Source organism: Pseudopipra pipra, chromosome 1, assembly GCF_036250125.1.
Source record: "Pseudopipra pipra isolate bDixPip1 chromosome 1, bDixPip1.hap1, whole genome shotgun sequence".
Classification (NCBI taxonomy): domain Eukaryota; kingdom Metazoa; phylum Chordata; class Aves; order Passeriformes; family Pipridae; genus Pseudopipra; species Pseudopipra pipra.
Window position 1 is genome coordinate 114,244,721 of NC_087549.1, and position 1,153,433 is coordinate 115,398,153.

The 1,153,433-nt window shown below is 38.9% G+C and overlaps 4 protein-coding genes and 1 long non-coding RNA gene across 12 annotated transcripts; 3 read left to right on the forward strand and 2 right to left on the reverse strand.

The window, feature by feature from the left end:
• Window positions 1–104,032: 104,032 nt before the first annotated feature.
• RBMS3 (RNA binding motif single stranded interacting protein 3) lies at window positions 104,033–871,213 on the reverse strand. Of its 8 annotated transcripts, XM_064672514.1 has the most exons (18): window positions 811,908–812,003; window positions 811,047–811,237; window positions 704,437–704,505; window positions 594,163–594,336; window positions 450,605–450,774; window positions 424,513–424,571; window positions 363,673–363,764; window positions 258,664–258,821; window positions 248,666–248,745; window positions 195,322–195,428; window positions 183,893–183,939; window positions 176,475–176,571; window positions 173,831–173,881; window positions 142,658–142,768; window positions 116,628–116,708; window positions 113,959–114,086; window positions 111,792–111,855; window positions 104,033–110,144 (listed from the first exon to the last, which is right to left on the reverse strand). In XM_064672514.1, the coding sequence occupies exons 2-17, from the start codon at window positions 811,224–811,226 to the stop codon at window positions 111,810–111,812; spliced, it is 1,650 nt and encodes a 549-aa protein (XP_064528584.1). In that variant the 5' UTR covers window positions 811,227–811,237; window positions 811,908–812,003; the 3' UTR covers window positions 104,033–110,144; window positions 111,792–111,809. The 8 variants fall into 8 exon arrangements, with proteins under 8 accessions (XP_064528584.1, XP_064528557.1, XP_064528545.1 ...); XM_064672487.1 differs by lacking the exons at window positions 811,047–811,237; window positions 811,908–812,003 and adding an exon at window positions 870,824–871,213 and having other exon boundaries at window positions 450,605–450,771; XM_064672475.1 differs by lacking the exons at window positions 811,047–811,237; window positions 811,908–812,003 and adding an exon at window positions 870,824–871,213.
• On the forward strand, window positions 870,961–875,035 carry LOC135422936 (uncharacterized). The gene is made up of 2 exons (XR_010434652.1): window positions 870,961–873,353; window positions 874,076–875,035. It is a non-coding gene; the product is annotated as an uncharacterized LOC135422936 (long non-coding RNA).
• Window positions 875,036–877,484: 2,449 nt separating this feature from the next.
• On the forward strand, window positions 877,485–900,180 carry AZI2 (5-azacytidine induced 2). The gene is given in 9 exon segments (XM_064672556.1): window positions 877,485–877,614; window positions 885,794–886,023; window positions 888,523–888,648; window positions 888,982–889,081; window positions 890,744–890,892; window positions 893,216–893,277; window positions 896,659–896,774; window positions 899,503–899,665; window positions 899,667–900,180. Coding segments are annotated over 8 exon segments (1,164 nt in total). The 5' UTR covers window positions 877,485–877,614; window positions 885,794–885,798; the 3' UTR covers window positions 899,890–900,180.
• Window positions 900,181–906,816: 6,636 nt separating this feature from the next.
• Window positions 906,817–951,103, reverse strand: CMC1 (C-X9-C motif containing 1). Its single transcript, XM_064672566.1, has 4 exons — window positions 950,990–951,103; window positions 938,745–938,837; window positions 908,388–908,478; window positions 906,817–907,080 (listed from the first exon to the last, which is right to left on the reverse strand). Exons 1-4 carry the CDS (start codon window positions 951,012–951,014, stop codon window positions 906,966–906,968), a joined length of 324 nt encoding a protein of 107 aa, XP_064528636.1. The 5' UTR covers window positions 951,015–951,103; the 3' UTR covers window positions 906,817–906,965.
• Window positions 951,104–1,139,577: 188,474 nt separating this feature from the next.
• Window positions 1,139,578–1,145,040, forward strand: EOMES (eomesodermin). The gene is made up of 6 exons (XM_064672589.1): window positions 1,139,578–1,140,930; window positions 1,141,310–1,141,464; window positions 1,141,750–1,141,871; window positions 1,142,286–1,142,444; window positions 1,142,535–1,142,596; window positions 1,143,229–1,145,040. The coding sequence occupies exons 1-6, from the start codon at window positions 1,140,170–1,140,172 to the stop codon at window positions 1,143,962–1,143,964; spliced, it is 1,995 nt and encodes a 664-aa protein (XP_064528659.1). The 5' UTR covers window positions 1,139,578–1,140,169; the 3' UTR covers window positions 1,143,965–1,145,040.
• The last annotated feature ends 8,393 nt before the right edge of the window (window positions 1,145,041–1,153,433 follow it).

A 1,153,433-nucleotide genomic window follows, 5' to 3' on the forward strand; every position in this document is an offset into this window, starting at 1 on the left:
AAAGACCTAATTAGGTCTTTGGGGAATGATTTAATTTGGATTACTGAGTTTAGAGGGCCAGAGGTAACAATTAAAAAACAACAAAAAAGAAGACGCACTTATAAAATGTTTTTTGCTTTCAACATTTTAAATTACAGTTAATTAAAAGATACTCTATTTCCTCTAATTAATATTTACACTATGTATTACAGTCTATGATTTGAAATCAAGTTTTAAATTTGCATCTAAATTTTTTTTAGGAACTAAAGGAATTGTTTTACTAGTTGGCTTACCTTTTCATTTGATAAGTAATGCTGCTCAAAAATTCTTTGCAGCAGAACACTTCTAGTTTGGAAAATGCCCATTAAGCAAACCCCCTGACCAATGATATGTAACGTTTCTAATGAAGCTTTGCTGGCAACAGCAGAAATCTGAAACAAATTTAAAGATGAACAATGTGAAGATTGGTGTAATTAATTATCTGGTACTTGGATGAGATGTCATTCAAGATCCATGTTTTAAAGAAAGACATGTTGTCTCCGAAGTGAGTAACCTGTCACGTAGGCTGAAGAGAACTCTTTAATTTGACCCAAGAAGTCCTTAGATTTACTCAGCTGAAGAGTGCCCACAAGAGAGGTTTAAAAGTGGCTGAACACTAGAGATTAGATTTTGGCTGGGGTAGAGTTAATTTTCTTCACAGTATCTAGTATGGGATTATGTTTTGGGTTTGTGCTGAACACAGTGATGGTAGTTTAGAGATGTTTTCGTTATTGCTGAGCAATGCTTATAGAGAGCCAAGGCCTTTTCTGTTTTTCATACTGCCACATTGACAAGGAGGCTGGGGGTGCCTGGGAGGTTGGAAGGAGACACAGCCAAAGGGATATTCCATACCGCATGACATCATGATCAGTATATAAAGTAGGGGGAAGAAGGAGGAAGTGGGGAACTTTGGGAGTGATAGTGTTTGTCTTCCCAAGAAACTGATACACAGAGTGGGGCTCTGATCTCCTGGGAATGGCTGCCTGACCATGGGAAGTAGTGAATTAATTCCTTGTTTTGCTTTGCTTGCACACATGGTTTTTGCTTTCCCTATCAAACTTTTATCTCAACTCTTGAGTTTGTAAGCTTTTCCCCCTCCAATTCTCACTGTGATCTCGCTGGTGGGGGAGTGAGTGAGCAGCTATGTGGTACTTGGTTGCTGGCTGGAGTTAAACCACAACAGTCACCCAGCTGACATGTAGAAAATGTAGGTTGCTGTTCCTCTAACATAGAGCAAAAACTTGAATGCGCAGGTCTCATACCCCACCTAGTCGCCAGAGCCATCTAGATACTGGAATTTTTCATAGCGAAAAAAATCCTATGGTTTTAGTGAGAAATATTGATAAAATTACACTTCTGTTTCCCAGTTAGCTTTAGTAAAATACTTTATAATATGAATGAGGGCAAAAAATTAATAAGGTTGACCTCACCTTAGTTGTTTACATGGTCTAGTCCTTCACACACTGAAGACTTGTATTTTTCCCCTCTGTGATTCCTTTGTACTTTGGACTAATGTAACGGCTGATTTTGTTGGAACGCAGGTTACTGAATAAGACAGATATAACCATCCCAGTTGTGGCCCCAGCCTTAAATCAAAGAATGCTGAGGCAGACTTGTTACTGACTTCCATAGGAGGGAAATGGATGCCCCCAAAAACAAATAACTTGTCATTTATGAACCTAAATCATATTAATTTAAATCTAACATAGCTGTAGATTTTACTTATGATAAATAACACTGGCATCAAGTATGGGAAAGAGGAGACCAAAAGAAGGTGGGTTACTTGTGTTAGAGACAATTGAAGGATTTAAGTAAATGAAGCTGAGAGGACATTTATGAAGCTAACAATTCTATCTACTGTGTCCAGGAGGCACAGAATTTAACCTTTCTCCACATAGCTTTCTCCATTTACTACATTTGATTTAATTACTCAAAACAAATGCACATGATGCTATCTTAAAGAAAAAGCAACTTGTATTTTCTTTTTTTCTTTTGAAGATGACTTCTGTTTCTGAATCACTTGGAATTGTCCAACTTTTCTACCACAGCCCAGGGAAGGAAAACTGGAGCCATATATTCTCCTTAAATTCCATCTGATTGCACAGGAGTCACCTTGGAATGACTTTGCCCTATTATTTTATCATTCTAGAGTTTTCCCAGATAATTCCCCTTTCTTCCAATATGTGAATATTTTGGAAATGATAGGAATCTGCTCTTAAGTCTTACATTTCTAACTTTCTTTTTCTTATATTTATTTTTTTTTTTTTGAGAATCAAGTATCCATCACCTATTTTCTATCAGTTCATTTCCATATTTAAATAAAGGCAATCCAGAGGCACAAATTCTCATTACATAAAAAACGACAGGACATTCAATGGCATAATATGCAGTTAATATAGGGACTGACAGTGATGTTATATATTGTTGGGAATTCAGTGTCAATGAACTTAGACTAGACCTCATTAAACAGCACTAATTTGTTTTTCTTTTTTAAGGCAAAATCCCAGTTCCACAAGATGTTGTAATGGATTGTGATTTCAGAAGTCCTTCTGAGCACAATGCTCACATGAGGACCACTGGAGGGAACTAGTTAAAAGGATTTACTTTTAAATTATCTGGTATGAACTGAATATATTAGAAATAATGAATCATTACAAGCTGATGCCTTAGAATGCTAAATCCTCATTTTAGTTAAATATACTGGAGCTGCACAGGAATGATCTTGGAGGGTAATGAAAAGCAAAATAATGACAGATTAGCCAGTTCACTAACTTCACTGATTAAAATCTTTCTCCATAATGAGCAAGCCAAATTAAATGGAGGTGTGAGGTAAAAATATAAAACACACTTTTCTGCTGAAGTTTTAAGTACTTTAGCAAATTTTCTGGACAGATTTCAGATCCAAAGACCAAAAATGTAACTGGAGATCTTTCTCTACATTTTACTTGGAATATGATGATGTTCCAGTGATAAAGCCCAAGTTCGACAGGACCTACAAAAGAGAAATTCACAAACTGTGACTCGAAGTCACAGTTAATCCCTTGGCTGAAGGAAATCAATAAAGAGAGGGATTTTAATCAGGTAAAACTTCCATGAGTTAACTTAGCAGTGTTCTGGAAACAGTGACTTGCAAAGAGAGAAAGTGAAAATTCCAGCCTCGGTACTCCCTTAAGTATTTTTATTTTTTTTTTAAACTTATTGAACATATACAAGTGTACCTAATCAGCTCATTTGGAAAGCTCCATTAAGAATTCAGTTCCCACTGGAGAAAGATATACTTTTCAAGAAAATGTGAAGCAATCCAAGAACTACTTGGAAAAGTCTGAGGCCCTAAGTTGTCATATTTTCTTTTGGCTCATATGGTTTACCTGGTAAAATTTGTAAAACTAGTGACTCTGGTGCATTCTTTATTATTCCACATCCTGAAACCAGCCATATTTTAATTTTATTTACAATGCTGTCAGTCTGAATAAATTCACTGGGTAGCATCCTGTAATTTCTCAAGTCAAGGACAAATCTTCCCTTTACTTCACTGAGAAGAGTTCTTTCTAAATTTGATGAAGTTACTCCAGCTTGTCTCAATGCTATTGGCTCAGTGTCTAGTCTTTTATATGCTGCTGTTACAGAATAAATAAGGTAACAATTAGAGATGCAAAACAAGTTTCAGTATCAATCTTGGAAGCAGAATGTGTCACCCTAGGAAAATAGAAATGTGAACCCCAAATGATTTATGCAGAGCTGCCAAAGGGGAATATCTAGCATTTCACTAATGGAAAAAGTGAATGTTAGGTGGAAGGCATAACTGGAAAAGTACAACAAAACTTGAAGCCATATTACTGATTTATGTAGAGCATAACTTGAAGTATGTTTTACTCTTATTTCCTTTTTAAGATCTGTAGAAGGAAAGCATTGGTCATTTTTTTTCCAGGGCTCTCACAAATAGCAATGGATACGTTGAGACACATCTAAATACTCTGGTTTTTGAAAATCATTTTGCCACAGTCTTTTGTTAAATATGAAACTCTGGGAAAATTACACACATTTCTATTTTCCTTTACTTGTTTTCATTGTAGTAATTACCTGTGACTATTTTAAGACTCAGAGTCAATACAGAAAACATTATTTTAGAAAGGGAACTAAAGCAATTCACTGACTCTTTTTAGCAAAACTGAAAAGTCTGCCTATATCAAGTCTAGCCAAAAAGAATGCCAGTTTCCTGCTTTTTAGGAGGGCTCCAGCTTTCCATGAGTTGCAAAAGGGTAGCACCTCCGAAATTTTCACTATCTAGGGAGATTTACAGTTGGACTCAATGATCTAATGGTCTAATCCAGCCTAATGGTTCTATGATTGATGGATTATTGGATGATGAGTTTGACTGCTTGCATGCAGGATGGAGTAAAATTTCTTCCAGCCTTCAGCTTTGGATAGCTCTACCCTACACAGGCAGTGTGGTTGTGTTTATCTCCCATACCATGCAGCACATGAGCAAGAGAGTCAGGAAACCTCACTAGCTGACTATCATATTTGAGGTGCTCTGGAGTCCTCATTATGGTTAACAGCTATTACAGACCAACAAATCTGACTCAAGAAACATGGACAGGAGAAGGTATTTCTGAGACAGTGCAGTTCAGAGCCCCATTTCCTCAGAACTTACCTCAAAGGCCACATTTGGATCCTGTTTTTCAATTTGTTAGAGAAATCCAAAAACTCGGATATATTACAAGGAATACATTTATTTTTCTGCATTCCGGCAGACAAAAATAAATAAGAAACTAGAACCCTACTTCTAAAAAAGAAAAATATTAGAGGTGAATGAACCATGACTTTGTCTAGGTCTTTTGGCATAAAGGTATGTGACTGAAATGCACTCTGAAAGAGAGTAGTAATTATTAGGAAAAAGAAGAAGTAAACATGCCTTTTAGCTTAAACCAAACTATCCATTGCCTTCAAGATCTTAATTAAGTTTCTCAGTAGGAATTATCTCGAAAAGAAAAAATCTCAATCTGCTTAAGAAGACTTCTTCCATAACACAGAGCCTTGTAGTCATAAACTATTAAAGGCATTTCAGAGAGGAAACACAATATGAGCTTTCCAAGTAGACTGACAAGAAACTAAAAATCCTCAAATGCAGATATTACAAAACCTAACTCTATCTCCCTCTTCATAGCAGCAGATAAATCTGTCTCAGACTTTTAATTAAAATAATAATAATAATAATATCTCTCCATCATTTTTATCCAGGAAATCAGTGCCTTTCTGATACACTCTTAATGGTTTTACTTTCTACTCATTTCTCTTATGCACTGGAGTTTTCCTCTTCTCCTGCACAGTCTCCTTTTTATATAAAGTTTGGTGCATCACTGGTTATATATATATGCCCGGTCTCACTTCCACAGAGCTTGGTCTGTATTTTTGTCATTTACTGGAAGGTTTGTGCGAAAACCATTCAAGTGCCCTCTGGTGACTGAAACTCACAGTAAATTTACAGCTCAGTACAGCAATCAGGAGTATTTGATGGACCCAGAAATAGCAATAATGTGGATGTGACAGGTTAGAGGCAACAAGCTTGCCCATTTTAACTTCTGATTTCCCTGTTGCTGCAACGAGCACTGGAACATCTCACAAACAATGTGCCTGCAAGCTGTAGGATAGAAACCATTCACCTGATGTAGAGAAGATAGATGCTAAGATGACAGGAAACAACATATGTTTATTACCTGGTCATTCTTAGGTCTAAGAGCTGCTAGAAATAAAATAAATAATGGTAATCTATAAACAGTTTATTGCATTCTTCACGAAGCAATTCCTTCTACTTTTATTACTCTATTTAAGAAAATATTGGTAGAAAAGCAATGCAGTAGTAATGCGGTAGGCAAAGTTTCCATTTGACCGCAGTCTGGAAAATGGATTGTAAAATTTACGCTCTTTGAATTAGATCCGATTTTGAACATAACTAAGCCACTGATTAAAAACTTTTTCCAGAAATGCACTATTTCTCTATCAATTTATCAATTAATCTTGAATCTTAGCCATTGGCAACGGAGAATCATATAATACAATACATGTAAGTATTACAACCAACATAGCTCAATAAAATGAATTCAAATTTTAAGCAGTAAAGTATGAAGAATAAAAGTATAAATTTAGTTTTAAATTTCAGCCATTTAAGACAATAAAAATAGCAATGATACATGGAAATAAATTTTTCATTTCTACTCTAAACAATAAGTCAAATAAAGTCAACAAGCCACACCACAGACACGTTTTGGCTCACTAGAAGATATTCTGGTTGTGTGAGTTGGTACAATAAACGTAATCTGATCCAGGAATGAATTACCTACTGAATATACAGGAAAATAGTAAAATAGAAAAAGATACTCAACTTGTCCATGCAAGTGTGGGCAGATCATTTTTCCTCACCTACCTGAAGGAGGTCTATGACTCCTTTACATACTAAAATTCAAAGCAAAAAGCATACTGCACTGAGTTAGAGAAGAAAAACACAGTTATTTATGGTTCTCTGGCAGTAGTTTTATACCAGACTAATTTTGATTACGTTTAGAGATATGTTTAGACATTAAAGAGAGCTAAAATTCTGCAAAGCTTGAAGAATGGGGAAGTAATGAAAATTTAACAAAGGAGGGGGTTTTGTACTGTTAAGGTATTCCTCTGGATACACTTGTAGGCTGTAGTATTTTCACAGATCGAACACCTCTAATAAAGACACAGTGCTTTGGTCAAAGTATCCCAATCTTCAAACTCCTGTTGAAATGGGATAGTGAGTGAGTAACTTGTAAGGCAGAATGATCACTTTTACAAGGTGTTTTGCGAAGCATTTACTTTCTTTATGTCCCTCAATTTCTAAATAAATACTGGTCCTTGTGTGGGCTTCCTTGAAAATTTCTTTAGCGTATGCTTCAGTAAACCCAGAAAGCCCAGCAAAAAAACACAAGCAGCCATAGGTACATGCTTAAAAGTAGAGTGGACAAAAAGTTTCAGCCTGCGTTAGGAGAAAAAGAATCTGTTCAAAGCAAATATAGAATATGACAACAAATCTTCTACAGGTGTGTCTGCTTCTCCAGCTTATCACTAGTGCTCTGTATTGCTCTTACTTCCCCTCCTTTTACCTCAAAGTATTTCAACCTGCTAACTATTCATCATGTAACATTCTAATCCTTGTTGTCCTTTTTTGTTCTCTGCCCTATTTTGCCTTTGTCAATGTCCCCCTTAAAACATTACCTCCAACATTATTTTTTTGGTATTCTCATCCTCCTTTTCTTGTCCTTCCTTCTCACAATATGTAAGACAAAATGTTATATTGCAGTCTACAAAGAATAAACATCCAAGGAAATAACCAAACTCAAATTTAACGTTGAGGAATAAACTCTAAAATCATCCAAAACTTCCACTGGTGTGCAAGAGTCTCTGCCTTTCAAAAAATGCCTGCAAGAGTAGGTTTAATAGGGATGTTTTATGGTTTTATTTTTTAGAGCAAGTTTCTTTATTGTGGTTTTATTTTTAAAGTTTGCCTTAGAGAAAATCTCTAAAATGGTTTCTAGACCTCTGGAAGATCTCAAAACCAATCTCTCTGCACTACCAATTTTCCTTTAGCAGCAGGACAAGTTTGCCTGCCAGCAAGCCAGTTCCTTGTCAGAATGAAGAGCTTCTCATCTTCAACACTGCATTTCAGTCTCTGCAGTAATAACACAGCCCTACCATTGACTTGAAAATAATTAGCCAGCAGCAGCGTTGGTATGTTCTTCATTGCCAGCACAGCTCTTCAAAGCAGTAATTCATCTCTCTTCAGGAGCATCAAGCTCTTCAATTGAATAATGATGGACTTGAACAAATACCACTGTCAGCAGCAAGAGTCCTACTGTGGAAACATCTAATCCAGTTTTCTTATGTAGTAATCTAGTGTTTTTAGAACTACCATCAAACCCTCCATAAGTAGTATAACTGTGTGCAATTAAAGTGAAGTAGCTGAGATCTAAGCTTCTGAGGCCAGTGTTTTCCTTTCAACATACACTTCAAATCAGTCTGCAGTTCCCAAACTTCCCCCATGTTACTACCATGTTCACACATCTCAAGCAAATTCAGTGACCAGTTTGCTCTTTCAATACTGAGAGTACAGCAACACTGTCCCTTTTGTATCAGCATGGAAATCCTCTTACTGAGCCTCTCTGACCTAGTCTTCAGGCTTCTGAGCAACCCATCTAATCCTCTACACACATGAAAGTCCTGAAGCATGTCTTGTGTCTACAGCCTAGCACTTTGATTTACACTGCCTCAGAAATTCACAAAAAAACCCCAGTAGCTAGTTAAATGCAGGCTCAGGAAATATTTTGCCTTCAATCTCAGAAGTCTTTTTTTTTTTTTCCTTGTGTACACACTGTTTTTACTCATGGGCATAGGACATGCTGTGTATTTGTACTTTAGCAGGACTAAACAAGGTGCTGTCCAGCCTGCAGCAATACTCCAGCAACTTAGGAATTACTGGTAAGAGAGAAAACTCAGTTTGCTCAGATGGGTAGATGTCTTTATCTGAGTAGCTGTAAATTCTTGGAGGAAGCAGGTGAGGGCCATGGAGGCAATGTACAACCCTAAAAACAATAACAGGTAGTCAGTGAAAAGACAGTTTAGGTGAATTATGAAAATGTAAGTTCTTCTTGTGTTTGTTGGTGCTATTGCCTGATAGAATTTTCTTTAATAGTTAGTTTATAGTTAGTTTAAGTTCACTTTTTTTCTGGAGAGGGCAATTTTTTCTCTGTAGAGTTGATCAAAACCACAAGACAAAGTGGCTAGGTACTTCTCTGACATAATTAAAAAAAAAATCAATCAAGGGTATGTCTTTATGTATGCAAGTGCATTTGGAATATAAGCTGTGTAAATCAACACTTGACTTCACAATTAAGTCAACCAGTAGCATCAATTAAGACAGCAATAGGTAGCCTGTAATAGTATAGTCAAGAGCCTATCTTCATTTTCAAACTAAATAAATTTATGTATGTCTTCTTAGTAAATAAGCAAATTGTGGTTTCCTTTACTGCAATGTCTGTTTTGGTTTGATTTGAAAATAAACTTATTTTTCCTCTGTGCCAAGGAGAATGTCCTTTGAAGCTAGAAGTAAAAACTCCAGACACACTCTGCACCCTTTCTAATAATCAAAGAGCTCCTAACTGAGCACTGACACACACTTCTCTAAATGAAGCACTTTCTCAGATCTATCTGGCTTGCAATACAGCCCTCCTACCTCATTATTTGCATTACTAAGAGTCTCTTGTCCTCTCCACTCCCTGGTTATGAACAGCTCATTTCTACTGATGTCTAAGAGAAGGTTCTTCCTTTTTCTTGAGCCTTCACTCTCATTCTTCTGTTCCTGCTCCAGTTCCTCACTGTGTTCTTCTCTGACCACTTGCCAATTAGGCAGAACTAGCTGAAATTTGTCACATTCCACTGTGTTTTGTAGAAAAAAAATCAGAATGTTCTGTCTGCATGTTCACAGGGTTTTTTCCTCCATTTCTGAACACTTGATGTATTGCCTCAATGTACATGATGTGGAAACAAATTTATTGGGATGGTATTCATACAAATCTTATCTGTTTTCAACACATGTCCTTTTCTACACCTTTCTTCCTGTTAAGTAGAGCTAGTCAGAAGATTTTCTAAGAAGGCCTAATCACCAACAGGAATGCTGAAAAAACTGTCCCAGTCAAGCAGCTGGCTTCTTGGAGAACAAACAAGGATTAATCCCTTGTTTCTTCAACATATCACCAAAATAATAGTGCTTCTAACAGCACTGATTCAGGAACAGCAATGTTTCAGTTTCAGGCAGCTACTCTGGCTACCACACTCTGTTAGCTCCTCCTTAGGCTGCTATGTCAAAGCACAGAAATTCACTGTGGCACGGCATGTGAGTAATTGCTCTTGTACCTTTGCAGTTAATATTGTACACTGGCTGCTGCCTAAGATGAAAAGGAAAAATCTACACACTAAGAAAGGTTAACTGAAACTGTAGAGCAGGTCTTTCCTCAATCTGTCCTTAATTTCTATCCAAGTATAGAAATCCTGAAACATAGTTTAAACTCAAAGAAGCTTCTGAATGATTCTTAAACATACTAAAATGGAACAACTGCTAAAGTCACAAATAACTTTGAAGTTTAGGACTGTATACACTTGCTACAAGCAAAACAAAAAAAATGAACTGAGAAGAATGTCATAACAACAGGCAAATATGATGAAAATTACTCCAACCACCACAAGCTAAATATTTTGATACTATTCATTCCACCCGCAACTCAGTAAAACCAATGTTAAATAAATACAGAAACGGCAGACTTGCTTGAACCGAAGTAATTTGAGAATTTTGAAGTGAGCAAACAGAGTTGTGCAGGAAAGTGTATGGAACTCCAAATTCACAAATGCAAGTTGCCATTAATTTTCTTGCAGTTGTGACTAATGAGGATGTAGGCAGCAGAGAGTCTGGGAAACATTACAGGAAGAAAAAGTAAGGCATTGCTAATAATATCTCAGGCTCCAATTCCGAGTTTAGTATTTTATGGCAAATTACATAGCTAACATTATTAATATTCAGCCTAAGTAAAATATGACAGACAAACTACAGGCTAAGCCCAGATGCACAGAACTCATACCCCATCTTTTTATTTGCTCAATAAAGACAGCTCAAGTTTGAACAAGCTGCTGTTTGCTCCCCTACATGCTCACCTTCTTCCATTAACATTTTGTTATTTATTTTTTACATAATTGTTATTTAACTTGAGGTTTTCCTTTTAGAAAATCAGAATTAGAAACTAAGGTTCGCAAAATAAATTTGTGCCAGCTTAACTGCAGAACTCTTCATTCTTCAGTAGTAAAACCATAAGCAATCATTTTGCTTACTTATAGGACTAAAGAAGCAGTTTTTTCCTTTTCTATTTAACTGAGGCTTTTGTTTCTTAATTTTTGTCAAACCTATCTTGCTCAAATGTGCTTTTTTTCCTGGCTTCAGAAAATATACATAGATAATGAAAACTAATTGTCTACTAACAACCACTCTTATATGAGGATACGTTTATGCCACTACAATTTATACAATTGATGTGTGATTTATGTGCCTTTGAATATCTGTCCAATTCACATCTCAACAGTCTTGTAGTTTTCCTTATGCTATTTTTAATACTTTTTTAGTGTGTTTGCACTACATTACACTATTTTAGTTTTCTGCGTAACTGTTTGGTTTTGCTACAACTGGCCTCTAATTGCATTATATTATTATATAAATATGAGGTAAAACAATCAAGACTATGTTGAAACCTTACGTGACAGCTACAGGTCAGTTTAAATGACATTGGTACAGATTAGGGTTTTAATCTATTGTTCCTTACCTAAACAAAATTTCTGTTCAAAGGAGTACAAGCTTTGAGCGTAAGATTTGCACTGAAGCCTGTCTCAACTCTGTGCCTTAAATTGTATTCTGAGAAAACATCTTTTCAAAGCATAGACAGTAGAAATCAGAGAAAAAATTAAGAGATCAATAGAATACAGATTCATTAGCCTGAAAACACGGGAGTGTTCAAGGCAAAATTAGAGCATCTGAGAAGCATGAAGAATTAGTCTCCCAACACACTTCCATAAAGGTGTTTGGAGCGTAGCAGGAAACTAAAGCAAAGCTTCAGGAAGACGTTAAGTCTGAAAGGCATTGGAGAATAGGAAAGACTATACAGTTAATATCTTTATCACGAAGACAGCACAGCAGAACAATTGTATTATGCAATTTCAGATAGCCACCCTTTTTTTATTTTTTTGGTAAAACAGAGTAAAACTATTCAATCTGTCCAGAAAGAAAGTAGTAAAATTTTAGTTTAACCACCTCAAAATGCCACAGAATGTGTGCTGCAGGTGTGCATTTTGCAGAGGCAAATCAAAACTAATCCTTTACTCAAAGAATAAGGTGATCATTTCTCAGATAAGGTGACTAGCTGCACTGCACTCATACTTTTCTGACTAACATTAAGGTGAACCCAGGAAAAGCTTATTAAGTGGCTGCACTAGTGAATGACTCACTTATTCTTCACTGTGAACCCTGATGCTAATCAGGAGAATAAATATGAAAGTTCTGTAAAATGCACTGAAGTTGCAGTTAGTCAGAAGAAGCTGAAAACAAAATCCTGACAGCTTTTCCCTGGAATGATGCTGAGGTTATCACTGGTAATGCATCACCAACTCTTTAAGCTAGGACTGCAGCAGCCAGACTGACTTGCTACATAAAATGACAAGCTATCAAGGAAAGACAATGGAACTGCAGTGTGCGCTGCTGCATTTGCATGTCCTAAGCAAAACAGGGACAAGCAACTTAATATAACTGTCGGCAACACAAAATTCCAACTATTTCTCCTCCAGTACATATTTTTTAACAGTGATCACTATCCTAGAAAGTGAATTTGTTCCTCCAAAAAGCAGAGTGCATTCAGTTACCATTACAGAAAATTTTAAAGGAAAATTATCTGAACCCCATTGACATTTATGGTCTCAGTATCTGCCTGTGAGAATTAGCACTGCTACTAGTTAAGATTTGAGGATGGAACTTCACTGTGTATCAAGCATAAGACAAGCACAGAAAAAGTGGTCTCCATTTAAAAGACCTTGCAATCCAGACTGAACAATTTGAAATGGAAGCTAGGCATGATAAACAGCAGGCTATCGAAGAAAACAGGTGACAGGCTGAGGCACTGAAAGAATTTATGTCACACATTCTGAAAGTCACACATGAAGTTATTGGGCAAAATTTCCATTTCCTACTTAATTGCTCTAAACATATATATCAAGTTAGATGGTAGATCAAATAAGGGACATAGTACCATGCAAATAGAACATCTGCAACATCTCATGCTTAGATGCCTGCCCCTTCAAAATATATACCAAGCTAATGCTTGAGTACTGAGACCCTTATAAATGACCAGCAGTCAGAATAGAGAAGCATAGAGGTCTGTTAAGTTGCTGTCCTGCCTCCCAGGTTTGTTCAAAACTGTGGAAAAAAGGAAGTCCTGGAAGAAGAGTCTGGGACTGCTCACACTCAGCTGAATCCTTTAGCCATAGAAACATAGCCTCACACCCCTTCTTGTGTAGTTTGGTGACTGCTTTATAGGTCTTCATGTTTCAACAACATTCCAAGTTCCAGGTCTTGCTTCCAAGTCAGCACAGGTGCTTCATCTAATGTAAAACACAAACCCTCTGCAGAGCAATAACTGAAACTCAGTCCTTTGCTTTTCCCTGATAAGTGTACAAAAATATACTGAGTATCATGTTCCCCCCTACTGGACCAGTGAATTTGCAACGTATTCCCCTTAATTTCCTTTAAGTGGAACAGCTTCAGCAAAAGGAAAGCACTAGCCATATGGAGTGCTTGCTTCTTCAAGATGTGTGTGTCTTCATCAGTCAGGCAGAGAAAGGAATCAACTGCTGCCTCATCTGTCTTGGATCAGGGTTCTAGTCACTGAAATTATCCTACTGCAATAGATACCATCCTACACTTGAAAGAAAGGATTGACTCCCTCTCTTTTTGTGGCAGACAGGTTGCAGGCAAGCTACTTTAAAAAGAAGATATTGAGGGCTGCAATTCCCAGAGAGTGAGTCTTTTTTCTTTGCGGAGTTGTATGGACAGAAAGGCTAAGATTTAAGTTTTAACATAGCAGTGCTTTGCATTGTATTGTCAGGCTAAACAGGCAACTCCCTGTTGACCATTCTGGTTCCTAAATCTCTCAAGACATCTAGTTTTCCTCAGGCAGTGTTTTTTGGGTGCAAGAAGGAAACTAAACACCAGTTTGTAATTCTCAGCCTGACTTGTGTTGGAGGAAAAAACCACAATGGGTTGTGCTTTGCCCAAGGCCTTTGGCAAAACCATGACTGCATTCATAGTTTGTGAAATGCTCAAGGGCACTTTCAGGACAAAGCACTATATAAAACACAAAATACTGTTGGACTGATTTCCACAGCCAAAAAGGAAGCAAACTGTCTCCTATTGATGCCACAAGCAAAATTCCTTCTTGTCAGTGACAGCAGAAGGAGGTTCCAGATAACTAGAAAGCCAGTATGTGATAGTGAGGAATACCACTCTAAGCAACTTTGCATTGTGATTTTTTATATTGTTTGTACTTTACATTAAAGGTCTTTCCTGTTTTTTAGCCTATAGTCTAGAAAGCTGAGGGTGTGCATTCACTGCCCTGAGCCAAACATTGCCTCTGTTTCTTAGTGATGGTTTTTAATCGAGTACATCACCCCTGCTGAATCCACCTGCACAGGCAGACCAAGTGCAAATAACTGTAAACTTAGAAATAGCAGGGAAACAGAAGATAGTTGCACCAAATTTTGCAGTAGTCAAATGTCAGCTCTCTTAAAAAGTGAGTTCATCTATCAGTCTCTTTCAGACTTATATGTCACACCCTTTTTCAAAATAGTTTTGCCTAGTGCAAATACACTGGCCAAATTACCAGTGGTTAGTAAGGAGGCCCTGGACATCACCTTGCATGCCTGGAACATAAATCACTGTATCCAAAGCTTTTGTATATAAAGAATCTCTAGGTCTGTAATTTCAACAGTGGTCTGTGCATTGAACTGGAAATGGCCTGGAGAAGCTGTGTTACTATCAAAACAGATAATTTCTCCTCATAAGAAGCAATATTGCCAAGGCAGAAATTTCTTCCTGAATCCCCTAAAAATTAAGTCCCTGACAGAGATACTAGGTGCTATTAAAAAGCTGGAACATACACTGAATTTGAATTGAAGGAATGGCAATTATGATTTAATTCTGAATGTGTGAAATTCCCAAGAGATTCTTGAATGATATCTTCAAGTCTTAATGACTTCATGCATTAAAGCAAATCATAAAAGTTACTGTAAGCTACAAATATGCACGTCTGCAACAAATTATTCTTGTTCTATTGCACTCTCGTACTATTCTATAAAATAACTTAAACTGTTCAGGAAAAGAGAGAGGTTTCAACACTTCAGAAAAATAAGAAAGCCCTAAATAAAATGATCCCCCAACGAAAGTTCTTGCAAATTCACTAACTTCAAAAGTGTGTGCATCTAGCGAAACATTAAAGCAGCTTATTAAAAAAAATACCTATTTTTGACAAAATTCTTTTTTCTATCCAGGCTGAGTATAGACCTTGACTCCTTGATGCCAACTGAACATAGGAGGCTATGTGAATAAGTTATGAGATCAGCAGCAGGGCAGTGCAAAGCCAAAGGCTCAGACTTACTGAGTTAAGTTTTGGACCGATACAAGTTTTTGCACAGATGAACTACAAAGCCTTGAAAAAACTTAAAAGGCACATGTTGACCAGCCCATAACTATGAAGGATGTGCTACTCTAAAAAAATAATCCAGAAGAAAGAGAAACAAAACAGATTAAAAAGAGTTCTGAGTGAGGTCTTGCCCATCAGTCAGAAATCAGATGAAATGTTCAGATTTCATGTAGGCTTTCTAGTTCAGGACAATTTCACCCTAATAGAAGGCATTTTCCTGTTAACACACAACAGTATGTGTTTCTGCACAGGATAGGTTGAGCTGCGTTTTTAAAAAGCTTAACATATATATTCTGGATTTGTCACCATATGTAGAGCTGAAAAAGACAGGCAAAAAGCATACTAAAAGTTCAAAGGATAAATTTGTCTCCTGTTTCCAATCTAGAGTTCTTGTGAGATTTAAACTGTGCTTGATTTGTTGTTTGTTTTTTAACTTAGCACTTTTGAATTGTGACATTTTACTCATGAATTTAGATATGCAGAAGAGAGGTCTGTAGGCTTTACTTCAAAGAACTCTGAGCCTTCTCATGGCATTTTATTTATTTACTCATTTTTATTCTCACTATCACTTTGTTTTGTTTAAAGACAGGCAGAGGCATTATCTCCCTCTCACTCCTGGCTCTACTTACCTGTCCCTTTAAATTGCAGTTTTCTCAATTACTTAAAGCTCTGAAGACATTTGTTGTTGAAGCAGTTTTGCCCACTCTGTAGAATGGGAGTTGCTGGCTTATTCTTTCCACATAATTCACAAAATGCTTTTACCATCATTAAGTGCTTACAGCTATAAATCATTATATCTGTAGCAGTTTTATGTCAAGGCTCCTACTTTACACATCACAGGACAGGTAAACAGCACCATCTACATTTTCTACAGTATCTGTTGCTTTGAAAGGCATCAGAATTGGATGCCATGGCCAAGAACTGAGAGGGTGCTGGCCAGAGAGGCAGCGAGGCAAAAATACCAATGAGTTGTAGCATTAGTCATGTAATCTTTCATGACTATGGACCATCACTGTCTACACTATTCAAGCAACATGCTGAAGGGTTAAACTTAAACTAACCCTCCAAAGTCTGACCACCCCAAGCCATGTATATCGTGCCATACAGATAGGCCTCTTTGAGTCTCTGGATTAAAAATAGCTGCATTCTTCTTCAGAAAAAAGGCATTAAGGAAGCCTTATTCCTAGAGTGTCCCATATCTTCTTTCCCTTGCACTCTGAAGTGAGCTACCACAGTGGACTTGGATTAGCATGTTGCATTAGCATGTGGTGTTATCTGAGATTGTTTTCAAGGTCTTGATTAAAATGTTTAACAGGAGCCAACAATCATAAGAAGTGTGATATGGAAATATGGAATATAACTTGAATTCAGGACTTATAAAATGTTATAGTTTGCCTCTGAAAAGCATTTAGTTCCTTGTGAGTTATCAGAAACCTAGTATTTAGAAAGAGATTAGATTTTTTTTCCCTGAAGCTGGTACTGCAGTTTCAATTATCACAGATCATTGTGCCAACTGTGAACAATTACCTTTAATTTCCTTTTAAAACCTAGTCAACATGCTAAGCTAAGTTGGGCCTCAGTTCTTTCCTGAGGTTTGGATGCATGACCAAAGACATTTACAGGAAGATCAAGTTCAGCCCAAACCTTCTCCTCCCACTTGGCTATATCAAAAGTTACTGCTTCAAAATTGCCCGTTCTGAATTCTCTGTTTTTCTTTCTCTGCTTCAGAAACACCTTAGAACTTAATAAGATCAGTAGCACTCTTTGGATGGTACTTCTCTCTTTTTATGAACCATATAAAAGAACATTCCTCTAGGGGAATGGATGCTGCAAAGCCAGAGTTATTTCTGTCCCTTTTTCCAGGACAGACTATTAACTTTTCCATCCCTGTATGTTACCAAGTTTGTTCTTACACCATCATATTAGTGAGAATAGTAACCCTGGGGACCTGAGTGACACTATAGATTTGAGGGAGGGGAAAAAAAGAGCATTTTACTTTTCTCTAGCAGTTGAACTGCATCTTAGACAAGACTGAAGATGTCTGTCAATACATGGTCAGTGTTGTCTGGGTTCTGTTGTTGTTCTATGTAGTGGAACAAAAAGTGACACATCATTATATAGAAAAGGTCCTTTTTAAAGCCTTTAACTGTTTTTTTTAAGTGCAATGAATAATTTTTTTACATATTTTTAAGTTTTCAGAGGACTAACTATTTATTAAAACAAGGACCAGTAGAGCTGGAAACAACTATAGTATGTGCTATCTGCTTGTATTTCTACAGTACACCCTCTAGATGGAGGTCCTCAAAAGGTAACCAAATTTATTAGGTCTGAATGTTCTGACCACATCAGGTAAGGGGTTGGTTTTCGCCTTCACATCAAAAGTTCACCCAAATATGTATTTTCTGAAATTTTCTACCTCCATAACCCCTGGGAGTTTTGTTAGTGTCCACTTCTTTTTAACCATCAACGGTGTTATTAGCAATATCAGCATCAGCAGACACTGTTGCCAACTGGAAGGATTTTCCATAGAGATTTTTGAATCCTGAATGGGATTAGAAAACCTCAACATGGAACTGATTTATACTGCTGTGGCATTGAGAGGAAACTGAAGTTCTTACTGCTCTGTGGCAAAATTTTAATCCTTGTACTCTTCAGTCCACCACCACCATCATTTAAGAACAAATGCATAACATACAAACGAGGTTGATATTATTATAGCAGTGCTACTGTGGTCTTTGCAATGACCCTAAATGCCAATGCAGTATCTCTAGAATGATGTCTCAAAGTCTGCAGAAGGTTTTCAAATCAAGTATAAGAAACACTTCTTTTCTACTAATTTTACTCATTTTACTCATGCTAAAGGGGGCCTACAAGAGAGCTGGAGAGGGACTTTCTACAAGGGCATGTAGTGATAGGACAAGGGGGAATGGCTTCATACTGAAAGAGGACAGGTTTAGATTAGAAATTTGGAAAAAATTCTTCACTGTGAAGGTGGTGAAGCACTGGCACATGTTGCCCAGAGAAGCTGCAGCTGTCCCATTCTTATAGGAGTTCAAGGTCAGGCTGGATGGGGCTCTGAGCAACTCAATCTGGTGGAAGGGTGGGTGTCAAAACCAGATGATCTTTAAAAACCTTTCCAACTCAAACCATTCCATGACTCTATGAATAAAACCATTATTCCTCATTAATTTTCTAAATCCATACCATATTTCTATGACTAGTGCCTACTGGAGGCTTAGTCTAAAGTTTGGTATTAAGAGAATGGTGAGTGACTCAGGCCTCCTGGCCAGTGACAGACACTTTCTACGGTCAAGTAGAAGCAGCTAGGATAACCACATTAAGCAGATGGTCCTCTTATAGTCCCACAAGCTTGTTTAACTCAAATACATGTAAGATACCACTTTTGCTATTCACAGTAATTGTAAAAAAGTAAATATATTCACTGTTTAGCTATACAGACGAAATCTCTGCCTCAAGACACATAAAGGCTATTCTTATTCCTTCAAAACACTCTATTTGATAGACTTAAAAGTCCCTCAGAAAAATACCATTACTTCAACAGTGATGATGGAGTTTCCCATAGAGCCAATGTGTGAAGCATCATTTTTTGGAGCTCCTTTGGTGATAAATTAGTGTGGTTTTATTCAAAAAGGGATGGCTACAGGTTTCCTAGTGTTATTGATCATACTCACTGTAGCAGCACTCTTCTAATTCCCTCAGTGTTTCATGGCATCTATCTAATTTTGCTCACAGGGTTTGATAGTGCCAAACCAAACCATGCTATGATTCTATGAAACACTGGAAGATAAGCTGAGAGTGGTACATTGTTGATGGATAGTAAAACTAAAACACACTGAAAAGATGTCGCTGGCTGAAAGGCACATAGGAGACTGGTATAAAAAACCCCCATAACCAAGCAGTAGAGTCCAGTTATTCTTCCTCATGTTTTACTACCCTCAAAACTCATATAGTGATGAAGCGTTTTAGGGTGAAATGAAAGGTACATTATATTTCTTGCGAACATTTACTCTTTCATACACACACTTATGAACTGTCACTTCAATCCCACATTCATCATTCCAGCATCCTCTGCCCACGTTTCTAAGTCAAGCACTTGCACTCTCACTTCTCAACTTTTACATAGGACAGTTTCAGCTTTGTATGAAAATTATCCTCAGATCTCTCCATACTTTTTCATTTATATTTCTTACATTTGTCTCACAGAAATGAGATTTCATTGAAGATTTGGAACGTAATGAGATAAATATTTTGGGAACTATTTAGACAAATATTGAAAAAAAAATTAGAAAACAGCCAACACTGATTCATTTGTTATGTCAATTCTATCAAACAAGACTTATAAATTCCACCATGACTGCTGAGTTTCTAACACGAGTCTTTTATTGAGGAAGCTGAGAAGCTTTGTTGTGCTTTTTAAACAAACTTTTTTTCCCCTCTAATATTTATAATTCCCATATATACAATTTCTGTAACAATTTCTATTTTTTCCAAGGTTTCATCTTTAGCCTTAGGCAATAACCATGCCAGATTCCACAAAAACGTTGTCAATGGTTTCTTCTTTGCTACTCCCAGTGTGGTTTCACTTGTTGGTACGTGGGCTTGCACAACTCCCTTTTAAGCTGTGCATGACATTTTTCAGTATGCCTTTAGTGCATCAGAAACTTCAGATGCTGCATTTTCACTTAAGAGTTTAGAAAAACTTCTACCAAGACTGACTTCAGACACCATGATGCCAAGGGGCAGTTCTGCCACTCAACATCAGTACTAAGGGATGAGAAAGCTGAATTCATGGACAGGGGGGCTTGAAGAACTCCAAAGTCCTCCTCTACAAAAACTGATATATTAGACATTTAAAATAATAATAAAGAAAACAAACAAAACCATAACTAGGCTATGAAATCAGGCTGCTCTGACGTCAGGAAAAGCAAAAGCAAGCAGGGTCTATGAGCCCTTTCTAAGTGCAAAAGGGTAGAGAGATCACTCACTCTGGGACAGATTACAGAAGAGCCCAGTTCGCACACCAAAGAGCCAGTGTTGTGTTGGAAGATAGTGATGGCACTGAAAGCATTTTGCTCAGCACCAGTGCTTGTTTTCATCACAGGAACTGCTCACCTGTGCTGCTTTAGCTGAGCAAAGCACTTATACAAGTGAAGAAAACGCCACTCTCTCTTCCAAGTCTCTGAAGTCAAGTGTTCTTCTTCAACAACCAGTGGTCTAACAAGGTGGAGAGAGCTAAGTCAATGTATAGCCAGCTAGTAACATTTGGAAAGTAATTCTGCCATTTGCCTTTAACTACTCCATGTGCCATTTGCATTCAGCTGTACTCCTGCTTACTTACCTCAGCTCTTCAATTCAGTGTTTCCCGAATTTCAGACTAGGCCTGGTCTGATCCTGGGCCTCTTGACTCTTGACAAAACCTTCTCTTGACTTCTGAGCTTGCCCGACCCAGGCCCACCCCCTAATCATGGGTGTGCATTTCCAGCCCACAGTGCACAGCACAGGTACTATGTAGTGTACAAATATATTACATAGCTAAAGAACTCAGTTACTAACCTCTTCCTAGTAAAGCAGAAATTTCTTAGCTCTCAAGGCCAGAAATGTGGAACGATTCTCTCTGTGTGAGAGATCCTTGGGAAAATAAGAAATAAAATTCCTAGTTTCATGTCAGGATGAGCACTTTCAGGCATACTCAGGAACCAGGCTTGCCATTCAAAGTCTGGGTCTATGAGGCAAGGCATGCAGCACAGGTTATCCTAAATGTTCACCAGATTAGTACCGGGATCCTACCTGCACGGAGCAGCTCGTGTAAGAGAGAGGCTGCTCTGCAATGTACCTCGGCTGGCTGGGTGGTGCAGAGGCTGAAGGCTAGCACAGCCATGCCTGTGCTTCCCAATGCCCGCACCATATCTTGTTGGCAGTCTGAGCTATCAATGCCCATACATCCCACCAGCCCTTATAGCTTGGCCATATTGTCTGCCTGACGTTGCTTTTATGACATTCCCGAGAAGGAAAATTTATTGCCAGGCCTGTTACAGTGTATCCAACTACAAGACACATAAGCTCAGGAGGAAGATACAGGTGTCATAAGATAAAGTGTTCTTTGGAATTCTCTGATGCTATCTTATCCATGACCTGAGTGAAAACTTAGTGTACACAAAGCTATGACCCTTGCCTGAAGGTTCATTTCCCCGTGTCTCTTTGAGAGCTGTGTAGAGCTGATGGCCTCTTAGAGAGGATCGTGGCATAAATGTCAAAATGCACATCAAACTTAACCCTACTTAAGAAATCTCAGAACAGTCAAATATTTTGCAATAGCTAGTTGAAAAAAAAAAGAGGTTTATATGAACTAGTTTTCCTGAGAGTTTTTTCTCTCGTTCTTTTATACTTTTTATACTGATCAACACCAAGGCTTTTATTCATTTCCTCCAGTATGAAGCAACTTAAATAAGTTCACACATCTGTTTGTTCATAACAACAAACATCTAAATTTGTATGTGTGTGCGCGTATATGTAATTCATTTTAAAAAGCTGTGCAATGAGAATAAAGCTTTCAAATAAACTCATATGGAATATTACTCTACTGGAAGCATAATGTCACAGAAACAACTTCCAAGTTCACTTTTTCTGTACTACGCAGCAACTTTCCACATTTAGTTTTATCACCCATGTCTTACAGTATTGCCAACATCTGTAAAAGAATTCCCTATACCTGCCAACAGAAAAAAAACCCACAAAACAAAGCAAAACACAGTGCGCGTTTCTTTGGAGTTCTATTTATTTATTGCATTTTATTTTTGTCCATTCAACCAATAAATGATGGATACAGGTAAATAACATTTCAAGCACAGCTTATGACATGGACTGAGAAGGCTACTTTATTTCCAGAGTGAAAGTCTTGGCATAAATTCATAAGTATTTTTAAAATCTCATGTCAACTTTAGATTGTGCTAGAGGGAGATTTTTATTGCCTTGCTACTTTATGTTTGATTTTATAACACTTCTTCAAAGGGGGTTAGATCTTTTTGTTTAGCTGTACATATACTTATTCAGACAAATCTTTTTGTTTAGCTCTGTGTATACTGACTCAGCCATATGAGAAGGGCTTCCGTAGTGAAAACTATGGAGAGGGTGTAGATGGTCTAATCTTCTGATTTTGAGAGAGGAAGGGATGCATGAAAGGCTGCATCCTTTTGCAGCCTTTTGTCTGTGAAAGGACAAAAGTTAAAGCTTTTTGTCTGTGGTTATATTACACTCTTCCCACTTCATGCAAAGATACAGTTATATCCCTCATACTATTATCTGTAGAAGCCCCTCCGTGATTCCCATCATGGAGAATATGAGATGCAGCAGTTCAATATTTTCCCTTGTAATCTATTCAAAGGTACTTTTCGTCCAATTATGTACCAGTAATTGTTGCTTTGCAAGGCAACAACTCTGAAGAGCTGAGAAAAATTAATAACAATTTTCTTAAAACTCTGATGCTTTGTCAGGCTTTGGAAGTAATCAAATTGCCATTGTAATCAAGTAATAATATCAATAGAATCAAAGAAAACTATTATGCAGTGTCTTGAAAATGGTCATTAGATGCAAGCTAATCAGTCTTGTTTTGAAAAGAAGTGGTTGCCTAATGAGCAAAAGCAACAGTCCAAGAAGGGGGAATATTCTAAGTAGAGAGAAAACCACACAAATGTATGCCACCATTAAGAGCTAATTATTATTAGGAGTAAACAGTGATCAAAGAAATCTCTCAGGTTACTAGAAACCAAGTAGTGTGAGAGAGTGAACAAAGAAGTGAACTTTCATTGTGTAAATAGAGCACTTTGAGGGAATAATGTTGACGCAAGTTATCAATGGTAACTTAATAATTGATCCACATGACATAAGGGAAACTTCACAGACTTTTATGAAACATTTTTAAAAGCTAGTAATCACTCTTTATTAATCAAAAGACTATTAAAATTTCTTATCATCCAGTAAACACAACCATATGCCTCTTCTCTTTATGTGCAGAAGCCTGTGCTTTGAACTACACAGAGCAGAATCTTTCTGGTCAAATGTTATCAAACATTCTTATTCTTAGACTTCTTGCAGAGTGTTTTTTTCACAGAATATGCTGAGTTGGAAGGGACCTACAAGGATCGAGTCCAGCTCCTGGCCCTTCATATACCGAAGAGTCACACCATGTGCCTGAGAGTATTGTCCAAATGCTTCTTGAACTCTGTCAGGCTTGGGGCTGTGAGCACTTTCCTGGGGAGCCTGTTCCAGTGACCAAGCACCCTCTGGGGGAAGAACTTTTTTCTAATATCCAACCTAAAACTCTCCTTGACACAACTTCAGGCCATTCCCTTGGGTTCTGTCACTGATCACCAGAGAGAAGAGGTCAGTGTCTGCCCCTCCTCTTCCCTCCATGAGGAAGTTGTAACTACAATGTGGTGTCCTCTCAGTCTCTTCTTCTCCAGGATGAACAGACCAAGTGCCCCCAGCCACTCCTCATACGGCTTCCCCTCAAGGTCCTTCACCATCTTCATTGCCCTCCTTTGGACACCCTCTAACAGCTGAACGTCTTTCTTGTATTGCAGTGACTGCACACAATATTCAGGGTGAGGCTGCACCAATGCAGAGCAGAGCGGGACAATCGCCTCCTGGCTGGTGATGCTTTGCCTCATGCCCCCTAGGACATGGTTGGCCTCCTGGCTGCCTGGGCACTGCTTACTTATATTTCTCAATTGTTACTAAAATAGGCAGGTTTTATCAAACTGTGCTCACCATTTTTGTTTCTGTAATATCTGCAGAGAAGAAAGATGATGATAGTTGGACATTGGAGAAATGAAATGATTTTAGTATTCGTGGTTTATGAACCAGCTATACCTTCAGTGGAGGGGGACCAAACCATCTCTGCAAAAAGGAAACAATTTTGCAGGTAAGATGTCACGGCTGCTGAGATATGTGACTGTGCCTTAAAAAAAAAGAAAGTGTTGTCTTCCCTCCTCGAGGTAAAGAAAAATTTAAACATGCACATAGAATACCTACTAACTAGGATAAAGCATTAGAGCTCGCATGTAAAGGTATGCAAATCATACTGTATGATAATGATAATGTTCGGGCCCAATATTTCTTGGCTGGCTTCCTTCCCTTCTTTCTTCTATGTACTTTTTGGAGTGATGGATTAGAAACAAGTCTGACTCGCATGGAATTTGAATAGGAGGAATGCAAAATAAAGTGACATTGTAGGAATGATAATTGCTTTGCTAATGGTTAATAATCTAATTATTAACCTTCTTCTTTCAAAGACAATGAAATAAGAGGATTTGGTGAACTCTTCAAATCACAGACAAATTTTGCAAATCCGTCCGGTAGGACTAAATCATGAAGAAAACAGAAGACCAGAATGTCCAATTTATTTTAAAGGGGTCAAAATTTTCACCATGTTTCTTACACTTACCAAAATTGACCAAAAAAAAAGCACTATTGTCATGAAATAAAATGGTACAAATGCAACTGTACTTGATGTAAAAAAATATAGATATTTCACTTTCCTCCTCACCCTTCCATTTTGACCCTACTATTTACTGTGGTCTAGTAAAAACAGAGTTAATGTTCTTGGCAGTAGGTGACATATCTGAATAGCAATGGATTCCCAAGAAAGGAGCACTTCCCAACTCCACGATCCTGTCGCAGAACCTGTGAGGAAGCTTGTTCTCTACTAACTAGTGTCTTATCTTTTCTTGTGCTGATTAGCTAAATGGGGAAAAGGAATATTTTAAGTATTCCCAAAATGTCCTGAACTGGGAAAATAACACTATAAACTTACTGTCAGATACAGTTCTGTGCAACCTGCTAGAAGGAAGGGAGGGAGGAAGAGGGAGTTTGGTCTCAGTGGAGAGATGCCAAAGAAATCTGGCCAACTGGGTTCACAGAAATATAAGAAGAAAATAGTCTCTCCAACCAGCCTCCCCAAAAAGAAAAAAAATCAAACCAAACTTCAAAAAACTTTTGCAACAGCTTAATTGAATTAGCTTTTAAGTTTCTGAGAAAAATGACAGTATGCCTGAAAGAATGACCTCTAGTTTCTGCCAAATAACAACTAATAAAGAAATCTCTATTGATATCAGAGGATGAAAAGTTTTCTGAAGAAACGTATTCTATTTCCAACTTTGCCAAATACTAGTGCAAGTTTATTTTCCAAGGGAACACATCCAAGGCAAAGTACTTTTCCTAGGAAAAAAATAGTATTCTACTAACTTACGTCAAACAACAAGGAAAAATAACAAGCAAATTCCTGAACCTTGAATACCAGGTCATAAAACTCAAATAAGAAGAACAGTTTCCTCAAAACCAAAAGAAACTGTGGCAGATTTTTTAGAGTCTTTCTGCAGTGGAAGCTTGTGTGTTCAAGGCATGTTTCTACAATATGTGAAAGAAGTAAGAATAAGCAAAGAAAGGTGATGACTCCAGGGAAACTACTGTAGAAAATGTCTGTCTTCATAGTTCAGTAATGGACCCTCTGCCTTAGGAAAGCTGTGACAGGGAGCTGCAACAACCCTGTGTCTTATGAAAAATCTTCGCATACCTGAGCATTCAGAAGTGCACTCTGTGTGCTTTTCTGCATACTAATTCCTTACAGTTTACAGTTAAGGGTTGAAGAATCTTCAGTATCTTATCCCAGAACATTTCAGTGCAGCATATAAACACAAGCAATGTGTTTTAATTGGCAGACACCAGTGACCTGTGCTATGACAGTACAGGATGCAGTTGAACACATCATGAATACAGAGCAACAAGTTCAACACACGTGCCATTGTGCAGAGACCACATGCCTAAACACAGAAATTTAAAATAGCCCTTGAATGTTTTGAAACCAGGCAGAACAAAATCTGGTCTTCACTTTTATGAGTGAACTGAGTCAGTGGAGAATGAACAGAGTATGCTTTACACCCTTAGTCCCATGCAAGGGAATTATCAAAAATGGTTCCAGTTTGAGACTCTCCCAAGTTCCAGGAAGGGGTTCTGACCTGGAAGTTAGCTTTGGAGGTTTGTCAGGCTCCTAATTCTGTCTCCAATGCTGTGAAGAAGCATTAGCAGATACCTAGCCTAGCCTACTGTTTGTTATGGAAGAGGGAGGTTATTTTATTTTTCATGCTTCCTTTAGCAAGACTGTATTGCACCAGTCTGTCACTCCCACACCTTCAAGTAGCAAATAATGGCAAGCTTATAAAAACGCTTCAAAGTGTTTGTTTCTCTCTAACTATATCCACCTCCTGTGATTAATATCAATCTGCCAGGATAATTTTCCTGTGTGTATATTATTTTTAATACTAAAATAAAAAGTAACACTTAAAAGCACGGACTTCTCTGTATAGGAGTATTCAAAAACAGATGTTCATATATGTTCAGAACCCACACTCCTGCTACTGAAAAGTATTCATTCTTTCATTATACTTAATTTACCATTCTTTACAAACAAAGGCAATGAAAGAACATGTGTAGCTGTTTGTTTCTTCTTTATGATACGTAAAATACTGCATTTACTGTTGGGTTTGAAATATAAGAATTTAATCTTTTTTTTGGTAGTGGTTTTATTTGGCAATTCTCAAGATAGCTGAAAAATCAACTGGAAAACAAGAAATGTGGTTCTATTTAAATTAAGATGAAAAAATACAAACAATTTTTGTACAGAATATTAGAGTGTTGCTGAGGTTTTTCTTTTTCAATTTTAAAATAAAAACATGAAGAAAATAAAGCTAATTATTTTCCTAATGAGCTAACGCTTATAAATTTTCTCTTTTATTATCAAAAACCCAGACAATTTCAGAAGGAATAACAAATTTTACATAATAAGGTTGTGTCCATTAAAATACTTTTATTTTCTTTCTGAATTAATTTAATGAAATTTTAAAAATTTGACTGAAGAAGGCCATAAGCAACCTGAACATAGACCTTTTTTGAACAAGATTTTGGACCCTCTGTTCTTCAGAGATCACTTACAACCCAAATTTTACTATGAGTCTAAATGGCACGGCTATTTCTGTTTAATCTCTACCTAAATTGATTGGTTAAAAAATACCCAATTGGGCCAGGTTCAGAGTAAGGTTGAAACATCTACTTGCCCTCAGTATCAGTACAGCTACAATAAACCCCATATGATGCTGTATCTCATGCTATGGTCATATCTTTGTTTCCTTTTCTGCCTTACTTTTCCATTTTAAATTAACACCTAATTAATTCAAATTCCTAACAAGATGTGAAAGAAGAGCTTTCTTTGTGAGATGTAAATTATCTGTATCTTCTCAACTAAGGACTGGAAAATGATAAATGCAAGCTTTTTGTTTTATTTAACAAATTATGACTACCAGTAGATTAACAACAACTATTATTGATTACATTTATAAGCTTAGTATCTATTTTCACATTCTGTAATGATTTATTGGGCTGAAACTTAAATCAAAATTGGGAAGAAAGGTAGTCTAAACTGCAGAAAATACTAGCATCCTAAAACTAGGAACAAAAATATAACCCAACGCTAATTAAAGTACTAAATTTTTGGCTTACAGATCTGGTGACTAGCACATGTTTACACTTTTGCTGGCATACAGTGGATATATGCCAGCACAGCTAGTTTGGTTTTATTTTTTTCTTCACAAACACAGCTGTTTGCAATGAATCAATTCTTATAATTTCCCAAATGACCTATAATGAAGGAGACCAGCCAGCTTTAAAGCACCAGTTAATATCCTTTCCTAATCCATGTTTTTAGGCTACCTTTGCAATAAGCATATTTTGTGAAAGTGAAACTGGAAGTGCATGTGTGCATACACACATATGTATGTATGTTCTTTCTACTGAGAAGAAGAAAGGTAAAATGTCATTGGAAGTGGATGTCAAATACATGAAAATTGTATGATGAACCATCTCAAAGAGTAAGGTCCTGCCTTGGTCACACAGCAGTCCAATCAATGGCATGATGAACATATGCTGTGCACAACCTAATTGGGATATAATTCAGATCCTAGGAACTTCAAAGCTTTTTGAAAGTAACATTCAATAACTGTGCTTCACAAAAAGTTTTCAATTTATATCCCAGTGAAGACAACCAGGATACTCCTGATGCCACCAGAATGGATAACAGCAAGAATATTGTGTTGTTTGGAAGAAAAATTACCTGGATGGTTCATAGCTATTTGACATCATACCTATTTATATTTTTCTTAAACCATGATAACAATCAAGGAGACTGAAAATCTGAGTAACAGAAATGAGGAATATGCAAGATTAGTCCCATTTCTACCTTTCTCAATTGGTTTAGTATAGACCACTGATACAATGGCAGCAGTGTTCAGCTGCAGATTGCTACCCTGATAAGTTTTTCTGCCTAGAGAGGTGAAGCTACTTCTGCTGTATTTAACAGATAAAGCCAAAGACTGATACTCCTGAATAGATTAACGACATAGTAACAATGTAACATTTTCTAAGGAACATCAATATTTTTTCCTGTGATTAACATAAATCTTTTCTAAGGCCATTTAAGGGTAACTGTTATATAATATATGCCACAAATTCTAACAGCTTAAAGAGATACCCAAGTTTATGAAACAGATACACAGATACTATATTCTGCTTGAAGTATTAAAAAGAGTACATCAGTCAAAAGGCTCGTGTATGTGGTATGATCTTCCTGATAAAGCTAGAACACAAAGGAGTTGTCCAGCCTTTGCCTGATCTTTCACCTGCGGTTTTTGTTGTTCAGCGACCAATCACATTTCCTAAAGACCTCTGTAGCAGCTCATTTAAAGGAACTCCATCAATCAATTGCAGAAAATTGTAAATGCTGTTCTTTTGAAGCAACTAGAATTCCTTTGGGAGTCTCTCTTCCGACAAACTTTGGATACCTGTCAGTCACTTGCCTTAGTGTTTACCTTTATGAAGCCCAGAAAAGAGAAAAACACGCCCAGAAAAAAGTTATGCAATAAAAAGCTGTCTGTGATCTACAGTGCAGGTCCAGAACACAGCATGTAACAAAACTGTATTACAGATAGTTTATAAAGTACTTTGTCCATTCTACTCAGGTAACTTTGTAGTGGTAGCAAGGACAATTAGCTTTGAACTGAACATCCAAAGATGTCTTTTGAAAGTCTGAGTAAGAAAAATTGATAATACCAAGAATTACGTGCAGTACAGACTATGAGAAAAGTCACATGTTTTTAATTGCCCCAATAGTAGAAATTTATTGGTAGCATTAGATGTGCTATAAAAAAAAAGTGATACTGTGGATGTCTGAATATATTTGGATGAAGCCAATTTTTAATATATCACATATAACGTGTTTTTGTTTAGCTCTGTGGTAACATGTTTTCCAAGAAAGAGTAATATACCTCAATTGGGAGGTGGTATTCTGTAATGAAAAGGATTTGCTGACAGCATCAGTTTTATTTCTGTCTGCATAGATTGGAGCATAATACTGAAACACAGCCCTGCAAAGAAAACCTGGGCCAAGTGTTCTTATGACATGACAAGCTTTGAAGATGGCAAAAATACCCAAGACACTTTACGTGTGGGAACCAATCCATGTTGGGTTGTTGAAACTAACCATGTTTTGTGCAAGGGCTCTCAAGTACATGAAGATAGAGAAGATCCTTCATTTGGTATCACTTTAATAGATATATTGGAACAGAAAGGAAAATGTAATAGACAGAGGCAGGTCCCTTCTCTTCAAATCACTTTGACAAAATTCAGTGATGAGAAACTACTTTAATAACTTCACAAATTTTAAGTCAAAGATAACTTTGGCAACAGCCCATTAACAGATGACCTGAGTTGCAACTCAGTAAAAAAAAAAAAAAATAAAAAAGAAAACAAAACCAAAAAAAGAACATTCCAGTGTTTTCTTTCTGTCTGTGTAAGCCACACGACTTACGCAAATTTTTTTTCTACAATCTCAGATAAATTTAAGGGGACCAAGAAGATGAAAAGCAGCCTAGAGGTAAAACATGATTTTTAACAGGCAATAATATCTCATTATCTCAATGCTACAATAATGTAGAGTGTCATGGGAAATAATATTCCTTCATGTGAAAATGTAACCATACACATTGTATTCTTCATTCAAGGCAGGTAGTGGGAGTCGCAGTCACAAAACCACAGATCTCTCAATAGATATTTGTTTACATTACATTTGATTTCTGATATTTTAACACAGGCTAAAAGAAAGATTAGAGTTGGAGGAGAAGAAAACACTGATAGAAAATGATGAGTGAAACTTATCTTTTACCCTGAAGAGGAATTCTGTAAGAAAGGCACATCATATTAAGAAAAGCCATTATTTCATATCAACAGGAATCAATCAGCTGTGGATTATATGGCTGCAATGGTCATCAGCTGCTGTATCTGCATTATTATAGATGTTTTTTCACAGCATGGTTTACTTTAGCAAAAAAGACTTGATAGAAGACAGTTGGAGTTTTATGACTTCAGAAGTAAAAGGATGAGACCTAAATTTCAAGAGCACCATCTTTCTATAAGATTCTAAAAAAAATATAAACTCAGAGCACTGATATGACCAGAGAAGACAAACTACTCATTTCAGTCCTGTAATTGTCCACTTAAATCCCCTTTTGGAATTGAATGACTGCAGGAATGATCTTAGTTCAGCTCTCAGCAGTCACAGTGACAAAAGCAGTAGAATTCACATTTAGTATTATTTTATATAAACAATATCATGGGCATTTAAAGGGAATGAGTCTTTTTCACGGTGATTTGATCTGCTAGACACACACTGTGCCTTGAGAAGCTGCAGGCTGCTCCTTGCAGCTGTGCTCTCAGAGACTCCTGCTGGACCCACAGTAGTTGCTGACAAAGAGTTTTGCTACCTGCAAAGCTATACTACCTTCTATGAGAAAAACTAAGCCACCAAAAAAATCTCATCTGTAGCCATGATTTTTCTTGCTATTGGAAATAGCTGATTTTCCCCCAGACCTGGCTAAGGATACAATGCCAGAAATCTTTCTTTTATGTCCACTCTTCTGAAAACTGTTCCTGTCTTCTCCACAAGCTGGTGCAACTGTTGAAGACACGCTTCTATCTTCTCTGACCCTTTTAGAGGGCTTGGTCTTGCTGTGAGCATTGAATAGGCTTCTATATGCAACCAGTATTAACAAAGTAATTCCCTTACATTTCTACCAGAAAGAAATGGATGCACAGACTAATTTTGAAAAATGAGATGAAGCTGAATCAGACTGAAATGTTTAAGACTCAGCTTTGCATGCAGTATCCTGAATCTGTGTTATCCCAATATTAATCCTAAGCCTTACTCTTCCCATTTTGTGGTAGATCTTGGTGAGAATTTTTATCGAACTGGATGTTACAATATGATGTGTTAGACAAGGACAGAGTAATGAAGTGTTTATTTTATTGCTGTGGAGATAAGAATTATGTTGTATATCACATGCAGTGATTTGTAAGATAAACCCACATATTAAAAGCTACAGCTCTACCAAATAAGTGCTTTTCTAAGTGTAGTAATAATTCAAACCATATAATCAAATCTTCCAGTCCATTCTGATCTAGTTCTGTCAGACATTCCTAAACCATACTGTAACCCCCCCAAACTAACAAAAAAAGCACAAAACAAAAACTTTAAAACATCACGAAGAAACCTGAAGGTAATAATTTTGCAAGCCTTATTTATTTTGTTATAAAGTAAGACTTTTGGAAAGCTTTCAAGACAATACTAATTCTTGAATAAATGCCACTACAAACTTCACAAATGTATAGAATAGGCAAACCAATTTCTGAAGAGAGAATGAGCAAGCATCCAGCTGAACAAACCACAGTGCCCCACTGCCCTATTCATATCCTTTTTCTCCACATAAATGCCAGAAAACACATTTCTTCTGGATAAAGCGAATGCTGACTGACTGCATCTTTTTTTTTTAAATTTGCCACCTTGACAGAACCTGCCCATTTGCTCTATCCCTGTGCACAACCTAGATTGCTTTTCTGAAACACTTTCAAATTCCACTAACTATCAGGATCACCGAATGTTTTATCTATTAGGCTTGAATCCCCCTGACCATGACATTATTCAAATACTGCTGATACAATGGTCTCCACACACAGCTGCTTCAGCTAACACATACAAGGAAGAATTTTATTGTGACAGCTTATGAAAAAATTTTCATAATCAAAGGAAATGTGCTAACATTTTCAGTGTCCAGTAACCAGTACTTCATCATAGCACAACACCTACAGGAAGTGCATATGACATCCACAAGTACTAGATGAATCCATTAGGATTAGCTGTACTAAAATGAATACCAGATGCATTAACAAGGGACTGTGTAAAACACAATGCTGCACAAATGTTTGCATCCCAATCCCAGCTTTCAAATAACATCAGCATAATACCCTAAAATCATTACTTTGCTATTCTAGTTCCTTTCCTAGGGAGCTCTAATGATAGTTCTTGCCCTGCAGTGAATTCATATTGCATCTGGCACAGGAAATTTGGCATTTCAATTTACATAACTGTTTTCAATTGCACAAATTTGCTGTTCCCTAATTCTCAGCGTACTTTGAACAACAGTTTTCAATGCTTGACTGAGAAAGAGCAAAACTCTTAGCCAAACAACTTTTCTTTCCCTCCCTCCTTTTCTGTCAATAAGTTCTTGTGCTTTTTCAAATAAAGATAAAAGAAGGTTAAATGTCAGATTTCAAAGAACAGAAGTTGTCCACAAATCAGCTGGGACTGACTGATATGTATTATCATGTATTAAGAGTGAGAACTGCAGCCTGGGTGAAAATCTAGACACCAAAAAGTGTGACATTTCCCAAGAAATAGTGTTCTTGTTTATGTCAGATCAAAAGAGACAAAGATAAATTACAAGTTTTTTATGAGACCAAACAAAATCAGTACAGCTTTATTATTAACTGAGTTGGAGCTGAAGCTATTGAAGGTAGATATGCTTCTCGAGGATATGTACAGCTCCATGGTGTACACTGTTGGATGCTGAAGGAATAAGCTATGAGCGAACAATGAAAATAAACCACACACAATCCATATGAAATTGTAGTGTGGAATTTAGAGGGAAGACAACAAGGGTGGACTGGAGAGGAAGAAATGTGACACATGAAAATAAATAATATTCTAAGAAGCTGCAGAGCCTCTGGCCTAATCTAGTAGTAGCTGAAGTCCTCTGAGTGTGTGTAAATCAAGGGAAATACCATTATGGTGCAACCCAGGGTTTCAGCTCACACACTGAAGCTATTTACATTTCTTGAGAGAGATACAAAAAGCTGATATTGGCAAATTGCAGAGAACTACAGCTGTGGAGAAGAAGAAGCAGGCTAATCCTAGTTTTATTGCCAGTGTCTCTGTCATTAGGAGCAGCAGTGAAAACATTATCTCTTCTGCTTGCCATTGCCATCCATGGTTCGTAAATATGTTGCTCGAATTTCCAGCATTGGCTGCTGTGATATATCCCATTCTTGTCACTACCTGCCTGTGGCAAGACACCTAGTTTTTGTAACAGTGCATTCTCTATGACTGAGTCTGGTGTCTGAGATCCAAGGAAACAACTCAGCTTCTGAGCAGGACATGTCCTGGGTAAAGGAAGCTGGCACAACCTTCATCCAGTCAGAGAAATCTATTAGCAGGAAAGTTAAAGCCACAAAGCCACAAAGCCACAAAGTATGGTCTCTCCTAACAGCTCACAATGAGATATGCAGTTCTCCTTGCTGAGGCAATAACACAGAATTAATAAGCAGCAGAACTAAAGGGAATAAAGTTTGCCAGAACTACAGTGTCTCAATGCGCAGCCGCATCCAGTGTCTCCTGGCCTTTTTGAAGATGGCAATGGCAGCCACAAGGTGGGCTGGGGACACAGAGACAGCAGGAATTTCCAAGTACAAGAGAGAGGAGGAGCTGAGCTCAGTCAAGTGAAACGAAATGCCAAATTTCTTGAGTACATCTAAGCCACAGAAAAGACAGGAACCAGTGGTCTATGCAAATCCCTTCTGTCATGCTGAAACCTTCTTGGCAGCCTAGCCCTTCCTTTTCTTTCTGCTTTCATTAACTGCTGCCACCATTCCACCCACTACAGCTGTTCAGCCATCTCCTGCTGCCCACTCACTACTGTGTCCCAGTCCCTTCCCTCTCCTGGCCTTTGTTGCTACTTCACACTGCCCGGAAGGAAAACGTGCCAATCACAGATTCAACAGGTTTGGAAAGAAATTAGAAGAGCAGACTTGACTTCTCAGCCATTCTGTGACAGTATTAGAGAGAAAGCCACAGAAAGAAAAACCACAACTATATGTAGCATAACTGGCTTCCACAGGTCTTACTCCTTGATTTTTCCGTTTGTTTACAAATTTACGGCACAGAGTAGACAACCAATTCCATCTGAAAGGTCAATCAAAGTAAACAGTTTTAAGAGATCTTGAGGCAATATTTTCAAAGAAAAAAATATTGTTTCACTTAGGCATCTTCCAGAAGGTGGTATGGTATAAACACAGGTTTCTTGAGTTCTTAATAATTGAATGTAGAGAGTTCACTCTGGAATAAGTACATAAATGCCTGTGTGTGCAGTGCTGCGGAATTACTCTACTCTTTTAAAATAACTACAAGTTCCAGTTTACATCAGAGAGGTCTTTCAATTATGAGGCAAGAGCAAAATATTCCACCATTAAAGTAAAACACCACAGAGGATGAAGGAATTTAAGCTGTATTAGTGGCTTTATCCTTGTAGTTAAAACCAAGAAAAATGTATCCAAACCCCAGAGTCTGTGTTGAGTCTACTAATGTCACTGCCAATAAGAGTTAAAATTTCAGTTCCTATGTTTGTCTTCTTTGGATACGTTTCAGACTACTTTTACAATATGTGCTCTGACAGGGAGGTCTAAGAGAGCTGCCAAACTCCTCTTCCCCCATACTCACAAAACTACAAATAATCACCTCTTCCTTAACCCTCCCACTTTTTTGATATTATGGAAGCAAAAATAAATCAAGTAATTTTTTAAAAAGGAAGCAATAGGATAGAAAAACTGAAGCCGTTTTCAAGTGTTATTGTTTCCAGAACTACTAAAAAAATTAAAGCTGATAACCATTTAAAATGGCTGCAAGAGTTTGAGGTGTGGTTCTATAATTGAAATTCAGTTCCGAAGCCTTCTGTAATTCCAGTGAAGTCAGTAGGATTTGGATAAGTTTGATGCACTACATTTATAAAACACATGAATAATCACAGTACTGTCTACCATTCATAAGATTTTTTTTTTTTTACAAAATTAGCTTAAAGAAGCTTTGAGCTTGTAAAACTGGAAAAATATAATTTACAAAATTTCATTACTTTATAATTCTTTGGGATTATGCATCTCCATGTCACTTCATCTTCAGGAAGTACAATTCTATACTTGATCAAACCCTGATTCAGAAATGGGATAGGGAGAATCCACTTTGAAAATTATCCACATCTAAAATTACCATTTCAAAAAGAACTTGATGAAATAATCTGTGTTTATGCCAACTTTTTGGGGTAGAAAGAGAGAAGATAAAACAATTAATATTTACATACATTTAAAACCCTGTATATTTGGATTAGTTACATAATATAGTCATAATAGGCATAGTCTGCCCTTAGACATGGATTTAAATAGTTCACAACAACTTGAATTTAAGCTGTGTCAGGCACTCTCAGGCAGAATTGCAAGGGGAATGGTCTGTTTTTCTTTTTATGACTTCTGAAGAACAGGTACAAATCACACAAAAAAACCCATTCATGTCTTTACATGTGTCTCATTCTCAGATCTAAGAGCAGAATGTCAAGGAGAGTATTTCACAAATCTCTATTGCATTGTTTGTTGCTTTCTCTGTAGAAAACAGCTGCTAATAGTTAATCCATTTCGGTGTTACTCTGCTGTCTTTTCTGCACCTCTCACAAGAGCAGCATTTACAGGATGCTTAAATAAATTATTTGGTTTAATGTGAAAAACAGGGTATAATTTGAAGGGCACAAAACAAGCACCATGTCAGTGAAAGACTGTGCTCTAGCCCAGAGCCTAAAGCAGACACTACCGAATACTGCTGGTTTCTGGTTTTGTAATACTGAATAATTATGGCTTGAATTCTTCTGAATGGAAACAACATCAAACATTTCATCCTGCTATTAGAAGCTTTCTATGCTGCCTAGCAAAACCATTGCATTGTGTAAACCTCACTGGAGTCTCATAAAGGAAAAGTTAAAAAGCAGAAAGAAATTTCGCATTGCTCTCTAAGATTATCCTTTTTGCTTCTCATTTATTGTTCCCTCATTCTAGCTATTATTATTTTCTCACTTCTTTGTAAGCATTGTCTCCTCTACTTCTCAGCTTACACAGGTTATTATACTGAAGCGTTGACTGACTGTTGGAGATTTTCAAAATTAACCTCAAAGAGATGCCAATGCACATCTCTTGACAAGCTTTTCAGCAGGCACATTCAGATAATCGTGGTGAAACAAAGGGTAAGTTTTGACTAACCTTATCTGGGTAAGGTATGAGCCGAAGCACTTCAACGAAAGTGAAAAAATGATCTTTTACTGAAGAAGAATGTAACTCCGATGATCTGTTCAAGTAAGCTCTAGTTATAAGCTTCATTATTTTCAGGGTGAACATTTCATCAAAGGAGTGCTAAAAGAGAAGGTGTCATTCTTAACAGGAGCAAAACAACCAGCCAGCTAGGGCTTGCTCTGGCTACTGCTTCTCATACCAACACTGCCATTTGAGGAGGTGTAATGGATGAGGCAGTTGAAGAGAGATGAAGAGCAGTGCATAAAAAAATCCAAACCAACCAATAAGACAGTGATAAGATGTAGAGGCTTGTGAGACTGTGCACTGTGTAGATTCAAAGACAACTAAAACACACAAAAGAAAGCACCTGGTCAAAGGAGCTCATCAATATGTTTGAGGAATTTCTGTCCTTGCATACATTATTGACAATCAAAAATGCCCAATCAATCTAAGCTATACCGAAGACAATCTAAAGTTTGAGAGAGCTCCTTGGAGAGAGCTCTTCCAAGGAAGGCTTAGAGTAAGGGAGAGTTTCCATCTTGATTCCTTAACACTCTGTTTAGTTTTTTTGCGTGATTATTGCTCCAGAACTTCTCTTTCCACACAAGACAAATGAGTCTTCAGGTTGCTCTAATCTGTGGTGATGTTGACCCAGAGAGAGTCTGCTATAATAGCCAGCTGTCCCAGTCATGCCTGACTGGGAACATCATTCCTGTGAAACATTCACACAACAGGAGCTGCTTCACTGGCCACTTACTCATCATTCACCATTTATTGACTGTAGCTCCTGGACTCTCACCTATTTCTATGGACAGGCCATCAAGAGCAGGAGAAGACAGACACAAACGTGACCAAGGAAGTACATGATGGTCAACCCCACATTTTGATTTGGAGCAAACGGCATCAAAAGAGACAATGACTTCAGTGGCAGACTATCGAATTCAATATATTTTAGTATTAGCAAATTTCACAAGCTTTTTATATTAAATGGGCTAAATTGCTACAACAGTTCTTCCTGGTACACTTTCAGTAGCTCAGCACAATGCTAGAACTTGAAGCAGAAAAAATAACAATGCAAAACTAGAGTACCAACAACTGTTTTACAAAAGAAAGATGGAAAAATCTTTAGAAATTCTATCTCCTAGAATCCTCCCAATCCCAACAGAGGTTAAACCTCTTTTCCACACAAGACTATACTTATATGCCAAAATGATTCAAAAGAAAAATCTTGTGTCATCATTGTAAAAATTATATAGCTTCCAGCAGATGAAGGAATCAAAACAGAATGAACAAAATTATTAGCAGCAGAAAATCACTCATGGACGAGCAGAACACACCCTCATGGTCAGTAGTGCAGAAGTTCTAGTGCTAAAACTGCCAGGACTATAGAAATGCATCTGACACTAGTGAATCACTATGTCAATAGATATTTACACTCTCGACATGATCTCTTGCTTTTTCAGTCTACACGTTCTACAGCTTTCTCTTTCCAAGAAATTTCAAGTGCCCAAGAAATTTCAAGGAAAAAGGGACGTAATAGTTCACATTAGGGCAGCACCAATGGTCATCAGATATCCAACAGATCAAAGTGATTTTGGCTAAATACCTTAGATTACCTCCCTGATTACAGAGAGGGCTTGACTTCTCAACCTGTGCTTTTTAAAACTAGTTCTAGAGGCTCTCCTTGTGGAACAAACAACAACAAAATCTGCATGTGAGGATTAACCTTGTAATTACTTGCTGGCTGATTTTATCCTGGGCAAAGACAAGCAGTGATCCACTGTGAAGAACTGTCCTAAAATTTGCCTGAGGTTCTTATTAAGTTCTACAATTTAAAGGGTTGTCTATGATTTTCCCAACAGTAAACTGTACCTTGATACTTCTTTATTTATGTTAATCCTGAGATTTACATATTCCATATTCCATACATTTACCAGTTCTTTACATATATCAGTTCTTTTTTAAATATTAAAAAGCTTCTCTGCCACTTTCTAATTCTTTTTACCATAAACAGTCTTGTTCAAATATTGAATATTCTTTTGAGATTTTTTTTTGGTCACTTGTGGTTTTCTACTCTAGATTGTAAGCAGTTTTGCAGATGGTTTTCATTTTTAAGCTTAAGTGAGGCGATCTTTTATATTATTACTGTTCACGCTTATTCATAACTGGCTTTCTTTCAACAAAATAGAGTATTTGTGTGCTCTGTTCAACTAGTACATAATGTACAAGAATTTTTCTTTATAAGTCAGGAATCCCAGCCAAATTCAATAGCTACATAAACATTTGTCTGCACTGTTCTGTTGTTTATCCCACTCAAAGAGAGATGAGGTGCAACTGGTGAGAGGGTGGAATTGGACCATTGCATATAAGTTAATTAATCAAAATAGACAGGAGTGTCTCAGAGAAGATCATGTTCAAGTGTAGGATGATGTTCAAGTGAACACTTTGCATAGAGATATTGAAAAACCTGTCCAAAGCAAATAGCTTAGACTAGCAAATTATATAGGTGCTACTGTTTTAAGTAAATCAACAATTAAAACTCAGTGAATCTATTGGTGTACAGAAAGCCAGCACCAGGAATTCAGCTGTATCCAGATTCAGAGCAAATCCAGTAAAAAACCAACACTAACTACAGGTGTGGTTAACCTTAAACCACCTTATTCTATCTTAAATTCCTTAGCCTTGGGATTCTTTTTTTTTTAACCAATATGAAATTCACATACTAGGGTATTCGATGCCCCTAAATTATTTGACATTTCTATGGTGCAACAACAACTAAATGTGAGAATGCTGAGGAAAATGCCTTTGTGTCACTTTCTATAAGCAGTCATGCAGCTATTTTACCTTTGAAATCCAGAAACACCTTTGCATGAGACAGCCGGCAGGTCCAGGAGCTAGAGAGAGAAACAGTTATCTCTGGTCTTAACCCAGAGTAAGGCATAGCATGGAATCAACAGAGAAGAAAAGGTGGGGCTCTAAAGATACCTGTTCAGGTCTGAGGTGCAGTGACTGTTGATTGGTGTGGAGATGTGAATGTCAGTTGTGAACTTTCTAGGAGTACAGGACCTTAAAGAGTTATTCATCACTGCAATGGTTATTCAATGAGATGTGACCCTACTTTCCAGAAGTTGTCCCCATAAATACAGTACAAAATGAGGTGGGCACTGAGTGTTTGGGTGTAAACTGGAGAGGGACACTGAATGCAGAAAGATATGATAAATATTTTTGGTTTCTACTTCTGCTGGCTCCAATCTAAGTATCGTAGTAAAGTCTACAGTCCCAGGTTAAACGTCACCAATCTTTTTTTTTAATTATTGTTCAGGACTAGGCTACAATTCTCAAGAAATTTTGTCTAGAGCCATTCTTCCACTTAATATCTCTCCATTCTTTCATTTGAAGGAGATATTTTCTACAAGCACTCTCACCTTCATGTTGTAGAACATTGCTATGCTTCACCTCAACCACAGAAAGTAGGCAAACCACACTGGAAATCCCTGAGTTAAAGGTAAGATGTTAAATACCTGACAAAGTACTATTATTCAAAAGGAACAACCAACATGCCAAGAACTACAGCATACTAAATTCTCCTATTAATCCGAGTTACAGAAGCAATTGGAAAAAGCAGTCTCCTGAGGAAATCATTCCATTAACCTCACACAACATGGCAAAAACTGTCTCAATTTTTAATCCCTATGTTTCAAGAAACGTGGCTACACATGAAAGCAGTCAATGACTGTGTCAGAGCTAAAACTAAACGAACCTCAATGGAGCTGAAGATGTTGCAATTTCCTGTTGCAAATTCTTAACTTCCTATTAGCCTGGCTGGTGAGGGAAGATGGTTGCCTGCAGTACAGTCTGACAATCCCAAGCATTTTTCTGTGGTTTAATTGAATTTTTTTTTCCTGTGTTCAACAGACTAGCAGCATGTCTACGGTCCCATGTTCTATTTGAAATAAAGGAGGGAATTTCCAAACCTTTTGACTTTTTGCATCTCATTCAGAATCTGAGTCACTTATTTTTGTTCATACTCCTGAAGCTCTGTAGGTTCTTATGTAGACTTGCTTATATTACTACTCTGCCATCAAAACTTTATTTACGTAGCACCCGCACCCTTTCACCTTGCTTTGTCCCAAGATTGCACTGATGTATGACAAGCATAAAAATAAAGCTCCACTTAAAGTTCCAGTTGCTTGGTTGATGGGTTACATCAACACAGATTCTTTGAGATATTACTGAAATAGGTGCAAATAAAATACAGTAAAGTATAACACTGTGCACCATTGAAACATCATTTCAGTGTACTTTTAATGATGTCAGATGAACAAAGGGCATAGTTTGTTCATTTAAATTCTTTTTAGAAGAAGCAGGAGATTTTGTTTTAACTTTTATATTTCAAGGTCATTTCCTTCATGTGTTGTCATTTACTTGAAGTCTTGCATTTCGTCATCTTGATCATGACTCCCTCATAGCTGGCAGCCCTCTCGTCCCAGAGTCATTCTCTGAAGGGAACTCTCTAACTTGATCACACCCAAGAGGCAGGATGCAATTCACGATATTAGGAACATCACTGTTGATGTCAACAGAAAGTCACTGCTAAGATAAAGCTGGCAGATGGAAGCCAGACAAAACAGAAATTAGAAAATACTACAGTTGGCTGCCAGTGTGAATTACTTTCAGGTGGTCAGGTTCATCCCTAATTAAGATGGCACCCTCAGCATGCAATCCTAATAAGCCCTCAGCAAAGGCATAATAACTCCTAATTCTCAGCTTGCATAGTTGCATTTCTCAAAGTGGGTTGGTTACTATGCAACAAGTGAGGTATATCAAGGATCTTGCATTTGCTAAGTGAAGTGGGAGTCAGAAGAGATTAAAAATCTGATCAGTTCATTTAAGTGTGCCTGTTTAAAAAAGTCTTTAAAAATGAAAAAATTAAAGTTCACAACTTATCCTGTCAGTACACTCGGGCAGTTTTGTTGTTTATGCGCAGTTTATTTTAATAACATTTGAATAGACAGACAGTATACATGATATGCAAAGCTTCCTGTAAGTCTTCAGTTCGTTTAAAAGCAGATGTCAAAGCCTAGAGAAAAAAAATGAACTTCCAGCATGGTTGTCTTGTGAGTGAGCTTTATAACAAAACTTTAATGAGGAAGCTTGACAAGCTAGTATGAAAGTCAAGTCTCTTGTAGGGATGCCTGGTCAAGAGGTTATAGGGTTATAGGGAACAAGACGTGGCCATTTTTGATTGAAACATAGAATTGTTCCATTGGTTTTAGAAAAGCTGTTTTCTATACTGCAAAGAGAACCAACTAAGTAAAAATACATATGCAGTCTCAGTTGCTGTTTTCCATCTCTAACACTAAAATTGACTCCATGTCCCATGGGCATTTTATGACAGCTGTTGTTTACAACATCTTTGAGCAAACTAGCCTTCAAAGGTGTTAATTAACATGATATAGTTAATCACAGTCAATTCTAAGACACAAAGGTTTGTCCAGAACTTGTTTGACCTATTACTTTCAAAACAGACATTTTAACTTTATATCCTATTTGAGATTCAAATCCTTTTGTAGGTGTTACCGTATATGAATAAAGAATTAAATTATTACATTTAAATTCTGTGGCTAAGAACAGTAGAAAGCAAACCTTATCTGAGAGTATCATAGTAACTCACATAATGATGAACATACTTAATTTACCTTACCACAGAACAGGTGGCTAAGCAGCACTAAGCAACAAGGGTTTTGAGTGTGGCATCCTCCAAAATGTTTGCTCATAAGACAATTGAGAGTTTTAACTGGCATCTAGATTACTATCTACTCAAAGTACTAGGAATTCATGGTCTTCATGCGATATAAAAACTTGCTTATATTTATTGCTGTGGCCATAAGTTTGCTTACATTGCGCTTTGTTAAAAAGGCCTGCCTGCTTCTGGTTATCACTAATTAACATTTTCTTATAGGTACCAATACTTTGAGCATTTGGAAAAGACAACTTTGAGAGAGATATGAAGTGTTCAGCTAACATGAATCAATGTTGAAGAAAATGAGTCTAGCAAGGGAAGTTTTGTTACTATGTCCAGGCTGGTGTGTGCAAAGGTATAGAGCTCAGCATAAGGAGGCATCAAATTCCACAGCAGCACAGGCTGAAAACAAACTGGTTAATTTACAAGAAAAGGTTTCTTTCCTTTTTTTTTCCTGTGCTCCAAGAAGCTGCCAAGATATCAATGCCACAAAGGGTTTATTGCATTCACACTATTCTGACTTACCACAAATATACTGAATAGCCTTTTAAGAAACTTCCATGTAATATTTTGCCATAGACCACTCTGACACAACTATTTCAGCCTCATCTGCCCCTACTCAACTGCACTTTGATCTTGCTTTATACTTATTTATCCTTAGTATTAGGTATTGCTAAATATCAGCACACACTCTTCCAAAAATTTATATTACTGTTAGAATTGATTGGGAATTTTATGTGACTTTTTTTATTTAATTAGCAAGTATTGAAAAAACTAAACAGGTCATTGGAAAGCCTGTTTTGTAATGGGAGATTAAGTTTAACTGTTACACAGTTGCAAAATTGTCACTTTTTTAAATGTTTTTTCAAAAGCAGCTTATTCCCTGGGTCAAAAGGACTCAGCTTTGAAATTAAATTAATGTATGCCTCAGTTAAAGGGTTGGTAAAAAACTGCAAGGGGAGAGGTTGGTTTGACAGAAGTGGGGCCAAGTGTTGCAGCACAGAATACCTTCCTGTGATTATCAGAAATAATTGTAACAGTGCTATGTAGATATAGTGTAGCTTACCAATAAAAGCATTAGACAGGAAAAATATTACCAAAATGGTAAGAAAAGTTTTGTAAGGAGAGAGTGCCAAAAAATCAGATTCTTGCTATACTCCAGCTAGAACTGAATGACTTCTTCGAGGCAAATTATCATATCTCAAAGGCCAGAGTAAGTGTGCTTACCTAGGCCTGTTCTTAAGAGCTGTCAATGGATGGCAGTGCTCCAGGGTCCCTAGTGATTCCCTCCTAGTCTTCAAATGTCTCCAGCCCCACAGACATAGATACCAACAGAACCCTTTTAGCTCTGCCAGACCTTGACCTTGAAAATTAGCCTCAGAAATGCTAAGAAAGCCTGGGAATTCATAGCATATGTCTCCTGAATCTATACTCAAACCGTACAGTCTGGAAGGTTCTAGAGCCACACAATAGCTTCCAGAATGGTGCGTGCATTGTTTTAGCATAATTCATAAAATTAACTAGGCCAAATGGATTTTATTTGTTGTTGGTAGTAACAGACTTCCTTCTAGTGAATAACACTGATGGAAAATATCAGTGTGATAAGATGGCACAAAACCATATTTTCTGTTACAACCAATTTTGATAGAGAACTTACTGCCTTAACTAAGTTGTAGTGACTGTTTGTTAGGACTGCTGTTTTTCCCTTTGATGAAAGCCTCACTTTCCCTGCTTCTAGCAAAGAGAGTTCCAGGCACAGACAAAATACATATCTGTCTAAGCAATAGGCAGGTAGCTTGCTACACACAACCAGAGAAGAATTGAAAAGATTGCTTGGGTACAGAAGCAGCATCATGGGAAAAGCCTTGTCTTCTGCCTTGCCTAGACAGGATCACAAAAAGCAGAAATAAGGCTGTTGCTTCTGCCAAAGGATTTTAGGATAAGTGGTGTAGCAATTACTGCAGGGAGTTAATTTCCCACCCAGAGTTGCTGTACCCATAGAAGCAAATGTCACTTGTAAGTCCTGTTACTCCATTTCTCTATCAACAGCTGGAACAATAAACATATTTTTTTCTATCTGTATCTCAAGTTCATCTTATCACCTGTCCTTGCCTACGACTAGAATGTGTTTGCCCTTCATTTTAGGGCAATAAAATTCAATTCTGCCTATACCGCTGAGAGTCTCTGAGAAAGATCTGGTTTGGGAATAAAGGAGAAACAATGTCAGAGTAAATAAAATTAGCCAATCTCATTTTTCTGTAAGTTTCAAGCAAACTTAAAAGACAAGCTGTAATAACACCGCTCTTCAAAAGCAACAATTTCTGAATCCCATCACAAATTTAAAATTGTGTAAATAATCAGAAGTATATATCTAAGCAAGCAGTATAGTTTTGATTGCCAGAGATGCTGCTGAACTTTATCATGTAGGTTTCAAAGATTAATATGTTGGTCCATGGGCTGGTTTCTAGTTCAAGCAGACCTGAATTTCTCTGAATGATTAAGGATGGTGAAGAAAAACCTCCAATATTCTTGGAATTCCAAAGTTTATAATAGAGAAATTTTATTAGCATCCCCAAAGCTGCTTTCTCCCAGCTGCATGTTATAAAACCAATTTGTGACTCATGTAAATGTGATCTCAGTTATTCATAAGTATTAACTGCTTTTTTAAAAGCTTATTTACTGTTGGAATGATTTATTATCAGCTGATAATATATTTATTCATAAGTAGAGAGGGGAAAAGCCATAGGGGATTTCAGTTTTAGAAATTATACGATCATTCTTATCTTGGTTTGCCATCTCAGACACCAATTTATTCAGGAGCAGACAGAACCACAAAAAGTTATACTGGCTCCAGTTTTTCCTTATTGCTCTGTATTATTCCACTTTTACTTTTTTCTACTCTAGAACTATGACGATGACAAACCCCAAAATTCTAGCCCTTGCATCATAATAATGCAAGTCAGAGGATTCAAGGCATCAATGTTGCAGAAATGTATATAAAAAAGAGTCATGTGAGTAGTAATGCATATGCCAAATGCTGCCATCAATATTTCATTAGTTCCAGACCAGGAGAAATAAAGCAGGAAATTACTCCAATACATGATAGAAATACTAATTGCACATAGGTTCTTGTGTCCCACTACAGCTCTGTTTATATCAGAATAATTGGACCAGCTATTCACCTCATAAGGCTCAAGAGAGTTAAAGCAGCTGTTAAACTTCCCTGCTGAGGATCATAGCCATCCTTCTCACACTTCCGTGGATGTGGTTGTTTAAGGGAGAACAAATGCAAGCTCAGAGAGCACACAGGCACTAAGAGCTTTTATCATTCAACATCACTTAAACAGCACCATACAATGTCTAAAGCAGAATTAACAACCCAATCAGTCCTGAGCAACAGAACATAGAGCACGACAATCCTCTGTGTCTCTAAATCTCTAGCCCTGTGATAAGTAGTTTAACCATGGGGAGAAGCAAAACAACTATCCAGTGGTGTCCTTAGAGCGCAGCAGACTGGAAGTGTGGTACTGGCCAGGCTGGAAGAGTGTACAATGCACAGAATACTACAACTACATTCTACTCCACGTTTCACTGCAGGAAAATATTTGGGGATATTTACTTCCACATAACCCTAAACAGTTTGAAAGTTAATTTATGCACCTACATAAAATAATCATCTGGAAACTGTATCACTATTCCAACACGTACACCCTTGCAGCAGCCCTGATAGCAGTGAAATTTCAACTGTAGCTCCTCCTCCAGATAAGCAAGCTTTCAAAGGATCAGAAGTTATTGTTGTAGTAAGAGAGATCAAAGGCCTTGTAGCAGGTGTTTAGGCAGCTGTTCCTGTTCAATTTCTGCCCAAATAATTCACGGCTGTTTATGAAAGAACCTGCAGAAGTAGCTCAGAGAGCTACTCAAAGTTAGGGGAACGCTTAGTTTCTCTGACTTGGTTTGTTATGGAAGAAGTAGATGATTAATACATGATATTTTCTAAGTAATAGCATGAGGAAGAATATTCTGCTCAGCGTTTCATTAGCTAAGGACTTACTTGGACTGAACAGCTGTGCTGAATCATTCTGAAAGGCATCTTTCTATCTTCCCAAAATGCATATGAACACTTACCGCACAAGGAATGGAGCTAGGTGCAAAAGTAGGGAAGAGGGAAATGCCAAATCCTTTACATGGCGCAAGACATTACAGCTCAGTTGCAGTCAAAAGAGATTCATTGACATCCTGATGTTACTGTAATGCAGTGCTCTAGTAATAAGTAAACATATGCTGAGTACCAAATTTTGCCCACTGCTTGCTAACATTTATTAGCAAATTGAAAATGGTCCAGAAAACAGCCACACAGAACGGAAAACAAACCATACAATGAAAGAATGAAACTCAGCTTTTCAGAGCAAACGGATTTATTTGTCTGTGGTTTATAATACATGGCCAAAAATTTCTTACGGTGAAGATGCATAAAATCCAATGTGTGGAAATTGAAGCTAGATGCTTTGTGTTGGAAATACTGGACACATTTTGGTTTTGAAAACAACAGTCAAATCCTTAACTAACAGTGAGGTGAATTCTCCATTTTCTGACTGTGCTGGTTTAAAGGTAAACCAGCAGGGGAAATGAACCCAACTCAAAAGAGAGATTATAAGTCAGAATAACAATTTAATAAAATAATACAATAAGTACGATTATACAGACAAACAATTGGTTTTAACCCACAAAACCAAAATGCATAACCCAGCACCCTGGGGCATGAACAGAGTGGTGTTCTTTGGGCCCCCTGAGTCCAAAGTAAAAGGAGAGGGGAAAACTTGTTGGTGAGAGTGCTGTTGCAGTCTGATCCAGAGTGGTGGTTGCAGTCTGGTTGAAAAGTGGAGGTTGCAGTCCAGTCGAGAGTGGTGGTCTGCAGTCTGGTTGAGAGTGGTGGTCTGCAGTCTTCCTCTGGATCCCAAGAATGGTTAAAAAAGTCCCAAGACCCCAAGATTATACATCCTCCAGTTCAGGCAGGAATGCTCAGTACCTCCTTCAGGCCAGGAGTTCCACAATGGGTATGAGGACAGGAGCATCCTCTTATCTTGCAGGCCTCTTAACACCCAGTTTATAGCCTGAGGAGTCAGGCTGCTCTGGGCAGATGGTGTAAATCGTTCATTGATAACAGTTTCTGGGAAATGGCATGGAAGGCTATAGAATGCACAGTTTTGGGTTACATCCATGCAGTGATGAACTGGTCCCAGCTGTTCTAACTAGGACACTGACATCTTTAAATCAAGTTGAGAGGTGGATTAAGTTATGTGCTCCTTCTCCACGAGAAGGTTTGGGATGGAAGAAAACATTGGGTGTCAGTACATGCAAATGGATGCACTGCTCACTCTACATCTTGAAAAATTGTTTATACTGTCATAAGAAAACCAGGTAATTGGAGGATATGCACAGTGTACACCTGCTGCTACAACCGTCCTTGGGAGACTTAAAAGAGTGTTCCTACTCACTGCAGCTGCATAACAACATTGTGTTGGAGTAACTGAGTATCACCCCAGTGCACATCAGACTCTATGGTCAGTGTACACCAATGTGATTAACATCCAACTTTCCACTACAGCTATAAAAGTCCCTGTCTATTATGGAAACAATATTAGTAGTTAAACATTTGCTCATATTTCCATTTGAAAAAAATCCAACCCAACCCTAACCAAATAAAACCAACCAACAAAACAACAACAGAGGATTTTCTTAACAAGATAGAATTTTCTTGGGAAAATGAGGGGCTGATCTAATATGGCTTTCCTATTTAAAAAGTTTCATTTTAGCATGACCTCTGAATACTTATATTAAAAACTGAAATACTGATTTGAAATGAAATATTAAATTGTTCCACTCCTAGCAATGTCAGCACCATTGAAAGTGTTAGGTAGAGATTTTCCAAAATGAAGTGTCATTGAAAACTTTGACAGAAGGTTCTGATTCAACAAAGCTGTTTTTTCCAAATAGAAGAGAAAAAAAGTGTTAGAAAAATGATTAACCCTGCTTTGAGACCTCTGGAGGTGAGTGGTGGTGTATAGGCTGACTGAAACTGAGGAAATTAAGTACAGTCTACACTCTTTAAAAGGCAACACTTTAAATAGTGCATTTTTTTCCCCTTTAACTTTATTCAAGCGTATTTAGCACACCTGCAAAGAGACAAGGGGACTGTCCTAGCAGCTGACCTCCTTTCACCAGAGAACAGTTTGGAAGCAAGGAAAAGCAGAGTTTGCTTCCTTTTTTTTTTGTTTTTTTTTTTTTTTTTCTCCTCCACAAATTTCAAGCAAGCCAGCCCTCATTTGGGTAGACCTTCTGCAGTTATAAAAAAAACCCTCAGTGTCCATCCTCTTTTAGCTTCTTGATTTAATTCGAGACACATAGACAGTTCTCAGTTTCCTTCAAATGTAGAATGTTAAGAGCGTACTAGTAGTTCAGTCATTTTAAAGTAAACAAGACAAGCTGGCAAAAAAAGCAATGGAACCAACAGTGAAGAGAGGTCCTAAATTGAGAAATGACCTCCCTTACGGGAGCCACCAAAATCCTACAGATAAATGCTAGGGTCAGGGTATGGATTCTGTCCTAAAAAGCATAATTTCATAACCATGTTACCATAGCATTCCTCTTAACCTCTATGGCTGAAATAATGTAACCCCTTTTAGAATACTGAGACTTACAGGTTAAGGTAATGCACTATTAACATAAAATACCAGATATCTGCCTGAGATTTGCATGACAATGTAGCAGTTTTATTTTTGGATTGCAGGGCACCTACACTGCAACTAAACAACCAACCCCAGGCAAACAATTTCAGGGAATTTACTCTTTGTCAAAATGTTTAAGAATGTTGCTCTCTTAGGGGGTTAAAAGAGAAACTATCTCACATGAAAGGATAACAATGATATCTACTTTACACAATGTAGAAAATTTACTTCTGGATTTAATCCATGCATGCAAGGCTTTATATATGAGTATGCATTTATATATTTGTTCCTGGCACATTTGTATATTTGGAAGAGCTCAGACAGTTTTATAGTTTTATACATATACAGTGCAGACTGAGGGGTTATTTTGGGCTTTGTAAACAAGGTAAATAACCATCCTTGAATTGCTTTGTGAACCAAAACCATACACAGAATTCAAATATTTCAAAAGTTAAAATACACTGCATTAAATAGGGCCTGGAATATGTCCACAGGTGTATGCTGATTTTCCAGAGAAATAAAGGGGACTTTAGCCTCTGTTCCCACTTTCCTAGTCACCACTGCTGCATGTGGCATGAAGTCCACGGAAAATAACAACGTTTAAAAAAAAAATTTGGCTCTTTAATCCTGTTTTGTTCTAGCTGTTTGGCCATCTTATCCCCAACAAACTACTCAACAAATACTTCAAAAGCCTTTCTCCCACCCCTTCCTTCAAACCAATTCACCCTGTGCTTTAAATTAATGCTGCTTAGTTGGCTTTACAGCTGAACAGTAATGTCAGGAGTAAACATGGCTAAGTTATGAGGACTGAGGTTGTTCAGCCTGTGGTTCTTCTGATCTCAGCCAACAAGTCATTCCACACCAGTACCTTTTCCCATTGGGCTGGAAAGAAGACAAATCCACATAGTTTTGTATCAATTACATGAACCCAAGCATCTTTAGCATCCTGGATCTTTAAATACATGGCTTCACAGGGTCATTACAAATTTATAAAGCCCCCTGAGATACTTGGAGGAACAATCGATAGCTATGACAGTTATATTACTATTATTATGAATGTATTGCAGTTTAGCAGTGTTGTGCCTGGTAGATGTAAGGGAGAAGAGAGTCATCTAGTAGACAACTATGTTATTACCTGAGGCACTGCATGTGTTACCTAACTGTCAAATTTTATGAAGTGCTGGCTATTTACATCTAACACTGAAGTCGTCTCTTGTGGCTTGGCTCCATTTGTAAGGAGTATGGGACTCGTAGGGTTGAGCGACAAGAGCAGGGTCAAAATGAGACTTAAACAGCAAGATTGGAGCACTGTGCAGGGAAATGAAGAGTACGGTGGATCTGCAAAGACAGCTCTAACAGCCCTTTTTCTTCTATAAACCATTCTTAGGGCTTGCTTTGTTACAACTCCCAAGGAGTATGACACAGCTAGTATAGCAGGTGCTAGCTGCCACAAAGTGAAAAGGGGTTTTGTTTTGCTTTGTTTTTTTTTTTTCTAACTAAGATGTCTTAGTTATGAAAGAAAGAGAATGATGCATGAAACAGATTGATTAGCCACATCAAATCCAAAGATGAAATATTTTCAGATTTAAACCTCAACCTTACAACTGGGTCTGCCTGGCCAGAAAGGCCCCTGACAGTGTCCAACTGTAGCATCAGAGGTTGCCTCTGAAATCAACCCTTCCTCATCCACTCCTTCCCTCCACATCTACTATCATCTACTAAGGCATCTACTACCAATTAGGAAACATAGCTTCATAGCAGTCTATCTTATTCATGTGAATTTACCTATGTGAAAGCAGATGATCTGTGGACAGGTATTTAGCTCCTAAGTGCAAACCCCCTGGGGTTTTATCCCAAGGGAATGGTTCCCAGATTAATCAGCCTTGCTTCCCACCTCCTTCCAGGAAGCTAATCGAGTTCTAGCTGACTTCACTACTCAAATAAAAGAATAGGGAGAGGCAGGGACAAAGGCAGGTCAGTGGCTTCAGCTTCCATAAAACTGTTGCCAGTTTTCTGTAAGTAAACTATCTCGATTCCTCTAGATGAGATCATCAAGCAAGAAACTGAAGGGTAAAAGTTGTGATATGATCTGTGGTGGCTTGCCTCCTTCTGCAGAGATATTGGTGCAGGAAAAGTCTTCACTGAATCTCTTGCTGCCACTCAAGCTTAAACAGAAGTATATGGTGGGTACAGTCTTATAGTCAACTCTTAACAGCATCCATGTCTAGTGTGATGTGAATCCATCTCAGCTTCTTGATATTGTTGTTCCTTACTTAATAGACAGGCTTTTATTTGAACCCACTCATGCCTATGTGTTAAAATATTCAGTTCTGAGTCAGGATCAGGCAGTTTCCCAGGGTGATCATGATACCTCTGAGAGCCTAGAAAAACTTGTCATTTGAACAGGTCTACCAGTACTGTTTTTGTCCAAAGCTGAGGCATCACGCCACCTTCTACAAGAAAGTCCTCCCTAGGCACTTATTTTTTGCCATATACTCAATACTTCAAAGTCATCCAAAGTCAGCATCTGCTGCTGCTATAGTAACTGCAGCAGCAAGGATGGGGGAAACATTACAAGCTTCCACTTTACTGCATCTGGATTTTAAAATACCATGCACAATTATTAACTGCCTCCCCTGGCCCTTTCCTTCATTTATTTTGCTCAGGCAAGCAGGTCTTGGAACCTTGAGGTTGAGTAGCTTCAGCAGTGCGAAATGGTCAGTGATTTATTAAGACAAGCTGTAGGTGCAGTAATGCTCACCAGGTGGCTAATAAACAGGCTTTGTGAAATAAAACTAAGGGGGGGTGAAAAAATCAGTGGCTGTTTCTTGGGATAATTTCAAAAATTTTAAATATGCACTAGGGAAACACACCTTTTTTTTTTAAATAATATTATTTTTTTAAACAGTTTGACGTGTTCTTTGAATGTTAAACAGGCATACACTCGGCATTTTCTAAGTCAGTATAATTCCACAGTGAAGAAGGGGGAATATGTTAGTATAGAAATAGTCTCCCTTCTGTGTGGAATAGCATTTAAATCTCCTATGGTCTTATATAATGAATTGCAAGTATAATCCAAAGGCTGAAGAGGGCTTTCATCACACTTCAATGTGCTTCCCAAGCTGTGGTGACACAACATAACTGTGAGGCTGAGTAATGCTGCAGCCAACACACTGGGAGAAGTTGAAAGACGTGCCTTTTTTTTTTTTTTTCTTTGCTGAACTGTGGAAACTGCCACAAGAACATGTTCCAAACTGTGGAATAGGAGTTAAGATAAGAAAGTGTGCTCTGGAGTGAACAAAATACATATTTCAACAATAAGAAAATGGCCTTTTCAGACAGGTCATGTATCTTGGGTACATAAAAATCTTAGATAAGGTAGCCTTGATAGCTTGGTAAATTAAAGGTGGATTCCAATTGTTTAAATATTGATGTTCAAAAAAATTTTGTATGGAATATGCATTTTTCCAGAACAAGAAAATATGAAATCCTATAAACCTTTTTTTTTTGTGTTTTTTCAGCAGCTTGAGGAGGAAAAAAAAATCTGAACTAAGAAGTACATTGACTATAGGAATCATAAAATAAATAAAAGACATATTTACTAAAGAAAAGAGAACATAATGACAATAAAACAAAAATAGGCACTGAAAATAGATACAAATTTTGATTCCAGAAATGAATCTGATTACACACATTCAATAAAGGAATAAGAGAATATATTTTCACGAACATCACTTTTTCCTTTCTTTCATATTTCTTATTTTAGTAGTACCTTGTATTGCTACCAATATTAGCTCATAAACAGGTTGGCATGGATCAGCTCTTGATGAGTCAGTTGAGAACAAACAGAACCCTCTTTAGCTGGTATCTAGTTTTAGAGCCCTCTCTTTGTCCATGGGCCAGACCCTTGGCACAATGTGAACTCAAGAGATCATTTGAATAAATAACAGGAAGAGAGAGCATTTCAGTGTGTTCAGCCACAGTGTATTTCTGTTACCAACAAACTGCCCACCCATTTTTTTGTTTGCTAAACATCACTGAGAGAAGACGTAAAGACTGTCCTGTGATGATCCTTGTATTACACATTATATGAACTGCACAAAGGCCTTTCCCACAGACTGGGACCCAATAGCACTACTGCATTTCAAAAGAAAATATGCAGAAAGCATGATTGATTACAGTAGGAGAAAGATCTCCTACTGCATCTATAAATAGGTCACTGAATTTGCTGATCTATGAAATAGGCAAGTTCTATTTTAGAAAATGTAAACATTTGGGATCCATCATAGTCATAGTAGGACACAAACACATCATCACACTCCAATATACTTTTATTAACTCTTGAGCACAAAGGTCCTCCTTTCTTTCTGCTGCCACTGGGATTACTTCAGTGAACTTCCTCAAGCTGTGCAATTCCTTAACAGGGAACAAAACCTGAGTTCAAAGATAAGCAAAATCTTTGGCCTGTAGTCTAAGGCTCTAGTCCAGGAGACTACCCATATTCAGGAAAATACTTGAACATTTACTGAGGTCAGACTGATCTCAATTAGATTGAAATACATTTATAATACCCTCCTGAATGTAAGCAGGAGGAATTCAAAGTAAACACATCCCTCAACCTGCTGGGAGATCTACACACTTCAGAGAGGAGTCACAGTTGTGCTGGAATTAACTCAGTTGATGATTGTTTTGAGGAAAACTCTTCTTGTAAGCAGTGTTAAAAACAATATCTTAGATTTTGCCATTGGCTTCTTTTCTGTCTTAACACTGATGACATATAAGTCACCATAAAAATATTACTTAAGAAAGGTGACAGATTAACTCTTTTCCAATAGGAATAGTTCTTCAGCAAGGATTTGTGGAAATATTAGTGAATCTCTGGGCACATCCAGGGTATAAATTCTAATACACAGAGTTTAATATGTGAAATAACTATAAGTAAGAGAACTGTCCATGTAAGAATTACTTTCCTTCTTGGCCTCTGCCATCAGTTGTCAGAGGAATGACATCTCTCACTGACATGACAAGTAATGATCCCCTCCCCCATCCCAATTTCAAATAAGGAATATTATCAAGTAACTTTTCTACTTTTTCAAATTTATGATGCATGGTAAAACAGTGCTGCCTTCTGCCCTTAGTAGTCAAATTTCACAGAAGTTGGTTGTCACAGCTGACAAAATTTCTTTTGAGAAATGGCCTCTTTTATACTGAAACACCCAAATTACCAGTCCCAGTGGAGACCATAACACCACCCTGGTGATGCAAGACCATTAGGATAAATAACCAGACAGAAGGACACTCATCTTAATTCTCAGGCAGTGCTCTGTCATATTCTGAAACTTCCTAGTCCTGAGAGATTTAGAGTACTAACTAGATAAACTATAAAAGATGGCAAGGAATGATCTACAGTGACTTGTGCATCTTTCTCAATCCATAAATAACTTTATATTTCATTTCTGGCAGCATGACAAAGCAAGGAGGTAATGAGCCATTATGGAAAACCCATCTGTTGCTCATAAGGGGAAAGGCTTTGTGCTGGTGGATTTATAGAGGAAAATTTTCACTGCAAGTCCTGTTATTGTTAATGAGAATTGCACATCTAATTGCCCATGCTGAAAGTGTACCCCATTATGTTCCTTTACTGTCTAGATGGCTATTGTGTGCTTCAGCAACAAGTGAAAACTATTATCGAAAAAAAACCCAGTGTTAAGTGACAGTGACATTCAGATGATGGGGGAAAGGAACATGAAATAGAACAGGGGAGACTGGGAGAAGACAAGTGCAAATGTACTAGTCAAAATTTCTGATAATACAACGAAACCACTAAAAAGATTATTTTTGCACACACATAAATAAGCATAGTCCACTTAGTCTACTCCAAAACCCATGTGTTTTTATTTCTCTCGCTAAGTTTTGTGCATTGACTCCCAGATTCCCTGTTAGAATTCTAAACTCATATTGTTTTACTTGATCACTCTTCAAACTGCTCTAGAGAGGGTACTCCAGGAAAAATATGCTGTCTACACCTACTCAGCAAGGTTTTCAGGCTTCTCCAGAGCACTGTAAACTGTCTTTGGGTCTCGACCACACTGATAATGCCTTTATCTTTCCTTTTGCCTATGATTTATTTAGCTCATGCCCACACACTGGACTCCACCTACCAGTTCTGTACCAGTTTGTGGAGCTCCAGCATCTCATAGCAAGTGGAATGGACAAGAGGCCAGGGGAGAAGCAGCCTGGGCCAGTGGTTCTGCCTAGACCTTTGGCTATAAGCTTTCTCCATTCTTCTTCCATGCCTGTCTCTGCCTGAACTTGCCAGTGCCACAGGGCAAGATAGCAAATGCTCAACCTCAGAGGTTTGGCCCTGCAGGCACCTGAACTAGCAACTCCTCTCCCCAATTCCAAGACTCTCAGGCTTGAAGCCATTGACATAACCTGTGTTTTCCTGCCACCATTTCTCTGGTATGGAATCTAGGGCATGAAGGAATAGGCAGTCAAGAAGCCTGATAGGATATTATAAGAGTTCACCAACAGCAAGAAACATGGAACAGATGGAAAGAGAAGTGTAAGGAAGCAATAACAACAGGTTCTTTCTTGGTTTCATATTTGTGGAAAGGATTGGTAAGCACCGTAGAAAGTAGAAACACGTGGAGTGACAGCTCCACCCCAGTGAAGTGATTTAAAAAACAATCAACTCTAAAACAGAAAACTATTTATTTCATCAAGGGCCATGCACCTAGTCCTAGCAAGAGTGACATAATGTTACTGTCACTCAGACAAAATAACTTTTTCCTTTTCATTTACAGAAGAGCATGCACAGAGCAGGCCCTGTATCCAGACTGAAACAACGGCAACACATTGTGTGAGTGATGTCCAGATATGCAACACAAAGCAGCTTTAAGAGAAGCCTCTCTGGCTACAGCCCCCAAAGATGCTTCTCCTCCAGACTAAGTCTCTGTATCATAAGCAGTGGGCCTTAAACAACAGTGAGCTCCTATTTTATCTTTCTAAAACACAGCTGCGAAGAACACCCCACCACTTAAAGAAAAACAGTGTTGTAAACATTCCAAAGGTTTTCCATTAATACAGTAAAGTTGATGACACCCCAGGTGTGCTTCTGACAGCTTGATGATCACCAAAATTCTTATCCTGCTGCAACTTCCCAATGTGGATACAACTGAAGTTGCCACTGAACTTAGCAAAGCAGATCTCTGAGTGAAAAAAGCAACAAGACAAATCATACAACGCACGTATTTCGAGGAACTGTTGTTCAACAGCCCTTCCGACCGGGAGGCCTCAAGTACTGTACAAACATGCCTTTACTTTGCATCAACTTAGTGAGATAGAGATGACATTCCTTATGCTATTCCTGAAACACAGTCACATCTAGAATACACAAAAAAGTTTGTGAAGAATAACAACAGAATCTGCTGAATGTAACTGAAATTGCAGAAGGACTGTAAGTAATCAGAATATAGTCAAGAGTTTGGGCAGATGACTGTGTTTAACATGAAGTACCCTGTGGGTCTTTAGTTGCCATTAGTAGCATTACCTGTATTATTTTCCTCAGCAGAAACAGTTTAAGAAATAGTGGGCTCTCTAAAAGAATTACTTATTGATTTAGTGCTAGTTTTGGAGGGGTAATTGCAATATCATTTTTAAATGTCCTCTGTTCAAGTACTAATTCAGACTAGTCCTTTGGGAGCTGGTGATAAGTTTAGTTTGTCACGCTATAACCAGTGTGTCTCAGAGGGGCTAGTGGCTCTTAACTGAATGAGGAGAAAGACTACATTGCTGTAAGGATTTTCCAGTTGAAGGATCACACTCCTTGTCAGCTTGTGAAATCTGACACGAAACTTCATAAAACCCTATGTGCCAGCTGCAGTTTTTTGAGACAGTTCTAATAGAAATACTATAAAGAATGAAGAGACAGTTATTTTAGCTTTATATCTCAGCCTGTTATGTATGCATACATGTAAGCATGCACAAGCCCTGAATTTATAGAAGCTGGATTCGGTCTCAGAAATATTTTATTGGAATATGGCTTAAAAATGAAGATAAGGGCTCAAGGAAAGTCAAGACAGCATTAAGAGAAACAAAAGTTGAACAATCAAAACCAATACAATATAGTTTAACAAGAGACCACCTCACAATACTAAAAGCAGAAAAAAAGGATGCCATGTCTCCAAAGCACATGTATAAGACTTAAAAGAATGAAATTCCTTGTGGAGAAAAGGAGAGGAATAAAAGGCCCAGGCTGAGCTGTGATGGTCCACATCAGCAGATTTCAAGTGGCACCAGAAGTAGATCTGGCATGCAATTTATATAGAATCCTACAGACATACTGTGGACAGAGGAGAAGTACACCTTTTCCTAAAGGCATAAAGCATGCCTTTACTTTGCTGCTTTGGAGAAAACAGGATAGAAAAAATGTATGTTTAGGTAATCAGTTGCAGGGTAAGACCATTACTGGAAAGGGCAAACCTTAAACTTTAGCTGGCCACGGTACAAAGTTCTGTAAAATTTCCCTTTCCTTCCTGAGTCTGTATATCTGTCTAATTTCTCCATGCTGCCTAGGCCTACAGAAGGCAACAGGAAGAAGCACTCTGTCTGGAAAATTCTGCATTTACAGATAGTACATCCATAGCACATCTATTTCCCTACTTATTTAGGCTTATGTCACATCTAAATTTATGTGCCAGAACCTCTATAGGGCTCAGAAAATTCTTTTGAATAAATACAGTTAAAGGAACACAAAAAGACAGATTACTCCATTTAAGAACTGCTTTAAGATTCCTTCTAGTATAAGCCACAATGCCTGTAGCAGGACTTGCTGTTGCAGTTCTACCAATGCAACTGCAAACCCCTTCAAATTAGACAAGATCTTATTTCAGCAGCAGAAGGCCTAAAATTATTTTTTCAGAAGACATCCTCTCTTCCGTTGCACATCTCTCTGACCAGGTTCAACTGCTCTCTCCCTGGGGACTGGTGGTGTGTACAGTGTTGTTTTTTGATCTCTACAGACCTTGAATGCAGCATGATCAAATGGATGACTGAGGAGACTTGACAGGTACGCAGCTGTGTGATGCAGCTCCACTGCCCCCTGACTTCCCAGCTCATCTGTCTCTCTCGTCTCGCAGCTCACAGACAGGACAGAACAGAAGATTAAAGCTACATTACACATTACTGAATTACGTAGGAAAGAAAGCAGATATCAGCAGAGCATAGTGCTCCTAAGTAATAAACTAGACAACAAATTCAGAGAGATCCTTTTCTCTGACTGAAAGGAAGCCTCCATTTCATTCTCCTCTGGATCTGCTTGGGTATTTTTGCTAAGGTTTTACCAATTTTAGGCTCTTTAAGGCCAAAAAGATTACTTCCTTATACAAAACATAATAGCAGAACTGAGATAGTCATCTGTTTACAAATGTTATAAACAACCGTCCAAAAAAAAGATATTTTTTTCCTGAAGAGCTCCTTAAGCTAGATCTGAACTGAAGAACACTGTAAGCTAATGATATTTCTCCTTGATTTAAACTGACTTGCTCAACACCAGACACAATTTAGCTATATCAGCACAAAGCTCAGTACAACCTGGCTTACCCTATAGCAGAACATCCATAATGGCCTATTATAACTGCCAAATGTTCAAAACCAGTTTTTCTGGAAAGATTTTGAGAAGATGTTGTAGCTCCTTCCTCGGAGAAGGGAGTAGATAACTGCACATACCTCACCAGGAAATTCATACCAAGTTAATATTCAACACAGTTTGAAGCCTACGTTTGCGGCACGAGAGTAGTTCTGTATGTCATATTTCAGCTTCTATTTCTGAAGGCTGTCCCTACAGAATTTAAGACCACTCTAGACTTAAGACAGCTAGACCGTGTAATTGAATGTACAAAGGAGAAGATGAGCAGGAATCTGTGCCTTGAGAGTAAATCTTAAAGATAAAGACTTCCTGCAGAATCAGAGGAATTAACAAGCTAATGCTTTTATTGATATGTTTGAGCGCAGCATAAATGTTCTTGATTGGATGGCATGGTTGTACCTGCACAGGTAGCTGGAGGACACACAGCATTGCCACACACACCCAGATAGTTGCAATGTTCGGGTACTCCACAAACTGGATTAGTGCAAGAAACAGACAGGCATCCTTGAGGCTCATCCTTTAGAATGGGCAGACTGGTGGTTCCAAAACCCTTCTGTGTGTCTTCTGTCATGCCATCAGAAGCAGATTACTAGTTTATTCCACACCATTTGTACCCAGTGAAAATACACCCACAACTGTCAGGCCAGCTACAAAACCCGTACTTTTACATTTACAACAACACCTTCAGCAGGTTGTGCTTTTCTCTTTTCTAAAACAAAAAAAAAACACATAAATTGCATATGTCTCCTTTTGAAAATGCTTAAGGAAAAGGCCCCTTCATTTTAATTTCATTTTGTAGTTGGCATGGCTGTGATCATATGCTGTATAACATGCAGTGGAAAGAATGGTATGGTAAAACCAACATTCCTCATGAAAATTTGGAAAAATTATTGATTTATGAAGTACTTTATGTTATTTAACACAATGAAAATGATGGAGGAAAGGATATCTGCAAAAAACCAAATTTGAATTAATCTCTTGATTTAAAATCTGTCTACTGCAACCCACTAGAGAATACCTCATAACAGAGTTGATTATCATTTGATTGCATAAAGCTCAAATTCATCAGGCAAGAAACATATCCATAGAAAAAGCACAAAATAATTTGGACTTGCCTGCAAAAGTCAGGTTACAGCACTGCACACTTCAGCAATGGTGGATACAACTCCAGTACGTGCTCCTTTTCTATTCACTGATTTGACTAAGCATTCTGCAGGCCAGAACCAGCCAGCATACATTATACTGGTTAATATGTCATACCATTGTATTTACCAGCTTGAAAGAAACTTCTTCATTAGAGCTTTCTGCTTTTGATATACTAAGATTTTAATTAAGCAGTGTCACAACAGGGTGTGCATTAACAGACCATTGGCACATGCCTTTGGAGCATTGTGAAGCACTGGACCAGAGACCAATTACCTTCTACCACCCAAGCAGTACAACAGCAGCCCATTAATGCACACCCTGGTGTGGCCTGTTTCAATTAAAGTATATTTGTGAAAGGACAGGCAGTGTTGAACCACTGAGAAAATCAGATGTTTTTAGGCTAGGATGCCACTGATTATTCAAACTTTTACAAATGTACACACTGAAATTCAGTAAACAAATTGCCCAGCTTACTTGGTTACACTGCATAGAAAGAAATGGGGCTATTAAGAGAACAGAATGTAATTTCCATCTGAACGTAGAAAATGCAAGGAGGAAGCTGTGGTGTCAGCACTTCTGCTCTCTCCATTCCCCCAAAGGAGGCTCAGTTTCATGAATTTGGCAGAGACAACACGGAGGAGAAATAGGCTCTACTCACTCCATGGATAGAGTTCATCCAATTATGTAGCACAATGTAATTCACTAGGAACTTAATATCCTCTCTGTTTTTTGGTTTGTGGTTGGTTTTTGTTTGTTTGTTGGTTGTTTTTTTTTTTCTTTTATTACAAACCTAGTTTTATACTTCTGTCAAAATTTCACGCATGGCTTCAATAAAAGGCGTATACACACTTGGCAAAAGCATAACTAAAAAAAAATAAATAACTAAACATAAACTAAAAATCCCTTGCACAACAGGCAAGTCTCACTTCCTTGCAGGTTTTTGTTTCCCTCTTCTCTCTCCTCACTCCTTTTCCATCTATGTATTTATGTCAGAGACTGTTTAGGGTAAGCATGAACCTTTCTGAGATGCTCATACAGCCCCAGATAAAACATCTCATGCTTTTAATGAGTGCTTTCAGCTACTCTAACGCAAGTTACAAATAAATGGAAAACATTAACCTGTGCTTGACTAGCAGAGTATAATTGCATGTTACAGGAGGAGAACACAAAGCTTTACTTTTGATCGTTTCCCTTCACTCTAATTCAAGTGCACAACACCCACCACCAAAAGCCCTAACAATACAAGTTTCAGAAGTCACAGAAAGCAAAAAATGAGTGGTAAAAATTCTTTGGTATGAATCTCACTCAGTGTCCATATAAATCAACTTATCTGAATAGGTCAGCATCCAGCAGTTTATAAGTTCACTGTAACCATTGCCAAAATACAGGGTTGAATGAATCTGGCAGGAGCACCAAATGTTTGACGAGCCATATCCTACTTTACTACCTACCTACCTACCAGTGTACATTGAAAGATGTTGGATTGGATGATAGAATAATTGGCAACTGGAAGCACCAGAAAAAAAACTAGTTGCGTAGCAAAACAGAGTTATTACCAATAAACAACTAGGAATGAAGCTAAATAAAGTGATCTGGCTGAGATTTTTAAAGAGAGCAAGTGTGGAGAAGCTCCATGTAGGAAATGACGGTGGTTTTTCTGGCCAGGTCACTGAAACTGGTCAGAACTCCAAGAAGCAATATTCTATAGGAGGAAGCCAGCATTCATAGGAGGATGAAGTGGATGGCACAGAGCTGCTTCTCCTTCATCATTTTCCTATGTTTCTAAATGAGTCATCAGCCCGGACATGTAATGAAGTGAAGTCATATACATAGCTACTTTCTACCAAGTCTCAAAGGTGTAGCTCGATAAATCTGCAGTATAGCTAGTTAGTTACCCAGGCAGTATTACAGCCTCTAGAGATTTTAACTGCATTATTGCATGTAGCAGTTGGATTTGCTTCTGTATTCCAGGATCTATCTGAGCCAAGTTTGAAATGAAAAATGAGCAATGTGATGAAGATGCATGGCAAAATGATGAGATTTTGTCCCTCCTATTTTGTTTTCTTTCCTCAGGGTGTAGTCTAATAACTCTAAAAGCACATGTCATCTCATGTAAAATCCTTTTCTTTCTCTCTTGCTGTAATAATGAAATTTGCCAGTTCTAATTTCAAAGAAAATGCTATGTCTTACATTCTTGAGTTACTATTTGAGTATTAAGAGAACACGAGTTTTCCCTGCTGCAGTCACCTAAAGAGCTGAATGCTGCGCCTATTCTCAATTTGGTATTAACAAACTCCCAATGCAGACAATATGCTGCCAGAGTGATGGATATGGTTGAAATATTGACAATTAGACACTGACTTTAATCAAAACTGCAAACATCACATGAATTTCAAAAGCATTTGAGTTGATGACACTGTTTCTCCTGCCCTCTTATCTGTTTTTATGGAAATTTATTCTGGGATTGACAGACAATGTCCCTCCCATCTTTTCACCTTCCTTCAAAGGAAAGATCAGTCTTTCAATCCAATCATAAGGCAGTCAGAGAAAATTGGTAAAGAAACATCTAAACCTTTCACTAAAAGCAGTAAGAATATATTTCCTCCAATTTTTTCCTCTACCACATTAAACAGGATGTCTTGCAGGACTTTCAGGATCACTTAAGAATTAAGTTCTCTTCTTTCTTCTCTTTTCTGGATGAAATGATCTTATCCTATTTTATTTCTCTTTAGATAAGTATCCTACCAAATTATTAATCAAATAAAGTGTGTATATATTAAGAAGTATAAAGACAGTATATAAATACAGTGAATACACATAAGTATAATAAAGAGACATAAAGTATATATCAACATAAATATGTACATCAAATATGTGTAATATTAAATGTATTAAATGTGATTCCTAATTCAATTTTTTTTAAGGAAGAAGCCAAGAACAGAACATCCCAGATATGGCAAAGGTATTTTCACAGGAAACATTACAATTCATTTCGCTCTAGCTTTCCTAGAACCACTGTACAGTGGTATCTACTGACAAAACATTAGTGTGAGTTTGACTGAGACTAATATCTAGATAAAGCAAGGTGTAGGGCATTAAAAATTGAATAATATATAGTGGAGTTTAATAATTATGTTGTATTTTTTTATTTTATTTATAATACATTGTTATTATGGTTAAGATGTAGAAATGTGCAATTTTTATTCAAGGTTAGCAATATCTTAGCCCTTATCTACCTTCAAACAACCTTTGAGTAAATTTTTTTGCTCTTACAATAGGTTTCTATTCAGAATGAATCAACTTATTAGTGTCTGGCTTTCAGTGAACATGTCTAATTGAGTACTGCATGTACAACTTGCCATGAAGATTCAGTTGAACATTTAAGGATAACTACTTCAATCACAGTGTTCTTCTATTTGCTTTCTCAAAATTTCTTATGATTGAGACTTGTTACCATAGGGAAAGCAAGTAAAATATTCCCAAAAAAGAGAGCTAAGTGTGCTTTCCATAAGCATTTGGGTGTGTCATGTAAGAAAAAACGAGACTAAAATTTGCACTGTTATATCATGTTTAAAATACTAGTTATTTTATACTAGTTCTTTTAAAGATGGCAAAACTGTTGGAATGATTCCATTTGTAACATTTCCTAAAACTTTCAAAATGAGACAAGAGAAATAAAGCATAAATTAATCTCCTAAATGGCCCTTTCCAAAATGACCTAGGTTAAACCCTTATACCTCTCCTAACAAAAGTCAATTGCTAACAGACAAAATGAATAGCCGGTAATTTTGTTGCTAGTAATCTTTTCTCAAGACTATGCAAGATAAAAGTTGAATTAGTTCTTCATGGTTCAAAGACTACCTGATAGAAGTTAATATCACATAAAGTGATATAAGGGCCTTCCTGGCAGAAAGAGGGCAGAAGGACTTGGTATAAGGGTATTATTTTACCAGTCCTACAGAAGAAAATTATTCTTCCATTAGGAATATATTTTCTCCATTGCTAATAATTGATTTCTTGCTTTAACTCGGCAATTTACTGCTGCACTGCAACTATACAAAGTTGAAGCCATTATTCCAACAGATATAGAAAGTTTTTTTAAATTCAAATATTACCTATTGCAATAGTCTAAATAAAATATAAGGAAAACCAGAGTTCCTCTATTATTTTCCATGAATTGTGTTGATGTGAGCACTGTTACAACACACGAAAGATTTGTAGGTTTCAAGTACTAGCTTGTTATTTTATTTTGTCCTGACACTTCACTGATTTTTTGCACATCCTGCTAAAAAGGCAGGGAGCGCTAGATTTCCATGTGTGTTTTTAAACAGCAGCTCATGAGGTTGATCACTAGTTGGATTGATTTATGTTTTAATTTTATGGATGATATCACACAATTATCTCCAGATGGAATAATCGGGATGAAGCATTGCCAAAGAACATTAGACACTAAAGAAGTCAGCCAATGCAATCCACTCAGTACTATAATTATTTTTGTTTTGGCTTCAGATATTTGTACAGAGGCACAAACTCATTCTGGTAGGGCCTTGTTCAGTTTCTATATAAGTCAATGGAAAGACTTCCACAGATGACAGGAGCCACTGGCTCAACACCCTACACACCTCCATTCCCTCCATGCTTTCACCTATCTCAGAGATTCTTTCTCTTCATTGCCTTTCCCTCTTTTGGCTTTCCCACCCCTGTGGCCACCCCTTTTTTTTTTCTATCTCTTCCCAGAACATTGCAGCTGATATTTGGACCAATTGTTTGTGGTTTATTAAACACAGACAAATGAAATCAATACTTGTTCAGCCTGAGTAAAATAGGAAAATGTTAATTCCTATAACAATCCATATAGTTCTGATTTGTGTGTATTTTTTTGGATGAATAAGATTGAGCACTTCAGGCTTCTCAATGTTGAACTCAATTATTTCTTCCTATGTTAAATCCAACAGTCTAAGAGATGGACAAGTTTCTCTTTTTTTCTCCCCCTGGGAAAGCAGACACTTTCTGGCTTAACAGGCCCCATTTTACTCAGTATCCAACATTTCAAAACATACATTTAATTCTCTAGGAGTGGATTTTCAAAAGGACCTGCCTCAGCTAGTAGCACAGATCCCATTCTAAATATAGTTTGAGTGTCTGGAAACATACCTAAAATCAAAAAATTGATTTTGAAATGTAAGTGTAGACTTCAGGTTGTGATATTTGGGCTTTACTGCCTATTGCAGAACCCAAACAAGCACTAGAGAGGAACACAGTGGATGTCCCTCTTAGGACATGTTGACATTGCTAAGTGCAATACCAGAGAGGCAATGAGCTTCCAGCTCAGAAACTGGAAGCAGTGTCATGACACCAGTGCAGCTTGAGGAAAGGTAGAGATAACTACTCCAAATTCAGAGCTGCACCAGTGTGTTTATAATGCTTTCAGGGCATATGTTCCATCATGGAGCTCTAATTCTTCCTATAGACCCATGTAGGAGTAAATTAAATGTCTTCAAATGATTCTGACCTGCTGATATGGTTTGAAACTGGCTCCCTGCCAAGTCTCCAAGCCTTACCACTCTTATCTGGTGTTTCCACCCGGTTTACCTAAAAATCGTAGGAAATACTGGGTAAATCTGGGCCCTTCCTTGGTTACAAACTGGTCACCAAGGAAGGCCTAGACCAAACTACCACACCTGCCCATAGATCTGAATGTGTTACCTTGTGTTCATGATATGCTCATGCTATCCTCAGAATGTTTGTCTATTATTGTTATTATGTATTTATGTCTGGCTGACTGAAATGTGACAATCTATATAGTGTAATAACATAGAGAGTTTTACTTGCTTACGTTCCTGAGCCAAGGAATGAAGCTTTCAGACTTTAAGAGTCTAAGCCAAAGTTCCTGAGTTTCACACCTGTCTACTAGGTTTTGAATCAGCTACATAGATTGTGACTGACATTTGTTATTGTTTGAACTGCATGTTCTCCTTCTTCCTACAAATATAAACATATAAAAGTTTTGGGGTAGGGTATCATGTCCGATTATTTCAACTAATTCCTGAAAAAACAAAGAAAATATTAATTTGATGTACTTGTGTCACATCTGGGAGACTTTTACTATCATTTGATTTCATCTCATTTTTCTGAGAGATTCTTTGCGGAATAACATTGATTTAAATATAATTAGGAAGCATTAGAAAAACAAAAAGACAAACAATTGAGAGAAGCCACTATGCTCTTTCTCTTCTCACTTAGTGTTCGAAAAATTCAGATATTTGTAACAATCATTTCCTTACAAAATTCTCAAGATGTTTTGTCAGGAGCCACACAAAAAACCCCCACCACCTGCCCTCATTTCATAGAAAAGATATCTATATTTAAGGTCTTAGCTTTTTTTAGGATATCAGTTTACAGCTTATGAGCTACTGCATGATATGATCATACATATGTAAAGGCTTATCCTTTAACACAACAGTAGTAAGCTATCTTAGAGGGTAGAACCTTTAAAGTGGTTGTCACAGATCAGCTAACATGTAAATTCCCTGAGCTCCTACCAAACAAACAAGAGGTAATGCAGCCACTTGGTTACTCATTCTATTCCACCATACTACTTGGGTGATTTCTCAATTCCTATAAATAATTTGGCAGGATAAATTCCATTTAAAAGGCTACTGTGTCCCATTGCAGTGAATGCACATAGCATAAGAAGAGTAAACAAAGCTGGGCTCTGAAGCAGAGACACCACAGGCTAAATTGCAATACCTTTTTCACCAAAAACTTCATGCTGAGTTCAAAATGTTCTTGCTGAATAAGGTGCTTGCTCTAGCCACGATACAAGCAGACATGCTGACAAGATGACAAGTGAATTTATTAGACTGGCATTGAACCTGAGCTAATGAATCTTTTTGGAACTTCCTGAGCGGTATAGAGATGTTCAGGTGGCACTCAATAAGCCTGGCTGGCTTCAAACTGCCTCTGTGCAGTCCCAGTCCTTGCGGGAAATAGAAATGCAGTACTGAAGCCTTCTTGATGACTCCACAAAATGAGCCTGGGTCTTTAGGGCTTTTAGTTTGTGTTCTGCAGGATGCACTGTGGCTAAGCTGCTTGCAGACCCAAGCTGGCTGGGAAGGCAGCACAGCTGCCTCTTTTTGGCATTGAGCCTAAACTAATAAGTCTGGGCGGCCCAATGTTGGCTGGGTAACGGGAAAGCTCAAATATTTCTGCTTCCATGGTATGATTAAACCTCAAACTGGTTAAAGCACCCACAGATAAGTGAGTGTTGATTGCACATAAGTTCAGAATCCCACAGAAAGCATGTGGCAGAGCCCAGGGCTGTATTTACATTTCCTGCATTGCAATCCTGTGCCTACAAGAGATAGTGTACAAGACTGTTTACACTTACAAAAAAGGAGTGTATTTTCACTCATGTGCCAGTGGGTAAAGGGTGACTTCTCAACACAGATCTACTAGTGCCTGACAAAATCATAATTAACAGAAAGACACCTACAACCATGCATAGGTAAAATAAAAAAGAGCATAGCAACAATAACAACTAAAAAAAAAAAGAAAGAAAAAAGCCAGAGACCATTCCTTACACATGATAAGTGGAGTACAAGGACTCTGATCATATGTAGTCCCCCTGTGGCAAACTGCTTATGTACAAACTACAAAGCATTTCTTCCCAAGTCCCCTCTAGGCCCTATATGGTGCCAAGACAAAATTACCATTTAGTGGCTTTATTTCAGGCTCTGAATTCAAACTGGCAGAAGTGATTACTGACTGTAATGTAAACTATCAGAGTTTGTAGCATTAAGGTGAAGTTGGGTGTTGCACAAACACATTATGAGGATGCTTGAGGGGTAAAATCTGCTGGTATTATGCTGAAAAATCATATGAGAAAACACAGCCAGACATATGACAGCCTTATCCACTCAGCTCTCTGGGGGAGGTCCCTTGAGTGTGTGCTCTTTCACAGAGTTGTATCCATATATTGCCTTAGAGAGCCAAGCTGAGTGGCCCAAAACAGAGCTGGGGTACAGAAGAGTGTAATGAGGGTGCTAATATTGACAGTCCAAGATCCAGTGCTTGAGCGTCATGTGGTCCTCTTTTGTTGAACAGAGTACATTTACCTTGATATTTCCAAACTCAACTGGTTTAAGGAAGATATCTTTATATTTAGAAGGTATTAATGTATCCCAGAAATGATGATGAACAGAACTTGTGCATATTGTCACTACTCAATACATATTTCTCGGACATGAAAATAAAATAACCTTTAATTTAAAAGTTTGCTAAAGTTGATTTCATTTCCATCCTAGCAGTGTTCTTAGTGCTAGGAAGAGGCTATGAATTTATCTTTCTCCCTGTCCCCTCCTCCAACTATTAAAAGAAAACACAACATCTGATGGTGAGGAAAATAACCTGAGAGAAAAAAAATAACAATCAGAACATATATAGGAAAAAGGAATTATATCCACCAGTGTATTGTGGCAGATCCCCTCGTATTTGTTTGACAAACGCAATGAGTTTGTACAGTACAACAACTGAAAATGAGAGAAGTCACCTTTGCCTCCTCCTAATTATTATCAAAGATGAGTTTGAAAAATTCCATTACTGGCTTGTGACTTTATTATTTGCAATAAAAAGAAACTGTGCTAATAAGGATAACAAAGGCAAAGGAAATGAAAAAGCATTCTGCATGCATGGATAGCAGGGTAGAAATCAAAATGTAGCACCAACTCACAACATCCCACCTAACCTCTCAGTGAAGGTCGGTGGCATTCTCCTCTGCATTCAGAGACTTCCATTTCAGAGGAACACAGCAGAAAGAATGCATAGGTAGTAGAAATAAGATTACAATAAACTCAGCTAGACCCCTTTGATTCCCAGATTAGGGCAGAACAAGCTACATTGATGCAGTCTAAAAAATTTGAGCTCCATCTTGTGCTGCATTTGATGGAGCATATTCTTGAGCTCTAATGAAATACTAAAACTAGCAGTAGAAACAGCTGTGGCAAAATGGTAAGCTAGACATATCAGTGAACTTGGGAGGTGGCAGAGAGTATGGGTAACAGCTGAAACTGCTTTGTCACCAATATTTTGCTCCATTACCCAAAGCAACATGTCACTTTTCCTACTATATGAAGTGACACTGTAAACAACAGCTTGTAGATTATGCTAGTTCATAAATAACAGTATGAATATTTTGTCTTTTAACAGTTCCTCTGAAGACAATCTGAATAATGAAAAGTAGTCATGAAAAAATAGCAATTACTTGTTCTTGAAACTGTAGAATTAACTTTATTATAGAAAACTATTCTTAAATTATAAATAATTATTTAGAGGACCTAAAATTGCCCAGTTTAAGTATGTCCTGTCATCCAAATTTTCTCCTATGCAACAATAACTGCCTTAGGGCTAGGGTGGGCAGTGAGGGTTAGGAAAAACCCCAGCAGATACAGTATATCTTGATTTTGACTTAGTGTTTCCATCAGTAATCTATGAAATGAAGTATAGATTCCATTATCATGCAGTGGGTGAAAAAGTGATTGTTTTGGCTGCCAAATTGATTATTAAAGAGGTCTATTCTAGGCCTGATTCCACTCATTGCTTTCTTAATGACCAGGATGAGGTATAAGAATATGTTTACGTATTCAGTAATGATAATAACTGGGACTACAAAGGGTAGAATTTATCATAGTGTTGAAAACTAAATATGGTTGAAATAGCACAAGTGAACAAAAAATGTAAAATAATACATGCTGGAGGGACAGATCAAGTGTAAAACAGGATAAAATACATAAGCTGTTCCACAAAAAAAGAGAAGTTTTTATAGTAAGCAATAAATATATTTTGAAGTCAAACCATGGCACCCTTCTTCTCCTACACTGTATGTAGTGGTGGTAAAATTTGTCTGGTGCACTTCTTTAACTTTGGGACATAAGAAGTTGGAGAAGAGAAGAAACTATCAACATGAATGGTGTGATTGCTAATGTGGTAATCAATGAACAAGAGCAGATTGATTTGATAAAAAACTCTTCTCTGAAATGAGGAGAATAAGTGGATGTATAGTTGGAAATAGTTCAATTCTTTGCAAGAATCTTCCAGTATATAAAAGGGAGAAAAATCAAAACCTACTGTAACTACTGTATGTACTACAACATTTTATTTAGAAGAAAATAAAAAAAAAGGAATGATTTAGAAATCTCTTCTATTACATTTTTTTTTTCAGATAGCTCCAAGAAAGGCTGCTAGGCATATTAGTCCTGCATCATGGTAGAGGAATTTCTCATACACACTCTCTGAATCCGCTCCTAGCCCTATACACCTAAACCTATATCAAAAATTATTTGTACATGGTACAAGTTTTGGTACAGTGCTCTTATTTAAATATGCTCAAAGCTGAACAGCCCTATACTGATTGCCTTGAGTGCCTTTTAGATGCTTGTGCTAGGACTCCACGGGAGCTTAGGCAGACAAACACTTCTATGCCTCAAATGATATGTTTATCAGAGAGCATGAATCTTGATCTAACTCTGGTGATTACAAAAACTGTGTTTCTGCATTTCCATTTTGCTTCTCTTGGTAACAGCACACAAGGCAGGTGGTGGGATTTCAGTGCTTTAGCAAGTGCTTTGACACTCCAGAGTAAACACCAGCAAAGATCAAAACCTGGTTTAATAAAATACATTGTTTAAGGAAGAAATGCTTCATATTTGAATAACTTCTACTATTTTTTTTTTTAAAAGACCTATTGCCCAATTGCTGCACATTAGAGTTACTCCTAAAAAATACTGCTACTGACGTACTTATGTTTCGTAAGGCACATGCACAAACCCATCTAGACCATTGACTTGTGACTGGTCAACTCATTACTCGCTCTAATTCTAGGATATCTCCCATTGAATATTGATATGAAAAAGTAGCCGAAAGGAGAAGTGAAAATGATATTTGTGATGTACTTTCAGCTTGTCTTGAACTCCATGGACACTAAGTGATTCTTTGGTGTGGTAGGTATGAATAGCTTACTGCAAATATGATCTCCTAGCAAATAACCTCCAATATCTCTCTTTTGTAAAACTCAGTTCTAGATCCCCTTTCCACCTAGAACTAAACCAAATTTGCATAGTCTGCACTGACTTTCTCTCCATCACTCTGTCTTTTGACTAGTCAATTGAAGGAATGAAAACTATTCTCTTCCCTTGGCTCTCTAAGTTTGGCTTATTATGAAAGAGAAAGGCAGGACAAGTTTTCTGGCATTGGGTTTTTAATTAATTTACATTCCTTCCTTAAATCAAACAATTTCATCACTTATGGCAGCTTCAATATTGCAATAAAATACTTTATGGTACCCAAAGTAGGTAAGTACCTAAAATGGAAAAAGCCCTCAGAATGAAAGATCTTGTGGACAGAACAATAAACTAGTGTCAACTGCTGCATGGCAAGCCCTGTGGCACCTGTTTGTTGTAAGCAGATGATATTTCATCTAGAAAATTAATCTCCCCTTAAAGGTAAGCCTTATTCTCAGTGGAGATAGAGGCAAAAACTGAAATAAAAATCACCACAGCTAGAATTTTACACCCACCTGTTGGGAACATAAAATCTGGCCAGCTCTGCACTGGCACTGCCCCAGTTACTGTACTAGTACAAAATATACAGCCCTCTACCCTAGGCAGAATAGGAAACGCTTGCAAGGGTAATTTAATCTATCTGGTCTATGTAAGGCTCACTTGATAATCTTGGATGCTGTGCCATGTCTCTAAATAAATGAGAAGCATGCCTCTCTTTTTTTAATTGAAACCAATTTCAATGCACAGACTTCCATTACTGGGCCATTCCCCTGAGATTCTGCTGAGTCCAGGTGATGACAGCATTGCCAGTATGGAAGTTTATTTCTGTGCAATCTTGTATAACATTGCCCTGTTGGGAAAGAGCCCCCAAAAGGGCTTGAAAAAGTAGCCAGTCGGATAAGGAAAGCAAGCAGACTTCAAAATCTGAATTCTGACTGCCTACTGCCAGCCAGTCTGAAACACTGCCCAATTGTCCAGGCTAGCCTGCAATCATGTGAGAATACAAAGCTACACTTGTAATCTAGACAAGTGAATTGGCTGCTATTTCCCACACAATGATATGGATTTAGCTGGAATGCTCTCTACTGCAAACACAACTGAGGAAGAAACCTTTAACAGTATTAACCAACAGCCTGGATTTTCTTTGTCTTTTCTTCTTTAAATGAACAAGTATCAGAAGACTAAACCAAAAATGTAGACATTTAAAATTGGGCATGTGCCTATTAATATTCAAAGTACATCTATTCGAACCTCATTTTAAAAAGACAAACAATAATTAGTTTTTCTCAGCAGAGCCTAAGATGTGGTAGTCTCTATTTTAGTCACCTACTTAAAATGCTAGCCAAGTTTCTCCTCTCTCTCTCTGCAACAGGTCTCCCTCCAACCTAGACAAATACAGCCATGCCCTACCTTTAGCCATTCAAACATCATTTTCTTAGCTCACCTTTCTGTTCACCTCATGTTCCATATCTTCTTTAATTCCTTCCCTGGTTTTCTTAATCTACTGAATCTAATCCGAGCTGCTTCTCTTTACTTTTTACATTGACCACAACCTAACTTCAACAGACCTTTTACTGACAGTGGAAAAGCTGACTTTCACCCCACCATCTATACCTAAGTCATCCTTGCCTTAATTTGCATTTATGATTGGTTATCTAAGATGCATCACTAAATAAATTGGTGCAGAAATTAGCTTTTAGCATCTGGAAACATGAAATTTTATTCCATAACAAAAATTCTCAGACACTACAGTGATATAAATGATAAGTAAGACCACTAATCTAACACACTAAAAGAATCTTCAGTAGTCTTCTACTGACCACTGGGTTTAGTTTTTTAGCTACTAAATAAATAGAACTGACCTTACTAAAGTCAATAATATATTTAACATTAATAATTTTCAACCACTACAGTTTCTCCCAGCTAACCTCACTGTTCATATGTATATAGTCATTATAAAAGTGGCCCACAAGCCTGGCAATAACATTTTCCTGGAAAAGCCAGTTTGTCATTTTATTACAGGTGTGATCAAGAACACGTCTGAAAGCAATATACATCAGTTGTTGATTATACTTAAGACTGAATCTTCATCTTCAACTTTGAGGACTACCATCATCTTCTCTAATTATTTAAACTTTTGAAGGGTGAGACCTTGTAGCTAAGATTCTTAATATGTCACTGGGAAGCATGGTGGTGTAAGAGTGAAGTTTCAATGGTTCTTTATTTCTTTCAGAAGGAGTACTGAGAAAATGGGGGCCCTTTGAATTTCTCCCGCTCCCCTCTGTCCATATATACATTTATAAACATATCTATTCATATATATAACTTGTCCTCCAGAATCTGAATCTGGATAGTTGTGAGTGAAATGGGTCTGAATTGTGGTTTTACAGAAATTTTCTGAGACATCAGAGGTTTAGCATGTTATTATAAACCAAATGATACTTAATAGATTTACGGATTCTTCTTTAGCTATTTATTTCAAATTTCTACAGTTGCAGAGATCTAACACTACTAAGTCAAGAGAATACCTAGTATTTACAGAATCACAGAATATGTCAACTTGGAAGGGACGCACAACTCCTGGCCCTGCACAGGATCACCCCCAAGAGTCACACCATGTGCCTGAGAGTATCATCCAAATGCTTCTTGAACTCTGTCAGGCTTGGTGCTGTGACCACTTCCACTGGCAGCCTGTTCTAGTATTTACTCTAAATCATTCCCACAAATTGCTTCTTTAACCTATACTCGGAAACATACTCTCCTTAGGCTGACTTGGTACTCACCAGCTGTTAAAGTCAGCATTTTCCTTTGTTGGAAAAGAAATCTCACAGAAATCTAAGCCCACCAACTCTTGTCTCATCTATCACTGACAAGGAAAGTAAAGAAGATTCCTTCCTTCCTTTACACAGCACCTTTTTATGTATCTGAAGGTTGCTCCATTGTATTCTGCCACTCTTCTGCTTGAGTAGCCTTAATCTTCCTAGATCATATTTCCTACGTGTCCTATCATTTTTCAAGACTGATCATTTCTCCACATCCCTTTGCCACATATGTGTTTGCCTGCATAACGTAGTAGCTGCTGTTGTGAGCCTGACATGCATTCACATAAGTTTGAGAATTATTTAGATCTCTATTTATCTTGTTTTAAAGTTTGTAGGACTCCTTATGTTGCCTTTAATAGGACCATATCAGATCCCACTCATGGCAGCTTGTACTGTTCCTCTATTGGTGAGGCTCAGAGCAAGTCATCAACCCACAAATCAAACTTGCTTGTCTGATTTGTAGTTAGTACTGCAGTATATATATGAATGCTTTAGTTGATGGACTTCTCTATCTCATATTGGCCTTTTTGGTCACCAGCGTAACAAATGTGGGTAAAGCCCTTCCTAAATCTTCATTCACGAAGCCTAGCCATGATGATGATGATGATAATGATGAGTTGATGGAAAATCTAGTTTACAGAATCCATTTATTTTCTGAATCATGAAGTCAAGAAAATTGCTTATTACAATTGTAGTCTATCGATAAAGCTGAACATCTAGCAGCACTGTATTTTCTAGGGCTGAAAATGAAAAATAATTTAAGAAAAAGCTAAGTCAATTTGATTTAAGGAGTTTTAACTGATTGAAATAATAGTCGTTTATTATTTTTTTCCTTTCTTCATAAGAAAATATGTGAAAGCCAGAAAGACCACCAAAGATATGGGCAGGATAGCTTAAAAAAAAGAAAAAAAGTGGAACTGAGCTTTAACTTTGATAATACATATAAAAATCAAACTCATTTCTCTAAGTGTACAAGGGCTAACTAAAAAAATAAAAAAGGAGTAGCATGAAATCTTCAAATACCAAACTGAATGAAAAATTCATTTGATAGAGACCGTGAATGAAAACTGAAGCTAACCAGTTTTCAGACATTATTTGATAAGCTAACATGAATGAACAATCTTAGAATAAGATCCGTATGGCTTTCTATGTTTTTATCCAAATTTGTAGTGAAAGGATTTAATTGGGACAGAAACCAGCAAATAACTACAATAATCAATGAAGCCAACAGCATCTAAAGAGGACCTTTTCTTAGCTTGAAAGGTGTTTATAAACACATCACCAGTTAATTTATTAACTTTCTCTATATATTTTTCTACCTCAGTGTTGTCTTTCACCTGCAGAATTCATCACATGCTGCATGCTGCCAAATGAGTTACCCAAGCTGCACCTTAGACAGGAAAATTATTTCAGCTGGAGTGCAAGATCAAAATAGATGAAAAGACTGCAAATTACTTGGAAAAATAGTTCTGACTTCACTGGTCAAGATTCTTCATCCATGAATTCATTTTTGAACCACTTCTATGCAGCCTTTTACTACACAGGACAGGACTGCTTATTAGAAGCTGATTCCAGCCAATGTTGAGTTCAGTACAGGGTCAAACTTAAATGTATCTTCGTGATTCAGGCGCAAGGTGCTGCCGCCCTGACTACAGTTTAGGAAGACAGTTATTACTTGTAGAAGCCAACACAAACTGCAATACTAGGTTGTTATGATTAAATAGGCATAAAAAGAATGGGTTGCAAAGCATATAAAATACCTAACCCACCCTTTCCTCTGAAGTAGATGGTGCTGTAAACAGTCAGCTCATTCTCCAAATCTGGCAGCATGGCCAGGATGTGATTAGGATGACCAGGGAAGGCACACATTTATCATGTTTTCACATTGGCTTTAATTGAAGAAGAATTCTTTCAATCCCCAAGGACTGAAAATTCTGCCTAGAGTGGTTTTTCAGAAAGTTTTGTGGTAGAAACTTTTTATTTAGTGGGTATATATGCTGTCTAAAAAGGCATGCATGTTGTCCCATGGACACTTAAAATTTTCTCATAATTAGACCAAGGGAGGTCTCCATAGTACAGAAAAACATTTAGTAGATCAGGATAACAGGACAGATTGGGGGAATTACTAGCATATTGGAATAAAATTCAGCACATACATATATAAATTAAGGAATGCTGTAGTGATCCCTTTTGACAAATACAAACCCAAACCATTCTGATTTCTTCAGACCTTATTTGCAATAAGATGCAGTGCCATTATCTCCCTTCTGATGTGTGTATTCATAGTAAAGACACTGCTTTGAAAGACAAGAAAGTCAGGGTCAACTTCTACTCCTACTAGCTTAGGGTAGGGCCTCATTCAAAGGCCTCTGCTGACTGAATTGTGCCAAAACAAATGCCTTCCAATTTTCCTAGCTAATACTTTTAAACTTCACTTATGTGTTCAGATGTGTGTTGAAACAATGATTCCTATCTCCTTCTCAAATGGGAGGGTGCCATCACAAGCTATCTGTTATAACCACTATTTTTCTTTCTATCTTGATGAAGATGTGATGAGTGATTCCTCTCTAAGAGAGGATGCCCATCCTCTATGTACAATATTTTTTCAGGGCAGCCCAACTCCTTATTTCTAGAAACACAGGCATCAGAAGCAGTGATGATCAAAATTCCAATTCAGAAGACTACACGATGCTGCTCGTGGTATACTTGTTTTTATATTTAAGGCTGATTTTTCACCATATTTTGTTAAAATCTATTCCAGCGAGGTTTCAGCTAGCCACTCTCCATTCTTCATTGCTATTCAACGTTCTGAAGTACTGCAGGAAAGAAGGGACCTTTCTGCTTCAAAATATCTACGGAATTTAGGTCAGAATAGCATTATAAAACAAATGCTATTAAATTACAGAAGGCTTGCTTTCTCCACCTAGTGGCTAAAATATAAAGCTAATATCCTGTACTACAGTAGCACCTTAAGGAAAAATGGCAAAATAAAAAATAAAATAACAATAAAAAAGATAAAACATAAATCCCTCAATTCCCTAATATTAGTGTCTTTATCTCATATGAAAAACTAACAAAGTTTTCCTCTCACCTCAGCCTCAATAAAAGAAATTTTACAGGCAGATCAAGGACATGGATTTTGCCCTCAATGAAAGCTGCTAGACTAGATTCCTGGAGGTTCAAATCCCATCTTTTTTCATGGAAGAGACATAGTGCAAACTGTGAAGGTCACTATTATGACACTGAGAGCTGCCCAGGTGCTGAGCAACATGAGAGGAAGAAATGCAAAGGTAGTATTTTTCTTACATTTGTGATCCTAAGCTCACTGTGGGTAAGTTTTCCTGACTGCCATAAAGTGGAGCAGCCCAAAAAGGGAGGGAAACAGTCCCTCACCTGATTACCTAAAAGTCCGATCTCACCTAACTCTGGTTATCTCAAGCTGGACTTCTAAATGCAATGTAGTTTCCCAAGGCTTTCTTCAAAATCAAAGGAGATAAGCAGGTGCCTTCAGAGAGTAAGCCTTCTGGCCTTTCTCAGAGCTTGATTCAATATGAGCTGCATTGGATTCTATGAGGTCCATCTACCTAGAAGAGACCAAGGAAGACCAGCTCAGAATCAAACCATTTCTAATATGGGGTGCTAATGTAGAGTAGAAGATTTGTACCCTAGCATACTAGGATGGAAATTTTTAAATGTTACATGCTTTCCTTTTCAACCTGAAGACCCATCAGCCTCTCAGAGCAAGGCACAGAGTGAGCACTTTGTTTTCAAGATCAAAAGTCCAGTCCCCATATTTTTTACTATTTCCAAATAAGACAGGAGAGAGGAGAGTTTTTGTATTTCCCCCCTCTGTCAGCTAATCATGTAAGCTAACCAGCTCTAAGTTTCACAAAAACTGAGACAGGCAATAAATTGAGGAAATGCTGAGGTAAGTTTTTCCATTTTCTAATGGCCCAGTCCAATGAGTTCTGAGGTATAGTGGAAGTAATCTGGCTCAGCAGCTACCACTACTTATTGACCCACACAGATTCATTTGGAGATCACAAACCTCTTGCCCACTGGTTCATAAGGAGCTTGGTTCTGGAAAAAGCATCTCAATTATCTTTCTGGCAATGAGAAACAACAGACAAAACTTCCTTCATTCCTAACGCCCAATACATCCAGGCCCATTCAAATGTATATGTTTGCACTTGTTATAAAAACCCAATGAATTCAATGTGCTTATGTTTACAAAGAAGACAACCAGATCAGAGACTCAAATTCTCCAAGCAGAACGAACTTTGTAAAATAATTGCAATTACTAAAAGCATGGTGGAGAACGTGTAGGGTTGGTTTGAGTTAAATGATATTTATGTTTGCCCTTACAATTAAGCATGTGATAAAGAGCTTTCCTGATTAGAGATTGATTTAAACCTGTACTTAAGTGTTTTTACAGATCTTTGTATATCAATGACAGTCAAAAAGAGAGAACAATTTTGATTTCAGGATTTTCAACATTATAGGAAAATTACAAAAGACAATGTACAAAACAAATCCCAAACTTACAAAAAACCTCACCGCTACTCACTCCTCCCCAATACATGAGGAAAATAGGAATTATTTTTATGGTTTCTAAATCTATTGAAAGTGGTGGGAAAAAGGAGGGGTTTCTGTTTGTTTGCTTGGGGGTTGTTGCAACAGTTACACTGAGGACATCCAGTTTATGTATCAATATCTTCATCAATGGGTCGTCTGCAACTTAAAGCATGAAAAGCTGAACTGTACCACATTTAGGAAACGATTATAATTTATATTATCTAAGATAAATCTGAAATAGATTGTTCAAAAACCAGAAATATCCTTTCAGAGTTACAATACCAAGTTTCTCAATGTCAGAGGAAGTTACTTCCTCAACAATATACTGTAAGAAGAAATATTACTGACCTACTTCCATTCTTCTCTTCAAGCAGTGAAAAGTATTGAACAGATACTTGTATGGTTTTGAAACATGCAAGTTTAAAGCAACTTAGGAAGAACCACCATCCAATGGCTTAGTACCTAAATTTAAATTAATAAACTTTTCTCTGTTTCTAATTAGTAATGCTACTTAGTAATGTATGTCACTATATCAGTGTATAATATAGCAGTACACATCAGTAATATGATTTCTGCCCTCAGAGATGACATGTCTTAGAAAACAAGTTTTTTAACCTACTTCTGATATGTTCAAAAAGCTCAGGACTTATGCTTCTACATCTTGCACTCTCACTCTCTGAACGTGCTTAATACTTACAGTTAACTATTGCATGATACTTCATTCACCATCTTTTTTTATTCATTTTAGTATATTTTTCATGCCAAATTGAGACAAGAGCAGCATATTCTGCATGTTTCCACAAATCTGTACAGGGTCACAACACCCTCTTCAGCCAAACCAGGTTTTGTTATTACTTCAGTACTTCAGCACTGCCTTTTGGACAATATTTTTCTACGATGTGGCAAGATTACTGTAACTTGCTAAACATGACAAAATTGCTAGTCACAATGCCTTTCTCTCTACAGTTGAGCTTAGCATCTCCCTCTTCAGTGAAGGAAAACACCAACTCAATGATGTATAACAGCTGACATGGTTGAATCTCCTTTTCTATGCTATGAAGACCCATGGCAGAAATATCAAAGTAGCTCTTTTGTTAAATCCCTTACTAGCAGTCTCTGATTTAAGTTCCTTCCATCTGACCAAAGGGATAGAAACACAGATTAATAGTACAGAAAGATAGAACAGGATGACTCTTTCAAGAAATTCATAGCCTTTCAGGAAGAATTTGCAATTACATTTCAAACAGGGTCTAGAAATACCTGTGCACTATATCTGCTTTCTGAATTGTTTTAATGGCATCATCTGAGCACAAAATGGATTCTTTGACCTATCACTTGGAAAACTTGTGCTCTGGACAAAATCTACTTTATTAAATGTTAAGCCACTTCTGCTCCCACCAAAAAAGACACCCCAAACATAAGCAAGGACATCCACATTTTCATCTAAGAAATTACCCAAATATTTGGAAATTGATACAGGTTGACAGAAGTCTTGCAGGCAGGCTGCAAGAACAGAGCTGTTTGCATTTCCCACTAAGACACAAGCTATTTTTAGATGATATTGGCTCACCAGCCAAGCATGACTTACTGCTATCCTAAAGGTGAGATGGAAGGGCAGTACAACTCTTCACTGACTCAGTAAAACTGATTGTTACTGTTGCAAGCATGAGAGGATTTTGCTGTTATTTTTTGAAGATGCTACTAATATTCTCTGAGTTAATTAAAGGAAAATAGGTGTTTCTGTTTCCTCTTGCTTTTTTTTGGCAAGGATTAGTTAATATCCTACTTAGATACACAAGTTATATGTGTGTATATGTTGCAGCCAGCAGTCAAAGGCAATCATGCATTCATATCTCACATTTCCACCAGGAAAGACAATATGCCAGTGGTATAAATGACAGCTATTAGCACTGCTTAGTCTTCAGACCTGGTAAAGGTCATTGACAGTCAGTATACACTAGAAGACTTTTTTTCCTGTGCTTTTCTGCAGTACTCAGGGGACCAAAATAATGAAGCTGTGGGTGACATCAGTAATTGCAGGTAAAAATACAAGCAGAAATGAGAAATAAAAAAAAATAAAAGTCCCTTGCTATAATTAATGAATTACTTGGGTTGGGGGGAGAAGAAAGCAGAGAAAATGCTCAGCACCACAAGGTCTGAGCCTCACTGGCTCTGTTCCTTCCTACTCTGTCCCAAGCTATTTCACTACGCTGAAGCAATTTCACATTGAAGTGATTGGGACTTTCAGAGGCTGATTCCTCATCACCACACACCTTGTACTTCTGTTGCAGTATAATTTAATTGTACAATGTCTTACTTCAACTGTCTGCTTGAGCAGACAATTAAATATAGTACCAAATTAATCTTATATTCCACCACTTACTAAAAGAAAATCCAGAAGATGAAAGATCCACTTCAAAAAGAGCTGCTGAAAATAAGGAAGAGTTTGTAAAAGCAAGATCTTGAGACAGAAAGCCATCGTTTATACAAATTTGTTTTTTAAACCAAAAACACGTATTTCAGCTTTCTGAATCTTCAAGAGTTTCTGATTTAGACTGATACTTAGGACTGAGGCCATACTTCAGTTTGGAGATGATCTTGCAAAGCCACACTTCAGTTTAGATAGGATCTTACAAGTCCATTTCAGGTTGTCTAACTACACATATGGTTTTAAATTAGATACACTGTAAGTGTATTGATGCTCTGTGTCTTAATGCAGTCCAGAGAGAGGATCTCCACCACACTACAATTTTTTGTTGCAACTGGGGTAGTTTGAAGCAGTAACTATTTACCTGTAGGAACTATTTATCCTTCAGCTCCTGCTTAGCACAATGTGAGTTGTAATTTCCAGATAAATCTCAGGAGACAGACTGATACTTGAAAGAAAGAGAGAAGCCTGCAGCAATGTAGTGCACATTACATGCCTAGCTCTCATCTACAAACTGCTCCTAAAAGTGGCTTAGAGTCATAATAGACACTGATCTGATGGAGGGCCTTGTTTGTGGGTAGGATTTTTTTTTTGTTTGTTAATTTTTTTAAATCATATACCCCACTGAGTTAGTCTACCTGACTGGTGTTGTAATCAACACCATAACATGATTTCTTTTATGAGTATCACTCATTCCTCACACCTCAGTGTGACTGATGCTGATGCTTTTTCAGCCAGTTTTCAGCCAGAAATATCTCAAGATTTGCTTTCATGACCTCTGACTTCAAAGTTAGTTCAAATTCCATGAGTTCCCTCCTCGTCTCCTTCCTCCCCCAGTAGTTCAAATACGCACAGGTTATGCCTAAGTGGTGGCCAAAGTACATTGTGGATGCTCAATAGCCCTGCTTACCAGCAAATTGGTTGAGGGAGCAGAGGAGCATCCACTACACTTCTGTCCAACCCAGACACTCAAGAATGTCCAGGATATGCTTCTCTGTCTTACGTTATAAACATAGTCTCTGTTACCCAACATTAAAAGGATGTGCCAGATTCATGACAGGTATTCCACAGTGCTTCTCTGGTATTAACTGGGTTGCTGAAGCAAGGACAGTAGTTTTAAATTCAAATTTCAAAGATGTAGAGGCCTGCCAGAGAGTAGTGCTGCAGCTATAGTTCCCTGATGCCCCATCTTCCTACTCTTCTGCTGCAGTATCAGTATCAGTGAGCACAATATGAGCACCTTCTCCTCAGTGATACCTTGTCCCCTTTCCCCTCAGTAGCTTTATTATACTACCCTATTGAAAAGGCCTCACTTTTCTACTAAGACACTAGGAATACACCATGCACTTGCATGAGCTGCTTCCTTGCACCTGGTGTAAATAAATCAACATTTTCAGTTTGTAAAAAAACCCAAACTGAACAGCAACAATAAAAAACCCATGACAACAAACTCAACCTTCTCCAAGCAAAAAAAAACCCCAAAACAAATAACAAAAAAACCCCAAGTGCAAATTGCCAAAGAAAACAAAAAACAAACCCCACACAACAAGCACCCCCCCGTCCTAAATCACAAGAAAAATAATTGATCATGAATAATCTGTGTGGTTTGTTGCATTTTTTTTTTTTCTTCTTCTTTTTTGGGTATTGCTTCCTTGTTTTAACTAAGGAGATTTTTGCATTTTCTATTGTTTTCTGCCTGTTTGTATTTTTTCAGGGAAAGAAGGTATTCCTGTTGGTTAAATGACCACAGCTAATAATTTGTGAACCTGTTAACTTGACCAAATTTGAGAGGGATACAGAGACCTCAAAGCAATAGGATATTTTTTAATTCATGTTTTCTCCATTAAAAGGGTAGGAGGGAAGTTTGAACAGGAACAGATGAAGCACTGAAAGGCTAGTTAGCCTAGACAGGCTTGTCACATTTGGCACTCATCTGCCAGGCAGCCGATCGGAGCACAAGTAGCTCTGACCCAGTCATGGTATGATGGACTTCCACATCTGAAGGGCCTGAGAGGGGTTAGATTAGAGGTTTTACAAGGGAATAATAAGAGCACAATTGGGGAATCAAGAAGATATGTAAGTATTGCAACAGGAGACTGATCGGGACATAGGGAAGTGAAGAGAATGCAAGATCCAAATTTGTAGTAGCTCAGGATTCATTAACTCAACTGCAAGCAATTTATTGTTCTCAGTATTCCTGTTTAGAATTACAAAAGACAGCTTCATTTATTCTTCCCAGTTTGCTCATTATTTCTTTGGGAAAGACTCCAATAAAAGTAAGTACAACAGCAACAAATTAAGCTTTTCACAATTGCATTCACACAAACCTAACATCTCTTTTCCATCTTCTCCCACATCCTCAGAAACACACACTATGAAGAAGGTCTGGGCAGAGAACTAGTGCTTACTACTTTATGTTGGTTTGGGAAAGTGAGATGTCTATACATACTTTCAAATTGTGATGCAATAGTCTTCTACAAATGCACTCATGAGAAAAAAAAGATGGCTGAAAATTAATCTTAGAGGGAGATATGCTAGATATTAGTTAAGAGGACAAATTTGTTAATATGTTCATCTTCCTTAATAACTCTAAAGTAGGCAGGCAATTGTGTCACATTTCTTTTGTATAAAATTGATTTTATATTAAAATTACAATCCTATAAAAATATTGCACCATCCTCAGGATTTAAAGGCAGCCATATATCTTAGTTTCATCTTAGAATGCATACTGACCATGTTTTACCATATGTTATATTTCTAGGAAACATATCCTATTGCATATGTTGACACCACAATGTGATACACACACACTAAGTAAACACTGGGAATTATTTTTCCTCGGACATGGGTGTAGAACTTCCACTCACTTTGGGGACTACATACAGGCATTCCACTGTTTTTAGTGTAAGTTCAAATGAATGATTAAAAGTCTACAATCAGGAAAGGAGACAGAAAATAATGCTGCTCTATTTGAAACAGAAAGAGTAAGCCATAATTTCTCTGTATGTGCTTGTTGTCAGTTTATTCATTAAGAAATACTAAAGTATAACCATACAGCCACTAGTTTAGTTAATTATAGGCCAAGAATCAAAACGGATGATGTGGCATACTTCCACTACTGTTAATGAAACAATGGTAGTTTATACCAGTTGGATATATGGTTTCCATTATCATGGAGTAATTGTTGCCCTTGCCCTTGTACATTTATAGCATGAGGGAATGTGGAATAAGAAGGCAGAGATAGCGAATGCCTTCTTTGCATCAAGCTTCATTGACAAGACAAGCCCTCAGGAATCTCTGACCCAGGACCAAGGAAAACCAATGGTGGAAGTCTTTCCCTTGGTCAAGGGGGATAGGGTTGGAGATCACCTAGGCAAACTTGGCATCTACATGTTCATGGGCCGTGACAGGATGCATCCAAGAGTGCTGAGAGCGGCAGACACCATAGATAGGCTGCTCATGATCATCTTTGAAAGGCTGAAGTGAACAGGAGAGGTGTCTGAGGCCTGGAGAAAGCAAATGTCACCCATGTTCAAAATAGGCAAAAAGGAGAAACCAGGGAATTACCAGTCAGTCAGCATCACCTCAATCCTAGGAAAACTGATGGAGTGCCTGATTCTGGAAGCCATCTCTAAGCACATGGAAGATAAGAAGGCGATCAGGAGTAGTCAGCTGGTTTCACTAAAGGGAAATTGTGCTTGACTAACCTGATTGCCTTCTACAACTGCCAACTACCTGGATGAATGAGGGGAGATCAGTGCATATTGTCTATCTAGATTTCAGAAAGGCTTTAGACTATGTCCCTCACAATATTGTCATAGGCAAACTCAGGAAGAGCAGACTGGAGGAGTGGACAGCGAATTGGATTAAGAACGGGAACAACAACAGATCATAATCAGTGGTACAGGGTTTAGTTGGAAACAAGTGTCCACCAAGGCTCAATCGGGCCCAGAGTTGTTTAACTTATTCGTCAACGACTTGGATGAAGGGGCAGATGCCTCCTCAGCAAGTTCACTGATGACAAAAAGTAGAGAGGAGTGGCTGATACCCTGGAGCGCTGTGCTGCCATTCAGAAGGACCTCGACAGCCTGAAGAGATTGTCACAGAGGAACTTTCTGAAACTCAATAAAGGCAAATGGGAGGAATAACCCCACATACCAGTATAGGCTGGGGCATGACATGTTGGAAAGAAGCTCTGCAGAGAAAGACCTGGTGGTCCTGATGGATAACAAGCTGTCCCTGAGCCAGCAGTGTGCCCTTGTGGCCAAGAAGGCCAATGGTATCCAGGGGTGCATTAGGCAGACCATTGCCAGCAGGTTGTGAAGGTGATCCTGTCCCTCTGCTCAGCCCTGGTGAGGCCACATCTGGAGACCTGTGTCCAGTTTTGGGCTCCTCAGTACAAGAGAGACATGGAGCTCCTGGAGTGGGTCCAGTGGAGGGCAATAAAGATGATCAAGGGACTGGAGGACGGGCTGAGAGAGTTGGGCCTGATCAGTTTCAAGAAGAGACCTCATCAATGTCTATAAGTATCTGAAGGGAGGGTGTCAAGAAGATGGAGCCAGGCTCTTCTCAGTGGTTCAAAGCAGTAGGACAAGAGGCAATAGGCAGAAACTGATGCACAGGAAGTTCCATCTGATTATGAGGAAGAACTTCTTTACTGTGCAGGTGACTGAGCACTGGAACAGGTTGCCCAGAGCGGTTGCAAAGTGTCCCTCACTGGAGATGCTCAAGAACCACCTGGACACAATCCTGTGCAATATGCTCTAGGATGACCCTTCTTGAGCAGGGAGGTCAGACCAGACGACCCAACGCGCGGTCCCTTTCAATCTTAAACCATTCTGTGACTCTGTAATTAATTATCAGTTATCTCTGAGAAAGTTACATATCAGGTTGTGTCTTTTAGATATTAAGAGAAAATTCTAAAGGATTTGCTCATAATTCAAAAGTTTCCTTCATTTGATTTTATGGTTTTGGTTAAAACTGGGATTGGCTTGTCTGCCATGCTTCTTAATGTATCAGGGAGTCATACACTGAGTTGAAATACACTGCTTTAATATGATTTCATTTCCTTATTGGAGAAAATACGATTAAAAAAAAGACAAAATGACACCTTATTTTAGCCCCAGAAATGCTTCCCTCAGCTACAGAAAGATGTAAATACAAATCCAGTAATACTACATTTTAGTTAGTTAACTCACTACCTCCATTTTGACTTTAACTGAAATGAAATCATGGGCTGCATACTATGTGCTTACATGTTCACCTCTCAAAACAAGCTCTCTGGTGATTAAGTCCTCCCCTCAAACTGCAACAAACTGACCAACCAACCAATGAACTAATCAAAAACAACCAAAAACCCACAAAAAACAAACCCTGGAATAATACAGAAAAAACCAACCAACCAACAAAAAAAAAAAAAAAGGCAAAATTTTGTAGCACTGGCTGTTGGCTGTCAGTGTTGAATTACATATCAAGGAGAAGAGTTTTATTTCCATAGGTTTGTTTGCTTTGGTAATTGATGTCTCTGCTTCTGTTTTTAAAGCTATCTTCAACAAAATGACAGCTTAAAAGCCCTCCTTATTCACAGCTTGAGGTTGAAATGGAATCAAGCCAGAGTTGGAATGGCTTTCCAAATTAGCAAGGGAACCTACTGTTGAAGTAGACTATTACCCTGCATGTGTTTGTGCGTACAGCCTTATTTCCTCATACCCACAACTGGGCTAGCTATCATTTACTCACCTCGCAAAGCTGCCTCCTTCCTGTTCTTCTCAAAAAACATAGTCAAAACAAAAGAAAAATCAACAGAAAGTCTTTTGTGCTTGAAAGCACTTTGCCACTTCAAATGGCCAAGCACCGTCACATCATCTAGGAAATAACACTGAAAGAGTCTACAAGTGCTCAAGGAAAACACAGCGGGGAAACATTTTCAAAGGGGCTGTGCAAGAGGCTCTGAAAGTCTCATGTCTAGCGAGTACTTACACAGTGTGAGTAGTTGCATGCAAAAGGCATGGGCTACAGTCACACCGAAGAAACACACAGAGCAAATTGCACAGATCAGCTGGCTAGGTGGTCTGCTAAGGAACCTCTTAACCATATGCAAAGACAAAGCTTTTTTTTCTTGAATTCACCCAATTTGGGTGACCCCATTTAGGGAACACCAACAGATGCAACTGCTTTAGAAATCAGAAATCTAAGTCACAGAAAGGCACAGGAACATAACAAGAAGACCTTTAAAGAGTTAATAACAAAGAACATGTCCTTCCTGATCTAAGTTTCCTACTCTCATACAGAAGAGTCCTGAATTTTATTGGAGATTAACAGAAATTACTTAGTTTTTGGACTGGCTTTCTTACAGGTATTAGCACTCACAAAGCAGCTTAGCATGCAAAGATGATGGGCAGTGATTTCCCAAATGTCTCTTGATCATTTTCTCCACAATTACATTTTGCACTGAAATCCATACAAATCGTCAGTAAATGTGCTCCTTACGGAGATGCTCCAGAGCTCAGGAGCAATGAAGAAGGGCAAAAAGAGCAGCAAAACTACTCCACAGCTCTTAGGAGATAAAGGGAAAATATCATACGCAATCAGCTGTGTATGTCTATGGGCTGCAGTCATGGCACAACTACATCTTGCAACCCAAGAGCTCTGTGCTGACAAAGTTTAAAATAAAAGGAGCTAAAATAGGAATTTCACAGCTAAGTAAAGGGCACATACAGAGCCTAAAACCACCAGTAAAGTTGCAGCAACAGCAAAATGAGACCACATGTCAAGAATACCACAGAAACTGCTGACTATGATAATGAACTACTTTTGAAAAATACAAGCTAATTCCACCTTGCCAAGTGAGTTGGATCACACATTATTCCCTAAAGCAGCAGTTGTTACTCACAGTTCCCTCTCTCAGCTGCCTTGCTGTACACTTGAACTATAAACTGATGGAGCGCCATACAGCCAGGCTCTTCTGGATCAGCATTCAGGTAAAGGGAATCACACATAACTTCATGTGGCTGGTGGCTTTCCTCATCAGCTGAAAGCACTTCTATTTAGCCCTCTGAAAGAGCTAATGAAGAAAATATGTGAAAGGAGGCTGTAGACAGTTGTAGACTGAACCCCCATCAGTTCCTTCTCCTAAGTAACAAGTGATAGGACAAAAGGAAATGGCCTCAAGTTGTTCCTGGGGAGGTTTATATTGGATATTAGGAAAAATTTCTTCACTGAAAAGGTTGTCAATCATTGGAGCAGGCTGCCAAGGGAAGTGGTTGAGTCATCATCTCTGGACATATTTAAAAGACACATATATGTGGCACTTGGAAACATCCTTAGCAGTGAACTTGGTAGTGCTACGTTAATGGTTGGACTCAGTTGTAAAGGTCTTTTCCAATCTCACTGATTCTGTGATTCTCTGGAAAAGGTGGATGCAGCTCAGATTGACTCAGCTTGTCCTGGTTTAGGCACTAATCCCTAAAACCCAGGTGAAATTCAACCCAGCCTTGGTGATTATCTTCTGCCAGCAAGACGTCATCAGAACGGACAGTAAGGGTTGATTTCCCCTTTCTGCATAGTCCTGAAGGGTGGAGCTGTGTGGCCTTTCCCACCTCTCTGCCTACAGTGGTGTTCATGCACAGCATGAACTCACTATGCAGGATTGCATGTGGGTGCCACCTGCTTGTCTGTAATTTACTGTATACACCAAGCACCTCACTGAGACAGAAATGGAGGGAGCGGCTGGGCTGGGGATCATCTACAACCTTATGGAAGGGGTGGTGGAGGCAGGACCACTGCTGAGCATCCTCAGTGCTCCTCCTGAGTACATGGTGCCTTGTCCAGCAGTCATGCTGACAGAGAAAGTCTCAAGTACTTTTCTAGCTGAGCTCATGGGGCTGCATGGGTGGCACCCGCTGCCCAGGAAAAGTGATGATGGGAGTCCACAAGCAAGGCAGTCTGTTACCTACAACATAGCATAGCTTGCAGGGCATCAAAGCGTTAGTTTTGGTAGCAAATCTCAAAGCCTGGCAAATGTTATTGCGCTTCTGGTCTTGCAGTGGGTATTTTTTCATAATTTATAGGTGGCTTTTTCAGAGAGTAATCTTACTTCATAACCACTCAGCTTTCCTTTCCATAGATTATTGCAAATGGCACAATTTCAAAAGATGCAGAAAAGACAGGGCTTTGGGGTTTTTTCACCACTAAATAAAAAAAAAAGTCCCAAATTGCTTAATAAAATCTCCCTTTTTAAAGCAGTTCCCTACCTGAAACTGATTCTCTCAGCAAAATATCTACCCTGGAATCAGAGATCAGTGGTCTGAGACAGAGGAGCTGCAAATGAATGTAGAAGCAGCAAGGACCAGAGGTGTTCCTGCCCTAGCACACTAATCTTGGTGAAGAGAGAAAGAAGACAATGGTATTTATGTTGTGAAAGGCCAAGCCTTCTGAAACTGTGATGGAAAAGAGATATACCTCCAGCCAACAACGGTAACCCAGCACGAAGTGGTGCTACTCCCAACTGCAGCAGTTAACTGGAAATGCGCACACAGATCATGAGTGACATGGGCTGCCTGTGCTGGCCCTGGCACTCAGACAAATGGTCTTCAGTCACTCTGATATGAAAAAGAATGACTTTTAATGACACCAAACTTTTCCTGTTTGTCCAGACTTTCTGTTCCACCTATGCAACACTTCCATGGGCTGGCTAAGTACAGTCCCCTTGAACGCGTCCCAGCTGCATGATCAATAAAATCTGACTCTCAGAAATACTTTCCTGATGGGACTTAGTGGAGTTACCAAGATGATTTGGCAAAGGAGTATTAGACATTAATCTTAATGGCCAGGAAAACTTGGATTTTATATTTTAAAATATGACTATGGCTTAGGATGATGTAATATTTTATTTATGTTTTCATATTATATAAATTATATAAATGTATATATTTTTAAATATAAAATGAAAACAAAATAAATCAAAACAATTTATTGGGGGAAATCTTCAGATATACAATACATTGGCAGGGCAGGGAGGAGGGAAGGCAAACTTCTTTTTTTTTGGCATTTTATTTTAGGTATTCTATCATGCAATAGAATCAATCTTCACTTAAAATATGTGCCAGTGTGATGTATTTACTGTTTTCAGGGGACCTATTTTCACACCAGAGTGCTACCTGGCATGAGTGAGCCCACGTGGAATGTTTTATCTGTCTGACAAAACCTGATGTGTTTTGGGTGCTTCATCATTATACCAACAGTTTTAATATTCATAGCTCTCTAGCCTTTGTTCCCTAACCTAAGGCTCTCCCCCACTTCTTCTCTTTATGTCCTCATCCTGTTTTCCAGCCTCTTTCCCTTGCACCTCCTTTCTTTTGTTCTTTTCCATATTTCACAGCCCTTGAATCACACCCCTGTTGCCAGACAGTTTGTCCTCTGTACTGCTGAATGGGCCCTTCAGAAGGCAGCGTGTCTCCTTCTCAGGAAGCGACTGCTTATTTCACACACAGAGAGGAGCATCAATTCAGCACAGCGGGAGAAATTACAGAACGCAGCCTGGAGGGGAGGTCGATGAGACAGAACACTCTTCTGGAGCATTCTGGCTTCATTTAACCTCTTAATAAAAGCAGGTTAAAGCACCCTGATATTAAGGACCATGTGAAAGGGGAAAAAAAAAAAAAAAGCAAGCATAGAGGGGAAGCATAGAGGGGGGAAAGGAGAAGGAGAAGGGAGTCTTTAGGTAGGAAACATGTCCTTGCAGGTACTGCCCATGGAATTCCTTCCTGATGTATACAGTATAAGGGATTGTATTATCATGCTCAGCTCTGCATCTTGCAAGTGTGCTTTTTTTTGCCAGACAGTATCAGGTCTGAGCAGTCGAACCTTGAGTCATGCTTTTTCTGCATCTGAGCAAGGTGGGGGAGAGACTTAAAAGGAGAGGGTGGAAAAAACATTGTCACTTACAAGTCATACAGACGAATCTAGAACATAATGTGTGCTGTGTCCTGAAAAAGAAAAAAGTGTCTGAAGGTTCAAAATTCTTTGCAAACACAATTATGCTTTCAAAGAAATGCTGAGAAAAGACTCCTATTCCCATTTCTCTACATGGGGAAACCGAGGAAATCTTCCCAAAAGTTAGTTTTAGACAGCTCTGGACTGGGCAGGCACAGGTAAAGGGATGGGGACATTACCAGTAAAATGAAATGTAAAATTGCCTGTTAATAGAAAATGAAGAGGCTACTGCTTTAACTTCATTGCACTTACTAATGCAGACTGATAATGAGGGAAAAAAATAGACCAGCAAGCCAAGGTAGTTTTTACTGCTGAGTTATGATGGATAGCTGTGCTCCAATAAAGACGTTTGAGTGGGATTTCATAATACATTATTTCTGTTTTAATCAGGCCCTATAAAGCAGCAACAGGACTTATATACTTCACAGCCACTTTGGATTATTGAATGCTCACAGTAGGCTGAAAGAGCACTTATAGTTCATCAAATTAAGCAAAAATGTAGAAATTAAGTACCATTAAGCCCACAAGCCAATGCATTTATGGGGCGTGAAAAGGGGGAAACAGAAGAGATTTAAAGGATGAGGCACTAAAATGTACTTATACAGTATGCTTTTAAGAAATGACATTCACGACAGAAGAAAACAATTAACAAGCGTTTCAGTCTATCCATCCTATGAGGTTAAGACCTATTTCCACACCTCTCCCTGGTAAAGTATCTATCTTCCCATGTCAGGTATCTGTCTTCCCTGGTCATTGATTATTGCAGTATTTCCAAGGAGCATGATATATTGTTCCCCACACACACTGCAGCTTGTATAGCATGCCTGTCATGCAAGGCAGGCTCAGCCTGGAGTTTAACAAATGTGATGTGGATACCAAGCTCAGAATCTCCCACCCAGAGCCTGTTTTGCAGGATACCATGCAGAGCAGAGGCACTGGGATGCTATGAACCAAAATTGCAGCCTTCTGAATGCAGAGCAGCTTTCCTGTCACATAAAAACCTCGTCCAGATCTACTGATTCTAGGAATTTCATTAATTCTCCCTGTCTCTGGGCCACCAGTGATGGTACCTATATGGAAACTCTTAGCTTGCTTTTTGGCACTATGAGTTTGCTAGTCAGTCCTTTCCTTCGCTGCTGGTTCCCGGACACCCATCATAAGTTAGTGATGCATTTTTTTCTCTGGTGGTTCCCATGCAAGTTTTCAATACATTAAGGATTGATTAGGGTTGTAGCTAAGACTGAGGCTAAGACAGGCTGAAGATCTCTTCTGCAGGAACTGGAGGCAGCAGGTACCTGCCCATTTCAGAAAGGGTTGGAAATTAATGCCTTGAAAGCGTAGGGTGAGAAGAGGGCAGTAACATCTAATTGGGAGGGATGGAAGGAACAGCTGGACATAGACAGATGAAGAAAAAATGCAACAAACTGTTTTTTTCTTCCATATACAGTACCTAAGATGGTATCATTTCTGTTGTGCCTCTTATTGTTGTGATAGATTACGGGAATTGCCACAGAGTAGATAGTAGCACAAGCTAAGATAGCTCTTTAAAAGCATGGAGGGAAAGCCATCAGGAATTATGAAAATATCAGACATTGAAACAGCTTGGAAATGAATCACAAACCAAAGCTTCTTATGGATTTGATAAACTGTTTGCAAGTCACGCTCATATATATCTTTAATTTAAATTGCAGCACGAAACATCACCTTTCCAGCAAGGACTTTGCAATAAAAATATGGTTGTTCTCAAAACAATTAACATTATTTCACACGTCTATGAAAGCAAAACCTCTGACATAAAGCAGTCAGCTGAAAATTCCCACTGAAGACTCTTCAGACCAGGGAGAAGTTTTGTTTCTAAAGCAAACTGACACAACTCAGAATTAATTAGGAAAAAAATTGGGAATACTATGTAACAATCAAATTTGCCAACTGTGTTTTAAACACTAAAATAATGAAAGTTTTATGATTATTATTCGCAAATTTCTTTTAAAACAAATTTTCTGTGTTCATTTTTAATTTCTGCTCATCATTCAGATCTCTTACAGGGAAGTTGTTAGATTAAGCTATTGAAGAGTCAAATTAAGATAAAAGAAGTAACCAGTTAAGATAGAAAAAGTGTTCTCTTTCCATTGCCTACAAAAACATTGGGTAGGCAGCCCATATTGGAATTGTTGGATTGGAACAGCTGGATTGAAAAGATTTCAGATTTGGATTCCATGGAATAATCCTTCAGCAACTGAACTGCGTATAAGAATGACCATGCACCAGCTATTGCAGTTTAAAAGAAAGTGGTTACCTTACATTGTGCTAGAAAGTAAAAGTTAATAATATGCATTGCCTCTTTAATAATTTTATTTTAGATAGTACAGAGTGCCTGTACCATGAGAGTGTCAAATATAGAAGCATTATTTATAGCATGGTCTCAATGCAAGGTGTTGGTTGGTCTTGCTCCTCCTTCTGCCCTTTGTGGTAGGATAAGAGACAAGCAAAATGAGGTTTGTAGGTATCTAGCACTCAAAAGTCTTCACCAGCATATACATGTCTATGGCTACGTTCATATGCACATATATTTATACAAATATATATACACACATATGTATAGAGAGTGGCTATGGATTACAGTCTGTGGTGCCATCTGGTGGAAAGAAGTCAGCAGCAACTCTACTGTTATCTTGAAAAAATACAAATGCAGGTATCCTTAAAATAAGGAAGGAATGAACGAATAAAACCCTCAAAGAAGGAAGGTCTGATCCATATTACTTATGGAAGTCACAGTGTTCATGAAAAAACAATCAGTTTCAGTCTGCCTCAAAACCTAAAACTTCTTACCTTAACTGTCTCAGACTGTCACACTCATTGATATGGATCAACAGTCATTAATGAACATTTAAAAGCTTAAATGGGTAATGGAAAAATAGAAACACTCACAGACATTTCTAACCATCTCCATTCCTGATTCTGTCTGAGGTAGAAGGGTTGGAGTCTTGCAGATTTAACGGAACAGCAAACATCTTCAATGTCTTCAATGTCTGCATCTCATAGTGAACCTTTTTATAGTGAGCAAGTCATGTTTATAGAGGCAGTCATGTTTTATTCGAAGAATGTGGACTGGCTTTCTCAAAATTCCCTTTCCGTTTTGAAGAAAAAGAAGTATAAATGGACTGGTTACTTTCTTAGATAAATCTCCTATCTTCAAGGACAACACTCACATCAGAACAGACCAAGGCCTGGAGGAATCTGCTCAATATAAGTAAGGTCTAATTCTTCACTAGGTTATGCAAAATTTGGTCATTTGGAAATATTCTTTTATACAGAGTTAAGATACTGTGTATTCACAGTTACACTGAGGACTAAGGATCAGGCATATCATTGTTAAGGCTTCCATGGCAGAAATAAATGCAGCAAAAACAATTTTGCAGAGAAACAAAAAAAGGTTGAAATGTTCATCAGCAAGAGTGGTGGCATTTTATCATGTTCATATTCCTTTAAAAGTAGTTTGACCTATTTCAGCTTTCCTATTTTCAGATTAAGATCCTGAAATGAGTCAGTTAATGAAATAATGATCAGGGATGTTTAAAAAAGGCTGGATAGTTTGTCAAATGTTCTATGTCTCACAAAGAAAACACTCTGGAAAGCAGAGATTTTAAGTACATAGGTGAATAAGCACAAATACATATCCATATGCCAGCTGATAATTAGTTTCTGCAGCTAAGGCAAATGTGCTACCTACACCTCTTTCTTAATTTTCTTTCTCCAGGTTCTCTTTTCCCCTTGCCCATTCAGTGGTTGTCTATCACTTCCCCACTAAGTTCTCAGGCTCTCTCAAGGCCCCATCCACCTCCCTGACAGCCATCAAACCCTCTCAAGAAAGCAGATGGAAAGGCAGTGGGGAAGAGAGGTGATACGACTAAATAAAATCCTATCCCTGCTGAGATAACATCCTAATCCAACGGCAGTCTTTCTTGATAAAGAAGGAGAAAAACCTTGGATAAGTTTTCAGGACTTGAGTTGGGGTTAAAACATCTTTAGAGCCACCAAATCAAATGTATTGCTTACTTTCCAAAACTCAGCATTATCAAAATTTAAAATTCACTCCAAAAAAAAAAAAAAAGGAGTTAAAATGTATTACTTCTGTTTCTGCCATTGTCTTATTTCTGCAATTCTTGCTTTTTGCTTTAGTGTTCCTTTGTTTCTCATTGCTTATATTATGATGTCTGAATCACAGGCTGCTTCTTGTATCCAGTGAACTCAATAGAATAATTTGTATTGACTTTATTGGTTATAGAATTGGATTTACTGTCCATTGCTCTAATCTGTTAGATTACTTTCCTGCTATTTCTTTTCTATATGTAAATAAACAATGAATATAAGGACGTCGTGCTTATTGGCTAATGTAGCTTGTTGGCTAACGAAGCTAAACAAAAGCAATGGCTATTTTGGGGAATAATTTTCACACACTTTTGAACAAAATATTTGCCATAGTTTTGACTGATTAGGATTTTTTAAAAAACAAACTTTGATTTCCTACCGAAATGAAACCATTTCCCAATAACTACAGATTCCCCTTTCTGCCTTCCTGTAGCTTTTTCCCCACCCCCATCTCTCACCAAATCCATTGGGACAAATTATCTTTTTTCTCCCAGTTTTTCTAACCAAATTCCTTGTTTTCTGTGCAAGCTCAGGAATAATTACTGACTGGGGGAGGGTTTCATTTGTAAAACAATTTAGTGAGTTCAGTGGTGAATGCCTGGAAGACCCTGTGATGTGCATTGTTACTGTGATTAATGACTCTTATTATTGATGCAGAACCATAAATTTATACAGGATCTGTCAAGAATAAATAAGAGAGCATTGTGTTCTGCTATAAAGAATTACAGCATGAAAATAGCAAAGATTTATAAAAAGCAAATCTTAACAGATAAACAAACACATAACCAAACTGTGAACACACTAGTTCTCCCTTTGTAGCTCTTGGAATGTTGTCTTTTCTCTGTGATGGGAGGGGGACTGGGCTCTTAGAGGATATAAGAAAACCAGAACACAAAATTTGAATTTAACAAGGGAGCTGATTCATTTCCTCATAAAACCTTGAAAAAGTCATTTGAAGACAATTTGTTTATGAACACACACTTAAACTGATGTCTGATTGAAGAAACTGACAGTAAATGGGATAGTGTCACAATTTTGGCAGAGCAGGAAAGAGTGCTCCTTTTCAGCCTCAGGGATTTCTTTGCAGGTTATCAAAGGAGCATTATCTCCTGCAGTTTCAAGGTGCTCTTTTCTCTGGGGTGCTGCTGCATGTCCTCACTCAATGATAAACTCTGTGCATAGGTACTGACGTAAACTGGGAGTGTGGAAAGCAAGGGCTGGTAGTGTCTGGTAATCTGGAAATTATTTAGGCAATCAACAGCCAAGAATATGCACTTTGGGATTTGGTAGTATTTACCTTGTTTAGATATACACCTCTGCCTAGGGCCAACAAAGGGGAGACAACGTAATTTCACCTGGGGCCTTAAAAACTACCAGAGAGATACAGCAGAAAAAATCAGGGAATTGTGGATTCCATATTAAAAAAAACATACTCAAGCTCACTTTCACTGGTTTTTAGTTGCAAAAAGGTAGCAGTGCCATCTGATTTTGTGCATAATAAAAAGTATCTCTGAAGTGTTTATGATGTTGTAAAACATAATATGGAAAAAGTAAGATCTAAACACTTGAGAAAACCTCCAGAGCATGTAACTGGATGTAGAAGTGAAATCTAATACCCTGAAAGAGTACAAAAATAACAAAATAAGTCACATATGAATGTTGTATTGACAACATATAAGGAAGGAATGGGATCAGATGTATTTCAAAGCTGAGGCAAGAGGGCACAGATAGCAGCATTTTTTCTCAGAACCTCAAAATCATAAGAATACCTTACATGATCACATGCATCACACTTTTTCTGACATCACCTCTGTCTTTCCTGTGTCCTCATACTATACTCAAAGGAATAATTTAGGCTCCTCTATACTTGATTCTTCTGGGTTGCTCTTGTTCCCTCTGTGGTTGTATTCCATGAGGTTTCCCATTCCCTGCAGTCTTCATCGCAGGGACTCCTTCAGCTGGCACCTTTCACACATTGCTTCTGGCTTCATTCTTAACACACCTCATAGATATTTCCATTGCTTTTTCTGAGCCTTAATTACCGAAAATGTGCCTGGGCAGTATCAGCTGACACTAGCTGGTTTCCTCTTTAATATCAATTGAAAAATGAGTTCCGTTTCTTGCTCCAAACATCACTTTCATGTCAGTTATTTCATGAGGCCCAGGAGAGTTTTACTAGAGCAGCCAGCTGCTGTGGGTGGAATCGTGCCGTGTTGGACCAGGCTCTGCTAGCACACACTCAGCTGTTACTGGTGTTCTGCATTTTGAGTGCTCGATACCTACAAGAACACCAAGTATTTTGAACAGACATGCGTTTGGTGGGAAGTGGAGGCACTGCTGCGGGGAGCTACTGTGCAGATAAAAGCAGTAATGAATTTTATTGCAAGAAAAGGAGGATCAGAGCTTCTTAAGTAAAGCTATGGGAGAGGACTGAGAAGGGATTTTTTTATTGCTCATTATAGTGAAAAGATTCCCCTCCTTAAGTCTTTCTGTGACCTCTGCACAGAGACCATTTTTCCTCTCTAGAGACTTGGACTGCCGTACTTTTTATTCTCTATAGACCACATCTCTCTGCTGTGTCTGTTGCACCAAATGGCACCTGCAGCCATTAAAAGTGAGGATGGAAAGAGCCTGAGTTTGCACTGGCATGCAGTGGGGTGGATCAAATGGACAGGCACATTTTATATGTATGTCTTTCTATTAAGCATTTTTTATTACTGAAAGTGTTGTAGAAAGAAAGAAACAGGTTGTCAGCTGTGCAATCTGCTTTTTCATTTGAGTTCTGAGGATGGGTTATGGTTTAAAGAAGGTTGAGGATAGAGTCCCTATGGCATAAAAATATCCCAGGTGTGTTTATATACATGTATATACATGTATACAATGTATATACATGTATATACATTGATATCCACAGCACGATGCCTTTCCTAAATGGCATTTTATACACGGGTAGAAGCAAGTGGAACTTTGCAAAGGATGGATGGCAGACATCTTTCTTTCCTTTGGTCAGAACCTTAGTCTGCAAACAAACTTATCACACAAGTGTGAATCTTCAAGAGACTAATTATTTTTTAGTTCTTCTTTTTTAATTTAGGAAGTAAGTTATTTCAGGGTGCCTTTAGCCTTTACAGTAAATCAATTTATGGGTTTGTTTTGCTTTTTTGGTTTTTTTTAAAGTTTTATTATTTTAAATTCAGTTGTCTTTCTCGGAAAAGAAAATTAACAAACTAAAATATGAATGCTATCTAGGAAGTCAAGAGAAACAAGTCTGAAATAGCCTCACTGCATTTCTGCTAAGGTCTATCGGCAGGTGTAGGTGTGCTGATGAAACGTCTGGCTACGTGTGCTGGGAGTGGGGGAAAGTAAGAGGTAGCTGAGAGATGAAAGGGACTGTGGAGATCACTACTGGAAAAAGCAATCCTGCTATAAAATTTTTCATCCCATGTTTCTGAGCCCTAGTTACTGACAAAGTAAAAGCTTGTTTGTGAGGACTACACATTTTTCTGGGCCAGGTGTGGATGTCCTCCAATCTGACATTCAAGTTTCCTTGTTCCCTCACAGCCTGTGCGAACCTCAGCCATCCATCCTGCTTCAGTTCTTCCCCTTTTTAAGCAAAATTAATCAAAATTATTTGTTAATTCATTTATGAGGGTAGCTCATGCTCGCTGTTATCTCAACCTTCCTAAACTGTACCAACCTCTAAAGGAGAGGCAAAATGGGGCAGAGCCTCACTAGTCTGCAAAGCGTCTTCTGACTTAGAGAAGGTTCTTTCTTACCTCTTCTCTTTGGAAAGTTCATTTAGTTTTTCCCATTTTTGTTCAATTAGCTACAACATTTAATACTTGTACTCAACAGACAAACTGCTTCTCTCAGGTAAACAGTCTACATTACCATAATGAGCTTTGATGCTCAAGTTCCTACTTTTTAATGAGAATTCTTTCCAAGACTAATAAAAAATTATATGCTTTGGAAAGAAATAACCAAAGAATTCCCAGCAGAGAATCCAGTGTGGTTATAGCTTGGTGGTTGTGCCTCGGGTACCTTTTGAAGGTTTATTCTGGGTGCTGTGTAGACAAGTGATGGAAATCACCTCAGAAATTGGCATTGTCTACACTCTGCCTGCCAGAAAGGATGTGACATATGGTAGGGACAGATAAATGAGCTTGACGTGGATTGGGAGGAGAAGGAAGTTATAATAAAATAAACTGTAATTTAGCTGAAGAGCAGAGGCTTTTGCTTTTGCTTTTGCAATTCCCTGATCCTGGGTCACCACAGCTGGAGGAAGTTTCTTGACAGCCCTTTTTTTTTTTTTTTTGGTTGAGAGGAGACACGAAGGACTTGTTCTCAGGACTTCCTGTCAAGAGGAGCTGGCTGCAAGAGCTGAAACATATTAGAGTAATAAACATATTTCACACAGCCAGGACTTGCAAATGGAAGCACTATTGCTGCAGCCCAGGGAATTCCTTGATGTGGAAGAAAACCTTCTTTGTCCAGGGGCCTCTCATGGCTCTGTGCAGTGGCAGAGTCCTCACTAGAAGTACCGACATTGTTGCCAGTATGCAGTGAGCATGGGAAGGGTCATGTTCAAAGGGAAAGCAAGGAGAAAATGTCATTTGCAGAAAACACTTCCAACGCAACCCCTGTCCCCAGGGCAAAGACAAAAGAAGGGACAGTTTTATGACTAGCTCACTGCACAAGTCCTTAAACAAAAAAAGGTTCCCATTTAGCTTACATTCAGGTGAGGCACTCTCCTACAAAGACAGTTCAGTTGTTTTGTGTAGTAGAAACAACCCTGCTGTGAGCATCCTTTCTCAGTCATCGCTATAGACAACATTCATCACTAGTCAGAGCACGTTCAAAGCTTTAGTACCTTTTAAAGGTCAGGCAGGCCCCTGACATAAGTCTTTTTGGACTGAAGGAGTATCTCATCCAAGCCATACAGGTCTGCATGGGGTGCTCAAGATGATTTTGGTGACAGCACTTGAACTGACTGAAACTACTGGTAACTATATTTTTCTAATCGGCAGTAGATGTTTCTTTTGGGCATGTTTTCTTCTCGGGGAAAAAAAAAATGGGTCTTCTCCAAAAACTGGCGTCTGCAAACAGCTCTTTACATCCCTGAGACCTCATAGCACAGTCAATATATGAAAAGGCAAATGGATTTTGGAAAGCAGTCCTTGCACTTTGAGCTATAACCAGCCATTGCTGTGAAAAGTAACCAGTAACACTAAAGCCCACTGTACACAGCTGTGTCAGAGGGTCTAGCAGAAATCTGAATCACTGAATGGATTAAGCAGATCATTCTTCCTTCACCTCATAAGCCTAGCAGAACATGCCTTTTTTTCTTTGCGTGGCACCTGGAGATTGAGGCCACTGTGTTACTGTAATAAATATTTATCTGCTTATTTGGAAGCATGCATGGGACATAATACTGAAGAGACACAATTAAGAAACAGGGGAGAAACACTGCAAAGCTGAATTTTTTTTTCAGTAGTAACTTTCTGGCCCTCTCAAAGACTCACCTCTACAGCAAGAAAGCCAGGCTCTCAGGGTGCTTGCTAAGAAGACAACCATTCACTGCTGGAACTTGCAGCACAAACAGAGAAAGGAAGCATTGGGTCATGTCTTCACTTCTCCTGGTGGCTTACTCAATTCTGTTCGCTGTGCAGTGATGTTAAGGCTCAGGTGAGCGTTTAAGCGGCTCTGAACAAAGACACATGTGTGTCTAGCTGTGCCACTGGCCACATACTGCACCTGAGAATGCACATACACAATTTTAATTCTGTTGACTGGCTGTGCAGGCCTCCCAGGTAAAAGAAAGAGAGTGTGAGGGAAGTTTTAAAGAACTGATTTCTCTATTGCTTTACTTTCCTCAAACAAACAACTTCCTCCTTTCTTTTCTTTAGCTAAGGATTGCTGTGTCTTGGTATCAGCTGAGGAGATCTATCTAACTCCCTGCTTCTGTCTCCTCCTCTGTACTAAAAAGGGATTCAGTGTCGGCAGAGCAACTTTGCATGTCACCAAGATTAACTAGAAAATAACCAGATCGTGTGTGGAAAGCTCAGATGACCCTGCATTCCACTAACAGAGTATTTAATGAGATCGACACTGGGTAGAAGTTGCTCCACCTGAGGAAGAGAGCATCTTAGTCTCTTGCCGTGTGGTGTAGCACAACTGTTAAATGATTTCTGAGTGAAAAACATGGGACTCGATCCCATAGGAATTATGTTCAAGGAGCTCACACAATTTTCAGCTGGCTGTGTGTCAATGGCTGAATTCCACATGACACAGAATATACTGAGTGGTAAAAAATGGTGGAAATAAATCAAATAATAGGTGTAAATCGCGCTTTCTATCTTTTTTTCACACACTTCTTTTTTTCAGCAGCATTTCAATGCAGCAGAGCTTAGGGCCTCAGCTAGTCACACTATAAACATAAGCTCATTCAACTTTTAGCAACAGCTACATCAACTAAATTAACCTTCAATTCTTTCATTTAAAGCAGTGCATATATTCAGTAGATTATTTAGTCATAATTTATGTCTGTTCAAACAAGTTCAGTGATGTACTAGTGCAAAGCATTTGATAAAAGTGAGCATGTCTTTGGCAGAGGTCTATACATATAAATTTTTAAAAGGAAGGAAGTGGTTTTGTCACAGCATCTTTTCCCCAAAGTAGATTATTTCAGGAACATTGTAACATTGGTAAACAAACCTCTCCAACCATGTCTGTGTTTCTCCAAACTGACAGGCTCTGGGAGGGCTTAAGCAGAGAGATGCGTGTCTCCTGCCTGTCTCCCGATCTACACGACTGCCTTGCGTGCAGCAGCGGGCAGCTGCAGCTTGCCTGTCTGGATATGCTGGACAGCATGCTCCTGTTCAGGCAGGCTTGCTATTTGCCTGGCAAAAACCATCTCCTGTTGCGCGCAGCCTCAGGACAGCTTCTGCTAGCCATTAATTATCACTGTGGCTTGTGCTCGGCTAAGTCAAATGAAGACTTTTGCCTAGTGTACAGTATTCTGCTGAAGACCAGATTGACAAGAATGAGGCAAGGAGCTGAGGCACAGAGAAAGGCTACAGCAAGTTTACCAATAGGCAGGCAGACACCTAGGTTTGGATCTTGGCTTGCTTGCTACTTTCAGTAACTTCTGCTGCAGTCCTCTCTGCTCCTGACTGTTCGCTTCTGTCTTTGCTGATCATTACTGGCCCACTGAGACCTTGTCTCAATTTGCAGTCTTTGGTCATCTCAAATAATAAAAATAAAATTTATTTAAACCTGGCAATACGGAATCTTCCTCAGTTTACGCTACACCAGCTACTGATTTGCTTTTTTCTCTTCCCCTCTGCCTGAAATCTCAGGGCGTGACAATCGAAGGACATGGCTTTCTCCACATAGGAGGTCATGGACTTCCATTCCAGATGCAGACTAGTGATAAACACAGCTGTCTCCCTCAAACATACATCATACATTACCAAGGTCCATTTGTCCTTATTATTTTAATCCTATAGTAAAGACAGGGGCCTTAGTCTTAAATACAATATCATTTACCAATTAACTTTTTTTTTTTTTGTCACTGAAAGTGACACCAAGAGGACTTAGAATATAAAAGCCTTCTTACCTGCACTTCTGTAGAAGATGATGCGAACCCTCCTTAGCCTGCTTCCATATGCACAGAGAGAGCCAACTGATAGACAAAAAAACCCACTATCATTGCAACTGTTATTAATATCCTCATTAGTAGACCTTGAAGTGGAATGATCTTTGAAATGGAGCAATCCTGGCAGTGACAAAGCTAAACCTGACACCAGAACTTCAGATATAAACCACCTTTGCACCACCCGTGTTGGTGGAACAAAGTGTCCCACTTTCTGCTGATCTTCCCAGGCTCCTCAGCTACTACTCAGAGTGCCAGGCAGGCTGGAGCTTCAGCCTCCTACCTTCCTCCTTTTCTCACCATCCTCAAGGCCAGCAGCAATGGACATTTCAGCATAGGTGCAGTTGAAAAAACCTGTCACCTACTTCCTCATCCCATTCCTCCATCTTCTAAAGACTTTTTTGGTCTTTCCTGATTGAGCTGAACAGGAGTCAAAAGCTCACCAATGCATATTTCACTGGGCAAAGAGAAGGAAAAGGAAAGTGTGCAGGCAACCACACAAAACATGTTTAGGGCTGAAAGAGACAGGCACTTCCCTGGTAGGTAAAAAAGGAGCACCCAGTGATTTCCAACCTGTGAATAAAGCTCTTAGTCGTGGAGGAGAGTTACTGGACCCTTTCATCCCACCCTTGCCTTTGCCAGAGAAACAGTTTTCATGGGAAGAAATGCACATGGCAACAAGAGAGCCGCTGAGGGAAGCAGCCATGGGGAATGCGCCAAATAGCTTTCTTGTTCCCTGTGAGATATGGCTGAGGAGGCAATTTACTTTCCAGTTTCCTTTCAAGATGAAGTATGGCTTGCACTACCACTGCTTAGGCTGTACTTATTCCGTAAATAAAGATTTTCTGTCTTCCATGTGGCAAATTTTGTCCTGAAGTCACTCTTTAAAATAAGCCTCAGAACCAGAGGCGATGTTCTTTTAGCAGGTGCACTGCTGAGAGCCTGGACAACACATACCCATCAGCATTAAATATTCAGTCTTGGTGTGAGAAAAACTTTCTCCTGCATTTCACCTCGAAGCACATGGGTGGTTGTGCTGCTGATGGGCCAACAGAGCTTACTTGTCTCTCTGATTCTTTCCTTCCATTTGGTGAAGATACAGAGGCAGAGGACTTTGCCGCAAAGCCTTTCTGCTCCCTCTGTTCTCAGCACAGAGCCACAGCCTTGGGAAGCCTCTGCAGAAAGGTGTCACAAGAACACAGAGTCACCCAGCTCTTTTCTTTCTTTATTTTTTTATTGAAAGCTTCATCAAAGAAAACAGAAGTTTAAACCTAACATCCACTGATCTACAGAAAGCCCCAGGAGTGGGAAAATGGCAGCTATTTAGGATTGTGTTACAAATGGAAAACATAAAAAAAAAAAAAATCATAGCAGTACAGATCTTTCAAAGACATTCTGAGACATCAGCACACAGATGCCCATATAAATAAGATTCATAATTTAATGTATCGCAGAGGTTCTGTGTTCTACATTTTGGCTACAGTGAGGTCTGTAAGGGCTTTAAAGAACCTCTGCCCCATTTTTGTGATGCATGTTTTCTTGATAGGAAGTTCATCTGCTTTCAAAGCTGCTTTGATTTTTCATACAGATAGAATCTGTTCATTCTCCTTTAAAAAGCAGAACAACTAAAAATTCCTAAATTAATTCTGTTCACTTCCTGGTTTTACATAAAATTGTTTTGCCTCTAAAAGATAGTAGAATTTTCTTCCACTCTGTAATACAGCATATTTAATAATACTTTAATTACATAAACATCATGTTCTCTTCTCTAGGCTGTATTTTTGGGCTTTTAAAAATATAACTGACTGTAAATTTCACCAAATTCATAAAATTATTATCCAAGAGAAAGACACTTAAAGGCAGAAAAATTAATGTTGGGCAGATACTCTCTTAAGGACAACAGATCCAGATCTTGGAAGGTGCTTACACCTTGCAGGCTTTCAACCTGCAAGGAAAAATGGATTTGTGAACTTGTCAAAGGCTGACATTTTTCACTTCATTATGCATTTTTATTAAGGTAAAGGAACTCAGCTGTCACTGTTGGGGAATTAACAACTGAACTGAACAACTGAAATAAACACAAGAATTTTTTCTTATCATGGAAAGCTGAACCAACACTGGGATTCATTTCTTTTACAGCTTTACTCTCATAATTTTCTGTTCAATATTAACAAAGAGCATGTTAATAAAGGGGAGAAGAAAGGGTCTCTTCTGCCTGCTTTGAGGCACAAAGGTGAATAAATCTCTGGAGTACATACAGCGCTCTAGCCTATCTGGGGGACAGGAGCAATATAGAAAAAGTTGGTGCTCTTTTTGAGAAGAAAATAACTCTCCTTACACTGCATCTTTGCTGCTTCTGAGATTCTAGAAATTTGCTCCACTGAAGGGGAGAAGTCTGCTGCTCACTCAGCCCTCCTTCTGAGAAAGTGTGTGTGCATGACTGAGTGTATGCGTATTAGAAATGAAAGGAGTCTTTGTTACTAGAGTCAATTGTCATTAAACAGAATAGACTAATGCATCAAACTTCAGCATTTTTGTTGTTTTCTGTTTTGCATTTCCATCACACCGTGACTGTTTTCTTAGTTCATGTGGGCTACCGAGAAAGACCAGGAAAATCCCTTACCCTAGGGCACTTCGTTTATATCCAGACCAATTTCATGTTAAATAAAATTTTGAAAGGAAATGTTGACCATGCGTGTATCAAACATTACTATCTTCAACTACCACATTTGGTCTCATCACTAAAAATGGATTGATTCATTACTTTAAGCACATTATCACTCTTTAGCATGACTCTGTTATAGGTGGAGTTAAGCAAGTCTGCCTAAACCTGTTTTGCTCATGTCAACCTCAGCATTAAAATGAAGTGGCATGAGGAGCACCATCAAGCTTAAAATCATGAAGCGTGGCAATTTGTTAAACACTTAGTATCAGTCCCATCCTTCAGTACCATAAACAACATAATATAGATCCAAATACTATGACATATTAAAAATAAACTTTATTACAATGCAGGCTTCCTCAAATTTGCTGAGTTTTGGTACACATACATACATAAATAATACCCTTCATTTGATTTTTACTTGTGTAAAAATCCATTCGAATGCTACAGCCCAATTGCCCACTGAAAGTTTAAGCCCTCACTTCTCTAATGACCAGCCTTTATCTTCCACATTTGGGCATGCATCCATAGCAGAAGATGATACAATGTGATGCAGTTGCTCTCAAATATGCCTCATTCTGCATTACAGTGGATTTCTTGACCAACACAACCAAGGCAGTCTCTTGGTAAACAGAACTATACAGGTTAGCACAGGCTAAGGACATTTCAAGAGTCTGTTTCACTGGAAGGCAATAAGAGGACATTCACAATTTGAGGCCTGACTGTCACAGGTGAAAAGTGCTTACAAAACCAGCAGTAGAGCCAGATAGGAAGAAGAGTCCCTCTGCAATCTCAGTGGGAACAGTAAGATTTTTCAGTGCCCTGATCTACACTTGGGTCAGCACCTGCGAGTATAATATTCTCTTCAGTTCCAATGTCTTTTTTTTTTTTTCTCAATGTTCAATGACAAGCCCAGGTATTCAGAAATTTCTAGCCATAATTCATAATTTTCTGACACCCCTTCTGTGTTTAACTTATAAGGTAAAAACAAAATTACCAAACCCAAACATCCAGATTTGATTATTTACAAGAATTGAGGTGTGATGGAAAGTACATATGCAGTTCAGCTTATGGATTGATGTTACTTCTAGACCTCTGGGCCAGGCACCATTGCTTTAGACATCTAGAGTTGTTTCTGCAATCTTTCAGGAACTCTCCTGATATTTAAAGCTAAGTTGGCAAGACAGACATAGATAGTGACTTTACAAACTCAGGTCTTAAAAAAAAAAAAGAAAAAAAGAAAAACAGAACCTTTACCAGATAATAACAATAAACCTTGAAAAAAATCATATTAGCCAGAACATAAAGAAAACCAGTTCTAGATTTCAGAGGCCACCAAATATTCCTCTCCTATGACAAGATCCATGCAGCATGTTGCTATTTCACTGTTCACTTTTATCTCATTTTTAACTTTTAGAAATAAGTTACCACCTTCTGAGCATTTTTTATGTTCTAATTAAGCTTTTTTCTTACCTTATGATCTATGACTGTTTATACTCAAGGCTCACAGTGTTTACAATTCATAGACTTTCAGACCAGTTCACTGTTTTTTTTTGGGATCAGTAACAAGATGAATTGCATTTAAGGGATCCATTTTCTTTCCTCTTCTTCTTCCTCTGCTTCTTTGCTTGTTTCTTTTCATTTCAAACACCATTGAACATTACAGCATGGAAAAAAAGGGGAACAATTCTAATACAGAATGCACTTGAAACACTTTAAAAGTGACAGGCACTATGATATCATGTTGCCTGTCTGGCTTAATAAAAAACACTGAGATTGTTTAACTTCACTGAAAAAAATAAGATAAATGTTTCTGAATGTATAAATAAAGCAGCAGAGTTCTGAATAGAAACAAGAAGGTACCTCAGCATATTCATCAGCCACATGGTAGCTACCTTGTAGCCTCATTGTTGATAGTAAATGAGACTTTTTTGTGTCACATTAGAACTAACACAGAAATAAATGTGTTTATTTCATATATAACTGACTTGTGCCGGGGATTATCTCCACTTGTACAAATAACTTGGAGAGAGACAGAAAGAGAGTACGTGTAGAAAGGAAGAAAATAAGGCTAGATCGATTTTTTCCCTCCTATGCCCTCCAAAGAAAGAGGGAACCTTTATCCAAGGACAAAATTCAAGTGCCACTCTCAAAAAGCAACAAGTAATGAGACAGCATATGAAACAGAAAGAGAGTTGTTTTTTTTTTCTGAATTGAAAACATGTTGTGGATGATGTTGTTGTTTTACTTTGGCATCATCTGGTTTTCAGAAGTGCTGAATATCAACTAGTATTCTGGAGAAAGCAGCTTTACTACTTCTGAAAATCAGGCCCTCTTCCTATGCTGAACTCCCATTTCTCTCTTTTCTATGTTGCATATCTAGCAGCATTTATTTGGGAAACCCCCTCCCCCCTCCTACTATGTTAAAAAATACGATCTTCTTTTATCAATTTAAAAAAATAATTGTGTTCTTTTCCCCAAAAAATTCAGGTTAGGGAAACACAGACCTCTTTTTAGGATTGGGCAGCTGAATCAGATTGATCCAATACATATGTTTTAATTTCATAATTTTTAATGGATACCCTGTGTCTAATCCACCACAAGAAATGTGATGAACCCTCCCCTCTCTTCTGGATGGAGGAAAGTTTAAAAATGTTTGGTTTAATTTTGACACATAGATATGTGTGCATGTATGTATATACTGAAATGCTGCTTCTCTTCTGTCTCCTTAAGGAAAAAAATCATCTTTTGACTTGCTTCTCACCTTTTCCATTTGTTTGTTTGGAGAAACTAAGGACCATAATCAAGATTACTCTACGGAAAATAACAGTCATTTGTAAAACAGGTTTTGGTGGATTAAATTTAGTGTCTTTTTTTTGTTTTTAGGCCTAATCATACTAATTAGTGATTGTCAGCCAACATATTAAGACAACAGAAATCACAGCAGAGAAGAATAAATTTCAACTCTTGCCTGCATGACAATACTACGTCGTTTTCAAAATGTCTGCTTGTATGGGAGAGCTAAAATGAGAAGAAAGATCAAATTCGCTTTCTCCTGCATCTACCTGGCAACTCAAATGCAACACTGAAAAATAAATGCAGAATTAAGGTGGCTATGCATGCTGGACGATGACAAAGACTGAGGTGAAGAAATGAATCTGCGGTATGTCGGAATTCAGAAGGAAGACTGTTGTTTCAGTAGAAATACCAAAGATCAGGCAATTAAAGATAAAACCTCATCAAAATTAAAGCCCGCCTGGACAGATTAGTTGGTAACCCAATCCCCTTGCTTTGGGATAGTCTCCAAAGCACATCATCAAAAAGCTTCTAATACCAACTACTCTGAAATTTCCACTATAAACATATGCAGTATGTAAAACACCAGTGGAAGATAGTTTAAACAAACAAGAAAGTAAGAACTGGTCCGGCCATGTAGGTCAAATAAAGATAAAAAAAGAAAAAACCCTCTATCTTCTGGACTGCGTTAGGGTGTCACTTCATCTTTGGTATAAAATAGGCCATCCATAGGCTGCATTTGTTCACAACTAGGAAAGACTACAGAAATTGTCAACAATTTCTTCTATCTATTGCTTTTTTTGCACTTTTTTTGACCATAAGCTCCTATCTACTTAAGTTTTTTTTAATGCTCTTAAGCTAGGTTTTTGCAATGTGACAAGCAAAGCAGACTAAAAACTTCTTAAAGCTCATAAAAAAGACTGCAGATAAAAAGCACTAATGCTTTTGCTAGCGATCACGCTTTGTAAATAAAAAAATCTGCATTCTGCAAGAAAAAAACCCTGCATTCTCTATAATGCAGCAAGTTTTTTTCTCAATTCAATAACTTTACTGTAAAATGCTTTAGCCTTCTAGAATTTTTTTTTCTGTCAACAATTAAGACAAAGTTCATAAAAGTCCCAGCATTTTTCCAATCCTTTCAGTTGCCACAGTTCCTTTATCATCAAGTTTTCTTCAAAAGAAGAAAATCATTTTCTTTTAAACTGTACAGTTTATTTTTTGTTCACCCCAAAAACTCAGTCTATTAAACTTCTGCACCAGCACCGGTGTGAGCAGTTTCAATTCATTCTCGGGTTTTCTAACAAGACGTTGACAGCTTGCCTTGAGAGCCTTTGACGTCCTTAAAATTAAGGCAATTAAGATTCAAGATAAACCTTACCTAAACATTTCTTTAAAAAAACCCAAAAAACAAAAAACCAAAAAACACTCTAGATTTAAAACAAGAAGAAAAAGAAAATGAGAGAAAAAGAGTAGCTTAATTTTTGAGGAAGACAATTGGTTTTCATCGCAACTTGCTCCCTCTTGACATCATCAGTTTTTCTGTTTTAAAAAAAAAAAAATCTAGCTACACCTCCAGGTAAATTCTGAATTCAAATGTTCGTCCAGATGAAATGTCAACCCAGCATTTTTCCTCTGGGCTTTTTCCTTTAGTTGAAAAAAAAAATATAGCAAAAATAAAATTGTCAGACTACATGACAGAACCATTTGCACAGCACATAAAAACACTGTTTTGTTTTCATTGGGAAAGGTAGAAAAAAAAAGCATTCATTTGACGCCTGTGCAAACTGGAAGCCAACTTCTTGTTCAGTGAAGTTTCTCCATTCAAGGCAAAGATTTCAGACCGACATTCTTCAGTCCTGTTTATTGTCTGTAAAAACAATTGAATTAAAGTGGTCATTAAGTCAAAATAACTTTGAAATAGGCTTCTCTCCTTTTTTTCCACCCAATTCACTTTAAAAATAATCCAAGCTAAACTAACTTCACAGCTGTTTAAATATGATACCACCAATAAGCTGAAAATAGTCAGGCAAAAATAGGGAATTCCTGCTTTGGGGACATTAACACATTCTAAGCAGATGAATTTATTCTTGTTAATGCTATGCTTAATAGGCAGACTAACTATACTGAAATGAAATGAATACATGTAAATCTTTCAAAAGTAATTCAATAAGAGGGTGAATATTTTCATAATAATTAGTGCTGCTATTTATTTTGGATACTAATAATGAAATGAAGGATAAAATTACAATAAAAGGATACATCCAATTTGCTAGAAAGAACACATTTTCCGATGGCAAGAACAATTAGACTGTGGAGCAGTCTGCTTAATGAGCCAGTTATGGCTAACTTAGTAGAAACATTCAAGATAATATGAATTAGAAAAATATAATTTTTGATCATACAGTGTTAAATCTTTCTAAATTTAGCACAGGGAATAAGCAAAACTATAGACCTTTTTCTTACGGAAGATAACTCTCATTTTCTGTTTTTGAGGTTTCATGTCATTTAAAGATATGTCACATCAAACTTATCTTAACAAGACTGTGAGATCTTTGGGGAGATGTAGAACCTACGTATAAATGCTGTTCCATGTCTAAGGCTATCAGTAAGGATCAGCTGTTGTTTTTCCTACAGTCCTCAAAACTTACATGGAAAAAATCCTTTTCTGATCAAAGCTCAAAAAAAGAAAATCCAGTATCTTTCCTTTTGCATGCATTAACACATTTGCCCTTGTAGTTTAAAATTAGTTTTTAAATTATGAGTTAAATTGTGAAGAATGTTGATAATCTAACATTTGCCACAGAACTTTTTGTCTGGGATGGCAAACCTAAAACTACAATTTTAAATTTTAAATTTACCAAAGGATTTTTTCCTTGCATGATGTCTGAAAAATAATACTTTGAATGTTAACAACAGATTTATGTGGAATGCAACAATTAACTATTTTCTTCAGGTTTTCTATGCATAATTTCCGGTAGGAGTATTCAAGTTGGATGCTCACCTTCTGAGGTTTTTCTGCCGCTCTGGGTAGAGTGGCTGGTGTCACCAAAGGGTCACAGCACATGCTCTCTAATCTAACCTGGCACTGATTTTGCCCACAAAAGGCTCCAGAAAAACATAATTCTTTCCATATTTACAATCAGAGTAGGTCGTCCAGCAGACTTTTGCTTGGAGGTAAGAGTGCATACTTTTCTCGGGCAAGGATATCCATTGATCTCCATTTCATTGGTTTCACACTTTTATGTGCAAAATTAAATATTTACAAGGAAAAAAAAGGAGTAAGGTCTAAAACAATTAAGGTGATTTCCTCATAAAATAGATTCCTCTGCTCAGAAATCAAGGCCTATTCTACCTACACAGTAGTTAGCCAGGTTTTCAACATGAAGTTACCATTTCTGAACATCTTTGGGTGGGATCCTCAAGTACAGAACTCAGCATATTAAATAAAAGAACATGTATGCTGATTAAAAAAGTGGAACTTAAATTTTAAGTTTCGTGGTTTATTTCTACTTACAAAGAGAGTACAGAGTCCTTATACCACCCAGTTCATTCTTAGTACATTGTCTCTCCTTCGTTGCCTGCAATTTCATGATTGTTGCAAAGAAAATAAATATAAGGAAATATGCTGTTATAACTTTTCTCCTGACTGATCAGCTCCTATGAAATAATTTTATATTGTCCGCCTTTTCCTTTGCCTTTATCTAACAAAATCATTGTCCAGTCATGCTAATTATCTTCTCTTATCTTGCTTTGATAAGTGCTGTTGTACATTGGGCATGATGTTTGTTATTAATAAATGTGCCCTTCAAAAAGCTAAGTGACAAAATTATATTTTAATTATAAAACAACTTCACTTGGTTTTATATTACAGGTTACTGAAATATTTTTGTCAGAAGTTATCTTGTGTATTTTGTGTGTATTTTGCTTGTTTCTACAGCTTCCCACACTGCATTTATGCCTGCGACTGGCAGACATAAATAGAGAGCCCATTTCATAAAAAAAATACCGAAATAAGTATAATAAAAAAAATCTGTAGTGGAGCTGACTGTGTAATTAAAAAAGGAAGACATTTCCCTGAATATAAATGCAAGTGCGATTAGAAGTATATCCATCATTGCAAAAAGGCTGTAGATGACAAGGAAAGATGAGGGAACTCATTCTCAGGAAATTCACCACACTGGCAAGAAACACAGCACCCATGTCAATAAAGAATTGCGATGCAGTTTCCTCTTATGCGGAAAAATGCCAGAATCTGCTGCTTACAGCTACCTTATGAGGCCTTCTAAAACTAAGTCCTTCTGCTTTAAGGCTTAAGCAAAAGGGAACAGAGACACAGGAATGGCCAGATCCAAACGCTACGGAACATAGTCATCAAAGCAAGCCAATAGGATGACACAAACATATATTTCTCTCTTTGCTCATTGTATTCTATAAGTATTTTGCAATCATTTATCTACAGGTGCTAGAGAGACTGTTGGCTAGAAAGATACACATGGGCGGAGTGTGTCTCCAATTAGGTACACCAACAAAAAGCTTGTGATTTGATTGCTTTTGTAATATGTACATACAGACAGATATGGGCATAACAAAAGAAATAGCAGTCTTCTGTTTTATGGTGGTCAAAAAGGGAGTGTGTGTGATCTGAAACCATTTGCTACTCATATGGTAGACAAATAAATGTATCTTGCACTTCCAGAGCTCAAAATTGAAGTAAAGTAACTGACAGAATGGTATAATTCTAATCTTTCCTATACCAGCTCATATCTGATGCCTCTATAAGTACCAAGTCATGATGCACTGACTGACATATCTAACATATTTCTTGTCTGGCTATTTGTCTTTCTTGCCCAAGATAAAACATGTAATTCTCTTTTCACACTGATGCTGGTGTTCAATATACATGTATTAATAAAGGACTCGATTTGTGCCTCTTCCTAGAATCTGTCCAACACTGATCAGTCCCCGTGAGTATCCTGTCACTAAGTAACCTTCCCTTCGTGAGGACTGGTTTTACTCTAGCAAAGAAAAACTGTGTTTGAGGATTATTCTGAAGATGAAGGGACTCTTTAAGAGTTCTAAATCCAGCTGTCAGTGTATAAATTTTGAACTTTCCAAGGTATTCCGTGGGAAGTAAATAAAAGGAGCAGAGAAATGGAGACAGACTAAGCAGTGCTTCTCCCCACCTCTTTCCTACCCATTCTTCTTCCATTTCCAGTTCCTGCCCACTCAATGTCTGCAAGGCACCAATTTTGCACAATCACAAATACCAACCTGAGGTAATTTATACTGCTTCATTAACTACGCTTTCAGAAAGAAAGCTTTACATGTGCCAATGTGTTCTGTGCCAATATTTTCACCATTGCAAATTTAAGCCCTTTTTAACCTCTGATGCCAGATGCCGCTTTAGCCCAGTGTGATGATTGTTAACGCAGTTGTTGAGATCCTTCTGAGTCCAGAAAAGCAGCAGATAGTCAGAGAGCATATCATTGTAGGCAGGAACTCAAGCACATTTTGCCAAGGTGAGGCCATCAGCCAAAACCTTTTGCTAATTACACCGCTATACATCCAGAATTCGTCTGAACTTAACGAAGCTATTCAGAATTGCTGAAACAGGGAGTCGAATTTGGCCTGCTGTAATCAAGAATCAAAACCTTTTGGCTACAAAGTGTATGTGTACTTACTTAGACTGTTGGTAAGAATATGCAGGCGCATGTTCACTGGATGTTTCCACTGTCATCTGTTGCTGTTGACCACTGGCTTCCTGTGATGAAGATGCTACTGTCTGTGGAGAAGTATCAGCAACAACACCCTAGGGAATCAAATGAGGACATGAAAAACTTAGTAATTGTACTCACTGCAGTAAATTATGCAAAACAGCTCAGCGTCAGCTCACCATTCCTGTATTCCTCTAGAGAATGAGAGAGTTTGAGGTTGCAGAACCGCATGCTAACACAACAAACTCCATCATTAGTTTTAGAGAACTAATTCAGTAACAAAAAGCTTTCTCAGCATACCAGTAGTACTTTGCTCTCACAGGCTGCAGTGGAAAACACCTCCACCTTTGAGGGCAGTTCCCTGTCCATTCAAAGCCAGAGGCAAAACTTCTGACTTTGGTAGATTCTGGGTTTTACTTCTTGTCTTTTTCACAACATATGTATGGCTCTTCCAGTTTTCACCTACCTACCTCAATTCACAGTTAGTTCACATTTATTTTGTTTGACTTCAAATGCAATAAAGGAAGAATCTAGGCCTCCTGCTCTCCACTTTCCTACACATCCAACAGAAATTCAGCCACCTTAGAAAAATACTGCCCTTCTCTCCGCATTGCTTTTATGCATGGTCCCTTCAAAATAAATTTGCTTTACGCTAAAGACATTTATCTGTTCAGTCAAAGCTCCAATGAAGTTTTGTTTTATTTATATGTTTGCAAAAGGTAACTAAGTAAACACACAAAGGATTATATGTATGAACTTAACATTATGCATAATTTCTTATCCTGTTTAGACAGTCTGTATAATACTTGGTTTAAGTTTTTTTGTACCCTTTCAAAGTAAGCTACATTTTCTCTTTTACTCTCATGCTTGGTGTGTTGGTCACACGAATAGCAGGTCTCTTCAGGGAACATGCTTTATTACTCTATTGCACACAGCAGAGCCAGAAGAGGGAGCACAAAGCACTTGCTTTGTTTTTATTTGAGTCCTGTGTAAACAACAGGTAGTTTATTTTAAAACATCTGTTGAAATATCAGTTTCATTTTTCAGAAATTCTTCATATCTACTGCTTAACAGACTGTCAGTATTATCTTTTTCTGTCTACTTCCTTGTCTTTATCCTTCTGTTTGTGTCCATCTCATCTTGAGATTGTAAGCTCTCTGGCGCAGAGATTGTATTTTTTGGTCTCTGCTTGAGCAGCATCCAGCATGGTAGGGTCCTGGTTCATGATGCTACATGAATACAGATAAACATTAACAATAATCATCATCACTGGCTCAGTGCAAAACAGGGTATATATTCAGATAATATTTGGATTGTTACAGTAGATAGTTACCACACCATGTTACTTTAGAAGGCACGAATATACCAGCAGGTGATGGGGAGGAGAGCTCAGGAAGAATTAATTTAAACTCTCATTTGCATAGGTCAGCATGGTGTGCAGCCAATACTGTTGTATGAACCACTCTCCATCCCACCATCTCCTTTTAATTCATATTTGTATCTGCCCAGTTTAATACTTAAGAATATCATTTGAAAAGAGGTGCCCATGGTGCATTTATAAACAAAAGAGGCTTAGGGCAAAATTATATTGAGGTAAAAAAGACTGAAACATGATCAGATCAGTATGACACAACAGTAGTAGCCTTTCCTGTGGGACATTATTTGAGAATAATTGCAAAGAACTAGGAGAAAACAGGATAAGCCCACTTGACTGTTGGTGGAACCATGTCAGCAGTACCACTAACTCAGTATCCTCACAGCACAGAGTAGTAATAGCACAAAATCCAGAGTTCACACACTCGAAGACAGAAGCACAGAGACCCTGGCACTCCTTGCCTTACCCCAGAGTAGGGCAGAAGTTGTTAATAAAAGAGGGTAGTGCCAAAGAGAAGCACACAGGGAAGAGGATGCCAAGGTTCCCTCCTCTTGCTGTGCTCAGTTGCCCTTATGAAGATTCACAGAAGTGGAGGCCAAGCTGACGCTCTCCCGGCAGCTTGTGGTCTACAGGGTTGAGTAAATACTTACTCATTAGACTGTCATCAGCATGACTCAGCCCCAAGGAGGGAGGGAGCGAATCCTTCCTCAAGGATGAAAAGCACTCAGTCAGTGCAGCATCCTCCACGTCTGTATATACAAGAGGAAGGTTTCCATTGCTCAATCACTTTTTCTGGTGGCTAAATGTTTCAGCAATTACCTATGCTTGCTAAGGACCGCATCAAACCCTCTTGCAATCTTCTCTTCTTGAAATCTCTTTTGGTTTCGTGGTTTGCCTGCTGGGTTTGTTTTCCTGTCTCTTCCCATCTCCCTCCCAAGTACATGGGGAAAAAATAGTCATAATCACTGATGTTTTACTCCACGTCCTGCTGTACAACAAAACAAATGCAAAACAAGAGCCCTTGCAAATAATCAAAAAAAAAAAAAATAAAAAGAGGGGCTAGAAAAGAGAAGGAAAGGAAAAGAAAAGAAAGAAAAGAAAAGAGGAAGAAATGTACAGTCCTAATTTTAAAAGCTGGGAGCTTCCAGCCACCTCCATAAAGAAACTTTAGGCCCCTTTCAAACCATAGGTGCAAGAAGGAATAATACACAGGAGTTCTGCTACCCCTTCACTCTACTTTCATGGATGGAGATAAACTTACTTCAATAGGGACAGCTGTTGGAGGCACAGGAGTATACTGGGGAATGTAGGTCCCTTGCATAGGTGCAGCAGCAGTCATGTACTAGAACAAATCAAAAGCACATGAACAATAGAAAACCACAATCAAGATGCATTAAACCACATGTTAGAAGCATGATACTGTTTCCATTTCCATTTCTGAGTTTTTCAGTTAGCGTACAGCATGTTATTTCTTTTAATTAAGGATTTTAGGCAATGGCAGGACTTACAGCTACTAAAAACCATAATCTTGAACTTCAAAGCCAGGTCATATCTGAATATAGGCAATAGTAAACATCTTACTGATGGAGTTAGATTGTTCACAGGTTCTCTAAAACTAAGAGACTACTATTTGTACTTACAAAAAACCCAGCGGAGACATGACAGCAGTCATGTCTAAACAATTTTTTGGAGTCTAATTGAACTTACCTAATGACACCTACAAAATATGAAGCATGAAATTTGAGAGGTTTATTCCAGTCTATATTTAATTCTATCAGTAACAGCATTTGAATTAACAGGGATACAAAGCTTCAGGAAGGTGAAGTTTAAGTCAGGAGAAACAAAGGAGGAAGATCTATCTGGAGTTTCTCCTTTTGTACACAGATATTTTAGCTAAATTCTTACAGCTTGTTCTTAATATCCAGGGATCCTTTCTATGCATTTTGAAACTTCTGCAAATTATCATATAACACTTTGTATTAGCTTCTCTGAAATACTCTCTCCCAAGCACTACCTGACAATCCTTTTTAAAATTCATGTATGCATGTGAATTTTGTCATTGGCATGACACTAATCTTTTTATATACAGCACTTCTTAAAAAGCTCTTGAACTGAATACAACAGCGATTGTTCAGATTTTCAAATAAAGAATCAATATTAAGTCCTCAGATCTATATGTACCGTTCTTTCTACAATCCAGTCCTAACTACATGTCTTCACTGACAAGAATCTCAGAATGTGCCCAATCCCCCAAATGACTGTATGACACTTCCACTACATGTTATCTTCAAAGACACACCAAAGATCTGAATCAGCCCAGAATGTATTAGATGAATTTTAAAATGAGTTAAATATAGCTTTGCTTCCTGGCAGAGCTAGGAAGTGCTTGCTAGATTTTATTTCGCTGTTTGTAGTAAAATTTACATTTAAAGCACTCTCTCACCCCAATTCTAAACTAACTGGATGGTTTGATATGCCTGTCACAAACATGCACTATGAAATTGCAAGGTGGGGTGCAGACTGCAGCGATGCTAGAGAAAGGCCTTAGGGAATGACAACAGCATATTTAAGAATCTCACAGCTAAGTCCTGAAGTCTTCTTTCAAGTAGAAAAAAAATAAAAAATCAGCGAGGATCATACATGACATAGAATTTATACTTGCAATATGAGCAGCATATGGTGTTGAAAACCATTACAATATTTTGCCAGATTTCACAGTGTTTTCCATAACTTGAGCAAAGTGATGGGAGTGTCTCCAGTGTCTGTGTGCCTGTATCAGGCCATGTTTTAATTCAGATTTTTAAACTGTCCTTCAGAAAGAGTATTGAATTCAATAGTGTTTTTTATGAAGGCTAACCCACCAAAATACATTAGGCCAACTATCCTATTGTACTCAGTAAAGTTGGGTTATTCTCCTGCCTTACAGATTAAGAGCTAATGAGAATGTTACAGCAGGGTGTTCCAGGGCTGCTTCCGCTCCATTCATTCTGCTTTGTAATGTTGCCGTCACATGTTGGGAAGACATCTGTTGTGTAGCATTGTTCTAAATGTGTCAATATTTAACAGTAACCTGAAGCACTCATTCTTACAGTTCTGCAAAGACCTGTAAGGGTTTTAAACATCTATGCAGGCTAGCTTCACTCGGACAAATATACATAGATTTTAATTAAAAGTGTTAATTTAAATAATGAAGTGCCCTCATTCAATTTGGACTTCCTCTGAGTTGAACCTAGCAGAAGATCAATGCTCAGACTCATAAGATGCCATTGTCTGCCATTCTCTTATCTCACACACAAACCCAAACAAGTTTTAATACACAAATATCAAATTATTCAACTGCTTTTTAATTCACACCAGTGCACTTTTTGCAAAATCCTTTGGCACTGACTTCTGCAGCACAGCAATTGAAACTGTCTGGGAATTAACTGATGTCTTTGCTGACTCTGAAAACACTGCTCTCAGTACTTGTGCAGTTTCTTACTCTATTGTTATTTTTTTCCTCTTGAGGCAGATCCTGATCTTACTTGCCAGACTACTTCATGTAGCTTCCTTCACTGCTAGACAATCTCTAGGGAAAACTGCACTGCTGACTTGAGTGTCACTGGTGGCTCTGGCCAAACTCTGCTTTCCAGACACTCACACGTCCCCACACTCTCCCAGTTTAATTTTTTGCAGGAATTTTAACTGAATTCAACCAAATAGCAAGTGATTTAAAGTTCTGGAGACCAAAGACATCTAGTTGCTTGCCAGACTCCCTCCTGAAGAACTGTAGGAAAGTGACTTCTCCCCTGTACATAACATTCTGCTTGTCTAAGTGTCTGCTCTAATGGTGGTTCAATTTTTTGTATAAATCCTTCAGAGTTCTATAATTAAAAAAATATGTTTTGGGCCAAATTAGTTCCACCAATGGCATACAGTATTTGTGGTAAAGAATCTGATCCTAGTAAAAGTTACCCAAGGCTCATTCCTACAGAGTATTTCTGCTTAACAACTGTGGCCCTTGACCACACAGCAGCAGTGGTCTGTATTACACATATTGTGCCCTTCGGTGGAATGTCCAAACATATTTACCTTCTTTATCTTTATGACTATAAATATACCCTCATCATTTCAAGAAAGAGTAATTGGGTCAACAATTAAACATGTTACTGGGGCTTGGAACTGATTCTCAAGTCTCCAGGGTCTCACTTAAGGATCCATTGAGGCTTCTCTAAAAATCTTTACCAAGCTATAAAAAAAACTATGGCTTAGTTCTCAGAGACACACAATTGGTCTTTAGTATCCCTCACATGCAGCAGAGGGAGTCCCCTCTGAGACCACATGAATTTGGGAGTGTCTGCCCTGCTGCATCTGTTTTTATCATGGGAAGCCTAGCACTGAGAAGCTGCTTTAGTTTAGTTTCTATAATGAAGGAGGAAACATTATTTTTTGTGATAACTGACATTAGTTCAATCAAGTTTACTCGTATTTGTTTTCTTTGTGAACTACATAATCCTAATTCTCTGATCTCACAGGATAAATAAAGATTACATAGTCCTAAGGCACAATGTCACTGTTGATACTTACATCATTGGGTTTGGATAATGCAAGAGTTGAATTCCTTGTCACGAATATTCACTGTTGGTTGTTTAGCAGAAATCCTTCTGAACACTGCTGTTCAGTAGCTTCCATACCCAGACACACTGAGCCCACTGAAATCTGTGTCTCTCCCTGGGTCGCCCAGATACTTTACCTAGTTATTCTATAAAGTAGTGTGCTCTGGATGTGATGGAGTGAGTGGCACCATGTTGGGAGGTGGAAAAGAGCTTCAGAAAGAATTATGAGATTTAAAGAAAAGTTAAACATTTTATATCTACTCAGCTTAAGACCACCCAGGATGAAAATTCTGGTCTAAAGACATGCTTAGCTGAGGGACTCTGTTGTAATGCAGCTCCATTTGGATCACAGTTCCTGTAGATGTATATAGTTTCCATATGGCTTCCCATATACCTCAAGAAACTCGTGGAACTTGGAAGTAAGCAGATGGCAAAGAAGACATCTATGTCAGAAGACCATCACTGAGATTTATTTTCTCCATGAACCACACTCACTACAGTTCTTTATCCACACATATGTGTGAAAAAGAGACAGCATGACTCATGCTTAGCTTAGCAGCAGCTGGTTAATTCCACTAAATATTAGTATTGCGAACACTGAAATGAGAGAATCTCAAAAAGCCAAATCTATTCTTTCTTTGTCATATGTTTCCATCAGGATTAAAGATTTTTGAGCTGTAATGTGATCGGTCATTCAACAAAGTATGTGCAAGGAATAAGAAAGCACAGTTCATTCTTCCACAACTGTACAGGCTTTGTGGATCTAAAATTAGAAGCTGGTTATTTCTGACAGAAAAATGAATGGTGACTCTACATGCACAGCTGATGGATCTGGAGGGTGTAAGCAAGATTTTTTTTGGCACTTTGATCCTTTGAAAGCTGGTAATATCAACCACAGAAAAAGAATACATTGCTGGTGGCAACATTCTCTTAATTTGCTTGTAAACTATTATTTTCTTCATACGGTACACAGAATGCATGTTCTGAGCACTGAAGATGTACAGTATTATAATATAATTCATGCTTCATGATGCCTGACTGTTTAATTCAGACTGCACTTATCAGGGTACCCATTTACCCTATATGCTACATTAACAATTCTACTCACACCTTGTCCAATGGGATTTTTGGTTTTTACCATTTTGAAACTACTTAAATGTGTGAAAAAATATACAGCTAGCAAATAAGAGAGCATTAGTGTATACTTACAACTCTACTTTCAGATATTACCCTCAGTGACTACAAAGAGTTAAATGAAAGGAGGTAAAGAATGAGGAGGCGGGTTGAAAGGGAAAAAATGAAACTTTGAGAAGGATCATGTTTAATTCAGAGAGCAACACCAGTTCTTAGAGATCAGCAAACAGTAGGGTATCCCAGCCTGGGTACAGCAAGACTGCTGTTAAGCCTGCAGCAAACACTAAACCCATAAAGGTGACAAGCATTGGGAAATAAAAACTGGGAGGATGGCAGCTGCCTGCACGAGGCTGAGTGAGGGAGCATGCTGCAGTAGGATAATATGCTTTAACCACCAAAGGTGGAGCTGAGTAACCTGCAGGGAATTTACAGGAGCTTTTACATTGAGAATATGGCACAGGTAATGTCCATTTATTCATTTGCCCTAGTAAGCCCCTAGCAAGCCTTTCTCAGGCCCAGATTAATGCAGAGTCAGGCAACTGCCTAACAGCTGAGGTACATAGCAAACACCCCACACACCAGCTATTAGTTACTGAATTTCAACTGAAACAGTGCGTGAAAGAATGCCTCTTGCAAACCCAAACTATTACATCTACATCATCAGAAGGCTTTGGCTGCACACTCTGTTTAAATTCTGAAGGTCATCATTAACAGAAAGTATAAGAAACCACCCTAAAGTTCCATTCTATTTATAGCCCCAATTGCCTATAAAATAACACAGCTGTGATTAGATGGAGGCTGCTGCAGATACGTTAACTCTCTTGGTCACTATGAGTACTGTGAGATTTTACAGCTAATAACTGGATCAATGTTGAATAAGTTTCCCAGTATAAAGAAAACCAAAAAGAATTTACAAAATGAGATATTAACAGATAAGTTTGCAGTAAATTTGGAAACCTCAAACAACACTTAAAATTAGGAGGGACAACGAACAAGGAAAAATGTTAAAGAAGCCTTTTATAAAATCAATGTGCAAATGCTGCTTTCTGGTGTTTCGCTGTGGTTTTATATGAATGTATATCTGTTGTAATAATCAAGGATCACCTTCCTTATTTCATCAGCTTCCATGTTTCTGAGAAGGCACAGATCCTTTACAGTCAAGGTGAGAGCCAAACTGCAGAAGCCTTGCACCAGCATATGCTGGTAAGCATTTACACCACTGCAGCCTGCTGAAGGGAGATTAAATGGGATGTCTTACGTGAGCAAATGCTAAACCATGTATTCTTCAGTGACTATTTGTGGTTTCATATCACTGCATGAGCTATAGCACAGTGATAATGACTTAGCTCTTCAGGATTCCCAGAATTAATGCCAGGGTTTGTTTGTGTTTTGGTTTTTGTGTTGGTTTTTTTTCTGAAACCATCTGAGAAGTCTAGACACTGCATCACTTACAGAATTATGTGAAAACATTTGTGTTGCTGGAAAACTTAAGGAAATGAGTCTGTTGGCTGGATTTATTTTTATCATCTTTTTTTTTCCTACCCCAGGAAGGAAACCTGCCTTCCCACTTTCAAATCTCTTTCCCTGCAAAGAACAAAAACTGCATCTCTCTTTGAGCATTGTCAAGTGGTTATAACTGTAATGAAATGTAGAATAAAACTGCTGCTTTTTTGTCTCTGGTTCCACCTTCTCATTTGAAAATATGCTGTTTTCCAATAGAAAAGAACATTGTCTTGCTGTGTCCTCTTATCCCATAGTCTGGCATGGAGACATAGGAACTCAGGAAGAGAAAAGGACCATCTAGTTCATCAGTGCCTCTGGCAGTTCAATGAAATACAATATCCAGCTGCCACAGTTTTTACTTTAAACTTAAAATATCTTTTGCTACACAGAAGCTTTCTCATTTTCCAGCTCAATCCTGTACTTATTCAATGGCTGTTATTAATTTCACTTTTTCCCAATTAAAGAATGAGAGAATAAATGATACAGAGTTTCTGCATATATTAAAATAACTTTGCTAATAATTATCAGCCAGGCCTAAAATATAATAATATAATGCCATTTTATCACACAATTACCATAGCCCTATCAAGAACAGCACTGTCATTCAAAAGAATCCCATTGCTGGCCCACTGCACTCATTGTTCATGCAGAGAACAGAAATCTTTACTGGATTTAACATTCCTTCCCTGCTGCTCAGTAATACAAATGTATTTAGGAATCCTGGCTATCAATTCCCTTTCAACCTTCCTAATGAGATGTTACCTAATTCTCTGAGCAAGTTAAATGAAGGTAGAGAGAATAATAACTTCAAGAACTATATTTGCAAACTAATCTCCTTTTCTCTTTAGCAGTTCTAAACATCCTTCACAAATCCCTATCTTTGGCAATCAAAGTAATACAAAGGTATAGAAGAAACAGTGATGAGCTAACCTGCCCCCCCCCCCCCCCAGCTAACAGGTCTTTTTTTCTTTCTGAAATTCAGTCCTGTTACTAAAGCAGAGTGATCAGGACTAATCACATAAAGACCATTTAGAGAAACAACTATGAGAACAGTCAAATCCCCACATACAGCTCTGCACTACGCTCTCACCAGCATACATGTTTGTAACTGCAAGCTGCATAAACAGATAAAAAACTGGCTCATTAATTTTAACCACTTTTTAGAGTCTAAAGGCTGGCATTACAAAGGAATTTGGTGAAATTCTCAAACCACTTGTATAGATCTCATCAGTGAAAAGGAAGAAAACAGAAAAACTCATCAGGATGTGAAAATAAATTCTCATTTTGATTGCATCTTTCATTAAGTGAAAACTTCTTACAGGAATACTTTTTTAAAACACAATGTTTATATTACATTTTTCAGTTTATACATGACTGTGGAACTTGATCTCAGGGTGCCAATGATCCTTGCAGTCCATGTCAGTGTACCTAGGCCCATGGTATTTTCACTCTTCCTTGTGACATAGCCTCCATTGTAGGCAGGGATCCGTAGAGGCTGTACAGAAATGTAAACTGATTCTCCCTGTATGACTGAATATATAAATAGCCCCAAGATGTAAAAACTGCTTTTTAGCATTATTCAAATAATGCTAAGCGTCTGATGGATACATTTGCAAGAGAGCAAGACTTCTCTTATGTTTAAAAAACAGGCCAAGACTCTGGAAATTTTTTGAACTTTCAGTTCTTAATTCTTCAGTTCTTATACATTTCTCTACGAAAGGAGCATTATGAATGTACATTATGAGCTCTCTGGGGCAAGTTTTTGACCAGGGGTTAGTGCATAACTTATTGCAATCATCTGCAGCACCCCATATAAGACCAGGGTATTGTGACTGTATCATAACAAAAGAGTATACTGCATCAGTCTTGGTCAGTCAGGAATCACTGAGATTCTGTCATATCTATATTCCTCTTTCAGATCTCATATACTGAAGAATAAAGGAGTGATGCAGCAGAATTATGACTGTAGATTCTGATATAAAAAAAAAATTCCCTATGCACCCCCTTAGTTGGAAATTCTTAGGAAATTCCATCTGAATACAATACTTCCAATTAGTCCCTGATGAATGGCTGCTAGTAAGATGAAGGAAGATTGATCTGCATATTTTAATATTTTCAACGTGAGTAAAAAAAAAATGTCAGTGAATCTCTCAACATATGAGCAGATTAAACTATTATTAATAACATATCCATTTATATGAACAAATAAGTGTTTTCTAGAGGTAAACATGTCTTCTAGAGGCTATTAAATCTCCATGAATTTGAAGAGTCTAAAGAGAAGCAGACTACTGTGTGCAAATGTCCATACTGTATGGATGAAGCTGTTGTTAAAACAATAGAAGAACTGCTTAGAACAACAGAAAAACTGTGAAATAACAGTTGCTCATCAATCACATACAACTTCCATTGCTCTTTCCGACCAGAGATAAAAGTGGACAGCTCATTGGTCAACTTCCAAGAATGGAGCAGATGAAAGCAAGGACAATTAATTACAAGATAAACCAAAACAAAAAGAAAAGTAAAAAGTCACCTGAATGTTAGTATATCTAATTATCCTAGAAACAGGAGGAATTCAACACCTCCTGCATGAAAAGGCAGTCATGCTGGACAGATGAAAGGTAGTAAGATACCACCAAAGTACAGCTTGGACATTCTTAAGAGCAGCTGAAGTGTGATATTGCTCAGTTCTTTGCCTCTAAAAGACCCCTAGAATCCAAAATATTTTGTTAACCATAAAGAAAGATATCACTGGGGAAAGAAGGGGTTGGGAGGTGAGGAGAGGACAGGGGAAGGGAAGAGGAGGGAAGGGAACATTTCAATTCTTCATAAGAAAACAGCTGTTCACCAGTACCCTGCATCCGGAGATGAAGGAGAATTTGCCAGTTCAGTGAGCAGAAAAAACTTTGGAGATATCACCTGTTGGGACTTAACACTGGAAGCTAACAGTGGCATTAGGAATGCCTTAAAAGCTGGCCTTCCTGAATTGATGGTCAACATGCAAGTCCAGGCTTAGGCAGGGGGAAACACATTCCCTCTTGGAAATGCTGTGCCCTTATGCCTAAGGATACAAGGAAAATCAGACTGCTGTTGGGTATGTGTGAGGGCCCCCTGGTGGTCTAGTGGTTAGGATGCGGCGCTCTCACCGCCGCGGCCCGGGTTCGATTCCTGGTCAGGGAACTCCTCCGGGCAGATGGAGCTCGTCAGCCCTGTGAGGCCATCCATCTAAGAGAAGGTCGCTCTAAACAAACCTATGTCCTGAGGACCTCGCTGCCACTGTCCAAGCTCGCTCGGCCTTGGCAGATGAACCTCAGGATTAAAGGGTGGGCTCAGTTCAGCGCACACTGTGCCTCACCTAAAAAATCCACTGCGCAGGCTCGAAGGGTAACGACCTTTCCCAAATCTTCATTCACGAAGACTGGCCATGATGATGTATGTGTGGATAAATGTCCTGCAAATCATGCACTCAGGGCTTCCAGGCAGCTCAACACCGAGTTGGTGTGTTTGAGTTAGGAGTTTGCAAGCTCAAAGAACCCTGCTTCCATATGCATCCTCAGGTGAAGCTCAGGGATGCCCTTGCCTCTTCTTACACACCTGGAAACCGGCAGTCTCTTCAGTCTTCGAGCCAGTGCTCTGCTTTTCCTCCAGAACAGTCCCACCAAGTTGCCAGCTCAAAGCAACATTCCTAGTGTTTTCTGACTTGGCTCCCAGACTAATCTGGTCCTCAGGAAGCAGACCTGTAAGCCGACTCATCAGGAGATCTGGAAGCCTGCCCAAAGTATTGGACACGGTGAGGCTGCCCTGGAACATGAAATCCCGGGAGTGTCTTGCAGCTGCTGCCTGAAAGCTGACATGGAGCAGGACAGCAACCAAGATGGACATTTTAAACCAGTTGGCAGCTGTCATGATCTTGCAGACTATATTTTGTATTGGAAATGCCATAAGGCATCATTTCTGAAAATTAATTTTTGTTTGGAATTTCTGGCTCAGAGGAGAATCTTTCTGGTTTGTTTTGAGATTTTAAAAGATGAATCAGAATGAAACCAAATTTCATAAGATGAATTTCCCACAAACTGGAAACCATGAATGTTTCTTAGCCAACTCTTCTTCTATCTGTAGCTTGAGCAAAATAATCAACCATATTCATATTTGGATGGTGTGGGGATAACAGAGAATACTAACCTTTAAAGGCTGGTGGCAACTTCAATACACTTAAAATACAGTGTTTGAAGTAATGCAGTGCAAAATATTGCTTCTCCTTAGCATAAAAATTGTTCTATAAAAATCTTTAAATATATTTACATTATCATTAACTTTGCTTACATGGCAGGTCTGTGGAAGGTGGTAATAGCATTTTTGTGAAGACTTCCCTTTTCCTGCTTTCCACAAACTCTTGAAATTCTTACGGGAGAAGGGTCCCCTTAAAATTAAAGTCAATGCCCCAATGATAGAGTGTGACTAAGAATATTACAGTCTACTCCTAAGTATGTTAATCATCAGCTGTGGGAGGATCTCTGAGACATCAGATCATACCAGCAATAGGGCTGCAAAAGCAAAGGAGAAACCATGCCTTTTAGCAGAGTGCTGGCTAAGTGAACCGAACTACACTGCTATGTCATCAGCTTGTCTACCGTGTAACGATCTGCTAAAAGTGTTGAACTCCTAAACTTACTGCGTGGCAAAAATTACACAGAGTCTCTCCTAATTTGTCATTGTTTCATCCAAATGATGAGGGGGGGAGGGAAGGAGGAAGGAAAGGTAGCAAAAAGTAAAAAAACCCACCACAACAACCAAACAAAACAGCAGAAGAACAAAACAGAAAATGAAAGAAGGAAAAAGAACCCCAATACTTCAAAAAATAGTCATCCCTCCTTGCCTTAGGCCTTCCTGTCTCGTCATCTAACCACTAACTCCCCTCTTAAAGAGGTCCCTTTAGAATGCCTCCCATTTTTCGCTACTGCAGGTCTTTCACACTATTTCTCGGTACTTTTTTCTTTACCTTGTACTGGAACACACTGTTTTGTTGGGAAAGTGTGATCAACACAGCTGATGAACCATAAGTGAAGTAGCCAAGAATTCAAGCTTGATGCTTTAGCTTTGACTCTCACTTTGTACAGGTGAGCAACTTAACACCGTGGAAACCTGAGTTTTTTTTTAAAAAAAAAAGTGCAAGTGCCCATTTTTCATAAGACACTATTAAATACAGCTTTATTGGTGCGCTTAGTACTTATTTTCCCAGGAATAACATTAGCAATGCTTGAAGGGGCCAGGAAAACAGATGTGTCTTAGTGCTGGCAGAATAACAACATTCCAAGGCTGTTCTTTGTGTTCTTTCAGTGCTAGCTTTCCAAAGTAGACAGAGTCAGCTCATATGCATTCAAATTATATACAATTATGATTTGGTATGGATTTGTGCTTTGACACCCTCTTACAGTTCTGGAAAATATATGCACTGAAAGTTTTCAGGGCTGGTGTATGAATTTTAATAATTTTTAGGGCTAATAAAGACCAGGCCAAGTGAAAAGCAATTCACATCAGCAGAGAAAAAAACCTGTTAATCAGTCTTGTCCTCGCTATCAGTGTACTGATTGTAAATAGTTTTAGACAGGGCTAAAAAAAGCATAGCAGCAGTCTCAGCTTGATAGAGGAGTATGCTGTAATGGTTGTTCTTGATACATTTTTTCAGGTTAGCACATTCTGTGAAAAATTAAAAGCAAAGTAAAATAACAAAATCTTCTCAACTTCCTCCCCTCCCTCTAATTCTGATAGAGAATATGAAGAGAATAATCCAGGAAGGGAATAAAAATTGGAGAAGACATTAATACATGTACAAACACCCATATTTCCTCCTTATGAATGCCCTTTATATGACAGAGCTGTCCAAACAGCACTTAAGGAGCAACAGCAAACTGCCTGACAGACAGGCAGGATAAGTTATGGCTCAAAACGTTTGCTTGCCAGACAGAAAGGGTGACTTTTTTTTTTCTTTTTTTTTTTTTTTCCCCCTGAAAATCCTTTAAGGTAAACTCACTCCATGTCTGCTGGCATGCAGCCATTTTTCAATAAATTCATATTACAATGCTGTATTTCTAATGGATTGGGTATGGTGCTTTTCCATTTTGCTAATGAGAAAAGCTAAAGGCCATTACTTGTTCTGATTGAGATCCCAAGGGAAGAAATGTGATGTGTATATTACCGGGCCATACGTAAAGGAAGTATTTGGCATTTCTAATCAATCAGACGAAGGGTAGATGGAAAAAGTCTTATCCTGCAACTGCAGAGGAAGAAGATATAGGGCGAAAAGAAACCATAGAAAGTGTCTTTAAAAGGTGACTTACGGGAATCAGTTTAATGATATTAGTATGATCAATGACTATGGCTACTATCTGGGAAGGATGTAATTACCAAAATGAAAACTTTCAAATGGAAAGCCTGATCAAGGGCAGAGGTACTGTCATATTTCTCAGAGCACTGTCACTTCTCATCCAGGCAATGTATTACTATGTCCATCACAAGCATTACCATGCCATGAGGCTGTGCTTTCCTGTGGTGGGAGCAGACCTAGGGAGTGAGGGGCTGAGGAACTTTGCATCCAGCTCAAAAACACGGGTAAGTCTTGCCCCAAAAGCAAATTCAAGACAAGGAAAGACAAGGCTGGGAAAAGGGAAAATAGAAGAGAGAAAAGTCACTGTCATGGCTGGCTTTAAGGAATGTTTTGCAGTGGTGCACATTTAAAAACCACTTCAAGTGAAAGAAAGGAAATGCTGTAGACCAGTGACCTATTCATCATAAAGGAGAGGAAAAAAAAATGTACCAAGATATGCACTGCTCAATTTGCAGAAGGTTAGTCTGGAATATCCTCTAAGACGTTTCAATATGTAATTGCCATATGATGGCATGGAATTTTTCAAATTTATACTTGAATGAAACACAAAGTTTAGAGACATTTTTTCATTCATTTTTCAGCGGCTGCATAGTTACAGCTTGAAAATGGAACAAGATAGATGCTCCAAATAGCAAAGGAAATGAATAGAGCTTGGAGATGAGCGTTCTAAGAGAGGACAAGATCCTTTGATTGTGTCACAATGCGTAGTAAGAGCTGTAGACATAGTTTAAATAATATATTAATTTCAGAGAATATTATAAATCACTCACGTACATTAAAACTGACAAAATTCTACCATACTGTATCCTTTCAAATGGAATCCCAGATCAATGAAATATTACTGTCAATGATGGCAAAACTGTAACAATTGATAAGGCCAGCAGGAGATCTTTTAATGCACTCTAGCCTGTTCAGGTAAGCAATCCTGGCCTCTTCTAAATGCCACAGCCCAGTCAGAGACTTGTTCTTCTCAGGAGGATCTTGCAGAGTATCTATTTCTAGGCTAGGTTGTCTATTTTGGTTTTTTGATGCACTTCTGGCTCTGGCATATGGACTGACTGAAAAGCTCAGACATCTTCATTTTGCATTGGTGCTCACTGACCAGCAAAATGCTCCCTTTCTGCTTTCCTTTTACACGCAGAATAAAAAAATAAAAAAAAAGAAAGATTAAGCGCTGTGCAAATATTTGCAATGGAGAAAGTCCTAACTACACCACAGATTTTCTTGTCCAAGAATATGCCAGAGATGACAAAGTGGCCATTATTCCATCAAATAAATTTATATCAACACTTTCAAACCATAAGACTTTGCATGATTCACCTTACAAAGAAGATCACTGCTGACATACTAGTGTTATACTGAACTCCCAGGTCGCACTGCTAAAATACAAATTAGCAGAGTTAACATTTAAAAAGTGTAAAACTGGCTATTCCCGAAGCTGAATAAGGGCATTTGTGGATTCCTCTCACTTAGTGGCTGATGTCAGGGACAACGAATTTAATCTTAGGATGGAGGGGGGGTGGGGGATGATGGTCTGCCAGCCTGCCCAGCTGTAATATCCCCTAATTGTCTGGAAGGAATTGTAATTGTGAACTGAAACAGCATCTGCTTAACTGTCACCCTAGCCTCAGGACTGGAACTTTTTACTTGTTGTGAAGGATCATGAGAAATACTACACAGAGCATGAAGATGAAAACAGAGCGAGATTAAAACCATTAAATACAACCACCAAGACACAGCTGTCCATGCTGCTAGTGAACTCAAGGAAATATAAATGCCAAAATATATTTGACACTCATGATGTAATTTGGTATGGCAACTTAGAACACTGAGGTAACTGCAAACTTCTAGTTTAAAATATTTTTAATTATTATGGTGGACAGATTATTATTCAGTGAGAAGCAATTAAGTTTCACTGCTAGGCAGTAAAGCCAAATCTAACTAGAACTGGTAAAATCTTCTCTTTTCTTACTGAGAAGAATGGGCCAATTAGTTCAGCTGTCTTGACCAGAACAGCTTACTGCAGTCCATCACACTGAGAGTCTGGGCTTTGCCTTAAATATACAGCTGAGCCATCCCTGGGTTTGAAACAGTCTGTACTACAAGAAAGACTACACTGTATGGAAGTAATTTTCCTCAAAGGGAATCAAAGGTCTTGCATTAATTTGCTTATTTATTTAAGCAATGCTATAGGGTTTAATTAATATTTTTAAAACACCTTGAGAATATAAATTTCAATATAGGTGCTGCTGCTGTTATTCTCCAGTTGTTTCCTGCTTCAGAATGTCTCTGAAAAGACTGGAGTCCTGTTTTATTTGGGAGGAATAGCAAGTGCTATAGATCCCCTCCTGTATAATTTGTACTTCCAGAAAAAAAACCCAAAACTGTTTGGCAGAAATCTGCAGGATATGTGCAGATGCAGTTAAATACTTCCATAGAAACTCCACAGGCCCATAAACTGAACTGCCTAAAAAAAGAAGCGCTAACTAATGGTAAGTACTGCAGTTTCTTAGTTTACAATGGGACTAGCTCTGCCTGCAAAGATCTCTATAGAAAAATTACAGACCAGAGACACTAATCCATTACACTTCTGTGCCAGACTTGAAATTGGGATCACCTAAGTATATATATATTTATATCTAACTATTCATTGGAACACATATCTAATAGCATATGAAATAAAGTAAAAATCCTAATATTAAAAATAAACTCAAGATGATGCCATGATTCTTAAGCCATATTTTTCTCTTTTGAAACACAAGAAAATATAACGCTGCTCATTACATTTGTACAAAAGTTAATGAAAGAGAAAAGTGGATTTATAAGCCTTGAAATGCATAATTCTTTTCTTTGCCTTCTGTAGCAGGTTAATTACTTCAAATTTTTCCATCAATCATTTTCTGGTTTCCAACTCTGATTTCCAACTCTGATACAATTTTTTACAAACTCTGACACAGTTTTAAACAAAGGATAGAAATTTCAGGAAGGTCAGTGGTCTTCTGCTCTCAATATAGTTCAGGCACAAGTTATACAAATAAGGAAAGAGAACCTTCTCCTTCAATGGCCACAAACTGAATGGAATTTTTTGCTGCAAACTATTTCTCTATGTCCCATAACACATCCAGGAAATTTGAATTTGTTGCTACTTGCTTTTTTTAGTTTTAAATAAACTTCATCTAATACAATAATCTTCTAGAAGGTGTATAAAAAACCAAAATACAATGAATCAAATTATGGTCACTTTGATGAAACAACTATTTATTACCAGAAAATGAAAATTTCTGAGATGAGTTCATTATCTTCACAGCAAATCAATCCTACTAAAGCTAGTTAGGAGCACCTGCATGTTAAAAGAAAGGCAGCAGAATAGCTTTTGTTAAAAAATGACCTTTGAACACTAAAATTTTTGAGCACCGATTTGGATTCTGTGGATAAACTAGGCAAGGTTATCTGTGGAAATATCCTCATAGCCAAGTACTCACTTCACCTTTTTACTGTATTTCTGTCACTCCGATTCGGACTGTCAAAAATGGTCATTGAAAAAAGAACAAATACAACCAATTTTTTAGTCCAATGCAGGCATTTTAGGTGGAAAGTACTGGCAGTAGAGCAGTATTATGGTAAACAGGAGAAAGTGAGCAGTCAGGTGCCTGGTTGAAAAAAACACCACTTTGGAAATCATACATCTTTGGTCTATACTGCAAACCCTGCATACAGCTGTGGTTGACAGGCCAGAGAACACAAAAAACGTGAAATTCTTGCATCAGTGAAATCTGCTTGTGTCGTATAAATATTATACTGACTTGAGGAAAACCCCCAAGGGAAACACAGCAAAGGAAAACAGGGAGTTGAGGCTGGCGAACGCACAATTATTTGGACATTCAGATACTAAACTCTTAAGAAACTGTCTGTTGTTGTATTACAACTGCTAAAATTAAAAAGGCAAAATTAGAAGCATACAGGTGTGCCTATCCCTTTCAAAAGTCATGAAAAATCCCAAGGGATAGAGTAGTCTTCCACGGGACTGACCAGAAAATGATGTGCCTCTGAGATACGATTGCTCCCTAGACCCATCCTGATGTGGTGCAGCTCACTTCTGCCATACAGTAAAAATCTTTCATGTTCAGCAGTCAACCTTGCTAGAAAAACAATTCAATTCAGCAAACTCCCAAATTCACTCAGTGGACCTTGTTACAGCTCAATGAAATGTGCTGACTGAGCTGTTTCATAGTAAATATTAGGGATAGCAGAACTCTTCTCCCAAATTGAGTCTTTTAGAAGCAAGAGGATTCTACGGCACCGTAGCTCTGACACAGAATCACCCATAACTCACAGATAATAAAATACCATCAGAGGGCACAGAGGTTATTGCCATCAGCAGGTCCCTACGGAATTGTAAATCATTTGAACAAAGCTTACCCTTTTCTGAGAACTTCAAGCTAAAATCACTGTATATACACGATCCCAGTGTCTTACACAATGTATGAAGACTGTACCTTTAGCTCCTTCGTTTAACCTTGCTTCACGAATGAGTGAACCCTGACCAGGCTGCTCTTTCCAGAAGAAAATAAGAAAGATACCTCAAAAGCACTGGCAATTTGTCTTAAGGGAAGTTTAAACCTTTGGGGTACAAGCTTGCCAGCCATTTGATAAGCCATGTGGCTTAACTGTGAAACGCACTGTGCACTGAAATTCAGCGGGATATGTTATGGGAAAAGGTAGTGAAATTCAATGGAATATTATTTTTGTGAGCATCTGCAGGTCCAGGACTTTTCCCGATACACAGGTTATGTTATTTCTGTCATCGTGATTAAAACGCGTAAAATGCTGAACATCCTTCAGGTTAAATTTACTTTCAACTCCACTGTATGTGTTTTCAATAATGTGGCAATGTGTCACCTTCTGAAACACTGCAACATCTGCAATACAGTGTTTCTGTGAAGTCCCAGTGCCCCTGGAAGTAAACTTTTCCCTACATATCCAGAGAACACTGGATATGTAATTCAAAGGTTGCTGCTTAGAGCAGAAACATTTAGCTTAACAAAATGTACCCATATCATTGAAAAAAAAAAAAAGCCAAAAGTGAGTAATATACTTACTAATCCACACAACACGTGTTGAAATGAGTCAATCTTACCTCTTGGTCCCAAATGTTTTTTACTGAGTGGATACTGTGAATGGTCAGTTGCAACATATGTTTATTCTTTGATTGTGTAAACTTCAGACATTGCAAATAAAATGTTAATTTGATATACAGCTCTTTTCTGTGTTTTGGTGCATCATACTCAGTAAACATTTTTAAAAGCTATTATAATTTCCTGAATTCTCAGTACTTAAATGAATAGAAAATAAAAATTAAACTATTATTACTTGTTTTGAAGTGAATTAACAATGTTTCTTTGAGATGACAAACAGAGGTTGGAGATGAAAAGAGGCTGTTAGACCATTGCTTTGGTTTTGTGTCAACACCCGAAAGTGCCTCCTGTGGATTTTAAGGTGTTTGGCCCAGTTGAATTCTAGATGTCCCAGACAATGACTTTTCTACGGTTCATTTCAAATGCTAGTCTACCTCTTAACATATTAACGCAATGCATTAAAGTTATGCTTTCTCTGTTTTACTTTCAGATCCTTTTTGTTAGCGTCACTAAAACTTTCTTCTCCTTTCCATGGATACCTTTCACGCACCTACATTGTGTTGTAAGCCACTGTTGTCTTTCACCTTCACGCCCTTTTCTTTCAGCTAAAGTTTACATCTGCATTTGAAGTTGATACAATTCAAGTACTGGCAACCATCAGTAAGACAAGAATCTTAAGCTCTGCCAGGGGAGGTTTAGGTTGGATATTTGGAAGAAGTTCTTTACAGAGAGGGTAATCAGGCATTGAAATGGGCTGCCCAGGGAAGTCCCTGGAGGTTTTTAAGATGAGACTAGATGTGGCACTTAGCGCAATGGTCTAGTAACCACGGTGGTAGTGGATCAAGGGTTGGACTTGATGATCTCAGCGGTCCTTTCCAACTGGCTGATTCTATGATTCACCTTAGACAGAAAAGGTATTGTGTGAAGGACTGCAACAGTACTTAGGAGAAACTAGTTGTTCTTCCGTATAATTTATCATGTTGTTCTTCTCCACTGAGGATACAATCCCTTCAAGGTTTACAGGACTTCTTGCTGTGCCAATGCACACTTGTAGCATGTGGAGACATGACTACAGGACTGTTTCCCAGCTCTTGGAAAACTGTGGAAGCAGCACCTCTAGGAGACACTTCTTGCTTTTCACATGGCCATGGTTCTGAAAAACATCCTTCACCTTTCCAAGATCCTCAAACTTGCCTTGTATTACACAGACCCCACACAGCTTGTCTGCACCACTGATATTTGGATTTATTACTTCTCTTGAAAGCCATATTCATCATTTCTGTCAGAATTACCTGAGACTTCTTTAAACACAGGCAGGACAACAAAACCCAGTTTCATTCTAATAAGGCGAATGGTTCTGTTCTTGATTGGAAAATGGAAAATCCATTTCAAAAACAGAAACACATCAAGAAAATACAGACTGGACATTTAGAATACTTTTGTTTTCCACCTTTTATTGAGTTTGCCAGTTGTAGGTGTGGCAGAATGTTTCAAGAATTATTTTCAGGCTTTTTTAAACTATTATTTGTTCCTCTTCTCTACTTCCCTCTCTGTTAAATAAAGAGATTCCTTCAGCTAAATCTTGTACAAATCACTAAAGCAAAGTAAGTGGAACTAAACCAAACTTCTCTTCCCCAAACCTGCCCTGTCATTTGTAGCATCAGCATTGACATTTCGCATGAACAATTTCACATAACCTTTTTTCCTCTTAAAATTCAAAGTTGTTAGGGGAACGATCTACCAGTAGTTAGCAAAATGAGTTCACAATCTTGGTTCATCTCTATAGAGATATGAACAAAAATTTCCAGGGGTATGACTACAGGTGAGTGTTTCGGGGGAGGATATTCTGTAGACGTCTAACTATACACCAGACACTACCACTTTTATGGCTTTTGGTTTCTATTCATTATTACAAAATAAAAAAGTTCATTTTATATGCAGTGCACAGCTATTAAAAAACTCTATTCTTTGGAAGAGGTGGCTTTGAACTATACTGCTATTGTCCTTCGAAGTGTCAACAGGTGGCACTTCTAGAAATCCCAAAATAGAACTGCAGCAGTCATATTTAAGAAAATATGTGAGAAAAAAAGCCTCCAAATGTTCTAGTTCACAGTTATGTGAAGTCATCTGCACACTGATTATGTGAATGAGATTTGTTTGATGATGAAAATGAAGATATATTAGTTATGGCTTTTCTGGCTGATATTTTTTGCTTTGCTGATCCATCACTTTTGCTTTGTGTTGCTGAGCATTTTTATCACCACAATCAGGGAATCTGAAAGGGAATCTGGGTTAATGTCACTTTGAGTCAGTAGCTGATACCTCAAAGAGAGGCAACAAATGCATTTTGTTCATGTGTGGAAGTGTTGTGTGAAAGTAAAATTTAATACAGAATAAAAGCTACTGACATGCTGGGCTCATATGAAGTGCTGCTTGAACAAAAAATGGAATTCCCTCCATCTGTGTTTATTTTCCTTTAATGTTTTCCTTTCCTGTCTATGGCAGGCAGTGGCTTTTAAGGTACATAAATGCAAACAGTAAGCCACTACCAACAAAGGTAGGAAAGTAAAACTGAGTTCAAAAGAGAAGGAGGAACACTACAGAAATAGGATTTTATAAAGTCTATTCATTCAAAAATACCATCTAACCATAGCTGTGGTCCAACACAGACTGTGGAAGCCATGTTGAAACAGTTGATTAGAAAGAGTCTCATCTACACAACAGCTGATCGGCCCAATTCTAACACAAGTCTGTGGAATTTCAAGATGGTTCAAAAAGGGAAAAGATCACATCTTTCCTTTCTCACCTTAGCAGGTGTTTGGCCTACACTGTTTGGCCTACGCTGAATCTATTTTTTTAAGGTTGCTAACCTCTTTGTCTCAATAATATTTAGTGGCAGTGGATTCTGCAAATCGTTTTAAATGCTTCATGAAAAAGTTCTTTGTTCCCTGTTGATTGCTTTCAATCTGGTGCTTTTCCATTGCACTGTATCCCTTTTTTATCTCAAATTATGCATGAGGTAAATAGGAGCTGCCTTTCAAGAGACTGGGAAGGAAGGTTCAGGAGGAGTTATTTGGTTTTTATAACTCTTGAGAGACCTTATGCTGTTCTTCTGCTTTCCAAACAGAATATTTTTTCCTTAAATGGATCTCCTGCCCCAGACAGCTCCATGTTGTTAATCACTTGCATTTGCCATGGACCTTGGCTGAGTAAATGGATAAGGAAGATCTTAGTTTCAGCCTGAACTAAGCTATTTCATTTGCAATGGATTCAGTCCTATATTTTCCACCCAAACAGTAACTGAAACTGTCAGTCAATAAATAAAATAAAAGAGCTCTAAGATTAACACCTGATAACATGAAAGACACAAGACTGCATAGAAACTTTGCTCCTGTAACTCTCCAAGGACCTTGAGACATACAATTAGAATAACAGAGAGTACTTTTTGAACAAGAATCAGCTCCATGTAGCTGTAGTATGTGCAAATAGAATCGCAGATTAAACAGGAAAAAAGCCAACCCTATCTAACAAAGCAGTTATTCTGCTGAGGCCTTCAGGTGACATTTTAAACCACTGGTGACTGTGGAGTATCCAAAGGAAATAAAAGATAAAAAACTTAAAACAAGCTTGTTGTTCCATTGAAGGGTTCTGGAGATATCATCAAGCTTTGCTGGCAATAAAAAGAACTAACAAAGTGAAAGATAAGACTGATGGACCTGCATAACAACCCTGTTATTCCACTGAGAGATTTCGGTGATACTATAAACCAGGAAAGCTGAGTTAGGGTAGTTTGCAGCAGCAACAGGATACCAGATTATGTCAGTGCAATTCTTCCACCTGATTGCGTTTTTAATACAGAGTATCTAGAACAATTAAACACTTTTTGTTGTTGTTGTTGTTGCTTAAAAAGTGCAATGGAGAACTTATTTTATAAGTTGCCTATTTCTAAATTAGAAACTGAAAGCGGAGTGAACCATCTGCAAACGTGAAGAACAATTAAGCAGCACTGTTGAGCTAGCAGTTTTAGTAAAAAACCTGGCTTCTACTCACTCTTCCATTGCTGTGGGCCTCAAAGATTTAAGGTGATACAAGGCTACAGTGAGGCAGTTCCAAAAGAGAAGGAGAAAAAGCTGGAATTACCCCTCTGCCAATAAGGACTAACAAAGGCTGCCTCGGACTGTTGAATGAAACTGGAACCCCAGCGGTATCTGAAATGGATGCTAACAGCAGGAAGGGGAGGGAAATCCCGATCAAGAAAGCGCAGAGCGGTAAACTTCCTTCAGGAATGAGCAGCAGAGGAAAAAGAGAAGGGCAAGTATTCTTCCCACTGAAGAAACAGATTATTGCTGCTTATGGCCAAATGTGGAATTGCTGAGCAACAGGGACTGAAAGCAGTGATCAAACTGCTCAGTTTTTGTATTTCTAAAGGTTTCTGTATTATATCCACTCAGGCATCAATCACAACTTCATTAAACCACAAAACAGATGTCAGATCAATGGATGGATCAGAAACATTCTGAATGACAGGCTGATGATGGAACAATTCCAGCCTCCATACATTATTAAACACATACTAATGCTGCTCTTTCAGTGCTACCCTTACAGACTACTCACTCTATTCTCCCTCTGCAGTACCTTTTTTAATAGCAGACCTAATTGTAGATGAATATTACATTGGAAAAACAAGACTTACTGTAATAAATAATAACTAACTAGTAAAAAAAAAAATTCAAGCTTAAAACCAGTTGTCTGTCTTCACATTATGCCTTCTGTCACTAAAATTTTATTTTAATGCCATTGTAAGAATTGAGACTGGGTTGTCAGCCTTAATCAGAATATTCAGAGCTATTGCCTTTTTGCTATAATCTTTATGTAACTTAAGTTTAGGTTTTCTTTACATATTTGCCCACAGTCAGCACACCATGTAAATGCTTTTTGCTCTTTTGAGTGAAGAGGTATGTATGAAAAATACATATAAATATGGTAGAAATTCTCCTTCTGGCAGACTGTCTGCTTAACTCCAGATTTCAGGCAGACTGGGGAAGTGATCAGAGCAGAACACTTGCCTCTCAATTAATCAGTAACATAAACTCTATTTTCACTGGCAGAAATCAATTTGATTTTCACAAAGGCAGAAAGGTATTATGTTCTTGGTGGGAAGAACTGGGAGATACAAAGGCTGTACAAAATTTTGCCACAGCACAGGAATGTAGGGTCAAGTATCCATAAATGGCAGACCCTTACTTCTTTTCCTCCAGTGCCCTATACCATCCTTTGGCATTGAAATCAAGCAAAGATGGATTTGCAGCTTTTCACTTGGCCTGGTGGCTTGATAGCCTTAGTGTATCCTCTTGATGAAGGAGTGTTTAATATAGCAGAGATGTCTAATTTTATGTAGACAATGCAATAATAGATAACAAATAATGTTTAAAAATATAGTAAAATAAAATTAAATATGCCTTCTTTGGAGGTTTTAGGGAGAAAGGAAACTTGTCCCTATTCATGGAAAATGGTTTCCTAAACAAAACTATTTGTGCTTTTTGGGGAAGGCTTTCCCTAGCACAAGGGAGATGCAGCTGGCTATGAGTGGGTCTAGAGGAAAACTACTCTGTTTTGACTGCTGAATTGCATACTCCCAGCTGGAAGTGAACAGCCCTGCCAGTGTTAAGCCAGAAATGCCTGCCCTGGGCAGGTGACTAAATGATCAAGTGGATGAAGGCAGCTGCCCCCTGAATTCCCGCGGGTTTTAACATGTGCTTTGGGGCTGAGAGATCAAAACTCAAATCCAGTTTTGGTGTCAAAGCAGGAATTGGTAGAGGCTGCTGTTACTTGAGTCACTTGCCTCACCAGAGGGCTAAAGAGTGCTCCTCTGTAAAGGGTCTCCCATCTGAAATGGCTCCAGCCTGGACAGAGTATTTTAATCTTTCAGAAAGCATCAAAAGGCAGAGTAATTCCCACAAGATACAAAGCTGTATATGCCTTTATGCTATTTCTCTAGCTCACTCATTAGAGAATAGATTTTCTGTTGAAACAATGTTTTAGAAACCCAGTGTTCATCCTGAATTGGGCAAGTGTGGAAGTGGTTTTGGAGCCAACTCTCACTTAAGCGACCACAGGGGTCTGTTTCAGCTGAAAAATATATTATGTTGATTAGCAAAATGCTTTGTCTAAGGAGGTGAACATATGAAAGCCTTTTAATAAAAACTACTTTGCATACTGCAAGCTTTTAAATTAAATTGGGACAGAGTTACAGCCAACACTGAGCAGAATTGTTTCTGACTTTTCGCCTTGTCTGCCTAAAAAATCTGGCTGTTTCTTGAAAGATAGCTGGTGGCTCTTTATGGCACCCTGTTGCACAGTTTTAAGAATAGAATTTAAAAGTATATTCAGAACAGAAATGTATCATTTACGTCTTATATCTCCCATAAAACTTAGTCCTGCCGAGGTACTCACAGTAGCATGATTTGGATTTGACACAATTCTTCATGCTTTATGCTTTCAATGCTCCTCTCTCTTGACCAAAATTCATAATTCCAAAAAAATGAAGTAAAACTATCTCTAAATAAATCGTATCTCTAAATATGTTTTGTTCATCACAATTTTTTTTCTGTAACAGAATACATTAGGAAGAATGAATTTCAAGTCAGGATGGATACATCCAACAAACTGCTACTGGCAGCCCAAATCCTGAAGTTTTCCTATAATTTCTGATAGGAGAAATTTTGAAAAGGAGGAATTCTCAATGACCTCCATGATTATCCTGCTTGCACAAGTAGTTTGACTGAATATGGTACTGATGGTGTTTTTATCAAAGAGAAATCCTGTGTGTGGGAAAGCAGGGTGTCATTTGAGATGCATGGAAAGCCTATGGATATTGTAGCATTCACTCTTCCTTGCTCTTTAAGTTTTCTGTGAACAAATTAGGAGTTTTAAAGACAGAAAACATAAATCTGCATGGTATCCCTCTAAATGTATTTCAAGAAGTTAGCATAGGGAATGCTGTGACCTTGAAAGATAAGAATGTGTAAAGAGTTAGGAAAAGAAATGAAAGATTTTCTTTCAGTTGCAGTAACATAAATTCAGGATATTATTATCACCTACTAGAGGACCCATTACATTTCAGTCCTTCCCCTGACTCCCCAAATGGGTTTGTTCCTATAAGCACTGTAATAGTGGTCTCTAGTCAGAAGAGAGAATTAGCTGGGATTTTTCTAGTTTGTATTAAGGTTGTGAGACAATGTGTGCAGAAGACAATGTCTGTTAAGAGTTATGGAATTGAAAACGACAGACAGAAGAAAAAATTCACAGGAGCTGCCCAACAGCACAACCAGAATTCATTTTCCATTTCCTTCCCTTAATTTTTAAACACACTTTTGAATCACAATAATTACACATGCAGAAATTCTCACTAGTCCTAGTATTTCTTCCATTTCATTAAGAGAAAATTACTTAGATTAACTTTGAGATGTAATTCTTAGTTCTTTTGATTGTTGAATGAAACATTTAAAATAACAGGAATAAACAATAAGCCATCTTACTTAAGTTTTGGCAGAAATGAATACAGAAGTCTTAGATCTTAACAGAATTTTTTTAAGGAAGTGTGAAAAGACATTGGAGTTAAAATTACATTCAACAGATAAGGAAAAAGGAGGTGAAGGGAAGAGGATGAGGAAGTGAAGACCTAAGTGGGTTAAATAACTTTGTACAGATGTGATGTTATTCAGAAAGTTATTCAATTAAAAAAAAAGTTAGAAAACTCTGGTTTTACAGATTAGTATCAAGTAGTACAGTGGTGAAATAGAAAAACATTTGTAAGTGCATAACAGATCTTTAATGTAATTATTGTGTAAAGAGTGTGTGTGCTAAAGACATAGAAGTGTAATATTTATGCCTGTATTTTCGCAAAAATTTACCTGTACATGCAGCGTGCACACATTCACATATCTAACCACCATATATTGTCTGTATTTGTTGTATATTAGGAACCTTTAGAGAGCTTCAATAATTTTAAGTATTTTTTGCCTTTCTCTGACTCTGGGAGAGTTAATTGAGTCTGACTTACACAGTTTAAAAAAAAAATTGTTGAAATATACATATTTAAATATGATATACTGGCAACACAGCTGGCCATCATCAAAAATCACATTTCTAAGCCTGGAACAAAATGTGTATGGCTGGCTGTTATGGTCTAGAAGTGAGTAGTGGATCCTACCAAAATGCCAGAACTCCTGTCTCCCAGCAGTATAAACCTTTTTAGATTGACAAGCAAATAATTTCATATTAAAATCCAAATTGATAGAGCAGTAATTCCATAATTACATGACAATTAGTACAGAAAATTCCTGCTAAGTACAGAGCAGATTTTGTTGACCTGGTATTTTACTACTCATACTACTTTGTCATTTCTGTTCTGTAATACCTAATGCTGACTGTATGATGGTGAAGCACTGAAAACCCAGGAGTAAAAAATTACCTTAAGAAACTCAGTAAGCAATACATGTTTTGCAATATAGAAAGCAAATAGTGTAATCTATGATCTTACCGTTCCTGTTGTGCCCAAGGAAAGGTGGTTCATCTGCTGGGTCAGAGGGCCCATCATGCTTGCTGGCTGCATTGACATAGTGTGGTCCATTGTTGGTGTTATCACAGCACCCTAGAAACACACATTATTTACACTTCAACCTCTCACTTTAAAAAAAAAAAAAAGGCAGCATTCTCTGAATGAGTGAACCTGACTGAAAACTTGACATGAATCTTAAAGAGACTAATATATCTGTCAGAGGAAATATGTTTTGTTCCTATTGACAACCAAGCTACACACATATATTATTTGTACTGCTAATGAGGCCATTTTATGTCAGTTCCAATTAAGTGTCATTTTTTACTTCATTGCTTCTGACAAACAAATGCATATGTTCTTTCTATGATGAATGCTACTGTACATTGCAAAACGCCTGTCATTTCCATTTTTCCATATCCTATATAGAACAATCTTACAGACAGAACACATATGTCCCCAATTTTCTAAAACCTTCAGTCTCAGAGATCTTCAACCTATTATGGTAATTATCTTGGATTTTTCCAGTCACAATTAAGAACCCTTACTCATGACATTTTATAGCTGATTAAGTAAGACCAGCTATTGACAAGTGAGTTTGGTAGTGATACCCATTTAAAACACATAAACAATGTTTAAAAGCATTTTTAGTCTCTGCATGAAAAACAAAGACATTAACAACAAAGAGCATATGAACTAAAGCAAAAACAAGACTTTGAATAAAAAATGAAACAAAAGACATTCCAGAGAAGCTTTGGAGAGAGAACTTCTTTGCCATTCATATTCCTTGGTTTTTGCCCTCCCTCTCCCCAAGATCCCATGTTGGTAACCTCATGCCTTAGTGAAGTGTTGATTATCTTCAGTTCTATGGGATACAATGCTATTTCCTGTGTTGATTAGAGAAAGTCAGTCAGAAACAGTGGTCTACTCTTTTTCACGCAGATAGTGAAATAGGGAGGTATTTCCAACTATTTCTTCATATGAAATAATAGCTTTACTCAGTGCATAAACATGTTTGCATGCACACATCACAATTTGCACAATCACATTATACTACAAAGTGTGGAAAATGTAGATTAATGTATCTGTTTAAAATAATTGATTTCCTTTTTCCTTTGACATTATTGACTAAATCCACCTATAAACTGGAATTTAAAACAAACTAGTTCCAAAACCCAAAGCACACCTGTTCTTAAGTGTCTGTCTCACATTTACGTAGAGCTATGTTACTGCACTGCCAAGGATCTGATAAGAAGCTAAAGATTTCAAATTTTCAGTAACAAATAAAAAATAATAATAAAAAAATTCCGGGGAAATACCAACTGAATTTTTTCTCATCTTCCAGCAATACTTTTTCTATGCACATCCTATCTGAGAAGCATAGTCTCTCCAGTCTCTGTGAACTCATTACTTGCATGTCCTTGTAATATCCTCAGCATATGAAACATATATACGCTTGTTTTATGTCCCATAGTAGATTACATTTCTTGCATTGACAAGAGTCCCTAGAGAAATTTGGCAAATTACAGAACCTAGCCTCCACAGAGTATCTGTCATGATTCCAAATAAAGGCTTATAAAACAAGCTGATCAGTGTGCACTTATCAAACCTGCAATACTTGCAAACACTTTTACTGCTTTCTTGGGTAGATTAATTTGCACTGATTTACATAGATTAATTTATTGATTAACTCATTTAATGAACTACCGCAGTGAAGTCTTCCCTTTTGCTGAAACAGTCTAAAAGCAAATCTGTGGGCATACACCCATTCAGGCCATTCAGCAGTCCCTGCACAGCAGAATGAGTGCAAGAGTCTGAAAAACCACCGTGCCCAAGGAGAATGATGTTCTTCCTATGTATTCAAAATCAGTGGCTTGGGATACCATGCACCCAGACAGGGTCTTAGGGTTTGGATTTCACCTGCACTTTTTGATTGCAGGAATCATAAGCTTTATGATCAGAATGATCATAATTTTACTGTACCAAACCATAAGCGCTCAAACTAAATTTGTCAAATGATAAACAGCTCTCAGTTCCCTCTACGGGCAGTTTGGTCCTTCGGCTCAGACACGGAGAATTGCCTCAGGGCTCTCCATGACAGACAAGTTGAACTCCCACTTGTGATGTTGAGGAAGGTGATTCTCCCCTTCTCTGCTTTTGTGAGACCCTGCCTGGAGAAACGTGTCCAGCTCTGGGGGCCCAAGTATGAGGAGAATGTGGACCTGTTTGAGAGGGTCTAGAGGAGAGCCATAAAGATGATCAGAGGGCATCAATGTATACAAGCATCTGAAAGGAGGGTGTCAAAAGGATGGAGCCAGGCTCCTCTTGGTGGTGCCAAGCAATAAGACAAAAGACAATGGGAATAAAGTGATGCACAGGAAGTTCCACCTGAATATGAGGAAGAATTTCTTTACTGAGCACTGTAACAGATTGCTCATAGAGGTTGTGGAGTCTCCCTCACTGGACATATTTAAGAACCTTCTGGATGCAATGCTGACAGTGTGCTCTAGGGTGACCCTTCTTGAGCAGGGCGGTTGGACCACCCACTGCAGCAGCCAGAGAGGAGACATATCATTGCAGCAGGGTTGGATGAGAAGACATTTAAAGGGCCCTTTCAACCAAAACTATTCTGTGATTCTTTGTGTGATGTAGTAAGCAGAAAGTCACACATTCATCACAGCTTCATGCAGCATCACGCTGCCAGCAATAGTGGCTGCAATTAATGTAGGATGTCCCAAAGCCCTAAAATACCAAGTCTTTTTTTTGGAAAAATGCTTATTGCAAAGGTATGGTTGGAGGAACTTGCTGTGATACAGATGTGACAGACTGATAGCTATTCCTGTGTATAAATTTAGGAACCCGGAAATGAAGAAGGGGCAGCAGTGAAGGAAGTCTTATGATTTAGTGTAGCAAACACAAGTGCCAGACACGCAGTAGAAAAATCTGATGGCAAATGTCTTTCAGCAAATAAGTAAGCAAGACAAGTATTGCAAATAAACTATTTAAAAAAATATGGACTGGAGAGAAAATACATTGGGGATAAAAACATTGCTCAGAGATAGCAAATATATTATTTTTAAATTGAAAAAATATATATCCTAGTCCCTAAATATATATCATTTAATAGGTTAGAAAAAATGTTGGGAAAACAAATCAAGTATTTGCAGCTTTCCTAAGGCAGCTTAACATGTTTGAAACTGACAGTTACCTAGAGCAGAGAATTACACGCATTTTCCAGATTAATAAATCACCAGAGTTTGCAGAAGCTTCTCATGATCACGTAGGAAAAAATTATACTTAATTAAGAAAATCTCGTCTGGTTGTTAGGATGACATCCAGTCTCTAGACCATAATGCGTTTCATGATACATGCTGTCAAGTCAATTCATATTCAGTTTATTTAGAGGTAGAAGACAACATCTTGCATTAGATGTTGCCATCATATTAAAAGTAATTTCATCCTTTTCAGCCTATAGTAGGTATTTACTGACAAACAGTTGGCTACTGGCAAAGGCTACAGCAAACATATTTTTCATCTTCATCTGTCTGGATGCCTGATTTTACTGAGTTTGTAAGCTGTATAGAGAGACATCTTAGCATTGCATAATACTACTTCAGACCCAGCTTAGTTGAAAAAAAACTGCACAAGAAATTATGATGAGGTTTTTGCCAACACCTTTGCCCAAACAAGTGGTTGGCCAGCTAATTATTTAGATCTGCCTGGCTGCCTCAGTATGATTACTTTTCTTTTTCATAAGTCCTGCAAGGAACTGGTTACTATAATGACTTCTACATTTGTCAAGATATTCTCGGCATATGACTTGTCATACAATTCTGTCGATGCTATAGTGGCTTTAAAAGAAATTAACAGGACAAATAGTAGGGAATTACTGGTACTGGCAAAAAAAATGCATGATCTTTGCAACACTGTGATACATCCAAGATATGATGACATACAGACTTTAATTCTTCTTCACTTTATTTGAAAGACCTTGCTGTTTTAAAATGCTTTAAGCTCTGTGAACATACCTTTACTATAAGAAAGTGAATGCATACATTTCAGAATATAGTCTATCACTGGCAAAGAACAAAGTCTGACTTTATTAACTACAAACACTGTACAACCCCTCTATGGCAACAAACTGAAATTACAGGAAGGACAGCAAATATAGTTTGTTTATTATGTTAAGTAAACTATCTTTAAGCACTTGCCAATAGCAAAAGGCATCAGCAAAAATAAAGTCTTTGTTGGTGCAATGAAACATGCCATCTTTTGTGCGTGGAGGGTGGGAAAGTGACATCAGAAATAAAAAGCGTATTAGGAGGCTTTAGGACCAGAGAGTTCACTAGTTGAGAGATGCACTTAGGGGCCAGTGGGAGGATGGATTAGTTAGTCATAGCTTTCTACAATAATGAACTGTATTAAAGAGTTCTATTTTATTCCAGTGTTCTAATACTGATATTGTGCCTAAGGGGCAAATACCAGCTGAATAAATAGTTTTTAAAGCTTACAGCAAGCATCTGCTTATTTTGTAGTTTACTTTTTCTTTATTTAAGAAATTTTAACAAGTTAACCATACTTAAAAATTCTACTTTGTAAATACTGGCCAATGTAAAGCCAATAAGCATTATAGCAGCAAACTTACTTTTCAGATTTGTTTACAGACACATTGTGCAGACATATAAGCACCAGGTCATTCCATCTGAAAATTTTTTACTCTACTACCAACTGAATGTCTTTATGTTATTGAGAACATGTTGTTTCTTGAGGTTTTATTAAACTGAGTGAAAGGATGACTTTCCTTACACTTATCAGACAGACATGTCTATCAAGAATTAATAGGAAAAAAATCAACATGCATACTTTTTTTGCAGATAAATATACTCTCTCTGCATACTGAACAAATGATGACCATATTTCTATTGATTCACTGTTCTATCTAGGCTGTCTTGTCTCATTTCCTTGGGCTACTTCTACAGGCAGCAATAAAAATGGGGTCCCCTTGTCGGAACAGTGATCCTAGAGAACTACTCCGAACTGGCTGGTAAGTGGCCAAACTTGCATGACAATTGCATGACAATTGTAGGAAGATTAAAGGTAGCTTTGAAATCCTCTCTGTCCTCTGTCATCAACTCTGCTGAAAATACTGATTTCCAAAACAAAGGAGAACCTACTTTCCCTTTTTCAATGAAAAGTTAGCAAGCGCAATTGCCTTGGCATTTGCTAGCTGATCAGAGATTAAATCATCATTTGAGTATGATGAAAAAGATCAGAAAACATCAGTTAATAATGTATATTCTGCAAATCTTAGGATTTGGTTTCATTTCACTACATTGTGAAATTTAAAAGCTTGATAAAAATGTGATAAAGTGAGCAAGGAGGCCAAACCCCGCATTAAATTAAAGCAGCTTTAACTTTGGAATACGCAAACCCCAATATAGACCTTCATCAACTCTGAGTCCTGCTTCTGTACTGAGTATTAAACTACAAGTTCACATCGTAATATTTCTAATCTTGGGCATAAATTCAAATTCTTATCTGACATCCCCTTCATAACTTAGTTGAATTTCCTTGAAGCAACAGACATACTTGCTTTGCCTTTCTCATTTTCTTGCTGTATATTTGTGAACTTCTTTCCTCGGCTGAAAGTATATGTCATAGGTGCAAGAGAGTTATTGCCCAGAGTAACTGTTCTTAAAGGATTAAGAATCCAAATACAGTGTGGTGAGTAAAGAACAAAGGTGACCCTTGTGTATGCACCACCTTTCCTACAACAATAGCTAAGGTTTTTGATGGTTTCTTTCCCATTGTTCTTTTTGCCTTTATTTCCTGTCTATTAGTTTGAAATACAGCTTTTGATAATATACTGATATTAGCCTAAATGCAGATTAAAGGATATAGAAATGGGAACATCAGGAGATAAAGAAAACACAGTTGATTCAATAGGAAGAGTTTTATACTAGTAACTGCACGTACAAATAAAGCTGTACATGCAACTATATTGTACCAGTTAATAAATGTATTATATCAGGCAGTACCAGCGTGATTTTATGTCAGCAGTTTATGCATCTAACGGAGTTGACAAAAACAGTAAATTTCATAGCATACATCTGTCTGTTAATCTAAAAGGATTTAATAAAAAGAAATAGCATTTCTATTGCAAGCAAAAAGTTGCCTCTGTTACTCAGTGCCTAACATGATTTTGCATGGTGACTTAAACCTTTCCACCCAAAATGACATCTCAAAAAAAGGCCATTGAAGAAAAAAAAATATTTATGAAGGGAAAATACACCTGAGTTGCTACAGGGACTCTGAAGCAGAGATTGAGGGCTCCATGCTCTATCTCTGTCATTGCTGCCTGCACATGCAGGTTGGACCACAAGCCCATGTGCTTCACTTCAGACTGAGAAACAGAAGTTTTCATACCCTTTTCCAACTTACTCCAGGAATAAAATAAAATTACTAGTATTACATGCCTGAACAAATATGAGCAGTTTTGCTGGGGCCTGCTAACAGAAAGGAGGCTGCAGCAATTAGGGAAAGACCTGTTGCAGTGGGGTATTCATTCCGTCAAGTGCTGGAGCAGGTAGAGAGGCCATAAGCAGTTCTTGCTCCCTCGTCTTGACATATTCCAGAAGAGAACAAGAAATCACATTTCTTTTGATTTTTTTCCTACTCTTTACTTCAGTTTATAAGTGCACTTGGCTGTATGATGGCTTTATGTAGCCAATCCACATAACAGTGCTTTTGTTCTGTCAAGAACAGCCATCACTAACAAAAGCACCCTCACAACTCTCATGTTAGGTTTAGCATCCACAGAAGAAATAAAGAGGTGGTGCTTTGCCTGGGACATAACCACTGTAATACATCACATCTTCTCCTGCCCTTCCCACTATCAGATTTCACATAGGAAATATCCAAAGGTCTTTTCAATCCATGTCAAAATAAGCATAGATTTTAAAACTATGACATTATTAGTGAAAACAAATCTTTATTTCCTGCACAGAACTCCTGATCTATACCTAAGTTGTATATGATATATGCTAAAGTGTTGTGTTTGGCAATTCCATTCTGTTTATATTCTTATATATATTTTCTGATGTGGATGAAATCCTTCCTCTAGGGTCTCCAGTGGCTCACGTGCCATCCTAATTAATGGGAATCAGGTGTCTCTTTCCTGTGGCCTAGTTTTTCTTAGCATCAGAATGGAGTTTCATCTATTAAAGCTAAATCCAAATAATATTTCCTCTCAAACAATTCTGTTGTATTCTCTCCCTTCTTGCCTATAACCAAGCATGAAAATTGACTTAATGGCACACCCTAGTTTTAACAAGGTGTAGAATAGAAATTATCAAACAGTACAATTAAAATATGAGCCAGCACCAGTCTTTAGCTTAAATTTTCACTTCCTTGCCCTACTGGGTTCAAATGAAACTTTCAGAAAGGATGCCATATTTGCATCTTCAATAGTCTGATTTTACATATTCATATACACACACATAATTACATACGGAAAGACAAATGATATTGCCATTTATATTACACACACTCAGGCCACAATGTTTTTTCAATATGTGGATGTTTGTTTTTTTTTTAACATTTGAAACTCTCAGTCCAGGATTTACTATGGCAAAAGTAATTAAAAGCACAAGTGACGGGGTTTCAAACCTCTTGTTCATGAGCAACGTTTCATAAGTGATGCGTAAGAACTTCTGATATTGGCTGAAAATACTTAGTTATTTTATTTCACTCAGGGAAACATGCTCTAAAGACAAGAAAAATGCTTAACAGGAAGATTTGCCTCCAGAGCATGTGCTTGGATGTAGAGGTGCAGAGCAGGTTGGTGGCATGTATGGCATCTTTAATGTGGTCGGACCAGGCTCTCTCTGGGTCTCAAGTTTTCCAGGCAAGGTGAGGCAGTCCCAGCTCTTTGTGTGCTCCATGAAGGCATGACAACATATATTTCATTGGACCAAATGTCTGATACACTGGAGTGTTCTGTGCTTTTCTTTGAGATTTAGTACACAGCTAATTTGCCAGGTACAGAGAGTGGTTAACCAGGTTAGGGCAGGCAATGTCTGTGATATTTCTTCTACATGCACTTCTGGCTTCACCATTACAATGGTCAGTGACAGGGCAGCAGCTGTGATCTGTAACAGATGTGCTGTTTCATTTCCTGCCCAAAACCTGGAGGGGCTCGCACTATGTAAGCTGCAATCTAGCAGCTGTGCTGGAAAGGTTTTACTCATTGGAAGGACAAACACTGATACTGGGAGACATCAGAAATGCTGAGGAACTGGCTACCGACAAGAAAAAAAAATCAAACAGAAGAGAAGGCTGGTAATATAACCCTATGTATTAAGGGTATATTAGAGTTCAGATTACAAAAATGACACCCTACACAACTCCAGCCAGAAGGAAATGATATGGCTGTGCATGGTGTTAACTCCACAACACTAAAAGGACTTAACACAACCAGATTTAGATGGAATTATCTGAAATACCATCAGCTTTCAAAAAAGTGAGGTAGTATCACTGAATGAAGCACCAAGGAGACATACTGAGGTGCCAGGGTGGCAGACACCAGAGTGCTCCTCTGTGAGATTCCTAATACTCAAGAGGAGAATGGAAAGAATAGTCAAGGAATGGATAACTATCAGGTTGTCTTCCTACCACTCTGAGATCAGATAGCTCTTGTAAGCCAGAATTTATTAGTGATGGACAACACAAGTGAGAAGGTTTCACACGGTTGCTCATGGTCTTCATGTCAGCCCTTGCAATGTCAAGCCAAAAGCAACTCTTGAACACCAGAGCTCTTTGGCTAGGCCCAAATCTAAGCTGCATCCTCAGAGCCCCTGATCCAGGGGCTACCATGTAATCCACATACCCAGCTGCACAGTTTGGGTAGAACGTCATGTTGAAATCCTGAGGGTAGTGTTGCTGTACCACTCTTGAATTCAGCTACAAATCCAATGGCCATCTTCCACGAGAATGCACTATGAAGCACTGTCATCTGCTGCCTACACTCCTTTTTGTGCAGCTCCTGCACAAAGGAAAGTTAAAGATATAGAGGGTCTGAAAATTATGTAATTTCTCTCCTCTTCCCATTTTTCTGATTTAAAAGTTCTGGAAAGCTGATGAGGAGCAGTAATATCCACATAATCCTCCCAGGAATCCTTCTTATCCTACCTCTTAGGACAGACATATAGTAAGGGAGGCTAGAAATGAAACCCTGGTTGGGTAAGGATGTTTTTCTAAAGGTATGCCATTCAATAATGGATTTTGGAGTTGAAGGGTACAGACTAGTAAATCCTGTACCAAGCCCCTGGTCATGTTTTGTATCAGTTTAGTTCTAGATCACAGTGGTTCAGACTGATCTTGAAGTCTAAAAATGTGTCTTTATTAGGAGAGGACAAATACAGAAATCTGTCTCTCTGTCAAGTTTTGTTAGATTTGTAACCCGTTATGTTAAACAAGGCCCTTTCCCACACACTAATAGAAAGAAAACTATTCCAACCTGCCTTTCCTCTTATTTAAACACAAAAATTTTCACAGTCTAAATCCCAAATTGCATTTCATTTTTTGGACTTGTGACTCAGAGGAGGAGGCTATGGAAGAAACCCATTCTGTTCTGTAGTGGAATTTGTCCTTTAACTGGTTAAAACTGGCTACCTGGCGGTGCCAGCTTTGTGACAGATCTCAAAATCAAGACTGAGGCATATATTTTCAATAGTGGCTTCTTATCTTATATTCCGTCATTAAAAGTAATGTGAGACCATGCCTCCCTCATGCCTTTACAAATTTTAACTGTGATTTTTCTAACTCTAACCACACTGGTTGCTGTTTAGATTCAACTCTGTACAAGCCAACTGCCACCAACACCTGGCTTTTGCTGCACCCGGACTATTCCACCACTCTTGGATGATGCCCCCAATGACATCAGTGCAGTTTTTACATTGTTTTGAACAACTATAGGTACAATCTAGAGAAATTGTGACTGCAAAAATGTCCTTACCTAAAACTTCTATCACTGATGCATGAGACCATAAGAAGCCAGTAAAGCTGACTCCAGCAAGCACACAGAACATGTCCTTCAAAGGTAGCCACATTTAAATTAGTGTAGGTACAACTGATATAGATGAAATCAAATTGAAGCACTCATTTTTGTGTCAAGAGTCAGAAACAAAGAGGCTAGAGGAGGTGAACAGACTTTATAACTAAAAATATGATATTTCAATTTCTTGTTTACTTTAAGGTTATTCCAGTGAAGCCAGTTTGTGTATTAGAATAAACTCTTGACATTTATAAGTTTCCCTTCTACTGACGATCCCAAAGTGTTTTAAAAACTGTGTGATATATACAGGACTCAGGAGTTGGTCTGTTGTCAGGGTTCTGGAATGGGTCTGGATCTACATCTGATATTTTCCTAGTCCATGAGTGTTCGGACTGAGGATACATCTTGGGTCATCATCACTTCAGGCCCAAAGGGAACAGGTGGTTTTGATCACACACTCCAGTCCAAATTTATCAAAAAAAGGATACATTTTACCTTTTGAGTCATACTGAGCAGATTTGAAGTAAATAATAGAAAATGGCTAACTTAAGTCTACTTTGCTCCACATTCCATTAACTTTTAAAAGAAAACAAAAATTTTGAGGAAAAGCACTTTAAAACTGACTCCTGTGAGTAAAAATTCAGTGTGCAAGTGGTTCAACTAGTCTAAAAAATAGACATGTAAAGTTCAAAAAAGTGCAGATTTTGGCAACTATTAATGTAAAAAGAAGAAAAAGAAAGTAACTGATCCAGCAAGGATTACTCACTTTCTTTTTAATATATCTATACTGATTAAGAATGAGTAAATTGATATATTTTCTTTTTTTTTTTTTTTTTTTTGTCCCCCAGATAGGGTCACTCTTGGGCTGAAATCTTCCTTATAAAGTTTCAGCCTGGAGCACATTTTTACAGCTGAGTTATTATCCTTAAAATACAAGTTCATACTGGAAATGCTGGCAGCCCTCTTAACTATTGTATAGCAGTGAGCACAGCTGTAACATGTTAAATATGTTGAAAGTACATGGCGGGAACAGAGTGGCTCAGAGGACTGGTAATAGAATAGGGAGTCTCAATGCTGGGTCACCAGGTTCGGTCATTGCTGGGACTGAAAGTCATTATCAAGCTACAGCTGTTCAGTTATGTCCAGACATCAGCTACCCACAGAGAAACCCTCCACCAGAAAAATACTCTGTTGCAACTGGTGGTGTCCAACAGCCTTCCCAAGGGTTGTGAAAGGTAGGGAGCTTCATCCCCACAGGTCAGCTCCATGGTTCAGAGCACCGATGACACAGAGGGGTGAGACTTGCACGGTCACTGCCCCACACGCTGCCCAGTCTACAGAGGGTGTTCATCACCAGCCTATGGCTACTGTGTCTTTTCAGGGCACTCAATATTTTCAAAAAGATGTTAATCACCAAAGATTGATCCTGAAAGAGCTCTTTTTCCACATTAGCGAATGGACCACAGCCATTCTATCACTCTACCAGTTTCAGAGGAATTCTGGTAATACTGGTTAAAGGAAGGCAGAAAGCATATGATAAAGTGCTTTCCCAGTTCCTCATTTTCAGTAATACCTAGAATTAGCAAATACTTTATTATTACCTCTCTCTACATTCATAGATGGCAACCTCTTGCTATTTCCATCAAATTATAATCCAGTTCAACCCCAAAATAGTTGCCAACTTTTGCATGAGGAGATGAACGTAGAGAGTTCTGTATTTCTCAGAATCTGCCTGCTTAAGTGCAGTCTTCTGTCACAAACCAAAGTAGCCAGAGCAACATGGGGAAATGAAGTCTAAGTTTGCTGCTTCAGTTTTCTATAAATGAATTTATTGGAGTAAACCAGGTAAATCTCTCTGGTTTACACTTATCCATACATGCTGCAGTAATCTCTATAAAAAGCTTGGTTTATTATAGTGTTTTTGTACACCACCATTTCCTACCAGTCACTGTGTACTAGCTCACGTGAATGCACAGCAAGCAGTGAGATCCTGACATATGACAAAGATGTTCTTTACTTCTTTGTGGCTGTGTGGTTTCCACACATCATCTGATTTGCAGAATGTTAGGTTGAAATCAAAGATGGTTTTTTGGGCAGCTTTCCTGAAGATCTTTCAGCTATTTGAATATTGTAGAGGTGCTCAGTTTCTAAGGAAAAAAAGTTTATGTTTGTTTTATTTTCTCTGGCATCTAGAAGTCAAACTACCATTCAGCACTAATTTCAGAGGTCCTTAGGATGAGCCAAGAAAGAGCAGTTCAAGTTTTTCAAGGCCTTTTTCTAAACCCTACCTGAAGTCAATTCTTCAGACTACAAGGCAGCTGATGGGAACTGCCTACTACCAAATACTGCTCTGAAAATGTCTCAGACAACATAGAGCACCTTGCTCTGTAGTCAGCGAAGAAAAAGCTGGTGGGTCACTAGTATGGTAAATGTACCAGAGTGAGTCTTTGACCTAAACTGAATTATGAGCCTTCTGTGAAGCACTGATCAGGCAGCTGAGTCTGCCATGAGTTTAGTAAGACGTCTTTTACATGATGGTAAGAAGATCTCTATGCTTTGGAGGAATAAATCATAGTACAAGCTAGAGAAAAAAAAGCCAGCTGGATGGTATACACATATTGCTGAGATGAACAGTAAATTATTTGGAAAAAACACTTTGAGGGAGAATAAAACTTCTTGTGAATCCAGGTCACACTTGGCACATCATTGTGACCAAAAGAATGAAAAAATTGGAGCTGTCAAAAAGCAATGTTTCCACTATATTTCAAAATGACATGTCATTTCAGAATTTATCTAAATTTGAAGGGAAAAAAAAAAGCTTAAAATTAGTTCAATAACCCAGAAATGAAAACAGGAAGATTATAGATGTTTTGTCTTTGTTCTTCTTCTCACCCTCTCCCCACTCCCTAAATTCTTTCTGGGAGCAGAGTCAAGACAGTATTTTCCCAACTTTTTCCATGTCACTACCCTCTCCCTCTGCACATTTTCAGTTGAAGACAAGTTTTAGAGTTATTATTTGATTCTGCCCACAAAGCCAAATTTTATTATCCACAGAGTATTATATATGTAATAGTCTTGTCAGTCCTAGCCAGAGGCAAAGAGTAGCCTCAGAGGAAAAGGAAACAAGAAACATCCAAAGGAAGATAAATAGGAATGAGATGATAGGCAAATGGCTAATATTCCCATCTTTTGTTGAGAGCTGTGTGGATAGAAAAAGAGCACTCTAATTAATTCCAGAGTGATGGGGACTTGAGGGCTGGGTTCTGGGCACTGCATGCTTGTGAATCTTCATTCTGTGTGAATCTCCTTCCTTCAAAAAACAAACAAACTCTTGTTTTGTCTTTGACATCAAAAGATGCATCATAACTAACAGCAGATGTTCTGATAAACTCCAGTAGAGACCAACCTCTTGGCAGCCATATTTCTGTTCTACAGTGACTTTTTCAGGCACACAGAAAATCCATTTGTGCGATTGAAAAGAACATAAAATGGTTTTCTGGCAGTATTTCTTGTGGTATTTTTCGTACTATCAAGGAACTGCAGCATCATGAAGGACCCTGTTTGTGGTGTTTTAGCTCAGTGTCACTGCAAATTATTATAAATGCAAGGAAATAATGCAGAATTGCACAGCTTGAAGCATAGAATTGGAACTAGATGAGGACAAATTTTTACCAAAAGCTGTTGGCAATTTCAATGGCTCAAACTTCCATAATCTAACCATCACAGTGACATACAGATCTTAGTGAATTTGAAAAATTTGGCCTGACATCCTGGCCCCACTGAAATTAATTAGAATTTTGTCAGGAACTTGAATGCTACCAGTATTTCACATTGTTTTAATCCTGTACACCCAACTGTACATTGCTATGCAGGTATCCAATAGATTTTTATACCACAGACAGATTTTCATTAACTAATTATCCCTAGCAGAGATGATTCTGCTCTTATTTTCCGATTCAGATTGTAATTCAGTGATTTTTTTCCTCAATAATGCAATTGTAAATTTTGTGGCCCTACGCTGCCTGTGGACTTGTTTAATCAAGAAACAAAATTTTATTTTATGGCAAGATAGTCATCTTGTCTAGAAGCTGAAGTAATTAATAAAGATAAGGACAACCAACCTCTGGACAGGAAAGAAGCAAGTCTAATAACAACTTCCAGCATGAAATCATCTAATAAATACTATGTTATTCTTGAAAAGAATCCTTAGGCTGAAATGTTGCCATAAATTATTCATATGGAAATTCTGGACTGTAAACAAATTTATGAAGATAATGATCTCTTTGCAATTCAAGAACAAAAGTGGAGGGAGGGGTCAATCCCCAGAATAAACTGCGATGTATAAATCCACCAGCTGTAGGCATAAAGTACTGATGCAGAGATTCACTGCAGAAATTGCAAAATAATCCCTGTATATTGTCGCTTACCAGAATGACAGCTTTGAAGAGTAAATGCAGAGCCAGATAATTTAGCATATCCTCATTTGCTGTTCTTGACCAGAGACTTGTGACTTCTTGACTTGTGACCTAATCACAAGTTAGGAATCAAAGTCTTTGGACTGTAATGGGTGAATCAAATCAGAACTGTGCACAGCATTAGCCTGGGCCTGCTTAAAACTAACAGCAAGCAAGCATAAAACCTTTGTCAATACAGACCACAAGGGGTTGTTGCAAGTTTGAGAAACACTGATTCATTTTTGTTTGATGTATCAAACAGCTTTTCCTCAATTGAGGATCCATACTGAGTGACTAGGTGGTTTAATAAGCTAAATGAATTTCACAATGGCAAAGTTTACTTCCAGTACATTTATTTAATGGCTGAGGGAACTGATGAAAGGGAAATAAAAATCTGATGAGAAGAAAAAAAATTAGTCTAGAATCTAGACTCCCCCAGGACAATTTCTTGTGCTTTGTATCCTCTGTACTGACAGACAACATATTTGCTTTCTAGCTAATTACCAACAAGACTAAAATTTTACATCTTTGATGTGTATGAGATCAAAGAATATTAGGATATAAAAGTAAGATTAACATAATTGTCTTGTACAGCTATAATAAATTATGACTACATATACGAGCAGACATCCTGCTCATGAGGAAAGTATAAACTAGAATCAATTGAACTAAACAAGAATCTTATTTAACTTTGTTTCCTCTGCAGCTTCTCACCTCTCCTGACACCCACCACTGTATCATAGATGCAAAGCCAGGAAATAGGCCCTCTCCCAGTGGCCCATCTGACATCCAGGAGACCCACGGGAGCTCCTGTTTCAGTTGTTGAACCTTTAAAAAAAATGTAGCTGCCTTTTGCAAACACAACAGGCCATCAGCAGAAGAACTAAAGGATCTCCAGGTCCAAATTCACATATCCCTAGTACTTGCTTGATCTAAAGTACTGACTTCTGTTTACTCTTTTTTTACGACTATTGTCTATCTATTGTACACACACAGACTGGGCATCAAACCTCTTTGGGAGCACATTGTGGTAGTGCAGCCTTTTCCTATTATGCATACAGGATATAATTCTCATCCATAAAATCTTTGTGACAGTATGGCTCACATCAGAAACAAAAAAAAAAAAGAGAAGGGACCCAGTGCTTTGGTTTATACCTGCATCTAACCTGCATCATCCTTACCATGGCTAAAATACTGTGTTAGGAGTATTCCATTTTCTTTAAACTATCTATGAGAACAATACTGCCCTATAATAACTGAAAACCACTTGGCTTTGATTGATCTGTTTTCAGTCTTTATACACCCCGGCATGTTTGTTTACTCCATAAAAATCCAGTATTCCTACTTCCTCATCAGCTCAACTGTGAGAAAAAAATCAAAGGCAGCCAAAAGTAGCTGCCTCATAAGAGTAAAATGAGGCAGGAATGTTTGGATCACTTCAGCTCATTAGGGTGATGGGGAAGGTCTACTTCTGGCTGGGAGCTGTGAGCTACTCCTTCAAGCAAAAACATTTTGAAGGTTTTATTTGTCATCAGGTGGCAGTGACAATGAAAAACATCTGTTGCACTTCAAGACAGCTGGTAATAAAGCAGCACAGGGAACGACTGACAGAATAACAGTTACTATACCAGTGTAGCTTCTAAGATTTTACAGCCACTCAGCTGGAGTTATACCATTGTATTAAAAGTGGTTTAGGGTATAAAAAAATGCTTGGTATAGAAGGGTTCTCTCCCTCCCTATTGCTGCATGAGGAATCAGCACAACAAAATTTGGGAAAAGCAGCTCTTTTGCTTAATTGAATTTAGGTATTTTTACTGTGTAGCTTTGCTTTAGTTCACACAAGGGCAAGCCTAAATATGTTTCTGACAACTGCCTCATTCAGCACCCTTGCAAGCAGCTCCCAACAAATCAGAGTCTTCAAAGGCACATTGTTTTTGTTTGTTCTCATTGTAACAGATGTTTTGTATCATGTACTTCAACGAACTAATTCATCTGCAGAGGACTGCCTACTCTGGCTGGTGTGCATCCAGCTGTGGAAATAGCTCAAGTGTCATCTGTGACCACTTTCATTCCAGTCTTCTTACCTCACAGGATCTCAGTAGCCGCATCCAAGTCCATAAAAAATAAACAGACCTGAGAATATCCTTTTAAAAAATTTCCAGCGGAGGAGTAATGCTACTCCAGGCAAGAAGCCTTTCTGGAAAGAATGCAACTGATGTGAAGGAGGATTCACTCAGCTCTGGAAGACTCCTCCAAAACATGTTGGTTTTATCATATGAACTGCCCAGTCAATATTAAGAGGCACAGGAGCAATGTCATGTGTGATTTTGATGGGGCTGAGAGCTTCTGACTAACTCCGTGCCATATCAATTAGGCCAGGCACCAGGCAATCAATCACCACTTCTTCTCTAAATGTACTGAGCTCCCACTAGAAGCTGCAAATACTGTGAGGCTAGTTCATCTCAACACACTGAGCACTTTTATATACTGTGGCTCTACTGTAATATATTTCTGAAGTAGAAACAAAATCAATCTGAATTGCTCTGGAGTGGAAGCATATTCCATTAACAGCTGTGCACCAAGATTAAAATGTATTAGTGGATAAAAAATAGTCTGCATCTGTAAGAAGACAATTACTGCTTTCTTAAAAGTGACCAAATAAAACATCCAATAGTAATAAAGAACAGACTTTCTGAAAATGCCCTTAAAATCAGCTGGGATCACTTCATCACAAGTCAAAACATGCCTGGGATGGTGCAACCATTCCTTGATTAGCTTCTTTAGAAAAAGGAGCAACAAGTTGCCTTCTGAATTTGTTGAGAAGTTGACTGCAGTTTCCCACAGGAAATAAGTAGTTCCTGATAAGATGCTGATCATACACTTCAATATCAGGTCCACTGTGTTTGTTAATTACTTTCAAACCACTTAGTCAAGTCACCCATTAAGAGGAAATGATTCAATTGCAGATCCACTGAACCGAGAAACTGGGTGACCAAAACTCCTTGTGGAGCTACAATTATCCACCTGTGTAAGAAGGCTCACAATATGTCAAACTGAGTAGTTAATTTCAGTTTTGAGAAGCAACTATGGCTGTATTTAATTAGACGGCCTGGCAGGATTTTTAATATTTTACAACACCAATTACTAGAATATTTCAGAAACATTTCAGAAACCTTTGAAAACCTTCAGGAAAATTATAGCTTTATATCAATCATCAGAACTTATTCATCACTTTTAGGAAGTTGCATTCCAAGTCCCTTAATTCTGCAGCGAAAATTCTAAAACTTGCTGGCAACTGTCCTATATTTTAGAGATGGTGATTCATCTTTTCACTTCTGATCAGGTGTATTTGCTATACACTTGCTATTTGGGTCAGCTGCTTCAAGGTCTAAGTAGATCTTGCAGAAGGTCTGAAGAGCTGGCTGCAGCTCATGACATTTTCTGTAGTTCCTAACTCAGAGGTCAGCAAAATGGACTCGGTCAAAGCAAAGTTAAACAATTTCACATTACTATGCATTGACTTCACAGCAACTCATTAACCAACGATACCTAGGTTAAAAATGAGTGCCTGACAGAAGACTGTTTTGAGATTTTTAGTCTTTGTCTGTTACACATTCTAGCCTTCTGCTGATTTGGCTGTTGCTTGGCTTGTTTGGCTTGGGCTTCCACTTTGGAGCATGTCAGAATGATAGATAGTGTTCTTTGAAATAGAGAAAATACTTCTCAGAGGGAAACCACCAAATTTGAGTAAAACTATTGTCCTTTAGCACATATAACATACAAAAGTAATGCCTCTGATGTGCCTATGACTTATACTGGATATTGGAATTATTAACTTCAAAGAGTTCCATCCCTTGTATTTATCTACTAGAATTTTACCAGCAGAAAAGAGTTAATATAGCTTTTTATGCTGTGAGAAGAAGAATAAATATTGCATAATACCCCGTTACATATTGTCCCAGCTTGGCCAAGAAGATGAAAGGAAAGAGCAAGACACGGTCTCCTACTTCACTCGACACAACAACATTCATGGCATGCTTCTACTTGTTCCTTTACTTGTCTATCGAACAAAATGATGAAAAGCAGCTCAGAGAGGATTCAAATACATTTCATATTGTGGAGGCAAGTGAACATCACCACCAACAGATCACTGCTAATCACCATAGCCCACACTCTGAGCCATGACCCGCATCACTGATTTTTATCTGGAAGACAGATTTGAATGGCATGTAGAACTCTAGGAAGAATGACAAATTTACACAACTGAACACTGAGTTCCCTTGTGAAAAAGTTCTCTTAGATTACGGTACTCAAAACTCCTCAAATTCTATTAAAAAAATCTTTGTAATAAGCTCACCTGGCTTGCAGCACAAACACCTCCAATTTTATTACTTTTTTTCTGAATGGATGGCAGTTACACACATTGATCCATTTATAGTACCCCTGTGAAAACATCTGTCGTTACTATCCACTGAAGTACAAAATACGTAACCTCAAAGACCTGCACAGACCACCACCTGTGCAGGCCCAGCAAAATGTTTTTCATGGTTATAGCCAAACCTGAACTTTGTCACTCAAGGATAAATAGTCTTGCTTTGCCACCCAGGAAAGTGAAGGCAAAACAAAGGAAAGGACAAAACTAGTATGGAGGTCCTGGGACCTACTCCAGGAAGGTCTCACCTGGCTTTAATATGAACACTGGCATGGTATGAAGGTAGGTTTGCTGTGTGAGTTCAAATTTGAGAACTGAGCCAAGACTCTCGGCAGCAGCAACAGTACCAAAGCTACCTTTCAAAAACCATTTCCCCCCCATCGCCATGCTCTAACCAACTGCATAAAATTGGCTCTTTAGTCATCTCCTAGTAAAGCTGATGTGCCCAAGGTGTTGAACAGCTGTGAAGATTTAGGTTGAAATGTTATCAAATTGGATATCAAGTGGAGGTTGAAGATGTGAACTGGGTGTAGAAGGCAGCTCTACTCTCTGTAGAAGGCAGCATTAAACCAGGGGAATTGCACAGGTCTTTCCCTTCAAATTCTTCCTATTCCTGTGTTATTTCTGAGGGGAGATGTGGCCTGTCACAGCTTTAGCTGTCATGATGAGCAGCTTTGCTTGCTGAACTTGGTGCAGGAGTTAGCGAGGGAGCTAATACAGCTTTGCTACTTCCACAGACACAAATCAGGGAGATGGGGTGCTGCATCTGCCTGTCTATCAGAAACACTCAAAATGCTCCTGACAAATGTCCACCTCCTCCTCTCCCTGAAGTAAGACCTGTGACAAGCACCAGGAAATGATCATTGCATCAAACACTTCATCCTCATTTAAATTAAGTACATCTAGAGCAATCCTCTCCTTTCCACAAAAATGACATGGTCTGCCAGCAGGAAGAAATGTCTGTGGTGGAATGCATATAACCACGCTTTTCCTGGCCCACTGCAACTCTGGGTTAGCCAGGAGCAGCTGTGGCAGTGCGGATGAACCAGCTTTACAACGGCAGGTTCTTTCCCCTACCTGCCCACAGAAAATATGCCTCTACCCTCAACCCTGACAGATGTGGGACATCTGTGAATGTGACACCCACCCTGTTGGCTAGAGGCAGGCAGTAGACTAGTAATTTCCAAAGCTGCAAGCAGGAGTTTTTCATTGATAGCACTAAAGAGGAAGGCTATCAAGCTGGGACTGACACAGACTCACATCCTGTGTGGATTGGGCAAAGAGGGGGTGCATAATGATTTACAGATTGCCGTACCGGAAAAGTACAAAGGCAATTTAAAAGCAGGCTGTGTGCTGTGTGAATCATGTCCAGCCCTCTTGTCCCACCACAGAGATCAGCTTGAAGTGATCCTCAGCTTGAAGCTGAAGCAATCATCCAAGTTATCCTGGAAGTGAGCCGCAGATGAGGACATTGCACATGTTTTTTCTCCATGAATCTAGAGCTTTTTAGGAGGCAGAAGTAGACAACTGATAATGAGGAACCCAGTTGTCTTCCTGCTTTGGGATGTGTGTGTGTGGTTTGTGATGCATAGAGAAAAGATAACTTCCACTCGACTGAGAAAAGCACAGTGGTGAAAGGCTACACCTGAGATTTGGGATGGATGTTAGAGATGAGCTCTCCTGGACAATAAGGCCTGCAGTGGCATTACAAAACCTCCCAGGTAGCTTATTTAAAAGGCACAGAATGGGAAAGGCTGTTCAGTAGACATCCTTTAACGAGAAGCTGTAGTCAGTAAGAAGAAATAACAAATTGCATTTAAACCATGGTAAGAAGAAGTGAAATTCTTTTTAACAATAGGCTATTTGATAAGAGAACCTACCCTGCTGGAAATGCCTCTCTTTGGCAGGTAGTCCAAAAGTAGTGGTTTCACTAAATAACAACTTGGCACTCCTTCAAAATTCTTCAGACTCTGTTGATCTGTCACTGTGTTACACAACTCATTCTTCATCAATCCACTATGAAACAGCCAAAGAATGTTCAGTGTTTATGCTATTACATTTCACTATTTGTTTTTGCAATCATGTAAGAAAGAGGTTGAAACCACGCTCTCAACAGCGTTTCAGATACCACTGATTCACAACAAGAGGCTTAATGGCAAACACTGTTTAATGCATGGGTTTAGAATGGGTTTACTCCTAATTTACACCAGTTTGAAAGTAAAAGAAGGACACAAGGTTACAACTCAAAAACTGTAATTAAGCAATTACTCCATTTCAGTGGGACTGAAATCAGTTTAGGAAAGATACGCATGATTTGCCTCTGTACTGCAAAGCTTAGGTCAATATTACATTCTTTCTAAAGGCATCTGAACTGAAAAGAAAGCATTTTATTTATGAGAATAAAAAAAATGAATAGCAAATACTGTTAGACCTGACTATATTCAATAATAAGCTATTACTTATGATATCTTGGATGTTTCTAGCTTCCAGGATGTCAAATCACAGTGTACATTTATAAATTGATACAAAAAAATAAATTGTTAGCACTGTCTTTGCAAAAATAATTTTAAAATAATTATGTTATTAAGATTCTTCAAGTTACAGTCAAAGAGGTGTTAATTAGTCAGGCACTTACTCAGACACCTCAATAAGTATATCAGGAAGGAACACAGAAGGGAGGGAAAAAAAAAGGCAAAAAAAAGCTACAACTGGAGGCCAGAAGTAAGATTTGCAAAAAGTCCATCTGAGACTTCGCAAATGATATTCAAACACCTAAAAAAAAGGTTTCTCATAAAGATAAATGAAAAACAAGGAGACAACCCAGAGTTTAGCTCCCCACACAGTGAAGATGGGGGACACTTTGAAGGTACTTCAGAAGTAGCCCCAGCAGGACAAGGACACTCTCAATTTCCCACACAGACATCAGACAGCAGAAGCAGCTTTCTGAGAATGAGCATTTGAGCAGAAAAATGAATACAGTCAAAGGAGATGAAAAACCCACAGAAATCACTGAGCTCAAGGTGAAACGAGGAACCAGGACTGGATCATCTCTATTGCAGAGCTGGTACACATAAGCACAGGTCCAGTGGACAGGACTAAAGGATATTAATGAAGATAGAACATAGATAAATCAAAGATAGAGTTAGCTAACCTCATTTTTTAAAATAAAACGACCTATTTTCTAGATAAAGGACACGCAGCAGATCTAAACTCTCTGAAGGTCAATAAAAGTATTTCAAGCAGTGCTACACCAGAAATTACTAAACTTTGTGGATGATAAAGGAATAACTAAAGAGGAAATGATAACAGGTTGTGCTAGAATACAAGCTATATTGCTTCAGTGGGAGGGTCACTAAAGTCACCATAAGGATTGTTCTCATTCAATGTTTTTAATAATGCCCTTAAATAATAAAATTTGGGGAAATTGCGAAGTTGTAAGGTACATTTAATAAAGTGGCAAATTGAACTACCATACAGGAAGAACTGGATCATACAGAGCAAGGCGCAACTTCATGAAGACAATTACGCTAATATGTGGTTTCCTTCATCACGTAGGAGTATCTGCTGGAAACTGAAAGAAGGAAAAAACTTAGGTATATCAGTGAATTACAGGATTACTTCACTACCAGTCATGAGTAAAAGGGAAAAAAGATATTATTTTACAATGCAGCAAAGTTGTCCCATAGAAAAGAAGGAAATATTAATGCTATTTGCACAAAAAAAGTTGGAAAACTGTGAGCACTGGCTGTCCCAGAAATATGAATTCAAAGTGGAATAGATCCAAAGAAGGGTCATTGTTGCCATGAGAGGTACAAAATCCCTAAACTACTACAAATGCAGTGATGTTAACATAGTTAGCCTAGAAAATAAAAATGCAGCTAAAATTTTTGTCTATAAATTATTATGGTGAGCATGGAGAAGGGACAAGAGTTACTGAAGGTAGGGAAGAATGTTTGACCAAGAACAGATGGAGACAAAATGAATAGGAGCATCTATAGGTTGGAAATTAAAAAATGCAGTGCTAAGCCTCAGAGCAAAGGTATTTGGAAATAAATGTCCTGATAGGATTATCAAGCAGCATAAAATCAAACTATTTAATCAGGTTTTGCAAGGGATTATATAGCATGGTTCCTGGATACAGGAATGTTGAGTCTTATAAACTGGTCACTAAGTCCTTAGAGTACATAATTATAATTTTTTACACAACTCCTGCACTAAATAAATCATGATGCAATCATAAGTAATACACAGATTAGCTAGTTTCCCCTACTTATGTAAATTGGTCCTTGAATACGGTTTGCATAACATAATGGTAATTTACGGAAGTGCTTTTGTTCTAGAGGATTAAGAAGGTGCCTGAGTCTCCTTCATCAACTTATTGCTGCAGGCATGATTCTCTTCTAATTCTTACTGTTTCACACCTATGTGATTCAATTTTCTTAAGTCAAGTTAATTCTTGATTTATAACAGTAAAAATCAAATCTAACATGAAAACCTCAAACCTTAACAGTATCATAGTGAGGATGTGTTTAGAGACATCAGTCAAGACAGACCCTTGTTTCACCAGACTTTTAACAAACATCTACTAGATACTATTTAGTGGTATGACAGTTTAATAAACTAAATAGACCGGGATTAAAAAAGACAAATCTGAAACTGAGCCTAGGAGAAAGATGTTTTCTCCAAGGTCAAAAAACTGATCAGTGGCAGATGAAAAAGTACCTGTCACTAAGTGCTATAAGCCTATGTTTATTCTTTGAAACCAGGGTGAGGAAAGGCAGGCTCAAGTCAAAAAGGAGCTGCAGCAAGGATAAATAAAACTATACAATACATTTACAGCTGAACAAGTATGCATGATTTCCAAAATTCAGTTGAAGTCTCTGAGACAAACCCCCATATCAATACCATATTTTAAAAAATAATAATACAATAATTAACTTTGCAAGATTATACCTTGATCCTTACATAGCTCCCTTCCTACTCAGTTGTATACAAAAGGACATCTTCTCAATAGTCTAAAACTTGACTTGATCCTTCACTATCAGGAATTCACCTTTACAACTTTAACACATTTTGACAGTCTTTATAACTCCTATTTTGGAGTTATCACAGTTACAGTGCTGCTGCCTTGGCATCTTGCTGTAAAATACAGCTTTTCCTCGATAATGCTCTTCTGGGTTCACAGGGCTGTTCCCTTCTCCAAAGCTGCCCAATGTCTCATCAGCAATGGAAATGCTCATTTTCTGCAGTGTAGGGATGGGGTTTGGGAAGCAGAAAGAAGATACAGGTTCCTTTCTACTGGAGAACTGTTCTGCAGTAACATCTTGTATTCTTAACTGCACTATGGAAAAGAACCACATCTCCATCATGGGAAAGGCACCCACAGATCATTCCCAGCCTTTTCACCAGCCAGTGTGAAAACTCTGTGCTCCCAGACCACAGAGCGTATTCAAAGCTTTTTACTGCTTGTGGCAGATGAAAATTTTTGCCTTTCCCTCCACCATCACAGAACTTACATGCTTGGAAATTTGTCACAAGCAGGCTTGTGTCCTGCTTACTACATGCATATCATCTAATTTGCTTAAGCTGGCATAGCAGAGTGGTCCTTGCAGGAGATGGATAACATTAGCATCAACTGCAAGACAATGGATAATACTAGGCACACAATAAGAGAGGGTCCATGATGGAGGGTAGATTTGAGAGACTATAATATACCTGTTACATGCCTCAGCATGTTCACAGCACATCTATGCATGCATAACCACAATGGGCAAAATATTTGATGGTGAGCTAAACTGAGAAGTCATCAGAGAAATCACATGCTTACCTAATTCACCACTCTGCTGAGCCCATTACTTTCTGCACACTCATTAATCTAACTCTTGGGTTATAATTAATACCATGTGCTTACGCAGTCCATCATTCTTTCCTGATCCTATCACATTATGCCTACTTATTAATCTACCACCAGGACAATACCTAACTTGACCAGTGCTCAACAGATGAGGAATTTTTGCTCAAAATGGCAAACACAACATGAATTCTACAGTTTGTGTTAAGGTTTTGACTTTGTGTAAATTTAAAACTTGACATAAATGCAGATCTACTTGAAACCAGAGACATTACATATATTATATAAAATAAAGGATTAGTAATATTCTAAGGTGATGTACATGGAGTTGGAAAAGTTAAAGCAGAATGCATGCTTTGTAAAAAATTAGATTGATTTTTTTAAAAATGCACTACATTCTTCCACAGAAGGTACTCTATTGTCTATTCATTAATAACTATCTTTCAAAAAAATAGTCCCCTTTGATAAAATCACTTTTAAACAGCTATTGTGTTAAGATTTTTCTTGACAATGAAGGTTGAGGGATAAGGTTGCATCTTTCCTGTTAAAAAGAAATCAATATTCTATAACCTCCACTAGAATTTCCTGGCTTCAAAGTCTCTTGGGTACCTTTCAAATTTAGTGTCAGATGTCTTCTTTTCCAAATATCTTTTCCATTTATGTTTATAGATTTTTATGAATCATAAATATATGTTTTTTCCACTAATGTAGATGTCTTTAAACAAAAATCTTAGACTGATGTTTTATCCATTTAGTATTCACACTATCTGCAGAATATTTGAAAGAAGAGAAAATTTTACTAGAGCTCTTAAGTTTTTTAGGATAAAACAGCACAGCACAAGTTCCTCAAATGCACAGGCTTGTCTACTGGAAACATTTGCGGTTCTCCCATCCATGTTTTCTAAGTGAATCCATATGTGGTGTGTCTTGCTGCCATCACAAAAAATGCTCGCTTTCACTAGGGAGCTCTAGTAGAGTGTCAAGAAAGGTTGGAAATCTAATTTAAATATATCTTTTCCTGGCATTCACATTAATTTTTACAACAGCAGAGTGAGTGACTGCAGCAGTACTTTGATATGATTCCAGGAGCATTGTATAATCAAACGTACAAACTGCTACATTTGAGTAGATGTAACTCGGGTGAATTGTTTACACCTATTTTTAAAGGTCTGAGTTGGTTGAGCTTGGGCACTGCTTTTCTTTCGTGGGTGCTCTCCTCAACTCAAAAACACCTGGCACTAAAGAAGGTCAGCACGTGCTCAGCTGAGTCTGAAATTACCCATTTAGTAGCACTGAGACAACACCTATATTAGAGCGGGTGCTGGGTGAGAGAGAGGCAGAAATGACCTCATGTGAGTCTGCCTACCCCAAACGAACATTAACAATTACTGTCTTGATTATCAGTTATAGAAGCGGCAGTCTTCAATCTTCTGTCTCGGGAAACACTGGAATTAAAATTGTTCAGCAGAACTTTGGCATTGGTGTTTGGTTAGTTATTTCAACCTCTAAACACTTTAGCCTTAAAAGTTCAAGTAAGTTCACGTTCAAAGGATCTCTTAAAAATATACAGCTAAAAGTTAAAAGACTAGCTGGAGATTCCAATTTCTAAGGATTATTTCCTGTTTACTTTTTATACCAGCCAGCCGAATTCTCACATTTCATCTTGGAAGCAGGACTCAACTGTCTGCAAAGGACATCCTTTATTTCCTTACACTCAAACAGGCAAACTCAAGATTGAGTCCTGGCTCTGTTTACTAAAGAGGTAGGGGAATAAATGTGAGGTGGAGAAAGCTGTCTTGGGAGAGGGATGTGGATTGGAGCACAAGGAACTTCTTTGTTCCAGAGTGTAGGAATCAAAACACTGAAACTGCTGTGGTATTTTGGGTATTATCCAAAAAAGCAAAGTCACTAGTGAGAAAATGAAAACTGATATATTTCAGTTGAACAATTTGTACCTTTTATGCTACATTCATGCACAACAATAAAAAGGCAAGAATTTGGAGTCCTTACTCAGCCTCACTTCTCACCAAAGTAGGGGTTTGACACTGATTATGAAACGTTTTTGTTGTTGCTTTTAAAGACAGATTTCATTCAGCCATGAGCCAGAGGAAGGAAGACAGAAAAAAATAATAAGTGTTTTTAAGACATTGACCTTTCTAAAAGGGCTGTAAGGGCTTGAGAAACATGCAGAAGAGAAGTGCTCCCCAACACCCTTTATCATTATCAATGCTACCATATGCTACCCTGCTTGCACCCTTTATGCTCCACTGGCGTACTCCAGTTATTATGTAGAAACTATTCCAGACTGACAAGAACATGTATCTGTGCATACCCAGTGATTACTTATGGTCACACAGTTTTACTTGCAAATAAAAGAGCGTAAGTGTAAAACCAATGTGTACGTTGACTATTAGGGTAGGATATTTCTGTTGGCTCACCAAAAAAAATTGCCTTTAAAGAGGAAGAGTACATGCATTTTTTTGTAAAAATTATTTGAATCAAAAAAATGAGATTGTCTATATATGAATTTACTATAAACACATTTTTTTTAAAGTAAACCCTGAACTGTCAGACAGCCTTCAGGGACTACGGGAAAAACACAATAATACAGCAAATGTTATAATCCCCAGAATAACTCTTATCCTATTTATGTTTTGATTCTGCCATCACTATCCATCTACCCTTATCCTGAGGCAGTAATGAAATACAAGACTTTTTTCAAGTAGGGAAGAGTGAGCATTGTACTTTGAAAGCTACAGTTAACTAAACAGAGCCCAGACTGCTATCAGTGCATTAAACATTATGCCAATTTTAATCCACACCCATCCTGCTATAGCTCTTTTGGCGCTTGTCTTCCATTACAGCTATGGAGAGTGACCAGGGCACATAGCAAAGCAACAAAACTGGCAAATTTTAGTCATTCTTACTTGGACACAGTGCAGTCAATATGGGGAAAAGTGGTGAAGGTTCAATTTACAAAGGGTACATTTTTCAGAAGTGTCTGAGTCACACATGAGCCTCAAGGTAAATTTTTCATCACGTCCACATGATTCAGGAATCCTGTTTTCCAAAACTCTGAAGGTTGTGCAAGTACAAAGATGTGAGAAGTTTTCATGTGTGACCCTACTATGCCAGCATATTTTTAATACTATTTATTCAGAAATAGCAATACTACCTCAACCTATTTGATATTATTTTTCCATGGCTCTTAGCATAAGATCAGCAAAAATCACTGATAACAAAAAATAAAACCCCTTTAAATTGTACTGGCATCAACCTACAATATCAATTGTATACCTGCAGACTCCTTGACTGTCCGTCTGACTTTCTCCCATTAGGAGAAAAATTTTCTGACTGTTATTTTCTCAGAGAATGAAATTTTGGTTGTTATCTGTTTTTAAGGGATCACAAAAGTAAGAAGACAAACAAGGCTGGGGAATGGAAAGCAATATATGCAAATATTTTCCAGTTAATATATATGTCATTTTTGTTTGTTAGGGTCAGAGGCTTATGTGGTTGTAGTTAAAAAGCTAGAGAAAGAATTGGAGATACAATCTTTTACTATAGTGAAGTTTTTAATCCACCAAGTAAATGCATACAGAATGCACACATGCACACATCAGGAAAACATAGCTGAAACTGATATATAAAGGAGCGACACGTCTGGCAGGCCATCCTATTACAGGAATATCACTGAAGAAAGGACTTGGTATTTACTGCAAATGGAGGTGGGTGGAAAGGGAGATGAGGTGGGCAGGCAGAGAAGAGGCAGGCAGACACAGGATGGTAGCACTGTGCGGCACAGCTCTTCTCTCTGTGGGCAAGCTTGCCTGTCTAGGATAAGACTGTCCTGTGTGTGCAGGACGCAGAATGAAAACCCTCCTTTCTCTACTCTACAGCAGGGTTCTGCCTGTTTTTCTGCCATGAGGGACAGTACGTGATGTTAAATTATACATAAATATGAAGTAGGACTTTCTGTTGGAAATGAAAAGCTAATCATCTAGTAACATGATTTAGTGGATACTTATAATCAAAACAAAGAATTAACCACCAGTGTCTGAGCAATTCAAACTGTGCTTTCTATATGAGTTCATCTCTACTTACAAAGAATAACAGAGGCTTAACAAAATGTTCTCCTTCCTGGGGCAAGAGGAATGTAATATTTATCTGCAGTGGTTTCCAGGGGGACATCATGTGCGACAGTCAATCACCTTATAAAATATTATGAAGTAAAGTGGTGGCAATTTAGATAATAACATGGAAAACTAAGTTACAAGAAGAAAAAACAACTAACCAAATTAGAAAATTCCCAATTTCATCAGCTCATGGGGTTACCAAAACTCACATCTTAAATTCTGCCAACTTTATTGTAATCTTTTCTTCATTTTATTTTTTAAGCGATGGAGGTGCCTAGAATAGAGTCTATAGTTAGGCATGAAACTACAGTGAACTTAAAATGGACACACATTCTTTATTTTCTTTTAAAACAGACCATCAATTCTGAAGCCTCATGAGTCCTCTGTGTGGTAATACTCCGACAATTTTTCAGGTATTTCTAATAAAGAATTCATCTCTCAATGAAACCTGGGGAATGGTAGTTCTGCCTTTTTGCTTTTATACTTCTTCAGTACTAAATGCCTCATGTCCACTTACTTAAGAACATAGTCTTGGGAAATACAAGGGAAAAATCTTTTGGTGAAGAGACCAGGGTTGCTACAGAAAACCATGCAAGTGTTTCCACAATGTCAATGACACTGGAACTGGAATGTTACACCACTTATCCACTGCTCCTCTGCTTTTCCACCTAGAAGCACACATCCTTTTTTTGACATGACTCTCTTGCTGACAATGAATGTGAATTTAACTTGGCATACTGAGGATGCCACTCACTATAAAAGATAGTTTTCTTTTCATGTCCTTAGCATGGAGTAAATACATTTGATAACCACGCCAGAAAGCCTCTTCTAGTAATGCAGAAAAATGTTTTGCTGAATATTGTCAAATAAAAACTGGGATTGGTAAAGTGCTTAGGTTTTTCTTTTAGAAAGTGAGTCTTTCTATGAGGATCAGAGACTTCCACAAGTCTCATAACTCATCATATCTACATATCTAAGATATCTTGTGGCCTGCAATTAAATCCAAATGTTAGAATACAGAACTGATTTGTAACTGTGAATTTGTTCAATACAATTCATCTCCCTACAAGGAACACAGCAGCAGCTTTACTTCATTGAGATGGAAATTTCCCCCAAGGGATGCAGAGAGGTGCAGTATTGCAGAGGTAGGAACTGGGCATCCTGGAGACAGTCAGTCCCACGCTATAGTCATTGCCTGGTGAGAGAAAACTAAAGAACTTGTCTCCAAACAGTTAAGAGAAATGAAAGGGGGCTTCAAATTGCGATGAGAGTCCTGTACTACTAAACTGATATGTAGTGCAATTATATTCATGCTGTTGTACAGCAAACTCTCACCGAAGTTACTCTATTGTGAAGTCATAATATTTGAACCCAAATGTGAATAACAAATAATCCTTAAGCATAGACTTTCATTGTAATTTTACTCTCCTTGTATAAATCAATGTATTGATGCATATGTGAAGCACACATTTAAATTTTGATTAACAACACTCTTAAGTGGATCCATACCTGAAAAACTGATCAAAGGTAGGAAATGGAACTAAAGCAATCTGTATATAGTGGAATTCAGTATGGTGACTGCTTCTGGTAGATTGCTAATGTTTAGACAAAGTGACCAAAACTCTTTGGTGAGGCAAACAAAAAATCAGCTGCAATACTTCTAATGAATGTTGGTTAGAAGTGTAATGCAGCTTTAAGCAGTAGTTATAAATTGATAGAGATGGCAATTTACTCGGGGGAAAAAAAAAAAGTTGACCGATCAAATAATAATGCAGATTCAGATTTGGTAGAGACTGCCTCAGAGAGTTGTGCTTCACCCTTTCCCACTATGTGGAAATGCACTAGTGAGGATCCTTTATATACAACTACACAGGTAAGTTTTTGATGGACAGGCATATAAGGGAAGGGTAAAGTGTTGATCCTGGCAATTCAAAGTAGGAAGGAATGCAGTTATCTTGCTTGTAGACCCCTAAGCAGAGCTTCACAAGCAACACTTCAGAACTAGTTAGTCTCTCACAATCAATGCAATCAGATAACATATCACCCATCCTCTTGTTTCCACCAAATCAAATGGTGCTCCTTAAAGGAACAGAATCTCTACAGCAGAGGGCTCTTGTCACAGGTAGCAGCTGGCTGCTCTTCCATGACCCAGGAATTTAATGTGGCTGGACAAGCAGAGAGAGGCTACAATGTAAGCACTTTTAGCTGGATATAACCAAGTATCCACTTACTGTTGGTTGCATAACATATGGCGGATGAGGCATCCATGAAGTACTCTGGACCTGCATATTAAATACTTATAATTAGCACAGAAAAGTTCAAAACTTAACTCAAAGATTTGCTTGAAAATATTCTCTGTATTACAACTATGGTGCTAATTTTGACAAAATACTGAAGTCGTGCAACTCAACACAAAATTAATTTATGCTTCATAAAGTTATTGACAATAAAGCTTTCAAATTTCATTTGATTATGTTTTCTACCAAAGTCGAAAGTCTGAGATTTGCACCACTTCTATGATTCACATCATTTTATCTCATAAAGCAGTCTTCAACATTCCATATTGTCCTATTTTTTTCATTTGTATTGTTTCCTTTCATCCATCAATATCATCATGAACATGTCATCTAACTGAGTGCAGGAGACATAACACGTTCAAAGCTTATTTACAAAAGTATCTGTATGAACTTTTAGAGGTATAACATTTTCAGAGATCCCAGAATTATTTATTCTGTTTTCCGTAAGAGCTGCAGATCTAATTCAGAGTATTTGAAACTTATTCTAATTGAAAGCTCTCATGGCAAAGCTAGGTTAAGAAGTCTCTCCCCTCCAGGATCATTTTTAGCTTGGGCATCTTGGGGTTGGTCTATTCCCACCAGAACTCCATATGCCTCACTGAAGTCCTTCTTTGTTGTTCTGCCTTATGACTGACATGTAACACATTCCAAGGATAGAACGATTTTACTAACAACTACACGCATTACAGAGTGTTTGCATATTTGTGGTGGCATCTTCGAGCCATAACTCCCTTTTGTGCTACATGTGAATGGCCCACATGTTATCAATAACTCAGACTCAGCCCCAAGAATTGTGTATCTTAGTCTCTTTTTGTATCAGTCTGGGCACCGCAACACACAACAAATAAACAAAAAATGTAGCTGTGCTACAGACATCAGTGGGCACCCCGCTTGCTGTCCCCAAGCTCACAGAGATGGGCATGTAACACCTCAGACAGAACATGATCAGGGATAAAAAGGAGAAAGCTACAAAGTTTCACTTCTCCAGATGCCCTGTGATTTTGCTCATGAAGCAAGTGATGAGTATTAATTGTATAACGTGTGCTTCAACATTTGTATACATTTATCAAAGTATATTTTTTCTTGAAAAGCAAGTTCCTCAAAACATCTTTAAAACCAAAACCAGCACATACACATGAAAACACACCTTTACTACAACATTCTATGTTTTGAATCCCCATGAGTTAAAATACACTAGAGCTGCCACAGCTTGCTGCTCATTGCTCCCACTCTTGCACCCTTCCAGTTTCTTCTCTGTGCCAGGGCAAATGCCTTTGGGCTTACATTGCAACCTATCTGAGGAGAATGATATGGGTTAAAAAAATAAAAATGAATGTTTTTGGTGCAAATGCATCAAACCACAAATGGATGCAACGGTTCAAACCAGAATGAAAGAGGGGAGCAAATGTGAACTGTGCAGCAGTGATGTGTGGGTGGGTGGCTGGGTGGCCTGAATTCAGTTGCCTGAATAAGAGGGAGGAAGTATAACTCTTAAGCCTGCCTCGCTACCAAGAAAATTGCATGTGAGGTGCATTCGTATGCCTCTGGCTCTGACACTTCTTTGGTTTGCCACTTACTGAAATTTGCTGAATTTACCTCATCAAAACAACTTTGGTTTGGCAAGTGTTACATACCCATCTAAAATAAAATAATACAAAAGTCAAAGAAAATTACAAGAATCATTTGTCTTTGAAGATCAAGTTGAAAGCAGAGTAACCTCCCAGAATTCTCTGTAAGCAATACCATACCATCTCAAAACTCCCACCCCCCACAAACCAACCCAAACAGACCACCTTGCAGCTTTGCAAGTTTGGATTGCTTATTTCAGATAAGACTCAGGACTGGAAAAGCACTGATGCCATAGGACAGAAATAACTAAAATTGGAAAAGGTATAGCCAATGACCAGCTTCTGTGAAGTGCTATGTTCCCAGAGAATAGCTAATAAAACTATACACCCTGGTTTTGACTTCCATTTCAGAAAGCCAAAGCAAGACAATAATTTCCCAGTGGAAATCTGTGAGGGATATGCTGAAAAGAGAAATTCTGAACAACAATGCATGTAGCAGACTAAAGAAGGATATGAGGGCAGTTATCCTCAAGTAATTTTTTTTGTTAGGGATTACTGGATAAAAATGAGCACTTTTAAAGGATGCTGTTACTGGAGCAAATACAGCTGAGGTCAAAAGGTCAAAATACAATGCAGTCAACATAAATGATAAAAAAACACAGTTAAAAAGTTTTGGCTAATGAAGGGGAGACAAACTGAGAAAACATTTCAATCAAGAATGATAAGCTTTCTGGTGTTGTCAGCTGTAAATTAAGCAAAATGTTGTTTTCTAGAGCAGCTGATTGAAATAAAAAATTATGGTGGTTTTCATTACTACTGTAAAGAATGCAGGAAACACTTAAAACTCTATACCCAATGATACCTGAATATTACTAGAAAGACCTTTGTTTAAAGTGTGACTCAAGAGTGCAAGCACTCACACAATTTCCTATGGTATACACTCTGCCTTCATCCACATCCAAAACATAATTAACTGGGAAAAATAGTAGACAAGCGGAAATCTGACGTACCTGATATGTAGAGACAGGGGAAGCAGCAATGAATGGTGTGATTGATGTCTGTGGAATCATGCGGTTTGTTGGAATACTGTACGGTGAGGAATAAAATCTGAAACAAAGAACAAAAGGGAGACTTTTTGAACCTTTTGACTGCTTAGGCTCTGACTAATTCACCGCCTCCTAGGCAAAGACAAAAAGAGTCTACACAGGTAATTTATGTCCATCTATTTCCAAAACCACAATAAAGAAGATGTGATGGCTCCATCGAGCAGATCTTGAAAATGGAAGGAGGAAGAATATTTACACGAAGCATATTTTTTTCACTTCAACTAGCACAAATACAGAACTTCATGATACAAGAAGTAATTATCTGAAATGCAAGGACAGCTGATTTTCCAGAGTGCTAGCTATTGAAAGGAAATTTCTTACGCGATATTGAAGACAATATTACTGATTTCATTTTTACATGCTGTACTGTTTTCTTTTCAGATCTTAATGCTTCAGTGCTGAGAATAACACATTCTATATACATGCCTGAATTATTTTATTAAGGGGTGGCTACAAAAACTCTGGCTGAAATTTTCATATTCATCTAGGCAGAGAGCAAAAAACCCTTATTCTGGTGAAATGTATGAAAAATTATGAGGCTAAATGCCCCAGGTAGCACTGAAAATCTGAGACTGCCTTGGTTTTATTTCCACTGTTGCATACTATGAACAGAAGTTGCACTATCTCTTGCTTGATGGTAATAAATGTTATATTCTTTCTCCTTCCCTGTCGGTTAATGATTATTGATAAAATTATCACTTGGAAAATATCACTATTGCTGGATTGTGTAAGTACTTAATATGTGTGTGCTCGTAGAGATTTTTGCATTTGCCCTTTTTTCACTTTCAACTGCAAGCCAGAACAATAAAATTGCTTAAAACCAAAGAATGTAGTCTTCCAGTTGTCAAAACGATGATATTTTGGACTCAGACAGAAACACTCATGTGCAGCATTTTCTTGTCTGATCTAAACCTCACGTAGATCCTTCTCATAGAGCATGTACCAATGAGTAATAGAAGATTCTGCACAGTGAAGTGGATTACATTCCCTCTCTTTTTATATTTTTTTCCCCTCCCCACTCTGAAGCAATCAACACTAGCTTTCCATGACAGCTATGTAACAACAAAAAAATCATTACTGGTGTTTAAACAAGCGCTCTATTTCCTGATCGCCGTGGCATCACAGATTCAGTACTAATCAGTCTAGTTCAGACTGGATGCATTCATTGTGGATGTAGGTTAAATAACCGCTGACTACAACCAATAGCCTTGGAAAAACAGGCTGCTCTCTTTGAAGGCTGGGTGGAAACATTCAAAGTTAGGAAGGGAGAGGGGGACAGAGAAGCAATCATTTGTTCTCTCTATTCCAAATCAGATTTTAAAATGCCAAAAGCAGCAGGTGGCGTCTGACTGATTTCTTGTTTAATAGAAATATAATGCTATTTTAAGACCATTTATCTGCCCTTACAATGCTTGCACAGAGACTATTTTAAAACTGTGCCTTTGCCTGATTTTATATATATCGTATAATGAGAATTTAGAGGCATTTTTATCCCATTATATCAAACATTAAGTTCACAAAACATCGGGGTAGAAAGGATTTTTACACCACTAGCCAGGTCCATTTATGGCATTAGCATGATGCATGTAATCTAAGTCCTGTACAGGGGTCTTCGCCCTGGTCAATGTTAACCAGAAATCATTTGGACTGTGCTGTTGTTAAGCGGATGAACTAAGAAATGCTGTGTGCAGCAAATGAAAATCATCAATTGCAGACTGACAGAATTTACTCTATAGGTAAAATGCATAATGTATAGAAATACCTATAAACCTCTTAAACTAAAAGATAATATAACACCAAAACTCTTCTGAGAAAACGACATATTTTGTTCATTCTGTTCTCATTCCATTCATCAGCCTGGCACTGATGCCGGGTTCATACTCATACCACATATGAATTGCTTGGACAAAGACAAGTATAGGGGAGAAACAACTTTCCATTTGGAAGTAGTGCTGACTCTTTGGAATCAACTCTCCAGTAAATCCCAGCAAATACCAACAAATTTACAGAAAATGTGTGCTAAAGCCAAGAACTTGACAGACAGCTTGCCATTTCAGTTTCAGCTTAGAGATGCAGTTATCTAAATAGTACATAAGCTTGTAGAATATACACTATGGTAATGAGAAAAATACAGCCCTTCCAACACCCCTGCCAGTACCATTTATCTATCGTCATTTGGAATGCTCTCAAATAAGCATCAAATAAAACATACTCTCAGGATACTCAGCTATATTGTGAAAATTCGTGCACTAGGGCATCAAGAAAGAGAAAGGAAGAAAACCTGATGCTGTAAATGACAATGTGAGAAAATCCATATATTCATATATTCATGTATGTTCATATATTTTAATTTTAATAATAATAGTAAATCAAGTTAATAATCTGATTCACTGTGACAGGCTGTGTAGGGCAAACATTTTTCAATCAGGAATCTCTTACACCAAGGGACAAAGACTTGTCTTCTTTCCACAGTGTCACTTGTGGCCAAAGGGATCTAAAAACAAAGGATGTGGATCTCTGCCACACATGAAATACAGTGGTATGGTGAGGATAGGGATGTCTTTGCTATTGACAGACCCAAGCAGAGCAACCCTCAGGTATGGGATGCTCAACCTACCAAAGTGCTGGAGCCATGCACTGCCATGACAGGGTCCACTGACAAAGAGGGCTCAACATACCCTCACCATGGGACTCAGAGGCATCTCCCTAAATTCTCTTTGCATACAAATAGGCTAATGTCCTAACACGTAATTGGCTTAAGTGACATGCTGGAGATCTAACAAAAGACAAGAGGAACAAAAATGCAACAGTGGCCTGTTCTGGTGTAAACCCTACAGCATGCCAACAATATCTGCAGCTGCTGACCTTGCTATATTCAGTCTTAGCCTTTGCCTTTTTTTTTCTTTAGGCTCAGGGAGAGGTTAAATGAGGTGGAAGATGCATGTTGTAAGTTCATTCAAGGGAATACAGGATTCTCAGTCATCAGAATATCTACATGAGAAAGCGGAGTGGAAAGAGATATGAGTTATACTGTCTTTGACTCATTTCAGATATATTAAATTATGCTTCCAAATTTCCTGGCATTAAAATAAACAGTATCTAGTATGGTATTTTGAGAGCTGTAGACATTGTGGTAGTTGACCTGTGAGCTCCAAGGAGAGCTCTCCAAAAGGCTCAGCTGCATTTTCTGCAAATGCAGTTTGCATCCTCACGTGTGGGGGTTTTTTGCAGGCATAAGACAATGTCCTTGCTCCTCAGCTGCAATTGCAATGCTAGAAGCACAAGCATGCAGGTGGCAAGGGCAAGTCAAAATGGACATGGCCCGTGTATTAAAAATGGATTTTTTCAGCATGGCCATAAGTACAGGGGAAACTCCTCACTAGGAGGCAAAAAGATGCTCCTCGATGCTCCTAAAGAGGGGTTTATAAAGAAGGGCTCAAAAGAAAACATTTTTAAGAGATGTTGAAAAGAACCATGTTTTCAGTACATCATCAGACACACAGAAGCAGCGTTTTAACAACAGTTTCTGTTGCTTAATAGACAAAGCACATACTCCCCTGCTACATCAACCCTCCCTTCGCATTTGGGGACTGCATTATCTGCAGTGTCTGGTCGCTATTTCCCTGCCAAAAAGTAGAAAAAAAAAATCCATATGGTTCCCATTCTGTGGGGGAATATGCAACCTTCCACACAGAATCTGCACAAGAGAAAGATCCTATTTGCACTGCAATAAACACCATTTGCTCATGCCTCATGCCTGCGGGCAGTACTGAAAAAGTTAGATTCATAAATAGTATCCTGGGGCTCACATAATGTAAGAGTATTACCGAGCATTATCAAGGCAGCAATTTTCTGTTGCAATAAGCCACACAGTCAGATGTTTGAGTTGGAAAAGACCTATCTGAATATTGAGCCCATTGGCCAGCAAATGCACAGTATAGTCCCCTAGATATCAGATATTAAACTGTTACAGTACATCGCAATCTTAGACAAATGGCCAGGAGGACTCCAGCCTCTGGAACATTTTAAATGAGCTTCCTTACCATGCAAGTACAAGACCTCTATCTTGTTCTTAATATGAGTGCATAAAACTACTAAAACCATGTTAATACCACAAATTGAAAAATAAATAGCATATTACAACAGGCACACTACCCCCCAAAATAAAACCTGAGTACCTTTGTAAATGGGATTCAGAAAAGGCTGATTTTAAACGAAAAAAAGGCACAGGGAGATTGCTAGGTGAAAAGTGCTTATCTACTGAAGCGTATGCTTACCATATCTTCAGTAACTCACACTGCAGTGCTATGGTACACTACGGGCTGGATTCTCGACTCCATTATACCAGCTTTATGCTGATGTAACTCCACTGGATGCTTTAACAGAGCTACATGGGCATAAAAACAATATAATGAAATGGAGAATCAAGCTTTACAATGTAATAGGCTCTGAAGAAAATTATCTATTGCTTACTGGGGAAAAAAAATCTTAGTTATTTTTAGTGAAAGCCTCTCTCTCGCTCTCTTTTGTTTTATTCCTGCTATAGATTTTCAAGGCAAATATGCAGTTATACAGTAATAAAAGTGATGGTACTACACCATGAGCAATGAGAACCCATATTTTAATTTGGAAACAAGAGTGCAGATTCTTCCCTGAGGTTTGGTTATGGCTCAACTCAAAACCTAATATAATCCACACCTCTTAAGGAACCGCACATTTTAAATACCATGACACCTGCAGAGACATGTCTCTTTAGTAGACTTTCATGGTCCATATAATCCTCTGTGGACTTAGCAATTTACATGTATCAAAATGCATCTATCGACCCAATAGAGAGCTCTAGTAGATGTCAGCACGTGCAGTTAATCTTTCTTCTTAAGTTTCATTGGTAATTCATAAGTCTTCTGAATCATCACCTCAACTTGGTTATCTTTTACATTTCCCATCCCCAGCCTCAGTTCACTAAGCTCCACACCCAGTGGGAGCACCAGCACACACAGATCTGTGCAACTCATGCTTATCACAGCAGGTCAGCACCTGCTTGTCCCGACTGCTGCACAGACCAGACCTGCTACAAGGAAGTGGCCTTTGTTTTACAGACCTTTGCGTAACATTGCTCCATGTAAACCTTAACAGTTTGACCCACCTTACTGCCAAAGTATTATGCAGCATCATTCGTGCAAGAGGGGGTGTGGGTACAGCATCAACACAGGGGGGGCTGTAAGCAGCAGCTTTGTGCTCACTTCCAGACTGCCCTCGCCACGAGGAATATCAATGTGTTTGCCTAATGTCCCTTCACCGATAACTGAGTTAACCTGTTTTACTTCATAGTCATTAAGAGCCTTTAAGTCTCTTGCACCATGGCCACACTACTGCTATGATGCCTGTGTCTCGTGTCAGCAAGCAACAGATTGCATTTACATATTTTACAAGCAAAAAGCATCGACTTAACTAAAATAAACCTCACGAGCGAGATTTTCAATGTTCTTGCAAGTAAAGAGGTTTATGAAAAATAATAAAAATTCATATCTACAGGATATGTAGAGACGACTATGTGAATGCCTGGGCAGATTAAAAAAATCCAGTGTAACAGGACAGGAAAACAATTGCATAACTTTTGAAGGACAAATTTTTCTGCATAGTAAGAGCTTCTTTGATACTGCATACAATCAAGTTCTCACCACAAGAGCATTTTGAATGATGGTTTAGTTCTGATGAAACTGAAAATATTTTGACACTCTAGAAAGAAGAGATACGTCAAAGCAGTAATTAATTGTCACTCTTAGAGAGATATCTGGTACTGTAGTATATCTCTTGCTCTACAAATAAAAGAATATTTAAAAACTGCACAGCTGAAATTCTCCGTTGTATACAATTTCTTTTCCAAATGATCAGTGACAGCATGTTCAAACGATTGAGTGACCAAACCATCTGAGCAGTCTGACCTGAACACCATGCATGCTCGTTGATACAAATCATGTCTGATTCTGAGACAACTTTCATAACTTCAAAAAATTATTCTTGAATTAAAATAATATTAATCACAAAGGATCATTCAAATTACAGTTTCCAAAACATTCACATAACTGACATGCAGGAATTTATTTGAAATAAAAGCCAGTTTTTCACAAGAAACACTGGTGGATTATGAACCAGTGATGATTTTATTCAGAGACCATAATATTTTACCAGCTGAAAAGTATAACAATAGAAGAGAAAAACTCATTTGGAGGTCAAAACAGGGAAAAAGAAGCAGAGGAATCTGAAATCACAACTCCAAACAAACTATCTTTTCTTCTGAGTTTGGCCTCTTCCTCCACACATGGGAATATCACGAGTCCTACAAAACCATTGCTTGTAAAGGGCAATTAATCAAAATAGACTATTACTATTGATTTTAGTAGGGTTTTTTTTTAACTAGTGGGAATGTTAGTTTTTTTTCCTATATGTTTCAACTAGCAGTGCCCTAACAAATATTTAACTAATAAAGTCATTCTCATCTACATCAATAAATTTTCCCATTCAGCTGGAGAACACAGATCGGAGTATGCATGGAATTTAATAATCATATCAAACATCTCTCTGATCAAAGAGTGACTGTCAAGGGGTTCAGGGCCAAACCTCCTGCTTCTTTTCAAATTGTTGTTAACCTCTCTGAAAGGAGAGCTAGATTTCAAGGATATCTTTTTCTGGTTCATGAAATATTTGGAACTGCAATCATGCAGGTAAATAATGTGATGATGTAATTTCTCTGCTCAATTTGAGAAAAAGTTGCAAATCCTTGTGTCAGCAAATGGTAGCTGAGAAATGAAGAAGAGTGTTGCTCAGAATTTTACCCCTGAATTCCATCTGCTTACACACTAATTTAAGGCTTTCTCCCTATCTGGCATTTTTATTCAGACAATGCCATGGATGCTAGCCAGCCTGCAGAGAGAACCCCAGATGAAGTAATAGCTCTATTATCCAAAATACACTGGAATCTTCAATGATTATTTTAACAAAAGCAAAGTCAGTAAAGGAAAACTTTACTGGTTTCCACTTCATGACAGAGAGAGATTAAAAAAACATCCACTAACATTGGGCAAATAGAGATGGAAACTATCAGGAAAAACAGCTTCCCATTCAAAAAGATATTGCAAACAAGAGGGCATAAAAAGAAAAGGGAAACTAAAAGCAGAACTTGACAGTATAGCTTTACATGCTTCAGACAAAATATGACTGGGTCAATTTGCTTCTGAAAAAGTTTCACCGCAGAAAGAGAAAATAGAAGATGACATTCAAAATAATTTTTAAAAAGGCATAAGAAAACATGCATTCCTTACCCATTCTGTATAGCAGCTGTTGGATCATAAGTCAAAGCCATGCCAGCCTGCACATAGTTAGGGAAGAAAAACAGATTTTTACTATTACTGCAGGAAAGAAAAATGACATGAAACATATTCTAAGCCAATATGAATAAAAACTGAATGCAACTTATATGGAAATCTAAATTCTTAAGGGAAGCTCAGATGGCCCAAAGCAGCACGGAACAGATTGGTTACCTCCCCTGCCTGAGAGATCACTGAGAAACAGATCTGTTCAGTCTGTTGGTTGTCATCTCTCCATAACATTTATGGCAAGTGGAGCTTTTGTTGCACCAGTATCATTAATAACTCCATTGAAATCTATGTGTTTACAGCTGATAACTCACTATAAAAAGACAGGGCCAAATCCTGCTGTTGCCTGTGAGACAGGTAGTTGGTAAACATTCCAAAGTTAACTTCATGAGAGATTCTCAGGAAGGAATCTCATCTTTTCTGCTAAGGTCACACCCTGCATGACCCTAGCCTATTGTTTCCCTGGGGTGCCACTCATATTTACAGTTAATTCATTACCATGAGACAAGAAAAAAAATGAGCTGTGAAGCAGAAAAGCTTAAACTTTTAAACAAGGCTTTTAAAATACTTCAGAGGTCTGGACAGCAAAAGAATTTGTTAATGTGTTACACAGAGCTTTTCAGCTGCCATTTACCACCAGGCAGACAATGACCTGTGCAAAAGGATTTGGCAGTGTCAAAACATTGTCCAGTTAACAACTGTCATCACTGCCACCATTAGCAGACATATCCACAGGTACCACAGGAGAGTGAGAGAGCAGGGCTGGAGACAGAATTTACTGCTTCACCTTATGCTCCAAGACAGCAGTCAGGGTCACACAGGAAAGACCTTTTTTCCCCCCCAGACATGGAACAGACAATCTCTCCTCCCACATACTGCATTTGCCTTAACTTTTTTCCTTCCTTATCTATTTTTTGCCCTCCCTTTGTGAAATACTTTCCAACGTAAGACACTTCCATGAGATGGAAGATGGGAAGAAATTGCCCTTTGTACGGGACGAGAAGCATAGGGGAGAGGAACCCCATTACTCAAGGTGTTGTTTTCCCATTGGCAGCAGCTGGAAAATTGCCATGGCACCATCCCACTCCAAGGCACTGTTTCTCTTTGTTTGTCATACATATCCTATGTTTGTTGCCTGAGACAGGCAGCATTTTCTTCAAGGACAGATGCTTCACCAACCATGTGGCAGGGTCTGTGCTCCTGCTGGGAGCTTTTAATGCCCCTAAATCCATCTACTAAAATACTTTTGAATAATGGCGTCTGCCCCCTTCCAGATGGTTGCTCCAACAGGTCAGGAAAGTGTTTGGGCTTGGCAGGTTCCTCTGCAGGCAGGTGAGCAGCCAGGGTAAATGCTCTGGTGACAAGCAGGCAGAGAGCGGGCAGCACTCCTGGAAGAGCCAGGTTAGCCAGCAGCTGCACAGTGGTCTAAGAGGAGATGGTCCAAATTTCCAGAGGCAAAAAATAGTTTCTGCTCTGAAAGGCAAGGCTTCACACTACCTTATGTCGCCAAACAAAAGGTTCATGTCTTTATTAAATTTGTATAATTTTCTCATTATTCTTTTAAACAGATGCTAGGGCAAATGCTTTGCTTTGTGAAAATGCCACTGTTTAATAAAATATGTAGTCTCTCCCAAGCAAAGGAGACTAAGTCCAAGTACACGTGGCTGTTTTTTAAAAAAAGTATTCACTTAATACAAAGAAAAATAAAATGGCTATTTCTGCAAGTTTAAAATGTCAAAAAAAATGAATTTAGGGTGACCTCAACCACTACTAATTTTGATGTAAAAAATAAATTAGCTCAGAAAATCATCATCCCTTACTTAGTTTTATATTCTTATGTCTTATACGTTCTCAGCATATTATATTGTTTGGAAAGGTTGCATTAATTCCTAATGGGAATATGTACATTTCAAAACAAAAGAGAGATAATAAAACTTTAATATCATAAACTTTTTTTGAATGCAATACATTTTTGAGGAAAAATACTGTCTTGTTCTCCTTTCTATTTTCAACACTTATAAAATTTGTTATTGTTCTCTTTTTATACTCCTGCACTGGTAAAGACAACCTAAATAGTATGTAAAAGCCCTAGAGGGACAGAAAAATTAGCTCTAACAACTCAAAAAAAAAAAAAAAGAAAAAACCCATCAAAACCAAAACCTTTTAAATAACTTAAGATATTCTCTATAAATTGAGGTGTTGACATTTTAACGTCTCATCACATATCTACTCAAGACTAAGGAAAAAACCACTTATAATTTCTTGGGAAAGGACAGATCCAAGCTTTCAATGTTAGGGAGTTTCTATATCTAATCGTCCTTAGAATTGCATGGATCAGAGCTCACTATATTCCACAGCTCACATTAGTGACCTCGGGACAAAATGGTAACAAGGGAGGTAGTTCTGTGAGGAAAGGGGAAATGAACAACTGATGTTATTTTAGTTTCTTTGACATACGTAAAAATGAGGCTGCAGAAGAGACAAAATGCAGCAGCTCTTTCACTGCAGCCCAAACAATGTTCACCATCCATGTGAGACCTGCAAACACATATTTATGCCACTTTCAGTTATGCTGCTTTTCTCATGGATATTTGAGTACATGGTCATTGCATGGACCCTCAGCTTGTCCTCCAACTCATCACGCCCCAGACCTGTGTGTGGGTGCATGCAGACAGACTGCACATATTCCATTCTCTATATATTAGCATCAGGCCCATTACATAGCATCACTATTAGGAATAGGGGACACAGTTGTGTGCCTGGAGAGTATAAAATATGAAAGGCTAGACACTCCTTTCCTTATCCATGCTCCATACTGCATGGAGGCAGATTATCAGAATCTGTTCAAGTACTTCAGCAGTGACCACTATAAACATCACCATCGCATTTACCAATAAAGGAGAAGTTTCACATTAGACAAAGAGGACACAGCATGTGGCAATACGTGCATATTGTAACCACCTACAGTTTGCCCAGTAATATTGCTACTATCCCCCATTGCTGAATAGCCTTAAACAGCTGCTATTTCAAAGAGCTGCTAACACAGGAATATTTACTTCTTTCTCATCAAGTTGTGTAATTCCTCCCTACAAAATTATGCTGGCTAGAAGCCCAGGAGTGGCAACAGTTAGCCTGGACCAGTCAAAGATTTATGATCTGAAGCATCCTCATTCATCAGGAATAAAAACTGATGAGCAATAATAACTTACTGGAAAATTGTTTGCACTTTCCTCCATAGCACACAAACAGGAATTCCAAAAATACCAAGTACAGAATATTAGGGTGGCATCAGACTTCTATGTGATAAAGGTCCAGTTTATTCTTTCCAAACCAGAACTGAATATCACAGCGCTTAATACAGACTGAGCTATACGGAGGCAGAGGCTGATGCCTCTATAGCAGCCCTTTGTAATGCTGTGTTTTCTTCCGGATTTTTTGCATCCACTGCTTTGCTCATGTTTCAGTGAAAGGACACGGTCTTATTCCTGCTTCTGATAGTGATACTTCCCGATGAGATGGAACCTGAGAGAGTGGTACTGATGATGGACTGCTGCTTTAGGAAAGTATTTGTCAGATAAATCTTCTATGAAGGAACAACTGAACCACATAATTTTTATGCCACTCAGTCAGATAATGGATATGCACTAAGCTATTGAATGAAAATCTTGCACCTCAATATTTCAATATGCAATCCTTTAAAGTAATCAAAAAAAGGGATAGCTGCTATCAGTTCCATACGTAATGGAAATAAAGATCCTTCTTAATGACTACTGGTCTGTTCAGAAAGTCAGGTGACATAGAAATAAAACAGCTTGTTTAAAATATCATGTTTTTAAAAAGACTATTTAAACCACGAATTTACTTATCTCTGATACTTAAGACAAAGGAATGAAAATTTTTGCTATTTTTCTGCATTTTTCTAACTATTGACATCAGTAAACAAAGAGATTCTAAGAACAAGAGACTCAGTCTGAACCTTTTTAAAATTTTAACTCTTTGCTTCAATAAAGAGCAGGAAATATCAAAAAGCCTCTGGAAGGCAAGGGTTCCCCAGAAAGTTTGAAGGCCTTTGTTCAACACTTCACAGTGAAAAATTTTCCATGGGCAAAGACAAGGTGTTCCGTTTCTTGGTGGTTTTTTTTCACCTCTCTGTTATATTTTGAACATAAATGAGCACATTTGCCTCATTAAAAAGACTCTTAGACCATCACATTTGCATTTCTTATGTAAATTGGATTTGTAAATCTCTCAAAGAAATTATTAAGTTATGGAGTGATTATTAAAAAAATGATCACACCTTCAATATCGTGTGAAACAAGGTGGGTTCATTATTTCTCTTCCAAATCTCTGTGACATCTCACAAGAAGAACATTTATGAGTGCAGTATCTGTCTTCCAGCAAGCATAAATACCCATAAATGACCATTTTGTTCTGTGCATCTTCGGTGCACCTCAGCCTCTTTTGTGTTGCTGGGAAGCAGCTTACATTAACAACTTCACCATCACATCACCACCTACTCTCAGTGTACATGTCTTTCCAACTCTGGCAGCAAAAATTCACCATAATATCAACTGGCTACAGAGATGTGCTATGCCTCTTCCTCAGAGGTGTGACTTCCACATTATCTCCTCGAACCTGTCCTGGTCAGTCTATACCTAGTGCTGGAGCACCTGCACAAGGCAAGGCTGCTGCCACCACAGAATTTCATATTGTGCTAAAGGCCACAGTCCCATTAGAAAAAAATTGGAGAGGCCTACAAATTAAAAAGGGGTGAAATCCATGGATGTGGTGGGATTTCCAAGCAGAAGACCCCTTGGATTTCTCCTCCTTAGGGTGAGATTTGGAAAGGTAAGGTAGTAGAAAGATAAGGCAGAACTTGGAAACACCATCTCAAGACTATTTGGGTGTGGCGGCCCTACATTGGAGACTGGAGAGAAGCTGACAGACTTAGTTCAGGTGAGCCCCAGGGTGACTGCCAGCAGGAGGGAGCCTCTGCATTTCGCTGTGGCAATTACGCAGAATTACCTGTTTTGTGAAACATTTGCATGGAATTTCTACACTCAGACTCAAGGGATTTCTGTGATGAACTGATGTGGGAGTTAGACCAGAAGACAACTCTCTCTTCCCCATCTCCTCTGACTCATACCTTCGTCGTTTCACAGGAGGACTGCCATCCCAGGGGAATGGATGTGCCCTTGGCTATTACAGCCGAATCAATTGAAATTTCAACACTCAGATTCCTGTACTTGTTTTGTTACCATTGCTAATATCTGCCAGGCATCACAACACAAGCATCTCTTGTGCTCTGACAGCAGATACTCTGAAACACTTGGAAGAAAGAAGAGGGAATAGGGTGAAGAAATCATCAACCCAAATGAGATTCATTTAAAATACTAATTTTATAAAATAAGCTCAGTCACAAGTAAAGTCAACTTGGCAGAATTCCTTCCTTCGATTATTTAAACAGTTCTGTCAGAAATATTCCACATTATTAGAAATATTTTTTAATTCAATTCTGAATAAACCCCTGTACCTTTCCTTTTTAGAGAAAGATAAATCTGGAATGTAAATGTGACATCTCTTGGATATATAGATGTACATGAAAGAAATGGAGCATTTCCCAGTAATGTGTGCTCCTTAAGCTGCTGCAAGTTCTGAGAAAAAAAAAGGTGGTTGTGGAGAGAAAAATATATAACACTGATGTCATACTTGAGAAGTGATTCACGAACCTCAGAAGGTCAAAGGCTGCACTGATAGACACAATGACAAGTTCATATACCTAAATGAATGACAAGAAACTCTTTTGCCGTACAGAACTGGAATGGAAGTCTGACCTACACACCTTCTGTTCTTTGGGTCGAGTCACTTTGTTCCCACTTCAATTTATCTGATCAGTTAAAACATAAGTGCTGAAGTCTACAAATTTTGAAAAGAGAAAGAAAAAAGAAAAGAGGACATATGTAATACAACATAATTATTCTGTTTCCATGGCCCGCTCATACATTTAACCTTGCCATCTTCAGGTCTATGAACCATTCACTTCTGGGGATCCAGCACATCCATTTTGCCATAAGTCTGACCCAGTGTTATATCAGCTGTGGATTACAGTCACAACCGCACACTAGATGTGTGTGCTACAGTGAGTTGGGAAGACTTCCAGGGATGGCTTGCAGCACTACTGAAAATGGCAGCCCACGTGTTGGGGACACAGCAGAAAAAGGTATGTCCTTTCCCCCTTTCTATAACATCTGTTTGTTCTGCCTAAGAAAACACTGTTGTAGGAGCAGAATTCGGAGGAAAACCCAACTACAGAAAAATCTCCAGGGCAAATGGCATGACATTTTTCACCACAGAAGGAAATTCAAAGCCAAAATGAAAACTAAGAAAATTCATCTCTGAGAACAGGTACAGTGATGATTCTATTTTAACCAAACCACGGCCCTTATTAAGAGTAAAACCAGTCCCTTATAAAATCCTGATTTCAGTAACAGTGATTTCATAGGTCATTAGTTAAAAATATTACTATGTGCTTTATAAGCTCAAAATCCAACCATTTAAACTGGTCTTTGGGTTTTGAGCCACTAAGGTGCCTTTTCAAAATGTTGCCCACAATGACAGAGTCTTGTGTTTTGAAGAATATTTAACTCATTGCTTTGCACCTTTTCACTTATTGGTTAGTTATCTTTTTTACTAAACTAAGTTTTTGTGGAAAATAAGCATGTGAAGTGCCAATATTTAACTTACATGCATGCTAAATATATGTAGTAAATGACTTTGTGGGTGGTTTACATATGAGGGTACTACTGCTTATCTGGACAGAACTGGAAATTGCCTCTCACAGTAAAGAAAAGTTATTTGTCTAGGTATAAAATATATCAGCCCTAGACACTGAGGATTATGGAGCACAACTAAGTAGTACCTATCTCCTTGGAAGCATATAAACAATCTATGTCTGAGTTACAAATGGGCCTGCCACAGAACTACTAATCATTTCTAAATGCATGCTGCTGGTAAAGAAGGGACAACTGGCACCAGGAACAACTGCTTTTGCCCTTCGCTGGTACTGACTTTAAAAAATTCAGGAAGTCTCTTAAATTACCCATTTTTTATGTTTTTCTCTCTAAATTACTGTTTGCATTAGGCAAAGTTGTAATAAGCAGCAGATAAAAAGAGAAACTGTTAACAAAAGCAACATTCCCGAACTACTGGGTCATCTTATTTTTCTAAGAAAGAATTAAAATCATGTTTAATTCTTTAGATATTCCACCAACTGGTCTTGAAAGAAAACAACGGAGAAATGAGGAAAGAAGGAAGAGAAGAAAGGAGAGGAAAGAAGGGTAGCCTTTTGATTATTTAGAAACAAAAAATGCAATCCAGATTATAGAAGCAAAAAAACAATCAATAGAAGAATAATTGGTAGCAATTACTAAATATCATTATAGACATCAGACCAAATTCAATGGCAAGCGGGTTGCATTCAGTGGTGCATCTCATTGTTGTGGTATATGCACCCTGTAATGGTGATATTCTCTTACAAGAAAGACAATAAAAATATTTTAATTGTCTAAATTTTACAGAAACTAGTAAATGAAATACCAAAGACTTCAAAATATTATGGTTCTAAAAAAACTCTTAATCACTCTGGGCTAACCAGATATAGAAAGGCTACAATTTCCAGAACTGTAAACTGTAAACTGTAAACTTTGGGTAGATTTCTCCCTTTCTACAAGATAACTTTCAAACAAACTCTCTCTTAAATACACGTATCAAAAAACGTATTTCTGAATAACCAAAACAAAGCTTCAGTAAATCTGCAATAGAAGATTATCTTGCAAAATTTATGTTCAGGCTTTTAATCCAATCTGATCTCAATTTGTGACTACACTTAATTCCCTGGGTGCATTTGCAGCTAAATGAACATTTTTCGGGAGCTATGTCACCCACCTCTAGACTTGTCAATTGCAATTTAGAGGTAAATTAAATCAAATATTTTACAGACAGAATTTGAATATGATTATCCTCTCTCACCATCTCAATATGATCTTGTCAGGACAAGTTTCAAAACAGAGTGATGAATTAAACCAGGGTGACATATGAGAAACTAGCCTGAAAAAAAATTACTGACCTCTGTGCAGAAATTATGTCAGCAAATATTTCCAGCATTTGCAGGTTTCACTGTACATTTATTGCACTTCTATGTTAGATGTCTAACTTGAAAGCCTTGTACAAAACCATCGCTAAATCCAAACTCTTGGCTCCTTAGTCCAGAACTGGTCAGCCATCACAAATCCTTAGTTAAATCTCTCAGTAAATCTGCTGAGCATTTCCCGGGACTTCAAGCAAGAGAGGAAGGTCAAGAACTAGAAAGTGCTATTCAAGATCTGGCATTCTTCCCTGGTTGCAACTGGCCAAATAACCAAGCACCAAACCCACCCACTCCCACCCCCCTAAAAAGCCCTAGAGAAATTCATTGTACTCCTAAAGACTTGACTTTAAAAAGGAAGCCAATTTAACAGCCAGTTAAAGTATTTCTATATGGCTGTGAAGAAATCTATAAAGATGTATATGATAAGAATAAGATTTTCTATTGCATTCTGCAATATGACCTGAAAACTTTACCAAAAAAAAGAAAGTAATCCTGTTTTATAAAATTCCACAGAAGCTCTTCATAAAAGAGAGTAAAACCTCGGAGAACAGCGTGGTCAGAGAGAACACTACAGCAAACCTGCTTCTCCCCACTGAATCTTCTGCCATTCCCTCCCTACAGCAGAGTACTGGGCACAGTTGTCTGTCTCTATTTTGCATGCTCAAGTTTGAGGCAAGTGACAGAATGGCTGGCGTAATTTCTCTCGGATCTGCCCTTTCGACAAATAATCCTCATGCACGCCTAATGTTTTAGAAATGCCCTTCACGCAAGTATTCAAGAATGCAAAGCCAAAATACATCTGGATGTAGATACCACAGGATTTGGCCAGGGTGGAAATACTAAGGGAGTAATCTCTTGGATGCTATTTCAATACTTTTCTTTGGGGAAGAAACAGAGAAAAAGTAGAGGTGAGGGGAATATTTCCAGATACCATTTGTAATCGGAACCATGACACTTGTCATATATCAATTATTTCTCACTACTCACTGCCTGTTCTTCTTAAGAGAAATTAAAACTGACAGGAGTAATTGTAGGAAGGTTACCTGAATGCTGCTACATAGAGAACAACTGAATGATACATCATGCTTAGAGTAAGATTATTAAAGGACAAAGAGTTAGAAAAACCCTATTGCATATAAAATAGAAGAGTAATTATACAAAAAAATTTCACATTGGAGATATGAAGATTAACAACAGTGGGGAAGAAATCCAAGAAATTAGTAACCCTAAAAGAGAATATGTATCCTTGTCTTTGACACTCTGAGTAGTAAATATCTAATGTGCAACAAAGTATTAACCAGATGTTAGTTAACAGAGAAAATCTAGTCTGAAATATTTCTGAGTTTGTATCTTTACAATTTTTCCACATTTGTACATTATACCATGACAACAGCTCTGTAGTTGACTGTGATCAACAATAAGGAATGACATCTCCCAGCACTGAAAATTAATTTTTAAGTGTTGGTACTATAAGCACACCAACCACACCTTGCCTCTAGCTCACCATGATATTACTGTGCTTAACAGGTAACACTCCACTAGCAGCAAATGAACTATGCAGGATATAATAAGCTGATGCCTAGAGGCCACAGGCATAATGGTGGCTTGCTGGCTTTAACTTTATATTCTCTTTTTTCATTGATTTGAACTGAAGGAAAAAGAGAAGACTGGAGATAATAGCTATGATGGTATTTACTGTTTAAGCAGGGATTTAGAGGTCTTTAAAATACGGATTGTTGACCTTATTGAGGGTTTATTATTGTCTCCTATATATATATACCTTTGTTTTTTCAAGCTCTGTTTACCCTGACCTGAGTCTACTGCTTGAAGTACTTCTTGGTCACTTGTTCCTCAGCAGACCCTTAATGTGACAAACCATAATGGCTCCTGAGAAGACATCTCCATTTCTTGAGACATACAGCACAAGAGACTGCAATGAACCTTTGGAGACTTCTGCAATCTCCTAGAGCAAACGTGTCTGCTGCACTGAGATTTTCAGCCCACGGAGCTAAAAATGGATCATTGCCATTGGAACAGGGTACAGTAACCACCTTGGTGGTGGGAGAAATTTGTACGCTTTCAAACTGCCTTTCTGTTTGTTTTAGGAGCTCATCAATTGTGTTAGGGTATGTATGTCATAAACTAATGGTCTGAAAACTATCAGCTAGCAAAATCAAATCATTACAAAAAAGCAGAAATCATCTAGTAATCCTCATATAACTTAGAAATACCAATTATATTTTTTTAATTTCCTTGTAAAATTGAAGCAAAACCCACCAAAAACCCCACAAATAAACAAACAAACAAATCAACCAACCAGAATTCTCCCCCACCAGCTTGTATTCTTGTGGGTCACAATTGAGCAATATACTTTTTTTCCTTAAAGTCTCAATCATAAATACAAAGAATAGTTGTTTAGGATAGAAATACTTGTAAGTCCTTCAGCCTTCATAGCTATCACCATGTATAAGAAGGGACTATGACCAGGTCTACCTTATTTATCTTTATTCTATAATTAAATTCCAAAATAGTAAACAAACTCCTGAAGAGTTAAATAATTTTCTTTCCTCTTTCAGTCGCATCTGGGGACACTTCACATACAAGAACACAGAAAAGAAACTCCAGTAACAGACTATTTGCAGCATAGCAGAAAGCAACTACTAGATTATTTTAAAACTTTGTACACATGATGTAGCTGAGACTATTGTAAACCATTTTGTCTTGAACAGAATGAAGAGCTCAGCCCAAATAAGCTTGCAAAAAACTTTTACATGGACCCTACATGTGGATGTGTAAGTACATCTCTCCTTTTTGGAACAGCCCACCTATTTCCTAATAATCTTTTATCACCAGGAACTAGACGGAGAAAATAACACTGTTCATTTGCTTCAGTGCAAATTGATTTGATTTGTAAAAGGTACACCACAGGTGCTGATTGGCACACCAGTAAGAGAATACTCGGCTCAGGTCCGGCTGTAGACAGAGCGCTCACGGTGGGACCAGGCTGTGCACAGTTCCACACCAAACTTGGAAATTTTCCTTTCCTGTAACTTACACTCCACACATTATCATAAACCTTCATCTCCCCACTGCCTACAAAGCTTTTTCTGTATGAAACTGTTGTATTTGGTGTGCAATCTGATTTCTTCGTAGCCCTGAAAGGTAGACCTCCAGGTCTGTAGCTGACTTCTGCCAAACCCCAGGAAAATAATTGCCGCGTGGCACTTACCTCTCCTTCTCTGGGCCACGGCCTTCCATTCTGTGTGTATTTGCTTTGATTCTGGCGCTTCTTTTGCCCTCCATCAGCAAATTTGCACAGCAAAGGCTCAGTGGGGGCTGTGAAGACAAGAAATCCAGTCTATATTAGCATCCCCCCCAAAGAAAGTGATTATACCAGCAACAGTAGTGCTTTGTAATACTGATCTTTTGAAGTAAAATCTTGCCTTCTGCAGATATTTTTTGCCTCTTTTAGCCTTGACTCCAGTGGCAGCTGTTCTTATTAACTAAGCTTCAAAAAATATATACTGGCAGCCCTTAAAAGAATTTAGCAAATATTGTTGAAAAAATAATCAGCCTACGCAAAATGGTAAATTGCTGTAGTGGAATAGTATAGTCAGGCATTAGTTCCAACTAAGTTAGACACGTATTCATGACCAGCATTAGTGCAAGGATAAACACCGCTTTACTAAAGCAGCTTTCTGTTTTTATTGTAAAAACTTTGCAAGAACCTGTTTAAGGAATAAGTGTTCTCACTATTTCAGTGTTTCTCAGCACCCAAACCTTTAAAAATTTGAATAAACAGAACAGAATAGAGACTTTTGCCAAGCACAATCCAATTAGCTTTCTTTTCCTTTTAACTCCTCTTTTAAATAAGTTGGCAGTTGGCAGCTGAGGAAACCTTTTTCCTCTCCAAGTGAGATCTGAAGTGTGTGAATACAATAGGGAGGTGAGGGGAACCTGAGAAAGAAAGGATATTCACAGTGCTGCACACCCAAAAAGGCAGCCCACAAAAGGGCCCTGTAGTGAAGAAATCACCACACATCAAATGGGTACAACAGGAAGGGAACTTGGTGTCTTGGGATCTTTTTCCATCCAGTTTATAACAGCCTCCTAAAATATTTTTTTAGTGTAATTAGCATGCTGGTGGGTAGCTTGTCGTTGCTGCTTCATCCCTAGAAAAGGGGTCAAATTCTACCCACTTCGTTAGGTGTATGTGACGGTTGTCCTTTGTTGCCTATGTCAACAGAGAAGCAAACCAATATCAGCTTGGTTGAAAGAAATCTAAAACTGATGTGTAACCTCTGAATCTTTTCAGGAATTTTTGGGTTCCCAGGCAGGATAAGTCTGTAACTAATTAACCAGGGGGTTTGATGGAAAAAAACAAGAAATGTGGTTTTTTCCTCCTCATTTCCTGTTTCTGAGAGGCTAGAAATGTTGAAAGAATACAACTGCAGAGATATGAAGAAAACATTGTGGTAGGGGGTTTAATTAAGTTGTTGACTTATTTATTTGTAATAAAAATTATGATTTGGTCAAGGGATAAATTCATGTAGTATTAAAACAAGCTAATCTCCCCAACCTCCTAATTACAGACAGTTCAAAATGGGTCAGAAAGCATAGATTTGTGATCACCCAAAAACTGCAACCAAGAAGCCATGCATGTAGAGAATCTCACATCAAAAAACCAATTTTTCATTGGAACAGCATCACTTTGGCTACTTCTGAAGCTATAACAGCTTTGTTTTTTCATTACCATTTTATCAGGCTAGTAATTTCCAAGGTCACTAGAAACTGAACTGCAGGGAACAATCCATTATTGGCAGAAAGCTTGACTCTGTGACCCCAGAGGTCTTTCCCCACCTCCGACTTCGATTATTGTATCAGATTTTGGTAGAAGCAATGCTCAACCAATCATCCTAAATTTAAAATAATGAAGGTTTAAAAGCATCCAGGTGGCTACGGAGATTTTTTCTGCAGATGATGAGATCTTACAGGGCTGATTGCCCCGCACTTTTACCAGTTTTACTCCACAGCACGATGCTGCACGATTTCAGAGTGGTTATGCAGAGTTCACTTTGATGTGACTGTGAGGGAGGAGCAGGTGCTTAGCCAGCATTAAAGAAAGACCAATTAAACATCACAGCTGAAGCTTCAAAAGTTTTTTGTTTTAAGCACTGAAGAACTACCAAGCAACATATAATGCCATTAGAAGGACCATGTAAAAACCATCTGCACACTGGATATTTATACATGCCATGATCATCTGCTAATGTACACATGTGGTATTAGCCCATATACTGTGATGTGGTTAAACAAGCTAGGAAATCACATATTTTACTACACATCCTCTCTATATATTAGCCAACCACAAATAGGAAGTTGTTGCCATTTCCGGAATTCTCACTATCCAGCATTACCATCTGACAACCTCATATTTATTAATTAGCGGATTCCTAAAGTTGATTGAGATTTAATAGAACTGCCAAACAACTTTATTAGCCCCATCTAGAAAAAATTTGAAAAACATTTTAAAGACTTTTCAGGAGTTTGGAAAGAAGGTGGAAGAGACAGTGGTACCATGCTCTGCACGGGCAAGTTTCTGCATGGGAGGTCATACTCCTCTAGAGCAAACTGAGGGGAATTCTGTGGAAAAAGTTAGTCTGTGTTGATCAACATTAAAAGAGACAAAAAATTCCAACCAAAATATTTTGACAGGAAGATAGAACCCAGATAAGATGGTTTTGGGTTGAGGGTTTTAGTTTTTGGTTTTGGGGGGTTTGTTTGTTTTTCCTAAACACAGGTATTGTAGCATCAAGAAAGACAGAAAATTGTCTTAATAACTCTGTATTGGTTTACACCTGGAAACAACTACCAAGCTCAAAATATATAAAAAAAATCAAATTAATAATCTCTTCTTTCAGGACACAAGGTAGAGTGTAACAGTTACTATAAAGAGCACATCCCATTCCACCATGTGAGTAAAACTATTTCTAAGTAGAATTCTTTTTAATGGTTTCATTAAATTTCCAAAGTGCTTTAAAAAAATAAATTTACTTCAGACGAGAAAAAGATCACAATTAGCTACTATGGTTATCAATTTGAAAAGAAAATATTTAGGAACTAGTAGAATGATATCAATATTAGATGAATAATAATGATAGATTGCAGTAGAAGTGGTATATTTTACCCCCAAATACTTCTGAAGGAGAGGAAGGAAAATTGGGAATATTTTAAACTTTCCTGTTTTTTCTTTTCCATTTCACACATACTCTTCAATTTATGGACTGTATTTTTACTTTTCTCCTTTTCTTCTGTATGAACACACTGACTGAAAAAAAAATGCCTATGCCCCTGCCTTATTTCTCACCTTTTGTACTGCTGGCTTAACAGAAAATGTAATTTGTATATCTGTAGATGTTCACATTTTGAAGCGATAAGCGTATCTTTTTATATGGTTCTTGACATCCTCTAAGTTTTGAGCATATGTGGTATTTTGAAGCATATCTGGAAAATCTACTGTTGCTATTTTCCTGTCAGAAAAGTGAGAATTGATTCACTTGAAACAAATTTCAGGCTATTCCAGCCTGATAAACTCTTCAAGATAGAAGGCACCGCTCTTTCTTTGACTTCTACCTGACAGTAACAAACACAAATATCAAGAATGAATAACAGCTGTAACCTGAACAAGGTTCATTAAGCCATAACCCATTTTTCAAGGAGAAGATTTAAATGCTTGCTGTAGTTCCCATCCAAAGCCTGCTCTAGTTAATAAGACATAAATAGCCCTGAACTTGGCTTTGAGTCCTGAGAAGGAAGCGGGATCAAATTGATAGTGCTTCTAAACAGCATTTGCCAAGATACTCAGGACTGCCTTAGGAGAAGGCAGTAGTTAAAATTTAGTGTTTAAATTCTGTTCCCATGGAAGTCAATGGCTAAACCTCTATCTCTCTTCAGTCAGGCCTTGAATTTACTCTAAGAGTTCAGTGGAGGTGAAAGAGAGAGACTGGCTTTATGTCAATCAAGCCTGTCGATATTGTTAGAGTTCCCTCAGGAGATCAGCTTCTCATGCTCTGCTACTTTAGATGGACAGATTGTGCAGACAAACAGTACAGAACTGCCAAAAGGCTGTTAATATCACCAAAAGCAACACTGGTATTTAAAATAGCCCAAAACCTTTAGAAGGAAGACGATGGGGATAACAGTGCCCCCTTCTCAAATCTTGCAGCCTCTAAGAAATGTTCCAACTCATGAAGTGAACTTCAATTAAACTGGAAAATTCAACAACAACAACAACAAAAAAGCAAACTTCTAACTAATTCTGAATACATAATTTCCTTTTTCCTTCATTCATTGGAAGGGAGATATATTTGAGCTTCTACATATGCAAAAATGTATATATTCATGAGCATGTGCTTCATAAAGGAAGATGAAAGCTGTCATTTGTCAGTGAATCTTTTTCATTATTTCAGGTGCTCTGAAACTTCTAATGTTTTATGAGTTACTGAGAAAAGCTTGTTCTCCACAGTTTCTGATTCAGTCATATAGCATCACCTGTCCAGCAATGGCAAGAATTACATATATAAAAAGAAACAACAAGAACATTTTTATGCATTATATCTGCTTTTACTATGAATATTTTTGAAGACAGAGTATTTTTTAGCATGTCAGGAAGAGTTTAATCTCTTCATATTTTACAAGAATGAAAGTAACATTTTCAGTAGACAGCCTAGTAACATGTGCATTGTGAACATTCATGTGGGTCTTCAGACAGATCTATTTTGTTAATGTGAAGAAAAATGATGAGAAAGTCATTGGCATGTCAATGAATGGTCAGTGCATGGTCAATGATCTTTTTCAAAGCATGTTTTAATGAGAAAGTTGGATTAATTTCTTTTTCAGCCTTGGCAAATCCTCCTCCACAATAAAAAAACTAAGCATAGTAATAACTGAGTTCACAATTACAAAAAGCATACAAATTGATCAAGCTCTGATAACTATTTTTCTTCCTAACTGCCTTCCAAATTTTAACTATCTTGATAACATTTTCATGTACAAATCACACAGAACAACTGATTGAAAGACCCATGCAAGAACTAACCTCTTTGTCTCCTACAGATCTATCATTTGTAGTCTTTAAGAAAAACTTCACTCTATGGTAACATCAAAGCCATTTTGTGAGGAGACCTGTTTACTCATACAGTATTTCAGAGGGCTCAGATGCATGTACCCAGCAGGACTAAGGTCTTCCTGGGTCCTTCAGAGCTTATTTACAAAATGAATTTTGCTGTTGTTAGCTTTGAAAATATAAAAGTTCCAGGACTCCATCAACAGAGTGACTCTCTGCTCTAGTGAGTCCGCTGGCTTCTAGGAAAGTTCTATCACGCAATACTTATTCATCCCAAAGCTGTAAATAAATGAAACTCAAATTCAAGGAAGATTATAAAACAAAACCCTAGCTATTCTGCTCTTGGGAAATGAAGAATTACAAAAGATGGTACGTGGCACAAAAGGATAAAAGGACATGTAAGGATAAAGTATTAGCTTAGTAAGGAAACCATGAGAAATGAAGCAAATAAACACTTCATCCTGCCCCACATGAAGTTGTTGAAGGACAGAATAGAACAATACATACAGAAGTCCATGATACAGAATGTGATGTCACAGGACAGACCCTAACATATACAAGAACCAGTGCTTTTAATGCAGGTCAAGCAATATATGGCACATTTCCTAGAATCACAGAACCATATCCTGAGAAGGGACCCACAAGGATCGTCAAGTCCAATTCCTGGCCCTGCACAGGACCTCAACATTCACACCATGTGCCTGAGAGTGTTGTCCAAACACTTCTTGAACTCTGCCAGGCTTAGTGCTGTGCCCAATTCCCTGAGAAGCCTGTTCCCCGGCCTAACCATCCTCTGGGGGAAAAATCTTCTCCTAATATCCAGCCTAAACCTTCCCCATCACAGCTTCATGCCATTCCCTTGAGTCCTGTCACTGGTCACCAGAGAGAAGAGATCAATGTCTGCCCCTCCACATTCCCTCGTGAGGAATTTGTAGACTGCTACGATGTTTCCCCTCAGTCTCCTCTTCTCGAGGCTGAACAAGCCAAGTGACCTCAGCCTCATATGGCTTCCCCTTTAGGTCCTTCACCATCTTTGTACGTTTGTTCAGTAGGTTTACAGTTAAACTGAAATACATGATATTCACTGGACGTGTACAGCTGATTATGAAAGCAAAAAAAGGAGTTACCACTGCATTTTAGTGTCTACAACACTATTGTTTTCATATAAGAGAAAAGGATGCCAAAGCAACAAATATAATGCAAACATCTATTTGGCTAAGCAAGTTAAAAAAAGGGGTTTACTTCTGATAAACTGTACTATAGCTTAACTAATTACCTCTATTTCAACTCTTTGTCTTAAGAAACAGGAAGCAATCCTGTCATCTCCTTGTATAATAATTATTTACAAAGAGCAAGAATACATTAGAAAAGAAAAATAAATCTTAAAGGAGAAATAATGTGTTAAGCATAAAGTTAGTGCTTCTATCCTGTGAAACAGAAATTACTCAGAGCAGGTAGAACAAGTAACCATATGTGTATGTTGGAGAAACAGCACACCAACTTTGAAGTGTGGTCCAGATTTTGTTGCATGCAATCCAAACACTCAAGCTACTACATAGAAAAGTTACGCTTAATCATATTGTTGCAGAAACACCCACAAATATTTGTTAGAGCAGATCAGCAACTAAGGTTGCCTTTCCATGAGAAACTGCAACACTCATTTTACTGTTTGGTTTTGTCTAAAAAACTATTTTCCTTTTAAAATTCTCACCGGAAGAGCAGATTGGGAGTGCCTGATTCTGGCCTATTATAATGCTCCATTCCAATGCTGCTGATAAGGAGAAACTGTTATAATTGTTATAGAAACAGGTGCCTCAATGTGGTATGGAAACTTAAATCAAAGTAGCAAAACTGAAATTAAAACAGTGTTGAAATGTTGTAATATAATCGCATATTTTTATTTTAACAAACTCCATTTTTCAAACAATTCTAGTGCTGGTCTCTGTTGGAGACCATGAATGCCTGACAAGCAAATGCAGAACAGAATTAAGAAGTTTATTATTTAACTTTATTAACTATTAACTAATTAAATAACAAACACACTGCACTTTAACACTGGATTCTGTCTTTATTTTAAACGAAAGGCCTGAATCAGAGCTCACAGAAATTAAGACATTCTCACTGAATCCAAAGCCACTCTACTAAACCCAAATTTAAATTTGATGTAACTGTGAGTAAGAGTAGATCCTGGCCCATGAGTTGTGCTAGAGAAACCAGCTTCCTCAAACTTGATGATACAGCAAAATTCTGCCCTATTGGAGGTCCCCAGGGTAATGCTGAAAAATAGCAGCTGTAGTTCATCCTTTGCACCCAATGCTATGACAGCTCTTCACAACCTTTAACTACTGGGTGAAAAGGAAGCTAAAGGAGTAAATTATTTCGCAGTTTTAAAATTTCTCCAAGAGCCTTTACATCAAAAGAGGAACGGAATGACTGTGCAACCAAACCAACTAGGTATGTTCATCAGTTTGCAGAAATCATTTCACACGCCCCAAGCTCAGGCCAGTGTTTTCCATGACTTTTGGACAGGATCTGTAATCAACTGAAATTTAGAGCACACTCTTTTAATGTGCCAGTTCTAATTACAAAACATAGAATTTGGCTGGGTTAATATCTCCTCCAAAAAACACTTTGATAGACTCCCTTGGATTCCTGCCTCACTGGAAAAGCCATGTACCAAAAAACTGAGACAGTATCATATTTTGAAGAGAATTATTTGATCCAAGTCTTGAAAGCACTTCACAATTATCTGTGAGATAGATAATAAATAATATTGAAACAAGTAGATACAAAATGGCTTTTTTGTTAAATAAGCAAGGTCTCTAACTTGCTTAATCAGCACTGTTAAAAAGTGAATGCTTAAGAAACCAACCCACCTTTCCATGTTTAAAGAATTTTTGTGTGGAACTTAAGTGCCACAGCTTCCCTGTAATTCTGTCATGCCAGAGTAACTAAGCAAGACACTGAAAAAAAAATAGTCTATACAGCCCTTCTCAAAACTATGTAAATTGTAGAATAAAGATTTACAATAATACAATTGTCCCCTATCAGGAGTTTCTTCCCATTGACAACAGCTGAAAAGAGTGAACAGTTTTTCAAAACAAAACAACCAAAATCCCAAAATTATGTTTCTTATGGTTTTCTATACATTTTGAAAATACTAATTACTGTCTGAGATTCTGACTTCTATGATTAAAAAAAAAAAAAAAAGGAAAGAAAAAGAAAAAAAGGCTTGCTTTTACCATTGTTATTATATTGACTCACTGCTGCAGAGGCTCATTGGAGTACATGTTTGGGTAGGAGTTGATTCCTCCAAATTAAATGAAAAAAAAAGCCGAACTTAAAATATATAAGTTGATGAGAACACTTTTAATACCTTCAATGGGTTGTGGCACAGGTTCCTAGACTATGACTTGACCTGGAACTAAATACAACAGCAATTATGTTGGAGTATCTCTTACAAACTTTGTTTTCATTTGCAGCACTTTTTTTTCCATGCAACCACTCACAAATTTCAAGTGCTGGTGTTTTATTGGGTCTTTAAACTTAAAGCTGCAATCCCTTCTTATTAATAACAACATGTAAAGAAAGGCAAGACAATGTCCACCCTGTCATCAGAACCAGTTTTCAGGAAAAAAAAATTACACAGTGATGTTGTGCTGTCTTACTGTGTTGCCTCTCATCCCAGAGAGGCATTAAAGCTTAAAGTTCATATATTGAGGCGGTGAGCTCTGAGTTGTTTCATGATTTTTAAAAAGTAGCACCCTGACTTTAGTGCATTTACTTCATCCTGGTATACCACCTGAATGCTCCTCTACCAATGCACACCAGCTGAGTGTGTGGTCCCAGGACTCCAATCTGCAAGCAGAAGTAGAGAAAATCTCACCCTCTAAATGTGGATCCAAACCCACTCTTTAAATCTCCCTCTGAGACTGCCCAATGAGCTTTCAGGAAAATTGTACCTCCTATACCTTTTTGTCCTCTCCCATCTCAGAAGTTATTTTGTTTGGATGAAAATGGAGATCTTGTATTTCTTACTGTTCAATTATTAAGGAACAGCAACAGAGTCGGCTTCATCTGAAAGGCTCAGCAATTTTTAAATGATCTCATGTACCATAATTTATAATGGAAAATCAGGTACAAATAGTGTGAGATGCTTTCTAGTTCCTCTCTAATGGAAATAAAATGAATTCCTGGTAATGGGTGACCCTACTTGCTTCTGTGGTCACTCATTTTACTTTTTAGTGTTCTCTTTAGTAGTCTCAGGAGAAAAGAGCAAATGCAAAGCTTTTATCTGAAGCTTCTTCTCAAAACAATAGCTCTCTGCTTCTGCTATAAAATCTATTTTTACTATTCTCATAAACAAATATTATTGATCACAGAGACTTTGCTATTATTCCCACTAAGAAAAATGTACTTGCACTGACAGTCCAGAGATAAAATTGTTAGAATTTATGCAGTACAAAGAACTAATTCTCATGCTGTTCATAAAAGGTTATTTCATGTAGCCATTTAAGGATTTTTTAATATGTAGTATGCAATTTACGTAAATTTATTTTATTATTTATTTATTAGTTTTTATTATGTATTTATTTAGATAAACCAGAACTTTATCATCACATCATTTGTCTGTATCAACTAGAACTAACACCAGAGAAAAAAAAATCTCTTCCAACATATGTTTTCAATATAAACAAGCAAACCAGGCCAAATGTTTCATGTCAATACAATGATTTCTTTCCACCAACATAATGATAACTGCTGTAAACAGACATTTATTTTTTATAATTAAGGTTGAGTTTTGGCATTTGCTGTTCACGCTCCAACACATGTCCAGAAGAGCTTATGCAACACAGTGTTATACTCCATGAGTCAGTTATGACCATTAGCTTATTTAATTCACACATATGTGTTTAAATAATACTTTTTTTTTCCCAGTTAGGGAAAGACACATCTGTTGTGTCTTTGTGAATGGTCCCTGCAATAAAAAACCGGTCATATATGTAATGCTAACATTATTTGCAGCTCTATTCATAGCCTGTTAAAGAGTAGCAGTAGAAAACATAAAAAATGGGAAAAAATATTTCCCATTGTGTGTGGTCAAAGCAGTAACATGACCTTCTTGATATCACACTTGAAACAGTATATTCCTAAAAACACTGATTACTGTGGATGCATGAAACATTCCCGTGTAAATGGAAAAAAAAAAGCTAATTTTTAACCAGCTATCAATCTTCTAAACAGTTTAAAAATATTCAGAATTATTCAGATTTTTTTTTCTCTGCCTAATGAAAATCGTTTTATTTAAATCAGTTGTAACTAACACACATTCTAATAATGACTACTGGGTGCAGCAACAAATCTCCAGCCACTTATACTCTAAGGCATAGATAAGCCATATAATTTTGCCACTACTGTGAAGGAAAAGCCAAAGGGAAAATTATTTTTATGGTTATTGCCCTTCTTTCATTTTACTCTTCTGCATTCACTGAAAGGTATAAAGCGTATGCCCTAAAATGAGTGTGTTTGCTAAGAGCATTGCCAGCTTCCTCACTTCAGTGCAGGAACAACTTTAAAAAGTGGATTTGACTCTGACTGGTATAGGTTACACAGCAGAAACCATTTACAAGACAGCGACTGACTGGTTCTTAAAGGCAGGAGTCCATTTTGCTGTGGTAGAGAATATCCAAAATCACGCTAAAAAACCTGGACAGAATAATTAGTGTACCACAAAACCTCACTGCATGCTCTTACCATTTTCTTCTGTAAACAGGCCCAAAGAGAGGGAGGAAATATTTTAGAAACAACACATGACAGCAGAATATGGACTGCAGACTATGCAGCACCCATGGGACAGACCAATACCCCTCACAGCTCCAACTGGGTGCACCGGCTGCTCCTCATGGCAACTTCCAAGCACTGAGTCTGAAAGACACACATTTTTGGCTGCTACTGTGCTGAATGTCAACTGCTCCCCTCCTCAAGTGCCTGCAGGCAGGGAGCAAGTATGGCACTGGCATGTGCTAGAAAAGGACATAAACAAAAATGTACGTGGAAAAAAAATTGCTGAGTAACTCCCATTTTCTTGAAGGGCAAGAAGGCAGCAAGGCCCTGTAGCATACAACCAGCTGAAGCTCCTGCCAGGACATGGAGGCTTTGCAGCAGATTAAAGTCTCTTCCTTCAAGGCACAATTGTACCTGTGATTTCCACGACAGAAAACTGCATAGTGCTTTCACTGGGAATTTTCCACTAAACCACCTATTTATGATGACACTTTATCCAAGGGAAAGACAAAATGAAATTATAATCTTTTCCCAAGACAATGGAATATCTTACTCATACTTATCACTTTTCAAAAATGTGTTGATGATACCAACACTAAATCTAATGTGCTATGACATAAGAAAAATTCTATCCCTTGCAGCTTAAAAATCTTTTATTATCATCTGAGACAATATCCTAGAATATTAAATAGATAACATTAAACCCTTTGGAAATTTTCAAATGCAGAGCTCTCAGTTGAGGGTAGACAAGGAAGCAAACTTACATATTAGAGGCTGAGTGATAGCCTAATCCTTAACTCTGTGTAATACATCTCAGAGGTTGTAGGAAGGTCATACTAGATCCTGCTTTGCCATGCACCCAAAAATTACAAAAAGAATAGGATTTCAATGCTAAGATTGGCAAAGCAAAAGTCAGTCCTCTACTCTTTCAGTTAAAAATACTGGAATAATCAGAACAGGAGCAAGCTAAGCACAACAAGAAAGAATAGGTGAAAAGGAAAAAAAAGGTATAGAAATATGCAAAGCAAAACACTTTAAAAAAATTAAGGGAAAACCAGGAGAAGAACAGAGAGGAATGCTTCTGAATTGCCTTGAAAATGTTCTAGCTTCACAGAAAAGCAAATGCAATTCATGCCCTTCTCCATTTCTGGATGACAACAGGGGCCTTCACAAGCACAAAGACTGCAGCAAAAAAATAAATTCTAACTGCCTGAATGTCACTGCCTATAGCAAGCAGAATAACAGAAGTTTATAAAAAATGTAGTTTTATCTGAAAACAGAGAACGAAGACCTGTTCTGTTACACTTTGAGGAACCCACTAAGACTGTGCCTAGTCTCAGAGCAATTGTATGGCATCAAATCACTAATGGAACTGGGGAGACTGTTGAGTCTTCTCTACACAAAAAAACCCGGTCTCTCTTATCAAAGTCAGTTTAAAAGCTTATCTCAAAATCTGCAGATGAGCCAACAATTAGATGCCATGGGAAATACAATTAGAGATGACTACATAAAGATGAAAAAGCAAGGACCTCTCTTCCACATAAATTACATTATGAGAAATAGTAATAGTCTCTTATGCCAAAATCCAATCATTCTTTAAGGTTTTGTCCCCATTTCAGTGGGATCCTTCCTTGGCTTACAGGCATGTGGATGCAGCCCTGCTGGCATGATGAGTCTGTGTGCAACTCTATTCAAAGCATGATTACAACTCAACAGCAGTATCAAAGTACAGTCTGGCAAAAGCCGTTTCCAGCTGATGTGAAACAGCAATTTTCTTCAGAGCAAATTATTTCATGAATCAGCCAGCAGGGAGTGACAACATTCTGCTACCAGTGACTAAGTATATGACCTCTAGGTTGCAATTTCCATCAGCTTAAGAAGAGTCCATTGAAAACATGATCATATTTTTCACTCTACTGTTAACAGAGATGTTAATCTGGCTCTGTTTCCCTTTCTACTTTTTTTTTTTCTTTTTTTACTTTTTGCCAGCTTTATTGCTTGCAGTGTAGTATTTCCCTGGAGACAGAGAACAAAGTCTAGAACAGGTTGCTAATAAAAATTGAAGACAACACAGTAGAGTAAGAATTAAAGGGCAACAACTTTTCTACTTGCCTAGCAGAGACCTCATGCCTTTCTCCTGCCATGAGAAGGCAACTTAGTACTGAACCTTGCAAACTGATAAGAGACAAACATACTAAAGTGAGAGGGAAAAAACCTTTTTGAGAATGTTTACTGGTACACATCCAGAGACAGAGGAAAAATCCCAGTCCTGAATATGGTCAGAAGAGGTTTAAATGAAGGGTAAGGTAAAGACTGAGTAATGAAAACATGAACACTGCCCAAATTATCAAATGTTCTCCAAATGCTTCAGCTAGGATCGGCACACAAAATTTCTAGCTAAAGAAGCACAACAGACTGATGTTAGTATCAATGCTAGCGAATTAACACAACAGTAGAATACTGTACCGCCTTATGAGGCTTGATTGTAACAAAAAAACATGGTAGAAAGTGCTCTATTTATACCTTTAATAGATAGGTATTCTTAACTTTAATAGAAGTGTTGAGGAGAGGAATAACAGAACCCTAGGTTTTATTCAGCATCAGGATTCTGTTTGACTGTTGATTCTAACAGGAGCCAAAATCAATGGTTAAAAAAGCTGCCATTAAGCCACATTCGTTATTCCTATGCAGTACTGTTCCATTTCTTGGGTGGGGAGGACAAAGCCTCAGACTGTAAAACTCTGCTCTGAATTTAGAAGGACAAGCTTCTAATACTGATAACCAGTGATATTAACACTCCATGCCAAAGGGTGTAGGAATCTGTATTGAATAGGCCAGTATGGACTTGTCGGTGGAACAGAAGATGGAAAACGCAAGATTTTTTTGCCTCCACGTCTATCTGAGGTGTCCTGAGAACTGGCCTACTTGGAAATGTGCCATATGCTTAATGTAGATCTATCAAATTGTGCATTCAGTGGGACAGAGCCATATGAGATTTCCTGGAAACTTATTGGTCAGCTACATGGTATGTGCAAGGGTTTTTTAACTGTCCTGGAAGGAATATATTACCTGGCCTGAAATACAAGGACATGCGACATCAGATGCAACCACAGTGACTCAGGGCTCAGCCCAGTCTATTTGCAACAGACTGCTCTGGTCCTGGATAAGCAAAAATGAAAGTGCATTTGGGCAAGAGCTTTTTGCTTTTAGGGTGCCTATGTGCCAAACCAGAATAACATTACATGTTTCCTCTAGGAATGCTTGCTATACAATACTGAAAGAAAAATACAGTTATTTGAAATGGTCAATGCAGACCAAACTAGCTTGCTTTTATTATCTCATATTTACATTATGCAACATGTACTAGTGCTGCAGGATTAGGGTATAAGCATGCCTTTGTAGTTCTCAAGCTACCTCATGCCATGCTGCTTTAAGGTAACTTCAGCAGCCACTTTTTGCATACTTAAGATGGGAGTTTTTATGGTGCTCATCACAGACTTTGTAGACACTTTACAAGCACTAATGACTTCATTCTCCCAGTAGGTAGTGAATTATTTCCTTTGTTTCGCAAAGAGATGAGCTGCAGCATGGGGATAATGCAAGTTGTCCAGTGTCATACAGACACTGAGTACAGATCTCCTGGGTTCCTGTGTAGATTTATTCACGAGATAACCGTTCTCAAATAGCTCTGCCTAGCTGTGCTATTTTCTCAGCCCCATTTCCCACTTTACTCTATTTCGGGAAAAATCTCTTTCACCTATCCAAGTTTGCAATGACACCATCAGCTCACTAAAAGGCTTCGCTGGAAGACAGCTTGATCTACACTGCTCATGAAAATTGAGCTTGTAGTGATAGCAAGGACTGGATGCAATTATAGACGTACACACAGACACTTCTCTGTGCACGTTTGTGTCTCTGCACATAGCATTTATGCATATACATATATATTATCAAGTATCTGTAGAGAGTTATCAAATATAGAATGCCAGAACAGTCAAAGCGCAGTTATCTAAAGCTTCAAATAAACGTGTATTATTCACTGTAATATTTAGCTATTCCAGGCTAACACTCCTATCTATGTCCCTAGAGGGCAATGTCACCTAACAGGTTGTGCTCATGTCCCTGTCATCTCCATATGAAGTCAAAGATGATGTTATTGTGAAGACAGACAGAAGTAAGTCCGTACTTAATAAAATTTATTTGTTCAAATATAGACTTGTCCCTCTTTACTTTCAAGAAGTTTTGAAAGCTGATTTCAAGAACAGCTTGATTGTCCAAAATTTACCTCCTTTTACAAACCTCTGGGATTATCCCTATGTCAAATAGCGTAAGGCACACGTAAAGAGATGGTTCAAGGCACTAAGGCCTTAGAGAATAGCATGCAGAAATCTGAATGCCTGCACAAGGGAAACTTGAAGGAAAACAGAATGGTCATTTTCTTATCTGTGTTTATGGTCTTGCTGTTTCTCATTTATTGTTCTTTTTGCAAAGTTTCCTGTTGGCAAGGCACAAGTTTATTCTCAAGTCTCACTCCACATCTACTCTCAACGCTGTTCAGTTTGCATGCTATGGCTCTGATGACTCTGGTGTCCATAATTTCAATGGTCTCTTCTTGTTCAGGTGTGAAATGAAACCCCTCACTTCAATATCAATGTTCTACCTCTGAACAGAAAATGATGTTTGGGTCGTGAAGTTTCCCAGTAAAGTTGCTGACAGTATGACTGCAAGGGAAGCTGTGACTGTTCAACATCTTTTAAAAGTAGAACAAAAATTCCATGTAATTGCCTTATTGATGGATTCAGCAGCCTGAATTTAGCCTCTGAAATATAAAAATGAAGGCTTCTGTTGTTTGCTTCCTTTTTGTTTTAAATGATTGATAATTATTTCACAAATGTCTTCCCCTGACATTTGATTTGCTAGATAATACACAAACATACAGTTTCTAATGGGTTTTCTGGCCTTTTAACCTAATTTCTTTTCTCATTACTTTTCATTTTATTTCTAATTCCGATATAAAACCTATTTTCCAGAAGATTTTTGCATGATCTGAAACTTCCTCACTTTAATAACATACAGAGTCATATTTTAAAACAACTACAAAGCCAAGATCAATTATAGCAGAGAAGCATATTTTTAACTTTTCTCTTTCATGTTGAACTCCTTTGCGCATGTTCTCTCCAAGAAGGTCCCAAAATTATGATGGAAATGAATAATTATTTTGTGTATGTTAATCTTTTAAAAAATCTGCCATGTGCAAACATTTGAGTGAGGACAAAACAAGAGAGTTCAGCAAAAGAACACATATATTTTTCTGTCAAGCTACCAGCTGGCATAGTTATTCTATTGTAAAGATTTATTAGCTAATTAATGATTAGGTATAATACAGATTAAAAAATGAAAATGATATCTTTTACATTTTTATGACAGAAAAGGGAAATAACAGCTAAAACTTGAGAGACATATATGAGTGTGCACAAAAAAGAAAAAAGAAACGAAAAAAAAATCTCAATATTAAAGGAAGAGAAATAGTGAGTAAGAATTCCAGTACACTCACTAATTGCAGTGGCAGTGACTAATAAAGTCTGGTAATTTATTTGCTATAACAGCATTTACAATCTTTGGAAAAAAGCAGGTTTTAGTAGCAATTGTTCTGAATGTATCCTCAGGATTGTATTATTTACTTAAATTTCATCTGTGTGAAGAATTAAACTGCTTTTTTTGCTTTTCCTCAGCCGGTATAAATCTGCTGAAGTCAGCGGGACCTTGTGATTTTTGGTCTTTTGGCAGTCCAGGTTCACCAAGACAACTGCCTTTTGTGTCTTTTGATGGAATCCTACATGACTTGGAGGAAGACATAATCTCTTTTCCAGTCAAGATTGTCAATATGACATCTGTATATCATTCTTTACAAAGACTTACCAAGACTTCCTAGCACTACAGTAAACAAATTAAATGCATTTTTATATTGCTACACTATTCAAAAGATTGTTGCCTGCTCTAAGATTCAGAACAGAGGAAGTCTTCTGAAAAAGAAGTCTAAAGAGAACACATCCAATCTGCTATTTAACCTACTTTTCCCATTCTAAAGTGTTTTTTTTTGTTTTGGTTTGGTTTGGTTTGTTGTTTTTTTTTAAAGGTGTGGCTCTGGGTAGAAAGGATAACGCAAAAATGATCTTCGAGCAACAATACCTGTATTGTAAAATCCCAATTTATTCAGATGTCCTTTCCAGTGTAGTCTAAAGAAATAACCTGACATGCTAACACTCAGGTTTCTATTTAAGCAAAAAAAGAAAAAACAGAAGTCCTTAAGAAATAGCCTCTAAAAACATGTTTTTGACTCTTCTTCCTGAATTCCACTGACAAAAGTAATGAGTGAGGTGACAGGAAACCTGATATTAATTCTGCAAGTTCTAACTAGATGTGCAGGAGATCTAAGCCCAAGGAATAGAGCTCAAATACAGAGCAAATAGGCAATTATTCTGAGCAGAAAAATTCTGTGCCTGATGATGACTTGCCTGTCTCCATTCTCTGGTGTCAGTTCTACAGAGACTGTAATCGTCTATGCTGATGCCTGTATTCAATCTTAATGCCTGATACTGAGTGATGGGAAGCTGTAGGGATTCTTGCAAGATTCACTGTTAATGGGTTTAACTCAATTGGCATGTCTGCTGGGATATTTCATAAATACATAACCTATGCTATGTGATTGGAATAATTAAATAGAATCACGCAGAGCACACATCTCAACACGGCACTTATTGTTCTACAACTTTTGCAATCTTCAGCTTTACCTTAAGTCAGTAATTTTTTTTTTAAATAATAAATTCTGGTAAGAGGATATGGAGTGATTTCCCCTCCTTTGCATGCACTCATGCACACACACACAGTTCCCACCTTTGAGATCTGAGTCTCTGAAGGAATCCAGCTTTCAGAAAGCAAATTTTTGCCATATGATGGGATGGCCACAGTTCTTCTCTACTGTCTGTGTGGACCATTCTATAATACAGATTCAAGCTATACCCAGAAAATGAAAATTTCTGTCAGAAAGAAGATACAGATTTTGCATGAAAACTTTTTGAGAAAGAAAACTCTGCTGCAAATGTGCTTTTCAAGCAGCTTAAATCTATCCAGCTGTTTTTTCCCCCATTATTATTCTTCTGCCTCTTGGTCCTCTCTTTTCCAAATGCAACATCTGCTACCTTTGTTAGCATATGACATCCAAGAGGTTTATTTGTATGTAGGACCTCTCTATATGTAATGCAGTTGCTACAGTTTCTGACCTATCTGAACTCTATCATTTGCAGTCGACTACATTCATTGACATGAATGGACTTTCATGACACGGATCTCAGTGATGCACCAGTAGCCATTTTCTCAGTATTTGCCTCTCTTGCATTATTGTATTAAACAAAAAGGGGAAAGTGACATAGGGTCCACCCCATGGAAGGGTGTTCCAATTTACTGCGACAGATAATTCAGGCATGGTGACACCATGCATGGCTCCTTCCTCTAAACCTATCTTCTTTCTTTGTACAATCTTCCTAGTTTCTTCAAAATTAAGGAGGCATACTGAAAAAAATATATGTTCAGATGTACAGGACTATCACATGATGCAAAGTGTTCCCACTCAGTCTGTATGAGAGAATTCCATGGGTTTATTCAGTTTGCTAATGACCATCTTGCTGTAAAAACATGATAACGCAATCTTCATTTCCAATTCCATCAAAATGCATGGCTAAAAATTATTTTCTGAAAGCTGGATCTCATCAGATCTTCTCATAAGAGTTTATATGACTTTTCTGATGATCAATATGAACATGAGAACGCTGGTCCCAGGAACTGCACAAGGTAAGGCTGACAAGCAAGAAGCCTGCCAAATCAAACAAGGAGGATCATACAATTTCAGTTTTAAGATCAAACTGACAATGTGTTGCGTTTGTTTTTAATAGTCATGCTTAGTTAATTCCATCCAGTTATTAGTTGTTGAAACTTTAGTTTGAAATAAAAAAAATCATATTACAAAGTAATTTAACAATGGTTGTTACCAGTTAAGTCTTTTAGATGTGCAACTATGCAAATCCACCAAGACTATTCTGATTATATTTTCATTACTTGGATGAAACTGCTGATAGAACAATGAATTTAGATAATGTCATCTCCTACTTCATTTACAACTTGTATTTCAAAAAGAAATTGTGTGTAAGGTAACTTGTTCAACAGTTTCACTGTTCTTCATCTCAAATAGTTGCCATTTCAATTTTTTCCTCCTTGTTTAGTAAGGATACAAATACAGGACTGAGAATAAGCATGGAATCAAGAATGCAGTTTAGGACATTTGCCAGTACTGGTCCCATTTCCAAAGTACAGGCTCTCTGAAATGCGCATGCTTCAGTTTAGACATAGCCAGGACAGAAATACAGATCTAGATACAATAAAAGTTCCCATTTTTGGAGAACCATGAAAATGCACATATTTTACAAAACTTAAAGCATAAAACCAAAAATTGAAATATTCATCTCAATACTCTCTGTTGACTCCTTCCTCCAGTTGTCCTGAATAAGATATTTGAAGATTCTGGGCTCTTCAGTACTCTATCACATGGCAAGTTAAGAAAATGACCCTTTATCCTTACAACCTTGCTCTGGTGCATTTCATATCAGCTCTCACTTGGACACCTGATCGCATTTCCCACCAGTCCAGTTTTCCTTATTGCACTGAATGACCCCATGTTTGGTGTCATTGTATTTTCCATTACACTTATTTCTTGACTACCTAATTGGTTGACTTGAGTCTTACAACACTCAATAAGTCAAAAGTAAAAATCCTGACTAAAGATACCTTCATGTTTCAATGACCCTGATTACACTCATAGAACAATGCAGAGGAAAACCAACAAGAACAACAATGAACTCGCCCCCTAAAGGCATAAATGGACCATTTTATTCCTATAATACGATAACATACGGGGCTGAACATCCTATCATCACCCTCACCATTATTATGGGTTTGAATTACTGGGACACAAGGGAGTCTGCTGTACTGGGTTCCCTACAAGGAACAAACGAAGTGTTTACTACTGAAGTACAAAACTAGAAATAAAAGACACATAAGATGATATCCGGCACTGTTCTTTATGCACAGATAATGTAACTTGCCAGTTTTCTAGTTGTAGATAGAGACTTTGCAAACAGAGTTTTAAGGATGGACCATCAGGAGAAGAACTGTGATAGGGGATAGAGGTGCTTACATTCTAGATACATACAACACAGAAAAAGAAAAATAATGCACATTTTACAGGAAAGATGGACCAAGAAAAAGGTGTTTACAATCCAAATGAAAGTTAGTTCAAACTCATGTTCAGGACCATTGAAATACCTGAGGTTACATTGCTTGACCATAATGCGGAAGGTTTTGTGATTTTCATTCAGGAGAGAAATGCTATGAAATTACAACCCTTCAGACAGAAAAACAAATACTTTGGAATAAAATAAAATACCGTACTTTTGTCTGGTTCCAAGTTTTCTGGTTTTTTTTCAAATTTTCTCTCCTTGTTCTCAGTTTTCCCTGTTATTTCAACTTAAAAGTTTCCTTCTTATTTTTTAAGGGGGAAAAATCAGCACTTCTTTTAGAGGCTGGCAACTCTTCCTGAGTTCTGCAACTTGTGCCCTTGTCCAGAGATATTTAACTTTGACTTCAGCTTCTGCTCTGAGTGACAAAACAAAAATTAGATCAAAGTAACTGAAGTTCAGCATTGTTGCTGTTGATACTTCCTTTGTGAATTCTTTCTCTTATCATTTTCACCCAAATAGTTCTTTCAGTTATTCCCATTTTTTTTCATCAAAACATTTAATTTTTATGTATCTGCAATATATTGTGCTGTAGAGTTTTGTGGCTATTAAAGCACTGAATCTGTGTTTTAACTAACCATATGAAATAAAAAAAAAAGTTATTAAATATTTCACAAAATGTGTGGTTTTTTTCATTTTTGGCACTTTGGAACTAATTATAAAATTAAAATTGAACAAAGAACTATTTGCTGTTCTCTGTGTTGCTCTGGAACAACTGTACCAAGAACCACAGAAATAAGAAAAAACTCAGTACATGATTATTCAATTATCACTAGAAGTGGTGGTAGCAGTGCATGCATACTGCCTTGGAAAATACCAAGATAATATCTATGCCACAAAGAGTACACAATATAAATTAGAGAGACAATATAATGAGAAACACATACAGCCTTTGAATAGCACATTTGCACATAAATGAATTGAAAATAACACATATTCCATAAAAACATTTCTTGTTCTTTTTCTTGTAAACTCCTCTTAATTGACACATCTTACCACGCTGCAGCATGACTGCTAAATTTGCAAAGATATTAACACCAAGAAATTCTATGTAGGTGTTTATTTCTGCTTCTAGCATGCATTTGAGAACTGTGAGAGAAAGATGAGGCTAGGCTAGATCCAAAATTCTTGGAAGTCTAAACATTTAATGTTAGTAGTTAAAAAATCAGTTTCTTCAAAAGTGAGGTCAAGATCCGCTCCTGTCTTTCCCATTTTAGGTCAAGCTTCTAAATACTATTTTGATTTCCTACTTAAATGAAGAAAAATTGTATATGTTATAATAACCCTGAATATTCCTTTACTGCACCTTCTGTGGGGGTAACCCAGTATTTATTAATTTGATACTGGTAACAGGCACTACCTACAGTAGAATATCTGGTGAATCAATCACTATTACCATAGTGGTACATTATGTCTCAGTCCAAGGTTTTTGTGTTCACAGCACAAAGTAAAGAACGTTTATTACAGAAAAACTACCAACTTCAAGCCAAGCATGCTGTGTTATCGCATACTTTATTATAACTTGTGATACTAGACTACGCGCAGCATGCTCATCTGCAAAGTGGCTTTCTGAGGGAGGAGATGGGGGAGTCTCATCTCTCTGCCAAAACAAACCGTAAGAGAGAGGCATTACAGCTAAGTCTATAATAAAAGATTGCATCGTGCCATCCACAGTTCAAGTAATTTTTTATATTCTACTGCATTTGGTATTTAGTTTTAACACTGAACAAGTTCCTTTTCTCTCTCACTGACAGGTTAGCACCTTTCCAAATCATTTTTTAAGAGACCTGGAAAAACTTACACTGCTCTTCCTTTTGCTCTGTGCAATCAGAACCAAATTTTTGTTGAAGAGAATAACACTTAAACCACCAGACCAACTCTTACTGTAGGTACAATCAAAGTTAATTTTCTGTGGAGTTCATGGGGGAGGCTTCTCAGGACAATTTTTCTAAGCAACGCCTAATGCTACAGAGACGGTGGCTACCTGCTTCTGCCAGTCTGCCTATAAATCAAACTCAGTAGGTTTTACTAGGGACAACTGTTATATTCTGCTGCTAGTAATATCATGTTTCCTACGAAGCTCATATACACACTTGCTGAGTGAAAACCCTGCTAAGGGTATGTGTTCTCTCTCCAGAGGCAGGGAAAATGCAGCAGAAGGAACTAAGCATACACAGAGCAAATGGTGGAACCACACCAAGAACAAAGAAGCTCTTTGCCATCAGCTCTATGGTTTCTAAGCAAGATTCTCATGGTACTAAACTTTGAGTTTTCTAGAGGAATTGTTTCACCTTAAAACACATAAAGGCATTATAGACTTCTACATGTGAGCTGTTCCTCTATAATCAATTAAGAGACAAAAGAGCAGTCTTGTGACTTGGGACATATAACCAATTTCAGGACAACATGAAACACGAATTGAAAATGCCTATTTCCTTCCACTAACTGTGAGAGGAAACCAGATGTAAGCTTCTACATCCAGCTTCTGGTGGCTCAATTCAGTCTCTTGAGGCTGCAGATTAGAATTGCTACTCATAGAAGTGCTTATCAAAATGAAGTGAGATTTGATCTTTTCTAATCTTTTTGTCTGTCAATAATATAAAGATAGCAATATACTTAATATAATATACTCATAATGTTGAAAAGAAAAAAAAGGACAGTTAAATCATAAAATCAACTAAGAAAGCAGGCAATAGTACTTTACATATGGAAGTTAGTGTTTCTGACGGAAAAAACCCCAAAGTTTCTTGGTTGCTTGCTGATGACATGGCAGGAGTTGATGTCTTTGATTTAATATCAATGCAAAGGGCACCTTAGGCTGCAATATTATGTCAAGTGGTCCTACAGTAAACAGAATTCATTTTTCAAAGCCAAAAGGAAAATGAACCTTGATTTTATACATGAAATGTATGTGTGCGTGTGTGTTGGTTGAGAGAGTGTGTATGTGTATCACCTTGCTTTAATATCAAGTGAAGCTGCATATGGACAAGGACATTCTCTTCTTTGTCTGTGTTACAATAACTTATCCTTTAGCTTAACAGGTCTTATTTCTGACACAGTAATGGACAAATGTGAATGAGAGTTCAGGGAGAAGGATTCCTTTCAGCCTTCTTTGTTGTGCAAAACAAAAAGGGAAACTTCAGGAAGAGTTTGATTAAGACCCCAATGTTTCTCTCTTTTTGACTTGTCTGTGAAAACTGTCCTCACCATATACATGGGTGAAAGACAATAACAATGACAGAAATTAACATTACCCCATTTTCTCTACCTACAGAAGACACTCATATTTGATCCACATCATGGGCTCAGTAATCATCTTCAGCCCCTTACTTCTCTTAACCATTCACTTGTGTGAATTCACTGGTCCAGCATAGCAGATGTTTTCATTAAAAAGGCTGAGAAATAGAGATGCTTGCTGGTCTGGCCTGGAATTTGGAAAGAAACTCAATTTAAAATAAAAATGAATTTAAATGTCTCTGGATATGGCACTGCTGAAAGAAGCACTGCTGAAACTCTCAATTTATTCCACCAAGAACTTTCAGGTTAATATATATTAATGTATTTTTTGTAGGTCTGCAATGCATGTTTGATTTGTTTCTCCTAGAAGCAATTTAAATTTAAATTCCAAAGCTGTAGACATCTGAAGAATGCTTAGGTTCTCTTAATCACAGCAAAACACCATATATAGGGATTAAAAGGAGTCAACAGCTACAGAGAGTCTGCTTAGAGAAGCAGACACTTGATAGCATTAAGGTGGAATAAAAAACAACAACAACAAAAAATAATAATAATTAAAAAAATCCCTTAAAACTTCCAGATAGATTATGAGACCCAGGAGGCTTGGTTCTGGTGTTTAACCAACACAGCCAATTACATTCAACATAAGAGTTGAGAGAGGAACAAAAGTGAAGAGACCTGTTCGAGGCAGCATCTGAAGTAGCGTGTGCAGTTCTGGGCTTCTCAGAACGAGAGAGACATGGAACTCCTGGAGTGGGTCCAGTGAAGGGTAACAAAGATGATTAAGGGACTGTCCTCTTAAAAGGACAGGCTGAGGGAGCTGGGCCTGTTCAGCCTCGAGAAGAGACCACTGAGAGAGGACCTTAACAATGTCTGTAAGTATCTGAAGAGAGTGTGCCAAGAGCATGGAGCCAGGCTGTTCTCTGCAGTGCCCAGCAACAGGACACGGAACAACGGGCAGAAACTGATGCACAGGAAGTTCCACCTGAACACGAGAAAGAACTTTATTGTGTGGGTGACCAAGCACTGCAACAGGTTGTAGAGTCTCCCTCACTGGAGATATTCAAGAATCTTCTGGATGAAATCCTGTGCAATGTGCAGGATGACCCTGCTCAGGGAGGTTGGACCAGATGACCCACTGTGGTCCCTTCCAACCTGACCAATTCTGTGATTCTGTGAAAACTCTTCACATTCACAAGACTACTCTGACCCTTCTTTGAATTAAAGAAGATGATGGGCAGTAAGTTGCAGCAAGCATTTCATCCACAGTGGGCAAAGGTTGTGAGCAAACAGCTGTGGTCCACAGAGGACAGGGTTTTTTTTTCCTATTTCCACAAAATTTGAACCACGAGAGACAGCTGTGCCCATTGGGACTCCTCTGTCATGATGGGGATCTCTGGCCTCCAGCTGTCAGAGGAGGCAAGGGGCAAGTGTAACTGTGGGAGTGATAGGAGATGCCTAACCCCTGCAACCCCAATCATATGGTAACAATCACCATATGCAGAACACCAAACCAAGGAGCACTTCTTGGAGAAAAGTGCAAGCTGGCTTTTGCGAAGTTTGACTTGGGACACCTTTTTACAGTGACATACGAGGAATAGATGTTGACACCTTCTGTGTCAACAAGGGAAAATCAGGTCTACTTATCCTGGGTTTCCTTATCTTCACGCAGCTGCCTTTCACAACACTGGCCATCGATGTAACAGTATTTCACAAATTTATGCACAAAAGGCTATAGGGTGTTAATAGCAAAAAGTGACAGGTATCTCAGTGGTCTATTTTTGTTTCTGCAATTTTATTTTTTTTATGGAAAACCTAAAAACTCTATTAAAATAACTTGGCTGTCTTTCACTCTCTTTACTGATCAGACTGGCTAGCAAGTGACTTCTTGGTAGCTGAGAAATTCCCGTCTTCCAGACTTAACTAGTAACATCAATTAACACAGTGGGAAATATAAATATTTCTACCATGCAAGTGATCATTGCAAGGCAACCAAACTCTGTTGATCAGGGTGAATGATGACTTCCAATACCTGTGCAAGTTTCTACTCTCCAGCAATGCAAAAAAAAAAAAAAAAAGAATTGGAGAAATGTTTTTTTTTACCTTTGTCAAGAAAGAAAAGCTAAATTCTCAATGAAAAAAAAAACCCAAACTGTATTTGTCAGAATGTGAAAATGTATCAGAGATATAATGTTTATTAGCTTCTATTTAGGATCTTCCTCACACCAAGGTACTTTATAATAAGAAGCAGCTGAGGAGAAATCAATGTTGGCATCCATGGATGTTCTGTATTCATAGGGATGCCTCCTCTGATTGATTTGTTGGCAATATGAGATAAAAACAATTTAAATTTTTTTAAAAAGAGCTTAATGAGAGCAAAAGTCTATATGAGAGAAGAGTGGCATACTAACAGCAAAACAAGGAGGAGATTCCTAACAGCTCCTCTAACCTTGCTTTATTAACATATTCTGTACATGGACAGGAGCAATGGAAGGAGAATGGCTTCTCCCCTAAATTTGACCTGCTGAGGTAAAATAATAAGATTAAAACAGTTTAGGCATTGCAGAGTACAAGAGGAACTATCTGGCTGAAATCACAGCAGAGAGTCATTTATTCTTTTCCAGTTTGTAAACTAGACAGCCTTATTCTTATTTCTTTACGCTTTCTTATTTCTTACGGGAGACATAATAATGTCTCCCTACTTGCACTGCTGCAAAGCTAATCCTCCAAGCTTGCACACAGCACTGATGGTATGATGCAATTGTACACAGTAGCTTCAGGTCAATCCAGCACCTTATACTACCTTCAGAACACAGTCCTCCACAAAAGAAATGCTTCTCATAATTACTAAAACACATACAGAATGCCCCTTTCCTCTTTCATACAGAATTTCATAGGCTGTACTATATACATGTATACTTCATAGCCACAGACACCTATTTTAGCAAATGTTTAAACAGGGAGCGAAGGAGGACCTGGAGCATTCACAAAAGTATAGATGAATGAAGCTTGACACTGGTATGAAACATAAATTACACTCAGTATGAATGATATGAAACATAAATTCAGTGCCACTCTCCATGTAAAAAGCTAACTACACATTCTTGGTGGGCAATCTTCTGATGCATATTTTCTTTCCAATCAGTGTAGCGCATCTCTTATCTGCACCACAGATGCTGTATATCCTGACAGTGCCTAGTGCACAGAAATTCCTTTGAGATCAATGAAACTTCTATTCACAGAAGACACAGGGAATGAGCAACAGAGATCTCCGAGGTAGATAACTCTTAAAAATCAAGTTCAAGGAAGGTGAGTTTGCGTTGTGTGACTGGTAGAAGATTTATTTCAGACTTTATACAATTCACTGAAAGCCAAAGGTCTGGAGTATTACCTGTCATTGCTTTTAAAGGAACACTGAAATAATTTCATCTAGAGGCAGATCATGCAGCACGGTACACTGTCCAGCAAAGAGAAGTGACTATTGTCATCCAGAATAGACACAGAGTCAGCATATAGCTGCACTGAGGTGTAAAAATTCCAAATCGAGTGGGATTCTCAAACCTAATGTATAGCAGTGCACTTAGTCTGAAGTGCTTTTGGCAGAAAAAAAATCAAGATATAACACTTAGGCTTCACAGCAGAGTACTTACTCTTGTCTCCTGGTGGTGGTTAAGTGGCAGAACAGAGCTGGTTATAATGCAAAGTGCCTTCATCCATGCAGGATTACGCCCCTCTCTATTCCTCACAATTTCCATTTGTTTGCTCTCCAGGATCAAGTATATTTTCCCAACACATGATAGAATTATCGGGGAAACAGAGCTCTCATAAGGATTCATACCTTACCATCACTGAGCCCATCCTAGTATTCTATACAGACTTCCCAGGATCACAGCTGCTGTAAAACACTGAGCAAACTTTGAAGGACACCAAGATTAGGACATCAGCTGAAAACACCACCAGAACACAGTGCAGAAAGTTTGCTTTAAAGATTATCTGTTTATGTGATTCACTTTGTCTCAAAGCTTTGCAGTTAGATTTTTTTTTCTTCATCTGAGTTAGTACATTCCAGTGTAACATCACAGTCTCTTCAGCTCATCTCTTGCAACTCACCACTATAATCAAAATGTTAACACGAATGACCCAGAAAGCATGCAATCACTCAGCATCGACACAAAACTACCTCTGTCAGGCCACATGGGCTTACAAGGTACAAAAGAGCTTTTAGCTGTGAAGGACAGATATTCCAGCAAATACACTCTGCTAAACATTCACCTACAAAAGTTAAAGCTCTTCATCACAGAGCTCTGATCATACAAGTATTCCCAAACTAAAAAATAACATGCCCTTTGCATTTAACGCTCTGCAGCATGCTTCCATTGTTAGTCCATTCCACCATTCCACTGCAGTGTACATCAACTCAGCTCTATTTTTTTTCTTAACTTCATGATTTAGCACACTCTTTACATTCTTAAGAACTTCTTTTTTTTTTTTTTTTTTTTTTTTTAACAACAGAATCTTCTCCCTCCAGAATGAGGAAGAACTGCCTGTTCTTCTCCTGATGAATATGCCAGCTGCCATCCACTACAGGGTCTCTTCTGTTACCAGTTCAGTTACCCACAGGGCACCAGTTTGAAACTGTTTCAGCAGTACACTAAGTCCTAAGAGTAACCTCGTGTTAATGATAAACTGCTGAAATTCAGAAAATATGTCAACCAAGCAATGCAAATAAATGCATTTATACAGGTACTTTCCAGTACATGTTTAGCTGAGCATAAGGCTTGTGCTATATTTGTATCCCTACCAGGTTACTAGCACAGCCACCAGCACCTTGTTGTTTGAGCATATAATGCATGAAAAGTGGAAACCTGGAACCCCTAGCACAGTATGGCATGGGCCCCTTCCTCGTGTCATGATCTGGAGTATTAGGAAATATCTGATGAAAAATTTCTAGCTTCAAATCCTTTGTATAGAAAAATGCTTCATTGTACTCAGAGCAGAGACAGCTTTCCTCGCTCATGGATGTCCATGTATTTCCATGAGTGGTTATGGAGAATACAAGAAGTGGCTGCATCTCCCATAACTTCCCACCCTGCATAGAGAGTGATGAGTCATTAGTCTTAAGCATACAATCATAGAATCATAGAATGCCCTTGGTTGGAAGGGACCTCAAAGATCATCTAGTTTCAACCCCCCTGCCATGGGCAGGGACACCTTTCACTAGACCAGGTTGTTCAAAGCCCCATCCAACCTGGCCTTGAACACCTAATGGTTCAGTCAATTCACCTGAGGATATACCTGATCATGACTGGTAGGCCAGCCTTGTGAGTTCAATTCCCAAGTCTGGCAGCACAATTTATTTACATATAGATGATGAAAAATCAACTCAAAAATGTAAAGCAAACCAATAAATCATATATTCAGATATAGCTGTCTGCCACAAATAAAAGCACACCAGTAGAAATCAGTGAAATACATTCTAAAGAGAAATGCTCCAAAAATATAGAACCCAACTACTTACACTAAAATAAGTTCTCACTAATCCCAAGATTTATACTCTGTTTTGAGGGCCAGACAGTCTAGATTAGGAGGATTACAAACATATGTTCTGGTTATGTTCTGGTCTCAAAATTAAGACCCAGGTTTAGAAAGCTGGAGATCTGAGCTCTGTTTCTGTTTAGGCCTCAGAGAGTCATGCTGGGAGGCTTTCACACTGACCGCACAGCAACTGTCTCTGCAATTCAGCGGGCAAAAATTTAGGGGCTTCAGTTCCCCATGCACTTCCCAGAAAGAGCATGAGTCTTCGGATGAAAATTCATCTGAGCAGGATGCTGAGTACAAAAGGTGTCAAGCACTCCAACCCATCACCTCACCATATCTTTACTGGAGAAAGTGGGATGTTTTCCTCATATACAGAAACTGAAGTAAGATAAAATAATTGGTATTTGGAAAACGATACCTTGAATACTGCTGAGAGAAAGCAGATTTCTTAAATTGTTGAGAAGAAGTAAGATAGCATCCCTGTGCTAACCCTAAATATGAACAACTTTGTATCCTCAGGCATGAGGAAAGAAAGGGGCAGCTGCAGTCATTTGCCACTCTGTGGTACCATCAGCCACTGAACTCTCCCAAGCCCTGTCCCCATTAAAGGCCATATTTTCATAAAGTTTCACCCTGCAAAAATCCCCTGCATGAAGATTAGCTTTTGAAGTGCCCTGTCCCTTCTAACACCCATGTTGGCATTTAAGGCTGAACACTTAAAGGATCTGAAACATTTTATCTTTAATGAGCATCACAGCAGCTCAAACCATTAAAATCCACTCATCACTGATCACCTAGAAGAGAAAATCCTTCAAAGTCATGTAAAATTTTCAACATAAATCACTGACTTCTTTCACACCAGCTTTGAGGATATCTAAAATGTAATTTCTTTACATAGTATGAACGCGATCTTCAGGGACTGAAGAGAGAGAGAGAAGCATGTGTGCATTTTGTTTTACTCTATCTGCCAACCTTCCCCTCCAAACACATAATCAGGTCTAAGGGATGATTAAATAGGTAATGGAACGAAGTATAATGTGACGTCTTACTGAAAGATAAGAGGGCAAACACAAGTATTTAAACCTTTCTTCTAGCTTGTGATAGATAAAGTAAGCACTATTATGTAGAATAGTCTTCATATTACTTTAAATATCCTGTACATCTCCCATAAAGCTTTTGTGTAAAATCCTTCCCTGCATATATAGAAATGAATCATATCACATTATAGCTGGCTATGCATTCTTCCCTGAGCACACTATGTTTTAAATTGCAAAATCCATTTTTATTTTCTTTTTCATTTGTCACCTCACTACTGGAAGGAAGGTTTCCTGGAGCGTATTCCATTGCATGCCTGACAATATCAAGTCTGCCTTCAATACATTAGTATAAAAAATTGAGGATAAATGATTACATTTACATGAGGTCAATGAACAAGTACAGGAACTAGAAAGCCTACATGATTCATTGTATCTTCTACTACAAACCTCTAAGACTTCTTGATGAGAATACAGATACAATAAATAAGCAGTTAGCAGGGAAATAACTCAGTTTTTTAGTATTCCATTAATTTTCAGATAATTTGGATAAATAAACCTGATATAAATGTCTTTGTTATCTGCTATCTCACGATACAGCAACATGCTGCACACTGTTAGCCTATCCCTGTCCTTAATGTAACTCAGCCAGTTGGAGATGAGGCACTGATGGATTTTCTCTCTGAGGCATTCTCCTTTTTAATTCTGAATTAGTACATCATTCCAATCAATGTATGCATTCACCACATGCTTATGCAATAAAGCTTAAAACTAGTGTAAGCATAGTATAATGCTTCGTCACACGTGTGTGCTTGAAAAAAAGAGGCAGAAAGAGTAACATACTTGTAAAAAATATAAAGCAGAAAGGCTGAGCATCCTCTGCAGGGCTAAAACACTTTTCAGGAGACTAAGGGAGAATCTGTAAATATTTAACATTGCTACAAGCAGAGGGATTAACAGACTAGAGCTCTTTGATCAATACTTACAGCATCATGTATTATTTCCAACGGGCATGAACAGCAAAATGCTATTTATTGACTAAAGTATGCTACACATCATTGAAATTTAATACAAGAGGACATGAAATTCTCTCTTGATCAGGAATAAGCCACTGACCTGACCATAGCCTAATCAACCACCTCTTGCACTGCAGTAGCACTTGATGGTTCCCAGCCTGATTTTTCTGGGAGCTTCCAAGACACAGACAAATCCAGTCTCTGACATCAAGAGATTAAAGTACTAGATAGTTTAAGGTTAAATTAAATAAAGCTTGTGCAACAGAATGAATGGAAGTATTAGTAGTGAGAGGGCAAAAAGCAAAAAATCACTTGGTTTCATAGACTAATTAGGAATTCAATGAGCATAAGAAACATTCAATGAGAATAAGAAACATTTTTTTTTTTTTTAGTTTTCTAGCTTATAAAAATAAAAACAAAGAGCTTTGATAACTTTGTCCCAATTTCATTGAATGCAGTGCCGTGCAAGCCAAAAAGGAACAGCAAAATGAATATAGCTTCCAGACAGAAGACGGTGCTTGTTGGGACAAACCAGAAATGACCTGATCAGACTGATGCTCTGTCTGCCACAGACAGTGCTCTATATCCAATACATACAAGGAAAGTTCAAGAAAGCAAACTATAGACATTTGTGGAATAAACAGACAGGAAGAAAATATTATTTGCCTTGTCATCCTGAGTCTCTTCATATATACTGCAGGGTTCTCACTCATTAATCTCACTAGGAAACAATAAAATTATCTAGCACGACTTGGGGAAAATCAACCTGTGAACCTAACTGCTCTTTTAAATTTCACAGTCTTCCAGTAGCTGAAATACTTTGAAACAAATGGTATGGTTCTCATCCTTCATGCAAAACCCTGCTGCACATGTGACTACAAAGGAAAAGCACAAACAAGGAATTTCACATCAATCATTCCTAACACTAAGACCTTTTGAAGATATATTATTGCAGTCCACCATCCTCAAAGTCTGTTCCCAATATTCACCTTTTCTCTTGCTGTAGCATGCAATGTTTATTGTATTTATGAAAAAGCTTGGACTAAATAATAAACAAGATAAAATCCCATAATAATACAAACGTGTTACTCCAAAATCCAGCAACGTATACCTGTACAGGGGCAACACAGACAACAGATTTAGAGTCCACATGAAACTCTTTTTCTCTTGATGTTGAACATGGATGAATTAATCTCACAACTGTCTGCACCTGAAAATTGTGCTTGCCTGCTACCGAAGAACCAAACTCTCACTGAAGTGCAAGGGGAGGCCTTCCAGTGCACAGGAGATGCTCAGGAGCTCAGCTGCCTCCATGCCCACCACCTCCCAGGGCTGAGCTCACTTCCTGTAGTTCATAACCTATATTTGACACTGCTGAATCCAAACTTGTGCTGCTTATTTGGGTTTAGATAATCAGAAAAGAATGAAATAACTTTTCCTCAGAATGGAACTCTCTCAATTTTCCCTTCACAGCTGCACTTTCTATTACTCAATTTCAAGGAAACCAAAGTGAGTGAATGCACCGGACTTAATCTTTTCAAAGGGCTCATATTTTCCTCACTGATTGATGTTCTATCACATCCAGGAAGCAAAGAAGAGTTTCCCATGTAAACTCTGAATAAACTTTTCCAGTAAGTGTATTTCAACTCTTATTTCTAAGAAGGAAAAAGCTATTCAAGTAGACAATTGCTATGTATTTAACTTCTGAATTTCATTTAACATACACCTCTCATGAGGTGTATGAGCAATACATGTCAAAAGCTAAATGTGAAATTACAAAGAAACCATAAGCCACCTTACCAAAATGTCATTTATTGCCCAAGAATGATTCCTGAAGATAAGTCCTTAAATTACCATTTTATATTTTTTCTTTTCAAATATGGACGTCTTTTTCCTGACAAAGCGTTTCGAGTTCTCTTATGCAGTTATAAGCTTTTCTTAAGATCCAGGTGTTATGATAACACCTTATGGTTGCTTTTAACAATTACACATAATCCTAAACACCTATGAGGGATTTCAGAGAACAAATTTCAGCAGTCACTGAAATAAGAAGTCACAAACATCTAAAGGTTGCCACCTCAAGCTACCAGACTGACTTGTTTTCTACATTCGGTGTAAGAAATACAAGCAACTCCACAATGCTAAAATAAATGAAACCAAATCAAACAGTGCAATGGTTGAAAGTACTGATAGAGGAAAAGAAACCATGAACATATAAATATGATAATCAAAATCCTTTCCAGCACTCCAGCCAGCCCACAAGAACTCTTTAGGGCATCTGAGCAAATGATGGATATTCCCTTGGCTGATAGCAGGGCTGATGCACAGAACACATTGTGTAGACAAATTATGTGACATGATGAAAAGAGGATGAAGAGAAGAGGATGTATGCACATAAAGAGAAGCAAAGACATCAGGAGCAAGAGAAGATATCCTGGAGGAAATTTCTAATGGCACTCAAGAGATGAGTCATACTTAGAGAGACTCAGAGAGACAGATGACACTGTATGCTGAGGTGGGTGGCTAAAGGCAGTCTACAGGCAGTCAACAGGCAAAAAACTAAGGAAAAAAAGAGAAACAGTCATGCTAATGAACCTCCTTGCCATAAAACTCTTTCCCACTTTTTTTCCTTTTTAAATACGAATTGTGTATATAAATGTGCGTAAGGAATTTTAATGAGATGTACACTTTAAATATATTAAAATGAATTATGCAGAAAAGCAGTAGGAGAGCAACAGATGTACAGATTCAAGGGTGACATGCTTAGTTTCACTTGATGAATGTTTGTTTTGTTGTTTTGAAAAATTAATGTAATGAAATATTTAAAGTGAACAAGAAACTTTAAAATTGACTTGGGGGATGGATTGCTTCCTTACAAGGACAGGGTTTTATTAAAGAAAATATGCTACTAGCATCCAAATCAGGATCCTATGAACAACCATTAAAGTAATATAGATATTTTAGGAATGTCTTAGAGACAGTGTGTTTTTAAAACCATGGTATAACACCTCTTATGGACTAATGAGATCAGAGAACAAAGTCTTCACAGCAAACTTACAAGACAGTGTTTCTAATTTAAAAGGCAGTGAGATGATAAGTTTCAAAAACTTCTAAAGGCTGATAGAAGACCAAGGCTGTCCACTGCTCCAAAAAAAATCTGGACCACTGCTTTTACCTATACTAAATAGAGACAGTAATAATTATAGAAACTTCACTAACATTTAATTGTCTTCTTTCCAACTGAAAGAATTAGAGAATTATGAGAATTCTCTTTATCTCATATTTCTGTTCTTAAAAGTGTCTCTTTTCTTATCTAGAGCATGATTTTCTGAGATTTCTATTAAGCACTGAAATTTTCAGTGGTATTTACCTTTGAAAACTACCTTCAGGTATTAAACTTAGGTATCTAAACAAAAAGGACATCTGAAAACCAGACAAGAGATTCTCTGCCTAGGCTCTTCAGCTTTCATTGGCAAGAGCTATGAGGGAGTCACATATGCCTGCTTGATTCCTCACTGCAGTCTGTACAGCCTATAAAGAAAAATCAAGTACTAAGCTTTTGATTTCCCAAGCTGAGGTCAAATCCCAAATTGTAAATAAGAGTGAAGTTGTAATGCCCAATGGAAAGTGACTGTGAATGAAGCAACAAACTGGAATTATTAATCTTGCCCACAGCACCTCAGGGAATCAGAAAATTCTTACTATTTTCAAAGAATAAGAATATTCTTGAGAATATCCAGCCCCTCCTCCATGAGAAAATTGTTCATGAGGCAAATAAAGAAGACCAGAGGAGGTTAAGATGATATAACTTGCATGCCGAGCCTTTGAAATGCTAGCCTCGTGAGAAAGAACATGAATCAGAAAGATTCTTTGATTTTTCTTTTTAAAATAAAACCAAAAAAACTCACATTGTCCCGTACTATGCTCTTTGCCATTTAGAATGGCTGGTAGCCAAGAAATGCAAACTAACCACGTATGAATGATACAGCTGCAAGGTTGTTCTGCAAAAACAAAAGAACTTTTTGTGGCCTAATAAGGTTTCCCAACTCTAATCCATCTATTAAGAGATCACTACCGATAACAGCAGCAGCAATGGGAAACCTTCTGGGTAAAAATGTCTACGTTGCACAGTATGTGGAAATTGTATTATTTTTGCAACAATTTAACCTCAAGCCTTATCTGCAAATCTCATAGACACCCCCTCTCTTCCCTATATCATGATACCCTATATACAGGATCCACAAATACGATACATTTGTAGGGTGGACGTTACCAAAATCTGTTTTACTTTCATGAAAATTCAATTAAACAAGAGAGTGTAATTATCTGTTTACTGGCAAACAGGCAGTCCACATTAGTTCAGCTCTGCTTTGTTGAACTGTGTTCAACTGCTCAAAGCACTTACATGTTTCATTATGAGATTTCATCAGACACCCCTGGCTCCACAACCATGGCACAGAAAATGGGATGCACAATGCCCACTGCTCTCCGCATTTTGGCTGCTGCTTCTTAAAAGCTGCTCCTGCTCTCTACAGAAACCATCTACAAGTATATCAAAGGTTAGGACAGCTTCATGTATATATGGTTTGCATTACCCACATCTTATCCAGGCTGCTTCCCTCTCACGTTTTTTAGCATGGAAAATTGAAAATTAACTTTAGTGGCTTTGATTTTGCCTCACTTCAGTCATAATGCCTAAAAAATCAACAGTACATATAATATTTTATACTCTATTAATCACATGCAGCCTTACATGCTGGTGTAACCTCCCACCAGTGCACACAAAGCCACCCTGTCCCTGCATGGCTGAGCTGGCATCCACATGCTGATGGCACAAGATTCATCTGACTGAATTGCCATTTAAACCTGAAACTCCTGATGGAGCCAGAAAAAACCTTGATCCTGGCAAATGTTTCAAGTGAGCTGTCCCCCTTCCTGAAGCAGACAGATCTCAGATCCGAAATGTCACGCACAATTACCCTAGAGTCCTTGACTCTGAATCTCCAAATAACTCCTGGCATTTTGCAGATGCTCCTCTTCCCCCAACAATTTCAGAATTGGATTTTAATGAAATACAATGATTTTTCGTTCACAAGTAGTGGCTAAAATGAGACCCATGACTTAGCATAGGGGAAAAAAAATTACAACATTCATTCTGACAAAATAAGCAGCAAAATGCAAATTATTAGGAAACAATTTGTAAGATTGCCTCACTATGCAGACCACCTAAACATTTCCAGGATGCTTTTTATTCAGTGTGTTGGGACTTCTCTAATGAAGACAAAACCTCCCTCTTTGGGATGGTAGGGCATACAAACACTGGCATTTGGAATCAGGTTTGTATTGAGATTCAGTATTGTGTATTACAATTGCTGGGTCACGTTCATGTTGTAATTTCCACATACTTCTGTATGAGTCTTCCAAATCAAAATTCCATGAAACATCACATATCTCCAAAGACCTAAATTTGGTATTAAAACATTAAACAATCCTACTACCTCAGACCTGTTGGATAGGCTACAGTCTATTGGTCACAACTGGCAGCTGCCAAGTTTCCTTGGTGCTACAAGGACAAGGAGGTTGGAGAGTTGTGGGCCAGCAAGAGGGCCCTGTGTTTCTATAGGAGTCAGGAAGTAAGGCAGTGAGGTGACTCATGCTATCAAAGGTTGCTTTGGTGGCCACATGCAGGTGCAAATATCTCAGTGACCATCAGAGCAGTCTTCTGATGCTCCATGTCTCCTGAAACAAACAAGATCGAGTCAAGCATAGGCTGCTGTCCTTTGGGTGGCATGCCAAAGAGGCACTTCACTGAGCTGTGGACTGGAACACTTTGCTTGACAAGAATAGGCAACAGATTAAGGAAAGGGACATCCAAGACAACACCTTTGTCACATGAGTCACCATCAGTGCTCGTGTAAATGATGATGGGGTGGACCCCATGAAGCAAAGAGACAGAAATGAACTCAGGGAAGTCATCATGGCTGGGCTTCGCAAACGAAGATTTGGGAAGGGCTCTACCCACGTTTGTTGCAAGCACGTTGGTGGCTAAAAAGGCCAATACGAGATAGGCACGTCCAGTTGCAAAAGGCACAACAGAAAGACTCCTTAGGTGGTATATTCTGCAAGGCACAATTCTTTCTGCGTTGCCTTTTATCCTCAAGGGTGATCCTGCGTGCTTTCTCAAAGGAGACAGCTGCGTTATAGATGGTGTGTCTCCAGGTCTCCCGACTGGAGGCCAGAGTAGACCAGTTATGGTGATCAATATGGCCAAGGCTGAGATGTTGTTTCAGGGAGTCCTTGTATCTTTTCTTCGGGGTTCCTCTCTTGCAGCAGCCAGTGGCAAGTTCACCATAAAGCAGGATCTTAGGGAGGTGGTGGTCCTTCATCCTGGAGACGTGCCCTGCCCAACGCAGCTGTGTTCTCAGTAACATGGCCTCAATACTTGTGACTACTGCTTGTTCAAGAACAGATGTATTGATCACATAATCTGACCAGTAGATGTACTCAGGGAAGTAGGCTTATCAGAATTCCCTATAGGCCTATATTCCCATCCTTACCGTGGGACCACCAAAACAGCAGGTCATTCATGTGATGAATGGATTAAATTCACTGTGCAATGTCAATGATCACTATTGCTGGTCTGAGATGGGGGTAGAAAATCACTGGCAACAGCTCATCCTCCTTGTAAGGGAAGAACAGCAGAGGTGAGGTGTGTGACCATGAATTTTGGTGAAGAATATACAGGGTGACCACAGGCTTGTAAAGAAAACTGAACTGTTCTCAATACAATGGACACCCACAAGGTAAAGAGGCCTTTATTTTAGATAAACAGTACTACTGAGTGGATCACCTGTTTGTGTAAATGGAGTTCCTTGAGTTCATCCAAAAGTTGTGAACGTCCTCCTGAACCAGCCAGACTAGCATGGAGGAAGTGTCTACAGATTTCAGGCCCATCTAAACTATAACATGTTGGCAACTAATAAAAGAAACTAGGGAAAAAAAAGCAATAGGTTTGAGCTGTCTTCAAGCCACATGTTCATTTGCGGTGACTGGGAATGCTCAGCATCATGATGGAGAAGCATACAGAGACTGGCCCTAGGAATCATGATTCTATTATGATTCTGCTGTAGATAACAATTGCTATATCAGGCTTGTGTTGTAGTTTCAGCTTATTGCTGTATTGCTCTTCTAAATCACAGTCCCACATAATGTCAAATATCTTTAAACAAATATAGTATTAGAAAACTGAACTCTTCTCGTGTGAAATATCTGAGGGAACCTGCTCAAAAAGTTGAACTCTGACAAGTAGATAGAGTCTCAGGAGGAAAAATGGTTTCTGTGGGCTGCTAATATGGCACTGCTGACAACGTAGTGCTCAGAGATTCCAAACTTGCCCCTTTTTATTTTTATACAGTGAAAAAAAACAATAAGCATAACAAAGAATAAAAATAGAGTAGATTAGAATCTTTTCTCTCAACCAAGCAGTAAGAGCCATGGGAAAGCAGTGATGATGCCATTAAGTGGCTATTCCCCAGCATCCTCTTCACATGAGCTCATATGCCCAAAGACATTCTCAGAACTGTCATCTCACTGCGCATGGAAACAAGTAACAAATTTTAAGGCAAATAAGGATTAAAAAAAAAAAAAAGGTATTAGGAAAAAAAGGAGGGGAAGTCCTTTAACTAGGAAATTAAAACCAGAATCTGACAAAAGCCTTAAGCATGTTTCTAATTTTGGCAAAGGAAGAGACTGAGCATCTTAAAGACTGTCTTTTTGTCTGGAATAGACCTTTGAGATTTCCAAGCAGGCAACAAGCAGCGAAAAAAACTTCAATACACAGCAAAAATGATGAAATTGAAGACCAAATAGTAAAAGAAAAATATATCAGGATGTCAAATTCAAGGGAATGTGCTGAGAACAGGCTGTTTTTAAGACTGACGCAACTCTAAAGAGCTAGCACGGAAGAGGAGGAACTGTTTTAAGCTGATAGATGCTTTTGAATACTTAACAAGAGAAAACAGGAAATACCTAAGGAATTGTTATTTTGGTTTTGGCATATATTAGGGACAGACCTTTCAAGTGCCACAAGAGCAAAAGGATATCCTCTTCAAAAGGAACACAAGTCCTGTTCCAAGAGCTAAGCTCAATTGCAGAAGCCCATAAAAATGAACTGAGGCAAGTGAATGTTAACATTCATAGCTCAATTCTCCATCCAGCTCAGCTGAGATTCAATTCCAAGAGACAGGTATTTCAGCACAAAAGCACATGCCAACAAATTAAAGCAGTATCCAGATGGAAGATGCAGGCAGCAGTGGTCTCAAAAATCGGCACACAATGGTAAAATATCAGGAAACTTAATTCCTTAAAATGGATCAGCTAGAAAAACAGATTTATAATCATTAAAACCAAAAGAAAATTCATCAAACCCATAAAACTGAACACAATCTTACTTTTAGAAGAGTGAATGAGCTTGAACTAAGATGTAGGATTAAAAACCAGATTTCTTTGAGATCCACTACTGATAATGTGCATGAAAAAGCTATGCATTAATTATTCTTAGCACTCCAGACTTCTTACATGCTATCTTCCCTTCTTTGCTCTTACCTTCCTTGCCAAAGAATGGCCAAAGATTTTTCTCTATATTATTCTGTGAATTAATTTGTTTGTAATATGGTCAAATATTAGGGATGTTGAATGGAATGGAAATAGATATGCATATTGAACAAACAAAAATGTTCAAAAACTTCAAAGTGTAAAAAGAACAGAACTACTTCTAATGTAACTGGATGTCAATATGCCTCTAAAAATTGGGTGATTCAGAGGAGTTCTTAGCTTGCTCAACCAACTCAGGTAAACTGATTTTGATCTATCCAAAATTATTAACTTTCATTTGACTTTACGAAAAAGATACAAATCATTCTTCAAAACCTTGGCAGATGTTAGCAAATGAACTTTGCTCTTTCACCCAGTTTCTCTTTTACTCTTTGTGTAGAAGTTTCAGACTTGGGAGACCACTGCTGTTTGGGTAAAAAAAACAATCATGCATGTTTTCAAAATTTAAGTAAGGATTATTTAAGTATTATTTAAGTGCTAAAGAAACCTTCCTCAAGTCAATATGATTTCAGGGGGAAAAAAACCCAACAAAACATATATTTGTACACATACACAAAGTCCTATGAGAATCAGCTTTGATGGAAAAGGAGATTGTCAACAATTCTGGCATGACCGGTGGGACCACAACTCAAATTTTCCCAGTTTTTGTTTGTATTTTCATCGACAAAAATCAACAGTGAAAGGCACATTCAAGTCAACATATTTCAGATGTGTCAGAGCTCAAAAAGACTAAGCAAAATAGGCAAAGCAAAATGAGTAGCTGTCATATGGATTTAGCTCCAAAGCTACTAACTTGTTATCAAAGGAGGTTATCGGACAACATGAGGTTCCTCCTGTCTAATCTGTCACAGGCTAAAACATTAAGCAATTTTGACTCTGCACTGAGAAAAGTACAGCAACAGACAGGCTCTAGGTCAAAGGCATTGGCACCCAGCCGGCCTACAAGGAGTGGAGGAATCTGTGCTGTGTCATCATCCAGCAAAACCCTTCCTTCAGGAGCGGGTAAGTGACAAGATGCAGACGGTGTCTCATCTAGTGCTGCAGGCACAGGACATGTAGATGCAGGATTGTATTTACAAGAAGTTCGGTACAGCTGAGACTGCTCAAAATCCATGGAGGAAATTTTTGAAATGTTGGCATAAAAGAGATGGTGACAGCAAGGCAATGCTAGCTGCAGGGAAGACACACTGCGCTAAGCCTGCTGGGAAAAACAAGGAGTGATGGACAACCATGTTATTAACCGAGATGCTCCCCCCAAAGTGCTCAGCGGCAAGGAAAGTGAGATGCAGTTAGCTCTTCTCCAAGTAGCTGCTTGTGCAGGTTAAGCTGGTTCTTATCAAGAAAGTAGCAGTTTAAGAAACACTAATAAAGTAACAAAATGAGGATTAAAACAAAGACCAAACATAAGGTATTTCTGACAGCTGCAGCTCCCTCACAGAAAGCATGCTCTGTGGAGTTTGCCCTGTGGTACCTAACGAAGGGCTCTCGGCTCATAGGTCCAGTAGAAGGACTGATATCCTAACGAACTTGGCATTGTCTCTTCCCCTGACTGACCTTCCCCTGCCACATCCCTCTTAGATGGTGTACATAGATCGTTGATAGACCCCTATCCGTAATCCATCAGCTGGGTTAGATAACTGAGTTACTCTGATTTCTTAACTAGTGTTTGTAAGTTCTGACAGCCACATTTCATTTTATTAAGTGTACTTGTGTTGGCTAAAGCCTTTCACGATACCTCCTTAGGGCACTATTACAGGTTTCAGATCGAGACTGGACTGCTTGGGAATGGTTGTGTTCCTGGAAAAAGGCCTAATTACAACCTCCATCCTGCACAGCAGTTACCTGTAGTCTCCGTCTGTATTACTTTTCCCCTGCAGAGGGTTAGAAACATGAAAATAAATAGAATTAAGTTTGTGTTTGTTATTAGACAAAGTGCAGCAATCAGGCAGAAAGGTTTTCATGTTCACTGTTAGGTACAGGATCTGATGCATGAGAAATGGTAATTAGATAACAAATTAGCCATTGATTCAGACCTGTCAGTGGTGACTGAAAACCATTATGTGGTGACTGCTCTTTTTTGGAGGTCTGTTTGAAGTATGTTGGTGGTCCTCATGTATTTCCTAGGAGAACATCTGTTGAACAAAAACCACTATCAAAATCAATATAATTAGCATCTTTTTGAAACTCTTGCCTTAAAGGAAGGGTGGATCTTTTTCCTGATCCTGAGTTGATCTTTCTTGTGGGACAAATAGAAACTTTCAGCTTCCAAGTTGTTGTTGCTGGATAAAGGAACAGCTTTATTTCCCAGGTCTGACATGGTTTCATCTGGTTTCATCTATTAATTTTCATATACTTGATTATATTAATGTTGATTAATGGTCAATAGTGCAAATTAAGCCTAAAAGACTTCAATACTTAAGTATCCATGCAAATTAATGGGACTAACTTACTTTTCACTCAAACTACTTCAAAAAATGCCAAAAATGTTAAATAAGGAACAGATACTGTAGGAGTAGTATGGAAGCCACTTACAGAATAAGCCTCCTTTATGTCACTACTCTGGCATCCAGAAAAAGCTTTTGGAATCAATGATCACACCAAATGATCAGTACAGCAGAATCTTGAGACAGACCTCTCCTTATGTACATTTGTAGGGGTGCTGAACATTTTTTACTTTTTCAAAGCCAGCAAACAAGCAATGTCTTGGGGGAAAAAAAAGCTTTAAAATTAAATTTCAGGGACACTCCAACTCCTGTATCTTCAATACCTTCCATCTTGAACTATTACTGTCCCATCTACATCTTTTATTTTCTTAGCGCCAAAATCAAATTCCACTTTGCAGGAAACTTCTAGTATACAAGGCTAAAACCAGCAAGCCACGTCATGAGATGCATGAAAGGACTATATTTGGTTGAAATTACAGGCAGGCAAAACATATACTTATATAAATGAAAAACCGCCTACCAACATCTCAATCACAAAAAATTGCATTTAAGATTTTTAATGACTATTCCTTCTTACATTATATGCAATATGCTGAAACAAAGATAACTCATATGGAAAATGAACTGTCAGCCTAACCTTGTATCCACCACACACCATGCCTGTTGAAATTACAGCCTCCTAAGGCTAAGGTAAGTTTCTTGGTGCTGCTGCTCACATTCAAGAAGAATATTCTCTCCTTTTAAAGAATTCAGCTCACTTTTGCCTGGTTTCTATTAGAGCCACCCTTGGGACTAGTCTGAAATCAGATAAATTAAAAATGAAAATAACCAATGACATCAACTCCTACATCAGTGAAATACAGACTCTCACTATATATTTACTGCTATGCTACCAGCCTTCTTTTGAAAATCCCAAATGCTGAGGCTTTCATTACATTGTAATGTAAAACTCATTTGATGGAGAATTCCTTGAAGGACAGCACTTTGAAGGGCAGGTGCTCATTCATGGTGCTGTTACAGTGGGTGAGAGGGGGAAATCCAGACAAGAATACAGTTAGTAGGCTGCTGGGTCGTATTTTCTTAATTTGCACACATATTTCAATTTTTTGTAGTGCTATCTCTGAACTACAAAACTTCACATATGATCACAAAGTTGTGGAGGGAAGACGTGAAGAAGCAAAGAGGGGAAAAGAAGGGGGAAAGGAAGAAAGAAAATGAAGAGGAGAAGGGAAGGAAAAAGCCAGAGGACAAAAAGGCTCAGAATCAGTGAATTCACCGTGTAATCAGTAACCTAAGTGAGAAAGATGCTAATTGTATTCAGTAACAACAATACTATGCCTGAAGAGCCACCCATGATAACTGGGATATGTTTTGTTAGTTGTTTTTTGGGGATTTTTTTGTGGTTAAAATTCGAATTTTTTGAAATATAAAAGTCTTATGTGAAGTAAGACTTGTCAAACTTGGCCTTTGAAAAGTATTTTCTCATGCCATATCTCTGCAATCTAAAAGTTAAATTACTCCTTTCCCCTTTTCTATCTCATATTTTGGTTTCTTTTTCTTTGCTGAACAGCAGCAATTCTGAAAACAGTATATACTTGAGAATTACAGACTGGGTGGTAGGGGAAAAGCTACATTTTATAAAACGCTGTTTTAATGAGCTTTAACAAAAAGGACAAATGTAAAATCAGATATCCATGCCTTTCCCCTCCCTCTTGATGTCTCTTACACTGTAGAAGGTAAATTGCAGGCACATCATAGAGAGTGAGGCAGTCCTAGGAAAATGTAGGCTGCTTTGCTCCTCTTTCAAGTTCCTATAATTGAACCCCGGAAAGACCTTTCTATGATCTTGTGATCAAATGCTGCCATTCAAACAAGAAAGGCTAAGAGAAATGGCTAAGAAATGGGGCTTTTTACAGCTGCTAAGGACTGCTGACCAGCATAATGACATTGTTATTGTGACAAACAAAGCCAAAATCAAATAGAATGTCAGCCTCCTGCTTTCCCAGTGCTTTCAGGCTGAATTGCTTTTCTCTGTTTTGCAGTACCATTCGAGGAGGAGAAGGGGGAGATAGAGACTTCAAGTACACAAGAGCCTCCTGGTATTCAAAACATATGGAAAGGGAAGAGAGAGGCTTCAATTATGCAAGAGGCTTCTGGTATTCAAAACATATGGAAACTGCTGTTGTGATACCACTCATCTTACTTTGTCTGGATGAATCACAAAGGGAAAGATCTTCACACGCTACTTCAGACTCTTCATGCCACTTCATGCTGGGGGGAAGGTCTGTTGGAGAGTCCTCAGCGCTCAATACTCCTCTGGTGGCAGGGACAGGGAGAGAGGGAGGGTGGCAGAAAGGCAAGACTAGAAAGGGAGGAGAGACTCTGAGTACATTTTTCCCATTATGTGTGCCTTCCCTCTCTTGTGGCGCTCCCTTTCTCACTACACAGTCATTCCTAAAGGCATCAGCACCAAATTTTTCCCAAAACACTTAAGGACACACCAAGCACCTGCAGACTGGCTTCTGTTCACAAAATTACTCAGAAGTTGGGATACATATCCTCTCTTTCAAGCCACCAAATTCTTTACAAGCTCTGCCAGTAAAAACGTATTTTTACTGTTCCAGCCCTGATGGGGCAAACCTACCTGAGATCCTCCATGAGGCTTATGGCCACCCAAGTGTGCTTGAAGTGACATTGCCTGGATGTTTATTGATTTTCAGTGGTGTTCCAAAACATGTGAAAAATCAATTGGGGACAAAAATCAATTATTGGGACATCTGCAAAGGCCTATCCCAGAGGCTTCCACTTCTGGCTGAAATATAGATGTCCAAAGGAGTGTGTCAAAAAATATGTATTTGTAAATTGTTAAGCTTCAATAAAACATTTTAGTTCAGGCTAGTTGGAATTTACAAGGCAAACGTTCAGACTGATACTTCTGACATAAACTTCACTATGCTTCGAATTTAAAGGTGTTTAATGTGAAATCAAGTGGAAAAGTGTGAGAGAGGCAGTGAGGAGAAAGGAAGAATTTTTCTATGAAAGGTCTGAAAGGGAAATAATTTTCCTCAGCTAAAAAAAAAAAACATGTAAAACACTTGCTGGATATTATTATTATTGAGCATAACACACTACAAGCCCGAGCAGTTAGTCTGTGCTCAGCCTTCCTCAAGTTGCCTTTTTAAATGAGTTTTAAACTAGTTGGCTCAGGTGTGACAACACTATACTGCAGCAGTACGGTCTGCAAAGCAGATGTACTCCATCATTTAAAGTGTCCTGAAGGGACTAATAAAGTAACACAGGAGAGGAAGAAACAGGAGGAGTTGTGCCACTGCTGGCCACAGCTGATGAAAAAGCAGAATTCCTCCCTGAAATTTGAATCATGTATAAACGACTTTACAATGTTCCACATTGTTTCATGCTCTGATTTGCATATTTTTATTTGCTTGTTTTGCTTTGTTTTAAATTGCCAGCCCTTTAGACCTAAACAATCTGAAATTCAAGCTGTGAGTCTTTCTGGCTCATAAATTTTGCCTGCCATAACACCTGTGCAACTCGTCTGTCTTGTCTTGGATTTTACAAGTGCATCCAAGGAACAGCACTGTCCCTGGACCAGAAACTTGTTGACACTTTTCCTGCTGATGTATGAGGCAAGACAGAATTCAGTACACACGCTCTCAGCTGTGCTGGTTATACAGCAGTAACATATAGAAGGGACTTTTTTGTTCGTAAGCAAATATATCTGCCATTACACATGAACGGAATAGATTTTCTGAATTGGAGGATTTACTCTTAACAGCAAAAAATGTATTTTGAGTTAAAAGAAAGAAGGTATATATTAAAATTAATTTCGATAAACTGTGGCACAGTTCATTGCCAGTAGATACTGTGAATGAGAAAGGAATGCAGTTCTCTGTTTATGCTGCAGACTTCTGGAAATCTTAGGAAAGATATGACAGGTGATACTGTGACAGGAAGAAACAAGGAATAATCTTTTCTCATTTATATGCCATATTGTTCTCTAACTTTCATTCTTATAAACCAAGTGAAAGATCTTAATTCAAACTGTAGTACTGCTACTTTATACGCCATGACCTGAATTTCTGTGATATCACAAACTGATCTTATGCATTTTTTATTACTTCTAGTTACAAAGTAATAAAAAAACCCCAACCCTGTGAAAGACTTCCTCCTTAATTATACAGCCAGATTACAAAGCTCAGGATTCTATCCTATGTTTTTTTAAAATACAAAAAGATATGGTTCTTTTCCAAAGAACCTATAGACCAGTACAAGCTCAAATGAAACACAACATAAATATGTAACATATCAGATCTTTGAGATTGCCCCCATCATCAACAAGTTTATATATTTCTGGAAAAGCAGGCTTTAGAACACGTCAACACTCAGTCTTCTCTCACACAACTTCCCTTATGAGCTCAAACTACATGATTTAGCACTGGTACACATAATGTCTGAAACACAAATTAGCTCAACTTGCGTTCCTCTAAGAAATAAGCACATACCAGCTATTGGGGTTTATTGGGTAAACATCTAATTCTGTATCCTCCTAACCAAAGGGAGTCTTTTTTGAACTAAATGGAAATGTGATAAAATCTTGAGTAGATAGGAAATTTTTTTTTTTTTTGTAGAAAAATATCCCTTGCCTTCAAACAATATAAATTATATACAATCTTTAAGATCCAAGAAATCTAGGAAATTTGGAATGGATCTTTGCAGCATGACATGGAAATGTGTGCTATGAAACCACAAGCATCTACACAAATGTCAGTACAGGAAGGACAACTGAAGGTTACATAAACATAGTTCTGATGAAAAAAAAAAAAAAAGAGCTAAAGATAGAGAAACCAGTCTTGTCCAGTGATACAAAATGACACACTTAACATTTGAAATTCTCAAGAATGCCATGAAGAAAACCAAATATCATTAGACTTTTGAAGTCTATGTTTTAAAGGAGAGAAACTTTGCAAGTCTAAGAAATACTTGATTTCAGTCAAAGTCACAACCTATTGGAAATCTATTGCTGCAGAGTCAGTACAGGCTGGATTAACTACAAAGGAGATTTGGCCAAGTACCGTAAGGAGGGCAAAGCCAGGAGCCTGAGCTGGTAGTGTGTGACAGCCGGGCTCTAAAAGGGAGAGCAGAACGTGGAGCAGCAATGAGGTTGGCCACATCACAGAAAGCCTGCACGAGCCACAAACCAAAGCCTCAGAGATGTAACCAGGGAACTGTTTTCTAAGAAAAAGGTTTTATATTTTCCACTAATTCAGTACCCATTCTGTAGTTTCTTGGTTAGAAAGTCCATCTTTATGACCATCTTCTACAAAGTCTGTGTGATGTCTGAAAAATGAAAACTTATTTCCCTAGGGACACTGTCTTCTGAGACCTGTATATAGCACTGAGGCACCTCTTAACATCCAACACAACGCAGGCAATAGGTCCACAGAGCCCATTCTGCACCGAACAGTTACACTGGCCTCATGGTCATCACAAGGACTCAAGCAGGACAGTGACAGAAGGAGTTAAAGATTTTAACTGTCTGTCAAAGACGAAGACTGGGAACAAACAGACATTAAAAAAATGCTCAGAGAGTTTGCCATGTGAAAGAAATTTCTCCTAACAATGAGCTGAGCGTGTGCATCAATGGAGCACAGAATGTGAAAGATAACAGCAATTCCATAAAAAATGTCAGTCAGTAATTGGAAACAGGACAAATAAATAGAAAATTTGTTAAATAGGGGTTTTTAAGAAGTCTTTACATGGATCGTATTTTCTGATACAGGAGGGAAGAATTTATATAGTGCAGTCAGCAGATAACAATGAAAAAACAAACCTGAATTCTTAGAAGGTAGACAATACAAGAGATTCAGATAACTAACATCATATACATGAAAGGAACTGAGAATACAAGCAAGAGAATTGGGGGTGTTTGAATAAAGACAATTTTTGAGGATAACAATATGTAATAGACAACCCCCTTCTAAAACTAGCTTCACTGAGTATTACCAGTACCAAACCTAGCAGAATACTCTTAATTCTAGGTTCTCTATAGCATTCAACGAATGTTTAAAGGTAACTACAAACCCATACCTAGAGTTTATAAGTTTAGAGTTTTGGCTGCTGTTTAAAACAGCAAAAACATATACATATATACAGACAGCTAGGTAGTGCCCCAAGAATATAGATTTGGAAGAGTTTTCTCAGAGTTTTATGCATATATATGAACAGATAATTAAATAAAAAGATGAACACCAAGAAACGGGCAAAAAAGCTATCGGACAGATTTTAAGTTCATTCACTAAAAAAACCACAATTTACAGCCTCACTAATGACAAACTAAATAGTATTAGCTCATCCACTAAGAGAAAAACAGTGGAAGACGTTGTTAATACCCAGTTCACAGTTAACCCTCAAATGGAATACTGTTTTCTCATGACCATTTTAGCCACAATCTCCTAGAAAACATGCTGCTCTAAATAGTGTATTCCAAATTCTACCTCTCTGAAGCAAAGATTAATTATTTGAATTTAGTCTCTGTGGTGGAAGAATCTAAGAGATGACCTAAGAGAAATATTTAAACTAAGTAGAGAGGCAGAAAATATCCATTCATTCTGGTGAAATGAGTCCATAAAAATGCAGTGCTTAGGACCCTTTCAAGAAAAAAAAATAAAGCATGGCCATTAACGATTAAAGCAAGATATGAGGTATTTGCAAATACATCCGTATTGTTGCAGATAATTTCTTTCCCTTTAAGAGTTTTTGCTCTAGTAAAAGTCAGTATCAAAATGACTATCACTTGTTACTTGTGGGTTTCTTAACCTACACAAGGATAGTACTTCCCTCTTCTTCCTTTTTATCAGATATTTTTTTAATCTGGCATTAGAATTAGCAACAAAAGCCCCTACAGAAGAATATTCTTGACCATGTATTGTAGCATTCATGTGTCTCAATTGTTTTAAATTTTCCCTGAAATAGGAACTGGCCTAATGTCTTCTGAAAACCCAAAGTATTTACAAAGCAAATGAAATTTAGGAAGTACTATAATGACTAGAAAATGCTGTGAGGGAGCATAATGGATGCATCAGCAGAGGATAATTACCGCAGTTGAGGCATGTTCCCATGAAATTCCAGAGAGAAAAGTAAGAACCTGTTAAATCTTTGCACTTATTCAGAAAGAGAAAATGAAGTTATCTAAAGACATCCAAGGATACTGGGAGACGAACAAAAGCTCTGTGTAAATATCATACCCTAAGCTTGCCCATCCAAAGAGAAATCAATTTGTTACTGACAGACAAGCTAGGAATTTTTACTTGAATTCAGTGATTGCAAGATGTCATAGATTAGCAGGATTTTCATATTCACCAATGAAAATAGATGCAGCACTGAAAGAGAGAGCAAGCTACCTTCATCATTAGTAGTGCTCTTCACATCTTGATGGAGACGTACAGTGCTATAGTCTGATGCATTAATTTGCTGACTTCTCTTACAGAGTGGCAATGTGGGGCCTATGCAATAAGTTTCACATAAGGCTGCACTCTCTATAGGGAGAAAATATACCCAACAGGCCTTGGTCTATTTATCTCAGAAAAGCAGTGCTAGTAAAGGGAAAACAAAAAAACCTCACAAATAAAACCCACTAAAATAATAATCACTCAAAGCTACACAGAATATTTATGAAGTTCACATGGAATCTGCCAGGCACTGAGATTTTGCAGATTTCTGGAGACAACTGTACTTTCTCAGTCTGAAAGAAATGCAAAGATATTAACTAATTATTTATGGGCCAACCAATTACTTTGTACTGTACATCTAAGACTGAACATCATGAAATGCTTATTAGTTGAGCAAGCAGGACAGTGGAACAATTCCTTTTGGAATGGAATGAAGCCAAGGAGTCAGATGGAGAAGGATCCTTAATGAGAATAATTCACTAACACAGACACAATACTGCTCAATTTACCTAGGAATTATACAACTGATGAGCAAAATATTTCAAGAGTCAGAAAATAACCCGCACATTATCACTGAGTTGAAGCAGAGTGATTTGGAGCTGCAAGTGCTCATTTCTGTGATTTTTAAGAGACAACAGGCAGTAATTGAAGTTAGAAAATCAAACAGGGATAAATGTATTTTTGCCTTGGGAACATGCAGAATACAGAGTCTCCAGAGAGTCTTGTGTACCTTCCTTTTCTTGAAGACGCAACACTTCTTTCCTGCTGTACTGTTGGGCTGGATCAGCTTAGAAGTACTTGGACTCAAACATCCAGATACACAACAGTTACTCTCTTGTAACTTCTTTCTTACTTCCAACAACAACAAAAAAATACATATCCAACTAAATTTACATCTCATTTGCCAAGAAAAAAACCCAACAGTTGAAAAAGAGCTCTGTATCCAAAATTAATGTTTGAGATAACTCTTTGGGCAGATACAACTAAGTCACAGCCCACAATTTATTCTGCCAAGAAAGCCAAAGCCATAGTGTCCAATCTTTCTGACGGGCTGTTCAGCATCATGTGAAATCTACCTACTGCAGTCCTTCTTCCATCATGACTTGGTAATCAGGCAAAACTGTCCCTGGAACACATGAGCATTTTATCCTGTAAACATGGTAATCTTACAAACATACATCCCACAAGATGTATGGGTGACACAACACCAGGATCACAACTCAGGGAATCCAATTGGGGAACACAGTGCAGATGGAAGCGAGCTGCCAAAATGATTTGTCTGATTCACAATCCCACTGCCTCAGGCCAGTACAAAATGGCCTGCAGCAGGCTGATTTCCTTCTTGATGGGCCTCAAGCAACCTTCTATTAGCTGGCAAACCTGAACCAGAACACTAGAGCTTGGATGAGAGGAGATGTGGACAAAAATGCAAACCCCTCCCAGTTCACTGCTACACCTGAAAGAAATCCAGCTGAAAATCCAAAATCAATGTAATTTAACCCTAAAAGGATTGATTCATTTCCTCTCTCAGCAAGAGTAGGTCTCTGAGAAGCAGAGGTTAGTAACAGATAGTGTGACATACTTCTGCTAATGTTCTCCAGCTCCTCATTTTTAACTGCTATCCATAAAGAGGTCACAGCAATAACTAGAGATGATTCTCTTTTTATGCCAATTACTGAGATGCTGGGAGTATCATTTTCAGACTCTGATTGTGATTTTCCAAGTACACTAGGAGGCTTGATTTTCCTTCCTCTTCCATGCAGGAAGATAAGCAACTGCCAAGAGGGGAATAAAGCGAGACACTCCTATCTTTGTTGAGAGTATTAAATACAGGTTCATAGCACAGATGTATAAACCAAGTACAAGCCTTAACAGGAATCTATGTAAAGAAGAAGAAACTAAGAGTAAGTATTCTTTTGTACTGGATCAAAGGTAAATTAATATGATCCTTTGGATCACCTCAACTGCAAGGGTTGAATACAACAAATCTTATAATTATGGTTTTAAAGAGTGCCCTACTCTAATAATGAGGCACAAATAGTCTATTTTATGTGGATTAAATACCCTATGACAATTTCTAATGCTCTGTGTTTGGAGCTACAAAATCTGCCTCCCAAAACTTAAGTACAAAATAGGATCTTACCTAGTGCATAGTTGAGTGAGTTCAGTTACTGGTTCAGTGACTTTGCCACAAGATGCTTTAGGCTATACCTGAGTCTGAACAGTACTCAGGTAAATAAAAACTCTTAAAATGGTAACTTCCCAAATAATCCTTGCAACTAAATGCCACCTGATAAAAATAATCACAAGAGAAACTTTGTAGATAATCTTTCCACATGGACACCTTCTTCAAGAAACTAAGAGCTGATTAATGTCCTTCAAGAAAGCATCAGAAATTATAGCCATTAAAATCCAATTTCAGTGTATCTCTTGGAACAGAAGTAAGTAATCATGCTATCTTATCAAGACTCCTATATTGATATTCCACACTGTTCATGTTTAATACCCAGTATATTCCTGATTAATTAAAAAGTTAAAAAAGAAGGAAGAAAGAAAATTTATTTTTAATTTCTAGCTTTCATTCTTTACCATGTAGCCTTTTTTGTCTCAAGCAGGCTCTGTAAGAATATTCTACTTTATTTCTGTATCTAATGATGTCTCTCTGAGACAATTGGGAATGTGACCATGCAGGGTTATCATGACAAAGCTGGACTTACTAATTCCTTGCTATTCACACTCTTTCCATTGGGTGTTGCTACGATATTAAACAGATTACTACTGGGAATCAGTGTATGCATACAGAAGAGCATGCTAAGTTCTCTGCCTATGTTGCTTTGCCCATTGTTCTATGCAGCCCAATTCTGTTGCCCTTCACAAAGTTGGTGGTGTAATTCATTAGTTGGTGCTGAGAAAAATTGTCAGTGACTGCTTTCAAAAAAAAAAAAATCATAAAATGGAGTCCTGCAGCATGTACTAAAAGCGTTATATTCTTTCATGAAGGTGATATGACTAAAATTTATATGTGCATTGCAGCACTCAATTAATGTACACAGTAGCTGTGCAGATGGCTCTTTTTTAATTAGAGTATTTAGTGCATCTTCTGCACAAAGAACTAGACAATGAATAAGGAGGAATTTAATGAAAGTAACCAAAAAAGGAAATATTTTAATGAAAGTTTGGGGAGGGGGAGGGAGAAAGAGATAATAACTTAGGACACAATTCTTGCAAGTATTTCCTGCTCATTGGATGTAGCTCTTCAGACAATCCAAATGAGATATCTTTGCAGATCTGTGGCCTTGGGGAGGTCTTGTCTTGTCAAGCACTAAGTATCAGGCAACTGATCACTAAACTTTGCACAGCTGAGGGACACACAGATGACAGCTGAAGATTTGAAAAACAAAATAATGGCTGAAACTTGACTTTCAATGTGGCAATGAAAGGATACACCAATGAGTGTATTCTATGGGTATTATGAGAAAACATTAAGATTTCAATAAGTTATGGCAAGTACAAATGGTATAAAAAAGTATAATATTTAGCAACACTAACCAGTAAGTGTAAAGAATATAAAGTTACTACAACCTGAAATCTTGGCTATTTTATAGCCTATAACATAGTTGCTCATCTAAGTATATTACTAGTTTGTTAGAAAAGCACCAGCATTATGTGGCCTCTACTCTAATTGGGGAAAAAAACCCCAACAACATTTAATATTAAAACATTTAAACAACAACATTAATGTTACATGTTCTTAAATTTACTGCTGTCAGGCACAAATGCTTGAAGCATACAAACTTGGGCAAGAAAGAAATTGCTACAGGTCATAAATGATTGGCTTCAACCAGAGAAGTTATATGTCCTTTTAGCAGGGGTAGTAATTTAAGACACTCTCAACACAAATTTCAGTATTTCTGTATTCTAAACTCTTCAGTGAATTTTAAATTTCACAATGATGGCTAGACTTACCTGGTAGACCAGGTGGGGTTTTCAGATATTTGCCATTAAAATGTTGAATTACTACTTCACATTTTTCTGTAGACTCCATTCTGGAAAAGAGAAGAGAGTGGAATATGGGTAGGGCCTATATGTGTTACTAGAATATTATGAAAGTACTCAGTCAGCAAAAACAAAAAGCAAAAGGAGAAAAAAAGGACAAGCACAGATGCTGAGAGAAATCTTCAAAGCTGCTCTTGCTGATTTCCGTGGAGAAACAAGTTGAGCTCATTAGGATACAGTGTGACTTGGGAGGAGGACCTGCCACCCTCACAGTCTGCAGCTGCACTCCCGGCTGTGTGTGAGCTGCAACAGTGTCAATGAACAGTCCCCTCTTCCCTCTGGGGAATCACCCTGAACAAGGAGAGTCTTTATGCTCTCAGGTACTGCTTGGAAAGGCAAAAGATGTGTTTGTAGATTCCTCGTATACTCAAAATAACTTCAAACAGCATAAAAGAAATGAATTACAGAATTTGGAGAAAAACACAGAGGATGAAACAACAATTATTGAGGATTACAGTGTTAAAAAACAACCTGCAAAGACAGACTCTATAGCAAAACCAAAGGCAATGCATATATGTCCATTACAATATGAAGCCAAATACTGGGTGAAGATAATAATTTACAGGTAACGCTGGCAGGGAAAATGTCTTACCCTTCATCTCATATGACCTCAGGATAACTTTCAGCATTGAGACATTAAAGCATTAAGAGTGAATTGGTACGCATATTTTTTAAGAAATATAAGGAATACAAAGCTACTAGTCAAATCCCAAATCATGGTTATACCACATCTGGGAAATTACCATTCTTTCAGGTCTTGTAAATTAACTGCATACTAGTTCAGAGAACGGTTGACTTTGCTACAGAGCGGGTACAGAAACTTTGAAAAGAGGAAAGAGAGAAATGTAAAGCTAATAATTTCTTAGAAAAATAGTGTTATGTCCAGTGCTCCTTCAATACACCAGTGGTTACCTCCAGGTGCTCTCCATAAAATAACTCCACTGACACATATATTGCTTACTTCTCACCAGTCTATACCTTGTTTAAATGAATTTATCCACCATGTTTCATGGCATTTGGTTTTTGGAAAGAGTGGCTCACATACAGCAGCAGCAGTTTGTCTCCCAGGATACAATTTTGCCAGAGTTCGAAGGACCACCCCATACCACTGAAAAAAATAATTTAAGGATCCTGTTTGCCTGTTTTAAGTCTTTGAGGAAGTCAAAGTCTTTCATCCTTTTGTTTCAAGTGAAGTAATTAAAAATTGCCCCTTCCATGTTGTATCACTGCATATCATGTGGGCTGGGCTATTTCTACAAGCACAAAGACAGCGACTTAGACTGTTCACTTTGGCTTCATTCAGATTTAACTAAGCGAATGTCTGCACCGAACCTTTAGAGACTCTTGTCTCTGAAAGAATAAATGCAATAAAAGTCTGTTTTCTGTAGCTGCAGGCACTTGGTGTCAAACCATGTTATGTTGCACCACACAGCAGTGACAATTTCATTTTAATACATGGGGTACATTTTAACAAGCCAAAGCAGTCCTTGCAAAGAATGCAATATATAAGCTGCCAAGTGAAAGAGACTCAGTGCACTTCATGCATTTTATGAGGGAAGAGAATAAAAGTGAAACCCACAGTGTTCTGGGATAAAAAGGCCATCATTCCAATAGCACTCTGAAAAAGAATGTGCACATTTTCTTCTCAAGTTTCACAATTAGCGGTTCTCAAATGCCATTGCCAGCTATCTGTAATCTGGCACACGCTTCGCTTGAAACCGACACTGGCATTATCGACTCGGTTTGAAAAGGCAGCACAATAGACAAAGCCCTCTATACATGTTCCCTTCAGACGTGTTGCTGAGTAACAACTGCATCCATCCCTCATCCGCCCCACCTGAGTCCTCGCGTGCTTCCTGCAGTATGAGCCTGAGGGGATACACTTCCCTCCCGGCCGTGCCACGGTTGGTCAGAGAGCCACTCACTAATCAGGATGGCATCTATTACAGGGCCACTGAAGTACAAATTATAATTTACACTTGCCCACAATACTCCTTTTTTAGAAATAACCCATTCAAATTGTGTTCTTCAAGATGATTAGCCCACTGACTGACTGGGAAGAATCAGAAGCATAGCGCAAGTACATATATTACTAAAATTGTATGATACTTGCTATAACGAGACCCTCGTTTTAGTTTAGTTAAAATTCTGATCAACATGAACCACTTAGGTGGCAATGTCTATGGCAGGCACCTACACGTGAGTTGAACCTGTCTGCACACATCAATTCAGATATTACACTTTCTCTCATTTTATCCATAAAGATTAGCCATATCTAGGCAAAGGCCCAATAAAAATATACTTTTCTCAGGTCCCCACTAATAAATTCCATCTACTTTTTCTTCAAAAAGCTGTGGCACTCCTCTGCTGTAGAACGTGTTTGGAATTATTCTTCTCATCCGAGATAGACATGTTTCAAAATGTTGCTTGAGACTATTATTTAATAAAAATATCACTAATGGAATTGTTACATGTTAAAAGCCTCTAGGGGACAGGTTTTCTATAAAAGAATGTCATTGGAGTCCAGGTAAACTTGGGAGAAGAGTACTCTAAAATACATTTTTTTAATATTAGGGCTTCTTCATAATTGATAGAACAAAAATATGACTAAATATAATATTCTGGATAAAAGATAAATATCTTGGATGCTTCAAACACTTCTATTGAAAGATACAGGTATTAACACTCCTGCTGGAAAGAGAAGGACATCAGCTTCACATGATATTAGAAATTTCCTTCTGATTAGATAATTTGTGAAGTATATTTTCAAATTCCTTTCAACAGTATGTTTTTGGTGCTGATCATAAGAGGATCTAAGACAATAATGCATGTTTAAATGCAATTGGGGGATAACTATAATGCATCTGAGCATTATTTTGAACCAGGAAATGCACTGTAGGAGAAAAATTATCAAAGCCATAGACTTTTATGATTTTTTAAAGCCACAGGTAATGATCTAAACCCAAATAAACTAGTAAAACCATGAGAATTTATTTTTACCTGTGTCTATATATCTCCCAGTCCTGGAAACTAAGTTTTAAAGTTCCCAAATACAACATAATTAATGAGACTGTCTATATTCTATTCTATTTGAAAGGAAGTAAATTTTTAAAAATCTGTACAGTGTTTTTATGATTTTTTTTTCTAGCCATAGTTTTTAAATTAAAGATATGTAAATATGATTAGTAAAAGAACAACAAAAAACCAAAAAAACAAACAAAAAAACCCCCAAAAACCAAACCAAACCAAACCAAACCAAATCAACCAACCAACCAACCAAAAAAACCCCAACAACCAAAACCCAATCCCAAACAAAACCAGGGTATGCTTAAACAAGTATCAGTACCAAGTAATTTGATGTTCACATCTTGCTGCTGAATATTTATTTTAATTTAAAAACTTTATATTACTCTCTCTATAGACCATAGCACCAAAGTAGGCATTACGTGTTCTTATAAGTAATAGGGAATATTTAACAGAAAAGAAGAGAAAAAAAGAGAAGAAAGAAAAGAGAAGAGAAGAGAAGAAGAGAAGAGAAGAGAAGAGAAGAGAAGAGAAGAGAAGAGAAGAGAAGAGAAGAGAAGAGAAGAGAAGAGAAGAGAAGAGAAGAGATTATAAAAAAACCCCTGAAGCATAAACATAAACCATGTTTATTATACAGATTGATACTCTGTCAAGATAAAATTTAATAAAAAATTATATATACGGAATAACATGATGATTACATAATTATTACCTAGAAATATTCAGTACCATGTAATTACCAGTCAGTGGAAAAATGTGGGTTTGTTTTACATATACCCTATAGTCACTTTGCTTAATAATAATAATGTAAATGAGAATCAGGACTATATCTTTTTATATCCAGAGTAACTATTAAAGATTTAATTGTTACTACCACATTTATGTTATGATCTACATATGAATATTGGTTTTGTTTATAAGAGCAGAAATAATAAATCTTGGAGGACAGTGTTTCCTTACTATTTAAGGCATTTTGCAAAGATGGAAGGTAGGCAGTAGCAGTATTATACTGTCCAAAGAACTGAGGTCATAGTCAGAATACACACCAAAGAACTCAATTTCTTTAGCATATCAAAAAGATCACTAGAGGGACAGTCTGCTGGCAGTGCATAAGTATCTTTGTGGGGAGGATAAACTATGTAGCAAGTAGTGCTTTAATCTTCCTGAGGAAGTTCTGACAAGAACCAGACAAATTTGAAAGAGAAATTAGGCAGAAACATTTAACTGCAAGGAAGTTGATCCATTGGCAGACATTAGATAGAAAAGAGGTGCTTCTTTTTTTTCTGGTGGATGGCTTCAAATCACTTCTGAAAGTCTTATTTTAGTAAATGGCAAGTATTACCTCAATATTAGGTAACTGGGAGTATTTCAACTGTCTATGATATAAAAGACGTCAGGCAAAATGATCTTCTGGTCTCAAATACTCTAAAGGTACAAGATAGTTTTGATTAGCATGAGGTTTCTTAGCGCCTCTTTATGTTCTGCTCTTCATCTTTCTATGGAAACATTTCACTTATTTTTTAATTTACTTTGGTCTTTTAATTGCAGGCATTCTAAGACCTTGATATTGCTGCAATTTGTGATTTTCTCCTCCCCTGTAACTGACTTAGGTATTATATCTCCCCAGCTCTTCAGCTGGTAAGAGATTGCTTCAAGATGTTTGTACTTTTTGGGTTGAATCCATTTTATGCTGGAAAAAACTATTTCCTTTGTCACTTATAGCCTAAGAAGAGATTTATTTTGACAAGTTCTCCTCATTGCTCACAAACAGTAACTTTTCCCAACATGTCTTGCCTGTATATTCTTCACCTCTTTGCTTGAACAACAGAAGGTTGTTTACTATCTCAGATAAATATATAAATACAGAAACCACTCCTCTTCTCTGGGGATATGGTCCATTTTATACCTTGCAGAATGACCCAGTATGCCAAGGTGACCATCTTGAGCTGCCTGAGTATCTCTGCACTACAGTATCTGTATCTACAGTGCTCTCTATAGAGAAATCTCTTTGGTTCAGAAGAGATCTAATAAAACTAAATGACACCTACACTATACTGAGAAATCATGAAAGATGCACCCAGAGTGTTTAAATGCCTCACTACAGACCCCTCCAGCTGGTTTACAAAGGGACAGAAGAGTCTCCTTGATGTGTACCTTTGCTCTGAGGTGACAGCTAATTGAGAATCTCTTGATTTTGGTCGTTTGCTGGAACAGCATCATAACATTCTTTTATGACAGTTTGTGTTGGACAAATTTTCTCATGTTACTGAAAAAGAATAGTATGAACACAGTCTTTTCCACACAGAGCCAGGTTGATTTATGCTACTGTCTTCACAGTCTCAGGTTAAGTATTATACTGGTGCCCGCCAGCAGTGCAATACTTGACTGTCTGACTGTCAGCATTTCCATCATAAATTTCTGTTTTCAGAAGCTTATGACTTCGTTATAAAATGTCGCTTGGGGGAGTGAATCTTGCAAGGTCATTTTAAGTTACAAGACAGCAAACAAAATAAAAAAGTTAGTGGTTTCTAACACTTTCTTTGCACTTTATCACTTTAAAGGACCTACAAAATGCCTTTTCTGCTGTTCAGCTAAGTGTGGCACATGTATGTATGGTATTATTAATACTACTATCTCTATAGGGAGGATACTTAAATAGTACTTGAATGGTATTTTACTATGGGTTTATAGAAAACAATTTTTATTTAATAGGTACCAGTTAAGTCCTCCCCCGAGGTATATCCCAACATCTCCTTGCTCCCTTTTCCATGTCCCAAGGAGTTCTTCAATTAAACTCAAAACACCTCAGGCTTTGATTATGCAAATTGTTCAGCCAAATTATCTGATGGCTCCTAACTTTCCTTGTTCCACCCTCATCACCTTTCAGAGCTTCACATCCATTTTCATCTTATGGAGCCCCACTGATATTTGTCTAGGGATCCTGACCCACCTGTCCTTCTCTGGAGTTTGCTTCTCCCTGAAAGTGCAGTTCCATGCCTATCAATTTTCTTAGGGGTGTACATAGTCTACCAAAATCTGGTCCAGGTTGCAATACCATATGAAAATGTGAGAGTCTCCTCATATAGACCTCCCCAGCACCCTGCAGTGTTGCTCTCCTTTCAGACAGGCCTTTCAATGGAATTTTAGCAGCACAGGCATTGGAATATTTTACAGATGTCACACAAAGTCTTTGGGGCACATTTGGGATTTCTAGTTTCACCTGAGACATTAAATTATAAAGCAATTTCCTGGGTAAGACATAGGATGTGACAGATCATTCTTCTGACTGACAGTAGGAATGATCCTTACAATATCTAAGCCTGCATTACCGCCCCAGCTGATGGATTTGTTCAAGCTAAATTTACAGCACCTTTTCAACTGCCTTCAATTAAACCCTTGAATAAGGAAGAACAAAGCATTTTCCCTCTTCATGAATGCATCCTTGAACTGCCTGGATGTTCTTCATCCAGTGGTGCTGCTGACACTTCTCTGTCTCCAAAGTAGCATCATCACTGATTCTCAGAAATCCCTTCTAAGTATTCCACCTTTCATTTGGCAAAACAGCACCACTGCTTTGCCTCCACCATAATTGTGTTATTTCCTTATCTTCTCCCACCTCAACATCTGGAACTCATCCTTTGTGGGCCTGTGGAAAGTCAGGTCTTTCAGCATATACAATTACCTCTTTATAAATGGCAACACATCTTCAGGATGAAGATAAATATTTCCCTCCATGCTCTCAGTACCTTTCCCTATCCAGTAATTCCAGCCTCCCTGAAAGACCTTCTCACTCCCCTGATCGCCTTTTTATTCATACCATCAACAGCACTACTAATGTTCTGTTTGCCAAATTCATATGATATCAGCTTTGAAGTTTTATCTTGACATAAGTCTTCAAATCCACTTTCTGTGGCTTTTTTCCCTTTGTTTTTTCGCTTTGTTTCATTTTGGTTTTGTTTTTCTTTTTTTTTTTTTTTTTGAGAATGAAGGACTATGATTTTTTTCTAAGCTCTAAAGAATATACTTATATTTTTAAAATGAGAGATCAGATGCTGAAGTTATTAGATGACTCCCAGCAACAGGGATTTAAGAAAAACAGCTACAAATTTAAATGCTGTGATGAAATCTGTGTGAGGGTAACACTGTGTCATTCCCTCTTTTGACACGCAATCTTATGACAGACTGCACTCAAAGCTTCTCATCCACAGTGTCTCCTTTTTCCAATATCCTGGCATTTCTTCCCCCTCCTACTTTTTATTTCTCTTTCTTCTCTGTGTTTAGTCCCAGCTTTTGCTTGCCACTATCAACAGAAGCACATGCTGCCGAATGACAACAGCAACACAACCCCTGTGGAATGCCAGTTCCCACAGAGAGCCTGAAGCCAGGTAGGGTAGCCTTGAAGGACAAAGTATGAGCCAGAGGTGCAGTAGAGGCAGGTGTCCAGGGCTTACAGCATGGATACACTTCTGTGAAGCCACAGTCGGAGTCTAAAGCTTCCCTTCTCTGGCCCCTTGCTCATAACTCTCCTCCCCAAGATCTCCCCTGGGGTGTACTCAGGCACAGTTGGCTCAGGCCACAGTGAAAGGTTCTGGAAAGTTTTGGGAAAATCTGTTCAGTTGCTTTTGAGGGACGAAAAAGAGAGGAAATACTTTCACAGCTTAACTTTCACTTCAAGCTAGTTTTGTATGCACATACTTTAAAGGAGGCTCTTAATGTCGCCAGACATTACTCAGATAATTTCGATCCAAGAACATTTGAAGTTATCCCAGTTATAAATGATTAAGTAGCCACCTGCTGTACTATAAAACTGCTAATAATACCCATTTAGGAGAAAAGTGTGACAATACCTGCCTTACCTTAAGTCTTTACTTCTGATTGCTTTTGAATGAACACACTTATTTTGAGATTGACTATTTCCATAATTGGGCAGACTCAAAAAGTGAATTTTAATCATCATAGCATGTAACTAATAACTTTGAAACATCAAATTTCAAAATTGCTGGATGCTACAGCATTTCAGTGTATGCAAATTTAACTTTTTCACCTGTGTTACTGTGGCTCAGTTAAGAGCTATGCTAAGCAGCATGGTACGTTCCACAAACAGGAAAGACATACTGTGATAAAAGGCCCCAAGTCAGAAGGTACAATAGCCAGGATCCCCATATGGGTTGCTGATCTGAACTTCTAAATTATTATTTGGACTGGAAATCCAGCTTCCATCCCCTACCTGTACAGCACTGGTACCCACTCAACATGTGCTCATACTGTAGGTACACTAGAATGAAACCTTCATGACTACAAGCAAAGGTAAACAAATTAATCTATTTGGATTGACATGCAGAAAAAAGATACCAAATAGCATTCCACTACAAAAAGAAGTTCAGCTGGTCATGTAATTAAATCTTGTATTGATAATTCTGCAAAGATGAGAGTCAGCATTCAACTATGGTTCCAAATTCCTGGATTAACTCTGGCCTCACTCAAGTCAGTGGGAAGTCTGCTGTATACTTTGATGGGATGAAGGTTTTACCCCACTGTCATTTGCATGGTGAATTATGCAACCTTCAAGTTAGATCATTAAAGGGCTCCTGAAATATGTTCCATAATTAAATATATTTTCATAAACTAAGTCAATTTTTAAGAATGCGAGTTTATCCATGAGTTAGACTAATCTTTATTTAGTGAGTTAGAAAAATTCATGGTATTATCTGCAAGAATGCATAAGGAACAGTGTGTCATCTTTCAGCATAAATGTTTTGCCTTTTTCCATTTGAATTCAGATAATACTATCTTAATATTTTTTGTGCACGATGATCTTTCACATCAAGGAAAAAGGTAATACTACAAGGTCACTTATCTTGCAAGCTAACTTTTTATCATACAGTACCTCATTTCACTCAGTGGTGCTGTGACACGAACAGAAGTGTCATGATATACCATGATATGATGTATTTCAGAGAAATTTGCAAGACAAAGAAGTCATTTTGCCTCCTCTACAAAGCAAAATGTTATGAATATTCTGTAGAAACAATGATTTGGGTTTTTTTTTTCCTTTTCTTTTGAAGCAGAAGACTGACTTACAGAATTGCAAATTTCTCTTCTTATTTGCTTTTTCAATACCTTTCTATATATAGCACTCTATTCCTTGGTTTTTCAAAAGAAAACTATTTGATTTGAGAATCTTTCAAGCTGAAGAGAATCTATGTAAATATTCCCTGAGAGTAAACATGGAAACTTGTCTATCCGTACTAACAACGAAGTACATGGTAATAATATGTTGCCTGTTCTGCCTAAAATATCTGACTACTCCGTTAGGGCTTGTTATATGCAAATATTTCTTCTTAAGCTCTTCTCATAGCTGCAGTTCCCTGCAGCTTTCAAGGAAGACACGTTTCTTCAGTTATAGTTCCTACCCTTTGCTCTTAAAACTGCTAAATTTACTTTTTCCTGTTGCAAAATCTTTGCTAAATATTTAAACAGTTTCAAATGGTTTTGGTTGGAAGGGACATTAAGGTCACAATAAGTGCACTCTAGGGCCTCCTAAGCTCACCCCTTGGTTTCTTTCCCAGGTGTGTGCTTCTCGCTGTAGGACATTTATTATTATCCAAGCTTGATACTGCATGGATAGCTCACATGCAGTATCAACTAGCAGTTTTTATTTGCATATACCTGCATACAATGAACTGTTTTTTAAAGCAAAGAAATGAATGTCCTTCTGCATTGGTATTCTTCAGGTGGGTGGAAAGGACAGACATGCAGCCTGATAAAGGTGCTGCTCTGCATTTTCCACAGCTGTGAGACTTCACAGCTACAGAACAGACAGCATTTGTGAAGGACCAAAGCCAAAAAATGTGCATGAATCAAAATAAGAGTAAAGGTTTCACCTGGCAAAGCCGACTCCTCTGCTGACTCCATTAGCATCTCTTAATATTCTGGTGGAAATGACATGTCCAAAGGGTTTCAGCATATTCTCCAGTTCCTGCTCATCCATGGAAACAGGTAAATTTGAGATGTATAGATTTGTGGGATCTTGCTCTTGTTGCTATGACAAAATAAGAGAAATATCCTCAGTTAGGCTTAGCACAATAGAATAGCTTATGGCTCATACAACAAGGGCTACTCAAAATAGGACCAAGTCAAGAATTTATAGCTGCATTAGAAGCAAATCTGAGCAATCTGTTCATGACAGCAACATATTTGCCAAATTTCTTCAAACTCTCATGCATGTGCTTAATTCTGTGCATGATTCCTCTTATTGAACTCAGTGACACTACTCATTTATAGAAAATTACTCTCATGCACAAGTGTTCTTGGATTTGTGTCCTAATTTAGCAAAGAGATTGTGAAGAAAACGTGATTTCCACAAATGTGCTCACTGTTAACATAAATAAAGAATGAAAATTCAACACATATTTTAAGCAGATGTGCTTTCCAGCCTGCAGAGTTCCCATTCAACCCGTTCATCATGAACCTGGTTGGTTGAAAACACAGAATGTTTTTCATAGTACCTTTTCCCTTTTTCTTTCCATAAAAAATATCTTCCTCCATAATAAGCAACAAGACCTAACAGGGCAGGGGGCAGGAGGGGAAGTTCTGCAGTTCAGCCTGAGGTCCCGATGAGATGTGTAACACATTTTTTCTCAGATTGAGCTAGAATATAAGACAAAGCCTGCTGTATCAATAATTAAGAAAACAAAATTGAAAGCAGCTTTCTCGTTCTACTTAAGATTTGTAGGTTAAACTTTCCATTTCCATTTTGGCAACCATTTCAACTCCTATTCTTGCTTGCTGAACTACTGCAAAGAAACATGGAAGAGGCATAGATGCCATATGTAAAATAAGTGTACTGAAGCAATAAATAAAACCCTTGTCTACAGACAACCAGGTCTTGATTGCATTAAATCAATTTGGTTAAGCCCTTGCAAATTTTCATGGTTCTGTCCATTTTCATTGAGACAAGCACAACATAATATCTGATCACTTGCCAGTGCAAGCCTGACTGGGATCAGGCATGACTACATAATTTCAGGTACTGTTTAATAACCAAAAATATAACATACAATACCTTACCTGAGAAAGTTCTCTGAGACAGACTTTTTGATTCTTTTTATTACAAATTTTAATGGGTAGAATTAATTTGTACTTGTTCAACACTGAATTGACAACAGTATTACCTCTTTTTGCTCTGAGTTGTCCTAAAATCAGATTACTAATCTTGCAGCAGCACCGCAACCTTGCACTGTTATGAAATTACACACAGTCCTGCAGCCATCTGCCCTGCTTTAACTAAACTAGTTTCAAATTACACTCCATTAAAATCATTGAGGATGTGCCTTGTCAAACACAATCACGCACTGTGTTTCTGGAAGATGTATAAAGACAGGACAGAACCAAGATGTTTGCTCCACCACTGCCTTGTACATTCAAGGCCTCAAAAATGGAAGGAGAAATTGTTTCAAGCTGTGATTCACACACCCCATCTATGCAGGAACAGGAATGACTAAACCAAGTCTAATATAGCTAAATACAAGAATCAGAAGCCAAAGCAAGATTTTAGCTTCTCTTGCTCCAGGCTTAGGAGAAATCTTAGCCTTTTTGGATGAGACAAAAAACCAAAAATGGGTACCCCAAAAAGGTCAAAAATCAGGAGGTGTGTAATACTGTTTTACTGCTTAATTTGGATTCTGACCTACGAGCTGTGAACACTTGCCTTTGGACATAGCGCTTAATGCCCACTGCAGTCTACTTCGCATCTCCAGACTCATTACCCCACAAAACAACACATTACCATGCACATTGAATTCTCCACTATTTTACAAAAATCAATAAATAAAAGAAAAAAATAGGCATGTTTTCAAGCTGCTGTCCATAAAAGTTATTACCACATCTTAAACTAAGGGGCAGAGGATAGGAACACCACACACAGGAACAGTGAACTTACTGCAAACTGAACTGAAGTTACAAACCTCAAATTTAGAAAAACATTATTTCCCTTTTCAGTTATCTTTCCCTGCAAATCAATTTACATTTATACAGATACAAAAGCTAGGTCCAGTACCAAAAGATGCTGGTGAGGGGTCATAACTGATACAGTATCAACAATGTGAGGAAAACAATGCAAACAGTCCTGGAGGAAAGGCAGGCAAGAAAAGAAAGGAATATGAGCTGCAGATCACACTTTTAGCTTTGGGAAAAGTAAGCAAACAAAAATCCAAAGCATTTTCTTTCTTCTTTCCCCCTTCCATCCCCCCGTCCTGGATTTTTTCCCTTTTCTGTTTGCAAACTGTTTAAGTTTTATTGCTTTTTACTTCTCCCAGGCCTCACCTCCAAAGCCACAGAAAAAAAATAAAAGATTCAGGAATTTGGAAGCATCTTCATTGTTACTAAGTACTTTGAAAGTGTGAGCACTAGAGGTAGGTAAAGCAGAGGCATCTGAGAAGCAAATTGAAGCAGAAGCGTTTGCAATTCTGATAGGCACTGTTCTTCAGAAATAATTCCACTGTTATGCAAATCTCTACCCATTCATTGGTTACGGACTTTGATTAATCCACCAATCAGTGCTCAGGGAATGACATCCATTGTCAATATTTAGAAAAAATATGTAGATGAGATCCCTGTAGCCAAAGGCCAGACTAACATGGAAAAGCTAAGTTATGCATCAGTAACTTCATGACAGCCTCTGCTTTCACCGAAGCAACTCAGTTCTGCAGAATATGAAAATGAGAACTTTTCTTTAGACTACTCAGTTTTCAAACTGGGACAAACAAGTAAAATAAACAAGAACCATTGCCAATGTGTCTCACTTCTGAACCAGGAACACATAAGCCTTTTAACTGTGCTAGAGATTAAATGTTGTTGTTTTAAATATCTGTGGAAAGTTAGCTGCACTCTGAGGATGAATGAAAGACTAGCAGGCCATAGTCACTCTCTCACAAGGATTTGCCAAACCTATCTTTTATCAATGTGATAAATAAGAGCTGTAAGCAGAGAGAGACAGATGAGGCCACTCATGCTACCTCCACAACATAACAGTGTTTTCTAAGAAAGGAAAAGAAATCCACATTATTTTTCCTTACTATACAAATATAACACTTAGAGAAATATCCCTTTCCTTTACAGAGAAGTATCACCCCACAAAAGCCATATATCACACAACAAACTGCAACAAGATGAAATGCCTTCATAGTGATGCAGCCTGGAGCTGAACAGGCTTTACAGGAGCTGTGTGGAACCCAGCTGCTCTGTCACAGTGCAGCCAGACCCCACCGTCACCTACCCTCACAAGGCCCTGTTTCTCAGACTTGGCCCCCTCCCAGCCTCTAGCACTGAAGCTCCTCATGATCTTTTTCAGTTGTGCAGAGATCCTCTCTTCAGCGTGAAGGTGCTGACATATGTCTCTCATTTTGCCAAAGCCTTTTCATCCCAGGTTCCTCAAGCTCCTGAGTGAGATATTCTCCTCCCCATCCCAGTGCCACTGCTGAGCTTCTCAGTGTCAAAGGTAATTTCAAAATATGCCTAATTGTTAACAAGATAAGCCTAACCAGAACTGTAAGTCCATGCATCTCATGATTCCTTTCATAATCCCAACCTGACAACGAGGTTTCTGCCTTCAGTGAAGGTCACAGGACTGGTGGTGATGGTGGTATCTGGATCCACACAGTGTGGCTGCTCAGATTCCCTTTGGTTCATTTAATTCTTTCTAAGGCTTTTCACCAAACATTAAAAAATGCTACTTCCCACCTAGGGATGCTAAAATCCCATTACTGTCTCCAGTCCCAAACTGAACTGACTGACCAGTCATCAGTGAGAGACCTGAAAATCATTCTTTTCATACTCAAAGTCACTTCAGAACTGTGGTTTCCTCTTACGCCCCCAACAGTTTGGACAGGAGCCAAAGGGGTGGGGTGGCAGAAAGTCATACACTCACCACAAACAGCATCGTGCCTTGGATGCCCTGCAGCTGGTGACTTAGAGCCACTGCAGTGGGGCCACCAGCCAAGCCGAGCCTGGTCTTTTCTGGTCCCAATTTCACAGAATCATAGAATCACTAAGGTTGGAAAATACCTCCAAGATCATCAAGTCCAACCATTAACCTAACACTGTGAGGTCCGCTACTTAACCATGTCTCTAAGCACCATATCTACATGTTTTTTTAACACTTCTAAGGACAGTGATTCTACCACTCCTGGGCAGCCTGTTCCAATCTTTGACCACCCTTTCAGTGAAGAAATTTACCCCTGCAGACTACAGGAGACACACCATGCTGGCCCTGCAGCACGGGGGAATGACACACCTGTCGACAGAGTCTTCCCACAGCACAGCAGCCTCTTGGGTTTAATCCCCCATGTGTGAGAAGGGCCTTCCCAGGGCGACCAGGGCTAGCCACTGCAGCTGACTGCCGTCCTGGAGGCTCACAGGAGGAGGGCGCTGCTGGAAGCAGTGGAGGGCTCACCGCAGCACAGTTTCTTTGCCTTTCCCAGACCCTGTGTGCCAAACAGGGATAAATAATGGATGCTAGACCAGGCCAAGTTGCTGCTTCTCGAAGAGAGTAGTAAGGCAGCTGTGGCCTCTGCTGTATGCGCCAGCTGCAGATGCATCATGCTCAAGGTATGCAAATTTGCAAGCTCCATCTCAAGCCACGATCAAAAGCCTGCTCCTGGCTGTCCTCACTGAAGTTTGTTTCAGTTCAGATCTCCCATCTGACAGCCCAAGGACAGTCACATTTTCCAGGTACAATTTGTATTTGCACCACAGCCCCAAAGAAACAAGGATGAACTCATCCAGTCAGTCCCAACCCCACAAAATCCTGGCACAGCCTCCATACTCTAGGCTAAGCTCATTCTGGGGTCCTGATGTGTGCTAGTCTGTATGGGTACATAGAATACCATGTACTCTATGTACTATGGGTACATAGTGCCACAGAATGAGCCAATAACAAAAAAAGAAATGAAGACAATTTAAGGTCCTCTGCAGACAAGTGCATGGCCTTTTGCAATTATCTTTGCTCTCACTGCAGCCTGTTTCACCATCGTTGTAGCCCAAATACCTCAGCTGCTCTGGCCTGTGGGCTCTAGGGACATTAGCTGCATGCATACATCGCAGTTGGGTCATTCTGGCTGTGGATGTGTAAGATAGACACTCTCAAGGCAGTCAAAATCACAGCTAGGAAGGTTTAAAATTGTGAATACTGCAAACTAACAGTAGTTAGTTTTCGATTAGCTCAGACCAACTCCAGCAGTCAGCTGCAGGCATCCTGCTGCAATGCTCTGGAGTTCAGCAGTCAGGAGCAGTTGTACTGGGGAAACAGCCAGAAATTTTGCCACTGCCTTTTCACAAGAACTGGGCCAGTCATTCAGCTCCCAAGGCCTGTGCCAAGGAGGCAAAATAAGTTTATAATGCAGAGGGTTTGAAATGCACTACACCAACAGCATTTGAAACAGAAAAAACCCACCCAGCGGAGGGCATGCTGCAACTCCAAGTTTGCTTTTTGCTCTGCTGGGCCCTCCCAGACACTTTTGAAAGGACAACGTTCAGATGGGATTTTCCCTCCCATCTTGAGATAATCTTTGGAAGCAATGCATAATAAGCTGAAAGAACAATTCCTGCTGGTGTGAGCAGAGGCTGAGGCTTTTTACGCAGTACATTTAGTCATGCATTCTTTAAAAACACATGTGTAGGGAGGGGTGGACAGTTTTTGGTTGCATTATTTTTTTCCTAAAGGAACTCAAACCTCTCATGATCTGTAATCTCATTACGGCTGGAAACCAAGTGTGTTTGTTTTATCTGGGAACCTTATGTACCAATTCTTTTTATTCAACCTAATTTATTTCTCCTTAGAGCAGCTTGCTCTAGGAAACTATGTACTGATTATGAGTTCAAACAACCTCTTCCATCTTCCAAACTTTTCCTGGGAATAAAACTTCATATGTGGATAGATACGAGATTCTGAACTCCTTTTTTAAAATATACAATCAATATTTATATTAGTAGATCATATGCTTTTCTTATCTTTAATAAATTCAGACTTCATCATATTAACATTGACACAGGTCAATATTACAGCTCACTTTTAGAAGTATGGCCCTGTCATTTTAGACCCAAGTTCAAATCACCCTCAATCAGTATTTTCCCCAGGCTAGGTCATCTCTGCCTTGTGGCCACTGCCCAGATCTTCAGCCTACACATGTAACTCCTTCTCTCCTTTAAAGATCTGGGTTGAACTTCTGTCTCCCCTCAAGAAAAAAAATAGTCACACTTTTTACAGAAAAAACATTTATATGGAACTATTTATATGAAACCACATAATTTGTATGGAAACATTTATGTGCAATTTCATAAATTCTCCAGTGTTTGCTCACTGTTTTGAAAACTGTAGTTGTATGGTAGCATCAGTCTCATCTTCAGTTTATTACATTATTTCTAAACTGGATTCTGTACAAGCCACTGAGCTTAGATGAAATTTAGAGGAAGCATGTAATACTTTCTCTCAGTAGATTCACATTCAATAACTCTTCTTGTTGTTTCATTTTTTAATATTTACTTTTTTTTGTACTGCAGAACATGAGAACTTTCCAAGGCATCTGAAACAGACATTTATTTAAAAGCTGATTTGATGTGCAAAAGACTGAAAGAAAAGACTTTTTCCCTTGTTTTCCCTTGTTACTCCATTTATTCCTGCTGCTTTTCCACATTAATATGTTATATTTTTTCACGTATATGAAAGATGTCTTGCTTTCAGAGTAAGCTACCAAATTTACAATTCAGGTATTTAACTTCAGCTCTAATACCTAATGTCTTTAAGTAACATTTGGAGAGGTTCTCTCTTCACTGACCTGTCCAAGTATGGCAGGATGCTCCTAACTTATTTATCACTGTTAGACAGGATGAATATGGGTTAGTGGTGTGAAAATTAAAAGAAAGTCACCCCAAACTCCAGCACCTCCTGGTATCAGAGAAGTGATGGCAGGAAACCCTTTTCTTTGTTCTCAGCAGAGGTGGGAGGACAGGGTACAGTGCAGTGTTTGGGGATGAAGACCTTGCCCATGTACGTTCATGTGGTGCTTTCCAATCAATGAAGATACACTGATTTTAATTAATCATAGTAGCCCTGTTTTCAAAGATTTCTTCTAATTATGGTTTGTTTGTTTGTTTTTTATAAGAAGGAACAAACAAACTAACAAATCCACTTGAAACACTTGCCATAGCAATGGCCCAGACCATATAGCCTTCTGTAATTGTCAATGACATATTTTGAGCCATCACTGAAGTAACACAAGGTGAACAAAATGAATCAAGTGCAGCTGCCAGGGTTTCCTTTGACTTTTTCCTTGCTTATTTGCATTCCTTTGTGTGGGCAGATTTTTAACAGAGTAGACAGCTAAATCAATGGCCAGTTAACTATTGATCCTGGCTGGTTTCACTCTCTTGTTTGAGCAGCACATCAAAAAGCTTACGAGACTGTATAGAAAGCCTAAACTTTACATGGATTTTATTAGTGCACTAAGTATTCATAATCCAACAGATACAGTTGAAGAAAACTTGTAAACTTGACTTCCTTGTCAAGAGTCCTTCCAAAGCTCTTTCATAGAATCATAGAATTGTTTAGGTTGAAAAAGACCATTATGATCATCAAATCCAATCCTTAATCCAGCACTTTCAAGTCCATCATTAAACCATGTCCCTAACTGCCACATGTACACATCTTTTAAATACCTCCAGGGATGAGGACTCCACAAACCTTGGTGTGATGTCCACAGGCTTATCTCTAGTGAGCCTGGTTTTATCCCTTTTCCACTTGAAATTTTTTGTACTGGGCACTGTCAGAAGCATGAGCTATCTCCTCAACCAAGACTGTCTAAACACTGAAGATTTCACAGGGAAAATACTGAAGAACAGAGGACATTCAAAGAAGCTTATTTTGTCTTAGGTACCTTCAAAAGAATCTGCGTGTTGTTTGATGGCCTTCCAAAGGCTCCAATATGTAAAGATTTAACATCTCAAGATGTTAAATATCTCTTTCACCCTGACAGATCGACTTCACAGTAGTCACTGTGCCTTTTTAGACTGTGCTGACTACATGTTTCATAAATTATCTCTCTTCTGTACGCAACCCTTCCTGACTTTAAATCTATGATGGTTCAAACTTTATTAGCAATGTGGTGTTTCCAAAGAGCCGCAGGAGATTTGGCCTCAGAATAATTATGCAACCACTATACAGCAATAATTAAGCCAAATCCATCAAACATAATAAATGTAGCTAAAACTAAACCTGGGGTATCCATTTTCTGCATAAGCTTGATTGTCACCAAGTCCTGTAAAAAGCCTATTAACAACAAGGACATTTTCTGAAAAGACACAGTAGTTCTGCATCCAAACACAGAAAACACTCATAAGTGCTGTTCTGAAGAAAAGCATTTTCCCAGTGATTTTCAGAAGTATTTTATTGTTATTGGCATAAGTAAATTTAAGCACTTCAAAGCTTTATAATGATCCAAGAAAAGAACTCCTGCCATAAGAAATCCTTTGCCTGGGATCATCTAATCAGAAAAGAGAGATGTAACTTGGGCATCCAGCATTACTGTGCCATCACTGAAACACTCTTTGCAGTTACTTCTTAAACAAGGCATAGGCTAAAATTTGCTCTACCAAATTTTGTCCAAAAATTGCAAACAAGCAAATCCTTAAAACCCATGACCTATGAAGAGAAAAAGAACAAAGTTTTGTAGGAAATTATTTGTCACAAAGATCTGTATCAGCTCCACAGCAGAGTATTATTTATAAGTACTGTTTTAATTAAAACCATGAACTTTAAAAGAGTTCACAGTTTATATATGCCCAGGATTTCTTCTCACTGTGCAAACTATCAGAATGCTGTGCCTGCTGTGTAAGCTGGACTCAGCTTTCTTTTAATTAAGTTTGTTCATGGACAGCACAGCATTTGCTAAAGCCAAATACTGCTGGAACCAAATTGTTATTGGTCTGTCCAGTGCAGAGCTGCTGCAGAACCTTCCATCATGCATTTCACCTGCCAGTGGTGATTTGATTTGCCCTTTGTCTTGTGTGGGAAATATGGTCTTGAGTCACTATGGGTGCTGCCTTCAGAACATTCTGTAAGATACATGGTATCCCCTTTCATTTCCACAAAATACAATCCTAACCGGAACTATCACAGGCTGATATAAGAACCTATTATTCATACTTCTGGTATTGCAAGGTAAGATTTTTAAAACTCCTTACTTCTTAGTTTTCCTAGAAACAAATTTCCACAGTTTCCAACTTGCACAGTGCAGTGCAGCCAAAAAGGCAGATCAACCTCTGCAAAAATCATTGTGTCACTCTAGCTTTGAATATGTTTAGTTGTCTCCATATTCTGTTTCACACTGTTTTAATGACTGTTTTGCTATTTTTATTGTTGATAAGTAAGAATCAATTAATCACCTCAGATGACCTGATGGTTGTTTATAACAATTTCTGAAAATGCTACACAATCCCTTAGCTGTGAACCCAGAATCAGAAACTCACTGATGACCTCTGGAAGCAAAAGGCTAATTTGCCAGATGAGCTGCAATCTAAGTTGAACACCTTACCTATTTGTTTTTATTTGTCAATCAATGGTGTCCCAGTGAACTTAAGACACAGTGTCCTATTGCCCATTAGACAATATTGCCCCAAGTATGTTTGTTTGCTTTACATTATACTGGGTTAATGACATGTTAACTGATGTATATTTTGCAGGATTCTCTTACTCGCATTTAGACAGGAGTCAAGTCCTTTTCCCCAACAGAAAGTCTACGAATCTTAAGATTTAACTCCTACTATTCACATTCTCACTGAATTGTGTTTTACATGATACTGTCCCACAGAAAGGGTGCATTTGTGCATGTGCAACAGAGAACAAAAAGGTCACAAAAGAGATTATGTGCTTTATAGAGGACATAGCATGAAATCAGGCCATAGTATAAACTTTCCATTATCAATAATGGAGGACAGAAAACTAATTCAACCTAAATTGCCATATGCACTACATCAATAACACTAAATTAACAGCTTAATTTAAAGTGCTCTTAAAAAAACACCTTAGAAATATGCACTAGAACATCCAATTTTCATGTATTTCATGTATTTCAATATTTACTAGCACAGCTTACTTCAGTTTTTTAAAAAATATGTGCAGTGCCAGCTACACTAATTAGTTCAAATTAATTTTTTAATATATGTAAATTTTTTAGAGCAAAAATTTTGATTGTAATAATATCTGAAAAAGAAACTTATAATTATTTTTGCTCTACTTAAAATCACAATACTCCCAAACCCCTGACATAAACACCAAGCATTTCAAGGTGGAACTCAGCTAATACAAAAGTTTTTCAAGAATTCTACAGTTCTACTTTGCATAAGCTGAATCCTTGAAAGTCATGATAACAGATCTTGCAAAGCTGGCTTTGTGTACAAACCAATGCAGATTCTAGAGTAAAGGGCTAGAATTATTTCAAAATTTTTAGATTTTGCCTTTTTAGTCTACATTTGTCAAGGTGACAACTCCCAAGTCTGGTGAGTCCTGGAGCACACTGGGCTGTGCTACTTCCTTACCTCAAAGTTCCAAGCAGAATGTCTCTGTTCTGGTGACGGTAACATTGGATCAAAAGGATTACAAATGGCATTGGAAACAAATGGTTTTCTCCCTAATCTGTCTCAGGATACAATACCACTTGCTCAGTGCAGACAGAATCTGGCATCGTAGAGGACAAACTTGGGTTCCTCAAACTGTAGATACAAAGCATTTAGATCAACCTGTGGATTAACCTCTCCTATGTAGTTTGTGGAGACTGTATCAAGTGTTAGGGCAGAGGTTGCATGCTCCTCCTCAACCTCAGCAAAGGAACCAATGGAACTTCCTAAAAAACAGGAGCATGGCAAAGGTGAGGGCTTTGCTGTCTGATCTTCCAGTGGCCATAGGATATCATAATGAAGCAGCAGAGGCACACGTTACAGATGTTTTCATACACACATAACCTGTGCTTGGCCAGGGCGGCTTTAGGACTTTCTGTCCGCTATTTCTAGCAGCTGTTCTTTTTAAGGACAGAGTATTTGCTCTGTTATGGACTGATCCTACTCTAACTGAATTCTACAGCAAAATTTTCTTTGTTTTTACTTGGCAGTATCAGGATCTGTGCTTGGAAAATATTTTCAGAACTACATTCAGATCAATAAAGATGCAAATAACCCAGTGGATGCATTTCTTCTGATGATTATCATGCATTTATTGTTTGCCTTTAATATGTCATTTCAAAGCTGCCAGTAAAATAAAGCCAACACAGATTTGCACACAGGGTTAAATTATTATCAGTATTGTATCAATCCACAGATCAATAGGAACTGATGTGTTTCTCTTCAGAAGCTTCTCTAGACCGGGGCTAAGTCAGGAAGCTCAGATTTCTTCATGTAAAAATCAAAGCCTTAGCATTTAACTGTCTACACTTGGACTAGAAAGAGACCACAGCTATTAACAGTAGTAAATTATCAGCACTTGGAAAGCATTAGAAGCTTTAAGAGGACTTTTTGGGACAGTATAATGCTTTTTAATATTTGACCTACTGACCCAAAAGCAAATTCAAGCAGCACACAGCTCCCATGTGATTGCTTGAGAAGAAAATAGAAGGTTCTCTTTTGTCATGTTTTGTGTTACTTCCTATAAGCCATAAATGAAGTCAGAATTTTCTTGTCTGGGAATTCCTGTTGGGATAAAGGTTGAGGCCTACTTAGCCTGAGTCCATACAAACTGCTAGAGAACAGTTATTCATCTTGATGCACATGCCAGAAACAGAAACCTACTAGTCCTTGAGGATGCATCAATTTTCGGGGAGTCTGGATTCTTTTAACTACTACAGAATCCTAAGGAAAAAATCTACATAGACACTGCTTAAGGAAACCAATATCCACCATAAAACACAGCCTTGACAGTTTTATTTTGAGAAATCTGTATTTAGCACAGACAAAAATACCATTTCCATTTAAGATCAGGTTCAACTCACAAAATATACACTGCAGAAATACTTATACTATATCTAAATGCATCAGATATAAAAAGGCAACCAAGTCATGTTCCAAATGTGACGAGGGATGGTTATCACTCAGAAGCACAACAGACGCAACATTACCACATTTTCCTTGTGTGTAAAATCTTCAATGCTGACTCAGCAATTCCTGGCAGAGGGTTAGCAAAAGGCCTTGAAATACTCAATTTTCACCCCCACAGATGAAAATTAGGAGATACTATGATTAAGGGAACAAAATAAAACTTTAATTTATTTAAAACATAAGACACTAAAATAGAACAAAAAGGCAGGATTGAATTGCTGTGATTAACACTGCTGAATCCCATTGCACAGAAGCAGCTGAGCTGCCTGTGCTCTCCTTAGCACCCATCAGAGCAAGTTTTTCTTAATATGATGAGATCGATCCGGTAAATGAAGTTGAGATTAGGGGCCAACGTCAGGGGCCCTAATGAAAGGGTTAATGGTGGGGCTAAATTCCTGCCAAATCAAGCAGGCATGGTCCCATGCTGTCCAGGCTATACTCTTAGCAGTGCTGGCACTGTCCCACTAGGTTTTTTCTGTCAGAGAAGTTCACTGCTCCACAGCTGCAGTCAATGTCAAAAAGCCGAGGCTAGACAGCATGTAGCCTGAAGCAGGGACTGGGATGTGTGCGACCACTTCCCTCCCTGCTCTGGCCACAGGTAACCTGGGGCAGTGACCAGCTGGAGGGGAGCTGCAGAGGTTAGAATTAACAAACAAGAAAAGCACAGCAATGACATTAAACAAATCAATAACCCAAGATGGCCACTGGACAAACAGCAGAAATCTCCCAATGGACAACATAGGGAAGAGGGGCCAGGTGTCAGTCATTCCTCATAGCTTGCTTGGGAGAAGATGAGTTAAGTGTCAAAGCTTCCCTTCCCTCACAAAAACCCAGCACCACTGGGGAAGAAAACAATATTTAAGGGTATAATATGCTTTGTGTAGGCAGAAAATAGGGATCTGAGTGGTTCAATGCATTACCTAGAGGCTGGGGAAAGTCAGAAGAGGGTAGTAGACACTACTATACCTCTAAAATCTTGGGGGGAAAACAAAGGTTAGAGAGAGCAGCGCAAGAAACACGATTCTTCTCTTGCCAGTTCATGAAAGCACAGAGGGGAGGGGATTTTACTTTGCTTTTCCATCTACACAGAACACAGTGCAAGATAGGGCAGGGGGGGAAGAGTCAGTGAACCAAAGAGGAGTCTATGAACTCTCTTATTTCCCACAACTAAGGAAAGCACAAGTTCTTAATGAGTTTTCCTACAAACCTTTCATTAGTTCCTTCCTCCTTTCATATCAGTTAAAATAATGAAGTTTTCTGAGAAGTGAATGCTAACTCAACTTTTCCAAGCCAATGAATATTTCCAGTTGCATATTCACAGAGAAAAAAAAGCAAAGTCAACAATTATCTGCAGAAGGAAGCAGAAAACAACTCTGAAATTAGAACAGGTATAGCAAGGCAAACAACATGGCCAGTTCTATCTACCTATGAATGGTCAAGACAGAGTTATAAAGCAAATTTTGTTTAGCCATGACGAGCCAAAACCTGGTCCTACTGTGGAGAGAAAAAAGAATTTCCCTCCGCTCAAGAAACTGATGTGAAAGGGCACATGTGCTGTTCTTGTGGCAGAAGGCCATTAAGCAAAGATGTCTGGCATTCAAAATGAAATAACAGACACAGGTGTCTGCATTCAGCTGGTGAGGTGCAGCAGGGCTGGGGTGGCTGGACAGGAGCTGCGCAGCACAGGGATGTTCACAGAGTGGAAAGGACAAGCTCAGAGGAGTTGCTGTGTGAAGCTCATACAGTTCATTGCCTTTGTAACCAAGAGACCAGGAGGCAAACCGTACATGACTGGCACAAGGTGATACAAGAGAACAGTATAGCAGAGATTGAAAGATAGTACAAGTTGAAATCAAGACAGAGCACAATACTTGAGCCTGAGTACATATGATCAGTCCCTGAGGCAGAGAAAAGGAATAAGAAAATGGTCCAAGCCCTGTAACTCTGTCTTTCCTTCTTTCCAGAAGCCTGGACCTGGCTGGTTGTGACTGGTCACAAGTCAACAATGTTGTACTAAACTGGCCTGTGAGAAAATGCACTAGCATTCCAATATTAAGATCTCCGAGGCTCATGCTTATCTGTTCTTATGTCCATATAGTGTTTCAGCTGTGGTTAATCAGTAATAATATTAATATATATATACATATACATATATATACATATATATACATATATATACATATACATGTATATATGTGAGCCTGTGTGTATGTATGTGGATGGGAATCATAGAATGGCCTGGATTGGAAGGACCTTAAAGACCATCTAGTTCCAACTTCTGCCATGGGCACAGACACCTTTCACTAGATCAGGTTGTTCAGAGCTCCATCCAGCCTGGCCTTGAACATTTACAGGTAAGGGGCATTCACAAATTCTCTGGGCAACATGTTCCAGTGCCTCACCACCCTCACAGTAAAGAATTTCTTCCTAATATCTAATCTAAAGAATTATCTAAAGAATATATCTAAAGAATTTTTTCCTAACATCTAATCTAAGCTCACTCTCTTTCAGTTTGAAGCCATTCCTCCTTTGCCTGTCACTACATGCTCTTGTAAATAGACTCTTTCCCAGTCCCTCTCTCATCAATGGTGGAATGATGTGTCTAAGTACATAAGCACAATGTGCTATATTATATATGTAACAACAAAATATACACATAAAAGTGCATTTCAGCTTAAGCATGCTTTCAGTTTTGAAGATCTGGCTAAACAGATGCCTATGTGTAAAAACATACAAGACTACATCCAGACTTCCAAAAAAAGATGCACATTTGCAATTATGTATCATATGTGTGAGTGACTGTGTATGCAAAGTAGATATCCCCATACATTGTCACTTAATGTGCTTAGCTAGTGGTAGCTTGTGTGTGATTAAATATATCTGCATGTAATCATATTTTACATTAACTTGTATATGTGTATAAACTGTCCATATAAAAAGTGATGGCTGTATCAATCCAACAAATGAAGGATGTTATTATTCTCTTTCTCACTTATAAATCATAAACAACTCTAAGAACTTGCTGCAGTAAAAAAACTGTAAGAAAAGATACACAGGCTTGAGTCTCAGATTGAAGAGGAATTACAATTAGGCATTTTGTATGTAGTGGATGGCTGGGAATTAAAGGCAAAGGGGAATCTGCAGTAGGGTGTAGAGGGAGTGTGTGTCTCCCCCTAGGATGCTGAAAGGCGTCCTGTGTTGGTATCCTGGCTCTCATGTTGGTCCTTAAATGATCTCAGTCATCAGGACAAGAGGGAATGGCTTCAAACTTAAAGACATTTAGGTTAGTCATCAGGAAGAAATTCTTTACTGTGAGAGTAGTGAGGCACTGGAACACGTTGCCCGGAGAAGCTGTGGATGCTCCATCCCTGGCAGCGTTCAAGACCATTGGTGGTTGGGGCCCTGAGCAACCTGGTCTAGTGAAAAGTGCTCCTGTCCACAGGTAGAGAGCTTGGAACTTCATGATCTTTAAGGACCCCTCCAACTCAAGCCATTCTGTGATCCTGTGACTTTGCTCCAGCTTTAGGATCTTTTTTATAAAAAAAGACAGTGGTAAACTAAGGAACTCAAAACTACTGAACACTTAAGGTTTCTGGATTACCTCTCCCAGGTGCTGTATTTATAACTTGTTTTCAGAGTGGGTTTAGTGAAAAGAAAAGCTGAAGGCTTACAAGCCAAATATTTTGAACTCTCAGCTCTCTAATATAACACTTCTAGTGCAAAGAAGTAGAATGAGAGAAAGCCATTTTATCTTGTAAATTAGGAGTGTTTAATCCCACTGAGTAATGTCTCAGTCTAATGTTGATTCAGTTGTGGACCTGCAGATCAGTGACTGTCACAGATGGATAGCACATGCAGCAGGCTCAGGATGGGATCTAACACTAAGAGGTTTCCCAGCCTTACCATGCCAGGGAGCAGATGAGGCTGGGTCTGCTGAGAAAGGCATGAACAGCCTCTGCAGCTTGTTTGTTTTTTAGGGGAAATAGTTTCAAGTTAAATGACCCTATTTTTATAGATCAATCAACTTAACCTGCTAGGCTGCCTTTCACAAGTTCTTGAGATATTACACTGTTTCAAAGATCAAGCAATTACCAGAGAAAGTGAGTAATTAGGGGGTAGAGCTATTTGCATTTATGCTACTATTAATTTTAAGACCTGAAATAATATTTAAAGAGTTCAAAATAGTCAAGTGTGGGCAAAACATTCTGAAGGAGTCAACCAAATCAAAGGTCATGCAGTGAAATATGAAGAAAAAACAAAATACACAACCAGCTTCTGTCACTTGAGATACACCTAGAAAACTGTGTTGTACTGTCCCAATGTTGCTGATCCCCATGTAAGTAACAAATTTCTCCACTTTTCAATTCTGCTAAACCTGCTACCTACTCTAAAAAGCTCCAAAATTAACACGAAGGAAAAGAAATACTATTCAGAGACAAAGCCCACTTGAAACCAAGGCCCTGACCACTGTGGGACAATTAAAGTGCAGTTTGGGTATATTAATCACAGCCTTCTGGCCCAGTTCCGAGTTGGTCAATTACAATCTGCCTACCTCAAATTCTCCCCAGTTTCAAATGCAAGAGTTATTTGTGATTTCCTTCCTATAAAAAGTGTTGTTTAGCACAGCCAATAAAGACTGGTTTCATTCAAGTAATGGGTGAATGACCCACATTGACTATAGAAAATGTGTAAAAGCACTTTCGGATCCTTCAGGAAGAAGGACACTTATTACATGGTCATTTTACAGTGCTTTTATTTTTCTAAGAGGAATTAATCCTACCTAGATGTTTCTTCACACGCCTATTGGTAACCAAGTAGTTCAGAGTTTGGAATTGTTTTTCTAAAATTAAATTACATTAGGTTATTTTTTTTCTGTAAATTTAAGATGATAGATTTGAAATGCAAGCACTGTATCACAAAGACAGTTTAGGAAAACATATACAACTTCTACTTTGAAAACTATTCAGACAATTTTTGAGCCAAAAAAGATTAATGATTTATTATGGGGCTCATTAATCAAAAATTGTGTGTGCATGTTTTTTAAAGGACCAATTCCACTGTTCAAGTCAATTAGGTCCTTTAAAGCTATTACATCGGGAAGGAGCCACAATATTATCAAGACTTCCTGCAATATTGTTGAGACTTCCCCGAGTGTATTTAGAGTATAAAATAAATGCTATTATTCACGAGATACTGAATTGCTAAGCTTCTTAAATTTGTACAATTGGGAACTTGAAGTACATTAAAATGCTGAAACTCATTAAGAGCCCTTTTCACAGCTGCAAAATCGTTGGCATTCACAGCACCGTGCAGAACAATAAAACACTCCCCACACCTTTGAACAGGGCGACTTCCGTTCCTCCAGCTCTGCTTTAATGAATCACTGAGGCAGAACTGGTATCTAACCTCTCCGTCAACCTCCTTCATTGAAAGGAAGAAACAAAAAGCCACAATAACACTAATATTCTGAAGAGAAAAGTAAAATGTACAAGCATACTGTACTAACCCTCCCCCAACACAAAAACCTCAGCTAACACTGCAACTTATAATTCAATTTTCTCCATCAACACAAAACAAACCATCTTCAGAAGCAGAAAATGTGTTTTTCTCCCAAGCCACTCACCAAACTGTGCCAAGTAGACTTTGTTTCCTTGGGTGTCATTTTTCTGAACCCAAAATACAGGACTCAGCATTTTGGTGTGTGTTAGCTGAATATTGTCACTCTGCATGCCAAAAATGTCCTCCTGTTCTAATCACTGAGGGGCTGAATTTTGTGCCTCCAAAGTGGTACCAGAACAAAGATCCTGAGTCCTCAGCAAACTTGTGGATGCCCCATATATGTTTCCTACACATTATCCAGCAGATGCACAGTGCTGGTCCCGATGATCAGAAGATAGCAACTTTCCAAGATTCAGCAAAATTACATCTTTTCCAACTGCATCAGGATAACCAGCGCTCAACCCTTCTCAGTCAGCAGCCAGCCACTCTGCATATCGAGTGATTGCAAATGGGACTTAAAAAAAACAGTCTTTCTCTTTGATCTGGTAACAACATGTTCTGCCTCCTCCTCAGTCAGGAGGGTCAGAACCACATCTCTGATATCTACAGGTCTCCCCAACCCCAGGGCAAAGAAACCCAAGTCTTATCAACACCAGTGTGCATCAGTCTGATTTTTTCAGCTGAAGGATTTGTTTGTAAGTAAGTTTCCACTGGGCCACCTACTGTGCTTCCTTTGGATATTTGAAAAATAGAATGAAAAAAAGTCATGAACCGACCAAAAATTAAGTGTGAGTAAGAACTATGGGAATAGTGACTACCCTAGAGATTTCACAAGATTCATCATAAGCTTGGTGCTGGACAAAACTGAAAGAAACAGTCTTGGGACTATTATTTAGCTTGTTAAATTCTATGTGCAAACTCTATCTGTTTATTCCAAACTATTCCCCAAAGCAATGAATGGATTGTCTCCCTGAGAGGCGGAAATTGTTCCCTTTCCTCCTCTAAACATTTTTTAAAGGAACGGAGGAAAGTACAATGCCAGACTGGTGAAGAAGATTATGTATTTCAGAAGTGGGCTTGAAAGATTCAACAACAGATATTCACATTAAAGATCACAGAATTAATTACAGGAAAAAAGGGGGTGGGGTTCTGTGTGGGTGTCCCTGACTACATCAAACAAACTCAAAGAAAGCAACATTATGAGGGAAGATTACAGAATGACAAAAACAAGGCATGTGGTTAAAGCAAAAGATGCTTTGATAGTGTACAAGCTGAGGTGGTTTTGTTACCGGCAACAAAAAATGTAGCTTTCAAAGCTTAGCTGAAGAGTACTACTCAAGCCCTATGGTTCTTGACAAAACACAACAGATTGGCACATGGTTCTGACTCTATATGTTCAGCTGGGAATATCCAACTCACACCAAGTGAGGAGAGTACGAAAAGATGCCTGCTGACTGATGCAGGAGCACACACACATGCACTCCCCTATATCCCCACCAGGATCCCATTTCTCAACAGCTTCCCAGCCACAGAGACTTGGGATCAGCCACCGCTGGTGCAAGGCCATCAGCAGTGTGGGCAAAGGAGATGTCTGCCTCCGTATCAAGAGACACAAGCAATAGGAAAGTGTGTGCAGTGTCAAGAGACACTGCAAGAGACACAGCAATAGGAAATCCCAACTTTTCCCCTGAAAACAGGCCCAATAAGAAAAGGGCTGTACCAGTTTCATCTGGCCTGATTGATACTTGCATGGAGACAATAAAAAGAAGAAGGAAGAGAGACCTCTAAGCTTTTCAACACGTAAGTTTGATACAGATTTTTCCATCTGAACAGGAAAACAGTGCCCAGAAGAAAAAGAAACATTTTGAACAGTTTTTTATGTGCAGTATTTGGAGTATCTGGTTAAACTGAGTACCAGTGCAGGAGAACAAGCCCCACAGGCCCTGCAGAAGACAGACCTTTCACATTCCCTGGTTGCACTGGGACACAGTGGCAGAAATGAGGAGAGTTGGGAGTAGGTACCTCATCACATACAGTTTCCCTCCAGTAAATGTGAGAGACATTTAGGAGCTGTTTTAGCTTAAGCTGTTGTCATAAGGGACCCCAGTTATCCTAATCCAAAACTGCTCTGCTTTAGCACCTGAACATGGTGCCAAAATCCATATGAACAGGCAAAGAAGACTGTGGATTGCAGACCCCAGCTTGAGGATTATGTCTGATTTTGAAAGCTTTTTCGTTGCACTGCCTATGATTACCCATTTAGAGATGGAAATGAGAGGATGAAGACATTCTAAATTACTAGACTGATTTTAAGTTTTCTATCTAAAGTCAGACCAAGAATTTTTGCCTAAGAGTTTGGGCTGTGTTTGCTTTTACTCCTAATAGTGTTCCAGCTTGATCCTAGAAATTGCTGGTGGCAGCTGAAAATGGTACCATCCCTTCAGATCTCATCCTCATTCAGATCTCAATACTATCTTCTGCAATCCCCTGTGGTTTTGAGCATCTGGCCTTTCCTTGCCAGCTGACATCAAGAGGATGAATGTAAGGCTCAGACTGGGGCCAATGAACAGCTAATTTTCATAAGCAACACCTTAATTCTGCATAATGTGCAGAAATGGACTGAAAAGATATGTAACACCAGAACCTGTATTTCTGAAACAGACAGTAAGCAGAAAAAAAATCCCCACAACCCACAAAAAAACCCCAGTGAAAACTAAAACAACAACAAAAATCCTCAGCAAAGAAACAAAGCAAAACAAACAAAAAAAGTAAATGCATAAAAAGATTCTGGTTTCAGTTGTTTCAAGTACGTCAAGCAATGATGTCTTAATCAGTCAACCATTTTGCTGATCTAACTTATAGTAGCTATTAAAAACCTCTAGCAGCAACACAACCATAGAACCAAAATAAAGCTACTAGAGAATATCTTTCCTTATCTTTTGCTCTAAATACTATATGCATAAGTAAATTTTGAAGCGAAAGACTGACTATAATTTTGATACAAAGTAGCTAAGTTTTGGTCCAACTTCACTGAAGCAGTTTCTCAACTACTTGAGTACGAACTGACAATTAAAAAAGAGAGTAAATATTAACTTGGCCAAGCAGGTTCAACACCAAATTATGCTGAATGGGATGGGTTATGCACAAGGTAAAGCACAATACTTGTCTGTAAATTCCAGGATGAAATCTATAAAAACAATAAAAGAGTGCACATCACTAAACTCATAAGCTAAAAGAATACCTAAAAGTAAGGAAGATTCTTAATCAACATCAGGAAAGCATGTGCCAAGTGCTCTTTTAAATTGCTTTTGAAAATACAGTCCTCTAGGTTTAGGTTTGGGTTTTGAGTCTTTTATGCTTGTGCCCATCCTATTATAAAAAATATTAATTTTTTTTTTCATTTTTTAATGTGTCACACTTGTGGCTACACTAGACTGCTAGACTCACATGTTCACATGGCTTTAAACAAATTCTTTAGTTTGACAATGTAAAGAGGAAGAAACATAGTTGAAATCTTATGAAAACATGTTCAAAGCTAGGAACAGACTTTTGTTCCTAGCAAGCTGAACAGAGTTCACTAGTTACAATTTAAGCATAGATCAAATCCCCTGAGAACTACTACAAGACCGCCGTCTTTCTGAAGATACATAAATAGTTAATGGAGGAGTTAACAGTAAATGATGCTTAAAATGTGGACCTTAATTCATGAACTTTATGAGAATGATAAAATATAGTGATGGCCTTTCTAATGGCTTCCACAGTTCAGACATCATCTCTTAATGGGTAGGACCTCAGGCTTTATAGTAAGCATAAAAAGACAGCATTTGCCATCCTGGGTGAGGTTGCTTGTCCATCTAACCTGGAGATTACATCCCTGTACATCAGTTTTGTCATCACAATGCAAGACCTTTACTAATTTACTAAAATCAGCTTTTACTAATACAACAGTGGAGTTTGCTCATATATAAAGGAAAACGAAAATATTACAGTCATCACTGCTCTACACAGTACACAGAAAATAGCCTAAATTAAGATACATTTCAGATCTAAAGTTTCTTCAGGACTTCTCTTTGTTTGCCATTAAAATGGAAGGCTAGGTTAAAAACTTCCAAGACTGTACTTTGTGGCAATGGGTCCTGCCTGGCCCTTCTCTCCCCGGTATGGCAGCGGCAATGGTTTAGGAAATCCACTGTCCCATGCTTTGGAGACGCCAGGACAACACCACAATTTCTGCCCCATGGAGAAATGACAAAATGTTTTCAGCAAAGCACATCTTTTAAGTTGACATCATCCTTCCAGAACATGTCAAATACAGCCACTAAAACTGCAACCTACATATGGTTTAGATTAAAACTAACAAACAAACAAACCAGCCCTTAAATTATGAGGCCTTCCAGAAGCAAGAAGCCAAAAGTACAATAATTGCTTTATACTGTACTGCAGGGACTGACAGCAGAGCTGGCCGCGAGCGGAGCACTGCAGCATATCCGGCACCACTCAGAGAAGAGATTGCTCGCTGTTTCCCTGTGAGCACAACGGCGTAACATCCTCTCCCAGGGCAAAAGGGCTCCTGGGATGCTCTTGTCCATGCTGCACCCTGGCTGGCAGATACCCTCAAGGGCATCTGCACTGACAAAGGGGTGAAAAACAACACAAACCACAGAAACCCCCTCCACCCCCCCCCACCATGTAGCTGTGTGCAACAGGCTTTGGACCTCAGATTCAGGGAGCAAAGAGCTCCAGGATGGTTTGGTATTAATTGACTAAAATGAAGAAATTAAATTTGCGCAGCTTCCTACATTTAGTAAAGGAAATTATGCATTTCCCACAAAGCCTAATGCCAGCTCCACAGGGATTATATTACTATTTATTGTTTTGTTTGCTCAAATAAAACACCTGTTGAGGTCAGCTATTCGAAGAATTTTTAATATACTAGCCTTATGCTATGGAGCGCAAGAAATGTTTATAGAGGCACTCCTGGTAAGATTGTTGGCTTTTTTCCCCCCAGGTAGGTGCATAATGATTTAATAACAGAAACAGCATGCCCACAAACCTCTGAACCTCAGATTTAAATAAAAACTAATATATCTGAAATCTGGGTATCAATCTCCACAGCTCCTTCAGCTTTTCCTGTTATGGAAGGAGGCGTAACCCTAGGATACGGCATCCTTCTTTTATGAAGTCCCATCTTAAAGTGTCAGGAGTCAAGGAATTAAAAACAAAAGCAGCATAAATCGCTGTCAATCATTAAAGTCTTTGATCTGCTCATTGCTTCAGAAGGCATTATGCCTCCTAAATGGAGGGATCAATCACCCTACGCCAGACCCGCTGCTAGGCACTCCTGTGCTGTGATGGAGGCACGGAGGGCAGCCCATCACAGAGCATTCCAACTCTCCTTCCAGGCAAATCAGGGGCAAAACCGTGCCAGCAGGAAAACAAAACAACATGACACAAACCCCTTTGTGCTGCTACACAACACGACTGCTTCCCCTTTTGGCATTTTTTTTAGGCTCTTCTGTTAAACAGCAGCTCACTTTGGCCTGTCTTTTCTGATTTGTCCTCACTGCATGTTACACCACCACCACGCCTCACTAACAAACTGGATTATTGCTTTTTTTAAAAAAAGAAAAAAAATATTATATTTTCACTCAATCATAGCCATATGAAATAGTATGTTGGCCTGCCTTAGCTTGTTTGCTCTTTTTCTTACAGTAACTAAACAAGCTGCATAAGTACAAGGAGAGAAATTCATTTACCTCTTCCTCAACTGCCAAACCTCCCAAAATGCAGCACATTTATCTCACTAAGAAGACTGAATAGTTAAAAGAAAGGGAAAAAAAAAAACCAAAAAGGAGATGAACTTTCTCACCACAACAGCTATACACAGAAATAAGTACACTGACTTAGAAAGCCATGGTTCAACCCAGATGGGCCCTGCTGTCCTGTGGGGATCCTGCAAGAGGGCTCAAGAGGAATGCAACCTCAGTGTTCTGTTCCAGTGCAGGAGATGTCATGAGCTCCAAACAAATTCAGCAGGATTCAGGATTTTGTGGGGGGAAAAAAAAAAAAAAAGAAGTATTTAAATGATAGCAAATGGTATCAATCAACTGCTGGCCAAGAGACAGTATGAACAGAATACTTGTTTAATAGGGGTGTACTTGGCCTGTGGCAAGAGTTAAATAACTTTTCATACTCATTCAAACAGGTTTATCACTTTAAGGTTGCTATTCCTCACATGTTTCCAAGAGCTGAATTCTATTGCCCTTCCTCAATTTGAGGAGAACTCTTTTTCACAAACATTCCCTTTAATTTCAGATTATGGCAATCACAAGCACAATCTGGTCTTTATAAACAGGGAGTTGAAGAAAAAACAAACATCAAAGAGATAAAAGTAGTATTCTACTCTTAATTATCAAAGTATTTTATTTCTTTTAAAGGAACAGATTCACTGGTCTTTTCCAGCTGTCTTGCATCATCACAGCAATGCAAAAGCATTGTAAATCCAGCTCAGTGAATGGTTACAGTGAGTTAGCAGCTGCTTTACATCACTGGAGCAACATAAAGAATTTCAGTCTAACCCATAATCTCTCAAGGCACTTTACAAAAAAAAAAATAAGGAAGTTTTCTTCTCCATCAGTGACTGCTGCTTAACTGAGAGCACGGAACCATCTAGTTAAGAGGAATAAAAGATACATGAGAAAATCTCTGCAAACAATTTTGACACTGAATTTTCTGAATTTTCTCTCCTTTGGCTAGCAAGAACATTTCAGTATCGTCAGTGTCACTGGTGGGAGAAAACTGTTTGAAATACTATGCCTCATTTTCAAACCTGATTTTAGACAGTTCCCAATACAATGCTTCAACACAAGTTAGAAGGGCAGATTCAGTGTTACTTAGGGCTTGGAGTATAGAGAAATCAATATACAGAGACAAAGACAGATAAGCACTTTGGGTGGATATGAAATAGCAAGAAAAATACCAGAAGATACTACTCTCAAAACCCTACTGCTTAGCTAATGCAATGTAAGTGCAAGTGTGGTATCTTCCACAAGGTGACTGCAATGCTTCTTTCACTTGTTTTCAGTCTTGTGTCCGTTCAAGGCTTCCTCTGTTCATGAACTGAACTGTAGCACAATTAACAGAGCAATTAACTATGCCCTATGTGGGTTTTTTTTCACCTAATTATTGTTTCATTTCTCAGTTGAATGGAGGAATTCCTCCTGTTTGGCTAAGCTCTTAAGAACCACAACAACTAATTTCCTTTTTTTTTTTTTTTTTGGAAGGCAACTGCAGCTCAGAGTGAGCATTTTCTTCTAACTGAATGCCATAGAGAATAAGGGAATAGTCCCATGGGAACGGCCTTCCTCATCAACATATGTTCCACTCTACATGTACGCACACACACACAGAATCATTCACTTTTAGTTGTCTTCTTTTACCCTGCCATGTTTGGAAGAGGACTAGAAAAACAAAAGTAGACTTCCTTCCCATCTCTGATCACTAAACAGTGGCTTTTTTATTCTAGTTCTAGGGAAATGAGGCAAATATAGGATCATAGAATATCCTGAGTTGGAAGAGACACACAAGGATCATCAAATCCAGTTCCTAGCCTTGCGCAGGACAACTCCAAAAAACATAGCACATGTCTGAGAGCATTATCCAAACACTTCTTGATCTCTGGCCAGCTTGGTGCTATGACCAAATATGCTGTTTGTCTGTGTTCATCATTTCTTAACATAATGGCACCTTACTGCCAAACCCAAAAGAAAGATAAAGTTTTCAAAGATAAACTATATTCCTACATGTCTTTTGCCATAAAGGAAGATGAGAGACCAAGCAAGTTCCCCCAGCTGTAAGAAAAATAGTATGTGGTCATATTTTGTTGGACAGCAGATTACCCACATAGGAGAGAGGCCTTATTAATGCCTTCATCATGAAAAAGTTTCACTCCGATCTGGCGAACTTCTGAAACAACCCCATCAATCAACTTTGCAACAGAAATCTGCAGGAAACCAAGCTTTGTTAGTTCTGGTGTTCAGGGAATGATGTGTTAACAATACCGTTGCAGCTAACTGTGCAGGGTGCTTTCTTGGCTCCACTCTGATATGCCTGCACTGTGGGTGGCTGGGCTACAGGAACATTCAGGTTTTGTGAGTTACCTCTGTATTTGCACCTCCATTGATCTGCACTGGTGCTGCGAAACGCCGAACTTCATTTATACGTGGGGCTTCAGCATATGAAATTGTTCATCCTTACATCTCTCTCTCCAAGTGACTGTGGCATATCTTAGGTGAGCTTGGGCTCAGCACTGTGGCCTGGTTGATGCATCACTCCTGATGGACATCCCAGAAGCACTGTGCTGGCTTCCCCATTCAAGAAGTGAACATGGAAATTTGAACACAGACAACACTTCACCCAAATGACAATTACTGTAGTGCTTTCTTGCAAGCCATTTCAACTCAATTACTTCACTGAGCAGTAACATTTAATTTTATAGCCTGGGAGGACAGTGATTCTGTAATTTAAATGTTCCTGACAATTTCAATCATACTATGGTGCTCATGCAATTTTGTTCCTGACATCGAGTGACAGAAACTGCAGAACTGATGCCACTTGCCACAGTGGCATGTGCTCATAATCATGCCGTCACAACAACCTGGCAGCCTGGCACCTGGGCACATCCATAGCTCAGTACTACTGACCAGCCAAATAAAAAAGAACGTCAGACTCCTCATTAACATACCTGCTGCTACTTCAGGAAGCCAACAGCAGTAACAACAGCAATTTATCCTTCAAATATCCCATTTCTGGATTCCTTATAAGAGAGGAACATCAGCACACTACATGCCAGAGATTTCAAGCGCAGTCCATCACACCAGCCCACCAGCCCCATTTTCCATTGCAGGGATTACCCACTCTGAATTTGCTGTAGGGACAAGCACTCTTTCTTCCCCTCCCTATACCACTAGGAGGGAGTCAGCATGGTGGGGCAATATGGCAATTCACTAGGTGACAACACGGCTGTGCAGTCGCATCTGCTCTGTATTTCTAAAGGATGGCTGAAGCTTACATCCCCAATAAATTAAGACCCTGCCTTCAGAGACAAGTGAAAGTTGCAGTCACTCATGCACTGGAAATCTGTGCACTCACAGTGAATGTGCATGCCTTTATTTCCAGGAAAAAGTAATAATTAAAACAAAAAAGACATCCCCACTTTAGGTTTGAACTTTGGGGAAAAGCAAAGCTTTTAGAACTGTCTTTCTATAACTTACAAAAAAAAAAAAAAAAAAAAAGGAGGAGAAGTCAATTTAACCTAAAACTTAATTTTGAATCCCAACAAACATTTCTTATGACTACATGATATCCAATTTGGACTGTTTGGCCTCCTGGTTTACTAGTACTGACACCCTCACTTCCTAGTTTCCTTCCTGAGCAAGGTGGGAATGAGCAACAGATGTGACCATTCAATGTAGACACCAGCCAGAGTTCATTTTCCATCTTCCCCTGTCAAAATAAAGAGGAATGAGAACCCTACCATGGTGAAACAGGGGGTAGTTGACTGCAATGTCAATGGCACCATTACTATTTTGCAAAGGCACTCTTTCATTCCTGTATATGCAGCTCCCCTTGCCACCTTGTCAGCACGCAGCAAAGCAAGCTGGAAGAAAAGCAAGGGACAGCTGACTGGCCACCGAGCAAGGAAAAGTGCAGGGATGGTTCAGGACCAGGCACAATCCACCTCCTTACTTCTAACCTAGACATGGAGCAACACTTTCCAGTCTCCCTTACTTTCCCTCCTTCCTCCACCCAGTTTTTTTTCTCCCAGAGGACCAGCATTTATCACTAGGAAGATCATTTTAGAGCTGAAGAGTGTCTCTCTGGCTGTGAGTGTCTCAGCTGAAGTTAGCACACCACAGGGTGTGAGACAGAGCCCTGCAGACCACCTTCAATCCAAATCCCTACTGCTATAATTAAAGTAATTGCTATGTCCAATGAAAGAACTTTAATTTCCTAGGGATTCAGGCAAAGCCAGAGCGCGTTTTCCTTTCATGAGGGCTACCTAACAAGCTCCAATGGCATGGAATTTTACTCTGTCATTTTTATTAGTTATTAATTTTGAGGGAAACACCTCAAATATTTTCCACAAGTATGATCAAATACGGTTAAGCTGTGGAAAATGTGCTATCGGCAACTGAAGGCAATCATAGACAATGTATAAGAATGCATGACAGCAAGGGACTTCTTTCTCAGGAAAAAAGTCTACTCGAAATGAATATGCTTCCCAGGAAGCAGCAGTTTTATCTACAGAAAAGTTTTGGTGCAGGAGCAAGTATTTGGTCTACAAAGTCCAAAATTATTTGAATTGTTATGAAATGATTAATAATACATATCAACTCTTTCTTAAAAAAAAGAGACACAATATCAGTGATGTCAACAATATTTTTTCTACGTATGCCTTCTGAACTTATTCTCCTGTGTGAACTCCAACAATTTTTATCCAAAATTTTTTTGGAGAGAAATCTATGCCTATAACTATTGCACATGTTCGGTAAACTCAGTTTAGAAACCTCATACTCTGTATGTTCCTTACAAACAGTCGACATGTCCACATGTAAATCCCAACACAACAACTGTTGGATTCATTTTTTTCTCACAAATCATCTGGGTGACACATTCATGGCTCAATGCTTTGGATTCACTGTGCATTGCGACATAGCAAAGCATGCATGAGCAGTGACTTCAACCACACATCTGCGCACTGTGGACATGGCTACAGTGCAAAGAGTTGCCCCAGGGATCCCTAAGACAGTCGGCAGTGAAAGTGGAGTTGAGTTTAACAAAGGTCTCACATACTGCCCAAATAAAAAGCCTTGAAAATGCAGTCAGAAAATTCTGTTTGTAAAAGATGTTAATGGAAAAAAGTGGGTAATAATCCTTTTATTAAACTCCCCTCTGTACCTTAGTTATCGAAAGCTGACCATTGCACAAGCAGGAGGACTGCTTGGGTGGTTACTTGTTTCCCAGGGAGGCACAGGAGCCCTCTGCAATGCATCCATTCCAGAAAAGTAAACTCAAAACATCTGGAGCTTTTCTTTTCCTTCTTCCCAAAGAAAAAAAAAAAGAGTTAAATACTTAAGAGTCCTAGGAGAGTTGACATGCAACTACACATAAAACATCCACTCTCCTCAGTGTGTGAATCGGCAGCTTGATAGCGCTATGTAGAAACTGGGGGGCTGGGGGAGCTGTTGGGTAAAAAGGATGAAAGTACATTTTTCCCTGAGGCTGCAGTTTCAGTCCAGCTCCAGAGAGCCAGACCTGTTGCTGCCAGACACCATTTCAGTTATTCCTGTGAAATGATGGATGGCCTCAACCCATTCCCTAATGAAGATTTCATCAGGAAGGCTGCCATTGCCATCAGCTTCTTTTTTAGGGCAGCCCTAAAGGATAAGCTAAAGAAGGAAAAAAACCCCAAGAACCAAACACCCTACCTCCCCATGCACTGATGTGGTGGCAATTTTGTGAGGTTGGAATTAAAGACGAGATAGGGGAGAGCCTGAACTCCTGCATCACTGGGCTGCTGAGCTCTCCCTCTGCCTCCTTGTACTATCATCATATACATACAGGACCTCAGAAGCCATTTCTATACACTTCAGAAAAACAAGGTGCTAAATGGCAGCAAGAACATCTTTGAGAGGCTCCTCTATTGTGTTTACTAGCGTCTCTTTCATGCAAAGGAGAGAGGGAGAAAAGGTTTTTCCTACAGACTAAGATAGCTCAATGAACAAGAATAAAAGATGGTGATGGAGAAACCAAAACATGCATGTGGAATAGTGGAACTTAAGCTTCCCACTATAATGCTGTGAATTCAGGCCACCAGCCTGAATTTTGGTTAAATTTTATAGCATCATAGTGGTCACCAGGAAACACTTCATCGGATACTCTTGCAAAAGCTGCTGCTGAATGCTCCACAAAAACCTCTCTCAGGTCCCTCTTTTTCAATATGTTTAAAACAAACTCAACCACGTTTTAGGTTTTAGTTGAGAGAAATACAGGAACAGAGGAAGGCTATACTCTTGTACATAAATGTATACATTACACCAACCTGTAAACTCATTATAAAACAGAAAAACAAAATAAATGCTTGCTTTTGTCTACACTGCAATGGCTACACTAATCAGAAGTACAATTAAAGATAGAATAGTAAATTAGAATTGAGAGTGTTCTTTTGAACAAGAAAATAGAAATTGTTCATGTCTAGTAGCCTGAATGATGTATACAACAAATAACATCACTGAGAACATCACTGTATTTGCTGCAGTGTGCAACGGTTTTGTTCTCTAAATTGACCTGGTGCTCCATTTTGACTTAGGAAAAAAAGATTCATCTTGCTCAGTACTTTTGGCCATAAAATATGCTTTACATATAGAATACATAAAATGTTTACATAAACCTCTGAATATTTTAGATCTGTCTCATTTGATTCACAGTCCTGCAGTGATTGTTCACTAAACTTATACTTTCTTTTTTGACACAGTCAAATTCCCTGGTTCTCAGATGGAAGATGCCATTCAAGTAAATCGGTTTCAATGCAAGTTAAACTATTCTAGTTGACTGCTTTCAATAAAGCATGTATTATAATAATAATACATATTATATATAATATATATATTATATATATATAATAATAATAAAACAGTATGCACTGTTTCCTTCTCTGTCTCCTACAGATCACTAAGGTCTTGTTTTAGACATTGTTTACTCTAATTCGTGATCTTCTAATAAAAGCACCTACCACTCCACCTTCTCACTCCAGTTCTAGTTACAGCACTTAACACATGGAAAGTATGACAGGCACACATCAGAAATAATGTGATACAGATATATGAATTCTATTTGCATGGCCTATTGAACTAATATTTATTTAACTCACCACAACCACGAAAGGGGTCACCACAGCTGAGGTCTGTCTCTGATGGTTTGACCCATCCCCCCACTCCAGTGTCTTAATCCAGCAATTCCCTTTCTCCAGAAACCTTTTCAAGACTGTAGATATTCTTTAGCATCATCACAACAGTGATCATCACAACTGTGTTCCCCACTCCCCTGTATTATTACTGATGCTTACAGCTGCCTTCTCTAAATCTCCTGATAGGATAGCAGACAGAAAACTCAGATTTACTCAGAAAGGAAGCAAAGGCCCTGCTGTTGCCCAAGAAAATAACACAAAGTACAAAATTGGAGCTGTAATTAGAATGATTACTAGCCAAATTTCTTGCATGTCTGTGGCTGACTGGGTTCCAAAAGAATGAATGAGGTTTCAGAACATTTCTAATATCTGAAATGGGAAATGCAGCCCTACTTCATATAAAGAGGATACAGCATAATGAAACACGATATTAATTTAGCTAATAAAACCAGAAAAGAACAATTCTTACCTTAAACAGTCTGTTGTGTTATCCAGATATAAAAAGGACAGATCAAAAAACTCATCAAAATAAATACAACCAGCCATGTAAAAATTAATGTTTATTCTTTTAGCCATATTCTTTTTTATCTCAAGTACTATGGTCATCTTTATCCATCTTTTGGGGAAGAATAGCAGACTAATTGTTCACCAGTGTTACACCACATTTTCAGTCATTAGTTACAAAGCTAAATAAAAGTAAGTGCTATTTAGTCATCTCTCCTATAAAAATACTTTGTAGTAGGATTTTTCCTTCTAAGATTAAAGACAGAATAATGCAAGTACCTGAAACCAGGACAACCAGTTACCCTTTTTGTAAAGAAAAGAGTACAGTCTCCCTTAAAGTACAATAAAGCCCTAATCCTTCCACAAAGTCAGCAGCTGACTGAGAGTGGCAGCAGGGCGCTCCCACTGTCTTCTGAGAAGCCAAGGAAACTTCTTGTTTTCAGAGCTTAAATGTCATTGCTTTTAATGTACTATCAAAAAAATGCATCTGTCTTAAATTTTCCTCTTTTTCAAGTGGGCACAAACTGGTCATTGCACCAGCAGAAGATTAGATGAGGAACTGATTTGTAATACTCTTCCAAACGTGAAGTTGAAAGATGAGCAATGTCATAGCTGAGGAAGGTGCGATTTTAAGAGTGCTGAGACCTGTAGAGTCCAATGCAAAAGCTAGACTTCATAACAGCAATGCACATGTGACAACTTCAGGGCACTGCATCTGACAGTGCCTGATGCACTGTAGGCGCTACCATTAATGGTCAGAGCTTTGAGTTCAATATGAAACCTTTGGGGAAACATGTTTGTTTGGCAATTACACTCAAATGCAAACCATGACTTAATGCACATTTTGAAACAGACTGCTGGGCTTCAGACTGTATTTGTTAGTATTAGCAGCACTTCTTCACACATCAATGATACACCTCTCTCCCCTACTATGTCACTTGCCACAGGTAAGTCAAGCTCTACACTCAGCCAGATGTTTTAGGGTTAATGCAGACTAATTAGGTGAGGTTCTAGGGTCAGTTTTGTGCAAAAAAAATCTGCTGCACCAATATCTATGAAAGATATTGGATGCCCATTACTTTCAGAAAGACCATGCGTAAAGAGAGGTAGCAGCTCCCAGATACAGACATCTTTCCACCTAGCCCTTGCATTTATTAATAGGTTCCTTCTCATTTAGTGCTCCTCTCACATCTAGAGCATATGCAAGGATGTAGACTTTAGTGGCATAAATAGGCAGTGGCTCTTTTAGGTATGTGTTAGCGGTTCCAACAATCAAATCATCTCTCTTTGTTATTGTTTTCCTGTGTGGATAAGCTTTCCTTATTAAAAAGTGTCCAGTAAAAGGAGTAAAGGGAATAAGAGCAACTGAAAATGTTTTAAAGTCTTACAGAAAATTGTTTTTCTTTCCCCGCCAATAATATTAGGATTTAAAATTTTAAAGTCATTCAGGGATAAAAACAAATATTAGACCACTGAGACATTGGGTGTTTCTAGTTTCATTTTACAGAAATAAATTCCCCTCCTAACTACCAAAAAGTGTATTATTGTACTGTTTAGGGAAATATCCTACTATAATTTCACAGCGCTTGAGCCTATTTCTTCTGCATCTGCTAAGAGCCACTCTGATGAGCTACTGCATTTGGCCAGTTTCAGGACAACTGCTTTTACCTTGTAGTGGGTAGCTACAGTCCAAAATGGTAACCTCCATACTTTTTAAAGTGGAAATGACACCACAGCAGAAAGAGTACCCTCTCCTTTTTAGATCACCAAAGTGATGTGTGCTTTATTGCTAGTCAAAACTTTCAAATATGAAAAACAGATTCCAGGAAAGACAAACTAGAGGAGTATTGCAGGTCAAAATGTCCAAATTTCATCTTGTAAACAAGATGGCATACTCAATTTTTTTTTCATATATTTATTTACCTTATAAATGCAACTGCAGAAGTAGCTGTCATATTCTGCCATCAGATGTATAGAAAGACATGTGTAGACAGAATATTCCCTTCACTGGTAGCTGGTATTATACTCTAAGGCATACTTGTATAAATGATACTTGTTTAAATAATTCTGGTTGTTCTTCTTTTGTTAATGTTAATCCCAATTTTTACCTAAATGCTATTTTATTCTTACTTATCAAATCCCTTTATCAAACAAGAAACAGGAAATGTCTCTTTTTACTAGCTGCATAATATTACAAACACAACACAACTAAACTCTAAAATAGAAAAGGAAAAAACTGTAATAGATGAGAAACTGGGATTGCTTTGCAGCTCACATGGGCATTGTGAGGAGCGGGTCCAACCTCGGCAAGCACTGCTTAGTTTCAGCACATTGTAAAGTTATCTCATGTTGGGACTATGAGAGAAATTGAAGCTTCCATGCAATCCAACAGGGCATGTTAGAAATACATCCTGCCTGGTCTTCATTACACTTGTAAAACATGACTGCTAGAGTGCAGTGCATAACACTCTCTAATAACACCATTTAAATACCAGTCAACAGAATAGAAGAGGTAGAGAAATATGACAGAAGCATTAAAGCTAAATCCACCCTGAAATGTCTGTAATTGTTTAAACGTATATCTAAATCTCTTTGGACTCGGAATCAAGAAGAGAAATCTTTTGTGAACATAGAAATGTTTTTCTCCCAATACCTGTTTTCGGTCAAGCTTCAAATACCAAGAAAAAATACTAGGAATATCCAGGAAGAAAATATATTGTTGGAATAAAAAGAACCATATATTTTCTGTTTCACCTCTCACTGGCTGAAGTTACTCCTTTACCCCACAGAATACTTAATTCCAGTGAAATGCTTCACTTCAAAGAGTTCCTCCATTATCCTAAAAAGGAAATATGAAGCAAGTATTCTCCAAGGGAGAGTAAACAGTAATCTAACTTGCTGCCGAATTTTAGAGTGTGAGTTGGGGGAGAGAGTGTTCGGTAACCATCTCCAAATAAAATGAAAACAAAAATTTTTTAAAAAGAAAAGCATAATCCAGGGAAAAGGTAAATTGGTTTTGAAACAAAAGGCACTTTTCTCCTTACTGTTTTCAGCATTAGGAAAATTTTCTTTTAAAAACAGTTTATCTGTTATTTGTCTCTGAGAATGTTGAAAGTGTATGTGTGGACTTTTCCTCTAGCTAGATTACTAGTTTACAGCATTATGAACAGAAAGTTAGGTGATACTAAGGGGGTTTAGTTTCAGAAAGGCGTGTCTAGTTGAACTTCCAAGTTTTGCAGGAAAGAGCGTGCTTGCCTCCAATGTTCTTAACCTTAAAAGAGTTTTCCCCTTTGAGCTGAGATGTAGTAAAATTTCAGTGCTGTTGACTTCATGGAATTTATTTGATTTCAAACTTCAATATTAATAAAAATTCAATGCAGTTAACTGAAAACACGCTTATTGAACTTATCTCAAGCTATATTGATGGATAGGAAAGTAATGTCCGACACAAATAAATGTATAGAGCATTTGTAAGGATCTGAAAGACTCCTGTTCAAAAGAAGATTGTTTCAGTAAGTCTTTTTCTACCTTCCTTGCTTAAGTACTACAGGCAATAAAATTATTTCCAAAATGTTTCTTCATAAAGTAAGTGTTCAAGTGAATCAGTACTTGTAAACAAGCTCTACTGAGGATTCACGCTGCCAATTTAGGATTTACTATTTTGTATATTCAACTCCATTTCTCTGGTAAAATTTCCCTAATGAAATGGAGTAAAACTTACAAACCATCAGATCAACACACACCAGCAAAATTAAACCCCTGAGAATATTCACTGCTTTATTTTTATTAGTACTGCTTTAAATATTCAAAATGTATGGGTCATAAAATTATGCTTAGGGCAACATTTTCTCAGAAGTTCGCTTGTGCATGTTTTAAAACAGATTTAAAAACTAAATAATTTCAATCTCAACCTTAATGCAGAGACAGCCAGAAGTAGTGTTGGGGGCAAATCTTAATAGCCCCCTTCTCAAATTGTTAATTTTAGGGTATTTTAGGGCTAAAGAATGCTGCAGGCAGCAAAAGGATTGTATTTAAATGCCTGAAGCAGTTTATATAATCCTTCAAATTTCTAGAGCAGCCCCTACATTCCCTGCCTTGCAAATACAAGATAAAATTACTTGGTATTTCCTTATATTATTACTGAATATAGACAAACAATAACACAGTCAAGAGTCAGACAAGGCGACCCATGATTATTTTTCATAGAAAGATCACAGAACAATATAAAATCTGACCAGTCAACTAGAAAAATAGGATTCCATGTAGTTTACATACATGCACATGCCTCAGCATACAATTTATCATGTTATTACCCTGGTTACAAAACATAAGAGGAAATGTTCATGTCTACTTTCTTGTAGGAGATGCATTGCAACATCATGCTCTGGCACACTGACCAGCTCTCAGTGTACCCAGGGAGAGCAAAAGCACTGTTGGCAGCATCAGACTCGGCCTCGCAGACTTACGCTCTGCGTATCTCACAGAGGTATCGATCGGCAACACTGAAGCCCTATGCACAGGGAAGTCACAAGGTGATTTGAAGGGGAAGAATTTACTTATTTATTTCCTCTTGAGGAAGCCAAGACACCCTGCGATATGACATGGATAGCTTCAGGAGATAAAGGATGCATTATCTGCAGTCATTAGGGAAGAGTGTCCTCACATTCACCCCAAGAATCAAAAGACACTAGACCCCTGTTGAATCACAGAGAATAGCCTTGCAACTCCTTCCAAGTTTTTTGCCAGGTCTATATGTAAAAGCAAGGCTGAAGAAGAGGTAGAGGGAAGTGGCAGGTTGTGCAGGGAGCCTTGCAGCACTGGGGGAAGAGAATCTGCTAGCAGAATGAGTAGGAAATATAACACCTCATATTTATCCAAAAGAGCTTGGAAGCACCAAGGACAATATTCAGTGCAAGCTACACAGCTCCACAAAGTCCAGTCTGATTTGAACTGCAGTCTACCCAACTTTTGGATTACCATGAGCTAGAAAGCAGACAGGCTGGTATTGAAACCTTCTGGTGAGGTAGGGACAGTAAGACAAGGCAGCAATATATTGTTGCAGGACTGTGTGTGCCATCAGGAGAGGATGCAGAAGCTGCAAGAAAAGTCACTATGAATGGTCACCTCCAGCACATAAAAAAATTTTCCTTCCTTTCTTTCTTTCTTTCTCCTCTCTCTCTGCCCCTGTTCTCTCCCACCTTCTCTCTCCACATCCCTCTCTCCCTCCCTCTCCCCCATCACCATTTCCCTTAGGAACAGACATTAGTTTTCACTTTCTTTTGTTTTTGCTTGCAGGCAGGAGCAGAAGCTTCCACAAACAGAAAGTCCCAAGGCCAGTGACTCTGGGGTACAGACAGTGCAATGACCCAGTACTGTCAGGGACCCCCTGTGTGAAGAAGTCAGCTCTTGACTTCGTAAAAACTATTGCCACAGTGCTAATTGGCTGCAGACTCCCTAGAGCAGAAGACTGCCTGGCTGGAGCCTTTCCTGGTGTTGAGACAGGTATGCAATCACCACTAGAACACCACTGGCAGCTTGGCCTAAGAGTACCAGGAAGGAAGAACAGGTTGGGGGCTTGATTCCAGCAGTTACCACCAGAAGTTTGGAGAAAACCCCAGACCGCTCCTTTGATCTTGAGTTAGATCTAGGTATGGACTTTTATTCTTCCATGTTATGAAATTTTGCATCCAAGAAAAGCCTACCTTGGTTCTCACTCAGAGCAGGCCCTAAGTGTAATTTCACAGAAAATTATTCTTGAGGAGAATCTGAATGTGTACATCTGGTTATCAGGACCTACAGAGAAGATCATTTTTATAAGGAAAAGGAATGAAATCCACTGCAAGTCACATAGTACAGGACTTCAAGAGAGACAAATTGACCCCAAATGCATAGCTTATGCTGCTTTCCTTTGCTTTGTTCTGTTTTGTTTTGTTTGTTTTTTTTCCAGTTCAGACATTTCATGCCAGAAAATAAGATATTTGGATAAGAATCCAGACTGATTTGCCATACAAACCCTGCTTTATTTGACTATGCAGTGAGGTAAGAAATTTTTGGCTAAAAGTTCTTTTTAAACTTTCTTGGGGAATACAGTGAAGTCACAGGCCAGACAGCAAGAAGGAATGACACCAGGGAGGTGCAGACAAATATAACATTTCTCTAGAAAGTTGTCAATGTTCACTGGACAGAAACTCACAAATGAACATGCACAGAGACAATCCCAGAAACACCATGTGATACTTGAGCTGGCTGAAAACCATTTTTAATGAAATAGGCCTTTCAAATGCAGAGGGAAATATAACAGCCAAGAAATCACCTAAATGCTTTTCATAACAGATTCTCTGTAGAATATTATTTAAATATTAAGACTTAAAATTGATGAAATTGCTATTATAAAATATTATGCTAACAATAATATTTCCCGAAACCTCCTCCTTGCATTATACTGCTCTTTATTCTATTTTCAGGCAGCCTCTCTAACATAAAATGCCAACATGGTACACATCAATGGCCTCGAGGGTATAATTAACACTTGTTATTTACATTTATTTTTTAAAATAATTAACTAGGAGCATGTCTAATGAATGGTAATGGGGCTTAAATTGAGACACAATATGTCAACTACCTTGCCATTTAGAGGCAAACTCCCATGCAGCTCAGTGGGATCAGGGGGACTGGGCTGAAGTGGAAGCCCTGCAGATAGCACTGCTGAAGGCCTTTGCCTCTCTGCCAGTATCAAGTCAACGACACAACTCACACTGCTGGTAACTTTGAAGAACCTGATTTTCATATACACAGAGTATCAATGAGTTAAGGCACTAGCTTGGTTTCTGTTGGCTTCGGAGGTTAAACAGAGGCTTATCCATATGTTAATCCAAACCTGCTGTGGTCTTTTGTTACTAGGTTCTCTCTATTTTCCACTATTCATAGTTATGTCCTCAGTCGACACAGTTTATAGGACATGGCATAAGCAGCTACTCATGCCAGAGCAAGCTTCTGACTCAGAAAAAAGCTATGCATAAAGAAAATCCTCACACAGTCATGTACTTTCAAAATGCATGACCTCATTCTTCCCCAGTCAGGCTCTCCAAGGAAAATATACCCAAAACAAAACATTTTATGCAGTGAAACATGAAACCAGTGCCTGCTAGTTCACTTCAAGAGTGAAAGGCAAATTGCAAATGTGTAATCAATGTAACCATGTTTTTGTCCACTTAGTAAAGGTATAAATCCCAGCATCCTGAAACATTTTGCCACCATGGTACATTTCAGGCAAAAGCAAAAAACTGACTCATAAATACCTATTCATTCAAACCTGATCACTGGTTAGGGTTGCTGGTAGTAATCATGTTCATGACTTAAAAAAAAAAAAAGTGATTTGCAACATTTTCTGTAACAGACTCATTTGATCAGTTCGACTCTCATAAGTTTAGACAAACTCCCTAGTTTTCAAGTATGTCTTCCAATGTATTTTCATAAAAGATTAGCAGCTGTTTATGTGCAACACATATATTCCACAAAATGCACAAAAAATCTCAATAGGAAAAAACCTGAAGGTCCATGTGTCAACAGTAGAAGCTCCCAGTTGTAAATACAAGAGAAGGAACATGATTTTTTTTCAAACACAGTACTCGTCAGCATAAGAATAGTTAGATTTGTGTATCACTCTTTACGTTCCTCCCCCTGCCTTTAACTTCTGCCCCTAGGTCTGTCCATTTTCAGGATATTTTTTTCCTTTCAAACTTCTCCTTGTCTCTCCTCCTTCCAGGTAATTTTTTGGCCTATTGTTGTGAGCTGTACTGCTAATATTTGATGCAACCCAATTTAGGCAAGTCTTGCACATATCAATGTCTCTTTGTAGTAAAGGCTGCAATACCTAACAAAGCTAAGCTGACATGAGAACTAATACTTTATATGACTCTATGATGACAAATTAAAGAAATGTAAGATGAGGATAAAGAAATACAGGGATTTATTTAACTAGATCCATGTTCTGCTGTGTGCTATATACAGGGATACAGTAGAAACTGCTTCAAGTAATGGGACAGAAATTCATAAGTTCCTTAACACAGCTAAAGCAAAACCACAGCCCATAAGATTATCACTTCAGACTATATCAAGTCTACTATTGTGGCCCAGCGGTCTATTCATTTTTCTTGAAACATAAATGTGCATGCATGTGCATCAGTTCAAGGTAAAAACAGAAGAGAAACAATGCTTCTATTTCAATATTTAATATTTAAATTTTCAAAACAGCCAAATATTTTTGAATAATTTCATAAGCAAGAGCAGTTGTTCTAAGTAAATAATGATTGCTTTGACTACCATGCATGATATACACAAAAAAAATGTGCATCACAAGCACATGTATACAGGTGGGTGCATTTCTATACTCAAAGTAGGAAAACAGCAACCACAATGCATATGCTAAGAGAAAGTAGAAGGTGGTATTCTAGACAGAAAATGTACTGTACCTGTAATATCTGTCAGTGTGAATAATTTCTTGGCTGCTGGCTAGAATATATTCTGCAGTTCATTTTGTTTTATCACATTATTCACACTTTTTTCTGGAACAAGCCGTTCTCTTCTTATAAGACTACACTCTAGTGGAACAAATGAGCTCAAGCCTATGATTGATTCTCCAACATAGTTGAGATGCTATAGCTTTATTCACTTTTTTTTAAAATGGCTTTATTCATTTACTTCCTCCAGCATGACTCCAGAGTGTCAGCTGCTGAGAAACAGCATTTTGAAAGGTTCTCTCCATGTTCAAGGAGGTGCTGGTAGTTTTTTTTAATAGTAAATTCCATGATAAGGAGGAAGAGAAGTGCCTGATACAGACAGACTGTCTCTGCTCACCAGTTCAAAAAGTGCACTCCCAGAAATATTTTCTAAAAGCTTATCAGTCTAAACATTCCTCTTCAGCTCTGTTTCCCTGACAAAATGCTGTGCGAGTCTATTTGGATCAAGGCAGCAACTCCCTGTTTTGTTTCCTGCTGAGGAACTGGCAGAGATGGGAAATCAGCAGCTTCTGAGTAGGGCCCCTTAAGAAGCTGAAGCCATGCTATAGATGTGAAGGTTTTGTACAATGCTGTTCTGTTACAGTGTCACCAGAAAAAAAAAAAAAAAAACAGCAAACAAAAAACTCTCTTTTTCAAAGCTATATACTTTTATTTACCTCTATAATAACCAACAAAAATAAAGGTATTTGGGAGATACAAAATTCGTGCAGAAGCCACCATATTCTCTTTTTGCATGGTTCTTATGCTAAGAGCAGAATGACTAGAACTACTCAACTACCATGGATTTCTATTTCTCTGGACTTGCCTGTTTTGTTCAGTGAAAATTTTTTTTGTATGAAAAAAAAAAAAGAAAGGTCATTTGTCCAAGATTTTCCTCAATGTCTCGAACCTGCAACACATTGACTGAATGGCTCATACACAGATATTTCTGCTCAGGAAATACTGCAAAGTATAGCACACATTTATTTATTCTCATTTTCAAATCCAGACATTCAGAATAATCCTGGAAAAATAACTGCATTCCTGAAACATCCCAGTAAAGGAGAGATTTCAAAAAGGCCACCAGGAATTAAAAAAAAAAAAAAAGTCTGCTAGTTTTACAATTCAAAAAACCAGTAAAAATATTAAAGGAAAATGTGGCTGTTCTTCATGTTTAGGTGCAATCTAAAAGTGATCTAAGTTGCTCCTCTTTATGACCAAGGAAAGAACCTAAACCTAAACTAAGTTGGGCTCCATCAGCAGGAAACAGTATCAATGTACAGCAAATTCTACAATGTAAATATTAAGATCTGTGATAGGTGAAATTCAATGGCAAATAAAACTAGTTTTAGAATAAATTGTGAAAATAATGTTGCATATGTGGAGTGATAATAGCCACTGGTATCTCATACTATAATGCTTCTTATTTTTCAAAAGTATCTATTTGTTCTTTTAAATGTAAAAACTTTACATGGTTTACAGTTTATAAAAATTTAAGTCTCTAAAAAGGAGACAAGAAGTAAAAACATGCATGAATTTAACTCAGATTTCATGTAACAAAATGACCTTTTAAAGTTCTGAAAAAAAAAAATAGAAGCAGCTGCATAATTTACTCTTCCACAATTTTTTAAAGGCTCAGAATGTTGGATAAGGGACAAAATTCAAATATTTGGAACTCAACCACTGGATTTTGGACTCCTTCCTTTTCCAAAGTCTTAACTTTGTTTATCAGCAACTCTTCTGTGGTGCAAACAAAATTTTAACCACTTAACTGAGCAGGCAAGAAATGCCTTAAATTAAAAACGCTCTGTGAAGAGAACAACTGTGTAAAAGCACCACAAAACCCAAAAATGACTAAGAGCAGAAGCAAACTAAGTTCATGAGCTCAAGGATATCAAGTGGAGAAAGCTTTTATTTTCAAAAAGCTATACCTCCCTACTTTTCCAACATACAGGACAGGAGAAATGTGAAGGGAGCAGGACTTCACAGGGATTGCAGAGGCAGAGAAACAGAGAAAGCCACACACAGTTCTTATGTCTGCTCACGGAAAGGTTCCTTACTTTTAGAAATATCTTATTGTGTCAGATACTAATCCCCTTGCTGGGAGACTGAGCCTACCTCTCTGCTATAAAACTGATACTCACTAGGTGTTACAGCTGTAAAATAAAGAAGAAGTAGTAAACATCACCTTTGTCTCTCTGACAGACACAGGGGTGAGAATCACTGATTTCACACAATTTCCTTTTAACTTTCAAACCAAAGCCTCTCTCCTGCAGTACAGTCTTAATGCACTGCATCCTGCCCCCAGTGTTACCTACTGATCTGTCACTCTGTGCTATTACAGTTGGTATGACTCACCTCAGGTTTGTACTAAACATAAAGCCTTTTTATTTCTTCCCATTTTAAAATCATTAACGCAATTTCAGGCTTAGGAGGGAACCTGTAAACTCCTCTGGGCTACCTAGAAGCCATTCACAACTTGTGGTTTGCATGTTTGCTTCATTTGGCTTCTTCTGACATACTTGTCAGCAGTTTTGGAAGAAAGGGACTTCACCGTTACTGAATGACCTGGAACTCTTTCACCTCATCGTGACAGCTGCCGCAGGCTCCACAAAGCAGCGCCTCACTGCAGCAGTATCTTTGCTCTCTGCCTGTAAAAGAGACTGAGCATTTAGCACTCTGCTGAATGTTTATTTAAACTACAACTAATCAGAAAGAAATGCGTGCTTGATCTTGGCCTCCTTCTCACAAGCGGGGACTTCTCATCTCTCCTCCTACCTCTTCAGCACTGTAATTTAGAACACAATTCTGGGTCTGTTATATGCTACTTGGAAGTTATCATTGCTCCAGCTATTCATGGCTCATAAAGTATTGTTCTCTCAATTGCACTGTATGGCTCTTTGTGTGGAAATGATGGATGAAATGGGATACATATTACTTAATGATTAGACTTCTGCAAAACATGTTCAAACAGATATGCCAGGCTTGATGATACCTTATTATCATCAATGAAACAGAGACAGCATAACGGTGCCATGTATGTATTTCTCGGCAGTAAATGCAAGTGAAATGCTTCTGTTTCAAACCCCAACAGCTCCTTAGTCTCAGTTATTTCAGTTCAGCTAAAGATGACATGCTAAAATGAGGGCATTTATTACTAAGTGGCATTAAGAAGAGGGATATTTAACCTACCATTGCTTACAGCAATGCATGCAGAAATCATCTAATGTGTGCTGGCAGTAATTTATGACATTGGAAAAAATGCTATCATCTTTTTTTCCACTGTCTGTGGTCTGGCTTTGCAAACTACAAGCCCTCAGGAGCAAGTTTGATATAATACGGCTAATGAGAATAAGTGAGCACACTTATTCTTAAAGGGTTACACTGCTGAGTCTTTGACTCTTTATACTTTTTAATTTCCTTGTACAAACAGTGCAGTGAAAAACGGCAAAATCCATTTGGCTGGTCTGTGCTACAAATTAAATCCTTGATTAAATTTTGGCAATTACTTCTCTGGGTCTTTTTCATTTAAACATTTTTAATTCATTTGAATAAGCTTCTTAATCATGATTCTGGCAATCCATTGTATAGCAAGACAAACTCTAATAAATACTATAATGCAGCAAGAAACAAACAGAAAGATGGATGAATGCTGAAAAGGAAGGGTTCTTTTGGCCTTTTTTTTATCTTGATAGGTGTTGCCTATATTCATCTTTTGTGAAAGTTGTATTCCAGTCTTCTGTGATGTTGAAATTTATCTCATTATGTGTTGACATTTCCCTTTGTGATGTCAAAAGCTAATAAAGACTCCAGGTAGGGTTTCAAATCCTCTTAATAAGAGAGTGGAAGAAAGATTAAATCATCCTTAATGCACAAATCAATACTATACTCAACCAAAGGGTACAAATTAAGAGGAAAATGTGAAGGGCTGTCACTCTTGCAGCAGGAAAGATGCTAGATGGACATTTTTCAATGAAGTTGCTTGAATTTAGCTATTTAGCCTTTACTGCCCACCATTGTAATACCTATTGAAAAAGTATCAAAGAACTTGAGCTATTCCCTGGAGATTTTAGCTTTTTTTTTTTGTTGTTGGTTTTTTTTTTTTTTTTTTTTTCATCTGCAAAGATATAGGAGATAGCAGGAGGCAAAATATCTCCTTAGCCAGAGAGGAAGGTCCAGAACTGTCTGAGCATGGACAGCAGCTCTGTGACATTTTCTGTGCAAAAAGGATGTGAGGAAAAGCAATGGCAACTGGATGAGCTGAAAGAGTCAGGAGAAAACAGAAATAAACTCCACAGGACAAACAAAACCGAACTAATAAAATGATAACCATTTATTTTTAATTATTTTATTACTAGTTTACTGCTGCTAAAATGTGTAGAAAATATTGATACAGAGGCTCAAAATTCACACAATGTTTATCAGTGGCTCTAGAAAATAAAGAGTTAAAGTCTTACTGCAAGGCTGACTCTGCTGGACAAGAAATATGCTAATATCTAACCTGCAGTATCCCTACCCTGTAACCTCTGCAAATGCTTAATCTCACTAAAAGAGAAAACACAACCTCTGTGATCTTGAGAGGATAAACAAAGGGAATGCAGATGCCTTGGTTTTTTCCCCTTTCCTTTAAGTCAGAAGACACCTGTAGACAGATTAGCCTCTTTTTTCCCATTCCAGATCTGGAATCTCTGCATTCCAGAGATCTGGCTTTATGTAGTTCATAAAGGAGAAGAATTTAAAAGCTGTACATTTATTTAGGTGCACTTAATTGCAATTTCACCTGAACCTTACATTGTGAGCTCGGTGTAAGGTAAAGGCACAAAGCAGACAGATAAATAAAAGACTGAGAAAAGGATACATAGATTATAATAAGAATTAAAAGAGGGAAGATGCTAACTCTTGGTAAGCTGTATTAATGTCTTATCTGCTTCTCCCTGTCCCCTAAGATAAGGAGACTGATTCTTGGGGATGTAAGTTGAAAGGTGACGGTTCTGAATACAGATTAGTTAGCATGCAGGGAAATAAAGAATGGGGGAGCTCACCTGTTTGGTATAAAGCAGCGGCTGATAAAGATATATTACCCAAATGATAAGTCTGTCAATGCCACATCATTATGCTTATGCTACAATTCACCAATACATAGAGTCATTTTAGGCTTCAAATGTTGGGCCACACAATTTAGTCTACAAGTTAATAAATTTGTGGTTTTCTTTTTAAAGCCTCTTCTCATGTCAAAATTTCATTCTCTAGAGTGTTCTTATCAAACTCCTGTTACAATCCTGAATAAAAAGCTAGTGCCTGAACAATACTACAGTGAAGAGGGAAAAAAAATGCCAAATGAAGTACAAGAGAGAAAAATCCTTACCGAGATAAAAACCTTCAGCATACCACAACAGATCATATGAGAACACAGGTGACAAACACACTAAATCCATAACTAGGAAAGAAAAATAAGCTACCATGATCTATTCATACAAGTACAGTGATATAAAAGGAACAAGGAAAGAATAATTCACAAGGAAATTACAAGCTCTGAGCTTCTAATTTTGTAGATTATTGTCATTTTCTCTACAGATGTTGGCACAGAGAGACTTCAAGAGCCAACTCTAACCCTGAATTCTCTTCTTGCATAAATGAGGGACTATAAGCCTCCTGATACTGGATTCAATATAATATAAAAATTAAGTTTGGCACAAGTAAAAGTAAAATACCATGTATAAATTGACTGAACGGATAAGACACAGAAGTCACATATAATATCTTCAGGATCAGTATTCTGTTGTAAATAGATTTTATTTCTGTAGAATCACTTAATTTTGTATAGACTGGTAGAAGATGCAAAGACTTTCTCACTGTGACTAGAAACTAAGGTCCAAATTATATTTCTTGATGCACAGGGATGTCTCTAAATGAAGCGTGGTAGCGTAAGGAAGACATGCAGCTCACTATCTTCCATAAGTAACCAGATGATGTCAACAATGACAATAACTCAAATTCTGCTCTCAGCTGGGCTCTTCACAGGTGTCTATCATTTGCTAGTAAGACACGTCTGTTTTCTACACCTAGTGAACACTGCCTCACTTTTGGACTAAGGATAAAACTCTCTGTTTAGAAAGCAATGAGAATATAATTGCTGGCTGATTAACTGGTGCATCACTACATTTTTTCATCAATTCTCTGTATTAGAAACTTGGCTGTAGGACTTCTATAACCAAAGGCCTGAGAACGATGACACTGCATTCAGACATTTCCCTCTCTCAACTAGCCATCACCTTGCAGGCTTTTTCACAGCTCTATTTTTATTTATTTTTTTTTTAATTTTAAAATAAAATCTTTCTATGAGCTTCAACTCCAGCACATCACAGCCTGTCAAATTCATTTGCTTATAGCCTTAGGCTGGAACATCTTCTAATGCTGAGCTCCTACAAAGCCTTAGAAGGACAATTCTGAGACCTGTGTTGTATCTACCCATTCCCTATCCTACTCTTCCCAGCTGGCACCTCCTGTCCAGCTGGAGGGGCACCTTCAGGATCTGGCACTGACAGAGAGACACCCTTTGTTAATAAATGTTGGGGGCAGGCTGCAGCCCAGCGCTCATCAGGACATTACCATGCAAGTCAGCACGTTACTCTTCTCTTTTCAGTCCCTAAAGGAATCATGTTTGACAGAAGTGAACAGCTGCTGTGTATTTAGAGATGTGAATGTATTGCATTATTTAATGAATTGTGTCATTTTAATATAATTATTACTAAAAGTCTGAACGTAAGCCTATTTTTATTTATGCTTCAAATTTTTACCCACTAAGCATTTTCAACTCTATTTGCAGCCAAAACTGCTTTCTTCCCCTTCCAGATAATACCAGGACTGTAGCTGCACTGCTTGCACTTGAGCCAGCTCCCCTGCATGCCACTAATATTGCTATCCCACGTACAGTATTTCTGGGCTTTTAACAAATTACATCCATGCGAGGATTCCAGTTCCTCCTTTTTTTGTAAAGCTCTTTTATTACCCCAGTGCCTACACCTACATATTCACTCTTAATACCATGACAGCAATACCTATGCCAAAAAGTCTTGCACATGAATTATTCCTTCATGTGCTAAGAGGGTACCTCGTGTGGAGGAAAGGATGAATTTCAACAAGCCACTTGATAATACCAATTTCTTAACACACTTGCAGCCTAACGGGCACCACTACAGCTCAGCAGCTCTCGCTGTCAAGCCCATGGCAGAGCTCAGCTCCCACCACGTACAAGGACACGGCAAGGCAGTTTTGATTCTGGTATTCACTTTCCCTTCAAAACAGCACCGCTAATAAACTCACAGGGCTTTCCGAACAAGAGGGAATAAAAACGGAACACAGGTTGTGACACTTTGCTTCCTTATTACTGGAATCCAGAGCGTGACTTGACTCTGCCTACCTACCACTTAAAATTACAGTGAGGTAAAAGGCTTTTAGAAGTGGTTCTCTGCCTCTAGCAGGAGACGGATTCAAAACGACTTGTCGGACAGCTCTGGTGATCACATGTATTTGCAGGCATCTCATGCACTTATGCAATAACCTCATTTTTGAAAGTCATCTGGAATCATTCTCTGGGGCCGGAACCCTGGGCCTGACACATGTTCTTTTTGGAAGGTGTTTCTGGTTTCCCAACTGTTGTTCTGCATTGCTCTAGGGCTTACAGACACTCTAGCAGTGGACACAACCTCATGCCTCATTCACATAGCTCTATATTGCTACATTACTGGGTGGATACTGAATTACTCATCACCAAGGGTCACTGAAATATTCACCTATTACTTCATTTGCAGTAGATGTTCCTGTGGATACTAGCCAAGTTAATGCTGAATATGTTTTTCACTTGCAGCCTTAGACAGAAGATACCTTTCTTTTTTCTAAAATATATGTTGCTATCGGAAGGAAAATATTTATCTATGTATCTTTCCATATATGTCACACAACTCCAATGTCTAAAATCAATCAAAGACAGGAATGTTGCTAGTCCACCTTATAAAATGCGCAGTTAAAATGTGTATACACCAAACTACCCCATGATGGGGTTTTTCTTAAGATACTAAGTGTTTATTTAAAGTAGTCAGACTGAGTGGCCTCCCAGATAAAATGGATAAAATCCAATTCAATCTTAAACAGAATGGAGAAAGTGATTAGAGAAGTGTAGTGCTCTGTTTCTTTCTAAAGCAGTAGAGAACATCGTATGAAACTATCAGAGGTCTAAAACAATTACACAGAATTAATAAAACTGTGGAACTCACTGGCACAGGACATTTTAGATGTGTGTATTCACAAAGTGGTAAGCATGGAAAAAAGATCCCTTCTGTGTGAAGCAATCCAGCCCAGAGATGTCATTGTGTGTATGTCTGTATTTGCATACCATACCCCTACACGTCTCAGAAGCAAGACACGAGCACACTGAAAGCCTCTCACAGCAGTGCACCCAGGCATGATGCTGTTTAATCTGTCCCTTATTACTAGTTTTCATTTGCAAATTGAAAGGGGGAGCTGTGGGCAGGAGGGATGTAGCTTGTTCCTCCCAAAGGGGTGCTTAAAATCCAACCCCTTTTCTGAACAGCCATGAGTGCAAAAGGGAGCAAAAAATCCTGACAGGCACTCTAATGAAAATGCAGTCTGTTGTAGTCCCTGTGATAAAGAAAAATTCAAAGAAAAAAAGAGGAGCAGCCAGCAGGGCTTCACAGGGGACTACTCTGAGGGTTTAAAGAAAAAAAAGCAGGCGTACTGGAAATAGAGAGGATCCACACAAGACTACAGAGAATCAGTTAAGACTTGCAGAGAAAGTAAGAGTAACAGAAAAGCAAGGGGAGTTCACGCTAGCCAAAGGGATTAAGGGGAGTAAGAAAGGCTTTTACAAATACTTCATGTCAGGCAGAAAAAGGATGGAAGAGGCTCACTAAAAAATGAAGGCTGGGACAAAGAAAAGACAGGCACTATAAAACGAATAAATCAGCTTTTAACAAGGGACATAAATAAGAGAAAAACAGATAATAAAAGAAAAACTGGATAATAATAAGAAAGATAGGAAAAAAACGCAGGTAGAGGAAAGCCTGAGTTCTGTGTTCCAGCACTGAGGCACAGGGAGCACAAGGCAGCAGAGGAGCCTCTGCAGCAGGCACTGTCCCCTCTGCATGAGGCAGAAGGGACAGCACGGCCCTGCAAGGGTTCCCTGATGGTGTTATAAGGCACAGCATGGGTCTGCAGCTCTGCTGTCTCCTGCAAGGAAGTAAGGAGGGAGTGTAACAGCCCTCTTCCTCCTCCTCCTCCCCCCCTACCTCAGAGACCAAGGAAAGAATGGGGAGTTTCTCACAGGATTTTGCACAGATAATTGACTGCACAAAGCTCAAGAGCATGTGAAGTCAATAGTTCATATTTTTGACCCAGAACCACGTTGTGAGACCATTGCACAGAGAAGTTAGTGAGGATCCTCTGCCTATATTGTCAATATACATATATATGTTTTCTCCCTGTGAAGATACAGTGGTCTCAGTGTCCTGGCAGACCTGCTGTGGTATCTCTTATGGCACCTCCATCAAGAGTTTCAAATTTAACATTATGATCAAATTCAGGCCTTTTCTCAAGGAAGCACAAAACCTCAGTAGACAGCAGAGAGGGGGTGGTAAGCCTGCTCCAGTAGACCTGGCCTGTCAATCACCACTAGTGGACACCCATGGAGGTGGGTGACATACAAGGGATACCAGCTCTGGTAATGGCTCCCAGACCAAAGCTAATCTCACCGCAGAACATCTATAATACAGGTAAAAACAGACTAAAATAGGCCATGAGTTCTAAACTGTCCTTCAAGCTTGACCTTGAAAAAATGCCTCCCTGGAAAGAATCAAACTTACCTTGATCTTTTATCAATAAGAATACTACCAATGTGGTAGAAATTTAAGGGCCATTTGGTTGTTATGTGCTCTTTACCATTTCTCAAAACAGGACAAAATGGTAACAATACAGTAAGATGCCGGTGCCTGAAGAGCCACACAGCAATTTCTGAGAAACCTTGAGAAACTTTCTTTCAGAGGTTAAGATATTATTTAAATAAATTTATGGAAGTTTTCCTGATAATCATCTGACCCAACAAACTAAATATTTGTTAAATGTAAACTCTGTATTGTGGGGCTCCCTAGCTTGGTATATTAATTTTTCTCTGGGGAAACCTTGCAGTTCCTGAGTGCAGCCCAGACCCAGGCAGGGAACAAGCCTGCAGTTCTGAGCCCACTTACCCTCCTATGGACTCCATCTGTAAGGCAGCTTACATGGCTCTGAGTACCTCAGTGCTCCACAGAGAGTGGTTCCCATCAAACGCACTGCTGATAACTCAAAGGCACCCAAAGGTTGCAAGCCCAAGCCATAAGCCCCAGCTTTGCTTGCAGGGGGGGTGGCATGATGCCTGTCACCCTTGGATTCTCTTATGTGGCCTCTGTCTCTCTGTGTGACCATTTCCAGCTTCTTCCTTGCCCCCAAAAAGGGTCCTTTTAAGAGTCTGCAGGGAGAGTCTGGTGCAGGCAAGGAGGGCTGCTGAGCCTCTTGGGGAGGCACAGCTCACCCCTGTTCTCAGCAGATACATGCCCCCCATATGCCAAGCCCACCTCCTCCACAGCTGCACTAACTGCTGGTTTCCTCTTAATGGTCTTCTTCAGCTTCACACCAGCAGACAGAGTAAGACAATTTACGCTGGCAAATGGAGAAGCACATAACAAATGTACCAATGAGCAGAGAGATTCAGCTTGTTCTCAGTCGATTCAACTTTCAAATGCACCAGGTCTCATTAAATTGCCGATCAGAGATTATTAACTCTGAGTACTTCATTTCACTTTGTCCAGCTTTCTCTTGGTTCTCCCTATAAAACCTGGCATTCCCTGCCAGATGAACCCACTAAATTTCTACAAGACTTTTACTCAGTTTAATAAATTAAAAAAGAAGAGAAGAACGAATGGAGCCCTAATACAATTTGTACCAAGATGAAAGTAGTCAGAGCTGAGCTATCACATTGTTGGAAAATAAGCAAACCCAGCCATTTATACTGATTCTTTCTCCGTATATCAGTCTCTAGACAAAAGCATCTGAAATCACTTTTCCTACTTCAGATAGGACATACATTAAATTCACTTTAAACAAGGATGGATATTTAGTCTAAGGATGGATTAAAACCTTGAAATTTGATTTCAACTACAAGTATATATGAAATAATATGTGTCAAAGACTCCAGAAATTTCCAGGCATTAAGACACAGGAGAAGAAAAATGCTGCAAAGCAGTGATCCAAATTAATTATTCCAAAGGAAACCCACGAGCTGTCAAAATTACTCTAAGTATGGACTCAACAAACTGTCAGAGAAATAAAAAGTTACCTCAAAGGCTATCCATTATTCTTTGTTAGTACCCCTAACCTTTCCCCAGGTTTTCTCATAAGCTAACAACATAGGCTGCTGGGAGAAAAAAAAAACAACCCTGCCATAAAGGGAGAATTGGGTAAAGACAAAAATCACATCTCATATGGGAGTCAGAAAATCAAAATGTTTTTTAGAGACAGACTAATTTATGCACTAACTTTCCTTTTCAGAATAAATTTGCTGCTGAGGCCCCAAGGATGCCTCTCACTGAGGTAAAATATTATCAAACAGGAACGAGTGCTTTGCTTTCTCAAAATCCCAAACAACTCAAAGAAGAAAAGCTGAAGCTTATTTACAAGCATCACTTGTGCACCCTCAGCCATGAGTAACAGATTTCCATTAACACTCTGAAAAAGAGCACTTGATTTTTACAGACAAGCTACAGGCTACACTTAACTTTGAATGCAGCTAGTGACCAAGCTAGATGCTTCAGTGATTAATTTTATGTGAACCACAATTATTATGAGAATGTCTGTGCTGTTTTCTTCATTTTCTGATTTTTCACTTTCATGTATTTATGTCAGAGGCTTCAACAAAACAGATTTATAAACAGGGACTTGCATTATTACCCTTGACTCTTTCATCTTCTGAAATAATGTAACATCTAGTGTAAACTTGGACAAAAGCAACATGATATACACAGCTTATCTGTTCACAATAAAATTACACAGAATAAAAATTACTTAAAGATTATTTCATCTTTTCTCATCTTTCATGTAAATTGAATTTTGCTACTGTAAGCTCTTTCTATACACACAAGGGTGGAAAACCAACCACTTTTTATGGCATAATGAACACTTAGATAGCTGCAGAGAGAGGCATTCAATTGCATTTACATTTGGCAATTATTTAATGTCACCTATTAATATCCAGCTCCTATCTCCGGCAGTCCTACCTTGCAAGGTGGCTGAGCATGCTAAATGTGCTAAAAAGGAATTTCCTCCTCATTTCCATCTTTGTTCTACTAAACCATGTCTCCCACTGTCCCTGCACACCTTTCCCATCAGGAAGGCAGCTCATCTTTAAGCACACCAAGCCTCCTGCCGGCACACCTCAACAGACACTCTTCTCTGTGTTCTCAGTGCTGCTCCTCTTTTTGGTCCACAAACTACAGTGCCTTACTCTTTCTGGTTTGGTTGGGGTTTTTTTCTATAATCTTTACCCTATTGTTGTCTGGGTGGCTGAGTTCCTTGTCTGGCTTGAAAAAAAAAAAAAATCATAGCTTTGAGCCCTCTAGGTTGTGATCTTGTCTTATCTTTCCATCTAAGCAGAGTGGGAAGATACGAGTACAATGTTGAGACTCAGAGAGCCAAGTTTACACTGCGCCTCTGATATTCCAAAGATAATTATCTGAGAAGCAGGCATCTATCTGAACTGATCTCATGGCCAGATTTCAGTTGTCATAGTTTGGATCCCTGCACACCTTATGTTTGAGTACTGTTTTCCACCTGCTGAAAGCACTGAGTGGTATGGCCATGCCATGAAATCCCTGTGGTGCATCCGTAAAAAGACAGATGCATGTAAAACTGCACAGTGATCTGAGGTCTGAAGCATTGTAGTATTACTTTCAGAGTTTTACCATACTATTGACCCTTTTCTCTCACTTAATCACCCTTTGCAGTTTTAGTTTCTTAACACACTTTCCTTCACCAAATCCTCAAGTTGATCAGCATCTCCCTCAGGAGCCCTCATCTCTCCTTAAAACGAATACACATGAAGTCAGATCAGCTGGTGATTAACCGCACTACGGTTCTAAAGAGTCAAAATGTTGGCAACAAAAATCAATGTTTAATCATGTAATGACCTCGGCAGGACTCCGATTTCACGAGTACAAGAGAGATTACACAGAAGGCTTGCTACCATGTGGATCTACTTTGGAGCCCCGGGGTTCTACAAAGGTTGCAAGACAGAGCAAAGATGGGCAAAAATTCTCTCGGCCACATCTGCAGATGGATTTGTAGGTATGCTGCAAATAAGTCCCAAAAGCAAGAAAAAAGCCTCCAGCTTTCTTCCTAGTGTCATTTCACTGCTGATGACTGTCAACATCTTTCAACTCTTCTCCCTTCTCCTTTGCTCTATAAAGACTGTGCTAGCAGAATGGATCCCAGTACATGAATCCATGAAGACCAGTGGCCCAAGACCTCGTTATCTATAAACTTACATTCGTGGATGAAAGTTGTGGTGCCAGTGCAAAGATGGTTGGCACCCTCTCACAGGGAGAGCCCAGACCAGAGTGAGGAACCTCTCACCAAGCAGTGCAGACAGCCCATTTGGCGTTAGGGCTGGCATATCACATCATCTGGCTGGTGACCAGCTTTAAATTAAAAAATTTAAATTAATTTGAAGGAAAAAATTTTCCCTTGTATTTTAGTACATTAGTGCTAATTTTTCATTCCATTAGGTAAGAACAGAAGGACCTTACCTAAGGTCCTGTGTTTCTCTGAAAATTAAAAAATCCACTAAAAGTAGCATCTACAAATGTGCAGCAGCTTTTGTCTGCCTAAAATCATATGAGTAAAAAACGTTAAACTTCTGTCTCTGCCTTGCCCATCCTCATTTTGCATGGAACAGTTATTTCTTCTGCAATACTACTAAATATCTCCTAAAGGAGATTCCTGGACTGAGAAGCAGAGTAGGAGACAGACAGAAGAAATCAGCTCTTACATACAACACCTAATAGCAAGCAATTTCTTTTATAATTGGGCACTTTTGCACATAACAGCTATGGCAACCTGGTATCTTATAGTGTAGGAAGTCTGAAGCTGCTCAGCTCCCTGATATAGCACAAATTTGCCTTTTTGAGGAAACATCAAGCACACTTGACACTAGTCATGAGACTTCCCTTGGCTCCAGCAGAGGCAGAAATTCATCCTCTAAGTTTCATTCAAAGTGCCCTGGGTTTACCTCCGAAAACTCATAAACAAATTTGGGCAAAAGTTGAAGAATTCCTACAAATTTGCTAGGTACCATGACCAGCTGAGGAAATACATTTAATCTAACTTGGAATATGAAAACAAAACAGCAGAGAAAGGTCTGTTGAAGACCAACTGTTATTCTCTCCAAATTATAAGAGACCCTCAAATGTTTATGCAGCATTCTTTTAGCTGTAAATAACTTTTCCAATGCTATCTACTGTAGTCACATCTGATTTAGTCAAACATTTTCAACCCATTCTGCCCAGGTGGGAATTTATGTAGATATACAAGTCTGAAAAGAGAATTTAAAATCCAACAACAATTGCACACTTTTTAGAAGAGGATTGAAGAAATGCTGAGAAGAGACTACTTCGAAAAAGTTTTCGGACACTCTAGTTTGGATTGGGTGGGTCAGCAGCCTGTCCACATGTAATTCTGAAGTGTTGTAGGGAGGAAGATCATACAGAGTGTGTGAAACCATCTTACCAAAAAACTCGAAGTGCTGAAGAAGTCACTGTGCCAGTGCAAGGGCTCTGTAGCATCAACACAGCTAATTCTTTCTGAACAGCATTAATCCACAGACATGCAAAGATAGTAAGGTTTCCATGGATGTAAGGAAAATTTGAGATGCAGTTTGAAATGGAAAGCTTTTGAGAGAGGTATATGTACTTTTTTTTTTCGGGGGGGGGGGGGGGGGGACTTTTGCTCCTTCTGTTTCCAGTCCCAGACAAAACAAGGAAGGAAGAAAGTTCTTAAAGATTCAAATCTAGGCTTTAAATAAATGTCCCACTGTCTTGCGAGAACCAGCCTTTTGTAGAACAAGTGTCTCTCCCTCGTATGGGGGCAAAAAGGGGAAAGGTTTAGAACTTTTATAAAATGAATCTATGAAAAACTGACCCGAGCTGCTACTCCTCACAAAACTGCTATACAAAGACATCATTTTGTGTTGCTGATATCTGACCAAAGGCAAAGAGGCTGAGCAATGTGCCTTCATGTCAGGAAAAATAATGCAATGCTTAGATTTTGCCAAGAGTGTGGTAGCCCACTGGGGCCAAAAGGGAGGAAATGCAAACAATAAGTCTTTAGTTTCTCACTCCATAGCGCTACTCCGAGGCGGAACATCCCATATCCTTTCCAAATCCTGCCTTCAGAACCCAACAGTATTCCTTCTGCATGGCTGAAGCATAAAATAAAACAGAATAAAATAAAACAAAATAAAATAGAATTGTAAATCACATTACCCTTTCTGTGAATCGCTAGGCATTTCTATTAAATCCAACAGACGGAGGTTTTGCCCAAGCATCTTACAGCCTGAAGCTCCTCTGTGCCACCAGTTATATTCTGAGATACCCCCACAGATGTTAAGAAGGCTTTGTAAACTGTTAGTCTGATATTTCCTCTTCCAAAACTCAGTGTCACTGAGCTACTACTGATGAAAAAAAACAACACCCAAATGCCCCAAAAAGAGCAAAACCCCAAAACATGCTCTGCCACCATGTTTCTGAGCCTTCTTGTAAATTAAGCTTTGAAAAAATTAACCTATTTTAGTTTTTTAATTAAAAAATGAATTAAAATGAACTAAAACTATTTTTGAAATTAACCTGTTTACCTCTTAAAAAATTACTACCTTGAGATAAAGTGTCTGAAGCACGTGTAAAAATAAATATTAAGCTCTTAGTATAAAAATACCTTCTATGGATTTCAATTTTGCTTTTAGACTCCTCTTGGGAAAATTATTTTAAACACAGGTGCAGATAACAGTAGGCTTAGATAAAAACTGGTTTTCAATAGTTCAGGGCCAGACTAAGGGCTAGTAATTCCTCCATAAAGCCACAACAGTAAAGATTGTCTGGACAGGCCCTGAGAGTATACATATGCACCTTATAAATCTTACACAGGATTAGATATTGCTCTTAAGGGTGTTAAGAACCTAATGAAACCCTCACAGCTTTAGTGAACAGAGCCAAGAACTTGCAGTTTTGGACACCTTTCCCTCCCACGAGAGGCTCAACTGCCTGAGAAAGATTCAGAACATACTATTTAGCCTAAGACTTTCAAAAAAAAGCACTCTTGGTCAGAATTTCCGTGTTTAGGAGTTAGGTGCCTTTCTGCTTTTTAGAATCTCCCTGCAAGCCTAATTGCATCTTTAGATATCAAAAATAAATTTAAAATTCTGGCCAATAGTACCCCATTTTCTCCAATCTAGCCTCCATAACTTAATCAGCCAACTCATCACTTTGAAAGCAAGAGCAATTAAATCCTTGTATTAGAACAGGGTCCCATTAGATCTCCTCCAGTAGAACATCTTCTTAAATGAGATCTGCAGGAAAAAGACATCTGCTGGAAGAACTGGGCTGTAAATTACTATTTGAATGCTGATGGCATTAAAAAAGGAGAAAGAACTAAAGGCATTTAAATTTCTATACCTAGAGAGATATGCTTTTTAATTAGACAGGAGAGTTCATAAAGCTTGGAATAAAAATATCTCATGTGCTCTGTCTGAAAATACAGATCTCTCTCTTCAGTTCTAAGAAAACTATCAGTTGGATATGACTGTGTGTTATAACTCTGCTTATGGAGTAGTCTAACACATTCCATTAACGTGTTCCAAGAGATGTCTCCCTGGGAAAAGCCAGCATCCATGCAAGCAATGAAAAAATTTGTCTGTGGAAGGCATGCCTTGCCTTACAGTGCAGTGGGGGCAGACAACATGTTCGTACTGCTCCATCAGGTCTGTTTTTGGATAGCCCTGTGCTCTCTGAAGGCAGTTAAATTGCTCCAAAATGAGTACAACTCCAGTGCTCCACATATTAAATCAATTTGTCCTGAAGGAGGCTGTGTTAATGATGGCAGGGAAAAAAAGTCTCTCTCTTTGTCTAGTCTGACTTTGGATATAAATCTGTGGCAAAAGAAACATTTGTACCTGATCCAAGTAAGTTGTTACTGAATGAGTTTGACAGATTGATAACACTTTCTTTGATGCAGTAATAAACATTTTCAAACAGAAATCAAGATGCCTCCTTTCTGTTTTAAATAAGGATCCTGAGAGGTCCAGCATATTTAATTTGATATTCCAGACATATTGAATTAAACCCAGCTTGGTAATAAATATTTGTATTTTTTTGTCAAGTACTACAACTAAAGAATGCCGTGGAAGGACAACTTTTACCTCCTTGCCCTGTAGCTAGCACAGAGATGCCCAGTAAGGAGCCAGAATGTGAAAACGGTGGCAGGAAGGCTAGCACAGATACAGAAATATCTTCAAGACATCTCCCAGCTACTAACCCAACACAAGGCTAAGTACAGTTATTCACTGTCCTTTATATGGCAGAAGATTGATTTCAACTGCTGAATAAACAACACGGATGAGTTAGAGTAGAAACGAAGGTTAAGGAGATGGTTTGAGGGAGCATTACTATGCAAACTGGATCTCTCCCCATTTGGCAGGGCATCTGACCAGAGACGAAGGGAACTGCTTGCCATGAATATATTTAGGGTTATAGTGAACCAGCACTCTTGTTATGAGCAATAAGGGATCAAAGCAGATCCCTGAGGCTGCCATGTGCAAGATGCCAAATAGGTCTCTTATGGACTTTTGAAATCATGACGTTTCTTTCTTCCTTTTTCTTTTTCTTCCCCCTTAATTCACAGATGCCCAAAGATTCCTGATATTTCAGCAACCTGTTGAGGACTGCCAGATGAAAAAATGGCTGAAAAGCCACAATAACAACATATATCCTCCCCTCTTGCCTGGATTCACTGAGTAGTGCCAGGAGTTTCATACTCCCCGGGAGCTCAAAGAGCAGCATGGGCGACTGACTGTCTAGTAAAATAAGGATGATTAAGTCAGATCAGAGTCATTGTTTGCCTTTATGACCCACGTCTAGTCTTTCATCACATTTACAACACTTAATCCTTAATAGGAAATGCTCCATTTATTTTGACCACTGATGCATTCAGGACAGTCTCAGGGGTCAACATGGTTTCCATCTTTCTTCCTCCAAAGCTACATTATTATCACTGTCCCATGGGAAAATCAGGCTTCAGCTTATCACTTCAGTTTCTTGCAATCTGGTGAAGAAGCTCCCTGAGAGGAAGGTGAACAGGAGGGAGAGCCAGGGCACTTTCCATCCAGGGCCAGAACTCTTCCCCACCTGAAGCATATCTACCGAATGGGTGTTATATGAGCTTTGGTTAATTGATCACAGGGAACTGCCAGCAAAGCTTGGCTAACATCAACAGCATTTCCCCCAAAATACAGACTCCATGATATTGTTACTGACAGGGAAAACTGACAGACTCAAATATGTAGGCTTATAAAGGAGGACTTCATAGACGTGTCCAACAGCCTATGAGTATCAAATACTTAATTATTAGGTCTTTATTCATTTACCATTGGAAGGTTTAGTTGCCAATTCATTTTCTCAGTCTCTCAACTTCATAAATTTTCATTTTAATTCAAGCACAACCTTCATCCTAGATTCAGAATGGGTTAAGGCAGGACAATAACAAAAGCAAAAAACATGCTTATAGGTGGTAGAAATAAAGTGAAACGAAGGGAAGGATAAAATTTGATTATAGATATGGAAACTAAGAATCACCAGGGAGAAAGTGATTTATCAAAAATTGGAAAAGAAGAAGAGAGAAAAAGCACTGGCTTAAAAAACATATCATTAAGCAGGATGGAAAGAAATTTAACATTCTTCTAAAAGACTGGCAAATAATATAAATATCAGTGGAAACCATAGGCAGAGGCCAGCCTGAAGATGAGAAGATCTCAAAATGGAGAACATGGTAGTGCACCCTAAAAAAGTCATTCTTTCCATCCATTGCATAAGTTTGACTTTGCCACACGTTTCCAATACTCATAGCACTTTTTGTGGTATGTGCTGACCTTCTAGGTTTGTCTACTGTAGTATTTTCTTTTACTTCAGTATTTTTCTTTAAACATTTTGAATCAATGATTTAATGTCCTGTTAGGTAAAGCACTAGTAAAAATAAACCTACACACAGAACAAAAAGAAACCCCATGAAAAATAACCCTTCAGAACATTTCCAGCTGGATATGGGTGTAAGACCTCCTCCTCAAAGCTAACCTGCGAACTTTATTGGGTTAGAGTCAGTATTGTGTTAAAAAGCTGTCTGGAACAAACACTTTTATATGCAGCCTCTCTTAGGACACTAAAAGCTTAAGGATTGATGTAGCAAAGGTGTAAGCCTGTGACTGATGTGGCACCTGAGTATTACACTGGGAGCCAAAAGATGGGTTACAATGCCAAGCTCTGACATAATGGCCTCAACCAAGTGATTTAAGTTCTTCGGGCCTCTTTCTACTCCTATGGTCTTATAAATACTACACAGACCACAAAGCCTTTTGTCTCTCAACATTGCCTGCTCACGCTGTACCACTTTAGGGACACATAGGCAGCCAAATAGTGGTCTACTGCTGATGTTGAGGAAAAAGGGAAAGTGAACATTTTCACACAGAGGAATGCTATTGGTAGCATTGGTATTTATGGTCTGGCAGTAGGCTTAAGCAATACTGACAAACACTCAACTCATAAATGAGGCTGGAATTCGTGGTCTGGTTAAATAGAAATGCTGTACTTCCAGTTTAAAGTATTTCCACTTAATGAGGATAAAGAGATTGAAAGACTGTAGTGGCTACATGGATAAAATCAGTCAGGAATGTGACCACAGTTTATTAACACGAAAAAAAGTGAAGTGAAACAAACAAGTAAAAAATTGGATAAAAATGGAAGGCCCCATATATTACATCAAGATTTGAAATGATAACCCCATCATTATTATCCAGAGTTCAAAGTCCACAGTTATTTCCTTGTACAGAAAGACAGACTGATAATTCCCTTGCGTCAGTTAAGGTCTTTTTTTCCCCTCACTCTTTCCACAAAGCCCTTCTTGTCACTGGGAAATTCCTTAGGCAGCAGCAGGCCCTCTTGTTAAGAATGAACAAGACACAAAGCTCAGCTTCTGCAAAGCACTGCTCATTCAGCAGATATTAATTTGAACACTGAAATCAAAGTGTCTGCTGACAAACAGTTCAACATCACTGGAGAAACGTAAGACCCAAGGCATAAAGCTGTGAAAGAACCTTCAGATTTGTACATACCTATGCATTGCTGCTGCTCAGCTAAGCAGGAGTTTTAAAACTGATGCTCTGAGTCTCAACATCTCTCACTCATTAATCACAATGTAAATAATTAATTAAAATGGACCTCAAAAGACAAGGAAGCCTTTCAGTTCTCCTGTCTCTTTTGGAGCTGAAGTCTGAAGATGCTTTTTTCTGTTTAATGAGGTTGGTTCCACAGGCCCCTATCTGCAGATTGAGGTAATTTTACTTACAGAAGTTCTTTTATGAAAAAAGCCAAGCAAAGCGTGTGCATATCATTTATCCATGTAGGGAATACTCAAAAACAAAGTACAAATCTCTAAATTTAATAAGTCCTGCTTCTTTCAATACACTGGTTTCATGGTCTCAAAAAGTCAATCACATAAGTAAATTGTGGACATAGGGAGCATATCCAAGAGTAGAAATTTAATTTATTTGTCCTTTGTTAAAGAATAACAATGAAAGAGGATTCCTGAAGAACTTCAGGAGAATCTCCCTAATATTTTCAAAAGTTACAGATGACTTCTGACAAGAAAAAAAAAAAGTAGAAAGGGAGGATCCGAATCTCCTGAATATAAAACAGTGTTTACAAGAACTATATTTGCATATTAACTACATTGCTGTTCCTTGATACTCAATATAAAAATATAACTACTTTGGGCATACTAACAATTGCTAGCATTTCTCTGCTAGATCCCAGTATGTAACGGTGGCACCTTCAGTTCTTAGAAGGGCTCTGTAACTGCTGTTTCCACTAAGTCAAAATTAAAAAATGAATTATGTTTTCACAAAGCAGGCTCTTGCCTACTTTGCTTCCAAACTTTGTAAGTGCATTTCTGAAGATCAGCTCTAGTACTTATTTGCAAGTGAAATGCTGAACTTGGCATGAAGTTTAGCTCAGTTCATCTCACTGGGTCATTTCTTCCCATTCTCTCTTTTGGCACGTAATGCCTCCTTGTTGCCTTCTATTTAGTCACTAGGGTTTCAAAGGAAACATTGGTATATCTTCTTAAGGAATTATTGTTATTTTTAATTGGAGCCATTTGCCCTTCTGAAAAAGCCACAACACTGATGCCAGCTCTTCTCTTTCTGACCTCCACCACCTCCCTGTCAAATTGGAATGGAAAACAACCAGCTCTTCCATTTAAATCAGCTCCTGCTTTTAGTGACAACATCCAGAGTTACACAAGTAACATGAAAGCTGAAAAAATGCACAGCCAATCTGTACTGCTGCTGCAGAAGCTGTCTTTACTCAGTTCAGCCTCCTTAATCCGAGCAAGGTGAGAAAGATGAAAGGAATTCAGATAAAGCAGAAATCAAATTGAACTGCAACATCTGGATCCAAAGCGTTCTTCTGTGGCTGTTGGAGCAGGAGACAAGGAGTTTCAGGGTGGAGCTGAGAACCAATTTAAAGCCCGTTGAATAGGAAGACCACCAAACTTCAAATATTTTATTAATCAGGTGTTTTCTAGAGATAGGAGAAAACTCCATACCTGTCTTTCCAGGCACAGCTGATGTTCTGGCCTGGTGTAAGAACGAGCAGTCTTTCTGGCAAGTCAGCTGCATTAGCGCTCTTCCAATTAAGCAAGGCTTAGGAAAGGGAACTGACTTTTCTTTCTTTTTCTCTTATTTGAAATTTATTTCTGCTTTATGTACAGGTAACTTGTTCATGTACAGTGATGCTGTCCGGAGACAAAACATTGCAGTCCCATTGCAGGGAGTAAACCAAGTTATAAGGTACCTGGTGATACCTAAACCTTCAGTAAGTTCAAACCCTCTGCTTTCACACGGAAAGTTGAGAAGCAAACATTTAAATATCTTCTGGCAGGCCCCAAGAATCCTCTTTCAAATGTCAAGTGTAGGAAAGGCACACACTTAGAATATATCTTTCCTCTTCTATTGATATAAGAGCAAGGCATATCTTGCCCACTTATGAGAACAGTGGGTTGGACCACAGAAATAAATATATGACAGCACAAGTCTGCTGCCCTTGCAAAAAATGATGAAACATTCTGGGATCAGCATTTTTCGCCCCAGCTACTTACAATCCAAAGTAGATATTTCAGGCTGGCAAGTTATACCTCTGAGGACAGAGTTCTGAAATAATTTCTCCCGTGGCTTGACAATAAAATGGGGGGTAAAAAATGACAGGCAGGATAAATGTGCCTGTCACACAAATAGCAAATGGGAGAATCAAGCCTTAAGCACTTTTAAATAAAAAAACAACAAAAGCAGAAAACCCAAACATCTGAACTTTTGTCATAAACTTAATTAATTTCTCTCCATAAAAAATCCCCCCAACCTACCTTCTATACCATATTGTTTGTCATATTGTTTGACACATGGTCTGAAGTCAACAACTTAACATTTGTTGACTAAGCACTAAGGTTTTTGTTAGGTTTTGGGTTCTTTTATGCTCCTCAGTTTACTGTAGGACAGTAGGAAGAAGAATAAAAGGATGCAGGAATGATGATTTTTGACAATATTACTAACGTCACAGGATGATAGCCCTGTTCCTACATCTTGGGATATCCAAAATTAAAAAGTATTTTTCAAAGTTAATGGTTGCTGGTGAAGTGAGAAAGTATCAACAGAGGGTTATCTCAAAGCGTAAAAACAAATCCGAACAGAAACATTTTATCATAAATTTGAAAAAACAATATGACAAGAAACAAAGACAATGACATGATGCTTCTCTTGTGTCTACCATGGGCTACACTGGGCTAAGAGCTCATCCCTAAAAGCTCTGCATGTGCAGTTGCTAATGCATGGGAAATGTGATTAGCTGACTTGAGAAAGGCCTAGAATTACTCCCATTCTGACTAGATTACTGGATAATTAGATTGGTGGCACTCTTCCCTTACCAGGCTGTCAGATTAAATCCTGCTGGTTTTCTTCAGATAACTGTCATGTTTCACAATAACAAACAGGGACTGACACCAAGTCTCTTCATGTTCAAAGGAGGTAAATGCCTCTTCTACCTCCACACAACAAAAAATGCTCAGTGTACTTACTACTTCATTGAAAATGTCATTAAATTTGATTAAAACATACCTAGTTGATAAACCTGGTCAGAAACATTTAATTTGACTTGATAAATGGGATCACAAGGCTTTGAATACTCATCTGGTAGATTACTTAATGGAAGAGCAAAATCAAATTATGTTTTAATGGGGGTAAAGAAGGAACATTTCAAAGTTCTGCTCAAAGTGAAACAAGCCTCTCATTCACATGCTCTTAATGTGGATTTGTTCAATCCAAGAAAGGAGCCGGCAGGTATGTTTGGATCTTCCACATTTGCATAATGTGGGAAGTGAAAGCTTTTCAGATTCCTGAATTCCCATAACTGGTACTGCACCACATGCTGTTAAAATAATAACTGCTATATTTATGGTATTTGGTTCCTCTCTTCCCTCCATGTAGACCTTGACAGAGTTTGCCATGAACATGTGATTTTGACTAGAATGGAAAGTTAAATTCCTTGTTCCCAAATTACACAAATAATGCTGCTATTCTCAAACCCATACATTTAAATCTCTTGAATTGGCATTTCTTCCGGAAGCCATCACCGGATGGGGAAAGTCTTCCAAAAGATAGCAACAGGCATGTGCCAAACCTGAGGGAGTATCTTGACTCAGCTGAAAACAGTGGTGAGTTTCCCATTGTCCCGAACAGCACAGAGGAACAGTCCTCGGTGGCCCTAATGCAGCCCTTGCTGGCCCATTTTAACTCTGCCCCCAAAATAAACCAGCTAACCCCACAGAGGCACCCATGAGCATTGTTGTTGTTTTGTTCCTGCAGATTTCAAGAAGGCTGATAGTTGGAATAAGGCCCAAAAGTTTACATTCCAGTATGTTTTCTTGCTTTAAATTACATAATAGTGCCTTATTTTGAGTATTTCCACAGCTAATTAATAAAGTTTTCTGTTCACCTAGTTGCACTGGCATATTGATGCAATGTGATGAAAAATGTATCTTTTGAAGTTTGCACAAGAAAGAGGGGATCGAAGCCAAAGAAAAAGTTGAAACATCTCTAATAATGTATGTCAGAATATCAAAAACATTGGAAGCTGTAAATCTACACCTGCATTTCTTCTTCTTTTTTTTTCCCCCTGCCTTCTAATGGCTTTTGGTTTTTTAATTTATTTTAAACTGTAAAAGTTGTTTAGACTTGTATGAGATTATTTCCAATGAAATGGGGAAGGGGTAGAGTTATAAACAATGTCAACAAAGTAGAGAATAGATAGGCAGCTAAAACAGTGAACTATAAATGTACAGAGCAAAAGCTAACATTAAAAAATAAGCGACTGTTATATGGTTTGTATTTACAACACTAATATATGTTTATCATATTCAATATGAATGATAGTTCCAAGGGCTCACAACAAGAGTTAGAATAACAAATCTAATCAAGTTAACTGTATGGAGATACTTATCTAGAGAACCTCTTTTTTTTTTTTCCACCCACAGGTTCTGTTTTTTATAAAACTTGATTAGAATCATTTGTCTTTTTCACTTATGGCTGACACAGAACCACCTTGGAGGGAAAATGAACTGGCTGATTAACAGTGCCCAGGAACATCAAATAGCAAGTTTGGATAAGAAGTGAGTGACACTTTACCTAAGGAAAACAGTGTAGGGATTACAACAGATTTCTTGAATTAGACTTTGATGAAAAATTTCAAATTAACTCTTTCTAGTCTCACAGATTGGGATGAACAGTAAATATTGCAAGATCCTCTCTATGAAGGTGCAATATAAAGGAATATATGCTCAGGTATTTATATTAACTACCTCTACTGGTGAATACATGCTATGAGTTAACCAGAAATGAGATTAGAAACACAGTTCCTTGAAGAGACCTTGACATTTGCATGTCTTCTGAATGCTACAAAAAACTAAGTTCTCACAGAAAACTGATGTTTCCAACAATTAGGGCCCTTGTGCGCATAACAGAGAACCCGTGTAAATCCTCAAATCTCCATTTGCTTCGATGGAAGCAGGCTGCTTTGTATCCATCAAGGGCATAATTTACCACATACCCTTACCCATTTTGATGCTGGATCTATGACATTTCTTACAAAACTATGCATAAGAAAATTCCTGATGAGTCAGAGCCTTGGGCTGATAATTTTGGGCTACTGGGTATAAATGTGTTCTGATTACTACTCAGTGAGCTGGGATCAAAATCAATACAGAAAGAGGTTTGGAGTTATCTTTTAATAATCAATTCTTTGTCTAAGGAAAGAAAGGAAAACTGTCTTTGACTACTTTGACTACAGAAACAAAATGGCACTTGTTTAAGGTTGCTTGGGGACTTGGAATGGCAGAAAATGACCTGTGAGAGACGGATTAATAAAAAGTTAATGCTGCCATAAGTACAAATACATTATTCACCTGTCTATGCTGTTTATCAGATGGATAGATATATGTCCATGCAGTCATGAACTCATAAAACCTTGCCTAAAATTTAAAATACTCTGCTTTTGCTTAATTGTACTGTAACTCTTCCCTCTTTGAGGCTGCTTTGATAATGCCATTTGTAGGAAACCTTTCCTGGTAGTTGCAGCAGGGGAGCTCCATTTCCCTAGGTTTTCATCCTGAGGCTCATTGAGGAGCAGGTGTGTTTATGCTCACTATGATGGAGGTCTTCTCTGGACACCTGTACAACATGAGCTAAACGGAAACCCCTGACACCTTTCCCAGTGCCTAACAACTATCAGATGTTAATATGTTCTGGCTATTACTGAGTGGGATTATGATTAAAGCCAGTACCATAGAAGTAGGAGGGTTTTAATCACATTCTCACATGCACTGAGGAGTGAGTGCTCTTCATTTCGGAAGGCGACCATCCCGTCCCTCCATGGGAACTAAACGCACTAAGCCAATAATGTGAATAGTATTCACTGCTTCACATACTTTGGGTGGCCTTTTTCCACAAAAGGATATTCATACTGTTACATTATGAGGACCCCTAAAATCTCATTAGCAGCAATGAAGCAGATCCAGTGGCAGTAATAAACTGTAGTTTAAATTAGAAACAGCTACATTTTGCACATTCACATACGATCTGTTTGCTGATAATCCAAAATGACCAATTTATTAAAGTTTACATAACTTAGAGAGGAAAAATAATAATCAACAACCTCTGCATCTAGAGTAATAAATCCTTTATTCATCCTACAGCTGAGCCATTCCTCTGATCATTAAGGAAAACCTAATTAAAACAGAGCTTCATACACCTTTGCAGAAATTGTATCCCAGGGTGAGATGTGGTAGAGCCAAAGTAGGCTTGCATTTATTTGCAGTGTGTGGTCCCTGCTGTGAAAAAACACACAATTTACAAGAGTCACTCACATTTTAAATATTTCCAGCTTGAATGTTCACTGCAAAACATCATTGCTAAGTTTGTATTCAAAAGACACAGCATAGTAATAGTTCTTTTTAAACACAAAAGGAATGCCTTTTGTTTTACAGCTAAACACCCCTCTCCCTCGCCCTTTATTCCACTGAGGAAAACACTACATACTGCAAATCCAAATCTAGTCAAGTTTTCTTTTCTCTATGAAAATTTCTATTTCAACATCACAACTGCTATTAACTTCAAAGGCTGCTGACAGTTCTGCAGTTATTAAGCTAAAAGACGGCCAACTTTCAGCTGGAGTCATTGCAAATTAATTCTGCCTTACAAGGCCACATTAGGTCATTTCCTGAGCTGGTGGTAATAAATAGCCCTTTCCGTAATGTAAGAACAAATGAGTATAGTGAGGCTGTCCTGATGTGAAAACAGGAGGACCAGGCTAAACTGGGCTCAGGGAAATGGTGTGAGGCAGCCTGACCCAGCCACTCTCAGACCCACCTCCACTGGAATCTGTATCTTGCTGTACAATGAACTTAGATGCATGACCAACCTGGAGTGCAGCAGTAGGTATGATCTAACAGTAACTCTTTTATAGTCCTCTTTACTTTCTCATTTTACTGCTTTCTTCAGTTTGGGCTGTGGATTGTAACTTACCAGCTACGGGACAGGGATGGCAGATTGGAATCAAAACGAGCCGAGAAACAGCAGGCTTTGTCTTACAGGTTTGATCTCTATTATGTCCTCAGCTCTGAGGGGCATTTATATAGTAATGGATGTATAGGAAGGAGTAGAGTTGGCAGGGACATGTTGTGTAACCAAGCATCGAACTACTGACATTTTCCCTTTGTGCTGAGTAATTTGTCACAGCCATGTAAAAGCATTAGTTAACAAAGCCTAAAAATCCAGGATTTTCTCTTCCTACTACACTATTCTAGTAGCTTCATTTCCTAGAATGCAATGACCTTCAGGCAAAACATTTCCTCAAGTGGTGGGAAAAAAAATTCTGCCTAAACCTTGGATAGCCTCACTTGCACAACCTTGCACAAGCTTGCACAACCCTTTCTCTCTGCATACAGAGAGGCCACAACATCTAGGTATGCAGCCACCCTCTGATGCACTGTATTATCCTGCATATTTCATCCCCTGCTGTCTTTCACCTGAATCTCTTCCACTCTTTGGGGTAAGGACTACTCTTTTGGGATCTAGTGGAGTCTTGGGCCTGATCCATTGTACTTTAGCACAAATAAATTCTCCACAGTGTCCATGTTACAGTCAGGATCAAATGACACAAGACAGTGCAGAGCCAGTTTTTCTGAAAACAGCAACAAGACTTATGGGAGTTTTGCCATTACCTTTAGTGAAGCTACCAATTAACCCAGAAGGCCCACAGCTTATATGGCAAGGTGAACAGCAAGAAGTCTGCACTAGGTTTCCAGCACCTCTCTTTCATTATGGGAACACATAGAATTTCTGCATTTTATCACTGAAACCACCATATCTGTGCTCTACACTGCTTAAGAGAATTTCAGTGGAGAAGGCACAGATTAATTTTCATTATTACCATTATTATCATTATCACTGAGTTAGTACAAAAAAAGGCCAAAACCTCAGACTCCCTTACCACAAAATGAGCTTAGGTTTAATTGTAAACAAAATGGTCTTGATTGTAGGCTTTTGCACAAATCTTAGACAATCAAAGGTACTGATAAACAATAAGCATTGTTTACCATGGGAATAAACTATTTTTTGCTTTGTACAAAAGAAGGAAACCTGAGAGCTGGGAGAACAACAGGGTATCTCCGTGGATTAAGCAGTATGTCTTACAGCAAGCTTAGTAGGGAATCCTATACTGAGATGGCTCTGCAGCCCATTGCATTGTCTCTTTGAGGGAGTGATGAGAATGCAGGTCAGTAAGGATTATCCTGCCTTTGCCCAAATCAAAAAAGAACATTTAAACACTGCTCGCAATCTGAGAGCACAAGGGCCCACAGGGACTCTGTGCTTCTCCAGCAGGATGCAGGAATTCTAGGTTCAAGGCCCTACATCCCTGACACCTAGTAGGCTATAGCTTTACTCTCTTGCACTGCCCCAGTGATTATTCAATTATTCATACATGGTGAGAAGGGTCTGGGTGAGAGAGAATGAGAATGTCTTCTTTCAAGACAGTGGATAATTTAACAGAAGGGCAATCACTTGGCATGTAAGAGACCCTCCTTAGAGCCGTAAGAGATCCCCTCTGGAGCCCCTGCTGCAAAATAGGCTGACACAGGACTGAGACCAAGCCACCAAAACATAAATCAGTTCTTTAAGTTCTGAATTATTAACTGTTCCAAAGAAAATACATTACTTCACTATTAAACTTCTGCAGCTCTTTACTTTTTTTTTTGGGGGGGGGGAAGGGGGTAAGGTAAAAAAAACCTCACCTTTTTCACCACCATATTTATCTGCTCCTATAAGTGGTGAAGCAAAGTGAGGTTAGGTGGTCCAGTGAGATCCCTGACCAAAGGTTCTACACAAAAATAAAAGAGATGTACAAGTTTTCAAGTCCAGAAGGAAGAAGGTAGAAATATTCAAAACTGATAAATGGCCTACATAAATTGAAGTTTCATTGATTCTGCATTCAGAAAATTGCACTTGAAAGGACTTCAGGAGTGCATCAAAGTATTAGAATGTTTAGAGTCTTGATAAATAGATTTTTTAATGAAAAATAAATTTCCTTAACACAGTTCAACAAAGAATACAGCAACTAGTCAGGTGATACCATAGAGTAATATATTCAATCAGGATAATTTGTTCACACAACACACTCCAAAATAAATCAAGCAGGCTGATTATCTTCAGGTATGCTGAAGTCAGAGATAATTGCTAATATATCAAAATATGTTATTTATCATAACATTAATATCTTTCATCTCAGAAAGTAGCCAGTCGTCCTTTGCAACCATTTAGTCTTTTCTAAGTCTTTTTGCTTTGGGATCTTAATATTCTGGTTATCATATAAAATGCATTATGGCTACTACACAAATGCATTGCAATCACAGTCAAATTTTCTGAAAATGGAAAGAAAACCAGCCAGTGAACCTCAAGGAGCTCCAAGTCCCAGGAGAGCTATACAGTGCAGACAATTAGTTTCTGCTTACCGGTAATGTTTTGCAGGCAAACATAAGGGAATCAAACAAACAAAAAAAAATCACCTCATAAACAAGGAGAACGGATAAGAACTCTGAAAGGGGAAAATTGAAAAGCAAAGGAAGAAAAAAAAAAATTAGAAAAAAATTTTGAGATTATCAAAGTTTGTCTGTGTTTCACCTCTAAGGTCTCTCCATTTACTTCTCCCTATTAATGCATATCCTGCACTGACATTTTGAAAACAACGTGGAACAAAGCAGGTCTATTCAGAATAGCATCTTTCATTATTTATTTACTTATAAACCACAAGCTGCTATGCAATGCATTTGCTGCAATTGGGAAAAAATTACTTTTTATTACAGTCTGAGTCATTTCCTATTTTCTTCCATTACCAAATAATAATTTAACACAGTAAACAAATATACACTCATTAAAGTTTCTTAGCAGACTAAAGCTTTGAGTCATTGTTCTGGCAAAATCTACTTCTCTGAAAGCTCTTTGAAATGCTTCATGATCAATATTACACAGGTAATGAACACAGCACATGAAGATAAACAACAAATGTTCTGTGTCTCAGTACACTGAAAATCCGACCATGGCCTGTAGAAGAGCTGTACATTCATTAAGTCATGCTCATTTTACAAACCTCCTTTGGCAGCTCTCAGGATGGCAATCACTAACCTTGTCACCAATTGAGCCCGGAACAACACTACCTGGGTCTCATTAGAGAAAAAAAAAACAACAACAACAACAAAAAAAAAGACAAACCAACAAAAACCTACGAATTAGCACACAGCTCTGGGAGGCAAAGTCTAATGTCTACAGTGGGCACAGAGACACAGGGGAATAAGGCTGAGAACAGCACACGTGGGCAGTGACAACTGTAAAATCACAGTAAATGATTGAAAATAACTTCCTGACTGTCTTAAGTTTAACACAAGGCAGGGTTCAAACTAGCCATCTCAAGATACACGGGGGATCATGACCAGCTTTGAGGGACTGTATCTCCTCTCCAACACAAGTACGAGTTCACAAGAGCAAGTATTGAAAGTTTACAGATTAAGAGGGAGAACAGTGATTAAAAATATTTGATAGAATTGAGAGACGAAGCAGGAGGCCATTTTCAGATGCTGTTCAAGACTACACATGGCAGACATCATAGAAAGTCTGAAAGAATCTAAAAATTTAAAGAAAAAGAGACGTGCATGCACTTTTTGTTTAAATCTGCACTTTCTCCAGTGTTTTGGTACTCAAGAAAATACTAGTTGGGTTTAAGCAAGGTTTTTGCCATTTATGATGGTCACTGTTTATGGTACTTCCAGAGGGCAGAGAGCTGCAGGTCCTGAGTCCAAACTAGATCTGCTGAGATAATCACTAACATATGTTCCTGCTCACGGTATTCAAATCAAATATGGAAAAATTTGCACAACCCTGTCCCAAGACTAGCAGTAAGCATGATGCTGAAGGCTGGAAAGGATACTGGGAAAAATCAGGAAGCAACAGCAGTCAACCCGTAGCACAAACTATTAAAATCTGGATTTTAAAATTAGAGAACAAGTCCTCTTGTTCTAAATACCTCTGTCAACTTTCAAGTAATGACAGGAAGATAGTGCCTATATATCCATGCAAACAAAGTTTCAGCAGACTTTTGGTGAGAGGGACAAACACAGCCCAGCCTGGGCAGCTGAAGTCAGCATCCCTGGCCCAGGAGGATAGGCTACACAGCTACACTGCTAGAAAGAGCTGGAGTTGCACTTAAAAATCCCTCAGGAGCAGAGTGGGGAAGCCAGGCACTTCCAGCAGCATCTTCCGTATCCATGCACCTGTGCCCTTGTCTGGCAGCATGCTCACAGGAGAGCTGCTGAAGACTTCTCCAGTTTGCAGCAAAAGCATTAAAAAATAAAAAAAAAGGAAAACAAACAAATCAGGCCCAACAGGCACAATCCTGTTTTTCCATATGGTACTAGTGAAGGATTTTGAAGCCATAATACACTGCCACAAAGCAGAGCTGCTGTCCTGTGGGTAGGCTCACTGGAGGCACGTCTCGTGCACAGTGATGTAGGAAAGGGAGACGCGGCTGTTCCAGCTCCTGCAGGGCATTGCGGTCTTGGGGAAGCAGGAGACAAGAAGCCAGAGCAACACCATGGGCTCCATCAGCTGCACCAGAGAAGCACCTGCAGCCACCAGGCCCCCCATGGCATCCTTTGTCCCCTACCACCCAACATGTTCTGCACAAAGAGGACTCCAGAGCCTGCCTCTGAGTGATCCACTACCAATAAATAAGGTAACACTGCTGAAGCAGATAGGGATCTTCTTACATCTCTGATTTATTTTAGTTTCTTGCTGCAGGGTGAAGACATCTAGAAGACTGAAAACACAGCACTGTCATGTACAGTGAAACTAGTGGCTCTAAGGACATTTGGAAGCTCTAAGCTTTTTTCCATTAAGCATATGGGACTGGTTATTTCTCAAAACAGCCAGACATTTAACAAAGAGCACCACTTCTCCTCTCCCTCAACTCTTCGCAAAACATTTCTTTTCCAAACCATAATCAAAATTTATTCAGAAGGTATTTTAGCATCTGGCATTAAAGAGGTTGCAGAGGAAGGAACAAGCTGAGAGAGATAAGGAGGTAGAGCAGGAACAACCGGAGTTGAGAGGGAGGAGGTTGAGATTGGTTTTGCGCATTTCAAAATATTTTACATTCTAAGATAGGACTGCGAAGCTTCAGATGACACAGAGGTCTACAGCAATATTCTCCACCACAGTAATCTACAGCACTGATATAAAATACCAGGGGAGGAACAGATGTAGCAGCCAATCATTATAAAACAAACAAATATCCAGTCTTTTTTTTTCTCCCCCACCCCTTTGAAATCCTGAGAACTCAGGAACTGCCAATCTTCTGTCAGAAGTGGCTCCAGAGACTTCTGAGCACAGTTTTGAGGCCTTCCTTTTTACTTTATCATCTTTTCCATTTCTTCAGCCTCTTGTCTCTTGGTTTAATTATAGAGGTGTCAATGAGGTTGATTAGAGCACAGTTTTTGGGAGCCAGGGGACTGCCATGATAGCAAATCTAAGGAGATACAGTTCTGATGAAAATCTTTTATAAATAGCTACAATTTGCAAAAGAATTTAGTCTACTTAAGAAAAGAGGCCAGAGGAAAAAGGCATCTTAGCTCTGCCTACTTCTCTGCCTACCACTGCACAGGTCACATCACTGCACTTCATGACCTAGCCTTTGGGCATACCCATCTTTACAAAACTCCCCAAATTCTTAAAACACAAGGTACAAAAAGGTACAAAAGGTACAAAAAAAAATCATCACAGCAATCCTCTGGGAAATGTATATTAAATCCCCCTCATGCCTGAGTCCCCAAGCCTGCAATCCTATTCAATGTTAGCACTTAGTGCCTTAGCTTAGGCTGTACCTCACCATACTGTGAACTCTGTGGCTCCTTAGCCCAGACTTTATTCAAAGAGATAGCAGGTACTGCATTTTTCTTCTCTATGCTTTCAGATAACTGTTATTCCAGACATGTTGCAATATTCTATATTGAGAAGGAGTTTTGTTCAAAAGGTTCAAGGGCTCATGTAACTAAAAAACAAATTCTGCACTGTTATGAATAGATAACAATATGGGCAAAAGACAATACAGTATTTCTTTTTGACCTTATACTTGCTCTACTAGGCTCTTTTTCCGATAATGGCTGTATGAAGTTATTTACAACATCAATTAAGGCAATTACTAGCCTTGATTCTCACTTACCCAAAGTGCAATTATTCCCAAAGCCTAATCTACTCTCACTTATTTTCTTCACATTTTCCAAGCGGTGCAATGTAGCCTGAGTATAAACAGGCAGGAAGCTCACTGAGGTTGCATCTACATTTGCATCGTGTGTGAATCAGGAATGGGTCTTTTATGCAAATTTCCTAATTATTCCCACTCGACATGTGCTGGTTCATATCACAGAGCAGTTGTGGAGCACAGGGAACTCAGGTCTTTTCAGATTAAATTTACCCAGAAGTTCAGTTCAGGACTCCACTTGATGTATTTCCACCACTACCAAGCACACTGCCTCCAGGAACTGACAAGAACTAGTGAGAGATAAAACCTCACTGAAATGTACAGCTCTGCATGCAAATGTCAGCTCTGCAGCACCATTTGTCTCCCCAGATCTGCTCCTATTAGTCCATACTGCTTCTTACTGTGGACACAACCTGAATGCTGGACTCTGGCAAAGTTCTCAGCTTAGCTCATCAAACAGTAACTAGCTGAAAACAACAGACCCATTTTGCTATCTGTTAATGAATATATCAGGATTATGCTGATCTAAAGATGAAACAAGTGAATGAGGAGTTCAGAATCAAACATTATTTTGGTCCCCTTGTGTCACTCCAGCATTGGTTTAGCAGCAATGTCCAAGAAGGTAACGTACAGAAACACTTTTCAGTCCTCACTGAGTCTAGTTGAGGATAGAAAGTTGACTGCTCATCAGTGTTCCCAGGTCTAGACAGAAACACTGAATGCTTAGGAGCATGAATTTAAGAAAACACCACACTGATCCGTTTACTACAAATTCCTTTATGATTTCTGTGGGAGTACTAGTGCTACTTCCAGAAGGGAAAAAGAAAAAAAAAAAAAATTGATTACCAGATCCGGTTTTACTAATGAGGACATAATAAATTTCACAATGAACATGTCTTGAAAAGTGCCAAAACCTTGCAGGAAAAAAAAAAAAGTGTCTCACTTTGAAACAGAACTTACAGCAATATGGTCCTAGTGACCATTAAGCAAGATCTTCTTTCGTGGTCATGGCAAATGTGCATGATGCTTAGAGTAAAGAAAAATGTATTCCCTGCACATAAAGTAGATTTAGTTTGTCCTGACCTGGCTCATAGGACATTTAGTAGTACTTGAATTTTAAAAGTCAGCTTAAATTGGTAAGATAAATAACACATCTGTATGTAACATTTTATAAAGATAGTAAGCAAATATCTGTAAAGTTTACCCACATTTTTGCTGTCTACAAGACACAAAGCATCATCACATTCTCCTGGGAAAAAAAGCCCTCTTTTTCGACAGGAATTTTTCTTGTCAAGGACTGTACAAAGACAACATAATACACAGACCACAGAATAAAATTAAATACTTAGAAGAAACCTCAACCTATCAAGTAACTGTTCTGTCTGTGTAAGTGGCTTGTTTAAAGATAGCAGGATCATATCTCCTCTAATTTGCCAGTTCCATGCCATAATTATATTAATGTTGTATGTTTCCTGGCAGTTTTGCTATAAAGGATTTGCACCTATTCAAACATTTTCTTTTGCTTTTGATGTATGTGATTTTCTCCCCAACTCCTCCACATCTCTATTTCTCTTTGTAGAATGGAATGAAGGATTTTCAAAAGTATATCCAAGAAAACATTTTCATTGTGGCAAATTACAGAAGAAAAAATACTAGTAAATCACTGTTCCAGGAAAAAAAAAGAAAAAAATCAGCTTTTCCCCCTCCCCTGGAAAGGCTGAGCAACAAAACAGGTGCACTGGGGAAAAACAAATCTGCTGGCTTTGCACAATGGAACAGAAAGTCCACTTTGTTTTATTACCATTTCAAGCCACTTACAGACTTCAGTGTGGAAGGAAAAAAAAAAAGAATTAACAAAATCCAGATTTTTCTTGTATATTCTTCAGGAAATTCCCTTGTTAAAGCAGAGCACTAGAGATTTTCTCTTGTTTCTCTTTTCACTCCTCCCTTTTGAAAGAAATGTTGTGATCTTGAAAACATAATCTGGAAAGAAACATCTGGTCCTCACTTTTTAATTACTTCAATCATCTCAAAGGCTTTCGTGGAGGTAGACCGACCTACGAGGACTTCCTGTCAAAACTACAGGAGTTATGGGGCTGCTGTATAAATGGATCAACTGTAATGGTGGATTTGGGACCAGTCTAAATAAATAACATCATACCACGTAAAAATTCAGAAGTAGGGCCTGCATACAAGCAGACTGATAGTTTTTGATGCCGACAGAAGCATGGCTTGGGGAACGGCAGGGAAACCTGCGAGGAAGAGAGGCCCAGGGACAGAAGAAGCATCCGAAATGGATGGCGGGAATAATCTAGCAGCCTGCCTCTGGCCGCTGCCCAAACCTTTTCACATAGGGAGCAAGAATAATCCCTTTTAAACAGCAAATTCGTGCCCTCCCTGACCATTATCTCCAAATGAAGATGGAGGGGAGAACAGCACAACGGCGGTGGCGGCAGGGCCGGCAGCCAGGGAGCTGTGCAGGTGAGCTGCAGCAGCCTGCCTTGCGGTTGGTACTTGCTTCCTGAACCTCCCCCATCACAGGTGCTGAGACTCTGGAGACCACACGGGGGGAGCAGGAGAGCTGCCAAGTACAAGGTGTTATCCTGGACACCAAAATGCCTTGCTACAGCTCCGAAGCACGCAGTAATGTAGATACGAGGGGATAAGGAATTCACAATTTGTTCGGGCTGCGATCCAGCAAAAAGGCACTTAAGCAGGTGTATTACTAGCAGAGCCACCAGCTCCATCACACACAGGAAGTTAATGTTCAGCTTCTCAACAAAAGGATCCACACCATCCTGAGGGAGCAGGGGGATCACTTTGAGAAAAGACCTTTTTCCTTCTATCCATTTCCAAATTTCATGTCAACCTAGCCACAGTATCCCCTAGAGTGCAATGGAAACAGCACTGAGTAACAACCAGAGGAAAGTGCTTCTCTCTTTCTTCTCACTAATATATATGCTATACTAACTGAAGCCAAGAACAGAGCTGCTCTGTGCTATGTTCTATACAGACAGAAAGTAAGAAAGGGTCTGAAAGCAACAGATATCAAAATGAAAACAGCTACAGGGAGTAACAAAGAGGGTGAGAAGAAATGAGTTGACCAGTGTCACACACAGATCACCAATAGAGCACGGAAAAGCATCCATGCTGTCCCAAATTTGTCGCCTCTTAATCGTGGGGGTCAGTACTACCCACTGTGTCATCCATGCCCCAGCAACCCAGAGAGAAGGACCAAAATCTGAAGTAGCAGATGTAGATATTGTTTTTATAGTCAGTATTATGTGCCATCCTTTAGAGTACTTTAGGGACAACATGACCTATGTCAGAGCCCTGAATCCCACCATTTTAAATTATCTAGTAAAAAAATTGGTTAAATAGTCCTCTCTTTTTAGAGTTCTCTGTGTATATATAAACACACATATTTGTACATATTTAGATATGAAATCTAATACGTGTTGACATGACAAAGTAGTTTTCCTCTATTCTTTCCTTTACACTTATTTGAACCTAATGAGATCCTGCAAGGAGGTTATGTCTCAAAGTACCATCCGTAACAGATAGGTAAATAAATAAGTGTGTCATCAGCACTCCTTTTAAAGATCTTTGCTCACAGTGTCTCTTGCTGGTAAGGTCAACCTGACATAAACTAGTTCCCAGCAGGCATCTCCCAGCTTTCAAAGAACCAGTGCACTTAGGCTCTGCAGATGATAAAGCACCTTGTGTCAAAACCAGTACCTTGTGACTTTGGCCTTGCAGTTAAATCTCAAAGGTCTGCTCTGAAGTGATGCAATCCACAAATTATTTTTGTTCATTACTGGTTTTAAACTTTATAGTGGTGAATAGATTAACAGAAAATCATGACAGGCTAGAAAAATACTTATGGGTAACAAAATGAGAGCAGAAACTATTCTTAAATTTTCATTAGCCTTTCTTTCTACAGATAATTAGCAAGATGGAAAGAGTTGATGCTGTTTAAAGTAGCCTAAGTCATGATAAACAAAAAAAGTAGTTATATGTCCCACTTTAATTAGCAAACCAAATCCCAGTAACCTCAGTTGTTTGGTGTTCCCAGGTGGCAAGGAGGAGTATGACTATTCTTGTCCAGAATAGAAATGTGCTGACCCTGAACTCAGACACATTCAGGGAATGGAGTTTTCCCAGATTTTACATTTTGTGTAGGTTGTAGTTAGTTAATACAGCCTTTCAGTCTGACACAAGACCTTTCAGTCCTGAGCTAGTTACACAGTCCATTTTAAAAATCATTTTCTAAGAAGGAACATCTCTATTAAATAACACCCTTGCAATTCAATTCTGCCAATATTCATATTCAATTGCTTGACTTGTAGTGGCAAAATATTTCATGAACCTACTGCTGTTCATCCAGTAGACTCACATTTGGCAGTGATGGATACTGCTGGCAGGCAGTGCTGTTGGCCTAGTCCAGCCACGCAAGAAGGCTAGTTGGGGTGTGTATGTGGTTTCTTCACTACACTGATTAATTTCAGCAGCTTAGATGATATGTGATATTTATGGACTAGAGGGAAAGATGGGAAACATTTACTTACATTTTAAAACCACCGAGCCTTAAACATGAGATGAAAAAACACAGAAGGAATCCCAGCTCAGAGGGCAACTTGTTTTTTAAACCACTGCAGCTAGAGAAAGGCATGTGTTTTGGACAAGATTTATTTTTAAGTACTTGGGGATTGATCAAGAGTAGAGCCCTGTCACACTCCTTCCAAAAAGTTCATGAAGAAGTAGTCAAAAAGCCAAATTGCTTCATTCCCTCTCCTGTTCCCCCTTCTAAAACCCTGCCACATACAAGTGATGCACTTGATGGAAGGATGCCAGAGAAGTTAGTCTGGCCCCAAAATCAGGTTCATACACATATCATCTATCTTACTAACCACCTACTGAGAGAGAGAGAGAGAGACACACACATTTAAAAAAAAAAAAAATCACAAAAGAGGCCTGGAGCTGAGGTATCCTAAACATTTTTGGGAACAAACTCTCCAGGAATACAGTGTCTTGTATTCTTTAGAGTGAAGACTGTTAAGAAAGATAAAGAAAGAATCTTGGATATTCTGTGTGCATCTTGAATCTTGGATATTCAGAAGTGCAGAGTACTTGAAGCAGGGAATTACAGCACAGGAAGTTTGGTGTATTGGTTCTGTAATGCCCTTTAGATTTCCATGAAGGAAAATCCCATGAATAGACTCACAAAGGCACACAAAGCATACAGTTGAGAGCAAGATACAAAGAAGTTAGCAATGCTGCAGTTAGAGCAGCACCAGTGACAGTGGCATATGCCCTCTTGTTGCCATAACATAAAAACATATGTACAATACCTACATCCTGTGCCAGGGAGTCTAAGCCTTGCAAGCTTATCTTGGGGTGAGAAAAAAGTACAGAATTTCTAATCCGAATGTAGCCTAGACAGGCACTTGGGATGAACAGTAATGAGGGCTGGTTGTGTGCTAGCTGCATAACAGTTTGGAGGGGATGTTAAGTTACAGCACCAATGAGGGCAGCGCCTCAGAGCTACTAAAGCCTTCTTGCCATGACATGATCCAGACACAGCAGCTCGTTTCCATGCTGCAGTTCTGGGCCTCCGACCCTTCTTCCAGCAATCAACAGTGCTCCAAATGGAAACACAGTTATGGGAATTTGTTTCATTAGCCTTCTGCACAAACATTACATGTTTCCTTCGCACTTCTTTAATCTGAAAAAAAAAAGAGCTACCGATTCTAGAGGTCTTTGGCATCTCTTCCTTCTTCTGCACTAACCCATCCAGCACAAGACACGTCACCAGTACGTTTATATTTCCTTCCAAAAGAGTCTCTGGTTTCTAAATAGAAAGAAAAATGAAAGAGATGGGATTCTTCCCTACAGTTTCCGCAGATTGTTTTCTCTGGACGACTGTTTTCCTACATTACAGCAAATGGCCTGGCTGCATGACGCTCCCCCTCGGCACCTGGGAAGCACATTGTCAACTTTGGAAGTGTTTATTCTCTGTAGATTAAACAGCATTTGCTGGATGGTGATCAGAGAAAGTTGTAAAAACAGATGGACAATGATCTGTCCAGACTTCCAGAGCTCACCACGAGAAGGCTACTTACATAAAAACATTTTGCTGAAGGATCAAAGGATTTTCTTCTCCCCTCTCTATACTCAGTTACATGAGGTCTGTTATATAAACATGGGAACGCAAAACAACCCTCTTAAATAATGCCAAAACACTGACCTTTGAAATTAATATTCCAAATTAGGCTATTAGAATTACTAGACTGGTTTAAAAAAACCCATACAAAACCAAACCAATCCTATGCATGATCCTTTTCCCATTTCACCTGCCTCTCAAAGTCTTTTTCTTTTTTTTCCAGATATACAATCACTCCTTGGTTTTAGTGAAAATAGCAAAACTATTTATTCTCTCTAGAGCTCCAGATCACACTAATTTAAAAGTTAACATCAATGGTCTTTCTCATGCATCAGCATAACCAAACAATGAGCTGTTTAAAAGCATACCAGCTTTCATCTAAGAATAAGAAATAGCATTTCTCTAGGTGGTGAGCTCAACCCTGAGCTGTGCCTCTGACAAAGTCTCCAGGTCATGCTAAGTGACAAGATGAACATGAATTCTCACTGTAGCACTGCTAATGTGATAAAAGAGGGATAAAGGATAAGTAAGTACAACACTTTGGCTCTAGTGCTTGCAACACAGGAACTGTGAGGTCCAAGTTCTCACTTCCACAGTAAGGACTTGGAAAAACTAGAATAGTTGCAAGGGAAAAAGCAAGAAGAATGAAAGGATCAAAGCATTTATTTCACAGTGTGAGATGCAAGATGATCAATTTATTTAACTCATCAAAGAGATGGTTTAGAGGTGACTAGATCTCAGCCTATGAGTTCCCATATGGGAAACAGAAATTTAATAGAGGGCTTTCCAATCTAGGAAAAAATTACTGAGATCAAAGAGTTAGAACCTGGTTTGTTCATATTATAAAATAATTTGCTCCCTCTCTGCCACCAATCCTGACTGCATAACCATCTGGTCCTTCTTCACATACTTTAACTTGAAATTTAAGCAGAAAACTAACCAAAGAACTAAGAATAAAATGGGAAAGAGAATTCAAGAACCACATGAACAGAAAAAACATCAGTGATCTGAGCTGCAAGCAAATACTGTTTTTAAAGCTCTGACTTCCCCTCCATCCCACGTTCATGTTTTTCTGCATTTTATGTTTCTATTAACATCATTTAGAATACTTACCCCTCTGTCAACAAACACTGTCTTTACACTTATCTTGTTGCAGTCAGGTTTCTATACTACATAAGAACTAAAGATGAACAGTACCTGTACTTTGTGTACCAGGAAGCTAGAGCTACTCCCCGGCCTGGAGAGCAGCAATTTTCAAACTGGGGATGAAGGATTGCCACTTTAGTGGCCCTCAAGAAGGTTATCAAGGGGCAAGGATGTTTAGCATTTCCGCTCCTGTACAAAACGTGGCCTCCCACATTAGTGGGGGTTTCAGAATTTTGGGGTACTGTTTTGTAGTACCCGTGGAGAATGCATGTTTGTACAAGCATTTAAACAGAGTTTGGGGGTTGGGAAAATTTACTGTACAGGAATGTCATAGTGCTACTGTCCAGAAGGCAGTAGTACTTTTGGCCTTTTTTGCTAAAGAGGAATTTTGTATAGTGTATTAAAAGGTCTGAGTAATACTATAAATTTGCATGTGCAACTTTCAGTATAATGTTCATTATTTTTGAGAGTAATTGATGTTGTTTATTTTCTTCTATTATGGTAGTTAAGCTTTGACAGACAGTTTAAAAATAAAACATAAGGAAACTCCTGAATAGGTTTCAATCTATACAAGGCAGATAAATGCTGGGAAAGGGGACAACCTTCATGTCAAGAACACCATATTGCCTGGCATGCAAAGCAACAGAATGATTGTTTGGAGCTACATACTTTCTTGATCACATCCTCAATATCATTATGCTCTATCCAGAAACATATAAAGAAGTGGGCAATACACCAGCCTTTATCACAGAAAGCTGTATGCTTCAGTATTAAAAGCTGCTAGCATAGTATAGCTGCATGCTGTATGTATTTAATCCACATGCACTAGCACTGTGCAAGCTCTTCCAGACAAACATTTTGCCTTGTGGGTGTTGTTTGTTTTTTTTTTAAATACATTTAAAGCACCTTGTAAGAGTAAATAGTCCTGGGATGCATACAAAGAAAAGTATTTGCCATACCAGAATGTGAAATCCCTGAGCTGACAAGTTGTGTTATAACACAGAACAGAAAAACACCCCACACTTGACTTGCCTAAAGAGCTCTTCATGAACAGCTGAGTCAGACTCAGAGTCCTTAGAAGATGGCTAATTAAGAAGTTTCTGTTGTGAAAAGTTAGGAACAAACTACACAAGTACAACAAGAGAGAAGAGAGGGAAATGAAAAGTCCAGCCCTCCACCTGCATGATCGTTGTAAGGGCACCAGGATGAGGGGACCCCATCCTGGACTCATACCTGCTCTGAGTCCATGAGCAAGCAGCCTGCCCCTCAATACAAAGTGCAAGGAGGGTGGCAGTCTATTCCTTCCCTATCTATATTGTCACACTGGAAAAACTCAGTCCCTCTGAATGAATAAGGAGAAGAGAGGAATGAGAAGAATCCTCTCTTAGCAGGTCCCTCAGCTTCCACCCCATACCATGAGCTGCACCTTGGTGACACAACCGTGCCCCTGAGAACATAATAATTAGATGAACATCCTCAAGGAGGAAGAGACAGTTCAACTGCCTTTTTCAGTGGTGATATTTACAGAAGACATCCTCTGGATCAGGACAGAGCATCACTCCTCACAGTCCTCTCCCTGCCAGCCCCTCTGCGGTGTGAAACTGGGGCCATCCACTTTTCAATTGACACATCTGTGTATAAACATGCTCACAGGAAACAAAGCATGAGAGAAACATGGGCATTCATATATCACACTGATGAGCAGAAGAAAAGCCATTTAAAATATGGAAGCTGGGTTATGCCTGTCTTCCATCTTTCTAATGAAGTAAACAAACTAAGTTAATTCTTCTTTTCCTCCCTTCTCAACATATTACACATATATACTAGTTTCAGATGAGGTCCTTGCCCCTGACAATCAGCTCTTCTTGTTCCCTGCTGCAGGAAACACGAGACATTTGGTTAAACCTCCTCTTCTGGTTTATAGAAAAAAACTACAATACTGACTAGCAATTATAAGCAAGATTAATGATTTGCCAAGAGACCCCTTTGTAGTTTCAAATACCTACACAAAAGCTGTTCTTTCCTTATAGAAAACAAATAGTGTTTTGAGAGAAAATATGACACAGTTACCAGTTTGGAAATTTTTCCCAGAAAACTACAGGTTGAATATTTTAAGCCAGCAGTACAGTAAGCCCTGCTTGGCACAGTGTATTTGTATCAAGTATATCCTATCAGGCAGAAACTTCTCTACGTTACTCTAACTCTTACACAGCAGAGTTTTAGAGAGGGAAATCTCCATCAGAATGTAGCAAGCACCATGCAGACACACCACGCAGCCAGTTAAAGCTGCCTTAATACCGATCAACATTGTATTCAAAATACTGCTACTCCAGAACTAGTTATTGGATCAATTAATTGTAAAATCGAGCAAATATAATTTTTAAGTACCTTTTCCCTGTCACTAAAAACATTTTTTTGTGAAATCTAGCAATTTTTGTAGGAAATGAGAAGGGGATCACTGCTTGATATTACAATGAGGTAAAATATATTTTCTTTTCTCCAAGTCCCTAGAAAGTATTAGTATGATTTCTAGGTGTCACTGTGTTTGCTGTGAGGATTCCTGAATGCCTTTTCTCTGTGTTGAATTCTTATCTTTGTGTAGCTTAAAATTTAAACAAATTCTTTTATATCACTGCATGGAAACAAGACAGAGGTCTACGAAAACGCACCTAGTTATTATATTTTCTCAATGTGCCTTTCTTGCTACTCACCTTTTTACTTAATTTCAGAAAAAAATTATGAGGAATACTGAGACAAAGAAATAAGGGTTATTCAAAATAGGAACTGTGGTGCAGAAAACAGATTTATATTCAATAGAATTATACATAATATGTTCAATAATGTCTAATGCAGCTCTAGGCTCCCATGTACACATGCATATACAAAGTACAGAGATTTTGACTCAACACAACAACTGAAAGTTTTCAAATCCCACTAAAATTGGTGAGAATTACTGGCAATTAATTGTATCCTGGAATTATTCTATAACTTAGAAGAATAAGCATTATGACAAAAGAAATACATCCAGTGACTAACATAAAAATATGAGCGATTTGTTAATAAACCCAAATGGCTTAACAGGGGATCACGTTTCCTACCAGCACTGGGGTTTTTTGGTGAAATCTATGAGGGGAAATCTATGACAGTCAGGGAGTCACCGTAGGTATTCTCCTTGCGACTACTAATCATTTCAACAATAAATTTATGCATAATTTCAGTTTGCTGCTGATAGATTCAGATTATCAGAAAAATGGTGTATACCCTAAACAGCTGCATTTGCTTTCTGATACAAACACTTCGTAAAAGACAAACAGGTCTGAGTCTTATGTCTTCAAACATTCCTACCATTTTCCTGGGAAAAACGTTCCGAGAATTATGATTTGTGCTACTTTATACTGGGTACTAAATGCCTTGGATAAATGTGATTTCCTCACCCTCTTTCTAAAAATGTATCTTTTCCTGTTACTCCAGGTAGTTAATCCAAATACAGTCCAATACATTTTCTCTCACACAAGATGTGGAGGAACAACAGTCAGTCTAAATACATATGCAAGGCTGTGACCATCTCTTGCTTACATGTAATGACATTGAAATCACCAATCAAAACTACAATTCAAGCTAACACAGTTTATTGGAAACCTCATATCCAGTGCACTGACTAGGCTGACTGCATATGACCCTGTGCTCCAGGGGTAGTGTCAGTTCTTTTGCTGGCAAGGAGGCTGTGTTTATGGGGTAATTTTGTAAGGATTTCCCTAGGAACCCATTCAGTCCATGTTCTGAGCGAACTGAAAATCAGAGAGCTGACATTAGGAGAGAGCTGAGCTACAGACAGAAAAACTGTCTGAGCAGTTACTCTATTTAATTTTAAAAATAGTTAAGCTAATCTTCTCCTGAATAAAAAAATATGATCAATTACAATACTAGACTTGCAGCATATTTTAAAATATTTTTCTGAACTAAGGCTGAATTTCAGTTTCTCATAGAACCTGTTAAAAAGACAAAAGGCTTTTCCTGCTAAGCCCGTGCAGACATGTAAATGTAAATGACTTGTAATCCAGTTGCTACCAACAATAAAGCACTTAAGAAGATGATGATACTAAGGGGAGAACATGTAAAATAATGCAAATGGACAAAAAAAAAAGACCAGAAATTAAAATTTAACCATAGCATTGCAAAAGCTGTGAAAATAGTGACAAGATATATAAATACAGAATGAAGTTTAACAATCAATCACAGTGATGTTTCCAAAATGCAATATTTTCTTCTTGCTTTTTTCCTCTTTTCTCTTCAACATTTCAAGTAGAGGAGCATGCAGGAAGAGAGTGATTGCTCAAATGAGCATTTACACAGCATTAACTGTTATTCGATGATGAAATAATTTGCTTTAAAATCTGACATTTCAGAAATAAGAGGACAGATGATCCTGGTTAAAAACGTTTGACTAAGGCAAAACAATTCATGATTATTTTTATGAGCCCCAGAGTGGAGTCTGCAGAAACCACAGGTACTTTGTAGCTAGTTCTAGAGTAAGACTTCTGGAAAACTCTGCTTTATGTGAAATAAGCAACTCTAATAAATGAAGGCAAGAGGACTATTTAAACAAATATGTTCTTTTATCAAATTAAAAATTATCAACAAAATCCCTTCAATCAACACCAATCTTCCTTACAGAAATGTAAACCTTCAAAACTACTTTCTACCCCAACAATGGCTATAGATTACCTGGCTATGGATAGTGAACACATTGTGTTATATTTTAAGTATGTTTTTTAAACGCTGACCATACCACCTACACACTAAAAAAAGATATTAAGGCAGTGTCATTACAGCAGGCAGTTTGCAAGTTGATTAGTGGAACAGAGCATGTTCCCACCTAACCCTATTACTGTTTTCTGCAAAAGAGAGTATTTATGAGGGAAAATCATAACACATGCCACCTATATCTACTATCAAAGATTCATCTGCATTCCTGTTCCTCAGGATGGTGGATCATTTACATCCTAGCATCTCCTGAAAGATTAATGTTTCTTCTATAATTGCTCTCTTTTTGATGCTACAAACCTAAGGCACTGTCACACATTGGAAAACGGAATTCAAACAGGGAAGAAGGACTGCTACACATGTACAGGAATAATGGAGTACATTTCACCTGTTGAAAAGCAAGGAGCATTTCTTTCCTGCATAGGAAAAGGCAAAATTTTTAAAGAGGAATCATCTTAGGGTCCACATCTGGGTTAGTATCGGCTTCCACTTGATGTGAAACAATTTATACACAAAGATCAGTACTTCTCTGTGGAAAAAAGCCCCTGCTGCAGAGTTCAATTACCTATATGTATAACCATCTCCCATCATTTCTTTAAGCTGGTAAACTTTTTGTGAATTACGAACACAAGGAGGAATCTTACCAAGAGTGCTGTTAATTTACATAGCTTTTCATCTGTCACCTAAGGACCTGACTGTTCTCCCTGCATGAAGCACTTGGTACCATTTATGCATTTGCAAATTCTTCTGCCTATAGTAAACCAAAAAAGAAAAGTATTTCTTTCTTTTTTGTATCAGTTCTTTTCAAAAAGTTTCCTTTTCTCAAGTTTCTATTCCTCTCTCTCAATCCTTTTTTAACTTTTATTTTCATTTTTGTCTTTTACCAACTTTCTGTTAAACATTTTCAGGAAACCTCTAGATAAGATGGTGACAGATCCAGGAGAAATAAAAAATGCATAGCACCAAAGGCAAAAAAAAAAAAACAAACATGAAACAACATGAAAATTGCAGAGCAGGCAAATGGTCTCTCTTTTCAAACTTTCCCACAATCAGCTCTAACATACTTTCCATAAGTAATACTATCTCACACACTGCATAGATAGGGCAAAAGCCTTATTATGTAATTAGACAAAATCTTTTAATGCCACAACGTGCACTAAATGTCGTATCTGATACCCAATAAATATGTGGGAGGCTTTCCATTTACTTCAAAGGTTACTGGACTAAACTCTGAGTGTGTGGGCTCACTAATGAGCAACTTCACTTGTGCTCATGAGCCAGGCAGAGGATAGCTCCTACAAAATGCAATCTCTACAGTTCATAATTGTTTAGATGCTGGAAAATGAAAACCTGCAGAAACAATGAACTGGTAGAGACACAGCCCATGACACATTTGCCTTTCAGAGGCTTTCCACTTAATCAAAATTTGTGGAATATGATTGGAAGAGCAAAGCATTTAAAACTAGAAATAAAAAAATGCTTAAAATTGCTGTCTAGAGTGGATTGACAGCCCATTCACAACCTGACCAAGAAAAGCCAGTCATCTACACCAGGGTGGAGACAGAGCAGAGGGAGGCACCCTTAGGGACACGTTTACATTGCAGCACAGGAGAAACACAATCGTGGTCCTGGAGAGTTCTCAACAAGCTATTTTAACTTGCTAAACAAATTAGATATAGACCTAACAGGAGTTATTTTCTCCTGTCTCCTCCCACATCCACTACATAGTATCAATCCAAAGCTTCTTAAAAGCACCAGGTCTTGAAAAGATTAAGTTGAATTACAAACATGAGATTGGTACTTTGATTTACTTCGTGCTAAAATACAGACAGCACACAATATTGTTTTTTTACTGCTTTATGGCATATACAATTACATGAAATACACATCAAACTCATCTAAATAGCTGGCCATTTAACTGTCTGTTTGGTGTGGTTGCACACTTTGTCATCCTGTGCGATCTAAAGCACAGAGTCAAGTCTGGCTGCTGCTTGTAATTTAAGATAGGTAACTCTGAACAACAGGGCCTTTCCCCCTCCTCCCTCTCAAGGAAGGGAAAGCTCTTAAAAGGTCAGGCACCAATGCAGTTTACTGAATAAAGCTCAAGTTTGAAGAATGTGCCTTCTAAAGTGATTTTACTACCTGGGATGTAATGAGTTTTACAGGCTTGCTTTGTTAAATTGCCCTGACAATCTCCATTTCCACTTGCTTCAATCATATTAACAGAAGCTAAAGTTCACAAGTAGTAAAATATTTCAGTGTACTGAGTTGGGTCTCTAAAAAATAGATCACACACTTGACAAACATATAGGACATAATGTTTGGCATTTCATTTCATGTTTGGCTTGGCATGTCTCGTTTAGGGCAGGACAAGATGCCCTATCACACCATCTCATTACTCATGGAAATAAAACACGGTTACACCAAGGACTTGACAAATCCCATTAGATACGTCAGAAGGACAAGATTGTCCCACTGAATTGGTAAGTTCAGGGAAATATTGGAGAAGCTCCACCAAAGGCAAACATACTTAACATCATAAGAGGCACACATACAAAACTTGGGTAAATAGGTAAGAAACTGGAAATCCCTTACTGAAATGAGAAAAGGGACAGTATAAGTGAAGACAGTGAAGATAATTCTTGTTAACAGGGGCATAATTCCCTCATTAGAAGAGCACAGACATTACTCTGTTACTACTTTGTGTATTTGCCTTTGCCTTTTAAATCACACAGTCCTTAGGGGATGGGATGGACCTTCCTCTATCTTTGGTATGTGTCTAGTACTCCTTGAAAGGTACTGCAATCCAAACAACAATGACCAAAAAGTTATAGCTTCCCCCTTTTCAATCCTGAAATAGTTCAGAAAGTTGTTTATAGTTTGCAGAATATAGGAAAGAAAACTTCATTGAATGATTATGCCATGCAAAGGAGAATTTGAAAATGATCTTGCACTAATTCAAAGCAAAGGTTTATAAAATGTGCAACACAAGAGGCTCACCCCTGTATTATGATTTTCATATTTTATTTCCAAAATATTTTTCTACATTATTTTCTTTAAGTGCCATAGATCTGGCTATTCTGTCAGATACATCAGCACACAACTGATGTACTATGACATTGATTAAAAGTGCAACATGGTGCAATGAAGGGAAGAACTGGGCCAAGAGATGTTTTTGCTGAGATAACCCATGATAAGTGACACACGTAGCAAATGGAGCATCTTGACATATCTGAAGCATACAACAGCAATCTACACTCACTGAACAAAGGAGTCTGAAACAGATCTTTAGGATGCTGGTTAATGGGCTACTGAGGCTCTTCAGAGGCAAAAACAAAAAAAAAAGGGAAATCGATGCTCTCAAAACAATTCTAAAACAAAAGATTTGGAACTATGCATTGTCATCCAATTATTCTCACAAACAATAATGCTGAAGCGAGCTCAGATACGGTCAATACTTAACATAAAAAAAAAACAACTAGTACTTAAATAAATACTCATCACTCATTGCTCCTCCTGAGTCTCAGACCTCAGTAACTGGCTTAACAGAATAGTAACCAGATCTGATGTAAAAGATCTTTATTATGTATACTTATCTGGCAGCACTGACTGAAGGTGGCAGACAGTATGTGAAGGGAAGATGAGTGCATAATGGGAATACGGTTCCCCAAATCCCAAGAGGAATAAAACCCTCTAGCGATCAAGCTAAATCAAAGCTGTATGAAAAGAAACGTTCATCTAATTTAGATGCAAATATACCCAGATGCCACTGTACACCACATCTAAACAGTATTGCACAGACAGTATTACTTCCATTGTACCAACAAATGCCTATCTTCTCTGTAATAATGTTCTCTTTGATGCACATGCAACGGAAGAGTTAAGGCATATTTAGATTCAATCAACAAAACTTCATCAGCACAGCAAGATGAACAGAGATCATATCCATAGCAGGCATCTGACCTTTTCATCGCTCTCTCGCTGAATGCGCACGTGAGGCAGGCAGGCATGCACATACACACCAGCAGAAACGACATATAATGCCTGAAATCAACTTCTGGTCAAGGCATCCTGATATTTTCTCATATGGTAAGCATTTTATTTACTTCAAGCACTGGATTTTCATTTGCATCATCTGCAGAACTATGTGCAGTGTTCACGCTCAGGTAATGAGCACTAAATGGAATAGAAGGCAATAAATAGAATATACATTTGTTAAATAAATGTAATACCTTTTATCAAAATCACCTATTTACTAAATTACTTATTTACTAATTCACAGTATTCAGCCAGGTTCATGACCTGCTTATCACAGACCATTAAAATTAAACCTGTGTGTATTGCAGGACTTTGGTCCAAGAACAGGTTATTACACATCAACCACTTTTCAGAAACCATCTACATGAATGATGTATTTTTTCTCTGAAAATACATGTAACAATTTCAGGTTGTTTATCCTTCAGTAGAGGAAGGATAAATCACTAATTTATTACTATGAAATATTTGGTTGATGTGTCAGAAGCTTTAGAGTTTTTCACAGTTGGTCTCTGATGTAATCTGTCATTCAGCATCTAGAAATAAAATCTTTACACTTAATGGGAGCAGTAGAAGTTAATAACACTCTTGATACACTCTTGCTACAGTTTCAGCTTGAAAACCACAGGACTTAGCAAACTGTAATGGTCTGACAAGGCACTGGATGCAAAGCTTTGGTTACAAAGGCTTCTTTCTTAAATTCTGCAGTGTGCAAGAAGCTGTCAACTTCTAATTTGTGGCAAGCAGGTTAATTGTGGATTTTTACTTTGCTAGGACTGGTTTTGAAAACTCTAAGATGGCTTAAAACAGCTAAAATATTCACCTTAATGTACACTGCTTATACAAATTAGATATGATTCTCTTTCAAAAGGGGTTTTTGAAGAAACTGCTGGAACCTTACCTATGATTTAGATCTGAGGCAACATGCCTCAGTTGCACCTTCTTTCAGCTCTTCAGGTTTGTGAGGGAGGAAGCAGTTCATGGATTCAGCAGGTCAAAATGCACATCACTGACTGTGGCTGATAATTCAAGAGTTGCCCAGAAGGCCAGATGCTAAGATTTTGGTTTCAGCTTGATGGGCCAAGCTGACCTCTGGGAATGATTGTCTTATCTCAGTTTTGCCTTCAGGCTTCAAACTATCCACTGTAGGCATGTAGGCCCCCCCAGTGACAGACACAAGAGTTTTGTGGAATGATTTAATAAGGATATTTTCCTCTATCTGGGACTTGAGTTTTAAAGGCAAATCTGACCCCCCATCCCTAAATTCTTCCAGAACAAAATCTTGCACCACATCACTAAGGGTGAAAAATAAAAGCAAGGTCTATACAAAAACAATGTTTGCTGCTTGTTTTTAAAGAAAAAAGGTTTTGGTTGGTTTTGTTTTTACCAGTATGTGAAGGAGGGGTGGTTACTTTATTGACGACTAAGAACATTATTAAATATTTAAGGGGTTTTTGCCAAATACATCTGCCTTGGATTATTTTTTCTAAAACAAAAATTAAGAACAAGTGCAAATGGAATTATTAAAAGATCAAGAGAGATCATTTGTTGATCAAAAAACCCTAATATATTCCATTTCTGTTGCAAAAGAAGACAATAAGCACATATGACAAAGCAAAATATTCTACATAGGTGGAATATCAGCTAGGGCTGCAGGTTGCTAAAATCTTGAAACAATCCAGCACAGCATTCTGACAAAGGACTTTGTACTCCATTATTGCCAGCTGAATGTATCTGTTAACTTTCGGTCCAAAATATAGGTCTGTATTTTAAACCAACTAACATCAGAAGCACAAATGACTATGTGACTCTGAGCAATTTTATTTTTGAACATGATTAGAAGTGGCAGTACAACACGGCTGAGGATCATCTAAATCATCTAAACTTCCAGATTTGAGCCCCTGCTCACAAAAATCAAGTTCTGCCTTAAAATAACTGAACTTGATTCCCTGACAAATATTTGCAGCAGTATCTGTCATCTGAATATTTATATTGGGACAGCAAAATTTCACAGTTCTCTAAAACAAATACTACAGACAGATACATCTAAAGAGTGCATCTCTTAAGAAAGCCAATTTGAACAGAGTAGATCCTTCTCTTAGGAAATATTTTGTACATGTCAAGGTTTTTCTCTACATAATATTTATATGAGCAGTAATTCTGACAAAAAAAGACCACAACACAAACAACCAAAAACATGAAAGGAGAAGTAATAAAATACTCACTTGTTTCTTACAGATCTACATGTCGTGCCTATATTTCTCACCATTCTATCTTCAAATTAAAACTTTTTAGCGGAGAAATATCTGCAGAGGTGATAGAGTTTTTGTGGTGGCTGCTTTTTTTTTAAAAAGAAAATAATCTTAAAGGGAGTAAAAACCTTCTAACTTCATGTAACCTAATCATAATTTCTTAAGGCATGTCAGATTTTATCATGATTGAAGTAAATGTTCCTTAGGGCAAAAATGCCAAGATTTAATATGTTAGAAACTCACCTACCCTCTATTGCTATTTTCTCATATCCACTTTTCTTTGTGAAATACAGCATTTTCAAAGGCATTTAAAGTTTAGAAACACATAAATATAACTTAACTTCTATACTTCCTATTTAGCTTACTGTATTTTTGGCATTATACACAACTAGAAATTAAGCTCTAGGACACTGGCATGTCTGTCATAGCATGACTCAAGATACTTGAGCCATTGCATTTATGGTGTTAAGCAACCAGTTGATATACTCACTAAAGACAAGCTGAAGAACAGAACTTAAGCTGTGAATATTTGCAAACACTCATAGTGTTGTCATTTTAAAACTTGCACTTATAACATTTGAATCTAAACCTGGTAAGGCATTCAGAGGCCTAACTTTAAGGGACCAAATGAAATTTAACAGTACACCATGCAAAATGATGCAGTTTACACCTTGCTAAAAATAAGAATTTCTGCTGCAAACTCTAGGGTGCTCATCAATTGACTAAAAGACAGTAAAATATACATATTACAGCACTGCAGACTATCTCTGAAAAATAATGTACAGCTCCACTCAGCCAGATTCAAGGAAGATGGACTATAAGTAGAAAAGGTATAGAAAAAGGCTATCAATCAGTGGAATATCACAAGAATTGTGAATATTCTAGAAGAGAGACTTTGCCTGCCTTGTGCAACATCCACCCAGCTCAGATCCAAAATTGCAACAGGATGGTGATAAGTGTGGAGGAACAACCTAAAAAGAATGTGTTATATTCACAGTAACAAAAGGAAGAATGCAAATGGGATATCATTCTGGTTTCCCAGTGCTTCATATAGATCAACAGGAGTGGAAAAGACTAAAGTGAACTCACACGGGATGAAAAGGGGACATTACAGAAGGAAGAACATTTATAAAGGCAAAGATCACTATTAAAAATTTCTAAAATACTAAGTGAAAGACTAACACATCAAAGAAATACCAGCAAACAGGCAATAAGTAGTATTTACAGGTATCATTCAATGCCTGATCTGATTTATGGATCATTAATACCAGGTGACTTGAGAGTGCTATGTTTTGTGAGAGGTTTTCATCACAGTATAAAGTGTTTTAGGTCTCAGCTACTATACATTTAAAAGACCTTTCAACAAAGAAATGGATAAAACTGTAGAAAAACTCAGTATAAAGGATAAAGTACTAGATGATGCTCCCAGGAGGAAAGTGCCTAAGCTGATACTTTGTCAGACCATGTCCTTTAGATAAGCCTGCACCAGGCTTCCCAGATGTCTTGCGATCAAAGAGAGCCAGTACAATAGTCACTTAGAGGAGTGCAGAGAGGTTCTCTGGTAACTAATCTAATTGCTGTCTGACACAAAATGTTGAGCTCCTTCAGTGTACCCCTGTAAGCCAATCTGGAAATTACTCATATACTCAAGAGAAGTAAATAGCACGCAACAATGTAATCATGCAAGATTAAACTATTTATTTGAACTTCAAGCAAAGCAGTCTGCATCCAACACTCCTTTTTAAGATACAAAGCCTGAGTTCAAGAAGTCTTAGAAGACTGATCAGACAAAAGAGAGCCATTACGCACTTCAGCTAATGAAATTTTATTCTGAAAGAGAAACATTTCCATTACCGTAGGCTCAGCAGCTCCAGGAGAGAGGACATGGCAGCGAGACTGCTGCGACCCCATTCCTGACATTTCAACACGACTGGGATCAGTTCTAGCTCCTTTACCAAACCCATAATCTTACCATGTGAAATGTGCTGTGCAGCAAGAAGGCAGTCTGAAGTGAATTAGGTCATGCAATTAGGAGTGGTGACCTTTCCCTGATGAACAGTTTTTAAGCAAGGGAAAAGATTTTTGGAAGCTAAGGCACTGCAAAATCCCTCACTTCACTGATTCCACATGCTGCTTTATGCTGTGTTGCTATAATAAAGCAACACAGACATATAAATGATAGTCCTGGCTTTCCATAACAAGCTATAATTGGAGTAGGTGACTAGAAAAATGTTTAGATAAATGGTGGGATCATAACCTCTTATGCAAAATGGACAAATAAGTTATGGAAATATCTGGGAGACCCTGAGGCTGTGTAGCTCTACTGCAAACCATAGGCACAGTTAAAGCAGACAGTAAATCACTAAATCTCATCTCAGATGTTACAATTTTGTTGTTATTTTGGGGTTTTTTTGCTAGTTTTTGCTGACAGATGGGGAAATACTGGCTGATTGTGACCAAGATTTAATTTACCTCCAATTTCCTTCCTATTTCTACAGTACAGTTCTAGAAAACATATAGTATTTTATTCCCAGTGCTTAGAGGAATTACTGGCAAATAGTCACACTCCTTCGGCACATACTATAAAAATACCACTGTAATGCTTTTTGCTACTCATAAGAATTCCATTATATAATAAAATTTTCTCAAGAATATTTCTAAATTATCATCTATGAATGTGTGCATACATTGATATACGTATAGCTTCTTGAATACTTATCAACTATGCATGCACATAGTAAAACCCCTTATGTCCATATACAGAGAGACAGAACTGTGACACTGCACTGGAACAGCATCATCTATTAAGTAAGTGGGATAGTAAAGTGGCAAAGATACCTTTAAAGACAGGTGAGCCTTTCTTCAAGGCATCTTTTCTTTCTTTATCTGTCTCCCAGCTGCATTTAAAAACCAAAATTATAGAACTCCATGAAGAAATGACATCTGAGAACAGACTTCAGTTTCAACTCTTAAAAAAGTATGTCCCCTTCTTCCAAGGAATTCAAAGCCCAGCTTTCTAGCATCAAGCCTTAATTATCCCAACTCTAAAGTTTTCTGACTGGAAGTGAACATCTTTCTTCACTATCTCTTTTTCTTTTTGAACCTTGATAAAAATATCAAAATAGCAGATGACTGACAAGTGGCAATTATTGAACATACTCTGCTTTGTTATTCACTGGCACAGAGATAAGCAAAGTTGTATCCATTTTAACAAGGGGAAAGTATACCTCCTATCAAATACTATATCCATATTCTAATTCTATGTTCACCCCAGGAAAGGTCCAACTTTTCCATATAAAAATGCCTTTACAGCTGCTATCATCAAAGTTTTCATTGTTCTCCATGGCTTTTGAGACCCCAAATTATGAGGCATAGTAGACGAAATAACCATTGTACCTCCATTACTGCAATGTAAGGGCTGTCTTTGGTAGATGCAAACCTCCCAGAGGTCCTCAGGACATACCTTGGTATAGTTTCTTTGGGAATCACAGAAAGACTCCCTCTGTCTAATTAGAGGAATTGGCTATTTAGGGTCCCTAGGTTTTTCCATGTGTCCACCATTTTGGATTATGACTCTTAATAATAAGACTCATTTTCTTCCATGAGGAGTAGGGAAAGCCGAACAGCATGACTATACATCCCCCCTGAATAAGTTTCATCTGCACAGCATGACATCTGCTGCAGTCCTTTCCTCCTTTTAGATACAAAGGCTTGTGCTGCAGCATTGCTGGTAACATCACACCCAAGCAGTGGGCACAAGATAAAATGCACAGGGGTACTTCGGTAGCCCCTGGCAAAGATAAAGTCCTCAAGCCTGCTGACAGAATTGGTCAGACATTGATCCACTGGTGCCATTAGTTTCAGGCATTGTTCAGCAACATGACAGATTCTAATTCGATCTAACATTTAAGGAAAGCTGGGATCAAACAATCCCAGACTTTAGGGCAGGCATTTATAATGCCTTATTTACACACAGACATGGGGGTTTTCAGTATATTTCTTTTTGACACAACACTGAACATGTGTCCTCATACTTGGGGTTGTACTTTCTTCACTTGCTGTGTTAAAGGAATAGTTCTGTTACTTTAACACTTCAATTATTTCTGGGGTACATTTTTCTAAAGCTGACAGTTCTTATTTTAAAAAAATTATCTTCCTAGGTTTAATCAAATATACGCATTTATCCTTGTACAAAATGAAGACTGCCTTAAAAAGTACCTGATACCAGCCAAATGTACCCTTCCTCTGTGTGTCCATTTTTTCATTTCCCATGCTGCAGCACTACAAAGCATTAGCAATATTCATCTCTTGTCCAGTATATTGATACAAAATGACCCTATAATCTTCCTCTCAGCTCTGCTCGCATATTACAAAAACAGTTTACCATGCTTCATGTTCATTCCTTAGCAACTGCTCCTTGCTTCTAAGAACCACTTCCCTATTTACGCATGCACATCCTGGCACATCTTAAAACTGGAAACAGAACAGGGATTGACGGAAGTTATGATTGCATGTCACAAAATCATAAGTGGCATGAAAAAGATTCATAGGGAACAAGAGCCTTCTGTCTCTTCTGATACAAGAATTAGCACGCAATCAATGAAATCAACATTGCAGGTCTAGAGTAAGCAAAGGAAATCGTTCTCTGAAGAACATAAGCTTAAACTGAAGAATTTTGTATGGCCAAATGTTGTGCTGCCAAAATTTTAAATGGGGGAAAAAAAAGGCAGGATAAATTCTTTATTTGGGGATCGGAAGGCAGTTCTACAAAAGACTATTCAATACAAGCTGAGGAAATCCCAAGTTGCAAATTGCTAGAGGCTAGGAGACTACACTGGGGAAGTATCTCAGATGCCTTCTGGTTCTTGTACTCCTCTATTGGCATGTGCTAAAGCGTACTACCAGAAAGAGAATCTGATGCCAGAGGGAACTTTATTCTGGCCTGATATGGCCAGTTTTACATTCTTAAATCATTTACACTTATTTTGATCACATCAAAGCTAGTCTAACATGACTGAAAATAGAATTCAACCCTTCATGTCACCATAATCTCCCTTTCTGAGCACAAAGGGAAAGTATAAGGACTAAAAAATTCCATGAGCTGCCATCATGACTCAGTTTGTTGTATTCATCATGAGGAGAGCCTAATTTGATAATTTTATACAAAGGAAAAATAGAGGTTCTTTTTACAGCAACAAAAATTATCATTCATTAGTGAATAAAACTGCATCTAAATCTAAATTTATTTAGATTACAGACAAACCACTCAGACGTTGGTTGAATGGGAGACATTCATTAATAAGGAAATAACAAGCAGAGTATTCACTAATACAGTAATATTTAGATATTCAGAGGGGGATGCACATGTGCACAGGGAATATCTGTGCATATTACCAGTAGATTTGCATTTACTGGCAGAGTGTGTACCTGTGTATTTCCAGGCTGATGAGCTGTTACACAGGCATGCACATCAATGCTACTGAAGCTCGCACACTTGCTTTCCCAATCAAACCAAATAATCTGAAAGTGACCCAATTTTCACATAAATTGCATTGATTTGTTGAAGCTGTGTCTCAGTCCAGACTAAGTGGTACCGCAAAAAGCATGCACGTAGCCTCCTGCTGGTGGTCATATGAATCTCCTTCTCTTCCCAAGGAAGCATGATAGATACAAGGAATTTTCTGTCTCTCACCTTACAAAAGCGCTGTTCTCATTCTGAGCTACAGAAGATTAGGATTAAATGATATGTCACTGAAAGAAAGGCTACGTCCATTTTCCACCACAGTAATATTTTCTAAAATCACAGTTTTGTATCATTTCAGAGTGCACTGGGTTTTTCCTGGTGAGTAAAGATGTGCTTACTGAATTTAGAACATAGTTTCTCTCAGTCTGAACTGCAGATTCCCAAGCTGCATAGTTGTGGTCGGATAACTCCTCCACGGGGCATTCAGAGTTTCCTGAGTATGGAGGCAAAAAAAGAATTAATCTGATTCCAGTGTTTAACTCATTTGCAGGACTCAGATTTCCTGTTCTGCAAACATAAAGGGTTTGCAAAGAGCGCGTAAGACCTTCCAAGATGTATAGCTATGTGAGTGCTAAAGATAGGGAGTCCCATTCTTCTCTCTGGCTCAAATTGCCAAAGCTCTGTGGATTTCAGCTGTATTATTACCAATTCAAATGTGTTCCAAGTCAGAGGAAAGTCAAGAACAATGTGTATTTATGAAAAAGGCCAACTCTTGTTTGGCTGAAGTTCATAACCCGAAAAGAACCCAGTAATTCCACTATTCTTCAGCTTAAAAGTTGGCTACATTTTTCACTTTCAGCATCTGTTCTGTGGTGCAAGGCATTAATAGCATGGAGGTGGATATATTTACTGATTGTTTTTATTTTAATTTTCAAAGGCCCAGGAATGTTTTAATCTGAGATGAAGTTACAGTGTGAAAAAAAAATCAAGTCAATCTAGAAACTAAAGCAGCACTTAAAAAGGGAAGGAAAATACCATGGCCAGGTCTGTTTGGGGTGATAGCTAGAGAATAAACATGATTGTATGTGCCGTAAGATTTTCTAAGCTAACTTAGTGGTTAAGAAAGATGCTGAGCTAGTTTTTGGGAACAAAGGAACACAGCACTGACCTAATTCCTCTCAATTAGCCAATAGTAAAGTTCCATTCACTTTTAGAGAGAAGAATTACGGTAAGCAGTTCTCAAAACTCCCAAAGAAATTACTGTTTATAAATTTGGCAGGTGTGGTACAAAAGCTGTGGATGTGCCCACCCCATTTCAGGCTGACCTACATGTTTTTAGGAGCAACACATGCAAGCATGAAAGGACTGCTGGATCTTAATACCCTCAGGATTACTTGATGTTCTTGTTTCAAGAATGGCTCAAGCTAAGGCATTCTATATTGGCTTGTGAATGTACATCTAAAAGCAGGAATAGGATCATAGATCACTTTGCACTGGCTACCGTATAGTTCTCAAGTAGAAGCATGAAATTGTCCCAGCTAGATGAGACGAGGAAGTCCTTCCATTAATGTCATGCATCTTTGATATCACCCCAATCAATCACTCTTTGTGCAAAGCTGCTCACTGCTTTAGACTTGATTGTGTAGGAAGCTCATAGGACAATGTCATCTGCTACTGCAGATTTTCTGAAATTTAAAGTTAGCACTTTGCTAGCACATCTGTGATTTGAATCCTGAATTTACATTGTGTTTCATATGGAAAAACAAAACAAAACAAACCAACACAAAACTTTCAGGTTTGGAAAGGCACATCTTTGTACGAAATTTTGAGATAAAATCTGATACAAAAAAATAATTTAGCATCTTGTCAATGCTTTTACTTTGTCAATCATTATCCTTTAAGTAATGGAAAAACCTGCACTTATGGGCCAGCTACAGCTGGGAAACTATGATTCCCCATTACAAGAGTGAAAGATAGTTTACGCAAAACAAGAACACAGGTAAGCGGATAAGAGAGGATGAGGAGGGCACAGCTTTGGTAAGTGGCATTACATGAAACTTGGTGCTTATGGTTAGTTCTTCTGCAGGACGCTTTTGGTATGGTTGACTTGGTAAAAGAAATCAAAGGAGAGAGATACTCGCACCTGTAATTTCCACATCTAAACTGAACCACCTTTCACTTCCTTCCAGCTATAATGTTTTGTTGTCACTACAATTCAGGTCAGTATTGGTCAGCCAGTATGTACCGTGCAAAAGTACAGGGAGAGAAAGTTAACATTTTAGGAAGATAAGAGGAAGGCTCACTAGAAAGTGCTCCACACACATGCACTAGTTGTGCCAAATGTCTCCGACAACTGTTGCAGCAGCAGCCCACGCCTGGCTGTGCAATTCATTCAGAAACGATGTGGAAGGTGGCCAGCAGCAGCACAGCCATGTTCTTAGCTTATCCTACAATGCTGAGCATGCTGAGGTTTCCAGAGTCACTAGCCCCTGCTCTAGCAGCAAGAAAATCCAATAGTTTATAAATAGCCAATACAAATATTAGATTTCATAGAACAGTTTGCTGGGGGTGGGGGATCAGGTAATCAAAAAACAGGATTAAAACAAAGCCTGACAGTTTCAACATTGAGCTCTAAAACTCCTAGCATCCTGCTTTGTTTTCAAAAGGAAAGTTAACTCAGTTGAATAAGGCTGTTATCCACCAATATTATACAAAAATTCAACCAACCATTATCCTAAAGTTTGCTTAGCTAAAATTTGCAGACATTTCAATTATGAGTTAATAAATCACTTGTGGGGTTAAGTGTGTCATGTGGATAGGCCATATTTCATATTTTGTAAGGATAGAATTTTTATTAATTATTTTCCTGAATTTTTAAACTGCAAAAAAACAAATAATTAAAACTTTTCCATAAAAACCTAGACTAAAAAATAGTGGGCAGACTGGAAAGTCTTTCCAGTTTAAGGAACAGGCCTTTAGAGTATTGGTATATGATCCAGAAAAAAGGGAAGTAATTTAAAAAGAAGAGAAAATGAAGCTGAAAAATGAGCAGACAGAATGGATTTATTTGGTCAGCTGACTCATACCAGAGCAATTCCTAAAACCTACGCAAAAGTCTGGAAAATAAATAAGATTCTTCTGTGGGACTTTCATTTCCTTGGTCCTTGGAGAAAAACTGTCAATTTAACTATACAGCAACCAGCTCTCTGTTCCTCTTCAGGAGCTCTTATGCTTGGCTCTGTTCAGTGGGAAACAGCTTCCTTTTGTCTTTCATCTAGATGGTGATTACTCCCTGTATTTAAGCTTCTGCATGATGGAGAGATGTGAAAAAACCAAAATCACTTTCTGTAATTCCCTTGTCAAGCAAAACACATCAGAGCCTACCAACATAGTCCTTTTTCAGAACCAGTTCCTTCAGTGTACCCTCTGGATGGCAATTACTGCAGCAGAGTAGTTAAGAAATGGACTTAGACAACTGCCAGTGCTAATTAAATATTCCTTCAATGTTCACATTTTTCACATGGGTCCTGAGGATGTCTAAATGCATTTGACATACAAAAGGAAAACCCAAAGAAGACATGCATCATCTAATACATTTTTAATCCTTATAAATGCATTTGGAATAACAGCAGGATTGAAAACACTTCCTTTGTGAATGTATTTGTTTCAACACTCTTGATGTGCTGCTAGATATTAAAGAAGGTATTACTCTCTGCAAAAACCTACCTTTGCCTGAACTTCCACTTTATGCAATCTCACAGCAGACTAAAACTGGAAATAAAAGATGGGAGAGAGAACCCCAAAATGTCTGTTCTGTGAAGGTATAAACTGATTGCACAGTTCATCTTCAGGCTGACACAAGCTCAGATGCTCAAATTTATTTAGACAGCACACTTCTATTGATTTTTTAGGTGATTTAGACTCCTCGGCATCACTAAAAGCTTACATTTAAACTAGATTAAGAAGTGTCCTCATGAATGTGTAATTCTGGGTGAAGGACTATTGCAAATCCCAAGAACAGTCGTGGCTACAGATTTTATTAGAACACTGATACATTTTTCATGTGTACTAGGCTTCCTTGCCTACTTGTCTGAGCCAACTCCCATATTACTGAGATTCTCCTTATTAATTTTCCATATTCTGTCTATAAAATTTTTCTAGAAAATGCAGGAAAGGAGCATATGGAAAAACCCAAACTGATATATAAAACATATACACAAACGCTGCCTTTCCTGTGTCATGTCTGTGTAGTCCCTAGCACAAAGAGACAAACTAATCAATAATTCCTGTGAGATTACCCAGGAACATATAAGTTGGGTCATTTTTAGTAGGAAAACAAACCCAAAAAACCACCTGGACTCTACAAGCCTGTACAAGCAGGCACTCCATACATACAAATCTGCTCCATACAAAGCAAATCTGCTTTGTCCAAAGGCAAACAAGAAGCACGTAGTAAAATAAGCCATGCCAGCTAGGAAAACACCCCATAGCATTAATTCTCCTCAATAAATTAAATTCTTAATAAGCACTTCTGAAAGTGATGGACAACTTAGATGAGCTATATTGGATGTAGGACAGTGGCAGTAATCAAAGCTTCTGCTTCAGGTACCTGTGAGAGAGAAATGCTAAAGAGGCAAGGTGAAAACACACACATGTACAAGAGCCTCACACAACTGTCATGCAGGTGGGAGGCTGTGTGGGTCCTTGTCCCACAAAGTGGATAGCTGTTCATGGGCCCATGAGACCTCATCTCCCAGCTGCCATCACTACCTCTGCAGGCATAATACCGCTGTTCCTCTCTCTCAGCCAAATCCTCTCCTGACTACTTCAAATCAGAACAAAAAGAGAGGTCCAAACATGTTTAATGGTTAGGGGATTTTTCCCTTTGTGGGTTTATGGGATGTATTAGCCTCAACAGAATAGTGACGGGACTTGGAGCATCAATCCACCAGAGTTTAACTTTCTTCCAGAGGCAGCACTATGAAACAAAATCAGCCAAAATGGTGTCCAAATGCCATAAAAAAGAGGGAGGTGGCTGTATTTAAGCATCGATAAAATGAGTATATTTTACTCAAGTATCCACAAGATACTTCTGCTAGCCAACATGGGTGGGGGTTCAGTTCTGCTTTTTGTTTTTCAAAGAAGATTCCTGGATTTCTATGAGAAAAATTATATTGTGTTACAATTGAGAAAGAACCACTCTTTCCGAGCAAGATTTCTCTCCAGGAAAACATCACAGATGATACCAACACCTCAGCAGACTTTCTCTCTCTACTGAAGAAGGCCAGCACATAGCAAAAGTTGGCCGACGCCTCTTTCACTTTTATTCAAAAGCATCCACAACTGGACTGACATTTTTAATATTCACAGAACACAGGTTACAGTCTATCTTCTCCCGGGCCTTTATGTGGGGCGGTTTCCTTGCATTGCAATGCAGAATAAAAGACAGAGGACACTGACGCTATTTTTTAAACATATGCCATAAAAAAGGTTTACGGAATTTCTTCAGACTTACTCTTTTTATTTCACTGGAGAGCCACCATTCACTACTAATTAAAGCAGCTCTTGAAATAAAACTGCTCTGGATAAACTTCCAGAAGTGGAGGCTAAATTTTTCTTCTGCTTCTTTCTTCAAACCTCTTCTGAGCCCTCACTGTTAATTCAGACACTGGCAGGTAATGCTGCCTTTCAGTCCCGTTATACAACTTGGTTTCCAACATGTGCAAGAACTAACAAGTTTCTCCAGATAGACTTGCTTTCCCAGGCCCCTGCCTTCTCAGAAATGTGAGGTACTTTGTGTGCAGTCATCTCAATTTCCTTTGAAACCCCATTTTTCTAAATACTTAGATTTTTTTCGGAGATAAGAAAAGTCAGTTGTATATTTATCTTGAACTGTCAAACACACTAAAAAGAGTCTATCTGGGATTCCAGGCACCGTAGCTAAATAATAAAAATACAGTCAGCCTTATGCAAACAAATGTGTATACACCAGCTGCCTCAAAGTCTTGCAGGGCAGAAAACTACTCCTGCCACAGAGTCCCCAGAAAACAAACCAACCAAGGGCTGGTACAGCCCTTCTCACTCTGTAAACACCAGGCTTTGCTTTTAGTCCCTAAAACATTGGACAATCCAAACCACAGTGTTTTAAGTCACCATCTTTTTTGGTATTTCCACACATACAAGGTACTGAAACTGTTCATTGTTCTGAATCATGACAACACCAAATATAGATTTATCTTTCAATCCTATCTTTAAATCTCTAATTTTAAATCTATAACTTTACAGATTTATATGGATTTATATTTGATATAGATTTTTTATAGATTTACTCCTCCCTAGAAATAGCTATTTGATATCAATCAGTAGGACAAAATATATCTCCTGTCTTTGGTTTCTTTTTCACAGCTTGACTAATGCATCAAATTGCCTATATTTTAACAAGGACCTGCTGTATATCTGAGAAATAAAATGGCGCAGTCCTTAGTAGAAGTTCACATTCTTCAGCTTGCCATCTTTTACTCATTTGAAAAAAACATTTTTTATCACCATGTGTCAATAAAAACTAAGAGCCAATAAAACAGCCTAGCTTACATTGTGGGGTACTGTTAAACAGAAATACATGGATGACATCCAATTTCTTCCAGGCACAGTGAGTGTAATTCAGTAGAAGTCAAAAGAACCTCATTTACCTGCAATGATTTTTTTTCTTGTAAAAAACACCAAAACTATGCTTGATATTGTTGAAAAACAAAGGTGCAAACAGCCAGCATTCCTTTAAATGAGAATCTTTAAGTATTGTGATTGTTCATTACTTAATTTGCCTCTTTTTTGTAATTACCTGTTTGTTTTTACTGTTTGAGATTCTAGGACAGCATCATTTCTACAGAGACTAAATGAGGCAATATTAAGAGCTTTTTGTGATTCTTGGGCAAGGCATTTTTAAAGTACAAAGCAACAGCCATTTTTGGTGGCTGACACAGTCTAGAGCACAAAGACAAATTATTATGCCATCAGAAAGGTAACAGCTGGACCACACAATGGTCTTTTACTGTCTCCCCATCAGCCCCTTTGCCTGGGAAAAAAGGATAATTCCAGGACCAGAGTAATTGAGCTCACTGCACTTGCTATGGCTTCTGCTGCCCCTCTGAACAGATGCCAGTCACCTTCAGATAACCCTTAGAAACTATTCTTTCAGCAACCTGCTACACTTCCATTTATATCCTCAAAAAAGTGAACAAAACAAGGAGAAACCAAACCAAGGCAGATCAAAGAAATTTTCCTTATGTTCAGTCAGTCACTCCTTCAGAGAAGCTCACAAGACACATCAGAAAAGAGCAACTTTTCCAAAGCAAAGGAACCAAATGAAGACAACTCTGAGGTAAAGAAAAGGCAACTCTTTCACCCATCAGTTAGCACAAAGGCATTTCCAGTGCTCTTCCACTCTGGTGCCCTCTATCTTACAACACTCTCCAGAGAGAGGAGCAGAGAGAGTGTGCCAGAGTAGAGCCCATTACATGAGACACAGCTCTCAAGAACACAGACAAACCATAGGATGAATAAGGCACTGGAGCCAAAGGATGAAAAAATCATTGGAATAAGCAATCCAAAACCTTAAGAAAAACAGGAGCAAAATAAACTCTTGGAAATTTAACGCAACAGCTCAAATAATCCTGCAATACCACGGTTGTTCTTACCTTTGCCATCTGCGCCTGCACGCCATTTGCTTTGAGAGATGCTACTGCTTTCTGTGCTGCTGCTGGACTGTCAAAATCTACAAAACCATAACCTGAAAAATAAATGGATAAACAGAGATCTTCAGTATCATCCATGTGTATGTGAACAGATAAAGATTTTATTTTTAAAAAAGAAGGAAACCCTTTCCATTCTCTCATACTGTCTCCTAGTCTTCCAGTAGCACTGTCACCACACCTCTATTTCACACATTTTTTCTCCTGAAGCTAGTGGAATTTAAGGGAATGCAGTTACCTGAAGATTCAAAGTGCAGAAAGGTATGCAGCAGAGGAGGAGAAAAGGCTGGATCTGTCCTAACAAATAAATGGTCCCTGGCAGCAGACGAGCACAGACATTTGTGGGGCTCTCTGGTGCTCTGGAGTCCTGCCCCATCTCTTCCATAAGAGGAGGTAGCAGTATGGCTCTTCCTGGGACACAAAGCTAGAGAAAATAATGCCCTTTTCCTGTCCCTTTAACCTATACAAGGATTAAGCTTCAGAAGAGGAGGCCAGCAAGTCTCTGCAGTGGGCTGGGGCCATCTGTGCCGAGACAGGGAGAGCAGCCTTCTAGCAGGTGGGACCAATTCAGGGAGAAATTGCAATGCGTGCTCTACAACCAACTGCTAGATAGCTCTAGAGGATGGTAAGACAGTAAAGTCACAGCTTTGGTTAAACCACATCCCTTTCATCTCACTGCTCTCTCGGCTGGAATAAGGGGCAAATCTCTGCCAGGAACTGCTTTAGGGTATCATCTGAACAGCAGCTTAGTGAGGTTAGATCCGAGGGATTGATAAGGGATAATCATCTGCTTTTAAGTGGCTTTCTTACTCCCAGTATTTGCATTACTTTAGTATATTAATCAGCCAGTCACTTCCTATCTTCTCTTCTTCCTTCCATTTTTTCTTCCTTTAACCAGCAAGACTGATATGTTCGAGCAACACCAGAGCTGTTAAGCTGGATAGCAACAACTCTGAAAGTATTTTTATTTTCCTAAAGACATAAAGTAGGGCTAGGAGGACAAAGAATGGACTTTTCAAAACTTCTAGAGCACTGAGCTATCCCTCATTTTCAACAGCATTCAAATGTCTTGCTCACAAAGATTTCAATTGAATTAGGAAGATTTAAAAATCTCACCAAGCACCGATTTAGGCAGCTGCATGTATTTCACAATCCATACAGGGAAACCCTCAACCTACATCCTTATAAGCAATTACAGTGCAGGTACGCATGTGCTGCTCAGACAAGCTGTGGCCAGGGGCCACATCTTTGGCATCTCCCTGGAAAGCCATATGGATGAAACTGAACTGCCTGAAAGCTTTAATAATATTAGCACAAGCATATTTATAGCACAGCAGCTTCTTTGCAGACATCTCCATTTACTAGGTCAATACACATCACACAGGAGGCAACCACAGATATGATTTCCTGCTGTATCCATATGTATTTCTTTCCCCAGCTTTTCTTCCTACTTCTGGGAGGCCTCATCGCCTTCCTCTCCACACCAAATCTAGGTAACAAGAGTTTGTGCTTGTGATCGCCTTGCCCCTCAAGTTACAAACATCTCTTTATTAATATTTTGGTATGCATGCATTACTAAATGCAGGAGTTAGTCCAATGATAAAAGAATTTTGTGTACAAAGATTTTTTTTGTTTTCTTGGCTTAAGTCTCACTCACACAGTTTTCAGAAAATGAAATGAAAGAAGAAAAAAGAAACAGAAAAAATTGTTAAAGAAACTGCTGACTTCAAGAGTGTGAAAAGCACTATTTTGGTAGCCAAGTCAATATCTCAACCTTTCTGTTCTTTTCTTCTCTCAGTTTTCTGGTTTTGTTTGTTTTGTTTGTTTGGAGTGTTTTATTTGGTTGGTTTTTGTTTTTGTTGTTGTTGTTGGTTTGGTTTGGTTTTTTGGGGGGGGTGTTTGTTTTTGGTTTTGGTTTTGTTTGTTTTGTTGGGTTTTTTTGGGGGGGGTTGTTTTGTTTGTTTGTTTGTTTGTGGAGAATTTTTTTGGCAGGGCATTACTACAAATGGAGGGAAATCCTAGAACAACTCTACACCAGGACAGCAGATCTAATGAACACCACCATAAAGAAGCACATTAGAGTTTGGTCAACTTGGGGATGTGAAGGGTGTTTTACCTGCTCAGATTCCCCCATTTGATTTTCCCTTTTTACTGCTACTGAAACTGCCATTTTTAAATCAGCTTGTTCTACATTGCATTTTCCACTGCAGTGCTATCCAAGCTCTCTCCTCACTGTAGAGCAGCAGTAAGGCTGATGGCACTCTGAACCAAAAAAACATGCTACAAGAGAGCAAGAGTCCTCTCTGGATTTCTCCCATGCCTCTGCCCTTTGAGAGAGCAGCTTCTGGGAGGAAGGCAGAGATACAATTAGATGCAGCTTCCATCTTCCTAGTTGAGAGATCCTGACAAGGAGCCAGAGCTGCCAAGTGGGAAATCTAAAATGCCTTGAGAAGTCACGAGATGGCTTGGATCAAACACAGAGCAAATTACTTTTTAGGATAGCAAGATTCTCTTCTCAGAGACTAAATTTGTTTTTATTTCTCATCATTTCTATGCCCAACAACTATGAGGTGAAAGTACAAAAGTAAGTTTTAATATTGGCATTAAAAACAGATAATAGAGTTAGATTTTTATATTTAGCATCAGTGTACAGTGCAGGTTTCATGTACAAAGTAATAGAAAGCAAATTACTTTTTATACGACTTTCTAGACAGCACAGTAAGTAATCACATCTCAGTTAGTGCTGCTTGTAAATATAAACCAGCATGTGTAAGAATATTCTGGCGTTGCATTATACATATCAGGTATATCTAACATTCCCAAATCTTCTTTCGGGAAGCCTAGCCATGATGATGATATCTAACACAGTAAATTATTGAATATTAACATCAGTCCAGGATTTCTAAAACCATGAATATCCTCTAAACACTTTTTCAGTGGGCACAAGGGGCTATATAACCATATCAGAGGTCCAATGCGAGTCTTGAGACAAAAACCCCATATCTTTAGCTGTTCATTATGCATTCTAGTATTACTACTCACAGCCTCACTGCAAAGCTGCTCTTTTTCCTTCCCTTAAGCTCATTTCCATTCCAAGTAACTTTTTCTGGTCCTCCCCCCTCCTGACACATCTCTCCACCACACACAGAACATCAGGACAAAATCACTCCATGGCTGAAAACCCGTCCAAAGAACATCAATCTGCTGCAAGAGAAGCCAAGTTCCCAGGCTGTTTCAGCATTCAAGTATCCTTACAAGAACCCTGCAATGCTATATAACAGAAAACCAGGCATGTTGCCTTTTAGTACAGTTTCTGTTCTTCCACGTAGATGTTTATAGCCTGTTGGTGACCCACACTAACATATTTCATTTGTTTATAATCTCACTTCATTTTTTGGTCTCGGGCTTTAACAAAGTAGTGCTCGTTTTTCTGTTCGGGTTTCGGGGTTTTTGTTTGTTTGGGGTTTTTTCGTTTTCTTTCATATAGTTGTCTGGGTAGATCAAGTTTAGTCCCCACAAAATCTAAAGCTGGTTCTTGGAACATCCCCTCCAGTGTTCCCCATAGTGTAAATGAACCACAAAACTCTATGTGCTGAGAGTCTTTCCCTCTCGTCCAGGCTATGGCTGGAGTGGGTGTAGGCTGTGCTCCCCACCAGCAGAACTGGGCTGCTGTGGCTGCTCCTGGCAGATGCAGTGTGGCTCAGTTTTGGCTGCTCCAGCATTCATCCCTACTCAGATAACTGTTCCCTGGCTCCTCCCGGGAAAAGGTACGAAAGTAGTTGGAATCATCCCCCAGGAGGAATTCAGATCAGAGTCTGCCAATCAAACACTGCTCCTCTAAGAAAACGTCTATATTTCTTTTCCTCATTTAAAAACAAGTGCAAGCCCCACCAGCCCCTCCTTCTGCTAGCCTCAAATTCCACAGCCTTTTTTCGTTCCGCCCCCCACTCCTGCATTTTTACTGTGTGTTCACTGCCTTGTAAACATTCTGGTCAATGGATTCTACATTTTTTCCCTTCAGTTTTTATGCAGAACATCACGAAAAACAAACTCGGTTTCTAAACTGGGACCTTCAGACTCTGCTCACAAGAATCCATCACCACCACAGGAAACCAAAACCAAAACTATCTCCCCTTTTTTTCCTGAAGCATTCTGCCATTTTCCTTTAAGAACTCCAAACACAAATTGGGAAAACTGTGTTATCCCCTGCTGCTTTGAGAGATGGGAATTGAACTTATCACTAACGTGAGCTCCTCAGCTCAAGTGTACTTACACTGAGGGTGACTTCAGCACTCCAATGCTATAACAAGCATTCCAGGATCCCGAGTGTTTTTTTGTAGAATGACATATTACCAGTTCACACATGCAAGCCCACACTCAAAGAAACCCAGGACAAGACTATCTAGATTAATTGTTAAACCTTTCCTTTAAGAAATACAATGCCTGTAATTTTGTATTGGCCTGATGCCATTAGGGCTAAATAATTAAATTGAAGGAATAAAAGCAGTGGGTTTTTTACTTCTAGGGGAAAGAAAACAGCTAAGCATCAGCAAACTCAAGTTTATAGCAAGCTGCAATAAGTGCTACCCAAATACAACGGCAAACACTAAACGTCTCCGTCTCCTACAACCTAAACAGCTGGGGGCCTCCTGGTCTCAGTTTCTCAGTTCCATAATTAAGTTTGGCAGCAGGTTCAAATGATTTAAAACTGAATGTCACTATTTCCTCAACAAATCCCTCATCCTTGTTTTTTCTTACTTGTCAGGAGAAGACCAGCAGAACAGCAATTAGTGGTAAGCAGTGCAGTGAAAAAGAACCAAGTATACACTAATTAGGTCACTCGCCAAACACGTTCATTTCATTGGCAGGTTTAATCAATGTTTTCCTGAAATGTCTTAAATCTCCTATGCTAATTTAAAGTTTTGTTATTGTTGTTACTTTAAACACAGATGGGATGCCTGGAGATTTTCAATTGCTTTCTGCAAATCCATTTCAAAATAACAACCCCTCATATAGTATATCATCAAAATTTCGGCACAGGTTTTAGGAAATGGCCTCTAATTTTATGCCAACATTTTTGTGCCTGCAAATACCTATAGGTGCAATTTTGTGGATTTAAGTAATTGCAGGTGTGTAAAGCTCTCAGATATCAAACTCTGAATTGCCCTGACTGATCAAGTACTTAGGGATAATGCCAAATAATTTAAGGGACTACCTGCCACTTGTGGTTCCCGCAATTATTGTGAAGTGCTGGACGGTGGCATATAGCAAAGGCAAGCTCCCACTGGCACACACGGACTTTACACTGCACCTCCGGGGAGCTCCGCTTGTGTAGTGACAGGAGGGAGGGCCTTGCTGCCTCTTTGGAGAATTGAGGCAGCTCTTCCACCGCTGCTGAAAGTGGCATTAGTTACTCAAAGTGAATGGAAAGAGAGGTTTCAGGGTATCCTGGAAGCTTGGTCCCCCAATTCGTACTTACAGCTAGCACACCAAGGCTAGCTTTTTTGGACGGAAGACACTCCCTCAGCAGTCATCATTGCTGACGCCATCGGAAAGGGAGCTGTCACGGCTGCTGAACTAATCTGCACCCACATCAGCCTGCTCTGTCCTCCTTCCTGTCCTGACCACATGCTCTCAGGTCCTCACAGCAGCTCCCTCCTTCCTGCTGGTGCTGCCCACAGAACCAGCTTGCCCACAGCCCCACAACCATCAACGGGTGTGAAAGGGCAACATGCAGCCATCCACAACTCTGCACCCACCTCGTGACCCAGGTCAAAATAAAATAAAAGAAAAAACGAAGAGCAGAAGTGTGGTTTCCCAGAAGTGAGGACTGGAGCGCCTTGGCATGATGCAGAGCTGGAGCTCTGCAAAGACAGTAACCTCCAGAGGGGGGGCTGAAAAAGGAGGAGCCATAACAAAGCTGGGGATGATGAGCTCTCAGATTCACCCTGACACAGGGCCAAACATCACATTTGACCTCTGGTTAAGTGTTGCTTTAAATCACTTGAATTCAAGACAACTAGTACACTCCATTTTCCAGGTCCCCCCCACACAAACACAGACAGGAGACCTGACTCATTCCGCCAGGACACTGGCATGGAGTCTGTGCATTAGTTCAAGTAGCATGCATGGGTAACCTATCTTGGTATATATAAAAAAGTACCTAAATATACTGATGGGGAGCTCACACATTCTGAGGAGCTCTTCTGGTTCCACTGACATCAACAAACTCACTGCATCAAAAGTGTTAGTGCTTTGTTTCTTTAACATCTTTGCACCCTGCCTGACAGATGGAAAAGGCCGACTGACTGCTGTCTCACACAACCTTCAGTCCTGCCAATCCTCCTCTACTAGGGACTGATGTCGGAACTTAAGAAAAGCTACAGAAAAGGAGGGACTCCAGCTCTAGTATCTCCCCATCTTGTAGAGTTTGACTTTGTCACAATGACTCCTTCTGGTAGCAAGATTTGTGCAAATTTTGCATAATATTACATAATAGTGGAGATATTTCTTTTTAAAGATAAACCCAAAATTGCTCATGCGTAATTACAACAATTCCATTATACCTAAACTTTTTTCTAGGTCTGATGTACCAGACCACTTGGAACTCTGCTTCCCACCAGGGTACAATGCCTTTTTAATGTAAGTTCCCAGTCCTGGTTTCTGACCATCTAGAATTTAATATGTCAAATCTGAAATCCAGAACAGACAAGACAGAGTATATAATACAGGTTGGGTCTTCAAGAGGTGTACAGGTTGTTTGGACAAAAAGGAGTTATTTTAAGTAATTGCTTTCTTTTTTTCATCAATGTTTCTGTTAATGTTCCAGAGATTGGAAATTGAAAACCACCCCCAAAAGGAGATGTGGTGAGGGAGAGGAATACCAGCCTAGTGAGGAGGCAGCAGTCAAAACTATTTGCTAAAAAAACATGAAATAAAATATATTAATGACAAATATCTTACTTTAACTTTATGCTGTCACCTCCATACATATCTATATATGCATACATTTGAAGATATCAGCACAAAGTTTTTACACAAACATTAGTAAATATACACAACTAAGCAAATATATAATAATCAGTGAGTTGTGTCTCCTACATGTATAAATAAAATCACTTGGATTTCATGAAAACCTAAGTTAATTTGAGTTGTAAAGTTCACTTTTGCACAGCATTTATTTAGAGTGTCTCTTAAAAGACAGTATTCATTCTGACTATTAGGTAGTCCACAAAAAGTGATTATCCAGTAATCTACTATGCAATTTTCAGACATTGTTTTATGCTCAGATAAAGAATCAAATTAAAGTCTTATAAGCCTTGGAAAATTAGAGTTAGCAAGCAAAGAGGTTGAATCACCCTTGAACACAAAATTACTGAAAACAGCCTTTTCTTTCATTGTTCAAATTGTGCTAAAATATTCCTACAGCTCCTAATGCTCAGAGTAATAGTAAAACAGTCTACACTATTATTATTTTTAAACCTCTACTGTATAAAACTGTTCTTGGTGGCTAGAAAGTGGTGAATCATCATCTTTTAATTAAAACAGCTAATATATAGTTAGAAAAATAATTGGAAATGGAGAGTCTTAAATGTAAGAAAGAAAAGATAGTCCCTTCATATCAGATCACTCCCCAGAGGCGCACCTACGTTGTTAAGCATGCATATATAGCTGACTTTTTGTTGTTTGCTTTAGCTTGATATGGAAATACAGCACAAAACTGTCACTTTGATTATGTTCCTGCAGTGATTTCTTTTACCTCTTGCATTATTTGAATCCCCTTTTTAACAAAAGGGAGAAAAACAACACTGTAGGTAACTAACGAACAATTTTTAGACATCTGTTTGCAAACATATTCTTAATTTGAACATCCAATTACTTTGATTTAAACAGTGTATACGAATACAGGTTATTATTAACTGCATGAGTATTTAATGATAATATTTCTGTGCAAAACTGAAGAACGGAATTTGTGATGATCTGTTCATGTATTTTAAAATGTTACTAAATTGAAACATTTTTGCAATCTCCAATAGGTAAAGGTAATAGTACAATAAAACCTATAAAACTTTGTTATGTGGGAAAGAAGTATTTATACAATAAATAAGTAACTATATGTATATGCATATTCATGCCAATTTTTCTGAAAGCTAATGCTTCCAAAAACAGTCTCTGAAAGAACAGAAGCAGACCTCAAAACTGACAAAAGCTCTCTGTGAAATATGGTTGCAATAACAACAGTGAGGGGGTGAGGGATAAGTAGTTACAAATTTAGCAAATATACCTTTCAAGAAAATGATATTGCTCTTGACTACTCTCTCTCAACATTTACATTGCATTTCTGGCAATTCAGAATCACAAAGACTGGCAAACTGGAGAAGATTCTAGAAGGAGTACAAACGTAGTCATAAAAATCCAGATTTTGCAAATGGCAGAACTCTATTTGTTTATCCCTAACAATATGTCAAGTGTTTGGGGCCTTAAAAGTGAACCTACATGTGAGTGAATACTCATGGGCCACCCTAAATGCACATGACCAGCACAGAGAGACCTAAGACTTCATGAGGACCTGTCAAAGAATGAAAATGTTGGTGAAAATAAACCAAAAGGGAAGTTGAGAAATATTTCCTGGTATTTCTTAAGAGCCTGGACTTGGATTAATTATACAAAGCCAATGATGGAAAATTCATTGCTCAATTTACTAAATATGGATTGAATAAAGAAGGGAACATATTGTAAATCTTGCAGGGGCAGAAGGACAAGAGATAAACACACTTTTCCATCTTCAACTTTTGAAGCGAATCTCTCTGCAAGTCCCATTGATTCACTGTCAAAATCCAAAATAAAGATTAACTCTATTTTTCAATACAGGGATAGCTCACATCTACAGTTTCCATATAAACTAATGTATGATTTCACACTATGGTTATTTACTACCATAACATTTTTTATCAATATATTAGCTGTATAATGTAATCATTAAGATTATTTTCACTAGACTTGTTTACCATAAAACATTCATTGTGGCTCTGCAGCTGAGCTAAATTTCACACTTGAAACAGTGATTGAATAAAGCAGAATGTTCTCCCAAAAAACAAGTACTCCAAAAGCAGCGCTTAGTTACATATTTACATAAAAGGGAGGGAAGGATACAATAGCTGTTTCTTTCCTTAAGTGAAGAAATACTCCATTACTCAGAAGTGATGATATTTTGCAATATCCAGTACAAAACAGCCAGAACTTGCAGTTTCAGATTTAGATCACCTACTTTGAGATACAGAGTTATGGAATCGATTAATAGCTTCACTGAAAAACCTGAAAGGAACCCTTGCATCCAAGACTGAAAAAGGGTTCACTTTTTAAACACTATTTTTCATAGTCACTTTTCTCTCTCATTACAGGAACATCCAGATGCTGAAGTTTCAAAATACCACAAGAAAGACTATTTTCTTGGTATTTCCAGCCCGGCAGGAAACACTGACACTCTCATGAGAAAGTCTGCTCTTCTGAGGTTTCATGCTCAGTTATGCAGACTCCAGAGCTTTACTTAGCCTGGATAATGTTTGGGTAAGATATGAAACCAAATCTCTTGAGATTTGTCCATCACTTATTTTAGAGCTGAGCGACTTGAGTGAAAAACCTGGTGTACAGAAACAGTTTAGAAAAAAATCCTTCAGCCATTACCTCTGAAAGTTCCCAGCGCCTGTATTAGACAACCAATTTTCTCTTCTAAATACTGTACCTCAGTTTACCTGAAGCTAAGCAAGTTATCCTCCAGCTGTTCACCGAAAGGACATATAACCTAAGAAACTATGAGACTAACTCCAGTGCTCCCACGGACTAGTTAGAAATGACTGTTAATACTGTCATGCATCTTTTAGGCTTGGTATCTGGCATGGCACTCCAGAAGGCATTTATGGACAGACAAAACAGGGAATCAATGGGTGCTTTCCTTCCAGTGTACAGTACCCTATGCAAGACAGCAATGAAATACTGGAAGGTGGAAAATGAAATCTCTCAGCAGTCAACTCTTCCAGCATTCATTTTAAACAATGATACTATTCTAGGAGGCAAAGGAGGATGTTCTGTATCACCCAGGGCTCTTTGTAAGAAATGAAATATTCCATTCCCTTCCTCCCAGCACTGGATTGCTCAGCAATCTTAACATTAAGTAACCACAAATACTTATGAGTAGGAAGAAACAATCTGACAAGAGAAGATGCATTTGGTGATCACAGAGTGATTACTGTACTTTATTAAAAATAATTTTCTTTTCAGTATGTTTTGACAAGAAAATAGAAAGCATCTTGTGCAGGCTTCAGGAAATATTAAAATAACCCAAGGTGATGAACATGTTATTATCCAGTCTGTTTCAGAGGGAGGATGTTCAAGTACTGAAATGGTTTTCATTTCCAATACACATTCATTTTCAAGACATCGCACTTGAAGAATTGGACTGTATATTTGTCATACAGTAAGCAGTGATAAAGAGCACAGCAATTTATGTTCTTTATGCAAACCACTTGTAATTCAGAAAACAACTAGTTTCTAAAAGGCATAAAAGTGATAGCACTTTCCCAAGAAAGTGAAATGTTTTTTTCATGCCAGTTGGCCAATTCTGGCACATCAACCTTTGCTATGATAAACATTTTGGATAACATGCAAAGAGCTCCTATTTCAACCGATCAACACTCATGATATCTTGGAGCTTTAGGCAGAGATGAGCAATACCTTCTGAATATTTCATGATTCTGATACTAAGAAAAGGATCCTGATACCACCATCACCATAATGTTAAAATACTGATGACCCTTGAGCAAGAGGTCAATGTGCTTTCAAGAAATGACTGGTGGTCACAACCAGCATTACACCTGTGCTAGGGAGGGGAAGCACAGCAGAGATGGGCAGTACAGAGCAGGATAAGTCACAATACACAGGTCAGAACAAAATCTATGTTAAAGACACTGCGTACATTCAGTGTCTAATGATTTTGGACTTGCACAGTATTTCAGACGATCAGAATTTAAGTATCCTTATAGTTTTATAGCTATATAGCCCAGGATGGGGTTTTTTTGTGATTAAATACTAGTTGCACCTTCTGAGCCTTTTGTCATACCATACTTATCTGCAGCCTTAAGTTCAAAAACGGTATTATTTTTTCAGATTCAAGACAGTTCTACAATCTAGGTAAGTGGAAGACACAGATAAAGTGGGTGAAATGCTGGCTTTTAATCAAATCTGAATTTCTGAACTAGTAGAAGTTACCCACAATTATAAATCACATATCTCTAATACAAGAAAAAGAATAAAGTGAATAATATATTTGAATCTTAAGCAAACATTTTCCTTCCTACTTTGAATTTAAGGTAACTAGTGTCAGCTTGCATTTAACATCACCTGCTGGTACAGTATGTGGGGGTCACAGACCACAAAGGTCTAATGAAGATGCCATCCAGAGCCCATATTGAAGCCAATTGGATGATGACTGTGAGGCATCAGGAGGTCAAACCAGCAGGAGCACAATCCCCTGTGTACAAATGCCAATGTGTAGGAAGCTTCTTGCACACTGAAATTCACGTCCACAAGCTTTCACAGAGCTTGTAGAGGAAAAAATGCAAAAATATGGGACTGCAAGAGGCATCCCGGGTCTTTCTGGAATGTGGATGATGAAAACTCTACACTAGATGATCACATGGGGCTATACCAGTGAATTACATAATTCTTTTAATATTATCCTTTTCCTACTGGAATGATCTCACCTGATAAATCTTTGTACCATATTTGTTGCCTTCACAGCAGTGCCCATTATTGGCTTGGGCATTTACAAGATCATCTGATACTCTGCCTCCAGATAAGCTTCCAACTTTTCATGCAGAGTTTCTCCTACTTCCTAAATACATGATTTTACTCTTGGATTTGTTCTCTGTTTCTCACAATCCAGTCTTCATGATCATCTAATTATTTATCTGTGTAATTGCATAATGCTTCCCAACTTTGTGTAACAAGTAGGTATTGAGAGAGTTTTGGGAGCAATATCATTAATGAAGAAATAGGAAATCTAGTATATGCCTTAGAAGTAGAGGGGAAGGTGGGTGTTGCCAATGATGCTGATTGGTATGTCCAATCCTGTATTCAGATCATAAGAATAACAAGGAGCTGCATCAGTGGTGACTATCTTCAGTAGCTCTTCCTAAATTTTCAGGCGTCCTCTGAACATAAAACTACCTTATTTAGGATCCCTGGATACCTTTAAGGATTTAACTAAAAAGCAAACTCATTGATATATATTGCCAGTAAAAGGGCAAATATACAATGGAAGACAACTTTCACCCCGTGAATCCAGTTTAAGGTATGCATTTAATAATAATTCCTATTAATAATAGAAGATAAATGTGAGGATGGGGGATTTTATGTGCTAAAGCATTCTTTTTAAAAATGAAAGTGGAGGTAATTCAGATACAACCATATTTTGTTATTAATTAGTGATATTTTATTATTAAAAATATCACAATTTTTATAAATTACACGGAAAATTACTGAGAGATGCCCAGGTCTGTAGTAGGATCTCAGTTTGCAGAGATCAGTTATGCATCAGCTTAGAACATCAAATAAACAAAAAATGAAAGAGGAAGCAGCGAGGAGTTTTGCTGGAACACGCAAACCCAGCAAATATATTTTGTCCTGGAAGCCAAACTGCACATAAAGAGCAAGAGACATTTGAAATGCCCAGAAGGGCATCGATGCACCAGATCAAAAGAAATAAAGAGCCAGCAATCTAAAATTAGTTTTCAGCCTTTCAAGAAATGGTGCTGTATCTCAGACACTTGCATGTGTAGGTTCTCGGTCAGTCGCTTGGCCCACGTTCGCTACAGCAGGCGAGACAGAACAGTCGAAGGCACTGCAGCGCTCCTCTCACACAGACTCCAAATACATGTTGGTGTAGTCAATGCAGAGATGTGTAAATGTTTTGAGACTGAATGTCTGCTTCCTGTCAACAGCAAGAATTAGCCAGACAAATATCCGGCAGGCACGGTTGTGCTTTCTTAAGAGTATAAATGCACTACAAATTTTGCAGGCTGCTTGCTTTGTCACTGGCCTGTTGCTCTCGAAGCCTTTTTTGTGACCAAATGCAAAGGAAAGTAACTGCCCACACCATGACTAGACACTGAAAGCAGCGAGGTGTGGAGGAAGATGATGAGGTACTAGCTGGCTGAAAAAATTAACAGAGAGTTGTTACTCAGGGCCCATGATCAAAAGAGTGTCCACAAAAAGCAACCCATCTCATTTCCACAACACAGAGGTGGCAGCCTTGGCAGCAGCTTGCTAATCTACCCTTATACCTTTCTAGTACTCATTAGACTGCAAAATGCCATTTTGTATTTTTAGGAAAAGACCTGGAAATCTTTCTTCCAGAGGTGACACAGGCAGGTGGTGCATCAATCAGGAGATGGCATACACATGTACTTCTGCATATAATGCAATCAGAAGATCCTGTACTGGGTATTTCTATTACATTGAGATGATATTGTGTTATATGACCCTGAGAACAGGTATATTTTTTACTGCTAAAGGGCAAGGGTGGGGGGTACAGCTCCCTGTATGTGGCTGGGAAAGGATAAAACAGTCCTTATGTTCATAACCCTCTGGGAGGGGGTTGTCTAATTCAAGTAATCACTCCCCAGAGGTGCAGATTCCCTCACATGCCAGTCTTGGAACCTTTGAAGGAAATGGGGATTGCCACTGTCATATCTAGTCACAGGGCACAACAGCCTCACCCTCTCTAGCGCTCTCTGCTGCACTGGAAGACAACATGAGATTGCAGCAACAGACAGGGAGGACATCTGGAAAATCTCCCTAGCCTTCTAGCAACCATACCATTCTGTCCTTTCATTTTATTACTGTTTTTTTTTCTTTTTCTCTCCCCAGATGGCTGCATGTGAAAAAGAAGTAGCCTTTCTTTGCCTTTATCTAGAAACAAGCAGATGGAGTAGATGAAGGACCTCATGCAAAATATGACAGTGTGATATGATGGGAGACAAGTTACGGTGCTAGGCAGCCTTTCCCTCCCTCAGTCTACACTGCAATTACATTTAATTAGCATGCCCATTTCACTTTCCTATTAGGAATTTTGTCAATTAGGAAATCTGCACTTATTGCATCAAGGCATTGTTGTCCCAGATAATGAAAACTAATTTTTTTTTTAAAAAAAGTCCAGCAAATCCTGTAATTCCAATCCTGATGCATACACGTGGCACAAGTGCATTGCACTTGTTTAATGGGCTAAGCAACAGAATCAAGCTTCTCTCAGGAAAGTCGAAATTTCAGTGTATGCAAGGAAAATTGAGAAAAAGTCAACTTCCAACCAAAAAATAAACTCTACATTTAATAGCTTAAAACGAAGCCACTGAAGACTAAACATCTGGGCTTTTTGGATATTATCCCAGATACTGCATGTAGCACCAAAGCTCTTCATCACAGTATCCTCCTAAGAATTTGAATAAAATCATTTCCTCAATATATGTTGTTTCTCTGTGGAACATCAAAAAACATGTATGTGGCAGTAAGATCTTGGGGCAAGGTTTTTTTTTTAATACATGTGTGGAAATCATGCAGAACCACAGCACTTTGATTTTTCTTTGGGTTCTCTGGGACTCTACTTAATACTATATATACATAATACAGTACACATAATACATAATACTGTAATATATAATATTATAATACATAATCACCATTATTCAGCAGTGCCAACAGCAACAAACAGTGTGGACCACAAAAGAAGCCAGTTAGAGGGGGATTATCAGAAACATTCTAATAAATCAGCAGCATTTCTAGAACTGCCACTGGAAGTCAGTGGAATTTTCTGCTCTTGAAATGCAACAGGCACACCCACAGCACATTTCACCAGCATCCATTAGAGACCTTCCCACCAGCACTGAACAAAGCTGTATGCCCACCTGGCAGAGAGCAGTGCATTAACAGTGTGGTCCTTCCAGGATATTTAGGCCTGTTTCTCAAGTATAAGAAGGTCTAGCAGAGCACCACTGTGTCATTGTTTCAGTGCTAGTTTGGACAGGCCAACTCAGTTCAGTACAGCACTGCACTGTCTGTTCCGAGATGCTCAGACGCTTTTGAAAACCCCAGTTCCTGCACAACTTGTTTTGAGATCTTCACTGGCCCCATCTTCCAGTCAATAGCAGGCATGCTTGGATTCAGCCTGAATTTACTGGGACTGCTGCACAAAATTCTGTAGCTGGTTCTGTGTAGGTCAGGTTGATCAGTGCATACATTTAAACTCTGAGAACTTCTGAGAAAGAACGTATGGAACACGGCCACTGGAAAGTAACTGAACCAGCACAACATTTCATAAGCCAGAGGCACAGGGATTATAACTACAGCCAAACTACACAGCGCAAGAGAGCCACACAAAAGACAAAAAGCATTGGATAAGGCTGCAACAGAATTAGCCTTAATAGACAATGCCTCCCTAGAGCTTTTATGCTCACGGCCAAGCAAAACGGTTCTGCACAGGAAGACAAGAACTGCAGACTTCTGGCATGGGTCTTGAGACATAAACAGTGTGAGAGACTTGTTCCCATAGCAGAACAAAGAGGTGAAGCAGACCCCCTTGAAACAAACAATTCCTGGTCATCATACCATCCAAACAAGCACAAATAAAATTAAGTGCTTCATTTAAGTTTTCCCTTTATTTTTACATATATAAAATAAAGTAGAAAATAATATTTTTAAAAGTTTATAGCTTTTTTTTTTTAATGGACCTTCCTCTAGCAAAACACACACAATCATATTCTCCTTTTTTTTCAGAGACACATTGGTACTGGGAAGCTGTGTGGTAGGTTGCTTTCTTTGTCTCTTTTTTTTCCAAACAGACTTGTCCATTTTCTTTCCAGCCCTGAGATGATTCCTCCTATTCTTCACTTTCCAGCTCCTCCTCTCCCTGCTCCTCTAAGGTGACTTAAAAAGAGAAAGACTTACAAGTAGGGTAGGAAGATGGCTTGATTAATGACTTTTTCACTTCTGTAAGTCATTTCAAAGGAATCATTCTATCCAGGGATGACAAGAGGGGAAATGTTTCTATAAAACCCTGTATACTTCCAGCAAATACATAAGTATAGCAATAGAGGCAAGGAGTGAAGACCTCATGCTCTAGCAATGCAATTCTTTTCATTTCCTGTTTGTTTGCTTTTCTGGTTTTCCCATACTTCCTGCTATGTTTCAAACAAATCTTTACTGAGTTTTATGTCTGTCATTTTCTTCCATCACCTCCTCTTCCCTATAGCCTGTTTTCTTAGCCTCACCAGCCCCCAATTTACTTTCTCTGCTAATTTCAGCGATTAAGATGGAAAACTACAAGGACTTTGGAAAAAAGGTGAAAAATAAGCAGATAAGTCTTTTTTTTTTTTTTTTTTTTGCAATAATAGTGCAAGAAATGAACCAATTAGGAAAAAAAGTAAAGAAAAACTAACCCAAGTCTTCGCTTGGAATTTAAGCTTTCTTTCAGTTAAAAAAAAAATTCTTGTCCAATATGTTTCTGTACTCACTGATTTTATCCAAAATGTGGAGTAGACTTGCCAAAATATCATGAGAGTCTTACTACTAATGAGACTTTTAGACAGAGAAAATGCCAGAGTTTCTAGATAAACAGAAACAGAAAGTACTAAGTACTAAAACGGAAAATTTCTCTGAGGAAGGAGTCCAGCCCTATATGTCAAGCAAGACCAAGCCCATAAAGTGCTGTATGTACATTTTTAATACTCCAACATGGTAATCAACTTTGTAAGATTCAGTCTAGCTGCCTCAGGAGGGGCTTTGTTATCAACACCCCACAATGCAAAGGATAGCTTGATCAAAGCTGAAGGGCCAAGGGCACAGAACAAAGAAATTGAAACCTTATCTTGACAGATGCTGCAGTTTGGGGTTGCAGCACATTTCTAGGGCAGGTTGAGAAAGACAATACTCTGCTGATGTCACAGCCTTTGGTTGCTTGCTCCAATAATTCCCTGCTGCAACTTGCTTCACAGACACTTGGCTTCATAGCTAAAAAACATTAAAGATGGACTTGGGGCCTTGGAAAGTTTCTGAACATACTTAAAATAACTATTTTTTTATCAAAGGAACATGTATTAGAAGCTTATTATTTTTTTTCTCAAGTGTGGTTGCTACAGGAGAAAACTTATTCACCGAAGCACAACCGAAGACGGCTCAGCTTCCAAACCTCAGTTTTGCCCAGCTTCAGTTTTGCCCAGCTTCAGGTAATGTTGACTAATTTACGAGGACAGGAACCCCAGGTTCCTCATGTGTCAGAGGAAATGGAGAGTAGTTCCTTCGTAGGACATGTCAGAGCACCAATGCTAGATTCATTTTCTGAACCACCTCTGAAGCAGCTTCTCTCTGCAGAGTATATACAGAGCCTAGAGAAACCAGTTTTCAAACTGAGAGTTTTGTGTTTGTTTCAAAAATTGGGCAGGGTGAACGTGCCCTTCCACAAGTGTCACTATTTAGCCTTTACCAAGCTTACAGTGTGGGGCAAGATCTTGCCAGCTCATGGCATGTGCCAAAGGAAGAAAAAGGGAAGGGAAAGGAGGACGAGACTCTTACACTTGGATTGTACACAGAGGACGGGACAGGGTAGTGAGGCACTCATGCAAGGCACAGCACAGGTGGATAAGGAAATAAAAAAAAAATCAGGAATACTTGCACATTGGATTTTAGTTCTAATAAATAAAAACTAGGGCAATGCACCCATTTTTATCACAAGGCTCCACTAATGAGAACACTGTTAATGAGAACACAACTTGGACAAAAGCTTCTCTCAAAGCTCATTCATTCAACCAAACACTTCCCAGTCAAAATCCAGAAAGACTTAATAGGGATTAGCTCATTTTCATTGCGAGCCAGAGGCCTTTGGAACAAAAATACCAAGTGTTTGGTCAGGAAATTAATTTGGGCCAAATATTGTTCTCATTTGCTCTTGGTCTTTCTTTCCCTCCCCTCTCTGTTCTCTCCCAGTGATGATGAAGGCTATGACTGTCACCACTACTTCTTCCTGTTAGCACATAGGAAAGACGGAGGCAAAAGGCTCTTACTCGATTCCATTCATTTCAGCTGGGTCATGCAGGCAAACCACAGTGAGCTGGTACAATGAAAAGCAAGTTTTAGCTGGAAAGCATGAATTTTTTTTGCCTCTAATTGTTCTGCTCTCTTATATCATTTTAAAGCAATGTGCTACTATGAATATTTTAAGGAACTGAATGAATTAAAACCAATGCATCCTTTATTCTTTAATTCTTTTTCCTTACAAAGCAGGCAGAGCATACAAGCATGTGTATTATTATATGTATGCATAATAACTTTTAAATAAAAATCAGAGGTCAAGTTCTCAGTTGGTGTAATTTACCATATTGACAACATACCCACACCAAGTACGTAGCACCTTAATAAATCCTGAAGTGCTCCCTTAAATTTGCATAATACATATGCACTAGCACTCAAATCCAAATGTGGATTGATACAGACATACCACCAAACAAACAACTCACTGCATAGACACAGACTATAATAATCATCATTCTCTGATTATGGGCGATGCCCAACAGATCAGCTAGCTACTGGAAACCACTTTCACTACCAAGCCGGCTCAATTTAATGAGCATTTCACTCACCTTCAGTGAGATTCTCTTTGAAATAAAAATGCAAAAAAATAAGTCTTACAGATTCTGGTGGTCTTAACTTAAAGTGGAGGAAAGCATTACAGATTCCAGGTACATCTCCTAAAGTTTTGTCATTGCCATGGGAGATCAAAGCATTTTTCTTAATCTCTTCTTAACTAAAACAATTTAAGCCCATTTTCATTGTTACTTCCCCAGGCTGTACCTTTCAAGGACAGTTCCACTATTTTTAATCTAAAATACAATAACTTGCTTCTTACACTACACACATAAATTTCCAAATCTCCCTGTGCAAGGGAAGGGCGGTAAATTGAGAAAAGGACGATGACTGTAACTTCACATGTGGAAAGCCTGTTTCCTAGCAGGGGATCAATAACAGCTGACTGCATTACAGTCACAGAGAAACCGGCACCAGGTTTGCTTTGTTGCTGCTGGAGGTCACTACTGCCCTCAGTGCAACTGAGCCTGATGGCATTTATATCAAGGGTAGAAATGTGCAGGGATCCTTGAAAGAGCTCCAAACAAGCCAGTTTGCTTGCTGGAACGAATATAGCTGCAGGACCCAGGGAAACGGGTCAGTGCAGACCCAGGTTAGCACAGCAAGTGCCTTGCAAATATTTCCACTTCTCCTACAGCCTAAGTAGGACTTTTCTAATTCTTTTGGCCCCACTTACATCATAATCTTAACAAGTTACATCCATCTTCTTAGCAAAAACAGTAATGCTAAAAAGTCTTAAAAGTACAAGTCTTATGAGGAGCAGCTGGGGAAACTGAGGTTGTTAAGCCTGAAGAAAAGGAGAAGGTTCAGGGAAGACATTATTGCTCTCTATAACTACTGAAAGGAGATTGTAGAGAGGTGAATGTTGGTCTCTTTGCCCAAATAACAAGAGATAGGACAAGAGGAAATGTCTTTAAGTTGTGCCAGAGGAGGTTTAGATTGGATATAAAGGAGATTTTCTTCACTGAAAGGGTTGTCAAGCATTGCAACAGGCTGCCCAGTGACGTAGTTGAGCACCATCCTTGGAGGTATTTAAAAAATGCCTAGATGTGTTACTTGGGGACATGGTTTAGTGATAGACTTGGAAGTGCTGTGGTAATGGTTAGATTCAGTGATTCTAAAGGTCTTTTCCAACCTAAATGATTCTACCTATTTCTATCTCAGCTTCATCTTTGGGGGAGTTATTCCTTCCTCTCAGAAAGGAAGGATGTGTTGGTCCAGCTCACAAGGCTAAAATTCAAAGAGTAAAATAAAAGATACAGTCTCAGCGATTGCCCTAGATCACCAAAGAGGGAACGTTACCTTATTTTATCTCCCTTTTTGTTTATCAGTTGAGCTTATCCTTTTTATTCCCTTCACTACACCAACGCTAAACAGTCTGCCGACCTTCCTATAACTTAAGCTCTTGCAGCCTCAATTTTTTTTCCTGTAAAATGGGACTAATACATTTATATTCACCTTTTGGCAACTAGACTAACTAATCCAATTAACCAGTTATCATGCATTTGTAAAGCATTGTAAGCTTCTCAGATGCAAAGCACAAAGTTTTACTATCATTGTTGTAAAAATAATCAAAATTCAGAGGGAAGGGAAGATGCCAGCTGGCAGACTGAATATCCAGTCTCACTTATTGGCAGCGGGACCATTGCTGATTATGCAGGCTTGTGCTTCCAGTCTTCAACTGGTTAAAGAGCTGTTGTCAGCTTATTTCACAGAAAGCTCCTCGTGGTTCAAAATACTGTCTGATCAGCTTCTTTTCATGGAGCCAGGATTCCCTAAAGCAGAAGTCCTTAAGCACACGCTTAGTGTAAAACCAGCATTTAGGTGCTCTGGTTAATCAGACTCACAATAAAAAACTTCTTCAACACAAGAAAAGGAAAAAGGGGTTTTCCTCACAAAAATACACATATGTAAGAGTATTTAAGGCCAAAAATCCTCTTGATTAAATTCATCTCTAAACCTCACATTTCCTAAGAGTTTTTTTCAGCTAAGTATATGCATATATATATACATACACATATATACAAACATATATACTCATACCATTTACATTTAATTTAAACAAATCTTTTCTTTGGGACTTGTGTCTTGATTTTGCAGAAAGATTGCAAAACTCTACTAGGCTTTCACTCCTATTCATGACATCTGAATTATGCAGGTCTAACAGGTAGATTCCAATTTAAAAGGACCTTTCTGGCTGCCTAAGAAAAGTTACGCTAGCCATGGACACAGAAAGATGGATGTGTGCCACAGAACACAGCAAAGTAACAGATTTTATAATGGCAAGCACAGACTCTTGTTGAAAGCTGAAAAGTAACAAAATCTCTGAGGATGTACAACTACTTCTGAAACAGAAGTTTGGAACATTTGGACCATGGCTGCATCAGCAAACAGCAAAAAAGGTTATCAAACGAGGCAACAAACAGAATCTCATCCTCGAGTAATTACTCTTCCTGGAATAAGCAATAGTTAATGATGAGAAGCAGACAGAAAGCCACTGAAAAACAAATATAAAAACACAATTTACTCAAAGAGAGAAGATGGTTACCAGTCACAGGAAGCATCATTAATTAGGACTTCTAAAAGATGATTTCTCATCTTGTAGGAACTTATTAGTAATTGATTGCTCCCAGGTAGGTTTCAAAACACATGAAAATAAGAATTATATAATGTTACTAACTGGAAGACGACTATGATGATGACATCAAAGATCAAATCTACAACTTCTTTTTTTTTTTGCAAATTCCCACAAGTTAGAACAGGAAACTTCAGCATAATATTGGGGATATTGACAACTGAGTAGAGAAAACAACAGGTAAGTCAGACACTGATAACCAATGCCTACTCAGTAGAATACCAAGTTGACCACCAGAGCACTGCTTCCTCACATCTGTGCCACCATATGACTTGAAATGTATCTACGTATTAGACACCTCCTCAGGATGTCAGGGGAACTAACATCATGAGCAATCTAAGTTCTGATACATAAAACTATAAATCTAGCTAGGACGAAGCTGATGTACTCACACTTTTAGGAAACGCAACAGCTAGCAGAAGGCTGAAGGGTCTAAGAGAAGCTCTGATACCACTGGAGAAATCTAGGCTGACTGAAAGAGCAGGCTTCAGTGTTCTTAGGCCTAGTTCAGATCTCAAGAAGTAACTATCGACACACTACCATTTTGTCTATATGACAACTGAAAGGCAATACAGCAGTTACAGCTGCAAACAGTATACAAAGAGGCTCATCTGAAAGCACCAGAAACAGAACAAGTCAAACCAAATGTTAATTTCTCAAAAATATGTCCTCAAAGAAAAAGGCTGGAAAACACTGTGTAAATCAAAGGTGATTTAAATGAGTCTGATTATTGGTGACAGGCAAAATAGATGACCCATATTAGCACATCTAAGGGAAGAGCAGACTGGATTTCTGAGTCCAGGAGATCGTGTGCCTACCAGATTTTCACCTTCAGAACAGTTACTGAGAAGCACATCAAATGGCAAAACAAGCTCATTAGCTTAATCAGTTTTTGATGGCATCTGACAGCCTCCATCACTGCTCACTTGAACACTAACAGAGGCATCTGAAGGTTGATCAGAAGCAAAAGAGACCTTCATTGTCACAGACACAAGGGGCCATGGCTGGGTTGTTCTTGTCACCACAGAAGAACAGCATAAACTATTTGTTTTTAAGGTCTTGAAAGACAATGTGAAAAGAGTCCCCTTATGGTTCACCCTATTCCAGTAGTAGCCATCTTCCAGGCCATCCCAACACCTTGTTGGCCATGGTACCAAAAAATGTAAGTTCCCAGGGCTCTGCCATGGTTGACATACACAGCGGGACCACTGCCATTATGGTCCAGGCTGCCGTTTATTTTGCCCATTTGTAACAACTCTACATCTTTATATGCCATGGATTCCTATTAAAAATAATGACAAGCCATAACATGAGCTTTCAAAGTGAAGCAATAACATAAAGGCATATGAGAAATACATGGGGTTTGTCTTCTGTAGAACACTGCCACAGATTTTGATATAAAGAATGGATAAATGCATACTATCTAAAATCAGTGTACTCTTTTAGCATGAGACCAAGGTTTGGCATTCAATGCCAAAATAGCAAAGTCACAAGTTCAACTGTCGCACAGGCATTCCTCAAAAATTCATACAATTCATACACAGTAATGATAACACAAACAAGATGCTGCTAACAATAAGCTGACAAAACCAGAAATCACAAATGAATTTCTAAAGTAAAGAAGCAGAAAACATGACAGAATTCATATATATTGGCACTGCCATGAATGTTAAAAGGGCTATTCAAAATGACCTATTGGTAAACTGTTAAGCACTTACTCATGCAAAGAAAACCAAAATCTGGTCATCAAATCCAACACTTAAGACTGCAGCACATGCACTCTTCACCTTAACAAACTGGTATAGACAAATACCCTTGAAAGATAGGTTTGTTGTAATTGTCTCTGTAATTTATCTTAAAAATAGGACGAAAGTACCTAGTTCATTTGCTAAGAACAAAGCCTTACCATCTATCTTGGCAGGAGAACCACCAGGCAGTTGGGGAACATGTAAGGATGTCTCTCCTTTGGCCTTTCTTTGGGAAGAGAGAATCTATGGGACCTGACAGAGAAAATGCTCCAAGACCACGCCAGGAGTGTCCAAGAGTTACTCCTTGAGATTACAGGATGCATTCTGGTTAAAATACATCATCTATATACATTTATTGCTCATATTCTATTTTTGCCCATTCTCCACAGGATATATCACTGGACCTACAAGCATTTCTGGATCTTTTTCTTGCTATAAAAAGAAAACTCTGGGTTTCTACTGCTGGCAGTTCTTTCCTCTCAGATTTCTCTGTATTGGTGACTTAACTAAAAGTCAAATTCAGGAATTTATTTTCCTAATCATTTGTGATTTGTTGGTGATTTTCTTTTTCGGTGTTTGGGTTTGGCAAAAGTTGAGGTTTGAGAAACTGGAATAAAGAAACCTGACTAAGCATATAATGCTACTTCTTCAATTGCTATTTTAAAAGACAAAAAACAGGACACTGTGATAATCATTGATTATTTGCGTTATTGTTTAGAAGAAAGGTTTGCACTAAGCTTGGGGCCCACATTGCAAAGCCTTGTAGAAAGCAAAAGGGGAGATGTATTTCATGTCTCAATGAACTATGGATAAAATATGCATGACAATTTCAGCTTGGGAGGCCCAGAAAGGTTATTTATTTTTCCTGTCCGGGAAAGAATTATTTGTTTGTTTAATTGTACTGTGTCTTTTAATAAGGAATGTTAAGGAATCTTCTGTTGACAGGAAAAACAATACAGTCCAAACCATTTTAGCAAGCATGCCTATTATTCACTGGATAGTATTATGCATATAACATCTTGTATTTGCTGCAAACAGGAGAAAAATTTTCTGTTTTGCTCAGCTGAACAGAGAACAGCTTCTCACCCGTGCTTTATCTATTTTTTCAAATATTAAATATTACATCACTGTGAAATAAATTAATTGACCTGTACTGTGAACAAATAAATTACAAAATTCAATACGCTGCTTTGAATTTGCAGCTCATTTCTGCAAGACGGTTTTGCAGTAGCTCTAACATATGAGTTAAGTAAGCCTTTCTGACAGGTGTAAAAGCCTTTCATACCACTTGCAAGGTTATGCTAGCGAAATATGACAGAAAACGTGGACTAGTCACAATATCATATGTTCCATATCAGCAAGTATCATAACAGAAAGGCTCAGTACACCAAATAAAATGTACTATGTGGTAAAACAATGGGTGTGCAGAAATAATGACATTACAAAACAGGCAGGAGCTGAGGCTCTAATTTGGCAGGTTGCTTTGCCATATTATTAACCTAAATGGGACCTCATTATCAGGGAAAAATAAAATAATGACCTTATCTATCACGAGCAAAACACTACGCTTGGCTAAAGAGACAGGAAGCAACATTTATTTATTGGTTTGCTTTTTTAGAGTTAAAAAGACTCAGACAAGATTTTGGTAGTTTTCATATGTGTTGCCGTCCTGTGCCATCCTGTTGCATGTGCTTTCTCAAAGGGACTTTACTGATCTCTCTTCCCAGATGTTTCATATTTGAGGAAGTACCATAAATCACCGTTGGAGCAGGAGACATTACTGGCTTTCACCCATAAAGTGCTCCAAATCTGAGTTTTATTTTGTTTTGCCTAATTAGTAGCCCATGCCCACCCCTTGACTCACGTGCCTATGCCCGGCTCATCCAGGCAATATTCTGCATACTTCCTGAAGAGCATTTTAATGGCCTTGGCCAGGGGATGATTTTGGTTGTTCCCAAATCTGGGTGACTCCACTGAGCGCCTCCATTCAGAAGAACAGCGAATGCTGGAAATGAACTATTTCTCTATCATAAGACTGAACAGCTGATGAGCCAAAGATCATCGAACTACTCAGTTGTGCTCTGTGACCTTGGAAAGAGCTCTATCCTTGAAAAAAAGAGTCTGTGTGGTACTGCAAGCTGGACTTCAATCAAGGTCTCTGTGCTATGAGGCCAGCGCTTCATTTGGTATGTGATCCAGAAACTTCTGCAGAATGCTTATGTGAATTACACATTGCTTCATGTTGAGAGTCAGGCAGTTAAGACATACTGTTCTAAACATCCTTGTTCACATGAACTTCAACCACTATTTACTAGCATTCAAGGGGAAAAAAAAAATAAAAATGACATCAACACTGATTTAATGCTTCGATTTTTTCACTAGGGGGACAGCTGTTTATACCAGTACACTTCACATCCATGAAAGAGCACAGTTTATCAGGACAGTTGAGGGCTGGCAGGGAGCAGAACTGAAAACCAGGTGTTTTAAGCTCCTCAAACCTAAATTGACACAAATAAAACAGATTTTTTACTGCCTCCCTTTAAAAAGAAAACAAAAAAACCCAATCAAAAAAAAAAATACCCCAGGGGTCTTCAGAGAAAGAACATGAACAAGCGAGGTATCAACAAACAAAAAAACAACCCACCAGAATAAATAAACTAGGGATTAATTGTTTTGCTCTATAACCATCAACGAAGTCTATCCACTAGCATCTATTTCTAGAACTTCCAAATTCAAATTACATCTAATGAGTTTACAGTACAATTTTTAAAGGGTCTCGCCTGAGTCATAAAGACTGAAGCAACCATTAAGCCCCATTTGTTAACAGCTATGATAACTACACTGTCATTACGCTCGCTGTAGGACACTGTGCTACACAAAGGACTAATGTTATTGCGCCAGACCAGAAGCACTTTAAAGTCATCTTGTGCAACTAGTAAGACAGGCAAAACACATTTTCTGATCACAAAAAGCATTCTTGTAATTGCCAAAAATCATGCATTAGCATCAACTATACATGCAAAATATTACATTATTTTACCTTTTAAATAGACTGCATTAACCTGCCAAGTTCAGCTTTGCAGTTTCATAACAGTGGTTATCAAAACGTCACTGTTGTGATCACATTTGTGTTTGGGTTTGATGAAAGTTTTGTCCTCTTATGCCCTTTAAATTATTTTCATTTAAGGCAGCAAATTCATCTCCTCCTTTTTTTAACAATTTTAATTAACACGTTATTCTTTTTATAACTGTTTGCTGAGTCTAGACAATGACATGTAGTATCAGCACATAGCTCACCAAAAGCGATGAAAACTGTGGATCTCTGATTGAAGCTTGATGGGTAATCAGAGCTTATCTACTTGCAACTAAATTGTCACCACACTAAAGACTTGAAATTGAAATCTGCTGACCAGACTCTGGTCTTAATGTACACCTGAAGAACACTGAGGATATGAGAGATTGTTGTTATTTAGAGTGATGCAGCTAAAACTGGATTCTGAGGGCTTGTGTCTTCAGTTCTAGAAAATCAGGTTTTTAATAATGCACATGTTAGAAAAACTAGCTTTATCTCAGTCTTAATGATATCTTTCTCTTCCCACTTACCTAAAGAAAATTAAATGGAGCAATGGCACAGAGTCTTGTCGCCATGATATGTCAGGGTAGAAGTCACATAGGAGATCTTTGATAGGTCTTCTGTGTCAGAAAAGAGGTGTCTCTGACAGCATTGGCATGAGGTACTGCAAAAGTACTGGATCAGTTTTGAGATGACGGGTGGAATGGATAACAACTGCTACCCTACCATACATTCATCCCAAGAAAACATGTTGCATTTGTACAGGCTGTGCATGGCTAAGTCTGTTTCCCTTCAACATTTCATCCAAGGTATTCTCAGAAAGCCTAATGACTTAGATCCAAAGAAAGCAGAGGCATTATAAAATATGCAGTGGTTTATAGAAACAGATCAATCACAACACAACATTCCACTTTGCACAGAAGAATTTGCAAGACAACTTAGAATAAAATGAAAAAAATCAAGTTTCTGGAATTGTCAGATAATGATTCATTTATATTTAGCTTTATCTATGATACAGTGACAATTTCTTTAGATAAAAGGGAAGAATTACCACAGGTTTTATAAAGAAAGAAAAGGAAGGAAAGAAGAAAAGAAGGAAGAAAGGGAAAGAGAAAGAGAGAGAAAGAGAGAGAGAAGAAGGAAAGAAGAAAAGAAAGAAAGAAAAAGAAAGAAAGAAGAAAGAAAAAGAAAGAAAAAGAAGGAAAGAAAGAAAGAAAGAAGGAAAGAAAGAAAGAAAGAAGAAAGAAAGAAAGGAAAAAGAAAAGAAAGAAAGAATTAAATAAATCTTGGTCAAATCTGTATGTTGAAGGTAGCCTTGGTAATCCAGAGAAGGAATTATCGCACCATTTGTTTATACTCTTCAGAATAAATAAGGCATTGCTACAGGGAATGAGTCCTTGTCCTCTCTTCCTTACAAGACTCTTTATCATTATCATTTTCTGAAAGAATTATTTATAAAAGATTCTCTATAGATATTCCTTCTGGGGGCAAACGCCTAAAGAGATAATCACTTAACATAACAAACATCTTAATTTAGAGTTAACATTTGGCAGCATGTTCCTTTTAATGTTCATCTCATAACTACCAAAATGTCTCTGCTTAGAGGAACTTTTATCTGACGGATAAGGATGGGAGGTGCACAACACATAGTGGCACAGCAAAGTTTTAATCCTCTTATCAGTCATAAACCTTGTGTCTTACAGTATTTATGCTACTTACGGTAGCTATTTAATTTCTAAAGCAAAGGCTTTCCCACGTCTTACTATGGCCTCTTCCTGGATGCTCCAGCCCACAAGGCTTTAACTTCTACTTCCCACATAGAAGTCAATACCTTGTAATGCCCCGCAGTTTCAGCTGTGTTCTGGTGGCCAATTCATGTCTAAAAGTTGGATGCTTACTCCTTTTAATTAAATTTAACTTCTAGGCTAGACTAGTGAACTTCTTACTGCTCTAATTCCTTCTAGTCTTATACTCTTGCTGCCAGTATGAACTACACTGAACTGTTCTGGGCTTTCCTCTGACCAAGTGCAGCTTTTGAGCAGTCCTGGACACAGGCGCGTTTGCTCTCCTGGGCTATGTAATCCAACACTTTGACTCTCCAAGGCATTAGTATTTTTTCTGCAACTTGTTCCTAAGGCAGCTACAACTACTTCAGGCTCAACAGTAGAATGGGCTGGGAAGTTGCCAAACAAATATTTCTCCTCTGAAAAAACATCCCAATCCATCTAAATTAACACAAAACAATATCATGGTTTCCACAGAACTTTCACCTCCACATTGTAATTTCTGCTAAAAGTTGTGGTAGAGCTAAGGGAGGTAGAGCAGCCTGAGGGTCAGGACACCCTCGGTGGGGGTGGAAGAGGTCAGGCTGGGTGTTGATTCAGACCCAGAGCTCCAGCCTGAGCTTTTCACCTCTCAGCCAGCTGTCTGGATGAGGTGTTCTTTCTGTGGTTATGACACTGTTAGTAATGCCAAGCTAAGGACAGGAGAAACACAAGTATAGAGAAAATATCTTTTACTATACCAAGAGATAGTTTGAAAATACATCTTTGCACACATAAGCTTTTCTTCAGATTTCAAAAAGCAGCACAACGTTTCTTTCCCCCTTTCTCTTCTCCCCTGCCTCCATTTTACAAAACCTTGGGTTCATCCCAATCCAGAGTAGGTGAAGAAATCCTCAAAAAGACTTAACAGATGGGAAATCCACTTTTTGCCCTGTTTCATCCATGAGTATTGGAGGCAGCTGACAGAAAAGTTGGACCTCAAAGGGAAAAAAAATCCCTACTGAAACAGCACTCCAAAAGGAAAAGCTGAATTCTAACTTAAAATAATTCACGGAAGTGTTGTTCCAGCTGACAGTGCTTGCTTATATGCAACTTCCAAAGATAAAACAACTGGTAAAAAAAGAGACTATTTGTATTTATAAAAAGTTCCAGAGATTTTAGGGGTTGAGTTTGAGGGTCTTCTGTTTGTGATGGATATCTCTAACTACACCTACTTACAACTGAAATATTTACAGACAAGAACATTTATGTTTGGGAATGGTCCGCATTCTTGGCTTTTTAATGATAGCCAAGAAAATAATAATTTCACTAGTTCAAACTCTGCATTGACACATGGGCTTTGTTATCCAACCAACAGTAAAAACAAAACTCAGCTGAGCTGTGCAGATGTTCTGAACTGGCCCAAAAGGCCAAGCAATGCGATCAACATCCTATCACCTTAAAGTTGTCTCCCTGAGCATTCAAGCACACATCTGTACTGCATATTTCTCCTTTCACCAGTGACGTCCAATAAAAAACAACTAATTTAGCACACTTGGCAGTGGATTCTTCGATATTTCACTTAAGTCAAAAAGAAAACAGATTGTTACTTTAAAAACACAGCTATTTAATGTCATTGCTGCTTGGACCTGGAAGCCAGGCATCAGACACACACAGCTTACAGAATTCACTGAAACCAGGGAATAAAAATATATTCTGAAACAGTATATATTGATTTTTATGTCTTTTTTTTCAGGGCATGTGGAATTTTCCCGGGGTGTAATTCAACTTGCCTTGTCAAAGAAACATTCTCTTTGTGTGTGCAAATTGAGTGTTTATCCTTTCAGCCATTTGGGAGCCAGCGGCTCTGTGCTCTCGGTGCCCCTCATGCCACTACCGTGAGTACACTTTCCTCATCCATTTCATACCAATCTTTCAATATTGTGACCATTGGGGCCAAGCTAAAGGCTGTCTTTCAACTGCATTCACTTTTGGTATCATTGTGTTTCCTTTGCAGTCCTTCAAAAAGAACAAATGTTGAAGAAGCACTCTAATACTCAAACTCTGAAAAGACCCTCTGCGTTCTCAGTTTGCAGTCATCACTGATGCCCACTGATCTTGCCCAAAGACAAGAAAAAAGTTTCCAATGAACACGCATATTGCCTTCTTTTGTCTTCCATTTCATGACCCAATCCCTTCTTTTTTATTACCTCTGTGTATTTCTAGGACAATTTGGTCCTTTTAACCATATGTGATCTAGAAGCTTCATAACTCTACAGATCAAGATTTAGGTTTCACAGGGGTTCTCAGGCACCTAAAACTTCAGAAGCTGAGGGAAAAAGCGGACTAATGGAGGCTAATTTGTGTGGCTGCCCATGCCAAAACCATAAGGATGACATAAAAATCAGATACATAAATGCATGGATAAGTGGTCTGGCTCCAAAAAAAGATGGTTCTTGAGTCCTAACATCTGGGTGACTGATCATTTTCCACGTATAATAAGCTCAGCTACTTATTAACATAAAAGTATTCTACAAAGGGAAAGTATATTGGAACAAATACCAACTAAGAAAAAAATACAAAAAAAGGTAAAAATTAATGGAGTTTTAATTTTTCATATTTAATAATGCTTGTTCCCATAAGTATAAAGCATTCATTCTCTCCCTTTATGATACTTTGATAGCTATTATAGTAAAAATACTACAGTAACAGGAACGCATAGAGGGGAAAAAATGCCAGCAATAAATTAAATTATATTGATAAATGACAGGAATAACTAATGGCATTCTCCAATTAGAAAACTGATTGGCATTTTTTTCCCTTAATTTTTTTAAATGTTTCGTATTAGTAACTATTTATGATTTCCTGGGCAGATTTTTTGAAAATGTTTAATTAACCTCACAATTTCTCCTTATCCTCCAGCCACTGGAGGCAGATATGTTGACAGTGGAAAATTATCTGCAAGTACTGAAATGCTTAAGTTTGGAAAAGAAACGCAGAAGCTAGCTTGGTTGTGGGATACTGCCCTAGCCTTTCACCTCTGTGAAAAAAAAATCTGGTTTAGGTCATAAGTCAAATGGGCTTCGTCATATGAAGGAGTCCCTCAATAATGCAGACACAGAAATAAGGAATGGGAGAGAGAGACACACTCTAAGACTCATAACCTGCTCCTGCATTGCTCTGAGCCAGCTTCCTGTTAAAACCTCACACAAACATGCTCCTTCCTACAGAGTTTTACCTGGATGTATCCTCAAAAATTATTGAAAAATCTAAGCTTTCAATTACTGAAATCACACACACACAGATACACAAAAAGCTTTTCAACATTTTTTGCACCTGGATTGATCTCTATTTAGCAGACTGAGATCTTGGCATGGAAAATGGTGGGTTAATTCCTCCTTTCTCTGCCTGTATAAATAAGCATGTGTCCCATGCCCTGTCGTGTTCAGTGAGATGACTCAAACAGCAGTGCCACCCCACCACTGCCCTTGGCAGGCTGTGATACAAGCTCTCTCTCTAAGTGGGGTTTGGATGTTTAGCTTTATCTTCCTTCTCTTCCTATTCTTTATTTAATCCTGTAAGCCTTCATCTTAGTCTCCTGAATCCTCCTCCAGGCCGAGTAGTTAAGGAATCTCCTGCTCATATCAACCCTCAGTAGCTCAGGGCAGCAGTAAAATAGTGGTGCACCAGAAGAACCACATACACAGGACTAACTAAGCAGAGAGGTTTTCAATACAATACTTTTCCTCCCTACCATAAGCACTAAAAAAGCACGGCAAAGCCTATAATGCTCATAGGGAGTAGCAATGACTTCCTCTAGTCCAGCTCACATGGCTGGAAGAGAAGAGAAAAGCTTTGGGGCACCAATGACTTTTTCAGAGCTCCCTGTATGATCACGGCACTCCTGCAGCTACAGCTATATATTCCTATGATAAACACCAAAATTATTATGCATATGAATATGTGCATATTCATATGTGCATATATGTACATATGAACATACACTCTGATACATGCATGTAGACAATGAGATTTTACAGCTAATATGATGAACACATTGTACTACAGGCTTTGCATTAAAGGACATGTCCAAATACAGTTCTTTCCTCCAGCAACTGAATGCCGTGCTTAGGCTGGACATATTGCAACAGAGCTGTAGCAACTCCATTAAAATTATTTTCTGACAAGTAATAGTATGTTTTCGTGAGACTTTACACATGATCAGAGATTCAACACTGCCATTAAGGAGAACAGTCAGCCAGTAAATACCTTGTGCTGTTTTTCCCTAGCAGGAGTGTAATTACACCCCAGCATACCAAACCACTCTATCTTGTCCTTGCGACCTTTGTCCTTTAGCAAACCCACAAAGGGGAAAAAAAAAAAAAAAGAGCTGGTATTCTTGCTCCTAAAGGATCACATACTATGTTTAATCTGCTTCAAGATTTCACTGCCCTTAGAAACACTGAACTCTCTTCTGCGTGAACAACCTGACAAGAAGCCAGGCAAAGGGCCACTCGTCGGTCAACAGGAAGTAAGCTGGGACAAAAGGTCCAAGTTGAGGAACGCTTCTCTGGGCTCTCTGTCGATGTGCAGCCTCGGCAGCCTGCACTTGGGGCAGAGCCAGCATAAAAATGTACTCCGGGTAACTGTGGGCTTTGATTAAAAAGCCACAGTACTTAATAACAAAACCTGACTGGAGAGAAAAGAGGACAGAAAAAGAAAGAGCCAAGCTTATGAAAAATAGCTCATGCCTTCAGGCTAATTTTAAAAATGTGTTTTATTGACTTTTTACTCGATTAAAGGATATTCTTATTCTCTCCTTAGATACTGTCCACTGCTTCATACTGCACATCAATAGATGGTGAACCAATGCAAAAGGCTCAGGTAAAGCAATTCAGAGCCACTGTGTGAACGAGTTCATGTTTCTCTCAGCATCTCGGAAAAAATGAGCTCTTGAACTATTCGGAAATCCCATTAAACCTACACATGGGTAGAGAATAATTGCAATTCCAGAATGCCTGTGTGAGCACTGACACCATGAAATACTAAGTACGTGTAGAACCAACCAGTTTCATGAGCACTTCTGAGTTAACCGCTGTGAGAAGCAGAAGCTTGCAGGCAGCTGAACCTAGTGGCATTGCCAGTGACAAAAGATGTTTGTTCACTGAAAAATCTCCAAAGTAGGACTTTGGGCAGAGATATGAAGACTCTTTGGATATCATATCCAGTGCTCAAAACTAAATCACTTACCTCACTTGCAATAGCTTTTGTACATACAGAAAACATGCAGATGTGTCTTGCATGGGAAGATCTGTCTGTAGCTATCCCTGCAATTTTACTGTATGCAGCTTTAGGGGAGTCAACTGGATGTCTCCTGCCCATACCTCCCACCCCCCCCCCTCCTTTTTTAAAAAGCTTATGAATTTCTTTTGCACATAAGGAAAAAAATATCCTTAAAATGAGACTCAGCTCAGATATGACTTTCTAATACAGGACTGTGGATTTCTCTCCAAGTAATTTCAACTGGATGACTAAAAATTTCAACTGAATTATTAAAAATAGAAAGATTCTCTTTCCTTGCTGCCAGAAAATTTCTGAGTGCTCTGAAGGCAGTTGGCTCAAAAAGTACCACTAATAAATAGAAAGAATAAAAATAATTCACAACTTTAAATTTCACAATACAATTTCTTCTTTTGATTAGAAGCTTTTCTATTACATTATAAAGTATGCTTATAAAGGCCTTAGTATTTAAAACGTGGTCGACTATTTTTTCTTACAGTTCAGGATGAAAGTGAAGTATCAATACAGGAACAAATTACCATCCATATCTGTTTTGCAAGTTCTCACCCCATAAAAAAGGCAAAGCAGTTTGCTGCTCCTTTGCTGAAAGTGATATCTCTGGTAAATAACTTGGTTTTAACCCAGTGTCCTGAGATGTGCACAGACCTGAACAGTCTCTGAGGAGCATGCAAGCACTTGCTGCTTTACAGGAACTTGCTCATACGAGCTTTTACTCCCTCTCTCCTTCCTTTCTTGACTTTGCCATATAAATAGCAAGAATAAACAGTGTTAAGAAAGGATTTTGCAAAAAATGTAATCTAAAATGATACTTAGGTCATACTTCTAACTAAGCAGGGGAATGACTGCCTGGAACAGCTTTGAAAAACACATGTTGGAGTTGATAGTGCTAGCAAAGTGAACAATGCCATCAGAGCACCAAAGAGCGATGAGTGAATAGGAAAGTGGTGCAAACAACAAATAAAATAATCTTTCTACTATTCAGTTTGGAGGCTTGTGCCCATTTATGAAAGCTACATTTCACGACCAACTGGATAAGTCCAAAGTAGAACAGAAAAATAATTACAAGTCTAGATAGTATGAGCTAAGAGGAAAGACTGAAATAATCAGGGTCAGTTATTGGAGTAGGCAGAGGAGAGACAGAATAACAGTCATCTGGCAAATTAACAGCTGCTGCAATGTGTAAAGGTAAAACTATTTTTCCATGTTCATTAAGAACAGTAGACTAAAACATAGCAAGGAAAATAGATTAGATGTCAAAAAAAATCCCTGTGGGCAAGCATAGTATGAATCGCCTAGGAATGTTCAGGAATCCCAGTCATGGAGCTTTCTTGGGATAGGATGTAGGAATAACTGTGGGAAATAAATCAGATATTGTTAAGCCTGCCTTAAGATCAGGTGGATGGATTACAAAAATTCTTCCCAGCCCTATTATCTATAAGTATTATTTTTATATAGCCCCATTTTAATCTCATTTGAAACTGCAGAACTTCTGCTAATACTACACGAAATACCTCTCACAACAGGTTTATACTGCCTAGCTGTCACTGACAATTCAAAGCCAGTAATAAATATGTTTTGTAACTGATGAAACGTTATACATATTAAACTACCAGCCAAAGAAAGACCACATATTTCGTTGCAGTATTTTTTCACTTCCAAGGATTTTTCTTGTGTTAACCTCTGTGAATTAAAAGACAGATTAGTGTTCAAAAGCTTATGTATGATGTGGATATACAAATCTCAATTTTACACACACACAGAAAAAGCATAGATATAAATTTCAGGCTATTCAGACAGTCAGTCATTACACAGATGGCACTTCTGTTGGTGTCTGCTACAGTCTGTTTGAAATTACGTTCCTCTCTCATTGTAAAAGCTTTCAGAAAACTTGAGAATGGTTCCTGATTCCTTTTATTTTCACTAGCCAGTAAAAAGTCCTGTGGAAGACACCTCCTTCCACCTTCTGGACATAACTTTCCGCAATTTTGCCAGTAGAAAATAAAAAAACTAAAAACTTAATTGTAGTAGTAGCCAGCTCTGTCATACTGACTTTCCATAGTCATCCCCTCTAGAATTCAGACCTTCAGACTGATTTATTAGAAAAATCTGAAAGATATTCTGGAGGACAGTGTCTGAAACACAAGGAACACTGATTTGCTATTTCCTTCTTTTGTGCGTTCTGTGTTGTTTTCCCTCTTGTTTGTTCATGTGTTACACTGTCAGGCACATTGGAATTAACCAGAAGATATGACCCAGATGTCAGTACATTTGCAGTGGAAAAAGGCAATTTCAGAGTCTAGTGCTTAATACAATTTTTGCATGATTTCCTACATCTGTTATCCATGTGTTATTTCAGAATAGCTGATTCACTGCACTGTTAAAGAACTGAAACAAACATGCAAAACATGCCGAAAATGCAAATCCACAAGTTACTTTCATGAGGGATGTAAGTGTAACAAGAGTATTTGGGGCTAGCACTGATAAATAACCACTACATTATCCTTGCCACCAGAATCTGGATTCCAAAACTGAAAACTAACTGAACATATGTATTTGCCATATGTTATTATGGGATCCTGATTTAGTAACTGGAATCTCTTCTTTCCCTGAAGTTTAATCCTGTTTATTTTTGACACGATGTGGATTCTTGTTGCACTCTACAATCTAGAGACAAAATACAAAGCCTGTGGATTAAAACAAAACTATATAGAAGTCCTTCCATATGAATCCCATGTCTGATGATTCTAAGGGCCATAACTATGTGTAAGTTTCAAATTATAGTCCTGGAGCTTTAAAAAACCAACAACTCCCTTTATCTTGAAATGTTAAAGAGAACAAGAATTTGTTTGCCCTATGTTCTGAACAAGAATGTGATCGTTTTTCCTACACCACTTTTGAATACTGTTTGCCCCAGTCTGTCACACAATAGCAGTGTGAGTTCAACAAGTGTTAAACTTACCCTAAAAAATAGATGAAAACAAACATCCGTGCTTATGAATACACTGCTACTGCACTTGGGTGGCCATCTGCAAGAGAAGAGATGCTGGGACCAAAGCCTCCTCTGGTACAATTCCAAGAACCTCAAAGTTACACCAAGACCTACTTGCCCACTGCACTTACTGATACACATCAGGATTTTTAAATAAAAACATATCTTAGGTGAGAGAGTTCCAGAAACAGATGCACAAAGCCTTAGAAGGGTTTTATACTCAGCATGGTGTAACCGAGTGATTCTGTCCAGCAAAACACCGGAAAAGCACATTAATCAAGAGCCAAAAGCCCACACTCTGGATTTTTTTGTTTATCTTAACATAATTTGTTTACATAAACTTTGCACAATATTTTTCAACCCACTGTTCCTTTGGTATTTACTTATCTTCCTAGAAAAAGCTTTCTGCCAAATAAATAATTAGAAAATAGATTTTTCCCCTTCCTAATTATTCATTATTGCCATGTGTAAGAGAAGATATTTAAAGAGATGTAATAGTTAAGAACAGCCTACTCAGATGTGTTCATCAGTAGTCCCAGAATTTCAGCCTTTCACACCATTTCAGATAAAAATATAACATAAAATCATTAGAAAATATATGGCTTATACGAATGCAAATGGCTGAAAAGACTGTTCCAGGTATAAAAAACCTTAGCTGTGATTTAAGAAGGCTTTTTATGGAGGAAAGGAGGTTTTGCAGAATTTCAGCTGAAGTGGGCTGTCTTCTCTGTAAAAGCAGGCAGAGAAGAAAGGACACAAGTGAGGACATGAGTTAGAAAGAGGGGAACCAGTTGCATACCCTGAAGCCTAGAATGTGGGCAAGTATTCACTTCTGCAGAGTAAGGAGTAGGATCCAGATCAACAGAAATACTCTACAGTATCTCAGAATGATCCTTCCATGCCCAGAGCTCTGGCTATAATCCCAGGTAAACACTGACAAGTGTCCTGTCATGCTTCAGAGCAAAACACAAGGATACCTGACCTCCAAATGCTCTACTGCTGCCTAAAAATGTTTTTATAAAACTATTGGAAATGCTTGTATCAAATCTCCTTCTAGTACCTTCATTAGACGTCATTAATGATAGAAATCTACAGGTTTTCACAGAACTGGTGACTCTCAAGACAAGTCACTGTGGGTGTTCATGACAGAACTTGCTTTTCATTTTTAAAATACCTTAAATAACCACTGAACAGACACCTTTGAAACATGTTTTGTTGTTAAAAAAATGGTGGCCTATCAATAACAAAATAACACACCCTCAAAACCAGCTGCTTCACATTCCATTCATCAATCTTTTGGTTCCTTATGTCAAACATTGACAGGTTTAATGTATTGAGAGATAGGATTTTGTCCTTGGCTCTTGCAGGAGGAAGGAAATGAAGGCTGAGCACCAGCCCACAGCACACATACTGAAAAGCCTTAGGAGTAAATTGGGGCCTTGAAAAAGCTCATCCTTCCATGCCCTGGGATCACCCTGTGCAAACACTACAGGAGACGCAGATGTGCGTGCACGTCACCCTGAGCAAGGACAAAAATAGCGATCCCTGAACTTTTTTTCACACGGGCTTTGGGCAATGCAACAGTAACAGACATAAGCCTCAGGTACTATATGCTGGGCAATTCCAAAATCTCCTCTAGGCTTAAAAATAAAACCCAAAAGAAATCTGCTTATACAAACACATATACCAGAATTTTCTGCACTAAAACAAAGCAAATAGCCCCTGCAACCATACCCTAAGGAGCCAAATAGATTTGTCTAATTTCAATTTTGTGGCCAAATCTGAAGAGTGCAAAGTATCGGTATCTTCAAAAAATGCACATGTCCCAAAAAGAGCAAATCATAGTACCTATTGCCTGATGAGACAGCTGGCAGAGGAGACAGCTGGAGAACAGAGGAACAAATATGGAGGGCTGTTGTCCTAAACTATCCCCATGCCTTAAGGAAATAAAAGACATTGGTGATACTGAATTAGGACCTCTGCTTCACAATGACAATTTTATACAGAGAGTTTTGGAAACCATCTGATCACAGCTAGCACTGGGATTTTGTCCTGCCTTGCAGTGTCCCAGAAACAAACACTTCTCAGGACAGTCCTTGCTTTCCTTGGGGCTCCTTCCCCCCAGGAGCTTCACAGCTTACTACAGAATCAGGGCAAGTTCATTCCCATGTACACATCCTCCCAAGATAATTTGTTTGGGAAAGAAGACATCAGCTTCAACTGCAAAGATAGCAATCTTTCCTATAAGTTTGTAATACTGACACGTGACCCCCTCTGGTGCTGTAGAACATGTCAGTGTTGCATTCCAAATTCAAGACACTTACTCTATCCTACTTTCGGTACATGCTATTATTAAATTCATTTTAAACACAAGACAAAGTATATTTAAAGTAAAATCAAAATTTGGTCATATTCCCATCCTTACACTGGGCACTCTTCCCCAGATAGAAAGAAAGGTTCACTCTCTGGTCTTGATCTACTTTAGTCCACAGAATGCAGTGGCTAGGTTACTGAAGCTACTTGAGACTGGAGCATCTCTCTTACAAAGATAGTCTGGGCCTGTTCAGTTTCAAGAAGAGATGACCAAGAGGGAACCTCATCAATCTGAAGTGAGGGTGTCTAGAAGGTGGAGCCAGGCTCTTCTTGCTGATGCCAAGCAATAGGACAAGAGGCAAAGGGCAGAAACTGATGAATAGGATGTTCCACCTAAATATGAAAAAGAACTTCTTCAGTGTTTGGGTGACTGTGCACTGGAACAGATCACCCAGAGAAATCTTGGAGTCTCCCTCTCTGGAGATATTCAAGAACCATCTGGACACAATCCTGTGCAATGTGCTCTGGATGACCCTGCTTGAGCAGGGAGGTTGGACTGGATGACCCACTGTGGTCCCCTCCAACCAGATCCATTCTGTGATTCTCTGTGAACAGCAGCTTTGGCCACTCAGCTCTAATCCAACTAGGAATACCTACAGCTCACTGAGAAATACCAGCAAAGTGGTCAATGTCACAGCGTATTTCCTGAAACACTGTCCTGATTATAATGTAAGCAGGACCTACCTGGGCTAAGATAGGAAAGTTATTAGCCAACTCAACTACCCAAGTGACACCTTCACCCAGGAGGATAATAAAAAATCAGATGTTACTTTCAGGATCTTCACCTTCTCTGGGTATTATATATAGTGAGAGGAAAAAATGTCTCGCAACAAACACTGACCTGGAAAATCTACTCTACCATACACTTCCTTTAAAATTCTGTAAAATGGGATTAACAGTACTTCTCCTGCATCCTGGGGTGTTGGGAGATCAAATGCATCCAAGACTGTGAGGCACTCAGGTACTTCAGCGATGCAAGCCGTGGAAGAATCCAAAATAGACAGATAATCCTCATTTATACCAGATGGGGGAACACTGAAGCAGAGAGAAGTTAAGCAACCTGTCACTCAAAAAAAAAATACGTGGAGAGTGCCACAAAGAGAATTTCATCCTCTTCTCCCCAGTATATCAGATATTTGGAACAAGTTTCAACATGAAGAATATTACTAGAAATAACAGCACAGGAGACAGCTGACTATAAGATTCCCAACTACATAGCCCAGTGCATATAAAACACCATCTCCTCTATCCCATCATTGGTGTTAGCATATATAGCACAAAATGACTGAATTCAGCATGGCTATAATGATTTTGATAGTTAAGAGAAGAGCTGGCTGTCACTTCTAATTCTTTACTATGAAAAGTGGCAGCCTCAGCTCTGCCTCGATCCTTCTGCAGGATCTTACACCTCTGAGCACCAAGGGGCTTGCTACTACCAAACAAGTTTCATGGCAATGTAGTAACTAATGAGATTGGAGAATGACTCTTGATTTCCACTGGCATTACCTCTGCCTGGGTGGTTTAAAGAAAAGAGTTATAAGTCAAGGAATAGCTATTTAGAAGCCAAATGAGGGGAGAGAGATGCCTGTGTGTGTTAGCTTTGCTTGCAACAACAGATTAGGAAATCAGATCAAGAGTTACAAAAAAAGGAGTGAGAAACTAAAGTTAGACTGATGAGAACTGCTGCAAACTCTACCCTTTTGAAATATAGGTCTGATAAGAAGATACTCATAGGTTACGAGAGTTTATGTCTTCCATGCTGCTTCACAACAGTTACACAGCTACATATTTTCCACCTGCAAAACAGTCACATGTAGTGATTTAAACTACCAAGCAAATCAACACTTTACAGAATGATTCTTTCACTAATAAGTGTTTAAATGAAAACTCATTGTTTTTCAAAAGTGTTTACAAATCAGAAAAATATATTGCCATATCTGTAAAAGAATAAGCAACAATATTTCACCAGATGTTTTATTACAAATTTCTTCAAGCTTGGCACTCCAGAAATGTTTAGTTCAAAACAACACATCTTTTTAGAATGACAGGAGCTATAAAAAACATATCTTTATAATATTAGCAAAGAATATATAGCAGTTTGTTATGACAACACTATTTTAGAACTCAATGATACAATTATGTGAGAAAGCAGCCTACTTAAATATCAACTTACTGACACACGATTACATATTTAAGCTTTTCCAGGAACAACATGGGCATTCCAGTCAATCATTTAAAAGGAAACACAGATGTCTGATTTTTATTTAACTATCAAAAACCTGCCATTGTGTAACATTACATTCAGTAGTTCATCTGATTCTCTCTAGAAAAACCAAGATGCTGAGCTCATTGAGTTTAAACTTAAAAAAGCAAAGTACTGTGACCAGGCTCCTGCTTTCTGATAGTAAATGCTGATGGAATACACTCCTCCCTCCAAGATTAAAGTGAGTCTCACTCTGTAAATAGTACTTTGCATAAATACTGACAGCAGTGAAACTCCCTGCATACAAATACTAATGGAGAATGACCACAAAGATGTATGGCCACAAAAAAACTCATTATCAATTCAAAAGCATATGCATGGGAACATATCTTGTTTATCCATCACTACTATTACATTTTTATTTACCTGAGTCACTGTAGCTATAATTTGCATGAGGTGTGCTGCTGCATATTTTTAATAGATAGATTCAGAATTTTCATAGCAGTTCTCGTAGCTTGCATGGCCAGGAGTCAGTACATTTCCTACAGCTGTGCAACATGAAAAAGGGGGAATCTCCATTTTTAAACTCCAATTTACTACACAGAATTTTAAAATGTAGACTATATATTTATCACTCAGTAACTGTATTTCACTTGCCAGGACTCCATGCTTTAGTTTTTTTAACTACACCAATTAATGCAGTCTTTTTCTGGTCCAAATGTTTCTTATGAATTCTTTACCTCCTGAAAACACTTGCAAAGAGTTTCATGAGATGCACATAAGACAGCAAAGAAAATTCAGAAGGTTTAATCCTAGCTTTGCCAACACTTCCTTCTGAGACTGTGGATAAAAGACAACCTCTCCCTCCCTCCTTCTATAGCTTCACTTTCCATGAAAGGATCTCAAAATAAACTAATAGACCACCTGTGAGGAGATCTTAAATTCATTAAACTCTTGGAAGGAGTAAAAGTTCTGACTATTAATAATTTAATCCTATTGCTGATCCATTTACATACAGACACTGCAAAACCATTTCACATGCCTATTAATTACAAATTCTCAAGCTAACAGTAGCCTGTTATTCATAACAGTTCTCTAGTTTGAGCTTACTGGTTGCTCCTGTTGCATCCATTAGGACTCTTCCTTCATCTCTAAGGTAAAGACTAAAAGTGCATGACTTTAGAGTATCTTCTGAGAGTGCTCCTTATTCTTAAGTTTCCTGCTTAGCATTTATTATTGGCCTACAGCAATTTTCCTCAGGCCAAGTAGTATCACTACTGCTTTTATACAGCTTGGCCTTTCCTCCTAATCAATCATGGTAACATGGTGCAGAGAGGATTTCCTCTTTGTCAAGTGACAGAAAACCACAGATTATTTTTCTGTTAATCATTCTATTGAAATCTTAAATCCTGTGGAACTTACAAATTATAATTTACAGGACTTTTTGCAGAAGGAGTTGGCCAACATATCCTAACAGACATCATCTCTAATAAAGGATCTATTTTTTTCCAGGAAAAGCTCACATCATTCCTACTTTTTGTAGTGGCGTATACCATATTTGCTAGAAGACAAGGACATGCTCTTTCCAGCATTTATTTGCTCATCAGCTGGGATATGGGCTTGTTTTTTTTAATTTTGGGTTTGGTTGGGGGCTTTTGCTTATTTTTAAGATGATTGGTAACATGTCATGGTACTGTGCTCCCTTTGTAACTGAAGACTTTTAAATGTAAAAATTATCATAAGTGCCCTTTTTCATAGAATTATAGAACACTTAAGGTTGGAAAAGTCCTCTGAGATCATCATGTTGAACCATTAACCCAGCACCACCATGTTCACTGCTAGACCATGTCCCCACATGCCACATCCACGTGTTTTTTGAACACCTCCAGGGATAGTGACTCCACCACTGCACTGGGCAGCCAAGGCCTGAACACCCTTTCAGTGAAGGATTTTTTTCCAAATAAACAATCTAAACCTCCCCTGGAGCAACTTGAGGCCATTTCCTCTCATCCTGTTGCTTGTTACCCGGGAGAAGAGACTGACCCTATCTCTCTACGACCTCCTTTCAGGTAGTTTTTGATAGTTATAAGGTCCCCCCAAGCATCAAAGGTTCTCTCTCACAGCCCAAATTCACATTTTGGGTTAAAAACTCCTCATTTAGTGCTCAAAGCCTTACATTCTTCACGTTTAATTTCTCATTTGGAGCATCCAAAGACCTATTTCCAGGGTGTAAAGTCCCATTTTTAAGGCCAAAAGACTCATTTGTAGGGTCCAGGCCTGTCTATTAGTACCCATAGAAGGAAGAGAAGAAATGATGGTTTGGTCAAGGTTCAGATGACTAATGACAGACTAAGCATTTGTTTCATTAGTGACCTCCCTAAGTTTACCAGCAACTGGCATATAATATCCAGGACACAGAAGATAACAACAGGAAAAATAGGGAGGGCAAATGTGATAGCTGTCTACAAATACATGATAGAATGTCATTAAGGAGCAGAGAGTCTGCTTATTCATTTTAACAGCAAAGGGTAAAAGAATACCAGCAAATAGGAAAGGAGGGCCCTCAAAATGTTTAGAAACTATTCCAGAAATAGTGCTGATTGAAAAGGAGAGACATGCAAACCCAGACTTTTGAAAGGTTCATGCCAGGTCACCTACATATATAACACATTGCAAAAATCATCAAATTGTTAAAATTGCCTACGCTCTATATACTTATTAAATAGGACTTCCTAAGTACATCTCAGAAGTGTCAGACTGTGATTTAATTTCAAGTCTGATCACAAAAAATACGATCCATCTGCCAAAAAAAAAAAAAAAGCCCAAAAAAACCCAAACAAAAATGGTTTAAGGGCACTGATATATAAAATCCCAGTTTATAATGTCACTCACACACTTACCTGGGGTAACACATCTTGTTCTGATCACTTTCATACCAGCCATTTGTAAACAAACCAGAGGGTTTGTTCACTGATGAACAATAACATTGAATAGAGGTCAACAGAAACAGTTTTACAAGGAAAGATTGCTGGAGCTAAAATATATCTGTTGGGCTGAATAAATACAAGAAAAGAGAAGTGCATTTTAACATTGAACTATAATATTGAAGGGTAAGAAGCAAAAACCAAAGAGGGAGATGAATTAATTAGCATGGTGCCCAGAGGTAGGGGAGGAAGGATAATGAAGAGTAGTGGGATTAAATTAGGAAAAGCAAAATTTAGGCTGAGTATAAAGAAAAAATCCTTACTAATAATGAGTTTTATTATTTCGGGAATTAGTCTCTCAGGTGAAATGATGGAAACACCTGTCTAAGATTTAGGACTTTTAAATTTAGGTTGCGCAAAGGCTTTAATATACGATACATAAAGCATGTACAAAGGCATATACACTTTGGGGAACAAATCAGTGCTGGTACGGACACAAAGAGCGGATGCGGCCACATCCTGTCTCAGCTCTGTGACTACAGTACAATTACCAACATCCTCTTCAAGAACTGCCCAAAACACAGCCTACACACACATCATACAACCTCTGCTTTGAAGCACTGCCCACATGGAAAAGAGATGTGGACAAGGGGACAGGCACTCAGGCAGCTGGCAGAAGGGCCTGGCCCACTGTAGTCCCAAGCACAGCAGGCTAATTACACATCAGCACACCTGGTCTTTGTTCCCAGCTCCAGCATTGACTCTCTTTGCCATCCTTCCATACCTTCCTTAGCATGCCTTTACCTACCACAGGCAAACAATTTGAAGGCAACAGGGAAAGAAATCCATAACCAAAATGTAGAATTTTATCGTTCCAAATCAAGTATTTTGTCACTTTAGAGATGAGCAAGCCACATCGTTCAGAGGCCAGGCTTGGTGCTCTAGTCAGAGCATACTGCTTTTGAGAACTTTCTGGAGTCAATAGGGCAGTTCAGAGGCATTGCTGCTATTGCTGCTCCCTCTCCATTTAGTTCACAAAGGCCAAACAAGCCAGCTACCACCACCATAAAACAAAATAAAGCATCCCTTCAAAAAGGGCTGCAAGATGAAAATACCACGCTGCAGTTGGCAATCTGATTTCTTGTTTATAGCACTTTTCCTGCTATCTTAAGTGGGAAGCATCATCCAAACCTGTTCTAACTTTTTTCCTGGGGTTTGCTTTGCCTATCTCACATAAAAGTAAAAAACAGTAAAAGCTTTGCAGGCAGTTCTAAAAGCACTGCAGGAACCACAACTGGATAAACAGTTTGTGCCTAATAACAGGCAGGCTGTTCACCCAAGTGAAAAAGAAGGGTTAAACGCTGCAGCTTTATCAGGAAATTTGAGGCTTTAAACTGGAAGCAATTTGTTCAATGGCTATTTTGACCATAGAACTTCCTAATCTCAGTTCCCATAAAGTTTGGCTTGGAGCCAGCCAGAATGGTTCGTTTCAGCTGCACAGATATCTTCCACAGAGGAAATAAAAGGATTTCAAACCCCGGAGTCATTTCCTTTGGTTCTCGGCTCATTCAGAAAAAATGTCCTTTCGGTCAGTGATATCTCCAACTTAATTCCTGCACCATGACTTTAAAAAAAAAAAAAAAAAGGTCTTTGTGGGAAACTTTCTGAAGGTTTGGAAGTGTGCCCTGTAAGCTCTTTGCCAGTTGGTGTAAAATACCTCCTTTACTCCCAGAAGTTTGCAAAGCCAAACATCCTCTTCACTTTCTGCATTAACTCTAAGCTTTCCAGAAGTTCTTAGTCATCTTGCACTTCCCATTTAATAATTAAAGGAGGTATTCACACTTATATGCATAGAAGTAAGAGTTTGCAGAACTCTGCATCGAAATAATAAACTAAATGTACTCAAATCACAGGGACTGATCCATGTGCAGCTTCAGAGGTAGTAGTGCAAGCAGAACAAGTAAGCACCTATCAAGTGCAGCAATGCATTTCCCGAAAGTACCATGGATTTGGAGACATTTGTGTCTCGCTTTTGAGTGTACTTGACAAACATTTGAAGATTCAGCCCCAAATCTAAAAAGTGATCCAAAAGATACAAACAGGATATGTTTAAAACAAGCATGCAGGCCAGCCAACATAAATACCAGGAGCATAATGTCCTCTCCAAGTGGACGTACATACTCCTCGAGGCTACCATCCTAAGCACGTAGTCAGGGTTTCACCAAAATAATGAAGATAACATTTTTGACATGCAATCTAGCCATAATGACCAAATTCATTCCAAGCATGTCATACCTGGGAACACTACTTTCACATCATCACGAAAGATCCTTTTCAACTCTATCCTCAAGTCTGTGGTATTTCTAACAGTACTATAAAACCAAATACCAAGGTACAAGGCTCAGTATAAATGGTAGCATTTGTGGGTTCTACAACAGCAAGCTTACACATCCTTTGTCCTAAAATGAACTTTGAAGCACCAGGATGCCTCAGAGCTGACAGGTGTTTTATCAAGAAGATTGATTTTAGTGAAACTCAAAGCCTTCTTCAGTACCATGTTTCAGCACGCATCTAATAATAAGTATACACACCCTAAGGTGGCCTTTCTTATGTTCAGAAAATTCAGAAAGCAGCGTAAATGACACATGCAAAATGGAAACGTTAATAAGTTGAACCCTACTGTCAACTTCAAATGTCAGTGCCAATCTTGCGACTGGCAATTAAATTACTCTTTCTAAGAAAGTTTATCACCAGACCAAAATTATATTTTTAGTTATTATTTATGAATTGAGCCTTGTATAACTTACATTTAAATGCTCGCAATTTTCTTCCTGCATTATAATGATTCAAGGAGTTATAGGCAATGGACTGAGACAGCAACTTCTGATAAAGTAGTTCAACACATATATTTACATATACCTCCATTCATATCACAAGCTCCTTGATAACACTGCTCTGCAAAGGGCAACTGAGGTCTTAAAATTGAAGGCCTTCTTTATCCTAACTCGGATATTTTCTTACAATGTCTTGAATAGCACAGACTAGACTCTCAATCTTTGGACTTCTACTAGAGAGGAGATAAGCTACAATATTAAAACTTGGTTTTGTTTTCTGAAGGAATGTGAGGGGCTATCCAATTTATAAAATAAATAAGTAAAATAAATAAAGAAGCATAATTTTCTATATGCCAATCCAAACATTTTTGTATTGCAAAGTTTCCTCCATTGAATTCATTATTTACTAGGATAAAATAACAATGCAGAGATACTGATGAAGCATACAGAACAAAAGGTATATGGGAAGTTTACAGAACAGTTAATGTTTCTGAGGTTTAAAGTGGACCTACACTGTAATTATAATGGTACCTTTTTCCTTTTTTCCCATTCTTTTTTAACATTGTATGTAAATTCAAACCAAATGTTGACTGGAAAGTTTCTCCCCTTTTACATTCCACTTTTCTTCCCCTTTCAGGAATGCCAAACCCAGGAGCAGAGTGTCAGTAAAGACTGTCTAAACTGAAATGAAATTTCTGGTTTCACTTAGTCCTATGGGCAACATGTGCTTTCACTCTTCCCGAAACACAGTGGGAACATGGGGCTTTAAAACTGTAATCTGAAAATCCTATTTTCTTATGAGCCTTATTAATACAAAATGACTCAGTGATAGTCTCAACTTCCAGTTAAAATAATAGAAGAACATTTCATAGCCACTCCTTATCCTCACTCCCAAAACACAGCAAGCTCACCTTGCTGAGCTTTTGAAGGTTAATTTGACAAAATCTATTTTGGATTCATTTTTTTTCCTTTAATGTGCAAACCTGCAGACATTTCCTAGGCCTCACACTGGCAAACACACAGGTAATTTGCAAGGAGATGAACCGTAACGGAGCCACACTTCACTCCTCCAGCTCCTGCTCCCAAGCTTTTCAGCAAATCATCGCAGCTTCTCCCCTCTACTCCCATGCACCCCAGTGCAGCCAGTCAGCCTGGCTAAGGGTGAGTGGGACTGTTGCCCCACAATTTAGCTCAAGAGCTGAGCTTTGCTCTTGAAAGATCTGTCCCAGGAATAGCCCTCCAGGTAGAACTTTTTTTAAAAAGGCCAGTAGGTATTGTGGGAGAGTGCCACAGCCCCAAGAGCCCCGAGTCAGCATCCACCAGAACCCAGTTCCCACATCAGCTGCAATGGCCCCAAAGAGAGCAGCTCTAAAGGGAGTATGCCTCCCAGCTCCCACCCCAGTGCTCCTTGTGGGGGTGCAGCTATTTAGATTATTGAAGCAGTTTTACAAAATGATGCACTAACAACTATATCTTACTACAATACTTGCCTGATTCCAGACTCAGAATGTTGGGGGAACTCTATGAAGTAAGTGCAAGCATCTGGACAAAAATTTGGTCATTGAACCCTGACCCCACTCTCAAGTAGCCTTGTGCCACAACTCCTGTCAAAAACTGAGCTTGCTCCACCCTCTGTACCAAAACTTGGCTGCTCTGATGGTCAGAAACTCTCACCCATAATAAATCACGGCCTGTTTACTCTCGCTCATTATTGCTGTCAGCTCTCTGCACATATTTTTTTTCCTTGCCTAATACAAGATACTGATTTCTTCATAGGTATTCCTATTTTGTTCTGGTTTTGTGAATGTTATTTTAAATGCTATGTCTTCCATTCCTCACCAATCCCTCTCTATACTCCTTTGAGTAAGCAGAGCCCCAACATTTCCAAGAACTAAGCTGAGACCATTGAATGCATGGAAAAAGGAGAAAACTCTAGTTTTTGTCCTTAGAGCAGCAACAGAAGGGGAGGTCAAATATAGTTACCTGGATAGAAAGAAGTGGTAGAAACAATCCTATCAGATACTTAGGGGAGAATAAGTTAAAGTGGGAATTATCCAATTTACTATGCCAACTATCATTTCTGTGTCTTCCTTATGGGAGAACTGCACACATGAGTGTGCTGTTCAGACAAGTTATGGTCTTCAGCAGGAGATTCTGGCTCCTGAGAGCAGAGAGCAGGAAAACAAAAAGAAAGGGACTGGAGGAAACAGAAAAATTCAGAAGCTGCACCTTCAGGACACACACACACCCCCCTTCCAAGCAGTGAAGCCGAATCCTAATAAGGGAGAGGAGGAAGAGGTTCACAGAGATAGTTCAGCAGTGTCATGCAGCAGGTCCAAATATATTAGACCAGCTGCCAGCTCAAGGCAGGACTCAGATGGTGAAGCAGGATGTGATCCAGTGCTGGATCTTCCCCACTGAGAGCTGCTGACGTTTCATCTTCTTGCATTGAAAGTGTCCCCCAAGAACTCAGAACTAACCAGAAGGATGGAGTAGGTTGGAGTGATGACAATCCCTCTCACTAGGTAAACAGATGGGGGAGTTGGTAATCTTGAAGAAAATCAGAGGGTGATCTCTAGATCTATCCCTATTGCAAACAAAACAACAGGCCAGAGAACCTAAGTGGACACACTGTAAAGGAAAGTCACCAGAGTCACTCAAATATGGTGCTGACAACACAACCGAAAGAGTAGTAGCTCACTAAGTGTTTTAAGAAATAAGATGGGTGAACTTAAATACACACTACAGTCAGAAAACACTCACGTATTAGAAAGTGTGAAAATGAGGCAATGAGTGGACCATTGTAACACCAAGATATAACATGCATGGCAGAGAGAGTAGGCTGTGCTGGTGGGGTAGAAATGATCAGACTAAGAATGGCAGTGAGTAACACAGAACCTGTAAGAACTGAAACGCAGAAAAGCAGTAAAGGCAGCTAGCGGAGTGCTCATGGAGACTTATTATCCTTACACAGATTGGGCAAAATGGGATATAATGCAAAGATCACATTTTTAGGTGCTGTTTCAGAGAGTATCTACCTAGGAAGCCCAGAAGAACAGATGCAACTCTTAATTTGAAATGACCACAGAGAAGGTTATGGGACAAACTGACAAAAGTGAATACTAACAAATTGCAGCAACAGATGGTATTCACCCTCCCCGTTTGAAAAGAGCTCCAGGATGTAAGAGCTGACTACACACACTAACAAGTGGTGTGCAGCTTCTTTTCTAAAACTGACTTTGTACCTGAGGACTGGGAGGTGGCACACATGGTCACAGTGTTCTGAAAACATCACAGGTAAGATCCAAGTACCTTCAGGTCTGTAAACTTGGTGTCAAATTACCAGAAATTACAGAAGCAGAGAAAAGTCAATGGAAATACAATATGTGGAAAGAGTTAACCTGGCTTTTGTAGGTTTGTCTCACAGACCTATTGGAGTTCTTTGAAAAGGTCAACAAGCCTGTGGATAAGGGTAATCTCGCTAATATAGTCTGCTTGGATCTCCAAAAGGCATTTCACACGGCCCTCACAGAAGATTTCTTAGGAAACTAAACAGCCATGGCTTAAGAGTGAAAGTTCTTGGATAAACAATTGATTAAAAGATAAAAACAGAGGGTAGAGGGCATGATCTTTCTCTCAAGAGGAGAACAGCATCAATGGACTTCCACATGGAGTTTTGCCAGGAACCATACTGCACAACCCATTTCTAAACGACAAGAAGAGGCTAACAGTGAGGTGACAAGATTATCTAGGAGATGCAACAGGAGAGGCATCTGTGAAGAACTGCAGAAAGACCTTATTAAACTAAGGATAATAAACCAGAAGAAGAAATTAAATGTAGACAAATGTAGTGATGCACATGGGAGAAAATTCTGGTTTTACATTATAAAATTATGCCCCTTGAACTGACCATAGAAGTGTTAGCTTCCTATTTGCTCAAAAATGTGAACTGAATTCCAGGAATCATTACAAAAAAAAGTAAATAGCAAGGCAAAGAATATACAGCAGAAATATCTACATGTATTTCCCTCTCAGCCTCTCCTTTCCCATAACTTTTGAACTGACTGACCCCGTTTAAGCTAACTTGACAGAGGTAGCAATCTCAAATAGTTTTAAGTTCCAAAACCTCAATCTCATTACTAGCACTAGTGAAAACACAGCAGAGGCTTTTTAATCCCAGCAGCCTTAGAAGGATTTGTTCCATGGCATACACCCCTCTCCTTCAAATGTAACTATTTTACCCCTTCTGCAGTAACAACCCAAAAAGTAGAGAATAGCAAGCAGCAGCTATGCAATTCTTTCTAAGAACTCAAATTCACCTACCTTGACAAATATGGATGTGTCTCCAAAACTCAGAGCATATTTAATCTCTGTTGCATGAGTTTCTTCTCTAATAACTGTCTATACTAGCAATAAAATCTGGTTTTATTTAAGAAGGAAATTACTAAAACAATGTGCAACAAATCAAATCTTGAACACATATTTTTTTGCTCAGTTTTCAGGCTTTTTCTAAAGATACATTCCATCAATTATGTGGAATTTACCCTGCAATTTACTGTGAGCTGAAGTGACTGACAAGAGCAAACAAGATACCTCAGGCAAACCAGGTCACTGAGACTTTTTCTTGCTGTTTTGTGATTAAAGGTTGACCACAAAAACCTTTACTTTCTGCAGAATGACATGCTTGGTTGCTTAAATATGCAGGCAATTAACACAGAGATAACATGCATTTAAATGGAAGTCCCATTGACCCCCATCTCCCGACTGCAACCTTTGCTCTGAAAGCAGACAGCTTAGCAAAAATATTCAATTAATAAAAAGCCATGAAGGGCAACAAGTCCATTTCAATTAATTTAAAAATAAATACTGTTTACTGCTCCATATTTAACAAGCTAATAAAAAACAACATCACAACCAATATCACAAGCAACAAGGGAATGTGCTTGAAAGATCTTTATAAAGATCATATATATAAAAAAAAATTCTATTTTTTTCCTTTGTTTAGAATAAAACAGTATATTCTATTAGCAGTGAAACAAAGAAAGTTTGTTGTCTTACATATTTGAGCCCCATATTTATTGCCTCTGCACATGTCTTATCCCAAGTGTGACACTACAACTTGCTGCAGGGACTCCAATCCCTCAGCGCAAGCATTCCTTACTGCTTCCACCCTCTCCTCTCATACCTGTACCTCCCTCCCAAACTCCTCATTGGGGAAAATCAGCACAAGCTCTGGCTCCACCATAGATAAGCAAGTAGTGAATTACTGTAGTTATTTCAGGTGGAGCAAACCTAAACCCATCCCACGTTTCTTGTAGCAGGAGCACTGAGTGTCCATTCTACCCAGTTGCCCATTTTCTGAAAATATTTTACTTGGCTGTATTTGAAAGTCCCAGTCCTCTTTTGAAGTCTCACTTGCTTTAAACTGGACAATAAGTGGTAAACTTCTATGTGAATAAAAAATTGAAAGCTTAGAGACACTGAAATCATAAACCAAACTAAGAAAATGGAACCATTTGTAATTTTTTAATCAGAGTAGTTTTGGGGGTCCAGAGAAACCACATATCACACCACTGCCATCTAATGGAAGAAAACATCAGCCGATCATGGGTCCTGGGGAAGATCTAGTCAGACAAAAACTATTTCATCAAGTAGAAGAGTCATTTCTACCACCCCTAACATGGCCTCCTTCTTCTCTCATCTATAAATTTAGCTCTCCTCACAACATTCTGGGTTGAAAAAACTTACTAAATGTTATCCAAATATAGAACTATTCTCAGGAGAGTTGAAAAACTGGTTTGGGGTTTTCTTTTGTGGAGAATTCAGTATTTCAAAGAAATGTCATTTAATTCCATTCAAAGTCATAAGATTACTCACAGTACCTAAATTAATTGCGGACCCTGCTCTTTTCCAAAGACCTGGGCTGCAAAGTCCATAGAAGAAGGTTGTCTTTTAATTATTTTTTATAAAGTACAACTGTTTTCTGTACCTTTGATGAATACCTAGAGCTTTATGCCACACAGCTACCATAACCTTAAATAGATGGAGCAATATTAATAATGCCCATCAGTTCCTTCCCTGGAACTGGTGTGGGTGGGTTCTTTGATCAGCATTGAGGGAGCTGCATCTTTATTGCCAGAGGTTATGATTTTTCTCATGTGTTGCACATCTTTTCCTACTCGAGCAATCCTACGCCATCTCCAGACAGGCAGCCCTCAAATACCAAGAAAGACAGACTTAATAAAAATGATGGTATGGTCTGTTATTGGTTTATTTTGACAGTATACTATCTACCAAGAAAGAGAAAGTATACTTAATTCACTTGGGTAAGAGAGCTCTACTCTTCTAAACAAAAGCCAGGGACGTGCAATAATAGGTGACATCTCAGCTGGCACACCACAGAACTGAAATCACACTGTAATTCACAGATCTGATTCGGAATGGTTCCTGTTGAGTACCCATTTTCAATAATGGCTGTCAATTTGATTCATTACCAAATTGTCATATATCAAGTCAGCATCTGCTTTGCACATGCTGTATATTCTCAGAGCACCTAACAGAGCTGGCTCTAGCAAAACTAAGGTGGTGGGCACTGTCTTCCTCTTGTCTCTGCCTGGGGACTTCCACAGGTCGGCTGCTGTGCTGAAAGTCTTGAGACTTTTGAGAAACTAACTTCTCAACAGAGTACCATCACTTTTAGAAGAGGTGACCTTCCTTCAAGCAACCAGAGGCCAAACAGATTTGCTGGTGTGTGAGATATTGTATCACGGCATCAGAAAAAAGAAAAAAAAACTAAGCAAAGTGATTCTGCAAGACAGTTGAAAAAGCAAAGACATTGTAAGGAAGCTTTCAACAAAGCTGATTATGAACCACTATTCAGAGAAAAAAAATTCTCTTCTGTTCACTTCTGTGCTATGAAATAGATATTTTAAAGTCTGCTGAGACCATTAAGAGCCTACTAACATTACCCAGTCCCAAAATGCACTTCAAGCACATGCCAAGCTACTGGCAAAGTTTTATACAGACCAATGAATCAAAACATTAATCACTGTGTATAAATGGAAATTTTACTTTTTTATTTCTCTGGAAAGAAACAAAGTTAAACCAATTATTTGTCAACGACATGGGCCTGCAGATTTTGGAAGCAGCAAATTAAGAATAATCACAGATTAGATATGTCACAGAATACTTGAGCATCTTGGGTCTCCTTACAGAAAATATTTGCTAGGCCATGAGTTCACTTATGAAAAGATAATGACCCAGGAAATTTTTTCCTTAATTGCAAAGAAGCCGTTTAAGAAAGTGTCTGGGGAACTAATTAGGAAGGAGTTTCCTCTGTAGAGGACCTGGCTTTAAACTCAATAAGCAATTTTTAGAGGACTTGCTTGAGAGAGAGCACTGTTTAGATGCAGTCAAAAATGTTTGCTGAGGTGCAGCAACATTTTGCAGTCATGGAGGCAGACATGAGTCCTCACTACAGCAAGGCAGTGGCCAGTGCTGGCATGCTCCAGCTATGATGACTTCCTCAGCACAACTCATCAAATCCTTTCCTATTTTACTTCAGCAAATGTGGAAAGCACTCAAATACACACAAACAGGAGAATCTCCACCTCCAAGCTAAAGTGAGATTTTTCAAAATACTTGCACATTTTTCAAGACATATAATGCCTGCTGGCCAACCCAACAGGTGCCAGGAAAATAGATCACTCAACACTCCTCCTGAATGCCACTGCTTTGTTACAACACCTAAACATCCATCATCTGTAAACTCAAGAGCATAGCTACATACTTATTTTTGAATATACAAATGCACTTGTCTCCCCTATATAGTTTTTGATAACTTCTTAAAATGGTCATATTTACAGAGCATCAGAGCTCATGAGCCCAGAGATCAAACAAGCTTTTATTTGATAAGCTATGGTGTGAAGTTACACTTCATTCGTGAGTTAACAACCTCATGGCTTCTTACTGGCAGTTCTTTTCACTTTATTTTGTTGTATGCCCATCAACAGGGTGTTTAGATGTCTCCTTTAAGTATTTTTTCTAAAAGTTTCATTTTTGGTCTCACATCGTTACACAGTAATATCACTTTTTAATTTAAACAGAAAAAAAATTGTCTCAACCTTTACTTATAAAAACCACAGCAGTGAAAGTAAAAAAACCTGAATTTTAAAAAAAAAAAAACAAAAAACAGAAAAGTGACTAAAAAGCCCGCAAATAATTACAAATTTTAAACAAGTAGCCTCATGTTGTTTAATGTATCTCTTTTTATTAAAATCATACTATTTCAAGTTTGGTTTTTTCCTTTTAACTGTTTTAAAATGGAGACTCAGTGAAATAAGGTTTTATTAGCTGGCTTGCTAACTCAAAGTAATACAATTCAGAATAGTTTGTGCCCTCTGTTCAAGAGACCCAAGTGTGACTGTTGTGACTGCTACAGGTAATTAATGAGATGGATCAGCAGAGCCATAGATAAAACCTGCTGAATGCCTGCTCACACTCAGCATCTGTCCAGCCTTCACAAACACCTTATTGTCAGAAAACCTGCCAAATTAAAATATTCCATATTGTTACACTTTTAATAACTTGATAACTATTATGCCATTAATTACATAAAACTTTGGAGTGGATCAAAAAAGAAAAAAGAATGCAAACATACAAAACTAAAGCACAAAAAAATCAGCACATCTATTGTCTATCCAGCATCAAAAATAGGGCTGATTTATTTGCTACACAAGTCTAGAGTTTCAAATTAAATAAGTCTGTTTTACGAATTATTTACTTTCTACAAGATCCATTTCCCCTTGAAGCACACTGTGCATGCCCTCCTAGTGTGAACAGTTTACAGACTGTGATCAGGCACAGACCTACTTGTCTGGAATTTTCTCCCTTTCAAAAGAGCAATTCTGAGAATCATAAATTACACAGCACGGTTATTGTAATTTGAGCTTATTCTCAATAAATAAAATTTATTAACTAAATAGCTTTCTATGTAGCTTAGCTCTTTCCCACTAGCTTATTATTTTACATAGAGTTGCTTCATGCTGCTAATCACAACCAAATTGTGCCATCTTAAGTATAAGCATATGAATTAATAAATACAAAGTAAAAATGTGTAATTTCACATGATCACAAATAACCTTTAGTCTTCATAGAATATGTGTGAAAAATTACTTCCTAAGATTTGAAGTTATGAAAGTATTTTGTCTAATGTACCTACCAAGGTATATCTACTACATGCTTATAAGCTTTGTTCAGAACACCAGAGCAGAAGCCTTCAGCACTTTAAGCTCCAATGCATTAGAGTATTTAGGGACGCTGGTGAACTTAAGCAGATGAGTAGCAACACTGACACAAGGCAGGACAGACTCCTTTTGGGAGATATGAAACACCACTTTATCATGCCATTCCAATTATCTCCAACACTTATAGTAAGCCTCCAGTTATTCCACTTTTGTTACACAAATAAACTTTCAATTTATAAAATAGGTCACAGTAAATTTTAAGTCCTGGTCTAAAAACAGCAAGGCAACTGGAGAAATAAAACTGTATGTGATATACGGTGGTTTAACACAGATGACCTCATGGCATTTTTTTTATCGTAAACCCCCCCGTTCCTAATGACTGTATATCTGCATTCCCAGTTTTCGTATTTTAAAAATTAATAGATCATTGCTAGCATTTCTCAACAAGAAAAATGTCATAATGAAATATTAAAATTATAAACAGAGTCTCTATAGTTCCCCTCATCATGGTAGGCATATTTCTCTCCTAAGACAAACACTGCTATTCAACAAATCAAGTCACCCATGGCTTAAAAAAATACACATAAAATGAAGAATATGCAATTGAAGTGTTTGTATCCTACACATTACTGTGATTCATAGGTTTTATTTATTAAAAAAAATTCCCACAGGTGGGATTTCAGATTTTTTGCCATTCCCTGTGCTCATCTTCCAAAGTCCTAGCAAAATACGAGCAAATCATACGAGCTCCTGATTAAACTAGGAAGCAAATCTGCATGCATGCAATTACAGTGTCTGCAAGGGCAGACGCAGATGACAGTAATTCATACTCTAAGAAATGGGCTTGTGTATTTGGCAGATTAACTGTTCTGTATTCCATTGCTATGAGGTATGGAAACTGTACTGTGAAACAACCATTACTCATTCCTTCAGCTCTAAGCACGTAGGTCTATCAAAAGCAAGCCAGTCTGGAGAGGGTGGGGGGTGAGGGCTGGAAAGAGAAGAGTCTACACGTTTCAGATTAACGCTTCTCTTGAATGGTTTCTTTTATTTCATTTCCCCTACTTTTTAAATTAGCAAATACAGTAGGCCCAGAAGGGAAATGTGCAAGGGAAGAAGGAGAGAGGGGAGGGAAAGGGAAGAAGCAAAAGCAGCCAAAAACTCTCCAACTTGTTCATTAGGGGGTTTTGTGTTTGAACATCTGAATGAATCATGTGTCTGTTTTTCATTATTCTCCATATGTATTTGTTCTCTGCTTTGTTCATAGATTTCTGGCCATGTTGTCGTGAATGTGCTTATTTTGTTTTATATATTGTTCTATTACAGGGTGATTGTTACTTCTTCTCTGTCTCACTTAGCAGTTATGCCACCAACAAAGAGCAATCTGAAAATGAGAGGTTACGTCAAAAGGTTTCCCTAGTGAACTCCCTTGCAGCATATATGATTACTTTAGATCTGACTGCTTAATTCATACCAGAGAAAAATCCTCAGATAACACTGCTCCTTAGTATGATAGGAATGTGAAGGGTATCTTTTTAAAAATCTGAGGAATACTGGAGAATAACTTAAAGTCCAGTGCAGAGTGGTTTCCTCATTTTTCCAAGAGGTAACCTAATACTTCTTGCTAAGCAGCAACTTATTTTAACAGATCTGCTGTTACATGGGGGGTTTGAAATAATTTCTTTGCTAAATTAAATATTTTCTACTTTCAGCTTTGTTTTACACCTTGGTCAACACACAAATGACACTGAAATAAATTCATAAGTCACTAACCACGTGATAACTTCTATCATCTCCTTGAATTTAATCCACCCTACTTCACTGGATACACATCACAGGATGATGTGTTCACTTAAAAAGATAGTCTCATACTTGGCAGAAAGTGAATGAGACCCAGAAAACTGGAAAGGAGCAAACAAATAGCATGGGTTTTTTCTTGGTTGTTTTTTGGTTGTTGGGGTTTTTTTGGTGGGATTTTTTTTTAAGGAATGGATGTAGACTCCAGTGTGTTAGAGATACTTTCAAATTCTGAAAAATCTTAGAGCAATTAGTCATATAAATCCATTCACAGACCCTCAATGCAGCATAGACTGAGCAAGAGTAAATAATGTCATTATCATAATTTTGTCTAAAAGTATATAACGAGTGTTATAGATAGCTCAGTACTATATATTTTAGTTAAATCTTACTTCTCTCTCATAACTTGAGCAGATGGGAGAAAAAAGGTCTAGCTGAAAAATGCTGTGATGTAGGTGTCAAACAACTAAGCAGATCCAATTTTAAGAAGTGCTCAATGGCTCACTGTTGTACTACCTGATATACTGAGAGAGTTTCCTCAAAAGTCTTCTGGTATTTTTCAGTCTTTTCCACATTATCTTGTCCAGTGGATTAGAGAAACCATTTATTAACTGTGAAGAGGATACTAAAGTGGTAAGTGCTGCAAGCACTCTGTAGGCTTAAGATTATTCTCAAATCTTACTAAATTAAGCAATAGCCAAGAAAAAAATAGGACAAAATTCAGTACAGACAAATTAAAAGTTCTAGCTTTAGGAAGAAATAATCAACAACACAGAGCAAAGCACACAATATGGAATGCCTGGCTCGCAGCAGTGCTGGAGTAAAGAATAACAGAACTGGGGGTTGCAGAGAATCTCTTAGCATAAATCAGCACCATTGTTCTCATGCAACACCCTGTGCCTCACAAATGTATCTATATTTAAAATATACAGCTATTTATATGTATACATCAACAAAGAGGAGAGTCACGTGATCACAGAGAAGACAAATGATATAACCTCTCCATGCTATTTAAAATTACAAGATTAAGGGCATCTGAAATCCTATGCCCAGTTCCAGGGTCTTAAAGTAAGGAGCGAGCTAATTAGAGACAGACTAGCAAAGTGCACCATAATCAGAAATCTAAATAAATTGCCTTTAAGGAAAAAGTTAAAGGACTAGTGGTTAGTCTAAAGAAAAGATAAGGCAGATGGAGAGCAGTCTTCAAATATATATGTTTGCTGCAAAAAGAGAAGGAATAAACTGCTCTGCATGTCCACTGGGGATAAGAAAAGAAGCAATAGACTTAAATTGCATCAAGAGAGATTTGGGTTAGACATTAGGAAATGCTTCATTAAAGTGAGAAGAGGGAGCGTTATCACAGACTGCCTGAGGAGCTCGAGGAATCTCCACCCCTGGAGGCCTTTGAGCGAAGGTTACAGAAATACCCGTCAGCAGTGGGTTAGAGCTGATCTTGCCCCAAGGCAGGTCCTGACCATTTCAGGTTGCTTCCACTTCGGGTTCCTGGAAAGCTTTTTTTTTTTTCCCAGCCTTACTAAAGAGAAAGGAAATGTACTCAGCATTTAAAGCAGTAAAACATCTATTCTTTTCATGCCATGAAGCATACTGTTAATAAATCCAATTATGTTTATGATCTTTTAATGGCATCACTTATGTCATAAAGATCCATTTTTGAAAATACAAATAGATATCTCTGCCCTACAGTGTAATACAACAGCATGAAAGCAAATTTTTACAAAATTCTGACTCACTCTTATATGGCTCCTACTATGATAATCTCAAAGCTAACTACAATATGAAGAACACCAAATCCAAACATTTTTCTTTCTTAAAATTCTACCATTCATATTCTTCACAATATTTTTCACTTTGTGTTTCACATTTTGTATTTCACAAACAGATCCATTCCTTTCCTTGTTTACCACTGGCAATGAGAACAAAGGAAGTTCTGCTCACGAGGGTATTCCTTTATAATGCAATCCAAAAAAAAAGCAAGAAATCCATCAAAACGCAAACACAATCAGGTCTTGTTCCTGCTGTGATATTCAAAGAAATACAGACTGATGTTATCAGAATTGTGGCAGAACAGTGCCCCAAGGAAATGAAACACACATTCAGTCAAAAGCAAATGCATAGCAGTGCAACTTACGATGATGGCCCATGACTGACTGGGGTGGTGGAGTTTTCTAAGACTAGAACTGCAGTCTTCCAACTTACTTTTCTCCTGAGTAGCTAATGAATACTGTTTCTGACAGGCAACAGATAAAGTCCTACACTTCTACAAACTTCTAAAACAGCTCTGGCACAGATGGCAGGATTTTGCCCTATCTCATAATTTCCCGAAATGTCTTCTCTGCTGCTTCTCTTCACAACTTATCTGGGCACTCATGAGATATTCCTGAACTGCAATGCCTTTTCTTTTTACTAACTCATATAGAAATGCTATCCAGAATGTGCTTCTTATCAGAAGAACCCATTCTAGTAGATCTTATTACTCCAAAAGGATTCTGTATACCACTAGTGTAAAGTGAGTCACCTTAAAGCACAGCTTCTCCCCCATAGATTTGATGACACTGCAGACTCATAAAGCAGTAACAATTCTAGTCCTGAGATACTACTAGACATGTTAGCCTATATTTATCTCAGCAAATATAGCTATATGGACACACATTAAACTTTATATTTCACCAAAAAATGTTTTCATACATTCACAGAAAAATTAAGAACATAAAACTGAAAGAGGAATTATTTTTATATCTTGGTGTTGAAACTTGTAGATCTATTTGTGTCATAAAGAATATTTTCTTCTTCCATTAGCATAAGACAAGACTTCACAAAAATGTAAAAATTAGACCAGGTTTTCCTTGGGAATCTTTGCCCAAAAGTTGTTCAGCTTTATATAGGAAATCAATTTGCATCACTGATGATATCATTCAAATCAGACAGCACTATGTGGTTAGAAGGTAATTTACTCTTCTGCCGAAGCAATTTAATACTTGTTCTGATTTGTGATTTTCATTTTGTTTGTTAATGAAAAAAATTAATGAGCAATGTTACTGGAAGCACAACTCAAAGCTTTGGCATTATTAAATATGTTTGTAATATAGTGTGCATTATGTTGATTGCACAGTTGGAACCAAAGCTTTGGCAGTCAAGCCACCAGTCAATCATTCAAACCGATAATGAACTTGCAGGGTGGACACCTTGTACGTACCTTTGCACTGATTTGTGTTTTTGTCAAGAATTGCCTTTGTGGATACAATTTTTCCATACCTATGGAGAAAACAAAAAACAGAAGTACATGTTATTATTTTCTAATAAAGTACATAGTGATTTTTACACACATATAACACATATACTAGGAAGAAATCTAGTGCTCTGGGAGAAAAAAAAAAAAAAAGACATAGAGCCAAACTATAACTCATAGGGTAAAACAGACCCTTGAGTTTTAGTACAGGACCAGAAAACACTTAAAATATCTCATGAAGAGGGAATAGCACCAGTGGGAAAGAATGGGAACACCCTGCCTAAGCATACTCTTCGATACCAGCAAAGATTTGAGTCAATTTTGTGCCTGTGAGTGACATGTAACCACTCAGCTTAAGATAAAGGGAACTGTCTCTCCATCTCTCTGTACTCTGTTTTAGTGACTGATGCAAAGTGAAACTTTCCATTTCACTGTTTTTCCTTTTCCTAAGAACCCACAAAAACATTTGTTTCCATTTGACTTTCATTTTTAGGAGGAAAAACATGCTTTGCTTTATTTTGTTTCAGTCTGAAACCAGTGAGGAGGAGGAGGGAAAACTGACCAAAAGGCATTAACAAGTTGTGCAAACTAAGTGAGCCTCAATTCAGCCATCTGTTAGGAACCAAAGAAAGTCATACAAGCCTTCCTCCCCATCAGCCCCCTCCACGCTCTTTTTTTTGCTGGCTCTGTAGACCAGCAGGATCTTGTGCTCTGAAGGCAGGCATAACCCACTGTACACTGCACCATGACGTGTACATGGGCAGGTAGTTGTGAGTTTATTCTGCCATAGTTGGCTCCACTAGAACCAAATACATAACAGATTTAATGTTAACCATGAGATCACATGCTTTTCTAACCTCAGGTGTTTTCCAGAATAGGTGCCTCTATACTCACTTACGTTCCACTTAATTTTATAATTCTTCATGGTAATACCTGAAGTTGATTTTGGCCTCTAAGATCTTAAAGCATGTCTTAAGAAGGCAAAGCTAAATTCTCTTGAAGTGTGATTTATGGCTGTTCAGTGGGCCAACTTACCCAGCAGGAAATTTGAACTGCGTGGTGCATCTTCATTTATTTGATTTATTTAGATTCAATATCAAATATATGAAAAACATGCAAAAACATGCCTATCTTGTACAGTAATGGGTCTCTGACAGATATATGGAAAAAGAATCCAACAAAAATCAGTGGCTAACCCACACCAACCTCAAATAAAACACAACCCCTACCTAAACTTCCGCCAACAAAAACTAACACCCAGCCCGCATTTCAGTCCAGCCACTCCTAATGAATTGATATGTTGTTTCATCCAAGTCACGTGAGAGCTAGAAGTTAACATTTCTTGCCAGCAGAGACAGGCATTGTGGTTCCACTGCTTCTATTACAGATTTCCCAGAGTTATTTTCTACATACTGTGATCCTGCAAACACTTAGTTACAGTGGAGATTTTACTCACAAAATTCTGTTTGGTTCAGGAGACGTTTACCTCCCACATGCAAAGTTATGTGCACACCTTCACATTTGCAAAAACAGACATCAGAGTGGTAAGAGGCACCACAATAACAAACACTGTTATAGGCAATTAGCCATATGTTGGTGATTTAATGTACTGCTGCAAACCTTGAGTGATACCACAAGAAAGTAATTGGAATTAATTTGGACACTGTTTTACAAAATATTTCAAGTAATTATCCTACAGTAATCAGAACATCAGTTCTGATGAAGAATGTTCATTTGGGTGCTGCATGAAATTGAGAAGGTATTTTGTTCGTACAAATGTAGTCATATTTCTCCCATATGTCAAGAGTGGTATTAAGCTTTGTCTCCTCTCCAAAGTTGTTTGGCTTTCTGTTTGTCTGAGTTTTAATTGTGATTTGATTCGCTCAAAATTACAAAAAATATATTCTTAAATGGGAGTGCTCACAGAAATAATGATGAAGTACATCACAAGAGCTACCCCTTGTTTTTTCATATTTAAATAGAAACTACTATAAAATTCAACAGCCTGCACACCTGTGTCCTACAAATTACTGATATGACTAATGTAAAAAAAAATACGAAGTATAGTCTGCTTGTTGTGAAAAAGTGTGAGCACCGCTTAATATCCTCCTGAGTTATGGTTCATGGAGGTACTGGTTCAAAGATTTTGAATCAAAATTTCTGTTCATAAAAGGATAAATATAGAATTGAGTTCATCTCAATGCCATATTACCTACCCTTCAACATAATGGCTGTATCGTTAAGGATAATCTACTGCATCACACTATCCAAGGAAGTAGACAAAGTGAATCTGTGAGATGGTTACCTCAAGAATGTGTCTATTGAGCACCTGAAGTGAAATTACTATGCAAAAGATTTTCAGACACTCTTCCTGAAGTGTTATCTAAATGCATAATAAGCACAAATAGAATTGTTTAACTACTTTTAGAAACCCACTCAATCATTTATATCCAATTATGTTCTTAATACTTTTCTATGTAATAATTTTCATGTAAAACCAGGTGGTCAGATTTTGAAAGACCTTCCATGTTAGGAGCAACTGCACAGACTAGGAATTCACCTCATGAAAGAAGGTCCCATGCAGTGAGATAGTGACTAGATGTCTTCATTGATTCTCATAATACATAAGGACTGGCCAGATAATTATAAGACTTAAAAAATGAAAGTTTCAGAATGGAGAGTTAGTTGTGGAACTCATTGCCATAGCCCACAGTGATGCCCCACAGAGCACACCACTATAAAAAGCTATTCTATGGCTTCTAGGATGGAAAATCTGTCAAGAAATTAAAAGCAAAGACACATTTGTGGCCCTGGAAGTCACATACTACCAGGAACTGTGAGAAGATACCACAGTAACATCATCACATGTTGTCCCTCTTTTAACATCAGGATACCTACACAGCTGCTGAAACAAATTCCTATCTGACTCAGCCCATACATTCTTACATTCCAAGATTAAATTGGGGGTGGAAATACCTTCTTACAAACATAAACATTTTTACATTCTCGTGTATTTATCAGTTTAGGGTGAAACTCTTCAAGTCATCTGATACCCACTATTAAAAATACAAAAGTCACTTAAAAACTCTTCACTTACAAACAGCAGTAACTCACACCATGTCACACAGAAGGCAGAACTAAGGGAATAGCCCACAGTGCTGTGCAAAGAGAAAACAATCTCCCTGTTCAGTCCAGACTACAGAGTTATGTCAAAAATCACTCTTGAGAGCCCCATCCCATGGCACCCCACATTTTCAGACTACTCAGCAGACTCAGGAAAGATGCAAGCAATGCAGAATGAGCCCTTAACGTACATCAAAGTTGCAGTATCAATAAATCATTTCAAGAGCTTTCAGGCAGGCGGTCGATGAGCACTTATACTGCAGACAAAGCTCAAACCCCATCATTTCCAGGAAGTTATTTGAAAACTCCTGTTAAAATGGACATAGTTCCTGAAGGAAATGCTTCAGCTGTGACTGATACCACTCAAAAAATGTGGTATCGCTTACCCAGTGCCCAAGACAACCTAAACAGAAGGGAATTTGCTGTCTCACAGCAAACGAAGGATTTGAACCATTTCTCCTTCTGCCTATGGGGAGCTGGGCTACAGGGAAGGCAAGTGGGCAAACAAGGTTAGGAGGCAAGTGACATTCAGCTGCTCAAGGCAGAGGAACCAGGTGCCACCCACTAGACTGCTGACAGGCCAAGGTGGGAAGCTGGCTGAGGGACAGCTGTGACCAGGAGCTGCTGTGTCAAAGAAGGGATTTCCTGGGAGGCCAGGCTAGTTGGGGCCACTCAAACTTTTCAGATTTTCCATGTTGTTATGGAAAACAAAAGCCTCTAGGATAGGCAACGGGTGCGCAGGCATGTACAAAATATTGCACTGGATTTTTCCCAATTCCAGTTACTGTTTGTATGCTTCGAATACATACAAAACTTGGAACTGAAACTCAAGTAACCGGTGTACAGAGTTCTTCCTTCCCTAGTTAAACCAGTGGAGTTATCATGCAATTTCCAAGTTCAGAGCTTAACAATTATATCCCCAGCATTCAGGTTCACTCAAGGCCTCAAGCATTGCTCAGAGCACAATCCACTCAACTGAAAAGTCTTCACTTCTGGGCATTTAGATATTATATGCTTTTATCTTGAGAACTTTTGTACTAGGATGAATTTGACCAGCAGTAATTGGATTTGGATAAGCAACTCCGAGGCTCTTTCATTCTTGTGAATTAATATCTAAATAGCATAACTGGGCTTATTTTGTTTAAAGCAGACTTTATTAGGCAAATCATGGATTTTGGGAGAAAATAAAAAAGCCCACATTATGGAGACCTAAAGTACAGAAGGAATTCCTGCTGAATTTCTTGGAGAGTCACTTTTCCTATAATGCACTGCCACATGAACTTATGACATCCAAATAAATATAAAAGGGAAATGACTCCAAAAAAAATTTTTGATTTGCATGATAATTTCTGGGCATTTCATTTACTGCATGACATTTTAAATGCTTGTATTTTTTCCCAAAAATACAAGACATTACTATGCTATCTGACAAAGACTGACTACTTTATTGTCCTTTCCCTGTATATTATTTTTAATTTTTAAAAAAAATAAGTTCAGACAACACTCATATTCACACAAAAACACAACAACAAAATACATGTCATTCAGAGCACCTCTTCTTTTCACAGACTATGTGCATGGCTTGGGGAACAAACAGAAGGAGCTACTGGCAGCAAACCTATGGTGTACAGGACTGACAAGACTGTACTTCCGTTAAGAGTTTAACATCTGGCTGCTCTGTCTCCTCTACTGACTTTAGTCTGGCTGTGATGTTTACAAAAATCATTCCTTCAGTAAACACAATACTTTTGATTCTGCCTCTCACAATATCCTTCTCGACAAAGTCTCCAGCACACAGCTGGATAAACACATTATGCAGTGGGTGCTCACGGGTTGAGTACGGAGGGTAATAGTGAATGGGACAACATCAGACTGGAGACCTGTCACTAGTGGGGTTCCACAGGGCTCCATCTTAGGCCCTGTTCTCTTCAACATCTTCATAAATGACTTGGATGCAGGACTTGAAGGGATATAAGTTTGCAGATGATATAAAATTGGGAAGAGCTGTTGACTGCCTCAAAGGCAGAGATATCCAAACAAACTAGTGGGCTGAACAATCACTATTTGTATGAAGTTTTAACAAGGGCAAGTGCCGGATTCTGCACGTGGGATGGGGTAACCCTGAATGTACGTACAGACTGGGGAATGAGGTGCTGGAAAGCAGGGCCATGGAAAGGGACCTGGGGATCCTGGTCAATGGCAAGTTGAATATGAGTCAGCAGTGCCCTGACAGCCAGGAGGGCCAACCATATCCTGGGGGACATCAGGCAAAGCATCGGCAGCCAGCCAAGGTAGGTAATTGTCCCGCTCTGCTCTGCACTGGTCTCACCTTGACTCCTGTGTGCAGTTTTGGGCACCACAAAATAAGAAACATGTAAAGCATCCAAAGGATGGGCCACGAGGATGGTGAAGGGTCTAGAGGGGAAGTGCTATGAGGAGTGGCTGATGTCACTTGCTCTGTTCAGCCTGGAGAAGAGGAGAGTGAGGGGAGACCTCATGGCAGTCTACAACTTCCTCATGAGGAAAATCAGAGGGATCTGATCTCTTCTCTCTGGTAACCAGTGACAGAATCCAAGGGAATGGCCTGAAGTTGTGTCAGGGGAGGTTTAGGCTGGATATTAGAAAAAGGTTCTTAACCCAGAGCGTGGTTGGGCCACTGGAACAGGCTGCCCAGGGAAATGGTCACAGCACAAAGCCTGACAGAGTTTAAGAAGCATATGGACACTCTAAAGCACATGGTGTGATTCTCAGGGCTGTCCTGTGCAGGGCCAGGAGTTGGACTCTAATGATCGTTGTGGGTCCCCTCCAACTCAGGATATTCTGTGAAGTTAGTAAAACAATTTAGAGTAACAACTTGTCCAAGGGTTTCAGAAACACCACAAAAACTCTTAAATCCTTTGGTTGTACATCTAAAAGAGCCCTGGACTTTCAGAAGGGTTCCTGAGTCATTAGAACTGGATTCTGTAAGGGCAGCTCAGCAATTCTGAAACTCAGACCATGCATTTCTGTTCTTAACAACACAGTTACGAGCCTAGTTTTAAGCAGACAGTAATGAATATTGTACCATGTATAAGAAGTGATTCTTTTAGAGCCAGTAAGCTGATGAACCCCTGAAAGAACATAAGCATATTCAGTAATATCTTCTGGTACAGATATTTACTACCAAGGGTGTGGTGATTTCACTCATAAATGGGCCTATTATTCACTATCATTCCATGCCCACAGAAAATATATTTTTCAGAACTAAGAGAGAAAAAGCTACAAAACCCATAAAATAACTATATGCACATTTCTATGAACACTGTTATTGCTTTAGACAAATAAACCCCAAGATCTTACAATTCTATTGAATAACAGCTCCATGTTAACCTTTGAGGTTCTTTCCTCCTATTTCAGATTACGGATCATGCTACTTACTTTACATTGCATTTACAGATCATATTCAGAAATCCTGCTTTTCAGAAGATGCAAGAACCATTTATCTCAAATCACAGGGCTCTAATACAGCCCTGGAAAGCTGTGTTAGGTCCTTTGGTACTCTTATTGAAGAACAGGTAAAACTTGGCAGTTTTACTGAAGTTTGTATCTTGTAAAATTTCAACAACCGCAGGAAAAGAATATTGTCAATAAACAGGCATATAAGAAACACTTATACCCAAAAATTCCCTCCACAGTCCTTTCCAGTTTCTGCAAAATCTACTGCTATTAAAAGCCCAGGAATGTATCTTGCTTTCACCCTCACTAAAACTTCAGATGTGTCTCACGTTCAAGTTAGAAATGTGTTTACAAGACAATGTAGATATTTATCAATAGAGAGTCATACTTCTATTTAAACTAATCTGTATTTATATACTTATACATTACATGAACCTTCACCTCCAGAAAAATAGTGCCATATGAAAGTGTACAGGTTTGAAGACTTATTGTAATTGTTTTGAGTATTTGGGAAATTAAACCAGGCAAAACAGAAGTTAAAGTAAGTGAAATTTAAACAGACACTACGTTTATTGAACTTTCAGATCTGTAAGAAGTATATAACTTCAGTAGTTCAAAGGTAACTTTTCCTGTAGCTTTGTTCCTTTCCTTGCCAAAAATCAGAAAAAGAAATTTTTGTCAGCATGTAAATGAAATTAAGTGGTTTAATCCAACACTTGCAGAAATCAAAGGCAGTCTTTTCCATTGCTTTCAGTAGGTACAACCTCAAATCCTATTCACAGTGTTTATAATAAGGCTACAGATTTGTCACACCCTTGATACCCAAGACAGAATAAAATGCCACTTACTAGTGTGGCACTCTCCATAAAAGCCTGACATTTTACACTGTTTTTCCTCAGTTTGTTGCAAGTAAGACACTTGGCTATTAGCTGCAGTTTTTATTCTAAATGCTGTTTATTCTTAATTAGTGCTATGTATCATATTCATATTAAATCTGTGTGTTTGAATATTGAAGCTATTTAGGACTATTTAAAAATTGATTACATTATTGTATATCATATTTAAATTTAAATTATGACATTTATATTTTTGCTTTGATAGAAAGCTATGTTTTTCTCTCACAGTTCTGCCATGACAAATAACCAGTGTTAAAAATTAATTAGCAAAATATTCTACAGTTGCTAAATTAAGTATGGAAAACAAAATTCATGCGCAGATTAATAACTATGATTTCATGCAGTACACTTCAGTCCTTCTTCTGGGCCATCATTAAATCTTCAATTACTAATTATTCCATGTTTTCAAGAATTCAGATGTCTTAAAAAAATAAAATGCAACTTTTGTTTGCAGACACTTCGCAGTGATGCTAAATTTTCTGTATAATGATAGGATGCATTACTGGGAAGCCAGTTCAGGGATCTGAAACCCTTCACAGAATGAGGTGTGATTTACTGTAGCCTGTCACAAATGATAATGCCAGGCATACCCTAATTTTCAAAGGGCAGTGGACTTAAAAAAATCCAAACCTTATTTTCTCTGTTATAAAGACATTGCTCATCAACATTGGAAGAAAAAATTAAGCACATCTTCAGACTTGCAGAATTTTCTCTATCCAACAATTAAATTATCTTAGATACTGTGGAAACAACGCCCCCAACATATCATTCCTGTGTGCAGAATTTATTTACTTTGTATGTTCTAGCATGCTGTGCTTTCTTGTATCTGATCTCTCACTCATAGTCTTGCTTACTTATGGAAGATTCATTGTTAAACTACAGTTGGTATACAGCACCAGCAAGCCAGCATACCATGATATTAATCTCTAAAGTATTCAATCATTTTACAATAGCCTCATTATTCAGTGGAACTCTGAGCATTCAGTTTGTGCAGGTTTTCTGACATTTCACTAAAACAATTTACTCTTAAAAGAATTCAATGCCTGCAACATATTGTAATATATACATGCCTCAATCAGATGGTTCCTCTCTAATAATAGTCAAGAAAAAGAAGAGGAATTAAAAAGAAAAGGAATTACAGATAAAAACAAGAACTCCAGCTAACCACCAGAGACCATGAACTCAAACTGATAATTTAAAGCTAAAGCACTTTATAGGGTTCACACAGAGGCCATTTGAACCAAATGTGTGAGTGAGACTTCTTGAGTTCACGGAGCTCTCATTTCACTATTTACAAATTAGAAAAATCCAGGTACTTTGGATGTCTTTGTAAACAGTGCAGTTTTCAGAGGAACTGTTACTACAGATTTTTACATTTCAAAATACATATTTCAAGAACTACATCACAGAAATTATTCTTTTTCTTCAATACATTTATTTTAATCCTTTTATTTCCAGGGCTGGAATGTCGCAGTTGTATTCATTTTCCAAAGGCTGAACTTTGACAACAGTGGCACAGAGAAGCACATTTTTTTCTGCCTGGAATTTTCAAGGAGAAAAAACAAGAGCATGGATTTGGATTTTTATAATTACGTGGAGAAAAGTTCACACTGCTTACCCAGAACTGGGACAGAATAGCTCTGCTTTAGAGTTTCTATGAATTTTAACTCCCTCAAGAATATTTATAAAAGCAAAGGTTTTTTCGTCCATTTATTTGTACAACTCTAACATAAAAACAGGTTCAGGAGAGTATCTGAAAACAGATTTGATGAGGTATTTGTTCACTATGTTTTTAAAACGCTCACACACATGTACAATTTCAGGCATGTTGAACTTAAACAGGACGATCCACGCTTCTCAAAATTAAATTATATTTGTAGGCTCATAAATTAATGTGCTTGTTTGGTGTGGGAAGTCCTCCCTACCACCCCAACACAGTAAACAGATGAACACAGGATATAAAAGTGCACGTTTCCAATCAGCCAGTGCTTTGCTTTCCTCAGTGCAAGGCCTGTAACTACTACACTAGTTAATTTTAACAGGCCACATCTGTTCTGGCTAGTAACTCACCACAACTCCCAGACAGGTATTCTCCAAAATCTTCTCTTGAGTGATAGCTTTGTTAAATTCAAACTAGGTGAAGCTGCCTCACGTGCAATACAGTTACGTAATTTATGAATCATGTTAATTTTTTTATGTTTTCAAAATGCATTAAAAACTTGCAAGTGAATGCAGCATCAAGTGAAGGCTCACCTTATACAAAAACACTTTTACAGGTTTAAAAAGATATTTAGTTTAGAGTCCTTGTCTATTATATAAATAATTCTTCATTCTTTATTGTCCAAAGACAGACGAACACAATTAGCCTTGCTATGCCAGGCAGGTAAATATCTCTGGAGAGGAAGAGCTTGTTAAAAACTGTGCTTTGGATCAGACTCTTCATTTCCAGAAATGTGGTACCCTTCTTCTGGGTCAAAGGAACTGCCCTAATTTACACTGACGTGGCAGTTGCCTCATGTCTTTGAGTGTTGACGTTACATTTTAAGATAACTGCAAGGGGCAGGTTGTATGGCATAATTAGCATGTCCTGTAGTCTTCTGCTCATCAGTCAGCACTTTTGAGACTAAGACAAACAAAATTTCAGTCAACCAAAAATTGACGCTTTTTGCCAGCTGCTTTCACTGGACACCTTGGCTGTGTCTTACAGAAGAAAATCCAACACTGGTAATCGCTATGCTCTGCTGTGGCTCAGCTTGCACCCAAAAACAGCCAACATGGACCACGAAAGGATGAGATAAGCCATGGGATTCACTAAATAAATACACTCTTTATATACTTAGCGTCTTCTGTCCTTAAAAGGACACTTGGTTGATCCTGCTAGGCAGAACCCTAGATGGAGAGCAATTAAGAGAAACATGCATTGTAGCCTTTCCTTTTTGAAATATACATGGGCAAATCTAGAGGAAGGCACAAGAATTCAAATATTTTTTGTTTCTGCTGAAAAATTTTACCCCAGGAACAAAAGACTCACTGAAAACCACAGTGAGCACATTTTGAAATCTGACCAGTAATGCTGTATTTGGAAGCAAATTAGCTTCAGTTGCTTGGGAACCCTCAAGAAAAGACTTTTGTATACTACTGGCTTCAGGCACCTTCAAATAAACTAATTAAATAAGATACAATGCTCAAACCATATAAAGATACTCATGGAAAAACTGAGATCTCATTCTGAGTATTGGGCATACTTCGAGAGAGAGAGAACTGCCATTCACTGGGATAAATCCGCAAGTCTTCCTGAAACTGGCCAAGGATCATAGCAGTAACAATTCCGGTTGCTCTCTAATGCACAAAAAAGGTTATGAAATTAACTTTTGGTATTAAAAATAAAATACAAATTTGAGACGTCCCTTTATTTTGCACATTTATTTCAAGCCTTTGTGATAGACTTGGGTTGTATTTTCATGCTTCTCTTTACAGCCATGAAGGAAAGAAACCAACGTTTTTATAACAATTGAAAGCTGAAATCCCTACCTTATCACATGCCTAAGGAACTCAGGGTTTAAGAAACAAACATTGTGAACTTTGCAATAAGATTTTGAGGGCTGACAACACCAAGGGCTACATCTTCATCAAATATTAGTGAACATCCTCGGCTAGAGTAAAAACACTGCTTGACAGTTGCATGGTTTGTGTCCCAGAAAACAACCCTGAGAAAAACAAAAAAAAGTAAATAAAATAATAGCAATGAACAAAGCCACCCTGCGATCTATTCCCCACTTTATAAAAAGAGGTGGATTTAAAGGTAAATGAAAACCCCAGTGCTGACACCCCTCACTTTACTACGGCTGTCACACACATAAAGAACAAGTATATCCTATATGGATAAATTACAGTCCAGCAGCCCAAATATAATCTGCCAATTATGCTGGGTTTAAAATTAATAAAATAAAATTTACAACCATCACCTATAGCAGCAAGTTGACTGCATTTTGAACATCCCATCAGATGCAGTGAAAGCATAAAATCGATGTAAAAAGGTCACAGTCATTCTTCATGGAGTCAAAGATACAATCTACAAGAAACAGAACTGTAGCCTGCAGATATTTAAAATTATGAACAAATGAATTCATATCCTGGACAATCCTGAATGCACCCAATGGCCAGCTTTCATCAACCAAGCACTTTCAGTATCAGACCATATATTTAGGCATTTCTGAAACATCTTATTCATCAACAGTTCTTGCACTCTTTCCTCCCACTTACTCAGACCATGGGAGTTTCCGACCCTTTCCCTTTCTGCCGTTCAAGAAAGGAAGTTCTCAAAAGACCAACATCTTGAATAAGAAGCCAAAGCAAAAAAGGCCTGCTCCAGCTATTCATTTCCCATATGCCTTTGCCCTTCGCTTTATTTGGGCTTGCTCCAGAGACCACGGAGATCAAGAGAAAGACCTGTGGATTTGCCCTGTTTGCAATTTCTGAGAGCCATTAGATGTTACTCTACATGCAACATTCTATTTTGTAAGACAATTTCCTAAGATCAGACTTCAGTTTCTTTTTTACTCCCACATTCTTAGGACAACAGCTTCTTTGTTCAAGCTCCCATGTTTATGGGTATGTTATCTTATCTCTGGTTTAGCCTTTAATATTGAGCAGAGTAAGAAAAGAATCATCCTCTTGTTTGAGATGCAAAGATTTATGTCTGCTTACATTTTTAAGATACATAAACATACAAACATACTTTTAAAAGTCTAAGCAAATTTACTCCTCTTAGTGCTGTTATCTGAATGATGATATTTAACACCAGTTACAGCTTAGTTCCCTTAACTCCCCTGTGAAATAGTTTTTTCAAGATCTATTAAGTTATGAGAGTAAAATTATAGCATCCTAGGGAAAGCAGGCTTTCTCCAGCTCTGCAAAGGGAAGAGCAAGGTTGGAGTAGCAAGGTTTGAGTAGCAGGAAATCCACAGAAATGAAGACAGTGAAGCATTACAGTATGGGGGAGGACTTTCATAGCCACTGGGCCACCCGAAGTTGAGAGAGACACTCAGCACTACAGTGAAACTGATTCAAAGAGACACAAATGTGGAGAGTGGCAGAAGAATTCAGACCCTAGTCTGAACTCCAAACTGCATCTGCACATGGTGTGGAACATAAGGACCCATCCACACCACAGTCCCACCAGTTTTGCAGGAGAGCAGGGAGCTATCTCAGTTGGCTCTAACCTGGTTCCAGGTTTCACTGCATGGCTCTAAAACCCAGAAGCAATATAGAGGCAATATATATCTGTAATACAGAAGCTCCTTCAGGAAGTGAAATGCACAGTAGTGATTCAGTTATGCATGTTTGTTCTCCCTCTAAAAGACAATCACAATTTAGAAAAGAATCACCATTTGTCTAAACCCCAGTCTTCTCCCCAGTCTCCCCATGACCCCCATCCCAGACCTTCTCCCAAAGGCTGTTTCCTCTCCAATCTCTAAGATTAGTATGTTCAAGACCTGCTCAATTTTGACAGGGGAAAAAAAACACCTTGGACAGAAAGCCTTTTGAGTCTCCCCTCACTTTTGAAGCCTTTATATTTTTTAATCCCTGTTCTGCCAATTTTGTCTCCCTTTCCCCTCCTTCCCTTCAGTGGAAATTTTCTACTCTTTACAAGCCTAGCTCTCTGCAGAAAATTGATTTCCCCTAGGATACAGCCATCCTACTGTTCTATGCATGGTCATTAATGACCATCCTGTTCACCACAGAGATAGACAGACACAGTGGCACTCCTCCCCAGCTCCTTAGCATAGAAAGCACACAGGGAAAAATCGTAACAGCCTCAGAGCTTAACCATACCAAGAGTTCATCATCCCCAGAAAACACCGTACAAAATCCCCAAATGAGCTATTATATGAGTAATATAATTTTTGCTGCTTTCTGTCACTCTTTACTTCTACTGCACTAGATTAAATTTTTTTTTAATCTCTCCCAGGTAATGACCATCATGTAGTTTTCTCTCTCCCACAGGAGGTAGTTCCCCTCTTCCCCCATATCGGAACAAAACCTAAATCAGATGTGACTTGGGCTCAAGTTGGTTTTACTTGGGTGCTGGCATCAGGATATCCAAGGGCAGAATGCATTTCAGCACAGACTGCAAAACCTGCCTGAAGATGTGAGAAAATACCTGGGTGCTGCACTTTTTGCCATTTTAGCTGCTTTGCAAGCAGTATGCCTGCTGGCTTCACTGTCTCTGGGAGCTTTGCAATCTCACATTTGATTGCAGTGAAGTCCCATCCTTGCAGTGATAGACAATTCTCCCCTTAGCTCTTGGTGTCTCTGATTCCAGTGTGTAAAATAAAATGACTGTACTCACAAAACAGCTTCAGCCTTCTTTATAAACGTCTTGTGGATAGACTGCAAATTGACTCCCTGTCTCCTTGACCCATGGGGCTCTTGCAAGAACTTCCCCTTGTCCCTGCTGGTACAGGGAGGTACAATGGAGGACTAGAAGTCACAAGGAAGAAGATGAGGTTGTTAAAACCTTTTTTTTCCATTTCCAACACAGGATTTTTAGATTATGAAGTTAATCTTGCTTACCAATATGCATTACTAGTTTCAGCAGGACCAAAAATGAGGAAAAATATTAATAAGCCCGAAGATGGGTATAGAGTATTTAATTTACATTAAATAAACAGGAGCAGTGTCTTTAAATCAACAAGTAAATTTTAAACAAAAGAAAACTCTTTTAGTGACTGTTGATCAGAAAAAAAACCCCAACCCAAAAAATTAGTTCTGAAACTGGGAAAGGGTCTTAGCTACTGAACTGCAATTTGGTCTGAAAAATGTCAACACAGCGAATGCCTGATGCAGCACTTCAGAAAAGCTGGGGTGGGTAAACTGCCCAAGCCAAGAAATTCACATTTAAAGCTCACATTGTCTAGCTACGCTCTGTACATTGCACCATAAATTCTTTATATAACTCTCACTAAGGCTGGCTGATGTTAGCTGAGGAAATCCTCTGCAGACACACAGGACAATACACCCCACTGTAGGTCCCATAAAAATCACACACTCCATGGAAATTTCCAAATACTTCGACACAATATGGGTGAGTTAAGGATAAAGTTTCAAGCCTGAACTTCATAATTTCCTGTCATTTGCTAGTCTATGCAGCTCTCTAATGTTATGTTAATATCATTTTTGTGGGTGTGATTGAATTACCCGCCACTCTTGAAGCCAGCATTAGTGGATTTCTGTGTAACAGGAGAGCGTGCTTTACTGCACATACTGTTACTAAATACCATTAAGCAGACCAGTTGCAGACCTCCTGATAGCAGGACTGGAGGGCTACCTCATTAGGAAGGGACGAGCACTTTACTTCTGGCACACAGCCTGAATCCTGCGAGCCATCAGCATGTCCAACTCGCCTCGACGTCCCCACCAGACGGCTTTCCGCAGCACGTTCCCCAGCCGAAAAAAGGTGTCCAGGCCTGGAAATCTGCTGAGAGTGCAGAGATCTCTCTCACAGGCTCAACATTCTGAGTCCTACACAATGCTGCCGTGACTCGGCAGTCCGAAAAGATAGAGATGTATGTACTTGGTGACATTTCGGCTCCAGGTCCAACTGAGGGCTGGTAAACTCTCCACTGAGAGCATGCCTGACACAGTGGTGACAGCTACTAACTAGTGGCACAGCACTTTAAATATCCCTTTCAGAAGTCTTTGTGGAGAGATTAAAATGCCATGTGTATGTGAGTTGTAAAAACTCTAGGGCAGCCTCCAAAGGGAGATTTAACATGAGTTTTCTCATCAATACTCTTGCACTGCTAACCAGCACCTACTAAGCAAATTATGAGCCTGACTTCTGTGCAGAAACATCCCTCTTTAGAGCATAACTGCATGAGGATGAAAGGAGGGGATGAGGGGTAATGGAAAAAAGAATGGGGGAGAATGAGGAATTTAAGTCTTTTCCACGTAGTTGTCTCAGTACATACTAAACTGTATTGACAGGCAACATCATCCAAGCAATTGCAATGAACTCCAGTTACACTTCCTGCCACTCTAACCCACCTTTTCCTCACCACAAAATGCCTCATACGCTCACTGATAGAGCTGTACTTGCCCAGAAGCAGCGGGAGATTCAGCCGCTAACACTGAACTAACAGCAGCCTTGTGTTCTCAATGTACCATGGGAACAGCATGGCAGGGACACAGCAGGAACAAGAAATGTGGTCTTGTGATTGAGAGAAAGTCTTGTTTCTCTGTATCTAAGGTCAGTAAGAACCAACAAACAGGAATCTAACAAGAACTAACAATTGCAAATCCATGTTATAATACAGACGGGTTTTTCTTACCAGTCACTGAAAACAGAAACAAATCAATTAAAAGTCATCAAAGGGCTCCTATCATTTAATAGCTGTATCATTACAGCCTGTCTCCCACATCTGTAAGATCTGCAATCAATTACATCTTTAGTCCAATTCTTATGTTAGGCAGTGAGCAAAATCATGGCATGAGTATAGTACCCTGCTTTCATTCAAATACCAAATACATGGTCATACTCTATTTTGTTCCACCATTAGGCACCAGTTTTCCTTTCCATTTAGAAGCAATTGCCTTGAGTTCATTTTATCTGAGTCAAGAGATTGTCCTATATGAATCCTTAAACTGGCTGTATGTTTGTACATGTGATAGCAATTCATTTGTTATGCAGTTCATAAGGCACTCAATAAACTTTATATTGAAATATTTGTGCTAAATTATTGTAGAGTCATTAAAAAACTTCACAGCCATATTCCATTTAATTCCCACTCCTAAATTTGGTGTTGATTTAAGTAAAGCAGAGGAGATAAGATACATAAAAGGTGAGTAGAGAAATTAAGTTCTACAAAATTAAGTTAGGTATGCCAGAGATCCAAATTCCTTATTTTTAAAAATACAGCTTCAAGCGTGTTGCAGTTTTCCAGTTCTATGGGTTTTTGTTACTCAAAGCTGAGGATGGACAGACACATGATTTACAATTAAAAATAATCAAAACCTCAGAGGTCGAGAGATGAGCTTCTGCTTCTGACGTAATGCCAGTACCACTGTTCTGTGATCTCCACAGAGTGCATGTTGCACCACCTTACACTCCTGCTAAGACACTACAGCAGCTTTTGAGTACCACGTCTCCTGCTTAGGAACACAGATGTTCCAGTAATATATTTCATCCACTTTAGGACACAGATATGGCTACCTAAACTAAACATAAAAACAAATGTCCATAAATATGAAAAGGAAATGATTTCTAACCTCAAATAATTAGTTTTAAAAACATTTAAATGATCCCTGCAGTTCTTGATAAAATTATCCAAAGGCTGGAGAAAACCATCTTAGAATCAGAGACTTAAACAGCTCCAACTATTTGTATTCTTAAAGAAAAAAAACTGAAAAATCACTGATTTTAGCACATAAGTACATCTGGAAGGAGCATCTGAAAGGTCCTTAATCTGATTACACTAAAAATGAACAGGTAAAAATCAAGATCAGAAAGGTGACTTGAAAGTGGGTCAGGAATTCTGAGCAGGGAATGTGGTTAACAGGAACAAATTGTTAGCAACAGTGGCTGGTTTGCTATTGGTTTCATATCTTCAGTTCTAGAATGGGTGGTTTTCTGGAACATATTTTTACATTAAAATAAATTGCATATTCAGTCCAGGAGAAAAATAAGGGAAATTTAAGGACCTGAATCAACCAGAAAATAATGTGGACGATCCCTTGGTCTCTTCTGGATCTTAAATTCTATGAATCTGTGAATTATTTTATTCCTTTTAATTATTAGGTTCCTACTGTAAAGAAGCTAAAAAGTTAATGTTCTTCTTGAATCAGTGAATTACAGAAAATAATTGAAGCTTCATAATTGGATTATAACCCCAGGAGCATATGGAAATGCTGAACTGGGAAGCTGAAGTAAGGAAAGTATGTCTGTTTTCTCTTTTTTTATGTGATCACCAGGCAGTAATAGCCATAAATGCTGCACTTATTACCTGTATTACACTGAAGCAATAACATGCCTGTGATCCTGCAATAACTGCTATTTGAACAGACTGCTGTGCTTCCATGAAGCGTACATGAGGTTGGGTATCTGTTGGCAGACAGCTTATTTCAGAATAAGTCCTATATTTGCACATTGCTATTACTTTCACTATTTTATTTAGGGCTGCCCCCAGAGCTGTGGCTAGGTTCTTTTCCCTAGAGCTCATGGGGACACAGAAAATACATGCCCAAAGAAAAAGAAGACCTTTTGAGATCTCCGTCAGATCAACATCTTTTAAAAATTAGGCTGAAAACATTCTATCTTTCCTGTCTGTGTTCGTAACGAGACAAATATAAAAACCTCTGACGCAGTTGCAAAGATTCTAAGAAATTCCTTCTCTAGTGAACATATTTTTAAAAAATTAAAGTCTTTTCAGTTTTTAACAGAAATCTAATAGCAGCATTTGTCACACAAATAATTCTGGGAAGTTACCAAATACTTGGAATGAAGGACATGGCATGCTGCATAGCCCAGAGCTCTTGTCGATGCTTGTTTGGAATGGTATGAGAAAGTCTAGCAGCTGAACACAATGACATTTTTGTTTTCGTGCTGATAATATTCAATAGCTTTGCCACCAAACTTGGCCTGCCACTTCCCCTTGCACAGAAATAGCAGGAATGCACTAAGGTTTTAGCCATTAGCTGGAAGCACTGCCCAGGTTATTCTTTTTGGGGGTGGGGGGTGAGGGTGTTGATTAAGTATAGCTGATATTGTTTCCTTTCAGCAGAGCTTTAGGACAATGTGTTTCTCAAACAGAGCAGAACACTATCTGCATCATACCTTTAAGAAAAACATTAGAGAAACATTTCTGCTACACAAATGTCAGAACACAAACAGTGTGTCTCTGTCTTCTCCCAAAAACTGGTGACTCCTAAGGAGTATAAACCACACAGTTTATTGGTTCTGCTCCCCACTGCTACCATCAATTCCCAAAGGACATGAGATCAGAAAGACCCACTGAACCTGACACCATGGAATTTAGGAGAACAAATACCAAAAATGCAGACAAATCTAAAACACATGGATGAGCTTCAAAACAGAGGAAACAAAGATAACCAGAACTTTCATTTCCACTAAAAAACCCCCACCACAATGACTCAAAGGACAGCAGTGAAGCAACCTTTGTCAAACCAAGAGAGTTCAACCAGCCTTCTTCACTGTAAAGCAGAAACCAAGCATCAGAATTTTACAGGATGCCTTGAGGGGCTGGAAAATTCAGACTGGTGAGAGATCCACCATCATGAGAGCCCTTTCACAGAGCAACAACCACATTATAGAAACAGGCATTTGTCTCACAGACATATATTGTGCATAGCCTGTCTGTCCTCTGGACAGTTTTCGGCCATGAGCATTTTCACTCTTAAATGGTTACACCAATAGCCTCATGGATGGATGGTGATGCCAGGGTTGAATGGCTGCACAAAAAACATGCTGGAGAAGCGGAGAAAGAAAGAGTACAAGGAAAGATGGGAAACATGCACATCTCAGAACAGGTCAGAAGCAGCTCATTAAGTGTGTTGCCCTCTTTCCATCTCAACACCCCTCCTGTTATGACCTTGCTGTTACGATCATGCCCTTCACACTGTTACACAGAAGACTCAATATTTCTGAGTTCTTTTATTTGTTTTGGGTTTTTTCCCTTTTTTTTTTCCCCACAAAGACTTTAATTAAAATTCATCAGAAGAAATGTTTTTAGCACAAGTGTCTGAGAATGCTGCCTCCTTCCCTATCTTCCATTAAATCAGGTTCATCCAACTTGAAAGGAGATGAGAAACTCTCACTGACACACTGTCACACTCCAGTTAAAAGACAGGCACATTCAAAACAGAGAAGAGTGCAGGTGCTCATTTATTACTTTACACAGATTATTTTTCTGCCTTTCTTCCTGACAATGGGGAATGTTAACATCCCAGATAGAGCTCTCTGTAGTGCTGCGGGCATTTGCTGACCTAGAGTTTTGTTTTCCCTGATGAAAGAGGCAAGGTAAGAAGAGAATTGGTTCACTGCCTACTGGGGCAGCTTCAATGTTTGTTTTTAACAATGGAAGACATTTGGAGATTATTTCAATGGGAATTAATACACAAATAATTTTTCAATAATATCAGGTAAAGGAGAAAAAACTTGTGTACATCCATGTCCATATTTACACACTGCAAATATGTAGTATTTATATAACTGAGCGCAAAACTGCAAATCAACTTATTTCGGAAACCAAGATGTTGCTCAAAGGAAATACAAGTTCCCTGCCTTGTGTCATTGCAGACCTAGAGAGCAATTCCACAAGGTTTCTAATAGCATTATTAAGCAACCTCACTATGAACATGTCTTCAATGAAGGAATTAACAAATCATGTCCATGACTTCAGGTTCCTGCTTTTATGCATACTTTGTGCATCCTTAACGTTCACGATTTGGCTTCTGATCAAAGGCATTTTGACTTAGAAGTATTAACCTTCTTTTTTCTTTCCTGCTCCTCTTAATAAACCTTTCCTAAAAGTCCATGATACAAAGAACTTGATAAGGATACAGATTTCTCCAAGCCAACTCATCAGTGTGTTTTGATTTGGTCTGGACACACACACATTCACAAATAAGAGGAATATACTCTTATAGTCCTCTCCTTGCTTTGTATCAGAGTGTTTAGTCCATCAGGATACCTTTGCTGTGCTTGGCCTCCCAGTACACCCTTCTTTGGACTTCTGGTTTTAGTTGGAATAACAAAGAAAATCCAGGGGGGAGGTAGGGAAAGTTGGTGTTTTGTTTCTTTTTCCCCTCAAGTCTGGGCATTTCTTTGGTTCCCATGAAGACTGACCTCTTCAGCATATTTCAGAGCCATTCACAGTTCTCATATTACTAGGATAGACCCAACCAAAATATCCATCAAGATTTTAAGCAGGAACTATTCAGTATGATTCCACATGGTTCCTATACGAGTTAATCCCACTGAATGAGCGCTCTCTCCTTCACGCCCTCTCAGTCCCTGGTATATCACACAGCGATGGTGTCAACTGATATAAATTACAGAAGAGACGTAGGTTTGGGTTCTGTTTGAATTAATATTGAAGCCAGAGTGCACCTTGCTTTAACATACACAAGACTGCAGAACACAGTAAATTCTTTTACATAACGAAAGATTATTTCTTAAAAATGCAGGAGCAGAGAGGGCCTAACACCACTGCTACGTGAGTCTCAGATAGTTTGGAGTTTGTTTTCACTGGGGTCAGGATGAGAACATGAGTTTATACTGGCTATAAATTTCGTCTGACTTCACTGTGGAACAATGTATTTACTACAGGGATTCTTTTGGTTTTTTTGATTTTGAGCTCACTATGGAGATTGTATTTTGGTTAACCCTTATTTTATTTATAGTTCACAGTAATTACTGTTGATTAACAATTTAAGGTAGAAAAAAAAAAGGAATGGAAGGGATCTTACTTCTCCCAAACCTTCATTTCATCAGTTTTCATATAACATAGACTTGTTATTTTCACAAAATAGAAGGAAAATAAAAATATTCAGGAATATACAGCTCTTGCTGCCTTAATACATAGCAGGAAAGACCATAATGAACCTGCAATAAGGCTTGGTCTAATAGAAATGTTGTGTTGTTGCAGTTTTTGACAAGAAAACCTGTCCTGAAAGTCACCTTGAACCCCTCTGAAACTTCCATGAACTCAGCCCTTTTCTGTGGGGGCAAAAGAAATGTACACAGTTCATTTCAGAAATAATCTAGGATTTAAGTAAATTAATGTATGACTTTTCAATTAATAACCTTGGTTACATTATCCTTGGGACTAGCCTTTTAATAGAATCTAAACAGTGGCAGCCTGAATATTTATTCAGATGTTTGACAAGACAAAACCAAGGACAGTCAGAATCAAATGAGAGGCTAAAATCTCACATTTGATAACTTGCCAAGGAGTCAACTGGGATACCTTAAAAAAACCCCAAAAAACAAAAAACCCAAACAAAAAACAATAACAAGAACAAAGAAAAAAAACCACACAAAAAAAAAATCCAAAACCGCACCAATAAAACAACCACTCCCACTAACCCAAAACAAACCCAAAACCTTGAGTAATCAGCACAAAAATATGGATCTAGAGGTTATTTAAAGAAAGCAGCGTTCATGGCAATCATTATTCAATAGGGATTTCCCATACCTGGAAAACCATTTATCTGTGAGATTCTATCTCGTCTTCCTCAAGAGTCAGCCTGAGCAACAAAGAGACTTGCTGCTCCTTAGGTTTAGATATTTTTACTGTTGCTGTTTTAATTAAGGCCTTTACTTTTACCCTGGAACACAATGAAGTCACAATGACTGAATCAAGATGGACAGGGATTATCTTTTGAATACATGTCAGTGTCTTAATTGTGCATTGCAGAAGGCTTGGTTTTTAGTCAAATGTTGGGGGTTTTAAGCAGAATTTTCTCCTGAAAAAATTACTGGGGGAAGGGAAGAGATATTTTATATCTCTTTTCCCAAATTTCCCTTCCCTTCTCCAAAACTTATTTTACCTTTTAAAATATTTGGAGCCTAAATCTTCGTCAGTGCAAAACTGTAAGAACAGACAGAAAGACCAAAATCTTAAGAGACAGACTATGAGTTTTTTTAATTAAATATGTTTCAAAGTAATAAAGCTCAAATGTTTACTCTGTGCATGAGAATTCTTTCAAACTATCTCCACCGAGATGTAGTTAGGAAGAATGGGATATGTCCAGTATACTAACAATGGACTAAGCCATCTGTGTATGTTTTGAAGAGAATCTTGGAATGCTTCTGGATGAAATATAACACAATGCATGAAAATTAGAGTGACAGATTATGAATATTTCAAAGATAATAATTTATATTTTGCTAGTACAGTGACACAATATGCAATTATTTTTGTCTATAATGTTACATTTAAAGGTTGACTATCTTCACTTTTGATTAAAAGCATATTTTGACTGGGAAGATATACTTATAATGGTGCATACCACTGCACCAGCAGAGACTCTGTACTTCAGAGGAAAAAAAAGCTAATTATGTGATATTTAATATTATTTACATGAAATATTTAAATATTTAAATTTTAGACTAATATGTTCTGATGATCAATATGATCACAGATGAGTGTAAAGCCTCTTTTTAAAAAAACTTCAGAAAGGGTTAAGAGAGGCCAAGGTCCGGTTTTGGAAGTTTCTTTACTCAGTGTTTATGAAAATCCAGAAGACAACACATACACAAAAGAGCAACAGATTCTTGCTTGCTAAACACCCTTCCTCATTCTTTTTAGATGTAACTTTTGACTGAGTTGTTGCATAGAGTCCCAAAAGGTACTGTGCAGCCTAGCAGTTTTCTGCTGCAAAAAGGAGTTTGATGAAACTTTGCTGGACACACGTTAAACCAAGTACTGAGGATCAGAACCACATAAAAAAAAAATCTTCCAGTAGCAATTTTTTTTTCATTTACTCAGCTACTGTACAGCCTATGATGACTTGTTTTCCTTTAGTCATATGAACAGTTTGACAGATTACTGTGACAAGGTTACTCTCAAATTGATAAAAGGTTTGATAGTGTCAGAACATTTGTCAGAAATGTCTCACATCACGTGTAATGGACTCTGCACTTCAAGCATCAATGGTACTCCAGTCTGTTTTCTACTTAGTGTGCAACACACACCACACAAAAACACACAACAGAAAGACTGAAAAGCAGGCAGGATTCACCAAAAGAGCCCCATACTTTATCAAACAATTCTGATTAAAGGGTTTCTCCTCCACAACCCACCTGGCAAAATGCAATTAAATTAAAAACTTTACACATGACTTAGAGGGTGGCCTCCTTACAAGAATAAACCTGGAAATGGGATGGGCTATGATAAATGTGTGTAACCATAAGAATTTCCAGCATTTCCTGTACTTCTGAAAGAGAAATATTGTGGCTTTAGAAGATTATTCCTCAGACCTGCCAAATGTCAGATATTACAAGTGACAGTTGTACTACTGGCAGCCTTGTCCCATGCTAGAGCAGAGGAAATGGGTTCAGAAGGGCTCATTTTAGGCACTGGCAGCTAGCCTAGGAGAACCAATGTGCTAGACATCAGCTAGCTTGGTGAATGCAGCTCCACAAAAAGCTTGTACTGCAAAATAATATGATTTATGGATTAGAAGTAAGGTTTTCATTTCACATTTTGTAGCAAATTATGCTAATACTTCTATGTAGGAAGCTTAAGAGACAGCACCTTCTGCTTGCTTGTGAATACCTGTTCACATGAAATCTTTAAGACATGGTGAGCCCCCAGCCACATAAGGTAGAACTCACAGAAGACAATCTTTCTGAACAGATAAATCTATGTCTTGTTCATATAGCAGCAGATTGCTAGTTTTGGTTTTAGTGGTGGAGTGGAGGGTGAGGGAAGGTTTGGGGTTTTTCTTTGTTTTGGTTTGGGTTTTTTCGGGAGGGGGCAGGGGGAAAGATAAGGGGTTTGGACCTTTATCCACTTCTACTGTGTAACCACACACAAAGGTAAAGAAAATGTCTTGCAAAACATTACTTAGAATCTACATGCTGCCAGGACAAATTCCTGCATTTTCAGATATTTAAGTTTCCCTATATTGCCTTTCCCTTTAGCTTTGATAAATTCTTTTAATATTCTGAAAAAAAGGACAGAAGAACTATCTGGTTTCTCCTTGCTGACATTCAGCAAAATGAATGTCAGCGTTTTTCTTAAAGAGCATCTGTTCGCACAGGAATCTCATGATAGCAAGACAAAGTCCCCTAATCATAGACCAGATTAAGTTTAGTGGAGCACATTAAAAATTTTGCCACAGTGCCAAAAGAAAGCTCTCAGATAACTTGATGCGCACTTCCCATAAGCAGACAAGGGGTAGGGACGTGCTCCCTGAACTTCACGATTTAAGAATCACTGCTCACACCGTGACTTGAGCACTAGGCACCAAAGTTGTGAGGCTCCTTTAGGAATAACTAGTTCGGTCCTGATCAGCTGAAAGCATTTGTGCGAACTTGGGAAGAGTCAGACTGCAAGAAGATTATAGCAAAAGGGCTTTTTGAAAGTCAGTAGACTACAATCAATTTATACATACTGAGGACCCGGCCCTTGAACTGGTATTATCTGTGACTGTCACATGTGGAAAGTGTCAATGAATGTAGTTTGTACAAGTGTCAGACAGGTACACTCACGATTCAACTTGCATGAAATATGAAACATCACCAGCACTCTACACTCCTGTGAACAGTGAGTCAGTTCTACCTGCAGTAGCTTTAACAGGAGAAAGTCACAGGAAAGAGTTTCAAGCTACCATAATTTTACTAAAGTCCAGGTATCACTTCAGTAAGGCTGCTAGCTCCACTCCTGGCAAGTCATGTCTACATAAAGCATACTCAGGGAAGTCTTTCAGGATTTCTGATCAAAATCAGGAAAGGCAGAATGATATAAAATTGTAACAACCCATTAAATTGATACTGCTATTACAAGCTTCAGAACAACACTCATTTGGATTCAAGTCAGTAGATCAGCCCCAGACTGTTCCTTGCTTTACCAAACTTCATCTATTGATCCCTATTTGAAAGGCTGATTTGTAATGACAAATAGTAGAGATGCTGTTGTCTTTTGGAACAGATGATTCTACGGCAAAAACACCACAGTTCTGCATCATACAAGGGTGGATTTTTATTTTTCAAATATCTCCCTCCTCTTATTATAACACAAAAAAATGTATTATCCTAAATTCCAGCCAGGTGATCTCTGGTTGGAATTTCAAATTGGATTAGTCCCGTCCTACATGACATCAGTACCAACCAAGACCTTGGAAATCCAATCAGGTTCTCATTTCTACCTATACTGCCCACAACATTCAGTTGAGTGAAGAAGGATAGAAGGGTGCAGTGTTTTAGGATGTACTTCTTTTGATGATACATGAGGAGCAGAGCCCTTTTTGCTGTCTCTTTGGTTTCAACAGGAATAAAACACAGTAAAACTGATATTTATCAGGACAATCTGTAAATATGACTTCAGATAAACAGGAGGGTAGAAGGTGCTACTTTCTACATCACCATTTTTCAGTGGAACTGCAGTTAGCTGGCTGTTCATTATACAGCTACAAGACCACCTTCAGTGGGTTTCATACTTCTCAGTCTTTGAGCCCAGCAACGTGTGACATGGCAACCATAAAATGTGATAGATTCGGGGAGGAACACCCATATTTTGTTGTGCATCAGGTTATGATTCACAGATCGTTATAACTATAAAATTTGTCATTAGGGAGGTTTTCCTGTCATGCAGATTCTCCTGTTAACATAAGAAATCAACCAGATTAGAATAAACAGAAGTCACTGTGAAGGCCCTCACCTCCCTATTCCCCTAAACTCTTTACCTAAAGGTTTTCAACATCCATTAATTAGCCATTCAAACTAAAGGAATAACACTTAACTTTCAAGTGTAGGAGGCTTCTGATGTCTTTTTGTGGCCACACATAAGTGTAAGCTGGAAGGCGAGCTTTGACATCTTCCTACCCCAAAGAACACTGAGTATTTTAAGTGCACTTACGGCTGGCACAGCTTGATAAGGTCCTGGTCAGTGGTGCCGGGTGGAAGGCCTCGAATGTACAGGTTGGTTTTACTCAACTGCTCTCCGCTGCTGTTGTTGCTGCTGTTGTTGCTGCTGTTTGTGCTGGGGCTGGGAGGAGCCATGGGGTGGGGAGCTGGTGCATAGGACTGCTGGAAACAGATCAAAACAAAAATGCTGTTACTGTAAAAGGCAAAAGCATGACAGACGCATGTGGTTTACCTTGGTAAGTCCAGAACTATGCTATGCTTGGCCGACCTTCCCTGACCACCTCCACCTGCCCGCTCCTAAGGTGCCTGCACCCACTCCCAGTCAGCAATGCCTTTCAAAATGCAAAACAGGACCTACATTTTGGGTTTAGCCATGGCTATGAAGTGCATTATTTTACTATATTTTTTTAATTGGGAATTAAAGTAGCTAGATTATAAGTCTATTTTATCTAGATTACAAAATAAAGCTCTGAAACGACAGATACTCAGGTATCTGTATACAGATACCTGTATTAAAGAAAGAAGTTAAACACAATTCGCTCTAAGAGTACTCTAAGACACAAATAAGAATATGTAGCCATAGGTACAGAAGCTGATGCCAGAAGCCTACTTAGTCTTTTCTAAACATGAGGAGCACTCAGCACATGAACAGTCAGGTGGCAGAGAGTTGGCTAGCTAAGAGAGAAAAAAATCCAAAGCAGTCTGAAAAGACTCTGCCCTTACAGATGTCTTTCGCAATAGAGAAACAGTGTTTGGAAAAGACGATCAGGCTAAGACCTTCTGCTCTGAAAACCTTACCCACTTCTGAACAACCACAAACCACACACAACAACTGAGAAATACCACTTAAAAAAGGAGGCGTTCTCACAGGGAGAACAACACTCTCCCCACCCTCAGCTCCCTGGTAAAATACACGTTATGAAGAAAGACACACACATGCGATAAAAATTACCTAAACATCTCTGATCTGAGAAAAAAATTAGGGAATTTTAGTTGCTGCAACCATCCTCAGTGCCCTGACCACCAGAGTATTTACTCACAGCACAGAGTGCTTGCCAGGAGAATGGACAAATGGTTGGAAGTAGGAGGCTATCCTGTCACCACTGTGACCTATGCAGAAAAACTGAGCTCTAGCGGTGAATTTATAGGAACTGGGGGATGCTGAGGGCCAAGCCCTAGACAGGCAGCCAAGGGAATGGAGTCAGAGCTCTAGGAATGTAACCATCTGCTGAGAGGGGGGAAATCCCATTTCCACAAGCTGATCAGCATATTCTGCTTGCTTTATGTGTGGTGACAACAGCAGGTAAATGTTGGGCCAATGCTAATTTAACCGTGCTATGCTAATGGACTAATAAAGGCAAAACATCTGCAATTTTCATTATAGTAGCAATAACACTTAAGTGACTCCTAATATGCTCATTCTGCATTTAGGCCTTGAACAGAGAAAATATTTAAGTCTGTGAGTATTTCTGATCATGCTAATCAACTGCCCCTTTAATTTCAGTGGCCCTATTTTAGTGTTTATAATTATGCACACACAAAATCAGAGTCTTGGTAGTTGGATATTTTTAAATTAGTAGGTCTAAACTCTTTCAAACAAGTCCCACTATTTAGGAGAACCAAAAAAAAGTTGGAGAACATAAGAGAAGCATCAGTGACAGGTGAAGCTCAGAGGTTTTGATGAAATGAAACACCACACTTGCAGTGATGCCTTTCCTGTTGCCTTCTCCTTCCTTGTTTCTCCCATTTAAACAATGAGAGGGGGACACAGCATCAGGTGTCAAGACATCAGAATTCTTCTGCAATCTCACCTGGTTGTAATGTGACTCAAGTAGGAGCCATTAAAAGGAGAAAACACTTCAACAGTGTGATCATCATGCTAGCAAGTAGTGGCATTCACTCTCTTCTACAGTAAAAGAGAAAGGACAACGAGCTGCCTTCCCCAAGTCTCTGCATAGACAGTTTTGCTGACAAGCAAAAGCACTTAATGCATTCGGATCATATTTCCCTGCACACACATTTTATCACTGGGTAATCCCCACCCACCTGAGCTTCAATGTCATTCCCAGAAATAGAGAGCTGAAGCAGCAGTCCTGAGTACCAGCACAGGGAACTGCCTCAACTGAGTACCAGTGATGGAGACACATCCTGGAAATCAGCTCCATGTCACAGCCGTGGCCCAGCTGGATAGCACTGCAGGCAACAGTAACCTCTATTAAATACATAGGCACCCAGACCTTCAAACATCCTGGCTGAAGCATAGTTAAATCTCTGTGCACTGCAAGGCCATGGAAGAGGTAGATATGACTGTATAATACATTTGGATTTAATGTATCAGGAGCTCAGGAAACATCCCATGGTAATCTTGCATATTTTGAGCATTCCTAAGCTAATATAAATAAGTGAATAAATAAAGGCCAAGGTGACACTCTTCCTGCTTTCCCCTACACCTGTAAGTTTACCATACATAATGAATCGACGCAAATGATGTAAAGCAATGAAAGATTTTTCCATAAGCCAATAAAGTTGTATGTACTTTAATTATTAATCGATATTATTATATATGTCTTAGCCGGGGATAATGAGTAAATGTCCTATTCTCACATCAACCTAATAAGCAAGAAAAAAAAAGTGGAAATATACCTTTGAAATACAAAGAGCAATTTTCATTCTATTATAAGATCTTTATCCTCACACAGAGGAGAGCACTGGGAGCCTAATTCTAATTTAAGCTTAAGACATTTTATCCCTCTCAGACAGCTGAAAAGGGATGCAGAAGTGAACACGAATTACAGTTACACTGATTTTAAGGCCACAGCTATTAAAAAAAAAAAAAAAAAAGTCCTCAGTATACAGAGAGAATGAGGCCATAGGATAGGTTGTCTTCCAAGTAAGAGCTGCTCAGACAATAGGCACACATGGATGCCTGGATTCACAGGAGCATCCTGGGAGATGCTTTAAGGATGGGCAGAGAGGCAGCCGCAACTCCAGTTTGGAGGATGCTGATCTTCTCAGCCCTGCTATATTCCAAACCCTCTTTACTAATAAATCTCAGCCACAGCAGCCCACAGTAATTTCCATGCATATCCAATACCCCAGAATGCCATCCGCAGAAAGATTACAAAATTGCCTGTACTGAGGCTGATGACATCTTCTGGCCGGTTGCCAGACTAAAAAGCTTCAGGTTAGAAGAAAGCTTTGGATTCTTGTTTCCTGAGCCGATGAGTGTATGACTGATGGCAGAAGTATGCATTTTGCCTCCAAATGAGCAAAGGGTCTGGTTTGTTAATCTCTACATAATAACTGGAGTGAAAGAAACTAATGGCAACCCGATGATGATCCCAGATATGGACCACTTGCTACAGGATCCTGGATGATGCTGAAGCAGGGCACTGCCTGGGGAGCCTCCTGTGCACTCGACAGCAGGAAATTTGTGTCTTGTTCTGACATTGGTCCTCTCCGTGGCTGAGGACAAAGCACTTAACTTCTCTACCACAAGAGCCATAAGGAACACCACTGTCAAGACTGGCTCAAACCACCCCAATACCAGCTGCAGAAATCTGGAAAAGAGGTTTTGCCAGCACAACCAAGCACAGGACCTGCAGATCTAGAAAAAAAAGTATTAGGCAAAATCTGTGTGTTTCACTTCAAAAGGAAGCTGGAATTCAGAGCTGGTTTTGCCATTAATTTTTCAAATAACCAATACAACCAACTAGTTTTTCAATTCTCATGCTTCATTATTTAGTGGGGAACATGTGGGGAGTGAACTGGTTTGTAGATCATTCCAACCAGCTTATTAATGTAGCATGGATGGCTAAATAGGATTTGTTTTCATCTTTGAAAAATGAATGAAATTTCCCCTTTTACATTATTTAAAAGTGAGAAATTAATGTGCTTAATTCTTATCCAGTCTCAGGAACACACCCTTGTGCTTAAACCCTGCAGTTCAGCTCTCTGAAACTAAGTGTCCCGTGGAAGTGCACACAGCTAAGCATGAATAATGAGATACCTTGGTCTTTCTAACTAAATAGTCCAGAAATGCTGAACCAGAAGCCTCTTGGATACTAAATGAACAACGCTCCTCCTTCCAATATCCAACCTCCTTACACAAGAACAGTATTTATCTTCCCATGGCAACCAACCACTCTTGTAGTTTTTCACTTGTTGCAAGTTTAGGCTAAAGCATTTTTCTTTCAAAGCAAAACACTACTTTAAAAGACAAATTTCAAATATCTTTCACATACAGTTCCTTTTGGACGGGAATCACAGGCCCTAGATGCCAAGTTGTAGAGTCTGCTTTATTAGCAGCAGCTGGTTCCTTGGCAGGCTTCTGAGGTGGCTGGGCTTGTGGTTTTGGAGTAGCCTCCGAGCCTAGGATGCAGCTGGACAGCTATGCTAATGGACCAGCCAATTTGTTTGTAGTCACCTTTGGCTATCCCAAATTTGTACTCTTTTATCCACTTGAAAGGAAGGTCTTGGAAAGATTCCCCATTAACACTGATATGCTGACTTTTCCTATCATAGTGAATATTTTATATTAAAAAATTAATACGACACACAGTCCTGCATTAAAACATGTGTTATTCAAGCAATTGTGAACACACACTATCCATTTCACTCTGAACAGAGTGTTTTGCAGCTGCTAGATTCATCTCACTTAGTGCCCAATTGCTACCCAATTCCCTTAGCTCCTGATGGAGAAAATAAGACAAAGTAAATACAAATAAATTGTGCAAATATCAGTTTACAGCTCACATTAGCCAAACACTGTTCTCTCTATACCTCAACTGTACAAAGATGTAATTTTTGTGACCTGGAGGGTTCTTACTGGCCAATTATACAAACAATGAGAGGATGCCACCAACTTTCAGCCTGTTGATGGGATTTTGGAGCTGACTGAACAGAAAATCCTGTATTAAGCAAAAGGCAGTCATCACAGTAGAAGAAAAAACAGAGTGATAGGGAAAATATAATAAAAAGAACTAGATAAAAGTCACAACAACTCTTCTGCCTTTAGTTTGCTTCCTCAGTGAGAAACAGCACCAGAAGGTAAGCTGTATTTCTCATCCATAGACAGGTGGAATAGAAAAGTGAATAAAAGATGAACATTGAAATGGGCAACACAAAAACCTCATGTATTTTTGAAAGGTTGCAGTCAAGGGAGCTCAAATCATAATTTTCTTCCTGAGTTTGTAAGGCATTCACTGGTCTTCCAGAATCCAGCCATGACTATTGTCTATCTCCCATCTGGTCAATGAAGGCCGGGAAGACAGAGCTTCTTTTGGATGCTTCCCCAGATAGTCAGGTCTTTCCCTAGGCATCTAACAGAAAATAAACAGATGTAAAAGTGCACATATTTTCTAACCCCTCTGCACAGTACCAAAGCTTCCTAGACTGTTTCTGTAGAAGCAACAACCCACAAGTTGGCAACATTTTCTATTTGTAAAGGAATGGCATGTGAAAATGTAAGTAAACTCAGAAGATGAAGACAGACAATAAGGTTCAAAGTCTGTTCCATCACAGTTCTTTCAATCAAGAAAACCAGAACACACCTCAAGAGGGTTTTGATTTCTCTGAATCCCTTCCAAGGCCTTTAAAAGTGATTTGCTGGATACAAGAAGCCCGGTGAGTCAGAGCCGTCAGGTTACACTCTCTGTACTGCAAAATCACTGTGCTACCCCAAGCAAGTCATTTAGATTCCTTACATCTCAGTTTACTAATCTGTAATGATTCTTCTTTAGCTTTTTAAGGCATATATAATGCTCTGTGATTACTGGATGAAAGACACTATTAAGGATTGCAATATTACTCAAAGATGGGAAAAATATTATTAAAGTCTAACTTAATAACTAGAGTTATAACTAATTCTTTTGCAGGTAAAAATCTTTTCTGCATACAGTGATTTTGCTATTCTTTATCTAAGCTGAATGAATGAAACAATTTTAAAAAATAAATACCAATCCAATTAGTTGGCATTAATAATATTTTTTATTTAAAAACAGAATTATGCATTCTGTGGTGGTGTTGTGATCTTACTTCTTGTATACATTGAACTTACTCTATTAGACATTATATCTTTACTACATAGGAAAAAAGGTGTAACTTTGTTTTGTTTACCCTTTCTTTCTTTTCACACGGAAAAAAAAAAAGTCACTTGGGGAAAATGGCAATTATGAAGCAAAAGCCCAACCTGGTCCTCCTACAGGCACAATAGTCATCCAACAGTCAGATTAACAATGGGATTTGATGAGTCAGTAAGATACTCTGAGATCTTTGTTTCGCAGACAAAGCTGTTGAAATTAGTAGGCTAAATACTCTTTACAATTCCCTTGAACCCAGCACAAAGCACTAGAGATCACAGAGCACAATCACAGAGCATAAGCTTAGGTACAATTTGGCTGAATTTTCTCTGTTCCAAAATACTTCTCTTCCAAGTCATGACTGCCCAGATTTTAGCATCTTATAAACACTTAGAACACTTACAGACCTGCCAGTAGGTGTCATTTTATAAGTTTTCTTCATTAAAAACAACCAAGCAAAGATACAGAAAACAACAGCAACTCACTCTTCTGGCTATTCTCAAGAGCACTGAGAGTTTAGCAATCGTTAGCCAGGGTCGCATACATGAGAAACCTGACAATTTTCTCACTGATCTTTTATTTACATTAGGACAGACTGAAATATATTAATCCATACATCACTGCATAATCCCGCCATTATCAATGAGAAATTTCTCAAGCAAATTGGTCAGGTGAAGAGTAGCTTATTTCGAAGTGTGATGAAGTTTAAATAATAAAGTCGACTAAAGTATAAAACATTAAGAGAGATTGACAATCCTCTCATCTGAGGATGCACTAGCCCCAACAAAAAACAGTCCAAGACAAGGGAACAGCACAGAGATGAAGAGTATCATATACAGATAGAGAATACCCTGGTCATTGCTGCCTTCATGACTTATGGTCACAAAATAGATGTAAGCTGCCAAGCCGCCAACACTCCAGCTCTTCAACCTCTCCTCCCTACATGTCGCTATATCAAAGATAGAACTCCTCATCCCTCATAAGCAATTTTCTGTTTATCCATAGACCACCAGTAGCTCTGGACTAAGATATGGTAACTTCTCTGAATTTAGGGCTTCCCAGGTCCAGATAGGAGGGTAAAATATAGTCCTTAACACTAAAAAGCCAAAGACTAGCAATAAGAGCTATGTCACCCAATACATATTTTCCAGAGCAGGAAATAACCTTCACAGCCTAGTCTTCTCCCATTTATTTCATGGCAGGAGGCTCCCACGACGGAGTATTCCTGAGCCATTATTTATTTCTCAGTAAGGAAGAAGAAGAATTCTTTCTATAGATAACATATTTTGGCACTTTGGCAAACCCATAAACAATAGCCTATATTCTTTGACATAAATTAGTGTTATTGCTTCATTATCCAATCCATGCATATTTTATTGATGTACTGAGACTAAATGTGAACAGAATCTAGATCTTTAAAATACTAAATCTGGGCAATCTGGACAATAAAACATTACAATTCATCTAATAAGAACATTTTAGAGCACAGATCAAAATATGACAGCAATTACTGCCTGTGATACAACTTTGCACTGAAAAAAAATGGAGGGAAAAATAATAAATTCTAGCAGAAATTATTGTTTGTGCTTACATTTTCACATAGCCAGTTCTGGGGCTACAATAATGAGTTGTCGGTACATTTGGAGGTTAAGAATAAAAATGCAGATCAAAAGGCTGATACTTAACTTTTCAAATGCTTGCAGAAACAAACACATTTTTGGTTCTGAGAAACTAAATTTACTCTCTTGGTGTTTGTTTACATGTGGCAGACTAAAAACATCTTGGAAATGAGATGCAGGAGGCACGTGCTTCATTGTATTGCTTTTCTGCACACAGTCCACACATACCACAGCATCAACACTGGTGAGAGGACCTGCCTGTAATAAAACCCCACCACATAAAGCCAAACTTAGAGCACAAAACAAAACCAAAACATCGATATCATCTCTTTCCTCTCCACTTGAGAATTTGGTGAGCAGAGATCAGAAGCAGATGTGTTTTCATTTTGCAGAAAGAAAGCCCCACCAAAAAGATTTTTCAAAATCCAACCCAAGTTTCCTCAGTTTGTCTTTCTTATGGAACAATTAAGCAGGAAACCTGCCACTGTTGCCAGAAGCATTGGTGTAATGGAGGACTTAGGGGTGGCAGAGCTCCCCAGGAATGTCCCTCATCATCTCCCCATGTTACCACAACAATCTTTTGTAGATATGTATGAGGAAGCTCTGCCTCCTCCACCCAGTGCTATATAAAGATGAGTTGTGCCTCCTGTCCTGCGGCCAAAGGAATCCACAGAACGCAGAGTTTGGGAAAGGTTTTTCCCAAAGTCAACAACTTGACATCATCAGGACAGAACCAGGACATTTCATAACCACCAGAGATCATGTTTTCTTTGAGACCCCTTGAGCTACAGTAGCACACTGGTCCCAGGCTGGGGGCCAGTGGGTGCCCACAGAAGATATGAGCCATCACAAACCTCACCACAGTTTTGCTTCCAATGCAAACTCATCCAGCAAGTTATAATAGCAAATAGCTTTTAAAAAAATTGTTCACATAAGTCATAACAGTTTCTACCTAATTCCTTGCTTAGGAAGAAGAGGAGACAACCAGCCTCATGAGACCAATGTATGCAGTGTCATTTAAAGGACAGTTAGAAAGCCTTCCAACAGTAAGCTGATGTGGTGGGGATAAGAATCTAATGGTAGTTGTTAGGATTAAGGTGTCAGCCTATAGACATAGTTGGCCAAGGTGGTGCTGGGCACCTTCACTCTTCTGACAACCCTGAATACCGTACCAAAAAAAAAAAAAGGGTAAGAGAGGCAGGGAAGCTAGGGTGGCCACGTATAGGGCTCACCACTGGTAGCTGAGGCTGAAACCCCACGTTAAGAATCTCTCTATCCCATTCTAGGTACTCTTCTACATTCTTAAAACAAGTTGTCTGTGTAAGAGAGTGAACTTCATAATGAAATCACCATTATAGATGAGTCAGGACACTGTTTAGGCCCACTTAGATTGAAGTGAAGGAATGGGACTCCACAAGCTTAATATTGATGAGGTGAATTCTAGACCTTCTTCAGGTCAAAAGCAGATTTGAGCATCACATTACTGACATCCCAGGAGCACACAAAATGTTATGTACATGGGAATGTGAGATACACCATGAAGCATTTTGAGATTTAAGCACACTTTCAGCTAGTTTCAGTAAGTGCTTTAAATCATATGCTAAGGAAGATGAATAAACCCTCTCCAGTTTGTTACTGCAGACTCCCGTGCCATATCAAATCTCCATTTTCTCTAGATTACACGTGGCAGACTTAGGAGGTAGTATGGGAAATGCTGTTTAATTTTCTTTGATTTCACAAGCATCTAATATAACTTACATTTAAAATTTCTTTACAACATCAATCAAATCCACCGGAGGCAAAATTTACTAAATAAATTGAATAATTAATGGAAAAATAGAGAACTTCTTTATCCTATCTTTGGAATTTTCAGGAAAACCACTGATTTATTTACAGGCATTTCTATTTTTTCTCTTAAAATTCAATTTTCTGTAAATTACATTGGTTTTGAGAATGAATTTACTTAAACATGCACTGAGTACAAAACCCTGACACTTATGCCTTTTTGGATCTATGAAATACAATATTTCCATATTTTTGTTTCCATTCATACTCTTACAAGGAAATCATACTTACCTTAAGCTAAATTGAAGCCTGAGCACTAAACTCTCAAGATATACCCTATATTCACACCAAATGCAGACTGAGGCAACTGATCAGCCCACCCACAAGCGGATTTGACCACCTGTCTAAGTAGATGCCACAGCAGTTACTGCTCAGCACACACTTTGTTGCAGTCCTGGGACCACAGGACAATTGAATTATGGAAGTCTCCTCCTAAATTATGTAATACTTAAAGCCGCTGTAAGAGGACAACTATTTCTCTGCAGCTAGTGAGATTCTGACATCTGTTTTCGCTAGAAGGCAAATAAAACCCTTGGACTTTTCTTTGAAAAATAAAAACAACTTTAGAATGTTCATTTTGCTACAAAATCATTGAATCTGAACATGCACAAACTTGACCTGCTGGTTGGATACACAAAAGACTCGTAATTTTTTACACTGCAATCCAGTATTATTCAGCAAGTCATTTCCAGTCTAATTCCTACTTGTTTCTTCAGTGTTTCCACCACCTCTGCTTTTAAGTACTTCTCAGAGTGGGAGAGGGGGAAATTGAAAAGGTCTAAATTTACTATGGTATAAGTTCTCAGTTTCTTCCCATTTCTTCAACAACAGATTGTGCTACTGTGCTTGTCCAAAGTCTCAAATGTCATTTGACTCATGCACTCAGAAATGTTGACTCAATTAAAATATCCATACAAATCTAACTTTTGGTCTGGTAAAAGTAACCCACTCACTTTTTTCTGATATGCTTAGAATGTCTCATAAGCAGTACAGAAATTTAATTTCATTATAACAACTTTCTTTTCTCAGTTCCCTAAAATCATCATTAGTTTCTGCTAAAAGTTGTGGCATGGTGAGCCAAGTATCCTGCTAACATAAACAGATTCAGCTGAAGATGCATTGCCTTAAACCATTTTAGGCCCTCTGGCGTGCTTTTTCCATACTGTGCATAACAATACAAAGAACCTGAATTTCTGTGCTCAGAGGGGAAGAGCCTTGCAATGTGGGGACTCAGCTGCTTCGTTATGGATCTGTGTAAAATGTAACAGACCACTAATTGGGATAATGAGGTACTCCTGTGGCAAGCAATAGGAATTCAGAGTAACAGGGTACATATGCTAAATTCCTGAAACAAACCAGAAAGTTAAAAAAAAAATAAAAATAGAAGAGAGGTTTCTTGGTAAACAAAAGTTTAAATTTTCTTCTACACTGCAACATTGCCTCCAATCTTTTCTGTTAGCTTTCTGGCTTTTTGTCCTTTTAATATTCTTCATTAATGCATGATTTATTTTTTAAGTTGGCATTTTTTTCTCTGGAAAGAATATGTACTTGAAGTAATTTCAAATGTTAAATCAGGATAAGCAAGGGAAGAAAGAAAATCTCCTTAATACATTTTCTTAATAATGTTATACCAAGGTTTATAATAGAAGCTTGAAGAATGATGGATTGTAACAATAAGGTTTATATTTCAAATCATACATATATAAATTTCTTAAAGTCTTAATACCACTTAATACCACTGTTATAGATGCACATGCACAAAATGTTGTGCAAAAAAAAGGACTTGAAGTCTAAAATGAAAAATAATTTACATTAAAAAAACACAACCCAGGATGAGGAAGAGTGACAACTGCAATACTTCTAACAAAATAATAATCAGATTGTAATAGTAACACACTGTGTTACCAGCTAGAGCAGAAACTGGTTAGGAATATCAGGGCAATAAGGGTGTCTATGGGCACATTGGCAGCAAAAGAAAGACTAAGGAATACATTTGCCCATGGCTAAATAGCGCAGGGGATGAGTGATAAAGGACAGATGGAGGCACTCGGTGCTTTCTTTGCCTCAGTCTCCACTAGCAAGGTCCGCTGACAGGTCTCTCAGTTGTCTCCACCTAGTAGTTGGGCCTGGGGTGAGAACTGCTGCCCAAGAAGAGAAGCATTACGTTAGAAACTACTCCAGGAAGCCAGCCAGAGGTTACTGAACACCAACTGCAAGGGAGACAGCTGGCGTCACCCAGAGGCTGTTCTCTGTTGTCTCTGAAAGGCCATGGCAACTGGAGGCCATCAGGATATTCCTGATGACTGGAAAAAAGGCAAACATTACACCTATCTTCAGAAAAGGGAAGATCTGGGGGTAAGCAGGCTGGCCACAGCCTGGCAAAACTAAAGAGAAAAGTCTCACAGGCACTGTTGTCTAAGCTCACAAGGGACGAGGTTGCCAAGCGCAACCAGCATGAATGAGCAAGGGCAAACAAGACTTGGCCAGCTTGCTCACCTTCTGTGTTGAGACAACCAGCTCTACAGATCAGGGAATAGTAGTGGATGTTGCTTATCTTGACTTTAGCAAGGCTTACAATGCAGCACAGTCACCAACAGCTGGACAACAGGAGGGAGCCCATAGGTAACACCAAGGTAGGCGGAGCGATGGACTGACTAGAGATAAGGGCTGGCTGAAAATATGTATGTCAATACATCCAGTGCTATACAAAAGAACTACTCAGCATAAAACTCCTTCACCTCAGGCATTATGCAAGTTAAAAACCCTCCAAGTTTACTTACAGAACAAATGACTACTAAGTGCTTTGTGCAGGTGCATCCTATAATCAAATTCAACTGCACAACAGAGGATTTATTAAAACTGAGACATCTGAACTTTATTCCTATGGTATGCTTTGACCTCAAGTTTAGTTTATTTGCTAAAGTCATTATTAAACAACAATGTTCCACACAGATTTCAACAGCAGTAGTATTTGCATTAGCAGTTGTATTTCCATTAATACAATATCCTCGGATTAAAGGAATTAGAAATAGTGAAAATCCTATTCCTCAGCTTCGTTGAAGATCTATGGTGTAGTCTAAGGAAACACTCTCTAATTTTAAAGAAAGTCTGGTTCTCAGTCATTTGAAATTAAATAAACTGACAGGTCTTTAAAAATCTCTGAGACAATTAATGACACTCCTAGTTGCCATCAGAAAATCAAAAGTCAGATTTTAAATTAAATGTACCCGTAGTTACAACAAATTGACTTTCTTTATCATCTTCTTAAAACAGTGAAGATAATCTGACTCCCCCAAACATATCAAGGCATAGGTCCCAATGGGCAGTGTACTCAGTCCAGGTACTAAGAGTATCTAGGCTCAATTTTGGACATTAAGTCTCACACACAACACATCTAAAGTGCTAACTACAACTTAAGCCTCAGTTTCGGGGAATTTGGTCCAAGAAAACTTGAAAAATAACTGCAGTGGTACACTGAAAGACAGCAGCACAAATACTGCAGGTCTCCCAGGTGGGTCTGAGAACAGCTGCAGGATTGCATCCTACTTACAACACAGAGAACCAAACTATCACTAAATGCATCAAAGGCTGGGGTCTTGTGGAAAGCAGAATGTATCCAACCAAGAAAATGACCACGTGGTAATGACTGCTCACACAAGATCCAAATTCAGGCTCCACAGGCTCACAAAGAACTCCAACATTTCCTAACTTCTCACTCCTTGACTATATAAACTTAACTTCCTCTAACAGAATTATCAGCTTCTGATAACAGAAGCTGAGAGTTACTTTCTGTAAGAAAAAACCCATTTGGGAAAACAAAAAGCCCACCTAGCAGAGAGATTTATATTTGGGTGTTACTAATAACAGGTGGGACCGTCTTGGGAAATGGCATAAGAAATGCAAACAGAGAGTAAATATCCACAGAACACTTTGCAACTTCCCAACCAGAGGCTGTACACAGACTGTCATCCTTACACATCCTGAAGGGTCTATGTCTTCTGTGATTTGACCCATTAGACTTAGTCCTCTAAAAACCTCTTTGTGGGAACCAGTTTTAGAACTAAATTTTATACTCAAGAAAAAAAAAAAAATCTGTGTATTTTAAATCTGCCACCAAAAAAATTTAATTGGTGCTGCTTGCCCCCACTCTTTTTTTACAAGAAAAATTTTGCAATAGTTCTTTTCCCACCTTCTTTCTACCATTCAGAACATTTTATGTGAAACTCTGTATCCCATGTCTTACATGGACAATCCTCAAAAATATGAGGGGGTGTTAGCCACACAGTCAGGGGGATTGCTATCACATCTTTTGCAAGTCAACAGAAACACTGTTGACATGGTGATGCATTTGCCGAAATACAGAGTCATATTATTAAAAGTGCTGGATGTTTTTAATGCACTTTTAAAAACAAACGTCTATATTAAAATGTTTCTTCTTAGGGATTTCTCCTAAAAAGAAAAAGGGAATCCTATACTAAAAATACATTGATATTCTTCACTGGTGTTAAATATCTGTGTTATGCCTCATATGCTAATATTTTGTTTGCAATGGCTTACCACTAAATTTGCTTTCTTAAATCCTGGGCTTATTCTAGTTCTTACAGGGCAAAAAGTCTTGCGATGATAGAAACAAACTGTTATCAGGCTATTATGTATTTCATTGACATCCATTCATCATTACAATTCCCTCATCCCACCACTCCTAACAGAAGAAATGCTGCTGCAGAGGAGGAAATACATGCACCAACATGGCACCTCTGAGAGGGATCATGCCATAGCTTTCTGCTGCCAAACAGAGCCCAGGTTTCCCTGACCCCTCTCAGGCTCCCCACATTCGAGACCTTGCCCTGCTCCCAAGACATCTGTAAGAGCCTCTGTAGCCAGTAGACTTTTGACAATCCACTGGTCTGGTAAGGATGACACAATTTAAAAGTTCCTTTTGCAGGCTGTATACTGAGGGCTTTCAAGCCACAAGTGTCCTCCTGACATCCTCTAACCTTTCCCTCCCTTCCCCCTTATCAGCTGCATAAAGATGCCTCAGAGCATCTGCAAATACAAGATTTGTTCAGGCTCTGATGGTGAAATGGGAAAACATAGGTGAGAGTCAATGTGTAGAGTGATGCCTGCAACTCAGTACCATAGCTCTGAAAAATACAGCAATGGCTATGGAGTTACATGTATGCTTTCACTGCATTCCTCAGTCTCCATATCTTACATTTATTCACAAAAGTAACAGCTTTTCTTTTCTCATTAATGCTTTTTATGGTCTTCAGTAATTCTTCTGCAGTAAGCTACTAGTACATTAACACAAGCCAGGAAAACAAGACTTCGAAATATCCCCCTCCACCACTCCCCAACCGTGAATGCCACTGAGAACAATGACACACGGCACAGCCTGGTTTTCCTTAAAGCACTATCCTCCAGAAGCGTTAACTGCCAGGTTTCTGCAGTGACAGTCTGCAAGGCTAAAATTAGCAAGCAACACCTTCCCTTGCACCTCATCACATGATAGGAAACAAACATAAATAGGGAAATACAATATGTTCCTAAAGGTGGAATCGGAATACTTTCATATCCATAACAGTTTAGCAGTAAAGGACACTTATACAAGCAGCTTCTCATGCTATGTCATCTGTTACTAGCATTATAATTTGCTTTTTGCATAGTTTAAAAGATGACCACCTCTAAATGTGCTTCTTCAGAACCATTTCTGGCCTGAATCCAACTACTTCATGCCTATGTTAGAAACAAATTGTTTTATTAGGCACCACTATGTTATCAGATGTCTTCAGCAGCCTTCTGCATAAACACAAACCTTTCAGTGGATTCATCTCCTTGATAACTGTTGTACATTTCACCCAGGAGTATCACAAACTCCTTTGCAGGCCACATCCCTCTCTCCTGCACTACTGAAGTGCAGTTGATTGCAGGTTGGATGGCAGGACTTGGAAGATAAACCATCAGGCATATGTCCACCTTTGTTTTTTTTTCCTAAACAGTGTTGTACAGGCCTTTACAACCATATTAAGAAGCCACAGCTCTTCTTTTTCAAAACCTTGTCTGAGGATCCACATAAAATTGGGCATATTGAAGTAAATTTGGGAATTCAAACATAACGGAGAGTAGAATTAAATCTGCTGAAGTTGCATCACAGTCTGCACACAAAAAGAAAGCGTAGCCAAACTACCTACTCATTTAGGACCTCTATTTCTCCTGCATAACGGTAGCAGAAATAGTCCTTTCCACATATACAAAACCTCAGACATATATCACAGTATTACATAACAGTACATGGCACACATACAACAGGAAAGCATACAGCTAATGTGATTCAACTTATACAGTGCTCTGACAACCTGCTTCTATAGCTTATCATCACCTCACTGGCTCAGTTCTAGCTCAGCTCATTTGACTACCTCATGTACTCTTCTTCCTGCAGCAGTGTGCCTGTGGCTGAGGAGAAGGGATAGCTTCTCCCTGGAGCAAGGCTCTGGCTTAACCACTAATTCCCAAGAAGCACCCAGGATGTGCTGGAGCCACAGCCATTCGGCAGATATGAGATAGGGAGAGGCTGAGCTGCCTTTTTTTTTTTTTTTAAATCCTCAGGGTTCTCACTGCTTCTATTCTAGTATCCCTAATTACAAACATCACTATTTTGGTCCTAAAACGTTTTGAGCTTTTTTAAAATTAGACACAGCATTTTACTTGAAGACACCCTGGCAGAGGGCAGTTCCACAGGCTAGCAGCCTACTTGCTAAAATAGCATTTATCTGCTACTCACTTGATTACAATAATATTTCTGACAGTTTAAACTTGAGTCCCAATTTAAAGACATCTTTAAAAGACAGACCTGTTGATTAGCAGTTTTCATCCAACATCCCAAGTTTGTGAACTGACCTTGATGTTTAATAAGAATAATTTATGCCAATAAGACAGGATTGAAAACAAACAAACACAAAACCGACTCCCTTGCCACAAATGCTAAGGAGGAAACAAGGCCACTGCCATCAATTCCTTTCAAGCCATTTATCAAACTACTGCCAACAAAAATAAGGCCCAGCTTCATTACATACAGAACAATAAAGAAAAAGGAGGTTGAAAATGAAGGAAGGAATGCTCACAGACAATAGATGGTTTTAAGATTTTTTTTTTAATTTATTTTTCTGACAACAGTCCAGGCACCAGGGTTTTCTTCTCTGCACTTAAAAATTAGTAACTGACATACTAATGAATTACGTGGCTCTTTCTGGCTGTATTTCATTACTTTGAATTTCAAGTCATCCTTGAAATATTTCATTATTTATCAGAGCTTTTTTTTAAAATATATATACAATATTCATTAATGAAATCATGACAGGACAAATCACTTTCATCTTCATAAGCAGTAGCTGATTTTATTCAAACACCCAAATTATACTTTTGCTGCCTATGATTCCAGACTATCATTCCTATTTACAGATGTTTAAAATGAGCTCAGTTTTTTTGAAAAACAAAAGGACAAAAAGGTCCAAAAAAACCCAAACAAAAAAACCAAAAACAAAACCCCAAAACAAACAAACAAACAAACAAACCAATTTTAAAAAAAAACTACCAAAAAAAGCTTCACTCAGAAAAAATTCTCAACACTGTCCAGCCTAAGCCCGCAATTTTTTTATTTTGCAACCATGGGCTTAAAAGTGTCTTAGCTGCATTTATTAGCTACAGGGTGGCATCAGTTCCATGGTGCAGAGAAGATCGGCTCCCTTTGCCATCCCACACACCTTAAGAGACAGACACCAGCTCCTGAGGTTATGGTCCAAGGGTTCAGTCATGCTCCTGTCATCACCAAGGAGAGACAGCATTAACACACAAGGACCAACACAGCCACCCAGGACAGAGAAGGCTGGTAAGCAGGAGTGATATGCTAGGCAGAAAAGCACAGAAATCCCACCAAGAAGGGGATGCAGATCACCAGGATCTCAGTGCAGCATCACTCAGCTGAAGCCTGCTGCCTTGAAGCAGCACTTGATCCCTTCTTCACATCCATCACTTTGCGCTGGAGTGGAAACTCTAAGAAATGTATGTGGACAGTAGGATTGGCACTTTGTATAAATAGATTTTAAAATAAATAATACCAATCATATGACAAGGCTGTGAAGTGATCATCAATGTGCCTCATAAATCAGTATCAACTTGCCATATTTTGAGTTTAAAGCAAGCAAGGATATGAAAGGGGAACCTTTCTTCAGGGAAGGTAAAGTTGGCAGGATAGAATGTCTCTTGACATCTAGTACCAACACTAACACTTGCACACTAAGCAAGGTAGCAGGATAATTATCCTTTCTGAAGACCTGGTGGTATTGCTTATGCTAGCAGGTTAATTTTCTCAGTTTTCTAAGCTCCCTTACAGTGATCCACTGATGGCCAGTCTCCCTCTCTAAGCTGACAGTTTATCGAAATAACTGTGACTATTTCCGTTATCATTAAAATATCTTTCATTAAGCTGCCATTGTTTAACATCCATGGTCTGTGTATATAAAAAGAAAACCCATTAAAACTCACTCCAAAGATCTCTGTTAGCCCAGGAAAAATTTAACAGCAGCAGTAGCTATGCAACGAGAAGGTTAAGCTACTTAGTGTTTGTGACAATTGCACTTAGCTATTCTATGCAATGGCAAGAACATCTTTGCATTTATCAAGGGAGCAGATTTAGTAAGAAACTACACACAGCAAGAAATAAACGAGAGATGAAGGGAAAACTCGCATTATTGTGGCATCTGTTAGAGCTATTTTAGAACGGTGTCCCCCTGTGCTGCTCCACTGATGGGCTTGCGAGTATTGACTAAAATTAAAATCTGTTTCTCAAGCATTTGTAAATAGGCCACAAAAACTTAGCAAGTCTCAGAGTTTTTTTTATAGTCCCATAATTTTCTCCATCCATTTAGAAAATGTTTCAGTTATGCTTTGCAGCGACCTTTGTGCCCTGGACCTGCTGTGAAAAAGACTGTGCACTTCCCTCCTCCTCTGCCAAAGAAGATACTCTTTGGAGCACATACTCAGTTCTCTTACACATAGTGCCAGTTGCAGGAAGAGTTTGCCCTGAGGACTATTCATTTCTCAAATAGGACTTCAGTATTAAACCCAAAATTTTTGTGAGGATAAAGTAGGCTCTTTGTTCCCAACAGCTTGAGGCATCCAACTTCTTTAAATGCATGTGAAAATTCTGCTTCATCTTCTGCTTTGCCTATGCATAGGAACCCCTTGCACAGGCAAGGCCAAATATTTATGCCTTAGCATTTTAGCTTCTTTTTTTTTTAATGAAATGTCACATGAAGCAGAGTCCACCTCTTATCAAAGCAAGCTGTTCAACTCACCAATGTTTAATTACATTTTGGCTCCTATTAGGATGTGGCAGTCTGACCAGACAGCCAGAAAAACATAAATGCAGAAATGGCCTGAAGCAAGATTGCAAGCCCTCTGCTCCCTTTGGCAAATCTGAGCTACTCACATAGGCACTGAAATAATTGTGACAGTATGAAAATATCCTCAACTGTGAGAACAAAGGTTGTGTAAAGGCAGCCACAACCAACTTCTAGAAAAATGCATATACCACCTCTCTTACCCTGATTTTTTTTTTTTTTTTTTTAATGGGAGTTACATGCTACAGCAAGGTCCATGATAGCTCCAGACACAAAGAGAGAAAAAAGAAGCAGTGGGAGCATAAGACAGAGAACTAAAATGGTATGTCTGAAATTTAAATGTACATGCTACCTAAAAGCTTCCTTCTTATGTGGCTGGGTTTGGAAGACAAAAAGCAGAACATATCATGATTCAAATAAGTTGCACTTAGCAATATGAAGTAGAACTGCTGAATTGGTGACTTCTATTTCTGGAAAGATAAAGTTTATTCTGATCCCAGCTATACCAACACATTAACTCTTAATGTCATCTCTCTCCACACAGTACTACCAAAAGTGCTTTACTTCTTCCTCAACAGGACAAAATAAAGGGAAATCCCACTCCTCTACCTATATAAGTGTTTCCATAAAAACCAAAGTGCTTAATTTTTGGTGAAAAAAAAAATTGTATCAGCATCATCAAAATGGCCATCAAATGAGGTAGAGAAAACTATTTGCCTGCTGAAGACGGAAAGTGCCAAACTGGAGAGCAGAGCATCTGCTAAGGAGGAGGGTGTAATTATCTCATGCATCTGAACACGGCTGGGCATTGAAGTTACTCTGGCTATTTTGCCAGATACTCTGTGTTCAGGGCTCGTGCTTGACACCAGCAGGAAATAATCAAGAGTTTGCGAGGTCAGTCAGTATAAAACTTACACAATTCAAAGGGCATTACTTTTGATGCTTTAATGGAATGAAAATCTGAACTATTTTGCTGTCACTGTCTTGTATTACAAAACACTGCAACATTGCTAGCCATAGCACTCACAGGGAAACAGCTACTTCTGTACCATCCATCCTCGTGTGCTTCACTGGTTAAGCATTTTAACGGAGGCCTTGGCAATTTCAGAAAGAAAGCAAAATACAGAAAAATTACCACTCTGCAGCCTTACCTCCATCCAGCAGAAAAAGCAAGTGGCTTCCCTCAACAGATGTACAGTAAGTGGTGTTGCAGGAGCTTTTCTCTGGGGATGCCAAGCTAAGGCTCGAGCTTGCTCTCAACCTATGTGCAAAAGCTGGGCTTCTCTGTCTCTGCAGGGGCAACTTTCAGTCCCAGGCCCTGCATTCAAATCCTCTCAATCAAAGCCTTTCACAAGTGCATTCTTTCGTATTTTGTTAGATTATCATGCACTTATGGTCCACTCACAGAGAACATATCATCTACAGCTGATCCCCAGCAAGTCTTTTTTAAATACCCATCTCATGCCTGTCATCAGCAGATCACACAGGAAAATATGGAAAAGGGTTATAAAGCTGTTCTTCTTTTAGGACAACAAATAGCTACTGTTCTATTTTTCCACAAGTAACATGCATAATTGTTCACTTATGGAAAAGCAACTGAAAAAAAAAAATACATCTTTCCCTTTTAATTCTCAGTCTATGCCTGTGCTTTTCTTTAGAAGGGATCAAGACAGAAAATGAATGATAAAAACACAAACTGTGTCAAGAAGAGTGTACAACAATTTCCTTTGATTCTGAGAACCCTAGAAGCTAAAAGAAACTCAGCTGCCTGGGTATCTCAAGGACAGATTCCCACGTGAGACTCCAGCCCGGCTGTGTCACAGACACTGACAGATGGGTTTCCCCAGCCTTGAACAACCTAATGGAGCTTTTAGCCAATTTGCATAGTGGCTGTCGCTGGGTGAAATGGGTATGTGTCAAGGACATTATGCAGGCCAAGACAAAAGTGTAATAGCCTTGTATACAATATCACTTCTTACTGCTCGCTATTTTTAACCCCCAGTGGGAAGGAAAAAAGAAAAGAAGAGAAAAAGAAGCCTCACTGGAAGTCGGTTCTGAGGCAGCAAGTTTCTCCTTTTAGGAATGGGCTGAAGCAGCAAGACAGTTTTCTTGCAAAATGGAAGAACAAAAACACTGGACAATTACTACCTAGTTTCTTTTCTTTTTTAAAGCAAAATATTTTTGAGTCTCCGAAAGCCTGCCTATATTAGTGATCTATTTTGATCCCAAACCCTCAAAGAGAAGCACATGAAGCCAATTCCTGTGTCTGAAAAAAGAGTCCAAAATAACACCGCTAGAGCCCCACACAAGTACAAGAGCTCAGCTGCTGCCACTCTGTACAAGAGCTAAGCCTAAGGCTAGGTTTTGTCAGGCTTGAGTCCAGATTTTCTTTCAATCTCCTAGCACCTCACACATGGCTGCTTCTTAACAAATTAACAAGAAGAACAAAAAAATTCAAATTGGACAACAAAAATTTACAGATTGATGTGAAATATAAGGTCAAGCCCTGAGGGTGGCTGAATTATGCACTGAGTTGCTGCAACCCTCAAGCACTCTGGGGAAAAGCACACATACTTCATATTTGCCCAGCAATCACCACAATCTCCTGGCTAGATTCTGCTCTCAGTCACATTAGAATAACTCAGCTACCAGACAATAAGGTGTGATTGAAAACTAGGGTTAAACTGCAACTTGTACCAAAAGAGTCCTTTCATACAATCACTTGAAATGTTGCTGCCTTGCCTTCTTCTCCAGATACGTTCCTTTCAGTTTGCCTATAATGCACATTGGAGGGTCTGCCAGTGCTTAAACTAATTTTTTAACATTTAGTAGAGATCACAGTAAAAGTTAAGCATGCAAACAGAGGCTTCCTTGAAGAAAGCTTCAGCTCTGGCAAACAAACTCGGAACACAGCAGTATAAAATGTACCCCAGAAAGTGTCAAACAATATCTTTGTCAACAACAAAAAAACACGCCAAAAGGCGCAGGATTTAACTCATTTGAGCCATACTACTTCAACACTTAATGAATACACCTGAACGTGATGCTACTAGAAACTAGAGCTCTTTGGCAAAGAGGTTTGAGCAGATTTGTGATCTGTTTATGAACCTCCTGCTCACAGTCAGTGATAATCTATTCTGAGAACACAGGGAGGACCAAGAAGGTAGGTCTTGGTTTTGAGTGTAGCTACCCCAATGTTATTTCTGATTTCGTCATTAGCTGGCTGGGTGATTTTGACTAAGCTGTCACTAGGGACTTGATTTCTTCTAAGCAAAATGAGAACGCTATTTTAGGCACTTTTGAGGCCTTTGGATAGAAAAGCTCTATAAATGAACATTATTATTGTCAACAATACTGTTCTACCACCTTCCATGGTTATTCAAAATCAGACCCAAGAATAGTACACAAAAGAGCTATCTAACAGCTATCTGCAAATCTAGGTCAAGACAGAGGTCACCACTTTATGTGTTAAAAAAAGGCAGGATTTCCAGATGAGCATCTTCAGTCACCACAGTATCTCAGGCCCAGTTCTGAAATCCATTTAATTAGAGGGGGTGGGGAGGGATAAAGCCTAGAGGGTGTTTTCGCTTGGGTTGTATGTATACATCTGTTTGTTTAGTGTTACAAAAAATGCTATGAGCTTAAGTGTAAATTATTTCAGCCTTTGGCACTATTCAATTATATATGCTAATTTTAGATGGAGTAGATTGTACTTGAAATAACGGGATTGCATGTGAGCAAAGCCTTCTGTGGTGAAATTCTGTTGATACTCTCCTTGCTTGCTGAGAACAACCCTTTCTCACAGCTGATTTTAATACGCTGGACCTGGACTCTTATTGTGAAAGAGAGGATTCACTCGGTGTGACAAATAAGCAGTTTAATTTAAACTCTTCATTCAGTTCAATTACATAGGAGCATGCATGTATCTACTCAGTAGCTAATGACAGGGATTGTAAATACTTTCACATCACTTGATTTTAAGACTTTCAATGATATTAGAAATATCTACTGAAGGTATAAATCGTTCAATTTCTACAAATTACGTTAAAATGTTGTGGTCACCTTAAAATAAATAAGTTCGTCGTTGTGTTTTTGTTTTTTTTTTTTACATGTTACAGTATAGCATTTCAGCCCTTTGTCATTTCACCTTTTCTAGTCATAGACTGGATGACAGGCAGCAAAAAGGCCAGTATAGCAGAACCAGAAGTAAGGCTAACACTTAGTCATAGTAAGGCATAATAGTAGACATAAACTGCTTTTTGCACCTGAGTTGATTGCTCTGCAGTAGCAAGCACAGACCCAGCAGTTCATTCACAGTGAGTTAAATTAACTTAAGATTCCATTATGCCAGGTAGACAGTTTCTTAGGCAATTTGAAAAAGTTTAGAGTATAAAAAACCCAAGTATTTTATATGTGGCAACAATACGCTACCCAATAACATCGAATGTATAAAAATCTAGAGTCTATGTAGAAACCTGTCTTCCTAATGGGAACATCAGAATAACACTCAACAGTGTCAGTATTATAAGTTACATTTAAATACGGGAGATTTTTAGTTTCTTCTATACCTGTCCTCAAACTAGAAGAAATTAAAGTCATATCGGAAAAAAAATTACTCTGGGTTTAACTTTGGTGAATTTTTCTTAGTTTTATTTAGGGTTTTTTTTAGGGGTAGTTTGTTTTGGGGTTCGTTTGTTTGTTTGTGGATCTTGTTTTGGGGTTTTTTTCTTTGGTTGGTTGTTTTCTTGTTGTTGTTGCTTTTAATTCACTTGCATTTACTTGGTAACACAGTTATCCATCAAATAATTTTGGAATAGCAAAGAGATTGTAAAAGTAAAAAAAAGTATTCTTAACAGTATTTCCTTTGCTAAAGAAGGTTTAAGAGTTTTATATACACAGCAGCAGGCTAAAATGCTGACCTCCTCTAGATCTTGGATTCACACCTCAACACAGCAAGGCAGATTCAAGATTTACAGCTTAGTGACAAGTCTGCCAATTCATCACCACTAAAACATCTTGAGTCTTCTTTGGAAGTGGCATAGGTCAAAAGAGGAAGCCACCAGCTGCTGAAGAAATCCCTTCTCAAATAAATTTGTTCTTCAAGTAGTCAGCCTGGCACTAGCACACACACACACACTTCCCAGACTCTCCACCACCAAAATCTGTGCTGGAATGCGGGCACATCCTGTCTTTTCCACTTACCTTCCAAAACCTAAGCATAAATTTTAAAAAGTGTTGCCAAACTTTATGATGAGTTAATACAAAGAGTCAAAAAGAGAATAAAATACAACTGTGAAGGTCCAGCCCTTCTGATGATTGAGTTTTCTCTAGAGTGGCTGTCCTGTCTATTATCTTTGTCTGTAGAGGCACAATATTTGGACTCCTTAAGTCGAACAGTAAAGGAAAGAGTAAATTTACTTCTATCAACCTTTAAAGGAAACCTCAAAATAAATTAAACAGCTTGTGGAAGCATCCAAATAGAGGGGTTTCTGTGGAACTAATGCTGTTCTGGCAAAGAAAACCCAGAGAATTTAAACTGGTTTGACCAGAAAATGCAAACCCATATCTATACATCTTCAGTATGTCTGCCTGCACTAAATTTTATCAAATATACTCACAGTTCAGTTTAAGAGTGACTTACTTTACCGTAGTTTAAATCTTTGTCCTAATTAATTTAAACCAAACTTATAAAACCAAGAGAATGTTGACTTAGGCTTATGCATACAGTCTTTTGCATCAGTTTAACTATGTCAGTTTGAAATCACAGAGTCAGTCAGACTAATGTCATTCTGCATAAGCTTAGCCCTTGCAGCATCAGACACCTCAACACCATTGAAATGCAGTGACATTCTTGTGCTTAATTCCCGCAAATTCCTTAGGAAATCCTAGCCTAAACTGTGAGCAGGAAATAATCATGCCCAAACCCCTCAGAGATGAAGTGGGCAGCTCACACCTCTACAAGAGCTATTGCTTTAACCAAATATTTTAACCATACGCATATTTAACAGAATACTTTAACCACATGCTTAATATTTTGCAGAAGAGCAGTAGGGTTACTCAGGTGTTTATGGACATGTTGTGCTAAAATTTTTTGCTGGGACCTCAGAAGTTACTGTTTTGTTTAACTCTGCATCAGGTGTAGTATCTCTGCTCCTCAAAACCCATAGCCTAAAAGCATTAAGATGGGCTGAGGATTGATGGGTTGGGGACCAGCCTGCCAGGTCATCTTCCCATTCAGTGTCCACTGAGAAATACAACAGGCAGGGCTGGAGTGCTGCAGGGCTCATCTCCCCCCAACAAACTTCCACCAGGAGCTACCCAAGAGAACACACAAAACCCACTGAGCAGCCTGACTGATGAGGCACTCCTATTTTGCCTCTCCATGACTGTAGTTACTCTAAGGCAGCTGCAAAAAAAAAAAAAAAAAAAAAAAGTGTCTGATGGCTGTTAACCTATAATTTTGCATACCTCATGGCCACTATTTTAGAAACAGTTTTCAGATGAGTAATTTGCTGAGATTCACTGTTTGCAATACAGTCTAAAGAGCATTTACAGTGATGTCTACAGCACCAATGTTCAGGCCATAGATCTCTGTTTACCCTCCTTTTCAGACCACCCATCCTGACTGCTTCCTCACAGTGCTGATTATTACTTACTGTTATAAAACTTCAGCTACTGGTTCTTCTGATATATAGACTTTTTTTTTTTTTAGAAATAAAGGCCTAAACTACAAAAGCTCATGTCCTGCCATTTGCTATCTAGGAGAGCTGCAAGGAGCAGTGGGATACAAAAAAGACAAGTTCTCTAACTGGCAGGTCTCCACCAGCCTTTACAATTAACAAGCTAGCTCATTGTCTGGGTTGTTATCTAAATTACAGTCTAGGCATTTTCTGCTAATATATTTTCTGACTTTTTAAACACTGTACTGTACAGTACCTAGTACAAAGGCATCTTTCTCTAATTCCATTTAATTCTCTATTTTCCTGTTTTAAAAATTAACTACTGTAACCATAGCCTTAAGCAAGGAAAGGGAGAATGGGAAAAAGGAAAAGAGAATGTACTTTTAGCAAGGGGGGAAGAGAGCTGAAGTTCAGGTGTTGGAGTTTTCTTTGAGGCAGAGGCAATAGACACTCACTACTTTTAAGAAGACTTAAAATCCATTTTTGGTCCCATCACTTTTGTTTTACTAGGATTTATCAACAGCATGGCAACTGACAACGGGGAGCAAGATTAATCCTTTCTTATGAAGTTTCTGAACCATTGAGTAAAGCTCCACTTTTCTTCTTTTTTGTCTACAGTAGAAAAAAAATTTACAATTAATGTCTAAAAAAAGGGATCACACAGTAAGGGATACAAAATAATAAATGGTAAGTGTCACTACATGTGTTCCATTATATCTATTTTAGATATTGCACATAAAGGATAGAACACATAAAACTTTGGAAACATATAGTCAGCATTTCACTAAAACTCCTAAACAGGGATCTTCGGATCAGTCCCCCCAGTAACAAGCACTTTTTCTAGTTTTACTTAATTTTTGTTTCTCAAGATTCCCCTCTCAAGTCATCCTTTGTATGTGCAATCTTGCATGTATAGGCAGGTATGCTTTTCAACAGTTATTTTTTTTATCTCAGATATTGGAACTCTTTTTAAGACATGTTAACCACAATCATATATATCCCATTATACATACTCTTCTTTTGGCCAAGAGAAAAAGGGAATAAGGAAAAAATGGAATCTGGTTCATCAGCTGTTCATTTTTCATTTGTGGAGTCAATAATGTTTCACTCCAAGTTAAAAACATTGTTTTCTTCCATTCCTGAAAACAGAAGAGCAGCAAGGCTTTTTTCACCATGTATGTCATCACTGGCAATATTACCTATGTGACTGAAGGCAGTCTAAAAAAAGAGACTTTTCTGTAACTTTTCATGGCAAAGTTATAAGACAGCCCATCAATAAATCTATTTTAAAAAATCAGCAATAATTACAAGCCATTGAACAACCATAAACAAGAATTCTATGATATCTTTTATGTTTGGTTTTCAGCAGAGAGTTTTACTAGTGCCACTTGTCAAATCTGGACGTCATTCTTTAAACTGGAGAGCAATCAGGTTTTTTTTTGACATAGAAAGATTACAGATATGGGATATTTCTCAAAATTTACTTTGCCCTTTTACTGAAGGTGGTCTGGCCACACTAAATCATTACACTATGAGAAAACACATTGACTACTGAAAACCTCCTTTAGAAGATTCCTACCAGCAAGTTGGTGTTTGCCAAGGAACTTGTTTTTATTTAGAGTATATTCTACTTGAAATTCTACAGATTATTTCAGATGATTCAATACACCAGTAAAGAGCACAGATTTGGTTTTGCTCAATTTTTTTACGTTTCATATGGGACATGGTGCTGTAATGACTGTCTTCCCTCTAAAGGTGCAGACATAGTTTAACACGGTCATGCATCAGGACATTTTTCTCAAGTAGACTATATTGAGACAGTGGTAATATAAGATATGAAGTTAAGACAAACCCTCTCGCTCTTTGTATTCTGGTGGCTCTTAAGATTTTCGAGAATTCTTTCACCCTCGCTTTTCCCAAGCAGCATTTATTGCTAAAGCACATTACCGTCCCCTTGGTTATGATTCCCCATCACCAGACAGTATAGGTGCCTCATATCAAACCCTGAACATCAGCAGCAGGCTGACACCAGTGAGGTATAAATTGCAGCAACTTTTAGTGTGCTCCATCTGGCACCTGGAACAAAATCAGTCCTCTGATGGGAAGCTGTCATGGTGTCAAGCTAATTCTGACCTATCCTTTCAGCTCAACACCAGTGAAAGCACAGAGCTGCTTTGGGATCAATAACTTAAAAAGCTGCTTGCTCTGATTCGTAATCCAAACAAGTATGTGGGAGACAAAGAACTGGAGGACTGATCTCTGACTTTATACTTCCAGAAGTATGCATTTTACCAATTAGCCCCCAAAAAAATCCACATTTTTAAGGTTAAACATATATAAATTGTAAACAGAGTACAGCATAGACTTAACACAGAGTTTTGAATATGAAGCATTAATATTTATGCAAAATGTAAGGCTTTTATGTGAAAAAATAATACCTTTTCTTAGCTGAAACATTTTTAAAGGTTCATCTTCTCTGAGGGAAGCATCAAAATGCAGTGTGACAGATAAAAATCCAGCACATACCATGTCCATATTCACATATAAAAAGATATTTTCAACATTTCAATTCAAAGACCAGCAATAAAAAAATCCCTGTCATATCCTTAGGATGCCAAATAATCATTTCATCCATGTCTCAGTATTGACTTACAAAGACATGACTTGCTTTTGCTCTGTAGTTTTTATATACAAACAAACTGAGGATAACTCATTGTTACGGAAGTCAGTGGGATCGTCAGCTCCACTACAAAAAAAAAAAAAAAAAAAAAAAAAAAAAGCCAGCTAGATGCAGCTGGATCACAACTCTGGAAAAAAATATGAAAGATGACAGAAAGAGCATGATGTTTTGGCTCTTCTGTAGCCATTATGTTATTGAGCAATATGCTGCAAAGAGCTATTGCAGTAAAGTGCTGCAAGACCACCTCCTTGCTGAATAAAGGTCATACAAGGACTCTGTTGAATACTCTAAGCTGTATTGCTAAGTCTGCATCTTCCAAGTTGTAATTTTTATGCATCTTTCCACCACAAACTTTGGGTTCTTCACATACGGACAGAAATGCTGTGGTGGTGAATAAGATCTTCCAACTCCAAGCATCACCAAAATACTAAATTATTTGTTTCCTTTTTACCATCAAACCATACTAGCTGTTTGGCTCAAAATAGCCTGAAGAGCTCTTCATGATTCCCACTACAGAGTGAAGAGACAGGTGTCATTCTTGCCTTGAGGAGACAAGGGGATACTGCTAAGAGCTCTTCTCCAGGGAGTATGCTGGTCATCAGAAACATCCCTGTGCACCCATTCCCACCACAGTCAGTGGCAATAGTCAGATGTACAGAGAGTGGCCTGCTAGGACACTCACCCTGCCTATCAGACCAATCCTGACAGCCACCCAGTGCCTGCCCGGCTCACATGCTGCTGCCCGGTACCCAGCACCCATCACTAGCCTGGGTCTTAAGGAGGTTTCCCTCTCCTCTGTTTTATTTTCATTATGGTATGTTACAGCACATTATATAAGAATAATATGTATACATTGTATAGATACAGGTATGAATATTTGTGCCTACGTAGTACAACATATATATATATATATATATATATATACATGGTAGGGAACACACACATAAGGCCTCTTTATATTACAAACAGGGACTACATCAACCGCACTAATAGCTGACATGGTAAAACAATTTTGAAATTTGTACTCTCTCCCATATTTTCAGAATGGGAAAGCAAAGAAGAGACTGAAATTTCTCCCTCTAGTTACTCAGACCTTAGAAACTATGCAATTCTGCTGTCTTCATTACATTATTTTCCCAAAAAAACAGTCATATTCCAAAAAAGATTAAATTAAATAATACTCTACAAAGAAAAAAAATCAAGCAGTTCTTTAATTTCATTTCAATACCATCTTGCTCTTCCAGCAGCCTCTCAGATGTGCAGGAAATGGCTTAATGATGTGCCTTTATTAAAGGGAGGTGCTGAGGTATCTCTGTAGGTTTCTCCCATCCCCCAAAAGTTTGTACAGCCACTGCTCTGAGAATACATATCTGCCAGCAAAAACATCTTCACCAGAGCCTCCTTTTATCACAGAAGCTGCAACAAAAACAGCACTTAAAGGACATAATCATCTCTACTCACAGTACCTCCTGAACTGTAAACACAGTTTAAAAACTGCACGCCATGGAGCTCAGGCGTGTTATCTAATCCTTTAGAAACTCTATCCTAGTACAAACACAGGGAGCAGCAATGCCAGCCAGCACCATGTGCTTCCACTTACCGACCCACTCCCTTTCCACAAGCACATACACTATCCCTCAGCCATCCAGCCCATCACAGAAACCCTAACACAGCTCCCACGGCCAAAACACTCGGGGCCTCACCTGGGAAGCAAGCCCTGCTCTGCCTGTCGCCTTCCTAAAGCCTCCAGACTTTGAAACAAGTGCAACTACGCATTATATAGCATTATATATGCTCTTGTCTAGAGTTATATTTCCCTCCTCCTTGCCTGCGCCTCTCCAGCGGTACAGCTGAAAAACAGAATAAAAAGGAGTGGGTTTTTTAGCGTAGTTGCTGAGCTTTGCTCTCACTGGTGGCCTGTTTGAAACATTACTTACCTGAGCAAGTGTTTCAAGGCTCTCGCAACACTTACTTTGTTAGCAAAGCAGCCAAACAGCTCGGGTGACTTTCAGCCGCCTTGCAGGGCAGCACTGCAACAGTAAGGGCTTTGACAGCCAGACCTGTCATAACAAGGAGGAAACAGCCTTTTTTTTTTTTAATCTTCATTTACTGTGAACAAGGTAATTTGAGCTAACTAGAAAGCCATTCTTTTCTTTTTTTCTTTCTTTTGCTAACAGTGCTGAAGACTCCCGACAACACATGTGAGCACAAGCCTCACTCAAACTGGCCTTGGGAGCAGCAAGCAGTGTTTGGTATCGGTTTCAGAGCTTAAGAGTAGTGGCTGGGGCGGGACCAGCCCTTCTCATATCCTCCTTCCAGACACCAATATGGAGCCAGAGTTTCATTCACAGTACTAATGCTCCCATAACTTGCAATGGAATACAGTTTGTTCACAATAAAAACAGACAGTGGCTGGCAGGTGAATAATTCTGGGCAAGACAAGATAACAACTGAAGGGTGCAGGTTTTACCCCCTGTCCCAAATCCCGCCAGATCAAACTACGTGTGACCAAAATCTCCCTCTTGCAAATCTTAGTGGTGTGAAAAACTGATGGCTTTTCTGAATTGTCAGCAGAGCTATTTCTTCCTCCCTACATACTTTCTATTCAAATTAAATTTATCAGTAGGTTCACTGAGGGTCACATCACATTTTCTAAAAGCTATTCGTTCCTGCCTCTGTTAATCTCTGTCCCAACACTCTACATACCATTTGAAGTGCTGAAACAGAGAGCATGTAAGTCCTAACTTGCAATGATTTTTAAAATCTGCCCATACAGAAAGAGGAATCCTCCTCTACAGATCAATTTACAAGATCATCACAGCACTAAGGTCACAATAGGAACTACCTTCTGCAGCACAGTTACCCTGTAGGAACTGACTGACCTCTCCCAATGAAATCAGCTTAGTCATTGGGACCCTGGTTTGAGTGATCTGAGACTCAAAATCTACATTTCAAAATCACACACAGAAGAGATGAACACTCAAAGGTTTATCATTTATCTCTTCATATCTTACCTAACACCAGTTAAAAAAAAAAAGTATCTTTGTTAAGGGACAGCCATACTGTAGATGACCATTCAGACTCAGAACAAATACCACCAAACAGCTTCATCCAACAGCTCTGTTGCATTACAGATCATGTACTCAGCAAGCACAACTTCATATTGAAATCACTTTTCACAAACTACTTCAACATCCTCTATAAAATTTACAAGACCTCAGAGACAAAAATGAACACCTGTACAAGTATGGAAAATAGAGAAGATAATTATTCTTGTGCCCAAAATCATATATTCTAAGAAAATTCTTATATTGTCCCCAGATGAATTACCTGCTCCAGTACAGGGCAATTTCTACAGGATTAGCATACACTGGTCTAACAAAGGGATATGAAAATTTTTGCGTGCTTCCAGCCAAACATGACTTCCAAACATTACTGAAAGCCATACACTAAGTTAGACCTTAGCAACATGCACATGGAGATACAAGTCATGTTGCATTAGACCATACAAAGTGAAATTACAGACCACATCCAACACACAGACTGCATCCTAGCAGGCCAGATGTTGTGTGCATGATTAACTACCAGCCTTCTAGGGGAATGCGACAAGCATACCTTGTACATGTCCTCTACTCAGACTCAGACTACCTCTGAATTTTTTTATTTTTTTTAACCTTGTGAAACAGAGTTATGCTGCATTTCACATAGATTATAGGTGCCATTTGATTCCCATTGACATGACTTATAGGCAGACTGATCCACAGCAAAGAAAGGCAGCACCTACCCTGCAAGGCAGTTACTCTGCAAGTCTCCCCTCTAGAGCTTTTTTGGGAGCTGCGCATTGCTGTGCACCCAACATCCACTCATACGATCAGTCAAACCACATCATGGCCTTAAGCAAGGATTAATCATAACAACAGGGAAAAGATACCTGTCCAAAGATACTGCTGCATTCAATACCTAGAGAGAAACACTGCAATTGATTTTTATGTAAGAGATGGAGATGGGGAGCCAAGGGAACAAAAGGGGAAAGAGTTTCCACCAAAGAAATTGTGTCAGGGATCTGGAGCATGAAGCACATGGGACAAGGAAGAATGAGTAAATCTCCACTGGCCTTCACAACTGAGGCACTCAGAATTAAGAATGCAAAGATGCTAATCTGACATTCTAAGGTTTTGGAAATGCATTTTGGTTTTATTCTTTTTGTGTAGGAAAAAAAAGTTCAGACAGCACAACATCTAAAATATGAAGCAGAGATTTCTTTAAAATGTTTCTATGACATAGGATATGAGCAAAGACCTTGCAAATCACACTTGCCTGAAAACTAACAAAGACCTTGGAGAAAACTAATTCACATTTTGCAAGACAGTCTGAAGACACTGTATCTGTGTTTATCTTATTAGCATCACGCAGCTGACACTACCACGAACACTGCAGTGCAAAGGTATCCCAAATCCGTACCGTTCATGAGCATTACTACTGCACAGCTGAGGACTTAACAGACACAGAATCAGAGGGAGGAGGAGATTTCTCTCCTTCCTAATTAGCTGTCAGGTGATACAGTGCTTCTTATTGTCTGCAACAGCATTTTCGGAAATGTCTCCTCAGCACCTCAGGTCACACAGCCCATGCAAAGCTAAATGCATAGTTACCAGCATAGGATGAAGCTGAATTAGTTTTCACCCAAACTACTTATTCTGCTCTTGTTTGCCAGCTACCCTTAATTTCCTCCACATCTCACTCCTCACTGGTCCATTCCCCCTACCCCAGGTACAAATAACATTAATTTTTGAACTGTTAATCTACATTGGACAATGCATTTGTTCAACTGTCCAATAGTTCTCCATTGTCATTTCGCAGATGTTCCACCGAATTCACTAAAATTTTAAAGCTTGCCACCAACACAGTGAAAATTTTTTATCAGCACATACTTTAAATGTTAGGTAGGACATCTAAGACACTACCAGATGCCCATTAAATTTTGTATCCTTGGAGGAAAAAATCAAATATAATTTTAACTGTGTTGCTAACTCTTCCCTGCTACATCAGGTAATATCCCTTTACTTGGTTGCTTTCAAACTGTTGTTTGAAACTTCTTTAAAAAGCATTAAGCCTGTTCTGTTCATATTTGTGCTAATTTCGTGGACTAAATTTATCAAACTAGCTAGCTGCACCAGTAGATCACTGAAAAATATGCCTCTGTTTAGGAGCTTTCTGCACTACAAAGTGAAGGAACACTCAAATTGGTTTCTCATGGAGGGACCGATGCTCACAGGACTCCAACTCAGATGCTCACCACTAGTTGAGCAGCATCATCAACCCTTTTAGCTCCTCAGCCCCCCAAGTTTCATGATCATTTATACTTCTGGATGAGTTTTGATTATAGCTCAGGAAATGTTAGACAAAAAATAATTAACCATAACTGCATTCATTACACGCAGGCACCCATAAACTGCAATATGAAGATGAGCTATGCTTTCCAAAGTGACAAGGAGTCCTCAAGGCTCAATTACTTGCCACTTTTTGCTCCATTTCGGATGCTAGCAGCACTGCTCTTCTAAATGGGTAATAACTATCGATAAACATTTACAAGCAGCAATTAAAGAGTTTTAAACCGAACCAATGACTTCTATCAAAACTGGGACCAAGCTTTACTTATTTTCCCCAACTTCACAGATAATTATCTCTGTGTGTTCCATTTCCCACATAATTTACTTTCCCGAATCACTATTTTTCACAACATATACCTAGACATTTACTGAAAATGCCTTGTTTATAACAGGGATCCTGTTGGAAGCTGAAAGGGAAATACTGATACATCAGATAAATTTTTCTCTGTAGCACAGATCCAAAAATGGTAATTAACAATGGAGGAGACCATGTTAGTTCAGAATAGCTGCTTATATCCAAGTACAACAAAACAGGGTGAATAAGCTCTCAGAGCAATGCAACTTCTACCCCTTTTCTATATGAGCTTAGCATGCCAACATAATTCTAGGAGATACTGGAAGAAATTAGTATCATAATGATTTATCATTTATTAATTAACCGCTATTGCACATTCTCACGACCACCTCTGTGTGGCTTCTCTGCTCCTACACAGCTGTTAGCTGCACACACCCATTCAGGACAGGAAACAACACAAAAACACCCCAAATGAAACGTGACCTCTCCCAGCACACTCAGAAACTGCTTAGCCAAACCAGAGCCTGACAACACACTCTGGATGTTGACAAAACATCCAAATGTCTGACAGCCTGCGAAAAGGAAAACTCAGAGAACTTCCAGCAGAGACATCTGAGCTGATCACAACAGCGAGACTGTCAGTTCACACCACAGTGAGTGGGAGCAAAAGATGCAAAGCTCTCAGCACTGCAGACCAGCAGAATTAGCCTGAATGATAAAATACAAAGCCAGATGTTTCAAAGTCTTCAGCAACACACTTCAAATATATTTCCTTTGTTATCTAGAACTTTTGCCCACTATCCTTTTACCCTGAGCAAAATGGCACTTTGCATTCTATTTTATTAATTAATTAATAATGGTTTAACTCTCATAATTTCGGTTAACTAGTTCTATATACCAAATAGATATTTCCATGGACTTAAATAAAGTAGTGGGTAAGTAATGCAGAGAGTAATTTGAAGGTAGTGCGAATTTTGCCTGTGTTAACAATGAAGGATGTACCCTGCTTGCATTCCTTCTATTTAAGATTTGTTCTAGAAGGAAAACCTTACTCTTCAGACTTTACCTGATTTTTTTAAACCCTTTTGTACAACCTGCATCTTTCCTTTCCAAGGTTATGCAGCTTGTGGCAAAGCATACATATAGAAATAGGAGTACTCCTTTTAGAGTTATTACAGTGAAACCTAGTCAAATGCTATAACCAAGAAAAAAATAAAATGAAAGAATCTATTTTTAATCATATGTTCAGCTCAGATTTTTAGTGATTTTTGTTTTGTTTTTTAAATCAAGTTCTCCATTTGAAAAGAACAAAAAAAACCAACAAACCAACCAAACAAAAAACCCCATAATATAAAACAATACAGAGGTTCAACACAGTGCCTGGTGGGTTTTTTGGTGGGTTGTTTTTTTTTTTCCTATGGTACTTATGTACTCTAGTCAGAGAGGGAGACTGAAGTAAGAGAGAATAATACATTCATCTTTCCTCAGAGTCACATGAAGATGAACTTGAATGGGGCTAGGGGAAAAAGAATAAAAGTGATGTCTGTTTTACAGCACAAACTTTCAAATGCATACTACTTTAAAATGAAATATCTAAACATAGTATCTGTAGTAGTCAACAAAAAAAACACAGATCCAGCTAACAAGATTGTTGTTATTGCCCAGGTCTCAGATGCTGAGCTTACGCTGACTTGAAAACAATGAAAATTAAAAGTCTTAAGCAGCAGCAGTCAAACTGCTCAAGAATAGTTGATACCTCTCTCTCAGAGCGCCATCAGCTCTTGACAGCCGGATTCAGACAGGCAAGGTAAAACATTTCAATCTGTGCATCCCTCTGGTCTGTCTGCAGCACAATGTATGACTTCAAACAGCCCTCAGTAAACATCGCTCCAGCCTGGGCTGAATTTTAATCAGGGTCCTTTAAATGCCATTGAACAAATCCATATACTATGGATTGCTTCTTGTATGCCTCTGGCCAACCACTATTTGGAGAGTCATTTATTATTTTTAGAAAACCAAAACAATCCAAAGTTATGGTACAAATTACAGCACATCTTGAAGCAGGGTGCAGTTATTTCTGGGCATTACGTATTGCATGTAAGTGAAGCTTTTAATTATTCCTTTAACACGACATAGTGGACCCATCCGTTAGTCCCATGAGAGGAGGAGTTAGGTTTATCTCATGATAAAGCAGCAGTTAAGTTTTCAGGCCACTCACATGAAAAACTTGGATTACAAAATTCACATATTGTTCACTAAAGGCAAGCAAAAGACAGAAATATGGGAAGAGCTCTCAACCGTAATAGTAGCAATAAAGAGTCTACAATTCAGAAGGGATACTACATATGATGAAAACACTAAGCCTGCTCATAAACCTTTTTTTTTTTTTTTTTTGCAAATCTGTCCCAGGGAAGGTTAGGCACTGCGTATCAATTATCAAATCAGGAGTATTTCCCCAGTAGAACTACAAGCTCAGCAAAAACTCATTAGAAAGTGCAGGGGGGGGAATGTGGTCATTATTTGACTGCTCTGTTCTGCAAAGAACTATATTAGGGAGGTATAAGCCAGCAGAGTGCTGACTGCTACAGTTCTTTCTATCTCCCATAGATAAGTCAATTAATCAAACTTTGCTTACTACCTGTCAAAAGCCTGTCTCTGTGCTCTTGTTGAAATACAGAAAGAATGCAGGGGCACTTCCTCTGCCTGCAGGTTCTCTCTTGCTCAAGGAATGGTTCCAGTCATTTTGGGAAAACATTATTTCATGTTGTTAAGCAGCTCTAGGAAAATCTCTTCTCTGTTTTTCTTGCAAATAGAGTGGCTGACAGGCAGGGAGAAAAGACTTTCACCTGAAGAGAGGAATGGGGCTTAGCACAACATCTGAGTGCAGCCCTTAAAGCCACTGCAGTGCTTCTGACACCTTCCTCCTGCCAAGTGCTGCCCACAGGTTAGAGCCAAGCATCAATGGTGGGTTGCACTGTGGCTTTTCTAATTAGCCATGAAATGCCATTTTGAAGCCATGTGAAGCCACGCTGGGCAGACACTGGTTGTGGGGCTTCAGTGCATTGCTTCACGCAAGGATGTTCCCCTTGGATTTAAAATTCCTTGCAGACAGAGGTCAAGGTCATGTCTTCCGTGCTCTTTCCCTGACTTCCACCTCTGACTCCAACACTACTGCCAAAGCAATGTGCTCCAGACAGCACAGCAAAGGAGCATGAACCAGAAAGCCTGCATGTCCTAAGCCCTAATTCTCCTCCAGCACTGAGGGTGTAAGAGACAACAAATGTGATCGAGAATTACCATTTCCCTTTCTGTAAGGGATAATGCTGACAGGACATTGCACTTTGACATCCAAAAACCCAGGGAACCACATGCAAGTAAGACACAAATTTTATGAAAATAAGCAGTGCATACAATCTGTAGCATTCATTCATTCTGCCACTTTGCCCAGGTTGATGAAGTTTGAAGGTGTGGGCATCATCCCTTGGCTTCGTAATTGCCCTTTCGAGTTTGAGTTTCAGACTGCATGGGCAGTCTCAGGGCTAGCAATCTATATAGTTCTGCTGGCTCAGATGAGGATAACAAAGGCAGGTCTTTTAAGAAATGCGTGACTAGGAAAAATACTTTCTTTGCCTCTTCATGTCAGACCATCACAATACAATCAGAAGAGCAATGTTTCTCTTCTAACATTAGAACTACAGGCATTCACTTCCATTATGGGAAACTTCTGAGTATATTCTTAATTGGAGACTCAATAAGCATTCTTCAAGAAATATGTCATGTCCTCTTCACAAGAGCAGGAAAGAAAGAGGAGGAATTTCCACTTACACCTTGAAAAGCCTGAGGAAGTGGATTTGTACACATCTGGAACTCAATGTACAAGTAGTCTCTCTTGTTCTTGGAAACATCCTAAAAAAAGGATGTTTCCCTAGGACTTTAGGGAAGAAAAATAGAGGTTTTCATCCAGACTTGAGGAAGGTGTGAAAAAAGGCTACATAAATAAATCCCGAAAGATCTATGTCAGGGAAAACAAATGCAGGTGCAGGACATTATTTCTATTGCTCACCCAGGCCAAAAGGAGCCCAGGAATCTGGGCAAACAGTCACCATAGGTGAGTTGAAAGTCCACCAAAGCAGACAGAAACACTACCACTTGTTACCATTTGCTCTATCCACTTCTGGTCTGTGATTGACTAGGCTCTTCAGCACTTCCATAGTAGATATTTCTTTCACACTGTTGCCTGATGAAATGCTAAAAATGACCAATCGTTGAATACAGCCAGTTCCCAGAATACACTTATATTGGATTAGTTTCTGAATTAGGTTCAGACTAAGCGTTTTTAGGTCTATTTTTATTTGTATTGAAATAGATGCTTTAGTGTTTTTAGCAGCAGCTGTTGCCACAGACTACTTTGCAGCAGCATGAGTAAGAGTTGGATTCAGTGTTATTATTGGGAAAGTATTTGAAATGTCTTTCTCCTTTAAAACTGTCCTGCATATAGATTTCTTTCTAATGGTTGCTGCAATGTCTATGAGAGAAAACAAAAACCTTCTGGGTGAAGTTCCTCAACCCAAGCATAGTGAGAGGCCACACTCACAGTGTGAAGATATAATTCTGTCTGTGGTTGAAGCCCATAAGACATATTTGATTCCAATTAAAGTTATATCCCTTCCTAACATTTCTTTGTTAGACTTTCTGACTAAACTACTTTATTTTGCAGTCATAGCCTAAGGTATCAACTAAGAAAGAAAATTCTAATCAGAGGATCCAGCATATTGCATAATCATAACCTCCAGACATTTAAAAAAGCCCCACATGATCAAGCAAGAAACTCTGGCGTTTCCACTCCCTAGATTTTTAGGCAGCATCCTTCAATTCACAACAATTGATTTCATTAATTGAATTCTCCCATTCTGACAAAATTCAGAATTTTGGAAATGGAAGAAATTGCAACTTTTCTCTAAATACAAATACTTTTTTCTCTCTAATGAAGTCAAAGTAACCTTAGTAACATTTATGAGGGAGCATTCTATATCAATTAGTCAAGGTATATGCCAAATTCTTAAATGGAACATTAAGATTGCAGCTCCCTTGCAAATCTCTCTCCAACTCTTCTACTATTTTCTCATGTATTTGTCTTCCTTCACATCTAGCGTGCTCCTCCCCTTCCCTTATGTGCATGGCACTGGTGAGTACACGGACATGCACTCACACTTACTGGGTTAAGTAATTCAAAATGGCTGAAGATAGAATGTTTCAGGTCAAGTAACTAATTCTAGTGGTTCAAGAGACATCAGTTTTTGACAGAATATGAAGAATATTCTTTGGTTCTGCCCACTTCACAAACTGGTTGATAAGTACCCAAAACATCCCAGCAAATACACTCATCAAATGAGCCAATTTAATGTAAACGAGATGGTTTGGGGAAACAAAAAATTGATACTAAAAGGCAGTGCTAGCCTTTCTTCTGGAGTTGCCTGTAGATTCATGCAGGTACTAATCTTACAGATTTTTCCATGAAATAACTGTTTCCATTGGCTTCTTGACTTTTGGATTCTTGGAGTTATTCTTCTAAGACATGTTTCTCCAGTTGCAAAACCTGATAAAGCACATTTGTCATCCTGATTAAACAGTGTATGCAAAGAGTCCATTTTAAAATATATTGTTGACTTTACTAGAAAATGTTGACCAGAACGAATTCAAAGCAGCAAGATGCACTCTGTTATTAGCAGTATAGTTTCCACCATTAAATAGTCTATTCTGCTTAATTAAATTTTAGCTGTTGCAGCCCTAGAAGTCAAGAAAGGAAAAGAACTTTTCAAAGCATTAACATCTCAAGTTCTGCAGCATGTTTCAGGAGCCAGCATGGCCCAGTGACTTGTTGTGCATGTAAAACTTTGCAGAAGATCACCAGTCAGTCCCAAAGTCCTGTTTCTTTAGCCCTTGAGTTGAAAATTAGAACATGGCATATAAGGAATTTTCACCTGAAGTTTAAAATGCCTGTATACATAGAAGTTTAATTTATTATTCTAATGACTTTCACAGCTTGAGATTCTCACTGGGAGACATGCCTGTATGCATTTAATAAGGCTGCAGAGATTGGGACTATTCCTGAAGGACTTTCCGAATCATTTCCAAAGCATCTTTTTATAGCTAGCAAAGTATAAATTATGTAAAAAGGCAATTAGATAGATACCATCAAATCTATTTGACTGTTAACCCCTCTTTGTTAGATTAAACCTGAAAAGAATCCACTTTTAGCATTCCAAGACCATGCTCACATATTTAGATGTGAAGATGTAATCATTCAAATAACTGCAGCAGGGGGGGCAGGGGAGGGAGGTAGGGAGAAGCAGGAAGTCTTCATGTTCTTATCCTTTTCTCTTGAGACCTAAACAGCACGTTCATGACAAATATTCTGTCCTATTACTGTGATGTTGGTAGCTCACAAACATAATTAATGATCCCAGCATTAGATTTTTAGAAATCTAGCACAGATCCAATAGTCATGTAGGAAAAAGATTTTTATATCTGCTTTCCTTACTGATGAAATCTTTGGGGAGGTGAGAATTGAGAAGAAACATTCCCACAGTCCACATAAATTCTCCAGTAGCAGAGAATGAAGAGAGCCAGTGGCAAAAAACAGAATTCCAATTAAGCCACATAATCTTTTTCCACAAGATCTCCTCATAGGTAACAACAGATCAGGGTTGGTGCCACAGCTCTCTGTTCTTTTTCATAAAGGGTACTTCATTGCTTCCTTGGAGTTCACATATCATGGCAATGAATATTAAATAAATTTCACAGGGAGGGCAGGAACACAAAATTCTTTAGATTTTCTACCAGGAGCCAACTCTAAGTCAAAAATTTCTCTTATCCTCACAAGGAAGTTATAAACAACACACTATGTGTTTCTGCCATTCGAGTCCAAAATACTCCTGAAAATTGCCTGTCTCCAGCTTCAGTGCCCTTGAAGCCAGACAAGATCATTCAGCCTCAAACACGAACTGCAGCTTGCCTCTAATCCAGACTCAGATCTGAACATCCTCTTCTTCAACCATCTCTAATTATGGGTAACCTTGATTTGCTTTTTAGCTGGGTAAACAGACAAGCTGGCTCAAGCATTTCTCATACCATGGCAGAGGAGTAGATAATACATACATCAAAAGTGCTCTCTTCCCCTTCACCGCATGACTTCTGTTTTACGAGGCATGCCCAGAAGTAGAGATCATGTTAAACCATTTGACAAGAACATTCACTATATCCTCCCCCCTCTCAGAAACTGACTGTGAGGTTCTAGTTACAAAGACATTTTGTCAGTTCACTGCTATAAGTGGCCACTTTTCATACGCGCCAGCTAAGCAGAAAGAACCTGAGAGTTATGAATACTTATCAGATTGTGTGAAAGTCACAGGCATCACACTGCTGTCTGACTCTCAATAGCAGGGGACTTCTGGGTGTCATTTGGGAATGAAAGGATGCTGTCATTACTCCAAGAGGAGAAAGAGAGCCAAATGAGACTCCTTGTGAAAGCAGCCCAATGATAGAACATTTTGATTAGAAAAAAATGACACCAAGAAATTGTCTGCTGGCAACCACACTTTTCCCATTACTAAAAGATGATACAATAAAAGGGAATTTCTTTGCCAACTCTCATTCTACTGGGAGGTTTCTGAAACCTCAAGTTTCATGAGACAACAGCTTCTAGAGATGAAGAAACAGAGGGAAGTACTTGCAGCAAATGCTTTTCTGGGGAACAAAAAGTTTGCTTATTTATAAATACATGCACTTCCCCTTGTACAACTGATCTTGTTTCTTTATAGGGTAAAAATCTTGCATTTAAAAAAACAAATAAATACACTATCAAGAACACTCTTCAGTAAACCACGCTGCCTGGCCTGAAAGTTCATTGATATTACCAATGGGCACTGCTCGTTCATGGCCAGCAGAACAGATCTTCACAAGGAACATAAGATCACTGTACAGAGAGCATTTGTAAGCTCCTTGTACCCAACAGCACTAAAACTCGAAGCAAAGCCCATCTCAGAGCTCTCTGCTCGCACTGCCAGCTCTGCACCTTGGTGACTGCCCCATCATAGGACAGTGGCTGCGAGGCATCTGTGCTCAGCTGCCAGCCTCTCTGTCTCCAGCTCTTCTCTCTTCCCACTCCCCCCCCATTTTACAGATATTCCACCTATTCACATTAAAAGGGGCATTGCTAATACACATTCTTACTTTGGGGGGGTTTTAGCATGAAGACATAACTCACGGTCTTCCTCCAACAGATCCTGTTTCAGTCATCAACTGAATAAAGCTCTTTTTCAGACTTATCAAACAGACTGAAGGATTGTGTGTGCTATAGTAAGGCAGTTAGAGAGCCAGTCCTTTTCGAATTAATTTATATATAATTCTACAAAACAGAACCAATCTAAGATGGAAAACGTTGTTTTGGGTGTGGGAAACCCGGACACCAGGGCCAATGTCCAACTTAGAAAGCACCTGCAAACTGCACTGTGATCATCCTCTACATATGTGACTATCCCCCAAAAATGTGTTAGGGACTACATTGAGGACACTCTTCCTCTCTCAACTAAAAATTCACCATGCACCTCAGAAGTATTTACATAGAGAGTTTTGTTGAAATTGGTTGGCACTTGAGTGGTAAATAATTCTTGAAGAAGAGGTATTCTGTAACTTCCTGCCCAGCTTTGTCTACAACTTTCTTCAAGTGGTCAGTCACAGTGAAAATTGGTTTAAATGCTTGCTGAGAGCCCCAGCAAGCCTGAAAACCAAACTGACCTTGGATTAAGTTGAGTCACAGTTCGTAGAAAGCTAATCATGTACCTGCAAGTCCAAAAATAAAAATAAGCACATAAGACTTTCAGCTAGATTGGGGAAGGGGGAGGAAATCAATACTAAATACACTGCAAAATTTATTTTGTGTTTTGAAATACGAACAGAACCTATCCATGGTTCAAACTCAGATAACAGCTTCAGCGAAAGGAAAGTTTCAGCTGCTATATTAACTGAAATATTTTATGTACTAAAATGGCAAGTTTTTTCCCCACATTTTTCACTAAACCACTTGAAGTTTACGTTGTTGAAATATTAAAACCCCAAACAAACCCAGAAGTGAGCAATAGATAAAATGTTCCAAGCAGAAAAAGATGAGTTTTTCTGATCTAAACACCTTTACCTTAAAGGACAAAGAATCATTAACTAAGATGGAAAGCTTTAGATTTATTTGGTTCAATGCAAATAAATTTTTCAGCCAACTTTCCATTCATCGACAGACTTGAAAGCCCTGTGTACATCCAGCTCCACAGGTAATGTCTCTCACACCCCGTGCTAGTCTTCCAGCTCTCCTTTGGGTCACCTTCTACAGGGCTGAGGATGAATGTTCCCAAGTGATGGTAGCACTCAAGTACAAATGAGCTGCTGAAAAGCCAGTGGGTAATTAAGGCAAGCCTACATCTCTCTTGCTTCCTGGAATTCAACTGCTCAAGTTTCTGGCAGGTAACTTGCAATGGGTGAGCACCTGGGACAGAGCGTTTTCAGTGTGCCTCAACCAGGGACGTAATCCAAGTACCCATCTAAAAAGAAAAGTACTGTGTTGTCAGGTCAGTGCTCCGGTGCTCTTGGGAAGCCACCAAGGTAGGAATTGCAGTCTTCCCCCAAGAGTCACATTCAAAGGGTCTGAAATCAAGATCCTGCAAGCAAGTTACAGCTGTTTTCACATTTTAGACCAAGATGCCAATTTCCATATCAGATATTTTCTGCCACATCCCAGAGGGGTGGCAGCATGAAACCCTTGCAGCTGACCTGCAGAAGATGCACCAAAGATGCTTGAACTGAGAACAGTTTTAAGGCTACTGCAAGTACCACACTGGTCCCAAGCATTTACCCTGCAGAAAGCTGCAACACACCACCACTCACACAGTGACTAAAACCCACTTATCCAGCTTCCAACCACACAGTCAATGCTAAAAGCCTTTACTGGAGCTCTTCACATAGGTGATCCTGGCAGCAAACACGCAACAGTTTTGCATGAGCTCAGCCACACTGCGTTCTGCGGAATATGGACTCCATCTTGGTGCTTTATAAAGCATCACATACGTCCTTGGGACTAAGGAATACACACTAATAGCAAGAAAGATTTAAAATTAAGACAAGGCATTCATCCTACAGCTGTCTTTGATCACAGTTAGGCACCTTCTTTCCATGCAGAGTTCACCTCTGAAAAGCACAGTCATATTTGCAAGCTAATGCTATTATTAGGAAATAGCCATTTATGCCTTTGAGGATACACAAACAATAAAGTTCTGTAACTCAACTGGACTTCACAAAAGTTCATCTAAAAAATTACCTGCTTGTAATTTAAAGGTTTGTTTGTCGGGGTTTTTTAAATAATTCTCCCAAAGGTGTACTAAAATCCAGATAGATACCTCACTTTTCAGTACCATTCTTGCACCCTCTTTCTAACACGTTTTATTACCATACAAAAATAAGTAAATTCTATTGTAGAGGAAATGCAGAATGAAAACCTTTGTGACACAATGCAGATATCAGACATTCAAGTAAAATAAAGGTCTCAGACCTCCTGACGTAAAATGTGCAAACATCAAAATGAAAAAAAAAGGGAAAGGAAGTGGAAAGGAAATTCTTCCTTTTGCTTTAAAAAGTTACTTCTGTTACAAAAAAGACCAAATCATATAGTAAAAATTCCTGTGACTCAAACTATATTATATTAATGTGGCTCCACAACAAAGTATGTTGCTGCACTGTATAAATTAACTTTCATTTTCTGGAGACAGTAAGTACCGAGTGTTTTGTCTAGCTATATGGACCATGAACAATGGAGCAATTTCGAAGCATTCCCTTCACGCATAAAAAAACCTGCATACTGTTAATATATCCTGACTACATTAAAAGTCTTGCAAATGATTTTGCCTGAAATGCCCTAGTATGAGATCTCCTTTAGGGAAATATCTTCAGCACCAATTAGTTTAATTGACAAGGAAGCCAAGAGAATAGCAGCAAAGAGACAGAGACAGAGTAGACCAGGAAAGGCTATGTTTCCCCATTTGCTCTCACATCCTGGAGTCTATTTGCTATTAGTACTTCCAGCCTTCCCCACCCTATTTATATTATTACCACTTCACGGACATGTTGAAACTTTAAATCATGGGAGACTAGCAGAGTAAAACTTAATAGGTTAATAGCACCACAGCCATGCCTCACACACTTTTTTTTCCTTTAAAGGCCCCATTTCATGGCTTGCTGTCCCCAAATAGCTGGTATGCTTTTGAACAATTTTAGCACAACAGGATTGTTTTTCTCCACCCTCCAGGGAGGAAACAAAAGAGAGCAAATTTAACCTACTCAGTGTGATAACAACTGTGAAATCTTCTGCTTTCCGTTCCTCACTCCCCTCAACGCCCCCCCACCCCACCCCGTGCCCTCCAGAAGTAACTGGAGCCCACCATCCTATCAAATCAGTGACATTTTAAGGCCCCTGTGCAAGGGGGGAAGAACAGAAAAAAGCTGTTTCAACCTTGGGAATCATGTGGAATCCACATAATTTACTATTTCCTGTGATTCATCAAACTTCCTTCTTCCCAAGAGTAATTGGTCACCACTTATTTATACACCACACAGAGGCTTAACTCCAAAGGTCAATCTAAGATTAAAAAAAGCAGACCATTTGGTCAAGAAATGTGGGTGGTGGGTTTTTTTTGTTTGGTTGGTTTTTTTTTATTTTGTTGGGGTTTTGCTTTTAGTTTCTGGGTTTTTTTATTAAATGTGTAAAATAAAACTTAGGAGTTTTATGCAGACATTTAGCCTGTCAGAAAATACATATGTTACCATTGCTAAGGTGGTATCCCATAATAGATTTAGGATGCAGAATCTTTAGCAAAGAAAATTGCTTGCTTGCACAGTAAACTGGATCCCAATTTCAGGCAGAACTAGGAAAACTGGGAGCATGCAACACAGCACCATACACTCTGGCAACTCCTTTGCACATTTTAAAAGAAAAGGATGCTACGCATATGGACCAGTCATGTCTTAACAACCATGCAGGGGCCAGTGAGGAAAATGCTTTTTCAGGAAGAGTGTGTGTGTGGTTTCGTGTTTACAAAGCAAACCATTTGGTTCCCCTACAACAAAAATATTTAATCTTTACTATAATAAAAAGTAAGGACAAGCAATTATGAACCCAGAAGCCCAGAGGAGAGAAATAAAATAGTTCTCAAGCTCCAAATTTCAAACAAAATTGTCATTCTAACATTAAACAATTCCTCTAAACATACATGCACTTTTAATAGACAAACACTAAGCGACTACGGAATTGGACACTTTCTCTAGCTAAAACTTCTGCCCAGTTTTAATTTTCTCTCTACACCTTACAGCCCTAGAGCCCTGCCTACACAAAGGCGTGAAGTAGTATGAAAACAGATGCTTGAATAGGTTAATATCGCATAAATCACAAAACCCCAGTTTGTGAGAACAATATTATCCATGTTAAAGCTTTGGGCAATTAAATGCTGAGATATAACACCTCTAATCAAAAGGAAAGCTCATGTATATAAGCTTAAATGTACATATGTAACAGTATCCATGAGAGTACAACACGTAACATAACTGACATTAAGAGGGGGACAGTCTAATTGAGCCTGTTTAAAAACTAGAAAATGCAGCCTAGCTCTTTTTTTTTTTAGGATGTAATTAAAGAATATCAAATATATTTATTATATCAGAAAAGTAAAAGAAACTAGTAGAAGTTAAGCCAATTGTTACAGAATAATCATGTATTTTCTAACCCTCTTACAGATTCCAAAGGTCTCCTTTATGGGGAGCAAAGGAATTCCAAACATCCTTGCAGGGCACTTTGCCCCAGGCATTAACTGAAATTCCCACCATGATCCAGACAGAAAAGGAGGGAAAGAAACTATTTACTTTTTAAAATTTATATATAATATGCACATATATATAAAAGTACACATCTATTCAAACAACATGTAGCCAATTGCATTTTGGATGAGGAAAATAGATGGAATTAAATGCTAAGAATACTTATGCTCTTAATTATGATTTTAAATATGATTCTTTGTGACAAAACGGCACATGCAAAAATCCCTGGTGATTTAGGAAAGAAATCATATGTAATTGCTTTTGTTCATGTGTTTAGGTCAGGGTTTATTTCATGGTTTTTACCTTCATTTTTTTGTTAGGACGTATTTGATGTCTGATAAAACAGGAATCTGAGACAAAGCCTTCTCTTCTTCAGCTAAAACACTTAAAGCTTTTTTCCCTTTAAGTGTTTCTAGGTACCTGCCTAACACCAGTCAGATGTATGGTCAAGATCATAGCCATTTTTTCAAACTAGTTCAAAGTACTTCTCCTATTCCAAATTAATCATTTTAATTATGCTGTCAACAGCTGCATCAGGGCTTCAAATCAAATCTGTTTCTTAATGAGATCCTGTTGCTATACACTTTTTACCCAATACTCTTTTAAACTACATGTAAGGGTATTCCATTATAGGCAGGTCTTCATATAGACAATCACTTTAAATAATTTAAAGAACACACTGAATTTTCATAGGCACACGGAAAAAAAAAACAACCTCCTGGAAGTGCTGTCTCAGGAAGACAGGAATTTTCATCCTTCATTCAAATTCTCATAAAAGTAACATAGGGAAAATCAGTTTAAATGGACGTATATCAGAGAAGGAAGATAATACTCCTTTCCTTTTTCCTTTGCAATGAGCTGTGATCCTTCCTACATTTGCTTCAGTGAAACCTTCCTAAATTGGCAGAATTTTAATGCAACAAAATATGTACTGGCAAGGTCAGGATTTTGCTCAGCTTTTTACTCCCATCCCTAGTGTTCCTTTAAACCTTACAAAAGAGCCTGTAGACAAGACTGTCAGGTAAAATTCACAGAACAAAGGAATGCAAATTGCCACCTATTACCTCTCAGGCACATTTCAAATAACCAAAAGAAGTCTAGATAAATGATAAGATTTCAGTCAATAGCTCATTTCTGCTATAACCAACTACACAGTTCTAAAAGGAAATACACTGCAGTTAAGCCAATAGTGATTACGGGACAAGAAAAATATAGTTACCTTTTAACCATGGCACAGTAACATTTACAGATCAAAAACATGTTGTTAAACTCGCAGACTGGCCACTCTCCATGTCTTCTCAGAACATTTCTCAAAAGCTAATATTTCTAACAATACAGTACCTGAAAGTATGCATGCCTCACATTTTCTTTCCCGGCTTCAGCTTCCATAAATCCCATCTGCCCTTCTACAAGACTGAATAACTATATCCTTTAAGGAAAAGTATTAGCTTTTGTAAAGTCACACGCTTAAAGCTGCCACTGAAGCAAGGTGCTTACAAGCACTTTGTGTTGGTCTAACCCGCACTCTTTCGAAAATACCACCCTCAGGCAACTAAATCCTTGGCCTAATTTTCAAAATTGCTGAAGATTCAGCAGTTTCTAATCATTGCACAGGAACTAGTGGGGTGTTAGCAGTCTGAAAAACAGGCCACTTATTCAAGTCCCTTAGGGCCGAAGCTTGGGATGCCTAATTTTGCACAGCCATTTTTAAATAAAACAGCCTTAAGCCAGACTTTTTGCCTAAAGTTTGGCCAAGCAGTTGCCCATTACCATGAGAGGCTGAAAAGGTTGAGATATTTGAAAATGGAGAGGGGGATGAGCAAGGTTTACAAAAATTGTATGGGCAACGGAAGACGTGAGTGCAGAACTGCTACTCCCCAGAACTGCTACTGCATGGCAGGTACCAGGAAGCAAGAAAAGGAAAACAAGTAGAACCACCATGAATTAGCTATGTGGAAATGAAAAATACGTATCCATCCTACAGGAAGACATGAAATACGGCTACAGCCCTATTGTTTATGCTCTATGCTGGATCATAAGAAAGTTCTGTTATAAAAATGCTGGTTCCCAAATGCCTCAACTATTACCCTGATGTCAGTATACAATACTCCCCTGTCAGAGTATTTCCTCAATGTAATTCCTTCTGATTAGCTATCAGTAACAACTGGAATGGCATGCTAGCGCTCCTGATGGAGCGATGTGGAGGTGTGCCCTGGCCTGCCTAGGCTGCCAGGGAGAGAGAAGGTGAAGTTGGAGGGTCTCAAGGCGCTGCAAAAGTCTTCAATACCGAACACGGCATTTGCAGCCACACAAGAAGCTCCACCTCCTCTGAGTTAGAAAAACAGTTTCCATTTGCTGGTGTACAGTATTTTGCTCTCTTATTACAGCTGCTTCAGACTTGAAAATAACACACACAGGAAAGGACAGCCTGACATGCAGAAAGCAGTTCTCTTACTAAAATACCAAGCATTTGGGGTTGTAAAGCAAGAGGCAGCTCGTTTTTGCCACCAAATATGTGATGACTTATTTAGCAACAATATCTGATGCTTGACAATGCTGAAATGTAAAATAAGATAGCACCTGAATGGCACCAGGCAAGTAAAAGTGAGAAAACAATTATACATAAGGTCAAACTCTAGGGATTTCTACGAATTTTACACAGATTTTCAATGTCTATTTTCATTCATAGAGTAAACAGTGGAAACAAAAATCAAGGCTGGATCTAGGTCTTTTAAATATCCCACAGGAAGACATTTTATAATGCACTGAATCTATTTAGCCATTTGAGAACATCAGAATCATCAGCCAGCTAATAATGAAGTCAAAGCACTACCCAGGCAAAGTAACATGCAGACAAATTCCCTCCTAAAAGTCTGGGCTGTATTAGAACATATTTTCTACATAAATATTACTGGTGTAATTCAACAGATTTATAAGATGTATTCTTAAAACCTTGTTATCAAAAAACATTTTATGAACGATGCTACATTGTGCTTTATGGCAAGGTTCTGAGGTAAACTTTCATTTAAGTGCATACAGAAAAATGGTCTAAGCATTATTTTGGCAACTTGATGTGTGTGGAATTTATCCTTACTCCAATTTCATAATATCTTTTATAAATTCCTGTAGACAGAAATTGTGCCTAGCAATTATTTAAGAAATCTGAATCAAGAATCTACATATAGTTTATAAACATTGCTAAATTGTTTGCCAGCAAAATATTAAAGTCTTTTGACTTTCCCCAAAATATAGATTTCTGGTTTGGGTTTTTTTCAGTAATGAAAAATTATTTTCCCCTTAATATTAGAGATACAAGTTCAAAGGACAGGTCCTGTCCTGCTTTAAATCAGGCAGCTCTGGGTAAATCTATTTCACTCAATTGACGATTCCCCCCAAAGAAAACAACTCTTGCTTTTTATGTCATCAAACCACTTTTCTTACCATGTATTTCCATTGTGTCTTTCTTTTATGGAAGATAAATTGAAGCAACAGCTTACATATCCCTTCCATTTCTATTTTGACATAGCAAAGTTTCTTCAGCCTCTATTTTCTTCTTTTCCAGTATAGTGATTGCCAGGACTGTTTTTCTCTTAGAAATGTCCTTCTCATGCAAAGGCTGGAGTTAGCCACTCTTGGGCACAAAAATAAGGAGGGTATAGTTCTCTCCCCTCTCAACAATAGGAGAAAAAAAGCTACCTGATATGATGAATCAGAAGACTTTTGTGCCATTTCTAATTTTAACATCTCATGTTCAACTAATGCTGATCACAGACTTTTCTTTCCTAATTACTGTTTTGGATGAACTATATGATTCTTAGAGCTGGAGGAGGAACATCAAAAAAGTACAATGAGTACAAGTAGTGTTGCAGGCTAGCAAAGGAAAGACAACAAATACAAGATTGAAAAAGGGAACTAGAAGTATGCATCATTAAACAGTTTATTCAGTGCAAGATAGTTTAAATAAATGACAATTTTAACAAAAAAAATAATTTGTCTTTGATGATCATGTAAGTCATATTCTTATTATTTCATTCCCCATATATTACCTCTTCATGCACTTAGGAAGAACTAAATATTTGCCTACTAAGAGAAAACTATTAGGCTATTTTACAAAGCTGTAAAAATTCTAAATATATATACATATTTCTAGTTAAAATTTGGGCCTTACCAAGGCAATGTAAGATAACAAAAGATCTATACACTTGTACAAAGGTGTTTCCCTTCCCCCTCAAGCAGCACCAGATACAGAAAGCAAGTTCAACAACTTCGTATTTCCAAGCAAATAAATGAAAATACACCAAATTTTATTAGAAATTCTTGAAGTCTCTCTGCGTGCCACAATCTTTACATAAATATGAAAAAACCCACCAACATGTGCAAAACCCAAGTGGTCACCTGGAAGTAACTTTTAGCTAAAAATCAGATCCTAAAAAATAATTCCCCAGGAAAAAAGTTTCAGAAATTGTTTCTGCCCAGCCATATTTGTCCTGTCCTAAGCCTGAGCAGGTTCACCCTGTAGACTCCTGCACTTTATGCTATCCATCATATCCACACACATGTGAACACAAACGTACACGTAATAGCTTAATTGAATGACTTACAGGTATTAGCTTTTAGCAAGGCAACTACTGATGCATTTCCACAGTGCAAACTTTTACTGAGATAGATTACTTCCCAATTATCAGGCTCACTTAACTTGCTCCTCAAACTCCACTGTTTGGGGTTCCCCTCCCCCCTCAATTTCTAATATCGCTGGTCAGTTTCTTTGTCCTTAATGATTTATTTGCTCATAACTCAGCATTATGAAACTTGAGGATTTATGCCGTACAAGTCACAAGCAATGCATATAGATAGATAGATATGTAGCAATCTCTGCAGTATATATCTAGGTTATTCAGAGTCAATTTATTTACAGTATACACCATTAGGAGTAAGTCTTGTTACTGCTGCTAAATAGCCAATTAACAAAAGAGAGGGTAAGTATGAATCCCGTGGTCGTATCTATCTTAATTTTCAGTAATTCTAAGCAAAATTTTCCTTATATATTTAATACAGAAGTTTACATGCAGACACTCACAGACTGTTATTGTTACCTCTATTCTATACCCACTGTTACCTTGAGAATGTTTTGATGTGCACATAGTGATGGGTTCACAAACTGTGGTATAAGGAAAACAGCTATTATTACTTAGGATAACTTCCACCAAAAACTGAAGAACATTTTAACACTTTTTGCAATTCAGTAATTGCAAACCTCTAATTAAAACCAATATACAGCATTTAACTCCTCTTTATGGTCATGCATCATGAACTGAAGACTTATCAGTGAATTCTGCAAAATGTGTTATTTTTTTATATTCACTAAAATTTTAGGCTTACTCAAAAGCACTACACAACCAAGTAATGTATGATCATCCACAAAGTTTAAGTAGTCTTTCTGTCTTATGTCAACAACCCAAGTTTAAGGTAGGGAGATGAATGGCAAACCAGATCGGCAAAGATTTTTTTTTTCCCCCAACACTGAGCTTTAGTTATTTCTAAGAGGCACTTGGTAATCACGAACCCCCATATACTGCAATCCTACACCTTGACCCTGATTAAACTTTTTTTTTCCTGCTCACTGTCATTAAAAATGATTCAAGACATGCATCTCATCATGTCAGCTTCTCCTTGCAGAGCTGACCCCTTTGCATCTCAGAGTCTGGAAGAATTAGGTGAAAAAAATGCAGAGCAGCTTCAGCAGAAGTCATACATCACTTATGAAGACCAGAAGAGGAGACTGGAAATCACATTCACATCAGTGATGCTGCAGTCATGATACAAAAATCAGGATTTCTCTCCCTCCATCCTGGCATTTTTTCCCTCAACTGCAAAAGCTGCACGTTCCTGAAACGGAAGCATGCGGGTTTCTTCTTTTGGGGGCTTTCCCAACATTTCAGTGTATTTCTCAGAGAAGTTTTTTTGAGACCCTTTTCTCATCAGATCAAGAGACAGACAAATCACAAGGAAGCACTAAGCTGCTGCAGAAACACTCAGAGAAGGGAACACAGCTAGATGAGCTCCCCTGAGCTCCTGTGCCTAGCTATGACCTAAAGAAATAAAGATGAAGCAGCTACTGCTATCCCTTTTCCTGCCAGGGCTGTGACTGGAAATGCGAGTCTGGATAACAGTCCAGCTGTGCTCTGCAGAAAGGGACCTTTACCTACATCTGTAGCATCGTAAAGTGAGACCACAACTCAGGTGCATTCCAAAATGAATTGCATGAAAGCGTGTTTCTCAAAGCATGTAATCCTGGATTATTCTCTTGTCCTTTTCACTTTACAAAAACCCTAAACTTTGAGTGCCTCTGTTTTCATCATTGGACACAATGTAGGACACACTCCAGGATCTAGGGAACATTCAGGACCCAGCCCACGATTACACATCAGGAATTGGTATTCCCTGATAGCACCTGACTCTTAATTAGACCAAATGGTCTGAGATGTGCTATATAAGAGATAGGTATTATTACTATCATTTGTCTCTTCTGTGCCAGGTAAAACACTCTGAATTGCAGCTTTCCTTGTTTACATGAAAACAAGGAAATTAGCTTTCTATCAGTACTATCTAGGGAATGCACAAAGGATGTCCTAGAAGGTGGCTTTCAGAGTGTGCCACCATAAAGATACTCACAGGGCAGTAACCTATGAAAATAGCTTTGAAGTGGGAACTGTTGCTCAAGGGCATCCTGAATATGAAATATATTATTGTGCCAAATCAATTATTAGTCTACCTACTAAATTTAATCTATATATTAGTATTCAAGCACACATAATTACACATTTTTATAGCTGTTACAGATACTAATTATATTTCATTAAATAAATATTTATATTCATACATGCTACATATACAATTATTATATTGTATGTAGCACCACATTTCCAATTCAATACCCACACATGCATAATGGGATGAAAAATATTTCACTAACATTTTAGATGCTGGTTTATCAATATAACGCCTGTGCTTGTGTCGCTCTTATCTGACTGCCTAGCTTTCTTTTTAAAGGACAGTATGCTAGACACATTATATGAAGAAACAGAGAAGATCTGGACTGGTTTTTATGTTTGGTTTGTTTTTCAGTGGGTTTTAGTGGTGGTTTGTTGGTATTTTTAAACATGTAACAAGTATGCACTAAGAAAAAGGAAACACTGTATTTTAATTGTGCTCAGGGATACTTTGTAGTTAATTGCACTTGTGTTTTCTCAAGCAGCTCAAACACTGCGAAGTCACAATCCTAACCAAGAGAGAAAATATTATCTTTTCAAATCTGAAGACAGAAGAAAAGTGACTCTCCCAAGGCCACTGATAGACAGGAGAAGAGAAAGCAGGAGAATCAGCCTTTCTATCATTTGATCTTTCACAAGAGACAGGCCTCCTTCTCAGCTGAAATGGGTCTATTTTGGGGACAGTTAAAAAAAATAGCTTCAGTTGAAAATCAGAAGTTTTTTTATTCAGCTTGCTGAGTTAGTTGGAATGAGTAAGTAATGGAGAGACTCATTAACTCCTGTGCTTTTCACCACTGCTTTCAAAGCAATCACGGAATTAGCTGAAAATTGTTCTCTGGCCTGTCCATGTTTTCTATTGAACGATTCTCATGATGGAAGAGCCAAGATCTGTGACCTTAACTTGGCTTCAATAATACAGAGAGCAGCCTCTCCTCTGTGGTGAACTGAGCCTTGAACAATTTCATTAAAAGGAATCATTGGAAAAGATTAAATCGATGCTCTCATAACACAATAGTCTAAATTGTTAATACAGATCCTAATTCAAAGCAGGCAAGAATGTAAATTTTCCCTATCTTCTCCTTTCACAGAACGACGTGTGTCAGACTTTTGTAGGAGGCATAAACACACCTGCAGTGTTGATAGCAAAGTTCAACATTTATTAATTCCAACAACGTAAAAAATAACAGGGTGACTGCTCCCTTTTGTAACATGCAACAGTTCCACGGTGGTGTACACTTGGGTGCACACAGCACCAAGTAGGCAGGTGGTCTACCATGTAAATGAGATGGATGTAATGAAATCAGCGTGTTTGTCATCAAACGATACTACTGCTTTGAAGCAATTCCAGTCCACGCACAAAGATCCCAAGTACAGGTCACAGTAAAGCATTCAATTCCATACCAAGAACCTTGTCATACTATTTCACATGAAGGATTTACATAGTCAGGCATTCTCACAACTTTACCCACAAAGGACAATTTCTCCAAAACAAATGCCATCAGCTTATTAAGTTACCAAGACATTGCTAAGCTATAGCGACTTAATGCCACCAGACCAAAACATTTTCTGATGATTTTTAAAGGGCAGTTGTGGTAAGCTTTCACACATTCACATTTTAATGAAAAGTGCAATTACCAAGCATTTACCTTGTATTTAATTAGAATGAAACATCAATAAGGCTCATTTAGCATCTCTCTAATATGTCAGCAATTTTTTTAAAGGTGGTAGCCAATATTAGTTTTTGATTTATAGAGTTATGCTGCATTGCATTTGTTAGGTTGCTACTAAATGACTGAAGGACGAATAGTTTTGTCAATTCTAAGGCAAAGATAACTCTTCTGTGGTTCTTGCACAGAATTCAAATCAAAGACTAATTTAAAATCAGTATAATTTCCCTTAAAATAACAACAATGGATAGGATTATTGTATGTAATTACAATGAAAGAATGCATCTGTTTTTCTGACCTAGCTGTCACTGTTTTGACTGCTTCCTAATGCATTCAAAATTACAAATAGCTGATATATCTTTTCTGAAATAAAAAAAGGAAGATAACAGGGACATAACATGAGATCACCTTTTCTAAAGACACCACATGCAACACAACTGATTCTACTTTGCCAGTCTAGTTTCAGAATAAGCTGTTCCTTACGCTATATATCTCAAACTCCCTTCCAGCTGGGGGCACAGTTACAAACCAGACACAAGGTGTAATAATAAATTTCCTTCTGGTTCTACAGTCTTTTGCTATTCCAAGTACACTGACAGTCACAAGACTTCAGATCTAGATCTAAGTTTCTATGAAGATCTGCTGATCAAGTAGCAATACAGTGACTCCAGCTCCTCTGGACCAACTGCTTCATGGCTAGGAACTCTAGGGACCACCTGCAGCTTCTTCCATGGAGACTAGAAAATGATGAGAAGAATAATGTAACAAACAGAGGGAAAGACAACACATTGGAGCCTTAGAAGATTTACCCAAGCAAAATTTGCTTTCAAACTGGAGCTTAACCTGCATCTGTCACCCAAGTACTCACTGTATAAGCTTGCCATGTAATGCTGTGGCAGCTGGAATGCACAATTACCCACAGAAAAGACCATGGCTGGTTTGGCCAAAGAGAGCTCACAGTATGCTTGATTAACATCCCGCTTCAAAAAAAAAAAGCCTTTATGCCAAATGCTTTTATGGGAGATGTCCCATGAAAGTCAACAGAACGATTTCCGTGCCTTTACCCTACAGTACCAGCTGCAGATGCTGGTTGCCACTGACCAGACTCTTCTGGATCAGGCTGTTATGAGATTCTTTTGAAATAAAAGCCCTAATGCTTTTCAACAAATTCAATGCCTGTGCATTACAAGTTGACACCTAAACAAGAAAAGAACTTAAGAGAAACTTGTCCTTCTAATTCAATAGTGAGCAGCAGCCTACCAGGTAGGAATATATATCGGTCACAGGAAAATTTAAATATTTAACATCCTCTGTGATAAATATCTAATATTTACTCAAGCCCATAATGAATGCTTGTCTAAGAGGAGGACATGAAACTGCACTACAACTATGTCATTACTTAATTAAATTTTCCTTTTAAAAAAATTCTAATTTGCCGGCCAGCTTGCTAATGATTTCATGAGCATGCTACATAAACATTTCCCTGATTCACTTTAGATGTGTTCGAGCAGATATTGAAAGGGCATTAGATTTGCCAACAGCCTCTCTGGTCTCCCTCATGGAAACCCATAGCAAACATCCTTCATACAGCGTTCAGAAATCAGAGGAAGCAGTCATACACATTCAGAAGGCATCCTACACAGGTCAGGGCTTCAAAATAAAGCATAACAGAGCATCTCAAGGCTTTCTGATTATTTCCTACTCCTCACGGGTAATCTGCACATGGTCAAGACACATTTAAACAGGAACTTTGGAAACAAATGACTGCTAGAGACAAAAACAACCACTCTCTGATTTAAGCTCTGGACTGCATCTCATGGGTTTTGAATTCAAATTCAGGATTCTGCCGGGCTGACTGTGGGATTTGAGATGTTTCACCCACTCTTCCTGCCATTTCCAATGGGGATTAGTTGTACTACCTACACTTCTATGAGACATTCAGCTACAACAGGAATGGGGTTTAGGAACATACCCTGGGCATACTCTACAATTAAAAGCAGAAATCAGTAAGTTTTGAACAGATTCCAAATATTCCTGTCCTACAAACGAGGAACAATCTGTGAGCATGTGTGTGGTAACACTGACCCCACCCAGCTGCCCTCAGAAGCAGGTGCCAGGTCTCCATGTACTCACACAGAAATTAAAAGCTCTTCTGTCAAGTCAACCTCAGGCAAGTTCTAGATATTCTTCTGCCTAAGCATACATCAAAACTTCTTTGGGCTCACACTGGCAGGTCAAATTTCTGTTTTCTAATTGAGGTGCACACACACAAAATAAAAATAAATAAAAAGCTGGAGTTACATTCTCTGATGGAACTGATGTGATGGACTGAAAAGGGAAATGAAGCCTCTGAAGCCAACTCGAGGAAAAACCGCACTTGTATGTGTTTCTAGTTTACAACAATGCTAGAATGTAGGACAATTATGAACTGGGTTTGTTCTCAGTTCATGGAGACTCTTTTCTCCCCAGAGTAATAGTTCAGTATTTCTTACCCTCCCAATTAGCATGGCCTCCTAGCCTTCATCGCAGGTACAGTTAATATGAGGAATCAAAGTGCAGCTCTGTCTATCTTTCTGCAGGTAGCAATTTTGTTACATCAACCTAATACACACCTGTCTCTGAGAAAACTGCTCTGTGTCACAGGCCATCTTGTAACCATCAGATGACAACTTTTCAGCACTGCTGATCTGAACGGCATTCAGGTAATGACAACATTGACAGTTCTTCTAATTTTCTCATATTTGATGTTTTATTTAAAACCCCTGCTCCTCCAAACAAATGATCCCCTAAGAATGTCAGCTTTCACTTCCTAAAACATACTTCCAGCCCTCACATTGTACATAAAAGCCTGGTAACAGGAACCAAATATATCTTGATGTCTCAAAAATTCAAAGCAAAATGAAAGAACCCAACATGTACTTACATAACATCATTTTAGGGGATCAGACTCCTTTCCACTAAGATTAGGATTTTTTTTCTAAAACCAATGTGACTAGCTGGAAAATTTACCTTAAATTTCAATGAAAAATTTGCTTACAATAAGAACAGTTTAAAAGGCAGAGGTGTGCTAGACAAGTTTGAACAAAGAGCAGCTTGGGCTTTTTTCTTGTCTTTCTCTCCACATCTGCACCCCTGTTCTTGGTGAGTGTTCATTCATCTCAAAAGATGGAGGACTTCATATTGGCCTTGGCTTAGCATTTATGAGGTGCCTACAAACTTCAGCATAAAGTAGATCTGTTTGGAGTTTGTACTTGATCCTGTACAGGGACTTGGGTATTGACTGATTGGTTGGAAGGCACGTCCTGAGGATTTAAAAAAAAAAAAAAAAAAATCTTTAAAGCAAGAAAACATTTTAAGTTATCACAGAAAGAAAGGAGGGCACACCATTGCTTAGCCAAAACAAGGATCACAAGAGGTTAATTTCTGACAGACTGGCACTCTTTCCTCATGTTTCACTCAAATGCAAAAGAATGAATTTATAATGCCAAGTTTCAACTTTGCAAAACACCGCTCTCCAAGCATTATGCATTTTAAAAACTAGTTTAATAATATACATTCATGTGCAAACCAATGCTATAATTGAAGATTCCTTAGAACAATGAAAGACTAAACAAATCCTAAATTTATAAGGCTCCATGGTACTATTTAAGGACATCCCTGTATTACTGTAGAATTTCAAGCCAAACTCTCACACTCACATGCAGTGAGGACTTAGCTAATCCTACACAGCACGGGGTTTTAGCAACCCTTCGCAATTAACCTGAAAGCTGAGATGAAGCAATGCAAAGCTAGCACTTACCTCCACCCCATTTGCTTTGGGTTGTAACATGTTCAGACTCCATAAGGGTTAGAAAGCCCTCACCCTCCTGGCAAAGATCCAGAGAAGCTGGGGAGAACTTCTGGCTGGGATTGATGCGAGGACAAAGTCAGTCACTAGTCATTTGTGTGGCACTGGCTGAACAGCATCCTCATTCACATGCTAACAGCTCTCATCCAGATGCCACTTGATGCTACAAGACAAGAAACCTGCACGCAGGCACACTTTGCTTAAGTCTTTGATAACAGACCTCCAGGAAGGAAAACCTCACATCGCCAAGGGAAACTTAAGCTTCAACTCAGCATTCAGTATATTCATCATCACAGGATTTTAATAAGAACAGCAGCTCAAAGAATAGAACAGTTTTCCAGGAAAGAGAGAAATCATCACAAGCAAAGAAACTTCAATTCAAAACTACCAGTCAGGGAGATTTTGGGGTTCGTTCTCCTCCCCTTTACCCTGGTACAGTCCCAGTAACATACCTAAATTCAAAGGAATTTTACAAGAGAGGACACAGTAAGTAAAAGAAAAATCGAATCTTATGAGACATACCTGTTAGACGTGTAAAAGGAGCAATTATAGGAAGGTAACAGATATTTTGGCACTTCACATTTTCAATCAAAAGGTGTCAAAGAAAACAAACAAACAAAAAGGCTTTAGGTCTCTCCAGCTTTTGTATTGTCCACAACTGCAAAACTTCAATTTAAATCTGGAGGACAAAGGCTCCTACCCCTTCCAGTGAGTCACTATATGTACATTTTCCACGCCTATTCCACTGTACATCTAAAGAATTTCAGAATTAGTTTAAGAATGCTGATTTTTTTGCCGTCTGACATTACAGATCAACGCTTCAAGAGTCACAAATGAAAAAGCAACATGCCATACTGGATTAATTTCTCATTCAACTTTCATAATCCTGCAAACAAATAACATGATTTACACACTTACCACCTATATGCTACCTTGAAACTTTTTCCCAAGCTGATTACATCGGAGAACTTAATGTTCCTTTCCAATAAAACTGCCTTTACAGTGAGGCTATGAGAACAGTTCTCTGTACTTCTGTAGTCTCATGGCTTAGAAAAACCCACAAAACAAATTAGAAAAAGATATCCTAATCAGGAGACATACAAATTCACTGAAGAGATTTATGAAGAAGAGATTATGAATTTTTTTTTTCTAGGGCTATTAATATTTCACCAAACTGTGCTGTAGATCCATCACAAATAAGATGTTTGCAACACCGATTAGACAAATTCACAGATTACAAGAGACCACAGAAGCCTTCATTTATCCACAGTCAAATCTCGTTATAACTTCAGCTATGTGATGTATAACCAAAGCCACATGTGTCCACAGCATTTCCAACCAGCACCAACCTGTGTTTTAAGGCAGCCCTCACAAAATGCTCTCAAAGAACTGTATGACATTGTGACTGATGGTTAGAAATAAAACCTCACAGGGTGAGGTAACAGTGGCAGTGAAGAGTTAAAGAAAGAGTCCTACTTTAATGTATGGAAAATCCTTTCCCACTGTTGTAGAGATACAAAAAGAATAATTGAAGGTAGTAAGAGGAGAAGCTTACAGGAGACGAAAGTGCCCCTCCACCTCCCCCGATTCTCATGGAGTAACAGCTCTCACTCACTCCAAACAGAATCTCTCCAAATTACTGCTTGATGGGGCTAGAGAGGAGGAAGATGTACAGTCATCTTTAAAACCTCTGATAATGTTTCCCTTAAATTTTATTAAAAACACATGGATATTTCCTTCACTCAGCAGTCAACTTTATGTCAGTTTTTCAATACTAGCTCCATTCTCTCTTTAGTTCCTCTTTATTAGGACAGCAGAAGAGTTCCTGTAGGAGAATTAAAGACAGACGCTGACAACTGGGCCATGAACCAGTGCATGTCTTAAATCCTAAACTTACACACCTCCAACCTCCTTGGTATCTCTGAGCAACTCTATCAATCCACCAGCTGCACAAGGTATCACTTGTGATCAGGTGAGGATCAACACAGTCCCATACCTCCCATTTTGAAAATCTAGCTCTTCATTAAAGACAGTATATTAGGTAGAGTTCCCAATATACTTTTAAAATCGAGGAGTTTTACTGAACCATTTCAAAACCATGCATATGATGGCAAAGTCATCTTTTCCTCTCACTTGCCTTGAAAAAGGATATATCCGTAAAAAGACAGAAGAAACTACCTGGTATGAAGAATGAGATTCCCTTGTTTTCAGACTGACTTCTCTATTACCAAGGAAACACATGAAGAAAAAACAAGGTACTGATATGGAAAGAAGCTCCAAAATATGGAAAATGGACCTCTACTAACATGTTTGGTAATCCTGCCCTTTGACCAGAGGAGCTTAGTCATGCCTAATATGGAGCTGGGAGCTCTGGCAGAAATTAAGCTTCAAGGATGTGGCAGTGATGGAGAGAAACATTCCTGCCTTTTACAGGCATGCAGGATCCTGGTTCAGGACAGGGTATCTGGAATTGACACCACCTCCCCCAGTCACAGAAAAGGTGTAAACAGCTTTGTTCTGGGTACTACCACTGATGCTCATGATTCTTCCTTCCCTGTCCTCTCTAATAATTAGAGCCCAATCCCATGATGAGTGAGTTTGCCAGAAGGTATCACTGAACATTTTCCTCAGTGAAATACCATGAATCCTGGGAGCTGAACAGGAATGGAAGAAACCTGACTCTACAGCAATGCCTTCAAATAGCCTACAGACTTGAGCAGAGATTTATGGGTCTGATCTAAATCCCTTTGAGGGCAGAGGAAAGACTGCAGTACAGTAAGGCAGGAATTCTGTTCCTGCTGTGGAAACACATATAAGTGATGCCATCCTCTGTTAATTATTTTTCATCTAAAAAGAAGTCTCAGGAAAGGAAAACTTGGCCCTAAAACATGAAAAACATATATTACTGAACTTTCAGATTCCACAAGAATTGATTAAAATTTTCTTTAAAAGGTATTGATTGAAAATAACATCCAAATTTACTTTAGCATATCAACAGGATTTTATCTTTTTTTTTTTGCAATAAAAATAACAACCCCCTGCCTAAATTACAAGTACTTTGATATTATATACAGCTTTAATTAAACTAAAGGAGCACATTCACTAAGAAACTCTTGATCAAATCAACTGGTAGGCAGTTAAAAATTATACTAGCATTTGCTTAATATCAGCCACAGAGTAATCCCATTTATTATTCCTTACAAATATACTCTGAAATCATGTTCTCTTACTTTGCTATATTCAATGTATTTGTACCTTTATAATGCACTTAGAAAAAGTTCATAAAAGTCCTTCTTAGCTGTTGTTCACTACAGTTTCCACCTACCATTTGAGCTGTATGGGACAAAGCCCAAACAGAACTGAGATGTGGTATGCGCAAGTTCCACTTCTATTTTGCTTTACTTCTCACACTTGGCAATTCCCCCTCCCTCCAAAACCATATTTTCAATCCTTTTTTTCTAGTAGTACTGACAAGTCCAAGATAAAACCCTGCTCCCTGCACAAGCTTAAAATCAGATGTCTCTGCTCCAAGAGGTTTACAAGCTAAAACAATAGGAATGCAAAATAAATGGATAGAGCAGCATCTACTTGGATAAATCAACAGTCAGTAGCAGACTGCTACTGGAATAATTTTTCTTGCACATATTTCTCATTCGTATGCCCTGCATTTCAGAACCATTGATTTGGCAAATCCTTGGGACCAAGAAGGATAAAGATACAGAGAAATGTTAATTAAAAATTTAATCTATTGCAATCTTAAAAGTTATTTTCTTAATGAAGACTGGATATGTATTCTACTGGCAGCTGTCTACATTGCAATATTGAGGTTTTTAAGGCCACTATCGCTTTATTCTTTTGCAGAAAATGTAACACTGCATTAAGACTGATGCAACTAAACTGAGTTCTTATAGTGATCTGTAATTCTTCTTTATTATCTTTATTCAAATACTGCTTGCAAAATTGTACTCTGGCAGCACAGCTATTTATTTCAGGTTTGCTTTCAGAAAGCTAAATAGGAAAAACATTGTTTGCATCATAAAAACCTTTCTTTTTTTGTCAGCTTTACTCTACATTATGAGGAAACAGTTATAAAAGCAGCGATTTCACATGGAAGACATACAGATTTCCATGACTACGTTTGTGTTTACCAATAGAAGATGCATGTAGGAAACTAAAAATTTAACATTTGTTCCTGGTTCCATTCTTAGCAACAAAAAACAGAATTTGCTGGGACTACTTGTGTGGCATCCCACTCCACAGGCAGAAATTGTTGGGTTTCTATGTTTGGCTCAAATGCAACTTACCACCCAAACCGAGCACAGAGGCCCTTAGCAAATGCCTGGGTATTTGTAACCACCCCGTCTACTCAAAAAGGAATCAAGACTTTTCCAAACTGTTGCACTGGTTCTGCAGAGCAATATGAAACTGTTGCCCAAACATCTCCCCTCGTGCACGTCTGAATGCTGCTCCCGGTGCCAGCATCATAACACAGTACCAGCATCACCATCAGCAATATCAAGCTGGTGAACCCCCGTCCCCACCTGTTCATAATGCCTGTATTCTGAAAGATCTCCTAAGGAACAAAGTATTTTGTTTAGAGCTCAGTAAACTTCTGCTTTGGTTTTGTAAGAGTTGTAGTACTTGCAGAAAAGCACACACAGCTGCATATTTTAGGAGTTTTAATATTCATTATATATTATGTTGGAATGAAAAATCAGACAGACCAACTTCAGGCTCAAATAAGAGTTTGATACCATACTCTTTTAAGATCCTATAAGGAAAAGAAGAAAACACAAACTCCGTGCTCTAGCCTTATATAATTTCATAAGGATCACAGCCAATGGGTGGGGGAAGGAAGAGAATATTGTTCAGGAGAAGGCTAATGATATGAAGGCTTTCCTCGCCAGCACAAGGACACATTTGTAAATAAGATGCCATGTCAGTGGGGATGCATCATTTTTTAGCAGGCCTACAAACATAGCCTTCTGAGCCTCAAGATTTTACTCCCATGACAATTCTTAACCACCTTAACAAGATTTAACCATGCTGGGGACTGCAACACAATCTTCCTCACACCATTCAGCAGTGCCTACGGATATAGTATCTTTGGACTGAAGACAAGATAAAGACTTCAGGTCAGTTAAGGCTAAGCTAAAATTTTAATACTACTCTAGCATGGCATGAGGTAGTTGTGCCAGTGTGCTACACTGCTTAACCAACAGCATCAAACACGAAAGAGAAAAACTAAGGTTTACATCAAGCACATTTTCAGTATCATGCAACATAGCCACTGTTCAGACTACAATCTCTCAAAATGCAACTAAATCTTTAAGAAGTGCCTTGAGTATACTCTTCTCACACAAAAGCAGTTCACCAAATACCTACCACTTTCTGAGCAGCCAAAGCAGACATCGAAAATAAACACTTCTGCACAATGCAAAATAGTCTACTATTACATTATTAGAACCCTTCAGAGAAACAGCCCTGCCAAAATCACTTCTACGTGAAAGAAAGCCTACAAATCAGAACTAGTGTATAGACTTGCTCACATACCGAGAAATAACACGGCAGACAAGAAATGCGATACCTTATTTATAACTACATCTTGGTAATAAGGGGGTTAAAGGCACATCATAGACTGCAAAGGCAGCTTTCATCTCTACAAATGGATAACCTGACAAGCAACGTATGCATGTGCGTCTGTGCATGCGCAAATGAGAAACATTTGATGTCTTGTATGAAAACAGAACTAAAGGATGTTAATTATTTGCTTACAAAACATTTAGACACACTCTGTTTCTTGGTCCTTTCCTATACGCAGAAACACACACTGGTTTCCAGGTACAAGCAGGGGAAAACTCACAAGCAACTTCTAAAATTATTATAATAAATATTTTAAAGACATGAACTACTGAGTATGCTCCCAATAACAGTGATCAAGTCACTTTCTGACTCCTCCCTGACATGTTTTCTCTTCTAGCAAAGTTGTGCTCGTGGATTGTCTTGTTCAAAGCAAGAGGATTTCATTGTAAATACAGACACATTTTTTCCTATCAATCATGATCCTAAGGATCAAAGATTCTTTGTAAAAAGGATTTCCACCTCTTCTTCCCAGATGCATTCCTTAGAATACAAATACACAGAATATGACAAGTTGTATATGGTTTTCTCTCAATACACACCAGTGCACAGAGACCTGGGGACACATACTTAAAAAACTGGTAACAGATTGATGACAAAGAAGCACAATGGGTGAATTTCTGTGTCACTAACCCCGAGGCGATTTGGCCTATGTCACTCCCAGCAAAGTGACTTCCCTGCCTTGAGATGTTAAAAGTTCTGCAGGACTACATTTTGAAGTTAAACAGAAGAAAGAAAATTTACTTCGGAAAAAAAAAATGTGAATCTGTTGAGAAGATTACTACTCTGATTTCAGAGTACAATATCAGGCTTCAAAAACTATCTGATTAGAAACAGGGTCTCTAAACATGTCTATCTTGATGGAAAAAGTAGTATAATGTTTATTTTTGCAGGTATTTGGCCTGGAGAGGAACACATGAAGCAGACTGAAGTTTCCGAATCGTATTCAATTACTCTGTCGGACTAAGGAAGAACAGATCTTTCTGCTTGGACAGCATTCTCCATAAAAACACAAGGCCTCCTGGAGGAATCCATTTAACGTGGTCTTTAAACAATACATTTTGTCTAAGCCATTACTGTATGTCTACTTTTCTGCATCTGTGAGAGTAATAATGATTTCATTCAAGTATCCATTTCCTCATCTGGTCCCAGATTTCATTGCAGACCAGCTCTGCAAGCTCAATATACCATATCCAGGGATATGTTATCCAGATAGGAACTTCAGCTCAAAACCAGCACCAACAGCACAACGTTTTTCTCCACAGAGTCTGAAAAAAAGTCGGTAAGAGATACAGCCCAGTTTAGGGAATCATGATTCACTGAATGGAGAGGGCACGAGGTATGGTACTTGTCCTTTAAAGTGGACAGTGGTCAACTACCAAAGTGGCTTAGAGCAAAAAGAAAGAAAAAATTAAAAATAAATAAATAAAGATAGATTAATTTAGGGGTCAAGTCTTCATTCTGTTGAGTTTTTCCATCTATCAGGCAATGCTGAGAGATACAATAAGCTCTGTATCATCCAGGAAAGGTCTACTCAGTAAATGAGCATCAGTGTGAGCAAGTTAGCTGCTCACAGAAAAAGCATTGCTCCGAGGTGTTAGTGAATCACCAAGTTCAGGTGGATGGATGTTTTTGCTTTTTTAATCTTGGACATAAATAAGGACCTCTCCTCTCAGCATCTGAAATGAGAATCAGACTGACCACATCAGAGTCCTACTCTGTATTCAGTCAAGACAGCAGAGAAAGAATAAAAGGATGATGATCATCATAGTCAGGGTATCTTCTAAAGCGAAATAGGGAAGTGATAACAGGAATTAATGGATATCTTTTTGATTCACGGAAGATTTTTTTGTGCAAGAAGGGCTTTCCCAGAGGCTTCAAAAAGGATGTGTTGTTTTGGTTTTGCAGCAACAGTTCTACTTTTTCATAGTGATTTTCATCTTCAGTTAACATTCATCTGAGCTCAAACTTGTTTTTGACAGCATTTATCCCCTTGTGTTCATGGTTATTGCAAATCCAGGATAATCCAGGAACTAAATTACCATGTATGTTTCCCTCTGTTCTGTTTCTGAACAGAACTTAGATTAGGTAGAAAGAAAATTCCAAGAAGTAAAAGTGAATATGCTTCTACTTCACAACTATATTAGCTTTATCTGGGAAAGCACTCAAACAAACAGTAGCAACCAAAGGCTGAAAACAAAGCTGCAATTCATATTCAAACTAAAGAGAGAATATGAAGATGCACCCATTTTTGGAATCTACCTAAATACATGCCAAACAGAGCTTTCCTCAGCTTGTTCCCCAATCACTTCGAGTTAGAACAGGATGTCAAATGGGTTGCACTGTTCCAACCTCAGGAAGCTGAAAAAAACAGCTTCATTCGTATCTATGCAAGTCCACCAGTAACAGTAAGAATGCACATTTGCACATCTGACTCTTGCTCATTTTCAGAGCATAGCTTTGCTGGACAAAAATGTCATTTTAATAAATGTTGCAGGTAGCTAGTGCCCCCCAAATTAACAGCCAGGCAACAAAGGTAAGAAAAAATGAGCTCAACTCATTGAAGACTTCTCACACACCTTCATTTCCCTTCATGGAAAACAGAATTTGTGGTGTCTTTCTCCCTAAGAATAATTTATGGTTTTTCCCAAAGCTCTCAAGCATATCACTTTACAGACCTCATGCTACATGCAGAACCTGCCAAACTCCACAGCAAAGAGCTCAGAAAGAGGAGTGAAGAAGAGAGCAAGGACACTTCCTTTCATCTTTGGCATAACTCATGTCTCTTTCCTAGAGATCTGTAAGAGCAAAAGGTGCCACAAACTCTGAGGAGCAGCAGAATTAAGAGAACAGTCTCTTTGTGAAACAAAAGTTGTCCTGTGATATAACTAAAAAATGAGACACAGACACAATACTGCTAGTCCAAAATTTAAGTGTCTCTAATAATAATTCAGAAGCACGAAGGCTGTTTTGAGCCAGACAGAAGCTCAGTACAGAGTAGTCATGATTACTGCTGTCTAAGGTTCCCCCTTACCTAAACTGATTAGGCTGAAGCATTTAGGCAGAGGACTTTGACACGTTAAAAAAGAAAAAACACATGGCTCACAGAATACGAATTATTCATTATAAATACGCTTATGAATAAGATATTAGATACTATATTTCAACCAATATTCTGGGGGGTTTTATTCCCAAATATGTGGTAGTGCTGTAGCATTAGCCGTGTCCAGAAAAATGCACAGTAATACATGTAGAAACAGCAGCACTAATGAAGTAGATATCTTGGGGAAAAAAAATCACGGATGGTAGGAAAGTTACTGAGCTTTAAAAGAATAGCCAATATAAAACTAAATTGGTTCCCTATCTTATTTCTGTTGGGGGAAAAAAAAGTCAAAAGCTGGATTCATTTTTTACTGGATCATTATTATGCTCTTCTGGAAATTGTCTGCAGTGACTTTCATTCCAAGAAATAATATAAACCTAGCATTAGAGCTGAACTCAGGAGTCACATGTACATTAAAACCACAAATTTAATTGGGTTCTGGGATCAAAAAGTTATATCCAGGTTGCATTTGCCATTCTTTCAGCTTCCAATTGTCCTTTCCAAATCAGGATTGCTAATAGAAACTTTTACAAGTCTGTAATAGTGAAAACTCTCACATATAGATAATGGGCTGGACTGTGTCTGGCTCTGGGAAGGTGTGCAAGGGGGAAAAGATCACAAAGAGCCTACAATACACAATCAATTTTCTGCAGGGCAAGCCAGAATTCACAACCTTCCAATTTATGGAGTGTAGGCCAGTGCTAGACTCTCAAAAGCACTTCAGGAGGGTTATGTCTACAGCAATCAACTTGTCTTGCACAAGGGAAAAGGACAGACATGCTGCACCTTCTAAAAAGGGGCAATAACAGCCAGGCTTTCAGAGGACAACTGAAAGTTTTCCTTCTGCTCAAGCCATAATGGTCTTCAGATCTTTCAAATTTTAGTAATCTCATCCCCGCTTTAAAGAACATTGAAAATTCCTGTCTTTGAGTTTTGGCCAAGCCAGAGATGTTCATGTTGGTTTTGAAGAGAAAGCAGATTAAAACTCCGCACTTATTATGTGCTGCTCTTGGAGAACGGCACTTCTCAGCTCTGATTGCACCCTACAGAGCTCAAAACCACATCCCTTTCTGTGCCAGGAGGATGATAAGCTAAGCCTAGCTGTTCTCAGAGAGAATGTTAGAATGTGGAATTGGACTTGCAGTAGCTGGCTGACAATAATAGTTTTAGAAGAAACACATGTTACAGTGACAGTAGCAAGTTTAGGCTCTGGGTCATATTAGTGACATTCTATAGTGCTGATAAAATCATAATGCCAAACTGTAGTTAGAAGACCAATAGTTTACATAGTAAATGTTTTTTCTCTACTGTAAAATAATTAAATTTTATTCCCTCAGAAAAAAAAATGAAGAAAAATATCTCTGACATCAAAATCAGTCACCAGTCTTCCAAAAAAGACCAGGAAGTCAAATCATCAAGGGAGTTTGTTGGTGTTTGTTTTGGGAGTTTTATATTTGCAATTCAAATTATCTAATACCATAAAATTCAGTTTCATTTAAGATACATATTATTTGCCATACAAACATCATTCTAAAACACTTGAAGTTAGATATACTCACTTGACAAAAATATGAAGGAAAGGAATGACTAGCAAAAACAAACAAAAAAATTAAAAAAACCCTCCTCCAAAAAGAAAGAAATCCTGCCACTAAGGTGTCCTAAAATCAAGAAATTACTCAGATGGAGCTTCAGGTCTTGCACTGAGCTCCACAAACATGTGGCAAAGAATATAATTTACCTTGTTTGTGGAACAATACCTCAACATTTTTCTTTTCTGTTAAAATGTACTGATAAGTACGAGTCCAGAACAAATCCACCAGCTACAAGGAGTGCCTGTACTTTCAACATCCTTTACCACCAAAGAATGTTTTCCATTCTGCTCAGGAAGTGCACCCCTTTATAAACATGCGAATCAAAGCCCTCTATTCTGTAACAAAACATGTCTCAAATTAAAGCATTAAATCTTTCCTTAATCAAAGGAGCAGCAGAAGTTGAACAGGAAAATGATTCTGCTCAGATGTTCAGATTTATCATTATTATTATTAGAGTAGTGAGTATCAATAAAAAAAAAAAAAGGACTGAGAGATCCTTTGAGCAAAGCGTTGAGAAGAACATGGGGGACCCACTGGCACAATGGGAAGCCAGTGAGATAGTACACCTTGGGACACTACCTCATCTTACCTGATACATATGTGCTCCTGACCTATTTCAATTTCAAAGTTAGTGTAAACCACTTCTATGGCAATGCTTCAGGATAGTTTAATTTAACCTGCTTTAATTTATACCCACAACGAAATCAACGCGTTCGCAGTCAGTTACTAAATTTCAGCTGAGAAGCAGAACTTCCAGCCATGCAGAGCTAAGTCCTTGAAATGCTCCACCTCTCTTGTGACTGCAAACACAGCCTAAGAAAGTCCTCAACTGACAGAGATGACAACTGAAATGGTAACACAGATAAAGGGTTCGTGTCAGGAGAATGGGAGAGTTGAGTCAAATAGATGAAATGACTTGTCCTGAATTGAATAGCACACTAACGGCAGAGCTGAGAAGACAATTCCCTTCCAGACTATCGACTCCATCAAGGTAACTATCGAAGCTACTCACCATAACTCTATGAGCTTCTGTGATCAGTACACAAACACACCTAAGAGGGCAGGATTCCCAGATTGGTTTGTCAGAACAGCTGTCCACACTAAGTTGTTGTGCCTATGATTACAGTACTCTATTTACTGGATTCTGCTACTCATATTCTTCCTTTGAGTCACAAATATGGCTGTGTTGGTTCAGATAATTAGCCCATCTAGCCCCAACTTCTGTCTTCAACAATAACCAGAAGTAGATAGCAAAAGGAGAGCACAGGATCAGAGGAAACATGCAAATAATTATCCTTGACCACACTCCCAGCCTCTTACAACTTGAGCGTTTCGCACTTCATGGACAGTTTTTGGAGACAATACCTCAGAAGATTTCTATGCAATGAAATTACCCATTCTCATCTGAAACCCATGTGAACTTTTAGCATGCCAATACTGTGTGGCAAAACATGCTTTTTTTCCTTAAATGGTGCTCACATCCCTAACTCTAAGATTCAAAGTCTGGTTCTCAAGCCATGCAACTTCCCAAGCTGACCCATCTTTATGGCTCCAAATGGTCTTAAAGTTTTACCCCCATTCACCCAGTCAAAAGTTGTCCTTTTCTACAATCATCTCATCATGACCTAATTTTCAAGTATCTCCGTCCTCCCATTCCACTAAATATTCAGCCAATACCATCAAGAATAATGCCAACATAGGCCAAAAGAGCAAAATTGGCAGGGAAGAAAATCCTCTTTGAAAAATCAGTATTGCTGGGGGTAGGAAGTAGACTGTCCATCTCTATACTTCTTGTCTCTCTGTATCAAGTCTTCAGTGGATAAGCAAGTAGGCATCGCCCTCACAACACAGGAGATGAGTACTGGCATTGTACCTATATAACTCAGGTAGAAGGGTAAATTCATTACACTTCTAAAGTAAAACCATTCATGTCATTTTTGATAACCATGTGGTCTTGCCATCACAACACTGACAAAAACATGCAACTGCTACTCAGGCTACCAGTTTGTCTCACCATCACTTTGAAACAACTTCTGTGACCAGTACACATCAAACATTCCTATGAGGGCAGGATTCCCAGATCGGTTTATCAGAACAGCTGTCTACACTAAACTGTCGTGCCTATGGTTACAAGAATGTGCCATGGTTAATCTGGATCTGGGTGGGATTAACTCCCTACAGCTGCTGGTGCTGAGATTTCTGGCTCTATTTAATTTGGCAAAGAACCACACAGGAAGCTAAAAGACTCACTCACTACAGTGAAGTTTCTGACATTTTTGTGCCTGGACCCTGGAGAACCCAAACACTACTCCTGCCAGAAGTCAGTAAACTACTGAATTTACACAAACAGGCACGTAAACTCAGGTTGTAGTTTTATTACCAATTTAAATTGCCCAAAGTGCAAGCTGTCTCTGCCCTCGCCTCCTCCCTTGACTGGGTATTCCTACTCCCTCTCGAGTGCCAGCACTAGTGCTCGCTTGGCCATGTGCTGAGCTGGCTCAGAGAGCCCAAGGACAAAGAAAAAGAAGAAAGAAAGCAAAAAAAGAGAGAAAACAGAATACCCTAGCTTTCCGCTAGATCCGCTCCCTAGCCTGATTCACCTGGTAGCCACACAAAAGCAAATGCCTGCAGCAGGGAAGGAGCAGCTTCCAGCAAGGACAGAATTACCTCCCAGCACTAGGACTTAATTAAATAACCACGAAACAGCAGCGTGGTAGGGCTGTGCTTGCCTTCTACAGAGCTAAGTGGTTTTGCAGCAAAGGGAGGGAACAGGTCTGTTTGTCCGCAGCACTGCATAGATCACGATCCTGCCACGACTCTGGACAGTCACTTCTTAAGATGATTTAAATATCTATAAACATTGTCTGTTCAAGATTAAACAAATTAGTTGGTCTGACAGTGCACATTTACTAGTTACTTTGCCAGCCTTTGGATAGTTTATCTAAGCCATTAAGCCTGCCTCAGCTTTCCTAATACAGAACACACTTGAGTAACAATGTGCTGTTCAGAGCCCAACCTAATTTCACAAGAACTACAAAACCTGCCATTTTCATCTCTGCTGGGTCAAAAAAAGGACTACCCAGCACTCCTTTATCTCAGCCCCTGGAGAAACACGAGAGTCTATGTAAACTTAGGACACAGTACTCTATTCTCCACAAGACTTGATCTTTCCCTATTAACATTAAATAGGATTATCAGGGAGGGACGGGAGACTTGCACTGACCATGCCTGCTCTCTGTTTGGGAAGCTTAGGTTGCTGGAAATGCCTACATGGTGTGTATCTGCAGCTAATTAGTGGTAAAAGGCACCTCCTGTGGAGTCTATCAAAGCCATCCTACCCCTACCAGAGTTGCTGCGCAGAGATCTGAAGCTCCACCTTCCATCTAGAGGGAGGCAGGGATTCCCCACACCACACAACACAGTAAAGAATCAAATCCAGGAATCAAACTCAGATATCTCACTCATGAGATCACTAAGACTGGCAGAAACATCGATTTTAATCAAAATCAAATAAAAAGTGAGCCACTGAACCTTCAGAGAGCTGCCACAAGCAAAGTATGTACAGCTTCACTTTAAAAGACAATAACAACAAAAATATCCTAGCCGCATCTGTGCTAAAATACATTTGACATCGACCATGTTAGCCATCCCACTTGACTTATTCCCACTGGCATGTGGCTTCAAATTTCATCCCTTTATACAGTAATGCCTCAGAGGATTTTCCTCAAGAGAGAGTTGACATGACTGCACCAACCTTCCCCCAAGGGTTCTTCCCTATGGAAAAAAAGCTTTTATTTGCAGCTAGTGCTCTACAGCACTTTCTCCATTCGAGGTTGCACAGAAAGAAGGCTGAATCCCTGCATCTCTGTGCAACCAGGACCAACTACACCTGCTCAGCCCTGCAGAGAGAAGGAATCTTGTCCTTTTTCTACTGATATAGTCATTCCTGTCACCAGGATCTTGGATCCAGTGTCTTCACCAACAAGAGATCAAGTCTACAAATTTGCATATTCTCAAACATTTGGTGCCTTTAGTATGCCTCCATTTACAGCTTTGATTTCTCAGGTGATGTCCTCACCAGGAAACTTAACAAAGGATTGTATGAGACATGGTCAGAAATGTTCCATCACACAGCCCCTTCAAAACTTCCATAATAAGAGTCATATATAATGCCTCCTATTAACAAAGGACTTTTTGGAGCTGAAATCAGAGACAATCTGTAAGATACTGCAAGTGAAGCTGATGAAGTACTTTTTAGGACTAAATGGAGATTTAAGAGTCTTTAGATGACGAAGAAAGAGCCATGATATCCACAGTTAAATACTACAAGATACATTTTCAGGCCTGTCAAACAGCACTTTCTTTTTTTTTTTTACCCCCTCCTTTTCATCTAAAGCATCCATCTGCACATAAAAAAAAATTCTACCCCACGTGCACTCAATAGATTCCACTAAGCAAAAATAACAGAAAAAGTAGAGAAAGAAAGTATAAAACAGCCCCTCAAAAATGTAGTAGCAACACAAACTCACCTTCAAAACTGGCCTTTTCATTTTAGTAAGGGAGTTTCACCCTTGTTATAGGAACAGGGACAATTATGTTCTCCAATCTTTAAGGAGGGTGGCTGAAAATCATTAGCAACACCTGCATCTGCAAATCATTTTGTAATGCTCTGAATGAAAGATGATAATAAATTGCACTGACATTCATGGAACATTTGCAATTTCATCATTCAAGAGAACACAGGGATTCTGGAGGAGAGGCATGATAGAAAATCTTATGTGATAGGAAATAATATGGGTAGTTTGCATTTATATAGATCCCACCACCTGAGAATATTTAAAAAAAAAAAAAATCAGCTGTATCTCTGAATATCTTTCATAAGATTCCATGGGCTTTCTTCCTGACCTCAGATCAGAAGACACAAAATAGTGAGTTTTTTTTTCAGTTCACAGCAGGGTAAAAGGCAGAAGAAGAAAACAGTCAGGAATTCCTGGTTCTACCTACCCCACAGCTTCTTAAATGCTTAAGTGCTGATATCAGAAAAAAAATTCTCTAAAACATAATGAAGTGGCACAGAAATATTTATCAACACTGCAATCTGGGATAGAGTGTAGCCTTTTAGCAACAGACTCTGAACCGAGAGATGAAATAAGTTGCATAGCATGTCGCTTATTCCTAAAGCAAATTCTACTGTAACTTAATTAACATACAAATACAATTTTTCTTCTATTCAACAATAAAAGGAAAAATCTATTCTATTTCCTAATAAACTAGAGTTAAAGTTTCCTTCGTTCCAGCTCTCCAAGAGTGGAAATGTACTAGTTCATTTCTTGACTTTTTCTTTTAACCTTGTTTGTTGCAGGAATTTCGAGGAGTACAAACAACCATAAATCAAAAAAAACTTCCCCAAACCATTTGGACTTAATTGTTTTCAACACAGCAGTTTATATTTCAGTATTATCATGTTTTCTAGCCCTCTTCTAATTTTCCCCAAACCTTAGAACATGGTTCGCTGGGGAGCAAAGAAGAAACCAGGTAGCTTATGAATAATTAGCACTTTTTACAGTACTTCTTCACATGCATTTCTACTAGCACACTGTTCTAAATTTAATGGCATGCTGAATACTCTGAACATAAAGAGGAGTATTTACATGAAGCAGCATTCTCTGTCTTGGTTGATTTACTGTTGGTAGAAAGAACTCATTAGCTGTCAGGCCAGTTGCTGAAAAGACCATAACGCCAATGCACAAAGTTGACATAATGAAAATAAAGGAAAGAATCTGGGCCAAATTCAGAGGCAATCTGTAAGGTAATGTAATTTATACCCACTTATGTTCACTCAGATTCCCTTAGAACTTGTTCTACCCAATCTATTGATGAATGAGGGAATCTAAATTGATGTAATTTATATACCAAAGAGTCAGAAATGCTATAAGGCCCGAAAGTCAGGGGCACTTAAAGTCATGCTTTTCTACATAGTGTTCACTTTGTTAATCTGTCCTGAATCCTCCCTCCTTTTAGTGTTTCAGCCTGTGATTTATGTCATCAAGAATCCCTGAAATGCAATGGGCCAAGTGAGAGGCAGGGTATAAGTAAAGGAGCACGATTTGAAGGAAAAGGAAAATCTAAGTTGATATAACACAGAAGCTAGGGAAGCCAGGTGTCTCTGGCAGGCACATCTACTTTCCCCATTGCTTGGATTCAATTTGAGATTTGGCTCTGCATATCCTCCATTACCACTAGCAGTTGAATTTGTTACTCAAAAAATACAAACAGCCACAGCTCACAGACCCTCATTTTAGGACCAGGAAGAACATTATGATGACCTAGTCTGACCTTCTGCATAACAGAAGCCATCAAATAGCACCCAGAAACCCCTGGACTGAACACAGCAAGGACGAGGGAGAAAGACTCAGTGTCGATCTAAAGACTTCAGGTGATAGGGGAATCTGCTTCATCCCTCCACAATATGTTCCAGCGGTAAATTACCACTGCCTTTCAGAACACACACACTGTGTTATCTCTTCAATTTTACCAGCTTCAACTTTCAGCCATTGGCTCCTTCTTTGTTGTACTAGACTAGATAAACCTCTTTATGTATTTCTTACAGACTATACATTTGATTGCCTCTCACCCTTCAGTTCAGTGTTTCACATTCTATAGATCCAGAATCAAGAGAAACTAAACTTTGTAATCAAAATAGTTTCAGAATGAGTTGAGCTTGCACTGAAGAGTACTTATATATGCTATCCTGACAAAAGCTTTTTCATTTGGAAGAAGAAACAGGACAGTTGGAATCTGGTGAACATAGCCACATCCTTCAGTATCTGAGCACTCCAGAATACTATCAATTGAAGTGTTTACCATCTCTGCTGGGCTATCTGAACATACTGGGAGGAAGGGAAAGAGAGCAGGGTTGCAAGAAGCTTGACTATTAAGCAACTACTCTTCAGTTCCTTCTAAAGGTCTCTGACAGACATCTGTTCTGCTGTTCCACTCTAAGCAAACACTCCATCACACAGGAAAATTCAGATTTTATCATCATCTGCTAATATACAGAGATATGTGGTCAGCTGTAACTCCAGTGGCAATGATATATGGTCATATTTTCTGGTTTCCTGTTGAACTACAAAATACTGTGTAACAACAGGTTCTCACGCCTCAAGGGAAATCTCATTACAAATTCCGTTACAACTTGAGGAGCTGCAGGAACATGTGATGCTCTGGAGTGGCATCCTGGTCTTCTACCAAGCAGTAAATGGAATTATCCAGAACAGGATGATTTCATGTGGTTTGTGTTTTTGTTTCTAAGCCCTACGAGAAGATTCATCAGGAAGTACAATATGCCTCCGTTGTTTCTGATTTCAGAGGCTGGCATGCTAATCTGCTCTCCATAGGCGTGGTTGATGCTGCCTGTCCCAGTCAGAGAGATGTTAAAGGTTTATGTTCTGTACAGCTGAAAGGGCTGGAGCATAGGCTAGTCCAGTTTCTCTTATGGCCAGAAATGTCTTGGATAGAAACTAGCTGGCTCTCAGCAAAGTTAATGTTTCTTTATTATCTGTCAGGATTATCTGCTGTTCATTTGGAACATCTGCTCCCCAAGAGGGAGACAGTCTTCGCACAGGAGAATCAAACAGAGCCAGGAGGAAGCACATCGCTGCAGCAAACCACAAAGAGCAGCCAGCATCAAACACCAGTTCAGCGCTTCCTATCAGCTAATGGCTTTCATCCTGTGGCCTCCTTCACCTCCAGACTTGGCCTCTGTCCGCATTTACACCTTCCCAGAATAAAATCCTTGCTTCCCCCACCCACTTGGTAACCATCATTCAGCTAGTTTGTCTATGACTCATCCACTTCAAAACCCTGCTGACTCACAGTCCTCAAAAAAGAAACTTGCTCAAAGAACGTACTGAGACATGGGTACACCATCCATGCCAATGAGGAACTCGTCCAAGTTAACCCGATCTCTTTACTAGTGAAAGAGAAGAAAGACGTGTTTCGTTTGTGACTATCATTTTAAAACCTAATTAGCTCACAGATATTTATAACCAAAGGATACCTTAATGGCCTGATTTCCCAAAATATTATGCTCTCAGTAGCTCTCACCAAACCTAATGCGCACTCAACAGTAAAAAAATAAGATAAGGCTATACAGCTTTTGAAACAAGAACATAAAGGCTGACTTCTTGGACCGCCTGGTGAAAACTGTGACTTATGTGTGTGATAATATATGTTTAACATCTTTGAAGAGCATGTGAAGTCAAAATAACAGTTGCAGGGAAAAAAAGGGTAATACAAAAAATAATTAAAGACATTTCAGGTGGAGCTGTCACTCCTGAGTTGACCGTGCTCCTTCACCTTCATATATTCAAAACTAAGTTCTTACGGTGGAGGGACAACAGGCCCTCCTTGAAGCACGAAAGTTAAAGAACCAGACAAATTTGCCTTTATTTTTTCCCCCTTCACTATATAATTACTAACACACCTACTCAGGTAGGTATCAGAACCCTCTTTAACTGAGGGTGAGGGTTTCAGCAGCTTCCTCAGATACATCTCTCTCATGAGGTAGGAATTCCTTGTATCTCCTTATAACACAAGCCACTGAGAAACGTCTGGTAGAAGTACTGCAAATCAAACTTGATTTCACCTCTGAGGAAGGGAGTATGGTACGGATGAGTTCTCTTCTAATACTGTAGCCCTTCTAACCTATTAGTAAATCCAGGAATTGAAAATTCACACTGCAAGATGATCCACCCTACTCTCCCAGTTTCTCCTGAACTCCACCAGAATTTCTCCTTCTCCACAAACTGCCTACTAAATGCACAGCCTAGTTCAAATCCATGTCTTAATGATGATTCGTTTACCTTCAATTCTCTCTAACTATGAAATGACTACCAGGGATTTCTCAGTCAAAAGTTACCAGAGACTTCTATCTTCGCTAGGACACTATTGGAAGCCCTCAAAAGTTGAGAGCAGCCCAGGTCTAGCATGCTCTAACATTTGGAGCTCACAATCATGTGAGATTAGAAAAAAAAAAAGAAAAACAACAATTAAGAAATTGTTGACAGGATCAGTCATCTTCTGAATTAACCAAGGACTCATTGCTACAACTTGAATTTCTTCAAAAATTTCTTACTGTTCACATCCAAGGAAGACATCCACGCATATAAACCAAGTATAAACTAATCAAGGTATTTTTCTGACAGACTGAAAAGAAAGAGAGAAAACAATGATGTTATTTTTATTTCTTTTTGAAATTATTGGGAAGAGCCAAGTACTGTGTTTAAACAGACTATATAGCTGGATAGACAGATTAGCTGCATAGGACTAATACTGAAACGGTTCAGAGGTGAATATCTAAACCAGTTAGTAAGTCCTCTCACTGTAATCTTTCTAATTTTAAGAACTTTTCCCTATCTACTAATTTAAATATTTTCTCTTACTAGAATCTTTTTAAAAGATAAAAGATTGTATCTAACAATTAACATGAACTGATACAGATCTGGTACACATCACCTGTAAAACCGCAAATATTATTTGAATGTTTTTCAAACAACTTAGATATTGAGCAAAAAAAAGAAAACCTCTGTAACATTAGATATTTGATAACTTGTCCCTTATCTGCTCGATGTGACATTTAGGAAAACACATTTTTAAAAGTCAGTGAGGTATTCTGAATTTAATACTGGCACTTCTTGTACCCCATAACCTCAGTCAAATCATAAAAAGGAGAAGAAAAATGGGGGAAAAAAACCAATACACACAACATCTCCAAAAGCGATATTTTTTTTAAAAAAATACCATTAGAATGTAAAATTAAATAAGACTAATATTTTTTTCTAAAATCCCACCCAACATACTTTCTCATCCCCTAAAGAAAGATGTGTCAAAGATTGCACAGTTCACTGGGGACTTCGAAGTTGCCATCAATCTCTATATAGAAAGCATTCAGATACTGCAGTGATGGGCAGCAGTATAAAATCCTAAGAGAGAGAGAAAAATAGATAAAATGCCCTCAGGAACAAGTTTCTTTCCAAGAAAGCTTAATAGAAACCAAGGCTTAAATTGAAACAGTATTATTTTTCTATGTAGTAGCAGTTCTTCATCTTTTAACTCTCTACTGTTTGTAATACACTCGCAAAAAATTGCATTTCTATCTTAAAGGCCAAATTCTGACAGTCCTCTTCCCACTGAATAATTCCTCATCACATATGCAGTGCTGTAGTTTCAGCAGAGTTGCTCACAAGGTGATGTTCAGCTGTGAGCACACCTGGACCGCAGGATGGGGCCCAAAGGGAGAACATCTCACAGGTTATCAGCTTCCCAATACAAGCACTCTATCTGTCCCAATAAATCACTCCTACCAACCACAACAGAAAGAAAATTAATACAATTAAACAAATCAGGCACAGGGTTTGTTTTTTTTTATCTAGTTGTCTGCTTTAGATACTACCACTGTTAATGCTGAGTAAGCAACAGACACAGCAGTACTTGGCAGTAATGTGAAACCCAAACCTAAAATCTCAAAATACATGTCTAATTAAAAAAAGTCAATGATCATTAGCTGTGTTAACCCCAAAACTACAGTCTATAAACTCAAGAAATACTCAGGCCTGCAACCTATACCTAAACCTAGGGAGCCCTGGTGAGGCTTGATGGTACATCCCTAGCTTTTTAGAAGACTGCATTCTGCTTTTTTTTTGTGTGTATGTGTGTGTGTGACTTTTGAGCCTTTTAGGGATACCTGTTTTAGACATTCAAGCTTTTCCCTGCAATCTAGAGGGAGATTGGTACATATACAAACACACATATTGAAAACTTAGATCCTTTTGAACTAAAATACCTTTAGGAATAATAAATTCCTGCCACCTAATATAACCAAAAGAGCTGGTAACGGACCAAAGCAGTAAGTATTTTTCAAAATGCATGTTTCATAAAAATAAACTCCACTTAACTGCTAGAGACGCTTCTGTCACATTTTTTCTGTCTAAGCAAATAATCATTTCCTGACAGTCTGTGTATCCAAAATGCTACAAGATTTTTAAAAATTAAAATGGAATAGGAGAACAAATCACATCCCTCTTCATTATCCAATCTGAATTGCCAAAGGTAAATAAACAATAAAGTTATTTAAATCATTAACAGTATGCTGCTAACAAAATGAAGAGTTATCTGCTTAGAAAGGTATTTGCTTTTGGAAATACATTCTGTCATTCCTGTAAGAAACCAAGAAATTAAAACCCAAATAAACAAACAAAAAACCAAACAAAAACCCCAAACTTCTTCCCTTGGTCTCCCAATCCTCTTTTCTTCCCTTAAGAAAAATACAGTAAAAGTGAGAGAAGATTTCCCTGTCAGCTTGTAACTGCTATTAAAAAAAAAAAAAAAAAAAAAAAGGTAACATTTAAGCCCTAAGGAGCTTCTGGTCTTCAAAAGTGCAAAGTACATACGGTTCTAGTTGAAGTTAATAGGAGCTGCAGGTGACCAGCACTTCTGACTCTGAGGCCCCCAAGCTACTGTACAGAGCACTGTCCCTTTGAAATTTCAGCCTAGCATTTATCAGCAGCCGACTTGCTGAAGTGCAAGACACATTCATCCCTTCCCCCAGAGTATTTCAAAATTTTCAAAAGCACCGAACACTTGTGGGAAACAAGGCTCTCCTGCAACATTACAGCCCTAGTGAAACAGGAAGCAAGCATGAAAAAAATACCAACTCTAATCCTCACTGAGCACGAGCCCCCGGCCATCGCACACCATGATATTTCCAGAGCTCTCATATGCTGGGAATAGACTTCTTGTCTCACACTGACCTCAGCTGCTTTGCTCTTTTGTCCAGTTCCATTACGTTCTCCATGAAGTCAGCCAGCAACATCAGCTAAGACTTTATTTGTTAAGTGCCAGCTTACCAACAAAGGCACCTCCAGAGAGCCACACCATGGCCTCCTTCACATTGCAACAGCCAAAGTCTTCCAAACAGCAATGCATGGGAAACTGGCCACCAAACAGCAAAAGGGGAGAAATTAAAGCTCAGGGAAACACAAAGGTAGTTGTGACATGATTGTGTGCAACTGCAACCCTAAATATTAGGAAAGAAAAGGAAAAAAATTAACAATGCATGAACTAGGAAGGCAGAGTGACTCATTCCCAAGGTGATGGAGTAGCACATGGTATATGGGTAAACAATAAACACTAGTTCCCATCTCCCATCCGGATTCTGGCACTGCTTTGCAATGCAACCTCCCACCAGGAGCTTTACTTCTCTCTGCTGCCATTCCTACCCACCTTTGTGAGCTTGCCTTATTTACATTGCTCATAAACTCTTGCAGGCAGGAACTATCTCTTACCCTGGTTTTGTATGCAGCTTGGCACAACTGAACTTCACAGTCAGAGGCAGTATGCAAACAGTAAAATACCATAAAAAAAAATAAAGAGGGGAAGAGTATGACTGGCTTAGGAAATACAATTGCAATATCTAGATTTAAAAAAATGTTGTCATGGTCAAATGGCAGAACAAGCATCATGACATACATATAAGCATTAGGTGAAAGAAAAATGAGAACCAGCAGAGCTCTTAAAAGGGTGAGAAAAAAAAAACAAAAGAAGGAGGAAAAAATCAAAAAAGAAAATCGTAAAGAAGTAGATCTGCTAAATCAAAAAAGATGGACAAATTGTAGAATAAAAATAAGACTTATGGCTTTCCTTCCGTTCATTTCGTGCTAATGGTGCCCATGCCTCATGCCTCAGGTTTCTCAAAGTCTGTCCTTGTCACCTAAGCTTTGCCCCTCGGGCTGGTTAAAAAGAAGGCATGAACTTACCTGACAATCTAACCTGGGAGCAAATGAGAATGGGGGAAAGAGGAGGAAGGAAATAAAATCCACACATCTCTACCTCAGAATAGCTGACTAGCACAGAAAAGAAGTCATCTACTGAAGGTTAAGAAATAATAAACAACTAATAATTTACTCCCTTGTTAAAAGACCAAGAGAGATGAAGCATAAACGCCTACTTCATCGGCTGTTGTTGGAGCATGGCAGTCGTACTTCATTCCTCAACACACACTGCAAAATCAAAATCTACATCTTTGTGGCCATTGGCACAGTTCCTTGTTCAGTTTTAAAAACACCAATAATCAACCCTTGTTTGTAGCGTCTTCACATATTTAAAACAAAACCCTTGGGATGCAAGTTATCAGCATCAGAGATATCATCCATTTCTTCCCATCTACAAAGTACCTTTGAGCCAAACAAGCTGTGATTTTTAAAAATGCAACTATTTCCAACACAACAGAGAGGGAAGCACATATGACAATGTTACAAATCAAGGTGAGAGGAATAAGAAGAGTAATGACAACAGAAAATCTCAAGTAAGTCCTGGCAAGGCACACTACATCATGCATGAGAAAACCAAAGCCAGTTGGCTGTGATGAATCTGTATCTATCAACTACTATTTAGCTAACATCCACACATAAATAACATTTTTGGTATTGCCTTGCTGATTATCAGGTTGCTGTAGATTGGAAAAATTAAACTAAAGGACTTGAACACGTACCAGTCTTTACAAGATGTTGGTAGAATTGTGACAGTTGATCTTAATACCCTTCCCGTCAGTGCCTAACAAGGCTGGCAAGGGCCAGTGAGGCTGAGGGCTGTGCACAGGCGCTATTTCAAAGTGTTTTTCCTTGTGTTACCTAGAAGAATGAAGTAGTCCTTTGAATCCTTATCCAGGTGTCTGCTAATTTTTTTGTGTCTTCTGGCAAAATTTGGGCCAAGCATTGTTTGAATCTCTACAACACTGCAAACTGGGCCCTGATCTACCCCTCACATCACTAGTCAAAGACCAAAAACATCCTATTCACCTGGGCACCTTAGTAGGACTGTAGACAACCACCATTCCCAACACTGAAACCACAGGGAATTCCTCTTCTCCAGAAAGTGCATCCTCCCACCCTACTCCCTTTCTCCTCCTCCCCAACAGCAAAGCTCAAGAGGAAGCTGTAACATTAAATCAGCTAGGCAGGTTCAGGGTCTCACTTCAGTAAGTGGTCTTGCAAAGTGCTCTGCAATTCTGGATGCCCCATCTGGGAGTCATGTTGGGTCTGGCGCCAAATGTTTTTGAGACCTCCATCTGCTGAAGTTTTGGTCAATCAACACTTCTGGATAACCAGAGATCAACATGCCACCTCCTGCAAACATTTTGCCTTTAATTTTCCAGCTTTTCCTCCATGCTTATGCCCCTCATGCACTACATTTGCTCATAAAGCAGCAACAACATTCCCGGCCTCCAGTTTCTGCTCAAAGAGAGAAGGTGTGGATGCTACACAAATTTATACCCAAACTCTTGATAAGCCGGTATAGGCCTCCCGAAAGCTGAGGCCATTATAAGCATGCAGCCATTACATGAGCAAATAAGGTGTTTAAGGTACCTCTTAGAATGGGCTCTGAAGATTAGTTAATGTTTATACAGGCCACTGAAAATTGAAATGACTGCTACATGCTAAGTATTACCATCACCAAGGATCTGTTTAAGTCAAAGCAAGGCAGACAGTGAAGGAAACAAAACTTATTTCTTCTGTCCAGCACAATTACTGCCAGACTTATGCATGCTAAAAACACCCAATAACCCATCTAACACAGTAAATTAATGTTTATGCTATTAAGTTTAGACAATCTTATGCTGAAAGCTTTTCAAACTACAGGAAATTGCATGTTGCACACAGACAACTGTATACAATTACAGTGATTTTGTTAAATGGCAGAGATATAAAGCAGAAGCTGAGTGGCCAGAAAGGCTTCTAAATCATGTAGATAACGAGTATGCCCTGGCAGGCCAGTAGTCTACAGCTTTCTCACAGATGTTTCTAGAGTCAGGAATTATATCCATAATCTCAAAATTCAAGACAACTCAGTGCATTGAGCACCTGTATCTGTGAGGCAACAACAGACACGTGGGATCAGCATGTACTACTACTGCCATCTTGGAGTCACTGTATATCAGCCAGATTTATTATTATCCCGTCTTGCACCACCAACTGACACCCATAGTAAAAGCAACATCAAAAAGGACATGGAAATATTTGGATCAACTCCTGTGTTTCTTTAGGATGCAAAAGCTCCAAAGAGATACAAAGAGCACAAACATGACATCCAGTGAGTGCGAGTGTGATGCTCTCCCAGGCAGAAAGCTCCCAGCTGCTGTGCTAAAGGCCACAGCAATATGTCTGCTTTATGCTTGTTTTCACGAAGGATTGTTTAACAGTACTTAGTGCAAGCTCTACATTGACACAATAAATGTCGTCTTAATACAGCCTAGGTAAAGCATTCAGCTTACCGAGTCCTGTTGCACGCTTTGTCAAACATCTGAAGGACTGCAGTGCCTCTGACTTTTTTTCTGATGTCTTTCAGGTATAGAGCAGTATTAAAGGTAGTTTTCATGAATACAAAACCAGGCAGAGGCTTGTCTAAGAACTATCAGTGCTATTCTTTACCTTATTCATTGTATCTTTCACAGTACTTTTCACCACCAGTCTCCCTTCCACTAAACAATTTCAGAAGTGTCATTTGCACATGAAATAAGTATAATATATTATACCGTTCAGTTGTGTATGGTAGATTATCAGTTTGTGTATATCAGCTAAGCAGAACATTGACAGCTGTGTAGACATATCTCAGCTGATACTAAAAGAAATCTTGTCGGCAGCTGTGATCTTAGAGTTAAATACACTGAAAAACTTCATTAGGCTGAGAGGCTGATACGATTTTCTGGAATGAACGCTAAACGAATGAGGCTGATAACGCCATCTTCGCAAAATATCCTGTTTGCTTTGTCTTTAAAAGATAATATTTTCAAGATAAAAATATCCTGACTTACAAGTGATATGTTCCTGTTGTTTGTGTTCACAAAATCTGAATTTTATATTTTAAGCTGTGTGTTATGCTTCATTAATATGAAATCACCACCCTGCATCACAGATATATTACCCGAGCTCCAAGTGACCTAATTCATTTTTAATATTTCATAGTTTGTTAAAAACTGGAATTAGAGATCACTAACACAGCTTTGACACTCCCTGTCGTGAATCAAAAGATGTAGGGAAAAGGTCATGTACTTACTAACTGGAACCAAACTAAATTCATCACTATAAAATGAGAGAACAGAAATGAAGACTGCATTTCCCATTATGCTTCTCTCTTTGTAAGAGCATCCATCAACTTGCACAGCACCAAAAAGCAGAATTTATTTATATGCATGTCCCCCAATAAAAGGTCAGAGAGAAGTGAGAAAGAGAAGAAATAAGGATTGCAGCCTTTGTCTAAGCAAGTAGTTCCTTTCCTTTAAAGTATATTCAGCCGCAACAGCCTTTGAAGACCAAAAGGAGAAACAATTCCCAACCACATAAAGAAACTAACAAGTCCCTTATATGGCTAAGAATTGCAATGCCATTTTTTTTTTCCACAGCTGGAAAAATTAGAACAAGAGAGAAAAATAGAGCAAACTTTAAACAGGCAGCTCTCTGAGCGCCGGGGAATTCACACAGGCACATCATTCCAGCTTTAAGAACTGGCAAATACTTTCTTCTTTAAAGGGAAGGAGGACATTACACCAGGTGAGTCCCTGAAATCTAGATTTTCACTCTCCTGCTGTAACTATGGATACCTAGCTTTAAAAACCTTTTGTGATGTAGCGGTACACCAGGCTCCTTATCTCCTTATCTGGTGAAATGCCTCCATCTGAAGTTCCCTAATGTCCCTTTATCTCAGCAATGCATCACCTCAAGGTTTTGCCAGCTCTGGGACTCTGCATCCCTAATAGCCTTCTGCCCTACCTACTGCATCTTCAGTCTGCCTCTCACCCTCCCATATAACTCTGAGACGAGCACTGCCAGCTTCTCAACCAGGAAGGCAACCAGATTGCATCACGTTATTCCAAATGACCAGAGAGTTTCTCACAGGCAAGACACACAGGACTTGTTGGTTGATCTAGTCCTGCCATCTCCCATTGGCATGAGGCGGAAAGGTCAGGCTCCTGTGCAGCGTCGATACTGAACTTTGAATGGCTCAGCCTGGCTGGTCTCTAAATATAGCTGGGCAGAGGAAGGGCTGTGCAAGTGGGTGGGGAAGGGAGTGGGACAGAAGCCAAATGAGCAATCAGTTAAATAAAACAACATCATGTTGGTCCACCAGTAAGATTCTCTCATTCTACTCTGCCACGTTCTGCAGCAGAGTATTTAAGCGCGGTTTCAGGATTTAGTCGGTTAATGTAAACTCACAGAATAAAAACAAACTGCTGCTTGATTTATACTTGGGGAGGGGAGAATACAAATCTGTTCAAGAACTTCTCTTCTTGAATAAATTTTAATCACACAGGAGTGACATCACTTCCACAACATGACAGCCCATAAATCATCAGCAGCCACATGGTACATGACCATAAAACATGTGTCATGAAGACACCAATGAGGAACAAAATATCAGAGTGCTTTACATTGTAAACGTTCAACCTTATGCGTCTTCTGGCTTCTACTATGATCTATGTAAGTCAGGTGGTTTATTTCATTCATTTGCATCTGAATTAAGTCAATACAATTAACAGAGGAACCCTCATTGAAAATCTGTCCAAACAATTTCATCTGCATAAATATACCACAAATGAAGCACTTTAAATATGTAAATACTTACTTTTTAATAAACAACCATATTTGATACTGAAGTTGACTTTACAACAAATAAGTAGAGAGAGAATTTATTTCCACCACAGTTGTATACAAGCAAGCACAAAAACAAGGCAAGAAAGAAAGAAACAAAGAAAAAAGGAAAGAAAGAAAAAAAAGTCTTTCAATCCAAAAAGCAAGAAAAATAATCTTTTTCTCTTATTTGACAACGTCAGATCTGAAGTCTTTCAGCTAATAAAAACTTCTAGGAGAAGAGATTAGACTTTGATGTAAACCAACAAAATATAAAAGACAGCATGACTGAGGAATTCAACAGGAGCTTCCTATCTCCAGCTACAGATAGGACGAGCAACCTTTGCTTCACTTCTCCATTTAGAAACACTGTATCCTCAAAAAAAAACTTACACAGAAAACTGACTTGCTTCAAATTTCAAAAAGAGACTACACAGTATTTTTATCTTAAGAATTGTATAAATAAAAGCAAACCCAGCTCTACGACACTTTTTGTGGATTAACAGCACTTAGTCTCCTACAGAAATTGTTAATCTTCATTATAGGCACTGGGTTCCATGTGAGACATGTCCTATGGCAATTAGACTTCCACTTTGTATAAATCATATCTCAATTGTGGCAGAGAGCAAGACAGAAAGACAGAGTATCTGGTTTAGGTTGCTCATTCTCTAAAATTATAAATCAGGATAAATAATGTTAAATAGAAATTATAGCCACAGAAAACACAAAATGCTGTTAAGTATCAAATGAGGTATGTCCTCATCCATTTGCACAATGTAGAATTATTTTGATAGACTGTTCTTATTTCTCTTGTGATTGTATATATATATATATTTTTTTTTTTTAAACCTGTACATTGTTCAGCTGTCCTGGTTTTGCCATGGTGAACAGTATGTGCTTCATGGGCCTGATTCTGTCTTGCTGAATCAATGAATCTTTTTCATTGATTTTTCAATGAAAGCAGAATAGATCCTTCTCTTTATAACTTCTATTCTGTAATATAATTGTTAATCTGCCACAGAAAATATTGGTACATCGTTCTGCAACAGTAGCCACCATTCTCAGGCTGATACCCTGCACGTTTAGTGTAGCTTTCTGTGTAAAAGTGTTTACTTCTAAACTTTCCTCTGTCACTCAATCTTGCCCATATGAGTGGGAAAGCAATTGCAAAACATCACTACACAAACACTCGCACTATAGGCTCTGACAATATCTGAGTAAATCGCTGTTCTCTGTCTCCCTTCTCTGCCCATCTGCAGTCTTTGGTATGGAACAACTATATCATAAAAGCTCTTATTCACACATGCTTTTGATATTACACTATTTAATCACATACAGCTGTAGCTGATGAGACTGTTACAAAACACAATTTTAATGCAGCACTGGAAGTAAGTTCTGGAGACACATTAACTATTTTCCTCTACATAAAATTTCTAGCATTAAAAGACTTTTCTTCAAGAAAAAAAAAATTAATAAAACCAGACCATTTGTTTTTTAGAAAAATCTGCTTCTCCTCCTGGACAACCCAGAATGGGGTTGTTTGCAAGCCAACTCAGAGTCCCTGCCTGGAGTACAGATAGTGACAAATCCACTTCCCCTCAACAAAACAAAACAAACAAACAAACAAAAAATTAGAAAACCCTGCTTGCAATTATATGCAAAGGGAACATTATCCAGGCTACTCGTAGCAAGACCTGAAATGAACTCAGACATTCTGCTTGGAATGCATATTTTCTTATCTGTTTTATAATTCATGGAAATTTAAGAACCAAGTCTGATGATTTTTACCAAGATACTTGAATTAAAATGTGAATATACCATCTTGTTTGTTTTGAAAGGCCCTCGTGCATTAAAAACCAAACCAGTCCATTTCTGGAGCACTGAACTTTATTTTGAAAGGGCATCTTGTATAAGGCATTCTAAATTATAACTATTAACACAGAGCACTTGCCACAGCAAAGGTCTTTGTAGCCTAATCTGGCAAATGCTCGCAACTTCCATCTTGTGTTATGGAAATAAAATACCTGCTTGCAAAATAAATATCCATAGAATATCATAATACATACATGTTTGAAGGAACCAAAATTTGAATTTTCCTTTTCCACAGGTTTGGTCTGGGTTTTTTGTTTGGTTGTTGAGGTTTGTTTTGTTTGGGGTTTTTGGGGAAGGTTGTGAGTGTTGGTTTCGGAGTTTTTAATGTTGTTTGTTTTTAATTTAAACAGGTTTGCATCGAGGCAACACATGAAAGGAAGACCAATCAAGAAAATCAATGCCATTTTAATACATATCAACGTGTCTCTCACAACAACAAAAGTATTTTTATCCAGGCACGTAAAGATAAATGGAAAGCAAATAAGTTCATATATTTCTTTATTTTTCAGAGGAACGTAACTTTTATCTTCCTTATTGTTTAAGCCAACCGGCAAATACTAGAGTTAGATATTAATATTATTATCAGAATTATAGCCAGGCTTAAATATTTTTAAATGGCATTTAAATGAATTCATATTTCTATCAGGCAGCTCTTGTAGGCATTTAAAACATGCTGCGACATACTGAATCAAACAGGGGCTAAGTGCGAACAATCTTCATTCCTAGAAATGCATTTCTCTATGTGCAAGTGTTTGCCTTTACTTTGGCACGATCACATGGGCTCCAGCTAGACTTTTGAGCTCTGGCAGTGATCCAAGCTGCAGATGGTTGGAAATGCAGCCTGAAATCAGTGTGTGGTTGATGAATTACTCCTTACACCTGACCCCTGCTTCACACCAGGCACCAAGCACAATTTGAACACTACTAGCCAGAGAAGCCCTGTCAGGCATCTCCGTATCTGGAACGCTTTCTTCGGGGCCTTCTGTATGGCCAGATGGCCAAGAGTGGGGAATGCCGTAAAGTCACTAAACAGAAACATGAGTGACAAAAGAGCATGGAATTGGTAGGTACAAGGTGAAGAGATGTAAGAGCTTTGTGCTGATTCCAAATACATGCTTTCTAAAAGAGGTTGATGGAGCAAGCAGGGAGGTATGCTCATGGCACATAACTGAAAGAGGTCTCCAATTCAGTTGTGCAAAAGGATGCCCTAAAAATGGCAAAAAGGAAACATAACACACACCCAAATGTGTACACATAAGATTACTATATCAAGCCTCAGCTCTTCTGAGTACACCTGTTTGAATTTCCCAATTGTTTTGTCCTCAGCTGGGGTATATATATGTCATTTCAGGAACATGCTCATTAAGCTGCTCCTGCCTATGGACCAGTCTGCACACCTTTCACATCCTCAGAGACAAGGTTTTATTCAGGTAGGTGTTGGGAAATAACACTTCTTCCTTTTGCATGTGTTCACACGTGCATCAGACATACAGAGATGAGTACAGTAAACACTGCCTCTCATTTGAGGTGTTTCAGCCACCTGACTGCATTACAGAGTCAACACCATGAGAGTTAAACTACCAGACCCAAACCATGACTAATAAGTAGGAAATATCTGGAGAATGCATGAAAGCAAACCGCACGGAAATAGCTGCTTAACTGGCATATTTTTACCCCAAGTGCAAGTACAGCGATCGTAAAACAATTCCTGTCAACAGGTAACTGTGGCACCTCCTTCTTTCTACCAAAGTGATTCAGGTTTCTTTTCAATATGACCCCAAAAATAGTTCTAATCATAAGCTGCAGAGGACAAAGATAAAACACATCATCTACTAAATTAAGGAGACTGTTTCAACTTTATTCAGTGAGATTAATATTTTCCCTCCCTTTTTCACATCCTTACATGGTATTTCACAGTGCTTATTTTTGTTTTTTGTGTGCAAAATGGTAAAGAGGAAAAAAATTCACTTGGGCAAGCAAGCAACAAAAGAAAAATTCAGGCCGCAATGCAATATTTGGCATCATTATCATTTTATATGTCACAATTTGCAACATACTCCTGTAAACCAATTGTTTGAGTAGTTACACCATCAGCAAGGATGCAACTAAGGAAATTCACTTAATGTTTCAAAATGAAATAAAAAACTACTATAGATTCTCATCAAATACACATGACCTGAACCACCTCCATGCAATATTCTTTGCAACAAAAAAAAAAGACTATACTTCATCTACAACAGTAACCCAAAACACTTATTCTGAAATAAACTCCTAGGACAACTGGACCCTATTCTTAGGATCTGCCTAAAGAAGTTCCAACACCGTACTTTCAAACTGAAGTTGTCAGACAGTGTTACACCAAAATGAGAAAAATAAGGTTATGTCTTTCCTCACACTCAGTGCTTGTGCTTAAGAGACATAGTAAATTCCTTGCAATTGTCTCTTAAGAATTGATACCCTTCTCCCGTCCCCCCTTTTCTTTCCTGGATGTCAACAGCTTTTCCTAAATCTGAAATTAAAGTTTTAGCTTCAGTGGTGGCACTTGATAACGAAGGAACACAAGTAAATCGAATGAGTGCGTGCTTCATGTTCCACAAAAGGCCACAAAACACTGAAAAGTTAAAGCAATCAGACAAACATATGGAATCCATTTTTTCTATTTATAATCCCATTACCCATATAACTATTCATTTACACCATTTCTGCACAACAACGTGCTAGCCATGTTAGAAGACACAAACACAGACTGTAGACTGAAGTCTTGCGCAGCTCCGTGCTCCCCTGCGAGAAGGACGTGATGTACAGTAACGTGGTACTTCCCAACGAAGAACCGAGACAACTTCACCAAACAAGCAAAGAAAAAGCTACACTTCACCCAAACACGCTGGGGAACATGAATTTCCAAACTCTGCCTGTTGAACATGCTGTCACTCTGCATTTCACAAGCTGTACAGAAATACCATAAGAAAGCCTAGAATTTCTTTCTTAATTACAAATGAATGCAAACCTCTCCCCCTCCCCCCCCAGCATGCATGACTATGAACATAAAAACACATTCTTTCTGTAGAGCTGAGTCCTGTCATGCTTGGTACAAAGAGCAGTTTTTGGAAAATAAAAAGCTGAAGTTCTCAGGCTGGCTGGAATCATACAAAGGTTTATCAATATGTGTTGCTCCAATAGGCATGATAAAAGATATAGCTCTCCTCCACAACATTATGTGATTACCCAACTATTAGCTTTAGACATACAATGGATCTAACTGCTTTAAAATGTCCCAGAAGCTGACGGCTAGCTTTAGGGTAACAAAATCCAGATGCTGCCTGTCTGCACTACTTTAAAGTCTTATAGGCTATAGAAGAGAAATACTTGTGCCTATATATATATATGCACGTGTATATGTGTTTATTATTTAGGTTTTATGTATGCACTTAACTGTAGACCAAGGAAAATACAAAAAAAATAATGGTACATAAAATGTATTACCATTTGAAATTTTACCTGTCCTTATTGTAATAGTGAAAGTGTGCAAAGACAGATGCACATGACTTTTCACAGGGCTGATAATTTTATATACTGGCAATAAAAACGCATTTAATCTATTTTTTCAAAGCATTGGGTTAAAAAAAGTCATAGTGCGGAAAAGTTATTGTTACTATTTTAAGCTCAAATATAAGGGTAATTTTCTAAAAAGCTTATTTTAAAAAGTTTTTAAAAATGAGAAAAAAAAGGGAAAAAAAAAAAAAGGACCCTGGCAAAATGTAAGCTACGTGAGTAAAAGGCATGGAATGTCCAATATTTCTCCTCCAATACTCGAGGCTATTGTTCTTTCAAAAAAACACCATCAATTGTTTCATGTCCTTGGCTTGCCAGGTTTTGAGGAATAGCAGCAGCCTGCATCCCCCAATCCCCCAAACGGTTAAAGCTATAGGCAATATCGCAGTCAAGCTAGTGACGGGCTGCTGCTGCAACAGCAACATTACACACTAAATGGTCACAAAGGTAAAAAGCTATTTGGATTGACCTTGAAAGGAAGAGGGGGGAAATTATAAAAATCACTCCAAAATACAAAATTACAAAAGGCTGAATTGTATACCAAAAAAAAAAAATCTGCATATTGCAATGGAAGAAACAGCAGAGCAAAGAATGAGAGGTAACCCTGCCATGAATTACAAGGCTGTAATCATACTGAGTGGTTCTGGCGTCATCACAACTCCAACCAGCCTGAATCACAGTTTTTACAATTAGTTAATTTATACAATACAGTAGTCGGACTATAAACATTAACGGGAAAGTAATTTTTATAAACAACAAAATACAACTTATCCTTTTGCAACTGCAGCCAGATCAACGTGCTTTAAACCAAAAGTCTGGACAAGTCAACCTCCCTTGTGTCACTTCACCACACACAGACACACACGTCAAATGCCCCATGTGTTAAATTTGCCACAGAGTTGCGACGTGTACATGTGTATGCAGTGCCATACCACATTTGTGCACTCTGCCTTGGTTTTTCCTTCCTAAAGGATGTTCGTTTACTTAGTGAAACTGTTAATCTGTGGCTGTGAGGCCACACTTCACCTTGTGAACGGGCTTGTAAAGTGCGTATTTTTTCCTTTTTTTTTTTCTCCTCCAAATACAGTGTCCTATCAAGGTTTGCAAACTTTCAGTTTAAGGCTTTCTTTTGTTACTGTCCCTTGGTCACACAGGAAATCTTTCCAGAGAGCTGACTATTATACAATGGCATTATAAAAATAAAGCTTTAATTAACTAACTCATCGCCAGGTAGCATAGGCTTCACTCAGTCTCTTTAGGACAGGCAGGCCTACTTTCCAGTCTGCTGGCATTTTAAAAATTATTAAAAAAAAAAAAAAAAAAAAAGGAAGAAAGAAAACAGAAGTGTCCGTGATGGATACGCTCTCCAAAAGTAGTTACCCTCTATTTCTAGACCTTTTAAATGCAACAGAGTACAGCCATATCATCCTCAATGTTTAATGAAATATTAAAAGCAGTGCAAGGCAGTGAAACAAACTCCGTCAGATTTTCAGTCGGTTAGCTCCGAGCTCTCCTCCGAGCTCCACAGCATCTCCTCTTCAGATGATTAAAAGTTTGAGTTGTCACAGACAGCTTTTCTAACAGCAAAATGCTTTTAAGCTGCGAATAAACTGTAGAGATCACTGCAAAAGCCACCAAAAGTATTTCATGTCTGATGCTGTCCAGAGCAATCGTTATCCCATGTCATAATAAACACGCTACCTGCCCGCTGTTACGATAGCGTTAACCGCACTGTTCTCCCCAAACAATAAAAGGAATTAGCCGACGCCAGCAGCCTCCGGGGGAAAAAAATTAAAATAAATAAAGAAATAAAGGAGAAAGCAGACGGTAACCTTCCTGACTCTCTCACGCCCGCTTTCTGCCTACCAGCTCGACTCTCTGTGCACCGAACCCGAGGAAGGGACGGAAAAATCGCCAAGAGCAGAGACGAGCCCGCAATTTGCGCGGCTCCGCTCTCCATCCCCCGCCAAGCGCCCGGCCCCGCCGGTCCCTACCTTGGTTTGGAGATAGTGGGGGTAGTAGTAGGTGTACTGGGGGTACATTGGCTGCTGGTCCAGGCGTTTGCCCATGTAGCTGGAGTCCTTCTGGCTGGTGCGGGGAACTCGTTGGCAGGGTGTAGTGCCCCAGGGCCTTTCTTCCTCTTACGCCGCTATTCCTGACAGCGCGGGCGACAGAGGAGGCTGCCGAGACTCCCTCGCCGTCTACCGCGCGCTACTTCCAGCACAGCCAAAAACGCGTCCGAACATATATATGTGCGTGTATGTGCGAAAGGGGTGCGTGCGGGTGTGTGTGCGGGTAGGTGGAAGCCCCCGTGCCCGGGTGCCCGCGGCGGAGCAGCCCGCCTCCCCCGCTGGCAGCAGCGTGCCTCCGGCGGTGCCCGCTGCCCGGCTCGGGAGGGAAACGTCCTGCGAGAGGAGCCGGGAAGACAGTGCAACTCCAAACCTCCGCAGAGCCGCTCGCTCGCTCGCTCGCTTGCTCTCCTCGTCCTCTCCTCGGCTCGGCTCGCTCCGCTCTCGAGCCCTCCCCTCTCCTCTCGCTTCTCCACCCACCCCCCTTCCAACCAAATAAAAAAAAAAATTAAAAAAAAAAAAAAAAAAGAAAAGAAAGAAAGAAAAATAAAGAAAAAAAAAAAAGAAAAGAAAAAAAAGGGAGGGGGGAGGGAAGAGCCTTCCCCAGCCTAGTTGCCGCTGCCTCCCTCACGGAGTGACATGGTGCTCAGGGCTCGTCCTGTCTTTCATTCAAACCCCCTCCGCGCCGCGCCGCCGGTGGGAGGGACCTCGGCGCGCCGCTCCCCCGGGAGGTCGGCGCAGGCCGCGCGGCCGCCCCCGCGCCCCCGCCCGCCCCCGCCGCGCCCCGCGCCCGCCGCCCCGCCCCGCCCCGCGCCGAGCGGGGAGCCCCGGGAAGCGGCCGTGGGACTCGGGGAATCCTAACGCCGCGGGGCGGGGGAAGGGGGGGGGGGGGGGGGGAGAGCAGCCCCACAACGCGGGTTTGTGTTTGTTTATTTATTTATTTATTTACAGTTTATTTGTGTTTTAACAGACGGGGGGAGGGGGGGAAGGTCACGGAGCCCCGGTCGCCGAGCAGGGAAGTCGTCGTCCTCCCCCTTCAGAAAACTACTCAGTACCGTCGTCCGGCACTTCGCGGAGAGGCGACCCCGGGCCAGACATATTAAATACATACTTTGTTAGACCGCTTATATAAGACTTGGTTTATTTAAAGTTGGAACAAAATGGAGGAAGAGGGTAAAGAGGAAACTCGCCCGGTCTGGCGTGCGGGTGCCTTCACCGAGACGTGTGAAAATACCGCGGTGCCACAAAAGTTACCCGCGGCTCCGTCTCCCCCTAGAAGGGCCGGGCTCCCCAGCCCGCTGCCGCCGCCGCCGCCGCCCGAGCCCAGGTGAGGGCCAGGTGTGGCCCCCGCGCCCGGCCGGGAGCCTCACACCTGCCACAGATCCCAGGCGTGCAGGACCTGTGTCAGCACTGCGATCCCAAATATTTATCCTCCAAAAGGCTGGAAGGAAGAGTCTGTCTTGCAACAGGACTATAAATCACCCGAGGAAAAGTGCATGAATAACAAAATGTTTCCTCTTGCACACAAATCCCAGCGTTTCTCCTTTTTTAAAATAACTTATTTCTTTAACATGTCATCAGATTCCTGGGCCTTTCTACAGTGGCTTTGCCTATTTATAAGTTTTGGGGGAAAAAAACGTGGGGCAGCAGTTTCTTTTTGTTTTTATTTAAATCACCCATAGTATTGCAGCAGGATTGTCAGCTGCTGTATTATCAACCAAATTGCTTTAAAAAAAATTATAAAAAGGATTTCTTTAAAGGGACACTTCTCAAGGCTGATAGAGCTAAAATTAGACTTGCCAGCTGTGTTTTGGTTTGTGGGCACGTGCTTGCACATGACAGGAACATGGAAATATCACGCTTTACTCTGGCAGTTTGCTGTTCTCATAAGCAGAGGGTTTTGTTATGGGTTCCTATAACTGTCCCATAGCCAGTTAGTCCATGAGCAAAAGAAAGCAGCTGAAGGAAATGAGCAGTACGGGAAGCCATACACATGCTCAAAATACTGCCTATACACTGTGCTTTCATCACCAGGCATTAATAATCATTGGTAGTTAGGTACCAGTCCTGTGCCATACCGGTGCTGTGCTTGCACAGGTATTTGGCCCCTGTTGTAGGAGAAAAACTTTGCAAAACAAGTGCTCTGTTCCCAGAGCACTGCACAGGCATTAACCAGGTTCTTGCACATCGGGATAAGCTCTGTGGAGCACTACCATCACCCCAGCTTCCAAACCTGCTGAAACAGATTCAAAAAAAGTCTGGTTGGGTAAACTATTGAGTATTTTCATTTCCTAATGAATTCCAAGCCAGCCAGGACCATGTGGTTCCTCTTCTGAGGGTCCCTCTTATTCATTCATCTTCTCTTCTGAGAAGTGAATTAAGAAAAAAGATAGAAATGGGAGGAGAAGCCTTCAATCCCCGCCTCCCAGCTCCACGGTTTATATCACTGCTCAGCTTTAAATATACTGCCTCTGGTCGTAGTGCATGATACTCCAGTGATACTCTTGCTTACGCTTTCTTCTCCACCCCCACCCCTCCCCACACACGCTTTCCCTGAGGGTGAAATAGACTGTTTGAGCATTGGTATCTGCAGAAGTGAATGGTGATTACTTGACCATACGTGATACTTTGAGCTGAGACAACTTTCAGATTGTTCTTTCAACTGCCAGAATTAAGTTGTTGTGCTTCTCTCCTCACCTTCTCAATTTTCCCTCAGGATATTAACGCAGTTTTTCTTGCTAAGCGGTTTGCTTGTAGAAGTGGATGTAACCACTGGGAGAAGATAGAACCTATGTGTACAGGGTGAAATAAAATATAAGGAAGTATAAAACTGTTCATTCTGACCAGGAAGGACTGATTTGGCTATATCATCTGACGACTGTGAGTATTTCAAATGATGCCATAAAATTTCAACCCAAAATTTCCACACACTCCCCCATCAGATGCACTGGCCAGTAGCTCCAGTAGTTCTCACAGCTAAGAAAAGGTGGAGAACTACAGAAGGCAGCAGACTATTATCTGTGTGGGTAACAGCTCCACCCTTCTCCTGCTCGCTCTCAGCAAAAATCTTAAATATGAAGACGGTTTGGATTTCACTTTTCACCTGTAATCCTGACCAGGTGCTGAGCAGCCTCTGCTGTTTGCTCTGAGTGCTCAGCATCTTGCATGATTGAGTCTTCAGAGATGCAAGATAGAGTGGAGGCAGCAAAAATAGGAATTCAATATAAAAGAGTGGGGGGCCAAGGGGAGAAGACAGGAGGCAATATAGCATAGCAAAAATGCAAATGAACAGCCACAAAAGCAGATTCAGATAGCATACAGCCTCTGAAAAAATGCTAGTGCTGGAAAATGGAAAATTTCCATTTGCAAAATACAGACATCAAAAAGATCATCTGTGACTCGGGAGCACACTGTTTAAATAGAATCCCCTTCATTTTCTGGCCTGTGCATTTGAATAACTGAATCCACTTGCAAACTGAAATAGCAGTTTGCCTACCAAGTGTTAAGTATAAATGTTCCTCAAAACAAAAGACAAGCTGTTCGATCCCAGTGAGCAACAGAGAGAAAACTTCACAACTTTTTTTCCTTCCTATGGGAGGCTCGTTATCAAACCCCAGCCAGGTCCACTCCTGAGAACCCGGGAGTAAGCCATGTCCCAGTGCATTTGCAAAGGCACTGGCACGACTGGTATCGCTGACCTGAGGGGAGATTCACAAGCCAGGTGAGCAATAACAATCTCTTCGGTGGGAAGTTTAGAAATGAAACAAAATAAATGGTAACACATCATCTGTAAACCAGACAGCCAAGTACATTTGAAGGCAGGCACCAAAGGATATTAACTCAGCAACAACCAAAGAAAGCTGTGCATAAGAAACCTGGAGTTAACTGACAAACAAAAAAAAAAAAAAAAGAAAAAAAGAATCCTTCTCATGACAGCCTGAAGTACAGAAATTACATATGTTTGGATGTATTTTTGCCTTTCATAAAATGCAGATTTTTTCATTCACAAAAAGTCAGTTAAAAGAAAAAAGCAGACATTCAGTGAAAAAATGTAATTCAGGGGCTTTTATTTGCTAACATACAATTCTACTTACACTTTTTTTTTTAATAAGCTTTTTACCTATCCTATTAAAACCTTCTAAAATTATAGATATCAGAATCAGGTAGCAATGCAAACATTTTCTATCTCCTTGCTCTTGAAAAGCAACAATCCACTTTAACTTCTGACAAAATTATGTCAAAATTGTCGAAGTCATGACTAAGGAAATACAGATACCACCACTTAAAGCAATATATTAGATTAAAGAAAAAAATAACAACTATTACCTTGGGCTTATGTTTTTAACCTCGTCTCTCTAATTTTATTCTATTTACTCATTAAAGCTATTTCAAAGGAGACCATAGTGATACTTGACAGCTTGTTTACAATGGGTTACAAGAAGAGTACTGATTTTATTTCTAGATCTGTCAGCACCTTCAGTTCAGCTACCTTAAAACTGTATTGATGAACACAGAATTTTACTATTTAATAGTTCATTTATCAAGCTGATTTACCTAAGGATAGCTAACTGAATTTCTAAGAAGTGCATCCCAGTGTAACCATCAGTAAAGCATACGATAACTATGGAGGGGGTGGGGGGAAAAGACACAGAGATACAAAATACTTAGCTTAACAATGACAGAATTAAGTGTCTGGGATTGACAGAATCTCTCTGAGTTGGGGAGTGCCACCATTATCAGATGTCTATTTCTAAGGAGAGAACAAACACCACTGAAGGTGGCTTTCCCCACACATGCACACCTCCTCTGCCTGCATGAAAAAACAGCCAGGTTTGCTCTCCAACCTTCAGCAGTAACCATCGTAACACCACAAAGTCTAGAATTAGGCAGAGCTGCAGATGGCATAAAGTAAATCTGAAAGAGTAAATTTATAAGATTTGGGAAAACAGCGAAGGCTTGCCAGCTACCATCATATTTCATTTTTTTGCCCTTTATTATCTTCTGTTTTAATACTATGGCTCAGGTATTTCCATTGGTCTACTTTTACATAATGTAAAAGACCCAATCCTAAAGGAAATCTTCAGACAGCAGCAGAGTGAAAAATTTTAGGAAAAAAAGTGAACAAGAGTGAACATTCACTGATACTAAATTGTCTGTGTTTTCCATCTGATATAATCCCTCACATGCCCAAGCAAATTAAACTAGCAGTCAGTTGAACAGATAGAGTGAAATTATGCATTAATGTCCTCTTTCAGCAGATGTTAATGGATAAAACCAAAGTAAATAACATTACCTTAGAGTTCTGTCTACTTTGCATCTCAGAACCCTTTGGAAGGGTTAATTAATCTTGTGATTCAGGAAAGGATTAAGTAACATGACCAGTCAGTGGCAATGCCCCAGTTGTCACGAAGAACGGTGGGTTCCTCTCGCCTCACAAACCCTCATTGCAGGGTAAAAGCTAAAGCAAATATGACCAATGGGGAATAAGACTTTCAGTTCTGGAGGAGATTCATGGGGAGAGAAAATAGTGCTATGGCAGAGAAATGCAATGTGATGAAACAGGAGAGAGACACAGGACAGCTGTAGCATGTCATAGGATCACACGTCAATAGTTTAGGGCTTTCAGAAAATACCAGGATTGTGCACGAGTTAGAAAACATGCCTTTCAAAGGTGATATTTTCTACAGCAACTCCACATCACAAGTCTGTAAATATTACATCTGGTCTCGAGTCTGAACTCTCAGGGTAAAAAGGGCAAACAAACCCCCAAACAGTAGGAGGACTAGCCAAGGCCATTTCTCCCATTAACTTAATACTACCAGCATTAGATGTGGTATGATTTGGAGGAAGAAAATTCTTCACCTCCCACCTTCCCCCCCCAAAGTCCTGCTTACTAGTCACTTTCTCCACCCCTCTGTTTACTTAAAATCAGATTGTAATCAGGGAACATGAGATTTTTTTTTCTTAAGGAAGTTTATTTCTCAAGGTAATGGGGAGACGTAAATATGCTAGCTGTTTACTGAGGCTCATAAACACACACGAACACAGTCAATTAATTGTCACTGAGAGAGTTCCAGCAAACATGGAAAATCCTAGCTTTTTAGGGCATGGGCATGTTTAACTAAATGTTCACCCATCATGTACTGAATTACTTAGTGAGATATTAATTTTGTGCTCCAGCTGAGGGTAATCACAGAACAAACTGGCATTATTCAAGTTACTCCACGAAATTACAGCAAGGGTAAGCTTAAGAACAAAGGCCAGCAGGAGTCGAGCCTCTCAACTTGAAAGGAATTATCTTTTCCTCTAATTGAAGTGAGGGCTGTTTTGTTTTGCTTTTTCTTTCCTTCCTCTTCCTAAATTTCCAACAACGCTTCTTGGCAGAAGGTCTCCTTGCAACTGGGCTTTCATGCTTAAAGCCCAAGAGCAGGGACTCATCTGCCTGGGAAAGTTTACTAATGTAATTACACCAGCATCCTCGACAGCTAGAGTTACATCCACGTAATGCTACATGTGGGCATTCTTACCGGGGAGTGATTACGCTGGTAAATGCCCCTATCTACATAAACCCAGAAAAACTAGACTTCTGAGTCCAGTTTTCCTACTGGTACTGCCCCTGACCTACACCATAACCTTGGACAAACCACTTCTCTTGCTCCCTCCCTTCTGTCTCTGCCTCACGAGCGTTGACTGGAACTCTTCATGGTGAGAACAATCTCTATGTTTTTACAGTGCCACAGGGGAACCTCAATTTTGGTGGAGTACCAGAACAACTCATCAGAAACCTCTAATAATGTATGTAAACAGCTTCTTCTTCCACTGTCCAGACAGCTGCTATTAGCGAGTTCACAGGCTGTGGCATTTCTTTAGCATGGGAAAAAGTTAACAATAGGCAAGAATGGAGGGTCATCTCAGGCAACATTCCATCACTATCAGATATAATACATTCTGCTTTCTCTATACTTATATATTCCCCAGCATGCCAAGACACATTTCTTCTTGTCTCTTTCATATCTGGCAGGCTTCTTTGCCCACTAAATAATACTTTATCGAATGCTGGCTGTAAATAAGTCCTGAAGGAGCCTTTGCTAATAATTTCTATTTCGTCTCCTAATAGACCCCCTTCTAAAATGCATTACAATTATGGCACTACCCTAGCAATTTAGTCCAAAACTTCTTTCAAAAGTGTTTGTAAAAATAATTTTTCATTACAATTACTGCAAATTTTATTGTTTTGATGAAATCTCAAAATATGACCCTTTTTTTTCAGTTTAGTTCAAATTTGATTTTTTAATTTAATTTTTCCATTAAAATTCTGCCTTGACCCAACTGCAATAAAAATTTGCCTTCTTGGTCCCCCTGAAAAAAGAAAAATCAAAGTCTAAAAAATGTCTCTAACACGTTTTCAAAAATACCTTAAGCAAAAATTATCTTTTTTCTTTACCCATGTAGGAAATTATTATTTAGGAATTATACAAATGAAATACCATTATTTAAATCATTCTCTAGGGAATGTGTTCATCAGTTGTTTGTTTTTAATTGAAATTGATGACTGGGAAAAGCAATCTGCAATTTAGCTTGCCCCAGTAAGCCCTACAGTAATTCAGAATCTATTTAGTCCAAAGTATTTATAAATAAAGATCACAGGTTACGAGAATCTGTAATCTTCAGGCATAACAAAATGCTATTCTTCTCCTTCTCACCTAAACACAAATGGGAACTCAAGTGGAAAGAACATAAAAACATATACTATGACCTCTAGTGCCTTCTTATCAACATGTAAAGCTTCCCTGAAAGCATTACAAGAAAAATTATAAGTGTCCACTAAACATGGAATCAAAAGACTATGCGCGATGATTCCCAACAGAGGGGGAATTTCCGGCTCTCAAATTCTGCCTCACCCAGATAGGGAGAAAATGCATAGCAAATGGAGAAGTACAGTACTGAGAGCTGGATATAAAAGTTGCACATGCAGGTAAGCTGCAGACTTGAACCAATTCTCCATTTTTCAAATCAGTTCACTCTTTTATGGGAATAATGGCATTTTTTTGTAATGGACAGTTTCCATTTACCACAGAACCGATGCAACCTGCCACGCAAAATCAAACCTTATGTCACACTAGATTACTGTCCATCATAACCAAAGAAAATGTATTGAACTGAATATATTTGGCTCAGGAAATCTCTATTTTGTCAACTGTAGTATAGCTCATTGTCCATTAAACAGTACCAAACCCATTCTGAACAGAGCACAGTGTAGAAATGTTTAACCTCCTAATCCTGTACTTGTCCACTTGCCAGAACAAAAGGGAGGGTGACATCTAACAAAAAGTGAGTTAGGACTGACACTTTCCTGTACCAGAAAAATTCTTTGGGTAAGAGATCATTTATTTCCTGCAAACAGACAAATGCTAATTACAGGTCAAATCTTCCCTCTTTTTTTTCCTCTACCACTTTTTTTTTTTCCTTTTCCTTCCTCCCCTCTTTGGTGCATCTTTTCTTCAGTCTTTTTTGTCAAATATCTTTTGCCTTCAAAAAATCTCATCAAATCTCTACATTCTCCTTCATCTAAAAGTTATCTGGTTTGAGAATAATTTGCCTACCTTCTTTTATGTATTCCAGCTGGAGTTTTTAATAAAGCACAAGGACTCAAGGCTACTGTATTTTTATTAGGAGATGGTGGAAACTTTATAATGATTTCTATTCACATTCAGCAAACGCTCTTTCCTATTGTTCTACCCTATTCACCTCTCCCAACATCCTATTCCCAAATCGTTTTTACTCTGTAATCCTTCATCCGTTTTGTCTCCTCTTCATTCCTGTCCCCACCTAACCCCCTGTCTTCCCAGCACAAATACTTTCTTTTTCTCAATCTTTTCGCCATCTTTTTTTTTGTTGCCCCGATTCCTCAGTCACAGATGCTTTAGGCTCCACTTCATTACTTATGCTGCAGTTCTTTGAATGTAGAACAAAAATATTTGAGGGGGGGGGAGAGTTATTCTTTTTAACTTGGAAATCCATCCTGCTGGATGGGAAGAGAAAGCACTCTATGCCATAAAGATCTAAATTAACATCAGCTGAGGTGACTCAGCAGGGATGTGGACAGAGTTAGGGAGTTAAAAACATAGTAGAAGGTGAAGATATTAAGTTCTTTAACAGAGGAAGAATTTGGTCTCATAAACTGAGGATCCAATCAAACTCATCTCTTACAGACTACTTTTCAATAAAGGGTTTTAAAGATGTTTCTGTTAAGTATATATGTACACAGCTTGCCTTCTGCTCACAATTGCAAGTTGTAAGTTGTATACCCTTGACATCAACATGCTTGTCTTTTTAGGATCCTACAGCAGCAAAATATATATCAGCTTACAAACATAAAAACAGTGTTTGCCAAAGATTTCTCAACTCACAGGCAGCAGGTTAAGAATTACAAACAGAAAACACTTAAAGTCAGTAGGAGTTAAATATTAGTCTTTTGATATAGTTTTTCAGCTGAAATACTGACACAATTTCAGCTTGCACATAATTTGCACTTTGGCCATTTGGTACATTCCCACCAAGCAAAGGTGGATGTTTCAGTATTGTGAAGATCATGTAGAAAAAAAAAACAACCAAACTTAACAATAACTTCATTTCATTTAATTCGGAAGTTGTATTTCAGCAATAGATATTTCTTTGTGCTAGTCACCTTATTTCACTGTTTTATCAGAAGGGCTAGTAGTGTTCTGTCACTATGGGGCTTGACATTTCCCATGTTATCAGACATTTGATTGAACTATTGGTTTGTCAGATATCTACTGTTGAGTATTTCCATCCTGTAGATTACATTCTCCCTTCAAATTCATGGCGAGAAATTTCAGTAAAACCATTTGTCCTTTTTGTGTTTCTCAAGAAAGATTTGGGTTTTTTTTCTTGTGTTGGAATAAAGTGGATTCAAATGCAGGCAAAAATGTCCAAGCTCATCCAGCTGCTTCTCCTTGGATAATGGCTGGAAGGAGCCTGAGGGAAAGCAAGGTTTCTTACAACATGTGAAAGAGGGACCTGAAATTTGGCCAAATGGGTGACTCATTCTGCTAGGGCTGCACCTTCTACCTTTCTTGTGAAAACTTCCCAGGTTTGGACACATGAGAAGCATTTGAAGACACACAGTCCCTGCATCCTCAGCAAATATCTCCCTGGAGTTCCTATACCTGCTTCCCTCCCAGCTTCCACAGACCTCTGCAGAAAGACAAGGAACGGCAAGACCCTCTCTCTTTAAGGAAATCCCTTCCTCCACTGTAAGGAAGTGTGAGCACAGGAACCGCAGCTGCACAGAGCAGGAGCCAAGGATCACAGGTATGACAGGAGATAATGACACATAAGTCAAGTAGTGGGGTATTGCATTTTCTTTGCAGTAAGATACTGCTGTGCTGTTGGGGTGTTGCCCATCACTCACTGAGATGACGAGCTGTGGAGAAGGTGGCACAAAGGCAAACTGAGGAGTAAAAGGGGGGATATGCCTTGGTTACAGGTGGAGGTGAAGACAATACATCAAGGCACTGGTGGTGTAAAAGAAGCCCAGGGTGAGTAAGCATTACAGTCTAAAGTGGAGAAGACTCAAATGGGAAGCTGGAAATACCTGTGCAAAATGTGATATAAGATTAAGAATCAACTAAAATTAGGAATGAAAAAGCAACAGTGATGGCAACCAGGCAGTTAAGAAGTGCCAAATTGATTCGGGGGACTAGGCAGGACATGAGGGGAACCAAAATGGGGGAGAACGGAAGGGCACAGAAATATGTACAAGGAAAGAAGAGGACAGCCCTTTTCCCTCTGCATCCTGGCTGTAACCTCCAAATTCCTGGCTTTGTCTACTCCTCTGTTGTCAACAAAAATCATCTACGCCCAGCTGCAAGGCAATCCACCCCCTTCTAGCACTGGTCCACATAGACTATTAAAATCTAATGTTGCCAGACTCTTCATGTCTCTGTGATAAATAGAAAGATTTCAACCTTGCTGACAATCCATTTGTCAATATGCCATGGGATGGCATTTTCAGGTTTTCAGTTTGTTGGGTTTTTTAAAGCTAAAATCTTTTTCACATGTAAATTAAATTAAAAGAACAAGAGGGAAAATTCCATATGATCCCACATTTAAGGTTAATGAGTAATGGGATAATTATAATGAACAATAAAAAGATAACAAGTGTTCACAGAGAGGCCCATTACAACTGTGTAGACAACCATTACTCTGTAATTTTATACCTTTTGAACACTTGACTTTGCAACCTTAATGCTTTTTTAACATTGTTTTTGCCTGTGTAATGATATATAACAATCTCCAGACACCATCTGCAGTCTTCATATTTCCTTGATCTCTCTCAAACAAATTTTCATACTGAGTATGAGAAGAGGTAAGTGATTATCTATCTCACTGAGCAATAGCCAGGAGATAGTGAAGGATGCATTTGGTTGTTGCCTCTCTGCACATTCATAACTCCTATCTCACCAGCTGGGACCATGCTACAAACTCTTGGGCTTGGTTTGTCTTCGTTTTGTCAAAATTTCTTGGTTCTGCAGTTTGCTTCTCCCATTGGTCTGACAACAAAACTCAAGTTAACAAGGTTTTAGGACACAATTAAATATTTTATTTTATTCAGTAGGGTTGTGGTCAAGAGCATCAACCATGCAATGGCATCAACCATTTTCTTGATTCCTTCGCATCTGACACTGCACTGATAACCTTAGTTGTATGTGCGGTCCTTCACTGCTGGACCTGGTACTAGACACAGTACTAGGCATAATGTTTAATTATAAAGAGACATTGCATGCTTACAGATTATCAAAATATTTCAAGTTTACTGTTAAGAAAAGCCAATATTAATAACAGTTGCTTTTGCACTTCTTCAGGCATTACTTATTTTACTGCACATGTCGGTTCTTAGCAAGGTCTTAGCTCTTGTTTCCAAAGTATTGTAGTATTAATAAATGCTCTTCAGGGCTGTCCCAACTCCTTAGCACTCTAGCAACTCTGGGTCACCTTAAAGTCACTGCAAGTCCCTAAACATCTGCATCACTCAGACTGGAATCCTAATGTGTACCATACAGCAATCATCGCTACACTACCTGCATGCTTATATGCAGGTGGTTCTCTTGGCAGCTGAGATTTCTATTTGCAATAAAAGAAAAAAACTGTTTGTAGTAAAGAGCAGACACTTTGGGGGACCAGCTCAGTGAGCTGACTACCTGTGGAGCACACATTCTCATTTCCAGCTGCATGACCCTGAAGTAGTCATTGCAGTCTGAGTGAAGAAAGGGAGCTAACACTAAATAATTTTAGATAAGAGCCAATCTCTACTCAGCACTCTTCAAACAGCAAGAGAAACAAGTCTTAGGTGTAAAGTGAGAGATCAAGTAGGAGGAAATAGTAGTGAAGAATGATAGGGCAAATGAAGGACCCTCTCTGCACACCTCTCTGAATTGGTCTTTTCTATTATTAAGTTCTTGGCTATAAGAAAAAGTGACAAAGACCCCATGCTCTCACTATCACAAGTCATTCACTAGTTCTTCAGCATCACAAAGAGCAGTATATGAACTTCACCATATTTATATCTCTAATTTTATTCAGTAATTTAGCTGCTGCCTCCTTGCATGAAGGAAACACAGTAACGCCTAATTCAAGAACTAGTCTTGTAACAGCACTAACCAGCAAGGCAAAAAAAGAAAAAAAATCATGTTGTATAACTCCTACAAAGATGAATGAAAACAGATACACTAAATTCGAATGTGCTGCATTAAAAAGGACCGCCTCTGAACTGAGATGATGGATGGCTCCCTATATACAAACACTTATACACATGTAACTAACCCCTGATCCAAGCAGGCCGGTAGATGACAGCGTGCTGTGGCACACTTTGATCCCACAGGACTGTCTGGGTGCAGTTTGACCTGGTGCAGTAGAACTCCCCCCTAAACATCACAATCATTTCCTGACTTAGGTATTAAAAACTCTGCCACTTGCTCCAGCTCCCCTAGGAACCCCCATGGTTTTGCTTGTATGTGGCTCTGGAACACCTTCAGTGCTCAGTCCCCCGCTCTGGCCTCCTGCTTAGCGCTGGCGGTTGTTGCATGACTGCCAGCACGAATACCAGCACCTTTTGGCCGAGGAAGAGGTGTCATACCAAGCCTGGGATTTCTGGAATATGATACTAGGATTTCTATATTAGCCTGATGGAGCTTCTAAGTTTCCACCTTAGTTGCTTTATATAACACAAAAGAAAGCATATTAAAAGACAAGTTGCGAAGTGAACAGCTAAAATTTCTGGAGCACTAGAATTCAGACTGCTTTTTCCACCTTAACTACACTCTTGAGTCTCTTCATTAGAATAAAATCTTCAGAATCACACTGAATTCTAATGGGAGGGCTCCTTGCCTCATTCTCAGTGTTGGATGGGCACTGCTAACTGTATGACAAAATATTTCATATTTTATTTTCTCATCACCTTTTAATGCCATACCATATTTCCTGTACAGCATTCAAACTCTGCTCTGAAGACAGAATTATTAATGCTTGCATAGACTCTCAAGGAGGTGTGTTTTTTCTTCACTACAGTGATAGCATGCTTTATAACACATGTAAATTTATCTTCCTAATACCTGAGGAGACAGAGAACTATGTTCATCTCCAGTTAACAGGTCGGCAACTGAAGCACATACAAAATTAACTAAAAAGTCAGCAATGAGTTTTGGTTTCCTTCTTTTAAGGAAGGGCCTACATTTTCAGAATACTGTGTATCATATGGCACAGTTCTGCTCAAAGCCCAGGCTTCTGCCAGGAGACACGCTTATTGGTCCCAACTCATATGTAGACTGGGAGCTTCAGATAAGCCATCCCTGCTGTCTTGTCCACAACACTAAAACCTGCAGCTCCTTCTCAAACAGGCCTCAGCCACAAATAGTAGGAACAAGGCCTTCCTGTCTCCTCTATGGGATCAGCCCACCAAACTGCAGCAGCAAACCTCAGGGCTATCCTGGCAGCAGAGAGACCTGCTGAGCCTTAGCAGGCAGGTACTGTTCCAAACCTCAGACCAGCATGCTAATCTCAATCTTCTTCCTCAGTAAACTTAATCCTACTCTTACAGCAACTGAAAAGAAAGATTTCTCATGGGAAAGGATAGGAAACCTTAACAATAAGTAGTTCCATCAATCCTTTTCTATATATAAAATTAATGATACTGAATTGTAAAATTATTGGAGAATGAAGCAATAATTTTAAGAAATAGAGAGCTAAAATAGACTCCAAAGGATTAACATCCACAGTAGATTATCCCCTCCATACTAAATTGGGTAATGGATTTCTCTGAATAGGATATTTCTTTATAGCAGAAGCATAAGACATTCTTTTAAAAAAGATCTGTAATGTCTTACTTTACATATGTCTTGTGTTTTCTTTTGCTGTTTCCTTCAGTCATTTAGAACTAGTGATCTTGACTGGTGACACAAGCGCATATTCTTGTTGAGACTTGTCTTAATATCTTGTCTTAATATATACGGGAAGAACACACAAGCCACATGTGATCCTTGGAAAGACAGAGCAGAGGTCTCCGTGTGAAGATTTCTGGTCGCTAATGGAGTACGGTGGGACACAAGTAGGCAAAAATAGCATTGCGGTTAAGATATTGGACTAAACTTGGAAGATATCTTCTGGTTCCTGGCTCTGCAGCAGACATCCTGTGTGTCCTTGGATAAATGCCTCTTGTGAGGCTAATTTCATTTATGTGCTCATGTACATGGTAATGAGCCTCATAAACAGCCTATAAATATAATCACTTGAAATAATTTTTAAGGTACAATCTCTTATATTCAGCGAGGAATTACACATTCTCTTGGGAAATGAAAAAGTGTTTTCTAGGCTAAAGGCATGAGATGGGTTTGGATCCATCTCAGTTTCAGTGGCATCTGTGTACACATTTAAATTTGGCATGTGCAGACCATTAGAATAAAAAAAGAGTATGCATTATTTGCACTATTTCTCATTTTCTTTCTCAGACTGGGATTGTTCCCATTTATAGGAACTCCAGCTGTAAGAAGCAAGGAGAAACACACATATAGATGATGATATCTTTGAAATATGTACTGGCTCTGTATCCTTTTTGTTCAAAATTCTTGGAAACATCCCTAAAAATCTGTGTGCACGCACAACAGTTGTAATTATTCACATGGACCCTACTGTAAATCACAGACTCATATGTACATCTGGAAGTTACTCGTCTCCACACACACAAAGAGCATAACTATACAGTTCACAAATAAATTTCTATAGGAAGGGCAGTCCTAGATCCAGTGCAGATCTGCCAAATCTGATAGCTAGGGTGGTATTTCACCATTTGTGGTGCAAACTACTCCTTTACTGCTTCAGGGAGGTTGTTGGTGCTCTGGCAGCCTCTGCTACAGACATCCAGAAATGCCAGGTAAAAAACTGCTGCTCACAGCAGGTCTACATCAGGTGGGATGCAAGTGCAACACACCATGGACCCTGGGACTAGGCAGCAAACACAAACTGTGTCAAGGTTAGACCACCACAGTACTCCCAGTTTTGTTTGTGTATTCTGATTCAGTCACTTCCTTTTCAACAAGAATGATTTCCTCCAACATATATCTTTGCAGTTGTTGACCCTCTGTGGCTTAGATGAAGCATAAGGTATCAGGAAAAAGTAAATTATATAAATAAAATTTTTAAGTCTATATCTATAGTCTGCGCCTACCACCTATGATTTTGCAAAAATACAACTACCTGCTTTCCAAGGTAGACATCTCTTACTTGGGATAGGTCATTATAGGAACTTTTTTTTTTTTAATTTAACTTAATATATCCAGTTAAAAAGCTATGCAAATGCAGTCATTTCTGTGTGGATTATTTACAGGCAAAACAGTGTCTGTGTTTGAAAACTCACTCCATCAGGAATACATTTGCCATAAAGCAAAGTGTTTAATAATATGAAAGTATAGCTGAAGATACTCTTGATGATAAGCTAGGAACTAGAGTTCATTATTAATTTGTAAAGTAACTATTGTTTCCCTTAAATCTCTATAACATTCCTTGCATTGTGTTACTGTTTTCAAATAACTAGAAATATCTTAATGAATCAGACTACTACAAAATAGCCTGTTAGAATACCAAAAAATAGCAAATCCTACCATAAAAGGGAGGAGGCAATATGACAAAATTAAGGACATAAACAGAAGAGACCTGCTGTCTCCCAATGAAAAGCATCTAGGTGCAATGCAGCTAGAAAAACCATGACTGCAACTTTACAAAAGCTGATAATTCAAATGTGATCACTTACATATATATATGTATCTGTATATATATATATATATAAAAGCAAGTGCATAACTACTCTGATAGGTTTGGTTTTGGTTTCGTTTGATTTTTTTTTTCCTTGGATGGGAGTTATAGTGTATTATAGTTACTCCAGTGAATTCAAGGTCATTTAAGGGCAAAGTTATGTTTCTGGAACTACTCCTGCTGTCTGATCTGTGGAACAACTAACAGCCCTAGCAATTAGGAACAGAAACCTTACCAAGGAGCATCCTTTCATTAGGGGAAGGAGAGAAGACACAAAATTAAGAATGAGTGGCCTCTTTCCTTGCCTCTTAGGAATGGCCTGAGCTATTTGTTAAATGCCTTGGCACTGGGATGTCTCGGTAACAATAAGGCCAAGGCCTGTGGCAAAGCAAGAATCTTGACACTCCCAAGAACTTGTTAATTTTAGCAAGTAAGTTGTGTCTGGGGAGCTGAAGTGAAGAAATGAGATGTAATAATGTCACATTGCAATATAATAACATTATGAATAACATTCATACTGCCATCAGATATCTTCCAAAAGAAGACTTCTGATATAGAAAAAAAACACTCAAATATTGGCACATATTTTATTAAAGCTGAGGATACAGTGACAGCTCAACAGTAAACTGTATGTAACAATTACTCAATAACAGGTTGTACAGAAGGCTTGGATAGTTTCTTGTTTGTATCCTTTTGGCATTTTTTTTCTTATTTTTTCTTTTTCTTTTTTTTTTTTTGTCATGTATTGACGAGGACATTGCTCATGTTCACTGAATACCTCCAACTATACAAGCTGTGATCAGTAACACATTTACAAGTGTCTTACACTGCCCTTATATTGCTATTTTCTATTTTTTAGGGAAATACATTCAACACACATGCACAGAGTAAATCCAAAATGAGCCTTAAATAATCTTGTTCAGGGCAACAGAGAATAATGAGTGTGTCTTCAATGAGGGGCATAATTACAACAAGCTGTCAAAGGAAACTTTAAGAAGGTTTGAGGGCAGGGGGAATTAAAAGCTATTTACCTCTATCAAAGCAGAATGAATAAGGGTAATGAGTAATAACCCTGAGAAAATGACAACAAAGGGGAACAGTTTCAGCACCATGAGTGGGAAATTAATCAAGTCCCTCTTTTGTTAACAGGTGTTACACAATAAATTCCCTGTGTTCCACCCTGAAAAAGCATCCTTAATACCAGAAGAGTTCTAAGAAGTAAACAAGAAAAATGCTACCTTGTCCTTACAATACATTGTTTGCAAATGTCTAAAAGCACCTTTTAGTTCAAGACAGTAAAAGACGTACCGAAGCTCAGTGTCTTATGGCATTTGGATTTAAATTTATAGAGAAAATATAACAAATTAACTAGTAGGCAATGGATTCCGGACTAGGAAATCCATTTGGACAACACCAAATGATTTTCAGGAAGCACCATGTAACAGCTAACAAAGTCCCAGTGTGCTTACTGGAGATATGCAAGCTTGGACATCTTGATTATATCTACAACACTTCGGTCCCCTAAGCCAGGGAATACTTGGTTCAAGTCAGAGCAGCACAATGCACTTGTGTAAACAGAAGACTGAAAATCAGGAAATCCTTAGTTCTAAAATGAGATCCAACTGTGCCCCTTTTTCCTGTCCACAAAAAAGTTAATGAAGCAACCTAAGCAATCTGCCCTATCCTCCCTCTTGGACAGAAAAATAGTAGTATTTAACTACCAGTGTCAGTGAAGTGTTGGATGAATTAAATAAATTAACATGGATAGATTGAATAAGTTCACATCTTTAACACATTCTAAGGAAGAAAAAAGGCTCCGTAAGCATTAAATATTATTGAAATAGTGAAAGATCTTTTCAAGGAGAAATTACTACATTTCCTTTCTTTATATATTGATTACTCATTAATGCAGCAAAACACAGAAAGATTAAATTTGACAGTTGTCAAGGAATGGTTTACACTCTTACATATGTTCTTGATTTGACACCTCAAATAAAAATGTTATTGAGTGGATCCTGATCATGTTTCCAAACCACTCCTGAAGGCCACAATTTTAAGATTTTCTGTGCAAATTATCTTTTCTGATGTCCATTCCAGCTCATTCTTATTTACTTACATATACTTGAGAAATAGGCATGCACAAAACATGTAACTGCTGCTCTTTGTAAAATTGAGGACAATTAGTATAGTTGCTTACTCATTTCAGAGATTGTGAAATATGCCTTGTACATTCAGATTTATCTAAAAATCTAAACTACTATTTACTGTGAGCTTAAAAAAAGTTCAGTAAACAGAAACACAAGAGGGACACTTTAGCAAGGTCATTTTGCATTTTATATCAAAGGGCGAATAATGTAAATATGTCATATTTACGAATTGCAATAAATTGAAGTTTAAAAAAAATCTCAACCAAGCAAAAAAAAAACCAAAAAAACCAAGTCAAACAAAACCAACCAAACAAAAAAACCCCAAACCAAAACCAAACACAACCTTCCCTTTTTCCATTTAGGCAATTGCTGTAGTTGTGGTGACTGATGTAGGTAGCTGAATGTCAGTAGCTAATATAAATGAGACTGAATAGGAGGGCAGTGTTTGGAAAAGACCCTCTAGAAAGAAATGAGCCGTGTAGAGAAAACATGAGAACCCTTTTACAGAATACAAGGCACAAAATTGCTTTTGAATTTTACTTTTCTTTTAGAAGCTATTTGAAAATAAATAATGTTCTTCTAGTAACCATAAATAATTTCTTTAAAAGGAGAATTGCTTATCCTTTCTGTATAAGCAATCTCAGCACCTAAGTCCAAAGAGAAAGAAAGGGACCTACATGCACCTTCCTCCTCCATCTGCTTCGGAAAGTCTTCTCCTGAAAGCTTTCATAGTTTTTTTTTATTATGCAGTTTTGCTTCTTTTTGAACAAATACAATTAAAAGTAATGGTATATAAACATGAGAGTCATGGGCCTTGGATAAGTCAGTGAACCTAGCTGCATATTTGGCCCTTAAACGAGATTTCTCATGAACATATACAAGCTTTATATCCCGTATTGGCCTGCTTTGTTTAGAATAAGACAGGAAAGTTGATCCAATCACACTAAATTTTGAAGAACCAATATACATCTGGAAGCACACAAAAAGAAATCTCCTTTACTCAAACTACATGCTTAGAATACATCCAAACTTTCTGTGTGTCATTGGCCATGCTGAGCAGACAGGCCTACGATTTCTAATCTAATCAACCTCAGAGTGACTGTGAAACCAACAGCTGTGTCTGAGCAATAGGAAAAATAGTACAGAACAAAGGGGAAGACCCATCTCATCAGGGCTTCTCCCTAAGTGCATAAACTCAGCTTCAGTAGAAAGCATAAATATTTCATTCACTATTTTGTACTGTATTTCTCCTGGGATTTGTGCTCCAACTACTTTCTTTTAAAGGTGCATTAATGTCTTCTTTTAACAGCATCCCTTCTAAACTTTTCCCCTTGCTTAATGGGCCTGAAGGGATTAAACCCTTAGCAGAAAAATGCATCTGTTGTACATAACATCACAGTATTAGACTATCATAATACCAACTCATTTATTTTCATTTTGTGGAAGTATACCTTCCCTTGAGAATGATGCTACAGGGTATATTTCCTTCCTGATGCTTCCTTTCATGTATTGTGTGATGTTAAGGAGAAACACTTGTATTCAGACATCAGAAGCCCAAGGCCCACTTTTTGCCTTGCATTTTGAGGCCACATTATGCCAGAAAGGTATCTAGGCTGGCTATCAAAGAGCTCCAGAAATTCTGCCTGTCTCAGAGAACATGCAACACATGTTCTTTGCACTTGTCACAGTTCTGGACACAGATCAGACAAAACTGACTTAAATTTGCTTCTGCTTTGGGTGACTTCCTTGTGCACCAATTCAAGAAAACTGAGTTTAACACTTCAGTGAGGTCTGTTGTGATCTCACTGCTTGAACATGTACCACAATAGTCGACACCAGCACAAACAATGGTGCCATTCGGTCTTGTATTGAGCAAGGCTTTGTCTACACACAATTACAGCTTCAGTACTCCTTTGGCTTTGCATTAAATAGGATTCCCCTGCAAGGAGTGTTTATAGTGTCCATAATTTACAAAATCAAGACCAAGTCACCCAAATAGCCTTGAAATCAAGAAATTATAGGGACTACAGGTGAAAAGTGGTAACTACTCTTGGTTACTTTGATACTTAGCTTTGGTAAACTTAGTAAAAATTATAGTTCATCTGAATGGAAAGATGTTACTTCATCTGTAAACTAACTTCACTTTAATCCAGATAAAAGTTGTGTATATTTGGTGCCAGAATCATAATTATTTAATTAATCCATTACTTAAACAGTTACATGATGGGATTTTCGAGAAGCATCTGGGCACCCTCTCTGGGCTACATCCGTGTGGATTTTGGGCAACTGCACATCTTCAATCACTGGCATCTAATTTGGCTGGTTTAACCTCTTTCACAGTTATATGCCAAAGCCTACCTGCTTTCCCAAAACATTTCTAATGAGTATAGTAATGGCCCAACCATTTGGAGATAAGTAAAACTCTTTCAATGTTTTCTTTGAAAGAGAACAGGCACAGCACAAAGAATTTCCTAGGTACCCACAGAAGTAAACTCTTCTGGAGCTACAGCCGCTGCATGCAACAGTAAGGGCTACCCTCAAAACAGGGTGGAGTTTTCTCTCATCTCAGTGAGAGATTAAAACAGTCAGGCTTTCTCTCGTTGCTGCAATAAGCAGCATGCAATATAGTAGGTCAGAGGGAATTACAAGGAGTCAAACACTTTCATTCATTATATAGCACCAGGTAACATTACATACAGGGGCTGGCAAACTTTAGGACAGAAATATGTGAAGTTAGAAGCAATGGAGTACCTTGCTGCCTACTAGGGCAAGAGAGGAAGCACAGTCATAGGCAAAATTTTCCAGAGGCATTTTTGAAGAAATGGTTTGTCGAATTGAGTGGAGAAGGGTGTTTAATTCTCCTAGATAATATGACAATGATCAGGAAGAAATACAGAGCCAATGCTTAATGGTTCAAATGGAGGTGCTGGCAAGGAGCATCTTTTGGAAAGAGACAGATCTGCAGTGGTTTAGACTCAATTTTGATCTATGTTGAACTGAAAACCCAAAGTGCTGGAGAGGGAAAATGTACCAAATTTTCCTGATTGTTTCTTCATGTAGGATCCTGCACTCTTCTAGGTCTAAGGCTAGTCATCAGTTTTACCTTAACAGAAAATTAAGATGTCTGGTAAATAACAAAGGCAGAGGTTGGAGGGGTGGGGGAGAGAGCCATTACTTCTCTCACTCAGTCAAAAAGTAGATTACACATCCTGCAGTATGCTTGCAATGTGACAGACTTCCTAGAGTACACAAGTGTGTTAATCAATAGTTAGGATCTGTCTAAACATATAACAAGCTGTTTTGAGAACTCACATTATCCAAGAGGGGGGTTAATGAACATCAGCACAAAGCAGAACTATGGTTGCAAAACCTTAAAATGATAGGGAGAGGAAAATAACACCAACTTGGAATCATTGCAGGCTTAGCCACTGAATGATGCTGAGAAGGGCACAGTCCCTGTTGACTGAAACTAGAGATGAATTCAAGCCACACAAATTCCAGCTCAATTTCAGACTTGCCATTATTTTTGCAACCTTGCACAAATCAGCAATCTTCTGTGACTGGACTGCCCTTGCTGTCCTTTTTCCCAGTGCAAATAGTGGAACAGTCTGTTCTGCCTAACGCACAGAATTACTGAGAAGAAATCTGTGTTTTTTATTGCTTTCTCTGACTTTCCTGTTTAACATAAAGCTTTTCCCATTAGCAAGAAAATATAAATGCAGTTGAGTTCCGTCTTGCAGCAGGGTATGGTTGCATAACCTTTCAGTCTGGTCAGCTTTCCCACTTGTCTTTCATCTTCTCTACATAACATCTGTTTTTCAAAGACAACAGATTCTCCACTGTTGTCTTGGGACAACACTAGGATATCTTCCCTAAAGAAGACATTTTGTTGCTCTTTTGCCTTGTGTAAATAAGCAGTGATTTCTTCTGAGATTCTTGCTATACCTTCAGGGCCATTTTTGCTTTAGAAGGTGTCTGACTACACTGTCAGTGTTTTCACACTGGACAGCCAACACGTACTGTTTTGTTGGTGCTTTCATTATGCTGAACTGTATAAAGACCAAGGGGCAGTGTGAAAGGCAGAGCATAAGAGAACTGTATTATTAACATCAGCTTCTGAAATATTTTCATGTTCTTTTATCTCAAAATATGGATAGGATATCTTTACCAGGGTGGCAACTGTAATTAGATTACTCTTTTCCATACCACTAATACATGTCCAGCAAAAATACAGAGCCCTACTGTGCAGTTTTGTGGTCTGTTTTACTTTACCCTCAGCTGATAGTTCTCATTTATTTCTTGACATCATAGTATATATAATGTGGAAGCTCCAGAGACTAAGAACTTTACTAGGACATAAAAATTGACTTTTTGGGTTCTTCCTCCATTATGAAGAAATGTTCAATTAGGAATTCCCAAAAGACACCAATTCTTTAATGTTTGGCGCCTTGGTACTTTTAGAAAATCAACCCATTTTTAATTGCCTCTTGTTAAGCACTGAGGATCAAATTTGCTTATCAGTTTTGAAACTATGGATACATTTATCTAGCTAGCTAGCTACCTATAAAATTCCTTTTACATCCATAGTGCTATCCACGCTTTTAATAAATCTGAGATGGGTCCAAGCCTGTATTGATCTTCAGACAGTGGCTGTGTATATTAATCTGCACTTCTTTTTTCAGAGTGTATTTCACTCATTGACAAGGGTAATTGGGCCATGGGGTAGGTATAATTCTACAACCACAACCGTTTGTACATAAAGCTCCTTTCTGATTACATTTTAAGTTACTTTTCCCCAAGTCTCCTTCATCAATAAGTGTTGACATTTTTGCCTCAATGCAGGATTACCTGAATATTGTAGAAAAGGAATATATGAAATTACCAGACACTTGTGATGGCTGGCCAGAAAGGTTACAAAAGCAATAAGCACCTGAATCAGGTAAAAGGTTTGAATATGTGTGTAATACGAGAATATTCACATAAATACTCTGTTTTAGTCAAATCTACAATAAATACCATGGTGCAGGTTACATTTCAACTTGTTAAACTAATCAGAACAGAAGTTGTGCATGTGAACTGAAAATTAAGAAGGAAAAAAAGTTTCATCAGGCAGCAGTATGTAGTTCATCTTTCAAGTGAGGAAATCTGCATGTGTGCCTTTCTGTGGGATGTGGGATGAAGCCTGCATTTTTTGTGGAACACAGGCAAAGGTAAGACTGGAAGTTAGATTTAGTTTCTTATCATTTTAGCTGGCACATAACAACAGGTGTCCTAAGGATTTCTAACAGGAAACAAAGGCTGAAAACTCTGCAAAGATTTCAAGGTACCATAGAAGCTAAAGTTGAAAAGATTGAATCAGCATTGGGTCAGTCAGACTAGCATCACTCTCACTGCAGGGACAGTGTTAGCCCAATTTCCTACTCACCAGAACTCAGGAATCACCAGGTGGTGATGTGTGCCATGCTCCAATAGGAAGATCATTTCATTGCAGGGTCAAATTCTAAACTCAGATGTATTAATATATAGCTACTCCAACAAAAGCAGAAGAGTTGTTTCAAGTTATTATATAAAAGAAAACTTACAAATTTTACCTGGATATAAAGAGACCATTATTTTATTTACTTGCATGTGTACATACCTATGTTAAGAGGGCAAGTATGACATTGAATTCAAGGAGACCTCAACATGCTTATATCTCATAAAAGAGAAACTTAACCTTCCTACATCCTCCTCTGTTCTCCCATGAGATCCCTGCCTGATTTCCCAGTTCATGATCATTGCTCTCCAAACTCTCTCCCTCCCATCCCACTTTTAAGCACTGAGTGAGATAGCAGGAGATGGAGCCTGAACTGAAATGCTACAAGCCTAGCTCATGCAAGGCAAAGTCAGATGCTGAGCATTTAGATCTTGCTAAATTCCTGCTGGCTGCCTTGCACAGCAGCAAGAAAGTGCAAACCTGCTGATTGACACTGTGTGCCTCCTGCCTCATGCATAGATTGCTCAAAAGTAAGGGCAGATATACTGTAGAAAAGTTTTCTTGGAAAAGGATTCTCCTAACACTCTGAGTAATATGGCAGAAATGAGAACCTGTGTGTCCTTTTAATTTGGATTTAGAAACTTTAGCTTCTGTTTTGGGGAAGCTCCATGAGGTAAATCCCCATCTCCTCATTCCACAGTCTAAACCAATAAATTCACAGAAACTTGATCAACTATGAACACATAATTTCCATCTTTCTTCCTAGTTAGCTGGTTAAGTAACCAATTCTTCTTAGAAGGACTATTTCATGTTCCTCAACTATTCCCATTGCTCTTTTCGCCAAGAAATTTCATAAAGAATAGTTTGCTTAGAAATGTCATTTAAATTGACCACGAAGAGTAATGCAGTTTTCATCTTTCCTGTAGAGGAGGACAGTAATCAATTTTATTTAATGACAAATTTCACCCAAGCTATATTTCTGTAAAGTCAACCTTCTAACCACTCTCTGCAAACAATCTTCTTTTTTAAAAAAATCCTGTATTTGCCATACCTAAGGATCATACCAAAGCTTTGAAGTGATTTAATAGCAGACAGCCACTAGCCAAAAAAAAAAATAATTTGAAACTTCATAAGCTATAGAAATTCATTGCTTCTTTTAGCTGATTATGAGCTTATAGCTAAGATTATACAAAACAAACTTTAATTATTGCTAAAGAGCAACAAGAATATAAATTCAAACTGGGTCTAACAGAAAAGAAATTAAACAGTCTATAAATAGTATCTCAAAATAATATGCACTAGCTACGTTCTATGCTAAAAATAAATGATCCTGCTATTATTCTAGAGAAATGTTTTTTAAAGTCTCCTAAAGTGTGATCCAAGGCTCTGGGATCCACCCCCACCCAATAAAGCTTTAGGTTAGGAAGAGAGCAGATCCAGCCCACAACTGCATAGTTACCAGAAGAAATCCTACATTTGGGCTGTGGAAAATAATTCTCTCTGCTGTGTGATAACATATCCTCTGCCCATTTTAGTGGCAGTCAGACCACTGCAAGACATCCAAAATATCTAATTTTCAAATCAGGCAACAGGTTTAAACCCAGCAAAACATTAACAATTGTTTCTTCCCAGCAAGCATAAATAAACATTGCTAGAAGACAGCAAATAGACCGAAAGCGTGGAAAAGTAGAAAAATCTTAAGGCCGTCAGCAGTTACCAAATACCATGATTTACATGTAACTGGCATAAGGAAGTCAGACACTGCCAAAGATTGCAAACTGTACTACTGGAAATGCCACTATATAGGTCCTATTAACTTGGAACCAGTAGCCTGTTCTTTGCGGACATGGCCAAGAGCTTCTCTCCACCACTCTCCAAGCACCTGGATCAGGTCATTATGGTTGAATGGACCTTGCTCTCTTCTGAAGCCTCAAGATATCCCAGTACGTGCATTTCAGACTGTGAAGAGAGCTAACTGGTACAGCAGGAACAGTAAACATTTCTGAACTCGTGGAAATGCAGAATTTGCCAATGACCGGGAAGGAAAGACTATTATCTGCCAAGGACCAAAATTCTGACCAGAATATATGACTGTTTTGCAAAGCATTTTAGCCAAAATTTGGCCCATATAGAGTAGCTATAATCTATATTTAATAGAAATGTTGAGTATCATTTATTTTATATATAATTCCAATTTTGAATTTTATTAATTATTTTCCCTGAAATTTAAATTTTAAAAATTAATTCTTTTCCTTTGCACACCTACCAGCATGGACAGTTGTCCATGTCATAGAATATTATACTAGTCCAAAAAGAAAGAGGAGAAAAATAACAGATGTACTGGAAAATGTTTACTTAATATGACAGTGCTCTTCATGCTTACAGCTCAGTCCAGGGGTTTTGATGACATAATTAAAATTAAACCTAACTTTTTGTCTGAAAACCAAGAACTTTGTTATATTTCAATTTTATTTAGAAAATATCATGGGAATAGGCAGGTTTTTTTAAAAAATATTAAATTCTACTTTCTCTTTTTTAAAACAAAATTCTCCCCAGATTTCAAGTTGTTACACTTGTGAAGGTGGCTGTATATAACCCCAAGAGTTATTGATGACTAATGAAACACTTCACTTGGAAAACAGAATAATAGTTTCAGTTCAAGTGTTTACTCAGATGAGAGGTATTGAGTCAGTTGGCATTAGCTTAAGTAAAACCTCAGAAAGCACTTGAGCTCTTTAACCATCTTAGCTATTCAGTTCTTAACCCTCCAGCCCATGGGTATCTTGACTTCAGTTTTGGTACAATTAACGGGTATTACATCTTTTACTCCTTGGGGCAGTGTCTCTTCCACTTTCAACGCTTCAGGAAAGAGAGGCACAGGCAAGTGAATAATGTCATTTCCCCCAGAAACAACAGCAATCTATCTTTCTAAGATCTCACTCTCACATGCAACAATTAAGTATTCTTTCTCATTTTGTACCAGGAAGTCAGCTCCTACTTGCAGTTTTAATCTTGGTCACCACTAGTTGCGTATTAAATTGTCAAAAACATATTTTCCTCAGGCTGTCCCTCACAGGAACTGCCTAAGGGAGGAGTTCTCCATAAAAACCATTGACAACAACTGTTTTTCCCATTTTTCCTCAGAACTCCTGTGATGCCTCCAAAAAAGAAACAACACTTCTGGCTTAGAAAGCACATCAGCTGCAGGCTGGGAGAGCAGCACTGTCTGGCACTGCAAGTTTGCCCTGCTCCATACTATGTTTTAAGACAACTGTGTTGCCACTGGTAAGGTAACTGGATTAAACAGATCTTACATCGTGCCACCAGTTGCTATAACGTCAACCAACACCATTGCATGGCTTTGCACTACTCCTCTCTTCCCATGTGTTTGCTGTCTTTCCTGCCGGCCCATAACTTGCTTGTGGTAAGCATGGCCTTTTTTGCTCTTTTCCAGTTCAGAGGTAGCCTGGCAAGGGCTTGCTGTATGCACCGAGGCCCCAGGCTCTGAATTTAAGAAAACAAAACACAACAGCAGTCTCAGGGTAATTTCTCACCAGACAAGCAAGCAACCTTTGAGGTAATATTTTGAGATAAAGCCACAATCTTCTTCGCAACCCCTAAGCTTTTCAAGAGAACTGAGGAGTCTGAGCACAGGAAATGACAGGCAAAGCCATCACATCAGCTAATGAGTTGTTCCTGTCACTTCACTGGCAGCAACTTCCAATCCCATCTAGATTACCCGAGCCAAACCCACACGACCTCAGGTCTGCCCTTTGAAGAACATCGTGGGAAAATGCCTCAAAATGGAAAGAAAAAGTCTAAAGTGTAAACTTGCGGATCCATACTTGCATGAAAGTGAAGGCTAGAAAAAATGCTAATGTACATATTTGGGGACTTCTATTACAGACCAATATTTTAAAAGCTGGTTAAAATTATTACTTTGTCATGACATTACTAGTGAACAGCAGGAAAAAACTAAGGTTACTTTGTTGAAATATCCTTCACAAAATACAAATTCTTCATTTTTTTTTCAAAGTATCCTATGTCTAATAGACATTCAGGCAAATAATTTGCTTTTTTTTAGGATGGTAAACTATTGTTAGAAACATCTAGAAATACCATAAACTTCCTGTGGCATCGAATTCCCAGGGCTATTCTCCTTACATGTTTACTTAGATTTGAAACTACAATTGTGCTGGTGGCTGCCTTATGAAGCTTTCTCAGTTTGCTGCTTATTTACAGCAAATAGAGCTCAAATAGAAAGTGCTTCTCCTTCTGTAGCCTCCCAAGTACAGCACCTCTTTCTTGTATGGCAGGATGTCCACATACGCAGGAAAAGGCTTTTTAACTGGAATGAACTGTCATATTAATGGAAAGTGGAAATTGTCTGTTTAAATCTGTAGCTGATTTCTACATCATATGAATTTCTCATTATGAAGAAAAACAAAATCACTTGGGAAATTAGTTTTACTTCTCACCTTCTTGGTGTTAAAAGCAGAGTGTAAAAATCTGAATTCAAAAACAGGAATAATTGACAAACTACTTCCCCAGTGAAGGGTTATTATGGGAACATATAAAACTGGACAAATACTCTAAATTCATCCTATAAAAAGAAAGCAAAACACTTTTTTTGTTTGTTTTATACAGGTATCAAATAAAAACTTTTCTGTCCTACATAATACAGACTTGAAAAGACACCCTAAAATGTTTTATTAAGGTCTCACTTATTATTAGTGCTGAATTCAAATTAGTTTCAAAACTACTGAACTATCACTTTGCAACACATTACTTACCCAGTCTTACTTTAATTTCCATCCAGTGCTGCTAAAAATTCAGCTCTCCTCCTCTGCCACATCATTGTGTACATAATGAAGTTTATGATTTCTTACAGGCACAATCTATTGGTTTTGGTTTGACTTTCAGGTAATTTTCCCCAAGTCATTTTTCAGTAAATGAAGAAAGCCCAAATACAAGAACTTCCCTTATGAGATTTGTCATCTTATGTTATTACAAGACAGGATACTTGGACTTTTAAAAGATTAATGTATAGAATATGTCTTGCAGAGCATATGCTTTGAAGTGCTCACCCTCACGTCATCTCTAATATGTCCAACAGCATACTCTTTTGGAATAAAAACCCAAACAAATAAACAAAACAAAAAACCTGTGTGATTTCTCTAAATCATAGATCGATTTTGTGGAGGTTTCTGCAAGTCTGGGAAAAAATACTTTATTTGACCAGGTTAGATTTCATTTGACTTAGTACTTTGATTTTCAAAGTGAGAGATCAAATATGCTGGGGGGAAAAAGTATCCCAAATGCTGCAGGGTGATCCATGTGGGGAGCCACCCTCATCTCTACCTCAGGCAATCTCCTCTATGCACATGGATTTAATGCTGTCTCAGAACTGATATTAGTTTCAAAACATCAGGATGGCTAAAGGCAAGTATTACTGCATCATCCTGCTATGGGAGAAAATGCTACAGAAATAAATGGGTAATACCTTCTGGTACATTTAGTGAAGTCGTAGCTAATAAGAAACATGAGTGCCAATCTCAGTAATGCTCCTCAACTAATTTCACTCTACATCAGTTCTTCTAAACTCTAAAGGAAATGTTCCTCCATTGAAATACTGAGGTTAACTTCTAATACTTGCAGGAAGCTACAAAATCCTTTTATTAATTAACCTGAAAAAATATTGTCAACCAAAGTGCAGGGGAGCCTCGCAATTCCTGTATCTAGAGCCTGGGCTTCTTTCAACAGCCTGCATTGTCTCAAAGGGGACAAAAGCAATTTGTGAATAAAAATGGTGGTGAAAATGTATCTTCTACAACTACCAAAACAATTTCTAAAAACTTAGCCAAAAAAAAAAGTGTAAGCAAAAGAAAACAGCAAAGGTATTTTCCGTGAGACAGAGCTGGGTGCTGAGAGAAGAGCTGAGGAATGAATCCAGCTTTGTACAGCTCTGTAAGTGGGTGGTTGTGTTAAATATACTTTATTTCAGCATTCTTAAGCATTCTGAACACTTCTAACAAAATACTTGGAAATAAGAACGATTGACAATTGACAGAACAAATGTAAGCAACAGCAACCATACAAGCAATTATGTAAAATGTGTCTAGGGAATTTCCCTCCATCAGCTGAGAAAACAACACTGAAGAAAACCATATGGGGATAGAGCATAACATGAAAATATTTTAACTGTTGCATCAATAGGAAAAGCGCGAGAATTTTCTGTGGGAGCATTTTCTTCAATGCCATTTCCTAGAGACTATGCATTTGTGTTCTTTACCAATTGCCAGGATACTGTTATTTTTATATTTGTGCAATTTAAGAGCAGATACAGATGTGAAAGGTGAATTTCCTAACCATGCTGAGAAATATTCCAAACAGTACTTATGCATTCTGGAAGTGATGCAGCAGAGTATTATCAAGGCAGCTTCTTAAACTGAATAGTGTTACTACCTCTCTCTCCACCCATCCTGGAAAGTTAATTATCATGCAGTACTCCAAGAAAATTATTGCTATGTTACAATTTTATTTATAGATCTTATTTAATAAAATACTACCAAGCTAAAGAATTTTTTTTCTCCAAGATTTAGATTGACCTACAATAAAAGTGAATGCTTTGTAGGACTTCATTTAGTGAGATTTGGGGGCTTTAAGGATTTGTCAAAATATGCAATGGTGTTAATGTCTACAGTAATTAATCTCAGGGAGGCTCTTGTTTGTTGTGGTTTTGGTTTTTTGGTTTTTTTTGTTAGTTGGTTGGTTGGTTGTTTCTGTTGTTTTTTGGGGTTTTTTATCTCCTTGCATTCATTTGCTTTTACTGCTACATAGCACTCTCCTCTCCAGCTCATAAAATCCAACAGAATCATTTGTGGGGGTACACTCCCATTTATAGGTGCTGGTCTTTGAATTTTTCACCATTTCCTGAGCACTGCATTCAGGTTGGCAGATCTGGCGAGTGATGTGGTGACAATTCTCATTTTCTGCAGCATCTGAAATGTCCACTCATTACATCACTGACAGCTAAAATTAGATATTTGGCAAAGCAATCCTAGGAACTAAGGGCTTGATTAAGTTGCCTAATTATAGCTGCCTAGTGCCATTTGAGATGGCCTAGAGTACCTCCGGCAACCACAGAGCCCTGGCAGGTATCACACAAAACCTACAGGAGAGCTGTGGTCCTCCAGAGCACGAGCTGTAGGCAAGGAAGGATAACCCTTATGACATTTTGAAGGACACAAGGAACTTTTAGACTCATTTAGGAACTGTACACTACACGCTTGCAACTGGGATATTGAAGAGATCAGTTCTCCTGTCTTAGTTTGTTCTTGCATTGCATTCCCTCTCTTTGCAGGCAGGTGCATGAACTCTCAGTGCGGCTCTGTGCCTGCTCTCTGGCACACAGCCCAGGGAATAAAAAATATGAAAATAGGTCAGAGCAAGCATTAATTTTAGTGGGGTGGAAGAGAAAATTTCTTCCAGGGAGCAGAAGGAAGCACTTGCATACTTTCTCCATATTCATCTCATCACTGTTCACTAGAAGGAAAAGGAGATCTGCTTAAGGAATTGTTCATGCTAGTTCCTATTGTGTCATGGGTTTTCCTTGGAGGTGTCCAAAGCAGAATCCAGTCTTGCTTAATTTGTGAAATTTGACATGATTTCAGACTGGGATTGATAAGGTTTGTGTTTAGGGAGTCTTGATGGCATCTCTGAAGATTGTAATTCTTCATCCACCTCTCTTTCCTGACAAGATTGTATAAAAGTAGAATAAAAAATTGTTTTATTCTTCTTTTCCACATTAAGCAGAAAATGGCTTTCTTGAGAGTATGCATTTGCACTGGACTTAAGAAAACAGACCCCTGCAGAGCATGAAATGACACTGAGGAATATATTTTCCTTGACATACTGGCATTTTTCATCTGTCTGAAGCAGCTCTCTACCATCCCCCCTCCTCCTTTTATTTTTAACATAGTTATGCAATACCATATATCAGCACTCATTCTTATATTCTTAAAAAGAAAACGAGCACCAATAGTACAGAGGGACAAATAATGGTTATCATAATAAAAATATGGTCTCAAAGAACCAAGCAATATTTGGAAAATGGTATAAAAATTACAATGCTCATGTAGTTTCCTAATGCTCAAAATTTCACATTTACTCATGAAAGTGTAAAATATTTCCTAGAAACCTGTTTAAATTACATGAAATCTAATAGTTTGATGCCCAAGTCAGGGCTAATAAACTTTCCCTGCTTCCGCCCAACAATTCTACTGCCTGAATAAGCAACACTCAACAACTATCACAGCTCGAGTGTCTCCTGAATATTAGATCCTTTTCTCCAACAAAACAACTCTCATAGAGGCCAATATTTATTCTGATCGGCATATATTTCTCATCAGATCAGCCATTTGCTTTTTTTTTTCAAATCTGAGTCGATGTACATTGGTCTTACATTTTTCTGATAGTGAAACTACTTGAAACCTTTCCACTTTCTGCATTAACTTGATCTGTTCAGCTGCACAATAGATTGGCTAAGATCAGTATTAGTGATATGACTAAAGTTATTCTGCCCACCATCATTATTAAAAAGTGTATTTAGAGCACAAGCTAGAAATAGCACGCTTAAAGAGTGGCTAAAATGGAAGAACTGTTTAAAACTAGTATGCAGTTAATGAACAAGTAAATTCATTGAAGTACTTCTCAGTCAGAAATGGAGATAAATCCTTGCTGTTGAGCAACTATCATTTGAAATATTTCAGAAGCCAGCGTAGACTGGTGGTGGCATGAGAGCCATTGTAAGAGTCCTCGGTAGCTGGTGATTTCTGTGGAATGAATTGACACTAGATGGCACAACCTCATGGGCCTAAATGTCACCTTGCTCTTGCTACCATAGAGAAGCCCACAGAGGTTGTGGAGTCTCCCTCACTGGAGATATCAAGAACTATCTGGACACAATCCCGTCTGATGTGTTCTAGGAAGACCCTACTTGAGCAGGAAAATTGGACCAGATGACCCACTGTGGTCCCTTCCAACCTGACCCATTCTGTGATTCTGTGAAGTCCATGTACCCCACATTCAGAAGGAATAAGGTTAAGGGAAACGCGGTTATTAAGGCATAGACTGAGTGAATACATCAGTGTTTTGTTAGAGTTGTTTTGGTCTCATTTTAGTATCTAAAAATTTATACACTTTGGTTTGAAACATTTTATTTTCTTTATTACTGTTAGTAATGTTTTTGTGAAAACAGGACCCAAGAAAATATCTTAAACTTGACTGAGAGCACATCACAAGTTTATGCTATCTTAATTTTAACTTCAGGGAAACTTTGTATTTGTTTCAATATTAGTAAATAAAAATGTAAAAAAAGAAATATATTGATTTAATATATTAAAATGTATTAGCCATGTTTTTATTTAATACATTTAATGGCTATCCAACATTTAGCAGTCTCAAATAGTTTAAAGTAATTCTAGATACAAGGGGTAGGATTCGGAGAATTTTGAATATAGGTTAGCCTATTAGATGAGATTTTGAACAGATTTTAACAAATTACTTTTGGATTAAGAAGATTATGTATTAATTTATTTATGCCTTATGTTTCAGCTTTGCTCTTAAATCTATCATAATGCTACAGAGAAGAAAAATATTTTAAGATGGATAGAGATGGGAGAGTAGGAGAGAAAATGAAAAGTTTATGAACTGCTCTCCTATTCCTACACTGTAAAAAAAATCCACACTTCCTATTAAATCCCTGTGGCACCTTGATGCGACTATGACTTGAGTAGCATCTGGTGATGTCAGGTAGAGTTTCTTGAAGACTCATATTTTAGCTTCTAAAATAGCAACAAATAACCCAAAACAACATTTTTTCTGTATCACCATACCAGGCTTAAACAATCTGTACAGGGAAGCAGATTTTTCAAGGGATTTTGTATGTATGACACCAGAGAAATGATGTGGCATCTGAATCACTAACACATATCTGATGAAAAGGTTCCTTTATTTGCTGTGTGCATTGTTTAAAGGTAAACACACAAAGAATTTGACAATTTTAATCTTCTTTTTATCCGAGAAACTGTACACCTATTCCTTATACTTAGAAAGAGATTTCCTGTCAGCATTCATGAATTTCTCTCTTGACCCTGAGCAGCAAGAGAAGCAGCCTGAGATATATTGCAAAGGCAAATGTTTAAAGTTTGTATCAATATACACGTGGGACGAAGGTAATTTACTCAGTGAAGGAAGAACCCCCTGCTACATTTAATCATGCTCAAGTACATGGGAAAGTGCCCTTACAGATGTTGTTTCTCTCTGCCTTTTTAACCCAACTATTGAGAAGCCCTTTTCTTCTCATGAAACACCTTAAACCCAAAGCCTAATTAAGCTAGTAAAACACCATTAAACCCGGTGGGCAGACTTATCTCCAGCCACTACAGTTTGCAATCAGTTTTTGGGTGAGGGTAGAGGAAATCAATGTTATGTTGACCCCTTAATGAGAATATAAACACTTCAATATTAAAAGATTATTTTCTTTAAATCCCCACAGGTAGGCAAAAGATTCTTTCACCTGTGAAAGAACAAAACATAGGAAAGAAAATAGCAAGAAGAAAAAAAACAATCTCTTTGCCTCATGTGAAAAAGGTTTTTCCTTTATCCCATGATCTCAGAAAAGCCAGATGGGGACAGGACAGAACAAAACAGTATATATATATGATCAAAGCAACATGGTCAGGGCAAAACTCAGAGCCATTTTGCCTCCTTTTAGAAACACCAGAACCAGGCTTGTTTCAGTGTATTGATACATAGATAAATAGATAATAAAAACACAAAGACAAAGAACTCAATGTTGGCATCAAACACACCTTCCATCTACTTTTGATCATCAGTGGATACAAACAGGAATGTCTTGGTTGAGCCAGTGGGACTTCATGACCTCTGATCACTGAGAATTTGGTTGATTATATTCTCTACACAGAAAGACCAAGCATATACCTTGGGGTTTTATAGAGGGAAAAGCAAAAGTGAAGTATCTGTGGGAGACATTTTGCACAGCAATACAGATCATCACTTCTTCAAACTGGAATCTGCATTACAAATGTCAAATGTCCAATATGTCAGCAAGGAGCCTCATGCTCAGCTGCAGATCTGCTGATACCACTACCATCACTGAACATCAGTGTAGGTAAGCACTTCATGGAATGATTCTTCCCTTCCTCACAAGACTTAAGAATTGTGCAAAGAAAGAAAAAGGCTTCTCCTTAAAGGTATGTAATTTTCACAGGATGACTCTCAACTTTCTGCTTCAGTTCTCTGTTTGAGCTAGCAACTCATCCCTTTGTGATCATTAGCCTTATTTACATCTGCTTTTCAATTGCATTTTATTCATTGTAGTTTAAAACAGAATGAAGTGTTTTCATTTTTAGATGTAGATGTAGAAAGGTTAGATGTTCTTATTCCTCTAGACATAGGACTTCTAAAACTGTATAGGGTCAGTTTAAAAAGCCTTCCTTGAGTGGGAGTGACATCTCTATTGGGTCTTGGGTTTACTTGAGATTTTTTGGCAGGTAAGGGGCAGAGTATTGGGTTTTTCAAGACAAACTTTAATATGGTGAAAAAAAATTCCTTAAGAATTCTATAGACAACAATCTCAGTTCACTTTTGCTGAAAGAGATTATATTTAGGTATTTTCCCCTCTTTCTTTATATTTGACATCTTGTTTATAAACAGTTTAGCTGTTTCCCCCAAAACATAATTTGATTGGCACTTTTCTTTCTGTGTGGGTTTATCCTTCCTTTTTCAGAGGAAAAAGTCTTCTCTTCCCTTTTTTAGTCTAAAAGAATGAAAAATATTTTCAATCATGCCAGTTACTCTACCCATGGAGACCCCCATCAACACGAAGATTCCTAATGATGTTAACAAGACTAGAAAAAGGTGTTTGTTCACATAGAACATCTTAGAATAAAATATCTAAAGTAGATGTAGTCATTCAAATAATTTATTTTTAGTCAGTTAACAAGATTTCAATGCTGGTTGCCCTTTAAAAAGCAGTTATTCATGAAACCAGGCAACTTAGCCATCACAAAAGTGCTAACATGCTTGGCTTTCTTTTATTAATGTTATGTGAATTTTTTTCTGCTTCACTAACATTTCAAGAGAAACAAAATGATTGTCATGTGGTACACTCAGTCCTGGAACAGCAGCACAGCTGTTTATTCCCAGATTCTGAGCATTTTTTTAGATCTACACAGCAGTCTGCATTTACTCTGAAGGGACTTATACATCTTACCATAAGCAGATATAATTTCCATAGTCAGTTTGCCTATTGTACGATACTTGGCTGAAAGAATAACAATTTGAATATTTTGTCCTCTTTGTAATGCCCCTTTTAGCCCGAATTAACTCCTCTGGTAACAAAAAACAAAACAAAAGAAGAGAAGAGAAGAGAAGAGAAGAGAAGAGAAGAGAAGAGAAGAGAAGAGAAGAGAAGAGAAGAGAAGAGAAGAGAAGAGAAGAGAAGAGAAGAGAAGAGAAGAGAAGAGAAGAGAAGAGAAGAGAAGAGAAGAGAAGAGAAGAGAAGAGAAGAGAAGAGAAGAGAAGAGAAGAGAAGAGAAGAGAAGAGAAGAGAAGAGAAGAGAAGAGAAGAGAAGAGAAGAGAAGAGAAGAGAAGAAAAGAAAAGAAAAGAAAAGAAAAGAAAAGAAAAGAAAAGAAAAGAAAAGAAAAGAAAAGAAAAGAAAAGAAAAGAAAAGAAAAGAAAAGAAAAGAAAAGAAAAGAAAAGAGAAAAGACATGACAGATAATCACAAAATTACTCCATTTTGAGTTTCAGAAAAGTCAAAATGACCAAGCCGCTGCTTCAGACACCAGATGCTTTCTACTGGAAAGCATCAAGTTTATCTCTCTGCTCCTGAAATAACTGATCATGTGGGTGGGAGTGGGGAAGCATGAATGTTTAACTGCCTGAAAAGAACAGTATCTATTCTATAAGTCATTGCACTTAGTGGGAGGAAAAGATTTGATAATTAAATTATTTATTTCAACAAAGGTAAGAAATGTGCATCTGACTTCTTTGATTATGAAACAGCAAAAAGGACTCTATTCAAAATTCTGTGACAATATCCCTTTAGCATCAGACCAAGCCTCATAGTTTTCCCTGGAAAGATGCAAGTGTCATAAACTTAGCAGCAAGTAAAAATAGGGACTGAAATTAAAAGCCTTAACCATGATACACACAAGCAGTAAGCTGACATTTTCAGGTGAGAAAAAAGGTCTTGAAACTTGAAACAAATATCTTTAAATTAAATTTCTTCATTTTGTGTAATTTTCAAGCAACAAGTATGATGAGACAAAGCTGCTCTGTAGTTCTAAGTGACCACAGCTAGAAATTCTGTTTCTTTACCCATTGCAGAATTTTGTTCTGTAAGCAGATCTCTTCCATCATTAACTTATTAAATATCTACTGAATATACTCACTCTGGGCTGAAACCTCTAAGTAGCCTTAGTATCTTAACTCAGTGGTGAGCAGGGTTGCACTTTAAGGACAGGGTGAGAATTTTCACTCTTCAGAAACCCATTCTGAGCTATGCTTTTGGAATCTTGGTTCCTATTTTCATCATGATAAAAGAAAAAAAAATATTAAATTATCTAAGTAATGATGGATCTACTATCACTGCTTGAAAATGTACATCACAAGGAACTAGTTGAAGAAGGTTCACACATCCTTTTTCTAACATAGCAGTGCCAAGGGGTTTTGTCCTTAAAAGACTAAAAATACAATTCTATCAAGCTTCAATCTATAATTAATTCTTTTACTTTTCTTCTCCCAAACAAAATATTAAGACAAACAGCCTGACTTGGTATCAAGCATTGTTCATCATATGCTATCCTTGACGATGCTACAGCTTTCACAGTTCTGTTTGACTTGCATAAAGTACTGTATGTGGAGCAGTGAATTACATTCCTTTCTAAGAGACCATGCTGAATTACTATATCTTTCCCGGGACTCAGAGGTGAATAATTGCACCTGTCCTCCTTAAGCAGACAAAAGACATTAAGTAGCAGCCAAATGGAAAGAAAGATTTAAAAAGAAAATCACTTTATAATTTGGCAGGAAAACAACTCAATCCAACCTTTCACCCAGCTGTATACAATATAAGGATTTCTACTAGTGCAGCTTCTGAAGATAGGGAAGTCTTCAAAGAGGTACTAGCCTGATAAGAAAGCAAAAACTGAGGTGCTTTCTAGAAGTTTAAAAGTTCCTACTCTTCAAATAAATCACTGACAACACAAAAAAAAATTCAGCTACACATCTAAGTGTTTGTGGGAAAATGTTCTCACATGATACAAACAAAGAAATAAAGTAAGATGGGGGAACAAATAAAACTGCATGGCTTTTCCAAGACAACACAGAGATGCAGTAGTAAAACTTAGAATAGAGAAGAAATGAATATGCTGGAATAGACCACAGCCGGGAACTTTCTGGCAACCTTCACACTGTGTCACAGACTCATAGTGTCATTTAGATTGGGAAAGACCTTTAAGACTGAGTCCAGCCGTAGAGCATTTGTGACCATGCTGAACTTAAAGGCTGAGTTTTGCTCTCACTGACTGCAAGCACTTGGCAGAGAGATCAGCAGCGGCTCTGGTTTCAGCAGAGCAAGCTGTGCTGGCAGACATCCAAGGACAGGTCACCGGGGCAGAAGGACAGAGCCTCAACACAGCATTTGCCTTTGGTGCCAGGAAATTCCTAGCACCTGACCATGCCAGAGGGCTAATGCTTAAAAATATGAAAAAAAAAAAAAGCGTGAAAGGTGAAAATACTGTAGAGAATCTCTGTAAAGACCTTTGCAATATTTCCAGGTCATTTCAATCCTTTCAATTTTTTTTCCTCTTGCATGGAAATTGACTGTATATCCAAGGGAGATAGGTATTTGTACATGAATGGATCAAATGGAAAAATATTCTGCTCCTTGTGAAACCCAAACTCAGTCTATTTGGCAAAATTCAGGCAGTCCATCTTACACTTAAAAAGGGGAATGCCATGGAAAACTGTATTAAAATATTGACAGCCCCTAAATAAAATAAAAACAGAAACAAAGGAACAAAGGAGTGAAGCCTTGGGGGGAGATGCCCTTGCAGGAAGCAAGTCCCTTTTCCCAAAAGCACCAATATCTGTATTTAACATCCTTAATGAGAACCTGATACAGCTAAAAGAGAGACACTGATTGAAAACAAAGAAAATAACTAACCGTACCTGCTTTCAGCTACACATTTTGGTCTGCAGTAAAACCCCTCCAACACCTTATAGTTACAGGTTTTAGAACAAAAGTAAACACTGCTTAGTTATACACTTGGAAAAAATACAGAAAACCTGCCTGGTTTGACAGATAAGGCACCAACTTGAAATTAATGAAAACCAAAGCTTACTGCCACACATTTCCTCCAACAGCTGCATGACCTTCGGTAGGATCCCTTCTTTTAGTGCCTTTGCTTCCCTTCTTACTTTCTGTCCCATCTAGCTACATGCTTTAGGATATGGACCTCCTTTTACAGTATTTTGGTACAAATATGAGGTCAACAGAGTCTTTATCAAGGAAAAACTCAACACTGTGGTGAGTTGTTCCCTGATTATCAGAAATAAATGAAGTCTGTTATTTTGAGGATCTCTGTTTTCCCTCTCAAAAACTCCAGCTTCCTCCTTCATGTGTCATGTAGAAACATCTTTCACACAGTGCTTTCAATGTCCTTAACATAAAGTTCTAACACAGTAACCTTCATCTTGAAACTGTCCAACAGTAGAGGACTTAATGAACAATTTGCCCAACACAGACACACAGATCATACTGTCTCTCAAGGTGTTTCTTTCAAAGGAAACCCAGTTATTAAAAGCAACAGAAACATTTCAACAAAGGTGACAAAGATCAAAATTTAGATTACTTGGGAAATTAAGCATGGTCATGCAAATGAACTCTAGGATTTTGATCTTTTTTAGATCATGTGCTCTCAACAAAGTGCTTAAATCACTGGTGGAACATATGCCAGAAATCAGCAAGGGACAAGTGATCTTTGGTCAGCATTTGGGTTTACAGTAAAGCAACATTTGAAATTTGTCAAGGGTAAAAAAACCTGAAATGTTATCAAAAGAAATTTCAATTTTGACAAATCAGTATTTCCCACAGATATGTGTTTCTTCCACCTCTCTTTGTAAACAGAAGTTGCTGTTGACAGTGCTGTTGAATAGCATCCCTGGTGTAAATAAAACCTTGAGGCAAGGAGGTAGGTCTAAGTGCAGAAGGAAAATTTCATGCCCTATGCCTTCACTGAATTGGGTGGGTTTATATTATAAAAATAACACCAATTAAAATTAAGAGAGAAGGGAAAGAGTCCATCAGCAAAATTATTTGAAGCAGTATTTGTTCAGACTAGTCTAAAACTCTTCACTCTGGAAGGCTGCAATACAACAAGGAAGTTGCCAGAGAGTGTTAATTATTTAAAATGAAAGCAACACAGTTGCTGGCCTTCTGAAATAATCAATCTTTCAGAAAGTGTCATGTGTCTCCAAAACATGTGACAGGTTGGCAGTTTGTAGCATCTACTGTCAAGCCCTAAGACCAGGATTTTCTCTGGAGCCTGGAGGAATTCATCACCTTTACTAACAGATCCTAAAGACAACCTGTCTGGCTTACTGAAAATGAGATGGAGAAGTTAAATTAGAACCATAGACCTATTTGCTAAATTAAGGTAGAAAACCAAAACAAAAATAAACAGTGGAAGCATGTATATAAATATATATATATAGACATACACTTTTCTGAATACAGACATAAATACCTATAGAGATATGTGTAGGTAGATATGTGTAGCTGTAAATTATAGACATTTACTAAAATCTGTATTTACTGCCTCCTACAAGCCTATTTTACAGCCTAAATTTAGGGAATTTTCTTCTTTTCTTTAAAATAAAAAGAAGAAGAAAAAAAGGCAGCATCTGGTTTGTCTTTTTAAAGCATATTAAAAAATACCTTCTTTCTGTGTATCTTCCACTTCATTATGCAAGAACAAAAATGTAGAATCAGCAAGAAATATCTTATGAAATCTGTTTATAAACGAAAAATTCCCATCTCCAAAATGGTTGATCTTGTTAGCACTTGGAGGTGGTGAGTACTTATTTTACCAATGCTGTGGATATATATGCAGAAGTATTTTTTGTCATTTCAAAGATTTCAATTATATTTTCCACAAAGAAATCTTTCTTCTTGAAAATAAGGAAATAAGTTATATAGAGAAATTTTTTCCAGTCTTGTTAATATTAATCGTTCAGAAAACGTCTTGTGATTTTTATAGAAAATTTGATTTTTTTCTGTTAAATTACATAGTAGAAACAAATCTATAAAAGATATCAACAAATATCATTCCACAGAATTCTTAATCTGTTGAAAAACTATAAGAACACATAATATGTGTGGTGTGTAAATGAGCAGTGGATACAGAAAAAAAAATAAAAAACAACATTCACACATAAAAATCAGAATTCTGAAACCAAAGATCTCCAAACTCAAATTTAGGTGGAACTTTCCATTTCCCCAGACTTTTTCAAAAATATTTGTTGCAAGTCAGTTGAAGCATTTTGTGTTATCAGTGCTCTTCCCTCTGAGGGGCACTGCCCTTTCAGAGCAGAGAATTCAACTTCAAACTGCAATTGCCATCCACCAAAAGTCCTGAAGAAAGGAAAAACTCACTTGGTCTACCTGAACCAGCCACGGGCAGCGGCTTTTCACACACTCCACATTAGCCCTCTCTGATCTGCCATGCAGCATTCTCAGCACTGTACCTTTGCAGAAGCCAAGCAGAGCCATGGACAGCATTTAACACAATTATTACAGCATCATGTGTATATTTTTGAATAAAACTACTCTTCAAGATAAAACATGATAAACTACTTTGGCTAGAGTCCTATATTACTGGTGACTTTTCCCTACAATCCTTTACAAAAGTTCAATTTCAAAGCTTAATACACAAAACAAATATGCTGAATACCTCAAAGGCTGAATGTAAAACACATTGGTGGATTTTGTGACTTTTTTTTTTTAAAGAACTGGCCAAGTTTTAATGGGCTGTCACACACGAATGATTATGAAAGTGCTACAATGAACTGAGCTGATAAGCTGATCTGATCGGAATTAACTGCATGTGATTGCTGCTTTGAAAAGCTGGCCTAAAGAGGCAGCATTGAAAGCAATCTCACAAGTCACTGGTACCGCTTGCCTCAGCTATAAGTAAGCACAGATGGTGAGAAAAGTTAATTAAGAGACATATTTGTTTGAGGGTTTGAAATTTCCACCCTCTCTTCTCAAAAGAAGCCAAGCCACAGTGAAAATGTGTTTTACGTTTGCGGCCTAATAAGTTCATGTTTTTGAGGCTCTGTTCCTGTAGATGGAGGTAATAGATAAACAGAATAATTTATGTCAGCAGTTAGCATATGGATTTGCAGTTGATCACTAAGTTCCCCATTTCACCTGATAGCTACAACATCTTGTCAATTAAAACTATTCCTTTCTCCACAATCCTTCATTTACTTTCCTCCTAACTGGCACAGCTTTTCTCTTATACCACAACTGATACCCAGCAATGGAGATGTCACACTTTTCATTCTCACTTTAATGACTGCCTCTTCATTTGCTCTCTCGCTTCTTGCAGTATTTCATAAGGAATATATCAGCAATTACAAAAAATAGCTTCTTGTGATAAATCTCTCTTTTACTTCTGATTGGGAACTTTCTTTCCCACTTCTTTCCAGCTCACACTTGAGCTTTCCCCAGATTACTAATGGGCTGCTGAAGCTGGGGCTATCACCATCTTTAGAAGATCAAAATACATCCCTTACACTTTATATACTGTGACATAAAAGATGACATAAAAGGCCCTTGAAGGTAAGAAAGGGTTAACACTAGGGACAGAGAAAACCAAGATTTCAGAACTTCAAGTGAAATTGAGAGGTTCTTAGAGAGACACTTTCAATTTATGCCTACTGTACTATTTATTTCCTTTCCCATCATTGCTGATTATGAGGATGTGCATGTGTAAAAGGAAGTTTCTTCATCTTTAATCAGACCAGCTCTTCTCCATGAATCCACAATCCACTGTTCGTGACATTACAAAATGAATCAGGCAGGAGGCTCAAGCCAGATCAGAAAGTGACAGCTTCTGTTTAAACAGATATCTTGGAAATTAGTGATGACAGTATTATACTGCATAAGCGATTCACTCGTAGCACTGTCTCTTTCTCTAAGGAGAGATGCAAAAGAAATACTCACTGGAAAGATCTTAGTATTAAAAAAATGATAAATTGGAGTGCTGATCTGTTCCACTTATATTTCTAGAGAAATAAAGGCATGTTTTGAATAGGACATCCATGCTATATGTATTGAACACTGCCTGGATTTAAGGGAAGATGCTTCTTAAAACGTTATCTTTGCATTATAGCGTATGATCACATCATTTATGGCCTATCTTATGAATTTGGCATGTATCAGTATATTGCTTCTGTCAGTCTTATTTTGGTGTATAGAACTGACTTTGAATAGGATATTACACTTATGGGAATGTGGGTGTTTTACGTTTCAGAAACAGGATCACATTAGAAGACTTGAGATTGACACACAACACCAGCCGTGCATTGAGAACCTTCCTACATCATTCTGCAAAGATTTTAGCCAAAAGCTTGATCTGTTATATATATAAATATATATATACTATAGACTAATAACTTAGCCATTAGATATGTACATATGTGTACATACAAATTCATAATTGTATCTCACATCTCCAGGTGGTCCCTAAACATTGTATCATCTAATCACATAAAAATGGCAGGTTTTCTAATTTTATAAATTTATACAAAATAAGTTAAAACAGTACAGATGCTAATCCAATCTGTGTGGCAATAATGAGAACAGTCAGTTTACATAAGGCATTACAGCTGTGCAATACTGCAGTCCAGCAGTTCTGTCATCAGCAATGAGGCTTACCTACCTGCCACTGGAAATTTTTCCGATGGACTCTGCATAGTCATGCTGACAGTGAGTAAGACCTTCCATTAGTGTTGTCCACAGTAACAGCCTTGCTCCCTTTCTGCTTTTCTGTCCAAGGATAGTCAGTGGAAACGTGTAAAAGGAGCTATAGCTCCTTCTACTGGGTCTTAAGATTCCTGAGATTAAAGACCTGAAATCCCACTAGGGCTCAGAGAAGTGAGTGGAAGGATGCCAGTTACATCTTACAGAGCTCTCCATCACTTTTTTTTTTTAATTCTGCTTTGCACATTCCAACTAACAGCATAATTTCAGAAGCAATCACATATTTAAGGAAGTTAGTAGAAAGAAGGCTGGGGACAGACTGTAGGAATGGGGACTGCTAAGGAAACTGATTTTCTGATCCATATATGACACCTCAGTCATGTAACAGCTTGTAAACATTATGTGTAGAGCTCCAAATAATAACTTTACAGATTTAACCAATCACGCTTTGAAGGCTGTCACTGATCTACTAGAGCATGACTGAATCCTGTTAGAGTGCAGAACGGATTCTAGCTGGAAGTCTTACATATGCTGAGTTGCTGTACTGGGTCTGGCTGAGCTGGAGTTCATTTCCCCACAGTAGCTCTCACAGTGCTGTGCTTTGCACTGGCAGCTAGAAGGGTGTTGATAACACACCGGTGTTTTGGCTACTGCTGAGCACAGCCTCAGCACTGTAACATTCCTTCCTCAATCCAGGGCAAGATCCTGGGAGGGGACACAAGTAGGCCAGCTGACCCAAACTGACCAAAGGGATGTTCCATCCTATGTGACATCAGCTCAGATATAAAAGCTGAGGCAAGGAGCAGGAAGGCAGGCATTGCTTGACTCCAATGGCTGCCTGCTGAGGAACTGTTACGCGTGCTGAAGCCCTGCTTCTCGAGAGTGGCTGACCATGGCTGCTCATGGGAAGTGGGGAATAAACCATGCTGTCTTTCGCTTCACTTCACTTTTGCGCGCACGTGCTTGTGCTTTACTTTTTGCTTTATATAAACTGCCTTATCCCAACCCATGAGTTGTTTTTTCCACCTTAGTCTTTCCCCTGTCCCGCTGGGAAGGGGAGTGATAGAGCGGCGGGGTGGGCACCTGCCGTCCAGCCAAGGTCAACTCACCAGAGTTGCATATCTAGATAAGGATTTCAAAGACATCATGCACGCTACAGAGATGTATGCATGAGAAGAAATTAATGCATGCAACAAAATTCATCATCCCATGGGCATGCAACAAAGGTTTCAAGTCCTGCAGGGTAACACAGTCTGTGACAGTACTGTGTGCTTTGTCAAAGATTAACACATTGCCAAATTCCTTCATTAATAAGGACTGACTTCTACAGAGGTGAGCGTGGCAGGTATCCGTGACTGCTACATGAATATTCAAGAAAGACATAAGTGACACCCTTACGATTTCAGCTGAAATAGTCTAAAACTGACGAGATCTATGTTTTGTTTGCCCACTTTATACATGTAGTACTTTAAAATGAAAGCACAGTCTAAGTAATCATTTGTTAGAGTTAATTTAATGGACAAGATTTCTGAAGACCTGTAAAATTCTATTGTCCTTCCAGTAAAACGTGGAGAAAGATAAATTAAGTGAGTCTTAGAGACTTTGGAAAAAGCATGGGTAGGAAGCCTCCATAGATGTGAAAGTTCTCTTGCCCAACAGCGATAATCAGAATTACTTTGTCTATTTTTTATCTTCCTGTGTGAAGAAAGTTCAAGAGAAAAGCATGTTAGATGACTCGGTATCTTCTTATGTTCTGAGCACTACATGCTGTATTTTTCTGGCTGAAAGCCTCTGAATGTTAACGCCAGGGGAATTTCTAGCCCCTAATATCAAAAATCATTTACTTTGTAAGGGCCATCTACTAACATTATCACTCACATTAGTTTACATAGATTTTACAGGGTATCCTGTCAACCAGTACAGCTAGAAGTTAGCACCTTCTTGTTTGTTCAAAAACTCATTTCACTGTTGAATGGGATGATACGAAGCCTTTTTCTTCCTTAGATAACTCCAACAGCTGAAAAATTACTCTGTTTAAACAAGCTTCCTGTTCTTTCCTTTCCTAGGGTGGAAAGACTGCTTTTAATCAATGATTGCAGCACTATGGAAGAGAGATGCCAAGTGTGCTCTCTGATAAAACAAAATAAAACCCCCACCTTTGACTCCGATGTATTTCTCAGGACCAGTCAGAGTCATAAGGGTCTCTTAGCACTGCTCTTTGTAAGATATTTTTTCCTTCATTTAGATGAAAAAAAAAAGAATTAGAGGTGTTTTGGATTTTTTTAGCTACATTTTGCCCAATTAAAATGAATCTTTTTTTCTCCTTCAGCTTTTCTCCAAACAGTAGAGAAATCCAAAGCTTTTCTCTTGGCGCTGTCTTTGGGGACTAATATCTTTAAGTACTTCAAGGCCAGATCCAACTCCCTGACATTTGTCTGCCTTGAACTTGCAACGCGCTCGTAAGTTTGTTAGCCTCCAAAGTGTCAAGGAACTGCAATGATCTTTAGACATACTCTATGTGGGAGGTTTTGCAGAAACAGCTTCATACAGCACTACAACCTACAGCTTGTTGTAGTGAACTTTTGTCAGATGAGGGCAAATAAAATCCCCTGAAGCAAAGTAGATATCCAATTGAGCATGTAATATTGGGAAGAATCACGAATAAAGGAGCTCTGTCTGTATCCAACTTTCATTATCGTCGTTTGCCATAGGAAGGTTGGTTTGAGCCCAGATTAAACAAATCTAACTTAGAAACAGGAACCGGACTAATTATAACTTTATCATATACAATGAAACAGATATTCAAGCAAATATTAAGGCATTGTTTTTCTTGGAAACTTGAACTTCATCTGATGTTGCAGGAGGGAGGAGCTGAGTTTGCTGAAGTGCCCTGCCCAGGCCCTGCTTAGGGCCTCACCCTCGGAGATTATAAAAGTAGAGAAGGTATGGAAAAAGTATGTGATCACAGTGGTTGGCATTGCAATGGCAGCTAATCTGTTACAGGTTTTTACCAGCAGCCTAGGGAGTCAATCCAATCTCTGCTGAGTAGCACTGCGACAGATCTCAGATAAGCAGGAGCCAAGAAATGGGCCAAGTTTTGTAAACAGCTGAACCCAGGGACACTGAGGGCTGGATTAATTGCACAAAGGTTTATGCAAATCTGCACATTCTGAAATCTCTACTTTCCAGCAATCAGATAAATCAACTTCCAGACTGAAGTATCATTTCCAATGACTACGTATTAAGGTGCTCAATGAAAAAAAATATTGTATAGGTTGTATACATACCATATACAAATATTGTACTACAATTCTAGTTCAGCTACCATCAACTTCAGTGTAAATAAAGGAAAGAGGAACTGTGGAAGTAGCTCGAAAAAGACAGACATTTCAATTCAAATTTTAGGCTCTCTTCCAGGACAGTTAGCATTGCTCTTGTATGTTCTTTTGCTTAGCAGAGTCAAAGCTAGACTCACAAATTAGGTAGCATTTATTCTAAATTTTCAAAGTAAAGGAGCAGTTAATGATTTGAATACCTACAGTTGAAGTTAAATTAAGCTGTACAGGGACTCTTTTGGAGCCATCATTCTAAACGAGGAAAATATCCGTGCCCTTCCAATGCCAAATACCTTTTATTTCTTCACAACTGTTTTTATCACTTTCAATGACACCATAATGGATTTTAGCAAACAGCAGAATCTATAGAGATATTTAATTCATTCTGAGAACTCATCACCTCAGAAAAGAGATAAGATTTTACAGATTTATTCCTCTCCTTTATTTCAATTATCATGTTCATGTTTGAGACAAATCCTAACGCAAACTTCTGGCCAGGAGTCTGTTGCCAGGTAAGACAGCAAATCTATATCAAATCACAAAGATCTTGCAATATGATTGCAGAGTATAATTTCCACTGTGTAGTAAAAGCTTCACTTCCCCATTTTCCTATTGGAATTCACCGATGGGAAAACTTGATTATGTACACATGGCAGGAAGTTAAAATATTATGTCCTTTAAGAAGTTCTATGTCCAAATGTCCAAAGCTAAGTTCAAATCCAAACACTAAAAAAACAAACGGTGGAGTTGGAAAAAAGGAAGACTGCTTACACTAATGAGATCTTCCCCAGTTAACTCTCTCAGGGTCTTTCAATATCAGAAACTAAAAGGCTCTGCTGTAAGCAGTCAACTATACCAATATGACAAAAAACACCATCAGCCTGCAGTTGTGATCCTTTCATGGTTGTCAAATTAAAGCGTGCAAAAACACTGAGCACCCTCCCCATTCTTTTCAGCCACCAGTTCATGCAAATTACAGAAGACCAGTAGTCTTTGCTTAGCAACAAGATTGCATGTTCACCACTGATCAAATAATTGATAAAGTAGTGAGTATAAACAAATCAAATCATGAGAAGAGATGCTCTCCTCCCCTGACTCATCCACACAATTTAAAATCTCTGAAATAGAAAGAATAATTCATTCATCTAGCAGGCTCACCAGAAACAGAAAAGAGGCCATCTATAATACTGCTTTCCAGACCACATCTCTGACACTGAAACACAGGCAAACAATAATTTCATGCAAGGAGAAGAATTGCTAAATATACAAAAATTTATGTATTTTTACTGAGTCATGAAACTTTCCCATTTGCATATGTCTAAGACTTATTCTATTATTTTCTAGAGTTAGGGTTAGTACACATGAGCTGTCCTGACTGCTGTGGGACACAAAGAGCACTGGAGAAGGGTGTTGAACTGCCATCCCCCGAGCACCTCCACCTCCCAGGGTATCACAGAGCTCATTCAGGTAACTGCAGAAAAAGTTTAATTACTTACAGCAGGATGTCCAGCACAGTAGGTGTAGCTAGCATGAGACTGGTAGTGCAAGCTCGCTCTTGGAAAGGTGTATGTATTCCAAGCAGGTTGGCTGCTATTCCACTGGGAGCTAAAGCCAGGGCTCATGGTCACTCTTGATTTACTGTTTTGGTACGTTCTCACTGTGGAGCTGGACTATCAAAAAAGAAAGAAATGCAACGTAAAAATAGCTTTTAGGGTAGAATACAATTAATGTAGCTACATATCATGATTGTGCATATATATAATGACACACGATCTGGAACAAATTTTAGTGTTTCCTGTAAGGAACTGGAAAAAAAAATGGATTCCTTCAAAGATATCAGTGAAAGAGCTATGTCACTGTAATGCCCAAAAGGAAGACTGATGACTGTTAAGATTTCATGCTGGGATATAAATCAAATGGATAATCAATAAGTGATAGAAGTAAGGGGATGTTCTGAAAATGTGTAGAAGATACAATACCAAGATTAATGGTAGAAACCTCCATATTTTTTTATTATACTGACATTTATTGAACTCCTGTTCGATATGTCCATGTTATGGTAAATGGCAGTTTGGGGCCAATGTTTAGATATATTTCTTGAAGTCTTGAAATCCCACCTAGTGGCTAGGTAAGGCCAAGCCATCACAAAGCTACATTGCAAATATGTAACCTTCTAAGCAGACTATGAAATTTCATGATGTGTTTTAATTACTTAAAACACAGAAAAAAATCCAAAATCTTAAATTGTTTTTTAAAAATTAATTTAATAACTTCATTTGCAAGCAACCCAGACTACAGATGTGTAATTCACATGCATTCTTTCTGTCTTTCTCTCATTTTACTTTAACTGGAGCTTTTTGCTTCTAGTCTGTTTTATAAAAAATATTCCTAATAAACACTTGCACTGTTACAGGTGTTTTATTAGGGCAGCAAAAAGCATCAATTTTTAAAAAGAGTAGAAGGTGCATAGAAGTGGATGCATTTTTAACAGGTATTTAGGCTGGTCTTCAAAGACATGCAAATGTACTTTTTCTCCATATTCTGCTCTGCATTTGGGTTTTGCTTGCTATCTTTTTATTGGCAAAGGTGTTCTAAATTTCCTATGCAAATTTACCCCAACTAATTGTAATTATTATAAAACTAAACCTGTTCATTTTTAAACATTAAATTTACAGTGACCTTGTTAATACAGTGAAAGGTTGAGAAATATGAACACAAATAATATTTCTTTGAAATGCTTATAAATGTCCTTGTTCGTAAATTGATGCTATCAATTTCAAAAGCTATACTCAAGAATGACACTTCATTTATTTTTACCCTCCTTTCAAAGACAACTTTTACACACCATATATGTAGCATTAACCAAATATCAATATGGGCCACCACCTAACAAGGTGTTTCACACAGTCCAAGACCATCCTTACCCTGAAGGGCTTACAAGATAAATGAGAAGGTCAGGGAAAGCATGAAAGAGCAGAGTCTGGTGCAGAAGCACAGAAAACAGCTTCATAAACATGATTTTCAGTTTTGTTTCAATGCTTCAGTTCAGTTTCATTGGGAGAGAATTAGAGAAATGGAAGGAAAAGAGGACAGAGAGAAGACATACAAAAAGGTTTCAAAGATACATTCTAGCTATAAAAATATATGCCCTGTATAATCTTTCTGATTTTTAATACTGTATTTAGATGAGCTGGTTGCAGAAACTCCAGGCCATGCTGGCAAGGGCTAAACGTGCTCTCTTTACTTCATTTAATTTTCAATAGTTTAAGTACACAAAGTTTGCCTCAGTTATCAATTGCTGTATAAACTTTAAGTTCAAGAAAAGGCCAAACGACTTCCTGCATGTGTTTATTTCCTGCGCTGCCGTTTAGGAAGCCTGAAAAGAGCAGTTTCCGCTCACCAGCTCTCAATATCTCCACAGATTTGCCTCCTGCCCCCACCCCTAAGAGAAGGATTCCTGCGGTGTGATTTCTAAAGATTTAACTTATGACTAGCTGAACACAAAGCGTATGAATGAACACTAAAACCCACACTAAACTCTCATTAGTCTCTGTGTGTGACAAGTGGTTACTTTGTTCTTACAAAAGGCTTTAGGAAAAAAAATCTGCCCCTACAGTTAAAGGGGCTTATTTGAAATAAATCTTTTTATATGAATTTAAATCATGACAAATCAAAGGAAAGAGGCTACAGCTACAGCTAGGAAAAAAAAAAAGAAAAAAACACAACAGAGGAGTATTAATTTTTTCCCTTTCTTTTTTTTTCCCTTCCCCTTTTCCCCTCTTTCCCTAAGGAGCAGAAACTGCATTTTCTTTCCTTTGACGCATCACTTATCTTTCAGATCACTCCTCAAAGACAAATCTCTCTTTCTGGGCCCTGGTAGACTTTATTCTACACGCGAGATGAAGGCCAGGTTTTGTTTCGGCCAGATCAAATAGGTTTTTAGCCATAATGTACTCCTCTGTATAAATTTCTCCCCTTTATAAACATGAGGTATTCAAGTGTGGCTGCTTATTAACTCCTCTTGAGAAGTGCATCCCCCCTTGAATATTCTGTGAACATTGCACTGCTCTATTCCAACAATAGCTTTGCTCCTTCCTATTATTACTGATCAGTTTGTATTGTACAGACCAGTGGAAAATATCTGTGGCTGATAGGATGTAAAGATGCATTGTCACCTGTGATAATTGTTAACTGATTATTTTCACCATGGCAGAGAACTCCACTACAGAGAACTAAGGAGAGACACGTTATTGGCACTACACAGACATGCACAATACCTGTTCCTGTACTACAGAACAGGAGCAAAAATGACTCTGTTTTTTAAACAGCCTGTCTTAGTTGCTGAACAGCCTGTTGTCTGTTGACTGAGTTTGTTTCTTGCTTGTGTGCTACACAAAATGCCGTCCCGGATCTGCCACCGCGCTGGAGGTATGGTTCAGCCCCAGCACTAATTCCAGGCACAGATAAGAGCCCCTCTGCCTCCTTTCTATTCCTCCATCTGGGTTCTACCTCATGCAGGGTGCATTAGGAACTGTGAGCCATTCAGACCACCAAGGATGTGCTGGGTGTCCTGCCCGTGCAGGTCACTCAGGGTGCAGAGGCAGGAAGCGAGATGCCACTCCCCCTCAGGGTAGCTGGGAGCCATGAGGGGAAGGTCCCTGAGAGGAGAACCCTCTGCTCTGAACGGCTTTGGTGGGAGGCTACCATGTCTGACCCACTGAAAGCTGCTCTCTTTCCGTTGGATCATGTCCAGAAAAAAAAAACAAACCACAAAGCAAAACAAAACAAAAGTCACAACACGAAGACATTCCCAGGATAATTGGCCTTGAAATCTTGAAGGTATCCAGATTGTCAGCCAGAGAAGAGAGATATCTTTACCACCAACCACTAAGCCCTGGGACAGCCTGGTCCCCTTAGGTTATTGGGGAGCTAGGATGTGAGATCAGGGACCCCAAAAGTTTACTTTTTGAATTCAAGGTACCCTCTGATCTACAAAACACTGCACATCTCTGCAACCTTCCCAGCAGAGTGCAGAGGCAACTCTGCTGTGGGAAAGACACTGGACTGACTGGAAGAGGTGTGAGGGAACAATGGCATCCTGGGGGCAGGTGCCCAGGTGCTGGCAGTGCAGGGCAGCCTCTGAGAGGTGAGGCCAGGGCTGCACCAGTGCCAAACACAACTGGTTCCAGCTGGCTCCCAGTGACCCATCTCAGGACATGGCTGAGCCCTGAAGCAGAGATGGTGGCACCTCTGGGAAAAAGTATTTTAGAAAGGGCAAAACGCTGCCTAGGAGTGAGGAAAAAAGTGAGAAATATGCCTGTGAGCACCCAGGGGAGAGAAGCAGGAGGCTGAGGAGGATCCCCTTGAGCCTCTGGAAAGCCCACCTGGGGCACATGTGGGACAGGATCTATGAGAAATCCCATGCTGGAGGACATGGAGATGTCCTGAAGGCCCACACCTACATTAGAGCAGAGGATGAGCACGAGGAGCAGGAGAGAACAGCTGCTATTCCCCATACCCCCTGTGCCAGCAGGAGTGAGAAGCAGGCTCAGGCTCAGGAACAGAGTGACACTGAGCATGGGAAAAAGGCAGGGGGGAGAAGGGGAGGGTATTGTCTTAATTTTCCCTTCCTTCTCACTAACCAAACTTATTTTAACTGGCAATAAATTAATTTTCCCACATTGAGTCCGGTTTTGCCTGTGAAGGTAACCGCTAAAAGATCTCCCTGTCTTTATGCTGACCCACAAGCTTTTTCACCTTATTTTCCACCTCTGTTTTGTTGAGGAGCAGGAGTGAAAGAGCCTCTGGGTGGGTGTCTGGCAGCCAGCAAAGGCCAATGGACAGGTCTTGTGGCACACAAGCTTTTACTCGGGATTTAGAAGTGTATCTGTTTCCCCTCAACTATTCCAAACAAATTTCATCAAGAAAAGGTATCACCTCTCCCCATAATTCTGTCTTATTTTTATCTCTTAGTATGTCAATGGCAGCTTCCACTTCTGGAACAACCTGGTCAACATTTATCAGAAGACTTCTGCAGAAAGTTATCAGATCACAAAAAAACCAAAAAACCCAATACAACAACAAAAAAAACCCCAACAAACAAACAAACCAAAAAGCAAAACCAAAAAAACCCCAAACAAATCCATAAAAACTGTTGCCCTCCTTGCTATGTTTTGCCAGAAACAAAAAATATTACAAAGCAAAGGGAGAATATTCTTTTCCTTTAATAAGTCAGCCCAGTGCCTTTATACCCTAAAGGTCTGATGCAATCTAAAAGTGAGATCAATAAAATTTAAATGTCTAAGTATATTTTAAAGTATAACCCTTTTTTTCCTATGCCTTAATTTCTCTGGTTTATAAGTATGGATAATCTTACTTTAAAACTTCAAGACTAATCTCTTCCTCATGCTTGTAAAAGTTTTGAACATTTTTGGACATAAGCATGAGTGAAGTACAAAGTGTTATTAGTATTATTACTATATATTGAGCTTACCTGCTTTCAGTTCTTAGTACTTGTAATAGCTGATGTGTGAAGTCTAACAGTGGAAAAAATAGAACATAGTATTTATGGAACAATTTTTATCATTCGAGTTCTGTGCAAATTTTAAATGGTGGCAATATTTTTGACTGGTGCAACATTTCCAACTTTTAAAGATGTTTATAATAGGTGTAAGAACTAGCAGCCACTCCTTTCTATTTGTATGCGAATAAAGCACACCCTTTGTCTAGGATGTTAGACAACATTCATAGTTCTGACATAGCCTTAGTCTTCACGTCATCACACCTGTGCCCTCCACTCTTTTGCATTACAGCGTCACCATGCAGTGAACTGACAGGAAAAATACGTGTTAACTTCTGAAATTCTACTTCACATCAAACGCAAGATTTAATACCTCTATTAGACACCTTTCTGTCAACTATTCCAAGATGCTATGATTATTATTGGCTTTGGCACTCCAAAAGAAGAGAGAGCCTCAAATATAATCCTCTACTTTACCTCTTGACTAACATTGACTTAAAAAAAAAAAAAAGGCAAGTGAGATTAAAGAGGTGTAAATAACATCTGAATTCAGCTTCCCACTACCTCATCTTTTAAAAGCAACTTCACAGAGCTATGATGTCATTTTCTTAGCCCACACAATTTGAGTTGTTTCCAGTCCCCTGGATTTTGATTATAGAATGATTCTGACTTCAGCTGCATCTTCTGTGTTTTTTTCCTGAAAGGAATTGTGATTGAATGGGTGTCCACCCTCTTCCCGCTATCTCTTCAAGGGATTTGACATCCCTTATTTAGGATGCTAAAATGATTACAGAAGATGGGAAAATCCAAAGAGAGAAACTGCCATTCTGGAGATACTGCTTGTAGGAACTCTATGCCTGTATTTGGATCAGATTATGATGCAAAGCATAGTCCTATGTTCTTAAAAGTTTGGATGCTTTACAAATTACTACCGTTCCCATAGAAATCGAAGGTTTCTTATAACCTGTAAAAGTAAGAAATGAAAATAGCTGGCCTGGAACAGTATTGCATGAGCTAAAATGCTGCATTTGTTTTCACGCTCAGAGAATATACGAAACTGGCAAACAAAATCTGAAGTTAGTTCATCACAAAATCCACCTGAGAGACCCTAAAGATTGTGTTATTTAGGAATTGAAGAGTGAGGGTGTTTTTTTCTTTTGGGGTTGTTATGAAAACTAAACATGGAAGATATTGCAGATTTTTAACTTTTTTTTAACAGCAGGAAAGAGGAATTTTGTGCTGCTACTTTCCCCAACATAATCATTCACTATAGCATGCAAATCTTTTACAGTCTAAAACCAGATTGTATCTGTTTCAGTAAGAACTGAGCTTCTAATATTTGGCCACTACCGATTTCAAGTTTATCAAGTTTGTGTCATAACCTTCACAAAAAAACTTCAGAGACATGACCAAATTTAAGAGAAACATTGTTTTTCCAGACATGGGATTGAAACTCAATATGCTTTACCTGGAAGAACAGGATCAGCTGAAAGAAATAGCATTCCACTGAAACCACAGAGAAATGATGAGGTTGTATTTCATATCTCAGCATACATATAATGTTATAGCTTATCCAGTGGTTCCAAGAGCACTGAGAGCTAGTCCACATCACGCCAAAACTCAGGGTGTGCAGCCCATCTGCCCCCTCTCAGTAGGTGAGAGAGGAATTCTCTCCATGGGATAGCCTTGCTTGGCACACAAGCTTCCTGCCAATGAGGTGAAGAGGACCTAGGCCTGCACATCTGGAATACTTAGAGCTGGGGCCCAGTAGAAATATTAAGTTGAGAGACTTTTTAGGATAGGACTCAAATAACTCTTAAGGAACGCATTTTAGAAAAAGAGATTGCCATTCATTGTTATTTTTCCCCAGAGTTATGCCTTGAAAACAAAATATATATGGGTTTCACACTTTTCTGGTTAGAATTGCTGTCATTTCCAGTGACTCAACACTGTAATTCATGTTGTACTTTTAACTGTTACTTGAATCCTAGGAGCATTTTTTTCCTAGGCAAAGTATGAAACATTGCTCTTGTAGTCACAAAAGAGGGAGCAGGGGTGCTGAAAAAAATGAAAGCCTTCACAGTTTGAGGAACACGCCACGAAGAGCCTGGTTTTCTGCCATCTTACAGTCCACATCAGCATCAAGGAGCAAAGAATAAGTAATAAAAGATAGGCCAGTGGTAATCCAGATAAAAGACTTAAAGACTCTTGGCAACCTGTGTGGGACACCTCTGTAATCCAAAATAGCTGTTACCTGATGGCTCTCTAGGCAAGAGATCGCTGAGTTTCAGTCATCTTCTGCTCACACACACTTCCCTGAAAACAGTACCAACACCAGTATCTCAGCAGGCAAACTCAGTTGAAATGCCAAGTAAAAGTCTCAAGAAATGCTCCTGTACTTCAAACTGATTTCTCCAGAATAAGAAAGGGAATTTTGCATGAGTAAGAGACGCTTGTATTGGTTTTGTTACTCATGTTGTACCTAGCAACAGAGCATGGGGATACTCATGCTTCTGGACTGCTCATTTGTATGTCTTCCTTCCACAGAGAGTGAAAAGAGACTTTTCAAAGGATATTTTTTTATTTGTTTATATTTGTTACATTCTTTTTGAAAAGTAAACTGGGATTAAAATGTATGTTGTTAGATGGGATTCTTTTTGGTCTTGTTTAAACCTTTAATTTTAGGTCTGAACACAGTGACTATCTTGACCCCAAGCAAGGCCATGTCAAAGTTTCTTGTACTCAGAATATTATTTAGTCCATCTATTGTGATAAATTTAAGTCAGAACAACCTCAGAAGGACATTGAATATGACCTTGTAATGGTAGGTCATTAAGTAATTATTTTCTGAAAATAAAACACACTGGCATCTGTTAAATTTACTCCAACCTTTTTTACAACACCATGGTTACAATTTAAAGGAGTAAAGCATTATGTTAACCCAAGAAGAACATGATCTGAGTGTTCCCAGTAAATTCTGGTAAGATAGCACTGGTTAAGACCCTACCACAGATGACCTGCATACTTCTTATTTCTAGAGAAGTCACCCAAATAAAATAAATCACTCAATGCAATACTTCTTTGCACATACCGCTCATCTGTACGGAGTGACTGGAGAAAAGGATGTTCTCCCATGAGTCACAGAGGCAGAGAACTTGAAGGGGAGAATTTGTTCTAGCTAAGAAAGTCTAATGGTGAACACTATTCTTAAGGAAAGTTGTTGATTACATACAAAGCATATCACATTAGGTATCGGATCTTAGCAGATCTCCAGAGTAGTACTTTTACGAGGTCTAAGAATCCCTCTCTCACATATGACAGTTGCCAGTCCTGAGGGACTTTTCTGCAAAGTACACAGCAGTATTCGGGACTTGCAGCATTTCCTTGTTAAAACAGAGGACACAAAGGGATAATGTAAAAATTTAAAAGAAAAAAATATCGTTATAAGTGCATTTCCCACAATCCCTGTTTGCAGGTACAGAGGGCTCTTGTATTAATTTTGTGGTAATTATTTTCAATGCAGACCTATGTATCACTGACTGAAACACAGGTTCAGGAGCTTTACTGATTAATGACTGATTGTAGCATTTACCTGTGTGCTAAAGTGGAACTTTTCACAGACAGCTAACACTTTTTGTGAAACTCATTACTTCTTTACAGTTTGGGGAGAAAAATAATTATTTCATTAACAATTGAATCCTATCCCCTTTTACAGTACCCAAAAGCATGCTTCACTATGTTCTGCGGTATCTTTTTTTTCTGATGTATCTGTTTACTACATGTATATTGAATTACTCCCTGAACAATAAATCAACCAATGTCTTGGATACAAAATGATTTTCTTCACACTAGATCTGCAATATGCAACTTTTTTTAGACAATCCCAAGAGTAACAGCTGGCTGACGATTTAAGCAAGCCTGCAATATTAACCAGTGAGTGCAACCCAGACTCAGCTACCAGGGAAGAGGGATGCTTATGAGCAACTGAAATATGTCTGTGGCACAGCATCACTGCTACAATTCTAGCAAATGATAAAAAGTCAAATTTCTTTCCTCAGCTGCAGTAGAGAAAGTGTTGATTCCAGCATCACATGCATATTACCAGCCTTCATGTCCACAAAATGCTTACTTTACTGAATCCAGTGCAGTTATGAAATGCATTTGGCCACTGGGAAGAATTCTATAAATCCTACAAAACTAACCAATGTACCACTCTCCAGCTAACTCCTGTGGATGGGCTTGCATGCTTTTGTAAATATCACTGTGGGATTAGGACATCTATCAAAGCTATAATTTCTTTCCTGCGATGTTATATCTATTGCATACCAGGAGTTCTGCAGGTGCATGATTTATCCATCCTGTCATTAGCTACAATACCCTGCAAACAGTTTTTATTTTCTGCTGGAGAAACAAATACTCCTCCCATAAATTGTTTTACTGCTGACTGGGGAACAGGCTCCTGCTCCCTTGACAATAAAACAGCTTGCTTTCTCTGACCATGGAGTTATAATTTCCAGCACAAAAGTCTGAAGCTCAACATCACTTCTTATGGAATTAAATAATATAGGGAAAATTATAGCTCATTTTTCAGTATCAGACCTGAACTCTTATTAAGTGCCAACACTTTTGATCACTTGAGTGACGTTACAGACAATATAGCCCCTAAAGATCCAACCAAGAAAACATAGAAGGATGAAGTAAGTGTCAGATAAATTGAACAGACAAAAAATTTTTTTAAATTAAAATAAAACCCCAATATGAATTCTTTTACTGGAATCAGGAGTTGTCAAATCTTTCAGTTGGGCTGAAAATGTTCAATGAACATTTTAAAAAACAAGGAAGCAAACTGAGCAAACTGGATAGCCAGAAAATTCAAAAATAAAAAGCAATTTCTTACTCAGTGAAATCATACTCAGGCCTTTCACTCAAATTAATTATTCATAGAACCACATATATTGTATATGACACACTTGAATGTGAAAAGGCTAATATCTTCTGGCTTTTCCAGTACTCAACTGATCCATTAGAAATGTAATAGTCAGTCGAACAATTCCATGACTTCAGTAGGACACATGAAAAATAAAAGAGAAAGCAGAATGAACTACAAAGAGAAGAAGAAAATAAGAAATAAGATCTTTTCAAGACCAGCTCTCAGGGTACTCAAAATCAATTTCAACTGCCTCAGATATCTGTCAAGTATCAAATACAGAACAGAGGAAAAAGCATACAGAGCTACAGAGTTGTCTAGAAAAGCTGCTTTTTCTTCCCTTAAGCTTTGGGCACTCATGTTGGAGAAGAAAGAGAGAGATGATAAACTTATTAGAAAGGATGAGCAAATTATAACTGGGAAGTTGACTATAAGCTATTTGAATTCAGTGCAGCAAGAACTGGTTTTCTAGGATATATCAATACGAGGTTACAGATTTCATTAAAACATAACTAAATCTCAATGAAAAATGACATTAGAATTCCCAAGAGAAATACCTAAGAAATAGTATGCTAAGGCACCAGAGCTTATGAGATTTTGCTGTGATTTGCTTTTATTCCCCCAGAAAAAAAAGAAGGCAATGAAAGGCTATTAAAATCCAAATAATTCTGTAGATTATTGATAATCCTATAGTCTAAACCAGTGTGAAGGAGACACAGGCATCAACAAACAAAAATACTAGTCAGTTAATGAAACAGTGAATATCTTAACTGAAGCAATCAAGCAGCATGAGGTACACATGCTGAAGGTCTGACCATGCAAAGCTTCTCTGGCTTTGGTCAGCACAGCATTTAAAATAATGGGACTACTCATGACCTTAAAGTAAACCATGAGTATAAGCAAACAGCTTTGTAGAAATTACTTCTTGAGTTAAGCACAGCTCTCTTGTGTGTCATTGTCTACTGCACATAAAGCACTATTGTGTGGCCAGGTAAAAAAAGAAAAAAATGCCTTTAGACAATACCCCAAAAATGTTTCTAAATATATAAAAACACTTTTATTTTCAAGCATCAATGTGAATGAAAACAAGCAACCTTTCCTTCAAGCTATAAATCACTCCTTTTATTCTTACCAGCTAAAGATCATGAGTTTATGGGCTGACTTGCCTTTTGGCTGAGCCACAAGTGTTTCAAATTGGCATTTTGTACTCTATGAATTGGTAAACAAACCAAAATAACAACAACAAAATGCAAAAATTTAGATTTTAGTAAGGTTTTACTAAATTTTACTAAATTGACTAGGTTTTACTGAAGCAATGAAAACTCACACAGGTCTGAAAGTAGCTTCAGTTTTCATGAAAACTGCTGATAAAAAAATAACCTGAACACACTACACATGGATGGGCTCAAGGTGGAAAGCAAGGATCTTTTGAATCCTGTTGGAGGATGCTCAAATAAGAGAAGTCATTGACCCCTGAAAGAGGTAATCCAGCTGAAGCTCCTCAGAGCCTGGCGTGTGGAGCTCTACTTCTTCACTTAGGAAACACTGACAACGAGGAGAGTAACTCAGTGCAGCCCAGCCTAAGGTATTTTTTTGCCCCAGTGCACAATGGGATGAAGAAGATTCATATCCTTCCTACCGAACTTCAACATCATAAACTTGACAGGCAAATAGGTGGAAGGAAATCTCTGCTTTTGTGTTTCTCCCTGCTGTAACCAAAAGTTCCTTTCATATCCCCAAATGTTTGTTGAAATGTTAGAATCCAGATTTTAAAATATAAGCACAGCAGTCATGTCCAGGCTGCAACAGACATGAGGAACAGAGACTGAGAACAAGAGAGAAGATGACCAGAAACCACAGCAGAAGGCTCTGAGGATAAAAAGATACTACTCTGTCTCACCTGTGTTTTCCAATTTGTGTTTTTGACCCTACATCTCAAAAAACTAAACATAGAATGAATACAGATGGAGATTTCTGTCACATTGTTCCCAGTTAGTTTAAAATCTCTGCTTCTCAAGTCAAATCCTTTCTAGGGTTGATGACTGTGTTGAGGATGGGTAGAATTCCTTACCACGCTGTAAGGACACTGGTTTAAAAATACTAGAGAATTAAGAGCAAATTAAACTAATACAGTTACCATAGAAATTCCTTTAAAAGGCATATTTTGAATTTCATGTTTCTGTGTCAGCAGATAGTGTCTGCAGGTCTGTGCTCAGAATATACATATCAGGAAAATTTCCCATATAACATATTCAGTCATACATTGTATTTCCTGATATGCATGGGTGTCATAACCTTATGGCAGAAACAGGAAAAAACAGTAATATTAACAATATTTGTTGAACAGAAGCTCAGAGCATTAGTTGTCCTATTCTACCCAAACAGTTCAGAATGACTAGTGGGAATATCTTTGAAGATTGCCAAGAGATATTTTTGGAGATGCATTATTTTTTCATTTTAAAACACATTTTAAAAACTCCAATCACCTAAAAGTATCTTCATGATTATTAAGCGCAACTTTCACTGTCTTGTGAACTGTTACAGAGATACTAAGAGAGAGAGTTAACAGATATGGATGCAAAAGAATCTCACCCACTATACTTGGAAAAAAAGGATGGTTTTTCACCTAAAGAGGAAAACTATTATTTGGAAGATCAAAAATCACCATTACCTCTGTACTAGTCTTCTTATGTGACTGAAACGTTTCACAACTCTTTCTTGGTCTCTATAACAGAGATTTTACTGCTTCCTTTTTCTCACCCTTTGGGAGAATGAGTGATTCTTTTGTCCATTTAAATGTAACAGCAATGTCCCAAATCCCCAAATCAATCACCAATCACCCAATCATCAGAATCAAGTTTCTGGTCAATTTTCAGGTATATAAAGAGTATGAAAGTTTATATAGTTGGTAATAAACACAACAAAAGACACAGAGAGGCTTCTAGTAATCCACATACATATATATAAGTATAATTAAGTGGAATAAAGATCAATACAGGCAGAACAACATAGAGGATATTTCCAATTTTGTTTAAATCTAACAGCAGATTAATTTTCGAGGAAGCTAAAATCAGAACCATGAATTAGGTGGATTTAAGAAAGCTAAAGTCATACAAAAGCAAAGATGGGGAAAGTCAATTTAAGGAGCAGAATCATAATAATAGGGCTCTGTTTCATCTCATTTATCTATGTGTATTAACATTTATACATCTATATCTATATTACATGAGGGGGAAATGTTATGAAGCTCTTCTTTAATTCATAGAGATAAAAAACACCTTGTTACAACTTATTGAACATTCTTTTCAAATTATATACTTTAAAAGAAATATCTAGAAATGTTTCTTTAGGAGGAAAATGTAATTTTCATTTTTTTTAACTGTCTGCTGCTGAGATTTTATGTAACATGAAAGAAGAAAGGCACAGGAAAAAAAGATGATGGGCTAGATCTTAAAGACTGATGAAAAAAATTACTGCTTATTCTAAAATCTAAAATCTAAAATCTATCTATGTCCCTAACTGCTCTGATTTTAGAAATATCTGCTGTAGACTTGTCATTATATCCAAACTATTTGCAGATACTGCTGCACAATGGAATAGTCAGACATAAACTGTCAAAATATTTGATGGTGTTATCAACCTGTTAACAAAATAAAAAATATGAAATGGACACTGAATAGATCCAAGTGACACCATGATTTGAGATTACCAAACTTTTTTTCAGCGCTCTTTTACTTTGGCCATGATATAGAAAAACACATATTTTCTACTTAGACCTCCCTAATAAGAATTGTCAATTTAGATAGATCAAACTCATAGAACATACATTGGGGTTTTTTTGCCACTGCCTAAAATTCTGATTTGAGGCAGAAACATAGTATTTCATAATGAACTCTCTATAGAAAATATTAACTAACAAAAAACAATTTAATCAATATATGCAAAATTATGTTTTATTTAAAAATTTATTTTTAAGAAGCAGAAAATTTTACTCTAAACTCTAAATATTTTCTTATTTACTCAAATTGAAAAAAATATAGAGGAATATAGTTACTATGAGAAGAATAGAATTCAGTTATGGTAAGACAAATTTTAAGAATTTATTTCATGGATCACATCTAGCTGATCGAACAATAGCAAACTTACTAGATGAAGCAGTACATATAGTGTTAATTTGTTTCTTTAACATCAGAATCATACAGTTTAACAAGATTCTGCTAAATATTCCTCTGCAAAAATTTGCTAACTATAGGAAATGCCATTCAGGTTTTGGATGTCAATTTTTTTCTAGATGCTAAGGTCCCAGTGCACCAAGAACCTTAAGCATACACATAGCTGTAAGCACAGGAGGAAGCTTACTGAAGCCCAGAGGATTTCTTATAGTAGTAGAATCATACAAAACATTTTCATTTGAAAGACTTAAATATCTAACAGAATTGATCCTGTGCGGAAGATAAAAACTTTATTTCTTTGCAAGAACAAAAAGATGCAGATTTAGATAAGAAAGGGGGGATTTTGTTGTTTATTTTAAAAGCATATAAATCTTGATGCAGGCTATACAAGATGGCTAGGAAGATTAATGCTCTCTGGGCAGCATATTTTACTCTTATTATTCACAGGACACCTTGTTCTGAAGCATTTAGCAATGGTTCATGGAACAAGAGATGTTTAATGGTCTTATATTGCCTTGCTGCATTGATCACTATGATACAACAATCAAAACCAGAGGGTGCATATGTCTGTATTTGATCTTTACAAGAGAATTCCACTATGCTAATCTCTAAAACATAGTGTCAGATTATTCACTTCTCTCTCTTGTGTATTTCCTTACTTAAAAATAAATATATCAGTCAATACATATACCAATATATCATGTAAAATTTCTGAACTTAAGTGAAGTCAATAGTGTTTGTAAGTGCTTAGTAGAATGCTACCTCTGTGCATACCAGGGTTGCAAATTGTGAGGAGACTTATTGACCTTTTTCATTTAATAAACTAATTTCTGGAAAAAACACACACATTCATTATGTCTCTCACTTCCTGGAGGAAATACTGGTGCATCTGAGGTCTGGAAACAGAAGATTCAATAACAGGAACAGTTTGACTATTTCACTGTCCTGCTTTTTCCGTCAGTATTCTACACAAGCATTCGTCTTACTGCTACTTACTTTCTATTAGGACTAAACTGTTCAAAAGATGAGTCATCCACTGTACTTTTAAAAAAATCCACACTTTTACAAAAAAACAATGACAGAACAGAAAAGAATTGTTTGTGTATTCTCTACTCAAACACTTATATTTGACTTTAAAAGTCCAAGAATTTGCAAAGTAGGTGTAAGTAGGCAACTTGCATATAGATTTTCAATTGTGATCAGCTTCAGGCTATTCCTTAAAATCTTGGCTATCCATGACTCTTCCATTCCTCTCCTTGCTTACTTCCACACACTTCTTGTGAAACTTCTTTGACTTCTCTTTATTTAGATATTGTTAATAGTTCATAGTTAGGTCAATATATGAAGAATCTCCACTTGAAAACTTGTACCCTCGTAGTTTGACTCTCAGGAAATAAACAGCAATTTAAAGTACAAGATTAAATGGGTAATAAAAGAGTTTCAGGTTTATAATGGCCAACTAAGCTTCAGTATCCAAATGCCTAGCATGAAAGAATCTACTATTCTTAATTCCTTCTAATAAGAAGCACAGACATCTCCACTGATTTTGAGTTGATATAAACTTTACTGTTTTTTACTTGTCTTTTTTTTTTTTACTCTTCAGTGTTCACTGAATTATGCTGAGATAGATATCCACGAATTTATAACATTTTTAAGAGAGACGGTGGATTTTTTTTCTTACTAGAAAAACTTGAATGTATAAGGTTGCAGTGTAGTTTCCCAAGGGTACACTTTGTATATTAATAATAATAAATTATTGTTATAAAATATAATTATTATTAAAAATAAGGCAAAACAGTCACAAGAATGTCCCAGATGGAAGGATGGGAGAAGTCAGCTGGGAAATGAGAATTCATGCTGAAGTCCCAAACATAAAAAGAGTTTCAAAGAGAAAGCCATCTGCAATACACCATTACATTCTTCATTGTCACAACAAAGCCCAGACATGCTGATACTTACTCTCACACATGTTCTTGTAAGCACATTCTATTAGCATATTATATGAGTTTAGTATTTCCCTAGTAAAAGATCTCTTATGGCAATTTGGCAAATAGAAACACCCAGGGGTAGCCTTCTTTCCATTTAGTAATTGACAACTTTCCTGATGAATGCACAATGTAGGGCTTTCCCTCTTACCAGTACAATTTAAAGTCTACAAAGAACAACGTGTTTGTCACTATTTTTTCAAGTATCGGTAAAGAAAAAGGTGATAATCGGGAAAAAAAATCCATAGATGACTAAACCTGGGTGAAAATCAGCAGAAAACCAGCCAGGAACATTTCCACACAGTGGAAGAGAGAGAAACACTATTCTTCCTTACTCATATCTAAAAATAACAGTAGGCAATACTGAGAGCTGCACAATCATGGGACACCCCACCCAACATTAACTATTCAATAGATAAAAACCACTATAAGTCACTGTGAAAAACATAAGTTTCTTCTATTGAATATTCCCTAAAGGTCAGAAAAGGGCTAAGTCACTCTGAGTGTGTTATCAACAATACACGAGTTTCTCGCTTTTAATGCTACCCCAAACTAGGGAGAAACAGGAAGAGCTAATTAGAAGACCTGCTTTTTTTACTTTTTCTTCTGAAGGGGTCTGATGCCAGCAGATGCTAAATCAATATTTTTTTCCTATTGTATCTAAGGGAGAAGGTTGTAACTGGAGAACGCAGTTCAGTTCCTAAATAAATATTCACACTGTAGTTCCACATTTCTACCCCAGAATGAGAAAGGTCAGATCATGTGGAGATAGATCTGCAGGGGAAGGGGTGGAGCAAACCACTGAAAGGACAGCTAGGAGAGCTACAGCTATGTTGTGTAGTACAGAAAGCGGAAAGATCACACAATGAAGCACTTTGACTTCTTGCCAGGTATACCCTGTGAAATGAATTTTGAAATAAAGTTTTAAATTACAGATGGCTTTTCCAAGCCATTGCTGGCATGAGCACTACTGTGGAAAAGCTGTGACACCAGCAATTAGGGATAGCAGAGTCTGAGATATTAGGGAAAACTTGTCAAGCAGAACTTAAAATATCCAAATATTTCTCCAAAATATTCACCAAAAGAAGAAATAGAAATAGCTTTGGCTTGGCTTGCCTATAAGTTTGCACCTTCTGGAATTTTTTTTAAATATTCACAGATACTAGTTCAGAACTTTTATAAACATAATGCTAATTCACATCTAAAAGCATTAGGAAGAGGGAAGCTAAAGATAGAGTTCTTTTAAAATACAGCATGTGGTGTGCCAGCCACACAGCCCTACGAATTTTATGTTTGTCCTATCTGTCCAAGCAAAACACATTGTGAGCATCTAAGCGAAGCTCCTTGAATCCTCCACTTAATATTTGCAAGGAATGCAGATGAAAGAGTATTTGCCAAAAAAATTAAGTTGATGAAAAGAAAGCATACACTTTCAGTGAGCAACAAATAAGGCAAAATACTGTCTTAAATGTCCTGTCTTAAATGATCCTTATTACTTATTACTAACCATTCATCAGGAAAATATCCCAACCAGTAACTAACATTTTAAAACCTCAGGTAATGTCTGTACAAGTGCTACCAGAAGTGACCACTGCAATGAAAAGTGTCATATAATTTAGCCAGGAAACCTTGAAAATTGCTAAAGAAGAGATGCATTGAATAAATAATTTCTTGGTACTTAATAGAAAATTATGTTTTTTTCCTAAATACAGATCATTCACCAGCTAACAAGCCTGTTTTAAAGTGGGGCAGAAGCAGTTCTACAGTCTCCAACACTGGACTCTACTGACAAAAATTATTTGGTACTCTTTAACTCCCAGCAGAAGACACAGAAGGTATTAAATGTAAATGCAAACAACTGGGCTGGCTCCTGTTTCCACAGGGTGAAGGAAAAATTGCCATTGGCACAGTTTCAAGAAGGATTTATTTCTAAAAATATAATCCTAATGTACAGTACCCCTCTAATGGCTCCACCAAGCTGCTTCTCACTGTCCCCAGCTCCTTAGTCAAGTCTTCTAGGAAAAAGTAGCGGAAGAAAAGATGTCCAAACATATGCTCTGGCTAACACAAGGTTAAAATCACATAGTTCCAATTTGCTGCAGGAACTATTTCAGCTCTGAGAAAATCTCACAGCACACAGACTTTGCCTTTTACTTCTCCTGCTGGGTCTAGCTAAGGATCGAGCCCCATAGCTGAATTTAGAGTATCCTTAAAGTTTGTGGATCGCAAATTGTAACAGATGTCCCTGCTGTGCAGGGAGTTTTGTTTAAAGGTCCATCTGCCTGCAGACTGAAATCTGGGATTCTTTGTTTGCATCCTGCAAAACCAGATCTTTCAGACCAGTCACCATAAAAATGCAGGGATTTTTCTGAGGGGTATGGAAGATCAATATGTTGCATATGTTTGTTCCTCTAAAAAGAGAAGTAGCTGAGATTGTTTCAGGGTTTGGCAGGACACAGTCTTATTCATGTCAATGCTGCTTTCACAGAATTGGCTGCTTGCTTCAGGAAGGAAATGGATATAAACACCTCTGGCTTTTTTATTTAAAGTCCATGTAACAGACTTCAGTGCTCTACAGGTCTGAGGGTGTGGGGAGGGAAAGAGTCACCTGTGCACAGCAGGATGGGGTATATGGGCCAGGCAGTGGAATACAGGGTCCAGACTATGGTCATTTAGAGGAGAAAGGCACAGAGACTAGAGCACTGGTATACTTATAAAAATTATTTAGATGTGTAGCCAAAATCTGAGCAAAAAGGAGACAGGACAATGAAATGACAGATGAAATTAGAATGGAAGAGATGTGAGAGACTATGAAGGAATGAAAATCAGAATATGGGAAGAGAAAGTAACAGAAAGGGGACAAGTGAAAAGAGAAGGAAAAAGTATTTACTATGCAATTAGATTTCATGCGGGGAAGCACTCAATTCCTTCCTCTGTCCATCTTACAATACCACTTTTCAGAAGAAATTCTCCACACTTCCCTCAGCATACAAAGGGGGAGGGTGGGTGGGGGAAGGCCTTCTTCAGCTCTTTTCCAGGTTCTTCCATTAGATCACTAATCATATTTTGGTTTTGGATTAGAAACTTGCAGGAGTGAACGGAATACTTCCATTTGAGCAGAGCCAAACCCAGCCCTAGGGGTTTTCTGAGTAGGCACTCACCATACCCTTGGGAGAAGAGGCTCCAGTGTCCTTTCTTACTTTCCTCAGCTCATTTTCAGCCCAGCAAATCTGTATTTCTTTACAGAAGTAGCATCTCACTGGCTCTACATTCTTCAGCCACCATCAACTTCCAGTGGACCAACTTCCCTCCTGCTCATCCTCTAATAGTATGAGGATATCTCCTCCTCATAATTTTAGTTTTCCTATTCGCAGTTCATTTCCTTGGTGGCCAACGTGCAGGCCCAAAGCTTAAGAAGGGATTGTACAGACAGACAAAAAATTGTTCAAGTTGTCCAAACAATCTCAAGTGTTGTCTCTGCTTAGCTCAGACCTTCGTAAAAAAGTCCTTATCGGCCTTCCTTTGACTTCTCTACCAAATCACACATAACCTCTTCTTTGTAGCCAATTTCCTTCCTCCTGGTTCAGGTCCTGCATACACAACTGTGTCCAACACAGGCAAGCCTCTCTGTTTCTATCCCTTGTCCAAGCTGAGAAATGATACCTCCAGATGTGAAGCCATAAATGATACAGCAATTTCATAAAATTAACCCTAATTCACAGGTTATAACAACATCTGCTTACTTGAAATTAGTTGCAAGTGTCTTTGTGTCTTCAGTTCTTTACTATTTTAGAATGGTGCATTTCACCTCTGCATAGCAGCCAAAGGAAATTAAAGAGTATATCTTTCAACCATTTCAGAAAACATTCAGTGATGGGAAATACGTTTTTTCAGACATTTACAGTAAATCTTTGCCATTGTTTTATAAACTGGCATCCTGTTCACCACTTTAGAGGTAGTTTATTAAACAACTCAGAAAATTAACAGTATTACACACCTGTTAATATGGGTAATGCTATTCTTCAGCAGCAGATTTTTTTCAGATACATTTATATATTGAAAACTATGAATTAGTTATTTTTGTATTTAAATCTTTGTAAAGGCAGAAGGTACTGGTCATAATACCACAATATGGTCACACATAGTATTCTCCTGCAGAAGTATCATAGGTTCAATGTTTTCTGCATAAAGTATTACTTTATTTTTATGGAATGCTTTTATATTTTATCAGAAATTAGATGTCCATGGTTTTTTATTACTGGCAGAATTTGAAAGAGGGACAAGTCAAGTCTTCAGCATCGCATTCCTAGTTTTCACATATCAATGAAATGTTCTGTACCTCCTTTCCAGGTTTATTCTGTCTATTTTTGCACTGTCTTCTTCTTCACTTTTGAAAGAAATGGAAGTTTTCTAATTTCTTGAAAATTTCCCCTTTTTTTTTCATATTAGACAATTAAGTCTTTAAGCTTCACATTAGATTCTTTAAGCTTCACATTAGATTCCTGTATATAGTCTCAAAATTTGTTACAAGACTTCTTAACATGACCCCATCAAGTGACAGATGTATTCTTTGTTCTTCTGCTTCAAGCGCCTGTTTAATCTATTTGCTTTTAACTACTGTTGTTTGCCCAACAAGATCTTTCACTTCCTATCTGTGACTGCTCCTCCTAAACTGACAGCAAAATTGGGCTTGGAGGATTTTTAATGGGCATTCTGTACTACTGATAGCTAGAGAGCAGTTCAGCCCTCTTTCCAAGGAAAGACTCCTCAGGCACAGAGCTGTCTTTAATTGTTTCCATAGTCATTCAATGTGTCCAAGATCCAAAAGCTGTCATACAACTCCATTTCCCATTTATACTATTGGGTGACAGGCATGCTGAAATAGGGTCAGATTTTCAAATAAGGAAATTATTTTTTTTCCCCCAAAATAGAACATGCACACAAAAGCAGACAAAGAGAATGCATGCTGAAGACGAAAATGAATTAGCTTCACTCCACTAAAAGAAACCAATAAACGCTTTTACAACAACAGTGAAAAGCTGACTAGGGTCTGAACTTGCACTCACTAATGTCAGTAACAGTTTGATTCAATGGGAGCAAAGTAAATCCCATTAGAGCCTTTTACAAAAAAAATCCTAATAAAAGCAGACACTACAAAGTAAAGGCCCTGTTCAGCCCTCGCTTACACCATAGCCATTGTAAAGTCACACCATCATAGCTGGGGTCCGCATTGAGAGCTGGAGCATTTCAGTCCTACACTTACCACATCACAGAAAGCCGAAAGGAGATGCTGTACCAAAGTGAGAATTGCAAGTCTCTCCTGGCCACAGATTTAATACACTATTGTTAGGTTTACATAAGATCTGGCTGGGTCCAAAACGTGCATTACCCGACACTCGTGCTGCCTGATTTATGCTGTCCTATTTGGCTGGTAAAAGAATCAAACTGGTGGCTGGTTTTGAATGAAGGCAATTAGGGTGGTTGATTGGTTTTGTAATTTGGAGAACACTACTCCAGAGTATAAGTCAATTGTGTAGAACGATCCAGGTCTTTAATCACTGGTTTCCCTGTGCAAAGAGCTGATGCTTTACATCATCTGAAATTTATACGTTATAATCAATTCCATTCTCCCCATTACCCCCCTTATTGCTTCCTCACCTGCCCTGCACCTGGCAAAAACATAACATTTTACCGGAGAAACAGTTAACTATAGAGTGGCCAATTACATTTAAAAGGTGTACCCAAATTTAATTTACAGGGTCAACCAAGTATGTGGGGGTAATTACCTTTACAGAGCATCTGACAGCTGTTGTGATATAGCAGTCCAATACTTCCTGCTAGAAATCTGTCGGGAAGAACTTGTTTAAATTTGACTAATGTTAAACAACAGACTTCTGTCTGTAAATCCTAGAAAACAAAGTCATCAACAAAGACAACAATTCTACGTAAGTCTCTTGGGTGCCCCCCAAAAAACTGGAAATTCTCAATTCAAAGAGTTTTCTTTCTGAATGGATACTGAAATAAGAAGACAGGCAGGTTCAACACACAAAAATCAAGCCAAGAACAGGACAGGAAATCATACATAATTTGCCTATGTATAGTAACCATATACCTTTATGAAACACAGTTTCTTATTTAAACATACAGGCTCCAGAAATTCCAAAGCTGAGAAATAAAATTGCACTCAAGAGTTTCCTCAAAAAATTTTTATTCTCAATGATGGACAGGAATTGAAGCGTACAGGATAAATAAGTAAATGAAAAATTCTGAAGAGTTATGTGATATTCTAGGCAATATCTTTCGTTCCCTCATCACAATCTACACTTCTGACATTTATCCAGAACAAGGTTGTGTTTTTCACAGTGACTTAGATCACTAAGTCCCAAAACTTTGGGCCAGTGGTCTGCTGACAGTCTTTGCCACTGATCACTGACCAAATTGTACCAAACATTTAACTGAGGGGTACATTGGTACATCTTATACAGTGCTATAAGCAGATGTGAAATACTGAATTCCACATCTCAGCAAGGCTGTATAATAAATAATCTGTGCTTCTCTAAAGGCTGTCACAAAACCTCTGGTCAGCTCGGAAAAGGCGAGGCCGTTTCAAGGCTTTCTATAATGTGCCATGTCTCCACACTTCTCATTGAAACTCCTTGCTATAGCTGAATCCTGAAGCCCTGTGCAAACTGACCATTACTGACAAATCACAGTTTGGAGATCCAAAAGTTATATTAGTAGCTAATTAAGTAACTAATTAAGTTTTATTAGTAGTTAATAACATGTAGGGTTATGTATCCTTGTACAAATTCCCTGCATACACCCTTAATTTATTATTGTCCTGCTAGTCCTGAAATTTTAATAAAATCTGGCAAATAGAAGGAAACTCTGGTTCCCACACTCAAGTAAATAGCAAATCTTACTGATTATGAGGCAGTAATGAAACAATGTCAAAAATTTGTACAGCACGGCGTAAATGTAATTGTTAGCTGCATTCAATACTACTTGGAGTAAACAAATTCTATTGCAATTGAAATGATCCTATTCCTTGAAATAAAATATAAAGGAAAGAAGAAAAACCTCAGATTACTGTTTCATTTCACCACTTATAAGCAACAAGGAATAATTGAAAATTCATTACCATCCTGGGAATATTCATCCTCTGGTACTGTAAACAGCTGTGATGTTGCTCTGCAATTTAAATACTCAATCTTCTCATTCCACCTCACCAGAACACTACACATGGTATGTTCCAGAAGACCAGTAAATTTGAACTTGACTGACATTAATGTAGCTGCTTACCTAATAACATTCACACGCAACACTACACATAGAAGGACTTATTTAGACAAAAATTGGTTTTACCACTGCAACCATTGTGAAATTGCTAGCACATATTTGTAATTATCCTTAGGAGCATTCTGGGTAAAAAAAACCCACAGACTAGCCAGATGCTTCAATGGAGTTTCTCCTCCTAGGTGACGAGATTCAACAGAGAGAGAGTGAGGAGTCACATCTCTGCCAGCTCCTGAGACTACCTTTCATGCCTGCATGATGTTACTGGGTAGCGCATGGAGTTGGTAGACCAGCATTTCAGATTAATTTGTATCTAAAAAGAATCCCAAAACTGATTTGGTCACTTTGTTGTGCTCATCACATTGACCTTCAAGAAAAGGGCTTACAGTCCTAGGTTTCCTGGAGCCAGCTGTCAAGGACAGAAGGTGCCACTTCTTCCAAGGATGAAGGCACAAATACGTAAAAATCAGGGACCTGGTTGCAGTGTATTAGACCTCTATGCAGGTCTAATACAAAAAACCTTGAGTTATTTCTCCTCTTGTGTTCATGATGCAAAGCCAGAAGGACACACAACACATTTGTGACTGTAGTTGCATGTCTACAACAACTTTGCTGCCCTCCTACAGCTAGAGAGTACAATTGGAAACTCAGATCCTGGCTAGAAAAAGGAAGTGAGATCAAATACAAAAACTACTGTCCCAGGGTTGGGGATTCACATCTTCACCAACCCACAGGTGATGAAGCTACATCAGGATCCAACAGCCAAGCAGAGGAAGGTATGGAACCTTCCAGTGATCACCCATTTTGCAACATGTGGTTCAGGTGGTTTCAGAAACAAGGCAAGAACCAGGAGCTCTGGATGCAGACAAATTGGTGACAGACCACAGGCCATGCCACTGGCCATGCTGAGATAACAGAGACAAGGCAGAACAGGGTTATTTCCAAAATTTCTCCAGCCAAGAAAATGAAGGAACAGCTCCAAATCAAAGGCCTCGATACAGGCCACAAGCACAACCCAGGGCAAACCAAAGAGCATTGAGGAACAACCAGCAGGAAGGCGAAATTCTTCCTCATGATTAGTAGCACATTACAACAGTGTATCTGAAAGGGATAATGTCAGAAAAGCTTCACATGCCTCCCTCAGCAACAGGGAGGCTGGCTCCAAATGAGTCAGGAGATTAAAGCATCCCATCCTTTGGGGCGAACAAAGGAGAAAATAATCTGCCAGAAGCCCCTGGGGCTAAAATCCTTTCTTCCAAGCCTGTGTTTGGGGTAACAGCAATTCAAAAATATTAGGAGTACAAAAGAATGCTGGAAAAGAGAGTGGGAGAATAAAAGAGGGTGTAAGTCCTCCTCCTAAAGGCACTGGCCTCCCCTGAGACTATAGGCTGAGTTACATGCAGACCTCTAGGCTACTAAGCTAAAGCATCTGAATAACATCTGGATATAAGTATAATTATAGGAATTGTTCTTTTAAAGTACATGAGTTTGTAACTCACAAAAAGGTAGGTATTTCACCCTAGCACTGCCCACTTCTCATGGAAAATCAGACCCCCAAGACCTGGGAGACTTAGAAAAGAGCAATCCAGCACACTCAAAGCTGACTTTTGAACTCCCCTCTGGCACTCATGAACAAGGTGTACAAAGGAGTGGACATAAGCTTTTCAGCCCACAGTTATGCTCACAAACACTTTCCATGCCCCCTGCTGCTCAAATTGAGTTTTACCTTCAGGCAAGAGTCATCATCTCAATTCTTAAAAATATAAAGAATTTTCTTGACTGTGCTGTTAGCTGCTCCCTGCAATCCGTAAGAGCCACATATTTTTTCACAAAGCAGTGGGAAGCAGGGGAAGGAAGAGAAAAACTGCTGCCAACTGATTTTAATAAGAGAACTGCTGATGTCAAAAAAAGAAAAAAAATTAGAAAAAGCAGCAATTAAAAGTGCAATAGGTTGGCAAGGCACCAGAATTTTTAGCTATTTTTCCCAAATCCTACCTCTCACGTACCAGGATTCTGCCTGCATACCTAACAGCAATGGTGGGTTCATGTCTTCAGCTGTGAAGCCCTCACTAGAGATATTTCCCAGTCCATCCCTAAAATACCTCCTAACAAATGAGCTTTATGCACAGCTGCAAGGTGCCAAAAAGACACAATAGCTTCACAGGCGATGGCTAAACGTTTCTTCTTGAAGTAGTAGCATAAGGACTCCCCTAACAGACACAGGAGAAAGCTGACTTGTAAATGTTTAAGAACACTGTCAATGAACAACTGACTGATTCTGATTGATTTAATGAAACTGCTCTGTACTGCTGAGGGAGTATTAACAAAAGCAGAGGTTTAATCTAGTGAGACTGTGTTCCCACCAGAGCCAATGAATACACGTAGGCTTGCCCTGGGCAGTATAAAGAATGAAGTCATGCTAAAGACTGTCTTTGTGAAATGTCCCACTGTTTCCCACGATGCACTGAACGCCCATTTGTGGACATGGACCATTTCATGTATCATGTACCCTTTTTGGAAGCACTTACATGACAACCTCAAGAACAATCAACATAGAATGATTTCAACTAATTAAAATAGTGAATACATTAAAGAGGTCAACTGTAAAAGATTCTCATTTCTCCACCAGTTAATGTGGAGCAAAGAGCAAACATGGAGAAAGTACCAGAAAACATTGTTAAAGGTGAGTTTTCTGAGCAGAAAATACCTGTAAGCCTCACAACCCAAACAGGTTAATGGAGATCAGTGGAGGTGCAAAGGAAAAAAAAAAGAATCTGAAGACCGAGAAGGAAAAATAACAAGCTCTGTGAATCCTGGAAAAAACTAATCAAGACCATCCACAAGTAAGGCCAGAAGATTCGTTTTGGATGCATCTTGCATCATGCAAGGTGTGTGACTGTACACATAAGCACATAAACGTTTAGGTCATGTGAAAAAAGACTCATCCTAGTGGCTCCTACTACAATAAATGCACCTGGTTTAGATTTTCTAAAACTAATGCAAGTGAAAAACTTGCAACTCAAAATGCATGCTTCAAAATGCTGTTAGTAACATGCAAATGGCACACGCCCCATATCAGACAGTTTTAGCAAAGTCTTCTGGAGGGTGCCAGAATATTTAACATGCATTCCATTAGTGCTTGAAAAAGGGATAATTGCATAATTCCTTTTGAAAAACAATACAAATATACTTTTTGGAAAGAAAAAAGATTCAAAAGTCAGTCAATCATATAGACTAATATTATTCTAGACAATCAAATATTGGTGTAAGTCTTGGCAAACTGACTCTACTCTTACCACTACCACCAGATTGCTTGATCTAACCTGGCTTCTTTCCCCAAGCACATATCATTCCAAATATTTGGTGAGCACTACACACTATTCACCATTTAAAAATTATTAATGTAATCTTTATTTGAAATTAGATACAGAGAAAATAGCCCACAAGTATTCTTCTATAACTTTTTTATTCTTAACACAGGAAAAATTCAATTTCAGTTAGCCTTACAGTTTCTATCAAGGAAGTCTACAATTCTCACTATCCCTTTCTCAACTGAAACAGCTCTTAATTAGAGAATCTACCCCCCCAAAAAAAGCATTACTAAGCAAGCACATATTTGGTCACTTTATCTGTTCGTTGTACACGTTCTGCTCTCTTCAGTAACTATCTTCTAGTCTCATGGGTTTCAGAGCATCGCTATCCATGCTTATATAAAGAAAAGAAAAATCCTTTCATATTAACATTTTTCTTTCTTATAATCAAATGCAGCCTTCATTCAGTGCCTTAAAAAACTCCAGAGTCCATTGTACCTTGTTTTCAGGTAAATTTGGCCACTCAGAGTTCATGTTCATCAGCAGCCAGATTTGGCAATTTTCCATGCTGTATTTCCTATCCAAAAGCCTAAACAACATAACTAGCCTATCTCTGCTGCTTAAGCTCTTATATTAAGACAGTCTGATCGAATAAGAAGTGTAAAGACCTTCTCTGTATGACTCCTCTCCAGCATATCATCACAGGTCACACGTCTAATTATCTGCATGATTCGAAGCAGAATTCTTGCACAGCCACAACAGGAACAGCTCTTGTTTGCTTGCTCAAATCCCAAGACCAAAAATTAACCAGAACAAGAAACTAGTACCCTAGGCCACAAAAACCCACATGCACTTTGATTGTTTGTGACAGCTGCCTGATACCCAGCTAACTCTGCTGCAATGGGGTTTCTCTGACTCACAGTTTACCAATGTGGCTAAAAACTCTGGCCTCAGCATCCTTCTGCAAACTCTGCTCTATCAAATCCTAGGGCTGCATATTTGGATGTTACTACTTCCAGTCTTCAACAGCTGCTGTTGGGTTTGTCAGAAACAACCTGCCACAGAGAAAGAAGCTCCATGATTCAGGAAGAAATAGGTATGGAAGCATTTAATGGAGTAAACCAAATAAACTTGTGTCTCGGTGTCCAAGTTCACCTTGAAGTGTTTTTCAAGGCAGCAGACCTCAAAGTCTTTTTTCACTGCAGAAAGTTGAACTAAAATGAACTTGCATTACTAGCATTACTAGTCCATTTTAATTTATTCACACCCAGACAAATTCCAAGATGATATTTCAGAGATCACCACATAAGGCTAGAGAGAAGAACAAGACTCAATGTCTTTTCCTGATGCTTGCAGTGACTTCTCCTGTGATTTCTAAACAGCAAGTGGCTGGAGCACTGTGTGATAATATTATGTAACGATCTCATCAGGTAGTGAGAAAACGATTTTTTAAAAACCTATGATGTCATTAAGAATTTTATTAGGGATTATGTTACTGCAGCAAAAATTGTTCAGTTGTTCCATCTTTCCCATCTTTATCAGATCCCCTTTCCTATGAACTCTAGCAGTGCAAGGAGCATCTCTAATCCTAAAAGGAAGGAATAAACACAGACTGCACTGGCTTTGATCCGTCCTAAATTCAGATTTAATGACCTTGCTAAAGTTCCTGGGTTAGTCTTACTTCCTCCAAGGCCTAAAAATCAAGGAAAGGAGAGATGGAAAAGGCTTGTTTTAGACAAACGCAATATGAATTTAAAAATGATAATTATTTTAATAGCTAATGTGCACCATTAACTACACCAGTAATAGCTCATGTGACAAATTCTCATGAAAAAAAATTATTTACAAACCAGCCTTCTTTATGAAAATGGATTTTTGCAGGAACATGTTGACAAAGGAAAAAATTCCTTCTTTATTATTTGTAATAAAATTTATCTTTTCAATACTTTTAATAACAGTAAAAATAATGCCATCATGAGAATCCTTAGAGTAAAAAATATGCAAAATTCTGCAGAAGAGAGGGAAAAAATGATGTAGCAAAGTATAAATCAGAAATTATTGTAATGTTTTGCAATATGATATTATTGCATTAGGTTGCATTAAATAATGTGAATAAAGATGTAGACACAGATAATGTGTGAATTCATAATTTCTGTCACAAAAAGCGTGTAGTAATTAGTAATCTTGGTAAAATCTTTGGGTCACAGATGCTGAATTCAAAAAGTTACTCCTCAACACTTCTTGCCAGATGAAGCAATTGTCCCTTAAGAGCAGAAAAATTCCTGGCTTGCAGTTCACTTTGTAACCATGAACACAATGAGACTAAAAATTAGATATATCAATACCTAACAATGTGACCTACATTACATACCAATTATTATTAAATTAATTGATAATAGATACACTCATTATCTTAAAAAGGTCCTTGCAACTCACTAGTGCAATATCTTCTTACAGGTTTGACTTACAAAGACTTAAAAGCACTTGGACACTACTTGTGTGAAAATAGCCCCATTCAATAGTAGAGGAGTTTGGAGTTTGTTGTTTGGGTTTTTTTAAACTAGTTACTAGACCTAAGTGATGGGACCTTGTTATTGCTAGTCTATCTATGTGCACAACATACACTGTCCTTTCAGGGAATTTAATGAACCATGCAGAGAGAGGAAAAGAAAATATCAAAGGAGTTAGTGACCTTTGCCCCAGAAGTAAATTGTAAAGCCTTCCTAGTATTTTTGCTGAGGCATCTCTCTATATTTTTAATGTATCTATGCTAGAAGTCAAGTTGTTATGACCAAAAAAAAATTGATGTTCTACTTGGGAAAGCTGATTAAGGTGTCAAACGTCCACAGCTTTAGAGAATGATTTAATCAATACAAGAGGTAGAGGGCATGTAGTTTGTATTGCTGTAACTTGTGTCCTTTGAAGCTTTGTTGTTTATTTACAGCAGACTGGAAAGCTCCTCTTCATTTGAACCAACAACCAATCCACTGAAGTTCCCACATTAAGGTCAGATGCCACTTGCAAGAGAGCCTCAGAGAGTTCCATCATCCTTCTCCTCCTTTTGCAGGAAATAGCTTCAATGTGCTTTCAACAGAAAGAAATCTACACATCCTTTCAACACAGAGTTCTAGATCCAAAATACCAGAATTTAGAAGTCTAGATCCATATTTTGCCAGTCATTCTCCTATATGTCATTCTTCACAGCACACAGGAATAAACTGGGCAGCTATAACAAACATCATTTGCCTAATTTTAGTTTTGAAGTATTTAAGCCACATTATTGAATCAAAAAGGCAGCTGTTTTTCTTAGGACAATCTTTGTAATATCCCAGTAGCCATCTTGTGCAAATAGCATATTTCCACTGACTTAGATAGAATAGTTTTAAGAAAATAGATCATATCATGTCAGTACACTAGTTTTGATTTACTCAAGCTGAGAATTTGAATTTAAACAGTAATTTAGAGGTTAGGTTTTTTCATTTTTTTTATTTTTTTTTTACCTCTAGTTTATTGCCATGCTATTATTTGTGGAATATTAAAGGGTTGTATTTTCAAATTAATTTCTGGAGTTTCCTTCAATAAAATTGCCTATACTTACTGAAAATCTTTTGGGCAAATAAATGTTTCACTTTTAGTATACATTTTATAAAATGAAAACACTTCTTCCGCGTCTTACTTTGCCAAGAGACCAAATGCAACTATAGAACCAGATTAAAGGAAAAACTTTCATTAAAGGCAGAAAAATAGTCTGAAATTATAATTAGTCAAATCTAAACCTTCTAGAGCAAAGACAGGACTCTTCAGGTAAAAAAAATCATTGCTTTAATATATGATAACATGCTGTAAAATGCAGAGACATGCTGAAGAACCCAACAAATTTGACTTTAATTTTCACTCTGACTGATACAACAATTTGGATAGGTGGAGCTGTTATTTTTCCACTGGAAAATCAGACACTTTGTTAGTAAGAGGAAGAGTGTAGAAGTGGAGGCAGGACACAGCTGTACTCCTCATACCACAGTAGTCAGGATCATGCATGTTTAAAAACCAAATGAAAGAAAGAACCACAAACCCTCAAACAAACCCTATTTTTCTATACAAAATCTGACATTTTAAGTGGAATTGTTTCCCTTCTTATATGTTATTCAAAACTAGGTGCTGTTGAAAAGTCTGGTTTTGAGGAAGAAATAAAGAAATTGGTATCAGCAACACTTCAGTCTTCAGAACGGTTCACAGTTATTAGAGAGATACATAAAAAGTGAGGAGCATGAGAGTTCAAATCTACATTTTTTAATGAGCTCCACTACAGGAAAGTGGGTGGCTATTCCATGCCAAACCAGAATTCTGTCACTGGCAAATAGCGATGCCTCGCGGTCATCCTTTCCAAGCTCAGTGCCACAGGGGCCCCAGGGTGGAGGGGCTGAGCCCTGGGTGTGATGGTTTCAGTCTAGGCCTTCCTGGAAACCAGCTTGTAACCAGGAAAGAGAGATGGCCTCCAGAGTGACAGAATTTCACAAATCATTTAAGAGTGAATATTCAAAAAACAGAAAGGTTATGCTGTGCCGAAACTGCATCTGAAATATTGCCTGGCTGTCTGTGTACCTCATCTCACAATAACCACATACATGAACTTGAGAAGCTACAGGAGGAGGTAAAAAAAAGCTATCAGAGCTGTGAAACAGCTTCCACCTTTTGAAAGAGACAACACCTGGAGAACAGGGTAATAAAGGTCTTAAAGAAAACATGAGTGATGTGGAGAAGTGGCAAGGAATACAAGGATGGGTTGTCCAAAGAAGTTACTTGTCAGACATAAAGTCAACAGAAGAAAGAGCTTTTTCAGGAAAAGCCAGCTAAGCCATGCAGCTTACAGCCACCAGATGCTTTGGTAGCCAGAAGTATGAATAGCTTCAAAATACATCACAGAAAATGGATCCAGTGGTTACTGTGAAGGCTAACAGCCTGGATGCAATCTTCATCTCAGAACTATTAAGCCATTTATTGCCAGGAAGTGGGGAAGTAAGCAGCACAGCAGGACTGCTCTAGACTAGTGCTTTTTCATATTCAATATGTACTCAAGTTTATTTATGCAATAGCACTGTATTTTCACGAGAAAGTCTACCTAGTTCTTTCCCAGCAAAATTTCATCAAAAAGGATTATGTTCCTATAAAAACTTCGTTTTTGACAAAACTGGCTCTTTCCACCTAGGGGGAAAAAAAAAAAAAAGAACATCCAACCAGTTCTTACACTCCATGTAACTGAGCCCAGTGGCAATTTTCTCTTGAGCCTTTTCAAACCTGGAAATGTTCCAGTCAAACCAATGAAGATACTGCAGAGTTCATAAAAGAAGCCGCCCACTGACTTGCTGTGTGTACAGTAGCTACATATAAGGTGAGCACTCAATTATGTCTGCTGCTTCCCAAAACGCATTGCATCTTGAGTCGATAATTTTGAATAATGAGAAGGAACGTGCAGCCTATATTTAAAGAGATTTTAAACAGAAACATAATCTAAAGGACTCAGAAAATGAAAGTCATCCTCTTCCCTTGGCTCACTTTTCCCCTATGACACAGTGGCAAAACAAACACAACAAAAGAAAGAAAAGATACCATATATGAATTCTCTTTTATCATTTTACACAAAGTAGTTTAAGTACTATTTCCAGTGCTGTTGTCAGCCAGAACAGGGATGACCTGCTTTATTAAAAACAGAGGGAGCTTGCCAATTGAAGGCAGAGGTTTTGAGAAATACTAATTATACCTATCAAAAAAAAAGTCTTTAAACTGTTGGTTCTTACACATGGTGATATTTCAGCTCTATATATGGTTAAGTCTCTAGGCATAAATTTGAATATATATTTTTTTTATCCATTAAGGAATAATAACAATAAATAAAACAATAATAATAACAGCAGCCATAAAAACAAAGTAGAGTTTTAGAAAATATTCTTTATAAACAGAAAAAAAACCCAGCAAAAAGTCTCCTTTAAAAATTACATATGGCACAGGGTTATAAAGTCCTCCTGTCTACACTTGGAAAAATTCTAAAGTCAGAAAAGAGAGAATGAAGGAGATAAAACGAGGAAAGTTCACCTGAGAGCACAAATCCAGCAACCATTTCTTTGGAGCACAGTTATTTTTGAAGTTACCTTATAGTTTTTATTAATATTAAAGGGTTCTTAATATCGAAATCTAAGATTTTAAAAGCTTTTAGATGTTATTTTTTAAAAGTCTTACTTTTAAAAGTGACTCATCACCTCAATGATCTGAAACACAGATCTGTTTTAAAGATCAAAGAAGACGCATCATAACCCAAATATAATTTAAAATTGCAGTTTATCAGTGTACCACCTCCAAAATATCAGCATGTTTTATGAAAAAACTATTAGGAGTTCCTTCCTCAGTGTGTGCCATGGTAGGATCACCAAGAATGTGTGAATATTACAGAACATGCTCAACAGCATACGAAGTCCTCTTGATATTTTTCTTTCTTTGCACATAATTCTTCTATTTTAATATAGTAAAAACAAGACCAGAAATGAATATTGAAGGCAAAATATCCCTGCTTTTACACAAGAAAAATGCCACAAAAATTAGACAAACTGTAGGAAGAGAAATATCCCTTATTTTTCAGAGAAAAATGCTAATTTCCATTCCCAGTTGTGTTGAGGCAGTGCCAATGATTGGCTCCATATGTTTCAGCAATTGGAGTCATATTAACATTCTTACAGTTCTTTTACTTTCACATGCTTTGTCTTGCTTATATTATGCAAACCTGGGAAATCTAGCATTTCCTAACACCCTCCCCTCCAAATAAAGACCGATTCAGTTTCTGGCTACAGTTGTTTCTCTATCCCACTCACAGCAACGGTGATTTCTCCAGGCAATACAAGGAGATGAAATGAAACCTATATCTAAACCCCAAAATATGTTCAGTTTTGAGGAAATTATGGTAGACTGCATAGCAACATCCAAATATTACTTTTAAAGGAAGAGCATCCTTGCTTCTTGTTACAGCAAAATGTAAATAGATTCTATTTGTATTTTTCCTTGGAAAAAAAAAAAAGGAGAGCAGAAGTTTTCATCCTGATCCAGTGACAAACTAGCAGTAAAATGCTAGCTGGGCTTAGACAAAGCAGACTAAATGCTGCAATTTTCATCAGTACTGGAATAAGAGTGGTAGGATGGAAAAACCACATTCCAATGCATAACACTGGCAAATGTATTTTTCCAAGACAACCTGTTTTTCTAATGCTGTTGACCACAAAGCCATTCAAGTGCATGGCTTTTTTCAGAGTAAGGTAAATCTGCTTAAGATGAGTAAAACTACCACAACAGGAATTTTACATAAATGGTTCACAAAAGTTTATGCTTTATCATAAAAAGTACAGGACAAGGCTAACTGGGAGAGAATTCAATACTTTTCTTTCAAACAATATTACTAAACATCAGTGAGTCAAATCATGAATCTTTTGTTACATTAAAACTCCTATTAAAGTTAGTGCTGGGAGCAGGGATGGAAGTAAGAGCAGGGCATTGAAGGGAGGAAATTCTGGTTTCTTGGATTTTACTGTGTAGCTTCTTATGGGGTGACAGATCACATCCCTACTCCAAAGAGATGAAACACCATCATAAAACAGGCTGGCATGAAACAAGTGCTTGTGGTCTTGCTGGTGTGGGGTTTTTCAATTTTAAAATCCGACAAAAACCAAATTTGGTTATGATTCCCATTAACTTAAAACAAAAATTCTTGTGTAACTTCTAACCAGCAATTTCAAAAAACAGAGCTTTGAAGTGTCACCTAACCAGCAATAAAGAGGGTGTCTATGCTATGGAAACACAGGGGAATTCAGAAAATTCCTTTCAAGGACAGTGGAACTTTTAGGACTGTGCTCCATTTAGAAATACCAAGCATTTTCAAAGAGTAAAGAGGAGAAAAGAAAATTAAAAAATCCCCTCAAACTGAAAGAAAAACCTTCTCCTAACCAAACCGTAGATTATGGATAGGCTTTCTGACATGCAATTTATGGTATTTAAAGAACTTTACTAATGAATCTCTCAAACCATTGGTGACTGAGATCTTGCCGCAGCAAAGCCTTTAAAACATCGACTTAGATTTAAGTCAAGTGGAGTGAATGAGTTTTGAGCACGCATCAAAGATTTCTCAGGTTATAAAATCATGAGGATATGTCAAAGGAACAAAGCAAAGCAAATGACAATTAATTAGATTATATTTATGAAACACACTTTCAAGGCTAAAGTAATTTCTTTATAAAACAAAGGAGAGAACAGTCAGAAAAGGGGAAGAAAATCACCCTAAAATTGTGAAGGAAAGTAAGTGACAACTACAGGCAACTGTATCACTGAGGAAGAAAACAACAATTGCTCTTACATTCTACAGATCTTCTTCCCCCCGCATCCCAGATGGGCTGACTGGAACTCGGCAGACATAAAATATTTTAATTCTAGTGTCACATTTGTCAAATGCCATTGTGAAATCTTATAAAACTATTGAAGTTCTTTTGGCTGTAAATAGTGCCATTGCAGACTCTTCTCAACAAAAGGCATCTGAGTTAAAATCAAAATCGACATTGTGCAGAAGCATTAAACAATGTTGGCAAACTGAGCAACTACAGTCTGGGCAAAACATATCATCCCCTGCAAACTGGTTTTGCTGGCAAATATTCCTCATTGTCAAGGTGTTGTACTGAATTAGGTATGAAATCTCTACTACATCTAATTTCCAAAATCCCATATTCTGTCATTCGTGCCTTATTCTTTAGGGTGAAGACAAACACATGAACCAGGCAACCTTTGGCCACTTACATATAGGATGCACTGGCATTACCACTTGCCTCTTAGGTCTCTGAAGACCTTTGTTGAATCTCCTCATCTCTTAATTTCAGTGAGAAGTTAATGGAGGTCCTGCTCTACACCAATTCTCACCAGATCCCTCGATCACTTTGGAGATTGTGGAGGAGAATGGTGTTACATGCTGCTATTTTAACCAAAGAGTTCTATGTCATGGAAGAAGGGAATCTGTTTTCTTCCTTTTATTTACTTAATTGCCTGCAGGGGGCTGCTGAGTATCTTAGAATAGTCCCAAGACAGTAAGGCAGGCCCTGAAGTATAAAGAAGCAGAAAGTAGCAACATCTCCCATAGTAACAGAAGCATCAGCAGCAGGAAAACAGAAATGGAAGCTGGATTAGAAATGTTTAACAGAAAGTTTCAACAGCAGTCACCAACTGGCTCCTGAAAGGAGTTTGTAACAAGGTGGGGGTCAGCCTCTTCTACCAGGCAACTAGTGACAAGGACAAGAGGACAGAGCCTCAATCTGCACCAAGTTCAGGTTGGGCATCAGGAAGAATTTCATCATGAAAAGGATTATCAAACATTGGAACAGGCTGCCCAGCAAGGTGGTGGACTCACCATCCCTGGAGGTGTTCAAGAAACAACTGGACATGGCATTAGTGACGTGATCTAGTTGACAAGGTGGTGATTGGGCAAGGGTTGGACTTGATGATCTTGGAAGCAATTTTCCAACCGAAATGATTCTGTGATTCTCTCGGGGATGACATCTCAGGGATGACAGGCTGTATCTGCTTTTCTCTTGTGTCCAGTAACATATTTATAAGCTGCAGAATAAGGACAAGTAACCATTGTGCACAGGGATTCCACTCCAACCATAAAAAGATGACCAGTAGGTTTTTCCACTTGATCACACCCACAGACATTACTTGGCAAAATAGATAATGAAGTAAAGCAACTAGGTGACAGTAAATAACTGCTAAGGTTAACTCAGAGTCCTTTTATTTTGCAAACAGTACTGTGTACAATTAATTATGGGCAAGGCGAAACAAGGGTGTACCTCCAAGGAGGATACTTGGAGAAGCAGAACACAAGGGCGCCAGAACACTCCTCAATAGCAAAAGGAGGATGCACAAGCGGGGAGATACAAAAAGCTTGGAGAGGAACCATAATCATAGAATCATAGAATCGATTGGGTTGGAAAAGACCTCCGAGATCATCGAGTCCAACCCTTGGTCCAAATCCAGTCCATTTACTAGATCATGGTACTCAGTGCCACGTCCAATCTGTGTTTAAAAATCTCCAGGGATGGTGAATCCACCACCTCTCTGGGCAGCCCATTCCAATGCCTGATCACTCTCTCTGTAAAGAATTTTCTCCTGATATCCAACTTAAATTTCCCCTGGCGGAGCTTAAGCCCGTGCCCCCTTGTCCTATTGCTGAGTGCCTGAGAGAAGAGACCAACCCCCACCTGGCTAGAACTTCCCTTCAGGTAGTTATAGACGGTGATGAGGTCACCTCTGAGCCTCCTCTTCTCCAGGCTAAACAACCCCAGCTCCCTCAGCCTCTCCCCATAGGACTTATGCTCCAGTCCCTTCACCAGCCTTGTTGCTCTTCTCTGGACCCGCTCCAGCACCTCAATATCCTTTCTGAACTGAGGGGCCCAGAACTGAACACAATACTCAAGGTGTGGCCTCACCAACGCAGAGTACAGGGGTAGGATCACTTCCCTGCTCCTGCTGGCCACGCTATTTTTGATACAGGACAAGATCCCATTGGCCTTCTTGGCCACCTGGGCACACTGTTGGCTCATGTTGAGCTTCCTGTCAATTAGTACCCCCAGGTCCCTTTCTGCCTGGCTGCTCTTCAGCCACTCTGTGCCCAGCCTGTAGCACTGCATGGGGTTGTTGTGGCCAAAGTGCAGGACCCGGCACTTGGCTTTATTGAACTTCATCCCATTGGAATCAGCCCATCTCTCAAGTCTATCCAGATCCCTCTGCAGAGCCCTCCTGCCTTCCAGCAGGTCGACACTCCCTCCCAATTTAGTGTCATCAGCAAATTTGCTGATGATACACTCAATCCCCTCATCTAAATCATCTATAAAGATGTTAAACAGGACTGGGCCCAACACTGATCCCTGGGGAACACCACTGGTGACCGGCCGCCAGCTGGATGCAGCTCCATTCACCAGCACTCTCTGGGCCCGACCTTCCAGCCAGCTCCTAATCCAGGAGAGGGTATACTTGTCCAAGCCATGGGCTACCAGCTTTTCCAGGAGTATATTATGGGAGACAGTGTCAAAGGCCTTGCTGAAGTCTAGATAGACCACATCCACAGCCTTCCCCTCATCCACCAGGTGGGTCACCTGATCGTAAAAAGAGATCAGGTTGGTCAGACAGGACCTGCCCCTCCTAAACCCATGCTGGCTGGGTCTAATCCCTTGTCCATCCTGAAGGTGCTGTGTGATTGCACTCAGGATGATCTGTTCCATAACCCTGCCAGGCACCGAGGTCAGGCTGACAGGCCTATAGTTGCCAGGGTCCTGCTTGCAGCCTTTTTTGTGGATTGGGGTGACATTCGCCAACCTCCAATCATTTGGGACCTTCCCAGAGAGCCAGGACTGTTGGAAGATGATGGAGAGCGGTTTGGCAAGCTCTTCTGCCAGCTCTCTCATCACCCTGGGATGGATCCCGTCTGGTCCCATAGACTTGTTGGGATTCAGCTGGCTCAGTAAGTCGCTAACTACATCCTCCTGGAATACAGGAGGGCTATTCAGGTCTCTGTCTCTGTCTATCTGCTCTAGAGGCCAGTTGTCCTGAGGGCCACCTGTCTTACTGCTAAAAACTGAGGCAAAGTAGGTGTTAAGTACCTCAGCCTTCTCCTCATCTTTGTTAACTATATTTCCCTCAAAGTCCAACAGAGAACTGAGGTTTTCCTTGCCTCTCCTTTTGCTATTAATGTATTTATAAAAGGACTTTTTGTTATCCCTAACTGAATTAGCCAAATTAACTTCAAATTCCACTTTTCTTTCCCTAATTTTTTTCCTGCATGACCTAGCTCTCTTCGTAAATTCTTCATAAGTAACCAGCCCTTTTTTCCACAGTCTGTAAACTTTCTTTTTATCCCTGATTTCTTTTAGAACCTCCCTATTTAACCAAGCCGGCCGTCTTCCCCTCCGGCTGGCCTTTCGGCACACTGGTATAGCCTGTTCCTGTGCGCTCAAAATTGCCTGCTTGAAGCATGTCCATCCCTCCTGGACCCCCTTGCCTTTAAGGGTTGTTTCCCAGGGTATGCCTTGAATTAGTTTTTTGAATAGGCCAAAATCTGCCCTCTGGAAGTCCAGAGTAGAGGTTTTAATGATGGCTCTCCTTACATCCCTGAGGATTGAAAATTCAATTATTTCGTGGTCACTATGCCCCAGGCGGCCTCCAACCACTACATCATCCACCAGCCCCTCTCTGTTTGTAAACAGTAGGTCTAGTGGGGCCTTACCCCTGGTAGGCTCATTTACCAGTTGATGAAGGAAATTATCCTCTATACACTCCAGGAACCTCCTTGACTGCCTCTTCTCTGCAGTATGAAGCTCCCAGCAGATATCCGGCAGGTTAAAGTCACCCACAAGCACAAGGGCTGGAGATTTTGAGACATCTGCCAGCTGCTTGTAGAATAATTCATCTCCTTCATCATCCTGGTTGGGCGGTCTGTAACAGACACCCACAAGGATGTCAGCCTTGTTGGCCTTCCCCCTGATTCTGGTCCACAGGCACTCAACCTTGTCACTGCTGACCTCAACTTCAACAGAGTCAAGAGACTCTCTAACATATAAAGCCACACCTCCACCTCTCCTTCCCTGCCTGTCCTTTCTGAAGAGCTTGTAGCCCCCCATAGCAGCACTCCAGTCGTGTGCGTCATCCCACCACGTTTCTGTGACAGCAACTATGTCATAGTTTTGCTGCTGCACTATGGCTTCCAGCTCCTCTTGTTTGTTTCCCATACTGCGTGCATTGGTGTACATGCACTTCAGCTGGGCCATTGATTTTATTCTCAACTCAGGCTCTACACCCTTAGGCTTTTTTCTGGAGAGCCCAGTTGCCGCCCCTTCCCCCTTCAGACCTAGTTTAAAGCCCTCCTAACTAACCCTGCCAACTTACGGGCTACAGTTCTTTTGCCCTTCCCAGATAGATGAAGCCCATCTGGTTTGACGAGACTAGGCAACATGGAGTTTGCCCCATGATCAATAATACTGCCTCAAACACTCAGCTCATCAATAAATTTGTCCATCTAACATGAACACTTGATCAGATGCAAATATCGTGAGAAACAGAGGACTTTAGTACTTTCAGCACAGATGTAAAAAATGTCAATCTATTTCTGCATGAAACAAGCAAAGGAACAATAAACTCCTTGCTCTGTGTTTGTAAGAGACCAATTGTCCTTAACATGAAGGACAATAGCATGGGGTTTAGTTTTTGCAGGCTTTTTTATTTATTTTCTTATCACCCTTGTTGATAGCAGTACCCCTTTTGTTTATATTTTTAAATTGACAAATAATCACCCTGTTTCAGAAATCTGCAAGAAAGGACTCCCACCCAGGGGTAAGAAGACAGCTGTGTTTACAACAATGTCATTAGGACTTTCTGTTAGTAACTAACAGATCAAGACTCAGCGGTCTGGTGGTCCGGATACGCTACAGCGAGAACTAAGCCATGAAAGGCCAAGCCCAGAGATTTTATTCATCTACTTGGGCACTGTAGAGACCTGCCAGAATAGAGCCACACTGCATTTCCATGGTACAGCTCAAGGGAAAGGGCTCTCTTAGAAGAAAAATTAAGCTATCACAGCAGGGTACCAGAGTGAAAGCAGGAAACTCCCTTCTGTGTGAGCAGGAGCTTTGGGAGTGAGTCCAGCTTTTTGCTGGTGAATGAACCTGACTTGCCTAATGGCAACATGGAGAGTCCCACTGCCACAACTCCCTTCTGCATAGTTCACCCCAAATAGATAATCTGGCCAGAGTTACCATGAAGAAGTCAATTCAAAAAACAAATGCTATACTTTTGTCTGCACATGTGAATTTTAAAGATCTCTGACCGGCAATTGCCTCTTGATACCAATGTAAGAGGAGCATGCAATGTTGTTGTTGAGCTGATAGAACACACAGCCTAAACTTCCAAACTGGGGATGCTGACCAAATAATCAATGTCATACACTCCGACAGGAAGCTAAAATACTCATCCAGAACACCTTATTTTTGTATATATTTGTGTTCAAAATCTGTTTTCACCTGTTTGTATGAGTGTCAAAATGGAAGCCTCTACTTTCTCTGTTTTCTATTTATACATTAAATTTTTCCACATAGCAGAACGTATCTCTTCACTGCTTCCACAAAAATCTTGTCAACAATTAATGATACCATGTATTATTTCACTGAGATGAAATAATACCATATACCTAAACAACATCTCAAATAAATGCCCACCACTCAGCACAAGACTGAAGAGTACATAAGGCTATCATCTGCTAAACCACTAGATTTATTACACCATCCCTATTGGAAATACTTACCCATTCTAATGAGATTTAGCAGAAGGCATCCTATGGAAAAAGAGGACAGTAACTGGCAGAAAAGGCTGCTTAAGTTCCCTGCAAGAGTTTGTGCATGCTCCCATTTGTCAGGGTCACTTCAAAGGCTTTGCCTTGTGGGAAAGAAGGCATACAAGAGGGACTGTGAAGGACCAATTCACTGCCTCTTTTCCTCATCTCACTAATGGCTGCTAAGAAAGGTACTGGGGATGAGGAGCGGAATTATGATAACCTGTTACATGCCCTCTCATCCGATGCCAGATGCAGCTCTCGCCAAGACTCCACACCCAGACTGAGCAAGGGTTATAATACCTGGCAAGGACATGCAAACTTCAAGCTCTGCCTTCTTTTCTATATGACACTTCAAGAAAATAGGAAAAAGGTGCCTAGATCCTTGAACTTGTGAATTGTTTACATATACCACAACTAAAAGTTCTCAAGATTGACAATTTCAAACCCGCTACCTAATTATATAATCTCTGCTGGAGGAATTGTGTTCAATTTCAGTTCATGTTGGTGGAGGAGGTAGGGGTAGCTGTATGAGAATTTCAGCTCTAACTGCAAACAGGTATTTTAAAAGTACAGATTTAACACAAAACTAAATGAGATAACAACCTTTGCTGTCCCTGGAAGTCCCCCAAATCCCACAGCCCCAAAAGACTGTTGAAAAGGTCTTTCAGTTGAAAGGTCTCAGGACCCTAAAACTCACCTTCCAGGTCTATCACATTTCACGTGTAACATACAGACCATTCTAGAATGGGATAATAACATTTCCAACATGCCTCTGTCTTATCTAATTAAACTGAGTGGTTCATGGAAGTCTCTCTTGAGGTTTGGGTAGGGGGCTTGGAACAACAGAGTTGTGATTCCAGCTGACACTGCTTGTGAAGAAAGGGTAATGCAAGCAATACACTTGCAAGAAGTCTACAAGAGTTTGTAAAAAAAAAAAAGTATTGTAAACATCTAGAGCATCTACTTCTAGAGTATGTGGGGACTCAGTCACAGGTCACTTCCTAATATAGCACCAAAAAAATTATCATCCTTTTCAGAGGACCCCAAGTAGTGCCACCGTGGCTCCCACTCAGAGAGCGGTTCACCTGAAATCTTCAAAATAATTTAAGAATGTGGATAACCTTTTTTTTTTAATGTTTAGGGAAGGAGAAGCATAGGATTTGACAGTGACTTTGCTCAAGGACGCACAACAACTCGAACAGCCAAGGGAAGGATAGAACTCAGGTGCTTTATTCCTAATAAACTGCCTGGCCCCCTAAATCATTTTTTATATTGCCATTTCCTATGTACACTGTGGCATAGAAAACTCATTAATTTACTAACAACCGTTAGTAAACATTTTCCTGTAACATTTCCCCAGTTACCAGCTAATGTTTCATTTGAAAACTGAAGCTTTTATTGACAAAGCCATTTAAAATGTAAAATGAATCATGCAAACCTGCAAACAGGAGGGGAAAAGTAATCCGCAGAAGAATTACGCAGGGATGTTTCCAAACATGAGAGAGAAGGGCTGAGGAGGCATTGCCTGGCAAGGCTAGTAGGAGAGGTTTCACCTTTAACTGGAAGCAGCTGTTGTAACCTGCCTAACCCTGATTGAATGCATGTGCTGGGGCTGTGTCTTGCCAGAGCTCTGGCATCAGGACCATGGCAGCTTTCCTGTGGGCAGTGAGCTCACTCACATTTCTGTTACTTTATCCTGAAAGAAGTTACCATGGAGACTGGCATGAAATGGCAATAGGCCAGCCAGATAGAGATGGAAAGCACCAACAGAGACACAGAGTCGGAAATCTCAAACTCCTCCAGCCAAGCACTGGGCTTCCTGTGCCCACACGTTCAGCTCAATTCTTCTGTATCAGCAGCCTATCAAAGAAGGTTTGGTGGAGTAGTTAAAAGTAATCTATCACAGCTCATGAACACCTAGTTAATATACGAGAGATTGCTTAAGATGTAATTGTGTGCGCAAAAGTTGCTAAAAGTGGTGTTAAAACAGCAAAGTAAATGTAGGTGTTTATTTCCCAGGACAAAGTGTAGAATTCCAACAGCTTTCCAGGACAGTCCCTTATCTTCTTGGGGTTTTATTGAAACAAAATAACATTGATCAAATACTATTCTCTGATTCCCTACATGCAAGAATAACCTAACTTTTACGGGAATTAAGAAAAACTCTAAAGTATTATGGGAAAAGATTCACATTTCTGGTTATTAACTATGGAGCACTTTGGGAATTGCCAGTGGGAACATTAGGTCTTCATAAGAGCTGTTCTTTCTCAGAGAAGGATCTGAAGAACGAAGGAATACTTTAACCAAGCCATAATATGCACAGGGTGGGAAGGAGGAGAAAGGCAGGAGATCCATTCCCACATGGAGGTATTGCAAGCCTGCAGAATAATGGGTGCGAGCTCTGGCATCTGGAATACATTGAACCTGAGAGCTGAAACACGTTCCCCATCCTGTTCTGTCTGGGCACTGCTCTCTAGAAAACATTTATGTAAAATTCAAAGCTTAAGACTATGCCCAAGACAAAATTAAAATCTGTGAGAAAATAGAACAAAAGAGGGTTCAGGATGAGAGGTACTCCCCCCTGCATGGTTTCTTGGGGTTTTTTTCTGTGTGCTTTTTCTTTTTTTTTTCTTTTTCTAGACAAAGGCAGAGCTGATGAAGCGCAGGCTCCCCACAGCTGAGTTTAGCCAATGAGCGCAATAGGATTCCAACACACATTTCTGCTTTTCAGACCCATTGTGAACTTTATGAACCGTGTTCTTCCACCATCCACTGGGCAAATGCTCCAGGAGTGATTCACAAGCCCTACCACTCGGTACCAAAACAAGCTCCTCCGAGCTGGTTAATTTAAGAGTGGAATTAGTCTCTTTGTGCTGACAACCTTTTCTGAAGGCAGAATAATCCCACAGAGCACTTACTGCAAGCATTTCAAACCCTGGTGTTTTATAGTGTTACTTTTTACAACATATGTGTATATGTGAAATGTTTCTTTGATACATTCTTTTACCACAGTACAAAGCATAAAATACAACCCACAGAGCTTCTAACTTATTGACATTGCTCCTTGCATTTGCACACATAATGGCAATGTCATCTAAATTGTTCCGAAGTACAATTTACAGCATCAAATAAAATGTTGATTATTTAATAAATTTCCACTTTTACTTTTGTACCATAATGCAACTTCTGGAGTCTATCTAGACAAAAAGGTAGTTTAATCCAGTAATCTTTCTATAAACCACTGAAATAATGCCATCTATTTCTGCATATGTGTCTCTGGAAAAACTAATGGAATTTCTGACATTTCTGGATTTTTTACTAAAAAAAGCCATAAGTGACATGCAAGTATTCTCCACAGAAAGTTCTGAGGTCAGACAAGGAAACTGAACTATTTTAACAGACTGAATAGCTTAAGTTTGCATTTTATGACACTGACTAATGATACATGCCCAACAGTTTTACATCTCTACCTTAATTCCTCTTCAAACTCTGCTTAGCAGCATAATAAATGCCATATATCTACTATGGTAGGGCAGGTCCTGAGAGCTCTGACAGAAACCCATCAGTCATGGTTCCTGGGATGCACCTCTTCCATTTTAGAGGGCAGCTTCACACATGACTTTACTTATACAAGAAAACAGGCAGCAAGTCATGGGGTGGGAGATGCTGGAGCACGCAGGAGCTACTTCTACTCCTTTTGCTCCCAGACAAATTATGCTGAGACCGTAATATATGTTCTGAAGTAAAAATGTCTCACTTCTTGTTCTCCTCTTGTGCCTGAAATCTTCAACTTGATGTATCACAAAAGCTGCAATTTCAGTTGTCTGGCAAAGAAGACTGGATGGACAAGTCCTTCCTATGTAGCAAAAGGCACCATATAATCTGGAGGCAAGTTGCAGACCTGATAATTCACTATGCCCAGCTTCCAGGACAAGGAAAGAGGGTAAAGTGGGGAGGCAAATATCGCATACTTCAAGATAAAGAGTTCTTTCCATTCTGAGCAGTTCAAATCAGGACAAATTTTTCCAAACCAAAGAAAATAAAAAAATGCAATTAAAAATATATTTATGAACTTGTGAAAAAAATTATATGCTTAAACTAGCACACTTCTCTACTGTAACATCATTTTATACCTGATTTTCTGAAATGACCAAAATAAAAAAAAGAAGGGGAGAAAGGCATGCATAGCCACACAGTGAGTTCACCATGTGCTCCCTGAACACCCATTCCACAGTATTGTCTCCTTTAAAGCCATACTTAGTTGCAAGTTTCTTCTGTGAGAATATCAGCGCTGACTCCTTCCTGCTTTTCCCATAAACTTTTTCTGGTTAACAACTTCTTGTCAAAAAAAAAGGGTGAAAAAAGAAAAAAAATCCCTTGAAATCACAAGTCCTTCAGATCTTAGAATTAACAGCGATTGTGGTAATTGATCACAAATTACCCCGAGAAATGACTGTTCACAACCTTTGACTAGGTTCTCCCCCACTGCGACTCACTTTATGGCCTTTTATCTCCCCACTGAGCAGCTGTCAAACATATTAGCAGGGCCTTAGTTCCGTACTTTCAGGGTGTTACAAATTTTGAAAGCTAAGGGTTATTATTACTCACTTTTTTCTGCATGTACACACGTAGGTCCACATTTTAACACTGCCATTTCTGGCACTCCTGCAGATGTTATTTGGGACCATTTAAGACTTCTCTAATGCTTGTCGCACATCATGTCTCTGATGGCTGAAAAGGCATTTGGATGAGGAAGATGTTGCAGTCGAAACATAATAATTATTATGTCCAAAGAATTCTTTCTACCTTTTTTATTCCTCTCCTCAAATCTATTTCAGAAACTGTTCCTACCCCTGTAACTCTCAAGCATCGATGTATGTGCCTCTGTAGGCAGAATACAATGGCAATCAAAAAAAAGTATCACAATGGCAGAAATGCCTCTCCATGAAAAAAAAAACAGATATAGTTTTGTTCACAAGACAAATTTACATATTAAAAGCTGTATTTATCAATATTTGATTTAAATGTTTGTGCCTATACATTTACTGAACAAAGCCAGATGGGTGCAGGCAGTTACACATCTGTATTCATTAATAGAAAGGAAGAGAGACATTCACAGACAGCCACAGCAACAAGTAACAATGAAAAATATTTGGCTTAGCTCTAAGCATTTTATCTCTATTCGTCAACAAAAAATGGAGCCTTCCTCAGGCCTACATTCTTCCTCAACTTTAAGGACCAAAGTACTTAAATTAGGAGGGTTGCTGATGCAATCAGTGGAGAGAGATGCTTGCAAAGGTGCTGTACCCCACTTGAGACATGATTAGGTAGAATTCTCCTCCTTGGTCTCACAGAGAAGCTGCAGTTCCTCAGTTAGATGACATAAATTTCAGTCTCAATATTTAACTCCCAAGAAAAAATTTGTGCTTATAGTGAACTAAAATGATACAATGCCTTTTATGCAGTGGGCTTACATTATCACAGATACAAATTAGTTTTCAATTATGTTCTTAGCATAAAAGATTGAAATAAAAATTTCTATTTGTCATTAAAATCAAAAACTAAAGATCACTTTCTAACTGAAGCAGTGGTTACAGTACCTATATGAGCATCACATGCAATGGAAAAAGGTGTACAGCTTCTCTTCCATGCAGTCTGTACTGATGGAACCAAGAAAAAGTATCTTCTACAGGATTTCATCAGTTTGTAGAATGAGGCCAACCATTTGGGACAACCTATTTTTAGAAACCAGACAAATAACTTTCAGGCATGCAAAACAGCCATCAGCCTGACAGCTACCATCAACAGGAACAGGCAACTGCTCACACTGAGATTTTCTGTAGCACCGTAAGGCTCAGATCAGCAAGCCTCACGGTTTCCAAGAAACTCAGTTTTGAAAATAAAACTACCCATGAAACTTCTCCTAATTGTTAAGCATGGTGTGTGTGCAACTTTTAAAACCAAAGGTGTTTTCTTGCTTAAGAGGGAGCCGAGTCCTTCATAAAAGTTAATGGTTTCATCGGTGTTGATCACCCAAAAAGCTTACAGCATTCTCTTAAGACTGTGGGCTGAGGAAGCCAAGTGGAGCTCTCCCTGCACTAAATGCAAAAATAAACAATTAAATTAGGAGAGAGGACTGACACAGGCAGTGTATGTTAGCTCTGATGGACCTTTCTCAAGGGGAAGACAAGGGAACTGGGAGGAAGCAGCTAATCTGTTCTGTCAGCGTAATGCAAGTCAAAAATGAGCCTTGCATAAAACTGAAGGCATTGAGAGGAAAGGTCTTTCACGTTTGCATCCTCCTAACAGTAATTCCAAATTAAATGGGATAGTTGGACTTCAAGTGTGGGACTTACAGATAACACAGCACCAGTAAGAGATATGCTATTGCATCAAAAAATACATCTTTTGGATAGATGACTGAGATTATAGAGCCCAAACCATGCATAGTTTAGTCTGAGTGAGAAGAAAATTCTGTCTTTCTGTCTAGGTCACTACCACTGATTGCTCTGCTTCCTAGATGAAGAATCGTACACAAAACTGTAACTGGATACATTCCTGTGTGCAACAGAACTTAAAATTAAACAGTGACATAATCATGGAGTTTACATCGTAACAGCCTCCTGCCAGTCTACAATATTATGCTTAAATCTGCCAGCAGAACGTGGAACAACATAAATACTGCATCAGTGCTTTGGAGCTTACAGCGTGTTACAACTTTGCTTCACAAAGAATATACTTCTTGTACTCTCCATTGGGAACTAATAGTAATTCAGCAACCCACTGAAGTGCTTTATGCTGAATAAAGGCAAATACCTTAATGCCAGAAGGAGGAAGTTATTTCTTATATAGAGGTTATGGAATAAAGCCATCCAGCTTCCTACTTCTCTTTTTCTAGGAAGGATGCAATGAAAAGGGTGTCTCAGCTCCAGCACTGGGCAGCAGGGACTGAGCAGGCAGCCCAGCCATGGGAATCACTGTGTTTTGCACCCAAGAATACTGTCTCTGCAGAAAAGCCTTAGCTACTTATCTTGGTTGCTAATCACCACTTCTGGGAACATAAAAATGTGACAGGAAGAGCTTCCATTTTGTTCCAAAATCCTCAATACAAAATAAAAGGTTTTTTAAACCCCCTTTTTCTACTTACTTTTCTATGTCCCAGAAATAAAACAGGAAGACAGAAGCCCTGCTGGTACCCCACACTGCATGAGAGCACACACCTAATTTTTGAGGGAAGGGCATTTCCATACGTGGCATAAGTTATGCACAGAGTCATGACCTGCATCAGCTTCCTAGATCCACTCTTGACAGGCTTCTCACTGCAGCACCAATGGCTGAGCAGGCTCCTCCTGCCTCTAGAAGCTCTGCTGGACCCTCAGGTCTTGGAGGCTGCTCTGTCCACCAAGGGTACGCATGCCCTTGTGTGTGCTTCACACTCCTTCCCTACAGGCACTCTACATCAACCTGCTGAAAGCTTCACCCAGTTCGTGATTACGCTGAAGTTTTAAACAGACCATCCTGACATTGCGTCTCACACACACGCACACCTTGTCTCCCAAGGAGGAAATTAAGAGCCAGATGAGAAGTGCCTAGGGCAGTATTTCTCAAACAAGTGTACAGCAGCTGCGTGTGAGGCTCTCCAGTAAACTGTCAAACCTTCAGCTACAGTGAAAGTACTATACTTGCAGTTCTTTGAAATGATATGTTTTCACATGGTGACCACACGTGAAATCTCTCATGGTCACGCATGGGCACCAAGTCAATACTTGCAGATGCCATGTTTACCGGCACAATTTCATGGACTTTTACTGCCAGAAAACAGGGATGAGGGGTACTGGGGGGGAGCAGGGTGTTTACATAAGAGAAGATGTCTGAGCCTGCCAGGAGCACAAGCCTTTCATGCTAGTGGTCCTGGCCCTCCTCTGGTTTTCATTCATTTCCTCATGGCTCCATTGGAACCCAATACCCACCCTCTTAGCAAGAAAGCACTTGCTTAGTAAGAGGAACCTGACAAAAACCCAAAGAAATACAGCATCATCACTGAGCAGCTTCCTCAAGCCTTTTTCTAGGGGAGGAGATCTGGTCTTGATTTAACTGAAGTCACAACTGTGGTTTTACACAACAGTAAAGCCTAAAGGGTACCATAAAGGTACCTTCTACTCTGTGGCAGCAATCACAGCAGCTTCACTGGTCATCTTCAGCATTATTTACTCTTCACTAGTAGCCACCAGTCTGTGAAAGAGCAGACATTTCAGTCTGTTTTCCCATGCCTAAGAACTGCAATGAAAATCCCTTGAGCTCACTTTCCAACTACTTTTCCAGGATGAGCAGCCACTGGGCACCACTCCTGCTAAGCCACACAAAGTCATCTTAGGGTGCATTCTGCGTGATCACAGCACTTAGAGACAGCCACAAAGAGGAGGTACCTGGCAAATCTTCATCTCAGAAAAACGAGGGAAAGTAGGTGGGGTGGTACCTTGTACTTACTGTACTCTGAAAGCAAAAATCTGACCGACTGCCAGGCCTCAGATCAGAGAAGTCATAGCTCCTGATTTGGCTTAAAAGAGAAACTCTCATGTGTTTTAATAATTCAACCCTCTACAGCATGTCACAGTAGATGAAATCACATATATTTCCTTTCCAGAGTGCTTTCAGTTGCTTATAAATTTGCCTGTGTTGCTTAGAACAAAGTCAAGGGCTTGGTTCCTGCACAGAACAGGCAGATTGCAACCTGGCTGCAGCACAAGGGTGTCCCTGTTCCGACACCTTCTCTCTTCTCTGGTCCAGGGCAGCCGCATCTCAGCAAGAAAGGCCCAGAGGCTGCAATCAAACACTGCTCAGACCAGGCATGGCCTCCCCCACTAAGTGACCTGAGGGGAAACCAGATGTCTCCCATAGCTCTCAGAGGAGGTGAGGTTCTCCTGAAGGTGCTTCAGTCATTCTTTAGAGATCTGACACCAGAAGACTGGCTGCTTTGACTGAAGGATCAAGTCCTAAACACTGGGCTTGGCCAATTTTTAATTTCCTCAGGAGAGCTTCTCCAGCTTTTCCTGCTGTAGCTAAAGAGAAGCCTAGTTCTTCAGTGGTTCTGACTGCTGCAAAAGCTCTTTTCCTCTTTCTCTCACCATTCACAACTGCCTTGTGCTACACAGTCTCTGCGTATATAGGTAATTAAATAGTTAAAAAAGTACAAATTTAAAATGGGAAGTTATGAAGGAGTCTTTACTACCTTTGACAGTTGAAAAAGTAGTCATTTTCTTCTCGAAAGCAAATCACTTCAGAGCAATCAAGGTGTCTATTTGGTTTTAAGCCAAGAAGCAGCTTCTTGCAATATCCTGTGAACACCTGAGAGTTCACCTCTTAATACATAGATTTCAACTCTTTTCTCCCCGCCTCACCTGCACTGGATGTAGACAAACATCTCTTGCTTAAGGTTTGTATCTTACACAGAACCATGGTCTCACACATGATTTTGCATGTAAGGAACAAAGAAACAACTGTCGTGTGAAAGACTGTTCCCCAAAAATATCTGTAAACTTGAGTGGCACAACAAACCAGCCACCCCAAAATGAAAAGTTACTTAATTTGATACTGGTTAAGAAAGCTGCCCACATAACACTTTGCTGCTTTCCTGCACACCAGCAAACTGCATACACACCAGTTCAGTGCCTCACCACAGCACGATTCACTGCTAAGCTACTGAGGGCTTCTGCTTCAGGTTTTTAAAAGATCACAAAACCCCAACTGCTCATCTCCACAGAAAAAAAAATAATCCTAGGTTAAAATTCTCCCCCTTGGGTGGGGAGGAAGGGCATGAAAGAGAGCCCATGGCAAAACTTTTTGTATTAAAGGACTGAATCCCACTACTCTTCTGCAAGCACAACTCCCACACTGAGATCAGAATGCACAGAGTCCAGGGTCAAATTTTGTTCCATTATTTGTTATAGAAATTGCTTGGAGCAAAGCTCCCTTATCTGTGCTTTTGACAAATGTGATTTGCCATTAAACTATATCAAGGCCCATGTGCTTCTCTCTACTTCAACAACTTTTTAAGTCATTGTCTCCCAGAAATAAGAAATGTGCACAGTGTGCATTATAATCAACATCACAAGAGAATTCTGCTCCACTTCACACAAAAGTTAGCTAGTGTCATTTTAAAAAGAGTCAGGTGGCATACACAGGTAAATAGGTAGATAAATGTAGATACAGATCTATAATCTCTATTTATGAACACAGGGAGCCCTAGATCCAGCTCCCTTCTTCATTTCAGGAAGAAACAGGTTGGCAAATGGTTGGCAGTAGGGCATTTTATAGTTTAAACAACACACACAATGCGCAAATGCAATTCCTACCTGGGAAAGTCCCCTACTGTGCACTGACTGACATGTCTTCTGAGGTCATTTTAAAAGCTACTTGTGTCCCATGGGTTTATTTTGTTGTAGAGTTGTTCTTTAATCTCCCAGAGCCTATATATCAGGACCATGTACCATCTGTCAGTTAGCTGATGGGCTGAGGCAGGGTGACGGAGAGCAGAAAGCAATGAGATTTCACTGTGTCTTGTCAGGCACTGGGAGGGGATGTGTGATTTTTTCCTGGCGGACCATGCAATGAAAGGTTGCCCACCACCACATACTTAAGGCAGACAGCAGAATGATGAGCTTCTATGAATCTCAAACAATTTCAGCTCACATTCAGGACTGTGGACTTCAGTGTAAGAATATACCCGGACTGCTAGAAATGTCAAAGTCATCAAGACACACTTAGGGATGAGGAAAAAAGCCATAGAAAAAAGAATTTTAGAGAAATGGCCTAGTCTCTCCTAAAGCTATATGAGACCACGTTCCCCTTTTTATTGTCATTGCTCAGTGTTAACAAATAAGAGAAGCATTTATTTAAAAATAGTTCATTGCCGGTTAAACACACAGGATAGTCTTTTGTTCCAAGCTCCCGAAGCTTCAGACTGCAGATGTTCTCCCCTGCTACAATGAATCCTAAAGAGCCTGATGGTGCCAGGACCCTTAGAGCTTCCTTGGCTTATCATTACTTCTACAGATCACATTTATGAAAACAAAGTGGAGTAGTTTAAATGAACTGCTTTTCAAGGAGCAAAGACAAGCAATGATGCTGTTTGCCATGAAAGGAAGCATTTTCAGTATCTTTTTTGCATATGACACGGCCTCTCAGACCTAAGCAACCTGGTGTTTCCTATGCTGGAGAAGTCTATATTCCCAGAGTCCACCAGCCAACATGTAGGATTTTGTGGTTATAAAGAAAGCTTGCTTAAAGCACATTTGGAAATGCAGTATCCCAGCAGGAGCCCTGGGAAACATTTGAGCCCAATGCCTCAGAGCTACAGAGGCAGAAAGAAGTGAACAGATGTAGAATTAAGTTGAACGCAGAGTTCTTGGTTCTGCAGTTACCAAAGTGAATGGGAGGAATGTAAAAAGGTAAGGGGTTTGTTACAACCATGATCTCATTCCCTCTACACTCCTGATAATGCGCACAAGAATTTTGCAGGTTTGCCTTCAGTGGCTGCTGTTTCCATGGGCACAGAGGTAGCACTGGTCTGCACAAAGGCAACTCCTCTGACTGTCCACGAAAAGCAATGGCTATTTCTATCAATTAATATTATTACACTGGTATTCACTAGTGTCTCCACATATAGCTACAGATCTTCCCCAAAAACCCACCTGAAACAGCAGCATACCTAGTTCTGTCAGTAGTGCTAAATTCATAGAGACACATTCTCAGAAAACACCAATTTGTGCTTTGTTTTTGCATGGTTGTGAGTGCTTGATTTCTAAATGCACCCACATAGACCACAACATATGGCATACAGCTTTTGCAAATATCACATTGTGGGGGATACTGAGGAGTTCACTGGTGTTGTGGCTGTTGTAACATCTCCAGTAACTAAGATCAGTGGCCTTGTCCTTCTTCTCACTGTGTAAGTTGGTACAATGGTATGCACTGCTTTTGTAGAAGAAGCATCTGTGTCACTTTTGTTTGCTAAGCGTATACAAGCAGCTTCATGTCATCATATGGCTGCACAGGCAATTAATCCTGGCATTTCCATTAGCTCAGGCAATCTGAGTGAGACCAGGCTGCTTCTGCGCTGTTACACTTACAGGTCAAGCCAAAGTTAACCTATTAGATCTTAAGTATATTTGTACTTTATTTTGACTCATCCATTACCAGTGATGAAAGCATCTTAGTTTCACAGCTAATTCAATTTTAAATTTATCATCTTTCCCTTTCACATCCCCACATAGACGAAGTCACTTCAGTACATTTCTTTTGACAAGGCTTCTTTCATGAAGACCTCCAAACATTTAAATGCACCATGAGAAAACATGTTTTCTCTCAGTTGATGCCCACTTTAGATTGTGATCACTTCTACCTACTTATTTTAAAATTCGATGTCTTTTGTTAAAAAGCCCTCATACTCCAGCAGTGTGCAATTACATGAAAATGCCCTCTTTTTTTAAAGTAAAAGCTAAAATTTAAGCCCTTATGAGTAGAAAACCAAAAGACTAAATGTCACAAACAAAACTAAATATATATCTATCTTAAAATTAAACAGCACTGTGGGATTTTGAGGGGAAGGGGACAACCACGTGATGCCTGATTGCTGCGGCTGACTTTTTTTAGAAGGGTAACCTATATTTTCACTGCCTAGACCAAGTTGCACATGGCTGCAGCGTCACTGCTACTGTACCTAGGCTAACACATGGTGAGGTAAATGGGAACTCCTGCTGACACCGCAGGGCAGACCCGATCTAAGACTGTATTTAGAAGACAAATCCAAGCTTTCAAAACCAGATAGGGTTTTCTGTCAACATCAGTGGGAAGGGAGTTGATGCCATGGTCTGTCACGTGCATAAAACCAGCAAACTCTCCCATTGGGGATTCTGTAAACTCTGTATTGTTCAAAATAACCTTTAAAGACACCAAGAGATATTTACTCTAAAGCAGGCTTATTTTCAGAGACATTCTTTAAATTTCTTGTTGACTTCATTGTTTATTTTGTTTATATAAACAAAATACCCACTACCATTTCTCTATACATATGAACAGCTGTAATGCTTGTACAATAGATGGTGGGAGCTCTCTGCCTTTGATGTTGTCTTAATGAACTCAGCACAATTGCCTTTGTGAAACAATGGCAAAGAGCACAACAGTATTTAAATAGAGGTTCACTAAAACAAGGACTGCTCTGGCACTATGCCAACTTCCAATCTCCACGTCCTTCATAACTCCATCTCTCCCTCTTTTCTAAAACACTCCTTTTCTTTCCAAAATACAAGGCCAGGATCTCAGCTGATATAAAATGATGCAGCCTTTTGTGAAATTTACTAAGTTGTTAGTCCAGAAAAGAAGAGGCATAAGTATACTGCAGCCTTCTCCACGCTCCACACTCAGCCGTGGTAGCTGCCCAGCTCCCTCTGACACCCACCAGCCCCATGTACCATGCAACAAAGTTCGCTGGGTTTGGTATTATTCTGCTGGGATGGGAATGGAAATTCTGCAGCTCTCACAGCAACTTTCCAAAGCAAAACACTTTAATTAAATATGAAAAATTGATTAGCACAGCACTTGATTAATCTCTATGTTTATCTGATTCTGCTGTTCAAGTTTTCAGTAGTTTGCAGTATTATGAGTTACCAACACACAGCTGTACTGCATAGAATAATAAACTGAGCACAAAAAATATTTTGGGGTAACCACTTATCTGTGAATGCTCTGTGATCACTATATTACAAAGTAAATATGACAGGAAAGCTACAAAGAAATCATGCCTTTCTTAAAAGCTAAATTCATATCTGAAAACATCTCACTGGAACTATGCACGGCAGAGTATACTTGTCATCCCTAATTTGGCAGTGAAGGCCTTTGCTGATTGTGGTTTAGAATTCAAATTTTCACTTTGTTAAGGAAAAAAACCAGAAGGCCAAATCTTTTAAACCTGGCAACAGAAGTTAGATACTTAGATATGAGTCTCACCAAAATAAAAGTGCCCTGGAATGTGCTGCTCCTTTCATCTTTACTGGATTTCAAAGAGATTTTAATAGAGTCTCCTACAGAGGAAGCAATGCGCAACAGGTCTCATATGACATCCAGCAAAACCAGTGACTGGTTTTGTACAGATCTGAGCAGTACTGAAGAGCAGGGCTGGGAATGGTGGGTATCTTCATGCTGTGATTTTTAATCCAGCTTTGACACTGCTCACACCAACCAAGTCTTCTGATGAAGTTAAAATAATCTGAAAATATACCATTACATGATCAGAATGATTGTTTGTCTTTAGACTTCTCTCTAAATCACCTACGACCTTTGCATGCTATATAAATAAATTACAACCAGTATTTTAGCTTCTTTCAGACACAGCCATTATAAGAATGTCATTGACATTTCAGTCAGGATATTCTATTTAGTTTGAAATATGATAGGACCCTAATGAGCTTTAACCATAGAAAGGCAAATGCTAAGAAGTCTGAATCCAAATATATCTAGGAAAATTAAAGGAAAAATCCTATAAAAACTATATAGAGAGAAAGCTGATGGTAGCTAATGCTGAGCATGCCCTTCATATCTGGAGCTCTAACCCAAAAAGCCATAGCAGGAGGACTGTAGCAGTAGAGATTTTGCTCTGGCTGCAGTAAATTTACAGCAAGACTGAGTGCTACACTAAGGACACACTGACCGCAGCTGGTAAGTCCTTGGCTGCAGAGACAGGATCACACGTGGCAGGGTAAGACAATGCATCCTGCAGTACATTTTCCCTTGGGCACCAGATAATACAAACCAGAGGATGAGCTGGACATCCCACATGACAGAGCACCAGCTGGTGCTTCCCCAGCACAGAGCACTTGCCCCACTTGGGCAAAACCAGCTGTGAAAGAAAACACTCTCCTGCCTTCTCACTTTTCTTTGCCTAGCACAAGGCAGGGTGTAGCAACCTCCATGTCTTTCTACCACTGTACTCTTTCATTTTTTTTAAGGCTTACTACATATGAGTTGCATAGTTCACCTAAAAATCAGCCACTGCTTTTATTTCTGCTTGCGAAAGCTGAAAATAGAGGTCCTTCAAACCATTAAATATCCATCAGTAAAATAACCGTGTAGTTAGTGAAGGATTAACATATTCAAAATATGTATATGTTCTAGAGTTAATTAATTTGTAGGTACAAGCACTCATATGACCATTGGTTGAAACAACCTGAGAGCAATGCTTGAGCAGTATAAATCAAATTAAATTACAAACCAGTTCTGAAGCTGTGTTTTAAGTGCCCTCATCAACCCGTACAAAATTATAAAAACTAGAAATTAGGAACAAAACTCTGATTTGACATTCTTTTTCTTAATTTGAATTTAACTGGATTATGGATGAATTACTAATTGCTGTTTCTAGTGACCCATGGTGATATTACGAGCTCTGTATTACAATGACCTGACATTTAATTAGATTGTGTGAGTAGATTACACAAAGTTTTATCATAAAGTGATTTAAACTCATATTGCCCTTGGTAATGCAACATAGCAATAGCGAAGTCTATGCATTGGTACAAACATAAAATTTCAAAGAGAATCCATTAAAGGAAAAATCAATCGATTAAATGTAAAATGAAAACAAGCTCTGCCGAGTATTAGGTACTAAATTCTATTTAACCAAGCTTCAAAGTTTGTATTCATCAACTTGAACTATGTAAACGAGTATTAGTCACACTTCAACTATTGAATAACTGTATATTACTTGCAATTCAAAAAATTCCTGAGAGCTCCACTAGACATTTGTATGTGAGCTACAAAACCAGCTAGTGTAGGAGTGGATTTGTGTGGGAAGCATTTGCTTGACTGGTCCTCATATGGAGTAACACTCCAAAATTGGTAGCAGAATAAGATGGCATGGACATCACACTGCAGGAGAAAAAAGCAGAAATTACTCTATGACAAAGGATCTTCCCAACAAGCTGAGAATGTTTCTGGAGAGCTACTAGCAAGTTTGAACAACATACTACAACTAAAAAAAGGCACAGATGCCACTGAAGGCCAGGCAGCATTGCTGTCTATCACTGTAACATCTGATATAAATTAATAACAAAAATGCCGGTCCTTTCTAACTTCATTTACCCTTTCAGGGCATGTTCTGATAGGAGATTATTTTTTTTAGGTGCTAATTTATTTTTTTTAAGTTTTTAGATATTTATTAGGGAAGAAGGGAGTACTGATTTGGAGAAATCTTACTCTATATTGAAAGAATTTTCCACCTACTGAAGAAGAATTTACATAAATTACAGCATTCCTAAAGGCTTTATCTAATAACCCCTAAAATATGTTTCTTTGCTGAACCATTAGATTGAGACTGTATAAGGGTTGCTTGTTGAAATTTTGGACATCTCCACAGAGAAATGAGTTCAGGTTCTGGAGGAAATGTTTGGTTGCCTAGAACAGAATGGAGTAAGAAAGGAAGGCCAAATGTCACGTTTGCAGCCAACTATTAGGGACACATTATGGTGTTGCCAAATAATTGAGACAGTCATTGAGCAATAACCCAGGGCTTGCCTTTGGAAAACATATGCTGATCTTTGGTATGGAAAAGTGTATGGTCAAATGGTCAGGCTGTGCTGAGGATTGCTATCTTAATTTTTGTTGCTTCTGTGCCAGGAAGGATCATTTGATCTGCAGGTCCTTCCTGGCAAGGCTCACACATGAAGCATGAAGCTGAATTGGGGAAGGTTTAGCTTAGATATCAGGAGAAGGTTCCTCACCCAGAGGGTGGTTTGGCACTGGAACAGGCTCCCAAGGGAAGTAGTCACAGCACCAAGCCTGTCTGAGTTCAAGAAGTGTTTGGACAACGCTCTCAGGCTCATGGTGTGATTCTTGGGGTGTTTGTGCAGGGCCAGGAGTTGGACTCGGTGATCCTGATGGGTCCCTTCCAACTCAGAATATTCTATGATTCTATAATAACCCTCTTGAATGGGGCAATGTGATGTAGCCTAAAATGTTTGTAGAGTAAGAGACTTTGTAAGTCTCTGAGGGAGTATTTTCACTTCACATTTCTATTTCTCAGGTGTATATGTGTATAGTTTTCTAGTTTCAAATTTCCACCAACATTCATAAATGAACATACACTTCAAAAAATTACTATTCCTGATGACCTTATTTACCTTGTGTCTGTCAGGGTCCATCAAGATACTTAGAAGACAGGAGAAGCTAATCTAACTTGAAAAAGACCTGAATACTGGGTAGTTTCCACTAGCTCCTCCAAACCACACAAACCAATTGTCTGTAAACCGAGCACATTGCCTGCAGCTAGGAAGCTTTGTTCTGGTGTGACACACCCCGCACTTGTCTCCTGAAAGTCACATAGCAGCTGCTCCTAGAACCTTGTTCCACAGGCCATTTTTGCCATTGGTGCTGGCTCGGTGCAGAGCTGCTTCATACAAGCACATGTCTGCAGCCTGGGCTGCAGGAGCCCAGTTGCTAACCCACAGCATAGTACATCTCCCCCAGATAATCTCCAACACACTTTGGCAGCACACAGATGCCACATTGCATCCACCAGGGCTTACTGTGCCTGTCTTGAGGCCAGACATGCCAGCCCTGAGCTGCCCTCCTTAAAGGCTTCCTCAATTTTCAGACTACAGCCACTCAGCTTCTCACGCTCTCTAGTAAAGGAGAGTCAGCCTTACAGAAATTAATATTATTTTTAAGTCAGTCTACTCCACAGCCCCCCAGAGAAGAGGAAACAAATAACCAAGAACCTGCATGTTACAGATCACTGCAGTCATAGAGTTTGCCATGCCCATCTGCCCAGTGCCAGAGAACTTGAACTTCTCCCAAGAAAAATGCAAGAAACAAAAAATCTTTAAGAACTGGCACGCTTATTTGCCAGTACTCATACAAGTACTAGAGTGTTTCACTCATTTGCCCTTACTCTTATAAACATGTCTCTACTTCACTGAGTCAAGGCTGATAATTTCCAAAACCATCTACTGGCAAAGCCATATCAGTATAAACCATTTCTCATTAGATATTAAGTCCTTAAAGTACTGCTGGCTTTGAAAACTACATGCAAAATGTATGCTTCCAAATTGTTTTTAATACTTGAAATCTACCCTACAGCCTGAGCTTGAAAATCGCACACAGTTGAAGTCTACCTCTATTATTCATTGACTTCAATGAGACTATTCATCCAAAAGGTCCAAGGCAGTTTTAGGGCTTTTGGTAATATGTGTGTACATATATCTTTTTACTTTTAAAAATGAAGAGGGATTTTGGAACAAGCGTGAAGATCATAAAGTGGGTAAAGATTTTTTTAAACCACCACCAAAATGCAATCATGCTGGAAAAAACTGACAAATTTCAGCATCTCTTTTTCATTAAAGTACATTACTTTAAACAAAAGCCCCCAAGGCAAGCTCTGTGAGAAGTTTGCCATGATGGGAATATACTCATGTGAAAGAAATATAGCACAATCTAGCACATTCACGGAAACATCACTTTTAAATATAAAGTCCATTATTCATTATTAAAAGAAATGGATACATATGTGAGAAAAACACCCATCTTGTGGCTACATGCCTGGCAGCAGCTTATATTCTTTGCAGAGTATTTTACATCCACAATAAATGTGAAAGAGATGTATTTATCTAGCTTTTAGGATGTTTCTTCAGGTTTATCACCATTGGGAAATAGCTGTGTCTGATTCAAGAAGAAAAGAAGGCTGCACTTATCGTGTGAGTTAAAGTGCCAGGAAATTCAAAGACGTGGGAATGCTGGACAAGTTAAGACACAAACGGCAATGGCTGCATTACACTGTAAGACATAAGTAACCCCTGATAACAGGGGAGCATTGTCAAGAGCTTGACAAAACACATTTCATAAAATAAAGTGGTGTAAGTCTCATTTCATTACAGTCACAGCAGTTTATGATGCAAGGTATTGCCTCAGCATTTTGTGGGATATTATTTTGGTCTTCTGTTCGAAACTAGCCAGAAAGATAAATGGATATTAACAGCACTGATGCACAAGCAAGTTATCAAAGTGCATCTACTTTAATTGCTGTTGTATTTCTTAACCTATAGCAGGACACACAAATACTGAAAAACAGTCGCTTGTGCCAGAGAACCCATATTTAACCAATACATCAGGTTAAGACTCGAATTTTTTTTCTGCAAGATATTCCCACTGTTAAAATTTACAAATGACAGATGCTCTGAAGTTTTCCACAGTAAAGACATTTTAAGGAATGTCATTAACAGTTTTTAAGCCCTTTTTGGCCCGTAAATTGCACAGATGGCAGCTTCTTAAACCCTGAAGGTCTTCTTCAGCTGTGCAGTGAGACATGGCTTGGAGACTGGTGGTAGCTTTTTGTTTCAGAAATTCCTTGAAACATGCTGCCTTGAAGTGTGGCAATTTCAACATGTTGGGGCTTTTTTCCTTCCCTCAAACAACAACAGGAAACACATACCTGAGGAATGCAGAGAGAGTGGAAGGAGACAGAGTTCTCTGTGGACTGTATGTTCCCATCTCAAAAAGAAGGAAAAGTTAAACGGGAACACTTTTTTGCTGCACTTGACACAATGGTTGATTCTGCAATCTTAAGAGCTGAACTACTTGGTTGGATTCAGCACTGAACTTTGGTTGAACTACTCAGAGACTCACTTGCACAAGGCTTACATATGTGAACATGTACTGGAAGTGGAGTGTGTATTGCCTTGCACTGGGACAGTATCAAAGGGCGAGAGTAACTATCAGAAAACCCTGGCTCCACAATTACCATACAGCATTAGGTTTTAGTCAGGATTTCTATTAAAATTACCAGCAGCTTTTGCTCAGGTAGGAGCACCAGACTAGACTTGGTAGGTGATGCACAGAAGGAGCAGGCTGGTTTCTGGGGGTGCGTGAGGCACCAGGTGCCTCAAAAGGTAATTTTGAGCCATTGCAGAGAGCTGTTGGGGAGGGCAGCAAGGATCCATTTGCTTCAGTAACATGGATCAGGTTCAAAACATCTAACCACCCCACCATTTTACTCTGCTGCATTCAGGAAATGGTTACTCAGCTTGTAAAAGTGGCCTATCCAACATCTGCAGTACTTGGCTTTAAAATGGCTGGGTGCAATCAGCCACTTCTGTGACTATACAGATCATCACCTACTATGCCACTGGACCTTCTCTTTCAGAGTTCATGGGCTGAATGTGTGATGAAGTTTTGGACATTCTTGTTTGGTATGTTTTTTTCCTCAGGATAAGGACCAGTTGGAGGAGCCAGGTCCTGTCACCAACAGCTAAAGAATTTCTAGCCCTCAAGTGGTACACTGGAGGAGGATGAGCAACAGGCTGCTTAAAACCTGCATTGGGAGAGACAGTTTCTTCCTGCTCCCTGGAAAGCAAGAAATTGTTTTTAACCACTTAGCTATAACTACTCCATTGACTTTCTGGGACTCATAGTTCTTTCTCCACCTTTACAGTTGTGGCACAGGTGAGACTGTATTGTGATTCTGCTGGGCTGCCAGCATTTCTTGGAGCACACAAGGAAACAAACTGAGGAGGCAGTTTTTAATATTTGATATCTCAGGACAAGTTGGGTGTCATTCTATGGAATAGGAGAAAAAATAATTTCATTAGAAAAGGTGCATTTCCTTAGCCAAAGGGCATACTTCATGCTGCCTATCAATGACTCACTGCAAACAGGAAAAGAGGAACTTCTCAAAGAAAAGGTTGCAAGCATCTTTTGTAATGGAAAGTTTTAAGCAATTTACAAGTAGTCACTGCTAGTGACTCCCCCTAATAAACATGGAAGATAAATCAGTCACTCTGCAAAAAGTATACAAACCCAACAGAGGCAGGAAAAGTTTCTGAACTAATCTGTTAAAACTAAGAGCCATTGATTTCACACAGGCACTGCTCCTGATTAGACCTGGAAAGCCAAGTTGTCTACAGTGATGTTGTTTTGCTCTTGTGATTTTGAAGCAGTGTGAAGGGCAGGGAGACAGAGGCTGGATTTTAAGAAGAATTACATCTTAACTCTGCACATCACTAAAGATAGAATGTAATCACTTAGTACAACTAAAGACACTGGAGGAAGATGGTGAAAAAATTTTAGAAGTCAAAGTGTTGTTGAAGTGACAGCTACATTGCCATGAGAACAAAGCTCCAGGAACAAATCTCTGCCATAGCTAGATCCTGACACTCTAGGGACCTTGAAAAAAAACCTGACAGATCTGCTCAGCTCCTTAACCAAACCAGTAGTAAGTTTGGTACAGGCTCCAAAAGAGAGGTAGACTTTAAAGCTTCAGTCACTCCCATACATTTCCGAAATGCAAAACCAAGACAGAATTTGTGTCATAGATTCACAAGCCTAAGCATAAACCTGCTTTCTGCAACTACATATCATTTCTCATTCTAGTTAGGCTGAAGAGAAATTATCTTCCCTTACTGAGGAGGAGAAGCCTATTATCCCAAAGTACTGAAAAAACCCACATTCTCTGTGGCCTGAATAAACCAGGTTCAAGAGGTGGCCAAAGATGGAGGCCAGCCAGTCTGCACAAATGTTTTAGCTAGCTGAAAAACACATTGAAATTTCAGACTAGATATAAAGTACAGGTTAAGCAAAGGTCCTCCTGCAGACATGCATCTCCACAACAAAATGCAAGCTGATGGGTAGACAAATGCATATTTTTATCCAGATAACCATATGCAGGAAATCTTGATAAAACTTGTTTCACTTTTTGAAATACCTTGAGTAGACTTACAGATTAATCAAAGTAACTTCAAATCCCAGAAAGATATGGAAGAAAATTCAATTATTTGCAAGTAGTAATTAAGCAGACAAGGAAAGTTATAAATAAACATAAATGACTCACATACATTACATATCCAACAAACAATTTATTCCATGACATCATGGGTCTTATGGAGAATGAAAAAGCAGTGGCTATACTACGTCTTGACTTTAGTAAGGGTTCTGATACTCATTCACAAATTTATCATAAACAAGACAATCAGCCAAAATATAGGTGAAACCATACCGTTCGGTACATAGACATTTGAAAAATCATACCAACATTGCTTCATGGCCAAGTGAAAGGAACATGTGTTCATTATGAGACTTTTCAACATTTTCATTAATGATTTGGTATGGTGAAAGATAAAACACCAGGTTTGAAGATAGTATCAAGCTCAGAAAGTACAACAGATCCTAAAGAGGAAGAGATTTAGAGCTCAAAGCAATCTTGAGACGGAAAGTATCTGAGAAAATGAGGATGCACCTCAAGAACTATGAAACTGCAGACTACGAAATGTCACAACTACATATATATATATATACACACACATACACATGTATACATACATCTATACATCTCTGCAGTTGACAAAAGACGTAAGAAAGGAAACAACTGGAGAGGCAGAAGGTCTTGAGAACATGATTTGGAAATCATAATGGATCACAAAATGAATGCAAGTCAAGAATATGTTGCTTTTGAAAGAAAGCAAATATCAAAGTTTGATATATAAACAGGAGTGCTGCTCCTAAGACAGCTGAAGTAAACCTTCTGCTCTCCTAAGAAGTGGTAAGGATCCCACAGCTGGAGGACTGCAGCTGGATTTGGGTGCAATCTAATACAAGAACAATGCAGGCCAACTTGAAGAATTTCAGATGAAAAGAATTATCACCAGAGGTCTCAAAACCTATCCTTGGAGGAAAGTCTGGGAGAAACAGAGTTGTTTAGTCTAAAAATAAAGATGTCTGAAGGGAGATGCGATAACAATCTTTGAATATAGAAAAGGGCTGTTAGAAAGAGAAAGGAAATAAACCCTTTTCCAGGTTGGCTAAGGGTAATGTGTAGAAATAGGCTGGAACGGTAGCAAGGGAGGCTGAGGTTAGACTTGAGGAAGCATTTTCTAACAGTAAGCATAGCTAAGTCCTGGAAGAGTTGGCCTGCAGAGATCTTGTGATCATAATTGTTTAGGCCTTTTAAGAACAGCTATATAGACACTTGTCTGAAATGTATTGTTGTATCTGCACTGTCTTGGTGCAGGTGGATGGACTGACTGACCTCTACGGCGTTCTTTTCTTTCAACTACTGTAACTATGAAAAATAAGTGTGATTGGAATATTAACATGTTTGTTTCTAGCAGAGCATCACTCTTTTTGAAAATGTATGAGCGTTTACTAGACCAGTACTTGCTGTCTTCACAGCATCAGCTCTGAGCTTTGGTACATAGTCCATGGCTACAGAGAGGAGTGCACCAGAACTCACAGGCAGACCTGAGTATGGTTTTCAAAAACGATTGGCTTCTGTTCTGAAATAAAGAGGAGACAAGCTCAATCTCTCTTCCTCCCCAGGGAACAGATATTCAGTGTTTGCCTATCCCCATCCAGCCCAGCACCAGAGGCAGGGAGACCATAGAAGGAGTAAAAGCCAGCCTCTGTGCCACACTGCCCAAGAAACCTTTTCATCTTTCAATTTAGCACAGTACATTTGAAAACAAGACTTTTTCTTTCGATAAATGTGCAAGCAGGAAGATTTGGTCCATTTTCTACTAGGTATTTATCCAGATGTCTTTAAAAGCTCTGCATACATTTTGGACCAGTATTTTTTCTCTTGTGGGAGTGCAATAAAACACCAGCTGCTGTTAATGTACCTTGGTGAATAATCACACTCAGCTAATTTTCAGCTATGAATGATTAAGCACTTCATACAGTATGTGAACATAAAGAGCCATTTCCTCACACTTAAAATATATTTGATTTGAGAACCCAGTGGAGTGAACCCACCCCATGCCAGTATAAGGGCAAGTTATGGAATTAGGCAATTACTCTTATGCATCCGTGATCTTGTGTGACATACAAATTCTGCAGGAAAGCTGTGACACCCCTGCACAAGCTGATAGTCCTGCAATTCCTGCTATTCAAGAGTAGACTGCACTGCATGCTTTTATCCCTGGGTTGCCATGCACATATTACACTTTACAGCTTCCAGAAGAACAGTTCTAGAAAATCTGAGCACATTTTACAAAGAGGAAACAGTCAGAATTTGACAGGTGACAATTTTTTTAAGTCTTACTGCTAACTAGTGATTACTCCTGCAAACTGTTCTCTGGAAGTCAGTTTGACCAAATGAAAAAGAGCATTAATTGATCTGACAAAAAAATTGCCAATTCATACTATTAGCCTATATGAAAAAAACTGCTGTTGCTTTAGCACAAACCTGGGTTTGGATTTGCAGCCTCAAGTTAACACTCAAGCACACTCTTACAAAGCTTTGTTATGAAAAGGACATTTAACATTCTCCTGAAGCTGGAAAAGTCAAATGCCTCTACTGTCTAGGGAGAGCTCAGCTCCCTACTCCTTCACTTGCTTGTTTCCTTGGCCACTAAAAGTGTGCTTCCATCAAGTGTGATTATGTATTGCTCTCCACTACAAAAAAGTAAGAAAGATGCTGTATTGTTTTACTGCCAATTGGAATTTTGGAGGTCACACTCACTTGAAGAGCCCTTGTAGTTACGCACAGTAGGTGGTCACCCTTCCGCGAGTGGCTTTTGCTATCCTCCATTCCCGAGAAACTCCACTGTGTGACACACGCAACACAGCTACAAGAAGCACGGCCTGTCAGGAAATAGCCGTTCTGATTCTGCACCACCAAATGGAGGTCTGTATGTATGGTAATAACAATTTACTTTTTATAGAATAATAATAGGCTTGGGTAATTCCTGTGCCAACAGATCAGCGGCTACTGTTTCCACTCAGAGGTTATGAAAGATTTTGCCCTCACCCCTTTCCAATGGCCTCTTGTTCCGGAACAGCTGAGCGTTATTTTTAAGCCATAAAATTGTAGCAGAGTGGCCAGGCAGCTATTATTAACAATCATACAGAATTCTGTATAATGTGTGTCTCAGTCCACTTTATATTCTACCACTTAGACAGCGCAGAAAGTGCAGACTGAAATAATTTCCAGTCAAGTGACATTTTGCATGTATAAAAGATACATCTATTTGAATGAGATGGGTTCAAATCTGTGGTCTCTGTTCAAAGAAAGCTTAAATATAAGTCAGTGAGAACAATGTCTGTGAAAACAGGGCCTGCCTGGCTGCTTTCAGAGCATAAGATCAAGTTTATTCTTTCAAAAATTCCTTAGTGTGCAGGATTCAGGAATAGCTCTTTCATCTTCAGGTTCTCCATTTCCCTGATGATCCACCTGCTGTTACTACTCCAGTTGCCCTTTTCCTAAATATAATGAGTTTTTTCTGTCTTTTTCTAGTTGATTCTCACCTGCTTTCTGTTCATTTCCACCTTTTCCTGATAATAGTATCCTCCTCTCCTTGCCCATCATTTTTTATGACACAGGATTTGAGAGCAGGTAAGGAGAGGAAATTGTGATGGTGGCTAAAGGGATAAACTGGCAAAGAGAAGAATTTAGGTCCTTTTGGGATGAGCTGCAGCAATTCTTATTCAGATTTCATGGCATTTTTTTCTTTTTTTTCCTTTTCATATTTGTGAGAAGGAAACAAGAATTGAATCTTTTGCTCCCTTCTTTCAGGTCCAACAGGAAATTAGCCAAACAGCTAACTGCCCACTCTGCAACCCTTCCCCAGCACAATGTATGAATGTCTCCTATTGCTACAGTTTGTTAATTGCCACACAGAAGTTACCGCATTAATGCAACTTTGATGCCAAGAATAGTTTAAACGAAGTTAAATGAGTAAAGCATGCCTAGTAGTTTCCATTGTTCAGCCCCATAGACAGGCAGTGAGTTGTATAATTGGGCATTCTGACACTTCCAACTCATTTGTTTCATTACACTGTGTTGCTTGCACTCAAATAAACATCTGCAAAAATTGTGAACAAACACATTTAGGAATTCTTCATGGGGAAAATGCTTTTTACTTGTATTCAGATTGATTAGGCACTAGAAGCTTGTAGGAATAGGGGGTATTTTGTTTTAGGGATGAGGGGATTTTTCCTCCCAAACGCATGGCACACAAGAGCAACACAAGCCATTGAAGTCAAAGCTCTGAGTATCAAGTAATGGACATCATACTGAAAGCAGATTCCTCTAAGATCCTGAATTTATCCTAACATCATATCCCATTACTATTATATAGGTGCCTTTCACTCAACGGGGATACACAGAACTTTACAGAGTCAGATTCCCAGAGGCAGATTATGGCAGTTCCTGGACTTCCACCACTGCCCTGAATACCAAGAGGTATTCTGTACTGAGAGACAGGCATTCATCCCCTCCCAAATAAAATACTCTTCAATGGATATAATTCACCACTGGCTTTTTCTGGCTTTTTTTTTTTTGTGGTATATGTCCCCTGACTTCCACAAATTTTTCCCAGAAGAGAACCATTCTGACAGCAAGAGTTACAGAATTGTCAAGTTAGGCACCACTCATCGTGGTGGTCTAATGTGACGCTGGAGCCCAACTCTCAGTGTCTCCATGCTGGTGTTATAGGATGTGCCAAAACACATCAAGTCCGCCTGTACATCTAGTTCAGTAACCTGCCTCCAGCAGTACCTTCATGCTTCTGGGGGAGACAAACCTTTTGTACTGTGTATAATGAGAGGAGAATTTCCCCGCTCTAGCAAGTCATACAGCAATTTGTGGATACCCTGATGGATGAGAATTGATTAGCAAGACGTAAAAGGTCAGAGGAACTCACAAACCTCATATGCGATACAAAGGACAGGAAGCATATAGTGAAATTTTCATCGTCGCCGATGTAATATGTGACATATTGCAACAGCAGGTTGAATTCTAATGCAATCTTCATCATTAAAAATCCCAGTACAGGTATGTTATTCTTTTAAGCCGACATTTTCAGCCTAACCCAGTTAGATGGTTGGTTTTTTGAAGGCTTGCTTTTATTTGCTAAAATAAATTCACAAATCTTCACCTTCCTGAGATGTGTCAATCAGCTGGTTTACCAGAAACCTCTAACTCCTAGCACTGTAGCTGGTTTAAGTTTCTAGCCCTCGGGGTTGTAAAGAATCATGTAAAATCGTTAACCCAAAGGTCTGAAATTCATATGGTAAAAAAGATCAGAAAAGTTTATGTTTTACAGTTTCTAGGAGTTTTGATTCAAGTCTCAACTCTTGGAAGCAGGAACTGTTTTCCTGAATGTGAACATGAGCAAAATGCTGAGCAAGGAAACAAGGAAACGAGCAGACATCATGCCATATCACTTACAAATTTTGCACAATATAAATATTTTTATACAACTGCAGATGCACGGCACGAGATTTTTGTGATGAATGCAAAGAGGAATGGAAGGACCAAATACTTGCTCACTGAATACTGAATACTGAAAATAGTTCTTGCTTCCTGTGTCTCTTATTTCATATATATAGGCATATGCACATGAACACACTCTAAATACCATTAACAGTAATTTTTTAATATTACTTTAACATTTCAGAATTGGGATATTAAGTACCAGGTGTTGGAAAGATTTCCACAAAGTAATGCCAGTGCAGTCAGTGGGATTATGCCAGCAATATTACATTTACAGAATCAGGCCCTAAGGTCATAACAGTTGCTCTCTCACAGCAAGTGATGAGCAGAATCCCAGGGAATGCTGTAAAAGTGGCAGATTATTACATATTTTTACACTTTTATTTAATAACTTTTTTAGCTGTTTCGTTCTTGCACTCACCCTCCCATATTTCCCAACTCTTACAAATATTCCATTAACATACTTAAAATGATTTAGTTTCTCATTTTGCAGCACCTGCATGAATCATCATTTCCACAAGGAGGGAAGGAACAGCTACCACTAACCTAGGACAGTGCAGAGCTCTTAGAAACCTCAATACATAATTCACACATGTTCTCATAATTTTTTTTGCCTATAGCTGCATCCTTTTTATTTCCCCCCCGGCCAGGAAAAGTCCATAACTGCAGCACAATGAAGTCTCACAGCCTGGTAACAGGACCCATTGTTTATTTATATGTAGAAAGAGTATGCACAGCATATGACTTTTTGCTGTTTAATTCAAGTCTGTACTGCAGAATTTTCTGATATCTCCTGTGCTTTAAGTTTAGTTAAATCCACTGAATACTACCCTAAGTGTGTCATTGGGATAACTGAGTTAGAAAATGGATTTTCATTTGGACCCAGGATCATTAGTATAGAGGCATCCCTTAATTTAGAGACAAATCTATGGCGGATAACACAACCTTGAAGAAGTCTAGAACAAAACATGAGATGATTATGATTTGAACCCAGGACAGGGAACCAGACCTACTATTCTCTAACCATTGTTTCAGCTCAGGACTCATTTTGTATTAGAGCCACTACTCAGGAAGAGGAAACCAATTTAAGTTTTGTATGTATGCATAATACAGATGAAGGTTAAAAAAAAAAACAAAACCCTCACTCCACCCAATAGTGATTTTAAAGCACTTCATAAATATCTGTTTAAATTTGCTTTCTCCCCTCCTGCCCTCCACTAGATTTTCCTACATTCTTGAACCTTAGAGTTCTCATCAGTGGTAAGTTTTTCCTTATCTGAATCTCACACAGCAGTTGTAAATACAGAAAGTATTAGAGCAAGGTTCTTCAATATTTTGAATTCAACATCAGTAAAAAAACACTTGTTTTGTTCCTGGTATCTGAGTGAACTTAATTCTAAATTGACTAAATTGAAAAATTTGTATTAAAGTGACTAGAAGTTTGGGGTATCCTGTTTACAATGTCTTGACAAAGACAATCCTTTCCAAAGATAAAGATATTTTCTTAAAACTGAACCTTCTTAAAGCATCTTGCATTTGACACTCAAATAAAGCTCCTCTGTTAGATTCCTGAACTTCTAAATCAGCCAATAAAGTGTGTAAGTATGTTGGAAAGAAAATAAACAAACTGACAGTAAAAAAATAATGACCTGAAGAGAAGAAACTTATGTGGGAAGGGTAGAAGAGCAGAGGGAAGAAGTAGGTGAGGTGGGAAAAATGGATAATAAATCACAGCCCTGCTCAACCAGCAAAGATCAGTAGATTTCAGCTGAAGAAATAGTCAGGCTAAAAGATGCATATGATTGCAGTGAGATTCTGAGCACCAGAAAGTTTAATGAAATGTAAAAAAAATTGGCCAAAATCAGAATTTTTTTTTTTTTTAAACGCATGATGCAGTTCCCATCAATGACAATAAAAGCTTTGCCAGTAAAACCCAGTAAGGGCTCAGACACTGCCTTCACTAATTCTCAGTTCCTAGTACAGGGGCATGAAGTCTCTGTAGTGAGTAAGCAAGCTTGAAGCCAGGCACAAAGCCTTTGGCCTGGGTTGTGGACTGCATTTCAACCCCGGTATGTGGATTGGAAGGCAAAGAAAAAAGAGATGAAGAGACACTCACTGTCACCAAGCAATATTATACTGTCACATGAATTTCACAACACACACACAGAGGTGTGTACACACCATTATAGACATGCACATATATGTGTGTTATTCAGTTAGAAGCAGATTAGCATCAGCTGAATAAAAGTACACACACAGATTTCAAAGAAGAACCTCACAAGGTACTAAGTGCTATCCTGCCTGTAGTATCAGTTTAAGAATAAATATATAATAAAAATCATCACAAAATGGCATATGGTACATTTTTGTACACATATTATTCACTCATTTTTTATTGTATTTGACTTGACACTGACAATATATCTTACTCATTAGGGGAGCTTATATTTCAGTCTCCGCTGTATGTTAAAAATCTCCCACTGTTATGTGGCATGAATAAAAAACAAATAGGCAAAAGCACACTTGCCTGGAAAGACTTAATATTTCTCAAAATGTTCAGAAATTATTCTTCCCATTTAAAATCCAAAGTCAAAAGGGGAAAATACAATTGTTACCCTTGATTTTTCCCTGGTGTTTCATTTATTACATCAAGAGTTCCTTAATTGGATTCAAATGCAAAGTTGCTCCCATGGCTTCAAAGTCAGAGTAAATTGAAAAATGCACTTCAACAACATTGATACTGAAATAATATCCCAGAATACTGTCTTAATGGCTTTACCCTTATTAAACAAAAACATAACAAAACTTCGGGGGTCCTTTTAAATGAAATAACAGAATGATAATAAAAAGCAACAAAATCCACCATGTACTAAAGAAAATCTTGTCCCCTCTTTAAAACCCCTCTGAAAATACTTGTGAGTTTTAGCTTTCCTGTGACTCTCAAGTAGTCTGTATGATTCACAGGCATAGATATCCACATGCAGCATCCAAACCAGCATGCCAGATACTAAAAGGAAGAGTCTCACTGTGGGCAGTTCTTTGAGCAAAAAGTGGAGTGTAAAATCAGACCAGAGCTGGGGAATCCCAGGAAGAACCGTGTCTCAGATGGAGCATTTAGACACAACTCTCTCCACATATATCCATCTGCAGAAAAATAGGCTGAAAAGGAGGTACACAAGTTGCTGTCTAAGCAAAAGCTCCCAAAAAAGTACTCAAAAATCATGTAAATAGTCTCCTCATAGAGTTGGGCTGTTACAGCATTATTAATACCTAATCTCTATTTTAAGTTAGGCTCTCGAATTTTTAGACAGCTGCCATTTCATGTCATTTCTATAGATCAGAGATTAAATATTTCAGGGGAGGTGAGAAAACAGCCCAAGAGCTGCTGCCCTTTGTAAATAATATCAGGTGATACCACTGCTCTGATTCCAGTCTTTTGGGACTCCATATAACTTGCAACCACATTAATTTCAACCCTTCCTTTCTCTTGGAAGAAAAACAGCGCAAGGAAGGAGCAATGACGCCTCCACCACTGGCAAAGCTTGTACTACTTTCCCATGAGTTCACCTCTTACCCTGCTTCCAGGTCAGCTTCCGTCTGGAATGGTTTTCTTCAGAGGGAGGTCAAGGTTTGGCATTTTCTCTTTGACTGGCCAAACTCAGGCAAAAGCAGTGTGTTTGTAAAAAGTAAATGGGGGAAATGCTCTATTTTCCTCAACTAGTTCCCATCTCTGGGCAAGTAACCAGAGAGTACAGGAGGAGATTCAGCTGGAATAGCAACATCACCCTGATCAGCTGTAATGACTATGCCATTCCCTTAATGACAGGGGATAAAGACGGCAAACAGCCACAAACATACCAAACTGAGATTGTGTCTCTGAAGTGAATCAGCTGGACAAACCTTTACAGCCACATGAACACATCAGGACAATGAAGAGGCGTATGGCTCATCCATAACTCACTAGCTGTCAGGATGTCAGTCAGAGAGACTGTGCCACATAGGGACAGATGCATGGGATGGTGTGACATTTCCTGAACTATACCAGGAGTGCAGGCAGAAGGAGATTTTCTGCTCAGAAGAAAATCAGCCAGAATGGCCTACTTCACCAAAATTCCTCGCTCAATAAGAAATTAATATTCTCTGACTCCTTACCTTTGTTATATAAAGTATTTCTGAGTGTTATCCAAGGGTAAGGACATGAAGTGGGTGAAGTTAAACTACATCTAAGTCCTGAACTTAAACTGTGTTATTTCTACATCATATAACTCTTGGAATGATGGCATTTTACAGAAGGTTTATTATAGCCCTACCTAAATCACAGTGCGATTAAACGGGTTTTCCAGTTTTCATTTTTGCCCCTCCAGGATAACAGGCCAAGACTGTAACAACTGAGGTATTTCAACTTAATAATACTGTGAGACAGCCTTGCTCTTTAGTTTCCATCCAGAGAAATAATACTTTTAAAAGTGATAGAGAATATTCTCCAGAGGGAGAATGCCAGGGTTAACAGACACCAAGTTTAGGAGTCACCCAGGTGGCCCAGCATAAAAGGATGCTGCAATCTCTGGCACTGAGATGCATGAGGGGACTGCATCTCCAAGCCAGATATGACTTTCATTACATTTATGAATTATGCCTGACATTTAATATTTGAATGTAATATTTTTTGTTTTAATAAAGAATCACTGGATCATCAGAATAATGGATAGCACTGGTGCAAATATAATGAAAATGCCAAGCTTTAAATAGCTTGTTTAATTATTAAAAATGTTACCGGAAAAAACTAACTTTGCATTGCTGTCAAGATCAAATGAACATGAATTTCAATCAAAAGAGAGGCTATTGTACAATATATTAAAACATGAGGTTCTGCCTACAGTAATTATTGTGCACAACGCACAAAGGGGAAAAAAGGCAACACTATCAATCACAGTCTGTCTACATTCAGTCAATATGAGCCTCTCCCCTGCTTTGTTGCACAGTTTTTCCTTTGTTAGCCATATTATACAATACATGGGGCTTTCAAGAGCTTGGCATTGGTTGTGCATTAAGGAAGGCTCTTGAGATCCTTCTTGAAAGGAATTCAATATCTTTTCTTGTTTGAGAAAATTGCAATAAACTATACAGGATCTTCTTTTTATTTATTTATTGGTTTTTATTGCTAAATCATCAGTCATGTGCTACTTACCACATTATCTTTTCTATATGATCATGGCAACATGCTACACAGACTGTAACCTACTAACATGTTCATCCCCATTACAGTGACAGTACAAGCAGCTCTCATTCAGGCTGCTTAAGGAATTGCTTCTCCACCCATAAGAAACACCAGGATCGAGATTTCCATTTTGCACCACTGGTTTGCTGACTAAGTAGATGCTCTTAATTTTCCTGCTAAGCAACTGCCGGGAAATCATACAGAACATGCTATCTTGCAAGAATAGCACCACGGCACCTGTGCATACTAAAAAACTTAAACTGCACAAACACATCAAATCCAGTGGCTCCAGTATTTTAACTTGGCCTTTAGAGAAATAAGAGATAATACTATGCATGTATGAGCATTTAGTTGCCTGTCGTTCTTGTCCATTTTTTTCTGCTTTTACCTCCCAAAACTCTGCTAGTAGGCAACTTCTATGTCAACCAGGATGTGTATCCTTGGCAGGATTCCACTGACACTTCTAAAATATTTCCTCTACTGTTTTTGAAATTCAAGTTTCTTTCCCCACAATTTTTTTTTTTTTTTTTTTTTTTTTTTTTAATCTGCATTGTTTTCAAAATGGCCTTAATAAAATTGTCTAAGAGGTTGGGTTAATTTCTTACTTTTTCTGGTTTTGCTGAAAGTTTTATTACATTATGGCGAAAGCTCTTGTGTTGTATTGATCATTTGGATATCACTGAAGTACAACATTTTAAAAAGTGAGGTTCAACCTTTATAAAGTTACAGGTTTATGGTGACCTAAGTATAAATTCAGACCTATATATAATGCATAAACTGAAAATATTAAAATACAGACATATGTTTTCCTCCAACTAGCTATAACACATCCTATTTCTGTACACCTCGCCACATCTGTGGATCTAGTAGTAAAAGATCTCCTTCCAGGGTGGGCTTTCTTTTAGGGAAAGCACCTATGGAACCAGGTTATGCTGAAGCCGGTGGGAATTTTGTCCTCGAGCTTCCCACCAAAATATCTAACACATGTGTTAAAAGAGTAGGGCTTGCTGCTTTACTGCTCATTTTGCTGAACACAGAGGTGTTCATTTATTTACTCATGTCTGTGAAAATCTTTACATTCTGTAAACTGAAGGTTCACAGGCATGCTTCAAATTAAACAGCAGAAACAAAATGTCCTCCTGCACACTCTTGAGGGAATGGTCACAAATTCTGTAACCAGGTCTTTATCTCAAGAGACCTATAAAGCCGTAACAAAAACCATTTTCTTGCTATGCTGTCCCATGATGGGGCTGCTGTCCTCTCATGAATATTGGAGATGTCCTCCACTTAGCCATAAATGCCCCCAGCATCACAAACCACTAAGCACTTGTCCAGCAAAACACTTTAAACCCACACAACCTGCAGCATATATCTAGCCCTGTGTAGACTATTTCCAAGTTAATTTTCAGAGTGCAGGAGAAGCCTGTATGATTGCGCCCCATACCAGTGTTACAGACAAAGGGAACCAAAGTGAGGTAAGGACAATGATCTTTATATCAGCTCAGTGATAGAGCCTGTAAGATGAAACCACAGCTGCAGGCTGGCTATAATTTTTTTCCCTAACTTATGGGACAGAGTTCATCCCTTCCATTTTCTAATGATTTTTCTTGGAAAAGAGTAACTATTCCTTCCTATCATGCTATCACGATGCTACCTTATCTAAGTAGCCATGAAAATTACAGCCAAAATATATAAAATGGATTAAAGAATCCATGAAATGGATTTAATGAAAAGCTTGGCATTGAAACACTTGCATAAAAGCAAATCTTCCTGATCTCTTCCTGATGTTCATATCCCATGACCACCACCCAAAGCTAGAGAGAGCAAGTCACTTGGCAGAACCCTCACAGAAGTAAGAGGCAGATTTTATAGCACAGCATCACGTGTGTAGCTAAACTACCTCCACCACACAAATGGTTTATCTGTGGCTACTGAGTGACTTAACAAGCTCAACCTTGTCAACTTACAACTGCATGGCACTTTTCAAATACCAGCACTGATCCTGTACCAGCCCAGTTCTGAGCATTATTTCCCATCATTAGTTATAGTTGTGTTAGGACTAACAGCATAAGAGATACAGAAAAGTAAATGCAGTGCTGCTTCAGCTTTGTGCAAGTCAAGGGGAAGGAACATGTTCAAAACAGGCTGGGAAAGTGCCAGGTAATAAATTAAAAATTACTGAATAAATTCCCCCCATCCCTCCATCCCATAGCTTTTGTGGACGCAACTTCAAAGGATCAAACAAGTGTAAGTGAAACACACAAACTTGGCCAAAGCATCTACTGAAGCATGAGGCTCTCTCTGTTCTAGTTACAACCTCTCGTAAATGTTTTGTGATTTTTTTTTTAAATATTAGTTCCAAGCTTCACAGTCTTAATGCAAATATTTTAACTGATAATAGCACGGAGAAATTGTTTCAGGAAAGTCACATCTTGTAGGTACTTTAAGACTGTCTGTGTTGTCTCAAGGGAATTAGTTGAGAGGACAGGGACAGAACACTGAATCTATTAAGCATGTTGGGCTAAAAGCAGTAATTGGCTTCACTCAATATTCTGCAGACCTTGTTGCATTATGCTGTATTAACTTTTCATGGCCTCATGCAGTGTACATTTTTTGACATTGCTTTCCCCTTGTCCCCATGAGAGCAGTCTGTCTATTCGCTCATCTTTGTTTACATTCTTTCAATAAATTACATGGATAACTCTCTATTTTGCCAATTCTTCACTACTGGCATTTTTAGGTTTGCATTTACATAACACATTCTAAGTTTATGAATTGAATTGGAGGCCATAAAGTTAAAACTAACAAGGCTATAAAAATGAATTTGCTTTAATACTGCAAACATGCTCGCAGCAAAACATTAGTTGCAGCAAGCTTTTCCTCATTTTCTCCTGCTTCCCCTTCTCATACAGCACTTGCCTCAAGCCATGGAGGAGAAGGTACCTCACCCAAGCCCTTCATTAGCAGAATCTATCACAGCATGTAGAGAAGCATCTCCACTTATAAATTCAGTTCTGAGGCATCCAACAAGCCCATCCACAGCCAGCCACGGAAGATTCTGACCCAGAAGCATGACTGCAGCATCACAGTTTGGGGGTAAAGAAGCACTCATTATGTGGAATACAACCAGAAATGCACTGAGTTGCTGCCCAGAAATTGTCCAGTAACATCTCTACAACTGATCAGAAGAGAAAGAGACTTATAATTATATTCTGCAGAACAAAAAAAAATAAAAAAAAACAAAGTTCTGCAATCTGAGAAAGAAGGGAAATATTTCCACAAGAGCTGCTAACACCCATACCAAAACAAAGGAAATGAGAAATAGATGGGGCTGCCAGTCTGCTCCATTATTTAATCTTTACAGCATCTCTGGAAGTGTGGGTGCCAGTCAGTAATTGTATTTTCACATAAATGGTGCAGACATCAGTTAAACCTTTTAGACAAGAACAGACTTCTGCTCAAGAACAAGTCTTGTGCTAAACCACCCAAAAAACCAGAAAGGTGAGATGCTGCTGAGCTCCATTTAACTCACATTACCTGCACCATAGCTGCACAATATGGTCCCAGGGAGGAGAGGGAGGCAAAGCAGAGGGTTTGCTTGCTCTTAAACCAGAGACCTTGCACACAAAGGTGAAAGTCTAGGCTAGCTGAGAAAGTTCAGGTGCTTGCAAATCCAGGGCTTTCAAGATTCTGAGACTGTCAACATATATTTGAAACTGCAGTGCAAATAGTTAATTCTATGCAATAGAATGTATTATGAAAGAATGGATTAAAACACTACTTCAAAACATAGACATTAAAACCTTTCTAAAATTCTAATGCCATCTAAGAAACCAAATTCATGATCACAAGAAATCCAGTGGAATTTAATCATGCATAAACAAAGAAATTCATGAAAATAATCTGACCAAATAAATTAGAACCTAATGGCAGATCTGATGATCCAATCCTCAGAAAGACTACCTAACAACTTCAGGTCACTGATATGAAACCAGTTTCTACCTTAAACAACCAAATCTAATTTGAGTGTTTAATATATGAGTTATTAATTATAATTAGAAACACTTGTCATATTCCAGACAGAAGATTAAGATTATTTCCTTGATTTACATGGTACATTATCCTGATATTATCTAAACCTGCAGCATAAAACAAATAACAGCAAGAAAAGATCATTCCCAAGAGCACAACAACAAAAAACCATGTTAGACTTAGTTGAAAGGATATTTTTAGCCAAAATAAAGGTAACAAATCAGCCTTCTCCTGTGATTTGCATTTAATTTTTGGCTTGCTAATGAGTAAAACTTTCAGATTATACAAGACTTTTACAACACAACTTGGGGGAAAAGTCCAACCATTTAAGGCAGAGAGCAAGAGTTATTATAGTTGTTGATAAATTCAGTATTTTTCAAAGTAACATTTCCATAGGAATTCTCTTCTGTGTTAAAAATGGTATTTCAGAAAACACATTTTCATTCAGGAAAAATAATATAAAAACATTCCTGTAAAGCTGAACAACTTTGACCACTTTAGAATGCAATTTGTAGCTGTTCTGTTCTCTTATAAGAAGCAAAAAACAGACAATCGAAATTAAATGGTTTACTTTCTTCTGAAGGGGGAGAAAAAGAAGTAGATCTTTCATATATGATTTTGAAGTTCTGTTCTTAGTCTGCTTGAAAGAGGATTTTTTTAATTTGTCCCAAAATTTGGTATCAAATGGAAGAACTCCTCTCCCATGTTTTCATAACCTCTCCTGGTGCTAGAAGGTACAGGTGTGTGCATGCACGATCATGGGAGTCATCATCAGAAACAACAGCTGGGTACGTGACATTTGTTTTTCAAAAGAAACAGAAAGATTATAGTGGGTTATGGAGTGATTTAAGATTTGCACTATTGTTGAAAGACCTCGCTAGAAAAAAAGAGGAGGCTCAAAAGGTGTGCAGTCTTCTCTAAGTACTTTTGGGGGGATCAAGGATCCTAATACTGATGGAAAAAGCTATGGAGATATAGTTCCACTATGAGGCCAGCTTCTGGCGGGGCCATACTCAAAGCCAATCTGACGGATGAAAATCCTGTTTCAGGCTTTGGGGAGCAAACACTAGATCCTCAAGAGAAGAGAAGAACCACGAACTCCAATGAAGAGACCAAGGGAATGCCTTCTTTAGGAGGACTTGAGGAGCACTGCAGTGCTCTCTGGCCTCATCTTCTGTGGAGCCAGGGCAGCAGACATAAAAAATAGGATTCACAAGGAGTGCCAGTGCTCCAGACAACCACCGGTGTCCTGCCCGGCAAAAGTAGGATCCTTGCCCCTAAGGTTGATGAGGCCAGAGGCATATGATCACTTTCAGAAGCCCCTGAGACGGCCCTAGGTTGAGGAAGAAGAGGGATTGGGCATGTTTTGGGAAACATGATCAGCAGGCAGTGAGTTAAGAATGCAGATCTTGCTCATGTGCTCAGGGAATAGCTGATCATCAGTTCTGAGGTCAGGAAGGAATTTTTCCCCGGGGCAGATTGGACTTGGTTCCAGGGGTTCTTCTGCCTTACTCTGCAGCACCGAGCATGACAACTTGTCCAGGCTTCTTTAGGCCATTTTGGCTAGATTACTGCTTGCTGCTCATATACCATGAAGATGACAAAGACAACCTCTTTTACACTGCATCTGGAGAGAAAGAGGCTTTTTTCCCTCAGGGCAGTTTGACAACAACCCCCAGGGGTTTTTTGCCTTCCTCTGCAGCAGCACTGAACACAACCCCTTTCGAGGGCTGCTTTAGGCCATTTTGGCTAGGTACTTGCTATTCATGCTTCACAAAGGTAGCCCTTGTGCCCTTCATCCAGTGGGAAGAAGATTTCTCTGCTCCCAGGGATTACTTCTTGTCCTCTGTAGCATTGAGCACAGCCCCTTGCCAGGGCTCCTCTGGTTCATTTTGGCAAGGTTCTTTTCTGCTGCTCTTGCACATCCAAGGTGTTACTTGTACTCTGTCTCTCTCTGGCTCTCTTTCCAACTGCAGATTTGTAGCAGGAGTGAACTCTGTTCTTCCCTTGGCTCCATTTCCCCACAGATTGCTTGTCTGAAATATCTTGTGCTTGGAAAGGTTCCAGGTCGGCTGCCCCATCAGGAACTGCCCCTTTTCACTCTCCCTGCCTTCAACACAGGCATAGGGAAAGTGCGAGAGTGCTTTATGTGCATCACTGGCCAAGCAGCACGGTGAAGAAAGTTTTTGAAGGCAAAAGTATGCTTTTATTGACACGTCATACTTTTGAAAATATCCCATAGTACCACACACCTTCTTTTGTGTGTGCTCAGTCCTGATCTTCATTCTCCACATCCTCACTCTTCAGGAAGCAGGAATCCTTGGCCTGTCCTAATGCTATTTTCTGTAGTTTTGTCACTCACCTTTGCCAGACTGCAAAGAACATTTTTCCAAGCTAAACTGAAGAATCCATTGGCCTGTTCCTGGCTACACATGTGCATTTTGTTAATTTGCGAGCATCAGCTCTCAAACAGATTGAGAAAGACAATAAGATCCTGTTGCCACTTGCAACCTTTGTGATATGTGTCCTTGAAAGCGGTTTTGGAGCCAAAAAATCCCTGGCATTTCAAGTAAATAGCAATCTCATCATTACTTGACTCATGGGGAACACAGGGAACAGAATAGGATATTATAGTTATGCCATGTTATGCCTAAAATTATGCATGACAACTGTGCCTTAGGCCTGAGGGGTCCATCCAGGAGAGCAGCTCTCTGTAGTGCAGGTTCCTGGCCTATCCAGGACACAGGGTCAGAGATGTGCACACCTACAACATAGCTCAGGCAGGGACTGAAGGCCTCAGGCTGAGCTGAGACATTTGCCTTGAGCCACCCCATGGAATTGCAGCTAAACTGGAAGAACATAGAAGACTTACAAACCCCACACATGCTTTTTTGTAAATTTATTCAAACGGTCGAATTACCTAAAGACAATCCACAGCTCTCACCCCCATCAGAAGGTACATGCCTTTTTCCCCACAAAGTGACAGAGACTATTCTTAGAATGGGACATGATTACCCATTCGGTGCCTTCTGCTAGTATAGGGCTGGGAAGAAATGTCATCAGAGATTTCCTCTGCATGTACTGCTAGGAAAAGGGTAAGAAGAACAGAACAGAACAATTCCTCTGAAAGGGAGCTACAGTGATTATCTAGTCTGACTGCCTGAAAACTCTGGGGCTTACCACAACTTAAAGCATGGTATTAATGGCATTATCCAAATACCTCTCAAACACTGACAGGCATGGGACATCAACCACCTCTCCAGGTGGCTTGTTCCAGGATTCAACCACCCTCTTGGTAAAAAATGTTTCCTCTTGTCAAGTCCAAATATCCCCTGACAGATGAAGCTTTGAGTCATTCCCACACATCCTGGCACTGGATCCTAGGGAGAAGAGACCAGCCAGCATTCCCTTCTCCGTTTCTTCTCAGGAAGCTATAGAGAGCCACAAGGTGGTTTCTTAACCTGCTTACCTCCAGACAAGACAAACTCAGTGTCTTAAACCACTTCTCAGAGGACATTCCTTCTAGCTCCTCCACCAGCATTGTTGCCCTTCTCTGGAGTTGTTCAAATACTTTAACATCCTTTTTAAATTGTGGGGCAAAATTTATGGGATTATATCCCTATACTGTGTTCCCTCACAGTACAGTTATAGCTAATTGTTTCAGGATGTGCTATGTCAGCACTGCACAGCCCTTTGAGAGAAGAAAACATGTCTTAAAAATGTAGTGACTATCAGTTTGTTTTCAAGCATAACTCAACACAGCCCTTAGCTCATAAATCCCATGCCATTTGAACTCCTTGCTACTTAAAGACTGTCTTTTTCCTAAAAGCTCTCTGGACAAGGGGGCACTCATGGGAAGTGAATTCATCTCTAGAGTCATTCTGGCTGCTGGTCTATCAACTCTGTGTTTGGACGCACTGAACTTGCATCAAAATATTATGGTTCTTTAACAGAACAGACATAGTATGGCAGATTTATGCACTCATTGCAGCAGTTTTGCAAAGTAATTATTATGTGTGAGCCAAAAGATTGCTTTTCGTAATTTCTTTTATTAATTAAAAAAAGTTTTATCTGAATAACATCACACTGACAATCTCAGATGGTTTCACAGGGGTGCATAAAAAGCAAAATCTTCAGTTCTGCTGTGCAGATATCTTAGAGGTGTGTAGAAAGTCTTAGGCACTTATCTTTTAGTGTCAGATGGACACCTGGCCAATCAACTCCTTATTCATATCGGTATCATCAGCAACAAGTTTCTTTACTAGAAACTTGCAATTTCTTTAGAAGTTCATCAGTCTTTATTCACACTGCTGGAGAGTAAAGCATCTCCCCACAGACAGCAGTGCCGCTAACTACATCACTGACCCACCAGCATTTCATCTCTGGTGGCTTTTTCAGTATCTGGGCTGATTGGCCACTTTCTCCACGGAAACTTCCAAAATGGAACATCAGTTAATGCCAGGTGCGGTTATTTTCTTTCCTAGGAGGCAGATATCAATTTTAAAAGGGCTTAGGCTGACACTAGCAGCTTCTTGTTCAGAGCCCACCACCACAGTGCACCCACCGCTCAGCTGGCTGGCGGAAGGCTGGATGTGCTGGTCATGGCTGCGTGGAGCTGGACTCCAGCAGGCTACTGATGGGTGAAAGCCTTTTAAAGGTAAATCTCAGGCATTACCCTTCATACCTGGATGTCATCAAATGTATGAAACGGTGAACTGCATGGCCAGGCCTTTTGAATGTAGACTGCAGGAAAGCATTTTTCAAGAAATGTAGGTTTCATTGTCCACATTATAGTCTTGATTTCATGGCATCTCAATAAAGTAATGCATACCCATTGCTGACCCTGACTAAACTGAGAAAAGCAGTAAGCAGACAAGATCACAACCTCAATGAAAGATCTCCATCGTGAACAACTTTTTCATGTTAAGAAAAAGTTCCTTTAAGTATTTTATTTGACAGTGCATAAGAAGCTATGACTGAAATCACATCCACACACTACCTGCAAGACCACATGCTGCATTAAAGCTCTTGCACAGACTGCCTCTCCATTTAAAGGTAGAAGCTGTGTAAATGTAACTCAACTTAAAAAATTTTTTCCCGTTACAGAAAAATTCAATAATTTCTTCATTGTTATTACTTTTAGATTTCATGCATAACATCCTGCAGAACATTAGTCTCTGTAGAAATTTTTTAGGCATTAATATTTGGAAGTAAAAGCAATATATTCTTGTTTACAGCTCTAACTACAACACATTTCTTACTTGTCTCTGTAAGCTTATCTTGCACAGATTGATGTTTCTATTTTTTTTAAGGTTTTCCTAACCCAACCACATTACACTGGTAAGGGTAACTAAGCTAAATTCAGCATGTTCTGAAGATCCAGAAAGACATGAACAAAGAGCCACACTAAAACCCAACTCGGATGACTTCTGCTCTCCATAACAGATTAGCCAGACCTCAGGTTTAAGCACTTCCCAATATCTACATACAGAACTAATTTGCACCTCTAATTCTCTAGGGCTGAACTGTGGCACCACATGAACCCAAACCCTCTCCCAGAAGTAAATAACTTTCTTCAGACAGTAAAAAGCACAAGTTACCAAACCCCATCAGCTACACTAAGCAGAACCACAACCCAAGTGTGATTTTCTGAACCATCACCAAAGTAGATGGCCAAAAACCTTCTGGGGCCAGGGGGAGGAGGGTCATAGTGAGTCTTTGTGCCATTTCTATCAATTGCACATCTCTGCAAGGCTCTTCTGAGCTCTCGCAGCAGTCATACAACTGAAGGCTTTCCCTCATCCTTCTGATCCTCCAACACCCTTAGAGACATTTGCTAAAGGATTGGATCATCTGTAAAATAATCTAAACACACAGATACTAAATAGGAAAACATAAACAATGCCATTTATCCATCTGTTCTATGATGAACATTTTTCATATACATATTTATGCAGCAACTAGCACTTTCACTACTGAAGTGCTTTAAAGCTACAGTGGAATGCTATTTCCCATGTGGCACAGGCAGACAGCTTTCGAGTTACACTTCAGTATTCACACAGAAGACAATCAGTGTTGGAGTCTTGCTTTGTCCCACCTTCTGATGTGGCAGTATCAGTTTCATATGTTCATCGACTTGGACTCCAAGTCTGCTGTCCATGAAAGATGTAATCCATGTGCTCCAGAGTCATACTGTGAATCAAGCTAGTGCCTTGCAAGAAGGCAGATTTAGCATACTTGCTTCAGAGCTGCACTGTTGCTCTGAACAAAAATGCTAACATAGGTGCAACCTGTGATATACTCTGCATTCAACTGTGGTTGGAACAAATCTTTTTTTCCAAGCAGTTCAGACCTAAGTCTAATGTCAGAAGGAAAAGTAATTTCCAGCAGAAATGCCTCTACGTCCAGTCTTACAAGCTTCCCCATTTACAAAAGGTTTAAACTAGCCCTGGAACAATTAACTTGTGTATCAAGCACCAAATTAGCATGCACTTGATGTCTGCTCAGCTGAGCAGAAAAGAAGTACTTTTGGCTGCAGCAGTGCAACTGAACAGCATCCTACCCTCTTGCAGCAGTACAGCCTACCAAGGGGCAGCCGTGTGCCAGGATCTCTGCTCCCTTCCTCCAGCTGGCATGAGGAGCAACAAGACCAGCCACTTGTTTTCCATGTTTTGTTCTGTTCTCTTTGGAACACTTTGAGTTAGACTAGTATGAAAAAATCATAAAAAGATATTACATTCACACATAATGCAATGCCTAGAAGGAAAGACAACTCTTAAGTTTTTTTAATTTACTATCTGGTCATTGACTAAATTATTAAAAAAAATTTAAGAATTATATAAACATAAAATCTCTCAGGTCTCTTTTCCTATTTTCACCACTCAGAAAACCCAACTTAATGAAGAAAGTATCGGTCCCATTTCTTCCAGAGAATGCCAAAGAAGACACACTGAAACCAATGTGCTAATATCCATAGCATATATTCACGCATAGTGTGATCTCTCATTAACAGGGCAGCCTATATTAAACAGTATAGCCATTCTTTTACTAGAGGCTGTGAGGCACAAGGTAGGTGAAACAGAAATTTGAATATTTTCCTTCATCCCCAACTGTACTGAGAGTACAGATTTGATCAGCTGCCTGCTAACAGATGTATCGCTGTTTACTCCATGTCCTTGCTTGTGGGTTTCTCCTCTGATCTCTAACAGGATCCATTGGGGCTTGCCAAGCTTCAGCTGCTGAAGTCTCTTCTCACAGGAGCCTGTAATGCTCATCACAGGAAGCCATGTAAAATTCAGCTACCAGAGCATCATATCCTCACTAAAATCCACCAGGAGCAAAATCAGCCCTCAGATGACAGTGGGCAGATCTCAGTTTCAAGAAAAACAGCAGTCACACACTTAAAGGTGAAATACAACCCAGGAATAAATCCCCAGTGCTGGGAATAACTGGGAACAATTTCTAGAGTCAAATACCTGCTTTTATCATTTTGTGTCTTCATAGGTTTCATATTGAGTTTCTCTCCTTTTATTCAGCAGCAGAAAATTTATAACAGTGGGAGCATCATTATTTGTTATACTTCCTTAAAGGCTCTGTTTGATTTATGCAGTGAGCAAACCAAAACAAAAAAATAGCTGCTTCTAAATTTATGAGTTAGTGCTACAGGCTGTCGATTTTTTGCACAAATGGTATTGCAGTGGCTAAGAGAGACAATCAACTCTCAATATTAAGATATTTTAATGCTATTTCCCCTAACAACTCGGGCTGATGTTGTAATAAGTTACCATTCCCATACTCCACACCATTCTGGGGTGCATGGGCAGCCAAATAGGTTGACATTGTTACTGAGTAAGAAGCAAGCATCTTTCCATGGGAGATGAGAATTTCTAATGCAGAACAGACAGGTAGAAATGCTAAGAGCAGAACACCCTTGTAAATATATTCAGAACACGATTAAGGTTTATAAAATTTCCTGTATAAAGTTGCCATATAAGACAAGTGTGATCACCCGTGGAGACAGAAAGCAGCTATGAGCAACTGAATTATGCCCTTCTGATGAATATCGTCTTCACTGCTCTCATGCCCTTAAGACCCAATTAGCTCACGCTGGATAATGACCAATGTCCCAAAAATATGCTCATCGTTGAGAGTAATCTCAGATTTAGCCATCAGAACCTTAGCCAGACTAATAGACCACTCCACTGCAAAGCTAATGTAATTAGGAGCAGGTCTACTGCTAAGATAGCAAGTGTTAACACTTCTGAGGGAAGCTGCAAGAGGATACTGGGGCTAAAGCTTTTGTCATTGTGCTGTCACTAAACTTGCACTTTCAAAAAGCAGGTTGACATCTGGAAAAGAGAAGGCTTGAGGTGACCTAATTGTGGCCTTCCAGTACCTTGGCCTGCAAGAAACATGGAGAGGGCCTTTTTGCCATTGCATGTAGTGACAGGACAAGGGGGAATGGCTTCAAACTGAGACTGTAGGTTTAGATTAGATATCAGGAAGAAATTCTTTACTGTGAGGGTGGTGAGGCACTGGAACAGGCTGTACAGAAAAGTCGTGAATGCCCCACCCCTGGAAGTGCTTAAGACCAGGTTGGATGGAGCTTGGAGCAACCTTGTCTAGGGGAATATGTCCCTGTCCATAGCAGGGGAGTTGAAGCTAGATGATCTTTAAGGTTCCTTCCAACACAGGCCATTCTATGATTCTTTGACACAGATTTTTCAAGAATGAGGTTCTTGAGTTTCATCACCTAAAAAGGCATATTAGGAGCTTTCCACTAAAAATGGAAGCTTTCTGATTTATTTCACATCAAATTCATTGATATGTCTCCAGTTTTTCACAAGTTTAAGTGAAATATGCAAGAGGATTTTTCTAGAACATGAAAGCCTTAATCTGTGGCAAGGTAAATGCAATAACCAACAAAATGCATGCTCTGGGTTAACAGTTGAGACACCCCATCAGCAACCTAACCCGAACAGCAGGGCATATTTTGCAAAATGTGATAAATAGCAGGCATAGAGAATGTCACAAAAGCAGTTGTCAGCTTCTAAACTCATATGAAATTGAGTAACCTTGGACACTCTTTCTGAGCTTATGTGAAGACTTTAAGTACAGTTTGCAGTGTGATGGCAAGTACTGCGGAAAAACCTGAATTAATTATAACACGCATCTTACTGTGTTACAAGTCAGATTACTATCAGGTTATCAAATTCATTTTTCTGTTTGTTGTACTTATCAATATACTAAACTTCAGTATTACTGAATTTGAAATATGTGTCTATTAAGTACTTTGGAGAGATTAAATAACTCTTCCCGAATCTTAAAAATAAAATTCCTGAGTAGACAAGAGCATTTTCGAAAATGTTCTACAGGAAAGAAATATTTCATGTAGACCTTGATTTCATTGCAAAAAGCCATAGGAATCACAGAAAAATTCAGGAGGCTTCTAGTCCAATCCCTGCTCAAAGAAGGTCCAGATGTGAGCTGAGAACAGATTGCACAGGACTTTATATGGTTGGGTCTTGAATATATCCACGGATGCATGGGTGGAGACTAACTGCACAATCTCTATGGGCAACTTGCTCTGCTGTCTGGCTGCTGCCACATCCATGAAGCCTTTTTTCCCCAGCGCCACTTCCCAGCCAGGCAGCCCTAGCCACTGCCAAAAGACTCTTTCCTTCCCAAGTGCAAGACCTGTGTTTGTCCTCATTGTCTTTAATCAAGTTTCTCCCAGGCCATTCCTCCAGCTCCTCCTACATGGTAGTCCTGCTCTCAAGCATACTGACCCCTTCTCCCCAGTTTGGGGTCATCCACAAACATAAGAGTGTCCTCCATCATGTTCTCCAAGTCACTAATAAATATGTTAAACAGGACAGGTCCCAGTACAGACCCCTGCACCACTCCTCTCAGAGCCAGCTTACACAGAATACAGCCCTACCTGGATCTTGCTCCTAGGCCTGATCATCCAATTAGATTTTATTTATGCATCTAATTATGCATCTAATTAAGCATCTAATTAAGCATCTGTGCCCCTAACTTGGACACACAGGTATTGCAAGAGACCACATCAGAGGTGTTGATAAAGAGAAGGTAAATGATACCCACCACTCCTCCCTTGTCCACAGGCCTAGTCATTTACCACAAAGGTTGGTCAGATATGCTTTATTCTTGCTGCTTCCCTATTCACACTTTTTTTCTTTAATCTGTCCAGAAATGTATCATTCAGCTGTAAAATAGATCTAAAAACATATAGCTTTATTTTTTCTTTTATTGTATAAATTCAACACTCATGATAGTAATCCAATGGATGAGGCCAGCAGGTGCTAGGAACAGAAGTCAGGCACTATTTAAAATATTCATACTGCTCTGTTCTTTGCATAATAGTCCAAATTCAAAACACTTGTGCCAATTCATATTGCCATGCTCATATGCCATATTCACCTATCTTCAATAAAGAAAAAGGGTAAAACATATCTATCTGATGTGTCCACACATGAAGTTTGGATGGAGCCTCGCAACTATTTCACACTCAAGACCCCTAGAAATGCGCAACTGTGGAAAAATTCCACCTCCAACTGAGCTACCAAGGGAAGCATCAGTTAGAGCATATGTTTAAGTTGGTGTTCCCAGCTACTACTAGTGATTTCAAGAATAAATCAAAGACTTCCTGCTTGAAGTATTAAATATTTATAGCCTTTAAACCAACTTACAATCATAATTTTGTTAATTCTCCTTGAAGCCAATAATACCCAAAAAGTAAATACTTAAGAGCAACTGAGAAGCTTGGGAATAAATACTTATTTCTAAGCATCAGCATTTATGACTAATGCAGCTTATCAAAGGAACAGTGTAGGGTACTATGACTGCTTGCTTCTTGTTGCTACAGTTGCAATGTAACCCCGCTAACTGTAAGATCACTATATGACAAATAACAGATTATATGGCAAATATTGTCTTCCAAGTCAGCAAACTCTTTTAATTAGATCATATGGAAAAGTCATGATTTCGGTCCTCAAGTTAAATTGGTCTGCTTTAACAAGCTGCACTATTTAACTAGTGAGTGGTCTGCATATTCTTAAAAATAGCAATAGAGTCAGTATGGGGAGAGAAAAACAGCAACAACAACAACAAAAAAAAAAACAAAAGAGGTTGTGCTCAACAGGAACATATGTAGGGAAGAGCCCTGATTTTAATGTTTGCCAGTCATATCAATCAAGCCTGTATGTTTGCTCAGGACTCTAAGATTAAGTATACAAATATTTGCAAGATCAGACCTTCATAGCTCAAAGAGGTCAATATAACACATATAGACATTGTTGGGATATTACATTGACATCTCATATATAAAACCAAAAAAATAAACAAAAAGAAACAAAAAAAAAACCCAACTAAGTTGTACATCAGACATCAGAAATAAGCCAGGACATATCCACTTTCATACATGCAGCATGAAATGCAGGGGGAAAAAAAGGAATAAAACCAAGACCTATGTTTACAACCATCAGAATCCATGAATGAAAATAATACAGATTTTGAATAGGGAAAACTGTAGTTTTCCAAGAACTGTACTTTCAGAGGGTATTTTAAAAGCGACCACAAAACATAAGGGAAGAGATAAAAATAAATGTTTAACTCTCTTGCCTCTAATACACGTTAAACATAAAATTGAAGAGAAAGCCAAGGCAGCTCCTACAGGAATGCTCAAAGTTAGAAATTTAGATTTCTGGAAAAGCTGCGAACATTCAACACAAGACAACAACTGATGCCACACAAAATCTGTGTTAGAGCAGATTGATGTAAATGCAGATACATTCATCAATAGAATATCTTTTCATCAGAAAAGGAAAAAATCCCTTCAAATCTTTTAAATTGTTGAAAGTACGGATAAAAAGGATGGTAAGAATAGTTGTTCTGTTAGTCATAACAGGAGCTTGTCAGAACTTGCCAAAACCATCAGCACATTTTAACAGTACATAAAAGTATCAGTAATTCCTAGAAACCCTATGCAAGTACATCACTCAACATTTATGCTTTCTCAGATATTCAGGTGAATCAGGTTTCCAAAGTGCAAATGATGACAAAATCATATGCAAGTAATTAGCTAAAAAAAAAAAAAATATCTCTGCAAATCCAACTGAAACAGAAGCCTTGCCTGGAGAGAAACAGGGCCAAAAGCTGTTCTTCCTCTCCAGGTACATCTTCACTGGCAACTAGAACAAGTTCTGCCCAGGTACTCCCTGCAAGTACTTTCTCAGTATCTATGCTGAAGATACTTCTTCTCAAAAGAATCTTTTTTATTTTGGACTAGAACTTTTTGGGAAAGGTGAAGGACTACCACAGTATTTTTCTACAAATATCATGTATTATCACACAAGGAAGCCTGAAACACAACTGCCAGTTGGTATCTGCTAACAACGTTTATTGCAGTGGAACTGGAATACCCGTTCTCTTCCCGCTCCTCAGATGATAGGTGGGTAGCTGTATTGTGTGACCAATGCTATTTAAGGTCACACAATTTCATGTCTCAAGTTGTATGAGCAGTTAAGCGTTGAATTTCTCATCAGAAGGTATCTGATGCTCAGTTTCCTGGCAAAGGCACTTTTTGGCTGATTCCTCCACTCTACAGTTCAAACTACCATTGGACCATAAAGGAAAAATAGTATCACCTCAAAGAATCTCAGGTTTCTTGATTGCTCCTTACAGACGGCCTGCTCCAGCCAGACTCCACCAAATGGCAGTAACACAGCTTAACAGCAGTGCCTTAATGAAGCTTAGGCAGAAGAAAATACATCTGAGTGCAGGTACCAGCTCTGTTGTTTTCTCTGCTGAAGTCTCAGCCTCTGTCCAGGTCACAAAGAACTTTGTACAGTTTGTTCCTGGCATGTGTCAGGCTCAGCTCATACCATGAGCACAACTTACCAGTAGTGGGAAATGATGAAAGAGGAAGAGGGGAAGAGTCCTCAGGCCCTTTTACAAGGTCACCAGTAGCAGGTGCCTAAGAGAGAACTGAGATATGAGGAAGAAACCCAAGCTTTTACAGGCATAAAAGCCTTGTGCATGCTGGAGAATTATTAATGGGTAATTCCCAATGAGGACAGCAAGGTAGGCAGGAGCTTTCGTGCCTACTGCTAGGGGAGCGTGAAAAAAGAAGGGGAAAAGAAGGGGAAAAAAGAAGAAATTAGACTATTAAGACAAATTCTTTCTGTGATTCTACTTGGATATAGTAGACCTGACCAAAAAAAACATCTCCAGAAAGAAACAACTGATGTCCCCTTTGCTTAGAAGGCCTCATCCTATCTCATGATTTTGACCAAGTAATTGGGTTGCTGAGTGTCAGAATTTGAAGCTTCATTTCAGCATGCCCGAAGGGCTAAATGAAGGACTGGTAGGAGAAGAGCCAACAAATGGTATCAAAACAATTTCTAATCTCTTGGCTTCTTTTTAAACTTAGTTCTCTTCTTGTCACCAAAAGGAGCAGGTCTGAAAAAAAAATACAGTACCTTCATTAGAGAACTCCCCTCCTTCCATGAAGAGAGGAAGAATCAGGAATTTCCATAAAGCATTACAAGATTATTTCAATTGCCCACTGATAAGTAGCAGAGCTGCAACTAGCACCACAATTGTCATCACATTGGTCTTATCTCTTGCTTGAAGTCATGATGGGACAGGTTACCACCAAATGGTGAGTAGGAAATAGAAGATGGCTATCACCCTTGGAATAATGATACTTTAGCAGATGTTTTAGGGGTTTTCCTGAAATAGTCCTGAAAGTGATGCTACCAAGATTTAAATGCCTATTAAGAGTCGCACTCTCCTCCCAAGCAGTGGAGGCAACGAGAGCATCCCTGTGCATTTGAGAAGCAACTGCAACACACAACACCAGGTTAGAGACCCACCATGAATTCCAAGGCCATATGATGATGGCCTAGTCAAAAAACAAAGACTTTGAGCTTTGTTTCCAGGAGTCGTAGGAGAGGACTCTGAAGAGGGAACCTCACAGACATCCAAAAAGAGGAGGATACTAGAAAACACAAAGCTGTGCCCAAGTCAAAGAAAAGGAAGCACAGCTGAATGGCTTACACTGCAGGCTGAGAACTGTTGAGAGAAAGGCACTGCCTATAATATATGTAGGAGGGGTGTTTTGTAAATAGTGGCTATAGGAGCATCTTCTGCCTTTCAGGGCTCCTGCAAAGCCACAGCACAGCAAAAACATATTGTGACAAGCATGTCAGGAAAAGGACAAGAGATATATAGTTGCAAAGATAGAACTCAGATGAGACTCTACCAAGACATGGAAAATGTCAGCAAACAAGTTCAAACTGAACTCCAGGAAGCTAGGGAAACAGGCATCCAAGTAATTCACTGATTACAACTCGAAAAAATATAAAAAGAAGGAAAAATATCATTTTATACATGACACAAGGTAAAAAAGTTAAACAGAAAGGCAGAATGTAAGTGCAATAGACAAAAGCCATGATAAAGTTTATAAGAAATATTTTGAGTATGGAATCAAAGCTAATAACTATGCAAAGAAAATTATACCTATCCTTGCAAACCAAGGGAAAGCACAACAGCAAGAGAGCAGGCAGTCTCAAAAAATTAATGCATATGACAAAACTAAAAAGAATGAGAGCAGTATTAAGTCACAGACTAGTTTTAACACTAAGGACACGTTTGTGTATAGAAGGCATGAAATAGATAATATGACTAAATGGCTCCAGAGACAGCAACTGAGGTCAGAATTATATCTTCACATCTTTGCTAGAAACAGCTAGCAAGGCAAAAGACAGGATAAAAGAAACAACGTGAGTCTCAGAGTAGAACTATGTACAGACCATGTACTTGTTGTCCATGCAAAGATTAACCTGTTACTTGAAGAGGTATGAGCGTTATAACACAAATCTTTCCCAAAAGAGATTAAACAAACTCAAAGGTTATTTAGCTTTATAAGCCGTAAAAATGTCTTCTGAAGTTTTCAACTCACAAATTGTGCTGCAGTAATTGAGTAGTCATTAAGAATTGGGTCCCACTGAAATTGTGCTAAAAAAAAACCCTGTCCTGAATTTTTCAGTGAGGAAAAGGGGACCTTTCAACACACAATCCTGCAGCTCCCAGTGTACAGACCTTTTGTGCCAGGTTCACTTCTGCTGAGGGAAAAAACTATCACCCAGATGTGGGAAAAAAAATTTTGGAAGTCTGACAAATAGTTGAAGTAGCACCGTACCATTGTAATAATCTTCAAGAGAGTGAAGTTATCCATAGGAAATATCACCATTAGACAGAGAAGACTTTATAGTAAGGTCACTGTCAGTGCAACTACAAATTCAAAAAAACCGAATAAGGTATATATTGCTAACTTCTGTAAGATAGTCTTGTAACAAAAAAGTATAGTATCTGAATGAGAATATGAACTGTTAAACCAAACCAGTTTCAAGACCACCTCAAGATAACAGCTGGGGGCAGGGAGGGAGAGGTGGAGTTAAACAGGCAAAGTTTATGTCAACTGCACCTGCATAATCAGATACTGCAGAAAAAAACCTTGATACTCAAGAATTTTTACTTTCAAGGTGTTTTGAAAAATACTTCAGTGTTACACACAGTAAGACAAAACACTTCGGCTGTATACTATAAAATTCTTTTAAAAAGTTTCTCAGAAGTATGTGGGAGTCACTCTGAAATAGAAACATTTCTCTGGAGGCTCTAAAGATACAGTGCATTCCCCAGCAGGGCCATGACTGTTCTCAATGCAGAGCTGTGATGTGCATTAGGATATCCAGCTTAAGCAATAAGGCTACAGTCGTGCTGAAATGTGCAGCAGATTTTCAAGCATAGTAGAAATCACCTATTTCACCACCAAAAAAGTGCCCACACTAACATCATTATCACAAACTATTATTTAGACACCTGGGACCTAAAAAATCCTGTCAGACATTACCTCAGTGACCACTGTAATCAAGGCAATGGACCATTTGTTCAGCCATGATATCTGAAAATGTGAAGTATCATTACAGTAAACTGGGCTCCCTTGTCTTTGTGTGATTTACCTGGAAATGGGAAGTCAGGCATGTCACACACCATTTCCATAACATAGAAGTCAGTCAAATGGCAAAACTCAATAGCAGTTAAAATTGTTATGGCTAATCAACATGAGAAAGAAAACATGTGGCAGGCCATAACTTAAGAAACTGATAAAATGTTGAAACACGAGAAGAAGCAAGTTTAAGGCAGCTCCTGTGTGACAGCAAGACATGTACTCTGTCACCTGACAAACCCACACAGCAGTTTGTGCAATGCTGAGATGCACAAGAAAAACCCTCTTAAACACAGCAGAAGAAAGGTCAGTCGCCAGAAAGGTTAAGCAATTACTTGCATTAGTAGGACAGCATAGATCTTACTGGTTGTAACAGGGCATTAAATGGCTTATGTATATAAAGCATTTATTTTATGTTTCTCATAGTGGTTTTGACACATCTCTCACAGGAGAAAAGTTTACCAATATGTAAAGCCTATGGCAGAACAACACATAGCACAGATTATTTTTTCCTGGAAGCACATGATGAAAGCACGAGAAAGTGCAAGCAAAGGAGAGAACCTGGATTTTAAACTGTTTTCACTATCTCCATTGTAACTTTTAATAATGAGTAAAATGCAAATAATAATTAAAAAAAAGCTAAATTTAATCTGAAAAGGTAAGAAGAGGAAAATAATTTAGGTAAGAAACTGGACATTATTGAAGCTATTTTACTGGAACAGTATGATTGATTTCAATCCAATCTTCCATAAATTTAGAAACAAAATCAAAATTCCCCCCATTTAAAAGTAGGCATAACCACTCCTTGATATATATAATACCTAAGATAGAATGTAAATATGTTGGTGCTTTATTTACTCATCACCTTGTATACAGACTCAGTGGATATTAATTAACACATGAAAGTGTCCAGTGTACTTAATAACTAATTAGAGTAGAAGTTAGATGATGCGATCTCAAATTTAAGCCTTGGGCTATGTAAAGACATGCACTCAATAGACTATTGAAATATAAAGAGAATGCTTGTAGCATATGAAGGTTACAAGCCCCATGTAGCACAGCACACTGCTCTCCAGGATCTCCACGGCTCTGCTCGTGCACTGCAGCAGAAGTGGAGGAGCACACGCCTGCTCTCAGCAATGTGCATTTGTGGTTGCATTCAGGATGAGAGCAAAACAATATCCTGTTTTACAGAAATGAATCTCTGGTGTCAGATGCCTTTTTCCTTCCTCTTCAGTTGTAAGCCACTAAGCCACAGGAACATTGTGACTGTATGTCTGATTGCTGCAAGAGTATCAGAAAGCACCTTTGAAGTGTCATGATCTGCAATTAAAATACATCTTAATACAATAGACTGCAATATCACTTCACAGGCAGGAGAGGTTTTCCTTACACAAACATTTTTTAGTCAGGAAGAAATTTCTCTTTTAAGTGGATTTCAACACACAAACTAACTTATATTAACAGAAACAGTGATCTAAAGCATGCAGTAGAGGATCTGTATTTACTGTCAATTAGATGAAGCCTGATGCAGACAGTAACAGGTAGGACATCTGACATTATGGATGATACCATGTCCTTCAACAAATTCCATTTTGCCCAGATATGTTTTGGGTTGCAGTAGTTTCAGATAACAGAGGGACCTTTCTTCCATATGTGCTTTGACACTTAAGTAAAGGAGGACAAATTAAGGACAAAATACCAGCTTTCACTTTGAATTTCACCTCTCCTTCTCCATTTCTTTCACGTGCATTACCAAGTATAAAAAACATACAACAAACCACCATCGAGTTTTTGATACTCCGTTCACCTGGATGCAAGTGCAATTTCATTCACATTCACTAGCGCTGCAAAGGGATCAGACTCAATTAAACCACTCACGCTTTTTAGAATTCTCTATAGCTTTCCTCTAAGAGAATTTTCACAGTGCAATCAGACCACATCCTCACAAAAAAGGTAGTCCAGAAAAAAGAATATGCCATGCTGTGTTTCTAAATTACTTCAAGCAGCTGAGTAAGCAACCTATTAGGTGAACAGGAAGCCAGGCATGTTTGAAAATACAATTACTGCAATGCTAATGTGTCACTGTCACTGATTTGGACTTTAGAGTTGCCTTCACAAAGGGAAAGCGACCAAAAGTGATAACTATGAAATGCAATGGGTGGGAAACTGTCGTGTAACTGCTGTTGGGGGTGGGGGTGTCTTTGCTTTAATTGTTGCTGATATGTTTTCATAACAATTTTTTCTACCATATCAAAACACCAAGTAAAACTCCACTATGCACAAACTCGTTTCATGTTTTCGATTTGCCCCTGTATAATTTTCCTCTCCCCAAGCATCTCTACACATCAGAGGCAGCTATAGATACTCGAAAGAATGGTTTTAGTAAACTAAGATACATATTAAGGACCTGGTTTAAGAGTATTTTAAGATTTAATGCTTCTGCCTCCTTGTGGCAGACGTTAGCATGAGCCTCTTTCCAGAGCTAGTTCAGTTGCAAATGCATCTGTGAGTTCTGAAACACAGAAGCATTGGCTCTCCTATAAAATCATCAAAAAGCAGATTTCAGCTAATATTTTAAATGAGTGAGAAACCACAAGAAGTTGCAGGACAAAAAGAAACAAGAAAAACTCACTGGAAAGTTTGTGGTTATTCAGCAAACCTCTGAAGGCATCAGCTCAAGGGAAAGCAAAGCTGAACAGTGTCCCAGTAGTCATCCAGAGGCCTTAGCAAGCTGAGCCCAAAACTCGCCAGCACTTTCTGAATGTTTTTACCTCACTTATCCTTCATAAATATTCTGTGGGAATCACTGGCTTTGATGTGGAAAGCCTTAAATTGCTTGAGAGTTGCTCCGCATGATGCTTACTTCTCTTTTTGTTATACTGACACAAATACAATATGCCATGCTGATGGGTTATTGTCCCACTGCAGCAGAAACTGGAAGATCTGACCTGCTCTACATGTGAAAATTATTCTCTACAACCTAACATAGTTTTCACCTTTGGATCACATAACACACATTTAAGTAACAACAGAACAGCTGTAGCTATTCAGAGTAAATGTTCAAGTGGTCCTCTACTCTTCCAGTCCTGAGATTAACAACTGCTTCAGGAAAAGGTACAAGAAGACATTCAAGCATGGAGTGGTACTGCTCCAGAGTGAGCAATCTTGTTTTCTGAGCCCTAGTAAAGTGACAGCTTTCAGAGCTAAGGGTTAGATAAGCATCATTATGCTGAACACACCTCAGCAGACAAGATTTTTTTTTTTTTGAGGATTTGGCAGACTTTTCAGTTTGTTTTAGGCACTTTCAGTGAAGGACTTCAGTCAGACTTTTAATGTTGAAATCCAGGTATGTTGCAGGATACACACCACTTTTACCAAAGAGTTTGCCAGTTGCTTGATAGAGTTCAGGCAAATGCTAACCTTCCTTCCTTATGTCACTTTCAAATTACAGAGGTTTGTAATCAGTACCCTTGCTGGTTGCAAGTTCAATACATATGACCCCAGCATCTATCTGGGAGACTGGCATTATGTTCAACAACTCTGAGTTACAAGGTCTAAGCCAGAGCTGAAAGTTTAGTGGTTTCAGTTTAGTTTACTTGTGGCTCTTCATCAAGCCCAATCAATAATGATAGTTTTACTGCATATCAGGACCAAAATGGAGTAGTTCTTGAGAAAGAACATATTAAGGTCAATATGGGAGAAAGACTGAAATACTCAAAATTCATTCTGCAGATACCTCTTTACTCTAATGAGGCAAAGTATATAAGGAGTTTAAAAAGTATTAGAGACTAAGTCCCTAAATAAAAGTTTCATCACTGAAGACAAAAACTAATCACTACAACCTTAAACATGAGGAACTCTGAAACAGTTCTGGCACAAGAGTAGCCACTTAACTGTGACATGAGAACACTTCAGTTCATGGACACTTCCCAGTCAAAACACATGGCCTTTTATATTTTTTTCCCATACTTTCTAAAGCAGATATATCAACAGTTTAACAACCGTTGTTATAAGGAGAATTTCATATTAATACTTGTGCTGCAAAGGCCAGTACAGCCACTATTTCTTAGTAACTATAAAACTTCTCATATGCTGCATTTGGGAAATAACATCCTAGAAAAAAACAAGATTAAGGAGAAGTTAGGAGAAGACTCTGGATTTTACAAAAAAAAGCAAAACTTAAGATAAAATATGTTTCTACTTCACAGTGCAATTTAGTCAGTTGAATAACAGACTGAAACGAAGGGATACCAGACTATTGCGCTGTGATAAAAAATTTGGGCCTGGTGAACTAGAACTGAAAACAAGTAGCCACAGGGCACAGAAATCAGAACTTAATGCTATTTTCACTTAGTTTTCCTTAGTTACTTTTCAAAATAAGTGTTAGAGAAAACATTCCTGAATAAAAATCAACACTAGAAAGTTACACAAACATACATCAGATCATATCCAGCTCAAATAATGCTTTACAATAGAAAGTTTGTCAATATATAGTAATTTGATATGTATATTGTCCTATTGCATGGGAAAACAAAGAATATAAGTAATTGAAGATCAGGGGTAATATATTTATTTCACCAAACTGTAAATTGAACCTAGGATTCACGCTTCCTCTTAAAGAAGTGCAAGATCTCATGAACAACTCCTGCAATGTCCTCTTCTGGACAATTGATGCTTTTAATTTTTACTATCAGATACCCATAATATGCTTTCACTCAGTAAGACAGAGAAACTCCTCTTTCAGAACTTCACAGGGTAATATGGAGACATGTACTACATTCTTTGAGGGAGATAGTTTTGTTGTAGTTTTATTTTCCAAAGGAATCCAAACAGAGCTTGCTGGCCTACTGCATGTGGTGTCCTACTACAAGGACTAAATATTCTACAATTTTCTCCTTGTATGGTCTATTTTCAGTTCAATACAGCTAGATTTCCACTGAGACCATAACATCATCTGTTTACATATTCTGTCAAGTGTTCCCAAGACCCACTTCAATTGTTTTTCTAAGTGTAGGGCCTCTGCTGTAGGTCCTCAAATAAAGTGCATGCAATATTGATCAAAGTCCTGCTCACACTCCATGCAAGTTTCAATATATTTCTATTAGATGAATACAAGCAGAGCTTGATCTTTAACAGGATAAGCAAGCATTGTACTGCAGGAGAAAATAGAGCTCAGTTGTTCTAAGTAGCTTAGAGTTTTGTCTAGTCTTTGGAGGTCCATTTAAAAGCCACTGGGAGGATTAACAAGACATGGTTATGGAGGCACACAGCATGATCTTACTACTTTTGCTGCCCACAAATGTAAACAATGGAAATAAAGTTTGTGCACTTTAAGTCTAAGACGCACTAGCATGCTCTTCCAGATTATCACCTCCCTCCACAAGCTTTTGATGGGCATGTTTTCAACCTGTTCAATACTCTAGTTTTCCCTTCTTAATTTTGAAACTATCCAATTAACATTTACATTTTAACCTGTACATGGAGAGGGATTCAAACCAATCTCAGCTATCAAGGCACTGTCTTTAGAGTTCAGATGCTTTCCCCATTTGAGCACTATTCACACTTAAAAGAAAATGAAACCAACAAAATTTCTCATTTTGTCAGAGACAAGTTTTCCTTACATCATTGACCACAATTTTATGTTTCCATTTAAGCCTATAGGATTTCTGTTGGCACTACGTCAACCTTTTCAAGAACTTGTTAGTAGCTTTTATTTTTGAAGGTTTCATTCAAGTTTGTAGACCTGTGTGAATTTTGCTCTGACACATTAATTACCTTGCACATCCACTATAGCTGACACAAGAAATACAGTGGAAATAAGAAATAAGTCAAGCTTATACAGAATGGCTTTATCCAGTTCTTTGCCTACATTATCCCTATTTCAGTTTCTTTCTTAGAAAACCTGAATATTTCACTTAAAATGAAATTAAGTTCCTGACCTCCCACATCAGTGAACTTTGAGGTATTATTAAAAATTACTTGTAGGTCCTTGGCTTTCTTAACAATCCTATCCCCCAGATGTGTGAAACACTGGTGCTTATTAAAATAATCCCAGTTACAGCTGATAGTCCACAGGTAGGGTGATAGTCACTCTACAAAATGTTCTCAGACACTGGAAGAACTGCAGAGTACCGAAGATAACTGTCATGGACCTTGAAAACAGAACTCTTCATCAGGGTGCAAGATTATAGGTAAGATAGAGTAATGCAAGCTTTGGTGACTGTGGGGAAGTTAACTAGTTTCTGCTAGGAAGACATCAAGAAAGTCTCAAAGAATCTTTGTTTGAGTCTAAAAGTTTGTCATCAGAATGACATCTGTGTCTCTAAACATGCTGGGAGAACCAGCATCCTGAACCTTACATTGAATTAAATCATCAATACAAAAGTCTCATTTTCTTTCCTGTGTTTCAAATAACTTCCACCGATGCTTAGCATTAACAAGTGAATAACAAAGTCACTGTTAATACAGAATGGGGAAAAAAAAAAGAAAGCTGTCATTTCCTGATTACAGTTTGAGTTCAAATATAAACACAGCTTGATGGAACCAAAAAGGAGCACTCACACAATTAAGATCCAAACTCATCAGGCAACTAATCTGTACCCTGAAACATAAAGACTAGAAAGCATCCTGATATAACTAATTTTTTCCAGTGTTCAATGACTATAGCTTCTGTAGAACCATGTAGTAGACAGCAGAGCTCACAAGGTCTTGAAGTAAATCTTGACATAAAACTGAAACACTGAGATCTCTGATTAACAAAAGCTTCTTAGCTAAGACCAGCTCTGAGATCAGACAAAGAGACTCTAGAAAGAGCCCACATTCAGAAAACTTGGGACAAATAGATTGACTTTGAAGACAGAGAATATCTGTTCTCTGACTTTGAGTTAAACTGAATTGTAATGGTTGAGGAACTGGTCCATATGTTCAAGAGGTATTTTCCATCTCCAGCTTTTATGATTCATACATAGATTGCAATTTCATTGCTACAGGGTAAATACATTTTAAATTAGACTATGTAAAGAAGGTCTAAAGTTGCTATGACAGTTGCAGCAAAATGCCTTCTCATTACAAAGCATAACATATCTTTATAACCAAATCAGCTTTTTTAGCTATTCCCCCAAAACGTAGCCTGCAGATTTATTTTTGTTGATCCACCAGTTGTTTCTTCCAGACTTGCATGGTTAATTATCAAACAGAATGATCATCATTTAGATTATTAAAACAATCTGTCAGCCAGATTTGTTCTCTTTCATGTGAAAGATAGGAAAGGTGAAAGGTTTTTAAAGAAGTTTTTGTCAGGACCTTGTTTAGAAAGGCAGAGAAAGAGTTCTATACAACCAGCCCTGATCTGACCATCTTCCCTAGGCGTGCCCCCAACCCCAGTCACAGCTCAATGCCAGCTGTTTCTTCTCTGAAGGTTAGCCCCTACCCATCAGCTAATGTTTGCTCTGGAAAATCATCAATCCCTTTGTTAGTGCAGCTGATGGCGGATCCAGCCGTGTCTCTTGGTTGCATTTCCTTTCCAGGTGTAAGGCTTCAGGAATATGAAAGATGAGAGGCACAAAGAGCAGAGTCCATCTGTTACTTTTAAATACTAGTACAAGAGGGCAAAAGTCCCCTAAAAATAACTTAAACTCTCCTGCTCCCACCTATCTTCCAATCTCTAAAAATATTGGGACACTGAAGAAAGCTGGGGGGGACACAGTAGTATGCATGTAGGCTACAATTATCATACTAACTACATTTTGCATCAAATTGATCGCATTAACAAGAAAACAGAATTTTTTTAAAAAAATCTATATGAACTGTTCATTCGAAGAACAATTAAATCTAAAGTAAGCAGAATCATGACAAATTGCTGACAAGTGTTAAAACATCATCCATTGGCAGCTTCTTTTTCTTTTGAAAAGATGTCATAGCAAAGTCAAAACCAAGAAGTCTACAATAGAAGATATCAAATGACATATTTAATAGTACATGGGGCAAGATGTTTGTGTGTAAAATCCTTTGTCAATCTTTGCTATCAGTCAACACGCACACTTCAGGGATACTACAGAAAATGTAATGAAAAGACCCTACTGTAAGATTATGTTTAGCTTCAAACAGTATTATCTGAAGTTTATCTGACAAGATCTGAACCTTGGGAAGAGTCAAGAAGTCCAGAATAATGTTGCTGGATGCAGCAAGGAGATAGTTTCCTTGAAAGACTCACAGATTTAAAGAGTTCTGAATTCAATCAATCCACTATAGAATTTTGGTAGAATTCAACTGTGTAGCTGTGTGAACAACAAAAGTAATTAAGCCTGATAGTGAATGTACACACGTCTGGCAGCTGATTGACTTTAACTGAATTATTCCTTGAGCTCTGGGGTGAGCTCATCTCTTAACCAGAAAGTCTGTACAGGAAGGAAAGTTTAGCCTCATTCCTGAAAAAACACAGACACCAATAACTGAGCCTTTTGTCCCAGTGTTAGGAAATCCATAACATCGCCAATGTAAGCAAGCTAATTGGGGACATCAAAATGGGAGGCAGCCTGGGCTGCAGTGCTTGTGCATTGCTGAGTTTGCAGTCCTGAGGGATATGGGTCAGGTAAAGAGTAAAGTTAGACCCCTGAACTTTAGGAAAGCAAACTTCCATCTCTTCAAGGAGATAGTCAATAGGAACCCCTTGGAGAGTACCCCCAGGGGCAGGGGAGTAGAACAGAGCTGGCAGATCTTTAAGGAAGTCTTCCGTAGAGCGGCAAAGCTAGCAGTCCCCAGAAGCAAGAAATCAGGCAAGGAACGCTCAGTAGCGAACTGCTGATCAAACTAAAGGGGAAAGAAGCAAATGCACAGTGGAAACAAGGACAGGTAACCTGGGGAGAGTATAGAGATGAAGTTCAGTTGTGTAGGGATAGGGTGAGAAAGGCCGAGGCGAAGCTGGAACTGAACCTGACAAAGGACATGAAGAATAACAAGAAGGGCTTCCACTGGTCTGTTAACCAAAAAACGATGGACAAAGGTGTATCCTTCCAATAAACAACACTGGTAAACTCATAACAACAGATAACAAGAAGGTTGAGGTACTCAACAAATTGACTCTGCAGTTTAGAAGTGAGATTTCCAAAAGGGGTAGGGCATTTTCAATGGCAATACGTGTGACACAGGAAGAACTTTGTCTTTATTGGTTAAAAAATTTGTAGAACCAAATAGTTTTCAGTCTTTAAATCTTATTAAATTCTACTTCTAGAAAAAATTAGTTCCGAGAGACAATATAAATGCAGCTGACAGATAGCTTTTAGGAATGTTTTACATCTATGGAAATCATTACAAATTCTGCTAGTTTCCTTCATCTCCAGCATACATATTTCTCTAGGCAAACCTGAGCACACGGAGCAGACACTTAGCATAATACACTCACTTGGTCTTCGTCATCAAAAGTAATTACATAACAAATGAACAGAGTAAAAAGTTTGCTGGTCTAGAAAAAAAATCCAACTATGGCATCTGTTTAGAATTATCACTTTGAACAAAAGCATTTTTTCCCTGCATGCTGATTTTAAGATTAGTAAAATTATAGATGGAATCTTCTGAACTTGAAAGTGCAACACAATACCAATGGTATCTGACTGAGTAATGATGAGAAAGGAAATGTGTTCTATTTTTCCTCACACCTGTAGAAGAGTCCTCTTATTTTTCAATAACCATTACACCCCAAAGTTTAACATCTATATACCATAATCAGGGGAAATTTAACACAATTATTTTACCAAGACTTACCATCATACCTTCCGGAAAGCATGCACTCTCCAGACTTTTAAGTACTGTAATACTAGACTCATGCCATTGTTGTGTATTGCCCAAATCCCACACTTGGTGAGGGATGTGTATATCTCCAACCCACAGAGTGGCCTAGAGGTACCAGGTACATAGATTGCAGAAGAACTGCATTTTGTGATTTACACTTACCCACAAAACATAAGCCCTGCTTCTGACTGTAGGTTTTGGGTTCTTTCTAAAGATACAAAACTACTAACATAGCAGGCTGAAGACTGATGGTATCAGATACAAAGTGTTTCTCCACAAGTAGCAAGAGAAAGCACTGGGTTGAACCTTATCAACTCCATTGCTTCCCTCCAGGCACAGGGTCTCATCCTGCTTGCAGCTTACAAAACAGCTTTATGTTCAATTCAGTAGGTTGCTTGGTGATTTTGCAAAGACAACAGGCAGCATATTTGGATGAGCAACCTTTGAATAACACTACATACATTTACTCATATTCTGCCACTGACCAGAAGAAATCAGTTTCCTTTTTTAGTTTCCCTTCTTATTTCGTTTACAAAAGCCTTAGCTTTTCAAAGCTAAGTTTATGCTGTACTTTGCCTGGCATCAGATACAACCACTCTTGATCTCATTTGGCTGAGTTATCTTCAGAGAATAAAAATAGCTTACGCACCTTGCTGTACCAGTGCATTTAGCTGAGTAGCCAACTCAGTGTGCCCTGCTCTCCTGTTACTTGCAGAGCAGTCCCTGAGATTAACAGGTCTGCTCTGCCCTTGCCACTGACCTTTGTGAAGTTGGGCTTGTCAGAGCAGGCTACAGATTCCTGTTGCTTTCAAAAAGAGATGCCAGGTTCAGTCTTCCCATATGATGGCCTATCAAAAGCATCGAAGTAGAAGCAGCAGCTGACAGATTTTACTGAGGAAACATCCAACTATGAGTCAAGCAGAGCCTTTAAGACCAGGTTTCCAACTGACTGGAAGAAACCACCAAGCTCTAGCAGAAGAGATTAACAAGCGCTATGAGAAGTGAGACACAAAAAAAGGCTATCTAATATTTTGTCTACTATTAATAAAGACTGACCTACTACATGGGTTGGTCTTTATTAATCATAGACAAAATCCCACAAAGGCTATAATGTGCATAACACTGTGGATGTAATAAAGGCAGAAGACTTGGAGTATTGATCACAGACATTTGAACTTTCCAATCCTTCAGTGAACTTAAAAGTACAATTATTCTTTTATACATCATGCCTTGCAACAAGTGTTTAAGTAGTTAAATTTGTTTCCATAAGGCACTGCCTCAAACTTAATGAATTATCTAAGGTAAGCCTAAAAGAGGCTTGTTAAAATTCAGTGACTCCGTTTGACATGTCAAAAAAATTCAGCTTCTTTCATTGCATATTTGATTTTTTCCACATGCTTATCCGAATGTAACCAGGATTAAAATGCAACAAGAACCAAGTTCAAATGTTGTACAACTATGAGGATGTATGGTATAGAGGTATATACAGTTCTGAAAAGATGTATTATGGAAAGGAGGTATTTAGGGGTTTTTTTATTCAGTTTATTAGAAAACTGACAAATTTCCCTTATTAACTCCAATTAAGCTCATTGAATTTTGCTAGGTTTTTTGGTTATATGCCAAGTGTCAGGAGGCAGTAGCGTATTTCTGTGGCTTGGGTTGTCTAGTTTGCCTTTGGAAAGTCACCAGATCTCATTTGACCTTTATAATAACGTTTAACCCTAGTAGCTGGACTAAGTAACTCTCATTTAAATGAGCAAACTGGTACAGCTCAAACCTAGGTCAAGAGTAAAGGAATGCTGTTGCCCTTTGACAGCTGTTCAGTGGCTTCTGGGAAAATTGTTGGTGTTCTCAGTATGTTTACTAGTGGACAGGCACATAACCTAAAGTTTACTGCCACAGTGTGCAGCGCTCAGCAGAAAAGCAAACAGCTGAGTCATCAGGGAGACAGTGACTTTCTCAATACTGACTTTTTCCAAGTCATACTTGAGGCACTGAAGGGAAAACAAACAAATAAGATTCTAAAGAGCTGAATACATGACTATTTATTACTCTTTATTTAGTATTTAGAATTAGGTATCTCAAACCAGTTTAAAAGAAAAGTCATTCCACAGGAATGGATCTTCTGAGCCACTGCTAACAGGTGCTCCAATTATCTTTGTGTTCAGGTGACATGCCGGATCCCATAAAGGAAACTCACCATTACCCATCTCCCTGCATTAAGAAGTGATGCATTTCCTCTGCAGGTGTCTTATTTTGGATACAAGCAGGCTGTAATAATCTCAACTGCTACCAGCAGCCATACCTGGAGTAGCTTTTTAAAACTAAATAAATGCTCTACTCTCATGCTGCACAATTAATCAGAAGGTTCATTTGACCTTATGCACTGTGAAAGAGACTACTAAACTGACACCTGTCTAATTATCTGCTTATCAACACATTACTGCTCCAACACATATACAGGAAGAACACAAGGGCAAAAACAAGGCAAGGGGAAAGCAGGGACACACACACACATAACAGGGAGGAAGCAAGAGAAATATTTGAAATCTCTGACCTGGAATTCAATGAAACAGCTGCCACAGTAAAGCTGGAATATCATCCTTCCTAGCTTCTTGTCTGGTTCACTGGTATTTCCATCATCTCAATCACAAAGAAGCTGTGAAACTATCACATGGAATGCTAGAAGATCTGTTTAAAATTTAGATACTACACTGAATGTTTGTCAACATCCACTGTCTGTTCAGATTCCTCTAAGAAACCGTTAACCACTGCATACTCATCCCTATGTTTAAAGAGCAGGATATTGAAGAAAAAACATCATTCTGACCTTAGGGCATTGATGCCAAGTTCAGTAACAGACCAGCAAGAAAGCAAAGAGCTTGTGTTACCACAACCAGAAAGCCAGAGCAATAACTGTGTAACAAAGCAGTAGTGGAACCAGACAGAGAAACTTTATGGAAGTTCAGCTGAGAGTCCACCTGTCCTGTGGCCCATTGGACACCGTTTCACTTTCTGCATTTTTACTTCATTAGCTCATAAGTTAATGTCTCGCTAATAGATATGGGGAGGGAGGAAATGCTGAAATGTTCTATATTATTTTTAATGGCATTTAATACACACCAATTATTCTGCAGGCTCATTTAGCACCTAATATTAAAGATGTATTCATATATTTCTAGAAAGTAATATAATCTAAGCATTTCTAAAGATACCCTTGCTAACAACTGTTGTGCAAGAGACGTGGAATATTGCCACTAAGACACCAGCCAACAGTAAAGACGAAATGAATTGTCAGATTCCACCAGCTCCCCAGTGTGCTCATGAGCAAGAAAAGACAGCCTATCACTGTCTTCTGCTTGCATATAAGGTGAATTTATTTCTGAGATCTGATTAGGTTTTACCCACTTTTTGCCTCATCAATGGTTAGCACATAGCAAATTAGAAGGATCATTGTCTTGTTATTCTTCCTTTTAGGACACTTCACCTATAGTTTCCTTCAACGCCTCAGCCTTAAACTGGCATCTGAAATACTGGGTTTCATCTGTTTTTTCTAAGGAAGAAATAGGTTTTTTTCTTCATTTTTACTATACGACCCCAGTAGTTCCTAGCACATAGTTCTCAAGTCATTACCAGTAATGAGTGAATTGTTCATGTTAAAACTGCTTCTAAGGACAGCCAAGCTGCAATGCCAAGTGCCTTGTGTCCCAGCCTGCCTGTGTACCTGTGATTCCTGATGTCAGACAGACTGTCCCACACAACTTTACGAAGTTTTTCCTTGGTTGTCATCCCACTCAGCAAAAGCAGCATCATGTTATAAATCAGCTCTAACATCATGCTTGATAAAATGCCACTTCCTCATTCATTGTCATCAATAGTAAGAGCCAGTTGCACTTGAGGAAGCACACACAGCCTTCAGAGTACCACAGAAGGACTAAGTTCACTTCAGAGCTTCTCAGAAAATTGTCGCAGACTTCACACATCAAGCAGTGCCACTAGCCAAGCACAGTACTGTAGGCAATTTTGGCTCATTAGCGTCTATTTGCTCCTTGATCCCATCCCTCAAGCCAGTTTAGTGCATCTGAAGGCAGCAAGATCCAACACAGCTCCGTGAATGCCAGTTCAGAAGCTTGAGTTTGGTTTGGCTTTCCTGCCCACCCCTCAAGTCCTTTAATTCAATAGACTAATTCCTCGACTTCAAAAAAGATCAACCTTTTAGACTATTGGCTTCTTATTCTGATATTGAGAAAGTGGAATGCTTGAAAAAAAAAAAAAAAACTAGCTTCAAGAAGGTACTAATGCCTCTTTCCCAGGGCAGTCAGAAGGAACCTCTAAATCAAGTTTTAAAGATGCCTCCCCTGCAACAAGACATTTTCCCAGGCTTAAGGGGCAGGGGGGGGGAAAAAACCCAAACAAACCACCATTCTCTGAGCAGCTTCACATAAAAAAAACCTTAGCATACAAATTCCACGTGTCCATAAGAGCGGTTAGTTAATAGAAACTTATTAAAAAACTTCCCCAGATAGCATATTTGAGATAGATAAACATGCTTCAGCTTATCCAACACAAAATATAAGCATGTCTGGGTAGCACAAAGCAAAATAAGGCAGGGAAAAATATGTTATTTTCTGTGACTCATTGACCCCACCTGCAGAACCCCTTTCAAATCTCTCACCCAATGGACCTTCCAACTTCACACAGATTGTGGAAATGAAAAAAGAAAACTTGGCTGAGGGAAGGAGGGAATCAATTTAACTTTTAACATTTCTTAGCAGCATCAAAGGTCTCAGCCATGTACTACTATTAAATTTCTGTGTGGATTCTCATAAGATGCATGTGGAAAAGCCTTCACTGGGTTCACTGCATGAGACTCAAGAAAATGCAGACAATATGAATTTGAACTTTAATCTTTTTCTTTCCTGGAAAGCCATCTTAAAAAAAAAAAAATTAAATAAACTATATATAGATGCTGACAAGTTGCAAGGCTGAATACAAATCTCTGATCCAATACAAATATTCTGTCACTCAGCTCATGAGAGTGCACAGCAGTATTCAGGTCTCCCAAACTGAACCACGGCATGGTTGCACATCCTCACAGTTGGTACTGGCATTTGTAATATCTATGAGGCAAGTTTATAGGCTTATTAAACCCAAAACACAGCAGACAAAAGCTTACAATAAACAAGGATGAAAAAGAAAAGATTAGAGCGTAAATGACAAAGGGAGATTAAAATGTAAGGGGTACAACATAGGTGGAGGAAAATTACCACAGGCATGCTTTAATACATTAGAACAACCTTTTTCCTGCAGATGCTGGATGGTCTAGACATACTTTCAAGCAACATTCCTGGTAGTTAATCCCTTAACTATGCTCCTGGTTTGACAGGGTTGTAACACTACAAACAATCTTTATTATGCACTTATCTTCCCTTTCCTCCTCAAAAAGGAAATCAAGTATGTAGAGCATAAGGTGCACTTCATATGATTTGTTAGGATGATCTCCTCCTGACTTAGGAATGCACCTCCCACTAACTCCCATGCAACTGCAGACACACAGGAAGAGGGGAACAGTCCTTGTACATGTCAGTGATACTCCATGAACTTTTTCTTGCTCCCTGTCCGATGCCCTAGGATGGGGCAAGCAATAACCACTGAAATGAATTAACCTTTTGTCTACATATTATTCGTTCTTCCCCCCAAAGTAAAAATTCCATGTTTAAAAGGTGAAAGAAAACATAGCAACCTTTGCAAGCAAAAAACTATACTTTTGTATGAAGAGGAAGAACAAAACTCTCACACTACTTTGTGGAAACAGAACTATGAACACTAGAAGGTTCATAGAAATAGGTAGCTAACAGCCCAGGAAGCATTTAGCCGCCTTTGTTTTCCCCCCATCCTAATTTGAATACAAATTAAATTCATGGTTTCTCTGGCTTTAGTTTTTGAGGCCAAATATCAACTTATTGGAAGTTTCCTCCCTTAGTGCATACACGTCCTTCAAAACGAAAATCCAATATGTCAGATCAAGGGTTAACTCATTAAGTTTTTCAGGGAGGGTGATGTTTTTGGGGTTTGTGGGTTGTTTGGGTCTTTTTTTAAAAAGAAGAAGTGAAGGTAGAAAGCAGCAGGAAAAAAACAACAGTAGAGGTTGGAAGAAAGCAATGTCAACACAATCACTACTGAACAAACACCTGAAGAGTTTTTAAAGAGAAAGTTGCTTTAGTTGAAATACATTGTTCTTTAATGGCAAAGCAAGCCATGTCCTTGCCTATGGTCAAAAAAATTCCTTCGGTTTTGATAAACTAACAGAAACCCTGAATATCATTCAGATTCTTATAAAGAATCATTACCAGTAATATTGCTTTCTGGCTATCACTGAACAGCTTTCTGGCTTCAGTTTGGGTTCACAACAAGTTTTCCTGAAAATTTTGACCGGTGTAACCACTTCACAACCCAGTTATTTTAAGTAGGCCAAAAAACAATGGCGTAGGGGGGAGAGGCTGGCATGAGAGAACATGACTTCACGTGTTGCCAAAGAGCATCAAACACGCACACTTCTAACTTAAGGGACAAGATGTAAAGAATAGGGGTATGCAGCCATAACTACCATCCCTGACAAACCACAAGGGGCACCGCTGCACTAGAGGAGGCACAGCTATACAAGTCCCTCCATGAACAGGAACAGTCTGCCACAGGATATCCTGCAACAGCCTCAGAGATCAGCATGACCTAGTTGGGCTGTTGCAGGTAGATAACACTCTCTGATCCTCTCATAGATTCATTTTAAAAAGGAAGCATGTGTCAACCTGAACTTCTTATCCGTTTTGACAAGGTCATATTACCTGATGGGGCTGCGAACTGGACCATCTGCTGTAGGAAGGAGCACCAGAAGTCTTGTTGGCTGTAGGTCTCTGCAAAATAAAAGAAAGGCACGTTAAATATTCACCAAAATGTCTGTCATACACACAGTAAAGTTCACCAGTGTCAGCCATGTAAGTGCCTATAGTAAAAAAAACCCTAACAAAAACCTCCAGAAACCACAAATATGATACAGCAGCATTAAAATCAGAGATGAAAGTTTGCTGAATTTGCAACCAATGATCTGTTCAGCCTTGAACCTCAGAACCTTGATTTTCACCTTAATTTTAACATGTCACCTAGACCACAAATTTAAATGCTAAACTGGGGCTGTAAAGCACTACCCATCAGCCAGGTAACTTCCTCAGATTTAGCAAACATGTTCCAAAGGGAAGACCAACTGACATTATTTACCTGGACTTCTGCAAAGGGTTTGATGTTGTCTCACATGACATCCTTGTCTCTAAATTGGAGAGACATGGATTTAACAAATGGACTGCCCAGTGGATAAAGAATTGGCTATAAGGTCACTCTCAAAGAGTTGTCACTGTTCTGCACTTGGACATTGAGCCATTGACCACAAGTGGTGTTTCCTGTGGGTCAGGAGGCTTGAAGGAAGGGTGCCAAGAGAAAATACAGCAAAATTGTTCTTTCAGAATCACTGTACCTTACCCAAAAATGAAACTCAGGTATTTTTGGAATAGGTAATAGATTATATATTTAACAAGCAGTTTTTATGATTTATCCCTATACTTCTCTCACCCATTTCTCTAATTTTTTTTTCTGAAACACTAAGAAAAAGACCACACCATATGCTTTCACATCTATGTCATATTTCCACCTCATGTGTGTCCCATATAGACCTTATGATCAAACTGCCTTTGATATTGCAAAAGAGTCAATGCAATATTGTGTCCAGTAGAACTCCACTAATTATTTTATTACACATTACCCCCGGTTTCAAAATTATTTTATATCGTCAACTTCAACACCATTTACTCCTAGTTTAGGCCAGAGCCTTTCATAACATGGTGCCTCCAAATCCACTTCTCGCTTATGTGAATTTTATATTTCAAGAAAAACCTAAAACATCAGGCAATAGCCAATAGTCAAATTTCTTGCAAGTATATCATTATCATATTGTATAAGCTCAGGTATTACAAAACCCTCATGACAGCAAGACTATCCATATCAGGAAGACCAGGTAGGTTTGAGTTTCTTTCTCATGAGATCTGAATTCAAACAGGCTCATGATACAGACATGAGATACTAATTTATCAGTACATTATGTCACCAGCAGGATGCTAAAAGGGGGACAGATTCATATTTGAACCACATGGACATAAATTCTACTAAAAAAATGCAAGTATGACAATCCATGTGAGATTAATACCACAATGTAGTACACTCTTTGTAAGTATGAAAATAAATAGCTTATGGCTTTTAACACCCAAGGATATAGTACATTTCTATGCCAATTATAACCACTAGGGCTTATACATCATTACATATTCTAAAGCTGGCATGTCATTCCCACTAATGAGAAACAGCCACTGCTGTAATTGTGCTTAAGTGTTACTCTATCAAAAAGCAGTTATTTTACAAATTTAATTAATAGCATTACTGTATAGTGCATTTAGCTTCTCCTGGACACCCTTAGAAGGACAGGCTACAGATACACCACGCGACAGAATAATACTTTCTTTTGACAGAAACTTCAGAAAAGACAAAATGCACACAATGCTGATTTCAGCTTTATAAACACTTACGAAAACTATCTCCATCTGCTTCAGGAGAATGACTGGTCAATCTATAAACAACAAGTTGAATAATGAGATAGCTGGAGTATTTTCTAGAAGCATCTGGAAGTTGTTTGCCAGAAAGATGCCTTTCCACAAGCACCACACATCTGTCTTAATTAATATATATGTAATGTATGTCTGCCTTTAGTATCGCCCAATAAAACTGCATATTCCTCCTGTCTAAACTCATAAATACCAGTCTTGGGTTTCATTACTTACTCCAATACCTGTTACCTTTAGTAGGTACATTTCCTTTACAGCAATCACTCTTTTGAACTCTTCCATCTCAGTTTCAAGGACATCCAAAAGACAAATATCCCACAGAGAAACGGTACTGCAATATTACAGAGAAACAGGAAAATCCTTTCCAGAACAGACACCCAGCAGACAAATACCTCCAAAGACAAAGGCAGAAGATGATTATATTTTTAACTTTACAAACAAGAAGGGACTAGAGCTTCAGAAGTACTTATAAACTGACCTCCATTTTCCAATTTGATTAAGTAGGCACTTTAAAAAAAACACAAACAAACAAAAAAATAAAACAAAAAAACCCCTCAAACCCCAGTGAAAACAGAGGTCTAAGATCAGCATTTATTTCCCCTATCCTTCCAGGATTTTTTTCTTCCTCCATTCACAGATCAAAAAGTAAGTTCACTTGCACGTTCCAAGGCAACCAAACTACTAAGTTATAGAGCAAAGGCTCACACACAATATCTGGAAAACACATTCATCTAAGCTTCTCTACAGGTTCTAAGGGGCAATAGGAAAAAAACTGAAGGCCAGACCACAACCCCCTATCATCTCAACAGTTAAAATACTTGAGGCAAGTGACTTAAGAAGTTATGCATGAACAAACTCTAAACACACACACTCTCACTCCTATTTCACTACAGTCAGTAGAAACTGGACAACCACCTGCCTCTAGGAACATGACCCTTCACTCCTAGCAGCCAGGGTCACAAGCTAGACCACACTCTCCGCTAGATGAGTAGCTTTTGCATACAACTTGTGCACAAAGGAAACCTCCATGTGTATTTTCACAAGGTATTTTACCAGAGAGAACAAAGGCTGCATTTAGCCCTTTAAGCCACATCCTTTTCTTCAGTTAAAATCACCTCCCACTTCACTCTTTCTTTCGAAAAAGGAGCACAGCACACACACAGAACGTTTAAGGACTCTCCTACTGGCACAACTAGCACCTAAACAGAAACCCTGAACATAAACTTCCTCTTTAGTCTTGTAGAGTTCCCTAACATCATCATTGAAAACATCAAAACCAAGCAGCTCTCAACTACTCCAGGGTCCGTAGCAAGTCCTAAGCCCTCCCACTTAGCTAATTTTATATCCAGCCCTTCTACTTTCCTAAGCTTGTTTCTACTCAGTACAAGCTGCCTCTCAGCCATACGTAAGTACAGAACCCCTCCCCAACTATTAAAAACTAATTAGGTCTCACTGCACTAATTACCTGCTTGTCCAAGGTGTTCCTTATGTCCTTGACCCTTCTTCTCATTTCCCCCACCTGTGAAGAGAGGTTAAACTCGCTCAGCTGCAGGTGATCACCGGTTGCTTTGAAAGACCGATGAACTTCTGATGAAAACTTTAGAAAGGTATAAGAATCACAGCAGATTCTTATCTTCATTCAGATGTACTTCTGAATGAAATAAAACTGGAAACTGGATGTGTGAGTTTTGGTATCTGAGATGGAAATCGTGAAAAAAGCGGTGAGGAAAGCTCATGGTCTACACACAGCTGCCCAGACAGGAGTCAGTATGAGAGGAAAAAATCTGATGTAGATTCAGGTGCAACATTTCAAGCACACAGCCAGACCCAAGCCTGAATGTAAAGAATGCTGATGAAACATCAGACTGCCTCCAAATCCCAGTGAGAGCAGTAAAAGAAGTATTTTTCATAGCAGTAAAGTGGCACAGATAAAAGAAGAGCAAATGATGTACTGTATGTGCAAAGATGCTGTTTTATATGCAGTTCACAGGAAAACTGTTTTCTCAGAAGATTCCTACTATTGAACACAGTAGATAACATAGCAATAAGCAATAAAAAAAATTTTAGGAGAATACATGGAAATTTAAGTATGGCTCAACATGAGAGCTCATGGAAATATGTACTACTATCTCATTCTTGGGCAAAGGGCTTAGTGACTGTATGCAGTACAAGCCAAGAACATATAGAGTCCATAAAGAATTCCTCAGTCAGTCAAGGAGAGGTCAATGTAAGGTCACACTCCAAAATTATGAAAAAAATCATGGCACGGAAAAAGAATTACAAGAGTCTTTATTCTGACAGTATTTCTAAAAACAAAAAAAGTTTATGCTCTAATAACAAAGCCAAAGTTTATAACTTGTTCTACATCCAAATAACATTCTAAAGTCTTCTGATGGGCATGGCAATTTATCCCATTAGCTTGGAAAGGTATCTTAAGTTGGGATGAATTACTGTCTAGAAGTACCTGTCTCTTTCCATCCATTTATTGAAAAGAAAGGCTAAGCAGCCAGTTAAATTGAGACATCTAACTTGGGATGGTTAATGTTAGGTGAAATTAAATCTACCCACAGTCCCTGTTCTCCTTCCTACCAAGAGACTTAGGCAATTTGTCCTCTTCTAGGGTTTAAAGGGTTATTATGGTAGCAAATTTGCTATGTAGACAAGGGTACTTGTGAACTGCCTTATGAACTCCTACAAACCGTGTTAATCTTTAAAATGCAGCTCATTGGTAAAGACATGAAGTACTGTCTTGACTTTCAAGACTTAGTAAGAATTTTTTGGATGGGCAAGAAGGCGAGAAAAGAATTTTATTTATAAATAGAGAAAATATAATATGGAAGTAAATGGAACATAATGCTAAACATTTAATCATATCAAAACCATTTTTTTCAGAGAAAAAGTACTTAGTATCTGTAGTACTTTGAGAATACAGTTATAGTTCCATGATATACATGATAAACCACCAATTCCTCAGCTCTTTGGTTTCCTGGTCTAAAATCTTGCTGGCATTCAGCAGGTATCTTGTGCACCAATTTTATTAGAGGTGTTATTTGTGTAAAGAGTGTAGAGTCCAGCTGTTTATGCGAGGAAGACATCAAACTCAGGATATATATTGCACTGTCCACTATTTAGATTACTTTTTTCCTAATATTTGCTATGGAATTTCCCTTATTTTTTTCTTAAACTCAAAAATTCATTTGCTGAACAAAGTAATAGAGACATCTGACAACTCTGTAAGATGTTAAGGCACTGAAGTTCTTTCTTTGAAGTTTGCTTTCTTTTTTTTCATGGAGTTTTGTATATCTGTGACTTTTGCAAAGAGGAATCAGTAATGTTGTATTAAAAAGAAATAATATTCAATGGATGCTTATTGTGAGATACAGGCCTTTGGGTTTACACGTTTATTTTATTTTTTTTCATAGCATGAATTTATGAAGAGAAACGTGAGTGAAAACCAAAGTTTTTCATCCTATAAAAGGCTATAATACCTTTTATCACTCTCCAGGAATGACTGATGGGTGAAGTCCTTTTGACATTAACCGCAGCAGACTGGAGCAGGGGGGAGGCGGTTTGCAAAGTACTGAGTTTTATTTCTCTTCACTTCTTGAGCTTATTCCACAACAACTCTAATTTCTACATAGAAGCTAAATAAAAATGGTGACAACTTAACTGATTCTATCTGATCAAAAATGGTGCTTAGAGGAATTTTGAACCAGTTTGAAACTTGAACCAGTGATATCTCATAAAACAACATAGACTTCATGCCTACATATCAATCCATACCTGCCTGTGGTCCGGCTCCAGACACGCTTAAGCCATGCTGATTCTCTGTGTGAGGTAAGACCTCACACACTTAATAAAACTAAATCCTTTACAGCCTCTTCCTTACAGACATCATCTCAAAGGATCAGAGGAGTCAGCTGAGTGGAAAGGGTATCTCTGCTTCCAATCTGGTATCACACCTGACCCCATGGGGAGACAAACCCCACTAAAGCCTGCTCATTACAAGTGCGCTGCTCACCCATGAAGCCATTTTCACTCCTGTGCCATAAATATACATGATTCCTTGCTCTCTTCAAAACCTCATCCCATTTTTTAACAATACCAATATTATGCTGGAAATTCACAGCTAGTGCCACTCTGGAAATAAGACAAAACAAATTCCCAATACTTTAAATATTCATGGTTTCTTCAAAAATATATAAGTTAAAAATCCTCCAAAACTGCCTGGAAAACTGCCTTCTTTCTAGTGAGGCTTGTACTATAAAATTTAAGAGAAATTTATTTTGATTTTTTGTTTTGGTTTGGTTTTTTGGGTTTTGGCTGGGAAAAATGAAGAGAGAAAAGGCTGATAATTAGATTAATAACAGGAATGTTATTTCATTTACAGCTATGCAGCAGTTTTTACCATGCAATGGTGATCATTGCTGATTGTGGGGTTAGCACACAAAATTAAATGTAGTGATGTTGACAGCAGTGGAATGATGGTACGTGACATGACAATATGGTCTTTTCTTCCATGCAAAGGGCACATGATGCATTCTTCAGCTAGCTTGGCAGCTGAGTGAATAGCATATGTCAAAGTGACATCATTGTTTTCCAGGGATGAGATGATGCAGGGGAATCACCAACTATGTTGTCCCATAAAAGTGTAAAATCAAGAAGAAAACACTAAAAAAGCAGCTGATCTGGATACAATGGCAGGAAATAAAATATAACAGAGTTAAAAGAGGTAAAGTTTGTATGTAATGAAATACATTTATAAGTTGTGTATGAAAAAGTGTGCAGTGGGAAAACAATTTCCTTAACACTGTTACACAATGTCATTAGGGATTACTTCCTCTAGCTTACAGAAATCAATGTTATGACAGGAAGAGACAGAGCAGGAAAGATATTGACTGAGCTGTCAACCATAGAAGTACATCTCTGAACCTGTGGGTTTGGGCTTTGATGAAGCAAATGCATTCCGTAGATGCTTTTATAGGAACTCAGGCACTCACTCAAAGTACTCACTTGCATTTTATATCCACTCTTGATCATCAACATACTGACTCATAATTTTTGAGGTGAAATTGCAAAAAGTACTATAAGTCATCTGTCGCTCACCCCATCCATGGATTCTTGACACTAACAATTTGACATGGACTCTGAACCATGGTGTAGGGCTCATCATGATACAGTGACTTCCTCTCTTTTTTTCTCTTTGTCCACTCCTGTTCATCAATTTAATACAGACATTAAGAAAGAGGGGGGGGAAAAAAAAGACAAAGCCAGGGAGGAAAATATGCTCTCTTCAGAAACTCTCTTTACACTTACCTACCAGGAGTTTTGTGCTAAGGAAACTCCAACCCTTCACTATATGACCTCCCATATCCTACCTGATTGTTAAAGTTTGTTAATAATTAATGTATTTGAAGTTTCAAAGTGTATATTTAAATGGTGATGAAGTCCACAAACCTTTTATATCTAGCAAATCATATAAGAACTGATATCAGAGATTGCACTATCAATCTCAAACCACATCTACCTTAGCAGAACTGACTGGTCAAGCTCAGGCCAACAATGCTGTAACCATTAATTCCTTCTCCATTCCAATTTGTTTTGATCAACAAAAGTGCAGCATATTTCAATCACAAACAAACTGAAAAACTGTTATTGTTGGTGAGAAGCAATAATGTCTTTCTAAGGAATTTTTATATGGTGAAAGAACTTCTCAGTGGAGATGCTATATACACCATGATTTGCTGTGCAGTCAGCACTTTCTTCCAAAGCCAGAGTTTGAAGATAAACTGCAAAGAGATTGAGGAACAATCTTTAAGTCTCGCAGATGGAGCTGACATAAAATTGGCATCCTTATCCATGAAATGTACAATTAAGAAATTGTAAAGAAGTCACAAGACTTGGAAACATGCAGTTACATAAGGTGGAGAAACCGTCGCGGCTTGAGAGAAAAAAAAAAGAAAAATATGGAAACATTCTATGCTTTGAGGTCAAGAACTCTCCCAAGCACTACAGAAGGTAGGGGAGCACATCACAGCTGTATGAGAGATAGTCTGGTTGGAAAGTGGCTTTCTAAAAGTTAGCAGCTGCTTCTGCGGAAAAAAGACTACCAGCTAGGAAGTAAATTTAGTATTATGTTGAGCAATGTTACACTATTAGCAATCGGTAATTTTAAGAACCAGTCAGGGAACACAACAGTACTGATGTTACCAGGACACCTGGTCCTATTGAAAGAATGCACAAGAATATAAGATGCATTATCAGAAGAACCTGGAACATATGATATCTTTTATGTCCTTTGGACTCTCTCCATTTTCCTCAGCAAATGAAACACTGGATCAGAAGGAGGTGTAGGGGAAGTGGTCACAGCACCAAGGCTGCCAGAGTTCAAGAAGCATTTGGACAACACTCTCAGGCATGTGGTGTGATTCTTGGGGTTGTCCTGTGCAGGGCCAGGAGTTGGACTCCAGTGATCCTTGTGGGTCCCTTCCAACTCAGGATATTCTATGATTGTATGATTCTATAAAATAGACAGTCTTGGTTATGGCAGACAGTGGAATGGAATTAGTTTTGTGGGACCAAAAGATGGCGCTTTCTTCAGAAGTTTGCGTAGGTCCGCAAAAATGGAATTAATGTTGATTTGAGGCAAAGGAATAACAGCAAGAACATAAAATAAATTCATTGTAATGAGAGCTGTTCTCTTCCAGCAGCTATTTTGGGAAAGATTATCTGTCCCATTATAATAGCAGACAAGAAATGCGAAAAGTGACCCAGAATTTTTGAGTAATATCAGGTCTGTGATATTAAAAGATAACAAAGCGACCACACTGAAAACTGACACTAAGTAGGAAACCTTCAGAAATGCACTACAGAGAGTATCAAATAACATTAGAGGAATAAATACAACTATAAATCCAATGGATGCCACCATAAAGGTGTTGGGGGATCTTTCTTTTTTTTGTTAATGTTCACCAAAAAAAAATAAGAATTCAGAATTGTGCTTACATTGAAGATTATAACAAAGCTAGAGGAGAGAAGAGTCTTGAGAATGCAAAACAGAATAGTGCAGAAATTTAAGTAAAGGATGGTATACAGTAAATATTCAGAATATTTTACATGTGTTTCAGTACTGGGAGGGAAGGGCATGAATCATGAAGGTTCAGTAAAGAACAAAAATAAAAATCTTTATTTGCAAACAATGCAATCATAGAAAGATGGAGGAGGTACTGTAATGATCTCTTTAATGGCAAGAGATAAAAATGAACAACAAAAGGTTATTGTCTAGATAAAGAAGTCATTCTAAGATGAATGAAATTTTTAAAGTATTCAAAAAGCAATTAGACATTCAGGAAAAATGCTGGCAATTCTTGCTAAATTATTAAGACTTGGATACAATAAGCTTATTCCAATCTTTTACAACCTAATTTTGCAAACATTCCATAGGAGTGAAAAGAGAAAGTCACTTTTACAACTTCAAAATAAAAATGTATTGAAAATGTGAGAGTTATTTGCCTGTTTCTTCCTGTTTCAACCTGAAAAATCTAGGCTCCATACCTTTTACAGACACAATCTCTTTAAACAGAGGAAACAGTGAAAGACAGCAAGTATAGGTGTCTGGCAAAGAGAATGATGTTCCCTCCCAAGATTAGTCACAAAAAATGAAAACAAGCAATCAATTTCAGTTAGGTGTTGTCTCGAGGGAAAACACTGGTATAAAGACAATTAAGGTGCAATTTCTTAGAGGATTTAGGAAGAATAATCTGGTGGGTCTTTGGCCAGCAAGGACAGAATCCGACATCTTAGAAGAACATAGCAAAAGTATGCAACTGTTATGTAGAAAGTTAAGTGCTTTCTAATTAGGGAGACTAATGAATTTCTGCTCTGTTTCATAACAATCCAGTATTAAAGTGGGAAGAGGAAGAAGTCCCATACTTTTTCAATTGGTCCAGTCATTGAGAGAATCTGAGGTTAGAAGGAACTGCCTTGACTTCTGAGCAAATGGCTGCTCTAGGACAGACAAGGTAGGAATAAAAGAATATTTTCAGACCAATGAACATGAATGAAATTCAAGGATTGTAAAACCAGGTAAATAGCTGTGTAATGATAAGATTTTGAGCAAGCCTTCTGTCAAGCAATGACATGAGGTTACAATTAATTTGGCAGCTTAAACAGCTGTACAAATCTGTGAGAGAAGGAAATTCAATTATTTGCTACTTTGAACCTAATGACCTCAGAGAAAGTTTCTTTGTATATTTATTTTCCAAAAAAGTTCCTAAAAAGTCATCAAATTAAAAAAAGAGATCATTTGGATAGATTAGCACTGATATTGCATAATCATCAGCTGAGAAAAGAAGCTGATAAACTGAAGGGGTGACATTGTCCTGCAGTTTGACTGTAGTCAGTGCAAGCATAATATAACTGGCATGGGTGACAGCCACTGTGACTGTGATGTGGTACAAGGTTCACTAGCTGTCAACCACCACAGCAAACTTCCTGGGCTCCTGGGTACATAAAGCGATCTCATTTTGTTGCAGACACTTCCAGACAGAATTACTAAGAATATAGTTAGCTTACTGTTTTGCACAGTTTCCACACCACCACTGTTATTGTCCAAGCAATGTGTTGGAATGATTTTTATAGAGGGATTCTAGTAATGCAGGTAATACTGTTTTGCAGACAGTATGCTTGTATGTGCAAACATTGAGAAATCCTATACCTATTGTCTTCACCTACCTTCCTTTTCTAGTACCAGTTTTTAGGTTCTCCTTGTTCAAAATCCCTGTGCTTGCTCCCCATGTTCAGCATACACTTCTCCCCTGGGACTATCACACAATCTAAATCCCAACACCACAGAAGGTGAGACAGGCATTCAGATCTGGCTGTCACCGCAAGAGGAGATGTGACATAGTGGCTAGAGCAGCAATAACTGAGAAAATATATCATTCCAGCTTCTTCAAATGCCCCTCCCTGCACCATGATCGAGGCACATCAGAGCAATAAATTCTTCTAAGAGCCCTCAAATCTATCACACTAATTGCAAAATGCAGAGTGTACATTCATCTTTCCTGGTAACATGGCAATGCATGAATTTGCTTAAGATTACTTTTTTAATGTTTTTTTATTATTAAAGTATAAAATAAAACTAAACGTAACATCACTGTCCACTTGCAGGCTAATGCTTCCTTTCAAAGCCTGGAGAGGAGTTCAGCATGAAAACATAAAAGATTAGGAGGACTGTCAACAGAAAGGGACAGACATTTCACTGTTCTATTCACATGCATTCTTAGCATTTAAGAATGCATGTAAATAGCACTTACTTCTAGACTGCAGAAAGAATAAGCAACACTCATATTTGAGAAATTTCTAAAAAACATTTTCTTTAGATTTCTTTCTAGAAATACCACAGCAAGTCTGCATTGATTTGGCATAGAGAGTAAGTGAAATTCGACTGTGTTTTAGCAGAGGTCAAATATTTAAAACAATAATATTTTTTGCGGTTGGTCGATAAATATATGTGGAAAGAAACTTCGAGGAAAACACAGGCAATAATGAGAGGCAAACTTGGGATTGTGAGCTTGTCCTTTGTCAATTTGTTTAGTGTATACTAACCTTGCCAAATTAAGAAAATTCCAAGTGCATTAGGAAAGGCTGCCCTCTTCAGACAAACTTAATAAAAGGTACCCAGAAGAAGCTCTAAGTGTCTTGAAGTTAAAATAAGAATGTGGTGAAATTAACTGTGCAGTGCATTATCAGAATAATATCAACTTTTTTCTGCTTAATAACAATTTGCTGCCACATAAAGAAAAGTGCTTCTTGTCATTAGCTACATATTAATGTGCGCTTGTTTAGACTCACTACAGATCCATTTATACATTTTCTATAAGGCTGTTATGACCTTCAGTCATATGCTGAAATATAGAGACATAATTAATTAAGAAATCTGTTAAGTCTGAGCTTTTCCTATGTCATGCTTTCTGTTGTCATATGGAAAAATAAGACACTTCGCAGTGCTGAATTTCTATCACAGGGGAATTTTCATTAAACATGATAAAATTGCCTTTTTACTCTAACAAAACTTAGGGTTTAGATATATTTTGATCTCCCTAATGTTCCAGACTGGTGAGTGGAAAAATGTTTTTGTCATCATGACTTGTGTTTTATACTTGATAGATATTTTTAATTTACTTTCCTTAAATCTCACTCCAAGACCAAGGAAACGGCTTACTTATACAGAAAGGTATTTTTTCTTTTCCTCACTATTTGTCATCTGAGTGTCTTCAAAGGTGAAATTGTGGATTTTTATCTTGCATCACACCAGGTGGCAAAACACAAGGCCACCAGGTATTTTCCTGTTGAATGTCATAAAATTTTCATAAGAAAGACTACCTGTATGAAGCAAATAACTATCTGGCTAAAAAACTGTAAATAACAGCTTCCAATTTACTGGGGAAGGCGAGGTGGACATAAATATTCTTAGTGATGTTTTGCTTTGAAAACTGAAAGCTATATCATAGAATTTTACGAGGAGACCCATAAATACAGATTATGGCCAACAATACCAAACCTGAAACTTACCTATCAAAATTTTTCAAGTCCTTTAACAGGACCTGGGATTGTACAAGGCAAAAGAGCCATTAACTCTCAACATAGAGAGTTAGAGAATATACAGAGAATCCCTAAAGTTCTCCAGAACAGGGAGCTGAGATGATGCTACATAAAGATTCTCCTTTGTGACAGAACGATACAAGAGATTTAGCTGCCAACTTGATGGAAGTCTCTCCATCTTTAGACAAGGTCTTTTTTCCAGCTTTTCAGCAAAGCCTCCAGTGTCATGATGTCTCAGGAGAACATGCCTAACTGTCCAATAAGTTTGTGACTGAGATACGGCTCTTTTTCTTTGCAAAACATCTTTTCTTTTTTTGTCTCCTGCTAAGCATCATAAATCCAGTTCATTCTATATTCTGCTTCAAAATTTGACTTGAGTTTCTCGCCTCCTTCACCACATCACACAGGCTTTTTGGACAACAGGTAATTTCATCTTTAAATATCCCTTTCAACAGACAGTGTCTTCAGCCTCAGATATAGGCAGCATTTCTAAGTTCACTTTAAGAAAAACTCCCTGCTCTCAACTTTAACTATGTGAGGAAGTTCCTCTGAAGACTTCTCTTTTTTTTTTTTTTTTTGTCTTTGTTAAAATAGGATTTGGTTTAAGATATACTTTAAGTTAAGAATTACTTAAATGCTTTGTTGAACTGGGGCCTGAAATGGGACTTTAATTTCCATAACAACTCTCAACCTACCATTACTAGAATAAATGTTGAAAAATCAGACTTTCTGAAAAAATGTGTCTCTAGGGTGCTAGTACAAGCAAATTATTGAGCAGTTAAATAATGCCAAACTATAAATCTCATATCTACCAACACTTATCCATCTGTCTAACCAGTATGCTAAGTAGTAGGTCTTGTTTAAAGACTGAGATGTTAGAGCTGGAAATGAATACTTTGGAAATGAATACTTGCCTTTTAGTCCCCCCCTGTACTATGGTATTCAGTTTCATGTATAAATTATGGGCTGAAATTTTAAGATAGACTGAATAAATAAATTATGAGTATTCAAAATACCACCCTTTTGCCAGTAAACCCCTGTTATTCTTTGCACTGACTCAGCCACCTCTTGTGCTGCTATCTTTATTTATAGGAACAGTATTTTCTGTGATTTTGCATATACACTTACTAAAACAATTTCAATGGAAATTATTTCAATGGCAAACATAACCATATGACCATGATTTTGTAATAATCAAAACACAGTACAATTTTGTTTGGGTATTTTTCCTTCATTCAATTGAGACATAGTGTAAAAGAAAGACATATTAGTTGAATACCAGCATTTTATATGCTATTGCTAGTTCTTGCACAATAGAATTCCTGAGAACTGTGCTGTAATTCTTTCCTGCAGTGAAACACAGGGGTGTCCACATTGGCATTGAATTTTCTTACACTGTTAAATTATAAGGCTGCCTGTACTACGAAGAGAGATTGGGTTATGAATTTTCTGAAGTGACAGATTCCGTTATATAAACCACTACTGAGTCTGGGAATGCCATTCAACATTTTCAGCTTTGGAATTAATGTTATTCTACTTCTTCCCATGAGAAAATTAAAAATGTTCACAATTTTGCTAGTAAGGAGTGCAGTTCCCATGACAAAGTCACATCCCTGGGAAAACATCAAGTATTCCTTCCAGTGGTGGGTGTACAGAGGTACAATTCTGACCTGACAGCTATGCAACTAAGTCAACTGTTGTGACTTATTGAGAAACTCAAACAAGGATCCTAAAATTAAAAGGCTGGTCGACAAGATAGCCGCAGCATACTTCTTGTAAAAGACAAGGCTAATGGACTTGAAAAAAAAATAATAAATAGTTTTTGTGGAATGCATGATAAGCCTCCTTTCAGTAAAAATACTGGCCTTTTCTCCCACACAAGTCTTTCCATTTCTTTCAGGCCTACACTGGTGAGAGGGCTAGACAGGTATGTCCTCTGTCCTTCAGTGTTATGGATGTGGCATCAGAAGTGAACTGTGACGTGACTGTGTTAAGAGTTCAAACTGTGTTTAACACTTAGAAAAGTTAATATCATATTCTTACACAATTTATTTTGTTCGCAGACAATCTGTAATCACAGCCCCCTGAGTCCTTTCAGGACTTCATAAAGTAAATAACTTGAGCAGTAAGAACTCTTCTACGGACAGTAACTTTCAATAAAAAGAATTTGAACAGGTAAGTGAACACATGAAAATTTATTAACAGAGAAAGAACACAAAAAATGAAAGTTTGCAACGTGATAAAACAGAAATTCACATTGAAAAATTAGAGGAAGCCAGTGTAAATTCAGAGAAAATACAAAGATTACTGATTTTCCTTAAATAAAAACAAGAAAGCAATCTAACTTTGTCTCAAACATTGGCTAGTAAATTCACTCAAAGAAATACAGTTTGATTTTGCCTGTCTCCTTTTTCCAGGCAAAACCCATCAACATTGCAACACGGTTATTCCAAAACCTGCAAGCTTCACAGTCCTCTCAGATACTTAACCTTCAAACTTCTAACAAGCAAATGGGGAGAAAGGAACAACATCCCTCCCTAAATACCCAAACCTCTCAAACAACTTGTTGATATAACCTCATTATCATTGTTCAGAATTACTTCGTATTTTACCAAAAAATAGAAATATCTAAAACTATGTGCTTCAGGGCATATCTCCAGGTCTCTGCAATTATTCTGGGCAGGAACTCCCTAGGTGTTCACTACGTAATTTCTAACACCACCTTGTCACGTCAAAGAAAAGTGACAAACCAAGAATGACCACTAGGGTCACCCACACGGAAAAGCAAGTAGTTTTCACATTGCTTGACCTCTCTGCAAGCATCAGCATGGCCATTTGCAAAATGTTCACAGCCTGCTTTTGACACCTGAACACTTTGGAAGGTGGAGTATGAAATTTTTCACTGCCTTAAACGTAAGATTCAGTCAGCAGATGCAACTCTTGAGTAAGACAAGTACATCTAAACACCTTGGCACTGGATTTCAGGAAGTCAGGTGTGTGGGAAACATCAGTCTCGTAGACCCAAACTACAAAGTGTCTGGAATGTTGCAGTAAGAGGTGAAGTAAAGAAAAAAGCCAGTTCTTCCTGGGATGTGTCACCAAAGAAAAAAAAAGTATGCTCTTGGAAAAAAACGAAAGTGAAAGTGAGAGGACACTCATTTAAAATGGAAGCAATTGCTCCGACAGTTTTACCGTACTTAAACACAGTGTAAATCCATTCAAGTCATGAGGAGTGAGGCAGGGAGAGATTACTTTAAAATTTAAACTGGCTCTTCTAATTGCACACAGAAAAGCCATAATTTAACCCACATAACCTGCATAAGTTCAACCAAAAGAATCATCAAACAAAGACAGAGATCCGGTGAGCCACAACAAGTCTTTCACCAGGTGTACAGAAGAGTTTCAGCTGTGTAATATCAGCGGGGTGTTACGCCGAGTTCTGTGTCAGGGCACTTGGCCGGGTGAAATATAGTCCATAGTTCAAGCAGGCCAGGTTTCCTTATGACATAAAAGTTGTATCCAGTATGATATGTATACATTGGCTGCATTAATAGGTTTAACATCAGGACTCGTAAATTACCATTTTAACCAGTGGGTGTTTTGGCAAACTATACTGGGGACTCATTCTGTCCTCAACCAACACAACTTACTGCAGCTCCCCCGGAGGAACAGCCTCTTCTCTTCCAGCTGTATGACATTGGTCTGATGCCAGATTTTGTAACACCCCTTAGGTCCAACTTAGGTACACCAACACAAGATCATTGTATAGGTTGGGACTACTCACAGACATGGAGACTGAAAGAGGCCTTGGCAAAACAATCACTGAAGTCATATTTGGCCTGTACCCTTGTACCTTCAAGCTGGGATTTTCAAATTTTACTGGTAGATGAACATGAAATACCCCTTCATTCCTTTGAAGAAGCCAGTCTGAAGCTGTAATAAGCCTGCAAATAGTGATTAGCATTTAAAGTGGCACCCTCAATAATAAAATCTCTGTGAGCCAAATTCTAATTTTCTGGAAGTGAAAAAAACTCTTCACATTTACCTCACAGGAGCCTAACTTTGCTCTCATCCTGCTAAATGAGAGGTCACAAAGTATCAATTCCACTAAATTGCTCCCATGGATCTTCACATAGGAGTTAATTCTTGACATTTAATTTGCAAACTTTCTGGAGTCTGTAGTTTGTGGCACCTTGTCCTGTTCCTTTCCAGCCTGAAGAGCCAGGCTACAGGAGGCTGTAGTGAAACCTTTCTACTCCAAAGAATTGCACCTCCTCCCAAGCAGAGATGAATAACCATCTCTGAATCTGACTTTCCCATGACTCTCAAAAATTCTGCTCCCCATATCTGAAGCATGACAGAGTTATGGGGCTGTGACATCTCTGTGGTATGCTCTGCACCTCTCCTACCTGCTAAGACCAAGTCCATGGCAGCCACTTACAGTTCAGCTCAGTCTTCAGCAAAACATTTAACCAATAAATGTTATACACGGCTAGTTAAAAGCACATGGGAAGGATTTATCCTGACATCAAACTGAAGCTTAGTAAACCCAAAATAACAAATGAAGAAACCTTCAGCCAGACAAAAATATCTGAATCCACGAGTGGGGAAGCGTTCAAATATCAGTAAATTCTCATTCCTATGTGCTTCTCTGGAAGTAGGTGTTAAGGAGAAATGCCCTAATGGAAACAAACCTAACCTGGGCAGGCTCTTTCAGGAGAGTAAATAGACAGAAAAGTCTCTTGATGCCCACGTAAACTCCATTACCTCTATTTCTGCCACAGCCCACACAAGGATGTTGGTCAAACAGTTCAAAGAAAAGGGCAAGCACAGGCTTAGGAACTGTACCTTCCCGAGAGAAGACCTCCTCTGCTCCAATTTTTGAAAAGCATAAAGTCTCTTACTTTTCTACAGTAATCTTGAAATCTGTTCCATTTTCCATGCTTGACTATAAGAACCCTCTCTGAAGTCCCTGAAAGAAAAATATTAAGCAGAACATCCGAAGTTTTTAAAATACTGTAGCACTCAAGTCTCTGCCTGCCACTCAGTGACACATAGCAATTTAAAATTACTGAAGCTTTTAAATTAAGTGCTTAAATTTGAAGGTGATCACCACTCTGAACATGTGAATTGTACAGCTATCTGAACTATCAAAGCTCTTCAATTTACTCTAAGCAAGTCATTTTTGGAAGTGATAAGGGAGCCTATGATTGCCCAGCCTGCACTGATTTAAAGCTTCTGTTCAGTTTTCCATTCATTTTTACAAGTATTTGAGTGATTCTGCTAGCTTATAGAAAGACTGTGCTGAACATATTTGAGCAGGTTGGAGGGTACGTGTGTGACTTCAGGAGTCATGTCAAAGCAGGTAGTTTTACCTAGTTCTTCAACAGTTGTGTAGATACAAAAATTGAACACCCATATCCATTTTCTAAGTCTTCAATTCACTCAATAGACAATGTACAATTTTCTGAGTGCACTGAAAATGTCATTGCTTTGTAGCTACAAATTGAAACCTATAATGCTCATCTCCAGGAAGCAGTCATTAATGCCTTTTTTTTTACAATACAATATATTTAGTCTTGCAATTTTGGCACATAGTGCCTTTTGAAACTATTTTCTTAAATGAACTAGTAACAGCTAGTTACCCTCTGTAATATATTACTCAGTTATGAAATAGTTATATTCCATACACAAACCTTTTATAGCTGCAAGGACTATAGAAACACAAGAGATTCTTAAACTCTAGCATCATTCCTTCCTGTGCCATCCAAAGTAGCCTAGGGCCAGAACAAGGCCTTACCAGTTTTGGTTTGGTCAGTTTTGTTTGTTTTTTTTTAATTTGGACAGCTTTTTACTTATTCCCAGAATTGTTAAATATTGCACTGTTTCTCAAACTGCATGAAGTTCAATTAGAGATATTCTTTCTATGGGCCTTTTTCTTGTGCTCCTCTCACTGTCCCATGGCAGATCCGTCATGCCTAATGCTCTGCTTTGATTCACAATTCCCAGCAAATATTTCTCATTTTCCTTTCTGAATAGCATTAATGATAAAGCATAATTATCTGAAAACTATGATGAATTCTAGTATTTGTTCTAAATTAATTCCACTTAAAGTCTAGTCTTTTTAAGGCCCTCTCTTTATCTATCAGAAGTAACTTCTGAGTTTTGTCAGTTAGCATTCCAGTTGTAGACCCTTGAAAATCAAGTCTCTTTTAAGTGGAAGCACACTTTGGCTATTTGGCAGTATATCCTTTTGTACCTCTGTGCTGACCCATAATCTATTGCAAAAGATGTTCATTACCACTTGTATGCTCTGCCTCCTAAAATAACATGTGACCTGGGACCTGGGGGGCTCTTGCTGCAATATCTGTTGTTTACTTACATCTGATTGATAACTAACTCATATTTATGATGCTAAACTATCTTGAACTACATGGGGGGTGGGGGGTTTGCCATTTCAAAGACTTCTGCAACCAGTAAAATCTAACTAATTACAACATCCCACTTCCAAGTCATACGGTGTTTGTGCTGCATCTACCTACTTTTTCTTTTAATGGCCAATCAAATACCAGAGGTGAGATAATACAACCATGCTTGACATTTATCTATTATCAAATAATTTGCTCAAGTTTACATTGATTTAGCTGTGCACACTGCACGTTGATAAAATTATTTTTATTGGCACACTGTTATACATCAAGATGTTTTAGAGTAATTTGTAAAGAAATCTGTCACGTGATTTCAGAAAAAGTATGAAGGGGCTTTTTAAGCCATTTGATGATCTCTTGAGTGATTAAACTTTGTGGGAAAAATCAGATGACAGGTTAATTTTCCAGGTCAAAATCCAGGCTTCAGCACAGCCACTTCCTTTGTTTCGTTTTGAATGTCCATGTGGAAGACTTTGCCTGTCACTGGAAGAAGTGTAACAGTTAGAGTTGCTTGGTTTGTTAATTGCTATGAATGGTCAAAGTCTTAATCAAGTTCAACAGCTGAGCTGGTAGAATCCTTTAGTGCAGCTTAACCAACCGTTTGACCTTCTTGATTAAATTATCCATACTGTTCCCTTCATTTCTACTAATGTTGCCATGTACTATGCTGCTCTTTGTTTTAAAACTTTTTGTTGTCCTTTTTTTCAAAGGTATTTCTGAGGAGTTAATGCTTTTCTTGGCTTGTTTCTTTTCCGTCTCTCAGTTACGCAGACTTCGGAGACACTCTTCTGAAAATCAATAACAGCTGTTGCTGCATCTATGATACGGTCATTCAAAAAAGACAATGGCACATCAGGGCTGAGTTGTACAGGATCTGAGTCTCAACACACGTAGATTCCTTTCATTGGTACAACGTGAAATGTGGTTTTTAGTGTCTTGATTAGCCTTTTCCTTATGCTTTTTAGGATTGTAAAAAAAGACTTGGAAAAGAAATGTAAGGATATTTTGGCCCCACTCTTTGCTCTATAGGTTGGGATCAATCAGTTGTAGACTATCCCTGGCAGACTTTCCTTTAACCACTTTTTAAAAACCTCTAATGAGAAGCCCTGAATGACTGTCCCAGTGTTGCAACAATTGCTCACTGTTCCTTCCCATCATTCATGTATGTTTTGGAAGATGAAGTTTCCCCTCAGGCCTCTTTTTGCTAAATTAGACAAATCAGTTCCTTCACCTTATTTCCGTAAGCACGTTTCCTAATCCTCTTTTCCTGCTACCCTCCTCTGGGATCCATCCAGTCTGTCTACTCTTAAGCCTGGCTCCCAAAACCATATTTCAACTGCAGTTACACCAGTTCCAAGAGGAGCAGAGCACATTTCCTGTTGCTGACAAAAAAAAGTTAAAACATCCCCAAGCCTCATTCTCATGTTTTTGCAGCAGCAGCAGCATCATAAAAGAGGTGTGATTTTCTAATGAATTTGTTTTTACCAAACAAAAAATCTGGTAACTTCTAGTATCAGCTCATCTACACCTACTCAGGTCTTCAAGAGTCAGATTTCCTTTTAGTAAAAGTTAAACCAATTGAAGCAATTCCCAGTGACTCCATTTGGATGACTCCCATGGCTTGTAGACAGCCACATTTAACAATGATTTCCACTCACTATGAACTCTGACACTGGTCACCGATTATTATTTTTAACTCATGCTGATGTAAAGTGCAGGGATCATGTTTGCTCATTGCATTCTCCAGTATATTCTGACTGCTCCGACTTCTGTTATTGCCATTATTGCAAAGATACTGGCCTAGCAAAGTTGTCAGTTGGAACATGCTGATGAGTAACTCCACAGTCATAACTGGATCTTAGCCTGTGAGTAATGATGCTGTTTCAGCATTACTGTTATGCTCACTGAATAGTAACTATCTTGCATCCTTGGATATATTACAGATTTCCTCATTTTTAAAATGCTTTTTGTCAGCAATGAAGTTTGTGTACTACAAGGATTTAGGGCTTGCGTTTTTCCATTTCTTTCATTACCGATATCAACTTTCATTACTGCAACTATCGTTCTAATGCTCTAGAAATTTATGTACATTCTTAACTTTTAAAAAGTGTATAGTAGAGAACTGGCTTTACCAACGACTCACGTAAAGACTTGCAAAAATTGCTGAGTGCATTACCTTGCTTGTGTGACTACCTTAGTGTGCTTTTGATGCTTGACTTTATTTTGCTAATAAGTTATAAAACTATCAATCATCTGCCAGTCTAGCAAAACAGTGAACTTCATTTCATCTGGCCTCTTTGACCTGTTAGACTTAAGTGGCCCTACTAGGAGTTAAAACTTCAGCCAGCAGAGATGATAGGATCACTGAAACACAGGCTCTTTCATTACCACAAAGGGTAGCCCTCAAAGACTGAAATCTCAGTGGTGGTACTAGTGAAGATTAACATTCCTACCAGAAACCATTGCCCAGCATATCAAAACACTCCTACCTAAAGTGAATGCCTGAATGCATTCTTTGGAGATGAAACCAAAGTAGTCTGGTTTGGGAAGGTGCTGAGTACTCACAGCTTTCAGCAATTTTATGGAATTAAATGAAAACAGTAGGTGAAATAATAGACCTAAGAGAGACAAACACAGTGGCACATGGCTGTTTTTTTTTCAAAAGAGAAACAGAACTTTGTGTGAACTTAAATAAAAATGCTTAAAAGGTAAAATTACTAATTGCTCCTTTTTATATAGTTTACTTGATGGCCTAAAGCCAAGAATAGATTTAAAATTAATCAAAGTTTCATAAATAATTGTGATTTCATGGTGATACAACCCTGAATAATGGACTGAATAATAGGTTAATCAATTGACTGATTCTTCCACTGAACAGAATATCAAATGAAAATATGTACCTATTATTTATATTCATTTGTATTTAGATGTAAGCACACACAAATTTGACGTCTTGCCATACTGAAACAGGGTGGAGCATTACAGCATGAAGTGTTCAGAGAGAATCTGTCATCCATCTGAAACTGTGGGCAAGGGTGACTGTAACACTGCCTCTTAGCACTTGCAGCCCAACACACATTGTGTTTGATGTGCCAAAGAAAAGGTACTAACACTTGTCCAGCCTATCCATCAACATCAGTTCTTCAGGAAACTCCCTCTCTGTTTTCTGCAAAAGATTCAGGGTCACGCAAGCAGGCACTCAATCTGGATAATATAGTCCATCTACACAGGGTGAACCCACCACAGTATTTCTAACACCAGCTTGCAGATTTGGGGTGCATATAGGACAACCAATGCACTAAAGAACGTCTGCCAAGCAGAGGAGTTTTTACCCCTAGAAGACTGATGACACTGCCTCTCTGAAGGTTTCAGTGCTCCCAGACAACTCCATACAATCAGGTTTTGAATGCACTTAATATGAAAGACAGCTTACAGAATGCAAGAGCAGTTAGCAGTTGTCCACAAAAGGAATTGAATGTGGAGGAAGACACAAATATAATTATGTTATGAATGATGAGTCTGCATTTAAAAAAATGAATGTTTTAAATGTAGGGCATCTGTATGTCAGGTGTTGAGCTGACAGGTTGGTGGGCCAACATGTTTTCTTTTACTCCTTTTGCTAGTTCTAGGTCATATTTTCAAGCGTCAAATCACTTTTCAGGTCAGCACTGCATATTTTCTTACCAAAGCAAAGTAATACAGATCTTCTGCAATAAAAGTGAATATTTATTTGACAGTACCCTGCATTACATTAGCCAAATTAAAATGCATTTAATATTTCCTGTGTTGGCTTTGTATTATTTATCAAATGCTGTAATTTAGTGTTTTATATATATGTGTGTGTGTATATATGTGTATCTTTGAAATTACATTACCATTTCTCAGAACGTTCCAACAAGGACTTTTTTGTTCAAAGCTGCCATAAAGAGAGCTGCACCAAAGGGAGCCATTTGGACTGCACAACAATGAACTTTATTGATCCTACATAGGCCATAAACATGGTTACATTTTGCTGAATGCCTTCTATGGTCACATTTTCCTAATGGCAGTGTATGTGTGCCTGTGTATTATTGTTAAAGACAATACCTCTATGCATCAAAGAATTCAGCCAACACCTGTTCCTGAATCTCCACTTCTAGAGTGGGATCTTGGCAATCTTACTGTACTCTTACTGCCATTATATAAGTTTAATTGGCATCAACATTAGACCCACACTGAAATACAAGACTGCAAAGATTTTCTGGCTTTTTATTTACACCAGATTTAATTGTACCAGTTGTGGCCTTGACAACTATGCCTGTATGCCAGTCCATTCACTCACATTAAAAAAAAAAAGCATATGTATTCAAGTGAAATAACTGTGCACCTAAATCAGTGTTTTCACAAATAATATGGCAGAATATTCAGTAACTGTCATACTTGGATTAATTTTTTGTGCATAAAAATTCCTAAGATACAAAGTGGTGTCTATGTCAATGTATGGATTTACCAGTGGACGTATGTTAATGTATTAGGACTTGTATTCCTGATAACCTAGTTGGACAGGACATCTCTTGGAGCATGTCTTTGCTCCTAGCCAAGCACGTTTCCTTTCCTTAAAACCCTGGGTCTGGGAGAACAGTATCCTTGCATGGCCGAGTCCTATATGGAAATAAAGCATGGCTAGTTTGCATGCTCAGACTAGGAAGCACAAAAATGTACCATAAACACAGCCAATGACAACATGGTTTATTTTACACCATTATTAAAGAGGAGATTTCAAAGAAACATTAGAAAGTCATGAGCAACCAGGGATCAAACACCTTTAGGCTCCTCTAAATAGCATAAGGTCAAACAAAATGACCAGTCCATTGGCCCATACCACTTGCCACATTATAGTGCTCCCTGAGGCTTCAGTCTAGAAAATCAGGACCTTGTTTATAGAAACATAATTAAAACACTTTCCTTGCTTTCCTGTAATAGACACTTTAGCACCTGGTAATCAAAGGGAAACAGCCAAAAAGTCTGTCCTTGGGGTTCACTAAGACCATGCATTAGAAGCCTATTTCCCTTCCAGCGGCAAATTTGGTTGCAAATTCACATGCCAGGCTTCTTTGACTCATTGATGCAAATGAGAGTGCAGACCCCTAAATCTTCTGCTACTTGGTGAATGTACCCACAGAAGCTTCCTTCCTTCTCCTTCCTGTTAACAGAAGTTTAACTATCCAGCATGCATTTTGAAGATGCTCAAGTCGTTTACACTGTTTAAATGTTTGGACCCTAATACCTGATGTGATGCTGAGAATATCAAATAAGAATCCTGCCCTTAACACCCACAAGTGATTCACATACATGTTTCCCCTGGCTCAGACTGTGCTCAGGCCCATCTGCTTGAAAGCACCAATCCCGCTTGCTGGTCCAATGCTCAGACAGCAATGCCAAGGGACAGGAATACTGAGAAGGATACTACTTGCTCACATAAGGCTACAAGAGTCCTTTCCTTTGCTTTCACCCCTGCAGTCACACCACATCACTTCTGATGCAAGTCTTACTGAAAAAGGGTTCACATCTGCTCATTCAAAGTATGGGGCTATGGAAGTGGGATATGGTCAAAGGGATCTCCAGCTACACATGGTGGCTGCTGCGGATGAAGCTTGCCTTCACAGGCTTGCCCAAGAGCTCATGCCCATAGCAGAAATCTGTACCTCAGAAAACAAAAAGTGATTCTGCTGTGGGCAAATCTCCTTCTTATTTGAAGGATTAATGCAGTGAAGGTGCCACAGGGACCCAGAGCTCCCCACACACATAGTCAAGTCCGAAAATTCTAATGAAAGACACAAGTCAGAAACAAAGGACTCTGAGTAATGAAATGATTAAAGAGAAAATACAGTTGAAAACTCCTGGAACACATTATAATTTAATATCTCATTATTTACTAGGCACATTGAACATAACATGAATTTCCCTCTGCTCCACCAAGCCCACTTCATATTCCACAGAGCCTACCCTTCTGTATTTCATCCAAGTTTAGATGAAATTGTCTTGTATATCAGACAAATGTACTAGAGAGTAGCCTACACTTTGATAATGTACAAGCTGAATTTTCCCAACAGTCCAACTTCCACATCATTTAGAGAATTTAAACTCACACATTTTCAATGCATAATGAGGGGTTTTAGCAGTTCATAATTATTAAGTAGTTATTTTACATGCCCTTGTGTGTGGTAAATAATACCATGGAGAAAAAAAGTAACAAAGGGTTTGAACAAATGATTCTGAAAAACCTACAAGTTTAGGTTTTAAATCTGCATTATCATGTTGGTTCAGATCTTTAGGCTTAGGTCTGAACAAACATGAACTTCAGGGACATTTAAAATTCAACTCTGAATCCTGACCTGGATTTTCTAAATGACCTTTGAAATTTGGAACTAAATCCAAATGTTGCAGAGTCTCTATCTGGAAGCCTTTCGCTGATGGATTTTCATTCAGTCTAATGTAAGTGGCAAATTATGCCGGGAATAAGTCATTTTTGCAAGATCCAAGGTCTGGCATACAGACTACTGCTTCCAGCAGTTTTAAATGGAAAACAAAGGTTCTTCATTTACCTCTGAGGCTTCTGTCTGATTTATTTTGCTTCTCTGGTTTGCATTTATTTGATTGTTTGTGCAGGTATAATGGAGAAAATGCAGGCATTCCTAGAGAAAGCTGCAATCTGCAGTCTCTCAGCCACAATGACCTCTTGAAGACACCTCTAAATGGGAGCAGAAAGGTGAGATGGCAAATCCCAGCTGGACAAGCCTTTGCAGCTTGCCCAGATGTCAGAAAACTAGTCTTTACTGGGTAAGATTGAGACAGCCATAACTTTTTACAAACCAGTGAAGCACATACTTAGCTTTACTCACATATTTAAACTAAGAACGCACTTAACTGCTTTGCTGAACATGGACAGGCACAAACATGTCCCATGCTGCTCTGGCAACGTAGGTCTGTCACTCTTAGAGTACTGAAATATTCTCAAAACCTCCTGAAAATGGGAAACACAAGAAGTCGTATTTATCAGGTAACTACTTCAGTGCTATAGAATCATAGAATCATGGAATGGTTGGTTTGGAAAGGACCTTAAAAATCACCTGTTCAAGCCCCCCTGCCATGCTCAAAGCCCCATCCAACTTGGCCTTGAATACTTCCAGGGATGGGGCATCCACCACTTCTCTGGACAAGCTGTTCCAGTGCCTCACCACCCTCACAGTAAAGAATTTCTTCCTAGTTCTTCCTCACTTTCAGTTTAAAGCCTTTCCCCCTTGTCCTATCATTCCATGCTCCTGTAAAAAGTCCCTCTCCAGCTCTCTTGTAGGCCTCCTTTACTGGAAGGCTGCTGTAAGATCTCTGCACAGTTTGTTCTTATCCAGGTTAAACAAGCCCAACTCTCTCAGCCTGTCTTCCTAGACGAGGTGCTCCAGCCCTCTGATCACCATCGTAGCCCTCCTCTGGACTCATTCCAGGAGGTCCAGGAGATCCACATCCTCCTTATGCTGGGAGCTGGATGCAGCACTCCAGGTTGGGTCACGTGAGAGTGGAGTAGACGGCCAAAATCACCTCCCCTGACCCACTGACCATGCTGCTTTTGATGCAGACCAGGATATGTTTGGCTTTCTGGGCTAAGAGCACACACTGCTGGGTCATGTTGAGCTTCTTGTCAACCAACACCCGTAAGTCTTTCTCACTTGTGTCAAGAGATGGAAATTGGGAAAATGTCCCTTCATCAGTCTCTGACAGCATCTGATACTACATTCCAACAACCCCAAGAATCCTCCACCCTTCTTTGTGAAGGCAGATATTCAACTTATATTGGTAAACTAGCAGATTTTTCCCAAATAGAACCTGAAGAGAGACATCTCAGTAGTCTTCTTCTGAATTGTACTATAACTAAAATGAATATATAAACATAATTCTGAAAAGCTGACTTGTATTTATTATTACTATCATTTGCCTTGGTTACATAGAACCATGCATAATTAAAATTAATAGCAAAGAAATGTATTTTATGCATTCACAGAAATTCAGAGGCAGAAGACAGTCATATTTTCAGGCATCTATCAGTTGCTTTGGTAAGGTGTTGAAGAAAATAAAGGAAGATTAAAATAATCAGTCTAATTACTACCTGCAGGAACTGATTGTCCTTTAAAATGACTTCAGTTTCATGAAACAGTAAAACCCCAAAGCTTCAATACAGTTTGAGAAAAAACGTCCAGTTCCAGGGACAGGAAGAAAGCTACCGAAGCAAGTCTTTTGTTTGTCTTTTGACCATTTCTGCATGCAGAACTCCCTGCAGTGATGTCCAGCTCTGCTTCCTGAGTGCTTAGAAAGAAGCAATCTACCTTTGACCATGCCTTAACCTGCATTTTTCAGAACAAAAAATTTTTGGCTGCTGTGCTGATCACCCAACTAGAATTTTTAAGTACCCTCTAAAAATCTCACATCAAAATAGTGCTATGTCCTCTGCACATTTTGTTATCTCACTGTTCATTCTCTTTTCTTAATGAGAACTAAGGACACATTTTATTTCTGCTGTACTGGTAGAAGATTTATGTCTCTACAGGTTCTTCAGCATAATTGTCTCTGCATTTTGTGTGAACAGTGGTAATTTTTTTAATTGCACTGTTTTAATTCATATTTCAAATAGAAATTACACGTAGATATAGAGAATTAAGTTCCTACTGAGATGAAGACCACTAGAGTCAGGATTATCATATTGTTTTTTGACTAGCATTATATGTGGTTCAAAGATGACCTGAACTTTCTTCCCTCATTGTAGAAAGAAGAAACATGAATCAAAAGTCAGTCTCCCATTTTAATCAAATTACCCTGATTATCTGGTATGGATCTAAAGGAAGAAGGTTTAAATAGTTCCTACAGTGGAAATATTTCAGAACTAATCTGACAGTACAAGGAAAAAGAAGTAATTAATAAAAGCAAATGAAATTACATTGTAGCAATCAGGGAATGGCTCAGGAAAGGGCACAAAGATTGCTAGAACCAGATGATTACTGTGGATTGTTTCTACGTTAAAAAAAAAAAACATCCATGCTCTTCAAGCTACTGAAAAGGAAGAAAGAAAAAGGACAATATAAATTTGTCTGTCTATAGAAATGCATTACTGGATTGCATTTTTCTGAAGTTTACGAAAAGAGAGTAGCTTCACATTAATGAAAAAAAAACTGATTTGATGATACAGTTTTCTTCCTGGAGAATCCGGGATCATCTTCTGCAATGGCATTAACATGGGTGCTAACCAAGCAGCAAGTTTTGAGCCATACTTCCTTCTGAATGCTTAGGAAGGAAAATCAAAATCCTTCACTGAGAACAGACCTGTTTCTTGCCCTTCCTATGAGAGCTCTCGGGAATAATGACACCTGGAGGTATTGCTGATAACTCTGTCATCTTCTCACCCGGACAGAAGAGAGGAAAGGTACTGGAGGAATGGCACTGGGCTGTGCAGACAAACCCCAAAAGCTGTGAAACAGTTGAGGTTCACCTTACATCAAAACAGAGGTTTGGCATTGATCTCTGACCAACGTGGAACTTGACAAACCATTTAAAGACCCTGTGAAAACTCCCTGAGCCCTACTTTATCCACTGAGAAGTAAAGTATCTCAGGTGTTCTGCTCAGAAAATGTAAAGCAATTATGATCCTTACTACAGAGTTCCAGTGAAAAGAAATTTATGTATCCAAAATTGTAATTCTTCAAAGGTCAGACAAAATCTATCACATGCTGACAGATTAGTATCCTAATGTATTTTAAAAATATTTTTTAACCTGACATATTAACAAGTAAACTACAAAATAAACTGTCATTTAGAAAGATGGGTTACAAAAACACGATTGCGACTGCCTTTAACTACTGTTTTTTCCTATAAGATTCATACCTTAGTTTGTCAAACATTTGTTAAAGGGAGAAACTAAAGCAGACCTGGATGTAGCTGTAACCCCCTGGAAAACTCTCTTCTGTAAGAGGATCAGGTTAGGGGACTGTGAAAATTAAAGATCTATAATGTGAAACTTAATGTATAGTAACCATCAAGTGGGGTAACATAGAAACTGTAAAGCCTTTTCTTAGAGTAAATGCCTTAATCCCAACACACCATTCACACTGTGAAAAAAAAATGTCAGAGACTGAAAATCCATGAAACAAGGTTATGGAACAAAGAGAATAAAATAAACATTGTCGGTGACAACATGTTGATATCGATTTGTTTTCATTCCTGCAAGAGGTACTTACTTTCTAACTTGCCAAAATCTCACAGCATCCTTTATGTTCAAGTTATTATGAGGTCTGGTCTAGACACTAAATATTAATTATGAGTATCTATGCCTACAATTGACACTAAAAATGGAGTACTTATTCTGTCCAATGTCTGAGCTCTGAGGTATTAGCCTCCCAAAGTTTTGGATTGCCAGAAAATAAAACTGTGATGCTAAAGGATGTGGTTATGTGGTGAATACTGAAGAGATTTCCTTTTAACTAAACACAAAGAGTAAAAGACATTCCTGATTATTAATGATAAGCTTGCACTCAGGGCCTAGCTAAATCAAAGCCAAGTGTTCTCAAACACAGAAACAATAAAAATTATGATGCATGATAATCATATGTCTTGATCATATGCATCCTATAGGCCCCTGCAGATCCTCCTAGCCCTTAGCCCAGTCCCAGCTCATCTTCTGTCCCATGGCAAACCACACCAGCCTCAAACCCAGCAACTTTCACAGTTTTGACTTTAAAAAAGTGATGAGTAGGTGGGCAAATGTAGCCTGAGGACCACCATTTTGCCAGGACCCTCCCTCTATCTGTCCCCCTGGAGCAGACAGAGTAGCAGACACCACCTACAAGCTCAGTCACATGCATACCTACAGGGAACAGGACTCAGCAACTCTGTGCCATAACCACCAGACCAGGACTCTCCGATGTGCCCCATTAGACCCATTCACCATTTCCCAAGAGGCCACAGAGGGATTTGGATGCCTTCCTCTTGAACACAGCTTTGGTGTGGGAAGGGAAAATCTCAGCCTTGGATTTTTTGTCTGTGTACACGGGGTTTAGAGGACTTTTCTTCCCAAAAGCACTGAAAAAACAGACACCATACTGTGGACAAGAAATGGTGACACATGTTGGAGAGGCATCATCAAGGTTCAGTGAAGGGGCACAATAGAGACCACTGCAACAGCCATGTTGGTTCCAAAGTTTTCTGTTTAATGTGCAGAGCAAGGGCTGTCTTGATATATACTAGACACAGGTCAAGGTACTAGAAAAAAGCATATTATTTGGCCTCAAGGACCATATCTGTGCTGATAAAATAGCAACACCGGGTTGTGGACCCCAGCACCTGTGTGCCATTGGCCATTCCGGGTGTTACCTTAGTCCCTGGCCCCATGTTTCCCACAGGATGCTTGAATTGGATCAGTGAGTTTTGAGGGGCAAGAGAGTTCAGCAGTGTGCACACACATTGTGCCAAACCCCTTTGCTTCAGGGCCATCAAAAGATCTTTGGCACAACTTAGTTCTTAGTGTAGAGACCTGCATGATTAAGAGAGTCCTAAAAATCAATGGGAGAGGCAGCCACAGTGTCACCAGTGGCAAAATACTGAAAAAGAGACAAGAACAGTAGACATTTTCAGTACAAGTAATAAGTAGCAGAAAAGTTCTGCACTGCCCTGGTTATTCCTTCCTCCATAGCAAGGATGAGTGCTTGCAATGCAGGTGTTCCCATACCCTAAAAATATGCCAGTACAGATGCTTTCACCATTTCAAAATTGCAAGGAGTCAGAAAATGTTGCTACCAGTGATGGTGGTGCCTGCTGCCACTGCTAGCTGCACTACCCTTCAGAAACGCCCCTCCCCTAAGAGATGGTAGGAATGACAAACTGAAGTGTTAATTTGTTAAACTGCAATAGCACTGTCAAATTCTCCTGGCTTAAAGTTAAAAATAGATCCATTCATTACTACAGAGCCAAAACAAGCATCAACTACAGAACAAAAACAAGCATTGTACCCTTTGATAGTAACATTCTGCATGCAGAGCAGTCTTAAAAGTCCAAGAGGAAAAAACCAAGGAAACAGGTAAGCAGCTCAGAATATTCAGCTCACATAAACGCAGCAAGTCCAGCAAGGATGTTGCCTCTGAAGAGACTTTAGAGAGTGAGCATATGCATCTGCTGAACACCCCTGAGGTTCACCAAAGAAGCGACTTGAACCCTCGCTTCTCTGACTGCTGCTCTAGTGGTATCAAAGACTGCTCACTTGTGACAAAACCAACAAGTACCAAGTAATGAATTGCCTCCTAACAGATAAAGGAAAAAATACACTGTCACAATTTTTTTTGTGGATGCAGGCCAAACTGAGTCTGTTCCAAGCATCAGGGCCAAAATATCATCTACAATTGTTGACAATGTTGAGGCTATATGAGACGAAGTAGATTACAGGTCATCCTGCAGCTTGGAGGTATATTGGCACTCTGATGGTACTGGTAATAAGAATGTGTTTGTGTCATTAAAGTAAGCAAATATGACTCAAGGCACACAGGCACTAGACAGGCTGAATAAGAATTCACTTTTCTAATCATAACAACAATTTGAAGCTCCAAGGCATAGGGGCCTACAGAGCCTCACCACTGGACAGCTGTTGTGGAAATCTAACAGGACATAATTGAAATTAATGATAGAAGAAAGCAACCCACACAAGCCTACCCCAATTATTGCTTTGCAAAAGCAAAATTCTTTTCTATCACTGGTATATTCAGGAAGACACTAGATAGAGTGAACCTACGTCATTTGATAAAGTACCACGGTATAGGGGTCATTAAGAAGGGGGATAGGTAAATGTAGGCACTGCAGAGGCCCCACCATAATCTCACAACAGAAAATACAGAGTTGTGGAGATGACAAAAACCAAGTACAACTGGAACAGAGAGCATAGCCTTCACCAGCTGGGAGCTTACAGCTTGTCTGGGAATGATCTCTAAGTCCATGTTAAAAGATCAATGAACTGCAAAAGATGTCTCAGTCTGCATGGGAATCTGAAGAATGACTAGAATTTGGTTTTGCTTTGATTTCAATTTACCCTGCCCACATTACAATTCTGTAACATACTGTCAAGCCAAAAATATTTGTTCTATTGCCAGGGTCCTATCACTACTGAAAGGGAAAGAGTGATATGCTGATAGTGATGGGTAAATGGCAAAAGCACACGAAATAAAGTGGGGGTGCAGTGGCAGTGGGAGAGAGGGATAGCTCGGGGAAAACTCATTCCCTAAATAACCCAGTAAGCCAATACTTTAGTACTCATTGTGAAGCGTGATCACGCTGCTAATGAAGCAATAAATCCTCCCTTGCATTTGTGCTGGAGGGAGGGGGGTCAGAAGGTGGAGAGAGCTTCCTTTCCTTTCTCATTATAAGCAGCAATGCAAAATGCTTTAATATAGCTCAGTAATGTCCTAGAAGGAATAATCAGCTAATGCTTCTCCTCACGAAGCCATGCCCCAAAATGGCACATTTCCTTGGCTCTCCTGGCTTTCCTCTTGGGATCCCTGCACTGCAGTCAGCACCAAGCCTGGCCCTGCCCTTCCTCCCCACCAGCCTTCATCCACTTTGGGACTTTGACAGTTGACTTCCAGACCTGCACCAGCCAATTTAAGCATAAACATCACTGACTAGTGCCTAATCTCCTTCCCCCTGTAATATATTCTAAAATGCCTCTATTTTAAATTGTAAAGGAGAGAAACATTTACTTTCCCAAAAACTGAAACTGGCAAGGAAAAATGAGCAAAGCCTATCTCTAATTAACGCTAATCTGTCTGCCTTGTGTACGCGCCAGGGAGGGAGCCACAGTACGCTGCAGATCAGAAGATAAAAGCACACTCAGGAGTTCAACTGCTTTAGAAGCACAACATCTGTTAGCCATGTTATTCTGCAGCTATCCAACAAGCAGAGCACTCTTCACAACACTTAATAGCTTATGCATTATGTATGCTGCCGTGGGTACAGAGGGACTTTGGTTCAGGGTTTCATTCTGTGCAAGTCTCAAACTAGAAAACTACGGGCAAATCTGGGGAGTGTCTCTCTTCTCTCCTTCCTCGCATGGTAAGTGAGAGCTCAGGGCCAAATTCTGCTCCCAATTACACTAATATGGCTCCACTCAAAATCAGTTTGCTGTAGTACAAAATAGTATCTGACTGACTCCATCCTTAATTCAGTCAGTGTGTGGAATTAGAATAAAACTGCAAAAAAATCTCTTTAGAACAGAGCACTTTAAGTCAGCTATTGTTGTAATATTCTTGATTGATTTAGCCACTACATTATTATTACAAATTAATAAAGGAAGGGCACACATTAATGGAGTTTATCGGTTTTTCAATTACTGTTTTCCTATTATTCTTTCTCTTATTCAATTCACCAGCTTCTTTATATAGTGTATCTATAACTCTAATGCATTATAGTGCTTCAGAATTTATGGAGTATATACAAAGCATATAAATCCTATTAACTATCCCATCATACTTATAATTGAGTCAATTAAAATGTCGCATGTGTCTACAGTATATAACGGAGAGGGAGAATAAAACTGAGACCAAGGGGTTAAAAAATTCTTGATTATTTATATTTTCTAGACTTCCCTGCCACAGTGGAGACAAGACACAGCATGAATATGCCACATTCTGCGCCTTAGACCCTATAGCCCAGGGTGTAGCATAGAGAACACAAGAAACTTGAGAGCAACTTACAATGACTTTCATATTCATTTTAAGGCCAAAGGGCCATTTTGTTCTTCTAATATGACTATTCACATGACACAAGACCATAGGATTTCACTCAGGGATTCTTTTATAAAGCTGTTTCTGGAAGAGGTTTGGTTTTTTTTAAGTATCCAACCTGCATTTAGGGATTTCCATCTATTTGTTCCAATTTTTTAACATAGCCTTGCTGATAAAAATATACATTCTGGCAGGTTTTCACATCATATATGCACGCCCATGTAAGGTATCTAGCTTAGGAATGATTCAACAGATCAAAGTGAAGGACTGGAGTTCTCTGCCTAGTCAATGAAAGGAGGTAGTCAGTCACTCCAGCATACTGAGTCAGAGATGCCTGAAAGAGCTAAAAGCAGACTAGGACAATAAATACCTACACCGACTTCTGTTCTGAATTGCTCAAGATCCTCCTCCTACTGAGCTGATCCTTCCAACTATTGTCTTTGGCAATATACTTCATTTGCTAGACTGAATAGGCACCTACTTTCTCTGTAACCATACATGCAATTCTGTAATAATTAAACCACATGGAATTTGCAATGTGACAGTGAGACACATTTTCCAGAACTCAGGTCTTTCATAGAGGCCTTGCTTCTTCTCTTCCTTTTTTTCTGCCATCTTTATTTCAGTGCCAACGTACACCACACCTCAACACAGGGTTTAGGCAACAGAATCATGACTGAATTGAATTTGTGCTACAAAGTCATTTAAGTGCTTTTGAAAATCATACCCTTGAACTCTTGATCGGACTGCAGCATTATCCTTGCCACACAATTCTGGTGCAACATCAATGTGTTAATTCCTATTTGTAAAGTGCTTTGAAGATGCACATACTATTGCATTGCACCCTGCAGACTTTCATTGGTGCTAACACGGTACAACTCTGTTTTCTCCCTCCCTCCAGCCTGAGAACAAGAAAGACCAGAAAATGTGTTTTTCCCATACATTTAAGAGGACAAATTTTGATGTCCCAGCATGAATTATTCCACACCACACAAAAATGCTAATTAAGCCTTTATTCTATAACATGACAGATGTTTCTGATGCACTGTTCATTCATTTCATACTGTACAAAAGCTAAAGTTTTAAACTTTTTGTATTATGACAAAATTAGCATTATTCATGAAGACAGCCATCAAAAGTCTACTTGAAGTGCTGTCCCATTCCTCAGAGGGAAGAATATTGAAAGACATTGCTGAAGATTGCCCTCCTTGTACATTAAGTAGACACACTGCATCCACACATGCAACGAGTCCACAGGCCCCCATTCCTTCTCCTCACACATTCTCACTAGTCTTTCGTACTAGAAGCATCTTCTGTTGCACATAAATTACAATCCTGGTGCTTAACACTCGCTACACATACCCAGCCCACACAACCTAATGCTATGCATACAGAGAAGCAGTTCAAGCAAAAGAAATGGCTGCCTTTGTGACTGTGACATCACAGAGAAAAAGGCTGAATTAAAAGACTTTGTGCCTGACCACCCCATTCCTCTATTGCATGGAAGTTTGTCTCAGTGCCCTCCTGTCCTGGCAGTGGCCAAGGTCCACCTCGGGAGTAGCCTGTTCCGCTGGTGTAGCACTGGTTTTGGCCAATGTTCATGCTGCACCTCTCCTGCTGTCATGCTCACCAGGACGGACAGGCAAAGACAGACTCATTTTCACACAGATTGCTCTGCTTCCCTGCCTGTCCTACGGGTGTGGCATGTATGCTCCAGGGAATGGCCCATTCTGTCTCAGCCTTGCCCCTTCCCTATCCCCAGGGAGCAGCCAAGTGACCAGGGCTGGGGCTGCTCCAATGACCCACGACTGCCCTGCTCCTGACCAGGGCAGGTGGGATGGGCCCTGGCTGCTATGTCCTGCCCTAACATCCTGAAAAGCCCTGGCTGCTCCTGGACCCCAGCCCTCACTGTGCCCAAATCTTCCCCCAACCAATCCACCATTTGCTCCCATTGTCAACTTCCCTGCAGTGTCACTGCAACCTTGTCTTCACCCCTGTTCCTTTTCTCATATCTTCTACACATCTACACAGTATCCTTCTGGTTTTTTGACTCTTCTTACATATCACTATTCCCTTTTCTCCTCTTTTCCCCTAAAAGAGCACATTAATACTCCAACCTACTCAGTCTCCTGCCCTTGTTACCAAATCAACATCTGAAAAAACACTTGTCCTTTTCTCTTTGCTCTCTGGAGTAACTGTCAAGAAAAGAAAGATTTCTTTAAAAATACAGATTCAGCAACTACACACTCTTACTTGGAAGAAAGCTTGTCCCTGGGGTAGTGATTATACATATAAAGACAATAATAAGACTTAGGGCTGCAAAGCTGTGTAGCAAAGGTAGAAATCTTAAAATCTGTCTTTACAATTCTCCAGAGGTTTAATTTATGGTCTAAAAGAGCTTATTTTACACATATGTAAGTGCTGTGAAAACAACACATTTGTCTGTTCATTACAAATTACAATACATCTCAAGAAATGCAACAGTAAGAGGATAAACAGAAACAAATATGCATGAAAGGGATGCACAGAAATTAACATCTCTAATAAAGAATCAACCTATTTTTTTCTATTTGCAAAATTTTGAAATTGTATTTATTAACAATATATACCAGAGCTATTATCTGTTACTGTAAAGCTGAAGATCTAAGGTATGTGGTCTGTGACTTATCAAAGCAAAGCTAAATAGTCACCTGATCATTGCTTTACGTACTTAACATAGTACATCAGTAGATACTCAGGCAGGATAAAGATTTCTAAAAGCAGTATTTAACCGAGTCGAAATGGGCTATGTCAAACTCATTGCTGTACAGCCAAGACAGAGTTAAGTAAGTGAAACCTGGAAGCATGGCACAGATGATTTAGCTACAAGTTTATCAAGAATCATGATGGAATATTAGACTGAATAGCCTCGGTGTTAAGGAAGTCTTCTTGAATGCAGGGCAGTGAGGTTTGAATAACTGGACAGCAACTGACTTCAGTTTTCCTACTGGAAAAAAAAAGTTTGAAAGTGTTCCTGATCATTATGTATTTGTATGGAAAAGAGCTCCCTTTCTTTCTTCAGTGAGTTAAAAATATAATGGCCCTTTCTGCCTCTTGATGAACTAGATATAAGGAAGAATTTATATTTTTTCTACAAGGGCAGTGAAACACTGAAACAGTTTTCCCAGAGATGTGGGGGATGCCTCATCCCTGGAAACGTTCAAGGTCACGTTGGACAGGGTTCTGAGCAACCTGACATAGTTGAAGACGTTCCTGCTCATTGCAGGGGGGTTGGATAAGATGACCTTGAAAGGTCCCTTCCAATCCACAATATTATATGATTCTGTGAACAACCCCGTCTTACTAGCATGTGTTAGGGGAAAGTCAGCATACCTGCAGGGTGGTGGCCAGCAAGAGGCCTAGAAGCACATGGCTTAGGCATAAGCTAAAAGTCAAGGAGCTGTCACTTAACTGAATTAATGTGCTCCAATATAATCCTAGTTCCTGTTTACCCAAGCAGAAGACCTATCAGCATGTACTCCCACATCACCAAGTCACTCAGCTTCCCTTCAAAAGACCCATATAAGCCAGGCACACAGTCAGGGGGCTTTGCCTCACTGAAGGCTTTCCGCTGTCTCAGTATGAAAATGCTTGGTCAGATGAGAGCAGCACTGGCCACACGCACCAGAGAGAACAGCAGCATGAGGAGTCTCAGGGACAGAATTCTCTGTAAGTTCAGACATCTCCAAGCTAAGGCAGTGGCTGTTGAAGCATTCCTTATTTCACTGTTTGTGGGATATATGAGACATAGTGAGATTCATCTAATCTATAGCTTGACATTCACCATAATGACCCAGTCACTCTCAGTTCTCTTTTTAGTTTATGGCTCTTCTTAGTCCAGGACACAGTCAATTTATACTGGTTTAGATATCTTACTTAAGAGGTGAAAATCACATCCTCCCTCTTGACAGAATAATGAGCCTAGATGACCAGTAAGCAGTAGATATCTGCTGTATGCACACTGATGTACCATCAGAGACTGGATCTGGTTTCTTTTATGTGACTATGTCCTGTGGAGCTAGTTCTAAAGATCACAATGACTTCTTCAGTGCTTAAAATCTATTAATCTTCTAATTAGACCTAATTAAAATGAAATGCATTTTTACTTTTTATTCTAGACAACTTTCTCTTTCATCATTAAAACACTGACATTTTTTAAATGAGCTCCCCTAATAACAAGAGAACATTAATATACCTTATTAGTATTCTTTTCTAATAGTTAAGATCTTGGCTTGTCCAATTACACATTTTTATGCCATTAGAAAACAAAGTGAGAAGCTACATGTAATGGCACACTCCAGTTAGCACAGTGTAAACAGAAAGCAACCAATTAAGTGATTCTTCCAGGTATCAGGGACCAGGGAAAATACTTCACTGTAGTTTATGAATTGTGTTTAAGAGTACATGAAATAATTTTGTAGTAAATGTTTGGGATAAAATTGAGTGAGGTAGAAGTGGGAGAACATCAGGAGGAAAGCAAGGGGTTGCATAATTAGGACATGTGTCCTCTCAAGCTTCCATCTCTCTCTCTATAGCTCTTATGAAAAGTTTAAAGTGGCAGAGAACAACAGGATATGTGTCATTTAAACACAGGTAAGCCATTAATATATTATTTAGAGTAATTGAAATGCACTGCAAAGGATTAGCTGTCTGCCAATCATCCCAATTAAGCAGGCGTGTCATTGATCAGGATAGCAATTAGGAGGATTCTAGGGTATCAGCAATTTATTCGTAACAGCCTCAAAACTAATTGCTCTCAAGCACAGAACCAGGTTCAACATTCTTTAAACGAGAAACAAGAGAGTTATTGGAAAATTTCTTGTTCTTTCTCATGAACGACCTATGGGCTAAACTAGATTAGGAGAATTCACAATACTGCAGAGTTCTAACATAGTAACAAACTATTCCATTGTTATCTACTGCTAGCAACGGGAAATGACAAGATCAAATGGAGCAACACTTGGTGGGTTTTTTTAATCTGGATTTTGCAGTGTCCCTATAAGTCAATGAACAATTCAAACTCCAAAGACAGTACACAGTAAGGCAAAGGCTCTGTGGCAGCAGGCTGACCTGCAGGTTCTTTGAAAATGAAGAAGTGCAGCCCTGTAAACCCCCAAACTTTTGGCACCCATCAATATAAGTCCAGTTTCAAACTGGTGAGACTCCCCATACTAACCTGCTCTGGTTGGTGTCCTTGTTCTCACACCAATTAACACCTCCTGCCTGTCTGTTTTATAAGTGTGTTGGGATGTCTGATGGTGTCTGCTGTATCAGTCATGCTCAGGAAATCCTCTGTGCAAGCAGGTGAGACTGAAAGAGCAAGGCATCACACTACAGGTAGATCAGGAGCCGAGTTGCCACAAGAATGAGTAGAACTGAAAAAACTGGATAATTACATGGGCAGACTGAGCACTGCTGGTCCACAGGAACAGCAACGAGTCAGGTTTGGTCATAACCTTAGCCTTGGCACAAATCAGAAACCAATAAATCTCATTAAGGTTCCAGCGAGAAACTTTGTGTGTTCTGCAGTACACTGCTCTATGTTTTCAGGGGTGTTTTTTTCTCTTTTTCTGTTTATAGAGTTTTTATTCATGTGCAACAGTGAGGAAATAAACAACGGATATCTAAATTGGAATATTTACATTTTTGCTTTTCTTATTGTTTTAACACCAAAACCACTGTGAACTGAGTGAAGAAATTGAAAACAGATATAGCACCTCCTAAAAGCATGCTGATTATATTCAAATGCTTATGTACAGCAGTATGTATAAATATTATTTTGATGTAAAATTCAAATCCTTGCATAGGACGTTATCTTTCTGAAAAATCAAATATTTGGTACTATAGAAATACATACCCTATTTTAAAATATTTATTATGCAGAGAGCATAATGTTTGCTGTTAATTGCAGGATACAATAATTACTTCTATATAAATACGTTATTTTACAAGCTAGTCTTTACCTAACGTGAATTTTGCTTTAAGTGTATCATTTCCCTCTACAGGATCTATGGTTCCTAAAGGGAGATGGCAACAGCAATGCAGACCAACACACTGGAAACAATAAGAGAAGGAGGGAAGCTTCTCCTTCTCAGTCCTTGGAAAATCACAGAATCATTAAGGTTGGAAAAGACCTCTCAGATCCAGTCCAACCTTTGACTGATCACCATCTTTTCAACTAGACCAAGGCACAAAATGATAGCAAGTACCACATCCAGTTATTTCTTGAACACCTCCAGAAATGGTGACTCCACCATCTCCCTGTGCAGTTCATGCTAATGTTTAACAACTCTTTCCATGAAGAAATTCCTCCTGATGTCCAACCTGAATCTCCCGTGGTGCAACTTAAGGCTGTGTCCTCTTGTCCTGAAAATTCCAGGTCTTTGGCAAGCTCATTCTCAACCTTCTAAACCCTTATGCAGAAAGTAAAGACTACATTTCATCCTGGAGAAAAGAAAGCTCCAAGGGAGGGCTTAAGGCACCTTCCAGTTCCTAAAGGGGAGGTACTGGAGACAAGAGAGCTAGAGAGGGACTTTTTACAAGGGTGTGCAGCAATAGGACAAGGGATGATGGCTTTAAATTGAAAGAGAGTGTGTTTAGATTAGAAAGCAATTCTTCACTACAAGGGTGGTGAGACACTGCAACAGGATGCCTAGAAAAGCTGTGGATGCCCTATCCCTGGAAGTGGTCAAGACCAGGTTGGATGGGCCTTCAAGCAACCTGATCTAGTGGGAGGCGTTCCTGACCATGGCAAAGGGGTTGGAACTAGATGATCTTTAAGGTACCTTCCAACCCAAACCATTCTGTGATTCTGTGATTCTATGACTTTTCTGGCACAAACAGCCAAGCAAACCTGTATTCTAGCTTCATCTCTGTAACAACACCAAAACATCTCCTCTCCCTCTTCTACCTGAATTTAATCTCCTCAGACCTCTAGACTAGGGAATTGCTAATATCCTCATTTTAGAGATGCAAGGCCAGAATGACTCACAGCTGAGATCACACAAGTAGCCCAGACAGATCCCCAAATGGGATTTGTGATTTCAGAGACCCAAGAGTCTATTGCCCTAACTCCTGAATGTATAAACAGAAGTGTTTTTTTAAGGAGCATCTATTTGTCTTTAATGAGCCCGGGACTTGCCCCTCATGGTTCTTTGAGGATTGTTTTGCAGTCTTGAACAAACTGCAGTGTCACTGCCCCAATATTTCTCATTTTAAAAGGCTTTGATGTTGCGGTCTGACAGATGCAGTTCTTATTTATCCATTAAATGTTATTTGGCATATTGGACCCTTTCACCCAGAGCCATGAAGAACACACTATTCACATTCTCCTAGACTAAATGGTAATAGTTACAATTAAATTTTACATTGCCTTTTGCAGAGGTCAGTGAGGCTTCTGTGGGTAACAGTGGACAGAGCCATTAAAACCAGCAATTAAAATAGCCTCAGTCTGTTCTAAGAAAAGGTGCAGGAGAATACTGTAGATAGACATACCAGGAATGCAAACATCTGTTGTAAATCCATATTTGACAACTCAGCAGATAAACAAATGGGTCAGTGATTTAAGAAAAATCGTTTATTTGCTCTGTCATTTCAGCAGGGTGAAGCCTACAATATCCTGCATTTTAAGTAAACCAGACTCTTTCTACTTGCAACGGTGGAACTCTTGATTTGCACAGCTTCACAAGTACACATTTGGTTAGAAAAAAGGAGCACAGCCCTTGTCCCCAGACCATCTTTTTCCTATTAAATTCACTATGCTTGCTCTATGTGTAATGTGGCCTTTTGAAATCCTTCCATCTTGTTTGCAACTAGAATTATGTCTCTATTTTTAGAGAACTTGGAGCTACACTATGACGTTACCAAATGGAAAATGTAATCATGTCTGTTATGTATAACAAAGTATGTATTTGCCCTGAGCCAAATGAAGTGCATCATCAGAATTTTGAAGAGAGTCAGATTTTGGGGACAGCAACAATCCTAGAAACTAGTCCTGCCAGCAACTTTGCTTTCCTAACTTGCATTAGCTGGGAGTTCGTGACAGCTCCCCAGAGAACAGGGCTGAGGCAGCGGAGCAAGAAGACACTGTGTCAAGAATGCACAAAACCAAATTACTCAATTTGTCCATATACTGGAATGGGATTTGGTCTGTTCAATGGAAAGGGACACACTAATCTCGGGAAGCCCCCCCCCCGCCCCATTTCTTTAGGAAGAGCATGTGTGCGACATGCTTGTAACTGACTCAGCTTAACTAGCACTGGCAGAGATTCAAGAGGGTGAAACACTTCTCCCAGATTCCTCAGGGGCTGATTTATGCCACTGGGCAGCATTTACACATAATGAATTTCCCTCCCAGAGGGTCACATTTACTACTTCTGCCCTGCTCCAGAGGCAATTCACATCTAGCTTCCAGGCTCTGCATTTAACAGGAACAAGAATAGTGAAGCTGACAGAGAAACTGAAGAAACACATGGCAACTTTGTGCATACGGAAAGAAGAGGTGTTACGGGGTGCACACTGCACGTTGTTGCTATTGGAGCCCCTCAAGAGACCTATATACACACAGCAGGCAATAGGAAACCTAAGCTGTTCATTCGTACATTGGTTTTCAAAGATCCTTAAACTAACACTTACTGGATGTGTTATTCAAAGCATTCTGGATCAAAAAACAACCATTCTTTTTAAATACTTAAAACATTTAAATATATAGTGTGCCTTTGCTGATGATAATAGAGAGGCATAATGTAAAAATAACTGCATGCATCTAATCTGGTTTCCTCTTATACCACCAATTTTATATCAGTGTAATTTCATTGATCCCTGAGAATTCAAGGGAAGTAAATTTCCCTGGAAGCAAATCCTGAGAGAGAAGAACCGTCTGGCGAACCTCACTGCCTTAAGACCGGTACATGATATTTTAAAATGCCATAATAAATGCCCACAGAAGCCACAAAATCCCTTGCAAAAGGAATTCTGAATTATCCACATGTGGGACAATTGTTCCTCAGTAGAGTGGTCTTCCCTCAATGGAGGAACTGTCAGCATACAATTATAGATCTCTGAAAATCATTAAATCTCCATGTTTACTGGAAATACATTAGTGAGAAAACACCATTTTATTTCTCCAAATGTCTTTTGAACATAATAGCTTTTTTTTTCTGAAAATGAAATTCCCAAATCTGCAAAGAAATTACCACAAAATGTCATAGTTCTGTAATTAATAATTCAAGACTTTTCCCTGCCCCAACCCATAAAGAAATCAAAAATACAATTGAAATGGTTTTAGTCTGGCAATATGTATTCTACTTCACAGCAGCAGTTGTCAGAAACGTACTTTTGGTGTTAAGAAAGACACTTTGGGCTTGGTTTATAAACAAATTTTTGCTAGTACAAATGACATAAATCAAGCTAACTACATGATTTACATCAATTGCATTATATCAAATTAACTGCTATAATCGAGCAAAACCACTCAGTTCTCCTAAAATGAAGAAAAGCAATCCACATCAGGCAGTTTGTAAGCACTTCCTGTTTTTTTGCAAAGTTATGCTCCCACTTTTCAAAATGCTGCAAAAATATTTGGCATAACATCACTCTACCATACGGTAACTTTGCTCTGTATCAATTATAATCTTGCCTTAGCACTTTGCTCTTCAGCAATTCTGATGCTCTGCAATTTAACTTTGTCTTTGCTTCCACGGGAATAAAGGAACAGAAGGAGTGGGTTGAGCCACGGTCTCTGCCATTTTCCCACTTTCTAAATAAAAACCTGTGCCAACCAGCACAGTTGTGGCTATGAAAAGACAGAATAAATTGTACAGGTAAAGGTTGATAACAAATGCTAGGGACCACTCCATCAAAAACATGAGTGTCAAAACAACCTTCTATAGAAAAGTAGATCCTCTTAAACACAAAGTTATTTGTGTCTTCCAGTGCTGCATGGATTTGGATGAGTATCTGATGGTATGAACTTGGCCCTCCATCTCCAAACGTTAGTCCAGTCACAGACAGACATGTTGTGAAAGGCTGCCTGCAACTGAAAACCTCCTCTCTTTGGAGACCACATCAATACACTTCTAACGTTCCCAGCATAATTTTGTTGGATCTCACAAACCACCATCACTAGGCAACCACTTTTTGGTGGGCTTCAACTTATTTCTTAAGACAAGTTTCTCTCTGTTCTATCCATCGTCTACCACTCCTTCCCTCTGGGTGTTGAAATCTGTCAACATTTCTTAAGACAGAGTAAAACAGTTTTATTTCTACTTGACCCTGTCACAAAGTGGTATTGCTTTCCTTCACTGCCTTTAAATTCCACCTCAGCATCCATTTGCTTCCTATTGAAACCGAATCGGTAATCGCAAGGATCCTTGTCTATCAAAACGGATTTAAATTCTAATCCATGACTATACCCGACTTTCTTTTAGAGTATTTGAATTGCATTTTGAAGGCACCTAAAGCCTTTGATACTTGTGCTATGTACAATAGCAGCAACAATAACAGTGTGGGAAGAGAAAGTTCTTCAGAAGGGTGTGCATACAGTGGAGAGGCCTCCCACAGTGCCCTCCAGCTCCCTACTAGCATAAGACCTGGGCCTAGAGCATGGTCCAGCTCTCCGGGGGAAGGTGTGCAGGTCAAAGGAGTGCAGAGGTAATTCACCCCTTTAGATCCTATAGGCTGCAGCCAGCGTGCAAAGGTGAAGCCATTGCTTCCTTTTTTCCGGAAGTTGCCTCTGCTTCAAAGTCCAGGCATTGAAAGGAGGATCAGGAAAAGGGATGTGTGTATTCCTATACAAAGTGAAATGTAGGATGTTTCAAGAAGGATTTCTCCTCAGTCTCCTTCTTTCCTCCTCTCTTTAATATTTCTTTTATCATTTTACTCCTAACCTCCTCTTCCCACTTTCTGGCACTCTCTCACTAGCAGAAAAATATATTTTAGAAATCTATTTCATCTCTCCTGTCCTATTGTCTGATTTATTTAAACTGTTTTGACTTCTAAAGAGTACCATGTGCTGCTGATTCTTTTAAAGACTGTGTTTACATTTTATAGATGGAATAAGACAACAGCAAACTTTTTTTTTATCATATATAATTAGCCTATGGCAACTCAGGTCCTTGGATTAGAAAGTTTCCTAAAAGAGCTATGCACCTATTTCACCCATTCAATTTAAAAAAATACAGATTCTTATGAGAAAAGCTTTTCCTGCATGGAGGAATTTTCTCCATTTAGGAAAACTATACCAGGTAGGAATCTTGCTGAATCTTGCCTTATGCCGAACGAGCTGTATTCCCACTTCGAAAAGCGTATGCTTTTGGCAGCTCAGCATTTACCACAAGAAGGATATAAACCTTACAAAGGAAATTACTAAGACTGAAATACACCCAGAAAAAACAGAAATCCCATACCAGTTGAGTGGGAAGTTAAGCCCTGATTGGTAAATGCTGAATTATTAATCGTAGAGATTTTTAAGTTGCCTAATAAAATTATTTAGAACAGTTATCAGGAGATGTCTTTGTGAAAAATCATATGTGATATTGCATCAGTGCCAGCAAAGAGGTACTAATGCCAGTTTTACACTATTCCCAATAAATCTTGCCCATACCTTGTGTGAGGTATTAATGATTTGCACAGTGATACCACACAGAAGCTCTAACCAATGATCCGGACTCCATTGTACCAGCCATTAAATGGATACAGATGAAAGATTATTTCTTTCCTACAGAATTTGATGAAGGGATCCAAAGCAGAAGGTTGACCTAAGGGAGACAGAAGTGTTTTAGAAATCTATCAAAACCCAACTGTCATTCTTTCATTCACTTTACTATGCTCCAAATGCTTAAGTTCCTACAGTTCAAAAATCAGGTGATACATCTTTTTGTTTCACACAACTCATAAGGAGTTTGATACACCTAATTATTCTCCTATGATACTCAGAATTATGGCATTATTAGTTAAACTCTTCATCCAGGAAAGTCTAAAAACTATTCAGAGCAACATCACTTATATCAAGAGCTGTTCAGTATGAAACAGAGGTCATGTGGACAGCCATAATTCTAAACAAGAACAATTTGCAACTCTATCAAAACATTAGAAAACCAGAAACCATATCAAATTAATCAGGAAAGATTGTTTTACAATGCAAACTCCTTCGTAGAAGGAATAAATAGAAAAAAAATTAGTTGTGGTTGTAAAGCAATCATGGTATTGTGTTATTACCATATGGGGTTAACAGTTATGGTTAACCATTACACCAGAGGAAATAGTTCCAGTGCCAGAATACTTATAATCAACATTCAAGTGTGCTCTGGTCACTTTATCAGTAAGTTTCAATCAAACAATCCCATTTGAATTAGGTAAGACTCACCTGCCGACAAGTAATGTTCACATGATAAATATTGAACTAGCAAAATAAAGATCAGATTTAGGGAAGTTTTCAAACTAGGAATAGAGTGATCTTCCCTTCCTTTTTGCCTTCTTTGAACAGTAGCTCAATGAAGGTTCCATTTGTTTAAGAAAACAGTGTTAGTAAACAGATTGGAATCATGTCCTAAATGGACCAAAAAAATAGCAGAAACTAGAGTAGTTAGGAAGCAGGATTGAAGCAATTAAGAAACAAAGCCCTATCACTCCTCGGAGCTCTAGGTCAACATGGAATACTGTGTGGCCAGACCATCAGGTCTGCAAGTTTGTTTTTGTTAGAGAAGTGAGAAATCTCTTGTGGACAGTGATAACAACTCTGAATATCCCTTCTTGCTTAAAGAAAGAGATGACCAGACGACCTCAGGCAAGGCAAGAATCTTGCAATGAAAAATCCCAGTGTCCATCAGACTGCGTGGGTAGCACCCAAAAGTGCTAGGCAGTCTATGAGCACACAGGGTGGATCACTTCTGCCCCAGAAGGGTTAATGTGAAATGTATCACCATCTTTTGATTAGGAGCAATTTGAGCTGGTTTATTATTTTAGTCAGAAAAAGCCTGAAAAATCCTATCTTACTGTGTGTTTTATATTCCATTGCAGAAAACTAAAACAGCGGCAGCAAATAAACCTTGTACCAATTCAATTTGGAAATCACAAGTTCAGCAAAAAAATGAAGAGACACCACAAATTATTGAAGTTACCAGGTTTGAAAAGACCTTTATAGGAAGACAAGGTGAACTAGAGGTGTAAATAAGTTTTTAAAATTGAATGAGTTTTCTAAGAAAGGTCTAAAACAGACAACTTACAAGGTGAGGATATAACAGAGATTTAGAATGTCATTTAATCGTGGGAATTCAAACCAGGGAACAAGGCTGTCCACCTCAGGGACAAATCCTCCAGCTCCCTAGGAAATCTGCTAGAGTGCAAGAAACTGAGAACAGTTCCAGCAGCAGGTGGACCACAGCCCCACAGAAATCTTTCCCACAGCTGTGTCTATGAAGGAGCCAGAAGGCACTGAAGGCTTGCTCCCATAGATCAACAGGGATGCAAGACACGTGAGGACCAGGACAAACACATAAACTTCTTAAAACAAGTCAAGTGACCCAATTCGGAAAGGAGAAATGTGTAACAGAGGTTGTGTGTTATCTCTACAACAAGGATGCTGGTATGATGAGGATGACAAAGGCCATGCTTATGTCCTTCTTATCCACAAACAGACACATGTAAAACAGGCCAACATCACAGACCCATCACTTCTTCCTTTCCCTCTCATCTAGAAATTGTCCCAAAACACATGATACTTTGGTGATGTCAGTGACGGTGACAGAGATTATGAGCTTTTGGCTCAAGATAAAGTTATTGAAAAACTTCTCAGATCTTCAGAGCTCCTTCCATGACTGTCCTGACTGGTGACTCTACTGCAAACAATGAATCACCAAAGAACCACCTAAAGAACTCAGCTTTTGCAGTTTGTGAGCCTACCCCTTTCTCCCCAGTCATCTGTGCTGGCAGGTTGGCTTTCCCCTCAATTTAGACTTAAAAAAAAAAAAAAAGACAGCAATTTATTTTTTTGAATACTAACAAAACCCAATGGGAGAATCAGGCAAGAAGAAAATTGCAGGCTTTTCAATCTCCTATTGTAGGGAAGTATGCTGGAAAGACATTCATAAAATGAAATGAATGTAAAGAGTACATCCAAGAGTGCAGATTAGTGAGGAACGCATGTGCTAGGATTTGCATAATTCCAGCTGGTTGGTGGAACATTTCATATTAACAATAATGCTAAAAATAACGTATTTTGAATATACATGAATAGACTGCGCCTAAGCACTGCTGTTTTCTTCACAGTCGATTGGTGCCTTACGAGAATCAAAGGCAACGGCAGGGCAGGAAAATTCATCCTCAAGTGAGGTGGTTACAGACAGCATTGCAAACAGCTACAGCTATTGCAGTGAAAAATGCCAACATATATAGCCAAGCAAGACAAAATTCCTACCTCTACTCATCAATAACCCTTTAGCGCCTGCAAGCACCCAAACATTTAAGTTCTTGTCCAAGTGAAGTTCAGACCTGTTTGATAGTGGGTCTAAATTAAGCTCTGCAAGGCAGAGAGACTCCTGAAACACCACTGTCTTAAAAAGTCACATGGTTTTAAGGGTCTTTACTTCAGTGCCTCTAAGCTTTGAACTGTTAAAAAGACACTCTTTTATGTTTTTAGGCTGCTCTCTCTAAGGCTCTCTACCCCTAGCTCATAATTTTATTTTGTGTCTTTTGATTTGGTGTTTTCCTTAAAGTCCAGCTCCTTCAATGATATGTTTGTGTAAGGATTTCATTTTTTTGCTTTAAAATAAAAACCCAGATGCTCAGCCTTCATTGTTGAAAAGAGCAGTTTTGGAAACATCACCAAGCCGAAGATAAAAGATCAAAAACCAGAAGGCAAATAAAAAGAATGCACGTTTTTTTAAAGCCTCATATTTTTTCAGCCAACATCATGATGTTTTTGAAGTATAACATGATTTATAAAGGTTGGAGTTGGAGAAAAAAAAAATACGAAGAAAATGCCTTTCCCTGCAAGCACAAGGATACCTGTTTAACCATACATACCAGTATGCCCAATAAGTTAACAGTTATTCACATCCATAAGTGTGAACATATATGAATATTTACAATATGTGACAAACATTAGTGGAAGAAGTACTTTTTGCTGACTCAAGCTAGACACAAAGTTTTATTAATTTTTGGTTTTATTTATTAAAAGTGAATATCAGCCTTGAGGATGTCACCAAGGCTCAGCCAACAGACCATCCAAAAACTAGATTGGAAGTGTTGCATGTAGACATGTAGTATGAAGACAAAAAAAAAAAAATAGAATATCCACCAAGCTCTGTCGTTACCAGATGCCCAAAAGAATAAATAAAATGAAGCACTGGCCTGTGAATAGAAAATACCACTTACGTAAGATTAAAGTTTGGGTAGTAAGATGAGAAAATGCAAAAATTCTTGAACTGAAAACCTCCTGAAAGACGAAGGCAGCAGCCTCCATTAAATTCAGAAAGACTCAGTTCGTAAGTCTGACTTACGAACGAACAGTAGATATTTGATTGACTCATTCATGCCTCAGCTTTAATTTTTCAGTATGTCAGTAGCTTGATTTTCAGTCCCAGAGCACCTACAGCTCCACTGAAGTAGTAGGAGATGTGAGAATTCAGCCTCTTTGAAAATTCAGCTAAAGGCACTTGGAGTTATGAACAAAACGCAGGCTCAGTTGCATGCCTATTACTGTACCATCATTATGACTACTCACAAATTAGGCACACAGTCTCACACATGGTCTTAGTCATATGGGGAAGAGTTTCAAAGACGTGTCATGAGATGATATGAATCCAACTCCCTATAAAAGCACATACCTTTGAAAAGCTCACCCTGTGCTTTGAACAGTTTTTCACAATGGATCTCTTCGAGGATTTGGTGGTAATAGAAATCATTCCTTATATATCACTGGATAAAACCTCAAGATTATTGAAAAAAGGCTTAGATTTTGCACAAGAGGAGGGAAACTTTGTACATTGCTCCTGGGAAATCTATTTTGCAACAACAGGAACAATGTAAGGCAAAGATCATGCAAGAGTGAAAAAGAAATAAAACTGCTACACTGTTACATGAGGGACATCTCATTTTAGTCCCCTAGTAAATCTCTTGTTTGTTTACAGTGAATTCATGCTAGAGGGGCAAAAAAATAAGCTACCTTCCAGTTAAACTCATTCACAAAATCAACATAAGTTTGAACTATCTGCTGTTTGCTTTTATTCCATTACCGTTTCAAATTAACATAACCTAGTTTATTGTTTTTTCATGCTCTTCAACATTTGTCTTTTTATACTAGACCCAACATTAAACTATAGGGGCCATAACTGGGGGGGGAAACGGAGGAAGGTGAGAACCTTCATTAACCTCAGGCATGGGTTTCACAGAATCACAGAATATGCTGAGTTGGAAGGGATCCGCAAGGATTATTGAGTCAAAATCCTAGCCCTGCACAGGACCACATTCAGCCTCAGTCTCACTAAGGATTCATAGTATAACCACACAGTTAGCTTTTGAAATTGCCCAAATGTATTTAAAATGTTTGTTTAGTTGGATCTGTTATGCTTTGATAGCACCACCCTATGCCATAAGGGAATAGCAAGGAAATATAATATGAATGATAGCACTAATAAATAATCATTGTAAATCACAAAACTTCACATGATCTTATGATGTTTACTATGAAAAATGAATTCAGGCAACAGGTAAAAAAATGTTCCTTGGAGTATGTCATCATCTGAAATTTTATGAAGGAGTGGAAAAAGAGTGATCCATTCAGTAAAATTGCAATTTCATGTGCAGTCTTAGTTTGGTGAGGCCATCAGGAATTTCGTTGGTATTTGGGGGATTTTATCCTATCCAGATACTGTTATCTCCATTTTTTTTCTCTGAAGGCAAGAAATAGCACGCAGCTAAGCAGTTAGTTCTGAAAGAGGAGGATGAGAACAGGACAATAAGCCTTACAGCCCACATAGGATAACAAAATTATACCATCCAGAGTCTGTGCAATATATTTGCCAGAGTACTGTTTATCACCTGTACCAGAAATCTGCATATCAGCCCACACTTGCAATTTCCCGAGTCTCTCTTCCTCTGTTCCTTGGCCAAGGACAACTTTGGCCTCTTCCTAGGTGGTTTATTGTTAAGGATAGGTGGACTATTCAAATCAGTTTCAACATGATCTGGTAAACCTGATTTCTAAGAGACAATTATGAAACTGGTAGTTGAATATTTTGTCTCCAAATTCATTTCTCCCCATGGGTGAATGCTTGATGCCATGGTAGGTTTAGGTAACAAAAAGAATGAAAGATTCCTCCCCTTAAGCCCTATAAAGCTTGATTCAACACCTAATCCCATATTTAGCAGAAACCAAGAAGGTGAGCAGAGCATAATAGTGGTGGCCAACCTTTCCCCAGAGAACTTAAATAGGTAGTCTGACACTCTGGAGACCAGATTTCCAACCTGAAAACAGAATATAACCTGATCTGAAGATATGTTGGAACACTACCAAAATATTATTTGTCCACAGAACGCCTGCTAACAGGCGGGAGGAAACATTTGGAAGTCATCACTGGCTGATTATCCATAATCTAACGGGAAAAAGTGAAGACCCCCTTTGAATAGTATGTGACATTTGGAATAGTTTCATGGGCAACTGATGATGTTATGTATTATCTAATCTTCAAAATGTTAGCTTTTCCCCTCCATTCCTTTTATTTTGCCAGAGTCTGGTTTTAGCCTGAAGCTTTTCAGTGAAGTATTTTTTTTTAATTTAGCTATAGGAATAGTCAGGAGTTTTGCAATTTCTGAGTTGAATGCAAAGGACAGACACTTCTATGTGCTAAGGCACAGTTGATTTTCTCTTAGTGCTTATACCAACACAGGAAAGAGGACAGCGTTTTGCAGGCTTTGTACAAAGAAGAATACGAGGGGAAGAGTTGTAGTTGTGCATTACACTTCAGTCACTGCAGCTGGATATGATCCATATCATTTGCTTACATCTTTGCAAAATCTTCAAGGCATATCAGCTGCAATGCGTTATTCGCAATGTCAAATATTCTAGACAGGCCAGAAATAAATCTGTCTATGAGCTATGACTAAGAAATCATCCATCAGCAACACAAAAGTAATCGCTGCTCTATTCTAGTCCAAAGTCCAATTGAGAGGGTCTAACATACTGGCCGAGATCAGTTGCTTCTGAGCTTGGCATTTTGCCATTTTCTGTTGTCCCAGAAAGAAACAAGAAATTAGGCAGCGTGTTGGCTTGCCAAACCAATGACATCAAAAAGACTATTAGTCCTGATTGGATTACTGTGTTTTCAGGGAAGATGACAAATAAAAAGAAAAAATATTTTACATTATCTACGTAATGGAAATACTTTCTAGACACTCTTCATAATCTGAGGCATATCAAGTATTTTTTCCTCAGCTTTTTCCTCACCCATAAATCCTCTTCAAAGTGTTGATATGCATCAAATTCTGAAGACCTGAAAGAGAGGGGCATGGAAAAATAATTTAATTTGATGCATTGCCATTGTGCCTGTATGGATATAGAGCATAGGAATTGTTTTAAATGAGAACTTCATTTTCTGTAAGCCTGCTTATAGCAGAGAGTTTTAAAACCGACAAACATTCATCCCTGTATCTGAAGAACTTCTATGTGCAGGTCACTACAAAAACAACTAGTTTTGAAGAGGAAAAAGACCAAGATATGCTGAATATTGCTAATTTCTGTTTATCCAGCATACTTTCTCCTCCTCCTCAAATGGTGTCTTTCGGAACACTTTGGACAAACAGAACACCCATAACTACTGTCTTCATTTTTTTCAACAGCAAACTTAAATACATGCCTAAATCCACTGCCACTGAAGTTGTTGAGAACATCTCTTTAACAGGACTAGTATCATTCACTGCTGCCAACACAGCCTTATAGTGAAGATCAACCTGCCCTTAAACCACTTTGAGTGGAATCCCAGTGCCTCCAAACCCTTGCCCTGAAAACAATCACAAAGGAGAAAGGAAAGCACAAACTCTGGGTATTTCTTTCTTCTTGGGATTTTTTTTTTCAACAAAAGCAAAACAGCCAGCCCATGAACTTCCCTCTAGAACAGGGTGTACTCAACTCGTATGCTTCAGCCTTGATAGCAAACAGCCCGCGTTGCTAGGCTTAATTGCTATCTGGCATTTCTAACCATGCAAACTTCCCCAGCAGTTTTCAGATGCTTCAATCCTGCAGCTCCCCGGAAAAGCATCAGGATCCATTCCCTGTCCTGTATTTTGGACGCCACTTGTCCTGAATATTTTTCTCTGATGTTTACACTGGGTCACAATTGTCAGTCATTACAAATACTACTTCGATTACAATTCAACCCGGACCACATAGCAGGAAAGCAATAAGTCTGGGACAGGATTCATCTCACCTAACTCACTTTATTTCAGAGTTTGAGCATAAAACCTAGGCTAGCCAGCTAATTCCCACTATAATCAGAGTCTTCAGGCAGCTGAAGATTCATTTAATTCTAACACAGGCTTCTAAATTAAGTGCAATGAATTTACCTCCTTAACTCCTTGACTGTAGAGGGAACCCAGAGAATTAGCTCTGACTACTTGCTTCTTTTTTTAGATCTGTTTTCGCAGTGGTTACATGATCTAAGCTCCATGCAATAGTGTCAGATTCCAGTGGGAATTTGATTGGCATATATATTCCAAAAGATTTCAAATATCTTTTTAGTGGCTCTCTGTTTACCCAAAACACCATATGTTTAGAATCTTCAAGCCAACCTCTAAGAAGTCTAGCTGAGGTGTTCAAATGTCTTAATCTGTTCCTCTTGGAAACTGGAAAAATATATTTTATGAAAAAATACAGCAAAGTCCTATTTTTCATCTGACAATCAGCAGTACTTTGTTTTATATCCAGTTTCAGACATGCATAAAAAATGAGGTGCCTGTATTTTGCAGTGTACGATATTTTTGATTTTTCATTGGGCTTTCAAACCTGCATTCAATTTTTGCTTTTAAACATAGCAGAACATATAAGCACTACTATAACTGATTTTGGCATTCAACAGAAGAAATGGAATCTCAGGTATTTGGGGATTCTATTATCAAAACTCAGTTAGAATTTTTTAAAATATACTAAAAATTATTACGCAAGAAACTATAGTGGCATGCTAAATCTTCCAGACATGAGAACAAATTAATGACTTAGTGGGTGAAACTCTGGAATGCTGACATCTGCAAGCTGGATTTCTCTAGTGTACTGGTAGCATGGTTAACAGCCTGCAAACAAAATGTCTTATAATCTTTATGTGAACTATCAATTTATGCCTTTAAACTTACACTGCTATTATACCATTAGATTTCTCTTTTTTCCTTGGCAAAGCTTACTTTATTTTCTTGGGCAAATTCTACACCAACACAAAATGTTGGCTTGGGGTTGTCTGGAGAAACAGGTGCATATAGAAAAGAAATGAACATCAAACTTAGTGGGCATTCACATAGGGTAATAGAGATTTACCTTGCATTTGAAATGATGGAAGGGAGAAGTATCTGAAAGAGTAATTAAGATTAAAATACAGTAAAAAGCCGTGCATCCCTTTTATCTTACGCCCTCTTTAACTTCCTGCTTTTCCTTCAGCTTCCTCCCAGTCAGATTTTTTTGCATGTGACTTACATATTAACTGCTCTCATGATCCATGTAAAAATAGTGTCAGGTTGTTCTAGTTTCTTGCAGGCAATTACTAGGACACAGGTGTTGTGAAAAAAATAGATAAAGTGGGACTTCTTTCAGAGCCTTGTCACAGAGAAAGAGAAACCAGATGTTGCTTTTTTTTCCACTCCCCTCAGCACAGCTACTCTATTATTGTACCCTCTGGCTTAGGAAGTTCCTAGCAAAGTACAAGAAAGGGGTATCAACATAAGCTCACTGAGACATCTGCTACTTCCCAGTGCTGGAGACACCACCTGGACTTTCTCTCCGAGCCAGTTTCTGGCAGTTCTTTCATTTACTAATTCTCACCTGATGAAACAGACCCATCATCCTACAAAGCCAGGCAGCTCTGGGGCCATCCCTGGCATGAGACATACTCAGTCCAAAGTTATTTTTTCTCCCTGCAGAAACATATGCCAAGACCCTGTCTTTTTGAAATCTCTACTATAACATTTCATGGCTATTCCAAAAGACACCACTGCTTACAGAACATAGTTATAAAATATTACCCCATAAACTCTGAAAACTATTCAGAGACTATAAAATTGTTACAGAAACTCTCTTTTGTATTACTCACCAAAAACAAGGAGTGGAAGAGTAACAAATTCAAACTTCTTGAAGGAAGGATAGTGTATATGTATTTATTTTATAAATTAACTCCACCTCCTTGTTACCTTCAGATCTTTGAAGGTATCACCTCTGACTCTTTTCCTAAGAAGTAAATTTTAGCTATTTCTAAAAGGCAGAAAAATTACTTCCGAGTAAGAAAGCTGAATTGCTTTTCTTAAAACAACATATTCAAAAAGTCTTACAAGTGTGTCCTGACAGAAATAACTCCATCAAAGACCTAGAGATTCCACTTTGGTTTTATGTTTATAGGGTGATATCCTATTCCCACAAAAGCCAATGGAAATTTTGACATCCATTTCAATGGTGAGTTAAATGACATTTATTAGATTTTCATGTTAAATGCAGAGGAAAATCCTGTTCAGATTTCCTGCTAATCCAGACTCAGAGTTTCTGCACGACTAGAGCAAGAAAGTTGGTAACCTCAGATCTCTTCTAAACTGTACAGAAATGACCCAATTTCCCACATTCTTTTGAATACTAAATCTTTGAAGCCTGTGATGAGGGACGAACTGCTATGTTGCACTTTGAGTTTCACTCAGTATTCTGACTGCAGTCTTTGTAAGTCTGCAAGGATTTACATTCATTGTCTCCCCAGAGTCACTTGCAAAATGATTTCTAAAAATTCTCTCTTTCAACTACTATTAGACGCTGTCTAATACAGGAACAAGGAATTCCTGGCCCAAGGGCCAGGTACAGTCTGCAACTTAATTTCAGGCAGACTGCAGTCGAATGAGTTTGCATGTGTGTGTATTTAATACTGGAACAAAAACAAAAGTGCCTATTAACATATGACTTGCCAAATACCTTCAAGAGGCTTAGCTGGTCCTTCTCAAGGAAACAATCTCTGCTCCAGGGTTAATAAATTGCAATTCGACATTACAGCTACCAATTAAGCAACACAGAAACATAATATTGCAGGTTATTCCATGATACAAAAGTGCAGTATTCCAATATGACTGTCAAGTAGGTTTGCCATGCCGGTGCAGAGGGCACCATTAGCAGACAGTGAGGCTGCTCAGTACTGGCAGCTTCACTTAAGTCAATGGCAAAGATGGGGAGGGAGGAGGAAAGAGGGAAGAAATTACTTTCCTTGAGATTCAGAGTTCAGAGAAAATTTGGAGACTGCCAGGAAAACAAACAAACAAGAGAGTATATTTTTCCTTTCAAGCTGAGCATTTGATACAGAAACTGAGGAAGAGACAATTTAATTTCTGCAAAGTTCCTTTTTAAGCAGAACTGTATTTTTATATATCAAGCAACATTAAAAGAGAATTCAAGAGATTCGAGAGAAAAAAGTGTTCAGAAACGAGGAAGTTTCTCACATCCTCCTGTTACTTGATCTGAACCATCTCATATCCATCTAGGTTATTGCTGTTTCCTCTATCTGTCACAGATAAATGACTGTTCATGCAGTAAGAGCCACTGCTATGCAACAGCTGTGTTCTAATGGACATTTTAAAGCTCCCTGGGTTGGCAGATGGGGGGAAGGAAGGAAGGGAGGAGGGGAAAAAGAGAGGAAGAAGGGGAGAAAGGAAGAGAGGGAGGGAGGAAGAAAGAGATGAGGTGAAGAGGCAAATGAGAGAGAGGAAAATGTAACAGGTTTATATCATCACCCTTCATAAATCTTGATCATGTCTTCTACAAGATCTGGAAAAATCACAATTTCACTCCAGGACCAGGATGTTCATTACCCAAGTTCAAACTGTATGAAAAATTACTGTGGGAAAATCATTCACAATTGATTTATGGCCAAACTGAGGGAAGTGGAAGTGCCATGGCCAATCCACTGCCTTCAAAATATTTTCCAATCTTGCACCCACACTAAAAGCTTTGCATGAAGCTGCTTCTATCATTTGAGTACCCAAACACAAGGCATTTACCCAGCACATCCCATTAATCATTCTAGCCACCTAGAAATGAGAGCTGCAGTAAAATGGAGAAAGGGGAAAAATGAATAATTTAGTACTTGATCTCTATCTGGAAAAATATACCATTCTAAAATAAACACTTCTCTCTTTACAAGTCTGAGAGAGTCCTTAACAATATTTATATTTAAAAATCTGACCAATTTATTCATGTTTCTTTAAGGAAAAAAAAAAAGAAAAATCCTTCTGTCAGAGGAAAGACTCAGGCTTCAGAAATTTTGTTCATCTTATTTTATAAAAATATTTAACTTTTTGAGAACTGTCCGGAGCCAGCTTAACAAAGGGACAGCTTCATAGGACAGATCTTTTTGGAGATCAGCTGTTCAATGTCTCTATATACTTCAAATCGATACAAAGGGCATATGGATGTTTAGGTTAATATCTGTGCTCCAAGAAGTGCAAAAATACCTAAGGCCATGCATTAGCTTCTATGCTCACCAGCAAGTTTACCATTGACAGACGCGTTACTTCAGAGCTGCATCATGCCTCTAGGAAAATTTACTTCATGCACTGCTATGGCACAAAGAACGTGTGGACCCAGAGCAGCAGCAGAATATTTGGGAAAGTGAAAGGAAGTTAAAAACGATGACTCTGCTTCAAGGAAGAATCTCTCAAAGCAAGAATCAACCTTCTGACACTGTGAAGGGAACTGGGACCTACTGGGAAAGAGCCATCTGTGTACAACCCTGAAAGAAGGAAGTCATGAAAGCCACTGGGAAAAAATCAAACTGTATTATTCTTATTTGCATGCTCTTGAACAATCCCCTACTACCTTTCACTATAAATTCATTTGTGCATGCACACAAATACCCACCCACACACATTTGTTTCACATACACCTGAGTAAGTGGCTTTAGGCCACTGTTTTTTTTCCAAAGCACACAAAGTAGAATTATGAGATATTACATATTTAAAAAGATATTTTAAAGTTGCACAGCACCTGAATGACACTGTAACAACACAAGCACTAGATATCTCTATCAAAGGCTTTTTATTTTGTAAATGAGCACAGTACACTGTATTAATAACTTCCCTTACAGAATGTAAACAGGATTTCAGAAGAGGAATTAATCAGGAAAAATTCAAGTAACAGTTTGAAAACTGGAGCACGAAGTAACTAAGTAACAAACCCTCTGAAGAGGCACATTTGTTGGGAGTTAGGCTTTTGTAGGACTGCAGCTGTCACCTATCCTTTACCCCTCTTAAAACCTTAAAGTTGAGTTTATGACATGAAGACTGAACTGTTAACATCACCTCCCAAATTAGTCATAACTAGTATCTTTTTGAACCCCTGTGAGGTTTCATCCTTAACCCCTGTGGGCCTATGCTATGGGATGAGAAGAGACTAAGTTCCTGACCTCTGATCTCCAACATAAGCAGTATCCTTCATACTTGTATCACTTCTCCTCTTCTCGATCTCCTAAGGCTAAATTTTTGGTCCCTTTTCTGGCAGGAGTTTTACCAGGCTCTTGAATGTTCTTGTCACCCTTTTTCCAATACCCCTATTTCAGTCACATCCTTTTTTAGCTCAGGAGGCCAAAATTGTGCACCGTGTTCTAGCTGAGACCACAGGCATAGCTTTAAACAAAAAGCTGTACAATACCCTCCCAGTTATTTAATTTCTTAGGAGTCTTGAATGATGTGCAACCTAATATCACAGTTGGGTTTTGACTGTGGTTGTAATTTGAGCAAGTGCCCCCACTGATCTCTCATATTTGTCTCTTCTGGATCTGTCACGACTGACTGTTGACACTCAGTCTTACTTTCCTTATTCACCACTGATCTTTGTCCAGCACTGTTCTGCCCACTTGGTGGAAAACTTCAGAATTAATAGTTCTTACTCCTCCGAACAGACCCTGTAAGTATTTCCATGACAGATTTTGCAACATGATGGCTCCAGCCCACTCTCAGTAAATGGGTTAACAACTGATTTGCAGATGTCGAAAGCCCAACTTTGGCCTCTTCCTACTCCAACAGATTAGCCTAACCCTCTGCTTTTCCACTCTTCCCCAGCTTTCAGCCATAACAGCATTTTGTCTGTTGCTCCACAAAACTGGAGTTTCTGTAATGTTTTGTCCAGAGCTCTATCACTCACAGCATTTTGTTTCCAATTATCCATGACTTTTCCAATATATTTTCCATGCTAGAAGATCACTGAAACATTGGCTTTTATTGAGGGGGAAAAAAAAAAAAAAGCTGGTGGACTACATCATGCCTCTCTGGTACTTTACTATTGTTTTTAAATGAGGATTTCAAGTTGTTTGCCAAGTCCAGATGTAAAATGTTACTTAAATATATCACTGAATTAACTAACTATGCCTGTAACTGATTCACAGCTGAAGCTCTGTTTCCAGCAAAGAGACGAAGGCTTCAGATCACTGCTAAACCCAGCCACAAATCAAAGTCCTCTGGCATATGGGACCAATTGGTCTAGCAGAGGTTTGCTGCTGGAGCACTCTGCTTGAGTCACAGCCATTAGCCAAATCATTTCTTCTCACAGGGCTTTGTTATCTTCAATATTGCACTGGTCTCTTTTGCAGATTTGCCGTGCACCCATGCAGACTCACTGGTGTTTCTGTATTATTTCTGGGAACCAGAACATGGCCTACTATTCTAGAAGTCCTCCAAGGGCCGCTCTTGCCTCAAAGCCCTTCAGAATTTTATTTCCAGCTTCAAAGGTTCATCTGCCATGCAGGAATTCAAGATTTTGATATGGGATGCAAATCAGCAATCCAGGTAGGACAGGAAAAATTAGCGGGACACAGTGTCTTCCACGATCTCTGCTGCAGCAAAGACGCAGCTCTATCAAGGAGGTTTTTTTGATCCTTCTACTCTAAGAAAAGATCAAGCGGGTGCTCTGTATCTTTGTGAATGAATGCTGCAAAAGAACGAGCCAGAAGAATCCCACTGACTCAACCAGCATTTTGGAAAATAGAGAAGAAGAAAGAAAACCTAGTGTATATGAAATGGTCCAACTTCACTTTCATGATCTTATATGGAGAGATGAAGACTACTGAAACCATACCAGAGGCCAATATGACAGCAGGGTTATTGTAAATGATAGCTGTAATAAAAAATGCAATAAAATTACAAGGATGCGCTGGTGTTATTACACTTTAGAAATTAAATTCCAGCACTGAAAAACTCACAGGAATAGACATATTCTGAAATCTTTCAGCCTTCACAATGACAGCATTGCTTCCTCAGGGCTCAATCCTGCGTTGCTTGAAATTGGAGTCTGCCTCCCTTCCAGTTTCAGCAGCTGCAAGACTAGGACCCTGGCATCTTTGTCCCACGAGGGAATCCACGCAGGTCAGTGTGAAGAAACTTCAGCCTCTCCCCCCTGGATCCCTGTCCTACACCTTGTTTATTCAGGAGTTTGCAACATTATCCAATGTCTCATTATTGAACCAAATGCCACCACGCTCACTGAAACTCTGCCCAAAAGTAGACACTTCTTGTTTATTTGCCCCAAAGTACACAGCACACAGAGCAAAAACACAAGAACAATAACAAACCCTATGTGTTTTCTTCCTCTTCTCCATGACAGCTGCATTTCATCATGTCATCCACCCTAGAATCATCGTCTCTGGGTTGGGAATATAGCTCTGTTCCCAGCATGCTCCCCATTTGCCTGTCAGTTTACCATGCTGGGTGCTGAGTAACCCTCCTTCTTCCTTACATCAGCGTCTTTAAAGCTTGAATATTCTGTTTGATTTGTTTGAGGCTGTGGGAGGAGCAAGCAATTTTCCGTCTGGCTTATTAGCTAGGAAGGGAATACTCCCCAATAAATACATTCTGTAGCATTGCCTTTAGACCTCTTATCCATGACATTGTTCTGCCTTTTTTTCTTTCTTTTTTAAGACTTTTTTGCTTAACTTTACGCATTCAGGCAAGTAGATATAATGCAAATACCCTGAGAGTCAATGTTATTTATAACTTTACTGCACATAACACCCTCATTCTCCCCACCACTCTTTCACTCTATAAAAATATACAAAACAGGCACTCCAGAAAAGGAAATCCAGGCATCCAGTGTTAAAACTGAACAGCTAAGAACTTATCAGCAGCAAATATAACTTCACCTCCTTGTGAATAATGCCTTGCTATTTAGTCTGGTTCCCAGACGATAAACCACACTGCAAATACTACGCTGTGGTATCAGCTTTTCTCTACAATCTTTAATACAAGTCCAGAAGATTATGTAAGTGGAGGCCAAAGAACCCATTTAATGGATTGAAAGGAAACAAATGTGTTTGCAAACTAAGAGTTTTATAAAAAAAAGTATACAAATCAGAATGAAAATGCCAAAGCATAGACAGTGTAATGTGAAAAAAAATGACATATACTTCAAAAAGCAGGATGTCACTGCACATGAAAGGAAAGACAACAAGTAATTACTTTAGCTGAACAGCTTTGCCCAGCTTTCTGCCCAGACCTTGTGATCAGAGAAGGTTTTCATCAATTGTCTGCAGTTTCTTTGGTGGTACTGATAGAGGGGTAAGTGTCACTTACTTAAAATAGAAACATCTAATACTTGAGTCTCCTGCTCATCACAGATGAGGTATATCTCTGTTTAATAACACGGGGTTCACCTTTGTGCAGACTTACAATATCTTCAGAGCACTTGACCAAAAGTCCCAACTAGCCTGCCACCAGGTTGAGAAGTGAAGAGGCACTCATCTGCTTGTTTTGTGCTGTCTTATGAAGAAAATCTTTAGAAGAATTTTACAGGGAAGCTTTCAGAGAAAATAAAAATATTTATTTTTTCCTCTGCTGAGGATTTCTAGGTTCACACTGACATTTAACTGAGCAGTTACTTAGCATGCTGTACACCACATTTCACTTATAACAACAGTGGACACAGTAAAAGTTCCCCTTTTCCCCAGAAGCTGACAATCATGTGTATTTTTCATAAAAAGTTACAATTTTTCAAGTTTTCTTTTTTCCTTTTTTTTTAAAGGCTCAAATGAGAGAAAATATGTTTGAAAGGAAGGATCTATTGTGAGAGTGACATTGAGTCTGGAGGTACAAAACTGGTTTCTATGATACATGAAATACCCTACCATGGTCAAACAGACACACACAATAACATTTATATGTGCAAAGGATCCACAACCACAGGTCTGCCACCTCCTTTAGGAGTTGCTTCAGCAGTAGATTTTGTAATCACTATCAGGCACCTGTAAGACAAAAGAATAAGGAACATGTGTCAGCACTTCTCCCATCTACAGCTAGTTGCTCAATAGAATTTGTAAGAATCTTTAACATCAAGGGTGACTAATTCGTCTTCCTGTCCTGCATCACTCTGTGATCAGCAAATGAATGATATCTGATTTTTCTATTATGTAGTTGTAGGGCAGGGACAGCAGGGCTATCTATGAAGACACCCATCAGTACCCAAACCTATAAAAGTTTGAGGAAATGAAGCAGCATTGCACCTGTTGCTCACATTCAGAAAGACCACCCTCCATGTGATGCACAAAATGGTGCAGAGGTACCGACAGGACGCAGCATTATGGTTTATGTTACTCATATCGTTATCAGCACGCTGGGGAAAGGTAAGACAGGGAACGTGCATTTGTAATACACCACTCAGTTCATCAACAGGAGCAGTGAAACCTTTTAAACACAAACAACAGCAAAAACAATTTAGGAAACTCCTTCAGTTCAGAGCTACCTGGGGTGAGCACATGAACTGGCATACAAGCTGCCTGGAGGCCCTGGAGAGCAGTTGCTGAATTAGTGAGGATTGGAACAACTAATTGGTGATTGTTTATCAAATAATACACTAGCAATTCCGCTGTACTCTAAGGGGGAGGGAAGAATAAAGCCATTTCAGGTGCTACCACTGTGAACTTAGCATATTTCTGAGATACGTAAGACGCATTCTTCAAATCTTTTAAGTGTCCATATGCAGACTAGACAGAGGCTGGCAGGAGGCACATTTATAAGTGCATTTATTTCAAATGTCTCTGCTAGTTCAAAGGACTCAAACATAAACAGTTGTCTAAAAAACAGACGTGTTTTGGAGAGGAGAAGGAGGAGAATTTATCACTTCTGAGCTGGGAGGAAGGGATGGCAAATATGGTGATAATTAATATAAAACCTTCTCCTTCCTTGCCGCCCCATTGTCCCCAAACACATGAAATCAAGAGTCTACTTTTCTATGCTCTCTCAATACACTTGGCACGAACCTCCTTCCCTCTCCCCCTCACACTCCCTCTCTCTCCATAAAGGGGCATGAAATGAGAAATTTTAGCAAGGTTTCTTTACAGAAGAGAGGCTTGGCTTCAAGCCCAGTATACAGATGTGGGAGGGAGTCTTCAAAGAGAGACTCCCTCAGCACTGCCCAAGAAAGTGGTACTTCTCCCGGTCCAGAAGCAAGGCTTTCTGGGACTCACTGTCTCAAGCCCCATCAGTACTACCTAGTCCCTCAGAGACAATAAATGCCCAAGAAGGTAAAAACATCTGCTTGAATTTTGAAGCTGTCTTGAATTTTTCTCAGCTTGAACTTTAAGAAAAAAATGACCACATGTTGAGAGGAATGGTTAAAAAATAAACCAACAAAAAAGCAACCCCTAAAAAACTTGTTGCATCACTGGATTTGGTATTTCCTCTTTATATAGTGTGTTCAATTGTATGAATTAGTCAATTTATACTAAAGATTATTTGTTGTCTTTAGCTTGAGATAGAGTATTTCTTTTCAGCTAGTCCTTATAGACTCTTGTGACAGTGTATTGGTACAGTTATACAAGCATAGACAATTTACACTTGCAAAAAAGCCTTTTGCAGGTACAGTTTTACAACATTTCTGTGAGCAAGTTAAGTTGTCCTTTCTTTCTTTTTTCCCTGATCTAATTTCATACATACTAGGACTTTTGCTAGTATAGCAATGACGACAAAAATATAATAAATATATAAAATAGAATAAATATAATAAATCCCTTTCTGATGCAGCTATGCCAGCAACACTAAAGCCTTCATCTCAATGAGGTTGAACTATTTCATATTTCAGCAACATTTATATTGCAAGCTTTTCCCCTCATAGCACAGCGCATCCTCCCCAACTGCCTGCTTTTTTTTTCTTTCCTGCTTCTGGTAACTGTGGATCTGCTAACCATGGATCTGCTAGACAACATTTACAGTACCAAGTATTCAACTGTATGCTCACTTAAGACCACTTAAAAGGAGTTTATTTTATATTGTTTAAAAAGATTTCCCTCCATTGTGCAGACAGACATTCCACAATTTCTGATGGACCCTCAGCCCCAGCTTGCAGCCAACTCTAACCCATTTCTTGGTATTGTGGTGGTAAATGCTGTCCCATATGTTTGAAATGTATGTGTGCTTCAGTTGTGTCTCCATACCGCTTTAAAACGTACAACATAAATCAAATGCATCTAGCTTCCTCAGCCATATTCCTACTTTGAACATATCAGAAGGTAAACAAAGCAGCCAGCTCCCAACCGATTCTTTTTTCTGTAAATGAGTGAGAATTTCTTACCATGCCCAATGAAATCCAGAATGCTTCAGTGCAGATGCCTGAAAAAAAGAGAAGAGTGTTTAAAAGACAGTTTTTTGCTCAGTGAAAGTCTAACTCCAAAAAAAACTATTGCCAGCATAATTCTATAGGTTGAGTTAAATAAATAAATACTTATCTGATTAATTGTTGCCTGGAATCCATTTGTGCTTGTATCTCTTGAGTTAGAGGCCATATTAAAAAAAGTGCATAGGTGATTTGAAATCTGAGGACAACCTAAAGCTTGATTCTAAGAAGGCTCAATGCACCAGTACTTTCCCATGGCGTGGGTGAGACAGGTTTAGTCATCAGGTGTGACAGGGAGCAGTCTGTTACAATCCAACAATACATGGAGAGCCAACTAGAAAGCAACGTATTTAGCACATACACTGCACACATTACAATACCCTCAAAGAAAAGAAAATCAGGTGTTTCAGTACACAGGTTTTATTCAGGTCAGCTGCATTTCAGTCTCACTGAAAAGCTACAGCAAGTGCCTGGATGGAAAGATGTTCACAATTTGGAGATTTTGCCAGACACCAACTTCATTGTTATTTACATGTGGGTGACACACTAACATACTATTTATAGAGCTATTAAGACAAAAAGACCTTCCAAAGTCATTGAAATATCTTTGCAAATTAGGACTTTACCTAGTACCCGATTTTGTTCACCTCGGCCTTTCCTTTTTTAAAATTGTTCTGCCTCTCACTTCTGCAAGGACACTCAGTGAAATCCTTCCACAAAAGCTCAAATTGATTTTTAAGGCCTAGATCTTGTTCCTCGTGTGTTTAAAGAATACCCTGGCACAGAGTGGGTGTAATTACACAGGAAGAGCCAGATGGGATCAGCTCAGAGACTGAGGAAGTCGAGCATCCTATCACAATCACAACTTATATTTTTTCCTCCTCAGGCAAGTGCAAACAGCCTCAGCTCCTCCCTCAGTCCCAGTCTCCCAACCTCTGGGCATCCCCAGCTCTCAGCAATCTCTGGTGAGGAGATTACCTGAACCAGAACTGGATCTCTGTGTACAATAGCCCCTAGGAGAGTTTTCTATAAGGGGTATGTCCAAACACCACTGTTGGCATGGGAACTTTTGGCATCTGCAATATTCCAGGGCAATTTCACAGCTCTAGGAAGTCCTTTTTGCTAGTTTTAAAACTGTCACCCAACCATTCACTTGAGGATGCTTGACTCCCATGGTATGGGAGAGTGAATGGACATTTTCTATTTGCTTTCTGTGTTGCACTTAGGAGTTCATAGACCTTTTTTTCTTCCTGCTTAGATAGATCCCCAAGTGTTGCTTTCCATATGGGAGTCACTCCACATTTTTATCAACATTTTCTGTATCGTCTCCCCTTCTCCCACATCCTTTTTGAAATGAGGGAGCAAGGATGCAATATTCAAGCGTGCAATATTCAAGGATGCAATATTCATTTATACTGTAGCATAAAGACCTTTCTTTTGGTTCACAATTCCTTTACCAATGAGTCCTAGTATTCAATTCTATTTTTTTCTTTTCCTTATTCCTACTGCATGTTCAGTAGATGTTTTTATACAATTATTATAAACTAAGGTTTCTTTCCAAATGATAATTTAGATTCCATCACTGTGTATTTCAATTTAGGATTGTTTATGCTCCTCTGCACTATTTTATATTCACTAACATTGAATTTTAACTGCCAGATCATCCTTCCGTCACTCTCTATTGTGAGACTCTTCTGCAGTCCCCTAGTATATCCTCACCTCAGCTATCCTCCCTGATTTGGTGTCATCAGGAGGTTTCTTTGTCTCATTCTGCACCTCTTTCAGGACTATGCTGAACAGCACGAGACTCAACAGGATGACCTCACTGGTCTTTCTATCCCTTCTCTAAAAGCTGGCCACTTTTCCCTTAACCTTTATTTCTTACACTGAAAATATTATCAGTCGACTTAAGGACTTTGCCCCTTATCTCATGGCAGCTTCATTTCACAGAAAGTTTTTGAAGAGGTATAAATAACAAAAACAAACAAACAAACAAATAAACTGAAAAAACTTAGAATTTTTTTATGTGATTAGAACAACAGCACAAACATTCTGAAGCTCAAAAATCTCTGCTACTGTTCAATCCTTCTTTATAGCAACTTCAGTCCTTCATACACCAAGTTTTTAGCTTCTTCTTAAAATGACAGCACATATTATCTACACCCTGGAATAGCTTCTCCCCAGCCACAGGAGTTACCCCCTCTGTGGGTAATGTGTCCTTTGCCTTGAAGAGAGCTTTTCTCAATGTGCTTTCTTGAATCACAGTGAACTGCTAACAAGAGAGCCTGTTCCAGACCCAGTTATGGGCTGCAAGTGTCCCATTCCTTTCAGGAGCACTAAGCCAAGGTATGTAGGAGAAGACATCAGCTCTGGAGATTTTTTTTTCCGTAGAGGTCATCTGGAAAGCCTTTTTTTCCTGTTCTTTCTTATTTTAGAAAAGCTGTAGCTCTTCTCTCCCATTCTCAGCCTCCTTGTACACATGCATAGGTTGAACAATGGTGCATGTTCCACGTTTATACAAACCCTCTGGTTCTGAATGTCATTCAAACAACACAATGCCACATACGGTTTCCCAGTGTTCAAGAGCAGTTCAGAAGTCCCAATTTAGACTCTGAGGCCCACCAAATAAAAAGGAATGTGATGCATATGTTCCCAGACCTAGCTCGGTAAATGTAGGGTACAGGAAGATAAAAACATCAACCTTGGTTACTTAATTTTACAGTAGATGAATAAGTATAATTTTCTAAATAAAAACAGTTGGCTCAAATATAATGTCAATAAGCCTTCAGGGAATAGAGTCGGTGAGTACCACTGAGAATAATAAAGGAGGTGATTTTTACTGTGTGCATACACTTTAAGAACAAAAACCCAGTAAGAGAATTTTAATTCTAATGATTTGGATAAAGCTGGCTACCCTGAATCAGCAAACAAAGCACAACGGGTATGGCGAAGTACAAAACCAAAAGAACTGCAAGTTTCAGACAGCAATCCAACCTCAGCCAAGCACAACTCCAGGGTCACCAGGACAACACATGGGGTGCATGCAGTGCTACGACATACAGTTCTTTAGGAGCAGGACCTCCACCACATTAAGTATGGACCCATGGCACACACCAACCCTGACATGGCTGGATGGTATTATTCTGATTCTGCCCTCTCCAGCAGAGCTCTGCCCACTGCAACCTTAGAACACAGAATTAGCTGTTAATTTCTCTTTCCAGGAGAATATTCCAGAGACTGGTCAACACTACAGTTAAAAGGATGCACTTACTCATTACACAGACCCTCCAGATTTCACCAAGGTAACCAGTGAAAACCCCAATCCACTCTTTTCAAGGACATAAACACTGTGAGAAGAGAGCAGTCAGCCCTTGCAGCCTATCCAGGACTGCACCTCCTGCAGCACACATTGCTTCCCTAGGACGTAGTGCAGCAGGGAGCAGGGAGCGGATTCAGCCCAGCTCATTCACCATTTAAAAATTAATAGCAAATGCAGCCTTTCTAGCTGCAGATAAGTCACCCCAGAGACCTCTGAAAACTAATGTCAGCCCTCCCACTTCTGTTCCTATTACAGCGTTAATCTTAAGGTTCATCCACACACCAGTAAATGCTTAAAGTAGCCTGCTAACTCTACAAAAGGACTGATTTTCACTCAGATCACATACACAGAAAGGTAAATGCAACATACTGATACACACGTTCTGCCATCAAAGACTGACTTAAGAGTATAAAATTTTTAATATCACATTCTTATTTACTGACGCCTGCCTTAGTAGGCATATGTAACCTAATACTGTATTTTACTGATATTGCAGATGGTATAACCAATCTCCTAAACTTTCTACACTCTCAAAGGATTAGTATGATGTGTAGAGCAGTTTTAGCTTACAAAGCACTACTTTATAGTTATAGTATAGGGTTATTGATTTAACTCAGAAATTCTGCTATACCAGGTAGTTTTCCTGATTTACCTTTTACAATAGTGTAAGGATATCTTTTTTCCCCAAAAAACTTTTACACACTTCATTATCCAATACAAAATACTGCTCCTGGTAGGATTCAGGGTAGGCATTCAGTAATCAAAATTATGGATTTCTTGAAAAATTTTCCGTGTTGTAGGGCTCCTCCCACATTTCTCATATCTTTTTTCCTAAATAAACCTGGCATACCCCCTAAGCTTTCCAGAAATTTATCAAAGAAATGCTCACAATTATATATCAGTGTACTCTCTCCCTTCTTCCAGCCTCAAGCCTTTAAGTCAGATCTGGTTTGATATAGGGCAGATACTGATACAGAGGGAAATACTTGGAATATTTCCCAAATGTACTGATACATTTGCCTTTTTCTCAGCCATAGTAGTCACTCAAGCCTCTAGTCATCTCTCCTTTTGAAGGCTGCAGGAATCTCTTTGGTGCCATCCCCACTCCCAGCTCACAGTTCCAGCACGTATGGAAAGCTGCAGCTAAATAGTGCATCCAAATGACAGCAATAAGATAATCCTGTGGGACTGCTAAAAGCTTATATTGAAAGTGCATTTTAAAAAAAAACCAAACCCCAGAACCACTGCCAATGACATTCTCCTCTAGCTTCATGAGCAACTCTCTCTGCAGCCATACAACTCTATCTCCTACCTTCTGCCCTGCACCACACCTTTTTAGTCACTGTTCATGCAAGTATGGGCTCTTCTGTTAACTATTCTATATGTTTAAATCCTCCTTTATTCTGCTATGTTAATCAGTCACACACCCCCACCAGTTCTATCTTTAATTTCTCTGTGATATTGACAGTGCTTCAATTTTACCATGTGATGACTTCACCTGGCACAAACTACTATCAAAAAAGAAGCCTGGAGTCTAATGTCAATACCTACACTTTTCCCCTTTATTTCTTTGCAGATGTAGAATTACATAGATAGTTAAATATGTCAAAAGGCTCATCTAGTCTTGAAGTATATCAACTCACTGTATTTTTGTACATTCAGTCTTTAACTGTTTTAATCAAAACTGCATACATTAGCCCATTGCCAGTAGCCAGTGATATGACACGTGACTGTGTTGAGAGCTTAGACTTACAAATAGTTTCTGCACATCTGTTGATTCACATCAACCAGCCACGCATGTGCATGTTTTTCTCTGGCTTATGGCAAACGCAGGATAATTCACAGTACCTTAAAAACAGTCTTGCCTCATGGAAAGAATGCCATATGGTTCTTTCCCACTTCAACAACACAGGGAAATTGTCACAGGTAAGAATTACACAAAAGCATTACTTTAGTCTCAGATATTTTACCTTGGTTTACAGTCTTTCCACACCTTCACACTTTCAGATAATGTTATTATAATATGTGGATGCTACCAAATTCTTGCTGTGTTAAAAAAAAAATATTTAACTTTACATGTCTATTCTGCTATGGTAAATAAAGCACTGTGGTTTCAAAAGGCACATAGATCATAGACGAACTGGTCTAGCAACCAAAATCTTCTCTCTCACACAATGATAAATTGTGCCATTCCAGCAGCTACTCAGACTTCACTTCCTGAACTCATGCTGACCTGAAACATACCCATTCCTTCATTACCCCAAGCTTTGTGTTATGTGTGGCATCAAACAACTTATCTTCTTCCTGCTTACAACACCTCCAGCAATAGTTTTCTTTTCAAAGTTAAAAAAAAACAAAAACAGACTATTTAAAAAGGACTAGTGTTTATGAAGTTAAAACAAAACAGAACAACACACCCGACTCCGTTCTGTATTTTTCAGCAGCACAATATCCTGCAGTGGCCTCAGCCAGCTGGGCTCTGTGACCCTGTGAGTGATCCCTTGAGTGTGTTCCCATTTTATCAAGCAATGAACTCTCCGGCCCCAAAGCCAGCAAGAAGTTTGTCACTGAGTTCAGCTGAGAACAGGAACCGGCTCAATCATAAGAAACCTTGAGCTAAATAAAGCAGCAAGAAAAGGCACAGGCGGGAGGTGGGGGGTGTCAGCTCAGAACACCGTGGGGCACAGCTCCGCTTGTTACTAAGGTTACTTGATGCATCCCCACACAGGATTTCATTTTAAGTCACCAATAAGTCTGCAAAAGTTTGACACCCTTGAGTGGGAAACTGGGGTGGAAATACATTAAACATGTGCTGCAGCCTGATTTGGGGGGAAGGAAAAGGTTTCCAGACATAATATTGTAGGCAGTTTTGAGAAAGGTTACAGGGAAATGTGTGGAGGGGGAAAGTTCTTTTCCAGTAAGGACTTGCCACTACCTCCCTGCTTTGGGTCTGACAATAAATATGATAACATCAAAAATTCACTATTTGTGTCAGGAATGTGTCTAAACAAAAACATATCCAAATCTGGACAAAGTATAAGTCCTCAGACAGAATGGAAAAGAAAAATACCAGTTAAAAAACAGTCAATGAAGATGTATTCAATTTTTAGCTGCATTAGCTGATAAGCTGCTTAAGCAATTTCAGCCATTCTCTCAAGGCTCCCAACCCAGAAGGGTTGCTCTAGACTGGGGCTGAGCAGGACTTTCCTTGAAACTGCAATTCCAGTGTGTTGAATGCTGCCAGATGCAGACCTCTGTACAAAAGTATGGATACTCTCTTCCCACATTAGTGTTTTCCCAGCCAACACCCCATTTCCTTCAAAGAACATGGAAGAGAAAGTTTTCAGAATCAAACCTAACAGAGACAGAAGTGTCGGGTTTGCAACATTTAGGGAGAAATAGAGGGGGACAAAGTGTGTAGATGGGGAAATCTCTCTCCCAAAACCCCTAATGACTGGCCTGGAGAGGCTGAAATTGGAATGGATGAGAAATGGAATATGAGAGTCATGGAAACTGAGATCACCCATTAGTCAGGCACTGAAATCTGGAAAAAAAAAACAACATGGCAAGGAGGCAATATGGTGTGGCAAAGTGGGCAAGCCTTAGCTGTGATGATCTTGGATGCAGAAGAAATGCTGAAACTTTGTCCAAGGGGTACCAATTGGCTGAGGTACCTTTGGAATGGAGTTCAGGCCTGAGGTTCAGTGGGAACAAACCAACATGGCAGAAAATACCAAAGTTCAAGAAGAGACAGATCAGAAGAAAATTCATGATCGGGGGACTTTGTGTGGCTGAGCCAAAAACTGAGATTTCTGTTAAGTACCTTTGAAGTGAATCATAAAGAGGATGCTGCTTCATGGCAACCTGTGGGAAAGATGCTTGGTGACTACCAGTTATTCCACTAGTGGCCCTGCTTGATGTGGTGGACAGAAAGAGCTCTAGTCTTTCCAAAAACTCACAAAGGTGCACGTTTCACACCATCTCATTAATTTGTTTTTGCAAAAAGTGAGTTGGCGGGGAGCAACTTTTTCCCCTGTGCCTCTCACATCCCCTCCCACATCTGTTCATGTAGGTTTATTTAAAAAGACTTGATTCTATAACCTATAGGTGGACCCATTTCTGTGGTGCCTCAGCTTCATCTACATATCTCTATCTCTTGAAGCTCAATCAGAGTTAGGAAATTATGTTTTGAAATGTGCACCCTGTCATTGCATAAAGACCTTGCACTGTGGAGGAGATGAGAAAAGGGATATTTTCCATGCTTGAGAAATAGTTATGGCCATATTGAACAGTACAGCCTCCTTCCCCTCCAAGAGTGTTTTAATCCTAATAACAAGATGATCACTTTTGCAGTATGGTAAAAGCTGATCTAAGTAGCCTCATTGACTTAGGAGAGCATTGCTTCTCATGAATGAGCACAGACAGTATTGCTCTGGGATTTGTTCATGAATTTATTTAAAATATAGTGATTTCGAGTTTTGCATGCTACTTTCTGTCAGTTACTTAAAGAAATTTTGCTAAATAAAAACTGTTGGTATCCCTACAGATGGGAAAAACTGAGCCCATGAGAGAAGAGTATTTGCCCCAGCTCCCCATGCAACCTCAGGAGGTGATTCAGAAGAGAAGACATAACCTCCTACAGCACAAGCCTCCTCTACGGCAACAAAAAAGACAGATCCAAGATTATTTAGCTCATGGTGACACTTGCCCTTCAGTAAAAACTTGAAAAAAGTCTTGATCACTGCCACTGTGAACTTGCACAAAACTTTCCAGTTCAAAGCACAAAGTAAATCTGGCAAATAGCCTGTCTCACCTGCCACTCTGAGAACTATCAGGTCACTTGTTTCCTGGAAGGATCGCTTCCTTCAGATCCTTGTGCCATTTCCTTCCCAGTGCTATACTGGTTACATGGCTGACAATGGAAAGGACAGTTCTTGCTAAACTTGTAGTATCTCAGAAGTTTCATCACCTTTAGGGGATCTTCTTGCATTTTTGTTACTACTCCTTCACTTCAGATGCTGCTTCTTGATATTTGCCGTTCAGCACAGGGGTTGGGCCAGCATAAGCCATTTAGCTTGGCAGTTTGGAGAAAAGTGCTAGAATGCCTTTTACAGAAGAACAAACACAGACTCATGTTAGAAAATGTCACTTATGTGATGCGCTATTTTGCAAGACCACCATGGTTGCACTGCCTCACTCTGATCATCCACATTAATATTTGAATACTGGATGACAACAGTTGAAGATTAATTCCAGTAAGTTATTCACGCCTGGAGGTTCAGATTTCCAAGCAAAAGCATGTGAACTAGACTATGGCATTTCACCACAGCCCCAAGGAAAGTGCAGTGGGAAGTCACCCAGACCCCAGAGGGTCAGAATAGCTTGTACCTTTGTAAAATAATCCCTCTTTCTGCTTCTCTGTATCCAGGACACTCCACCATAGAAGATGATACGCCAAGGGCTTTTTCTTGCTGCCAGCCAGCACTGCCAGACAGTATGTTTACAAAAGAAGGTGTGGACATACTCAACCTTGTATCCCCGTTGGAGAAAGACGCATCATTTATTTACCCAGAGAAGCAAAAGAGGCCATTCTCAGACAAGCAAGATGATGTGTTTCTATGACTGATCAAGTCAGGACCGGTTTGGCCCTCAGCGTTTATTTCAGTTCCACACTCCTTACATAAGAGTCTTGAAGCAAGAAAGACTTGAGAACATGACAGTGTGAGAAGAGATACTGTCAAAACATAAGTGAGAAGGCTTATGCAGTGAAGAGCCTCTCGAGAGTGCTTTCTGCCACAAGGACAAACCGTTTTCCTTGGTTCTGATGCACATGGAGCATGAAACTATGAAACTGATGCCCAGGAGCGTTACTGGAAAGCCAGGGCAGAGGGGTTCAGCCAGCCGGCACCTGACCCTCTCTAGGAGGAGATCCAAGGAGTGACTGCCTTCCATTGCTAATTCTCTCCTAGGGTTTGAGGAATATAAACAGCAGTGAGGTTATTTGCAATATTGTGTATTTTTCCCTGAAATCAACATAATGCACAATTTTTTCTTCTACCATGTCTTTTTAAATAAGGAAGGAGAAGTAGTCTACTTCTCAGGAGGGCCCTGCAACCACAGCTCAACCCCGGTGACATCTAAAGCACGTACCTTCAACATGCAAAAGTCCACTGAAAACAAGACTTGCTGATTCTTACAATTGAAATGAAAGTTCAGAACTTGCAAAAAGAAGGTCTCTCTAGTATTATTGTAATACTACCAAATCACTATGCAGAAACCACCAAGACTTCCACCCTATCAGGCCTTAAACATATGAATTCAGTTATTATTGTCCGTCTGTCTTGAAACTCACTACCTGACATCTCCATAAAACAAAAGAATATGAAAACATTGGGTACATATTAATTAAGACGTATACAAAGGAGTAACTGAATTCTTCAGTATACTGAACACTAGTTTAACAACTGAACCCATGATTATGCTAGGCAGAAGTTCATATAGAAATCACCTTGAAACGTGACATTCCATTTCCAAAGAGGAACAAACGACAACAAAGCAACTATTAAAATATAGTTGCAAGGTCTCTACTGGTTGGAACTAAAAATCAGAAAGGTTTTCAAAATACCCAACAAGAGTGTGAGAAGTTTTCTTAGCCTAAATATAAACAGTATAATCTTTTAGACTTTTCTGGGGCAAAAAGAAAAAGTCCAAATTTAAAATCCTCTCTTCCCCTCTATGACCTGGGCAGAGACAGGAGACATTTGTAATGCTGTTTAATAGAGAATTTTTTCCATTTCTTTTACAAGATGCCTCTGTAAAACGGACAGAAAAATGCTGCAAGTGGAAAGACAGAGAATTTCTGGTCCGTGCATTTTATCCTGCTATTTCACAGCAGCACGGGCATAAAATAGGCTCACTCAGCTCTCAGGGACCATTACAAATGTCCAGGTCAACAAAGATCAGGCTCCTTGTCTAAACTGTCAGTTGTGACCCTGATGCTGGGATTACCTCTTCCAGTCCCAAGCCTTTCCATTTCCTCTTCTTTTCTGCTAAGGACACATGGAGCAGCCGCTGCCAAGACTAACCACTACTGTCTGGCTCCCTCAGGATTGAGGGGCGTTGCTTACATGATGCCAGGCTACTCAGCAGTGCCCAGTGCTGTGAGGATTTGTGGGGTTGCAGATACCCCTGCCTCTAAAACACACAGCACTGCTCTGGCAAAAGACTGCTGGAAGTGATTCAGTGCTGCTGTCTTTTGAGATTATAGGAATTCGTGTTTGGGTTGTGTCTGCTGGCTGCCACAACCACTCCAAAGATTTCCAATGGGTTTAGAAAGCACTCCCTCACATTTATTAGCCAGCAGCTGAGGTTATTGCAGCAAATTATCCATGTTGTAAAGACAGTGTACGCAGCTACAAGTGACTCAAGATCACCAACACCTGGAGAAAATGAGAAAACAAACAACAAAAAAATCCTAACAAAAAAAAACCAACAACAACTACAAGGGAAAAATCTGTATACCCCAAACTAGAAAGCCATCTTTACCTTAGGTGAGCTGTGTTAGAGGCTCCATTTTAAAAGCAGTAAGCTCAGGACTTAAGCCTGAGATACAGACAGTGTTAAGACAATGGGTTTGCTCCAAATTCAATACAACTAGTATTTACCAAAGGAAGAAAAAGGTTCAGAACATAGAGCAAGTAAAAGGATTGTTCAAAATTGAAAACTCCTATGAGGTGGGGCACTATGGAAGATGTGCTGACTGTAGAGTAGACAGAAAGAAAAAGGGACTTGGATTATGCCTGAAATAAAGAGGCATGAGCAAGTATGAGGCTATTGAAAATCACTACAACCACATTCCCAAACAAACAGCATCAGACTGGGTTGGGCTTAGTCCTCACAGCTTCCCAGGGAAGGGCATGGGAACTTACTAGACAGGGTCTGATGCTTTCCTGTTTCAACCTTCCCAGTTTTCAACCTACACCTCCCAATAAAGAGCATGTTCAGATGTGAACAAGGATTTGCAAAAGTGTTGCTAGTCATCCTGCTTAGGCTTCCTTCAGCCCAAATTCCATCAGGGCAGGGACACAGTCACTCTGAGTAGATTGTGAATAAAACACTGGGAAAAAAAATTTTAAAAATTATTAAACAAAAAAAACTATGTATCTAAAAAACAAGGGGGCAGGCAGTGAGTTAACTTAGTTTGGGTTATTTTCCTCTCAAGTTTTGCATAAGAATCATAAGGAGCTAATCAGAAAGGAAAAATTCTGGAAGAACAGTTGTAAAAATCTGGGTTTACAACCTCTCTGCCATAGTATATTTTCTTAAAATAAAATTTCCTTTAATAAAGTATTAAACATTGGCTATAATAACCTATTGAAAAAACAATGTGTTAAATATTAGCAAAAAGCTCTCTAACAGTGTCTTTCTAGAGTAGTACCCAAGGGCCTGCTGGGAGCTGGCTGTAACAATTCTGATTCTTCCAGAGGGGGCAGGAGTGGTGCAGACAGCAGTAACTCACTAGGGGTAGCTTTCTACATTACTCACCTTTTCTAAGCAACAATCTCAAGAAGAAAACAGCTCCATTCTGCTTTTACTGTTACACATGTAACACCTACTACACCCAAATGCAGTCCCTCAGCAAGTTTAGGTTCTGATCATAGCTACCCGTATGTATAATCAAGTGATAGTCAGTAAAGGCATGAATTAATAAATAGATAATTAGGCCTAAGTATTTGCATGATCCAGTTCTACCCTGGCTCTTGCTGCATTAATCCATGCACAAATGGCCTTGAAGCACAGGTGATTAACACCACCAAAAAACAGACGTACCGCTTCCGTGCTTCACAGCAGTCGAGTATCTAAAGGTGCAGTGTACCCTTTCACGTTAACTGAGCTCCTACTAATCAGAAGCCCAATGGAGCAGTACTATTGGAAATGCCACTTGATTAGTCCATGATTCAAAGAGAAGAGCCTTATTTATTATTAAACAAAAACTTCTCATTAAACTGTATTTTTCAGTAAACCTGGTACAAGCTGATCCCCCAGCTTTTTAGCTTGTTCTGTTACAGTCCTAAGCAGCACACCAAATATAGTGTTTCCCAAAGCTAGCTGGAAAGAGTTTGCTGAGCCTTTTTACATCATTCTCATTTTAGCTAGTATATTAAAGAGGGACATAGAAACATTTAGGGGAAAAGTAAACTAGTATTTCCCCCCTTCCTCAAACTCTTACAGAGCTTCACTTTGGGACAATTTGGCCTCCTTTCAGAGCTGCTCTTAGAGACTGTCTTAGAACTGGTAACAACATTTTAGATTTGGAAAGTGAGAAGTCACATAATGCAATGACTTCAGATAATCAGATCTGCAGAGTTACTGAGACATCAGCAATGTTTGTCACTGCCTTACAGGAGTTTAAAGCACATAAACAAAATCAATTCCAAGTCCAGAAACCCAAACAAATAAATCAGTTACCTACACAGATTAGAAAGAGGGAAGCAGTCCCCCTTGAAGCCACTCCGATTTACATCAACAGAACACAGAAACCTACTGTTTCCAACCACTCTAGAATGTTAAAGTCAAAATACAAATTGACTGTCTTACACCATAATGTCATCTTAACAGTACAACCAGCATCAGTATCACAGTCCTAGCCTACCTACCACTGGTCCAGCCTATCCCTTTGAATGTATTATTGAGCAAGGAAACAAAATATGAAGGTGTTTGTTTGTGTGTCTTTGAAATTAATTGGTGAGTCAGTATTCACCAGCAGGTAAGTCAGGACAATAACACTTACATGCATGGTCCTTGTCCATGATGTTCCAGCAAACTTTCTGCAGAAAATCATTTAAGAGTTGTGTCTGTGTAAGAAAGAGTTCAGCCAGGTACTGTGAGAATTACAGAGCACAACACCTATTCTATTAGAAATAAATGAGCTCATTTGCATTTTAATTCTGTTGAACAAGCCACTCTCAACAGGGCAGTTTGCTAGAGTTACTGCAGATGTACAGAAGTTATAATTTTCATCATAAATGCACATTACATTCTCATCAGAAAAGCCAAAGGACCAATAGGCATATTAGAGAAACTGCCTGTCTGGGAGGTCCCTTCAGATCTTCGTGAACACAGTCTCTTCCTATCTTGCAGTGTGTTGCTGCATAGCTAACTACCACAAGTCAAATGGAAATAAGTACAGAAAATATTGTACTTTTCATTGACCCTTTGAAATTATTAACGCCATACAGATGGAAATCATGCCAAAATATCTAAAGCCATAAATAATTTATCTGAACAAGCTCTAAACACATTCCAATAACTGTGGAACATACTGATTCTTCTCTCTTTTATTTAGGGTTTCATTTCTTTGAATCTTATACACTTTGAACTAAGAACCTGACATATCTGGAGGATCAGAAAATGGAAAGGCAAACTCCTGTGTAGGTGCTGAGGTGCACCAAAATGCCATTTCAAATTTTTTTCTCTCTTAGTAAAGACTGCAATCAGGGCTGGGTCAAAGTCTGCTTAGGGGATGAGGACGTCGGTTTTACTGAATGTTTTTTGGATTCACTGTGATCTTGATATTGCTCCTGAGAAACTCAGGTAATATCTGGCAAATGACTATGGCTCAGTAAAACAACAAACACCCACTTAGATATTGAAAGACCTTGGAATACACTCTTCATAAGTTGTTTCTACAGTACCAATCACATGTTTATGGGGTGTTAGTACTTACAACAGAGACAGCGTTCTCATTTTAAGGTCTTATGGAGGGAAGGAACATTAACATTTAAGCTCTTAAGTAGGGAAGGGCTTTAATTTCTGAGGAGACAGACCAAATCATTAGGTTAAAAGCTATTCTGAAGTAGATTTTTCTTCAGTATTTCTATCTGAGATACCATCAATTTATACAGAACAATCATGGAAGCCAAAATGAAAAACCTTCCATGTCACTCTCACTCTCTGGCTTTATGACCATTAGCATTATTGTTTTCAGGACGGAAAAGCTTCAGGATAACAGAGCATCCCAGGAGAACCTACAGTTCTGTAGTTGAGCATTCCCAAAGTGGGGTGAGAGATGGTTTTGCACAAAGTGAAGATCTGAGTCAATGCCAAGCACAACCCAGATCAGGTCTCTGGGATCTGCAGTGGTGGGGTTTCAACAAGCACTGTTTCCTTCTTTTTTTCTCTCTCCTTCCCATCTGTGACTTCAAACCTTTGATTTTCTGTAGAAAACCTCAATGTTTACATTTGTTACAATGCTTTCTTCCAAGTTTCCCAGAAAAAAACCAAACCAAACCAAACCAAAACACAAAACAAACTCCTCTTCCAATCCCCCTCCCTGCCACCTCAAAAGAGGCAAAGAGGGCTAAAACAGCAATATTCACTGAATCAGTATTCATTATATGTTGTAAAATACGATGGCAGTCAGATCATTTTCAAGAAGCAGTTAATGGTAAAAAGAGGAGTGGCTTGATAAAGTATTTCTCTTAGATTCAAAATTTTATGTGTCAACAGAGAGTATGGATTTAGCAGTTCCACGCATGCGAACTTTATAAGTCTGCTATTGCCAAAGGAAATCATCACCTCAAGTAAATATTTTTAAAATTATTTTATAAACTCTGCCTTAGAACAGGGACACCTCAAGGATACCTTGAAACTGCACGCGGATGCGAGAAAGTACCACTGTTATCTTCTCTAACCATTCACTGAAACATGCCTTGCAGCAGAGAGGGAAAAGGAGGTCTGTAGCCTATAAAGAAAGAGTCAAGATGATTTTGCTCATTCGCAGCCCCCCCTCCGCTTATCATCACGCAGGAGGAGGAGGCCGATCTACTGATACCGAGTGTAAAGACAGCTGTTCTTCTGATCTGGCGTGGCTTTTGTTAGCAGAAGCCGAGCTGGTGAAAGAGAACAAACGGTCTCCCTACGTGCACTGTTAGGGCAGGAGACAAAAGAATACCTGTTTTGAATCACTGAGGACTATTACTGTAACAAAGTACAAGATAACATTTCGCCAGAGGATACAAGAAATTCTGAGAGCTGCAACAATGAAACCAGACAACCTTTCTGTCATCTTATCAAACTGCTTGGGGTACTTACTGAACAGTGGGGGTGCAATAATAGCAAATAGAGAGCAAATACAGTTAATCTTTGCACAAAGCCTTTTTGATAAGTAATAAAATAGAGTTAAGAGCGGCGTGCTGGCCTTTGCCAACTCACATTGCTTAGAAGAAAGGATATAAGACAGGCCTAAACAATTTTAAGATAAACAAATACATACGCAATGCTGCATGAATGCATTTTCTCATTTTCCTTTTTCAAGCAATTCAAGATGCAATCAAAGCATTCTGAGGTTTGGTATGCTTTTACATACTTTTTTTGACGAGTTGCTTTACAGAACCTTCACAACAGCCCACTATCAGTAGCTTTGGTGTCACTGTACGGTATGTAAATGGAATAGGCAGATCTTTGACATAAAAATAATAATCTCTAGTAAAATTACAGTACTACAGTGTATCATAGCATCAGAACCATGGAAATATTAATACATGGATCTTTGACAATACAATGTAAGATGTCACTTTGAGCAGTTATTATGCTAATAACGGATACTTATTACAAAACAACATGAAAGAGGTAAGCTATGTGGGTGTAGAAAGGGATAGTTAGTATTCAGAAAATGTATTTAAAAGGGAAAAAAAAGCAAGTGCTTCATACAGCATCTAATCCCACATTAGGCAGATGAGGAGTTCCCTAGCAGACGGGTGTCAGGGCACCCTGGGACTTGGATGAAGCAGCACATTATCTCTCAAGGGAGCACACATGCCAGTATAACTTACAACATCCTTCAAACTTCTTTTTGGTATGCAGTGGGCCAAACTGGGACTGAAGTCATGAAGGCAGGGGAAAAGTGGCACTAAAGCTTTGAGGATTAACCAGAAAAACTGCTCATCAAGTCCAGCAGGGTTTCAAGAGAACGTATTCTGTTCCATGCTCACTAGTTTAGAATAACATGAAATAAACTCCAATACTAAAGAAAGAAACCACAATGAGGAAAAGGTCTCATACCAAATTCCCTATACAAAGCAATCAACAAGCCAGCATCATGACTGGTTCCATTTAAGCTACAAGAAAGCGTCCATTTACATTACGAAAAAAAAAATATTTCTAAGATTATGAAATGTTGCACTTAAAGCCAAAGGAAATATTTGCAAAAGGTTTGTAATATAAGGAGGAATCCAAGGAAAGAGAGTTTCTGTTTGCCTGATGGTTAAAGAGTAAATTTTTCTAGGGTTTGTCTACTTGGGGAAGGAGCAAGTTATAGCTGTTCTACATGAATTTTCACCTGGGCTTTCTTACTCTGCACTAAAGCCCTTTTTTCCACCTAATCTGAGCTACAGAGTCACTCTGAGGGCAGAATCACCCATTTGGCACAGTGCTACTACACTCTAAATTCAAATCTTAGCTGTGCTCTACAAAAACATCCATATAACCAAGCCCAGGAAGGGTGTTCATAGGCAACCAAAACCATTCTCACCCTTACAAATATATGCCTCAGCCCTCAAACAAACACAAGTGCCACGTTTGTGAAGACAAAGCATAAGATGCAACACTTCAGACAACAGCCATAAATAAAATTCTTACACGCACAAACATAATCCATTTCAAACAGGAATGCTGTACTTATGCTGCAGTGGTTGGAAATACCTGTCTTTCAACATTAAACCTTGCAAGGATAATGCTTAGCTGCAATCTAAACCTCAGTGATTGTAGCAGAACAACTAGAAGAAGCTGTGTGATTACTTATCTCAGCTCCCAGTCTGGGAGAGTGAAACCTGACACGTAGCTTGCATGCAGGTATAAGGAACCCCTTATCTCAAACAAAATAACACAGGGAATCATTTGAATTTTGCTTACAGTTGCAAGGATTTCCTCATGCACACTTCTGTGTACTGGTGCATTTCCAGGACAACTACACTGATCGTGGACTAGATCATAGATGCCTATTTTAATTACGTGGTGATTTCCTGGGTGAACTTTATTCAATCACCCACCCTCCTATTCCCTATCCCTCCCCCCCTTTCTGATTCCTACAACTTTTTCAGGGTAATGCAAGCTCCCTTATAACTTTGTAGCCTTTTACAGGGTTTTAGTTACCTTTTATGGTAGAGAGAAGGCAATGGCCACCTGCAAAAGCTATCAACAAAGACCTGGGAGTCTGCAGACCACATGGAAAGTCACTGCTTTAATAGTGTGACACCAATAGACAGCTGTGACAGGCCACTGGTGTGTTCAAATTCCTGAAGCCTCACAATCTGGGGCATGTTCACTGCAGAAGGAAAATTTGTCTTTCCTCTACTTTTTGTTCTGAATTTGATTACTGCCCAACATACTTATGAATAAGATTTGTAGAGTGGTATTTTCATCCAGTAGAAAGCACGACTGCTGTCATCAGTCAGACCTGGAGCAGGCTGGGGACACGAAAAGAACAGAGGGCATATGTGAGACAGCAGTAAGTTTTCCACCATACACACCCTTTAGAGATATGCAGATGTAGGGGTAAAAAAAAAAAAAAAAAAAAAAAAAAAAAAAGCCTTAGGCACATTCCTGCTAACTCTCATGATTAAACTCCTACTTTTACAGTACTTAGGGTATTTTTTTCCCTAAACCTTCAGTTCTAATGATCAAGGTATTCAGTCACACTTGCAAATTTCCCTTTAAAGAAATGCGGTGGGCAAAGCATAAGAAAAGTCTTGAAAAGACAATTCCTCCAGAAGCTAAAAAGCAAAAGTCATTCATAAATCATTCATCAGTCCTAAGCCATACTCATCACTGGGATCCTGTTTCATGATTTGAACTGCAAAGTCTATCAGAACTGCTGAATTTCCCTTCCCGACAGGTGAACATAACTCATTTTACTCTGTGTGCTAGGAAGCCCTGGAATTTTTCTTGGTATTTTAAGATAAACTGTCCCTTCAGGCTCTAACAGTCTCCTCTTCCCTTCTAATACCAAAGTCTCAATTAGACCATGATTAAAGAGGATGTGCTTACAGACACTAGCAGAAGGTAAAGGTTGTCAGTTTTATTACAGGTCAGGAATGTGTTTCTCTCTTTACTCTAGACTTCTGCATTTAATGGGGTATAGGATTTACTAACAGGCAAATCAGATTTTCTCAACAACAGGACTAAGCCTTGATTATCAATTAAACAGGCATAAAAACATCTAAACAGATGGTTTCTGCCAGTCAACAGAAGTCTTAAGGGCAAGAGAACTCACATTCATTCACAGAAGTATCTTACACAAAATGAAACCAAATAAAACAGAAGATGTGCTTTACATGATGCTTTAAACTCTTCTTTGCTTAAAAAAAAAAAAAAAAAAGAAAGGAAAGCCTGTATACTGCAGGATATTGGTTAATAACAGAATTCTTCAGCTCCATTTTATTTGTGAGCTCATTTATTACAATTCAGAGCACTGTCAATTTTTAGAAAAATATGATGCAAAATTATTAACTATTGTGGCATAGAAGCCAGGCATTGAAGTCTTCACCCCATTTTCATTGAGGCTCAGGTCCGTTTATTCTCCTTTACTTTTGACCAGTTTCCCTCTGCTTTCCTCACACTTCAGCTTCTGCACAGGTTCAAACAGATACCTATTTTTTAATTGCCAAAGAAAATGTTGCTTTCTCCTGAACAGTTCATCACATGGTTTCCTCACAAAGATGACACTGTCCCATCGTGTTTAATGGGCAACATTCAGTTTTGGATCAGTAACAAGCTGAAAGTCTGGTAACAAGCACTCTCCTAATTTAGAAATGGAGCTTTATAGCACTGAAATATTGCAAGAAGCTCCACTGCTTGCCCTTCCATTAATTTGTTACTTACTGTGTTGGATTCTCATCAGCAATTCTTAATTGATGTACTCTCAGCCATGCCATCAAATATCCTCCATGGATCTAGTTGGCAATAATGGTTAATTTCTAAATTTTGGTAAGTTACTGATTATTTAGTTTGTGATTACTTCAGAGTAAATATATTCTTACATTTTGGAAAGCCCCAACAAAGGGTGGGCACTGCTACAGATAAACAATATACTGTAATAAGTATTCTTATAATGGTAATGTATGATGCACGGCCACTTTCCAGATGCTACAGAACTAATTGTGCTGCCAACTGACGGAGCCAAGTCCAAAACAGATCCATATGAGGAATTACTGTTGAATCAATCTCATCAGTGAGGAAAGCTTCAGCCATACAAACCCTTTTTCACCTTAGCATAATCTTCATAAAGTTAATGAAACGCAGCCTGCCCCTATTACAGCTGTAAAACCAAAGCAACTCCCATATAGGTGAGTCAGAACTGGCACAAAGGAAAGCCAGGACTAAGAACATTTTCTACCAGAGCAAAAAGCCATCTCTTAACACAGTTAAGTGTGTGATACCACTGCAAAGCAGCCTCTGCACAGAACAAGCTCAGCCTGGCACAGATTCCACTCTGACCAGGAAAAACAACTGTGATACCGGAGCTGAATCACCACCCAAAAGTCTTTTACAGTCCCAAGTCTTAAAGCAGAACCGGACCTGTTGATTTGTCTGTAGGGCAAAATATATCTCCATATAAAGAAAAGCCATGTTCCTCCTCAAGTTTTAAGGAAGTAGGCAAGCAGGAAGTATGGACTTTAAGACCAGAAAGGATGATTAAAGTATCTAGTTTGACTTTCTTGAAACAAAAGCCAAAGACCTTCACCCAAATGCACAATACAAACAAAACCAAGAGGAAGACTTGTATCACAACCTTTCCTAGTCATCACTTTGGTAATCTTTAGATTTTTAGTATTTTTAATCCTCCCTCATAAATCAATACCTCTAGCTCCCAATTATTTTAGTAGCAGGCTCTCTGAGCCGTATCATGTGAAGAAAATTAATGACCTTTAAAATAAAAGGTTTACTTACACAGACATTAATTGCTATTGGAGCACAGATGAACAGTTAAGCAGGCCCATGAAATGTTTTACTCAAGCACCTAATTCCAGAGAAGGGAATACTTTACTCAAATCCTTGGATGACAAAAGGTCAAACGCAATGAAGTTCCTATCTGAGAAATAACCTACTCAGATCTGTTTGCCAAGTTCTGCAAACAGGTTAACCATATACATCACTAAGTTCTGAATCCCATTATGATCATATGGCATCAACCTGAACGCAATTACTTTTGCCTTAGGCAGGAGATGTCATTTTAAGTGGAGAATCACTATTCTGGACAAGTTTTATAAATTATTCTCATTGATTATGATTTCCAATTAGAGGAAATAAAAGCATTAAATGGCCACTTTGATGTTGGAAGTGACCTTTCACCTGGACTGTTTCGCTAATGGATGAGGGTTAAATTTACTGAGACAGCGCCTAACCACATTTGGTATGGCCTCAGATTTGATGGTGCTGGTATCACATCAGCAGCAGGCTGAGCTGGTAAAACCATTACATGCAGTGTTTGTACCAGAAGTATGAATATTAGTATCCTAGAGAGCTGGAAAACCTAGGCATTTTCCAATTACCTACTTTACATTTCAGTAGCTAAAAAATTACACATAGCTATACTATTACCTACAACAAGATTTTTCACGGGAACACACATTTTTCTCTTCTATATTTTTTTCTGCTTAATGGATCTCAACTTTATTAATTTCAGCTCCAAAATATTAGCGTTCCCAGTAACAACAAATACCCACAAGTAAGCAAATCATAGGTAACATCCCTCTCTCCAAACAAAGAAAATATTGTATTTCTAACATAGTAGTGCCTCTTTCAGTTAGCATAGCTGTGTGAAATTAAATATAAAAGCTCCGGTGAGTGATTTTTCTACTAATCCTGTGTAACATGTTTTTCAAAAGTGTCAAAAAGAAATATAGTTCAGTTGCTGAATACAGAATGGAAATTGTTTACTCTACAATCCAAACTTCTCTATTTACATAAAAATAACCTCACTACAGCAGAAATTTCAGGCTAACACACAATATTAATGGAGTCCTATTGCATATTATTCTAAATAGTTTATTTTACAGCCATCGTAACATTAGATCTAAATACAAGACATACACTCATACTCGCAGTATATTTTAGCGTGCAAATAATATTTCAAAAAAGTGCAATAGGTAAGCATCAGAAAAAGGGCTTTTCTAAAACTACCACTCTCCTAAAATCCGTATTTGTATACATGCACAAAACTCTTATTTCAGTATTAATGTTACTTATCTCAGAATTACAACCTGATATTCCCATAAGAAAGACTGACAAACACTTCCTTGTTGTAGAATGAGCCGTGGATCACCTTTGCTTTATTTCTTCCCTGACATTTTTTTAGTGTCCCTTTTACTGTCATGGTTTTGTTTTACATTGGTTTTACTACCGTCCTAGCTGTAACTGTATGTTATGTATGCCTCTCTACAGTCAATCCATGAAGGAAATGAATCATTACAGCTTTTACTTACAGGGCCTGACTTTTTAATGCAAGCTGTAAGGCTCATGCTTCCATCCTCATCATCACCCAGCACAGGGGCTCTTCCATTAGGCTGTGTTATTAGCCGGGAGTCCTCTGGAGAGCTCTGCTTCCACTGGGAAGTGCCATAAACATGAGCTGCAGTGAATGCCAGCTGGGAAGAGAAATGCATTGCCATATCTCTTTAATGGGAGAAGTTGTTCCCCAATGCAGCTGGCAAGCTGCTCTCAGGCTTCCCTTTGGAGCCAGACAGAAGACAGCAGTTCGTGTTCACCAGGAATTACTTTCTATTTGCTTTCATTTTCCTTTAGATTGAAGCAGTATTTTAACAAATGGAATAAAATTTTAAAAGCTCCCACTGCCATATGGCTGGGGCAGTCTGCAGGCTGCTGCTCTGGGAGGGAGGTGACCCCCACCGCTTCTCTGAGCCTGAGGGGAAACTGGTATTGATGTTATCAGTAGCCCTGAGCCTGAGGAACATGTTATTTTCTCCAAGCAGCTGCTGCACCTGCCAGGGCCAGGGCTCCAGGAGGGATGAGCACCCTCCTGGCAGCCACACCGCCATGGACTGCGACACCAGAGTTTTCACACCTTTGGTCCAGTGGCCTCCCCAGAGCCTAGCTGACCTTTTGAAATATCTAGGCTTTTTCCTGAGGATATAAGAGGTAAGAACCTTTTACTGCTGGGACTTACACAGTTCTCAAGGTCTTGGCTCCACACCACCAACTGCCAAAGTGCAAGGGTATCAGACTTTCCTGCAAGGAAATCTTCAAGCAACAGGCTCCCATTCAGCTTGCCATAAATCCAGATGTGACTGTGAGAACCTGTCTGTGAGTTACTGAAATCATATCAAACCTGAAATTATTCTAATGAAATATTTTTGAAAAAATCTTTTGACCAGCTCACCTCCCCCACTGACCCATCAACTCTCCATGTTTGTTGAAGTTGTGTCCTCAGAGATTCACAAAAAAAAAACTGGAAAAAATGAAGAGGAGTAGAAGGTAGTAGCAGCAAAAAAGCTAATCTTGACTGTTTCTTGTCCAATGCCTGACTCTTACTTACATTATTGAAGAAAAATAAAATAATAACAAAACCAAATCAACCAAACAAACAAACAAACAAAAAACCACACACACACACACACACAAAAACCATTCTCTGTACATAAATGGTACTTTCCAGGCTTTGAATGGGTTGTTGTCACCAGCCTGTGACTCTGTGGAGTATACAGTTCATTAGAGACAGTCAGAAGATTTGGTGCACAAAGCAGACCACAATAATAACCAATGGGAAATTTGCATGTCAGGTCTTTTCACCATAGTGCAATTAGTCTACTGATACTCTAGGCATGACTAAGGATGGCAAGGTATGAGGGTAAATGATAGGGACAAAGTGAATGATTAAATTGCTTTAGATTTAACTCGTGACCTTATTCCATCATAAACAGCAGAGAACTAGTGTGTGGATCAAAAAAACTGGCAGGTTTAGCTGAGCACGTGAGACAAAAGAAATAGCATACCACACACATTCTTGGGCTGCCACAATGTGCAGTCTGCACCAGCAACACAAAAGACTCAGGTAGCATCTGGGTCCCAGAACAACCTAGCTGCCTACCAGGGGAGATGACTGGGCTTTTTCACAGATAAAAAGCAGCAGCTGCTGATTAAGGAGAGCCAACAGGCAGCAGAGACACTCTCAGAGCAGTAAGCAACAAAAAGACAGGAACCCACATGAAAAAGATGTCACTTTCGAGACCTCTCATTCATGTAGCACACAGCTCACAACCTGAACTGGGACCAACCCAGAAGTGCTGGTTAACTCTGCACTGCAGTCTTTCCCATGGTCTCCACAAATCCAACTCAGAAGACTGATTCTAGACCCTTTTGTTTGATCAGCAAAATATAGCCCATTTTACACTCTAGGAACTGTGTTCAAGAGGTGTCATGATATGTCTAAGAGACTAGAGTCACCAGGGTGTGGCAGTGGATAAGAACAGGTCATCTTCATTTTCCTGCTCTGTCTGCATTGCTTGCCTGTGGTTATTTGCAGGCGCCCTTCCATGAGCCAGGAGTCCTCTGGAGACCTCTGTGATCCCAGCACTGGAATAGACTCCCCAGGGAAGTGGTCACAGCACCAAGCTTGACAGAGTTCAAGAAGCAGTTGGACCATACTGTCAGGCACATGGTGTGGCTCTTGGGTATGGTCCTGTTCAGGGTTAGGAGTTGGACTCAATGATCCTTGTGAGTCCCTTCCAATTCGGCATGTTTTGTGATTCTGTGACCAAGCATCATGCAACACAAAGTTTTCCACTGTTCTGTGTCATACTTTGGCAACCAGACAAAGGTATTTACTATTACCCTTGTGTGTGGAATAGATAGTCACTTTTACAGACAAATTTGTAGCATTTGCTCCTTAGAAACACTGAAATGCAGTGATACAGACTCCTACTGAGACCACAAAAGAGTTTGCTATAGTTTTTAAGGCATAACCAGACACAATGGGATTTTGGAAGGAAATGGGCATATCTGTGGTAATCCACCCAATAACAAGAAATTGCTACTGGAGATCTACCCAGACAGAATACTACAACCAAGAGATTGCACAAGTAGCTACATACAGTAAAGACATGGGGAAAAAAGTCTCTTTGACCCTATCAATAGCTGAGCAGCTTGAACCAAACAGGCATTACCCTTTTCCACCATTCTTTTTAATTTTTAACCCCTACCATTGCAATTGGATAGAATCATAGAATCATTTAGGTTGGAAAAGACATCTAATATCATGGAGTCCAACAGTTAACACTGCAAATCGACCCTTAAACCACGCCCCTAAGCACCACATCTACATGTCTTTTAAACAGGTCCAGGGATGGGGACTCAGCCACCTCCCCGGGCAGCCTATTCCAACGCTTGACAAACCCTTTTGGCTCTTGCATCATCAGGCTGCAGAGCTCTTTCCTTCTCCTTCACTTAAACCTCCCCCTTCAGTTAAATCAAGGCTAAGCCTACCCTTCACATAACTCTCTGTTCCTCTGGAGTCCTGTTAAACTCTTGCCCTCAGAGTTATCCAGCAACTACAACTTCCATCAGCAACTAGTTCCCAGCATGGGAGAGCATTTCTTTTGTCTTACTTTTGACTTTGCCACTTGTAACCTTCACTGAATGCTCCCTGTTCATCCCTGATGGTAGAACAGCATTTCTTGCTCTGTAGAGCCTATGCCTTCATTGTCTTGTAACCTTTTATCATCTCACTTCTGATTCATTTCCTCTCCAAGGTAAACAGTCCCAATCTTCTCAATCTCGTACTATATGAAAGTTTTTCTTTGTCTGTTTAAAAACTGATTTATGTAAACAGTTAAAAACTTACTCTGTTAGCTTAGCTTATATCTATAAATTACCCATGCATATTAAATTTGTATTAGCTAGGTTCAACTGAATTAAGTGTATTCACACAGGATTTTTCACAAAATTCCTAAAGTCAGTTTAAAATCATACCTTTTCTTAAAGCAGAGCAAATTAAAGCATAATTAGGCAATAGCCAGTTTCTGATCCACAAATACTTCCAAGAAGAATTCAGACAGTGCTTTGGGAAAGGGTATATTTCAGCAGACCCCTCAGAGAGTGTTATCTCCATTATCCTGAAATTCATGAAACCTCCATGCATAGCACGGAATAACTCTTCCAAAATATTTTCCATCAGCAACACAGGGACTTGTTACAGAATTAACTTCACATGTTTTATCTGGATAGCACCTCAATTCGTGGGAGATAGTTTATTGCCTAGGCAAGTCAAACTGCTGTTAAACCACAGATTTTAATTCTGCTGCAAGTAAGCTGCCCCATTGTACCCAGAACACAACAGAGTTATAATGAAAACTGCTATAAAAATTAATTCTGAAAATATCAAATACAATCATGGTTAAGTTTAAACAAAGAATATTTGCTAGTTCATTCCAAGATTTAGCTGCATTCAAAATCCAATGAAAACTGGCTTTTACACAGACAGACATACGCAGACATTTGCTAGTGGAATAAAAGTTTTAAATTATGGCTATTAAATGCATGGTGTTTCTTAATGACAGCATTCATTGTTATACTCATAATAATACATTTGACAGAGGAAAAAAAGAATTTATCGAAAAGCTGCCAATGGATTTTAATAAATAGTTTCCAATAGAAAGCAAAAACGTCCTTATCTGCTAGGCTACAAAGTGCTTGAGTACTTCACAAGGAATTTCGATGCATTATTTTGCAACAGAAACTTACTGAAAGTTACAAAGAAGACAAATAATTCTAAAAATCAAATATATAGGCCACTGAGTTGAAAGAAAGTAATTTCCCACATTAACATTCAGGCCTGTTATACATGCATACAAATGTTCACGCAAATCAGACTTCACTTATTGTGTATTTTGCCTTATTTAATGAAAAATGAAAAAGACAGAAGAACACCTAACCCCCTCCATTTTGCCTATTAAGCTGTGGCTGCCAGCAGGACCCTGGCAATGGTGTTTCCACTGAGGCTAATCACAGAGAAGAGGTGTGCACACAAACACGAGAAAACTAATGGTCAGGTTAGAGAGAGCAGCCACCCAGCCTGTCCCTCACAGTCACCTCTATTCACATGGTAATTGCTGTGCTCTCTGGAAAGCTGACTAGACCCATCATGATCTCAGAACACTAGTTATACCCTATCGAATCATTTTCAAAATTGGTAAATAATATAGCTAATATAAAAGGAGAAATTGTCAGACAATTCTGCCTCAGAGAATTCACTTTCGCTGTTTGCAGAGGATTGGTGAAAGCAGCTGAAATACACACAGTCAGTCCTGGTCACTGCTGCAGCTGCAGTCCTGGCAGAGATGCCCCTTGTTCAGACTTCTTTGTGTCCATGCCATGCGTGCTTCCCCTTGACACTTCCCTATAACCTTCATTCCTCTTTTCCCACAGGAAAACATGCTGGCAGCCTCCTGCCCCCATCGGCTCCATGCCAGCAGGATGTGCTAGCTGGATGGGTAAAGTTGCTGTGGGAAAGGCTTATGCAGAGCCCCATTTCTCTCCAAAATGCCTTTCTGCCAGCTCACTTCTCCTGCCTTACTCCACTATCTATAGCTTTCAAATGCTTCCCCTTCGAAATCACACCTCCTACTATTCTGAAGACTATTTTCTGGAAACGCTGAACATATTTGTTGGCTCACTGGCCCCTAGCACACTGACTGCTCATTCAATAGCATTCACACAAGACTGGAAAAGACTTGTCATCCTCTTACTATCTGGCACTCCGTTACTAGCTTACTACTGTTTCCCTCTGCAGTGCAGGTCCAAATTTATTGTCAGACACAGAAAAATGCCAGCAAAAGCTCTGGTTCACAGTTAGGAATCAACCACCGGACACAGTCCAAAACCAGACACGCACTGGCACATTACCATTATTAACACAAGGTTTGCCAGGAGTAAAGCCCTTTGCCATTCTTGTTTTTGACAGCAAGGACAGTGAAAAATAGGGTTATTGCAAGATTTTAAATATTTGCTGGGTGCTAACATCCTGTAGTGATCATATTAGTTAAAAACTCAGGCAGACATTAGGACAAATAGATTCTCCTGCTTCTGCAGCCAAGACTTCTCAAAAGTAAATTACCACAGAGATCACACAACCTACAGTATAATTGCCTCCTGACTGACTAAATATTCAGGCAAGGAAGGAAGGGATTAGGCCTGTAAGTCTTCCTGCTCACTAGCCAGCCTTCCAAGCACATCCACCACCCAGCCCCATTCCTTCCTCTGTCTGGTTCCCTGACTGACTGACCGACCTTCCCAGACTCAGCATAGCCACAATGAATACACCTGGGGCATTCCTGCCAGTGGCTGAATTGTGAGCTAAAATAATCACCTGGCTGCCACCAGGAGCAACACAGGTAGGGCAAAGGGGAACAGCTCAATGCGCATGCTTCCAGTCGATATGGTAAACAGCTAACATATGGTAATTCTAAGGGGGTTGACATGCTGCAGCAAATTATAAAAAGGCTGACACTCAGCTGAAAGAGCTGACACTTGAAAGTTACTCCCTAGCACAAAAGAGAAAAAATGAAAGTGAAATGTGACTGAACTGTTGTCTCACATGCTCATATTTTGTTGACAAATGTATTTCTAGGTATGAATTCTGCCCTTTTTTAAGAGTGTCACCATCAGCTGCTGATAAAAAGCAACCTGACTCTATTACAGATGTGTTACTCTTCAAACTGATGCTCCAGCAAGAACTAGAGGACAAAGAATTTTGCTCTTATAAATCTGTTGTGCAGGCTAAGGCTATAATATCAACAGCAACATTTGACATTGCTATGCATCCCTTCCAAAAAAGACTACTTAGAATTTCAAATACTGTATTATAATGAAATACCGCTTTAAAAATATCACCGTTGGAAAAATGCAAGTTTGCTGACAGTTTCAAATTTAAAATATATTTTCCTTTTAAGGTGCTTCAGACCATTGTTCAGTTATCACACTAGGACTATATAAGAACTATCTACTATCAAAAACAGATCCAGGTTAGTTGAAGCACACTGGTGTTACTGAGGTCTAAGATTGTTTTTGATACAGTAGGGCACACAATTTTATACTGTTGAAATACTATACTTAGTGCTACATAAACATGTAAGTGCTACATAAACATGTAAGTATACAGGTTTCAGTGTAGCAGCAATGTTTAATACATAGAGAAAAACAGTACTTCTCACTCAAAAACTCAGAATTCCATGATGTGATCCTGCAAGCATGCACACCTAATTGTGACACTTCAGTGAGTAATTTTATTTACAGTTGCATTCATTTTAGACAATTGTCAGATAATTTATATAAACTTTTGGAGTTTGAGTGCATTTGAAAACTCTCTGTAGATGCAGATTCATTTTAAAAAGCATCAAAGCATTTTCCAGCACAGAATCATACAAGAATGAAGTGGAAGATTTACAGCATTCTCCTGCTCCAACGCAGGATAATTCCTAATCCCAAACAAAATGTCATCAAGGGACTTTTTCTTTTTTTGTGTGGAATAGAGTAAGATTTGGACTATGTATGTTCAGTAAAATTGTTATTTTAGCAAATTTTAAACCCTCAGATTTATTTCAAACCGAGGCCTGACCATATTCCTTCCTTTTTCTCCAAATGTCAAAATTACTCCCAAAATTATACTGGTCAAAACAATTCTCTTATAGCCTTGAAGAATAGAAGTGAATTTCAATTTCCCATTGATGCTATAGAATGCCATTCTTCTAGGTATGCAAATATAAGAATCCTGTAAACTGTTAGAGCACTGACATCTGAACCTACTAATACATCTTCCTCTGGATTATTTTGTAACAATTTGTACCTCTCCACTCCTTCTTGCACAGTTTCTACTCATTACAAGTTTTACTTGGTCATAAATCACTTCAAATAAGTAAAATATAACATGCCTGTGAAAAACATGATGAAGTTCTTTTGCTAGTAGGACACAAAATTTGTCCTTAGCCTAGTATGATGTAAAAAATTAGATCTCAGCTTTAAAGATGTTATTAGCATAATAGAAGCACTTTTCCAAATCTCGTGGTTTTTAAATTTAATAATTTTGATCCCTGCACATCTGGGCTGATGCTAAAGTGATACAGCTGCTGTCAGAGAGGTACAATAATACTCATGTCAAGGGTGCAGTCTCTGTTCTCTGTTGCTGAGTTCACAGGAGCACTGCCAGCATACCCTGGCACTGGTTTGGAAGGAGATCAGAAAAGGGGACAGTAACAGTCTACAGATGTGAGGTAAGACTTTGTCCCTCATTGTGGCCACTATTGCATTGGCATCCAGTACCAACTGGACAGACAGAGTATTGGAACAGTATTTCATCTATGGCGAATGTGCCCCTACATACTACAGATCAAGCAGTGGCCTGTCATATGAGCAGGTCCCATTCCCTCAGGCTTGCTAACAACAGAGGGAAATGAATAAACTGCCTTGTTCTTCTTTTCTGTAACTTAGCACATAAAATTTATCACTAGATGCCATTGTTGCATTTATGCATTTTATATTGATTTGGCTTTTAAATATTAGTTTTATTATTCTTGCCCTGATTATTTTATACACCATTATAATACAACAAGCCTTGCTTGAAAGATGGACCTAAAATTTTCTGCCTTTACTCTGCACAACACATATACTTCTGTTTGTGCCCAGCGTAGCTTGGCACACAGTGCATTTCTGTACTTATCACTTGGTAGCTCACCTTTTAAATTCTCTGCAGTGATCTCCACAGCACCTTTCAGAGGTCCTGACCCTGACTGCTGAACTCCTGTACTCCTCCTCACAGTTTTCTGGGTAGCTGTGACAGTCTCTGCCACAGATGTCCGACAAAGCAAGGACCACACTGCATGCTGGCTATTGATACCACACAACTGTGTGTCAACAGGTGCAAATGCTCTGACCTGCATCTTAAAAATGGCAAAAGTTCTACCTATGACAGATTGGTTTATAATTTTCCTTTGTGTAGGTAAGAAACAAGTCACCTGTATCACCAAATAAGAGAGTAACACTTTAGGCACCTGTTAACGGTTGTGTCACTGTGTCTTCCTGCTCCTAGTTCTTAATAACACAGAGTACAAAATACATAAGCACCTGTTATCTATAGTTTTCTAATTTTACTTTCTCTGGTCTCTTCCAGTTATTACTGGAATGTCAGATGTGGATGTATGACTAAGAGGTACCATGATATGATCATAGGTAACATGCACAGTCACTTGTGAAATACAGACTGACATTGCAGAATGACACCTTTCCATCAGCTTTGCTTGTACTTGCAGACAAAAATGGACAGTTCTGGGCTAACAGGAATAAAGCCACAGTCCACAGGGTAGTGTGACCTAAGAGATAACCTGTTGTGAGGGGGTAAGTCTAACTCTAAAACAATAGTACTTAAGCATAGTACTTAAGCATGATTGCTTTACTTGATTGGTTAGTAAGAACGACCTTGGTAAATGTTCTGCGTGCATCAGCAAGTGAAAGAGTATGACTATGAAGCACTGCCTATAGAGAGAAAGTTGGTGAATCTTACCAACAGGCAGAACATGCACAGCCAAGAACAGATCAGAGAGCCCTGAACATTTCCCAGCATACGGTGATTCCAGTTTTGATGTAAATCTGGTTGATTATCTCATGACAGTCCTGTGGTATGACTGTTCCTGTAAAGATTCCCTGAGCCACACTGACCTGGATCCCCCCTGATGCTCTAACATACACATGGCCTCTCTTCAAACTGATTAATCCAATTTTTATCTTCTGCACAGGGTACATCCTCTTAACAAGTTCAAGAAGTGGCACCTGTGGTTCCCATTTTAAGGTCCAATAAGGCCATGCTTTACATAAAACCACAACAGTAGGTGACAGTAAGCGTCCACGGCATTAACCACCTCCCTACCATGGGAGGCAGATAAAGTCAGGTTCAGGATGGATGTCTGACCCTTTGCTACTGCCTTGCTCCACTTGGTCTCTTGAAAACCTACGTGGCCTTCCTTAAGCTTAAGCTTGCTGATTTCCTTCCTTCTCCCTCTGGAAACATATTCACGACCTCCCCCAAATTTAAGTGTTCTCCGTTTAAAAAAAAATTTCCCCAAATGCACAACAGGCACACTTTAACTGCATGCACTTGAGTGACTACAGAATATCTGTGGATGTCTGTCTTTGAGGCCATGCCAGCAAGCTCACCATTTCTCTGCATCCATCTTAACAGCCATCTGATAAGTGTGTGTCATTTCCTGTGTCACACTGCATGTGCAGGGATATAGATGATAATGTGGATGATGGCTGCTTCCCTTAAGGAAGAAGTCAGTTTGTCACTTGAAAATTTAGCTTGTTTCCCTGACACAGTAAAGTGGAAACAGACTTCCAGTTACAAATCAGTTTACATAGACACACACACACACACACACACACACACACTTTTCGTTCTCTTCCTGAAACCGCTTATTAGATCAGGGAAAATTTAGTTTAAGAGCATATCCTATGACAGTCATGGGAGAAATAAGACAGGACAAAAAATGGGGATTGTTTAAGTTCCAAGATCTTTGGGGATATCCTTTTTAGCCTGTCATATCTCAAACCCAACTAACCTAAATATTATTGTATCTGTTGGTTTTGGCAAGGACTTGCTGTTGCTTTTTATAAGACATGAAACAATAGGTGGGAGACAGTAAGCCAATTAATTATTAAAAGTGGCTTTCACATACTCTAAAAGTCTGCATGTCCTCGAAGCACACTCAATAAAGTTAACAAGGCTAGCCAGGGCACTGTATAATGTCTGTGAAGCCTCAATAGGCGTTTTGCGAGCTCTGCAAAACTCTGCTGTGTGCTTCCCTAACTCCACATGGACCCAATGCACACTTCATAAAGTTCTTTCGTCTCAAAATACGGACCTTATAAACTCCTTCCTTCCAGCCCTACTCAAAAGTTGTTGCTTTCAATCAGCTTTCCAGATACTCCCTCTGCCACTCCATGTCATTCCCTTTCACTCTTCATTCACCTTCAGAGCAGAAGAAATCTACAGCCTACCCCCACATAACATGCTCAGCTGCCCAGCAGTGAGGACTTGTGGTTACCCATCCTGTGTTATGTCTGATGACAGGGTAACTACCTCAAGGCAATAACACATTCTTTTTGAATCCTCAGGAAAGCACAATGCCTATTTATTTATACTATATATAATGGCCAGTCTTGTTTATTTATACTATACTGAATACTGAATTACTACTAAATATAATAGCCATACAAATTATCTTAGATAGATACCAGCCCTTTAGGTCCCTTTCCACAAAGACTTACCTTGAGCATGTTAGTTTGGATCCCAAAACAGATTTTCTGCTATTGGCTCCTAAAAATGAGTATAGACTCAGTAATAACGTCGATGAGACAACCATCATTAGTTAATAGCAAAGAAGAGGTGTCAGTGGTGCTTGAGGCACTTGTTGAAATCAATTAACACAGACTCTAGGCTAACAGAACAGGCAAAGGTTCCACACCATTTTATTTTCATTCTCCAGTCAATGATAAGAATCCTTTGCAGATGGTCAAAACTGAAAGGAAAAATACTCATTTTATTTTCCCTGCACTTGTTGATCATATTACCACTTCAAAAACCTTGTGTAGAGTAGCTTTTTGAAAAGAATAAACTCTGTAACCACAGGACAAGGTGTTTGATGGAATGAACTCAGAAGCCCAGGAACAGTAAGTGCATTAACCAAGCTTTGTGGCTTGCGTCTGTAATTTTTATTCACCCAACACTTGCTTTTCAGTCAAGGAAACTACTTCTATTCTGCTTCTGTAACAAGATTGGTCTTCATTTCATATGATGTATAATAAAAATAACAGCTGTATTTAAACACATGGCAGAAGCCATTAGGCATGGAAGAATTACTCTTTTTCCAGTAAATCATGGCTGTCTAACAAATTTTATACATGACTGTCCTTGTCCATATTATGAGCCAAATTGTGTCTTGTTTTATCCCAGTTAAGATGCACTGGTTACTAGAGTTCCTGGAACAATTAATATTCCCCTTACAGCTCAAAATGCAATGTGGGGAATTGAAACAAAATAGAAGTTTTCATTATAAGCAGAGGAGAATTTCAGAGCCTTTCAGAAAAGATGACAAGTAAGGGAGGAAAGAAACTACTGTAGAATACTTAACATCTGTATTATCTTTCATATCTATTTTTTTTTCTTCTACACATTTAAACATCACATTAGAACCTGATCTGACCCCTACTTTTATGGAAATTATTATCATGTTCCTGTTGTCATTTTCCCATTTATAGCTGCAGTCCCATTTTGTTTACTATTTGGGTGTTTTCAGAGATAAGACATTAGAAACCAGCAACTCTACTGAGACTCTGCAACTTTTTACACCATTACCAGACAATTACCACTGGCAGCTAGTCAGTACAGAAATCCACCTAGTACAAGGTACTGGGAAATAATCCCAGTCACTGTATAAGCAGCGTGGCTACAGCCAGACAGAGAACAAGCAAGTATGGAACCAAACAAAAACTGAACCACTTCACACATCAGTAACTATATGTCCCTCTTAGCTTAGTGTCCTAGTTAGAACAGCTGGGACCAGTTCATCACTGCATGGGTGTAACCCAAAACTGTGTATTCTCTAGCCTTCCATGCCATTTCCCAGAAACTGTTATCAATAGACCATTTACACCATCTGCCCAGGGCAGGCCTGACTCCTCAGGCTATAAACTGGGTGTTAAGAGCCCTGTGAGACAGGAGGATGCTCCTGTCCTCACACCCATTGTGGAACTCCCCGCCCTGAGGGACGTACTGGGCATTCCCGCCTGAACTGGAGGATATATAATCTTGGGGTCTTGGGACTTTTTTAACCACTCGTGGGATCCAGAGGAAGACTGCAGACCACCACTCTCAACCAGACTGCAGACCACTACTCTCAACCAGACTGAGACCACCACTCTCGACCGGACTGCAATCACCACTCCTGACCAGACTGCAACAGCACTCTCACCAACAGGTTTTTCCCTCTCCTTTTACTTTGGACTCAGGGGGCCCAAAGAACACCACTCTGTTCATGCCCCAGGGTGCTGGGTTATGCATTTGGGTTTTGTGGGTTAAAACCAATTGTTTGTCTGTATAGTCATACTTATTGTATTATTTTATTAAATTGTTTTTCCGACTTATAATCTCTCTTTTGAGTTGAGTTCATTTCCCCTGCTGGTTTACCTTTAAACCAGCACACTTAGGCAATTAAGTAAATCATAACCTTGATATAGTAAAAATTATTGTGCCGTAAGGATGCAGTATGACACAGTAAGTTTTTACCACAGATAGAGATGGTCTAAAAACACAGAGAGCATCTAGGAAAACACTGGGAATAGCATGCAACAACATGGTTATTGTTCGTTTCTAGCTTCATTGATTATCCATTGTTTGAAGACTCAGATGTGTTACAAGCTGGCATTCAACCCTTGGCCAGGAATTCCTGTGAATACTGGGCTTTTGAGAACAAGCTCTACTTAAGTGGGAAGGATATGCCACACATTGGCCAAGCTCACGGCTGTCATATGCAGCCCTGAATAGAACTGCTTTCCAGTCTCAGCACACAGGCATGAACACATACCACTGCATCTGAGTCAAGGCAATGTCCCAACTGCTCAAGAGGAGATAACAAAGCCCTTTTCAGCGCTGTGTCTTCCTTCAAGTAGGAATCCTCACAACTGTTCTGCAGCCAAGACGAAATTGCCTTTAGCCAGAGAGTCAATTCTGTGTCTTCTGCATACAAAACTTGTGGTTGTGCTGCCAATGACTCAACAGTGTTGTTTAGCTCCCACCCATGATGTTCATTGTTTATGTCCCTGGATTTGTTACCTAATCAACTACATATGCACTTAATTTCACTTTGTATTAACTCTAAGCACTACTTACTTTTCATGAAATCTCTCTATTACAATTAATATCTCAATGTTTACCCCAGGAACCAGTCAGAGTCTGAACACCTTTTCAAGCTTCATCCACTTATTGATCAATCGGTTGAAAAATTTAAACAGCTGTTCACACTTTGCCAAAACATTTCTCACACAAATTATTTAAGGGGACAACTATTTTAAATAGTGTATTCTTCTTTCAGAAATCTTGTGTTTAGTAAAATTTTAAAGAATCATTCACATGCACCATCATGTATGTTGTTTTAGTACAGACACAGGCAAAGCAGAGAAATCAATTGCTCACTTTCCAACTTTATGTTTTAATATAAAACCCATGCTGAACCTCATTCTCCACATTCCAGATCCTCAGTATACCACCTGCAAATAAATACGTATTATATGTGTATTTACCATATTGCACTGGTTTCATCTGGGATACAGTTAATTTTCTTCTTAGTAGCTGGTACAGTGCTGTATTCTGGATTCAGTATGATAATAATGTCAATCTACTGTTTACATCTACTTAAGGTAAGATTTTTCCCATATCATAAAATCATAAAATCTTAGAATGGTTTGTGTTGGAAGAGACCTTAAAGATCATCTAGTTCCAATCTCCTTGCCATGGGCAGAGACACTTTCCACTATACCAGGTTGCTCAAAGCTGGCCTTAAACACTTCCAGGGATGGGGCATCCATAATTTCTCTGGGCAACCTGTTCCAGTGCCTCACCACTCTCAAAATAAAGACTTTCTTCCTAATATCTAATCTAAAGCTACTCGCTTTCAGTTTAAAGCTTTTCCCTTTGTCCTATCATTCCATGCCCTTGCAAAAATTCCCTTTGCAGCTCTCTTGTAGGCACCCTTTATGTATTGAAAGGCTGCTGTAAGGTCTCTGCAGAGCTTTGTCTTCTCCAGGCTGAACAGCCACATCTCTTTCAGCGTGTCACCTTAGAAGAGGTGCTCCAGCGCCCTGATCATCTTTGTGGCCTCCTCTGGACTTGCTCCAGCAGGTCCATGTCCTCCTTATGCTGGGGCCCCAGCAGTTCTCACAAGAGCAGAGCAGAGGGGGAGAGAATCACCTCCCTTGACCTGCTGGCCATGTAGGAAAAAGAATTCACAGAAAACGAGACAAAAAGTAATTTCAGAGATATGAAAATGATGGCACCTGATTTCCAACATCTTTTCTCCTTTAGGATTCTCGGATGTGTAATAAAATATGAACTTGTTAGTCTTGCCTTCACTTTAGGTACTAACAGTATCTCTCTTTCTCTCTATTCTTCGAATCTGCTTGTTTTTGTAACAGAGGCACAATTATCAGTTCATCTAAGGATTCATCCTCTCACTAGAAGACAAGAGAAGAGTGAGAGGCAGAGTACATGAAATGCATAGAAATGCAGAAGTAGACCTGCCTGCAAAGCAAGGCTTTCAGTTCACAGTGAATTTCCTCTTCTTGATTTTTTTTAATCTGAATTTTTTATTTAGTCTCCTCAAAGCAGATAGCCCTTGGGCCTTGCTCACCGAAACAGGTTAATGGCACAGTTAATAGCTTTGCTGCCTGCATCAGCAATACAAAGGACTAAAATATCCCTTCCAGAGGCACCTGCCAGGCACTGTGGCTCTGGGCAACCATTCCAGGCAGATGTGTCTGGGAGTCTCCCCACAGTGCCATGAATTAGAGTCTGCTCCAGAGCTGTGACCTGGGAATGAGTAGGACAAGCATCTGAATATGAGGGACTCAGAACGTCCTGAGTCTTTGGCTTTGGGACAGGCTCACCACCCAGGCAGCCACCAGGCTCTGGGAACTCTGGAAGAACAGGGTGATAGCTTTTTTTCAGACCATTTCTTCAGGAAGACATCAAACTATGCAGATCAATACCAATATCATGATGGCCCACAGCATGGCTGGGAACAGCTTAAGAATGAAGAATAGGTGCTTAAGAGTGGACCTGAAAAGACAGAGTTGATGTTGCTGGGCTGAGGAATGATTTCTGAAATCTTCTTAGCAATGACTTAGAGAAAGACACATTATTCTCCACCTCTGTCTTCACTTTAGAGATACACTGAAATTTCTGTCTCACATCAAACTCCCAGAATAGCAACAGCCTCAAGTATAATTTTTTGCCATGTCTGGATAGTGAAGAACTTGTCCATCCAGGCAGACAACGGCCAGACCCTGACTATTCATGCCTGCATTACATCTTGGCAAGACCATAGCCCATGATACACCTGGCACAAAGCCTTCCGTACTCAGAAATTCCAGCTAATACAAGATGTTGCCTTTTACTGTAATCAGGAGAAGCTGCTACCATCAGCAAGTGGTAGTGTTGTCTATCTCTGCTTTCTTTGTCCCACTCACCCCATATTGGTTCCTTGTATCCATTACAGATTTCACTTTCAGCTTTTGGTTCCTAACTTCAGGTTGCTCAATGGGAAGGGTTCAGATTATCTGAAAAAAAGCCACTCAAATCTCCAGAAAACAGACAGTGGTTGACAACTACTCATCTGTGCACAATGTAACTGCCTAGGGTAAGATAAGCACATCTGACCCGAGACTGGAGTGATCTACCCCCTAAAAGAAACTTCCCACAGTCTGTTTCAAGCATAAACTACATTTCTTAAGCCTTCTGCTCTCTAAATGTAAACACACGGTAACATATGGCTTTCCAAATCAAACAAAATTAAATACATATGAGAAATTATTAAAAAAAGAATTGCCTCTGAAGTGTCTTCCACTATTCCTGACCTATTGCTTGTGAATGATGAGTGAACAACCACCATATTGTTGATAGCACTATACTTGTAAATACACTAGCAGAAGGCTTTCAGAGACTGATGATTAGATCAGATCACGTGTACAGCAGAACAGAATTCCCAAGTTAATACCAAGTGCCTTTCCCCAAAGCACTCAGCTTTTCCCCTCTAGAAGCTCACACCTGGGAACCACACTCACACAGTGCTATCAAAGGTGAGCATCCTGGGAAATAACATACAAATAAGCCCATAAAACACTTCAGAACTCTTGTATCAAACACTGGCAAATTGGTTTTGAACCAGAATACAATGTACCCAGCCCAGGTAGGCTTGCTTTTGCTATAACCTCGGTGTGCTCATTTCCATGTAAATACACAGAAAGTTCTTCACTTTGGAGCTGTTTCAGAGGGGTTTATATCTGGAAAGTGGGCATAAAAGTGAAAACTCTGGGTGTGCTTGTAAATCATTTGTGCTAAATGATTTGTGCATCCCACAGAGATACAGAAGTCCCCCTCAGTATGCAACATTACATTACCAAATCCATACCTCGAACCAACTTTGGAGAACTTAGGGGCTACACGGTGCTTTGGAAAATGAAAACACTGTAACAGACTGGCTGTAGCCAATGATTTGAAAGTCCTAGCTCAGGGTACCACCCCTGGGAAAATTCTGGTCATAACATCAGCTGTGACAAACGTCACTCATAGTCACCAGCCTGCAAAGGAATTGCAGAGCTGCCTTCTACTCCCAAAGTGCTCCCTACAGTGATCCTTGCAAAGAGGCAATCACTACAATATAAGCTGGAAAGAATCCTCGGTAAAGTTTAGGGGCCTGTGTCCCTTGGCACTGAGTCACAGAGTGGCAAGATGGTGTGAAAACTCACCCACACAACCTGTCACAGGCATCAGCTGCACCTCCAGCCAGGAAAGAACAGCCAGGATTGCACGTTGTTCTCTCCCCCAGTCACTCACATTGCCATACTGGAAAATATCAACATGCTGCTGTATACAGGGTTAGACCCACAGGTTTTTAACTAAAATAACAGAAAACATTGTAGGAGTGTTGAAAAACATTTTCTGATGTGTTTTGCTTTAAGAGAAAAAATAGTATCCACATAGAGTCAGCTGTTTTCTAAATCTTGTACTCTACTATTTCTGCTTAATTTTCTCCCACCTAAATGGCAACTATGCTTTACTGTATACTTAATATATTATAAAGTCAATCTTCATAGTTTCTCTTCTCGTGTATCCGTTAGAGACAGTTTCAACACAAAAAGATATATGAGAAGTAACCTAGGTTTTCCTCCAACAAAGCACTTAAGCACACATTTCGGCATGTCAGCATCCCAGCTGAAGACAGTGGGATATATTTCAAGTTACACATATGTTTCAAAAGTTTATTGAAGTTCAAAGATAATTAAAAAAAATTAACATACAGCAGGAAAAAAATCCCTCCAATACCCATATAATTGAGACTATGGTAGTAGCTTCTACTGAGATTCCACAGACTTAAGAAAATACCTGCTTTGTTTAATTCAGCAATATTCTGTTTGGATGCTGTGACAAAAACACCTTTATTAGAACATAAATTTGACCCAGCTCCATTTAGATTCAAGTAAAACTCTTTTTGTCTCCACTGACATGGAGTTCAATGATTAAATATTTTTTTATAATTGAAGCACGATCCCCAAAAAGCAAATTGACAGTGAAATCATGAGACATTGCAAGATCTTAATAGTTAGTTATTCATAACTATACACTTGTCAGGAAATCAGGTTCTAATGTCCTGTACGATTTACAGGTAGAGCACTCACACTTCTAGGATGTATCAGTGTGCCTCTGATGTTTGTTTAAGGGTCAAATAAACAATGATGCTGTTATTTCATTCAATTCAGAAAGTTCTCAGATGATGTTTCCAGCAATGCTTCAGTCTAGTTTTGTGGTTGATGGGTTTTTTCCACGATAATGTTGGATTTTACTATCATTTTAATGGGTTTTCCCCTTCTCATTATATTTCTGATGCCACTATTTTACCAGATATTTGAAATAGTTCTGCAGTAATAAGAAGCACTAGTTGTCCTGGGACAGCATCTAGGAAAGATACATACATTTAGGGAGGTTTGAAATATCACAGTACTTCCGAAAAATACAAGCTAGTCATTGCAACAACCATGGCAATGGCAAGCTTGGAAAAGCTAATTGTGGATTTAATTGTGGAGTTAAAAAAGAGGAGTATATTACAGTACTTTAGCATGGCTGTAGTTAGGACACACACACAAAAAAATAAAAAGGTAGTACTTTTTTTCTATGTCCAGAAAATGCTGGCAAATACAGAATAAAACAGTGCAATACTGAGTCATCTTAACATGTTAATTAGCCACACCACAGAGAATCAGGCCTTCTCTGGTGTTCATTCACCTTCAGTCACACCTTGTTTGCCTTCCTTGTTTTACCATGATTGGTAAAACATTAGACAGACTGTGTGGTATATCAGAAAGTAACTATTGAGCATGGATTTCTGCTGATGGCAGGGTTTTTAAATGCTCGAGGCAGTGGCACAACGAAGTCATATGTAAATGGCAACCTTGGCTCTACATTTTAATTATTTTGAAATAAAATAATTTCAAGTTTCAGTAAGTAACACAATGCAAGGGAAGGGATCCTAGAAACAATCAAGCACACACAAATCATTCAACTGCGTACAGTAGCATGCAGTCACGACAGAATTAAATATTCATAAACTCAAAGGAAAGGAAATTCTGTGTTCATCTATCACAATATGCAAACCATCAGTTACCATTTTATAAACAAAGCCCTTGCATCCATCCACCCTCTTAAAATGTACGGGGCCTGTTCAAATGATCCGTCATCGATACTCTCTTTTAATTAAAACAATAGAACAGATTTTACTGAACGGTAACAAACCTAAAAGTGTAGGAGGTAAATGCTGAAAACTCGGGATCTACAGTTACAGATAGAATTTTTAAAAAACACCTTGTATTTCCCAAGATAACTGGAGCTCTAGTCATGCAAATATGTGGTGTGACATAGTTGTTGCATTGATTTATTGCATTGCTGGTTTACATTCCTTCATTGTGTTACTGTTCACTTACACATTTGTAACAAAATCAAACTATAGTAAAACTAGTTGAAGATACACGGCTCAAATCCAGTACACTGCATTTCTTTTTTACATTTACTTTAGAATTATAATCTGTTTGGGGGTATCTGTGCATTCAGAGAATTACTAGGATTTCACTAAAATATAAAGGGATGGGTTTTACAGTCTAGCACACACGGATCACACCTTGCAACCATCACCGGATTACGATGAAACTTACACATTTATCAGTCTCTGCCTGTTACAGACCTACAGACACAGCAGAATTCATCGGCTTCAGTTTAGCAAACCCATGCCGAGAAAAATGAATGGAAATGAAGACAGTGCCCACAGACAAAAGCACTGATCAATGCACTCCGCTGACATTATCTTAATGGCAACCTTTTTCCATCCCATCCTCTCTACTTTCGATCCTCCCGGCAGCAGACACATCCGCACCAAAGGGTGCGATCTGACCCATTTCTCGCTGAACTCCGTCACCCGCAGGTTCTCACTCGGCAGCGAGCAGCCGTCCCCCGGTCCGCAATGACACAGCAGGGCTGAAGGGACACAGCGCCCGGGCTCCTTCCCCCAGGTGACTCGCCCCTCGCCGCCGGGTGGGAGCCGAGGGGAGACGAAGGGAGGGGAGCGGCGGCCCCGCCGGTCGCGGCCCCTCGAAGTGAGGTTAAACTTTGGCGGCGGCCCCCGGGCCGCTCCCGCCGGGCGGGCGGGCGGAACAATGCCCGGCGCCCGGGGCCCGGCGGCGGCGGCCCCGCGCTCCCCGCCCCGCCGCCCCCGTGTCCTCAGACAACCCCGGCCGCCGGCCCCCCCTCCCGCCGCCGCGCTGACAAAGGGCGGCGCGGGGCTGCCCGCGCCCGGGGCCGGCGGGGAATGGGACCGGGAGCGGCCCCGGGAGCGGCCCCGCCCGCCCCGCCGAGCGCGGCCCCGGGCAGCGGCCCCTCGGGCGGGCGCGGCGCCGGCCGGCCGGCGGCGGAGCGGACCTACCTTTTTGTCCTCTTTCTCGCCGCCGTGCCTCCGCTCCGGGTGGCCGCTGTCGGCGGCGGGGGCCGGCTCCGCGGGCTGCCCATCGCGGTGGTGCGGGCGCTGGTGCGGGCAGCCGCCAGACCCCGCCGCCGGGGGGATGGGCTCCGGGCACGGAGAAACTCCCTTAACATCCATCTCCATCTTCCAGTTCACTGTATTGCGAGACAAAAGCAGGCAAACACTTTCCACCACCCCGCGTCTTTCTTCTGCTTTCCTTTCTCCCTCTTTTCTTTTTTTTTTCCCTTCTTTCTTTCTTTCTTTTTTTTTTTTTTTTCCTCCTTCCTCCCTTCCTTCCTTTTCCCCCCTCAGGAGGCCGTGACACGCATGGCTCTGGCCGCCGCTGCTGCACCGATCCGGCGGCTGCAATTCTCCCCTAGATCCTCCAGACTTTTGTATCCAGCGTGCGTGTGTAAGAGTGAGTGTGTGTGTGTGTGTGCGTGTGTGTGTGTGTGCGTGCGCTGTCCTTGGCACGGCGGCCTTCAATCGCCCCGAAACAGCAAACGCTAACTAAGCAGATCTCTCGCCACGAAGATCAACTCCCGGCCCCAGCCTAATTGTGGTGGTTATTTACTTTACGCTATCTGTGTCCCAGGCCCGGACAAGCCCTCCTGGCTGCAGCCCTTTGAACAAAGTTAAGTGGAGGGAGCCGAGCACGGGGAGGGGGTGGGGGCGAGGGGAAACCACCGGGGTTTAACACGGGGGAAGTGACAATAACCCGGTAATGTCAAGTAAAAGTTAAACCTCCCCCTTCCTCCCCTCCCCCTCCCCTCTCCACAGCCCAGGCAAGCGCAATACAGCAAAGCAAAACAAGCGATTTCAGACCTGTGCAAGGTGCTGGTGGCGAGAAGAGACGAGCATTTACCCGATTGTTGCTTTTATTTTATTTTCCCCTCGCCTCTCCCCCCCATTCCCCCAGCACCACCCGCTATTGCAAATGTGGGCTCCTTGATGTTAATCTCCTCTCCGCGGTCTGAGTCTATGCGTGTGACTGGAGCTCCCTCTCTCTCAGGCTGCCAGCGCCACGCAGCACTGCACAAGGAGAACTGGAGTAAGAAAAAAACAAGAGCAAATCCAGGCTGGAAGTCTAAATCAGTACTAGCCACCGGCTCTCCGATTTTATCAACACAGATAGAAGAAGAGAAAAGAAAAAAAAAAATCTGTGTAAGCTGCTAAATCATTTGTGACCGCAGTGCACTCACGACTGTTATTCTTCGTGTTAGCTTCCTTCTCATACTGAAGTTAGACATGGTGGGGAAAAATACTATCTTATTAAGAGTGGTTTATACTAAAACAAGAATTTCTTTAGTGGTGCCAGAGCCAAGCCAACTCTTTGGCTATTTCCCTTTTCATCTCAAAGAGATGAATGGTGAGCACAGACCTGATCATTCTTAAATCAGGACACCATCAGGCGACCAGTCTGCACTTCTAAATATAACACCACATTGTCCTGAGGAGCAGCTGCTCTGAAAGTTAACTGGAAACATCTTCTGAGATCCTGCAGTGCAAAGATACATATCTGATCTACACCTGATCTGTCTGATGCATGTATTGACCTCTCCAACAGCAACTACCTGCTCCGCAGAGATACCCAGCCACATGCTCAGGAGGTGGTCTGTTTTACACCAAGAGAGAACCTGTCTCAGGCTATTTTGGGAAGCAGGTGACTATCAGGTACTACATGGCTCACTTTTATTCCTTGCCTTGAGTTTCGTTATCCCCCAACAGTATTGTTACTTCAGGAACCTGAACCAAACTTAGTGCTACAATATATTTGGAGAGAGGGCAAGGGCTAATCTCACAATAAAGTCTTTGTCATATACCAAAGCTGTATTTTTAAAATACACATCTCTAAAGATCCTTTCATATTATTCTCAAAGCATGTCAAATATTTGCGGGCCCTGTTGTCTACTCAGATTGGTGCAAAAAAGGGGATTTCTATTGAAATTACCAGCATCAATGTTTAAAACTAAGGTAAATAGACAATTAAGCCATAAATGTTAATGGTTATAATCAAATACTTTAAACTACTTACAATCATTCATCTGTATTCATTTGTAATCATTGTAATAGACTTTATTGAAAGTCTACATTTTGGGGTGGATAGACAAACATTCTGGATACTCTTATAGTTTTGGCCTCACTAGCAAAAAGCAGTACTAGCTGCAGACAGCCGCTTTGGGGGGAAGTTTGCACAGCCCCGATGGCTGTGGAACATGTATCATGACTGCAGAATTGCCCATAACAAAGTGATTAGTCCTCATAAATGGTAAGCCACTCCACTGTCTGTCCACCTGCAGAATCACCCCCTCCTTCTACACACAACAAAGCACACAAGGAACAAAGTTCTGTCCTCAAGAGCTTTTCCAGTTTGGGTCAAAGTAATTCCAGTATCATGGGCTAGAAAACAACAAATTAAAAGTGAAAATGAAAATGTTGTTCATTCAGGCACTGCAGCACACATTTATAAAAATAATTGATAAATTACATATAAACTTCCCCATGGTAGGTAATACTAAATAATCCTGCTAGAAAATAATGATTCCCAATCTACCATCTCCAGATCTGTAAGGTAAAACTCAAAGCAAAACCAAACCATTTAAAATAGAGAAAAACTAACCAAAATACAAATATTTTACCATGTGCTCTGAAGATTATTGGAGCTGGACATTGGCAGAGAACCAAGAAAAACTAATTCCAAAGGTAGGGGCCCTTGACTCAGAAAGCTCTGCTTCTAATCTCAGAGAGTTTAACCTCCAAAACCAAAGGAAGTTTCTGAGTTGGTTTGAGTGAACATGATCATGCATAAGAAGAGAAGGGTAAGCCCTAGACTACATGAAAGTCAGTACAAAGTTTTGTATTTGGCTGCTGAATTTCAAACTTCCCTTTCTTTCTTTTCTCTTTCTCTTCCATCTTTCCTTTTTTTTCTGCAATAAATTTAAAACTCTATTGCAATAAAGTTATTAAAAATAATGCATCATAACAGTGTGCTCTCAGTTGTTCTCTGCAAAAACCAGATTGCTGTTATTCAATGGATTTCAAGAGAACCCTAAGTAGAATGTACTTTTTCAGCTTAAGGTAAAGTTCTGAATAATCACCACAAATTTTAGTGAAAGAAATAATGGTCCTCAGGCCAAACACACTTTGAGATACAAACAGTAACTACAAATCTAGAAGCACTAACAAATTGGGCAGGAAAACAGAATCTGAACCAGCAGGCTGATGAGATAAGCAAGACCTCGTTTCAGTCTCCTCAGTGGTTGTTCTGAAAACTATCAATTTCCTCAATTTCCTCAGTCCCAGGCAGAAGCCTGTGAGCTTTAACCCTGAATTTTTTTGGGGGGTAATCACCGAGAGAAGAGTGGGACTACAGATCATGATAATGCAATAAGCCACAGAGCTGAACAGTTCATCAGTGTTGCCTAATCAAAAGGTTTTGGCACCTTCAACTTACTTGGTACATACGTTGAACTAAAAACATTAGTTCAGAGAATCATATTTGGAGCTGAGGTGGAAGAATGGTGAGCCAGAATCTTGTACCACATGGCAACTGTCTTGGAAGACAATGCACTGAGAAGCAGAAAGCAGGGAGACTCACTAGAGGGCAAGCCAATACACACCAAAAAGGCTGCGTTCCTAAGAAAACAACATTGTGTTGAATGCCTTTCAGATGTGCTGACAGAATGAAAAAGATTAGCATGGGTCTTTCATGTATGTATGCTGTGGTGAAACAGGATATAATTTAGCTTCTATACAGAATAATAAAGTACATTACTGAATATGGACTGTCTATTGCTATACACATGTATTAAGAATTTCTGAGCCCAGATCTACTGTTCATTTTTCAAGAGAAACATCATTAAAATAGTGCTGCTGAAATCAATACTCATACATACAACTCATTTACACACACTCCATGTTCTTGCATACTTTGCAGTTGTGTGTTGTGCTGTAAAACAGGTGTAGGTGACTAAATAGATTCCAGAGACACTGACGTTCTAAAATGCAACAGGAAAACCTTTCATGACCGAGTACGTTTTTCATAGCTTAAAATATAAAACTTAGGGAATGATGACAGTATGAATTTAGTTACAGGACAAGAACTGGAACAATTTCATGGAAAGGGTCAAAGATTTTTTCTTCTAGAATCCAGTGTCATTTTTATATCCTTATTCTTGGTTATGACCAGATGATAGTAAAACATACACTGCAACCAACACAGCAGGGGGATTCGATGTAGTCCTAATTAATAAGGCTAGAAGGAAGACATACACAAATTAAATGAGTTGCCTAGGATAATAAAGTAGTTCACTGGCAGATTAAACAGAACTTTTGTGCCTTTTCCATGGTCTGTTCTTTTTTAACAATTTGTCACTTTTTCTTATGAGTAGTTAACTGCTCAGTTATCTTAACTACTAAAAGTAGTTAAGTTTTTTTTTGTTTACTTAGTACTAAAACTAAGTAAAAAATTTATTGATATTTACTTACATGACAATAAATGCTCAAAGATAATCTTAGGTCTTTCTCAAGTACACTTATGTTTACATTAATTGGATAAACTGAAGACGTTTCATGTAAAATGTACAAAAGTAGCTATTACAAGTTAGTAAGATTTATGCAATCTTTATAAAAACACAGCTAGCACCGTGTGAGAGATGGAGCATTTGGCTTTCTGCTGCCTCAAAAATATGTTGGTTCAGGATTCATCTACCCACTGCATTCAACATTTGAATAATTTTGACCTTTTACCACCCTTAGACAATTCAAATAAAAGGTTTCCTGTTGTCAACACAAGCTCCTTGGGGCCTCACTCAACACTCTATCTGTCAACTTGCATTCTAGGCTATTTCATTTCTTCCTTAAGTGTTGCAAACAGAGTTGCTATCTTGTGAAGACTCCGACCTTATTGATAATTCCCTCTGTACTATACCTTTCAAAGTGGCTAATACAAATATCCAATGAGTCATTTTCTCATTCATCCATTTCTTCTGTTCTCTGGGGCACTTTACTGCAGGTATGCAAACATTCAGTAACCTGGGGATTCCTGTAATTTTTGAGATTTATCTGTGCAGGTATTTCTGTCTCAGAAAGTCTGTAATAGTGTAAGATTAATAAATGCTATCCTAAAAGAATTATGTTGCATTGGAATATGAAAACACGTTGTGGATATTCTTAGAGAATAAAAACCGAAAATACTATCTGAATTCCACCATTGTCTACACAGTCCAGCATGCAAATTTATACATTACAAGCTACATTTTCAAAAGCATCTTGTCTTCTAGCTTTCCACCCACAATTTTGATATCAGTTCTCCTCTGCATTCTAACATTTTGCTAACAAGTACTGAAACCACATAGAATGGCTACACAACTCAAGCTTTGAGTGATATTTTTTGAGCCTTTTAAAGACTTATCTCTGTTCCTTTTTTTGAACAAAAAGTTCTATAATGCTTGGGAGGTCTCCCGAGGTCCTACGTCTCCTTTTCTAGAAAGCCATCAAAATAGAATTGATAGATGTAATGACTTTTAAACATGAACATAGCTCCTTGTAGTTTATATTCTACACAACTGACAAACAAAACTATTCCCTGGCCATAGCCAGAGCTTCATCCTTCCTTGCCCAAGATACTGCAATGAGAGCAATGGCCATGCAGTCACTTTAAATAGCAGCGTGGTGATTTGAGCACATAATTGTCTGTTCTTTAGGGTGTATGAAAAGCCTTATTCCCCTCAATATTGTTGCACAAAGGAGAAAAAAGAAGCAGCTATTTCTGCTGACTTTTCTGAGAGGTGGCCTGGGCTCACAGCTAGTGAAGAAATCTCTGGGTGGGACAGAAGGTCTAACCCAGCAGACTCAAAGGAAAGAAACGCAGCTCTGAGGCAAATGGGCGGGCAGCACAGACACATAGACATTTGTTCCACACAATCTGAAAACATCTGTATTTCACTGGGTGATGCTGCAGTCTTCTCAGTTCCTGTGGTAAGCCTGGGTCTGTGCCAAATTGAAAAGTTTGACCTAGTTTTCAGTATTTTGGAAAGGAAAATCTCCATTAAGTTCACATAATGTAGAAAATGGGGGGAAGTAATTTGTCATCATAATAATTTGCTAGAAACAAATAAACAAAAGGCAGATATGTTAAAACAAGGGGAAAAGAATTTGTCCATATAATTTCTTAATGGATGCTAAATCTTCATTGCCAGAGATGAAACTTCCAGAAGCAGGCAAAGGCATGAGAATGTTAATCCAAGGGATAAAACATCTCCAGTGGCCGTTAAGGGTTAGTATGCAAGGATTGGTCCACTGAATTTAGGAGTCCCACTAACAGGGAAAGACAAAGACAACAAGAATATGTGTGGGTTTAACCCTTCAAGATTTCTGCTTCACCAGCTGACCTGAAGCCCATACACAGCCCTGTTGTGTGAAGTTCAGAGGAGATTTGTGTAGGAATTAGTGTGGGTCTTAGGAGCACCCGCTCCTGTCTGATTTGCAATGCTATGGAGCATTCTTATCTGCCTTTACTTCTGGTATGCCCAGTGGAATCTTAGGGAGACATTGTGAGAGCTGTAACATGCTATGGGGTAAGGAGGATGCCCAAAGCAATGACGTGTTTAGCTCCACTGATCCCTTTTTTTCATGCTTTTCCCCCCCTCCCCCCAGCCTCTTCTCATTGCTTCTGTCTGTTGTAGTAGAAAGAAGCATAAGGACTCAATGTGCTAATAGCATCTTGTTTTCCATAGCAGACTGCATATATACATATGCAAATATAGTTTTGAGCTGGGATGATGGGTTTTGTTTAAAACTGTCAAAACTGAAGTCTGTAGAATTTTCTTGATGTTGAAAATAGATGAGTAATCCATTTGGTAGTATCTGTGTAAACAATATGCACAAAACCACTTTCTTAAAACATTTCTGCTTTTAATTCTTAAATTAGTTCATACTGCTCAATTTGACTACTTCTTTCAACTTCTGACACTCTGGTCCTGCTGAGATGTGCCCCATTCTCTCCTTGTTCCTTCTGCAGATTGGAAATACATTTAAATTAATAAAATTTCTCAGAGTATTAAAAAAAAGGTGTGTTAAGCATAAATTAAAGAAACAATATATGTTTAAGCGTAAATAAGACTGAACATGATTCACTACATCATCTTAAAACAAAAAATTGATAACAAGTGTCACATGACAAGGGTGTGAAAAGATGAATTTTCTATCCGACTTGTATTAATTTTTTTTAGTTATCAGTGTCCCCTAGGAGATCAAAGCCTTTTAATGTCCAAAACAGTCTGTTAAGGATCTCACCTAATGAGACCCTTTGCTTAACAGATTCACTGAGATGGACAGGATATTTGATACCCTTTTATATAAGGACTGCACTTGATAGCAATAGAAAAATCCCTCAACAGGTTTCTCCTATGAGTTATTTTGCCATTGCAAAACTGTCAGCAACTAAACATAGACTCACTCTAACAGTTCATGAAACAACATGCTTATTAATACAAATTTGGGACAATTTAGGGGGTTCGCTGTGTCTGGAACAGGGTCTAACTGCAAAGAAAGGCACACAAACTATGTAGTAATAATAATAATAATACAAAGCATAGGCACGTATGCTAAAGCAAAAGCAACTTGCAAATAAGACAACTTACAAAGAATAAGTAAAGCGAAAACTTAAGCACGCCCCCCTAAAGCAAAAGAACTACCAAAGAATAAGTAAAAATTTTAAAGTACTATGGAGCAAAAGTAAAATTAGTATATATGTACAGAGTGATTGCTCACCCCAAGGCATCCCGAGAAGGTGAAGGGAGAAAAGGTAGCCAGTCGGTTACCTCTGCAGCATTGATGGAGCTTCTCCCTGATTTTTGCTTATGTCCAATCTCTTTTTATACCTTTTTCTTTAGGCAGTTTGAGTGGCTATAATCAATAAACTAATTTTTGGGGTGATAGACAGATGAAATAGGCCCAAGGATCCACTTCCCAAATTCCTGGTAGGAAGGATGTTCTAAAAAAGGGCCGTATTATCTCCATATCACTCCTTTTTCCATTTTAATCTTTTTATGTCACCTGGGAATGTCTCCCCAGGTGCTGGGTTTTTTCAGAAAACCATTAGGAGCCTTTTTCTTCTTTTGTGTGGTCTTATCTACCACCTTACAACAAGCATGTACATTATCAACTACTCCTCTATTCAACTCCTGGGATTTGAGTTTAGGGTTTTACAGTGATGCCCAATATATGCAGGTCTTAACCTGCAACTGGTTGAATCTAGTGAGATAGAGAGTACATATTTAAACAGTATAGTCTTCACCACTTCAATCAATATTTAGGAAAGAGTCTAACTTTGCTATCTTTCCCTATGATAAACCTGTTTTGAGGTCAATAATACAACTACAAGGTGAAATAAAGGACATGGCTTTGAAGGGGAAACACAAAATCCAGAACTTTCCCTTCCCATAATAATTTTAAATTCCATAAATAATTTCAATATATCTGTACTTTGGAGCTAGCAATGTCTCCTTAATTGGAAAGGCCATGTTTTCACTGTTTCTTCTTTTTTAGGATGCTATAGGGAAAAAAAAACCCACCAGGTAAAAATTTCAAAGAAACCTTTGCTGAGTGGGATATCATACATCTTCCAAAAGCAACATGAAGAATTTATTTTTGTTTAATTTTTCTACCCACAATTGTAGAGTTTAAAAGAGACATTTGAACAAGTGAGTATGAATCAAATTAATGAGGATACATGAGAAGATTATAAGATGCAAAAACCTAGGAAAATGATGAAAGTGAAAAACCCCGCAAACAGTTTTCTGACTTTGAATGGCAAACTCAAGAGAGATGAAAGATGAATGCATCAAAAAGAACATCCTTTTGTTCCTTGAAAGAATAGATTATTGTCTACTTGTATTTTTTGGACACCATCACTGGTAGTGCACTCACAAAAAACAATGGAAGACACATCCCTGCCCCAAGGAGTGTACAATCAAAGAAAGCCAATGGAAAGATGTCCAGTCATTTCAAAATGAATAGGATTAGATCCAAAATTAAGAAAATGTACTTAAACAGCAGTGCCTGCCAGCATATTAGCAATAGCTCAGCAAAAGACAACAGTCAGCCTAACCATAGATGTTTTGATGACAGATTAAAAATAAATAGACATGGTAATGGATTTAAAGAAAATAAACTGAAGTTGCAAGGAAATGTTTTGATTAAAAAGCTGATGTTCTCAGGTCAAATATGCTGTCAACAGGGTATGACACTTAAGGTCTCAAAAAGCACTCAGAGCTAAACTTCAGCTTTGTGCATGCAAATCACTGGTGTGTGTGGTTGTTTATCACTGTCACTTGTACAAGCAAATGACAGAATTTACATCTGTAAAAGCCCATTTGTGCTTAGTTTGTATTCAGTTAGCACATAGAGCTGAGGTTTGTATGCATATCTGTATATTTTATTATTTGCTTTGCAGAAAAAGCAATGCTCAAATTGTACCTGAAAAAATAGATGTCATATTCTGAAATCTGGTTCTGACTAGTGCTCAGAAAAAGCAAAAAACCCCAATACAATGCTGCAGATAGAATCTAATCTATTTCCAGCAATGACACCAAAATAAGATAACACAGTTTATGATCAAACAAAGAAGATGCCAGACATCATGCAGATGTTAGAGTGTGTTTGTCTGTTTCCTTTCTTGTGCCCTTTAATTTACAGTGAAGCAGTTAATAATTTTGACAATCATTAGGGGTCACTTAACTTCAGAGAAGTTACTAATGCTTTGCTACCAGTAGACACAATTCATAACTCCTAGCGCTCTTGTTTGATCCTGCTGTGAAGGCTCATGGCATGTCTGTACTTTACTTTGGTGTCAGTCGTGTAAGCAGATTGAAAATTCCTGCATCAGGAGAGGTGTGAGGCTGAATTAGTCAGATAACCTTTCCCTATGTCATCTTCAGCACTGAACTGGACCCTTCACTAAATTCTATATCAGCACAGTTTCCCAGCTATCCCTGCACAACAGATCCCAATGCACTGGGATCCATTGGGCTCCGCCTATTTGCCATTAAAATATATCAATTTTATATTAATTTGTGTCTGACAGGATATTGCAGTAAGATCTCGATAAAATTTATTTAGAGTGAGTGCTCAGATTCTCAAACAAATGATGCGACTGCCGAGGTCAAGAACTGGACTATAAAGCTGTTCACTGTCCAGTTTAGCACTTGCACTTGCCTCTAAGACACAATGTTATCCTTCAAACAGCCAATCACCTTCACTGGTAGTCTGTGGGCTTTCCATACAGCTCTGTGTCTCATTTCATGTGAGCACCAGAAGAACTCAGCTGCAGAAAATAGTTGAAGTCAGAGTCCAATAGCAAGCCAAGAGATTATATTTTTACTTTTTCATCATCCACTTAATCTATTCTCAACCTCCAAAAGGTACTTTCCTTTGGTCTACTTGTACCTACCTCAAATGAAATTCAGCTTCCAGAGTTTAAGCTCTGGCCTTCTGGGAACACTGTGCCAGCATGTAAAACCTGAGTCCTCACATCATTCTATGTACACACAAAAGTGGTCAGGATTCAAGCCCCCAGCAGCAATAGCTCTTAAATTACCTTGTATTCTCACGGAAGTCAGTTCACAGCTGATCACAAGTTAAATGGTATTCCACCATAGCAGAATGCAGTATACTTCAGCATGGAATCCAAGTTTGAGAGCTAGAAGGTATGTCTGTGAAGATAAGCCTACGTGAAATAGATCTAGCAAATATTTTCTCGTTTAACCTGAGAAATTTTTCTGTAAGATAGTCAAAGTGCTAAACTACTATTATGAGAAACAATAGAACTGCATAATAATCTGGGCAGGTCTGGGGCTGGGAAAACCTCTGTCTTCTTAGAACTAGGCAACAGCAATACGACTGCTATCTCTTGTGGCATTATCACACTGATATCTCACAACAACAAAACAATTTTTCAGACAAAAACCTATTTTGTGTGCCTTCCATGAAATCAATTTGCATTTCTATTGCTTTCTAATGAAAAACTTTACAGTTTACATTCTTCGCTATATTTATACAGCTTTTATAAGCATGTCAAGTTATCTGTTTTGCTAGCCCTACATTAAGTGCTCTGGGATAATTATTTGTGTGTTTACTTTATTGGGCACTTCTCTCTTTTCTAAAGCAAATTAGAATAAAATTAGGACTTGACATCTTATCTATGACCAACAGGCATCCTACTCCAGTACTCTGACAGTGCCTAGTGTCAAATACACTTCAAAGGAAAATAAGTAGGCAAAAGTATCAATTAAGTATGCAATAACTACTCTGTACTAGACATTTCCTCTTAATTACCACCACACTGTCATTAATTTATGCCAAAAATAACAAATTTTATCTACAGTGTAACAATATTTCTTACCGTAACTCCTGTAACTGTTCAGTTTACCCACATAAAGGTCTAATACTCTAAGAATTTAAAAGCCATTTTAGAATTCCAAAATAAGGTACAGCAAAGCAAATGCAAATCAGTAGACATTACATTCTCAAGCAACATGGGTAATGACTCAGCGTTATTTAGATGTGCATTTTGATTTCTACAGCTGCATCTTCCAATGCAGTGCTATCAGTCAGATTGAAGTTCTAAACAATCTGGTGATTCTACCATTCTGTGACATCTAATAGCTCATTTACTTTTTTTACCTGTCATAACAACACAACAATCTATTTAAGGAAAACATTTAAGCTCTTATTTAAGATTTGCCTCCTACTAAAGACACCCATATTCTGGGACGTGATTCAGAGTGATGGGAGGGTTAAATAGGTACAAGCAGATAATATTGCCTTTCAGTCATTCTTTCTCAAGAAATTAACTTCATGAATTCCATTTTGAGAACTTTTTTATTCTCTGTTTAGGAAATACTTATTATGTTTCAACTATATCTCCAGTGTACACAAAAATAAAGGGGACAAGAAAATATTAAAAATAATCTCTGTGTTTCATTTAAAAATCCACTCAAACCATCTTGTGTATTTGTGCATTTAAACATATGGGTATGTATCAGTATATTAAGCATAAACATACATAAGGCATGTAGTTCCATATTATACAGATGCATCTACACCCCCATATGTGAAATGCAATAGAGAGTAGATGGTGAATAAAAACATCCCTGCTTCTTAGCTCAGTCCCATTTGCCATGTTTCAGGATGAACCAGAAAAGCATTTACAAGCAAGGAATGTTGTGGCACTGGGAAAAAGTCATATTCTTAAAAAATAAAAATTAAAAAAAAAGGGTGTTTCTCAATGCAAATGGAAAATTTCCCTTCAAGTACAAAGGAGAATTGAAAGCAGTCTCCAGGGGGAAAAAAACCATCAACAAACCCAGAATAAAATCTTGATTGCTGAAACAGTTCTAAAATATTGGAAAAAGAAACTAATCTGAACAGAAATTTGCTAATTGGTGTGGCTGATTATGGACAAGCATTAAAAGAAGAGCAGCCAGATTTAGAGAGCCAAGACTAAGTTTAAACGAAATGGATGCAACACACAGGTTGAAGAATAAGTTCGTGATTCAGGAGCAGCAGACAGAAGAGATATAAATTGAAAGGATGTAGAAACATATTGGCTGTACATGTCTTCAAGTGGAAATTCAGAAAATCTGGAAAGTTAAAATTACAGGTATGGATTTCACTAAAAAGATAAAAAGTTACTGTTATATTAGAAGATCTCATTTGGCCTGTTCTGTGTAACTTGTCGTTGTACAAAGAATTCTTAATTGCTTGAGCTCAGGTCTTCAAGTGAATCTGTGATTGCTGATTTTGTGCTGGTATATATTTTAAGAGTTGTTGGGAAAAAAATTCTCTGGAGTGATTTCTTTCAAAGAAATGAAAACTTGTCTTTTTGGCACAGCAACCAAGTTGTCTGTACTAGTAAAAACACAGCTCCTTGTTATCTTGCTAATACTTGGCTAAAGATATTTTGTTTTCAGGAGGGAACTAAAAAGAATGTGATGTATGGACAGCATACAAAGGATAGCCTTTATGACTGACAGTGGTGGTTTGATGAGTGAAATCCCTATTCTTCTTTAGAAGGAATTTTATGTGAATAGACATTTTCTCTACACTGAAAATAGGGATTTCAAAACAAAATAGTTTGAAGGAGAGAGAAGTTTTTTAAATTGCTCGTGAAATGCATCATTTGGATAAAACCGTTTTGTCATTGGTAATCAAATTTTTGTTTTGCTGCCCATTGTTTAACATTTCTTATAATCACACTCAACATTGATTATTATCACTTCTCAGGTCCATGATAGGCCTAAGTTTTAGGAAAAAATTTTCACAGACGTTGCAAAAGATAATTAACCTGTTGAGTAAAATACAATTCAAGGCTAAAGGAAATGTAGCTACATTATATCACTTAAAATGATTTATAATTAAACTATCTTTAAAAAAGCCTCACAGAGGTATTTCAAGATTTTTGCCCAGTCTGAGAAAAGCTGTACTTAATACAATATCCAAAGACATTAAGGTGGATTCAGTTTTTATAGACATAACATTGTCAAAGGGAAACCTTTAAGCTGTATTTGAAAGCTTCAGAAAGAGGTAAATATGATCTAGCTTCACTGACTTCAGCCACCAGAGGATGATACAGTCTATTTGTAAACAAATGGCTATTTTTTAGCTATGATATTTGAGAGATGATTATTGCTAGGGATTTATGAGCAAGTCATCTCATTTCTCTTAATCATGGCAATGACTCAGTTTTCCTAGATAGAGTGGAGTTTCAGTATGTTCCACTGATCTTGCAATACACTTTATCACTTGGGTATTTGTTTTTTTTCTTAACTCTAAGCAACAGTGATCATAAGACATGATATCTGTAGGGAGCATTTACCATGAAAAAGCACTGCATACTTGGCAGAACTGCAGTCAAAATATTCTTTTCCGTTTCATTATAAAACTTCATTTGTAATTTTATGTGGAAGTAAATATCAGTGCTATTTAGAATGACAGCAAGCAAGAAATGGTAAATGGCAAATAGTATGAAAAAAGAAAATTATTAAAGTTGCATAATAGCCCAGTTAGTGCTACTGTACAAAGGCAAAGGAAACTCTTCAATGTCTACTAACACAATGAGAGTTTGTAAATACAGAGCAACACACGGTGTGTGGGAATGGATCAATTACTGTCTCCAGAGCTCTAGTAAATTGGAAAACATAGCTGAAATGACCAGACAGAAATGTACTGGGTTTCTGTACTTAGACCTTGCAAATTTGTCATCACTGAACATATTCCAGGCAGCTGCATTTTGAGCTTATACATATACCCCTGTCTTTTAAGCTCTATGAGCTTGAATATGTCTCGAATATTCTCATTACTTGCTTATTTGAATTTAGAGTTTCCCTCCTCAGAGGTAGCTGATGACAGAAACACAAAATATGTAGACTCTTAAGATTCTTGTAAGAATGACAGATTCATATCGGGTTTCAGAAAAAAATTTGCGATTATGAATTTTCGATGAAATAAGTACATGTTATGCATAAAAGCCTAAAGAACAACAAGACTGTATTTGGAAAGTCAGTGCAACTCCCTAGCTTTTAAAAGCTAAAATTCTAAACAGAGGTTACACCATATGTAAGCCCTCTCAACTGGTTTGGGTTGGTAGGTGCAGCACAGACCTCTGACATGTAATCTAGAAAACTGTTTGAATTGTGAAAAGCTGTCTTTCTTCTGTGAATCAGCCACAAGAGGCAGGCGAGACACGCATGTCATTTGACCTACAGAATTATTACCTGGCAGGAGCAAAAGACTAGTTCTAGGGGGCAGACAAAGGCAATACCTATCTATCATTTTGCAAACATAAATCTTCCACCGGTGGTATTTCCAGTACATCCATATTACAGCTGCATATTCCCTGCTGGCCTTCTCGGTCAAATGATTTCTTTCTGAGATCCAGACTGTTCCCACTCCTTTCTATTATCTTTACATTTTAACTCCACTTTTCTCTGTCTTCTCTTCTTTTCCCTAAAAATTTCAGTTACTCTCTCTTCTCCTGTGCTCCATCATTGTCCCCATCCTTGTTACACTCAGATCCAGCTCCAAATGCTCCACTTAGGCAGTTTTCCTTTTATTGCTGTGGCATCAGCAGGGGTTCTTTGACACTAAAAGAGAGATAATCTCCTACTACAAGCTCTGTTCTCCAAACCACAATACTTGTCAAAGAGAGGAGGAATTGCACAAAGCCCCACTTGGCCCCTTCAGTCCAGGCAAGGAACAGATCCAGTTAAGATGAAGCTTTGGAGAAGATAGTTGCCAAACCTTAGTGGCTAAAAACATGGAGGTGCTTTCTTTTTTTTTCCCCCCAGCATACCAAATGTATGCAGATTTTCATAGGACAGCTCATGCCAAACTTTAGGCCACTGCTTCAGAATGTGAAGGTAATGCAGTTTCCTTGGTAATCGTAAACATTTTTCGTAGGGGCAAAAATGTTTTCCTATGAAATCTGTTGTGAGGCGTGGATCTGCTTGCCTAAGCCTTCCAAAACAAGTAAAGTACTACATGCATTTCAGCCTGAGGCAGACACCTGCCATGGCAAACTTCAAGTTGAGCATTTAAAATTTAGCAAAATTGTATTATATCTGAAGACACTTAATAATGGGAAAAGACAATGTCTTAAATATAGGGATTTCTTATGTGTTTATTTTAGATTTTGACTGTACCAGTATTTCCTCTGAAACTCAGCATTGTGGGGATCAAGTTATTTCCTCTCAAGGGGATGAGATTAATTTTGCAGACAATCTCAAAAACAGAATTTAACTAAAGCTGACTGCTTTGTTCTTCAAGGGCATGGGAGATGCTTCAAAAAGGCTACACTGTGAACTGAACAAAGCTTGTTTTAATAATTTTTGTGTATGCATTTGCAAGGCATCTGAAAAATACCCATGTGATTTCTCCAGATGCAGTGATACTGGATATGTTTCCCAGGATGAGATTAGGCAGATTGCCTTGGGTTTGCTCCACAGGGGACAGGTCAACTACCTTTATTGCATGCCATCAGCAATGTGCCACTGAGACATTTCCAAAAGATTAAATACTTCTCAGGATTAAGAGGCCTGGTTAAAACAGAAAATTTCCTTTTTTGTTTTTGCTACATGTAATGCCTATTAGGGGGCTATAAAGGGGATTATGGAATCTTAAATCATCAACAGTATTGTTTGCTGAGGTCTTTTTGTTGTTTTGGTTTATATTTATGAAAATATGTGCATTTTCAAATTCTGTATGCATGTAAATATCTATTAAAATAAATGCAGAATAGTATGTTGTTTAGCCTCCCTAGACAACTGCTACATTTCTGAAGTCACTGTGCCAGTTAAGCTTTGCTTTGTGGTTGGAAGTGGCAGTTGGTATAATTATTAAAGAGAAGAGATTTTCGAGGATTCAAAGGATTGCTTATCAGTAAGTACTTTATGTGACTTCATGATACTTCCCTGTTTTGTAGTAGAGGGTTTTTTAAAATTTACAATCAGGAAAAATGAAATTCAAGAAGTATGTTAGTAATGGTAAAATCTATTTCTTCTTAATTATTTCTCAGTCTCACATAGTGACTCTTTCTGTTTGTATTAACTGACTAATACAAGATTCACATATTTTGGAATTTACTCTTTTTGATTGAAATGTTATCAAGTACAAGATACAGCACCCCAGTCAACCAAATAATTATTTAAATTATTAACAAAGCTTCACATGATACTTCCATATGTTTAGTGTTAAACTTTTTTTTTCTTTTTGTGGAAGCAGTTGTAACCTTCTGTCCTTGTGTTTTCTCAACACACAAATGAAGGCTGGCACAAAGTACATAATTTCACAACATTACAAGTCAGTTTCAGAGGCTGCAGGACTATAGATGGAGGATCTTATTTTTGTCAAAAGACTCACAGAGCCCCCACTTTATCTTTCCAACTATTTTACTCCTGAATCTGACCCTGTCTTTAAGCCGGGTGTCATGCAGTGAAGCACAGAAGTTCAGATGCCATAGATCTATTTTGAAACTTTTACTTCCAATACATGTCCTCTAGAACTTTAAGAAAATCAGGCTCAGATCAGGGCCCCGTTGTGCTAGGAGCTTTACCACAAAAAAAAAAAAAAAAGAAAAAGAAAAAGAAAAAGAGGGAATAAAGATGACTCCTACTCCAAAGAACAAATATAAAAAAGAAGACTGGGGAGGAATGTAATAATGATAGTAGATTTTAATAGGCAGTTAGACATTAGTATAAGTATTAGTAGGCATTAATGCTGTACAGAAAGATAAAGTTTGACATTAGAGGCAACGTTGTATAAGTTAAGACTTTTAATCCAGGTAAAAAATATCAAAAGAAGTGCCAATGGGAATAGTCAGAGACCAGTATACATCCACTTGCTTACAGATTTGTAGTAACACTACTTCAGGTCAGTGCTCAGAGGATAGAACGGGGACCTGCCCTGAGAAAACATTCCACTGGCACTGATTTCATGTTCATGCTCAGCTTCCCAGCTGCAGATACATTAGGATCCTTACTTCTTTGCAGCTTAGTGTTTAGAACTTGGATAAGGTTTTTCCCTAACAGCTGTCTAACTGTTAACATTTTTCTGCTCATTTAGAACTTTTTTTTTTTTATGATAGGACTGTCATCTTTCTGCCAAGCTTATCAATACTGCACTGCATATGTACATCTTCTAAAAAATATTTGTATTGCACTGTGTTTTAAATTATTTCTTCTGTCTCATGTCTCCTGATTTCAATTTTTTTTTAAGTCTCAGTCCTTTGAAATATTTTCTGCCTTTGGAGCAGGAGCATTGAACTCTTCCTGATGCCTAACTCAAGTGTGGAAATCAACAGGATTCTAAGTTTTGGATATTGAAATGTCAAGTGCAATTCTGAAGAAGGTATGAAGGACACACAGTGCCTAAGGAGGTAGACTGAACTATTGTTTCCTGAGATACCTGCAGCCTGAAAGGATGAATGTGATCATGGCATAAAATAAAGCTGAGCAAACGTGGCAAGATGTTAGCTAGGAAGATGATAGCTGTGCAAACTTTCTGTGTTTGGGTACATGAGCACAACAAAATGATAAGCAACTGCAGAATATTTTAGTGACAATAGCAATGGAGATTTCAGCATGCTTTGGAATGCAGGGTACATATCCAAGGTCTCTTAAGGGTTAGCATTTACTAATAACCTAACATTGTCTCCTCATTTACTATTGCTCATGTTAAACTGCCCAGTACTGTACATATGCCAGTTTCCATTTTATTGTACAGAATCTATTCTGCTAGAGGATGCTTATTAAGTTCTCTTCAGTTAGCTGTTAGACATATTATATAGCCTTCACCTCTGTTTTTCTGCAGTGTGTTTAAAACCTTTTTCTTAAGGTCCATAGTTTTCCCAGGCCCACACTATTTGGCTATGAATGGTATGTTTGTTGTAAACTGGAAAACTAAAAGTGAAATAGATCTGAGGCATGCTGCAGACTGAAAACTTTAGATCATGTCCTAGCAAGCTGGAGTATGCTTCTGTCTGAATTATACGTGGCCAAGCATCAGCTGCCTTGCAGTGGCATAACACGGCAAATAAGTCAGGTATGTGAATCTTCACAGGAGGGTCCCAATTTTGTGAAATACAAAGGTAGGCTGTTTGAGCTCCAGAAGCCTTTCTAAGCCTGTAGGGTATTCTACAAGTGTCCTGTATTTGACCATGGAAAGCACTGAGACATATCAAGGGACACGGCAGCTTTAGTGAGCTGTATGGTCCAGCCCCTAATGTACCCTGTAAACATAATCATATTCATGAACATATGTCCACTTCTTTTACCCTCTTCCACAAACCAACCCTTCCAGTATCAAAAAGTGTTTTAATTTCAACTCTTCCTTGCAGAGGAAAGAAAGCTCTGAGATGCTTATAGCGAATAATATTAATTACTGACAGCATTATTAATTCCACCTCCTCACCATTGCACCTCTCTTGTTCAGTCTTGACTTGAGCAGAGCACTGCAGTTTCTTTCTAGCTCCTCCAGTGATGGAGAGAAACTGCAGCACTGTGCAGCACCTGAAAATACGAGTGCAAAAAATATGCTTTGCAGCTCTTTGGCTGGCAGCATGCCCCACCGTATGACCCAGTCTGCAGAGAATGACCTGAAACGATGAAAATCAGATGCAGCCTCTCCCTCTGCCATAAACAGCTGTACTGCACCTATCTCTGGCCTCAAAGATAGTGAGGGATTATAATTTTTGTGCTTATAGCAATGTAGCTCACATCGTGCATTAACTTTGCCCATGATAAAAATGCTTCATTGTGGTGATACATCCTCTCTAGCAACCAGCTCACAAAATTGGTGAGGTAAACTTGAGAGAACCAAATGCATTATTCTGAAAGATGGTACAGTTTATTTACGTGCTCTGCAGATCAGAGAGCTGGAGAAGGGAGTTTGCCTCCCAAATCAAATCGGTTGTTTTAATTCCATGTTCCAGTTCACATTCATATACTATTTGCCATTCAATTATTGTCCCTGTAGCTTCTTTTTTTTTACTACTTTCCATGTTTCTAATGTTGAACTTTTTTCATATTATTTTTTTATATGTAATTACCTTTGAATTTTCTAAGCAAAACTTTCCTTGTTTTACTTATTTCCTTCCTGTATTTGTAACCTCCTATGATTACTCTGTTTAATTTATTTTTCCACTAATATTTGCAACACCTCCTATTTTAGCGTCATCTATGAAACTTGCTATCTTCTTTTTAACACCCCTCTCTTTCAGATAATTAATAATAGTATTAAATAAGACATGTTTAAGAGACTGTGCAGCTTCCTGTCTTGTATTCTCAATGACTATTTGCAGCATGCAACCTGAAGAAATCTGTATCCCTAAAGATCAACCTGAATAAATGGTAGGACAGATTGCCTAGGGAGCGTACTGTGTTCTGAGGAACTGTCACCTCTCTGATCTTTCAACAAAAACTCCTACTCTACTCTCAAAGAGTTCACAAACTCAAGTTCTACTAAATTTAAGTAGAAGATTCAGAGTTTGCAGATGTAGCTAGAGACTTTCTATAAATCCACTGCTCTAAAGAAACTGTCCTATTCAACCACATCAATCTATTAACTTTGACTACTTCCATGCATGCTAAAATACTGCTCTGCATGCTACTCTTGTCCAAGTAGAGCCAGCTGAAACAAGATGATATGCTGTTTGTCTTCTTGCAAGGTAGCCAGAAATGGTACTGCACCCATACTGGTCATAATATTTTGGCTGTCAATCACCTGCTACAAGTACCTGAACAGTGAAAAACTCAGAGATGACTGGTCTCCAACATCTATTGCCAACAATCTTTGGCCAAAATGTTCAGGTATAATCAAGACATCAAAGAACTAGGGAAATTTCTGTTACATCTTTCTCCCCTCTACATTAATTTAGGCAAAAATTAAAGCTATTTATTCAGTTATTTGCTTGAATGGTGAAATTTTACTGCTTTGTTAAGACCTCTGCATGGCCAGTAACTCTCAGAGTAGCATTTAAACTTATTAATCAGCTTTTCTGTCTCTATTTCTAATAAACAGTTGAAAAAAAGACCAAAAATACTTTTTTTAATATATGTGAAACACTATATTAATAAGCATGTTTAATGAAGTACATCATGCATGCTTATATTTCATTTTGTAAACTTTCAATCATGCTTGGAAGTTCAGTTATATTTTTAAGTATTTCTCATAATAATGCAGACAAGACTCTGCTATCTCTAATAATTCTTAATATTTTTTCTTATGATTACCAGTTTGACTGCTTGTTAAGCTTCAGTAAAGTGAAATGGATCCCAGTATAGCAGTCTGGTGAAAATCGATATATAGTTCAAAGATGTATCATATTTTATTACAGCCCGTTTAGGATGTCTCTCATCATTGCACTTATCAGAATTCTCTCACCATTTGCATTTCTGTCTGTGCCAGAAAGCACTAGAGTTCAAGTTTGGACTGGATATAATTGATTTTACTACCTGTTCTATTCAGAATTAGACACGGCTTCAAAAATAACATGAAGCAAGAATAAACAGGAACTGTCATCAAAAGAAGGAATCTCCTGCAGCCACTATTCCTGCCTTTGCTCTATTCCCTCTCTTACATCACCAGATGTACTTACGTAACTACGTGATGAACCGGATCAGCAAAGTAACCTGCCAAAACTCTAACTCTTTGTTAGAGGGGATATGGGATTAATTTTGATCCACATTGGTTTTCTGATCTAATTTACTAAACATTCAGACAAATACTTAGTTGCATCAAGTGACACTGAGAAAAACGAAGCACCAATGTCAGAAGGACTGGACTGCAGCAATGTCGATTTGATGCTCTGAAGCTGTAATACTAGAAAAGTGTGGTTAAAATCAAATGGTACTTAAAATACATCTGTAGTCCTAGTGAACTGTGATGAAAATGCAAACATGAGAGGTTTCCTAGAAATCAATAATCTAGGCAGCATAATAACTAAAACAAGGTAAATTATTAGCTATTGGTTAAAACCTCATTTTTTCCTTAAGTGTTTCATATTGCCTGCTAAGAATTCTTCCCTAGACTGTGAAGAAGCTATTTATTAAAATCTTGCTTATTTTGGCTTACTTACTTTTAATCCTTCTCAGAATTTTGGCCTTACCTCATGGCTACTTTATTTTTCTCACTAATTTCTTGTGAGAGATTTTATCAGAAATCCTTTTGAAAAATCAAAGTAAATTACTTCCTCAAGATGCCCTTTATACACTGTACTGTTGACTCAAAGAATTTAGCAGGTCAGGAATGTGTGATTTACCCTTGTGGCAGCCAGGCTGGTTTGATCATATCAGCATATATTTATCCAAGCATTTCATTACTTTCTCCTAATTACACTGCATCAGTTTTTCTAATAGTGAAGAGAAGTTTGACAGACTGTGATACCTGTAGTTGTTCTTGAATCCTTTTAAAAGATGGGAAGACACTTTTCAAACATAGATAGTTTTTACTTTAAGTGATGTATAGATTTTAGAGTTTCACATTTTATGTTTCTCTTTTGCTGTTTCTCTTTTTCTCTTTTCTCTTTTGTCTTTTAGTCATAAGCAAAATGTAGCAAAGAAGAAGTATTTTCAAGGACAATTTATGTTTGCTTGAGGCCATAAAATTACTATGGCCTAAATGGGGTGATGCATTACTTAAAATATTTCTTAAAATTAATATGTAATTATGGGAAGCTTTAAGAAACTTCGATAACAATAGTTGTCAGAAATAGAATTGTTTTGAAAATCATTTCAGTTATTTTTTCTTTATAAAATGTCTCAAAAGGAATTAAATTATTGCAAAAATTGCAAAAATAATTTTAAAGGGCTTTTCATTGAAATATTAATGTGAGGGTGATGACCATTTATCCTATAGAATAGTGAAGGGAAAGCCTTCACATTTAAAATTAATATTTTATCTGTCTCTTTTTGCCCCTTTCTTAATTCCATTTTTATCCACTTTGTTCTGTTTCTCTTTTTCTTCCCTACTCCTTGGGGTGGGAGGAAAGAGATTTGCTTTGATCTTTATTATACTTTGCAGGATTTTCTCTTTTAAGTATAATTTTAGTTGCAGGACAGTGAAATGAGCATGCTTTGGATGTTCTCAAACATATCTAAATGCTGTGTAGCAGTTAATACTCCTCTGGACAAACACTATTTTTGAAATGAAAAAACTCTTACAGACAACTTAGAGATTCCAAAGCTGAATTTTCTAGTACTGAACCTAAACCTAATGTCAACCAAAAGGGATTATATATGAGGATCAAAGGACAATGAAACCCCAGTATTGTTTAATATTGAAAAAAGGAATGTGTCAAGATTATGCAGTTGAAATGTAGCTTGTAACTGCTGAAACATATGTTCCAAACATATAAAGATCCAGCATTTTGCTAGAATGCACTGAGAATTGAAGCTGTGTTGAGAATCAGAGAAACTTGTCTGTTTTTATTTTAGCAGTTATCTGAACAGTTAAGTGTAAAAACTCAATAACGATACTCTCTGTGATAAAAAAAAACAAATACAACTTCAGTTTTCAACTTTAAACTTGAACATACAGTAAGCTCTTCAGCAATTGTACCATGTCATGTAATGATCAGTTTAAATAATTATTCCTTTGAATAGTTCAAACAACTCTACTTCATGTAGAATCAGTGAGTTTGTGCAAAAGTGGATAATATGTGAGGGTAGTTTAGCAGGGGAATAGTGAGAGTGGGATGACACAAGTCACCTAACTGATTCTTGATGGCTGAATTCCAAGGTATGTTATAAAGTAAATGCAAAGCACCCTGATCTAGAGAAAGATGTCTCTGCCCATGGCTAGGGAGTTGGACTAGATGATCTTTAAAGATTCCTTTCAATCCAAAGCAACATTTCTTATATGCTGTCATTATTTCCATGCCATCTGAGCATGCAAAATATTATATGCGAAAACCCCCCCAGCATTTACCAAGAATGCTGTGAAAAGCATCTCATGAAGGGCTACAATGTCATTCTGGATTGTGCAAAATTATTTTTTTTCAAAACATGGCTCTGGCTCATATGACTGGGTGGCTCTACAGTGTTTTTCCCAGTACCAGATTCCAGAGTAGTCTTCAAAGGTGCGGTATCACGGTTCTGAAAATAGTACAGAGAAAACAGTAAAAAAAAAAGTGTCTGCTTATATAGCATATGATTCTGAAGAGAACTGTGGTAGGTAACAGTATTCAGTGCATTTCTATCTTCAAAATGCTTTCCCGTTAGTGATAATGAGCCACCGAAGAAGGCTAATGGTATCTTCAGCTGCATTAGGCAAAGCACTGCCAGCAGGCTGAGGGAACTGGTGAGGTCACACCTGCAGTACTGGGTCTGGTTCTGGGCTCCTCAGTACCAGAGAGACGTACTAGGAAAAGTACAAAGAAGGGCCGTGAAGATGATGAAGGGACTGGAGCATCTCTCCAATGAGGAATGGCTGAGAGAACTGTTCAGCCTGCAGAAGAAAAAGCTCAGGGAGATCTTATCAATGTATACAAATAATTGAAGGGAGAGTTAAAAGGGGTGGAGCCAGGCTCTTCCCAGTGGTGCCCAGTGACAGAATCAGAGCCAATGGGCACAAACTGAAATACTGGAGATTCTCTCTGAAAATCAGGAAACACTTTTTCACCATAGTAGTGACAGAGAACTGCTCAGGGATGCTGGGGAGTCTCTATCCTTGGAGATATTTAAAAGCCACCCGAACACAGTCCTGGGCAAACAGCTGTGGTTGGCCCTACTTGAGCAGGCAGGTGGGACAAGACCACCCTGGGAGGTTATTGCAATCTCCACCATATTGTGATTCTGTGATAATCCTATCTTGATGGAGTAATTTTGCCACTAGGAAAGGCAAAACAAATACAATAGTACAAAAGTACACAGATTTTGTCCAGATTTCCCAACATCTCAAATGTGTCCTGAAATATAAAAGCCTTTCAAAGCATTTGTAGTTATAAAGATCTTATGCTGAAGAAGTGCTGAAGAAGTGCAGCAAGAATATGTTGAAATAAAATACTAATAAACGGGAGATTGAAAACTACTATTTCTACTGCATAGAAATATAAAAGGTAAGACCCTGTGAATGTAGCACACACATGAAACTGAACATTCTCTGCTTATAGGGGTCACTATATTACACTGATAATTACATTTTTCATTGAAGACTATGTTAGAACTGTGTTCAATTGGGAACCAAGAGTACAGTCCCTTCTGGTACTGCTGCACCTCCTATTCCCTTTAAAATCATTTATGGGAAAAGGTCAATTTTCTAAACAACTTTTAGATAATATATCCCTAATATTTTGTACACACATGATCACTTTCAAGAAATATGGTCAAAGTCTGATATATGACTCTTTCAATAAGAAATTACAGTGCAATCATTCTTGCCAGAATTATTTTTTAAAACTGAGAGAGTAAATAATCAGGAGATAATGTTCTAAAGAGTGTAACACCACAGTAAAATCATTCAAAAGACAAAGGTAATTTGGTGACAATTTTCTAATTGTTAGAAGGCTTTTGGAAATGCTGGAAGATACCAACTTTTTCACAGGAGATAATTTAAGTAGTAAATAACAAAGTTTTTATTTTATCCCATTTTGCTTTTAACATCTGGAAATTGTTTATTTATACTGAGAAATAATGAAGGAACAAAAAAATTTCATCTTTACTTACATAAGATACACCACTACCATCAATTTAGTTTATTACAACTCAGTCACTGTTACAGTTTTCCTCTGTCATAAACTCAGTATCACAAGATAAACTCTGTCCAATGTATGAGTAGATAAAGCCTAAAAGGCAGTCACTCCTGGACTTTCATTTCTGATTTTCATCCCTTTGGATGATGTTTTGGGTCAAATGCCTTCAGGACAACTGATTTCAACTATGTGAAAATATACTGAATGCATTTCAACTTAGGCAAATATGCTATTTGATATCTCAAAAGACAACTTTTGGTTTTGCACATTTTGGAAAAGATTCATAACAAATTTCAGTTGAAGAAATGCCTTAGGCCAATGTGGTTTTCCTCAAAGCACACTGCACTAAAAGACAATGCACAAGTCTGAAGTTTCTCTTAAAGCAAAGATTATGACCCATTGCCTTATAAATAGTATTAATTTCAATCTGACCTCCCTCTGCATATAAATACAAAACCACCCTGTCAACAGAATCAGTAAAGCTTTCAGATCATGCAGAATACTTAGATGCTGTACAGCCCTTCCCAGTCACTTTTTTAAGCAGATGTAGGTCTGTAGAGAAAAACCCACATGAATTCAGACCCCTTTCTGGGGGATGCAGTCAGGGGCAGAGAAGTTCCTATCCCTTTCACAACACATTATAATTTGACTCAAAACCAGCCCTAACAACACAGGTGAAAAAAATAACTTTCAAAACATGCCCAAGAGGCTCTACAGGCAGTGTGCATGAGGATGCATTTCAATGCTAGCAACATGTAGATTATATAAACATAGCCTTACTTTGTCTGACCTAAAGGACCATGACGAGAAAATAAAGACAAGAAACAGAAGAGAGCTGAGAGGCTTCAAGTATGTCAAAAGCATTACTCTTAAAGGGCTTTCCTGTAATAAATAGTATAATGGGAACCAAACAGCCTAGCATAAGATAGAAAAAATCTAGGAATTCCTGGGATAATGCTTCCAGGAGATAACAGCAAAAGAAACATATTCTCATGTCCAAAGACGATGCAGAACACTAATATTTCAAGAGCTGTGAAAGGAACAGAGCACAACAGAGTATAAAATGTGTCCCAAGTGACAAGGCTCATTTTCCTGAAAAAAATTTTGCCATTTCAAGATTATTCAAAATATTTCTTTTTCAAATAAAAGAAAGTATGTAATAACAAATAATAACAAATACTGAGTTATAGTGCTGTCTTTTAAAACAGGCTGCAATATGCTGAGACTTCTTCGTGAGGTATGGAAATTTCTTTCTTCAAAATCAATTAGAAATAAATTGCGTAAAAAGGCAGCCAATTATACATGGTTACAAATTCCCAACATCTAATAGTAAATTTTGATGGCAGTCAGAGGGCTGAAGTGGGGATCTACTCAGGCATTATTTTTTCCAGCTCAAATGTTGTATTTGTCTTCAAATTCCAGCGTGTGCTACTCATTGTTAAGTTTGTAACTACCATTGAAACACCAGCTCTGTATAATCAAAAAAATTTGCTGTGAGACTGTCATTCTCACTTGATTCTTACACTTCATCATTTCCACATACCACTGGATATAGTAAGACTATATAAGTTATCATTATTCTCTGCAGTTCTATAAATTAGTTTCCTATTCACAAGATAGAACTTGTATTGAATCCAGTTGAGACTTAGAAAGGCAGATCTCAGGTGTAATATTTGAGCACACAATGAAGCAGAAGGGAATAGCTCCGATTTTTTTCTAAAGGTCTGAGCTTAGAAGTACACCCAAGACCTTCATTAAGACTATGATGGCCCATTTGAAGGCTTACAAACACACCAGCATTCCAATCTGTGCATCCTGCCTTGTCTGAGAAGGGCAGCAGAAACGTCAGTACAATGTGAAAATGAGTTTCTATATCTGACTCTCTGTGATATACTGGATGCAAAAAAAAAAAAAATTTAAAAAGCCTTTCTCAAAAAAGAGCACAGACAGGATGACAGGATGCAGCCCTTTGAACTGCAACACTCTGGACTTGGTCCATGTGAGAATGATCAAAGCAATCAATTCTTATTGATCAAATGTGTTACAGTAAAATATAACTATTTAACTGGACATGTGGACAGAGTAGCAGTTCTGACTAATCTAGTACATATACAGTGACTAAACTGGGGCAAGGGTGGTCTTCCTTTTTACAGATGGGTCAAGAAAGTTAATTCAGAATGAGTAGTACTGCACCCCTTAATAGATCTGGAATTTCTGTAGGGCAATGAGAAGAGATTCAAATTCTAGTATTGAAAATACATGGAGTTCCTCATAGGAGGAATTATTCATCATATATGTAATGCCTGGAGTTCTCAACAACATTATTTGGTTTTAGAAATTGTTTTTATTAATTGCAAAGGAATTTTGAAACTGCATTTTATAATTATAAAAAATACCCTTCCAAAATGCAAGAATTACTCTAGTTATGATTTATCAGCAAAAATAAGTATAATTTGTAGCTTTTTCCTTGTATTTCCTCCTTCTCTCTCTATGTGACTCACAAGGTGTTTTAAAACCACAGCTCTACAACATGCCTCAGAATTAGTTCCAGATCTTTATGCAATATTATTTCTACTATATGATCATTTAAAATAGTAGTTCAGAAGGACACTATTTGTAAGAAAAAATATTATTTTAACTGTGAGAAAAAGGGTTTCACATTATCAAAATAAACAGACAAAAAGATCAGCTCTCATTGATACTAATGTTAGCACAGGTTAACTCTTTGCTTTAGGCTAGGACATAATATCCCAGAGTTTTTACTTATTTGAAATAAGAGAACAATATTCAAATAACTGAATATGAAATTATTGAATAAGTACTAAAACTGACAATAGCAGAAACATCATGAAAAACAAATACTTAAGATAAACATTTTATTTATACATAGTAAACAAAACATGCATCTTCACCTTTTTGGGTAGAACATTCTGGAACAATGATTAAAAAAAACACCACAGAAGAAAATAAAGTTCCTGAGGCTGAACTCTGTGGAAATTACTATGGATTTTTTGTTGGTTGGTTTTTTACTCATCTTTCTCTCAGATACAGTATTAGGGTAGCTGCAGGAGTTCTACCTGGAGACAAGAGGATTCTGGGGACAAAAGACCCAGATGGCTGTCACAGCCATCTTCCATATTTCCATACATGGGTATAAGACAAATATAAGAGGGAAATAAATAATTTATATATAGGTACATGTGTTAATTTTAAAAGAAAAAAAAAACAGGTTTATTTCATGTTTACCACACATACTTTTTCCTTGTGCCCACTGAAAACAAGATAATTTGAAACTCATTATACTATATGTGGTTAATATGTTTCTTCATGACTGAAATTTACTTCTCTGGCCAAGAATCACAGTGGCACACAGGAAATCATTAAGAAGTATTTTACTGCTGTCCAAAATGTTTGCATGAACTAATTTTATAACATACCTGCAAAGATAGAAAAAGCCAAAGAATTATTGCTGTTAGCTATTTTTAATACAATGCAGTCAGCAGATAATTGTGTTTGCCTTAATGTTAACTAATGCCCCTCCTACTGTGTTTTAAAAGGAAGTGGATCAGCAGGAAACATTTAATTTACAGCAGCTTCTTGCTGTTTATGTGAAAATCAGCTACCAGAATACCAAATGGTTGTTTTATGTATGATTTATTTCTTCCTTATTGATAAAAATTCCTCTTTTAGAAGAAAACCTACATACCACAAAACAGGGAGAAATATTTTAAAAATACATGAAATGTCAAAAGTTCAGGGGTTTTTTTGCATACACTGCAGCCTATACTCAGACTATTTCAGAGTATTAAGAATATTTGTGAAAATGTGTCCCTCAAAGTTGTAGCTAAGGAAACGCAGTTGTACACAATAATTATAAATCCTGAAAGTTAATACTATTAAACACTTTCAATGTCATTACTAAGAGTCCTCATCAAGAAATCTGAAAAGAAAAAGAGGAAGGTTTTTTGAATTATTTTAGGATGTTTTGTCTTGCTTTCTTTTGGGGGACTTGACCTCATTTTTTTTTGTCTGATTGACAGCAGTACATATCTTCATAAATAATAGCTATAGATGTGCTTAAACAAAATTCTACACTGCATTTTCAAGGGCTTTTCAAACCAGACTACAACTAGCCTACTGTGAATGCCAGACAATAAAATAGGGAAATAAAAGGTATAGTTGCCATTTACCCTCTAGTATATTGATAGTATTACTCTGCAGGGTTATTTCACTTAGTCTTATTTTCTTACACTTTTAGGTACAGCCACTCACTGCAATCACTTCAGAGGTTTATCTATAAAGGATTTAGACCTCAAAAACACATACCCTAAAACTGGTTCTGAAGTCTAGTGGTTTTAAGTAATTTTTAGTGCATTTGAGAATGGAGTTCGGTCAGACACCTGCTTTAATTTCCTCTTTCTGCCTGTCAACTATTTCCCTGGAAAGCACAGACCCATTTAGCAAAAACAAAACTGGCCAAAGAAAATGATATGAGAGATTGAAAAGATTTACACAGAAACAGCTGGAATTCCACTTTGAATCAGCATGACAAAACAACTTGTGAATACTTCCTCTTGTAAAAATGGGAGCAAGAAAACCTCATAATGCTACTGAAATTATTTCTATGATAATTTCAAAAATGCTTTTAGAATTAATCGTATAGATGAGGTTTGGGTTTCCTAAGTTTCACCTATTCCCCACATATAGAACTATGTGTCTAGACAAGATAAGAGCAAAGCAAGTCCAGTTTCTCTTCCTTCAGCCCTGCTCCTCCTTTTCCATTTCCATCCTTTCCAAAGGTCTGTGACTTATATGAAGATGAGTTTGGCTGAGAACTATAGCATGGCTATTTTAGCATCAATTTTTCAACAGATTTAGATATAAAACTCTTAAATTTCATAGTTCTTACTAAGTGGAGTCTTTTCACTCCACACAGTTCATAAACAAATCAACTGATCATCTAAGATGCTGCAGAAAACAATGTGTGGCATTGGAATACCACAGAAACTAGTAGAACCTTTTTACTATCAAAGATCCAAATCAGACAATTTATTCATATAATGGTTCAACCTGTTTTAAAGTGAAGCTAATCCAACAGAACTATCTCAGCTAAACAATGTGAGGCAAAGTAATGTTGAAACCTTTCACTACACAATACTTAATAAAACAATAAGGTATGCCAGCAGTCTAACAAGCCATTATGTGTTCAGTGGCAAAATGAAAAATGCCACTTATACTGAAAGTCTAAGGATATGACTGCTGAAAATTAGGGCTTTACTTGCTTTTATAATGTACATTATCTATACATTAATAGAAGTAAAATGCATTATAGCAATAACAGATGTCTTGAATTTTTTTGTTATACTATTTATATATACTTATTATAGTAATAATACTAGCATTACAGTTGTGATCATCTGAGCATATTAAAAAAAATAACAGAACCAAACAAACCAAATTCTATAAGAAGAAAATCATTTTTTAGGTCAAATGATACAGCTGGGAGAAAAAAAGCACTACCGTAACAGCCTTTTCTTGGCCCTGAAGAGTGCAACTGACTTAAACTGCTAAAATGTTGCTATATCAGAAACAAACTTTTTTCTCCTCCTACAGAAATTATTAAATATTTCACATATATTGTATGCTTGCTGTACATAAATAATTTCTGATAAGACAGCTCTCATAAATGAAGAATTCCAAGTATCTTATCTAGCCACAACAACTGTTTCAACAGAGGACCTTAGCACATCTTTCCTTCAAAAAGATTGTATCGTTCTCTGAAATGTCATTAAGTATCCATAGGACTCACCATTTCAAAAAGAGGCAATATGATCTCCAGCCATGTCATTTCATAAAGGAGTTGGTGGCTGGAAACTGACCACGAGAAAAGACTCTTTTCACTGCTTGGGAACGGCCCTCAGATTAGCTCAGTTGGTTACAGCCTGGTGCTAATAATGCCAAGGTGGTGGGTTCAGTTGCTGTATGGGCTGTTCCCTTGAAAGTTGAACTTGAAGATCCTTGTGGATCCCTTCCAACTCAGAATATTCTGTGGTTCTTGTAATAATTATAGTACTTAGCTTATTCTGCTTATACTTATTAACAGGGAAATAATTCCACAGTTCCCCGCCATGAAAAACAGCTTTTGTATTTTAGGGAACTCCACTGTCTAAATACCTCACAAACTACTCTGTTACGTAGACCTTTAAGTAATTAATTTCTCTGATAAATGAGACATTGAAGGTATAAATGGTCTATGCTGTAACCCAACAAGGATTGCATCTGCTGTTATTTTCATTGACATAGTTTGGATCAGAAATCAAAGACTGATAAAAATCACAATGGAAATCTAACTAATTCCAAATAACAATAAGTTTTTTAACAAGGAGCAGATCCAATTTTGGAGAAAGGAATTGTTACTTAAGAGCATTTCTAACTTCTGACTAAAATACTGTTATATTTACTCCTTGGGTATCTTTGAATTTTTTAACTTTTCCTCATCTGTGTCGTCTTCTTCAAAATTCTTTGTTATAGGGATCTTGCAACCACAAGGAGCTTCTTGCTGTCAACAGTGTTGTGAATTTACTACTAAGAAATAGTTATTATATCCTAGAACAGGGTTTCTATTTCTCTTACTCATTCCTCACTGAAATACACTAAAAGAATCACATGAATCGCAGATACATAGTAAGTAGCTGAAGAATGCAGTAGTAGCTTAGTAAATTATTCTACAGAGTAGTCAAAGTGTTATCAAGTAATGAAGAGTTTATACATTAGTTTATGTATTAGTTTATACAGTTCATTAGATTACATTAAAATATTTTTAAAAGGCTTCTCCAAAGTTTCTCTTTTGCCCAAGTCTCTATCTGTTTTTATGAGTTTGATCTTCCTAAAAGAGTGAAAATATGTTCTGGTATTTGAGCGACAATGAGCTGTAACATTTTATTTATGTTTATCATACGTTAATACATTTGGTTACAAAATTAATTTCAATATACATTTATTTCTTTACATAGAATTTTTCCCAATGATGAGATGCTACACCAAGCATGTATGTTTAAAAAGTCAAGATTTGAGAATGTTGCTAATACAGACCCTAGACTTGATACACTGCCTGGAACATAGTGGGGATTTTTGTCTATAAATACCAAAATGGGAAGGTAAAAAAACCCATTTTGATGAGACTGTTGACTGAAAGATCACACTTTTTTTTCAAAGAAAAAAAACCCCAAAACTATTTGATATAATAAAATGCTTTTCATCACCATTTTTTCTTATTAGAATTTCCTATTAAAATTTCATTATATTATATGGAAAGCAAACTCTGGTCATTTGGTTAAGGCAGTGTGATGATGTGAGTCTCACCTCTGACTCTGTCACTGACCTGTTCTGAAATATTGGGTAACATGTTTAATTTCTTTGAGTCTCTGTCTTTCTTCTGATTACCAGTCAACTCTCTATATACTCATTTTGAAATATTTGGGTTATATATAAGGGGTTACCCCTCAGTGTATTTCTACAGTGTCCCATGGAGCAGGCTTGTCGATGTACTTAGTACATTTAATAAAAATTTACTATTATCTATTAAGATTCTCTAAATTAGTGCACACTAAGGAAAACTAGGTAAATTTATTGCAATATTTCCAATATATGGTGGATAAGTAATCATTAAAAAATACTAATGGATCACAATCACTTCAGAAGCACAAATAAAAAAAAAAAAACAAAAAATGTGCTTACACTCAAAATCTAAATCTTAAATCAGATTAAGGAGTCCCTGCCTACATCAAATTTTGAACCACTCTGCACAGCTAAGATTTGGCTTTGTAACTGTTCCTAGGACCCTAACATAAACCCTGCAAACAAAGAAAAACCTGTGGTCTCTCACTTTACCTGTACCTACATAAATACATGCAGTTCTCAGAAAGCCCTCTTTTAATGAAACTTAAAATTTAATTGTGTCTTATCCCTTTGTTTTATACATAAGACAGCAATGTTTCTTTTCCTTTCTTAAGCTCTTCTCTCTCATTCCCTGAATCTCATGAATTTCAGATGCTATCCACTTTGTCAGAAATGTCTTTGGGCACTTCCAGACACTCACAACAGAAATTCAGTAGTCACCCATACTTGTTTTTCAAATGCCTAGAAGGACAAGAAGCCCTACAGTTTATACGTAGAAATTCTATCAAATCAAAATGCATTACTGTTCTTCAGGTCTGTTTATTGCCAGTCTTATTATTAAGTCTTCAGTCACACCAGTGTTACTGGTTATAACAATCATTATTACTTTCCCACCTTATATTAGTAACAATTTTCTAGTTAGAAGGGTCTGCTTTATACGTCATTATAATCTATCTGATTCTCTGCACTCTCAGTCTTACAACGTTGTTCTATTAAGTTCTGTTGTGAATGCAGCCAATCTGCAAACCTTTTACTTATCAGTAAAGCAGCATTGAACAACCTCAGCTCTTGTGCTCACATGTAGTTTAAGAAATAGCAATTTAAATGTTTTCAACTTGTCAGTTTAACTAATTTTAAGGTGATACTAATTTTATGCCTTTTTAATGCTCTTTCTTCACAATAGATTTCAACTTTTTGCAAGTTCAAGTGAACAAGGAGTCACATACAGTAGTATGTAAAGTCCTGCACTTGTTTAATAAGTAATTTTCATAAAATGTGCTGTGTGACAAAAAAGCATGTTTAATTAAGAGCAGCAGATACTGCTACGGTAAATTCCATGTTTGGATTGAGGTTTGTTCTAATAAATTGTGCATTTTTTTAGCAAGAAGTTATTTGAGAGATATAATACCAATATGCCAATTATTTTTAAAACATCTTTACTGAGAATAAATTAATATGCTTTAGTCCTGCCTGCTGTAGATTTTCCCATAAACTATTTTCTATAGGGCAAAATGGTGCACTGAAAATCTGCTGAAGCAATATGCTACTTCTTAGCAAGTTCAATATTTAAAAATGGAATAGACAGTATTCCTGTAGTCTCTACTGGATCAGTGTAAAAACCACCAATTTGGCATGATTTAACATGACAAATAAGAACTGCTGTGAATGGAACAGCAACAGTACTATAATTTTTAAATAAATGTACATTATACAGAAAAGCTCATATCTTCAGCATTAAAATAATTTTCTTTTTTATAGCTATTTCCACTTCAACTCAAAACATGAAGCTTTCTAAATCTCTTGTTTAAAGACTAAAATAATTCTGTATTCATCCTGGACATCTGCTCTAACAGACAAATCCAGATGAACTTTGTACTTTTGCTTCAAATTTTGCCCTTACAGAAAAAAATTATGTAATGGTATACTATTATGTTTAGCCTCATTATGTTTCTAAAATAAGTGTTTCCTAAACCTCATTTCAGCTCAAATGAATGATTACAAGTATTCTGGACCAAAATACTCCAGATAAACAAATTACAAAATTCCAGGCAAAGATTAAGTACCATAGTGCCCACTCAGACTTCCATTACTTAAAAGGAAAAGGTAGGCTTTTCTCGTAAGATTCTATAATGTATTTTTATGTTCTTGAATCAGATGTCAACTAAAAAGTTATTATAATTGTTATTGAATACCTAGGGATACTGTATTCCCTTTATCCAATTCTGTAAAACCCAGTTGATTTCCTGTCCTTCGATCCTCAAGATATGCAACATTGCATCGGTTTCGGTCTTCTTCTAGAGGCATTACCAATATATTTTTCTCAAAAGAGCGTACTAATTAAACAACTTTGATTTAAAAGTGTACTAGATGACAATCTATTAATCCATCTGTCAAAGACTGCTCATCCATTTTTACTTTGATCGTCCAGGTTAAGATTTCTCTTAAAGGTCAGAATTAATTTAGTCTTCTGACTTTTACTTTCTGCACAATGTCAAGGAATGTTACTGCAATAGTCAGTAGTTCTGTGCTTTTCGAGTTAAAATGTTTCTAAACTAAAAAAATAAAAACCAACCCTCTGTTTCTCCATTCATGCTTCTTTTTTTCTTAAGTGATGATAACTTGTAAATTGTTCAAATAACACACAAACACACAAGCAAGTGAAATAATATGGGAAAAAAGAAGAAAGTGATAAAAGGAAATATTTTAAGATGCAATATTTTTGAGCTGACTCAGTTTTATCTCCTATTCCCTCTATTAGTTTAATAAAAACCTCCTCCTTAATTATTTACTAATTAATGAAGTCTGGAGAGATACACAAGGCTAAATAACTTTCCTTTCTTTCACACTGAATGGTAAGTATAAAGCACAGAATTTATACATTTTTTTATTAAAAGAATCCAGAGATTCTCATGCCAGTGTCACTTCAAGCACTGGACCATCTACTCCTACTCCTATGTCTGCCCATCTTTCTTAGTGAATTATTGTCTGTTTCCCTAAGACTTCACTCCAAAAAAACCCCAATACTTCCCTGTCTGCAACTGATTTCCCACATAAAACAGAAGTGCAACATTTTGCCTTTTTAAGTGGCTACCAATATTCTACATATGGGGGTTTTTCATTCATAGTTTTCACAGCACAAAGAAAGCAATGCTCTTTTGAAAACAGACTGACTAGGAATTAATTTAAGCTCAAACAATCTTGACTAAATAACAAGCTTTGTTGCATTATAAAAATAAGATAGAGTTTCCAACATCTTATGACTATAAAACGCCATCATTTGCAGATTACCAAGGCAGGAGAGCAAGCAGATGTCATTCTGTAAGGCCTTTTCCTCCTAAGTATATAAAATGAAGATAAGTGCATCATACGTGGCAAACTGAGAATAGAGGTTAATATTATTTCCGTTCTTTTGTATTTTGGAGGAACTTGTTTTATGTTTCAGAATTTTAGCAGAGAAGTAGAAAAAGAGCAAGGTAAAAAGGGACTATAAGTAAATTATCATGACCACACTTCCTTTGTGGGCCAAAGAATCTCCTGCTATTAGATCAGAACTAAATGTCTTTGTAAAGATTCCAAGTAATGACAATCTAAATCATGTGTTATAAAGGTTAGTTACCCTCATTGTTAAAAGATATGCACCTTATTTATTAGTCTGGATTTGTCTACATTCAGTTTCAAGCTTCTGTTCTTTAGTGTTTAAGGCCATTAAATACTAGAAATCTCATTTTCATGCACCTATTTGTGGACTCTGATCAAATTACATCTGAATCCTCACTCAAGCATATTGAACAGATTGAGCTTTCTAAGCTTATCATCATAACTCGTATTACAAGAAGCCCACAAACATTCCTATAGCTATTTCTGAACACTTTTTTCAATAATTTTTCCTTTTTGAAATATAACAACCATAACTGAAAATAATATTACAGTAATAGCCTAACTTACACCATTAGCTAATGTTGTCCTACTTCTCTATGGCTCTACCTTTTTTATGTCAGCAAACAGTACAGAAAAAAAAAGTGATCTACACACCTGAACACATTACTCTGATCTCAAAGTACAAAAAAAAATCTAAAACAAGTTCTGAAAAAAATAAACCACTAAATACATGAGGGTAAATAGAGAATGAGATAAAGTGACATGACTATCAATGTAATCCTGCTAGAATGACTGGATGAGTTTAATGAAAGAGCAAATTTTACGGACAAATAAAAAGCAGAATATGCTACAAAGAAGTTTTACATAAAATAGGGATTAAAGCTACAATTGTACGAAGCATGGAACTGGCTAAGGAGAACATGTCAACTCTTCTCTGCTAGACCTCTGCCCTAGAGTGAAGTTAGTAGTGGAGTTCCTCAAAATTCATCTTTGAGAACAATCTTATTAAATATTTTTAAAACTGCCTGGCATAAAAAGTAGGAGTGATATCAATGCCTCCTAACCATGTGTCAATCCAAAGAACTGAACTATGATAAAGGAAGAAGTGGGTGACTTGAGGACTGGAGTAATAGAAGTGTCATGACATTTAATAATACAAAGTATGAGGTTGGGACACAGGCTCAGCGCTCAAGGCTTCTTAGCAGTGTATACCAAATTGGATTTTGATGCCCTCAAGGAGAGGATAAAATTACTTATTTTCTCAGCATGAACAGGCTTCAGAACTATATTTCGCAGTGATGACAGAGGAACCAGGACAGGAACATCTTCCCTGAGAAGTTAGTGTGTTGCTAAGCTAAGCAACATCCCTACCATCAACAACAGACAACCATGGTCCCACTGCCTTCTGCACAACCCCCTCTGACTCCAGGCTGGGTCCATTGTACCCTGTCTGAGGAGGACAAGAGGAAGCTACCAGCAGAGGCAGAGAGATGAAACGTACACATCCCAAGTGAAAAGAACTTCCAGTTCCAGCATCAAATAGCCAAGATCCCACAGTTTGCTTTGTGCTCGTCTCTGTCAATGGTCAAATCCTCCTAGAACACCATGTTGTCTCTAATCTGGGGAAATGAAGAGGAGGGTACAAAAGTCTCAACTGATTAAAACTTCCCAGCCCCAGTAATATGTGGCTATGAGACCTAAAATATCCAGCCCTGTTAGAAGCAGGGGCTAGCGTTAAGCTCTTAAGCCCATCTTCTACTCCTTCATACTGAAATGAGCTCTTTTCCTGTTTTGTTATCCCCTCTAGCAGCCAGGATGACAGTGTTGGGGAAGAGGTGTGAGCAGAAGGGGCTGAGTACACAGTCAGCTTAGCAGCAGCCATGTGAAATTAGTGTTGGTGTGATCTTGGCACCCTGAGCTGCTAAGAGAGAATGAAATATGGGAGCAATTGTGTACTATGATGATTCTGCAGACATATCAGTCTGTCATCATACACAACTATTTATGCCTAAATCTAGTTCTGTGACAGTTCCTCAGAAGCTAATACACTGAAAACCTATTAGGGAAATGAAGATCATAACGTATTAGTCAATCTCAGGACAACCGAGCCACCAATGTGATGCAACCCTACAAGGCAAACATGACCTTAAATCAGAAAAGATCATTTCAGTAGAGTAAGAGAAACCTTTATGCTATTTTACATTGCACTAATGAACCCCTGTGTATAGAGCTATGCAGAATTCTGGCAAATTATATTAAAGAAAAATGGATTCAAACTGGAACACGTGTGGAGAAATGTTACTAGGATGATGAGAGAATGGAAAATTCCCTGTTTTATAAGAGCCAAGTTAAAGAAAATGATAGCACACTACCTTTTTATTGCCTCCAATTCCACCATAGTTTGTTTCTGCCTCTGCATCACCTGCATCTTTCTAACAGCCCAAATGCTCATGTCGCTATGCACTGAAGTGGGTCAAGAAACTAATTAGTCAATAAAAAAGCTTTCAATCATCAGTTTCCTGATGGGGTTTCTTTTCTAGTATGTAAGTCTGTGCTGGTACACAGAAAATAAGGCCTGCAGCTGAGCTAAGACTAACAATGCCAATTTATGGTGCAAGTGAAGATCATTGTTTGCTAATAAATACAGGTTGAAAGGAAACACCAAGAGGGAACATAGATGTTTAAACATAAGGACAACACAAGCTTGAGAAAATGGTTATAAATCTATCAGAAATCACTTTAGGCTGGAAATTAGAAGGCTTTTAGCTGTCACAAAAGTACTGTTGTAGTTCCAGTTAAAGGGACAAAAGCATAGTCAGTTCTTACAGTAGAGCAGCTGGCTGTCTTCTAGCACTTTAGAAGTTCATTTCAATCCCATATTTAACAACTGTTCCATATTTTTGATGATAGATATACATTCTATTGCGTTGGAGTGTAGCACATTTTTTAAAAAAAGGTTATCTCGAGGAAGTAAAAGATTAGTAAATTAACACAATTAATTTTAATTTTACAAGTGATTTTAAAAAAATTAAAATCACTTGTACAAACTGTGACATCCCGAAATTCTATTAGTAGTAGTATTTATTAGTAAAGGCAAAAGAAACTTCAGATAGAGTATAATTTCTCTAAAATTCCAAAAGTACTTCAATAGCCTTTTTCAAGGAATTATCTCCTATATGTATTATTAGACATTCAGATGTGCCTTGTATGCCCTGGGACTCATTACAATATGTGTAACCTGATTTTTAACAGAGTTTGGAACTCTGTTAAACTCCTCTGGGTTTTCTGAAATTTGTCCACCTGTTTATGTGTTCAAAGCTGTTACTTGGCTCCAAAAAGGCAAAGTATGCAAAAATAAATATATGTAGCTAAAATTAATTTTTTTTAAAATCCCAAAAAAAAGCGTCAAAATGTAGGCAATCTGTTTAGTTCAACGATAGAGAGGAGAAAAAAAGAGGCACCCTCCAAAATCTCTGATACCAGTTTTGAACATGGTTAGAGCTCACTATTTTGCATGAGAAACTTGATGAGCTATGGAGTCTTGAAACATCCCAAACTGGGGCAAGTGGATTATATTTAACCATACATGGGAACTCTTAATGAGTTGTATTGTGGCAGCTCCTTTGGAGGTCTGTGCTGGGAGCAATGGATGTGCATTGCTTTGCTTGTTTGCTTTCCACAGTCTTTGCAATGAAAGACTGACTTTGGGAACTTCTCTAAAAACTTGACAGAGACTGATTATTAGGAAGTAGAAACATGTTTTGTTACCATTTTAAAGAAATTCTAACAAATTTAATTAAATTGAGAAATATGTTTTAAGGGTTAGCTGAATTACACTGTTGGACATAACCACACAAACAAAATATTTTACATGCCACATGTTAAATAACATTCATATCGGACCACAGAAGCCTAAACTATGTCTAACACATCAAAAACGACTACCAAGTTTTCAGATTTTACACCCAATACTGCTTTCTTCCCCCTCAAAAGATGCCCTCTTTACGCCTCACAGTACACTTGAAATATCTACTTTTAAAATACAGAATAATACACACAAAATAACATGTGAAAAATCTGAAAAAACATATGCAAAAAATAATAATATGAAAGAAATTCAAAACTCAGATAGTACTTACCAATGCAATTGCTTTTATCATACCCTAAATCACATTATTACCATCTCCTAGATAAGCTTAAAAAAAGAAATATACATATTCTGGCCTAAAGAATAGAATACCAGATTTGTTGTGGAGGGTTTTTTCCATTTTTTTCCTAAGTACTTTAAGAACTCAAAGTCTAAAAGTGGTTGACAGCAAAAAACATGGATAAGACAAGTAAAAACTATGAACTTAATGCCATGCTTATCATCACTTTTAATCAGAACATTAGAATTTTATATTTTACAACAAATTCTATAAGAGATGCCACTCCTCACTTGAGCAATACTGCATCATTACCACATGCTTGATCCTCTAGTACAGCCAAAAAACATTTCAAAACCAATATAAGCAGAAGCCAAATACACCTGACAAACAAAATAAATTATGTTATACTGGTTATTAATGAGATAAATGTACTCCTTCCCTGTTGAAATATTAACAGAGATGTTGCAATTGATATATTATGTCACACTAAAAAACAGTATAATAAAATTTCAGCATGGTTTTTAAATTACTTCATTTTTAGATCTGTAGATCGGTGGCCCTTGTTGCTATTATTTTTAATGAATAATAAACAACATACAGTTAATAATAATATAACATAAAAAATACTTTTGTATGTCTCATTGTTCAAATGTCACCTTCACCTCAAAGGGACACATTAAGTGTGATTAGGAAATCCCAGCTAGGTAGCAAACTACTCACAGCCACTTGTCATCACCAAAAAGGTCAGCAAATTTGGAACACGTCTTTCTGTGAAAGAAAAATGTGTCAAGTTTGACAACTCTTTTAAGCACTTTGCCACAGGATATCCAGAGAACCTCTGTTGTGCCAAGGAATTCCATGGCCCCTCCCCATTTCATTACGAACTCTGGCAATGATATTAATGTTGGAAGAGCTTGTTTTGGTGAAGTTATCACACCAATGTTATCCTGTAGGACTTTGTGCACTCCTGGCTCCAACTACCTTGCTGCAATAGCTCACCTGTGATGCAGTGAAGGAGTTTCACGTGTAGTGCTCTCTCTGGAATGCCTTTTTCCCTCCAGTCAAAGCAGACGCTCCATCAGCGGTTACAGTTTTTTCATAAAATGTTGGTTTTAGTAAAAAAGCCATTTCCTGATGAGAATAGATCTTCTCCAGTACATTTAAAGCAATATTTGTTTTAAGACTTGTTTCTTCAGATGGCCAGCAGTGTCTTCTATGCATCTTCCAACAGTATTTACTGACAAAGGAGTGCGTTTTAGTTTGTTGCCATCTTGTTTTGCCTGCATTATTTCAGTGATTTTTACTATGTCAGGAATAACAGTTGTTTCCCCAGTGGCATGTGATCTTTTGCTATTACCTAGGAAAATTCTGGATTTTTATCATTAAGTTTTGCAAAGTACTGGATTGAACAGCATGACTTGAAACATCACTGAAAAAAATTTGTGAAGGTTTGTCTTCATGTTCTGCATGCTTAGTTTCTAAACACCTTGCTAATCATAATGGCTTCATACTACCATTAGCTAATATGTCAAGACACAGTACACACTTATAGTGAACTTCATTAATAACAGTGGATGTCAAATCATAGAATCATAGGATCATGGACTCACAGAATGACTTGCGTTGGAATGGAGCTTAAAGACCATCACAGTTCTGACCTCTTGCTGTGGGCAGGGACACCTTTCAGTAGACCAGGTTGCTCAGAGCTCCATCTAACCTGGCCTTAAACACTTCCAGGGATGGGGCATCCACAATATCTCTCGGCAAATTGTTCCAGCGTCTCACCATCCTCACAGTGAATAATTTTTTCCTAATATCTAATCTAAACCTATTCTCTTTCAGTTTGAAGCCATAGCCCCTTGTCCTATTACTACATTCTCTTGTAAAAAGTCCCTCTCCATCTTTCTTGTAGGCTCCCTTCAGGTAATGGAAGGCTGCAATTGGGTCTCTAAAGCCTTCTCTTTTTCCAAGCTGAACAAACCCAATTCTCTCAGCCTTTCCTCCCAGGATACTTCAGTCTCGTTAATTTTTAATGTCTTCAATCAACTTACTGTCAGATCCAATCAGATCACTATTGGTTTTGATGTCACAAGGTTGACAAAGAACTCACACTCTACCATTTTCTTGTTCCATGCTTCAATCCTTCTTGTTCCTATCTTCAATCATGGTTTCTTTGCAGGAATCTTTTTAAGCCACTTGTCCATTTTGTGAGGGTTAATGTACAGATAGTACAATCTGTAAAACCACTTACGCAGGCACATGTAAATGGCACTACAGACAATACACTGAAAACAAGTGAGGGTTCCACTGTCAATCCCTCTGCATTGTGGAAAACCCAGTCCTCCCCAGGATGCCTCGTGTACCATACCGGCTGTGACCATCTGACTTACTGACTGAATGAGGGCACCAGCATCAATTTCTATATTAGTACAGCTAATACATATTAGTACACAATTAATATTGTTTATACTATTAGTATTACATATAGTGGTATATTAGTACAATTTTTTTCTAATAGAAAATAACTACAAGTGCCAATATTGTTTTCTCCACATGCCAGTGGATCATCTTGTATACCTCTTGGCTTGTGTGCTCTGCACGTTGGTCAAGATGATGCTAACTTTATTATTATATTCATATAAAATTCAAATCCTTCCCATTGTTTTCTTAGAAAATGTTTCTATTATTATCCTGCAGGCCCTACTTAAAGTAAAAGAATTTTCCAGTAGTACCAGTTTCTCAACAAAGCTACTTCATTGTCAAAGGGGTATTGCTTTATTTTTATTTTTTTAAAAAAATAACAGGACTCAAAATTGCTGGAAAAAAGGCAGAGAACAGGGACATAACAGAATTATTTTCTTTACAAAGATATTGAAATTTCCAGTGTTGTTTCAGGGTTTTTTTCCCTTTTTTAAAGACAGACCAGTTGAAGAAACTACCACTGAAGCAACTATAAGCAAAGCAACCACACGGAGAATAAACAACAGCAACAAAGAGGTCATGTTGCTGGTGGTGCCTATTAATCTAGATTTCTACTGAAGGGAGGGGAATTTTTCCAGTGAGACCTAATAAGTCTGAACAGTTTGAACAGTTGAAGACTGGCTTGTGTGTGTGACTGTTGGGTCTGACAAACCCTGACATGGCACCCAAGTGAGCTCTCCGTTATTTGTGATCAGGTGCAACTACATTCCTATGGCTTGCTTCTCAGGCTCAGTTAATACCTGCCTAATTCTGCTTCCCACTCCTGACTGTTCTGTCTGCCAGCTTACTGCTTCTTGAAGTAAACTCTTACCTTGTCCTTCTATTTAGTATATATTTTGATTCTGTGGCTTTTTCATTCCAAGTCGGATTCCTGAGTATGCTTTGGGGTGTTTTTTTTCTTTCTTTTTTTTTTAAATATTCTTTGTGCTACTCCTAATTTCTGTTTCAGCTTTGGCTCACCTTAACTTTTTTCCAGCCTTGATTCTGGTCTAGCAGCAATCACTGAGCCCAGCTGCCTATTTATAGTACTTACCTACAGATGACAGTTGTTTGATATTGTGTGGAAGTTGACAGTATGAATCAAGAAATAAGACTTTCACAACTGTTGAGCATGTTTTGAAGCTGTTACTTGAAAACAGCATCAAAACAAATTGAATTGAACACTGCTGTAATTATCTATATAGTTACTGAAACATGAATACTCTCTGGGTATCTGTAGGAAATCCAGTGTAAATCCCTCTCTTCCACTATGGACACTGTTCAACTCGCATAATGTAATCATTCAGATTGTAATCACTAGACCTCTGACTAATGATAAAGTTTCAGCAGGTAGGGTGACTTGCATGCTAAGACATTACCTAAGCTAAAATACAAATTATTTTCCTACGGTTTCTAAATTAATAAGGTGTTACTTATGAAAACTAGTGATCCTGAATCTGAAAAAAATTAAGTGTAAAAGGGAATATAATTTAAAATTAAGCTTTTTAGTAATTATCTCTAAATTTTATACAAGCCCCAGTCATGGTTATATTGAAGACTAAAGTCTTTGATATAACACATTACATTAATAAAAATAAAATCTATACTTGTAACCATCATACAAAAATAAAAGACCTATAAATTCAAAATCTACTTTATGGTTTCTGTTCAAATCTCATGTCCTTTTGAGATTTCTGGTTTCACATCTTTAAAGAAGCCTATCTGAAATTCTATTGATAAAAGAGCACTGAACTGAAACTTAGTAACTTGATTGAAAAATCATCCATAAAGGATCAGATGTTTTTTGGGACCATGCTTTCCACTTTTTGACAGGAAAAGAAAGTGAATGCCTGTAAGGTTTTGGATTCTAAACTTAAGCAAATTTTCACATCTGAAAACAGAGCTAATCTTTAACACATTCATACGACTCCTGGATTTTGCCATACCCATGTACGAGGACTCGCATCTGAAGAGACAAAGCTCATATGAAGTGAAAAGACTACTACAAAAATATGGACCCTTGTACTTTGAAATTTTTGGATGGCATTATAACTTGATTGTTCCTATTAAACATGACATTCACCTTGACTGGAACCAAGTTCAATCACCCTGGACCAGATCCACAGTTGCCAGACACTAATGCAACTTCCATTAAAGCTTTCTGAGAGTAGCATTGTCAGACTAAGCTCTGATGGTTTGTTCCTGAAAAAAACCAAAGTCTCCTGCTCCATACCACTCTTTAGGTTGCAGATTTTAATGAACTGCAGCCTGCCAGTGAATGATGAGAAACAAATCTGCACCTCAAGAGAGTTTTGAAACTAGAGAGACTCAGTCAATGGGAGGATAAAATTCTTGAGCATATCTTGTTGAAGAAAATTTACCATTATGAGTTACCTCTGTGTATTCTTGCTTGCAGAATTAGCAGCCTCTGATGATAAGCTTACAAAATCCTTAACAAATCTCAGGGTCACTGAAATGAGCATTTGAAGCTGGTGCTTGTCTTAAATATTACTTCCAAATATAAGTATATTGTAAACTGGCATAATCAGCTGGAAATTCACTTTTTGCCAGTTTAATTTTATTCTTTTTTTTTTTGTTTGATCATTGAAGAAATGTTAGAGCAAGGACAAAGAGAGGAATGGAATTCTTCCTCCAGTGGCATTCTTGAAAACATTCATAAACGATGACTTGGGAATATCTCGGAGTGAACTGGCCAGAGTAAACTGAGTTAAATCTCTTCAAGTTTGATGCAGAAGATGCAGTGGCAGAAGGTTTTGTGTACATGGTGATCAGAGAACCACCATTATTAACAAGGAAACTAGGTTCCTTCAAAGACCTTACTACATTTTATGGTAACAGTCAGAAACGGTGCACAGACCATAAGGAGGTATAAGTTGTTTTCTAGTTAAACACAGGACAAAGTATTAAACAAAAGACAGAGCATAATATTTAAGGTTGATGCTAAACGTGCCTTCAGGAATCCAACAGGTGAACTATTCACGAAAAAAAGCCTAGAAAAAAAATTCTAGAGAACACAGATCAAAGAAGGTTCCAAAGAAAAAAAATAAATCAACCAACCAACCATAAAAAAATGCAGAAAAAGAAACAAACAAAAAAACCCCCACAAAATCACAACCTATCTATCTACAAGACAGAAGACTTCTTTTTTTACTCAAATTATTTTCTGATTAATGATTGTCCACTGTGCAGAAGGCTGAAATTTTAAAACCAGAGGTTGCCAGCACACAACATAACATCACAGGAGTAGTACTGTCATTTTTCCTTCCAAAACCACTTTCACTAAAGAATAATCTTCTTATTCCATGGCTTTTTCTTAACACTGAAGTTGTATGACTTGGATAGATAATGCCATGGCTAAGGAAACATACATAATTATAGTGTAAAGGCTGTACTAGGTCAGTTTTAGGACACAGTTCTGGTTCTAAAGTAGAGAAAACGGATCTATGTAGTGCTGCTGACTCACTGCTTTGAAAAAATCACAATTCTTCAAAGGCCCTTCAGCTGCTGGGAATACTGAATCATATCTTATCATAGAGAATGAATATAGATGTAAGGATTATTACTTCCACTTAAACTCCCTGAAGAAGTGTGCAAGTATCTCAACAAAGAAATCAGGTTAAGACAACCTTGAATTTCTGAAAGGCACTTAGTTCCTTACTAGAGGCTCTTAAGACAAGTAAGGAGGCCATGGCATATGGATCCTCAAATGAGTAAGCCAATGGAAAAGCAAAAGAAAAATGGGTAAAAGGATATTTGATCTGTTTTCTTAGTAATGGCATTTCACTAACATAATCCCAAAATGGTCTCTACTTGGTCTTCGTTATGTTCATAAATTATATGAAAAAGTGAGTAAACACCGAGAGGAATCTCTAAATATGCTCTGATGTTGATACTAACTTCTTCCAGAAAGATGAAAGGCACAGGGACAAGGAACTAAAAACAAATGAACAAACAAACAAACAAAAAAATAACAAGAAACCCACACGACTTTCTAGTCCTGACTGGGCAATAAAATGGCAGATGAAATACAGCATACAATAAAACAAAAAAGTGATGAATATGTGAAAGAATTCTTAACTTTACAAATATGACAAGCTCTGAATTGAAAATTGACACTTAGATAACCTTGAAGTTATGACAGCTCTATGAAAACATTGTCTCAATGTTCAGTAGCAATCAAAACGTATTAGGAATTACTAAGATGGAACAGAGGAAAACACCACGGTGCACTGTGTGATTCTACAAAGCTCCCAAATCTTACAGGCTGCATATATTTTTATTCTATAAGAACAAGACAGAACAAAAAAGAGGGAGGTAACAAGGAATCAAGGTATAGAATACTTTTCAAGTACCACGACATACGGTAAAATTCTTTACCTTACAGAAGGGATGACTGGCAAAGTGGTAAAATGGAGATCTACTACAACATGACTGGGATTAGATAAAACGAATAGGGAATGATTTCCACTGTCTTTTTTTAGCATGAGAACAACTTTTGTGCGCTATAGGCTCTAAAATAACAAGAAAAAAATACTTCACAGAATATGTAGTATATCAAAGAACTCCTTAACTCCTTACCACATCACATGAAAGTTTATATGGGTCCAAAATCAACTGAACAATTTTTGGAAAAGAAAATAACAAACCACTGAGACCTTTGCTTGTAAAGAAAGGGCCTAGAGCTACAAATTGTTGGAGGCAGGGAGAGCACCCTAGAGAGCTACTGCTACATGTTAGCACCTTCTTCATATATTTTTCGCTGGACATTCTGTAATGGCTGATCAGAGAAGGAAAGGTGAACAAAAAGTCTGACTTTCTAGAACTATTCTTGTAATTTTGTCTTATGTATGTTCCTTTCACCACTTCCTCAACCCTTCTTTTAGAAAGAGAATGTGTCAAGTTATTAGGAGGAAGAATATGAAGATAGGAAAAGTGAAGATTTTTAGAACAAGGAAATAAAAAGTTCATAATATTATTATGCAATAGAGGAAAGAAAAGAACCCAAACCAAACACAAACAAACAAGCAAGCAAACCAAACCAAACAAACAAAAAATCCCCCCAAAACCCAAGCCACAGAACAAGGTGACAAAATAAACTGACAGTAGGAAAGAACCACTGGAGGAGATGGATCAGAGGTTTTTACAACAGTAATGGTTTAGAAATAGAATTCTTCATCCAGAAACAGACTCCTGGCCTGAAGACTAGTGAAAGACCCCTGAAGAACCAACTTACTACGCAGGAATATTAGTAAGGTAACAACACTTTTGGAGTTTTGCCACAACCAAAAGAGAATCCAGAAATTTCCAGAATTTGTGGGTTGGTTTGTTTGTATTATTACTTCCTGTTTTAAGGTGTCCTCGCAAAAACACAAATCTGCAACAACAACAGAAAGGAAAACTGTTACTTAAAGGAGAAAAGCAAAATAGTAAAGCTGTGAAGAAAGTCCAAATGAATGCTTGTCACAGAACAGAAGTACTTTGACTACCAAGTCAGCAAATGGAAAGGAAATGATAAAGACAGCTGAAGACAGAAATGATTGCCATTAAGAAAGGTTTTCCAGCTACAATATTGGGAGGGGATGGTGGTTTGTCATGATGTTTACAAACAGGTTCTGGAGAAAGCAGTCGATGGTGTTGAGCTGAGTGACGCATTCACAGATGGTGTCTGACATCCAGTGGTCAGACCCTGTAATGGCATTTAAAAACAGCGCTTCACAGCACCTTTAGTTTTGCTTTCGATATTAGAAGCAGAGACCCTGAAGTCATGATCGGTGATGGGGGGCAGGCGGAATAAAATGAGGAGTATACACTAATTATAGTATCTCTATATAGATATGGTTATTTTTCTAAAATTTAAGAAGTGAATTTATTAGGAGGTCCTATTAGATATCAAGTTTTAGTGTCAAGTTCCAGAGTGATATATGAAAGAAAAACTAGCTGACTCAATTCTACTATTGAGACATGCTTTCATTAACACTGTTCAATATTACATCAATAATTGAAGAAAACTAAATTTATTTTTTTTTTGAGGAAGACTAATCTGAATCCAAAAATCACAGACCACCTGAATAATACTCCCTCAGCTGTGAATAGAATTGAATTTGAGTTACAGTACACGCATACTGTGTGGTTCTAGCAGTCACAAGGACCCCTGGAATCTTAAAGACCCGTTCCTGGGAAACAAAATGTATCTGTTTATTTGAAAACCCTACTGGAGTGCAACTTCCTCCTAACCCTTGTTTTTCCTCTGCGCAGCTCTTAAGAGCAATTCAGCTCAGCATGACAAAAGCAATACTAATAACTTTATTTTGAGATCCTTACAAGAAAGAGGTATGTAGAATTTGTTACACCTACAGTACAAGCTTTCAACTCTTACAGGTGCTTTTACTTACCTACTTTTAGGCTTGTGAAGTGATTGAATATTTCACTTTAAAGGTAAATTATAATCCTAGAGTTAGTGTTGAATTTCAATGCATGAATATATTGGATAAAAAGTTCACTGAGATTCCTATTCAAGTGAAAATTTCTAATTAATATATAAAAAAAAATCACTCTAGTCATCAGAAATATTAAATGAGAAAAAATATTTCTTGAATAAAAGATTAATAAAGTAGCAGAAGGTGTTTTTAAAAACCACAATATTTTATGATACTTACAATAATTAAATAAATCTACTTACACACAGAAACACAGACAAATTTTTATTTAAGTTGCATATTGATACACTTATCTTCTGTACTGAGGGCAGAACAACAAGAAAATTTTGTAGCAAAATAAGTTTTTTCTATTTCTCAGCTCCAATTCAGTCCCTGCATTTCCAACATTTCTAGCTAAAACTAACTGCTTAATTGTCTTTCCTTACAGGTTAATGCAGTTTATTTAAAATAAGTGATGCAAACATAAATTAATGGAATTAATGGCAAACTTTATTTTTTATAGTCTAAATAATAAATTAAGTACATAAACAAAACTACTGCATACTCAGCTATTCAGTCCATCACACAACAACCGGTGAAGTATGAACTGGATACTGCCCCCACTTTAGGAGAAACCCTTAAGGCCATACAACAGGTTTAACAGCTTAAAAAAGTTTATATACGACAAGAGCTCAGTAGTCTTGCAAATCATATTAATCAATTTTTAAGCAAATTATGATCTTAGCAAGAATATAATATTAATAAAATAAAATGACCATATATAATGCTCCCTTGGCATTAAATTGCAAGTATGCTTTTCCTAGATGAGAATGAAATATACTCCTGTGGAGTATAACAAAGTAAGGATTAAAGTCTCCCATTTCTTTCTTTATTTTTTTTTTTAAAGTAATAAAAATGTAGTCTTCAGTAACATAAACAAAAAGCATTCTGAACATTTCAAAAGGAAAAATCTAATTGCCAGCAACAGGATGAGGTCATGTAACAGAATTACTTTTATGAAAAGGATTGAAGTACTAAGACCTTTCATAAGACTCCTTGCCAAGGCATAAGGTAAGTTCAGAGGGAAGACAGAAATACCTGTCTAAGAGGCCCAGAGAAACTAGAAATATCTACACAGTAAATAGTGTGACCAGATAGATACAGAAGGGGGACTACATTGCTCTCCTACAAATAAGTATTTTCTCCCAAGCATAATGTTGTACAGCATACACATTTCCAGATAGCATCTGGACTTACGTACAAAGTCAGTTATACTCAGTGTTGTACGAACTAAGCCATGATGTAAAGATAAGGATCAGTCAAGCTTTTCTGAATTAACCACATGAAAAGGAGATATTGCTAAGAGAGGTGGGAAAATGTCAATACCACTGCTGTCAGATCTGTGTAGAAGAAGCCACTATGATATACTGTGATTCACAGTGTATCTGTCTGATTAACACTAGAATTGACAGAAACTCACAAAAATAAATCCAACACAAAACCATTCATGATCAAGTTTCCATCCACTTGTATTTGACAATTGAAACTGTGAATACTTGTTATCCATTAGGTCATCTTTTATCTACAGGTAGATCAAGACACCTCCCGAACAGCAAGCTTAGAGTGATACCACAATCTAACCAGCACTTTGCGAAACCTTGAAACTTGCAGCTGAGACCTGCTGGTAGAGTTATACATACTCTTGGCAAAGCTGGCATCAGATGCACTTGAGAAGCTAGACACCAGTCCCAAAGTGCTACTGGAATGAAAATATATATACTCCTTTATGTTCATTAAAATACAGCTCTCTTATTTGTGCCTGCTGCTGAAAGGCACACCCCTTGCTCGGTTTTGAGGGGAGGACAGAAGGAGAGGGGTCAGAGTCCTGGAACACTTACATGAGGCTGCACCTCTCACCCCGCCCCTCTCGGTCAGGGGGAGCCTCTCCAACAGGGAGATCAGATGTGTCTAATGATCAGAACAGATGGATGTGAAAATTGAAATAAAGTCCTGAAGCATGTTATCTTGGAATTCTCACTAGCAGATGGTTCTGAGGACTTTTGGAGGAATGCTCCACAAACCTCATGTATAGTACCCGTTTGGAGTTCATTTTGCTGCCAATTAGTGCCGTAGGTAATCACCTTCTCAGACAGGTATTAGCAAAAAGTCTATGAAAGAAGTCAACAACACTATTAATCTCAGGTGCAATCTTGCTTCTCTTGCAGAGTGGCACTGCAAGATTCCTCACAGTCTTAACTGTGAGATATGTTTCACCCAAAGGCAAGAACAGAGTAATCCCTTTAAGAAAAATTGGACACATCTTTACTGAGAAAAAGAACTGAAATGTCTGAAAATAACATAAATGGGTGTATTAAGAAAAACATGAACGAGTTGGCTGAATTAAGCAAAAGTCGTATCAGGCACCTGGCACATTCTGGTCCAGAGTAAAGGCCAAAGGTTCAGCTTGTCTCCGAGTATGTGAAAAAATTACTTCAGCCAATCTAAGGCAAACTGGAAACCATTTAAATTTTCAACTCTGCTTGAGGGCCTATCTGTCTACACTCTGCACCTGAACATTTAATAATCTGTTGGAGGCTCTAAAGATCAGTGACAACATGCTATCTTTCCTAAGAAACCACTCAAACACTTATTGAAGACATAAAAGGACAGATGGCCTTTTGTGGTGGGTTGACCCTGGCTCGATGCCAGGTGCCCACCAAACTGCTCTGTCACTCCCCTCCTCAGCTGGAGAGGGGGAGAAAAATGTGACAAAAGGCTCGTGGGCCAAGATAAGGAGAGGCAAGTCACTCAGCAATTACCGTCGTGGGCAAAATAGAGGCGATTCAGGGAAATCAGTTTAATTTATTACCAGTCAGATCACAGTAATGAGAAATAAACCCAAATCTTAAAACACCTTCCTCCACTCCTCTTTTCTTTCTAGGCTTAACTTCACTCCTGTTTTTCTCTATGTCCTCACTCCTCCCCTAGGTGTTTGCGATCAGTTCATCACACGCCATTTCTGCCAATCTTTCCTCCTCAGGGAGAGGTCTCCTCACACTTTTTCCCTGCTCCAGCATGCGGTCCCTCCCACGAGAGACAGTCCTCCAAAAACTTCTCCAACGTGAGTCCTCCCCACAGGCTTCACAAACTGTTCTTCCACTGATGCCTTCCACGGGGTGCAGTCCTTCAGGCACAGACTGCTCCAGCATGGGTCCCCCGTAAGGTCACAAGTCCTGCCAGCGAACCCACTCCAGCATCTCTTTCCACAGGTCCATATGTCCTACCAAGAGCCTGCTCCAACACAGGCTTCCACAGAGTCACAGCCTCCTTTGGCTATCCACCTGCTCTGCCATGGGGTCCTACACAGGCTGCAAGTAGATCTCTGCTCCGACACTGACCTTCATGTGCTGCAGAGCCACAGCTGCCTCACTGTAGTCTTCCTCATGGACTACAGGAGAATCTCTGCTCCAGCGCCTGGAGCACCTCCTCCCCTTCCTCCTTCCCTGACCTTGCTGTCTGCGGTTGCTTCTCTCAGACATTCTCTCTGGTTGCCTTTTCACAGCAATTTTTTCCCTTCTTAAAACTGTTATCCCTTTTTTCCCCTTCTCAAATCACTGCTGATGGGCTCATATGCCTTGGGCAGCGGCAGATCTGGAGCTGCATTGGCTCTTTTGGACAGGAGGAAAGTTTTTGGCAGCTTCTCACAGTAGCTACCTCTGTAGCCCCCCTACTATCAAAACCTTGCTACACAAATGCAGTTGTATCTTTTCAGATTTTTCCTCTTATAATGGAGCTAAATAAAAAAAATAAAAAAGGACATTCATACTTAGGTTAGTAAAGTTATACACAAATAAGAAAAGTTCAAAGTAATATTGCAGAATGTTTTTAAAAAATGAACCAAGACTCCTTTCTGCATAAAATATTACATCTTTCAGGACTATTTTTATTTATTTAAAAGCAATTTCTTTTTAGTTTCAACATTCAAAATTCCAATTTATTAGTATGTATGTATACGCAGATACATATCCACAGATATTAGGCTTTGCTGTGCCTGAACACTCAGAAATGACAGTATTTCAATAGTTTCTGGCTCAAATAAGTAAATATTGAAAGTTACAGGCTCCTATGTAAATATATTGGCATTCTGCTATTTCTATCAGTATAAACCCACTGGCTATGGGTAACATAGGATATATCTTGCATCACATTATTGATTTATTGAAAATTAAGGTCATCTGAAAAGTGGTTCAGATAATATTAAACAAAAAAAGATTGTGCTTTTGAGCTCTCTGTTTTGTATTTCTCTAAGTGGGATATAAGTACTAACATCTTCCAGAAAAAACATTCATATCACCGAGGAACAAGTGCTGATACAAGGAAGAGAAGATTATAGTTGATGACAGCACACAGAACATACTCTCTTAAAATATCCATAAGCTATTTTACATTCAGAATTCCAAAATAAATAAGACAGAGATTTCATATTTGATTTGTTCTGGCACAAATCTGGGTAAACTAGAGTGCAGGGTTACCAACATGAAGTTATTAAAAGAAAATTATACCCACAGTCTAATCTCTGGCAAGCACTCAAGAGCAGTCAAAGCAATAGTCATGAGATAGTTTTATTTTATGGTAAATATCTGACATTTTCATTAGTATACACTGGCAAGAAATACATACTGATGTTCTGAATGCCTGTAAAAGGCAAAAATGAATACACCCCCCAAAAATAACTACAAGCAATTTAGAAATTACTTTGGATTTCTTATCAATTGGAAGCTCCTGAGATTGCCAGCAAGTGCTAGTAGAAAAATATTTTGGGTAGAAAAATGGAAGATTTTATATGTAAGAACTCCTAAGTCAGACAAAAGATCCACCTAGCACTGTACTTCAGTAGCAAAAGGAAATGCAATGTAGGGAGAACATACACATCCAGCCAGTTTCTCCCAACACACTCCCACGGCACCTAAAAATGTCGAGTTAGAGATGCTAGAAAGCACACATTTGCCTACTTCTGTTCTTCCTAAGGAATTATTTTGTTTATGACAACAATTTCTTTTTGAACCTACTTGTACTATCTGACTCCCCAATCTCCAGTAAATTCCAAAAGTTCAATGCCTACTGCATAAAGCAGCACTTTACCTGTCTGTTTTAAATTCACCTCCTACTACCTTATTGAGGGCCATCTAGTTTTAGTACTGTGAGATTTGATAAGTAACAGTTTCACATTCCTCCTTCATGATCATAGCAACTTCTGTCATATTTCTGTAGTTTCTTTTTCCCCAAGTTGAACCTACAGCTTTGGTTACACTACTTGCTTTTCATATAACTGCTGTAGACACATATACTTTCAGATAGACTGTTTGTGTAACTTTAATTTTTAAATCTACTTTGTAATTAAATTTTTCTTTTGAATCAATCTTTTAAACCACTTCTGAAACAGGGTTTAACTTTTCAACTGTTGAAAAATCTCAAAATTTTCAGAATAATTATTCTTCTATCTGTTAATACCTATATAATTTGCAAAATCAGTTTCCAACTACCTTTAAGCACAAATATATACAGTAATTAATATCTGAAAATATTCTTTCAGTCATTTGTGTACAATGTAATATTTTCCCAACCTTAAAGGAGTTTGGAATAACTGTTAATATGTTTCGGTGCAACCCAAGCTCTGGAACAAAGAGTAACCAGGAATTCAGCGTGATGGCTTCAGCAAAGCCACCTGGATCATACGTCATGCACTGTCTCTTAACTGGATTGGAACAAAGTTTGGCAGCCCACTCTAAAAAGTAACTGAAAGAAAATATGCTTTCACAGGAAGTCTATTTGGGAGATGTATCCGTATCTCTGCTACCATCAACTATTGCATGGAATGCATTAGGAGGAAGAAATAAAGTCCTTATCTTACTTTGAAAGCTCTCACAGGTGAATAATTATAATCCACATTGACTTCATCTGAATTTTGTGATAAACCTCTGTACCAACAGAGAGCAAGTCCAATCTGATACATTTAACAAATTTAGTTTTTCCATTTCATTGCTATTCCTGCAGGACACACTAGCTGTTCATTTTTTACTTTATAGATTTGCTTATTATAATTTAAAAGCACAGAAAATACAGAAATAAAGCTTCAAAGATCCTTCATTCATCAAATTTCCAATTGTGATTGTCATTATAGACATTCATAAGTCCTTACCATGGATTTGAAGGACCTGTTGATACTAAAATCCAACAGTACTACACAGATATCAGCGTTGTGCAGTTTTGCTCAGTTGGGAGATCATCCTGCCCTAAAATAAATAATGGTTGTAAAACTTCAGTGGAAAGAACTTCCACTGGAATAGCGCACCATATGCATGTTTTGTATTTTCTACATTCTTAACATGGTTACAACAGCAAAATTCACAATAGGAATTAGAAAGCCTTCCTGTTCCAAAGCAAAGGGCTACACATCCTGTCAATGTTACAACTGGCAAGCAAGAGCTAACCTTTGCTCCAAGTGCTGCAGCTGTTTGGAATCGATGCAAACAGGCTTGGGAACCGTAAGGTAGGGCATAGGATTTGTCTGCAGCACTGTGAAAAGCCGTGCTGTAGGCACTGTGTAAAAGACAGGAGTGCTTGGGGTGAGGTTCTCCAGAGAAATGGACAGAAGAACAGTTGTCTGCTAGAGAGCATTGAAGAAAGGTTTGCAGGAGTTCAACATATTAATTTGTGGGCAAGATAATGGCTTGGTTTCCAAGGGAGTAAAACTACTAGAAAGCCCCGAGGAACAGGAAGCTTTGAAAAATGCAGGGGTGTGATGGGGAGGTCAGGTCAGATTTTGGTTCGTTGGAAGGATAGAATGGCTTGCCTGTTTCTCTTGTTTCTGTATACCTAAAAATCAGTCTTAGATTATCAGAAAAGTCATCTTTGCTCAGAGGCAACTGAGACTAGAAAGTAAGTTAAATAGTTATCAATGGAGTTATCAATGGAGACAACATGAATCATAGCATCAACTGGGTTGTAAAAGACCTCAGAGATCATCAAGTCCAACCCTTGATCCAACACTGCCGCGGTTACCAGACCATGGCACTAAGCGCCACATTCAGTCTCATCTTAAAAACCTCCAGGGATGGTGAATCCACCCTGGGTAGCCCATTCCAATGCCTGATTACTCTCTCTATAAAAAATTTCTTCCTCAGATTCAACCTCAACCTTCCCTGGCACAGCTTAAGACTGTACCCTCTTGTCCTAAAGACAAGAACCGTCTAATAAAAAAAAAAAATCACTGATGCTGAAAATTAGACATAAATTAACTTACCCCCAATAACAGAGCACAGATTCAAACAGTGATTGAAATAATATTGTGGTTTTTGCAACTAGTTTTTATTTTTCATACACTTGAGAAAAAGAACACATCTAAAATATTTATGGACATAATACAAAGTAAGTATGTGCATGTCCCAACAAAAACGAAGATGACCAAAAATTAGGATTATAACACCTGTAATCTTATCTTGGCTATCTGCATACTCTTCCCAGAACTACTTCCTAGAGGAAGCTCTAGACAGGTATAATTACTTCCACTTTTATGGAGTCTCTTCAGGAAGATACTTGTCAGAAATCAAGCACTTATTAAATCATGGATGAGTATACACATTGCAGTACCATAGCTGAGCTGTATAAACTTGTATAGCATCATCACTTGAAAACAGTTCCTGTTTTATACATTTTGCATTTTCACTACAAACCCACACTTTATCTAGATAAAATTTTCTTTTTTTTTCAGCCATAGGAAAGTCAAAGTTTTGCTAATCCTCCATTAAAAAGTGTCAAACTGGTTTTATCCTAATTTTTTTTTAAAAACCCTGAAGTTATAACAACCAACGCAGCAGATTTTTTCAAGGAATATTTACTTATCAGTAAAGTTATTTTTAATTCTTTTTATGATCTAAAAGTAACACCTTGTAACAAAAGCATTTTATCTTAACACTTAACAAGGATACCAGCAAACTGTCAGCCAGAAGATACACAACAGATTACTCCAGCTACTTACTTCTCTCTCCCCTTATGAAGAAGGGAGAAGAAAAAAGAAAGACAAAGAAATGTTGCCAAGAAAAAGTAGGATTATGTAAGATATATTTTTCAATACATCCCCTGAGGTATTCATTTCTCCATAGTTCTTACATCGAAAAGAGTATCAGATATTTAGGATGCATAATTAATTGTATGCACATTAATGACATTTCAACAACAAAATCATAACATAACCTCCTATTTTCACTCATTTTTTAGTTTACAAAACCAGGTCTGTTTTCTTTTATGACAGAAGCATGCCTATACCTCAACATATTTTTTAATTTTAATTTGTAAAATCAGAATATTGCATAAAGGGAGGGAGTCCTCTTAAAAATTAATTGCTTTGATGCTTGAAAATGAGATCAAGTATGACAGCAAAGACCCTTGCCATTACCAGGTCAGTGCAGTGATTAGGGAGCACGTTAGGCAGAACTTGAACCCAGGACTGTTTTAAGGGGTTTAACTGCAGAATATGACATCGTTGGTACATGTATGCAAGAGAAAGAAAACAAAAAGATCAAAATAAAATTAATGAGAAGTCACCATTTTCTTGACTCAGTGAAGATATTTAAAATATTGAATCTGTTGAAAAAAAAAGAGTTCCATTGGTTAGGGAAGACCCAAGAATACAAAGAATTTACAGTGTGTTTCACTGAAATGGAGGCTTATTAAGCCAGTGTCTAATTTATGTAACTATCTCAGCAGAAAATGACTCACTCATTCTTCTTATAGTATCAAATTAGCTATTTATCACAGTACTGCTTAATAACTTCTGTGAATAAGGAATACAAACATTTTCTTCCTATAGCCTGTTCCCCACAAAACAACTCTTCCTCCCCTGCCAAAAAAAAAAAAAAAAGAGGAAAAACAAACAAACAAATGAAATAACAAAATAAACCCCACAAATTCTTTCCCTTTCCCTTTGCTTTCTTAATGTATTTCACTAAGATTTGTACAAGAAATTAATAAAGAAACAGCCAAACAGTGGAAAAGCCTGTATTTGAGCAAGTAAGGAAGACCTCTATCTACAAAAGCAGCTAAATTTCCAATCTAAATACTCACAAGTGAAAGATGAGCAGTTCGGGATTAACACCAAGGTAAAATTTAAAAGCTTAGTTGGAAAAGGGCAATGGAATTTTAACTCCTTTTATCATATTAGCATATGGAAGTTCAAACTTGTTGCAACTAACAGGAATGAGTTAAGTGTGCTCAGGACCAATTCTCTTTGCTCAGCTGAAATGCTACCAGAACACATTGCCCTGACAGTCAACAGATCTCTCTGTCTCAAACACCTTGATTATATACTGCTAGAGAGTAACAAAACATTAGGCACCAGCTAGTTCAGAGCATTCCACAAGCGAGGGCAGTGCTTATGGCTCAGGACACAGTAGTTTTTGAATCCAGATAATTTAACGTTTTCAGAAAGCTACAAGTCCTGAACATTTCAACCTTGTATTTCTCTAAAAACTGTAATAAAAGTTTATGGCAATAAATTGCCATATTTGGAATGGCGATGTTGTAGTGCTTCGAAGTTAATGCATTTTGTTGACTACATGCTCTTTCAGAACAGTGTTTCCTTTATAAAAATGAGTGACCACTCTAAACCACCGTGTTTACCACCAAATTAGTTCCGGACAGACCTCTTTCCGTTTCCTTTCTCTTCTCATTCACACGCATATTTACCTCCTGGTAACATCACACAAAAGTCGAAATATAATGTCCAAGAGTTTCTCCAGACATTCGTAAAACTGTAGAAAGATTCAAACAAACAGTTCTTTCTTTTGATACACAGAACAAACCCAACAGACATATTTTAGCTACAGAGAATAAAAAGTTAGCGAAGTTTCCCAAATGCAATTAGGGACTAATTTTTTGTTTTAAATTTCAAAGTAGAGAAGGGACAATGTAGAAATATCTACAAATATTATTTGTCTACAAGAAATGTTCAATTTTAACATACAAAACAATTTAGCATTTCAAAATCTATAGGCATTAAGGGGACAGCAAAAGAAATTTAGCTCAGCTGAATGAAGTGGAAGGTTTGCCACTGATTTTGTCAGCCAAAACCCACTCGAAATACCCAAGCTACAGATGGCAATGAAAGCTCAAATTTATGTATTTTATATTTTTAGCCTCTTTAAAGTATTTTCTTCCTAATAGGACTTAAGTTTTCTTCTGCCAAAGCACCTCTTCTTTGCAAGAATTGACCATTTCAACTAATGTGGGTTCCAAAGCAACAGCATTTGAACCGTGGAAGATACATGGATCTATTGTGATTTAAAAATATTCTTCAGATCTTCCGAGGAGCTTGCTATTAAGGCTAGTAAAAAAAAAAAAAAAAAGAAAGAAAGAAAGAAAGAAGAAGAAAAACCCTAAAAAAAACCCCCAACCCCAACCACTAAGCTCCCATCTTCAACCACTCCTTCCTTGAACGTCTTACGGTTCTGGATGAGCGGAATGAAGGGAGGCTTTAGCGACGAGCCCTCAGGGCAGGGAGGGCGCCCGGGGCGGCCGCGGGTGACGGTCAGAGCCGGCCCCTTTCCGCCTGCTCGGCCGGGGCTGCCCTTCTTTCAAAGCTGCTGCTTTCGGAGTGAACCGGAGCGGGCGCGGTACCTGCGGTATTTCTGCAGCGCCCATCACCTCACGGAAAGCCGCACCCGAGCGTTCGCGGGCGCCTGAACCGAGGGGAGGCGGGGGAATGGCGGCGTCACCACCCTCCCTTTCCGCGGCCGGAGCCCTCGATCCGCCCGGCTGACGGGCACACCGGGCACCGCTGCCCTGCATCCCGGTCCTGCTCCCCGCGCCGCCGGACAGCGGAGCCTCGGAAGCAGCCCGGGCTGCGGGGAAGGGGCGCAGCGGCGGCGCCCTCCGCCCGCCCGACGGCGCTTCCAGCCGAGTGCCAGCGGGGCTGGGCAGCGCCGCTGTGCCCCCCGCTCCTGCGCCCCACCGACCCGGGGCTTCGGCCGCTGCCCCGGCCTTTGCGGGCATTTCCTAAGCTGTTACGGGCCCGCCGGTGCCGTCCGCAAGCGCCCGTCCGCCGGCAGCGGCTGGAGCTCGCAGGCCTGAGGGAAAATGCAGCGTGAGGCGACCTGACCCGGCTGTCGATCGGGGCAGCAGGCTCGGGTCCTGTCAGCTTTTCAGCTTGGAGCTTCATCTTCTTCACTGGCAGCTGCGTAGGACAGTTATTAGTCAGAAACATGCCTTCATAACCTTTTCCACCACAGGACCCACTGGCGCCCAAGTCAACAAGCCCTCCCTTGTGAAAACCAGCTTTACAGCTCTTTCTCAAGTCCTTTTTTCCTAAGTCTTTAGAAATTATTCTCCAAGGTCATTTGCTGCTGCAATAGGAATAAATTTATATACTGTAAGATTCAAAATAAAGATGTTCTTTTGCTATAGTGTCCATAAAACATTTGGTTGACTGGAAGTGTCACCCACATCTGTCCCTCACACAGTACTGAGTCTTTTTCATTCATAGTTTTCTTAGGAAATGCCTCATAATTAACTGAGGGAAACATACCCCTTTTGATAACAAAATAAAGGTGGGCTTTGCTTTTCTTTTGTTCTTACTCTTCACTTGCTCTTTGCCAGTCATAAAATTACCCAGTTATGCTTCTGAATTTTAATTATTAACAAAAATTGTAATAAAGTAATGAAGTATAAACAAATCCTAAATCATTTCACCAATAGAGACTTATCTTTTTTAGTTTTTAGCTTTTGTGTTATCAAAGCCTTCCTTTCGTATCCTTCTTAAGGAGGGCCTGTAATATTAGCCAGGACAGAACAAGCTCCAGCTTCCTGCCAGAATCACCAAAAACATGGAGATTTACCTTCCAGTATGTTCTGCTGTCTGCTAAGATAGATCAGTAAAAAAACACCAGTCTAGTCATCTTACAAAGTTTAGCAATTTTGGCAAGGGGTGCATTGTTACAATGATTTTGCATAGCCCAGTTTTCCAGAGTGCATTACCGCATGGACTCTTTTTTTTCATGTCTGATAAAGGCCTTGATTGGTTATAAATCTGTAAACAGTGGACTTCAGAAATCACACTGTAAAGTGTTTGGGGTTTGGTTTTTTTCCCATTTTTTTCTGTCTTTACTGCTAGCTACTGACTTTGAACAGACTATGCTGGTTTTGGCTAGGATAGAGTTAATTTTCTTCACAGTGGCTTATATGGGCTATGTTCTGGATTTGTGCTGGAAACAGTATTGATAACACAGGCATGGTTTTGTTATTGCTGAGCAGTGCTTACACGAGAGAAGGCCTTTTCTGCTGGTTATACTGTCACACTGGTGAGAAGACCGAGGGTGGATGGGAATTCGGGAGGAGACACAGGCAGGGCAGGTGACCCCAACTGACCAAAGGGATATTCCATACAATATGACACCATGTTCAGTATATAAAGCGACAGGGACAGGAGAAAGGGGAGGATGTTTGTTTGGAGTGATGGCATTCATTTTCCCAAGCTACCATTAAGTGTGATGGAGCCTTGCTTTCCAGGAGATGTCTGAACACCTTTCTGCCCATGAGAAGCAGTGAATTAATTCCTTGTTTTGCTTTGCTTCTGTGAGCAGCTTTTGCTTTCCCTATTAAACTGTCTTTATCTCAACCCATGAGTTTTCTAGCTTTTACCTTTCCAGTTCTTACCTTGATTCACTGGTGGGGGAGCGAGCAAGCAGTTGTGTATTACTTGGTTGGTGGCTGCAGTTAAACCACAACACAGATCCATGACGGTTGAAGTTCTGATTCTGGTTACCACATTCAACATATGTGGAGCTAGGTTCCCATCTATCTCTTCATAAGACATACTCTGTAGACAGGAAAATTCTGTACTTCCACTCTTACATCATTTGAAGGATTAATGGAATGGTTTGCTTGCTGTTTTTCATAGGTCTGTGTATATGTTATTTCTCTCCAAAATACTTTACTTCATTTGTTGCAGATTCCTGTTGAGTAGCCTGAAGATCCTTGATGAATTGGTGAAACAATATTGTAGAAATAGCTTCAGTTTAATGGATATTTGAAGAAAAGGTGTTCTGTAACTTTGAAAACTATATTCAGTACTTCAGTTTGAGTGATGTATCTTGAAAAAGAGTCACTTGTAGAAGAGGTTGTGCTTAATACAATACAGAAGCATTAATCTGTAAGTGAAACTCCTAAAATACCCTTTGTATTTAAATGTTACTTGTGCTATATCAAGAGTCTAGAGAAATACACAAGAAGGATTTTAATTACATATATTTATATTTGGTACTTCCAAAGTTTTACTGTAATGCAGCTTTGTGTCCTCTCTTGATTGGTACAGAAGGATTGTAAAGACAGCATAAAGACTGCTAAGGCATTACCTTTGGGCAGGACGTGTTTTATGATCTTTGTGTTGCTTCTGTACAACATCAAGCACAGGAAAGGATCTGAGGAGAGCAACTATGACTCGTCTTTTTATTTGCAAGGATTTGCACTGAATGAATAAATGGGAGTGTTTAAAACAGGTTTTGCACCTGCCAAAGTGAAATCTAATGTAATATGGTTCATAGAATGCTTATTTTTATATCAAGTTCATTCTATTCTAATTATATACAATAAAAATTTTGTGTCATTCTAATTATACATTATTTAAATCACACATAATAGGAATAGTCAAGAGAATTCAACAGAGAACAGGGAATAAGCTATTCTACGCACATACTTCTAATGCATCCGAGTTACTTAACTATTGTCTGGGGCCTTAACATTTCTGAATCCTTTATCTTCTATTTAAAATTTTCTAGATGAAAATCTGATGTGAATTGGTTTGATACAGCTTATTTAATTGCTGATCTGTGGGGTTTTTTTCATGATAGAATTTTTAACTTTTCTCTTTTGTAGTAAAACATAGTCTTAAATCTGAAAAACAAACTGTGGAATCAGTTCCTTTGAGGAACACACCTCTCTGATACGTCATGAAACTGGAATGTATTTAGTTCCGAGAAGTTACTAGTCTCAGTTAAAGATACACCATTTGGCTCCGGATGTTCTGGCACATATCCTTGTGGCCATCTGTTGTGCTGAATCGTTTGCAAAAGTTTGAAAAGAGTTGGGATTTGGTTTTGGTGGGGTTTACTTGTTTTGTTTTAAAAGCTCAATACTCTAGTTCTGCAGGCTTATGCTTGTGCCCGCAATATATTTCAATTGTATGTGCTTAACATGTGCTAGGATTAGGATGTCAAACTGAAGTACAGAGAAATGTCTTGCTAATTAGATGATTATTCTTGGTAGCTTCTAAGATCTAGGCTGGACAACTTACAAACAGCTGTGTGGCAACGTGATGGTGATACATGAAAAATCTGTCAAACTAATGGTATGTTTCATTATCTTTTTTATTTATTCTTTTTTTTTATTCCATAGATGTTTAACAGAACAATGAATGCCCATATGCAGCTGAACTATATGTTTTTACATTTTATAATGAACTTTTTAATCCATACCCTGTTTTAGTACTTTCTGTATAAATGCGGTGATAATAAATTGATTTTTATCTCTTCAGAAGTCAAAGTATCTGTTTTTTCTGAAAAGATATCTGACACCATGAACTGTTGTCCACCTAAATATTACACATCTCAAAGAAAAAAAAAATAAACAGACAAAACAGACTCTCTACTATGGGAAAAAATCTGACATTAATTTTAATATTCCTGTCTTTAAGCTGGTTTTAAATGTGTAGCACCAGGTTTTACAATACTAAACATTGTTTGGGCCATTTTTTGTTTAACTGCTCTGTAGAGATGATTCCAACTGTAATTTTTAATGTGAAAAATATTAGCAATTAAATACACATTTAAAAATAAATGTGATAATTAGTCTATGAATGCTATTCACAAAACAGCAGACATATTTGATAGCCCAAATCCTTATGTGCTTTCCTTCTGAATTTCATAATGGCACTGTTTCAAATCAATGTTAATTTATGTAGTAAACCCTCTGTTCTGTAACTTAATAACATACAAACACGTTTGTATCCATGCCATATTAGTTATTACAAGGAGGTGTTAGTTTGGACGTAGTACTTTTTGGACTTCAACAGAAGGGTGCTTCTTTTGGTAAGAAGGATTTTAAATAGAGTAAAAAACAGCATTGTACCATTTTGGCTTAATAAAAACAAAACAAAACAAAACAAAAGTTTGTATGTAACCTAAATTCTGGTGAAAATCATAATAATGGTAGTATGTTGAAAAACTTTTTTAAAAGTTGTTTTGAGATCTGTGAACATGATTTATGGAGAACTTGTGGTTTTGTTTTTTAAATGAGATTCTTGTCCAAATAACAATTCCCTACCCTCAGCAGGGGTCCTGTTTCCATTTGGTCTTTAAGTATTTAAAGAATACACAATATTGCAATATTTTTCCATATATAGATCAATTTGGCATGCTAGTACACTTCCCTTGCTCCAGCTGACTTTGTGGCACAGTTGCCAAAAGCCCTTTGGGACTTGGCTGAAGAACTCTCACAGCATAAAAGCAAACTGCTTGTTTTTTTAGCCATAAAGGAAACTCCTGTTATTTTTAAATTAACCTTGAACAGCACAGCTGCTCTCCCCAGTAGATCTACATTAGACTTGTTGAATCAGCTTTTTTTTATTCCATATAACAGAGGTCCTAATCTGCGATTTAGATTTATCCTCACTTCGCTTTGACCCTGGTTGAAGAACAAAAGCTGTGTTTCCGGCAGATGAGGTTTCATGCGGTGATCTTGTCACGCTGGTGTAGCAACAGAGTACTGACTGCTTTTCACCTCTGCCTCTGGCTTATGGGAAAAAAAATCCCAACAAACAAACAAGAAAAACACCTCCCCCCCCCAAAAAAAAAAGGAATATGAATGTAAAATGCTACACTGTGGCTTGCAGCTGTAAGTTCTCAAGAAGCTGGAGTTAGAAGAATGTAAAATGGATGGGCTCCTCTGTTGAGGAGCTCTCGGAGCGAGCTGGTGGCCACTCCCACTAAAAGTCACTGATCTTTATTGCTTTGCTAAGGCCTTATTTTGGATGGTAGTGAGGAGTTCAGTACACCTCAGAAAGGGGAGAAGGGTGGGTTTTTAGCCACTATCTCCTTGTGTTGATGCCCAGCAGTGCCAGTGAAGAGCGGGTGCTGACAGGCAGCACTGTCTCCTCCTTGTAAGAGGAGAGTGGAGTACTGTGCTCAGTTCTGGGTTCCTCAGTACCACAAAGACAAGAAGCAACTGGAGAGGGTCCAGAGAGGGGCCACAAAGATGATTAGGGACCTGGAACATCTCTCTTACGAAGAGAGAGTGTGGGAGCTGGGCCTGTTTAGTTTAGAGAAGACAAGACTGAGCAGTGATCTCATTAATGCATATAAATATATCTCAAAGGGGGGGTGCCAAGAGGATTGTTCCAGACACTTTGTGGTGCTGCCCAGCAACAGGATGAGGAGCAACGGCCATAAACTAAAACGCAAGAAGTTCCACCTCAACAGGAGGAAGAACTCCTTCACCTTGAGGGTGGCAGAGCACCGGAACAGGCTGCCCACGGAGGGCGGGGACTCTCCCTCTGGAGATATTAAAAACCCCCCTGGACGCGTTCCTGTGTCACCTGCTCGAGGTGACCCTGCCTTGGCAGGGGGGCTGGACTGGATGATCTCCAGAGGTCCCTCCCACCCCCGACAATTCCGTGACAGCGCTGCAGGTGGAACACCGACACAAAGCACTCCCTCACGCCTCCCAGGCAGAAGGGTGGCGGAGGCCGCTCGGGGGCGGCACCAGCCACCACCCCCGGCGGGGCGGGGCCAGCCCTGGGCTGGGCTTCCCGAGGCGCTCGGCTGTGCCGGGAGCCGGCCCGCGTGCACGCCGGGATTTGCAGTCCTGCCTCCCTCTCCCAGTCAGGCGGTGGGGCCGCCTCTCTCCTTCCGGGAGCGGCGCGCGCCCGTTGGCGGGGACCGGGAGCGGCGTTTGTTGACTTCCTCGAAGGCGGCGGGGGCGGCGCCGAGCGCCGGGAATTCCCCGCAGTGGCGGAGGTTGAGACCGCGGCCGGGCCGGCGGGGCGGGGGGCGATGGGCGCCCGAGGGGCCCCGAGGGGACACCGCGACGGGCGGCGCTGCCTCCCCGCCGAGCCGAGCGCCCGCCGCTGACCCGTCCGGCCCGGCCGGGCCTGGAGAGGTGGGTCCTGGTGCGGGGCGGGGAGCGGCGAGGCTGCCGGGGCACGGCGGCTGTGGGCGGCCCCGGCGGGCTGGGGAGCTTCGTGCACGCTGGAATAGGGGCGGTTCTGGCCGGTCTTTAGTTTCTCTTTCTAAAACAGAGTCGTCCACGTAGAATCACGGAATTGTTTGGGTTGGAAGGGATCTCTGGAGATCATCCAGGCCAACCCCCTCCTGCCAAAGCAGGGTCACCTCGAGCAGGTGACACAGGAACGCGTCCAGGTGGGTTTTAAACGCCTACAGAGAGGGAGAATCCACGCCCTCCCTGGGCAACCTGTTCCCGTGCTCTGCCGCCCTCAGTGTAAAGAAGTTGTTCCTGCTGTTGAGGTGGAACTTCTTGTGTTTCAGAAGGAGCAGGGTGTCGGTCTTGTGCCGTGCCCCTGCCCTTCTTACCAGTCACACTTGGCTGGTATAAGGGGGTTATCCTGCTGGGGAATCGGGAGCGTAGTTTAAAGGTACCACTAACAAGCTGGGAGTGGTCTTTGTATAGGCAATAAAAGTAATTAGAAAGGTGTATCTAATCAAGCTGAAAAACTGTGTGAGTTCTTGGAGCTGCAAGCTTGTGTGTTGGTATAGGGGAATCTGGCAAACAAAATGAATAAATTGGTCGAAGGTGTTGAAACAGAAGCATGATGGAATACTGGAGCAGACAGGAATACAGGTGCTGCAGGCTGTGTTGCTTTAGAAGAAGGGAGCACAGACTAGCGCTGAGGTGGTCTTATATGCTAATGAAGCATTCAGCTTTTAAGAAATTACAGCTGTAAATCTTGGTGTTTCACCTGGTAGGGAAAATACCCTTATCTACTTAAATAAATCAACCCCCAGCAACTTAGAAGTGAGAGTGTGTGTGTCAGCTGTTCCAGTGAGTGGTTTTAGGAGCTTTTTGTTTCTAAAGGAATCCCTTAATTTCCTCACTGTCTTACACTGTATGTATGCAGTAAAATCAGTGTGCTGGAAGCCAGCTCTGGAAAAAGCAGAGTGAAGGGAAGATTATTGGTGTAACAGTAAAGTCTGCTCTGGGCTCCAAAGATCAAGCTTCTCTTCTGAGACAGAGTTTTCTGAGGAGTGTTGTTATAGACTGTGGGAAACGTAATTTCCTGAATATTAGTGTATGATCAGCTGTTACTGCTGTTAATAGTACCAGTTATCTGCTAGTACCTGTATCCTAGCATTTTGGGAGTTGTAGCAGAATTACTGTAGAAAGCAAAAGAATTGCAAGATTACTACTACTTTTTGTTCTTTGAATAATTGATACTTTATAACAGGACTTGTGTTAGAAGCATTAGATGATCACACTAAAACTTAAGTAAACGACTGTTGCCCCAAGTTCTAAGCGCGATTTTTGACCTAAACTCTAAAGTGAGACTGCAGAAAACACTGGTTGAGTAAACTTTAGATCAGATTATATGGAGGTTTTAGCCACCTCATCCCCCCCAACTTTACATCTTTACTAAAACTACTTATTTTTAGAACCTTGTATGCTACATTTACAGTTCAGAAAAATATAAGGTGACACTTGCTAGAGTACTAGCTAGGTTATGTTTTACAAAAAAAAAATTAAATGGTAAGGAGTTCTTTAAAAGAGCAAAGACGATGAAGTGACACCTTTGTACAGCAAAAGTGGGTAATAAATTAGAGATAATCTTAAAATGGCATAAATTTCAGCAAATATTCTAATTTGGTTTTCATTAAGTCTCTGTTTTCTATATGGCAGTTAAAAAGTAGGGAAAGTGTGAAAATTATTGGTCAAATACATGAACAAACTGTATTTAGTTTACTCAGGGTGGGGAAGTAGAACAATTTAATCTGACAACACTGGAAAACCTGTGCATGGAGTTGCAAATCCGGTAACAGTTGTTCATATGATATAAATAGATGTGTTGAATTGGAGATTGTGCATTATGTCTGTAAAATATTAAATGTAGGATACCTGCTAGGAAAGTGGAAACTCCCTTGGAAAAAGTGCAGACCTGTCACTGCACATGCTATCTGTATCTGACTTCTTTAGAATGGATTTTGAAGAAAATAAGCAAAAAGGTAGAAGAAAACAGGATAAAATGCAATGTGGGTTTATCCTTTGCTAAATGTTTTGATTCTTTCACAGGGATTTTTTTTTTAAACAGAGGAAGTCTAGATAGATAGTCCATATTGAATAAAAGAGTTACAGTGATAATGGGATCAAGTTTGTTAAGATGGCGATGACAGGATTAACACAAGGGTCAGGCTAGTAACTAGCTTGCTACATCATATGTGTCTCCCTTATGCACAGGTCACTTTGCAATCAGTCTTATGGTTTTGCTGTATGTGTTTATACTATAATTGCATTAATTAACTTATTTACATGGTTACCCAGGGTTTCTGTGTGGAGTTCTTAAGTGTATGAAATCATAGATGCTGCTAAAATTTGACAGGACATTTGGGGAGAAGAAATGAAGTTTGGGAAGGTAAGTGAAGCATAAGTAGCTTGAACGTTCAAAGTCATCCACTTAGGAGCTGCTAACAGGAAGTTGTGTTCAAGTGACCAGGGTTGTCTGAAATAATGAGATATAAACCTGAACATAGAATTGTCGGACAACTCAAGTTGGAAAGGACCTGGAAAAATCATCTTGTCCACCTTCTGGTGTAAAAGGGGGCCTAGATGAGATTATCTGGGACCCTGTCCATGTTGTGAAAACCTCCAGACGTTATACTGGTGAGTTGCAGGTGACCAAGGGCCATCAGTGCAACTCAGTTTAACTTGCCTTTTAGTAGCTGTAACAGGTGTTTTCAGTTGAATTAAAAGTTAATGCACTTAGATAAGGCTTTCATAATATCACTGAACTGGTGAACTTACTGAATGTTAATTAATCTGGCAGTGTAATTGAGTGGGAGGAAACTTATGACTGGGAGGTAGGACCTACTGTTTGGTTTACAAAAGAAGATATGAAAAAAACAAACCCTCTTAGCTTTCATAAATAGTTGTTATTTATAAACATTTTGAAATGGGAAGCAATGAACACCAAAAAAATGCCTAATGAAATAATATTCAGTGTTAGCATGAGAACATATGGGTTTTTCAGTAACCTTTGAATATACTTATATTTGGTGCTAGAAAGATTTAATAGCCAAGAGCCATCTTGTTCCTACTTGTGTTTCTTTGGCAGTACTGCTCCTAATTAGTTTCAACATTAAATGTAATAGTTTAATAAGCAGGATTATGTGATGCTGAGGGGATAATATTTCATTGACTCCAACTTTTGGGATTTTTATTTTCCCCCTCTTCTTTTCAAGTAGTTGTCAGGGAAAATGACAGCATCCTCAGGAAGGCAGATTGATTATGTTACATTGGGGACGCAAAAGGTTTGCAAATTAGTGATGGAGGCACTGGAGTATGAAACTGTTCAGAGAAAGTAAAATTTATCAAGCACTGTTGTCATAAGATGGGCTTTTTAGTGCTTTTCTAGTTCTTGTGAGAGTACATTTGTTACTGTAAAAAGCTTGAGATTGAAAAAATTGCCTGTTGTACCTAAGGAGATTTTGCTTGATTTTTCTGGCTTTCCCAGATGTTCATGATTAATGAACTACAGTGATCTGGTTAGTGAGCTTGGAGACAGTGACTTCTGTTTCCTGAAGGCAACGAAACTAAAGTGATTTGGAAGGTCTAGTTTAGCTGATGTGCTGACGTGTTTCTGAAAGAACACCAAGTATGCTGAGGCAGCAGAACTGTGCCCTTGTACGTATGGACTCTCAGGGAGTGTTTTGGGCCTGTGGACTTTGTCCCATATGAAAGGATGAACAGTGGCCAAAGTTAGCAGCTACTGAGATGTGCGTGTAGAGATTTATTTTTTTTTATTTAAAAATGGAGCAAGTATCTGTAAAAAGGGATGTCTTTTTCTGTAGAACAGACTGTTCACCACTGAAATCAAAGAGAACCTAAGATTTCTGAAGGAGAGATGCAAAATGATAGATGCTTTAAGAGACTGGAAGTCTTGCTTCTTTTAACATCATGTGTCATATGTTCCATGTGCTGTGTGGAGTTTTTGATGCTGGTTGCAGGAATTCTGTATTATTCCTTGCAGTGCTTGCTTTAAAAAGTGTCTTTTTAAAAAGAAAAAAAATCAGTACAACTTTTCTGAAATTAAGGTGAGGGCTGCAACATGCTCATCCAGGATTCCTGTGGTTCAAATGCATTTCTTGAACTTAAAGTTTTATTTTTGTGTCTGCATGCATGTATGTGTATATACCCTTCTATGTAAGGCAAGGTAAATGAGTACAAAAATTATGCTCTTGTTATTAACAGCTGGAAACTGTTCATACTACCATTATGGAGTCAAACTCCTTGACTCTGGAAGGTAAACAGTAAAGTGGTTTGGACTTCAAAAACCAGGAGAATAACCATCTTAAAATTATTTGCATTTGACTTTCGGAAATATTTTGAAAACAGTTCTGTTCTCTTTCAGATCAACAGATGGGGCAAAATGGGGATCTGCTCCATACTGGGAAAAATTTAATGTAATCCTGCTTTTACTATCTTTCCTTCTGATCCAAGAATAAGATTAGAATTTCAAACTACAGAGATCTGTTTGTGCAGTGGTCTGTTTGCTATTAGAGCTTCTGCATCCCATGGTCCTTCTATGTAGAATGTGTTTTATATTTAGCTACCTCCCATGGTGTTAATGACTGGTATTTGTAAAGCTTTTTAAAGAGAAAAGCTATATTTCTGCCAAGCATTAGTAAGAAATGGGAAAACATTCTTTTTCCTCAAGATATTTATTATATTAAATCAAAGATGTTCTACAACATATGTTGAGTATTAGTGAACAACAGAAGTGGTTTCTGTAAACCCTTCTTTTCTTCACATTTTGTGAAAGAAAACTTAAGTGGTGCCACCTCTTCAAACTCATACTCTTAGAAAAAGGGAACATAATTACTCCTGCTAGAACTTATTACTCTGTCCTGTTAACAGTGTTGGGGTCTTGTTTGTTTTTAAACATTAGTTATGTAATACAAACACTAGCACTGGTATTCATATAATGTATTTCTTTTTGGATGTGAAGATTAAAGTCCTTTGAAATAGACTTTCACATTCAGATCATTCTAAAAATAAGTATAAATGCAACGTAATTATTACAGGCAAAGTGTTTAGCTAATGTGCTAAAGTAAAGGAAATAAAAAGTAAAGTATTAGGGAGACCTTTCTTATAATGGGATGTGTCATAAGTGGGATTTTAAAGCTTGCATTAAGTAGGCAGAGATGGACATCAGTTGTATTCAGAGACATTAACTTGTCAGTATCTACTTCAAATATTTTAGTGGGAAATCTTTCACTTTTAACTAATCTGTGTAGTACAGATTATCTCATGAATTGCAACTCCAGAGAGGTCAAAATTCACTTAGGTGCTTCACAGTGACAGTTCTGGGACATTTGCAGCAGTGCATACAAGTGTGGCTTTGATTTGGAGAAATTGAACTGATTAAAATGTAGTAGCAGTCTGTGGTTGGACTTGGTGAGCCATCCTGCAAGCCCTTCTGGCCTCCTTCTGCCAGATTCGAGGAGCTGGAACTCCTGGTGTAATCAAAGCACTTCTTTCATTGTTGTTTACAGTTCATGGTTTTTTTAAATGATGTAATATAATACTGGATAATCTAAATTTATATTCCTGTCCTTCAGTAAAATGACAGATTACAGCTGTAGTCAGGGATTTCTTACAGACGTAGCCCCATTTTGTATTATAAGGGTTTCTGTCTATTGTGACAGCAAAAAAAAAAGGAGATGGGTAAAATATGCATTTCACCATGACCTTTATAGTACTGCTGATCTTAAACTGTTTAATGGCAGTTTGTTGTCAGTTAGTATGCAATATGTTAGTAGAAAATGTGTATATCAGATTTTTCTGAAACTGGTATCTTGTGTGTAGAAATTTAGAAAAACATTATTACAAAGCCCCTTTAAATTATGTGGGGTTATATGCTTCCCTTCTAAATAGTGTCCAATGCTGGCTTAGAAAGCAGCATCAGAAAACCTGAGTTGAATAATCCTGTAAACTAAATGAGATCTTTTGAGTAAAAAAATACTAGAGTAACTAGTTCTCTTAGCATGTGCAGGTTGTGTACCTGAATTTATAAAATCTTATTTCTGTAATCTGAGTCTTAATTGGAGGGTCTTTCTCTCTTGAAAGCTCATAAAGGCAGTAAGTTTTAGTTAACAAAATGCAAAATAAATGTGGTCTCATCTTCTCACGTTGTCTTCTGTTTTCCCGTATTGCCATCTCCTGGTGGAACTGGTATGTGCAAGAAATAGGGAATGTACGATGCTCAAGTTTAGGAGCTATAGGAAAGTGTGGGGATAAAGCTCTATTTATGTACAAGGTCACAAATCTGTTGCTTTCTTCAAGAGCTAATGATAAGCTGTGACACTTCTTTAATGGCGTTTGAGTCGAGTGTTCAGAGAAAAGGAGATGTGTTGCCTTGAGAGGGCAAGCTCTGAGGAATTTGATGAGATGGGTGACAAGACTTGCAGGGCCCTTGGTAAAATGGAGGAGGATAAGCTGGTATGTTATGTTTGCCTTAGAAGACAAAATGAGCAATTCCTTCAGCCAGTTAATGCAGTTTGAATGATGTAGTGCTTTTGGTCAAGGTCACCTTGGAGTGATACAGTTCTTACAATGAAAAGGAAGCAAATCTTTTTTGCAGGGCTCAGTCTGCTTAAATATGAGGCAGAACAGCAAGCAAGGGAAGCTTAGGCATCAAACAGTGTACAAGGCATCTGTTTGCCTCCTGAGTATAGCGATTAAAAGGACTCCAGTCTTGGTTTGTAGTTTTTCTGTCTTTTCTCACCATCACGACTCCATTGCTGTCTATTTAGTATAAACGAGCTGTCACAGTTTTTTATCATGTTTCGAGCAAATGGCTCCGAGCAAATTGAGACAAATGTGATAACAGCACCATTGTTCAGCAGTAGCTGTACTACAGCTCTTCATAATGCTGCAGTCTGAAAGCTTTTCCACTGCTGCCGTAGTGAGAGAAGTTTGACCACAGAGAACAAGCTCCAGAGCAGTTGATCCCTTTACCTCTTAGTATCTAGAAACAAATGGAAGTCCAGTTTGAATTTAAATAGCAAATACACAGGAGAAGCAGCAATCGTGGCTGTGGGTTTTTCCTGCACTAATGGCTGCCTTTCCTGCAAAACTTCTGCTGATTGAGTCAGTTTGCTGTTGTAGTAAGTTTTCCTACAATACAAACTGTCTTCATTATGCTCAGTTCTTTCATTCCAGCATTTCTGTTGGTTCATTAGCAAATCATCAGGAACATAAAGATTTGTTCAAGAGGGAAAAAATAAAATTAAAAGTCTGCTTTTCATAGAATTCACATCAGTAGTTTGTTGAAGGGCGGGGGGGATGTTATCAGGCACCGGGTAGCATTTCTTAGTATTGCATAGAGATGCAAGGAATCTTGATGTTCATAAGTAAATAAGCATGAGCGGTGTCTTTTTTTGGTTGGTTGGTTTTGAGTTTTGGAGGTTGGCTTGTTTTTAAATCAAACCCCAAAACTTGTAACTAATAACTCTTAAGTAAAATGCCTTTAGGGGTTTTCCCTTAAGAGCTGGTGGTCAAGAAAATATATAAATTTCTTTAAGGTGTTATTTTCTTATTGAATGTTTTGCTCTGCCTAAGTGATGTATGTTGTAAAAAAGCCTCAGTGTAATATGTACTTTGCATTTTTCATTCAGGTGGGTCTGCCTAGTGTTTTAGGGTGACACTTTTTTTATGGTCAGACTGTTGTAAGTTTTTTCCACTCATATTGAAGCAGGTTGTTTTACTGAGTATGTTTTCATTCTTACCATATCTGCAGTCAAAAATTACTGTAATCATTGTTTGGAAGGAGGTTTTCTACTGTGACCAAGTAAAGAGTAGCTACTCATGCAGTCTCTTGAAAGACAAATGCAAGTGTACCTTAAGATTCCATTTTAAAGTTTGGGAAAACTGTAAGTATTTGCATTCAAAAATGAAGAAAGTTTGGCATTTGTGGTCAGGAACCACCAGTAGTTAGTTGATTTGTTGCAACTATACTCTTTTACTGCTCATTGCCGGCTTGCAAAAACTCTGATACAGTATTCCTTCAGAGTTCAGATAGTGATACCAGCCAAATTCTAGGTTGGTGTTAAGCCTTAATAAAAATGAATTTGAGGGTTCATAAATCTGATACGTATTCAAAATATTTAGAAACATGCTTCTTTTCTAACCAGCATATTTTTAATGTAAAATGGATTTCAAGATTTTTCTGCAAGATTAAGATACTTCGTAATTATTCGATCTTGTCAAACTTAGACAGAAACACCCTGCAGTATTATTTTGGAAGGTTTTCAGACTCTTGATGAATTTGTCTTTGTGAAAACTTTGCATTTATATCTGTCTTTTTAACAGCTGTCATGGAGGAGTTGGTAGAGGATGACATCTGTATTTTGAACCATGAAAAAGCAGACAACTCTCACAAGAGAGACAGTGATATTCCTGTTTCATCCTATAGTGGAGATGAGTCTGTTGCCTCACACTTTGCACTTGTCACTGCATATGAAGATATCAAGAAACGACTAAAGGAGACAGAGAGGGAGAACTCCCTCTTAAAAAAAAGAGTGAGAATTCTAGAAGAGAAGGTAAGAAAAAAGTTGATTTACCAGTTTCTGGTAGCAGCTTCTTTTTTGCTCCTTGCTGCATGGCAGAGCAGATGGTTAAGGATTTAAAATATATACTTAAAATAGTTTCCATGTTAAAAAGTCTTGGTAAATTGTTTTATTTGTTGAAGTGAAGTGCATTTGCTTCCTCTGGTAGTCTAGTTGCATCATACTGGGATTTTTGATTCTTACTGGGCGTATATATGATGCAATGCAAAAACAGTAGTTTTGATTCAGAAAGATGTGTAGTTGCACTGGATTGTTGCTGTAGTTTACCTACCTCTTTATGGTGTTTATTAACTTGAGCACATGTGACAGTATTGTTGAATAGTGAGGTGCAAAGCCTGTAAGTTGTCAGAATCCAGGAATTGTCTATCAAAAGACTCTTGGGCTCAGCATACCTAAATATTAAGGAAAAATTGGTTGCTAAGACTAAATAATTGCAGTCTCAAATCTGAAATACAAATTTGTCATGCTTAACATAGATGTTGGCTGTCTATTCTTTGATGCAGTAATTCTAAAACATAAAGGAATCTTGTAATTTGTTTATATGCAGTTTCTCGTGCCCGTAATCTAGTGAAGTTCATAAAAGCTAAAAATTGACCAGGACACAGGTTTTTCCTCTCCAAGTAATGAATGCTGTCATTAAACATATATCCACCATTCAGTACTGAGTGTCTTTGTACTGCAGAAGTTCTTGACTTTGATAGATTGCTTTCTTATATGAGATGGGAAGATACATCCTAGTGTTAGAGCTAAGACATTTTCTAGGAATTAGTCCTAAGTGTGTGCTACTGATTCTTGAAAGCTTTCTAAGTATGTGTTTTGTGGCATTAGAATACAGAGTCTGAGTCACAGTCAGTACAACTTTGAAACACTTATTCAGGAATTCTTGGTGACTAGTTTGACAAGATTGACTTTCTGTCAAAAGGCAAAACTATCTCAGCATTTTCTTTATGTAAGGTCTGGGGGGTGATGGGAATAGGAATAGAGCTCTAGACTGAATATTCTCTCAACCATGCTGAGTGTAACATCTTTTATGTAGTTACTTAAAATCAAGATAAGCAAGACTTGACCTTGACAGTTCCTTTTGTCTTGCATCTTTTGGTTTGGCCTGGTTCAGCTTAATTCTCTTGAAAATGATACTTTGTTTTCCATGTGAATACTGTAAAAATGTTTCTGAGAGAGGAATATTGAAAAGGCCAAGGCTGTTTAAGTAACAGAACTGACTTTCAGTCTTTGTCAATAGCTAATATATCTGTATGTTTAAAAAATATATGGGGAGTTACCCCTTTTGAGTTTTCAATTTCAGTGTAACTTCCAGAAAGCTTATTAAGCCTTTGTGTTCTATTTCAATGGCTTTATTAGGGGTAGGGAAATGTAAAGGACTAAATTTAAAAGGGTAGAACATATACTTTGAGAGTTAATACAAAAGCAAAGGGCAAAAGTTTCTTATCTTTATGGCTTGCTTTCCCATACTTTTTTTTGAGCAAGCACCTAAAAGAGGAGATATTTAAGGCAGATACATATGTGTCAACACTTTGGTTTTGTAGTTTTTTCTGTGTAGCTCTTTGATTTTTAAGAAAATACAAACAAATCTGTTGCAAATATCTACAAGAGGTACACTAAACATGCTTAAAGGAAGTGTGCAGGGTAAACAGGATGAAAAAGAAAATGCAATACTCAGTCAAACCAAGAATTTTTTATGTGAACAGATGTAATTTGATGTAAGACTTTGCTTCTTTCTGTCTTATTAAAAATGCTGAATATATTTTAACTCTGCTCCCCGTTTTCTGTCAATCTAGTTGGTAGTGCTTATTCTGCTTTGCTTGTCTCTTGCCAGAGCAGGCAGTGAGGGAGTGGTGACTTGAAAGTTAATAGTTGTTTGTAAAATAATTCTGCTTTGGCTTTTCTTACATAACTACGCTGAACAAAATCTTTGTTTACATTATGAGTCATTAAAAAAATATGTTTGGTTTCCTCTGAACTTTCTATATGTTGTGTTTCTATGTGCTTAAAACTCCTTTTTCAAAAAGCAGTTTGTACATTTTCAGAGTCTGGAAAAAGTATGATTAAGGGATTATCAGTGTGAGAGTAATCATGATTTGTGAATGGTTTTTAAATACTCATAGCAGTCTAATGAAAAGTATCCCTGCCCATGGCAGAGGGCTTGAACTGGATGAGCTTTTAAATGTCCCTTCCAACTGAAACTATTCTGTGATTCTATAAACTAGCGAGCATTAAGTATGGTTAGAAATTGCAGAATTTGTAGACAGCCTTTGTTACACTTCTGTAAAAAAACTTTGTCCTGTAACTTTGGTCCGTATCAATGTATTTGATTAATTTATTATCTAAACTAAAAATAAAAAAAAAAAGGCTGTTAGATCAGTATTGCCTGCTGTACTATTGCCTTTTTTAGATTGCGCAGTTCTCAACATAACATACAAAACTTCTTATTTCTCATGTCTGTTCAACTTTTAGCTGCTTGGCTCCCGGCGGGAAGAGGAATGCAGCTCAGTTGGGCGTGAACAAGTAAATAAGGCATACCAAGCCTATCGAGAGGCCTGCATCGACAGAGATAACTTGAAAAGCAAGCTGGAAAAAATGGTGTGCCTTTTTAAGTAATGACTTAAATGCATGGTTTAATAAGTACTTGCATAGTTAGTAAATTTTTACTGTAGAATGAATTTTTTTTACTAAAGGTCTGTGGTTCGTTATATCGCTCCTTTAGGGTTTTTAAGAACATTACAATATCTTATGTAGGAATAACAATTTCAAGTATCTCAATTTTATTACTGGGCTAGAACAGTGCTAAAAAAAGACCAATTTTTTTTTGTTTTGTCTCTGTTTAAAAAAAATTTAATTGTCAGACATGATAGATAAAAGCTTCACAAATGGTTTTCTGCTGTGTTCCCCCACCCCCCTTCCCCCCGAAAATAGGTGAAAGAAAGTGAGGAATCCTTGAAAACCTTGAACGAACAGTTGCAGTCTAAAGAAGTAGAGCTGTTACAACTGAAAACTGAAGTGGAAACGCAACAAGGTGTGTATTTGGTTACTTCATCTTAGTGCATGCTGATGAGCCCTCATGGTTATATCATGGTCTTGGGGCATGAAGAGGTTTAACCCTATAGAGTGGCTGGGTAAGAGTGGCATGTCTGGCAGTGAGGCACTTTGAGCTGGGGTTCATTTTTGTGAATGGTGACATGCATGTTAGATGATCGTAGGTGAGGAGCTCCATGGTAAAGATCTGAGGCTGTTGTGTTCTACCATAGATGATTTCATAATTTGAGAAATGGGCACAGCCTGACAGTGTATAGGCTGTGTCATGTACATCTCTGGACCCCACCACCTTTTCATCAGAGCAGGGTGGGAGCATACCTGTACGAGTACAAAGATTATTCAGTCAATACCACTTCCTCTGGTACCTGCAGAGGATCCAGTATATTCCTTTTTCTCGCTGTTGGGATATATGACAGGTGCAAGAGGATGTTGTATAGGAATATAGCTACAGTCGACAACAGTCACTTAAAGGGCTGGGAGATGAGAAAAGATAGAAAGATGTTGGTTGTAGAGAGCCTGGTGAAAAGAGGAAGGAGAAACAACCAGTGTATCCTGGCAATTCCAAAAGCCCAAATCCAGCTTCCGTTACTGCAGTTGTAAAGAGGGCTGGGCTCACGACAGGTACGTAAAACACTATGGAAGAAAAGAAAATCTGTATTAATTTAGTTACAAGAAAAGAGAACAAGAAAATGCCATCTGTGTAGGGATATGGACTGACTTCAGGGTCTGTACAAATGCAGTCATTTGAAAGGTGCTTGAGTTGGATTACTCTCCAAGAGGACCTCAGGCACTGCTTCAGTTGCGCAAATTTTTAAACCTATAAGAACAAGCTGCATGTAGTGCTAGTATGACTCTTGAGGACCTCATGGTTTAAGGAGATAAGAAGTGCAGAGTTTATAAGGAGAGCTCTGAAAATGTGGTGATTTCAAGCCTTATTTAGAAATCAGTTTTACTAATAACTGGACTCTGAGTACCTTGTTTGAGTAAAAGCTTGTTTAAACTGTTAAATCTGGAAATAAGTGTACCATGTGGTTGAAGATTTGAGGGTTTCTTCCTGTCATGTTCTTTTTTTTTTCTTGCTCTCTGACTCGTGTTATGCCACTGATTTGATACTAGGATCATCTTAGGTGGCTTCTTACTGTGTAAATTGCTTTGGTCTAATAAGATTTATGTAACTTCTACACTTTCCCCTTTTGTTTTGATAGTATCTTTTGTTGTTCTGTTTGGAACTTCCTGATTAATCCTGAGGGAAACAGTGGTAAATTATGTAATGATATAAATCTGAGGGGGAAAATACCTGTGTTTTTAAAACACGTAAGAAGTATGCAGATTGGTCTATATATTATGTGTGACTGATTTTTCTATTATCAGTGCCTTTTATGCTGGTGCTTCCTTTGTATGTAAAATCTCCAGTCTGTTCCTAGAAAGTAGGGCTCCATGCTTTAAACTCAGAAAATAGACCACTTCTCTGCCAACAGCTTTACTAGTGTTACTATTTCCTTGATGTCATAAGCTGCAATTTCTTCAGAATATAATGTTTTTGTAGGGCATGGTCTGGTTGAGCAGAGCCTTACATATTGATTTACATTCCTTTAACTGAGACTGGAATCTGATTTTTTTTTTTTGCTTGTCTTCTTTACAGTGATGAAAAGTTTGAATTGTACTCAGGCCAACTGGGAATTAGAGAAGCTAAACTGTGACCTTAAAGTTCATAGTTTGGAACAGGATCTAGAAAAACTCAAGGAAGAGTGCAACAGTCTCAGGAAGGAGTTGCAAAAATCCAAGCAGAAGGTACCTTAATTTTTAAGGAATTTTTGTAGTAATAGTTTATTTTAAATCCCAGGTTCAATCAAAATAAAGGGTTAACAAAGATATAAAGTATATAATTGAGTGAAAGATGAACATCTTGGTAAAATTTACCTTCAATATTTTCTTAGACTGTCATGTTTCTTGGAAATAGGCTTCCCAGTGAAATGGTCATGGCACCAAGCCTGTCCAAATTTAAGAAATCTCTGGGCAACACCCTTAATCATAAAGTTTGGTTTTAGGTAGTCCTGCAATGAGCACAGAGTTGAACTGAATGATCCTTAGGGGTCCCTTCCAAATTGAGATATTCTGTGATTTTACATAGGTGATATTTCCTAGCCATTGCCCATATAACAACAGAAAATAAAGCTTTATGATTTTTATAAGTAGTCATTGTAGTGTTCTGTGTAAGCTGGGCTACTGAAAACGTTTGGGAAAAAAACTTGTCTCTCTCTCTTTTTTTTTTTTCTTTTTAAATTGAATGCTTGTGTTAAAGATGCCCTGAACTTTATTAAAGGAGGCCTAGCATTTTTCTTTAGGGTAGCTGCATGAAGCTTGTCAAGAAAGTACCTCTTTGGCTGCCCTTCCCTGTCATTTCTGGGGCATATGTCTGTTTTGAGGGATTAATTTTGTAACCTGGCTGTTGTTAGGATCTCCAAAAGAAAATTAAGATAACGTAATGTTTTTTGTTACTGTTAAGCTATATGTCTAGTGCATTCTTAATACTTTCCATCTTACCCTTGATGAGAGGTGCAGTGGCAGTTTCTAGGACTCTGTGGTCACACTGAAGTTACACAGGGAATGAAAAAGATTTCAATGTGATTGTTTGAAGAGGCAGATTATTTTACATTCTGTATGGCCATTAATAATAATAATAATTATGTAATCTTGATTCACACAGTATTTGAGAGAGTCTGCATTTTTTCCACTAGATGGGGATAAAGCATGTGAGGTGTTTTGTTAACTTCCCTTGTTTTCACTTTTGTCTGGAATTCTTTCAAAGTGCTTTCAGTAACTTGTAAGATCTGAAGGCATACCGTAACTTGTAATTGAAGATTGCAGATTGTATTGGGAGGGTGAATGTGTTAGATGGAACAGACTAAGGTAGCAGTTGTAAGGGATACCACATGTGACACTTTAAATAACGCTTATATCAGCGGCTTTTGTTGCAAAGAACAAATACAAGGAACAGCTTTTTTGTTTGTTTCTTTTTTGTTTGTTTTTTTTTTTTTTTTTAAATATAATTTCTTCTTGATCCTGGTAACTACTTAATATAGGAAACATAAAGGTACAAGTTTTCAAATGTGGGGTAATAAAGCACAAGTGGTTTTTTTTAGCTGTGAAATTGAATCTTTGATGGGCAGTGGTGGGAAAGTCGTCATGAGGGGAAAAATCTGTCAGGCCAAATACAGGCAAATATGATCAATGGGGAATGACAAGTCAGCATTGTTTCAAACCCAGCTGGTATTTTTGTTATTACTTGATTTAATTATATTAGTTAGCTTTTTCAAATGTTTTCTACTGTGTAGAAATAGTTTACTTTCTATTTTTTTTTGTACTTTTAGATATTCTTACTCAGGTTTTGCATTGTAGTTGATGCAGTGTGTACATTATATTGACAAGTTGCTTGAAATGTGCACAGGCTGTCATGAAGCCACAGTAACAGGTATCAAATTCAAAACAGCTTTGGCTAGGGGAAATAGTAGTAGGAAGGTAAGAGGAAAAGAAGGGATATGAATGGGAGTTCATCACAGGCGAGGGTCTAGTAGAAACACAGCTAATGAAGTGAGCCCAATGTTTGATTTGTTAAACAGTTCTGGTAAATTCTCTGAGGCTGCCTGTACGTGCAATTTTAAAGTAAGGATAAATTATATTCTGTTATAAAAGTAACTTGTGGAAGTAAATCTGTACTGAAACAGCTTGCTTTAATGTAAAGGTCTTTATATACTGTGATAGGGAAAGAACAAGAAAAAGACTGATTTTTTTTTTTATGGACATCAAAAGTCTTTCTCAATTTTTGCTTTTTAAATCAATCACAAAGTCTGACAGCTCAGCTGTTTAAAAGAATACATAGTACGGAGGTGACTGAGCATTGCCTTCATATGAGTAAGTAGTTTAAGCATTTTTAAGTGGAAATTCTTAGTAGAATTTTGATTTCATTTTGAAACCCTCTGCAGCCAACACAAATGAAGACTACTTGTGAATTTCAGTATTACTGAATATTGTAGTTTCAGTACCATTTTTTTCAGATAGAAGATCTGAAATCATGTTCATTCAGTCTCTGCCTTCCCTTCACTCTGTTACACAGGACCAGGCTCAAGATGAAAATCCACTGAGTGGAGATCACCTTCAAAGGCAAGGTATCCACAGGTATGAAAAATCAAGTGATGTTCATGTTTTATTTTCAGTTTACTGAGGGACAGTTATTTGAACAAGTAGATATTTTAATAGCCTCTTTAAACATTTTATTTCAAATTACATTATTTCAAGTCTAGGTATACTCATTTAGCAAGATCATTGTAAATTTTTTTTCTTTGTTATGTTTGTAGTTCAGGATGATGATGACCATTTACATCTTCAGATTGTTGTACAGAAAAAGCAAATTTAATTATCTTGGATTTAAAAATCAACTTTTTAATAATTAGTTGACTTGAGGAGGTGGTAGATAAATTTCCAAGTGTCATCCCAGCTATGGAATATCTTCATTCTGTGCATGGGGAGGTTTCTGTGTTTGCATAGTTGCAGGCTTCAAATCCCTTGCACACTGCTGGAACATACATTCTTACTTAGTGCAGTGCAATAATATTTCTACTAGAAGACGTTTTAAAGGATTTTTTTTTAACACTGAGGAGCCATTGTGTGACTTATTCAAAAAGAAATAGCAATTGTCCAGAGAAATGCTAAAATATCAGAAAGCATTTGTTCTCGTTTTGTACCCACTCAAATAATAATTGTTCTTGTGCTATAAACTCCTTTGTTATCCTACCTTAAGTATATGTGCTATATTAGGAAGTATATATATCTTTTAATTCTTTATGCAAAAGAACTATACAGGAATACATGAAAATTCCCAAATGTTCTGTCTTGCGGAAATGAAATTCTGTCTTTCTACCCAGTTATGCCTGTTCATGCACTTACAGGGTTTTCCACCAGAGGGAAGAGTGGTCCTTCATAATGACAGATTGTTTAGCATGATGCCTTTTTGCTTCTTTGGGCATTGAAGAGATGGGAAGGGAGATCAGTCACTGAAAGAACTGTACAGATATTTCTCATCTTGTGTTCTCTGGTATAATGACGATAATGTACGCACTATACACAAATCACACTTTGTCCTTTCACCTTGACTGGATACTTATTCCTGTGGTTTCTGATGGAGCTTCACAGTCAGTCTTGCACGCTGATGAATGGTATTCTCTCAAGATACAGCAGTTATCTTTTGATCATTGCTCTGATCAAACTGATAATTTGATCGAATGATCATAAATCAGAGCAGATTTATTCCACAAAGTGGGGTTCAGGTGGCAGCCATCAGAATTAGCATATGTACAGCACAGGGTTTCTTGTAATACTATGTAAATAATGAATGTGTAGTGAATACGTAAGCCCATCCAAAAATCTGTAGAAAACACACATGAAAAGCCTCCTGTGAGAAACATTTGTTGTAGCTAGCAGTCTTGCTTTTTATGGGAGATGGAGGCATTTGCAGTCAGTTAACTTCTTGGAGAGTAGTTATTTCACATTTGTGAGGAGTCTGCAAATCTGACTTTAAAGTCTCAGTTTGCAAATCTACTTTCCTGTAGATTTAGACAGGCGGTCATATTGAAGGTTCATATTACATGTAGAAGGCAGTATAGGATAAACCCTGAAGCACAGGGTATCCTTGGTTTTCAATTGCAAATTCGTTGAAAATTAGGCTTTGCAGTGGGATTCTACATCAGTATCCACAAAAACAATTAAGATGTGTCATGTGTGATTTAAGTGGAATTCTGGTACCTGCAGTCATTTGCAAGATGCTTGTAAAAGTGCTAAATGCACTTTACAAAATTCATCCAAACACTTTTCTTCTAGTTAGTGGCAGACACTGAGCCATTCTTGTATTTACCACTTCTGTGTTAAATATTGGACAGTACTGTCTTGATACGACTTAAGTTTGTTTGGTCTTATTTTTGAGACCAAAACACGTGAATTAATGAAGAGTGGTTGCCACATCAACTTAATTTTACAGTTGTCATCTTTAATGAACTCTCATCAACAGTTCAAAGAGCCAAAAGGATTCTGCAGTAGAAAGGCTCCAGGTTTATCTGAACTTCTTGAAATATCAGTTTTGAAAATTTTAACTTTGTGTCAGAATTCCTGACACCTAATACATTACCTATTAAACTATCAGCTTCCTCTGTTCTTTAACGGTGCTTTTTCAATCTGACTGTTTATATTCTGGTGAGATATTTCTTAGCATAGCAGAAAGTTCAATTTCTTTGTTTTAACACTGTTAGCGTTAACTTGCAGGACAGCCTAGTACCTGCTTCTCAGAGTGATTTTGAACACATTTGTGCCTGATATATTTCATGCAGGAGTGATCCTATATTGCTATTTTAGAGGGATAGAACTCTCTATGTATGCATGAAAATACAGTTATAAAGTTTATTAATTCTTAGTCATCTCGATAGTTTGAGACATTGAGCTGTTTTCAAATAAATGTCTTAGGTGAATGTAGTGAGGAAGAAAGAAATTTTCTGGAAACTCTCACCCATGATACTTCTCTTCAATAAATGTGTTTTGGTGGAATGTTAAGCATTAAAAAAGCATTACTGATTTCATGTTTAAGTTGAAGTAACTACATCCTTATGTCTTTGAACACTAAGTTAATTATTAATCAACATAAGAGTGGTATTCAGTGAGCCTTTGCTTGAAATTTTACCAAGAATCATATGGTAATGCTGACTTCTAATTTTTTTGTTCTTGATTTTCTTACCAACTATTAACCTGTAATGCCAATGTTGGAACGGTGCTGCTGTTGCTAAATAAGTCTCTCATATTATGCTGTCTTAGAGAATGAATTGGGTGACTATGTTTTACGCTGTCTGATAAGGCAGTGTATTAACATAATAATAATACATCATGCATAGATGACTTGAATATGAAACAGTATGTTTTATGTTTTAGTTTGGTCTGTGTGGGAGTGCTCAGTTGGGATCTCAGGTATTTAGTCTGAATTCAGCGTAGCAATGTAGACAGTGTAAGACCCAAATATATATGGAATATTTAAAATTCTGATCAATTAATATTACTAGGATCATAATATGTGACGGGGTGTGTGGTCATTTATTGAAAGGTATTCAAATTAAAACTACCTTTTTTGTAACAGTGTCACTTTACTTATGTATTTTAACTATTCCTTTGAGATTTCTTATTTTATGGGAAGGTGGTTAGTTTCAAATAACGAAAGGAAAAAGTATGCTTCATATTTCTCTCCATTTGGGGAATTAAAATTATTATTATTATTACCTAGTATGTTAATATATAGTGCATTATATATTGTAATATGCACAAATCAAATAAAATATACAAATGTCTATCAATTTAAGGTCATTATCAGTATCATTCAATGCATTTTGAATTATGGTACTCCAGCAAAATTTGCAGTGTATGTCAGGCAAAACCAATTTATTAACAGATAATGCTTGATAAGCATGTAATAGGCTGCTTTAGAGGTGGCAGTATTTAACTGGTAATAAATTTCTGTTTTGAAAGTGTGCAACAAGCATATTGGGAACTGAAGAGAGAAATGTCTAATTTGCGCCGAGTGACTGATGTGCAAGCCGAGGTTCTACGAAAACTGAAAAGGAATCCAACAGCAACCAATAAAGGCAAGTCAGTGTTTGCAGTAATAGACCTTACAAACACAAGCTGTTAATTCAAGATGTCCTATTTTAAAAATGAACTAGCTATCATATCTTATCAGAATCTCATCAATTGAAGTTGATAAGCTAGACTATATTATGGTTCCAGCTTACCCATTTTCTGCTTTTGCTTCTGTCTCATACTGGTCAACTTCACACATAAAGGTGTTGCTGATGTGTTTTTTCTTCAGTACTGTATTCTGTTCCCCTTGTGGCTTTTTTCTCAGTCAAGTGTTGCTTATGTGCACAAGGCTGAGGTGTTAAGTTTACTTGTATTTGACCTTTTACCACAACTACTTCATATTAGGGGGGAAAAAAATCTTTTTGCAAATGCAGTCTTATTTTCCCAGTACAGAATATATGAAATTGGAAATATTTTAAAAATCAGACTTTAACAGACAGAAGTTTCCTTATGGTTCCATGTTTCTTTATGTCAGTGTTCAGAAAAGTTGTCTTTTTTAGCAAAATGCTGCACAATATGACATTTTTTTGAATGTCAAAATACTGGGGAAGCAAAACTGCCTTATATAAGGGTTAAATAATTTCTGTATAGAGTATTTATAATTTCTGTGAGCAGTTCATCGGACAGTTCTTCTGTTTCATACATATGTTTCTCTCAAGCCAAATGCTAGACTGTCAGTCACTGTGGTAAACAATCTATTTCCTTTGTTTTCTGCTTACTTCAATTGTGGTATTTACTGTGCTCAGAATACAGGTGAAAAACAGTGAACTTGGTTACAGTGTATTGGTGACAATCTCTGATGGCCCTGTCCATTACCGGATCAAGACATTTTGTTTCTAAACAGCTCAGTGAGGTAATGACAGGATTCACCTCCCGGTCAGTCCCTGCCTTTGTGGTCAGCAGTGACTAATGATCACTCTCTCTCTGGTACTTGGCTGATACAAACTATCAACACATTTTGTAGAGTTGGCCATATGTTACCAGGTGAGTTTGTGTTCCTACAATTCTAAACCACATTTGTCAAATAAATTCAGCAGAGAAACTGAGAACTGAATGGGTCTTTAATCTGAAATCTGTCAAGGTTTGACGTGATCATATCATGTCTTTCTGTCCTTATTTTAATTTGGAGTTACCTGTCTTGCCACTACACAAGTACTGATTTTTGTTTTCTCCTTGGTAAACAGTCTCATTTTCTGGAGGTGTTCATCCACAGCCATAAAAGGTGTTATTGATGGATCAGGAAATAGTGGACTTCTACCTTTTTCTCTGTAGGCTTTTTTCACTAATTTTTCAGAAGTATGTAAGAGTGGACAGGTCTGTTGACCCTGCTCGTCAGCCACCCTTAGGAACATGATGCAGATATTTTATAAATATATGCTTATATTTTTAGAAAAATCTGGGCTTATGAAAAATATGGGTAGATTAAACCTTCCCCTTCCTATACATCTATTGGCTGTTTTAGCATCTACAAACTAGCTGCCACTTCAGAGGTGCATTAAGTCTGCAGAACATGTGTTTGTTACTCTGTGTGGGACATGAACAATATCAGTTAATGTGCAGATTCTACTTGTCTGTCATTTGCATATGGAGGCATTTTCAACAAATGTGTGTCTGTGGGAGTTTTTTATTGTTGATTGTTTGTGTTTTGTTTGGGGATTTTTTTTTTTTTTTGCATCTTCAGTCTATTTTCAGTGGATTCCATTTTTCTTGAACTTCTAAAGGTCTGTAGGTCTCAAATTGCTTTTTACAGCTCTCAGCACAAAGAGGCCAAATCCAGTGCCTTATAATGTCTTTCAGACATGATGCCTGTGCTATTGGAAGGTGGTTTTGGTTGACATTTGTGAATTGGGTACTGCTTTTTAATTCACAGTGACAAACAGAAGTTGTATTCTTTGACCAAGATGGTTCCTCTTTCTGTCCCTTAGGAATTAAAGTTAAAAATTGCAGTTTATACTCAAGATTCACATCTGTTCTAGAAAATAGTGTGTAAGATGTGAGTTTCTTTAACTGCAGGAAGCATTAATCTACTCCCATTACATGTTTATGTACATGATCACTATAAAAAAAAAATCTGGTTTTATTTGGCCATCTGTTCAGATGTGCATTGAAGATGCACTTCTTCCATTTCAGGTAGATGCTGTTCTGTTTCAAAATCCTCCCTTTCCTAGCACAGTTTAAAACTTCCTTGGAATTTCAGATGGCTGAATATTTCAGTCTGTCACTTCACTTTTGGAAGTCAGACAATAGTGGCACACGGAGAACCTGGGAACACCGCGTGTTTCCCTCTAACTGCTTCATGGACAGTGAGAATTCGGTTTCTGGGCAGCCAGAGAACACAACATGTTAAAAGAATCAGTAGAGGAGGAGGCAGCACTTGGTGTTCTGCATCTGGTTGATTTCTCCAAGCGCATGAAAATCCTGTTTCAGCATTCATTCCAGTCCAGTCAGAAAGATCCACCAGTTTACCTGTGTTCAAGTGGGAGTCAGGAGGTTTCCTTGGAGTAAGGTGTATTTTAGACATTGTGATTTCAGGTTCTTGGGTTCATCTTGTAAAGTCAGACTGGTGAGGTTAGAATGGCGTTTGTAACTTTTTAGTTACTGAATATGGTCTGAAAACTTGTGGCTTGAAAACACTGTGTTTAACATCCCTGCTAGACTGTAGTACATTTGGAGTACATGAAAAATGCATTAGATAATGTAATTTTTAAATCTTTTTTTATCTCCTTCCTTCAGCTGCCCCTACTGCACCAGTACAATGTGTTGAATCGAACATTTCAAAGCTGAATTTGACATCTGGGGTAGTCTATAAAAACCTCTCACAGAACAATAAAGACTTCTGCAATGCTGCGTCTCCCCCTCTGCTGAGAGATGTCAACATCCCATCGGAAAGGGTGACTACAAGCATGGGCAGATGAGAGACCCATTCCAGTTGATGGCAAAACGTTTCAGGAACACCATTCTTACGGAAAGAGCTCTCTGGAAGATAATTCCTGGGTATTCCCAAGTCCTCCAAAGCCTAATGAGAATATGTTTTGGGAAATTAAAAATAACCCAACTTTGTTAAACTGTCCAGCAGATTACCTGGATCAGTGTAATCAAAACTGTCTGCACAAGAGTTAAACAATTTTTGGAATGATTCTGAATAGGCACCTTAACGCTTGAACTTTATAAGACAGAAGAGAAATTGCTTGAAATGTTCTTTCTTTATTTTTAATTCTAGTTCTGAAACAGAAGCCTAGTCTTCCTCTGCTGTTAATCAGGAGTAAGTTCCTTGATGTTAAAGCTGTGCTGGTATAATGCAAAAATAAAGAAATCTAGCATGGGGCCTAGATAGTCTTGTACTGCAGATGACATACATTTGCAAAAGGTTACACTGAAAAGTGAGTTGATGGAATAAAACAAAATAATTCAGTTCTGTATTTGTTTGCTATTTGTATCTCATCAAGAAAATATTTGGTATCTGATGTTAAAACTTGTACCAGCTCTAAGGTGACTTTTTGATGGTGTCCTTTTTCAGAAGAAGACATACAATGAAGAACTGGATTATCTCTCCCTTCCTCCTTTCAACTAACTTTCTGATTCCTCTGTTTTTAGAAATGCATTTTTATGTAATCTTTAGCCAAGAAAGGTGAGATTTTTTTTTTCCAAATCCTTGATTTATATTAGATAGTCGCAAGAGAAAAATCTTGGCTATCTTGTTTAGATTGCACCATTTACGGTTTGATTGTGAATTCTAAAGGACCATAAGTAATGCTGCTGAACACTGTGAATCCTGGAGGTTCAGCTTGTTCCTGCTGAAGGGAACTGACTTAACTCTGTGCGCAGCAGTGCTGCCACAGAACTGTCCTGCTCACAGGGCAGTTACCCATATCGTGCCTCCTTTGCACAGCACCAGAACCTTGACTCTTTATTTGTATGGTGGTGATGGATACTAACTTTTCTTTTGTGAAAGAAACAAAGCCTTAATTTAATCAGACTTGGTGTTGTCACACTGTTGATATACATAAGAAGTATTTTTGTGGTATCTTTAGTATGCCACCGAGAACTAGAGTTATTAGAATCTGCCTGCTTTATAGATTATGGGTGTCTAAGTACTATTTTTTTTAACTCTTAAGGCCATGAACTGTTTTTAAGCAAATACAATTTATGCCTTTTTTTTTTAATTATCTGCTTCATATCTGGCTTGATACAACAGGGTTAAGTGAAATGTCTTGACTGCTACGAAGGTTGAAGAAAAATGCTTTGTAATTTAGATCCATGATGCCTAACTTGTAATGGGCAGGAAGATATTTAATACTGAATGGGCTATTTACACTTGTGTGGGTGGGTGAAGTATTTGACTTCACAGGTCCAGCTTCAGATCAAAGTAATAAAAATTAATTTCACAGCTGTTTAGTAGCAAATTATCTTAAAACTTCTTGCAAATACATGAGGAAGCTATGACTGTAGCATAGTTGTAGTAATGATGGGCTGTAAAAGTGTTACTGGGGTGCTACATGACCTGTGTGGTTCCAGACACTCTTCCCTGCACAGTAAGTATGAAGCCCATCTCCTTCTCTTTCATTTTATCTATCAAAGTTGAAAGAATGCCTTCCAGATACTTTCTACTATAGTAGCAAAAAGCATACATAAATAATGTTTCCCATTCACCAGATACAGTTTTTCTTTCTATTATCTTGCTCACATATACTGGGTTGTCTGTGATTAATGGAAATGGTGTCAGATGCTGGAATTTATTCTGACCAATGAACACAGCTGACTCAGGGGAGTACAGTCTCTTGGAAAGTAATAGAACAAAACCCAATATGCATAAAACAAATCCAAGTCACTAGGCTTTAGCTGATAAAAGCAACTACCTGTGTAATAACAAAGAAAACATTTCTCATGTGGCTGCATAAGCTATATGGCTTACTTTTGGGGTTCCCCACCTCAATATTACAAAGGCGTTTTTTATTAAGTAATGTATTATCCAACAGACATCAATATGATTTGTGCATTGAGGGAATTCCATTGTGTAAGATTTCAAATAAATTTATTTTTGTTTGAAATTGGTTTCACTTACAAATCTCCATATTTGGCACAAAATTTTTACTTAAGTTTTAATTCCTTGATTGTGTATAAATATTTCTCCAAATACAAACAATTAAATTTGAGGTTCATCCTTTTTCATTCAGAGGAAAAAAAGCAGCCATCTGCTGTAGCCTGCTTCAGCATATTCTGGGAAAAGTATTCTCTTGGATGCTGAAACCTGAAGGACTTAGTTACCTTAAGCTATGATGAGTTCAAAGTGGTTTGACTATTTGTGTCAAAAGGTTCCTGATCCCTGCCCTGTCTTCTGTGACAGGGGAACTTAAAATTAAGCTTCTCTGTGCAGAGCCTGAGAATTTCTGGGCTTTACCTTTGACTCTTGGTTTATATTCTGTGCTGCTTCCCATTCTGGAGAAGGGAGCAGCAATGTTTGCCGAGAGGCACTTCAGGAGAATGCTGATACTGGAGAGAAGTGGGACTGATGAGGGAGAGCTTGCTGTAGGCAGCATTTCCAATCCAATCATTCATTGCCATGTCCAAGCTGTAACATTTGAAAAGGAAGTCCCCAGATTTGGAGTCACCTGGGAGCTTGCTGGCTTGGGAAGCATCTGTTGGTCCTAAGCTTAACAATCATATTTTGACTGAAGGTGGAAAAGTCATTTAAATCCATGCCGCTAGTGGCTTACAGTGCTTTTTCCATTTTCAGAAGTGAAATCTTTTCATCAGAGTGACAGCAGATTACATGCAGAAGTAGCTGTAGTAACAGCATTCTGGTGTTTGTGTGCACATGTGCTTGTGTTATATAAAACTGTAAAATCACACATAGTAAGGACCAAAATCCACAAATAATTCTTAAATGACACCAAGCAAATTTTAACTTGAATGCAAACTTTGAATATTTTATACCTTCACTTAACCCACCAATGTGACAATTTTTAATTTAAGAAAGCACTAATTCCATTTAACAGAAATGGAAGACAGCTTTTGGGGCAGGAGGAGGTTGTTGCTTTGCACATTTAAGCGAGCATATGGCAAGCTGATGAATATGTATTTGGATATTTGGGGAGTTGGATGAACCTTCTAATAACGTATATGTAAACTTGCACTGTTTGGTTAATTTTAAATATTTTTAAAATTTGATAACTTTAAGTTTCCTGCCAGTTTTGTGGTTTAAAACTGATCAGTTTTCCTCTTACGTGAACTAGCCATATTGAAGAAAGCGAACTCCCAAATTAGCTGTGATGCACTACCCAGTTTTTACAGCTGGAAAAAGACAAGAGCAGCACTAGACATATGGTAGAGTTACAATAAGACAATACCCATTCCAAGTAATGAAACACAGACCCACATAAGTATCATATGAACTGTACTGGTGAGATAAAGCAGATTGAACTTTATTTCAAAACCAACGTGCAGCAGACTTTGAGACTCCTACGCTGAGACACCTGTAGCTTTAAATGATGCTCTGGCCTGGTAAAGGAAGACTGAAAAGCTCCAGTACTTGACACCTGTATTGTTGTCTAATCTTCAGACAGGCCCTCTGAAGAACAGTCGTCACAGGGCAGTAAGAGCCTTGTGTAGTCTGAATACAAAAGGGCACGTGGGGTTCTGATACGGTTATTGTATTATTTTTTTGGGTCCTGAGTGGTCAGGCTTTTCCCCCCTTTTTTTGGGGGGGGAGCAGTGTGCTACTCGCAATTGTATGAACATAATACAGTGAATGAAAGCTTTTCATATATAACACCTTTTCCCTCCTTCCTTGCATTTGTAGGGAGCCCCCCTCAGGAGTTTGAAGAGAGCTTTAATACACTGAGAGGGTGCAGTCTCCAGTGAAAAATGGGGGTGTTTGGGGGGCTTGCCAAGTGCTACGAAGAGGCACAGACAAGCCCCTGTGCTGCAGAAAAGGCAACAGATGCCGTGCTGTGCTGAGCAAGGGTGCTCAGTGACAAACCAGTCTTCCAGCTTTAAGACCTAATTCCATCAATGCCAGTGAATAGTGCCTTGTGGTTGGTTTTAAGCAGGCTGGGCACATGGTTACAGGAGGTAAGCACGGGGGCAGCCTTGTCGTAGGGCCACAGTGAAAGCCCTGTAGCTTTGCAAAAGCTTCAGTTGTAACAGGCAGTGTTAAAACTGGGGCTATAAACACTTGGTGATGCCACCTCCATTTTTCAGAAGGTCATGTTAGAAAACATCGGATGCTTTTATAGAAACATTAACTATGACGGGCAAGTGGCACTGCCAGGCTTCAGACCTTGGCTGACCTCCTTGAGTCAGTCCATGCGTCTGCACTCCTGTAACCTTTCTATATAGATAGGCTAACTTGAAAACACTGGAAGCACACCTAGATTAATTTCCCTAATTGTCTACTCCTACGCAGAATGATAATGTATAAGCATCCTGCAGAATTTATTTCATAATGAAAAAAAAAAAGAAACATCTAGTGACCATTAATGAGAGTTGCAATCCCTGGCTTAGATGGAGATGACTGCATGCAGTACTGCATGTCTGCACAACGTCAGCTCCCTGCCTCATCACCCAGGGCTGCTCTCTCTAAGTACAGGCAGTTACCATGTTTGGTTTTGTTGGGAGGTGGAGGGGCTGAGGGGGGAAGACAGACAGGCTTCCAAAGTAAGCACATTACTAAGTAAGTGCTTTTTAAAAAATTTTCAACATGTAGCAAAAAAACTTCCAGTTCCCTGCACACAGCTGAAGGCTTTGCCAGTACTACTGCTGTATTCTTACTTTGTTTAGAATCTAGGGCTGCCTCCTGCTAACCTGAGTAGGAAGGAGAGTTTATAGCTGAGACAGAAACAAAACCGAAAGGAATTTACTAGTATGAGTTTGTCACTTCATAGTACTCATTCTTTCATTTAAACTTTAAATAAAAGATGTAAATGCAATTAAAGTACAGGATATTGCACAAGACAGTAAGAAAGCGAAAGGTGTGAAATCAAGAATTCAAAACTAGGGAACATCACATTAAGGCCATGGATGTGTTACAGAGGAAGCTCATGCCAGAGCCGAGGGCAAATCCCAGCTCTGAGTGCATCCCAGGCCAAACAGAGGAGGAGCTTGAATAACCCAGTTCTTCCTTTTGCCCACAACAGTGTAGGTAACGAGAAATAAATGGCTGACAGCAGCATCCAGTACATGGGATTTCAGGCTTGAGCATAGAGCTTAGTTATCAGTGCAGAAGTGAGTTGTGGCTGTTGTTCACCTACAGCACGTCAAGGGTGGGGGACCAATACCTGCAGGTTCCACCCTGGGCTTTGTTCCACTCCAGGCACTAATTCCTCCCCTGCAGTACTGGTCACTGCACTGGGGTTCCCCTGCACTGGCTGAACATATTTTCTGATGAGCCAGAAAAGGAGACCCCCATTGCTGATGCTGTGTCTGATCACCAGCTGTGCTTGGAACCTGAGGATGACCCAGGTGAGCCCTCAGTGCAGGCACATACCACTGGCAGCACACAGCATTGCCCCTAAGGGAATGCTTGCTCCCAGACAAATCCTCTTTGGGAAGGTTTTTGACAACAGTTACAAATACCCAGGCTGGATTTCCAGAGGTTGAAAATGTAGCAGATTTTCACAACAGCATACCAGAGCAGTCACTATCTTTAAAAATACATTTCGCCATCTACCTTAAGTTTACTCTTTTTTAAAATACAGCAAAACAACTAATTTTCCACTAGCTGATTAGGAATATTTTTTTTTTTCCAAAATGCTTGAACTAAGGAGAAAAGAGCAAGTACGCGCGTAGGACACTGTTCCACATATGCTATTTTAAAGAGGTTAGTTTTAGAGCTGAGTGCCACTTAAGTTTGCCTTACAAGGCAGAATGCTACACATCTCTTCAGTTTTTCATTCACAAATGTTTGCTAGTCCTGCAGCCACTCTGCTGAAGCAACATTATTACTGATAAAAGGTACAGAATAAAGGGCAAGGACTAACTTGCAGTGTTAAGACCTTCACATACAGATGTCAAAGTCTGATTTGAACTTCCTACTTGAATAGCTTTAGAGCAGTATTGTATTTGTGGTGAAACTATTAAAATAAGTCAAATTTTGCATCTTTTGATGGACAAGTATCAAATCCTACTATGTACTCTGAAGTTTTTTTATTTTTTTTTCAAACCAGGGCAGTAAAGTTACCAAGTTTAAGTGTAGCCTTTCCCTACTTGTAAAGAATTTGGTTTTATTTCAGAATGTTTCAAAGGATACTCCAAGATAGCCTGTAAAACTTTGAATTACTATCTCTAGTGAAGTCATTATGCATTTGAGAGTTCTACCATTAAGCAGCTTCAAGTACCAATACACGAAAGATCTTTTGTAAGCCCCTTTTTAATCAGGGACTTCCTTTCACTTAGTTCCTGCAAGAAGTGACCTGAATTTTACATGCCTAGTTTAGTTGTTTACTCAACTATACCTGCAATAATTTTGCAAGTGGGGTCACTTGCTCACTCTTGAAGCGTGGCAACTTATTCTGTGTTCTCAAAGAAGGTCTGGATCAGATTACTTTCTCCTCTAGAGTCAAAACGGTCAGTCTGGGCCACGCACAAACACGAGGCATCCATCCCTTCTGGCAACATCATTTAAAAATGAGTCACAGTGTAGGCACAAGTACTACCAGGCTCTCATATGACTCAACAATCTCTTGAAAAAGATAGTTCACACTGGTCTGAGCAGCTCTTCTCTTCTGCATTTGCAACCCTTCTCTTCTAGTAAGTGCATCTCCATACACAGTCAGCATCAGGTGATGACTAATAGACCAGCTTCAATGTATACACAATTTGTGATCAGTTAATACAATTTAAGGGTGAAAAATTTAAGTTTTCATGTAGCCTAGCTCACATAACTAGACACAAGCTTTAAATTCCAAATGGACATTCTGGATTTGTAAACTCCAACTTGCAAACTGGTAACAAAATCACAAGTCCAGACAGAGGAACAGACCTTCACACCTTCTCTTGCAAACTGTGACAGCATGCTTGAGATCTTTAACTACAAAAAATTTAAAAATCTAATTTTAGAGATTATTTTATTCTCCATTCATCTCATCTTGTGTATTTCAGTTAAACTCCACACAGGGGTACAGATCATTTAAGCCAGTTTAAATCAATTGAAACTCAAAGTTGTATATAAAATGTGAGAAGTTCATTTTAAGTTTTAATTATACATTTGAAGTAACCTTCTGTCTTTTTTTCTTAATTCCAGTTGCTCTGTATTCTTCTCTTTGCTTCAAATATTCTGCTTTGCATTCTTCATAGAATGATGGATCAGAATAGCTGCAAGACAGAAAAATACATAATAATGGTTTTCGTCTTGGAATATGGAACAGATACTGCACATTAACACCCAAAGAAAACTTGTCTGCCTTCATATGTGTTACAGTTATCTTTGTAAACTCTAACTAGTAAGTTGATCTGCATTCTCTCATGATACTGTTTTCTCTTGAGGCATAGTCCTTTTCAAGCTTCTACAGTCAACCCACCAAGAGGAAAGGCAGAAAAAGGGAAAGACATTTGGTGTTTTGGTTCAGTTGAATAATTTATTATTTGCAGTTATCTTCCTCAGTATGGGAATCTATTGGAGTCCACTTATATTCTTTTATGCACCCAAACAACTGTTTGGAAGAGGTTAAAGTGTATGTCTCAAACAGTAGATATGTAGGTCCTTGATCATTACATTCAATTCCTTTTTCTTATAATTTTGTTTTTAAGTATAACAATTCTAGCACTAAACATTTTTTCCAGTAGCATTTTGTTTCATTTTATTTTTTAAAAAAGGCAAAGGTACTGACAAATAAAACTGAGTAAATCCAGTAAGTTCTGACTACAATTAAGCCTGAATTCTCACCTGATTGGACATGTTTTTTTCATCAGTTCCCAAATACTTGAGAATAACTGTCACTAGTTCAAAGGCAATTAGTCTTAATTTCTGGTTTAACAGAGCAGGACACACATTCCACCAAAAAACAAATGAACATCCTTTTTCTCCCAGTGAAACTCAAAAAATCCCCAACTCTCACCCTGGCAGATTCAGGAATCTAACACTTCAGCCTGATGGCACTGGGAATAACTTAGGACTTCCAAAAGAAACATTTCAATCCACCATGGCTTCAAGTTGACCTCTCTTATATCTAACAATTTCCCACTGCTGCTGCTATTGCTGTTCACAACAGCAGGACACTTTCAAGACAGGCTAAATCTTAAAGAACAGTTCAAGAAGCAAAATGAAAACAAACTTATCCTGTCTCACTAATAGAGTATGAAAGTGCTTCACTGCTCACCCCCATCCTCACATGTGTGATGCAACAGAGCAAACATAGGGCTACAGGTCATCTGGGCTGAAATCTGTCACCATGTAAATCAAGGACAGAGTCTTTATAGCCATATATTTATATGGTAAATAAAATCTTGTCAGTTAGGGCCTGACCAGCACAGTGCTAATAAAGAAAAGATACCATTTTCAGAAAATACATCGAAGTCCCTAACCTTGCATAACCCTTTTGAGAATAGTTAATATTTCTACTCATTTCTAGATTAGTATAGGCCATGCACAAAAAACCAATAAAAACTCATGAGGGACTTACTAGCCAACCAGGCAGTCTTTCAATGCTGTGTTCTCTTGCCGACACTTCACCACCATAAGAAAACCAGTTTCTTGACAGCATTTAGTAAAAGCTGGGAAGCAAAAAAACAACACAAACTAAATTAAAGTTATAAAAATGATAATTGGTAAAAAAAAATCCATGTGTAGGAGGTATCAGACCAGATCTGATTTATTATTATTAATATAACCATAGTTGGCCCAGAGTCTCATACTGTTTGCAAGATCTTTGTCACTTGTTTAGCAGCAAGATTTTAATTGGGATTCTCCCCTCATCATGTAACACATTCACACACATACTGCTATTGCTAATACCAACAGATTTTTGAAATTATTCTTGCAGCAAATCCATGATTCTTGTGCCTGGTTTTCATACAGTCTACTCAGGGCTATCACAGCAAAACAAAAGGAATCATGAAAAATTAGGTAAACCAGGGTTGTTAGTGTTTCCTCTACAGCGAAAGCTTTTGGAATTACTGAAGCGTGTTTGTATCTACATTAAATTAATTTAATCTAAATTAAGAGGGCAGCAATGCTGACAGCAATTACTGCCTCAAAGAAATGCCAGTGGCAATAATCTCGTGTGAAGGTTTGGACTGGAGATAAACTGTGAGGTCACGGTTCTTTCCTGGCATTTCCAAAAATCTCTCTTGGGAATGCAAGGAGAAAGCTGGAAGTGCCAGGTTGTATTCCATGGCACTACAGTGCTCCATGAAGGACTGCTGTCTTCTCTGTATCTTCTCTGCATTGTGTAGCCTGTAGCTGTTCTTCAATATGGAATTTCTTCAAAGTCCAAATGTCTAGTAAAGAGCACTGTCCACAGAAATACTGATGATCTACATTTCTGGGATCATGATCTCCGGCATTTAAGAACAATTAAGTTGCTCAATTAAGTGAAAGTACCTGGTCTGTTTTCAGGGTCTTAAAACTTAAAAACAAGTCAGTGAGATACTAAAACAGAACAGCAAAGTCATGGTTACGGACATAGGTTTTATCTGGGAGTAACTAAAATTATGCCTCATTGTTACCAACACCCTGTACAGATTTTTCACTGAATAGTAACTCTAGATAAGAATTAGTTGTTATTTCTATCAGAAGACTTCAGATTGTTTTGTTCTAAGAGGTCGGCTAAAAGGTTAACAGCTGCATTTAGCAGATGGAAAAGAAAGAGAGAGAGAAAGAGAAAGAGAAAGCCAAGTGTCCAGATCAACCAGTACCCAGGTCAAGAACAAAGCTCCCCTCTACTGCATCCCCTTCCAGAATTACATCCATTTTTCCTCTTCTAAGCTCTTCCAGCAAATTTAGGGCACACAGAAATCATTATCTTCTTGTACATATTTAGCAAAATTTACAACTAATCCAGTACAATCAAAAATTAATGCTGCTACATCATACATAGTATAAATCACATTATCTATGCTCAGTGTATATGTACGAGTATCATATGTTCATGCATTACTTACTCTGTTTTGTCCAAAAACTTGGACAGTAAGACTTGTAAGTATTTCATGTACTTACACTAGAATCTTCCATTTCTTGTATGCAGTGATAAGCTGTGTAGTATTTACAGAAACAGCAATTTTTGTATCCCTTCCATTCTTTACTCTCACTTATATATTCTTACTTTGATACTTATTATACCTTCTGAAATCACATTAGGCATCAAAAAGGCACCTCAAGCACCTGCAGGTTACTGACCATGTGAAAATATGGGCACAACTGTCAAACACATTGCCACATAGTCCTGTACCCAGCCTTGTATGTGTTCAAGACATTTAGCTGAAGTTTCAAATCTGCCTCCTAAGTAACTATTGATCCTGTATGCTGATGTAACTTCCATTACATCAAGACTTCAATAAACAAGAAAATAGATTTGTGCCTATAAAAGCAGCAATCCTCTCCTTTGCTCAGAGCAGATGCCTACTGAAATGGGCATCAAGCAATCGTGGACCTCTGTGGAGCAAAATTCACCTTCTAGTATCCTGGACACTACTGGCAAGACTTTAAGGAGAAAGTGATCCAACAGCAGCAAGCAATCCCTAGGTGAGACTAATCTGCTTGCCCATGGCTATATGAATTAGGCTTTTACCAAAATAAATTACAAGTAAAGGTAGTGTTTGCTGAAAGTGATGATGACAGACTTAAGTGTCCTTATACTGCCAAACGTATGTATATATACATTCGCAAAACTTTGCAAAGAATTGACTTCTTATCTACTTTTAATGTATTATTTATTGATGAACACTTAAAACATGCTCCAACACAGCACCTGGTGTTACACACTGGCAACTTCGCCACACACTACCAGAAAAACAGATGAAAGTATGCAGAAAATGGGTTTAAACTGACTGGTTAATTACCACTTGGGAAGACCCTGTAACCTGTGCTCAAAAAACCACACTGAATTTCTAAGATCTCGTTCAGCATGTGTTTTAGACCTAAAGTCATCCAAATACACAGGCACAATTTTGAGGAAACTTCTGGACAGCTGAAATTTACAAAGCAGTGTAAGCTCGAAACAACACAAGAAAAGTGTTATTAGATTATTGAAATGTTTCTTTGGTTTTCAAAGGTGAACCTGACATTTCTTCTATTCTTTCCTGGACTGTTTACATTGACTGTCCCTATATCAGCATCTCAGAAAAATCATACCTATTAGTACATTTCTAAAAATGTCCTTTGGTCTTTTTTCTGGGAATAAACTTTCAACGCCTTTGAAAGCTTATGGTCTGTCTAGTGACCAGTTTGATTTCTGCTCTCCATGGGCACTCCTTTAAGTGCTGTGCTGAGGTTTTGGGTTGAGGTTTTTTTGTAGTAGTAATCATTTCTTCTGGAATCTGTGAAGTACAAAACCACAGAAGACAACGGGAGGTCCCTCTCACTTGTTAGCTCACCAGTCTTGATTGGTTAAAGGCGTGATGTCCCAGTGAACTAAAAAACCTGAACTGCAATTGCAAGCATTCCCTGTCTTCAGAAAGCCCCACCTGCAGTACAGGGCCAGGCACTGCTGCAAAGTGATAAAACTGCTTCCAGCTATTTAGCTTTAACATTACTGATGCTTAACAACAGAGAGGAAGAAAGGAGGTTAAAGCATATTGGGCATCCTTATATGAGGACACAAAATTTGATTAGCCATCTCTTCTCTTTAAAAGCCATGTAAGGAGTGTGGTGCAAGACAGGTTTAGTTATAAACACTTACCAGAAACCTTACAGGAGTCTGGAGAACATTGTTTTATTTTTAACTGTGCTTTATCTTGCTCACGGAGGGGCAAATACTGATCTTTTCACTTTCATCATCAGTGACAGGACTTGAGAAAATGGCATGAAACTGAGTCAAGAGAAGGTTTAGGTTGGATATCAGGAAAAGATTTTTCACCCAGAGGGTAACTGAGCACTAGAACAGGTTCCTCAGGGAAGTGGTCACAGCACCAAGCCTTGTCTGAGTTCAAGAAGTGTTTGGACAATGCTTTCAGGAACATGGTGTGATTCTTGAGGTGTCCTGCACAGGGCCAGGAGTTGGACTCGATGATCCTTGTGGGTCCCTTCAAACTCAGCATATTCTATGATTCCATGAACCCTTCCATGAAATAAAATATCTCAATGTTGAGCAGCACAAAGAGTGTTAAAACTACTGGTTTGGAGAATAATCTCGCAAATAGTGCACAAGGGATCCAAATCTCAAACCAAAAATTAATCTCCATCTCTGTAATCTTGACAATCACCACTCATTCCTCACTCAAGCAATAGCTGCATTATGGACCAAAGTTTCAGGGTGCATAGCAAAACACCACAAAATGAGTGGATACACAGGATCTGGTTACAAACCTTTTGTAGTTTAACACTTAAGTAGCTCTGAGTGGTAATAATCAGAACACTAGAGAATCCACCCTCAGGCTCAAACAAACCTCCTTCCTGATATACTGCACATCATACAAAGAAGAGTTGCTCTTTCAGAGCAGAAATCCTGTGTATGAACCAATATTTACAACTTTAGCAAATGACTTTCTGTGATTTTACAAGTTCATGGGCTGATTTGTTTTCTTTCAAGCAGCAGCAAAACTAGAGATAAATTTGAGCCAGTCTGCAAATTCATTGCAGATTGTAACACAAAAGAAAGACATGTTTCAAACAAACAATAAAAGTTAACCCCAATATTTATAAATACAAACTAAATAAAATGAAGGACAGGGCTCAATGCAACAGAAGTGAAACTGCCTTGTTAGAAAGGGGGAAAAAGCTTGCCCTTGATAAAATCAACCCTTTGCCAAGGCTTTTCCAGGACAGCTACATATGTCCATCACTGAATGCTCTGTGTACAGACAAGGACAGATCCACTACTGCGTCAACGAGCTGCAGGTGCCTACCAGTTACCACGGAAACTGGCCACAGACCCCCCCCTTTCACCTGCAGCAGTTCTGGTTCATGACAGCATATCTGACACAGGTTATCCCACAGGCTCCTCTCCATGCTGTAAGCTGGGTCTAGGGGGATGCACATGGAGCGAAGATGCCTTCCCAAGGCTACAGCTCAGAGACAGCGCGCTGAACAGTTCATCACTGATTTGAGGCCAGATTTCACCACCTTCCTCTCTCTCTCTCAGAAAGCTTTGTGCTTCTCTTGTAAAGCAAATCCAAAATAAGCTTTGGGCACAGTTCTGAGAATTTTAAGTCTCATTATGTTTTGGCCATTACAGCCGCATAGAGAGATTTTAATGGCTAAATCAAACCTGCAATTTAGTACCTTCTCTAGTTCAACCACATATGTAAGGCCAAATGGTAACTTTGCCATGACAAAGGTCTGCTCTCAACTGAACAAAAGCTGAACAACCACGTTTGAATACAGAGCAATTCAGTTTGGTCAGTTCTCACCTGCTGACTACGGCATACTGGCATGTGCAAGTGATCTGCCTACGATGGGAAGACAACAGTAGCTCACATGATTTCCAGGGACAGACATGAGGGCTTTTTGGCTGAGGTCAGTGAGGAATCAGCCCTACCAAGGACTGACTCTTCAACAGGGAGCATCTCAGACCCTGATCAGTTTGGGGAAGCTGCTGAGTTTGGTTCCTGGCACCTCCAAATTTGCCCAGGATGCAAAAGCAGGATTTCACTGGGTCTCCCTAATCCCAATTTACCTGCCTGAGAAAGCACAACACAGAGAACAAGCAGAAATTAGATCCTGACACATGCAAAGTCACAGAACAGAAAAAAAGAGCTTTAAAAAGCCTCCTAAAATTACCCATAAAGCTGTCCAGACATGCATTTTTAAATAAAAATCCTATTCCAAGTCTCTGTGTAATTCCATTCCAACACAAAATTATACAAATTATGTTGCAGGTATCAAGAATTACTTTTGAGTGTCTGACTTGGTATATTTGATGGTTGATTAAAAACTTTTTGAAGTTACAGAGAACTCTTTTATTAAGGTTTCTTTGATAATCAGCTAGAAGGTTGACACAACAAAGAACATTTTGTTTACAAAGATCTTTACAGTCCACACTAATCTTTGCTGAAAAAAGTAGCATCTAAGAAGAACGTTTTTCTTCTGTATTTTTAATTGCTTTTTCCCCAACTCTGTTTTATGACTTTATTACAAGGTAATAAGGAAAGCAGATGGAAACTGACATGAAGCTGGGTAACAGTTCACTTATCACAGAATAAAGACTGGACAAATTATTTCCCTGTCTACACAAGCAGCCAGAGAAGCATATGCAAAACACACCAAAGTGTTAATTTTAAAAGATCAGAAACATTACCAGAAAGTTATAACAAAGTTAGTGGGGGTCCACCAACAGATGTCCTAGTACATACACTTCTTAATTAAAAAAAAGGAAATAAAAAGCCAGAGTACTGCCCATTTTCATTCTAAAACATATTCACAGGTTCAAGAAATATTTGCTCCTGTATGACAAAAATAAAAAACTTGTAGGATTTTGACTCAAAGGGACAAACCAACATCTGGCATAAGACAGAGCCACAGCTCTGCTAAATAAAGGTGATGATTTTCTTCCACACCATTAAACCAGACAAGGTTAAATTTAACACTCTTAATCTCAGTGTCTGCAGACTTACAAACAGTGGACAACAAAAACAAGGCACCATATTTAAGATGCAAGTGTTCTTTCTGTAGTCCACAACACCCTTCCACCCCCAAGCAGAATTAGGCTGATTTCTTCATTTCAAAATGAAACGCTGGAATCAGTGTGTTGGACTGATAAAATTTCAGTTACTTGTATGTAAAGGAAACACTTTATGAAAAAAAATGTAACGTCCTTCCCCAAGCACTAAAAACAAATTGAAAGTTGGGGTTTTTTTTGTAATTCAATAAAGGGGAACAACCAGCATCAGATTATATTCATAGTAGATTTTTAAAGGACTTTTTTTTTTTTTAGTTTAAATATTTTTAAATATTAGATACCTAATTATTTCTTTCTGCAAACAGTAAAGTCTTTTCATGCTCAAAGCAAGAGAAGAACAAAAAGTGTTTGGGACTCATCTCTAGACAACCAGATATAACAACACCAAGGGATCATCCTTGTTATTTTCAATGTATGAACTGTTTGTAGCGTGAAGGCTATTTCGGAAAGTTCCTTTTTTGTAGATTCAGACTATAACAATATTTGGCACTTTTGTATTGCCTCATACATAGCAAAGTGTTGTACAATTCATATAACATTAGAAATGCAGTTTTATCAATTCTAATTGTGCATCTATTTTGCAGATGTTCTTGTACACAAAATAAATGAAATATTCCCCATTATCAACATAAATTGATCCTCTCGGGTCTGGCTCTCGTTTATTTAAAGACTTTACAATTTTACTACTTAAGAGAAAGTCCTACAGAGGTGTTATCTCACCATTTATATTTTCTCAACACTTATGATACTGCTATCACACTCTTAAAATAAAAAAAAAAAAGCTTGCATCATGATTCAAACCACATTTGTGTTCTATTCCTGGGGTAGGTTTTTCCCTCTACACAAAAAAAGGAAATAGTTTTGTCCAGTGTCTGGGTCATTCCTTGGGGTCTACCACTGGGTGGAGAAAAGATGCCCAAGTAACAATGGAGATTTAGGGGGTGATGGTGGAAGGAGGAGGGAACAGTTCCATTTAAAATGTAAACAAGGACAAGATTTTAAAATCTATGTTTGTAAAATGTGTACAAAAACATTAAAATGATCCAAAACATTGTCAGCAACATTTTATGGTGAAGTTGTTATGCTTTTAATTTTGTATTAAATTGTGATTTATTAGCTTGAAGATTACTCAGTATGCACAGAACAGATTACTGGTGCATTTAATGAGCCAGAGGAAGTAGAAGGATGAACACGAAGAGATTGTTTTATATTGTAGAGTATGAGCTATTTGATATTTCTAACACAGTACAAAAGAAAGCTTCTCTGTAGATTGATCATGGTTCAGTTAACATCACTGAATATCTAATACCACCAACTCAATTAATTCTCACCTGATTAAGATCAGTCTGATATTCAAACTAAATCATCTCTCCAGTCAAGTAGAAATCAATATTTCTGATTTTACTTTTAAATTACAAATACAAATAAAATACATGCATCGTCAGTATGCCAGGAGTAGCTTTCCCATTCTAGTCTACTATGGCATGCATAACACAGCTGATTAAAGACTTATTCTAATTTGAGCAACAATATATATGACAGATTAATTTGAATAGGAGGAGATAGCATGAAATAATTAAATGCATCTTATATAGGGCAAAGAGAAAATTGACATAAAATAACCTTGTTTCTTTCAAGTGAACCTCTGTTATCAGATCAAATACTTTGTCTACACAATTTTCATTTGCTATAACATAAAAATAAACATATACTTTCTATTTTCCTGCTTATCGCCAGCTCCCCGAAATCTGCTATATTTCAGCTTTTGTAGCTCCAATGTACTGCTGGGAGCATCTGTCCTAGGGCAGATGATCTACAGTAGCACACAATTCAGGACTGGGGAAGAAAGACAATCCCTGGAATTCAGGAATGGGATATTCATCCTCCTGCCCAATCTTTTCCAGGGCACTCTCAGCACAGAACAGCAGCTTTTTCTTAAAGTACATAGTGCAAACAGAGGATTCTCCAGTAGACCACAGCATCTCTGGCACTCCATTATGAAATGTTGAAACATCCCTCATCTCATGATGGAGAAGCAAACATATAGCAGAAGAGAATCATCAGGAAGGCAAACAGCACAACTGTGAACTGCAGAGAAAGAGTATTTCCCAAAAAGCTATAAACTGTTTCTCTAAACACAATGTCTTGGGATAAAGAATGCATGCTACCAATATCCTAGAAACAAATCTGAAGACTTTGCTTTAGGGAACATTTAGAGATTAGGAAACAAAATACTGAATCAGACAGAGGGTCCACTTGTCCTGTACACCATCTTTCTCAGAAGTCAGTAACTGCTGTTTTAGAAAAATGTGTTCAAAAGTTTACATATGGAAAAAACATTTTCTCAAGAGAAGTTTTTTCCTCACCCCTATCAACTGTAAGCTTGTCTCATACTTTGAAGCATAAAGTTCTCACATGCCCTTCAAAACCCTTACAATCACTACATGGTGGGTCTAAACTGACAAGAACCCAAAAGAAGATAAAGAAAGAGGGGAAAAATCATCCCAACACAGCAAAGATACATGTTACCCTGAATTCCTTTAACATCTATCTGCCCTGGCTTGCTCAAGTCCTGCTGAAGTCCCAACTATTGCAACTGTATTTATTTGTTTCATACCATGTGTGTCTTTTTCATTAGCAAGTTTTCAAAATCCTGCTGCAAAAATTAATTGGCCTCAAAGTATGTCTCGGCTGGATGCAGAAGGGGCCAAAGCAGTAGGGAGGAAAGGCACTCTGTGCAGATCAAAAATGTTTGGGCATTGGTTGTCTGGGTTTTTTTCAGAACAATCCAGTTACTTGCCCTGTAAATGCCATCTACCTTCACTTAGGAACTACACTCTTCCAAATCTTCATTTCTTAAATGCACTGATATTACAAGGTTCTAGGTTTGGTCAACTGCTTAGAACGAGCTTCCTAAATGAATATAGGAAATTAATGGCTTATTTAAACTTTCTATTTCAAAAATCATTAAAAAAATTATTGGGTTTGCTTTTTTTTCATTTGTGTTGTTTGTGAGGTTTTTTTGGAAACCACAATATCACACCAGTTCTGAAAACACATGTAAGGCACATAGGGATTCTCCAACATCAGTTAATTCAAAACATGCTCAGCTGCTGATCTTCTTTTCATTACAGAAATGTTAGTAGGGTTTCTGTTATTTTCAAACCCAACAATCATTAAAGACAGAATTTCTGGGGGAAAAAAGAGGAACTTAAGAAACTTGCATCAAGGAATGACAAGTAAATCCAGGAAAGCCACAAACGATAAAGACACAGTCCCATTCCAATACAATGCAGAGGCTTGTGCTGGGGGAACACTCTCTCACGGGACTCACTACAAATGCTCTGTGTAGTTTAAAATTTGCTCCCATTCAGACTAAGAATTGTAGATGTTTGTAAGAGGCATATCCAGAAACCTCAAGAGACAGCAGGACAGTACTTCTGTTTGTCCCAATTAACCCACACTTATCCACAGCAGATTATTGGACCTTTTCTTTCTAAATTCATAATAAGCACCAAGAAATAGGGAATGAAACTGAAAAGCAAAGTATAAGAAAGAGAAAATTTGTTTTAAGAAAAAAAAAAACAAACACAAATAACAAGCAGAGGAACACAGCCAAACCAACCCAATCAGTTCAACTAAACAAAACCCAGACTAATACTTAAAACTGTTAACAAAAATATACCAGATTAAAGTAATTAAGAGTTTTTAAAAAAAAGAGTTCTGAAAAAAAAATATGCATGCAATCTCACGGTACTTTCAGGAGCATTTAGTTCTGTTGCTTAGACAAGGACTGGTCAGCTCTCCTCATTCTACATCCTGCACACATGAGATCTGACCAAAATGTCTTCTGGTGGACAAGGGGTGGAGAGAATAAAGTTATGTTTCAGTTTGATATGAATGCTGAATGTGCATAGGAAATCTTACTAGGAAAAGTGTTTTTCTAAGTAATCATACAGCCAGAAAAGATTACTTTTAAAAAACATACACCTTAAATTGTCAGCCAATACTTTCATGACTATCGCTAAATGCTAATGAAATGCTGTGGTAGACATAATTTATTAGTAATATGTGTTTAGTCAGTAGAATTTCAACAAACTTGGACTTCAACAGCAAATGGACCTTTGGCACAGAAGGCACAGAGAAATATCTGCTTGTTAGTTTTAGTGCTGTAGACACAAGCTTGACCTGATCTGATCTCTCATCCTGGATGTACGGAGTTGTCAGCATTTTTATACGCATGTCTATACACTCATATCTACACATGTATGTGTATTTTGCCCCAAACACACAGAAATCCAGTACACTGTCATATTATTAAATTTCAGCAACCCAGTTCTTTAAGAGCTAAGTCCTCCTGCTTCTGACTAAGCAAGACAGCCAGAGCACAGAAGTACATAAAAGAGGGTTATGCCCTCAGAAGACAGAGGAGAAATAGCAAGGGCATAACCATTATGTATAAGGCTTTACAGTGACTGTACTTTGTCAGTCAAGGCAGATTTAAGTGCTCAAAGATGATGATCTGCTGGGCTTTGTGAGCAAATTCATCAAGAAAAGCAGACCTCCTTTTCTTCCTATTGAAATTACAAAAAAAAAATCTCCTTTTAAGCAAAGTAAGCACACTGCTGTGAAACAATTTATTTTGGTAAAGCATGATTTGTCTATTAAAGAAACCTGCTTTGGGAACATTTTTGTCAAGCACAAGCATTGCCTTCTATATAAGGTTTCAAGTAAAGCACACCCAACGAGTACAGCCACCTTAGTTAAACTGCACTGGTTTCAAACAACTGCTTCCTTTAAGACTGACTTGATCTAATTTTCCTGCCACCCTGCAGTAAGTATCCCTGACATCAAGTGTTACCATACCAGGCGCTGGAAGAGGCAGAACTGGAACAAATGCAAGTTCCCCCATGGCTACTGTCTGTCACTGCCTGCTTTTATATAAACAAGTGCATCCAACTCGAACTGCACAGAGCAGCCTTGCCGCTGCTTATCCTCCCATCTCCGTCTGGAGCTGCGGAGCCACTCAGGGACAGCTGAGAAGTTAGGATAACAGATGATTAAAAGAAACAACATCCCCCTCCCTCTGTCCCATAGCGACTAACTCTTTAGCTGAACTCCAACTTAAAAAAATGTATTTACTTCTAAAAGACAGAGCTTCACCGAGCGGCAGGAGTAATAGTGATGTCCTTCTACCACACGGTGGGGATAGAGCAGGGCATTTATGTAACTCCTGAAGAGGCACTCGCCCAGCTGTTCCACCGTGACAACAACTTTCAGTTACAGCAAGCTGTTTTGGGGACTCTCCCTTTTTTCCCCCTCCCCCCCCCAGTTCAATTTACTGGACTTCCAAAACTACGTTTTTAACTCAAAGTTCCAATACGGAAGGTTGGTAGTAGTAGTAGCAGTTCTCCCTTCTCAGAATGAACCAAAATATCCTCTAAGCACAAGTGAATCTGATTCCAGAGTTCCAGCTGGAGGGTGAGGACGTGTTACAGAACAGGGTCAAAATTTCAGGCCTTTTGGGCACTCCAAAAAGGGTCAAATATTAAACATTAATACAGTTATTAAGAGGAAGTAACTTTCCCTTACAAGTCACGATGCATCCCCAACCATAATTCCAACATCTCCAACTCAGCTATCATGTACTAATCTTACTTCACAGTATATGTTTAGTCTCTTTTTTCAAACACAGCTAGCCTAATGCTGGTCTGGAGGTGTGGGAAGAATTCCTGCTGAATGAGGTATTACTCAGTGCTTGTAAGGATGACAGAATCAGAACTGCAGTTTTTCAGAAAAAAACAAAAACTGTGCTGTTTCCATTTACTGAACTGAATAACAAAGAGTAACTTGACCCTTTGCAATCGTTTCCACAGTGTGATAAAGCATGTAAAATTACTTTTTCAAAAGAAATTGCATCATTGACTACAGAGGCATTTAGAATTTCAGACTTCCTTATTTATTTTATTATTTTGAAGAGATGACTTTTAACCATGTGACAAGAAAGCACACTACTAAAGCTTAGCAAGGTCTGGAAATTTGGTAGTAACTGTGTAACATTTATCTTCCGTCTTCTATAAAGTGTTTTAAATAAATGACTGCAATAACCAGGTACCTAAAAAGGACTGAATACCAGCCCACAAATAATCCAGGCACCACACTCTTCCTGTATCTTTGAAACTGTTACACAAAAGCTTTTTGAAATGGCAACGCACAGCTTGGTATTTTGTTTGGGTCCTGGAAAACTTTCCATGAGCAGCAAGCACTGCCTACTGCCCTGTGGTAATGGGGCAACTAGGATGCTCCCCTGGATCACAAACTCCCCCACACCACACATCCTCGTAGAGTTTGTAATACACGTTTTCTTCCAACTTTTCAGAGACATTACACCGACCAGATGAGACCAAGGGTATCCAGAACAATGCAGGACTGGCAGTTTATTACCTTATTTACAGACCAGTTCTGTTGTGGACCAAAACCTGCATAAGGATAGCAATCAGCTCACCGGCTTCTACTGATCATGGAAGGGAGGAAAAAAAATCCTAGAAACAACTAACACACCTTCCTTTCTAACCTATCATGTCTTTTCATCCAAAGCACAGCTTCCAGGAAACATTTACTGCCCAGGAAGACTGGGCATGGACATCAAGCATCAGAGAGCAAGAGAAGGCAGAAGTGATGCCACAGAGATCTGCTGACAAAGTCACAGGTTTTGACAAGGAAGCATCAGGTTGAAGTCATGATGTTATGCCCAAGCATAGAGCAGATACATCCAAGCAGGTGCTTCTGGGATGGTCCTGGCTGTTGGAACCAAACAGTACCAGGCCAAAGCATTGTATAAAGCATTAATCTGTATAAGGGGTTGTAATAACAGACCTGATTTCATAGAGAAATTAAGAGATGAGGCCATTTCTTCAGAGCAAACGTTATAATTCTGAAGACAGTAAAATGAAATATTTGTAGACAGGGGACTTAAAAACAAGCCTTTGACAAATCTACAAAGCAAAACAAAATGCATCAGTAAGTAGGTATGAAAGCCCCTCAAAAACCCAGAAACTGTTCTTCATGTAAAGCTTAATGGGCAAATGGCATAAAAATCTATATAAGACCATCAACTTCACTGGCACAAATCCAGGTGCAGTTTGGTATAATGAAGCCTCAGGGACAGTGCTCTAACTTCTGACCGTTGACCACACTGTGCTCCTCAAGCTGTATGCACACACGTACTCAAGCTTGGCAGGAGGTGGTTGTTTAAGTGCATCCTTTCTGCCTGCTCCAAGTATCTTGTTTCTGATGCAAGAACATTTTAGAGTAATACAGTCTCGCACCGTTATGAAAGAAACAGCAAAAATAATCACATAAATGTGGTCTCTATATTTAGAAAAACAACTGCACTTTTATGAATTTATTTAGCAACTGTTCAATAAGTATTAACAGTCCATCTGCTACAAAACCATTGGCACAGGAGACATTAAAAGTTAAGACAAGGGGAAATCTACATGTAGCTTTAGTTTAGAAGCCATTAGTCACACTTCTTCCCATGGCATGAGGATACTTCCTATGAAATACCACACAAACAAACAAGAACTACTCAGTTTTCGTCAACTGCTTCATAAAGAAGGAGACAAAGTTTGATTCTAACACCTTCAGCCACAGGAGCCATAACTAGGGTTCAAGCTGCTGTAAGGCAAGATGTGACAGAAGATCCTGCACATGAGCCAGTGGCAGCTGAGGACACACAGAATTTCAAGCAGCACTCAGTGGCTGGGACACAACTGACTGAGGGTCCTAATGCTGCAATAACTGTGGCCTTTTCAGCAGCACCTTTACATCCCCCAGTAACCTTTTATCATCTGTGTTTACATAGGACTGAAAGCTCTTTGGGATATATCTTGAGTTCTATGTAAGGGTCTTTCCTGGTTGAGACCTCTCAGTTCTATGACTGGATGATTGTGAGTGCATTCTCCACTGGTACATTGAAATTAAAAGAACATAATCTGGCTAAAAATTTCTCCTCCGTTTTTTGGGTTTTGAACTAAATGAGCTTTACTCACTGAATGCAGATGTACACATGCCTCCACCACCACAGATTTGTCAGTATGTAAGTTTTTTCCAAAGACTTGTCTCACCTTTATTCTGAAAGAAAAAAAAAACAACACCCAAAAGCTAGCATATGCTGTATTAATGTAAAACCCCTAGAGGGCAACTAAGCTTCAATTTCAACCTGCATAAATATTCAGCTCCTTAACTAGTTTACAGATTATGTAAACTATTTCCTTCAACCTTGGGTTTTTTCCCCTCGTTTAAAAGAAATGAATCCTTTTCATTCTCAAATCACATTATTGCTGCCTATTTAGTGTAAGTTAATCACCACTGCCCAACCAGAGACTGAGTTCTCAACCCACCAAAGCTTAAATGTGTGCAAAAGAGAACAATAAAGAAAACACATGCAAAGGCCTCATTTAAACAAAGACAGAAAACAAGCATATGAAAGTCTGAAATCACTTTCTTTGCATTAAAGACCTTTAACAATACATCTTGTTTATTATTCAGCTTAGTATTAATTTATTGCATGGCATCTGTTTTCTTGTACAACAGTCTGGTTGCAAGTCTCAGATTTATAAACTGAAGTTTATGCTGTTGGGATTACTGGCCTGTTTTCCCCTGCACAGTACAATTTCAGCCTTATATATTTCGTGACCAAAAAAAAAGCGATGAAACGGGAAATAAGATGTCAAATTAGTTAAAAAAAATAGTTTCATTTAGGTTTTGGTCTTCAGAGTCCAGGCCTGCTGCTAGTGGTGAAAGAAAAAAAAAATCTAAATACTTGGAGCCATAAAAGTAAAAAGCCTTCATTCAGTTCCAAATGTTCTCCCCAAATTTTATAGTAGGTAACTCCAGTGCCCAGATGAGCCTTGTTTGTAACGAACAAGCAGGCATCAACTGCCTTTCCCTAGTTCTATCAAATATTAGTGGGAGCTAATCCACTCTACAGTTACTATCTTGCCAGTCCACACCTGCACAGAACTTCAGACATATGGATGTTTAACGTCAGAGAAGGCACTTAACAAACCAATGGGACTCCCAAGATGTGGAAGCAACCAAAGACAGACAGAGAAAAAAAAACTCAAAGGAATCCTTGGCAAATGCCCAAAAAGTCCAAGGGTTTCGACGTGGCTTTTACAGGAGATCAAACACCCCAACAAAAATTCATAGCACAGCCATCCTTGCTTTATGCATACCAATGCAATGCCCCATATGCACTGACCAGACAGTTCTCCTTCATCTATTGTCTTATTCTCATTTATATGTGTAAACAGAGACTAAAAATGACTTCCGGTGGAATTCACTTTACCTGATTTTAGCCACCTAATATTTACACGTCTTGCCTAAAGTTAATTCTGGAAGTACCTTGCTTTCCTTCTTCATGCCTTGACAGGGAAGGGGGTATGGGGAGAGAGAGAGGTTGATGCTTCTAGAATGCAGTTATGTCCCATGTAAGAGACTCGACATAACATCCAAATGTCTAGAACTAGCATGAAATGTCTCCCATCCTACACGACTTAACAATAAAATCAAAGGAGTAGTTCAAGAAGCTGACATAAGTCTCCAAGGCTAGTGTTCCACTCACAGAGGTCTCCTCTCTGAACATTGCAGAACAGGATGAAGTAACTTCTATCCCCCTGGAGCTTTGAAACACTGGAGAAGGGAGAAGAGGAAGAGTAGACTGTTTCTTATTCAGATTCACCTCCTCTGATTGCTTGAAATATAACAAGGTTTTGGTGATCGTTCTGACTTTTTGCTGCAAGTTCAGCCAAGGCTTAGAGACCTGAGCACTTGAAAACTGTTAGTACAAAACCTGCCCAAGTAAAAAGTCATTGTATAATCAGTTAGGGTTTGGACATACAAAACACTCATTACTACCATATCTCTTTACATGGATGCACATGGCACAACAAAAACTGCAGTCATCCAAATCCAGCAGTTTTCCACAGCAGTAGTAATATACTTTTGGATTTAAAAGTCCAACTTGGAATCTTACTTCCAACAATAGTAGTAATGACATACTAAATTCAGGTACATAAATGAATGTGTAAGTAGTTATCTAGAAGAGAAGGGAACTAGCATATTTAACTTAGAAAAAAAATTAATCACATGCCATATTTTCCTGAATTGATATTTAAACTGCAAGAGCAGAAAAGAAAAAGATGAGACCAGAACTATTCATCTGAATAGCCTGTTAGGAGAAGGCAGCCAAAGCAAAAGTTGCCATCTCTGTTAAATATCTTCCTTCTACAGAAGTGCAAAAATTATTTGTTGGGGTTGTAATTTAAGTATTCTCTGCCCAATAATGAATGTTTCTCAAAGGTTTCTGAGCAGTCAGCAACTAGTATTTACATGAATTTGATGGCAGAGTGAAGAGACAGATTCCTCAAAAAATATTTTAAAACTGCTGAAGTTTCATAGTTACTCAACAGATGGAGCATATCAAAATGAATTTACACAATAGTCTTGCAAGAGCATTCTTTTCCACACCATTCTCACTACCCACAAAGGACTCAAAACTTTCTCAAGCTGTTTTGAATGTATAAAATAATAAAAGTCCATCACACATACACATACATGCTTTTTAATTTCCTTAAATTGGGAATAGCTTTCAAAAGTATGGAAACACCTGTATTATCAAGAGAAAGCTGAAGAACCATTAGTACTATTACTCAACAGTCATGAAGCATTGTTACACACAGATAATATAAAATATTTTAAACACAGGACTTTTGATAGAAGTCATTGAAGACACCACAGAAACTGTGAGCTCTTTTAGTGCCCTGTTAAAGATTACTAATTAATTAATAATTAAATCTTTGGTTGTAAAACCCCGACAGTACACATTCTTTTATATTCTTCTTTTCCATATTCTATAGAAAGCAATGGTAAGGTTCGTTCATTAACTAGATATATGTTGAAGCCTACATTAAGGTAATAATGCAGAAGAGTGCCTTAAAAAAATGTAAGAATCTAAACATTATGGCCTGGCAGAATTTTCTCCTGAACTTCCCAGCAGGCAGAAAGAACATATATGTCCAAGTGAATCCCTGACAGTCAGTGTGCTTGTCCTGCTGCATTGGGTCTCGCTCACAATGCCATGCCATGTTTCTTCTACCATGTTGATTTTCCTTTAAAATATCTCCCTCACTGAGATGTTCTGCAATTTGGAAAGAAACAAAAGGGATACTTCCTGTGCACCCAAACTTTGTGCAAGCTGCATTGTTGGGGTAGGGAATGGGATGACACACAAGACAGGCATCAATCTTCTCCATGTTTCTATTCTACAGCCATACCCAAGATGGGTATCATGGACAAATTATTCCCAAGCAAAACCTCTGACACACTGGTTTTCCATATTGTGAAGCTCAATTTCTTCAGCAATATTTACACTATACTTTTGTTATGCTTTTTAAACAACGAACAGAAAGCACACTGTACATTGGAAAGTTTAATGCATTAAGAAGAAACACTAAAAAAACCACTCAGAAAACACATGCAAAGAAACAAGAAGAGGAAATCAGGACACATAAGGAATGACAGAGATTATTTACACCAGAGAAAAATAAAGAGTACTTTTCACCATTGGCCTTATGAATCATTTTGACTGGGCTGTCAGATTCACTGTAGAAAACTACCACCCCAAAGGCAGGAAAAAGAGTAATGGGCAACAAAGTTTGAAGCTGCAGACTGCGGTCACTCTTGTTTACTAGAAACCATTTTCTTTAACCTGAAAGCACTAGTTCTCCCTGTGAATTTTAATGTCATTTCTTTACACCATAACATTAAAGTTTTTAAGTTTTTGTGTTTTAAATTCTCCATGTTTCTGAAAACAATTCTGGAATCTCAGGGTTTAACACCTTCCCTAAGCCATTTCAGGGAGACTCTGTGGTAGAAACAGTTTTCCAGGATGGCTACTGAACAAGGCTTCTATTTTTCTTTTTTCCTTTTGCCTGTTTAAGATAAATCAGTTCATCCTATTTCTTCCATTTAAAGTGCTGCTTTTATTCAGACCACTACCAGGAATCTACCCAATGTCTGAGAACATGAATTGCTTGATATACAAAGAAAAGTTAGTTTAGGCATTAAAAACTCAGAATTTAGAAAACAAAAAGCATTCTTTGAAAGGCAAAATGAAACTAAGCATTGAAACAGATTATCTAGAGAAGCTGAAACATCAGTCAGGTTACAGGACAATCACAGGCATGCTACATATGACCCCAAGAGAAGATGATGGACCAAAATATCTTCTAAAAGTCCTTTCCAGCCCTGCATTCCTTTTATGATTGAAACATATGCCCTCCAATGGAGCAGTCATTTTCTAGGGCACTCAGGCTTGATAATCATTTTACAGAACTGAAGTTCATGCTTTTGAAGCACAGTTAGACCAGTCTAGATTGAATCAAGAAGTCCTGCTTTCAATTCTCTCCTATGTCTTCCCACATTATAGTTTCTGTACATTTCCCACACATTAAACCATAGCATGCGGAAGTTCTTTTTGCCAACATAAACTGTGTCTCCCTAAAATGACTTTTAGAAGGTCTGACAGTCTACAGCCACAGGTGGGATTACATCTCAAGCCACAACTTCACAGTGCTTTTTTACACCAACTTCATGAGCATTCTATTACAGCAAAGAGTATGAGATATTTCTGTCACCAAGAAATAAAGCAAGGCCTGTATCAAGCCTGGCATGCAAGTGTAATGATAAATTTACATACATGAGCAGACTGTATGATTTCATGCTTCAAAATGGACTATTTAAATATCCTTGAAATATGTTACTGATCTGAAGGCTTGAAGGGCATATTTAGTTTATATTGAAGAGAGGAAATAAGAAGAATGATTAGATACCTCCTTGAGAGACTCAGGATCACAGACAGAAAGAAAGAAGCCTATAAGGTGCAAGACTTTATGGGTGATAAAAGTCATACAAGGAAATTCTGAACTTAACTATTAGAAGTCCAAAAAAAAGCCTTACAGAGTTAAAGAAACCTTTCTTTAAACTCGTTTTAGGAAAAAGATAAGAAGGCAAATCCCTTAATACCATAAAGTCCCAGATTCCCTATAACTATTTCAACTTCTTCCCAATACAGCTGATAGATACCAAGAGAAGACTGTTCACTCCACCCAAGGGAAATTTTCATGCACTGGTCTTCTACACTATCTTATTCAAAATTCCTAATGTAAATTCCTTTCCTACTTATTATCCTATCAGAATGATTACCTTCCATCCCTTACATGACTCCTTTCAAATCCTTTCTAGTATCCCTCTCAAATCCAGAATACAACAGCTAAACTGTTTTTCTTGTTCCCTGATCATAATTTAAAGCCTCATTCGTACCTCCAAAACTCTAGGAAAAGCTCTAGCATTCCTTGACCATCTCCTTTCCCAGCCTCTGACCAGCTCTGCAGCTCTTGATTCCTCATCCAAAATACCTCTCGACTTCTGTCATATGATTACACTACCTGTAGAGGGATCTATCCTGATCTTAGGCAGCACACTTTCCAGGTGCTCTTTTCTGCAGGACTGTTCAAAATAAAATTCAGAGGGATGACAGTACAGCACCGATTTTATAACATTTCATTACTGTACTCTATACTCCCTTCTTAGGCATTGGACCTGTAAGTAGAACACTCTTCAGAACACAAATCTCTCTACCCTTTTTCTATGTAGCACCACAGAGACAATTACCGGAAAGCAATTACAATAGCAACAAAACTAAATTTGGAGGTGGGAGAGAGGAGGATTTTTTTGTTGTTGTTATTACAGGACCTGAAAAATAATGTACAATAACATGGTTTTACTCAGCAACAGACAACATTGTTTCTACTTTAAAAAAGAACTTGTGCATTGTCAATGTTGTCACCACAGGACCCATTTAACTTCCACATCAAAGAATAAGTGCCAGAGGGACAGCTCACTCAATTTAAGCTAAGCAATCTTTAGAACTACTGTTCCACATGGAAAAAGAAGTTTAAAATATTTTCATCTCTAAACAGGATAAAAATTTTTGAGATTTCATCAAACACACTCTGATTGTTTCCAGAGCACAAAAAAGCATGAAGAACACTTAGAACACAACATTTTGTTGAAAGCGTATTTGCCAAACTGTACTTCAATTTAACTTGTGTTCCCCTATTGAGTAATAAGACCTGTGATTCCTGCCTTTATTTTTGACTAGCTCCACTAACTCGTAGTATTCCACACATACATATGTACAACAGGTATAAGTCTCCAATCTACAGGAAAAAATGGGAGATCAAAACTACAACTCTCATAATGCACTGCCTCATAAAATCAAAGCACATTAGGTAAAACCACAACTTCTGTTCTGATTCCCATTTAGCTCAACTGAAATTAATACTTAATTTCAATTTTTGTGATTTGCATAAGCAATTTTCTTTGGCAAATACACTTGCCAACTTCATGTGTTCTCTAAAGAGTGGTGGACAGAAGCTTTCCCCTATTACAGTATACTGAATACAAGGTCAATACACTGCTTGTAGGCTGCCTGAAAGCTCACTATTTATTGTATTCTGAATACACTAGCTACTTTTTGACCAAACTAAGTTCTGTTTTCCACTGCTGAACTTAATGGTACCTACACAACACATACTGACTTCAACTGTTGAAAAATAACCTATTTTCTGTGTGAAAGTAACCCCACGGTAATATTCATAATTCATAAATGACATAAATATTTATACACGTGCAATGGGAATATAGCATGACCTCTTAAAAGTATTAAGATTTATTTACACAAAGTGCTGTGTAACTGTTGAATGTAGTATCTAAGAGGGGTTTATAATCCAAAACTGCAAAGCAACTACATAATACATCGTTAAGGACATGCAGTTAAAAGTAACAGTTACTGTAAGTCACACGATTAACAAAGAATTGCCATGTCCACCTACGCCCCAGTAACACCTCACTGTAATACTCCAACACAGTACCCGTAGGTTATCACCACCATCAAATGAATGAATGCAAAAAACCCCTTACAGAATCCCAAGCATGCTCTCCCTTGCTGGCAGTAAGAATGACTGACACAAGAAGAATCAAAATGTGTCAACTGGGAAAGAAATCTATGAGATCAGCAAATACTGTATATAACATCTGGGAAAAGATATTAGTAAGTGGCTGCGACAGCAACCATGCTACTCTCCCCCTTTTGTTGGGAGAGGAGCTTGACTATTCTCCCCTATCCACTGGTTGCTGCCCTACGGACACTTATCTCCCAGTGTTCTCTGAAAAATGATCTAAATACCATGAAATACCCCAAGATCAAGAGGTACAGGCGAGGTTGAGTTTCTCTGTTTTTACCATTTGGGTCAATCTGACCTCACCAGGACCCTAAGAGGCAGAACCAGCTATTCAACCTAACAGTACAGAGTTTACCAGTGGAGAGGTGGAAATAATTAGAGCATGTAAAAGGTATACACAACAATCTTAGTGTCCTTCCTGAAAAAAAAGTTTCAAGAAATTATGACAGAGAAGAGTCTTTTACACTTTTGTCATCACTGGGTAAGGAATTTCCAGGTACAGAAGTCAACTGAAGACAGCAACAATGACCCGGATTTAATGGAGCAACATGACTAAAGGGTAGAAACAACTGATAATCCTGACTCTTAATTTAAGTTAAACTCTTCCAATAATCCAAGAAATGATACAAGAGGACAAAGGCAATTGATTTTTTCCTTTCTTTATATACAGGTTAAGTACCTTCATTCTGTAGATGTTAAAACACTATCAATCCACAGTCTGAAAGAATAGTTTTCCTCCTAAAACTTGATCACCACCCACAATATAACTGTATCTCATCATCCTATTGTTCAACTTTCAGCAGTTCGCTTGGTGAGTGCTCTTGTCATGGATATTACCACCATGTACTGCAATAAGCCAAAACCACGCAGTCGTCGTCTATTTAAACTAGCATTTGTTAAGAATGTGCAATTAATCTGGGCTATGTTAATATATTTATGCTGGACAGGGAAATCAATTTGAAATTCAGGACCTCAGCTGAAAACCAACAAAATCTGTAACTTGAGAAAACGAAATTGAAAGACTGGAAAAAACACAGGTAACCTCTGGAGGTTCTCATCTCTGAGTTCTGAATTATCAATACCACTTTAATATCTATACATAAAAATCTCTACCAGGTAAGAGAATCAAAATTAAGACAGGGCTTGTAGGATATGGCAACCTGGCTGAAATTGATATTCATTAGAGTACTCTTTGCATGAATAGGAGCATTTGGACTCTGTGGTCTTTATCAGAGCCCCAGCTGGTAATGGTTGAAAGTTAATGCCTTACCCCATTCTGTTCAATTTTCTGTCCTAATTAGTCCTCCAAATCTATAGCTGTGAGCACCAAGTGTCTGTGCTCAAAAGAAACTAATTAATGCTAGCAAATTAGATCAAGTCCAAAGATCCAACAGCCAAACTCTTAAATGCTCCTTGTTAATAGGAAGTGTAGCTGTCAATAACTGCTGTTGGTGGCTATAATGAGGCCTCTTTCTTTCATTGAAAGTGATTTCATTTCTCTTTGTCCCTGTAAAAGCTGTTCCATTCCCTAATAAATAAAAAATAAAAAAACCCTACACAACTAAGTTGCAGTGGTTAAGCTAGAAGTCTGACCCATTTCTTGTCATCAGCTGGGTTGAAATGACATGGAGGGGGGAAGGACAGAAATAATCAAACAGGGCAAGTTCTATCCCTGAACATATTCTTCAAAGTCCTGAAAACTAGTTAGAACACTTAAATTTCTATCACCAAGCAACACAATATGCCCTCATATTTCTTTTCTGCAATATCCCCAAAATTAACCTAGGCTACTTAATGCTGTTATCATTTAAAAAAAAAAAAAAAAAAAAAGGACCATGAGATCTAGAATCTCATTTCTTCAAATTGTAATTTACATATAGCTGTTCTCTCTATCCAGTTTGCTGGGGCAAAGCTCAATATACCATAATCCCTCTAGAGATTGTATCAATTCACATAGTTAAATGTGATGAGAGTAAATGTTCATTGGAAACATATAGTGCTGAATATTTTTTTCAAAATAAATGCTATTGTGTGCAAACAAGATCATATAAAAAATCAGCATCTTACTCTTACCAGATAGACTAGCCAGAAAAAAAAGGACAAGGCAATTTATTACCACTACTAAATATAGCAGTACACTATCAAAGCATTCAAAATAATTTCACCAACTGACAACTGCGTAACATGTACAACATAATGTAATATCAATAGCTTCATACATGGTCATGGGGTCACACACAATATGACTATAATGTACGTCCATATTCAGATAATAAATATAGCAACAGAGGACAACAGCTTTTTTCCATTCTCCACCTGCAGTTTTGTTGCTGAATTGAAACTATGCTCTCAAATTATACTAACCTTCCCCTCAAGAAAATGAAGTTGCAGGTAATAATGCAGCATTTTTTCATCCTCATAAGAGAAGGTTATTTTGGTCATAAAAATGCTCTCGTGTCACCTCTCAGGCTTTCCACCAACTCTGAATAATATGTACATAAGCACATGCAAACAATTTCTGGTCACAGCAGCTCAATTAAAAAAAAGGTACCAGGAGTTGTCATGTTAACACATTGATTTTTATCAGTCACTTGATCTTTTTTCTTTCATCATCACTGTGTTCCCAGACACTCCTGGGAGTGACGTGAATTTAAAAAAAAAACAGTGGTAAGGACTGTATTTTCACAATAAGGCAAAGCAGACGAGCAAAGTTCGGTTAAAAATTGTGATCTCAGCTTTAATTTCCTTCAAGACAATAAGACTCATCAAAATTTTTAAATGTGAGCTGTCATGTAATTTCCCACTACTATCAGTCTTAGCATCTTCCAGCATCAACCTCAGAACCACAACTGTAGGTACCAACAGGTTTATTCTCCCCTAGCATTCAGCAAGGGTTTGAATCAATTAACAGAACTTGGCCTGCAATACAAAAGAAAGTGAGCAATATCAACTAAAAATTGCTAAGTATTCCATACATTTCATTATCTGCATTTCTGATAAGAAAGTATATATAAAAAGATTTTTTTTTAAGAAGAAGGAGTATCTAAAGGTATGCTTGGGCATTTAAATGTGGAGTATCACATGTAGTTCAATCAGAAATTTCTTTGGTTTTATGGACCTTGATATGTCAGGTGTAAGGGTCATGGTCTAGAGCAGGTGGCCCCTAGGGGGACAGAGATAATGTCACAGACAGGACTGTTGAGTAACTGCACATTATCAAAACTCTGGTTGACACTGGTCATGCTCAACTGTAGAGAAGCCTGCAGTAGTGTTGCATCCCATCATCTTCACTAAGTATCAACATGAGCCCTGAGGAGGAGAGGGCTAATGGGAAATCTGGAGAATGGGAGGAGGGTGGTTGCTTGGAAATGTCCTTTTCCAGCCATACTTTCCAAACCATTTTTTAAAGCCTTGCCAAGTATCACAGGTTTTTTCAGCAATGTGACTCCAGTTGCTTTAATTATACAGCTCCCACAGACAACGGAACCAACATAATAGTTTAATCCACTGAAGGAGATGGAAATATCTTCCTTGTGTCTCCCTCATAACAATTATTTTTAATTAATGAATTTTTTTTAAAGGACAGAACAACTTGTCATCTTGGTCAAATGGATGTCTCCCACAATATGCTTCAAATAATAAATGGCTACATTTACTTCACCATCTTTCTAATGGCAGAACCAGGCTGATTTGGACCATCTATCCCTGTATTCCCCCTGAAAAGAGTGTAGTTCAATTTCCTACTTGAATCCTTGAACCTTACAAATGAGTCTCAGTTACAGAAGACATCTGTACTACCTCTTGGTGATCTTTAAAGGCCCAAATCCAGATGATGTATCAGTAACAGACAACAAAATTCAGAAGAAAAAAAGTTCAGAACTAAAACTCTGTCTCTAGAGCAAGTTTGTTCTTCTCCCAGCAAAAAATGTTGTGAGGTTTTGGAAGGTGGGCAGAAATGCTTTACAATGCAACAAATACACAAAACATATACAAGAAATATAATACAGAATTAATTTCATGACTGACTCAGTGACTCAGTAACTTCTCAATTCAGGACTTCTTCAGTCTGAACCCACAACATGTCAAAGCCAGTTAGCTGTTTCTATTTTCCAAACCAAGTAACCCAAAATTAAATCAAACTAAGTTTGATTTAATTAAACTAAGTTAACAGTCCTTCAAGTTTGTATATTTCTGTTCCCAACAGTTCTTCTCTGCCTTGAACCATCAAGTTCAGTTTCAGAATTTGTAACTTTGAACAGCAGAGTAAGTGCTCTCAAGAAACCGGACAAGTTTTTCTGTAGATATGATCAAGACCAACCAAAGCTCTTGCATGTTTTTTTGTGAGTGTCTCTTGTTTGAGAGCAGAGAGGAGTAATGGAAAGTAAAGCACAGCTAGATGAAAATTCAGAAGTTTTGATACGCTAGAGTTCTGATGAAAAATGCTAACTCCAGCTAACTCCAGTAAAAATGATTTTACTTTTAGTCATATCTAAATTTTACAACCGGAAATCAAAGCAAAAAACTTGATAATTCCACAGAAAAAAAAACTTAAGAAATTATTTCATAAAATCAATGGACAAGGCACTAGCTAATAAATGTTCCTTTAAGTTACATAGGTTTGAAATGTGAAGGACATGCTGATACAAAAATATATGGATATAATATTATTTCTGGCAAACTCATGCTACAGTTTGTAAAAAATACAGTGAAAAGACCATGCATGACAATGTTGTTGTGTTTTCTTGTATGCTTGGTTTTTATTTTTGTAACTCATATAGCAGCCCATGATTTCACACACATACAATGCATGGATATGAACACAATAAAGCAATTTACATAATGGTCCTTTAACACTGACTAATGTTTCCCAGAAAGCATTGTCTAACCAATTTAATAAAATTACTAATATATCCATTTTCACTGAAAAAGTGCTTGAAAGTCTTAAAACACACAAAAATTATTCTAAGACAGAGAGGTACAAAATTCTTAAGAAACACACAGCATACACAAGAACTATATTGGAACAATCTGAAAAAAAGTCTAAGTAAATTTAAATAATCTAAATAAAATTAATCTAAGTATAATCTAAGTAAAATATGACCAGACACAATACTGAATTGTTCTTAAAAATGATCAGATGGACATATTTTCATGGTTTTTTCATCCTTAAACCACTCTAGTAGGCTAACAACCAAGCATAGCAACGGGTCACCCACTCAACCGTGCACTAGGACGGCAGGACCACTTTTTGAGTTAACAAAACCTTTCTATTTATTTATTTATTCATTTATTTAACCCTTGGGGTTTCTTTTCCCTGGACAGCTCTGGAACACGTGCTGGACAGGCTGTCATTACTTGCATTATTAGCTCTGATAAGCACACAGCTCTAGGTGGTATAGCTGCAGGCTAAGGTAACGGGCTGGATACAGATGGACCCCCGTGCTCACGCAGAGTACTATTGAATGTATAGGGGCTCCCCATAGGGATACATGTGAACCCAGCGTGATCAAGCCATTTGTAAAGGCCCACACTTGTGGAATAGTTTTATTTCCTATATTACCAATGCATTTACCACAATTTCCCAAAGACAAAATGAAACCTATTAATAGGAGTTTCTCAAACAAAATTAACATAACGCAGGAAAATCCTACACTGAGAGCAAGTTAAAGGAGTAGCTACACCACTTGGTGTAAACAGCTCCATTTCATGCACGTGTGTACACTCTGCAGCACACAAACTGAATCGCAGGAGCTTTGATTACTTAATTACACAGCTTGTAATTGTTTACAGCATAAAAAGCATTGCCTATTTACTCTGATTAACACCTATCCCTGTGTACTAACAAGACAAATTTATTCCAGGAATAATTTCACAATAGATTTAAGAAATGATAAACCTCCAGTTCACAAAACTGCTTAAGTTTCATTTCCAGTGGTCCTGACAAAAATAGCTGAACTTATGCTACCACCTTTTTATCTTTTAATAAGAGTATCAATGTGGGTTTTTGCTTGCCTGTTTGATCAAAATTTTTTTCAGAAATACTCTGTTTCCACTTCTAACTGCCACACAATTTGATCGAAGCTGGCTTGCAGGTGACAGGAATGAGGGGAAGACAGATGCATCCACAAACCTCATTTTCCTAATGAAACGCAACTGAATTCTATGCAGGAGAAAGAAATTATAGTTTTGCCTAATGTCACAGAAAGAGAAAAACCATAACATTTGGCTTTAAAATTTATGGAGGCAAAACAACAGAGAAGCTGCAAAGTAACAGTCTACAACTCACAGCTCGAGAATCTCCAATACTGGTTGCTGCCACAGAAAATGAAGATGCTGAAACCAAAGTCGTCATCTTACACAGAGAAAGTTCAGGGGAGAAAAACACGTACACAATCTCCCTTTGGTTTACCTTCAAACAATATTATACAAACAGCAAGCTCTCAGAATATTCTTAACTGACATCTTCTTTCAATGACCCACATTACTGCAATTGCTTTTCATTTTTTTCCCCCCAACAGGTATAGAGTTCAAAGTAAAAATGATTCAACTATTGTTCAAATGTAAAAAGGTCTATTAAGTCCTTCTAACAGCACTGAAAGGCACTTGTCATGTGATGCTACTTTACTCTGGCAGATATTCCCAACTCTTTTCCCACTTACTCAATGTCAAAATTACTGTAAGACTACTCTTTTATCTTTTGAAGAACCCCTAAAAGCAGCTGCTTAGAAATACACTGGACCATTTTAACTAGACTTGACCTAAAGCTAGTGATAAATGTCTAGATTCCTCCTTTGAAGCTTCTTTTTGTGAAACACAAAAAGCCACATTCCATTGAGGAAACAACTTTTCTTTCTGCCACAGTAAAAATAATACAGGGAAAACAATGTGGCAACAAACTAAAATGCACTCCTTTGTCAGCAAACATTGTTGGAAGATGCACAGAAGACAATGCTGAAGATTTGAAGAAACAACTATTAGAACAAGTTACACAGTGTGGGAGGTTTGCTATACAATTGGGTGAAAGTAAAGTACAGAAGTTTCTAACTTCTCTCAGCCTGAGTTATTTGCATGTCAATAATGAAATGCACAAGGACTTTTTTTGTGAGCCACTAAAGGAAAGATAAACTGGAGAAGATCTATTCTCAACTGGAAGTGGCTTCTTGAATAAAAACCAATTTATTATGGCAAAACTGCACAAATGTATCCACTGATGGAGCGGCTGCTTTGACTGGAATAAAACAGGGATTCCAGACTAAGGCTACAGAGACAGTGAAACACTTCACTACATCACTCATAGGTGAACTATCGCAGCAAGGCAGTTGGAGCCAGGAGTGCACAAAGTGCTACAGGATGACACTGATGTGGTAACTTTATAAAAACAAGCCCTTCAAACAGTAGCATGTTTACCAGACTTCGTAGCAGCTTTGCCACAGCTTGTACCGAGATGGGGAGGGGCCATGAAAATCTCGGGCACCACGCAGAGGTTCGCTGGGTATCTTGCGGCAAAACCCTTAAGGGAGCTGTCAAACCTGACATATTTTTCTTTTACAAAAAGACAAGAGTTCCAAATTTTCTGACCTTTTTGGTGATGACAAGTGGTGTGAGTAGTTTGCTACCTAGCAGGAATTTCCAAAAACTAAACACTCAGTGTGTCCCCTCAAGATGATGTTTTAACAACGAGTGAAAAAGTAACTCTTGCAAAAGAAACTTGTGCTTTGGACAGAGCATTTTGAAAACAGGTGTTCAGATATGTTCCCCTCATTATGCGACTTTTGAGTTGGTTTTATTGCCAAACACAATGTGAATGTGTCACCTACAAAAACCTCTTCCATCTATACACCTCAAAAGGATAGAAACAGAATCTTCTAACCTGTCAAAAATCTTCCAAATGAGAGTTTCAGTGGGTTAAAAATATAAATATGCAACACCTTCCAATGAGTTTTGAAGAACAACTGACGGACATCTGGGGAGATGGTCATTTACTAATCCAATTTTAAGCAAAACCTTTGCAAAATGTGTGGATGGGATTGAAAAAATGGCTATAGTTTAATAAGTGCAAGGAACAATGTACTTTTTCCACTGGGATCTATGCATCTTTGGGAGGTATCTTTTTGACGTATGACATCCATTAAAATCAAGTATTGAAATAAACTGAACTTAGAACCAGACCTTCAAATTCCTCTATCACAGTGTTAAATGAAGATTATGAAGCATGTTAAGTCATATAGATCTCAATAAAAAATACTGTTATTAACAGTAAACTTTTCAGAGCAAAAATGTTTTTGTACCATTGGTAAATAGCATAAAAATTATTTTAAAGTACTGTTTATTTCATCTTTATCTCTTCCTTTTTTAATTTCTATTTTCATGTTTTGTAGTGCATATTAACATACTAGTACAATGGTTAATTTGCATAATTTATAAATAAATATACATATATTGGGATTGTGCACTCAGAAATTTTTTACTGATGGGGTGCACAATCAAAAAAGTTTAGAAAGCACCAATCTAGACGACTTGGGTGTCAGAAGAAGTGGTGATACTACTTTAAAGAGTTATTGTCCAGTACTCTTCAAAAGAAAATGAAAACAGAAGTAGACTGCATCACCCTATTTCGATGTCTGTCTAATAACAGATGTGGGTTTATGTGCACATATTCAAATGCTGGGGCAGGGAAAGGATGCAGTTAGGAATATTGGGGATATTTAAACGAATTTATCATAATGAGAGAAGCCCTAACTGAAGGCTCACATGAGGCAATTCTTTTCTATGTAAGTATCAAATATTACATATAGGAATGCAATAACTCTTGTGTGGCTCTGTCACCACACAGTGTAGACTGAAATGTGCAAAATTTTGTACTAATCATACTATATTCCACAGCACTCGAGAACAAGTCATTTTGGAAAACAGTCCACATCACCAAACAGCCAAAGCCAACACAGCAAATTTATATGCTTCAGTACTGGTTTCACTGTGAACAGATAAGATGCAGATCACACATATTAATTCTCTGACTATATGATTTCAAAACCAAGGATTATATTCAGGGCACAAATATACATCTGATATCAGAACATATCTGATCTCCTAATGAATATTTGACTCTTACCTTGCACCTTATCTAAGCACAGCTCCTTGGCTCGATCCCTCATTATTTGTGGAATCAAAACATCTTTTTCTACATGTCTCAGCTTAGAATTTTCTGCAAGAGTGAAAAAAAGATAATTTTGAAAAAAAGATTTGTAATATCTATACATCAAAGTCAATCTAAAGAAATAACACAGCATTGCTTATATAACAGACACTAGTACACTAAAACTGTCATAAACAGCAGCTAAAAGTACCATGAAAGGACCACATAGATCAAAAGGATGGAAAGTCCAAAATTTAAATTTGCTCAGATACAAATATGATCATTATCCTGAATATTTCTATTCTGCTTAATGTACACAAGGAACAAAAATAAAGGAGAAAATTCTAGCAGCACATTTTAATTTCTGCCTTAGTGAATAGAAAATCTGCATACAGACAGCACAAACATTAATTACTTTTATTTCAGGATACTAGTATTTTTCTATGCACATTATCTGTATGTACTTTTTTACTCACTGGCACAAAGCCGACAAACATAGCACATGCTAGAGCACAACCTAAAATTTTTATTGCTATGTGGACGTCTTCAGTTCTTGAGAAGAAAACTAAGTCTTTTCATTGAAGGATCTAGGAGATTTTTCATTGAGAAATCCAATCTAACAGAACAAATGCTGCTGTCTGAATTCTGCACTTAAAAGCACAGTTGCAGTTTGCTTTCAGTTGTCTCCAGAACTCAGTACTCTTGAACACAGCTAGTGAGTTTGAACAAACAAGACAGATCATTTTAAAAAGCCTGCATTTCCAAACCCACTTTCTTCAAAACAAAGGGATGAGAATTTATCAAGCACAGCCTTTTACTTCTCAGCTTCTGAGTTAAAAAACCTTTAAGGACATTCGTTCAGAACACTGTATAGTTCAGCACAGTTATATCAAATACCTGGTTTTCATCTTCAAAGACACTATTTATTCTTCCTTCGATTTTGATATTACATTTTAGAATAGCATCAGCTGGGATGCTCATATTATGAAAACCATACTGTCAGATACAGTTATTTTGAGTGACAATCATTTCATTTTAAAATTGCTTATTAAAAAAAAAAGATGAAATGAAAAAAAATTAAAAGTGCAATATATTGAAATTAAGGAAAGAAGGAGATTTTAAGTTCCCTACAGCTTTCAAACACCACTTTTCAGAGGATTTTTGGCTACTCTACATAAAAAAACAATGGAGACTAACATTAGTCATCCTTACATCATCATCTTTTAAAGTCTACTAATGCTAAGAGATTACATTAGGAGATTACACAGTATTGCATACATGATATTACTAGTGGAATCTGGCAACAAAACAAAGGATTATAATGAGCAATATACAGAATCTGAACGAAAGACTTACACTTCTCCTCAAGAAAAATATCTTTCTTAGAATTTCTACAGCAGAAAAAAAAACCCAAAGTCTATTCTGTAAATACGACAAAAATACTGAAAACAAATAGCTCATGACTTAAGATTTGCTTCTATATTCTGATTTTCATGAGATAAAACTACAAATATCTTTCATTTGAACTTTCTGCAGAATATCAGTGCAATTACTGTACCGAGCATTTGCTACAGAGAATGCAAAGCTGTCAGAAAACTTTAAACATATGTTTTAAAAAGGACAAATCAGTTCAGCTGAATGACATGGCAGGAAATGGCACCACCAAGCTACGTGCCTCAGCTCCACTCATTTCACTCAAAGCAAGCTGGCACTGCAGCCTTCCTGCCCTGTCCCCATCCCTAGGATGCTCTTTTCCCGCTGCCCACACAGATGGGCTCGGCAGCCCTGTGGTGAATGAAAGGGGAAGTTAATTTGGGTTAAAGGTAAATAAATTTCTTGTCAAGGAATTTTTCAGCTAGAAAAATTCCCTGATCCAGTTCACTATATAACTGCAAAACAACCTGTAAGAGGGAATTGTGTGACTCTTGGACAAGAAGAAAGACTGAACTGTCATGAGTACCACTGGTGCAAATTATAGCTTAAACCTACTCCTTTCTTTTTTAAACTTGACTTTGTTGTATTGGTGCTTTGAGCAGGCAGCCGACCTATGAATGTGGATACAGTTATGCAAGTGGGTTGCTATCTGCCACCAAAAGGGAAGTTTTACCAGTCCCCCATTGCCCTCGCTCACTCCCATCACATCAGCACTATTATGCACCTTAACACACAGTGAATGACCAGCTCAAAACAGAAAACTAATTCAAATACATGCAAAGAAGTGCTTCTCAGCTGATTTGCACCTCAGAGTAATTGGATCTACTTATCTACTTCCAACAATTAGCACCATAGAATAGTCTGAGTTGGAAGGGACTTAGAAGGATCATCAAGTGCAACTCTTGGCTCTCACAGGTTCAACTTTCAGACCACATGGAAACGTAGCAGATAACAAAGAAATGCAGCAAATAGCCAAGAAGTCTTTAAGGCCTAGGAAGTGCAGCTGGGCCTCCCTAGCTGGCAAAGCTGCCTAGAAGCATCTAGGGTTCCCACAACCACAAAGCCCAAGGCTTCAGAGCAAGGATCAGCTACCCTCTACTGACAAAGAGAAGTAGGTAGGAATACAATTCCTAGAAAGGAAACAGGACACAAGACCATATGGAGAAAACAAACAAACAAGCAAGGAAGCAAGCAAAGAAAAAGAAATCCAAAAAGATCTCTATTACAGTCAAAAAGGGTTTTCAGGTTTTAAATTAGCTTAACCATCCAATTTTCTGTTTGATTATTCAACAGGAAAGGGGCATAAGACTGATAGGAAGGAGTAGTTAAAGTGGTGTTAACACCAGCTCAACCAGAACCATGACAGAGCTGTGCTCCAGGCAAACTCCCTCTTCTTAGTCCCATGTTGTCAAACCTGCAGAGGCTGAAAATGCAAGAAGGAGAGGGCACATCAGGACACTGGGCAGCATCCAGTAGAAAGAATGAGAAGAGAGCTACAACAGTAGTTCAGAGGTAATTATTCAATTGTATAAAATAAACAAGAATGAAGAATATTTACAAACTCATCTACAGTTTTTAGAAGAATGTTTGTTGGGAAGTATCAGCTTTAAATTATTTATCTCACAAATTTTTACAGGATTTTGCTTTTGTATTTTTCAATCAGAAAATATTTTGTGCTTAATAACGATTGGACTTGATGATGCTAAAGGTTTTTTCCAACCTAAATGATTCTATGAAATTTAAATCATCTTATACTGTCTAAGTTTCAGGCATCTGGGTGCAACCACCTCTCCAACTAGCTCAAATGCAGACATTCAGTTTGGGCAGTACTATATCTGTGTTTCAACTATAACATCTTAAGTATTTGAATATTCTTCCTTGATTCTAAACTATCCATAGCATTACAATTACAGTGATTTTCCTTCAACGATCTTAAAACACTTCACTGAAGTTGCTATCCCTAGCACTTACATAAAATAACAAAGACAAATAAGGCACAAATATTAACAATAGCAGATACCAGCTAAGACAAATGTGTTCTCGTGCAAAGAAACTGCATTTCTGATACTGATGTACAAGTGCTTGCAAGATCATCAATCGAACCTAATCATCTCTGCAATAATGTATATGGTAGGAACTTTCAAAGAAACACCACCTCAGAAGCAAGACTTTATCAAAAAACAAGGCGTAAAACCATTAATTCCTTTTGCCTTTTTTCAACTATATTACAGTTTCTAGAATAAGTACTTTTCCCCCCTTTTGAAAGTTCACTATTCTGCACTAAGAAAGATAATTTTTATTCTAATACCAGATTTGCTGCAGAATAGTCCCTATAGAAGAATCTGCATTTCAACAGTCTTGTTCTTGTTTTATTTTATCTTCAAAACATTATTCCCAGACAAGTAAGAAATATGTTTTCCTACAGTTTGCCTTCTGCATTTGAAAGCTGAGACCTTTGGTTCCCATCTACATCCTCAACACACATTTCCTGCTCTTCTGGGTAGGCTCTTTGAGGTGATCATGGCCTTGGGCCACAAAGGGAACCAATAAGAATATGTTACCTTTCAGCTTCCAGAGGGCAGACAAATGTTAGCAGAAGCTTTTCCTTCTCCCCCTGCCAGCCCAAACTCAGGCATGTGTGCTAGAATATTGTAATCCTCTGAGATTCTACCTTACTTTCTGATGAAATTTCCTAGTATCATCGAACGTTACAAGGGAAAAATGGATGAACACAAACTGATTAAGTAAAGGTTATAAAATGCAGTAAAAACTACGTAGTTTGTAAAAATATACACAGAAGTTAGTCAAAATTAAAACCAAATGCTGCCTTGCAGGTGTTACCGCATATAAGTCACTAGCACCTTGAAAATGTGAATAAGGCTACATCCAAGGAATCTGTGTAATTAAACTACTGGATGTTTCTTAAAGACAGAGATAAAACCTCAGCCCAGAGTAAAGAATTGAAGAAAGGAAAGAGATTACTAAACTGGGAGATATCCCTATTCAGCAAATTGCTTAAAACACATTTAAGACTTTTTTTTTTAACAAATAAAATCTGTGCGTTTTGGCAAATCTCAGTGTTTGAAATGGTTCTCTTGTTGCACACAATATGTAGGGCACGAGACTAAAACAGTAATAGCTTTCTGTGGTTGATCAAAACCCTCAGCTGCAAAACCTGTTTATTGGCATGGAAGGCCAAGGCCCATTGCCATTCAGTTTAATGGGTTGCATTATTTTTGTAAAAATGACCAAAACCCAAAAAAATTATTATGCATCAATAGGAAAGAGAACATCACAACCACTAGAACACATAAAAGTCACTCCATATGGAAGCTGGGAAAACAGATGATGAATACTGTCTTGGCTTCCTAGTCTCTGACCACAGGACCCAGGAAGCCTTGAGAACAACGGTGTAGACCCGTGCAGTCAGCAGTAGATCTTCTAGAGGACAAGGAAAGAATGAAATACAAAGCTGCTTTACAGTTCTAATAATGAAAGAGATTGTAGCAGCTTGTCATACTCATTAGAAGACTATTACAAACAGGGGATACCAAGACAAAAGCCTTCCTAGAAGAGTGTCCTGAGGAAAGTTGTATCATCTCCCTCTCCCCTTGCCATTCAACACAATTAGTAAATGTTTTACTCACCCTCTACTTGCTATTTCCTGCTGGTAGCTACAGCTCTGCTTTCACATCTCTCATTACTTCAGGTAACAGGAACACAGATTACTCAGAAAAGTTGAGAAAAAGTTGCAATCTACTCTACCCAGATATTTAAGGAAACCTCACACCTTCTGCATCCAAGAGGAATTGTGTCAAGCGATTCCAGTAACAGTCTTTGAAACATGCATTTCTACTTATACAACCTATAATTTCGATTTTCTTGTTCAAAAAATGCTCAAGGCTGTTTACTTATTCATGTTCAAAAAATGCTCAAAATAGTACTTTAAATACTATAGCTATTTCAGTAAGAATCACAGTATATATGAAGAACAGAGAAAGTTTTAGTAACTTTATAATATTTTAATTTGTAACTGTTTTACCTCATGTTTTTCTTGAAATCACTTACTAGCAAAAATGCTGTAGAAAGTTTAGTTGAGGTTCAAGAATCCAAGTTGAACTGTAATACTCCTCAAAATGTATAAATTTCAAAAACAATCACTTTCATTATTTTGGGAGCTTGGTTGAGAAATGTGGAGCTATAAAAGAGACAATTTTAATACACCTTACTATTTTTTTCTACCAGCTGCTATCAAAAGTAAGCACTTGTAAGTAGACAGATTTCTAAGATGCCTTTCTTTTTTAAGCTAAGAAATAAAACTTGAAAACGTATTAATGAGAACTTCAGCAGTAGAAATAGGAGAGTTATTACAGTCAAAGGGAAGAAAACCAAGGAGATGCAAGCAAAATGCCCATTCTTTAACCTATACCACATTTAAAGGAGCTGTTTTCCTGGAAGGGAAGGTCTTATGATAAGTCTACTGAAATTTAGTTTACCAGCCATTCTCTCATTCTTCCCATATGCAGACCTATAGTATACTCAATATTTGAGCTGGCTTGGAGAACAAGTTTATAGCTAAGTTACAAAATTGCATTAATTTGGGGGATTCAGTTATTTTTCATATCACTTCATAAAAACTGTTTCTCAGCTGTAAATATGCTGTTCTATTCCAAAGTTTTGTTTTAAGACACTTGCCTATGAGCTAATTATAAAAATACACTTGAAAAGTACACTTTTTTTTTAACACTTTTATTAATAACAGAAGGAGTAGCACACTGTTCAGTGCATGCTTATTGGCAAACATTCCTTTCATCAATCAGACTATTGGCTCTAGAAGTTACATATTTTTTAAAAAAAATCGAATTTATTTTAGTGTGCTTGTAACAGTGTTTTGAATAAACAATATAATTAGAGCTTACTACTCCTCCAGAAAAAGAATGCATTCAACTCAAAATTTTCATCTCCATTATTCTGCCTAGCTTATTCTCCCTGTATTAAATAAAATTTACCAATCTTGCATTAATTCATGTGAATAATTTATGACTATGTGCATCATAAAAACTTATCCAAAAAGTCTGTATCATTGAATATATTATCAACTACTCAAAGCCTCTGTTTGAAAACACTAAGTCACACGGAACAAATTCATTTAGAGACAGACCCATTAAAGTCATGGGACAAAAAAACCCTTATCCTTCTAGACGTTTAGGGTCTTTTCCTACAATTCTAATTTGATGCACCGACGTAATTAAATACTTTAAGTATGCAATCCTGTAGCTTTTGAGAGAACTTCTGTGCCTTTACTGACATGGAATTCATGGGGTCAAAGTGACTTTCAGCATATTGCTTTGTAACCTCAGTCCCACAAAACCCATGCAGAATCCTGTTAAAGGGTTTTATCAGTCAAAAACATCCAGTGTAAACTGACAGATGATGGACCAGGCCCAAACACCCGAGTTTGGTAATCTCACTTGTACATCAGTGTTTGCATACAAACTAGAGCCTTAAGTACTTGGTTTCTACTAAGGGTTTTAAAGTATAGAAGGAACACGTGAAATGACAGAAGTGTTATAATCCAAGTGAAACTATATACGTGATACTGTGAAACCCTGATTTAAAAGCAAAAGACACTGATCAGTGCAACTTCTCTACACAGCAACCATTTTTTTTCTTCTTTAAATGTATATGAATAAATTTATTTGCACTAAAAAAGTTCCAGATTTTGAGATCTTTCTAATACTGACATCATTTTAAATTAAGATGGAGTACAGGGATGACAATACCAGTGAAAATTTCCAAAGCTTTAACTTCTCACCATTCTATCGTCACCTCAAAGTCAATTTTCACCTTTTTCAGTGGCTGAATTTGTTATCTTACATTTTGCTTTGGGGCTCATATTCCTGCAATATGGCAGTACTGGATTACCAGAATACTGTTTGCTCAAAGCGAACAATGGCTGTATTACAGAAAGTCTGTAATATCCAGAAAGAAAAGGAAAAGTAGACTTTTTTTTAATTACATGCAGATTGCAAATGCTCATACATCTAGTGAGTAATAAGTAAAGCCAACCCGACACAAGGAGATATTTTTACACTGCTGATCACACAGCAAATCCAGTTACGGGGCCTGAAAATTAATTACAGATTAGGACTTAAGTATTTACTGCTGGAAATAATGCAGGTTCATTAGTGTTTAGCCTGTACCATTGTTCAAGTATGACAGACCTGACAGTTAGAAAAACTTTGGGTGTGAGCTACCTCAGCCTACCTCAAATGAGAATTCCAGCAAAATGCACAAAATATAGAGTCAGTAACAACTAGGGCCATGACTGACCCAGGACTAAACTAGCAGAGACAGCCCTAATTCCGCCATTGTAAAGCTGCTGAATGCTTCACTTGGTAACTGATGCAAAGTCCTCAACACAGCTTTCTTTCACTTAAAAACAAAGACACCATGCAGCAGTACTCAGCAGTCAAATATACATTTTTTATTTTTTTCTGGGATGCCAAAATATAATAACAGCACAGACACAATTCAATTCTTATATAGGATATGGTTCAACACTTTTTAAATCAAGCCCAAACTTCTGAGTGCCTCTTCTCTGAAACCAGTCCCAAGCGTACAGTCCCTATTTCTTCTACATTCCTTCTAACTAACAGTGGATGTTGTCCAAGTATTTTCTGCTTACTTCTACCTGGAATAAGAAACAGAGAAAGGTCCTGCACCACAAACTATCTGAATGGTGTAAATCAAACAGAGCTAAGCAGTGGCAGCAAAAACTATGCAACAATTTGCATCAGAAACAAGAGACAAGTAACAGGCAAATCTGACACAGAAACAGCAAAGTCCCCAACATCTGGAAAAAGAAGGGATGCAGGAAAATCTAAAAACCAACAACCCCCCCCATTATTACAATAGGAGATGTTAACAACCTCAGATTTCTCACCATACCCCATAATGTTAATCAGTTGCTCCAGCACTACATAGCCCTCTTTACTCATTTTCAGGAGTGAATGACAAGGTGTACTGAAAAATAATGTAAATCACAATTAAAAGTTTTAGCCACTCCTTTCGAGATAAAATTTACACCTTTCATTCCAAAGAATGAACACCACACACAAATGAAGAGCAAGGCTTTTGAATAAGAGTACCAAATACCATTCTTCCTGCACTTTTTTTAATTCCTTTATCTGGAAGGACTAAGAGACAATAAAAATCAATGCCAACCTTTGACTTCTGTACCTATGTACTTAATGAATAATCAGTATATGTAATAGAAATGAATGAAGATCTTGGAAACTAACATCACAGATATGATCAAAACACATCAGTGTTTTCATAAGTTCCAGAATATGAGATGTTCTGACATGAAGACAAGGCTAAAAGCCTTTCGCTTACATTAACACAAGAATTGCAGATGTTATTCTGGCAACTTATCTAAAAGAAGTTTAATTAAAAGCTGAAAAGCCACTTTTCCTTTTACTTGTATATTTTTGCCCTTTAAATTCAACATCGTTTTATCCCCCATTATTTTATCCTCCCTATTTTTTGAAATTATCATTTCATTCCTTTCAGGATATTCTTCTAGCTCTGGTCTTACAGCCCTTGCCACTTTGAAACAAAGTTACAACCATTCTGCAAGCCCAGTTCTCTCCTTCCACTGAAAAATGGATGTTGTAACTTGTTAGCAGCCTAGACTTCCACATAACAGTAAGAAACAAACATTTTAAGCAGCTTAGGAAAAATATTAAATCAGTCTTCAGCCCCTCTGCTTTTAAGCCCTATATCTAGGAAGGGTACCAAAGTCTGTATTGTGTATCTCAGCTACTGACAATGATTCCACTTTTCTTTTTACACATCTGTGAATCTTCAACTGGGGATCCAGACATCATCATCTGAAAATTACAGATATAACCAAGTGCACATTAAAAAGAAAATGTGCTTTCTTATAACCCATGGCCTCTACTACTAAAACCAGCACCCTACATAGTTTTGGAAGTGGTGCATACAAAAATCAAATTCAATGCTGAGCTGCAGCACATTCATTCTGGAGAAGGATAAAACAAACTAATGTAACATTTTCCTAAACTGCGAGGAGCTGTTGACTCCCTCAAAGGCAGGGAGGCTTTGCAAAGAGACCTATGTGAATTAGAGAACTGGGCAATTACCAACTATGTGAAGATTAACACAGTTTAGCACCTAGAATGGGGCAGCCCTGGATGTATGGACAGAGAGGAATGAGATGCTGGAGAGCAGCACTGTGGAAAGGGACCTAGGGGTCCTGGTTGACGGCCAGTTGAATATGAGTCAGCAGTGCCCTGGCAGCCAGGAGGGCCAACCGTGTCCTGGGGGGGCATCAGGCAAAGCATCGGCAGCCGGTCGAGGGAGGGGATTGTCCCGCTCTGCTCTGCACTGGGGCGGCCTCACCTTGAATATTGTGTGCAGTTTTGGGCATTACAACAAGGATATAAAGCTCTTGGAGAGCGTCCAAAGTAGGGCAACAGAATTGATGAAGGGCTTAGAGGAGAGGAAGGGCCAAGAGCAGCTGAGGTCACTTGGCTTGTTCAGCCTGGAGGAGACTGAGGGGAGACCTCATTGCAGTCTACATCTTCCTCACAAGGGGAAGTGAAGGGGCAGGCACTGATCTCTCTGGTGACCAGTGATGGGACCCAAGGGAATAGCCTGAAGCTAAGTCAGGGGAAGTTTAGGTTGGCTATTAGGAAAAGGTTTTTCCCCCAGAGAGTGGTTGGGCACTTGAACAGGCACCCCAGAGAAATGGCCACAGCACTGAGCCTGACAGAGTTCGAGAAGTGTCTGGACAACGCTCTCAGGCACATGATGTCATCCTTGGGGATGTCCTGAGCAAGGCCAAGAATCGGATTTGATGATCCTTGTGGGTCCATTCCAACTCAGGAAAATCTTTGATTCTATGAACATAAACTTTTGTGAACAGATTCATCTACCAATTTATTTACTGAATGTAATCACCTAATGACACAACCACAGTTCCTTCCCGAACCGTGGCTGTCAAAAAACTCCTCCCATACAAATCATGACATAATTCACAGGTTCTATATTCCGAGTTTCAGAGGACTCCTTCATATTCGCTCCCTACTGCCTGGCAAAGCCATAAGAATATTTGTGTCTTTTGTGACCACAAAACGAAGTATCAGTCACAGTAATTATTTACAGAACTGTGATTCTCCCTCTTTTTTCTCATATATGAGCCAAGAAGCAGTTAACAATGATGACACTAAAACCTACCGCACCAGAGTATCTGGGTTAACACCTTACTAATATGAACAGGGCAGCTCACACCTCTTGCAGCTACTGTTCCAGTTTCTCTACTACCTCATGTAGACATGTCTGCTTTTAGTTCACATTCTGAGGTTTTCAACAGAGCCATAACAGCCAGGGACTGATGGGGAGCGGGGGGAGGGAAGCAGAAGACACTGGATAACAAGGTAGCAGATTTAGAGAGGTGTCAGTAAGCAATGCCACTGCTCGGCAGATGAATATCAGTATTGGTATCACACAGCATGTACCCAAAGTACACCCCCAGCAGTCCTACTACAGCTAACATACAACTACAACATGGATTGGGAGGGAGAGATAATGTCATTATATAGAAACACAGGGAAGCAGAATGCTGATGAACTTCAGTGTTTGGAGTCAACTTTTTTGCTCTACACTGAAATCATGACAGGTTGAATTAAGCTAGTGTAATAACTAGGCTTTTTCCAAAGGACAACTGGGAAGTGAAATTATGCTGTAGATGTGAACGTCCACCACTCAAAATGCAGCATTAAGTTTTATAACGTTTTCTTAATTCAGTAACAGATCAACACTTAGAGAGCACGATCAAAAAACCCAGAAACAAACCTAGAACTTAACTGCTCTATGAATACCTTGTTTGCAGGGCCTGGAAAGCCAGGCCCAGGACAGGTTTCTATCAGAAATCAGGAGCTTGACCTTGGCCAACCCTCTTCAGCTTTTAAAGAAGCAGCCACAGGCTGCACTGACCAAGGTGCACAGCCACGACCGCTGCAGTCTGTCACCAGCTACGGGTGTCCCAACACCTTGTGTCAGCTGGAGCCGGCCCACACCACGCAGGGCTCGGTCTCACGGGGAAATGGCCTTTTAACATACCAAGCTGAAGGCACCAGACTCAGGGGTTTAGGGCAGGTGAGCGAACACTACGCGGGTATAAAGGAAGGACACGGGGTTTCATTCACTTCTGTGGACACGTGTCTATAATCATTCGGGCAAGACTTCGGCAACGCGAAGCCAAAGGCGACGTAACCTTGGTGTTTAGCCTTTTCCTTCGTTACACAGCCAGAGAGGCCACACGAGCACCAGCGGGCACCTCGCCTCCCCGGGGCGCCGCCCGGCCGCTGGAGGTCACAGGGGCGGCAAGAAGGAGGGACGGAAGGGGCGGCGGGGAAAGGGAGCCGAGAGAGCGGGAGGGCGCAGGGAGACCGCCGCGTGCGGCGGGGACGCCCCGGTCCGCCGGGAACCTCGCGGGTGGCGGGCCAGAGCCCCTTGGGGTGGCCCTTCCCAGCACCCGCGGGCGGTGCGGTGCAGCCCAGCCCGCCGCCCTCCCCGGCGAGTGAGCGGAGCCAGCGGAAAGCGACGGGGGGTTTCCCACAGGAAGCCCTAGCGAGGCGGGAGGGGCAGGGGGGAGGAGAGTGTGGAGGAGAGTGGGGAGGTGTGTGTTGGGGGTGGAGGGGGGGCGCTCCGCCGCCCCCGTCCTCTCTCCCTCCCGCCCGCCCCACGGCCGCCCCTACCTGCGGCGCCGGGGGGAGGCTCCATCTGCGGCCCCGCGCACGCCGGCAGCTGCGCACACGCCGCGCACGCACCGCCCCGCACTGCCCCTGCGGCGCAGGCGCGGCCCCGCCCGCTCCTCCCGGCCCGCCCTCAGCGGGCGGGGGCGCGCGGGGCGAAGGGAGCCCTGGGCTGGGATGGGGTCGCGGTGAGCGGGGCTGACGGGTCGGGGGTGGTCTCGGACTCTGGGGGTCACCGAGGAGTCACAGAATGGGTCAGGTTGGAAAGGGACCACATCGGGCTCATCTGCTTCAACTCCCTGCTCAAGCTGGGTCATCCCGGAGGACGTGGCGCAGGATTGCATCCAGACGGTTCTTGTACATCTCCAGTGAGGGAGATTCCACAACCTCTCTGGGCAATCTGTTCCAGTGCTCGGTCACAGTAAAGAAGTTCTTCCTCATGTTCAGATGGAGCTTCCTCTGCATCAGTTGCTGCCCATTGGCTCTTGTCTTATTGCTTGGTACCACTGAGAAGAGCCTGGATCCATCCTCTTGACACCCTCCCTTCAGATACTTGTAGATGTTGATGAGGTCCCCATCTTCTCTATACTTCCTCAGCCTTTCTGCATAAGAGAGATGCTCCAGTCTCTCAGTCATTTTCTTTGCCCTCTGCTGGACCCACTCCAGGAGCTCCATGTCTCTCTTGTACGGAGCAGCTCAGAACTGGGCTCCCTGCGGGTCCAGGTACGGAGAGTACCACTTCCCCGGGAACCTAGGGAGCTTGTGAGTGTGTGCTGCCCCTGACAGGGGCTGGGTGTCACAGCCTCCAGCTCTTGCCTTCCAGCCCAGGCCTCCAGCCTGAGGCTTCCCCAGCAAGGGCTTGAAGTGGAAAAGAAGAATTTCAGTGGTGGCAGTTTTAACCAATGAGTTGGTCTGTGACCTTTAAGAAGGGCTTCCCAATCAGACGGCAAGAGATCATCTCTCATGCTTCGATATCACTGGGACCACATTCCTGTGACAGCTGATAGAGGAATCACAAAATTTACTATCCCACCTGAAACTCATATTTAGGAGTCTGCAGTATATTTGACTGACCAATCTTTAGTTGTTCATGGCACGAGGCAATGCTGACCATTTTTTTTGGAAACAAAATGTGCAAATAAAATAAATAAATAAATAAAAAGTGACAAATTGCCACACATTTAAAAATCCGAGAACATGATTCCCCAGAAATTAAGAATAATTAAAAACAAGGAGACATATCTGAAACTCAGGACTTGTTTTAACAAATGCAACCCAGGATTTTCAAAAAACCCACCTTTTTTTTGTGTGTTCAACGTTTTAGAGTGACAGGTGGTATGGAAAATCAGTCATTTTATGCAGTAGCCACTTACAGGAGGCTGCAAAAATGCTTCTAAATATAGCGTTCCTCTGTTATCTGGCATTGTTACTTCCTGTTAAATGGAAAGATGAATGTTAAATATTACATTCTTAGGGAAGTGGGAAGTCCAGGAGCCTTCCCCAAACACCAGATAGACCTTCTATGCCTCTGGAAGATAATAAGCAGTCTAGAAAAAATCAGTAGGAGGAATTCTGATAACAATCACCACATTATTTATTCTTAAAAGGAATTTCAAGTCCAGTTTTTTCCCCAGATTTACATTATTTTCCCCATCTGAAAATTCAGTCCCTTTATTTGAAAATAGATTCTTTCAATTTGAGGCCACACTAAGAGTCAAGTTCTTCACGTTGATATGTTCACAGAAGTTAGTAGAGCGTGATGTAGGCAAAATCTTCCACACCATTGCTTTTGGCCTTACTGATCTAGAGCATTTCAGTTTTACACCATTAAGTGCCTTTATTCTTTTCTTTTCTTTAAAATCCACAAGTCTGGTCTATTTCCTTACAGTAAAATGTGAATGTTACAATTGTTTTCCGTAACTGTAAACTATACCATTTCAGTTACTGTTTATACACTGATTAAGAGAATTTTAGTTCAACAGGGCTGTGCAAATGCAACATGTCAATTTGCTTGTATTTGTTTTATTAAGGGGTTTTTGGCCTATGCCACTTCTGCATTGAATGTAAGAGTGCTAAAAAAAAGATACCAGCCAATCTGCAAAGAGTTCTAATATATATCTGCAACAAGAAAATGCAAGAGAACATGTAATACAAAGAGAAACTTTCAGCAAAAAAAAGAGAATGTACACTTACAACAGTAGGTCGAGTTAAAAAAAGGCATTATTTTAGTTAGTGGTTTTTGCTACTCTTAAACTCTTGGCTATTGGTGTTTATATATGCCCTGTAAAATCAGAACTCTGAAGATTTTTTTTTATTGATGAAGATCTTTGAATTTATGTGTCAGCTCTGTGTATTGTGTCAGTTTAATCACAGGGTGCTAGGCTAGACAGAACTTTATTTGATGAAGGCAATACGCACAAAAACATAAGTCCAAAATCTTTGTAAGTTGGGGAAGCTGTCCTCTTCTCTTCCAGTAGCTGGCCTGTAGAGCAGAAATAGGATTTTTCTGCAAGTCTTATTTCCAAGTCTGACCAAAAAAAAATGAAGAATGCTAAGAACTGCAAGGGAGTAAGACATATCTTGAGGAAATAAGAACAAATACAAAGGAAAAAATTGTCTAGAACAGCTTTGGCTAGAACAAATAGATTTGAGAATAAGAAATAATTTTTGAGTAAGGGCATAGGCAGCCGTGGGTCTGATAATAGTCTTGTGCTATATGGGGCTATTAGAAATTATTGGAAATGAGAACATATTGCAGAAAGTGTTACCTTGACAGATAAGCAAATGAGTCTGACATTATGGAGAGAAGGAATGGCATAAGTAAGACAGAAACTGTCCACAAAGGGCTTTAAATTAAGATAAATAGCTTATATCTGACTTGGGAGTCAGTGCAGTGATCCCAGAAGGTGGCACAGCGGACAACACGGTGACACAGGAAAATTATTTTCTTACAGCAGCTCAAGAACAGACCAGAAAAGAGGAAGTTACTGTGTTAGAGATGTGAGGTGTTAAAGCCATATCAAGAATTCTAGTAGTATAGATAAAAAAGCAAAACACTTTGTAAATACATATTCCACATGCTTTTATATGCGTTCTTGATGTTATTAAGTTCATCAACCTGTATAGAGAAAAGATAGTTTTTCTTCTTTAATTAATGTGGAAGTGCCTGTGGAAGTGAACAATATCCTGAAGGAGCATCCAAGGGTATAAAGGGATGGTTTCATTAAAAACAAAGAGAAAAAAAAGTGCAAAGTTATGATCAAAAACACTTAGAGAATATAATGTAAACATGAGGTCTAACTTGTATCTTATCCCAGGAGAGAGTTCTGAAATGACATCTGGAGTATGCAATTTGTGTTTAGTCAAATCTTTTTTAATATGAATCTTGCACAAGTTGGGCAGCCTTGTGAAGTTTTGCTGAAACGTATGGGGCTTTTGCCATGTAGCACTTCGATAGGAGTTAGTACTGTGTGCTTCATTTAACTGACATACTTATCCTGTAAACTTGCTTAATTGGGACATCTCTGGGGCACTGATGTGAGACCAGTAGTGCTTAATACACACAACTGCTACTTAACAGGGCCTTAACAGGACAGTGGCTACTGCTTCCTGCTTCTGGTTATTTAGTGCTGCTTATGTCATCTCTCTGTTACAGTTTCTTGGAACTTGTCTATATAAGGAAAATATTCCCTGCAATTAACTCCCCAAGGATAAAATACTAGGTGCACTAGGGAAAGTAGACTGGTGATGGTGGTCACAATTTATGCACTGATTGTTACAGTGGGGAGGATGTGGTAGCTTCCCTTATAATCTTGAAGGATACCCGAGACAATGCTTTTCTTATAAATTTTTTTTAAAATATATAGTCAGAAATAGTGTTGGGTAACAGTAATTTCTGTGTTCCTAAGATTCATATTGTCATTTGATTAATCGCCCATTTTCAAAAGTGTGAACATATTTTCACACTTCAACCAAGCCGGTGTTAACAATGAAACTATAGATAGCAATAGAGATTAATTATCTATCCCACGTATCTCCACACCTAGTTCTTACTAGATAAAGAGAGCCTATCTGTCTACACACAGGTGTGATTTTTTTTTTTAAACAATAGCCTTGGTCAAATGAGTTCAAAGGCATATTTTCAAATGGCACTTCTTTGACATTTTCGCTGTTGACATTTTTGATCTTGTTTCATGAGATGTAACTTCCAGTAAAAGGCTGTGATTCTTTTTTAAGCTTACTCATGTGAAATACATTCACTCATAAGTGCGAGATGTAGGGGAGCTTTAAATGAGAATATTTACAATCAAAGAAACATTTCATTTTCTTAAGGGAGCATACTATTACAGAAGCCGCTGCAAAGTCGTTCAGGGCCTTATTTGCAATTGCCATCTGAGATTGCCACTGACTAGAGACATGTCTTCCACGAGAGGGAAAAACATGAAGAAGGAGTTTGTATTATCTTTTGGTTGTGCAGGTTCCAGCATTTTGTGTTTACTCCCCCATAAAATTAAACCTATCCATATGTCTGTTTAAGAATAGGAGGTCTTTACATCAGAATCTGTTCCTGTAGGAAGAAGCACTAGGCATGTTCTGTCCTATCTTAGTAATCTCTAACTCTTCTTGTTCTGGATATTAGTGTCTTGCAGACCTCTGAACCTGCAGCCTGCCAAGTCTCACATAACTGATGATAGACTTCTGCAGTATCTTCACAACGCAGGCATTAGCGCTGTGTGGCCTCAGCGTCTCTCTTTCTCTAGAAGAACCGCAACTGGCATGTTGCTAAGTAGGAAGCTCTGTGGTGGTAGGGCCCATCTCGAGTCCTGTGGCCTGTCTCTTACCACTTCCCCAAGAATGACACCCTTCCCTTCATGGGCCTGGCCTGATGTTTCAGAGGAGTTGGAACCATCTGATCAGGGTGACTACCAGAAATTGTTGTCTTTCTAGCAAGATGCCACTGAAGTAGTATATAGGGAGCTGGCCATCTGCTCAAGTAGAAAAATTACATCAAATAATAATTATGTTTGCCAGTCACTCCTAGATCTGATTGGCAGAGTGCAAAACACTTCAGTTCCTTTTCTGAAGTCTGCATACAACAGCACAATCTTTCATTGGCTTTTTTTCCCCTAAAATGTCCTCATTTTATCTCAAGAGACTAGATATACCCCAAAGATATAAACTATATGATGTACCAGATGTAGACCACTTGACTGGTACCAAGATTTTCAAGTAGTAGTAGTTCAGTACTGTAAAAGCAAGGGAGGGCTCACCACCAAAACAAAGCAAACTATGAACTTTCATTGTTTGATTTACCTTGCTTACAAGAACGATTACTTTTCAGGCTATGATCAGAGTACTTTGCTGTCTGAATACATTAACAACACTTAGAGAGTGACTGTCATTGGAGGTTTTATTTTGAAACTTATTTCAGCCACTACCGAAGCTTAGGATTTTTGTTTTCCCTCCTTGCAGCTCTGTATACAGTAACAAGTTTTCCTTCTGTTTGTGATTTTCTTTGAAAATTTACTTAGCCATTCTTTTGCTTCATCCTTTCCCATTTTTTTACCTGCCACACAGAGAAGGGCTAGTCCTTGATGATATATGTTTAAAAGGAAATGGTTCAGTGTTCGATGTGGCTTCTAGGTCGCTGTAACCACTGTGTGGTGCAGTCCTCTAAATATCTGAGTTGGCACAAGAGCCCTCCTGGTGTCTTGCCATTAGTAGTAGCCTGGACATTTCCTAATCACTCCTTAGTCTGGTTTTTATGTGTTAGGGGGAGAGTTGTGCCAAGGCAGAGAACGCCTCTATGAAGCCAAGCCCTCAAGTTCTAAGGTACTTTCAGATCCATTCCATAACATGGACAGGGGTTACAGCTCCATCCTTGGTGTCAGGAGTTGTATTACAAGTAAAGAAAAAGGAAGAGTAAGCCTTTAATAACGGAAACGCGCTATGTAGTCAGTTCTGTTTGAGTGCTAGTCTTGTTTGTACATACTCATTTTGTGTAGTAAATCCCTGCTTAGAGATACAAATCCTCTTAACTGCTGGTTGATCCTCTTAAGAATCATTGTCTGTTTCTTTAGTTCTGGAAATGTTTGCTTCTCGTTGGGCACACCACCCTGTAATGTAGGATCATCATTCTGCCTCGAAGTTCAACCACAGTAGTTGCTTCTTTCATCTCTAAACCACAAAAAGCCTCAGAGACAGGGAAACAACAGCACAAAGAGCTTAAGCAGTTTGCTGGACATTGTGGAGGAATGTTAGTGGTAAACTAGAGATCTGAAGATCAAGTTCCTCAATTTACAGTCCGCTGAGATTGTAACACTACTCATAGTTCAGAAAATTAGGCCTAAGTACAATCCATACTTCTGCATTTGGATTGCCATCACTGAAAATGTTAAGATCCGAGTCATCAGGGCAGAAGACAAAGCTACTTCTTAACGTATGTAGAGAAGGATGCAGAAATGAAAGAGAAAAAAATGTCATTGCTGAATGTGAGCCTGATGCTGTCTAAAAAAATCCTTCTGTCAGCAGACAGCTTCTTTTTGCATGCATCAAATTCTCAGTATTTAACTTATAGTAAATCCCCATACCTCTCCCTACCCAAATTTACAGTAGGATGATTTTATATAATTATCTATGTTATATTTGCTCACCTCCTTAGTTTACATTGTTAAGAAGTCTGTGGTTGTTTGTCTACTTCTCCATAAAATATGAAAAACAATCTGAGGTACAAGGACTTACTTTCCTTAAAATTTACAATAATTGAATATATTCACTGCACTTGTTTCTAATTCAGACTTGACACTTAAAGACTGATAAACAGAATGTGAGTAGAGGAAGATGCTTTCCTACCATGAAAGATATGGTAGGAAAAACCCCAAAGCATGGGGTTTTTTTGTCAAGGCTTTTCCCTTTGCTTTAGTTTTTAGGTACACAGGAGTGATGCAACAATAATAATGCTGAACACTTAGCTTCTTCCTATTCACCAGTCTGGAAAATTCAATCTGACTTTAAATTTAACACTGCTCTTCTAAGGAGCCTCAACTGACCAGCACTGATTCTGTGGTTTTACTTACTGAGATATGGATGTTGTCAAGAGGAAGTATTGGCAGTCATAAAAATCCATAACCTGAACTTCAGTAAGGGGAAAAAAGTTTTTTTTGCTTTTTTGTGTTCATCCATTGCTTTGAAAATCAACTTCTTAGTTCCTAGTATCTTATCTATGTTGTGCAGTTAACCATTTGACTGTTCATAAGTACAGGAGGCTTATTGGGGAAGTCAGTGAAATTATCATGTTGCATATTTTTGAGTTGAGATATAAACTCTCATTGTAGCTGAGCTGCAAAGAAATGTTATTTCTATCCTCTTCTCCCTTTCTGATCTTTTTTGTGTTGCTGAATGTGGTTTTACAGCTGCTGTACTTTCATCTACTGACATTCATTTCGGTGCTAAGGGAGCACTGAATGCAGGGAAGGGACATCTGATTTGAAAACTCAGCTCTTGACATGTATTTCCCTGTGATATGATTCTGATGTGTTCCTAATTATCTACCTCACTGGGATATTTACGTCCATAAGTAATACAGGCTTTGTGTGACTCCAGTTCTGATGGCTGGTTGGTGGGGGTGCAGCAAGGGTTAGTTGCTGTTGGTGTGGCAAACCATAGTATTGTCTACAGAATCATGAGATTTATTTTTTTTTTACTATTAATGTGACATGTTGTAATACATAGAATCAAAATGAAAACTCAAAGGCTTTATCCCATTGATTCCATTTGTGTTTAGAAGGCCTTTAAGAGCCTGACAGCTTCTACATTCAAATTCTTTGCTGCAAAGCATTTAATTGACTATCTTCTTTGCTTTACAACCAGTGTTCAACCTTTATGCACAACTGAGAAGTAGATGAGGATATGTAATGTAATGAAGCTGGATACAGAAATGGATACTCAGTGGAAACCCTTGACAAAGTTAGTAAAACAAATCTTATAAGATCTTGGAAGTGCTATACAGTTCTGAAACTTCAATGATGATGGTAACAATTCTCATTTAGGGCAAACTGAAACTGGGAGTTTAATACAGATACTACAATTCAGGATTTATTAGCTCATCTCTTTGCTCTCCAAATAAATAAGTATTTCTCAATTTTTCCTAATAAGCTGAAATTTGGGATTGTAGATTTTATTATTTTTATTATTTACCTATCTCCAGCATTAGTTTAATTATTGTGAATTATTAACAGCAGTATCAGGGATTTGGGTCTGTTTTTTTCAGGCATTGTCTGCATATCTGTTCCAAAGGTCTCATAGTAAAACAATTGAAAGGAGTAACAGGCAGAATTGAATGAAGGCAGAGAGCAAGAAGACATTACAAATGTCATATTTGGTATGAAGACATCTACTGCATGTCTGTTATTATTATACATATGTAATATATACGAAATGTAGTATAAGTATTATATATATGTGCACTTAATTCTCTTTCCTGCTTCTCCTATAGAATTAGGAAGGAGCGTAGCATCAAGGAAGACATGATTGAATGGTGATGTGTCAAAAGAAAGTGTAACTAAGGTTTAACTAAGGTTTAACTTTCTGTCATGTTTTTGCATAACTGGGGCAAAGTGTTCAACTCAGAAAAGCAGGGTTTTTTTGATGGGTTATTTCAAAGTCATTGTTTCTTGGAGTTGTTTTTTTTCTAAACTCCACTTTTTATAACACCTTTTATTTAATTTCAGTGACTAATTCATATTTTAGAGAAAAGAATATTCAGCACTCTAAACTTTCAGTAAGGTTCATAACATCTCTGAGATTTCCCAGAACTTCTACAACAAAATTTTGGGAGAGCAAATTTGGTATTTCTGGTAAGTCAAAGGCTTGGAACAAACATAAAGTTTTGAAAACTAACAATTACATGAATTAGCATAGAGAAGTAGAAAAGCAGAGAAAACAATTAAAATGCCCATCCTCCCAGTCTTTCTGTGTTTTACTTTGAGTGGGTGTTTGGAAATGTAACAGAATCCACTGCACTAGATAAATCAACTTTTTTTCATGAGCATTGTGCTCTACAACACAAACATGTAAATCTCCCTCAGTATCATAATTTGTATTCAGTTAAGTACCAAAAAGTTGATTGCAGTGTGTGATGAATCAATTCCCATGCTAGGATAAGCTGTAGAAAGGAGAAGCTGAAGTTTCAATTTCATCATTTTCTGATTTGGAACAACAGATTAGGAGGAACAGCAAGATTTTAACCCCTGTGTTCTAAAGAAACATTGCATTTGGAATGTAAGAATAACTCTTTTTCACTTGGCTGTGCTATACGCTGTGCTGGCACCTGCAGACATAAAAGTTCTGTTTGTTCTGAGGGTCTCCTTTCTCCCTGTTTAGCAAAGAAATGGACATTTACATAGGTTGGTATTTATTTCCTCAGCTAGGAATTGTGAGCAAAAAGGGGACAGCCAAGTTAGCTGGAGAAATCATAGCACCTTTAGAGAATCAAATTTTCTTTTTTTAATATGTTTTTATTGGGTCCTTAACAAGAGCTTCTGACACCTTCTTGTTATGGTTCTTGATTTTTCATTCCAGAAATATATACTGTAGGTATAGTATCTTAATGTTACATCTTTCTTTCCATAGCTCTTTCAGGCATAGAAAAACATTTGTTATTCTTTTGCTTTTTATTACAGCATTGCCCTTTGTAATGCTGTAATAAAAGGATCACTTTTGGTCAATTTTAGCAGGCGAAGAAGCAGTATGTTGCAAAACTTTATCTACCATCTCTGGCTAATGCTATTCTTGTAAGGGTTCCAATTTCAAACCCGTTGGTATGCCAGTTATGCTGTCATCCAGTATCCTCCAGTTCATTAATATAATTTAGTTTTCATGACAGTTCATCTCTAAATCTGTCGTATTAATTGTCTTTCTTGCCATACTTTGTTGTCCATGAAAGTTTTTGCTTCCTTTTTTAAATATAAAGTTTTGGTTGGTGAGTGGCTTGATCTTGTGCTTGATCTTGTACTAGCATGGACAGCTAATCAGGTGTGTGGCTGAACTGCAGTTTCTGCAGATGCAACTTTTACAGTTCCTTCATATTCATTGCTTCTTGTTTAACCATTTACATGTTAGCTTGCCATAAAAAGGAATTCATAACCTGGAATGTCATTTAAAATATCGTATACAGATCAGTGCTATCATTTTAAAGTATTTAAATGCATTTGCACTTTGGCAGAAATGATGGCAGCTATTAATAATGTAACTGAGAGTATATAAGTACCATTGTAATTCACTTTTCATATTTTTTTTAATTGTCTCAAAATTTTTTTAGTCAAAAAATCAGGGGAAATTCTGAATTTAATTATTTTAAGCTCTGTGTGCTTTACACGAGCAGGAATATATGTTAATTTTTTTTTAAAAAAGCCAACAGTTTGCTTTACCTTTAGACTTCTAGAATATCATCGTGTTTAAGAATGTCTCATGTAGATTTCAGTTCTAGATTTCATTGTGGAAGACAGAGCTACTCATATGTAAGAGACATAGAGACATAGAATACAATCCTAATTAGGACATCCAGCCTGAATGCAACCAAAATACCTCTAGGAAGGTTTAACCAGTTGTGGTGGTAGTTTAAGCTCCATTCATGTTCTGCTTGCATCTTCAACAAAGATTGAAATTTAAAGCCTTGTTCCAAAGAAAATATTATGGTACCTAGCTTTATATAATTAAAATACCATTTTGAACTATTTAGCATTAAACTAAAATGACTTGTCCAGATGATGATTAGGACATTGAGCTATTGAATGCAATTTGCATTTAGTTCTGCCTTATGTAGCCCAGGTTCTCCTTGAGCTAACACTCGACTAGAGCATGGCGACTGCACGAACATGATTCTTTTGATATTGAGGGAACCTATGTTGTCGATTTGATTGACCTTTTATTCATCATACCATGTTCTGCTTTGAATGTAAACAATTCAAAATGTTCACTTCAGCATATTTTTTCCCTCTTAATTTCATTCCATTGGTACAGCAAAATCCCCACAGTATAAGGCCATCTGCAAATTGTGAGTACCAACCAGGTTAGGGCACTGCTGGCTTCCAGCTGAGAAGCTCTGGTTCTGGACAGGGGTGACACTCAGTCTCCAGGGTCTGCTCCAGAAGACACCTTAGGGAGATCTGCTGTGGTGAACCAGCACTAGGAGAGTGAGAAACAGCTGCAGCCAGAGCTGCTGCCCAGCCTGCCTGCTGGAGGTGCAGGGCTAGGGCAGCACAGAGCCAGAGTGGGGAAAAGCCGCAGAATCTCAGCGGCGTGGTTCTTGCCAGGTTAGGGAATGTGTAACGGAGCAGCTGTTGGATATGCAGTGACAGTTACCACGACCACCATGGCTTTGCTGGCTGACAGCATGTCTCCCAAAGGGGGGTAAAGCATGGGCTACTCTCATCAGATGTTCATTCGGAGAAAAATGAACTTTCTGTCATTCAAGTCCTTGCGGGTACTGCAAAGAGAACAAAAGAATAGTCATTAAAAGAAAGTCACTGGCTACTGACCTGCCTGTCAATAAGCATTAAAGAAATGCAATGCTACTGTTGGGAAACTATCAAATTTTCTTTAAAGAGAAACACTAATGTCAAAATTGGTGTTGATTTGTAACAATTATGCTGGAAACCAAGGATGTTTTGGTTTTATTGTAAAGGAAAAATACTCCACAACAGATACTTGCATTAGCAAGGGAGAAAATCTGCTGCTGAAGTAGGGAGGTAACAGAGCGGGGAAAAAGGTAGTTTTTCATTGCAGTTAGAGTTTGGATATAGTATATTCCTCCTCACAGTTCACTACAGCAATTAGGCTCTTGAAATTGGCAAAAAACCCTGAGAAAGGATGACCATACTGTCAGAATAGTTGTTTTTTTAAAGAGGTGCACTCACTCTGACTCAGGGAGGAGCTGGAGTCTGCAGTAAAGCAAGAGCAGCAAGCGTACTTAAAACTCATTGGAGTTAGAAGCTGTGCTACTGTAAAGCAACAATTTTTATAAGAAGGATTTGCAAGACTCTCAGAAAAAGAAGAAATGCACACACCATTTCTGCATAATTAAATTCATATCCTGTTTCAGAAAAGAGAAAGAGGTTTGAGGTCTCACTTCAGCTTTTACTGTGATGTACACCAGAAATACCCTCCTAGCTTTTCACACACTACTAGTCAGAAGACTACTGCAATTCTGTAAGTGCTGTGCTGTTCTGGCTAGGTGGTTTTGCCGTAGACTCTCCTCAGCATCTCTTCATTCAGTTTCTCTCTTCTCTATCATTTACTTCAGACCACTTCCGACTTCTGCAGTATAAAAAACTCCAACTAGTAGCATATATAAGCCTGAATCATACAAAGAAGTGGGTTTTTTACTTCTGTCCATTCTATAGTCATGTTTGAAGCTTCTATGTTTTTCTTGTATGTTGGTGGTTAGTCAGAAGGCCATACAGACATTAGGGCCTTTGGGAGAGATCCTTCCTGCTTTTCATTTGAAAGCAGGTCACTGCTCTTATTGATTTCTAGACTACCAGATATTGTATGTGTCAATGTCAAGTTTTAGGTCTCCTCTTGTGTTGGTAGTGGTGATGAGGAATTCAATATTTGGGTTGTATGGGGGCACACCTAGGTCATTTTGCCATTAAAATTACTAGAGAACCAGAAATGCTCCCTTGTTTTCGACTAACAAATGTCAAGATTGTTCAAATCCATTTAGAAAGGTAATTTGTATAATTGTTTTGTGTGTTGGTGGGTTTTTTTTCTTTTGTTATTTCCAGGAAAAAACCCAACAAAGGACTTTTTTTTCCTTTTACTATTTCACAACAACTAGGCTCATTCATGGAATGTTAATATTGGTGTTGCCCATCTTAGAAAAAAAAATTGAGATTAAGAGAGAGTGAGTTATTTTCTTGCAAAATTGATGATGAATGGTGACAAAAATGTCCATGTGAAATATGTAAAACTGTTAAAGTATGTAGGAATTAAGTGGTGTTTTATTTAATATTAGTATAATCTGTCTGAAATACAGAAAACTTTAAAGAATGTTGCTAACCTTTCAGCTAGAAACGTATAAATTTCTGTCCAGATAGTATTATAAATGTTAAAAGTAATTTTGACCCACATTTGGAAGGAAAGTTCTTGTATTTTTCATATTAAAGTATTTGACATCTTAATATTACCTGGATAACTCATTGATAAAGTTTATAAAACTGAATGCCATATTGCCCTGAAAAAATATCTTCTCCCTTTCAAGCAGCACTGGATATTTTGCAACATCCAGAAGTGCAGACCAACGGCAGTCTCTTTGAGAAGAGATTCTCAGAAGATTCAGATCCCTTAAACTTGCTCAAACCTAGAATGTAGAAATACAAACCACAAAATAAACTGTGTATGTTTATTAATGACAATTGTAGCTTTTTATCTCCCCTCCTCAATTCCACTGTCTTGAGACTGCAGCAGAAACCATGTCACCAGATAAATGCCTTTCAAATTACTTCCTTAGTTAACCTCCTGCTCTTGACAAATATGCAAAATTAAGAATACCTTAAGCAACCCCAGATGTTTCCAAATGTGTGCATGCGTTTGGTGGGATAGGCACATACTATTTCTTCTAAGCATAAATTAGTATATTGCAAAAGGGAAAAGTAAACATAATACTTGTATTTATAAATCAAAATAGAAATCCTTATAAGCAGTCTAGGAAATGGTCATTCAGTTGTCAAGGCTGAATGAAGTTCGCACATGAGGAGCAGTGTGTTGAATTTCTAGTCCAAAGCTCATGCAGAAGAAAAACTACTTCAACAATTACGTTCAGGTATGGAGATAGAAATTGACTTTTTGACTTACTGAGCTTGGCTTTGAATTGGCTGGGTTTGTACTATAGGAACAAACTTCCTTCACTTGTGCTATATCAGTTTACCTTGGCCCAGGGTTCTCTTTTTCCAGCAGAAATGGGATAAAGTTGCCATTCGGGTACTCTGTAAGCCATCTTTATGTGGTTGAATTGATTCTTTCATCATGTTAAAGCACGTTTCTGGGGTGCTTGGGAAGGAGCTCTGACAACATCGCTGTTTTAGAAAGTCCAACAGCAGGGGAAACTCTGCCTATATTTAGCAGCTGTCTTTAGATTCTTTAATTCCCTCTTAAGCAGGGTCAGACTTTATTTGCCTCCTGCCTGTGACCAGCAGTACCCAGTGGTCTACTCTTCGCAGTCACAGACTTTGAAAAGTGTCCCTACACACTCCCTTTGCTTGATGTTTGCAGCTGTCCTTAAGTGTGGCTTAAGGGCAGATATAATTATTTTAGAGTTTTCTGAAAATCTGAATTTAAACATTCCAGACAGTTTTTAACACAGTTGGCTTTTATGCTGTATTATATTTTAACCATAGCTGCCTTTTTTTTATGTCTTATTTCTGATGCAACTGTTCCATATTTGCCAAGGGATTGTCCTTCCTCAGTAGGAAATAAGAAGGGCCCTATGAAGATGGGTTCTCTAATCTTAAAATTGCATGTCTAGAGTACAAGAAAGAAAGAAACAGAAGAGGCAGGTTCATCAAGAAATGAAGAAGAGCAATAAATTACTTCACTGGGATATCACACGGCTCTTAACATAACTACTACCAATCACTTTGAAGAAATCATGTGGAACATATGCCCTAGAAATAATTATTATGGCCAGACCACTCTGGTTTTTGGTGTGGGAGCACAGGTTTTTCCACCAATCCCATTCCAGCAAGGTAATGTATTAGGCCTTCTACTCAGCTGGAGGAGAGAACAAAGACAGTTGCTGGCTTGATCCAAGCATTAGCATTCAGTTGTTTTCACATGTGTTAAATGTATTCTGGAAGTGTTCCTGTTTATTGCTGAAGTGTCTTAATTTATGAAATTATATGTTTGGTGTGTTTTGCAAAAAAAACCCTGTGAAACACAAAATCTAGTCTCCCCAAATCTGTGAAATTTACCATCAATTAATCAAAACTCTAGAATATGCCAAGGCCATGGTATTGATGAAGGTGCAAAAACTAGTATTAAGTGATGCATTGCTTGACCACGGCATGTTGTCAGTGCCTTTAAGACCTTCCCTTCACAGTTCAGCTCCTCAGTGTGCTCTGCCAAAATGACCAGGCAACCACTTCATTTTTCCTGATGGCTTCATAGATGCTTTAAATCCAACAAGACTATTTGTTCTAACTGCTTTGTCAGTCCACCAAACAAACAAACAATATGAAGTTACAGAATGGAGAGAAGGGATTTTAGGACTTTCTACTTCCCTGAGAGGGAAGCTAGTATCACATAGTGCTTTGGGAAAACATTCCAGGATACAGTGGACTGGCCTGAGAAGTAAGGGACGCTTGAGTTAAGTACCCCGATAAAGGTTATGGTTTTTGCTTTCAAACCTCTAATGTAAATAAGGTCATGTTGGTAAGGAAAGTGAACATTTCACACTCCTTAGTGAGTTTAGACCATGGCTGTCTGTCAGCATAAATGCACGGATGATGTTTTCTCATTTCACCCTATTTTGGTGATAGTTTCAGTTTGACTCATTATTACTCACAGAAGGACTTAAAGTAACGGAAACCTTAACAATTATGAGAGAGGTTATGTAATCTCATCAGTCATTTTGTGTTTGCAATGTACGCTATAATTTTATTGTTTAATAATTTGAATTCTTTATAGATAAATTGCCGAAGTACCTGGGCTTCACATCAAAGTTTAGTTATAAATCATTACAAAAAAACAGTAAGTTACATGAAGCTGGTTAGCAAAGCTTATGGAAAAACCTCTTGGCAAGAGGGTACCTTAGGACAATATTTTATGGGCTTGTCCAGGGGTAGCATGTTTTTGGAAAAAAGATAATTAAAGTAACTAGGAAAATTTTAAGACAGGCAATTTGTTTTGAGTAGCAGCACAGGAAAAAAACATGTCTGCTGGAAGGTGGTTCAATTTTTCTGCTTACTACCTTTTCCTTTTAATTGTATGAAACCTTTTGAGATTGTGTTGCCTCTAGATAAAAGTGTAGGAGGCTGAGAGGTTTTTCTTTCATACAGGAGGAGAGAAGCAGAGAAAGAAAAGAATAGTGAGACATTGCCAGAAAATATTTGGCATCATAAAATCAGTAATATATGAACCTTCTAGTTTGAATAAGTGCACAATATTTTCATAGATTTATCATTTCAAATGTTTTCATTGGAATGAGGGTGACTTTTTTATTTCTCTCATTATATCTGGATTTATTTTTTGACGTTAAATGTTTGTGTTATATGTTCTAACAGAACTTTGGAAAGTATATCCAAAAATACAGTGACAGTGGTGGTTCTGTGAGGCTTGCTTAAATTACCTGGGTTCTGTACCCTTTGGATAAGATCATTCCATGCCTCATTGTTTTTTTGATATTTGCAACATTCAGGTTTTTTCCTAAAACACTAAATAGCCTGTGTCAAATTCTGGTCTTTAGTGTAACAGTAGCACCCTGCTTTGGGACAACCAATTAGTTATGCAATAGGGAACAGAATTTATTGCTGTTCATTTGTTCTTCTATTGCTGTTCCTTCGTATTTTCCAGGGCAACACATCAAGTAGAAGTCTTATTTAGTGGCCCACTTAAAAGAACAGTGTACTTGAGTTTGTTGAGGAAATAACTACTGCTTGTAATGTGAAGATCCTGACTGTCCCAAGATGAGTCCCCAACAGTTGGTTGCCTTACACACTAATGCCCAGTGGAAGAAGAATCTGTGCTACAGATAGTTGCCACATCAGAAATAATTCAAAATTGCAAGAGAGACAAAAATAAAAAATAACTGAAGCTCCAGACAAATTGGCAGGCTGGGTTGTGTAAATAAAATGGCCAGCTAATTGTATTCCCTGGTGAATCCAGTCCAAATGGACCAGACAGGTTGAGTGCATAATAGAACACATGCACCACAGTTTGAAAATCTCTGGGAATACTGAGCTGTCTTGTGCCACCCCTGATGGAGCTGAAATTGTAGTGAACAGAATGCTGGAACCATGTTGTATTATCAGAGGACGTGGAACCACTTATTTGAACTAAACACTTAGTGCTGTCATGCTGGTGTGACAGAAAATGGCACTAAAGCACAGCTGAGTGGCTATTTTTGTCTGGATAAATACTCCAGTTTGTCAAGCTCTGTCTTCAGGTCTCCTAAAGCACAAAGGTAGAGTTCAAAATTAGACATTAACAACTTTACGTTACGTTAGCTCAGGAAGAAATATTGCCTCCTTTCTTTCTTTTTTTTTTTCTGTGTACAATTCCAAATGTCTAATAAATTAAAAAATTGAGTCTCAGGAGTCTCAAAGAGGACAAAAGACTGTGTTTCATATTGTATTCCATAAAAGCAAGTTTTGTGTAAATTTTCCTCTTTCTTTATTTCAGTTCAGCAGGTTTTGGCATTGCTGGTCGTGGACATAGTCTCCAGTTTAAAAAGCATCCCTTGTAAGTGTTGGGCTTTGCTATATAAGTATGCCTATAGCTTCCACTGATACAATTATCCATACTGTGCTGGAGCACTTCAAATGTTTGCTTTTCTATCCCAAAACTACCAGTAAAACATAAAAATATACTGTTTACAGATATAAAGATTAGAGTATTACTGGCTGAGCAATGAGGCTTGGGGTATAAGCCAGAGTTCAGGGTTTCCATTATTGAACTAAAAGTCTAAATTTAATAATTTCTTAATAATTCTGGGGGAGATTATCTGTCATTAAACTCGGCTAAAGTTGGGCTTCAGGTAGACCAGGGAAAATTATAAATTAACGGTTCATTATTTCTCTGAACCATTTTCTGCAAATGTGTGAAGATGGACCATTATCCCAAGACATATTCATGGCACCTTGGGGCTGGGAAATGCTCTGTGGCAAGCTGAAGAGGATCAGCCTTTTGTGCAGTGTTGGGATGAAGAGCCAATAAAGATCAGGGAGACGGTAGAGAAGAACTTCAGGCGTGTTCCAAAGCACCCCACAGGCGGAGATGTCAGGATGTGAAACTAAACAGGCAGGCTCAGTATGTGGGCTATCCATAGAGAAAGATTGTTCTGCTATGCTGCTTTCTGGCACTACTGCTTGAGAGGCAATTTTTTATTTGATCAATAATCAGAACTGTGATTTTATATTGAGTTAGTACATAGAACTTGGCGAAAAGGCTCAATAATACTGCCTTGAGTGTGGCTAACGGGTGTTCTTGCTAGGCTTGCAAATGAGTACTGTTTATGTTGCCTTGAAGTCATGAGTGCTAAGCCCCGGGAGAACAATGGGAAAAGGTGTAAGCAATGTTTTGCCTCTTTAGTGCCTTAAAGGCAGAGCTCTCAATCTTTCTCTACCCTCTTCCTGCAAATTAAGAGAAAGTTGTTTGGTCAATGTGTGTCTAGAGAATAAGAAAGAGGGGAACAAAGGAGGCAGGTTCAGCAAGAAATGAAGAGCAATTAGAGACTTACAAGTTCACCAGGATGTCTCACAGCTCTTGAAATAACTTAAAGGGCTACTGCCAGTCACTTTGGTCAGTGAGGAGTAGTTCTCTCTTCCTCTTTTTTTTCTTTCTTTTAATCTGAATTTTTCTTTCCTGAAACTGATATGTGTCACTTAAATAGGGGTATCCAAAATACCGAACTTCAGAGTTGAATATTGCTTTAAAATTGCAACTTATTCAAAACCTTTTACCCTTACAATTTCAAAGTATGTGTATAAATATATTAAACTAGTGGAATAAGTGTATAATCTGTTATAGATTCATTGCTTGTGTAAATCAAGAGACCTTGACAACAGTGGGGGAAGCAATAGTCTATCTGCAAGAATGCTTAACTCTTGAAAATATCTAATCTTGCTCCTATCTCAAATTTGTAATTTTTCACTTTTCTACATTGTATTTAGGCACAATATTCTTTCTTCAATCTTTAACATTTATCCAGGTGAATGTGAAAGTTATTTATATTATAATCATAGCAGAAGTTCCATTGTGCTGTGTGCAGCGTTCTTGTCACAGTTTGAATATGCCCTTAACTTTGAGATGCAGGAAGCCATACAGCTTCAAATTTTTCATGGTTTGAATCTGCTTTGAGTCTAACTTGTTTTTCTTAAAAGCAGAAAAACAAATAAATTCAGTCTGTTTTCTGGGGAAAGAAAAATAAACAAATTTTAAAAACCCAAACAAAACCTATATCAAAACAACAACAAAAACAACCAACCCAAACAAACAGAAAGAAAAAGCAAAAAATGCCCCAAAAAATCCTAGGGAAAAAAATACGTTGTTTTCACTCTGTATTTGTTTGCTTAACTGCTGCTTTGCTGAGAAATTTTGTTGTCTTAATGTTTTCAAGCAGCACTTTGCAGTTTTCAGAGATTTTTTTGTGTATAAATCTGCTCAAGTTTGCTGGCATTTTAGTTGGTGCATGTACTTTAATTAAATATGCCTTACCATTTTACTTTTCCCTGCATGTTCTATTTCCAAGAACCAGAAAGGTACTGAAATAAACTGGAGTCTTTCTGCTGGTGGGATATATTCCGCCTGATTATACACACAGCTCCCTTTAGTGCGTATCAGAAAACAAAATGCAACTGTTAGAGCAAATCAGAGTACAAGACCATGATCAATTTAACTGTGATTGGTTCTTATGATCAAGTCCAAAGGGAGTGATCTGAGGCTATAGCATATGCAAACCTAAAAATACAGATTGAAAAGCACTGATTTCATTATGGATTTTTTGTTCTGACTCATAGTTTGAACATCTAAATAATAGCATTCTTTTTCACTAATTCTTATAAAGCATTTATTTATTTTTAAGGAGAACCAACTGATAATATGTTGAGACAATTAACCTGTAAATGTTTATTTAAGTTCTCGTTTCCCCCTTTGAACAGGAAATACATTCCTATGCTACTGGGCTGCATGTTGTTTCTAGTAACACTGACAGATACTATGTCAGAATTGCTGTACATTCCTGAGGACAAACCCAAAGCAAGTGTAAACTTCATTGCATATTGTTCTCTGTACACAGTTTTACATTGCTTTTCCACAGGCTAGACAGACATTTCCAGATGAATTTGTTGAGATGATTCACTCTTGAATTACATGATGCCAACCTAGAAAATTGACAGGAAGCAATTATTCAGATTCTTCTAAATTTTTAATTTTTAAAGCACATTGTTATGTATTTCTCTACTAGGTAGGGTAGAGCATCTTCCTGGCAATACTGGAATGCCCTGAGGATCCCCAAAAGCCTTTTAAAGAATATTTTATTTACTGTGAGGAGGACTTGAGATAACCCTTTTAGGTGTCTACAAGATTTGTAAAGTCTGGTGAGAACAGATTGGCAGTACATGCCTTCAGCTCAGACTGTACTGCAAAAGGTTTGCTGTGTATGGTTTCAGGCTACTGGCAACATTTGGAGCATTAAGAGTGCCATTGTAGCATTAGTGTTGATGATATGGGAGCTAGCATGCATGGCTGAGGCTGAGGCCGAGTCCTGTATCCATGGCTGATCCACCCAGATCACAGAAGTAGGTTTATTTCTTTCTCTCCTGCTGCTCTGTGGTTCCCAACAGTCTTGTTTTACATGCTAAATCCAAAGAAAAAGAGGTGCTGGGCAAAGCATAAAGAGTTTGGTTTCGACTTTTTGAACTTGTGGCAAAGCACTTCTCGTTTGTTTGCAAATAAAAGCAAATTTGCCTTCATTTTATATCAAGAAACAAATTTTCTTACCAGTGTTCAATGCTTGGTAGAAGGTAGATCTCTGTGAGGAAGAGTGTGGCAAAAGATCTCTGTGTTGGCACAAGAAACAGGGTTGCATCTGGGCATGCATGCCACTGAAAATGAAAAGGTTTTTAACTTTAAGAGGACTGAGTTCTGGAACAACCTCTTTAATAGAGTGACGGAGAGAGCACACTGGGTTGATTGAAAGAGAACATTTCATCAGTTCATGAACAGGCTTACAGGACCCAGGTATCTTTAGCAGCAGGAGTCTGACATGAGTCATGAGTAGCATAGGAAGACACTTTTGAGATCTGTGTGTTACCAGTCATTATACTTCTGATTCTGCCTCATCAGTTTTCTTCCAAATCTTTTGGTTTGGGGATACCAGTTTAGCTAAGCTAACAAAATGGTAGGCTCAAAAACATTTGTGATCTTTACATAACTGCATTTTCACAAAGGAACAAGTTCTGCACAACAGGATTGAAGCAATTCTACAGTCTGTCAGCACAGAGCAGATTTCTTTCTCTGCTTAGTATGAAAATCTGTAATCGAGGGTGTAGGCTGCTCCTTAGGAATATTTGGCCAGGAAACAAAAGATAGTCCTTGTGTTTAAATGACAGTCAGAACCATCAGAGGTGCTTCCACTTCTGATATTTGAAGAAAGATTTTATGAAAAAAAGGGGGATTAAAGAACATTTCTCTTTTGTGAATGAGTAATGAAGTCAAAAGTTGACTGTGCCTAAATAAAGTATGGATTCATTCAATTTAATTACAGGATGATAGAAATGTTGTTTGGAAGGAACCTATGGAGGTCACCTGGCCCAGCCTCCTGCTCAAAGTGGGATGCATTTGACAAGCATTTGACACTTTCCCGCACAACATCCTTGCCACTAAACTGGAGAGACATGGATTTGATGGATGGATCACTCAGTGCATAAGGACTTGGCTGGATGGTCACCTTTAAAGTGTTGCTTGAGTCAAGTCAGTGGCTTGAAGTTCAAGTGGAGACCAGCAACGAGTAGTTCTTTTGGGGTCTGTACTGGGACCAGTGCTGCCTGACTTCTTTTTCAACAACACTGTCAGTGGCGTTGAGTGCACCCTCAGCCAGTTTGCCAACAACACCAAACTGTTTGGTGCAGTTGACACACTGGATGGAAGGGATGCCATCCAGAAGGAGTTTGACAGGCTTTAGTGGTAGGCCTGTGTAAACCTCATGAATTTCAACAAGGCCAGGTGCAAGGTCTTACACCTAGGGCAATCCCAAGCACAAGTATAGGCTGGGCAGAGAATAGATTGAGAGCATAGGTACAAGTTTAAATTGAGAAAACTGCCTCTCAGGCTTTTTGTTTCTGTCTGATTTCTTTAAAATGTAGGGAGGTGTAATTTCCTGTGTGAAATATTCACTTCCCCTTAAAATACCTACTGCCAGACAAAGTAAGTTACCACTAATAAGTTGGTAAGTTACCTACAAATGAAAAGGAAAAAAATTAAAAATTCTTTGTATTCAACACATTTCATCTGTGCAACATCCTGCTAAATGAAATTTAACTGTGAAAAGATTTATTACATTCAACTATGCTTATTCTGTTAGGATGCAGTTAAAATAATTTCGTTAATTCTGTGTTCTTCTCAGCATGTTAGGTTGAGATTATTAAGTAAAGAAGGAAATATCATTCCCTTCTATAAATCTTTTCACTTGCTCTTAGCCTGAGCAAAAGTCAGTTTCTGATTTTTCCCCCAGATGTTTTCTATGCCAAACTTCACACAGGCAAAGCACCACAAGTGTTTGCACACTTATATATTTTGGAAAATCTGTGATGCTTGTCTGCCTTTCCTGCACATATCAAGACCGTAGCTGTGTTCAGCTAGAGGATCAATTGAAAATGTCAACTTGCAACTCAAAATATAAAAGGAAGCATACAAAATATGAAATCAAAAGTAGAAGTACACTTCCCTTTCCAAACAAAGGAAGTCCTTTACTTGACATCTAAGTGTCTTAAGCATGCAGTGTGATAAATTACTAACAGAAACAGATGTAATTCTTTAAACAATGCAGGCCACAAACTAAATCTGATAGTTCTATTGTGAGCATGAATTGCATAATGTATTTGCATTATCTGAGACAATTCCGTATATGAATGGAGACCACAGAAAGATATTTGAGTAGTTACAGAGATAAAATCATGAGAGATTTAACCACTTCTGACTTGCAGTATGCAAACCGATGAATTGTCCCCCATTTTGCAAGTGTGAACCTACATATATTGATATACAGAATGTCAGTAGGTTGATTGGGTTCATGATATGCAAAATGAGGAAGAGTGATCCTATTTAGATAACAAATGCCTGAACTCTTTGTCCAAAATTCAGACTAAACTTAAATAATTATTAAGGTTGAATAGCATATAGTGATCATTCTCCAATGATACACACTGCTTTATTTTTACTAGAATTCTCTCTAGAACTAAAAGAATGAGTGGCAAAAAGGTTGTTGTTCTGACATAAGCCACAGAAGAAATGGTCAATCATCTTTCCAGTCAGTTTTGCAGATTAAAAAGGATCTTGTGGTATGAGTAAAGTTCACAGGAGTAGAAATGTTGAACTGAACTGTGTACATATTAAAATTAGTTTAACTTGGATAATACTGAAGTTATTCAAAGTTGGACATATAAACAAAAATTAGATAATCAAGGCTTTACACATGTTGCTTCTTTTATAGTAAATATTAGATAATCTTACGACATGTGTGGAAATTACTGTTAGCTTAGGTGAACTTATTTTAGACTGAGCATAAGATCAAGATGGTCAACATAAGACACAAATGTAGTCATCTTCAAGTGTATACATTTAGCTAATCTATTTATTTGGTGGCAGTCAAAGTAAATTTCATGTATGTATTAAGAATGATATTATGTCATTCAAAAATATTAAAAAAGAGTATTAGTTTCACAACTGCAGATTTCCAATAGTAAAAGATGTTCCATACGTGTTCTTAATTGAAATGCTTGAAGGTGTTTTTGAGGGAAGAGTTCTATTTTTCAAGGTTCCAAATATGCTTTTGTTCCAGGTGGTAAGTGTTCATTCTTTTAGATATCTAGTCTTGCAAGAACTCTATAATGAGAAGGAAATAAGATAAAAAGAGCAAACAAAACTTAGGAAGTCACGACCTGATATTCGAAGGACAAATGTTCTTTGGTTTTGAAAGAAAAGTTTCAACAAAGTTGGAATACAAACCCTTTCAGTTTAGTATTAAAGGGACCCATTTTTCTTGTTTTCAGCTCTTCTGAACCATTCACAAGTGAGTGTTGGAATCGCTAAAAATCCAGATTTCTATATTTCCACCAGTGTTGTGTATGCTGAAATACCTTCTAGAGGTTTAAGATTTATTAGGATTGCCAATACGTATTGGGCATTTTTTCCATTTGAAAGAGAATACAAAAGAAATTCATCTCCCTGATTATTTGAATAAAGACTGACACAAGATTTAGCTATGAGTAGTTCTAGACTTTATTCTACAGTAATTCAAATTTAGGTTCCATTTTAGTTCAGATATATAATTTCAGTGCTTATTTTTCAAATATTCATACGATTTACCAATTAACATATATTCTTTCTTATTCACACACTTGTGTATTAACACTATCAATATATCCCTTCTCAGTAGATGATGGCAAACATATCTTTCGTTTTGAAAATACTGTCTGCAAAAGATTCCTTTAATTATAACTTAAATAAGCTCTTGGTAATAACAATAACAAGGTGAATAAAACATTCCTATTCTTTAGCTTCAAAATTTTCTCTCAGCTGTCTTACATGTACCATATGAGTCAGATTTAAAAAAAAAAAAAAGATGTGCAAGTTCTTTGACTCAGGCTATACAGCATATGATTGAAGTAAAGAACATCATCTGCTTTGTTCACCAGTTTTTTTTATTATTATTATTTCTCTCTGGTCTTCTTTTCTGCTCCTCAAATAAGGCTAATTACAAAGGAAAAAAGTTGAAACTGGTGGAGAGAGATCCTTTAAAGCCATTCCTTTTGCAGAATGGAACAAAAGAAAGTACCAAGGGCATAGATAGGCCTTGAAAAAAGAAAAGAGAAAAACCATCTAATGAGGATGCTGAGATAAGTGCTTGTGAAGAAAACTGGCAAAAAAGGGCTTTTAGTCTAAAATCCATAAATAAGTGGGCATTAGATGGGTACTAGAACATTTTTAACAAGAGAGGCCACCAAACTATCATCCTATGCAAGAGCTACTACCCTAAAAACTCTTCTTCTTAACAAGATAAGGGTTGTTCTCTTTGAAATATTAATTTGAAAAAGAAATACTTGAAAATTAAGGAGTATTATTCATGTCTGTGAATCCATTATAGAGGAAGACATCATCAAAGCTGCTTTAGATATAATTATGAATGCTTTAGACTTTCTAAAGGTCAAAGATCCTAAACAGTATGAAGAAATTGTTCACAGTATATGATGGCTCAGGCAAGATTTGACCTCCAATCTCTCTTTGGGTCTTCTAGGCTGTGCTAAAGAAGAAGCATGCACAGCATCAGCTAAAGGGGAGTTTAAGAATCAAATCATTTGCCCATCCTCCAAGCCTATTTCGTAATACTCTTGGGTAATTGGGCACTCAGACGTGCTTGATATCCATAGATGTGCAGGTCAGGTGTTTGAGACTCGGTCTAATTACCAGAGAATGACTGCCAGCTAAGCATTGTCCATTTCAGCTCTCAGTACTGCTCTTGTAACACATAAAGGAGAAAAACAAATCTGAAAGGGAGAGAAGATAAAAGGACAGAACAAAATAAACTACAGGACCTGATCCAAAGACTGTAGAAGTTAATGGAAAGTCCCATTAGCTTCAGTGAGGTTTAGATTAATCTCTGTTTTTAATAAGACTGGCAGTTCTTTATCCCGTCATGCATTAGATCTCCTCTCACCCTTGTGTATCAGGAAGTTTGCCTTTAGTACAAGTGATCTGATTTCTGAATATGTTCTAACAGACTAATGAAATCAGTCGGGCAATCATTTGATTTAACTTTGGTTTTTTCATAAGTTTCTATTAATAGGAAACTTTAGGGGCTTTGAGAAAAGGTTACAGTACAACAACAGTAGTCCCCAAAATGTAGTAATAAATCCCATAGCTGAAAGTCTGACATTTACACTTTCTGGGGGGCATTTTGAATGTGAATAAAAAAGCATTAAAATACTTAGTGCAGATTTATTAACAAAGTGTTTCCTAAACAAGTGATACACTACACTGCTCTTTTCTTACTCACTTTTAGTCACACTTCTGGCACATGTTCTGTGCCACAGATGGACCAACAAAATACACATGTACGTAGTGATCAGGTGTTTGAACTTGATTGCCAACTAGCAGCTTTTGGTGTGATAGAGGTTTCACCCACAGGTGTCCTACACACATGAGAGTAATTTTTTTTGGCACTAACTTTTCACAGCAGGTTACCTGTGTGGCTGGTAGCCACTGGTCATTTTTTGTCACATGCTGCAGCATTTCCCAAATTCTGTGTCAATGATGAACAAATACAGCAGGATACTACCAAATGGTTTGGTAGATGTCCTGCAATAATTGAGTTTTATTTTTTATAATTTACAAATTGTTTTACTGAATAGTGGGGCTGAACTAATATGTTGGGTGGTTTTCTTTGTATCAGTGATTTTCTTTGTATCAGGGTTTTTCCAGAACCACCACTCATAAAACTTATGTTTTATGAGTTTTTGATAGCACAGATATTGTGATAGAAAATATCTTCTGCATAAAGATTAATAAACCAGCAACAACTGCAGAAGAGATGGTAAGGGTATTTTTGTGCTAGATTCAAGCTGGAAAGATAATAAGGTTTTTTACTTGTGAGACAGTCCTTTATTTTGCTTTACATGACACACTCATTATAAGTGAAGCATCAGAAGTAACTCCATAATTAAATTCTGTTGATACTTTCTTTTAAAGCAAAATTATAATCCTTCTGTTTCACACATTAAAGATTGAGTTCAGTCTCTGAATAACGCTGTAACTCTTCAGAGGACACTTGAATTTTCTTTATCACCTTTTAGGAAAAATAATTATGGACTGTAGCAGAGAAAATTTGTATAAATACTCTCTTCTTGACATTTTGCACATTTTTCTCACGTGTTTGAGTTCAATTAGCTAAATAACCACAATTCCCACAAACTGCGATTTCATAGACTCAATAGTGTCTTTCATACATTGAGGGGCTTGAAAGAAATATCTGGCTAGATGTAATAATAAATGTATAGGTGGAACATGGTGTCAGAGATCAGTGTATTTGTATGCTTGTCGCACAGATAAATTTCAAACTTGTGATACAGCCCTCCCTTCTCCCCTGTATCGAAATGTCAGCTTGACTTGGTATAGTATGGTAGTACCCAGCACAAGCAGCCTTTTGGTTTGGTTTCTACCAGGAGGAAAAGTGAGGTCTATAAAAGCTCCTGTGCAGTAAAGGAGCCCAGTTACTGTGCTGCCTTGTTATCACACTTGCTCATGTCAGCAGTGGTGGAACCTCTCTGACATCTTTCTCTACTTAAAGTAAACACGAGGCAGCTGGTTCAGGAGTCACTGAGAGATGCTCCCTACTACAGAGGTAATTTCCTACTATATACTCATTATGTGGCACAAAGTGGCAATCCACACAGAAGATAAATTATCAGACAGTAAATATTTTATTTTAAGAAGGGAAAAATTTTCATTTAATTAATCATTCATGTAAGCAAGCTGGACTATAAATTGTCATCTTTAACCAGGTCAAAAGCAGAGCAAGCTTATCTAGTTCAACACAGAAAGATGGCTTTTTCATTAAAAAAAAAAGGCAAGGAATTGGTTCCATAACTGGAAATGGACTTCTAAAAATATAATAGAGCATGTCAGATGTGTATCTGCAATGAAAAAATTGGTCACAGAAAATGAATACTTTCCCAGAATAGTTCCCATCTGGAAACAAGTGTGGAAAATGTGCCAGATGTATGATATTAAAATGTATGATGAAGGTGTTGTTTAAACCAGGATGCCTAACTATTTCTTGAATGTATTCACAAGGGAAAATAGTGATGTTCAATGAATAAGTGACAGAAGTGACCTTGCTGGAAGCTTGGTTTGACTGTAGCTGTAAATTGGTTAATAGAACCCAGTTGGGGAAATAAACAGAAGTTCTCTGGAGTAAGGACTAGACTGCAGTTACTACTGTGCTTTGTGCCCTCACTGTAACTCAGAGAGCAAGCTCACATATTGGATTCCAGACCCCGTAAGTACCCACTGTTGGCTCACATTCAGTCTCTTCAGTGCAAAACCATTGGTTCCCAGAAAAGAAAGCTTCAACTGGAAATGCAGGGTATATGTGATAGTTGCTCAGGCCTCTGTGGTTCACTTAAAACTTGAAGAGTCAGCTCAGTAACTCTTGTTACTGAGCTTCAGGTCCTCTGAAGCCTATCATGCAAGTCTCAGGAGTCTGTCTAGATCTAGACCCAGTGTCCTCCTTGCTGGGACTCTACTTGGGCCTAGCAAGATTAAAGAGCAAAGAAATTCTGCATCCTGAAATTCCAGGGGTGTTGGCTACAAGGCAGGGGAGTCACTTATTCACATATCAGACTTCATTAGCTCATGAAAACTTATGCAATTTCCTTGTGTTCGAAGTTCAGTCCTGGCTGAGCCAATCAAGAACTGACATGCCAGGGAGATTCTTACAGAGTGCGCTGGGAGATCATAAGATGTGTGAAATGCGGAAGTACCTCTGCATGGTTAATCCTGGAAAGGCCTCCCATTGCTGAGTGCAAAAGCAAATGAGCCCAACTAGCCTCTCAAAATGAGTTGAATGCAATGGGCATCAGTTGTGAGTGAATGTGGGATGACAGTGGGGACACAATTGGCTTTAGCTGTTTGTCTTTTGGAGCTTAAACCTGGCAAGCAAGAGCACATAGACATGCCCATAAAATGCTCCAAAAAGATGTAAGATTATTACTCACCTCTTTCTTGGTGGTGCAACAGATTTACAATGGTATGCTGGAACAAATTCATTGTGCCCAGGCATAAGGAAAATCTAAGTGTACTGTGTGTTACAAATATAAAATTGCATTTAGAGATGAGTCTGCCTCATTCTAGTTTTTTTTACTAAAAGGATCTAAATTGTATAGCCTATATAATACTGTTAACATCTGTGTGGTAAGACACTTGCAAGTTTGATGACCATCCTAATCTAATGTAAACCAAATTTTTAATTCTAAGTTTCACATTTTAGTTGGTGTTAAAAGACTGCAATAAATACCGCTTACCCTACATTCAGATCGATTGCTAAAACAGAAATAGGAAGCAAAAATGAGGGGACAAGGCTGAGTGGCAAAGTGAAACAGAGGAAAGCTGTGTAGCTCTCTATGGATGCTGCAAGGCTTTAGCCATCGTGATTGAGTCTCTGCATCTGAAAGAAGTTGTTTGTGATGAGAATTTCAGACTGAGGACTGCTTTATTTCTTTTAACTGACGGTGCTGCTAAATCTGCAAATAGTTATGTGAGTAAACATAACTTGTGGAAGCAAACTGTATTCTCGTACACATGCTGTTGGACCAGAGGTATCATATGGATAGCTACGCAGCTCCTGTAGTGAGTGAAAACAGGAACAAGGGGAACATAGCACAAAATAATGAAAATGTGTCTTCCAAGTGTATAGTGCAGGATTTGTCTACAGATACTAAAAATATTCACAAAATATATAGGCTAGATTTTTTTAAGTGTTTATGCACAAGTTTACAAACATTATAGGGCCAAAATTATATATATATTCATAAACTATGTAAGCTGCACTTACAGTCAGTGAGTCATCACGTCAGTTAAGCTAAAATATTTAGCTGAGATTTTATGCTTATGTTTATACAACCGGAATAGTTTGAGAATATCACCTCGGCATAGGAGATTTTCACTGACCATCCAAATATGGCTACTTTGAAAACAGAATGATTTGCGTCAATGTTACACAATACTGTAGGACAGAAAGTGAAAGAAATTGCCTGTTCAATGGGTCTGAAGAAGTTCCTCTTTTAAAATTTACCGTGTATTAATTATGTATGACATTTCAGGGAGTGCGAGTTGTTTGTAGCCCATGGCAGTGAGTTACTGGAATGAGACTTTACTGAGACAGAAAAAAAGGTGTCAGCATATCAAATTACACAGATATTGGTAGCCAAGATGTATTTGCTAGTTTGGAAAGCTATGTTTGATATTGTGAAATTAAAGTGCTGCACACTGGTTTTAGATGGTAGAACCGAACTTCTTTTAAAATAACAATACTGAAGTAGTTCAGTGAAAAGAAATGGAATTTTTATCTTGTGGCAACACCTCAAAGATAAATAATAAATAAAATATCTTGTCATAACTTACTGTGGAGCTAATAAAAATGGTGATAGAATTACTGAGATGTATTTCAACATCCCCCCCCCAAAAAAAAGCTTAGCAACCTCTTCTCATTCAACAAAATAAGCTTATTGAGGATTTATATGCTGTGCATAAATATTTTATTAGTTTTCCCCCTTCTTTGGAAGGATATCTTTCTCTAGTAGTGCCCCTAGCTACAAAATTCAAAGGAACTCCTTCACACAGGGAAAGGAAGGATCCCCAATTTAATGGGGATCAATTATTTTTTAAATTTAATAATGCTCTATTTTACAGTGTGTTGGCTGTTACATACTTTATTGGCTGTATTTTTACAGTATGTTTGGTTCTTCTTTTTACATCTTTTGATCCCATGGAAAGAGAAGCTGTCTTCCTCACAGACAAAGACAAGCTGTTGAAATGGCTGCCAGCAGAATTCTGGTGTTAAAAAAGCCCAACAAAAAACACCAAACCCAAAACAAACCAAAAACCAACCAAAAATAATCTTGCAAACTGGAAATAATTGAACCAGTCCTTTGACATTCCACCCTACTCATTTGTGTGCCTGTCTCCTGAAATGTGAGATTCATGAGTACTAAACCAGCCGATTTACCAATAGAATATGAAGATTTCCTCCTAGCACCGCTGATATTTTAAGGACATAATGTTTACCCTCCTCTTTACATTGCTGCAATCTCCATTGTACATTGTAGGGGAATCTGGATGGGAATTCCTCAAAGTCTCAGGACCCACTGCTGCAGTGCAAGATGATCCAGCCTGAGTAAACATTCTTGTCTGTGCTGTACACGTCATAGTTAAGCATTTGCATTCTTGCAGCCCATCTCAAGGTTAAATTAGTTAGGTGATTTATGACACTCAATGGACTTAACATTCCAGTTTATCAAAAAGTAAAAGTAACGGTATTTATATCAGCAAGCAAAAATTTAAGGTGGGAATAGCTGTTCCTGCAATATGTGCAAACTGTGGCTGTCAGCTGGAACATCAATGTCCATCCATGTGCCTTAGTGTTTTCACTGCTGCCTCTGTTTGGAGTTTTCTGGTTTGTGCTGCCCATATTCACTATTATTATAGGAGGCTTTCGAATTTGTAGGAAAACACTAATACATTTCATCCTCATTGAATTACTTTTTAGGTTTTGTAGCCACTTCTAGGTCATAGTTCTCATTTGTTTTTAAACGTAAATTAAAAAGAAAAAAGGGGTTTTATTATTTTAACGGTTTCCAAAGTACTTCACATTTGTTTTGTGAAAGTAGTATATATTGTACTGGTTCGATATCGAGACTACATACTTTATGTGAACTCTGAGTGCTTTTAATTTCAGTGACTTGATAGTACTTTACACCCAGCTAGCCTTGACAGAGGTTACTCTCCTCTTATGTTCTGCAATGCTAATGCACTTCTAGTCAATTATATCTGTACTGAGGTATTCTACTCTCTTCTCCTTCATTTTTACCATTGTATCCATGTGCCTTCCATCAGAGTGGTAAGCAGTGTGCAGCTGACTAATGTCTGTCATGTTTGTTCTTGGACCCCAGAGAGGCAAGCAGTGTGTTCAGTAAGGCGACTCTATTTTAAAAAGGTTGTATTAGGAAGCTCAGAAGTATATGCTCTAACTTGAATAGGCAGATAGGAGGACTGTGATGGTCTCTAGTTCCTCAAGAAGTGGTGAAAATGAACAAGCACTTCAAAATCTGCGTCTTCTGTGCAGACAAGATAGTCCTGATTATTTAAAGCTCCACTGAGCCAAGCAGAAAATTTTTTTAAATCATCATCTTCATCTGTGGGCATTAGGTCATCTTTTGTATTGATAATCCTTTTGTCAGCAAATGAGTACCCTAACTTTTGATATTCAGTCACAAACCAGAACCTGGTATACCGTTGCCAGGAAGACGTGCTGCAGTATTTTGTGCTGTTTATGCCATGCATGGCTTATAATATTGCTATATTATAGCAGTAGTCTAATAGGCACATGACTGACGGAATTTTGGAGAGCAGATAGTGGTTTAGCAGGATGGAGAAGCTGAAGATACTATTCAAAGAACTGGTAGGCAAAAAGTTAGTAATATTTTGCTAAACTATATACCAAGCTTGTCAATTGTAGAATGCAAGTCATGAATTATGTGGTTGTGCAGACAGTGGTTACTTTATGATACAAATGTTTATAAATTGCTTCTCATTTCTTAGTGTATTAACTACACAAGTATTCCACTTCGTCCTTAACTGAATGCCCCAGATAATGAGAGGAACTGTGGTAATGGAAGAAAGTAGTAGTAAGAGCAGCAAACTGGGCAATAGCTACAAAATCTTAACAAAAGGGTATTTTTGAGAGACTTTGGGTACATGCTGAAATTAAATGATAGCAAATGGAATTTAGTAAAGTTATTGCTGTTAAAAGTGAAAATCATGGTAAAATGTGCTATTGGTTCTTTAAAACAACAGCAAAAATCTTTCTTCCATCTTTAGCCAATCTGAAACAAAAGAAAATTTGAACGCCATATGAAAGGAAAAGTAACTACACTTCAGGCATTTATACTGCATTCATCTCTTTCGTATGGAACTATTACTGTGTTCCTTATTACAAGTAATAAATAAAAAAAAAATAGAGGCTGCTTTTGGCAAAAGTTAGCAAAATATCCATGAGAATTGTTTCTTGACAGTGAAAAAGGAAAAATGGCTCTTGCTGACTTAATCTTCCTAGTCCTTTATGTCTACAAGGACATGCATTACTTCACTCTTGTTACCATGTCATCTTCCTCCTCAGTCCCTGTTAATGTCTTCTCCTGGTCTTATCCTGCTGTGACTGAGCATTACAAAGTTTTTCACGCCTCCATGCGTAAGTCCATCAACCAATTAGTTTTGAGAGCACATGATACATATAGATGGCACGGCAGTGGGTTCAGACCTAGGTCAGCATACTCCAAGCTTTCAGTCAATATGAAAAAAGTATAGGTCTACATTATCAGTTGTATCGATTTAGAGAGTGGACTGTTCATTGTTGCTTCTTTTTCAAACTTACTTCCAGCTGTGATCACCGCTGTTATTCTGATTTTTGCCTTAACATTCACCACAGAATTTCTCACCATGACAAACACTGATTTTAAATGGGCACCTGAAATGTATCAAAGTATGTGTCTCATATTGACTCTTTATGGAGCTTTGTTGCACATCTTGCATACCCATCTCTTAGAACATTCCAGTAAGGTATCCAATTTTTGTATCTAGTCACCTTCTGGGTTTTTCTGATAAAGTTTTTTTGATAAAGGAGGACAACTTGAGGACTTCTGTGGTAAGTCTGCCTCAAAATACGTCTTTCTTGTAAACTGGTGTAGAACATAACGAGTAATGTATTTTAATTGAACTAAAAAGTCAAGTTTTCAAAGACTAAATTAAATAATCAGGGATCAATTATTACCCATTGTGTTTAATGTAGATTGAAACAAATGTGAGTAAAACAGCGAGACATCCTGGATTAGAATGAACCCATCTTGGCATTTTGATGGAGGCAATGAATTATTGTGTAAATATACTGAGGATGTGGGAACAAGTGTATCTCAGCAGGAAAAAGGAAAATGCTTTTCTGAAAAATATGGTGTTTATTTTTTTCCTCCATTGCTATCTTCAACTTTGGAGTTAGGAAATAGCTTTTCTGATAGTTGCTTTGTCTTTTATTTTATAGTAAAGAAGGACATTATACCTGCACAATCTCTTTAATTTTATTCAGCATGCTAAAGCTTAAATCTGTTTGGCTGTGATCTGTCTCTGTCTCGTATTAACTTGATTTTTTTTTGGTGTAATTTCTGTTTTGTCATTATAACTGAGAAGTAGGCTTAACAGTTTAAAAAATACATCTTTATATTATTGAAAAGTTTAGATGTTAAAAATTAGGTAGTACTAAATGTAGTTAAAGCAACATGTCAGTAGGAGCAGCTCCATTCAGCTGCAATCTGAATGGAGATGAAGAGGAGTGTCTGCAATCAGAAGGTAGTGCTTAGGTGGGAAGTCCTGTCACTCTGTTCCCTTTCCTCTCATTTCTGCTGTCTCTATTCTTTTTCTGCTCTGAGATAAAGGAGATTACAAGCTCCCCTGTAATCAATAAAATTGCAATGATTTGTATTAATTCTGAAAAAAAACCAATAAATGGAATATATAATATCAAAGCTACTTGATCTAGGTAAGAGTTTTATATTTATTATATTGTTGGTCTATTTCTATCCATATAATAATTGAGCTCTAATGATGACAGTGTCCCACTATCGTTTATTTCAGTGCCAACAGAAGTTTAGCTTAGATTTAGAGATCTTTTGGAAATCTGCTTTTTGGTCTCAGTTACATGTGTTTTTATGCAGTCAGTCTGTAAAAACCTGTACTGTAAGTATTCTTGTGCTGAGACACAGCCCTTCTGAATTTAAATTAAAGACTATGAGATTTTTTCTTGCAGGTATTAGGCAATTTAATAGGAAATTAAATCATTAGTACCTTTTCTTATCCAGACAATTTCAAAATACCTTTCTAGTCCATACATAGATTTTATCTGAGTAGAAAGGTGAAGGGGCTGTTACACCTCATGAGAATCTCTTGATAAATCAGAATTTTAAAAAAACCCAAAACATCAGAATTTTAAAAAAACTATTCATAATTAGACTCCCACTGATCATTTCAAAGTATCCTCAGGCCTCTGACATATCCATATTTCTACAGCAGCGGTTGGTAAAGATATCTTTAGAGGAAAGAACAAAATGAACCCCACAACCTCTCCACCTCCAAATCCAGACAGTAACATATCATAACGAAGACTGGATCAGCAGACTGCCTGCCTACATAGAACTAGAAGTGAGCATCCACAGTTAGATACACAGTTAACAAACTCGCTTTTAGAAAGCCTTTTCAACTTCAATCACATTACTTTTGCTACATACTGAGCTGCTACTATATTAGTAGTTTCCGTTCAAAGAGAAAGTAGCTGGAAAATACAAATTCCAAATAAATCATCGGCCCTCAATCAAAAGAGGAAGTTTGCAGATTTTCACATTCTAAAATGTGTCAAAATTAACAGATTTCCATCTTTTCTAGACACATAGTCTCTGCTTCTTCTACTCTCTTTGATAGAGGTGGAATTATTTTAATTCCATATAATACACTAAGTGTACTGTAATACAACGTACATGTAAAAAAAGTTCTGATACTACAAAAGAAATATAATGTTTTACATATCTTTTTCTAGAGGAATATTGATTATCAGTGACTGTGATAGAATGAGGTGGATAAAATATATTTTTTTCTCAAGTTTAAAAAAATGGCTATACAAGATAAAAATCTCAATCCATATTTAGGCAACCCAAAATTATTTGATATTTTAAAAGTAATTATTATTGTGGGCAAAGTAAATGGAAGATGCTGGGTAACCAGCATTGCTGGTTATGAGTCTGCCAGACTGAGTCGTTCAGTATAAAATACAGGTGTTTAACTTCAGACAGCAATCAAAACTAAAAAAAAAAGGTTTCTTGTTTCCTCCTTTCTGCCAACTGTGTCCTGCTTTGCCTTAATTCCCAAATCCACTGAACTGAAGAGTTGTTACCAGTCATCTCTACTCTGTGTGAACGTAGACAATTTGTTCTTTTTGACTAAAAGAGGTGAATTTTGGCCAAAGATCTACAAAAAATAGTATTGAATTGTGAACTAGATAGGGTATCGTTGTGGGAAAGATGGTCTAGGGACAGGTCACTAATGCCATTTTTTCTTTTCTTTTTTCTTTTTACTTCATTTGAACTATTGACCTTGCGAAAACATTCAGCTTTCCGTGAGATTTTTTTTTCTTTGAGACGGCTTTTTGTGCCTGAGCTTTGAAACATGTATGATCAGACCCAGCTTATCTCTGAGGCTGCTGGGTTTTCTAACTCGCCGCACTGGAAAACACACCGATCTTGGGAAATCAAGCTAATGTCTCTCAGCTGTGCAGAAAAAGTGTGAACAGCTCTGTCAAATGAGCTACCCCCATCTTTTTTTCAGGCAGCATCTTATACTGGAGCAGTCACTTCACATTTGCCATTTGAGCAGTTGTGATATAACTGCTGTTTTATTGCCTATAGGAGAGTTTCTGTGAGGAATCAGAAGCTGGTCTTTCAGCTACCCTAGCCAAAAATGGTTTTAGTCACAGGACTCTATTACTGGTGAATGCGTAAGGAGTCCTGACAGGAGTACAAGAGAATATGAACACACAGCTCTGGCCTAAAGGTTGCTAATTGACCAAATGGTAATACGAGGGGAAGTATTTTCCAGCTTTGAACCTCTTTAGCCCCAGATAAGTATATTAAATGCCGTCAGTTAACCCCCTGAGTGCAATGACCCAATGCTGCCAGGGACATTCCTGGTATGATTGACCCTTAGGCATCCTAATCAGTGGTGATGTTTAAAGTACAGTCATAGGTCCAGAGGAGTCCTAGGTCTGTTCCTTTGTTGGGTAGAAAGACATCTCTAGACACGTAAAAGGTTAAACACAAAATTTAAAGTGCACAGCTACAGTGGCTTAAAAACACATGAAAATTGTAAAGCATAAGAGCAGTTAGGAATGAAAATAGACCAATGTAAAGTGAAAAAAAATCTCAGTAATTTTGCTTGGGAATTGAAGTGGGGGGTTTTTTCTATTTAGTTTTATTGGATTTTTACTGTTTTCTCTAGGTAGTTTATGAAGAGTGAATGTGCTGAGTTATCTCCAGCTTAGTTCCTTCTCTCACTTATTCTCCACATAATGGACATTACTAAATTTCACCAAAAAATATCAAAGCTATTATGTCAAATGAATTTATTAATAGTAAGTTAGACTTCATAAAAAAAAATTCCAATCCTACAAGATATGTTTTCTTTTTTTTTTTTTTCCTGTGTCATCTTTCCTTTTAATTTCCAGGCAGAATATATCTGTTGTCAAGATGTCTTGTGGTTTTCCTGTGGTAAAAAGATGTAATGATCTGTATCAATTTATCTGTGGAAAAAGAGAGTTCAGACTTCACTTTTCTTGTCTTTAAAGATGTTTAAAGTAAAAATTGTCAGTTTTGGGAGCCCTCCTAGTTTAGTAAAGACTAGAATCTTCTTTGTACTTACATCATGCAGTACTTCACCTCTTGTGTAATTTCACTGAAATTAGTGGGGTTACTCATGTAATATGGTAGCAGTCAGAAGATATATCTATGGCAGACTCAGCCATGTGGAAGTTGTGGGTTTTTAACAAAGGTTTTGTCTTTACTGACACAGAGGTATTTATTTATATTTTACGGTGTGATGATTAATTCCGTTGTTTATGATGGATATGCTACAAATAATGTATATTTGGCCACCAGAAACCATCTCAGTTGCCTTGAGGCACCTCACATTGTTGCATTAATGGATGAAAAATTACATTTGCCATTTCATAATTTGTGTCCATTTTTTTTTCATGGTTTAGCATCATCTCTGATAAACTTAAAAATCAGTAACTCATAAGCTATGTTGTTGACTCTTGGATGTGAAATGTGTTACACAGGCTTAATCAAATGCAACACTTCCCATCGGAACTATTAAAAGAGCCAATTGCTGATTCTTCAGACCAAAGAGCAGAGCTAGAAGGCAAAAGTCCTCCTGAGATATGCAGTCATGAGATATTGTAGGTTTTGAGTGTTGCCTTTGATCATAAACTGGTACAGTAATGGATATGGCATTGCCTTTTAAAGAAGGACACTGAACATTGTGGGGAGGAGAGAGAAATACTCGTGCTGTGCATTACACAGCAGTGCACATCAGCAGCTCTACAGCATTAACTTTTCATTTAAAAAATTCTTCTTTCAAAGTGTCAATCATTCCACCTTTGACCACGTGGCACTGTATTAACTGAGGCTGGAACAGGCTGTTCCTCAGCCTGACTCTTAGCACCCACATTGTTTCCAGCATCCACACTGTATGACTGCGACCCGAGCTGAGGCTTCCTACAAACACTAGTTGCCAATCTGGCTGGTGATGTTCTAGGAGAGGTTCCTTTGTCATCTGCCACCTGCATTATACGTGCTTGGACACAAATTAAAAGGCAGCGTGAACCTGAAGTTTTCTCCTGTGCAGACAGTTGACAAGTTTGGACTCGGAGTGCTTGGAGGAACTACAACGCCCAGTTTTCTGTCTGTGATCTTTTTGATGTGTTTTAATGTCACATACACACTCATAAGAAGTTTTATCCTGCCTGGGGACAGCTGAGAAGCAAGGTAGCTGGGAATCCACACTTGAGTTCTCACCAGCTGCAGATCAGCTACCACACTATGTAAATGTGTGCCCGTCCCCTACAAAATGCAGTGCTGGTACCAAATATAAACTGGGCATCCCACCTCAATGGAATGATTGTGCTTATGTTTCACTGTCTGTTTGGCTTACAAGGGCCTACTTTGCAGGCGCAGGTCAATGAAATATGTAGTTCCCTGCCATACAGCTGTTTTTAGTGGTTGGCTTGGAGACATGCTAATAATGCAAATGAATGATATAATAACATTCATACCCATGTGTGACATCCCTGTTAACTGTAACCTCTTAAAAAAAAGTGCATCTTGTCTTTAGAGGGCTAATAATATGCATATTAGTCCTGTCTTTAAAGTGTATTTTTTGTGATTAGGGAGGAATGACCACTTCAAATGTAACTGGTGCAACTGGTGGGTATTTTCTAGCAGGTGGGTATTTTCTAGGAGGAATAAAATTATTTTCTTTTTGAGATGTCAAGCTTTAAATGAAACCAGTTCTAGGTTTGCCTTCCCTGAGCTCCAGAGCTGCACAAGAGTTACCTTCCCCAGTGTATATGTACTACCAACATCCTTTTCATATGCCATCAGAGCAGACCAGTCAGAAGTCGTAATTTTTATATTTGTTTTAATTGGTTTTGGTTTCTGAATTATAATAAATTTAATTAGAGTGTAGTCACTTAACCCTCAGGGGCTCAACTCTAATTTGCTCTTACTGCCTGATCACTGGTTAACTTGGTCTAGACATGAACCATTCCTGGCAGGGTTCTCTACACATTAGTTTAAGAAGCCATCATTTTTTGTATCCATCACCCTTGCCTTCATTCAATCACACCTCTAAGGTTTCCTCAATTATACAAGAAGTAGAAATTCCCCATATCAAATTGCCCTTTGCCATGTATGCCATCTTTATCCCATCACCCATCATTCTGGACTCCCTCGTTTCTCCTGGGGATAGTGCAGTTGATGCCATTCCATGGGCCTGCAGGATTTATGTGTGTGTACTATGCCTTGCACTAACTGTAGAACTCTTTGTCCATCACTCCTTTGCAATTAGTTATCAGAAAGTCACATCAAGAAATGGGGTAGATAATCTATAAATTCAGCAAGTTGCCTGAAACAAGGCATCTGTGCGGTGTGAGAGACCATGATCTGCAAGACAAAGACCGCAGTGTAAATTCAGCTAGGATTAGATTCCAGAGAATACACACAGAGGATGTTATTTAGTAAGACCTATCAGAGAAAAAAAACAATCTTTAATTACTGCTAAAACACAAAGCAAAGACATATCTCATGTATCTGTGTAATATATCTTACTATTTCAAATAAAGCTGTGTGGGTGATCAGTAAAGAGTATTATCCCCAGGTTTACTGCAGATTTCATTACATAGAAAATATCTTATGAGATGACCTAAAATATGAAAGAGTATTTTTTCTGCTTTTTTATCCTTGCTTGTTAAGAACATTGTACTAGAAGGAAATATTTGACTACTGGGTCCAGCCTCTGCTAACCATGGAGATCCCACTGTGTAATCCTTTTAAGTAACTGGCCGAGCTCCACGTTCAGAATAACAGTGTTTCTTGCCATTCATCTGGCTCTGAACTGGGCACACTTGATGCATTACAAAGTCTAGCTGATACAATGACAAAGCCCACCATTTAGTAAGGTGTAAAACTGTTTGGTTCACATCTACTGCTAATGCGTATTTAACCCAAGCAATTAAGGGGGAAGTTTGCTGTGTAATTCCTTTGATGTTTCATCTTTTCATTTCAGAGTTAAAATTTAGTCATGGGAAATCATTAAAAAAGCTGGAGTAACAGGAGTAGTTCCAAGGGCAAAAACAAACACTCAAAAAAATTAAGAACTCTATACATAATGTGGAATAAAATGGAAACTACAGAGGAGATTGCAAGAATAAGGGAGAAGAAAAAGATTCCCAATCACTTAAGACATAATATGATGGAACTATCATAGTTTGTTTCTTTCTTTCATTGTTCATAAATCCCTATAACCGTAAGAAGAGATGTGCAAACTATTAAAACTGTTTCTTATTTCCATCATTTCTGTTTTATGCTTTTATGTCACACAAGATGAGTTAAATTTTTCTAATATATTTTATTACTTCCTATACCAAGCATAATTAGCAAGCATGAAGTGCTTTGTTCTTTTGTTTTCTTTTCTCATTGAGTGAACAGTAAAGAAAAAAAAGCATTCCTGTTTCTCCTAGAACAGTCTGATTTCATTGCCTTAATTAGTGTTATGCCTGATTTAAGAGAGTGCCAATGTATTTATTTTCTGATAGACTTTATAATAGATCTTATCAGAGTCACTGCCATTCACTGTAATTAATATGTCTGATTATGTAGTAAGAAGATAACTTTGCTGTTCTACCACTTCAGTCACTGGGAAACCTTTCTTATTGTTCTTCCTTTCTCTTTTCAGATGTCTTCCCTCACTAATTATAAATCTGCTAGACTCTTAGATTTCATTAGCTCTATCATCTGGCTGTTCCCCATTTCTCTCATTAATTTGCCCAATCTATTCCTGATGTTCCAGGTTTCAGTAAACACACTTCCAGGCATACACAACTGAAAACAGTGTGAAACATCACATTCTGGTTAGTTTGTATAATCATGAGATTGCAGTAGTTATGTGTCCCTCAAACACAAAAAATGAATCAAATTCTCTCAGCAAAAATCAAGTGATTCTGGAATCATCATTTGTAGATGTAAGTATGAAATAGTCTGCAAGAGGAAATATAAAATAGATTCAAACACTAAAATCTTGCCCAGAAAGCCTTGTTAGTGGGTCTCATAATGTATAATAGAAGCCAAAAGGCTCCTGGGCTTTTTTTAACTCCTTCAGTACAAAATGCAAAAGGTATTTAAAAGCAATAAGATCTCTGAAGATTGGACAGTTACAAACATGAAACACCATGCCTCTCTAGATAATGAGTCTAAAATCCAGAACTCAAGAAGATGGGAATAGGCTTCAGAGACATCTTAGTCATGTCACTCGAACCTTTCCAGTTCATTGTGCATTTGTTCAGATCTAAACAATGGACGTAAAGCAGGGAGATGCGGAGGGGAGAGGGAGATAAGAGACAGAGCTGTTTTAAGTTTCTTAAATACTAAAACACTCATATATGTTACTCCTATTCAATGTTCAACATGGGAAAGTGTTTAGAAGATACCAATATCCTACCAAGCTTGAGGAACTCCATAGTTACTTTGGGCTGCTGTTGAAGAGTATCTAAAAATGTTATAAATACTATTCCAAAACTCTACTTTAACCTTTAATATTCAGATAAAAGCTACTAATTTGTGCAGTGAAATCAGTCTTAGCTCTACAAAGAAGTAGATTGTAATCTAACACTCTTAGTCCTGCTCGTTCATTCATTCATTACTCCTTTCAAAGACAAAGACAAAAACAAAAAATAAAGAGACTCCAGGGAAAATCTTGAGGAGATAAGGGACTACTTACAACACAAGGCCCAGTCACATAACCCCTTGCATATATTTTGATTAGTAAAAGTGCATGTAGACCTACAGGATTATCATTTGCAGAATTCACCAAAGAACAACATTTGTCAAATACATCTTTTCTGTGACCCTCCATTCTTTGAGCAATGAATGAGTACATAGTCTGCATTAGCAATGTATTTCTTTCTCTTCCTTGAGCTTTGTCAAGCGTTGTCACGCATTATAGTTTGGTGACAGTGCTAGAAAAAAGTGAAGACAGAACTGACCTCTCATAGCATTTTTGTGACCATGGGGCTCACACGAGCAGCTTGGCATCTGCCGGCACATCTTTAGCGAGTTGGCAGGCCCCAGCGCCCTTTGCAGGTTGCAATCAAACCTGCCTTCTACAGCAGCCTCTTTCTGGCTGATTAAGTTTAATGTAATTTTAATTAAAAACCACAGTGTCAAAGGGTTTAGCTGCTCGAGAAATGAGCACAGATTGTGGCACAGTGGCAGCAGTCACTTGGAAAATGGAAATGCATCCTGACAATATTGTGTAGGGGCCAGATAAACAAAGCTGCAGCTACTGTACCTTGCAAAAAGCTGGGAGAGACCATCATTGTAAGGAACCTTATTCAAAAATAAAGCATAGAGCAGTTCTAGTTCTTGTCTTTTCATCACTTTAAGATGCATCTTAGCAACTGAGTAGAGTAATAATTGCTAAGAATTAATTTTAGTTTTCCACATTATTTTTACTTTTTTTTAGTGGGATGTTTAAGTATTATTTTCAGATTTCAATTCTTATTTATTTTGAAAGCAAAATATTTGCTTCACGCAATAGACTAATACAACTTTTCTCCTTAAGCTATAAATTAAAAAATCCCCGCAGATTTTACCAGTGCTGAAAGCAGGTTCCATTTTAGGGAGATTTTGCTTTTATCTGTTTCTAGCTTTTCTTGTCCCTTGAAGCAGATCACAAGGAGATTTTAATACTTTACATACTGCAGATATTAAACAACATTTGGAAAATGACCAAAGAAATCACTTCACTGACAAAAGGTTGCTTCGTATCTACAAGATTTAATTTCAATAGGTCCTAGAAGACATAGAAATATTGTTAATAATGGTTTCCAAAAGAAGTATCTCTGTAATATATTATTTTCTTAGTTGCCATAGTTTTTTTAGTAAAGAGGATTGAGTTATTAGAGTTATTAAACACCCTGGTCTTGGCAGAAGATGCTAGTTTTTAAACCTATCCTTTGAACGCATGTATTTCTGAAACCAAGTCTTGATCCAAAGTCCACTGAGATCAGTGGAAAATCCCCAGTGACTTAGAATTTGGATCAGGTCCGGAGAAATATACGTGCAAATAGGTAGGTATTGTGGTAACATTGTTCGGAGGAATTCCTTTCAGCAAGAAGTCTTTTTGTTGTTTATAAATGCTACTGAGGCTCCGGGGCCAGAACCCCAGGAGAATTCCACCTAGTGACGTCAATTCTGTAGAGGAGAACTTCCTCTGTTCCCTTTTAGGTTTGTGGGACATTTTCGAACAGATGGAGCCTATATAGGTGGGACGGGTTCCATCTGAACAGAAGGGTCACAAATGCACCAACTGAGAGGATAGACAGAGCTATAGGGGAGAGTTTAAAGGAGTGGACAGGGGGATGGGAAGTCTGTACAGAATCCAGCAGAGAGGAAGAAGCAGCTAAAATAAGCAGATGGGTAGACAAGGGGAAATAATGTTAAGGATGTAACACACCTAAAGAAAAGGTTAAGAGAGAAAATCAGAAGACAGAAGTTCTGTTGCAGTATAGCTAGGAGGCATAGAATAAACATTATTCAACAACACACATAAGAAGTCTGACAAAGAACGTCCATTTTTAAAAGTAGTAATATTCCAAGAGAAGGGTTGTCCTGAGTAGGACACAGGTGGACACAGGTACTAGAATGTAGTAGGTATTGAAATTGCTTTGCTACGGGGGGGATAATATGATAGAAAGCTCAAAGAAGACCTGAATTAGGCCTCTAAACTAGACTTTGCTGACAAGTAAAGCACCTTACATGAAATACAAGAAGGTATGATGGATTCTCTGCCTCTGAAGAGAATAGCAGTGAGGGAGAAAAAGGAAGCAGAAGGAAACCAAAGTAAAATCCCATCACAAAATCTGAAATGCAGACCACCTTGGAAGTAACTAGCCAGGGGATGAACACAGAAAGATGACTGTGTATAACCAAATTGTATAGGAGAGAAACACTGAATAACTTTTTTTAAAAAAATAAATAATTGAACTTCAGCAACACAAATAAAGAAAAGTTTCCCTTCCAGTTTTACTGGCCCTGGATCTAGATAGAAAAAGTTATTCGAATGCAGCTCCATTTACCAATGGTTTTGGACACTGGTTTACAAAGGACTTTCTCCCACCCTTAGCCTACCATCACTATTACTTAGTTTAGATGAACAAAACCAGCTTTTATTTAGTAGTGGTTATGATGTGATGATAAGATTAGCTTGTTAGTATAATTTTGCCAAGTGCAGCCTTTCTCCCATCAAGCAGCTACAAATATGCCTTGTTTTGTTTCTAAGTGAATGTCTTAGTCCAGAGCATTTATAATTTGTAATTACAGGTAATTCTCAATTATGGAATCATCTATCAAGTCTAAAATTAATATCTAGCTTTATAACAGACCTTAATACAGCCCCAGAGCAGAGCACTGACAAGCATTTAAGAATAGAAAGATATCTTCCATTATTTGTAGCACATTGCTATCTACCCGAAAACCTTCTCCTCATAGTTACTATCTCAGAAATCCTTAGGGTACCAGAACCACTCAGCTTTGCTTCTTAGTTCTCCCTGTGTTTGTGAACAAGGTTCTAAGGATATTCCATATGGAAATATGCAAGTGGTGCTTTTATGATCACCAAAGGAAGATGTTTCCCTGAAGCCTTTATATGTTTTCAGGAAAAATCTGAGCATCTGCCTGGAGCCCATTTGAATCATATATGCATTTCACTTATACAGCAAAATCTGACTGTGAATGTAAAGGAAAATGCCCCAAGGGTTACATGACACAATAGCAGGTTACATACAGCACTTCACTGGCATATATATAATTGTTTTATTAATTAATAGAGAATTAGATGTTTATGTATAATTGTACAAATAGCTAGTTATAGTTGACGAAGCAATGACGAACTAATTAATACCTTTGTAATAATATGTAATTTAAAAATTCTGATGTGTCAGAATATTTGACTTTGAAAGCACGCTGAAGAGAAATGGTACTATTACTTTGTTAAGAATCCTAGGAAAAGAGAGTAATCAATATCCTTCTTTATCTGGTTATGACGGTGAAACAAATATAGGATGTAAATATTTATATAGATTCCAAAGGATTGACAGAATACTCCAGTAAATCTTTGTATTCTATGAAACCCTTCAAATTTTGTTATAAGGATGCACATAATTTTGTGTATTTCCAAACTACTGTAGATCTCATATTATGCCATATCATTTGGGGTATGTACAGTTCTGTTGTATGAGTAAAGCAAATGCAGGTTAAGTGGGTGACCAGCCATTATTTATTGGATGTATTTAGCAGCATATAAATTATATAGGATAAGCCTCAGTGAAACCAAGAATTCACGGTGTTGCAGTTCAGATATTGAGACTGGCTGTAGACATGCATGGCAGGATGCAAAAGGGTACAACTCTGAGGGGAGTTGCAATTTTTCTATATTAGCGACAAATTACTTGGTCTGCCTCCTGCGTTTGCACGAGCACAACATTTTATATTTGTCGAAGATGTAATTGTATGAACAATAATCTACAGAGTATAAATGGGGTACTTTTTTTTTTAAATGCTGATTATTGCAGAAAGTATTTGCTGAATTGTTTCCAGTTTTCTATAGACTATGACTTTTTTTTAAAATACTCCACTTACACAGGGATAACATTATGACACTGGAACAAGTTTAAGTACTAGACTATTAAAAATCACAAACTTTGACCAAAACATATGACTTCAGAAAAGCTTTTTCATAGAGGGTTCTTAGTCTTTTGTTTTGGTTGGTTTGTTTGTATGTTTGTTTTGGAGGTTGTTTTTTTAATTTCCAATATAGCAAAGTATTTAAAATTTGTTTACAGTGTTAAATGAAAAGTTAATTCAATATTTGTTTTGCAGGTACCTCCATAAGAGCAGGCTTGATGATAATGATTTTCTCTCTTGTGTCCATAAAAATATTTGTACAAGTGAATTCCCTTCCACTGTCAGTGTAACAGTTTTCTTTGCTATACTGTTTGCAAGGTGGACATTGTATTACTGTGCTCCCATTTAAATTATTTTAGAGGTTTTTCCCATTAGTTGTGCAACTTCCTTTTTGCTTTTCTACAACAAAAACAAAAACTTGGTAGATTGGAAAAGTGTGTACTGTATACTTTTTTTCCAGCCCTTCCAAATTAAATTGAATCCACTCAACATAGCAAAAGAACCCTCGGGCATAATTCTACATACTACTTATTTGCAGTATTAAATATTCAGTATTTTTTCTTTTAAAAGCATATTTTTTTACAATTGTCATAAACTTCTATGCTAAACCATATTCAGGTTTGCATTTAACCTGTTTTTTTTCCAGGTTGTCAAAACTAAGATTTTCATACTCGTCAGTCTTTCTGATATATAAAAAATTGAGTCAATATGAAAAGGAATTTTTAAGTAGCATCTTTTTTCTAAGCTTACATCCAAGTGTTCTTTTTACATAATGTAGAAGAGTGAATAAATGGGTAAAATACTTCAAGGAGCTTCATTAGTCCAATATACTCCTGAACATTCATGATTCTAAGTCATTGACTCTTTGGATCAGTCTGAGACAAACAAATATTCTGTTGGCTGACAGTCACTCCAGTATTCATATTGGAATGAAACATAGGCATTTAGAATGGTAAAAATCCTCAAATATAAAACTAAGTCAACAATTTATTGCTAAGTTTGAGACATACTTGACCTTTATTATATACACTTGACTGTCATTATCTGTCACATATCAAACTAGTGGTACTTTCAGGAGCAGCCAGAAGTGTGCAAATTATCATCTTTGAAACAAATGATTACTAAACAAGGATATGACTCAGATACAGTTCCATCTACAGTGATTGCAGAACTTGTGTTCCCTCTCCAGTAAGCATGAGCAACTCTACTATCTTTTGCAAGGATGTGAGTAATGAATTTTGAAGGTTTAGTGTATATAAGTATAGTTCAATAGTACATCATAAAGTACCTGGTGAACTCACAAATTTCTTCATTGATGAATTTCATTTTCCAAATTCAAAGTGTATGGACAGAAGCCATGTTCAATAAAGCTTTTTTAACACTCATGTTAAAAAACTGTTTTCACCTCTTAGAATTTATTAAGAAACCTTACTACTGGTCTACTGAATCAGAAATAAATTTTTCTCATTAGCTAATTATTCTTTAGTTCGATTGTGGATTTAAAACTTTAATGACACCACCTACCAGCTGCCAGAGCACAGAGCAAGGACCTCGGCAGGCAGAGCCTGTCCTACTGCCCCCAGGAGTGGAGCGGGGCAGGCACAGAGGTGATGGTTGGGTCCCACCATGAGTTGAGATTGCCAGACAAGTTCATGGTGATAAGGCAGGTCTGAGGTCAAGCTCTGGCAGTGAACGAAGGCCCTGCGCTGAAGAAAGTCAACTCCAATAGGTCCTACTAAGTCCCCAACATGTTGAAGCGCACCCATACAAAAGTAACTCTGAAGTTCATGGTTTCAAATAAGCTGAAATTTAGCAGGTCCCCCTAGGTCCCTGGGAGCCATGTGTTCCTCTTGAGCAAAGCTGGATTTGCTACTCAAGACTCTTACCTATTTATCTTCCTCATTCACTGTTGCTATTACAAAGCTGGAGATTTATCAGGCAACGGTGGCCATAGAAGACCATAGTGAGTTGAAGAGAGCTGTAGAGCAACACTGGAGGCCTGTAATGAGCAAGGGTGGTGTGATGCATCGTAGAGTCTGGAATCTGTAAAGGACAGGCATGACACACAATGAACAGAGAAGTTTCAGGAAACAATAAAGGAATAGAAGTTTCTGATCAAACATGAGCCTGAGCAGGAAATCAATAGTTGCTACAAGGGATTAAAGTATTCTAAGGGCAGGGAATCATCTATAGATCATGACAAGAAATGAGAAAGCAGTGCTGTTTGCTAAAACAGTGGCACACAGGTGCAATCCTGAATGGTGTTTTAATGGTTTAGATATTAATAACTTGTAATGGTAATCACCTCACACTCTTCTGGCTGTTGAGGACAGAATTAATATATTTTCATATGTAGATATATTGATATATTCATCTGTAACTATTGATTGGCATGCAAAATGCACTTTGAATTCTCTTGAGGAGTACATTTACCTTATTTTCAGAAAAGAAAAGACTCTTGCATACCATCCTCAAAAGATTCTTGACCTGTGACCTGTGGCCTTCTATCCACCTGCAGCGAGGAGCAGAAAATAGTAAGTGTGATCCCACTAGAAAATTAATATGGAGATTTGAATCTTTCTTAGTATTGTCTTACTTTGAAATTATGATAAATTTGTTTTCATAATGTAATGTCATAAATATAAACAGAGATCTTAACACCTTTGTAAATACATAAAGCCGACCTCTCATTTGCAAGTTCTTACCCATTTTAATTTCCTGACCACAGAGAAAGTTGTAGAAAGGATAAGTTGGTTTTATTTGGCTAACGTCTTTTTGTCAAATTTTCCTTTTAGAATAAAATAGCAACATTTGAAATTGAAACCTTCTTTATACATGTAATATAAAGATGAACCTCTCTCTAAGAATCCTATATCAGAATTTCAGTTTGCAATGTTGGTTCTTATGCTATCCAGTTCAGTTCATCCATCTCCTGCCATGATCTTGATGTGCTCTGAAATTGCACCAAAGTATAGCTGGTCACAAATTTCACACTTACCACTTTAGACAAGTGAAAGGTCAAGGGCTTACAACAGTTGAGCAGCTCCTTATCGGTACCACAAAGCACAGACAGGCATGAAAGTGACTGCAAGTCAGATCAGCTGTAATTTATACTAACTGTAAATCCATACAGATCCATCCCACTATCTCAGATAGCAGAATATGTATGTTTGAACATTGCTCCCTTGTCTCACTTCTCATCTGGTCAGTGCAACATTGAAATCAAATATACAAGCACACTTTCATTTAGTGTCACTGTTGCTCAGAATAAACAAACATTAAGTAGTTCTTTCAATAAGAAGCCTTTCCTTATTTGGAGGGACCAGTTTAACTTCTGAGATGGAGCTGAGACTTTAAAGCAGCCAACTAACCAGAGGAAAATCAGGAGATGGAACTAGAATGGTCTAATATCTTGTTGAGAATGCTGATAGAGGGAAAATATAAAATTACGTATTCAGTACATTATAAAATCTGAAAAATAGGCATTGTGTCTAGTCTACGATGAGAAATTATACTCACTGTTGGTTTGAATAGTATGATATAGAATGAAGTAAAACTAAAACACGCTAATTGAACTGCCTTGAATCATATTATCAGATCACGTTTCAGCAAGCAACGCTGGATTTATGGATTTTCCTTTACAGGAATCTAACAGTATTGGACTTCTATTGATTATTTTAATGTTCAGGAGTCAAAGGTGAGTTGTGGATGTCTCCCAGACAGAGAGAAAAGGCAAACATATCACTGATGACTTAAATTTCATTCCTGAATAAACTTTAAACAGGAACTGAACATTGTAGAACAAAAACAACTAGAAGTATTTTTTTTTTCAAAGTATTCGGTTACAGATGCATAATTATTCTTGATTAAGAAAAAATGAGGAACCCTTTGTCCTTAAAAAAAAATTCCATTTTTTTAATTATTATTATTATTTAGAACTGAGGTTGTTAATATTCCAATTATTAAGTAATTTCTTTCTTTAATTAATTAGTGTGTTTTAAAAGGAATTTAAATATATAATGTTCACAGAATAGTAATTTTAAAAAATAATTTCTTTTTGGGTATACTGACACTCAAGTCAAACAACTAGTTTTCTTTCTTACATTGTTTACCCAACAGTCCAGTTCAGCACATCAGTTTATTCTTGATTAACAGAATCTGTTTTGTGGAAATAAAATATTTAGCTTTGACTATCCTGTTTTCACTATCAATGGTCTACTAGAATTTTATTATAATTATATTATTCCAGCAAACAGTTCTGTAGTTACTATTATCGGACACTATAAAATATAAGAAAAAAATTTAGCAGTAGTTTTAAATGGTATGATATACCAACAAGCTAGTTTTTACAACCAGGCAAAAGGCATTTCAATTATTTTTAAAATATTGATGAATTAATCTCTCATATCCAAACTAGCTCTGAGTACAGATAACAATGATACCTTAAAACTTCAGTGCCAAGGTCTGGTAAAAAAGGGGTTTGGAGTCAGATGGAATTATCGGCTTAGTATGCACCACATGATGTCTGTCCATTGTATAATAATTAAAAATTCTGCTCAAGTGGAATATATTTATTTTGTCTTGGACAAGAGAATTACATTGAGATTTCTTCAAACATGATGTTGGCATAGACTATGCTATAGTATTTTTGGACTATTGCAATACAAATCAATAATGATGAATCTTGGCCTTTTATGCCATTGGGTATAGTTAAAGGAATATGGAAGATTAGTTACAAAGTACTGCATGCCTAACTGGAATCATTGGTGGAAATAGATATCAACAGAAAAAAAAGTGGAAGCCATCACCAAAAGCAAATCACAATCAGCTACTCATCTGACACTGATCTTTGGAACTCAAGGAGAACTGGATTATTTAAGCATGACTGCCCATCTTTCACATCAAGATGGTGGCACAGGTACATGTAGGAAAATATTTCCTAAGAGAAAAGGGCAAGGATTTGCCTCAGGTTGTTGCTTCACTCAATGTGAACTTAACTAAAATTCAAATTGTGAAATAATAGATCTGACATAAATTAAAAGTTTATTCTTTGCCTCCCAGTGCGTGCAGTAACTTAAAGCCAAACACCAACAAACAAATTGGCAGCTGGCGTTTTAGTCTGTGCGGTGTTACCCGTCTGGTCAAATAAATCATTTATTTGATTTGTCTTAAGTATCTAAGTTCAGAGATTTCCAAGATGCAAAGACACTAAGATTTTGCTTTCAGAGTGCTAGAACATCTTTTCCTTGGAATTTCATCAGGGGTATACATTCTCATTACTACTTATTTGTCTCTGCTAAATCAGATGAGGAACTTTAGAATACAAGTTGTCTTCAGAAAATCCCATATGGTTCTGAATAACAGCTACTATAGCACGAGCCAAGTGGCACACTCAGTTTTATATAACACTACCTACATGGTGCTTTCTGTTCCAGGGCTCCTTTTACTCGTTCCCTTCTCTGTGTCAAGTACATTGGTCCTATCAGTTAGAATATCCAAAGGAATTTCTTCTTTCATGAAACTGCATTGCTGATGGTGTTTGCAGTACTCCTGATGTCTCATAATATTAAAAGCTTGTTTGAAAAGTTTACTGTCAGTAATTTTGGCTTCGTCCACAAAATAATTTGAAGATACTATCTATCTTTCATATGATGTTGAAATGGTTGAATACCAACCTCATATTGACAAGGTATCCAAAACCTACTAAGAGCATTTAATGCCATCCAGATCACACCATTTGCCTGGGAATGTTTCATCACTAGATGATTGGTGATAAAACTAAAACCAATCACCCAATGTGAGACTTAAAATACCTAATGATTCTTCTTTGGTAAGATTTGTCAGTGCTCTTTTTCTGTGCATCTTGTTCAGGGTGTTGGATATGCACAGGAGGACATCAGTGGTACACCTGCCTTCTAACACCAAAGGCTTTCCCACAAAGCAAAGCAAAGGCTTCTTCCAGTGCCCTTTCACTGAGGTTTTGAAATTAAAGGCTTAGTTGCTTTAGTTCATGCGAGTCATGCCCACAGGCCCCAAAAAATGTTCTGGGACACCACTGTTCTCCAAGGCTCTTCTGCTTATTTGCATGAAGTCATCTAATCCTAGCCAGGAATTTTTTTGCTGATGTGGATTATCAGTCAATAAAAACCTCTGATGGATTTTATGCATTAAGAAGAACATAGTAGTTTAAGCTCACTTACTAGTGAGAGCAGAAGTGTGTATATTTCAAAATGTCAATGGAAAAAATACTCTAAGAGTAAATCCCAAATCCAGCATCTTTACAAATAAATTCCATGGAATTTACAACTACAGATACCAAAAGAATTAAATGTAATGGTTATCCCAACACATACTGCAGGGCAGAGTTAAGGTTGTTGGTTTCATAAGCTGGATGGATTTTTTTTAACCTGATGCTAAACCTGGAATCCTTTCAGATGAACTGCAGGTATGGAAAGAGTATGCATCATGACTGGTCTTTGTAGTGTGCAGGTGTTGTAAGACACCGTGCATGTCCTCAGTTCCCCATCGTGTGTACCAGGGAAACAGGATGCAGAACAAAACAAACCACTTTCCATTCTGTTGCCAGTGCAGAAGTGTCACTAAATTGAGCAGTGATGATAGTTGTAATTTACTATACAAAATTTCTTCTCCAGGTTAAGTGAACCATTAATATTTTCCACAAAAGCCACAAAGTGTCTCTTTCCAAGGGGGAAAACATCAAGTCTGCCAATACTAAAGTTCTTTAATTAGGGGACAATCACTTATCACAACAATATAGCAGAATATAACAAGGCACTGCAGAGAAGGTTTGAGGCAAGAAAACTAATACTTAAATAGAGGCTTTCAAAGGTAATAGAGAGGTCAGTACATATTAAGGTTAGTTAGAAGTCTAGAACTGCAGGGGAAAACTTGAAAGGGAAACAGGTGATGTTTTGGAAAGCTTCTCTTTTGCTGTAAAATTCCAAGTGCTGCCTCCACTGTATTTGCAGTAATGCTTTGACTACATGCTTAGCTCCCAGTACCATGCCCTATTTGGGCATCCAGTTTTCATCAAGGAGCAGCAAGGGCCAGAGGGTCCCTAAGGGGCACAGAGCCAGGGATCAGCAGGGCAGAGTTCTTATCAGCCAGGGGACCACCCCATGGTAACTGAGCATGGCAGGCCCAGAGATAGTAGCCAGGCCCAGCCAAGGGCTGAATTCACCATTCAAGTTCACGGTGAGGTCTGAGGTCAAGCCAGGAAGTCAGTCTGCAGGTCAGAGTCAGTTCCAGACCCCAGGTCAAGCTGGGAACTCAGTCCATAGATGCCAGGATCAGCTGGACACATTGACAGGAAGGAGCATAGCTACAGCTGAGCTGAAAACTAGCACTCTTCCAGAGAAGCTTAGGAAAGAAACAGAGGCTCAGGGCCCGAAGAGGTTCTGGACCTGTAAGTATGGGTGGAGGCTCTAACTGATGCAGGCCAGGGCCATTTTGGCTATTAGTGCACTCAGGCACCTTGACTAAGTGCTGTATGCTACCTGCTGTGTTTATTACATCTGTCAAATATTGTTGACCCTTCTGCTAGGTTTTAGCTGTTTTTGCTATGTTTGTGATGCAGCTTGAGCACTTAGCTAGATTCTGTTGGATGATACTTAAGAGGAAGTAAATTTCTTTCACACAGGAGGGCTTTTCCTCACAAACAACCCTAAAATCTGCAGCTGAAATATTCTTCCTGTGTATTTATAAATAACACCGAGGAATATAATGCTCTGTTCCTCTGTCTGAATGGTCATTACAGTGGTACAGACTGGAAGGACAAGATAAGAAATAGACATGACCCGACAGAAGCAGTTGTAAGTCTTGGATTCAGACACTAAAGGCAGGATTTAACTGTCTAAACGCAAGTACTTTCTATTTGAGGTGCCCTAGAGTATCCAAAATATCCACACATATGATCTTTGCCAACAGGCTTTAAACCAGGTATGTCAGGGGATGGTGATGACAGCTTGCAGATAAGTGAGGGAAGAGAAGTCGAGGCAGTAAATACATGGGACAGGGTGACAGGAGCAAGAGTGCCCTCAGGAAGGATAAGACAGGTTAAAAGAAGGTTTGCCTCAAGTGTTTGTGCACAAATGCACACAGTCTGGGAAGCAAACAGGAGAAGCTGGAACACTGTGCAGGTGCGGAACTAAGGCATCACAAGAATAACTGAGATGTGGCAGGAGATCTGCACTGTAAGGAGCATACCGGCTCATTAGGAACAACAGGCAGCGAAGTCAAGGAAGAGGAGGGTTAACTATGTGAGGAAGCAGGCTGGATGGATTGAGTTCTTTTGTGGAACAGTAGATAGGGTGACTGAGGATTTGTGGGTTATGATGAGAGGAGAGGCCGGTACGAGCAACATTGTAATGGGAATATGTTACAAATCATATGGTTAGTATTAGGAAATGGATCAAATCTTCTTTAAGCATCTCTAGATCACCAACTCTGGTTCTTATGCATTGCCACCCTAGAACTGGAAGATTCTTTTGAAAAGGACCTGAGAGTCCTGGAGGGCAGTAGGCCCTGGGAGGTTTCAACAGGAATGTAGTCAGTAGGTCTGGTAGTAGACTGGCACATACTGAGAGGTATCAACAGGAGTGTAGACAGTAGATGAAGCCCCCACCACTTCTTTGAGGCTTCATCTGGAATACTACCAGTTTTGGGCTCCCGAGTACAAGGAAGATGCTGATAAACTTGAACAAGTTTAGCAGAGAGCTACCAAGATATTCAGGAGGCTAAAGCACATGGACAAAGCCCAGAGAACATCATCTGAATGCCATGGTGACCCTCCTCTGAGTAGGGTGTTGGATTGGAAACCTCTCGAGGTTTCTCCCAGCTGGAAGGACATACAGTTCAACTGTATATGGAGAACACATCGTGCAGAAACCCCAGGAGACACTAGCTGTTCTGGAATCGTGAATATAGACTATATGGAAAACCTAAGGGTTTAAGAGCTTGTGTTTAGGCAAATGAAAGCCAGCTTGATTTTGAAAAGTGGCCAGGTGACACACTTGTCTTCCCATTACAAGTGACGTTTATGCAGAGGAGTATACAACTACTTCTTTTTCCATCTCTTTTTAATGTTTTATCATTTTAGAATTCATTTCAGGAGAATTTGTCATTACAGTCTTTTGGCCAGATGGAAAGACTTTTCTGGCAGTTCCTAACAAGAAAAATTCTCTTACCAAAATGCCATTCAAGTTAAGGAACACGTTTCAAGGTTGGATCAGCGCAGTCTTGATTAATTTCAAATCTATACCATAATAGACACCACTGAAGGTAAAAATAGGGAGAATAGTAAAATAGACTTTAAAATATTCAATCAAATCAGTAATAATCCAATGAAAAATGGTTGAGATTTCATGTTCACATACCAATAAATACCAGTGAGAGGGCTTATTACTTTCACTGATTTTTGTTATTTATGAAAATATAAGGGAAATAAAATGCAGAGCAGGGATGTTCTAACTTCAACAACCTAATGCAGGTCAGAGCAGATTCAATTTTTGTTTTCACTATCTATATATTGTGCTCTAGTGTTGCCTATTAAATTCAAGCCAACCAGAAGAAAAGAACAAATTTGCATATCCATTTCCATTCAGGTTATGGACTTCTAAATCCATGTTGCTTGTGACTATAGACTAATGAGTGCACCCTTATAGAGGAGGCTTAGTATGTCACTGCATTTGGAATGTCCAGGTTTTTGCTCGGCATATAATATTTTGAGAGCCATTTTTTTCAAGCATAGTGTAATAGGCTTTAACTTTGCTAAGCTTTTCTGCCAGGCCTCCAGTGCCCTGCTGTTCTATTATATTGAACTTGTAAGCAGGACGCTCTGCCAGGCTCACCCAGATTACTGCTGCAATAAGGGCCCTGCTGAGTGACTAGTGTCATGATAAGTGCTAGGGAGGGAGTTCACCATCTTGGCATACTGTTCTCATCTTATTAAATTCAGCTTTGTGGAAGCAGGGAGTCTGCCTCTCGGCCTCACTGGCTCTGGCTCAGTCCAACTGCTACTGTCAGACAATATGAAAATAGGAACCACCACAGCTAATGGCAGGTGCTGCACCACCACAGCTGAGGAAAAAAGAGAGCTTTTCCTTTTTTTCTTTTTTTTTTTTTTATTTCTATTTTTCTTTTTTTTAATAGGCACTTGACTGGATTGATTTGAAAACATTTAGCTTTTTAATATTATTATAGCCTTCATACCCACAGATACTTGCTGAGCCACTATTCTTTTTGGACATTTTTATTCTTTCCACTTTATATAGACTCCTTTGTTCTTGCTTACTTACATTCAGGACATATAATGTAGCAAACAAGCCCTTGGAACTGGTCTGATGCCATTCAGATTTGGTAAAGGGTGGTATTGTAAAGATACAGTCCTGACAAAACTCCCTACTGCGTGTTGCCCAAGAAAAATTTCCCAAATTCCAGTCTTGAGTTATTACTGGAGGTGAAGTGAGTTACCTGTTCAAGCCCCACTGAACTCAGTGACACCTGCTTACCTAATTCTCACCTTTCTTTCAAAAATCTAATCTTTAGTTACGGGTGGAGGATTCAGAATCTTCCCAGTGCTCTAAAATGACTGGCTGTGATCTGAGTAAGCTATGCTGCTGAATGCAGAAGGAAAAGTGCAACATTCATAGAAAGGAGAGGGAGAAGAAGGGAATATGTGCTTGCAAGCCAAACCTATGGAGAGGAAGAAAATAAAAATCACTCACTTTACAGTATGAATTGCGGTAAAGCACGGCTTAGTTCTGAATATCAGTTTCTGAGTGTATTTGACCACTTATTTTTGAGTCCAAGGCTCTTTTGAGCTAGGAATGAAAAAGCCCTTCCCAAGTGTTTGTGGAAGGATAGATAAAGTACTCATGCACTTGCTGGTGTCTGAGCATGTATGAAGTCTTCCCTGACATCAGCAAATACATCGTTTCTCACTGTTCAACAATAAATGCTCAAACAACCCCATTATTGTCACGTCAGTGTTTTTTAAATTGGACATGATCAACACATGCAGTATAACCTTTCTGACAGAAATATCGATGTTGTCCAACTACAGAAATCATCTTATAGAAAAACCAAGTTGGAATCAATAGAAAATCCAGGTTTTCAAGTGCATTTACAGTAGGAGTTGCTAAGTCTGGCAGGTTGCAGTTCAGCAGCACACTTGTTGGCCATGTCAGTCTTCATAAGAGTGACGGGTTTGATTAAACTCTTTGAGAGAGGCTGATTCAAAAATTCAGACAAAATAAGATCTTTCTGCCAATTTGCAATATCACATTCACAATCCATTCCAGACTCATCAAAGGTAAGGAATAAAGGACTTAACATTTTAATACCTCCTGAGGAAGCGAGTAAGAAAATTATGTCTCTGAAAAGTGTGATTTTTTTTTTTCTTGAAAAACAAGAGTGGAGAACTATTAGTGAAACTGACTACCATGAATATTGTGTGTCAGACCTTTCAAATCCCAGGCAATTACCATGCAAGGGAATTCTTGTCAAAATTAGAGGGCAAATGAAAGCATAAAACATATCTATCTGGTCAAGTTCATATGTCATCCAAGTCCAATTTGGTTATACCTGTTCTTCATGTCTATGTCACATTCACAAAGATGTAATTTTAAAGGTTTTTAAATGTTCCTTCTAAGTCATATTTTTTTTCCTCTTTTATTCCTTAGTCTTTCTCATTATCCTGATTCACTCTGATGTTACTGGGGGAGAGGAGAGGGAAATGTTTTTTTGCTCCAGTCACTGTGTGATCCACGTAGAGTCAACTGCCAAGAAAAACCTGATTAGTTTAGAATAAGTTTAACTTTTTTTCTTTTTTTCCACCTCTTTCATTATAGACTTAAAAAGTTCCCTTGAACACTGCAGCTAGTTGGTGGATAACAGTGGAATGGTTGGTGGAAATTGTCCAGGAGAAGTGTAACCAAGAGGTAAGTAAAGAAGTCTAACAATCTGAAGTTTCGCATTATATGAAATTGGGTTTATTTTGTTTTACTTTGAGAATAAACAAAAATCTCAGGCTTAGATCTTTGCCACTGAATCCAGACTTGGAATCAATAAACATGGGATGATTGTGGCATGATTTAGGAAATACTCTACTAGGAATGCATGGAATGTACTCCAGCTTCGAGATGACACTGATTTGTAGCAATTGTGCCTGAGAACATGCAACAAAGGAGGTGTTTGTTGATGCTAATAGAACAGATTTATTTTTGGTTTTCATGCTATAATTTAAGTGATTCAGTTGGGAGTTGCTCCTCTGTCAGATTCCGAGGGACTAAATGAACTTGGGATGTGACCTCTCTTTGTGAGACGGAACATCAAGTCAGGATTCAGTTGTTTCAGATTTTTTGTCATTTTATTATGGAACAAGAATATCTTTGAGATGCTGAGCAGCAAAATTGTAACAGGACAGCAGAGCTGGAATCACTCTTCTCTGTGGTAAATCTGGATCTTGAAACTTGTTTTCATCTTCAGTGATTTTGCAGCTGAAGAGTGTAGTGTTTTTAAATAACAACAGTCAGGTGGGCAAGACATTCTGCATGAAGGTGGGCCTATAAAAAAGTATCCATACTTGTCTTGCATTCATCACATAGAAGTAGCATAGAATGTGTTACCAAAGACAAGTGCACCTTAGCATCACACTTCAAGCATCCTTTTGTCCTGGTTAACCAACAACCTTTTTGCAAAAGACAGATAGCACAACACATAGATATACACTAACTGTGCAAGCCCTGATTTGCCTGTACTATGTTGGGAAAAGTTACAAACATAAAAATCTGAAACAATGGGCCAATCGTGTAATTGTTTTAATAAAGTCAAGTTATTTGTGTTTGGGTTTATGTTTAATTAGGTGCTTATTTATTTATTTTTAACAATATGAAAACAGCATTTTTTGATATGGCAGTTTGGAGGTAAGTATACCCTTGCAGTGTTTTCAGCAGAAACACTGAATCATTATGCTAGTGCACAAGAGTGAAAGAGAATAGCAAACTAATTTATTTTCACTGTCCAAGTTGAATGAAATGTGAAAAATAAACAAACAGCACAGATGGTGAAACAGTTTAAATTTTTAATATGCTTCCAGTGTTAATAATTTCCAATGTTTATAACAGTGTGATGGCAACATATATTAAAATACGTTATTTTGTTTAAGTAAAAAAGATTAAGCAGATGAGCAATTCACAATTTTTATCAAAATCATATTTTAAATAGTATTTTTGGAACATAATCAGTTTAAATTTTCCTGCATGAATATTAAACAATATGTTCAAATGCTGGATCTTTGGCAGGATCTTATTTATCTATCTACTTCAGATAACATGTCTGAAAACTTACAGTTCCATATGATCATTTCTTTTTTTTTCTATTAGTTTGCTAAATCCAGAAATGTAAGTGTAGAATTCTCAGTAACTCTCTTCATTGTTTTTCAGTATTCTCACAAACAGAACACAAATTTTGGAGAGAATCCCAAATGGCAGGTGCTGACACTAAGTAGAGACAGGAACAGCCTTCTTGTTAACATATTATCTACTCCTCACCTACCACTGCTCTGTTACAAAACTCATTGACAATGAAAGCTAAATGAAGTAACGAAAACTAATTCAGTACTGTTACAAATATTTCAGATAGCTGCATAAACTTTTTCACAGCTTAAAAGCAAACCAAGCAAAGAACCTCTGAAATTCTGTCTATGCCTAGCCTTGTTGGATAACATCCAAGCTACTATATTTTCTTTCCAGAGCAAATTTAAAGCATTCTTTGCAAAAGGTAGTGTCCTGGAGTGCTGAACTGGGGAAACAGAAAGACAGATGGAGGAAATCAAATGAATCAGGTACTGCTGCTTGCACAAGGAATTGAATGAGGTGGACAAGTAGTTGATATGACCTTAGTAGATCCATTTTTGCTGTGTAACAGAACCGTTAATAAATTTTATAATATTAGAGTATTCTATACATTAAAGTTGATCTAAATCGTCTCATCCCAAGTCACAAGAGACTCTATCTCCTTAGCCATCATCCCTAATTTCTTTCTTTCTGAAGATTAGAAGGAATTATATTAGTTTATACAGCGTTGCAAGTAGTTTAAGTAATGATATTTATACATAAACCTTTCCACTGTTCATCCCTTTATTCTGTCAAATCCCAGAGTGTGCCCATTGTTCTAGTCTGAAGAGCCAAAGAGCTCTTTTGCATAATATCAGAGACAGGTATGTGGGTAGTGACTATGAAGGATAGCTTTTTATTTTAGAGGTCCCCATGAAGGATCATTCTGTTAAAGTCACTGACTGTGCTGTCAGTTCATACAGCTTGCTTTTTTATTTTCTCCTTTTAACTTGAGGATTAAATTTCTACATTAGTCCAGGGGAGCTAACATCCTAGTTTTCCATTACCCTTTCTGGAGACTGTAACCTTGTGGTAGATGCTGTCAGCCTTGTAAGTTTTGCTGGGTAAATATGAAACTGTAGTCTTAGATTGGTTTTAGACAACTTAGAGGAGAGGATGCTCAGCCTGTACTCCCTTAGTGGGCTGGTACATATCACACTACTGAGATTTTCAAAAGTGATTAGTGGCTGGAGGTGTTTTGGCTGGCGGGTGCTGCAGCTGAGATACCTTGTAATGATCCTGATGTTTGGAAAAGAGCCTTTGAAACTAGGCCTTTAACAACAAGCACTAGTCACCCTCAGATGATGTTTGGTTATATGTCTTGTTTTCCTCCTTGATTTTTGTAGCCCTCACTGTGGACTATCTCTGGTGACTATCACAAAGGCCATCAATATTAAATGTTAATTTAACCGGAACCCACGATAGACTCACATCCCTTACATATCAGCCACAAGAGGGGGATATGGAACACTCACTGAATATTAGGGTTTAGTCCACTGACAGTTGTCAGTGTTATTGATAGTTTCTATAATTTTTACCATCTAGCCACTTTTAGCACCAGGCATATTTTTCTGGAGATCGCAGCTTGCAACAGTTTATTTTAGCTAGGAGCAAGCTTTACAAGAGGTTCAGATAGAAATATTCTTTCACCTAAATTTGACCCCCTTTTGCTCTTTAATGGAACAGTTCTAGCTGTTTCACAGTTTCAGAGAACTATGCAGCTATCTCAACACAGAAAAAGGGATTAATGGAACAACACAGGTTTTTTCCAATAAACAAATTCTAATTGATACATAGATTCTAATCACAGGAAATCTTTTTTTGCAGCAACTGTGCTGTGATGGGCTATTTTAAGGGCAGAGTGGTACATACTGTAGAAAATTTGTACATGAGGTCAAAAGGAATAGACAATTGCTTTTGGGGACTGTGTAGATTAGTACATCATTGCATACTAACAAAGTGCTAATTGCTCCTTTTGACCACGGGCCCAGTTTACAGAGCTTTAGCACAAATGTGCCCTGTGCACTAAATTACAAAACTAACACTGCATTATTTCTCGGTACAGCTTGCAAATTCTTGTAGGGCAATATGCATTAGCCTTAATTAGATGCAAAGAAAAAGGGTGGCATGGAGATACTCACTTGCAATTTAGAAAGAACAGCCCTGGTGCTAATCACCCAGGTTGCAAATGCTGCATTTGTTTTGTGGCAATAAGAGTAAAAGAAAACAGTATTCATGTATTTATGTAATTTTGGTATTGTTTTAGTATTGTATATAATAACTAGACAAGCAGTTTGTCTCTACTTGGTATGTTAGCTAAAAAAAAACAGGTGTGAATTATTTTGAACAGGTTGTTGGTACTGATTTTAGAGAACTTTTAAAATAGCAGCTTTTTGGAATATTTTCCGATTAATTAATGATCATTTAACAATAACTGGGAAGGTATGACAGAACCACACAGAATAATCATTTCTTTATCTTCATTGGAATTGCACTCAAAATGGTCAGTGTTTTAGTTCAGAAAAACAGCATCTCACCTTTCTGCACCTTTTCTAAAAGTCCAGAATTATTTGCTCAAAGACTCTTTCCACCCCTCAAAGAGGATAGAAAGAAGCATCACAACTGGACACATGGAGAGTCAATAGGAGACCTTTTGGTCTTTGACTTTGGAAAGACATAAATCTACAAGTGTCATTCCTATTCTACTGCACATCACTTAAACCTTTCATGCACCAGCCCTTGATTTTGTTGTTTTGCTAGCAGGGAAATTTGAAGATCAGGCTTATTTCACATATCTTTTTTGGTCCCATTTTTCTTTTCATGTAGGAGTTCTTATAGGTCTGATATTTTATTTACGTAAGCAACCTGGCACTAAAGGAATTTAATTTCTACTATAATTTAATTCTGTCTCAGCAGATTCTTCATGTGGGATTTTAAGAATGTAGTAGTAGAGACCCAACCTGAGACTTCAGGCATGCGTTGTAGTATTTGAGGGTAAGGCATGTATCAAAGTATGTTAGTAAGGAAAAGGTATCTGATAAGGAAAAAAAAGATACTCTAGGGAATAATCCAGTGTTGTGAAAAGAATAGACTAAAATATTTCATAGGTGTTCCTTTTACACATTGTTAAAACAATATAAATACCAAATAACACAAATTCCACTCTTTAGTCTGTCTTTTGTAATAAACAAGTTGATTTAAAAAAAAAAAAAGTATGAAAATTAACTGAAAAGGACAGGTATGTGTCACCATAAGGGCACTCTGTGTCACAAAGCAAGTATGCCTTAGCGCCAGCCAAAACAACCACCCACTCAGAGTACTGAAGGGTAGGCATGCTGTTATGACCCAGATTCAAATGGTGAGAGTAGGAGTGAGAAAATGAAAGTGTTAATAATACTTTAAGCACAGAGCTAATGGGAGGGGAATTTCTGGGATTCCCCTTTCATTCCTATTCTCTCTCAAAAGAAAACTGCAGAGTTCCCTCTGGAAAAAAAAATCTCTTTGGCTTATCACCAAATGTTGAATATTTGGACTCAATGATGTGCAGCAGAACTGTGTATCTATCCTGACTGGAAATACATGTGTGAGGACTGAAGAGGGATATAGATGAATTGAGAGATATAAAAAATCTGAGGACTTGAACTTTTAACTAGTGCTGAAACACTTTTTTAAAATGGAAAAATATTTGTAATTTAACATACTGACATACTTCTTTGTTTTGCTGCAGCTGACATAAGTTTGAAAGACAATAAATCTGTTGCAGCAATCAACACCAAATCCAGCAGCCTGCCCCTCCAAATAGTTTGGACAATGGCATTTTGGAAAGAACGGAACATATGTTTACCATATTGCTGCAAAAACTCATTTTTCTTACTACTTCTTGTTCCTAATTCAACTCATTCTTATTAGAACAAGCATTGTTATGTTTCTGAAGTGTTTAATATTTAAAATTTTACAGAAATATTAGGAAGCCTTCCAACTCCAATAGGCTTGGTATCATATTAACACTGAATGTAGTTAAAGAAGAGTTAATATTAGCAAATTCAATTGTTTTACAGTGCTTGCTTTTTCAGTTTTTAATTAAGTTTTATAATTAAGAAAATAAAGCTTGATCAGACTCTAGTAGCTCCTATGTTGAACAACACTCATAGATACAAATTACTTGATCCATTGCAGGTAGGTAGATTCTCTGTAACAGACATAAGGATTGCAGCATCAAGCTCTCTGCAAACTCTGTGCCTCAAGAAGTCCTGTATTCAATACATTTTCACATAATAAGTATAGGACAGTAAAGAAAATCTTGTGGTAGTTCTCCCTTTAACTTGTTCAAACTTAAATAGGTTACAGTGCTACTGCTATTTTTTTTCCTGTTAATGTTTTCTTCTTTTGATGTAGGCAATTTTTCAGTCAGAAAGAATGAGAATCATAGAGTCATAGTGTTGTTTAGGTTGGAAAAGACCTTTGAGATGACAAACTACAACTGTCAACCCAGCACTGCCAAGTCCACCACTAAACCAGGTCCCCTAGAGCTACATCTGCACATCTTTTAAATACCCCCAAGGATGGCAAAACCACACTTCCTGGGCAGCTTGTCCCAATGCTTGGCAACCCTTAATTGAAGAAATTTTTCCAGATATCCAGTCTAAACCTCCCCTGGCACAATAGGCCATTGACTCTTGACCTATCACTTGTTACCTAGAGAAGAGACTGAATCCCACCTGGCTACAACCTCCTTTCCGGTAGTTGTAGAGAGCAAAAACGTCCCCCCGAGCCTACTTTTCTCCAGGCTAAACTACCCCAGCTCCCTCAGCTGCTCCTCATAAGACTTGTGCTTCAGACCCTTCACCAGCTCTGTTGCCCTTCTCTGGACACGCTCCAGCTCCTCAATGTCTTTCTTGCAGTGAGGGGCCCAAAACTGGACACAGGGCTCAAGGTGTGACCTCACCAGTGCAGAGTACAGGAGGACAATCACTGCCTTAGTCCTGATGGTCACACCATTTCTGATCCAGGCCAGGATGCCATTGGCCTTCTTGGCCACCCGAGCACACTGCTGGCTCACATTCAGGCAGCTTTCCAGCCACTCTTCCCCAAGCCTGTAGCACTGCATGGGGCTGCTGTGATCCAAGTGCAGGACCTGTCACTTCACCATGTTGAACACCATACGATTGGCCTCGACTCATTGATCCAGCCTGTCCACATCCCTCTCTAGAGTCTTCCTACCCTCCAGCAGTTCAACACTCCAATCCAACTTGGCTGAGGGTGCACTCGATCCCCTCATCCAGATCATCGATAAAGATATTAAACCGGACTGACCCCAAGGCCGATTCCTGAGGAACACCACTTTGGCTGGCTACCAACTGGCTGTAACTCCATTCACCACCACTCTCTGGGCTTGACCATCCAGACAGTTTTTTACCCAGCAAACAGTGCACCTGTTCAAGCCATGAGTAACCAGTTTCTTCCAGAGAACACTGTGGGAAGTGGTGTCAAAGACATTACTAAAGTCCAGGTAGACAACATCCACAGCCTTTCCCTCATTCACTAGATGGGTCACCTTGTCACAGAAGGAGATCAGGTTGGTCAAGTAGGACCTGCCTTTCATAAACCTATCCTGAGAGAGTCTGATCCCCTGGTTGTCCTGTACATGCTGTCTGATGGCACACAAGATGACCTGCCCAATGACCTTCCGCATCACCGAAGTGAGGCTCATAGACCTGTAGTTCCCCAAATCCTTCTTCCAGACCATCTTGTAGATGGGCATTACATTTGCTAACTTCCAGTCAGCCAGGACCTCCCCAGTTAGCCAGGACTGCTGGGAAATGATTCGAAGTGGCTCGATGAGCACTTTCACCAGCTCCCTCAGTATCCTTGGGTGGATCCCATCCAGTTCCATAGACATGGATATGTCTAAGTGGGTAACAGGTCATTAAACATTTCCTCTTGGATTATGGGGGCTTCATTTGGCTCTCTGTCCCTGTCTTCCAGCTCAGGGGGCTGGGTACCCAGAGAATAACTAGTCTTGTTATCAAAAATCAAGACAAATAAGGCATTAAGTACCTCAGCCTTTTCCTCATCCTTTGTCATTATGTCTCCCCCCACATCCAGTAAAGGATAGAGATTCTCCTTAGCCTTCCTTTTGTTGATGATGTATTTATAGAAACATTTTTGTCTTTTATGGCAGTAGCCAGATTAAGTTCTAGTTGGGCTTTAGCCCTTTTGGTTTTCTCCCTGCATAACCTCACAACATCCTTGTAGTCATCCTGAGTTGTCTGCAACTTCTTCCAAAGGTCATAAGCTGTCCTTTTTTCCTAACTACCAGCATTCTGTTAAGCCAGGCTGGTCTTCTCCCCTGCTGGCTCCTCTTCTGGCTCATGGGGATGGCCTTTTCCTGTACCCTTAGGATTTCCTTCTTTAAGAAAGTCCAGCCTTCCTGGACTTCTTTGTCCTTCAGGACTTCTTCCCAAGAGGCTCTTCCAACTAGGTTCCCAAACAGGCCAAAGTCTGCTTTATGGAAGTCCAAGTTAGCAGTTACTGACTCCCCTCCTAACTTCTCAGAGAATCGAAAATTATGATTTCGCGATCTCTACGTGTCCAACCATCACATCACCTACAAGTCCTTCTCTGTTCACAAAACAGGAAATGTCAGTTTGTGGTTGCTTGCTTGCAATATTTAGAATGACTTCAATAAATATGAATTTTGTGCGAAATAGAGATTATTTATTTACATTATCAGTTGTGCTCACAGAGAGACTCCCCTTAGGTAGAGCATAAATGAATTAAAAGTGGGGCTCAGGGGTGACTCATTAGCCTGCCTTCCTCTGAAGCTTTTCAGTCTTTGCAGGCGAGGGTGATGGAAGGTTGAAGAGGAGGAGGAGCAGATTATCTCCTTTTGTGATGCCTCTTGTGAAGGCTTTTTCTCCCACTGACTGAGCGCAGATATTGAAAGTCTGTTCTATCTCCCAAATGTCTGATGTCAACATCAGATGTCATCCACAGCAGCAGCAGCAGCAGCCGCTGTGACAGTAAAAAGCAAACAGTGGAAGACATAGCCAAAATGTTGAAGTCCCTGCTTCCCTCCTCAGGGCTAACAAGGCACACAGAGACCTAAATTCTGAACTTGGGACGCAGCTGTTAAAAGCACTTTAGTTTCCCAACCTGTGTGCCTGGAAAACTTCGTGATTGCAAGTGATTTGGACAAGTCTGGCTTTTGAAGCAAAGCGAAAACTGGATTCTAAAAGTTTGAAAGTGTAACAACTGAGTTAGAATGGCAGAATTTCACACCTCTTATTTCAGATTTTCAAAAGAGGCAAAATAATGTGCCTGGTATTTTAACTCATCTTTGTTTTTAATAAAATAAAATAAAATAAAATATATGACCATATAAAACTATATGGATGGAATTAGATGAACCCTACAACATGCCCTAGAAACCATAAAAAATTGAATCTGCATAGAAATTTTCATTTTAAGGGGAAGTTTGAAAAGTGTTCTGTTCATATAAAGGCTGTTTATTAGTCTCATCACATTTCCTGGTACAATGGAACTGTTAGTAATATATAGCAATATTGGAAAACACTTCAAAATGACCCTTATCCAAGGACTGGAGTGAGTTGCCTTACAGTAGGTTGTCATGCTGTTTCTTTTTCTTCTTTTTTTTTCAACTGCCATCTGTGCTCCAGAATTTAGGTTTTCATTAAAGCAAAAATCAGCTGTAATGATTTCAGTCTCATTCACATTAAAACCCCTTGGAATAACTGAGAAGTTGATTGTGCAGTTACAAAGAAAAACTCTGAAACTCCATTCCCTTCTTTTCCAGTTTATATGTGACCCTCATCTGTTTAAAATGTAGGCAGTGCTAGAACTGTTTGGAGTCATGAGGAAGCAAAACCAGAAAACAAATATCAAGCATTGTAATGAAGCTCTTTTACCCTTCTGCAAGCTGCAATTGCATCTCTGAGAAGTCAGAAATATCCCATTAATTTCAATGCAGTGTCAGCTTGGAGATCTAATGCCATTAATTTTCAACTTCATTAACCATTTCATTGTTTATGGAAGTGTGTGACTTTAGGTGTATAAAGAATGGCACAGGGTGCTCTAAGCAGTAAACATGAATAACTGGATAGAAAAATTACCATCAGTCTGAATTGCTAATTAAGACAAAATCTGAAAATTCCAGTGATAACTCCAAAAATATGTTTATTTTAAATCCATTGGGTTGGGTTTGTGGGTGGATTTTTAAGAACAGCACTGCACTTTTTCCGTCCTTTTTCCATCCTTGTGTTTGTATAATTTTGAATTGTAGAAGAACTCAGGTGAAAAAAAGACCCTTACTAGTAATTAATACTACTATTTCCATTGATACCATTATCAAAAATGTTGAGGGAACTAATTAGTGGTTCAGATACTGGTTTTGTGCTTCACATGAAAGAGGCCACCTGGTTGTGCTGGTATCAGTGTATCTTCAACTTGTCAATGGCACTCAGGAAGTGATGCCATCATGAATTGTTACAAGAAAAAATGTAGATTGAAAACCAAAATAATCAGCGAAGTAAATTGCCTTCCCTCCTCTCTGTGTTGATATTATTTTTGTGGGCTGGAGGTTCTTTTCCACACATGTTAATCTAAACTGATTGTATTTTGTTTGTTAATATTGATTTACGATACGGAAACACAGTTTTCTTACTGTTCCAAGAAGCTTTTTAAAATGGCACTGAAAAAGCAGGCTTAGTATAATTCCATGAAAATGAAAGCCTTTTTAATATTCAAAAAGTTTGCATTCTGAAATTGTTTCCTCTCTTTCTGGATAGCACTATGCATTGGATCTCTCAAATAATTTCCCTCTGAACTTCTGGGATTTGGGGAGGCAAGAGGGAAGGGCTCTATTCAAAGTACTAACCAGGTATAACCTGATTTAGGTTGTAAAAACTGACATTCATGAAGCCAGATTAACATTTGCACAGCCCTTTAAAAGTATATGGTGCAGTGTAATTGCCATGTGCAACATAATTGTTAATTATTTGGCTTCAGGCAAGATAAAACCAGCAGTGTGCTCACACTCTTCATCTGCAGGAGACACCAGAAATCACAAGATTAAAAAAATACTGTGTTGTATCAATACAGTTAACGGGGGAAAAAAGCAATGTGGGGGAGAAATCCTGGCATTCTGAAATATGACTGATAAAACAGTGTTTCATGGGAGATTTGTGTGATACTTTAAGGTCAAATGCTAATAAGTAAACTTCATATTGCCTTGCAAATGGACAATACCAGTTCTGCTGGCATTAGTTAAAGTGAAAGGATGCAAGGCTGGTTAATGCTTAGAAAACTGTTCATAATATTGTTTTTCTTTTACTAATGTAACATAGAATGATGTGGCACTGGTAAAAGGGAAAACAGAGCTTTGTGAGCAGAGGAATCAGTGACCTGACCAAGTGGTGGTGCAGTTCATGCATTTTCCAAGTAAATTCCTTAGAAACTGGTGAAATTGGTCAGTCATATTTTACTGAATTGATCTCTTTAGAGTTGTCAGTGGAACAGAGTGAGAAATTGAGGTGCCAGCTGCATCCTGCAGCTGCAGTTCTTCACGAGACTGGGTCTAACTTCTTGCTAAATGAAGACTAGAGAGATGACAGAGGCCTAAAGCTCCTGATCTTCCTTGCCAGCCTGTGACAGAGATGTCCCAGGGTGAAATTCTGATTCAGTTGTCAGTGCCAAAGCTCCACCTGACTTCAACGGGAGCTGACTTTCATCCTTTTTTTTTTAACCTTAGTAAAGTAGACACCATAAGTGCACTTAGGCATCTTTGTGAGAATCACACTTTGTTGTGGCCGTGGCTGGGCAACATTTAATCAACATGGAACTGTACTTTTTACCTGGAATCAACACCCACCTTTTGTCAGCTCCATGTGTTTTCTCTCAGTTTACCTGCTATGTGACTGTGACAGAGCTCATGTGCTCTGAGAAAGTCAGAGCTTGCTCCCCCGGGGGTCTCCTGTGTGGATTCTGATCCATGGAAATGGAAGGAGTTTGCAGACCTTACTCACCACGGTGCCATAGGAAGGTATTTAAGGCTCTGTGCACTGTGGACATGAGCAGACATAGAGTTTTGCTACCATAGCTGCTCTGGTCTCCAAAAGTTTTTTTTAGGTTTCACATCGTAAGTATGTGCAGAGCAGAAAGAGGTGATACGAAATGATTCTCAGAAAAGAATTGGTTCCTCATCTACACACACCAGTGCAAAACCAATTAGTGAAGAAAAGCTATTTTCATATACCTGTTATAACTGAGAAATGGTATCATTTCACAGTACAAAATCCCTGGGGAAATGCCAGGCCTTATATTAATTTGCTTTATGTCACACAGAATAGTGTGCACCCGTACAAAATTAACAACTTGGTATTTTGAAAGGAATTGTAGGTATATATGGGTTTCATATTGAAGACACTTTTTTCCTGATACTGAAGGTAGTTTCACATGCAAAACTTCACCCACAACAAATGACTCAGACCTAATAAAGCAACCCCAGTGAGAAAGCTGCTTGGTAAATGATGAGCTGGCAGGGACATACTGATTTTACAGAGAAAGCAGTTTGAATACATTTCATGTGACTCATGATATCATTCACAGTCTCTCTACTGAGTCTAGCATGTGTGCAATATAAAAAATATGTTATTTTGCAAAGCCTTTTTTCATCTGAGAGATATTTAGCAGCACGCTTACAAATCTGACAGAAATGTCTTCAGCTAAGTTACCTTTGCTGTCTTGTAGCTTGTACCACTTCAGAGATTAACACAAATGCAACACATCAGTACAAGGATACATGTGTTCAGCTGTTAATATGCAACTTTACATTAAATCCTTATACCATTTTTTGATGCTTCATGGGGATCTTTTTCTTAGCTGTGGTAATTCTAGCTACTCACAACTGGTTTTTGTCCTGGAAATACCCTTGTAGATTACTGTATTTATCAGAGGAACCAAGGGGGAAACTAGCTAGAACACTGTATTTCTGATGGGTTTAGCAAAATGTGATATTCAGGGGAGTTTTAGACCATTTTGTCTGTTTTCTATATAGCAGGGCTTAGAATATTTAACTGTTAGTCTAGGGATATTTTATGGTTTAAAAAAAACCTCTCAAATACAGCTGGGTTTTATATGTAAAATGCTTAAATGTAGGTGGATTCACAGATTAATCAGATCAAATAGCTATAGAGCTCTAAATAGTGCTGAAGTAAAATATTGCCTATATGCCACCTAACAGTCAAGATAGACCAGAATTCATTAAACAAAAATTACCAACTGATTGATCCCATGTTAAAGAAATTAGAATTTAAGTGATTATTTAATAAGGAAACAAACAAAAATAGATTGAGCTTTAATTATGTTGATACAGAAAGGCTATGGAGAATTATTTGAGAGGAAGAAAATAAAGAGCTACAAGAACAGATATTATTTGAAACTCATTTGAGAAATATAAAAAGCAGAGATAATCAAACTCATACCACAAATTTGGAACATACATGTAAATTACAGAAGATATTCTGCATTTCAGAGACAGGGATTTCTAATGTAGTGATTAGAAAAATGTTCAAGTTCATTCTAGGTTTAAGTGGATGGTATTATTTCTACTTTGTATAAAACTTCCTCAGACATTTTAGAAATGTGATGAAAAGAACTAATTCCCCAAGTGGATAAAAATACCGGTCACATCAATACAGTAATCATAATGTCTCCTTTAAATGTCAATACAAAAAAAAAAACCTACCTATTTGTATGAAAGACAAATGTGTTACAATAATTAAAAATAGTAGTATAGTTTAAAAGTCTTATTTAAACCATAAAATACAAGTACTTTTCTGTATAATTAAGTATATAGCTATAGAACTAGACTCCAGTGGGTATATCAGTTCCGTTATTGCTTAGCACATGAAGTTTAAGTTATTGTGGAAGAAACAGAAGTCCCAGTTCCATCTTAACTCACTATGGTTCTTTCCTACTGAATTCCACTGGGACATGATTGATACAACCTCAGTCACAGGGAATCAATACCAGCAGTGGCACAGTTCTAAGACAGTTGAATTATAAGCCAAGAAAAAAAGAAATGCCAGTTCGCCAAACATAAAAATATAATTCTGTCAGTTTTTTAGTCTTTATGTCTCTGTCACAAATGAAAGTAATATAAAGAAAGTCTGTTGTTTCTAGCTCCTGACTATAATAAAAGATTCTCCCATATGATAATGTTGAAATGGCTCTCTCTGTGTTGATGGTGGCATTTTCATTTGATTTTGTTCATAGTTCACATGCAGATTCATCATTTTAAGTTCCAGCTTTGATCACAAAGAACAGACATCTAAGCATACCCATCTAGCAGTTAGTTGTCCAGACCACGTTGCCCCACCTGATTTACGAGAATGTCACAGAGGCAGAATACAAGTGACACTCAATTATAGCAAAGGTACTAAGAGTTGCTAAGAGGTCCATTATTTGCCATAGATGGAAATTGGGTTGGTCTTACCTTATTTAATCTGAACAAATATATTTTAGCTGTTGCTTTTTTCTTTATTAGATCCTGGGCTTGTAAATACTGGATGTGATTACCAGTTGTGCCGAGTTAGGCTGGCCAGCAGTATGATTGTGTGGTTATGTTACCAAAGTAAGCTTGGGCTGGCCTGTTTTCCTCCTTGCACATCATTTGCATGCTCCTGTTTCTTGCATGGTCTTGGTGTCTACATAGCCATACACTAAGTAAAATTAAGGATTTGTTCCAGCAGAACTAACACGGTTTTGAGAAGAGGAGTAGAGAGGGAGGTGGGAAGAGTTTTCAGACAAATAAGTTCCTTGGCCTGGTTTACCACACAACAGCAAAAATACCAGTGCTAACACTAGGGAGATGGACAGATGTGTGGGACAAAGTATGACTGCCCTGCCCATTGACTGCCTACACATGTGTTGGGTTAAAGTGATTATCAGCTCTTCTTTCTCCCCGTACAAGCCAGCATTGTGGTTACTTATTTCCAGTCTTTTAGATCCCCTTGTATAGTTGAGGTTGTAAAAAATAATTGCTAATGGCTTTAAATTACTGTATCGAGTTCCCTATGAGCTCTGGGCAATAGTAAATTTCACCAGGTGTATACAATTTAGTAACCTCTAACCTAGCAAAGTAACTTCTAACTTGTTCTCTTCCTTTCCTAGCCTGAGTTCTTGCTTTACATCACTGTGTTAGTCCTCTGATCATTGCTAACCTCCTGAGACTGCAGTTTCATGTTTGTTGACCAAATAGTTTTCCTGTCCCAGCTGCTCTGGTGTTTGTCATGGGACATCACCCTCCAAGTTGTAGTGGTGCAAGTGGCTGGGAGTCAGTTTTGTGGATTAAATCGGGGAGTTGATCCAAGTTGAAAAAGTCATGTTTTATTAATTGTTTTATTTTAACCCAAATCCCCGAGGGGACAGCATGCCAATGAAAACAAGCTGTGGATTGGGAATACCTTAAGCCACTGACCACTTTCTATTGTGTAAACAAGCCCCTGCAAAGACTTCAGCAAAACAGCTTCAGACTTACATGATTGCAACTGAGATTAAAATCTGGCCTTGATGTATCAACCATCTGTTTCCATCACAAGAAAAGAGACTCAGCAGGAATATTTGTAGTTCTCAGGACAGGATTCTAGTTTCATTCCTGTAGTTATATGTCACAAATAACTCTACTGTTGGTGTATGTTCCAGTGTATATTGCTTAGGAACTTAGTCTCAAGAAAATTACAGAATGAAAGGCATGCTTTTGAACAGTCCTGGATTTTAGTCTCTCCAGGTTTACACCAGCATGACTCCCGTGGACAGCTCTGAATTCATACCAGTCTGTCTTAAAATATAGCCTTTTTTTACATAATATAAAATGTATATAGTTTCGACTCAACAGCTTTGGAGGAGTGTACTTCACCACTGCTATCTTCATAGTTCTAATTAAATGTGACATTTTTTCACTCCTTGACTTTTGCCCATCTCTGAAGTGACCTGCACAGGGATTGTATTAAATCTGTGAAGGAAAAAACACATAGATGTCTGTACTTTTATGTTCTGCAAATCCATTTAAAAACATATAAAGTAGAAATGAAAACACATACAATGAAATTCATTTAAACCAAAATTATCAACACTTGGAGATATCATTTTGCTGACCATTGTGTTTGTTAGCAGTTACAGAAAAAGTTTTACTCTTAAAAATATGGATAATCATTTTGACTGGATTGCTGATTTTTCTGCTATTCTTTTTTATCTGTTTCTATTAGTTACGTCTGGTGCACAGTGTCACCCACTGATTAATGTTGCCACCACTATGATGAAGTATGCACTTCAGTTTCTTGGTAAGAATTAAAAGAACTAGAAACCAGTGTTTATAATACAAGCTGGAAGAAAATGTTACTTATCTGTTGACTTAACAGATAAAAGAATATAGCAAAAGATCAGAGAGATGAAATTCTCTATTCATTTTTATACATCTGTGGGCTCATGTTTAAAGATGACGCAGAATTTGAAATGCCTTGAAAAAAGTTTGTCTTCTTGCCTGATTTTCATACATCTTCAAACTTGCACATAGCATAGCATATATTTATTCAGTATATATTTGTTTTGATAGTGTCTTCTTTTTTGTCACACCATTCTTCCTCACGTTGTATCACAGTCCTGATTTTGACTTCTTTTTCATTGTGTACCTTCCTCCTGCTGTGCAGTGGATTTGCATATACGGTCAATTAATAAATACATAAGAGAAAGAACATCAGTTGTTTGGCAGTCTCTGCTCTGGCACCCAAACATTTGAGATATTTACAGATGTTCCTCTCTTTAAATCCTCTCCTCCTGCAGCATCAACAAGTCTTGCCACCTTCTCCTTCTGCATGACCACACAGGAACCATCTGTCTTCCTTGCAGGCTTCCTTCAGTCTCTCTGCTTCTGCAACTTCAGCAAGCATATCCTTTTCAAAACCTTTTCAAGGTTTCAAATTTACAGGCCTGATTCTCCACTCAATTTCCTAAAAGATATCATCAGCAGAGCTGGCTTCTTCCTTCTTTATAGACCAAGACAGTTCTACACTAAATCCTTGTATGTCATTCAAGCACTGATACTGCCTGGATCTCATACTTCACATGGAAGCACATGTAACATCACACAGTGCTGAAAGAAGATACTATTGGTTAGTCTGTTAATCCACAACAATTTGTTGAGTTTTTGGTTTGGTTTGGTTTGTTTGACTGGTTTCGGTTGGTTGGTTTTTGGTGTTTGTTTTTTTCTCAAATACATCCTAGTACATTGTAAAACACTACTGTATCCAGGGTCTTTTTTTCAGAATTTGTTGTGAGTCACGATTTCTATTTTTGCAGGTCATCACTGCAATACAAAGAATGTAAAAACTAAGGTATTATATTTGGTATTCATCAGCATGTGTGATGTGTATGTATTTTGCCTATGTGTTGTAGTTCTTTCCAACAACTCCCAGTAAATGAGTGTGGGCTAATGGGAAGATTTTGGTGTTCTCACCATGTTATGACTGTCTAAGTGGTCATATGTGTATGTATGACATTCAGGTCCTCAAACATGAGCCAACAGTGAGCTGATGAATGCTAACCCCATACCACATCAGTAGAACAGTGGAGAGCAGACTGAGGAAAATGATTGTCCCCCACTACTTGGTACCTGTGAGATCACTTCTGGAAGGCACTGTGGTACAAGAAACTTTGTTACAGTGCCCATCTTACCAGTGTGTATGGGACATCTTCACAATGTATACCAAAACCTCATGGGAAGGTGCAAGAACAGAGACAGCCTCTTTCCAGTGGTACCCAACAACAGGACAAGAGGTGATGGGCACCCATGGAAACATATAAAGGTCCCTCTGAATACAAAAAATCATTTTTTCACTGAGAGGGTGACTGAGCACTGACACAGCGTGCTCAGAGAGGTTGTGGTGTCTACATTCTTGAAGATATTCAAAGGTTGTCCGGACAAAGCCCTGAGCAACTAACTCTAGGTGGCCTTGCTTGAGCATTGGATCAGATGACCTTAAGAGATCACTTCCAAACTCAGTCGTGCTGTGATTCTGTGACATGCAGGAGCAAATCCAGTGAAGAGTCAAAAAGATGATTAGAGAAGCCTGTGTTGTAGAAGGCTATTGAGAAGAACACAGTAAAAGTGGCAAACACTGGAACAGGGGCTCAGACCAATAATGGAATTTCCGTCCTTGATGATATTCAGAACATGTCTGGTCAAAGCCCTGAGCAACGTGGTCTAACTTACAAGTCAGGTCTTAGTGTTGATCTTTCAGGCAACCTTTAGGCTGGCCCATCAGCAACCTAAATTATTCCATGATTTTGTTTAAAGTTTAAGCAAGACTTCCTGCTCTTTGCAGGTCTTAATGAATGCAGTGATATTTAAAGCAGGACACAACACAGAATCCACGTTGTTGGCAAAGATTACTAGTATGAATATATTTTGACATCTCTGTTATTATTTTTACTTTGCACAGCATTTTTGGAGCAAGGATCACAACTGTTGAATGTGCTTTATGACCATATATGGTATGACCAATATCCATTTATAAGTTGTTTCACAGAAGAGTGCCCTGAAGATGTGACTACAAGAAGCTGATATAGGATATGCTGTACAACAACCTGTTTCAGCTGTGTTAATAGCAGAGATTTTAAAGATATGATATGAAGACAACATTCCAGAAAAAAATTGGACACTTATGCAAAAAAAGATTATGATCCACCCCCTCCTGCCATTTCAGCTGATCATTTTCTACTCTGGCTTACATCCACACTTCAGTAATGCATGTGGGGACAGCAAAGTCCCCTGTACAGGAATAAGATTTGCTGGACAGGAGTGTCTTTGCACTGCTTCTTCTCATAAGCCTTGGCACAGAATTCAAGGCAGGATTGATTGAATAAATACCATCTTATAAATCTGTGTTAGCTCTGTATGGTGACTATCTACAAGCCAAGGAGGGGGAAAGTAGGTGCTGAGAAGGCAGTTAGTGGAATTTTGCTTAGGATAAGTTTTGGAGACAAGTGGTCATGCTGAATTTGCAAGAACTAGTAAACTCAGGGCTCCTTAAGTCTGTTGGATTGATACAAGGACCCGAACACGCTGGCATTATGGTGGGTTGTATAACTTGGACCACATCCTGGGAGGCAGTGGCTATTGTATGAAAAGACTACAGGATTATATGCCCATCTCATGAAACAAAAGGGTTCTCTGAAGGACTTTCTGAACAACTACACAGAAGCCATCAATGTTTCAGCACAATCCTTAACTTCCAAGTACCCAGTGGAGTTGTTGTCCCTACTATTGCTCTGACTAGTAACTATAAGTGAATGCGTGAGTAAGTTAATGTGTTTTAGTTGTTGCTAGGTAATATTTACCCTAATTCAAGGGCTTTTCACTTTTCCATGTTCTGCCAGTGAGGAGCTGCACAATAAGCTGGGAAGGAGCACAGCCAGGACAGCTGATCTGAACTGGCTAAAGGGATATTCCATACCATAGAACACCATGCCCAGGAGTGAGGAGAGGGCTAGGAGGAGATGGCTAGTCTCAATCTCTGCTCAGGGATGAGCTGGGCATCAGTCAGTGGGTGGTGAGCAATTCTAGTGTTCATCACTTGTTTTTCTTGTGTTTTATTCCTCTTTTTTCCCCTTTTATTCATTATTATTATTATTGTTGTTGTTGTTATATTTTACTTTATGTCAATTATTAAAGTTCTTAACCCATAGGCTTTTTCCCCCAATGTGGGGCATGTGAGTGAATAGCTACATGGTACTTAGTTGCCAACCACAACAGTGGAAACAGATCAAGCCAGAAAGTTTTGAAATAAAATAAAATCATTCAACAGACAGCTTCAATGTCAATATGCACTCCATACAGTACTAATAATTTTTATTCCAGTAATTATCCATGGAAATGTCCACAGTACATCAGATCTAATGTATATTGTCCTACCCTGAACAGTAGGTAGTACTAGATATGTCAAAGAAACTACAAGAAGACTGGCAGTATATTTCCAGGGAGCTGGTTAACTGTGTAGAAGAGTGTGCTTCCAAAAGCCCTAATTGCTGATTGTTATATGTCCCTGAAATAATCTGTTGTGTAATATTTAATGCTATAATTATAATTATATATAATTTTGCTTTGTGTGAAAGAGTTTCCTATTGTCGCTTTGAAATTACCACTAAATTTCCATTTCAGTGAATGCCCTCTTGTTCTTGTACTGAGAAAGTGTTATTTATTATTTTGATTCTTTTTCTGTGCCCCCACTTACTTCTGTCTAAGGCAAGCACAGGAGAGTCTGTCAATGAGTTTCTACTACTTTTTATCTCTTGTGTCATCTTTTTGATAGTGGTAATTAAAACTGTGCAGTGTTCCAGATGACAAGACATTTTTTTAGTTAACCAAATTGCAATACACAGACATATATTATTATATTTCTGTTCTCTTACCATTATATCTTGTGCATAGCCCAGTAACTGCTTGCTTTTTACGCCATTGCTTCTTCATGAAAAATGGTCTCTTCAAGCTATGTACTGTGTTTGTTGAGTCTTTTTCTGAGATACAGACAGTTCAGAAGCCAGGAAAGTGAGCATTCCAGTTATTTCCTTTAAAATGTTCCAAAGAGACTTGCCAGCATTTGGTTTCATCTGCTATCATGTTTTCTATTCACTCAACTTGCTTAAGACCTCCAAAGTTTTTCACAGTTTCTCTGGTCTTGATCTACTTAAATAATTTTGGAATGTCAGCAAAACATGTTCCAGATAGTTGATAAACAACAGATGCCTGAGGATGGAACCTTGTGGCACACCACAGATAACCTTATGCCATAGCAACTATTTTTCTTTCTTTTTGTTTCTTATTACTTCACCATTTTTGATCTGTGCAACTACTTTGTCTCCTCCTCCTTCTCCTCTTTGCCTACTTAACTTCTTTAGTTGCTCTTCAGTAAGGGTTTGTACCAAGGAACAGGGACCTTCATAATTTATGTCAGCCTTCTCCTTTACCTGTGACACTACAACTATACTACTGACTCACTGAAAGTATTTTAACAGATTAGGTCCTTTGCAGAGCTCAGAGTGTATAGATCTCATTTTATTCTAAGTCGCCAATGCAAATAATTTACCAGCTATTGAAAGCAAACTATTGGTCTCCAATTGACTGGAGACCAATATTGGAGACCAAAATGACTGGAGACCAAAACTCACTGGATGACTGCATACATTTTCACCTGATTGCTTGTACAACACTGACTGTGTTTCAGTCCCCAAGTGTGGCAGTCAATCCTGTTCTCCCACTCAGGAAAGTGACATATTGTGTGTATAAATGTAATGACTTTCAGTACTGAATGTTTGTATAAGCACAGGGCACTATTACATTTAATGCAATGAACACAACAGACCACTGAGGCATTGGGTTATGCTGGTGTGATTGCATGTGTTGGCAGTAACCTTTTACTCTTTAGATTCGAATCTCACAGTTTACTCCCTTTCTTTCCACATTATCTTCATAACAACTTTACACTTCTGCAAACTACCTGTACAAACGATAACACATCTTAAGTTATGACAGGCAGGAATTTACACACACCAATTTGCAGCCGAGTCTAATACATTCAGCTACTTTCTTTTTCAAAATTCTTAATCCCAAACAAATCTATCTGTGATCTGCTTCCTATTCACTGCTCTCTCTGAGGGCCCTGTTGCCAGCTTGTCTCTTGCAGCTTGTCAGTGTTTGCTTCTCTAGAGCAGATAACGTAATGTCCAGTCTCTCCTGACTACAGGGACTAATCTGTCTGTAAGGAAGCCTTATGTATTGTATACCAACCAGGCTGTATTGACTTCAGTGCTGTTAGATTAGTCTATGGCACCAGATGGCCTTCTGTCTTTTTGGCACTCTCACAAAATGGCCAATCTTACACTCCTCCTCCTGGGATGGTGAGTATTTGCACATGGAAGATGATGGCTGCACTCAGAAGTCTTTCTTCTCTGCTAGATGGTTTTGGATTTAGAGCAGAGAGTCCTGGTAGCATTCTCTGACTCGGCCTGACCCTTTCAAATGAAACAAATATTCTTCATACTACAGTGGAACAATCTAACTTGACTTTTCCACTACATCTGGAAATGAGGCTGTAAAGAGAGCTTTCTCTTCTGGATGAGTACCTACTTATCCAGAGTACCTACTGGAGCTCGGAATGAGCAAAGAATTTGGGAATGTGCAGTTAGCAAAACAAGGAGTAAAACTAGGAAGAAGTTGTTGCAGACAGCTGAGATTTGTTCAGCTTTGTGTGATTTGACCTGATGGTTAATTACTAGCCAAGATAAATCCGCTGTTGAAAAGCGACTCCAGAATAAGTAGATTCATCCTCCTGGAGATCCTGCCAGAAAGGCTGCTCCTATGACAGCTCCCACAGAACTCTAATTGCAACCTCTGTCCAGGAACATAGAAGCACAGCTCATGACATTGTCCCCTGTGGCTGTCCAGTTGCAGCAGCAGCTCTTTGCAGTTACACCAGCAGGTTACAGCAACTTTGGGCATCTCTATTCCGCAGAAGAAAATGAATTTAGCTCTGAAGAGGACAAAAGCTCTGCAATTATATGTGACAATTATGGTCTGTCATGGATGTGTTCTTCCTACATTTCTCTAGTGACAACTGCATGTTCTTTTGCAAATGCTGGACATTTCTCCCTAGCCATCAAACTGGCGAGAGATGAACTCTAGCAAAGAAGATAAATGGGCTAAAAAGGTGGAGATATGACAAGGAATTTGTAAAAATGTAGAAATCAGAGTGCAAACTTCAGTTTTCCCAGGAGGTAAGATCCTGAACTCTTGCACCTTGCCTCTTAAATGACCCTTACCTCAAGAGTCCTCCTTTTTCCAAAATGACCTCACACTCGTTGTCTGGTCACTTTCTGTAGAACCAAAGTGAGAAAATAAGATGGCATTAGATCTATTAACACATTTGCTCAAGTGAAACAGAGAGATGAGGAGTTAAGGCCTTGTCGTGTTCTGTGCTGACCTGATGCAACAGGCTCTGCTGGGGCGCTGAGGTCTGGAGCAGTACCTGGCCAGGAACAGTTAAAGGTTTGTTGTCCCTATTTTTGTGCACTGCAGCTAATACAGATCATTTTGTGGCTTCCACAGCATATGACAAGACAAATTATTTGCAGTGAGCTCCTACTGTACAAGTGGTCAACACTTATTTCCTTACAGAACCAACAACTAGCATATCAAAAGTGAAGACCTGGTACTTCATTAATTCACTTTCCTTCATGTTTTTTCTAGCTGTTCTTTTTTCAATATTTAGTCAAATAAATCTCTCTTCTGATTTTACGGAGAGATGCCTAAGAAGGGATTCTTGGTCTACGTGCTCAGTATATTAGTAGATGACTCATCTTTGGCCTAAGTGTATGGCGTTAGTGGATGACAGTCCTTGTGAGCTTTGCCTCTCCATTTCTGAATGATCTTGAAGAGTTTATGCCAGAAAACCTAACTTGTGGATTTCCAAACCTAGCTCATGGATTTCCTTCTTTAAGATTTTGAGGGAAAAGATTTAAAAAGAAAATCAGATTTTTAGAATAATTTTCATATCACGTAGGAGGCAGTAGCTGATTTCTCAGATGAGTTGTCAGAGATAATTCAAATGCTTTTGGAAGGAAAACAGTGAATCCAGGGGACTGTCTAGCCAAATTCATCCATCATCATGCATGGGAACTTCAAAGCGCCCATGGGGTATTCAACACCCAAGTAGAGGGAAGTAACTGTTTAAATCAGTCTTAAGGTTTTCTTAAAAACTGCAGTCTACACACAGTCAATGTCATTAGAACATTTTTTCCTTGAGGGAAAGAGCTAAGCAGAGAAACTGGTGTTCCAATGTTCTGAAAAGTTCACTGCGTTATTTTCCCTCTGCAGGGGCAAAGGTGCTGAAATAACTTTAATTTCCCAATGGTGTTTTCAAGTTCATTTGAACATAAATATTGCTGTTTGCCTCTTTCTTTCTTTTTCTTTCTTTCTTTCTTTCTTTCTTTCTTTCTTTCTTTCTTTCTTTCTTTCTTTCTTTCTTTCTTTCTTTCTTTCTTTCTTTCTTTCTTTCTTTCTTTCTTTCTTTCTTTCTTTCTTTCTTTCTTTCTTTCTTTCTTTCTTTCTTTCTTTCTTTCTTTCTTTCTTTCTTTCTTTCTCTCTTTCTCTCTTTCTCTCTTTCTCTCTTTCTCTCTTTCTCTCTTTCTCTCTTTCTCTCTTTCTTTCTCTCTTTCTTTCTCTCTTTCTCTCTTTCTCTCTTTCCCTCTTTCCCTCTTTCTTTCTTTCTTTCTTTCTTTCTTTCTTTCTTTCTTTCTTTCTTTCTTTCTTTCTTTCTTTCTTTCTCTTTCTTTCTTTCTTTCTTTCTCTTTCTTTCCTTTCTTAATGCATGGTAGGTCTAAGTTCTGTACAACCTGGAAATTCTACTTTCTCTAATACCCAAAATTAACTGTTTGAAACTCATTATTACATGGCCTTAGTTTTGGTAGTGTTCCTGAAGAACACACAAAAATAATATGGAGCACTCTTCTGACCATGAGATCTTCAAAAATGGCCAAAAACTTCTCCTATGAAGGAGAACTGCTCATCCACAAATGAAACTTCAGGCTACAGAGAAGGGTAATCCTGATTCTCTTGATTATATGTTTGAATGTGCTCTTAACAAGTCTCTTTCTTCAGCTGTATGTAGAAATAAAAAGATTTTTAGCGACAACAATCTCAAAACAAACGAACAAAAACACTTTCCAAAAATTCTCATTTGTTGCAAAGATTATTTCCAGTTTATTTCCAACTCAGCATATTCTTAATTCAACTCTGGAAGGCAACTTCCCTGCCTGTAAGCAAGGATGTTGTTGTGTACTGGACATTTTGGTGGGGAGAGAGGAGGGTTGATACTATGAAGCAGGGACACCATGTGAAACTGATGTCCTGCATCATTACTGTGAAAATTTACTCCCAGCAAGCTACGCAAGAAATTCAATAAAGATACAAATAGGTTTACACTAAAAATCTGTGGAATAAAGAAATAACTTATTCTTCTGTCAATCAAGTTCTTCCCAGTAAATGCTCCTCTTGACTGACTGAAAGAAAAAAGGGAACATGTTGCCACGGCCTTCAAATCCCTGTTGCTTAGCTAAAGCATAGTACTGAGTAGAGAGGACAGTGTTTGTGTGTTGTAAGATTATGGAAACTGTGTACAGTGGAAGGCTGGATGTTAACTGGATGAGTGAGTAGACTGAACAATAAAGCATTGGTGTATGACGGTAGAACACAACGCTGAAGGGGTATCATATCACATGGGCTTCTCTAGACCGGAAAGGCATTGTAGGTTAGGTAAAGTCAAACAGACAATGTTCTTTGCTTATTGTAGCCTCAGAGGGAAGCTGCTGTTTGAAGAGATTTTTCTGAAATACTCACAACCCGAGTTATTGATTAATGCTAGGTATTCACCTCTTCAGATAAAAGCCCAATTTGTTTTGCCTAACAGTAAGGAGAAATTAAATAAAAAGCCATTTTACCCAAATCTAGATAAATAAATATTTTTTAAACTAAATTAATAATGTTCCTGTGCCAAAATTTTCCTTGTTCTTTTGAGCATTATGGCCAGCCAAGGATCACCGTCAATAAGACGACTATCCCTATTTAGATCAACTGGCAAACATAAAACCCATCTGTGTGTTGTTTAACAGGTGCCATTTTAGATCCATGGGGAGCAAAGCAAGCTTTGTACAGATGGACAGTTATTCATTGGACCCTTGCTAGCGGTAGAATATTTATTCAGCCACTGCCTGCTTACAAGCTCAATATGTGAAAGAGACAGTGAAAAATGTTTCTGGTGGAATATATTTTGAGAGGCAAATAGGAGGATAAATAAGAGGAAATTCCACTAAAAATTGTTGTCTTACATTCACCATTTTGATCAAGAAATGCAAGTTCTGGTGAGTGTTCTGGGAGTCACTTGCTGCTACCCAAAGGCTTTATTTAATACCAGAAATACTATTAAACAGTATACTTTTAACAGAAGGGAAGGGAGTTCCTTCTCCTGGCAGCAGTTGTATAAATTGGAATGGAAACTGGCAACTTCCATCCACTGTGCCAGGTAGTGAAGGATCCTTTTCTCCACTTAAGTTATCACTTCTTTTTTTTTTTTTTTTAATTTTACAGACAGCCTACAAAACTGAGAGAAAGGTATATGAAAGTTTTCATTTATATAAATAATAAAAAATATATGAAGGAAATTTCCCAAATGTATTCTTCTAGGTCTAGCAAAAAAACAGTTTGCCAGGCTGACTTGTAGAAAAGAGGAATGCCCTTTGCTGTGGAAAATGCTGCAGAAATCCTGAGAGTTACTGTGAGTATTCTGTGCATGCACTGAAGCAATCCTCTTGTCTGCGGACTCACAGAAATGACTGAGTGACTAATGTAGTTTGCAATAGCAGTCTGCTATTTATGTGTTTTTATGGCCATACATACATTTTATGCTGCTTAAGCTTAGTAAAGGCATCTCCATGTAAGTGACACTAAGTCTCCAGTACGGCAAGGCAAGCAGTAAGATCTTGGAGTAAGACAGCTGAACCTGAAGCTGTTATTAGCACTACCTGCAGTTTGGTGAATAGTGATTCAACCAGTAAGAAACAGTCATTGTGGTTTGGATGTTAAATATAACACCCTTGATGCTAAACAATGTATAGACTCACAAAACCTAACATCATTTGTTGCAAGATACACTTGCAGACCTGCTAACTCTCAAGCACTGTGTTGAGCTTCCTGACCATGGCCACTACTTCCTCTTCCACCACAGCTTCTAACTCAGGTAAAAAAAAGGAGTGCAAGTGCCTTATATATTTGATATTAAAAACTGGCTTATGAGACCTTGGCAACAGGGGACACATAACAAGGTATTTATGTTGTCTATTATGAGTTGCTTTCAAGAGTGTCATAATTGCTTCAGGTTGACTAAATTTTGAGATGAGGTGAAAAAAACCATGATGACAGCAATTAAACTTTAAAAAAAAGCCAATTGCACTGGACAAAAATACCATTTCTGTTACTACTATCACTAAAGTCTAAATTTTACCAAAGAAAGAAAAAATCAAGTTCTTAGATAAAACAAAAAGACGAACACTTTCCAATTTTATACTCTTTCTCTAGAATCATAGAATGGTTGAGTTGGAAGAAACCTTTAAAGATCATCTAATCCAACGCCCTGCCAGGGGCAGGGACATCTTTCACTAGATTCAATTCTTTAAAGGTCTATTCAACCTGACCTTGAACATTTGCAAGCATGGAGCATCCACAGCTTCTATGGTTGGCCTGTTCCAGTATCTCACCACACTCTCAGAAAATATTCCTTATGTCCAATCTAAATCTAACCTCTTTAAACTGTTGCCCCTTGTCCTATCACTACACGCCTTGGTAAAAATTCTTCGTCCATCTTTCTTATAAGCCCCCTTTATATACTGAAAGACCACAATAAGGTCTTCCCAGAGCCCTCTCTTCAGATAGAGCAAACTCAGCTCTCTCAGCCTTTCTTCACAGCCGTCTGAGCACTTCCATGGCCCTTCTCTGGACCCTCTCCAGAAGGTCAATGTCACTCCAGTGCTGAGGACCCTGGAGATGGATGCAGGTGAAGTCTCACTAGAGCAGAGTAGAGCAGGAGAATCACCTCCCTAGACCTGTTTGCCACCTTCTGATGCAGCTTAGGATGCAAATGGCTTTCTGCGCTGTAAGTGCACATTGTCAGCTCATGTCCAACTTTTCTCAGAACTTTTTTTTGTGCAAAAATAGGATCCTGGTGATTTGGAAAAAAAATATTCTGCATCTACATCAAGCTGGACACAGTTTATAGGGATAGGTAAAGAAAGAGTAAAGAAAAAAAAAAACAAACCCAAACCCCCACTTTCTGGCTGCTTAAAGAAAAAGTGGTAGGAAAAAATGGTAGTATATAGTTCCCCATTTAACTTAAAAGAGGTGTTTAGGAAGAGAAAAATATTCATTCTCAGAAGAAAACATTCAGGGTTGAGTTTTGAAAGTGTTCAAGAAAACACAGTTCTCACTATGTCATGAAGAGTTGCTTATCTAAAGTCATCATCCAGTCCAGTCAGTGGTGTGCATGGAGGGGGTAGACTTTTAGCAAGATGAGGAAATTTTGCCTATGCTTTATTCCAGAGTTTTGAAGAAGACCTTGGTAAGAATTATAGCTGTTTATGTAGGTGGAGCTGTTAAGAAAAGAATGTGAATCAGGTTTTCTTATAGGCCAGCAACTCAGAGCAAGAAGTGGAAAATCAGGGGCAACCAGAGGCATTTGTATTGCATTTTAGCAAATTTCTCAAAGTGTCTATAAAGGCCTGGGATGTTGCTATCATGCTTCTAAAATGAGCCCAGTGGGCTTTTTTAAAACATATGCATTCACTGGTCAGAGACAGAGAGGGGAAAGTTTAACAGCACTAAATCAACACTGTAGCTACAACAGTTGAGTTTCGATGGTGTTAGTCATTACTTTTACTTACATGCTTCTCTATGGCATTCTGATCTGCCAAGGATCATGCCTACAATGCAGATAAAAGGTAAAGATAAATATACAAAAAGTATATTTTCAGGTAGTTCTGTCTTCCTTAATAGAAAGAAGATTGTTGTTTCAGATCAGCAACAGCATCAGCACCAGGTAGCTTGGCTGTGCTCTCACCTTGCTTTTAGTGGTTGCCTCCCCTACTCAGAGTTCTTCTCTCGTGTCCTAGTGAATATCATCCATGCAATCCTTTTTCTTTGCTGTTTGACAGTCAGACATATCTCTCTGTGCATGTGTTGGGGGAGGTCCTTCTCCTGCTCCCCCTCCTGGAAAGTGTGAGAGAGCCTTGATCTGCTAAATGTTGCTCTTAACTTCTTTTTTCCAGGGCCTACTCCACTTCCTTTTCCTTTGGAGACTGTATGCAGTCTTTCTCAATATGTTCTATTGTATTTTATATCCAAGTTCACTTCGTGTATTATGAATTCCTTTGTTTTCTTTGGTTTTGCTAAGTGCAGCTAGTCTATGCATGGCTCATTAAGTTACTTCTAAACAGTCACAGCCAAATCTCAGCCAGAAGCCACTCTTGAAGTGGTGGTTTTTTTGCTTGTTCTCTCTGCTCAAGGAAAGTAATTGAGTTTGTATAATTCATGTTTTAAGTTCATCCAATAAAAAAAGAGATTCTTCAACCTGGTTTTTTTATCCCCCAAGTGTGAAAATTAGATTTATCAGTTATTAACTTGTTTATTTTTTTAAGGTATCTTGCTTTGTGTCACTGTTGATTTCACTATTTGCAAACTGGCTTTGTCATTTTATTGATAGCACTTGAGTGAAGAACTCTCTGATAATATATGCAAACTCACAGCTCTCAACAAGCTTTACAGCTCCGTTAATGAGGGGATTAACAAGAGCACTGCAATGTATTTAACCTGCGGCACTAGCTCTGTTTCAATAAGATTTCAACAGGCTATTAAATGGAGTGGGGGCTCAATTAACCCAGACAAAGGCCACTCTACAGAACATGGCAGGGAGGACCACAGTTAGCATCTGCCTAAGCAGCTTGTTCCGAGCTGGAAATAAAGAGGGTGACATGTTCTCGCCCCGAGCTATGATATAACTGAAATGGTGATTCTAGTTCATCTGCGCTGACTGAATAGGTGGCGGCATTGAAACCCACCACTATCTCACCATATGACAGTCTGTAAAATCAGAGTGCACTCAACGGTCACCAGGAGCCTCCTGCCTGGTAGGACCAAGGTATTGTTCTGGTAGAGGTCGGTGGGAGCTTCCACTAGCGCAAGGATGCAGTGCCAGCATGGTGTTACGTTTGGACAGTCAGGGAACATCACGTCAGTAGATGTTTCAGGGAATGTTTTAACAATCCCCTGCTGGAGAAGGATTCGGCATAGAGGTGTTACTGGTCTTTGTGTAATCTGATATTTCATTGGAGGTTAAAATAGGAACAGAAAAATGACACTTAAGTAGGGTGGGAGAGAAACAAAATTTTTTAAAAATTCAAATTGTACTACAGCAGCATACCTACACTTCTCAGTTCTTTTTTAAATTTTGAGCGTTTTAAAAGGTTAAACTTTAGTGGTTAAAGATCTAACTCTTCTCTTGTTTTTGGGATGAGAAGAAACGATCTTGCTATTACCGAGGAAAGACTATCTGCAGAAGTTAGCTAGTTTGTGAATACTGGCTATTATTTTCTTTGGTTAGTCTAGGGTCAGGTTTCTCAGTAGATATTGTTACAGACCACATGTCTTTATCAAGAAACGGTCACTGATGAAAGAATAGCATTAAGGTAGTGTTATGTGTCCTGGTGTAAGAATCTAGAGGCCGTGTTGTAATCATTTGTAAGACAATTGAAAATAATAGAAAACAGCTTTTACTTTTTCTATTTGAAAAAGTAGAAAATAATGAAAATTTCTAGCTAACAACCAATCAAAACCACAAGAATAATAATATCTACTGCAGAATATGTTAGAAAGACAAAAAAACAGATAGGCGATATGCATTCATAACTAGATTAATTGTAAATTCTTTCAGAAAACACACCTTTTTTTTTTAACATGTAATGCTCTGTAGCACAACTACAGGGTGAGATGGTTTTCTATTAGTTTCCTCTTTTCCTTAAGGAATGCTACATGTTCATTAGAAAAACGTGCTCATGAATGTACACCAAGCAGCAAGCCTTTTAAGGGCACATGCCATCATCTGGTGACATGGGCCAATAAATAAACTTGCATTTTTAGAAGAGTAGATGAAGGAGTAAGGTCTACCAAAATAATCTGGAAAAACTGCACGGGCTCTGTAGAGTGCGTAAATGAGTGTCAAGCCCATGGCTTACCTGAGAATAAATGTATATAAATCATTTATCTACCTTGTGTATAGTGATAAGCATGCATACTGCTTTTTCCCATGACCATTTATTCTAGTGCTCTGCACATTTGTTTTCGTGTGAAATTCAAGGCCAAAGAAACATAAGAATCCCTCACTTTTATGCAAGTTGCTTCCAGGTTTATGACTCTTGTGAAGTCTTAGATCTCAAGTCTTCCAAGGCAGAAAACATCTGCATTTCTAATGCAGAAAACAAACAAAAGACAACTTTTTGTATCCCCTCCAGAGATAATTAAGAGACACAAAAGGGCAGAAACCCAATTATTTTTGCTTTGAGGTCAACTTTAAGTATTTCTGATTATCATAGCACAGACACGTGCTGCTAATTTTATGTTTTTATATAGAGGGCAATTTTCTTTCCTTGGATCTGTATGCTATTATGGTTTGAGGATAAAATATGTGATTTACCATAGCAAAGTATTGACTTCCAGCAGAGAAAAATAAAAGGAAGTTATTAAACGGACACTGGTGTTCTGTTGGGATGTATTTGCTTTACCTTTTTAAGTTTAACCTGAGGGTTATAGGGCATTATCACCTCTAACTCGACCTGCCTCATTGGTAGAATACATACATTATTGAAAGTTCTAGATGCAAAGTTGTTGTATTTTAAAAGAGGGGAGAAAATTGGAACAAATTATGTTGTCAAATAATTAGGAAGTGCATTATGCCTTCAGCAAGCATGTTGTGTAGTTTCTGTAGACTTGTGTGTACCTTCCTAAAGTTTATTTTGATTCCATGAGCGTTTGGCACAGAGAGGTCCCTAGTGTGCTGGGAATGTTACAAGCATATAGAAATTAGGACACGGGTTGAGCACAGAGGATGGTGGGAGAGGTGGTCTAAGCCAAAAGGGTGATTTTTGATCTCCTTTTCCTGTCCAATGTATTCTCCCCCATAGTGACAGTAGCAGTTGCTATTTGGGAACACCATGCTATACTAGCTACTCTCTGCAGTCATTTCCTCAGAATTTCCCCAGCATCCACAACTGCTTCATTAAAGATGTTAGGGAATGCATCCCTGCCTATTTATTTCAGTGTCTGCTCATGGATCTGTTGTCCATGAATTCTCTAGACCTCTTTGAACCTCTTGATATCTTCTGTATATAATTGCCTGTGGCAATAGAGTCCAGAGATTCATTCCTGTTGTTTAAAACCAAACTAATTACTTAAAAATAATTTCTGGGTGGGTCTCCCGTTTGTTGTCTCCCTTGTTCAAAAAGTTTGGGACTTGTTGAATAACCACTCACCTTGTCTACTGCCATCATAAGTTTCTAAACCTGTCCCCTAGTCCTCACCCATCTGCTGTTTAACCTGAGGAATTCCATCCTGTTTAGTCTCACACAAAGGAGTAGCTCCCTCTACTTAATTATTTTATTTGCTGTTCTCCATATTTCCTTAACTTTGCTCTGTCTTTTTCAGGTGTGTAACTGAAAACAGTACTTAGAGAAGTTCCACAGCTACAACAAATTCTTGCCTATCACGTGCATCATTTTCTACCCATTCTTCCCTTTTAAATCATGGTCATTGAATATAATAATTATTTAATCATAAGACAATAATGCATTAGGCAAAGTAATATAATAGGAGAAAAAAATTACTTAGCACACATTGCTATTGATCCTCTTCCAAACCACCTTTTGTCATTAGGATAAGCATATGCAGTATATAAGTAGTGCATAGATCTTTGCTCCCTTACTAGATATGCTGGCTTCCAGCCAGGCCAAGTTAAATAGAACTCAATTAGCATCTTTAACACTTTTAAGCAGTTATTTTTTCTACTTTTATTGGCAACTGATTTCCTGTGAGTTTTGCTGCACAAGAATGAAGATGTCTGTTAATTTTTTCAGCTTAATGCATGGCTTTCAGGAGAGGACAAAAATCAGTGTGGTATTGCATATTGATGTGTGAACAGATAATGGATGAGTTTGTGTATAACAAACAGCAATATTTCAAAATGTCAGTAATATACAAATTTTAAAAAGTCTAAATCATAGGAATAGCCATTAGGAAATCCATCAGATTCACTGCTAAGGAAAACTATCAACAGTGTTTGTCTTAAATTCTTACCAATTTGTCTTAAATTCATACCCTGTCAGAGAACAGTGACACATTGGAGTGTGGGCATTTGAGTGAGGCAAAAAAAGAAAGAGATGAAAGCAAAATGGAGAACGATAGCTGAAAGGAAGTACACAAAAAACCCATAGTCCCTGAACATTTATCTTACAGACAATTTATCCATACAATTAAGAATTATGTTTTGTGGAATCAAAACCACATCCCCTTATTTGTGTACCTTAAGCTGAAAATTGTTTCCTAACAAATCACCAGAACTGGTGAGAGGTTAGATTGTGAGGCTTTCGACTGTCACAATAAACCAGGAGTTCAGGAAGAGATGGGGAAGCATCTGAGCAAAGAAAATGAACATCTTTCTGGGATACTTGGATAGCTGCCAGCTCACACATTAAGCTCTGTTTTCCAAACCAATTGTTCTGTTGTTCCAAGTGAAAATATTCTTCATCCTCTGCCTGGACTTCTTGCTTTTCACAAGTGAATTTGGCAGCCTAAACATGTGGGGTTTTTTTCCTATAGCTTCCTGATATATAAGCATATACCATGGTAAATGCATTCATATAATTTATATAAATAGGAGAGAAATATGATAGGTAAGCATTACAGAGCTACTGAAAGATACTCAGGAAATGCTGTTTGATCATGTTTTTTGTTTTGTTGTTGTTGTTTATTAAACATTACAATGAACAAAACAGCTATTAATTACTAGCTAATGCTTATAACACTTCAATCTGTTTCAAGGCTAAATACTGCTAAATCTACAATACAAATGTCTGCCCAGAATTAAAGCTATTAGCCAACATGAAAGCTGTAATTATACCATTAATTGTTCATATCCTGAAAAATATTTGCAACAGATGCCAAAGGTGGGATTAGGTATGTGCCAGTAAAGCCTCACTTATGGATGGTTTTCAAATGCTGTAAATTGCTTTATGATTATCGAAAGGATACACATATGAGAAAATGTGTGAATGAGCTTGAGTTTTTCAGCCAAGTAAAAAATACAGAAATTGCTTTACTAGTTCAGACCTACAGCTAGATCACAACATACAGTATCCGACAGTGAATGACACTAAGGTGTATCTTATCCTCTAATAATTACGTTCTGGTGAATGAGATTTATAACTGGTTATGATACACATGGATTCTCTTGATATCAGTATAATAAAGTCCAATCCACTATTGCATCTTCTTGTGGTCTTGCTTTGTTGGCTTCCTGTGACAGTCCCACAGTCCAGCCAAAACCTGTGTGGAAAAAAAAATTGCTCCATTTTTTTTAACTTTTAATATCTTCCAATGTAAATGAATGTTCAACTTGTCTTTGTAGAGTGGAACTTTACCATAATGTACATTTTTTAAATAGACTTCCACTTTTATTCTATCTTTTCCTGGTTTCTCCAGTAGCAAGGACCTGAATGTCAAATAGATATCTTTCTTCTGGTAAGGAGGATATATGGATTGGGCAAGTGTCTTACGCTTGTTTCTGTGATTCTAATTACAGACTTTACTTAGAATTTTATCAATTACTCTTGGAGTTATAGAGAGTTTATATCAACAGGAGCTAGAATGATAATCATTGACCTTTGCTTTTGTGCTTTTATTTGAGCTGAAAAACTGAGATGGAAGAGGACCAAGAAATATGGTTTTTCCTCCTAGCTTCATCAAACTACTTATGATCTTTTGTCCTCATTGAACCTCTATCAAGTTTTTGTTCAGAAAGTTTTTTGAGTATTTCAAAACGTGCCAGTTCTGAATGACTATGAAAAGAGACATGAGGTCTGTTGTACTTATGATCACATAAGTGATTTTAATTCTTTTAGCCACTTATCTATTGAATGTGAGAATAGATGCTAGCCTATGTACGTTCAAATTAATACCTTAATTAAGCTTGGGAGCACTGAACATAGTAACAATAAAAACTAATAGCTCACAGCTAGCAATTATCTCAGGTAATCTGATGGAGTGGTGGTAAAATGATCCACTGGGTTTTAATGTTTTCTACATGCTTCATAAATCTGTAGAAGGTGATGTTCATTCTGCAACAGTTATCATGTAAAACAGCACAGCAGGCCCAAGTCTTTTGGTTCCCTCTTCTCTTGTGAGTGCCATGTCATGGCCCAGTTACAGATAAGCATGACTTGCTGGAACCAACTCTGACTCAGTTAGGCTAAATCGAAGTCTTCCACTGTTTTTAGGTTCACACACTCAACTGCAGTTTGAGATCAGGGTAAAAGGGAGCTGAGACAAGCAACTGCAGGAGGGAAGATGAGAGATGGAAACATTCTGTGATGAAACTGCTGGGCTCAGTCTGGAGAGAGGAATTTGTTCAGATCTGGTACATTTTACTTATTGCTGCATTCTCTGCCTTTCTATGTTGCATGCATCACTGGTGAGAAGTGGAATCTTGTTTTTTCAAAAGGCTGTCCTGTGGGTCATATCTGTGCATGGGCTTTTAGAAGCAAAATCTTATCACTTGGATTTAAACTGAGAAAATACAACTGCTACTTCTTTCATTTGAGATAGATTTTCTTGACTCCTGCAGCGAGATTTTGTGGTAACTGTTTTAAAGGTAGTTGCACATATAATGCTACCTCCAATTATTTCTTTCTGGGGAAGATGGATTTGTCCATCCATATTGGCCCCAGAGGCCCTTCTCAGTCCATCTGGAGCTGCTGCCTGACAGTGTAATTTTAAGTGAAATGTCAGAAAGTTAGTCTGCAAGTTCTTGAATTTCAGGCCTAGGGATTTTTTGGTGGAGTTGTTTTGGGGTTTTTTTTGTTTGTTTGGGGGTTTGTGTGTACAAGTTTTTTGTTTTGTTTTTATATAGATATATATATTCACTCTTTTTTTTACCAAGGAACATCTGTCCCTGTAAACATCTCAGCAAGGCAGGGTTATCACTGATGCCAGTAGTTGCTTTAATAGAATATGGTTAAAGATCTGTGTGGGGAACTTTGTACTAGGCTTCAACTCATGTTAAAACAGGGGGTTTATTCTTTTTTTTAAAGACACTAAATTCATCCCTGTGGACAGCACTTCATAACCTGATACAATAAAGGGGGCTTGTTTTGGATACAGCCTCTACTTCATGCCCCAGCTTTTAGCTCTCTGAACACAAAACACTGCTTTTCTCTGTCTGTCTTTTGCTACCCTCAGTCCTTTCAGTCAGCTGTAAACAACGGAAGAAAGGACTTTTCTAGATACTGTTTTCTTAGCACTGTTTCTGCTAAGGGGGAATTGTAGTATTCATTTGGCTCAACGGGGAAAGATAAAGACATAAAGTAAACAGAGTTGCTTTTTTTTCCCCTTTGCATTTGTGACAACAGAAATGACTGGACCATTGTGATCCTGAAAACACTGAAATACTGACCACAACAGTAGTTTTCATACCCTTTTAGCCTTACTGGGCGGAGAAATGCAGATGTTATTTCTCTGTCATCAAGGGAAAAGAGACTGACACTTCATAATGTTAAGACAAGACTGTCAGACACCACTGGAAATAATGAAGCTTGACAGTTCCTGGGTTAATACTGCAAGTACCAATCCTGTAAATTTCAATTAGTCCTGACAGCAGTAGGGCTTAACGTGATATTTATGTGAAGTGGTATGTTGGTAGCTTTCCTTCACACTTACGAGGAAAAGGATCTCTCTCCTCCTTTCTCTCTCTCCCTCCCTCCTTCCCTTCCTCCCTCTCTCTCTCTCTCTCTCACATACACATACACACACACAGAGTAGGATTCAGCCTCCTACCTATTCATCTTATTTATTTCTTGAGATGTCATGAAGATACTATAAGTATCTCAGACTATCTCTGTGTGGATAAACTTGGGAATCCAGCTATTCAGAATGTATATATATCTCAAACATAGGTGTCTAAAACTTGTCACAAAATATTCCAGTTTCAACTTTCACAAGTGCTCCACTACCTCAGCTCTGTGGAGGTCTGGTAATGCAAGATATCAAAACTGAGGCCCAATTTCCTGCATAAACCTGATTCTGGTGTAGTCCTACTGTTGCCTTCCTCCCTGGAAGATACAGCTTTGACCAGGAGTAGCTTTGCCAGCAGGACTAACAATGCTTTGTCTCTCCTGTCCTTTCCTCTGTGATATGAACCCGTCCAAGACATGCACCTCTGTGATACAATGTGATCACAGCTGTGCACTCACTTGGTAGAGATCACTATTGCTGTTCACCCCAACTTCTATCAGCAAAACACCTTTTGCTACATTTTGTATTAGTTCCCTGAATGAAATAAGCTTTTACAGGCAAGAAGTAGTTTTTTAACTGTGTTCGTGCTAGCACTCCTGCTGACGCTAGCGATGCTGCACTAAAATCACACCTCTAACCAACTCTACGCTACACACTGCTTTACCAGCAGAAGTTTCTAGTGCTGTCCCGCTGTCATGTAGTCCTCCATGTCAATTTGGTGCTAAATATAGGTGATATGTGCGAAGATTTTAGCCTACCTGCTGTGTGTAAGAGAAGTCAACAAAAAGCCTCAGTTGGGCAGAGATTCCTCCAGCAAAGTGCAAACATGTTACCAACAAAACCCAACCATATCCACGCTTGAGATGACCACAGGTATTATTTTTTTAAACAACAAGCAAACATGAGACATATAAAAGTGTGGGACAAATAACACGTAGATGGGCTTAGAAGGCACCAAGCAGTGTACTTCTGTCAGTGGCTTCCCTGTTTACTGTCAGTACAGACATCCTATGCATGCAGTCTCAGAGTCCTTGCCAGCACTGACTTCCCTCTGCTCCCACTGAGACTAGAGGGAGATGAAGGTGTTGAGTACATTGGATAAAGGAAAAACAGGTCCGGGGCTGAGTCCTCTCTTAGCAATTAAAGATAGCAAAAATATGTATTAAAGATAGCAAGAGCCTAAAAAAGATACCTTATTTTTAAGATATATGATACCACTGAAGCTACCCTATTAGCATACTTTCCACTCTGCACCACCTTCGGTGATCTCCTGATCCCATAGTGCACCAGCTGAACTCGCTGAACCAACAGATCATTATGCAGCAAAAGTATGAATAGTTTAGTGCTGAATTTGTAAATCTAATTAGCTTCAGAGCTCCTGCCACAGCATGAGAGTGTAAGGCTGGAAGAGGTGACATAGTGTTGGGATGTACTGTTAGTAGTAGAGAAAGGGGGAAGCAGACCTTTTCTTTCAAGTGATGGCAAGCTATTAGAGCATCTCAGACATGAGATTTACCCATATTTCCAGCAATCTTGCAGTTCCTCTTAAAGCTTATTTCAGCATTCAGTCTTATCAGTCACAAAACCTAGGCTACATTATGGAAGTTCCTGCTTCTTCATAGGTCTTGGGCACCAAATGCAGCTGTCAGAGGAAACATATTTGGGTAGTTTAGCAAGTTGAATCCTTATTTAAGTGAAAAGCTTGCCATTCTAGAATGACTTCTACATGGATGTAAGATAATCAGAATGAGATACTGCTAAAGAATAAATTCTGAATACACACAAATTTGAATAAGTGGGAGATTTAAAACTTTTGGATTTGAAATGAGATTATCTCATATTAAAAGAGAAACTAATTGTAAGACTAATACGGAGTACTTTCTCATTTCAATTAACTGAGCTGGAAAGGTGGAAAGGTTAATCAAAATCACTGCTGCCTTTGGAAACTGTGAAAGAAATACATTCTTCTAGTGGGAAAAGAAAACCCAAATAGCTTAAATATTATTGCACATATTCATTGTGGCATTCTGTGTACGCTTTAATTTATCCTATAGTCTGTCTGTCTTGTATTCTTCCGTTCTTCCTCTTCTCACCTCCCTTGTTACTTGTTGGGTGATTTACTTAACACTTTGCAAGTGCCTCTTCTGTGTTATGCATATTCAATTTATCAGAGCTTCTCAGAACACCTGTTTTCAGGAGAGGAAGTCTTTTTCTTCCTGGCCACACTTTCTCTATACAAACAGTAAACTGCAGTAATTGTCTCAAAAATTTAGAGAGTCAGACAGCAAAGGCAAAGATCCTCTTTTTTACCTTGCCTAGTAAATGTGCTGATTCACTGCCATTACCTACTTCAGAGAGCTAGTTCCTCTTCAGAAGTAAGAAAATAAAAGTTCCACACTGGCAATAAGAAAGAGGCTGTTTTTCCTTGCTCTTTGACTACTACCCCGGCAGTCTCTAATTTGGATTTCTTTTAAGAATCAAATTTTTGGAAGGACACAGTCCTGTTGCAGCTTTGCTCTGCTGAATTAATGGGGGTTTTATAAGAGCTTCAGTGGGATGAAATCAAACCAAAAATGGATACAGTGCAAAATCCAATCCTGTATCTTTTGTATTTTCACTCTTTTTTTCCTGTCTCTCTCATCCCAACCCCATTTCTGCAGACTGTTTTTAGGAAGAGATAGGCATCAGACAGTGAAGTTGTTATTATGTGAGAAAAGTCAGAAAGAAATTTTCCTCTCTTTGCTTTTACCAGTTCAAATATATTTTGGTTTTCCAGCCTCTTGCATCAGCACTGTGTTGCTTTGCAATGCCAGTGTTTTTGCTTTACTCTTTCATGTTTGTGCTTTAGCTTCTGTCTTTGGCACAGCATAATGTAATAAGTTGCAAAATAACTCCTGCAGGTTCCTGATTCAGAAAAGCTTGATCTTCCACCATTTGATTCCTAAGAGTCCAGTGAGTCATTTCATATGAAAACAAAAATCTCTGTTGCTTACTCAGGAGTTTTTGATATGTTTCAACTTTAGATTCCACTGTGGTGTCAAAACTTTGGTACCTGCAGAAATTTGCGTAGAATGGGAGTTCATTGTTTCTCTCCTTTCCTTTTTTTTTTTCTTCATTAATTCTTTTTCATCTTTTTTGCACATTGAAAGCAAAGGAATAAAGGTAAATTAAAAGCTAGCATGATGGGAATCAGTTGTGAGTTTTTCACTGCAGTATTGGTTTGCTTTTAATGCAAGAATATTTTTGTAAAAATAGAACTCACAGGAGGAAGACAAGCCTGGAATTTCTTATGTTAGATCATTTTATAAGAAGTCCCTGGTACATCACAGCCCCCATATACCCTCTTTCCAAATCACTTCAGGTACTTGCTAGTACACCATAGTTAGCCTCATGAGATGTCCTTTTGTTTGTGTAACTCATAGTCAGAATGTCCCCTCAGCTTAGTCATAGAAAAAGCAGACACTAAACAATGCTGCTTTGAGAACACACTATAGTGCAAAATATGTGTGTGTGTGCTTAGCTTGGCACAGTGTTTGATTCTGCAAAGCAATGAATGCTGCTCCTGATCTAATAAGCCCTGTTCTTAAGCATGTGTATTAATAACATACTTGTTACATACGTGTAGGCTGAGGGCTTAATTCTGGGTGGATGTCTGGACCGAAAATGGGACATGGCAAACAACAGGATTTATATAGCTCATGGTTCTTCTCAGAGCTACAGTGCACGAGCAGCTTTGAGAAACTAGTCTCCATTTCCACATCTGGGCATACAAAAATTCAGTCACCAAAAATCAGAGATCATTTCTGAAATCATGAACCTTCGCAATGCTGTGGTTTTCAGTGTGCTATCAGAGCCCGACTGGAAAAACACAAGTTGCATACTGAAAAAGAAATCAGATGTTTCCAAACTCACTGAAACTACTGAAGGGATTTGCCTATCATTACCAGACAAATGTTTAAAGTAAAAATTGGTTGCATTTTCTGTTAGTGATGACCTTTACTAAGAAACAAATACTGAAAGTAACATAACTTGAAGGCAATGAAGCTGTTAAGAAAGGAGGGGATATGGGAAAAGTTTGAGACCTTTTGAGAGGTGGGCTCTGATGGATTTATTTACAGTGATTTAAGACACTATTGACCCAAACACCTATTTGACTCTTTGGCTGGAGTTTGTATCTTCATTTGTAGGTGATAGATAGGAGTCCTTGCTGGTACATCAGCTCTCCTGGGTCTCATTTCAGTGTATGTGTGCCAGCCCACCTTTTCTGGTAAGAGAGTAAATGAGAAAGAATAGGGGAAAATTGAGAAAGAGGTGAGAGGTATGAAGGAAAGCAATTTAAGTCAGTACTATCCTACATCTGTCAAAAAGAAATAGAACAATTATGTGCTGTGAAGATAAACTAAAATGTGTACTTAGTAGTTTTCTTTCAGCATTCAGGGTCAATATTCTTCAAAGTGTAAATGAGCAGTTTAATGGAGAGAATTAAATGAAAGGCCAAGTCCTGTAACATGGCATTATTCTTTCACTCCACCACAGTCTGGTTTTAAAGGTGCTGAATCAATCCCACACAAATGTACTGACTGTTATCAACCTCTGTTGGTAAGGAATCAACTTGGTAGTTTCTGTTGCATTCAATAATTCCCAGCCTTAGAGCAAGGAGGAAATGGTGTGACTGGGAATCAAGGCAGTTGCTGCAGTGACTGTCAGCCCCATGTCTGGCCCCTGTGGCTGTAGAAGCAGGGCAAAAATCTCGCCAGGACTGTAAGTTGTCATGGAAAGAGTTCTGCACGAGAAGCACCCAAAATCAAGTCAAGTGGCATGAGCTTTATCTCCTCTTGAAATGTATGGTTCACTATCTGTTCATTGAGTTTTGGTGGAAGTTTTACTGGAGTTGAGAAGGTGGAAACTGGCTTCTTGAGCCCAATCCTGGTTTGGGGAACACATCTAACTTCACACTATTGCAAAAATTCTTTGCTTTGACTGACCCTGGTGACATTTGTCACACGTGTGTCTGGCAGAATTAATGACAGTAATTTTTTATTGACTTGTCTGTCTTTACCTTGAGTTCTGTTTTTACTGCAGCACAAGCCATGATGAAGTGGCAGGGCTATGAAGCTTTCACCTTTATTTCATGGTGGGACAGAAGAACAGAGAAAGAGATAAAGAGAACACCTGTGGCAAGAGACATTGTGTGGGAGAGAGTGCTAAATGAGGTTTCCCCAGCTGTGTATTTGCTCAGGGTGGAATATCTTCTCTTACACATTTTTCTCATTTGCTTAAGCTCATAAAATGTAATTGGAGTTTCTTCTTTTTTTTTTTTTCAGTAAATATTTGGTAAAATGACAGGTTTTGCAATAACCTTCTGTGTCATTACTTCAAAATGTGCTGATTTGGTTTTGAACTGGCCATCTCCTGCCACATATTCATTGTGGTACTTCTCAGTATGATGCTGAAGCCACAGAGTGGCTGCCATGATAGAGTAGCTAGACTACCCTTACTCTTCTTTTACTACTTCTCTTGGTCCATGCCCCTTCCATTATTCCAGCTGTAGCTGTCATTGGGCTTTCCCATGAGCCAATTTAATTCTCTGTATCTATAGAAAACTATCTTGGTTTTTTTACCTATTTTTTTCCTATTTTAGTGAATTAGACTTGCTTACATCAAGTAAGCAAGGATCTGTTGGATCTGTTCAGAATATCTGGTATTAAGTCATTCCTGTCTCGTAAAACCAAGCCCTAAGAGTGTGTCCTCCTATAAATATCAATGAAATTATGTGCATTATTTTAAGTGGTGGGGTGGGTGTTTTCTAAGTGTGTGAGAGTTAACCCTAATTATTTCAGGTCAAATTTGTTACCACCTCAAGAGCCTTCAAGTAAACCCATTCTGCCCTTGTTAGATCTCCTGACATTAGAGAGACCTAAGACAAAAGGAAGATAAAGGGACTTACACTGATGTTTCTAATTCCAAATGGCAACATTAACCATCTTGTAGAGAGGCCAGTGCCCACTTTTGGCAGTAATCAATTGCCAGTTGGCCAGACAAGTGATCACTGCATACATGCAGAGAAGCATCTGTGGCTTTTCAACATGTCTCAGACACTGGGGATTCAGGGCACATGTGGAACAGTGTGATCTGAGCATGGAGAGCATGTGTGAGAGTGTCAGAGTTCATGCATGCATGCAGCAAAGCTGATCCATGGAAAGCAAAGTAAATCCAGAAAAGTTTTCACCTTAATGAGCAAACCAACAGAGCATGCCTAGTAGCCCTGTGCTGAATGTGGTCAGATTCCCATCACTTTGTTCATGATAGATGTTGGCATGTATGAGTGAGTTCACTCACTCAAATCAAGCTCCAGTTTGACTGTATTTATCTGTACCTGTTATTGACATCCAGGACTAGGGTTACTCTTGGGTGGTGACAAAGTCATAGTTATCCTCTTACCTCAAGAGATTGTTAGTGAACAAGGAGTGGGAATTAATCGCAACACATTTTCCTGCCATTGGGACAGCTAGGTAATTTGGTTTGTTGGTAATAATGATCAAATGTCCTTTAAAAAATATTTTGTAAAAAAGTGAATGAAAGTTCCCACCGGAGGAGCACATCTAGGTATTTATTCATTGAGAAACAATCAGATGCAGTATGGTGCCTATTTCATTACACAACTGTTGACTACGACAAAAATTTAGGAATTATTCCTCTGCCAGTATGCTGTAGAGACAGACTGAAGGAGAAAGAGCTAAGAATGGGTTGGAAAGTGAGTGACCTGAAATTTCACATTACTGTAAAAACCAACCTTTATTCTGTACAAAAGAAGAACAAAGGAATAGGAACACTGAGGTTAATTTAGGTAATCACCCAGAGAGCTTTAAAAAGCTCAGAATCCTTTCTCTGGATCACTATCTCAAAACCCAGTACTTAAGACCTTGCAAGCCTAGAAAATAGGCAAACATTGGTCCTTTCTCAGTTTGAGACTTTTTTAAAACACAGAATCATAGAATTGTTAATGCTGGAAAAGACCCCTAGATAATCACGTCCAACCTTCTCCCTTTAATTTGTTCAAACTTAAGTAGGTTACAGCACTACCACTATTTTTTTTCTGTTAATGTTTTCCTCCTTTGATGTAGGCAACTTTTCAGTAGGAAAGAAGGAGAATCATAGAGTCGCAGGACTGTTTAGGTTGGAAAAGACCTTTGAGGTCATGAACTACAACTGCCAACCCAGGACTGCCAAGTCCACCACTAAACCAGGTCCCCAAGTGCTACATCTGCACATCTTTTAAATACCCCCAGGGACTGTGACTGCACCATTCCCCTGAGCAGCCTGTTCCACTGCTTGGCAACTCTTTCAGTAAAGAAATTTTTCCTAATATTCAATCTCAACTTCCCCTGGCACAACTTGAGGACATTTCCTCTTGTCCTATCCCTTGGTACCTGGGGGAGGAGATTGATTCCCACCTGGCTACAACCTCCTTTCACATAGAGAGTGATAAGATCCCCCCTGAGCCTCCTTTTCTCCAGGCTAAACTACCCCAGCTCCCTCAGATGCTCCTCATAAGACTTGTGTTCCAGACCCTTCACCAGCTCCATTGCCCTTCTTTGAACACATTCTAGTGCCTCAATGTGTTTGCTGTAGTGAGGGGACCAAAACTGAACACAGGATTTGAAGTGCAGCAATTTTATCTTTTTTTTTTTTCACTTAAGATAGTAGGATTTTTACACAGCAAAATAAAAAACCCTTTGGGCTTTAGTTCAAGACCCTTCAAATCAGCTCCTATGATGGGAATGGAAACGTCCACATCACCCTTTACTTTGGTGCCATTGAGGTTCAGATCAACATGTGGCATGGAGACCTTTGGAGCTGTGATATGCAACTCGTGCATCTTTGCCTTGGGCTCCTTCATTTTTCCCTCTGGCCCTTTGATGAAGATGTCATAAAGATGACACCTTTATATAAAAGTTGTGCAAGTCTCTCTGAATTTCAGAATCAGGTAACTCAAGGAAAATTATTTGTTTATGCAAGTTAAATAAAAAAGCCTGTTCTTGGGCAGTAAGTTTGTCCCACCCACAAATGCCTGTCAGTTTATGTCCTGATCTGTGAGTCTTGTTTCCACACTGCAAACATGTTGATGCAAAAGTTCCTCCTGACACTATTCAGTCCTGCTTGTTTCAGTCTGTGCTGCATGAAAGAGACATTTTCCAGCACCTGTCTTCTCACTGGTGCCTTCAGCAAAGCCCTGCAGATGAACCATTAGAAATACATGCTGACCTTAACAAAGAAGGAGCCGACATACTTCACTCACAAGACCCAGAGAGCAATCAGACGGCATCCCAGTGACATTCATCACAGCTGCTGGCAACAGCCTTTAATTCATCTGGTATTTAACCAGGGTGAAATACCCTGTAGCTATATCATGTTTGTTGGTGTTAGATGAACCCAGCTCATCGCCCGCTCACTAAAGTTCAGGATTTAACACCAATCTATGGTCTGCAGGCAGTTCATCTGCTGCACAAAATACTTGTCTCCTCTTTGTCCTTTGTTATATTTCTTGTCCACCACAGCCTATTTTCTAAACTCCTCTCCGCTCACCTCCAACATGCAATTGAATATTGTTTGAACGGATTTGAGAGCTATGTTACATTCTGACAGGAGTCAGGGATGCAGCTCACCAGTGATATAATTAAGCCCCGTGATTACAGGCAATTTTTCCAGCATTCATTGTTAAAAATTAAGAATATTCAAGAGCTGAAAACTGCAAGTGGGTTTGCAATATTGAACAGTGAAGTGATGTGGCTGTGGCATCCTTTTAAAAAGACGGATAGGAATAGAAATATTTAGGAACATTCAGATAATGAATAGCTTTATGTCTCATGCACATTGATTTTGAGTCTTTAAATAAATGAATTGGGCTTCTTTCAGTGTGAATCTGATCCAAAGTCAACAGAAACTAATACAGTCATTGAGGGCTAAAGCAAATCTAGTGGGTGTTAAACATGGCCTGTTGGAATCCTATAGGATGATCTCCCCGGAATTTATGAGACTTATGTCGTTCTGTATGTAGGATGTGTTCTAACTGAATGGTCTAATGCCATAAAGCTGAAGAAGTAAAACTTTCTGGATCTATTGAAGTCTAAATACTCCTACTGATTTTAATGAGGCTGGTTTCATGCCCCGTATAAGTCTAGGTACAAACCACACAGTTCACTTATACAGTTTCATCTGCTTTGAATCTCATTTAGCTTTCAATATATCTAATAGATTTAAAAATACTTTTTTTTCTTAAAATTAACCATCTGTATAAAAAAAAAATCTCTAAAGACTTCTCCTTCCTCCAAAGGCCAGCTTCATCAACTTCATTAGACAAACTGGGAGCCCTAGACAAGTGGTCCTCTTGACCTAGGGAACAAGAATAGGGACACAATAACTGCATGGAAAACCAAAGGAGGGAGTTGTGAATCTTCCATGAATGATGCCAGAGGCAGAAAAAAATCTGCATCACTCAGAGACAGATCAGTTATTCCAGGCTATCTAGAAAGTTAAAATTAGTAAAGTATATTTCTATGGTTCCCAACATTCAAAAAGCATGAGTGAAGTTTCCCAAATAACTAGATTTTAAATAGTATATCTTGAGTACTTTTTAGGGCAATGGCAAGACTTGGTTTCTGTTTTAGAATTTGTCATCAATTTTCATCACAGTGTTGAAGGGTGGAAATGTTCTTTTGTTCCCTTTCCTTTTTTTTTTTTAAGATTAAAGAATACTGAGATTCCCAGATGATAATTTGACACTGGGAATTCAGTACATAGATAGAACACCAGGTACAGTGAAATTTGTGTTAAGTCCATAACAGGTAGCACAAATTAACGGCAGAATTAACTCTGGCAAAGTGCCAAGGAAATACAAAGTGTGAGGTAAAGAGAATAATCAAATATATCTTTGAATTGACAATGACGCTCAACTTAAAATTATTGAACCCGTAGAACTGAGTTTATGAAGATCATGCCCAACTTATTATTCCTAACAAGTTAGTGTTCAGAAATTTAACCCTTTCACCACTTATGAGTTAACAGAAAAATTGATTTTCCCAGTTCTGTTTTTTGGTTGTTTTGTTTTTTGGTTTTTTTTTTATTTGCTGTGCTGTCCAGCTAAGTGCATTCCTTCTGATGAATGAGTCTTAAACCACACTTCACCTTGACATTTCAGATATATCTTGTGGTTGATTCACTGTGTAAGTGTTTGGGGGACTTTAAGAGTCTTGATTATTAAAGGAAGAGTCCACAATTGCAAGTTGTGCTCTTTAAATAACTTAAGGAAAGGTGATCAGCTTCCAGGACATCTTATAGAAGCATTTCCTCCCTGAAATTGGAGAGCTCTGCATTTGAAACCTCACCGAATGACTTAGGTTCTTTCTGTTTATGGAACTGAGCTTCAGTCTCACTTGCACAGGAAAGCTCAAAGAAGACACATGCCTGCTGCAGTGCAGATTGTTGGCTTCACTGCTGCTGCACACTGCTGTTTAGCATAGCTGTGTCTGCTTGTGGTGCAGTTACTTCCAGCATAGACACACAACCATGCTTTAACATGGTGCAAAGGGTGTATTTCTGTGTTCACTAACACCGAGTGATCACCTGACAGTGCTGAATCAGGCATTCTCGTTTCTGGGTTGAATTAACTGGTGTGCAAGATGTGGACTTGATGCTACTCACAGACATGCAGGATTTAGTTAATACTGGGGGCACTGGAATCCCATGCATTGCTTTCTATATTCACTTGGACTGTGTTGAGGCTAAGGGATCTCCAGTGGTTAGTTGGTCTCTGTATACAGCAATATAACCGAGGCCAGGACAAGCAATTAATAAACTGCTACCCCAGGTGAAATACTTACCTGAATATACCGTCATTATCAGTAAAACTCTGGTGGTGTAAATGGCCCCTTCTATAGTGCTAAAGGCGCAGATTGACACCCCCAAACTGAGTCAGTTGTCATGGGTGAAAGTGTTGTTACCTTTCCCTTCCTATCTGTCTGCTGGATATTGTGAACCAGAGCAGGAATAGCAAAACAGGGCTTGCTCCTCAGCCTGATTCACAGCCGGGTTGTTAGCCTAAAGCAAAACCAAGAGTGCATTACATAGTAGCTGATGGAGCAAAATCTTTCAGGCTTCTGCCCTTCGGCTGGAGCGCTCGCTCTACCCCTACACTCTGCAAACACAGATCACTCAACACATCCATAATAAGGAAAGATGGCGCTGTTGCAGGCAAACTCCCTGCATCTATGGATTTGTGCGTTCAAAGAGTCCTGTGTGTGACACCCACACAGACAAGTTCAAGCTGATTTGAGTCATGAGATGTGACTACATAACATTGTGAACATAGAACACATAAAACAGCTTCTTTGCTAGTATCAACCCTCCACTGTCTGTGTGTTGACACTTCTCACACTCCAGGATCAGTGTTTTATTACTGTGATTTCTTCTCAGTCTTGCTGTTCTGTAATTACCCTTTTAAAGCCTATTGGTGCTGCATAAAACAGTAGTGAAAGTATCATGGATTTGAAATACACACACATTTATTCTTTTGTGTGTCTGATAGGTAAATTCAGGATGAGAAAGACCTTCTCAAACTATCTTAAAGTGCACATGTGAAAACTATGTCCAGAACATTAAGCTAAGGTCCTACAGTGTTTCCTAGGTATTTGATACCATATTCTGAAGGCATCACATAAATGGGTGGGATGTGACTGCAATGAAAGATGCAGTTTTCATGGAGATTTACTGTAGGTACTGTAGGTAAAGTGATGAGTGAAACAATGAAAAAACCCTAAATGTCAGAGCACCTGTCTGGAGTTTCTGAAGCTGTATCTGGCATTTAAAATTGGTGTTGGAGTTCCATTTTTAAGAACCCGAAAATGTTAGGAGTTTGTGTAGGTGGTTCATTGGAAGTTCATGTTAAGATCAACTTCACAACTGTCCTGCTTCATTTTTGTACTGAAAGGTGAATTGTGTGGTTTTGCAATACCAAGAATTATGGATGATCTCTTAGTTTGGAGGATATTACAGGGGATATCAACAGAAAAGATAATAATTATATTTGTCATTCTTATTGTGATTATAGTAATAAAATTTATTCCATGTTATGATAGATTGACACATATTATTTGCCAGTAATTGCTTCTCTTTCACCATTTTTCAGCTTGACTGCTGTAGTTGCTTTAAGCTTTCTCCCATATAGATCATTATGTAGGTCCAATCATTGCAATGGTACAGAAAAGCTTATGGTCCCCACTCCCACCAAGCACACACACAGATCCAGTTAAATTCAGTGGTGGCCAGGGATGTTTCCCCTCTGTCTGTCTGCTCAGGTGCAAAATATTGAACGATGCCAGCCCCCATTTCAATATGCAGCCACACAGTCCAGCTTGGCAGTGTGCATCCCGCTGCGGCTGGCCCTGAGCAGGCAGTGCTGTCACTGCTGCCACATCAGTTCTGATCTAGTCTGATTCAGCCTGCTGCTACAGAGTCACTTGAGGGGATCCTTGTGGGGATACCAAAGCAAAAGCACTTTTTGCTTCTAGGATGAATATTTCTATTTTGGACACAAGGATCTCTCCTTTCCTCTTGCGGGATTTGGAGCAAAGACCACTGGCAGTTGTACCACCTGCTGGATGGAGCTGCTGGAGGGTGTCATCTCCCCAAATCCCCTTTTGTGCAGTTCTACTTACAGTCTGGTATAACATATAGACACCAGATGTGTTCTCACAAAACCACAAAATACTAACTATAATTGTGGGAAAGCAACATTTTACTTCATGCAAAGAAGGTTGGCCAGGTTGTTCCATTATTCAGGAAGCAGTCTTTTTAACCCAGATGTGGCACATGAATAAATTTTGCCCAAGTGCCAGATACATGATGCTTCCTGCATTCTTGCAAGATATCCTGCATTTCTTCCTGGTGTACTGGAGTGCTGAGCTGCAGCAGCAGCAGCACAAAGCTATGAAGGCAAAAATGACCCAAAAAAGCTGAAGCAAACATGCTACAGCTGCTTCCCAATATTGAAACTTAGGTATTTATAGATTAAATAGCTTAATCTATAGATTAAGTTGCCTAAATTTCCTAATTTTTGATGCAGACTTCATTCCTGGGGCTACATCAAGTTGTTGTGCATTTTACAATGGCAGAAAAAAATGTGGGGACATGCCACTTCAAAAATTAGTAATTTGTAAGGTTAAACTTCAGGCAGTATCCTTTAAATTGTGATCCTCTTAAAATATCAGGGTTTGGGGTTTTTTTGGTGGTAAACAAGTTGACATTTGTGACTTGACTGCTCAAAGTTTGTTTTTCCCAGATGAATATGCCTCCAAGGGTGGACATTGCCTTTGAGTTAGATTTCGCAATTGTCATTTCTTGATTACTGAAATTAAGAATGGCTCAGACCCTTATCTAAGAAGTACAGGGCGGAGAGGTAGGTAAATGTTTCTTCTCTTGGCCTGTCTCCATGACGGGACAGGGAGGGGTTTGTTTGCCTAATCAGCCTGTGATCTGAGGGTTTGTTTTGTAAAGGAGCGTGTTGGGCTGTTTTCCTTGGGTTCCTGAGCCTGAGGCAGTAGTGCTGGGAAAAATGTAATTGAGGCCCATTCTTAATATTCATAAAGGACATAGACTTTTCTTTTTCTAAGCAAAGCCAGTCATGCAGAAAAGCAAAAGTATGTCAGAAATTCTAATTTAAATTTTATTTAAAATTCAATGCATTAAAACCCAACCAAACAACCCTAAATATAGTCCAGTTATACCTTTGTTTTATGTCACCATGTTGTACTTGCTCTTCCTCTTCTCAAAATGACAGTTCTGGGATCTTGATGTCGACCTGTGGAAGAGTGATTCCCAGACAGAGCATCTGGCTCCTTGTACAAGTCCTGAGGCAGTCAGTTGTGTTGGGGGCCATGGGGTCGCCTCTGGCTCTGACACGTGGTTGTGTGAGTTGCTTGGTGGGGCTCTGTGGAGGCTCTGCCCTGCTGAATGCTGCCTTGTTTTGACTTTGCCATCTGAGTCAGTTTGCACTTCTTAATTCTTTTTGTAGTGACCATTCCCTTTAGGAGGTATTGCCCTTCCCTCCTAGCCTTTTCTATTCCTATAGCTGGGTGCAGTAAGAGAAATGCTGTAAACAGCAGACTCAGCCTGCTGAGGGGCACAGCCTTTCCCAGTGTTGTGTTCCTGAGCTCGTCTGATAGACAGAATTACTTTGTTTTACCTTCACTTTGTAACTTAAAGCACAATACTTAATGGTACCTTCTTATACGATGAACTTTGAGAAACTACACACAGGAGTAAGGATGTGGATGTTGAAGGCATGAGGGTGGGGAGCTTTGTGCAAGTAATGCAAGGAGGATTTAAGGCTTTGACCCCCGAAGAGGCTTTAATAACTAGTAAGGCCAGAGGAGGAAAACACACACTGGGTGCTTTGTGCCCTGACTTCTGCTGCTCCGATGTGGCAGTGGTACACAGCACTGTGCAGAACAGAACCCCTCTGGTTGCAGGGCTGGGTACGGCAGATAAATCCACACTGGCACAGAATTAAACACAGACCTTCCCTTTAGTAACTGACATACAACAGTTTTATGTACTAATTAGATTCATGTCAACAGTTTGTCTTTTCTTTATAGATGGGTTCTAGACCAACCCGAAGAACATGAGTTGTAATCTCCTTCCCCATCTAGCCTTAGCCAATTTTATAGATCACAGCTATTAAAACTGCAAGTGCACAAGGAGGGTATGTAACTCAGTTACAGGTGAGAAGACTATAACCAGCTGCAACTGATGTGGAAATTGGGTATGGCTACTGCAAATCACTGTGGAATTATACAAGCTGGCGTTAAACAAGCAGCAGGGTAAACTAGCCCTGCACTGAGCTGCATGCTGCTGTGCTTACAGAGCTACCGAGTTAACATGTTTAAATGCAGCACAGTATCTCTACATATTGCTGCATTTTGCTTGTAGCTATATCCAGTGGGGACCAAAGACTAGGAACTGCTTAAAATTACCGGTCTGCAGTTCTGGAAGTTTAGAATCTTCTCTCGTCTCAAAGCCCCAGAGCCTATTCTGAAGCAGGGGAATATCCTCTTTGCTATTAACCAGCCCTGGCTTGTCTCCCCAAGGCCACTCTTCTGCAGCCTGCTTCCCTGGAGCTAGAGCCAAACAGTGCTGCATTTGTGCTTTTAGATAGGGCACACTGTGGTTGCAAATCCTGTATTTTTGTTTGCTGGAGGCCATGCAGCACTGTCCCAGGAGTAGTTGCATGGGACTCAGGAAGAGGCAAGAATTTCTTGGCTGGTACATGCAAAAAGAGCATAAGAGATATGTGAGAGGTAGCTGGAGAAAGTCTGGTTAGGGATGCAGAAGAGAAAAAGGGTTTACAGGCAAAAGCACCTTTATAAAAATAAGCAAAATACCAGTGTAAAACATTATCATAGGTACTTTTAGCAAGAAGTACACAGACTAACAGAACACCCATTTTCCTCAAGAGAGTACTTACCTTTCGCATAATGCATAGACTTGATGTCTCTTTTTGGCAGTGCAACAGAGATGTACTGAACGTTTTTTTTTAATTATACGCAAAACACCAATAGTTGGATCTTCCAATTAGGTGTAGACCAGCACAGCCTGTTTGGTGGAAGTTACAACTAATTATTACTAGTTAATAGCAAAGCTTCTTGCCCTGCTGTAATTAGCACTGTGTGGTTTTCCCTTTTGCTCCTTTCTCAAAAATCAGTTATTTCATAAATAGTTGTAAAAGGTAAAATATAAAAGAAGGGCTAATGGCCTTTCTGTATGATAATAATTGCTGGCACACAAAGACTTTGTCAGGCAGCTACTCTGTGTTGGGCTTGAAAAATGTATTTTGCAAAAGCTTACAAATTCTTTGTCAAATGCTTCATTTTCATACCATTTTTGACTGAGCAGAGAAAGACCATCTTTAAGGGGCTGGATTGCCCACTTGGGGTCAGTGCAAAAGAATGGAACAGATTTTTTTTATAATTATTTATAAGATGTCTGCTTTCATAACACTGATCCTTGAGTGTCAGACAACCTCGGGGGCCCTTGGCCACCCCCCTCCATGTGTTGGTCATCAGTAATGATTCATTCCTTGAAAAGCATGGAGCAACTCTTAAATCCATGTAGGTTCCCCTCCCTCCCCAAGGACATGGAATTTAAGGCTTGAGGGTATAAGAAGCACAGCATTTCTTCAGGTCTCCCTACAACTTGGATGCTGTTTTTAATGGAAACATCATTTGCAATGTATTTGTATTGTTTCTTTTGATCCTACAGCCTCACCCTGCCAAAAAGCTCTTCAGAGGTGCACTCTGGGCACTGATCCTACCTCACATATAGTCTTGTGACTGCTCCCTTCTCATATAATTCTTATTCATAGTTTGATAACTCTAGTGGCCCCAATCATTGCGCAAGTTGCTGCACAAATCTTTAGGGTTTATCTAGAAAAGATTTTATGTTCCTAGTTTAAATGGCTTGGCTGATTGACTGATAATGTAACAATATCCTGGGCTGGATAGACCATTGATCCTCATTCCAGGATTCAAATGTTATTGGCTCTCTTTACATTTACTGTAAGTGCTCCAGAAATGATTGTGTTCTGGGACAAGAAAAAAAGTGCAGTGTCTACCTCTTTCAAATATATTGGGAACAACAACCTCAGCTGAAAATGTAATCTGAACTGCCAACCTAGCTGTATCTTTGAAGAACTGATAAGGTTTATAGTCTAAGACCATAGTTAAGGCTTGCAAGGCTACCTGAAGTAGTATAAGGCATCACCACCCCATCTCTTTGTTAAAACCCTGTGAATTTGAACAAGCAACTGCACTAACTCTCCTGTTTCACAGTGCCAGCTGAGTCAGGTTCATTTGAAGTGCCTCCATCCTCATTAACTTCTTGAACTGCTACAGCTATACTTGCAAGAGAACACCTCGCTATGGTTGGGATAGACAAGACAGGATCAGAAACAGCCACGGAATGACTGGTGGTTTTGTCCTTGGGTTTTGACCATGGTTCCTAAAATTAGTAATTAAGATATTCCAAGAGTCTAAAGCAGCTTCCCTGTAAGGGATGGAAAAGTTGCTTCCTGAACATGTGTTGGTCAATGGAACCTGCCTATAGTAGGTGGAGGAGAGTGGCATTTTATCCACTATCATGAAGTGGTAACAAGTTAAATAATGCATCAGATTGGTCTATATATGCCTTTGTGGATAGAACTGTAAATATGTTAAACTACAGTCTGCTCTCTGTTGCTTGGAGTGGATAAATACATTGCTTTGGTTATACTGTTTTCCAGATGCTCTACAGGAAAATAGGGACAGACAATAATCCCACCCAGGGGCTGACCTGTAACAAAGACCTGTTGAAAATTTTCCATCAAGTTCCCATCTCTTTTATTAATGCTGTTTGGGCTGGTTGGCATTGTCTGAAGATCTCTTGAGACCTGTCTTTTTCACACGGTAGAATGGCTTGTTCCCAATTCTTGGCAAAGTTAGCACCCTCTGGCAGCTAATTGTTGGAGAGTGCTTCTTCTCATGGAGAACCTGTCTGAGGATGGATGTCAATATTAGAAAGGAATGGAATAGGCAAAGGCTTATCCAGGAAGACTGAGATTGGCAGGAAAATGCATCCTTTTCTGAGACCTGTAGATGATGTCACATTTGGAGAAGTTGGATGCACTTTTTATATCAGGAGGCCTACTGATCTGAAAGGTCAGCAAGTCTGGAACAGGGCTGTCTGATTCAGTGTCATGCCACAACCTGGGTTTACACAGAACTGAGGTTATACATGCTATCTTCTTTCTTTTCCAGCTGCACTGTGATTTGGCTCCCTTACACAGAGAGAGCGCTGCAGAGGAGGGCACATGGTGTTCTGTGGGGGAGCACTTTTAGGGTGCAGCAGCAGAAATTTAAAATAAATACACCACTAGAGGGCATCTGCACGTTCTCACAGCTGTAATGTAATCCTGTTCACAACTGCAAAATGTCAGTGAAGCATTTACAGCTAAAGCTGTAAGGTCCTGGAGCTCAGAGCCTGCTGTATATGATTTTTTTTTTTTTAAATGGATACATCCTTGTATTTTGTGTCCTCAAAAGAAGAATGCAATGAGATGCATTAATCAGCAAAGCTTAAGATGGCATATCAAGCTCTGAAGGTGACCAAGGTATAAGATTTGACAAAAATCATCCTGAATGGAAAAAAAAATGGATCTTGGCTTATTTTCACTGTGGGTTAAGAGAGAGAAAACGGCCTTTGAGAGAGAAAGAGGGAGGAACTAGGCTTGTCCAGGTCCCCCATGACTACGCCTAGAATTCATCTATACAGAGATGCTGAGGGAAGTTGGGAGAATGTTCTCACTCTCTGATACAGTGGCTTTTTTTGCTATGCATTAATTCTTCCTGAGAACTAAAGAGTTATATAATTTGCAAATTGTAATTTAGGTGCCCTCACTTCACAGGTTTTCTTGATTTGCCTTTGCTTTTCCAAGTACCGAATGTAGCTGTGGCTTTGCCATGGTATGCTAGGTTTTAAGAGCTCTGGGGAGCTCATCTGTTAGCTGCAGAGCAATCTCTGAGCCACACTGCTGCAGGAAGACCTATACACAACTGGCCAGAGCTTAGTCGGACACAGCCCACAACACGTCAGTGTGGCTATTGATTCATCCACTTTGAGTTGTTTTTCCCTGTGTGTAGACCTTTTCTCCTCCTCTCTGAAAGAGGTCCCAGCACAGGGCACCTCAGTCCTTCTCTTCAGCACTACCACCTCCAAAGAGGAGGGAAAGGATTTTGTTTCGACTGTAAAATAAAACTTCAATGGTGTCCACTTGTCAGATCTGATTCCAGGTTAAAGCTGATCCAAACTTTCATGTCCAGACCTCCCCAGGCTTGCTTTCTGCAGCTAAGAGATGATAGAGTCCCACACTAACACGGGCTAAGCCTCCTCCCTCCCTCCACCCATTCTGAGCAGAAATCCTTAGACATACCATACTGTGCCAAATCCTTTACAATGGTTTTGTGATGTGAGCTAGTATCTGCTGGAAATGCTGAGCTGAGACGTGAACTCGTTTCACAGAGGGCTTGACCCGAATTCCCTGAAGTGGGAGTCTAGTCCTTTTACTCACTGAGCTCCCTCTTTTTGTACTTAATCAAATCCTAAATCCTCTGAAGTGAAAAAATGCACATTTTGTTTCCAATGACTTGCTGAAGCTGAATGCTTCTCACAACCAGCAAGGCCTATGAAACTAGTATTTATTAAGGATGAGTGATTTCTCACACTTATTCTGTTTCTATCCAAGACTGCCGACTTGGTCCACCTGGGTTTCAGAACTGAGATATCACATTTCCCACGTCTCATGCCTTCTCTATACTTGCCCTGCATTATTTATTAAGGCACTGAGTGCTCCTGGGGTTCACTGTCAGGCAGGGTCAGACTCCTTTGGGCTCACCTCTGCTGTGGCAGTGTAGGAAGACTGCTGCACCAGGCAGTTTGTTGAGCAGGCTGGTCCTGGAGCTGATACTGCAAATCAGAACTTAAAAGCTACTCAGTGCAGAAACTCAGAGGAAACTGGGAATCAAAGCAGCAGTGAGGACCTGGAATTCCTATTGACTCAGTAGGAAGATAAGTGGGAGATTAATTGGTGTCTCCCTTAGAGCTGTTTTGGCTATTGATTCTTTCAGGGCAGGCAAGGGTGCAACATCCCTGCTTGCAGTAACACCCTTAATGAGTTGATCAAATCAGTGTCATCGATTTGGACCTTCCTTGCCAGGTTGGGGATGCCACTTTTAAAAGAGTTTTGGCAACTTTTCACTTGAAGGGCTTCCCAAACTGGCTCAGAGGGGGAAAAATTGCCATTTAATACTAAAGATTTATTGTCATTTCTAAACTGCTAATTGGATGCTCCCTCTGAATCATTCCAAATCAAACATGTATGTGGTTAATTAAAGCTCTAATTTGGAAATTTGTTGTACCATCTTTTGTCCCTGTGAAACAATATCTGTAGTGGCAGGGCCTGCGTGGATACTTTGTTTTCCCTACACCTGTGATATTTCTGTAACTTGGGAGGAACAGTGGGTGATTACAATAGAAGGAAAAGGTAAACTAAAAGCTCTAGAAAAGATTACAGAGCTGTTAATTTTCATAGTGTTTATTTCAGAATCGTTCTAAGAAATAAGCAGTGTAGCCCAAATCTACCTGAGATGGTGAGGAGTGTGATTTGCTCCACTAAAGTTGGTGTTTGGATAAGATATAAAACTATTGCTAGCAGCAAAAGAACATGGGTAGATGTGGCTCGCCCTTGGACTTCAGAAGAGGGACAGACACTTACCAGATCTTGCAAGGCAAGTTTCATATTTTAAAATTCTGGGTCACTTCTCTAGTTATGCTTTTTGAATTGTGTCTAGTCAAATGCACCGTGGCACGAGGAGTTGCAGTGGTTTTTTTGTCTGAAGCCTGTATCATCTATCAAAACGTGCTTCATGAAAACAGCTGGATCTTGTGTTTGAGTTTTCATAACTGAACTGAATGCTTAGACTGTCTTTTTCCATCAAGTGTGTGATTTAACAGTGCAGCAGTGGATGAATCTAGGACAGTTTCTGAATTGCAGATTTCTGTACTAGCCGTCTGCAAAGCAGGAAGAAAAAGAAATGACAGGCTGCTGGCAGAAAAGTACAATGCTACTACAATAAGCATACACCACATTTTATCTGATGGACAGCAGTGCCTATTCCCATAGAAAAGATCTGGGATTCATGTGGATTAGTTTCTCGTGAAATGTGCATAGAAATCCAAATACTCTCTTCTCAAACATGTTGGTTCCCATTCTGTTTTCTTCTGGTCACTTACTAATATTAGAAGCGACAAACTGTGAAACCAAAGTTGCAGGACAGGCATTGTATGTCTGCAAAAAAAAAAAAAAATTATGCCTATGTGGGTCCATCCTGTAGTCTTTCCTCCTGCAAAGCTTCCCATAGTCCTGTGTGTCTCTGTGTGCATGCCCACGCACGTGGGTTCCCGTTTGCCACAAATGGCTCTGTCCCTTTTCTTCAGGATCTGTCAGAATGAGCGTCTGTACAATGTTCGGCTCTGCGCTTGACTGAAAGCTTGAGAAGTTAAAAGCTTTTAGAAGAGTCTCAAAAAAAGTCAACAACATGCACACATAACTGAAAACACATGAGAGATGAGAAAAAGGGAAATAATGCGGCATGCAATAACATTTGGAACCTTTCTCTCTTTTTAGCAGTATCAGAGAGGCTGAGTAAGAAACGGACCCCTGTAATCCACAGGGTGTCTCTCAGAAACACAGCAACAGCTGAACAGTGCATGAGAGCTGAGGCTTCAGGGACAACCTCCATGAAAATTAAAGGAAGGGAAAGAAAAAGAAAAAAAGAAACAAGTTGTTTTTTTTTAAACTCTGTACAGATGTGATGACAATTTGATGAGTCCTTCTGGTTTTTTTGCTTTCATGCAAATTGAAAGCCTGCTCTTGGGAAAGGTCTACAGCGGTTGTGAGCATCTTATTGTTTGCTTGAAGTTACAAGCTGACTGAATAAGCTAAGAAAGGCAGCATTGTGGACAAGGGAAAAGGTGTTTGGCAGTGTCAGGAATTATATGTTGCTGGTGGCACATGCACTCAGAAGTAAGGCTCATAGGCAAGTTCATAGTGTTAAGCAAAACTGCAGTTGAAGCTATGTAGTGCCAGTGCCAAGCACTCAAAAGACACTAAATTTTGCCTCCCAGGTCATGAGACTATTATAATACTGCATGGCTTTTTCAGGCAATGATATGCTGTTGTGATTTGCTTTCTGGTTTCTTAGCTGCTGTGGGTTGTGTTCTCACGGTGTGCCCTGCAACCACAGGGATACTTTTTGTATTCTTTAGATGAAAGCTGTTCCTTCAGCTTCTTCAAGAAGAAAATTGAGAGTGTGGCCTTTAAGAAAATGATCAAATGTGACAAGTGTTACAGTAAAGTCACAAACAGTGAAACCATTTTTATTATGATGATTTGGATTCTTATGGATAAGAAGACTCTTTTGCACTTTTGTTTTGCTTGCTTTCTAAGGCCTTGTGTATATAAACCTTTCCTTCCTCTGTCTTTTCAGCTCTTCTCTGACCCCAAAGAGGACAGCTAAACTAGTCAGGCATGATGTAGCTAGTGTTGCCTCTGTTGTCTTACTGCCTGTCAATATGGGAACAGATTCACTGCAGCATTAATGTGGATGAACATCTGAGCTTAAGCTGTTGTAGGGGGTGAGCAGTCAAAGTGCAAAACTAGTCACAGGCACTGCGTGCATTGCGAGGGCGTATGAGGATTTGTCCCCTGAAATTTATGAGTGTGGTAAGCTGGAGTGCTCTGTGATCCTTTCTTAGTCTGTTGTGAAAGGATTTATCTTTCCTTCCTATCTCATCACAAAATGCTGCAGAAGATGTTGGAGGACTACTGGTAACATTGAACAGTTTTGTGTTCATTGCAAAGTGAGGGGGCTAAGAGACCCCTCACTGAAGCTTTTACTCAGGTGTTCACACCCTAAGGTAGATCAGGGAGGCTGAACTGAGGTACCCCAAGTGTAACGTGGTAGTAACTTTCTTGGCAAGGGAAGATGGAAAATTAGAGAGTGTAGTTAATTCTACAGCTAATCAGTGTGCCTGCAAAAAGTGGTGGTGACCATATTTTACACTTTATTTATGTGGCTTCTTTGTTGGGGAATAACTGTATTAGTAGCAGAATGGTGGGAAATTTATAGAGAAAAACTTTGGTAGGTTGGACTTGAGTACTTTGAGCCTGGCTGTACAACAAAGTACCGTCACCCGTGTGTTTTGGTCCAGAGCATGTCGGATCTGAACCTCTACTGTCCTGAAACAAACACAGTTTTTTACACCTATGACAAGAAAATAAAAGAGGGCGTAAGACGGGACTGCTCTAATGTGGTAGCATTTCACACCCACAGGTGTATCAGGTATAAGTGACTGTACAAGGTGCAGGACCAGGAAAAACCATGCTGGTTGTTATTAGGTTGAAGCCATGACTTTTGTCAAGCTTGTCTGAGCTTATCTCCTCTTGAAAACCTTCATTGCTAGAAGTATACAATAAAGCCTCAGCTGATATTAGCAAAACAGTTCCTTTACAAAACAGTCTCTTTGTAAGAGTCCAGTTTTACAGATAAAAAAGTAAGAATGAGTTTGGTTTGGGGGCCTGAGTGATGGCCCATCCTGATGAAATAAAATCATTTGAGGCCATCAGTTAATCTGCTACTAGGTTTCTCCTATAAGCACTCTAGAGGTAGGGAGTATGAACTATAGTTTTCTAGCACAGAAGATAGATGAAGTACAGATAATATTTTCAAGAGAGTTCCTTCAGGTTTGTAGATGCCCACATTAAATTAAATAAGCTATGACGGCAAAAGGTGGGGAGTTCTGCTCTTTTATTTTCTAGCTTTTTACCAGCATGGTTTTTCAACTCTGAGCCAGCACAGCTATGCCAGGAAAGCCTTTCAGAGGAACCCAGACATGTTTTCTTAGCCTCTGTAGATAAGACATCAGAGTAAGTCTTGCAGTCTTTTGATCAGCAGTACAGCAATCTGAAATTTCACAAGGTGAGGGGTGCTTCTCACCAAGAATATACACTGCAAACTGTATTTAGAAATAACATTTTTAATTAAAAACAGCATTTCTGATCCTGTTGGCAGTAGCTATGGGGCATAAGTGAGGATACATATTCTGACAGGTGATGTTTGGAATCTTGATGCAAGAGACTGCAAACCAGTCTCAAGCCTGCTTGAATAATCAAATTAAGAACTTCCCTTCTTAGGCATACATTTTTAAAGTGGCACATGCAGGTCTGGCACAGAACACTCATTATTGCCGATAACAGCTGACATCAAGGGCTTTTCTATGTTATGGAAATTTGCAAAGATGCAAATACAGACCTTTTGTGTAGATCCTGGCTTTAGTTTCACAATATGCTATTTTTGGTGGCACAACCAGCTTTAAAAGTTCTGATTCCTTCTGGTTCTTAGAGCTTGTTCCTGTCCTTGTGCTGCACTTATCCCTCTGCTGTGCTGCCACACTGCTTTAGGATTCAGGCAAAAAACAAACCAAACACTTTTATTTTGAGTTGGGGTGATTTTGCTGATCTACTTTGTAGTGCAGCCCCCTAAACAGTGATAAGGCACATGTGATAGGTGGTGAACTGAGGCATGCAGGTGGCAATACATCATTAGGAGTGGGGTAGGATGTGGATGGGATCATCTTTCACCAGCTTTGTGACAGAGGCAGGGTCTTGGGGACATTGTTGGGGAAACCCACCATGAGATCTCTGCCCTGGGACTTGTGATCCCAGCCCTGAAAACTACTGCATAGAAGTGCCTTACTTGGCCATCCCCAACTGCAAGCCAATTTTATCCAATCTGAGAAACTGGATCTTGGATTCATTGCTTCTCCATGCTCTTTTTGTGAATTCAAGGACCCATGGACTACCAGGCCTTTCCCTGTGTAGCTCCTGCTTCTGCTGGGCTTACAGCATCACCTCCAGTGGAAGCAATGGCACTCCTGCTAAGGCCACCACATGGTCATCTCTGTCTCGTAGTGTTGCAGCCCAGCTTGGGGCATTACCTGCACTGAAGTTACTACACAAAGCCTCACACTGTAAAAAACAGAGGACCTACATGGAATCTGAGACAGACTCATTCATGTAGAAGCAGATGGGCCCATGGCCGGGACTTGAGTCTCTGGTAGTGACCAGTGAAAAGCAACAGACCAGGGGCAAGAATCTCTACCCCATCCACAGAGGCATGTGGCTCATCATCTTCCTGTGCTCCAGGGAGATTTGTATAGGAGCCAGAGGGGTATCTCTCAGGCACAATGCAACACTGGAGGAAGGGACAATTCTGGGGAACAGCACTTGTCCCAGCCCCAGTCATTTACCCCACACGTCCCAGCCAGTGTAGGGGAGCAGGGAGGCAGCAGCAGGACTGCTCCACCCATGACACTTAGCAAACACAGATGCTACAGCACTAGCCCTTGCTCCCCCCCCACATTCCCTGTTTGATGAGGGGACCTTTGTTCGCTCATCCTCCAAATGTTTGGAGGCCCACTTGGTGACTTTACTCCCCTGGTACCCAAGTACCTGGAAGCAGGCACAGCCCCTCTGGCCTGCACCCCAAGAAAGGGCCATCCAGACCTCCCTGTACATCAGGTAGGCAGCTCTGGAAGGAAAAGGCATTATACATCCTTGCCAGTGTGACTTCAGCTTATTTTTATGCTGCTGTTTCGTCTCATCTCTTGTCACTCACCACATAGCACAGTGAAAACTAGAAAGTAGGGTGAGTGCACTAAGTAAAGGCAGTAAAGCAGGATCTTGCACATTGAACTTGCTTCCTCATTGATCTTAGTGCTTCTTGCCTTGCCAAAACTAAAGCAAAGCACAATGCAGTGTGGCTCTGAACAAGCTACCAGCATTTTGCCTGTACAGAGGTTTTAATCTCTAATGGGACATCCAGCATTAGGAAGGGGTAATGGAAATGGCCCCCAGTCTAAAGGCATTTTTGGTTCTTTTTTTTTCGTCTCTTACTCCAGCACAGTCACCAGTGGAACAACTGGGTCTGCTGCTTTCATTCAGTGTCACCATCTTTGCTGAGAATTCATCTCACTTCTGTCACTGTAAATTAGAGACAGGTTTATTCCATTCAGCTTCCTATGCCTGATTCAGAAAAGCTACAAGAGTCACAGAGAAACCTGAAGCTCTCGTTGCTCCTTTGGAGTGTGTCACCATAAATCATCCCAACTAAAAGGCCATATGCCACTTTGTGCTACACTCTCTCAGTTAATAAAATGCGTTAGATCTTAATGCCTTGGGGCAAAAAGATGAGTCTAATGGATCATGCTTTATCTATTTCAAGATACCAGGTAAATGGATAGTTCTGTATTAATGATGATTCCTTTAACTTAGTTCACACTAAAGAGCCACTGAAGAAATGGTTACGATATTTTTGATTGCTGTTCAATACCTTCGGCCACTAGCTCAAAAATTTACAGCAGAGGAGGATATTCAGTTAAAAATCATGACGTTTTGCAAATGCATAAGCAGACATATTCCACACAGACACATATCTACAAACTTCAAAGGAGTCTTTCCCTTGGTTGTTTTTTTTTTTTTAAGCCTTTCGCATTCACCTTTTCTAGCTACCCTGGGAAAAGGTAGAAAAGTTATTTAATTGAAAAGATAAAAAGAGGACCAAAATCTTCATTTAATCACAAGACTTGAAAAATCAATAGTAACAAATAACTTTTAAAATCATCCAATAATACTAAAACTATGATAAAAATTGCAAGGTTTGGCAATGCTGATATTGCTAAAAATTTTTACATTTTCATTTTGAAAGGCAGTCATGGCAGACCTCATTTGTGTTGGATGCTATAGAGATTTAGAAGAGGGCTGTTGACAATTTAAAAGATTCTCCTAAAAGAGGTAGAAAATGTTATTTTGGCATGATTTAAGGAAAAACAGAAACTCTCTATTAGCTCAAGAAATTCAATCCAGGGTACAGGAGTGTCACAGATAAGACTTCTCTTTCAGTTATACACTAGCACATAAGGCAAAGTGAAAATTAATGTAGGTTCTCCTGACAGGTTTAAACAATTTTCTTTTTATAGCAATAGGCTTCTTTTATCCCTGAACCATTAACCAAAATAAGTGACAGAGAACAATTAAACCATTCATCTCAATTTAGGATCCCAATGCACATCCATGGTCAGAAGAGCCCAAGTTCTTCATTTTCATCAGCATTCATTTTCAAATGGTTTAATGCTGCCTCTGATTGTCAAGTGCTAAAATATGAATCTTCACACTTGTGAGTCACTGATGTAACTAAACTGTGACTTCGGCATCAGAGAGTTTCCTGGGAGTAATGCAAGCTGGGGCTATGAAAACATCTGAGTCACGATTTCCAGGGTAATTCAAGCCCACCTTTGTCAAAACTGAACAACCTCCCACGTTCTCCCTCTTTGCCTCACCAGTAACCCCCAGCAGCTCCCTTTGGTGGTGGCTGGGTGGTTAACAACTCGATTCTGGGCTTTTTGTGAGCCTGAAAATTACTCACTGCTCTTGCCTCTTCTGACAGCATTGACACTGGCTTCCACAGAGGCGTTAAAATACATGTATTCCTTAGATAAGCAAATGCCTCTTGACAGAACTTCCTCAACCAATGGATGTACAGGTGAGCGAGTGGTAATAGGAGCAGGTACGGTTTTGCTTCAGGTCTTCAGCCTGATAGCTGTAAACACCTTGTGTCTCACACTCCTCTAGCTAGATGTGTGATGCCAAGGGCTGTAGCTACATCCTCAACTAAACATTTTTAGAAGTAGAAGGGTCTGTAAATAAGAAAAGATAGAAGCTCTAAATCAGCAGACCAAAAATATTGTCTCTGGTGTCAGTGTAATCAGCTAACTACTCATTTTCTCCCAGTAATAGGGAGGAAAATGAGGGGATATTTTGTCACATTGAAACAAACAAAAGCATCCTTCATCTCTCTTCCATGCTCTGCAAATTTAGCAAAAAAAGAAAAATCATCTGTAAAGTTGAAGGAAACAGCTTTCTTTTGTTTTGATTTTCTCAAGTTTCAGCTTCTGGAGTCTTCTCAGATTACCTGGGTTAAATAGATGACTATCTAATTGACTTGTGATAGGTTTTTCTCTGGAAAACCACAAGAAGGAATGAGATAGGAAGTGAAAGAAGTGTTGTCCTCCCAAGGGCCTGTGAAACCTCACAGTGGGGATGCAACACATCCTTAGCTGTGCACACTTTATCCAGCAAACTGTTTTTCTGGTACAACTGCTGTTAGCAGCAACTGGGACTGGAGCCCTGATGTCCTGCCTGGCAGCAGACCAAACTGTGGTCCACAGCTTCCTTGGGAGGCACAGCCCTTCTGACCCAGGAGGCATTACCAAGGGTAGACAACAGCACCCCATTTTCCTGCTCCTTCCAGCAAATCACAAGTTCCTTTGGAGGGGTACTCACCAAGGTGCCTTCACTAGCTCTCACTGGAAGTTTTCCTTAGGAAAGGCAGATTTGAAATGATTGCTGTCCAACCAGCATTCTTGTGTTCAGACTCTGTTTCATGGCAGGTCTGTGGCTGCAGCCTGGCAAATTAACATTCCTACCAAGTAGGAAAATTAGGGAGGAAAATACTTTAGAAAATCCTTCTCCCCTCAACCAAAGATAAGTAATTGTCATTAGCAATTGTAGAACCATTCACTGTCTACATTACATGAGTTATTTTTGCCATTTTTTTCACAATATACCTTAAATATATCTGCTTACAAAAAGATAATGAGCGTAATCACTCCCACTTTGTGTCCAGCAAGTCAGGCGTAGTACAATTATAATAGTACCAAATCTATGCAAATAATTGTGTTGTTCTTGTTATTAGTATTAGTATTTTGACCAAAGCCTGAAAATTAATTGGGCTGCTTTCAGGAATTAACCAGTACTTCAGCTCTGCTGGAGGCCTTTCTGAGGTACTTAGCCCCAGTACTATTGGTTTTGTTTGGGTTTTGCAGAATGGATGGCTAAAGAGAAAAATCTAAAATTAGGATCAGATGAGAAAATAGTCCACAAAGTCATCTATATCTGATGAAGGGTTCTGTACAGTCTTGATGACTGCAGTTACACCAGGTATGGGTACAGATATCTGGTTTTGTAATATTAATTATAAGGACCAAAAGATTCAACAAAACTTCCTCTAAGAGTAATTTCTAAAGGACACAGGTAAGTCTGTAAATTGGCTGGTTTCTTGCTTGCACTGAGGTCTTCAGTGGTCAAAAAAAATCCTTTTCTTCCTTTCTAAGGATAGTACTTAATTTTATTTTTTTTTTTTTTTGGACTCAACTGCTTGCTTTTGGTCAGTCAATTAATTTAAAAAATCAATCAAACAAATCACGCAAACAACAGCACACCACACCTAGAGGGAACAATTACTCTGTGAGACACCTTTAACATTTTCCATGGTCTGACATCTACACACTGGGCAAAGGACACAAACAAATATTTTTTAATTAATGCTGAGCGAAATTGATGTCTAACATCAAAGCATTTATTTCTCTGCAAGGGTTAGCCATACACCAGAATTGTCCTTTGTATTTTGATTGATGGCAAATTCTAGAGTTAAAAGTCTTTGGGTGGATATGCCAGCCTTCAGCTACAATTAAAAGTGATGCAGGAGAACACCTGGAGACCAGTGGTAGCACCTTTGCATTACACGGGGTTGGGCATTTGCCCTTCAGACTAGGATGAGGTGGTCTCATAGGAAAAAAAAAGAGTACTTATTCCTCTGGACCTTTCCTCGTGTTGAGCACTGTGGAACTGCATGAGAAGATAAGCCTGCTTCCAGTGCTGCTGGTGGAAAAACAACTTATGCACAGCGTCTTGGGTCATGTGACTGTACCATTGCTCCCTGCTCAGCCTCCCTTGAGAGTTACTTGCATTTAAATGGTTCCAACTTGGCTTCGAAGTTAATATTTCTTCGAGGGGAATTAAGTTGATATTCTTACGTCTTCAATTGTTTGTTTGCTGGCAGTTGTTTGCAAGACTAGCTTAGTAAGGAAATGGAATTCGGGGAGTTTTACTGGGGCGGTAATAACCCGTAGGACTTCTACAGCCTCCTCTGTCTTCATACTCCTGTGCAAATACACACTGATTAATCACACTGACGAGCGCCTGATAGGCCATCGTGTTGGAAATAAAGCGGTTTATTCTGTACAAAAAAAAAAAAAAACAAAAGGTAATGAGGAGCCATTAAAAACACAATATCCATTTCAAAGCTGCATACACTGGTGATTTAAGGAGTTTTTGTTCCCTCTCACGGTACCTTCAACGTCAAACTATTTTTCTCATTGTCCTTGAATTTCCTAGCATATGAAAACTTAAAGGGTGTAGAGGTCAAAACCAGCCCAGGAATTCAACTTCTTCTCCACCTGGCTATTAAGGTAATCACCGCGCTGTTGTTTCGAGAGGACAGCCAGACAGGCTAGAACAATAGCAGCGTGTTTAAACTTTGCCCATTCACCTCAAAGGGCTTCGGTGCTAACACCTAAGATGGTTTAAATGCTAAAGCTGGCGTTTTGTTGTTGATTATCATACCAGAAACCTCCACCTAACGTATTTAATTAGTACAACTGCAAGACCTGGCATGTCTTCATGGAGGAGTAGGTTTCAAGTTTAAGCTACCTAAACACTGGAATCGCAAGTCAAATTCTCCTTAACGGTGGTGGTCCACGGCTGGCTGTGTCAATGCTTGTAGTGTTTCTCTGTTTTCTACTTTTTTTTTCATTTTTGTTCCATAGACCTAATTTTGTTTTAGCCCATGTTGAACTCGTATGCACATAACACTTATCATTAGGATCACAGCTGTATCCCTGCAAGAAGTAGTAGTTAACGTTTTCATGCAATTAGGTGTGATGTATGATTTTGAAGAGTGAATTTCTGCCTCTCTCTTTCTTTCCGAAGACTCACTTCTTCCTCTGTATTTTGTTAGGGCGATTTTGAGCTCAGATAAAATGAGACTTTATTGGCACGACAAACTACACAAGTGTCATCAAAGTGTTAGGGAGAAAAGAATCATGCTACTCTGAGCATGAACCGATGGCAAGCAGTTCATAATACAACAATCAAAATAATAAAACCATATGAAAATAATACAACCATCAGTCAGGAAATGGAGTGGTGACAAAGGAAAGGTCCAGGAGCTGAACCCAAGTCGGTCCCAGCTCTGTGGATTTGCTGGAGACCAACATGAGGCAGTTTCTCGTGAATGCTGAGCTGTGCCCAGCAGTACTGGGATGTAAGGTGGAATGGGAGGAGATGCGTCTGAGCTAGGAAAACGCTAGACCCAAAACACCTGCACATATAGCTTGTGAATTCCCTAAATTGCAGTCAAATACCATCAATGTCAGTGTGTTACAAATATCTAGGTAAGAGAGCTTAGGAGGCTGAAATTCATTTATTGCCTTTAAATAATCAGATGGACAGATAAGATCTCTATGGCACTCAGTTTGCCTGTCCCATAAGTGCTTTCTTTCTGGATAGCCTGACCATCTGCTTTTCTACAAAACAGCACATCTAAACTAGCATCTGGATGGTGTCTGAGAGAAACTATATGACGTAATTCCAGATTTTTTACCACAATAGCTTGCCCTTTTCGCCCTTTGCATCCCCAAATTGTTTAGTTTGCATTTAAATACGGGTAGTACATTACCTCTACCTGCAAATGGCACTTCACTGAAATTCAAACGCACCTCCCCGGACTGCTCATTGCTGGAGAAAGGATGGATGTTTTGTGATGCTTATACACTGCCTTAGGCAAAAAAAATACTAATACTTTTGAAGGGGGGACAGAGGGCTCGGTGGACTAAGGTCTGAGCTGGTGAGACCATTCCTACATTTTGTGTCAAGCTGACCAGCACAGCTGAACAGTCATATCCTACTGTGGCTGAGGTTAGTCATGTTTGCCTAATTCCAGTCTGACCGTGCCAACTCCTGCATGTTTGAAACAATGGGTTTAGCTCAGCCTCTTGGGGTTGTGCTCCAGCATAAGCTTTCCCCCATCTACAGGTACTGCGGCCACCTGTTGTTAGCACTGGCTAGTTTATCTAGCGTAAACAGAAAGTAATTCTATTCAATCTAATTGTCAACTTGTCTGTTGACTCTGCTAACAGAGAAATAAAATAGTGTCAGTTACCGAGAATATTTTTAGGGGAGAGATGTAGAAGGGGGAGGAATGAAGCAGATTACGAGGTTCTATACAGGGACCAGTAATCCCTCTGACACTGTACACAACCCAAGCTTCAAATACAAATGATCTTGTATGTAGCTGGTTTCTTACAATGCAAGAGTGCCTCTTGACTGGGTTATCTCATCTTCCTCTTTCCACAGGGACCATGTCAACCAAGCCCAAAAGAAAACCGGCTAATAGGCTAGCTGTTATCATGGTCTTACAGTCATCTCTTCCATTTTTCCAGTTCACAGTGACTGACTATGGGCTGGAGTTTAAGCAATCAAGCACACATGCTTGATTTCACATAGCTGTGAATGCTTGTAGCATGTGCCACTGACATGACTCTCCTTTGAACTGAGTAATGTGGTAGCTGCAGTGCTGAAATGGACTCTCTTAGAATTCTGAGTTCAGAGCTCTACTGAAGTGAACTCTTTTATTTTCCTACTTGAAAATGTTCCTTCAAGCTCACCCTTATCTACAGTCCAGTTTTCTCTGCACTGTTAGATATATTTTTACCTATTGCACTTGAGAAGTAAAACAGTTTGGAGAGAGAAGCTTACTGCAAGCATAAAACAAATTAAAAACAAAGGCCCAGACAAGCCAAGAAACTTGGTTTGTCCAGCCAGCTGCTGTCACATAGTTTGGAGTTCACCTATGACAGCAGTTGTTGAGGAATAACCCAGGAGAATTTTTTCTTACTGCTGGGTATGTTTTTACTGAATCCCCACAGACCTCGAAAGAAAGTAAGTTAAAAAGGAACGAGCACTATGAAATAAGAGTTTCATCATGAGTTTTTTAGGATGGACCCAAAGTATGGTAAAACCATGCTTAGACTAGTTCCTGGTCATTAACACATAAGGTACAAATTTCCAGTCTTTACTCATGTTGGGGAGCATCTGTGTGAGTAATACCTTGTTTGACTAGAAGAGGTCCTTGGGTGACTCAGTATTTGTCAGTTTGACTGAGAGTTACAGTCAGGTCCCCAAACTCTGGGGAAAGGATCTAGTATTCTTTATATTTCAGTTGTGTGCACAACCTTCATTGAATTAAAGATGACCAATTGCTAGTCCTGCAACAAGAACAGTTTGCACTCTGTAGGTGATTTTTAAGAAATTGATTCTCTCATGGAGAATTGCCATTCCCCAGGCACTAACATATGGTTTTCTTAGACTAATCTGAGAAGAAAACCTGCTTCAGGATGATTCAGACTATCACAGTGATACAAAGTAGGTATTTAAGGTACATATTTTATGGTATAAAATGTAATTAAGAAGTAGTTGACTGTAAAGTCATGGTTTGCTGAGGAAAGGAGTACCATCAGGGAAGGATAAACATCTTTACATATCACCTTGTCTAAACAATGACTTCTTGTAAAAGAGAGGGAAGGACTAAATTTACAAAGAAACAAAAGAGAAACTAGAGCGAGCAACAAGATGGGGAGGAAGGAGAGTTATAACTTTGTGGTTATAACACTCAACAAGGACCAGCTCAGAAGATCTGGGTTCACTTTCTTGATTTCCCAGAGGTTTCTTGTCTTTGAGCAAGTCACATCTTTGTATTTCAGTTCTCTCTTTATGTGAAAGAGTGGAACACTTCGTTTGGACTGAAATCTCTTCAGGGCTGGGCTTCTTCTTCATCTATGTGTACCTGTTACATATAGCACAGTTATTTTACAAATAATACATTCTAATGTCCTTAGAGAGTTTTGATGAACTTGCATGTGCTTTTGTAGAATTCTGGCTATAGACTGGCTTTTGATCATCCAATAATAACCTGATGGTGTAATTTTTCCCAAGCCCTCAGAACAACGTCTCTCATGAAAATGGAGAACTTTCACAGAAACGGATGAGGAAACTCAGGAGGAAGTGTAATTATGAACAGATCAGCAAATATATCCAGTTTTTGCCATGTAAAGATTATTTATGCTTCTTCTGCACTTCCTGGAGTAGTTTTTCTAGGTACCAATCAAGCCTTATCATTGTAATAGCTGCAGCTTAGCCTTACAACACCTGTCAAGGTGCAGAAAGGGAAAGCAACACCCTCTGTTAATGAGCAGGTGGAACTGGAGCACAAGCTACATTTAAACTTAAATTACGTGGGAACTTGGCATGAAACCAGGAATAGAGACTAACTCTCTTCAGTCTGTGCATTACTTTACTCCCTAAAAGTTTCCTTCAGCTTGCCTAAATTTAGACAACAGAGCTTAGATGCAGTAGGAACTTCCTGTGATGGAAGGAGTAATTTACCCTAACATCTAAATCACCATCCCTGGAGGAGTACGTATTTCTCCACTGAGCATACAAAGAACCCCAATGAGATGTTTGAAATTATATCAGTAATTTGCTATACCATTTAATTTTTCATGGCATAATTCTTTCTTCCAGAAACATTTTTTGCCACAGTGCAGTGGTGTTAAATGCCACAATTTTGACACAGACATTGATGGTATTATTTCTATTATGATAGTTTAAATCACTGTTATAATTAGATAACATATCAAATCCCAGCCAAGAGATATTCTGTACCCAGGATGATGGGCAAAAATTAAGGAAAGGACCCTGAAGTATTTGATTCTTTTTTCCCCTGTGAATCCTAAAATATTTTTATGTAGATTGGAAATTATAAACACATTGTTGATTGTGTGAAGCTGTTTTAAAATTCATTAATCATTAACAAAAATAATGTGGTAGGAAAAACACAACACAACAGTGTGAGAGAGGATTTGACCTGATGTTACCAATATGGGGGGGGAGGGAAACAGAAATTAGGCTGTGTGACACGCACTGTCTCACATGTCCACTGTGTTCTGTAGAGCTCTCTTAGTTTTAAGATGGACAAGTGTTGGTAATTCCCATTTTCTGTTTGTTTATTTGTTTTTCTTACAATTATCTTATTTAAACTACAGTCCACTTGCTATCAAAAGCATTTAATTTCATTTTCACTTTGTGGCATTTTGAACTAGGTGTTAAAAATGGCTCTGAATCACTGTGGGTACACACAAACTGCTTTCAGTAGAGTGTAGCTGCTCCATTAAAAAGGAAGGGGGGAAAAAGGTATTACAATATTATGTCTTGGTGTAGCCATTGCTGTAGTTTTCATCTTTCACCAGACTGGTTTTATTACTGTGGAAGATCCCTATGCAAAATATAAGAAGAAATTAGTTCACAGTGGAAATAGTGGCATTAATTAGGAAAACTTCATGTAAATGGAGAAAATTCATGATGAGGGAGACCTAAAATATTTGAAGATTGTTTCTTGGAAAGGCAAACTGATCATACACAAAAATGTAAGGGAAAGAAGAAAGCAAATAAACGGAGGGAGGAAAACCAGTGAAAATTATGCAGCACTCAGTATACTTGCATGTTTAATATATTTTCAGTGACAGTAACTTTAGGTGTCAGTTAAGACAAGAATTAGTAAAATAGTACAACTCCATTTTATGTTTAATACAGAGAATTTTATGTTTTATTATACAGAGATTTTTCTAACAAATGCTGATGACCAGAACAATAGCCAATAAGACAGCAAACCCATCTCTATGTTGCATCCCTAACGGGAGTAATTTACTGCTCTTTTTTACTGAAAATTCTTCTCCAGATTCTATGTGTTTGTAAGCACTATGTTTTTCATTTATTTATGAACAATCTCCCAGTTGTCCCAAGTGTAGCTTCACAGTGGAACTAACCATGGACAGCTGTGACCCTAATCTGGACACTGGGCTCAACGCTGCTCATATATGAGCAGTCACATTAAAATACTCAGATAAATAAGGCACTCCTCCTTGGGATTGCAGTGGACCTGTATGGTCCGGGGGAGCTTATCTCATGCTTCCTGGTCCTACAGGAACCCAGTCTGCTCTAGGAGACTTTGCTAACAAACTGGTGTAAAACATGCCTGGTGTTTGACACATGGGGAAAGTCATGGGAAGCTGCTGGGGGACTGTTAGCATTCCAGTGGGTTAGCAGGCAGCTTTACTGCCAAGTGAGCAGGTTGCTAACTCGAGTGAGAAAAATAAAAGCAAGTTCCTGAGTGGCATTGTTAGCTGGTAACACCAAAAACATAGCTATGCTCAGGTCAGAGGTTTCTGTGTGTTGATGGGGTTGCATGAGGGACAACTATGGAGCACCAGACTTGTTTAATTCTGCAACCAAAACGTGTAAATAATGGCCAACAAAACCCTTGAATTGTTTTTAATGACCCAAAGCATCTTCTGACTCCCCTGAACAGTACAACAAAAACTGCAAATCCAAATGGTTAGAAAGACATGAGAAACATAAAAAGGGGAAACAAAATTACTCTACAAACACTGCCACGTGATTCACCTAGTGAAAATAGTGTGTCATGTCAGCGCTTTCCTTAATTTAAGAGACAAAAGACCCAGAGGAAAACCTTTGGACTCTGAATTGTGTAATCCAACTCTTGTGGTCCTCTGTTGGTGAAGCTGACTTATCTTGGTTTACATCTAAACATGTTTCTGATATGGTTTCTCTGACAAGCATGAACCTGATTATGGAGTTTTTGAGAACTGCGTTAATCAAAGGCTGTTAATGAGTCTTTTTATCATACTCTGATTCCAAAGGACAGTAAATCCAGTCACAGGGTTCCTAGTACAAGTGTTGTGGTCACTCTGTAAGGTTTAATTTATTCAAAAGAAGTGGTGAGGGTAACTTTGTCCTGGCAGGCTTTACACCAGATCAGATATTGTCTGTCGTGTTGTAGCTGGTGAGGAATCACAGTGATCAACATACCACGTACCCCAGCTTCCTTTGAATTTACCATGGGGTAAGGGTATGGATATATACAGCTGTTGGGGACTAGCTGGTGAGTTTTAAGTCCACATTATTTCATTTGTCCATGTTCTCTATATTACAATGTGTTATTTATGTGTAGGTACGTCAAAGGTTTGTATTCAGTGGGAACTATTCTGTTTTAAATCACTACATGAATTTTAACAGATGTAGTTAAAAAGATGTGAACAACTGTATAGATCCGTCCTTAAGGAAGGGATATTTTAGGTTGGTAGAAGTTGACAAGAAGCAACTTTACCTCCAAATACAGTGTAAGCATACATTAGAATACTGTACATCATTCCGTTGCCTGCATGGGGACGACACAAAGGAGATTGGAGAAAGCACCTTCCAGTGAAACAACTTTAAATCAATATTTTAAGAAAAGAAAAATCAAGAGCTACTTTGCTGTAGTGTGTATATGTATAAGTCTTTAACCTAACAGTCAAATGAATAAAAAGATTCAGTGACTGAAAAGGAAAGCCATGTACATTCATCCTAGAAATAAGATGCATTACTTGGATGATTAAATTATGAAGGGAATAAATGATTGGTGGGAACCACCAGCAGCAGGTGGACTTTCAACTTCTTGGTGTCTTCATACCAAGGTGAACGACTCTTTAGGAGATTTGTTTAATCAAGTGAGTGTTCCTGGGGCCAATTTAGGTGTAACTCTGTGACACTGAGTAATATATATAAAAATATATAGCAAATTTTCAGCTGGATGAATAGCCTCATACTAACTTCTGTGTAGTGTAGGAGTGTGTGCAGATGGGTGTTAGGCTGGTTTGGTTGCATCTCTGTGAAAAGACCTCATGACATTTACTTCAGAGTGGGATTTGACCCATGCCTCTCTGCAGTTCTGCTACAAATGAATCTAAATTCTTATCCATAGCATGGAAACTTGAACTGCTGGATCAACTGTGGATGACAAAGGACAGATATTTAGTATGGTCCTGTTTGTGCAGCTGTGACCATTGGAAGACCCTATGAATATCCGGGTAAAAGTGGGAATCGACATTTAATCTATTTGATTGCCATGTGTATCACAATTCGCTATGATCGTGTACAGACCTATTCCTGGTCATTTTGGTCACAGTGATGCCTCAGAATTGCCTTCTGCTCTGACAGGAATATGCCATTATAATCTGGGGCATCATGGTGTACACAGCTCTATGTGGGCCTGCATCCTTGTAGGCGCTGTATTGGTCAGGATGCTGCCTGTGCATTAAGTGCCCGACCTGTGCCATCATTGTAGGCAGATTAGGAACTATAGTTTGTGACAGAAATTTTAGTGATCAAAATACTTTGTCTTCAGTTGCACCAAGGTCTTATCCACTGCTGTTGGTGTACGGATCAGCTCAAAAGGTGTGCAGTGGGGAATAAGGGTCAGGTGTTTGAGCTGGGCAGTGAGAAGAGGGCAAATTTTTTTTCCATGGAGTCGCTCAAAATAGAAGTGAGAGTATGCTGCTCATCTTGGCTGTGTCACTGCCCACTGCTGTGCCTTGAGCAGCTGAAGGTGCAGGCCCTTAATGCAAGCTGAAGACTTGTGTTCATAGCTTTTCAATCATCTTATTCTTTCTGTTCTGTACAAGACAAAGTGAGCATTGTTCTTATTTTATGATCCCTCTTGTGCCTTGAGAAAGCAAACTCCTGGCAAAGGCCGTGGAGATGGAAAATTACAATAATCGTGCCTGGGGAAGACAAAAGTGCAAATAAGACTTTCAGCAGAAGTGTGACTGAGACAGTGTTGAATATAGGGCAATATAGTGAAAGTGTTAATAAGCAGATTTACAAAGAAAGGAAATGTGAGAAACAAAGGTAAGCTCAGGATCAAAAAGAGCTGATGGATTTCTTTCTTCAGACATAAAATGGTATCAAAGACTTAAAATTGCCAACACACAAGTTAATGACTTTTCCACAGTGGCCACCACTAAGGTGAAATGGAAAAGAGAAATTAGAATGATAATAAGATTGATCCTTGCAACATGGCAAGCAGAACTGCTTAAAATAATATACAGCTAATGGATATATACCTGCTTGTAATAGATATTGACAAAGACTCCTGGGCAATGAGAGAGTAGAAAGTTTCACTGACCCAGCAGATCTCCGTGGAAAGTTTAATATCCACAAATTGGCATCTCGTGATGAGGCATTTTCTAAAAAAATTCCTGATTGGCTCTGTTTTCTGGATTTTAAAATATTGTTGTACTTTTTGATCTCTTTGCACTGCTTTGGGTCACAGTGAGGCTGCTGCAGTGTCTAGCAGTGTTGCTGAAGGCAGCCTGTACCTTCAGCAACAGGGACTTCGAATCCCTGTGCTTGGGACTACGCTGGTATGGCTTTGTGTGTAGGAATGCAGTTGCTTGCATAAGGTCCCGATACAACCAGTACAGCATTTTTTTTCTGTGGGATCAGTTTCCCAGTCTGCTTCATGATCTTGCCTTATAAACAATATGACAGCTCAGGAGTTTGAGGAGAGTTATGGAGCTGTATTTCTGAGTTTCTAGCTTTTGCTAAAGCAATTGCTTCTCCCAGCTTCATACCTTACATTTCTAGTGGTCATTTCTTGTAAGGCCTTTGATGTGGTCCCCCAAAACATCCTTCTGTCTAAACTGAAGAGAGATGGATTTGATGGGTGGACTGTTTTGTGCATGAGGAATTGGTTGAATGGTCTTATCCAGAGGGCAGTTGTCAAGGGCTTAATGTCCAGATGGAGATACGTGACAGGTGGTGTCCCTCAGAGATCTGTATCGGAACCAGTGCTGTTTAATATCTTAATCAATGACACAGACAGTGGGATGAAGTGCTCCCTCAACAAGTTTGCCAACATCACCAAGATGAGGGGACATTTGACATGTCTGAGTGCCATCCAGAGGGACCTGGAAAAGCATGAGAAGCAGGCCTGTATGAACCTTACAAGGTTCAACAAGATCAAGTGTGGGGTCCTGCACCTGGGTCAGGGTAGCCTCTGGTATCAACACAGGCTGGGGAATGAATGGATTGAGAACAGCTCTGCTGAGGACTTGAGAGGTACTGGTAGATGAAAAACTAGACATGATCCAACAATGTGTTCTTGCAGCCCAGAAGGCCAACCGTATCCTGGGCTGCATCAAAAGCAGTTTGGCCAGCTGGTCAGGAGAAATGAGTCTTCCCCCCTTCTTCACTTTGGTGAGATCCCACCTGGAGTAGTTCATCCAGCTCTGGGGCCCCCAACGTAAGGACATGGACCTGCTGAAGACAGTCCAGAAAAGAGCCACAGAAATGATCACAGGGCTGGAACACCTCTCCTGTGAAGACAAGCTGAGAGAGTTGGGGCTGTTCAGCCTGGAGAAGAGAAGGCTTCATGCAGACTTTATTCCAGCGTTCCAATACTTAAAGGGGACTTTCAAGAAAGATGGAGGCAAACTTCTCAGTTGAGCCTATTGTAATAGGACAAGGGGCAATAGTTTTACACTAAAAAAGAGTCGATTTAGACTAGATATAAGGAAGAAGTTTTTTTACAGTGAGGGTTGGTGAAACATGGGAACAGTTTACCTGGGGAGGTGGTAGATGCCCCATCCCTGGAAGTGTTCAAGGCCAGGTTGGACAGTGCTCTGAGAAACCTGATGTAGTTGAAGATGTCCCTGCTCATTGCAGAGTGGTTGAAATAGGTGACCTTTAAAGGTCCCCCTCAACCTAAACTATTCTATTTTTCTGTATTTAACCAGGAATATCTGACTTTTTTTCATCTAGCAGCAGTGCTACCCAGTATATTCAGGCCAACCAACAGTGATGTGTAGCTACTTTCACAGGCCAAAATAATGCTTCAGGATCTGGCTCATAGGTGGATCAGATGGCTCAACAAACAGTAATGAGGAGTGGACTACTGCGAACAAAACCAGCCTGGCTATCTAAGCTAAATTTGCTGCCCAAAGTCTGTCATCATTCTCAGAGAAGAATCTATTCCCTGGGGGTCCTTTTAACTGTGGTCATGATGTGGCTATTAAATTGCACTAATTGGTCAGGACACGAAACACTCCTGGGATACCCCAGGTTTTCTTTAACAGAGGGATTGAATGTGGAAAAAGAAGATTTAGAAGACAGTAATTGCAAAATTGAGTTATATATGGTATTAGAGCTTTCTTTTGCCCTCTGAGCTTCACCTGTCAAGGTTAAGAGTTTGACAGTCACATTTTCCTATTTTTGATACATTTTTGTCTCCCCTGTTGCTGTGTGAAGCCACATGAATGGTGGGCAAAGCTGATGGAGTGGTCAGGGTGGGAGAACTTGAAATTGTCGGTACACAGGGTGCTGCCAGGTGCACACACAAATGGAAACCTTGCTTCTAACAGTCCCCCCTGCCAAGGCTCATATTCAGTATTGCCTTTTATTGCCATGAATACAGACTTGCCTGATAGAAAGTGAGTTTCAAGTTTTCATAGTGCTTTTTTTTCAAGTGGCTTGGGTGGAGATCACAGAGGAAGTATGTGACCCTGTCAAGTCCTTCAACCTTATCACCACAAGGTAACAACCCAGATAAAACCTAAAAAGGGCTGAGCCAAGCCTCCCCAAGATTCTCATTCAGAGCAAGATTTCCAAATTCAGAAAAGGGACTTTCAGCTTGGAAAGGGATGAACGAGGAGTATTACTCCACCACAGCCCTTGGTAACCCCATACCTACCCGAGCAAGGAGGGACAGGCAGTTCATGAGGTCCCAGAACTGTAGTATATCAGAGGAAGAGTGAGTGAATTGTGGTTGAACAGAGTAAGAATGAGATAAACCTCCAAGGGTGTTGTACAAATAATATTTGTCATTGAGTTTAATTATGATGCTAGAACCTATAGAGAGCAAACTCTGAGGAATATTTTCTTTTAAAAGAGGCAAAGAGAGGCCAGTACCTTGCTGGGGTCAGTGCAAGGAGAGCCAGTACCATTTCTCACAGATTCCCCTCAAAATATTGTCGTTTGAGACCCATCTCCATACCCACCCAAACCATAGCTTTTTTTTAGTTTAGTATCCTTGCTGCAGGCTCCTGATCTTGAGGACAGAAGTGACCTGTGATGCTACGTGGAGTTTTCTGTCCTTTCCAACTTCCAAGCTGCAGCAGTCCCACAGGTGTTTTGTACCAAACCTTGCTGTGTGTGGACATGTGAGTTTTCCCAGAAAACAAACAAATGTATAAATACTTATTTTCTGACTCCATAGGTTGAATTCTTCTACCCATGGATTTCTGGCACCTATGTCTTAGAATGACTATGACAAAAAAAAGTAGTAGCTGCGACAGTTATTAAGAAGAAAAAAATCAAAGCAAGGACAAGCTCTAAGCTTGTTCATGGAGGTCTCCCTTTTGAAGCCTCCTTCCCTTCTTGAGCATGAAAACAAGGGCAGTTTGGTAATCAAGGTTTTGTAGCTAGTCCTGACTTCATACAAATCTCTGAATGCGAAGCAGCAGAGTATTTTATTGATATGGTTTATTCCTGGACCACCGGCATAGCACCTCCCAGTTCCTTCTGTCTAAATTGGCCTTCATCAGTTTCCCATCACTTTATCAGTTATTTCTGCACTATAGATGTGGGATATGCACCCTGAGCCAACAGGCAGATAGAAATGCTGTTTCCTGTTGAGTTTAACTCAGCTATGATAAGTATGACCACAAAAATGGCTGTGTTCTACACCAAAATAGTAACATTGAGTTTCCTATCTAACCCACAGAAGTCAGGAAATTCACAACCTATTCTAGGTTACAGCATAAAAACATAAAAAGGAGATTGTAAAAAAATATTGGGGAAAAAAATAAAAAGAAGAAGAAGAAAGGAAAATAAACAGGCACTGCAAATACCAGTATTTGAATGTCAGGACAGAATTTTAGTCAAATTGTATTAACAATAATTAAGGGGGCGGGGTAGGGGGGAGGAGGAAGGATTCCAAATAATCAGACCTGAAAGCTGCAAGAAAGTCCTAGGGCTTGACTGGGGCACCCCAGGGAAAGGCTGGGACTTCTTTGCTCACTAAAGACTTAACGAGGCACAGTCAACACTTAGCTCCCACTTCTGTCTGTTATTTGTTTGGTTTTGACATTTTGTTGTTACAAGGGCTTAAAGAATTTTTTTCTGTCTTTCCAATTTTTTCTGTGGGACTGTTGACAGCCTTTGGTGCATACACATTTCCATTGTTTTCTCTGCTTAACCACTTAGTCAGATTTGCCTATTTGTTTGTGGGTTCTTCAACTGGCAGCAAAAAAGATAATTTTAATTTTTTGCTTTTTTTTAACATAGGAAAATGTTATGCAAAACCACAAACGTTAGGGAGGATTCAGGGACAGGTGTAGTGACTGAGGTTGCTGTTAAGTTTTTGAAATGGTCTAGATGTCAGCTGTTTCTCTTTTCTTTAAGTGTTGTTTTAGAGGAAGAACAACGGGGAAGACAGTAATAGCTTTCCACTTTCTAATTACAAATAATGAACAAAGTTCACTAGCACTGAGCAGGAGAAGTAGGAGGCAGGGGAGAGGAGGAAAAGACAGCCAGTGCCCAACTCTTTCCAGCAGAGGTGGAGATTTCCATGAGGGCGGCCCTTCAGCTCAGTCCTCCCACAGGTTTCTCTGGGAGTGCTGAGCCACCACTGGACTGATCCTGTGTAGGCATCGCTTGTTTTGTGGTTTGGGGTGGGACAGTGCCTGGGGACACCTGCCAGTGCTGGTTGGAGACAGTGCTGGGTGAATATATGAGATGATCCTAGAATAAAACTTACACAAGCTGTTTGACCCTGCTGTGAGAGACAGCCTTGACCTGCATCTCCCTTGGCTCCTGCAACTGCAGCCATCACCTGATCTGCCTGACAGAGAGGAGCAGCTCACCATCGCATGCCTCCCCTTCATGCAGAGGCACTGAAGAAAGTACTGAATTCAGATCGTGGTTTCTTCAGTGACAGCTGGAATATCTGCAGTGGGTGACACTGAGGTCACAGGAGGTCAAAGATCTCTTGCCCAGAGATCTTCATCAAAAGTGAGACCAGAGCTTTGGGACAGTGGCAGAGGCACGCAGCAGATTGAGAACAGTGACCACGTTATTGTACGAAGATGACTGAATTGGCAGGATGACTGAGCATGTCCTGAATTGCCTTGCTTTTGTTTATTGGTTCTCAGAATGTGCAGGGCTCAGACAGGCCAGGGCATTAAGTCTCTGGTGTTTGTGAATTCTCAGCTGTGCAAAGCTCTCCATACTGATAATATTCAGAGGAGAGCATGGGGGCAAGATCCATCTCTTTAATACAGATATATGCAGGTGGTTTTGCCTTTGTGCGTGTATATTAGGCATAAATGAACTCAACACAAATTTAGGAGAACCTCTAGTGACACACATCCCATTTTATAACTGAGTATGTTAGATAAATATTGTGGGGAAATACAGATACATGCCAAAATTAATGTGGTATTGGACTCGTACATGCTGAAATAAAACCACATATACTACCACGTCCATTAACTAAAAAATGGAGAAGAAATTGCTACTGAAGCAACTGATCTTTGTGCAAGAGTGCTGGCTGTGTGCCTGCCAGCATAAGACGCAAAGCAAAGAGGGAATAAGAAGCAGAGGTACCAGGGGCATACACAGTCATATGTTCCTCTTTTTAACCTCAGTAACCTCTTTTCTCCCACTCATAGCTGACATATCTCCACCCTCACCCTGAACACCCAATAAGTATATGAAATAAAAACCATGTTTGTTAGTTATATAGTTCATGATGACTAATGGAGACTTGGTTGAATAAACTAGTGGGCCTTTTTTTTTTTTAATTTGTGGTAAAAGTACATTAAAAATTACTCACAAGCTGCAATTGGGGACTGTTTGAATTTAATACTGGAGAAATTTTATTTATGTGAATGAGTGAGCCAAAATTAAAATGATAACTTGGAATCAGTTTTAATAAGTAGAATTTAAATCTGAATGGCTGTAAGATAGGTTGTGTTACATTGGAGATCAGGTGTAGAGTGGGAGACTTGTTCTCGGAATGAGAGTAGGCAGGGAGAAATGGACAAATTGGGGGGGGGAAATAAAACAAAAAGAATTTATTTTAAAAAATCAATAAAAACATGCACAGAAACATACAGAGCTTTTAGATTAATTAGTCCTTTATGTTCATGTAAAGGCATCATGCCTTTTCTTTGTACATATTGCCATCATTTTCTCATGTAAATAATAGCCAGTATTCCTTGGAAAAAATTTTAAAATTATATATACAATAAAGAGAAATGGGAAAGGCTGTTGAAGGTCTTTGAAACTAAACAACTTCATATTTTTTCTTTGCCTTTACCCCTTCCCTGCTGAATCTCACTTATTTTTCCAATTGGTTTTGACTTTCTGCTATTGATAAATTTTGCAAAATAAGTCACAGAAACCAAGGTTCAAGCCCTACCTAGACTGTGTTATAAACATCTGGGTGGGCTGTTTAATTAGCATGAGTGAATATGGATCTGCTTGATTTGCTGTTCACCCTCTGAGGAAAAAAGTCAGCAGAGAACCTGAGCTTGTCATTAAGGGACATGATTTTAGGACACAGTCTTTTAGGAAAGGTGTCACATTCGTGAGAGTTATGGTAATCTGTACAGGCTGGCAACACTTTAAGTCAGCAGGCATTGATTGTGATATGTAGACTCTTATGATCCAAAATGCTCATTTCCAAATATAGGTTCTTTATCAAAGTATTTATGTTTGCATTTATCTCTAAACCAGTACTTAGACTAATGGGAAATCATAGTAATATGAACATTTGCTTCTAGCACTTCATAATCAAGTGAAAATGGGCTTCCTTGTCTGAAGCCCATACCACGGGGGCCATTAGCTGTCTTCCCTGGAGTCCTAAAAATGTTGATGAACTTGTGTACTGACTGAGCATTTCAATTTAAAGCCTTTCTATGGAGGACTTCCTTCTGGTCTGGAAGTGGAAACATTGATGTATGTCGAGAAAAACAGTTCTCACAGTGTTTCCTGCCTCTCTCACAGCAACAGCTCACAGAGATTGCGTTCTCTGGTCTTCATATGTTGCTCAGAAGCTGTAAGAGATTCGAGTAGGTCTTTGAGCAAGTGTCTCAGCACTCAGCCAGACTTACCTTAACCTCCTAATTCTATCAGCCCTGACCACCACATCTTTATAGTTAGGTGAGAAAAGAGCAAATGTTTTTCTATTTAATCAAAAACTTAGTGTCCTTGTGCTTCTTTTTTACAAAAGAGATGATGGCAGGAAAGGGAGGTAGAGTGGGGACTGCGAGCCTTAGAAACAAGTGCAACCAGTGGGGTTTGCATTGCATTTTTCAGTATTGCAGTGGTGCATGAGTGACATTAATTGCATGGACCCAATGGCACCCAGGTGAAGAGCTTTGGTTGTCAAATTGGCATTGGATACAGTGATCTTAGGTTCCATCATACCGCTCCAAGGTGTTGGCCTGGGGAGCACAGTACTCACTTTTATCTGTGTTCTTTTCCACTTTTGAGGCTTGGAGTCGTGCTTTTGATGTATTCATCAGATGCTGGGCTAATCTGGAAATGGTCAGCATTTCTGGAAACCAGGCAGTGACTGTGGGGGCAAGGGCCTTGCTGACTCATTTCTAGGTAACGAGTGTTAACCCTTGTGTCACATCCAGCTCAGACAGGCGTTTCTGCTCCCCGGGAAGGAGGAGGAGGAGGAGGTGGTGCACGGGCAGGAGCTGATACTGGAGGGTTGAGATTGCAGCAGGGAGAGGTACTGAACTCTTGGCAGGGAGGCTGGTGGTAGATGCAGCTTTGGCATAGCCAGAGCGGTCTGCAAGCAAGGATGGGCTCCATACGTGCTAGACAAAAGGGCTGGCGGGTGGCCAGGGGCTCTGCGAGGCAGCAGCGTGTGCTTGTCGTTGGGGGTGAGTGTCCTTGGCACAGGGCCGGAGGGGCCCTGCCATTGTCATCCTCCTCTTGATTGCTCTGCGGGCCTGGAGGGGGATCTGTTGAGTGTTTTGTTTGTCATCTTTTGTTTGCAACTTGAAGCAATCCGGCAGAGGGTAATTGTGCTGTTTGTTTCTGACAGCCCTAGCAGAGCATCCCCTGTTGTTTCTCAGGCCTTGCTAGAGCGGGGATGGGAACCTGCGGTGGGAGGACAAGCCCAACACGGGTCACTTTGCCCACTGCATTCGCAGCCTGGCACTGTGCCTGCACCAAGGGGAGTTGCGGCAATGGCTCGCCGTGACTGTGCCGTCTGCCAAAGCACCGCTCTGCAACCGGAGTCGGCCCCGTCCCCTGAAACCACCTTGCTAGGTGGTGGCCGGGGAATGGCAGGGGAGGATCCTGTCAGCCTGGTGCATATGAGCCCGAGCTGCTGCGGGAGTTGTGAGGGCACCAGAGGAGCAGCAGCCCAGGGAGGATACAACTCACCACCCCAGCATTGCCACCAAACATATCATACCATGAAATCACAGCTACAGGAAAGTTGAGACCAGCTCTGGGTCATCTCTCAGGGCTGAGCCTTTGCAGTGGCTCTGCCCATCCCTGGCTTTATACCCAGACAAGGGACACGTTCTTGCTGGGAGTAACTTTTAGGGACAAAAAGGGGCATCATGAGAAAAGCCAACACTTCCATATAGCCCAAATAGCATGCACTTGGCACCCTGGGTCTGCTGTGGGGCTACATCATCCTGTTGCATGCCCCTGGGCTGCTACAGCCCTGCCTGAAATGGGAGGGGTGTTGAGGTCACCATCCACTGCCAAAAAAAATCCATCTCCTGAACATCTCATTGCTGACAAGGAGGAGAGCCACCATGTTGCTGGGCACTGCATGGTTGAAAGCTCGTGCTGGATTTCTGCGTGTCACTGCAGACCCCACTGCAATCGGGCCGCAGGGACTGGTCCTGGCTGTGTCAATTGGCAGAGACCTCTATCTCAGGCTCATGTAGGAAGTGTGCTGACCCACAAAAGGGTCAAAATCAGTCATGCCCTGAGAAGTACAAGCCGCTTTCCAGTTTGCAAACAGCAGGGTCCCCTTAGTGGTTTGCACCTCTCTGATTATTTTTAAAAGCATTTTGATACACTGCCAGTTTTAAAGAGAAGTGGTTTCCGTCAGCCGCCTGCTCTTTTTAACAACGGGATGTTTAACATATTGATGTATAAATGGCTTGCATTTTGATTTAATTTTCTTTTTCTTCCCCCCCCCCCCCCCCCCGCCCTTGATTTTGCCTTGCCTGTTTGGCACAGAACAGAGCAGTTTTCTGCCACACACCCAACCCTTGTGGCTTTTACTCTGCATGGAAGGCATGAGAAGCATTGCTGACTTGCCAGTTGAAGGGGTTCTTGGGTGCTCAGTTCATGCAGTGACTGTGCGGGCCTGGTCCTGTTCACATCACCTGGTCACAAAGACCAAATCTAATTTAGAGGGTTCAGGGAGTAACAGGCTTGATACCCATCATCTGGAGCTTGAAAATCCCTTTTGAACTTAATTTTTCATGCCACAGAGCTCACTACTTCTTTATGTCTTTTTTTTTTTCCAGTGTGATAATCTCCATCCCATAAAAATCAACTGTGAAGATCTGAGTTATGTGGTCTTTCTGTGCCACCACTGTGTGATACATTAAGATGACTTGCAGTTTTGCCTATTTACCTGTTGCTTTTTTCTCTGTAGAAAGACTGAGGATGCACTGATTTTATTTAAAAACATGTTTTACTGTGATCTCTCTCACCTTAAAGTGTTTAAACTGATATATTTCTAAGAACAATATCCCTTCTCTGAAGTGCTAATCTAGCATTAAAGCTATACTAGTATAAAAATAAAAACATGCTAGACTGTAGACTTTATAATTAAGGTCCTGTCCACAGGGCTCAGGTGTCTCCTTTCTCCTGTGTCTCCTGTATGAATGTTAGCAATTAGGTTAGAAAAATGTACTTTGAATGCAAAAAACAATGAGAAGCCTTACTGCCTGCCTTTACGTATATATTTTTTAAATTTAAAACCCCTCCAGGCACTCTCTGTGAGTAAAGAGAAGCTCCATCTTTCATAGAGTATATTGCCTGATCACGACTCACACTAGGTTTGTAATTTAACTCTCTTTATTTTTAGCAGACTAGGACAGAAAATTAAAAGGTAGAAGAAGAATAATAGGAAATGTTGTGAATACATGAAATTATATGGTTTTAAAACAATTACGTTATATGTGAGATTAACTATCAGATCAAACTATGTTCCAAGATGTATAAGTGGTGATAAAACTGAACATATTTGGAAAAAAAGTGAACTATTACTGACAAACTTATATTCTAGCTGATACATCAGAATCTAATTACTTTAAAGTTACTTTAAACAGCTGTGGAGGTTTTTATGTTCCTAATTTTTTTGTGGAGAAAGTCACACTTTTGGCATGGTCTGTATTTAAAGTGGACAGAGACAAAATGAGAAACAGTGCTCTGAAATTCTTCAGATTTCAAAGCACTGCCTCTGTGAGAAAGTGGCAAACTGGTTTTGAAACTTTCAAACAGTTTAGGAATATCAAGGATCTACTTTGGTTTAAAATCCTTTAGACTGACAATGGGGTTTTTTACTGGTTTAATTCTGGTTTCCACATCTGTTTGGGTCATGTTTTGAAGTTTCTGTGAGCTGAAAACATTGTAAAATAATTTTTTTTCACTGTGGTTTGATTCTGTTTAAATGTAGACAAAAAAAAAAAAAAAAAAAAAAAAGAAAACCAAACAAATCCCAAACCAAACATTTTGCAGATTTTCCTTGAGATACAGTCTTGACTGAAATTGTTTGGATGTTGCATTTTTGTTTTCCAAGGCAACTACTTTACTGGTTTCACTGTCTTTTGAGTCTGAGAACTTGTGGGAACAGCTGATTTTCCTAGACCTAAGCTTGTGGGTTCAATCCCCATGTGGGCCATTCACTTAAGGTTTGGACTGAATGATCCTTGTGGGTCCATTCCAACTCAGAGTATTCTGTGGTAACTGTCTGTGATAACTGATTTTTTGAATACAGATTCTAATTTAATGCTAATCCTGCTATCCTTGCAGTCTGTCACCATGTTTCATTTTGCCTGGAAATGCTTTTTGAGCACCCTTGAGGAGGGGCTGATGATTGAAGATATACATGGCTCTGAAGAGCTTTTGTAATGCTCTTAAAGCTTCGTTTTCTTTTGATAAAAACTTCACTTTGGTGCAAAAGCAATCTTTTCAGACTTAATCGAGGAAACTTCCACTAAGCAGATCAATGAGGAGAAATCATGGGACGTGGAAAAATGGCTTTTGAAACAACTAAATGCTTGCTATTGTACAAACCCATCACTGTGCTTGATGCCATCAGAAAGGGCTTATTTGGTATGGGAGCTCAGAGTTTGCAAGGGTGAGGTGAGGAGCAAAGGAGAATGGCTGGGACTTACCCAGAGAAGTGAGCAAAGCCCGGTGCAAATTATCTCGAAGAGAAAGGAGGGCTCAATTCAGTCCTTTTGTTTCACCTTCACTTCGTTGCTGGTCTTTTTGCATTACTGCTCTTTTACAGCTGCAAAATCCTTACAAGTTTCAGAATCTTCTATAAAGCAATATATTCCTACTGGTTATTGGTAGCCTGAACAACAAAAGAAAAGAGAAAAAACCAAATTTTACTTAAGTCTATGTTCTACACCCACTTGCAACCTTTTGACTGAAACTGATAACCTCTGAAAAATCCTGCTGTATGCAAGTTCCTCCATGCCACCCCACACAAATTGCCGGGGTAGTTCAGCTTCTGAACACTCTGCAAGTAATTTTGTGCAGTCTTCAACCACTTGAGCTTTCTGCTGAGCTCTGGGTTAGAAGTCAAGTTCAGAAATTAGTATGGAGGGGCTGAGTGGGATCTAAAATGGGAAAAGTTGCACATCAGCTGTCCGGTTTCTTCCGAAGGGGCAAGTTAGAACGGCATTACTCTCACTGCACTTCACATTTTCTGCCATGGATGTAGGGTGGACCTCCTCAGTCATCACCATCCTCATCATCATCTTGCTTTTCTCAAGACTTCTTCAACAAACGCACTTTCAGTGTTGCAGTAACTGGTCTAGCACAAGAGCAGTAAGATTTCCCCATACCTGCCAGTAACATCTAGATTAATGCATCAGAAGGACATTACTTAGAGGAGATTTCTAATATTTGTTTGAACTAGAGCATATTTTTCAGGCATTTTGTCTCTTGCCTGGGGAAAAAAAAAAAAAAGGCAAAACCAAAACTTGACTTGAGTGCTGCTTCTTCTCCCAGCCTTTCACAATTAGCTTTTACCTCTTTAGATAACATGTGGCCCTGCAGTGGGTCAAAGTGGGATCTGCCTCCAGCAGACTAGCTGGGGTTGGAGTAAGAAACCTCCTCCATGGACAGCAGATCTGATGTAATCCCCACACTATGCCCCCAGTTCTAAATGAGGAACAGAGGGGAACGCATGGCCAGAAGACTCTTAAAACTATAATAAATTAGCAAATTGAAGCATATATTGGTAAGTGGACATTGGTAATCCAGGCTTGTTTAGTGGGTGTTATCCAAAAGCACCTTCCCTCAGTTGTTAGCCATAGCACGGTGTCATGCCTTTGCAAACTACATTAAAGAGCCCTCTGCTGCTAAAAATCTAGTTGACAAGGTGCTTAAACTGCTGAAGTGTATTGAGGATAATAAGGTCAATTTGTCTTGCTGAGCTAATGTGCCTCCCTGCTGAGGCTCAGGTCAGATTAAAAATTGTAGTAATTTTGTAGCAACTTCACTTGAGGAGGGGAAAAAACATGATCATAAAGTGCGTTTATATTGCCATACCTGCTTTTGCATATTATATCTTCCTGATATATCTGTCTGTGAAAAACAAGGCTCCTCTCCAGCATGGTTACCTCTTCCAGGTTTAGAACAGGCTTCACAGGAACTGAGAGGAGACATGGCTGCTGTGCTGTGTGTCACATGGAGGGACATCGACCTGTTGGAGCGAGTCTAGAGGAGAGTCACCAAATTGATTAGAGGGATGGAGCTCCGCTCCTACGAGGAAAGGCTGAGAGAATTGGGTTTGTTCAGGCTGAAGAAGAAAAGGCTTTGGGGTGACTCAATTGTAGCCTTCCAGCACCTGAAGGGAGCCTACAAGAAAGATGGAGAGAGACTACAAGAGCATGTGGTGACAGGACAAGGGGTGATGGCTTTAAAGTGAAATAGGATAGGTTTAGATTAGATGTTAGAAAAAATTCTTTACTGTGAGGGGGGTGAGGCACTGGAAGAGGTTGCCCAGGGAAGTTGTGGACGCCTAAACCCTGGAAATGCTCAAAGGCAGAATGGAGTTCTGAGCAACCTGGTCAAGTGGGTTTGGAACAAGATGATTCTATGGTTCTATGCCACTATCTGTCTCTAGACCCTGGTCAGTTTTTCTGTTGTGTTTTGCTCTCTTTTTCCCTAGATTTTGCATCCTTGTAAGGAAATGGCTTCAAACAACTGTGAAATACCTTCTATTAAAACTATGTGAGAGCATAGCACAGGGTCAGTTTCAGGATGCTTTTCTTGTAAGTGTAAACCACGCAAAGCAGCACCATCAGTCTAGAGTTTAGATCTGCTGTGATCTTATTTCAGCTTGCCAGTGATAGACAATAAATGTGCCATTTGTAGTCACTTAATTTACTTAGGATCAGGCTGATGCCCCTCTCGTGCTTTAGTTATGCCACCAGAGTTCAAAAGCCACAGTTGAGACAAAACAGCCTAAATCAGAGCTGTTGTGACTCGAATCACCAGTCTGCTGCCTCCGAAACCTAGTGGTTGGTAACCTCACCTGAGGCAAAATAAAGAAAACCTGTTTCCTGCCACCATGGGCGTGTAAGGCAAAGCACTTACCTTGAAGCAGGAATAAAAGCAAAAACTGTTCCTAATAATGTCTCCCAGGAGAAGTCGTGTCTGTACTTATTGAGGCTCAAGGGCTGCTGCTGTCAGGTGGAGACCAAGGAAAGCAGCTGAGGTAGAGCGCCCAGGCCGCCTCATGTCTGCTAGGGCCTGTCAGACTGCTTTAGCTGTGTTTCTAACACATTATAGCTTAAAACTTCTCACTTGTGCCTTTTAAATGTTGTATCTGAAATCCTCTGCCCACTCACTGGAAGCAATCTCTGTAGTTTCGATTAACAATAGTTATGCCAAATTTCAAGATGACCGTATGTTATCTCTGTATCTGCACTTCTGTCTTTGCTGCTATTCATCAGTGCATCAGGGGCTGTACACAGAATAGATGGTGGAGGGAAGCATCTGGCCACAGTATTTCACCAGCACACATGAAAACAGTTAAATACATCTCAATAAATATTTTTCCTTTTATCCAAGAGAATGTGAGAGGTGCAGACAAAGATAAGTCCATGGAAATGCAGATTAATATTCAATTCCTAAAAATACGACTAGCACCAGTCAAAATGAGATAAGGATGACAGAGCTGTATGCAGGTTATATCTGGCGGATGCGAACCACACTGTGCAGGGCAGGAGGAGGGCATGGGAGGGAATCCAAAGGAAGCTTCTTAATGTTACTCACAAGCTCAGTATGGTAGTGTCCTGAATTATGTCCAGCGTGACATTCCTCTTCCATCTCTTTTTCATGAGTGGATGAATTGTTCAGAAAGGTAGAAAACCACTGTGGTTCTGTGGTGGATTTTAAGAGACAGCCCAAGGAGGGTTGTCTTCAGGTGTGCCATCCCAGTTATGAGTTCTCTGAAATGTGACTGAGTGATGATGCAGTCTGCCTCATCCATCTCAATATTAAAAAATGGTGAAGGAGCACTGCAAACAAATAAAGTGCAGAAGGAAAGCCAAGAATACCTTAAATTTGGTTCAGCTTTTTTTCCTGTTATTAGGTTGAACCATTCTTAGGACACAAATATGGATGTACCCTTGCATTTAAAACTCACTTAAATATCTGTGGTTGTGACCATGGGATTCCAAGAACACAGAAAAACATCTTGTACTGTGCAGTTAACTTTTCAAACAATGGAAGAGAAGCACCTCCCCCCCTTCAAAAGAGAAGTCTCAGCTTCAACATAGCCTAATTCCCCTGTTCCCTATAAGAAATCTGTAAAAACCAGTGATAGTTAGGAAGCTGATTGGATCTGATATGCCTTCAGGATAAACCTGAGGCCTCTGATGACTAGATTGAATGGGTCCACCTCTGTACATCAGTGGTGTCCGGAGAATTTATTTTGCTTTTGTCTTCTAAGTAACGGCTAAGTTGTTTCTGTGATGCCCTCTGTAGACAGTGAGGAACCTGAGAAACTTCAGAGAACTTTCCAGCCCTTTCCTTCATTCCACTTGTCTGCACGTGCATCTAATAGCCATGTCCCCTGGTATAGATAGTAGTTTGTGAATGAACCTTAAAGTTATTCCCTATTTAACCTGGAAAAAACTTTTGAGAAATGAGGAGATAAGGAAAGCACAAGAGTTGAAGTTATTTTCTGTGTAGATGTGGCAAATAAAAAATTTTAGCTGTATAAGAATATAAGGCAAATTTCCTTGAGAAAGTTCAGTGTTCCTACTTCCCCTGATGAGAAGTGTCCAGTTTGCCATTTCCCTCAACTCTTCATTGAATTCTCCCATGCAAAAAACTAGAAGAGTGGCATTTCCCCTCATAGATACAGAGAGGAGTGAGAGCCTCGAGGCCTGCTGAGAACTGAAGGTGTCTGGACTTGAGCCCTTATTTCAACAGAAAAAAATGAGAGCAAGAGGAGGCTGAGGAACCCTGTCAGTGAGTAAGAACTTATCACTTAATCTGCACAATGCTAAACATAGGGTAAGATTCCTGTAGTTCACTGGTGCATCCAGACTTTTAGGATATGCAAAAGTTTAGTCTAACAAAAGAACAGAAAGTGTAGCAGTTATTTCAAGCTGGGAACATTACATTGCTGTTGGTTTTGTACTGTGCAACTATATTCTGAGAGAGGAATCATTGTGTACAGAAGGTATTCATTTTTTACTGTGAGAATCTTTAAACATGCTGTGTTTATTTATCCTTTAAATGGCAAGTGCATCTCTCCTTCCCAGCTAAAAATTGTCCACGTGACATTGTCATTTAGCACTTCTAACAATGTTGGTAATACAATACATCTGTCATGAACAGGATTACAATTTGGTAACACCTTAGTCAGCTCTTAAATCTTTAGCATTAACAAAATCACAAATTGTGGACAGAATGCAAATGTATTTAAAATTTCTAACCATTCAGGATGTTTCATGGCTTCCTAAAATCTCAGAATCAGAGCAAGAACCCTGTCAAGAGATAAGGCACCCATCCTGAATTAATTCTGATCTAATCAAATCTGATTTGATCTGACCTAATGTAATCTCATGTCCGTCCAACCAGTAGGACTTTATCTACAGACATGATGCTCACATAATGGATTGGGAATTTACTCCTGGCTTTGGCCATGGGTCTTTTGATGGCTGGGCTGGTTAGCCCTCAAGTCCCGGTTTCACGGGATTATTCCCTGGAAAGGGAGGCAGATTGCTCGGGCAATGGAATGAAGTGGTTGCATCATGTCTAGAAACAGCAGGTATGGCTCTTTTGGGTGATCCACTCCTCTGCAGAGAGCAAGAGTAATTTTAATAGCTGCACTGGTCCAAGGAAAAGAGCAAGGGGGACAGAATACCTGTTACCAGGCCAAGTGGTAGTCAAAAAAAAAGGGATAATCTTTTGGAAACATCAATTTATTTTTTTTAAGTCTGTTATTGCCAGCTGTCTTAATTAGTCTAGTAAAAATAATTATTTGCCCCTGTGCTTTGCTGAACTGTTCTTTGTGAAGACTGTTTTCTGACCCCAGCCTATAGAGTCCTAATCCTTCTGTGCAATAACCTAAGTGAAGATCTTCAGCACAAGCTGGAGTCTGTGCAGACACCTTGTCTGCATCCATCTGAGTCAAAAAACAGAGGCAGGGAAAATCCCTGGGACGGGAACTCAGTCATCTGTGCTGGTACCTGGTCCAAGCAGGCAGCAGCCCTCTCAGCAGGTTGCAGGCAGTGCTTGGGAGCCAGCATGGGCCATTCCCAGTGACCAGACCGGAGGCAGGTTTTGGAAGAGAAGACCAGCCGGTAGCATAGACGCAGGCTGTACTGTGCTGGCTGGTCTCAGTGGCCAAAAGCTATCCCCAACAGCTTTAACTTAAAGCTGTATGGGTGCAAGTTTAATTTAAACCTGTACAAATACAGCTTTAAAGCTGAAATGTCTTTGGGTGACAGTGGGATGGCAAATAGTTTCCTCATGCCAAATATTGATGAGCATTTAATATACACTTTGGGCACATGCTGTGACCAGGGAAGATTCCCTACTGATGTTATGTGAGTGCTCCTGATTCCTGCAGTGCTGCGGTGTGGGATGAGCACAACAGAGGAGAATCACAAGTGTAAAGTGCTTTAAAGATCACACTCTAGCAACTCTTACCAGAAAAATACTCTCGATTTGAAGTGTGATTTTTTTTAACAGCAGTTCTACCAAAAGACCTTTGTGGATGCAGTTACACTAAGGGAAAAGTAAAAGCTTTGACCAGTACAGCTGGTGCATCCTTGTGAGCTGCACTGTCAGAAGCCTGCTGTTGCAGACAGAAGCAGTTCCTCATGTGGAGGGCACAGCCAACGTTGCCTGATGTTCTTCTAGTGCAGATTTATCCACTCTTTGAAGCACTACTTAATTTTTAAGTGATTATTAGCTATTTTTGCATTAATTTTTCCATGGGTAGTGGTAAAGAGTTGTCTCTTCCCAAACTGGTGTCAATTCCGGTGACCCTTCCTGCCTGTGGCAGCGATGGGTCTGGTCTGAGCACAGGGAGGAGTTGAGGACTGCCGCCCGCCTCTCCATACCTCAGCTCATGACCACTGACACTTGGCCACATGATGAAATCCCTCTGCCATGGGTGGACAGGATCAAATCCCTCACTAAGCCTGCCCCAGGGGGTCAGGTACTACAAGTTGGCATTGCAGCGAAATTGCATTGCTTGATTTTTCACTCTGAACTCAGGTATAATAGTTATTCTGTGATCAGGCTGGAGTGAAGACAAAATAAATCAAATTAAGAGTATTTCTTAAAGAGAATTTAGGGCAGGCAGCTTAGAAGTCTCAGTAAGATGCCTGACATCAAGTAGGCAAATCCTGCTCCTTCTCCAAGGAAATCCTGTGTGCAATGGAAGAACTTTTGGAAATGCACCATATATAGTATAAAAAAGGAAAAAGACAAATCCAAAGAGACACAATGACTGACTGGTACCATATTCTGTTATGGATTACACAGTGTTTACTATGCAAGCATCATCCATCTATAGACATATACACTTCCTTGTGCTGCTATTAGCAGTAGAAACTCATATGCTCATACATATCTAGTACCAAGTACATGGGGTTTTAAGAGGAAAACTTGCCTGTAAGCAATTTTGTAAGTGTTTGGATTGGGCATTAACAATGCTGTAGGGCTATCAGTAGGCAGGTGGTCCCAGGAAGAAAAATAACATGACCATTATATTTCCTGTTTCTGAAAGGAGGAATTGATACCCCAGTGCCAATAAACCACTGCCCCTAAGCAGGCAGATGTCTGTGCACATGCAGGAGATAGGACACAGCAGGGAACTGTGATGCTGGCACTTAGTGGATTGCATATCAGCCTCCTCTCAGGGGGCTTTGCAAGCCCATCAAGGATACAGCTAGAAGAGAGGGGGGTTTGCCACCTACTGAGAGGATGTGAGAGCAAAATGCAGCTACACTAATGCTTTTCTCCTCTGCAGTAGACATGCTGCATGGAAACAGAGTCTCAAGAGCAGAGGGTAATTGGAACAGTTACCTGCATGCAGACTGACAGATTCCCCGCAGAAAGACACTCCTCACCTTGGAGAACTCATGATCTGACAATCAGACAAGAAGCTCTGAACAGACACGCTGAAACTGTTCAGAAACAGTGGGATGTTTCTCCTCAGCACTCTGGCTGCATTCTCACCTAATGAAGGAGTGTGGGTGGAAATTAAATTGTTGCTTTTTTATGTATTTTTGTGAAAATGCATCTCAGCAAAGCACAGAGTTAAGAATGATAAGGGTGAGTGTTGGGGAATTAATTAACCTGATCACACTGTGTGGGATGTAAGGCATGAATCTCAGTGGTGAGAGGGTTACAAACCCCAGGGCAGACAATGACAATCTGTTGTGTAGTGGTCTCAAAGCTGGGCTGGATATGTCTCTAGCATTTAATGTGGCTTAAATGTACCCTTATGCTGGGTGTGGTGAGGGAAGATGACTCTTGAATAAGCAACATCACCTTTGACATAAAGTCCTGTCCACAAAACTTGTCAATAGCTAATTAGAGAAGGCGTAGCTACAGCCCTAGTCTAAAGAAGGCTGCTTGTCTGCATGGCTAAAAGCAGGTCATGTAGAGCACTGAACGAGCTCCACAAGCCTCTGCATGGCAGGGCTGCAGCACTGCAAGTACAGTGAACTGCACTTGCTCTCACTTTTCCTGGCTGTAAACACCTAAGGTCCGATTCTTCTCGCTTTGCACTCTGCATCGTCATTAACACTGCTTTCAAGAGTTGGGTTAGCGGGTGTAAAATACTACCATTTAGTAAGGCATCATTTTACCACCACTTCACAGCACTGTAAAATGAGAATGTAGGCTATGAAGCAGCAAAGACCTGATACCCAAGTATTCACCTCATTAGAGAATCCGTTGCCATATGATGGGAAATAACAAGGTCAAATCCATCTCTCCTGGAATTACACAGGGTGCCTGAGCTTGGGCTGGAGATTTTAATGGAAGACCAGAGCAACAGAATAAAAAAATATTAAATGAATATGCGTGCCAATGGATTTGGAGCAGGGGGGGAATTTTACTTCCCATTTTCCTGCTTTTATGTGAAATTTCAAGCCACACCCTGCTCTAATATTTTTAAAATAATTTGTGGAAATATATAATAGATGCACATACAACACCTGAGTGTATGTAAGTAGTGTAAATATATATTTGGAGATGATACTGTTCTCAATAGGTTTTTCCAGGTAATTCTGTTTGAAAGAAAAATTATTTTTCCTTTTCATGTGGATTCTCATGCTCTTTGCATATGTCTTGCCTGTGGAAGGTAGGTACTCAATTTTTTTTTTCTTTCCTAGTTTAGTTTGGGTGCTCTTTTTTTTTAGGTCTGCTTTGCTGTAGGCCCTGAAAACAATAATAAAAAACTACTGTGGCAGTTGCTTCCATGTGGCTTGCCAAAGGGGTGTTAAGAAATTTTCCTGGTTGTTCTGTATGTGTGAGCTGCAAAGAGGTGATAAATCGCTGAAGGAAATTAAAGCAGGGGGTGAAGCTCAAGTTTTGTACTCTTCTAGTTTGAGCAGTCTTGGATTACGAGACTGCTGGTTGTGTTGGAAATCAAAAGGTTAGTTTCTCTCTCTGACTCATCCAGAAGAGCTGCAAAGACAGATTAACAGGTAAAAACATCATTCAGCCTCTGGTGCTCTCTGTGCTTGGTTTGCTCAGGTGCTGGAAAGAGAAACCACAGTCTATCAGAGTGGAGCAGCTAAAGTGGTGATCATAGTACTTTGGACAAGCAGTCATTGCTACTCATGGAGGTTCCCCCAGAGCAGGTTCTGTGCTGCCCTGCCCTCCCTGCTGTGCAGAGGCACCCAGGCCCTGCACCCATCGGATGCTGCCTCCTCCTGTGGCACTGCCTGGTTGGCAGCAAGGGCGGTTGGGTATCAGCTCAAAAATTGTTTCTTGGATTCTTTCAAGGCCGTTTAACATCTGGTGCCTCTCAGTGAGTGACGCTTTGCTGTGAGTGAGGAAGTTGTAGCTCCCAGTTGCGGCTGCCAGCTGGTCACAGCTCGGCTTTTTTGCTTTGCCTTACAGTGGCATCAGTGTGCCTACCCTTTCCAAAATGAAGGCTTTTTTATGCATTCATCCATGGTGCTGTGTCATGAATCCACATGAAGAGGTTTTCTTTCCCTCTCTCCTTCCCCCAAGTTCCAGGTTGTTGCAGTTTTGCCTTCAGCTGAACAGCAATAATGTTGGCTTTTAGCTAGAGCTTTAGGTCCAAACATTTTGCAATGTTTCATGAAGGAAGGGAAGTTTTGTGGGCCCTGGGTTGTAGATGGGAACACCAAGGTGTGGGTCTGTGGTGGGAGTAACCCTGCATTACTCAGCAACGGGCAAGGAAGCCTGTGGGTGGTGACTCGGAGCAGCGCATGGTTATACTGCTAGCCAGGACCTTCAGTCATTGCTACACCATCTTACTTTAAACGTTCCTACAACTTGCTTCAGCCCCAGCTCTGACACTGCTTGAGAGCTGCCCACAGCTCTGTGTGGGGTTGCACAGGCTGCTGCTGCCCTGCTGTACTGCTCAGGCTGGCTCCTTGGCCACAGCAGCACTAGGCTGAGACCAGTATCTGCAGCCACAGTTCACACCCTTTCTGCAAGCTGGTTTTCTCTGTCCTCAGTGGCTGTAACCTGGGAGCTCATGAGGTGTGAGCCAGCATCTGCTGCCTGCTTTTGGGGTGAGGGCAGAAAGACAGGGGCAGTAACACCAACAACACCCAGCGTGCCTCAGATGTCCATAATTCCCAGCAGTCCACCTTACCCTTATGTTTTCCTGGCCTTGCTGCAACTGTCAGGACCCAAGAGGAGAACAGGATGTGCCTGTTGAGATCAGCTGCATGTAGTGACACTCAGGATGTGCCCAGGCTGATAGTCAGATTGGAGTTGCAGTGTTGATGTCCCAAGTCTACCACTTCCTTGTCAGAGACTGTCACGGCTTGAGAGAACTATAGTTTTTGTTTGTTTGTAAGGCTGTGAAAGTACAGTATGTGCACAAACACATATCCGGGATGAAGCTGAAATCATTGCTCACCTTCCTACAGACCTGTGTGAGGCTTAGGAAACAGGAGCTAAAAATAGGGGAATCTCTCTTTACCCTATTTGCCCCAAAGCACTTTGTTAAAATAAGTACTGTTATTTGACAAAGAGAAGCACTCCATTAAGGCAAACTTGCAAAGCCCTTCAAAGCAGCAATACAAGATATTAAAACTGAAAGTAACAGCATACTGCGCTCAAATCTCATCCTTTGTGTTCAATTCTGAACCATGGGACCCTGCGAAACACCAGCTGGGTGGGGGGAACCCGGTGGGACAGGGCGGGAATTTCTGTGAGTACCGATGCATGCTGCTGCATCTGCTGCACTAGCACCGGACACAGTCATGGACCATCCTGAAGAGTCTGAGAAGACATGTCCAGCTGTGGAATACGACAAAAAGAGAAGTGAAAAAACATGATGTCCAATCGGATGGTGTCAGGTCAGCCAGCATAAGTTGTGAGTACTGATTTTGCTCACAACATGATTTATCCAACAGTTTCAAGTAGCCAACCAATACAGCTGAAATTAAGTTGTTCCTTCATAGAAAAAAGGAGGAAAAGCTTTGTTTTCTCAATAATGTGTCACAAATATTGTCCTCCGCCCTTGCAGAATGCAGTGTGAACTTGCTTGTAATTTGTGCTGGAGGGGGGAAGTCAGCTCTGTGTCTGTATTTCACTGTAAAATTACATTTAAAATCCTTTCCTGGCATTGATTCCGGCTTTGATATGCATTAGTGAACATTCATGACACCGACATTAATCTGGAGTGAGCTTATAGTGATTTGTTATATTAGATACTAAAAAAGAGTCATGAGACCACGATTTGATAGTGTTATCTCAACACCTTGCATAGAGATGCAAGGATGATTTGGTGACATATCATCCTTGACACATGACACATAGAGACCATGCTTCAATCAACACACTGTGCCTCTGGGCAGAGTGGTGTTACAGCCTCTGCAGGGGAATGCCACTGCCTGTGAAACCGCCTCTCTTGCAACTAGTGGTGATGGCAGGGCTATGGAGACTGGGAAGCAAGAAACCAAGCCTTCAAAAACCAAATACTCCGAAATATAACAACTCTCCTGCATGTTAAAGATGTTTCATTACTTGCAGGCATGTCTAAGCAAGAACCTGCTTTTCTTATAATTACTTATTCTGCAAATAAATTCAGGAGTAATGATCTTAGTAGCTCCACTGGCACTAGGTCTTGGCATAAACCCATCATAATTTGTGTCATTTCATTTTAATTCTGCCCTAAATCACTCTGCTTAATTAAATTCTAGTTATCTTGATTTATTTGAGTACGATGTGTCCACCTGATGTTCCTCAAAATATGTGACCATAATGAGCAAATACCAATGGGGTGATGTGGTGACCAATAAAATTATGCTGGGTATGAGAGAAAAACAGAGTATTATCATTTGTTTAGAAGTGGAGTCAGGATGTGTTTTCTTAAACAGTAGTTTTTGCTGTGGGCAGGATCTGGACTTAGCTGTCTGTAGGCAAGAAATGGCAGGTTTCATTGCTGCCCCACACTGAAGCCTGCCTTTCAAGAGGGAGAAGAGGTTGTGACAAACCTTTCCTGGTGGTAAGTGCAACTGGTTGTAACATGTTAGGTGGGCAGAAAATACTGGTGGAAGTGCTCCTTTAGCAAATGACACTTCACACCCCAGATCCTTTTCAATCTGTTGAGAAGATCCTGTGTTTTAGTGATGTGAATGTGCCTATTGTGTAAGTGCTGACTTTTGGCTATACTGATGGTAACGAAGGGTTACAGAAATGCTGCAACTCAAAAATACAAACATAAATATCAGGCCTCCAGCCTATCCACTGGGCATTTCTAATTGTCAGGTGAATGGATGAGAACTGTTGTGATAAATGTCATGTATCTTTTGGGTTGTTACACAACAGTGATGAGGAAAAAGGCAAGGCACAGAAAAGAGAAAGCTAGGGCTGCCTATCTCTGCTTGGGAAAATAACAAGCCCTTCACTAGAAATGTCTTTAAAATTATTATCTGGAGTTTATAAGATGTCACGGTTGGTCCTGAAAAGACTGGGTTTTGAATCATCACTGGTGAATATTATGTTGCTACCAGTGCTTTGCACGCACTGACACTCAGGCTCAGTGGCAAACAGGCAAGAGCACAGGTAAAGGCTGCACAGGTGAGGCTCCCGTGCTCAGCCCGTGCTGGTCGCTGCTGTCAAAGTGGCTTTCTGTCCTTGCAGGCAGCTGTGGGCTTCAATTTATAGTCCCTGATGTTTAATTGCCAGAATGAAAACCATATATATATAATTACTGGAGTGCTCAGAATACCACTGCCAAGGGGCGAGAATACTAACATTAGGCAGGATCAATAGCAGTTTAATTTTCCAGGTTGCAAATTGTGGTGGCAAAATCTTGCATACAGTTTCTACCTTCCCACTGTCTCCATATGCAGACATACAACAATAAACCTCCCAAATCACCCCAGAGGGACTTGCAGGAGCTAACAAATCCTCAGGGATTTATGGTGCAATATGCAGATGCTAGAGTTTGCAAAAGCATGGATCCTGCTGAGAGAGTTAAATTAGGACTTTGGTCCTATCTCATTATTTACTTCAATAAGAAACCTTGCACATGTGATGTAATTTTTATGCCTTTGTGCTATTTTCACATGGCCATTTTGAGGGAGGCTCTTGTAATGTCTCCTCTAATGTCTCTTGCCACCTCAGGGTGGCAAAAATCACCCCACATTAGCACTGGTGTGTGTGTAGGCTTTGATTAGGTACAGGGCCTGGTAAAGGACAGCAATTTTGCTAACACTGTGCTACTGTGCACATGACGTGGGAGTTACCATGAGCTAGTGCTGCAATTTGCGGTGTCATGGGTAGTAAGTAGTCACTCTTCAAAGCCTCATGTACTCAGGGAACTTTCAATGGTTTAACTTAAAACAGGTTTCACACTGGGGGAAACTGTACAAGTACTTGGTTTCAGTTCAAACACAATGTTATTTTAATGTCATCTCTTGGGGGAGGGTTGTTTTTTATTTTTTTACGAAAAGAAGTGAAACCAAAGGAAAGGGGTGTGCCAACAAGCTGGATACCCTTGCACAGGTGGGGCCCTTGATTTGCATAAAGACATTGTTTTTTGTGAAAGCCTATCAGTTGGTGTGCTCTCAGTGAGGTCAGAGACCAGTGCCAGACACATAGTAACATCACAGTGCAAGGGATTTGTCTTTGGGAGCCAGAGCTGAAGCCGCTGAGAGAAGAAGAGCCAAGAACAGCTCACTTAGCTGCACCTAACTTCTGAGGATGTGAAAAAGCTTGGTCGAAGAGTCTGACTATCTCCAGCTTGGGCATCTTAAATTAAACATTCTCCTTTTTGTGTCCAATCTGTTCATCTTCCTCTTGTGTAGCTATCAGCCGTGAAGCTTTGACTCTGCAATCCCATATCACTGGGCTGCTGTGTGAAGACTGAACCACACTAAGAGGGTGTACACATTTGTGAGGGAAGCCTCAAGTACTTCCCACATAGGTAATGATTTCTTTCCGTGTCCATTTTTGTCTTAGCTGTATTTTCAGCACTTCACTCTTAAGATAAAATTAATGGACATGTAAAACATCACACACTGAGGTAAGGACTTTCACCCCAATCAGAGTTTTGTCCCTCTAAACTTCGACCCTGTGATCAAACCACTGTTTTTGTAATGTATGTTTTAAAAATACATGGGGTAGCATTTTACACCTTTGTTAATATATTGAGACTCATTCTACTATATACACTGAAATTACTTTTCAGGGAGGTCCCAGATACATGAAAGATTCAAAAAAAAAGTAAGACTTTTCACTGATGGCAAGTTCTAAAAAAATGAAAGCTGATTTATTACTTGAAGGAGAGAAAAGGCCATGAAACAGGTATTTTTACTCAGCAAAAGAAAATTTTTAGCTTCTAAATATGCAGAGACACTAAATCAACTATCACAAATGTGTGCTGGTGATGCAGCCAACAACACTTAATTATCAGTTCTACAGGAAAATTAGGTGAGAAAATTACTTGTCTTTTTATATTTATTTTATTTATAAAAGAACCCAAAGATGATGACAATTCTCTCACTACAGCATGTTAGGCATAGATGACTTGTCTGTCTTTTTCTTCTCCCTCTATGACATAGACTGATAAATTCCTGCAATGTACACAATTTAATGTGTGTTACTCCTCTTCAATGTTTTTGGTTTTTTTTCTGCAGTATTGAAGGAAGCTGTTTTGGTAGAGATGAAGCAGTCTCATCCTTTACAGGGTCTTAGATGAGAAACATTTGAGATATGGGGGCAAGAACCCTATTCAGTCCAATACACTGACCTTCTTTGCAATGTGTGGGCCATTGTTTTTGTGTGTTGATATTATCTGCTTATGCATCTTGCTTCTTTCTTCCTCAGTAAATCATTTGGGTCATTAAGCAAAATCTAGGCATGAAGATACTGGTCATATTAACATGGTCTGATGTTAGTGTCTTCTTATATACCAGCCTTATTATTTCCTCCCGGTGCAGGGGCAGAGATAAGCAGGCACAGCTGGAGGCAAGAGGAGGGCAGAGCATGAATGGTACTGCAGCAGTACCAAAAGCCTGTTTTGCGGCCAAACATTTTGTACCATGAAATCACAGCCACGTGGAAACAACAGAAGATGCTCACTGTTTTCAGGACTATATCTACATTTTATCGATGATTTGATTTTGACTATGCTAACCCTGCAGCAGGCAAGAAGAATTTCACACTTTGACGATGCCTGAATATGTGATTAGTTTTTTGCCCCAGATCAGGCTTTAATTGCTTCATGTCCAGGTGTATAGTAAAACAGAAATCTGCCCAGACCCACAATCCAGTCTGTGTTTGGCCTATGTTTGGTCTCCTGTTGATGTCCTCTCTTCCCAGATAGACAGAGGTCAGCTAAAACTGAATGAAAGCTTTTGTGCTCCCAAAGGAACTCTAGAGGACAGGACTTACTTATCTTGTGTTTAAAAAGGTAATTTAAATGGTAATGGAAGAAATACCTCAACCTTAAAGAAGTACTTACTGAAGCAGTCAGGGATGAATGATTCCATGGGTGTTCTTTTTCTCCCAACAGCAAAGTGAAAGCAGCACTTGCTTTCCCTCCAGCTGCTTGTTCCTGCCCACAGTAGTTCTCAGTTATGACTGAGCAGGGCTTTGTCCAACCAGGAGTCCATCACCCTTAAGGGTAATCTTTAGCTTGTTTTTGCTTTGCTATATTTAAGTTGAACTGGTTTCTTCATCCACAAATGGATCTTTCATTCTAAAGCCTTTTTAGAGGCACTGAGTTGATTGCTGGTTTATTGATGGTTTATTTGTCTTCAGCTGGCAAATTTCTTTCAGGTTATATCTACTAACCATAAGAAAGCTAATCCTGTATATATCATGTATAGATGATAAGCAAAGTAAGCCTTTGTAAAAATTCCCTTTTACTGGAAAATCAGTAAGAAACTGAAAAATTCTGACCACCTGTGCTACTTTCTGAAACACAGGTAAGGCACAGCAAGGTAATCAGTAGATTAAAAAAACAGGGAGTTGACTGACTTTAAAATTACAGTTACAATTATGGTATATCAAAGTGGATCTGTCTTAAAAGTGGTCTACAGTGGAGCTCTCTCCCCTTGGCCTTTTGAATGCAAGTGTATCTCAGGATACGAATTCTTCTCAAGTACTGTCTGCTGCTACTATGCTGCTTTTTCAAACTGAAGGAAAAAAGGCGCCAAACAATCCAACTGCTAAATGAAGGAAGAAATTAATGGAGCAATACACAAACAGTGAGATGGCACAGGGAATGCTGAAGTGGAAGTTGTCAATGAAAGAAACGTTCTTCAAATGTCAGCCTCTGCCCCGTGCTGGAAGAGAGTATCTGAGAGAGCAGTAGCAGCTGCCATGACGTTTCATTTTTTTCACCTTGGGGGATCCCAAGGAACTGCTGTGTGAAGCAAAAGATAAGCTAAGGGAAGGTGGAAAAGCAGGAAGACAACTCATTCTTTGAGCACCAGCGAAGAAATAAATCATCAGGGGCTAAACTGGTTTGTATTTTTTCTCTGGTGCACACCTGCTACCATGACCCAATGTAGCTGCTTCACAGGAATATGGCAAGAAAAATCTTGGCTATAAAAATCTTGGCTCAATACATCTGGCTGCATGTGCATGATGGAAGATGAAAGAAAAGAGAAAGGTGATGTTGAGAGGAAACAGGGACCTAGGTCTTGGCAGTTGGGAAGTTTCCATCCAGTATTTCTTCCTACACCAGGGGCGACTAAATGCTCACCAGTGGTAGGGGCAGCGTGCCTCTGGGAGTGCATGGCATTTCAAGGAAAGAAGATGATAGACAATGTCCTTTTAAGAGTGGGTTTGGTTGTTCCTTGAGTAAAATAGGAATAATAATGCCTGAGCAAGGGTATAGAATTCCCAGGGAAGAGAGTAAGGGAAGTTGTTTAGAAAAGGTTGGTACATCAGTTAGAAGGAACATGTTAATTTGCCCTTGATTTCCATCAGGTGCCAAACCAATAAATTTCTATATGGTGGATTAAAACTGCAAGAGGTTAGAGAAAGAGGGAGAGGAGCAAATCTGGCAAAGGGGGAAATGTAAAATTGCAGCAGGTTTCCTTCCCAGCAGCCTTCCCTGCAGGATGCTTGGGTAGGCTCACTGGTGATCCAAAGCTGCTATTCCTTCCAATGTTACATGGTGACCCAGTCAGCAGCATCCTCTTGAACCTGCCTGTCCCATAACGCTGGGAGTATTTCCCCTTAATGTGCTCTGCTGATTGCCTGCTCCAGCATCAGGACAGCATGGACTCCCCTTGCTCCAGCTCGGGGCCATGCCAGGTTGTTCTCGGCTCATGGCGATGTTTATAAGTGGTCAGTACATGTGTTGAGGGGCTGGGGGGGCAGGGGAGGGAAAGGTAATTGCAGAGGTCTGTCCCCACTGCAGCGCTGGAGCCAGCCCAGTTTGAGCAGTGAGCTGCTGCTTCCTATGAGCATCCCAACATGTGGATACCACTATGGCCAGGAAAGGAAGGGGCTGGTGGGTCATAGGCAGTTCAGATGAGTGGGCTTGTGGCACAGCAAGGTTGTTACAGGTGTAGGTATGTTCTTTTTTAATTTTCTTGATCATTTGTTAGTAAACATGCAAGCAAGGGTCTCGCTGGCTGTTGGAATTGGTACCAGTTCTGGTGCTACCGTGCCCAGCCTATTTCGGTATTTTCTAGGAGGGTACGTGCCTTTGCAGCCAAGGAAGTCATGCTCTCCTGGGGCTCAGATCTAGCAGTATCTAATAAAAGGCCTGAGGAAGAGAAAGTTCTGCAAGATTTGTTTTCTCCTGGGAAATTAATCATTGTATACCACAGCATGCCTAGCATATGGCTGCCTATCCATGGGAACACTGAATTCAGTCCCTGATTCAGCAAAATACTGTAAGTGGTGTTTAGTTGTGATAAACAGGACTTAAGGGCAGGTCTAAAGCTGGGCATGTGCTTAACTGAATCAAATTCATTTCACTTCTTCATAGAAAAGGTAAAACACTGAGATTTGTATTGTGACACAAAGCTAGTTTTTTTCTCAGGCAAGCACTGGATCAAAAAAATGGTAGTGAGCCTGTTTTCCAGATTAATTCAATTTATTTTAGATGTCTATTACTTTGTCTCTTCACCTTCCAGATGTCACTTGCAAAGGAGACAAACTACACAAAAATTGATTTACAAGACCAAATACACAATCCACATAGTGCAATGGATCTTCTGTCTGTTATCTTTATTATTTGTATTGTATCACCCTGCTCTGGCTGCAAGAGACAATAGCCATATACTTTGCAGTGGATGGTTAATGAGCTGACAAACAATCAACCAGATTTCTTTTCTTGGCTGATCATTTACAGATTTCTTCAAGCTCTAATGTCAGTGTTTGTATCCTGGTATGTCTCGCTGTCTAGGAAAGAAAGCACTCAAGCTGCCTGCCACCATGTAAGTGTCTAATTCTAATGCTAATGCTAGGTTGTAGCAGGGAACCCTAGAACAACATTTTAACTCCTAAAAATCTATTTTTCTTGGTGGTTTTAAGCTATTTACTTCTTAATTACTCTGAAAGTGTCTTTGCTCTTGCATTTAAAAAAAGAAGGATCTGAAATGTCATTTTTTCTAAACAGTGATACTTTGTACTTTTCTTCAAGTGTTTATTCCACCAAACTCTTTTGTGGATCAAATATCACTGTTTACAGAGCCATTGTGCCATATAAAAGAGCTGTCTGCTCTTTTATATGGATCTGAATCATGGGTCATCTACCACTACCACCTGCAACTCCTAGAACACTTCCATCAACGCTGTCTCCATACAATCCTAAACATCCACTGGTCAGATTATGTGACCAATACATCTGTTCTTGAACAAGCAGCAGTCACAAGCATTGAGGCCATGTTGCTGAGAACACAGCTGCGCTGGGCAGGTCATGTCTCCAGGATGAAGGACCACCACCTCCCTAAGATCCTGCTTTATGGTGAACTTGCCACTGGCTGCTGCAAGAGAGGAGCCCCGAAGAGAAGATACAAGGACTCCCTGAAACAACATCTCAGCCTTGGCCATATTGATCAACATAACTGGTCTACTCTGGCCTCCAATCGGGAGGTCCGGAGACACACTAACACTGCTGCTGTTTTTGAGAAAGCACGCAGGATCACTCTTGAGGAGAAAAAACAACGCAGAAAGAATTGTGTCTTGCAGAATACACCATCTAAGGAGTCTTTCTGCTGTGCCTTTTGCAACCGGACTTGTCTATCTCATATTGGCCTTTTTAGCCACCAGTGTGCTTGTAACAAATGTGGGTAGAGCTCCTCCCAAATCTTCCGTCCCGAAGCCTAGCCATGATGAAAAGATACTTTGAAACCAGAGACCTGCTTGTGGGTGTCATTCTATACTTTCAGACATCACACTTTTCTTTTGGAGGTTTAGAAATTGGTATGTAAATACCTAATTTACATCTTGCATTACCCTCATTAAGGCCAATAAACATTTCATTTAAACATCAATGCTCCCAAATGGGAGGGCTTCCAGTCTAGCCTGCTTATCTCTTTTCAAACAGGTTACCCTCTGAAAAACCCTTGTTACCCTCTGAAAAACTGCAATATAAAACAGTCTCCCATCTGTAGCTTTTACAACCCGTGATGCAGTGTGCCCAGGGTTTATCCTTTCTCTCTTCCTTTGGTATCTGCTTGATCGTCAAATTCACATACACACTCTTAAACATGCATGCAACCACTCTAGTCTCTAATATTTGCGCTAATTTCGTTGTTCTCCGCTTTGCGTTCAGCCCAGAGAACTCTGCGGAGCCACCACAGTGACTGTGGGGGACAAAGCAGCAGTGGCAGCTGGACAGACACCCCACCACACACAGTTCCACTGCAGCTGGGTCACCGACCAGTGGGAGGATTTACAGTGGGACAAACAATGTGTTTGTGTGCAGGGACACACGGGTGCAGTGGGGCTGAATAAAGGAGGAGCAAAGGCATGTGGTGCTAGAACTAAAACAGAAAATTGAGGTTCTGTGCTAAGCTTAAAAAAAGAAAAAATTTCTCTCTGTATCCAAGAAAGAAGCGTGGCCTGTTGGGTAGCAGAGTCAGGACAGATGTTTCATTTTCTGGCTTTGTTACTGGCTGTGGTGAGACTTTATCTGTGGCCCCATTTCCTATATTTAACATGAAGGTTGTAATTGCTAAAATGGTAAGAACCAGTGGCGCTGCAGGAGATTGGCTGATAGGTGCAGAAACTGCTTGGGATCTCTTCTGTAACTCATGACAAATTGTAAGTATGCTTTAAAGTCAGTCAGATGGAGAATTAAATGCATGAATTATAAAAAAACCTAACAATTTTTAAGTTAATTTTTAATATGACAGCCTTTAAAAACATTGCATTTCTTGTTCTTCCAGAATTCTTTTTCTTGCTAAAATAACACATGCAAGAAGTGTAAGTATTAAGAAGAGGGGAGAGAGACTGTGCCCCCTTCTCCCTCACACTTGGAGTCAACAGCTGAGATTCAAATGCAAATGCCAGTACTCTCCAACTCTCCAGGAACTTCTGAGTCTTGGTGTCTTACACCTATGTGACAACTTTAGGCTAAATTAAAAATCAAAGAGATTTCCCCTGGAGTAAGGTATTGCTTGTTATGAGTGAGGATATCATAATTGGAGCTGCCAGGAGGTTTATGAACTCCACTTGCTGAAAGGGGCTTTGGGACTGTGAAGCACCAGAGTCTGTATTTTCTGTCTGGAGTCATCCCAGCTGCTGCCCTCCCTGTGTCAGATGTGTAAAACCAACAAACATGCTACAGATCCAATTTAATTGCCAATATGCTCCTCTCTTCTGTGTGAATTTGATAGATTTGGGGGGCTGAGATTGTACCCCCCCAGCTCTCACCTTGCTGCTGGGGTGCCTCCTAGGTAAAAAGACAGGCAGGTCCTGGGTGCAGGTGCCCCCTTTGAGGGTGCTGTGCAACCTCCTTGTCACATCTTGTCTGACTGGAGCTGCCTGATGTTGACATGTCAAGGTCTCAACTGTAGCTGCCAGTCTGTGCACTTCAAAGCTTTGATTCCCCCCTGCCTTTCCCTCACTATTCCCTAAGCACATGCCCACCCAATGTAGCTAAGGTGGTAAAGAGAGAGGAAACAGACCTTTGGTAGCTTTATTTTAGCAACTATAGGATGGGACATTCAAAGTCAGTAGCTAGAAACACAGAGTGCCTTTAATGGCAGAGGAAATTTTTTCCTTGATCTCATCATATCTGTTCTTCATCTTTCCCTTTCCTCAGTAACTCAAATGACAGACTTTACTGGAAAAATACCTCATAGCTGAGGATCACATTCAGGTTTTTTGCTATATGTGAAATTTTAAATCTAAATTAGGGTGTAGAAAATGTACCATACCTTTGCTGGCTTGATTTAGTCTTAGGAATCATGTATGCACAAAACAGAGAGAGAGGGAGAGAGGAAAAAAAGACTAATAGTGTTTGAAAAGGGTGCAGCCATCAAAACTTGATGGGAAAAACTCCAGCAAGTTTGTTAACTTCCACGAAGTAGTAAATGATCAGCTTAACTTGGCCTGTGATGCATTAATGATACTTCATTACAAAGTAAGGTGGTTGAGGAGGGAAATATTCGCTCTGCACACAGAATGTTTTTTTCTGAGTTTCACAAAATTTTAAAATGAACCATTTGACAGGGAAATGCTAATTTTAAATACAGAGAAAGATTGGATTTTTGGTGTGTTTTTTGTTTGTTTTTTTTTTTTTTTTTTTTAATTTTAAGGGGAATCTGCAGAAGGAATAAACCTCCAAAGAACAGACAGATATAGGACTACAGTAATGAATTTGCAAAAAGAGAAATGTGATTCTGTATATTATATTTCACAGGCAGAATTTGTTAAGTTGTATGGGGCTTTCTCCAGTTAGTAGTCACTGAGAAAACTTTCTGTGGAATCAGTTCACTACTGACTAACACTGCAACAGACATTTTTGATAGCAAATAACAAGTGTCAAGTGCTGGCGTTTTGTAGCTGGCATCACTTTCCCCTGGTGCAAATCACACTAAAGAAGACAGTACAGAGATAATCGAAGATCAGTAAGCACAACTGTAATGCCTCACTGGTGGTGTTTGTCTCTGGCTCAAGTAAAAGGCTAACACAGACACAAGATTTGGGAGATTCAAACCTCAGGTAAAAAACTTTTACATAGTTATATGTGTGTACACATCGCTGAATCAGTCCAAATATACATCTATCCTCTCTTTGGCAGTGGTGTACATGCCACACTTTAAGCAAGGAGTGCTTCCAGGCTCCCTGCATCACGAATGTGCTTGGCAGACCCATCTGGGTGTGTTTTACCTGGGCTGTTTCCCATCTCCCCAGCAATTTGTCTCAGTGCATTATCACCATTTTTGCAATTATCACAGTTATTCTTGTCTTTCTGCAAGTAAACAGTGAGGCACGTGAGTTTTTTAGACAATGTGAAGTATTTCACCATAAATATTTTTTCTTGCACTATCAAATCTGTTTCTTTTCCATTTTCTATCAAGCTCTTGATGTTACTACTCCAGCACTTCCTCGTTACTCAAGGAGTGCCAGTGAGAGAAGGCTCCACATACAAACACACACACATACCCTTCTATTTCCACATAGTGACTTCTGTATTAGCAACTGCTTACAGATTTTTATCTGTTACTGCAAAAATAATTCTTGAAATTGCAGGAATTATATGTCTGTTTTAAAGAGAGAAAGCAAGTTATAGAAATGTGTGCTTTGTGCAGGAGACTTTACTCTCAGTCCATGTTGCAGGGTTTATTTTTCAGATGTCACAGGAAAAGGATATTGGTATTGGGATTGTCTGATTCCATGAGAACCTCCCCATTTAAAAGGACAATATGGATTGCCTGTTAATTCACTAGCTAAAACTTAAGTAAGCAGAGGCTAATGTCTCTCTACTGGTTTAATTAACAACGATTACTTGTCTAAAGATAAGGTATTTCCAGTTAAAAGCCATCGCCTTCAACTCCAGATCAGCTGAGAACAGTTCAAATTAGTTTAGGGTAGGGTCAAAGATCAGAATTTTAGGGGTTTGAAGTTTTTTAGCTGAGCAAATCAACTCGTATCTGGGGGAGAATCCACATCTAAGTGAAAAAGGGGGAGGCTGGGATTTCCATCTGTATGGAAGTGGATTGTTTGGGGGCTTTAAACAAATGAGTTAATGAGGTGGCACTGACACACATCTGTCCCCCCGGGAGATCTGAAGTCCAGCGCATGGTCCACTTGAGTGTCACTGGCAGAGGCATGAAGCTGGAACAAACCAAACCAAAGACTTACATAACGCTTAATAGGCTTTGAGGTGATTTGGCATTTTAAAAATATGTGCAAGCAGGGGAAGAGGCAACATTTAGAAACAAGTGGAAACGTGCAGGAGAAAGAACAAAGAGCAGGTCAAAACTGAAAGCTTTGTGCTGCTCAGAGCAGAGCTTTGGTGACAGCTTTCTGCCAGGCAGCAGTGAGGTTCTTCTGCAGATGGTGGTAGTGAGACTCAGAGGCGACTGTCCAGGCCAACCTTTTGAAACTCTCCACTTTTTCAAAAAAGCGTAAATCCTCACTCTGATTGGAGTGTTTTAGTTGCAAACAGGAGCCAGCTCCCAAGGCACCTCTCCATCTCCAGGACACAGTGAGTGAGAAATGCCAGCTGGCATCCCACTGCAGCCTGCACTGCCTCAAGGCCTCCTGCCAGGCAACCCAGCCTCGCTTGTCAGTGGGGCAGCTGAGCTACACACAGCTGGAGAGGGTTCGGATGGATGACGACTGTGTAGCTCTGTGCTTCAGCTGTATCAAGAAGCTCACACGCTGCCTGAAGGTCTGTAGAAACGAAATCCCCTGGCTGTATCTGTATGACTCTCCTTGCCCCACAGGGCCTTGACTTCATATGGTGAGAAGGTGGAAACTTTGTCTTCCCCAAGATGCTACACAGCCTTCACGTCCTGCTCTGGTGTTGATCTCAAGGCCCAGGGTCCACAAATGTTTGTATCTCTTGCAACAGATGCTTCTGGAAGCGTTCTTTCAAGAGGTGACCTTGAAGCCAAGGCAAAGCTCCTACTGAACTGTATTGCTGTGGATCAAGCAGAGCAGGGAGGAGGATCATGCATCTTCCACTCTATGCCTGTGCTGGTTCTGGTTTATTGGCTTGCAAAGAGCCCAAAGGGACCCACCCATTTTTGTAGGGATTTAGGTCCAGAGATTTGAAAGTCCTGAGGCACTCAGCTCCCATCACCTTACGACTTGAATAAAAGCATTTTTGAAGTTTGGTGCTGGATGACTTTGTAGATTTGCATGCTCCATTATCCTGCTGTCCCCCCATTCTCCTCAGTGGCACTGCTCATGGTACGTTTGCTGCCTTGTGGGTCAAGAAGGAGGCTCTGCCATGACACAGCCCCCTTGCGATGCCAAGGTCAGGGCTTGCAGGACCACAGGCCCCTTTTTGCATCCTGTAGAGATGATGGGAGTACACAGGCGGATATTGGTAAACTGGAGTATTTAATGGCCCATCCATAATTTCAGCTGGCCAGCCACTGGTCTCTAAAGTACTCCTTGTTTGAGGGAGAGGAAAAAAAATCTGCTCCTGTTTCACTCACCCTAGAGCAGAAATGTGTAGTTCACTCTCAGCTGTTTGAATCCCGCAAACATGACCACACAAGAGCACAGATTCTGAATTTTTCAATGCAGCATCTTTGGCTTGACCAAAGTCTGCCTTAGACCTCTGTGAACTGTCTGCACCCCTCATCCTGGAGAATTCTACCCCCCAGCTTGGCTATGCTTTATCTGGGTGCATGTGGCCCCAAGGAACCAGTTTGGGAGTCAAAGACCTAAGGACCTTATAACCATTTCTGGACATATCTTTTTACACTGTAAGAACTACAGAAAATGCCCCCCCCCGAAGTTTCCTGGCCTTTTGTCCACCTCTGCTTAGAGAAAAATATTTTTCCTCCTTTTCCCCCAGTTGTATTAGACAAAGTTACAGACAAATAGGGGCACAAGAAATAGTCACAAGCAAAAGGGGCAGGATACAATTCCGTGGCCTCTTCTTCCCCTCACCACAGGCTCAGTCTCTGGAGTGATCTCAGACTGAATTTACACCCTGAATGCAAACCCTTGGGATTGTGCCAAGTATGCTGGAGATTCAATGACCCATTTTTGTGTACAGATCTGAGTTTGTGGACAGAGGGGTATTCAACATATTCAGGAGAGGAGCCCTTTTTCCATCTTTAGTTTCATGTTTGGCTTGACTGTTGTCTGATGATGCTCAGTGAAAGCCAGGCCCTGGGCAGGGAAGCTGCCAAATACTCTAACAAGTGGCTTGCAAACAAGGAATGTCCTGCAGTAAGTACTGAGCAGCCTTGTCACTTCTCAGCCAATCCTCCAAGGACAATAAGGAAGGAGGACAAAATGAGTGCAGCCCTCCTGGGCCTCCCCTTAAGAGTTTAAAAGCAAAATATTGATTTTTGAGTTACCCTGCTTCAACTCAGCTTCACTCTCCTGATATTTTTATTCCCTTGTAGGTTTCTGACTCCATTCGTTTTTTAAAGAAATCACTGGTGAAATTGTGGTGTGTCCATGTAACATTCCTGCACCTAAAAATATGGTCAATTGACACCTTGGAGGTTTCCAGGCAACTCTAACCATTTGTGACATCTTTAGCTGCATCCTCAGTATGTTCAAAACAGATGAAGTGAATGAATTGATTTTAGCTGTATAAAACCCCTGATAAAAATCTCTTTGTGGCCATCCAGTTAGTCTCTTGATGATCTGTAGAGTATTTCCTTATGCCATGAACTTGATCCTTCCCACCTCTCCATTTGTTTTTCAGCTAGCTCTGCCGTAGGCTTCCTGCTCCTGAATGCGTTGCAGTCACCTTCCCCAGAACCAGAGTCAAACAACACTACAGCCTACCTACAGCCACGATGTCATCAGGTCAGACCTGAGCATTATATACACCATATGCACCATATGAACAGTGCTCAATGTTGTCAACCTTGTTAGGTGTTTTAAATTATCGTCACACCCAAAATGCCTAATAAAATCAGCAGGTTCGGTTAACTTGATTCAAAGTCCTAGCAAAGGCAAAATGATTTTTCAGCTTGCTTAAGGAGATAATTGATAGAACAACACAGCACAAAGCTTTCCGTTTGCCCCCAGAAAAAAAAGCACATTTGCATGTGATGAAACATGCAGTAGGCCAGGAATAAATTAAGTGCAGGATTTTAATCCCTTTAATCAAATAATTTGATATTTATGTGTGTGGTCCAAAGGAAATTCTTTTGAAGACATATGGTCTTTTCGCTGTACCCTATTTTGGATCAAGTTCCATTGTATTAACAAACATATAGATAGATTGTTGATGGGCTTGATTGTTTTGGGTTTTTTTTAAAGGTGCCTCTAACCCTGGGGATTCAGGTTTGTCCAAATACAATGCACAGTAACCATACAGGGGAAGTAACCACACAGAATAATTTCAGTGCTCAACATTTGGTATCTCAGTTCCACTTGACAAAATTGGAGGACTAAATCAGAGACAAGATCTTGCTGGATACACTGCTGGAAGGGCTGGAGTGCTGATAATATCCTTTAAAAAGTGCAAGATCTTATCGATTAACTACAGAAAGGCTTATCTGAATTTAAAAAACCCAGCAAATGCTTCTGGCAGTAACAATGCACAGCAAGGTGTGAGCAGGACACCAAGGTCTGGCTTTGGCAAAGTATTATGCACATACAGTAGAATTATGCCCTTACCTAGTGCCTTTGGTTGGCTAAACTGGTAACTACTTCCTAATGCCTCTAACCTGACTTCTCTGCAACAAAAACCCTAGGATTTCTTAGTCAGTCCTGCATAAAGTAGGACTTTATATTTGAGCAAGAGCATTTTCTAAAGGAAAACATCAGATCTGAAGGAAGAGTAACAAAGTGTCTGATAAACTAATCTTCTAACATTAAAATAAATAAATAAATAAATAAATAAAAATCAACAAAGCTGCTTCTTTAAGTATCTTTAATTAGAGGAATTGAGGTGATTCAATTGAGCTGATTTCTGCCATCTATAGGAAGATGTCCTGTTTCCTTCTCTTCATCCCTTCTTTTCTCCACCTGCCCAGTCTGCTCCTCAGACCTTGCTTTGATTCAAATCAGCAGAATGTTAATATAGAGTAAATCATGATTTTCATGTGAATGGACACAGGAAAATCACACGGATGATTCTCCATCAGCTGAGTAAATTAAAGTGAAGGGCCATATGAACACTAAGAAGAACCAACAGTTCAAGTTGGGAAGGAGTCTTTGAGCCGAAACCAGGGAAAGGAAGAAACAGGGCATGGGAGGAATGGGGATCACCACCTGAGGCAGAAACATATCAACTTCAGCTCCTTTGGGGCTTCCTTTTTGGGGAAAAAAGGCTGCTCCCACAATGTACAGAAACATACTGGAACTTTTATGTTCTACAGGTAGTGATACCAATATGAAAAGGCTGCATCCTCTCCCACTGTCCATGACATCCACATTCCTCTTTCCTAATTGCATGCAAGCAGGCAAGACCTTGGGCTCTGCATACGGCAGGTGTGTGGCTATGGGTGGGACCCAGCGTGGGGCAAGAGCTGCTGGAGGGTTTGCTCTGCTCACTGAGCTGTTCTTCTGCACTTCTGGCTGTCCCCGGGCATATGGGGGCATTTGGGCTGTGATTGGTGCTTGACAGCCTGGCCAGTGAGTGATAGGTGAAAAAGCTTTTCCAGAGGCATTGGGAGCGAGAGGAATGGCAGCTACAGCTGTAGCTATAGCTACAGTATCTGATTCATTCTGCATTGAAGAGGTGAGATCAGATTCCTACTGGCATGATGGCATCAGCTCAGGTTGGGGAGGACCTGGCACCAGTTCTGGTCAGGTAAAAACTTTACCTGAGAGTAAGGAATGACAGTGCAGCAAGTGAAGTGTGCAGGGCTGTGGCAGGTGGGGATGCAGGAAGGGAGAGTCCTTGAAAGCCTGTGGGTTCGTCCTGCCACCTGCCCCATCACCCACAGCTTCCCCTAGACTCAAGGGGTGCAGCATTGTGCCCTGGATTTCTGGCTGTTCTCTGGTGTGTGTGGCTTCCTGCAGAGCTGTTCTGAATTGCATTTGTTGGGAGCCGCCACACCACCTCAGCAGCATGCTGAAAATCATCATCTGAAATGTCTTGGCTTTTGCAGCATAAGCTTGTTTTAAAAAGCTGTGATCATATCAGCAAACAGCCTGTCAGTTTCTTCCTACCCTCCCGCTGAAATTGTGGCACACCCTATGCTGACCACCCCAACGCCAGCAGCAGCATTTCCTCCAGCTGCTTGTGCCCATGTTTCAGGACAGTCCCGGGAAGGCCAGCTCTCTCCTCAGCCTTGTGTGGGCAAGGTGGGGATCCACAGCAGCTGAAGTCGAGGAGAAGCATCTCATCTTAATGCAGCAAGAGCTCTTTGAGTTTCGGAACAGGCATTGGAGTCTGGAAAGCTGCTGGGGCAGGCAGGGTGGGGGTAGGGGGTGTTGGGATTTGCTTTTAAGCTGTGCCAATTCACTTCTGAGGCTTTTTGTCTTCTGAGTCAGTCAAAGTGAGCTGAGGCAAATTTGCTGAGTGATTGCTGCTTCCTGCCCCTTATGATGGCACCCCGGGGGACAAGGATGGGGACAGAGCAGTCTAAGTCCAGGGGACACTTCCTCCCTGTTTGCCTGCCTCCTCACACACCTGCAAGAGTGAGGAGGAGGCTGAAGAGGAGCTGTTTCTGTTCATTGGTGGGTTTCCTGCAGGGCATCTGTTTGGGAATGGTGGAGCAGACTTTCCTCTCTGATTCCTGCCCTGCTGTGGGGGACAGATGAGCTGGGGGAAGCTGCAAACAAAAGTGGGGCAGAGAGAAATGGGCTGGTGCTGCCTACTAGTGCTTTTGGTTTTGAGGACTTCACAGCCCTTGCCTTTCTGCAGCTGACTGCAGCATGTGCAGGCAAATCACAAGCTCTCACTCAGGCTCAGCCCATCTTCTGGGGTGGTCAGGTGGAGGTGCTGGCTCTCACAAGAAGGGCATCCACAGAGCAATGCAGCCCATGCCCCGGGTGATGCTCTGCTCTGCCCCAGTTACTGATGCAGGTGTCTTGGCAGGTTTCTTCTTGAGGTTTTGGTTTTCCCGTCAGCCCTGAGGCAGCCATGCCTTTGTACCAAACCTGCCTTCCTGCTTCTCAGAGGAGATTCGAGTAAGGAGCAACTGGAGTGACTACCATGCTTCCCCAAGGGACAGGGTGCCCTGTAGGTAGGAGGTAAAGCTGCTGACAGATGGCAGTGCCCAGCAGCACAGGGGACTGGTAGAAAAAAGGGCAAGGGTAAAGATAGGAGGTCATGGTTAGGGTAAAAATGACAGCTTGACAAAGTTAGAGAAAAATATTTATCAGCTAATGTGCTCTGCCTACAAAAACACCAATGTCTCCTCAGGCTATAAATGGAAAAAAACTTGACCAAGTAATTTCAGAGCTGACTGTGGTTTTCCTAGTTGGGTACTAGCACGGTCAGCCAGCCAACCACTGCTCTTCAAACACAGTAGTTTCTCAAAAGCATTTATTCTAAAAGGAAAAATGTTATTCCAAGCCTCCAATCTAAATATACAGAAATCCAGATGGGAGAAGTGTTAATTTGAATTTACACATACAATATCACAGCCTGTAGAGGTTAAGGAGAAGGTAGAAAAATAAAACCTGTACTTTTTTTTCCTTTAAGTAAATTACATGATCAAGGTCTTTTGGGGTTTTTTTTTAAATGCTGTATTCCAACTGCATCACTTTAGATACTTCTTAAAAACATATTTAGCTGTAAGAGGAGTGTTTAGTAAAATTTGTCCCTATTTCAGCGTTAAGAAGGACAAATTATTTTGGTAGCCAAGCCAAGTAAGGTAACCATGCTCAACCTATGACTGTTTCTGCACCTGCCCACTGGAATGTAACATAATCGATTTTTAAGATTACACATATTCAACTCCAGAGTGTCAGCACTGGTGGCTGAACCCCCTCATAGGGCTGGTGCAAGAAGAGCCAGAATAATAGCAGGAAAGGACAGATACGTAGGTGCTCGGGTTATTTAGGACAGCTAGTGGCCTTTGGCCAGGCTGCTCTTTCTGAAGACGTCAAAGGTGAGTTGCTCCCAGTCCAGGCACCATCTGCTCTGCTTTTTCCTCCAGAGGAAGTTTAAAGTGTTGAGACCATAAAAAGCTGGTTGTATACCCTGGAGTACTTCAGTGCTGGTTGCAGGAAACCCAGCTGGACGTGGACCACTATCAGATAAACCATCAGTAGCTCCTGGTAGTGGCGTGCTGAGAGGCTGATGGGGCAATTCAGGGGTACCAACAGCTGTGGGATGACATTAGGACCTGCCTCAGAATGCAGCAGTCCTGGCCATCCCTGCATGGTGGGGACACATGTACAGTGCAGCTCACAGGGCAGCAGGACACAGATCTGGAGCACTCCTGGGAAGGTAGAAAGTAGGTTTGAGCCTGGGTACTGGGACAGACCAGTGCTGGTGCAAGACCACTCAAGTCAATAGCAAGAATACCTACACCACAGACTTGCCCACACTGAAAAATAAGAAATGGTAAAGGTGTAGCTGGGATGCTGCAGATAGATGCTAGTGAGACAGTGAGGGACAGAGGGGTTGGGATGGGGCTCTGTGTGGAAATGCAGTGCCTAAACTCCCGAGAGATTTTTCAACCCTGGTAAATCTCTGACAAGTTCATGTGAGTCACAACCAGGGAGAGTTCTCATTGCTATTGAGAAATATGAGGGGGGGAGTCTTGTAATTTTTTTTTCTTTTATTTAGTCACTGGTTTATTTTCCTGTGAATGATAGTAACAGTTCAGCTGGCAAAGTTGATGTAATTGTGAAACTTTTTTTCAGCTGTCACAGTTTAAATGCCTGTGTGTATGGTCTGAAGCAGACCACCTTAACAGCAGTTTGGCTGTACCTAATGCTTTTATATAATTTTTTTTAACTCAATTTTTATAGTGGTATTATGCTAAGCTTTTTTTAGTGCTTCTTGTTACAAACATCATTTCCACCTCTCGTTTTTTTATAACTGCTTCCAAATTCTATTAAGTCAAAATTTCCAAATGCAACAAGCTATGCAAGTCAAGTATTCAATCAGGTTTTAATAGACATCACCGTGCCTGTCTTTCCTCAGGAGGCTGTTCACCTGTGCTTTTCAGGGATTTGCTATAGCAGAGTTGAGCACATCTTCTAATTCACAGACCTTAAAACATTTTCTATGGAAACTGCAACCTTTTTTAAAAAATAGTTAATGTTACTGAAGGTCTTGCAGTTTTACAGAAGATACTACATGGTTGAATGTACCTTTCTTAGTCAAGTTTTGGGACTGCTTTAGATGTATCAGTTGAAAACTACTGATGTTTACTAAGGCTCTGCATTAAGTTAAAAGTCTTCCACACAGACCTGTCACTAACTGAATACATAGACTGAGGCAAATTTCATCTGAGTGGCATTGTACAGAGTCTGCATCTTTGCAGAGAAATGAAAAGTCTCTGGCAGACTCAGTTATTTGGAAGGAGAGGATGGGTAATGGAGAGCAAATTCAAAGACAATTTTGGCAAAACCTTTGCTCAGGTAATGGGCACAAAGTCCACTTACCAAAGTTTGCAAGGCTGTGGTTTCAGTTAGGTGTGGTTTAGTGGTCATAAGAGTTTATGGAGTCACTTCACTCCTCCACTGGGGGTTCTGGCCCCTGTAGCACAGCATATGACCCCCTAGCACAACCACATGGGGATCTTGGCCATGAGCGTGGATTTTAAGCACTGACTTAGGTTTCTGGCTGACAAGGAGATCCCACCAGTGGTCGGACCAGCCTAGCCTAACAGGCCACAGCTGCAAACAGGAGTGATGAAAAGGGCATGCCCCAAAGCAAAGTGCTGTGAACCTGCAGCAGCCTTGCTTTATGTTAACCAACCATAGTAAATCATCATTCTAGCTCTTAGCCTTCTCAGATACCACTAGATTACACTTTGGTGAGAGAGACAGAAAGTGCAACTAGGCGTGATCTGCCACTGCCTATTACTATTCTGAACTGGCAGATTTATAACTCTGGGTTTTATGCAAGTGAATATAGAGGAAGGCAGGCAGTGGAAAGCTGGTTCAGAGAGGTGTAACTGCCTCTGTCCTGGGTGTTTGAGATCAAATCTGGAGAGAGAAACCAGTGCTGGCTGCTTTAACTCTCTAATTGCTGCTCTGCTTGGAGTTGGGAGGGCTGATGGTGTTATTGCCCCAGCCCCTGCCATATACACGGCTGTGCTGCAGCCGGACCAACTGCCAGAGCTGAGGGTGCAACGCTTTCAGGAAAATCATAATGTATCTCTATATATGCCTTAAAATGTTACAGAAGGTCAGGAGCTGCAAGTCGATCAGACCATGGTTCAACAAATATGGTTTTAAGGTTCTTTGTACTAAACCAGAAGTACTGTGGCCATGGACCTCGGGTTGCTGGTTGGCACACTCACACCTGGGCTCTGATTTCTTCAAAACATGGCAACAGGTTGACTCTGCACCAGCAGCATTTACACTGAACCAGGTGCTGCCTGCTTGCCTGCAGTGGGCTAAACCTCTGTGGGGCGTGTGGACCAATTTGACAGAAACTATACCACGTGCCCCAGCCTAAACTGGGTCAGGTGGCACCACTGGGTGCTACAGCAGTGCATGAGTCTACGCTTGCTGAGCACAGAGCCCTGGGTGCTGAAGGCAGGCAGCAGGCAACAACCTGGCCAACCTGACCTGGCTTATCTGCCAGGGAGGGGTCAACAGGGTGCTTGTGAAACCAACAGAGGAAGTTTCTACCCTACAGCTTTGGTTTTGCTCCTGTAATGCTGCTTGTTGCCTTCATTGCGCCGATGCAGCTGTCAGTAAGATTGCATGCTGAACCTGATCACCAAATGAAAAAAAAACGAGGTTAAAAGCACACCCTTTTGGAATGAGGTAATTATTAAGCAGAACTACCCTCAAGTCTTGACTAACAGCCCAGTCTTCCAAATGTTCATACAGATTCAGGAGCAGAGACCTGAGCCATAGGAGTGGGCAGCCAACCGCAAGGGAACCAGAGATTTCATGGTCTGCTTTTGTCAATAAAACCAATGCCTGGTGGAACTGCAACCAGAGTCCTTTCACTACTTCTCGCAATTCTCTACCTGGCATGCTGCACTTGGACTATGGGCCTTTCATGTGTCGCACGATCATGTTCTTGTATGTACTTCATATTCTTCATCTGAGCTATGTGTGCCACTTTGACTCCTTCCTCCCATGGGACAGGATTTTATTGGCTTGCAGATTGCATTCTCTGTAACATGGATTTCTTGCATGCAAATCAAGAAGTTGAGAGGGAGACAAGGTGATGAATATGCTAAGTATGGAAAAGCACTATAGTGTTATGGTTATGTTAGAGCATATTTAAAGCAGAAAATAATCAAATACGAATATTGGAGAACCAAAACCCAGCAGTTCTGCATTGAAACAGGAGAACAAAGATGACTGCTGCAGGATTTAAAGTTCTACTGAAAATAAGTTACTGTGGTTTAAAATCTTTACTGAAAACAAGTGCCTATGATCTGTAAATTGTTTAGGAAAGGAAGAAGTTATTTTCCATATTTCAAGCATTTCTGCCTTGTTGCAAATTCCTTCTTTAGGATGCTGAGAAAGGTGTTGTTATATGGTCAGGTGAGAGGACATAGGGAGGTGGAAATTTCAAAATAAAACAGCAGGAAAGGCTAAAAAATGTTGTGTTTAATGATTCTGACAAGTTGGTAAATAAAGGCATAGTCATAGTCTCGGGGATTTAACCGTTTGGTCAGCACAAGATTTCCACATTTCTCACTGCTCAGCCCTGAACGTCAAATATCTGAGTTTATCCCCTTCTTTATTCATCACTGCACCCCTGTATTACAGTTCAGATGGAATATTCTCCCAGTTTTGATGGAACTGGTGGTGGTTTATCTCAGTAGGTCCCCCTATAAATAATGGATGGCCATAACCAGAGGGTCACTTGCTGCCCTGCCCTCATTCTGTCTGGAAGCTTTCCTGCTTTACTGAGATGTCCGTAAGAGGGGGTGGGGCTCATCTGCAAAGCAACCTCAGCGTGATGCTCTGAGCATCCCACCTGGGCCACCCTCCTGGGGTAGGCTAAGGAAGAGTCAGGCTTGTAACTGGGCCTCTGTGGGAGACAGGCAGCAGTTTTCTGAGCTCAGGCAGCTCGGTGCATGAATACAGGCAGCCAGGGACCTGGGCTAAGGAAAGCTGGTGGGGCGTGAGGAGTCAGGTTAAGGCTGAGGTCTGCTTCTGTTCATCTCGGTGTGTAAACTCTTCTACAAAGCCATTGTGGGAATGATGACTTCCACCTTGCTGACTTCCTATAGCCACTGATGCTACAACTTCTTCTCCCATCTTTTCCTTAGAGTGTCGCCTTCTCAGCCTTTCAGAATTTCTAAAGGAAAAGAAATGGAAGGCTGTTAAAAATCACATCTCAAAATGCAGCTTCCATTTTGATCTTTCTTTGGTATCAGTGGTAGAATGGTTCTCTTCTATAACACCATGTGCCTCATCAGAAGCCCCAATTCTGCACTGTCACATGATTAATATGTATTTTCTATCTTTTTTTAAAAATACTTTCTCATTCATTAAAATGAATTCCTGCAATCATTAAAATCACCAAGATGCAATTAAATAAAATGGAACCTACAAAATGTAGCAGCCCTCTCTTCCCTGCGGCCTCTCAAGAGGTGTGTAAGGCACAGATTATTGCTTTCTCTTTTCTGTTTAATATTTCTCTCAACAAAGACCTAACTATTTGTTTCCGTGAAGCTAAGTCTCTCCTTGCTTTTAGTAACCAAATTAATTGGTTTTTTTCCTAGGTGATTCCTATCACAACAAAACCGACAGCATAACTGGACTTTAGCAGGAGTTTTGTCTCAGTAAGAACTTAAAGGATTTTGGCCACCGTGTGTTGAAAGAGAGCCTGTGGGTTTGTGTGTGTATGTCTGCATGTGTGTTGTACACACATATATATATGTGTGTGTGTGTATATAAAAATATCTGTGAAAATGCATCATTTGTTGGCTCTCATCCTAACCTTTGTGCAACTGGGTGCTGGGATCTGGATATTCAGTGTGCTTAGCAGCACTTTTTAATGAAGAGGTGTTTTCTCCCTTGGAGCTGTCATTCTCTGCCACATCACAGACTCTTTCAGACAGAAAAATAATTGGCCACTTTCTCCGAGCGTGGAATCGGGGAGCCCCAGGGACGAGCGGAGTGCTCAGCGAACCGGGACAGCGGCTCACAGTGGCGCCCACTAGTGTCCCCCCAGCCGGTGCTCGTGCTGCTCCCCAGGCGGGTCCTGCCCTCGGGGGCACCACGCACCCCACAGCACCTGAACGAGGTCTGACTGATGGTGAAAGGTGATAGGCAAGACCCAAAAGCCCAGAAGGAGAAAGGCGAAACAAAATGGACGATTTCTTCCAGAGCTGCTCTGCTACCAGATGGAAATGCAGGCTTGCTTTGCTCTCTTTTTTCCTGAAACCTGTGTAATTGCTGCCTGGTGGGATGGTTTTCCATGTTTGCAGCAGAATTTTTTATTATTTTGCTTCAAAGGTGGATTTTTAACAGCATTTATCGTACTCAGGGTCTCCCAACAGCCACCTTTCATCAAATATTCCCCAGAGTTGTCAGCATTCAGAAACAGGCAATGCAGGAAAAATACATCCCTTAGGACCTCCCACCTACTACACCACATGTAGAGAAGTGATGAAATAAACGGCCAAGAAAGTCCTCGAGCCCTGGGTGGACACTAAGAGCACTTGCCTGGTAGGAGCATGCCAGTATCCCACATCGACCAGGGGCTCAAACACAAATACAACACAGCTTACCCTGTCCTGCAAACTGACACTGCCACTTGCCAAACACAAATACAACACAGCTTACCCTGTCCTGCAAACTTACACTGCCACTTGCCAATCACTGTACTCTGCCCTGACTGTTCTTGTTATGACAGCACAGACCATGACCCTGTGACATCCCACTCTTTTTTCCAAAGGCTAGTGACTGGAGGAAGGATGGCTCAGGTGGTGGTTGCCATCTGCTCCGCACGTGGAAGGCTCCTGGTCTGGTAGCTGCCTGGGCCAAAGGAAAAGCACGTCCTTCACCTTGCTATGATACCTCACAGGCTGAGTGACTGCTTTAGCTCTGATTCACTCTCACATGTCATTTACGAGAAAAGGCTGCACAGAGAGCTGGAGCAGCAGAGGCAGGGATTCCTCCCAGGAACCAAGGACAGCCATCCGGCTGGTCCCAGACTGTCCCCTGCCACAAGGCTGGCACCAGGAGCACAGTCCCTGTTCTCTATTACCATCATCCTGGGGCTCTGTATTTTACCCGCCCCGTTGTTTCACAGCTACCTTATGCCCTAGGCTATATATAAGGCAAATTGGAAGGTGGGATTTTAGCTTGAGTAGGGCTGAATAAGGTGTGAACTAGGCAGAAATGTTGCCACGATAGCATTATGTTTACCAAGGCCTCACCAACCTGTGGACAGCAGGGACTGAGTGCTACACCGAACCTTTTTAGGCTACTTTTTAATGGGTCATACTAAAGAGGGTTGTACTGTAGTTTAGATCAACACTTAAAACAAAAGATCAGAAGACTTTTTTCCACATCCTTTTCACATTCATTACACCCATTCCTTTTGTGCTCTTCAATCCATAGCTATGGGCAGCAGGAGAACCAGTAATTGCCTGAAACGTGATTAGTGGAGAAAGGAAAGAATGTAGTAAAAAAAAAAACCCAAACAAACAAACACAGAAAAGCAAACAAACAAAAAACAACATGGAAAGAATATGTATTTGTGATATGATTAAACGTTCTTCTGTGATGTTTCTCATTTGTCTGTTCTCATCTGTAAAAAAACTCTGCAAGCTAAAATTTTCCCTCACTAACGTGCTAGAAAACGCAGTGCTGATACATCACATTGAAGTTATTTGGAGAGAAGTGGTGCAGGGAACATTTCATACTGCCCTTGTGTCACCGAAAAACAAATTGTGGTAGCAAAGCAGCTATCGGTTCTGTTGCGAGGGGTGTGGGGGTTTTTTGGGGGTGGAGACGTAGATCACATCTTTTTCCTTTCTTCATAATGGAACTTCATTCTGCTGTGTATGTATTCTAAATTTCAGCTGCTAAACAAACAAAACCGAGGAGGACGATTCTGTGGGACTGGTAGCAATGGCAAAAACTCTTCCTGCACGGAGCGAGTGGGTATCTCACCGGTGTGTCCACAGCTGTTTCCTCCTCAGCTAATGTTTTTCTGATGGCTAATGTTTTGATGGCTTTTTTTTTTTTCTTTCTGGCCACTTAAGCAGAGAGGGGGCTCAGCCCTGGCCACCCTCCCGCCCCGCGACACCCCAGGCTTCCGCGCTCAGGCGGGCGCAGGCTCCGCAGGTGCGAACACCTTTGAAACTGCCGCTCCTGCCGACGGGTTTCCCGGCCGAAAATCACGTGGCAAAGAAAGCGCCCGTTTCCTTCGATTGTTTTCTAACGACTCTGCTCGGGTTTGCCTTTGGTCTTGTCAATAGCCAGATGGGTAATTTTGGAGCTATTTGCGTGCACGCACTTGTTTTGAAGGCGCAGAGGTCTGTGAGCGCAGGTACTTACAAGCACTTAGTGGGAATTAAAATCTGAATGGGCAGCCCTGAATGGCATCACTGCGACACCACGACTTCAAAGAGCCCCCGTTAATCAGGCAGGATCGCCCGCCGGATCCCGCGCTGCAGATGGGGATGGAGATGTGCGGATTCCGGGGCTCCCTCGCGGGGCTGCAGCGGGTTCTGCCGAGACTCCCCGCAGCTAGTTCGAGGGGTGAGGTCTGCCCGGTCATTTTGCAGATTTGGCAGCGATGTTTGGAAAATGGTTAAAAGAGCGGGGACAGAGGCAGAAGCCGGCATGTCCTCCGCACAGCCCCCCCCCCGCACTCTCCCCAGCCTGAAACTGCCTGCGGGGCAGCCTGTGAGGAGCCGGCGTGTGGCAGCATTCCCGGCCGGGATCGCTCTCCGCCACCCGCGGCCCGTCCTTCCCCGCCCCGTCCGGGCGGCTGCTGGCGGTCCTCGCAACCGGGGAGGGCTCGGGGGGAGCGATGCGGGGCCTGAGCTGCCCCCGCCGACCCCGCCACAGACCCCTACCCGCTTGCGGAGGCACCCTCGGAGCGCGGCCCCCGGCGGTCCTGCCTCCGCTGGGCTCCCCTCCCGCCGTGGTCAGCCCGAGCAGGCCTGGGCGCCGGCTGGAAGGGAAGATGCCGGCTCCATCCCGCCCCCGGTAGCAGCGGGATGCTGGCGAGAACCGGGACAGGCAGCTAGCAAACCCGAGCCCTCCCTGGGAGGAGAACCCTACAGCTGTCTTCTCACCTTCTCAGAGAGTACATATGTCGTCCCCTTTCTGCTTTATAGCGGACTTGCCCAACACCGCAGTTATTTAATATGTGGTTCCCTGCTAGGCCTTGCTGTTTGATTGCTGTCACAAATGCTACCAGGTGAAATTCCTCATTGTTTCTGCAATTACACGGTAGCCCACTGCTACTCGCTTTTTCAGCCCCTCGAGTTAATTGTTTTCCCACTGTAAGCCTCATATCAAAGAGCAAAACAAAACCCCAAACCTCCCAAAACTCATATTTCTCAGCTATTATGTTATCAGCAGGAAATATTTCATAGCTCTGACATCATAAGCCCCAAGCAGCATGAAGTTTATCAGGGCCTTCACATGATAAAATTGTACTTTTTAAAGTGATAGAACAAAAAAGCAGAACATCTTTTCACCGCATTTGAGCAGTTAATTTTAATTGCTGTGATTGCTGAATCCAGGCTCTTTTAATAGTAATTTCTCATACAAAGAAGGGGAAGCAAGCCAAAATTAGCTGTTAAAAACTGTCTGTAATAGATCTGTAAATACAAATAGGATCAAACTGCCCAGATCTGTGGCTGGCACACCCATGACATGGATCTTGTCATGTTCTCACATCTCTGTTGTGTGACTGTCAGGATGGTTATGGGCACAAATCTATAAGTGAGTAAGTGATCTTGCTTTAAAACCAGGGAAAAGGTGCTAGGCATCCCTCATTAAACTTATTGGAGGGTGAAAAAGCAAACATTTAAGAAGAGCTGTTCGGAGATCCCTATGCACCAACAATCCTTTAGGTCAGGAAAACACCTCTAAGATCACGAAGTCCAACGCTCAACCCAGTCCATCTCTATGGACTCTCAAGTCCATCACTAAACCAGTTTTCCCAAGTGCCACATCTACATGTCATTTAAATACCTCCAAGGACAGTGACTCAAACACTGCCCTGGGCAGCCTGTTCCAATGCTTGACAACTCTTTCAGTAAAGAAGTTATTCTTAATATCCAATCTAAACCTTCCCTGGCACAAGCTGAGACCATTTCCTCTCCTCCTACCATGCCTTACCTGAGAGAAGAGCCTGACCCCCACCTTGCTTTAATTTCCTTTCAGGTAGTTGTAGAGAGCAGTAGGGTGTCTCCCACCCTGCCCTCGAGCCTTCTTTTCTCTGGAGTAAAAAAACCAAGCTCCCGCAGCTGCTCCACATAATTTTTGCTCCAAATCCTTTATCAGCTCTGGTTGCTCTTCTCTGCACATGCTCCAGCACCTCAATGTCTTTCTTGACGTGAATGGCCCAAAACTGGACACAGTATTTGAGGTATGGCCTCAGCAGTGCCAAATACAGGGGGACAATCACTGCCCTGCTCCTGCTGGATGCACTATTTCTGATAGAGACCAGGATGCCATTGGCCTTCTTGGCCCCCTTGTGCATGTTCAGTCAGCTGTCAACCAGTATGCCCAGGTCCTTTGTAGAGCCTTCCTAACCTTCAGGAGATCAATGCTCCCACCCAAGTTGGTGTTGTCTGTGAATTGACTGAGGATTCACTCGATCCCCTCATCCAGATCATCGATAAACATATTAAACAGGACTGGCCCCAACACTGATCCCTGGGGAAGACCACTTGTGACTGGCCACCAACTGGATGTAGCACCATTCACCATCACATCATCTTGGCCATCCAGACAGTTTTTTACTCAGCAAAGAGAAAACCTGTTCAAGCCATGAGCCATATTAAAAATATGAAATGGTGGTGGTGGTTATGGTTGTGTTTGTGATCCTAATTTCAGTCTCTTTCTTTCTTTCAGTAAGCTTCTACAATTCCATTTGGAGCATGGAAAGTCACCTAGAAACTAAAGACAATTTAATAATTTCCCCTTTTTGTAGATTTCCCAAATATTTGTCAAAATGACAAAGGTATTCACTTTACGAAGACTTACACTTTCTGAGAAACACCTTTTTCTTTCTTTAGCCAATAGGGTACTATAAGTCCAACAACTGAAATCTGTTGTGTGGTCTTACCTAGCAAAATTAGCCATCACTAAGAATTCACTCCAAGCATTTAATATGTTTATCCTTATCTGTCCATACGCTGCCATATTTTACCAATTAGGATCAGATCTTGAATCTGATCAGACCTAGTTTTTACTAACCATTACATTTCCATATAATTTAAAATCACACCTAAAGATTTTTAGGTGTTATTTTTCTTTGAAGGAGGAGAAAGGAAATGACAAATGAGACTGCTTTGGATTCCACTTTATTTTCTAATACTGAGCTGTTTCTTCCAGCTCTTAATTCATTGACTTGTGTCTGTTCTTTCTGTTTCATATATCTCAGCTAGAAAAGGCTATTCTTTACTTTCTAATTTTTATAAATTAGCCCTACACTTATTATGGGTACATATGTCCATTATTTAATGTATATGTCTGTATGCTGCCTTTTTTAAAGAAAGTGGAAGCTAAATTGAATCATTACCAAAGGGTAAAATTGTTGTTAATGTGACACTTTTCCCAGTCAATATAAAAGATAATAGTTCCTTGGTTTTGTAGGGCTATTGATTTCCCCTATTTAAAGCCCATATATATATGTTTCAACAAGAGTTGACTCTACTTTTTAACCCTTTTGGGTTCAAGTTTTCACAACCTCAGAGTAGATTTTAAGCTACGTTTGTATCTTCAGGATATAAGTCTGCACATTGAAAATCCCGCTTGGCATAAATTAAAATGGATTGATGTTTTTTGCAGCTATAGCAGAACTTGTTTTCATCAGAATATAAAGAGCATTTTCAATTAATTCAGTCTCCTAACATTCCCATGAAAGAGATGGCTGTTGTGTGTGTTTGACAGATGAAACTCCCCAAGCACTGAAAGGGTGTAGATGGCTTCTTCATAAAAACAGCCCCTGAAGTTAAGCGACAAGCTGAAATGCCAAGTCTTGCACAGGCGTATTAATACCTCCTTGATTTTTCCAAGTGCTGTAAGCACTCAACAGCCGTGAAAAGAAAGGTACCAAGAATTTAAAAAGGAAGCACTTACATATGACCAGCCACATCTGAAAAATCCCAGCTTTCTTTAGTGATTCTAAAAATGGCATTGGAACATGGTGAAAGAGTGGAAGTTCCATCTTTCACTTGCCCAGCCTGATATTCTGTGTGTTAGCTGAAGGGGTAAAAACCCCCAAAAACAACAGAATGGATGACTGGAGAAATAGAAAGAAAATCTTCAAATCTCAGCACACAAACGTGACATAAAGGTGAAAGTATTCAAGCCTTTTGGGAATCAGATTGAAAAGGATATCCAGAAACCTACAGGTAGTTTTTAACCAAAATCAGACAAAGAAAAAAATTACCTCTCAGAAAATATTCAGATGCAGCATTCAGAAAATACTTGTCAATCAGTCCTGCTGTGGTGGCAGCAGGACTTCAGGAAAAGACTACAGCAATGGCACAGTGTGGCAGGTCATTCTGATAACCAAAATTTTTTTGGTGCCTATACAGACCCAGTGGGGGTGTGGGTGTGTGTCTGTGTGTGTATCTGTATCCATATTTATAAGGTTAAAGGTCATATGTGGCTATAAACGGTGATACGTGGATTTCCATATATATATATACACATATCTAAGTGTGTAACAGCCTGATAGATTTTATTGTTCCAAATTTCCCTTCTTAGGCCCTTCTGAGCAGGGTACTTCAATTAAATAGTTTCAGTCCCATGACTCCAAGCAATTATTTGACGCAGGGACTGTTTTCCGATACACTGACCTCTGATGAAAGAGGAAAGGGTTCAACCCCAGCCTGAAAGCAAAGGATCAAATACTTCGGTCCAGTGTGTCTCTACTGTAACTTGAGTTGCAGAAAATGAGCTCTTTTGGAACAGCTTTTTTAGAGCCACAGATGCTCCTTATTTGAATAAAGCCCAACGAAACAAGATAATATGTAACCCATCAAAGACTTACATTTTCTTTCAACAATTTTTTTGTGGTTTGGAGGTTATTTCAGCAGATTTACGAACCTAACATGCTCCTTTCTGTTTCGCTGCAGTGTTATTTTTAAGATAACATCTAAAAGGCTGCGGGACCCACTCAGAAGTCTCTGGTCCCACACGACTGAAACATCCCGCAACATCGTACGGTGATGTTCCTGGTCAGAACCCGTAGGGCTCCGCGGCAGGGAGCAAGAACGGAACCGGCTTGCAGGGAGACGAGGGGGCAATCCCCCGTTTGCCAGAGTGGGTAGATTTGCAGGCTATGGGAATGACAAATATTGGGTCCCAAGAATTTGTTTGGTGACTGTGGTAACTTTAATTTGCGGAATGCGGGCGGTGGTCGGGGCGGGGGGGGGGGGGGAAGGAGGCACAAGGAGGAGGGCGAGTTACAGCTCTTCCTGCACCGTACAGAGTGAATGAAGAAGCCCCGGGTTACACGCAGTTCCCTCACACTCTCGACGGCCGCAGCGCCGCTGAAGGTCTCCGAGCAGCGGAGACCCTGGTCCGACGGGGCTCCCGCGGGGGGCCAATCCCGACGCGGCCTCCCCCGTCACCGCCGCCAGGACCCTGGCTCGGCGGGAGCTGCGTGGTACGAGGCAGGGATCGAGGCCAGGCTGCTCCCGAGCTCTCCCGAGCTGAGCTGAAAATAACCCCGAGCCTGGGAAGGATTCGTCAACCTTTCGTTCGTTAGAGAGAACTTCACTCCCGTCGTATTTCGAACCAAAACGGGAAGGTCTCCCTTACCCACGGTAGTCACTGTTTTCCTGTCCCCCTCTCCGGTGCAATCCGCAGGAAATCTAAGCAGCATCGAAAGCTTGTCTACCTTGTTCTGTTGAACGCGAGATTGAGTTTTGGGGGAAAAAACCCGCAGCAGCCTTTAACTAAGCGACATCTGTCCTGAGGGGATGTTTTAAATCACGAGATCCTTTCAGTCTATAATATCGTAAAATTAACTCCCATAAATTCTACGTAGCTTTGTAAAACCTCCTTCCGTCCCTGCCCTAGCCCGAGAGAGGCAGAGCCCGAGGGAACGGGTGGCCGGAACAGAGCCCCGGGCCGAGAGCCGCACAGGGGCTCGCCGGCCGCGGGAAGGGGCGCAGAGGCTCGGCCTTCGCGGCGTCCGGCGGGATGCTCCTCGGTTTATTTTGCTTTCAGTGCAAGGCAGCTTGGCCGGGCTTTGCTCCGCTCCTCACCCCACGGCACGCAGCGCCCAGTCCGCTTCGTGCCGGAGCATCGGGCTTCTCCTACACCTTTGTATTGTCTTCCTCGGTCGAACGAGATCCACGCAAAAATTGGGCCAAACGTTATCCTGGAGAGAACGGGTGGTTAGGGCTGGGTCTAGTATTTCGGTGCTGGCTGTGAGCAGCCTGTCCCAGGCTCCCGCCTGTGCGGCCGCAGCCGGAGGTGGACACAGCAGGGGCCGGTTCCCCCGTCTCTTGGCTCCCACCGGGGGTGGGGGCAGAGCCGCGCCTGCCCTCTGCGACGCCGGTGCCGGTGCCTGTCCGGGGGCACAGCGGGCACCACCGAGCGCGCCCCGCCGCTCCCACTCCGCCAGCGCCCGGCTTGCGCAGGATCCGCATCCCGGCAGGGTTCGGGCAGGGCCTCGGGGCTCTGCGGCCGCCGTCACTTGTTCGCCATTTATCTCAGTTGCCCCGATGCGGCGCGGCGGGAGCGGGCAGCAGAGCTCGGCTGCTGTAGCCCGGCCGGATCCTTCCGTCAAGTAACGAAATCTGGCCGCTCGGCCAGTCTGGTTTAAAATTCAGCCGTGAGGTGGAGGCAAGTGTTTGCAGCGCTCCCTGTGAGGTGGCCGGCGGCGGGCAGAGGGCGAGGGGCTGAGGATTTATAGCTGCAAATCGTTCGCGCCGGCTCTGCGCGCTCGACACAATCACACGAGCATCGACCCCTTCCCAAGCGCTGTCCCTTCCCTTGTGGGGCTAAAGGCTCACAGTTTTCCGCTGAGAGAAAGCGCCAAACAGCTCTGGAAACTGCCTGAATTAAAAATCTGCCTCCCCCGTGGGATATGCTGAAGGGCAACGCGGGTTGTGAGAAACCGAACGCCGAGTCCCCGAAAACTGGAATTGCGAACCGAGCCCATCGCTTCTCACAGAGACGTCCCTCACGAGGTGAAACATGTCAACCCCAGGATAAGGATGCTGCCCGGGGAGCGGAGAGGGAGGAAGGAGGCTGCTGGCCTCAGTAGAGGCGTAAGTCGAATTGGTTGACCAGCGAGGCGGCCGGCGAGGAGATGGCGGCGGCTAGTGTCACCCGCCCCGTCTCAGCGGCCCGGCAGATCGCTGCCCTCCCTCCCTGGCGGGTCCCGGGTTTCCTCCACATATTCTTCCCTTTCATCCCCATTCCTCGCTCCCCGCCCGGAATTCTCCCCTCTGCTCCTGAGCGGTGCGCCCGGGAGGACGGTGCCACCTCGGCAAAAGGTTTTTTGGGACAGGGGAAGCCGCGGCCACCGTGGGATGATGCGGCCGTTCCTCTCACTTCGAGCAACGTGGGGGCACGGAGCGGGCCGGAGCCTCTGGGTAACGGGCTGCGGGAAGAAGGGCCATGGAGGCGGGGGCGCACACCAGAGTCACAGGTGACTTGTTCCAATTAGTAGCTGTCTAATTAAATTAGTGTCACGCGGCCCAGCCAATGGGTCGGCGGGGGTGGAGGGCGGTGATGAGGCAGCCTTGGCGCAAGCCCCTCCCCGGCGGCCCGAGGAGCCCGGCGCGCCAGTATAAATTGCCTCGGCGAAACCTTGCTGTAGCTTAGTGCAGCCGTGGGTCGGGGTCGTTGTCGGACCGAGTGGGAGTTCCACCGCACCGCCTATCGAGGATGCAGCTGGGTGAGCCGCTGCTGGCGGCGGCGGGGACACTGCCGGGTGCCCCCTTTTACCCGCTGGAGGGCGGGGGGCGCGGCGCCGCCGCGGGAGCGGGACCTGGAGCTGGGACGGGCGCTGGCGGCGGCTCCCGCGGGCCACCGGGGCCGGGTTCGCCGCCGCGCCTCGACCTGGACAAGATGCCCAAGAAGTTCGGGGCGGCCCCCGCCATCCTGAGCGAGGCGGAGGCGGTCGAGCCGCCCTTCGCCGCCCCCAAGCCGGACGGCCGCAAGGCCACCCCGTGCGGGGACGAGGAGCTGCCCCCGGCCGCCGCCGCCCGCTACTCCATGGACAGCCTGAGCCCCGAGCGCTACTACCTGCAGTCCCCCGGGCCGCCCGCGGCCGAGCTGGGGGGGCCCTGCGCCCTCTTCCCGTACCCGCCGGCGGCGCAGCACGGCGCCGTGTACCAGCCGCCCGGCGGGCCGCGCTACCCCTACGGCTCGGTGCTGTCGCCGGGCGGCTTCGCGGGCGCCGTGTGCCCGCCCGGCGGCCGGGCGCAGTTCGGCGGCGGCGGCGGGTACCAGTACGGGCAGGCGACGGCCGGCGGACCCCTCTACGGCCCCTACCCGGCAGCGTCGGGCTCCTGTGGCGGGCTCGGGGCGCTGGGGGTGCCGGCCGGCGGCCCGGGGCTGCGGGCCCAGGTCTTCCTCTGCAACCGACCCCTCTGGCTCAAGTTCCACCGGCACCAGACGGAGATGATCATCACCAAGCAGGGCCGGTAAGCGGGTACAGAGGATGGCGAAAACGGCGGGAAGTGGTGTGGGGGGAGGGGGGGCGGGGGGGGTGGGTGAAGGGGCACCCCTAGGGACGCTCCGCTTCGGGCAGCGCTTCCCCGCTGCCCTGGGGAGGAGGTGCACGGTCTCCTCGTCGGTCGCGCCCCGGGATGCTTTCCTTGAGAACCAGCTCTCCTATTTTCCCCACCCAAGGCGGCTGGGAGATGGGGCGGGGGTTGATTGGGGTTCGCCACCTTCTTCCTTGGTCTCCTCGGTGCCGTGACGGACGGGGCACCCTGCGGCTGCCTACAGCATCCGTCGGAGCCCGCGCCCCCTTCCCCGGCCCACCTCAGCATGCCGTGTGGTTTCCCCCCCTCTCTCCAGGAGGATGTTTCCCTTCCTGAGCTTCAACATCACTGGCCTCAACCCCACGGCCCACTACAACGTTTTCGTGGAGGTGGTCTTGGCGGACCCCAACCACTGGCGTTTCCAGGGAGGCAAGTGGGTGACCTGCGGCAAAGCCGACAACAACATGCAAGGTAGGTGCGGGTTCTCGGGGTCTCCTCGCCGCCTTTCCCTGTGGGTCGGTTTCCCGGAAAGGGTTCCCGCTTCTCCCCCTTCTGCAGGGTCTTCCTGACACCCAGCATTTTGGTGAGGGACAAGCTATACTTTTAAGGGCGTTTTGCGACCTTTTTTCACGCCGCAGTGTGCGAGGCTGTGTGGGAGAGGGGCCATCGTGGAGCCGAGGTGCTGCGCGGCGGGGGGGGGGGGGTCAGAACAAAGCCCCGTGCTCGGCCGGCCTTTCATTGACTTGTCTTCCCCAGGCAACAAGGTCTACGTTCACCCCGAGTCGCCCAACACCGGGGCTCACTGGATGAGGCAGGAGATTTCTTTCGGGAAGTTGAAGCTGACGAACAATAAAGGCGCTAACAACAACAACGCGCAGGTATGGAGGGGGAGGCAGGCTTGAGGGGCTCTTGGTGGTACAGCAGGGGAGCCCTGGGATTTCAGGCCTTTATACCATTTCAGCGAGCTGCCAGATCACTGTGACTTGTCCCCTTCTTGAACTGGGTCGTAGATTTTGTTTACTTCTCTGTATGAATGGAGTTAAAAATGTCAGAATTTGATGTGTGAATTGTTTTGGTTTTAGCTGGTGTATTTATCCCCAGAGTTGTTCAAAAAGTGGGAGTGTAGCTGATGGCTCTTACTGAAACAGGGCTATAAGCTATGAAACATCTCCTGATAACAGTTAAAATGTTCTATACAATTTACAGGAAGAAAATGTCATGCTGTAAAATAAACCTTTTAATGTTAGATGCAATTGTTTTAAAGATTTTGTCTCTTTCATGGTTTCTTTTAGATGATAGTACTTCAGTCTCTACACAAGTATCAGCCCCGGCTTCACATTGTGGAAGTGACTGAAGATGGTGTTGAAGATCTGAATGATTCCTCAAAGACTCAAACATTTGTTTTCCCTGAAACACAGTTCATAGCAGTTACAGCATATCAAAACACTGATGTAAGCACAGATGTATAAAATTACAGTTGAGAATAAAATTGCCTTGTGGGTTCAGAGTCTCATCTTACTATATTCTGCTTTCACTTTTAGATTACACAGCTCAAAATTGACCATAACCCTTTTGCAAAAGGCTTCAGAGACAACTATGACTCGTAAGTACGCTTCTGTGTTCTTTTGCAGTTGTTTCTATCTAGGAAGCATGATTCTGGCCTGAAATGTCTGTGCAAAAGATTTTCTTTATACACTAATAAAGTTATTCAGAAGCAGCAATACTTCTGGCAGTTTTGCTAACATTAAAATGTCTGTTTGAATAGTGTATTGTCTTGATTACCTGTCTGTTAGCAGGCTTCTGAATTTTGGTAGTAAATTTGTGCTGGCCTGCAGATTTGGCAGTAGAAGTGTGTACTGAGTGTCTCCAAGAGTAGGCAGCATCTTTCAAGTTGTTAGCAAAAGACTTGCCTAATGGTCACTTTTATAGCTTCAAATGCCCTTTGGAAAATCGGAGCTGTGTGTATATATACAAGTATGGCTGCTGCATGCAGCTCATCTAAAATGGGTTGGATGGTGGAGAACAGTATATTTATAGCAGTAATACCAGAAATCTTATACTAGTCTAGGGGAAAAAATCCTCCTAAATCAGATAAAAATAAACAGCCATCCAATTATATTTATGATTCTAATTAAGAAATAACTCGAGTTTCTTCCTGTTTGTGTTTTTATGTAGTCTTACTATCATACTGGAATTGTTAAGAAAAACACTTGGTATTTCTCTTTTATGTTGTAGCATGTACACAGCTTCAGAAAATGACAGATTAACTCCATCTCCCACGGATTCTCCTAGATCCCACCAGATTGTCCCTGGCACCCGATACAGTATGCAGCCGTTCTTCCAAGAACAGTTTGTCAACAACCTGCCCCCAGCCAGGTTTTACAACGGTGAGAGAACCGTTCCTCAGACGAATGGGTTGCTGTCCCCGCAGCAGAACGAGGAGGTGGCCAGCCCTCCTCAGCGGTGGTTTGTGACGCCTGTACAGCAGCCCAGTGCCAACAAATTGGACATGAACTCCTATGAGACAGAGTATTCTCATAGCACCTTGCTCCCTTATGGCATTAAATCCCTCCCCCTTCAGACATCCCATGCACTGGGATACTACCCAGACCCGACATTTCCATCCATGGCAGGCTGGGGGAGCAGGGGCTCTTACCAGCGAAAAATCACAACAGGATTACCTTGGACCTCAAGAACAAGTCCTCCAGGATTCTCTGAAGATCAGCTTTCCAAGGAGAAGGTGAAAGAAGAAATTGGCTCATCCTGGATAGAGACTCCACCCTCCATAAAGTCTTTAGATTCAAATGATTCTGGGGTCTACACAGGCGCTTGTAAGAGAAGACGGCTTTCCCCTAGCACTTCCAGCAATGAAAATTCCCCAACGATGAAATGTGAGGACATTAATGCTGAGGACTATAGCAAAGACACTTCAAAAGGCATGGGCTACTATGCGTTCTATAGTAGTTCTTAAAACATCCTTTTATTCCAATTGGCTAATTTTTTCCAGGGTGGCCTTGGGTTTTTTTGCATTACAATTGCCAAAAAGACTCCTGCCTTCCACCTTTAATTGTTGTGTGCAATTCTAAAGAAGGTGCCAAAGCTTCTTCACTGTTGCAGGTAACAAAGTAGGGAAAGAGCAAACCATGGGAGAGTTCATCCCCTCCTTTAGAAGGAACCACATGCAGAAGCTGTAACGAGGACCCTAGATCTTAACAACGTGGCTTATTTATTGGAGACACTAAAGTGTACAGTTTGGCTTGGCTCAGAGACCTCATCAAATCTATGCACTCCTGAGCAAGGAAATAGGGGGATAGGATCCCAAATTTAATTTTCTTCCCTGCTTGACCCTCTGATAAAAGGGGGCTGGGTTGTCGGGAGCTGCACAAATGCTATGTTCTGCTTTGGACTGCATTGGTTTCTTCAACCTTATCTGCAACACAGTTGGCTGAGTTGGCTTGTTCAGCTAAGAGTTTCTTTGGCAGAAGATGGCCAAAATAAAAGCCTGCTTGCCAGGCGGGATTTTGACTTGAAGGTCTTGTTGCCGATGATGGGGTTACAATGACCAAATCTGACTTTTAGCTTAGAACTTGCATTAAAAAAAAAAAAAGCCTCCATCCCAAAAGCCTAACCTTTATTGAGGTGGCCAAAAACAAAGTGTACAGTTGTGTTTTGTCTAGGTACACTGTAGAATATTGTGGAATAATGTATAAATAGTTGACCTTATAGCTGTTCAGTTGGAAGGACATCTGGTGGTATTTTGAAGTTCAAAAGGCTTTTTTTTTTTTTTTTTGGTTAATCAAACTTACCATATATGGAGCATTGCAAAAAGATTTTTATTTATGTGTATGTAAAGTGACTTTTTCAGCTGCCCTGTATGAAACTGGAAATGATGTAACTACCCACTCTTCTTTCCTATAGTTTCAGCCATTTTAAACTGGTTGGCCCTAGAGCACTGGCACACAAACTTTTAACCCACCAAGACCTTTTTTTATTTTGTTTTTCTGTGTACATACTAGTAATTTTAAATAAATGTGGTGCCAGGGATAAGATTGGGTGGCTCTGCCTCTTCTTTGCCTCTGCTGGGTGTCCCAGAGGGGGAGGAGGGAGCACGGTCCTAGGGGTTTTAAGTTGCCACCCCTTGGAATGTTGCTACCGTGCTCATTTGCGTGCTGCTAGCTCTGTCTGTGGTGGTTTAATTTTTTTTTCTCCCCCTTTTCATAATCTCGTGGTTTGCCACGGTTTTCTGGGGCATTCTCCCCCAAGGTCGACTCCCCGGTCTCTTTTGCCTTGTCACCCGCCTCTGCCCTGCCCCACTGAGGTAGGCGAGGTGAGAGCTCAGCCTCGGCCCGGGGAGCGAATTGTGAACCCATCCTGCCTCCCGCAGAAACCCCAGGGCTGCCCCTTCCGTTTCCCGGAACCAGGCAAGAAATTCCCCTGCCCGCTTATCTGGGGCTAAAGCTCCACCCGGCAGAGCTATTGATTCCCGGCTGCTGTAGCAGTCGGACCTTTCCTGAGGATATGCAGGCAAGTAATGGGATTAAGCTGTTAGCGATTCCTGGCTGCAAACAAAATAAACGCGGGGCTCGGGCCGGGGCCGTTCCCGGTGGAGGTAACGGCGATCGGGGGGCACCGGCAGCAGCTCCCCGTCGTCCGGAGCGGGACGCGGCGGGTGTTCGAGGTGGTATCGATCAGCGCCTCTTTTCTCGGGGCGAGGCTCCGGCTCTGCGCGCTGGCAAGCGAAACAAATCCGTGTCCCGGGAGCTTGTCCCCCGCACAAGGACCCCATATGAGACAGGAGTCGCGGTAATTTTTAAGAGACGAGGGATGGAATATAATTTTTGTGTGTATTTTTTACGTGGGGGATACCCTTCCTCGGAAAAGTCCCCTGGACGGGCAGGCTGCCCCCTGTTCCTAGCCGGGGCTGCGGCGACATGCCGGCCATCCCTGCCCGCCCCGCAAACACCGATTACACAGCGTCCGGGAGCACGATTCCGCCGCGCTGTGTTATTAAAAGCTGTATATTTTTGCACCGCACCGTAAAAAAAGAACTTAATACTTGCGAAAAGTCCTCACACTGTTTAATAAAAATGTAAGTGCCTGGCTGGCCCCAATTAACACCTTGTGATTATTATGCATTCCTAAAATGGGGTGTCAGACGCCAAACTGTGAATAAAGGTATCTAATTAATCTTCATAGGATGACACTGATAAACAACTCCAGATTTAAATAAAGATCAAGGAACTGAATGCTTTTTATTTGTTTACATTAACAGAAGATAAAGTTAACTACCCTTGCACTTTGTTTCGTAATGTGATTTACTGACACAAACAGCGGGTTGCGGGCGGAGAGCCCCGCCTCGCCTCGGCGGGCTTTTTATCGTGGCTTTGGAGGGAGGAGGACACCCCACGGGTGAGTGTGCCTCCGTCCGCATCCCCCACAGCCGGGGGTGGCGTGGGGGTGTGCCGGGAAGCGCGGCACCACCTTCGCCTGGCTGCGAAGGGTGGAAGGGAGCGCGCCCGTCGGCCTCGTCCCTGGCACTTCCGACGCTGTGGTATGTAAGCTGCGTGCGAGTTTGAAACGGCAGCTGGACGGCGATGGCGGGCTTAAAGGGAAATAAATAAATAAATAAATTTTAAAAAAAAAAAATAGTTATTTACACCACTGCGGTGGTGTGCGGCGGGAGGCGAACTGCGAGCCCTGCCTGATGAAACGGGAAAACTGAGTTCTAGATTAGGGAGAATCCGAACCTCCGCGGCTGCCGGCCGGCCAAAGGCTCTGCCCGCCCCGAGGGTTCGGCCCGGAGAAAGCGAGATACACCAGTGTAATAATCCATTGAGGCCGTTCCCCGCGAATTAGCCATTCTCTGGGATATTTCCTCACTGAGCAGAGCGAGTTGGGCGCTCTCTCTGCGTGCGTAACCCCTACTTTTAAATAGCGTGGGCGCCCGGCGGGGCACCAGAGGCAGAGGAGAGGGGCTTGTCCGATGGATTGAGACCATTTCTCGCAGAAGACTCTGGTATTGGGGTTGTTTTCGTTAAAGCAGACCTGGCAGCTCATCGTCTCTCCCGCCCGTACTTTCTGCAGCGGCCCGTCGGGAACAACCCTCTGGTATTTTTTTTTCCAACGAAACTTCGTCCTTCGCTGCTCGCCCCAAACTCTGTCGCCGCCGCTTCACACCCGGGCGGGAAAAGTAAACGACCCCGAAATGCTCTTTCTTACGGCGCCAACTCCCCGTCTCTCTCTGGAGAAAGGGCTCCTTCCTCCCCGAGGCGGCGAGCTCAGCGCTCCGGGGAGGAAGGAGCAGATATTTTTGAGTGTGTTTTCTTTTCGAGTAATGCGATGGGGTTTTACTTTCGGTCTGAATTTCCGCTCCCACCTTCCTCAACGCCGGCTTTTCACCACCTGCTCGCGCGTTCCCACCTCCTCCTCCCCTCTGAGGGGAGCGCGGCGTTAATGGAGGGGGCTTTCCCTAGAAAGGTTATTTTTACAGCCCCCCTCAGCCGCCGCCGCCCTCCCCTCAGGGCTGCCTTTGAGGCGGCGGCCGCCGAAGCGGGAATAGGCCCTAATGGCTCTTGCGGTACCGTTACGCATCAGAAATTCCCCTTCCCTGCGGGAATACCGGCTAGGCGTGCAGAGGGAGCCGGCGGTGGGCAACTGTGGAGCCCCGGCTTTGGGGAAAAAGTGGCGGCGGGAGGACTGAAGTGAGGGAGAAGGGGCCTACTGGCACTTCCCTCGTGCCCGTCCACCCCATAAAATTGTGACATCATTATTATTATTGTTATTATTATTATTATTGTATCACTGCCCTACTTTTTTTTTTTTTGCACATACAAGCCCAATTTCCCAGCCCTTGAGCTATCTCTTCCCTTTACCCAGATCTCCATAGCCCTGCTCATAATAATATGAGTATGGCTAATATAAATATTAATCTAATCCTTATTGGAATGATTTTAGTCCTTGCTGGATATAACAAATATGTAATCCAGGGGCGAATGACATTAGCCTGAAAGTGTGGAGTGCAAAATATGATTTGAATAAAATGATAGGGTGGTATCAAATATTTCCTTTGGGGAGTACTATACTCTGAGCTGTCACAACCGATTGTGTAAATAGACGAGACTGAGGGATATGATCCTAATCATATTGATGAAACATTCATCTGAAAGACCGAGCGCAACCAGAAGGGACTCAGTAGGAATACAATTAAATCCTAATCTGGGGAGGAGGAATCCTCTGCAGGCTTTCCTGTAACCTGCCACCCTCTCCTCTGTTTTTATTTTAGAGTCAGATGAAATGCAGGAGAGGAAGAGGAAATAAAGGAGAGATGGAGCACTGTGTGGTTTGCCCACCTGAAGGTCTACGTTAACACAAGGACTGAAGGACTGCATTAACATAGGGAGTGCTGGGTGGGAAGGAGGTAAACCTGCAGTTCTGATCCTCATGATCATAAAAAATAAAGGCCTAAGTTTAGCCACAGGCATAACTACCTGCCTGCAGAGGGTTTCCACCTGTGAGTGGTATTAATCAGAAGACTCTCTTTCTGAAGGTAGGTCTCTCTCCCACCCAGGCTTTGACTGTCAGCTCATTCCCAGATTTCTGAGCAAAATTTAGTCTTCGGTCTGCTGTGTGCTGTTTAGTTTACATCTGCAGCAGGGAACTGTTTTCTTGCTGATAATATTTATTAGCAAAAGGGTTATTTTCTAACCTGTTTTGACCACTGCCCCTCAAAAGATGATCTGAGAAGATGGGTGGGACAAGGTTCCAGATGTGGTTCTTGTAAGACCACTAAACCCAGGCTGACTGCTTTTCATCACTTCTTGCTTTTGGGGAAGGCATTGAACAGGTGCGTTTTCCTAGAGTACCACCTTTTGGCCTGTACCTCTAAAATGAATTCAAGCTATGAATATTCAAGCTATGAATACCTGAATTCACATCAGTGATGTTTAAAGCTTGAAAAGCAGCCTGTATTCTTCATTCTGCCACAGTTTAAAGTCAGGCTGCCTTTGAGTGTCTCAAACCCAAATCTGAGGTGGTTTTAGAGCTTTTTTGAAGTAACCTGTTTTTTATCATCAAGCTCAGACAAAAATCAAAGTGATTTCCTTCTTCCTGGAAGTGTTCTACATGGAAAGAAAGGGGCCAAAGACAAAGTTCAGTTCTCTTTCGTTGCGGCATAATGTCTGTAAATGAGGGAAGGATGAGTTGAGTGGGACATCCATAATGAATCTGTATCACGAGCTTCATGTAAGTCTCTATGCTCTTCCACCAGAGCATGAGCTCTGCAGTTTTACTGGTTTACAGAAGGACTTTTGTGGCTGACATAGGCAATTCAGTGTGTGTACCATAAAGCAGTATAATTTTAGCAGGTTTGAGAATGAAACTTCATGTTAGGGTTCCACTGTACTGTGATTGTATATCACAGCACACAGTAGGAGGGCAGATGAGTCTGTTCTGGTGTGATCCCTGTTTTTTTTTTGAGCTGCATTAGGTTTTTGTAGTACTAATTGTTAAACTTCACAGACTAGTTATAATCCCATTTGTCCATAAATCAATGCAGTTTTTGTAAATTGCTTGGCATAGTTGCACATTTCCTTTGAGGAAGAAAACCTTTATTCGGAAACCAGCTGGTTTGTAATGTATTAGACCGTGTTTGTTTTTAGTGATAAGTTCTCAATAATAGAAATGTTATTACTTTGCTCTCCTTCCTATGCTGAATAAGATGCTGATATTATAAGATAATATTCCTGCCCTAACAAAGGTATAATTTTAGCAAGGAGAGCTCTTAAACTGGCACTTCGGAGGTCATGTCAATGCAAAGATGACTTTTTTCATGAGCTATTCAAAATAGCAGTTAGATTTTATCCTACCTCTTACTCCAGATAGGACAGTCTCACCTGTGTAGCCTGGTTTCCACTGATACTTCAACTAGCTTATTTTCCTGTAGCTCTGTGTTTTATGTTGCAAGATTGTCATTAGTGCAGCTCTTTTGGTATGTCTTTCAGTGAAGGCAGGATTCAGCTCTGCTGCCTTTGCATTGCAGCTCTTTTGCAGGATTATTTGAGAGGAACAATTAGGTAAATTTCTTGTTTTTGGGGAAATGACTTTGATCCAAAAGAAAAATTATGGCAAAATCTGTGACATTTGAGTGGTCTTGGTTTTACTCACAGGAAGAGTGAAGTTCCTAAAGTTTGTTCCAGTAATGATCTTGAATAGCAGATAAATCTGCATTGTAAAGCTCTAGTTGTTCTGCTTAAATTATATGTACATAATAAACATCTGGAAATGTCTGCTGTCAGGATGGGCCAGTGAGTAAGGGTAGTGGATTGGAAGTGAAAAATTGGGTTATTTTTCAGTCACATCAATTGTCTAGTTCAGTTCACTGTGCAGCAGCAGAAATGCTTATGCTGGCACTGAGCAGAAAAGAAGAAATGGAGCAGAATGTAAGAATGAAAAGCTTCCATGTTCCTGCCAGGTGTGCTGGTGACTGCTTTCATCAGTTTAAGCAGCAGCGCTTGTGATTTTGTTTTTTACTTCCCCTCCCTCCTGCCCCCCAATAACAGCACATGACAGCTGATGTCTGGATGGTGACCTGGCCAGTTTAAGTACTGGTCTTCGAAAAGGTTTAAAGAGGTTGGTATAAACATTCTGTCTGGAAAATGGTGAGAGGACTTTTGGGCAGGGTGGAGATGCCACAGTGGTACAGTCACGGCATTTAGGTAGCTGTGGGAGTATGGTGGAATGTAGGTTTCCAGCTCCTCTCATACCCCAAAACAGCTCTCCGTGGACATTCGACAGTTAAGTTCACAGTCCCTTGCCTTATGGTTAGGTCTGGCACTTTCCTTATACCAACTATGGGAAGAGAAAGCCATTCACATAGGTGTTAGAAAACACAAGCTTCCTGTTCTTGTCTTACCACAAAAGGCTTAATAATTGCGCAGTATAATGGAATGTGTTTAATAGCTTCAATGTGGTTTCTGCTCCCAAAAACTGTGATTATGATGTGGGTTCAGTTCTTGTTTCTGACATTCCCATTGAATGGGAATCATTAGGGGAGATGCAATTCCCCTAAAAATGGCCTGAAATAGTAGGAGTTCCAGGGCAGTGTCTTTGACTAGCAGCTGCAGGAGGGGTGCTCTGTGGCAGGCTGCTTTGCGTTTCACATTTGGCATGGAACAAGGGAGTTGTTTGGCTCTAGTACACCACACAAAAAATGAACAAACAAACAGTAGTGGAGTATTTTACCAGAGACTTAAAAAAACAAATCCCACTTAAACCGTTGATAGGATTGTTCTGAACTGTGGGGTGATGACTGACTTCTGCTAGACCAGATTGTGGGTGTGTTTGGTAAGTGGCTAAGGTAGTAGCCTGTGTCTCCCTCTGCTCTGACTTGTACTTAGTCTCCATAGGGAAATATGAAGAATACAAGATGAGACACACTGCCTTCTGGTGTTTTCTCAATGTACCCTGGGACTGGAGATTAAAAAAAAAAAAAAACAAAAACCAAAAAACCCAAACCACGGATCCCTTTGCTTGGTGGACTGTTCTCCAAACCAGGAGTCACAGGGAGAGCCGAAGCAGCAGCAAACAAGACATATTGTGTTCCTCCACCCTATTCACTTCAATCACATTTGATCTTTATTATTGTCCAGGTGGTATGTAATATTGTTCCCAAATCTCCCTTCGAAACCTAGCCATGATGATGTATTATTGTTATGCTGAGAGGTGCTAATGGCCACCCATAATGCTTAAAGGTCACTGAAATATAGAGTGAAAAACACTCTATAGAAAGACTTAAAGACTGGCCATAGCCACATCTGAAAAAAGTACTGATGGATACACACAGATTAACACTCTTTTGTCTAACAGATAAAGCTTTCAGTGTCCTTTATATAGCTACACAGGTTCATAGTTAGGCCAAAGCTCCCAATTATGGTAAACCCCCCCTCTTTTATGGTATATCTTTACTGAAGAGGAAGAATCTGTGGGAGGGTGATTGAGCTGATTTAAGGTTCCACTTACTGCTGAGAAAAGAGAAAGGTTCATATATTTCCATAGTCTTTCCTTTTTATACTTGGTTTGTGGGTTCACTTTTTACATTGTACCAGCTGTGGGGCTCATCCAACTTCTCTGTGAGTCAATTCATTTTACAGACTCGGCAGCAAACACATCCAGGAGAAAAGGATAATTACATTCTGTTGGGTTTTTGAGCTGGGTCGGCTCAACTAAGACCCAAGAACAGAGGCAGTGCAGAGGAGAGGGCAGGATTACATGGCAAGGATTGGTGGAGAAGGAAATTGCAAGCAGTCCTCCAGGGACTGTAGGAAGAGAGGGCATGAACTGGCTTCGGTGTAACCTTATGTTAACTTACTTTGTGATATTGTGAGTTGTGAAATTGCAGCTTTATCATTCAAAGAGACAAAACGCCTTCCTTCAGATTAACCAGTGTTTCTCCAGGCTGTTGGGATAAATGCTTCGTTACTGCCTTTGTGGTCCTTCTGAGCGTCCAGAAAGCCCAAAGTTCCTGGGAAAGAACTGCAAAGTCACTGTGTCTTGGCTGTAGGAAATGTGGGGTGATCAGATAGGAAGAGGTGACAGGGAACACGGCAGTGCTTGAGGTGGGTGGCCTTTCTTGTGCAGGCTGGGGACCTTGTAATATAGTCATGATCACCTAAATTTAACTGCAAATGATTACATTCCTCTCAGGACAGGTTTCCTGGGGCTAATTTGGGGAAAAGGAGATACATGTTGAGTTAACACTTTTTGCCTTGGGCTCTGGAAGTGGAAAATGTTTCCGTTATCTGTCAGAGATACAATTGGAGAAAGCTAAAATCCAATGTGGGAGTAGCAGGTTGTACAAGTTTGAAAAACTAGAAGTTCATTATTATGAACTGTCTGAGACATGGTCCATAATGTGCTGCATAAAAAAAAACGTTTTTTGTCATCTCACAGGGCACTTGGAAACTCCAGCCAACAGTAATTGAGGAGAGAGAGAGATGAATGCAGAATTGTGTGGTGGCCTTGTAGCTGGTTTAAGTGGCTTACAAAAATCTTTGTTTCATTTCAAAAAGGTGATGAGTGCATTCAGGATTGCCGGGCTGTAATTCTTCAGTCTTAAAACACCCAAAGACATAATGACTTGGTTCTTGACTTGGTCTTGCAAAACTTGGTTCAGGAAATGACATATAGCTATGCCTCGATCTGAATAGGTTTACAGACTTCTGTCCCTACAGGTGTATCAGTAGCTATAGACAGTGCCTATTGATAGCAGCTACTGATAGTACTGATACAGTAGCTATAGCTATAGCCACAGATACGCATGAAAGTTCTATCTGTGATGTGTGTCTGACTCATGCTCTGAGGAAGTCTGTATGGATCAGGACAGACAGCAGTGAATACAGTTATTCCTCCTAAGATGAGGTGAGGGTTTATAACCTGTTGTTATC

Bases quoted from the DNA above. Each gene is read 5' to 3' on its own strand.
- RBMS3 (XM_064672475.1), bottom strand. From the start codon at position 871,198: ATGCCCGCAAAGGCCGGGGCAGCGGCCGAAGCCCCGGGTCGGTGGGGC. The intron at 183,940-195,321 runs GTAAGTGCCACG...AACTATGTGCAG, and splicing joins CGTGGCCCAGAGAAGGAGAG to GCTGGCATGGCTTTGACTTA. The intron at 116,709-142,657 runs GTAAGATCATAG...GATTTGTTCTAG, and splicing joins CCTTGGGCACAACAGGAACG to TACATGACTGCTGCTGCACC.
- CMC1 (XM_064672566.1), bottom strand. From the start codon at position 951,014: ATGGAGCCTCCCCCCGGCGCCGCAG. The intron at 908,479-938,744 runs GTAAGAGTCAAA...TTTGCTTCCCAG, and splicing joins GTGCTTAGATAAGGTGCAAG to CTTTTACTAAATGCTGTCAA. The intron at 907,081-908,387 runs GTAAGTCCCTCA...TCTGTCTTGCAG, and splicing joins AAAGACTGCCTGGTTGGCTA to CTATTCTGATCCATCATTCT.
- EOMES (XM_064672589.1), top strand. From the start codon at position 1,140,170: ATGCAGCTGGGTGAGCCGCTGCTGGCGGCGGCGGGGACACTGCCGGGT. The intron at 1,140,931-1,141,309 runs GTAAGCGGGTAC...CCCTCTCTCCAG, and splicing joins ATCATCACCAAGCAGGGCCG to GAGGATGTTTCCCTTCCTGA. The intron at 1,141,465-1,141,749 runs GTAGGTGCGGGT...TGTCTTCCCCAG, and splicing joins AGCCGACAACAACATGCAAG to GCAACAAGGTCTACGTTCAC.